Source organism: Peromyscus eremicus, chromosome 16_21, assembly GCF_949786415.1.
Source record: "Peromyscus eremicus chromosome 16_21, PerEre_H2_v1, whole genome shotgun sequence".
In the NCBI taxonomy this organism is placed as follows: Eukaryota; Metazoa; Chordata; class Mammalia; order Rodentia; family Cricetidae; genus Peromyscus; species Peromyscus eremicus.
The window spans coordinates 57,698,679-58,726,165 of record NC_081432.1 but is presented as its reverse complement, the minus strand read 5'-3'; the positions used below and the strand labels follow the sequence as shown (position 1 = coordinate 58,726,165).

The 1,027,487-nt window shown below is 44.2% G+C and overlaps 4 protein-coding genes and 2 long non-coding RNA genes across 11 annotated transcripts in view; 4 read left to right on the top strand and 2 right to left on the bottom strand.

Annotated features, from left to right (window-relative positions):
• Positions 1–145,552: 145,552 nt before the first annotated feature.
• On the bottom strand, positions 145,553–502,533 carry Supt3h (SPT3 homolog, SAGA and STAGA complex component). 3 transcript variants are annotated; one of them, XM_059243989.1, is made up of 12 exons: positions 502,377–502,533; positions 488,781–488,881; positions 336,028–336,112; positions 269,019–269,105; positions 266,467–266,557; positions 256,554–256,693; positions 229,041–229,116; positions 225,062–225,174; positions 223,880–223,987; positions 219,841–220,008; positions 212,332–212,442; positions 145,553–145,691 (listed from the first exon to the last, which is right to left on the bottom strand). In XM_059243989.1, the coding sequence occupies exons 2-12, from the start codon at positions 488,879–488,881 to the stop codon at positions 145,650–145,652; spliced, it is 1,122 nt and encodes a 373-aa protein (XP_059099972.1). In that variant the 5' UTR covers positions 502,377–502,533; the 3' UTR covers positions 145,553–145,649. The 3 variants fall into 3 exon arrangements, with proteins under 3 accessions (XP_059099972.1, XP_059099974.1, XP_059099973.1); XM_059243991.1 differs by lacking the exons at positions 488,781–488,881; positions 502,377–502,533 and adding an exon at positions 470,173–470,267; XM_059243990.1 differs by lacking the exons at positions 488,781–488,881; positions 502,377–502,533 and adding an exon at positions 460,659–460,791.
• Positions 150,570–151,647, top strand: LOC131893882 (uncharacterized). The gene is made up of 2 exons (XR_009374757.1): positions 150,570–151,312; positions 151,421–151,647. It is a non-coding gene; the product is annotated as an uncharacterized LOC131893882 (long non-coding RNA).
• Positions 243,974–267,794, top strand: LOC131893883 (uncharacterized). Its single transcript, XR_009374758.1, has 2 exons — positions 243,974–244,093; positions 267,402–267,794. It is a non-coding gene; the product is annotated as an uncharacterized LOC131893883 (long non-coding RNA).
• LOC131893881 (putative uncharacterized protein ZNRD1-AS1) lies at positions 382,697–383,876 on the top strand. Its single transcript, XM_059243993.1, has one exon. The coding sequence runs from the start codon at positions 383,324–383,326 to the stop codon at positions 383,846–383,848; it is 525 nt and encodes a 174-aa protein (XP_059099976.1). The 5' UTR covers positions 382,697–383,323; the 3' UTR covers positions 383,849–383,876.
• Positions 461,267–673,473, top strand: Runx2 (RUNX family transcription factor 2). 3 transcript variants are annotated; one of them, XM_059243987.1, is made up of 9 exons: positions 461,267–461,478; positions 461,676–461,799; positions 544,569–544,951; positions 554,282–554,438; positions 561,917–562,021; positions 619,825–619,998; positions 638,355–638,516; positions 670,726–670,791; positions 672,545–673,473. In XM_059243987.1, exons 1-9 carry the CDS (start codon positions 461,341–461,343, stop codon positions 673,021–673,023), a joined length of 1,788 nt encoding a protein of 595 aa, XP_059099970.1. In that variant the 5' UTR covers positions 461,267–461,340; the 3' UTR covers positions 673,024–673,473. The 3 variants fall into 3 exon arrangements, with proteins under 3 accessions (XP_059099970.1, XP_059099969.1, XP_059099971.1); XM_059243986.1 differs by having other exon boundaries at positions 461,267–461,511; XM_059243988.1 differs by lacking the exons at positions 461,267–461,478; positions 461,676–461,799; positions 619,825–619,998 and having other exon boundaries at positions 544,413–544,951.
• A 339,701-nt stretch (positions 673,474–1,013,174) lies between these two features.
• Clic5 (chloride intracellular channel 5) overlaps positions 1,013,175–1,027,487 on the bottom strand; it is a 147,176-nt gene continuing 132,863 nt past the window's right edge. For both annotated transcript variants that reach the window (XM_059282219.1, XM_059282220.1), the window contains exons 5-6: positions 1,018,629–1,018,810; positions 1,013,175–1,015,094 (exon numbers count right to left, since the gene is read on the bottom strand). In XM_059282219.1, coding sequence (XP_059138202.1) covers positions 1,014,927–1,015,094; positions 1,018,629–1,018,810 — 350 coding nt within the window. In that variant the 3' untranslated portion in view covers positions 1,013,175–1,014,926. The remainder of the gene's footprint in view (positions 1,015,095–1,018,628; positions 1,018,811–1,027,487) is intronic.

Sequence of the window (1,027,487 nt, the reverse complement as noted above, 5' to 3'; positions counted from 1 at the left end):
GCTCACACAGCAGAAAAGAAATGTTGGGGAGGGGGAAGACAAGACCGATGGCCGTTGAGCGAGGGAGCAGGGTGCTCCCTGCCAACTGCGAACTGCCAGCTCCGTGAAGCATGACTGCTTCCGAGCAACCGAGCAGGGCTGCTGCTGCGAGCCAGGAGGAAGGGGAGCAGACAGCCAGGCGACAGGCGTTTGTGGGGTGTCAGTCCCCTCTGCCGTGACCTCAGCCACTCTGCCCGCCTTTTCACACCAGCTAGTCCAGTTCTGTCCCCGGTTCCTGTCTTCTCACAGCCTCTCCATCACGCTTGCCCCGCTTCCCCTCGCCTGAGCCGGCCCCTTCTCACTCTCTGCTTGTTCACTCTCTCCAGATCGCTGGGGGTCTCCAAGGAAGTCCGTCTCTGCATAGCCTCCCTATGTGTTTGATGTCCCCCATTTCCCTAGTGGCAAGCCCCACACTGTGAGGGGACAAGCCAGAAAACACACCCCCAGCTGCGCGTGCCGTACATGGGAGATGATGAGCGTTCAGGAAGATCAGGACTCAGGTGGGAGGGGAGGAACCTGTCACTGGCAAGGGGGAGAAACACCAGCAGCGGCTTCCTGGGCATTGGGATGGGCTTGAGCCTCTGTTTGAAGTGCAGAGGGACCTAGGCCCTTCCCAGGGTGGGGGCATCCTTCCTCCCACCAGAATCCTAAAAGCAATGGATCCACTTGGTTATGGGCTGGAACTCCCAAACCACAAGGCAAAAGGAACCCTTTGTTTGTGTAAGCTGGTGTTTGTTAAACTAGTGGAGAGCTGACTAGTACAAGGACACCTTGACTAGCATTCTGGTTCTTTTTGTTTCTTTGATTAAAATATAATTATGTCCTTCCCCCTTCCCTTCCCTCCCTCCAACCCATCCCTCCCACACGCCCTTCTCCTCCCAAATTCATGGTCTCATATTCTTTGATTCATGACAGAAACTACTCATTGGATAGGGAAAGGGAAGGGAAAAGACAGACCTATCTTCCCCTTTGGAGACACCCCAACGACCTAAAACCTTCCACTACATCCCACCTCTTAAAGGTCCCACCCCCTCCCAATCATAGCCTGGGCTGGGGAACCAGCCTGTAGTGCATATGCCTTTGGGGGATGCCAAGATCCATCTCCGGCATCTTGTTGGCAACTGCTCTACCCTGCTGTGTTAGCACCCTGGGTGGCCCAACTGGACCTATATGGGAGGATTGCCCTTCCTCCTTAAAGTCACTGTGTCGCTCCCTATTGTGGACTCCGGGGACAGCACATAGGACACACCAGGCGACTCAGCTCCGTCTGGCTGCTGCCGCCGGCAAGACCAGGTTTTGCGTCGTCGTCGTCGTCGTCGTCGTCGTCGTCGTCACCAGGTACCAGACATGTTTGAGCTCAGCTCTCCGTCTCATAGATTTAGAGCCAGGCAGAGGAGACTGGTGGGACGCTGCTCAGGTCCTCTGACGAGCCAGGAAAGGGGTTGCAATCAAACCCCGCTGTCCTGATATAAACCCTAATTTGCCTTTTTTTCTTTCCTTGGGGTTCAGTGTGTTTCTGGAATGAAAGCAAACTGACTTTGGAAAAGTGGCCTATTACTTTAGGCAACTTCCCAAACAGTCAGCAAGCAATTATTGTGCGCCCTTTATTTACCTAGAGCTGTGCTAAGTCTGGATCGAGTCTAAAATCTGGCTTCTATCAAGTGGACAGTGATGGCCCCTGGCTTCAAACAACTTTGTGAATCAAACCCGCAGAACATGACATCTGACCAAATATTGATCACAGAACAGTCCAAGTTCATAGTACTCACGTTAACTAGCACTTTCTAGGAAAAACAAATAATACTAGTGTGTTTTCATATAAAACAAAACATACACATACATGACAGCAGTTAACAAGCATGACTGGAAAATCTGAACTATGTGGCAGCCATCTAATTAAAAAGATTATTTCCTGCAAACTCTAACGGAATATCCTTCTCCTGCTTCCATTTTTTTTTTTAGTCCCATGTAAAACAAACTCTGCAAGGAACGTGAAGTTTATTGTAAGAGCGAGCATGTTAAGTTTCCAAACATTGCCGTCAGTCTGTGGACACCAGGCAGTGGAAGCTTTGAAAACAGCTGCCCTGAACACACAGTTCCCATCACACGTGTCAAAGCCCCTCTGCAGAATCTGATAGGAGGGGGATGTCTGGTGAGTCAGAGCCATGCATGTTAAAAATCACCTAGTGGGCCTTCTGGTCCCACCACCAGACTAATCCAGACTCCAGCTCTGTCTCTTGTACATCCTCCATGGCTTTTCCCAGCCAAGGTTTCAATGACTCAGGTTGTACGGTGTTCCCTTGAGTGGCTACAGCGCAGCCAGAGAGAAGGAATTTCTCTTTTATTGACTCTGACTTTCCTTCTGTCCTACCGGCTTGTTCCTGCTGGAGTCCTTCAGACCACCCACTGAGTCTCTCCTCCCACGCTGAGAGCAGTACTTCCCCGCGTTATTTGTTCCGTGAAATGCTTTTGAATTTTGACAGTAAAGGCTGTGGGAGAATGGCCCCTGGGCACTGGGGTCCTTTCCTTAGGTCTAGGTACAGTCTAGAGTCAGGTTTTGGGGTGTCACTGCACTTTCAATGCACACGCCTCCCTCTCTCACACACACAGACACACACTAATATACACCCTCCATCACACGTCTTTCTATACATTTCCCACTATCTCTACTCAATCCTTAAATCGAACTTGGTCCCGTGGAGTAAGGAAAACCCCAAGGAGGGAAAATATGGAGCATCTTTGAATCAGAAAGTTCGGCTGTGTCGCTCCAAATACAAGAAACACCTAACACTCTGCTGTTTGTCCCTGGGGGCATTCACATTTTTTCATTTTAAAATTTTATTTTATGTTTAGTTATGTGTATGAGTGTGGGTCTGTGTATGTAAATGTGAGTACAGGTATCTTTGAGCACCAGGAGAAGACACCAGATCCCCTGGAGCCGGAGCTATGGATGGTTAAGAGCCATCCAATGTGAACGCTGGGAACCTAGCTGGGGTCCTCTGTAAGAGTGTATTCTCTCTCTCTCTTTCTCTCTCTCTCTCTCTCTCTCTCTCTCTCTCTCTCTCTCTCTCTCTCTCTCTCTCTCTCTCTCTTTTAGACAAGGTTTCTCTGTGTAGTTTTGGTGCCTGTCCTGGATCTCGCTCTATAGACCAGGCTGGCCTTGAACTCACAGAGATCCACCTGCCTGTCTCCCAAGTGCTGGGATTAAAGGCACCACTACCGCCCGGCTGAGTGTATGCTCTCTTAACCCTTGAGCCATCTCTCCAGCTCACCCAAGAGGCAATTTTGTTCTTTTTACCCTGATGTTTATTTTAGAAATGCTACAGCAATTTCTAAATCGTCTTTCACAATCTTAACCCAAAAGAGGCCTTGTCTAATTATAGGTAAACTGAGTTCAACTTTTTAGCTTAGTCATAATAAGGGAATACTAGCCTGATACTAATATTTGCTGTTGTTGATAAATGTACCAAGACACATATCATCCTTATTCTTAGAGGTAGTAGGATTCCATTATGGAAGTGGCAAAATAGAGGCATAGAGATGCCAAATGACTTATGGAAGTCTAGTTCGGGACACCTGGATGCTGACACTGTGTCCTGTTCTTCAACTTAGAATGATCAAGGTACTAGGAGAGGGGAGGGACTCGATTCTTTGGCCCTCCTGGGTTCTGTCACTGTATTGAATACAGGACAACACCCATCAGCCACTTATGGATGTGTGCATCATTCGCACAGACACTTCTGTATCTAAGTCCATCTAAGTCATCAGGTGTAGACGTAGGCTCAGGTTACAGGGACTCTGATTGTGGGGAAAGGTTGTAAATCTGGGTCTCAGAGAGACCGCTGAGCAGCTACATCTCTGTGGTGTGATTTTGCTCTGGAAAATGGAGGCATTGTCTCCTTCCGTTGTTGACGGCGGTGTGTTTGGTACACTAGGGTATCTGTGCTGGTCATCCAGTCGTCCCCCCCCCCCCCAGGGACTGTCGGAAAGAACTACGACTCTGCTGTCACCATCAAGGTTCTTGCCAGAACTGTCACCTGTGCATCCAGTGGATCTGTCTGTGGCTCCTTTCTCCCTTTCCAAGAGGATGTTTCCTCCACCTGGCAAGAACCTGCCTTCCTGTTCCTGCTAGGTCTCATACAAGAACCTGCCTTCCTGTTCCTGCTAGGTCTCATACAAGAACCTGCCTTCCTGTTCCTGCTAGGTCTCATACAAGAACCTGCCTTCCTGTCCCTGCTAGGTCTCATACAAGAACCTGCCTTCCTGTCCCTGCTAGGTCTCATACAGAGGGAGGGGAGGGGGCAACTCAGCTCTCTGCCACCCCCATTCTCCCAATTCCCCATAGGTTTTGAGTCTTCTACTAGACAGGCCAAGCCCCAGGAGCTGGACCTCCAGCATTCTCCACAGCCCATGTTCCCCACATAACCTATTAGGAGCTTCCTGGACTGTAATCTCAGCACTTGAGAGGTGAAGCAAGAGGATCATGAGTTCAAGGTCATCCTCATATGTTTGATGAGGTTGAGGCCAGCCTGGGATATATAAGACTCTGTCTCAGAAAAAGAAAATATGAGAAATTCTGTTACAATATGTTAACCCTTTACTCACAGCTCACACTGCATACTCACTGACTCTAGATTGCCCCCAGTCACAAGTTCTGGAATATTCTCTGTCATTTACCTTTAAAGCTCTAAATTGCCTCTGCCATATTCCCTTTTTCCTCATTCTTTGCGTGCGTGCGTGCGTGCGTGCGTGCGTGCGTACGTTATGTACATGTTGGTTTAGTTGTGTGAGTGTGTGAGGGCCTGTGTTTGGAGACTCAAGGTCAAGGCAGGGGTCTTTCTCAGTCACTCTTCAATTGAGACAGGGTCTCTAGTTGAACCAAGAGCTTGCCAATTCAAGTAGCATGGAGGGCCAGTGAATGCTGGGGATTTTCCTGTCTGTTTGCAGAGGCCGAACTACAGCGCATCACTCCATGTGGTTTTGCGTGAGAGTTGTTAATTCAAACCCTTGTTCTCACTCTCGCAAGGCAAGTGCCTTCTCAGCTGATCCATCTTCCAGCCTCTCTTCCTTCATCTTTGAAACTCTGGTGTGACACAGGGGTTTTCTCTGCCCATCAGCCGTAGCTTCTGGCGCCTAGGTTTTCCTCCTTGCTATCCCTCTGGCTGCATTCAACATTATTTCTCCAGTTCTCGCTACAGTCCCCTGAATCTGTGGCAAGCAGTTCTCTGTTAAACATAGCCACTGAAGTCTCCATTTCTGTCTTATTTTACCCCCGGAGTTTCACAGTTAAGAAGTTCCATTTCAGCCGGGCGGTGGTGGCGCACGCCTTTAATCCCAGCACTCGGGAGGCAGAGGCAGGCGGATCTCTGTGAGTTCAAGGCCAGCCTGGTCTACAGAGGGAGATCCAGGAAAGGTGCAAAGCTACACAAAGAAACCCTGTCTCGAAAAAAACAAAAAAAAAAAAGTGCAAAAAAAAAGAAAAAAAAAAAAAAGAAAAAAAGAAGTTCCATTTCAGAAGCCGGAGAGGCAGGCTCAGCTGATACACTGCTTCCCTAGCATGGAGGAGAGCCTGAGCTTGACCGCCAGCATCATCTAAACTGGGTGTGGTCCTGTGTGCCTGCAATCTCAGACTCAGGAGGTGGAAGCAGGGGGTTAGGAGTTCAGGCTTTCCTCCTTCTGTTTAGTAAATTCAAGGTTGGCATGGGATGTTGGATATCCTGTCTCAGAAAACAAACAAACAAACAGAGCAAGCAAGCAAACCAACCAACCATTAACCAAACGAACAAAGACCCCCAAAGCGGAAACCAGCAACAAAGGAAAGAAAGAACTCAAAGGTTGAGTTTATTTTAAAAATGTGCTTCCCTCCTATCCGTATCTTATGAATACTCACCCACTTCCTGAAAACAGTTGTAGTCTGTCTTTGGTAATTCAAAGGATGAGACATCTTTGCAGTATCTACTGTCTGTCATTTTTACCCAATGTCCACGTCTATAAAATGGGAATGATTTCACCTTTACATCGTCGTTCTGATAAGGACTGGGCTAGTGTCTGCAAAGCACTCAGCCTGGGAGCTGGTTTCTATAGGGAGATGTTTAATAAGCAGCTACTATTTTCAGGGTTGGAGGTGTCATGGTTGGAGAATTCTACTGCAAAACTCTAGTCCATCAGGACTAGAGTCAAAAAATTAAAAATGAAGGCGATAAAAACAGAGCAGAGCAGAAGCATGGGATGTAGTCCCATGGGATTCCTCAGTTACCTGTGTGTGGTGCTATTTTGTTAGTACTCTAACAGATAAAGCTTGCCTGAAGATCAGAGGACAGAACTAGCCACTAGTTAACCATAAAGGCCAGGCAGTGGTGACATACATCTTTAATCCCAACACTTGGGAGGAGGAAGCAGGAAGATCAGGAGTTCAAGGTCACCCTGAGCTACACAAGACTGATCCAGTCTAAAAGAGAAACAGAGCCAGGCAGTGGAGGCACACACCTTTAATCCCAGCACTTGGGGTTTCATGCCTTTGATCCCAGTACTTGGAGGCACATGCCTTTAATTCCAGCACTAGGGAAGTGGAGACAGGAAGTGATACGGCTGGGCAGAGAGAGGAATATAAGGTGGGAGGAGACAGGAGCTCACCTCTTTCAGGCTGAGGAGTTGGCGAGGTAAGAGGTGGCTGTGGCTTGCTCCTTTGTCTCTCTGATCTTTCAGTATTTATCCCTATATCTGGCTCCGGGTTTTTATTATTAAGACCGATTAGAATTTGTGCTACACACCCCTTGTCCTCTGAAACACTCGTCTCATGTCTGTCTGTCTCTTTAGACTCTCGTGAATTCCACTGTTGGTGCAGCCTCAAGTCAAACTCACTAAAAGCCATTTGGGGAGAGATCCCAGGCAAGGCTTGTATGCCCTGGCTCCTCAGGGGCCTCCATGCCTTGCTGCGCAAGCTCCTTTCCTCCACAGACACTGGGTGGATCTGAAAGATTATTTTCTTTTCTGTACTGAGTCTGGGGGCTTTGGGCCTCTCTTGGGTCTTGGGTCTTCCAAGCCAGGCTTCCCGTGGTCAGAAGAGGGGAGCTGGGAAGCAGGGCGGGAGCTGCAAATCTCGGCTAGGCGTGGAGGGAGTCAGAAGGGAGCTCTGTTCTCAGCCTGCTGCTGGAGGCCGCGCCTGTGCTACATTCAGCCTCTGGAAACTTCCTGAGGTCACAGGAGAGAGCAGGCAGACTTCTGAGGCACTCCAGGGTCTCACCTGGCTGAGGCCAGCAGGCGTCCCTGGAGTGAGAACAGCCTAAGAAGTGAGTACCAAAGCCAGGTCACCTGGTGGGACAGCTGGAGATCACCCAAGGTGGCCATGGCTGCTCCCTGTGCTGAAGGACAGGTTGGTGTCAGTGTGGGTTACCCTCCAAGGCCTCTAAGGTCTGTTTCAAAAGTCATTGATGTGCTGTCTTTGCTGTTTGTCCTTTTTCCATTCCTCACATCCTGCTAGACTCTAAGTCCCTCAGTTTTGTGTGTGTGTGTGTGTGTGTGAACGTGTATTCACATGCATGTGGATGATAAAGGACAACCTTAATATTGTTCCTCAGGTTCCATCTGCCTTTTTTGTTTGCTTTTGTTTTGGAAACAGGATCTTTCACTGGTCGGGGCGGGGGGGGGGGGGGGGACCTGCCCAGTAGGCTAAGGTGGCTGGCCAGTGAACTTCTGGGGTTCACTTGTCTCTGCGCTGGGACTACAGGGGCATGCCTCCACATCTGGCATCTTTTTATGTGGGTTCTGGGGACTGAACTCAGGTCTTCATACTTTCAAAGCAAATACTTTACTAACAGAACCATTTTCCATTAAATTTTTTTTAAACCATCCCCCCCCAACCCCCACCTCCCTGGGTCCTTTTCCTGGTCAGTGTGGCTGCCATCGTGGCTGAAGTTGGTGGGTACCTTGTGAAAGACTGTGCTGAAGTTTAACCATGCCGTGGTCCCCAACATTGTGCCATTTCCTGGGCCTGACCTGCCTCCTCAAAAAATGTGCCTCCAGGGCCCATGTGGGTTGCCTGTTGCCCATCTGGCCTGGGCACACAAGCTCCCCAGGCTCCTCTCCCACCAGGGAGCTGAGTGGAAGAAACCCCTCCCATCCAGAGCTGCCAGGACGGGTCCTTCCCAGTGTCTTGTCACCACGGTGGTTTCCTGGTTTCCGGAGCTGGTCTGTGGACAGTGCGTTTGCATCACAGCCTCTTCTTGGACTTTCTCACTCCTCCTCTTCCTCTCATGGTCTGAGTCCCGGGATCCACATCTGGTTCATTTTGGTATTGAAAACGTTTTTCTGGCCAGAGGTTTCCACTTCCAGGAAGGCTGTCCCAGCAGCGTGGGAGTCAGGCTGACCAGGGGGCAGTGGCTGGTCATCTGCTCTCCCCACTCCAGGATACTGTTCCCGTGACTCACCTCTTCTTCCAGTGTGGGTTGTGCTTGTCCTGACCAGCCAGACCCTGTGGGAAGGTGTTTTGGAGAAACCCCTGGCTCCCAGCCAGCTAGAAGGAACCCCTAGAGCAGCGGTTCTCAGCCTGTGGGTCTTGACCCACTGGGGAGGTATCAGACGACCTTTTCACAGGGGTCACGTATCAGAGATCCTGCATATCAGATATTTACATGATGATTCATAACAATAGCAAATCTATAGTTACGTAGCAATGGAATAATTTTATGGTTGGGGTCACAACATGAGACCTGTACTGAAGGGTCGCAGCGTCAGGAAGGTTGAGAACCACATGCCTAAGTCCTCTAGACCAGGAATCCTTCATTCCAGGCCCCTCTCTCACCTGTTCAAAACCTGTTCTGATCCTTGAGAAAGTGGTGGGCACCTAGTGTCACTTTCTCAACTATATCATGACCTTGACTTCCCCAGGATTTTACAGATTAGAGATGACTTGAAATTGTGCATCCTTTGTCCCACATGGTTGGTTAACCTTCTGGCGGCCCCTGATCCAGGAAGGGCTTCCTGACTCCAAGCCACTGCTGAGGGAGTTGCTAATTCCACGGGTGGTGGTTTAATTTTATACGTACTAGGACAAAAGTGTCTAGCGATTTGAGTAGATGTTATTCTGGGTGCACCCCTGAGTGTGCTTCTCGGTGAGTTTGACTGGGTGAAATAAATGGTCCTCTCTAGCGTGGTGAGCCTCATTCCATTAGTGAAAGGCATGGGCAGAACAGCAGACATGGGGGGTTAGCTCCTCCTGCCCACTTGCACCCAGGCAGGACCGGCAGTCTTTTTTGACCTTTGACCTTGAACACTGTAACCCTGACTCTTCTTGGGTCTCAAGTGTTCCTGGCTTTTGGACTGTTATGGTTTGAAACTGAAATGTTCCTCATAGACTTACATTGCATGAGAGAGAGAGAGAGAGAGAGAGAGAGAGAGAGAGAGAGAGAGAGAGAGAGATAGAATGTGTGTGTGTGTAGGCCAGAGGACAACCTTAGCCGTTGTTCCTCAGGTACCGTCCACCTTGGATTTTGAGACAGGGTAGACTACCTGATCAGAGAGTCACAGGGATCCTCTTGTCTCTGTCTCCCTGTGTCTGCCACCACACTTAGCTTTTCTACACAGGTCTAGGGGTCTCACTTAGGTCCTCATACTTTGAAGATAAGGGTTAGTGACCTCCTCAGCCCCAGGCTCACGTTTTGTATCCCAGTTACCAGAACTATTCCGGGAGCTATGTTACCTTCAGGAGCTGGGGTCTGGCTGGCAGAGTAGGTCAGTAGGACGGGTCCTCACGATTTTGTCCTCCTGTGGTCCTGACCTTGTTCTCTGCTTCCTGCCTGGCCTTGATGTGAATGATCCCCACACTTCCTCAGCCATGAGCAGAATTGCCCTCCCTGCTGTGATGGACTGAAACCGAGGAGCCCACATTTCCTCCTTTAGGTGAGTATTGTGTTCAGCCTAACGCAAAGGAAGCAGAGAGAGGTGGGGACTTCAGCCATTATCTTGCCCGAGTCTCCAGCTTGCTGGCTGCAGACCTTGGGACTCCATCACTCTCCATAATCACACGAACATGTGTTTTCCCCACCCGACCCCATTGGTTAGTTGTGTGTCTTGGGAGGTTCTGTTCCATGATTCTCAACCCCAGCTCTACTTCATCCTTTTGCCTGGGGCCTTTATGCACAGATTCCTGGTCTCTGCATCTTGTACACAAGCCACAGAGCTCTGTTACTTTTGCTTATTGGCCCCTGACTGTGGTGTTCGAGACCAACCTAAAATCAAAGATCCCAAGTTCTTCACCCCTTTCCCTGTTCTACAAATCTGCCTTTAAGATTCCCAGGCCAGGATCTTTCTACTAATAAAAATGAAAACTTAAAAACTTAAAATGGATTGTTTGAATAACAGAGAGTACTGCATTGGGTCCTAAAGTAGTCTAAAATGTCTACTACTCCATGGTGATTATACATACATACATACATACATACATACATACATACATATGTGTGTATGTGTGCGCACGCGTGAGTGTGTGTAAAACAATATAAATAATTAATTGAATGAATGAGGGAGAGGAGACGAAACTAGAGAATTTTAAAGCCATGTGGATACTCTCTTGGAGAGGAGCTGTGTCTCCCCTTTCCTGGAACATGGACTCCTGCATGGTTCCTTGTTTCCAGAGAAGGAGTGTACTCACTTGCAGTGGAGAAACTCTCTGGCTAGGGTGATGTCACCGGTGATAAGTCACTCCGATAGCAGTGGCCCTCTGGCCTGAGGCCATGAGAGAGACACTTCCTCCCTGAGGTTTCCCTCAAGCCCAAACCCATAGCTCTAGTCTAATTGTGAGAAAACATCACATCCAATTGAGAAGCATTTTATAAAAATACCTGGCTGGGACTCTTCAGAGGTGTCAAGGTCGTAAAAACAAGGGAAGACAGAGAAGCTGTCACAGCTGAGGGGAGTCTAGGGAGACAGATAACGAACTGAAAGGTGATACTGGGTGTGGGCCTCTGGAGCAGAAAAAAGACATGGTGTGTATGTGTGTGTGTGTGTGTGTGTGTGTGTGTGTGTGTGTGTGGAGGGGGGCAGTATCTGGAGAACTCCAAACGAGGCCTGGAATTTAGTCAACAGTGCTGGACCAGTGGATTTCGTTTTGACAACTGTACCACAGACTTGTAAGATGATAACGTTAGGGGAACTGAACTGGCTGAGAGGACTCAGGATGACGGCTGAACTGTCTTTACATATTCTTACTGAGCCTAAAACAACCCCCAAATCAAGAGTTTGCTTACAAAAGAGGCAAGTTAACTCTGAACATGTCTTCCTCCTCCTCCCCTCCTCCGCTTCTTCGAGTGTGTGTGGAATACGTGTTTTGTGTGTGTGTTGGGGGCGGGGGGCGCACACGTGTGTAGGTATGTACGCAAAGGCTAGATGTTAACACTGGGTATATTTCTCTATTTCTCTCCTGTATACAAAGGCAGAGTCTCTCATCTGAACCCGGAGTTTGCCAGTTCGCTTAGTCTAGAGAGTCTCCTTGCCCTGTTCTGCCCCCTGAGCCTGCTGGGTCTACAAGCAGGGTGCCACCCCCAACCCCCAGCATTGAAATGGGTGTGGGGATTCCTTGTGTGGCAAACCTTCCTGGCTGAGCCTTCTCCCCAGCCCCCTCTTTCTCCTTTGTATGTGTTTATTACACAACTAATGGATACAATCTTCTCGTGTAAGATTCTGCAAAACAAAAAGAACAAATTCCTGACCTTTCCAGCTCCCAACCCAACCTTCTGCTCACATTCTCAGAGCCAAAATATGACTATCAGTGCCCAAACCTGAGAACTACCCATCATGTGCCAGGCTTGGCCAGAAGTACTTTGATAATGTTAAACATTATGGTTTGACTCTGAAATGTCCCTCATAGACCCATATTTTAATTGTCTGTTCCCTGGATGGTGGCATTGTTTTGGAACCTTTAAGAAGGTGGGACCTAGTTGGAGGAAGTAGGGTACTGGGGGCAAGTTCTTAGGGATATGTCATCCCTGCTCACTTCCTGTCTTGATCATGCCTGGTCTGTCACGATGTGAAGAGCCTTAATCACACTTTCCTACCGCCAGGAGAGAATCTACCATGCCTCCCTCCCTGCTGTCATGGACTGAAACCTGAAACGCTGAGACAAAACACATCTTCCTTTAACTGTTTTCTGTCAGGGACTATGGTCATAGTCAGGCAAAAGTGACCAAACAACCTTCACGATAGCCCATTGAGAAAGACCCTTTTTACCTATGGAGAAACTGAGGCATGTGGAGGTTAAAGGCGTCGGCCAGGGTGGAGAGTAGCTGAAGGAGCTAAGAAGTTCAAGCCTCTATGTAACTACCTGGGTATACACGCACACACTCACCTTCCTTTTGGGGCAAACATCCATGCTGTGTGCAATTGACTTCTTGTTCTTCACAGCACACATTGGTGTGCCTTCCACGTTAGTTCTAAGGCCTCGTGGTCACTTTTCTTAATTATTCTATGCAGTGGCTCTCAACCAAGTGCGACTTTGCCAACTGCAGACATTTGGCAAAATCTGGAGATCTTTTTCGTTGTCGCAGTTGGGAAGGGGATAGGGCATACCCCTGGCATGTGGTGGGTAGAGGCCAGGGAAGCTGATTGCACACCCTACCATACACAGGGAGGCCCCCATGACACACAATTATTAGCTGTGAACCTTAATAGCACTGATTGAAACCCTGCTGTATGGTATTTGATAGCAAAATAGAAGATTCCTAAGGTCCTTGTAGCTCTGACATGGGACATGGATGTGTCACTCAGACCTCTCTCTCATTGACTCCCAGCTCTCAGGTCTGCATCAATCACTTCTTGTTGGGTATTGTCCTGGTTTCATTTCTGTTGCTGAGATAAAATACCCAGAAAAAGGCAACCTAAGAGAGAAAGGCTTTATTTTAGCTCATAATTCCAGATTATGGTCTGTTATAGCACAGAAGTCAAGGTTTCACATCACGTCCACCAAACCAGAGAGCAGTAAAATGCAAGCATCGTTAGTATTCAGCTAGCCTGCTCTATGTAGTGCAGGTCCCTACACAGTGCAGGGACCCTTTTTGGGGGGCAGCCTAGGGAATAGTGCTGCCCAAAGTGGACTGGGTCTTCCCCTGTCAACTTGTAATCAAGACAATCCCCCAAGGCATGCTCACAGACTGACCTGATCTATGTACTCCCTCATTTCAACTCTCTTCCTAGGTTCAGTTTGACCAGCAGAACGAACCACCACAGGCTCTCGCCTTTCCACTCTCCTTGTTCCTCTAGTAGCTTACTTCACACACTAGCAGTGTGTGCTTCCAGACTGAAATGACCTGGGATGACGATGGGATCCATTTTTGTATTGTCCTTGTCCTGTGATGAGGGAGGAGACCAGAGAGCCATGGCCTCGTGCTCCCACAGAAATCCAGTCATTTACTGCAACACTTTAGCCCAGAACCCCTCAGCCTTAGCCTGCATAGCACAACCGTTCAGGAACTCTAAACAAATATAAAGATCCATTAAAACAAACAAACAAACAAAAACCTTTCTTTAATCATTCTGATTCCCAGCCAGGGAGGAGAGCCTCTGTATTAGCCAATCCTTGCAATTCTTATGATAACGTGTGGTGATGAATTTGTGTAAAAGGTCACGTCCAATGCCTGTTCTCTAATCTGGGCCTCTCATGTTGTAGTGTGTCTACAAATCACCTAGGGCTGTGTTAAAATGCAGATTTGGATTCGGTAGTTCTGGAGTTGGGCCCGAGACCCATACCCCCTCCCCTCAATATATACATAACTAGAAAGAAATCCTAAAAGAAGAAAAAAGGCTGGAAATGCTGTCTCAGTGCTGGGGCCTTACCCTCTTTCCCTAACGTAGGCTTGGTGGTTTCCTTTACCCAGCCCCCAGTTACCTTCTCGGAGAACTTGGCTCAAACACAGTTCAACTGAAACATAACCTCGAAACAGAAATCACAAGTGTTTACTGTGAGTCAGGGCACAAGCAAACACACCCATGAAAACTCCAAGGAACAAAGATGGAGAGTTCAAAGCCAACTACAGCTTAAAAACACCAAGTCCAGCCCCAGGAACTTCAGGCCCCTCTGGGTTTAGCGGTCTTGACTGAGAATCCATTAGAATGGCAGCTAAGATCCATCAAGGGGGTCATTTCCTCCCCCAGACCCAGGACCCCATTTGTACCGCTCCAACTATGTTCTGTTCTCCATCACTGGGATTTACACACCTGGAACTGTGTGTGGAACTGGCCTCATTACATTTCACTTCCTATACCTGACACATTTAATACCTAGTTTTCAAAGAAACGAAACCCCTGTTTAGTGCTGGCCTGGAAAGACGCAGTTGGCTGAGAGATCCCCCCACCCCCATGGATAGTTTTGCCCAAAGGAGGTGACTGTCAAACCCAGCAGCCTCCTGAAGAGGGTGCAGTGACCAGGGTCTCCCAGGAACCTAGTGGTACAAGATTACAGAATAATAGAGAGACTTTTACAGAAATGTGTATAGAAGCTGCTTTTCTGGTTGCTGCGACAACATACAGACAAAAGAAAATGGTTTGAAGGGATATGGTCCACCACAGAAGAGACACCATGGTGGGAGGGCGAGGCAGCTGGTCACAGTGCCCCTGAAGTCAGGAAGCAGAGAGATGAGTCCCGGTACCAGCTCACTGTCTCCTTGTTATTGCTCTGGGACCCAGGGCCATTGGATGGTGGCACTCACATTAGTGCGGGTCTTCCTTTCTCAGGAAATACCCTCAGACACACCCAGAAGTGCGTCTTCTAGGCAACTCTAAATTCTGTCAAGCTCAGAAGGAAGATGAACTCCGAGAGTGAGCCAATGCGGTTTTAAAAGGCTCGCTGAAAGAACAGCATGTGTGTACTCAGAAATGTGTTCCAGAATTGAGGGGAGAGAAACTTCTAGAGAGCACTAGATCTGTGTGGCTAATGTTATTATGCACCACTCTGGAAGGACCTGTGGGTCTTGACTTTGTAAAGTAAAATTGTGCAGGATGTGGCTGAGGGTAGGGGCCAACACCTGACGTATTTGGCCTTTACCAATGAGCCACTCGGTTGTGTGCTGAGGCAGGCGCACCCCACGGCTCCTAGGCTAGGCCAGAGCCGAAGTGCCAGGAACTAGAGCTGCTGAGGAGAACAATGAGGAAATCCCAGACCGATCCCCACCACAAGGACCCATATGTGGGATAGGTGGGCCCCTGAACTCTCAGTGGACTTGAGCGCAGGCTGGGGCACCATCCAGCTGTGAGGGAGACCGTGTTTGAAGAATCCTGTTCTCTGTTTCATGGTACCACTTGGTTCAGCCCAACCTCACCAGAGCTCCAAAGAGTAGGATACTTAGAAAAGTAAACAAAGAAACCTAGAGAAATAGTCACAGTTCTTCGGGGAAAATGTTTTCAATATTTCAGTTAAAACTCAGGGCTCAGCTCACCTGTCACCGAAGCTGATGATTCTCTCACCCTCACACAATGATCACCAGGATGTCGGCACTGAATGGCTGGTCTGTCTCTGTCCCCCCTGAAACCACTGAGTGGTCACCAACTGGAGGAGGGAACAGAGGGAGATTTTCAGAATTCCCCCCTCCTCAGCAGACACAACAACACACTCCCGTGAAAAGCACTTACATTCATGATCTGTTTATAAATTTACTGACATTGATTTATGACCCTTGGTTGGATCCAGTGTTGGTTTCTTCAGGGTATTTCTTTCTTTTGGGCCTTAAAAAAAAAGTGTTAATGTTACGGTTCACGTTCTTAATATAGCCACATGCCGGGAGCCACCGGAAGACAGCTGGGAACTCAATCAATAACCCATGGGCAGGAACCCGAACTTGATTTATGCTGGGGGCTGCAGCTGGTGTGAAGAGCTGATGCAGGTTGGGTCAGAGCAGACCATAGGAAGACCTCTGTAGGATTATCAACTCCAAGAGGATGTTGAGAGGGGCAGGGTTTGGATTTGCACTGCCCCTCTCTGCAGAGGAACCAGCCTGGTTCCTTCACTGAGGCATGGGGACATTCCTATTCGCCTGCAGTGGCCATCTCCCTGGGAGTCTACTGGCTGACTCTACCACAGTGGGTGGCCACTACCTGGAGATGTACCTTGTGAGGTGAAAAATGCCCCACACTGGGCAGACCTGGTTCGCAGTACTTTCCGAGTGCAAGCAGAAATAGTTTTCCTCCTAGATTAGCAAGGTCAGCAGAAGGTTGAAAACAGAGACATGTTGCTGGCTTCTTTCATAAAAGCCAGGGGTCACCACACAGTCTAGACTCTTCCTACCATACAAACGTGGGGTGGAGAGAGAGCGAGAGGAGAAAGTCCCTCTTTCGGTCACGCTCCCTGTCTTTACACACGAAAAGGAAAAGAGATACTCACTGTCACTAGCTGAATTATTCCGTTTATCTTCTGTCTCCTTACACCTACTAAGAAGGAAGTAGTTGATATTTATCAAATGCCCTCAATGGTCAGGAACTCGGCGGGACTTACCTCATGGCAAGCCTCCTATGTGAATACCATTATCTTGTTTCACAGATGAAGAAACCGAGGCTCGGAGAGATGAATGCAGCTTATGCTTAACTTTATAACTAGCAAAGGCAGAGGTCAGGCAGAAAAGTAGCCTGACTTTTACCCAGTCCTTTATCTCTGAACCTCCTGTTTATCCACTTATCCATCATCAATTATCTGTCATCTATATGTCATTCATCCATGCATCATGTTATCTGTCATCCGTCTGTCCTTTGACTGTCCATCCATCCTCTACCCACCATCCATCCTTCAAGCAAAGCCCTGTAGCACCAGCCAAGAGCCCTCAGAGCTCACATCACGGCTTTTGTGGGTCCCTGGTGCCTGCTTCGAGCTGTAAGACAGACAGATTCCACCTTTCCCCATGCAGCCTCGGAGCGCCCCTGGATCCAGCCGGAGTCTACCCGCAGGGGCGCCATGGACAGCAGGTGGCGCTCCAGTCGGGCACAAGGCTGAGTCGCATAGGGGCCTGGTTTCCTAGGAACAGAGGCCACAGCAGCCACTGCTGTGGGTAACCGTGGCGACCGGAGCAGAGGGCAAGCTCGCTGCTGTCCGTGGCCTTTGGGCAGAGATCAATGTGAGGGACCGGTCTGCACACGGTGGCCGCGGGCCTCTGCCAGGGCCCGCAGGACATGGAAGGGTGGGGTGGGCCAGGCTGCTGTCCGGGATCTGCCTCCAGGAGAACACACCGGCCCTTGTAGACCCCAGTGGGGAAGGCAGACTATCTCCCTGGGAGAAAGATGGCTTGTTCTGTTAGTGTCCCCTGTCTTCACCCGGTCTGACCAGAGCCGTCTCAGTCCTCCCAGGAATAGTCAATTGTAGGCATCCTCACATGTCCTTCCAACAGTGGACATTTCCACACTCGATACGGCACCCCCCCCCCCCCCCCGGAGATGGGTCCTCCCAGTCACCGGTGGGACAGAGCTGTGTGGGGCTAACTGTGCTGGGGTTGACATCAGACCCCAGGACCACCTGGACGTGCCGCATCGCATCTCCTTCCCACACAGGGCTGCCCAGTGAAAGAAGTCACCAACTGTCCCAGCTCTCTTTCCGTCCTGGCCTTCCTCTGTTCATCTTCACACCCCGGATTCCAGAGCCCAAACCTTCTAGACCCCTAGACAGAAGCCAGCTCCATTCAGAAGCTCATATATTAACTCAGCTAAGGGAAGGATGGGGTAGGGGGTGCGGGGGCGGGGGCGGGGGAGAGAAACACAGAAATGTTCGTTTAAAGTTAATTACCGCGGGCGCTGCTGCTAATTGCGGCGGCTCAGCTGCCTTCCACGTGTGTACCTGTGTGTGCGTGTTTAAAACGGATACTGCTCAGTGTCAGCCAAGCCCCATCACAACTTAACGATCTGGAAAATCTCAGTCTAATAAACAAAGTTGGCTTTCAGTTCTACAGGAGAAACAAGCCTTGCACATGTGTGTAACCCACATGTCTGCGAAAGCACACACATGTGCACACACAGACACACCAGGATAAAAACAGCAGAGCCTCAGCCCTTCTACCCATACCTTTCCCTCCAGAGCTCAAATTAAAATAGCCTCTGTCTCAAGCTCTTTTCCTTTTTTTTTTTTTATTAAACTTATTTTTAACAGCAACTCAAAAAATAAAATAAAATAAACACAGCCCTCCGTGCCACTCCTGGGCCAGGTGGAGCCAGGGGCAAATTTTTACAGCTGAATTACATGACCTGAGAAGCACAGGGCACATAATGAGGACATTGAGAGACTCCGGTGTCCAGCGCATGGCCAGTACTGGTGTAATAACACCTCTGGAGATGGAAGTGGCCCCAGCAGCAGCGGGTGGGGCCCAGAGCCCTTACTCAGCAGGAGGACTCCTATATACTTTGGAACTCTTTCCTGAACCTAAACATTATTGCTAAGAAAGGGATAACAGTGTGAGAGGCCATTGCCTGCCAGCTGGGCTCACACGTTGCTGCATATGGGAGTTTCCACCCAGGGCTGCAGGGAACATTCCAAACCCTACCTACCCTGCCTGGGTTGGTTGGTGAAGCACTGTGCCCAGGCTCTGGAAACCTTTTGTTCTGGAGTGGAGCGGACACTCCACAGTCTGATCTCCATTGCCTAAGGCAGATGTTGAGAGACCAGTGAGCCTAGTTCTCCTGTGATGGCCCACTGTCAATCACCCTGGAATGCCTCAGTATTGGGGGGCTCAGGCCAGAGCCCCCAACCTCACCTGTCTGTAACCACGTCAGGAGACAGGAGAGAAGGCAGTGCTGTTTACCTGCAGGGACCACAGCAACTGAGGTGATTCCAGTTGCTTCCTAGAGCGTTTCTGTGAGTAAAACTCACACAGCATAAAATCATCGCTATGAATATTAATAAGCACTAATAGTAATTATTAACATTTGTTAGGAATAGTTACTAGAGAATACTAATATTAATATATTAATAATGATTATTAATAATACTGAGGGAGACCAGCTCCCTCTTTGTCCCTCGGGTACTCTTGAGCAGGGAGAATATGTAGATAGAAACATGGAGGAGAGAGACAGTTAGAAACACAAGATAGCCTCGGGAGGGCCTGGGTCAAAACCCACCAGCTCCTTCTGTCTCTACTAATGGGCTTTTAAAGGAATGCCAAGGGGTGGAGCAAAAGTCCTCCCCCCAGCACAGCCAAGTGCAGACCATCCCAAACACCTGGTGACCATGCACGTGGTCAAGCCATCCCCTAATGCAGCCCTGCTGTGTAAAGCAAGCTCAGATCTCACTGGAAAACCTTTGTGGGCCCCCACATAATATAGAAATTATTTCATCACATCAATTAGCAATCAAGAAAATGTCCTACAGACATTCATAGGCTAATCCTCAGTTGAGACGCCTTCTCCCCAGGTGTCTCAAGTTGAAAAACAAGATTAGCTTTACCAATTCCATGCGCACAGGCACAGCCTGGCTGTCCTTATCATTCATGGGCCTTGGGTGTCACCTGGCTCGTCTGTGTGTTTCCTTAGAATTCCTTTCTCTCTGCCCCAATCACAAGCCCCTTATGTGAGTGGTGATGGGAGGGGGTGGGGGGTGGGGGGGTGATGGTAGAGGGTGGGTGGTTGGTTTAGGTTGTTGAGTGTGGTAGTTTGAATGTAATTGCCCCCCATAAGCTCATAGGGAGGGGCACTATTACGAGTTGTGACTTTATTGGAGGAAGTGTGTCACTGTGGGGGCGGGCTTTGAGGTTTGCTATGCTAAAGCACCCATTGTTACAGACCACTTCCTATTGCCTGCAAGATGCAGGACTCTCAGCTGCTTCTCCAGCACCATGTCTGTCTGTGTGTCCCCACGTCCCGCCATGATGATAATGGACTGAAACTCTGAACTGTAAGCGAGCCACCTCAATTGAATGTTTTCCTTAGAAGAGTTGCCGTGGTCACGATGTCTCTTCACAGCAATAGAAACCCTAACTAAGACAATGGGTGTTATAGGTCTTTTGCCTCAGTCCCAGCTGTTACCACAACACTCAGCGGAGGCAGCATCTCTATTGAGTATTTCCTTCTGGTGGTGTGGCTGCTCCTCTTCCACCTCCTTCTTCTCCTTCTCCACCTCCTCTTCCTCCTCTTTTTTTTTTTTTTTTTTTTTTTTGGTTTTTCGAGACAGGGTTTCTCTGTGTAGTTTTGCGCCTTTCCTGGAACTCACTTGGTAGTCCAGGCTGGCCTCGAACTTACAGAGATCCGCCTGGCTCTGCCTCCCGAGTGCTGGGATTAAAGGCGTGCGCCACCACCGCCCGGCTCTCTTCCTCCTCTTAAGACGATGTCTTTCTATGCAGCCTAGGCTGGGCTTGAACTTAAAATTCTCTTGCCTCAGCTTCCCTATTTTGGGATAGAGGTGTACCTAGGTTGATCTCTCTCTCTCTCTCTCTCTCTCTCTCTCTCTCTCTCTCTCTCTCTCTCTCTCTCTGTGTGTGTGTGTGTGTGTGTGAGAGAGAGAGAGAGAGAGAGAGAGAGAGAGACAGCATGCAAGTGGAGGTCAGAGGACAACTTGCAGAAGTTGACTCTCCCCATTGAAGCACTTTTAATCAGGGCCCCTTTTCCATTCTTTTTTCATGTGAATGTGGTGTGTTTGTGTGTGCTCATGTTTCTGCAGGCATGTGGGTGTATATGTGGAGGGGATACATGTGTGGGTGGGTGTACGTGGGTGGGTGTGCACGTATGTGTGGGTGCACATGTGTGTGGGTGTGCATGTGTGTATGGGTGCACATGTGTGTGGGTGCACATGTGTGTGGGGTGCACACGCACATGGAGCCCTGAGGTTGGTGTCGGAAGTCATCTTTGTTCTTTCACCTTATTCGCTGAGGCAGGGTCTCTCAACCAAACCCAGAGCCCAAGGATATGGCTAGTGCCACCAGCCAGCTTGCTCTGGGATCTCCCGTGTCCCCTTTTCCAAGGCTGGAGTTACAGGCAGGCTTCATCCACTCATATTCATGTGGCTTCTGGATATCTGAATCAGGTCCTCGTGTCTGCGACATCTCCCCACCTCTTCACCAGAAATTGTTTTTAATGCACCGAGTTCTGGGGATGTTGAAGGGCAGAGGATACGTAGGTTCAGGGCAACCGTCAGTTCCTCCTGATGGACTGTGGGTGCCCCGAGTTCCCAGGGCACGGTGGGAAAGGGCACTCAGCTCATGAGCTGTGTCTGCTGTGGGCTCGGAGTAGCGAAGAGCGGTGAGCGGGCCACAGATTGGCAGCGCCTGAGCACAGTCCCACTGCTTCGTCGCACAGTGGAGGAGACGAGGTGCAGAGAGGGGAAGTGACTTGATCCAAGGAAAATCAATTTCCTACCAGGACTTCCCGCCCGGGGCGATGAGCTAACACGTTGGCACCCGTCACCGCGGCAGAGTGGAGCACGGGCTCCTTAAGACCGTCTTCCGCTTCCCTTTGAGGTGGTGGATTTTGACATGGGAAGACATGAAAGGGGAGGCATGACTCAGACCTTCTGAAGCCACTAAAGAGCGTATTAAGCCATCGACAGCTTTTTCTGATTTTTGGTTTTCTTGCAATAGTTCGACATTTTCCCCCCTTTTAATGTAAACAGACCTTCCCCCTTTGGAGAGAGCCGAATCCCTAGGGTATCCGTTAAAGCAGGGAGTTTTTCCTTCTTCTTCTTCTGACTTCACAATGGAAAGAATGGGGGCAAGCAATGGGATGTCATCAAGATTCGTGCCGCAGCTTCTGAGATCGGTCCCCAGGGCTTTAGCTGGGGCTGTGCCCTCATCATCCTTGGAAGCTGGCCATGCCCTGTCACTTTGCTTAGAGTCTTCCAAGCTGTGACTTCATTCCGAATTATTCTTGGGTTAGTTGTTTAAAGGTTTCTAGCACCCAGTAGACAGCCAGCTCCTCTGGACAGGAACCATGACTTATTCATGGCGACCTTGAACTCTGACCATTCACCAGTGCACGCATTTACATAGGTCTGCACGCCAAAGCCATTTGTGGCGCGCCTAGCCTGTAGTGCCAAAGCATATTACATGAGAAGACTGCCTGGGCCAGATGGGCCACACAGATAACGTGTGTCGTGGAAATTCTCACGGAGCAACGACTCAGCCAGCTTAGCCCAATGGGACTTTTCTTTGTACAGCTTGAGGTTATTAGGGTGACACATGGCTACCCACACAGGGTTCCTGTGATGAGAAGGGGACGCTGGAGGAGAATGTCACCAGCTGCAAAATCCTGTAACTTTCTCTTGTTCTTTTACATTTTAAAATGTAAAGCATTACAAATATCTATGCAAACAGGAATTCTAAGAGCAGTGAGCCCCATCTAGCACTCAATATCTTCTCAAGAGGAATCTTTTTAAAAAGCTTTGTTTACATCAGAGAGAGAGAGAGAGAGAGAGAGAATGCACATGTGGAGGCCAGAGGTCAGCGTTTCTGGAATCAGTTGTCTTCTTTAAGGCAGGGTCTCTCTTGCTGTTTCTGCTACGTTGCTGTGTATGTGAGCCCCTCCAGAGGATTCTTTCTCCGACCCTGATCGCTCCATAGATTACAGGTGTGTGCTGCCACATCTGGCTTTCTGCTTGGGTTCCTGGGATGGAACTCAGCAGCCAGGTTTGTGAGGCAAACACATTTCCTTGCTGTGCCACCTTTCCAGCCCAAGGCTGTTCTTTCGTCTTCATTTTTACTCTCTGCCCCTGGCCTGGAGTGTTTGGAAGCAAAGCTCAGCTGTCATCATCGTATTACATGTGTGGATAGACATCTGTGGAAGATGAGGAGTTTTAAGAAGACACTTAAAGGTCCTGGCACCTTTAAAAACTTCGTAATCTTTTGCTTATGAAGCCAGGCTGTCCGACATTCACTATGGAGCCAAGGGTGACCTACCTACCTTCTGATCTGCTGCTTCCACTTCCGCAGAGCTAAGCCTACAGGTCTGTCTACACCACCATGCCTAGTTCTAGGCAGTCCTGGGGTTTGAACCCGGGGCTTCCTGCATGCTCAGCCAACACTCTACCAACTGAGCCACATATCCAGCTCCAGGGATTCTTAAGTAGGGATAGTTTTGCTCACAAAGGGATAGTTGTCACACTGGGTGGGGGTATTAGAGGTATCTAATAGAGGCCATGGACCCTACTATAAATAAGCTACTGTACTCAGTAGTTCCCCCAACCCATCCCTAAAGACGAGAAAGCCAGAGCTAGGGGCTGTGGAGAAAGCGTGGTCTACAGGTTTCACTCCGCTCTTGAACACAATTAGTGGTGGACAGTGACATTGTTGGGTCCTGTGGAGTTGGCTCGTCCAGTGGTTCTCTCCTTTCACGCATTCTCCTCTGAACTGGGCCAGTTCCTAGATCTCGGGAACTGGATTGCTCATGCTTCCTCAACACGGATCCTTGGGATCTCCCAACCACAGGCATTTTCCTCAGGGAGCATCCACCGCCTTCAGCTGGGTGTTGGTGTTGAAGGGCTTAGAGACAGGGTGTGCTTAGAGGAAGCTATGTACCACACGACTTCACACCATTTGGCCTCTCACGTGACCTTTGTACATATCTACTACTACCACCGCTTAAGAAAAATTCCCATTTCTTTGGTGGTTTTAATTGGACACCGAGAAACTTGACATTTCCATAGATGCAAGCTCCCAGAGCAGGTCCAGGATGACAGTGAAGCAAACAGCCTCTTGAAACAACAGAAACTCTTGTGTCTGGCGTCTCCATGCTATCTGCTCACCTACCTCCCCATGTCTACATGGGGTACTTACCACACCCCTCACACAGCTCCCCTGCCCACTTTCCCCAAATCCAAGTGCTTGCCACCTCAATGGTCGAGGACAAAGCCAGAGAGACAAAGGTAGCGAGCGACACTCCTGCACGTCAAAGAAAGCAGTCCAGAGCCCCAAGACTTGGCTTTTAAGACGGGGAGGCCTTCACCCGAGGCTCTGTCGAAAGTAAGACACACAGCCAGCAGAGAGGTGAGAGCAACTCCAGAGTGGGCAGAAGGAGCCCCTTCTGGTGGAGACCAGTAGCCTCAGCCCTGCAGCTCCCGGGGTCGTCGCAATTGTTGGTGGGGACCCTGCCTATGTCATCCAGAGCTCCGAAAGGGGCAATGGAGAGGGGGTGACGGAGAGCTGGCTGCTTGCCACTCCTGTTCCATACTGAAGGAACAGGGTGGGGGAGCAGAGGAACAGATAAGCCCAGCCTTAGAAGGTTAGTGTGAGCCAACAGGAAGGATTTATGGGGTGACATGACTTCCATGAATGAGGGCACACAGTGCAGGTGGAGCTAATGCAGTCTGGGAAAGCTTCCAGGAGGAGCCCACAGCTGGATGGAGCCCAAGAGGCATTGAAATGAGGCAAGCAGAGTGGGGACAGAGGACATGGCTGTTCTGACCTGCCAGGGCCTGGCCTGGGGAGTGCTGGGGAGGGAGGGCAGGTGGTAGGGGAGGTGGGGCAGGGTTGGGAGAGAGTGCTCTGAGCCACAAACCAAGCCCTTGACACCCAGTCCCTGAGCTACAGGAAACCCCGAAGACTGAGCAGGAGACAGACATAATCAGATTTGCATTTTGGAAAGGTTATTCTGGCCAAAAGTGTCAGGAGGGGGAAAAAGGGGAGGAAAGTGAGACCAGAAGCTGGCAGGGACTCCGGGGAGCATGAGGTAGTGCAGGCAGCAAGGAAGGGAAAGGGGCCACGGGCTTCTCCTGCACCCCAGAAGGCCCAAGGCATCTCTCTGTGAGGTGGGAACCCCAGCAGCATCAAGGCCACAGAGGGTGAGTAGCGCCCTGTGACCCTGCGGCCAGGCCTGTTCCACATACAAAGCCTGTACTACGTTCCCACGGTCCCTTGAGGTTTACTCCATTTTATGTGTTTACTTACAGTTCGTTTCTTTCTTTAGGGCACGAAAGCATCATATGTTTTAGGAAGATTTCCATAAAGCAGTTAAAGTGGCTGGGATATAGCTCGGTAGCAGTGTGCTTGCCTAAGACATATGGGGACCTGGGCTCTATCTCTGGCGCCACAAAAAACAAGAGAAAAATCAAGTAATGCATTTTCTGGCAGTGGTGGCAGTGAGGGGGAGAACCTGGGACAATGGAGTTAGTGTCCTGATTCTATGTGGAAATCATGAGGTTTATGTTCCAGCCACTGGGGACAAGAGCTCCAAAATAGTTCTGCCTATTCCCTAGGAAATGCCCAGTGTGTGTGTGTGTGTGTGTGTGTGTGTGTGTGTGTGTGTGTGTGTGTTTATGTGTTTATATAAAGGCTGCCCCTAACCTGAAGCCCCAAGGGATGGTGAAAGGCTTTGAGACAGGACAGTGTGGTGGCCTCAATGGGTCACTCAGACCTATACCCTGCTGCCACCGGCAGTGGGATCTTTGCTGAACATCTTTGGTGACAGCAGACCCCTTAGCCAGTGGCCCTCAGGGACAAGTGTGATGGTCTCCTCAGGATGAGTGGGGCCTGGAGGGACCGCCCTGTGGTTAAAAGTGTGTACTGTTCTGGCAGAGGACCCAAGTTCAGTTCCCCATATCCACACCAGGAAGCTGTACCTACCAATCCAGAGGACCCAATGCTTTCTTTTGGCCTCTTTAAACACCTGCACTTATGTGCACATAACCATACACAGATGCAAATACATGGGCATAATTTTTTTTTAAAAAAATAATAAAAATCTTAACATTTTAAAAGTTTAAACTTTATTACTGAAAAAGAGCAAAAAAGCAAAATAGCACACCAAAATTAACCAGAGCTCAGACTATAAAATTTTTGTTAAAGAAGACTATGATCTTTCTCTCCCCTCTCTTATACACATAAATACACACTCTTTTAAAAATGTAGTGAGCAAGGGGAAAATGTCTATTCGCACATCTGGCTTGTTCTTTAAATAGCTCATTCCAAGAAAGGAATATATTCGTCCTGTCTTAATTTATGTTTCTACCTTTTTCTTCCAACAGGCCTGCTGGAGCAAGGGGGGAGGGGGCCAGGCCTCGCAGGGATTCGGCAATGGCCTTGGTATGCCGCTGCCTACACAGCAGTATTTAACCCAATTACAGGATAATAAGGGCTCAGACAAATTGTCTGCAAACAGATATGTCTATGTGTAAACCCTTGACGTTGGAACGTGTGTCTGGAGCCAAAGAAAAGGGGCACACTTAGCCAGAGAGAGCATCAGTTCAGTCCTTCTCCCCGCCACCTCCCTCCCCACCCCCCCACCCCCCTCCCACCCCCGCGCCATGTGGACACTGAAGTTCAAGACAGAAGAGTCCCCAGGTTCAGGCTGCATGTTTGTCCTAAAACCACACACATGAGCTTTTTAGTATTAGATAGGAGAACCTGTACCCAAAGACTTCCCTGTCTAGAGGCTGTGCCCATCCTAGGACACTGGGTGACTCAGCTTGATTGGCTCGGTGTGGCCCTCAGGCAGACTGCCATTCCTGAGGCTGCCCAGTGGCTCTCCTCCCCTTGCCTCTCAGAGAGACCTCCTGGTGTGTTGCCTACTTCAAACCATTCCTAAAGGGGATGGGCCAGGCTGGGCTGGGAGAGGGCAGGGAGTGGTCAATTTCAAAGGAGTGGAAGCCTGTCTCTGGTAAGATTCCCCACTATCAAGCAGTGGATTAAGAAAGAGCTCCGCAGATTAGCAGGCCTTACCTTCCATCTATCACAAAGCAGAATGCAGGCCTGGGAGCCAGGGAGCTCAGACAGAAAGTAGCCCAGGTGCACCACCACACCATTCACAGGGTCCTTTGAGGGAGCCACAGAGAACGTGGATGGTACATCATCAGAAGGCTATTCTCAGTGACACAACTCTTCTCTGAAAATGAATGAAACCGGAGTTCTTGCTCCCACTTTCCCTAGCAATTCCCACCTGGAGGAAATAAAGATACCTCCGTGTACTCAATCAAAGCACAAAGCGCGCCATTGCGATGGAGTGGGGGTGCACTGCGTGTACGTGTGCATGCACACGTGTGGGCACAGTGTCTGTGACGTCCTCTCCCGCGCCAGTACAACCTGCTAGTGTCCTGTTTAGTTCTCTAAAGGATTTATTTTTGTTTTGTTTCAGTCTGTCTGTCTGTCCAGCACACGTGTGAAGGAGGGGATTACAGGCAGTTGGGAGGCACCCAGTGTGGGTGCTAGGAACTGAACTCAGGTCCTTTAGAATTTCAGCAAGTGTCCTTAACCACAGAGCCATCTCTCCGGCCCCCTTTCCTTCTGCTTCCTCAACAGTTTGCTGACTCCTCTGTTCGTCAACCCATGCTTACCCGGCTTGTTCTGTCTAACCACTGTCTTCTGCTGCCCCGTGAAAATTGTTTTCTCTCCAAATGTTGGTTTGTCAGGGGTGGCTGAGAGCAGCCCACATGCAGGCTGTGGAAGATGGAACTTCTGAGGCTGGAGGGATGGGACCCTCTCTGGTGAAACCTGTTGATGATGTTAATGATGCCCTAGCGTTGACCCCTGTCCTTTCCACAGGGGGTTGAATCAGGATGTCAGGCTCTGGAAGAGAGCTAGGGGGCAAACCCTGATCCCTGGTCTAAGAACCCCCGACCTGGGCTAAGGATGTAGTGAGTCTGTAGAATGGTGGCCTAACATGCACAGATCCCTAGATTTGATCCTCAGTGCTGTATCAGCCGAGCATGATGGGGCATGTGTAATCCCAGCACTTAGGAGGTAGAGGCAGGAGGATCAGGATTTCAAAGTTACAGCAAGTTCAAAACCAGCTAGAGCTAACATCAGACCCTGTCTTCCAACAAAACCAGAAACAGAGAACTCTAAAAACAACTTCCATCTGATTTGATCGGAGCACGTGACATACAGGTATGAGAATGCCATAGCGAAACCAGTTGTTTTGCATAATTAGTCTACACTAATGAAATTTATTGTAACTCCCCACCTGAACTCTCCCAAGATGTCCCCTCCTCCGGCCTGCTCCTACCACCTGTTGTGGGTACTGAGGTTTTAAATTGAAGTTAGTGTTTGAAGGAGCGGGAGGTGGCATCAGGACGGGGCAGAGGGAAGCTGCGTGTCTGTTTTCTGGCAGGAGGCTTGGCTTTCGTCAGGTGTCAGGATGGTACTGTCTCAGGCGTCTCCACGCAGCCTCCACTTGGCATGGATTCCAAACTAGCTGACTAAAGACGTCAGATATGGAAAAATCTTCCCCTAAGACAAAGCAAGCATTTTTGGGGAGATGAGATGCGGAAGGGTCTGGGGTGAGAGAAGAATGAAATCAGAGCTCACCGCCCCCCCCCCCCCCACCGTCCCCACCCCGCACACACACCATTCCAGCTGAGCTGCTTCTTTAAAATAAAAGAAAGTGGATTATGCTGTGTATAAAGCCAAGTAAGCCTGCTCCATGCTGCTCAGGGACTGGCCACAGGCTGCTCAGCTGGGCTGGCATACTCTGAAGAACTTTATGAGACAAGGGAAGTAGCTGTGTCCCCGTGACCTAAGTTCACCAACGCCTTAAAGGAAACCCAGAGGAAGAGAAGAACGTGCCAGGGTGAGGGAGTATTAGAAGAGAGGGAACAGGCCAGAAAGGGGACGCCCGGGAAGAGAAGATGGGGTAGGAGGGCAGAGCAGAGACAAGCCTCTCCATGCTGGTGCTCACCAGGTGAGGGCCCAGGGTCACTGGGCTTGGGGACCTGGGGTGACATTTGCCTGTTGTGCCTCAACCCTGCCACCCTTAAGTCACCTTGACGCTTGCTGCCTCCACGGTGGGGCTCAGCATTCTTCCCTCTAATCATTCATGAAAGCATAAAATTAAGACATTCTGGGAAGCCAAAAGAATCTGGTGTAAAATGTGTGTTTGGGGAATGGAAGGCATCAGAAGAATGCCGGAGTCTGAACTGTTCTGTTCTCATTATCCCGTTTTCTCTTCAAATTAATGAATGAGTCACGGTTGTCTTTAGGCCTGTAAAACGCCTCTGAGGGGGGGGGGGGGGGCTGGGCGCTGGCAGGCTGTGTTCTCTGTCTGTAGCTGTTTGTCTCTTCTGTCTGTCTGTCTCCAGAGAAAGGATTTCTCCCGTTCATAAGCAACTAACTTGTGGCCGAGGAGAAGGCTCAGTGGGTAAAGTGTTGATGTGTGAGCATGAGGACGGGAGTTCGGATCCCCAGAACCCAGGCAAAAGCAGCTGCCGGCAATGTCAGTTCGTGGGAGCCGAGACGGAAGCCTCGGGGCAAGGCGGCCAGCCAGACTAGCAGTATTGGGGAGCTCTGGGTTCTGTGAGAGACCCTGACTCAGTACACAAGGCAGGGAGCGATAGAGGAAGGCAGCCAACATCAACCTCAAGCCTGCGTAGACATGTACACACACATGCATCCACACACATGTATACACACCACACAAGGGTAGACATGCATGCACACCACACACACATACTCCGTGCTCTTCCCACTAGGACTAGGCTGCCCACCTGAATAAACTCAGTTAAAGGAAAGGCTGTCCAGGCCAGTTCCCTGGGCCTCTGGCTAGGCAAAAGCTGGAGGGCACCCCCCTCCAACCTACCTACCACCCTAGTAAAAATAAAACAGCAGAGGACACCTCTCAGCAGGATCCTTTCCTCATCACCCACCCTCAGCACCGCAATCTGCAGCATGCCCAGGTCCCCGGGGCCCTGCCGTGCCGTTCCAGGTTCCACGTGTCCACTGGGAACTTTGCAAGGAGGCCATGTTGTTTCTGGACGCATTTCACCCCCCCAACTCCCCCATCCTCCCACCCCCCAACCCCCACCCCATCTTTGTGAAGCTACCTCAATGAGAATCGTCACTCTGGTAGAGGAGATGGAGAAGGCCGGGTCTCCAATGGGAAGTTCTATATAGGACAGAGCAGCGGATCCCCTTTGTAGACACACAGCCTCCTTGTGGAGGGACCGTTCATGCCCTCAGATGGGACAGTGACATTCTGGTCCTGTCCCCACTGGGTGCCCTTGGACTTCTGTGACCACTTAGCTTCGCTGATAACAGAGGAGAGAAGGGACCAAATTTTGATAAAATAACTTATTTTACTTATTTACTTACTTCACGCACACTGTGCGCCCAGTTTACTGACTGTGCCCCACTGAGCCCTGCAGTTGGATCTTGTCACAGGCTGTACTGAGGCTCCCAGAGGTTAATTAACAGGCGGAAGAGGAGGGGGCACTTGGCCATGTGGATTGGCTAGACTGCAAAGCAGGAGCCGGCCACCCCCTGGGCCACAGAAGCCCTTTCCCAAACCCAAACTCATTTTTCTTCTTCCAGAAGACAGAACTGGCAACAGAGCACTGGTCCGTGGCTCAGTATTAGAAGATTATTGTAGCTGGAGTCGTGGGCAGCATCAGGAGCCAGGAGGAGACCTGCTGGGTCGGAGCGACCAAAGAGAGAGGACTGGAGAGTCAACCCTCCTTCCATCCCGCTTTCTCTTCCTGGCCAATGTCTAAAATGCATAAATTGACTGTGCCAAAATTAGGAGAGAACATTTATGCTTTACTACCACACAGCCACACAGAAACAACTTTGCAGGTGATTGAATATGCATCCAATGAACTCTGCTGTAAGCTTGATTTAATGAAAACATCCAAACTCTACATACATGTATTCTGTCTTTATAGGCTCTTTCCTGTTGAGTATGGTCATTTTCTCAAAATAAATTGAGGGAACACTGTTTAAATACTGTAGTTCCAAAGCCAGGAGAGAAAAGCTGATGTTTAGGCAAGATGTGATTATGAAATAATGGCCATGTTTTCTCAGCAAACAGTCAAGGACTCCAAAGACATTCCATTGGAAAGCTCCAGCCTGGCCCAGCAGAGCTGCCATAGGGCTCAAGTACCTTATGGCATCTCTTTTGGAACAGCCTCCAAATCCATTTGTGTGGGCCATGTGGAAAAAAAATAAACCAAACTAAACCACTCCATTCCACCTCATTATTGACCAAAAAATTTTATTAGCAGTTCTATTACTTGCCTAATTCACTGGGATTGGCTTCAAATGGTTTCTAGTTGCTTCGAAATATCAGATCAGCCCTTCAGTGAGAACTAGCCATCTTTGAAGGGTCTTTCCAAGAGTGCTGAGCAGACTGGAGAATGATTCCAGCATGGTTGAATCCTGCAGGTTTGAAAGCCGAGCAGGGTTGGCAGGTGAGGTTGCTGTGGTGCTGAGCCTGCCATATGAGGCCGCTGTGAGTGGTGGAAAAGCGCTCTACCATGCATCAGACATTTCTGCCTAGCCCTGCTCTGGAGTTTCACAACAGTGGGGAGGACCTTAATGACTGTCTACTTGTGAGGGAGTTCGGGGCCCAGAAGGAGGTCCTGTAACCCAGTCATATGGTACCAAGCCAACAGAATTGGATGTTGAAACAACAGTTTGTGGACTCCTGTATAAACAGAGGTTTCTGTCTCACTAGCAACTCCTAAATACCTGGCAGCCAACTTCCCAAATTACCATACAGAGGCTTATATAAATTATAAATGCTTGGCTGATGGCTCAGGCTTGTTACTAACTAGCTCTTACATTTAAATTAACCCATTTCTATTAATCCATTTATTGCCACGTAGTCTGTGGCTTACTGGTCCTCCAGCATCCTGCTTCTTGGGCAGCTTGTGGTGTCTGGACTCTGCCTCTCTTCCTCTGAGTCCTAGTTTGATTCTTCCACCTAACTTTATCCTGTCTTGCCATAGGCCAAAACACCTTTATTATCAGCCAATGAGAGAAACACACATTCATAGTGTACAGAGGGATCATCCCACAGCATCCCTGCGTATCATGACAGTAGGCAGATGCTAGGCCTCTGGAGGTCTAAAGGGAAAAGAAAAGGGCCTATGGAGAAAATCACAAGTTGATCACATGTGATAATTGGAAGATTAGGAGTGAAAGTGGCAGAATCTGGAGCAATGGGGGAGATGAACAAGAGGGCTTGTGGGTAGGTGTGACAACCAAGGCTAACAGAACAGAGGTGGACAGGGCTCTGGGCTAGTGAGGGCAGGTGGGTGCCCCACACCTCTGAAGCCTCTGAGGAGCATGTGTGAGGCACTAGTGTCCCTTCATATATCCTTGCTTCAAATACAGCTCATTGCAACAGGCTAAATGTAAGGATGGCTTCTAGCAAGCCTGTCCCTGGTTCTGGAAAGAGACCCCAGACTGCCCCATGAACAAGCAGTATGTATGAGGTAACCAAGGAGGACCACAGCCATGGGAAAGTTGCAAGCTGGTCATGTAATGTGAGATCAAAGAGGTTGGTGCCATTAGCAGCAACACTCCAGGGACCTGCAAGGTCAGAGGGTGGGAACACGAGCTAAGTGACCGTCAGTCAGAGGATGGCCAGGGTCAAAGCTGGAATCAGAGATGGCCATAGCAAGACTTCAGCTACCCTTGACTGCATGGGCAGCACAGGAACAGTGCATAACTCTACCTACCTGGGCCAGAGGGACATACATGGAGAGTGTAAGCCCTCCACTGGCCCGTCATAGCCCACTGGGCTAACTGATCTGAGACATAACCTCAGCCTTCGCCCAGTTTCTGCCATCAATCTACAAAACCTCCAGACAAGGGAAATTTGGTGGCTTTTTCCTCCTCCCAACTTTGGGGAGTTTCTCCTACTTTTCATTAATTTCTCACTTCAAAAAACTTTTCTCACTTTTCTGTAATAATTTTCTTTCTTTTTAAAATTTTTATTTTGTGTATGTGCACCATATGCATGCAGTACCCTCAGAGGCCAGAAGAGGACATCAGATCTCCTGGGATGATTGTGAGCCTCCATGTGGGTGCTGGGAATTGAACCCTGGTTCTCTGGAAGAGCAGCTAGTGCTCTTAACCACTGAACTGTTGCTAGAGTTTTTCTCTCTGGGTCCCGCCAAGCCCCGGCAGTCCGGCAGTCCCGTAGCCCACTTATAAAATAAACATACAGATGCTTATATTATTTAAACTGCTCGGCCAATAGTTCAGGCCTACCATTGTCTAGCTCTTACTCTTACACTCAGTCCATTTTTGTTAATCTATATGTTGCCACGTGTTCCATGGCTTTACCTGCCGCCTTTACTTGATGCTCCCTGGACGGCAGGCTGGTGTCTCCTCCTCTCCGCCTTCCTGTTCTCTCAATTCTCCTTTCTGCTAATCCCGCCTCTACTTCCTGCCTGGCTACTGGCCAATCAGTGTTTTATTTATCAATCAATCATCCACAGCACTGAACCATTGCTCCAGATCTTGTACTAAATTCCTAATAAAGCCTGCTTCCACTTTGCATACTCCCACAGAAGTCCACATCTTTAATTTTCTTTGGTATGAGCCAGAAACCTCAGAGTCGCCATCTCAGATTGATCTTTGATGGCCACGAGTGTCTGGCATCTCAGGCCCATGGTCATACACAACTGGGCTGTGGAAGATCCCATTCCACTGAAATCACCGGCATCTCCACATTTCCCAGATCCCCTCCAGGGTTTCAAAAGGCAGGAAGCAGCGATTGAGCTGGGATGAATGGAAGAAAGGAGCCCAGTTAAGTAGCGGGCAGAAGGTTAGGTTACAGGATCAGGTTGGTTGGGTTCTGGGCGGCCCTGATGAAGAAAATAGTGAAGGCTACCATCCACTGACCAGCGCTGGGGCTGGAAGAATGGTTGGCTCTCTCTGGGCTTGAGAGCCTGGAGGCTGGCACAGTAAACATCTCCTAACTACACTCTTTGGCCCTCCCGGATTTGAGGGACTGAGCTCCTCTTGGTCCACGCAAGAGGACAATGAACAATGTGTGTGGCTGCTGTTGTTGGGAACATCGGGTCCCCTGAGAAGATGTTTGCTTTTTCTGGAATCAACCTGACTGGCCTCCAGAACCTTTGTTGCAGAGCATGTACTGAAAACAGTCCCGTGGTGCAGCTGAATTATAGCTGTCATTGCTCTTCCTTGTTGAGTGACATCCTGGGGAGACGGTGTCTATTCAGCCGGGTAAAAAGGACAACAGCAGATCAAGGATAGGAGGTGAGGGGATGTAGCTCAGTCAGTAGAGTGTTTTCCTAGCATGCACAGAGCCCTGGGTTCGAATCCTAGCACTGCATTAAAAAACTGGGGTTGGTGGCACTCTTCTGAAATCCTTGAGATATGGAGACAGGAGTGTCATAAGTTCAAGGCCATTCAAGGCTACATAGTGAGTTTGAGACCAGCCTTGGTTACGTGAGACTCAATCACAAAACAAAACAGAAAGAGACGGAAGGAAGGAAGGAAGGAAGGAAGGAAGGAAGGAAGGAAGGAAGGAAGGAAGGAAGGAAGGAAAAAAGGACGGATGGACGGATGGACGGATGGACGGATGGACGGATGGACAGATGGATTCCACCCAAGTCTGGCTTGGTGAACCAATGATTTATTAGTTATTTACAGGAGCATGGGTGAGCTTCGGACATCTAAATCACCAAAAGGTCCACCCGGCACGGGTGAGGACTCACAGAAGCTGCATCCCTGGATCCTGGGTGCGGCTTGCAGGGACTGCACCACTGGTGAGCCCCCTCCCTCCTCTGCTGCTTGCTGCTTAGGTTAACCTCACGGAGGAATTTCGGAGTCTTGTAGGTTTGTTGAGTGTCCTGAGCCCCGTGAGTGTCCTGTCCTCTGCAGGAAACAGCCACACGGCACCTATACGGCCTCTCGGCTCAGTTCCATGGCTTTCCAGAAGTCACAAGCTTCCAAACGTGTTCTACAATAAACGTGGCTTCTCAATAGGTAGTGGGGGTCTGTCGTCCTCTGCCGAGTCCTTTGTGGGTCCACCATGTTTACCTCACTGGGCTCTCATCTAACGTGACAACTGCCTTGGGTCATAGCTCTATCCACCGAGAGAGGAACACGGTGGAGCTCAGAGAGGGTGAAGACGCCTAATTCGGACTACACAGCTAGATTTGGACAAGATTTTCGCTTTTCCCACACCACTCTTTGCTAAAGGTGCCGGGTGAGGGATGGTCTGGCACACGACCCAAGGAATGAATGCCTGTGTTTTTAGAGAGAGAATGCAGCACAGTGAGCCAGTCTGGGGTGTTTGGAGGGATCCTGACTAAGCAACCTCAGTAGAAATGGATGTAGACACAAGAGGAGGCTGGCTTGAGGCCCAAGAAGTTGTCACTCACACAGGTGGATTGATTCTTTAGAAGGGGCCTACACTGGGGCTGGAGAGGTGGCTCAGGGGTTAGAAACACTGGCTGCTCTTGCAGAGGACCCAGGTTCCATTCCCAGCACCCTCATGGTGGCTCCAGTTCCAGGGAATCTGACACCTTCTTCTGGCCTCTGCGGTCACCAGGCGTGCACGTGGTACATGTACATCCATGCAGATAAAACAGCCATACATAAAGAACAGTAAAGTAGAAGAGGCCTATTCATTAAGACCTTACGATTTTCAGTATATGCTGTTGTTGTTCTTGTTGTTGTTGTTGTTGTTGTTGTGTGTGTGTGTGTGTGTGTGTGTGTGTGTGTGTGTACATGTGCACACTTGCATGTGGAGGTCAGAACGACTTACAGGAGTCAGTTTTCTTCTCCCCCATATACATCCTGAGGATAGAACTCAGGTAGTCAATTTTGGTGGCAGATCCCTTTATCTGCTGAGCATCTCTCTGTCCCTGGGACCTTGTCTTAAAGACAGATCTTCTCTACTCCTGGAACTGCTAACAGAATCTACTTTGTTACTGACACAAGCCTTTAGTGACCCTGGTCCAGAACACATCCCAACTTCTCCTGGTCCAGACACATCCCTTCTGTCCTCAGTTTTCTTGAACTCAGCATATTACACGGGGACTCACCCCTGACCCTGCACAGCCAGGCCCCTCCCTCCTTGAGTTCCTGGATTCCCCGTAGAAGACAAAAGGAGGGAATGTTTCAGTGCTGGCTTCCTGAGTGAGGTAGATTCTTCCCATGTCAAGTCCCCAGGGAAATGTATTACAGGGAATCACTTATGTCAACGGCCCTGCTCTCCCTCTCTCCCCCTCGTGGTGTCCGATGGTTCTGGGCCCCTGACAGGCCCTCCCTTCCAGGCAGGCAGGACCAGCTTGGCTGACAGCTGAGGGCCTGTGTTGGAGGCTCTGAGCTACAACAGCCTTTGGGAGGCCATCTCCATTTCTGCCACGTTTTCGTCCCTTCGTTCACTGTGGTTCTTCACCCCCTCCCCCCTTCACCCCCTCCCCCCTTCACCCCCTCCCCCCTTCACCCCCTCACTCCTTCACTCCCTCACTCCCTCACCCCCTCACTCCCTCACCCCCTCATCCCCTCACCCCTTCACTCCCTTGCCCCCTCGCCCCCTCACTCCCTTACCCCTTACCCCCTCACCCCCACACCCTCTCACTCCCTTACCCCCTCATTCCCTCGTCCCTTCACTCTCTTGCCCCCTTGCCCCCTCGCCCCCTCACTCCCTCACCCCTGCTCCCTCGATCCTTCACCCCCTGCCCCCTCGCCCCTCACCCTCATCTTCCTCTCCCTCACTCCCCCCCTCACCTCCCTCATTGCTCACCTTTAATTCTTTACCTTCTCTGCCCTCTCCTGCCTCGTTCCTGACTCTGGAGCTCAGTCCCTCATCCCTTGCTAGCTTCTCTTCCTCCTCTCTACCCAAATCCTCCCATGACTGTACACATGAAAACCCAAATGTGTGCGTTGGGGTGTGGGATAATTGGGGTTGGAGGAGCGTGGATTTCAGAGGCATTGTGGGAGCAGGAAGTCCTTCTTGGAACTTTTGTGGAAGGAAAATGGTCATGGCAATGTGAGGAGAAAAACAGAGGAGAAACACATTTGAGAGCTGGCAGGGCCTGGAGGGAGGGCCAGGAGGAGCTGGGATGTGTCTGGACCAGGAGAAGCTGGGATGTGTCTGGACCAGGAGGAGCTGGGATGTGTCTGGACCAGGAGAAGCTGGGATGTGTCTGGACCAGGAGGAGCTGGGATGTGTCTGGACCAGGAGAAGCTGGGATGTGTCTGGACCAGGAGGAGCTGGGATGTGTCTGGACCAGGAGGAGCTGGGATGTGTCTGGACCAGGAGGAGCTGGGATGTGTCTGGACCAGGAGAAGCTGGGATGTGTCTGGATCAGGAGGAGCTGGGATGTGTCTGGACCAGGAGAAGCTGGGATGTGTCTGGACCAGGAGGAGCTGGGATGTGTCTGGATCAGGAGAAGCTGGGATGTGTCTGGACTAGGAGGAGCTGGGATGTGTCTGGACCAGAAGGAGCTGGGATGTGTCTGGACCAGAAGGAGCTGGGATGTGTCTGGACCAGAAGGAGCTGGGATGTGTCTGGACCAGGAGGAGCTGGGATGTGTTCTGGACCAGAAGGAGCTGGGATGTGTCTGGACCAGGAGGAGCTGGGATGTGTTCTGGACCAGGAGAAGCTGGGATGTGTTCTGGGCCAGAAGGACCTGGGATGTGTTCTGGACCAGGAAGAGCTGGGATGTGTCTGGACCAGGAGGAGCTGGGATGTGTCTGGACCAGGAGGAGCTGGGATGTGTTCTGGACCAGGAGGAGCTGGGATGTGTCTGGACCAGAAGGAGCTGGGATGTGTTCTGGACCAGGAGGAGCTGGGATGTTTTCTGGACTAGGAGGAGTTGGGATGTGTCTGGACCAGGAGGAGCTGGGATGTGTCTGGACCAGGAGGAGCTGGGATGTTTTCTGGACTAGGAGGAGTTGGGATGTGTCTGGACCAGGAGGAGCTGGGATGTGTCTGGACCAGGAGGAGCTGGGATGTGTTCTGGACCAGGAGAAGCTGGGATGTGTTCTGGGCCAGAAGGACCTGGGATGTGTTCTGGACCAGGAAGAGCTGGGATGTGTCTGGACCAGGAGAAGCTGGGATGTGTCTGGATCAGGAGAAGCTGGGATGTGTCTGGACCAGAAGGAGCTGGGATGTGTCTGGACCAGAAGGAGCTGGGATGTGTCTGGACCAGAAGGCCAATGCCAGCCTCGCCTTCCGTGGTCTTCTGCTCAGGCTGTTTGCTGTGGCTCACATTTCCATGTCTGTGGACACTCAGACACAGCTGGGAAAGGCAGAGGAAGCAGTGAGGGTGGAGGAAGAGGGGAATAGAAGCCCAGCTTCTCCCTGGTGCGGAGGATGCTCCTTCCTAAACGGGGTAGGACTGCACCTTCCCCTTGAGGCCGGGTGGTGAGTCTCACCCTCAGGGGACAGAAAACCCAGTGCTTGAAATCTTGCAGGGTAACAATACTGAAAATTTGCTTAAGGCCCTGGGGAAATAAACCAAGGTCAGGCTGCAGAAGCCTGGGAGCATCAACCGGTCCTGGAAAGATGTCTGTTGAAACAGGTCTGAAGAGTTCTAAACAGCCCTCTTCAGCCCCTGGAGCCACACCCGCCGCTGAGCAAATCTCTCCGATCTGGACCAAGGTGCCATGAGTCACTCATGTGGCCTCAGCTTTCAAATCTACTTCCTGTGCAGAGGAATAACCCAGGGTGGGGTAAGGGCCTCTGAGGACAAAGGTCACAGGAAGGTCATCTGTCTGGCCTCTTCAAGACACCATTGCCCTGGGGCCAGGCAGACAAGGTTATTTTCCCCAATATATGCCTGATCACTCTCAAGGCTTGTGTGGTGAGTACAGACTCAAACCCAGAGCCGGAAGCCAGATGAGGTACCTGTGAGAATAGAGAGGCTTTGGGTTGTGTTTCCAAGGTGGCTATGCTCTGGGGGAGAAAAAAGCCAAGCATTATCACTAAGGGGGTGAGATGTGAGTTTCCATCAAATGAGGCCAAAACCTTTCCTGTGGTTGCCCATTCTTAATTTTCAAATTGTGGCATTTGTTTATTATTGTGAACACAGGCTCTCTCTCTCTCTCTCTCTCTCTCTCTCTCTCTCTCTCTCTCTCTCACACACACACACACACACACACACACACACACACACACACACACACATATATACAGAAGGTTGATTTGTGGGAGTCAACTCTCTCCTATGACGTGGGCTCCGGGGACTCAAAGTCAAGTCTCCAGGCTTGGTGACAAGTGCCTTTACCTGCTAAGCATCTCACTGGCTCGTGTGCTTTCCCACTCTGTCCTTCATTCCCACTAAGTGTGTGAGCAGAGCAAGTACGAGTTGGTGCTGAAACTCGGGGCCAGAAAGACAAAGAGCAGCATCATTCAGCACGGAGCCCCTGTGACAGCCAGTGGGGTCTCTCAGCCTGTCTCTGCTGAGGTCAAGACTGCTTGCTGTCCACAGCTGGCCACACTTCATCGCGGTTCCCGACCTTGACAGAAGGTAGATTTTCGTTTATTTTGAAAATAACCTTCACACCCATTAGCATAGCTTCAGCTGCCCAGCATGAAGGTGGGGCACTCATGGATATTTCATGGGCATCCTATGCCAGGAACAAACACTTTCATGTCTTTCTACATTACAATTTCTTGAATAACAGTGAATTCATGAGCTGCTTTAGTTTCCTAGCCTGTAATTTACCATGTAATCCTGATTTCACTTGTTAGTGTTGCTGTTGGTAAGTGTAGGCTCATTTACTACAATCTAAGTTACTAATATTAACTAACACCCAGATCATGCATTATACTTTGCACAGTAATATATCTCATCCATCCATCCACCCACCCACCTACTCACCTATCTAACCAATCTATCTATCCATCCATCCATCCATCTACCCACCCATCCATCCATCCATCCATCCATCCATCCATCCATCCATCCATCCGTCCATCTGTCCGTCCATCCATCCATCCATCTACAGTACTTGCTGCTCTTCTAGGGGACCTGCCTGCAGTTCACAGCACCCACACTGGGCTCTTTAGAATCCCTTTAACTCTAGCTCCAGAGGGCATGACAGGCCTCTAAAGGCACCACATGCATGTATGCACACACACACACACCTACACACACACTCACATACACACCTCACACACACACACATCACACAAATAAAAAATAGATCTTTAAAAAAAAAGAAAGGAAAGAAAAGGGCTAAAGAGGCTGCAGAGGGGACTTAGTGCAGAGGGGACTTAGTGCAGAGGGGACTTAGTGCAGAGGCAGGGAGCCGGTCCCATTAACGGGAGTTGCCAGGCCTGGTAGCACAGGTCTGTAATCTCAGCTACTCTGGAAGTTTAAGAACAGCTTGGATGTCATCATGACTAACCTAAGGAGCAGGTGAAACCCTGCTTCAAAAGGAAGTAGAGAGTCTGAGGCTGTAGCTCAGTGGTAGAACACTTGTAAGGATTATGTCCTTAATTACATTACCAGCCTGCGAGGGCATCCCAGCCTAAAAAGTGGGCGTGCCCTCTCTTTTCCGCACTCCCTCTTTCCGCATTCTCTTCCCTCCGTGCAGCTCCCCTCTTTCTCTCTCTCTCTCTCTCTCTCCCCCAATAAAGCTCTAGAAAGGTAACCATGGCTCGTGATTCTTCCGCCACTGCAACATCTGTTGGCATGGCCACCACGGGCGGCGGCCAGCCACAAGTGCCACCACATAACCAACAACACTTCCCTAGCATGCGTGAGGTCCCACATTCAATCTCCAGACCTGAGACAGAGTAAGGTGATGCCCACCCACTGTCGGTGCCCAGTCCAAGAGCTTTTGGAATAACCATGAGGAGAGGGAAGACACCCAGACAGCATGGCACAGAGCTGCCTGGGTCTGGGTGGATAGCAATTCAGTGGGCTGGGTACATGAGGGAGCCAGTGCAGAGCTGAGACCCTGGGGACCGTTGGGAGATTGCCACCGGTGGATGCCATGGCAATGCACCAGGTGATCAGAAGATGGTTGGTCAGCGCTGGCATTCCTTTCATAGGCTGCACCGTTTGTTGGTCTGGTGTGTTTGGTAAGTTCAAGGGTTTGGTTTTTCTGAAATAGTTTGCTATGCTCTAGTGTCGTGTGTTCCTGATCGACTCCAGCAAGTTCATAGATGGTCATTTCTTACGTACGTGAACAAGCTTTATTCCTGGCTCACGGTGGACAGGTGGTGGGGTCTCTATGCACACAGAAAATGAAATCCTTCTGCCTCAGCATTTGTTCTCAAAATGGAGCCAACCCTGCTTTGTAGATGGTGTCACTCAGGCAAGGGGCAGTCTGAAAGCCATTGTCCCATGCCACGTGAGGTAACATGCTCTCTACAAATACTCAGCCAGAGAGATAACTCCCTTGATCATGAGCCCTGTGAAAGGGTCTAGAAGGGATTATTGAGGTGAGGACTTTTAATACAAGTAGGAAAGAAACAATTAACATGTGAGCTGTGCACATCCTGTTAAGCTTCCCAGCCTCATAAAGCTGCGATGGAAGGGGTTCGTTCATGGCTCCCACCCTCAGGTGACTGGAAGGGACAGAGCAGTTACTTAGTGAGCCTAAGGCCACACAGGCAGGAGGTAGCAGAGCCTAGATTCCCACCTGCCTGGTGCCTACACCTCTACGCCCCACTGCCTGGCAGGTGAGTGTCTTGGGGGAGCGATGCCAGTGTGTTCTCCAGGATAGGTGTCCTGCCAGGACAAGCCCAGAGGACATAGCAAGGAAGCCTGGGCTTCTGGAAGAGACTAGAGAACTTCTACCCATGTGGTATGAGAGGCTGCTTGAACAGCTACATGAATTGGGGGTGAGGTGGGTGGGGATTGGGCATGGCCACATGGCACTTCCTGGGTGATCCTAGTCTCAGGCTCCAAGATATCTGGAATGTTGGAACCAGACACTCCCACGGTGCTTCCCCAGCTCTTGTCAGTGACCTGGGTGCAGGTGGGATGAGTGAGGACACCCCAAAGCTCCATCCTTCCAGGTGGGAGTTTCTCAGAGGATGGATGAGACCAAGGCGTGGTTCTAAAGAGACAAAGAGCCACCGCTCCTAACGGGGCAGGTCCAGGACAGGGAGGACCTGGGTGGGGCTGGCGGGGAGGCCATCTGTGGTCGCTTGTCCTGGGCCTAGACTCTCTGGAGCCTCTGCTTCAAATCCCATAAGACCCCAAGCTGAGTCAGCCCCAGAGGCAGCTGGGCCTTCAGGCCATGCCCTGTGACTGGATCCTTCCTGAATGACAGCAGCAGTGATACTGGTGAGCAGGCATGGCTCAGGACAAGAGGCAGTCATGCTCCCTGCCCGCGTGGTGTCCTGACCCCCGTGAGCCGTTGGAGAGTCTCCTGGAAAACCCACCCAGAGCCTCAGCCTCCGCTATCTGCCCGTGAGCAGGAAACAGGCTAGGCGGCCAGGGCAAGGCCCGAGAAGCACGGAGGAAAGACAACATTTTTTTTCTCTAAGGTAGTGAGGGGAAGGAACCAGACCAGGGGCAAAACCAGGTTGGAGGACACACCTCTCATTGCGGCACAGTGTGAACCGGGGAGGTGTCTCAGCCGGTGAAGTGATCGCCTTGCGCACATAAGAGCCAGAGTTCGATTCCTCGGACTCACCTGAAAGTGCCGGGTATGGTGGAGGGGACTGTAATCCCAGAGCAGGGGGAGCAGAGACGGCAGACCCCTGGCTCTCTCTGACCAGCACCGTGTAACCTACTTGGCAGGTTTCAGACCATGAGAAGTTCTGTCTCAAAACACAAGCCCCTCTCGGAGTCTTCCAGGGCACAGCCCAGCTGCTGCCTGGTTCAGGCTCGTCCCTAGAGACTCCGGGGACCTGCGTCTCTGAGGTCAGGCTTTGTCAGAGCCTGGTTCTTCATTGTGGGTTCATCAGTAGCCTCGGCCTTTGCGTCATGTCCTGCTTTCCTCAAGTGCTGCCCTGCCTTACACAGCACCGGGGACCGAGGTCGTTGATGCTGGCTCTCTCTTCCTCCCTCCTGCCCACTAGCAGCGTCCCTCAGTGTCGAGCACATGAGGCCCTCTGCCTCTCTGAACTCCTGTGATAAGAATGGGCGCAGAATCTCCAGAACCCTCTCTCCTGGACCCTGTCACCCTGTCTCTCCCCTGGACCCTGTCACCCTGTCTCTCCCCTGGACCCTGTCACCCTCTCTCTCCCCTGGACCCTGTCACCCTCTCTCTCCCCTGGACCCTGTCACCCTCTCTCTCCCCTGGACCCTGTCACCCTCTCTCTCCCCTGGACCCTGTCACCCTCTCCCCTGGACCCTGTCACCCTCTCTCCTGGACCCTGTCACCCTCTCCCCTGGGCCCTGTCACCCTCTCCCCTGGACCCTGTCACCCTCTCCCCTGGACCCTGTCACCCTCTCCCCTGGACCCTGTCACCCTCTCCCCTGGACCCTGTCACCCTCTCTCCTGGACCCTGTCACCCTTCTAGAACCTTCAGTTCCCTAGGTTCGTCTTTCCTTTACAATCAGCTCACACTGTCTCAGGAGGCAGGTGTTTCATGTGTTCAACAACTGGGTATTCTGAGTGCAACCCACCCCTTCTGTCCAGGAAACCTTCCCTGATTCCCCAGGTCCTGTTCTTGGTTGTTCAGATGGTATGCTTTTCTGCCACCTGTAGGCTGGCCAAACCTTTAACCCCCAAGTCTACTCACAGCACCAGACTTGCCCCTTAAACCGAGAGCATCTCTATCTTACTATCAGTATCACTTATAATCCTTAAAAGAGGCTGGAGTGAGGCTGGGCTTTGGCAGACACCACCCATACACCCCAGCCAGTTAAGGTCAAGAAAATAGCAAGGCCCTCTGGAAAGGATGTTCCAACTGGTCTTTGCTCTCCAATCTCACAAGTGTGTGTGTGTGTGTGTGTGTGTGTGTGTGTGTGTGTGTGTGTGTGTGTGCGCACACGTAGAGGGAGAAGAGTAGTTGCTTAGTTGCTTTGTCTGTTTTTACATACCTACCCCAAGCTAGACAGGGCTCCAGGGAGGAAGCTGTTAAGCCCAGGTTTCCTGCCCTTGCCCTTGGCCAGCTGGGATATTGGGATGTTCTCTTCTCTGTCTAAGCCTCTCACTTTTCTCATATGCTAGCGAGGCTGTGACGGTTACAGGGTCTTGCTATGCAGCATGGTGGGGTATCCCTGCCACAAACAGCAGCTGTGCCTTTGACCCGGCAGATGGGTGAGGCGCTCCTCAGGCTTGCTACTTATTCCTGTGCCTCTCAGGCCCTGCCTGCCATGCTCCTTTGTTCTGCAAACGGAGAAGCCAGTAGCTGGTTAGATAGACACCTATCCCTTATTTTTGGCGGTTGTCTTCCCCGTGGCTTGCTTTGGTCCTCCAGCAGCCACGGTCCTCTGGGTTCTAGCAGTCATCCTCTGAGTCCTGTTCATTTCTCTGCCCGGGAAGCCTCTCCTTGGGAATCCTCAGTTGGATTTACACTCCACCACTGCCCTGCCCCACCCCAGCTTGCTCCCTCTCTGAGAGTCCCCAGTGGGACATGCTCTGAGCCAACTGGTCCCAACACACCCTTCTCAGACCTGGGTCACTCTGTTTGCTGAGGGTTAGCTCCTAATGACTACATTTTCTCAGGTGCAATTCAGCCCCCCAGCTGTGGGGCTCTGGGATGAGGGTGGTGCATCGGGTCCCAGCCACACTCTGGAGGACCCTGTTTGGAAGAAAACCCTTTCTTTTTGTGTCTATGTCCCCATTAAGCTCTTTATCGGTCATTCGGACTTGAGACAGGCCACTTGGGTGCAGATCCCAGGCACATGAGTCTCCTACCTTTCCAGAAAAGGCCATAAGAGCCCTGACTTGCCTCACAGACGCCACGGTGCTTGGCTTGGCTGTCAGCACAGCTCACTTTAGGGACCCGAGGTCTGCAGGTCTCAGATTCAGACTCCTGGTGTGGCTCCCAGCCCTCCTCCCTTCCGACGAATCTTTTCATCCCTCTCTTCTCTCTGTGACTCTGGAGCAGCAAGTCAGGCTGTGCTCCAAGTCCCAGCTCTGAGCTGTGACAGAATGACCATGGTGTGCTGAGCTGGGCTGTGCTCACTTATGACATCACCCTCCAAAGCCGTTCACTTGCTTTGCCTCTGCTGGAAGGCTCACAGCCCCGTTAGGGTTTGGCTACAAAGCCACTGGTCTTACTCACTCCATATTTCCCTAACAGTGCTCCTGATGCCTGCAGACTTTTAGAGAGGCCACCTGGGCTCAGGTCCCACCCACAGGAGGTCCCTGCTTCACCCCAGCTCCGAAGCCAGCTGCAGCTGATGGCAAGGGAGTTCCAGAGGCCGAGGCCTGGGACGCCTTTGGCTCACCAACATACGTCTGTGGAAATCCCTGCAACCGCTGAGCAAGTGTTTTTCAAATCCCCTTTAAATATGTTCAAGGTTTCAAAACATAGAAGGCCACAGTTAGCTCAGCCCCTCTCAAGCCCTCAGGAGGGAAGGAGCTGAGACCCATCCACGCTTCTACAGTGGGCTCGCTCCCTGCATAGTTTCATCAGTGAGGTTCACACATCTCAGCTTCCTGAAGGAATGTCCTAGTCATCAAGAGGGGACAAAGAGGCCATACTAGCCATGCATCATCTGTAACATGGCACTGCTTTTTAATTGGTATATGTGTGCATATGTGCATAGGATGCATCTGTGTGAACTTGCATGTGAAGGACAAGTATCCACCTTACTTTTTAAACATTTATTCATTTTGTTTATGTGTGGGGGAACAGGTGTGCCCATGACAACTTCGTGGTGTCCGTTTTTCTCCTTCCATCATGTGGGTCCCAAGGATCCAATGCAAGTCGCCAGGCTCAGCAGCAAGCGCCTTTAACCCTGAGCCATCTCCCTGGCCCTCCATCTTATTTTTTGAGACAGGATTTCTCATGAAAAATGGAGCTCACCATTTCAGCCCAGGCCAGTGCACCCTGGGATCCTCTTGTCTCTGTCTCTTGATTTCAGACTTTTTTTTTAAAATGGGGGGCTAGGAATGGTCCATTTTCCACAGAGCTATTCCCCCAACCTTGAAGTGTGCCACTTCATTGGCTCATGACAGCGTCACCCCAGATCCCTTCATCTTCCATCACCTGGCTCCCTGACATCATTTAGGGTCCTGGCCACAAAGTCTGTGTCTCTGTGGCTAATATTAAGGCTAGAGGATGTGATGACATAGTTGTCTTCCACTGAGACCTTCTTCTCCTGCTGACCCTGGCCCAGTAGCTCCTAGGCACCTCAGCTTTGGACACATTCACAGCTCTGTCCCTGCTTTTAAGTGCTAAGGGTTGAAAGTGAGCAAATCTCTAGCCTTTTGGTGACAGGATCTATTTTTCCTCCCAACTTCTTTCCCTGGGGACTCTGGCACAGATCCAGGTAACTGGTGTTTAATGGCACTGGGTAAAGAAGCACACAGAAGGTCAAGGTGATCAGAGCTGTACACGTTCCAATCATTTTCAGAACGTCCACATCCCCCTGGAGGTAACCCACAGCCTTTGTGTGAGAGTCATGTATCTGTGTGTCTTCCCTCAGAGAAGTGAGTCTCGTGGGTGGTCCATCACAGGGACATGCCCAGGCCTTCCACACAAGTAGATGCTGCCGAGGTTGCTGGTCACCTACTGTGACAAGTGACACCATCACTCAGGTCCCCATGCTTTCTGTATTCAAGGATGGAAGTCTGAGAACTACATTTCCCAGAACCTGTTGCCATTCGGCATCCGGTGTGGATTCTCCACCAAAAGATGCTCACTGAGGACTGGGTGGCAGGAGGGGAACTCAGGCCGTACTTTTCCTCCAGCAGCAGTGGGCAGACACACGGGTCTTGGCAGACATGTGACTTTGCAGCCACCTCTGTCTTTCTGCCCGCGACTCATCTGCTCAGTGCTGCAGGTAGCTTTTCTCTCTGTGGTTCCAACATTCCGATGTCTGAAACCTAGAGGTCAGTCTCAGGCTGATCCAGCTTCTCTCCCTCTGCTTCCTTTAGCTCTCTGGCAGTCTTATGTGCGCTCAATTCCACAAGTCAACTCCCTTTTTGCTTGAACTCCGTAAAATGAGGCTTGTCTTTGTTTTTCTGACTGATAGATACATATCCAGTGTCTTCTTAGGTTTTGTTTGTGTTTTTGGGTATAAACGCCCTGGCAGTCCTAGAACAGGCCCTGTAGACCAGGCTGGCCTTGAACTCACAGAGACCCATCTGGCTCTGCCTCCAGAGTTCTGGGATTAAAAGCATACGCCACAACTGCCCAGCGTCTTCTTAGTTCTTTATACAAATAGAATCCTATTTATCAGAACAGCCATTTATGGTGATATTTTATTTGTACTGAAATGTGATTTTATTTGTATGTTAATAAATAAAGTTGTCTGGGGGTCAGAGCTAATAGCAAGCCATAGCAGAAGTCTGGCAGTGGTAGCACAAGCCCTTAATCCCAGTCACATGACGGGCAGATCTCTGTGTGTTCAGGGATACAGCCAGCATGGAGACACACGCCTTTAATCTCAATACCAACCATAGAAGACCTGGAGGTCTGTGTAGATGGGCAGTGACGAGGAGGTCATGTGGTTGGGTTTACAACCAATGAGAAGGCAGAACAGAAAGTCTATAAAAAGACAGATACACAGGAAGTAGCGCTCGTGTGGAGAGGAAACACAGCAGCGGCAGTGAAGGGTAAGGTTTTTAGCTCTTAGCTGTTGCTCTGACCTCTTGGGCTTTTAACTCTGCATTTGGCTCTGTGTTTCTTATTTAATAAGACCATGCATCTACAGCCATTTTCCTGCTAAAAGGTCCAAACGCCACCATCCTGATTGATAGGCAATAAACAAAAGAGGAAATTATTCTGTTCTTCTGATATCCAAAACTGCTCATTCTTCCTCCATACCTTTTTTTTTTTTTTTTTTTTTGATCCTATATTTTGCTGACTGGAATTTGGGGTTAGTAGTTGAAAATCTGGCAGCCATGTTATACCAATAGAGCCAAGGAAATAGTAGAGACCTCAGCCCTAAAAACCTTAAACTCCTGAACTAATGCTGGGAACCAGTTCTTCTAGACTGGTTTCTGAGAAGAGATTCGTCAGTTATGGTAGTCATTGTTTGGTCCTGACTTGCCATGGTCTTTATTGGTTCAGCAGAGGTGTCTGCTCATCTTGGCCCTTTGTGGATTACTGCTGCGTGGGCCACATCAGTTCAGTGCATTGAGATAAACAACCCTCTTCTCTGTGGAGAACTCTTCTGGGGTTCCCCTTGGTATCTCCAAGATACATGTGAATACAGCTGGTGACATGCACCTCTACCTGCTAAGCCATCTTACCAGCCTCTGATCTGCTTGTAGAGATCTCATTTTGATACATGTCATCCTGACAAAGTTACAAACCCTTTTTAAATAAAATATTTTAAGAAAGAAAAGTTTCCAGGGTGCTTAATTTGGGGGCAATTACGAGCATAACACTTTTCTAGAACTTACAGATGAAATCTGTCTTGGCTGAGGCTCACAGGTGCCCCCTGGAGCTCAGCCAGGCAGCTAGATGTGCCTCTTTCTAGCTCCATCCTGAGGTCCCAGGAAGGAGACTACGGGGCCAAAGACGCTGTCAGACTGCCCTACTGAGAGCCAGGCCCTCCTCTAACACGGGTCTGGGGATGCCCTACTGAGAGCCAGGCCCTCCTCTAACACGGGTCTGGGGATGCCCTACTGAGAGCCAGGCCCTCCTCTAACACGGGTCTGGGGATGCCCTACTGAGAGCCAGGCCCTCCTCTAACACGGGTCTGGGGATGCCCTACTGAGTGCCAGGTCCTCCTCTAACACGGGTCTGGGGATGCCCTACTGAGAGCCAGGCCCTCCTCTAACACGGGTCTGGTGATGGCTTCTACTTTGTCTGTGGGTGGTAGGGCTGCTCCAGTGCCTCTCTGTTGTGGTGCACTGGGTCCTGTGTTGACCTTAACTATTTCTCTACTCCTTGTACTTTGTAAAGAGTCCCTTTAGTCTCCACTTGGGATGTCCCCTTAGTTATGTGCTGGGACATATGTATTATCATTTGGGAAAAAAAACTATTCCAATAACAAAAAGTGCTTGATTATTTTAAAAGCAAATACATTTATTAAAAACAAAAATGAAAAAGAAAGTTGTGATGAGTACTTATTTTCCCAAATACTGAATCTGGAACCATGGGCAAGAGACATCTCCTTTGAAGATAAACCAAAGTTTCCTGCTTTGCTCTCTGTTGCTGTGACCAAACACTATGATCAAACACTATGACCAAAAGCAACTTGGGGAGGAAAGGGTTAATTTTAGCTTACAGCTTGCAGTCCATCATGAAGAAAGTTAGAGTAAGAACTTAGGGGAACACTGCTGACTAGCTTGCCCCCCCCATGCTTTCTCAGCTTGTTTATTATATACCCCAGGGCCATCTGCCTAGGGGTGACACCACCCACAGTGGGCTGGACCCTCCCACATCAATCATTAATCAAGAAAATGCCCCCTACACTTGCCTTCAGACTGATCTTCTGGAGGTGTTTTCTCAGTTGAGGTTCCCGCTTCCTAGACAACCCTTGTTTGTGTCAAGTTAATGAGGAAAAACTAACCAGCAGGCATAGTTAATAAATTCAGGCCAACCAAGTATGTTACTCCAATAAACAAAAGTGTGTAATTCTTTCAGTTGTAGAGGCCTGAGGGATTAAAAGAAATCAAAAACAGTACGGTTCTGTAAAATCGTAGTGTATCACTATGAGTTGGGCAGTCGCTGAGATGATCAGACACATTAAACAGCACCAGCCTATTCCAAGTAAAAGCCACCGAGTGGCTACTGAGTTGAGTGAAGTCTTTGGAAGAAGTTGATATTGAACCCCGAGGCTGGAGTTACAGGAGGCTGTGAGCCACCTGACTTGGGTGCTCAGAACTAGACTCGATCCTCTACAAAAGCAAGTGCTTTCTAATGTCAAGCCTGTCCTTCCAACCCCCACAACAGGGCCTGAAGTAGGAAGTTTACACCCTCATTCACATTTTAATTTGTTGCTGTACAGGTGTGTGTGTGTGTGTGTTTGTGAGAGTATGCATTAAACTGTGTGTGTTCTTGTGGGGGGGTGCAGGTGTGCATGTACCATAGCACATACGTGGAGATCAGACATGCTGCTGTCAGTCCTCACCCTGCACTTCATCTGAGACAGGATTTCTTCTTGTTTTCCTGCTGCACACACCAGGCTATCTGCCCGCAGGCTTCTGAGAGCTCCGTCTCTGCCAGTCTTCATCTTCCTCACAGGAGCTCTGGAATTACAGGTGCTCATGATATGGGTCCAGCTTTTATACGGGTTCTGAGGACTTGAACTCAGGTCCTCATACCTAGGCAGCAAGTGGTTCTATCCACGGAGCCATTTCCTCAGTCCCAAATTTTGTGTAGTGACCAGGCTATACACCATGAGAATAGATTTCTCCTCTATGAGTTATGAGCAATGGTAGAGACCAATTTGAATAAGGGAGTGTTTTTTGTTTTGTTTTGTTTTTTGTTTTTTGTTTTGTTTTTTCCCAGACAGGGTTTCTCTGTCTAGCCCTGACTGTCCTGGAACTTGCTTTGTAGACCAGGCTGGCCTCGAACTCAGAGATCTGCCTGTCTCTGTCTCCCGAGTGCTGGGATCAAAGGCATATGCCACTATTGACTGTCTAATAAAGGAGAATTTAAATAAAGAGAATATAAAGCAGCCATTCTGATTTTGTTTATTGGACAAAGTAATAATCCAACTTTTTCCTTGTTGTGTGGGTTTGATCCTAACCTCAGAGCTCACAAAACTTAGAGAATAGTTGAGGGAATTCAACTGGAGGCTTTTTCTATGCTATTCCTTCCTCAGGCATAGAGGGCAGAAGAGAGCAGCTGACTTCACCTTTTACTGTTGGGAGAGAAGGACAGGGTTCCAGCTGCCCATCCTAGTGATGTGCAGCAGGACAGCCGGGCACCAGGGTCATGGCGGACCACGGAGAGGGCTGAAGCACGCTGCCTTGCTCCCATTGCTTCTAGAAAGATCACAGCTGTAAACATCTCTCTTCCCTTGTCATTCCTGAGCGGCCCAGACTACAGCTATGGGAAGCCTGGGCTCTTTCTGTGGTGTTCCATCCCTAATACTGCCCTAGGCATGTGCAGGCTGGAGGGAGCATCCCACTCAACCATAGTGATGGTACCTGGAGCTGAACTCTGGTTGACAGGCAGCCCTGCTTATTAGGCAACCTCTCTACCTATCTTAGGTAGGGTTTCTATTTCTGTGAAGAGACATCATGACCATGGCAACTTTTATAAGGAAACATGTAGGCAGAGTTTTCCTGTCACAGCTGCTCTCAAATAAACACACTGAGGCTTATATTAATTACAAATGTTCGGCCAATAGCTCAGACTTGTTACTAACTAGCTATTACTACTTAACCTATTTCTATTAATCTACATGCTGCCCTGAGGCTCACGGCTTTTACCTCCATCGCATTTTGTGTGTTCTGTATCTGGCTGGTGACTCTCTAACTCCTCCCTTCCTCCTCCCAGAATTCTCCTAGTCTGGCTCTCAAGCTCAATCTTTTCCTGCACAGCTACTGGCCAATCAACTTTTCATTAACCAATGAGAGTAATAGATATTCTCAGTGTACAGAATGATTCTTCCACTGCAAAAACAAAACAAAACAAAACAAAACAAAACAAAAAACCAACCAACCAAACAAACAAAACATTTAATTGAGATGGCAGCTTATAGTTCAGAGGTTCAATCCATTATAATTATGGTGGGATGTAGCAGCAGGCAGGCAGACATGGAGCTAGAGGAATAGCTGAGAGTCCTACATCTCGCAGGCAACAGGAAGCCAAATGACAGTCACACTGAGGGAAGCTTGAGCAAAAGAGACCTCAAAGCCCAGCCCCACAGTGACACACTTCCTCCAACAAGGCCACACCTCCTAATGGCGCTCCTCCCTTCAGCGACCAGTTTCTTTCAAACCACCACACTACCCTCCAGTGAGAAACACATGGAAACTAATTCCACATGCTTACTGGAGAGTGGCACTCTATGGAACACCTGCAATGATTGTCCAGGAGGTTCCACGGAGCCAGGGAGGGCTTCTGTGCCGTGAGAATGAGAGAGGGACAGGTCATTGAAAGGTGCGAGGCATCGAAGGACAGCATTCTGGGTAGCGGATAAGCCAGAGGAGGGCTGATAGAGTGCTGCCAGCTGGCCCCCTGTGCTGCTGGCTGGCCTTGGCATGTGCTTTTCCTGACACAGGCTCTCTTACATCACAGGTTCCCTTTATGGTGAAGGATTTTTGAAAGGAAGGTTCTCCACAGCCAGGACTAAGCCGGGGGACGGTCCCTAAGGGGTTTTCCTCGTTGCACCCTCCCATCCCCTGTGAAGCCCTCCTGGGAGGCAGGAGGGATGGGTTAGGTATATTTGGGGCTTAGAGCCTCACACAATCACTCACTTAGTCACATATCCGTCACGCTCCAGTTTTGAAAATGTCATTTGCAAAATTTTTTTTTTTTTAATGTGGCTGTAATGATGACATCCTTGTACACTGGAGGGAATTCTCTGGGAAGATGTGGCTGGAGGGCTAATGAGAGGAGGCAGACAGCTCCTAGCCTCCGGTAACTCTCCAGAGCCATGGGATAATTCATCAGCCATCGAGGAACCACAGTGTCAGCCGTGGCTGCCCCACGAGGAGACTCAGAGACAGTTCGAACTGCGGAGCGAAGCCTGTGGTTTGCAGATGTCTCTCCGCTAAGCTGGCTGTCAGCGCCCTACCCTGAGCGGCCAGCCCCATGGGAAGGTGGGACCAGGGTTACCATGGGCTCTTCTCTAATTACTAATTCTAATACTAATACTAGTCTCTCATCGGGAGAGAAAGGCAGGGCATGCTCTTGGAGGTTAGAGCCATCTGCTCCTGGTGTGACTTATCTATCTCAGGTGATAAGCTGGGCAGTTGTCTGGAGATGGCCCTGAACATGAACGTGGGGCCTTGCCTGGTGGGCAGACAGGACTGGCCTGGAGCAGGGGAAAGAGATCATCTTCCCCAGCTGATCCCTCCCTGGCCTGGAAGGATGGCCTTCCACTTTGGTACTAAGAAGTCATCATCTGAGTGTGTGTGTGTGTGTGTGTGTGTGTGTGTGTGTGTGTGTGTGTGTGTTCTGGGAATCAAACTCAGGTGCACCGGAAGGGCAAACAGTTTACACACTCAGCCAATCTCCCAGCCCCGGCCGGTGCCCTGTTCTACAGCATCAGCCACCATCTCAGTAATGACCATGATTTCTGCATCTTTAAGGATGTAGCCCTGAAGAGATCCTAATGCCTGTGAGGAGACATGACTTCTAAAAGCAGTCGACCTAGCTGGAGAGATGGCTCAGAAATTAAGAGAAATTGGTGCTCTTGCAGAGGACTGGAGGTGCTGTTCCAGCACCCAGGTTGTGCAGCTCACAACCATTTGTAGCTCCAGCTCCAGGGGGTTGGGTGCTCTCTTTTGGCCTTCATGGGCATCTGCACACACATAGATGTACACACACACACATACATACCAATACATGTTTTAAACATTTAAGTGCAGCAGACCCGGGTGACTGACTGACACCTTGGCCTGTAACTGTTTTACCGATTTAAACCATGCTTACGATTGCAATCTTAGGATACCATTCCGGTAAATACAGGCAGCCTGGACACACTTTCAGGTCTATCTAAATACAAGTTCCCAGTCCCCCTCCCTCCTCCTCTTTTCTTTTCCTCTCCTCTTCAGTCCTTCTCTGACCAAAGGTGGACTGACATTTTACAAACCAAAGACTAGGCTGCTGTCACATGCATGCCTTCGCTGTCTGTGTGTCCCTGGTACCTGGCTCAGCCCAGACGCTGATCAGGGCAGGGACTTGACAAATGTTTGTTGAGTGGATAAACAAGTGACCTTCTACTTGGTAACGTAAACCTGCCTTTTGTAACAAACGTTCCATCATATTCTGGGTGAAAATAAATAAACGGCAGCTGTATAAGTAGATGGATACATAGATACGCAGACAATAGGAAGACAAGCTGAGCCTGCCTCGCAGCTGTGTGGCGGGGCAACTCTGCTCTCCCTAGTAGGCTGGGAACAGAGCTGAGCTGTGCAGCGCCCCAGTCACATGTTTAAATGAAAGTGGGGTTTCCAGGTCTACTCCCCAGGAGCCCTGCCATGGTAGAGTACCCCACCATGACCAGGAAGCGATGCTGAGATGCACCGTTGGGGACAACTCCAGAAGAGGAAGGAAGAACAAGGTGACCTGTGTGTTGACTGGCCTGGGGACAGAGCTGCTGGCCTGAGCCCCTCACCTCCAGACCCCTTTGTGAGGAAGCAGTTGATGTCGGTTTAATTGGAGGTGTGTGTTACAGCAATTACACAGCCCTAAATACTACCTAAGGAGTGCGCTCCCCATTGTGCCACCCTCCACAGGCAGTGTGCTCTGTTCAACGTAGAGATTAGCACCGAGTTCAATGACAGCATCAGGATGTATGTGAAAGCCAGGAGGGAACATTCGAATACTCTCCCATGCAGAAATCCAGGGCCACGTGGACAAGGGATCAGCATGTGGTGGGACAGGCAAGCTGGCGGTGGTGGCGCACGCCTTTAATCCCAGCACTCGGGAGGCAGAGGCAGGTGGATCTCTGTGAGTTCAAGGCCAGCCTGGTCTACAGAGCAAGATCCAGGACAGGCACCAAAACAACACGGAGAAACCCTGTCTCAAAAAAACTAAAAAACAAACAAAAAACAAACAAACAAACAAACAAAAAAACCAAAAAAGGAGACAGGCAGAAGAAGAAGGAACTCTTAGGGATGCCAAGGAAAGAGACCCAGGGCAGTCCATAACCTGCTGTTGGATCCCTTCTCCCTCAGTCCACTCCACCTCAGCAGGATGGAGCAGGATCTCAAAAAAAGCAAGTCCTCATCTTCCAGGCCCATACTCTGACCCAAACTTCCACGTCTTTCTTCTTCACCCAGTGCATGTGTATGCAAATATACAGATGTGTGTTACTATTTGCATCTGTATGCACGTGTGTGTATGAGTGCTGATTGTCTGTGCATGCTTGTGTCCGTGTGCTGATACGTGTGCGCACATGTGCTGCACCTGCGGGGGTCTGGTAGAGACAGTTGAGGCTGAGGAAGTGATCAAGGCTCTCATTTGGATGGCACGGGCTCTAAGCTCCATCTGTGGTGGACTGGGACACTCGCACGCTCTGAGGCCTCTGCCTCTGCCCAGGCAGGCAGCTCCTTCTGGGCCCGGGTCTTCTGTCTTTCCCTGCTGAGTGCAAACGGCAGGAGCCTGCAGCCTGGCTGGCCTGCAGCTCCTCCAGGCAGCTCAGTTCCAAGGGCCTTTTGATCTTGCTGACGCTGACACAAAACCCCAGGATTCTGCTCTGTGGCTTTGATCTGCATAATAGAGTCAGGCGGGGAGACACTGACAGATATGGAAAAGCCTTTTTGCCTGGCCTGGGCTCAGGGATAAGGGGAACGTGGACTTGGATGTTTAATGAGGGCAAATTCTGGAACACTTGGGAAATAAAAACTGAAAGACGTAGAGTCAGGAGAGATTATCGCTGAATTCTTGTCATTGTCTTCCAAGCTTCTCTGGAGGGACAGACAGTGACTAAGACTGGACTCTGCCTTAGGATGACGACTTGACTTGGCAGCCAGAGGTGCGGTTTCTAGTCGGTTCTGAACGAAGCTCAAGGTTCCAAATTGGGTTTATTTTTTTCTATCCTTTTTGGTTTTTCTACTCTGCCGCTCCCTGCCCCCCAAAACTTTTTAGCACGAGTCAGGCAAAGGATGCCCTGGATTTGGCGAAGTGTGGCGTCTCTCTTCCCTCGTCCGATTCACTCGGAAGGACTGGGTTGGCCTCAGCTCTTTCCTGCACAGTCTCTTGATGGATGAGGGTTGCTTTTTACTTCTGCAGGACCTTGTCTTCTCAGTAAAGTATATTTAGATTGCATTCACGTCTGAGCAGCCAAAGTAAAACTACCCACGTCTTTACTTTAAATGTGTGTCTGTCCTTCTGTGCTGAAACCTGACTAGGGTGCCCAAAAGACCTCAGGAGGCAGAAGATGTTGTGGAGACATGAAGGCTGAACACAGAGCCTTAGCACAGTCCCTGGTGTGCAGTAGGAGTTGGATTCATGTTAAATCCACGAAGTCTTTTCCAACTTTTCTGCTGGAAAGGAGTCTGGGCCTCCAGGTTCTCCAGCACCTCCTTGGACTCTAAAGCTAAAGGTGTTGACGTTTGTTGAGATGGAGTTATTTACCGCTGGGAGCAGAGCTTTTCTTTGTAAGCAAAGACATTATAGTAACTAACTACCATGCAGACTTGATTTCCAATTCTTGCAACACTTCTACAGGTGAGCTGTGTGCTGGCTGGTTTTGTGTGTCGACTTGATACAAGCTAGAGTCATCAGAGAGGAAGGAGCCTCCATTGAGGAAATGCCTCCATGAGATCCAACTGTAAGGCATTTTCTCAATCAGTGATCAATGGGGGAGGACCCAGCCCATGGTGAGTAGTGCCATCCCTGGGCTGCTGGGGTTGGGTTCTGTAAGAAAGGAGGCTGAGCAAACCAGTAAGCAGCGCCCCCCATGGCCTCTGCATCAGCTCCTGCCTCCGGGATCCTGCCCTGTTTGAGTGCCTGTCCTGACTTCCTTCAGTGATGAAGAGCAATGCTGAAGTGTGAGCTGAATAAATCCTTTCCTCCCCAACTTGCTTTTTGGTCATGGTGTTTTGTCACAGCCATAGAAACCCTAACTAAGATAAGCTGTGATTTTCTTCGTTTGAAATGGAAATGCTATCAGTGGGAACAGCTGGATTAACCAAGGCTGGACACTTCATCAAGGAGCTAGGACTTGAATCAGGCGGGCCCGGTGCCAGAGCCCAGGAAACAACATGTGTTTTGCCTCCGTGTGTGGGAACCAGGCGACTCTCCGAACTTCACCTGTGTGCTGAATCTGCACGCATGCATGATGGCTGGCTCCGATCGAGCACGAAGGATGGTCCTCTGAGCTGATCACATGGCTCTAGCTATCTCTGTCCCAAGGACTGGAGCGGTCTGAGGCTGGGGTCCTCCTTGGAACGAGAAATAAACCCAAACTGAGGTCTTCAGTCCCGGGCTCACTGAGTGACAACAGAGGATGGAGAAGACGGACGGGATTTGGAACTTGGACAAGGCTTAAAAGTGAAGTGTGTTTTACCTCTGTCTGGAAGGAAAGAAACTCATCAGACAAGAAAGTGATTATGGTAAACAAAGTTTCCCACAGAGTCTTTAATTCATGTAATCCTGTGCAATTTAATAAATATTTTATACACTTACTAGGTGCTAGAGAAGGATCTGTCTGTGGCTTTCAGGAGTTTTCAGGCCAGCCTAACCATAGTGTACATAGGCATTTATAACACACACCACACCATACAACACACAAAACATATTAAAAATCCAGGTCTGCATGAATGTGATGAAGAAGGGGATGAACTGGGTTTGGCAAAGTCCAGAGAACTTAAGACAACCATTTGTTGTCAGAAAATTATTCTTTCCAGAACACACCTGTCTTCGTCACTGTTGTGTTGTTGTGAAGAGACACCACAACCACGGCAACTCTTACAAAAGAGAGCATTTAACTGGGCCTTGCTTACAGTTTCAGAGGTTAGTCCATTCTCGTCACGGTGGTGAGCATGGCGGCATGCAGGCGGACATGGTGCTGGAGAAGAAGCTGAGCGTTCTACATCTGGATCCTCAGGCATCAGGGAGAGAGAGACAGGGCCTGGCTTGGGTTTCCCTCCAAGTCTATTCCTAGTGTTACACTTCCTCCAACAAGGCACACCTCCTAATCCTTCTCAAGTAGTGCCACTCCTTGCTCAAATATATGAGCCTATGGGGGCCATTCCTACTCAAACTGCCACAACATCTTATTTGAAAAGTTAACCTATTGGTTGGAACTATCCTTATACGTCATTAATGTGGATTCTCAGAGGTTTCCAAATGCCATCACTTTTTTTTTCTTTTATTTTGGACCAGGATCTTACTATGTAGCCAAGGCTATCCTTGAACTCATGGCCCTTCTTGCCTTACCCTCTCAAGTGCTGGCATTACAGGAATGTGCCAACATACCCAGCTCTTGTATTATTTTAAAGACAGGTCTCATTCAGTCCAGGCTGGCCTCGAACTCTTGAGTCTCCAGCCTTCCCAAATGCTGGGATTATAGACACAACACCATGACACGCCCCCTCCTAAATTTTGTTAGCCTCAGTGAGTCTATTATGTGAATCCTTGGGATGGTGAGATTTCCCCTTCTGGAGAGTTCTAGAACTTAGATTTGCATTTGGTTCCCATGGATTTTTGCCTGTGTCGTCTGAGTTAGCACAGCTCTTCTGTTTGCCCTCTGTGGAAAGGGCACATGGTCTCACATTTCCCAGAACATTTGTGCAGAAAACATACCAGACAAACGGGGAACTCTGGTATAGAGTGATTCATGGCTCTGGTCAGATGGAGGGTGCATGAGCTGACACCCATGAGGGGGACCTGGACCATGGACTTGGCAGCTTCCTCTAAGGGCAGGAGAAGAAGAATGTGGAGTGAAGGCGTTAGTCAGGAAAGAGCAAAGTACAGACTCAGGAAGACGCTGACAGGCAGAGCCAGGCTGACGCTCTGTCCCGTAGGAGTCTACTTTGATGACAGGATGTTGTGTCCATGGGATGTGGGTAACCAGGGAGTGCTCTCGGTGGTGACCTCCCCTGGCCACTGAGCCCATGCCACTGGCTGCTCTTGACCTTTCTCTTAAACACCATGGTCTCCCTAAGAGGTGCTCAAACCCAAGAAGGCTGAGTCAGCAGGACCAGGAAGCACCAAGAAACCTTTTGGGGAAGATCCAAATCCCAGACCTTCTTATTCTGAGAACGTCCTACCACCGGAAGGAAGAGGAGTACATGAAACTCAGCGTTTCCAGCCTCCATTCCCATCCACTGTGGTGGACAGCCAGGGTTGGCGGGTGTGCGGCTATTTTTACCCTCAGATTTCCGGGATGGCCGCCTGAGGAGCCTGGGTATGTGACACCACAGTCAACTCAACTCCATCTGTAGCAATCTCAAGCAGCTAAGCCACGACGTGCAATCTGCTCACAGCCACACTCATCACCACCCCAGCACACCAGGCCCCACCAACGGAGGCAAGGCTCCTGTGCCAGCTCCAGGAAGTGTCTCCCTGGGGCTTTCTAGGGTCAGGCCGGATGCCCGTCTTTGCAGCCACCGCCTGTGGAAGGGTTCCAAGGTCCGGGGCTCCTGTTCCAGTCCTTCCACAGGGCTCTCAGTTGCATGTCCCTGTGGTCTGTGGTAAATTCAGTTCAGAACAGTGTTTTACAGCCACACAGACCTACTTTGTTGAAGGCTGTCTTGCTCAACACTGTTCGGCGAACACCAACTCAACACCTCTACCTGGGAGCCTCCAGGGGCCCACCTTTGTGCTTTTCCATACCCCTCCACCTTGTCAGATGGCTCAGATGCTGCACGTGCTGAGAACAATATAAATCCTCATGGCGGAGAGAAGGAAAGAATGTTAGCGTTGGGGAAAGTTTAACTCACAATAGGGTTTTTTCTTCTTCTGCCTGGAATGTGGGTCAAACAATTCTGTGGCGTGCACAGCTCCACTCAAGCCTCCAGTGAGGAAGGGGTTTTAAAAAAACGGTAAGAACCTGGGGCTGGAGAGGTAGCTCAGCATACTGCTCTTGCAGAAGACCCGAGTTCGGTTCCCAGTACCCACGTTAGGCAGCTTACAGTTATCTGTAACTCTGGCTCTAGGGGAGCCCACATGTCTAGCCTTCACAGGCATAGACAATTTTTTTTTTTAATAAAATAAAATTGAAAAAAATGATGAAAACTACTAGTGACTTCTTTCCTGGGGTGGGTAGAGGGCTCTGCATTTGTCTGGGCTAGGGGGAGAAGGTTCCTTGCTTATATTTGCTAATGATGGGAATGATCACTGTATAAAAAGAATCTTGTTTACAGGTCAAACGCTAGCCCACCAGGCACCATAAGAGGGCTTCCCTTGCAAGGTGACCAGTATGTCCTCAACTGAAAGCAGCCATCTATCCAGGCCACCATTTCCTTTTCTAGATGAACGTTTTTTCAACACCCGCCCCCCAAATACCACTAAACCATAAGGCCTTTCCCCCATTAGACTGCCCTCAGAAAATTAACTGGGATCAAGAAGGATTCGGTGTGAGTCGGATGCTAAATCTGCCTGGCTCATGGGGCTCAGGAGTTGGCTCGCAGCCCTTGGTTCGCAGGCCTGGCTTCCGGTGACCATTCATCCGGGATTTGTAGCTACAGGTACTCGTTTCCCTGACTGAGCAGTGAGTCACTCAAGCTGAGGGAGCGGAGCCGGGAGCCGGCCACAGGCAGGGGGGCCTGCAGGGCTCAGGGGGCCGGGGTGGGAGTGGCGGTGGAGTGAGGCAGGAGGAAGAGACAGAAAAGAAAGTTACAAAAATAACAGATTCGTGGCCCACTATTTTCATCCTGCAGTATTCAAATATTAGACCCTGGCCCAAAATAGCTCCCTTTTTGCTGGCTCCAAGAAACACGAAGCAAGAGGGAGCCGAACACAACGCCTCATTCATGAGAGCCTGGCGGATGCTCGCGGGTTCGCCACTCTATAATCCCTGACAGCCCTCATTAAATCATGGTGCTGCAGGTGCAAAGACTTCTGGGAGCGTGGCCCAGGTCCTCCTCAGGCAGGCACAGTGCTCTGTCCCCTCGAGTCTCTGTAAGGCAGGGCAGGGCAGCTTACCAAGTAAAACAGGGGTTCTTTCAGTGGCAACGAGTCCCGGGTACCCGCAAACTGGGAAGGTGGGGAGAACTCAACTCTATTTTCTCAGGAGTAGGGGCCAGGCTACCCTTTGCTGGTCCCCAAGCTCAGTAAATCCTGGTTGTCAGCTGAGCAGGCGGTGCAGTCCCTCTGGAGCCCCACAGGCAGGTGATGGTGTGATCAGAGAGTGCTTCTCTGGCTAGGAGTGGAGGGCTGGCCTGGCAAGATCTTCTCCATCCCCCCACTCCTGACTTGTGCACCTCACAAAGGCACAGGATAACTGCCCGGCTGCAGTAGTGGGAGTTTAGGAACTGTTTTTATTTTATTCATTTATTTATTTATTACCATTTACTTATTTATTCTCCAATCCTCAAAATCTCCCAGCCAAGGATTTTGTTCATTTTTCTTAATATCTTGGTAGTTTTGTTTTGTCTAAGTTTTTTTTTTTTACTCAACATTTTTGTTGCTATTGTTAGTTTTAATTCTATTGATTTTTATGTGTGTGAGTGATTTGCCCGCATGCGTATCTGTGCACCTGGTTCCCACGGAGGCTAGAAGTGGGCATGGATGCCTTGGAACTGGAGCTCAGACAGATGTGAGCTGCCTTGTAGGTGCTGGGAATTGAACCCGGGTCCTCTGGAGGAGCAGCCAGTGCTCTTAACTGCAGAGCCATCTCTCCAGCCCCTCAGTTTGGTTTTCTTGAGATTGGAGCTCATTATTTAGCCCTGGGTGGCCTGGAACTTACTACATAGCCCAGGCTGGCCTCAAACTTGTAGGAAGCCTCCTGTCTCTGACTCCTGGGTGCTGGAGTTATAGGCATGCGCCCACCGTACCCAGAAAACTCTTACTAAGGAACAAATGCCACCGAGAATCATGGCGCGCTGACACTGTTTCTGGGATGAGAAGGTACCAAGAGGAGACACAAAGAAATGACAGGACCCAGGACCTTCCTCCCTGGGACTCCATCGGCAAGATTTGATTGGCAGGGCATGGAGAGACATAAAGGACAGACAGACATAACTTACCTATGAGACAGCTCTCAACAACCCTGAGTGCCTCAGTTTCTTTGTCTGTATAATGGGGATGAGGGTACACACACACACACACACATACACACACACACACACACACCCAAGTCCTCAAGATAGCTAGGAAGATGGAATGAAGTCTGGGAATCGCGTATAAGCACCCCAAATTACAGGAAGCTTCCTTATTACACTTGGCTCCAGACAGCATCCATTAGGTGAAACTCCCTTAGTCTCCTCCAGGTAGTTTTGGTTTCTGACTCAGCCCAGGGTGTGACACTTCAGGGTCATGGCAGGTGCCCTAAGGGCCTTGGCTTCTTGAGGTTATAGAGTCATTTGTGGTGAGGAGGAAACGTTGGTGCCCCCCCCCCCCCCCCCCCCCGCTCTCGGTACACAATTTGTACTTGGACTTATGGGGATGTCTGGTTTCCACTTCCCTAAACACATTCAAGTCCCCCCTCACTGAGAAATACCTGTTTAATGGGGAAGTGCTTCACCTGGTCACCTAGATAGCAACTGGCATTTGCGGGATCAGAAACAAAAACACAGAAGTCATTCAAAACCACTCAAATCATTGAAATTCAACCACCATGTTAACACACTTTGCAAGCAGACTGAAGGGAAAAAAATATGTAAAACTGAAGCTCTTTCTACTGGGTGTAGTTCAACAAAATAAACAGAGAGGGGAAAAATAAAATTATTTCTTCCAATGAGAGGTTTTACAAGAGTAGAAAAAAAAAGTCAAATGCTTTACTTAAACTCTACAAAGCAAACAAAACTTGTTAAAGGTCCGTGCAAAATGGCAGCCATGTAGGCGATGTTTTTGGAGAACTCTGGAGCAAGCCGCCAGGACAGTGCTGGTCAGGACCATCAGGGTTTGACGTAAGAAATGAAAGCCTGGATCCACACACTGAAAACAGGGACTTAGATGTGAATCCATTCAGCTCCTCCTCTGCCCTCACCTCCCAGCACAATGCAGCTCTAACCTCTCCAGAGAGCAAAGATTGCTGACAAGCGGAAGGCAAGGATTCTGGAATCGATCCCATTTCCCAGGTCCCTCCCTCTCTCTTTGGCAAACTGGCGGCCCTTTGTGTATTAGTCAGTTCTGGCTATCACGACAAAATGCCACAGGCTGGGTGGCTTAAGCCACAGAAATTTATTTTCTCACATTCCGAGAGGCTAGAAGTTCAAGACCAACTTGTCAGCAGGGCAGGCCCTTTCTCCCACAGCCTCTTCCGGCCTGAGAAGGGCCACCCTTTCGCTGCGTCAGCCTGTGACAGTCCCACACATCCCGAACACAGGTCAGATCAGACAGGAGCCACCCCAGCAATCTCATTTGTAATCACTTCTGCCAAGCCCAGTTGCCCCCATGCTCCCATTACAAAGTGCTCCTATGTGGGGGTGGTGGGAGCACACCCCACCCAGGGCGCCGCCCCTGCACTCTGCCCTTCACACTGGGGCCAGCTCAGCTGTTTGCTCTGCTGGCCCACATACCATGATTTCCATCTCTATCTCTTTCTGGCTCTCTATAGCCTCAGTCTGTCCGTACGTCCTTCTCTATGCTCAACTCTCCGACCCTTAGCCTTCTGGTCTGTCTTTCACATATATACGAAGTCAGTTCTGTGTGCCCATTGTAAGGGGTGGCAGCAAAGAATTTGTTTCTGGCCCCATGAAACCTTCATTCTAGAAGGTGAGAAGGGAGATTCAATCATAACACAAAGGCTTTGTCACCGTCACCGTCAGGGACCAGAGGACAGTCAACAAACTCCAGACTGAGGGTCAAACCTGGTCCACCACCTGTTTCTATAAATGAAGTGTTCCTGGAATGTTTTTAAGATATTATTTATGGATGTTTTTGCACAGTTGCATAATAGTGACAGAGACCATACTCCAAAGTATAACAATGACCTCCAAAGGCAAGATATTTTCTGCCTAGTCCTTTACAGGAAAGAACTTTCTGATTCTTGAATGGAGGTAAAATTTTATGGGAAATGAGAGGCACACAGCAATCAATTTGACTGTTGAATTTGGGAATATGGCACCGAGGAAGTGGAATTTAAGATGGGTTTTGAGGGATGAATAAGAGCTGGTAAGAAGGAAGCGGGAATGGGGTTATAATACAAACAGCATGACCAAATGTAGGAGGCCACAAAAATTCAAGGCAAAATCAAGGCCTATTTTAGGTCCATTTCTGTTGTTTTGATAGGATAAATGGTAAAAAGCCACTTAAGGGGAAAGGCAGTTTATTTTAGTGTACAATTCCAGGCTGTAGTCCACCATTGTGGGGACTTTATCATGGCGGGAACTTCAAGAAGCTAGTCCAATCACACCCAAAGTCAACGGAACAGAGAAACAAATGCAAGCATGATTACTTGCTTGTACTTGGCTTTATTTCTTTACTCTTAAACAATTCAGGAGGCCCTGCCTAGGGAATGGTGTCACCCATAGTGGTCTGGTCTTTCCAAATCACTTGGTTTAATTATGACTATGTTCCTCCCAAGACATGTCTAAAGATCAATCCAATGTAGACCATCTCTCATTGAGACACTCTTTCCATGTGATTCTGGGTTGTGTCAAGTTGACAACTAAAGCTAACCATCATAGGGCCAACCTACTACTGAACTAGTATTTGCACTTAGGTTAGATACTTGTATATTCTGCCTGTCCAGTCAAGACCTTCCATCCTTGCATCAAAGTTGGGTGCTTCCATCTGTTTCCTTACTGCTGTGGGGGGTGGAGCATATTGTCAGTTTTCTGTCACCATGAGGGACAGACATCCTTTTGGTTCATGGTTTCAGTCCAGGAGGGATGGCTTCGTTGCTCTGGGCCTGTGATGCACAGGAAATGTGACACATTGTGGTGACAGGGAAATCACTCGTGTGACCAGAAGTCAACAGAGGGGAGGAGGAAGGGCTGGAGTCTCACGAGTCCCTTCAAGGGCAGGACTCTACTTACTCAGGGGCCTCCCACCACTACTCGGTATCCCCTGGCTGAGCCTAAGCCTGTGCCATATGAACCTTTGGGGACATTTTAGATCAAGCTATGGCAGGGAGAGTGGTTAAGAGGCTTTCGCGGAAAGAGAGAAATGAGCAGGATTTAGCATTTCAGTTTGAGTAGGTTTCAATTTTTGAAAAAAAAAAGAAGGGTACAGTTTATGTTCAACCTGTTGGCCATGATAGCCACAAATGCAGTTCAACACAAAAATTGCAAGCTTACTTAAAACATTGCAAGGGGTGATTTTGCAAGGCTTTTGGTGACTTGACGACACCGTGTGTTGCACTGTCAAAGGTTGTACAAGCCTGAGCATTTTGGAGGGTGGCTGTTGCCCCAGTGTGCCCCCTGGGCTGAGTGGGGGTGACTGTTGGCCATGGTGTGCACTCTGCCCTTCCAGGGGAAGCACTGATGTTCTTCTTTTGAAAAGTTTTAATTTGACTTTATGTGTGTGGGTGTTTGCCTGCATGTATGTGCACCACATGCGTTCAGTGCCTGTAGGTTTCAGAACATGGCACCGGATGTCCTGGAACTGGAGTTAAGGGTGGTTATGAGTCAGTAAGTGGGCACTGAGAGCCAAACCCAGATCCTCTGTAAGAACAGCCAGTGCTTTTCAGTGCTGAACCATTCCAGTATCTTATCTTTCTCTCTTTAAAAGTTATTTATTATTATTATTATCATCATCATCATCATCATCATCATCACTGTGTGTGTGTGTGTGTGTGTGTGTGTGTGTGTGTGTGGTGTGTTGAGGGTGTGGATATGCTACAGCACATGCATGGAGGTGGGAAGACAACTCTGTGGAGTTTGTTTTCTCTTTCTACCTTTATGTGGGCTCCAGGGATTGAACCCAGGTCCCCAGGCTTGCATTTTCAGACAGAAAGCACCTTTATAACCACCAAGTTATAGTACCAGCCCGAGAGCTGTTGTTACTAATACTGCGTATGTTTTACACTGTGATTGAACTGGAGGCTTACTGAGGTTGAGGACGGCTCTCATTTAGGTGATGAAGAGAAGGCCTGTGGATGAAGCTGGTCTGGCTCTCCCAGTCTTCTCCCGGGGAATACTCACAAGGCTCTTGGAGATGCTCCAAAGGCCTTACTGTGCTTAGAACCACAACTGAACAGGGGCCCTGGTACATCAAGGAGGCAGCCATGGGCAATGAGTCCTGCAAGAATCGTAGATGCTGAGTAGGTCCTAACAGGCAGCAGGGAGCAGCTGGGCCTCCGAACCCTCTTGGGCCCTGATGGAAGGATGGGAAGCTGCTGTTCAGAGGGACTTTGAAGACACAGTAGCTTCGGTAGAGGCATTCAGTGCTCTCGGATCCCACCCTCCCTACTCCTAGGGCTTTCCCCATTTACCACTAGGTCCCAAATGACAAGCTGCAATTCCAGTGGTGTGCTGAAGTCACAAGCTGTCCAAAACATTCCTTAACAAAGTGCATTTGGTGCGAATGCACCCCAGGCACTTACAACCCCCCCCCCCCAACTACTAAGCAGCATCCATAAGGTTTGCATCCAAGAATGTGTTGTCTGTTTGAGGCCGGCCTTTATTCTTGCAGACGGGTGCCAGCGGCACGCATCTCAAATGAGCAGTTGTCTGTGGCCCCAGCGTCTGTGGCCTAGGCATATCTAATCAGGTTAAGCAGCCGTTCAGCCCAGCTGTCAGCTCCCGGGAAATCACAGCCTCTTCTGGAACCACACACAATTCAAACAGAAGCTTGGCCCGCGGAGGGCTGAGTCTCCAGCTGCCCCGACCTTTCTGTGGTGGTCCCTGGTTTTTCCTTTCCCCATGTGACTCTATACAATGGTAGCTGAGCTATTTTAGGGATTAAAACACCTAATTGCAGATTTACATCTCGGCCAGGCGCTCTGTTACAGGTTTGGAGAGTACGCTGGTGGTCTTTGCCTGTGGGGGATGGTTTTGGTCGGGTGCCCTGTGAAGTCGCTCATCCACACCCCGGCTCCACAAAGCTGTTAATTGGGGGGCTCTTCCATGTGGGTCACTGGGTTTTGGGCAAAGAGGAATTTGGTGGAATTTAGTGTGAAGTAGAGTGTGATGTTTTCTTGGCCCCACATGCCAGAAGGGCCTTTCACCTACTTTGCTTGCTTTTCTGGAGAGACGAGGAAGAGGAAATCATGGCTCCGAGCGAGTGTTGTAGCTCAACAGAGACAGAAGAGATGAAACCGCTGTGTCCCAATTGCCTCTGGGCTTCTCTTTCTTACGATGTCCTTATATATCGATAGTTTGCTCAAAAGCATAAAGGATGCATGGGGAGATAGCTAAGTCCATAAAATGCTTGCTGTAAGGACCCGAGTTCTAGTCTCTGAACCAATGCTTTTAAAAGGGCAGCTATAGTAGCATATGCTTATAATTCCAGTGCTGGGGAGGCAGAGACAGGATGATCCCTGACGCAATGGCCAGGTAGCCTCATCTACTTGTCAAAATCAAGGCAGTTGGCACCTAGGGAGACTCACACCTGAGGTAGTTCTCTAACCTTACACACACACATGCTGCACGCACATACAAAGCATTAGGGAAGCGTGCCCCTGTGTGCACACTGTGGACTTGGTGCGTGAGTTATTTAACTGCACTGACCTCTGGTTGCCTCATTCACACAATGAGGATTACAAAGCCTATCGGGCAGGGTGAAGAATTAAATGATGTAATGACTTAAATCTCTCTCTGTTCTGGTTAATGTTAATTTTTATTGTCAATTTGACAAAACCTAGAGTCGCTCTGGAAGAACGAACCTCAACTGAGGAACTAACTGCCTGTGTCAGATTTGCTTGTGGGCAGCACCATCCCTAGGCAGGTGGGCCTGAGCTGTATGTGAAAGCTAGCTGAGAGCAATCCAGAGAAGAGGTAGCTAGCAGCGTTCCTCCATGACTTCAGCTCTGGGCTCCTGCCTTGAGTTTCTGCCTTGACTTCCCTCAATGATGGACTGTGACCAGGAAGTATAAGAGGAAATAAACCCACTCCTCACCAAGTTGCTTTGTGTCGTGGTGTTTATCACAACATCAGAAATCAAATCTGAACACTGTCCTCACGATGCCTGTTGTTGAGTAAGCGTCCCTTCCTCACTAAAGGAGTTTTCCGTTTACCTCAGTGTTCCGATGCCAGGAACAAAAATTCTATAGACTGGGTGGTGTGTAAACAGCAAACCTGTATTATCCACAGTCTTAGATGTTGAAAAGTTTGCCGGGAGGTTGCTGGAACAGTTGGTGTCTGGCCAGGGCCCGCTTGGGTGACCATAGTGCCAGAACCTTCTCTGCGTCTTCACATGTTGGGGGAGTTGAATGGAGAGCCTGGCTCTCTTTTGTAAGGCACCAATGCACTTCACAAGGCCTTCACCCTCAGGCTCTGCTCACCTCACAGAGGACAGTTCTCCTCCCATAGTCTCTCCTTGGGGCTTAGGTTTCCAAAGATGAATTTTAATAGATCGTGAATACTGTAGGCAGGACTCTGGGAATGTTGAGGACAGCTGTTCCAAATGCTACATCAATGGGAAGAGGTTCTGGAAGAGGTGTGTGTGGTGGGGTGTGTGTGTGTGGTATGTGAGTATGTGTGTGGTGTGAGTGTGTGTGTGTGTGTGTTGTGAGTGTGTGTGGTGTGTGTTTGTATATGTGAGTGTATGTATGTGGTATGTGAGTGTATGTGTGGTGTGTGTGTGTGGTGTGGTGTGAGTGTGTGTTTGTGTGTGGTGTGAGTGTGTGTGGTGTGTATGTTATATGTATGTGTGGTGTGTGTGTGTGTGTGTGTGTGTGTGGTGTGTGAGTGTGTGTGGTGTGAGTAGATGTGTGGTGTGTGTGCTGTGAGTGAGTGTATGGTGTGTGTATAGTGTGTGAGTATGTATGTTATATGTATGTGTATGTGTGTGTGTGTGTGTGTGTGTGTGTGTGTGTGTGTTCCAGAAGAGTCAACCTATAGTCATGCAAGCCAGGCAAGTACTCTACCACCCAGCTATATCTTCAGCCCTCGCTTTACTTTTAGTTTGAGACAAGATCTCATTAAGCTACCCGGGTGATCTTAAATTTTTGATCTTCCTGCCTCAACATCCCAAGTATCTATCTAAAATGGCTGCAGAGGGCTGGGAATATAATCTATTGGTAGAGAGCTTGCCCAGCTGTGGGTTCGATACTGAACAACAACTAGTGTGTCACACACACCTGTAATCCCAGCACCAGAGTAAGGAAAGCAGAGATCAAAAGTTCAAGGCCATCCTCTTCTGGGCTGCAAAAGACCTTGTCTTAGAAAAGGAGGGTGTGGGGAGAGGGAAGAGAAAGAGGAAGAGAAGTGGGAGAGAGGGAGGGATGAACAGACAGACAGACGGAAGGAAGGAAGGAAAACTCAAAAGCACCCAAGCTGGTCATTACATTACAGATGTGGTGGTGGCCCACATCTGTAATCTCAGCATTTGGGAGACAGGGGCAGGAGGATCAGGAGTTCTAGGTGTGGTAGTTTGAAAGAAAATGGTTCCCAAGGGAAGTAGCCTTGTTGAAGGAGGTGTGGCCTTGTTCAAGTAGGCGTGGCCTTGTGGAGGAAGTGTGTCACTGTGGAGGGTGGGCTTTGAGGTCTCTTTAGCTCAAACTTCACTCAGTGTGACACTCAGTCTACTTCCTGTTGCGTGCATATCAGCATGTAGCAGCTACCTCTCCAGCACCATGTCTGCCTGCATGCCACTGTGTCCTGCCATGATGATAATGGACTGAACCTCTGAACTGTAAGCCAGCCAACCCAATTAAATGTTTTCCTTAGAAGAATTGAGTGGTCATGGTGTCTCTTCACAGCCATAGAAACTCTAATTATAACACTAGGTTCTCCCCAGCTACACAGAAAATTTAAGGCCAGCCTGGGCTCCATCAGACCCTGCCTCAAAATAAAACCCAAACAAATAACAACAAGACCTGGAATTCCAGTGCTGGGAGATAGCGACAAGAGGATCCTGGGAGCTGCTGACCAGTCAGTCAAACGGGCGGACTCCAGATTTAGTCAGAGACCTTGTCCCCAGAATAAAGTGGAGAGCAATGGAGGGAGACAACAGACATTGACCTCTGGCCTCTACATGGGAAAGTACACACACACACACACACACACACACACACACACACACACACACACACAAACACACTTATACACATAAAATCTGGCCCCAAAGAAATTTTATTTCCTTTTCTTGTTTTAGGCTTTACATGCCTGTGAAGGAAGAGAATACACCCACGTTATACATAGGTGTGTGAAGAGAGCACCCACTTTACAGAAGAAGAAAACTGTCTCAGAGGGTGTATGGCTTTCCTGTTCATAGGGTCTGAAGAGAAGGTTGACATGACCTTGGGTAGCAGCCTTGTGAGTCTTAGAACTTTCTGGGCCCTGAGCCTTGTGAATCTCCTTGGCTTCTGAGTCTTAGAATCCCCCCCCCTCCTCAGATCTTCCCAGTCACTCTAGAGCACTGGCTAATTCTATGGCTGTGTACCAAAGGCATTTGAGCCTAACTGTGTGTAAGAAGGTTTTCAACATTATCATGTGGTGTGTAGGAGTTGGTGCATGTAGACAAACTCAGCCTTTATTTTACATAGCAAAGAATTTTATGCTGTGAACTTGCTTATAAAATCATCAGGAAGGTTGGAAGGCAGGCTCTCAGCCGGACCAGAAGGAATAATTCTCAGAATTGTACAGGAAGGACCTGCCCACCCAGAAAGCAGGGGAGATTGGAAATCAGGACCTCATCACAGAAGCTGTAAAATTCATGAGCCAGCTCAGTCACCCAAATGAGAAGCCAGGTCAGGAAGTTGTCGCTGACACCAGGATTGCTTTTTAACCCAGAAAGCTGGGGATTGAACACCCCATGCACCAACAGTCTCTCTATGTCCATGAAAACAGAATTCTCTAATGTCAGAAACTCTCTAGCCAGCAGCAAACAGCCAAAGATGTCAAGAAAATAACTTACTTAGATAAGACACCAAAGTGTCCAGAAGATAACCTACTTGCCTAGAAGATGTCTTACTTCTGTACTCGATTGGAAGATCTTAATTGTCATTCAGAACTCTCGTTGACAGGAGGTTTGGTAGAAGCCTACCAAGAAGCTATGGTTATGAGTGGACAGCCCAGCACAGACACAGTTTGATTTGAAACTCTAAGGTCACTTAAAGTGAGAATGCCAAAGAACCAACATCCAAAACTCCATAGTATGACATCTCCTGCTTGAACAATATATATCCATCCATCATCTAGTATCACCTGCAAGCAACATATCAAAAAATTCAAAATGTATATAAAAATCACCTTGAGTGTTGACATAACTAAAACGTGTAGAAATAAAATGTTAAAAAATAAAGCAAACCTTCCAGACAGGTTAAGCAGTAAGTTAGATGTAGCTGAAGAAAGAATTTGGAAATAGAGTTAAGGAAATTACTCAGATTGAAACCCAGAGACACAAGGTGATAGGAAACAAAAACTGATCAAGAATCACGGAAGGCTGGGCTGGAGATACATTCACTGGTAAGTGCTTGCTTGGTTTGAGGGAATTCTTTCAACCTGCCAGACCTCAGTGTTCTCAACTGTGAGAAGTAAAGACAAAAGTCACGGAAGGGCAGAAGCAATCCATATAACAGGAGCTACAAAGAAATACAATACAGAGAATGAAGGGAAGTGTTGGGAGATAACTGTTAAAATAGTCAAACTCTATTTCAGACACATATATTCCAAGTTCCAAGCAGGCTAGAACAAGAATAAGTCGACCCCACAACACAGAGACAAAGAATTTACACCAAAGGTGACAGACAGGGAGGTCGGAGGAGCCCTAAAGAGTGAACCACTGATGGCAGCAGCCTCCTGCCAGCAACAGCAGAGGCAGAAAACACAGCAATGCCCCAGATGAGTTGAGGGGAAAAGGAACTTCCATCTAAAATTCTTTACCTCCTTCAAGTACAATCGGGAGGACTGGATCTTACAGTAGTACAAAGACTTGAGAGAACTCACAGCTCCCAGATACCCACTCAGCGAACTGAAAGACTCGGAATGGATAAGGAAAGCAGGGAAGGCAAGATGAAATAGTAGCTAATTAGAAACTACTACTGGCTTTTACAATACTGCTTTGGAGGAAAGGAACTAAGAAATATATATATTCGCGCACACGTGTGCGTGTGCATGTGCGTGTGCGTGTGCGTGTGTGTGTGTGTGTGTGTGTGTGTGTGACAACCGTATACTAGAAAATAGTAACGTAGGAGCTGAAGGTCATCAGTCATCATCCTTGTCAAGGCTCTCATTCTGTCAGGAGGGAAGGGCTAGTCATTAGTTTTGGTATGTTAGGATAGCTTTTATTTTTTTTAATTTAATTACACTGTTTGTCCCTCCCTTTTCCTTTTTCCAAACCCTCCCATGTACCCCTCCCCACTCTGCTTCAAACTCATGGTCTCTTTCTTCATTTCCAAAATGATAGAAGCGAAACCTTTACCAGGAAAATCAAGGAATCCTCACTCTTCTCTCCGAGGGAGGGGGGGAATGGGTGGGGGAGGGCGCCAGTCTGCAATGTCACCCCATAATGAAGGAGAAACACAGACATGTGTTTCTTTAAAAAAGAAACCGGAGCTGGAGAGATGGCTTAGCGGTCACCAGCATTTACTGCTCTCTCGGGACCGGGGTTCGGTTCCCAGCACCCACATTGTGGCCCACAGCCACTGTAACTCCAGTTCCAGGGGACCCGACCTCCTCTTCTGGCCTACAAGTGCAAATGCTCACAGGACCACACCTACAAACACACAAATAAACTGAAGGAGACGGACATTTTGTCATTGCAGAGGACCTGGTTACTCAGCCTTTGCTTGGTGGTGTTCTGTTCCAGGCATTGATCTGAGTCCCGGGGCACCTGCTAAAGTTTCCAGGGTCTTGAGTTCCAGAGCAAAGACTGTAAGAGAGATGCTTATTAAGAAAGGAGAAGTCGGAGTGGGGAGATGGCTCAACAGCCCTGGCTGCTCTTCCAGAGGACTCTGGTTCGATTCCCAGATCAACAGTGCTTCATAACTGTCTGTACTCTAGTTCCAGCGGGAAGGGCTTGGAGCTGAGCGCTCCCCAGGCGGTGGGCAAGTCCTTCAACTGTGACTCTATTTGTTAGAGATGGTCTCCTGAGTTCTGGAAGGCCCCGGAAAGCGCTACCAGGTTTCTGCCCTTCCATCTTTTCCAATCACATTGCACAACTGCCAACATTTTCCACATTAAGGACAAATCAAAAGAGAATTTTTTCCCCCTCAGAAAGGGTAAGTTAGTGGACAGGAATGAGAGCCAATCAGATTCGTGCAAAAATAGAGGAAATTAATTTTTAAAGAGCCCAACCAAACACCCTGTAATTTCTAGTGATTTCCTTTCAGGGAACCTGTGACCGCTGTCACTATAAACAAAGCAGAGAATAAATAAACAAAAAGGGAAAGAAAGTTGTGTTTTCCTCCCTGCCTCCCTGATGGATGGTTTACAGAGGCCCAGGATAAGAGTCGGCCTCTAATCATTCCCAGATGGTGCCCGCTGGGCCGCAGCGCTGGTGATTCCCCCACGCGCCTCTGCCCGGCCAGCCAGACCCGCGGACCGTGTCAGGGGCTGGACCCTCAGGCCCGGGTTTGGCCACAGCCAGATGCAGCAGGCGGTCGGCCCGTTGATGCGGGAGGACCCTGTGACCACCGCGGAAGGGAGCCAATGGAGTCAGTGCCCTCTCACTTTCACAGCATGGCTAGGTTCCTGGTGGCTGGCTCTGCCTCTCACCCTGGGACCACCAAGGCGCAGCTCCCTCCCAGGATCACCTTCGTCAGCAGTGCGTGTGCGTGGCCATGCCCCTGAGGCCTGCTGAGCCTTGCTTTCAAGGGGGCGAGGCCCTGGCTGGGCATGCACACTCCTAACTCCAGAGAAGTCCTTTGCCTTCTCTGTGCTACCGCAACGGGCATCTGGACCCAGAAGCTTCCTGATCAAAGCAGGGAGTCCATCTGAAGTCACTGTCTCAGACGGTCTTGGGGAGAATGGTCCTCAGCTGGTATCAGCGTCCCATCTGCCGGGACTATCCTCAGCCTGTGTTGTCATCCCAGCTCCTCAGAGCCACCCTGGTGGAGCATGTGGCTCCAGATGACCACCTGGGAAGTGTCTTCTGTCTCCTTTCCCCAAACCCTAGAATGAAGCCTACAATGTTTGATTCCACAGTGGGGACTCGGAAGAGTGGGGAAGGTACCTGTTACCAGATTCAAAAGTCCTCCTCCTTCCTTCCCCTTCCCCTCCTCCTCCCTCCCCTCTCCCTCCCCTTCTTTTTCTTTTATGCAGAGCCTAGTTCACTTTTAGCTGAGGATGACCTTGAGCTTCTCGGGAGGTCCTGAACACTGGGATTACAGATGCGTGCCGACTCCGCTAATTTACACAGTGCTGGGATCGAACCCAGGGCTTCAGGCATTCGGGGCAAGCACTTTACCAGCTGAGCTCATTCCCGCCCCCAGATTCCAGTTTCCATCCCTACCATCTTAGCTTCTCATGTGACTGGCGTTTGACTGCTTTGGGGACTTGGGTCCTTTCCCCAGCCTGGATGGTACAGGAGGAGACAGGATCCTCTCTTTAAGGACCTTCAAAGTAGTTTAGTCCTTGTTGACTCTCTTTACAAAACAAATAGCCTGATGAGGTGAGCTACATGAATATGAAACAGATGGGTAAAACTTCCCTGAAATACACAAAATTTCACCCAGAGGGAAAGGGTGGGGACAGAATGCATTTGGGATTTTCATAAAAGAGAGGCTGAGTCCTTTGACTGATGGGAACAGCTCATCTGGAAGCCCCCAGGCCATTGTCAGGGAGCTGGGAGGCCTCCGGGGACACAGTTATCAAGAGCATGGGGCTGCTATCGGGTTTCTAAAGCACAGCTTCTGAAAACAAGCCACTCTAATTGACAGTAGACCTTCTCCTAACACCCCCCCCCCCAGCATATGGCCCCATGGAAGATGGAAATTATTTTGGAGATAACCAGTTGCTGGCTTTGGCTTCCAGTCTGTAACAGCTTGATGTGTGTGCAGAGGCCCTGATTGGTGGGGCGGGAGCGTGCTGAGCCCGGGAGGCAGACACATCAGTGGTTTCGACAAGAATGTGAAAATACAGTACTTTGTGACAAAGTGCTTCGGGGCAGGCAGATCTCACAAATCCGTTACAGATTTCTCTAAAATATGCAGGACTTCCATGCAGTTTGGATTACTAATGCATATGGGGTTTTGCTAGGCTCAAACCATGGAAAGTGGGGACTCGGAGGTGATGACGGGTCCCGACAGTGGGTCCTTGCTCTTCCTCTGCACCTGTGGCCTGTAGCTGCTGGATGTAGCTGTGAAGATCCAGATGATACCATGCAAGGTAAGGCAAGGATAAGCAAGCCACAGTCCTCTTGGTGCCTCCTTTGTAAAAGGATGGACGGGGCAGCAGGCAGAGGGAGCAGATGGATTAGAGGTAGACATCACAGCTTCAAGACTCCTAGGTTCCCCAGAAGAGGGACCATGGCCTTGTTCTTGGAGCTAAGGGATCTCCAACAGATACCACTCCATCTAAACGTGTGTTGTAAGGGTGCTGTTTCCTAGGCTACATGACTCAACAATAAAAACACCATTCCATAGTTCTCACTCAGGGAAAGTTTCCTAAATGCCCATGTTTCCACTAAAGACCCGTTTCACAAGCTGCCACTGTCCCAAGTGGAGACACTGCATGGATGTCAAGTTCCAGCTCCTCTGGCCTTGCTTGCAAGGACAGGTCCCCCTCCTTTAGTCTCCTCATCTGTAAGGTGAAGGGGAGAAAGAAATTTATCCAAAGGACGGAATGAATAACAGCAAGTCAAGTCACGTGACTGGCTGGAGCATAGCGATTCTCACGGTGGATTAGCTCAGCTTGACTCCTACACCTCAGACACGGACTAGACACATGAACCAAATAAAGCAGCCATCTAACACAGGGCCGAGAGGGCTCTTACGTTTTGCTCTTCTCTCAGGCCCAGGTGTTTATTTTCATTATTTTTTTTCAATATTCTACTTGCTGGGCATTTGGAAAAATCTTTGGTTTGGTGAATGTCAACCTTCAAAAAATAGCATTTGGGTTTCTTTTGGCTCCTAGCTGGAGGGAGAGTCTTGGGCTCGGTGAGAGCTGGTAGCTTGGCTCTGTTCAGAGCCTGGTCTCAGTGGCTGATCTACGTTGCCCATCACGGTGTGCACGGGGGGGGGGGGGGGGGGGGGGGGGGGGGGGGGACGGGGACCAGTGGGACCAACCTTCAGCACACTTGTAAGTCCTGAGAGTGTCTTGGCCTTGGACTCTGTGTCAAAAGTTCCTTGAAATGGTAGGCCGCAGGCGTCTCCGAACATCGCAGGGTTGGGGTTCTGTCTCACACTGTAGGACGCTGTCGTTGTTACATGGTTTAGGGGTATTTTGGCTCTTGTGTTTTCTATGTAAGCAGTGTGTCATCAGAAAGGCCACAGACACCCAAAATCCTGCAGCAGAGCTCGGTCTGAACCTGAAAGTTTAGCAGGTGTTTGTTCTAAGTTTATGTCCATTGAGGACTTCTCATTTCCAGCCTCGTGCTGTTTCAGAACCACCAAACATACAGAAAATGTTGGCCTCATCCACCACAGGATATTACTTCAGAAAATGTATCATTCATCTGCTGCAATATTACTTCAGGTAATAAATACCACTTTAGAAAATGTTGGAGTTACCCACTGCTACTTCAGAAAACACTGAACTGATCCGCTACGGTATTCCTTTAGTGATATTACTTCAGAAAATGTTGGAGTTATCCACTGCGTACTTCAGAAAACACTGGACTGATCCGTTACGGTATTCCTTTAGTGATATTACTTCAGAAAATGTTGGAGTTATCCACTGCTACTTCAGAAAACACTGGACTGATCTGCTACGGTATTCCTTTAGTGATATTACTTCAGAAAATGTTGGCTCCTTCACTAAAATACTGCTTTGGGTTTGTCTTCTCCACTGCTGTGGGCTAGGAGCATATTTAAATTCTCACGTGACCTAAGGACACGTAAGAGCACTGAGCATACTTTAGGGACTCCTAACTTGTGATGTCTCACTCCAACCCCAAGAACTCCTTCAGCCTTGAGAGGGCAGGCATGTTATGTCATTTAACAACATCCTCTAAGTCCAGAAATCAAATGGAAACCTGTCACACCAACGTCCTTTTTGGTACCTCAGATACTGAGTGGAGATTTAGGTTCCTAAGCCTGAGCGCTTAGCTCAGATGTGCTAAGCTTTTCTTTACAATGCTAACCAGGCTCTCTCGGCCTCCTGGGTTCCTGATTGGGCATCAAGGAAAGCCTCATTAATTGTAAGAACCCACATTTTACTGCTCTCACACTCACATACCTGGTGATGCCCCCAAACTGTTTCTTGAATCTGTTTCTGTACATCAATCCCACAGCCCAGGGAGACATGGGCCCCCTTTTGTCTTTTCGGGCTACTGAAGAGTCTTAGCAGTGTGCTCTTCCAGATCTTGTTAGGGAAGTACCTCTTTCTGCTTCTCCTTGGTCTCCCCACTCCTGAAGTCTCAGAATGAATCTATACACACCTCACAGGTGACAAGCCGGAACAGGAAAAACGGTCAAACACTATGCCCATTTGTGGCTACCCTCTGACCCTGGTGTGTGTCTTTTGGATCGGCTCACATCGGCCTCATGTAGCTGCCTTGGTGTCCTTCTGCCTGTAACTTGTTCCTTCAGCCTCACATGCATCTGTGACACTCTCTATACATGCGTCTGGACACATTCATACAAGTTCAAATTCTAAATGAGGGACCTGCTGTTTCACTTGAGATAAACGGTGTCTCCGGATAAATGAAAAAATTATAACCTGAGCATAGTCCATACTTGGTAAGTTCAACTGAGATGAACTTACACCAGCCATGATAAATCCACAAGGATAGAGCATATCGTCTTTGAAGTCGTCTGCAGATGGCGGACCAATTTGCCAAAAGGTCACTTTGTTACATCATCTGCTTGCTGGTGCTCTCCGTTTATCTGTGGTCCTTATCTGAGAATTAGCCTGAGATCCATGGAGCCCCCGCCTGCCTTGGTGGGGCTGACTACCTGACCAAAGCTGTGTTTCTATGGCCTAGTCACAGGCAGTAGTTCACACAGTGTGAGAAGGCTTCCATGGCCTTAGAAGGGTTTTCCTTGTCTTCAATTTTAGTTTGGGGTCTGGCTTGAGGGATGGGGCTCTGGAAACCCTGAGACACAGTGGTATCTCCCCTTGGTCTCATTTAGCCACACAATTGTCCCAGTGTCCTGCCCTGGTAAAGCTGGTGGTAACCCTCCACGCCATCTCATGAAGCCTACAGCCCATGTCCAGGGCTAGGACTAGACTGTCTTTAAAGGCAGCTGATAATATTCTTCCCATCCTTGGGGGCGCCGAGACATCTACCTCTCCCCCCTTTACACAGGCTGACCTGGTGGAAAGTGATATTCTAGAACTTCTGAGGTCAAGCTTTCAGAGAGCTGGAAGCTTCAACTGTTGTGGAGCCCTGAGATGTCTCACGTAAGTCAGACCACCGTGCTGGAGTAGTAAGTCCCAAAAGGTCTTGTTTGTTTCACAGCAGATTGAAGATGAGACTTGAAAAGTATTCCACCTTGGTCCCAATCCAGACTGTGGAATTGGGAACAAATAAGCGGTTCTCGCCTGGTGCAGCAATATTGTTTCTCGGTCAAAGATGACTGATAAGCTGCCAGCAGCAGGTGGATCCCTCTGGTAACTTGCACCACTGGCTTGAAACTTACTGGAAGATGTGAAGAAATTTGTATAGGGAACTCAAAAGTCTTTGGGAGGAATTAGAATGGGACCCCCGCCTATGTTTCTTGGGATGTAAGAGGTAAGGTAAGTCCAAAGCCCAGGTTACGGTGACTCATGATCACTGATGACCTCAGAGCTTCCGGTATAAAGGCAGGACTTCCTAATTCCCTCCTGAGCTAGGAGAGCAGTCAGAGTGATGAACTGAGTTCCTAACATAAGAAAAGCTCAATAGACTGCAGACTCAGCAAGTCTGCTCTGAAACAATATGGGGTCCATTGATGTCACCATGTTCAATTTTCTCTTAAAAAGTCAATATTCCATCTAGAAGAGAAAAAAAATCCAAACCAAACAACAAATAAACAAGCAAAAACAAACAACAACAACAAAAAACAATTGCCAAAAAATTAAGCAGTACCAGAAATAAGAAATACACCCCTGTTCACAGGCAATGCTGTTCTCTCTTGTCAAGCCCATACGGTGTGGAGCGGAGCACAAAGAAATAATTTTTAGCATATGAGGAAAATTGTTCATAACATCTCCCACAATCTAGTGTTTGAAAACAACCCTTGCTCTCGCTGAATATATGAATGGTTAAACCATTGGTTTCCTAAATACAAAGCCCCCAAAAGAAAATGGATTTCATTTTCTTTTTCCCTCAAAAATCAACAAATCAGAACGCAAGTCCACCTCGCTGAACTTGAACTCCAAATGTATGCTTAAGGGAAGCAGGGTTGACAGTCCAGAGACTTGAAGGTCCCATTAGCAGTCACCCACACCCATTACCTTGTCTCTCTGGATTTCCTTCCACGACACTGTTCCAAGACTCTTTGCAAAGAGAACTGACAGATGGATTCTGAAATTTGCATGTAGATCCTTCTTGATAGTCAAAATGCTTCAAGATGTGCTTGGGAGGCCTGGGTGGTAGACTTCTGGGGTACTGCAGAGCCCAAATGGTTCAGCCTCATCTTTCCCCCCACAGTGGTGTGGTACCTGCAGGAGGCCTGATGCTAGTGACCCCTCCCTCCTCTGAAGCAATGACGACTCTGTGGAGCATTTGGATGCCAAGGCTCTAAGAAGTGAAGACAGGTATCTAATGTGTAGAGGGTGGAATGTGTGAGCACAGGGCTTTGCAGGCCTTCTTCTGTGACTCATGGCATGGCTGGAGTCCATCCATTGACTAAGAAAGAGAATGAAGTAAAGGAGAGGCATTGACTCATGGGGTCATTCTGTCTTGTCAGGGTCACACAGTGAGCTCTTCACCTCCCCCCCTCTCCTCACCAATCTGTCAGGCTTTTTTTCTTCATCTTTCTTCTGGGGTCAACTCTCTAAGCCAGCTTTTTATTTTTTAAACCAAGGTGAAGATATCAGTGGTTCCATGAATTTGGATGTGAAATTTTTTTATTTGCTCATCTCAAGTTGAAATTTCATGTTCCTTTTGTGTATAGGTGCCTGTGGAGGCCAGAAGAAGGTGCTTGATCCCCTGGAGCTGGAACTGGAGTTGTGAGCTCACAACATGGACATTGGGGACTGGACTCTGGTCCTCCATAAGAGTAGCAAGTGCTCTCAACTGTTGAGCCATCTCTCCAGCCCCTCAAACACAGTCTTTATCATTTAGAACAACACAGTTGCATTTTTTACATTATATTTGCATAGGTGAAATTACAGGTACCTTCGTACTGTAGCTGTACCGTATGAGTTAGTTCCCTGCTGCTATGATGAAATACAATAACCACAGGCAACGTAAGGAAGAAAGAGTTTATTTTAGCTTACAGTTCCAGAGGGAGAGAGTCCAGAATGCAGAACTACAGCAGCAACTGCAGAAAGATTACATTTCATCCCCAAACAGGAGGGAGGGAGAGAGAAGGAGGGGGAGGGGGAGGAAGAGGGGGAAGGTAGGGGGAGGGAGAGGGAGAGGGAGAGGAAAAGGGGGAGGGGAGAGGGAGGGGGAGGGAGAGGGGGAGAGGGAGGGAGAGGGGGAGAGGGAGGGAGAGGGAGAGGGGGAGAGAGAGGGGGAGAGGGGGAAGGAAGGGGGAGGGGAGGGAAGAGAGATGGGTAATGGAGACTGGCTATAAACCCTCAAAGCCCACCCCTAGTGACATACTTCCTCCAGCAGGACTCTACCTCCTAAAGGTTCCATAACCTCCCCAGACAGCACCACTCACTGGTGACCAGGTGTTTAACTACAGGAGCCTGTGTGGGGTAGTTCTCATTCACACTTCCTCTGTGTACCAGGAGACAGAGTCCATGCCGTCACCATTTTGTCGCTATGAGTAGTTGCCGCATACATCCTTCTTTGAGTCTGCTTCCTGCTAGGTATCTTGTCACAGTGGTGAGTGACAGATAACTAATCTGCCATCGAACCAAACACAACCCAGGGGAACAGAAGCCACAACAGAGCAGGGTTGGTTCCTCGAGGGAAGACTGGACTTGGTGTGCTGAGGTGATTATGTTGTCCCCGCAGCAGGGACACCCTGAGGTGACTCTGGAGAAGGTGACCTGGCAAATTGTCTCCCAAGTACACGAGACAGTCCCGTGAGAGTGACAGGTGGTGCGTTATGCCAGAACAGCCAGTAGATTGCCAGGGTGGAGGCTGTACAGATCAAACATGTGAACTGGAGTGGCTTCATCCAGTTGACACCACTTCATCATGAGACACCCAGAGCAAGTACAGTTGACAGAGAACCGGGAGGCTATGGCCCTGCGTTCTGCAGAGGTCTTTTGGCTTATGGTCAAATGTGTGAACTTTCAGACTTATTTCCCAGGTCACGGTAGAGGGGAAGATTCCCACCCATTTGGGTAGCGTTAAGTTTAGAGTATGAGTTCCAGGTGGGGCCGTCAGCTGTGTCTTTACCAGATGAACTACTTAATAAGATGAGTCCCTTTAGCAACTCTGTCTCTCCTCTCTGTCTGTCCCTGTCTCTGTCTCTGTCTCTGTCTGTCTGTCTGTCTCTGTGTGTGTGTGTGTGTGTGTGTGTGTGTGTGTGTGTGTATGCACATGGAGGCCAGCGGACAGTCTTGGGTGTTACTCAGTTACTGTCTGTGTTTTTTGAGACAAGGTCTCTAACTGACCTAGAGCTTGCCCATAGGCTATGCTGACGCACCACTGAGCCCCAGGAATCCACGTTTTCTGCCTTCCAGGGCTGGGGTTACAAGTACACACAACCACAACCAATTTTTCATGTGGGTCTGGGCCTCTAATTCAGCTCCCTGTGCTTACAAAACAAGTACTTTACCAGCTTCTCTATCTCCAAAGCTCTCTAGAAGTTATTTTGATGAATTCATCAATAACTTATAGTCTCAATGTGTTGAAACCTCTGGTTGGGCTGGAAACAATCTCCAGAATATTGCAAAGAACTGATACTTTGACCTAAGACAACACTGTGACAATAAAGTCTATTTACAGGACTGACTTTGAGTGAGGTGAGGTGGGTCCCACTGTCAAGGAGGCGGGGCTAACGATTAGAAGCTTTGTCTGTAGCTCCGAGAGGCTCCGTTTCCTACCACAGGTGTCTGAAACCTGGCAGAGTTTATGAGAAGCCATCTTAAATTGTGTCTGTCTTTGGTGTGAGTGTAGGTATTTCTTAAAGCCATAATGCTAACGGTGGAAATTAAAAAAAAATATTGTCTATGCTTATGTTTGGTGGTTTGAATGAGGCCTGTCCCCCAGGGACTCGAGTGTTTGAACACGTGGTTCCCAGTAGGTGGCGCTGTTTGGGGAGGCCTAGATGGTGCACCCTTCCTGAAGGAAGCATGCCACGGGGACAGGCTTTACAATTGTATAGTCTCTCCCTATTTCAGGTTCTCGGCCTTGCACTTGCTGCTCAAGATATGAGTGCTCAGCTTCCTGCTACCATGCCCCCTACCACCACCGTGATGGACTCACCCCTCTAGAACTGTGAGCCAAATGAACCTTTTCTCTCAGAAGTGGCTTCTGATCATGGTATTTCATTATAGCAACAGAAAACTAATTAATACTCTGTGTGTGTGTGTGTGTGTGTGTGTGTGTGTGTGTGTGTGTGTGTGTGTGTGTTGTGTGTGCTTATGTGCACGTGTGCACAGGTGAAGGCCAGAATTTGACTTTGGGTGTGTTTTTGAAGACAGCCTTTTCACTGACCTGGGGCTTCTGGTTTAAGCCAGACTGGCTGGTCAGCAAGGCCCTGGGGTCCACTTGTCTCTGCTCCCCTGACTCCAGTGTTCCAGGCACGCATCATTACCCTCCTTCACTTGAGGGTTGGACATCTGAACTCAGGTCCCATGCGATCACAGCAAACCATCTCTCAGTGAGTCCCTAGTGATGGAAAACCTGACCGTGAAAAGTGTACCCAGTTTGGTACCCTCAGAATCTGGTGGATGAGAGTAACCATGAGTACTCCTGGGTAGAGCCCTTTCCACTTTCCAATAGCACGTCCCCGGGAGATCCTCTCTGCAAGCGCTGAGTACTAGTGACTCTCCCGAGCGAGCGGACAAGAGGAAGTGCTGCACAGCTCCCCTGGGAGTCCAGTGTGGCTTTGCTCTCATTTCCTTCATTGGTTCCTGGATGTGCCTTAAAGGAGCTGGTTATGTTAGCATTTGCTTAGGTTCCGAATCCACCAAAGATCCAGAGGGAAGAATGCCCCCCCATAAAAGGCTTCAACCCCAACCCCATTCACACCAGCCTCTCATAAGTGAAGGGACCAATCACAGCCATCCCTCATGCATGAATATACATGCAAACATGCACACACACACACACACACACACACACACACGCACATATACACGTGTGCACACCCTCACACACCCTCACACATACACATACACAAATGCATACACATATACACATGTGCACATAAACACACACATATATAATATATACAAGACACACGTGTATAGACACATACACACATGCACACACATATGTACATCCTCCCACACCTTAACACATATGCACACACACACACACACACACACACACACACACACACACATACACCTTCTGCCTCAGTATCCCTGGGAGAGGTAGATCCCCCTCTAATCTGTCTCAGAAATTAAGATACTTTGAAAACCTTAACTATATTTTGGTACAGGTGTTTTCCCTTATAATCTTACGTGTTTAAAACGCTATTCTGGAATGGGTCCTTGGACTTCTCAAGGCAACCAGAAGGGTGTGTGGTGAGGAGATTTGAGATCTCACAATCCAAGGCCATGCTCCCTGGAGACAGGGTCAAGGGGAGGGAAGCAGTATGGCCTGGGAGAGACAATCTTATTCTGGGGTCACATTGTTCAACTTCCTTTAAAAGGAAACATGCTGTGGAGCAGAACGCCATCTTTATGGGGAGGGTTTAGGATAAAACGTTAAATGCATTTTGTGCATGTGGTTCTGTAACTTTGGGGGTTCACCACCAGTGTTAGTCTCTGTTAGGAGTAGATATGACCCTTGAGAAACAGAGATGCTCTGACAAGGTCTGTGCCTGCCCTTGGGGCTGCTGAAGACAAAGCCCAGGTTCCCCTACAAATGGGGAAGGTTGTGTGGAAAGGCTGAAAGGAGGAGGGCTGGAGTTCAGGTCTGACCTCTGCGGAATAATGGCAGCTTCAAATCTGTCATCCAACTGGAAGCTCCCGACGAGGCAGCCTGGAAAGACTGAGGCCCCAAATGCAGACTGAGGGAAACAAAGGGGACCTCACCCCTTCGCACACATCTCTCTTCTGGAATGAAGTGAGGAGGAGAGGATCTGAGAAGAAAGCTGGAACCCAGGTCATGATGGCCCCAGAGAACTGTTGCTTGTCTTAAAGACTCGAAGACAAAGACCACTGAGGCAACCGTCATGGCCAAATTAATTAAAGGAAACAATCGATTAAAGCAAACTTTTTTATTCACGAACACAGGCTGCCTCTCTCTAAAAGCAGGATTCAAGAGACCAGCATTAGATACGAGGAGGACAAGGTTTTTTTTTTTTTTTTTTTTGGTTTTTCGAGACAGGGTCTCTCTGTGTAGCTTTGCGCCTTTCCTGGGACTCACTTGGTAGCCCAGGCTGGCCTCGAACTCACAGAGATCTGCCTGGCTCTGCCTCCCGAGTGCTGGGACTAAAGGCGTGCGCCACCACCGCCCGGCCGAGGACAAGGTTTTTAAACTCAGGGGTAGGGGGTTTCCAAGCGGGGGAGTTGGGGAACAAAATAGACGGGGTACAGGAACAGAATATGAGCATAACAAGTTACCATGACGACCCTGTGAAACACGTGATTACAAGGTGCTCTGAAACAAAGGTAGGATTGCAAGATGGTTATAGTAACATTTGAAACAAGGACATGCTTGCCATTTCCTGGACCAGGCGGTAAGTACAGAACCGTTTGTAGTTACGGTTCCAGGCAGGGCAGAGCCCAATCCTCGAGAAACAGATCTAATCATAAACAGGAATGAACCTACTTTGTCTTTATTCTAAGATGGCTTTCAAGCCTAAGGTGGAGGCAGGCTGGTTCACCAGTGTACACACACGCACACGCACCCACATGCACGCACACACGAACTTGGTTTTTCTGGTTGGAAACAGAATTGTGCTGACATTTTGTGTTTATACACTTGGTGAGGCAGGCACTGCTGTCTTTATTTTGCCGATGGGCAAACAGACCCTGGGTAAGTAACTCACACAAGTTTACAACCTTTAAAAGGTGGTGCCTACCGGGAGGAAGTAGGTCACTAGGGGGCGGGCCTTGAAGTTTAGAGCGCAGCTGTGTTTCCTGGCCTGACAGCGTGTAGCAAGCGGCATTGCCTTTCTGTGACCGTGATAAAATACCATGACCAGAGACAATTTAGGAAGGAGGTTTGTCTAGCTCATGGCTTCAGAAGCTGCGTCCGTGCTGGCAGGAAGCTGGCTGGGGACATTCCATCGGCACACCAGAACCAGAGGCAGGGAACGGAAGTGGGCGGGGCTCGAAACCTTAAAGCCACGCCCACTGATCTCTTTCCTTCAGCATGTGCATCTCCTAAAGGTTCCGTAACCTCCCCCAAACTGTGCCACCAGCTGAAGACCCAGTGTTCAAATATCTATGTGTGTGTGTGTGTGTTTGGGGGGCATTTCTCATTCAAACCACCATGTAAGCTGAGCCATGCTGTGGATATTGTTCTGTATAAATAAAACACGGATTGGCCAGTGGCCAGGCAGGAAGTATAGGCGGGACAAGGAGAGAGGAGAATTCTGGGAAGTGGAAGGCTGAGTCAGAGAGACACTGCCAGCTGCTGCCATGACAAGCAGCATGTGAAGATGCCGGTGAGCCATGAGCCACGTGGCAAGGTATAGATGTATAGAAGTGGATTAGTTTAAGATATAAGAGCAGTTAGCAAGAAGCCTGCCATGGCCATACAGTTATAAACAATATAAGTCTCTGAGTTTACTTGGTTGGGTCTGAGCGGCTGTGGGACTGGTGGGTGACAGAGATTTGTCCTGACTGTGGGTCAGGCAGGAAACTCTAGCTACAGAGCCACAACTTCCCCCGCCCCCGGATGGCACTCATCACACCTCCCACCATGATGGACTGGACCCTCTCAAATGGAGCCCGAATAAATCCTTCCGCCCCTAAGCTGCTTCAGTCAGGCATTTTCTCAGAGCGGTGAGAAAAGTTACTAATCCAAATAAACACACTGTGTCTCCGAACATGTCCTGGTGCTTCAGCTAGGGATGACACTGCCCTCTGGTTCTCGTGAAACACTGGGCAGGTCAGGAATGAGCAAACGGATGGGTCGAGCACTGCTCCCCCACCCCGCCCCGAGGCCCTGCCACTCAGCATCATTTCAATGACCTCACTTTCTACGACACAGGGAGCTGTGTCTCAAAGAAGACTGCAGTGGGGGACCAGCTCTCTCATACTTCTGTGGACTCCGTGTCCTTACAGCTGCTTCTGTAAGAGAGACCTCACCAAGGAGAGAACACTGCTGTGCCCCAGACTGTGGTATTGCTGCACAGCTCGACAGCTCCCAAGTCTTTATCATCTTCCCTTCCCACTGCCCCTTCCCCCATGAGCTCGGAGCTCTGTTGTCTCGCCCCATGGCCTATACTCTTCCTACTGGGTCTGGACAGCTGTGTCCTATCTCCTCCTCCGCCCCCCGGGGGGGTGAGGTAGAGCTGACAGAGAGCCCTCTGTCACCCTGTGGAATGTGGTAGCAATTCTGAGCATGGTGCTGGACAAGAACTGCAGTCCCCTATAAACTTTTTACAGTTCAGGAAAGTAAACATGTGGTTTAAGGTCTTTGCATAAGCAGTGCCCACGAGTTTAGCTTGCTTTATAGAACTACGAAAAAAAAATGTTGGTAGAACTGGTACATTTCAGAGCCAGTCAAGGGAGAGTGGTCCAGAATCCTCAGGGAGAGCTCGGTGGCTTAGGGGATAACAAGAGGAATCATCTAGTAGCTGGCTCCTCGCTCCTGTTCAGAATCTGGCTGGCTGTGTGATGTAGCCAGGCTTCCCTGGGTCAGGAAATCAGCTCCTACATGGGGGAGTCACAGGGTTTCCTAGCAACAAGGAAATAGCACCTGGGAAGCTGCATCATACAGTCCAGCAGGGTTGGGGACCCATGTACTATTACTCAGTTGAGCATCTCTCCAAGATTCCGCTGTGTGCCGGCAGAGGAGGAGAAAGCTGGATAACCACTCGATGGATGTGTACAAAAGAGCATGGCTGTGAGAGGGGTCCAGATTTGTGTGCTAGCAGGGGCCCTGGGGGAGAAAGGATGGCTGGGGGTCCCAGCTAGAGCCCTGGGACCTGGAGAACAAGTGTCCACAATCATCTAGTAGATGAATGCACAGCCAGCGTTGAGCGTCTAAATTGAAAGCAGCTCCTACATAGAGGTTGTGGGAAACAGATAATGAGGAAGAGTTGGGCAGGGCTACATGGGATGAGCTTGGGACAGACTGGCAGAGACCAGAATCCAGCCCTTAGAGCAGAGTACCCGGATGGAGTGCCTGCTAGAGATGAAGTGAGCTAAGTCCTGGGTGTGGAGAAGGAGTAGAAGACACAGGCAGAGATCAGCAGATCCACGCACATAGAGGGTACCTGGGACTCTGAAGGTGACTCTAGCTGTGCTTGGTGTGGAAAAGAGGTCACAGTTACGACCTTACTTACAAACTTCCTGTAGGAAGAGCTGGTCACACAGGGAAACGCAGACAGCAAAGTCAGACTGCAGAGTCAACACTAGCGTTCACGACCTGCTTGACGAATCATTAGGTCTTCATTGGAAGGCCACACTGTGAGAGACTGACACTCTATTTTGCAAAGAAAAGAATGGATATGTGTGCAGATTTCAGGATACTTTTGGGATGGTGGGATCTTGTGAGGGAGTTTTTTATTTCATATAATGCAAGTCAGTTTGCTGGGTTTTGCATTGTTTATGTTAGTTTTGACACTTGAAAATAAACATAATTCTTTTAAAAATGTACTACATTTTTCCTTACTGTATGTGTGCACATCCATGAACATGTGTGCCCTGGCCAGAGGATAACTTGGGGAATCAGTTCCCTCCTTCTGCCATGTGGGTCTCAGGGACTGAACTCAATTCATCAGGCTTGGCTGCAAGTGCCTGTACCTGCTGAGCCGTCTTGCTGGTCCCCACAAAGCTCTTTTATCTAAGGATTCACCATGAATAGCCTTAGCAAATGTTGTCTGGTGCTTATCCTCTGCCAGGCTCTGTTCCGAGTACTTGTCATGGATGAGGTGATGTCCTCCTCAGGGGAACTCAGATGCTGGAAGGTTGGGCAAGCGCTTGTGTTTGCAGAGATGCTGTGTGGCAGCTGGGATCTGAGGCCAAGGCACCTGCCTTCAGGGTCTGTGCCCTTACCCCCTGAAGGGCATTGTGGCTCCCCTGGGAGGAAAGGGGGGTTCTTCTGTGGCTGAAGAGCTCAGGGGAGGAGACACATGTGTTCTTATAGAAGGGGTTGCCTGATGCCTACATTTAGTGAACGAATGACTGAACGCAAGGGGAAATCTTGCCTTTGTCTTCCAGGATTTGAAACAATACCCCCCTGTCTTTTTGCTGGACTCGAATGTTACCGTTGTGAACAAAAATTCCCAGAAAAAAGCTACACATTCAAACCCAACCTTCTACAAGGCTGATCAATTGACCAGAACATCAGTGATTGTCTATCGGTTTGAGTGTTGCAAGTCCAGAGCCAAATTATTGTGGGTCATCTTTAGCTCTCTATTTAATGCCATTGATAGCTCTCCTGACCTGGCAGGTTTGTGACCATGTGGAACGTACAAATAGAATATTAGTTTTCCTTCAGACTGTATTGATTTAGCAGACAACCACCTTCCACCAGCCCAGAAGCTGGAGTGTCACCAGACAGGATGTAGCAGAGGCTAGCCCTACCTGCTGTAAAGTGCCTCTCTGATGTTCCCACCAGAGTGTTTGAAAAGCATATTGATTTAGGACTTTCTTTGTCCTGTTACTGCAAGAACCTTGATAAATCTGCTTCCATGTAGGAACATGGAGTTTGAGCTAACCTAAATCTGTGTTCCCAGGCCATGGTCACTCATATTTGACTCTAGAATAAGTGATCTCTCATCCCCTTTGAGGTGAGAGCTGTGTGTGTGTGTGTGTATGTGTGTGTGTGTGTGTGTGTGTGTGTGTGTGTGTTGACATCATGAGGGAACTCAAGAAACCTTCCCCCACCTTGAGACCCGTCCTATCTGCCAGGTTCCCAGGAGAGTGCAGGATGGCCCAGGGTATCAAGACTTTTTCTCCGGCCCCTAGGATAGAGATTTGTGCCTTTCAATGAACCACATCTCCCAGAATTCACTTTTGTGGTCCCTCCCACATTGACTCAGGATTGGATGCCTGGTTTCCTTTAACCAAGGGGACATTAGCAAGCATGAGGCAACAGGATCTTGGCAAGTGCTTACAGGGTAGACTTGACTTTTCAGAATATTCCTTCTTAGAACCCAGCCATCGAGCTGGATCACTGGATAATGTGGGGCGCTGGAAGCAGGCGCCGAAGGCCATTTTGGACATTTCTGTAGTTCCAACCAAACTCCCAGATGGAGGTAGCCACTATATGAGCTCAGCTAACCCACTCAGCCGAGCCCAGGCGACTCACTGCTTCGAGAGGAAGAGGAATCTGCCACCGCTTTGAGTCAGTTCGTTCTGGGTGCCTTATTCGGCAGACATAAGTCTTAAGACAGGACAGCCACGGTGAAAAGAGGATTTGGACCAGGGGAGAGAAAAGCAGGCAGGAAGAAAGAAGTGTCAGTTGGGACATGGCGGCTGTCATGAAGTGGGAGTTCCTCACGTGGGGATTGAAATAAGACTCAGGAGAGAGGCGGAGAGCAAAGAAAGACAGCACCCACAGACAAGAGCAAGGGTGCGGTGTGGATGTAGGGGTGACAACAGAGAGGATGCCTGACCATCCCCCACTTCCCCGACTTGCTGTTCTCAGGGCTGCCTTGTCACATGTGGGCCTAATCTAGGTAGACTGAAATTCTGCATCTCTCTGGGTAAAAGTTATTGCACTTGATAATGGAATCTTGGACATCGTGGATTCCAAAGAAAGAAAGAGAAAGAAAAGAGCCCTTCAAATGTGACTTATGAGCAGCGTGGTGATGGGCACCCCACTTTTCCACAGCAGAGCAGGATGAGGCTGATTGGTAGGCGAGATTCCTTCAGCTGGTCCCTGAGGCAGGGTGGCAGCCCTGGGGGACTCAGGTGCAGTGAGGGTGTGTGTGTGTGTGTGTGTGTGTGTGTGTGTGTGTGTGTGTGTGTGTGTAGGGGGGCAGGAAGAGGGCTAAGCACCATCGGGCTGAACTGTCAAAACATTTCAGGGTTGTGCAGACCATGTGCTTCTGCAGAGAAAATTCCATAATTATGCTGTGAAATGTGCTGTATTTTTTTTTCTACAAACCCCAAACTTCACACTCACATAAAAGCTCCCAAAGTCATTTGACATGCACAGGCGAGCAGAGCACGGTGAATCTGCCTGACTTAGAATTACAGAAGCTTAACACACATCCGATTTTGTATTTCACTGATCTCCCAGCCTCCCCGAAGAATAAAGGGAGTAAGCCATTGAGTCCATGTGATGGAAGAGTTTGGCTGGGGGCCAGTGAACATGAACGTCGTGATCCAAATGGGATCAGGAGCCTTTGGTCCCTGCTCACTGTCTGGGCCTCATCCTGAGGCTTCTGAGCTGTGGGCTTGACCCTGAGACGCCCTTCCACTTTGTGACAAGGCTTTGGCTGTGTGAAACTGTGACCCTGATGTTATCATTTTTTCTTACTTTTTAAAAATATTAGTCTCTGGGATCGGGGGCATTTCTTTTTTCTTTTAAACAAACAAATAAAAAATAAATAAACAAATAATACTTTTATGTGTACGGGTATTTTGCCTACATGTATGTCTGAGTACCATGTGCATGCCTGGTGACCCAGAGGTCAGAGGAGGGCATGGAATCCCCTAGAACTGGAGTTATAAGTGGTTGTGAGCAGACATGCAGGTGCTGGTACTCAAACCCTGACCTTATTTCTGGAAGAGTAGCCAGTGCTACTGAGCCATCCTTCAGCCCCCAGCCCTGACATTTTCATAGGGCAGAAGCATTTTTCTTTCCCTGAAATCTGACTGTCCATGAGCAGGGGAGTTGGTAGGAAGGACAAGAAGGAATTCTTGGGTAGTGCTGGGAGGAAGGACTTCATGGGGTGGGGTCAGAGCATGGTAAGTCAGGTAGGAGAACCACCCACCAGTGGGCTAACAGGTCTTTTATGAAGGTAAAAGGTTAACAGGTAATGGCTGGTGAAGATTCAGTGCTCCCATAAGAGATGGACTCCCTCCTAGGACACATTCACAGACATTGTCCCAACTGGAATTAGGAGTGATGGACACCAAGGGTTTTCTTTCCCTGGTCTGGCTCAAGGATGTGATGCTGCCAGTTAACATTTAGACAGGATTGCTAGGTGGGTAGCGCTCTCATTGCGGAGCTGTGGGCATGGCTCCTTTCTCTGAGCCTTCTGACAGCTGCTGAGTGTCAGATCTAACAACCAAAACAAAGGACAGGCAGGGTCTCCAGCCTGCTTGTTATCTGAGGGAGGGGTCAGAGCTGCCCAGAAGCCCCCTCCTGTTGGTGAGCCACTGGTGCTGGCTGTGGGAACGCAGCTGATGTGGAGGGCTGAGTTGAGTCTCAACCTCTGTCATGAGTTCCACAAGACACTTGCTCTGGTGTGTCAGCAGGGAGCTGAGCCTTGATGTGTAAAGGGAGGCCTGTCACCCATGGGGGAAGGTGGAGTGCGTGGGAGTGGAGTGGAAAGCCTATGGAAGATGTGAGACATTTCTTGGGTGCATAAAGAGGCTTCTGGTGGTGTTAAAAAAATGAATCGACCTCAGAGGGACACCACTAGGGCTCCAAGCAAGGCTCCTCCTCACTCTGCCCTGGGCACTGACTGGAAAAAGATGGAATTTATGGAAATATCATTATAGTCTGTGCTGAAGGCGTCACGTGCTGGGGCTGAGGGGGTGGCCCAGTCAGTGAAGTGCTCGTGAGACAAGTGTGAAGACTTGAATTTGATCCCCAGAATGCATGTAAAGATGCAGGTGTGGGGCTGGGCATGTGTCGCACACCTTTAGTCCCAGCACTCTGGAGGCAGAGGCAGACGGATCTCTGTGAGTTTGAGGTCAGACTAGTCTACACAGAGAGTTCCAGGCCAGCCGGGGCTATGTAATAGAGACCTTGTCTCAAAAAGCAAACCAACGCCCCCACCCCACCCCTCTCCTCCTACACTTTAAAAAAATGAAAACATATATATTCCGAGGACCGATAGAGCCCCAGGCTCCTGGCAAGCAGACATTTGAGGCTTTCTTTGGAGCAACATGAAGAATTAGGCAGAATTAGCATAGCGATTGGTTACAGGTAAAAGACAGGAGTGTGAAACCATTTGTTTTCCTAAGCAGATGAAGCATCCCAGACCCATCTTTCCTCCCTGTCCATCCCCCGCCTCACTCAGGACACTTCTTGTTGGCCCCCGGCCCAGTCACTGGACCTGCGGCATCTCCTACAGCAGAGGCTCACCCTGCAGTTAATAAGCATTGTTTTGTCAAGGCTGAGTTTTGTTCTTCCCAGAATTGTCTTAAATCAGACTGTTTATGTTATCAGCAGCAAGTATAGATATCCCAGGCTCCTGCACTTGAAGTTTTAGAAAACTTTAAAGCAGTAAGTCTTTTAAGGGGGAACCCTTCATGTCTGGAGGGAGGGGCGGGGGAGTGCCATTCAATGCCTTGGTACCCAGGAAGGGCTCCCCGGAGAATAGGCTCACAAGCCTTAGTCTCAGGTTCCAAAAGCCATCCCCTCCATTGTCCCAGGTAAAGCCTCTGTGGAGCCTCAGCGTGCAGCAGCCTCTGATCCGAGCCTTTTGAAGTGACCCGATACAAAGACAGCAGGGACATCCCCTGAGGGACGACCCAGGCTAGGAGTCCTGTGTTCCAAGTGGAAACCTCCGGGCTCCTGCTCCTCTCCAGGGTCTGGGGTGCAGGCTGGAGGTGAAGACAACCCAGAGACGATTCATGTCCCAGCCTTCACTGTCCCGAAGTCAGTGCAGAGGGATTCCTACAATGGAGCATGGACAAAAGACAGTGTGGAGAAGAACACCATCACGGGTGGCTCCCCTGCTGACCAGGGCCAGCACCCCCAGGGGGCTGACGGCAGCCCCAAGAGAAGCTGCCGCCTGGTGGACTTAGGTGGTGCAAAGGCCGATAGGACCAAAGGTCCCCGGTGGCCCAGAAGGGGTGCCCAGGCTGCAGGGCTTGCGGTACTGAGACTGGAGCAAACAGTTGACCCTCCACAGGGCAGAGGTCTCTGCAGACCCCCGTGGGAGGAGATGAAGGGAAGCCTGCCCCTGTTTCTGCCCCGGAAATCTAGGTTCCTGGGCTCTGCTGGGTCAGGGGCCTCAGGCAGAGTGGAGGTTGAAGCTAAAGACAGATTCGTGTGTCCTCGGCCCCATGCTTTGGACATCCTCTACAGAACCTTTTCTCTAATTCTTCCCTTCCCTTCTTTCCTCCTTCCTTCCTTCCCTTCCTTCCTTCCTTTCTTTCTTCATTCATTCTTTCCTTTTCTTTTCCTTTCCCTCTCCTTTTCCTCTCCTCTCCTCCCCTCCTCCTCCTCCTCTTCCTCCTCCTCCTCCTCCTCCTCCTCTTCTTCTTCTTCTTCTTCTTCTTCTTCTTCTTCTTCTTCTTCTTCTTCCTCTCTCTCTCTCTCTCTCTCTCTCTCCCTCCCTCCCTGCTTCCTCCTTCCTTCCATTTTCTTTTTTTTCTCCCTTTGTTGTTTGGAGTCGGGGGGGGGGGGATTTCTTTTTTGGTAGGGATAGATTTTTTTTCCCTAAAAAACAAAACAAAACAAAAAAAAAAACCCGAACAATAAACAAAACAAACTCCAGGGTCTCACACTGTAGCTATGGTTGGGCTTACATACATTCAGCTACAGCTTAGGCTGTCCTTGAACTTGAAGCGATCCTCTCACCTCAGTCTCCTGAGTGCTGGGATTAAGTCAGCTCTGGTTTTTCTAATTTCTCTTGGGCAAGCTTTCGTCTTTCCTGGCTGCACCGTGACTGAATGAACTCTGTTGACCTGGTGCCTTCCCTCCAAGTCCCAGACTCACACCTAGATTTTTATATCAAGGAAGAACCACCCTTCCGGTAACCCTACCTGCTTACCTGGGGCTGAGGGCTGGGGATGCCCTGCTCTGGTTTCCTCCCTGTCTTAGTTAGGGTTTCTATTGCTGCCATGAAACACCATGACCAAAAAGCAAATTAGAGAGGAAAGGGTTTACTCAGCTTACACTTCAGCATTGCTGTTCATCACCAAAGGAAGTCAGGGCAGGACCTCAACCACACAGGGCAGGATCCTGGAGGCAGGAGCTGATGCAGAGGCCGTGGAGGGAGCTGCTTCCTGGCTTATTTCTCATGGCTTGCTCAGCCTGCTTTCTTATAGAACCCAGGACCACCAGCTCAGAGATGGCACCACTTACTACGGGCTGGGCATTCCGCCATTGATCACTAATTGAGAAAATGCCTCACAGCTGGATCTCATTGAGGCATTTCCTCAACTGAGGCTCCTTCCTCTCTGATGACTCTAGCTTGTGTCAAGTTGACACACAAAACCAGGCAGTACAGATCCCCAGGAACGGCCATATTCAGGCACATCTCCTTTCTCTTGCCTCCGGCAGTCAGAGCTGCATACTCCTGATATACCATCTTTAAAGGAAGTAAATTGCCCTCTAGGGGCCTAAGGAGACTGGCCTGATCTGCCTAGCCAGCCAGACAACCATCCTGTTGAGCTTCTTCTGTAGGGGTTCATTATACAGCTATACATGAATATAAATGTATTTTTAAATTCCCCCTGGTTTTTGAAAAGGGTAATACATTTTTCTTTTTAATTAGCTATATTTTATTGCTACAAAATGTCTATTCTATAGACAGGCCATAGTTTATTTTTGTAATTGGGCAGTTCTTGCTATTTCAAATACCACTGTAATAGATGGTCTTGAACACACGCCACTTGTAATGAGGAGGGCCTGATTAACGGGCCAGACGGTAACTATGCTCGTTAGTTAACTAGATGTTTTCTTCAGTTTTCCCCATGCTGTCAGTCAGTGACTAGAACTACCCTACCAGGAACAAGCAGGAGGCAGACAGACAGGAAACAAAGTCGGAAGGCGGAGGTTCACGGTCTCCATGGCGCCCCCTACTGGCAGAGCCCAACAGAAGCCCGTGGAAAGCCGAGCTTTGGTTTGCAGAGTGGGAATGGAAGAGCGGAGGGCTGATCTGGACGGGAACCAGTCACTTCCAATCAGCTTGATAATGGTGCTTAACTGTGACACTCGAAATGCGTCACTAAACATTTGGAGTTTGGCTAGCTGGGCAGTTGATGGTGGAGAAACAGTACCGTAATGGGGTTTTGCCACACAACTTTCTTCTCACCCAGGAGGTCGGCCATCTTTAGGTTCAGGTGACATTCATATGTATCTTCTGTAAACTTGTTTTTCTTAGGTCATTTTTCCCCCTATGGGTTGTTTGTCTCTTTTTTGGCAATATCTTCATGAAAACAAGCACAGTGAAAGACTCAAGGGGCCAGCAAACTCAGTCTAAACGTTTGAAGGAGCTAACATAAAAACACACCAAGGTACATCAAAGTTAAGAAAAAGAAGCATGAGGTGGCTGAGAGGTTACCCCACCTGGGAGATGCTCAAAAGTTGGAGATGAGAGCGGGGAGATGGGTCAGGAAGCAAAAGTGTTTGCTGTCTACGAGGGAGGAAAGGCCTTTCCTGTCCAGGTCACAGGCAGGAAGACCTGAGGGGTCAGTGACCTGCCCAGGTTATCTGAATACTCAGTTTGACCTTAGTCTTTTCGCTGTGTGGTTGTTGATTTTAGATACAGTTTTTTTTTCTTGCATAACATTAGATACCCATCTCTCTACATTACAATATATTTTCTATAACACACTTTTGATGACTTGCCAATCAATTTCCTGTCTGTGTTTCCAAAGCACCAGTAAGTATTTTTTTAAGCTAAAGCCCTGGGCACATGGCCACACATTTTTTTTTTTTACAGTTAGCTACTGTTTGTGAATTGATGGCCTGAGGGGCTGGGCAGAGGGCCCAGTCAGTAAAGTGTTTGCTTCGCAAGCACAGGGACCCGAGTTCAACTCCCAGAACCCACCAACACTAGACATGGTAGCACATGTTAGTAATCCCAGAGTGAGGGAGACGAAGGCAGGCAGGTCGCTGGACTCACCGGCCAGCCTAGCTGAGAGACCCGGGTTCGAATCTCCAGAGCACATGGAAAGCTGAGTGTGGTGGAGTGCACCTGTACCCTGTGCTCCTACAGAGAGACAGGAGGCGGAAACGGGAGCCCCCAGAGGCCCGCAGGCCAGCTAGCCTGGTCTACACTGCGGCAAAGCAACAAGAGGTCCTGTCTCAGACAAGGTGGAAGGGGAAGACTGAAACCCGAGGCTACCCTCTGTCCTCCAAATGTGGGGAATGGCAACGCACACCCAAATTCAAACACAATCACAAACAACACACACACACACACAATCACAAACAACACACACACACAATCATAAACAAAAAACACACGCACACACATACACACACACATACACCCCCCACACCCCCCCACATACACACACTACACCACACACCACACACAGACATACACACATGTATGTACATATACACACCACACCACACATACAGACATTCACACACGTATGTACACACACACCACACCACACACACATACACACATGTATGTACACACACACACCACACCACACCACACACACACACATACACACACGTACATACACACACAACACCATACACACATACACACATGTATGTACATATACACACCACACCACATCACACACACAGACATACACACATGTATGTACATATACACACCACACCACACACACACACACACATACACACACACATGCACACACACACGCGCACACTTGTCTTGAAGAGTGCCTTGACTGGAGGCTTTTGACATGATCTGTCACACTGCCCACCGAGAGCGGGGAGCAGTTCCTTCCTTCTCCTGCCCATCGTGGAACCCGTGTCTCCTCAGATCATCACGGACGCTACATTTGTTCTTTCAAGCCATCCTTGATATGATGAGTGAAAAACACCACCCTCCCCCAGCTCTGTGTAAGGCTGGCATTGTCCTGAAGAAATGTTGTGTCTCAGGTCCCTGAGTCTGCGGCCCTTAAGACTGGTTTCTAACAAACAGGTGCGCATTGTCCTTCCCCATGTGTTTAAATGTGGGTGTGCATTGTCCTTCCCCATGTGTTTGCATGTGAGTGTGCATTGTCCTTCACCATGTGTTTAAACGTGGGTGTGCATTGTCCTCCCCCGTGTGTTTGCATGTGGGTGTGCATTGTCCTTCCCCGTGTGTTTGCACGTGGGTGTGCATTGTCCTTCCCCGTGTGTTTGCACGTGGGTGTGCATTGTCCTTCCCCGTGTGTTTGCACGTGGGTGTGCATGGTCCTTCCCCATGTTTTTGCACGTGGGTGTGCATGGTCCTTCCCCGTGTGTTTGCACGTGGGTGTGCATTGTCCTTCTCTGTGTGTTTGCACGTGGGTGTACATTGTCCTTTCTGTGTGTTTGCACATGGGTGTGCATTGTCTTTCCCGTGCGTTTGCACGTGGGTGTGCATTGTCCTCCGTGTGTTTGCACGTGGGTGTGCGTTGTCCTTCCCTGTGTGTGCAGGAATGGCAGCCGTGATAGCCAGTCCTCCCTCCATCTTGTTTGAACCAGGGTCTCTCGTCGGGTTTTGTATTGGGAACGAAGAGCTGCTGACACCCAAGACCCCTTCTGCGATCGACAGGAGACCCCAGCACCGCTCCCTCTCGGGTTCTCCTGCAGGAAAGTCTCCCTAATTGGGCCAGGCTGAAGTGGCTGTCACTTGGGAATTCTGCATGATTTTCCTCTAACATAACACAAAACAAACCACCGTGTTTCAGGGGTGGCGAGACTCAGCCATCAATGCTGTCCAGTACATGGGCACTCTGAGATCGATCCTTTCCTACAGCAAGGAAAGACAACGGTGGCGTGTCCCCCGCGTCAGTGGTTCCCAGCCTTCCTGACGCTGCGGCCCTTTGACACAGCCCCTCACGTGGTGGTGACCCCAACCATAAGATTATTTCTGTTGCTACTTGATAACTAATTTTGATACTGTTATGAACCATGATGTAGATGTCTGACATGCGACCCGTGAGAAAGGGTCTACGTTGTGAAGGGCTGCGCAAGTGAGGAAGTTCAGAGAGACCAGCCTCAGAAGGGGATCGCTCCCACTCCAAATTCTCCTCAGGACCTGGAACGGAGCTTAAGGGGTGAGGGTGGGAACGGCACCCGAGAAGAAGCAGAAAACCCAAGCTTCTTCTGAAGGAACCCAGACTAGAGACGGCTGAACTCTTGCCGCCCCTGGCAGTCCAGATGTGGGTAGCTACAGCAATGGCTGTCTCCAGGGACCAGACTTCAGGCTTCAGACTCCTGCCTTTGGCATCACTGACAACCAGGCCAGTAGCGTGTTTGCTGGCCCGTGTGGTGGTGCTAACATTTGCCAGCTGGAAAGCAGGCGGCCTGGTGACATGTGGGGCACGGGTTTCCCCGAACTTCCACCTTCTCCCTCGAGTGCTGGGTGCATGTTTAGGAGCTTTGTCAGTGACGCTCACGGGGCTCCAGACCCTCCGGAGAGGCCTGTGGGGCTAGTGTCCAGGCAGTGAGCATTGGGAGCCCATATGGTAGGAGCCCCTGCCCCTACTGCTGAGCCAACCATCTGGAAGCAACCCAGATATCTGCCAGTAGCTTCTAGGAAAGGGTGTTGACAAGACATTCCATCTAGTACTGTTCTTGGCTTAACAGACATCAGTGCACAGTAGTGAAAACCCACCAGGCCACATCACTTGCTGTCCTGGAGACCTCCAACACGTTACTTAAGCACTCAAAATCTCACTCTCCACCCTTGTAAAAACTGATAAGTCATTGCAGATGGTAGCCATTTCATATAATGATTTTTTTCTCTCCAGGTTGTTCAAAGCCAAGTTGTTCTGGCCGAGATGGAACTCAGTGGTACAGTATTTATCATCCATGTTCTAGTCCCTGGGTTCAATCCCCTCAGCATACAACAAAAATAAATAAATACAATACGTGGATCAGGGGACTAGGCATAGTTCAGCCAATAAAGTTCTGGCCCTACAAGCATGAACATCTGAATTCAGAATCGTAGCACTCAGGTAAGAAGCCAGGCGTGGTACCATGCACCACCAGAAATCCTAGAACCTGCTGGACAACTGGTCTTGGCAAATTCATGATCTCAGTAAAAAATCCTGTGTCAAAAATAAGGGGGTGGAGGAAGACACAGGATATCAGCCTCTGACCTCCACGTGCACACACACACACACACACACACACACACACACACACACACACAGGCATGCACACATCCATGCACCCCACACACATCTTTGGATTCACAAAATACAGAATAGATTTCTTTTCAGTGTTACTCTTCTTGACTTTTCTCTCAGATCCTTTATCTATCAGCACATCTTACCAGCTACTGTCTTCAAAAATATCAACATGTGTCTACAATCCCACCGTTTTTCCTGACTTTCGCTGTTTTCCTCTCTGGTCTAAGTCCCCATCATCTGGTGTCTGCATCATTGTCCTAGCTTCCCAACAAGTTCCTGTTTCCTTGGTCCCCCGCAGCCTGTTATTACATGGCAACCAAGATAATCTGTTGCTGGAGAATTTCTCTCCAGCTCCCGCCACCAAGTCCCGCCAGTCCCAGAGCCCACTTATAAAATAAACACACAGACTCTTACATTATTTAAACTGCTTGGCCATTAGCTCAGGCCTGTTATTGTCTAGCTCTTACTCTTATATTTAGCCCATTTCTATTAATCTTTACTTTGCCACATGGCTCATGGCTTACTGGTACCTTACATCTTCCTTGTCCTGATGGCGGCTGGCAGTGTCTCTCCCTCAGCCTTCCACTTCCCAGAATTCTTTTCCTTGTCCCGCCTATACTTCCTGCCTAGCCAATGGCCAATCAGTGATTTATTTACTGACCAATCAGCAACACACTTGACATACAGACCATCCCACAGCACTTCCCCTTTTCTTTTCTTAAAAAGGAAGGTTTTAACTTTAACATAGTAAAATTACATATAACAAAACAATTATCAAGCAAGAATTACAGTTACAATATTAAAGAAGAGATCCTATCTATTTTCTATTTGTAAGTTTAAGGTTTTATATCTAACTTATCTTTTATTATAACTAAGGAAAATTGTAAGTATCTAGTCTTTAACCACATCAAAGACCTCAGAAGGATATATTACTACCTGAGAAATGGAGAAGGATATAAGCAACTTTTAGGAGTCTTGTAGGGTAGACAGAGACAGCTGGCAAAGTTCTCTTGTAAAGTTGGGGCATCTGTCTTCAGCCCACAGGCCTAGAGTCTCTTATTCACTTTTCTCTGTGTCCTGTAGAATGTCTGGCAGTTTTCTCTGCAAAGCAGGAACCTGAAGGACCATTTTGTCAAGCAAAGTTCAGTGGTCACCTTTGTATGGGTCCTGCATGTCCAGTTGATCAGGCAGTCCAGGCAAGAACAGTTTCTTGCCCAAATGGCTATTTTTGTCAAGGTGAAGATAAACTCCGTATGGAGTGTCTTCGATGCCCATCCTCCTCTCTGAAGTAAATCGGTGCTGTCAGGAGCAGACATGTCTCACTGTCCAGAAAGTCTAAATTTTTAAAACATTTTAAATGCCATATTCTGTAGGTCTTTGAAGTGTTTGAAGACTACCTATCTATCTGAAATATAACTATGTATACCTAGAAGACTTAACTAACATGGCTACAAATATGATTATCATAGATGACTAATTATTAATCTATTTTTTAATTATCCATTATAATTTTAAATGAGTTACATAAACATAATACCTCAAACAAGAATAGAAATATATATACAGTATAACAAAATTAAGTTTAAACTTGTATCAATAAACTAAAATCTATAGCAATGTAAAACATTTTAAACAAGTTGTTACTCTTTAAAAGTAGGTTCATTAATCTACCCTTTCATCCTATCATATCTAAACTATCCCCCTTTTTGTTTTAGAAAGAGATTGTATTTATAATCAACCTGATTTAAATAAAAATATTGTTTTTTCTCTGTCCCACACCAGAGGGCTCTTCTGATTTGGGACACAAGAATCTCTTAACCATTTTTTTTTTTTTTTGAGCAATATGTCTGGGTTTAGAGGGGGAGTGAGCCAATTCCATCTCTAAAGCCAGCTTGGTATATTTGGGAATTTGGGCGTAGCTTCTCTTACTACTTCCTGCTGGAGGGGGGCGCTGTATCTTCTGGAGACAGAAAGACAATTTTAGGATCATGGAGTAGTCCGTGAGGCTGTATCGTCTGAGCCAGTTGCCTTGAAACCATTCTGAATGTTGAATCATCTGGGCCATGGTGTCATTGGAGACCTTTCAGGGGGTCTTGGCTGGTCAAACCTGATGTATCTTAATCTGGAACAAATCCATAGTCTCTGGCTTTCTGTGGAAACAAGAGCAGAGACTCTTTTCCAAAGCAACATATCCTTATATCCAAATTTTGAAGTCAAGGTACCTTTAAAATATACATTTTGGCATAACTCAACAGCTTTTACAATCAAATGTTTTTCTGCAGTTACGAATATCAAAGAGAACATAATCCAGATTCTTTGTGTGGTAGCCATCTTTACGTGGCTTATTTTTTTATATTAGCGTGAGCCTATTGCTTTAAACTGCAGCCTTCTAAGCCTGAAATGGGGCAGTGGCTGCTGGCTCCGCCCACTTCAGCTTCCCAACATGGCGGTGGTCCGCTTTCCACCAGCTATGGGAGCCGTAACTCTCAGAAATAGTGGGTCTACACTTTTACCAAAGTAGCGTGTAGCCCAGAAACTTCTTTTTTTTGTTTTGTACTAGCAAAGGCTAAATCCACCACATAGCTTAATGTGTTACTTGCAGAGGCCTCATTCCTGCCATACGGCGGCAGGTCGAGCACGCACGCTAGGAACCCGCCAGTAGCTCAAACCGGCAGCTGCCGCTCATTTGAGAGAGACAATTAGGAAGCTGTTTTTAGTTCCGTTTTAGAATCTTTTTTCTAAGTTTTTAGGTGGAAACTCTTGCCACCACGTTGGACGCCATTTGTTGCTGGAGAATTTCTCTCCAGCTCCCGCCACCAAGTCCCGCCAGTCCCAGAGCCCACTTATAAAATAAACACACAGACTCTTACATTATTTAAACTGCTTGGCCATTAGCTCAGGCCTGTTATTGTCTAGCTCTTACTCTTATATTTAGCCCATTTCTATTAATCTTTACTTTGCCACATGGCTCATGGCTTACTGGTACCTTACATCTTCCTTGTCCTGATGGCGGCTGGCAGTGTCTCTCCCTCAGCCTTCCACTTCCCAGAATTCTTTTCCTTGTCCCGCCTATACTTCCTGCCTAGCCAATGGCCAATCAGTGATTTATTTACTGACCAATCAGCAACACACTTGACATACAGACCATCCCACAGCAATGATCTTTGCCTAGAGTATAAAGTTAGGTCCCCTTTATCACCTGCTCCAAGAACGTTAGTCACCATGTCTAGTGATGCTCAGCCCGTGGGGAGGGCGGACCACTATCTGTGTGAGGTCAAGCCCTCTTATGACATTAGCTCAAGATGACTTCCCGGTGACTCGCAAGAGGCCCCCGGGTCAATCTCTCAGCTGAGGCTGAACCTCCCAAAGTGGTGCTTAGGGATAAATTATTACAAAACACCCAACAACTACAAAGATTTTCGGTATCTTCTCCAAAAAAACCCCTGAATATAGGGATATAATCAAAGTTTTGGAGTAAGAACCCCAATGCTAGCAGGCCCAACAAGCTAGGCTTAACCACCTGTCCCAGTACACCGTCCTAACAAGGAAACACACAGAGGGGAGATGTAATCCACTCATTTGGAAGAAGAATAAAGAAAGGCCCAATAATCTCCAGTTCATCTTTGGGGTGCTGATGTGCATTTTAAATAGAGGAATAATGGGGACCAAGGGCAATAGGTATGCATAATGAAACAGTCCTGGTCAAGGTCCCACTTTTTATTGTCTCAGCTACAGTGGTAGGGCGGGGCCATAAATTATTAATTTATTCATTACTGTGTTGTCCTCTTGAGGGAACCAATGTGGTTTCTGCAAGGGGATCTGCTCCAGGGTGTAGCCACTCACCATGTATAATTGCCCTCATCTGGGGCAGGGTGGCTTGTCCTGCAGAACTTGCTGTTGTTAGACAGGACATGTTTGTGCCTTCAGCCTTGAAGGGAGACGAGGCAGGTCAGGCGGACAGACACTGTTTGGAGAGGCCATGCAGAGTCAAGCGGAAGGAGACAGCACAGAGCAGAGGGGGGTGCCGGGCCTTCGTCCTGCTCTTGGTCTGTGGGCCCAAGAGGAATTAGTTCTTTTACAGAAGCGACATCTTCCTAGAATCTGTTGCAAGAGTGGCTTTGGAAGAAGGAGGTAAGCAGTAGCTAAAAAGACATTGAAGGGTGTGTTCCAGAACACTTTGGGAGTCTTGAATAGTCTGCATGAGGCTAGATGAAGGCCTTAGTGGGAAATAAGGAACATGTTCTTGGAACTAGATCAAGGGGATCCTGGTGTGCGCTGGCAGAGTTTAGCATCGGTTCACCTGTAGTTATATGGAAAGGAAAGGCACCAGATGAGGTGTGTGAGCTTGCCAGGCCAGAGGGCTTGAGACCAGCATGCACCGGGAGAGACATAGGCTAAAGGAAAAACCATTAAACACAAAGGAGTCAAACTTGCTGATTCTGACACTTCCCTGTTTCTGCAGAGGCTGGAAGATGGTGACACTTATGGTCCTGCTAGGAAGATGTGCTTCGAAAATAAAACAGGATGGAGCAAATCATACCCTTGGTTAAGACCTCAGGAAGATCGAAGGGAAGGCCTTAGGGGACTAGTCAGTTAGACAGAAGGTGCTAACGTGTCTAAGGATGTCTCATGAATCTCACAGCTGTACAATAGGTTTCTAAGCAGCTTTGGTAAGTGTTCCCATCGCAGGGGAAGCCCAAGACAGACAAGGACTTATCTCAAGGACATCTGAGTGTGTAGCTTTTGTCTGATGGAGAAGAGGCCAATGATACTCATGGGATAGCCACATAGTCCTAAAGATGATGATATTAACAAAAATACTCCCAGCTTGGACTGAGAGGGACAGAGACAGAAAAAAATGAATAGATGGATTTGGGTTTCCAAAATTCTACTGACAAGACAGGATGGAAAACAACACAACACTCAGAGTGTAGGCAGCCTGGCAGAAATGAAGATGTTCCAAAGGGACACTGTGTCTCTCAGTCTGACTATCAGACTGTAGAAACAGTGGACTCCAAAGAAATGGGAATTCCCCAGGAATCTCATGCTGGGAGAAAAGGAAGGCACTACCCAGGGTCCCAGAAAGGCATGTCATACATTTCTAATGACTTTCAGACCACCTGACAAGATGGAACTGTGTTGTGTGATATTTTGATTGCATTCTGATAACAAAGTTTGCTTTGAATCAGAGGACAGAGCTAGCCACTAGCTGACCAAAATTAACCATAGAGGTTTTGGAGGACTGAGGACAGATATAGAGAGACCGGAAGTAGTAAGGCAGGGCTTAGAGAGGATCTCAGTCCTTTTAGATGGAGGAATGGAAGAGATAGGAGGTCACTGGTCACTTCTCTGCCACTTTTCTGATCATTCAGGTTCTTACCCCATATCTGACTCGCAATGTTTTATTGATAAAGAATAATTAGACAAACACATCCAAACTGAAGCCCAGGAAATGATGGGTCAATGGTGGGTGGGACCATACCTTGACCAGGACTGCTTGGATGTGTATATCTGGGGGGAGCTAGAGGACAGACTCTGAAAACTAGCCTCAAAGATGTCCCCTTATCCAGAGTCCCCCACTGAGAAATGCCCAGGAGGTCACCTTAACCCTGCAAGTGATCTGCAGCACCCCTGACTGATATGGAGACACATGGTTAGTTTCCACGATGGAAAAGGCAAGGGGAAGTTCTTGGTGTCATTCCAACTCTGGACTCCCTGTGGGATCAGACTGAGGCTAAAGGCTTCGATCTCTGCTCAGCTTCTTGCCCTGCCCCTTCCTCACTCAATAAGACCCTCACACACAATCCTTGTCTCAAATCTGCTTCTAAGAAACACAGCTGAAAACATCCAATAACTGTAAAGTGGTGGGGTTTTTTTCAAAATATATTTATTGGTTGATTTTAATTTCATTTAGGTGTTTACCTTATTCCTCCCCTTCTTCCCCCTCCAACTCTTCCCCATGTTTCCTCTCAAATTCATAGTCTCTGTTTCTTTTATTATTATTATTATTATTATTATTATTATTATTATTATTATTACATATACAAACAACCTGCTGGGTCCATCTAGTGTTGCTTGTATGAAAATATGTTTTAGGACTAATGACTTAGTATTGGAAAAGCATCCCTGGGGAAGACTGATTCTCTCCCTCCCATTAGTCATTAATGGCCCATGGCTCTTCATCTAGACATAGAGACTTCGAGAGTTCCCCTGTTCATGTTGGCATGTCAGCTGATGTTGTCATTGTTCAGATCTTGTTTAGGTGACCATAGTATTCAGATTTCATGGATGCAGCTTCCCTGTTATATATAAAGAGACAATCTCACAGCAGATGTCCTGGTCCTCTGGGTCTTACAGTCTTCCCACCCTCTCTTCCATGATGTTCCCTGAGCCTCAGGTGTAGCTGGAGAGCTTCTCTCCAGGTCCCACCAAGCCCCCACAGTCCGACAGCCCACTTATAAAATAAACACACAGATGCTTATATTATTTAAACTGTTTGGCCTAATGGCTCAGGCTTCTAGCTATCTAGTTCTTACATCTTAAATTAATCCATTTCTATAAATCTATACCTTGCCATGTGGCTCGTGGCTTACCGGCATCTTCACATGCTGCTTGTCATGGCAGCGGCTGGCAGTGTCTCCCTCTGCCTTCCTGTTCTCTCAATTCTCCTCTCTGTTAGTCCCACCTATACTTCCTGCCTGGCCACTGGCCAATCAGTGTTTTATTTATTGACCAATCAGAGCAACACATTTGCCATACAGACCATTCCACAGCACTCAGGTGTAGGGTTGTGTTGTAGATGCATCAGCGGGGACTGGGTACCCCATGGTCAGTTGTTCTCTGCAATTTGACTAGTTGTGATTTCTGTAATAGTTTCTATCTGCTGCAAAAAGAAGTTTCTTTGGCTCCACTTAGCAGACTGGATTGGGCACAGAATGAGCCCCTCAGGTAAGTGTTTAATCCATCAAAGTTGGTGGCTTTGTTTCTAAGGGGGACTCTGAGGCAAGGGTCTACTGCCATTTTTGTCCCTACAAGATGCCTGCTCTGCTCTGGGCTCGTCAGTCTCTTCCATGGGTCTTGTCTCTCACTGTGACAACACTATACCAAACTATTTCAACAGCTTTGATATTTAGTGGGAAATGTCCCTCCACTTTGTCCCTCAGATAATCTCGGCCTTTTGTTCTTTGATTGAAGTTTTTAGAATCAGCTTATCTAGGTGCTTTCATCTCAGCCGAAGCGGGACTGAGATGTCTAACAAGATTTAGGACATCCGTGGGGAAATACTGATGTAGCCACACTGTCAACTCACCCAAGTCAAGCACTTGTATTCAAGCTGATTTGGTCTAATTAAATAATTGGGTCTCTTTGTATTTCCTATGCATGTTTATAACTTGTTATAATATAATAAAATATAACAAGTTGTACATGTTTATAGCTTGATCTACAGGGACCCAGATCTTTGGTAGATTTACTTCCGGATGCACATCTTTCCCTCTCCACGACTCTCAGCGTTTTTCCTCTTCAAACGATTGGCTTTTCTCTCTAAGTCTAGCAACTAATTTCTGCCTCAAGTCTTACTATTTCCTTCTTACTACTTTCTTTTATAATTTTTCAACTTAAAATAACTTAATTATTGCTTCAGCCTCCCAAGTGCCAGGATTATAAGTGTGTCGCTGAGCATAGCTTTTTTTTCTCTAACACTTCTTCCTTAGTATACTGATTGTATGTGTGTGTGCACACACGAGTGCAAATGTGCATATGCGTGTACACACACACACACACACACACACACACAAAGTGCGAATGTGCGTGTGTATGCCCCTGTATGTGAAGGCCAGGGGTTGACATTGTGTATTTTTCTCAACCATTCTTTACCTTATGTTTTGAGGCAGGGTCTCACTGAACATGGCATTCACTGATGGGCTCATTGCTGGCTAGCAAGCTCCAGGGATCAGCATATCCCCCTATCATGTTGAGGTCACAAGACCACGTGACCATTCCCAGCCTTTCCCGTGAGTTCTCTGGATCCAAATGCGGTTTGCCACGCTTGCTCAGCAGGTGCTGCACCATCCTAGCCGGCTCTTCTTCCTTCTTCTTCCCTCTAACTTCTCAAGCTGAATAGCTGTCCCGTTCATTTCAATAATTTCTCACTTTTGAAGTAAACATGGAAAGCCCTCCAGACACCAATTGCCTCTGAGCTGTACCTCATGGGTTCTGATGAAGAGTGCTTGGGTATGCCCACCTACTTGTACGAATCCTTTTGCACATAGCCCCGTAACAAACTATTTATATAAATTCCCTGGGCTTGGGGAACGCATGCTAAGCTCCCTTTAAATAGTGCTGGATCTGATTTGCTGTGGATGTTCCAGCTGCCCTTGTCTACACACGTCTGAACAAGACCAGGTCGGCCCGGAAGGCCCTGGGATGCTCCCTGCTCTTCTCACTGTTCCAGTTGAGCTGGCTTCAGGGGAGAACCCCCAAGCCCCAGACTCACCCCATAGCTGACTGCCAAGCTGTGTCAGAGTGTGTGGCGACAAGGAGGAAGAGTGTCAGGGGCCGTGCCTGCTGCGCTGATGAAGAGCTTTGAGTCCTGGGGTGTCTACCAGTGTGTCCCTCTGTAGCCTTGCTTGTAGGGGAGGGGCCCTGTCAGGGTCAGAGCTGGGGAGGGGGAGCAGGCTCCGTTCTCTTGTCTTGTGGTACCCAAACCTGGAAGGACCCTGTCTCCTCCATCCCACAATCATCCTCATATATTAGTGACCCTAAACTAGGCCTCCTTTGTCCCCACTCTCCCAACCTGCTCGGCTTCCCCACTTCGGGTGACAACACAGATGTGGATGTCACTTGAGGCCTCACTCTCAGGAGACCAGGCCGTGACAGGGTTGCCCCAGGGGCAGCTTCCTGGAAGATATTTTAAAGACAGAGCCCACACCCAGAGCTCAGCGTCTTGTGATCTTAATTTGTGGCTTTGTCTGATGGGACCTGCTTCCCTCTGCAGCGACCTCCGGGCTGTTTATTTGGGGGAAAGGATATTCCCTGCCTTTCATGTCTGAGCGGTTTCCTCCTGTGAGTCCCCTGTGAGGTCTTCAGCAGACCCAGGGCTCCAGCAGGAGGGGTGGGGGGCAGGAGGGGCGAGCTCTTCCGGGAAGCAAGCCCTGGGGGATGCCAAGGAGTCGCACGGGCTCCGCCTTGAAGCTGTCCTTGGGGACCACCTCAGCCATGGTGGTGGGCAACCCCTCCATATCTGACTGAGAGGCTCAGCAGATCGTCTTGGTCTTGTGCTAATAAGATATTTTTTTTTTCCTTTAAAAGGAACTTTCCGTTGTTTGTTTTAAAAGTGAAATGTGCAATTTTTCCAACCGCAGGGGCGATGCTGGAAGAGGCTGTAATTTCTAGGATCCAAGTCAGAGCTTAAAAACATGAAGAAGAAAATGGAGGCAAAGGCCTTCCAATTAAAACAGGCCTCTTTATACCTCCCTCCAGGCTTTCTTTGGTCAGTCTTCATGGAGGGGCGTCGGCAGGATCCTTACAGTTTTTCCTTCTACCCCAACCTCTAATGAGCAAATTCTTCCATTCTTTTTCACTAATAATGAGATACCTACAGCTAATTAGACACCAGGGCCTGGTAGGATCTGAAGGTGAGAGGAGGGTTTCAATGATGCCCAGTCTAGTCCACACTGTGTACCACCCACCACCCACAGCCCTTGAACACAGCATGGCTCCTGCCCTGGGAACATGCAGCCTAGCCTGGAGCGGTAAGGCAGAGGGTCAGATGGAGTGTGGAGACAGGGACCAGAACTGTGGCTGAGTGGTTGTTCCTTAGCCTTCTTCCTCCTGTAATCAAATGTGGGCGCACACCAGGTAGGGTGCCAAGGTGAGGAAGAGGGAATCCCTGCTCAGGGGACCACGGTCCTTGTCAGGAGCCACTCCTCAATCTGGATCCAGGCAGGCAGACTGAGCACTGGGACACAGTGGTGGCGGCGTCACAGGCTCTGAAGAAGCAGCGAAGGAAGGGCTCCAGACTGGACCTTTCACTGACGTAAAGTCCCAGGGGAAGAACAGGAAGCCCGGGGCAGGCCTATGGAACTGAGCTTTGAGATGGACAAGGGTCATGTGTGTGGCAAAGAGGGGAATGGGGAGGAGGACAAGGGCCATCAGTCACTGCTCAGAAGACCTCAGAGCCAGGCCAGCCTGAGCACTCAGGGTCATTACCAGTCCTGACTCTACCTTCCAGAGCTTGCAGCCCTTGGCTGGAAGGTTTATGAGAATTGGCTTCTTTTCTGGTGTCTTGGCACTTTTCTTCAATGTCCTGATTGGAACCAGGGAGGCTGTAAGTGCAAACGTTTTTGTACCTTAGAGTAAATTATCCCTGCGTTCCTGGAGAAGGCCGTGCTGAAAGTGGTTCTTGTTTCCAGTGGCCCCCACTCTCCCCTCAGGAGACCCAGATTCCAAGCCGGCGCTACTATAAAGTTGATGAATGCATGCCAGGCCCTAATCCAATATGCAATCACCGTCCTCTCTCCTCTCCTTTCTGCAGGGGAAAGGAAGCTGGAGTTTTTAATAAGGTAATAGCGCTTCTTTTATATTTTCCTTTCATAAATTATAAGGAATCGAGAACAGAATACGGCAGCAGCTTGGCGCAGTGGGAAGGTTACTGAACTGGGCGGGAGTGTGAATTGGTGCAGGCACTTTAGGAGAGCAAATTGGCAATGTCTAGTAAAGTTGCAACCTAGTGGCTCCCCCCCCCCCAGGCCAGCTCCCCGGAGACGCTCGTTCGAAGACACTGTAGTGTTGTCAAAGACAGCAATGTACTGGGGGCAGGGGATGAGACTGTTGATGGGGAAACATGGAGGCTGTGTCCCCCAAATACTTCAGTGTTGTGACAGTGAAAACACATGGAGGGAAAAGCAGTCACCGGTAAAGAGAAATGCATCACAGCATCGGAGATGTTGCAGTGAGTGGACCAACACTTCATTTACCAACACAGTACAGCCTCAAACACTCAACAGCAGCTTGCAGGGTGTGGACGACCTCACGGTGTTTACGTTAAGTTTGAAAAACCACAAGAGGATCCCACACACTGTTTCTAAATGCACATGTGCATTGTAATCATGTGAAAATATGAAGATGTCTCAATGCATTGGTAAAGGCCGAGCCCAACATGAGTGTGATCCCTGGACTCACGTGGTGGAAGGGGAGGACCAACTCCCATGAGTTGTTCTCTGATCTACACACACACACACACACACACACACACACACACACACACACACACAAATAAAAACAAATAAAAATGGGTTGGACCTGGAGAGATGGCTCAGTGGTTAAGAGCACAGGCTGCTCTTCCAGAGGAGCTGGGTTTGGATCTCAGCACCCATACTGGGTGGCTTACAACTGCTGGTAACTTAAGTCCTGGGAGATCCAGCGCCCTCTTCTGGCTTCCATGGGCATCTGCACACATGCGTAGCATTCACTCTCACATGCAGGCAGACATACACATAAATAAAAATTTAAAAAAAATTTGATATGGAGACACCAAATTCATAGTAGTAGTCCCCTGGAAAGATGTGAAGAGGGGACTTTCACAGGGACCTGGGAGAATATGGGGGACATTCGACTGGGTCATGTATTTTATGTAGCAGAAGTATGACCAACATCTCACAAATTGTGAAGCAAAAAATGGCAGCCAATATTTGCACAATGCAGAAACCTGATTGAGCTGGGCCTGGTGTCACAGGCCTGCAATCCAGCCCTGGGGAGGGGGAACAGGAGAGTCAGGAGTTCAAGTTGATCTTGGTACACTGTAAGTTTGAGGCTGGCCTGGGCTACATGAGACCCCATCTCAAACAAATGAATGACTGTTCTTGGTTAAGATGCAGGAAATGGATATATTATCATATTTTCCAGTGTTCAGGATCCCTGGCTGTACTTCAGCTCTGTCACCATATGACTTTGGGCATGCCACACTCTTGTTTGGGTCTCAGCTTCCTGTCCTGTAGAATAGGAGGTTTGTATCCCAGGGCGGCTATGAATGCAGCCCAACGGGCACGTCGATGACAAGGTCACACGCCACTGATCACCCACTGATCACTTTGTGGCTGGAAGATCTAGAAAGTAGCTTTGAGGTGACAACGAAGGAAGCCTGGGGGTGATGACATCATGAACGTTCCAAGCACATGTCCAGTGAGGTGGAGGAGGGAGCGTCAGTACAGAACACCCTGTCAAAGGGGCCTGGCTGGCACCTCTTTCAAGCCTTCTGCTCAAGTCCTCAAAACAGGGAGCTGCCTAGAGCATGGGGTGCATGGCTGTCTCCATGATCATTGACAATTTGCTTACTGATGAGAAGATGAGGAAGAGAGTCCTTCTTCTCTTGGAGGGACTTTGTGGCAATCTGAGTGGACTGTGTCTTGAATATGCTATCTGCTGAGCCCAGGGCACTTTGATTTTGTTCTCTTTAAAGTCCTTAGGTCCAGCGGTCCGGCATAAGTAGGTTTTCTTATTGAGCTAGCTCTGTGCATTCTTCCATCCTTAGAAACCGTGTTTACTTTGGGAGCACAGACACTTTCTCTAGCTATACATAAGTGTAAATTTTAATCATATGTATTTTCCGAATTCCTGATTCTATGGTGGGTGTTGAGGGACACAAAACTCCCACTCTCACAGTTTATATTCTGCTGGGACATGGTGGAAAAGGCTCAGTTAATTAATAAGATGATTTAGAATGATGTGACGTGATGGAGATAGGTCGCATGGGTCAGCGGAGGAGAACGGCTGAATGCAGAAAATCTTCTGGAAGGAAGTGACTTTGGGCTGAGTTAGCAATGGAGGGAGGGAGCTACACTCTCTCTGTAGGGCTGTGGGTAGAGCTGCAGGGAGTTCATGGGATGATTTCAGCTCACAGGTCTTGGGTGGGGGGACAGCTGTGATGATGCAGAGGTGAACAGGACACCCTTTGGGCCTGGTATACTGGATGTGGGGTTTGGGAGAAAGGCTGACTACAGACGAGGTCTTGCATTTTTAAAATTGTTTCTTTTATTTTTGAGATTATAATTACATCATTTCCCCTTCCTTTCTTCCTCCAAACCCTCCTATATGCCCCTCTTTGCTGTCTCTCAAATTCACGGCCTCTTTTTCCATTAATTGTTGTTACTTTCAAACACACACACACACACACATACACACACACACACACACACACACACACACACACACACACACACTCACATTCCTAAATATAACCTGCTGAGTCTGTATAGTGTTACTTTTAAGTGTATTTCCAGGGTTGACCATTTGGTACTGGATAACCAATTTGTGTGCTCTTCCCTGGGGACGACGGTTTCTCCTGCGCTCAGCATTCCTTCGTTTCCTGTAGCTCTTTGGGTGGGGTTGAGGCCTCATGGTCTCTCTACCATCCACTCTGCAATGTCTGTATCGCTGCTGTCCTTGTCAGGTTGTGTTTAGGTGGTCGTGGTGAGACTGTATGGGTGCAGCGTCTGATGTCACTAGACGAGGCAGTTTCACAGGTCATTGATCTCTGGCTCTTACATTCTTTCTGGCCCCTTTTCTACAGTGTTCCCTGAGCCTTGGATTCAGGAGTTGGTTTGTGGATGTATCCACTGGGACTGGGTTCCACAACTCCACGTTTGATTGGTTGTAGTACTCTGTAATAGTCTCTGTCTGTTGAAAGGAGAAGTTTTCTTGATGAGGGGGGAGGGTGACACTTATTTGTGGGTATAAGGACAAATATTTGGAGTGTAGTTAAGGATTATTCTGGTTTTTTTAAAGTGGTGGTCATAGGTTCTCCTCCAAGACCTATGACTTCACTAGCCCTGGGGAGTCGGCTACCAGGTTTCCAGTACCAGGCATGGTTTCCCTCTTGTTGACTGGTCATTTAGTTCAATTAGAGAGCTATTGGTTACTGCCAAGATGTGTGCCACTCCTGCACCCCTAGTGTTCTCATGCCATGCTGGTAATTGCTGTTGATAGTTGTCAGAGCTGGGTAAGGCTGTTGGTTGCTCCTCTCTTGGAAAGCTTACATAGTGCCTCTGGTACCATGGTAGCCAGTCTTCAGGGAGGAACATTCAGGTCAGTTCCAACTCAGGGACCACTGGGCCTTGTGTCTGAAGTGCGTGGTGTCTTTAGCAACAGGGACTTACCTTCCACCTCTGGGGGCAACCAAGGGCAATTAGCAATAGTCTGTGATGTCTGGGGAGTCTCTTGGACAACCTTGACCAACAACTAAAAAGAGGGTTCCTCATGGCTGGTGTGAGGGTTTTCGTTAGACAGTCTTTGGCTCTTGGGGGGAGCATTGTCAGTCCAGGAGTCCTTACATTTTGAGTTCTCACCCTTGGGTGAATGTTGGGTTTGTTTACTGCACTTGGGGAAAAATTATGTGGCAGAGATGAGGTTGTCTTCTGGCTATGTGGTGTTTGGATTAGACAGAGAAAAGAAGGTGTCGTGGAAAGAACTGGATTCTTCAGCGTGACACTCACTGTGGAAGTGATTCTGTTCTATTGAGAGACCTGGTAGGAATGATCTAGAACTAAATTCAACATGGAATGCTTCCTCAGAGGAGGGAAAGCCATCAAAAGAGACCGAGAGAGCACATGGGAAAACCAGCCAGTCAAGGGTGATGTCACAGGATGGAGACAGAGTATGAAGGAAGAGGCAGGTCAGCCATGCCCAGTGCCTCTGCGAAGCCAGGGGAGGAAACAGAAGTGATAACCGCATTTGGCAGGGCAGGATCACTGGTGACTTCAGCAAGCAGTGAGGAAGCTTCCGGAAATGGGATCTAGAGTGGGTGCAATTAGAGCATGTGTCCCACAATCCTCAGGGAGGAGGGAGCAGACCATATGGCTCTACTCTGCCACATATGAGGGCACAAGAACGTCCTCCATCTGAGCTGAGCCGACTGAATTCCTCACATCAGCACAGAGAACTTGAGATTCAGACTCCTGTACAACAGTTAGCGGCTCTAGGTCTACAGGAACTGTTTTGATCTGAATGTCAGGGTGCAGGGATTAAGTTACTTTATTCATTACTGTGACAAGATAGACAATAAACACAAGTCAAGAAAGGGAGACGTGGTTTATCTTGGTTCAGTTTGAGACATAGCCTGTCAGGGCAGGGCAGGCATGAGACAGGAGCCCGAGGTGACCAGTTACATTTCATCTGTAATCAGGAAGCGGAGAGATGTAAATGCTGGACTCAGCTTGCTCTTTCATTGTCTGGGACCTAAGCCCCTGGTCTAGTGCCACCTACAGTTAGGGTGGGCTTTCCACTCCAATTAACCTAAACCTATACAGCCTCTCATGGGCGTGCTAGAGACTTGCCTTCTGGGTGACTCTGGCTTCTGTGCTATTGGTGATCAACAGCAGCTATCAACCACTGTCTTTATTCCCACGCAAACGTAGGTGCGGGGGGGGGGGGGGGGGCCGGGACGACACACACACACATGCTCTTTTCCACACTGTTTCCTGCTCTGTGTGCTGCCTCTGCTGGTGTGTGTGTGTGTGTGTGTGTGTGTGTGTGTGTGTGTGTGTGTGTGTGCTAGTGGTGGTTGCACCACGTCCCTGCAGTGGATGTTGTATCTTGAAGCATCACTCGGGCTGTGGCAATCGCTAGGGTGTGTGCAGGCTGCTTCTGGGAGCACCTAGTTAACCTGCAATGAGATTTCCAGCTGGGGCGATGGGTAGGCTGCATGGGCACAGGGGGCTGACTTAGCCACTTCCAGGGATCCTCCCTCCACCCTCTGGCTGTGCCTGTCCCTGGAAGAGGCTCTCTCTGTACCATCTGTTGCCCAGCCTGTGAAATCACCAATTTCTGGAGTCTGGTGGTCTCTTTTGTCTTCTCCTTGTCTGAGGATCATGGCATGCCGGCTCATCAGATGTGTGCCTTTTGTGTTTTCCTAGCTGGTTGTAGGAACTCAGCCGTCTTTTCTGCCTCCACACAGCTTGACTGTTCTGGCTTTAGAGTCTTGGGATTTTGCTGTTAGTGTCAGAAGTGGGCATAATTATTTCTTCCTGATTATCTTCCTTTTTCTAGGGAGACAGGTGGGACCCCTGGGGCTTGCTGGCCAGTCACCCTAGCCTAATCAGGGAGTTTCAGGGCTTGAGGAGACAGTGCCTGAGGAATGGCGTCCAAAGGTTGTCTTCTAGTCTCCACATGTATGTGTGAATAAATGCGTGTCCACGCACAGGAACACCCACACATGTATACGTGCATAAATGCTAAAAAAATGAAAAAGATAATTACACATTTAATTGTGGATTTGCGGAGCTGAGCTCTCGTCTCCTCAGCTGAGAAAGCACAAAGAGTCTGATTCCCCCCTGTTGTTCTGTGGCTGAGGGCTTGGCAGATTGAGACGCTCGGTGACTAGAAGCGATTTCATAGCCTGTCATGTATGACGCACAGAAAAGGAGACTTGACTGCCATGAGTCTCTAAGAGCCTCAAGAGCCAGATCTGGGGTCAGAGGTTTCATGGCCTTAGAATCTGAAAGCAAGTCAGGCTTTCAGAGAAAAGAGGACTCACAAGCAAGTGTGTTGAGAGCTTCCTGGGACCCACGGCAGCAAATGCTGCCATTTGACGTTAATCATCCCTTGACCAAATGCTGATTCCCCAGGGGGTTCCATTGCATCTGCTTTCCTGAGCTCTGGATCAACAGTACTGGGAAGGCTTGCTCCAGGTGGGTTTCAGCACCAATTTCTGACGTGGTCACCGCTGAGCACTCTCAGCTTCTCCACCTAGAACCTCGCCATCTTCTATCATTTGCTTACCTGGTCTTTGCAAGTAGACAGATGTTACTGTGTGTTTATGTGTGCCTGTGTCTGTGCCTGGGTGTGTGTACGTGGGTGCATGCTTATGTGTGTGCACACGAATGTGTACGTTGAGGTCAAGGGACAGCCTTGGTGTTACTTCCCAGACACCATTTACCTTTATTGAAACAGGGCTTCTTGCTGGCCTAGAACCTGTCAGATAGGCGAGGTTGTCTAGCTGACAAGTCCCAAGGGTTCTTGAGTCTCCAGCTTTTCATTCTTGGGATTATCAGGGTGTGCTGTGCACATCTGGTTGTTATGTGTGGGTGCTGGGCATCAAAGTCTGGTTCTCACGCTTGCATGGGAAGCGCTTTACTGAAGGACTTATCTCTACAGACCCTGGGGGGACTGTTTTTTAACATGTACAGTTGCTTGTAAAATCCCACTTCTGTCTGGAACCCATGGAACTCCCTGTTTGTCTCCAGGGCTCCATCTGTGTGGCCTTTACCCCTCCGCACCTCACATTTCCATCTATAAAACAGGAGTAGTGACATCCGTCCGCTGTGGCAAAGATTGAATGAACTTTAAATATGAATGCACTTCCTATATGTACTAGCTTAAGTCATTTTAAACACCCTCTCCTTTTCTTTTTCCACCCCAGAAGGTTCAAGCCCATTATCTGGTTTCCTCTGCCATTCCATCATCAGAACATAGTGACAGGCCATGGTCGGTACCAGCAACTTTTAATTCCTTGAACCTTAACACAACGTGCAAAAGCATTTTCCTCTGGCTTGGGAGAAAGCAAAAGAGCATGATGAATGTGAACTGCCGGGGCTTAATTATAATGTATAATTATATATTTATGACATATTAATACTGTTGTTACTTTTATTTTGCCCTAGAGGGGAATAAATGACCTAATTCTCTTTCCATTCTTCCCCTGGTTGGAGTTTTTGCTGGGTCGGCTTCCCGGCCCATTTTCTGTCTTGTAAAACATCTCAGGTGATGAAACCTAGGAGTCGGGTGAACCACCCGAGGAAACTCAGGCCTTCTGGAGAAAACAGGCCGTTGCTATGGCAGTGGGCTGGGGACTGTATTTGTTTAACATCGGTATTCTTGCCTCGTGGAGCCCAGCGGCCTGTTATTTCCACTGGGCATGAGCCAGCACCTCGTTCCTCCCTGCTGTGTTCAACCTTGAACACATCTCTGCAATTGTGTTTCACTCGAGGATTATCAAAATGCAGAGGAGAAACACCCGAAAAGGTGTTGGGCGCGGGGCTCGGTGCTGTGTTCGCCCAATCTGCCACGGAGCTAAGGCTGATTGGGAAGCTGGCCAGGGGCTCGGGAGAGCAGGCTAGCTCTTCTTCTTGGGGTTTGAGAACCTGCTGCCTATGGGGGGGGGGTTCAGGCTTGTTTGTTTCTAAGCCCCCAAGCAGACACCAAACCAACAAGTGGTTCTCACACCTCCCTCAGCTGTCAGAGAACCTGGGATCTGGGCTTGAGAAGCTGTGATCTCCTCTGTCAGAACCAGCCAAGCCCCATTGCCTGGACAGTCTTGAACAAGTCTCGAAGATGCTCCCCCTTTTTTCCCCACAAGGGGAGACATTACCTCAGCTGCTAGAAGCAGAAGACAGTCATATCAAGTCCTGAGTGATAAAATTGTCTTACCTCAGCCCAGCTTTGGGAAGAATTGAGCAGGCAAGGCGAAATTCTGAGTCAGCTTTTCTCTGTCCGCCATCACCCTAGAGACAAGCTTGGAGCCTGGCCACAGCCAGGGGTGAGGCATTGGGTGAGGACAACTGTGGAGCCACTCCACCGGTCACTGCTTCCCTCACATCTGGCCTTTTCTGGCCCTGATTCAGTAAACCCTTTGCAGAGGGCTTTTCTTAAGAGAGAGTCTCTAGCCAGGGCTGGCTTCTGATCTTACTGACTCCACCTAAATTAGGGAATTACAGGCTCAGTTTATGCTGTTGTGGGGCCGGAACCCCAGGCTTTGTGCATACTAGGCAGGCATTCTAAGTGGGTTACATCCCTAGCATCCTAGATGGAGACTTGAAGGAAGAAGGGCAAGGATGGCCGGAGAAGGGCCAGGAGGTGTGCAGAAGTCTTTGCTCCGATATTTAGACGGTACCCTTTCCCCTCCCACGTTTATTCATTCATTTATTTTGTGTTTGTGCATATGCACACACACTGTGGTGTGCATGGCGAGCTCAGAGGACTTGCGGGAGTTAATTCTCTCCTTCCACCATGTGGACTCCAGGGACTGAGTTCAGTTCATCAGCCTTGGCGGCAGCAAGCACTATCTCCCACTGAGTCAATTCACAGGCCCGGGAGACCGATACAGTCCTCTGTGAGGCCAGAAGGAAGCCACACTTTAGCAGACATGGAGAAGCCACCAAGCTGCTGTGGAAGCAGTCACTCTAGGGTCAAGTTCCTTGTGGAAACTCCAGGCTGCCAATTGCCTTACCTTCTCTACAGCATGGCCAGGGTGGGTGTGAGGTCCCCATCTGGTCCTGAGAGAATTGGCTGGGAGGAAACCCCCAAACTGGAGATGTCTAGAAGTAACTGGGAAGAGAGAGACAGAGATCCAAAGCTCAAGCCCCAACTTGAGATGGGGATGTGTGCCTGGAGGCTGAAGCGGGACTCTGGGAGTAGACAGGTCTGAGAGGGGGCTGTCCGGGGGAGAGACTGTCTGTGAAGCTGGGGTGTGGAACACAGGGTCTGAGGGTGTAGTGAACTGGGGTAGACTCGGTCACAGTGTGTGTGTGTGTGTGTGTGTGTGTGTGTGTGTGTGTGTGTGTGATTTCAACACTGTTAAAGAGATGGGGATACCGAGAAGCTGGGACCCATCAGGATCATTTGGGGGCCACTTCTGCCCCGCCACAGAGCACTCCCTCCCTCTTCTGTGAAAAGCCATATTTTTATTAATATTTGAGAATTTCATACATGCATAGAATGTTTTTGGTCACATTCACTCCCAATCCTCCCTGTAATTCCTCCCAGATCCACTCTACCCTCTCCCGACTTCATGACCTCTCCTGCTCCCTCCGCCAGCCTCCCGATTCCAATTGCTGCTGCCCATGGGTGTGGAGGGTCATCCCCTACAGCAGTGGTTCTCACCCTTCCCAATGCTGTGACCCTTTAACACAGCTCCTCATGTTGTGGTGACCCCAACCATAAAATGATTTTCATTGCTGTATCATAACTGTAATTTTGCTGCTGTTACGAATTGTAATGTAAATATTTTTGGAGCTAGAGGTTTGCCAAAGGGGTTGTGACCCACAGGTTGAGAACCATGCACTAGAACATGGGTGGTCAACATGGGGCCACACCCTTGGAGACGACCGACTCTTTATCCCCAGAAACTTTCAGCAGCCAATAGCTCCTCTGGGAGGGGTGGGGGCTCCTGAGCTCTTCCCCATTCCATGCCGGCATGTTGACTGGCCTGAGCATGTGCAAGTCACCACGCTGCTGTGTGTTCCTGAGAGCACCAGTCTTGTCGTTTCAGGAAGAGCCTGCTTCACCGCAGAGTGAAAGCATCCCTCAAAGCAGTGGTTCTCAACAACCGGTGAGTCGAGACCCCATGGGGTCACCCATCAGATATCCTGCATGTCAGATATTTACATTGGGATTCATAGCAGCGGCAAAATTACAGTTAAGAAGTAGCAAGGAAAATCATTTTCTGGTTGGGGTCACCACAACATGAGGAACTGTAGTAAAGGGTCGCAGTGTTAGGAAGGGTGAGAACCACTGTCTTAAGAGTTTTCCTCAGCCCTGACCGATCACAGAACTCCGGAGCAGCTGTGACCTTGATATCAGAAGACCCTGATTCTAATCCTGATTCAGTTTCATCACTAGCTCTTGGCCTCGATTTGACCTCTTACAGTGCTGTTTTCCTCACCTGGAAAGCAGTGGGATGAGGGTACTGTGGAAAACAATATAAGACCTATTAATAGCATCTTGGTGGTTAATTGACATAAACTTTCCCACCTCCTGACTCTGGGAAGGCACTGTGGTTTGTTTAGATGGTAACAGTGTGGCAGAAGTGACATTGTACCGTACAGCTGAGACCTGGCGTGCCTTCTCCCATTTACCATTCTTCCCATGAAGTCTTGCCAGGCTGAGGGTGACAGCACGTGTCTAAGCTACAGCCATCCGAAGCCAGACACAGCCACATGAACTCTCAACAGACCAGACGGGCCAATCTCCCAAAGAAAGAGCCCCTCGGAGGGATTGAGTCTGAGGACAGTTGATCGTTAAGTGGTAACAGCTAATTGACACAGAGTTGGTGGAGGAGACTGGCAAGCATCAATCAGTTAGAACTAATCATTAAGGGCGAAGTCACGGCTTAGCCCTAGGCTATGGCAACAACACATATAATCAGGCGGGATGAGGAAGCCAGGGAGGCTCTTCCTTTGGCCATGCTTTTGGAGCAGGAAGATGGGATAGCACATCCAAATAGCATGCTAGTCAAGTCTTTGGTAGACTTTGAATTTCCGAATAACACAGTATTAGTGTGTGAGAGGCAATCTCTAATAGGAAAGCAATCCTTATTTGAGGTTAAAAAAACATAATTTATTGCAACAATAAGTGAAATTTTCCCTCTATGGGATCTGCCAAGGTAGCATACAGGGCTGTAAAGGGGCCAGTTTAGAATGAGACTCCTCTCTCCTGGTTTGTTGATTTGCCAGAGATGCCTCCAAGAGTGGACTCAGATGCCTGATGGCATCCCCAGGTCACTGAGCTGTGAGGCAGCCTGGGGCTTCCCTGGGGTTTGCTGAGCAGAAGGAAGTAACCGTAACCGACTTGTCTGGGGCTGGGTGTGGGTAGCTGAAGGAAGTGTAGGGCTGTCTCTAGGCACAGTGGGCATTAGCTGATCACTGTCCAAAGTATGTGGTGAACAGGGCTCCAAGCTGCTGGTCTGTGCTGCCAAGTCCCATAAAGGGGACAGGAAATAAAAGTGTCATTGAAGGGACAAAGAGGAGTGACAGAAAGGGTCCTGGCATTATTCTAGTGATTAGAAAGGGCCCACGTGCAGAAATACAGACTCTCTTAGCACTAATAAAGTTGGGTATCATGGCAGGTTTGGTTGGATGGGAGCAGGGACTGGGCCTGCGTGGCTCTGGGAACCTTCAGCAGACATGGGCGAATGGAAATAAGTATAGCATCAAACTGTCCAGTGTGGGCAGCAGTGAGTTAGCAACGGTCTCTAACAAATATCCAGTGCGTTCAAAGCCAGGAATCCGGAGCCTCAAAGGTGCAGGGGTGTCTAGCCTCTTGACATTGCGACATGGTGCTGCCACCTACCAGTGGGTTGGGCTGCATTCACAGCTATCCTGGGGCGCGTGGGTCCTTTGGGCTGCGGGTTGGACATATTTGACTAAGTACCAAGATGGGCAAGAACAGAAATCGGAAGGCTTTAGGGGTAGTGGGAGCGAGGCCTCTCGTCCCTGTGTCCATCTTGGAATGTCATGAGTGGCTCTCCGAGAGCCTACCACATCTTCTACCCTAATTTTCGGTGATTTGGTGACTTTATGGAGGAGTTAAGAACAGCCAGGCCACCCTTCTCCATCCACTCAGTTCAGAACTTCAGTGGGCCTTGCCTTGCGGGAAACCCGGGGCAGTGTCCGTAGACAGCGTTCTGCAGGTTCCACAACGGTTGTTCCTTACACTAGGGCTGAGCCTGAGGCCTGAAAGGTTCGGGATTCTGCCTAGGATGGAAGACTTACTCTGTCACACTCTCCACAGAAGTAATACTCTCAATACAACCACTGCTGCCCAGACAGGATCTGCCTCTTTGTGTGCATGTCTCATTTCCTCCAGGCTCGGTCTTGGGGCTCCCATGAGAACCCACCACACAAACAGAGAAGACGATGTCAGGGTAGGGCAGGAACATTTCAGAGGCTTCTCCCTGGTGGAGAGATTAGAAAAAACAGCCTTCCTTCTGGGTGCATCTTGGCCGGCACAGCGCCCACATCAGGACACAAGGCTTGAGTGGGGTACATGCTTGAAGTTTGCCCCGATGTGTGTGACTTCTGCTCCCAGCCCGTGTCTGCACAACCTGCCTGCTCCAGATGGCCTCACACTCAGCCTTGCTCCAGTAAGTTATGGAAGAATAGGAGTCGAACTGGGTGGCAGGGAGTGTGGCGAGCTGGGGGAGGAAGAGGGCACGAGGAAAGGCCTGGTGGTTTCTTTGAACTACCTGCCACTTGCTCTCTAAGGGACTGAGGGGAACAGGTGAGTTGGAGGAACCTCGTCTTTCTCTAGTAGCTATCAAGGGGGCTCTTTTCTCTGAGAAAAAGAAAAAGGGTAGTAGGCAGATCAAGTTAAACACAAACATGCCAACAGTGAGCTCTTCCATAAGTAGGCTCAGAGAGATGACAAGAAGCATGTGAAGTATGTCCAGGCCGGGGACAGGTGTAACCTTCTGAGCTCCAGGGAAGGCACAGCTCAACACCACCTAACTCCAGACAGCTCGCTTCCTCACTGCACAGCTCCAGAGCTGGCTGACAAGGGACAGAGTCCCCTGTGTTTTTCTGTCCCATGCCTGTGACATCACCGCCTCACATGTCAGACAATCACAACGTTTAGAAGATTCATTCAGCTTTCTCATTACGTTTCTATGGGCGTTTTCCCCCATAGTGACAGCCTTGCCAAAACAATGTTAAAAACAGACCCGGTAATATTTTTCCCATTTGTAGGCAGACATGAATGTTTAACGGTGTGCATGTCTGACAGATGCACAGAACTTTAGGATTGGGCCCTGAATGCTACACAGTCATAGACAGTGTGTTTGCCAGAAGGACTTTCTTTTTCCAGTGATGCAGAAACCAAGTTCTGGGCTTGGTTTACCTCGGGAAAACCTGTTAGCAAAGACTTGCTAGCAAAACCTGTTAGCCACTTTGTTTTCTTAGAAGAAAATGTTTGTTTTATCAATGCACCACAAATTGGGGGATAAAAATAGATGTAGGAAAAAAAATCAGAAGTAGTTAAACCTGGCTATTTTCACTCACATCAGCTTAGATGGTAAATCCTCAAAACTCAAGCATCTGGCTCTTGGAGTCTAGAATTATTCCAAAGCTAGCCAGCATGCTATGCAGGTCTGGGGCTGCCCAGCATGGGGAAGGGATACATAGGCGATAGCTAAGAGAGTGGTTATGACCGGAGAGATTCCCACATTCTCTCCACACATACACACGCACAAAAAACATGTAGCGTTTCACAGCCTGGAATTCTCAGCAAGTTTGGCCTGTAGCAAATGCAGCTGTGAGGGCTGAGGGTCTAAGAAGCGCCAGAAAGTAACTTTAGGACGTGTCTCCAGTGTGCCTGTTAGTGTGTCAGTGGCTTCTAATGACAATAAAACAACAATGTCTAGCCTAGCTGGTCTGTAAGAACCTTTGGGCCATTGTTGGGTCCCACTGGCCTTTTGGAGACATACAATTTGGCCTCTAAATATTGGTAGAATGAGACACCAGTATTTCCTTTGTTCCTTACTCTATTTAAAAAAAATATTTATTATTCTTAACCCTCCTCCCTCCTGCCCTCTCTCTCTCCTACTCTCTCTCTCTCTCTCTCTCTCTCTCTCTCTCTCTCTCTGTGTGTGTGTGTGTGTGTGTGTGTGTGTGTGTGTGTGTGTACTCATGCACATGAATGAAATGCCCACAGAGATCAGAAGAGGGCATCAGATCCACCAGAGCTGGAGTTAACAGATGGTTGTGAGACACCCAACATCCGTGCTGGGAAGAAGTCGGGTTCTCGGGAAGAGCAGGCAAATGCTCCTAATTGTTGTGCTCTCTCTCCAGCCCTGCCCCCACTCCAGGTCCACTTTTTTGTTACCAGCTGGAATTGGCCAACTGAAGATGGTTTATACATTCAGCCTTTAAACACAACACTTACGACTACCTGAGTCACCCAGTCTGGAACTTTTGAACCTCTAGAAGTATATCACACAACAGACATTTTTCTCTGGAGGCCGAGGCAGTCAGGTAGATGGGGATTAACTCTCTGCTTCCCCCAGGCCCTGAAAATTATTTTGACCCCAATGCTTAAGTCATGGGTTTCATGTAGACACAGCTTAACTGAGTCATTAAGAATTTTATTGGTTAAAGTAGGCATATATTTTTCCTAGTAGACGTCATGACATAACCGTAATAAAAATGTAATATCCAAGTAATCACTGTAATGTAATTATAGTTTGGTCATAAAGTGAGATTAGAGGTCTGAGGTGGCTGGTTGCGGGTGTGCATGTTAACGTCTGACTACGGTCTGCTCTCGTACAGTTCATCACCTAACCAGGTGGCTGCGAGCCCAGCTGAGCCAGCACTTTCTAGGCGTCTTGTTTACTCCATCTGCCTCTCTGGCACTGTCATCCTGCCTGCCTTAGGTACCTAAGCATCGTGGTCACTGAAACGATTTTATATAGACAGCAAGAGGGTCTATATAAAGGGGGTAAGGATGGCCCTTGTGCTTCCTGGGGAAGGGGCTGGAATTCAGGTGGGTTTGTAACAGTTACTTTCTCCTTCATGGCATCCCAACGCTCAGCATCTTCTAGTTGAAGTACCTGGGGCCTGTGTGCCTGCAATCTGCTACAGTGTTAGCCTATTCTGGCTTTCGGAGGGAAGAAAATACCCAAACAAAAAGAACTGTTTTAGGCATTTGACCAAAATATTACTCTAAATAAAAGAATCTAAGAGTTTGTCATCATTGGAGACAGTCTTTAAACTATAATGAATGAACTTCCATTGTCTGCTGTTTCTTGATAGCATGGACCACAAAAAAGATAAAATAGAGGCAAAAACAACAACAACAACAAAACAAAAAAAAAGACTAAACCATTTGAGTCCAAATAATGAAAAGTGTTTACTTTCCACAATGTCATTTTTCATTGTTAAAGGCTTGAGATAAATTAAGTGGAAAATTCTAGAGACAATTCCTAAGGTTTAAAGTGCATACAATTCTGAGGGTCATGAATCTCATGCCATCCCACCTGGTCCTGGCTGTGATATGCACATCACTTTTCCAGTGTGACCACGTTGATGGACCACCTGCTCCCTAGCCACCCAGTGGCTGTCCTGGCCGTCAGCTCCACTGGCAGGGGCCCAGGTGCATCTTTTCAAGTGACCCCTGTTCACCCAGTGAGGGCAATTTTAGTGCAGTGTGCTGTCGCTGTCCTGTTTTATTATTGTCACTCATCTCCGATTGTGCTAATCCAGAAATTAACTAAATCGTGGGTGTGTGTCCTATCTCTGTTACATTGTTGTGATAAAACACCCCACAGGAAATCAATCTAGGGGAGAAAGGGTTTGTTAATCTTACAATTCCAGGCTACAGTCTGTCATTTCAGGAAAGTCAAGGCAGTCTGTTGAGGGCAGAAAGAGTATGGATGTATGTGTGCCCATGCTCGGCTCCCTTTCCCACCGCTTACATAATTCAGGACCCATAAAGGGAACGGTGATACCCACATTCAGCATGGGTCACCCCAGCCCAATGATCCCAGTTAAAGGAAGTCCCTCACAGGGATGCCCAGAGACTGGCCTCATCTAGAAATCCCTCACTGAGACTCTTGGAAGGTGATTGTACATTGTGTCAGGTTGACAACAGTTAAAATGGACCATGACAGCATTTCTGCACAGGGAAGAAGAAGGCTGAGCCAGAGGTTGGCAGGAGTGGCCGACGCCAGACTGAATGTATGGGATCAGGAAAGAGGAGCTTTTGAATAGACTAATCGGGATTGCTGGCTTTTACTTGGCGTCTCCTCTTGGGCTGCTGAAGAAATGTTATTTTTTCCTTAAACTTCGCTCTCATTAATCTTGTGTTAAGAGGGGTCTAACCCTGTTGGGCAAGCAGGTCGTTTCGGTTCCAATTAGCATATATTTCCGGAGGTGTTGAGTGGGTGAAGGGAAGGAAGCCCCAGCGTTTCTAAACTACGGACCTTGAGGGACTTGTAGGAAGGTGTCTCTGACATGCACGTAATAGGACTGACTGAGAAAGCTCCAGTAAGTGGGAAGTTATGGTTGGCTCTGGTGATTTATGCTAAACAGAATAAACTGTGATGGAAACATAAAATACTTTTAAGCTCACGCTCCTCTTACTCAATACAGATGAAACTCAATTTTCTTCCTTCAAAAGTAGTAGACATTTAGAGAACCAAGAGTCGCCATAGGAAATTGGTGTGTGCTGTTCTCATGCTGGCTATGGGGACTCTGGTTAGGAACTGAAATGCTCTGAGGTCTCAGCTTAAACTTGACCGTGTGGTGCCCCCAAGTAAAGAGCATCTGACGAGAACACGAAGAGGCTGATGAGTTGAGCAAGAATGTCAGAGATGGACCTTCAGTGGCCAAAGTGATCACTGTCCAGGTATCGGCAGTCTGGTTACCTAGCCAGACACGGAGGAACTAAAGTAGGAAGCTTATTTTGGGAGCAGATGGGTCAACGCCTATACCTGTGATGAGGACAGAAACAGGAAGTGTTGAGTTGGCTTGGTTTACTCTGACAGGCACAGAGAAATAAAACCTGTGTTTATGAACCAGGAAAGCACAGAGTTGGCCCAGAAATGGGGAGGGGGAGAGGTGTTATTTTCGTGCTTCTGAAAACTTGTAACAAATAACACAAAGTTTCAAAACTAGAATTAAAAACTATTTTTAAAAGGTTTTGATTAACACAGAGGGCTAAAATAAACTCCTGACAATTCTGACTTATAACTATGGCTCCCTCTGCCCGTGTTCTATGTAAGTGCCCCCTTAGCAATCTCAACAGTGAGACTCTTAAGACCATGGAGGTCACGAAAGCTTCCACTTAGTAGACAGGCAAGCCAAGGCCCAAAGTTAAAGCCACCACACAGTTCGCTGGGGTAGGGACGGGATATATGGCAGGATTGAATTTGTGTGTGTGTGTGTGCCTGTGTGCAAAGGTCAGAGGTTGGCATCAGGCAACTTAATTGTCCCCATTTTATTTTGAGACAGTTTCTTTCACTGAACCCAGTGTTTGCCATAGACTGGATGGCCAGTCATTTCCAGGGATCTGCCTGGCTCCCTTCTATCCCCAGCTAGTGTTATAGACAAATGTGACTATGCTTAGATTTTTTTATAGCGTGCTGGGGACCTAAACTCAGGTCCTCATGTTTGCATGGAAGATTCTTAACCAGGTGAGCCATGTCCCAGCTCCTTAGCTTGAATTTCTTAGTGTCAGACCTAGGAAGACACAGACCTTACTGTAAAGTAGCCAAACGACTTCTGGTGAGAACTTACTCAGAGGTTTACCCCAGCGTCACCCTCACAGCAGCGTCGTCTCTGCACAGCAGCGTCGTCTCTGCACAGCAGCGTCGTCTCTGCACAGCAGTGTCGTCTCTGCACAGCAGTGGCGTCTCTGCACAGCAGCGTCGTCTCTGCACAGCAGCGTCTCTGCACAGCAGCGTCTCTGTACAGCAGCGTCGTCTCTGCACAGCAGCGTCGTCTCTGCACAGCAGCGTCGTCTCTGCACAGCAGCGTCGTCTCTGCACAGCAGCGTCTCTGCACAGCAGCGGCGTCTCTGCACAGCAGCGGCGTCTCTGCACAGCAGCGTCGTCTCTGCATAGCAGCGGTGTCTCTGCACAGCAGCGTCTCTACACAGCAGCGTCTCTGCACAGCAGAGTCGTCTCTGCACAGCAGCATCTCTGCACAGCAGCGTCTATGCACAGCAGCGTCGTCTATGCACAGCAGCAGCGTCTATGCACAGCAGCGTCTCTGCACAGCAGCGTCTCTGCACAGCAGCGTCTCTGCACAGCAGCATCTCTGCACAGCATCCCTTCTTCATTCAGTGTCAGTGGCCTCGCCTGAAAGATGAGGTCACCTGCAGTTCCAAACACCGTGAGGTCAAACTGAAAAACGCAACATGATCTAGAGAAATCAAGAACACATTAGCAGGAGCCAGACTGTGGTGGGGCACACCTTTAATCCCAGCACTTGGGAGGCAGAGGCAGGCAGATCTCTGAGTTCAAGATCAGCCTGGTCTATGGAGTGAGTTCCAGGACAGCCAGGGCTACACAGAGAAACACTATCTCAAAAAAAAAAAAAATCAGTGGAAACAAAGAAAAATTATTCCAAAGATGCATAATTCATATTTAAAAAAGAATAATTCATAACATTTTAAGACCTATCAGGGTTGTCTGAGGTCAATTAAACTTTAATGACCCAGATTTCAGAAGAACGTCAACATTCAAACAAGAAACAATCCAAGAGGAGAATGGGCAAAGGACATGATTAAGCAATTCAGAAAAGAACATCGACTCTGGGCCAATGAACACACGAAACATGTTCTACTTCGGTGGTACTCAAAAATACAAATAAATGCAATGGTCAGACTCCTGCACTAACCTGGGAAGGATTGAAAAACATCAAGAATTGGTAAAAGCACAGAGAGGCTGATTTCCAAGCACGACTCATTAGCATGCAAAGTCCTAAGATCAGCAGAGAGAAACTTGGACACCTAAGTTACACAGCACTTCCAAACCCAGGAATTTAACCCAAGGTGGCTTTTCTAGACCATTCCTCACTGTGACAAACACCACGACCAAAAGCCACTTGGGGGAGTAAAGGGTTTATTTCAGCTTATGGGTAATAATAGTTCATCATGAGGGAAGTCGAGGCAGGAATCCCAAGCAGGAACTTGAAGGGAGACCTGCTTGTTATTCCATGTAGTATTGCTCCTACCCAAGGGATTCACTTTACATCCCAAGAAGCTCAGTACAAACCATGGAGGAATGCTGCTTGCTGGCCAAGTGCTGCTTAGACTCAACCAGCTTTCTTAAATGCCGTCTAGGGAATGGTGCCGCCCACAGTGGGCTGGGCCCTCCGGTACTAATTAACAACCAAGACAGTCCTCCACAGACACGCCCACAGGCCAATCTGATCTATGCAGTCCTTCAGTTGAGACCCCCTTCTCAGATGCTCTAGGCTGTGTCAGGCTGATGGTTAAAGCTAACTTGGACAGGAGGCAAACAAAGATATCTACAGCCCATGCTGTGAATCAAAGACGGCTGCAGACTCACCACTGCTCTTCTCATCCACAGTTTATTTATTTCGTTTCTCCTTAATCTGGACTGGCTTGTGACTAGCTCTGTTTGCAAAATACAGCCGAAGCGAGGTTGCGGGACCCCTGAGATGAGTCTTGAGAGGCGGGACCCCTGAGATGAGTCTTGAGAGGCACGGCCATTTCTGTTTTCTCTTCTTGGAAGGCAGTTGCATTTTAAACCAGTCACGTTGAGTCTACTATGCTGAGAGGGAGCCAGAGCTTGACATGAGAGGAGAAAGGCCATGTTGAGGAAGCCACCGAGGTGCCACTTAGATGAGGACAGCCTTCTGGACCTTTCTGGCCTACAAGGCAGCCGAGTGACATGTTACCTGATGAAGCCAAGTGGAGCAGCGCTATCGAGTCAAGGCCCATAGGAATCCTGATTCCAGAATTCTGAGAGTAGTAAATCATGTGGTACTAACTCAGTAAATTTGGGGTGGTTTCTTTGAAAGATTTGTTTTATTTGAGTGAGTGAGTGTGTGTGTGTGTGTGTGTGTGTGTGTGTGTGTGTGTGTGTAGGTACACAAGGAAGTCAGAAGAGGGTGTTAGACACCATGGATCTGGAGTTATAGGCAGTTGTAAGCCATCGGAATGGGTACTAGGAATTGAACTCAGCAAATGTCCTTAATTTGCTGAGCCTTCTCTCCACCCCCGGGGTGGTTTCTTAAATCAGGAAAAGATACTCACTGTAAAAGATAACTAAAGTGTAAAAGGGCAGGTTCATCCTCCAGGCAAGGAACCATGCTAGCAAAAGTATTTACAGAAGGCAAAGGCAACATGGGTTGGCTAGTGGGTTGAGCAATACTAGTGATGGCCATTGGACCAATCAGTGGTCAATGGCAGTAGAGCTTATGAGTATTTCTTCTTCACTCTAATTCAGCATATTTACTTAGGTGTGGAACAATTTACATTTTAAATTTTCTCCCCTTTCCCATTTCTTTACTGCTAACACAGGAAGATCAATAATAGCTAGCCATGTGTATCATTATTGGTTATAGGGTGTTACAGGGGGAGTGAAATTCAGAGGGAAGAATAAACATTATATTCAAAACAGATTTTTCATTAAGCTTTATTGTGGTAGTTTGAAAGAAAATGGCCCCCAAAAGGAGTGGCACTGTTAGGAGGTGTGGCCTTATTGGAGGAAGTGTGTCACTGTGGGGGCGGGCTTTGAGGTCTCTTTTCTCAAGCTTCACTCTGTGACAGTCAGTTGACTTCTGGTTGCCTGCAAGATGTAGGATTCTCAGCTCCAGCACCACATCTGCCTGCACACTGCCATGCTCCTCTTCATGATGATAAGGACTAAACCTCCAAAACTGTAAGCGAGCCACCCTTAATTAAATGTTTTCCTTTATAAGAGTTGCCTTGGTCATGGTGTCTCTTCACAGCAATAAAAATCTAACTAAGACATTTATATTTACAGAGAACTGCAGCCAGTAGATAATTCCCATACAGCCTCAGTCACTCCTCTCTGCTACCCACATTTTCACTGTATCAGCAACACTTAGTAGACTAATGCTATTGTCACTTATTTGCAGTGAAGCAGCCAATGCAGATGCTTTTAACTATTTTTATTATAATATAAAAATATTCTATTATTTTATAATATAGTAACTTTTATTAACAGATCAGTTTTACTCAGATTTGACTAATTTTTATCTAATTCCTTTTTCCATTCTAGAGTCACATCCGGGAAACCACATCACAAGTGTGCTATGTTTCTTTAGGTTCTTCTTAGCTCTGATGGTTTCTTAGACTCTCTTTCCCTCTCTCTTCCTTTGTGCGCATTTCTTTGAGTGCAGGTGTGCACGTGTGGTGACACACGTGTAGATGTCAGAGAATGGGCGCAGGCATTGGCCTCTCCTTCCACCTCATGTGTTGTTTGTCACTGTGTACGCCAGGAAACTGGGCCAGCGAGCTTATGGGGACTGTCCTGTCCTCCTTCCTTGTCATGCCACAGGAACACTGAGATTTCAGATGCATGCTACGGTGCCCTGCTTTCCATGGGTTCTGGGGATGGGAACTCAGGTCCTCCCAATTGCACAAGTGCCTTACTCACTGGGCTGTCCTCCCAGCCCGAGTGTTTCAGACCTTCTTGGACAGTTTTGGGGAGTATGATCAATATCTTTGTAAAATCATTCAGCAAAGAAGGGATAGATGGGAACGTCCTTAACGTGATAAGAGCAGCTATGGAAAATCTGACGGCTAACTACATGGTAAGAGCCTGAATGCCTTCAGCATCAACTCAGGAGGGCAAAACTGTCCATCCTTACCATCGCTGCTCAGCACTGCACTTGAGGTTCTGGTCGCTGTGATAAGACAAGAACTAAACAGCACACAGACTAGAATAGAGGAAAAATTGCCTTAACCTCAAATAATGGTCATCTGTGTAGAATATCCCAGGACATCTACTTCAACCCCACAAAACAGTTACTGCTAATAAGTGAGTTCAGTAGGATTTCACCATAAAAGTTTGATGTACAAAAACATTTTTTCTAAAAACAATGTGTTTCAAATATTGGCAGTGAATTAGAAGCAATCACCCTTATGGCATTAGCCATGAAGCAGCCATGAGTGAGTCAAGAGAACAGGGACTAAGTTTATAACCTGAAAGCCACGAAACAGTAGTGAGCGGTGTGAGCAGAACAAGTGGACAGCAGTACACACCACGCTCCCTCGCTAGGATCAACGGTAGTTATCACTTCCTTTCAAGTTGGCCATAGACTCAAGGCATTCCAATGAAAACCCTAGGAATAGTTATCTAGTCCTGACTTCCTAACTCAGTCTAAAGTCACAACAATGAAGAGGTTGCAAGGATAGCACACACAGGCCAGTGAAACAGAACTGAACGTAAATCAGATTCACACTTTTGCAGATAGGTTTTGGGCAAGGTCACCAAAATAGTTCAGCAGAAAAAGGGAAGTCTTAAGAGATGGTATTGACACAAACATCTATACGCAACCGGAAAGAACCTCTAGTCCAGTGGTCCTCACCCTTTCTGATGCTGCGACCCTTTAATACAGTTCCTCATGTTGTGACCTCCAACCATACAATTATTTTGTTTCTTCATAACTGTAATTTTGCCACTGTTATGAATTGTATTGTAAATGTCTATGTTTTCCGATGGTCTTAAGCAACCCCTGTGAAAAGGTTGACTTCTCCAAAGGGGTCACAACCCACAGATTGAGAAATGCTGCTCTAGACCCTTACTCTACACACAGAAATAAACTTAAAATGAATCAGTGACCTAAAAGCTAAAATTTAAAACACCAAGAAGAAAACAGGACAAAGTCTTTGTGTGTCTGGGCTAGATAAAGGCTTCTTAGATGTAAAATGCATGAACCACAAAATAAGAAAATTTGATAAACTCAGCTTCAGAATCTCAAACTTCAGCCTTTCCAAAGAGACGTTTAGGAAAAAAAGGATCCAAAGAAGAGATAAAATAGGTGAAAACTGTATTTCTAATAAAGGCTCTGCATTGAAACCACACTGTCATGTGAAGACAACTGGTTTTTTTCCAAGTGAGAAACGCCTGTAAACAAACACTTCAAGAGACAAGGAACACACAGAGGATGCTTAATAGTCTTAGTCCTCAGAGAAATCAGTGACACAGTCTAGGGCCTAGTAAACAGGCTAAAATGAAATTACATGCCAAATACCCACAAGGCTATGAAGCAGTAAGAAATATCATGTTTCTGGTGTGAGTGCCAAATACTACTAGGCAAACATTTTGGCAGTTTCTTGTAACGTCAATATTACCTTGATATGTAATAACTTCAGATATTCGCTTACCATGACTCATTCCCAGTGAACAGTCTATTGTATGGAGTTGACTTCTGAGTCCAGCTGCTGCTATTTTCATGAGATTGGTTGTGTCTACTTTTAAGAGTCAGTCATAATCTGCCTGTGGACTGCTGACATCACCTCCTAGGAGGGGACAGGGAGGTCTTCGGACCCTTGCCTGGGTGTCCAGCCATTCATTTGTATGCAATCTTATCCTAATTGTATGCAGTCTCAGAGTCTAGGTGTGCTGATAGAGTCTACAGGGTAGGGAGGACCAGAGGAGGAGGAACTACCTCTAAGGCTGTAGGGAAGCCATTGTTCATGCTGGGCAAAGACTTTCCGGTATGGCTGCTCAGGAGTCATCCATGTTCCTTCAAGCAGCCCTTTACCCATGTTCTGTAAGCTCAATAAACTCATTGGTCCCCCTGGGTGAACTGTGGTGGGATTATACTTTGGATTGTCCTTGGGACCTTAGGAGGAAGGGACCTTGTTCACAACTCCCCCAGGGGAGAAATTTTATCAACAAGTCCACACAAAGATCTGTCTAGCCACAACGCTCACAATTTCAACCTTAATAACTGAAGACTGGAAGCTATCTGAGTGGGAGCTCAGTGGTGAACAGATAACCGAGCAGCAGGGTGTCCATAGAGTGGCGTCTTAGCCATCAAAAGCAAGGTGGTGCTGAAACACGAGAGGATGGGTGAGCCTCAAAAGCACTGTGCTAAGTAAAAGAAGCTTGAAGTCTTGAACTCAACCTCACATGGAACCACTGGACTTTGTGTGCCATTCTGGAAATGGTAAAACCAGCAGTGCAACAAGGCAGCAGCAATCCTGGGAGTGACAGGGCAGCGGACCAATTACAAAGGGGCTTGGGAGGCAGGTTTTGGAATCCTGGATCTTGGTTGGGGTGGTGATTATGCAATTGTGTTCATTTGTTAAAAGTCAATGAATTGTACTTTTCATCTGAAAAGTATCGCTATGTATAAACTATACTACTTTGAACTCATTTTTTTTGAACTATTTTTTTTAACAGAAAAAAATTCTGGATGCCCCATCTAAAAAACAGTTTGCAATATGTAACTTGACAATGCTAGCCTGATACTGTCATAAGATGAAAATGAGAATAAGCAGGGAGATAGAGTATGGCTATAAAGTTTATATAACACTGCTAGAAACCAACTACATCATAACTTTAATTGTAGTGGCCTTATTTCTTACTATTGAAGATTCAATTTGAGTTTGGAAGCATCAAAATTGTAAAGTTTTTTTTTAACTTAAAATTTTATAAAGTTTTAAAAAGGTTATGTGTGTGCATGCCTGTTTATCTGTATGAAGACTATGGGCATGCAGGTTCCTGAGGAGGCCAGAGAGGGCATCAGATCCTCTGGAACTGGAGTTTTAGAGGATTGTGAGCGATCTGACGTGGGTGCTCACATTGAATCTGGGTCTTCTGCAAGAACAGCAAATGCTCTTAACCGCTGAGCTCTCTCTCCAGCCCCCAATGTAAAACTTTAAAAAACCATTTAATTATTATTGTACATGTGTGTGAGTATGCCACAGAGCATGTATGGAGGTCAGAGGACAAGGTTGAGGAATCAGTTCTTCCCTCCTTCGGAGGCTCTGGGGATGGAACTCAGGTTGCCAAGCTTTTGTGACAAGTACTTTTACCTACCAAGCCATCTTGGTCCCAAAATACAAAAGATTTTTAAAAGGCCATCTTGAAAAACAGTGGAAGAAGTTCTGAGGACTTCTGGGGAGGTTTCCTGTTGGGAGCTGAGGCAGGATGGGAATAGATTTGCAGGGGTTTGCAGAGGTACTGAATGTTCTTCCATTCAGGTAGCAACTGCTGACTGGACAGGGACTATGGTGCTAGGCACAGTTCTGCGTGGCAGGAAACAGCAGTGGGCAGGGTGGACTTCAGCTACGGACTGCAGACTCTACGTTCTCGATGAAGGAGACTGTAAAATACATCAGTGAAATGATTTGCTAGCAGACAGTAGGGTTAGAGTGAGGGAGGAACCGGGAAGACGGCATTCTGGCCAGAGGTTGGAATTTCAGGGTTTTAGAGAGTTGTCAAGCGAGGTCTTTCTGAGCTGAGGAATCCGTGAGGCTAGATTTTGAGGGGAGATGCTTTTAAACCACGCAGACTCGCTTGTGGTGTGCTAACATCATCTGGCTTACTGAGATTCATTTTGCTTCCCAATAATGATGTAAGAATGCCATTGAATAGGATAACTGGTTACGACAGATCATAAAAATGATTTATAGAATAAATATAATCTTCATTTCAACTGAACAAGAAAAAACTGGGACTCATCAGGAAGAAAGCCACACACCTCCGTTCATTTTTACCACCGGCCTCTTCTCTTGCTGCCCCCTTCCTTTCCATGTTCACTGTGTGCGATTCTGGAAAAGCTGTTACTAATAAATTTTTACTATCATAAGCTGGGAAAAGGGGGTTAGAAAATTCAGGAGGAAATAGCCTTTTCATATGAAAACAATAATCGCATAATATTTATTGTCTGGGATTGAAATGTTTCAAATATGCAAAGTAATAAAATGTCAGGGAAAGCAAAACTTCCTAAAGTTAAAAATGTCATAAATTTCCCCCAAAATAAGACATATGAAAAAAGTTCAGGTGATACTTTGTCAATAGAAAAAAAAAGTTACTCTTACATCTAAGTTAAGGTAGCCCAGAGCTTTTGGAGGGCATACTCCAGTTGGCATTGAAGACCCGGGAAGACGACCACAGGCGGCCCAGATTGTTAACAAATAACAATCATTTGTTAATGACGTTGCTTGGCTCATGCTCTCCCTCTGTCTTAGACAGGGTCATCCACAGCCCAGGGTGACCCCGAGTGCACAGAGTGTGTATGGGGTGGCTGTGCCCACATGCCACAGCGTGCATGTGGAGACTAGGGGACAACCTCGGATGCTGGTCCTTGCTGTCTACCACGTCTGGAGCAGGGTCCCTTGTTTGCTGTGGGAATTCCGTCGGCATCCCTATCCCCGTAGAAGCACAAGGAACACAACTATGTTACTCTATTTGGCTTTTTAAAGGGTTATTATCTTATGAGTATTTTGCTTGCATGCATCTCTGTGCATCTATCTCATGCGTGCATGGTACCCACAGAGGTCAGAAGAAGGTTTTGAATCCCCTGGAACTAGAATTACAGACAGTTGTGAGCTGCCACGTGGGTGCTGCAAACTGGCTTTTAAATGCGGGGTCTGGCTGGGCGGTGGTGGCGCACGCCTTTAATCCCAGCACTCGGGAGGCAGAGGCAGGTGGATCTCTGTGAGTTCAAGGCCAGCCTGGTCTACAGAGCAAGTTCCAGGAAAGGCGCAAAGCTACACAGAGAAACCCTGTCTCAAAAAACCAAAACCAAAATCCAAACCAAAAACAAAAGTGGGTTCTGTGGTGACTCAAACCCCAAGTCACCAGGATTGCACGTGGAACACTTCTCCAATGAGCCACCTCCCTTAGGTCACATTCGTGTTCTTATTCAGCCTCTTGAGTGTTGGGATTTCAGGCATGTGCCACCACACCCAGCAGGCCTTTACTATCTCTTAAATAAAAAAAAATTAACTAGCTATCATGATTGCAGTATCTTTCTTTCCATCAGGCTGGAGAAGGAACCTCAAGGCCTTACCACATTATTCAAGCACTGTTACCAATGAAGTAAGTGTATCACCCAACTCAGAATGGCCTTTAAATGAATGTGTATTACATAAACCACAATGGCACATATGGCTTTATTTAAAATAAGATAACATTTGTCTGGGTAAAACACGTTTTTATTTACTCTACAGAGAAGTAGATCTAAGTGGTGGTATGAGCCTCTTTGTACCATTCCACAGGTCCCCTTGGGTGCTGGACTAGGGTAATGCTCCATATTAATTTGCTTGCATAGGTGCTTAAGAGTTCTCGAATGAATGACGCTAATCTTTAGTGGGAAACTATTGCTTCCAGTCACAAAACTCTCATTTTCAGCCCTAATTTTGAATATTTGATCAAGTTCAGCGGATATGTTCTCTCACTTACTGTTAGTAAATGAAATCTCATCCTCAAATACTCATAGTCTTTATAAGAAATTATTGGGAGAAGTGAGACACATTCTCAGATGAGCCACATTGAAGAGCATAGTGTCTTAGTAGTGTGCAATTCTTCTTTAAGCATGTGCTGATTCAGATGGCACACAAAGTTCTCCAGCCTGCAGCAGTGCCATTGTGGTTGAGGCTGTCTCTTTATGAGGTCCTTACCCTCAGCAAACAAGACTCAAGTCTCAGGGCCTACTCACAAAGGCCCTGAGAAACCTGACACATGGGGCCTGGGTACATTCATCTTCGTTGTCAACATGACTGGATGTAGAATTACCCAGGAGACAAACATCCATTGTGCTGGCTGGTTTTAAGTCAACTTGACACAGCTAGAGTCATCAGAGGAAGCCTCAATTGAGAAAATGCCTCCATGAGGTCGGCTGTAGGCCAAGCCTGTAGGGCATTTTCTTAATCAGTGATTGATGGGGAGGGCTCAGCCCATTGTGGGTGGTGTCACCCCTGGGCTGGTGGTCCTGGGTCCTGTAAGAAAGCAGGCTAAGCAAGCCATAAGGAGCAAGCTAGTAAGCAGTACCCCTCTGTGGCCTCTGCATCAGCTCCTGTCTTCCGGTTCCTGCCCTGTTTGAGTTCCTGTCCCGACTTCCTTGATGACGAACAGTGATGTGGAAGCCTAAGTTGAATAAACCCTTTCCTCTCCAAGTTGCTTTTGGTCATGGCGTTTCATGGCAGCAATAGAAACCCTAAGACATCCATTGTATTTATAAAGGTGTTATATAGTGACAGAGGGGTTCTGTCACTAGGTGGGGTCTGGGACAGGTGTTTCTGGGGTTTTGGTCTCTTATTTGTAAGACTGAAGTGAGCACTCATACAAACTTACAGAAGTAGCAAGGTTAACTTTATTCCATGCAAAGAGATTGTACAAATCAGAAATAAATACTGTCAAGACTGACACTGGGCCCTGTGAGTGAACATATTAAAGGATATTGATTATTGTTTGGGGTCTCCTTTCATGAGGTTCAAGAAAAGGAGGTGCTTAGTTGTTCATTTGGATGGTTCTCTATCTCAATTGTCAGTTTTCAAGTTATATAATTATTTCTCTATTGTGCATATCCTGTCCCATAATACATTTGATTTTAATCATATGCATACCAATTATGCATAGGCATAAGCTGGAAATAAATTCTCCCTGAAAGCACTCAGAAGACAGTTTGCTATATTGTGCATGTACCCCAAACCAATTCAGGCTGGACTGGCTGCTCTACCCATGACATATAATTGAATAGAAACCATCCTGCCTCATTGAGAGGAGGAGAAATTTATTCCATTACTTGAAGTCAGAGGCATGTGTGCATCTGAAAGCAGGCAGAGGTCCTAGGTTGCTAACAGGTTGCTAGGTGCATTGTTTAGGGAGAGATATGCACATAATCCATGAAGGTAAGGGTCCTAGGCTGCTCAAGTGCATTGTTAGAAGAGGTGTGTGTGTGTGTATGGCCCAAGCCAAGTGGAGTCCCAGGTCATCACACTATTCCCTATGCTACTCGCCTGGGTTTGAGGAAGGAAGCCACACCATGAACATGGGCACTAATACCCCATGGGGTTGGGATCCCAGACTGAATAAGAAAGAATAAACAAAGAGGAAGGCAGCCGAGAACTGGCATTCATCTTTCCCTGCTTTCTGACCTTAGACAGTGTGAGCAGCTGCTTCCCAGTGCCACTACCATGCATTCTGGACACAGTGGATTGTGAACCAAGAGAGTTCCTTCTCTCCTGAAGTTGCCATTTCAGGTGCTTGTCACAGCAGTGAGAAAGTAAGGAGAGAGCACGCTGGTCTCCGACACCATGTTTGTCTTTAAGGAGAAAGACTGTGGTCTTCTGCAGTTCAGAGATGCTGGTAAGTTCAGCGAGCAGCGACAGGAGATTAGCAGATCTTTTCCAAAGGCTTCTGAGCTCCAGTGTAAATGATCTGCTATCAGCCAACAGCAGAAGATTATTGAATATATGACCTGCGCACGTGGGGATAAAAGAGAAGTACTGCCTCAAGACTGGACCACAAGAAATCATCATCTGCTGCAGGCTAAAGGCACGTGGAGAGATGACAGGGGACACTACCCAGGAGGCCCAGGAAGAAACAGAGGCTGAAGGAGTTTGTGCAAGCAGAAGAGGCCATTGCCAAGCCCAGGATGGAATAAGAGGAGCAGCTAGGAGGGAGAGCAGGTGGAGAAGAGACGGGTTGATCTCCCCGGGTACCCCATATACACAGAGCCTATGAGACTCTCCACTCACCTCCACATTGAGCACAGAAGCGAGCCTCATTTCCAGCCTGTGGGCCTCAGAACACTCCCGCCTGGCTTGAAAAGCTGCCACAAGGCTGTCTCACCCATTTCACCATGTGGTGAGGCTTTTAATAATTTCTAGTCAGCATGCATAATAATGGGTTTCAGTATAGCACTTTTATCCATAGGTATCATTGGCCGTGGTTCATATTTGCCCCCCAACTAGTTCCCCTTCTGCTTTCAAGGATACATACATGTGTATACTGTATACGAGGGAAGAGGTGATATTTTATCTTTCTTCCTATCACCCTATCCTGCCTCCCTTTTCTTTAGACCATTCTCTCCTTCACAGTACCTCTTGTACTCTATATATCTATATACCTACCTATGCATCTGTCATCTATCTATCTATCTATCTATCTATCTATCTATCTATCTATCTATCTATCTATCTATCATCTTATGAGAAAAAACTTGCTATTTTTGAACCTGGCTTGTTTTGCTTATGATGATGTTTCTATCCACTTTCCTGCAAACGACACAATTCACTATTCTCACAGCTTAGTGAAATCTTACTGTGTATAGACTCTCTCTAACCATTCATTTGTTGATGGGCACATACATTGGTCTCTGTAGACAATGCAATGAGAAGCAGAGCTGTACCGGCACCTCTGTGGTATGCTGACTTGGATTCTTTTGGAATATAACCAGAGGCTGTACAGTTAGGTCGTATTGTAGTTTCATTTTTGAGGAATCTCTATGTTGACTTCCACAGTGTGACCCAGAACTTTCTACCCCCCTTTATGTGTGGATACAACTACTTGGCTATAGTTTTGAGTTGGCTCCTAACTCCTTGACACAGAGTCTGCCACCCATTCGGGTCTTCTGTCGTCTGGCCCCTTAGTCTGGGCATCCTCCTGTGGTATTAGGAACATGGACATTGACATCCATGTGGGGCCTGCCCTTGCTGGGTTAAACTGTCCAGAGCCAATGACACTCCTCCACTCTTTGCAGGTCCTATGGAGACACTGCAACGTAAACCAGTGACAGTATCATTTGCTCTGTTTAGGGACTGCCTGGGTGAAGGGGGCACATACAGGTCATTGGAGAGTGATGATATGTGGTCAGAGAACGCACAGTACCTGACCTAACCCCTTGCAAAGGAAGTGACTGGAGGAAGTCAGTCAAAGCCCTCAGAATAGAAATTTGAGTGACTTGAGGCGGCCCTGCCATTTGACATCTTGAAGGGCATGAATCAGAGCAGACTGAGGGTGGAATTAAAATTGTTAGTAGTATATTTATGGGCATTTTGCTGGCATCTACATTTGTGTACCACATGCATGCCTGGTGCCCGCAGAGGCCAGAAGAGGGCATTGGATCCCCTGGAACTGGGGTAACAGATGTCTGTGAGCTACCTTGTGGATGCTGGGAATTGAACGCAGTTTCTTTGAAAGAGCAGCTGGTGCTCTTAAGCCCTGAGCCACAACTGTAGCCTCTGGGGTTGAATTTAAAAGGTTGCTAAGTATGGATAGAACTGGAAAAAAAAAAATCATTTGTAATGCAAATTACACTCAGCCACTTTCTTTCCATTTTCCTGTTTATCGCTGTACATTAAGTCCCCCAAACATTTACACACAAACTTGCCAGACTAAAGGAAACTAGGCCTATTACATCAAGGAGCAAACACTTCAAAAGACCATTTCATGCATGTTCTGAACACTAGCAAACACCTGTGAACAAGATGGGGCTTATTCTGGAACACGGATAGATAACGTGTGTGAATGCATACAATAGTAGCCTTTGTATACAGCCAGAATTTAGAAAGGAGTAGTATATGCATGGGTTTCTGAGGCTTTCTTTGTCAGCTTATAAAAGGATCCTCTGTAGCTGTGGTGCGTTTATGTATGTACATGTCTGTGTGCAGGTATGTGTGCCTGTGTGGAGGTCAGAGGATGGCCCTAGGCATCCTGCTTTCTCATTCTCTGCCTTAAGACAAGGTCTCTGCCTGAACTTGCTTTTTGGCTTGGGTGGCAGTCAGCAAACCTCAGGGTTCTTCCTGTCTCCATCCTTCACCCCAGTTACTGGAGTGACGGACACGTCTAGCCACATCTGCTTTTTTCTGAAGGTGTTGGAGACCTGAACTCAGGTCTCTTGCTCGTCTCAGCAAGCGCTTACCCACTGAGCCCATTCCTCAGCAACCATGCCGTTTCCTGCCAGACTCTTAAATGTATTATACACTCTCTATACATATTTAAGGGTTAAAATGTTAAAGAGGAATTGGCAGGCTATATTATTACATTCCATTACATATCTTGTTTTATATTACTTACATAATGTATAGATAAGGACTGTTTTAAGCTACAATGAAATTTTCTTGTAATCGAGTTTTTCGATATGAGAAAGGCTTTTCTCTTCACTGTGCTCCCAGAAGTTTCTAGTATGTTCCCTGCTGCTGAACAGTGGGGTCAAAGTGCTGGGTATTGATGTCAGTTCCATTCTGGATAATGGCACAGAGCACTTAACTTGCCAAGTTCCCTCTCCTGCCTCTGGGCCACACTGTGTACACCTCAGAAAGCATGGTGAACCTTCAAGGTAACCCATGAGGCATCACTCACAGCAGCTTGCTCTGATTATTATGCCACTGATGAATCTGCTGACACACTATTTTCAAATTTTAATGTTTTTATTATTTATGTGTATGTGTGTCTGCATGAGCATATTGGTATGTGTGCATCAGCATGAGTGTATGCACGTGTGAGTTTGGGTGTCCATGGAGGCCAGAAGGCATTGGATCCCTTGCAGCTGGACTTACAGACACCTGAGAACCAACCCTCAGGGTGCTGGGTCCTTCTGATAAGCAGGAAACACTCTTTCCAGGCCCACATACTGTAGCTTCTGATAGCAAGAAGATGTGTACAACCACGCTTCGGTCCTTCCACTCACTCCTTCCCCTGTATCTGTTTCTTTGTTTACTTCTCAGTGGGAAACAGTGAGAACAGTGACAGCCGGGTGGTCACAAGCAGAAAAGGGACCACGGACCCAAGGCTCTCAACAGAATCGCAGCAGTTTTATACGCAGTGTCCTTGTCCCCTTGTAAGAACTGACCACTCTACGTTACGCTTCAATTGCCAAAATTTCCATGACTTAGGACAATCTGAATGCTTGATATTTTGTTTCATATTAAAACCAACCCCCCGCCCACGGTACCACTATCCTGCTCACAACACTTGAGACTCACTTTAAGAGATATGATTTTTGATATTTGAGCTTCCCAGGGCATCTGGCCCTTATTTAACATCATATTTACATCCAACTCCCACAGCACAGTGTTGTTGCTGAAGCTTGGCGGGGTGCCCTTGTGGAGCGCCTCTCCTTTAATGAACACAACTGCATGGCGACGGCCCTTACCACTGTGCAACAGCAGAGCAGAGTTAGCTGGGATTCCAGATGGAACAGACCGTTGCTGGGGACTCAGCTCAGGGAGGGGCGCTGCTTTGACACACTCTGCTCACTGTCCTTACACTATTTGTAGAAGTGTTTATGTACTATGAAATGCTCAGCCAGAGCATACAGGAAACCATAAAAGGTTTTATGAGATGTATACATGGTTGATGGGAGAACTTAAATGCAACCTGGGAAGGCTCTATCTGCGGTCCAGGAGGAGATGAGAGCACACATTCTCTGTAGTGATTGATTTACTTCACACAAGGGTTATACGAGCCTCATTTTGGAGTTATACTGAAAAAAATTCATAAATCTGAACTTTACAATTTCTAGACAAATAAACTTATTTTCTTTCAGGCCACAGATCACCAGTTATGTTTACTTATCTTCTATGTGGGAAAACATCGAATGTGGGTTGTTTATTATTTTTTAAAAACAAAGGACAGACAGTAACACAGGAACTATACAGACAGCTTGAAAATATTTGCACTTCTGATGTTTTTTTTTTAAATAAAAACCTTGGCCCCTAAAATTGGAACATTATTTTTGAATCTCAACTATTATCATATGTGAGGGCAGAAAAGGTCAGTGACATGACCTCTAAAAGGCACTTCCAGAAAGTCACACTTCTAAATTTAGGTGGCAGAAGAAGTATTTTTGTTTCCTTTACTCTCAGTCTAGAGGGCAGCATCAATTTTCCAGAAGAAAAGTTCTTTATTATTTGTGGGTTTATTTATTTTCAAGTTTGACCTCTAAAATACAAGGCATTACTAACAACAATGAAAACTCACCCAGAAACTGTGTACTCACACATGATTCAGTTGAGAGCCATGTATAGACAGTTCATTTACTAGCATAGTCTACTTAAGATTTCATTATTATGACTTCACATTTATGTTCTAGGGTGTATCTATAATTAGCATCATTAAGAAATAAGTTTACTTTATTGTGTGGGATAAATACGAGAAGGCCGGTGCGTCTTTGTAATATTCTCATGTAAACACAGGGTGGTGGGCTGAGAATGGGGGCCGTAGGTTATCATGCATGGTCTCTTCCGGCCATTGCTGAGTGATCCAGGATGGTCATTTCCCTGTCTTGGCCAGGCTCTTTTTCCTCTGTCAAGTGTGTGACAATTCTCAATGACCCTCACCGTTGTCTCTCTAACTATGATAGTATGTGGCACTTTAATCTTATGGGACAGTTTACTAAAGCGTTATTTCTGAGATTTCCTTCTGGTTTTTGTCTATACACTATTCATAAAATTTTGTTTTACTTCAAATTTAGTTTTGTTTTAAGGGTAAGGAAAAGAACTTAAGTGTAGGAAAGAAAAAGAATTAAAATATTAATATTGAGCAATTATGGGCACATCTAGGCTGGCTCAGGACAGACACAAACGACCTTGTTTTATTCTAAATTCAGCTCTCTGGCTTATGATGAAAAGTGAAAGGTATTATGTGAACTCGCTGGGCAAAACCAGATTTTATAAATAATTACCTGTCAGACGGTTCAAGATAGACAAACATACAGCAGACCAACAAAAACACAGAGCTGTCGTGTTTCTGAGAGAAATGTACGTTGAGTCTTCCTTCCTTGGGACTACAAGGAGATTAGGTAGAGTAAGACGAAGGGCAAAAACAAAACCTTGCATTTTCTGGCTTGTGCTACTTTCAAATATATAATGTGGGACAGAGACGGGTTTCCAATAGCAAAAATTAGCCCCTGAAAATTTCAGACCTTCTACGAGCTTGGCAGATGGAAACCAAATACAGTAAGTGCTGCCATTTCCAAAGTAAGGATGTTTACTGCAGGGTTATAATTTTCCATGATTAGGGACGGCAAGGAAAATAAGAATGATGATAAAAAGAAAAGTTTAATCATACTTCTCAACAGGCATGGGTAGAACATCAAAACCCTTTGGCAATTTTTGATATTAAATATCTGCATTTTTCCTGACGTGCACATTTCCCCTGAGAATGATTACTGCACATCAGGTAAACGGCAGTGCTGAACAGCATGGGCACAAGCATGCGGAGACTCTGTGGGTCTGTTCACCCAGAAATGTCTGCTCTTCTCTCTCTTTCACCCGGAGCTCTCATAGAATTAAAGGCATAACCTCCTCCTCTGCAATTCATATTCGATCAGGAACCGCACCCCTGCATCTGCTATATTCTGGGTTGTTCCCAGGGGTTACACTTCCTCATTTACTGGAGACAGTACCATGCCAGAAGGGTGGTTGGCTGCTCCCAGTCGGCAGTGTATCAGCCCATTCCAGACCAGGGGAGAGCTCGGGAGGAGTGGGTGAAGCTTAGGGTTCTTGTACTCTTCCTTTATGACTTTCCTTCTGAAAGGTGTGTGTGTGTGTGTGTGTGCGAGTGTGCCTCTGTGTGTGTACGTGTGCATGGTGTGCATGTGAGTGTGCCTGTGTGCATGTGGTGTGTGTGTGTGTGGGGGGGGGGGTGGCGGCTTAGGGGAGGTACACCTGGAAAAGTGGGGAAGTGAAGATGGATGAGGCAAGCTCTGTGAAGCAGCAGGAGGAAGGCAGGAAGTGACCCCTTTAGCGAGTGGGTGATGGGAGAGAGAAGGGGACAGGTGGCTTGTCCTGCCAGGTCAATCTCTGATGGGTGGACGTTCATAGAATGACTACGTCTCTAAAGTACACACTGAGACCATCAACAATGCTGGAAAGCACAGTTGGTGGGTCACTGGGAAGGGAAGACTGACTCACTTTGTCTCTTTGTCCCAATCTGAATCATAAAAAGGCATCATATAAAAGGCAGACTAAACACTGGAGGGAAAAAAAGCATAACATTGCTTTTAAGATTTATGAGCTGAGGGCAGCAAACCCATGCCCAATTCAAAATTCAAAATTGTGTGATGTGCATTCTTGTCCACCTACACACCATCCCCAACATCCTGCCATTAATTAGGCAAATGGCCCATTCAGTAAACAAGGCTAAGGAGGCTGGGAAGAGCTGCAGTCAGGCAGTCGAGAATCGAAAACAAAGCAGGTCACTCCCTAGGGCAGGAGAAGGTAAATTCATATTTTATTTTCATCCAGGACAGGGAAGAATGACCTCGGTGTACCGTTCCCTCTCTTGTCGTGGCAGGCACAGCCATGGTCCCCTCAGCAGGCCAGGAAAGCCATCCCACTCCTTCGGTAGGCACTCTGTCAAAGACAAAGAAATCTGCAATGAATTATCACATCAAGTCACACACGGAGAGGAAGCAGAGGCTTTCTTCCTGTTTTGTAGACTGCTGGCTACAAGCTAATAGGGTGCTTAATATGAATAGTTCTGGTGGCAAAGCTCGAGCGACCGTTCTGTCTATTAAAGTCAGTGTGGTTAACAAGTGGTTAGGGAGTCTATTTTGGGGAAGTGGGTGATATGCAAAATAAGGCATCCCATTTTGTCCTGTTAATGGATTGCTGTTGGTTCAGCCAAGGAAGAGATGTGCTGGGTCTGTTTGTCTTTTGGAAACATGTGTTCTCTATTCCACATGCTCCATAGTCAGTTCTAACTAAGCATCTTAATAGTCTATAAATTACTGACTCACTACTGTCTTCCCAGGCCTGATTTATAGTCTGGAGGGGAAGGCTGTGGGAACAGACACCAATGGAGGCCTTTCCTCCTCTCACAGTGTGGCCATCTAAAGGCACACTGCCCACTACTGGCAGTAGGGACAACTCGAGTCTTTTAGCAACTCCTCTCTGTAGATGCACATGGAGACAGACATACGGATGCTCATGGTAGGATAAATCGTCACTTTCTAAACCAGACACTAGTTGCAACAACACAAGGTATTCCAGGTAAGGAAAGCAATACTGCACCTCTCATCTCCTGCTAAGGAGCCTGCATTTTGAAATGGGAAGACCAGGCCCACAGTGACCTCCCATGACTTCTGGAACCTTATTTGTGCTGAAGAGGAATACAGCCAAGAGTCAGGGCTGAGAATGAGAGCCCCTCACTGGCATGCAGCACATCATTTAACTGGAAACATACAACCTACTGAAAACGTGGTTTTAGAGAAATGGACAAATGACAAAAACCTCCTATCAGGACCTCTTGCCCCTCTGAAGCCAACAACTCTGGGGCTAGCCTGGAGTCTGTGCATCTTTACCCCATCACCTTCACTATCAGCAGTCATCTTGTAGGAACTTATCACAGAGGCAGGCAGCCAAGATGGCTGAATAGAAGTCCTTGTGTACAGCTGTGCCTCATAAGAGCCAGGATGAGAGTCGGCAAGGAGCCCAGAGAAAAGAAAGCAAAGTGCACCGTCAAGCCCTCCAGAGCAGGGGTGAGAACAGGGAAGTGGGAAATGCCAGTGGCTCCTGAACAGCAGCCTGGCCAAGACCCGCTCTGACCTAAAGAAGGAACTCCCTAACCCACCCCATCCCCAACTCAAACTGCCACAGCAGCATGCTGCTAGATGCCATTGTGCCTTAGGGGCCAAGAGCCAATCCTCTGACGCTGTAAGAGGACTTGGGCGATTGGGGGGAAGACAGTCCTTTCAATGTCCCGTAGCTTCAGGACCATCGACTGTGACAGTCACAGGTCTGAGTCCTTGCTTGCTTGCCTAATGGCGCCTAGTGAAGGTCTTCCTTCCAACCTCCAGCACTGGGACTGAGGCTGTGGTAAACTCCAGGCTCTGTCCCCACCTGTCCATTGTGATCTAGGAAGGTTCTATCTCATTGCACAGTCCAGGAATGCAGCTGCCAGCAGCCCAACCTCTAGCACCTCTGTGTACACCCAGGTGAAACTAGGGTAGCTTGCTCTCCCAGCCCACAGCCTGTCCCTGGCTACCATGGGCAGGTCATATCCATGTCTTGCAGCTAGAGAGCTGTGGTTGTCAATGTTTCAAATCTTGTCCCCAACTGAGCTTTCTCCATGTAACCTGAGGATAAGCCTGTCTTGTGCTCTAGGAGGGTAGATACCAAAGTCACATATCTCAGACTACTGTGCTCAGCCCATGGGGCCTAGTGAAGGTCTCCTCCATGTCTTATGCCTCCAGATGTGTGGATACATGTGTCATATGCCTAAATGTTACCTGCATAGGCCTTGGGAGACCTACGAGTGATTTCTTTCACAGCCCATTGCCTTGGGACCATAGTTGGTGACAAAACCCCTGATGGTATTATGTACATCCTTCAGGGCCAGGAGACGGTCCAGGGCTCTGTGAAGGTGTCTAATGGTGCTACTAGCTGTGCCGTCCCACACTCATCCCGAGAGTCCCTCAACACTGTAACTTGGGGACTCTGAATACTCATAAACATTTAGTCTCCTGTGATTCCTCCCTGGTACATATTCCACACTATTCCAGCTATGACAAGGGACAGCACAAGCCATTAGCTGTGTGATTTTGCAGAGTCTGAAGACACACACCTTTGGAAGACTAAGTTTATTTCGATGTCTTACAATATGGTCACAAAATGTTTTAGGAGCAGTTACAGTTGAGACTATGGATGGCATCAAAGACAAAGAAATGATACAGATGTTTTGAGCTCCATTACCAAACTCATAGCACTGATCCAACCACCAAAGCACTCATCCACCTGGCATCTGACATCCCATTTAAATAAATAATAAAACAAAAACCAAATCTCAAAATTTCCCAGAACAGTTACTTCATAAAATTAGAGGCAAATGTTACCAGATGTACAGACATCAATGTAGAAATGCTGATAACATGACAGGAAACATGATACTTCAAATAAATAATAATTCTTCACAACAGATTCCAATTTAAAGAAAATCTACAACAAGCCCTTAAAAAAATCCAAATTTAATGATCCTTAGTAAATTCATTGAGATAAAAGAGAATACTGATGCATACCATGAAGAAATCACAAAAATAACTTAGGATATGAATGAGAAATTCACCAAAGGCATAGAAATTATGAAAGAGAGCTAAAACTTTAATTAATGAAATTAAAGATGAAGCAGAGAATTTACATAAAAGAATAAACAGAAGAAAGGATTTCTGAACTCTAGAATTAACCTACTCAACTAAAAAAAAATCAGATGAAGAAAGCCCACAAAACTTATAGAACACATATATTTGAACAAGTATTTGTCTTATGGGAATTTCACAAAGTGAAGAACATAGAAAAAAACATGAAAACCTATCACTAAATAATAGCTGAAAAAGACCCAAATCTTCAAAGAGACACGGTTACCCAGATATAATAAACTCAAAGGACCCTGACTGCATTTAAAGAAAATAGATTTTTCAATCAAAACTTGTAATATAATGCTAAAAGTACATGACCAGGAGAAACCTGAAATTCAGCAAGAGAAAAGAATCAAGTCCCATTAAAGGGACAGTCCATTACACTTACAGCAGATCATTCAACAGAACTGTTATAGGTCAGAAGAGGGTAGGATGGCATGTACTGACAGAAAAAAACCCTTCCCACTAAGAATATTATACCCAACCAAACTATCCTTCAGAAATGAAGAGGAAACAAAATGTTCCTCAGAAAAGCAGACACTGAAGGAAATCACCATTATCAGATAAGCCGTACAAGAGATACTTAAGGAAGTCATCCACGAAAAACAAATGGGTGATAACTACCAGCATGAAACCACCAATATTCCAGGCTGGAAAGGTATTCAGTGATTAAGAACACTCTGCTCTTTCAGAGGGTCTGCATTCAGTTCCCAGAACCCACACTAGGCAGCTCACAACCATCTGCAACTCCAGCTCCAGGGGACCCAATGCCCTCTTCTGGCCTCCAAGGGCATTGCATGTACATAGTGTACATATGTACACTCAGGTACACAAACATACACATAAAATAAATAAATGAATCTTTAAAACCACAGCAACAACTAAGAAACCCACAGATATTCAAAAATCAGGGTAGAACATAGAACAGAGAATCAAACTTCAGTATGATAGATCCACCAAACCACACAAATAACTAGAAAGAGGTTAGAAAAAACACCAAACAATTTACAACAAAAACCACCCTCCAAACCCAGAATACAACTGAATAAGATAAAATAAAAATAGCGGGGCAGTGGTGGTGCACACCTTTAATCCCAGCACTTGGGAGGCAGAGGCAGGCGGATCTCTGTGAGTTCGAGGCTAGCCTGGTCTACAAAGCAAGTTCCAGGAAAGGCGCAAAGCTACACAGAGAAACCCTGTCTTGAAAAACCAAAAAAAAAAAAAAAAAAAAAAAAAGATAAAATAAAAATAAAAGGAGAAATTTCATGTCTGTCAACAATATGATGATAAAGGAGTTAAATTCATCAACCAAAAGGCAGGAATAGCTGAATGGGTTAAAAACACAAGTGCCAACTACATGCTGCCTACAGGGATCTCACTTCACCAGTAAAGATTAAAGATTGGAAAGAGATATACAACAAATATGAAACAAGTCAGCAAGAGTCCTATACCATTAGAACAAAGCAGACTTTAAATTAAAAAAAGAAAAACTGCCAATAGTCAAAGAAGCTCCTTCTATATTAGTGAAAGGGTAAATTCAGCCAGAAGGCACAACTAAATATATATGCACCCAACCTGGCATTCCTTTATATTAGCTACAAAGGAAGAGACAGACTTTAACACAACACTTCTCGGGGACTTCACCACTCCACTTTTGTTGATGGGCAATGATGGAAGTTTTAAAATCGTAAAAACATTATTATTTTACGTGTATGAAAGTTTTGCCTCTGTGTATGTATGTGCCTTCTGTCCTTTGAGTCTAGAAGAAGGTGTCACACACCCCGGAACTGGAGTTACAGTGTTATGAACTGCCATGTGGGTGCTAAGGACTTGGCCCCAGGTTCTCTGCATAAGCAGAAAGTGCTCTTAGTCCCCGAGCTGTCCCTCCAGCTAGCTCCCTAACAAGGAAACATCTTAGTTGAATCACAGTGTAAAGTAAATGGACTTTACAGACATTTACACAACATTTTACTGAGGCATAATTCACATTCTTCTCATCAGCACTTGGATATCTCCAGGACAAATCATCTGTTGGGCCAGACATGAAGTCACAATACCCTTAAAAAACCTGAAATTCTATTATCTGCTCAGATGACAATAGATCAGAACCATGAATCACCAAGAAGAAAGTACAGTAGACGACAGATGTTAGCCAATATGTGCACCGGAGGAGCTGGAAGGACGATGTCACTTCTGAAACAAACGACATGACAACACAGCAAATGTGAGAGATGTAACATCAGGAAAGTCACTACAAATTCCACGTCTAAACAACGAGACCCTCACACAGACCCCAGGGAAGCAGAGAAACAAGAACACACTAACTCCCAAAGCGGCAGGAAGGAAGACAGAGCAGAGCAGAAACTGAGACAAAATGTTTATGCAGGAGAATACTGCTACCAAGAGCGATAGACAGACTGCTCACAATTCACACCAAATCAACAACTTTCTCAGTAGAAATGGAAATCATCACTCTAAGCCTCGATCCCAGTTCTCTCTGTGAGCTCCTTTAACTCCGACTGTGCTGGACGCAGAACACTTGGACTGAAGCAAACACTCTGATGGGGACTAGAACATTCTGTCTGTCTCTTGAGACTGCTGGGGAACAGGCTCACTACCTGTGGGGAGGAACAGAAAGAGCTGCCCTATAACACAGGTCAGGGGCTCAGCCTTGACTGAGCCCCTAGCAACGGTCCTCCAAGAGGCTTATGGGAGGGAGTGATACTTCAGCTCTTGACTGATATTTTACATTTTACAAACACAATGGCAGCTCTTAACCTTGTACTTGACACATCCAGGCAGGTATGGGGACGTGCAAGTGAAGGGAGTTTCTTCCTATAGGTGAGTGGTGAGATGGTCTTTGCTTGGGGACATGGGAGTTCACTTTTTTCTGTGGAATCCCGTGAAGGAGTCCCAGGCCCATATCTTTACACGTATTTCTGATTACAGAATTCAGACTGTCTGGAAATAGCCAGCCCCCACCCACAACATTAGCCTTCTCCCAGACAACCTGCTGCTGCTACCTGCTCTCCACCCCATGAGCTTCACTGTCATCAAATCAAGCTGGCTTCAATGGCACTTGCTACTTTGTGATTCCGTTAAAAGCTCAAATATTTTAGCATCTCTCAAAGTTAGCTGTAAAGATGACAATGATAATTAAAAATTGAACTTTTAAATTTCTGGTTGTTTTTATACTTTTAAAAGTTGAGACTGAAGCTGATTCTCAGTTTTTGACATTAGAAACAATTCTTTCAACTGCACATGACTGGGTGTTTCAGAAGTGTGAGCTGTACCTTCAGAATAGTATGGTTTTTTTTTTTTTTTTTTAATCTGTAGTTGGATAAGCTAGTGAGAACACTTAACTTCTAAATTGGTTTACTTCTGTCTTTAAAACTATAAACTTATCCTGTAATCCCAACACACACTGTTGAATGTTTCATGTGCCAGACATCTGATAAATCAGTAACTGTAGATCAGAACTCTCCCTTCCTCTTCCTAGCTCAGACTTAGATTTCATTTTACTTTCACTTCCCCGAATTTCTGCTTTTCAAACTTCTCACACAAAAGAGCAATAATTCTGTCTGAGGCCTCAACCCCCTACAAAGACTTCACTTCTCACGGGCCTAACAGAGGTGGCTTGGATTCCACTGAGTACCTATGCATTTGCTTAATGTGATTTTGGCCGCTCTTCCCTGGGCTCCGCTCTGTGTAAGCACACTATGCTGGGTGGTGTAAGGACATGGAGACAACCGCGACAGACCCGTGTCTGAACACCAGTGCTTTGACTCCCACAAAGAAAATGTGTGAAAAGAGCCATTTTCAAGGGGAAAAGGAGAGAACAAAGTGGCCTTTTTGTTTGCTTTTAATCTAAACGATATTTTATTTTAAATAAAAATAAAAAAGGAGATTTTTGTATTTCTCAAAATATGGAAAATGGGGAAAGATGAAAACTGCAGACACATGGTTTTATGGTTGTTTATGAAGTACTTCCACGTCCACATCTAACTCGAGCCCTGCCACAGACAAGTTCAAAGGGTCTCAGATTTTAGAGCTGTCTGACTACTCAGTAGTAGACAGAGAATTTAAAACATGGAGCCCACATTCTTTCCATATTCCACAGTCTTACATTCAAACAAGCCCACCCCCCAAGCTAGCATAATTTATTCTATCTGGATTACTATTGATACAACAAACTGAAATCTTGCTGAACATGACCTAGGGGTAAATTAAGATTTAAAGTCCATCAGGCTGATAAAATATTTCAGAGTGCAGCGACAGTTCTTGGAGGTCAACCACCTTTAGCTTGGAAGCATTCCCAACCAGAACTTATTTTCCAGGCTACATTGAAGAATACTGTGTAGAAACTACATCCAAATTACTTGGAGACCTTAAAAAAACAAAAACCAAACTGGGCATGGCGGGAGGTTCTTGTAATCTTGGAGCTGGTGAATCAGAGACAGGCAGATCCCCGGGGCCTTGCCTACTTGGTGAGTTCTCAGCTACCCTAGGCTACTTAGTGAGTTCCAGGCTATTGAGAAACCTGTCTTGAAAACAAAAATGGACAAGTAGTCGAGGACCCATGGTCAAGGTTGTCTTCTGGCCTTCACACACACACATGCATGCACACAGACAGACAGACACACATACACATCAGAGCACTTAGGGTCTAGGGTAGTTTAGAAGCACACCTTAGGGCTTTGGAGGCAAAGTGAGGGCTGCTAAGGTCGTAGCATGGCTATATCATTAATAGGTCCCTAAGATGGTTTGTCCACAAATGGCCACTTTCAGAATCTGTTGTGATCACGCAGCAAACAGTATTTCTCAGTGAATAACCCAACATGATGAGCATTTGATGAACTTAATGCTCACAGTACGGCTTCTCCCCAGACCACTGATGGTTACTTCTGTGTAATGTATCTCACTGTAAGCTGTCTACAAACTGCTCATGTGTTTTCCTTGCCAGATGCTGAGATGCCACCCTTAAGGGACACAACTGGGATGCCAGCCACAACATGTTTAATACCATATACAAAGGGATTTGGAAAATAAACCCTTTGCTAACATCTAGAATCAAGGAACAATAGTACTGGAATTAGGTTATGTCTTCGTGAATTTCTACATCTCAGTTTTAACAGATGAAGACAGTAATGCCCAAAGGGAGTGACCCATCAATGGTGCTACAGGGAGAGCCTGGGGACCCTGACCCAGTCTGGGTCTCTTCATATACACTCCCGACTCTGTTCAGAGCTGTGTATTTATCCTCAACAGGGAAAACAGATATAGGGAAAAAATGGTTTTTCTGGGTTAAGAGCCCTTGGGAATGGAACAAAAGCAGGAGTCGGGGTGGAGACTCAGCACCCCAGACAGTACAGCAGGGTAGCTGGAAGCTTCTACCCCACTTCTGACTCTTGTATAGGATTCACAATGCTTGGAGGGCCATTCCAGCCGAGTGCTACAAGTGATCAGTTTGATGAATGGATGAAATACCCAAACAGTTAAGCTAACATTGGACAGGGCTTCTGCAGTGAAGGTGTGTGTCTTTAGGACCTTCGAGACACCCATGTGTTTCTGGTGAAGTCTTACCAAGGCTGTGTCTGGGGTCTGACTCAAGCTTGGACACATACCACAGCCTGCTAGGGGTCTGCTGGAGTTGGCTGACTGTGCTGAATGTGAGTGACAATAAAAAAGTTTGGAACATACATGGACTAAATGTAGGACAGACTTTATGCCACAGAAGGTCTCCTGAGTGCTTCATTCCACAGGGGTGAGATCGGCTTCTGTAGGCCTGCATGGCTCTGCTGGGAGGGAATGTCAGGGAGGCAGTGGTTTGAACTGGGAGTGAAGGGTTTCATCAGACCGTACTAAATGCCTGGCTTACTGGAATACTCAGTTGAGCTGGGGCTCTGGAGGTAGGTAATTTCCGAGTTTTACACGCAAAGGTGTCGTGGGTCAACTGAATTGGCTTCCTTTATGCCCCACTGTACCCCACTTTCCAGTAAGCAGGCTGTTTGTCCACCACCAGCCTTTTCCTTTAAAACATTTTTTATTTATTCAGTTTTTAATATTTTCATAAACGGTTTAGTAAGCCTAGAAAAGAACGGGTTTATGTTTTCATACAGATCCACACATATGCTCATAGTTCCCATTACCTTCCCCTTTCCCCTCACGCTGGTCCTCTCATCCCACCCCACATTTATATATTATCTAGACTCTGGATGTGAGAGAAAACATACAGTATTTGTCAGGGACTAGCTTGTTTTGCTTAGCACGATCTCCTGTCCCATTCATTTCCCTGAAATTGACAGATGACTGAATAAAACTCTGTTGTACATTTACACACTGGTGTGAACTAGCCTTCTCTCTCTCTCTCTCTCTCTCTCTCTCTCTCTCTCTCTCTCTCTCTCTCTCTCTCTCTTCTGGAAGCAAAAATGGAGATTATATAAAGTTGTTTCACATTTGAGAAAGACTGCCTCAAATCCACAGACCCCATGGACTCAAACCCAGCCATGCCCCCATTGGTTTGCTGGATTCAAATCTGAGCCCCTTCCTGGTCCCTACATTTGTCTCAGGAAGTGACTGTCCACAGAGCATATTGCTTTGCTTTAACACAATAATCTTTGAAACTCTGGGACTTCATATCAAAGCTATGTAATAGTTTCTTAAAAGATAAAAAAAAGCCTCCTTTCTTTGCTGCTCTGTGTCTGCCTATGGCCAAAAGATTTAATTATAATGAATAAATCTGAATGGTGGTTTGAGACACTTAAAATCAAAGTGGAAATCATGACTGAATTTCATTAGCAAGCATAAATACAAATAGGCACAGCTTGTTTGCAACACTACAATGTGACTTTTCTCCTTTTGGTAATTTCACCCCGACTCTGGTATTTCAGAGAATCTAAATTGAACCATATGAGGGATAGTTTCGTAAATGTGGAAAAGTCTTCATTAGATGTTTTCCCTTTTCTAGACTTCCCTCATGTTATAGATACCCTGGGAAAAGTCATGGTGGGACCTGGTCAGATGGCACAGCCTTGATTTGAGAGCGGCAGGGGGATGCCCTTTAAAGAAGAGCTCTTCTTTGACTGGCAAAACGGGGAAAGATAGAGCACTAGAACCTTTTCTACTGCACGTACTCTGGGCCTTACAAACCCAGAGGGACTGTCTGCCTGCCTCTGGGGATAAGTCTTACTATATACCTCAGGCTGGCCTCAGACTCTATCCTCCTTGTCAGCCTCCCAAGCACTGGGATTCCAAATGTGTGCCACCACACTCAGTCATTTTGTGAAGGCTGTGTTCTGACTGTGTTTCAGATTCCTACTCCATTAAATGCTTGGGATATTTTGCCAATTTGGTTTGGCCTTCTAAATACAAAAATCTCTAAATGTAGTTATTAGAAGTTATCATTTCTAATTGCCCAAGTCACTTAAAATTACTTGAGAGATGTGTTAGTTTTTCTGTTATTGTTCTTATTAAGCAAAATAATTTAGTGGCTGATATAAGCCATATAATATTTAGAACAAAAAGGTTTTTGTAAGTGTCAACTTTAGAAATTTTATGAGATGAAAAGGTATATAATTCCCATGTAAACATCAGTCTTTCCATAATACAGTATATACTTAAACACATTGAAAGTTAATAATTAATGCCAGTAATAGGAAGCTTTTATTCAGCTACTTTATGCATCATCGAAATACAAAGGTCTACCATTATCCCAAGTAGCAAATGTATCTGTAACACATGTAAAAGGTGCTAACGTGGCAGGAGCTCCTCCAGAAACAACAACAGGGGGGCTCAGCCCTATCAACCATTAATCTCTTTCCCTTAATTGACCAATTGCCCCCTGAAGGCATGGACTTGGCTATTTGATTTATCTTTCTGTGTTCAAGGTATAACCAATGCTTCGGGGTTAATCAAATTCAGCAGCACATCACAATGACTATACACCACAATGGAAATGGTTTCAATCCAGGGATATGAGGAATATTCAACACACGCAACCTACAAACATAACATATCAAATTAAAAGAATGAAGGGTAAAAATAATCATCTTGTTCAATAAAGGAAAATATTTGATAAGATTCAACATTCTTCATGACAAGAAAGTAGGCACAGGAGTATCAGAATTCATCAAATAAGGGCTGGATAGGAAAGATCCATAGCCAACACTATAACATCAGCAGCAAAACAAGGGTGTGCAGGCTCACTCCTATTCAGTACAGCACTAAGAGTTTAGCAATGAGGCAAGAAAAAGACATAAAAATAGGAAAAGAGGAAGTTAAACGATCTGTTTGCAGATAGCACAATCCTCTATGAATCTAAACCTAAATATCCCACAAAAATCTTTGAATTGATAAATTCATTAAGGTAGCAAGGTGCAAAGTAAACATATAAAAATAGCTTCACTAATGATTTGCTGGTTAAGAAATCAAAAGCAATCCCATTTATGATAGAATTAAAAGCTTAGAATACCTAGGAAGAAACTTAACACAGAGCTCTATAATGTAAATTACAAAATAATGACAAAAGAAATCAAAGAAGGTACCCAAAGTCAGAAAGAGATCCCATGTTCATGGTTGGAAAGATTAACTGTTAAAATGTCCCTTAACCAACGTAATTTGCATTTTCAACGTCATTTCTCTTCTTCACAGAACTGAAAAAACAACTCTGAAATTTCATATGCAAAAGACACTAAAAAGCTTGAGCAAAAAGAACAAAGCGAGAGGTACCATAATATTTGATTTCAAGGTATCCTGCAGAGCCGTAGTAAGCAAGACAGCGTGAAACTGGCACAAACTAGACACAGACACTAATGGAAAACCTAGAAACAGATCCACACATCTGTGCCGATGCATTCTTGACAAAGCTGTCCAAAGCGTACACAGGAGAAAAGGCAGCCTCTTGAGAAAGGGGCCCTGGAGAAACTGAGGGGCCACATGCAGAAGAAGGAAACTTGATTCTTATCTTTCATCTCATATTGAAATGAACTCAAAATGAAATCCAGCTATCTATTTCCAGTGAAATGGACGGAATGGGAGGATGCCATGTTAAGTGAGATAAGGTAGGTGTGGCATGTTAGTTGGTCTCCTTTTGCTGTGAGACCTGAGAGAGACAAGTTGAAGGAGGCAAGATCATTTCGGGTCATGCTTTTGGAGGATTTGGTCCATCATGGCAGAGGGCCATCCAAGACCATGTTCCTTATCTCGGCAGCTGGCCTTTTCCACTTCCTTATTTTATTCTATCTGCACAATCCCAGTCTAGTGGGATGGCATTGCCTACATGCAGGGAGCCCCTTCATATCAGACGCACACATCAGTATGTTCTACTGATCTTTTAGGCAGTTCCCAGTCCAATCAAGTTGACAGGATTAACCATCACATGTCCACCCCTGTCACCTTGACAGCCACATACATCTCCTTAAATCCTAACATTCCATCCCTATCGTCCATCACATAAGGCAAAACACCTCAGTCCATCTCCAAGAGTCCTCATAGTCTTAATAACTTCAACACTGTTCAAAGTATATCATGAAATGCAAGGCAAACTCTTATTTGTGGGTCACAAAGAATCAGAACCAACTATCATACTTTCAAAATGTCACTGTATGACACAGTAAACATTCTCATTCAGACAGAGGAAAATAGGAGATCAGTAAGGAAGGACCAGACTGAAGCAAGGTTGAAATCATCCATCAGGGCAAATACCCCTATAGCTCTATGTCTAGCAGAAGATAAAATACCTACCTGCCTGCCAATGATTGATACCAACTTCACTAAATAGCAAATGAATTATAATTCAGGTTCTTAAAAGTTTTTGAAGATAATGAACACTAGAAACGAAGAAACATCAGAATATAGTAGTTACTATCATATTTGGTAGCCATATGAAAAGGCATGTTTCTGTATAAACCTGCTATTATCCACCCACCCACCCACCACCCACCCACCCACCCACCCATCCATCCATCCATCCATCCACCCACCCACCCACCCACCCACCCACCCACCCATCCACCCACCCACCCACCCACCCATCCACCCACCCATCCATCCACCCACTCATCCATCGAATGAACCCTGCACCATATGGCAGATAACGCAAGGTCACAGGGTGGTTCCTGTTCTCTGGGGATCACTGTGATGTGGGAGACACACTGAACAAGAGCTGACAAACATGATGTATATACGAGTGTACAACAGACGTCAGATCAGAGAGTAGCAGAGGTGGGAGGTGCTGGCTAAGGAGGCTTCTGGAAGCACGTGACACAGCTGAGACCTGAGCGGGGGATAAAAGGTGATAAACAGGGACAGAAAATGCTCTAGGTTACATTCTAAGGGACAGTTGGACTATTTTGTTCTTAAATAGTCATCTATGGTGAATACCCATGAAATCAGAGACAGCAACCCAGAATGTTTACACGGGAAGGTTAGCAAAGTCACCTAAGAATACCCATGATATATCAGCATTCTACTAATTGTTTGGGAGCACCGCTTTAGGGCCTAGCATAAATTATTTATATTAATTTAAACTATTTCCTCAGCATTTATTTGAAAACTGAACAAAACAGCTGTGGACTGACAACAGATGACATGCTTCTCCCAAGCCCTCATATCTTCTTTACCCATAGTTAGGTGTTCTGGAAGCACTAGGAACATATTCATCTAACTTGCAAATATTATACCCTTATATTTCTGTAACACATTGAAACCAATAGAACTTACCAGGGACATTTACAATTTGCCTTGGCCATTTTGAAGTTTTACCTCCAAAATATTATAAACAAAAAGTTTCCCATGTGTGAAAGCTTACTCTGAACAGAGCTATCATGTTAGATGACTAAATATTATGACCTATGGAACCATCTCCTGAAATAGTATCCATGGGAACCTACAATGTGGTGCAGTAGGAGAGTGCTCACTTTATTAGGTACTGAGTTAATTCTACAGGTAGGCTTTTGGAGTCCACAGTAATTAATTTCTTGCACAGGCCTAAATTCCCCTTGTCATGCTATTGTCTAAGTCAACTGTTTACTGGTCAAATTATTTTAAAGACAGCAAGGAAATTCAGATTTATAAAGAATAAGTGGTCTAGTTGCACTTCTAACAGAGATAATTCTAATTAAGAATAATTTCAAAATATGTAATCTCATTAGTTAACAACAGATATTTAGAAGGCCTATGCAAAATTCAGCACCAATTCTAGAGTGAGTTGGCCAGAGCTGGATCTGAGTCATTCTTACAAAAGACTATGTCTGACATTTTATGAACTTTTACTATGATCTTGGAAGCCTGGAAGAATCTCCTTTATTCTGCTCATGCAGCTCTCAAGTGAAATGGAAACAGTATTCCATAAAGCACAGCCTCAGGATGGACAGTCTCCACCCTGGAAGGGCTCAAAGGACCACTTCAGCCAGGCTGCAGGAGAGAGCAAACAGAGTTGTTTTGTGAATGGCCCTGTCTGTGCCTCTCCAGTCCATTTGCTGATGGCAGTGATGGACAGACTAGCCCCCCACTCACAAGACCGGCTGACCTGTGACTGCAGCCAGCATCCTGTGCACCAGAGCTGTGGGAGGTGAGAAGAGAGAAGCTTATACACACATGGCTGCCAGGAGAAAAGATGGGAGAGAGAGAGAAAAAAAAAACACCAAATGTAAAGAAATATAGTATTTCAATCAAAGTTTGAAATTTGTAAAAGTGGTTTTGGTCTCCATATAGTAAAAATATTTATCTAAGAAACTCCTAGTCGGGTGTGAACATCCTACTTCTAGTGGGATTTTGTTTGGCAAAGGGCTGTAAAAGAGTGGAAGCTAATACAGAGCATGTCTATAAACAAATTTATTTAGTTAGTACAGACTGACACATTCACTAGAGGATTTCAGCAATTATGTGTGTAAAACTATTTCCTATCGTGGTTTCCCTTTGTGATTCTGCTAATTTACTCAATCTAGGCCATTTTCATGCACTGACTGCTCTATCTTTAGCAACCCATGCTGAAATGAACATATGGAGACTCTGCCTTCTTTCCAATTCAGATAAGCATAACTATATAGAGACATTAAAAAGTTAGGCTTTTAGTTTAAAAAAAAACAATGAAGCTTGTAATATCTTAAAACACAATGTTGTAATTTAACTCTGGAGAAATTTAGGTTTGGAATACAGAAGTATTTGGCAAAATGTGAGGTCTGAGTAAGATCAAGCATGTGTTTTTGCATTTCACCTTTGTATTTTTGATTATAATTATAATAAGATATAGTAAAATATAAAATAGTTATGAATCATACTAGCCATGCCCCAGAGCATGGGCGGGCCATCCTAGAAGAGTATGGCAGGATCCTGCTATTCAAAGACAGAGGATTCGGGTGAGCTAGTGTTGAGCTATGAGCTTCTAAAGAGGACTAGGTGAGCTAGTGTTGAGCTATGAGCTTCTAAAGAGGACTCAGGTGAGCTAGTGTTGAGCCACCTAAGTCTCCAGCATGGAGTGTCATCATCAGTGTCTTGAGAGTTGTCTGTGTTGAATGTAGAGAGGTAAGGTGGGATGATAGCAAAGATCAGCTTCCTGATCCCCACTCCATTTTATCCACCTACAGAGACAAACCACCTCTACTGAAAATAAGCAGCTAGAGGGGAGGAGTTCTATTGTGCAATTGTTCTAGAGTTATTCTGTAATTAATGGTCTTCAAAAATGTTGAAAATTTCTGGTGATAACAAAGAGGTAACGATGGCAAATTTGTGGACCAGTCACTTGACAAGTGTCACGCTGAGCTTCTTGTTCTTTTCAATTTGTTCCACCACGATAAACTCACAAGGCCATTTGTATGGTTCACACAATGCTGCTAATCTTATAATGCTTTTATTAGCATATGCTAATTATATATAATAATGAGTTTCATTGTGACATTTCATAAGTTCATAATGTATTTTGACCATATCATTCCTGTGACCCTCTTTTGTCCCCCCTCCCCTCTCATTAATCCCTATCCTCTTCCTACCGAGGCTGCTCTTCAACTTTCTTTTTTGGGTGTGTATATGATCCATGAGTTTCATTATAGTTGTTTACAGAACCAAGGTGAAGGTTTGTTTACAGGATCATGGGTACCTTCCCAGGGACTACATCATTAACAAGTAGTGTTTCCCTCCTCCATCAACCATTCGTTTTCTCTAAATCCTCAGGGAGGGGAGGGGTCACATAAGCTCCACCTCCTCCACAGCTGGGGTCAGTCTTGTACAGATTGTGTGCAGCTGATCACAGATGCTGCAAATTCAAAAGTGCAACAGTCATGCCATGCCTGGACATCAGGGTTCCACCCTTCCTCAGGTTCTTCATGTTCTTTCTCACTCTTCATTTGCATACTAGCCTTGGGGAGGATGATTTAGATATCTCATTCAAAAGGCATTTATTCTCAGTACTGTGGCAGGTACTTATGGTAACTATATAATTTCAACAGGTTCTTCAAAAAGATACCAGTTCCTAGCACTAATGAATGTGACTTTGTTTGAAAATAGGCTCTTTTCAGATGTAATTTGATTAATTTGAGGTTGTTAGGGTAGTCCCTAACGCCACTGGCATCCTTTTAGGAAGAGGCAGGCAGATTCAGGGAGGTCACCACAGAAGGATGAGGCAGAGACTGGAGTGATTTCATCTACAAGCCAGAGCATACTGAGAACCCGGTCACTACTGAAGGCTAGAAAAGGCATGGGATTGATTTGCCCTCAGCTCACAGCAAGAGTCACTGGGCTCAGACTTCTGGCCTCCAGAGCTGTGTGACAGTGGTTCCTTTGGTTTAAGCCACTCAGTAGGTGGTATTTTGTCACAGTAGTCCTAGAAAGCTAATGCCAATGGTATCTACTTGCTCAGGCCATTTTCTTGTCAGATCTGTGTGGTGTGCAAGAAGGCATCCAGCTTCAACCCAGCCAGCCTGGAGTGGAGGCCATCGCTGAAGCCCTCAGAATCCCAAATCAGAGACAAATGTCTTGCCAATGTCAGCATCATGCATGCTCTGGGCTGAGAGGATCAATGTGAGATCAGCTGTACTTCTACCCTCCAGGAAAAATTTCCTGTCTCCCATCTAGCTTTTTTTTTTTTCCCCCAAGTGGCAGGGTCTCATTGTTTTTCCAAAGTGCATTAGCAAAAATACTTTACTAAATGATAAGCCTAGAAGGAAGACCATGTAGGGCTATCTTCAAGACTGTGGTACTTCCATCTTTAACACTGAAAATACCAGGAGAGATACAGCCAGTATCATCACTGGCCTTCAAGGGAAAAGGCCTGCAGTTTTAAAAGCAGTTTCTTTTTGAGGCCAGGTCTCATGTAGGTGCAGGCTGGTTTCGAACTCTCTGACCCTGCCTTCACTGCCCAAGTGCTGGGATTACATGTGCAAATTACACATGAGGCTTTCTGCCGTGTTGGGGATCATAACCCAGTCTTTATGCATGCTAGGTAAGCACTCTACCAACCAGGCTACATCCTGAGCCCCAAAGCAAAGTTCTTGATAATGGACTTACACCAGTCAGTAAGATCAAATCCATTTCTTTTTGGATTACTAATTCCTAGGATCAGTAACTCCATCTTTGTAAGGTATAATGGGATGCTACAAAAATACATTATAGTGAAAAATGGTATTTGAGGAAAAATGTTCCGGACACCCTCACTGGAACAGTTGTACTTCTGATGGCCATAAACAGAAAGTGTGTAATGAAAGGCTTCTGTAATATGATTAATTGAATTTTATTAATCACACTAGTCTCTCTGTACCATTGGAGAACATCCAAGATATGGATTCCCTCTGCAGACAGGCTACAGCATGTGTTTGGGTCTGGGGATTCTCCACTCTAGCTACAAGGCTCCTGGGAAGACTCATGCTCAAATGTGTTCCTGGCTGATATCTGATTACAAACTTGTTCATTAATTCTGAATTATTTATGAAGTGCCCTTGGCAGCCATAAAAATATGAATATGCTCTTATTTCCTGGTGGGCTGATATACACACCCAGGTATGAACGTAGGGCAGGTATGATAAGTGCTATGGAGACAAGTATGGTTGAGGGAGGGGACAAAGATGGGGTGGATATTGTTTCCTCCCTGAGAAGGTGACACTCAAAATTAGTCCCAGTATTCGGGAATTAAGGCAGACAGATCTCTGTGAGTTATAGGTCAGGCTGGTTTACACAGTGAGTTCCAGGACAGCCAGGGCCATGTAGAAAGATCCTGTCTTAGACAGATAGACAGACAGACAACAAGAAACAAAAAACAAGAGTGAAAGAAGGGAGGAAGCCAGGCAGACACCAAACTGTAGACACCCGTGTGTTATAGCATACAAACGCAACAACAGATTGTGGGTGCAAAACTGAAATCCTACCTAAAAAGAAGTCTTTGTAAAAATGACAGGAACATGGAGAACCTGTTTTCTAGAACTTTCGCTCTCCAGTGTGTACTGTCTGTGCTAGGAACACAGTAGGCTCAGGAGAGTTAGTGAAACGGTCATGATTCTTACTACACAGAAGCCTCTTTTTGGGCCAGTGTAACAGGGAAAAGGAGAAAGACATACTTGGATAGATACATGTGTGCTAAATTTGTGTGTACAGGTGCACACGTGTGAATATGCACACACAAAGCCTCAAAGGAAATGATGTTACAGCTCCACTCACAACCAAGTGAATAAGATGCACACATCCTTCAAGCCAAAAGCAGGGGATTCTCTAATAGTTAGAGGTCTGTGCTAATGCTCTCATTGGCAAGGGCTGAGTGGGAGCCTAACTCATCTCTATTTGAAAGTAAGAAAGGAACCATTTCATAACAAGTCTTCCATTTTCTCTTTTTAACCTCTGGATAGGGCCAAAGTGGTTAAATTTTCTTTCCTCGGGTTTGATGTATTTCCTCAAAAAGCCCTTTAAACCAGCAGTGCCTCGCCCAGAATCTGACTGTTCCTAATTCAACAGGGGAAAAGGTATACAAATGCCATCACCTCTGAAGTCAGCGGAGAGGGCAAGATATGCTCTATCACTGTTGGCCTTGACGCAGCAGCATGCAAATAGTATTTTTAAGGGTATCTCTATGTCCTTTATATATTATGTGTTACTTGAAACTTCTCTGTGTGTATATGTATGTGTGATGTATGTGTGTACGTTTGTGTGTGTGCATGTGAGTATGGAGGCTAGAGATCACTACTGAGTATCTTTCTCGACCACTTCCCACCGTCTATTTTGAGACACGTTTGCTCACTGGACCTGGAGTTTTGTCTAGACTGCTGGTCAGCAAGCCCTTGGGATGCTTTTGTCTCTGCCTCCCCAGCACTGAGATTACAGGGTTATGCCAATATGCTTAGCTTTTATGCAGGTGCTGGGTGTCAAAACTCAGGTCCTCATGCTTCTGTGCTTTACCAATGAGGTCACCTTCCGGTCTCTTGGCACTTCTCCAATTCTGAGACCCAATGTGGAGCTCTTTTAGCCACATGAATTAATGATGAACTCTTTCAATAAGAAACACCGAGGGCTTTAGGAACACTGGAGAACAACAGACACTGAGACTGAGTGAAGTCTTCAGAAGAGAACCCGGGTTTAGAAACAAAGGCAAAGTAGTTCTTGTACGAAGACAAGTACTTGGCATCGTTTAATAACAAGCTTGTTGTGCCATGAGGCCATGCAATTGGGGAGGAATGGAAAGGGGGACGGGAGACAGGAGCCGTTGAAGGGCGGCCCATGAGCCAGTAAGTAACCTTCCACCCATGTTCATGCAAGCAACTCCAGGTAAACTCAGTGCGTGTGCTTCTCTCTTACACAGACACGAGTATATGGGAGCTTACTGGAAAGAAGAAGGTTTTCAGAGAGGATGAGAGTGTAAAGGGGTGTGTGTGTGCGTGTGTGTGTGTGTGTGTGTGTGTGTGTGTGTGTGAAAATGGCTACAATTCCCTATATACATGTATGAAACTGTCAAATAGCACATGTCCACTGACTTTAGAAAAGAAACACATTGCTATATAGAAGGAAAATATTACCTGGTATATTGTGGCCATTCAAATGACAGGTGGACTGGGTAAAATAAAAAGTATATATTGCTAGAAATTTTAGAAATATTAAGAAATACATGCCTGTGTGACATACACAGTTTGGTGAGTTTTTAAGAAAGATGTTCTTGGGGGCTGCAGAGAAGGCTCAGTGGTCAAGAGCACTTGCTGTTCATATAAGAGGACCTGAGTGTGTTGCTAGCACTCACACCAGTGACTCACAACTGCCTCTAAGTCTATTTCCAGGGCATCCCATGCCCTCTGGTCTCTATGGGCATTTGTACAAACTCATATAGCCACACACATAAATAAAAGAAAAAATCATAAAAAAATTCTTGCTAGCAGCAAATTATAATTTATTTTAGATTAGGGCTCCAAATGATATACTTGGAGAAGCCTTAGAAATCCCCAAATGACACATACGCACACCAGACACAAAAACAATGGTGCTCTTCACTCTGATGAAAGGAAGACAACTGTGGAAAACCCATACTTCACATCAGTCTGAATGGTGAAAGCCTGAACATTTCCCCAGAAGATCAGAGATAAAGCAAGGGTACCCCCTCTCACTAACCGAGTTCACCATCAATGCAAGGGTACCCCCCTCACTAACCGAGTTCACCATCAATGCAAGGGTACCCCCTCTAACCACTCCGAGTTCACCATCAATGCAAGGGTACCCCCTCTAACCACTCCGAGTTCACCATCAATGCAAGGGTACCCCCTCTCACTAACCGAGTTCACCATCAATGCAAGGGTACCCCCTCTAACCACTCCGAGTTCACCATCAATGCAAGGGTACCCCCTCTCACTAACCAAGTTCACCATCAATGCAAGGGTACCCCCTCTCACTAACCGAGTTCACCATCAATGCAAGGGTACCCCCCTCACTAACGGAGTTCACCATCAATGCAAGGGTACCCCCCCTCACTAACCGAGTTCACCATCAATGCAAGGGTACCCCCCTCACTAACCGAGTTCACCATCAATGCAAGGGTACCCCCTCTCACTAACCGAGTTCACCATCAATGCAAGGGTACCCCCTCTAACCACTCCGAGTTCACCATCAATGCAAGGGTACCCCCTCTCACTACCGAGTTCACCATCAATGCAAGGGTACCCCCTCTCACTAATCGAGTTCACCATCAATGCAAGGGTACCCCCTCTCACTAACCGAGTTCACCATCAATGCAAGGGTACCCCCTCTCACTAACCGAGTTCACCATCAATGCTTGTGAAAGAAGACAAGGAAACAGACATGAAGTCATGCCAATTGGAAATGCTGAGACAAAGCTGCCTCAATTCACAAACACAATTGTCTCTGGAGGAAATACCAAAGAATCCACAAAAATGTTAGGACAACTTGTGCGTTTAGCAGCCTTATAGGGTACAAAGTCAACAGAAGAAAAAGAACAGTTTCTAAAAAATACCCCCGAGTCTAGTTGGAGAGAAGGAGGAGGGATTATATGAGCAAAGGCAGCGGCGTATGGAGATCGTGATGGGGAAACCCCCAGAGAGAGCTGACCTGAGCTAGTGGGAGCTCATGGATTCTGGACCACCAGCTAGGGAGCCTGCATGGGATTGACCTGGACCCTCTGCATGTGTGTGGCAGTTGTATAGCTTGGTCTATTTGTGGGGCCCCAGCAGTGGGATCAGGACCTGTCCTTGGCACATGAGCTGGCTTTTTGGAACCTATTCCCCATTCTGGGATGCCTCCACCTAGCCTTGATGCAGGAGGAGTAATGTCTCCGTGTAATATGACATGCTTTGTTGACTCCCATGGGAGGCCTGCCCTTTTCTGAACAGAGGAGTGGATGGGGCGGGGCAGGGGGTAAAGAGGAGATGGGAGAGGGAACAGGAAGAGAGGAGGGAGGGAAAACTGTGGTTGGTATGTAAAATAAATGAAAAAATTCAATTAAAAAAATTGGATTAAATGGTGGTGGTTGCAGCGGTGGTGGCGCACACCTTTAATCCTAGCACTTGGGAGGCAAAGGCAGGTGGATCTCTGTAAGTTCGAGGCCAGCCTGGTCTACAGAGCGAGTTCTAGGGCAGCCAGGGCAACACAGAGAAACCCTTTCTCAAAAATCAAACAAACAAACAAAACAAAACAAAAAAAAGGAAAAATGAAGAAAAAGAATTGGATTAAGACCCGGGTGTGGATGGATACAATGGCCCAGCACAGTGGCAGGCTGTGCACCGATTCTCATAGTCTCCTCCGGGGTGTGTGTTAATGGCTGCGGACTCTCCCAGAGATGACAGTCACTCTGCTGGATTTAAAATGCCACTGTCCTCCTTGCTGAAGGTGTTCCCTCACCGTGCCCTGGGCACTGTTGGAGATGACCCGAGACTACAAACCTGGTCACCATCTGGACGTTGAAGGCAATCAGCTGAGCAGTTACAACAGCCCAGATTAGCATTACAGAAATACTCCAGAACAGGAGTTGTGAAAACAACACTTGCATTTCTTGTTTACAAATGTCTGATCCACTCAACCCACTCTACAGCTATTTCTGAATAGAAGCTGTGTAGTAACGGGATGTTTGACATGCCTGCTCTATTTCCTCCTGTTCTGATTTGCCAGGGTCAAAGGTTCCTGTTATTCCCGAAGGCCTATGGGTCTTGTTCATTTTCACTGCTACTTTATTAGACACTTACCTAAAACTGACAATCACTTTGTGTCAGTTTATCTTTATAGACTCCTGGAGGTTTTTTTTTTTTTTTTTTTTCTCTCTTTCTCTCAGCAAGTGAGTTATCCCAAAAGTGGCTGGTGAGACATTAGTCACTTGGGGAGTTTAAAAATATCCTAAGGCCCACAAGGCATCCTATGTGAATGCTCACGCAGGGTGGGGAGCCACTAATTTTGGTTAAAAATATCAAACTACCATTTACCCTTCAGGTTCATTTCCAGGCTTAATTCTCTGTTGTCTTTATTCCTTGTGGTAAGAAAATAGTATAGTAACATTCTGTGTGCATTACTCTCTGTAACTGGAGTTTGCTTTGATTTGTCCAGTGCTGAGGATTGAACCTATGGCCTTGAGCATACTTGGCACGTGCTCCACCGTTAAGCTACAGCCCTAGCCTTCAACCAGCCTTTTCAAACCAGGGCTTTCCTGGGAGCTATCTAATAAATGAGCCTTCTCTCTTGAGGACTGGGAGACATTAAAGCTGTCCTGACGGCTTAGCTTTGGAAACATTTTTGGCTGGCATCAACCCCATACACTTCTGTGCATCTTCCCACGGTGGTTTATTGCTGACAAGGCTCTTCCACTGGCTCATCTCGTGTGCAGCTTGGCACAAGTCTGGGAAGCAGGTGGAGTTATGACACTCACTTTCAATGAATAAAGTGTGGCTCGGGAAGGCTGGCTTGTCTGACTCTCACTGACAGAGCTGGGGCCCAGAACCAGTCCCCCCAACACCCACGCCTGCTGTTCCTACCACTTCCGTCCACACACCTGTGCTCTGCAGGAATGCACAGGCAAGTGACCTCAGCATGCCCCTTTGCTTATTCTGTTCGTTTCTGACACAGGGCTTCACGGTGTAGTTCAGGTTGTACTGGGGCTCACAATTCTCCTGTCTCAGACAGTGCCGTGATTACAGGCATGTCTTCACATGTCCAGTTTTCTTTAAAAAGTCATTTTAGTCTAAATGACTACATAACTGAAGCAAATGATACCTTGTGACTAACTTCAACTCAAACGAAGTTGTAGCTGACACCCTGGGTATCACACATGGGAAGGGTTTAATGTACTTTAATGAGGCGCCTGGGATATGGCATGTGGCCAGCAAGTACTTGTTGAATGAGTCAGTGTACAAAATTGTACTGTACTCACTTCATTCCAGTGTGCATGAGCCTTCCAAATGGACCTCAACGGCTACCCTGGCTTCATCTGCCTCTAACTGGAATAAACGGCTAGAGTGTAACTCAGTGTTCAGGTTGAATTCATCTTCAAAGAAGACAAGGACAGACTGATGGACAAGACACACAGACAGTGTCCTGTGTTCTTCCTGTCTGGCAGAATAATCTCAGTCAGTAACTATATATGCACAGTAGAAAATGTTAACTGGAAACAGCTCACAAAGACCTGCATGTTAAACGACCAACACTGGCCAAGAAGAAATACAGGCTAGCTCTTCTGCAGACTGCACAGACAGAGGGCCTGAGCAGAGCTGGAAGCTGTACATGTAGGAAAGCCAGGGCATTGTGATGGTGAGATGTTTAGCTGGGGAGAAGATGGACTGCAATGATATATTTGTAATGATCCTCATAGCAGTCCTGGCCCAGAGCCACCTCTGGTTGACATCTGGAACAGTGCAGAGATGCTACTTCCTTCTCGGACAGTGGAGTCTGAGAACTTGCAGAGTGGAGGCCAAGAGCTGGCCAGAGAGGATGGCTGGAGTCTGGGAACCAAAACGCTAGGTAGTGGAAGGCCAGATTCCAAGAAACAGAATTTGAAAGTTAAAAATCACTCAAGTAATAATACACTAAGGCTCAGATTAAATTTTAACCAATAAACGATTTAAGGAGGCCTAGGGGATAGTCTCATTACTGAAAAATAAAAACTTAAATAAAATAAACAGAAAATTGCTTGACTCATAGCCTCTTCCCCTCCTTTTTTTCCTCTTTCTGATTCCATTCAGTTTCTCTAAGTCTCCCAGAGGGTCCCTGGGGAGACTTTAGGGGACACACACGTCTTGACATATGTTAGGCAGGTCAAATCCAGATGTATGTTTTTTAAATTAAGATGGCTTATTTAAAGCAATAAGAAGCTGCCACAGAATAGCCAAAATTATAGATATTAGAGATGGAAAAGACCCATTAGATCATCAAGTCTGTCCCTCAGGGCTAGTGCTGGAGAAGCAATCCAAATGAAATGATCCACCCACTCCGACTGCTCTCCAGCAAGCAGAAATGAATTCTGGAAGTCATGACTAAAATACTGAACTTCTTTTTTTCCATCATTTGTCAGGAGAAGCTAGGGCTATTTTGTTCTGGGTCTTGTATGTCCTCAGTCTATCTAGATATGGATCAGTCAACCAATCAGTTAATGTATCATTATGTGTGTAAAGATACAGAACATATATACATATATATACACACACATTGTATGTTGCTATATCTATCTCCTAGCTTCCAATTCCTTGAATTGTAAGTAATCTCACATATATTCACACAAGTCACTGGTTTATGAAGAGACACATATTCTGAGTATGGTTAAAAATTGTTGGTATGGAAACTGGGCCCTTGGGACCAAGTCCTTTGTGGGAACTCAAGATAATGTGGCTGTGGACAGCAGACAGGTGGTACACATAGGCATGAACTGAGCTCATGTGAAGAAAGTTTGCACACACAACACATGTGCAGACCAGAGGGTAAAAATTGCCTTTAGCTTTCCTGACAGAAATTGTTTCAATAATTTTAAATATCTGCAAATAATGTTTTGAGGTAAACATGTTGAAACATCTGTAGATGACATTTACCTAAGTACAGGATGGAGTAGAGCCAAATCACTAGCTAAGAACTAGCTGAACGAGCTGGAGGTGGATTTGCTCACTAGTAGGTACTCTTAGAATGGTTCTCAACCTGCGGTCACACATCAGATATCTACATTACGATTCATAACAGTAGCAAAATTATAGTTATGAAGTAGCAACAAAATAATTTTATGGTTGGGGTCACCACGACTTGAGGAACTGTATTAAAGGGTCACAGCATTAGGGAGGGTGAGAAGCACTGTCTGGGAGGGACTCTTCCGTGACTGACAGCACCAGCCAGGCCTGGGCTGCTGATCCACTGCAGGTCTGACCTTGGAGTAAAAATATACACAGCTTGGATTATGAAATATTGTAGTGCCTTCCTTGACTTAGTTGACAAAATGTACCTGGAATTATTTCTGCAAAAAAGACTGTGCCTCAAGCCCTTGGCCAAGGTTATAAGCCCCTGCTGGATACTGTTCCTAGGGGGACAGTATAAAAATGGATGTAGATAACTGACTTATCAGCCATTCTCCAGCATCTTACCCCGAAACAAAGATCCTCTACTTGCTCAATGAGGCCCTGATGGGTTTCTTTTATGTTTGGGGGCCAAATGAAACGGAAAATGTGTCACTCTTAGACGATGTTTCATGGTCTAGACACCATGTCTTGTATTTCTCAGTCTTAGCAAGACTTTTGCTTCTAGTTGTCAGTGCATTCTGGAAAGGGAGAAAGAAGCTCAGAAGTAGATGAGCCCTGAGGAAAAACGATGACTGCTTACACTGGACAGACGCCCTCCTGCCGCCATCTTTTCCATCTCGCTTTCTTCTCTCAGACCCCTCTTCTGCTAACTCTACTCCTTCCTTTCCCTCCTAATTATGCTTTAGGCTTGGTTGAAAATGCCTGGACAGCATTAAACTGCACTGAGAGCCACGCCACACAGCTGTGAGCACAAGCCAGCACACGCTCTGCTGAGGCTCCCCTCCTTCCAGCAGTCCACCCCGCCAGAATCCTCCTGAGCCTTCTTCACTCCTCCTGTGGGCCCAGCTCTGCTCAGTGTTCCATTCAGTGAGCACACCATATGTTCTAATCTCTGTGCAAGAGCGCAAACATGTAAAAGCAAACATACAAACATTTCAAACACATCTAACGTGGGATTTTAACTACTACTCACAATGATACACAGAAACATCTCCACTTAGATAAGTCTTCCAAGTCAAAGACTTTTGTGTAGGATCTAGGAACATGACTTGTCTTCAAGTACCTTGGAGACAATCTCATTATCTCTGTTCCTTGAATTCCAAGATTTCCATAAAGGAAAACACAGTATTCTCCTCTCTAAAGGACAGAAGAGGACATAAAAGTGTGTCCTTGGGCCCACAACATGGCTCCATGGGTAAAGCACTTGCTACACAGCCTGATGAGCTGAGTTCAATCTCCAGGATGCACATGGTAGAAGGAGGGAACCGACTCCCCCAAGTAGCCCACACATGTGCTGTGGCAAGTGTGTGTGTGTGTGTGTGTGTGTGTGTGTGTGTGTGTATGAATAAAAAATTAGATTTTATCTTAATATGCCCTTGTCAAGGCACCTGCTAGAATGAAAACCAGCACTGAATTCATTGCTAACGGCTCACTGACATGGAGGAATGCATGCTTTTTGACTTTACAGCTCTTCCCATCACAGAAACTGTGTTTGAACATTCTACTCTTCTGAGGAGGGTCACTGATGCCCATACACTGGCTCTGTTCCCTTCTCAAGAGGCTTTGTTGTGGAGACTCGTCTGGAGCTGGCCAAAACTGGCAGATGCTTCTCATGAAGCAGCAGGTTTTCATGTCTCAACCTTTATGTTCCCCATGGAAACAGATAAGAGCTGGCAGACGGCATGTCCCAGTGTACTCAAACAAATGCAAGCAGATACAACTCAGAATCAGAAGGCATGCTCTGTCTCCTTTTGTTCTCCTAACAAGACCGGCTTCTTTATTTGTAGAATGGTTTCTGCACATTCTCCCAATGCTTTTACCATGCAGCCAATCGTACTGACCTGAAATGTGCCATGTCTGACCTTCAGGTAATCCCGACTTTATATAGTGGGGTGACTCAAGCATTACCACAAAGCAAAGGCTACTGTGATGGGATGGTGTGTATATGATTGGGGAGCAGCTGCGGTCCTGGGATGTATAAAAAAGCAAGTGGTTCAAGTCATGGGGAACAATTTGGTAAGCATCCTCTGCTCTAGTTCCTGCCCTGACTTCCCTCAGTGACAGAGTGTGCCTGAAAGTTGTAAGCTGAAATAAACCCTTTCCTTCCCAAGTTGAGTTTTTGGTCATGATGTTTTTATCACAGCACTAGAAACCCTAAGACAGACACATACCCATTACAGTGGGCACATGTGGATTTTATTTTTCCTGTTTTGGTTCAAGGACAGCCTTTGGGTTCCCCCTCCTTCTCATCTGTCTAAAAGGCAGCCAAGCTTTTATCCTCTCATTATTATTGTTTAATAACAAGACAGAAAAACTTCATACTGTCTGCCACGATGCCTGCACAAGCTGATTGTCTTTAACAGTCTCAGTGACGGCTGTGCAAGGAAGTAATATTCCACACTCCCAGGTCTCCAGGGAGGAATATGGCTGCTCCCCGAAGCGAGCAAGTCTTTGCTGAGTCTGCTACTTTATGAGGAAAATGGGAGGCTGGGTCCTCTTTACTGTATCTTTTCCAGTTTTGAAAAGTTGCCCAAACAGTTCCAGGCAGAGTTGAAGCAAAGTTATTGGTGTCAAGAAGCCAAGTTCTTTCTCCATGCTTTGCTCAGCGAGGAAGGAAGGAAGCTGTTTGTACTTAGCTCTCCTTTGCTCTCCAGCTTGAGCCAAGGCAGTGAGGAGAGGATGGATAAGTGAAGGTGGTGTTTTTATCCTGGAACAAAATCCCAGCCTGCCCTGAGCTCTGTCAAATGTGGCTATCACAGCTTTAAGACAGATCGTCTCTTCTCTGGGAGACTACACACTAATTATAATGCTTCTGCCTGAGGGAGCTCACACATGCAAACCATTATGTAAAGTAGAATTGCTTTTTTTAAAGAATATTCAAGATCATTCGACATGGTTTCTTCAATGCTATAAAATCAGGCCAAAAATGAAAATAAACAGCTTCAAGTATTTGCAACATAACTCCCTCATGCATTTATGGAAATACAGTCAAAGTGCCCTGGAATGTGGCCTGACATTTCAGAAGGCACTGTTCCTCTTTCTCTCCAATTCTCTAGCACTTGTGTTCTTATCCTACATCATTCCAGTTTCACTCTTTCGGCTACTCACAGGACAACAGCCCCTGCTATGGGCAAATAGTCGGGCTTTGCGGGAACCAGTGCACAACAGGAAGCAGTCCAGGAGCTCGCTGTAAATTAAACAAACTCCCTATAAATTAAACACAGTAACACATGAGCACAAATGCAGAGCACGACAACATGACATAACTTTTCAAAGCAGTCATTAAATGTACGGTACTGCTTTCCCTTAATGACGTGCTGCGATAATTTAAGGCTAAGGTGATGATTCCGTTGATTTAACAGTTTAACATGGAACTCATAAATGAGAATAAAATCTGCAATAAAGAAGTCACGGTCACTTTAACATTCATGAGTGGAGAACTAGGTGTGTTATTATATGAGAGAAAGATATGTATTTCATTCCTATCAACTTTTTAATGCCAGAAACTAACCCGAAACCTTTGGGCTGGGCAGTGAAGCCACTTCAGGTTCGAAGACACATCCTTCTACTAAAAACCCAGGCACTTGGGGGACACCCCTTGCTGCGCTTTTGTTTCCATTGCCTGCCCTGCCGTCCCTTCTCTCACACCATGTCCGGTGTCAACTCTATGTGCTGTGATGACAAAAGAGACCGAGGGCACGCATGATCCCTCTATAACGCACAGACCACTCCCACTGCACGCAAGCTCTAATTTAGGATGAGGATGGAAGCAGAAGACAGAGGACCACCCCTGAGTCCATGGGGGTGTGAGGTGAACAGAGGTCACCTTGGAGAGCAGCCCGCTGGGAAGATCTGACCGCTGTTACGTTCTCTTTCCTTTCTTTTTTGAGACAACATCGCGCTTATCCCAAGTTGGTCTCAAGCTTGCTGTATAACTGAAGATGACCCTGATCTTCTGATCATCCTGCTCCTATCTCCCCGGTACTGAGATTACAGGTATGTGACATGCCCAGCTTATGCAGTGCTGAGAACTGAATCCAGGTCTTCATCACTAGGCAAGCACTGCACCAACTGAGCTACAGTCCCAACACTGCTGTCAATCTTCTGCATTCACTGATTTGTTTTCCATTAGGGGGAAAAAAATCTAGATCAACTGGGTTGATTTGGGTGTGCGTGACATATGTGTGTATAAGTGTGTGTGTGTGTGTGTGTGTGTGTGTGTGTGTGTGCGCGCGCACGTGTGCGCGCGCACGTGCATGTGTTCTGATTTTGCTTCTGCTATTTTTTGTGGTCCTCCCAAACTCCACTAGTCTTTTAAGGTCCAGGAGAGATGACACCTTATCTGGATGTAAAGACAAATCTAGGCCTTACCTAAGTGTGCTAAGTCCACAGTACCCTTTAAGCCAACTCACTATACTCTAATTGTCCCTGTTGTAGCTAAGGGGAGAGCCTGTTCAGAAATGTGACACTAACTCTAATGCCAATAAATATTCACTAGGCACGTTAGTAATCAACTGATAATGGTGACAATGTTAGCAAGGGCTCAATTGATGAAATGCTTCCCATGCGCTAAGCACTGCTCTAAGTCCTTGTTGGGGCTCATTAAATTGATTCTGCAAAGAATGACAGTTTGAATGAAGGGAACCTGAAAGCAGGAGGCCTTGGAGATGCCTAAGAATCAAGTCATTTTAGCCTTCCCTAGAGGTGATGGAGGGGTTCATGCTTCTGTTCCCTTAAAACCAAGGGTCTGTCTTCTAGAAAACATGCATTGCCTCAAACTTGCTCCTCAGAAATTTCATCGAAGGACCAGAGAAGACAGACAAAGGTCACCGTGCCCACAGAGAGACTTCTCTCACAGCGAGGGTGCACCTGTCTCCATCCTGTAGCTTCCTACAGCCTTCACCACAGCTCAGAAGCGTCTTGCCCTAGGAGACCATCTCTTCTTTGGGATCATTAATTTCCTAAACTCATTTACCATCCTCAAGTTCCTCTAAAGTTGACTATAGCCACTTCCCATCATCCCTCTGAAGATAAAATTTTTTTTATGTGTATGAGTGTTTTGCCTGCATGTATGTCTGTGTACCATGTGTATGCCTGGTGCCTGTAGAGGCCAGAAGAGGGTGTTAGATCCTTGGAACTGGAGTTATGATGGTTCTGAGGCACCACGTGGATACTGGGAACTGAACTCAGGTCTTCTTAACCACTGATTCATCTCTCAGCCCAGAAGGTATTTTTAAAAAATATCTTTTTATGATTTCATATTTTGATCATATTAACCCTCATTACCCTCTCCTGTCCCTTTCCTACTCCCTGTGAGCCTCCTCTTTAAAGAAGAGATTACACTTCAAACCCCTGTCCCGTCTTAGTTCCCCATTCTGTCTGTACTGCTCACATGCAGTGACCCAGTCGAGGGCCTTTCCCTGTCTACTCTCAGTCCATTTCAGCCTCCATGGCTCAGGGGACATTCATCCCACCTGCATCCTTCACAAAACCCGACAATGTGGGTACCAGTTATCACTGATTTTACCATACATCACGAAAGAAGGGGCTAAATACAGAGAACCTTCTGGGTCTTTTGAGTTTCTTTGTTCTGATATTAGCTTATCAATTTAGCTGAATTTAGGTTATGTGCTGGGAACAAGGTAAGTAGAAGAATAAATGCTAGCTGATAGACTTAAATAATGAGGTCAAGCCACATGAAGTTTAGTAGTCACTAGATGTTCACACACAGACACACAGACATAGACACACAGACACACCACACTCCCATAGAGTTCAATCTCATGACCTGAACTGGGTTAAAGGTTAGTCCATCAATATATGCTTACCCACAACTGGAATGAACAGCACAGTCTAGTACTCTGTCTACGTCATGATGGACAGTGACAGGTCCTGGATAGGGACCTAGGAAGGCATCAAGGACAGATTTTCTTTTTTTTAACGCATCAGTGGAGCCTGCTTCTGTTGCTGCTTGAGACTAGTGATTGACATCCTTGCTGTACATACAAACCCTCTCTACACAGTGCCAGCAGTTATGAGATACGTTCTGCTCCGACAGACCCTGCCAAGGGTCTCCAAAGAGACAAAATCAGGAAGACCATGTTTTCCACAGCTTGATAACATAAAGCTAAAGGTACAGGAAAGAAGAATGTGGAGTTGAACAGGATTTAAATCTGCAAGTTCCCAGTACTTCTGGAACACTGCCACAGTGAACTTGGATGGGGCCCCTAAGACTTTCATTATGCTGACTCAATGCAGCTTAAAAGACAGACTGATCTAGAGGAAAGAAGAACTCACCCCATCCAACATAAGTGACAGTCTGTTCTTAGCCTTTTCAGCCCAAGCCAGAATGCGTGGTTCCCTCTAGAAGAGGCTGACTCTGCAGCTCTTCCTCAAAGGTATTTGTGATGAAAGAACTCATGACTGCTCCGGAGCTAGGCAAAGCAAATGCTCACAGAAGGGAACAGAGTTTGTTTTTCAGGTGGAAACCTTTTCAGAGTTTGCTGGAGATTTTTACTTCCAAATCTCCAAATTCAACAATTCTTCAGCCTCTGTAAACCTTCAGATAGAAAGGTCCAATATTTAGAGTAAACAGCATCCCAGCTTCCCTTCTGAGTTTTCTTTTTCTCCCCAGTCACAAGAGTGTTAAGTCCTGGCAACTGGAATACAGAACCCCTTTGTGGTAAAGCTTCACACTATACCACGCCGACTGTGTTGCTAATGAGGTTACTGCCTAACAGAACCCTAGAAGGACATTGAAAAACGAAAATACCTTGACAAACGTGTTGACCAAAGGATGCCAACAACTCTCCCAGGGTCCTATCCAAAACTCAAGGATTAAAAAAAGTAAAAGTGAACTGTAGTGTATGTGAAAAATCATAACATTGAAACATAAGTCCATTTATCTTTTAACTATTTTTCTAGTTCTCGTCCAAAATTTTGCTGGTTATTAAAACATGCCTGTGTAAATACAAATGTTCTGCTTTATAACTTAACTCCTGTTTCTTGTCCTTACAATATAATAATGTCATTGTTTGTTATATCACACGTATTCTTAAAGCAGTAGGGCTTGATTTTCAGGGCAGTTTGACACACCAAAGAAGGGCTTTTGCTGGAATATGAGATCGGAAAATCAAAGACTAATTGGGGAGTCGGGAACGCCTGGGAAGGCTGTCTCCAGCCCTGAGAACTGAACAAAAGTGCACACTGGCATACCTGGAGCTCTTGAGAGCCTTCTAATTGCTCCATGGGCTCTCCACAGCTGCACTGTTCACTGATAAGATGATGGGAACACAACTGCAAAAACTTCAGAGAAGTCACTCAGATTCCCAGACTGGGACTGGTCACAGGTAAACAACACATCCCATGAGCATGTATCCTCTTCCCTGGGGAGAGACCGCCCACTCCTGCATCTCTGTGGAGGAATCATAATCAACTGCTCTGTGTACCAAACTCTCCTCAGTCATGAGGACCACCAAAAATGAGAGCTTATGGCACCCTATTAAATGCAATGCTGCAGTGCTCACAGATAGAGCACAACGTACGCTGTGACTGGAATTACAGACCGGAGGAGCCAGAGCGGGTCTGAGGGGTAATTTAGTTTAACTTTCTCATTGTACAGCTGAGCTTGAGTGACTTTTCCAAATGTTATTCAGCTACTTAATGGCTGGGCTGGGAGCATAACCAGGTCTCCACACTCCAATTCTGCTGCTTTTGCCATTAGAACAGGATCTAGCCATGACACACTATTTAACAGGTCAGTCACCCAGGCACCGTCAAGACTTAATGGGAATGGAGTCCATTAACAAGAGGCCTTAGCTGAGAACTCTCTGTACTGAAATTCCCTAAAATTCAGGGTCAGGGATACCTCAACACTGGTATGGAAAGGCCCAGGAAATAAGATGAACTAGGAAGAGTAGAATATGTTAAAAAAAAAAAAAGCCTTTACTAATAAGATTGATAAGTGTAGATCCAGTGTAGAATATTTACTTTAGTATTTCCTTTTATCTACTATACCCGTGAAAGGAGAAATTTCTTTTCTTTTCTTTTTCCAGTGTCATTCTAAGAACCACGAGGGTCCTAATTCTTCTATCTTGGGTCCTATCAATAATTCATGACCACACCCTGGCCTTCAACCTTAGTTTTCTAATTTCTGAGAAAAAGAGACTGTCCTAGTTTACTGCTTTTTATTGCTTTGAAAACGCCATGACCAAAAGCAACTTGGGGAGGAGTGGGTTTATTTGGCTTACACTTACTGATCACAGTCCACCACGAGGGAAAACCAGAGCAGGAACTCAAGGCAGACCCTGATGCAGATGCCATAGAAGACCACCGCTTACTGGCTTGCTCAGCTGGCTTGCACCACCTGCCAAGGGCTGGCACTGCCTACAAGTGTGCTGGGCCCTACCATATCATTCATTAACCAAGAAAATGCCCGCATATTTGCCTACAGCCCATCTGATGGAGGCGATTCCTCAGTTGAGGTTCCCTTTTCCTAGGTGACTCTAGTCTGTGTCAAGTTGACACAAGGCCCAGCATGAGGCTGTTTTTACAAGGCAAATTGAGAAAAGTCCTGATGTGACAATGTTCTAGCTGTTGCCCAAAGGAGAAAATAGGATAAGGAAGAGAAGCCCTGCGGGAACTCGGGTTTTCCACTCTGATCTCAACACAATAGTTTTTCTTGGATCAAATCTTAAGGCAGTATGTATGCTCTATTTGAGGAACAGGTTGTAGGGCTGAAGTCAGAACCCTCTGAAAAGGTAATGCTCCCTGTAACTCTGATTTTCATTGCCCGGTTTAGAAGCTTTCAAGGACCATCTAAACCCAAGCTCCTGAATGGAGCCCTTCCCCGACTCTAGTACCCACCTCTCCTCCTCATAACCAGTCCTTCCTCACCATGCTCCCACGCTTCAGCCATCCCCAATGCTGGGGGATTCCCTGGCCTTGCCAGGCTGTTCACACCGCCTTGGAACCTGATGGCTTCTCATGGTTCCTCTCTGTCAAGCCCCCCCTGTCTGGGACAACCTCCTCTGGTCTTTAAATTCAGCCAAGTCAATCCCCTTTTTGCAAAGCTTTCTCTAACTTGGACTATACATTATTGTTTTCTTTATCTCACCATTTATATGTATGTAACAAGAGTGAGAAATTTCTGTGTGAAAGTAATCCCCTCCCCCAATAATAGGGCCTTCAGTATACTCACATTTTACCCCATAAAGATTACTATATCAACTGCACATTATAAAGAAATAATACAATTCAATTCCCTGTCTTTTCTAGGCTACAAATGTCTTATATATCTGTTAAAATATTAGTAATTCAAAGATCATTAAAGATTTGATGAAGAAATACAATAAAAAAACACCTTGAATGCTACCAAATCTTTAATTTCAAAAATCCTGAAAAAGCTGTAATTATGCACAGCATATACCTCTTGAGGCTTATACTTTAAATGAACATCTTAATTCCAAGGCAAGTTGAGAAATGGGTCTCAACAGTGTTAGACTGTATGGTTTCCTAGCTGCCTGGGATGAAACAATGAGGCAATGGAGAGATCCCAGCACTCCATTTGAAAGCACTTATAAAAACTTTCAAGAAAGAAATAGACTATCAATTAGGAAGAAAATGAGGCAACATATCCTTGTAGAATATCTGATATATTCATGTTATTTCTTTGTCACCACTCACCAATTGTTTATTCCGTAGATAATTACTTATTACTTATTATTGCTGGGAGGACATTTGTGAGCACAACAGGTCCAATGCATGCTTCACAGCAGATGACAGGCAGTTACACCGTGAGAAGAGACAGTGGAGAGTAGAGCCAGTTACTGCTTCATGGAAGGGTCAAGAAGGCCTGTCCAGAAAGAGCACATCTGATCGGAGACATGAACGGTGCACCAGGAGTAAACCGCACTGATAGGAGACAAACGAACAAAACCCAGAGGGAGCTGCAGAGGGAAGACCCTGGGGACAGCGTAAGTGGAAGAGAAGAGGCCCAGGACAAAGGGGAGCATGGCTGCAGCGGGAGAAACAGGAGGCAGGGGAATGATGATGAGTTAAGAGAGGCTGTAGGGGCAAGATCACCTAAGTTAGATCACACAGATCATGCAGAATGTTCTCTAACCTGTGGAGTTCTGCTGCAAAAGGTTTCTCTGCTGTTTTGGGGAGAATGAACAACTTTGGCATGGCTCCTGGGGGGGCGGAGGTGCCAATTAACAAGCCTCTTGGTTTCATTATTTCCTCAACTCCTGGCTTGAAGGAAGAGATGACTCAAAAGGTGTGCATGAATCGTGGCTCACTGCTTAACTGGGAAGGAAAGGAAGATTAAAGGTGGTGAGAGCAGAGGGCTTGAGTATGTGTTTAATGGGTTTGGCCTTTTATGCACCAATTGGTGTCATGATTCTTTTTCTGCTCCAGGGTCAGTACAAGACCTAAAACCATTTGCATCAAATTATATTCTGAGAAACCTTTGGGACACATTTATTATTCTCCAGTTTCCAGTGGCTGAGGAGGAGGAGTTCTAAATGATTCTTCAGCTGGTAAAGGGTAGCTTTCAGGAAGGCAGGTCTGAAGGAGCAATTCAACCAGTATAAACACAAACCATTACCAGGGCTGCTCCTTGGTCAGAGGGAAGGGACATTTCCTTCAGACATCCCCGAGACACATAGCACATGAAGTCCTTGTCTCAAAGCTAAGTGGAGAGGGTGAATGGGGGGGGGACATTTCTGCTCTGTAATCACGTCCATCTAAATGGTATTCTGGGGGCTATAGATGGCTCGGGGGTTAAGAGCACATACTTAGTGCAGGGAACCTGAGTCTGGTTCCCAGCACTCATGCTAAACGGCTCAAAAACCACCTGTAACTCCAGCTCCAGGGGATCAATGCCCTCTTCTGGTCTGCATGGGCACTGCACTTACATGCATATATCCCCCTAAACCCTAGATACACATAATTAAAATTAAAATAGTATTTTATTTCTCAAAAGCAATCAGAGAAAAAGAGTCATTATTATGAAATTTGGGCCCTGAATATGAGACAGCCCAAAACTTTCAGACATTTGCTTGTAAAGATGCTGCTTTTATTTTTAATAAAATTCACATCACAATAGAAAGCACCAACTACCTAAGCTTCAACTCAGGAAACTTTAAACTGAGTCTCTTCTCTGGCGGGCAGAATTCACTACATCCACAGAAGATGCAGCTGGTGAGAACTCTGGCATCCTTTGCTATTTGTAGTGCATTTTTACTTTTTTTTTTTTTTTTAAGCCATAATAAGCAATCTCACTGCTGATTCTGATTTGCAATCACAGCGTGCATAACAAATGTTCACGACACGGTAGAATCTCATTGGTTTACACTCCTGCACGAACCACAGCCCCCAAGCTTTCAATCAGGAAAGGCCTCTTTGCCCAAGCGCACATTAGCTGCTGGCTCAGGCGGTCTATGGCATGGCCGCCTCCCCAGCGGCAGGCGCACCACAGCAAGGCGCTCATTAAGCTATTGGGTTTCATTCCAGGAACCGTTCAAATACATTCTTCATTGTACCATAAAGTGTGCTTGTTTCATGCTAGAACTTTGATTTTCCTCCCCCCTCTGCCTCTCCACTCTCGTTACCCCCACTCCATATTCCCGTTTTGGTATTTTTTCCCATGCTAACACACTCACAAAAATTCATCTAATTCTCAATGGGTCTCTTGGTCATTAGTGCAAATTAGTGGGGTTTTGCTGAATATGGTCAGACTTGATTTGCCAAGTTCTTTTCCCGTTAAGGTTTTAAGCCCATGTGTATTTCAAGGGAAATCTAATTTGTAGGTTTCGGATTCATTTACACTCAGCTCACAAACGTGGTTCTGTGAGGGCCTCCATAGCTGGTGTACAAGAAGCCACAGGGGCTGGTTTCTCTTCCTTTTAACAAGTTCTTGTTAGAATGTTTGCTTTGAAGTAGGTATTTGGGCCATGCTGGAAGCAAACAGAACTAAACCCCAGGAAAATGTAAGGTAAGATTTAAAAACCAAGTTCAAAAACCTTTTTCTTGCCCCAATAATTATAGCTTTTAAAAAAAAATCACTAAGGATGGAACCATCCATTTAGTCTTTTAAGGATGAGGTCACCACTGGGCAGCCTGGATGGGGCTGTGTCACACAGTGCTTCTGTCTAGGTGACAAGGTGAGCAGATGTCCTTCTCTGCTTGGGCTCTGTCCTGTTGATGACTCGAGCTGGTCTGACTGCTGAGCGGCAGGACCACCCATGCTGCTCTCCCACCCACCCCGGGCTCTGCTCCTAGGTTCCTGGAGTCATTCGCGTCCACAGGTGGGCCCATCACTACTGACTCCTGTAGATCCCTCTTTGGAGTGCCTGTGCTCTGTCTGTTGGTGACTCTCAGGGTAAGCCCTTCTTGCATTCCTAAATCCAATGGGAAGTTGTGCATTGATTCCTAAGGCCTGTTCTTGGCTGGAATCTTGGCAGAATCAGGAGACTCTGTTGTAGTCTCTGGACCCTGCACTTTCACACTGGTCATTTCCTCAGGATCCCTATTGCTGTGGGATGGTCTGTATGTCAAGTGTGTTGCTGATTGGTCAATAAATAAATCACTGATTGGCCATTGGCTAGGCAGGAAGTATAGGCGGGACAAGGAGGAGAATAAAGCTGGGAAGTGGAAGGCTGAGTCAGAGAGACACTGCCAGCCGCCATGATGACAAACAGCATGTGAAGATGCCGGTAAGCCACGAGACATGTGGCAAGGTATAGATTTATAGAAATGGATTAATTTAAGCTGTAAGAACAGTTGGCAAGAAGCCTGCCACGGCCATACAGTTTGTAAGCAATATAAGTCTCTGTGTTTACTTGGTTGGGTCTGAGCGGCTGTGGGACTGGCAGGTGAGAGAGATTTGTCCTGACTGTGGGCCAGGCAGGAAAACTCTAGCTATACCCTATGGTCCTTCTGACTCTCCTTGTCACTTCCACTGCTCTGGATAAAAAGAAGGCAAAGGTAAACAATGCTCACTCAGCCATTATGATAAAATGCCTTACCCTGGAAGTGCTACTGGGTCTTGCTACCCACAGACAGGTACAGTATGAGCAGTCCTTCAGTGACAGAGCATCCCTGAGCACCAGTGCTCATCCAGGCCATCTGAGATAGCAATTTTCAACAATGTGGGAGACGGCTGCATCCTTTACCTTCAATAAATGGCCCCTTGAAAAGGCAAATAGCGTGTCACCCCACAAGGGGAGTGGTGGTACTAAAAAAGCTACCCGTGTCAGTTATTTCTACAGCAGCACTCCTTCCAGTGCTCAGGAGTTTACTTCTAGGGATGCTAGGAAAACATCCATAGTTATGGCTCACTATGGCAACTCCGAGGCAATGGAGAATTCTAAGCAGTGAACAGTGAACTGACCTGGGAACCATCTACAGAAACTAAGACCCAGTGAAACAGGCCAGACTTCCTACTGTACTTGTTCTGAGAAACAGCAAATCATCCAGGGACTAGCAGGAGTGGCCTGTGGGCAAAAACGCCTACTATGCTCAGAAAACTTGTGTGTCTGTCTGTCCATTCATCCATCCTCTATCTAAATGCAGAGAATTCTAAAACAGTCATCAGACCCATAAATGAAAAAGCCTCTTTCCAACTCGCCCCACATCTAAGATTTAGACTTTTGGCGAGCACACTGCTGAAATCCACGGAAGAGATCATTTCCTTGGAGTCACTGGTCAGGAAGTCCCTACATGTACTATTACATGTCAATCTTTAACAAGGAGTCACTCATATGGCAGGACCTCAAGTTCTCTCCACTACATGCAAAAGCAGAGCCGGGAAATGTCTCTTTTTTACCCCGTCTTCAAATTTATACCATGAGGGTAGGCTGCAAAGGCAGCAGGAAGTATGTGATAGACACTGAAGTTCCAATGTCTAAACCAGTCTCAGGTCTAACGTCTCACTCTCGTACTTCCCACTCTGCTCTTCGCAGTGAATTGCTTTACTCTGGTTAATAATGTGCTTTCAACAAATATCTGAGCTTCTGTTGCTAGAACAGTGCTGCTACTCCCCCCCCCCCCCCCGGCCCCGACAGCTCTTTCAACCATACAGAGGCTGGAGCCTTTACCCACCACACAGCGCTTTCAACCATACAGAGGCTGGAGCCTTTACCCACCACACAGCTCTTTCAACCATACAGAGGCTGGAGCCTTTACCCACCACACAGCTCTTTCAACCATACAGAGGCTGGAGCCTTTACCCACCACACAGCTCTTTCAACCATATATAGAGGCTGAAGCAAGAGTTTCAATCCTGACCAGAAAGTTTTTTCTGAGAGTGGCACACTCAAGATTGTGTATTGCATCATATGCCAATTTCACTTTGGAAGAAAGAAAACTCAGTTATTGAACTACAGTTAGAAAATGCAAATATAAATATTGATATTTGCAAATCTAAAATGTACTCGATGGGACAATTTATTCCTTCATAAAAGTAGAAAAAAATCTAGACATTTTAGCAGTTCTTTTTGATTTATGCCTATGGATTTTACTCTATGGAAAGGTCAAATTTTACTCTATGTAAAAAAATCAAGTTTTCTTTATTCATTATAATATGCTGCTCATTAAGCACATACATATATATATACACATATATACTTTGATGCTGATCAAAATATACATTTTGAAAATATTTTAATAACTATATAATCCCCCAGTGCATGGCTATACCATGTTTCCTCTTTATGGGAATAGAGACTATTTCCAGATTTTGATTAATGTAACAGCACGGCAGTGAACATAATTAAATGAAAATTGTTCACATTTATACCTCTGTAGAAAGTGTGTGTGTGTGTGTGTGTGTGTGTGTGTGTGTGTGTGTGTGTGTGCATTTTCTAAATGTTCCTGAGGTTGCATGTATAAAGTAAGCATCAGGAGCATCAAACACTATGGTGAACTTTCTTTTCAGTGTGACGTACACTGACTGAGTTAAACTCATGCTCCTGTGTGAAGATCCATGCATTCTCAGCCCTTAGTGAAACCTGACCTCTTTCAGAAATAAGGTGCTATTTGTTAGTACGTTTTCCACCTTCTATCATGAATTATACGACAGGATTTTCTTAGAGACATTTTATTTATGTTTCTTTGAAGACTGATGATTCTAATAGCGGAGAGTTGGGTATATAGAACATCATTCTAGAGACCCTGTTACCCATACAAATTCCTTGCCGTTTCAAACCTTCCACTTGATGTGGCTATAGAACCCTGGACACGGCTGAGAGGAATGTAAATAGTGCAGCTGCTACTGAAAATGCTTAACATAGAATGACCATGTGACAAGAATTCTACTTTTAGGCACACACCCTAAGGAATTGAAAGTAGAAACTTAAACTGACACTTACGAATTAATATTCATAGTGTAGAGATGGAGAGATATGTCACTCAATGGTTAAGAATACTGGCTGTAAAATTGTGAAGATTGGGATTCGGATCCTGTTGCCCAAGTAACATACTTCATAAATACCTGGAAATCTGGCTCCAAGGGACCAACCACCTTCTTCTGGTCTCTGTGTGCACATGTATGTGCATGTGTGTATGTACTCGCACAGACAGATACATACACACATCAGTAAATTTTGGGCTGGCACGATGGTTGAGCAGGTAGAGGCATTTACTGACAAGGCTGATGACCTTAGCTGGATTCCCAAAAGCTGAATGGTAGAAGGAGAGAACTGACTTCTGCAAGTTGTCGTCCGACCTCCCCATGTATACATGCGCGCGCGCGCGCACACGCGCGCGCGCACACACACACACACACACTAAATGAGTGTTACAAAATTAAAGAAAGGATTTGTGGTAGCAATATTTACAATAGTTAAACGGGGAAGCAACCTGCATGCCACACAATGGACAAGGAGAAATAATACAATGTGTGCGCAGGTACAATGGGTACCACTCAGCTTTACCAGAGGGGAAATAATACAATGTGTGTGCAGGTACAATGGGTACCACTCAGCTTTATCAGAGGAGAAATAATACAATGTGTGCAGGTACAATGGGTACCACTCAGCTTTATCAGAGGGGAAATAATACAATGTGTGCAGGTACAATGGGTACCACTCAGCTTTATCAGAGGAGAAATAATACAATGTGTGCAGGTACAATGGGTACCACTCAGCTTTATCAGAGGAGAGCATCTCAACATATTACAAGACAGATGAATCCTGAAAACACTATGCTGGCTGAAAGGCCAGATGAAGAACGCCATTATCATGTAATCCCACTTGGAGGAGATACTGAGAATAAGCAAACTCATCAAGAACAAATGGAGAAGAGAGGTTACCGGGGCTGGGAAAGAATGGGGAGTCATAGTTTAAAGGGTATAGAGTTCCTGTTTGGGATAATGCACTCTGAAAGTAGACTGGTGATGGCCGTACACTGTGAATATATGAAACACTATGGAACTGTGCAATTAAAAAAGGCTTCAGTGGTAAGTTTTCTGTGTATCTTCCCTAACACAACAAAAGAGTTCACATAGGAAAAAAGCATGGTTGACAATGGATAGCCAGACTTGCGACAAAACAAGAAAGGTAAACTGAGAGCTGTGAACAGGTTGTGAGTGTTCACCTTAAACTTCTATTACATTTATGTGTGTGTGTGTGTGCGCATGTGAATATGCACACGTGAGGGCAGGTACCTGCGAAGTTCAGAAGATGGTGTCAGGGATGTCAGATTCCCTGGAGCTGGAGTTACAGGTGGGTGTCTACTGTGGGTGCTGGGAAACTGAACTCAGGTCCAATGCAAGGCAGTCTATAGTCTGAACCACAGAGCCATCTCTCTAGCCCCATCTATTATCTTTTTTTGTATGTTACAAAATATCTAAAATAAAATGCTGGGGAAGTGTGATAAGAATGCTATTTCTACTTCTACTTTAAGACACAAACTTGTTGATATTTTATTTACTTAGTGCTTTGGGTTTTGCAGCTCATGAAATTTTAGTTGTTTCTCGTCTAAACCCCAAAAGGAGGATGCTTAGTGCAAAGCAGTGGGAGGAAGAGAAGCTCTGGAGGAAAGTACCCAAGGTAACTATGGAAACAAGCCCCCAACACGGCCTTATTTGGGCACTGAGTTTAAGGAATGGCAGTCTTAGAAGAGGAAGCTCTCCACACGTACACACAGAGGACAGGCCACTGCAGATATGGTGAGAAACTGGTTGTCCCCAAGCCAGGTTGGGTCAACTGCAGTTCACCGACTTAGCACCTTGACCTTGGGACTCTCAGTCTCTAGAACTACCTTGGGACTCTCAGTCTCTAGAACTGTGAGAATGGAAGGTGAAGCCATCTCATGCTTGACCATGGTAGATTATTAGGATGAGCAGCGTGGCAAGGAACACAGTGTGTGGTTTCCACATCTGGGGGATTCAGATGGGTTGCGGACAACACTGAAGTCAGCTCTGAATGAGGAGACAGACACAAGGGCTCAGCTATCAGGCTGTCAAGCCTCCCTTCACACGGGAGCAGGCAGATGCCCTCGGAGGTCATGTGACTGGTTTGAGGGCCTTCAGAAAGACTTGTGGTAGAGACAAGGGCCAGAGCCCAGGCCTCTTGACTTCTGTACTTTCCACCACACTGAATGGCTTAGCAAATCCCTGAATCATGGGTTGGAAGCCAACATTTTAATTTCTTTCCTCTTACTAAAATCTCTTTCAGAAGTTCAGCTCCATTTTTATGAATATGTCATTTTTTTTCTCTACTCATATTTTAAAATCACAAATCAATTTATCCACATAGGAAAAAAATTAAAGAGAAATTAGTAAGTCTGAAATGTGTATAAGATACAAAAGGAGAAGTGCAGACCCCCCAAATGGGACACAAATTGAGGCAAATGTTGGTTCAATTATTCATTTACAGCAGAGGTCTGTGTGCGCAAAGCCACTGTCTACTCACATAGGTGACTTGCTTCCTAATGGCTGCCCATTTATAAAATACAAAGGCACTCTAGAAAAATAATTAAAATGCATTCCTTTCCAAATTAATCATTTATAGTCTAATTTAGCGAAGTATTACATCTTTATAATATTTAAAATGTCAATTTTGATAAAACATCCTTATAAATAGACCAAGAAAACCATATTAATAAGCATGTGTGCTTTATAGGGCAATAAAATAATACATTTTCATAACATTTAAAAATATGAAGCATAAAAATTGAACAATATTTTGTTTTAAACAGTTCTCATAGAAATTTTTATTTCACTTTTCCATTAGGTAAAGCTAACGGGCATGAAGATAAACACTGTTAATGATGTTGGTACTGTGGAAGTATGCCAATGATAGCCAGAATGCCAGTGACCTATTATGAACATGCGAACATTTCTCTGTAATACTTCTCAAATGTTCTCCCTCAATTTGATTCATAGAACTCTATCACTGAATGGAGGTTCCACAAGAACTCCATGCTGTAATTTTTCTGTTTCATATGTCTGTCAGTTACAGGTTGGTCCTGTTGCTGTATGGTATGGCAATGGAGTAAGGAAGCTGTTTGCTACCAGTCTTTTAAAAAATGTGCTGCAAGTTCAAAGATAATTGAGGATTAATTTCAAAAGTATTTTGAGCAGAGGCTTGCCCACTTGGGAGAGAGATTTTCTCTCTCACTCATTCACTCAAGGCAGAACCATGGTCAGTGGAAAGACTGGGGAACAATAATCCATTCCCAAACCAAACCGGTGTCTTATTGCTCTCTTAGGTGCTATCCACTCTAAAATGAAATTCATCCTCTTTATCCCAGTAATGGGGACATGGGCAGACTAGCAAGGTAATGCAGAATGGGTGAGCTGGCTATGAGCAATCTCCTGGGTAGAGCTAGATCATTTTCTTCCTTCTTTCTAGGTAGTGCTGCCTTGGTGGAACTTAATTAGTTCTGAAGAAGGCTAATTATCACAGTCCCATGGATGCTCAGAGGCTCAGAAATGGGCAGTATCCCAACTCTGCATTCCTTACCTTTCTCTAGATACACTCTATAAAAAAGCTAGTAGCCTGTGAATAAGAGTCCTGCTGTTTAGAAGCTGTAATAGTTACTATCTTAAAAGCAGCTAACACGTTTTCAAAAGACATCCATGCAAATGACGTAGGTTAGCGACTCCTTAGCTGAGAACCCAAGCTCCAGCTCTATCACTGTTTGTCCTGAGAGAAGCAGCTTTCATGGATCTCAGCTTTCTTCACCTTCCTCCTCCTCCACCACCTAACATGCTTATTAGATTATAAAGGGCTTCACAAACTTTAACTCACTCAATCCAGACAGCTCCACAGGAAGGCACTATATTTGACAATATTTTATACACGAGGAAACTAAAGCTCAGAGAGGTTGAGTAGCTTGCCCAAGGATACCAGCATGCTAGAGGGTTAAGCACTGAATCACCTTGCTGCTTTTGGCTCTGGCAGGACAGCACATCAGAGCCGGGTGCACATGATCCAACAAGTCTGTTGCCCTCATGACACCGAGACACAAAAAGAGACCACAATCCTCCTGAAGCACAGGCTTCCGGTGACATAAGACTCAGAGGGCCTAGTTGTTGGCAGTTTCTACCACCTTCCAGCAGTGCCAAATTGAGTCTGAGGCTGCAATGCATGAGCCTCTGGAGACCACACCAGATCTCAACTATAGATCATATAGTCTAAGCCGTAACTACAAACAGGAGGTCTCTAAGGAGCATCAGAGACCAGCGGACTGCAGACATCACACAAGGAAAATGCAGAAGCACCTCTGTCCCATCTGCTTTTCTCTAAGTAATTTCATGTATCACTGTGTGAGTGTGCCTGTGTAAATATGTGAAATTTCTCAGATTAAAAAGGCAGGAAAGACATTTGTGGTCTCCATGTTTAAGCAAGAGGTTAGAATATGCGGAGAGCATCTTGGGGATGGCAGGTAGAGTAGCTAGAAAGATAGCTCTGGTCAACTGTGTGGGATTACCAATGAGTGCACGAGGACACAATGGGGTCATCTCATTTACTGCACACATCTCTTTAGGTCACAGGGCCAGAGCACCTTACCCACACTATTTCACTTAGTGCTAATTTCCCCACTGAATACATGACTTAAAATGCCATTAGTTTGAAAGTCAAAGACTGGCTAAGCCTGAGGCTCAGAAAAGGCAGACTTCCTGGAGTCAGGACTGCAAAGCCTAGCTGTGGTGACTCACCCCAAGGTCTTTACTAAAGAATTAACTGAAGGTCAAGCAGATTAGGGGAGAGCCTGGCTAGACAAAGACCTGCAAGCCTTCCATGGCGAGCACAGGTTCTCAGGAGCTTTGGGAAGAGCTGGGTTTAACCTCAACTCTTTCAGTAGTGTCTCAGGCTTATTTGTGAAAGTGAGTAACACAGACACAGACACAGACACACACACACACACACACACACACACACACACACACAACACACACACACACGTCTGAATTGTCTTATACCATGTCTTAGTCATGCTACAGAAATGCAACATTAGAAAAAATGTTCACTTAAATTGGGTGTAAACAAAAACTAAACTATGCTCAGGACTCTGCTGTGGTTCCTTGTTAAACAGGAATTTTTTCTAAGCATCACCGGTTGGTACAATGACAGAGCCTGATGCCTAGGACCTGTAGCCATGGAGAAAGCATGAAGCTGCAGGCAGCACTGTTTTCTGGGAAGCAAAATCATGAAATGCTATCACAAAACCCAATATGTCAAGCATGTGGCTCCCTTTACACAAGCTCCGTGTCCCAGAAACCTGGTTTTAATCTCAGCATCCATCAGTAAAGTTACCCCTGCATGCTGCTTGTGGTGAACACTGTGACCCTGGCCCTCAAAGAGCCCAGCCCGGCTCCTTTTCAAATCCCTCACTGGTCAGATGCCTTTGTTAGGCTGTTCTTCACAGGGCTGTCTTCCATCACTCTCGCCTTTGGTAGTCATGCCCTTCTGGGCACTGTCCATCCCACTTTGCTTTCCTGGATTGCTTCCTTTGGGATAAGGCAGCTCTACCCAGTGGGAACACTCATCAGTTCCTGGGTAGAACTGAAGCTGGTAGCCAAGGCCCAGGACTAAATTGTCAGCCATTAAGTGATCGACCTGAGGAGGAATAGTTCACCTCAAGGAACACATGGCTACACATTATGGGGAACTCCACGCCAGAACTGCCCAGCCAAGGTGGTCCCAAGTTCTTGACTCCCAGAAGTCACAAGACAATAAGCAAGCACTCTTGTGTTGCCAGACGAAGTTCTGGGGTGACTTACTACAGATGAAAGAACACACTACAACACTGCACAGAACGCTTACAGCGACCAACCACAAGTGCCCCAACAGCCTACCGTGATTCTCCTCCACTTCGCCCGCTGGCTGTCAGTTTTTAGATTCCACCTTTGCTAACGATCACAGATGCCAGCACTCACATGCCCACACTCCGATCTGTTGCGCTCGCTGGGCTGGTATTATTATTTTTGGAGGGGAGATCTTTCAAAATGACCACAGACACAATATGGTGACTGTTGTTTGTAAATGCTGATTTCACATGTTTGCAAAATCCACAATTTGCTTAAAAAAGTAATGTATGTTTCTATTTTGTACTTTATATTTTTCCAACAAAGTTATTAAGGAGAACTTGCTTACTTTTGAAGGTAAGTTAGATATTGTGGCTATGAAGGAACGTTGGGGAGATTGGTGGTCTAAAACAAGGCAAATCTGACAGAGCAGCGAGCAAACAAATGTCTTTGCCAAAATCCATTTCAGTGATTTTCTGAGGAAGAGAATCTTAATAATTTTCCATATGTGCAAAGGGCTTAGTTTCAACCAGCACAAAAATATCGCAAGATTTTTAGAAAGATCACTTTTTCAAAAAGCTAGGCACTGGATCTCAGTTACACACAGAAGAGAAACAGTCCCCATGAATTCATGGAGCTTGTCTGCTTGCCAAACTCTTGCTATTTCACACTGGTATATGGGGAAAGTATTTAAGAAGACTGCCAACTGTGCAGGCCTGCTTCCTAAATTAGCCCGTTCCATGGAAAAGGAACCTTCCCTTTACACCTCTTAGGCTTCAGTGCAGGCCAGCCCTGAGCACAGGTCTCTGCACGCGACTGGGGAAGGGTCAGTTTACACAGCTCCTGATACATTGTACGTGTAAGACTTCAAAACAGTCGAGTGAAAGATTTAAGAAAGTCATCAAGATTCTTGGTAGATAGAAATATCCTTTGGCTCAGCCTTACTGTGATCTGATTTTTCTTTAAAATACCAGTGAGAGAGAGATTGGTGCAAGCGTGCGCACAAGCATTGGAGCCATCTTTGGTTGTGTGTGGAGGTTGGAAGAGGGTGGGGATCTCGTGGGAACTATGAGTAATAATGAGCTGGGAACTGAACCTGGGTCCTCTGGAAGAACTGGAAGTGTTCCTAACTCTAAGCCATCTCTCACTTTCTTTCAATCTCTTTAAAAGTTCTGAAGCATATAATGAGAATATTAAATTATAAGCCTTTCCCTCACTTCTTAACATCTATGTCCTTACTTCTAGCCATGTCATCAAAAGCAACTTATGATTCATTGCAACCCTATTAAAATCCCTGTGATATTCTTTATATAACACAAAAAACAAAACAACCCCACACAAAACCGATCCTAAAATGCACTCAGAAACACAAAAGGCTCCAAACAGCCAAAGCTCTCCTGAGCAAATGGCCACACTGAGGTTTCACAAAAGTTCTGTTTCAGAGCCACAGTAACCAAGCGGTGTGGTGCCGACACAGCAGACATGAGACCAAAGAATGCCACAGTGGACTGAGAAGTAAACTCACACGACGGCGGCTTGATTCTTGACAAAGGTATCGAACACACTGTAAAAAAAGACCACTTCTTTAGCAAATGTGGCTGGAAACACTGGATAATCAAACTCATTAAAAAGCTGGATACACAGACTAGATACCAACCCCCACTGTGTACAAAAACCTTGCCCCAAATGGACCAAACACGTTAGTGTGAGACCTGAAACTTGGAAACTACTAGAGGAAACATGGAGAAACACTGCAGAGAGAGACAGGCAAGGACTTCTGACAGCTCTCCACAGCTCGGGAGGAGGGGCAAGGAGCCACAGAGGAGACAGCAGCAACCAAAAAGCATCCCACAACAGCGGGACCAACCAGAGTGGGGACGGCGGACGGAGAAAACCCCTGTCAGCGGCTAACCTGGCAGGGGAGCAATATCCAAATGATACAGAGAACCAAACAACTGACAAAAATCAGAAAATGGGCAAGCAAATTGGACAGTCCCCCAAAGAAGACATAAAATGGCTAATAAGTATACGAAGAATGAAGAATGTTCAACAGCCTTAGCCAGTAGGGAGATGAAAACTGAAACCGCACGGAGCTATCTGTTCTCAGTCAGAATGGCTGCCATGTAGAAAAGAGCCAACAGCAAAGGATGGCAAGCATGTGGGGAAATGGAACCCTGACACTCCACTGATGGGTCCAGCCACTACGGAAGGCACACACTTACTGCAAACACATGGATACAAACCACTCACTGGTTCAACTTAAGTGTTTTTTCGTCTCTTCCCTTTCAATTTTAGGGTGATGAAAAACTGACATCCATCTTGTAGGAACCATACTTGAAAGTGAATTTTGGTCTTTTCTTGGGCTGGTTGATGTACGGTAGGTACAATGCTGTCTGATGATGCTGGGCAGCGGCTGCAAGCTTCCATGATCAGTACTGGAAGGAACTGACACACTACTGTGCTGCTCAGCTCCAGTGCTCCTGGGGTTAGGACTCATGCAATCTGATTTAATGGTAGCTTCAACTTGATGGGCTTACTGGAACATGACTCCATTATAAGTTGAGTGTGGTAAATAACTGGAATATTTTCAATGGGTCTTCTTAATATAAATAACATTACAATATATTTTCTGCCATTTTATACTTTGGTCTTCTGTTTGTTTGTTTGTTTGTTTTTTGGCAATAAATGTTGATGTTTGTCATATACTAAACTCACTACCCATGATAATTAAGCTTTATCATCTCCTTGACTAGATGTGTAATCGCCTAAGAGACACACCTCTGAGAGTCACTGTGAAGGAGTTTCCAGACAGCTTTAACTGAGGATGGAAACAGTGTGAAAGGCATCATTCCACAGTTCAGACCACATAAACAGGAGAAAGTGAGTGAACACCAGCACTTCTCTCTCTGCTTTATGACTGGGGACACAATGTGACCAGTTGTCTCCTCAAGCTTCTGCCCCCACAGTTGCCCCCTCACCACGGACCTTACACTAAACCAGAATTAACTCTCTCTTTCCTGAAGTCATTCATGTCAGGTATCACTTTGTCACAGCAGTGTGCCATCATTAATACAACATCTGTATTTGGTTGAATTTGTGGTTAAATTGTTTAATAAATATGACTCTAACTTTAGAGTGTGTCTTAATGTGGGGTCTGGCTAACTAAGAATCCCTACAGTTACAATTTCCCGGCTATTTCTCTGTATCTTACTTTTAATGAAAAACAAAACATAACTTTTTTGAAATGGCTTTGCTATATTTATGGCCCAGGTTGATTTCAAACTTACTAGGTAGCCCAGGCTGGCCTTGAACTCACAATTCTGCCTTAGCCTCCAGAATGCTAGGATTACAGTGCACCACCACACTTGACATCCAGTAAACGTTTTGTTTGATGTTGTTGAGAGAGAGTCTCACATAGCCCAGGCTGGCCTTGAACTCACTATGCAACTGAGGCTGGCCTTGAACTGATATTCCTTTCTTTACCTCCTGACTGCTGGGATTACATGTATACACCACCATACTTGGCTTCTAATGAACTTTTGAATCACCTATTTAGTTTTTCTCTTCGCCTCCAGTTTTGAGTTTTATAAACTAGGATTAGAAGGGATACAACTTTATGCTCATCCTGTCCAGTGACACAGGGACTAACTCAATCACATGATACACCAATTGCAACAAATACTCTTACAATTTATGGTAACAGTACATTCATTCTAACTTTTTTACTCATGTGAGGACTAAGCAGATCACACCTGCTGGCCTTTTCACACTGTGGATGAGCAGAAACTCACAGACTTGTCCTTAAAACCTAGCTGAGGGCTGGGAGAGAGCGCACTTGATAAAGTCCTTGCCTTGCAAGTAGGATGATCTAGTTCGATCCCAAACCCACATAAAAAAGACAGGTGTGGTGATGTGCGCTTGTAATATCAACAGTGGGCAGGTAGAGGCAGACCCTGGGGCTTGCTGGCCAGCCAGCATAGCCTGCTTGAAAAGCTCCAGGCCAATGAGAGATCCTGTCCACATACCCAACATCCTCCAAACCACCTCAAACCAGGATAGCTTCTGAGCACTGGAAGTCTCCAAGACTCATGTAAAAAGAACAGATAATAGAAATACCAGTAAGCTATGAAATGATTGACTCTTTAATGTTTAAGTTCAAAACATGGCAATATGGAATAAAAAGTGAAATTTGGACCCCCAAACTGCTGGCAGAGAAACTGGTATGGGCCTTTGAGAATGGGCTCAGCATCTTATGCTGAAGGCCTCAGGTGTTCTCCAGGAGGATGCCTGCTGCCTGCACTCCGTGGCTGAGCTGACACTCCCTTCACACCCCAGCCCCTCTCCTGAAGTAACCATGGCCCTGGGTCATTTCTCTGCCTATCTGTAGAGCCTTCCTCCCTCGCTGCCATTTTCCCCACAGCTCAATCTACAGCTGCAAAGGCCTCCCGGAGGCCACCTCTCCTGCTCCCACCCCATAATGTGGGTTGCTCTTGTCAGACCGTCTCCTACCCTGCTATCCTTCCTCCAAGGGTTCTCCATTGTGTATGAGCTTAGGAGCGACCATGATGTCTAGAGTTTTCACAGGTAGGTCGGTGTAGGTATGTGTGTGTGTCTGTATCCGTCTGTCTGTCTGTCTGTCTTGCTAGGGACTTCATCCCCAGCATCATGCATACTAGGTCAGCATTCTACCACAGACCTCCATTTTAGGCTTGCTTACTGCTTACAGTTTTAATAATTAATAAGCTTTGTTTTCCTTCCAATTAACCTTAGACAACAAAACAGAAACTTTTTGAACACTGTATACCATCTTACTCATTTCATAGCACTTAAGTAAAACTTCCAGAAACAACAAAATTCCCTGAACTCCAAAATAATTCACCCAAATTGGTTTTCTATCAACACCGTACTTTGATTTATAATGGCTGGGAACTATTCTCCGCAGATACAGGCTTTAAGACTGTTGTGAACCTCCTCCTTCACAGTTAGGCAAATATTTTAATTCCTTGTCCAAGTTAGTTTTTTAAATTTTCATTTAGAAAAGACATTTTGTTTTAAGCTAAAAAAGAGTTTATTTCTTTTGTAAATGAAATAGCCAAGCAGAGAGATAACTGTGGTAAGCTTCTTGTTTGTATTGTAAGCTATTGCTGATATTATTGGTTAGCTTTTGTTCATGTTAGTTATACCAGCTATTGATACTGTAATTTAAAATTGATTTCATTCTCACCAAGACCATGGTTTATTGTTCATCCAAGAATCTACCACTGTTGTGACTCTCTGTGTTTTCCAGCTCCTCAGAGTTAAATAAGTTAAACAGATTCAGTTAACATTCTCACATAGGGATTTGACTGGTTGCAAAGTTAAATTTGTTCTTTCTTTGGGCAGACCCAGAAAATAAGACAAATAATTTTCAGGTTATTCCAAAGAATGTCATCAGTACTGGAAAAGCTGTGACCTTAACTCAGAGGGACAGACTCAAGTCTCTATTGCTCTGGAGCCACATACAGAATGTACTCTGAAATCTACGCCAAAATTTTGGCACGTTTAGCATTTTTTTTATCTGTATTGATGTTATTATGATGGCTTTACCTTGTGATGTTTATTATATAAATAAAGCTGTTCTTTTTATTTTCATTTTTGAAAGTTTAAGAGGATCTTATATAAACATTTACTTTTATGCTTGTGTTTGCCTGCATGTATATATGTGCACCTTGTTTATGCCTGGTACCTGTGTAGGCCAGAAGAGTGTGCTGGATTCCTTGGAACTGGAGTCACAGACAGCTATCAATCCTATAGTTGCTGAGAATAGAACACAAGTCCTCTGCAAGAGCAGCAAGTTTCTCTTAATGGCTGAGCCACTTCTCCAGCCTCTGGGTTTATATTACTTCAAATACAAACACCTGCATTTCTAATGTTGAATGCCTAACTAACTGCTAACATAAAGAATCTTGATATTACACTTTACTATACTCTCTATATAGACCTAAATATACAAATTTAAGAGCAGTATGAACTCTTGATGCTTTTTAGCAACTATTCTTGTAATTCTTGTGGACACTGTGTTAATTTTGAGTGTATCTGGAAACCAGAATGGGCATATGAAGCTAAAACCAGCTCGGCACCACACACTCCCAAGCTGTGTCTAACTACAATGCAATGTCTGTAACACTGGGGCAGGCCAAGCCACAGACCTCCAGAACATGCAGAGACAGCTGTCTCTTCTCAGTGGATGGGATGCGGCAGAATATTTCTAACATGAAAATTGTCATTTAACCACTTGTACTTAATTATATTCTATCTGGGGCAGGTCCTGCCCCTCCTGCCTCAGCTAAGCCTCCCTGGTGCTGAGATTACAAGTGTGCTGTGCTCCTGTGCCAGTCTGTTTTAAGTGTAAGTTTCAATAATTACATTTCAAATATCAGTGCAACCACTACATTTTTCCAAAACTTTTCCTTTACCCCCGACTCAACAATCTATGTTGATAATATAGCAATTATTCTTTGCTGCCTCCCTACCTGATAACTCTAATCTACTTCCTGTTACCTTGAATTTGTCTGTTCTAGAAACTTTATGTGGGTAGAACCACACAGCATCTGCCCACATGTGTCTGCATCACTCTACTTATCCTCATGTTTTTGAGGTTCTTCTATGTTGAGACTGATTTCCCTGGGCAGCAGGAAGAGGCAACCAGCATCCCCTCATCCCCCACACTAAAGACACTCAGAATCGGACTTCCTGCCTGTGGCTACCAGAGAGTCTTGTCTATTTGCCTACGGAAGCAAAGACCATTCTTCCAGTTGCCAGAACATATACAGACACGTCCCTCTACAGTGTGTTTCTCTTAACTGAGATCTTGAAATTTGTCCTCTCAACCCCATTTTCCCAAGGAAAACAGAATGGCAGCATCTCTGTAGACAGCTGCTTTTCTTTGGCAGAAAAAGATGAAGTTTCCTCAGTGAAGAAACACGTGGAGCCCTATCTTCAACCTGCAGCTGGTTTTTTTTTTTTTTTTTCTTTTTTTAAGCCACATGACAAAAAATACTGTTAAGTCGGGAATTTTCTTAATGGTAGCAAGAGAAAAATGCCTCACTCAGAATACAGATACTTACATGTGTAAGAACCTGAGATATTTCACAGCAGCATGTGGGGTAATTTTCCAAGAAGAGTTTGAAAACAAGATGTCTAGACTTTTCTCCTAATTGATGGCTATGCATAAAAATGTATCATAAAAATGTGTCTGAAATTGTACAGGGGTATACCACTAACAAAGGCACTTTTATCAGAAAAATAGGGCTGTCTGTATGTTATATAGCAGAAATGTGTTAATATTAAAATCATTTTGCTAATAGTGTTCTTCAAATTTTGTTTGTCAATTGGCTGCTTTCTGGTGTTGACAATTTTTCAAACAAGAGCTTCAAGAATGGATTGTGCTGCTGGGTTCTTACCCCAGCGCAGTACAGATTCCTACTTAAAACTGGACTTTACTAATGAGTGATAGTAAATAGAATTCTTGTTCCCACTGGATGTTTTCAGTTTAAAACATATGGCCTATCAAATGGCCACATGAATGAAACATTACTTCATTGAGGATATTGCAAAGAATAATATTCTAACTCAAAGTTACTTTCACTGTGAATATGAACAAAAACCGCACCCAAGAACAGTTAAGGAGAAGATTAGTTTTGTGATAAAATCATGGGGATCAGATGTTTCCTATGTACTCTCCAATTCCATGAATACCACCTATAAAATGACAGTCTCCTCAATGATGTTCCAAGATTGGCCTAGAAGCCTAGGAACCTTATAGCACAGTTCCTCCCTGGGGGCTGAACACAGGAGCTGTGGAGTACAAAGTCAGTCCAACAGGCACGTGGTAGCTCCAGTGACGAGTGCAGCCTGATGTGAGGGGCCGAGGCTTGGTCCTTTTTCTTCACTATGTCAACTATGAACATTTCATTCTGAAATTGCTATCACTCCCCAGGATGCCCACAGATGGACAGGCAAGGCATTCACTCATTCTTTTGGCTGCCCTGTGGTTATCTGTAAAATGCCTTGTCATATAGGTCACAGACCATTCACTTATATGGGTCATGCCAAATTGGGGGCCTAAAAGTAATCACGGAGCTTAAAATCCAATTCTGCCACTGGATGCTCTCTCTTTAGACTATCATGATGTAAACCTACACATCCATTTATTCGTCTTTTGTATTAAGATCAAAGTAAGCAAAACAAAGCAAAGTATTGTCTGTTACAGAAGGAGGCACTGTATGATTGGATGCATTTCCTTTATCTTACCAAGGACAGGCTCGGATTAGACCAGGAAATCTTAGAGGGAGTTGAGTTGGTCAAAGACTAGGACTGGATTCAAGGGAAAATGGTTCATAATCTGATAATCAGGAAGGGGACGGGATCTGTGTTGTTCCTGTATACCCCATATTACCGAGAACCCTGTAAGTCTTCAAAAGAGAATTTCTCCAGAGCTTGACCTTTAAAGCATGAACACTCTGAAGCTGTCTTCAGATTCATGTTGTCTTAACAGCGGCAGAAGTCTCTCCACTAAGTATTCAGGAAATGCTGTACTCCCATCAGGAACGGCCTCAGAGGGCTTGTTCTCACAGCAGCCCAGCGTTTCTCTTCCACCAGGGGAACGAAGAACACCTTTCAATTGCAGATCCCAGGAAAGCACGCAAGTGTCAAACTCTGGAAGCACTGGATGGCACAGATGTCACAACGACATTCTTAGATTTGGAGTGGCATACAAACCTGTCTTGAGTAACTTAAGGTCCACTTGAAACAGACTAACCCAGTCAACTAAAGGTCATCTTAGTCACTAGCTTAAGTATTATTATTGGACATTCGGTTGGATTTTATTTGTTTGAAACATGACATTTTTCACAGGTACAAAATACATTTTAAGATTGGACAATGATGTTCCACCGGTAGTAACCCAAGACTCAGTTGAGAGCAGCAGGAACTGTTTCCGGGTAAGGAGCCTTTTGCATCCCAAGTCAGGAGCCTGTAATTAAAGCCAATTCACAATGCATCTCATCATTCAATTTTTCCTTTTAACCTAATGTTTCCAACTCCTCTAAGCTCTCATTCCTGGAAAAGCTTCTGGCAGTCACTTTTGGAAGCCACAGTTTCTGCAGCTTTTCATGCTCTCACCATACCCTTTCTGCCTCTAAGCTTGGCTCCCCACATGTGCTCAGTAATGCCACCGCTGCCGGAAGTGAGACTTTACTCAGCATGGACATGCTTGCCACACAAAGGCAAACATGCAGAGCAGGGAAGGAGTCTAGCATTCACGGATCTCAAGACACTGCACATTTCTGGCTTAACCATGTTATCATCATTCTATACATGCTAAAAAAGGCCACAGAAACAGAAAATTTCCTATCAGTCATAAAAAAGCTAACCAATGGGTCTGGGTCTCCATCTCCTGCTCAGAGTTCAATCTGGGGTCTCCCCTCTACAGTTCTCAGGAGCCTACTACTGGCAAGCTATTACTATAATCTATACTTTTGAATTTTCTTAGGATGACAATGATTTTACGGAAAATGCTCACAGGTATTTTTTTTTCCTAGTATGCTCTACAGCTTTATATACTGGGTTTGTGCTAGATTTCAAATGTTGTTACTAACACTTACTTATAACTTGCTAATTTTCACAAATGATAAAACTGAGGCTAAAGCAAGTTGACTCAAAATACTGAAAGTCCATTCAAGACGGTAGAATATGAAGCAGTAATCCACATGAAAGGCATTAACAAACTTCTGTCTTGTTTAGAAAAGTCTCTGTGAGACTAAGCTCATAGGCATACGTGCACACTCATGTGAACAGTGCATCTTAAATATCTCACTGGGAAGCCGGGGCCGATGGCTCTGGTGCTGGTTTTCTAACAGCAGAAACCCTACTGGTGTTGCCTTTCTGAAGAGCCTGCTGCAGGCCTGAGTGACAGGTACACCTGGGCAGAGCACGGGTGCTCCACATAAATTTCCAGGACTTTAAATGAGACCTGGGAGTCTTTTGGAATAAATACCTCCAGGCTTGGTGGGACCACTGCCAACCAGTCTCGTTCTGTTCTTTTCCTGCAATCGTTTGTGAACTAGGATGCTGAGGTTTGTGGAGTCAGAGTCTTTTAAAATGCTTCCACTACATTTTATGCATAATTATGAATATTTTAAAATATCCCTCTACTATCATGGAAAACGGGGGAAAAAGAGCAGTTAGAGGCAAGGTTTTGAGTACATAAAACAGATTTAAAAAATTGCATTGGTGGCGCCAAGATCTAGCATAGAAATTGGTTTCCTTCCCAGCAAACTCACTTTTTAGGTAAGTGAACCAGAGGTAACTCAGTGGTATAGCTGGTAATCTACAATACCAGTTTAAATGGCATGTTCAATAACCAATGGACTTTTAGAAAACGGGCTTAAAGCGCTGCGTCATTTTGTCACACTTAGGAACTGACTCTTTACAAAGAGGAAGTACTGTGACACTACCACCAAGAGCCACCTTCGGCCACCCCAAGCCATCTGCTTTGCTCCTGGGAACTCTCAGGTCGGGACAGCTGTTTGACGCTCTCAAAGCTTGGCCTTTCTCATAAAACTTGCTTTATTTATTCACTTTATTTTAATTTGAAGGGCCCTGCTTTTCTCCATCTGAGAAATGAACAGACATCTCCCCATCGGATTCAGCTCAAGACATAGCCCCATTTGCAAAAGAAGAGCTCCCCACTGCAGTGAATGCCAAAGAGCCCTTCTCTATCGCTTTGGTCTTAACTTGGCACAGTGTTTCAGATGGTATTCATTTGGAATAGGAGATCGATGACACAGCCTGTCCAATCCTCCTCTGTAAGTGGCTTTGCTAGAAGTGGGTATGGGCAGAAAAATATAAATTCTTCTGTCTGTAGGCAACCGAAAACATACCAACTCATCTTGGAGTAATTTAACCAATAAGATGATTTAGAGGACAGTTCAGTGGCACCATTTTTGGAAGGCAAAAGCTTAGCAGAAGGGACATAAATCAAAGGTGACTGGCAGGTAAAGGATATATGCAGCAATCAGCCAGGCCATGTGCACACTGGCACAAATTCAATAAGATCATTTATAAAAATTTTAAGGCAGAAGTACACAAAAGGGGGTCTGGTGCTAACTAAATCCACAGATAGCTTACATGCCACTGAAATAAACACTTCCAGATGCGGGTGTACAAAACCCTTTCACAGAAAGAAATGTTTTCTTTCATAAATCTGAAGGAGGGACTTTTAACAGAAAGGGCAAGAAAGAAAAAAAAAAAAAGAACCTAAGACTGAGACGAAGCCTCTTAGGACTAGGGGTGCTCCTGGGCAGTGGCCTGCAGCTAATGCAGAGCTCTGCAGCGCTCTGCAGCCAGAAGCACCAAACGAGGAGGACGACAATGATGATGGGCTAGCAGCGTGTCCTCCAGGGTTCTAGGAAACCCAGACTCCCAGGCAGTACCATTGCTTCCTGGAGAGTTTCCTTTGGGGGCTGGAGTTGGGACAGTGGGCTCACACAGACAAGGAAGGACAGATCAGTGAGGGATGCCGTAGAACAAACACTAGCAGGAGGCTGCTGCACACACCCCTGAGCTCAAAACCTGGTTAGATTACAACCATCTTTCAGGAACACACGACCAAAGTCAGCAGTGGATTAGAAAGTCAATTTGTTAATCAAACTAGCATATTATGTGGGACTTTTGGGTCAGAAACAAACATACCCATAAATCAAACAGAGGGTCTTTTCTGTTAGGATGTTTAGGTCATTTATACATTAAGTACCGTTTAGTTCATGCTCCTTAGCAAGTACCCAGGGCACCAACCAGGGAATCCTCTCAAAATTGGTTTGCGCCTTTAATCCCAGCACTCGGGAGGCAGAGCCAGGCGGATCTCTGTGAGTTCGAGGCCAGCCTGGACTACCAAGTGAGTTCCAGGAAAGGCGCAAAGCTACACAGAGAAACCCTGTCTCAAAAAACCAAAAAAAAAAAAAAAAAAAAAAAGCAATAGATTCACAATAAGACAGATTCAGATGTAATAGTTTACAATGTGTGTAAAATATATGTAGGCTTAAAAGAGACAAAAAAGGTGATATATAGTTATAGAAACAAATACATAGTTTTAAAAAATAAAGTCTTTAAAGAGACAGTAAAATTAATATAAAAAATAAGCCATGTAAAGATAAATATTACACAGAGAATCTGGATTGTATTGTCTTTGGGATTTTTAACTGCAAAAAAACATTTGATTGTAAAAGCTGTTGAGTTATGCCAAAATGTATATTTTAAAGGTACCTTGACTTCAAAATTTGGATATAAGGATATGTTGCTTTAGAAAGGAAACTCTGCTTTTGTTTCCACAGAAAGCCAGAGGCTATGGATTTGTTCCAGATTAAGATACATCAGGTTTGACCAGCCAAGACCACCTAAAAGGTCTCCGATGACACCATGGCCCAGATGATCCAACATCCAGAACCATTTCAAGGCAACTGGCTCAGATGATACACCCTCATGGACTACTTCATAATCCTAAAATATTCTTTGTGTCCCCATAAGATACAGCGCCCCCCTCCAGCAGGAAGTAGTAAAAAAAGCTACGCCCAAATTCCCAAATATACCAAACTGACTTTGGAGATGTGTAAAGGTTAAAACCTTCCTTTTTAAGAAAAGAAAAGGGGAAGTGCTGTGGGATCGTCTGTATGTCAAATGTGTTGCTGATTGGTCAATAAATAAATCACTGATTGGCCGGTGGCCAGGCAGGAAGTATAGGCGGGACAAGGAGGAGAATAAAGCTGGGAAGTGGAAGGCTGAGTCAGAGACACTGCCAGCCGCCACGATGAGAAACAGCATGTGAAGATGCCGGTAAGCCACGAGCCACGTGGCAAGTTATAGATTTATAGAAATGGATTAATTTAAGCTGTAAGAACAGTTAGCAAGAAGCCTACCATGGCCACACAGTTTGTAACCAATATAAGTCTCTGTGTTTACTTGGTTGGGTCTGAGTGGCTGTGGGACTGGCGGGTGTCAGAGATTTGTCCTAACTGTGGGCCAGTCAGGAAAACTCTAGCTACAGTATTGAGTCTTTAAAGTCAAGTTCTCAGCAAGCTGCTGAACACCAGCTTTAATCCGGAGAACATTTTTAATTGTGTGGTGGTGCACACTCTACACTTGCCAGCTTTCACTCTCTCATTGAGAGTGCTGTTGCGGCCATGCTGTATGCCAAGGAGCTCCTTCATTTCCATTACCTCTACCCAAGGAGAGACTCTTCTGGCTTCCCACTACAACACGGAACAGTGGCCACCTCTTTGGTGTTTACCACATCATTTCAGGCAACTCTCTCCTCATTGCCATTGGAGTTATGTTCTCTAACACAGAGCGGTTCAAATCCACTCCTTGCCCAAAAAACTAAAATATCTCCTTGATGGCTTCAGCTATCTAAACTTTCCAGATAAGACCTGAGAAGCCCAGGGAATCTGGTTTGGATTAGAATCCTTCTGGGGCTGGAGATGTAGTTCACCAGTAGAGTGCTTGCCAAGCATGTGGAAGTCTTGGGTTTCATCCCCAGCACCACATAACTGGGCATGGTTGTTGAACACACCTGCAATCACAGCATTTGAGAGGAAAATCAGAAGTTCAGATTCATCCTTGGCTGCACAGGGAGTGTGTGGTCAGCCTGGGACTCTGTCTCCAACAAACCAACCAACCAAGCAACCTACCAACCTTCTTCAGCGCTTTTGGAACCTCACCTTCTCTGGACTCTAGTCAAAGCTGATTCTCACACCTGCCTGAGCAGCCATGCCACTTTCCTGCATTCACTCTTTCCCACCACATGGATTGCTGCTGCTCTTTCTGCCTTCTCAAGCCTGTCACTCATTTCCCTTTTCTGGTAACGTCGGTTCATATGTGAATGACCCTCGAAATGCTCGCTGGCTTGCTCAGGCCGGCTGAGCACTCCTTTTTTTCTGATTCTGAGACACTCTGTCTATCGTTCAGTCTCAGCAACAGACAGGACACCTGGGTACGTATGCCTTTTCATGAACCACCTCAGCACCACATATTTCTAACATAATTTGTAGCAAATATTTACTGAATCAAACGGAGAAACCAGAGCTCTAAGGAAGCAGCTCAGGATATGGAGGATGCTAACACGGGTCCTTCCACTTACACACTGTGTCGTTCAGTAGAAGTACCTGCTCTTAGATCAGAAGTCAAGTGTTGCCCTTTAAAGATACATGACACGAACGTCATTCCGTCGGGAAGGTGTGGCTTTGCATTGCTCCAGTTCTGGTGAGTGACACAGTAAACTCACAGCAGTACACAGGATGGCGTTGCCTTGTTTTTTTATTTTAGCCGTTTGTGAATGCACTGTGTGGGTGACAGACATCGGTTGCCTAATCACTAAAACTAAAGTGAAGCAGTTCAGTGCAAGCAGAAACCCATCACACTGCCTTCAGACAATGGCCTCCGAGGGAGGCTCCATACAGACTGTAGGCTCACTTTCTTTTCTCGCTCTATTTTTCCTCCCCTCCCCTCCCCTCCACTGACAGCCTGCTTGGAGGAGGAAGGTTTGTCAGCTACATGTATTTACTTACTATGCGCTTACCTAATTAGTCTTGAATACCATCACGGGTGTTGGGGTTGGACCAGGAATGCAGAATACGAGTCAAGGCCAGAAACAGAGCCTCTAACTTCTCTACTGGAAACCCTGAAGTCTGTACAAGTGTTTAAATTGGAATTGACAGCAACCTGTAGGCGAGGCTGCAGCCAAAGAAGGAACTCAAACCCCCTCCCTAGTACTTCACCAGGGGCATGGGGCCCAACGTTCACCTTGAATGCACCTGGGCAAATTCAGAGCCTGACACTGGGCTCCCTCATGACCTCTGCCAGCTAATCAGCCAAAAGCTTTCCAGATCTGGAGCCTACTCCATAGACTGGGCCCATGCCCAGAACAGCAAGTGACTCCAACCAGTAGGAAAGCTTGCCCAGGTGCCAGGGAGAGACTTCACATCTGACTGACATATGGGCTCTGAATTTTCTCTTCTCACAGCTTGAGGTCATGAAGAGGGAGCATGTGGGGTGGAATGTTCGATTCGTATACACAGCCTAGGGGATTTGGTTTAAATCAAATCATAATTACAACACCAGCCAGGAAAGAAAGGCATGATTTTTTTTCCTGTACCTTTTTTCTTGCATATGACCTTAAATACATGTTGGGCACAATAAGAATAAGTATCAGTTTTGTTTTTGGAAATTGTAAATTCTCATTTATAACAGTTCACTTATGTTGTAAAATTAGCAGTAAGTTAGCTAAATCAGTAAGTTAAATAATAGTTCAATGATTCATATTTGTTGAATAAAGCATGTAACACTGCACTGGAAAAAACTAAATTTCCTTCTTTCCAGTTATTTTGTTGATAATTGTAGCATTCTGTGGAGTGTTCCTAGAGGTTTCTTACCCTGGGTTTAAATGCCCCTCACCTTTGTGCTCCCCTAAATGTTCTGTTGCTAAGGAACACACACACACACACACACATACACACACACACACACACACACACACACACCCCTTTAAAGCAGCCCAGATACTCACATTGGGCAAATGATTAGTGTGAGATGCTGACTATTACCACAAAATAAAGGACAAGAAAAAGCCATGACCATGGATGTTAGAGGAAAATACCAGCTTCTGATAATACCAGGGGGTTTCAAACTGGGCCTGGAACATTGTTGTTACCAAATGCCCTGGCTGCCCTGGGTGAGACACTGAAGTCAGATCTCCTCCCCGCACCCCCCCCCCCCCCCCGCCTTCATTTAGCAACACAGAAGCATGCTTCTAAGAGCAGAAAACGAGTATGAGTAATGAAGTTAGGTAAATAATGGCTGGTGGGAGGAGACGACAGAACAGGGAACCCCTGAGCTGGGACGTTCACTCACAGTCCCTATCAGAGCAGATGAGGAAAGTCAAGCAAAGACCACCATGCCCACCCCAGGGGGTAACCCAGAAAGACTCACCTGGAAAGTCCACTCTATTACCCACAACTCTAAGGAATGGCCCAATCGTCAAGGCTGGACACACCTATTCCATTTTATATGAGTCATGTGATCAGGTAGACAGTTTCATGGTGTAACTATAATATGTAAATCTACCTTTTAAGATGAAAAATTATCTCCTTAAATTGAGCCCACTTTATAGGCTGCGGATCCCCACGCTGTGGCCATCCTACCACACACACACTTCCAACTGCTAAACAGAGTAGCCTGAGGTAGAAAGCTCTGGATATGGGAGACGCAGTTACTCAGCTCTGTAAGGTCCACTGTGAATACCTGTGTGGTATTCTAACCTGCTGCAGTAGACACTCTTGCCCATTGCCTCTAAGCTGCAACACCCAGATGGTCAGGCATACACAGGGGATTAGCCTCTAGAAAGCCAGACACTGAGTCCTGGACTTCCATGCAGAGGCTGAGATGATTTACCTCCACATGACCCATGATTACCTAGCTTCACGCTCAAGCACAGATCACAGTGGGAGAGACTGAAAATGATTCATACAAAACCAGCCCTGCAATTTTGAAAGCAGAGAAACTGTCCCCTGAGTGTGATGACATAATCCCATGTGTAATGCCTACATCTGTTTCAGCTTCTCCTGATATTCAAGTAGAAAATACATTTACTCACGGAGCTTGCATAGGATCAGGTAACTTTCTATGAGCTAGAGTACGAGAGAATAAAATTCCACATGTAAGCATGGTTATTAACCTAAATAACTAAGTGCATCCCTAGAAGTAAGCCCTTTTAACTGTCTTAAATGCTGAGGCAGAATCATGGCTTCTTAAAGCTAGTTAGAGCTGGAGAGTGTGGGCCTGAGAGGCTTTTCAGTATATCCTAAGACACCTTGTAAGTGCATGATGGAGCTCAGTCTGTAATGGCTGCAAGCATATTCTACCCTGTCATCTCGATGTATACACACACACACACACACACACACACACACACACACACCCTCTGAATATATGTATATTAGAGGGTTCTTGGGATAGTACAGTCTAATAGCATTAGTTATGGAGAGATGTCCATATTAGGTTAATAGGGATGGAAAGATACCCTGTAAGAACTCCTCACACTGCAGCTTTAAAGAAAAAGTTACATGGTATGTGACACTGGGCTATTTTATGTGTCTGTGTGTTCAGGACATACACGTGTACATATGCAGGTGTGCAAGTATGTGCAGAGCCCAGAGGTTAATTTCAGATGTCTTTCTCTATTGCTTCTTACCTAAATATGAAGACAGGGTCTCTCACTGAACAGAGTTTGCAGATTCAGCTATACCGGCTGGCTGGTAAGCTCACCTCCTGTCTCAGTCTCCCCAGTGCTAGATTCTAGGTGTCTGCCAATACACCCACATCTTCACGTGGGCACTGGAGATTGGATTCAGGTCATTTTGCTTGCATGATGCGTACTTTATTAACTGAGCCTTCTCCTCAGCCCTACTTTGGCTATTTTGACTTGGAATTTTACATAAATGAATCATACCAATAACTGATGATATTAGATCTGTCTGAATTTAATGTTCAATTACCTCTAAATATTCAAATATTTTACAAATGTAAATACCAAGGAGAAGTTGGGTAGAAACTTAAATATTTGTATTTTTATGGAAAGTCAGTTTTTCCTCAATAAATTTTCTGGGAGTTCTAAATCATTATTGACTAAAGAAAAGATGTGTGTGTGTGTGTGTGTGTGTGTGTGTGTGTGTGTGTGTGTGTGTATGTATATCTTTTTTTCAAAAAATAATTAACATGTGGCACATTTATCACATAAAACTGGCTTAAAACTAAATGTTTTCCAAACAAATATATTTTTAATATCATTGCTTTTTATTCTGAATGGGGTGAGAGAAGATAAAATTTCAGTTTTATAATTTACTAGGTAAAATTATGTGAAATTGTACTTTCTCTAGGTCAAACACAATTGAAATCAGAAATTTACTATGGTCACTATTGTGTTCAATTTTGGGTTATTCTGAGACAGAGAGTGTGAAGTAAAAGAGTCGAAAGGCTGAAGAGAGAAGGCGTTCCCCCGGATCTGAGAGAACCCTCACTGTCAGCTTTAGCCCTCAGAACAGCGACATCAGTGCCACTCACAACTTACAGATGAGAACTGGGGTTCAGAGGAGAGGAAGTGACCTGTGAACGGTCAGACAGGAGGAAGCAGAGCCGATGGGTCTCTTCACCAGGGCTTCTGTGAGCTCTCCTACCCACATCCACTTTCCTAAGGCCATCAACTCACACACGTGATTTGTCATCAACCAAGAGGATCCTCCAGCAATTGCCTTGTACTGACACCAGAGAGCTCCATGAATGAAGAGGTACTACTGCCTTTGGTGGCCTGGAAGAGTCATGAGTTCTCCTTTGCATTAGGTATGCTTTTCTTTTTTAAGTTTTGTTCATGACTTTCAGGTACTATTTTAGGATGCTTCCCACAAATTCTGCTTCCTCTTGCTGCCTGTAAAGTGCCTCTGGACCTTAGGCATGTGGCTATCATCTTTTCTCTCCACCTCATTTAGCTTTTATCTATGCATTTGATACTTTTATATTTTCAATCCCTTATTAAAGGGTAGTTCTTTCTATCTGGGTTGATTTTAAAATTGTTACTTCCAATAATTTCACATTTTGGAGTTCTGTTTTCCTTTTGGCTTATTGCTTAAACTAACCCTGTTAAAAAAAGATACTCGATTTCATTTTTTTCTCTTTCATTATGTGACCTGATAAATATTCAGAGATTGGCAGTGTGACTCTAGACAGCAGTGTGCAAATCACATTCTGGCTCAATGGCTGAATGCATGCTTAGCATGTGTGAGCCCTGGGTCTAACCCTCAACATCAATTGATCAATAAACAAATACAAGAATACAAAATGATGGTCAATGTTACAAAAGCATTTCAGGAGACATTTCTAAATGTATCTTTCTGCCACATTGAGAGTTCATGTAATTTTCAGTTACTAATTATAATACAGAATTAAATCTTTAGACACAAGAAAAAAAAAGATATAATTTAGAGGAAATCACCCCAAGACTAAAAGCTAGTATGTTGTACTCGGTAGAAGTGTGTGCTAACTTATTGTTTATTCAAGTGTTTACTAATCAGATACTGTCTCGCATATTCTGTACTGCAGGGTCAATATGGAAGTATCTACAAAAGTAATATACAAAAAAAAGTTCTACTGTTCCTTGGTTATGCAAATTGATCCTCCTTTCTGAAGGTCAAACCCTATTTGTTAGAAGCCGAGGGAGAGGAGCAACTGCCATTAACATAAATAAAGATATAGGCAAGGGCTATGAGATGAACATTCAATTAGAACTCGCACACAGACACACTCACTCTTAAGGCTGCTGAAATATCAAGTCTTCAATTCTCCATTAAAAACAAGCCCTGATTATAAGCTTTCAAATGATTTAAAGATGTGAAAGCCTGTCTGCAGTTGAGCCCGGTTCAAAGCCAGAAAGAAATCATTTCTTCTTCTTCCAGCTCCCAGTCTGTTTAGGAGGAGGACATCTGACAGAAGTGGCTGTGCCAGTCTAACCAACTCTAAATACAAAACGCTTCTAGCAACATTCGGATACATATAATTTGACAAAAAGTTTTGTAAACTTAAGCTTTGAAAAAATAGAAACTATAAGCTCCAACAAAAAGCTTAATATGTAATTGAAAGAAAATAATATTTTGTAGAAAAAAAGTTGCCCTTCCAAAAAGAGACAAAAATGACTAACTTTTATTTCCCAAGAGAATTATGCTACTTTTATACAACAAAATTACAGCCACCACAAATTGCTTTCAACAATTCCATCGCTTCTTCATTTGACCACTTGAAAATCAAGATTCTTTCAGATTATAAATATAACTTTTTATAACTCTGTTATTACGTACTGTGAATGGGGAAAGAGGGCCAATCTTGTGGCCGTAGCGTCGGATGGCTTCTCTGATGTGGCAGGGCTGGATGGCATCGCTGTGAGCCTCCACACCACAGGCCGCAGTGCTCTGGGACAGAAAAACACATAAATTGTTACTAAATCAAAAACACACAACAGAACTACAGTGTATAAAATATGAAAATAAACCTTTATAAAATGGACCATTTTCCCCTTAGGATGCACATCACTGCTGCCATATACTACATCTAAAGAGAAAGTTCCATTAACAAATCAAAGATGACTTTTCCATGACCCCGTCCGAGCAGACCCACCAAATGCAGTTTTTATGCCTTCAATATTTCACCCAAGCCTGCATGTCAGGTAGGCGCATACAGCCACTTGTGTGCCGGCAAAAAGTGTCATGGGGGCTTGTTGAAAGACCCACAGGAAGCTCTTTTCAAAAAAAGTTTAAACATTTATTATTATAAATGTTTCTTGGGAGATTCTTGGGCTTATTTTGAAATGACTTGAGTCATGAATTTAAAATGAAAAAATGTAAAATGGTCATATATTTGTCATATTGGGAACTGTCACAGAAGACCATTTAATTTGATTCCTAATATTTTAGGTGTCCTTGGGATAAAGTAAAATAAATATCTCACGTATGAAAGGCATGTTTGAAAACACAAAAAGACACATGAAAGATTATGTGCAATGAGAGTGTGGGTACAAACTCAGGAAACTATATACGTCAACATGTATGTATAACACATGTACATATGTGTATACATGTATGTGTGTGTGATACAATGAACTGTCCTAGTCAGGTCTGCAAGTTCAGCCTTGGGCCCAGATACCTTGGGTCCAGATTAGAGCCCATTGGTTACCAGCTCTGTAAATATCTCTGGGCCTCAGATATATTTTTTTCCTGTAAATTAGGATAATAATTCTAAGTACTTCCCAGGCTGGCTGTGAAACTGAATGAATTGAAATAGATAAGGCACTCAGAGTTATAGTGACAAGCTATAATGCTATTACTGGGGTCACGTTATTTAAGGGTCACCACGTACTCGATACAGTAAGTCATCTGAAAGCACAGTAGGCACTGGATATCAGCTCATCAACTGTACAGAATTAAGAGAAAGAACTATCCAGTCTATATGCTATTGTAATTGTGTTCTGGAACCCACTCACAGTCACCCAATTAGCGTCATTTGCTTTCCTGAGCCTACAATTACAGAAATGTTTCTGATAATTCTCACAAGTTTGACATCATGATTACTCATAGGGAACATGATTCTGTGTGTATAACCTCTGCAGATAACAGTTTGAGACAATCTTACCAAAATGAAAAGGCACAGCCTCTTTGACTCAGCAATTTTACCTTTAAGAATTTTCCTAATGACACATTTCATGATCACAAACTAAAATGTAGAAATATACACATGAATAGTTAATACACTACCATTTGGATTGACAACTAAATGCTTACTAGTAGGACTGGGCAAATAAATTATAATACAGTCATCCAAAGAAACAGAAAAGATGACATGCATTATAGGTCTTTCATATTCTTATAGTGTGATTCCTAAGACGCATGTGTGAAAAAAAACGACAAGGTATTCAATCGCTCAGCACTGTTACTGCTTATTGAGAACAAAGCTTGAGCAGGGCAGTGGTGGTACACTTCTTACACCTTTAATCCCAGCACTGGGGAAGCAGGAGGATCTCTCAGTTCCAGGCCAGCCTGGCCTATAAAGCAAGGGCTACACAGAGAAACCCTGTCTCCAAACAAACCAAAGGTTGTTTATCCATTTAAACATGGACCGTCTCTGTGAGGGTTCAGTGAATATAGTAACAGGGCTCTCACACAGGGCAAGTGGCTGGCTAAGACAAGGGTCAGAGGAAGACTTACTTTTCATTATATTCTTCCCTGAACTTTGGAAACATACTTTTAGTCTATGTACAGATGAGTAGAACAATGAAAATTCCTACCAAACAAGAATAGCTGCTAGTTATCTAAGCTGAACTTAAAGGAAGACTTAAAACATAAAACAAATGGGCACTTGATTATTTTGTTATAACAAGAGTTGAAATAAGCCAAATCAGAATTCACAGAGGAGCTCTCGACCTCTCCTGTGCCCACATCACATGGATTAAGTTATCTTAACCTTCACTTTGGCAGTGATGTAAAGGTATAAATTGTTTCTTTGAGTGCTTTCTCAATTCACACTCCATTTCATTTCACCCTTGGAAGGAATACATGTGAATAAAATGCAGCCATCAGGTCCCCAGATGTAAGCACAGACTCTTCAGTGTGTCCGTCTTGCTCTGTGACTTACACACCTGCCTTCATAGTTGATGCTCATCAAGGAGGTAGCAGGATCCTCTCCACTTGTGGAAATGTATGTGAGTATTGAGCTGAATTTAGAATCTAAAGAGAAAATCTTCCAGTAGGAACTCAAGATGAAGTGAAGTAGACACCGAGGTCAGTATCCTGTATGTGCAAAATGAAGTCCTAAGTCTTATGTACAATCCACTACGGTACTCTCCTAAATTCACTGTTTTCTCCTTGCAAATTGTATTTAGTTTTCATGTCTTAACTTAAGGGGAAGACAGAACTTCTGCTAAGTTAGCTAATAGATTTGATCCTGTTTGTAGAAGGTTTTGCCCCAAATCCCTGAATTTTGCAGTGGCAATCCCATAGGACCCGGGAACACTGAAGTAGCAGACTACCTGGTCTGAATCTACCTGTCCTCTCCAGATTCCTACATTGAGATCTTAATGTCCAAGGGCTTTCGGAGGTAATACAGTTAGGAGGCTAGAGCCCCCACTCTTACTCCCATGAGATTCTACACAAGAAACTATATGCAGACATTCACTAACCAGTGAATTTGCCAGCACCTGAACTGTGGACTCCCTAGCCTTTGGAATGTGAGAGACAAATTTCTTGTTTGTAAGCCACATAATTTATAGAATTTTACTGTAGCAGCCTGAATGGACTATGACAGGATAATCAATTAGAAATGACCTCTGCTTGTTTATTAAAAAAATAAGATTTGCTTATTTTTATTATATGTGTATAGGTTTTGCTCACCTATATGTTTGTGCACCACAAGCATGCAGTACCAGCAGAGGCCAGAAGGGGCATCAGATCCCCTGGAACTGGAGTTAACCAAGGGCTGTTAGCTGCTATGTGTGGCTAAGGTTTGAGCCTGGTCCTCCCTAAGACCAGCCAGTGCTCTTACTCACTGAGCCATCTCCAGCCCTCCTGATTGCTATTTGTAAATATGGAGACAAGACACACTGGGTCATACATCGTTTTAAAAAACAAAGTTAACTTTACCTTTATAAAAGTTAAACACATACATTTTTGTGAGAATTCCATTCAACTTTCCATTTTGCCAAGTTCATACTCATCTGTCATTATTAGTAACTGCTGGCATTGACATGAATGGAGTTACCATGGGCACTTCTACATTTTCTTGGTTTGTTCACTGAGTTCAGTGAAAGAGAGGTTTGTAAGTTAAAAGTTTATATTCCTAGTAATTTTTTTTTCATCTCAACAAATACTTTATGTCACTATCCAGTTCCTCACCAAGGTGCTTAGAATCTGTTCAAGTTAAAGATAAAGTCCACATTTAGAAATATCAATTTAGCTGGGAAACAATCTACCTCAAGACCCAGCAATACCACTCTTGGGCATATACCCAAAAGATGCTCAATCATACCACAAGGACATTTTCTCAGCTATGTTCAGCATTATTCATAATAGCATGAACCTGGAAACAACCTAGATGCCCTTCAACTGAAAAATGGATAAAGAAAATGCGGTACATTTACACAATGGAGTACTACTCAGCAGAGAAAAACAATGACAGCATGAAATTTGCAGGCAAATGGATGGAACTGGAAAAAAAATCATCCTGAGTGAGGTAACCCAGACTCAGAAGAACAAACATGGTATGTACTCACTCATAAGTGGATAGTAGATATAAAGCAAGGGATAACAAGGCTACAATCCACAGCCCCAGAGAAGCTAGGTAACAAGGAGGACCCTAAGAGGGACACGTGAATCACCCTGGGAAGGGAAAATAGATGAGATCTCCTGGGTTACCTCTGGGAAGGGGGTAAAGGGGAAGGGTTGGGGGACAGGAACATGAGGGATCAGGATGGCTGAATTGGGGGAGGGATGGAGAGAGAGAGAGAGAGAGAGAGAGAGAGAGAGAGAGAGAGAGAGAGAGAGAGAGAGAGCGCAATGAGAGAGATATCTTGATGGAGGGAGCCATTATGGGGTTAGGGAGAAATCTGGTGCTAGGCAAACTCCCAGGAACCCACAAGGATGACCTCAGCTATGACTCCTGGCAATAATGGAGAGGGTCCCTGAACTGGCCTTCTCCTGTAATCAGATTGATGACTACCCTAACTGTCATCATAGAACCTTCATCTAATAACTGATGGAAGCAGATGCAGAGATCCACAGCTAAGCACTGGGCCAAACTCCAGGAGTCCAGTCGAAGAGAGGGAGGAGGGATTACAGGAACAAGGAGTGGGGGTTTAAGATCATGATGGGGAAAGCCACAGAGACAGCTGACCTGAGCTAGTGGAAACTCATGGACTCTGGACTGACAGCTGGGGAACATGCATGGGACAGAATTAGGCCCTCTGAATGTGGGTGACAGTTGTGTGGCTTGATCTGTTTGGGGGCTCCTGGAAGTGGGAATAGGACTTATCCCTGGTGCATGAACTGGCCTTTGTTGAAGCCCATTCCCTATGGTGCGATAGCTTGCTCAGCCTTGATGCAGGGGAGAAGGGCTTGGACCTGCCTCAACTTGGTATGCCAGACTTTTTTGCTTTCTAATACAAAGCTTGGAGTGTATATTGGAGGCTTACTTATTTTATTTGTATTTTATCCACTGTTTTTACTGAAATGGCACTGTATGTTTTTTATCACATGAGATAACATAGTGAAATATACATTATGGAATGTTAAATGTATCTTAAACAAATATGTTGCTTCACTATCATTATTATTATTATTTTTTGGTGACCATGTAACTTTCACACTTTACATTATTCAAGAATCTTTAACATAGCCAATTTGCTGTACAAACTGTTTCTTGAAATTTGTTCCTCTTATTTGATAGTTCCATATCCCTGAGAGAATACATTATTTTTCTGTGTAATAAATAGCACAATTATGCCACCATAACTGAAGTTTTCACTGAGAAAGTGACAATATACACACACGATTGACTATAGAAAGTTGTGTTTGGATATATGAAGAGAAATAATTAATGATCTTAAAATGGAAAATTTAGGAGAGATCAGATATATAGTGGAAGACCTGGACTATGAAATACCCCAAATTTCATAGTTTTAATAAGATAAAGAAAGAAGTATGTTTAAATATTCAAGTGAAAAAATTTCCAAAATGTATGAAGAATTATTTCACGTATGCACAATTATGAGGTTAATTACAGCTCATTTTTACATACTTTGGAAAGTATGCAGAGATGTGTACAGCGCATGAAAACAATGATATACATATGTTGATTTAAAATTTAAAACAAGGGAAGTCAGAAAACAGTGTAATGGCATAGTTTGAATATTGAAAGACAGAACTATCAACCTAGAACTCTGTATTGAAATATCTTTCAGGAATAAAAGAACAGACAGTTTGAGACAAATGGAAACTAAACAAACCATCACTAGCAATCTGGAGAAATAACAAAGCTGAGAAGTAACCCTACCTGGCTTTATGCTTTCCTGTAAAACTACAGTATTCAAGACAGGGAAATACCGACAAAACCTCACAGATGAGTCAGTGGAACAACTGGAAGCCCTGGGGAAAAAACCCATCTGGACTTATATAACTTACAGCCATCTGACTGTAACAAAGCTGCTATAGTTCTGCAGTGACTAGAAACCCAAGTGTTTTAGAAACTGAGTGTGTTGGGGGTGCAGAGATTGCCCAGTGGTTAGAGCACTGGATGCTCTTCTAAGGGACCCAGGATGGATTCTCAGCACCCACACAGCAGCTCACAAAGGTCTCTAATTTCAGTTCCTAGGGATCAGTCACCCTCTTCTGGCCTGTGGGGACACTGCATGCATAGGACACACATACATGCAGGCAAAACCCACATATGCATAATTAAAAAAAAAGAAACCCTGAATGTGGCCTAGGCTTATGCAATATATTGCATAAATTAATTTGCCCATATTGATAGAACTACATGGAAAAATCTAAAGCCATTAAGCCTACAGAAGGAAATGAGAATATCATCATGACCTGGAAACAGGAAAAAGATGAATTAAACTTCATCAGAAATTCACCTTCTGTTCATTAAAAGACACTATTAAGGGGATGGTGTAGTGGCACACACCTGTCATTTCAGCACTTGAAAGGCTGAGGCAGGAGGATTATGAAGCCAGTACGGGCTATACAGTGAAAGCCTATCTTTAAAAAGATACCATTAAGCTGATCGACAGGTAAGTCACAAACTGAGACAGTGTGTGTCAAGCAGCACGCAGCCACAGACCTTTTCCTAGGATGTATAGAGAACTCTTATAGACTGTTACCACCTTCTCCCTTCACATATAATTCCCCACCAGTGAACATCCATTAGAAGGGTTTTGAGTAAAGCCTCAAAGTGGTAACAGCAGACAGAGATGGGGCAGGGGAGAGAGGACCTGAAGGATGGGGAAAGGGATGACCGGATGTTTATAACAAGTGTTGGCATAGTAAAATGTCAACTGTATTTACAGACTGGCAAGTGCATGCCAATCAAGACTGTAGGTATAGTGTTCACACTAGAATTCTCTTAACTTCTCCTTGTATAAAAGAAAAATATCAGTATCTTGTTTATGCACACTGTTGGAACACAGTCCAAGAATGGAGGTGTATGAGTGGATTGCTGAGTGCTTGTAAGAAAATTCCAAGAAACCAAGACAAGAGTCTTATGACCTCTGTTTCTTTAAAAACATGGAATTGTTCTTAGATTGTGCTTTCATGCCCCTCCCAGGTGTAGTGTGAGTTCACTTCAGATTATTCATTACAACTGGCTATTGTTCGTTTATATGCCTCTATGGAAAAACATGTTTTGCCGTGTGTGGTTTGCCCACTACATGTGGCTTGCCCTTGTGATTATATACTTTGCTTATGTGACTCCTCTTAACTCTCAGATACAAATTGTCTGATGCATTGAATAAAGTTGGCTATTGCGTGAGACTAGTCCGCCTCATTTATTGGCTCCATCCCCGCCCCCCACCCCGTCCCACTGCCTGGAGAGTGGTAAACAGCACATACAACCTGTTTCAAGTCTGACTAGATGTCATTGACTGTGGGTGCATATGAGCTGGCGGCTTTTTAAGCTTTGAGCGGTGAGAAACACATACACACGCACAAAACCCCCCAACCCCAAAATATTTCTCTCCACTTTCTATCAAAAAAGAAAGAAGGAAAGGAAGGAAAAAAACCAAAACACAAAACCAAACAACAACAACAACAACGAAAACCACCAACCTTTTTCCTCTTCCTCTGCTTGCTTTTAGTCGAGTCTTGTCCTGCACTCCCATTCCCCAGGGATCCGGATGTGGCTCTCCCGGAATGCTGGGATCCAGAAGAGGGCGCTGTTGGTGTAGGAGGCGGTGTGTTCTCAGGAGAGTCTGGGCAGGACTTCAAACAGGACCCCTGCACAAAGACACCGGCTTTGAGATGAACTGACCAGACCTCCCGGCAATAGATTATCTTTACTGCCTTTTGTGTTCAATACCATTTATAGCTTAAAAATTGATTCTTATCTATTTCATAGAAATGGATGTCTTTTCCCTAAAGTTCTAGTCATGACAATTTTTAATCTAATCATTCAGACAAAAATCAAAATTCTACATCCACTGCTTCTAACAAAACCTGTTAACTTTGTTGGATACCATGGAATTTTTGCTTGTATTTTAAATTTACAAGTCTTCAAAGGACTCTCTAAACTCTCCTCAGACTGGACGGCTTTTAGACATTGTGTATGTCAGTGGCTACCCGCATTTCCCCACAGCTCAAAATCATCATTTTAGGATCACTGAGTCTTCCAGTCTGTTCTATATGCAATGTCCTCTCTCCTTCCTTAATATTGCTCGTTTATTTATTTGGACTTCAAGCCTGTTATTTATTTCCTGTCAAATATTTGAAGAATTATATTCTCAGCATCCTCTTCTCCATGGTTAATTACTCTAACTTCTTAAAGCCAGTTATCACAGACATGCTTCTGAGTCCCTCCACAGCCCCCTTAACTCCTCTTCACACACGCTCACTGGGTGGATGGCATCCTGGAGGATGATGTTAGGAAACAGAGGTTCTTGCACTCGCAGATAAATGGGGAGAGGGACAGGTGTGGCCCGGCCCTACAGATAGCGAAGAGGTCACCTAGGCTACTAACCACTTCCGTTTCTAGCCATCTGAGAAGAAAACCGGCTGTACATCTCTTCCTTTGAAGAGACAACATTTATGTTCAGCATTCCTGGTTTCCCGAGTGCTGAATGCAAGGACCTCTGTGCTCCCAACAGGATGGTGCTGAAACGCCAGGACAACACATTTTCTTGTCATACAACAATACTGGCTTCTAAGAAATTTACAGGTATTCAAGATATCTAAGTCATTTTCCTAGATAGTTGTACCCACACTGCCCTCATGGTTAGAAATCATACTAACCATGCACTCTGTGGATCAACTGTTCTCTATAATATAGTAAAAGAAATGATGTTAGATTTTGCAGACCCCTTGCTGAATTCTGGTACCGGTCTCAACAGTATTTCCTCGATCACACTGTCTGGAGATACCATCAAACAAGAGACAATAAAGCTAGTTTTGGTTGAGTATTCTTTGCCCCAAATGCTTAGGGTAAGTTTTGTTTCAGATTCCGGGTTTTTAAAAAACTATTTTGGAATATCTATACAGCTCCAAGGGATTATGCCCACATGTGTGTAAACCATATGCTGAAAAAAGATCTAGAAAATGTAGCTATTACCATTGCTATTACATTTGCTAGTCTAGTGTCAGGAACCCAAGCTTAACCAGATTGGTTCCTTATGTGGCTAGTGTTTAAGGATGATGCCCCCTCAGATAAGATAAACCCAATCAGCCTGGTGACTGATTATAATACATTGGCACTGATGTACGGATCTTTAAAAACATCTCTGCATTCATCATCCTTCAGCCAAGACCCTGACCATCTGATAACTTGCAGTAGTCTGGAACACTATAGAATCCCAGGCTTTAAATTCTTTTTTAAATGGAACTTCCTATTAGATCTCTTTAATGAAGTTTTAATTTCAACAGAGTTACCCACTTCCATCCCTTGTTCAATTGTTCTTTTGCTGCCTCTGAGGTCCAGAATGTTCTTTCTCTCCAGTTTCCATACCTTCAACACTTTGCTGTCCACATGCATGCACACATGAGATTTAGTTTAATTCTCTAGGTGGTTCATTTGGAAGTCAGTATGATACACTAACTTGGCTTCTGTGCTTGTTTACGTATTTGCTTGTTGGTTTTACAAATCCTGCAGTCTCCCTGAACCCGGCACTATCATTCTCCAGATGCCTCTCTGGCCCACATTTGGCACACTCCTTCATGTTGGCTGCTGATTTGCAAGGCTGATGAGTGAGAATTCTGCCTTAGCATGTGTTTTATCAGATAATGAAGGGCAGGAAGGGAGACAGTCTTTATGAATGTCTACTTTGACTACCAGACACAGGGGAGAGTGGGTGGATGTCAGACCAGGAAAAAGCTTCAAGCTGACACTGACAGTCTCTCAGGATGCTCTCTGAGACTCATGCTTCCACCTCCCAGAGAGCCCAGGAAACCCAGTACACATAGGACATTTTTTTGAACTGCTCTTCAGCTGGGAAAAGCGCCTGCGGTTATAGAGTAGCTGCCCAGGGTGGCTCGGCCACCCTGGAGAACCAAGAAAGAGGGATGGGGATGGTGGGGGTGTTTTCTGAGACTTGCAAGTAATCACTTGAATGCTAAGGGAAAACTAGGTTGTTATGTTCACAGTAAATTTCCTCAATTAGAAATGTTACAACAAATTTGTCTGATGTTAATGGAAAGCACACTATACACATACTCATAAAGCATCAAAGACATTGCAAAGGGCGCTCTTTGACATCATAATTGGGGTTTGAAACATAAAGAAAATAAAGAGTGTTTAATCAACTAAGTAAGCTTTAGGAACTTTTAAAGCATGGTGACTGATAATGATGTATGACCTTTTTAATGGGCATAAACATTTCAATCCCTACTTGGATTTCAAGCCAATCTGATTCTCCAAGGGCTATGAAGAAAAGTTGAGTTGACTTTTGGCTTGTTACTAAGATGCTACATGAGCAGATATCACGGTATATGTTCTACCCATTGTAGGGAAGCATATATGAACTTGGGGTCCATGGTCAGTTCACAGACTAATAGAATGGATTCAGGTATTCTCTGAACAACCCAAATTACCCTAAAAAATGTGTACCTGGAATGGGATTTATAGTTTTTCTCAAAAACTATACCATCTTCATCCACAGATAGTAACAGGAAGTAGATGTGTGTTATTAAGTGGGCTTTGCCGTGTTCAGGTTATGCATTTCAGCCAGCTTGATCTAAACTCACTTTATAAGTACAGAATCAGATGTGAACCTAATCTGTCTTCATTCCTCTCTATGGTTATTAGAGTGAACAATATGATACTGCTGTTTTTGTTATTAACAAACTCTAATACTGACAAATGTATTCAACATGTTCTGTTTCATTTCTGGTTTTCAGGCACATCGTGCTAGCAGAGAATATTTTAGAAACTGAAGGGGTGCACTGTTATGCAGAAGGTCACCCATGCGGAGGCTTCCCAGCTCCTATAGAAGAGGTCCTAGCAGCACAACCCAGGTTAGACAAGAGGTGCCGATATTCAAACTGAGGATAAATGGAGCCATGTCAATATAAATTACTGTTGACATAAATCAGTAAATGAAATGGAAGGCTGTTAGGAATTATTACATGATAATAATCCCCCCTCCAGCTCACTCCAGGGTCTCTTGATTTCTTGCATGCTAAGCAAAAACTGTACCATTGATCTACAGCCCAGCCTCGACTCTCATCATCTGAGCTACAAAGAAATAGTTTTCTCCATCATCATGTGATTATATAGACCAGTTATTCACTTCACAAAGCTCAAAGTGGGACAGGTTCTGCAACCAGCTGTCTGTCACGGAAGGGCTAGGAAAGACAAGCATTCTTTAAAGAACTCTTTTTTAATTTATTCAATTTAATTATTTAATTTAATTTATTCTTTAAAGAAAAACAGTATTCTTTAAAAAACAAAATGGAGCCAAAGGGTGAAAAGTCATCACAACAAGTAGGTCCTCAGGGCTTGGCATAACGAATGGTCAATTAGTATTTGTGCAAATGGTCAGCGTATTAAGGTTCTCTAAGCAAAGGCTACGCACTCCTTTACAATGTTCCCCAAAGGAGAACTAACGCAGACAGACAACAAATACACAGATGTGTTCCCTTCAGACGCTCTGCTACTCACCTCAGCAGAGCTGTGGTACTGAATGAAGGTTGCGGAGATGGCATGGCTGAAGGGATCCCCTGCCTTGGATACCATATCCTGCCTCACGAGAAGAGCCAGATCCACTAACTGAAGAACAGAGCAACAAATATGAAGCGACACAGCTGGAAAGAACCATTAATGCCACAGAAAAGGCAACTAGCAACACACTCAGAACGTTATTGATATTAATACAGCCATCCATTTTGGACATGGTGCACAGCCTCTCACTGACTGGTGACTGAACCAACTCACAATCACAAATGACATGTTTGATTTTCTAACTTCATTTTGTTATCAACAAGGGAACATTTTAAATAGGCATTTCTGGACTGTCAGCCCTGGGACTCCAGGCTAGTCTAGGGGTTTCCATTCCCAAAACGGGCTAACAAGAGGCTGATCCTGGACACCATACCCAGGGGACCACACCTGGAATGCCATGATCCTACACCCACACATCTCTAGAGATAAAACAGTCACAGACTTTGACAGTCACTTGTTTCAAAGATCAGAAACAAGCTCTTAAACAAGTCTGTTGAGGATGTAAGACTTCAACACTGAGAAAAATTGGGCATTCCATATATAGTTAGGATACAGTTGAAGGAATAGACATTTTAAGTACATTTTTTTTGTTAACTCATCAAGAATTTCATACATCAACAATGTATTTAGCTCATATTCACTCCCAACTCTTCTAATTCCTCCCAGATCGACCCCCATCCTCCTCTTCTTTTTGGTTTTAATAACCCCAGCTCAATTTGTGCTGACTATATACTCCTAGGGGCAGGGCCACCCACTGGAGCATGTTAACCCAACTGGAGACACAACCTTAAAGAAAACTGGTTCTCCCTCCCTTAGAAGTCATCACTGTCAAAAGCTCCTCAGGTAGGGGTGGGGCATGTGAGCTGAAATGCAGACTAGAAAGTCTGTGCAGGTCTAGAAACAGTACTTTTTAAAAAACAAAATAACAGCAAAACAAAACCTTACAGCCCCGAGAACTAGTGATACAAAGAAACATAATCGAGCTAAATTCTAGAATATGATGTGTTTCAGAAGAAAAATTATGCTGTTCTTATTCCAGTAGCAGGTGGAATAAAGAACTGACCATGAACCCAGGGAGGAGAAATCAGCAGGAGTAGTTGGACTGACAGTTCAGACTCTTACCTGTGCTACTGTTTCATACGCTAAATATGCCAGAATTTCCATAGCTATAACATTGGGCTTTATCTCCATGCTGCCACAGTCCAGCCAATCTCGAAATTTGGAAGCTTTTTTGGCTATTAATTAAAACAAAAGTGAAAAGTTTTACTTTTTAATGTGCTTTAACCCTCACATGACTGTCAGAAATTGGAAATATTTCTCCTGAAACTGCATAGAAGAAATAACATTCATAGAAGCAATGTTTGGGAAAGCTCTCTTAACATCTCCATTTTTTTTAGTCTCAAAAAATCCAAGTTGGAAACCTTGGTTAAGAAGCAGTACCCTGGTTGCCAAAGTCCCTCAGGCACTTGGATCTCCCATCTCTCTAGGGTGGATGGCCTGGTACATCACACTTTCTCACCTCAGGTCTCTCGATAGTGGAGAACATGATACACCTTTTCTCCACTGTATTGCTCATAGTGCTCTACAGTATGTTACCATTGGCCAGAGTCTTAGTTATTATCACAGAAAAGCTGCTTTCTCCATGCAACTTTATTCTTGGGGAAATAAAATTCTGGAAGAAAAAGCTGTTATGAAGGAATACAGAGAAAGAAACTGCATTTCCAATCCTCAAAATGTGCCTACTACTAAAAGAGGCTCAAAATTGTGAATTGAGAATGAAACAAACCATTGCTGGCCTGAGATAACCTGTACTTATGTCTTTGCTGACTACAGAGATGTTGAAATTCTTAGGCCTGACTCTCCAAACCAAACTTACTGCAACCTGCCCTCACGGCCACCAAACTGAGCTGGCCTTGAGTCTAGTCCCTTGTATTCCTGTCTGCTCTCCTATCATTCCTCTTCATTCACAGCAATCCTGACCATCTGGGCCAAAGGTAGACTTCTCACATCATTTATGGAACTAATCATACCTATTTCATGTACACATAGATTTCTCAGACCATAGTTCTTCGTTGTTGGCAGAGAATATGTCTGAAGTTCCTGGATATCTAATTGTATCATGTAGATATGGAACCAAGCAGTACACAGACCTTTCATTAAATACCTGTAATTGGCCTGGTGGTGTTGTATGCCTTTAATCCCAGCACTCGGGAGGCAGAGGCAGGAGGACCTCTGAGTTCAAGGCCAGCCTCATCTACAGAGTGAATTTCAGGACAGCCAAGGCTACACAGAGAAACTTTGTCTTGAAAAACTAAAACCAAACAACAAAACAAAACAAAACCCCCAAACAAACAAACCCCAACATTGCAATTGTCCCAGTACTAAGCAGAGCTGAATTTAACACAGAGCTTTCCATAGACATTACTAATTTATCTAGTAATTTAGAGAGAAAAGGTGGGTAGTAAAAATTTATCAAATCTGCAAGGGAATCTTAAAAAAAAAAAAACCCACTGATTATCCTTTTGACTAATCTGGCCTTCCTGGTCTGTAGAAGTCTCAACTCAAAGCATGCTGTTTGGCTCTAGTCAGAATCTCATGCATTCCACATACAGGAGTTTTCTTTAAATAAATCACAGAAGACATGAGGTCCTGCTATTGAAGCACATGTCCAAAGCTGTCAAATGTGGCAGAGTTATGATAATCCCCTTAAATCTATCTCTCTACAGTAACCAGTCTTCACATACTATTCTGACAGGCAACATTCCACCTACTCAGCAAGCTACAGTGGCTCACAGACGCTTGTTCAACATCTGTGGAATACTGCTGAAGTCCAAGTTAAGAGGCAGCTATCCGGAAGATCGGTAACATGGACCTTATCCCCCACTTCCTCAGGAACACAGAAGCACGCAAGACTGCTCTAAGCAATTGATTTTTAAGATAAGAAGAGGATCATTATTAGTTTTCAGCCACATCTCCACCCTGAGTGAGAGAATTAGCAGTGTCTTTGTAAGACTCAGAATATAAAAATCTAAGTACCCACTGTATTCCCAGAAAATAAAATACCTGGTGCTAACATACTTACCACATCTATTTCTATAACAAATTCAAAAATGATCAAATATGTATATTTAATAATATATATATATAAATATATATTTAATCATACACACATATATCTTGTTTGGTTTTTTGAGACTTGTGTGTGTATGTGTGTGTGTGTGTGTGTGTGTGTGTGTGTGTGTGTGTGTGTAATAGCCTTGGCTGTCCTGGAACTAACTTTGTAGATCAGGCTGGCCTCAAATTCAGAGATCCTCTTGCCACTGCCTCCTGAGTGCTAGGATAAAAGGCATGTGCTACCACTGTCCAACAAAAATATATTTCTTTAGTGAAATTCTGGGTGGGTCCAGTCTTTATAACTTTTTAATAGCTGTCTGTGTGGGGTATGGGAGTCATGTGTACATGTGCCACAGTGTATATGTGATCCCAGGGATTGCCATGAACAGAAACTTAAGAAGGCATATGGCAGGTCACGGTTCCCATGTCCTGGTAATTCATCAGAAGACTGCAAGGTGCTCAGTGCCCTGCCTGCGCAGGGCTGGTTTCTGGATGTGCTGGGACGAGCTTTCTCAGCTTTGGTATTTCTGTCATAGAAGACAGGTTCTTCCACCCAGGGCTCATAATGAAGCTCCCATGGATACTAGATGAGCAAATATTTTTAATGCCAAAATCCTTTCTCTCTACAGAAAAGAAAATTATGCATAATATATTGCCTAATCTGTAATTTTATCAGAAGGAGAAAATATTAAATTTCATCTGCTATAGTTTTTTTGTGCTCAATACACTGACAGAAAAGAAATAACAAAATCTAATTCCCAATGAGAGATGCGTGACCAGACTAAGGCCATCAGTTCAGTGTGCGGCAGCACTCCACTTCTTGTGAAGTCAGTTTAAAATATGACTTAAAAAATAGTTCAACTGCACTAAATGCTACTTTATGAGCTGGAGATTTATGCTTATAAAATACTTGAATGCCGTATTTAAACCCCAAAATTACCATACAAAACCCTCTCATTTGCTGAAATTGCCATGATCTGAAGTGTCATTTACTTAATGCTTCACAGATGTCTGATGCCAAGTTGTTAGTCAGATTGGAAAATACATTTTGTTAGGAAAACACATCTTCCCAACCATGTTTTCTCATATTTTACTGATGTGCATGGGGCAGTGCTGCTTGAAATGTGTCATCTATTTGCACTTCATGATCTGAAATGCTGCTCTCATTTTCTTTTTCCAAATCAAGTACTGGTTATCGTGACCACACAATCGCTTTTCATTTACAGACATCATCATTTCTGTAACTTCTCAGAGGAGGGTCATGAGCAACTTGGTCATATTTGTAAATGGACTTTTCATCGCACTTTCTCTCTGACCTTTCCCCAAGAACCTTAGTCACTGCTGGGCTGTGGGGAGACAATCTAACCCACTGTTAGGGTCTTCAGCACTTCCGGGACTGCCGTCCAGTGACGGGAAGGCACCGACTTTCCTGCTGTCACTCCTGTGGCTACAGCACTGACTCACAGCTCTGGTCAGCACTTAGTGCATGCTCCAGTAGGAGGTTAAGAACAAAATGAAACACACTACTGAGATGTTACTTTGTGGTAACATGAGTGTGCATAAAGGGGAGGTTGGGGTTTATAATTAGTATTGGGAGCTTCTAAATGTCATGACTATTAATGTTCACTATGGACAAGTATGGTCAGCAATACTGTACTTCAGTAAACATGACTAAGAAACAAGAAACCGGAGTAAGAATAGTAAGAAAAAAGTAGCTGTTCTGATTAGAGGTCGTATGAATAATTTCATGGCTGTCTGTGTATGCACATGCTCTTAAATCTCCAAACACGATTGACTGTATAACAGTAGAACAGAGCAAAATCTTCAGGCTCCCCCAGGGCAGATGCTGTTTCTGTAACAATTTTAAGGATGCATCATATATTGAAGACATCGGTTTCTACAGAACAGAGAGCATGTCACAGTCTAGGGTATCTGTAACACAGTTCCTCCCTCACACACCCATAAGTGAAGTTAAATGTGTACTCACAGAAACTTAGCTGTCGGCTTTCACAGAATTCTGCATATTGAGCTGAATCCATAGTTCGAGTCTGTCTTTCTGCTCTCTAATGAACAAAAAAAAAATTAACAATAATAAATAATAATAACAAAAACAAGTTTTTAAAGAAAATAGACTCTTAACGTTAATTCCCAGAGTAGAAACTTAGGCTTCAATTACCATGCTCCACGCCTTAATTTAAGAGAGCAGTTACGGATGGTGACAGACATGTAAGAAAGCAGTTAGGTCTGGACGGTGACAGACATGTACTATTCTGCATAACCATGACAAGCATTCAGAGCTGAACTGGGGCTGGAGCTGTGCCTCCATGGTAGAGAGTGTACTGCTCTTCTGGAGGACCTCCGTTTGGTTCCCAGCACACACATCTGGTGGCTCACAACCACCTGTAACTCCAGCTACCAAGGATCTGAGGCACTCTTCTGGTTTCCATTGGCACTGTATTCATGCACACGCACTCGCGTGTACACACACACACACACACACACACACACACACACACAATTGAAAATAAAAGACATAGAGTACGAAGTAAAAAATAGCAGTTGTAAGTGTCTTTCTTTTGGAAATGAAGCTTACAGGAATTCCTGCTCCTTTGTTATTGAAGCTAAAACTCCAGGACTTGATTACTGAGGCAGTACACAGACCATTTTCTGTTTATCCCATCCTCCTTTTAGAACAAAAGCAGGCTGTGCAGGGAGGACAGAACAGACATCAAAACCATTAGGAACTCTCCTTGTCCATCTGCTTTACAGTTGTGATGTGGCAACACTAAACCAGGAGTCAAGGCCTGAACTCCATAGATCCCCTCAGAACCCAGTGCCAGAGTTAACAAAGTCAATCTTCTCCATTACAAAGAAAATAAGGAGAAAGGTAAACACAACACAACTCCTTTAATCTGAGTCTCTGGATGATTCACAGCTTGGGCTGGCTGCATTCGTGGCTTTTTTGATTCAGTCCAGCAAATGTTTGCTCCTCCACTGTCTCACAGAGGTAGCATAATTATACTTCACCCATGGTTTGGTGGCAAAGGCTACGACCGCTTCCGCTTCCTTGGTAAGGGAAGCAGGTTGGGATGAGGCAGCCTGGTGCTTCTTGGAAGGGACGTTTGACCAGTAAAGGGAAAAAATTCCCTGAGATTTACATTTTTTTCTGCAGTGGAAGGACTTTCTGTAAATGTTCTTTCTCATAGCCGTGGGTGCACTCAAGAATAATGTTTATAATGGCCACATTACTTTTTTTTTTTTCTTGTCTGATTTGAGCTGAAGAATCAGTACACAGGTTTGTTACCGGATATACTGTTCAGCACAGAAAAGACAGAAGAGGTGGAGTGAGGAAAAAGTGACCAGCTAGGGGTGGGGTTCCTAGAGAGCATTGTTCTTCTTGACTCCTTCTTCCCCTCTTCTCTTCATCTCCTGACTTCCCGCCTCCTTCCTTCCTTTCCTTCCTTCCTTTCTTTCTCTCCAACTAAATAGCCTCACAAACATGTGAACACAAATCCAGACTTCTCTTGATTATCTACCTGCTTGGCTCAAGTGTCACTTCTGAGCATACACAAGCAAGTATTATACACAGGTAGTATGTGAGCGTGCACGCGCACGCACGCGCACACACACACACACACACACACACACACACACACACACACACACGCCTACAGGTGATTTAGTTCCTCATATCTACCTATTTATTCATGTACAGCCAACAGCTTTGGGTGTTGGTCCTCAGGCATCTTCCCTCTTTAGTTTTGGACAGCATCCCTGGGACCTTCCTCACACAGTCCAGGTTGGCTTGCCCAGGAGCTTCCAGGGTTTGCCTGTTGCTGTCTCCCACCCTCCCATCCTGCCCTTGCTGGAATTACTGGCACATGCCACCAGGCCCAGCGTTGTATTTGATTTGAACAAAGGTCCTCAGGCTTGGGTGGCAGTAATCTACCAAATGAGCCATCCCCCAGCCACTGGCCTCTTGTTTTAATGTGGCTGATATGACTCAATAACTATTTGCCGACAGAAAATCAAAAGCAAACTAGTGAGTGTTTAGATTGGTTCTGAACAAGGCCAGTGGGTTACTGATGTGTTCATTTAAGAAATCCCCGCCTGGTGGCACATACCTTTAATCCCAGCACTGGGGAGGCAGAGGAAGGCGGATCTCTGTGAGTTCCAGGCCAGCCTGGTGAACAGAGTGAGTTCCAGGACAGCCAGGGCTGTTACACAGGGAAACCCTGTCTCAAAAACCAGAATCTCCACACTGATAACCCTGCATCATTCTTATGTATTTATGTAGATGTGTGCATGTGTGTTTGTATGATTATAGTGAGAACCTCTCAGGTGTGTGTGTGTGTGTGTGTGTGTGTGTGTGTGTGTGTGTGTGTGTATGTGTGCATGCTGTGTGATTATAATGAGAACCTCTAGGTCTGAATATCTAGATCCTAGAAAAATACCTGACACATGGTAAATAAGCAATGAACCAATGCCACCATTTTATTCAACAGGGCAGGTAACATAGCCAGCTCTCAGTAGCTATGACTCCCACACTATCTATCTGCCACCCTGAAAGCAGCTACCACATTCCCCCAACACAGGACTAGACCGAAAGCACTTAGACAAAGACACAACTGTCTTAAAGGAACTTCTAATACCTTTCTTCTACTGAGTTGGGCAATCAAGATTTGGCTTCGGTATACATGCTAAGATAGTTGGTGTGTCTGCAATCAGGAGTTTTAAAGTGAGGAGAACTTATCCTGAGAGATTCAGGTTGCCAGGGTGGCCAGCTTTAATTAAATGAAGTGTGTGGCAGTTGGGAGACTTTGTCCTGCAAAGCCTATCATCTGAGGCCATTTTAAAGAGACTCACGCCACGTGAAGGGCTTTACGTTATGACAGCTAGCTCCTCTGCTTTCCGACACCCTGGACACCCTTGCCAGTGCCTCTTCCTTTTGGGCTGTCCTCTCAGTTCTTTTCAGTTCCTTTAGCACAGAAGCAGCACCCTTTGATCTGAGCAGCATCAGGAAGCTGGCCCCAGGGCACTCACAGGAAGCCATTTACCCTGTGCCTAGCACACAGGAAACACTCAGTGCAGGGTGGCTGATTGCAGTAAAGATTTATTGGCATGGTGTGTTAGAGCTACTGGCAGCTTAAAGTGCATCTTTTTCAAGCCTCTTCATTTTAAAGATAAGGAAATTGAGGTTAGAAGAGATGCCATTTGCCCGAAGCCTGTGTATTTATATTACAAAAGCTTATTCTAGACTATACTACATTTTTTTACTCCAATGTCCTTGTGGGATGATCTATGACCAGGAATTTTAAGAATTATGACCAAATTGTATGAATTCCAGTCAGAGTAAGAAGATTTGAAAATGAAGTTCTACTTAAAAGAATCAAGAGACTGTCTATATATTAAATACGCACGGCTCCTGTCTTCCGTGGTGCCCTAATTCCACTCCCCGCTGCTTCCCTTCAGATGCCAGTACATTCTACCGTGAACACTGATGGGCCTTTTCTAATCTGGGTACCGAATACCGCCTAGGAAAGAACTCCCCAGCTTTGTACAATGACATGGTTTAATGACAATGTCTTCTCTACACAGAAAACCCAACCTCTGAGATAAAAAGTGAAGTCAAGAGAGACACAGCTGGAGGTGAAGTTAGGCTCCCGTTAGCCGATTCAGGCGCACAGGTTTCCCAGAAAGGGACCTGTGTGCACTGTGAGAAAGAACCATGGCAGGAAGTGTGCTCCCTTCATGTTCTGGCTTCTTCTGAACAAAACGTTAAACTGCAAGCTTAATTTGAAAAATGTCTCTCTAAAAGGGAGTTCTCAAGTTTAACTGATCATTCAATAAGATCATGAAAGTGGAATTTAAAAAAAGCCTGTTTTGCCTGGGTATGCTCACACATGCCTGTGATCCCAGTGCTTGTGAGGCTGAGGCAGGAGGATCACAAATTTGAGTAGTGTAAGATCCTCTCTCAAAAAACTAAGGAAACAACTGCCCAGTCCTCACCAAAGCGAAGCAAACCAAACCTTTATGTTTTTAGAATATTAGAAGCACAAATCCCCGAAGCGAGCATTGATGAACCATGGTCGCTGGCTCAGATTACCATTTCTCCACATGGGCATGCTCATGTTACACAATGCTCTTTTTAGCTCAGATAGCCACATGAGCACAAGGCCATCTGCAGATGACTCAAGCTCTGTATCCTCAAGGCCAGTTCCACATATGGCCCAATTTCCTTGGGTATCAAACAACATTCAGATCTCCAACATTCAGAAAAGTGTACAACATACTTTTCCTCCAATTAAAGCTTGTGGTATTATTATACAACAAAATAAGAGCCTATTTGCTTTTCAAGTTACTATTGCTAGAGTCTTCTAAGCATCTGATTTTGCACACACACACACACACACACACACACACACACACACAGATAATGTATGTATATGGTAATAGGGAATGGTTATGTTAGTAGCCACCCATTTCACTACCAAGAAGTTACAGCCCATCCAGTTTATCGTATGATAAACTGAAGGCAGATTCCCATGCCAGATGGGGTCATTTTCTGGATCCTACCTAAGTGAAAAGAGGAAAGCAAATATCTGCATCCAAGTGGTACTATGTAGAATTTTTCCCCCAGTATCTTGAACATCACAGACTCTCAGTACTTCAGTACCAGGTTGCCTTTGAAAAGCACCTTTAGCAGCAACAGTCACTGCTTGCCGCAGCCTACAGCATCTGGGTGACTTATGTGGCACACAGCTCTATTCATGTTCTCCATGTGCTTTCACTGAAGCATGCTCAAAGGTTACAGAAGCTATATGCTGTCATACCTCCTGGAAGCTTCTCAACACACATGACATCTATTTTTCTTGAATAACTCAGAATCACAGAACATAACTTTCAAATCCAAATAAAAGTTTATCTGTTGTTGTTTCTTTCTCAAAAACATACATTTAAAAAACCTCTTATTTTGATTACTCTTAGAACCTTCACAACTGAAAGTGAAGCCCCTTCTGAATGGAAAAGTATCATGTTCATGGTAATCCCCCTTACACTGGATCAGAACCAGATGACGAACTTGAAAACCCCAAATGGAGTGGCTGGTGGTAGTATTGAACACGACAACACATGGGACAATCTGGGTGTCAATCTGTGTGTTCACTATATATGTGCAGAAGGGCACAGCAGTAAGCACGCCCAATACTGAAGAAATGCCTCCTACAACAGTTTGTAAGGTAATGTCTGACAGGCAGGCATGTTTGTCTCAGGAGCTACAGAGAAACCTCAGAACTCTAGTATGTGTGTGCACTCTCATGCATGTGCACACACACACACCTGTGCACTTGTGAGCGCACGTACACACACACACACACACACACACGTACACTTGCACACATTCTGCCTGTTGTGTCAGTCTGTAATTGAGTAGGTTACCTACCACATCAAGCGAGACTCCCTTAGATACATGGCAAGAGTTACCCTTTCACTTCACAGAACACTCATCTTTTTGCACTAGGTGGCTGATTCTATCCACAGGTCTTTCCTCTCACAGCCTATCCTGGGAACAACTACTTTATAGAAAAACAAAACAAAACAAAAAAGGCCCTGGTTTATGGAAAGACCCTCCTTCATTCATAGACTCTGTTCACAGCTCTGCCTCATAAACTAAAACAAGTGCCCAGCAGACACCATATCAATTCAAGTACAAATGGCTACCCACCACCCCTCCCAATACAGACCTGATCTAGCCCCAGGCCATCCTACTTAGGCACACACTGTTCTTGAATTACAACCAGAAAAAGTTTTCTTTTTGTTGTTTGTTTGTTTGTTTATATTGTTTTGAATCAGTGTCTCCCATGTAGATAATGCTAATCTGGAACATCTGTCTGTGCCTCTAGGGTGCAGGGATTATAGTTATGTCCCGCCATATCCAGTAATAAAAGTAATTAAACAAAAATAATGTAAATAAATAGATAAGATAAATAAATAAAAACAAGATTTTTAGAAGAAAATCTTTCCTTTTGAGCTAATTTTGCTTGACTTATAGAAGTCATAAGACACACACACACACACACACACACACACACACAAACACACACACGTACACAATTATGGTAACACTTAGGGAAACAATTCATATTTTTGAAAGATATAGTCCTGAAATCAAAAGTTGACTTATTTGATCCACAGTTTTCAGAGCCTAATAAAACTACAATGTACTTCCTATTTCATGACCTGTTTAAAACAAACAAAAACGTGATCTAATGATTAATTTTTTTTTTTTTACCCAGAATGGCTTTTATAATATAGCAATTTGATATGTAAAAGGCTTTAAGAAGGAGTTAGAGCACCTTATAAAGGTTCCTGAAGGAACGGCTGTGGACTCCAGGGCATCCAGAGATCTAGAAGGACTTCTGTATGAGAGCATATGAGTGACTTGATACAAAGCACCCACCACTGACTGGGAAAACACACCAGAGTGTAAGTTACATCAGTGCACAGCACTAACTGACTGAGAAAACACACCAGAGTGTAAGTTACATCAGTGCACAGCAGCAATTGTTTCAGTGGGATTTTCTTTTTCAATTTTGGTCTATACCTTTGGACCAAAAACTATTAATTCATGTGACTAAAGGAATTTTTATCTTTTCTATGTATTTTCAGATACGAAGAATGGTCATAAATTAGTTTCATAATGAAAAACACAGTCTTGTTTTTCATTTGAATTTATTAGGCTAGTAGTAGAAAAAATTAAATACACAGTAAAATAATTCTTTTCTGGGATAAAATGTCCTCTCTAATGAGAGGTTATTGTTAAAAAACAAATAAATAACCAACAACTTAAGCCTACCCATACTTGGTCGTAAATCCATGTTTAGTGTTAGTATTAATTTTTATTACTGCTCCTGAAGTTGTAACATGATGTGGAATACTCAAGTTGACCAAACCAAAAAAAAAAAAAAAAATCGTTCATATGTTTGTCTAACCCAGCTCTTTAAAGAAATGATAGGAGAGCGGTCCCTTTTCTGAATGAGGACACTGTAACGTCTATTTGTGTTTTTTCTTTTTTCAGGTGGGGGTGTGTTTATCAAAAGATGACTCCTGGCTAAGTTATGGGAGAGGTCTTTTCTGGTAGTACTCCCGAAGGCTCTCAGAGGCTTCCAGACTACCGCATGGGCTGTCATGGCTAGCTCTGGGGAGGCAAACACGCAAGGAACTTCCTTAGGTATTTTGGTCTCTGTAGGTAAAACACTAGCTTGCTGCTGGACGATGTGCATATAGACTACTGCATGGAATCCGGCTCAGGCCGCCTTTTTAACCAGTGTTGCTCTTTCCAGGCTGGGTTGATGGAGAAGAGATTCTCACACAGAACAGTGCACAGCCAGGCGAGTTGGGCATTACTGCTGTAGTCGGAAAGGCTGATACTTTCAAACCTTATGAAGAGGAGACAGTGTCAGTTCAGCACGGTTTTCAGCACACTCCTCACTAAAAAATGGGGCTGCCAGACAACTTAACAGTAAATCTGAATTACATGCTTTAAAGACTCAAAAAGGCGGCCAGGCATGATGGCTTCTAAGTGTGAGGCCAGCCTGGGCTCTACAGTGAGTTTCAAGCCAACCTGGTCTACAGAATAAGACCCTGTCTCACAAAACAAAACACAAACATAATGCAACACACAAATAATAACAACAAAAACAAAGCAAACTCCCAAAGCCAAAAAAGAAAACATCTTCCAGCCCTTTCCCCACTACACGATCAAAAAGAGAGAAACTATAAACAGAGTACTAACAAATCTATTACATTAGGAGCCACTGAAGCAATGAAGTCTCCAGCACAGGCACACTTCCCCGGACAGTGTCTTACAGAGGAGACAGAGGCGAACCAAGTTCAACTGTTCATTCACCCACGGGAACACTCTCAGCAGTTCCGAGCTACACTTTCTCTCCTCGCCATCAGCTGAGCTGTTGACATGAGTCAGAGATGAGCGAACCGAGCCAGCTGTGGGCACGAGTCAGCACAAAACAAAAGGGGAAAAGGATTTTCTGAAACGTCAGACTTAGTCACAGAAACTAAGAGAAAACGATAGTTTTCACCAAATATGACTACCGTGAGAACAGAGCAGTAAGCACAAGAATCCAAAGTACTTTTGTGTCAAATTCAATACAGAAACATTCTCAAATATTTAATAGGAAAAGCACAAATCTTCACATGGTCAGAAAAATCAGTATTTTTAATACTACTTTTAAACACTTATCTTAAATCTACTTATATATTTCAAAACACTTGTGTGTGTGTGTGTGTGTGTGTGTGTGTTCCTGTATGTGCACATACATGTGTAGAGGTTCAGGGATATAACCTTTAGTGTTTCTTCCTCAGACACTATCTACCATTTTCTTTTCTTCTTTGAGACAGGGAGCTCACCGACAAGGCGAGGCTGGCAGAAAGCCCCAGGGATTCTCCCGTCTTCGCCCTCTCAGCCTTGGGATTAAAAACCACCCCTCTTTTTATGTGGGCTCTGGGGATAAAACTTAGGTGTTCCTGTTTGCAAGTCAGGAACATTGCCAATTAAGCTGTCTCCTCAGATCTCAGGACAGTTGTCAGAACGCAAGAGTCATGCTTGGATAACTGGGAGCGGAAGGCCTTTGGATGAGTCTTCCAAGGATGGGTATTCTGAAGAAGCCCTGGCTGGCTTTAGAGCCATTCTAGGTATTTCCAGAAGCCCAAGCACAATGATGGCCGCTGAGGCTTCAAAGCATGCAGAACAGCAAAATCCTCTGGAATCATAAATGCAAAACCTGTAATTATGGTTATTTAACAAAATGGGTTCTGTTAAGATATCTGATGATGAAATCCCCATTCTCTTAGATGTCAGTGCCCAAATTTTATTCAACTTTTACTTCTGAGTAAATGTATTATAACTGTTATTTGATTAAATGTCAGTGGCCATTAGGCCCAGCTCTTAGGTAAGAGGGCTTAACCACGGCATGCCCAGAGGGTGTGGAATGGATTACAGAGAGACATGAAGAAAGGAGGATTGTTTTAGTAACTTGGCAACAGTGAGGCAACATTTCACCTTAAATAAAGTAACCACAAAAGCTTTAAAGAAACAAGAACAACTCTGGCAGGGAAGGAAGAGGTGATCAGAGGTGGAAGAGGGGCGAAGTCAAATGAGAAGGGTCATGGCACGGAATAGCAGCCGGGTTTGATTCAATGTCATGTTCATCCTTTCCATGACCGCGCCAGCAAGGACGGTCAGCCGTTACCATTTCTCCTCCACACTCGAGAGCACTCCTCTCTCTGGCTTTCAATACAAAACCATTTTGAAATAATTTTAGATTTATAGAAACATTACAAAAATAGTCTAGAATTCTCACACACTTCTCACCCAGCACCACTACCCCAAATATGCTGTATTAGTTACTTTTCTATGGCTGTGATAAAAACATCGTAACCAAGAGCTAATTAAGGAAGGAACAGTTTATTTTGGCCCAGGGGGCTAGAGTCCATAATAGTGGGAATGGCAGGGCAGGCTGGCGGGAGAAGGAGCTGCCTGCATCTCATCTGCACAAAGGAAGCAGAGAGAGAGAACCGGAAATGAGGCAAGGCTAACCACAAAGCCTGCCCCTAGTGATGTACTTCCTCCAGCAAGGCTCCACCTCCTAAAGGTTCTGGAACCTTTCTATCCAGTGTCACTAATGGGAGATAAGTGTTCAAATACCCGAGTCTCTGGGGCATATTTCTCTTCAACCACCACACACCTTAGCTGATCTTCTAAGGTACGCAGGGTAAAGTATGTTTAGTGCTTACATGAGAGTTTCTTTTTATCAAGACATATTACTAGAAAGCATTAATTCCCACTGCATAACCAGTGATCAGGCTACTAGGCTACCAGCTCTTAGAATATTCCTTGTTCAGCTAAGATATTCTCTATCTGATCAACCAAAATCATCTTGAACCCATGGAAATTGATATTCCATGTTGCAACTTGTAGAGGCTTAAAAGACTTGCAACAATCTTAGAAAATCACATCTGAAATTTTCTTCAGTGGCCCTAATAAGAAACTCGGTTCTATTTTTGCAGAATGGGAAACCCTCAAATCTGAGCAACATGTAGTTTTAATAAGACCTAGAAATGTAATATAAATGAGCATATAGTTTAATAAAAGATGGAGAATTGCTGTGTGACTCTCTCTACACCCACCCCCAACATACACAGACTCATGTACTAAAACTACAGATTACACTTTCTGAGTAATTTTCTGAAGGGAAGGTAAAACTGTTAGGTATTAGAGTAACTTGATGTCACACCCTGTAAGTTGTCTTTCGGGTCCCGCACTCTGAAATGAGGACCATCTACTGTATCACGTCAGGCACCCACACGCAGTGAAGTGAGCATGCCCTATTACTTTGCATACTCTCCTTTGCATAGTGTTCTCTAGAGGAGGTAGAAAAAAATGCAGCCCAGATGGTACTTATTTTCTCTAGCACAGATTTTAATTTCACAAGTAGCAGGGTGGATATTTTGATTAACAAAAAAAACCAATAAAAATAAAGACCTAAAATCAAATCCTTTCCTCTCTTTTCTTCCGGAACTTAAGAGGCAGGAAACTCAGTAATAAATACTGAACGATTTCTTCACCCTTTTGATGTCACTGCGTCTTCGGGAACAAAACTTCTCAAATTAACATCTCTCAGACAGAGACACATTAAGACATTAACACTTGTCCTGTGGTTATGATTATTTTTTGAAAATCAGAGCCCACGACAAAGTACTCCTTCAGCATAAAAACAGACTTAATTTGTCAATTATCTGAGAAAGCATTACCTAAATAGGGGTGTGGGGGGATCAATGTCCTGGGTAAAGGATGATGTGGGGCTTGGGAACGGGCAGTGAGAGAAGAATGGAAAGCTCCAGGGGCTGCCATGGGCCCTGTTTACAGCTTCCTCCACACAACAGGCATGATGACATTGCATGGCAGCTAAGAAGTATCTGCTCCTGGATGTCAGCACAGAAAAGCATGTTTCACAACTCGACACCCCATGAGTTCATGTCCCTGAATCAATTAGAAATGGACAGTATGAGAGAGACACCCTTGTGTCAGGCAACATGGAGTTTAATCACTGTTAGGCATTTGGGAACCATTTACCTTCTCCAACTGCACATTTTTTATTTAAAATTAGATCATGTCTACCTTAAAATATGACTTATTTTCTAGTAGTAGGTATATTCTTAACTTACCAAGATAGGGTTTTACTAGTTGAGAGCACTAAGAAAACAACCTATGTTTACTCTAACCCCAAATTAAAGTTGTTTAGAGAGAAGCTCATCTTTCCTCACATAAAAGAACACTGGGGATAACCTTCAGACTTGACATAATGCTGAAGTCACCAGGAACTCAGTCTCCTTCAGCGCCGGCTTTGACACTTTAGGCTGTGGCCTTGTCTTCGTGATTCATGGCGGCTCCCCAGCCTCCACATTCACGTAAGTCAGATGAAGAGGAAGACACTGCATGCCTCATCTTTACAGAGTATTTATACTAACTCTGCACTGGTCATGACCAAACTCAGCTGGAGGTAAAAGAGAAATGTGGCAGCTTGTCTGTACAGTGAAATATCCAGCTACCAGTTAGGGGTTTGGAACCCAGGAAGAAGAACATGGATCCTAGGCGGCAGGCAGCTGTGTCTGCCATGGTGTGTGACTGAGGAACAGATTCATTCATTTTATGTCCCAACTCGCCGATTTCCAGAACTAATTTTTGCAGTCATAAAGACCTGTAGTGCATCTCAAATGAAAACACTGCTCATCAACGTTTTAAAAATGTAAGTTTACGTATTTTTAAACTTTGTGCAGTCTTCTCAGGAGACGAGGAAAGGGCCACAGCGGACAGACAAGTGGCATCAACACTGTCCTGACTGTAGAAGGTTGAGAAACAGGAGTGAAGGCCCAGACATACTGGTGTTCAATGGACAACTCAAGGAAGCTGAGTGACCCAGAAAGGAACTGGAGAAACCTCAATACCCTGCCCCTTTTCACTTACGCACATTAGCATGAATGCCACTTGGAAGGAGGAACCATTGCCCCTGACCTGGTCTATTTACTCTAACCCTTTACCAGATAGAAGCTGAGACAAAGCTGAAGGAAGCCCATAACGCCAATTCCATCAAAGGGATTTTATTTTGATAAGTCTATAAAGAAAAAGCATATATGATGGCACTCAAGACACACCTGCAGAGGACGAGACAGTGTTGCACGGAGCTAACTCAACTCCAGCACATATGATGGCACTCAAGACACACCTGCAGAGGACGAGACAGTGTTGCACGGAGCGAACACAACTCCAGCCCAATCTACACATATTCTAAATGAACTCAGGGAATGCGATGTAAGAGAAGCTTAACAAATGACGACTCTCACAGGTACCTACGCACTTTGCCACGCTGGCTTAGGCATCGTTATATAGATGCCATCTGTGCTGAGCAGTGTCACTGAATTGCAACCACAAGTGAATGCTTGCAGTGTTGTCATTAGAGAGAGAACAGAGTGAGTTACATGAGAAAGCCAAAGCCCTTCTGTAGGTTTTGTCTGGTAGATGACGAGAATGCTTAGGTAAGTCACCTCCCGAGGCACCTGTGCCCAAAGTCTCTCTTCCTCAGCACAGCTTTAACACCCCATGTTCTGTCTGCATCCCACATATCAGCCTAAGAGCCTTAGGGTTGTTCATGGTTATGGGTCCTAAGATTGAGATGTAAAAGATCAGTCATTTCCACACTGGAAATTAGCCTCAGTTTATTTCTACCCATTCTTTGTATAGAAAGAACTGCAATTTCAATGCAATTAGCAGGCTCCTCAAGATTTATTTATTTTTGTTTTATGTGTATGGGTGTTTTGCCCAAAAGAATGCATGTATGTAGGCATATATGTATGTATGTATGTGTGCACACCACATGTATGCAGTGCCTACTGAGGCCAGAAGAGAGCAATGAATCATCTGGAGATGAGAATTGCAGATGGTTGTGAGCCACAATTTGGGAGTTGGGACCTGAGCCTGGATCTTCTACAAGAGCAGTAAGTGCTCGTAAGTGCTGAGGCATCTCTCTAGCCCTCATATCAGATTCCTAAAATCTAGGAACTACACATTTCCAAAGTGTGATGTGAAGGACCTCTCCCTGTGTGACACAGGTACGTGCTGCATCACTTCTGTACTAGTTTTCCTGTCTCTGAATTGTACCTCAGCAGTCAAGTTTCCTTTGTTCCTCCAAGTTCAAGAGGTCTGTAACATCTGTAATGCAAGAGAGACTGTGACATTAATCTGCACTTTCAGGACTGGAGAGAAGCTCAGTCGTTAAGAGCACTGGGTATTCTTCCAGAGGACCTGGGTTTGATTCCCTGTACCCATATGACAGCTCACAAGTGTCTATAGTCCAGTCCCAGGGGATCTGATGCTCTCTCATGGCCCCCACAGGGTGCACAGACAGGCACACAGCATACACATAAAAATAAATCAACAATTGAAAACAGAATCTGTATTTTCATAATAGGAAGAGAAAGGAGAGAATTCAGGTAGCATTGTAAGTGGGGAATTTAACAGAGCAGAGTCACTAACATTCTGGCTTCACAAAGCTCCTTCTCCACAGGGTCCTGCTAGAGTGAATCTGGCCCAGTGTGAGAAATATGGAAGTTCTACCAGTGAACTATGGGAAGGTATAAGCTACCTTGTGAATCACACAGAGGTCAAACCATGCATCCGCCTCTTTAAAAGTCACACTGAAACTTTTTTTTTTTTTTTTAGCAAATAGTTGCTTTTGAGAGAAGTACATCTAGATGTTAGTATTCAATCAGATATCAATGTGAAAAAAAGTGTAAAAAAAGCTTGAGATGGATGTCTGTGTCACATAAGCATGGATGAGCAGAAGAAAAGGAGAAGGCCCACAATCAGTAATGTCAGATATTCCCACCTTTCTTCATAGCAGTGTGTGCTGAGTGACGAGGTAAAGGGAGATCATCCAGTACGAGAAGAGACTTTGGCTTTCTGATACTATAAACGTTGGGGTGAGACTTCAAGTATCTGGCATTTCAGCAGACAAGACTGAAATTCCTGTTAGAAGCTTAACGTGCATTTTCTAATGGTAATAAAGGCATGGTACTATGGCATGGTGACACACCCTCATATTATCTTGTTAGAAGCATATCCTATTCCACTAACTGAAGAAAGAAAAGAAAGATAAATAAAACAAAATAATAAACAGCCCCCACTGGATTCCTCTTAAAAATAAAGCAGATCTGGTATGCCTTTGACGCTTTAGAAAACACACTCTGTAGGAAAATGAAATATTTAAGCTGGCAAATGAGAATGGATTTGAGGATTCAGTATCTTGGCTAACAGGAAAATTAAATTCAAGTTTGCAAAGAAACCAATACAGTATTTAAATATTTGCTAGAGTAGCACAGTATTTAATACATTTAAAGAAACATTTTTCTTGAAATGTGGTATAGTTCTTGTAAAGAACATGTTTGTTTGTTTTTTTTCCAGGAGAAAGAACTTGATGGAAGCACATTTTACTTTCTTCATATTCTGTGGACCTCAGTGGGAGTTTATATTTATGTTCACAAGTCATGTTCCTTTAAGTCTAAGATAGCTATATCCCACCCTTTGTAACTTTTTAAAGTAAATTACATTTATAACAGCAAAGCCATTATTGAAGTAAAGCACCTATAATTGCAAGATCAATACAATGTGTGTGTGTGTGTGTGTGTGTGTGTGTGTGTGTGTGTGTGTGTGCGCGCGCAGGCTGGAGTATTATATGTGGTGAACAGAAGAGTGATCTGATATGGTGTGCAGCTCAGGCACTGTCTCCGCCCATGCAAGCTTACCCTGCTGAGGTCACAGGCCCTGAGGTCACAGAGGTACAGCATGACCTTGCCTTCTAGCCACAATGCCAGGTCAAACAGTGGCCACTTGCTGAGATTTGAGACTGAAAATGCAGAGGTAGCGTGCTTCTCTCAAGGTGGTGACACTAACCATGTGAACTGCTTGTGGTATGTTATCTAGCCTCCAGGTAAAAAACAAAAACACATAGCTGACTAGGTTAAACATGAAGCCAACATAGAGCAAAGTGTCAACACAATTATTTCCTTGATGTTTCAGACCCCAAGGCTCAGCACTTCTATTTCTGTCTTTAGGGTGCATAGAAGCCACAAATCTTCCAACATGAGAAATTAGTCTCTGGAATTAAGAACTGTTCTAAACAATGTACCAAATAATGCATCTCCTAGAGACAGGAGAATACTTAATTGAACCTTACCCATGGTGCTGATGCTTGCACAGTCTATGTACCAGTCACAAAGGTAATGTCTATCAACGTTATCTACATCAGTATCCTGAAAAACATGATGTATTTTACATATGTAACGAATATTGTATTACTTCGTGGTAGTACAACTGACATATATCTTTTAATTAGCACACAATAACTGCCATCTGGACACTGCCAGAACCCTGAATATAAATTATACAAACACTTAAATATAATAGCCAAGTTCTTTACTCAGGAGGAAATCTGATCTTTTTAAATAACCTTATAAGCATATCAGCTAGAAGCGCCAGATTTTACTTAATAAAAACATCTCTAATTCCAGATGTGTTCTATTTCTGAATAAAATAAGCTTGATAATAGATTTTAGAATGGGCATGCAGTTATATCTCTTTGAAGATCTGTGATCAGAAAGATTTAAAAATTATAATACAGAATCCTCTGGTTCAGAAACGCATTGTATCCTAAATGTTTATTAAAATCAGGATGTATCTTCCCATATACTGCCTTAAATGGTGGGTAGACTTCTACCTAATCCATAAAAAGCTATTCAGCCTAGATGCACTCAGATTGTACCTAGTGTATATAGGCATGGGAAAGACCAGAATTAATTAAGAAAATTTTTGTGCTGGAGAGATAGCTCAGTTTAAGTACCCCCCCAAAAAATCACAGGAACACACATTCCAATCTCTGAACACAGAGAAAATCAGCACTCTTCCTGAGGTGCACATGGCTATAATCCCATTGCTGGGGTGGGGAAGGGTAGGAGTGAGACCTAGTCAGATACATGTAGTTCATGGATCACAGTCTAAATTAGTAGTTGTCAACATGTGGGCCAGGACCCCTTCAGGGGCCACATATCAGATATCCTGCATATCAGACATTTACACTAGTATTCATAACACTAGCAGAATTATAATTATGAAGTAGCAATAAAATAATTTTATGGTTCGGGGGGTCACCACAACAGGAGGAATTATTTTAAAGGGTCACGGCATTAGGAAGGGTGTGAACCACTGCTCTAAATAAGCTTCAGGTTTAGTGAGAGATTGTATCTCAAAAATGTAAGGTGGTGAGTAACTAAGGAAGGGAGACAAGGGATGTCAACTTCTCACCTTCACGTGCATGTGCATACCCATGCATGCACAAGTGGTAGTGGTATACACACACATACACACAAAACAGAGAGGAGAGAGGGAGGGAGGGGGAGAAGATGAGAAAGAAATTTGTCATATTTTGACAAGGACTAGTATTAGGCATATTTTCTGAAAACACTGAGTTTGTCCTTGACATAGTTTCATTATTTTTGAAAGCTTTTCAATTCCCTGGACCTATCTCTGGAATTTTCTCTGTCCCACACTGTACAAGACAACATAAAACTTAATGTTCCTTACTAGTTAAATTTCTTCAAGACGCAAAACCAGTTGGTACTCCCTGTCACCAAAATTCTTTACAAAATGCCTCAGCTAATGAGTAAGAGGTAAGAAATCCAAATTCATGCTAATACATAAAATAGCAAGCAACCTTGGTCTTTCATGTATTTTGAAAATATCTGAAGAAGATAACGTCTTTTCAACTATGGTTTTTAAGAGCTGAGGACTCGCGATAATGAGGTTTACATCTGTAAACCAAATATGACAAATCTACAATCACAATGTGGTTCTCTTCAGAAATTAATGGAAATGACAAAAGAAAGTAAAATAAAGGCAAATGTCTATGAGGTTCAAGATGAGGGAGACCCACAACTGTATGTGTCTTAGATTTAACTGATGAGAGTCTGCATTCAAAAGATTTGATAAAAGGGAAGTGAATTAAACAACTGAAATACCTAAAAAAGGAAGAAATAAAACACCCAGTTACATGGAAATTGTGTAGCTCTGCATGCAAAATATTCTACATAAATTAGTCCAAAGGGCAATTTAAAAGTTCAATTACAAAACACTTCTGTCTCTGTAAACAATAACAGAAACAGTGCAGAAATCTCCAGGCTGTTAGAAGCTGCAGAGGCAGCCCTGAGTTCTGAGAAAGTTTTGCTGTCCGAAGAGCAGTATGTTTTATCTTACAAACTCCTTGTAACTTCCTCAGGACGTATTTAGAACTGCAATTTCTGAATAAAGAGTACATGAGGAGGGTGGGTCTTCTTAGTGTATCATATGTATTTCCAGGCAGCTTTTTCAACTTGGGTTTCCATTATTCTAAGGAATTTTCTATTTCTAAAAACCATGTAAACTAGATCATTCTTGGTGCAATTTAAACAAAACAGATTTTCTAGTTTAAATAAAGTATGACTCTCTTCCTCCAGATTTGATTTGGTTTTGGGGAGGTAAAATGGGAAGATAAATTTTCTTACACATGTCTCTTGTCCCCCAGAGAACATACCGCTTTAAACCACCCAGTTGGCCTTTAGGCTTCATATGTAAAAGTACCCAAATATCAAATAAATGAGTAAAATGATCTACAATACTATAAGACAACAATAGAAGAATTTTAAAGATTTGATGAGTTTGAGCTGAGGGCTATCTCAAACAAAGCAAACACAGGCCACAAAGATATCATCCTTTCAAGTTGTATTACACATATATGAGAGATCACGAATATTACTCTTCCTGTGCCTGGCTTCTTTCATTTAGCATGATATCTTCTAGGGCCATGATGCACTGGCTGAATTTCTTCCTCTTCCAATGACTGGATATTCTATCTGTCTGTCTGTCTGTCTCTCTTTCTCACCTCCCCCCGCCCACTTCCTTCCTTTTTTTCCGTTTTCTTAGGCAGAGTCTTACTGTGTAGCCCAGGCTGTCTTTGGAACTTCAGATCCTCCTGGGTAATGGGACTGCAGGCATTACTGAGTCCAGCAATATCACAATTTCTTTGTTTATTGGTCTGTTAAATGACAGGTTGTTTCTGTATGGTGGTTACTGTGAATCACTGCAATAAACACTGGAATAAAGTTAGAAAAGACTTTCTAGTGTTTCTGTGGGAAATTCTGGAGTTCTGCTAGCTGTGGTGCTAAATTTGAATTTTACCTTAGGTGGCACAGACACCTAACAACGCTACTTCTTCCCATCTAAGAACACAGCCATCTTTTCAGACATTTGTGTTCTCAGTTTCGTTCAACCAATGGTGTGTGGATTTCAGTGTGCAGAGGCTTTTGTAAATGTCTGTTATCCTGGCTGCCTGGTGGATAAAGGGAACTGCAGAGTTATTCTCTAGGAAAAGGGGGCAATGTGAGCCCCTAGAGCCACTCCAGTGGCCAGGCCCCTCCCGTGAGAACCTCTAACAGCCAGGTTCCACCCACAGAACACTCTAACTTCCCTAACCTCCAGACCCTGCCCCCAACCCTGAATAGGAGTGGCCAGGCCCCTCCCCCTAGGACCTCTAACTACCAGGTTTCACTCACAGAATACTCACATCTCTATTCGCTGGACCCTGCCCCCACCCTGCAGAGCTAAAAGTCCAATCTCTGGACATGAAATCCCACCAATCTCCACCCTGGAAAGCTCCACTCTGAAAAGTTCCACCCCCTTCCCAAGAAGCTCTATACAAGCTTCTATCCTGTTCAGTTCTCTCTGCTCTTTCTCGTCCTAGCAGAGGCAGCCACCCTCCTGGTTTTTTCCATCCCAATAAATCTCTTGTGTGAGGTTTGTTGTGTGGTGTGTATTCCATGGCTCCCAGCTGCCAGGATACCTTTCCACCGGAGCTGCAATGCTTACAGGCAATTCTTCTGCTTTCCCATCCCTCTCATTATCCTCCAATTTTCTTTTTCTCCATGGCTTGGATAGCTTCTACAGATGGGAGATACTTATGTATGGCATGCATCTTGATAAAGACCTATGTTCAATTACTGGAAGGAACGTGGCGACCTGGGAGAGTTTCTGTAGTTTTCTTTTAGAGTGAAAACAGCCCCTTTACTACTCTGCATTTTGACTTCTGTTTTCTCCATACTCAAGAGCAGGTCAGTGAGCTCAGTATCAACAATCTCTGCCTTTGACTGTTTGGGGGAACAGAGTAACTAGAAGAAAGGGAAGAAAGAACTCATAACATTTTAATAGAAAATGATGAAATACCAAACTGTTAATATGCAAATCCTAGTTATTGAAAATTTAAACATAATACTTAAAAATATCGGCATGTATTAGTTAACAATGGTTTCTTTATGACATCTTCATAATTAGATCAGATTCAACCCCACTACTTTTTGCCCCTGCCCCTCCCACTGACAGTCCTTCTGCTCCCAGCTAGTCCCCGTGTACTTTCTGTTGCATGGCCGCAGTAACTGTACTAGTCCACAGTTTTCAGGATTTTGACAACATGGCAAACACTGCCCCTTGTAACCAATCCTAAGAGCTATATTACAGGAATATGACGGAGGCAATATGGCTTTTAATAATAATTCATTCTCATAGTCTGTCAGTCCAGTATACATGGCAGATAAAGGAAAAAGTATATGCTCCTTATTGCCAAATATTCAGTGTAGATTCCTGGACAAAAATAACTACATCACAGTATCACTGCATCTGAAAAATAGAATCTTCTATTAAAGCTGGAATTGGTGCCCAGCATTGCTAACTACGTATTTGGGCCAGTGCAAGTCAACATGGAAGAAGTGTGGGTCGGGAAAATCTCTGACCCCTTTAGCTACGGCCAGGAAACAATGACAGCCTTTCACAACAGCAAAGTCGGCAGAAAAATTCGAAGAGCCCTAGCAGACCAAGTTCACAGAGGCATGTACTGGTGCAGCCGCAGCCTCTTACATCCCTGTGTGGGCCAGAGGAGACTGGCTTTCTCTACTTGGAAACCGTATTTTTAAAAACTGAAAAACAGATACTAGTATCAGCACAGCCCACTGTTGTGGCTCAGTGTGACACATCCTCACAGTCTCATACGTCTGAACACATGGTCTCCAAATAGTGCTGTTTAGGGGTGCTGTGGCACTCTTGGGAGCTGGGGTCTAGGTGAAGTAACTGGGCCACAGAAGGATAGGTTTCCAGGGTTACAGCCTGGCTCTTTTCCAGGCAAACTCTCTGTGTCCTGGTCTACCAGCTTATTATTAAGCTGCTTCTTGTTCTCATAGCTATGGACAGCCACCACTTCTTCTGTCAGGAAACTGTGAACCCAAGGAGATCCTTACTTACGTTGCTCCTCATCAGGCACTCAGTTGCAATTATGAGAAAAATAACTAATAACCTAGCTAAAAGGATAGCTATGTTATTCATCATGTACAGACAAACACTTGAAGTTTTCAGGGTTTGGATGCATGCATGCTCACAGGGAGCTCCTTTAGCAAGTTAAACTAGCCAAACACTAGTGGCTACAGCGGACTTTATCACGACCTGAAATATCCCAACAGATACTGCTAGATGACGGCATGTGTGCTAGCTCACACGGTGTACAAGTGTTTGTGAGCCCTGGCAGAGAGATGAGAAAAGGAGGAGGGTGGAAGCAGAAGATGGAAAGATTGCTTGAGCAAGATTCTTAAAGATGCCTGAATACACTAAAAGGCTCTCCTGTAGAAAAGGAGAATGGCAAAGCAGTGGCCTGACTGGCTGCCACCTGCCTTTTAAATTGATGCCATGAAAAGCATCAGACAGATCCATTACCACCATGGGTCACACTAATCACTACGACACTCCCAGCTGAACCTAACACGATTCGTTCTAAGCGAGGAACGCGATGGTGACAATAGGCGGATGTCTACCGTCAGGTATGTGTGATTTATAGGAAGCAGCAGTAAGACCTGGACTGCAGGCAGGTCCTCAGCACAGATGCAAAGACAGAAGGGCGAGGCGGTTTCTGGAGCAAATCAGCAATGATTTGCTAATTCCACTACACAAACTGAGGCACTAAGACAGAAACCTTGCCACAGAAGAGACTTATTTTCATATTTAGAAATATTAACTTACTGAGATTAAGCTAGTGAAGATAAATAAAAGCCAGACTATATAACAACAATCTGCCCACCTACTGTGGGGAATGTGGGTCAAGGAGAAAGAATAGGGAAATATAATCCACAAAATATTCAAGGGAAAAATATGCTGGTTATTACAGTGACCACAATCTGAGAACTATAAACACTAAATGTAAATTAGTGGTAAACCTTGTGGTGTTCTTAAATTCAATGATATTTTAAAACTCTTTTCTGCCAAGGTGTTTTATAAACAAGTTGGTGGACTGATGTCTAAGAGAAGCATTTCATTTAAAAAAGATCAAATTAAAGTTACTTGAGACAGAAAATATTGGTTCTAAAGGTTGTAATTGAACAGTATGATCAGCTATGTGCTTCACAAACACACAGTGATGCAGGAGGCAGCCCAGGAGCCCAGCCATAAGTGCATACACGTGTCCATGCAGGAGGAGGTGCTGGACGCTGGGAGCACTGGTGTCTGTCCATCTTTACCCGGACACATGTTTCACTTCTGTGATCTGGGCAAGGGAGGATGAACAGTCATCCTGTGCCTGTATTTTACCGAGTCCCCCCTTTAGAAAGTATTCTTTTACTGAGACAAGGGACCTTGCTGCTGCCATGTGTCTTCTGACTCGGATGAGGAAACAGAGCTGCACAAGCTCAGTCTCTAGGCTGCTGCCATTCATTTGGCTCCCTGGGGGTTTAGAAAAGAGGCAGGAAGGTACATTTCACTCAGAACTAGGAAAGAGCAGTCTGGACAGCTCTGAAGGCAAAAGACACTGAGAGCGGGGGTGGGCTTTCCAGTCGGAACCAAGTCACCAGAGCCTCTCCTTCAGCCCAGGCATTTTTCATTGAAAAATTACATTAATAACATCATCATCATCATCATCATTTTTTATTATTGTATGTGTGCATGTGCATTTATGTACTACATACACTGTATGTGTGGAGGACAGGACAACTTGGGGGGGGTCAGTTTTCTCCTTCCATCAGGTGTATGCTGGGGACTGAACTCAGGACCTTGGGCTAGACAGCAGGCACCTTTACTGTTCAGCCATCACACTGGTCTGAGCCCCACATTTTTTGACAGACACTCCACCTATAACAAAACTTAGTAGTCACTCCTTTTGTCTTTTTCTCCTTTCCAAACTGAGATTGCAATCTCTTTTCAAAAAACTTTGAGTCTCTTTCGAAAAAGTCACATTGTATAGCCACATTAGAAACGCTTTGCAGAGCCTCTAAAGAGAAGGCTTAAAGTTTTTGTTACTGCGCTATAATCTTATTTGAAGACAGCAATTTCTCCTTCTCAATGGGCCCACTGTACTTGTTGAACATCTTGAGTAGTAGAATTTTTCAAAAAGCCTGTTTGGAAAACAAAAGTCTAAAAAGTCCTCTTATATGCCAATTGGTACTTAATTATATTTACCTCTATTTAAAAAAAGTTTTTATTTACAGCAAATCATTCAGTATTCCTTGGGATTCCTTTTAAATGAGATTCTAAGGTCAATAGATGCCTTCAGTGTTTTATTTCCAAATAATGACCATCTTGGCACCTTGCTGACATGACCCTTGTGTGTGTCCCACACTTAGACTTTAGGGGGAAGGAACTGTTAACAGGCCAAGCAAGGCAAACTGAACACTGCCTTCTGCTTCTCTTTAATAAAACTTTTACAGTTTTCTATTCTTTTTATCATGTATGACAAATTCAATGTTACCAACTTTTTCAAATCCTGCTAGAAGTGTCCTTACAAATATCACATGAAATTGCATTACATTCATATATTACATTGGAAACAAGTAGGACATTTACAAGGGTGAGCATTTGTATCCAGAAGCGTGGAATGTTCTTCATGTTTCCTATACTTGGGACATGGTTTACATCTCTCTCTATGCTTCTTGCTGACATGAAGTCTGCTGCACGTAACATTTTCTTACAGACTTGCAGACTGTCTTTCTATTCATTCCCATGCTCTGGCAGTTACCAGGAAGAGCTATTTTTGTTTTAAAAATCAATATCTACCTTTATTAATTACAACACCTTTAAGATTGAATATCAAGGTTTACCTAAACGAAAAGTTGGCATTCCATATACCTCCTGGGAATTTTTAATGCCTGCATATAGAAAAGGATTAACTTTATTGGCTAGTGTTCCCTGAACTCTGGCAAATGGAAGTGGCTTGAGTAGGAATTCTGGGATTTAATGGAACTCTGATGAAATGGTCATATCCATATGAATGTTAGATAAACTTAGATATTTACTAAGAATTTTTTCTTCATCCAAATCAATTGATTGAAAATTGAGGATGAGTTGTTCTAGTTCCCATGACGTCTGTATTTCTGCTGGCTTCTGTACAACCGTTATGTATGAAGGCAGGCACTGGATGTGGACATAAAGCATTTTCTACAGACTGCATCTTCATTATAGGGGGTATCTTTTACTAACATCGCCCACTGTTCTACTTTGAAGTTTTTCTCCTTCAACTCTCTTTTCTACAATGCTAATGTTATTATCTCTAGCAACTGGATCTGTCTCATATACTTAAGATAGTTCTTTTACCTTTAAACACATCAAGTAAAATACATTCTAGTTCTACAAATATAACAAATAGATATAAACATAATATATATGCATAAATAAACATGCATGCATTTCCACATACAGACTAGAAATATAGCTTTCTAGGATGGAGATATCTATATCTATCTATATATCTATATCTATATCTATATATCTATATATCTATATCTATATATATATATATCTGTCTTTCTTCCTATCATTCTGAAGACTGAACCCAAGGCCTTGACAGACACAAGGCTAACTGTTGACCATGGAGTCATAATCCTCACACTTATCTTCATTTTCAAACCCCAAATCCACTGGCATTAAAATAAGCATGTAGTGAAGTTTTTTTTCTTTTTAATTGTTTAATTGGGGTTAGGGGTTAAATTGTCTTTATAAATGCTTACCTTACCCATACCAGTCCTTTCTCTTTTATGTCAGATTTTTATTGCAGGTGTTTACAGACTCTTAGTTTTATAGGAATTTTATTTTCCTTTATAATTGAAATAAATCATGCTGGGGACTAGTAGAAAGACTACAAACAGAAGACAGAGAGCTTCTGAGCTGTCTCTGGCTCCTCAGTGAGGTTTCTAGTTGTCTTGCCACAAGAAACCACGCTGTCTGGACTGAAAACTCTTGGAGATTAGAGCTCAACATCTAAGATTTGACTGGATAACACAGGCAATGTCTCTTATCATTTAGCCTTCAGGAGACACTGTGTTCTGTAAAACCTATGGGCAGTTCATTCCTTGTTAAGTAAATTAGGTGGCCACCTGAGATCTCATTCAATTTAAAGCTTATTCAAAAACAAAAACACTTTAAGCTGCCTTATATGTATACCATCCTGCCTTCTAACTAGATTCTATCGGATTACAGCAGGAATAGAGTCACTAAGGATTTTGCACCCCAACCCACCTGGAGGGTGTTCTCTCTGGCAAGCGCTACTCACTGTGTGTCTTACCTCCTTGTAGGTTAGACTAGACACAGAGCTCACCCGAGTTTCCCAGAGATCGTGTTTGCAGGCTCTTCCTGACCTTGGACAGAATGGCTGACTTGTTCAAGGGCAAACTTGAGCCTCTCACACTCCTCCCCAGGCAGAGCCCTCTAGTCAGGCGGCTTTTGCTATGAGAAACCAACTCTACCTCCAACTTTTAGGGATTCTTCCCTGGTTTCTGGTTTACTTAGCCGCAACTAGCTGACTAGAAGGAAAAAAGACTCAACACAGAAACCATTATCGACATTAAAACCCCTCTCCTCATTCAGAAGTGGGCTGTATTCACGGGGATGGCTGTGCTTCCTATTTCCCTCTTTGGTGCTTCATGTCTCTTAAACACACTAAGATAACTCAGAGGGGTAGTCATTTATTTCCACTCATTCATTCAAGTTGGAGGGAACTTCACAGATCACACCCATGGACCTCTGCCACAGAGATGGTCAAACACTGGAAATTGGTGCTGGAGAACTAACAGGTTAATATGATTGACTATGACGAAGGTGAACCATAAAGGTAAAATGGATGTAAAATTTCAGACAGTTTCCTTATTTCTAGCTCCAAAATACTTAACAGCAATGAAGTGGATTCCAAGGAAACACAAAGCCAGGCACACACATCAGCTCAAAACCACAGCAAAGAACATGCTTTTCACCCACCCACTGGTCGCTTTCAGAATCAGCTAGGGTCCCAAGTCTTTGTTTATGAAAGTTTTCGTTTCAAAATTGCATTTACATGAGAACTGAGAGAGAGGGTGAAAGAGAGAGAAAGAGAGTGAGAGCAAGCGAGAGCGCTTGTCCCAATGCAACGCTGTTGGTGGGTCTACACCATTTCCTCTGTTCTAGGAGAGAAGGTAGCACATGGTTTCTGCAGGCATAAGTGATGCTTAGAGGAAAATTAAATCACGGAATGATGGCGGGGTTGATTATTCTACTGCGCTTTAAAGGCAAGAGATTGCAGTCTTCGAGTCCAAAGTGGTTTCATATGGACTGCCGCAGCTGCGGTTTACTCTTGAAACTATAACCTGTCAAATTAGAAGCAGGCAAGGCCTCCGCTCTTAATGATTCACTTTCTTTCTGCTTCTACTGTCTGCAGTTATGTCTACAAGTCTATCGTTTTTTATTCAGTTCAACTATGTCATTTGGATGAGTACAATGTGGAAACTACTTGTCATCTTGGCAGGAGAAGATTCTAGTATGTTGCAGGCTTAAATAAACTCAATTGTGGGCTTGCTCTCTAGATAAGGCTGACTTCTGCTGTGAGTGAGTTTGCTGCTGTTTCATTACCTGGATAACACTGTGCAATGTATGATACTGGAAAGCAGTTCCGATGTGTGAGCTCTGGAGGGGTTTTGGCTTCCGGAGACCTGACTGACTATACTGAGTCAACACCCTTCCAGCTCTACTCTGCTGTTAGTAGGATTACAGAATGTTCCACTCTCATTCCCTCCCTTAACTGTGGAATGGCCTTCAGGCAATTTACTTGTTTAGCTGAGATCTGTCCCAACTAAATTGAAAAGTCAGGTGTTTACATATAACTCTGGTAGAGTCCTCCTTTCCTGGCTTTCTCCATGCTTGTCTCATGATATGAAATATTAGAAACTAAGGCACAAACACTTTGCTCCCTAAGCAACGCATCATAAGTGAAACCATTCCCTACAAAATCACATCCTGTTGAGGCCATAATGACTTCAGAAATACGTGTTTATCATCTGCTTTAGAAAACTTAGCATATTTTTGGCCCACGGCAAAGCTGAAGTAAAACCATTTGTAGTTGCCTCAAAGCAAGCTAACCACACTTTCCTAGGTAATTGATACCTAAGAGGATACTGCCTTCAGATCACAGCCCAGGATCTAGGCATGCTAATTCTTTAAAGAAGGTTGTTAAATTTACAATGCATGGATGTCAACTGGGCTTCCTCCAGAACTCAACTGCAATAATTCCCCTTTTAGCACGCATAGAGACTACAACGAAATAGGCATTTAGAAACTCCCTTGGAATTCTGGAATTACCTCTCTTGCCCAATTTAAAGAGAAGGGTGAAACTGAGATTCCTTTTTGAATGTAAAGCATAATAGTTGTAGTGAGAACTAAGAATACTACCATGTGTTTTGGAAGGCACTCAAATGAAATCAATCATTACTTTCATTTCTCCTGGAGTGTATGTATTTAAAGAAACAGTGATTTAAAGTATAGATAGCTAAGGTAAACAGAAGACATACAATTTTTATATTCATTGTGAAAACATGTGTAGGGAATGCAAATATGTCACTTGCTTTCTGTGACAGTGATGTAAAGCATGTAGCTTCCCTGGACACCACCTCAGCCAGTGAGGCCAACCACAGCCGCCAACAGCAATCTGAAAGGCAGCTCTTCACTCCGTGTGCCAAGACAAAAGCACTAAGAATTACCTTTGCCCTGGAGGCAACTGGATAATTTGGAAAAAAGAAAAGTTAAGTAAATATTTAATCTAAAGTAGCCTGAATGGAATAAAACACAACAGCAAATGTCAGATCCAGAGAAGGGAATCCTCGCCACTTCCAAAGAGGAAAATAGAGAATCAAAACTCAAGATATTTCTCAAAGTTGAGTGTGGAGGCTAAGCTTCCCTTCCCAGGGCTTGCTCCTGAGTGTGCTGTCCAGACAAAGCCACTGATCTGGACAGTCAACCCGAGATCACAGACACTGTGCTGGGCAGTCTACTGCTGTGAAACACAAGAACGTGCCATACCTCCATTCTTTCCTGTTTAACATCGTCAAGTTCGTTGTCTTCAAACATTGCCAGAAGCTCTCCTGTCTGGTCAATCGAGTTGATCAAGTCCTGAGCAATCTTCTGTCTCTTGTTTGTACTGCTGCTGCCACTCAGTTTTTCTTCATAAAGATCAGAAACAGAGAAAAAACAAGGCCTGAACATGGTCCATTAGTGGCAGCCAGCATATGTAAAACACTGCATGTGACATTCACTCATAATCACTTTTACAGAGAAAACTCTTGCCTCTAAAACAAATCATACAGAAATCAATCACTTCCTAATATCACAAAATAAAAGATAGAATCAAATCACATTATTAATTACCATTGTAAGTTGAATCCTCTATGAAAGGAAGAGGAGCTCTCAGGTTTGGCAAAGAATACTGTTCTGTAGTACTTATAAGAGAAATAAAACACAACCAGAAAAGAGGGTGCGCTAGGTAAACACGAGCAAAGAAGGCAGAATCCACAACTACTAATGTTAGAAAACAGTTCATGACCAAAACTGCTACATGAGACAGCGTGAAATATTATCTAACGAAAAAGGAAGACTAACAGGCATACTCTTTTTTTTTTTTTCCGAGACAAGGTTTCTCTGTGTAACCATCTTGGCTGTCCTGGAACTCACTCTGTAGCCCAGGCTGGCCTTAAACTCACAGAGATCCACCTGCCTCTGCCTCCCGAGTGTTGGGATTAAAGGCGTGTATCACCACTGCCTGGCAGGCATAATCTTTTATAGAATCAACATAACAGAAAAAAATACCACAAAAGGAAACCTATTCAAAATGTACTCAATGAAAGATACTTGAATGCATTTCTTTCAAAATTTTACAATTTATGTTAAGGCCCCCCAAAATACAAGTGCTTCGGCACCTATGTTAGCACCCATAGAAACAGGGAAGTCTATTTTCTCAAGTCGTTTTGTCCTGAAATAACAATTTTAATGAACACATATACTCACAGCAAAGCTGGGGATGCAGCTGTGCAAGGCCCTGTGTCTGATCCCCAACATCAAGGGGGAAAAAGAAGGACAGAAATATACACACCCAACAACATTGCATGTACTGCTTTCTCCAACATCCTTCTTCCCTTCCTTCCCTCCCTTCCTCTCTCCCTCCTCTTTATGTTACCTGCCAATCTCCAACTCAAGACATAACTCATGATGGCCATCTTCACATGACCACCGTACATTTCTCTGTGCTCACATATTCACAATATATTTCTGTACATACGTGTTCTCTTCATTCGCTTTAAAAACAGGCTCTTACAGCCTTTCTTTACGAAGAGGGGTTCTTATATCCTCTCTTGTGTCCATGTGTCCCAGCTGAGGACAGAGAAAGATCTCTCTCTCCATCTTCGTGGATAAAGCCTGATTCTTCTGAAAGGCCTGAATAACCATCTATATCCTATAGTATCTACTAACTGGCTTTCAATCCATCCTCTGTTGATGGGCAGACATTTGCACTGGGGAAATGCTCAAGAGGTATCTCAGTCATAGGTGTGCTCTGTCCTCATGGCACAACTTTCTAAGAGTGGAAATGTTATAGACACTTCACATTTCATGAAAGCAATTCTGAAGCTGTTTTCTCCTACATTTCTTCTCAGAACTCCAGCAAACATCTGATGAATCTATTAAATACTGTAACGTTAACCCTATAATCAACAAGGGATTTCACTTAGCCTGACAAGCCTGTTTTCCATCTGTGTTCATCTGTGCTAACAAGGACTTTTTCCTTTGGTAAACTGGAGAGCATCTTTGGTACGGAGTAATCTAAAATCTTTATATTGTCGTTCTTTTTAACTTTTGACTTCTCCCTACTTCCTCACAGAGTAAAGTTTCAATTTTCAAGTTTACTTTTCAGATTTACTATTTCCTTCATTTTGTTTTTTATCTTTATGCATCTAGAATTTATTTTATATATAGCTAATACTATATCTTCACCTTTAGTGTCTTTAATATATATGTACAGCACCATTTTTATGTTTTCCTGGTGTACTGAAATTTCATCATAGCTCAAACATCATGTCTTAGATTTTGTTTTTAGACTTTCCAGCCTTTGCCAGCCTTCCATACACAAAGTCCTCAATGATACCACAGGATTCATATATACACTTACTCTTCTATTTCATACTTTCCCAAGACACATATGGGCATTTCTTGCTCCATAGGAAAGCTAGAATATTTTTGTATGACCCCAAGAAAATATTACTGGAATTAAACCTAAAGCAGTGTGAATTCATTAATTTTGGTTGGACTGATATATTTAATGTTTCAATTCCATTGTCCATTTTTATAGTTATTCCTAATTTTATCCACTCCTCTAGTCAATGTTAATAGGCTGCTCCCCATGTTAATTCCAAGGACTATTTTCCTGAGTCCTCCAGGTGACTGTGCAAAGCACTGTGATACTCATCACATCTTTAGGCTGCTCATGTTGATCCCCAAATATTTAGTAATATGCTTCCTAAGTAGCTAAGATGGGGGTTATTATCCATGAACAATTAAAGATTAGTGAACTAAACCCTATCAGGTAGCTACTCTTATTTCAAGTGTAAACCTTTCTGGCCAGTTTCATTTTTTTTGTTTTTAAAGTATTCTGTGGACATAGGGAAGAAACACAAATGACTGCTGGTACTCCACTGGAAGGAAATAAGATCTAAGCACACGTAATCTGGCACTTTGCTGGTTGACTACTTAGTGGCTACAGGTGTGTAACACTAAACAGGTGGTTCTCAACCTTTCCAGTGCTGCAACTCTTTAGTGCAGTTCCTCATACAGTGGTGACCCCAACCATACAATCATTTCAGTGATACTTCCTGACTGTAAGTTTGCTACTGTTATGAATTGTAATGTCAATATCTGATATGGCACCCCTGTGAAAGGGAAGTTCTAACCCTATGTGGGTCACGACACACAGATTGAGAACTGCTGCACTCAACAGTGTGCCTTCTATAATCTTCTTTTTCTTTGCAATGTTTGAATATAAAATTCTAAGTACAATGCTAACATTATCTCTTTTTTTCACATTTTTTTTTTTTGTTTTTTTTTGGTTTTTCGAGACAGGGTTTCTCTGTGTAGCTTTGCGCCTTTCCTGGAACTCACTTGGTAGCCCAGGCTGGCCTCGAACTCACAGAGATCCGCCTGGCTCTGCCTCCCGAGTGCTGGGATTAAAGGCGTGCGCCACCACCGCCCGGCTTTTTTTCACATTTTTAAATACACTCATCAAACACTTATTGGACACCTCATTTTGTAATCTTCCAATTTACTTTTGTTGACATTTGTGATTTTTATTTCTTCCTTTTTTTTTAACAATACTTCATCCACGTTGACAAACCTTCCATTTCTTTTTTGTTAATTTGAAATTTTAATATACTTTTCTGTTCTATTAATGTTTGTTTTTTCCCTCTGTATTTATATTATTAAAAGTCCTGCTGGTCTTTCCTTTTTGAGGTGTGTATTGCATGTGCACACGGTGCATTATGCACACATGTGCGCTGGTGTGACTCCCTGTATGTATGTGTACATGCCAAATGCCATCAACTATCCTTCTCTACTATTCTCTGTGTGTTTCTTTGAGACATGGTCTTATTCTAAGATAAAACTATTGGAGCTGGGGAAATGGCTCTGTAGGTTAAGGTGCTAGCCATGCAGGCCTGAAGGCCTGGGTTTGGATCCCCAGAACCTACAGGCAAGCTGGAAGCAGCAGTGTAAACAAATGTAATCCCAGTGCTCAATACAGCTCTTCCAGGAGATGGGAGGTTGAGACAGGAGACTCCAGAAACTCACAGACCAACCAGTCGAGCACATGCAAAGCTGGGTTCACTGACAGGGAAAGGACTGATACCCAAGGTTGTCTTCTGACCTCCACACTCGTGCCACGGTGTAGTAGAATATGAGATTAAGGTGTGTTACTTTTGTTTATGTTGCATTTGTTTTACTCTGTGAAGCTGTGTTACTGTGCCTGTGTAAAACACCTGGAGGTCTAATAAAGAACTGAATGGCTAATGGCGAGGCAGAAGAAAGGATGGGCAGGGCTGGTAGGCAGAGAGAATAAATAGGAGAAACCTGGGAGGAAAAGAAAAAGAAGTAGCTAGAGAGGGAGGAGGATTCCACGGGCCAGCCACTCAGCTACAGAGCAAGCCACAGAGTAAGAGTAAGATTTATAGAAGTAAGAGAACAGGAAAAGCCCAAAGACAAAAGGTAGACAGGATAATTTAAGTTAAGGAAAGCTGGCTAGAAATAAACCAAGCTAAGGCCAGGCATTCATAATTAAGAATGAGAATTTGTGTGTGATTTATTTGGGAACTGAGTGATGGGCCCCTCAAAGGAGAAGAAACAAATGACAGCACCATGGCATGTAGGTGCCTGTACTACACACATACAAGACAAAACTACTGTTGTATTTATTAATATATTTACAAAGTTGTATTGAGCTGGGGGGACAAGTTAAGGGCCCTGGCATGGTAACATGAACTCTACAACCGAGCTACACTCCTAGCCAGTTTAAAAGCAAAATATAACTCAGAAAGTTACTATAAAAGGTCATAGGGGAGTCATTAAATGCTGCAGCTGGTGGTTAATACAGAGTAACAAATGAAGTTATCAGTGAGACTTAGGGAGTGAGAAAGAACTAAAATATTTTTCATTTGACTAATGATGGTTATACACACCAAATAAAGACATCTGAAGCATTGTCAAATATAAGTACTGATTATCTGCTGTCTGCTATGAATATGTGAATAAATGTTTAGAATAATAAGTATGCTTATCATGAAAAAAATAATTTTAGAAAAAAATCTTTATAATTATGTGCCTGCTAATTTAAATCATGGCTTTTAACCTTTAATAAAAATAGAAGCAAATTTTAAGTCAATCTTTGCCTAAATTATGTAGCTCTATCCAAGGTATTGGTAATAAACCCATACATTATTTTTTCAGGGTAGAGTCTAGACATAGATCTTCTTCATACAGCAGCTATCTCTTTAGACAAAAGATATCAGTTGAAGCCAGAAGCTAAGAAGTCAATGCTGGAGGAAGATTCTAGAAGTGAAGTCCACACAAAAATCATAAAAGTTACTTAAAACATTATGAGATTTGTGTGTGTGTGCGCGTGCGCGCACGCGTGTGGATGTGATTTTCCTTTTGATTGTATCTTGATTGTTTAGTCTAGGAGTAACCTTTGCAGAAGACAACGTCCTACTGCAACCAGAAGAAGTTTGATGGGCTGTTTTAGGTGATTCCCTCAGGCAGCCCTGTTTCCAGCTCCAGGTAACCACTCCAGGCTGCTGTCCCTCTGCTGCTACCTGACAATCTGGGACATGTGGTCTTTGGGATGGGTTTCTACTTTATCCACATATGAGCATGCCAGTGTTCAATTCCACTTTATTGCTCTAAATATTTTCTGCTTTAATATTCTATATTTATTTATGTCTTTATATGTTGGCAGATATTGGGCTGATTCTAGTTTTCTATTGCGAAATATGCTGCTTTTCATGTTCATGTGAAATTTTTCGTGTGTGGACATTTCTCTTCATTTAGCTTTAGTATGTACTGAAGGGCTAGTTCACTGTCTGGTAATCTTTGTGAGAAGCTTCTGGGACACTTTCTGAAGTACCTGAACTGTTTTACCCTCTTCCTAGTATAAGCTAAAGCTCTTCACAGCCTCAACAGCATTTGCCTTCATCTGTCTGTCTGTCACAGACATCCTGGTAGGTGAGGAGGAGGCTATTATTGCTGATTTGCATGTGCACTCTAGCTCAGGACACTGGCCATCTTTTTTGGCATCTATTAGCAATTCTGGCGTCTATTAGCAGATTTTTATTTCTGCTGCAAGATTTTCTCAGCTCTTTTGTCCATTTTTAAACTGATTTATTGTCTTTATTATGAAATTGAAGAATTCCTTGCACATTTTGCCTACAGATTTCTTAGCAGAGATATGCATACAAGACTTTCTCCTTCTGTGTTTTCTTCTGCATGTTCTCTGAAGCACTCTGAAGGCTTCAAACTCCATCAATTCTAATTCAATAGTGGTTTCCTTGGCTGTGATGCTTTTGGTGTCATGTATTCAAAATACTGTCCTCATACAAGGCTGCCAACAGGTATTCCTGTGAAAAACATTCTATTTGGAAGTCCAGAGATGGTTCCAGAGGTAAAAATGCCCACCATCAAACCCGATGATCTAAGTTCAACGCCAGGACCCACATGGTAGAGGGAGAGAACCAATTCCTGCAAATTGAATTCTGACCTCTGCACTCACACCATGGAAAATACACCACCATACATAAAACAAGGAAATGAAGATAGAATGAAAATGAAAAAAGCATTTTGTATTCTGAGCTACTACAATGAGCTCTCAATGATCTCTACTTAGGTTTTTTTGTTCTTCCGTTTGTTTTGGGGGCATATTGCATCCGGAAGGGATCAAATGATTTCTTCTCTATGTAGATCTCTAGATGTCACAGAGGCCTTCATGTCTCTAGTGGAAGGAGCTGTTCCTTACACATGGAACTGTCCTGCAGGCTACGTCAAGCATCACTGAGCCTCTCTGAGAGTCTCACTTGTGCTCTTTGTTCTGATCCACTGACCAGCAGGGACCCTGTTTGTATTGTGGTGGACTCACAACAGTTTTGAAGTCAACAAGCTTGAATCCTCCAACTTTGCTGCTTGTTGAGATGGTTTTGACTGTTCTGGGTCACGTTCAAATTAGAAAATGCATCTTTTCCTCTCTAGAATCTGACATTTCCACACGAATGCCAGAATCAGTCTGTTCATTTCATCAAAAGCTGGCGCGATCTATAGCTCCAGCTGAGGATGGCTATTGCCTTCACAATCCCAAGCATTCCAGCGTGAACACTGGCTACTTTTGTGTTTCTTCTCAGTCTTCTCTCTCTCAACAGTGATCTCTAGTTTCTATGTAGAAATCTTGTAGGTCACTGGCAAAATTTAGTCCAAATAGTTTATTCTTTGTGATGCTGTGATACATGGTATTGCTTTCTTGCTTTTCTTTTTTTTTTTTTTGATATTGCTTTCTTCATATCTTGGGTTGTTTGTCCTGAGTATAAGGAATGTGTACTCACTTGTTTTGTTTACATATTTATCTTGTATCCTGAAAATCCACGAATGTGTCCACCAATTGTAACAGTTTTTAGTAAGTTAAGACATTTTTCTATATAAAGAGCATTCAGATGCATACATAGCTTTATGTCTTCCTTTTAATCTGAGTGCTTTCTTTTTTTTGTCTGCCTAAACATGATGGTAAAACTTTTGTACAATATTGCACAGAAGAGGAACGAGTGCACAGTCTTGTTTTATTCTTGACGGTGGGGAGGAAAGACTCCCACCTTTCATGTAAGCCTGTTGTTTCTGAGTTTCCTTGGTTAGCCTAAACTGCTATAAAATAAACTGCAGACTGGGAAGTTTAGACACCATTCACTCACCTGAGTTCTATAGGCTATGGCACTCTCAGGACCTGGTGTCTAGTGGAGGCCTCTTTTTAACAGATAGGATTTGAGTTCTGGGTGTCTCTTTTTAGAAGTACACTGACCCCATCCATAAGGGGTCACCTTCTATGATCTAACAACTTCCCAAAGGCCCCCAGCTACCCTCTCTTATGGCTTTCATGATTAGCTCTGACTTTACTAAACTGTGTATCAGTATAGGTAAGTTTGAGTTTATCCTAATGGAGTTTGTTAGTTTGTTTAGATACTTGGACATGTGTTTAACAATTTTCATAAATCTGAAAAGTTTTCACTCACTACTTCTTGGAATTTTTTTCATCCTCTCTCTCTTTCTCCCTCTCTTCTTCTCCTTCCCTTCTGATATATATTATACTGGTGTATTAGTATACTGTGTACTTCTTCTCTTCTAATATATTACATGCTGATGTTTTAGTGTACTGTGTACTCCTTCTCTTGTGATATATTATACTGATGTATTAGTGTACTGTGTACTCCTTCTCTTGTGATACATTATACTGATGTATTAGTGTACTGTGTACTCCTTCTCTTGTGATACATTATACTGATGTATTAGTGTACTGTGTACTCCTTCTCTTGTGATATATTATACTGATGTATTAGTGTACTGTGTGCTCCTCTTGTGATATATTATACTGATGTATTAGTGTACTCCTTTTCTTGTGATATATTATACTGATGTATTAGTGAACTGTGTACTCCTCTTGTGATATATTATACTGATGTATTAGTGTACTGTATACTCCTTCTCTTCTGCTATATTATATGCTGATGCACTTGATGGTGCCCTGCATTTCTTTGAAGCTCTGTCCACTTCCTTCCTTTTCCTGGTTCTTCAGATTACATCATCTTTAAGGTAAGCTCATTGGTTTTTCTTCTGCCAATTCACAGCTTCTGATATACTAGCTTCTAACTTCCTTACTGTTCTTTAGTGATTAATTAATTTTGTGTGTGAGTGTGTGCGTATGCCAAGGCATTTTTTGTCAGAGGATTAACTGCCAGGGTCTGTTCTCTTTCCACCATGTGGCTGAGCGTGGGTCATTAGACTTGGTGGTCAGTGCTGCCTCCTAAGCTAGCTCATCACTTACTGTATTCACGTTGAAACTCCGTTATTATACATTTTAATCTCTTTTTTCTTACTGTATATTTTGTGAGGCATGGTTTTCATACTTTCCCATTCTTCTCTGAATATAATTTCCTTTATTTATTTGAACACACTGTAGTGATTACTTTGCATTTTTTTGCCTGCTTAATCCAACATCTGGATTACCAGAAGGCAATTTTTGTTATCTGCTTTTCATGTTCTGTTTTTCAAATAGACCGTATGTGTCTTTACACATCTAGTGTCTTGTTGTTGTTGAAAATGGACGTTTTAGATGATATACCACAGTCACTCAGGCAACCATTTCTTCCTTTTGGTGGGCTTGTCCTTGACTGCTTCTTTGCTCAGTGAGTTGGCTAGACTGGGCAGACATTCTCTTTAGAGTGTGTTGCCTCTGACATCGCTCAGCCCCACGGTGCAGACTGTGTGTGCATCCTCTTCTCTCACCAGCTTTACGGTACCCTTGGCTGTCACTTTTCAAGCTCCCAAGAAGCTTCAGGCTGGTCTGACTGAGTACCACACGCGGCTACTAATTCCCAGGAACTGCAAGCTGGCTGCTAATGCTTTGTTTGCAAAGATTTGTTTATTATTTTAAATGGTATTTAGGTTTCTGTGTGTGCATGTGTGTGTGTGCTTGTGGGTATGTGCATGTGGGTGCACGTGCCCTCAGAGGCCAGAGGCCCTGGATCCCCTGGATCTGGAGTTACAGGTGGTTGTGAGTTGCCTGACATGGGTGGTGGGAACCAAACTCAGGTCCTCTGAAATAGCAGGAAGTGCTCTTTGCCCCAGAGCTACTGCTTTTGACACCACTGCAGGGAACGAACTCTCCACATTTTAGCATGCCTATGTTGATCCAGTTGTTTTGCTGTGGCCTCAAGAGTGTTGACCTTAGCTCTTCCTCCTGGTCCCCTCTGTTGAACATCAAGCTGGCCACTCTTTTGCTTGCTGCTGTACAGTGGATCTCCTAGCTTCAGTTTGTTGCTAGGATTGCCACTTAGAGGTCCTGGGTATGAACTTCCACATGCTCTGCTCCAAATAACTTCCTTAAGGAAGTGGCAGAGTTCTCAGTTCTTAAGGGCTGCCTCTCTCTGCGCTGAACCTTGGTAGCATACTAGACCTGTTGGAAAGCAGTGTACACCACGAAAAGAAGGGCTTGAGATACTTGAGCCCTATGAAGTTCCAGAAGAGACAATCACAAGGTTAAATTGCCAACAAGTGCCAGATTGTATTAAGGGAAAGAAAGACATGGGAAGAACTACATGACACATCTGGGTGCCTGCGCTGACACTTTGGGGTTAGGGTTTTATCTAGTCACCTTCCAGGAGGTCATCCTCGTCAAGGCCTTTGATGATCTTTGATTTGTAGTCTCGGATAAACATGTATTTCAGAAGTCTTCTAAGTTTTTTCTGTTGAAATATACAGTAAGAAGTTTATAACACATTTTCTTTATTGATAAAAGATTGCTTTAAGATTAAATTTAATAAACTAGTACCTGGTGATATTGGGGAAAAAAGAACTATCATTAGCTTAATAGTATAAGCAAAGAATGTAGCCCTTCAATAATAGCTAAGATGTAAGTGTTTATAAAGGCGTTTTCCACACACATCCATCCAGACATTCCAGAATCACAAAATAATGCTTTTTTGTATATTTTAGAAAACATCTTAAATTCCTTTTGATGATTTCAATAAATACCATATTGCCTTTAGTAAGCCAAGTGTACTTATGCTTTGGAATTTTGTATATATTCTAAGACAAAAATTATGTAAAATAGATTTATAAACATCTAGACTAGGAGTTTTTAACAACTAATTTTTATATTTAACTTTTGAGATAAGACCTTGTTGTGTAGCCCAGGCCGAACTTGAGCTTGTGATCGTCTTACTTCAGCCTGCCTAGTGCTGAATAACAGGAATGCATCAGCTCTGGCCGGGGAATCTTCTCACAGGAAAGCACGGAAAGCATCTCTAAGCCAGGACTGTAGGAAACTCTGAGCTGCCTGACTGGTAGGTGTTAATGATGCCCTCTGGGCATCTAGAGGAGGAGGATACAGTACTTCACTCTGACCATCTAATGATGCCTTGCAGCTTGTTCTGGGCTAACCCTAGATGTATTTTCTCTGGTCACGATCTTCAGGGTTTGGATTCCTAACAGTGGAAACAGTGCACTGTACAAAGCTCTTTACATGAACATCACTCAACATTTTCAATACCCCAGAGGTAGAAACAGATCTCTCTCTTTTTCCCCAAGGGACCCTGAGGCAGACTACAGACTGATGACTGAAGCTCAGCAGGGCCTGAAGGAGAGGATAGCCTCTCAGTCGAATTCTGTCATATACAAGTTCAAGAAAGCCTACCTCACATGCCTGCTGCACAGGAGTCATGAGAGACCAGGGGAGACTGTGTCCCATAATAAGGAAAGCACAGCAGGTGGTATAAACCACCGCTTGGCTACAAACTCCAACTACTAAAAAATAGTCACATTGCATCCCACAAGATCTTGTTTTTCATTTTTTTCTTCCTTTTCTCTTTGCTTTCACTACACCCATTATTTTAGTTTTATTCTGTTTAGTATTTTTCCTATATAAGCTACTTTACATTCTTTTTGAAATACTTTAAAATACAAATAAAATTATTTGAGAAAGATGAGAAGACTAACAACTATTCTGTTATAAACGTGTTGCTGGTTGTTCAAAATAATCTGGTAAGAGTCCTGGATACCAGGAAAACACCATCAAATGGCATATATTCCTGAAGTTTCTCTAGTAAAAAAAGGCCACCTTCCTAACAAGGGGAAGGAGTGCCAATGTGGACTGTGTGAGCTTCTCTGTCTGTCTGTCAGTGAAGAGGAAATGCTGCCGGGAAGAGCTAGGCGGCCTTATTTTTGGCAGCAGCCTTCAGGAGTCCTGGCCCAGCACTGCTGTGGGTGCTGACTGCTCCTCCTTAAGGACCCTCCCAGTACAAAACAAACTGGCAATTCCTACCATCTCTCCTCCCCACTGTCTTCATAGACATGCTTGGAGCCACCATAGTAACTAGACATCCTGTCAGGTTCCCCGCCTTTGGTCTGTGCCCTGGAAGGCCTCAGTCACAATCTGTCATAACCTTCCCACACCAACCCTCTTTCCCATCTAGTCATCCAACCTATGAAATTCTCCAAGTCTTATGCTTCAAGCATATCACACAGACTGCCTCAAGTAGACTCTAAGCTTTTTGATATTGAATGCATTTCTTTTTCTTTACAAATTCTTTATATTAATAAACGGCTGGTTATTAAGACTGGTAAAGGAGCATAGAATTTATTCAACTAGCTTCTTAAGTAAAATTATAACATAAATAGACATACAAATATCAGCTTTAATGTCTTAACATCCAGAGTTTGGAGTTTTTATTAAAAAATTGAAATGATAGTAGTTTTTAAGCTACTTGCACTAATTTGCTCATTTTTATAAGTCAGTACAGAGAATAAACTTTGTATTTCCAGTTAAAAGCGATGCTGTGAAAGTCTGAACTCTATGAGTATTAAGGTACAAACTGAGAGGAAAAAGAAATGCGCTACTCAGAGAGAGCCCATTCACAGGAACAGAGCTCAGCTGGTACCCAGGGGACACGAGCTGGCAGTGAAACTTGTCTTCACAGGTATAGGAGGAGGAAGGGTGAACTGTGCTGCAGCCTTGTCACCAGAGGTGTGCTCGTGCACAAAGCAAACGACCTCGGTAGGACATGCATTTTGTTGTCTAACTCGGGAAAGCTCAACATATAAGGGATTAGTGATCATGAGCTGTGCACCTATGCATCTGAAGTGCCAAGGTGCCATCTTTCCTTACGTAAGTTCAGTTAAGCACACAATGGAATTGTTCTATAGTACCTTATCTTTTCTCATCAAGAACAGAAGATCTTCAGCAGAGATCACCCTTGCTCCCCGCAGCTGAGAGACTTCTGCAGCTTGCTGTAACTACAACAAAGGAAATGCAGGAAATTGTCTTAGAAATATAAATTACACACAGTATAATCACAATGTCTCAAGACAGATAAATCTACTACAATAAAGACCCCAGGGAATAATCCAGCAATCACGTTATTGCTTTTTAAAGCAAAACTCGCTGGGCTTTAAGATAGCTAAAAACGCAATTAAATTAGCTTGTGAGTCCACCTGTAATAGATACAATAAACAGAAATCCTTGATCTCTTTCATGCAAAAGAAAAATCATATGCAGCTTCCAGAAATACATTAATGCACCTGAAAATAATTTTATGAAATCTTATCCTTCCTCTCCATGTGTGCAATGGTCTCGCTCAGTATCACTAGTTGAATAAGTGTATTATTAATCCGAGCTCCCATGCTGGTATGATGTGAAATAGCCCCATTCAGGACTTTCAAGATCAACAAAAACAGAAGCTGTTTCTAATATCCAAAGGGAAAAAAAAGACTTTTCACTTTGGCAAGTCTTCAGTGGCTAAAGGATTCAGTCCATAAATCATAATACTGGACGGCATTAATTTCTTTCCACACTAATTACACACACACAAAAGTGAACTGTATCTGGGATGCACAGGGCAAACACACCGCCTGAAAGCCAGATCCCCTGAATGTCCATCTGGGCTTTCAGAGCTGCAAAGCCGAGAGTTTTCAGGAATTCAGAAGCCCTAGAAACATAATCTTACTTGAAAATGACCTGGAAAATAAAAGAATGTGAAAAATGATAGTTCTAGTTTTTGGCAAAGGCAAACTCCGTTTCTTATTTTGATTAGTTGGAAGGAACATAAAATAGGTCCATCTGACAAAAATCAAGACGCTGGAGCACATGTGAGAAAAATGCGCCTGTAGATTCTTCCAAATTTGATCCAACCGTGCTGATTGCACAAACCCAACTCCCCCCATCTTAAGTATTATAAACATATTTACATATGAAAGCTGCTCTCCCACCCCACCACATGCCTTTCTTTGATGGAGTAAAGCAACAACACACACTCCTGAGAGCTTCTCTGTAAGTGTCACACTGCCATCTTCACTATTGGAAATTAAATGGTGCATTTGTGCCGAAGGACCTCTGTTTGAATGTTTAAACCATTCTGCTAACTAAATAAGCTTCAAACCTTCTCTGAATGAGCAGACTATAGAAAGGACTCTCAACTCCTCCTGTGTCGGCTTTCCCACTGGATTTCCTGGATACTGGTAGTTGGTATATAAACAGAATCCTATCTAAATATAGAAATTTAAATTTAACTGTGAACCATTTAAGAAGAAACCTTAGGAGGGGGCTGAAAAGATGATATATCTCCCCTGAAAGAAACTTAACAGTTTTGACCATGAGTACACTTTCTCCCTGAAAACTGTTAGAATGTCAGGGAAATGTTTACACATCAATTTTTCAAATTAAAATATTTCCATCACAGCCTTAGATGCATTCAGTCAGTGTGGAGAATATGAGATACATATCTGTTTTTCTGGACACATACAGAGAGAACCAGAAGACAGCAGATAAATATATTTTTATTTTCTTAGATGAAGAAGTGGTGTCTACATCAAAAACTCTACAGACATCAGGAATGACCTTCATGCCATCAAAGGAACAGGTGAAATATGTCTCTAAAAGGTTCCCCAGTAAATTAATGGTTTATTTATATCTATACACAATGCTCTCTATAATACTCTCAAAATGTCAGACTGCAAACGCAATAACCAGAAATGTAATAAAATTACATCAGACAGAAGAGCTGAACATTTTGTACCCATTTTGTATCATTTTTCAAAACTATTTGTTATAAGCCAAAACATATATATATATATATACACACACACACATATATATAAACTTTAAAATATATATATATATATATATATATATATATATATATATATATTTTATATATATATTTTTTTTAAAGATATGGTTTCATTATGTAGCCTGGCTGGCTTGCTCTGTAGTCTAGGCTGGCTCTGAACTCAGAAGTCCTTTTGCTTCTGCCTCCTGAGTGCTAGGATTAAGGACGGGCCACTACCACACACAGCTCACCAAGGGCTTTTCTAACTTCCCCCATCTAAAGGAACATTGTCTACCCCACCACACACACACTATGAGCATTCCCAGTGCCTCTGGCTCTGTCCAGTTACTATGTTCTGGACCTGCTGAGGACTGATGTATTCTGGGCTCCAGAATTACCTCCCCTTAAATGCTTACCTCTTCTCTAGAAAAGAAGGAGAGGAATTTAGTAACTAGTTAAAGTAACCCATATGAACACATGTATTACCATGGGCTTACTCTCCTAAAATTTCTATGTCTACCAGCACAAGTAAAAGCCACTCTTTGTTAATAGTCTGAAGTACAAGTTGGCACCTTGGCACTTCAGATGCATAGGTGCACAGCTCATGATCACTGCGTCCACATGAACATGAGGGGACTCGCATCAGGAATGTTCCTAATGTTTCAGTGTGAAAGAAAGATAATTGTATACTCTTTCTAAATTTTTTCAATGTATTTTTATCTTTAAATTTTACATATAAGGGATTAGATATCGTTGTGCATTTTGGAACAGGTTTCAGTGTTTCTCTTCCCCATCTCTCTGCTACTTGTAAGTTCCCGTTATAACTTCTCCACACCCAAGTCTCTTTCCTCTTTTATGTTCCACATGCCCTTGTGCCCACCCTCGTCTTCCTTACCACCTACTTGTTTATTTACCTTCTCTTGGTCTCTTTTCTGGTATAAAAGCCAGGTGACCCAAACTCAAAAGATAAAAGCAGCATGTTCTTTCTCTCTGATATATAGTTACTGGCCAGCAGCATGTACATGTATATATGAATAAATGGGTGTTAACAGGAATAAAAGGTAATGTTTTACATTTATTTATTCATGTAGGATGTGTGTGTATGAGTGTGGGCATACATGCACAAGTCAGAAGATAACATGCAGGAGCTGGTTCCCTCCTTCTACCACATGTGTTCCAGAGACCAAACTCAATGTCAGTCTTGGGCACGAGGCCCTTCACATGCTGAGCCATCTCACTGGCCCATGATCCTCTTCTCTTACTAAATAATCTGGACTTTTAGTTTGCAAAAATAAATGGAAGTTAAATTTGTCTAGCAGTAATTACTATGAAATAAGACTACATTTTTCATTTTTACAAAGAATATTTAATAGTATAAAATATGCTAGAAATTGTGCCATAGACCAATACTTTAAACCTAATGGCTAGTTTAATAATCAATTGACTTTTCTTAACTTGGTAAAATTGGTACTCAGGAACTTAGTAAAACATTTTTCAGAAAGACAATTTGACCATGACAATAGTCCAGTCAAGGCGCTTCAGTCTCTTCGGATTAGGACTTTCGTTCAGCAAAGGGTGGGGGTACCTCGTTACAACTATTGCAAAGTTGAGAAAATCCACCTAACATTAAAACTATGTTTATATTTTAAATAGTTCAGAATACTTTATTGGGAGGCTGACCCTATTAAAGGGTACAATGTATCACACACATGCCATCTCAAGTGTGTTGTTGATTTGTTTAAGATAGGTTCTCTGTGCATCACTGGCTGCTCCAGCATCCTACTTTGTAGGCAAAGCTGATTTTGAACTTGATCCTCCTGCCTCAGTTTCCTGGGTTTGGGGATTACTGGGATATGCCACATCTAGTTTAATCTTTCATCCTATACATTAACATTTTGACTTCTCACTATTGCCAATGACACTAACATGGGGGGTTTTTCTCCCCTTGAGAAATCTTCAGTAGTGTCTGAGTGTGCTTCCCTGACCTGCTCAGGCCTGGGAACGTGCTTTCTACTCCAGTGTTTATCTGAAGTCAGGCCTTTGGGGATTTTTATTGACTAGTGTCTACATTTCAGTGTCTCCAAATGATTATGGGTCATGGATTTACCAGCTACAGCCATCTTCCTAGTAGTATAGTTATTATATACTGGAACTGTGTCAGGTATAAATATTAAATTCTAGTTAAAATTCTTTCTAAAAAGTTTATGACAGAAAAAGTCAAATGCAGTCTAGGTTTCCTACTGACTGGAGTGAGTCCCCATATCGCTTCCAACATTCAAAGCGTTTCTACTAGCAACCACTTCCAACTCTTGCTCTCGTTAGAAAGAAATTGAATCTACTGGGATAAGTTTACAATACTTTATTTTCAGTTTAACTAGTATAGACGGCCTTACTCTAAGGCTGATGATTTAGTGATCTCCGAGGCTCTGAATTAACCACCATCTTCCTCTCCTTCATATGCTGCCCTTCTGTTGAATGTAAAGCTGGTACTCACTTAGGCAGATAATCAAATTTCTCTTTAGAATTGATTTTCTTGGTTGTCCTTGATGTTAATAATTACCTTGCCCCCTTTCTTTCCCTGGTTTACTACTATTCTGTGAACCTGCTAGGACCTCATGTAAGACCCGGGTGGCCCTGCACTCCCCTCCCTCTGCAGCACTGCTGGGACCTCATGTAAGAGTTTATTTTCACCTCTGCTCTCTCGAACTTCACCCCCTTATCTGGAGAGGACACATTCCTGGAAAGATTCACTTTTACTTTCTGAGCACAGACATAATAATGGCTGTCTTAAAATCCTTGTCCACTAAGTTCAGTGTCTATTATATTTAAGAGGCCATCTTTATTGACTTTTCCCCTTGAGTATGTAACTCATGCTTTTCTGGCATTTTATATTTTTCGGTAATCTGTGATTTTAGCAGATACTGAGATGGACAGGTTCTCAGGACTCTAGACTGTATGTTCCTTAAAAGAATAGGGATCCTTTCATAAGCAGACAGTTAACTCAAACAAACACAAATCACAATGTTCTTCTCTCTCTTGTGGTTAGTTATGGCTGAAAAACACCTGTTAAGTTTTTGAAGAAAGGGTCCTTGGGAAATAAATATTTAAAGATGTGTATGTCTGCAGGTGTGTTTAGATAGGGCTGGCAAGATGACTCCGTGGCTAAGGGCACTTGCGGCCAAACATGACAACGTGAGTTTGACTCCCAGGGCCCCACAGGAGGAAAGAAGAGAACTGACTTCAGCAAGTCATTCTCTGGCCTCCACATGTGCACAACTCCCATCCTCTGGAAGAGCAGAGCTCTTAACTGCTAGACATCTCTCCAACCCCCGGAGAGAGGTTCCATATACATTCCCATGTAAGTCAGAAGCTGGCTCTCCATTTAACTGTCCTACTCTTCATGGAGTCTGTGTATTACATCACTTAGTCCTTAGGACAAATCTAGGAGAGAAGTGCCACAGATAAGACTGTGACTTTAAGTAGCTGGGCAGTGGTGGCGCACGCCTTTAATCCCAGCACTCGGGAGGCTGAGGCAGGCAGATCTCTGTGAGTTCAAGGCCAGCCTGGTCTACAGAGGGAGATCCAGGACAGGCACCAAAACTACACAGAAAAAAACAAACAAACAAAACAAAAAACCAACCAACCAACCAACCAACCAAACAATGACTCTAAGTAATTAAAATGTGACATCCAGCCAGATTTGTGTGTCTTCAAGATTATTTGTTACAACAGTGGAAACTGCTATTACTAGGCACACTTTGCTTTGCGTAGGAAGAGGCTATACCCACAAAAATATTCACGTGACCTGACTTACAGTGTTTGGTTTATGATTGTGCAACTCTGCACAGGTATGAAAGCACTACACAGCCAGCAGAAATTGAACTTGAGTTTTGATCTTAGCGCAGGCTTGCAGTACGTAGCTTGCTGAGCAGTCACAGTCGTCTGTAGCTCTCAGTCACCACCTTCGTCTTAGGGGGACAGTCAATACTACAGCTCTGCCTGCATCAGGCCTGTGTGGTGAAGCCAGTGTGCTCAGTGGACTGTGTGACATCCGTTTTCAGCTAATGACAGTTTTAGAGGAGCTGAGTCTATTTCAAGTAGAAAGAGCATCTGGCTAAAGAAAAACAAGTGTCTCAAAACATCCAAGCTAGTGGTGCTCACAGACACAGTCTGCGCACTGAGGAGAAAGGGTCTGAAAAGGATATTTGCTGCTAAACAAAGTTATACTACAAACAGAATAACTGACTTAATTTCTCATCACAAGATTGCTTTTTCTTCATTGGTCTTCTGCTCTTAGACTTTTGAAACAAACAAACAAATGATCTAAATTGATGAAGGATATGCCTAAATTTTTAGAGTTTTATTCTTATTCTTCTTTTCAGAATAGAAAAAGAATAAGTCAAACATAGTTAAGTGTTCAACAAAATGATGAAGCTATAATTGTAAGTACCTTGGGACCAGAGGAATTCATATATAAGCATATATGTATAAACACACACATAAATTAAAGGAATAGACAAGCCACAATCCATGTGGGTCCAGGCAGATTTGAAAATTTCCGATCAGCAATAACTATGTATATATTTATCATATGAAGACAGCAGCCTTGACCTAGCTAATCCTTTGGTTGTTCACGTTTAAATGTGAAAGTAAGTGGGCAGGCAGTAACTATCAGCTTTCTCTTATCTTGCAAATGAGGTATTTATAAGAAAAATTTTAGAATTTTTTCAAATGTTAAAATAATAAAGACTATTTTAGTTTGATAATATATGATGGTACACTCAGTACTAAAACTCATTACTAAACTGGATTTCAGTTCAAAACTATGATGCTTAGTGTCAACTGTCAACCTGACACATCTACGTCCCTGAGGAAGGGGGTCTCAGTGAGGAACTGTCAAAGGTTAGGCTGACCTGTTGGCTCACGTGTGAGGGCTTTTCTGATTTGGGTTCACTGAGGTGGAAGACCCGCCATGGGCTGGGCCAGACTGAGCACAAGGAGAGAGCAAGCAGAGCACTAGCTCCTGCACTGACTCAGTGCTCTCTGCTCTGAGGACTTCCCACAGTGAGCTTGGTGACCTGGACTAAGAGCCCCAACCTTTCCTCCCTGAGGCTGCTGTTGTCAGGCATTTTATCACAGGGACAGCAAATGAAACAAGGACAAATGCTACACCAACTCACCGTCATTAATCAGAAAAAGATTTATCTGGTTCTATGCAAATCAGAGTCTGGCTTGCATGTATCTAAGTGCATCAAATGTGTGCCTCGTGCCTGTGGAGCCCAGAAAAGGACGAGGCTTCAGAAATTTGGGAGCTGCTATGGGACCAAATTTGGATATTCTGCAAAGAGCAAGTGCTCTTAATTGCTGGGACATTTCTGCAGCTTCTGTTATTACTTTAAAAAATTTAACTATTGAAAAATAAAATTAAGTGCATTTAGTTGTTTAAATTAACATATAATAAAGTTGCAATGAGATCAAGCCTATCTTGAATTTATGCAGCATAATTTATAGCTGTTTTTGGGCTACCCAGTGACTGGAAAGTGGTGCATGTTGTAACTGCAATGAAGCAGACTTGATTTCCTTTACATTTCTTAACATTTGCAAACTCTTTTGGTGGCCTATAGTATGTTGCTCACTTCTTGGCACAGGTGCCCCATCTACAATCATTTCCACTCCTACTTCTAAAGTCTTACAGGCACAGAGCTGCAGCATTTCTTCAAAGACAAGTATAACAGACAAAGGGCTGTATTTCCTTTTCAGAGCGCTTGCAGATTTTCATAAGACAGTCTGATTTAGTTCACTCTGGAAAGTTCAAGGCAAACACAGGTCTATGTGGTGTTTCAATTAGAATACAATAATGAGCAAATACAATAATGAGCAGCTTACCAAATGGCAAAGTAAAGTGGCATTAAAGAATAATGCCTGGGAAGGAGGAAAGAAATCTCAGACACTGCATTGCTGTTCTTCCGAGTTTTGGCAAATTCTGCTTTATAATTTTGACTCCTTGTTGAGAAAATGTACAAAGAAAGTGCCAGTTTTAGCCTTTTAGTTTCAGCTGCTGAGACTCAGCACCAGTTTGAGGTGGGGGAAAGAGCTGCACATTCACTCAGTTCCAGTGTGGCTTCCCGTGCCAGTACAGCATGTCCTGAGGAGCACGGCAGAACACTGAGATGATTCATTTTTACACACACATTTTTACACGGCCTAACTCACTGGGTCATCTCCATGCTACTGCAATGCCCAAATCCCTTTCTCAGGCACAGGCCTAAGGAATGTCAAGAACCACTGCTTTAGGAAAATCTTCCAAAACCATCTTGATACTTTCCCTCTCATCAGTTTATAAATGTCTGTGACTTGATGGTTAAGTGAGATAAGATCATTCATACAGCAAGCCTCAAATAAATGTCATGTTTATTTAGAAGTTAAAATTGAGATGATGAGATAGCATAAGAAGTTTCTAACTTTTAGTATTAATAAAGACTAAAAACAACTGTTGGATTATTATTGAACATTTTCATTTCCTTTACCATAAACAAAGAATGAAAATGCCTCATATGGAGAAATGTGAAAAAAAACACTTGTACATTCACGTGAGAATTTTTATCATTTTACACACATACACATACACACACGGCACAGGCTTGTATCACTGACATCTCTGTCTCACAATGTATAAGTGAGCTATCATCTGAACTTAAAGGGAAAACTATATTGGTCATTGTGATAGAGAAGTAATTATTCTAATAACTTCTCATTAAGTCACGCTCCATGAATACAGCGCATACCTTAGTGTGCATACAGTCTTGTAGCTCTAGTTTTAGATAGAAAATGTTCTGATCCTAAGGTTTGGCAAATGGGAACTGAAGACTGATGAGTGCCAATGAGCTTCCAAGAGTCTTTTGCTCTTATTTTTTAACTCCTGTATTTATAGGGTATAATTTACGGTTGCTTCTATAATTAGATGTGTGCATCAATGATTAAGAAATTAAGAATCATGAAAGTGAACTTGGTGAGATGCAGATAGGAATCAACTGTCATAGTGAAATCTACTTAGCTATGCAAGTGGGACTATCAACCAACCAAATTAACTGTATAAGCAGAGGAGGAAGCACAGGATTAGGTCCTATTTGTAGTACAGACACACTGTTTACCATGATACTCAAATCAGCAGGTGATAGGTAATTACTTCAGGACTCTACCCAATAGATCCAGATGATTTGAAAGCCAAAGACAGTTGTAAAATGGCATCACAGCACTGTAGTTCCTACTGAATGAGAGATTGGTTTCTGCTTTCCACCTGCCCTTTGTTCTCAGCTTTTGATGGAGAGATGTTATTTGTATATGCTTCCTTTTTAGTCCCTCAGAGAAGGCAGCTCTTATGCAAATTCCATATCCAAAGACTGCTTAGATAGGAAAAGTGATATGTGTTGTATATATTTCATCATATTACATGCAGTGTATGTAAAGCTATGAAAAGGCAAGTTTCGGATGCCAGCCATGCTTCATCATTTAGGATATTAAGAAGGGCTCCAGGGCATGAAAACAGTTCGGTAACAGAATGCTCTGATCACTGAAAAGATCAAAGGCAATAATGTAGTTTGAGCAAAGAATGCAAGATGTTGCTTAGCAATGGCCCCCTGTTAGCTGGGTTAGGCAGAAGCAGTGATGTACACAAGAAAGGGGAAAAAATTACACTGATAATATGGTAGTAGAGAAAATGTTTCGCTCTGTTTAATGAAAACCAAAATGGGGACATTGTTCTAAGATTCAAATAAGATATGATAATCCACCCAAAAGTATTCACACCATCAGACAGAAGATAGGATTCCCTCTGCCTTCAATGATAGAAGTGAGGGGTCCCATCCCTCTAGGATTTCTCTCTTTCAACCTTCAAGCTCTGGTGCTACTGGCGTGGCTTGAAAGACTTCAACCAGCTCAGCACAATCAGTCCACAGTGGAAGGATCTCTCCACCAGCAGAAAGCTTCCCCTCCAGCATGGAACACCTCATCGCCTCCTATGACAGTGAAGTAAACCTCCACTTAGGCAACAGGAAAAAGAGACAGTGAGAACTGATGGTTGTGAGGCAGATGCAGGGGACACGCACAGGAAAGCTGGCATGAAAGGGACATCCGTGTCCCACTCTGGGTCCTCTGTGCATGTGACAATGCCATGGAGACTATGCTGACTTACCAAGATAAACTAAGCAACCCAGGGCCTGTTTCATTTCAGGGGCATTAAAATAAGTGAGTAAAAAAAAAATGTAGAGAGAAAAGAAAATGCCTAAAACTTTACAGTGAATCAACACAGCTTACTTCTTTTCCTGGATCACCAGGAAGTGAGCTGACAGGGGCGAATCTTCAAATACAGTCGCATGGATGGGGCTAACACGAAACAGGTAAGCACGCGGCTAAAGGCAACACTGCTCTCTGATTTGTTCACTTACTATAGAGTTACTGAACATCAGAACAGAGGTCAGGGGGCCGAGAAGTGAAACATTATGGTAATTAGAAGCAAAGCCAAGGAAGCAAGCAAATGCATGAATCCACAAGAAAATTAAGGGAAAATGAAAATCCAAACACACTCTCTAACCTTCACAGAGTTTAAGGCTGATCACTTTTAGTGATGGCCTACAATACATAGTAGCAGAGACTATAATGAAAAGCACACTCTAAAATAAGCTAGTTGAATGAGCTTGTGCTAGGAATCAAGGCACTCAGAGTGGATAACCAGAACTTACACACTGTGTGGAGGGATGCATCAGGCTCACAGAGCTGCAATGTTACTCAAGAGAGACAGAGGCTTTATCGAGGCGACTGATTCTAAGAATCTCAAAGATGCTGTTGTAGACTACCTAAAATGTCCCCAGGAACTATCCTGCTTATTCCAAGTTAATGCTGTGAGACCAGCTGATGTGTTTCTGCCCCAGGAGCAAACCAAACTGGGTCTCCTGGGCTTTAATGGGGATTTGAAGAAAATCTCAAGTGTCAAATTTTATCTGGACGAATTCCAATTGATCTATGTGTGTCTAGGGCATCATTGTAGCTGACTCCGTAAAGGACTTTACTTACGTATTTATCAGTGTGTTTATCAGTCAGAGCTTGGGAGGAAAATAGACAGCACAGTGGAGATCACTGGCAAATAACTGACCAGAGTGACTCCAAGTCTGCAAAGAAGGGCAGAGAAGCTGCTGTGGCCGCCTAGCCCTGCCCGCCATACTCCTCACAGGTCTAATAACAGCAGGAAACCAAGGCTTGGAGGGGTAAGGGGCAGACAGTAGTCACCTGAGCTCAGAGGTCAGGACAGTCACCTGACAGGGGTACAACCAACCTTGACCAGGTATTCATTCACACTCAGATCTCCCCTGGTTACTCTTCTGTGTCAAAGTCAGTCAGAGGCAGAAGGCAAGAGGGATCTATTGGGAGGAACTTGCTAGAATGAAAGGTGAGGAGAGGATAGAGGGATGAGCTGAACACATCCAGAATAACATGACTTTTAAGACTACTATCCCCCTCCCAATACCTAAAGTAGAATGCTTTTTGTCCCCTTTAAAAATTATTTCTGTTGAGAGAATTTAAAAATAGAAATGGGTGGGAAGTGTCCGCTACCAAATAAACAATGTGGTCCAGTGATGAAAACTGTAATTCCAGATTCCAAGTTAATTTAAGAAAGGGTAGCACCAATAACAAGTATCAAGAATAAACTAGGACTTGCTGAGTACACTATAGAATGCCCGACATATTTTAGATATTTCCTTCCTTCCTTTCTCCCTTCCTTTCTCTCTCTCTCTCTCTCTCTCTCTCTCTCTCTCTCTCTCTCTCTCTCTCTTTCTCTCCTTTCTCTCCTCTCTGTCTCTGTCTCTCTCTCTCTCTCTCTCTCTCTCTCTTTCTCTCTCCCTCTCCTTCCTTCCTTCCTTCCTTCCTTCCTTCCTTCCTTCCTTCCTTCCTTCCTTCCTTTCTGTGTGTGTTCACGTGAGGATGGATGCATATGTGTACATGTGAAAGCCTATGGGTGACATCAAGGGCTATGGAAATAACTGTACACATTAAGGTTTTTGTTTGTTTGTTTGTTTGTTTTTGTGCAACCATAGGACTAAGTTTGGATCACCAGTACCCAGTTAAACCCAGGCACAATGCATTCCTGTAATCCCAGCATGGAGGGGGGCGAGTTGTGAAGACAGGACTCCTGAGACTTCTTGGTCAGCTCACATGGGGAGCTCAGGTTCAGTGAGAGGCTCTGACTCAACAGATAAGGCAAAGAGACAGTGACAGAGAGAAAAACATTCAACATCCACCTCTGCCACATGTGAATGCATGGCCACACTGCAAGCATGTGAACACACACACACACACACACAATTATTCATGGCATTAAAAACAAAATTTCTTTGATGAAGACCTAAAGACCGAGTTGGAAACGCATTAAATTACAGCTCCCTGGTGTCTGCACTTTTCATGGAACTGATCTTTAAATAATCAAATAGCTATTAAAATCTCTATTTCCAAAGTATCATTTCACCTACGCTAGATTTAACTCTTAGATATTTCTAGAGAACACCAGGCTTCCATTTTTTAAAGTGTAATTTTTAACTTAATGTTCCTTGCCTAGGCCACTGACATGAAAGGGCTGCTTCACATCTCTCTAGGGTGGAGAAAAAGGTCCCATTTAAACCCTGAGAAGGCAGAAGACAAAATAAGCAAGTCTGATGAACAGAACTTTCTCTTTATTGCTTCTGAAAAGTTATGAAATAAAATCTATTATTTAATTACACTGGATCAGAAAGCAGAAAGGCAAGACGCACTGAAAGGGCAGTCCTTCCCTAAGAAGAAAGTGTCCCACGTCCTCAGTGCATGGATTGTGCAAACATTGCAAATCTACTTAATTAAAGTATGAACTGTTTTAAATAAAAAGTAACAAAGTAATACAATGCTAAATTTAAAGAAGGGAATTAAAATTATTTTACTATGGTGTTTTTGACCTAAAATTGTTTCCATGAGCTTATTATTATTTTTATTATTATTATTGTTTCCATATATCTCTGTACTATGCATAGCTAAAACGACATTATTAGGCGGTGGGAAACCTGTCTCAAAAAATAAGGGAAAGAGCAACTGAAGAAGACAGCCAACTCCAATGTCTGCCCTTTACATACACGTGACTGCATGCCGGTGCACACACATGTACACATACATGAACACACAGAATGAAAGCCTTTATTCATATTTCGATAGGTTCTGCTCAGAGTAGCTTTCCCCAACCCTGGGAAAGATAGAGCAGGCTCCAATCTCCATTCTTTCATCTAACTATCCAAATTACCTTACCTACAGTAAATACAAGCAACAGTGTTAATGGCAGAGAATGGCACAGTCTATTTATTTATCTTTTATGTCCCTGTCCAAATCTGTGTCATCATCTCTAATTCTTCTCATCTAACAATTTTCCTTGCTATGGGTACAAAGCTTACCCTTGGAACTTGCTGTCCTACGAGTCTAGAATAATTTTTCCAAAATTGTCATGCTAACTTAAACCAACTTTTAACACGTAACACAGGCCTCACTGACATCTTCCCAAACCCCTAGCTCTCAGAAGGCCCAGAACACTTTGTTTGTTTGTTTGTTTGTTTGTTTGCCCAGACTGGAATCAAACTCAGAGTCTTTTTGTCTCAACTTCCCCAATGCTGGCATTATATGTGTACACCAGCACTCGCAGCTCCCCAGAGCGTGACTGAGTAAATACGATGGCGCAAGACTTTAAAGGTGGATTTCCTTTCCTAGCTCTGTCACTTACCTGCTAAATTACTTGCAGTCGGACTCAGAGGCGTCTTGTCACTCATAGTAGAATCTAGCATTAGAGTCGTCACTCGGTGTAGTATTTACTAACTAAATGAGTGACTGTGCCTATACTATACTAAGAACTTAAACATGGCCTGGTAAACCTTCTAACATCTTCTTAACAAGAAGAACATGAGATTGAAATAGCTTGATCTGGACTCAGGGTTAGTAGAGGAGAGAATTCAGAGAAAAATCCTGGCCTGGCTTCAGGGTAGGTAAGCACATCCTGTCAGCTGGAGAACACTATCTTAGACTAGGTTCATTGGTCTTAGGCTCTTGCATAGCATCGTCTCCAGTTTGGAAATAGAACCATTGTTTTCTGGCCAAATAAAGACTCATTTTTAAAACATGCAAACTGGGGTTTCAGTTTTAAAATAAATAATAATTTTAGTATTTCAAATTGCCACTGATGCACTTCTCCAGGGTTTTATAATCGTATAAACACAGTTTGATTACTCCGAGACAGCGGCTCTCAATTTCACATTATGGATAAGTTCTTGAGAGGAAAAATGAGTACTACCAACTGTACCTATACCACCATGCCAGTGGAAAGAGACCTCACCATTATTCACAGGAAGAATGGCGTCTGAGAAAACACTTTAGAATGTCATAAGTAAATTATTAATCCATGCTATAAAACAGACTATAGACATGGGCATATTGTAAACCCTAGAATTGTAAGAAGCCAGCTGGCAGACCACCCAGAGACTCCTGGGAGACCATCTGTGGTCTGTGGGGACCACACTCTGAGAGTCACTATTAGAAGAAATGAAACTGCTTCCTCCTCAGGAACTCAGGAACTTGGTTTTTACTGGGGGGGGGGGGGGGGGGAGCGGGTAAGAGGAGGGAGGGGGTTGGCTCCTTCCTGAAGCCAAAAAATATCAAAGTATTAAGCCCTCCAAATTCTTCTAAAACACTGTCATAACCCCAAAAGTACCTTGTTCAGAGGGAGTCATGTACTGGTACTTAATGAGGCTGAGAACATCTAACACATATGACTATACACACATGTACATGACATAAACACAATGCTTAGGTTTCCCAATTTCACTGTTGAAATTCCAACTGTTCGCTTGTTCTCCATTAAGAGTTTGCCTGAAATAATGTCACTACACCTAAAGTCAGTATGCAAAAAATAAACAAAACCAAACCAATGTGTTTTTTAAATCAGTCTATCTAAACAGCCATATTCTTTGCATCTACACTGCTGTTATTACTAAGGGATTGTTGCAACTACTTTTTCAGCCAATTTATGAGCCTCAGAAAAAGAGCAGCATGGATACTTTACAGTAAAATATCCAACTGCTTACTGGATGGCGGCTATGTGCCAGGAAACCAAACATGCTACAATATCGAGAAAATCCTTGAAAGAGAAGGACAGAAGCACAGGGCCTTCAGAAGTCAATTCAAGGAAGTACGGGAACTCAGTAAAAAGGATTTAAATTGGCACTCCCAATTACTAAGGGAAAACTCTACTTAATAAATGTTAAAACACTAGATGGAAACACCAGTGTGGTGGAATCCATCTCAATTCAACAGAAATTGCCCCAAAAAAGTGTTCTGGAATTGCATAGAGTTCAGCCCCAGCTTCCTTCCCGTTGCCGTGATGAAACACGGACAAAAGCAACTTCAGGGGCAGGGGCAGACGGGCCTATTTCAGATGGCAGTTCCAGGGACAGTCTGTTGCTGTAGGAAGTCAGAGCTGCAGGAACCTGAAGCAGCCAGTCAGATGACATCCAAAACCAAGAGCAGATGGCAGTGTATGAATGCATGCATGTTTACACTCAGCTGGGCTCTCGTCCGCTCTTATACAGCTCAGGATTCACTGCCCAGGGAATGGCACCACTCACAAGGGGCGAGTCGTCCCACATTAATGAACATAAGATCATTTCTAACAGACATTCCCACAGTTCCTCACTGTGACTCTCTCCCTAGATGATTCTAGATTGTATCAAGTTGACACTTACAATTGATATGGAATCACTCTCATGATGCAGTATTAAATATGAAAAAAGGAACTAAAGTATATACAAAGAACACTATCCTTGTGTATAAATTTATACAAATAAATACTTATAGATATACATATGTACATATATACATGAATAAATAAGATGTATATATGTGTGTGTCTATACAAATATACAATTATATATTTATAAGTATACACACAGATACATGGTTAATTTTCATAGTTATGTGGTTGGATTTGGAGTCACTTTGGAGAACCTTTGGGCATGCCCTAAGGTTGCTTCTAAAGAGGTTTAACTGAAGAGGTGGGTGGCGTCATCCTATGGGCTGGGAGCCCAGAAAGGAAACTGGAACAGGAGAAAGCCTGCCTACCATCTGCATTCACTTTTCCTTTTGCCTCAAACTCCCATTGCCACGCTGTCCCTTTCGTGATGGACCGTTTGTCCACTCTTATGCTGCTTCCTGTCAGAGAAGTCACACAGCAGAGAACTAATACATACATACAAGAATACTTTTTAATGGGCTTTGATTGCTATTAATAAACACATAACAGTGGCATAGGATTCTATGGTAACAGTAGTTTACAAGAAAATGCAAAAGTCATTTTTATGACGTTCGCATCATCTTCCCAACAACAACTATCTTCAGTCTTTTCTCCCTGTTACGGCACTGTAATGGAGAAGTAGCAATAACACACCGTAGAATACTATTTGGCCTGAAAATGGAAATCATAACATTTCCATAAACCTAGAGGACTTCATGTTAAGGGAAGTAAGCTAGACAAGGTAATATTGTATGTTTTCCCTCATATTCGGTATAAAAATCTTGAAACCATATAGAGAATGGAATGGTATTTATTGGAAGCTAGGGGATGGGGGCACTTAGGAAGATATTGGCCAAGAGCTATAAAATGTCAGTTAGCCCTAAAGGTGCCTTTGCTCTCTGAAGTTCTTATATTATAGGATTTAGAACGACGTTTTCTGCCTTACCTGCCTGCCCACTGTCTTTGCTGCCCACTGGTAGTGGGTCCCAACCTACCACAGTGAGGCCAATTCAGGACTTGAGCCAGCCTCTAGTAAGGGCAGGGGCATGACTACAGTCCAGAGACACTGGACTCTACAAGTGCCTTCACTGTGCACTGCTCAATGCAGACGGAACATCACAAATACAAACAGGTAAAAACAGCCCCTTCAAACTTTATTCTGCACTACATTTAACTCCGGAATGCAACAGTTTTCCCAACTGTACAGCCTCTGAGTTAGAAACGCTGATACTATGCTCTTGAAGCAGTTAAACAATTCAAATGAATAACTATATAATGTAGAAAATACATCTGTTGATGAAATAGGAACAAAACCTAATAACCACAGTAAGTACATCTGACAGGAAAAGATATTTGACACTTACGTCTTTTAGGCAGTGACTTTCTGTGAAAGAGAAATTATACATGTACCTCATTTGCTTGAAACATTTAAACAAACTGGTTCAAGCAGAGCACGTCTTGAGTTCCACCCCAGAGTCATGCCTGTCTTTTCAGCACTGGCCTTGACAACCACAGCTTCCCACAGGAAAATGACCTCTAGCACTACTTGCCAGACACTCCATACTTATGGGTTAACAAGCACTGTCATGCAGAGAGGGGGTGGGGAGGGAACACTTTCATTAGAAATATTTGTAATTGTATCCACACGATCATCATGAGTAATGAACATTTTTCCAAAAATATTTCACATGATAATACACAATTATAAATAAGCTAATAAAATACTAAAAAGTAGAATAAAAAAGCAACTTGGTTTTCCATTAAGGAAATTTTCATTTTTGTGCGAAGAGTTGGCAAGCACAATAATAATTTGAACTCATAAACCTAACAGACTAATGCATGAATGGTCTCAGGCTGTTGAACAGTTAAGTAACAGGAACAGGAAGGACAGACAGCATGTATGTGCTACAAGTGAGGAGCAAAAGGAACAGGTGGGTGGAAGCCCAAGGAAAACCTGTTCTAACTGCTTCAACTGTCTGAGATGTGGTAACTCATAAGTCTCATGCTGTACTGGGTTGTTTCATGACACAGCTGCTTCTATGCCATGCATGCTCTTAAAGTACCCCAGTGCCCCACCCCCCAACACCCATCGGCTCACTTAGTTGGAGTTTGGTGGAATCCTACTCTGATCTGTTGTGAGTTGACGAACACACACTGGTTAACATCTCCCCAGGAAAACTCATAAAGCATGCAGAAACAAAGCTTTGAGTATAAGGTTATGAAAGTAGATAGAAGTTTAAACAAAAAAGGAAAACACATGCTGTGGGATGGTCTGTATGTCAAGTGTGTTGCTGATTGGTTAATAAATAAAACACTGATTGGCCATTGGCTAGGCAGGAAGTGTAGGCGGGACAAGGAGGAGAATAAAGCTGGGAAGTGGAAGGCTGAGTCAGAGAGACACTGGCAGCCGCCACCATGACAAGCTGCATGTGAAGACGCTGGTAAGCCACGAGCTACGTGGCAAGGTATAGATTAATAGAAATGGATTAATTTAAGCTATAAGAACAGTTAGCAAGAAGCCTGCCATGGCCATACAGTTTGTAACCAATATAAGTCTCTGTGTTTACTTGGTTGGGTTTGAGCAGCTGTGGGACTGGCAGGTGAGAGAGATTTGTCTTGACTGTGGGCCAGGCAGGAAAACTCTAGCTACACATATTATCCAGGATAAGAGGAAAGTGAATGACACAGGGAAACAAATGTCAGCATCTCCCTGCACAGGGTAGCAACCCTTTCAAAGCTATTATCAGGAACAGGTGAGAGCACTCCACCCTGCTCTAGCAGCAGTGAGCCCTTAGTGCGGACTGCGGACTGAGAGCTGGCGAGAGCTGAGTTTCCCTAGCACTGGACTCTGCCAGGTGAACTAAAGACAGATGCAGGGCACTGATACTAATTACTGACCACAGAATCTAAACCTAAGTGAGGGATGCTAGGAGGGGGTAACAGGAGAAGTATGTGAGCCCACACTACTGTCAACTACATAGGTCTAGCATATAATTAAGGAACTGACCGAGGAAGCAAGACAGGGAATAGTGACAGGGTACGAAGACAGGAAATGAGAACTATGCCATTCAGAGTACCGACAGGGTCCGTACACGGCCACCCAAATGACCAAGAATTATTACAGCACGATGATAGTCAGGTGGAAACTTAGCCTGGTCTTAAGACCTTCTGAGAAAGTCCCAGTAATGACTTAGGCCTTCCCATCTCTGCAATGATATGTTTAGTTGCAACAGGGATGTGAACAAAAAGTCATTTTATAGATTGTAAGAGGAGACTTAAAATACAATGGGCTATTAATTAATGGGGTAGAAACATAATGACATTAGGTAGTTATAGATTGTTAAAAGCATAAATATGCCTTTAAAATAAGATTGGCATGGCCATTTTTGTCATGATACTTAATTCATTAATTTAATATTAACATGTAATTTTTATCATAAGGTAAAAAAGAAAAAGTCATAGCAAGTTTCATGGAAAGGTTTTGGAGAAATGTGCTGAATACAAATTTCAAATTACAACACAAGTATCTTAAAAATATCTCTGGAAAGTTCAATCATACAAAACGAATTATGGGTAATGTACATTTTTCAGTGGATGACGATAGTCAATATAATTAAACAGCTTTGACTCAGACACTTTTATGTAACCCAATTTCAATTTGCAAACACATTTTCTACATAAATACAGCTCTTAGAGTGCCGCATTATTACTAACAGACATTATCTTAATTTACTAGTCATGAGAAGTAACAACTTCAAATCTTGAATGTGCCCTGGATGCTACAACAGAGGCTGGGAATGCAAAGATGACTAAAGGAGACCCTTATCTTTATGTAGACTAGTTTCATGTTTAAGACAAGATAAGAAAAGTGGGGTAAGGAACGGAGTAGGAAGGCTAGTTCAGAAACCATCAGCAAGGCGGAAGGGAAGAAAATGGCTGTGTGGTGTATGTACGAGAGGTGCAAGTCTGCAACTGAATTCTCTACAGTTTGCACTTACTTGATGACCTGAATTTCTGAACAACAGCTGCTGAAGCCAGACTGGCACACCTGCCCACAAGTAACTTCTACAATTCACTAAACTTTGTGACCTTCATCATACAAACCTACGAAACTGCCAAAGAACAACTGTAACAAGTCTTTTCCCGATCTTCCTCATCTCCACCATAAGGCAGTGTCTACCTTGTGGTTAGGAGAGGACTGACTGACTGTGGTAATGTCTGTGAGGCACTTCCAGTGCTGTCAGAGCCGGGCAGCAGAGATGCCCAGTGGTTAATAGCACTTGCTGCTTTTGCAGAGGACCTACATTTGGTTCCCAGCACCCATGCTAGTCACTCAAACCACCTATAACCTCAGCTCTCCCAGGTACCCCACACATATATGCACACTCACACATATGCAGACATACTTTCACATAAGGAAAAAGAAAAGATCAAGAAAAGAACTCAGACATATTAGTTACAGCATTAGAATGTAAGGTCCATGAAGGTGACAATTTTTGTTTCGTTTCCAGGAAGCATTGCCAGCACCTAGAACAGTGTTTGGTACTCACTGTTTAACGTGCGAATAGGTAGATAAATGAACATCAAGTGCTGTTACTAATACTAAAAACAACCAATGACACTTACATAGATGTGGATGCTAAGAGATGTGCACAGTCCTTAGAAGCCTCAAAGTTTAGACTTGCATTTAAAAAACACCCCTGCTTTGTTAATACTTGCCAATACCAAATGCAGGGGCTTTTCTTTCACATTAAACAATTCTCCAGCCTTCTGGATATCAAGTGGGTGTCCAGTGAGGTAACAATTCTGACTGATTACTTGGAGCTAGCTCAAACCCCATACAAGGTGTATGGGGATCAGCAACAACTATCAGGAGCTGGTTTTCCATCCTCCATGTGAGTCCTAGAGACGGAAGTCAGGTCATCAGAGTAAATTAAGAATGTCTTTACCTGCTGAGCCACCTCGTGAGCCAAGCCTCCAGTCTTCTTACTGGACTCTAAGCAATGAGAAGGCTAAGCTCCTGCCACCACAGCATCAGATGTTTGTCATACACACTGTCTTCTATTTCATCCCTATAGAGAACTACTTACAGCCCAGTGCCTTTCTGTGGTCCAGTGCTCTTTGAGAGCACTGTGTGCCTGATGAGCCCAGGAAGCTTCCCTGTGTCCTTTATTACTGCCTGAATAATCAGTATGCCCTCCCTGAACTAACCCGGCTAGTGAGTGAAGATACACTTATGATTTTTCTCATTTCTGCTTTACACATTAATAAACCTGTAGGCCTGTCCCCCTCTTTAATCATCTTTACTAGTTAATTTCAGCAGACCTTCAGAGGACGGAGGGAACTCCCTTCATCCCAGTAGCCCCCTTCCTTTCCCATGTTCACTAACAAGGGAGTTCTCCCTCGACCCCCGGTCCCCAGTAAGGGTTTGTATACAGGTTTCTCTGTAGATATGACTAAGTTACCAGGGATTTAGTCCATCCCCAAAGAGCCCACTCTTCTCCAACCCCTGGGTCTAGTGCAACACGTGTACAAGAATCTGCACTGCAAATAACTCACTCACTGCAGACTCAGAAAGGAGTTTCAAAACAAGCCTTTACAGTGTGAAAACTAGGAGGATGGAGGTCCATGACATTCTTCTTTGTCTCACTCCAAATGATACTAATATCTCCTAATATTAAAACAAAAATTATTGAAAAAAAAAACACTTCAGACTTATGGAAGGCTAACTAAAGGCACATGGTAAGCTGAAAAGCATTTATCCAAGAACAAAGACCAGAGGAGGGTCAACAACAGCAGAACATTCCATATGCTAATTTAGGAAACCACCAAGCCCCTCTCCTACTATTACATAAGTACATGACATCATACTGCTGCTCTTTTTTTTATTAAGACAATTTTTTAATTCACTTTACACACCAATCAGAGATCCCCCTCTTCCCTCCTCCCACCTCACCCCCAGCCTCCCCCTCCCAATCCACCCCGCGCTCTCCCCCATAAGAAGGCAAGGCCTCCCATGAGGAGGCTTCCCTCCAATGGCTGATGGAAGGAGATGCAGAGATCCACAGCCAAACACCAGGCAGAGCTCCAGGAATCCAGTCAAAGTGAGAGAAGAGGGATTCTATGAGCAAGTGCATCAGGATCATGATGGGGAAAACTGCAGAGACAACCAAACCAAACTAGGGGGAACTCATAAAAGTTGGATCAATGTCTGTAGAGCCTGCAAGGGACTGAACTAGGCCCTCTGCATGGCAAAACAGTTGTGTAGCTTGATCTGCTTGGGAGGCCCCAAGCGATAGGATCAGAATCCATCCCTGGTTCATGAGCAGTTTTTTTGGAGCCCAATACTGCTGCTCTTAGTAAAAGATTTGTTACGGAGCTTATGGAAAAGCCTGCTCATGGGGCACTATCAGAAACAGTAGCAATAGGTGTAAAGGAATCAAAGCATTGTAGCTCTTTCTACTGCAAAACATGGCAAGAACGGTCTCCCACAAACACCACCAAACCACAACAGCAGCAAACCCCAAACTTCAAAGCGGCAGTCTATAGAGTTCAGGACAAGTTACCCCCGAATACGGCATTAGAAACTAAGAAAGTGGAGAATGGAAACGTCCACTCTCACCTCCCTCTCCTTCCCTGAAGCAGGCCATCAACCCTAAGCATGCCAGTCAGACTCTGATCTCCCCCATCTTCTCCTAAAGATCTTCATGTAACAAGTGTCCTTCTCAGGACCCAGAAGGAAGGAAGGAAGACATGGCCATCGAAAACCTGAGTAGGCAAGTTCTGCTAGGTTTGTCCACATGATCACTGTCATAGTCACAGTTTTCTACCACACACTCCTCACCACACACACTAAAAATCAACACACTCCCTTTTCCTTTTTCTTTGGGCCTTCATTTATGAAGGCTCATATAACATGTAAAAACACGTATTAGGTAAATGTGTATGTGTGTGTGTGTGTGTGTGTGTGTGTGTGTGTGTGTGTGTTTTATTACAGATGCCTCAGCCATGAACTCATGAACTTTGCAACAGTTAAGATTAATGTTGTCTGCCATTCCACAGCCAAAGGGAGTTTTAGAAGATGAGAATATGTTGTAGGAGTTCTCTTACACATACAGATGCCACATGCAAAATCAGGAAAAACAAGAAAGGCCTCTAGTCAACTATTTATCCAGAAGTGACATCTGTGCATCCCACAGTGACTATGAGGAAGACACAGGCAAGGCCAAGTGACAAAAATGCTTTAACTGAATGGGAACTGTGACACATGGAGAAATCTAGTGCCCACAGAAATATCCAGTAACAGGCTGAATGTTAAAGTCTGCTAACCCAGGCTTAATACTGAGAAACCAAGTTTAATAATAAAAAGTGAGACGTAAAAACAGAGATGATATTGGTCCATCAAAGTGAAGGCAGGTTTTCTAAAACCAGCTCTGTCATTAAGTAAACAAAATACAAGGAGTGCTAAACCTCTCGGCAGAAAGCACCCTGGAGAAGGCTCACAGTCCACTGGCAGACCAAACCTTGTAGGACTCTGATTGTTTGCTGTGTCCTAGTCAGGTTTGCTTGGTTTTATTTTATCTAGTCACTATTATAGTATTTTTTGATGCTTGTTCTCTAATGAGAGAGAGAAAAATGAGTGTGGATTTGAGTGGGTGAGGAGGAGGAGGAGGAGTTGGGGGAGGGGAATCAAGCTTCAATCAAATATGTGAGGTAAGCTGTTTCCATAGACTTACAGGATGCATTAGAGTGGATTTTTATAAAGCTCCAACACTACCCTATTCCCGAAGTCAAAAGCATTTATTAATATAGAAAAGAGCATCTTAGAGAAACTCAGAAATTTAGTCTAAAGCTAAAACGCATTGCTATTTAATCAGGTGGGAATGCATGACAAGTCTTAGCTGCCACTTCAAATTAGAACAAGCAACAAATTTAATGGATTTCCTTTGATGTTGTTCATCTTACTAGAGACCCAATCGTGCATCAGTTCTTCCTAGCCAGCAAACTGACCTAGTACTATAGTTTATAATAGGAAGACAGTACAGCCCTTTATCTATTTTCTAGAGATAAAAAAGACCTTATATAAGTACGATATTATTAAAGAGCTAATAAAAATGAGACTAACACAAAAATAAATAAAACAGAGCCAAATTATGTGGAATGCCCACTTTGAAAATTTAAGATTTTAAAATATTGGAACAAAAAGGCACTGAGAACATAACGGTATTTATTCCTCTGCTTAATATAACTTAGTTGTTTTCAATAGTTGTGTGTCTCTTATTTGTGGATGTAAAAGAACGTTTGGATGACTGATAACTAAATATTTTACAGAGCCCAGAATAGAAGGTTTAATTACTGGGTCTATGAGCAGAGAGCGTCAACATTCCTAAAAGCTGGATTTGTGAAAGACCATCTGTTGACAAACTGCTGGGAAACCCACAGGGAAGGAAAAAAGTATAGCTTTAATCACCAAGATCCAAAACAAGGAAAAAGAAAAACAAGAAAAAAAAATTACTTAAGCAAACTGGCAGCCAAGGCAGTTCCAGACAGAACTTACTTTCAATGGTTATTATCCGAACATGTTATACTTAAAAATTGCCTGAAAATTATGCCCATGAAGTAATGCCATTCGGAGTGATCTGAGTCAGCTATCTAGGGTCAAATTACCTTTTTGGAAATGCAAATGAATCTATGAAAATTATAGGGTACTTAAAATTAATGTGAATTCATGAATACTTGGATAGGAAGGAAATCCAGTTTTTAAGGTCTTTGTAATAGGAAAGAGTAAGAAGCAGACATGAAGCAAGGGAACGAACGACTTGGGAGAAACTCAACCTAACACTGCATAAACCAAAAAAACAGCCACCTGCCGCTTCTGTACACAGAGCACATTTCACTTTATTAACTGATCACCTACACTGAAACTTCAACCTGTCGTCATCTGGAAAACTGGAATAATAATATCACAATTTATATTGATTTTCAAACTTCATCCATTACACACACACACACACACACACACACACACACACACACACACACACAGAGACTGCCTTCTGGAGTCCCGGGAACATGCTATGCTCAAGCTTGTTTAGTCATCTGAATAAAGGACACAGGGCGTGCAGGGCCATGTCTGCCATCAAGAGTTGAGGATTTTTTGCAGTGATGTTCAACCTGAGGTGTGCGTCCAGCATCTTAGCAGATGCTCCTGGAGGCTCTTCCACTTTAAGCTTCACATGCTCACAAATACTACACTGACTCTTCTTCTAGGGTTTTACTTGTACCTGCTACAAGACTGAGAAGCACTGCTCTACAGTTGACCTTCAGTTATCTTTCTGGCCTCAGTACTCTTTTGTCCCCACTCTCATACTTAGTTCAGGTTAAACTCTAACATAATCCTGGCTTTTTCTGAAGCTGTCCACGTGTAAGTCTACAATCATGTGCTACTTTGGCTTTGAATACTTTTCTCTCTTTACTCAACCACCATTGCACTTAAAACCTATTTATATCACCCAAATGTTACAAGTGAATTATAAGGCTGATTTCTCTCCCTCTCTCTTCCCCTCCCCTTCCTCCTTATCCGGGAATGGACACAGAGCCCTGTGCACCCTAAGCATGTGTGCTACCACTGAGCTATATATATTCCAGCCAGATCCTGTTAGGTAGATGTGGTCTCTCCCTAGTTGCGTCTATATAATTTCCTGCTCAGCACTCACATGAATGGCACCTCATGAACATAAGAAAAGGAGGGTAAGGCTGTGTTTCCTCATCTTTGCCTTTATTTCCTTCCTCATTTAGCCCTGTGACTTATATAGTATATGGAGTCACTCTGTGGAGTCTGGCATTAGAATACTCTATTTGGACATTAAGTCTTATTTATGCATTTAAAGCAGAATTTATTACAATATATAATAAATACTAAAATTTCCAGCTTTTCAGTGTTTTGTATAGCCATCATCTTTATCTGTCATTTTCACCTTGTCCGGTTTCAGATACACTTGGTTCAAAAGTACAGTAAGTTTTAAAATAGGTATCATTCTAAATAAATGCAATAATGCTCCTGCTGGCTCCTCCAATCCTCCGACTCTGCCCAATGCTGGCAGTCACCTATCTATTACTTGGCTGTCTTGACTATCATATTGGGTGTTGTGACAGTCCAGCACTCAAGTTCAAGTTTTCCTTATGTACAAGGCTAATTCTACATTACAATACTGATGTCAGCTGCCTGACATCCTTCACCTCAACATGGAGCCACCAAATCATGACAATGTTCCCAGGAGAAGAGGGGAGGAAACAGTGCAACTCTCTGAGAAAGATGGCATTCACAACTTTTGTTCAGTAAATTGCTATAACTGTTCCAGGTTTCAGTGCTGTTCTAGGTTTCAGTGCTGTTGTTAATCTGTTAATGTACACAATTTATATCAACTTTCACTGCAGGTACATATGTACAGGAAAACAGAATACACATTTGGGAACTATATCTAGTTTTAGGAATCCACCAGTGTCTTGGAACATGTCACCACAGACCAGGACCTACCACTATATAGTAGTCTAAAAGCCTATTATATGTGAATATATAAATCAATATTAGACTAATATTGAAGTTGATATTCATACATAGAAGAATTCTAGCCATGCTATATTTGAAAACAGTAACCACTGTTCTAAATTCAGAGTTATATCCCCAAATCAGCTGATCCAATGTATCTTTTTGGCAATAAACCAAATTCAAATTGTAAGGGATTCAGCTGGGTTAACAATGCCTTGCATGAACACTTACACATTAGGAAAAGTAAAGTGTTATTTGATATCCAAATTTTCTTAAGCAGTTTGAATAACATCCAAAATCAATTCACTAGTAAATATATCATAAGCAAAAATCCTTTATACAAATATATACTTTTATGCAACATGTAGGGTGTTGTCAAAGTATACAGATGCCACTGTTAAACTAGTCATTTAAGCCCCGCCAATAGCAAACTTAAAAGTTTTTATATAGTACTTACTACAGGAGAAATTCAAAACATATTTCTTACAAATTAACTTACAAAGTAAAGGCAACATAAAGAACATGATAAAAGACTGAAATGGTGAACTTAGAATTCTAAGGTGCTATAAATGACATTTTAAAGCATAAACTGGGAGCAGAATGGTGAATTTTATAAACATACAATTCTGAGATGAATTCCTCCTCAGTGGAATGCACCAAGAGCAGACGCAGCACACACAGGAAAGGCAGCATCAGAGCTGACCCCATGTCACAGGCATGTGCGCTGGCTGCTGCTGCTGCTGCTGCTGCGTGCACCCCAGACTCGTGGACTACTTCACAGAACTTAGCACAGAGCAGAGGGCTGGTGTGGGGCGTTTACCCACCACCCCCACAGGTCCCCAGAGTTTTCTTGAGTGCGAGCAGCAGGAAATATTAGATAGAAAGATTTATTGCGAAGTATCTTGCGGAGATAAACAGATAGAAAATACAGGATAGCCTCGAGAGGGCCTGGAACCTATTCCAACGGGCCCCGACTGTCTCTGCCCCAGGGTTTTTATAGAGATGCCAAGAGGTGGAGCAAAAGACCTCCTCCCCCAGCACAGCCAAGTGCAGACCATCCCAGACACCTGCACTCAGGCCCGTGGTCCTAATCATCCTCTATGCGGACCTGCTGGGTAAAGCCACGAGGAAACCGAGAACGGGCTCCCACAGGCTGGCCAATACCCTGCAGGATGCACGGATATAAAACACTGAGTGAGGAACTGGAGAACAAGAGAGTGACTTTGTCATCAAGAAGTGATAAAGTTTGCACAAGTAAGAGACACTAGAAAAACCAAAGTTTAATGTCATGGGGGTTAAACGTTTGAAGTGTTCCAAGCCAGGAGAAGTCACATGATAAGAAGCTGTGTTTGGGTTTAGTGTATGTGTCAGAAAAGGATGAGAGGAAGGACTAGCATGGAAGGTTTGGATATGACCACGGGCTAATTTCCTAGCTGTAGGGAGTGGGTAAGGAAAAGAGGTGGATCTGCAGTCTTAACACTTCCTAGATCTATAGGGCCTATAAACGGGCACAGCACACTTGGCTTGGTTTAGCAAGTGCTTGGAAGGGGAAATACGTACTTACACGTCAACCAGTAGAAGGAAGCAGTATATCCATAGTTGCCTTCTTATTTCCTAGAAAGTTTCTGTGAAGAGCTTTAAAGATTAACTGCCTCAGGATTCTACCAAAAGTATCTGAAATATCTGAACACTGGCTAAGGAAACCATCAAAAAACAAAATGACATTTTCAGAGAAACTTTATTTTAAAAAAAGAATCACTGACTTGGTTGGGGAAAAAGTATGTCTAGGTTACCATGGAAACATCTTTCCTGCAGGCCTTGGGTAACTTCTCTCACGTGGAGGAAAAAGACAATTGCTACATTTCACTTTCTGACTCCACTTACTTTTTATTTCTTAGTGGGAGTGGGGACTGAACCTAGGATGCCATGCACACCGGAAGTGCTCCAAAAGGCACACAGATCCACAGTTTCTCACCTTGCCATTTCTATTTTGAGACCGGGTTGCCTAGAATGACCTTGAACTCTTGCTGCAGCTCAGGAAGGCCTTGAACTTTGAGTCTCCCTTTGCAGCCTTGTAAATGGCTGGGATTCCAGGCTCATTTACATTTAAACTAGAAGTCCCAAAGTCCTAGGAGGACTGGAGAGATGGCTCAAGCAGTTGAGAACACTGGTAGCTCTTTCAGTGCACTGAGGTTCAGTTCCCAGCACCCACATGGCAGTTCAAAATTGTTCAAAATTCCAGTTGCAGGGAATCCGTGGCCTTTTTCTAGATTCCATGGGCACTGCATGAATGTGGCACACATACACATAAGAAGGCACACATACATATAAAATAACAATAAATGAATCTGTAAATATGCCTGGTGACTAGCAAACATGATCTACAGCAGCATTTGTAATGGCTGAGAAAATGGTTCTGCTCACTTTAACATAGGTGTATGACAGTGCACACCAGATCAACACCTTGCACGAATACATCAGTTATGTCCAGAGAGGTGCTCACTCTAACACAGATGTATAACAGTGCACACCAATCAATGCCATGCACAAATACATCAGTTATGTCCACAGAGGCCTTCTTATTGAACCTGAGTTGAAGTGTCTCAATGCATAGAAGGAACTCTACTTATTTTCAGCACAATTATTTTAATATGCTAACATATATTATCATTTATAGTACATAAAGTGGAAATTTAAGGAGAAAAACATCTGTCACTGAACGAACTCAGCTACCTAAAGATTCACTGCTAAGACTGGAACTATTACAATTGAAAATGTATGAGATTTACAAGAAGTTTGGAAGCTACAGGGTCTACTGAAACCTCACCAGCGTTTGAGGTATGTGTTCTAGTGAAGGAGTCAGATGTACAGGTAACAGCTGGGAGAACACAACCCTCTCATCTTTCTCTAAACTGCAGTGATGACGCGGAAGTGAGTGTGGGCATCAGTGTAGAGCACACAGCTTGTAGCCCTGAACTCCAACCTGGTCATCACATGCATCAGGCAGATGTCTGACACCAACTGAACCATAGAATGAATGTCCTATTCTGTCAGCTGTCTTCTGTTTCTCATTCCAAGTACAACCAGGATGTTCACTGTACTCCTAAACTAAAGTGAATAGGAGTGGATTTTAAATGCTCTCAGGACTTTGTCTTTTAGAAAACATAAAATGAAGAAGCACTGAGTATAATACAGAAAAATATCTTCACTCCAAGCAGGTTACTACTTCAAAAGAGTTTCAAGTTTCTTGCTAGAGATGAATGATACAAGTAGGTTACCATTCATCTGAGTGGTTTCTACTCACTTACTAGGACAGAAACCAGATGATTTCCAAGGCCGAGATCTAATCTAATTTATTGAATCAAGATTTAATTCAATTTTCAAACCATCTATCAGAAACACTTTTTAAAAAAAGCTACCAGAATCAAAGGTGAGAAATCTACCCGACAAACCCAGCACACTTCCTGTATGTCCCCATCCCTACCTCGTTCTAGTACGTATATAGACCCAGCACACTCCCATATGTCCCCATCTCTAACTTTCTCTAGTACATATACAGACCCAGCATACTCCCATATGTCCCCATCTCTACCTTTCTCTAGTTCATATACAGACCCAGCACACTCCCGTATGTCCCCATCTCTACCTTTCTCTAGTACATAAACAGACCCAGCATACTCCCCATATGTCCCAATCTCTACCTTTCTCTAGTACATATACAGACCCAGCACACTCCCATATGTCCCAATCCCTACCTTTCTCTAGTTCATATACAGACCCAGCACACTCCCATATGTCCCAATCCCTACCTCGCTCCAGTACATATACAAACATCAAGAACCTGGAAATTCAGGCTTTTGCACGCTTGGAGCCATTGAGGATTCAGCAGCCAGAAAGAACAAACAAGGATCACCTGTCTCAAGTGCAACATCCAGTGCAGATGTGGTAAGCTACTATGTGTTCACATGCACCTCAGTTTACACAGCAGCCTTGGGACCCTGCCTGACACTGTGCTTTGTGACTGCTCCATATTACAACCTCATCAGACAACAACAATAACAAACAACCCCAAACAACCAGCAGTTAATGTCACTGCTACTATAATGCTGAGTATTTGATGTGACTAACAAAAGGAAGGGGTCACCTACACAAGAGTACCTTCCAGCCATGTAATCACTCTCACGAATCTGGGCGGGCGGGCGGGCGGGCGGGCGGGCGGGCGGGCGGGCGATGGGAGGTACTTTTTGCAGGAATGGAACCACCATTACTCTGTATTTGGAAGAGCGGTTTCAAGGAAGTGTACACCTACGTCCCCTCAACTGAGCACCCAAACCCTTCCATGTATGCTAATTTTGTGAACACAAATGGGAATATTTACAAGGTGAACACACACATATAATGCAGTTAGGACTAAGTCTTTGTGCAGTGATTTAGTAAGTGTGCCCCTATGGACGTCTGTTCTACTTATTTTTGTGGTTTGAGTCTTCTAGACCTAAAACTTTGGGTTCCTTCTCATCATAAATAATGATGATGTGAAATTACTGTTTGTGTGTAGCTAGGATTATAATAAAGGCCATGTGTGAAAGCGAGTGTTGCTAGAGTAATTTTCAACATCTATATAATTACTTACTTCATGTCTGAGGCTCACCTAAGTGCTGCAACAAGGCCCAGAGTACTCAGCCCTTGGAATCTCCCTAAGGAACGGTGACTTGTTAATTCTCAGGAGAGAGCATGGCCAGTGTCCTTGTAGCATACAATCAAAATATCTCACATGCTTCTTAAAAAGGACTATGTCACTGTTTTCAAGAATGAAAGCTACAATAGCAATGTGGTGAAAATTATTTGCTTATTTTCAGTTATTTTTAATTCACGGGCTTATGTATTTTCAATGCCTTGTGACTTCACTAGGCTGAGAGCAGAGACAAGACATGGTGACACTTGATTTTGTAACAAGATGACCAGAGCTGTGTCCTTGGCTTCTCTGCCTACACTGTATTTGCGAACAGTATGTAAGGCTTCTCCAGACTGGAACAAAACAGCGCTTTGCGAAAGAACCACTGACTTTCCAAACACATTTGAGAAAGAAGTGCTTGCTGCCTTTTGCTACCCTTGTTATGCCTGAGTCACTGTATTATCTGGTGCCCTCCTCACCAAAAAATTCCAACTTGTGATAAAAGCCCTCAGTAACACAGTATTTCAGATGCTTCACAAGGCTGGGTAGTAGAAATCCACACCTTTTTATCATCTCAAAATCAGTGTTTATGTAACTCTCTGCTTCCAGCAGAAGAAATAATGATTATTTCACTGACAATCTGTCCTGCCAGTGTGTGAACACTGTTGGGGATGGAGCCCTGACTCTTCCCACTTCAACAGTTCTTCCAAATTTAATTCAGGTGGACTGGGAGGGAGGGAGTCTTCTGGACTTAAAACCTGAGTTCCTTATCATAAGTAATGATGGTGTAAAATTACTGTTTGTGTGTATGTAGAATTATAATAAAGGCCATGTGTCAAAACAAATGTTACTAGAGTAATTATCAATATCTATATAATTAGTTCACATAATATATTTAGTAGCCTGTTACATGGAAAGATGGAAAGTTGCTACCTTTACTAACCATGTAATTTTGTCAGAAAATTATATTTCAACAACTTACTGTTTTTATTTTGACCACATCCAAAATACATTAAGAGCACAAGTCAATCAATGAGCCATTATTTCTCTAAGGCATATGCAATGCAGATACAATGATGTCAATTGCATTAAATTTTCCTGCTAATCAGAAAGACAAAGGAGTGTTAACTGTAAAATGAAGACTATACCAATTTTAATAAAAGGCAAAGACTGACCTCATTTTTTTTAAACTTCAGGCATAGGCATGTGCATGGTAACCTAATGCTGACTGTATAAAGTATGAACTATGCAGAGGTCTTACAGCTGGTTTTGATTGGCTTTCTTTGTTTAACATTAGGAGTTAACTTCTAGAAGACACATACAAGTTCCACATCCTACAGGTAATGCTTGCCAGACACAGACGCTCTTTCCATCACTGTCTGGTATCACAAAGAACATAGTGTGCTGCAAGAAGGAGGAAGAGATTCTCGAGGACCCTGTGACACACAGGCTCTGCCCAACTGTCCTGGCTAGCAGATCCCTCAGGCTAGGCATGGGGATACAAGAGCTTGACAGGGGCGTCTTCCCCATCGTCCTCAACCTTATGTGGGAGAGAAGGGATCTCTCACTGAACTGGAACTTGCTGACTGGGGTAGACTGGCTAGCCAGTGAGATCCAAAGATACATATGTGGGTTCTGCTTCGCCAGCACTGCGATTACAAGCGTAGCCACCACACTCAGCAATGTCCATGGGTGCTGTGGTTCCAAGTACGACCATGCTGCCTTTTTATGTCAATTGTGGGGATTGAACTCAGCGCCTCACTCTTCCATGTCAAGCATTCTATTAATCAAGTTATCTTACCAGCACCCATTTTTATACTCTTAAAATGCAGTGCAGTTGGTTAAAGATTTTTTTAAACTAAATTCAATACTTTGAATTAACTCCTTGCTGTCAGGATGATTACAGCATTCTCAGTTCCAATGATTCCTTACAAGCATCTATGAATAAAATCCATGTTCCCATCAAGTCCTGGGACCCTACATGCTCAATGTCTTGGCAGGCTACAGAAATAGCTCTCCTGCTCCCAAACTAATCTCTGTCAGATACTGGCCTATCCTCTACAAATTGAAGGTGGAACTGAACTCCGAACTTTACGTAGCTCTCCCTGCCCCCAGCATGGGCCTGCTGCCCGTCCATCCTTCTCTCCATTAGCTCGTGTCGGTCGGTCATGCTGCTCTCTGGACGCGCACTCCTGTCTGCACTGTCGTCCTGCCTGTGCTTCCTCATGTCCCGGCATCGTCTCAAGTCTGCGTCGTGAGACACCACGTCGGCTGACAGAGCCACGGCTCCTGCCTCCACAGTCCCTTTCTCATTTGTTAGAGGAAGCCGTTTCTCACTCTTAAACCACTGTGACACACTGGTAAATATTATGTCTTCAGAAACAGTACGTTTATTGGTAAGTATACCTTTTCCACTAAGGGTCGGAACCTCTTCTTTGGGACAGAAGCCAGTCTCTACAGTACCTAAGGCAGGATTTCATTACTAGAGGTGCTTGAGAAGTGTATCTAAATAATAAGTAAACGACAGGCTGGAGAGATGGCTCATTTCTTAAAAGCACAAACTGCCCTGTGGAGGACACTGGTTTGGTTCCCTGCACCCAAAGGGAGGCTTACAACCATCCACAACTCCAGTTCCAGGGGCTCCACTGCCCCCTTCTGACCTCCTTGGGCACTATATGCCACACACAAGCAGGCAAAACACTCACATGCATAAAATAAAAATAAATAAATCTTAAAAAAATAAATAAATGAAACCCTGTTATTTCTTCAAGGGTAAACTGCCAACATGTATGAAATATATAAGGATATTTTTATATATGTAATGCAATGTTATATTATTGCTAGAAAAAACCATAAACTTAAAATGAAAGAAAGATGAGATTAAAAGTGACATAACTATCTTTCTGCCTAAAATATCAAGCAATTTAAAGACATATTTTTTGGGGAGAAAAGAAGAAATCAAAACACTCCTGGAAAGGAATAAAAAAGGCCAATAGTGAGCCAAAACTTTGAGGAATTCTTCAAAGACAGAAATTAAATAAAATCAGATGGGTAGAAAAACTAACTGAAAAACCACAATTTAAAACATAAGAAAGACAGGACTGTCAGGTAAGTAGGATCCATTCCAGAGAGGCTGCAAACTGTAAAACGGAGCCAGCAATCTGGTGACTGACCTTGAACGGAATTAATGCTCTCTGGAGAGCTGAGAAAAGTCTGTGAACAACTGAGTCCCAAGGCCAGGAGCTAGTGCACCCAAAGGCTGCATGTCCAGAACCTCACAATTCTCTGCTCAGTCTTAGGCAGATTCTTCACTTGGTCTCAACATCAGATCATGCTATAGCGTGTGTGGCCCTTAGCTTGAGCCTAGATATGAGCGTGAGTGCCCCCACACAAGTATTAGATACTTCTTCATAGAGGGAGGGGTGGGAAGAAGATGGGACAGATCACAGAGCACATCACTTTCCCACATGAAATTCTTTGCAATCAGATCATTCTAGACTTCAAACTGGAAGACCAATGAGTTAGAAAAATGTATTGTTGAGATAAGGTATGGAAGATGATTTATAAAACAATTAGTTTGACACACAACTTCAAGATATTTAGCCATAACAAACATTAAGAGAGTCTATACTTACTTTCAAAACTGTAACTCACTACTTTATTCTATCACAGACTATACAGTATATACAGTATGTAAAAAAAAAAGATAATTCCCATTTATCCTGAATGAGAGAAATGAGAATAAACCCTAGACAAACAAAAAAGCATTCAGCATAGACAGAATACTGAATAGCAATAGATGCAGACATCAGAGTGAAAATGAACTTGTACTACACTTGACTGACTACCCAATAAAATACTGATGGGAAGACTTATTTGGCAGTCTTGAAATAAAATAAATCACATGGCTAGAAATACTGAAATTAAAGATAATTATGTTTGTTAGCAAAACAAGCATAAGGATCTGAGTTTTGATGGCCAGTATACACCTAACAGCTGACATGGGGGTAAAATGTCTACAATCCCAAATCATAAGAGTTCAATGAGAGACCCAGAGAGCACAAATGAGTAAATATTTCATGTCAACCTGATATGCAATAACATGCACACCCATACACACTCACCTCACATGCACATGTGTGCAGACCTACAAGAACACATAGATATCTCCACACATACAAACATATTTCAGAAATAAAGATACTAAGTACTGAAAGCATTAACAATTAGAATCCAGCAAACACTACATTAACTATACATTAAGATGAAGGCAGTGCGGGACAAGAATATTTCAGTATCAGAAAACCTACTGGCCCTAAACCAAGAGTCAAGGGGAAAGAACTGCAAGTTAATAATCGCAGCCCTCTGACAGCAGAATGGGTATGAAATGCAGCAGTCCTTAAATACAAGTTCTAAGATATCAGAAGACAGCAACCTGCTTCCCACTAGTACCAACTGACTAATATACCTCTTAACAAAAAGATGGTAAAGCCTTTTCCAAGTTAACCCAAAATTTCCACATGGATATAACTAAAATATACATAAAATCTAATAGAAAATATAGCTAGAGGCTATAATTAGGTGGGTTATTCATGTGGCTCAAGATATATAAAAGACATTTGTCTCACCAGTAGCTAGTAATATGCAATCAACATAGCAGTGAGTCCCCACAATAAGTAGTTGCTTAGGCAAAAATGCAGGATGCACACAACTTCTAGGTACAAAGGTCCTCGGTGCAGATAAAATGATCGGAGCGCTTCTCAAAAGCTATGTGGTAATATTCATCAACAAACTCATTGGTGAGTGTTACACTTTGGGAAATCTGCCATGAAAGGCTATGTGCTACGAGGCTATCTGCGAGGCATCATTTATCTGAAGTAGTAAAAAACTAGAAATGTCCATTCAAAAACAGCTGATTAAGTTATGGTAAAGCTATACTCCGATACACAACTAATGAAAATAAAATAAGATTAAGATTAGAAAGCAAGAAAAAAGAATGTGATAATATCATGATGTTAAAATGAGAAGCAAATAGCAGAATGTGAAAAACATTTACATTACATGATTCCAATTTCATAGGATAATGACGAAGGATCAGTATGTGGTTCTAACTTTTGCCATGCACTTGAGGAGAGTGGCATAGGATGCTACAGAGGAAGGAAAGGAGATGGAATAGAGAATAAAGAAAACGGTGCTGGGGAGATGACTCAGGCAGCGCAGGATTTGCCATGGGAGCATGGGGCCCTGAATCTGGATATTCAGTACCCACATAAAAAGTAATCCCAATCTTGGTGCTGAGGAGACAGAGGGAGGATTACATGTGCTGGCTAGCCAGACTAGTTGAATCAATGAGTTCTGAGGTCAGGGAGAGAAACTGTCTCAGAAACCAAGGTAGAACAAGCAATTGAAAAAAAAAGGGCAGTGTTGACCTCTGGCCTCTCATGCATACATACTCATGTGCTCCCATGTACACACAGAGTGGCCACAAATGGTATTAATGATACAATCTATTTATTAAATGATAGTTTATGTAAGCACATGATGATCATGAGTTAATGCAAAGGATGACCATCAAAATGTTCAGGATGACGTCAAATTGAGTATTACTTTAAAATCCGATGACTTTCTTCTTGTTTTATGTATACTACAATGATCTGGGTGTACCAATATCACTGAAAAACAAAAGCTACTTTCACTGTGTCAAAATCAAAATGAAGAGGGCTACAGATGAGTGGAGACAACAGACAATTGCATGGAAACCTCAAGAGGATGAAAAAGACACTATATATTTAAGTTCCAAATTTAATTGGCTAATACAAATAAAATGTAATCATTCTGATTCCAGTCTTCCACGGAGTCCATTTTTTCACAATAGTCACTTACACATCTGCTAGCTCATACATTTATCTGGATTCATGAAGCTTCCATAAGTCAAGTAGCAGGAAGAGTGAGCATGTAGAAATTACTTGTACTTGCAAGCTGCAACATGGGTAAGTTTGAAACAATGAAATGCAAAGTTCATGAATTTGAGCAAGTAAACACACAGGGTCTTGTTTGCTAAATATTCATATTAATTAGAAATCATAATAACCTCAAAACATCTCTAGGTATAGTGTTCCGAGTAAGCATCCTTTACATACAGTGTATTATGTGGTAGTAGCCATTGCTGCAAATCAAGGGTTTCTTCCACATTACTTTGGTTTTCATTGGAAAATGTAGAAGGTCTTTCATAATTACGACGATTTTAAAAAAACAAGGAGACTTATTTGAACATGTATTATCTAATTTTTAAAAACCCTTAAAAATCTGTCAAAAAAAAAACCCTTTTAAAACAAGTACATCCTCAATCTCCTATGTCCAGTTCTGAAACTTTATCTTAAAGATAATATAGAGTATTTCAACTGTTGTTGTGTAAAATGTTCTTTGCATTGTTTTTTTTAAAGAGACACAAACATAATAGAATGTCCAGCTTTTGAAAGTTAAAAGTGAGAAAAGAATCTGTTTCTCCCACTGCTGTATAAACTGACCTTGTTGATAGGGAAAAAGAGAAACAAAATGATAAGAACATTACTCACTTTATCCAGCATAAGGTTTTAAAGTGTCAGTGGTCACACTGGTCACTGAAATACTTAAGAGCCAAGGACACTGGTGGGACAGATCAGGAACGATAGATGGGGAACAAGAAGGAAAGAGTCCTAAGTAGAAAGGCAACTGGAACAAGGCTCCTTCAGTACCTGTGCCGTCTGGAGTGGCAGGCACCAGAGTCCTGTGGAGAACCTACGGAAGGTGTGGGTGGGTACTGTGTGGTGAAGCACAGCTGTGGGAAGAGCAAAGCGTCACAAATGCCTTGTTACGAAGAAGCAATGTACCTGTCGGCTAGTATTCAGAAAACGACAGTAGGTTGGGACTGCGGCTCACATGCAGATTTTATTTTAACTATAGGTACACATATAGAAAACAAAAGGAAAGCATGTGATAACTTAAAATGTGTACTGGATAAATAGTAACATAACTTCACAGTGTACAGCCACTTTAACACTATCAGTATTTAACTAGATTATGAATTATGACTGTAAAGCAGTAAGGTGAAGCTTTCAGTTTAGAAAACTACATTTAAGTAGACTGCAGAACAATGGCTCTAATCAAGTACAATGATGACCAAGAATAAGAATGTGCACTATTGATCCACAGCTACTCTCCTCCCTATCACATCTAATGCAACACTTAACTGTCCTCATTTTAGCCAAGCCCAGAGACAGGAGATGCACGTTCATCTGACGACCAGGACACCACACTTCTTTTTGCCTGGGTCTTCTTTTCCTCAGTTTGTGTTAGGCAGATCATAGGGGACACCGCAAGTTCTTCTGTCTTCTCTCATTCTTTTATCTTCCTAAGTGACCTCACACTATAGTAGAACTCTGCATATCTTTTACATGCTCATATCTAAGGTACCCTTATTTTGTTCTATTTACCACTCATCACAAATAATATATTTTATGCATTGATGGTCTGTCAGCACTCTGCATGGAGCATCTATAATAGATGCCATGTTTGCGATAATATGGGCTCACTGCCTTACACTTCGATAATTCTCTTAAGATTTCAAAAGTTATTTTATACTTATTATTTAATTAAGGTTGTCTGTGATCAGTGATCTTTCATACCACTGTTGTTCAGTGTTTGGGGAAACTGAACTGTGTCCACGTAGAGCAGACAAATTAAATACAGACTGTGTATGTTCTGACCACCCCATGGTCCAGTGGTTTCAACATTTTCCTTCCCACCAGCCTCTCTGCCTCCAGACATAGGCTAATCATACTGCAGTTAGGTCATTTACTACCTCCATCAGGCCTCTATGTGTTCCAATGGAAGGAAGAGTCCCACATCTCCCGTGGAAGTCAAAAGCAGGACGTGGCTGAGCTTCGGGCAGCAGGCATGGTGAAAAGCATAATAGTGCAAAGCTAGGAAATGCAAAACAAAGATCCTCTGGGAAGATGAAGGAGCTGATTCAGTGGCTGCCTGGGTGAGGAGGAGGGCAGCGCCCCCACTGCTAATATGGATGGTGTTAGGGCTTTGCATGGGGAGATGAGACTGCACAGCACTCTCTAGAGCAAAGCCTGATCCAGAAAGAGACTCTTCCTCTTCAATTCAGTGAAGGCTGAGGACAAGAAGACAACACGGAAGGAAGTTTGCATCTACCAGAGTTTGATCCATTAGGCTGCTCTTATAAAAGCTGTAGCCAGTTACCCAGGAACATCCGTAGTTTATATGGAGATGTCATCTAATGACTTCTCATATCTTGAAACACCAAGTCAGAGCCTAGTTTCTATGTTTCAAGACAGGCTGTCTCTCTCATTAGGGACTAATATAGTTGGTGACTCAAAGTTGAAGCAAAGCTTGTTTACCATTCGGAAAATCCTGCGACACTTATGAATTATACCAAATCTACGCTGCCTGTGTTTTGTAGATGGAAAACCAAAACGTGGATTACAGCATACCTGCTTACAGTATGATGACTGATCTTCTAAGATCACTCTGGAGACCCATTCACTACTCAGGAAAACAAAACAAAACAAAACAGAATGGCCTGACAATGCACTTGATCATCTAAGAGCTCTGACAGAAATACCCATTGAGCTTAGCATTTTTCTTAGTTGCCTTTTCAATTGCTATGATAAAATACCGTGATGAAGGCAACTTCTAGAATAAATATTTTATTTCAGTCTTATGGTTCCAGAGGGTCAAGGTCCATAATGGCAGGGATAGATGGCTGCAGACGATGAGGCTGTTGCTGGAATGTGAGAGCTCCCACCTCGAACCACAGCAGGAAGAGGAGAGTGCACTGGAAATAGCTACTGGCTTTTGAAAGCTAAAGGCCAGCCCTGTGACACATGTTCTCCATCAAGGCTGTAATAAGGCTCCTCAAATAGCCACCAACTAGGGACAAAGTATTCAAAGCCTGAGAATATGGGGGACACTTCTCATTTAAATCAGCACAGTATTGTTTCCATGCTGGCTAACATCCATTCTGCAGCTCATGGATCAAAGGACACTTCTTACTTTCAAGTTCTTTAAGTAAAATGCATTGAGAAGGCTGCAGTTGAGACAGGTGGGGGCTGTTCTAGTGGACCAGGGAGAGTAAACAGAAACTCTTTTGGGGAGAATTCACTGTGCAGTATGACATAGGGAACATTCTTTACTTGTAGGGGAGGTCAAAGTGTCAACATTAACATAGTTTGGAAGTTAATGCCAATCTTCATGGATGACTTTGAAGGGTATGACTTTGAAAGGATGACTTTTAATGAGGAGGTAACTGCAGAAGTGGTGGAGTAACAACAGGAATGGAATTAGAATGAGAATACATACATATATATATATACATACACACACTACATATATAATATATATATATATATAATATATATGTAATTTTTCTGGTCTTGTGATAAAAGGTCTGGAGTGTAGTTCAATGCAGAACATTTACCTAGCATGTAACAGTAAAAACAAAGTCTGAATGAAAGAGCAGTTGCTCTTCTTGCTGAGTAAAGCCAGCAGCTCTTAAGATGGAATCTACATGTGGTGAAGATCTGTGAACACCACTGAGATGACAAGAGATGAAGACAGCCCACAGTCTCGGTGGACAAGGCAGCATTGGGGCTGCGGAGGACTATCCTAGTATCTAAAGAAGTTGTAATGTGAACCAAATGCTATCACATGGCATCTAAAAAGGATATACACATGTTCTGTGAAAGTTCAATGTGACTGTTTCATTGTCCTCTAGAAGCACCCAATCTTCAGCAGTCAGAACCCTGGTCGATCATCAGTGATCAGCATGAAAGCACTATTCTCCACACAAGATTACAGCTTGTTTCTTATTATTTGTTAGCAATATTCTATTTTTATTATCTTAATAGGTTAGTACATTATTCCTTTAGACACAATGGTATTGCAGATTTATGGACCACTTTTGCTCTGAGGGTGTCCCCTAACATTCAGATATTAAAAGGTTAGTTCCCAACACATGGCATGGAAATGGTGGGACTTCAGTGGGGACACCTAGAAGACACTTTGGTAAGACAGGCCTCCAACCTCATGGGTGGATTAATGTTGGTGTCACAATAGGCTGTGTCTTGTAAGAACAAATTGGTTCCCTAGAGCATGAGATGTTATACAGAAGAGCGAGGCTGTCCCTTCCCTGGTCACTTGCTTACTGCTTGCTGTGTTCTTTTCTGTATAAGCTAGTGCCATTTGTCCTAAGGTCCTTACCAGAGCCCAGCAGATGCCAGCTCCAGCTCTTGAACCTCCAGAACAGTGAGCTTAAACAAACAAACAAACAAACACCCCAAAGCATCCAAACCTATGTGTTTTGTTACAGCAACAGAAAGTAGGTTGAGACAAAAGAAGCATAATTCTTATATACATTGGAGAGAAGGAGAGGGACAGAGAGACAGAGAGCTTGAGAGAGCACTAATGAACCCATAGGACTTGCTTTGTTGAGCTATGTGGTCTAGAATAGAACCTGACATATCTCTAAGGTATCCCTGATCTACCTGAGCACAAACCTTGCTCATGAATTCTAGGTATCTATTTAATTGCCTACTCAACTATTTGTAGGTGTCCTGTAGTCATCTGAACTTGAAAAATATCAACATCAAACAATACTTATGGTGTCTGCAAAACTTATACATACCTAGCTGCTCAAATGAAAAGCCTAGATGACCCATGCTGAAACTTTGCAGCCTAATCACCACCAAGTGGCCATATCTTTGATCATGGTATAGAGTTCTGATGATCTGATTGAAGACCATGTTCCTGTGGGTGAAGATACTGAAGTGTATAAATAAAAGTAAAATTACTAAAGAGGCAAAGAAGGAGACATGAAGGCACTGGGCTCAGATAGAGCTACTTTCAAAACCAACATGCCTGAGCTTTGGTCAAATCTCCTTCCCTGCAAAGGATGAGGAAAGAGTTTACCTTTAACTTGGCACATCTCTCCACATCAGTCTCAGCACAAGATTCAACTTGGGAATCTGATTTACCAATCAATGTACAACAAAACATTTGTAGTCTTCTCCCCTGTACAAAGTGAGAGTGAAAAGCAAGGTATGCAGACCAGGCTGCAACTACCTATCACAGCTTGCCTCCATCGCCTGCTCACCCTGCTCCAGACACTCAGGCAGTTCTGGCTGATTCCAAGCACATTCCAGACTCAGGGTCTTCATGACCCTGTTCTCTTATTCTGGAATATGCTATGTACGCTATGCTACTTTTCTTTCTCCAAACTCTGCTTGTACATCCTTTCTTCTGTGAAATTCAGCTTATTGATTCCATGTCTTGCCCTGAGTACAGCTGAGGAAACAGTGCTCTTTGTATCACAGATGAATCCTCAAGACTTCACTGTTTTTAACAGTTATATCTTAAGAGTACAGCCAAGGAACCAAAGCAGTTTCAGAAGGTTTTACTCTTGGGTCTGACAACACATCACACCAGAAACTCTTCTAACCTCATCGCCAGCTCTAGCAACTGCAGTCAATGTTGGCACCTGAACTGAAAGGAGAAAACTTGGCAAATTTCCACTCAGTTGTATATGAGTGCAATGCCTTGCTTTTTTTAAAAATTTGGCTTCTAAGTAAAACAAGAAATTTAAACAAAATAGATGCCAATCAATTTCCAAATAAATAAAGTGAATATCTACTCATATTGATAAAATGCCAGAAGAAAAATATTCCAACTAACACTCTATTTTTCCTACTTTCAACAAGAAGACAATGTTTAATTAAACATTCAGAAGTAGCTACACACATATGGAAAAAAGGTTATGTGTACAGTATTTACAGAATGCTCCAATTCCTATTTCAACATAAAGGGTCTGGGACATTTCCAAGTTAGCAATTTAAATTGATTTAAACTATGGACAATGTCCCCTCCAATTATTATCTGACATGTAACTCCTTCTGGATGTAAGTGACAAGTTCTTCTCAGAGGCTTCTATGTCGTGTGCTAGAGAATAACTACAGAAACTGGGCAACTCATTCTAAGAATATGGTTCATTCTTGAATGAACTTCATAATTCTGAAAAGTGAGTATTCAAACATGATAGTATATACTCCCCAAAATGTGTAACAACATAAGCAATATACAAGAACTGATCTGAAGTGCTCATGACAACTACTTTCTGCTTATCACTTTCCTTACATTTTTCTACATTTCTCTAGGCATCTTTTCTGGGAACCAATATAAGCCTATTCTGTCACTTTATACTTTAAGTCTATCTCAAATAATGTGTATAATAGCAGATAACCAATAAGTGCTCATCAAAGGAAGAACAATTTCTGGTTGTCAGGGAAGATGCTCGTGAATAATAAAAAACCATGGATGAGATGAGATGAAATAAGAGAGCGGAAGGCTCTAAGAACACTGTAACTGCCATAACAAACAAAACTGACTACTCTGTCCTACATTTAAAACGCTCAGTTCTTAAATAAAAGCACAATGTTCCTTTTGAAGAGATATTTCATTGTTTGAACACTCTGAAGTTTACACCAAACAATTCTATTACGAACGACTTCACATTTAGTTTCTTTGCTGACTTGCTAAGCTTCAACATAAACATTCAATCTTGGTGAAAAGTTTATCCAAATAGTAATTGCTCCTCACTTTACCTACAAAATCATGAAATGAAGGGCTAGAGAGATGGCTCAGCAGTTAAGAGTGCCTGCTATTTCAGAGGGTCTGGGTTCAGTTCCCAGCACCCATCTGGCTGCTTACAACCATCTGTACCTCTAGTTCTAGGGTATTCAAGCCTTCTTCTGGCCTTCATGGACACTGTATACGTGTGATGTACATATGCAGGCAGGCAAACGCTTATACTCAAAAATAAATGAATCTTAACAGGTTTCATTACACATCCTAGCCATCTATATCTCTGCTATAGTAACAACTAATGCATAAATTTACTACAAATTAGACAATCTGTTTTCATTAATTAAAGACAATCTGAAACTAATCTAGATCTGCAAACACAATCACTACAACATTTGGGGCTTTGAAACCCGTGCTTCCAAGTGTGGTTGCATCTATATATGGGGCAGTGGCAACTTTGACAACAGCAGAAGCTTTCTGAATGTGCAACAACCACAAATTAACTCAACATGGAACATGAGATGAATCCGAGGTATTTCTGGCAGTACTTACTGGTGCTATATGGTGCAATCCACGGTAACCATGTCCCTGAGTAGTCCTGCTGTCACATTAAGGAACACCAACACTGCCTGGAACACCTTGGCTCAGACTGGAGACTAACACCAGAGCTGCAGTGATCTCCTGCACATGCAAAGCTGTGTGCTTCCAGAAGCATGGGGCTTTAGCAATGGCAAACAGACCTCTACTGTCTCCTGACGACCACTCCTTAGTGAGGATCAAACTAGTCTATTCATGGACTGTGTCAAATGTTTGATTTTAAAAATTGTGGTCTGACTTGAAGATCATAAATCAATTTTGGTTTAGAATTAGAATATGATTCCCAATAATTTCTACAATAGCCCTAAACAAAACTGCCATTTTTGTACCCCATATTTTTGCAAAGAAATGTTTTCAACATTGATTATAAAACTATATTATCAATCAACTCTGAAAAATGTTGAAGATGTTCTATGAATGCAGTGTTAGATATTCTTGATTAAAATATTTATGTAAAATTTAAAAAGCACAACAAATTTGCACTAGTTTGAATATTTTTTAATAAATGGTAAAATGTATGAATACAAAAGAATTGCTTTAGTTTTTAATGATTTATTGTCAGTGAATATTTGAATTGTATTTCATATATATGCAGGTAAGGTCATGTACAAATTTTTATGGGTGAAAATGGATCACGGATGCATGGGAAATGTAAGAAACCCTGACCCTTAGGGATTCAGGATATACACTTCAGGTCTCCCAAGCAGTCCTTGCTTTATCTTACTCCAGAAATTAAGTTCACAGGCTGGCTTCATTTCTTCAGTGCTTGCATAACTGAACGTGGGTTTGTTGACCCAAAGAACAAACTCACACAATGAAGTCACCCACTGGACCCGGGCAGGGGCTGAAGAACTACGCGTATTACACAACACCATTTACAAAGCAGGTTCTAAGAATCTTTGTTTCAAAAGCTCCTTTCACATCCTTCGATCAACCTAGGCTTTATATGCATTTTATCAAATTCAAGGGAGCCCACCAGGTGGTCTATAGTGGTGTCACACAAGTAACAAGATAAACTGTGACTCTAGTGGAGAGAATGAGATGGAGCGATCAGTGTTCAGGTGTATTCCTAAAAATGTGTTGAATGGAACTCTATTTCCATAGCTACTAATAACTAGAATTCAATATTTTGATATCAGAAATAGTGAACACTAGGTGTCAGTGTAAGAAATGAAAAACTATTTTTAAAACCCTGTTGTTTCCAATCAGGTGCATAATGAAGACTATCAAAAGCAGCTGAGACCACATTTACTTACAATTGCATAATTCAGCTAACAAGCCAGTCTTCCCTTTAAGCACAAGGTCATGCTCCAAAACCACCAGGAGTGTGAAGTCAGGGTGAGCTGATTATTAGATGTTACAGGTGATCTGCGACCTCGGCTATGGGAGGGGCAGCAACATTTTACTTCTAAGAATATGTTTTAAAGACAATCTTACTGTGAAGAAATAATGTTTTTTTAAAAATACATAACATGTTTAATCCCAGGTATGGTCTAAAAGTTTAATGCTATATGATTTAGGGTAGGAACATTACTTCAAAATATTGCTGGGTAGTGTTTAAAGGTTACCAAGCACAAAGTGGTTGTCTAGTATTTGAAAGGCTCCGGGTTCCAGGCCCGTTATAGCAAAACCAGACCCCCCCCCAAAAAAAATACTGAATTGAAATCATTTTCATAAATAGAGGCCTCCACATAACTAATATCTAGGTATTAGTTAAGCTGCTCCAGGTTAGGGGCACAAACCTGTAATCCCAGCACTTAAGATACTGAGACAGAATGAAGTTGGAGACCAGCATGAGCTACACAGCAAAGATCCTATCTCAAAACCAGTGACTTTTTTTTTTCAAATTTAAAACTAAAAACAAAGTTAAGATACTTGAAAATTAATCCACAAACTAGAACACATGAGTCTTGGAAATACAATAGATTCTTGCCAAAATCCTGGTACTTATAGGCTCGGTCTCTCTCTCTCTCTCTCTCTCTCTCTCTCTCTCTCTCTCTCTCTCTCTCTCTCTCTCTTCCCCCCTCCCCTCCTCTCCTCATCCCCCCTTTTTTTTTGAGACAAGATTTCTCTGTGTAGCCCTGGCTGTCCTGGAACTCACAGAGATATGCCTGCCTCTGCCTCCTGAGTGCTAGCATTAAAGTCGTGTGCCATCACTGCCCAGCTAGGATATTCTAAAATAATCTGGGCATGACGTCTCCTGTAACCCCAACACTTGGGAGGATAAAATAGGTGAGATGTGGAGAATTCAAAGTCAGCATGGGCTACAGAGTGAACCATAGTCTAAAAGTGCCACAACAGACTGCTGGCAATGGTTAAGAGAAAGCCCGAACTGACCTACTCTGGTGATAGGATGGCCAAACACCCTAACCATCGTGCTAGAAATCTCAACCAATGACTGAGGGAAGCACATGCAGAGATCCACGGCCAGGCCCCAGGTGGAGCTCCGGGAGTCCAATCGGCGAGAGAGAGGAGGGACTGTATGAGCCAGAGATGTTGAGACCATGATTGGAAAAAGCACAGGGACAAATAGCCAAACTAGTGGAAACACATGAACTATGAACCAATAGCTGAGGAGCCCCCATGGAACTGGATCAGGCCCTCTGGATAAGTGAAACAGTTGATTAGCTTGAACTGTTTGGGAGGCCCCCAGGCAGTTAGGGCCAGGACCTGTCCTTAGTACATGAGCTGGCTATTTGGAACCTGGGGCCTATGCAGGTACACTTCGCTCAGCCTGGGAGGAGGGGACTGGACCTGCCTGGACTGAATCTACCAGGTTGAGCTGAATCCCCAGGGGAGTCCTTGCCCTGGAGGAGATGGGAATGGGGGATGGGGTGGGGTGGGGGGAGGGCAGGGGAGGGGAGGATGGAGGACAGGGGAATCCGTGGCTGATATGTAATACTAAATCAAATTATAAAAAAAATAAAAAAATTTAAAAAGGGGCAAAATAAGCACAGTAGTCATCACTAAAACAAACTCTGATGACTCAAAAAACATGAGAAACCATTGAATGATTTTTCTGGATAAGCATAAATATTTGAGTTGATTGAAAAGTAAATTTCTGTATGTGAGAATGTTGCAAGATATATAAGGATAAAAGAAATGAAAAGTTGAGACATGAGAAATAGAGTGTAAAACTTTACATAGCATAAAATTCAAATGCAGGAAAGTGGCCCCCAAATACATACAACATAGGAATCTAAGGTTTGTCTGGCTTTTCTGTGCCTTTGCCCTTGACACTAGCCCTATGTTTAAAAATTTGGATGTCGATAATTAAATGCTGCATCCATTGATAAATGGTGTGGATCAATGCTAGGTGATTTACATATATTATAACAAAAATGACTATGAAGTCAGTAAACTCCAATAGATTAGTAAACAAAGATTCCTAGGGATGATGAAATAAGCTCAAAACTGTAATACTACGTAACCAGGAAGCCAAAATTCAAACCCAGTGTTGTAGAATATTATTTTAAGGTGTGTTACTTTTATTTATGTTGCATTTTTTTAAACTCTTTGAAGCTGTGTTATTTTGCCTGTCTAAAACACCTGATGGGTTAATAAAGAGCTGAACGGCCAATAGCAAGGCAGGGGAAAGGATATGCGGGGCTGGCAGCTAGAGAGAATATATAGGAGGAGAAATCTGGGAGGAGAGATCTGGGAACCAGAGGAGGAGGAGGACTTTAGGGGCCAGCCAACCAGCCAGATAGCAAGCCAGGGAGTAAGAGTAAGATTTACAGAAGTAAGAGAACAGGAAAAGCCCAGAGGCAAAAGATAGGTGGGATAATTTAAGTAAAGCTGGCAAGAAACTATGTCAAAATAAGGCTGGATATTTATAAGTAAAAATAAGCCTCCGTGTGTGATTTATTTGGGAGCTGGGTGCTGGGTCCCCCAAAAGGCAGAAACAACAACAACCCAGTGATGTGTGTCCTCCAAATCTTCTGCTTTACCAACACTTCTCAGCTCAAGGACAGAGTTTATAGCACTTGTGGTTAGGGCAGAAATAACAATGACATTTGAAAAGAGGATTCTTAAAGCATGAACACACCAAGTAAGCACACACAGAATGTGCCAGGTCTGTATCTCCACCGCCTCCACACCCAGATGAACACTGACGCTGTCAGGGCGGTGATGACTGACACATGCCTTCGAATGCATCTCTTCTTACAGATAGAGGATTTAGTTTATAGTCAGACTAGTATTTATAAATACCATAAGAAGCAGAAGCTAAAACTAAGAAAATAATACTAATTCAAGAAATTTGGTAGTATTGTTCTTCACTAGAGTAAGCCACATTCAACAAGATGTGACCTCAAACGTCACACAAATAGGGAAAAGAGCAACAAGAACACATGCTTATCTTTACTTTATCTATGCTAGAAGGGTATCATGTGTCACAGAAAGCTTGACAAGCCCAGCCTACACTTGCTTTACTCTGCCTTAAAACAAATGAATGTGTGGTGTATTAGTGTGTGTGTGTGTGTGTGTGTGTGTGTGTGTGTGTGTAATTTGTGGCTTTTAAACTTTGTGTGTGTGTGTGTGTGTGTGTGTGTGTACGACATAACACATGGGTGGAGGGAAGAGAACAATTTGAGGGAGTTGGTCCCCTCCCTCCTCCATGTGGGTCCCTGGGTTCAAATTCGGATGAACTTGAATGCATGTAGGTGCCTTTCTTTACCTGTTGAGCCATCTCCCCAGCCCTGTGTTTATATGAAAAAGTTAATTGGTCACTACAGATCTAAAGGAAGATTGAAATATCAGCAGTTTGTAGCATTCCAATAAAGCTGAATTTCAATGTCCTCAGGATCAGACCTCAGTGTTCCCTTCCCTGATTTCTTGTTTCCTAATCACATCCTTCCCAAACAGACAGCTCACCCCAGGACTGCTGCCCTTCAGTGTCCTTTCAGGTGCAAAGTCACACTTCTAAAGCCATGATCTCTCCCTAACACCTATTCTTTTGGGCCTTTCCAAGCAGGCAGCTGCCTTCTGCCTAAGCTCAGCATCGCCCATTCCCTGGTGGTGGTTCTTATCTCTACTCCTCTAGCTGTGCCATCCTTTACATCCTCAAGTTTCACATCTCCCTTCCCTCCCTTCCCTTCCCCTCCCCTCCCCTCCCCTCCCCTTCCCTTCCCTTCTGCTGCTTCCTACTCCTAAACTTTTCATTCAGAGTTGATCAGTAAACAAGTAAGAGCAAATGCTTCCAGCCTAAATACTGTAATATCCTCCTTCTACACCTCTCTGGGAACGGCACTGGAATTTTCACAATCACACGAAAGAGCCACGTTTTCTGGTTTGCTCCTTCTGCCATTCTAAAACTTGCAGCTGCCTCCAGCTCTCTATCAAATTATCCAGTTTGAAACTGAATGATCTTGAAAATCTAGTCCCACTTTTCTCTCGTGCTGTCTCTAGTGCACAGTAGGGAAACACTGCTCGTGCTCCAAATACAAACTTAGGCTTCATCAGAGGTGACTTCATACACACAGAGAGATCTGATTTCTTGGCATGAAATGTAAAGCCTACACAATCTACGTGACATTTCCCAATAACCACTCTGCTCCTCCGGCCCCACTCAAGCCGATCTGACATCTCCATGGAAACTGCAGTGCTGAGGTGACGAGACGCCTTCCGAGAGCATCAAGGCTCGGACGGAACAGGGAGCAGGTCATTTTGAAACGCAAGTGTAAATGTAAGGAGGGTTTACTAACTATGATTCAGATTGTGCAAGCTGGGATAGATAAATAATCCCTAACAGTACATAAAACTCATAAAACAGAAGAAATCAGACAACTTAAAACAAAATAAATAAATAAATAAATGAAGTATTTTATTTTTTTTCTCCTACAAAGACATTTGAAAACAGCATTGCTGGCTCTGTCTAAACACTGAAGGCATTTAATAAACTAATACTGCCTAAATATTTTGCTTTTAAATAGAAAAATAAGTATCCAATAAATACAAGATACTCTAACAATCTTATTCTTAGCAATGACATGAAATGCTGGCGTGTTTAGAAAAATAAAAACAATATGGCAGAAAAAGAACAAAGCTGAGGCTTTTATCATGGGGAGAAAAGTAAGCCATGGACTATTATTCAAAATGTATGTGAGCAAAAGCTTTACCAGGAAAACAATTATATTTTTTAATGCTCATATTTACCATTAGATCCTATACTAAGTCTAGATATATTTCTAATAAAAATTGCTCTAAGGGATCTTCTGGACTCAAAGAAAAAGACTCCACTAGGGCTTTTTCTTGTGAAGCCAACACTAATGCAAGCCACATCACAGGGTTCTAAACAAGTCCACCATATTTCAAATATCCTTTTCGTGTCTCTGTGTGTACATGTATATACATATATATGTATATATACCTTTTATCCTATATATTTAGTCACTTCTGTTGTTGTTTTTGCTCTTTTGGGGGCTCACCACCCAGTTCCCAAATAAATCACACATGAAGGCTTATTCTTAATTATAAATGCCCGGCTCTTCCCCTGGCCCCTCGCCAAGAAAACAGCCCCCTCCGACACCAGTGAAAACCGGAATCACAAGCCCACCCTGCACCAATAGGGAACAGGTAAGGTCCCATCTCCAGACTGGGCAGACCAGGTCCCCAGCCACTAGGCCCCTGGGTTACATCCCATGCTCCTCCCACAAGCCATCAGAGTCCCAGGGACCAGATAGAAGCCTCTTCCCCTCACCCCTCGCCAAGAACCATCACCTGTGATACCAGCGACCACCGCAGTCATAATTCCAACATGCACCATTTGGGAATAGCTGCTCCCTGAGACAGAGCCCACTATTGCCCACTGGACTAAGAACTGCTCCCTGAGACAAAGAATCCATCAGCACCAATTGGACCAAGAGCCTGGATTACACCAAGAGCTCCCATTACACCAAGAGTATCAACCAGATGAAGAGAGGCTCCCTCAGACACAGACAGCACTTGCACAGAATGGAGGAAGAAATGGGTAGACGCCATTGCAAAAATACAGTCAACAATATAAAGACCAATATGGTACCATCAGAACCTAGTGGTTCTACATCAGTAAGACCTGAACATCCCAGTGCAGAAGCATCAGAAGAAATCAACCTTAAAAATGACTTTAAGAAGATGCTAGAGTCCTTTAAAGAGGAAATGAAAAATTCCCTTAAAGAAATCCAAGAAAAGACAAACAAAAATTTGGAAGAAACCAATAAAGAAATTGAGGAAAGACAAACAAAAAATTGGAAGAAATCAACAAATCCCTTAAAGAAAGCCAAGAAAAAGCAACTAAATAGGTGAAGGAAACCATCCAAGATTTGAAAACTGAAAATGAGGCAATAAAGAAGACACAAACTGAGAGAATGCTGGAAATGGAAAATCTGAGTAAACAAACAGGAACTACAGATGCAAGCATAACCAACAGAATGCAAGAGATGGAAGAGAGAATCTCTGGTGTTGAAGATACCATAGACAAAACAGATTCATCAGTCAAAGAAAACACTAGAGCCAATGAAGTTATAGCACAAACCGTCCAAGATTGGCACACCATAAAAGGACCAAACCTAAGAAAAATAGGGACAAAAGAAGGAGAAGAATACCAACTCAAAGGCACAGAAATATATTCAACAAAATCATAGAAGAAAACTTTCCCAATCTAAAGAAGGAAATGCCTATGAAGATATAAGAAACTTACAGAACACCAAATAGGTTGGATTAAAAAAAAAAATCCCCTTGCCACATAAAAATCAAACCACTAAACATACAGAATAAAGAAAAATATTAAGAGCTACAAAGGAAAAAGGCCAAGTAACATATAAAGGCAGACCCATCAGAATAACACCTGACTTCTCAATGAGGACTCTGAAAGCCAGAAGGTCCTGGAAAGATGTTATGCAGACACTAAGAGACCACGGATGCCAACCCAGACTGTTATACCCAGCAAAACTCTCAATGGCCATAGATGGAGTAAACAAAATATTCCATGATAAAACTAGATTTAAACAATACCTATCCACAAATCCAGCCCTACAGAAAGCACTAGAAGGAAAAATCCAACCTAAGGAAGTTAGATACAACCATGAAAACACAGGCAATAGATAATCCCACACCAACAAATACCAAAGAAGAGAAGCACACAACACTACCAACAAAATAACAGGAATTAACAACCACGGGTCATTAATATCCATTAATATCAATGGTCTCAATTCACCTATAAAAAGCTACAGGCTGACAAAATGGATATGAAAACAGGATTCATCCTTCTGCTGCTTACAAGAAACACACCTCAACTTCAAACATAGACACTATCTCAGAGTAAAAGGCTGGGAAAAGACTTTCCAATCAAATGGACTTAAAAAGAAATCTGGTGTAGCTATCCTAATATCTAATAAAATAGACTTCAAACTAAAATCAATCAAAAGCGATCAGGAAGGACATTACATATTTATCATAGAGAAAATCCACCAAGATGAATTCTGAACATTTATGGCCCAAATACAAGGGCACCCACATTTGTAAAAGAAACATTACTAAAGCTTAATTCACACATCAAACCCCAAACACTAGTAATGGGAAATTTCAACATCCCACTCTCACCACTGGATAGATCTGCCAGACTGAAACTTAACAGAGATATAAGGGACCTAACAAAAGTTATGACTCAAATGGACTTAATCGATATCTACAGAACATTCCACCCTAACACAAAAGAATATACCTTCTTCTCAGTACCCCTTGGAGCCTTCTCTAAAATTGAACACATTCTCGGTAACAAAGCAAATCTCAACAGATATTTAAAAAAAAAAAAACTGGAATAAACTCCTGTATTTTATCGGACCACCATGGCTTAAAGTTAGATTTCAACAACAACAAAAATTACAGAAAGCCTACAATCTCATGGAAACTAAATAATGCCCAAATGAATCACCAAAGGGTCAAGAAAGAAAAAAAAGAAATTAAAGATTTCCTAGAATTCAATGAAAATGAAAGTACAACATATCCAACTTATGGGTATGAAAGCAGTGCTAAGAGGAAAATTCATAGCACTAAATGCACACATAGAGAAGATAGAGAAATCTCACACTAGTGACTTAACAGCACGCCTGAAAGCTCTAGAACAAAAAGAAGCTAACTCACCCCGGAGGAATAGATGCCAGAAAATAATCAAATTGAAGGCTTAAATCAATGAAATAGAAACAAAGAGAACAATACAAAGAATCAATGAAACAAAGAGTTGGTTCTTTGAAAAAAAATCAACAAGATAGACAAGCCCTTATTCAAATTAACCAAAAGGCAGAGAGAGAGAGAGAGAGAGAGAGAGAGAGAGAGAGAGAGAGAGAGAGAGAGAGAATCCAAATTAACAAAATCAGAAATAAAAAGGGGGACATAACAGACAATGAGGAAATCCAGAGAATCATCAGGTCATACTTCAAAAACCTGTACTCCAAAAAAATTGGATAATCTGAAAGAAATGGACAATTTTCTGGATAGGTACCACATACCAAAATTAAATCAAGACATGATAAACTATTTAAATAGACCAATAACCCCTAAGGAAATAGAAACAGTCATTAAAAGTCTCCCAACCGGAAAAGCCCAGGACCAGATGGTTTCACCACAGAATTCTACCAGATTTTCAATGAAGAGCTAATTCCAATACTCTTCAAATTCTTCCACACAACAGAAACAGAAGGAACACTATCAAACTCTTCTTATGAGGCTACAGTTACCCTGATACCCAAACAACACAAAGATGCAACAAAGAAAGAAAATTACAGGCCAATCTACAGGCCAATCTCCCTCATGGACACTGATGCAAAAATACTCAATAAAGTACTGACAAACCAAATACAAGAACACATCAAAAAAATTGTCCATCATGACCAAATAGGCTTCATTCCAGGGATGCAAAGATGGTTCAACATACAAGAATCTTTCAATGTAATACACCATATAAACAAACTGAAAGAAATAAACCACATGATCATCTCATTAGATGCTGAAAAACATTCTGACAAAATCCAACATGCCCTTCATGATAAAGGTCCCAGAGAGATCAGGAATACAAAAAACATACCTAAACATAATAAAGGCAATTTACAGCAAGCCAACAGCCAACATCAAACATAAATGGAGGGAAACTCAAATCGATTCCACTAAAATCAGGAATAAGACAAGGTTGTCCACTCTCCCCATATTTATTCAATATAGTACTTGAAGTTCTAGCTAGAGCAATAAGACAAGAAAATGAGATCAAAGGGATACAAATTGGAATGGAGGAAGTCAAACTTTCACTAATTTCATTTGCAGACAATACGATAGTGTACATAAGTGACCCCAAAAAAATCTATCAGAGAACTCCTACAGCTGATAAACTCCTTCAGTAATGTGGCATGATACAAGATTAACTCAAAAAAATCAGTAGTCTTCCTATAGACAAATGATAAAAGGGCTGAGAAAGAAATCAGAGAAACATTATCCTTTACAATAGCCACAAATAATATAAAATACCTTGGGATAACTCTAACTAAGCAAGTGAAGGACTTGTATGATAAGAACTTTAAGTCTCTGAAGAAAGAAATTGAAGAAGATATCAGAAAATGGAAAGATCTCCCATGCTCATGGATAGGCAGGATTAACATAGTAAAAATGGTTATCTTACCAAAAGCAATCTACAGATTCAATGCAATCCTCATCAAAATCCCAACACAATTCTTCACAGACATACTCAACTTCATATGGAAAAACAAAAAAACCAGGTAGCTAAAACAATCCTGTACAATAAAACAACCTCTGGAGGAACCACCATCCCTGACCTCAAGCTCTAATATAGAGCTATAGTAATAAAAATAGCTTGGTACTGACATAAAAACCGACATGTGGACCAATGGAATCGAATTGAAGACCCTGACATGAATCAGCACACATATTAATACTTGGTTTTTGACAAAGAAGCCAAAATTGTAAAATGGAAAAAAAGAAAGCATCTTCAACAAATGGTGCTGGCATAACTGGATGTCAACATGCAGAAGATTGCAAATAGATCCATATCTGTTCCCATGTACAAAACGCAAGTCCAAGTGGATCAAAGACCTCAACATAAATCCAGTTACACTGAACTTGATAGAAGAGAAAGTAGGAAGTTGTCTTGAATGCACTAGCACAGGAGATCACTTCCTAAATATAACACCAGTAGCACAGACACTGAGAGCAACAATTAATAAATGGGACCTCTTGAAACTGAGCTTTTGTAGGGCAAAGGACATGGTCAATAAGACAAAACAACAGCCTACAGAATGGGAAAAGATCTTTACCAACTCCACATCTGACAGAGGGCTGATCTCCAAACTACATAAAGAACTCAAGAAACTAGACATCAAAATATCTAACCATCTAATTTTAAAATTGGCTACAGAGCTAAACAGAGAATTCTCAACAGAAGAATCTCAAATGGCTGAAAGACATTTAAGGAATTGTTCAACATCTTTAGTCATCAGGGAAATGCAAGTCAAAATACCATCTTACACCTGTCAGAATGGCTAAGATAAAAAATACTGAAGACAGCTTATGTTGGAGAGGATGTGGAGTAAGGGAAGAATCTCAAATGGCCAAAAGACATTTAAGGAATTGCTTAATAAATCTCTCAATGTAATACACCATATAAACAAAGAATCTCAAATGGCTGAAAGACATTTAAGGAATTGCTCAACATCCTTAGTCATCAAGGAAATGCAAATCAAGATACCATCTTACACCTGTCAGAATGGCTAAGACCAAAAACACTGAAGACAGCTTATGTTGGAGAGGATGTGGACTAAGGGCACTCCTCCACTGTGGTGGGAGTGCAAACCTGTACAGCCACTTTGGAAAGCAGTATGGCAGTTTCTTAGAAAACTGGGAATCAATCTTCCTCCAGACCCAGCTATACCACTTTTGGGCATATACCCAAGGAATGCTCAATCATACCACAAGGACACATGCTCAACTATGTTCATAGCAGCATTATTCATAATAGCCAGAACCTGGAAACAACCTAGATGCCCCTCAACTGAAGAGTGGATTAAGAAAATGTGGCCGGGCGGTGGTGGCGCAGCCGGGCGGTGGTGGCGCACGCCTTTAATCCCAGCACTCGGGAGGCAGAGCCAGGCGGATCTCTGTGAGTTCGAGGCCAGCCTGGGCTACCAAGTGAGTTCCAGGAAAGGCGCAAAGCTACACAGAGAAACCCTGTCTCGAAAAACCAAAAAAAAAAAAAAAAAAAGAAAGAAAAAGAAAAAGAAAAAGAAAATGTGGTACATATACACAATAGAGTACTACTCAGCAGAGAAAAACAATGACATCATGAAATTTGCAGGCAAATGGATGGAACTATAAAATATCATCCTCAGTGAGGTAATCCAGACTCAGAAGAACAAACATGGTATGTACTCACTAATAAATGGATACTAGATGTAAAGCAAAGGATAACCAGACTGCAACCACAGCTCCAGGGAGGCTAGCTAGCAGGGAGGACCCTTGAAAAAATGCATGGATCTCCCAGCAAAGGAGAAATACGTCAGCAAACTGGGGGTGAAGGGGGTAATGGAGGGCAAGGGATAGCGGATGAGAACATAGGGGAATGGGAGGTTCAAGTTGGAAAAGGGACAGAGTGGAAGAGCAAGGAAAGAGATACCATGATAAATGAAGACATCACGGGAATAGGGAGAAACAGAGTGCTAGGGAAGTTCCCAGGAATCCACAAGGATTACCCCACCTTAGACTCCTGGCAACAGTCAAGAGGGTGCCTGAACTGGCCTACTCTGGTGATCAAATGGCTGAATATCCTAACTGTCATCATAGAGCCTTCATCCAGTGACTGATGGAAGCATATGCCAGGTGCCAGGCCGAGCTCCAGGAGTCCAATCGATGAGAGAGAGGAGGGATTCTATGAGCAAGGGGCATCGAGATCATGATGGGAAAATGTACAGAGACAACCAGCCAAACCAGTGGAAATGCATGAACTGTGGACCAATAGCTGAGGAGCTCCCATGGTATTAGACTAGGCCCTCTGGATAGGCAAGACAGTTGCTAAGCTTGAACTGTTTAAGGGGCCCCCAGGCAGTAGAATCAGGACCTGCATGATCTGGCTTTTTGGAGCCTAGTGCCTATGGTGGGACACTTTGCACAGCCTTGGTGCAGGCAGGAGGGACCTGGACCTACCTCAACTGAATGTACCAGGCTCTGCTGACTCCCCATGGGAGACCTTGCCTTGGAGGAGGTGAGAATGAAGGGTGGGTAGGAAGGGAAGGCTGGGGGGTGGGAGGAGGGATGAGAGGGGAATCTGTGGTTGGTATGTAAAATGAATAGAAAAATCTCTTAATAATAAAAAAAGAAAAGAAAAGAAAATGCCTGGCCTTAGCTTGGCTAATTTCTTGCCAGTTTTTCTTAGCTTAAATTATCCTGTCTATCTTTTGCCTCTGGGCTTTTTCCTTTTCTTACATCTGTATATCTTACTTTCACTTTTCCTCTGTGGCTGGCCCCTGATGTCCTCCTCCTTGATCCCTCTTGCTCTTTCTTCCTTTCCTCCCAGATTTCTCCTATTTATTCTCTCTGCCTGGCAGCTCCGCCTATTCTTTCTCCTGCCTCACTATTGGCTGTTCAGCTTTTTATTAAACCATCAGACGTTTTAGACAGGCAAAGAATCACAGCTTCACAAAGTTAGAAAAATGCAGCATAAAGAAATGAAACACATCTTTGCATTATTAAACAAATGTTCCAGAGCACAAACAAATGTAACACATCTTAAATAATCTACAACAGTTTCTGTGTAGAGATCCATAAAATGATGATGCTACTGTCAGTGATGTGCAATGCGTTGTTTATTCTCTAGTACCGGGGCATCAGGCGGCTGTCAACATTTCAATATGTTCTTGCCAGGACCTAATGCATGTATTTTATTGCAAACCAGTTAGGTAAGCTATACTTTTGTTTATCAGTGTTTTTAACCATCATTTTATCATAGTTCCTTATGACTTCATGCTGTTTCCCGTCAGCAACTGCTTTAGCAGCAAGTTACCATGGTCCTGTTCATTCTGATCTTTACAGTACATAGAAGAAAAGCAGATAAACTAGATTAACGTACTTTGAGTAATAAGCATGATTTGTAGAGTACTCATTCCAACATTTATTACTTAATTTTCAGTAGAACAGTTAAATTTCAGTGATAAACATCTCCAAACTGCCCTTTAAAAAACATCAGAAGAAGAAGAAAAAGAAGAAGAAAAAAAAATATAGCCGGGCAGTGGTTGCACACGCCTTTAATCCCAGCACTCGGGAGGCAGAGGCAGGTGGATCTTTGTGAGTTCGAGGCCAGCCTGGTCTACAGAGCGAGATCCAGGAACGGCGCAAAGCTACACAGAGAAATCCTGTCTCGAAAAACAAAAACAAAAAAAACAACAACAACAAAAAACATCAGAAGGTTTACTTTTTGACTTAGCTTTTACTAATTGACATGTTTAAGAATCATTTTTTTTCAATTCAGATTAAAAATTTGAAATAAAGTTTATGGTAAGTATTTTTAATATGGATAATATTTTTTGAATTTCAAGTGATATATAACATGTACATTATATAGATATATAGAAATAGATATCAGGTTGTACGTACACCACATGGAATTTAACTATGTTTTAGTCTAGAGATGTAACCAAGGAAAATCAGTATCTGATTATGAAAAAAAGAATGTCATTTATAAATTCATCTACAGATGTAAAAAACTACTAGAAACATTTAAAACCATCAGCATAAAAAATTACTACCTACCATAATGTAGTATAAAAACTGTAATAAAAAATAATGATGGATGTGAATTCATTACATAGTGTAAGGGAATAAAAATATATACCCTTAAAGAATTAGTAATATTGTATAAGTATAAAATAAGATACCGAGATCTGAGAAATAAATAAAAGCTTCTAATTATATTGACATAATAAATCTAAACTAAGGCAAAATTTCTTTATATAGTCAGCCCACACAGATATGTATAATTTTAAAATATGGAAAATGTGTGTGTGTGCCTGTGTGTGTACACCCACACACAATTAAATAACATAAAAAAATCTTTAGCAGACTGGCCAAACATTGTATTAATGGTCTTATATTTCCTCTTTTCTTTATATCTCCATGTTAGCAAGAATAACATCAGCACCAGGAAAAGAAGAAGTAGAATTATTGATACTAAGACACTTCCAAAGATTGTGGAAAGGGTCTAGAAATCTTTGAAATAATCTCTTAGTTCAGAGTTAGAAGAGAGCAGAGGGGCCTAGTGCAACAACGGGGGCATGTTTGCATCCCGAAAGGAACACAGAATTTGTTCAATGAGAATATAGCACTTGGAAATGTTTTTGAAGTGAATAAGGACTAGGAGAAAGAACACAGTGAATTACACAAAGCCAGGCAGGGAGAAAGGCAGAGAACCACAAAGAAATCCCCATGGCTGAATAACGGTTCCTTTTTGTTAATCCTTTCCACAAGTTAAGGTTATTATTAATATCAACACTAATCCTGAGACTATAATTACATTTGAAAGCTGTTCAACAACTAAATATCTTACTAGTTGCTTGTGGATACATATTGTGACAATTCAGTATGATTTTTAAATGCCATGTTAAGGAATTGTATTTTATATGTAAAACAAGGGAAAGTTTCTGATTCTAACATTGAACACTCCCCGACCCCACACAGTGCATTAGCAGCCACAGCGGGCCCCTGGCCCAGGCATGCAATATGTATGTCTTGTGGCACCCAATGGCGCCTACCCTCCCTGCTGAAACAGTCCAGCATCATCACTGCAGCTGATTACTGCTGTACAGCTCTGCCTATGCTGTAAGCCTCAGCAGAACTGGAGAGACACCTGGGAATTCTTAAATGGGAAATTAGGTTTTAAAAAAGGGGTGGAGGAACTTTCCATGTTAAGAATTGGAAATATCACAATGCAGGCAGTTAGGACCCTGTTTACTGCTACTACGGATGGCTTGCAAAAAGAAAAAATAAATGAGGAGATAAACTACTTAGCTGAGATTGACATAATACTAATTTTAATTATTATCAGTTTGGTAGTTCATATTTTATCCTTAAAATTGTTTGATAACTGTGCCAAATATGAAAATTTGACTGATAAGATACAAACTCTAGAAAGACTTACTACTGATAAGATACAAGCCTTTGACTTACTAATGAAAAATAATAAAAAAAATTTGACTGTTAAGATACAAGTCTTAGAAAGACTTTCTAATGAAAATTTGACTGGTAATATACAAGCCTTAGAAATACCACCTAATGAAAATGACAAAAATATTCAGACACACACAGTACATTATGAAACTGAAGATAATAACCCAAGGCGATTAGAAAACCAACTTTAGTTTATCTAGTTACCATACAGGAACGACCATCAGATGACAGGCACTGCCAGGGTATGCAAAAGTTGACTGGAATCCTGTTTTAGATTTGAAGTGATTTAAAAGAAACAGTCATTTCATATGGTGTGCATCCTTCCTATGTAAAACAGATGTTAAATTCATGGGCAACTCAGAACAGAATTATCCTACAAAATTGAAAAGATTTAGCTACAGCAATATTGGAAGCAGGCCCTCAGTTACAATGGAAAACATGGTGGAGAGAGAAAGCTAGGATACTAGAAAAACGAGGTAGGGCTAGGAGTACTGAAATTTCCCAAGAACAGCTTCTCAGTGAAGACCAGTATGCTGACTTGCAAAGACAGTCTAGATGTGATGGTCATACCTTGGCTCAATGTCATATAGCAGCTTTGACTGCTTGGGACAGGATTAAAGAATCAGGAAAGAGGACTGAGTCATTTATTAAAATTATACAAGGCCCAAAAGAAGTCTTCACTGATTTTTCACAAAGAGTGACTTCAGGTGTAAACAGAATGATATCAGATCCAGAAGTTAAGACAAAAATTAATTGAATCTTTGGCTTTTGAAAATGCTAATTCAGAATGCAAAGGGTGATTAGGTCTATAAAGACAAGATCAGCACCAACAGATGAATGGATTAGAAATACCACTTATCTTGGCTCTCATGCTTCTGATGCTACTTTGATAGAAGTAATTTCTAGAAATTTTAAGAAAAATAAAAATGTCAGATGTTTTAATTGTGGTAAACAAGGCCATTTGAAAAGGGATTGTAGGCAAGATGTTCCTAGAATCAATGTTTTTTCTAGAGATAATCCAAACAGAAGGCCCAGCTGTATGGAGTATGGAGAAGGTATGACAAAGGCAAGCATTGCACCAATAAATGCAGATAACAAGGACAGGCAAGGTAACCCGTTCTCATTGGAAACTGACTTATGAGGCTTCTCATAGGTCCCCATGTCAAATCTGGTTCAATCATCCCTTGCCAGCATTGAGGAAACTCCTCCACAGAGCAATTAAAAGACCCAATGCCTGTTGTTAAAAGCTATACTGCTCTGGATGATAGAAAGGCTTCAATAAACAAAACAAAATTTTCAGGAGAGGCCATAAACAAGTATTTTGACAAATTTCTATAAATGATCAAAGACCAAAGCTAAACATATGAATAAATGGCATTGTAGTTGAAGGTTTACTAGACACAGGTGCAGATGTAACAATAATTTCACCAAAATATTGGCATCTATATTGGCCTCTTCAGGAGGTAAATGTTCAGCTTCTAGGGATTGAAACTTTATCTCATGTGAAACAAATTGCAAGATCAGTCAAGTGTATAGGGCCAGGAGGTTAGATAGGAAAATTAAAACCATATGTGGCTAACATAGCAATGAATTTATGGGGATTTGTTGCAGCAATGGAAAACACAGATTAACATTCTTCCAATATCAGAAACAAACCATAAAATAAAGAATGCTTCTGAGAGAAACATTAAAAGGTATTATCCAGAACAGTCACCAACCGTTCAGGTTATACATAAACAAGGCACAACAGCTGGTGGTCTTTCAAGGGTACCAACAGCCCTACCTTTAAAATTGTTAACTGAGAAACTTGTCTGGGTGGAACAATGGCCTTTGACATCAGAAAAATTACAAGCACTAGAACAGTTGGCTCAGGAGAAGCTAGATAGTCAACATACTGAAGAGCTGACCAGTCCTTGGAATTCTCCTATATTTGTCATTAAAAAGAAATCTGGAAAATGGAGAACATTAACAGATTTAAGAATCTGTTAATTCTTAAATAAGGTGATTTAGCTACTGGGGCTCTTTACAGCACGAAATTCCCTTCCCTTCTTTATTACCTAAAAGATGGTCTATTATAATGATTGATTTAAAACACTGCTTGTTTACTATACCTTTACAAGAAGAGGATAGAGAAAAATTGCCTTCACAGTGCCTACTTATAATAATTCCTAGCCTGTTAGAAGGTATCAGTGGAAAGTTCTCCACAATGGATGTAGAGCCTCATGCTGGGCACCAGATATTGCAACTTCTTTTATTGCTTTATTAAAAAATAAAACTTGGGAGTTAAATATTAGAGAAATAAACCTGAGAGTTCCACAGAGTGATGGAGAAATGATCACCAGTTCTCTTCCCTGCTCAGAAAAGACTGTGCATCACCTCAGGCTGCTCCTTCTTCCTGTGTGTCACTAGAGCTTCTGCTCAGTCGGCCAGAAAACTCTATGGTCCACTCTGGCCAGCTTAGTGTGGACTCTGCCCTACGAACCTAGGTCCAATTCCATTGGCAGTCTCAGATCAGCAACACAAAGAAATCTCCCACAACATTCTCCTAGTTTTAAACTACTATTCTAAACTGACACTTTCAAAGCTGGATTTTGCATTACTGAGATGACAAAGATCTTAAGGATATATTTAAAATAGGAACTCTGATCCTAGCCACAGCCTCCTACAAAAGAATCTATTGGGAATATAGGATGGGAATCCACATTTCTGTGTGGTCTATCTACAAAGCACCCTTACCCAACCTGACAAGGGACACCAAATCTTCAGAGAAATTCAGAGTGTTGAAAGATCAAGAAGAACAAACAGCATGATGTGAGCAGCTGCCATAATAGGCCAATCAGAGGATAAAGCACTTGCCATGTGATCATAATGAACAGAGTTCAACTGCTAGCTCTCGCACACCAAACAAAATAGCTGAGAACAGGGGTGCATACCTGTAATCCCTAGCACTCAGGAAGTCTAAGACAGGAGGACAATGTTTAGGCTTTGCTGGCCAGTCACAAAAGCCATGCTAGCAAGCTGCATTTTAGAGACCCTGTCTCAAAGGATGAGCTAGACAGCAATTGACAAAGGCAGCTGATGTTAAACTCTGGTTTCCATACTCAGATGTGTGCGTATGTGTGTGCCATGTATATGTGCACACTCACACACAATGCACGCACACAAAAAGGTTTAACTGCTGATATATATATGAGACTGCATAGTGACTCTAAATATATGATATCAATAGCACTACTTAATACATAAGTTCAATCCCTATAAAAGAGAAAAGCAGAGACAACTGAAGATAGCTGCCTAAGAAGATGGAGACAAATACACAATAACGGCCAACTCAGAAATCTATAACACTGCAGGACTATAGAGTCCTTTCATTCTTGCTTCTGTATTTTGATGGGAATGCTAATGCCTTTAATTGATATTTACCATTGGTTAAGAAAGCCTACCAGCTTTGAGGATTTATGTTATGACTGCTTAGCAATTTGAATCCATATTTCTTTGGTTTATCCTATTTGGAGTTTGCTCTGCATCTTGAATTAACAGGCTTATGTTTTCACTATGTAATTACAAAAGGAAAACCCCACTTATAAAGCCCATGAGGAACATTAAATACTTAAGAAGTAATGTTACAAGAAATATGCAAGGCTAAAGAAAGGAAATGTCAAATACCCCTAAAAGGCATCAACAGTCTCGAACAACTATAAAGACCCTTGGTTCTTCCAAAAAAACAAGTCAATACTCTAAAGATGCCATTCTAAGTTATAAATGCATGTGATTTCAATAAACATACTAATAAAATTTATACATGATAGACAAGATCATAGCAATTTTACATTAATAATAAGTAAACAACTTCCGCTTCCCATTGGACTAGGTTCCATTCAACAATTCAAAGGGATTTGTGGAAGAGCAGAAAGTATAAACCCTCTGTGTACTAATCACTTTCTTTTCTTTCTGTCTACTAACCACTTTCTTTTCTTTCTTTTTTTTTTTTTTTCTTTTTTTGGTTTTTCGAGACAGGGTTTCTCTGTGTAGCTTTGCGCCTTTCCTGGAACTAAACACTTTCTATGCAAACACACCTATGGTCCACTTTATACATTAGGCACAGTAAGAGTTCAACAACCAAAAATCAACTTTAAGAACACACTAGGAGGGGCTGGAAAGATGGCTCAGTATACAGAGGATCCAAAGTCCGTTCCCAATACCCATGGCAGGCAGCTCACAACCACGTGTAACTCCAGCTCCAGGTGACACGAGATCCTCTTCTGGCCTCCAAGGGCACCTACATTCATATGCACATATATCTACACACAAAAAAATAAATCTTAAAAAAGAATATACTAGCCGGGCGGTGGTGGCGCACACTTTTAATCCCAGCACTCGGGAGGCAGAGCCAGGCGGATCTCTGTGAGTTCGAGGCCAGCTACCAAGTGAGTCTCAGGAAAGGCGCAAAGCTACACAGAAAAACCCTGTCTCGAAAAACAAAAAAAAAACAAAAAAAAAAAAAAAAGAATATACTGTGGAAAAGTTGTGTAAATGTAATGTTTCTCTTAAAATAAATTACTTGGACACCAGAAGCTAGGAAATACCAATCAGTCTGATAACTAGGGAAGCAGTTAGGTGGCTAATGGGCAAGTGGTGCATGTAACACAGATATTGGGACAAAAGTGATTTACTTCTCAGGTAAAGAGATGTGTATTTTCAAAACTTATTAATTGTTCACGTTTGGAATTCTCCATTTAATATTTTCAGGCTGCAATTAACTACAAATAACTAAAACTTTGGAAAGGGACAATACAGATAAGGGACTATGATTATACCAGACCAGCGAGATATGTTAGAAAAAAGGAGGGGGGCAATATAGCCCTAAGATCTCTAGAATACACTGTAAGACCTACATAATAAGCAAATGTCACCTGAGTACAAAGACAGATAAACTAGCACAGAATACAAGAAATATATCTCTTGCCGCAGATAAACCTATATTGATAAAGAAGGTTTAAATCCGTGGGTACAGGCAGGCTTTTAATGAATGTTTACAATAAAACTAGGGGACTATTCAGTAACAGACAAAATTGCTTCTATATATCAAAAAAGGATTAAGAACTAAAGATATAAAGGAAAAAAATGAAATGATTAAAAAAATAAAAAGTAATGTAAATAAATTTCTCTTTAAATTTATTATATAAAAATGCAATTTATGATTCAAGATTCAACATCTATTAAGATTGATGCTTCTGAATACAGTAAAATAGAAATATTTCTAAGTCAATAAATCTCTGACAGCAAACTTTAAAAATTGGTAAAATTAGCATACTGGAAGGACGTATTTGTGCCATATGCCACAGAGGAAGTGCTAAGGTCATTAATATATGTAGCACATGAGTTAACTGGGAAATGATTTGCTCCCACTGGCCAGCCTTGGAATAGCCTGAGTAATAGGAATAATGGTAACACTGGATAATGACATCTAGGAAAGAATTCAAATATTCACTATCTATACTGATATACCCAAAAAGTAATAAACAGGGCAGGAAAGCTTTTCAGTTAAGCAAGATACCAAGTAATCACTAGACATGAAAGAAACGAAAAATCACTCCCGTGTAAACATTATATTAATAATTTTATAAAATTTCCTATTATAATGATAATAGGTAAAAAGTACTCAGGAGAAGAAAATATTTACATAGCTATAAAAATATGTATTGCAATGTATTTTACTAACCTAACCTGAATGTTTAAAATAATAGTAACATGGATTTAGAGTATATCTCAGTACTATGGCAGGCACTCTTAGCATGCACAAAACTTTGGGTTTGACCCTTAATACGAACCAATCAAACAAGCACATCTATCTATACAGCGAAATAACTCAGCATTTCTATCTTCAATATGTGATCCAAGAAATGTCACAATAGTACACATCAATAAGACAGGCTGCCCTTGACATGCTACACTCAGTAGATCCATTATTTCTCTAAAAATCTTCTTCAACACGTGGGACTACATTCTAATTATAAGAGCAGACCCACAGAACAGAAGAACTCTACCTCTCAAAAATGTTCAGGTCATGAAAGGATAGGAAATACTGCAGGCTTAGCAGAGACAGAAAGAGATATCCAAGACATGGCAACTAGATCTAACAGCTAGTGTGGTATGCTTGACTGGGTCTCTGAAAAGAAATAGAGATTGGAGGCAAAGAGGATGGAATTGGAATTCAGCTGTAAAGTTATTGGGCCAGGATTATTTACAGGTTTCCATAACTGTTATGGTTATATATGATACTGACACCAGAGGAAGCTGAACAACATTTGAGAATTCCTTATACAATTTGTGCAAATATTTTTTACCCTAAAGAGAACAGGATTTTAAAGAATTCTAACAAACTTCTGAGGCACATCAGTGACGGATAAACATACTGTTATTATGGCAACATCCCTATTGATACTATTAAATGTACCATATTATGCACTTACACAGGCATTATTATACTATAGCTCAACAAAGCCAAAAATATAGCTATAAATAAAATCTTTGTTTTAATGTGTTGGATTGGAAGTACAATAAAAACAGAATAAAAAAGAGATACCAAAGAGGGTTATATGTGATCTTACCAGGTTAATTAGTTGTGTGTGAACCACGTCTTCTACTAAAACTGCTGTTTCATGGAGAGGCCTCCTAGCATCACCTAAAGAAAACCTGCAGGAAAAATTAAGACATACCATTATTAATGCTGTGAATCAGGTAAAACAAAAATATATACTTCTCATTAATTATAAGAATCAGCTATATAAAGAGGCCATTGTTCTCTCCAACAATCCCACAATGCACTCTTACTTCTAGACTAAGGAAGTAAATGTCTTCCTTATAAACTCTATCTTCCAAAGAAAGTACACTATTATCAGCATCCCTTCTTGACTTACAAAGTATTTGTAAAGGGGATTTGCTCTGTCAAAATGCAAAGTACAAGATCGATTCCCAATATCCACAGCAGGCAGATCACAATCACACCTTATTCCAGCTCCAGAGAATCCAACACCTCCAGCCTCTGATGGTACCTGCATTATGAGTTGCTATCCACGGACACACAAACATGAATACTTAATTAAAAATAATTTAAAATTTTTGAAAATGTAAAAATACCACCAACAACATCACAATATAAGCATCAAATCAGCAGATAGCCAGTCTACACTATCACTGTAAGAGAAGAGCACTAGTCACATAAGATAGAAAATACTGACATGGAAGCAGTGAAACTTGCTTAAATATAAGATGGTATCACTTAGGATCTCCACCTACATCCAGCAGAATAGAAAGAATGGTTTGTGTTTCCAGCATCTGTGTACTAGATATGCAGAGACTCTCCCTCTGAAAGGACACCTGAAACTGCCTGTGTCAGCAGAAGACCAAGTAATCAAGCACAGTGAGAAGACTGACTCCCTTGAAGATAGAGCAGTGGCCCTTATATTTGTATTCAGGTGTATATTTAGCTCACAGCAACCTACAATTGGGAGTGAACTAGCATAGATTTCAAGGTGAGAATGAATGGACCCCATAACAGACAGGAAATACATCTGAAGAGCCAATATAAAGGTGAGAAACCTACACCCAGAGGTCCTGATGCTTTCATTGTGGGAACTAGCCGACTATTCATCCTTCCAATGTCCCTTACCTGCCAAGGCTAAGCATAGAAATGGTCAAGGAAAAGAATTTTCCCTACGAATCTCTAGCAGTAAGCCATGCAGGGTAGTACAAGGCTGTAATCAGAGCATTCAAAAGGTAAAGGCAGAAGGATCACGAGTTCAAGGCCAGCCTAGGCTATACACAGACAAGTTGTCTCAAATAAAACAATAAAAACAGCAGCAGCAACAACAACACACACGTATACACACACACACACACACACACACACACACACACACACACACACACACCCCAAACAGGAAAAGAATAATATCACCACCAAAAATTGTTAGCAATAAATTTAATTTTTGAGAGCACATAATTTGCTCTCAAAAATTAAAGTGATTTGCATTTATAGTACTCTCCAGTACCTGGTATCATCCCTTTAAGAACACATTTAATCACAGATTTACAACTATTCCCACAGATGATGACATATTAAGGACCAGTACTACATATACTAGGAAGTATATCTTTATGAATGAGAGAGCAGGACAGCCAACTACAGAATGAGACCTACACATATCAGATAATTAAATAATAATTAAGTATTAACTAAGTGACTCATGCTTTAGGGCACACCTATAATCCCAGAACAAAGACTGTTATGCACATGAAAGTTTAAAGATAGCCTGGGCTAATAGTAAAGCTCAATGTTAAATAAATAGAATAAAACACACATAGTAACAAAAAACACTACTAAGTTGGTTCATCCTATTTGAAAAAGAACAAAGAAAAGTCTATATGAGAAACATAGCAGCAATAAATAAATAATAAACCTGCTTGAGGGAACCTCCCTAATATGCTAAAGACCAACATGAGACTCCACAGAAGACATATTCAATGGTGAAAAACATGACATAATATGGATGGTCTTCTGTCACTTCTATTCAACCCACTGCTAAAAGTTTTAGCCAGAGCAACTGGAGGAAAAGGATAAAATATCCAAGAACAAAGAAGAGAAGAAACATCATCTTTGTTCAGAGATCACATGATCTGACAGACTCTATAGAAAGTATGCACCAAAAAAAATAAAAAATAAAAAAAAATCAGAGCTAGAAAACAAACAGGTCAAAGTTCAAGGATAAAGTCAGAATGTAAAAGTCAGTTGTGTTGGGCTGGAGCAAGGGCTCAGTGGTTCAGAGCACTGGCTTCTCTTGAAGATGACTATAGTTTCATTCCCAACACCCACACAGCAGCTCACAATCATTTACAGCTCCAGTTCCTGGGGATCCAGTGCACTCTTCAGGCCTCTCTTAGGCATCAGGAATGCATGAAGCACATATATAGGCATGTAGGCAAACACCCACAAGCATAAAAAAATAAAATCTTTTCAAAATTAGCTGTGTTTCTATATACTAGAAATTAAAAATCTGAAGAAAAAATTACAAAAACACATTCACTGACAATATAATCAGTAAGAATAAAATCCAAAGTAATGTATTTAGCAAAATAGGCAAAAGGTTTACCAACAAGAAACTATGTAAGATTGCTGAAATTAAGGAAGACAAGGTCCATAAAAAGTAAATATATGAAGATGAAAGGAAATCTTTCTCCACTTTACAGAATACTGTTAATATAACAGAACTGCCTAAAGTCACAGAATCCTATCAAAACTCTGTGTGTGTGTGTGTGTGTGTGTGTGTGTGTGTGTGTGTGTGTGTGCGTGTTCAACAGAAACACCCGAAACATTTGTCCGTCCTAGTGTTCCCAGGCCCACTGCCGGCCCTGTTCAGTGGGCCTGTGGAGAGGCAGGGAGGGGCGGGCAGGACAGGGCAGAGCACAGCTGCTCATTTCAGGGTAGAGATGAAGCAGAGGGAGAGTAACAAGAGCCCAAAGGCAAGATGTGCCCTTGAAAGACTTAGTGACCCACTTCCTCCAGTTGGGCCTATCCTAATCTCCTTTGGGGTGTGTGTGGCGGGGGGGGGGGGGGTGTTGTCTTCTGACAGGCTACAGGCTATTCACTTTCTGAACCCTCTGTGAAATACCATGGACTAGATCAGATAGATAACACCAGATGTCCTTTGAAATGTCCTCTGCCATGGCAGCGTTGGGTTCACTGGCCGTATGTGCCCATCAATGCAGTGAAGATGAACTTCACACCCATGTCTGGGACACAAGGATGGCATCTGTGAAAGTCATCAGGTAAAGACTCAGCTGGTATCACGGCTCCAAGTCAGGGGAGGAAAGGCACCCAAAGGATGTGGCCACAAAAGACCTGAGCCCAGAAAACCTTCTGTAGTTCCCAGGGTCTCTTATACAATAGATGGCATCCAGGACGATGAAAGAGACACAGTCTGGAAGTCAGGTGACCTGCTTTAGTTCCCACTCTGTTGTTCTGTAGTACTGAAACCAAAGTAACTTTGGGTCTGAGATTCCTCAAACTGAAAGATACTTTTACCGTTTTAGATTAGTACTGAAACACCCTGTAGGAGTGAGGCAAAACTACATGAAAAAACTAAATTTTATATAATAAATTAAGCAATAATCATGAAATAAAGAAGGATAAAAATTAAAAAGAAGTAGTTAACACAAACTGAAACACATGAATATAAACAATCTGAGGAGGGAGGAGAGCTTTATTTCATTTCTGATACTATATGTGAAGGTCATTTCCAAGAATCATCTCCTCCCTTAAAACATTTACTTTTGAAGGCTGGAGATACTGCTCTAGGGCTTTATATTGTTCTTTTTGGTTCATTTAGCAGGTCACTTGTCTAATTGGAGTATGTTTCCAAATGTTCACACTCTGATTACAGAGAGGAGAGCTGACCAGCTTGAACTGACAGCTCCTGAGAAAAGGCAGCAGAGGAGCGAAGTAGTAAGAATCTGTGGCAGACGCTGAGCCAGTGACCGCAGAGCTCAAGGTACAGGAGCACATCTACTGATGTGCCAGGAACCCAGTCCACAAGACAAGACCCAGAAGCTCCATGGTGTGCCTACTTGGAAGCTGAGTTGCTTTCAGAATTTACCATGGCTACAGATGTTAATGTACACTATACGATGTACTGCATTATGCTGATGACAGTAACAAATTACTGTCATCTGGGGAGTCATGTTTTTTATTTTTTCCATAGCTCTGGTCTTTTGGGACATTTCCCTATATGAGGTAACAGATTATCTTTTAACGGACACTATGTGACAACTTCTTGGTTTAAAGAAGTTAAACCAAGACTTTTGATGACTTTTTTTTGATGACTTTCTATCTCCCCCACCAAAGTTTCCTTTTTACTTTCCAGACCCTTGGTTGAATACTCTCTCAGAGGCTGCGTGTTACTGTAATCCCCAGGGGTTGCTCCCAATGGAAGGAGAGGGAATGAAGAGGATACAGCCCCAGCCGCACTGTAGTCCACTAATCTGGCATTGGACTAAACATGCAAACCATAAGCATCAGACCACGTGATTCCTCCACCACAGCATCTTCTAACAGACCTTGAAACTGAATACCCACTGGCCAAGGGGCAGATGGAGAGGTTCAGACATGGACAGTCCTTTAGGGCAATCAGAGTCATAAACAGGCCCATTATATTAGCCTTACTCTTCCATTTTGATGCTTCTAAGCTCCAAAATTTTCATCTTATCTACTTCTTCGACATGAACTTGATTAAGAAAATATTTGTGAAAGCCAATCTATCAGGCCAAAATCAGAGACAAAAGTTTCCTTGTAAGAATTGTTTCTCTTGCTTGCTTAACTTAACGTCTAAGATCCCCCTCTCCTTGACACGAACTTCTAACAAGTCATGGGTCAAACGTTCACATAAACTTTATAAGACGCTTTACTGAGGAACTGAAAAGACGATGAAGACTAAGTACAATGACCAATGCTGATGTCAGCCCACACACTCTTGTTTTAAAACCACCTCCTGTACTGAACCCAGTTCACTGCAGAAGATGGGACTTTGTATGTGAAGTCTTTCCATGCTGTGCAGTATTAAATGAGTAAAACTGTAAGACACTTGAGAAATTAACCGTAGTGATCATTTTCAGAAAAGAAGTTTAACAAATTAACATAAAGGATTCCTGGGTCAATTACTTTGTATAATTAAATCTTTTACAAGGCTTTTGCAGAGAGAGGCAACCACTTTAAGAAAACCATTGGTCCGTTAGACCCCCAAAACATTCCGTACTGCTAAAACATTATTAATGTTACTAGAATTTAGGGGGAAAAAAACCTCAACTTTTTATAATGTTGGAAATAGATGCCCTGTAACTACAACCAAATCTGCTTTCAATATTGTTTAAACAAACTATCTGTAGGAAAGGCAGTATAGTTCCCTGATAGAGAAAGTGCTTACCAAATTCAATTACAAGCAAAATATCCCATAAAACATGCAAATACATATGAACCAGGAATCAGAGAGATTCATGAAGACTAGCAGTTATCTATGGGTTAAGTAAGATGAAGTAATAACTGATTAGATGATTACAGAGAGAAAAGGCTGTGTTATCAGACCTTTACTTAATAGCATGAATGAATACAAATAAACATTCTTATAACACTTCCTTGATTTTTAAAAAACAATTTCTCAATTAAATGAATTTGGGAAATCCCAGTATTATTGTTTACAACTGAAATGCACGTTACATGCTCTGAGACATTCTCTAAGAAAGAAATGTGATCATCAATATACTTGCCATGTATATGATTATCTTTCTAAGCTATGTTAATTATACAACAATGAACATCAATTCAGGAACCTGACTGGAGGAAAAGCCTCCAAATAACTTAAGTCCTTTGGCAAAAGGATTCCAAATAAGCTGCAGCCTAAGATGCTGAAACTTTAAAGCGAAGTTCTTCGGTTTTAAACAATGAGACGATGCTGGTGATGAGAACAAACAATGGGGCCTTTAAAGAATTTCCTTACACAGTCAACAAATATTTCTTGTGTTTCTGTCTCATGTCAGGTCCTCATTTTCTTAACTAGCTGAGACTCCTACAAACTGGGCAGCTGACTCCTGTGATTAATAAACTAACAACTGATTTTTTCAGTTGCCATGGTATTAAGCAGCCACCACTCAAAGTCAACCAGGAAGGGTTCCTTTCAACTAACACATCTCTGAATATTGAACAGTGTGTCTTCTCAAGAGACTCTTCTATAGAGGATGTCATACTCCAGAATGCCATTCCAGGACCTCCATGCTTTCTTACAACAGGAGATTCAGCATCTGCACCTCTGAGAAACTTCCTACAAATAAGCTCCTGGGAATATGCAACTTCCTGTGCTGAATGATCTCAACATTCTGACACTGTTTGAGAAGACTGCTCTCATAGACCCTAGCAGCTTTATCGCTCTCCTTTCATGTTTATCCTGAGGTGTTTTAACCAACAGATAAATTCAAAGACCTGTACAATGGCCACTTGCATATATCCTATGAGAAACATCTTGATGGCATCTTAGTGCCTATGCCTCTTTCTCTCTCAAACTCAACATTTATACACATTCAACTTTATCAATACCTACTTTCCTTTAAGCCACAAATAATCACTGGGTGATGGCATGTGCCCAGCATTATGATGCGTGCTGTGCCATGTAAACCTACTGATCTCTGAGCTGCTCTTACTGTGCCCGTCCTCTGCCTCGTGGGGAGGAGATGCTCTCTACTTGAGTAGAGTTCTGTTTCTTTACCGACTTTTAAACATCAAGCTTAGAAGAAAATATAAAATCCTACTTTCAAAACTTTGAATAAGCATTGTTTTCAAAAGTTTTCTTTTGTTTGCTAGAGAGTATCCTTAAAAACCAGCTTGAGACACTATTTACATAGCCTGCAAACTTGATTGTTTAAAGTATACAATTGTATGATTTCTAAGTAAACTTACCGAGTAGTACGCCCATCTATACCATCCAGTTTTAGGACTTTTCTCTTGTACCCAAAAACTTTATGTCCTTTAACAATAACCCTCTTCCCAACCCCAGCCCAGAGCAATCTATGAAAAGACCTAGTTGACGTCACTAGACCTCATGTTTCCCTTCAAGGTTCAACATTCCTCACTTCTTAGCATGTAGGTCTGTCTGTTTTATAGCCATTTCCTCAGAATTGAAACAGGCCTTCCTGGAGGGAGAAGAGAGGACTTTACCAGGCCCAGGGACTTGAGAGAGTCAGGAGTTTCACAAGGCCACATTTAGCAGGACAATCCTGAGGCTATACTGCTAAACCGCCTGTGTATTATGCAGAGAGCCCCAGAGTGTGGCTTTCCCGAGCAGACACTGATACAGCTGCCTTGAAGTTATCCATGCTTGTCTTAGAAGCAACCTCAATAAGCTCTCAGGTTCAGCAACCTAGACTTGGTAGATTATTTGCTGGCCCTGTAGTCAGCACCCTTTCTAGAGAGAACAGACATTTGTTCCTATAGCCCCAGGAAAAGTCACATGACAAGGCCTCACTGTAAATGCTACAGCCTCGGGGGAGACTTTCCCAAAGACCACCACTGTCAGTTCTCAGTTTAATCATGGTAGTTTAGTATTCATTTGGTTATATATTGAGGACTAAGTTTTGATTTGAATAGAAAAGTTCTTAAGATTTTAATAAATAAATAACAAAAGAAACAAAACAGCCCTCCAACCTACAAGGAGAACAAGTCAGCTACAGACAATGGATCCCACAGTCAACACTTTTGTGGAGTATGAAGAGGTGAACTAGCTTCAGGACTGACTTTGAGCCAGTTCTCCATCTTGTCCATAAGGACATCATGTAATATGACACGGAACACATCTGCTAAAATTTCTACCCCATGCCATCGCATTACCCCATACAGAGACAAATTATCTATGAACTGTGAACTCACTCAAGTCCCTAAGAATTAAACATCTAGAATTTTCTTGAGATTGGTGACTTTCAAGTGTTTACTGGGTGTGGTGGCACAAGCTTTTAATCCCAGCACTCTGAAGGCACAGACAGGCAGATCTCTGAGTTCAGGTCCTTGCTGGTCTCCTTAATGAGACCCTATCTCAAAACAAACAAATAAACAAAAATTTTAAATGAGCATAAAAAACTGATCATCTTTAAAAAATGTTTCCTGACTAAAATCAGCCTTCCCTCAACATTTTTAAAAGTAAAGCAAAATTATGCCATAATCCTAACGTAATTATACTTCTTATAAGTAGCATTCTAGAAAAAATACGAGATAATAATTTATATCACTAATCAATTAATAAAACTTCCATGCATAGATTTTTCTCCTGATAATTATATTCACAAAAGCTGAATTATTAGTCCAGAACAATACAAGTGTGTGTAAATGAAGATATAAATGAGGAAAACACTGCAAAGTCATTGTATAATTACTAAAGAAATTTGAAAATTAATTGTACAAATATCTGTGGCTGCCGAAAAGAAAATACATAATATATTCCAGTTGTACTACATAATATATTCCATTTGCTTACTCAGAAAAGGATTCAATTTAAATCACGAAGCACACAAGACAACTGTCTTTACAGAATATGTAAACTAGGCAATGATCAGTCACTTTTGTTCAGAGAAAATAAAGAAAACATTTATCTGTAGTCTCAACAATAGTCCTCAAATCAAAATGGAATTTAGTATACCCAGAAAAAATGCAGTTTCAATTTATTCTCTGAACATGTATAAAAAAGTGATGACATGAGAAAGATGTTAAGATATAATTATATGTTATGATTCTATTGAGAATAAGCATACAGCATACATTAAATGATCTTTTGGTTTCATTTTAGATTATAGGCCAGAATTTCAAATTTTGGTATGTATAAATAACTTTTTATACAAGTCTACACAAACTATCATTAAAATCATATATTAAGCTGTACCACTAAAAGCTTCATCTGTACTTTAACAAGCTTGCCCTGAACATCTGAGGGCATCTAAGTACACTGAAAATATCAGTAAAAACATACTGCTGTCCTCGGGCATCTGCAGAGGTGTAGTTGCAGGTTTCACATAGACATGAAGATATGAGGACAATTAAGTCCTTATGTAAAACAAGTTCAGCATTTGCGCAGAGCCTAGATACACCTTGTTGAGATTAGCTTCTACAGTGTGCATGCTATACAAGAGTTATTATGCAGCATTGTTTAGGAGCTGATGACCAGTGTCTGAAGATGAATCCACAGATGATAAACCCATGGATGTAGAGGGCCAACTGTCCCATATACCAAGCAACCACAGAGCACACATATAGTTATCATCACAGATATCAACTTCGAGGTAACATATTAATAATGATTTCTATCAACATAGAAAAACAGAACCTGGGTGAGAACCTTTACAGAATTAATATTATTTCCATTCCAGGTCTAGATTACCCAAGGGCACATATACAATGGATGAGATCAAAGGGATTCCCATTCTCAGTATTCTTTCTACAAGCTCTATAAATGAACCCCTGACTACTTCATAGTAAGGTGTTTCATCGAAAACCTGGAGATGTAGGCTATTTCAACTTCTACCATGAAAAAAATGAAATGAGGTAAAAGATGACATGGGCATTATGCAAACTGGGTAGCTTACAGTAGGCTTCTGGATGACATACTGACAACTAAATGTTGGATATGCAGAAATGCCAATCCTGTGTAAAGAATATAGCAGCTGAATTAACGAAGGTGAGAGGAGAGAGCACTGGACTATCAAAGCTTTTCATATTATCACCTGCAAAAGGGAATCCAAATGGGGCAAAGAATTCTCTCTCAAGTCAAATACAAACAAATGGCTTTTTGATACTCATTAGGTGTAAGGATGATAGTCTTTAGGATTTGGAGCACCCACATGAAAGCCTAGTGGACGTGGTATCAGTCTGTAATCCTCACCCTCAGAGGAGGAGCTGAGGGTCCTGGGGGCAAGCTAGCTAGACTGAAACAGGAGAGCTCGAGATTCAGAGAAAGACCCTGCCTCAAAGAACAAGGTGGAGAGTAATAAAGGCAGTCTGTGTTAACCCCAGGCTTGCATATGCACACCACACACAAAACAAACAACTATAAAATTCACTTATTTTTTTTTAAAGTTTTAAGAACACATTGTAAAAGTCCTGGCACTGATAGGAGCAGATGCAGAGACCCACAGCCAAACATTAGGCCAGAGAGCCCAGGTTAGAGGTCTCCATCAGATCCCTCCCCTCAGAGCTCTGGAATCCCATGGAACAGGCAGAGGGTTCAAAGATACCTGGAAGCATGGCCCAGGAATCAAGTAAGCCAGGCTCCTGGGGGCTCACAGAAACTGAGGCAGCAAATGTGGAGCCTATATGGGTCTCCTCTAGGTCTTCTGCATATGCTATGTTTGTTGGTCTGGTGTTTTGGGGGTCTCCTAACAGTGGGAGTCGGGTGTCTGACTCTTTAGCCTGCTCTTGGGAACCTTTCCCTCTTACTGGGTTGCCTTGCCTGGCCTTGATATGAGGGCTTATGACTCGTATTATTGTAACTTGTGCCATGTTCAGTTGATGTCCCTGAGAGGCCTGGTTTTTTTCTGGGGGGATTTAGATAGGGGTGGTATCTGGGGGAGAGGGTAGGTCAGGGGGAACTGGGAGGAGTGGAAGTAAGGGAAGCTGTGGTTAGGGTGTATTCTATGAGAAAATAAACAAAAATAAAAAATTCGCCGGGCGGTGGTGGCGCACGCCTTTAGTCCCAGCACTCGGGAGGCAGAGCCAGGCGGATCTCTGTGAGTTCGAGGCCAGCCTGGACTACCAAGTGAGTCCCAGGAAAGGCGCAAAGCTACACAGAGAAACCCTGTCTCGAAAAACCAAAAAAAAAAAAAAATAATAAAAAAAATAAAAAATTCAAATTATGTAAATTAGAAGCAATCATGGTGCCACTATATATAAATCACATAGAAACAAGAGAAATTCAGAGTTGATGAGTGTAGGTAAAAGGGTGAAAGGTGAAATGGGAGGTCAGGTTGGAATGAGGTCATACTATAGTCTCTTATATGTGGGCTTGACTCTTGCACCACTGAATGAGTACAGGTCAGTAGTAGAAGCTTGTAAGGGAAGGACATGACCAAGTTTAGACACCACCCTGCTAATAGTAAAACTTTTCCTAGGTTAAAACCTTGTTAAAAATATACTTTGGTAACGGAGCTTGAGAGATGGCTCAGCAGTTAAAAGTGCTTGATGCTCTGCCAGTGGATCCAAGTTCAGTATCAGCACCCACTCTGGGTTGCTTAAAATTGCCCATAACTCTAGCTCCAGAGGGTCTTACACTCTCTCCTGACCTCCTAGGATAACTGCATATAAGGCGCGCGCGCGCGCGCGGGCACACACACACACACACACACACACACACACACACACACATTTAATTACCTTAAAAAACACTTTAGTGTAGAAATTCTACAACGTAAATGTAAGATTAATCACATTACCAATAGATGTATCATAATACAGGTATTACAGAAATTAGAATTTTGACTAGGAAATGGGTAAATTAGGTATGTGACTATTATTAATATTGAAGGTGTAATTTTCTTTGCAGCTTAATACATGAATGTCTTTCCTAGTCCACATATAGAGGACAGGCAGAGAGAGAAAGGTCTCAGAGGATCTCAAAGCTAGGTCTTCCTCGGAGATATTAAAGATCTTGTTTGTAGCTTAGATTTCCATGAGTTCAAGAGTCTATGGGAGTAACAGCTGGAGCTTTGGTACTGCCAACATGTGTCCTTTCTCTAGCTGGTGAGAGAACACTGCTCACCTTTACAGAGAAAATACTTACTCAACTCTGAGAAAATAGTGTATGTCCTGGGCCAAGAGATGCCCAAAACCTGAGTATGAACAACTTGTTTCTCACTGCATCTATACAGAACCAGAATATCACATAATTGGGAACCTCGCTTTCTACCCCTTCCCTGTATATCCAAAGCATATGCATGGTCCAATATTGCTGCAGGCCACAGAAATATATCATAAGAACTCAGATGGTTATGAAAAAGTCACTACCTGGAGGGATCAGGGAATTCCTCCAGAGGAAGCCAAATTCCAAGAAGTTTTTGGTGTTATTTGGCTTGTTATATATATATATCAGCTGTATTCTGTTATGAAAATCATGTGTGCCTTCATAGTTTTCCCAATTGACTTTTCCCTAGAAGGGCTAACATTGTGGACTGATCACTCTCTGGACATACACATTCCAGGAATTTGGATAATAGCCTCAGGAAAGGCTTTCTCTGGAATCAGATCTCTCCCTTGGCCACTTTCAAGGACTAGCAGGAGACACCGCTTAGTTTGACACCCAACTTCCGAGGACTAACAGTGATAACAGCCCACATGCAAGTCTCCTGACTTAGGGTAAATTCCAAAAGGAGACACCGCCTAGGTCAGGTGGACGTTAAGTAATAGCTTTACATAATTTAGCTCAGACCCTCCCTTCTTATACCAGGACTTCCAGGGCACGGGATGGAGAAAAGAAAAGAGAATGGAAAAACTAGATGGGTAAAAACTTGGGAGGAACAAACTGAGATGGGGAAGAACTAGATCGAAGGGCTAGAAGAGAGTACTAGAAGAACGAGATGGAAGATGAGGAAGAGCCAGATGTGGAAGAACAAGATGAAGAAGAACAAGAGAGAGAGAAGGAGATGAGAGAGGAGCTGATATGGGAAAGAACTAGATGAATGAGAACCTAGAAGGGGCAGAACTAGATGAAGGAATTAAGATAGAACCTGGAGGGGACAACAGATAAATGTAAAGAGTAATTGGGCAAGAAAGGAGCTAAATATGAGAGCAGAATATAAGCTTGTAACTGACACAGAATAATAAAGTATATGGACTAAGGAATTTCATGTACATACATTAGTTTCTTTTTATCAAAGATTAATTATCAGCTGGTTGTAGATTCTTCCTGGACCCTGGGAGGGGACTATCGAGGGGCTGGACCCTCATAGTCCTCGATACAATGCATATTGCTTTGAGTCATGTTCGCAGCTACATGACTCAAAGCAGAGTTTAGTTTGCACATTAAATTGTTTATAACCTATTTTTCCATTTTACACTAAATTCACACAGCTCATCTTTGCTTACTGATTTTCCCTTGCAAAGGCTTAATTTTAAAAAAAAATTCAAGTAAATATGAGATTTTCTTTTTGAAACGAAAGTACTAAAGCTAGGAGATTATGTTTTGTACATACATAAGTTTCAATCTCAAAAGAGAAAATACAGTATCAATATGTTTACTATATTGTCACATAGTTGTCACCTTTACCATGCTGTTAAAACAATATAGCCTACAATGATCCACTTCAAAAATGGGGTCAGGGCGGGGTAGGGATTGGCAAGGGAGAAAACTAACAATGCTGTCTGTAACATTTTTACTACATGTTATAAGAATAATCAATAGAAAAAAATGCTGATTTAATTCAATGTAACTATTTCAAATTTCTTAAAATCAAACATGATTTAAATAACTTCTTTAAAAGTCCTATAAAAGTTCAATTTTATGATTTTGCAGCTCCATTACAATAAGGACAAAGATTTTAAGCAATATTGACTTAAATATTTTTCTTTATCTGCTTTCCATGGAAACAATGGGCTTTAAGGGAGCTGACACCAACTCCCAGACCTGTGGGGCACCCGACTTCACCAGCAGGACACCAACTCACAGACCTGTGGGGCACCCTACTTCACCAGTCTCTTTTTCTGCCTTCAAAAAAAGTGTACTATAGTTGTCAGTGGCTAATATGGAGAAGGAAAGACAAAGGCCTATTTACCTGTCTTGCCTTGGTGTAAAATCAAAACATCCTGAATGAAGAAGCTGAGTCACATCAGTAACTAGGTCCTGGATTCTCGATATCTAAAAGGTATCATGGGGCATTAATTCTAACTGGTCCTGGATAAGTCAGGAAAAGACCTCTAAGATCATCACCTTTTCAACAGAGGGAGCAGAGGCAAAGAAAGAGTTCACTTAGATCCATGGCACTTTTGTTTTCTTTTTCATGATTAAAGTTGACATTAAGAAATACAAGAGGGGTCTGCAGAGATGGCACAGTGGGTATAAGGACATGCTCTGCAGAGATGGTGTAGTAAGAGGACATGCTCTGAAATCATGAGAACCTGAGTTCCAATTCCCAGCTTCCACCCCAAAGCTGGCCACAGCCATCGTTATTTGCAACCCCCAGGGTTGGAGGGCGGAGAGAGGTGGCCCCTGGGAGCTCTCTGGCAGCCAGGCTACCAGAGTGAATCTCAAGTTCAGTGAGAGACATTGCCTCAAAAACGAAATGTTCTTGTCTGGCCTCCACATGTGTGTGCATACTTGTGCACATATATACCACACATACAGCACACAAAAATAGTAAGGGAATAAACTATATTTTTGTGAGTTATGCTTTTCCACATTCATTAAGTGGCCAGTTAGTAAGTCTGGTAGCACGGTGTTACTCCATTATGGGTAAGGGAAGAATAAGTGAGACACTGCTTAGTTAATACATTCTGTAAGAAGTAAGGTAAGACAATAATACATATAAGGACACCTACGAGGGCTGTGACATGGCCTCTTTTGTTACCATGACATATTTTTATAAAGTGTAGAACACTGACTATTGAAGCAGATTCAGATTATTTCTTTTCTGTTTTAAGAGAACATCTCTAAAGATGTGAGCTCAGGAGGTGTACAAAAACAAACAAAAAGCCTACTTTAATTTTTAACTTGAGATTCTTTACATTCCTCAAGAGGAAAATGATCAAACTAGGCCATATCAACCATTATGACACCTTGTTTTACTAACCCATCTTGGGATTCCAGTTTATAAAACCCTTCATTGAGCCGGGCGGTGGTGGCGCACGCCTTTAATCCCAGCACTCGGGAGGCAGAGCCAGGCGGATCTCTGTGAGTTCGAGGCCAGCCTGGGCTACCAAGTGAGTCCCAGGAAAGGCGCAAAGCTACACAGAGAAACCCTGTCTCGAAAAAAAACAAAACAAAACAAAAAAAAAACAAAAAAAAACCAAAAAACCCTTCATTGGGAAATGTTTCTAATCTGCCCTCCAGGCTCTATTTTCTATGATAAATATAGAATTAAAATATGGTGGCTATTTCTAAAGCAAGTTGTTAACCATCATCCTCAAATTGTAATGGCCTAAAATGCCCTAAGACTAAAAAAAATGAAACAAAACAAAACAAATAAATATGATCCACAGGAAATTTAAAAAAATAATCCTTTGTACATGAATTAGAGAAACACCGGGAACAATTTGGAGATTCAGATACCCTTGGTAGGAATTCTACAGTCAATTAACTATACAGTCAAGTATACGAGTTTAACACCATCCCCTGGACATGGCATAGAGAAGCTTGTCCTGAGGTTAAAGGTCTAAACACAGCAACCTCCACACTTGTTTCTGGCAGTGTGACCCAGTCCTCAAAATTCCTTATCTCATGACACCACACAGGTCCTAGGGAAAACTTCCCGATATGGCTCAAAACAAAAGACAGACCATCATAAGGCATGCGGTTGTTTTACTGCAGGTGGAAAATGGGCACAGCTCTGGGCAAGGGAAGGTTAAATGGCAGGAATGCTGAGGGTCTCAGATCACTTCACCCGGCATGGACATAACAGACTACGGCTTGGCAAAGTGCCTTTTTTCATAGAGTGCCAATTATCCATTCTCTTGCTTCTCTTTTTGTTTTGATTTGTGATTTGGGGGAACTTGGGATAACATATAATATACAGACTTCCATTTATATTCTGTTCTTATAAATTTGGGTGGGCTTTCAACAAACTTGAATTACATAGATTACTGCTCAAGTAAGATCTCGTTCTGGCAAAGATTGTGTGTGTGTACACATATATAATTAAAAAGAATAGTATGATGGGACTCTTTAGCTTAAAAATATCAAGTACTACATACCCTACAGTATTTTTAAGCAAAGATATCTGTCCTGATTTAAAAGATTTCCAGTAAAAGAAAAACCAAAGCTGTATTACTGTTTAAATCAAAAGTCATTCCAGTTTATTTGTGTTTCATCCATTAAAAATGTTTTCAAAGAGGAGATCTGCATAATGCTGGCTGGAATTTCTACAAGATCTTGGACACATGACATCTTGCAGGATGAATGTGCAAGCATCTGCCCACTGTCTGAATTCAGATCTGCACTTCTCCATGTCACCTGGATGTGCACCTTTATGCTTCAGGGCTGCTTGGCAGCAGAGTGACCGAAGGCCTGCACTAAACTCCAGTGTGCGGGGAGTAAACGCCCACTGGAGAGAGCCCTGATTTACAGGGTGGCCCGTTTAAGACGTCCCGTTTCATAACGTGCCTGTGCACAGGGCCTCTTTTAAATGGGCCACCCTGCATGAAGCTTCGGTCCAAGATAAAAAATGTCCTCCCTTGAGAATTTTTAAAAACCAAAAACAGTGTAGGTTTAGTGGTTATTTTTAAGGTTTGAGATGGTTTCTTTGGACTCCTTTGGAACTGAAAAAAGATGGATACACATTTTAAAAATGAAATGTTACAACCACACATCTGTAATGAGAACTGGTGCCAGTGGATATTTTTAAAACAAATTAAAATGGTCATTTTTTTTTAAGTTAGGCAAACAGCTGCTGCACACACAGCTCACAGTAACTACTTTTCAGCAAAACTTCACAAGGAATTTCCTAATGAAGATTTATAGGATGTTCTGAGATTGATAATTAAAGGCTCTCTAAAAAGATATGAATGACAGCATCAGAGATGTGAGGGTGGAGGGCTTGCCTTCTGAGGGAGAGACCAGTGACTTAGAATAGAAGATGCATGGCAGTTACTACAGACAGAAACTCTGACAACAACAGGCCTAGACGGAAGCTTTGCTGGGGACCTTTCCCCTCTTCATGTCAAGGGCTCTGAAAGCTAATCACAGTGATCCACAATGCACACAGCCAGAATTGAGCTCCTCATTGAGAAGGGGATGGTACGGAAAGAAGAAGAAAAGGCTGTCTTATGAATACTCGGACAGAAAGATAATGATTCTCAAATCCTGTGCCTGGTTTGCTTTCCGGCAAGACCAACACCAGCAATGACAGAAAGTGTAAGATGAAGAGTGTCATCCGTGCCTGACACTCTTCATGGTAGCCAAACATCATTACATCATTTGATCTCACTACAATACTATGAGGTAAGCACTGAAGACTTCCATTTTCCAGATGAGGAAAATGATACCCTAAGGTATTACATAGTCTGCACAAGCTACACACACACACACACACACACACACACACACACACACACACACACACAGAGAAAGGGAGATAGGAGGGAGGGGTAGTCTTACATGTCAAAGTGAGACTAGTTCTAGAGTGAGGACCATTAAGTGTAGAGGGCATGAGGTCCCTGTGCTCACATCATGAGGTCTCTGTGCTCACATCATGAAGTCTCTGTGCTCACAACATGAGGTCCCTGTGCTCACATGAGGTCCCTGTGCTCACATCATGAGGTCCCTGTGCTCACAAGAGGTCCCTGTGCTCACATCATGAGGTCTCTGTGCTCACATCATGAGGTCTCTGTGCTCACATGAGGTCCCTGTGCTCACATCATGAGGTCCCTGTGCTCATATCATGAGGTCCCTGTGCTCACATCACGAGGTCCCTGTGCTCACAAGAGGTCCCTGTGCTCATAAGAGGTCCCTGTGCTCACATCACGAGGTCCCTGTGCTCACAAGAGGTCCCTGTGCTCACATCATGAGGTCTCTGTGCTCACAAGAGGTCCTTGTGCTCACAGACAAGCACTAGGGAAACCAGGAATGTTAAACATGCAGGGTTGTCTCTTCAAAGAAAGAGATGTAGAACCTGTTTTCCTCCCAGAAGGCTGGGAATGGAAGTGGTTAATAGCCTGGCGACTCTGTGCAATCTGTATGGCCCAGCCACATCTGATCCCACAGACTCTTACGTTTATCTCAGTCATCCTTATCTTGAGCACTGCTTCTCAGTCAATATAACACATTTTTATGGAAGAGGTCACATGTACTTTGCAAAGAGTTTCAATGTATTCATGCCTTAAACTTCATTGTGCAAATGGGATTGAGCTAATTATCACCAGGAAACTTTTTTTCCAGATTGTGTTGTGCTTTAATATACTTGAAATAAATACTCAGGGTCAGACTCTTGAAGTTTGAACCAACACTGGCTACTGAGTCATGTTGAACCAGATTTCCTTTTTTGAAACATGAGGAGCATTACTCTGCTGGAATGGTGTCTGCATAGTACCCCACTATTATGTCATTCTCCATCTCAAAAATGAATGAGAGAACCAGATCCCACGATAATACTCGCCCCCCCCACAGTACCTGTTTGCAAGTATTGAATTCTGAACATGATATATTCAAGCCATAGTCAGTGTCTTCCTCAAACATACTATACAGGCTCTTCTTACCCACAGGTTCCACTTCTGTGGACTCACCCAATATCCTACCTAAATTTTTTTCTCAAACAAAGAAAAGAATAAAGGAAAACCGAATCTGTACTAACCTCATACAGATTTTTTTTTTTATTTCCTGGTCATTATTCCCTAAATAGTATAATTACTAATATATCACACTAACATAATACTGCATTAGATATAGTTAGAAATCAAGAGATTATTTAAAGTATACAGGAGCATATGTAAGCATTATACATCAATACTCTGCTCATTTTCCCTAAGATTCCTTAACATCTGTAGATTAGGGCAACCACAGGGATCCTGGAAACAATCCCCTACAGATAGCAATGGACAAATGCAGAACATCTATTCAACACACATTTACTGAACACCTCCCTTCGTCACTCTCCTAGGCATTTGTCACCAAGTAGAGGAAGAAAGAGACTAAGTCCTTATCTTAGGGATCTCATTTCTCAGGATACAGAATGAATATAAACTAAAGATCTAAAGATACAGATTTACTTATGCCAGCCAGCAAGTGATGGGGAAGACCAGAATGATAGTTTTACTTTACAAGTATTACCTGATTAAATTTATACTTGTAGAAAACTGCCAAGGAGCAGGAAGAGGGTGGGTGAAAGTGAGGCCACAAGCGAGAGAGCAGTACTGGGGGTTCACCAAGTGCCCACATCATCAAAACACCACTAGGTTTGAAAGAATGAGAAAAGGAGGGGAAGAGCTGATGGAGAAACAGAACAACACTCAGAGAAGGGAGTCTCGGAAAAGGCAGGGAAACTAAGACGTAGGAAGCTGGCGCTGCGAGTGTAACTTAGTATACTTTATTATATTTTAAAGATTAAAATGTTCACAACATTTCCACATGCTTATTGGCATTCTATATGCCTTCCTTCCTGAAATGCTAGTTCAAGCCTTTTGCCAAGTTTTTATTGCTTTACTTAGCTTTTTATTGATAGGGTGTAGAAACTTTATATATTGCACTTAGGTAGATGGACACACACACACACACACACACACACACACACACACACACAGAGTCAGAAACAGGCATTGCAATTATTTGTTACAAAGGCATCTCTCATCACTGAATCACCTTGGTACATTTGCAGAAAGGAACTGGCTGTACACGTGGCTCTGTTTCTGAGTCTATTCTTTCACTAATCACCTTTCTGTCCTGCTGACAGTCCCATGCTATATTGATCCTGTAATATCTTACTTTCTAAGTCTCAGAATCAGACACTATAAAGCCTGAAATTTTGTACTTTCTTTTTTGCCCATTTTAGTGTGTGTGTGTGTGTGTGTGTGTGTGTGTGTGTGTGTGTGTGTGTGTGTTGTACATGTGCGTGGTACACATGTGGAGATCAGAGGACAACTTGGAGAAGCCTTCTCCTTCTACCTAATGGGCTCTAGGAACTGAACTCAGTTTACCATGGTTGGCCTTCTTTACTGAGCCATTTTGTTGGCTCTAATTTTGTCCTTTCCTCAAAACCTTTGGCTATGTTTTATAGAACAAAAATGTTAATTTTTTTAATCCCACTGAAAATTTAATTTTAGTATAAACACATATGAGCCAAATTGGGAAGGACTGACAATAAATCTAAGTAGCAAATTCTTTCTCTCGGAAGTCATATATATGCTGTAGCTATGGCTCAGCTCCTTGACGCACTCCAAAGGTGTTACAAATAACACTTACTGCTCTAAGTTCTCAACTCCACACTGCTGACTTACAGGAAGACAACAACTCACATCTGGTTAGTTTACACTAACTCTGTACCATGTGGTAGTGTTATTTTCGTTAGGTTGAGTATCTCTGGAAGCATTTTCTAGGTACAAGATCTGATCCTTTTCTATATACCAACCCCGACTGTAGATGGTGCCTGTCTTCCTTTCTAAAGGGAATGCTTGTTCTTTGACATGCCTTCCTGCACTGTGCGGGAGCTTCAGTCTTCCAGGAAGGAAGAACTGCATCTCTACTAACTGTGTCATATGAAGGTTCTGGCCTCCTTAATTGTCTTGAATAGATTTGCATTTGTAACTTGGCTTACATACTAATACTCTTGCCTTCTATGGCTTAGCTCTATAGTGCAAGGATGATGGCACAGATGTCTATATTACATCTGCATTTTCAGTATAAATACTTGTCATCTAAGGTAATTTAGGGGTATCTCTTACCCTTTGAACTTGAAAGTGATTTCCTACTGGATATGTACAAGAAGAGAAAAGTGTATTTAAAAAGATACATGTGAATACAAAGAAAGAGGGTAGAGTATGAAGCAGGAGCCCGAGGTTAGCATCTCAATGCTGATGCTGACATAGCCACAATCCTGCCTAGGTCTCTTCTTCTGTGAAAACAAAAATTTTCTTAAGCACATCCAAGGGATGCTGGGCTCTCTCACACTGAAAACATGTTTTAGGCTTTAAGGTGCTATGATTTAAAACTAAATTTCTCACTCTTCCACATGCATTAAAATAAGCAATGTTTATTCTTAATGTTTTTTATGATTTTAGGGTGATTCACAAAGTTTACAGTAAATCAAGAAGTTAATTTCCTATATCTCTTATACAGGACTGAGCTTAACAATGTGTTTCACGCCTACAAGGTAACCACACACGTCATGTAGCTATGGGTTTCTACTAACAGTTAAACTAAAAACATGAATAGTAATATCTTACATGTCACTTTTGATGACGAAACTATTAAAGCCAAATTGCTATGTAGAAGCCAAAACCACAAATAGCTCTTTAAAGTTTAGAGGACTTTTCCCCACACAGATATCCTTGAAAGTAAGAAATGATCTACATTTTAATCATAAAATTAAATTCAAACAAATGACTAATCAAATAATCACTATACACTGGTCAACAGAATTAGAGGGGCAATATAAAAAATCGCAGCAAATAAAGTGGTTTTCTAATGATTCTAGCGAGTTTCAACTATACAGAAACATTGAATGGTATTTCTTAAACGCTCAGTATGACAACATTTCCGATCACTGTAACTTTACATGCAGAAGTCAACAGATGCTATTCTCATTTCTTTATTAATATTTTATATAGTTGATGACTTGATTCTAGATATTAACTGCTAGTGATAGCATTTCATTTGCTGAAACATGTTAAAAGACAATGCGTTTTAACTCATTCCACTGGCTATTCCTTACGTCTTCATTTCTCAGATGTGGCAGTAAAATCTCAGGAAAGGTTAAGTGGCTGTGCCAAGATAATTCACCCAGTAAGAGTCAAAGTAGGAACAATTCCCAGGTACTTTTTATTAGTGAGTAAATAAGAGTATTTATGAAATGAGCAAGCCTTGATTTTCTCACTTAGAAAATCTACCTTTCTGGAATAGAAAGATGCTTAGTGGGTAAATATGCCTGATGGCCTGAATTTAATCAGAAAACTTACATGGTAGAAGAAGAAAACTGATTACCACAGGTTGTCCTCTGATCTCATCACGTGGGCCACTGCACATATGTGCACAGATATACAATATACAATAAATGAACACTGAAAACATCTTTCTTACCCAAATTTAAGATTTTATCAGAATCACATGAAGTTGAAAATTCTTTGTAACCTGCAGAAGGATCCATATTAAGTTTCCATAATTATGACAAATTTACATTATTTGATAACTAACAAACAATACTGAATAAAAACTTACTGTTTACAATTTTTATTTCTCAAAATTTTATTTCAGAAGATTTAATTAAATGTACTTCTCACCTAAAATATTCGGCAAAGTTAGCACATATACTATTTTCTAAAACACTGTTCAAAAGATTCTAAAATTAAATGAACCAATATTTTGTGTCACTGTCTGGCCTTCACAACAAGGATGACAAAGTTGTTAAGCACTAGCTGGCTGTACACACACAAAGGTAACACTATAGAATTCCAGGACTACTACTACTACTACTACTACTACTTCTTCTTCTTCTTCTTCTTCTTCTTCTTCTTCTTCTTCTTCTTCTTCTTCTTCTTCTTCTTTTTTTTTTCTTTTTGAGACAGAATTTCTCTGTGTAGTTTTGGTACCTATCCTGAATCTCCCTCTGTAGACCAGGCTGGCGTTGAACTCACAGAGATCTGCCTGGCTCTGCCTCCCAAGTGCTGGGACTAAAGGAGTGCGCCACCACCACCCGCCTTAAATTCCAGGACTTCTAAACAACAGAATGAACTTTCTCTGTGATGCAGAAGTCAAAGAAACAGTGTAATAGCAAAGACTCTTAACTTCAGAAAGGCCAAAGAAACACAGATCTGGATCTTCATGTTAGCAGCAAATATAGTCAGTCCCAGATTTTAAGATTGCCTTCTAGTGACAGTTGGAAGGAAGGCAGGGCAGGAAAGGCATTCTGACAGGCACAGTAATTTAGGGACTCAGGAACATCATAGGCAGCACTCGTTATCACGCTGAAGGCTGGCATGGAGCACACAAATGATCAAATAAGAGAATGCATAGTGGATGGCAAATGATGTTGTGGGAGTAGAAACCACTTTTGACGCTGGGTAGAACTCAATTACATGCACTAATCAAAAGATAGTGGAATCTAGGAAATTGACCTTGGTGCTCAGAAAGAAAATAAAAATGGTTTAGTGAGTACATGGGTTTGATTACATCATTTGAACAGACATCCAAACTATAGATAAAAAACACTTGGTACTCACTCCACAGCATAGGGGGTGTGGTTAGGGGTGGACAAAGATTATCTGGGGTGGTGTGGTCAGAGGAGACAAAGGGTATCTGTGGGGGATGAGGTCAGAGGTAAACAAAGGGTATCTATGGGGATGTGGTCAGAGGTGGACAATGGGTATCTGTGGGAGATTCGGTCAAAGGTGGACAAAGGGTATCTGTGGGTGTGTGTGGTCAGAGGTGGACAAATGGTATCTTCTTCAGGGCCTCTCCAGTTTATTTTTTAGGATGGGATTTCTCACTGAAACTGGAGCTTGCAAATTCTACTAGACTAGCTGGCCAGGGAGCCCTAGGGAATCCTGTCTCCAGTTTACCCACATTGGGAGTACAGGTGTGAGGCCAAGCTCTGCATTTACATGAATGCTGACAAAGATTCTCAAGCTTTGGCAGCAAGCATTTTACTGACTGTGGTGGTTTGAATAAGAATGGCCCTGATAGGTTCATATATTTGAACACTGATCAATGCTTGCTATCAGAGAATGGCACTAAATGAGAAGGATTTGACTGAGGAGGTGCGGCCTTGTTGGAGTAGGTGTGGACTTGGGGAAACTATGTCACTAGGAGGGAGGTTTCAAAAGTAGATGTCAAGCCCAGCTCCCCGCAACCCCTGCCTGTGGATCACAATGTAGAACTCTCAGCTACTTCTCCAGCACCATGTCTGCCTGCCAAGCTACACATGATGATAATGATAGTGGACAAACCTCTGAAACTGGAAGCAAGCCCTCAGTAAATGCTTTCTTTACACAAGCTGCCTTTGTTACGGTGTTTCTACAAAGCAACCGAACAGTGACTAAGACACTGACTGAGCCATTCCCTGCCCCTTGATTCTTTCTTTAAACCTTCTTTGTCTCAATAAATAATGAGACACACTAGCTAAAATAGTACTAAGTAGTGAAACTCAGGAACATTTCCACTGAGCTGGTCAGGAATGAGACATGGCTACCTGCTATTAAGACTCTTACCACCAGAGTAAACAGAGGTCCTCATTATAAGAGTGCCAAGGATAAACAACATGTCAGAAAAACACTGTCAATATGTACATAGGGTGAACTGTTCACCCTTAAGGGAGAAATAATGACTGCATCAACAAGTATCATGAATACAATTTAGGAAAGTAGAAAGGAGGCCACATATATGAATAACTAAAATTACAGCTTTCATATTTATCACCACTGACAATAACAAATTACATAAGAAAATACAAAACATTACAACAAAAACTAAGAAATGCCTAACCTATACAGAAAATATTTCTAATATATATGCATATTTTTTAAAATACCAGAAATGGAAAACCATATAACACTTCTATGTAGAAAGATGCATCAGCTCTGTTTTCCTAAATTCAAGACACTCAAATAAATATAAATTGGAAATGAATCTGGAAGAAACAATGCATGAAACTGGCTAGGATGTAGGAGGCTACAGCCTTCTAAAGTGTATCAGAGTGAACTGCTCTAGATTCAGCATTGGGACAGACAGGTACTTTGGGGGATGTGGCCACGACACTGACCTCTTCTAGGAGGCACACAGACCTAGTGACAACAAATGATGTGTAAGATGTTCATTTAATGGCTGTTATACCCATCAGACATTTCCACTTTGTATCATATTGTTTGGTTCACAATAGGTGATCCAGACACATTTAGTATTTAAAAAATGAACCAGGACACAGTAACACAATCATTCCTCCAAAAAACCCAACCATGGCTTCAGAAATCAAACTAGGAATGAATGGATCATGCAATTAGTGAAATTGTCAATTTGGGGAAGTAAGTCTATCACACATATTTTGAAGACCTACAGATAGACAGACTAATTTGACAATGTAAAATGTGGAAAGTAAACAAAATCTAGTATTATGAAGGCTTTGCTTTTAACTACTGTGATGAGGCTAAGCATAAGAAACAAATATTATTTCCAAGAGGCAGTGTGTCTGGAGAACAGCAGGTAAATCACAACTTAGGTAAATTCTACTCCATTGGGATTACAGCAAGCACAAGGCAGCAGGTTGCTTGAGAGGTGCTGAGTTGATCTTCCTGCCCAGGGTGCTGGCTAATTCAAACTTCTCCTATAACTGGCTCCTGCATTTTCTGCAAGGCATGCAAACTGTTGCTCAGGAAGTCCTCCTTCACACTGTCGACAAGGCTCTCATCAACACTGACACACGGAATAGTCCGCACACAGCAGTGAGGTGTTCAGCGTTAGTTACCTACGCAGAGTTGCACAATGGATGACTTCAAGATGTCAAGTACAAATACAATATTGAACAACAACAACAAAAATCTCTTTAAACACTAGACCTTCCCGAAGACCACTGCATTTTCTTTGTTAATTATCTCAGAGACTGTGAAGTTCTGAGAATCCTGATAAAAAGAACCTCATCAAATTATCATTTCATTATTTTTCTGGTGACTGCTCACAGAGCCCCAAATACCTCAGGGTATGTTTTAAGAACACAATGGGGATAACTGTGTAAGTTTATAAAGCACGCTGAAGAAGCTGCTTTTCTTAGACAGTGTATTTACTTTGCAAAATGATTCAACAGTAGTTGTCTACAGAAGGGTTGGTTTAGAAATTGCTTTAACTATAAGAATAGAAACAATTCCATTCACAATAATGGATAGAAAATACTATTAGTATTACCTCCTTTACAAAAAGGGGGTTAGTATCCAAAGGTCACATGACTTTTCCAAGAACCCAAGGGTAGTTAAGTATTTGAATTCAGTCTGAGTTCACCTGCTGAGCGCTTACACATCAAGTATCAACTCCTGTCCAGATACAGTAAACACACACCCATGCACCCATGCACACTTGTACACACACATACAAACCTACACACACACACACACACACACATATACACGAACATGCGGTCACACATGCTTGACCATTATTACTTTGATCTGCTTACTTTGCCAGTTCTACTTAACTTTTTACTCTGGTTATGACAAATTCAAATTGAAACAATCTGTCAATGTTCTAAACTTGAGGAATAAATGAATACATGCAATCCTGGTGTGATCTGGGTTCTGAACCAACTGGATCTTTTTCTCCCACCATAGAACTCTTCCAAATCTGGAATATTCTGAAGAAGAAATGGTAGTAAATTTCACTAAGGATTTAGTTGAAATGCTAAGGCAGATCTATTCCTGCTGAACAGGACAGCAAGAAACCCCCTGTGATTCCCTCAAGTACACAGCTTGACAAAACTGCTAGCAACACTAATGTCGGTCCCACCAAAGTCAACCTCTCTCCCTGCAAAGCATGCAGTGGTAATCTGGAGGTGCAGCAGCACAAGCATGTGGAGGCTGTCTCCAGGGTAGCCGACAAGCTCGTACCTCTGTCCAGGGAGGACAGGGCTGAATATAATAAATGGGGCTAATGTGGCAAAGGAGCCCCACGTGGCTTTAAAGAGCTGCCAGTTAAAGTTGTGATCCTTGAACTGAGAGCACTCTGCCACCAATACGTGAGCCAGAAGCCCTTTTACGAGCGCCTACAGATTGGCAAGTCAATGGACTAAGTATCTGAGTCCTCCCAACACTGTATGCTGATTACTGAACTTCCAATGACAGCAAAAATATAACCAGATGGCAAAAAAAAATCCTAAATACAAAGAAGAACATCTCTTCAAATGTCATCACACACATGGCTCATGTATAGGACACAATTGTTTAAACATTTAAGGAATGAAATTTGTCCATTAAGTAAACAAAATAAGCTAAAAATAACCTTTTAGCAAATTTCAATACTGATATACAAATATCAAGAATATATAATTCAAAACAGCAAGAAAATCTACTTAACTATTTCTGCAGTTTACATTTGACTCTATGCAAATGAGTGCTCAGTCTATATGTATGTCCATACACTACGTGTATGCCTTGTGTCCAAGGAAGCTGGAGAAGGGTAGAGGATCTCTAAGAACTGGAGCTACAGGCAGTTGTCAGCTGTTGTGTTAGTGCTAGGAATCAAACTCGGGTCCTCTGGAAAGCAGCCAGTGCTCTTCACCAATGAACCATCTCTCCATCCCCACAAATTTACTTTTTAAACAAACATTTCTATGTATATGTGTGTGCCTATGTGTGGATATAAATGCAACTGAGTGCAAGTGCCTATGGAGGCCAGAAGAAGGTGCCAGGTCCCTGGAGCTGGAGATAGATGACTGTAGGCCACCTGACATGGGTGCTGGGAACCAAACCCACATCCTTTAGAAAAGGACTAAGTGCTTTTAAAAGCTAAGCTATTTCTCCACCTTCCTTTATAGTAAACAGTCCCTGTACAGAAACAGGTGATTGAGGGCTCACATAACTACCACATATGCAAACAAATGCCTAAGTCAGGCCTTAAGACAGTTAGTTGGCTGTACAGCAAAAACATGAAACATATTTAACCATGAAATAATGAGATTCTTAAAACCAGGTGAAGTTGTGTGTGGATGCACATGTACTTATGCATGTATCTACGCATGTGTACACAGGTAGTTATGTATGGATACATGTGCATTTATGCATGCATGCAGGTGGAAGACAGGATAACCTCAGGTTTTGCTCCTCTGGCTTTGTCAACCTTTTTTTGATTCAGAGTCTCTCACTGGCCTGGAACTGGCCAAGCAGGCTAGGCAAGCTAGGCAGGCTTGGCAGGCTGGGCAGGCTGGGCAGGCCAGCAAGGCAGGCTAGCCAGCAGCCCCAGGCAGCCCTGTCTCTGCTTCCCCAGTGCTGGCATATAAACTTGTTCTACCATCCATGGCTTTTTAAAAGTGGGTCCTAGAGATCAAATTCAAGGCCTTTAATGATTGAGCTTTCTGCCCAGCCTTCAACATAAAACATTTCTTCTAGTGGCTTCTGGGATACCACCCTCTACTGGTTTTCCTTTATCTCTATGGCAGCATCATCTAACTTCCTGTGGCTGTTTCCTTCTTTTCTGGACACAACTCATTCCAAGTGGTTCAGGTCTCAAACTGACTCCGTTATATGGATACACACTCCCACAGATAGAGCTTTCTGACTTCTACCAGCATTTCCCTGAAGAGAGGCAGGCTGTCTTACCCAATTGCTAAGTTAGAACCACAAGAAAGAACACTTACAAACACCAAATCCGAATTTTTGTGTCTGAACTTTACTTACTAGCCCATCTTTTAGGCTCTGTTCTACCACATGGACATCAGATCTTCCTGACAACATCGTTCACCCAATTCTCCAGCATGAAGGCCTCAGAATTATCTCTAAGTTCTTTCTTTTGCTTGTGTTCTCCATCAGGTCCATTAATAAATATTCAACTACTCTGAAAAGATTTCCAGAATTGATGAGCTGGAGGTGTAGCTCATCAGTAGACTTCTTGCCTACCTCATATAAGGTCCTGCCTGGGTTCTAGCTCTAGCTCTGCCCTCTCACAGAATTAATAATTCTGGAATTGCGTAGAAACCCCTCAAACTACTAAGGTCCCAATCCAAACAGCCGTCACTTCTGACAAGAACTATTATCATGGGTTCTCCCTGATTCTCTACTTTCTCCATTGCAACACCTAAGTCTCCTGCCTCTCCTATGCATCTGCAGTAATCCTGGCCAAGCTAACAACCAGTCTCCTCGCCTAAACCCTCCAATAAGGAAAACATACCCCTTTAGTTGGCTGTGGTAATACACACCTGTAATCCCCAACAGTCAGGAGGCAGAGGCAAGAGGATCATGAGCTCCCAGCCAACACGCATTACACAGCAAGACACTGTCAATCCATTAAACTTATATGCATTTAGATAAAATCGTAATTTCTATGTCCAACAAGAGCTGGCTTCTGTGTCCTCATCTACTGTATTCCATACACCTTTGTCAAATAACTTCCTGCTGTTCTTAGAACACATCAAACACTCTGTCATCTACAGGTTTTTATACTTGATATCCATCAGATGGAAACTGCTCTTTCCCTAGATATTGGCATAATTTCATTCAAATTGTCCCTTTCAAGTTGGCCTCTTCTTGGTCACTACAATGAAAACATCAGTTTCTCTCATATTCTTTTTCTTATAATTTTTATATTTAGATCAGATCACACATGCGCATATGCACTGCCTAGCTAAGCTTCACAAGTGCAGAAACTTCATTTTACTGACCAATTTTGCGAACAGAACAATGTCTCAGGTGTATGTACTGTACACAATCAGTTCAATGAGTAAGTGCTTAAGAAGGACATCAACAGCAGCAAGAAACCAATCACTTAATAAGTTTCTTGTATTCTTGAAATAACTTTCAATAATAAAGTAAAATTAATAATGAAACAATAAAAAGATACTGAAGACTCAACCTTTACAAAAGCCATTATTGAAAATTAAACAGAAAATGATTGTACATATCTGTGTTGCCAAAGGTCAAAAAGGCAATACCTAACATTCTTCAAGTATTGTTGAATGAGTCCATGTCATAATTAAAAGAGGATTTTAGAAGCTGCTTCATGAAGTTTACTTTGTATCTTAACTGAGACACTAATTATTCTGCCCCTCAGCTTTGTCCAATCATACACCCTCATGAATCAACACCACTGAAAAGACTCAAATATGTACCCAAGGAAAAACCATTTACATAAAATTCATCGATGTAGTTTTCGCTGACAGGATGTGGAAAAGCATTATCTTTCACATAATTTAAACGTCAAGAAAATATGATTTTATCTCCATATTTACAGGCATCTTAGAATAACAATTTTACTCCAACAAGACAGTAAGGAGGAAAAGAACACATCTGAAGGTTATCTTGCCCATTTATCTCACTGTATTTTCTTTTCTTTTTTAAACAACTGGATCCTGTTTTCAAGTCTTCTCTCACAAGAAAGAACAAACATAAAACATAATTGAAACTTTTCTAGGTAAGAGGTAAAAGGATCTTTCGTCACAATTACTTTTTACTATCTTTACAATTTTTAGAATGGCCACGTCAAGGTCTTAATAATACAGCTGACAATCCAAGTCTTTTATACAGTCATGCTGACTCTCATCCAAGAAAGAGTTGTGAGTGTCTTTAAAATAAGACCTGGTCTAGCTGAGGAGGCAGTTTCTTTGGAAGTCACAACCAACTTTAAACAAAGAAAAGTCTCAGGAAGAGTATTTTTGTTTGTTTATCTGGATGAAAACGCAGGTCATTCATCATTCATATCTGTATATCCATTCACTCATTCAATTTTATTTACTACTGGGAACCTGGCTTATTTGTACCTTATTAGTGTTTTTTAGGGCCGGGGGTTCAATCCCTAGCACTGCAAAATATACATGCAATATCTATTCACATCTACTATAGATCAGAGATTATGGAACTTCTAGAAACAAAAGGACTAAATGATAATGCTTAATGACTGTTACTTTAAAAATAAAAATGACTAAAAATGGGTTGAGTGGGCCACAACTTTTACCCCAGCATGTAGAAGGAAAAAGTAGGAATCTCTATGGATTCAAGGCCAGCTGGTATACATATCAGTTCCAGGGCTGTTAATAACACATAGAAAGACATTGTCCCAAAAACACCAACTGAAAAAAAGAAGAAGAAGAAGAAGAAGAAGAAGAAGAAGAAGAAGAAGAAGAAGAAGAAGAAGAAGAAGAAGAAGAAGAAGAAAACTTTAAAGAATGTCTTTGGTAACTCTGGCAGCCAGAGAGATGGCTCAGAGGTTAAAATCAATTCTGCAGAGGACCCAAGTTCAGTACCAAGCAACTACATTAGGCAGCTCACAACCTCCTGAAACTCCAGTTCCAGGGGATCCAACACATTTTTCTGTCTTCTTTGTGTACCTGCATTCTTATGCACATGACCCCACCCCTAACAACTAGAAATAAAATAATTTTTTTTAAGACAGCTAGCATGTGCAATGCCTGGTATATGGACAGTCAATACATGTTTCCTATGGAGAAGGTAGTGTTTGAGCTATATGATTTGTAGAGTAGAGGTCAAGGCATTTTAAAATAGAAAACAGGTGACTGAAAAGACCAGCACACCAAAACTAAAATAAAACAAATAAGCTAAAAATAGAACCTTACTGGGCTGATTAGAATCTATGACTAAGGTGGTTCTCTCCAACTTCTATACATATATAAAAAACAAAGTTTTCTCATAAAGATAGAAAAATCGGTCTTGCATTATTAATAATTAATTGAGAGTGCTTTTTAGGAGCTGTTCCTAATGAACACCACATATATATGATTGAGCATTCTACCCATGAGTATGTAAATTCCCAGTTCTGAAATATACATTTTACAGCAAATGATTTATCTGACATTCAAATGAACAAGGATAAAAGTAATCTCATATACACATGTATTCAACTTCACACATTACTCAATAATGTCATGTTCATATATGATAATACAAAATACTTTATTTATATAATTATAAAGACACTACACAATTAAGAAAAAGCTATCAATGATGAGATTTTGAAATATATTGTTTAAAGTAACAGATTTATAAGGTGATGCAATAGATTGGCAATTCATCCTCACGACTCTCTAATACAGAGAATTACAAACACACAGGAACGACACTAGAGATTCCAGGAGCAGCAGTTATGCTCTGAAGCCACACGGAGCTTTAAAAACAACAGTCCACACTATTTGCATACATAACTTGTTTTCCTCGGTGTCTAAGACTAGCACAACCAAAGAAACCCACATCCTAAGCCACAGAACAGAGCCACCTGGTTTTGTTCTTATCACAGGATGACAAAAGGCTTTCAATCCCCTAATGGCACACGGACATCCTCAACATTTGTATAGTGTTTTTTAACTAACAAAACGCTGTGTCCTAGAATGGTCAAAAGGCTCAGGCAAACCCTTCTTAGGATAACTTCATTTAAAGAGACAGACTCAAGATCCTGAGTTTCATAACACAACCATTCTGAGTTCCTTTGGTTCCTCTAATGCTTACATGGTTGAATGTGATTTCAAAAAGTTCCTGTAGCTCACCTTGGTGGTGCATGCTTGAAATCACAGAACAATAAGGGCTGAGGAAGGAGATCACAAGAGAATCATAAGTTCAAGGGTAGCTGGGCTACACAGCCAGATAGATCCTGTAAAAACCAGACCATACCGGGGGTTGAAAAGAAAATAGAGAAAAGAATATCTCTTGGTTCTATACTTGCTTCTATACTTATATATCTATAGGTCAATATCAACTTTGGTAGGAAATTAGTAATGCTTTCTATCAATACAAAAAAGAAAATGTTTTAATTATGTTACAGAAATTAAAAACAAAGGAAATACATGTTTATTAAAAAGCTTGCCTTTCTCTTAAAATACATAGAGTGATAGGAATTGTGTTTAGTTTTCTTTATTTTTGAAAAGTTTAATTTTTATAGTAACTTCTAAAGATACTTTATATTGTTTTATGATTTAACTATTTTAATAAATTAATTCCAAAATTAATGGCATTATTCCCATGGTCTCAGTGAAAATAATGCTAATTCAGATACTATAGTTAAATTATCTTTTAAAAGTATTTAAAGAATGTAACAACCATCAAAGTGTTTGCCTTGAAAGCTGGAGGCCCTGAGTTTTCCGGGTAGGTGGCCTACACTGTAATCATAATACTAAGGAGGCAAAGACAGGCAGATCCCTGAGGCTGGCTGTCCAACCAATCTGGTCTAGCCTTATCTAATTGGCTAGCTCTGTGCAAGTGAGAGATTCTATCTCAAAAAAAGGTGGACAGCTGCTGAAAAACAGCACCGATGGTTTGCTCTGGCTTCCACACATATGTAATAGACATACATGGACACTCGCACAAACACACATACACATGTTCAAATACAAACACACAAGAATTTGGCAATGCCATTCATAAGTGATCTCTGTTGATTTAATGAGAAAAACACTAGGGACTTAAATGAAACATCCAGAAATCTCCCAGGCCATGCAAGCATCAGGCAGAAACAGCTTTTCTGACTAAAGGTATTGGTGGAAGCCTCACTCTTCTTTCTTCCCCCCTCCTAGATGACAACACAGTCCTACTCTGTCTATATAGTACACTGTAAAGACTTTAGTAATGGCAGACTACTTGGAAAGGCACACTAATGATACAGGGTCAAGATTGAAATGCTGTGTTATCCTACAAGGCAGACATATAAAAACAAAACTCTATTTACTATCTACTTTTGTTCTGTGCAGTCCTTGTTATCCCTGCCCCCCCGACACACACACACCTAACGGCACAGGAGTACCTGAGCCCCAGACAAGAAACTACAACTCAAACCAGTCTTTTAATGTCCAGCCAATGTTGAAGATCTTTGCTCTGTATCATCATCAGCATTCTAAAATTTGTATTTCTAAAACTCCACAAAGCTATTTAGTACAACTGCTTTACAACTTAAAGCCCCTAAATAAGCCATATTTTCCCAAATTTTAATCCATGCCTCTACTGCCTCTAAAATAGGATAATATTTAACTTGACAAAGTACATTGTCTCTGGGCAGCATTTTCTGTGTCTGACTATAAAATTGACTCTTGGGACCCAGGAGAAGAAATGCCAGTTTGCAGCCATGTTATAAATTGCAGCCTGACCACAGCCATCTCAGAAGACCTGAGAGTAATGCAGAGTATTACCTGTGTAGAGTTAACATCTTTGGAATCTTGTCAAGGGGTGCTTATGGCCTGATATTAGGGCAATCCATGTAGCGGCCTACAGGCACTTCTTGTACAGCTTACTGCTATGGGACAGAAATGGCAGGCATCCAGAAATATTTCTATGACCCACCACAGTGACTCCCTTATAATTCACTATGAACATGCAGAACCACGGTCAGATCCTAATATGAACATGTGCCCCAAAGCACATGCTGGCTAGCATATGTAGATAAGGAGAAAAAGACATCTGACCCCCTACTTCAAGTTACCCACAGAAGACAGTCCCTGCTAGTCAATGGGTTTTGCTCACGAGGGAAGCATAAAGAAAGAAGGGCAAATGCACGCAGCTCCAAAGGGTAGGAAATAAACCTTTGATGGTGACTGATTGTCCATCACTATTTGCTATATTCCAAATTCCACAGGCGAGGGTGTCAAAAATAAAGTTGAACGGAGTCTTGTCCTTCTCCACCTTTACATTTTCTCAGTCACACTGAAGAGACAATCAAGTTGTTTTGTTTGCAGTCCCATTTGCAAATGACCAGGCCCTGACTGTACAAGGACAGTGTGCTATTCCACTGACCAGACTGGATCAAGCAGGACTGGTTGGCAAAGGGACCATTTTCCCATGGTGTTATGACAACATTGGGAATAGACAAACTGATTTCAACCTCTCCAGAAGTAAGAGATTACAACTGGACATATCCAGAAGCACCAGCTTAGACGACATCTCACAAGTCACAATTCCAAACTATTTAACTCCTCCAAAATCAGCACTACTAGGATCTAAGGCCCAGATGGAAAATATCGCCCCAGGGAAAGAAGCTTATATACAGGTAGGTAGTGGTCTTAAGTTTGAATGCCATCATAACCTCAACCAACATTTAAACACCAAGCTTTCTGCGAGGGTGGGATCATGGAGATCAGCCAGAGCTATGCAGTTTGAGTCATAACTAGTTATAACTAGTTTATAACCAAGAAGAGTTCATCTCTCTCTTTTTCTAAGATTTATGTTGTATCTCTCCCTCCCTCCCTCCCTCCCTCCCTCCCTCCCTCTCCCTCCCTCCCTCCCTCCCTCCCTCCCTCTCCCTCTCTCTCTCTCTCTCTCTCTCTTTCTGTGTGTGTTGTGTGAAGGTACTTGTATTGACTGAATAAAGATATCAGAACCCCCAGAGCTAGAGTTATAGGCAGGTGTAAACTGCCAACATGGGTGTCATAAGAACCAAACTCAGGTCCTCTGGAGGAACAGAAAGCACTCTTTACCGCCAAACCATCTGTCCAGCCCTGACATCCCACCTTTTAAGGAGGCTATAATATACAGTTTCTACGCGACATGACCATAAGTTTGAAATTGTAGGACTAGGGATGAGGCTCAGTTATTAGAGTGTTTGTCTACCATGCAGAAAACCCTAGGTCACTAGTAGTGAACAAACAAATGTGGGCGCACATGCCTGTAACGCCATCACTTGGTGGGTGGAGGCAAGAGGATCAGAAGCTCAAGACGATTTTCGGTTTCAAAGAGAGTTCAAGACAAGCCTGGGATACATCAGGACCCATCTCAAATATAAATAAGTAAATAAATAGTAAAAAAAAAAAAAAAAAAGTAAAAGGGCTGGGGATGCAGTTCAATCGTAAGTGCTGGCAACATGGATGAAATCCTGAGTTCAGCCCGGCCCTAAACCTCATAAAACTGAACATGGTAGTATAAGGCCTATAATCCTCCAAGGCTATCCTTGGCTACATAGTGATTTTAGAAAAGTCTGGGCTATAAAAAAAACCCTGTATCAAAAAATAAACACAAGAAAAATGTTGATAATTTTAAAAACGTTTTCTTGGCTCTGAGCACCAAGACCCAGATGCCGGTAGCACCTCACTGCTTTTTCCTTGGTTGCTGTTGGTTGGTCTTGATCTCACCTTATTTTGATGTTTTAGTTGTGAGAGTGGAATGTTAACACATTTCAATTTGGCAATGTCAGAATTTTTTGAAAAAAACAATCATCAGCCTGATTTTCCCAAAAGCAGAAACCTGATGGTACTTCCAAATTACACAGAAGTATATCAGGGTTGACAATCTCAACATCAAAGAAGTTTGGATCTAAAAAATCAATTATGGCATAGTTATCGGAGAAATTAAACAGAACTTTAGAATATTAATTGAAAGGAAGTATCATAAAAGCTATTGTAAACCATAAAGTATTAACGTATTAACCCAGTTGTTACAACCAAGGTCATTTACAAGAACACTAGTACATTTCTCTTAAACAGCAATGTTGTGGGATGTTCTGTATTTCTACTCTTGTTTAAGGTATTATGTTTGTACAACTCATTTAAAATTGTAATGCATAATTAAGAAATAGATTAATAATTAGTCATCTATGATAATCATACTTGTAGCCATGTTAGTTAAGTCTTCTAGGTATACATAGATATATTTCAGATAGATAAGTAATCTTCAAATACTTCAAACACCTACAGAATATGGCATTTAAAATATTTTTAAAAATTTAGGCTTTTTGGACAGTGAGACATGTCTGCTCCTGGCAGCACCAATTTACTTCAGAGAGGAGGATGGGCATCAAAGACACTCTATATGGAGTTTATCATCTTCTTGACAACAATAGCCATTTGGGCAAGAAACTGTTCTTGCCTAGACTGCTTGATCGACTGGACATGCAGGACCCATAAAAAGGTAACCACTGAACTTTGTTTGGCAAAATGGTCCTTCAGGTTCCTGCTTCGCAGAGGAAACTGCCAGACATTCTACAAGACACTAAGAAAAGTGACTGAGAGACTCTAGCCCTGTGGGCTGAAGACAGATGCCCCAACTTTACAAGAGAACTTTAGATGACTGTCCAGGTTGCCAGCTGTCTCTGTCTACTCTGCAAGACTCCCAAAAGTTGCTTGCATCCTTCTCCCATTTCTCAGGTAATACTATATCCTTCTGAGGTCTTTGATGTAGTTGAAGCTAGATACAATTTTCCTTAGTTATGATAAAAGTTAGATATGAAACCTTAGACTCACAAATATAAGATAGATAGGATATCTTCTTTAATTTTTCCAAATAGACTAGTTATTATAAATAGACTAGATATTAAAACTGTAATTCTTGCTTGATAATTGTTTTGTTATTTGTAATTTTACTATGTAAAAGTTAAAACCTTCCTTCAAAAAAAAAAGGGGGAAGTGCTGTGGGATGTTCTGTATGGCAAATATGTTAATAAATAAAACACTGATTGGCCAGTAGCCAGACAGGAAGTATAGGCGGGACAAAGAGAAGAGAATTGGGGGAAGTGGAAGGCTGAGGCAGAGGGACTGCAGCCGCTGCCAGGACAAGGAAGATGTAAGGTACCAGTAAGCAATGAGCCACGTGGCAAAGTATAGATTAATAAAAATGGGCTGGATATAAGAGTAAGAACTAGACAATGATAGGCCTGAGATAATGGCCAAGCAGTTTAAATAATATAAGCGTCTGTATGTTTATTTTATAAGTGGGCTAAGGGACTGGTGGGGCTTGGCGGGACCCGGAGAGAAAACTCCAGCTACACAGTCATTTTGCAGACTGGGATGTGACTCATATTTATAGTCTTATCAATTAAATACAAAATAACTAGAATAGAGTTTACTCTAAAAATTATTAGAAAGAAGCAGATCTCCCAAGGAGGCAATTAAAAGTTTCTGGACGATTCAAGGAGATTTACCAAATGATCTGCGACAGATACTGGAAAAGCAGCACCATAGCAGAGCTTTGGGGTTAAAAAGAAAATGTGTCAAATGTATGAGCAAGTGATTTTTGGAGAGTAGTCTAAAATTAGATGACCAAAAATATAAGCACTATGGTTCAAGTGGAGAGATATAAAGATTTTCCATGAAAATGAGCAAGTATAACACAGACAGATTCTGCAAGCGAAGCAAAACCTGAAACTGAAAATATTGTTTTAGCTGCTAAAAACATTTTTATATGTAAGTGAATTATGGTGTTTCCTAACTGCCTGAAGTGCATACTGAATTGACATTTTAAAAAAATCTGTACAATTTGTATGCTGAAATGAGAAAAATAGAATAAGAAATTCAGGTGTCAGGGGAAACAAGCAATAAACACAGTAAAAGCCCTGGGAAGCAAACCAAACAAACTGTGCTGCACAGAGGTGATTGCTCCACAGGCTACATCTATATTCCACAGCTCCTACTCCAGGTCTCCGTGAGCAGTTCCCTACGAACCTCTCTAACAAGTACAGGCACTTCCCTGCCTCTGCAGTGGCTACTAGCTGATAAATGATGGTGTCCAGGACAAAGCAATTACTCAGACTTGGTTAAGAAATTGACTCTGAGACCTCAGAAGAACAGTAGTTTAAAGTCACGCTAGAAATGCTTGGTAGAGAGGGATGGGGAGATGGCTCCGTCAGTAAAGGCAGAAGGACCTGAATTTACATCCTCAGCATCCAGGTCCAAAAGTCAGGCTATGACTGTCTATGACTCCAGATCCAGAGGATCAGACACACCGTTCTGATGTATGATGTATGATGTATGATGTATGTACACACATGTACAAACACATACACATAAATAAATAATAAAATAAAATAGAATCATTAAACTACATAGAAGGTAGAGAAGAGATTGAGAAAGAGAGCCACCATCGACCTAGGGCTCATACACACATGCACATACACCTACACATAAAAACTTGTATACACACACACACACACACACACACACACACACACACACAATATATATACACAAACTAATTCTTAGTTGACTGGTAGCTGCCTCAGAAGACTCTGAGAGCATTGGTCTGTCAATTTCATCTTCCCTTGTCTCCCACAGACTGCACAGGACCCACATAAAGCACATAGCTTTACTGAAGTTCAAGCTCCTTGAAAGCATAGTGTCTTAAATGACCTTGACTCTTCTTCCAGGCCCCAAAGCAGTTCATAAGACCTGTCGTAAGTACTGGTCTAAAGACCTACATTATTATGTGAGTACCACACAAGGACATACTTATTTCATATTTAATACTCAGTTCAATGCCATTTTCTACTACTATTTATTACTGTTTGGCTTATTTACTTCAAATATTATAGCAAAACCAGGAAAATTAAGTATTACAGCTATTACTTCCTTTTCATCTTAATTTGCTTTAAGAGGGCAACTTCAACGCCAACCCTACCATCAATAGGCATGGTCTTCAACCACAGATTTGCAAAAGATGAGAGTTACTGGCAAAATAACCATGGATTATGTGACTTGACTGGAAGTTAATGAGACTCACTGAAACAAACAACAGAGCCTAACAGCCAACTCAGTGATAAATGGACTCATCGAACAGATAAGAAGTCCCTCTTACAGGACCCCATGCTATAGAGGGAGGCGATAAAAATCAAAAAGAAGTGAACTCTCACTTGAAGACGCTTGACCATCTAGCTGAGATCTTGTCTAGGTAGTTCAAGAGACAAAGCCAACAATAGATGCCAAAACCTTCAATGCTCATTCTTTTCTGGGAATCATGAGACTTATTCATACAAAAATTACTATGCAAATTAAGTTAATTCATAAGGTGATAATATGTAAGTTGATTATGATAAGAGTAATGAACTTTCTATACACAGTGAAGATTAAGTAAGAAATGCAGTGCTCCCCAGCACTCGGGAGGCAGAGGTAGGTGGATCTCTGTGAGTTCGAGGCCAGCCTGGTCTACTGAGCGAGATCCAGGAAAGGCACAAAGCTACACAGAGAAACCCTGTCTCAGAAAAACCAAAAAAAGAAAAAAAGAAAGAAAGAAAAAGAAAAAAAAAAGAAATGCAGTGCTCATACCTGTAGCCCTGGCACTTAGGAGGTGAGGGCAGGGAGATTAGGAGCTCAAGGATAGCCTTGGCTATACCCTGACCCACATCATATCTCAACTTTTTACATTGCTTTTTCTTAGATTTACTTTTATTTATTTGAGTATATGTGTGCGGATATGCTTTGTCATGCATGTGGAGGTGACAATACAACTTTTAGGAACCATCTCTCTCCTTCCACCATGTGCAACTAGGGGCTCAACTCAGGTCAGCAGCCTTGGCCACACACACCTTTATGTACTGAGGTATCTCTGGCCCCATAAAATATGTATATATGTAATACGATATATATTAATTTTTAAAACAAAGAAACAGACTTGATTTTAAAAAGGGAGATTTTACTTAAACATTAAATTATTTGACAACTCAGGGAGTAAAGGGCTGGAATATAAAGACCATTTCCATCCTCAGAAATCTTTAGGGTATAAACTGACAGATGGCCTCCATCTCATGATATAGCCCAGGATAACTGGACTGGCTCTACAACTCCACCTACTCAGCATTAGGGTGATAGGTGTGTTCTATTACATATATATTGTGTGTGTCTACATGTGTGTGGTGTATGTGTGATGAATGTATGTGTGTGCATACGTATGTACACGAACGTATGCATTTGAATGTATGGTATGTGTTTGTAAACACATGTATGTTTGTATGTGTGGTGTGTGTATGGGTTATGTGTGTACACATATGTGATATGTATTAATCTGTGTGGTGTGTTTATGTGCATCTGTGTTTTGTGGGGGGTATGTGTGTGCATGTATGTTGTGTGTTTATGTGCAGTGTGTGTGTGTATAGTATGTGTGGTGTGTGTGTATAGAGAGCACAGGGACAACTGAAGCACAGGTTGCTTTATGACCTATGAAGTCACAGAACACAGATAGTAGAGACACTGTCTACTGAAAGCAGTCAGTGATATGGGCCTTGAGCACCAATCCCTATGTTTTCAACCTTTCTAGGTAAAACCTCCGAATGAAGTGAAACAGCCTACTAAGCTCTGTATTACCTCAGACTACCAAGGCCAAACTCCAGTTGCTACAGTGTATTCTACTACTAGCTGTAGTGTGGTGATCAAATGACACTGTCCTCAAGTGTTGAGCCTTGCTTAGCACAAATCTGGTCATGCAGACAGCGAGTTACAACAACTTTCTGTCTTACACAGAAAATACCATGTGGACTGGAGAAGAGAATCCACTACCAAAGGGAAAGTCAACTTTCCTTTTCAAATAAACCAAAGCCAGAAGAATTCACACAAAAGCCGAGTGCTGGCTCCATCAACTTTGCATTTGTAAAACAGAGGAAGCTTAGTCATTTATGACTTAAGTGTGGAGGGAGTTATTTTTCCCAGTTAAGATGCGTGCAGGGCGTTGGCTATTTCGATCTAAGCACCATTATGTGCCTTCTTACTCCTCTTCTTTTCTTCTTTGGGACTTCTAAGACAATTTCAACTGAAATAAACATCGAACCAGTGGAAAGCACCATGCAGTTCTAGGGACATGTCACTTTGATCAAGAAAAATAAAAGCCCTTCCATCAAATTTTAGTTACTTCTTTTAGCCCAAATTACAGTCAACTACACACACCCCTAGCTCTTAGGCAGGAGTAGAAAAATACATACTATTGATCCTCCTTGTTTGTAACGACGTGCTGTGCCTCTGCAAACCGCATACTTGTAACATGTCAAGTGTTCAGGATCATTACAAGAAACAAAAAGAGGACAAAATGAGTTGTCCATGTGCAGTCTTCCTTCAGCTGAAGTCTGCGGGGATACTCTGCCTCCTGCTTCAGCTCGCATACATGGAGACCAGAAGACAGTCATGGTTGCTTGGGAAATACCCTCCCACCAGGCTCTTCCGCTTGTAGCTATTCCATGTTAGGGGTGGTTATGGAACCTTTAGAAAATGCAACCTACTTGCAAGAAGCCAATCATGGCAGGGGAGGGCAGGAAGCAAGGTCTTACAGCCCAGCGCTGCCCCACTGCCTGCTTTCTTGCTGCTTCTAGAGCCACCAAGATTGTGAGCAAGGAGCCTGACGGTCCTGCTGCCACAGCTAAAGGCATTCCCCCATCTTCATCATGTCTTCTCCACCAAGATTGGGCTCCAATTCTGAGCCAACGAAATTCTTCCTCCCTCCTCCCGCCTTGGTGGGTCTGGCCACTGGAGGAGAAGCAGCAAACACAGAGAGCACAGTGTGCAGCCAGTAGACAGCAAGTGGCTTTAACTCAGAACCCAGCTGGAGACTGCAGCCTCGGAAGTTCATTAGCACCCTGAATCCCAGTTTGTTGTTGCTGCTGTTCGTAAGAAAACAGAATCTACTAGGATTAATTGTCTTTAGGATTTAAGATTATAATTCACCCATGGATGCTTAGGTACATATTTTCCTAGCAGCAACAAGTCACTATTTGCTAACAGCATCTGTGGCAATCTCAGAGCTCTTATAACACATAATAAGAACTGACTATATTTAAGGTCTGGAGAGATGGCTGAGCAGTGGAACACTGGCTGCTCTTCTGGCGGACCTGGGTTTGATTCCCAGCACCCATATGGCAGTAACCAAAGTCTGTCATTCAAGTCCTTCGGGATCCATGCCCTCTTCTGGCTTCCATTCACAGCATTTATGTAGCACCCATTTGGTGTCTGCTACCTCTGTGCTCTGGGAGCTCCAGACAAGCTCTGATTTTGTAGAACTACTTTTTTCTTTAACTCATTTATTTTGGAGATGGTGATCTCACTGTGTTGCCCAGACTGCTGAATTTTATTCTATTTTCCTTTAAAACCCTGAATCTGGCAACCGCTCAAGAAGACCACACTGCTATTGTCATTTCCTCCTTTCTACTGATCCTGCCATGCCTCCTCCTTGCTAAAAAATAAGATGTACTATCTTCTCTAACAAAACCCACATTTGACTTAATGATTCCAATTCTGCTCATTCCAATAAGTAAGTAATAGACTCCAGGACCTGATATTCTCACCTACTTCTGTCTTCCAATAACAGGGTCATTTGATTTTACTTAACAATAATCCTACAGTTACTTTCATTTCCATAGGGCCCAGCATTTCCCCAGGAATTCCACAGTTGTTATTTCCGTTAATATTAGAATGATGCTATAACTTATTTTAATTTTCTTTTAAAAAATGGACAGTGTATAAAATGTCATGAGTCCAATTGATGAAAAGTAATTTTAAGATCCAGACATCCTTGAAATCTTAAGTAAGATCTCCTTCCTTGGTACTGCATAAGGAAGTGGGAGCTGCCTTCTACACAGGATCATGGCAGTTGTCTGACATCTTGTGAGGTCTGAGCTGGTTCATCTGGCACCAGTCATGCTGATATGGATATGTCAACATTAAGGGAAGTGCAAGAAACCCAGGAGCATCCTAAGGGTGTGGAGAAATTCAAGGTCAGATCTAACGCACAGCATTGATAACGGGAGTCCCAAGACAACAAGGGCACAGGGTCCTCCAAGAGCCTAGTCCGTCAAATCATACATCTTATTGTGCTAAGAATGCACTATGGTGGAAAGACCAGCCGAAGTAACCAGGAGAATCACCAATCTCCATGCAGGGCTAAAAAGGAATAGGGCTGGTAAGCCTGATGGACTGAGATCGATATCTAAAACCTATGATGTCCCCTGACATGTGCTCCATAACACACACACACACACACACACACACACACACACACACACTATACAAACACTAAGATAATAATGAATTCAAAATTTTAAAAAAATTAATAGATGGTTCATAAGCACATTTTATATTTAAATAAAACCATAAAAACTAAAAAGGAAAGAGAATATCCTGTCCTCACAATGTTCTGTAAATATCAAGTATTACATATGCATTAGCTATTGCTGTACAGATTTCTGAAGTATTTTTATGTATATTAGACTCAATCATGAGCTTTAAGACGATGAAAACAGCAGCAAGTTTTTACACTAAGGACTCTAATTTAGTAGAAAACGATGGAAGGACCAGCCATGATACTGGCCTTTTCTTTCTAAAATAGACACCTTAGGTAATATTGTAAACTGTGTGCGATTTTACATCTTCAGTTTTGTTTGCTCAGAATTTCACACAGAAACAAGACATAAATATACTTAAGAAAAAAATTTGCTGGAAATAAAGGCAGTACCAACACTGAGCAAATATAAACAAACATGGTAAGCACACCTACACAGAATCAGCACAGGCTATTTTTAGCCAAAACCCCAAAACCACCATGGCATTTTTATGGCTTATGACTGAAGAGGACCTTTCAAACCAGTGTCCCCAATTTGAACAGTAAGTCACTTCAGGGTTGATAAAAGATTATAATATCATGTAATACCAATATGTCAGCATCATAAAACTTAGAAACTTCATTAAACTGTCGCTTCCTGGTAATGTATTCATAAACATTTCACTTTTGTAAAGATGGGACTCCAGTGGAATAGAGTTACTTATATGTATTTATTTTCTCATTTGTATTGCCTGTGGATATCATTCCTATATTACCTTTGTATGCTTATATACTGATGGTATTTCAGATTATAAACTTCCTCAAACTAGGGATTATAGGGATTACGATTACATATGGACCCAATATGTTTCCCCAAAGCAACAAAAAAGTGAAGATAAATCCCCCAAATAAGGCACACAAACAGTACTTGAGAGACCAAATTAGCAATTGTTCAAAAGATAAAAGATATGATCAAAAATCACCAGGGAAGCTGCCAGAGAAAGCAGTGAAGAAACATAATTTACACAAAGCATAAAGATTTTCAAGTACTGGAGAAGGAACTTCTAAACAACTGAAGGCCGCCGCTCTCCTGATGCCACAAACTAAGGAATTGTGGGTAAATTCCTGGTGGATTTCCTAGAAAAACAGTTTAATATCTGTTTACCAAAATAAGAATGTTTTTAATTCTTACTTCTTCACATATATTTAAATTTGTGGTTACTATTGAAAATACTATGTCTATAAACTTAAATGGAACAACTTTTTAAGCACAAATTTAGCGCTGAAGTAACATTTACTAAACCATTAAATTTTTGCAATTACATATACAATGTAAGACTCATTTATTGATAAGGAGCAAGTACTAGTGAGCTGGTAACGGGCACTGTGTTACAGGCCTTGTAGACATCTCTATCTACTTTCCAACATATTACCTGTAGCATTGCTTATGTGTAAGTATGGAATTTCAACCAACTGGGTCTATGTAACTCCAGAGCTGACCTCTGAACTACCAAGTGCAGTCAGGGTTCTGTGGAGCACTATTATCATTGACATCCCTCACACTGCAGCACATATGAAGATTTCATTCTTTCTAAAAGTTCTAAACCAATGTCTACTATGAGCCACAGCTTGTCAATGAGGGCTTGGAATTTGAGGGAGGAGGGAGAATTTGGTGTGTAGAGTCACAGAGGGCCACCTACGCGCCTATACAGAGAGAGGTCAGAAGTCTTCCCTCAGAGGAGAACACATCACAGACGGTCAACTACAGAGCAGCGTTGATCAGAAAATATCTTTACCCTTTCTTTCTCTGCCCTCCCTACCACCCTCTGTCTATTCCTCACTGTGCCCGATGACACTAAGTTATTAAAACACAGAACATTTCTAGCAAAGCATCTAATCAAAGTTGTTTATTGCACATGTGTTCTTATCTTTGAGATATATATATATATACATATGTAACTTTTCACTGAGGATTGAGCTTCCAGACAAGGCAGGTGATTTTTTACCAACCTTTTTGGCTCTACAGCCTCATATACAAGCTCTTTACATAAACTAACAAATCTTTGAAGACAACAATACCAGGCTTTGAAGCTGATATGAATAATAGAAAAGATATTGAACATTGGGGCAACTTACTTATGACAGATCTCAAACTCCTATCAGACCATATGGAGACTTTTCACAGACTGTAAAAAAAAAATAAGGAATCTTCCTTGACAAACAGATAAGTACTTCTATGATTAAAAACTTCTGTTTACAAATATCGGTTCATACTACAGATTATATCAAGCACAACCTGACTAGTAGATTGCTTTTAGGATTTGAATATTTGGGGTGAAGGCCTCACCAACTTGTTCCTAATGAGCATATCCTAACAACTGGATTGGATTTTCATAAGGGCTCAAGACCAATGGTGAAAGTTTGCTTTATCTGCTGAAACTGCTTTAGACAGAGACTACATAAATGTGTGCTTAGAGATACAACACAGTGATAGCTGTACTCCTGACGGCCCAGGAAATAAATCTTCCTTTTTATTTCCTGACTTCAGGCTACCTTTTCCTCTACCTTCCTTTCTTATACTCTACTAGATTTTTATGCCTTGGAGTCCTTCAGCTAATGCTGTCAAGAGGAATGAACAATGTTTGATGACAGGATTGAATGCACCCCTGTTTAGAATGATGGATTCTGAAGGAGTCACCACTATTTCTACTGCTTATAAAGAAGAGCTTATGAGAAAATAACTTATTTTCTTACTTTTTTACAACACTTTTATATTCACAAAAAATACACGTTTTTAGCACAGGCAGGAGTAAGTACACTGAAGGTGAACAAAACCAGATGAGAAAGGGCAAGCTAGAGCTGTAGGGAAGTGATCTCAGAAGAGATGTATTAGTAGAAACTGAGTAAGAGCATGGAAATATTTGTAAGGAGAGGCTGGAGAGGGAACCCCAGAAGTCCTGACCGTGGTCCAGCTCTCTTCTGTGGTACCAGCTTTTGCCTAATGCTGACACCTGAAGCCATGGCATCTATTTTTACAGGTATTGGGAACACAAGTCACTGCGAACACAAGTCGCTGCAATCACTGTTCTGTTATCTAGGGGAAACACGGTCACTGCATAATAAATGCTTTAAGATAGCTAGATCACTGCTGTTTTCTCAGAACATTTTCCCCTCTAATTTTAAGAGGAGGTCTTACTATCTATGCTCGGGCGATTCTCGTCTGGGGATACTACAGGCCAGTGCCACCAAGACCAACTGAAAGAACTTTTATAAAAATAGATGAGAGATCATTTGTGTTGTTTACCAACGAAACTGTATTGTATAAAAACAAATTTTGGTCTTTAAAAATAGTGGGAGAACGGCAAACTTCATCGAGAGCTTCCGGAGGGAGCAGAACCTCTCAGAAAGGAAGGTCTGGGTTGCCATGGCATTTTCAGCCAGGCATTGTGACGTCTTATCAGTTCAAGGAGTAGTAGTACAGGGCCTCTGGCTGCTTTTCCAGCTCGGACCCCCTCCCGGAATATTTCTTCACTTGTGTCTCACACCCTACAAGATCTACCAACAGGAAGTGAGAAGAACACAGACACCACCTTGCTAACTTCCCTGAATACTGATTCTGAAGCCTTTGGAGTAAGAGAACTACAACTCCCACCGGTCCTGAAGCTGTGTCGCCTTTGCAGCTACGCAGTGGCTAGAAGCAAAATTACACACACATTCTTCGGCACCCTTGGGCCTCATTACCTTTTGTGGCCACTCTGCACAAGCTAACCTCCCTCATCTTCTTTGGGAGGAATTCTGAGTATGTGGAAGGTTTTGGCGTGACAAACACATCTAAAGGTACCAGTTGGCGAACAGAAGTCTCAACCAGTGAAGGTTCCTGACTCGGGAATCTAGGTGGCGTGCATACAACAGCTCAAGGCACTTGGTCACTGAGTGACGAGAGGAATATAGAGCATCGGAGAGTAAGCCTGTTCTCTTGACTATCAGCTTGCCAAAGCAGTCTTACCATGACGAAAGAGCAGTGGAGACGATGAGGGGGAAAGACACGGGCAGGGAAACCAGGACGGCAGCCACGGAGCATGGAGGGGCGCAAACGCTACTGTTGGGTACCCGGGAAAGAGAGGACACAGACAGAAAGGCAAGCTCACCGCACAGGCCAGGCCCGAGAGTTCAGGAACAAACTGTGTAGGCTTTTCCCTGGTGAACGGCTACCGAGAATTGTGCACGATGGTCAGACAGCACAAAGACGACAGCAGGTCAAGAGGAGGGAACAGGTGCAAATCAAAGACCACCAGGAGCGCATGCTCCGAGGGCGGGAACTGCTAGAGCAGAGGCTCAAGGAGAGACTCCTGAGGAGAAGCCAGGACCAGTTCCCTACACTGGAGAAGCTCGAGAGAGTGAAGAAGGAGGTGAAGGACTTTGAAAGGGCTAACCCACACCCGCTTCTGGAACTCCAAAGTAAGAGTCTAATTAAGTTGGAAAGTCTGATCGAGAAGTCTCAGGTGGGAGAGCAAGTGAAAACGGTTATAAAGCCTCGCCAAAAGAAATTCCTGGCCTTACCACCCTTTTTCAAAAGTCATGTAAGAAATATCAAAGATCAGTAAAATTTCAGTGCTTCTTGTGGAAAAAAAATAGTAATGGGAAGTAATAAAGACTTTTAGAAGTACTGTGTCACTTGGAGATTATACAGTAACGCTGACACCCCATCTTCCTCATGATGCTAGAAGGGATAGAGAGATGGCTCAGTGGTTAGGAGCACCAGCTGCTCTTGCAGAGGATCTAGGTTCAATTCCCAGCACCCACGTGACAGCTCACAACCATCTGTAACTCCAGTTCCAAGGCACCTGACACTCTCTTCTGGCCTCCACATGCACCAGGTATTCCAGTGCACAGACACGTATGCAGGCAAAACACTCATACACAAAGGATTTTTTTAAAAAGGAATTTAAAATTAACTTTCTCCACATTATACCTTTCTTTTAAGAAAGTTTCTTAAAAACCAAAGCACAAAGTCGCCTACACTTTGGAATTATGCATTGTAGGTGCATAGGACAACAAACACAAACCAGTCCAGGAAAAAGAATACATATGTAAGGGGATTCGGGAAGACAGATAAAATTTAAACTACAACATCCACATGCACAAAATGCTTTAAGAACAAGGTAAAGGCCAAAAGAAAGGCACTTCTCCTCTGTCCTTTACATAAATTATAGACGGGTATGAAAAATTCAGAATCTTAAGTTAGAAACAAATCCTATAAAATGGTCTTTAAAATGTAAATAATGTGATTTTAATATGAATATATTTCAGATTTATTTCAACTAATCAAACATGATAAAGATCTCACTAACCCAGAACTCTCAAAAGGCAAGCCTCACAAGAGTACATGAGCAATCATATTCATTTGACCGGTTTTACAAAGGAAGCTGAGGTGGTGGGTGGGGTAAGAGAAGGGCGGGAGCTGTCTGTCAAAAGAGGCAAAGATTTGGTATCATGCCCCCGGCAGACCACCCAAAGCTATGTTCACTGGTGGAGGCTGAGGAAAGGAAAGCAGAGGAGTCACCAGTACCAACACAAACAATGTTCTTTCCAGGAGAGTTTATTTACAAAATAAACCAAAAATCAGACTTTGAGACCCCTTTCTACAAATGAATATCACAATGATTTTATTCTGATTAGAAAACCATTAAGTAGCAACCCCTTGCTTTTTTGTGTCTCATAGTACAGAGAACACAAATGACCACTTTCAACATGTAGGGAATTGGAAATATTTTTCTGAAAAAATTACCACAGAAAAAAATTTAAACTTTTTAACACACCTCCCCTGTGGCAGGAGGCCAAGAATTTCCCACATCATGTGGCCTTTTGGCCTCACTTCCTTTTACTACTGCTCTGCATAAGACACTGGTAAAGTTCTAGAAGTTTTGTTTTGTTTTGTTTTAACCAAAGAACAGGTTTTGTTTTAAAGAACTTAATCTCTTGCATGAAACAAATGGAATAGATGGGGACTTTAGAGTTTTAATAGATATTAAAAAGTCCTTAAGTAATAATTTATAGTATGAGGTATTCCTCAAAATGGGACAAGACAATACATAAAAACACAATGGATTAAAAAAATCCTGCACATTTCTTGAAAAAATAGTCCAATTTCAGGAACAGCTTGGGGAATGGCATTTTAAATACTGAATAACTGACTGAAGAACTCCGTTTTCACCCAAAGCAATCAAGCGAGTCGAATGCAAAGTTTCTTTCTTTTTTTTTGTTTTTTGTTTTTTGTTTTTTTTGGTTTTTCGAGACAGGGTTTCTCTGTAGTTTTGCGCCTTTCCTGGAACTCACTTTGTAAACCAGGCTGGCCTCGAACTCACAGAGATCCGCCTGCCTCTGCCTCCCGAGTGCTGGGATTAAAGGCGTGCGCCACCACCGCCCGGCCATGAATGCAAAGTTTCTTGATGCCAAACACACTAAATACCTTCAAGTCTGACCATTAATGTTCAGGAGTACTTTTATATATTTAATCTCTACAAACAAACTTTCCTGCTAAAATATATGAAGGAAAAAAACCATGCAAACATTTCTGATCTTTCTCTCATTTGGACAATTGTATTGATTTGGGGGTATATCTTCAAGAAAGAAAAAAACAAATCTGAAAAATTTAGGCAGTAAGGTAAGATTAAAAAACCAAGTATTAGCCGGGCAGTGGTGGCTCATCTTGGACTGGAATCTCCAAACTATGACCCCAAATATTTTCTCTTTACAAATTAACTGTTCCAGCCAGGCAGCAGTGGCACATGCCTTTAATCCCAGCACTCAGGAAGCAGAGCCAGGTGGATCTCTGTGAGTTCGAGGCCAGCCTGGTCTACAGAGCGAGATCCAGGGCAGGCACCAAAACTACACAGAGAAACCCTGTCTTGAAAAACAAACAAACAGAAAACAAACAAACAAACAAAAAACCAACCAAGTATTTTAAGAGAAGATAAACCACTGACTTTCTGACCATCTGATAAAGGACATGAAAATAGCCAAATAACTCTCACAACTCAATGAGAAAAAGTTCAACTAACTAGAGGCCAAAGAGACTCATTAGAAGAGACATCTATGAAGTCTGTTGTGGCAGTGACTTTTTTAGTGCCAGTACTTGGGACCTTTAGTCCCAGCAGAGTCAGGCAGATCTCTGTGGTTTTGAAAGGGAAGCCTAGTCTACACGTTCTGGGCTAGCCAGGGCTACATAGCGAGCTGTCTCAAAGAAAAGAAAAAGAAAAAAAGATGCACAGTGGCAAATACATCTCTGAAAAAATGGTCAGTGAGTGCAATTAGGGAACTGAGAATGAAAACAAGCTGGTACAGTTTACCGTGAAGGCACACAAAATGACAAAAATCTTATCATTTATAGCAACATGGGTGAAATAAGCCAGGCTGGGAAAAGACAAAGCACCACATGCTATACAGAATATAAATAGGCTTAGTTCAGAGACCAGACAAGCAGAAAGAACAGTGGCTGGTAGAGGCCAGAGGGGAAAGAAGAGGGTAATAAGGAGAGGCAGATGCAGGGGTGTAAACCATGGTCAGACAGGATGACTGTTGTTTTTAATGCAGTCAACATACAGTGGTATTCAATCCAGTAGAGCTAGCACGTTTTGAATGTCCTCCTCGGAAGTAAGCAAATTTTAGATGATGGATAACCAAAGCATCAGAGAAGATCAATATACAAAGTACTAATGCACCCCACACCAGGCTGTGATACAGAAAAACAATTATCAATAAACCTTTACAATATGTTTGCTATGCACTTGAAAGAAAAGTAAATGCACTGTTACTATACAACTCAGCAGTCAAATTTCTTGGCACTTACCATAAGGAATATAAAACTTAAAAATACCCCATAGACCTACCCACATGTCAATATAATGGAGGCATTTTCTTAATTGACGTTCCCTCTTCCCAGATGAAAGCAACTTGTGTCAAGTTGACTAAAAAACTAGCCGCCACACATGAAAATATGATCGACTATATGACTAAAGCTATGAGACTCTGGAAAGGCAAAGGTATGTAGAAATTACAAAGAACGGCTGCTAAGAATTCAGAGGGGAAGGAAGTGGTCTAAGTGGAGCACAAATATTGCTAAAGCAATCAAACTATCTATACTACACTCTCATCATGGATACATCACTATAGACATCTGTCCAAGCCCACAGACTGTGAACTGGAGTCCAACTCCTAATGCAAACTGTGGTTTTAAACAGTAATGATAAATGCCGGCTCACCAGCTCTGACACTGGAGGAGGGACGAGCAGCAATGGAGGATGAGTGCAGGGGAAGGGTTTTTCTGCAACATAAAACTGTACTAATGACTGAAGTCTATGACAGCAAAACAAATGTGGGCATTTTGTAATGAAAAAGTTACCTATATTCAGATTTTATAACAAAACAGTGTTATCAAAGCATGAATTCTGTGTTAGGACCAATTTAAAACTCTGCATGTCACTGCCCCCAACAGAAGCAGGAGAACGCTCTGTAGCATGCAGGCCCAGTGCTCATGAGATCACAGAACATGAAGGTTGTGAGAAAACAATTAGCAAATGACTGAGCTTCTGAAATTGGTGTCCTCAGACTTGACACCTGCATGTCTTTAACATGCGTTATTGTACTTCTTACATACTCACTAATTCTCCTGAGAAAAATGACATCAGCAGGACTGGCATGTCCAAGAGAGCAACAAAAAAAGGCTAAAAAGGTTCACTGCCAGGTGCTGCACAAAACTAGCAGTGACTCCTGGTTCAGTGCTCCTATCCACCAAGGCCTTTCAGTTTCCTGGAACACATTTGTCTCACATCTTTTGCAGCTACTCACATGGGTGCTTTGTGCTCTGGCTACAGGAGAGGTTCAGGTTCTAAGTCTGGCATTATAGATCTTGCTTCTAATACTGACTTTGTGAGGGGGAAAAAAAAATCAAGGCTTATAGGGGAGATGACATTCCCATCACATGCTGATTTATCCAAACAAAACTCTATGGAAAGCTAAAAATATGACTATGTGAATAGTGCTTTAAAATGAGAATAGATAGCTGGACCACAGAAACCTGGTTAACATTTTTAAAAAGTAAGATTAAGGAGCTGGAGAGAGTTAGGAACACTCACTGTTCTTCTAGAAGATCTGATTACAGTTCCCAGTACCCACACTGGGCTGTTTACAAACTCATGTAACTCTAGCTCCAGGAAGATACAATGTCTCTGACCTCTGTGGGCACCTGTGCTCAAACACACACACACACACACACACACACACACACACACACACACACGCACACACTTACACTTTGAAAAATAAACTTTTAATGTGATGAGTAAATTTGAATCTTTTCATAAAGGGTACAATTAATATAATTCAAGTTAGCATCCCAAGGATGAGTAAGTAAGTCTTTGTTTTGTTTTAAACTTATTAATTGGTTATTTAAATAAAGTGTTCTTCAGAATTCAGAAAAAAAATGTTTCTGTATTTTCAAAGATTTTCTCACATGAGAAAAGTATAATTCTGTCAATATTCTTCTGATTTGGTATTTCTAAAATGGTCACATGGCTAGTCCTAGGAATGAAATGTACAAAGAATTGGACAACTTTGAGATTATAGCTGATGTTATCAACCTAAGGTAGCCATCTTCTGCAGAGAAGTGAACTACTATATATACCGTCAACCAGAAATAAAACTGTTCGTAATATTTACAACCCAAAACTAAAAACCCTGACTTCTAGTATGGATGCACGCACATCAGCAACGCTGAAGTTTGAAGAAAACGCATTCTCTATGGTTGCACTGAAGGAAAGTGTGTGCACGGCCAGGCCAACTTTTCACGACTCAGCAGTACTTACCCTACAAGCAGGACAAAAGCAGAAACTAAGCTGACAGTGTGAAGACCCTTTGATGATTCTATTTTTCAAACTCAGCAGGTAAGATTCACTAAGGGACCATCACCACTTATTTTCAAAAGGAAACATAGGGTTAAGGATGTAGTTCAGTGGTGGGGTGCTTGCCTATCATATGGGAGGCTCTAGGCTGGACCTGTGGCACTGTGGGAAAACAGGGAGAAGGAAGTGTAAAGATGTACGGGTAAGGGAGAGGGGGAAAGATGGGGAAAGGAGGGGACAGGGAAGGCAAAGTCAGAGTGCAAGCCATGTGCAGTTAGGAGAAACCACAGACACGAAGCCATAAAAAGAGAGCTTTCATTCATATGAGTGTCCATTGCTTAATAGAAAATTTGTTTTATATAAATCCACAATAATCAGGAAAGTTTGAAGTCATAAATAATTTTACAAATTCAGTCACAAATTTGAAATTCATTTAAAAACTGACATTTTAAAAATGAGTATTTTCATAGTTTAAGACTATGTCATAATAAACATTTTATAATGTAACATTAAATATTAAGACATTACATCAAATTAATGTTCATATATCTCCAGGCTATAGAAGAATGTGCCCAAAAAATACTTAGTGAAGAAATGTGAGTAATATAATGAATGTGTCTCTTAAAAATTAGTGACTTATGATCTTCAAGAATTTCTGAGACAGAGTAGAGTAGACTCATGGATGACAAGATTTCGGCTCACATATCAAAGACATATCAATTCTCTAAGCTAACATGCTTTTGAAATTTTATCAATTAAGTCAAATACATCTCAATTTTAATAGACATGGAATACTCTACACATGTGTGCGCATACACACAAAATATTTGTGTATTTCATGCATGTTCACATTCAAAGAATCAGATTATGTATCTGGGTCTTCATCTCCCTTTGCCAGTTTATTCATTCATTAGAAATCAATGACATGAGCCAGGCATGATGGCACAGGCTTTTAAGCCCAGCACTAGAAATTGAGAGGCAGAGACAGGCAGATCTCTGAGTTCAAGGCCAGCCTCGTCTACATTACAAGATTCAAGCCAGTCAGGGCTATATAATGAGACCCCCGTCTCAAAAATAATTAACTAATTAATAAAAAATAAAGACCACGCCAAAATCAGTGGCATTATTTTGTTGGCTACTTGGGTCTTTCTATGGCTTATGTTGGTGGTTCTCAAATGACATGACTTCAAAACCCAGAAGGTTCTACCAAGCCCTACACTTTACAGGGTTGTTTTATTAAGTTAATTATTGACGAAATCGTTTTCAATCATCTTTTACAATATTAACTATATTCTAACACACAACACACGAATTTCTTGTCTCCAAGAGCATGGTGAATGTGGTTGGGAAAAAAAAAGAATAAACAAGATGGTACTTAAAGGTCTGGTTAGTGACCAAGAATAAAAAAAATCACCACCACCCATTTATAAACTAAGCTGTTTAACAGACAAAAATACACTTCAGGAAACCTGTCCACGTGCTTAGTGTAGTGGGGATAAGGTTCAGGGAGAAGTTATCTTTCTGACACTACAATCATGGTGTGGAAGGGGGCTACTTTCTACAAGTACATGCAGCACAACATCTTATTTAGACACATGGCATGAACAAACGCAGTTCTCCAAAGTAACATAAAACCTAATAGGAACTGGGCACTAGAGTTAATATGCTACAGTCCCAGGCAACAGGAATGTTTTTAAATTATATCTGCAATACAAAGAAAACTAAATTGAACCTACTGTGAGTGTGAGTGTGTGTGTGTGTGTGTGTGTGTGTGTGTGTAAGCACATATATAAGAGTGCTGATATGGATGTTCATAAATGCACATCCATGTGGAGGCCAGAAATTGGCATTGGTGTCTTCCTCTATCACTCTCAATCTCATCTTTTGGGGAAGAGTCTCACAGAGAATCTGGAGCTCACCAACAGGAAAGATTGTCTGGCCGGCAAACTCTGGGGTCTGCCTGTTGCCTGTTCCCATACCCACCCCCAGGAGAGGAGGGACTAGAGTTACAAAAGCTCTCCACTATGCTCAGCCTTTTTGTCAGTTTGTTTTTTGAGAGGTTTCTCTGTGTAGCCCTGGTGGTCCTGAAACTCACTTTGGAGACGAGGTTAGCCTTAAACTCAGAGATCTGCCTGCCTTTGCCTCCTGAGTGTGGGATTAAAGGCATGTGCCACCCCTACCCAGGTATGCCCAGCTTTTACATGAGTACTAAGTAGAAAACTTAGGTCCTCATGCTGGCACATTAAGTACTTTACCAGTTAAGCCCTCTCCTCAGCCCTATTGTGATATTTTTATTAAGTTACTAAATAAAGTCAATCTCATTTTGAGTAGTATCCGTCTACTCTCATGGTACTGAAGAACACTTATTCCAGAAGACAGTGAGTATTCTTACAGCAAAGTTATCTAGCACCCCATACTATAAAAGAGACAATAAATGATTAAATGAACTATAAATGGTGTGCTGGCTAGTTTTATGTCAACTTGACACAAGCTAGAGTTATCTGAAAGGAGGGAGCCTCAATTGAGAAAATGCCTCCATAAGATTCTGCTGTAAGGAATTCTCTTTGTGTGAGTGTGGTTTTTTTATTTAAATTTTTTTCATTTTGCATACCAATCACAATTCCCCCTCCCTCCCCTTCTCCCACTACCCCTCACCACTTCCCCCACACACACCCCTTCCACTCCTCATAGGGGGTAAGGCCTCCCTTGGGGAATCAACCAAATCTGGCATAGCAAGGTGAGGTAGGACCAAGCCCCTCCCCACTACATCCAGGCTAAGCAAGGTACCCCACCATAGGAAATGGTCTCCAAAAAGCTAGATCATGTAACTGGGATGAGTCCTGGTCCCACTGCCAGGGGGTCCACAAACAGATCCAGCCACACAACTGTCACCCACATTCAGAGGGCCTAGTTCAGTCCCATGCAGGTTGAATTCTTAATTAGTGATTGATGGGTGGTGCCATCCCTGGGCAGGTGGTCTTGGGTTCTATAAGAAAGCAGATTGAGCAAGCCATGAGGAGCAAGCCAGTAAGCAGCACCCTCCACCGCCTGTGCATCAGCTTCTGTTGCTAGGTTCCTGTCCTGCTGCTTGAGTTCCTGCCCTGACTTCCTTTGATGATGAACAGGGATGTGGAAGAGTGAGCCAAATAAACACTTTCCTCCCCAACTTGCCTTCGTCATGCTATTTCATCACAGCAATACAAACCCTAACTAAGACAAGTGGCAAGGTACTATTTTTCAAGTGAAGTGTAAAGATCTAATGGTTGGAACATGAAAGTCTTCAGTAATCGTTTCCACAGATATTTACGATTTTTGTTTTAAATGAACTGGCAGATAAAGTCTCTTTAATTGTGTCACAATAATGGAAATGGGGAGAGAAAGTGGATATGGAATGAGGTTAAGTTATTGCACAAATAATGGCCAAATAACTGTGCGATTTTATAATAAACGGAATAGTTTATTATAAAGGTGGTGGAAATGGAATTGGCTCAAGGAAAATATCAGAACTTCTAGTCTGTGCTGGGAAGATGGCTCAGTTGGTAAAATGTTTGCCAGGCAAGCATGAAGACCTGAACTTGAATCCCAGAACCTACCAACAGCCATGTGCAGGAATGCATGCTTGTAATCTCAATACTGGGGAGAAGGAGGATCCCTAGGACTCGCTGGCCAGTCAGGCTAAGCCAAATCTGTGAGCTTCAGGGTCGGTGAGAGATGCTGTCTCAAAATAAGATGGAGAGAGACACCCATCCTTGGCTGCTGGCTTTCACACATACAGACACATGTGCATAAACACATATGTGGTTATACTCAGGAAAAACAAAAGGAGGAACTTCCCACTTGTGCAGATCGAGGTGAAGGTGGTATGCCTCAGCCACTTCAGCCTGTACAGTGCTGCTGGGGTAGGGAGGGAGGAACTCTCTTGGGTTTGCCCTGCTCTCAGGAATAACCTAGTGCCTTGACATTCAGGGCCCTGTGAATATTACCATGTTTTGTTCTCACCACAAAATGAAAACACCACTGACCACTGGGAATCAGTGATAAGATCTTGCACAACAGCAGCTATGCTAGGAAGAAAACTTATTTGCAGGACAGTAAAACAAAACTATCAAATTAAAACTGTCATTTTGATTGTAAATAATGTCGTGGATTTCTTTTTAATTTATAAATGTTTTTACTTTATAATTTCATTACACTTAAATGTTATCAGGAGTTTCTATCTAAAAACATACATATATACATGTTTTAGTAACGTTAGAGAAAAAAATACATTTCACAAAGCGTGAGGCTTAACCAACAACTTGGGTTAGTGGTCTGTACCTGGGGGAAGTCACTTGAATTGTAGGACTACCGTTGATAAATTATGTGATGCTGGGCAACTTGCCTTGGCTCCTTGCTTCCTCAGTTTTCTCATTTGTATGACGGTGTTAATGACAGTCTTAACCATGGGAAGGTTGGAGAAAGACAAGAGTATGAACTGATTAAGCTTGGCACCAGGCATATAGCAACAAACACATACACTCTGGCAAACGGCTGGCACGGGATGCTAGCTGTGCTCTCCATCAGTCAAAAGCAGACTTTGAGCTCAGCTTTGTAATCTGTCCTGGATGGGACAATGAAAGCCTGACCTTCTACGGGTGGCAAGAGTCCCCCATTTAAAGAGGGAGCAGGGGGTGCTTGCATGGCTTCAGGACTCTACCATTCTAAAAATACTGTCCCGCAGCTGGTTAAAATTTATTTTCTTAGACCATAGCACCACTGTTTGGTTGTGTCCAATTTCTCAGACCACAAATAGTAAAAGTGTACTCAGTCTCCTGCAAACATAAATAGCAAATGCACGCTTCAGCACTTTTTAAAGGATATGGAAATTGGCAACAAAAACACAGTTCATGTTGAAAATTTACGACAGCCTCCCATATTTCTTCAGAAATACAATCAGGTAAAAATTAGGAAGATCTCTACCAGCTGGGTGGTATTTTTATGTTTTTTCACTTATATTTTCTCTCACTGAAAGACCTTCATTATGCAGCTTCTGGCACTTGATAAAATAGAGAATGGTACCTTTGCTAAAACCACAGTTTCTCTGGTTATGTTTAGCATTATACAAACATCCCTCACCTTAGATATCCTTTCAAATTGGGGGTTTAATTGGACATGCGCTGAAGACATGATCTTTGTCCAGAATAGGATACTTTCTGGATATCATTAACTGGCAGAATTGTGTTTTTAGAACTTCTCAAAAGTGCATGTGTGAGCATTTCAACGACTAGGTATTTGGTTCTATAAAAGGTATTGTGAAAATATGGAGAAAAGGCATGAGTACAAAGCAATTCAGACTGCCCTACTGTGTAGCTACAAATTAAAAGAAGGAAACAAAACTGTAGGAAATATGTAAAAAGCCACAACCTGAATTGTATGTCTATTCACTGTTCTGGGTATGTAAGAAATAACATGCCTTCTGCTTGTAGGAGTTTGAGAAATAAGGAAAACATTCATGGTGTGAAAGGTTGTTAAAATAAGTAATATTTAATATTAAACTCAACAAAGAAAAGGTTTGACACTAGGAATAAATATTCAAAAATCTATCTTTTACCTCAGTGTTAAAATGTCTTCCTTTACATATTTAAACAAAGAATATTAAAAGATTTAAAACTGTAGATTTAACACTGACAAGACAAAAGATCAAATGATTAAATAAATGGAGAAAAATAGCACTTGGTAATTTTAGAGAATTTATTTATATATTTTGTTTTTCTTGAAAAAAATTTAAATGACTAATTCAAAAGTCAGTGACTTGGGGTATGGTGGCATATGCCTGGGGCAAAGGATCATTTGAGCTTAGGTACTACGGTGGGCAACATAATGAGACCCATTCTCAAGAGGAAACAAAAATTAATGACAACAGTGTACATTCCAATCTACTTATTAAATGAATGGAAGGAGGTAAACCGAACAAGCTATTTGTAGGGGCCCCTCATCATCATATGATTTTTATCAATCAGGCTTCCTGGATAAACATTTTCAGATTCACTGAGTACATGAGTTTTCACTGGATGAGTATTCCTGTCTCTTATAAACATCCAGTAAAGTCCCGATAATGAAAACTCAGATTGTGCAAGAAACAAAGCGATCAACAGAACGGGAAAGACAACTGAAAATGCTCTAGAGCTCTCGCAGAAAACAGACCGTCTTAGGTTTTTAGCTGACTGAAAACAAGATGAAGACTGAGCTGCAGGGTTCGAGGCCCTTATCCCCTTCCTAAGCAGTGCCTCTTTCCCATCTCCTCCAACCACGAGGTTTTGCCAGAAAAGGCTGAATGTGCAGTCTGGAAAATGAACCTCTAAGTATCAAGTTAAATCTCAAAAAAAGTGGAAGGAACAAATTATATCAGAACTTGAGAAAGGTAAAGGTGTGCTTTTCTCATCCCTACCAGCACTGACTCAGAATAGAAACTATGAAGTCTTTCTGGGTTACTTTTGCCCTATTTTGGATGCTGTGTAGGTAACAGTCTCAACAGCAAGGCACGGCTGCGGTCCTAGGGGTTATCTAGAAGTGTCTCAGAGTTCGCAGCTACATCTTGTGGTCTGTTCAATGATATATTCTAAAAAAGGTTAGCTGTTTGAAACTACGCATTAGTGCTTTAGAATGTCATTTAATCAAATCTTCCTAAAATAAGAGTGGATCTAATCAATATGAAAGCCAGGAACAGAATAATATTTTTCAAAGGGCTTTTCAAATGGATATTTATAGTCTAGTGATGCAGTTTTCTGATTTGGAACGAGATCAGTTTTTACGAGATTGAATGTTATTTTGTATTCAGAGAACAGCAGAGAATAAAGGAATGAAAGTATAAATGTCTGCCTCATTTGCTATAATCATAAGTTCTGAGATGGAAAGAAATACAGAATTCAACACTCGCCGTTAATGGAACATACAAACCTTGCAACTTAAAACGAAAAAGCTTCCTCCTGATACTGTATAGTCACTTCGGGTTAAAAGAACATTTTCCCCTTATATTAACCACGAGGAACAGAGAGAAAAAGAAAAAAAAAAAAAACACAGCCAACTCATTACAATGACTTATATTTAACTTATGGAAACAAATCTAGCTTCAGAACCTAGGAAGGGCCATGCAGGGGGTGAGTTGTGCCTCATCGATGACAACGCACAGCCTTCATCTCTGAGTGGAAGGTACACTGATCTCCAAAAAGCTCGTTTGATCATGGGTTGATTAGTCTCTGACAGCTCCAGTCTGAGTGACCTGAAATGATGGCACTGGTGTACCAACACATTCCTTCCCAGCCTGCAGTCAGCATCTGTTCCTTAGAGAGTACACACTGACCTCCACCACCACTGTTAGGATAAGATCTAGACAACAGGAACTAACCACAAGTTCAGGGCTACAGAGAAATGTGAAGAGGACAGATACCAACAGACAGCTACAACTGCTTCATCCTCTCCATCTTCTCTGGTGTTTTATCACATGTTTAAATGCTAACAAGCAATTACATCATCCTACTACTTAAGAGGATGTTGAGATGCTTGAAGACAAGCTCTTTTAAATCGGAAATGGAAAAATGTATTTTAAAGTAATTTTTTAAATGTTTTGGTTTAGCTGGATTAAATATCTACATATGATTAATAGTTATTTCTAATATTGTAAGTTTAGTTTTTCTTGCACTCTCCCCAAACAAATTACCTTCATTTTTAACCATTTTTCATACCATTTAGAAATTAAATCATATACAAATAATGTATTCTGAGACCTCTTCTGTCCGGTTACCTGAGGAATGAGCAACTGAAGTACGGACTTCCATGGTTACTTATATGTTAATTTTATGAAAAAATAATTTTCCATATTAAGATTGTTTCCTGGGATTTTTATAGTGAAAAAAACCTCACTTCTTTGGGAGCAAAGAACATATCAAAAGGCCCAGGAACACCAATAGACTCCTTTCCTTCAATCATGGGCAAGCAGCAAAGCCTTCCGCGGGCTGGATTGACAAGGCAGTAATTCAATGAGGCAATAACTACAGTAGCTCACAGCAGCATCGCTGTGACATTACTTCAAACCACCGTTAACCCTGTCTGCAGCAGTTTGTTTTGTTGTATTTTTCTGTCTTTAACCCTCACAGCTCTATCTTCTGTCTGTCAGCAGTACCAGAAACATTCACAATTCAGAAATGGTTTCCTTTTTTTACAGTGCATGACTTTGAACTCTGACTTTTTCAAAAATCAGTTAAATGCTATGTTTCTTTAAGACGGGAGCCTTATTTATGGGAACCTGTGGCTTAACTGAAAACAATTTTTCTGTTCCAAGGAAAGTCAGTCAGTTTGAGTCTGAAATGCTATAAACTAGCGTCCATCCATTGATATAAATGTGTGCAGAAAAAGCACCGAGGCCAATGTTATAACCCTCGTCAATGAAATCAGAGACTAAAATGAAAAGCCAAACTAGAGAAAATAAAACATTTATAATTTTTTAAATTACAATGGATCATAAATGTAAACACTTGTGTAACATCACTTATTCAAGTCAGCAAATATTTAATAAAGCCAAAATACTCGAATAAGGTACTAGATTTATAATGCCATGACCTCTCCATCTAATAAACATTCAGAAATTCCTCAGTGGTATTGTACAAGGCTTGTTCATTAAATGCTCATATATATTTTACATATTTCTGAAAAGTTAACATTAAATAAAAGTTAAAATTCCAATGTTACTTGAAAGTAAGAATTAATGCATTGCTGAAAATTTAGCCCACAAGCAAAATGTCTAGTAAAGAGCTCTAGCATATACCTATCACCTAACTTATAAAATCATGTACTTAAGTGCAAAGCTGGTACAGCCACCTCACGTACATACTGAGGGAGCACAGTGGGGATGCGCTATGAGAAACCATCTAGCAGTCAAACGTGCTGCACTTAACGAGGGGCAGAAGTGCTCAACAACTGAGCAGCACTCGGCACACAGCCGCGGGCAGCGGCTTCCAGAGCCCCGTCTTATAGGGGCCTGCCCACCTTCACACAGACCACAGCAACCCAGGGAGCTTTCAAATCGAGAAGATCAAATGTGGGGTTCACTGCTATCATCCTTCAATCAAATTTGTAACACTTGCTTATTTGAACCGACTATACAAAAGCCTTCTATAATATTAATAGAAATGCAATAAATGCTCATGCTGTACTTTTACCATCTACATTAGAAATAACAAAGTGAACTATTGACCTAGTAGTCTTAAATAATCATGTATAAATATCCAGACAAGTACAGAGATGTCAATGTCTTATGAAAAAATAAAGATTTCAATCTAACCAAATTTGTTAAAATCAACAATAAAACAGTTGTTCTGCTAAGTGACTCATATATAAGAAAATAATTAAATGGCTACATTAATCCTTATTTTAATCTATTGAACTTTTCATACTTAAATTGAGTGAATAGTAACACAGATAACATAATTATACATTACACTTTATTGTGAACTAAAAGTTATCCTAATGTCTTCTGCATTAAAAACAAAACAGAAATCTACAGCTAGCAACAGGAATTGGCAAATGAAAATATTCTCATTCAGCAAGTGAAATATGAGCCTCCATTTCAATTGCTGGTTTGTTGTTCACTAAGAAAAGTGGTTTCTTTCTTTCTCAATGAACAATGTTTCCTATTTGGATAAATACAGGAAGTCACACCACCAACAGTATGTGATTATCTATAATGAAAGTTAGTTACTCCATGTTCCTATTTAAACAATAAATTAACATATCAACACGCTCTACAACATTTGTATAAATGTTAAAATAGCTAGGTGAAAGTGAAAAACACAATGGAGTGAATTTCAGAGGGTGTTAGCTGCCCAGGATGGCCTGGATCAGAACAAATGCATTGCACACATGATACCACTCACTCTACAGGAAGTACAGAGGACTGAGAGAGCTTCGAGCCAGATCTTCACTCAGATCTAACATTCTTGGATGCCACTGTAATGGAAAGACATTCCCAAACAGATAGCTACAGACCTATATAATATGCCTTCATATCTGCTCCAACAAAAACAGCCATGTCCTTAAACTTTTCCACACAGCCTTTGCTTACTTTGTAAAATATTACCACTTTGTTTGGCTTTAATTTACAATTAGTTAAACTAATAAAATGCTGTTCAAATTTCCAAACTATGTTCCATGTTTAAAAGCGGTAGTATGGTCCCTAATCGACAGTTGCCATCAGTGACTTTCCAGGCTTTCAAATTTACTTGCCTCCAATTTACCTCCATGCAAATTTCTAGAATGATAGAAGCCATGTATTTTCCTATTTTAATATCAAGGTGACTTAATTTACAATTACAAATTTGATTATGTCTCCTCCCAAAAGAAGATCAAGTTTACAAAACCAGCTGTCAAAACCATTGCTAACAGTTTTCAGTTTTTCTCATTTTTTAGACCTACATGATAATTAGAAATTAAAAATAAAACAAATCATATGCTATTAAGTAATGATGTCATATCAGTCTCTAATGGATGATGATGAATTCTTTGAACCTTGTATAAAAGAATGAAAATACCAATTGAGATTACAGATAATTATGAAATAAATTAAAAGGTTTCAAATGCATTATTTTAAAAATAATAAGAGAATTAAAAATGCAAGGAAAACACTAAAGGCCTTTATACTTCCTTGTGGAATATTTAAAAAGCTGCCATTGACAGTACAACTTTAATCTACTATATATCTGACCATAAATTCAAAACCATTAATAAAGCTAATGGAAAATTAACCAGATTGGTTTTACTCAATGATGTTTTTGTAATGAACACTCAAGTGTCCCATTTAGAAAGACTGCCTAAAAAATTTTATTCATAAACTTTTCTCAATAGCTAACATCATAAAAGTATGCAATATCCAATGTACTCCTCCAAAAAGATCGCTATCTTGAAAACGCCTTGTCATTTAATGCAGGACACAGACTAAGACAAGGAAAGAAATCTCCGTTCAAAGAAAATTAATGATATAGGTGATGGTTTTTACTTTTAGTCTGATTTTAGTTATACATATTCATAGCTTCAAAGGAAAATACAATACAAATTAGGGAAATCTCAGTTTAGGGATATAGGTATATCATACAGACTAATAAGAAACCATATCACACACAACAATCAGGTCCTACTGACGGCAGACTCCACAAAGGATGTCTTGTCGGGTGGTTTGGAGAAAGATTTCAAAATGAATTAAAGCACAGGTCAAAAAGCACATGAGCGAATCCGAAGGTATGGAAGAGGTGGTGGTGACAGATGCGGAATGTGAGGACACCCAAGCCTAGGAAATCTCAACCTGTTTCAGCCTCTCTCTCCCCAGCTGTGCCTCTCCTCCTCCTGCCTCCCCTCCTCCTCTCCCTGTGCACTCAAGTACCACTTTCGGAAAGGTGCCCTTGACATTCCATCTCTCGGCAACAGTTCTCTATCACCAGGCTTTCATGGGGATATTAAGATGATTTCATTTCTACCTTGACTTCAAACCACAGCTTTCTTTAATAAACCACACGTTCCAATGGCAAGGAATTTTATATCCCTCTTATATTCTACTAGTCCTGAAACTCAAAAGTCTAAAAGAATAAATATTTACTAACTGCTAAGGCAAGAAAACCCAAAGAAGATATGAAGACCCAGGTTATATAGGCACTCAGATAACACCATGGTGGCACACAGGTGCCCCTGATTTCTTCTGACAGCCCTACCACACAGCCCCCCATCTTTGCTTCAACCAAACGAGCTAGACTCTTCACTCTTGGGGATTTTTACATATTGACTCTCATATAACACTCCACTGAAGAGGAAAATGAAGTTTGAAAGCCTCTGTGCCAGATCATTTCCCAGTCCTGATGGACTCTCTCCACATGCAGACCATCTTGTCTTCTTGTGAGCTAACACCCATCTGACAGAAGGCACCCAGCCACCCACGCTGACCTCAAGGCACTGCTGTGCCACACCTTGCTCTCCACATTCTGTCATTAGCACGGCTGCTTCTCTCTTCCTCCCCTCTGTCTGTTCCCAGTGCTACCAGCTTAACTAGATGGATCCTTTTGTTCCTGGAATTAATCAGCGGCTTCTTCAAGCAGTTCGCTTGACTCCAGTAACTCCTTCTTGAAATACATGCATACTGGATTTGCATTTCTCAGTCCTGTCATTTCACCAATAAAAAAATGGTGAGGGATTATGGCTTCATAGCCTAACAAAATGAAATTCCCTCGCTTGTTTAAAAAAAAAACAAAAAACTTCCTCTAGAACAGGGGTTCTCAACCTGTGAGTTATGACCCATTTGGTGTCACATATCAGATATTTACATTATGATCCATAACAGCAGCAAAATTACAGTTACAAAGTAGCAATGAAAACAATTTTATGTTGGGGTCACCACACCATGAGGAACTGTATTAAAGGGTCCCAGTATTAGGAAGGGTGAGAAACACTGCTCTAGAACTTGCCCAAACCACAGATTCAACACATTAGCCTCTTGCTCTCTTTGATCAAGCTCATCTGTTTTCCCCAAGGCACACATTCACTCAAGCAGCATGAGTTAGCCTCTCCACATGCCTCTCTACACAACCTAAAGTTGATTGCTTAAGAATGAAGGTACATTAAACAGTTTTGAAAACTTAAGCTATAGGAATGCTTTTTAGTTCTTCCCACATTTCCATAGTTTGTATGTCCGTTATGGGGGACTGTAATGATATTTTATTTGTGCACCCCAATAAAGCTTATCTGGGGATCAGAGGGAAAAGCCAGCCACTATATTAAATATGCAGGTCAGGCAGTGGTAGCATAAACCTTTAATTCTAGCATTCGGGAGGCAGAGATTCATCCGGATCTCTGTGAGTTCAAGGCCACTCTGGGAACAGAGCCAGGAGTGGTGGTACATGCCTTTAATCCCAATACTAGTTAACCATAGAGGTCTGGAGGTCTGGACAGACAGACAGGAAGTGATAGTGCTAGGCAGAAAGAGGAATTGATGAAGCTGTTCGGAGAGAGGAAGTGAGATGGCAGGGCACAGAAAGGCATATAAGGCGTGAGTATACAGGAAGTAGCTCGCTCTGGAGGCTGAGGAGTTGATGAGGTGAGGTTGGCTGTGGCTTGTTCTCTTCCTCTGATCTCTCAGTTTTCACCCGAGTATCTAGCTCTGGGTTTTTTATTAATAAGACCGTTTAGCAACTCGCCTTACAGGAGGCGGCACCTACAATATGCATTTTATAGATGCACAGTAAGCAACATATTCAAGGTGACACAGTCAGTTGTGGCACTACTGGTAGTGCTGGCAGTAATTTATGTCACCTCCCAGTTTTTCTAATAGCCCAGCTGTCTTCACAGGAGCCATTGTAGTACAACAATTATAGACAGGATTCCAAATTCAAATGTGATGAAGTATAATTAATATTCCATTATATTAACTTTTAGCGATTTGTGTTTCTGCTTGTTCAAGATGCCCTCATTTAATAAACATTTACAGAGACCCTGCCATGAGCTGAGAAGAATCTATCTAAACAGGCAAGACTGATGAGTCCCCACGAATAGTCAAATACATAACTTAAACACACAATGTCAGATAGTAGATGCAGGTACTAGTGAAAGGGATGGATGCTATTTTAAGTGTGGTGACTAGTGAGGCCTTCAATGATGACAGAATCTTAAAGCAAAGCCATGAAGGAGAGAAGGACGTGAAGGAGTACATGGGTCTCCAAGGAAAGATTCCAAAGGGTTCCAGCTGTAGGACAGCCCTAGGCAGTTCAGTTAAAGTGTTCTTTGTAGGGTTGTAGCTGACAGTAAGAGGGAGGTTGTCAGCACTGGGAACAAACATCAGAAGACAGGAATGAGGCTGTGCAGTCCATCATGAAATGTGCGGCTTTTACTCTGATACCTGACGACAAGAGGGAGTTCGGAACTGGAGTAGAGGAACGTCACTGGAATTCCAGAAGATTCTCTGGTCGACATATGACGAGTACAGTGAAGGGTGCGGACGGGGCTAGGAGTTGGGAATCAAAGTATACAAAGACAGAACCAGGGTTTCCTTTCAGACTCCGATGGAAAGACAGTGGCAGAAGCTGTGTCAATGTGCGCAGTAAGGATATGAGAGCTGTTAAGATACTGCTGCTGCCACGCTGAGCAAGAAGAGATGGAGTGGATGGCCGAGATTTCAGCCTACACCTTGGCTCTTGAATTTGCTCCCAAGTTCCATAGCCCTCCTTTCTTATAGACTGTATTCGTGTGCTCGTATTTGGCCTCACTTGTACTGACTTAGTACCAGCTGCTGACAGATCTCACGTAACATTTTCAGTTGTCTATCTGCTCTTACTTTTGCATTATTGTGTATAGATGATATGTGCAGGGGGTCATGAGTTGACCAGAACTCACATGTGGAGACAAGAGGACGACTTTGTAAAGCTGGTTCTCTCCTTCCACCTTTATTTGGGCTCCAGGGATCGAATTCAAGTTGTTAGGCCTTCCCAGTCATGGCTTCTCCTCACTAAGCCATGTTGCCATCCCCCTTACCTAGACTTTAGACTATGATCTCCTGCCTTGTCTTATTCAGCCTCTAACTTTTAGTTGCATTCCTTGGCTTTTGGCTTCTCCCCGCCGGCCATTCTCAAAGCTAGAAGGGTGGTGCCTTTGGTCCTCAGTCTGTGACTCAGCTTTCAAAGTCACATCTGCCCAGAGTCCAACTCTCCTGGCTCCTATCACACTGATAATCCTAGTCATCTTCCAACTGCAAGATATTTAATCTGATCACATCCACAAATCACTTTTAGCATGTACAATCACATATTCACTAATTCAAGGATTAGGATAAAAACATCATTGGGGTACCATTATTCTGTCTACCAAAATAGTTTAAGGATTTAAGGGTATAGGTCTTGGTATACTTTTAGGTCTGTGGTTCCAAGATGGCTGTTACAGCTCATTATCAGGCAAAATTCAAGAGGACAGGGAAAAATGAGATGAGCCTTCAGCTGAGTCAAGTCCTTTGATACACTGTCCCCAGAAATCTTGCACCCCAGTGAAGTTCATTTCCACTGGTCATTCTATGAGGAACAGTGTATTAAATGTACAGTTATGTTTCCTCTTTTTGTACAAAGAGGGAAAAATCAAAAGAGCTAGAAATTTTCCAACATAAATAGCTGCCACTGAAAACAATATTAAAAAGTTGTAAGCATGCACATTTAGGGCTGGAAAACCCCAATTTTTCTAAAACTAAACACTTTTGTTTCTTAACATTCTACAGATCTTGTACAACGAAAACAGTAAGGTCCTATTGTCTGTCCCTCGTGTCTGTCTCAGTCCTTCTGTGAAGCTGTAAGAATAGCACAGATGGGACAAACACACACTCCACACATACACTGAGTGTGCACCCAAAAACCTGCATCAGTAACAAATCTACTTCCTCGACTATGGTCCTGGGAATGACACTCATCCATTCCACAGAGCTTTTCATGTCACCTCCTCTTACCATGATGGCATCAGGAATTGAGTTTCTCCTGTCAATACTTTGAAAGACACACACAACATCCCTCTTCATCACTAGGATTCATAGTCTGGGTGCTAATGAGAGGACTTAGCTGGTCAAGTCTTTGCCACACAAGCATGAGGATCTGAGATTGAAGACCCGAGCACCAAGGTAAAAATCCAGGTGTGGCAGCTCACACCTCTAATCCCAGCACTGGGGAGCTGGGGACAGGAGGATCCATAGGGAATATGTGCCACCTAGTCTAGCCAATCAGCAAGTTCCAGGTTCGATAAAAGGTTCCTATTTTGTCCCTTAAGTACATCTAAGCTGCCTGTGTCTGAACCACAAAATGACCCTAAAGCCTAAGCAAATGATGATGATGGTGGTGGTCTATGTTCATACAGGTATCCTTAGGCTAATTAAAAGAAATATTCTAGTAGCAAGGTTTAAAATACTCATGTCTTCTGCTCCATTGATGACCTAAACCATGCTCATTTTGCATAGTTCATATTTCTTTCCTGCATTTCTTAGGTCAATTTTCAGGTGGCAGGTTGGTTGTGCCCTTTTAGCTGAAACATGTGTCATGCTATTCCTACTTTTTCCGTGAAAGGCATCACTATGGCTCCACTACAAGGTGCCCTTTTCCTGAACTTGCTCTTCCTGTGGGCTCAGTTCTACCACTCACCTTGGAGGTCTTTATGTACACACACGGGCCTGTGGCTTGGATCCACTGCTCTCTAAGTTTTCTGACCTTTTGATTTCTCTGCATTCTGCCTCAGTGCTCTCATGTTTCCTTAGCTTGAGAATCTCAACACACTACACGAGATGAAAAGTCAGGATCCACTCTTCAAGCACAGCTCTCAACACATGCACTCTGGTGTTCAACTGACCCTAAAGTGGCTCCCTAGACAGAGAACACAATACACACACACAAGAGCTAACTCTAAATATACAAAAGTCCACTCAATAGACTAGTATTGGTGAATTGCCAGAGAGACAAATATTCATAGCCACCACTAATGAGTAGAAATAGAATAGTCATTAAAATTTTGATAATGGGACCTAGGAGATGCCAGGCAATAAAGTGACTGCTCTGCAAGCGAGCATGAGGACTGAGTCCAATCCCCAGTCCCAGCACCCACAGTTAAAAAACAAAACAACCAAAACCAAAAACAAAGCCAGCTGTGATGGCTGTGCTTTTATCTCACAGTTGGGAAGCAGTGACAAGAGGATCCCAGGGCCAATCAAATCTAGATAAACTGGTGCGTTCCTGGTTCAGTAAGACAACCTGCCTAACAAAATAAGGTAGACAGCCATAGAGGAAGACACCCTACGTCAGTCTCTGGACTCACCCACACACAGGAGCACATGGACATACATACACATGCATACACACATTAGACATACACACACACTAAAACAATTAGTTATGATTTTAAATGTCCACCCCCATGAAAACCCTGATTTCACTTATAGAACTGAAGTCCATGACTATCTTGGACCAATTTTTTTTTTTTTTTTTGGTTTTTTTTTTTGAGACAGGGTTTCTCTGTGTAGCTTTGCGCCTTTCCTGGGACTCACTTGGTAGTCCAGGCTGGCCTCGAACTCACAGAGATCCGCCTGGCTCTGCCTCCCGAGTGCTGGGATTAAAGGCGTGCGCCACCACCGCCCGGCTTTTTTTTTTTTTTTTTTGGTTTTTTGGACCAATTTATTAAAAACAAGGAAGTCCAGTAAGTGTTGGCTGAATAGTCTAAAGTATGTAACCATAATGTCTGATATTTTTAGCCTTAATCATAAAAGAGAAAATGTAGGAGCTGGAGAGATGGTTCAGAGGTTAAGAGTACTTGCTGTTTTTGCAGAAGGACCCAGATTCCGTTCTTAGCACCCACATAGCAGCTCACAACCACTTGTAACTCAAGGCTCTTCTGGTCCTGGAGGGCACCAGACATGCACAAGGGGCACAGACATACATGCAGATAAAACACTCACACACATAAAATGAAAATAAATCCTTTAAAAAGAAAAGAAAAATGAAAGTTAGAATTAAGACAAGAGGTTTGATCACTAATTCTCTATTTTTAGCAGGAGATTTCCTAAATTCTCCTCTGAGACTCAATACGCTATAGGGAATTTTGAAAGTTGGTGCTAAAGAAAGACTACTTCAAAGCTCCTACAATGCATTTCAGTTTACATAAGTTACCACTTAAATGTAAACAGCCATGCCAATAATGTCATTAGCAGTCAAAATAATTCCAAGATTGTGAAATGAAGAAAAAAAGTTAATATATTGAAAGCAATTAACTCCAGGAAGAGAGTGAAACAATAAAGCAATGTATAAATGAGTAAGCACAGCACAGAACACAGTATCAAAGGGGCAGTGACCACCCAAGCACTGAACAGCTCGGAAGGAGAAAGCAGGTCTCCACAGCACCTTAGGAAAAAGCTTCAATGTGACCACACACATGCCCAATTCATGCAGTTACAGAGGAGAGAAAATAAATGGGCAAAATTATCTCAAACTTAAGCAAAAGAATAAATTATGGCAAACAGGAAAGTCATGTGATTGACAGCAGTAAAAACTGAAGACAGTAAAATCAGGGGAAAGGAAATCAACTCCAACACCAAGAAATGTAAAAGAGAGTGAAGGAATTTCTGTTTAATGACTAGCTCTATGAAGGTAAAACACTGGATATGCTACCATAGAATACGGATCACAGAGTATTGGACACCTTAAAAGGAGATGGTTCCAACCCACCGCTTATGAATATCCAGGAAAAACACATCTATGAGGACACGAAGGGGAGTTGTTAGATATGAAGTACCAGTTCATAAAGCAAAGTAGAAAAACCAAGTACCAAGAATGTAAACAACCCCAACTTCCTGCAAGGTAACAACATTTACATGGAACTATTTACTATGCCTATAACCTCAGCAACTGGGATGTGGATGGAAGCTAACAACTGGAGACCAGCCTGCACTACATAATGAGATACTCTCTCAAAAACCGAAGGAAAAAATCCTCTCTTTCTAGCATCCCGAACAAACTGAACACACCGTGCTTACAAGCGCTGGTACCAACGAGTGCCCTGCTGTCCAGCTGACGGCCTGAGCTCCTCTGCCAGGAGAGAACTGACTTGTCTCTCCTCGTATGGGCCACGGCAAATGCACACGAGCACCTCCCCATGCACACTAAATAAATCATATAAATATGAAGATTAAATATATTGTGATTTTTAAAATGTTTTAGCTTTTAGCTCCTTAAGAGTTTAAAAAAAAATACAAGTAACAGCTCTAAAGCACTGCTACCATGGATTTTAACTCTGAAAAACGGTATTAACAGTTTTGTTCTTCAGTGTCCCATGGTAAACCAACATTTCACTCATTCCCACAAAGAACAAGATACTTCATTTATAGGAGAGGTCTGGAATGTTAATACTACTGAGACACATAATGTCCTGACTATACAGCATGGTTACTTTAATATTTTTATTCTATCTCATATTTTTTAATGAATTGAGGAATTTGTACTTTAAAATTGCTATAGAAAGGTCTAGAGAAAGCACTGGGAAAAAAAGGAAAATCATTTATCAACAAAACACGAAACAGTGAAATGTTGGCTAAATGCTATAAAATGTCATTCTCCCATGATTTAAAGTCATGTTTGATAACCAAAACAAAAACTACAAACAAACAAACAAAAAACCTAATGATGAAGAGAAAGAAAGTTAAGGTAGCCCAAGCAGAACTAAGAGTATAGGGCTTCATCCGAAGACTTAAAGTGCTGATGCCATAGACTTCTAGTCACTTATGTATAATGTAATACCCAAAGCAACCAATATGTAAATTACACATAACTATATAAAATGGACTAAATCCTACTGCAAATCAAAAGAGGAAAAACATTCAAGTACTCATTTAGGAAGGAAAGGAATAAAAGACAGGAAAAGTACACAGAAAAAAGTCTGTAACATTAAGTTTCATGGAAATAGCTAAAATATACCATTTAAAAGGACAGAGTTGGGCAATGTACATAAAAATAATCCTTTGTGAAACAGATGTCTAAGATAATAATAATACTAATTACCTAGATTCTATATTTGATAATATATAAAAGTATCAAAATAACACACCAACTCCATAAACATGGATGTAGCTAACGCATCCGCCCTCTGCAGAGTATATTCGTACTGGAATTTCTTCTAATTATTCCCCCATGGAAGAGAGGGAGGTGGGCACTGAAAGCGAAAGCAAGAAGATACATACCATGAAAAAACCAATACACACAAAGCACAACAGCAGATTAAGGAAAATAAACTTGATTTCAGAGACAGTAACTAGGCACAAACAATGGTATTAAGATCAAAGAGTCAGTTCACTAGGAAAACAGAAAAATTCTATCGATGCTAACCAAATGCCAGAGTCTCAAATACACAAAGCAAAAACTACAAGAAAAACTAAAACAGGCAGCTGGAGATTCGAACAGCCCTTTCTCAGTAAATGTTAGCAGACCATTCAGAAAGCCATCAAGGATCCAGGAACTCTAAACATACACCAGGGGAGTCAAACTGAAACATAATGAACACCTCACCCAATAGCAATGCTTGCAGGAGGCCCCCTAATATGTCCTGGGCTATAAGACAAATTTCCAACAAATTAAAATGAGTGAAATTCAACCAGTCACCTATTTATTCACAATGGAATCAAATCAGAATAAATAAACAAGATCCCTAAATACATGGAAATTAAACAGAATAATTCTATATAATTCGGGGGGTAAAGAGAAAATCATGAAGAAATTCTAAAAATCATAAAACTGAATGACAATTAAAATGTAACTTATGGAGTAAGTACATGTTAAGAAACGGCACAGACAAGGCTGAGAGCACCAAGAAAACTGTCTCAAAGCACGACCGTGGGCTGCAGAGATGCTCAGTGCTCAGGAGCATTTCGGGCGCTTGCAGAGGACCTGGGTTTATTTTTCATGTCAGGAGGCTCACAGCTGCCTGTAACCCCAGCCCCAGTGGATCTAGTGGCCTCTTCTAGCCTCCACACACATGTGGCATACACACAGAAACACACAGTCACAGAAATAAAAATAAATCTTGACCATAAATCACTTCACAGAACTGGGGAGGGGGCAAATAAACACAAACAGTCAAGAAGGAAATAAGACACAAATCTGAACATACAAGAATACAAAGAGGGCCTGATCCAGTTGGGGGCTCCTCAGCTATTGGTTCATAGTTCATGTGTTTCCACTAATTTGGCTATTTGTCCCTGTGCTTTTTCCAATCTTGGTCTCAACAATTCTGGCTCATACAATCCCTCCTCTTTCTCACCGATTGGATTCCTGGAGCTCCACCTGGGGCCTGGCCATGGATCTCTGCATCCGGTTCCCTCAGTCATTGGATGAGATTTCTAACATGACAGTTACGGTGTTTGTCCATCCTATCACCAGAGTAAGTCAGTTGGGGCTGTCTCTCGCCCATTGCCAGTAGTCTATTGTGGAAATACCTTTGTGGATTTCTGTGGACCTCTCTAGCACTCTGCTTTCTTCCTATTCCCACGGGGTCTTCATTTATCACGGTCTCTTTTTCCTTGTTCTCCCTCTGTTCTTGATCCAGCTGGGATCTCCCGCTCCCCTAAGCTCTCTTTCCCTCGACCCTTGCCCTTCATCACCCCCACTCACGTCCAATTTGCTCATGTAGATCTCATCCATTTCTCTGTCAGTGGGCGATCCCTATGTCTTTCTTAGGGTCCTGTTTTCTAGGTAGCCTCCCTGGAGTTGTGAGTAGCAGTCTAGTCATCCTTTGTTTTACATCTAATATCCTCCTATGAGTGAGTACATACCATGTTTGTCTTTCTGAGTCTGGGTTACCTCACTCTGGATCAGGTCCTCTGGATAAGTGAGACAGTTGATTAGCTTGAACTGTTTGGGAGGCACCCAGGCAGTGGGACCGGGACCTGTCCTTAGTGCATGAGCTGGCTGTTTGGAACCTGGGGCCTATGCAGGGACACTTTGCTCAGCCTGGGAGGAGGGGACTGGACCTTCCTGGACTGAATCTACCAGGTTGAGCTGAGTCCCCAGGGGAGTCCTTGCCCTGGAGGAGATGGGAATAGGGAGTGGGCTGGGGGAAGGGGGGCAGGAAGAGGGAGAACAGGGGAATCCGTGGCTGATATGTAAAATTAAATCAAATTATAAATTTAAAAAACAAAACAAACACAAACAAACAAACAAAAAAAGAACACAAAGAAAAAAACCGAAAAACAGACAAATCTGAAATACTGGCAAAAATAAGTAAAAAAGTACATGTCACAAACATTAAGAAGAAAGAGGTTATTTCCATGAATTCAGGACTTTGGGAAAGTATTGGCTCTAAAGAGATGAAGGAAGAGGACGATATGACACAGGAGAGTGAGCTGAGATCAGAAAAGAAAAGAAAGGATCTCTGCTGAAGGAGCAGGCCTGGACCTGGACCACAGGCGCAGATACATGGCACTGGGTATCATGAAAAATGAACAGTGTACACATAAGAACTACTACCATCAATCTTGATTGACAATCTTTATCAATGTCTACATCCAGATTGCGTGAGTACACTGTAGTTCTGCATGCTGTTCTGACTGGGGGTGACTACATAAAAAGTCTCTATAGTTTATATTACACAACATATACAAATTACACTTTTCCTTAATTTGATGTATTTCCTTAATCCTACCATCAATTTTTTAACCTGTGGGGCACTTTTTAAAATTGCTAATTGTTGTAGGAGGGACAAGCCCACTGTGGGCGGTACCATCCCTGGACAAGTGAGCCTGCCTTGCTTAAGAAAGACAGCTGAGCAAGCCAGGGGACACAGGCAAGTAAGCTGCATCCTCTCTTGTTTCTGCTACAGTCCCATCCCGCCCCCCCAACCCTCCCCATCCCCTCACCCCCCATCCCCCCCCCATCCCCTGCTTCTCTTAATGGCAAGACTAAGCTATAAGCCAAGTAAGCCCTTGACTTTTCCAAGTAACGGAAAGCAAACTAGGACATCACCTCCTTATAACTGATGAAGAAAAGTGAGGCTGCAGGCTGAATCAAATGCTGGGAAATTTTCAATATATCCCTTCAATTTTTTATTTTAAATACATTTTTGAGGTTATGATATAATTACATCCCTAAGTACATGAATACACACCATGCTGCTCTGCTGTGCAGTCCACACAATGTTACTGGCATGCATGCTGGCCGGCAGGTGCTTGTGTTCTTCCCCAGAGATGACGGTTTCTCCTGCCCTCAGCATCCCTAGTCTCCTGTAGCTCCTTGTTTAGCTCTGAGGCCTTCTGGACTTTCCCCTTCCACTGTAGCATGTCTGTGGGTGTTGTCCTTGCTAAAATTTAACTTCAAAGATGCATTGCTATAATTATCAAATATTGATGTAATTATTACAAATACATTAATATACTCAAATTTGGAATTCTACTTAAAGCCTTACTATAAAGCTCTAAATTCCTATTTTATTTTAAATTTCTTAATCTAAAACATTAATATAACTCTAACCAAATGACATTAAATTACATTACAAACCTGAGTGAAATGTTAATCATGATAAATTACATCAACAAATCACAATAAAATGAATGTGTAAATATGAGATGAATATAATATATATCAAAACAGGTATATAATGGCACCATATCAAATGAAGTAATTTGAAGATTCCATGAAAGGCAGTATCTTTTTAGTTAGAATTTACTCGCAAGATTGACAAACCACACACCATTTCCAGGCCCCCACAATGTAAATACATCATTAAAATTAATCAACATCATTCCTGCCATTCATTCCTTGAGGCTTTCCTGTTTCAGTTGCAGACCTTACTTACAGGCACTGTCATTACTCACACGGAGTAAGTCGACCCTAGAGGAGTGCTGACTCTCTCACCTGGATCAGTGCAAGATCCACAGCACTTAATGGCCTGCTCAGAACAAACTATGATAGGTTAAAAGAATGTTTCTCACTATGTGGTTCTGGCACAATTCACACATAGAGTTTATATGAAAAAAAAAAAAAATAGTACGAAGACATTGCATTGTATTGCATCTACCAACAGATGACAAAGACCAAATCTTGGTGTATTATCATAATTTGACAAAATAACAAATATAGACACGATTAATTTATAAGGGTGACCCCAGCTAAGACTCCTAGCAACAGTAAATATGTAGCCTGAACTGGCCATCTCCTATGATTAGATTAGTGACTACCCCAACTGTTATCAAAGAACCTTCATCCAGTAACTGATAGAGACAGATGCAGAGACCCACAGCCAACATTAGACCTAGCTCAAGGAATCCTGCTGAAGAGAGGGAGGGAGGATTGTGGGAGCCAGAGGGGTCAAAGACATCACAAGAAACCCCACAGAAATAACTAACCTGGCTCATAGGAGCTCACAGAGACTGAACCAACAACTGGGGAGCCTGCATGGGACTGACCTAGGCCCTTGGCGTATATATGACAGTTGTGTAGCTTGGTCTGTTTGTGGGACTCCTAACAATGGCATCAGGAGGGGCTGTCCCTAATGCTTTGGCTGGTTCTAGGGAACTATTCCTCCTACTAGATTACCTTGTCCAGCCTAAATACAAGGGGAGGTGCTTAGTCTTACTGAAACTTGATATACCATGCCTTGATGATACTCAAGGGAGGCCTGCCCCTTTCTGAACACAGAGGGGTGGATGGGAGGGGAGGGGAAACTGCTGTTGAGATAGAAAATAAATTAATTAATTAAATTTAAAAAATTCAATGAAAATGTATTGTACATTTCAAAGAACCGGTCTTTAAGTTATACTATCTGTCCACTGCAATAAATTCTGGCATAACAAAAATGCCAGTAGGTATGTTTTTGAATTGATGAAACATCTGAACAATTTAGCTTATTGCTAAATGCTCTTATATAATCAACACTGTGAAGAAAGAATTTTGTGTTCTTTGCTAATAAGACCAAAAGAACCAGGGCATATAGCTTCCTCATTTAATCTGCAGTTTATGGAATTTCTACATGTCATAATAATCAGTGTTCAGGTTAGGATAGAGATGGACTGGCTGGATTACTCCACACAGCTAGCACATTGTCCTTTGGAGATGGGCTGGTTCTAGGACCACCATCACATCCACAACCCAGGAATCCTCAGGTCCCTCGTCTAAACTGAGGCAGTGTTTGTATATGTCACATACACAACTTCCAACACATTTTAAGTCTCTAACTTACTCAGAATACATGTTACACCATAACAGCTCTGGAGCTGTATGTCAGAGAGTGACAAGGAAAACAGTGCACACATACTCATCACAGATGTGAAAATGTCCTAACTAGTTGGGCTACAGTTTGTCAAACGTGCAATGTAGAAGCTGCAGGTAAAAAAAGTCAGCTGTGTGGATTATTCTCCCCAAAGCAGGAAGTGTACTGGGCATTTGTTTAAACGTCTCACTAAAAGTAAACAACAAGAATCTACTTTTTCACAGAGATACTTTAAATAAAATACACAATTTATTATATTTTCTTCTCAACATACTATTACTTATTTTCTTTTCAACCTACTTACTACTTATGTCTGAAAACCTCATTTAAACCCACATGTCAGAAATACCTCAAGGGACCTTCTGTCCTCTCACCACACATGACTGACAACTGACACAAGACAGTCTTCAAGAGAGGGATGAGGGTGCACACGACAGGGACAAAGTCAGCCTCAACACTATCAGCCACACAAGATCTGGACATAGGATCTTCAGGCGCGGCGGAGCCGACCTGTGCTTAGTGAGTGTGTACAATATAGTGAGAAGTGCTGCCAGACATCTGTCTATTAGCTGTTTTACCTCCTCCTTAACTCAGCATTGTACAGCTAGAAGTTCTCAACAAATACAGCAAAGGAACACTGGTGTCTTTCCACCGAGACTATTCAAACTGTACATTTGGCTCCCGAAAAGTCCTATTTTAAGGAGGCTGAAGCATGTTTAATTGTTTTCAGTCACCGCTGAGCTGACACTACTTATATACATACATTTTGTACATAAAAAATAAAGCTTGTTTACTAGAATAAAAAAATAACTGCAAGTCTAATGATGAAAGGACATATGTGCCGGCACACACCAACTTCCTGATTGCATTTATGATCAGTCAGGACCAGTGTAAGAGCCGGTACCCTCACTAACTCAGAAGGCTGATACAGGAGATTCACTTGGGCCTAGTTCAGGGCCACCGAGAGCTATACAAATGCCGTATATACTCTGTAAGGACAGCTTAGAAACTGGGGATCCTACCTGCTTAAGGAACACACACAGATCCTTCTCTAAACACATCGCTTGTGTACTCTAGCCTCCACTCCCTGGCAACCCCCTATTAAGCTCCATCCCACTTTTGAAGTCAGACAAATCCTGGAACACAGCATGAATCGGCCTGAACTAGTTTGGAATACATACACAATAAGGCAAACTGGGTCCTCTGTGTGACCTTTTAAGGAAAAGCTCCCATTTACCAATCTAATATCTAACATGATGGGGCATGCATATAATTAACATCAGAAACATCATGAACAGTAAGCGGGTTTATATAACGCAGGCTTGTCAATCAGAAAACCAACCACACCTCCTCATAAGGAAGCCCGGGTATGAGCAGGGGAACCTTGGGTAAATCTTGCTCGGAGCCTATTGCTCCTTTGCAAAGTATCTGTTCTGCACTGACACCTGCTTTTGAGAAAAGTCCCTCGCTGCTTTGACAACTGTGTGCTGTGCCTCTTCTTTGAGGATTCCAAGAACCTGAAAATACCTAGTCCAGCCAGACACAGACCATCTGCAATACAAGCAGACACTGTCTTGCAAGGGGGAAAAGAAAAAAGAAACTATTTCTCCTCTTAGAGGATATCAACCCTGTCTAGTTAACTGAGAAAGAAAGTGTGAAAGAAGAACTTAGGTTAACATTAATTTGATAGATGTGGGCCAGAAGTTCTGAAAACTAAGTTAGCAAACTTAGAAAAAATACTGGCACCTGAAATTGTTTTATATTTGTAATTATTCTGATGGTTATTTAATACTACTGAAATCATTTAACTTATCAGATCTCCAATATACAATGGCTGTTTATGTTTCTCTGTTTACTGTCTGGAACAGCAGTTCTCAACCTGTGGGTCGTGACCCCTTTGGAGTCAAATTACCTTTTCATATGGATTGCATCAAATATCCTACATATCACATATTTACATTACAATTCATAACGGTAGCAAAATTGAAGTCATGAAGTTGCAAGGAAATAATTTTATGGTTGGGGTCACCACATAAGGAACTGTATCAAAAGGTCATAGCACTAGGAAGTTTGAGAATCACTGTTCTAGAATGGTCAATTTTGGTGTCAACTTGACTTTCAGGTTACACACTCCATCACCGAGGGAAACCAATGAAAAAGTTTGAAGTAGAAACCAATCAAGCAACACTGGTTACTGCCTGCGTATGGTTACCTTTCTCATGCAGCCCAGGCCCACTTGTCTAGGGAATGGCCTGTCCACAGCGGGCTGCCTCTCCTACATCATTATGCAATCAAGCAATGGCCTATAAAGGAGCCCACAGACCAGACTGACGGAGGCAACTCCTCCATTGAGGGTCTCTCTTCTCGGGTGTGTCAAGGGGACCTATCACACCTGTCACTGAAAAGCAGAAAAATCGAGACAATACAGTCCCAATGCATCCATGAAAGCTGTGTGTGGAGTAAGCGCTCACTTCGAATTGATTCTATGTCACAGCAAGTGCTCTCTTCTTGAAGTGCTATGAAAAGTCTACTTTCTTTTTCAAGGTACCGATGTCTATTCAATCCTGATAAAATAATTTAAAAGTCTTTCACTCTTCAGTACACCACACATGGTTGGTTAATAACAATGGGCACAGAGCAACAAGTTCCTGATTTTTAGCTGGGCTGAATACTCATTTTTAAATTACACAATTTTTCAACTTTTGAAAAGCACTGGTTAAAATGCTACATATTTCATTTTTTCTTTTTTTTAAATCTAATTTCATCACCATATCACTGAAATTTTTTTAGCAGTAAACAAATCCACCTATCAAGCTACAACAATTTCTGCTTGTTCATTTAATTAAAATTTTCTCAAGGAGGCTCCTAAATGACACACTAGAATTTTATGAAGCACAACATTCCCATATCCTTAAAAACCCTAGAAACAGGTCAGATACAAGCTTTTCTTTAGTTAACAGCTGGGTGGGCCAGATGTCTTGCAAAACGCTATACCTTCTCCAACATGAAAACAACTCCCTCAGGAACTCCTATCAGATCCAGAGAAGGTGACATAGATTTGACTTCAGTACAGAAAGAGAAGGAAGAAGGGACTTCAAATTAACTCTGCAAAGGAACCCTAGGCTGTAGGGTGCAAAACTACATACACTACATATACAAAGTACTTTAAATTACCATGTGGGAAGGCACTTTCTTTTTGATTGCTTTTGAATCAAAATAGGAGTTTCTTCAACTACACCTTAAATTTAATTAGCCTTACCCTACCTTATAAATCTTATAATTAGCCTACCTTATGAACACTAATGAACAGTTTAATAGCTGAAAAGCTTAAGCACCTGGGAGATGGCGCAGCAGATAAGGCAAGTATGACCACCTGAGCTCAATTTCCAGGATCCACATGGTGTAAGGAGAGAACCAACTCCCACAAACTGTCTTCTGACCTCCACAACTCACTCTCTCTCTCTCTCTCTCTCTCTCTCTCTCACACACACACACACACACACACACACACACACACACACACTAGACAGGAAGATAGATAGATAGATAGATAGATAGATAGATAGATAGATAGATAGATAGATAGATAGATAGATAGATATGTACAAGCATTTTAGTTTAAACTATCCATAAAAGGCAAGTGCACCCATTCTCCACATACTAAAGTACTAAAATTCAGAATAAATTCTCTTCTGAAAGCTGAGTGGCTCAAGTGACATTACTGAGAACCAAACTTGTACACACTAGTCTAAATACTATTAAGGATAAAGGGTAGCTGCTAAGAAATAGAAAATGTAATCATCTATAATTTGATTAGCTTTTATATTCAAGGAAAATTGGAGTCATCTTCTAAATGTTTGTGCTATCTACATTATGCTGCTTTTAGTCCATGAACACTATTATCATTTTTGTGGAGAAACTGATAGAAAACAGATCAACTGTGGTAAAATGATACAATCCATTTGAAAATTTGTTTTAAGTTTTACTTCACAAAAAGTCTAGCAGACATGTGACTGCTTCCCACCTACATTATGCACCATAAACTTAAAAAGCCTGCATGCATACACTTTACATATGCAGAGAAAAGCAATCAACCTAGGGTCCCAGGTACCACAACAATGGTAGGTAGAAATCAGGCTACCATAAAACAGAGAACAAAGAGCTGGAGCAGATAAAAACTCACCATGGAGACAAAGGGTAAGAAACAGATGACAAACACAGAGAGAAAGACAAAAACGAACCAACAGGAAAGGGGGACAGATTAAAAGATAATGGAATTAGGAACAAGCAAGACTGAAGAGCAGACAGGCTCCTTTGAGGACAAAATGCAAGATTACACAAGAAAACCAAGGGCCATATGGATGGATGCTTCACTGTATCCCAGTGCCAGTGGTAAGTATGATTTGAGCTGATCCCACTAAGGATCATGTGCTGGAAACATGATACCAGGCTGGCCTGGAATTTGCTATGTAGCTTGACCAGCCTGGTACTCAACAACACCCCAGACTCAAATTCCTGATGGCTGGGGTGACAGGCATGTGCCACCATATCCAGATTCCAAACAGAGTTTGAATGTAGCACTAAAACATACCCACAATACACCCCTAACAATTAATTTTATTGTCTCAACCTGAAGGTCATCATTTTTCTGAACAGACTCTAGTAATGTTCCCAAATTTATGCTTTCTTTCATCATTACATCCTGGCCAGAACAGCATTCTCAAAGTAGTACCCTGACTGGAACACAAGAGCCTCTCAGCCTCTCAGAACTGCTGCCTGCCACACAGCATAAAACCCAACTTAGCAAATTCCTTCCCACACTAATGTTGCACAGACATGCTGCTTACCACACTACCATTCTGTTTAAAGCTTCCTAAAATTCTTTTTCCTCGGATTTTGTTGATACTACCGGTTAACCTTTTTCTCAACCACAATGCACTTTAATACCAATCTAATTTCTACTTCTTCCCAAAGACTTATTATGTTCATTTCCCTACCCTCCCAATATTTCCCCACTTTACATTATTGAATATTTAAAAGTTTTGGAATGAGTATATGTAATGCATATATTTTTAACTGATGGTTTGAGCTAAAATTTGACTTAATAAAGTAATACAATGAATATTCATGAAAGTATAAAATAGTACAACACCATCACTTGCTAGTATTTAAAAACAAAACTGTTGCCGGGCAGTGACAGTGCATGCCTTTAATCCCAGCACTTGGGAGGCAGAGCCAGGTGGATCTCTGTGAGTTCGAGGCCAGCCTAGTCTACAAAGCGAGATTCAGGACAGGCACACAAAGTACACAGAGAAACCCTGTCTCTAAAAAATCCAAAAAAAAGAAAAAAGAAAGAAAAAGAAAAAAATTGTTTGATTTTTGTTATATTAATTTTAGCAAAAGCATTTGGAATTTAATTTTTTTCAATATTGGTAAAATTATAATTAACTAAAAAAACTAGATAGCACCTAATTTTTTCCTTATAAATGTACACTATTCCAGGTATTTCTTTTTATTTCTCCTCCTCCTCCCTGCTTCCTCCTCTGCTTCTTTTTCTTTTCCAGATGTATCCACTTTGGCTAACCAGGGAATCTTGGCTCAAAATTAATATCATTACCATGGAAAAGTATGTTTATTTTCAGGTAAGAGTCAATCTCCCTTTGTTCTGGAAAATCTTTATAGCATACATTTTACTATTTTAAGCACTCTGAAGATTATAGCTCAATGGCATTAAGTACATTCAAATGAGTAGGCTCTCATGTCACTACCATTTCATCATGCCCCAAGTGAAATCTGATCTCACTAGGCAAAGGTCCCCAATCAGCCCCTGTGCAAGCATGCTCCTGGGGGTATGCAGGCTCCAGCCCCTTCATGCCAGCAGTCAATCTCTGCTGCTGCACTTCAGCAGCTGTCCACCTTGTATTTTGAGACAATGTCTCACTGGGACTATCTGTGAGATCTCCTGTGCCTAGGTGTTTCACTGTGGCTTTGCTATGCATTTTCTCAGGACTGGAGAACTGAGCACCTTTTCATAGTCGCAGTGGCCACTCCTATATCTTCTTTGAAGAAATATCTACTCAAGCCTTTGCCCATTTCTCCCCAGTCTGTTTTTAATGTTGACCATTAGCAGTTCTCTAAATGCAAGTGTGTCCTGGGTATTAAGCCATCCTCGCCTAGATGTTTGGCAAGTATGTTCTCTCTTTCTGTAGTCTAAGTGTCATGACCAAGAAATCCTCATCAAATTCAATCTCTTTTTTGTTTTTAAATACTAGCAAGTGATGGTGTTGTACTATTTTATGCTTTCATGAATATTCATTGTATTACTTTATTAAGTCAAATTTTAGCTCAAACCATCAGTTAAAAATATATGCATTACATATATTCATTCCAAGTTTTTGTTTTTCGAGACAGGGTTTCTCTGTGTAGCTTTGCACCTTTCCTGGGTCTCACTCTGTAGACCAGGCTGGCCTGGAACTCACAAAGATCCACCTGCCTCTGCCTCCCAAGTGCTGGAATTAAAGGCGTGTACCACCACCACCCTGCTCAATCTTATTACTATTCTTCTCTATATTTTTTTCTTAGACATTATAGCCTTAACTGTTGTTTTTTATATCTTTGAAATAAGCAACTTGTGAAATATACCTACTCAAAAGTAGGACACCTTACTGGTTTCCAAAATAATAAGTATCTTACTAGCCTATAATATAAAGTGATTTACACTAGAACTCTATTAAACTCTATTTTGCTGTGAGGGCAGAGCTGGAAAAAGAAGTATTAATCTTTTAAAAAGCCGTGTCAGGCCAAAATGAAGGTCCCATCAAAATCTAAACTCTTCCATTGTCAATCTCTATAAAATACAGTAGCTCATCTTCCCATATAAATAGTACAAGTGCACCATACTCACACTACAAGAAAAGGTAGATCTTCATTGGAATATCTATAAATGTGCAAATTTTTTCGTATTATGACACTTCAAAAATAATTTTAAACAATTATTTTATCACCAAGCACACAGTAATGATTAAATATGATGAGCAGACAAGAAAATATTATCTGAATAATGTTCTTTTTCATATATATGCATATGATCAGAACAAGAATTATAACTTTAATTTAAAATAATCAATTCTATGTTTCTTTTTAAATAAAGACATTTACTCTTAAGAGAAGATAATAAATATTTACGTCAAGTCCTACCAGCATGTAAAAATTAAAGAAGGCAGGTTTCATTGGAGACGCACGACTGTCACTTCCTATGAGACCAGAATACCACATTGGGTGTCAGCCCCCACTCCACATCACATGGTTCAGGAAGGAAAGATCATCAGCAAAGAACAGTCATAGAGTGACTAGTTTTCCTAACTCTGTCTCTACTCATTCTCTTTAGCATAAAAGAGAGAAGTGAAAAATGATGATCTCAAATGTCTCTTCCAGTTCTAAATATCCATGATTATTTTAAACAGACACATGGGCAAAACTTCCAGGATTTCCAGGTTTATACTATCTAGGAAATGAAACCAAATGATTTGTTTCATTTTATCACTCATGTGGTAAATATTTAAGTTCTTCATGTTCTAAGCACTATGGACAACATGTAAAAACACATAAAATTCCTGGTTTCAGGGAACTTACATCCTAGGAAGTAGACATGAAATAAACAAAGAGGTTAAAAAATGTATACAGTAGAAATGTGATTACTACATGCAAGAAACCTTAAGTAGGCTAGTATACTATCTATATATAGGCAAGAAATGCTTGAAACAGCCCACGGTGGGGCCGTGACAATGTAATCTACGGCATCAAAAATACACAAGAACTTTTGAGTTTACTCTTATTAAAAAAGGAAAGCAATACAATTTTTTTGAACAAAAGAATGACTTTCAATTAATTTATATTTTAAAAATAAAACATGGCCATTGCATAAAGAAATCACCAAGGAATATGGATATTTTAATTAATAATAGCACAGAAAATGTTTGGCATGTACCAAACTATTCTAAAAACATATTTAATTATTTCCATTTTCATAGCAAATATATGAAATATTTTGCAAGTGGAAAAATGGCTCACAAGAGTGATTTTAAAAAACTGTCACAGGCCACACAACTAGACTATGATACAGCTGGGGTTTTAATTTAAACAACCTGATTGATTACTTTGTATATACTCAAGCTGAATATTAAGTAGAATATGTCCAAAAGTAAAGGTGTTAGTCTAGAGAAACAGTACTGTTTCGGAGCAGTTACCTGTGATAAACAAATCTTAAAAATGAAGAAGATATTTGCATTTTTACCAAATAAATATCAAGCCATACAAGATCTAAACTAGCCTGGACTACTACTATAGGGAAACTCTTGTCTCCAAAAAATTCTCCAATGATACATGGATGGAAACATGGACAGATGGACATACAGATGGATAGAGTAAATGTCAATTACAAAGGGAACAATGACATTTACCAATCAGATATTAAATAAAAGATATTCTGTTGAAAGACAGTAGAAAAAAAACAATGTGTGGTAGAGGGAACCACAGCTCTTGTTTGAATCTATTATAAATGCAAGTCAACAATATATCAATAGGTAACTATATTTAATAGTCTAGAGATCAAGACGAATAAACTGATGCTATATTTTGGTCATCAGGATGTAAGTGGCATTTAAACCATTTTAAAGGGTAAGATAGCCTAACAGAAGATCACAATATTGGCAAGTTTGATAACTATTATACACCCTATTTTTTAAAAAGGTAAATTAATTCCCTTTAAAAATTATTATAAAAATATTGGCATTTCCATCTGAAAATCTCAAATAAACTATCAGAACCACCAAGAAATATTTATTACAGTATATTTCATGATGTATATGTTTCCAGAAAATTCATTCCATAAAAATGTCAATAATGTATTGGTACACATCCACTGAATACAGATTCTACTTTAAGCAGGCCATAACGTATTTTATAACATAAAAAAAGTTTTAAAACACAAAGAGGAAAATATTGAGTTTTGTATAATTTAATTAAAAAAAGCCATATTTCCCACAAACAACTAATGCCCCTAATGTCATTAGAAAAACATGTAACAAAGCTGTCAGTGATCTAAACAGTCTTAACCCAGGAGTGACACTTTTACTCCTGGGTAGTGGCCCTCGGGATGCAGACTATAAAGGGGTTTATTCCAGGCTCAGAACTCACACCCAGGTCACAGCTCCCAAGAATACACTGATTTTTTTTACTACTTTCCTGGATACTGTGGTCCAGTGGCATAATCCAGTTACAACCACATCTAAAATACGAATTCAGCAACAAGCTCAACTCTAGTTAATTCTAAAACATCTTAAAAAAAAAAATCCAATCACTTTTAAGTAAATCTGAGAAGAAAACAGCAAGCCCATCTGAGACCAGATTATACTATCAAACAATTTAATTCTAAAAGATACTTACGAAAACCTCTACAATAAACTACATAATCTTTTTAAGGACTCATGAAAATTTACCAAGATTGAACATATTTCAGGTCATAAAACAAATGTAAATACATATAGAGAAATAGGAATCTTAAAAAAAATTTAAAAAATATTTTAAGTAAGTGAAAATGTAAACAAACATATCAGTATTTGTTACATATCCACAGAGTACTGCTAAGAGAAGAAAATGGTGCCGGGTGGTGGTGGCACATGCTTTTAACCCCAGCACTTGGAAGGCAGAGGCAGGCGGATCTCTGTGAGTTCAAGGCCCACCTGGGCTACAAAGTGAGTTCCAGGAAAGGCACCAAAACTACACAGAGAAACCCTGTCTTGGAGAGAGAGAGAGAGAGAGAGAGAGAGAGAGAGAGAGAGAGAGAAGAAAATGGAACAAAAATGCACATATTAGAAAGGAGCTTAAATCAATAATTTAAGTTGCCTACTTAAAGTTGAAAGAGGTAAATCTAAATCAATCAGAAAGATAAAGGACAGAAATTAATGAACTTTTAATAAAGAAAAACAAAACTCAGTGAGACCAGAAACCATTTCTTTTTGAAGAGCAACAAAACTGATACTTCTCTAATCAGGAAAAAGAGCTACTATAACAGACCCTACAGATGCTGAAAGGCTATTGATAGAATATACTTTGAAACACATGAATATAACTGTGGATTAATTTCGAGTCATGTCCTGAAAGCATACCAAACTGTAAATCCTCAGGAAAACAAATCTTGTGTTTTTTGTCAGCCTTAGGAACCTGACATTGTCTTCAGAAGAGCTGACTGCAGAGTCACCACATGAGCAGGCTATTGGCCTTCTTTGGGCACTGATCAACCTCTCTAGAAGCTCTGTGTGAACACTGTTTACTATAAAACATCTCCTCTCCTTTGTGGAGATGGAATGTGACTAGCTATGGCTAGTCAGACAGGTACCAGGAAAGTAGTTAAATGACAAGGCCTAAATAATAATTTTAAAACAGAAAAGTCAAGGCATAGTGTCTGGGGTCATAGGACTGTAACACCCAGTAGCCTGAGAGGCAGGGTGTTATACCAGTTCAAGACCCTTAGGGACACAGATGAAACAGCTCTCAGCAACAACATTAGAAATTAAATCCAGATACATATACATATATCACTGAATGAACAACTAGGACATAAGCCAAGGGTGTAAGGATGGCTAGCCCAATACCTAAATATCAAACACCATAATCTACAACCTTAACAACTAGAAAAAAATGGCATGCCCTTATCAGAAATGGGGAAAGAAATTGACAAATGTAACAGTTACATGACTTGTATTTTATGACAGAGGGTTAATGTTAATTTATAAGCTGGGAAGACAGCATTAATGGCTCTTCTCACCACTGTTTACCAGTTCTCTGTAAGAAATCCTAGGCCAGACAATATGGTTACAAGAGGGAGAAGAAGCTGGGTGTGGTAATGCATGCCTTTAATTCCAGCACCCAGGAGGCAGAGGCAGGTGGATTTCTGTGAGTTCAAGGCCAACATGGTCTACACAGCAAGTTCCAGGACAGCCAGGGCTACACAGAGAAACCCTGTCTTGAAATACCAAGAAAAAAAAAAGGAGAAGAAAACACATGGGGAGGGTTGGGGTTATTAGGAATGAAGGGGTGGGGGGAGTAGATTAGACAAATGGGAAGGAAACAGCTAAAAGAGAAGGAATGAAACTGTTTCAGTGTACAGAAAACACAATTGTCAATAAAGAAAACCCTATGATATCTAAAAAGAACTAGCTCCCAGAACTTCCAGAATATGAGAGCTCACAAAATTTCAGGATACAAGCTGAAAACGCAAACACAGACATAATTTTTATATACAAGCATTGAGCAACTGGAACTAAATCTTGTATTAGTATTTAAGATGGTGTCATAAAAATATACAAACTATGTGAAAACTAAATACCAAAACTTAGAAAAATATGATGAAAAAAATAGAAGAACTTATTTTTTAAAATGAAAAACTATATCATGTTTCAGAGATTGGAAGTGTCAGTATGGTTAAAGTGTCAATCACAATCTCAGACTTCTCTGTAGGCAGAGACAAATAAATTCTAAACATCATTCATTAAGGTAAAAACCAAGACTGGAATAGCTGAAAACAAGTTTCTTAAATTAAAAAACTCATCCAAAGACATTTCCTTACTTACCATAAACTACAGTGATCAAGCTGGTGTGGTGATTGAGAAAGGCCTGATTTCAAGAGCCGTACAACAGAAAAGAAGGCAAACAGACATGTCCAAGTGACTATTCATAAAGATGCAGCAGCCATTCAACAGAGCAGTGACAGGCTTGACACAAGTCATGCCAGAACAACTGGCTTCTCACAGGGAAGGACGGCTCAGCAGTTAAGAGCACTTCCTGCTCTTGCAGAGGCCTGAGTTTGAGTCCCAGCACCCACATAGGAGCTGACAAGCATCTGCTATGCTAGTTGCAGGAACTCTGATGCCCTCTTCTGGCCGCCTCAGACACTGCATGCACATAGGACACACATGCAAGAAAACCACCCATACACAGAAAATAAAATAAACTTAAAAAAAAAAAATCAACAATGACCTATGCATCATAACTTTCACAAAAATAACTCAAAATAATCATAGGCTTATATCTAAAACAAGAAATTATGAAAGTCTTGAAACAAAAGAAAAGAAAATCTTTGTGGGTTCTGATTAAACAAAGAATTCTTTAACAGAATTCCAAAATTCTGACACATAAAAGGAGAGGCAGAAAAATAGATTTAAACAAAACTTAGGCTTTGGCTCTGCAGAAGATGCTGCTGAGAGACTAAAGAGAAGCTATAGGCTGTGAGAAAATGTCAGCTGCAGTTCAGAGGAAGGATTTCTTAAGTACTGGGCTCCAGAACATATTTTGTAAAACCTCACAGGTTAAAAACTCAGCCCTGTAATCAAATAAATAGGAAAACAGTAAACAGGCCTTCAACAGCAACAAAAAGCATTATAGACAGCAAATAAGCACATGTTAAATAAAAGAACTTTGATATTATCAGTCATTAAGGAAATGCAAAAAAGAAGTGCAGCATATTAAATGGTTCAAGGTTTTTCAAACCATCAGAACCTATGATAACCTAGCAATCCAAGGACCACTCAGGGTGCTGAGGACCTGGAATCTCACACACTGTTGAGAGGAATGTGAACTACGTTAGCCATGTGCAGAACGAGGTGGTGATTTCTATAAAATTGAGCATAAACTACCACATGATCTGGCATTCCACCCCCTAGGGCAGAACTCCAACAGCAACAAGAGGTGGGGCAATGGGCGTCAGTATTGCCAGTAGGACGACGCTTTCCATAGCGGCCTGCAGCTACCTGTCTCCTGTGCATCTCTCCTCACTTTCTCACGTTAGTACTTACTGCACTTTGATTTGGTTTGTATTTTCGTTTACTTCATTTCATTGTCTGTTATGTACATGTACATAGCATTATAAGTAAGCACCACATGGTATAATTTAAGGAAGAAATGGTTTTCCTAGTTAAAAAGACATTACATTACCTCTGCTGTCTTGAAAATGAAAGGGGAAAGATATGAGCCTTCCTCTGCCGGGGATACTAAAGGAACACGAAGGAGAGAAGACAAAAGCAGGCAGGATCTCTTCAGAACTTCATGTAAGACAGAAAGCTTTCTTTCTTAATGGGGACTTAATACAGAGGAAATAAGTGAACAAAAAACAAGACTTTTATGTCAGAGAAATTCTGACAAAATTTGAGAATTTTAATAGTTTAAATCCAAACTGTCACCCCCAAAAAACAAACCCCCTATTTCTGAGGGCTTAGTACCCAGTGCTGCAATGCTTAGAGGTAGAGCTGTGGGAAGTGGCTGGCTCGAGAGTGCTCTGAGCTCATCAACAGATGAAAACACTGACGGGTCCTAATCGGATGGACTACGAGAGGTGATGGCAACTTAGAAGGCTGAGCATAACTGAAGGTCATGGGTCCTTGAGGAATGCTCTGGGGGTGATATCATCTACGTCTTCCTTTCTGTCCTTTCTCTCTCTCCCCCGCCTCTTCTCTCTCACCTCCTTTTCATTTCCTCCCCCCCCCCCAATCTTCTCCCTCCCTCTCCATCCCCACTTCTCTGCTTCCAGGATGCAATGGAGTGGCAGGTCATTCCATCACATGTGCCATGATGTGCCTCAAGGAATCCTGGACTGGAAGTTCTAAAGCCAAACCACACCCTTTCCTGTTTGAATAAAGTTTTTGCCTGCCTCTTAATAAAGTACTTTAGCACAGGGATGGAAAGCTTTCTAACACAGGGACCAAATGCAGGGTCTTCGTGGGGCTGACAACCAGAGTGCACTGCGCATTTATAGACAGAACAGGCCTTCACCTTTGGGAAATGACACCAGAGTCTGACGGGAGCAGCAAGTACAGACTCAGGGTTAAGGTGCTAGGATATGTCAAGCTAAAGGAGAGAGCTTCAGGAGAAGTTGACATACTATGTTCTGAGAAAACTTTCACCCTTATCTCAGGCTCAAATGCTAGAATACTCATTACCAAGCTTATAAGCCCAAGATACCAAAGACTCTTTTTTTGGTGAAATATTGAGTCTAAGGGGGGAAAAAAGCCATAATTAATGATGACATTGAGAAATCTCCCAGAAAAATAATCAGGCCTCCACCTGGTTACCCTACAATAAAAGTCCACTTCACATACATTTGGGAGTGTTTGTCAGCATTGGGGCCTAAATCTGAGACAGACAGACAGACAGACACACACACGCAACACACACACACACACACACACAAACACAAACACACAGCTTCAGTTCTCTTTCAACTTTGATTTTAACAGTATTAGTAAATTGCCCAGGCTGACCTTTGAACTCACTCTATAGCCCAGGTAGGCTTTGAACTTCTGATCCTTCCTGACTCAGCCTTCTGAAACACAGCGCTCAGCCCTCACATACATTTTGATGTCTCATTCTTACATATGCATAGGCACAAAATAAGCATTTAAGGAAACACTCACGGAAGAAAAAAGATACTTTAGAAATGAAATTATGCCTAGGGAAGAAATGAAAAATGGAGGACACATTTGAGAATAATGAAGGAGAAAGAACAAAAAGGAATGGAAACTGGGCTAGACAGAGTAAGAACGCGCTCAGTATGTGCACCCACAGCCCAGTGACTCCTGAAGATGAAAGAAACAAAAATAAAAAAGAAACAAGACTAGAAAAGAAATACTAAGGGAAGATTTCCAACTGAAAGATGCAGCACAGCAAACCTTACAAATTCGAAGCTCCGGATAGGACGAGGGATGTGGCCCTCCTTCCCGACACTCTGGGTCAGAATGACAGGGAAGGTAGAAAGGAGTGGAACACATTTTACAGGAAACTGAGTTGGCACCTGCCGTCTACCAGCAAACGATAGGAGTGCACACACATCATCTGGATTGTGCATGTGCGCATTCTCCAGTGTTATGCTTGGCACTGGAATTTGTTATGTACAATCTTTCAACAATAGTCAACATCTAAATTACATTTTTCTAAAACAAATTAGTTTCTTCTCCAGACATATTCTAAGTGACTATGAAGGGGGAGCTGCCAAGTCAACCATTCAATGCCAGCAGAAAGTCAGAGGAAGATTAAAATTTTACTCTGAGGAGTCCCCGAGGCAGGAGGGACTGTGAAGAAATGCATGGCTGTCAGTTTCAATCTGAACAGCAATGTAATGACAGAATGTTCCAGAATGCTCCAGTCCTAAACTCTTCTCTTGATAACAGCAGCATCAGGAAATTAAAGTGTAAAAGGTGAGATTGAAATGATGAAGTTTTCAGGTAGAAAAGAGTATACATCAATAAAATACCACTAATATTTTCAGAACTCAAATATTTCTCAAAGGAAATTCAATATATTTTCATCACATAAAGCCAGGTCCAGCTTCATTTGATCATTAGGAAAAGCCAGAGCACTGAGTGAATTACTCTTCACGTTGGAGTCCTATGATCTCCAACAGCTTACATAAACAGATAAAAGGAATAAGGCACCAAGAAAACGAAGCAACCTCTAAGAATGAAAGCTGACCATTATATTAAACATTTGTTCTCAGTAAGTTACTCTGAGACAAGCAGATTTTATAGATTGAGTGGCAAGGGGGAAACTACAGAAAAGAACCAGCTGATAGGAAGTAAAAGGGCATGCTCAAATTTAGCTCCCTGTCCCAAAGTAAAGGAAGAGATGATATGTGAGTTAGCTCTCAGTCACTATAACGAACACCTAAGACAAATCAGCTGTATAAGAGAGTTGGTTTTGGCCTTCAGTTTTAGACTTTTTCAGCCTATAACAAATGGACCCATTATTCTGATCCTGTGGTGAGGCAGATGATCATGACGGAAGACTGTAGCTAAGGGTTATTCATCTCATTGCCAGAAGGGGAGGAGAGAGCAAGATCTCACAATCCCCTTTGAGGGCAGAGTGACTTACACCCTCCCATGATGCTCCAACCCCTACCTCTAGTGCCAAGTGTGGGCACTGTGGGATACTTCAGATCCCCACTAGGGAAGATGACAACACACAAATGTTTTTATTCTCAGCAATGTGCTACATATTATTCTATGGACATTTCCTCCAATGCCTATCATCAATGGATATTAATCCCACTTTATAGACAATAAACTATACCACAAATGGTCAAATATACTACCCAAGGTCACAGTTAATGAGGGTGTGGTAACTTGTCACAGCATTGTCTCAAAAGTTATTTCTACCACAGTTTAGATGAGATTTGAAACTTTAATTTGAATGCATTGTTGATGCTTTGAAGCCTGTAGTGGTTCTACAAAAACCATGAAGCAAAACAGATTATGGTAAAGGGTGTTCTCACCAAGGCCTCTATACAGTCCTGTAGCCCAATCTGTAAGTCTGTTCCATTGACTACTTCCTCACTTCATACTACTATTTCAGAAGCATGCTTCTGGGCTCCAGCTTTCCCCAATGGAATTCCAGACCCACAGCAGACATCTGAATGTATAAAATCTACAGACGTAAGAGCACTACAGTGCAACAAAAACAGGTGTGTGAAGGGAAGGACTGCATTGGCAAAGGAACACGAAAGAAGAGTCCTACACTGGCTCATGGAAACATGACATAGAGTATTAGTTTAAGGTGTGTCACTTTTGTTGATGCTGCATTTGTTTAACTCTGTGACGCTGTGTTACTGTGCCTGTGTAAAACACCTGATGGGCTATTAAAGAACTGAACGGCCAATAGCGAGGCAGGAGAAAGGATAGGTGGGGCTAGCAGGCAGAGAGAATATATAGAAGGAGAAAGGAGGAGGAGGAGGACTCCAGGGACCAGCCACGCAGCTACACAGCAAGCAACAGAAAGCTGGCCAGAAACTAAGCCAAGCTAAGGCCAGGCATTCAGAACTAAGAAAAAGCCTCCATATGTGATTTATTTGGGAGCTGGGTGGCAGGTCCTGCAAAAGAGTAAAAACTCCCAATAACAGAAATTGTCCATTCAAAAAAGGTTTTGTGCAGCCCTCTATCATGCCAATCACATTTATTAGTGAGCAGCATCATACTTCAGAAAATAAGAATAGAGTACTGCACTAAGGATTACTCCTGGGGCAGCTGGGATCAAAGCCTTCTTGCTGCATGATTCCTTGGCCAGAAAAGCAAGAAGAGCCAACAGATGACAGAAAACAAAGCAGCTCCTGATCCATCAAATCATCTGACAGCTGTAGATGAATGAAAAAGGAAATTTTACTTTTCATTGTTCATGCCATCTTGGAAATGACATAAGTGACCAGATTTAGAAATGAGCTACGCTCAGCTTCTGATGTGCTGATATGATTTGCATGAGTGTGCAAAAATCATGTCAGTGAATAAGAGATTTCACCTATTCTAGTTTGCTTTCTGTTTGCTGTGATAAAATACTAACTAAATCCAACTTGTAGAGGGAAGTGTTTATCTCATCTTACCCTTTACAGTCCATCAGTAAGCGAAGCCACGGCAGGAACTCAAGGCAGAAAACTGGAGACAGGAACTGAAGCAGAGAGCTTGGAGGAATGCTACTTACTGGCTTGCTCAGCCTGATTTCTTATACCACCCAGCACCAACAGGCCAGGGGTGGCACCATCCACATGATGTGCTCTGGACCCTCCCCCATCAAATATTAATCAAAATAATGCCACATAAGCATAACAATTTGATAGATGCAATTGTTCTTCAATTGAGGTCCCCTCTTCCCAGGTAACACTAGTTTGTATCAAGTTGACAAAAAATAATCAGTGCAGCAACTAAGGAAGCCACCATTTCAACAGAGCACAAAACCCAACTGAGAATGAAATCTCACCATAGAGCTCAACTGTCAGAGAAAGTGTCAAATAAGAAGCAGTCATCTGCATATAGTACACACCTCCCAAACATACAGAAATGAGTGCAAATGACGATCACTAACAAAAAACAAGATTTCAAATGAAAGTACATCAAAGCAACTTGTTATAACACAACCTTCTCAGAACTTTCCATTCCTTAAAGTTTTATGAGGCTCAGTAAGTTTTATTTAAGAATATAATGTTTAGGGGCTGGAGAGATGACTCAGCAGTTAAGAAACTATACTGCTCTTACAAAGGATCTGAGCTCAGGGCTCAGCACCCATATCCTGCAGCTCACAACTGCCTATAAGTGCAGCTCTAAGGGGGGATCTGATGCCTCTGGCATGCACATACTCATAGACAGATACACACAGAGATATCTATTTTAAAATAAAGAAACAAATATTAAAAATAGATAAAACTTAATGGAATGCAAACTAATATTTTATATCACTGGTATTTATATTAGCATTTAGATTTTTGTAAATCATGTTTTGAGCACAAAATTAATTTATAATGGACAAATGGTCTAGATTTTCCATACTTTTACAATATGTGTAAATCAGCATTTATGTGCCACAACATGATACTGCATATTTTAGTGTTTCCTTCATCAGTCAGGATGTGGACATGAGATGAGTTTAGCAGATCATTTAATTTTGCTCCAGAAATACTTCTAAAGTATCCATGTTGCTTCCTCATTTAAGAAAAGAAAATGTTTTTTAAAATGGGAACAGGCAATTGAATAAATAATTACAAACCAGGCCTGCTTTAGGTAGAGGCCTTATCATGTAATTATAATGATGATCATTTACAAGTATCCAAAATGACTCCAGCATTTTAAAGAGCTAAGCAGAGTTATTTTTAAAATCAAACATATGTGCTTTTTCTGTTTATGTCTTTGGAAAGAACATTCTGCATAATGAAAAACACGACCAAATTTTTCACAGTACATCACTATAAACCCTGTAATTGACTTTGGGGTTGGTTTACTCTATATCTATTTTTGACCACGTAGAAAACAGCAATGATGTGGTGAAAAGCCCAAAATGCAAGTCCCATCGCAGGCTAAGACTCCACTCTGATTAGTACAAAGTATCATGTTTTTGCTGGGAAGTGTGCCCATCCTAAGAGAGAGAGTCCTACTGCACAAGAATCTCCTCTTTCAAAATCCAAACTACATGAAAAGCAGTATCCCTGGTGCCTGCTCTGGGCCTGGGTTAGAACCTAGACAAAGCAGCTCCTGATCCATCTTACAGACGTAATAGAATTTTTACATTTTTACACAGATCCCCTCCATGAAAGACACTGTAACAATGACGCTCAAAATTGATGCTGAAAACAACAGGCTCATTCCAGTTCATGTGAGGGAAGAGAACTGGGTATTTCAATTCAACACTGTATACTAACCCTTGAACTATGAATTAACATTGGATAATTATCTTCTTCACATCTTAACAAAGAATAAATAAAGTATTTCATTCCCTTCCAAAAGCTTTGAACTCGGTTAACTCTGGCAAAACTAATTTACTATTCCTAACAAAACCACTGTTTTTCTTCATTGAAAAAAATGTCTAAAATACCTCTGAATGAGCACTGCTGGCTTCATCAATAACATTTACATATTAGCAAGTAAAATAAACGAAAAGAGCAAAATGTTGTGTGGTTTACAAATCAGCCCTGCAACACCTACCACAGATTTATCTCCTGCGAGTTGACCCAACCATTCCTTCTTCTCAGTAAATAAACTAAGTTCCGTGCAGGGTACTGCCGAGAGGTTTTCAGGGGCCAACTGAAAGAATATGCTTCGGATGGAAACTTCCACATTGACAGCCTGCCCACTCTCGGTAGTTATTAAAGGGTCCACAGCACTCTATGAATTAGTTGTGGTTTACCTAAATAATCATGCCAGTACTGCCAAGGTCACTGCAAACTCAGCGTACTATCCGAAAATCAGTGCACCTTTAAAGCTAGTACTCCTCTGAAAATCTAAGTGAAAGTAACAATTTTCTGCCAGCTGTTAACTAAAAGATAAGTCATATCTAAATTATGCTAAAATTAATTAGGTCAATTATTAATATTTGGGTCTCATACTGAAGCTAATTATCTTTTGTCTCTATATTTTCATTCAAATAATAAAACAATATATGAGCTACCTATATTCAACATCATCTCTAAACAAAGAATTCTCAGCAAGCCAACCAAATGAAACCTCACACTAACATCTATTCTCAAAGTAGAGAAATATCTGAGCATGGTAACTGAATTACAGAAGTTGCCAGAAGGAATCACTTAGAGACTTGGGATGCAGCTCAGTCAAGAGCCTCAGTTCTATTCTTTGTATTAAACTTCTCATCTAAGCAGATAAAATTAAGCATAGTCCATCACCTAAAACACTCAATGAGCTGCTAATGTTTACAACAGCATACAATCAAAACTGAGAACTGAAGTGTCTTTAAAAGACACAAGCAAACAGGCACTTAAACAGTAAGCTTTTTCATGAAGGATTGAGTATGATCTTGTCACAAAGTACAAATTATTTGTACATCAATTCTCTTATTAAAATCCACTTGTCATTTAAGAGAGCTTGAAGGGACAAGAGGTAAGAATAAGAAACGGTTAAAACCAACTTGAAAACAGAAAACTTACACTCACATGTGCAAGGCAGTATGTTATTTATTTTATAGATGCTACTAATATTATTCCCTTATAATCCACATATGAAACCCACCCTCCCCATTTTACAGGTCAGTAAGCAGATCTATAGAAGTAATATAATTTCAAACACCTTCACACAGCAATAAAGTAGCTAAGGATTGTAGTGGGTAGCCATTCCAGCTTTGATCTGGAAGTTCCAACCCCCATTGAGGCTTCGGCAACTGTCACGCCTACAAGGCGGGGCCAAGGGAGGTGCCCAGAGACCCGAGATCTGGATGGGCCAGTGCGCTCTCTGTTCCTGGACCCTGGACGGTGGAGGTTGACCCACCGAGCAGAGCTCCAGAGAACACTGCTGGACTGAGATACACCTTCCCCAGACCCCACGACCTATCTATCCCTTCATTTCTAAGTAACTCACTAAATAAATCTTCCTTTTAACTACGTGGAGTGGCCTTAATAATTTCACCAATAAAGGATACAATACGTATCTACAAAGCTCTTGCCATCAATTTCACATATTTAAAATATAATTTAGCTTGCCATCAAGGCTTTTTAAGATATTGTTAACTATACCAAAAATACAGAAACAATCACTCTTGATCTAGCCAATAATTGGAGTTCTTGCATCTTGTTCCCACAACCTTAACACTGGAAGAAGCAGTCAAGGACGAGAATAAACAGCACAGATTCCAGAGGTGAAAAAGTTGTTTGGGTGCATATGGCAATATTATTTGCCTAGGTTTCAAGGGGAAAACAAAAAGAGATTCAGGCAAATAAAGAGAACACTAGCTGACCTGTAATTACAAGTGGGATTTGAAGGTGTTTCTGCTTTTTTTGCAAACTTCAGGTTTAGCAGAGTCAGACCTTTACCTAGATTTACAGCATTATCAGTGTTCCCCAGGAGCAGAGGAGTACTGAAATCTAAGGGGAAGGACCACCAGTCTGCCCAGTCAGTGCCCAGGACAGAGATGTGTTCTCTTCTCTTCTTCACAACTACCAGTGACAAGTGCCTCCACACTGCCTTGGGCTCTTCCTCCTGTCCGACTTCCTGCTGCTTTCTTCGTTCTCTTCATCGGATTGTCCTTCCTCCATCCCTCTGTCCTCACCTCCTCCATCCTCCACACTGAAGCATGTAAAGAAGTACTGTGACGATAACCTGACAGGACCAGTCTGGCCCAGGCCACTTGGCATCTATGTATTTGACGGCTGAAACCCTAGAACTGATTGCTTCTTTACTATATCACTTTGCTGAAGCTTTTTGCTTTACAAACTAAAATCTGCCTTGGATTAAGAAAGGAATAGGGTTTTGAAGGGTAGAAAGACTGAATCAGGGGGCCACAGAAATGTACATGAGAGACCACTGACGTTCTGCATGAAGATGGCACAAACTAACACCATTCTTGGATCCCAACAGCCTCCAGTTGAGTAAAAGACTCAGCCCCTTCTCTCCCAACAGGCACACTTTTCTATCCCATGTAATCATAACCGCTATGCAAAGGCACCATGGTGAGTTCAGAGTGTTTCAATTAAAAAGAAAGGATTTCATATACCTAGCCCATTAAGAAAGATAAAGATATTTTAAAATTACATACAATGGAGTATCAGTAAGTTTGACTTAAATGTTTTATGTACTCTATTTAAATATTTTCCATCCAACATAAAGTAAAATCAAACCCGTATCAAGCAAACAAATTCAGCTTACTGAAAAAACTTACTGATCTTATTTCATGACCAGGAACATAGTGGAAGTAAACGAGAAATAGGAATCTACTAACGCTGAATTACTAAAAGTAGAGCTGATTAATCACAAATGAATTATCAGTTTAAAGGTAAAAGCTGTACTTTTGGAAAGGTCTTAAATCAGACTCGTTTATGAAGTGTTTACATTTTTTAACTTGTGGTGCAAAATGGAGATAAAGTCCACCAGCTAACTTGGGTTTTCACTCCCTAAGTTCCTCAATGAACTGAACTCACAATGAGGATGAAGAAAGGGAGGAAGGGGAGCGCGAGACTGCAGTTTCTTCACATCACAGCACTAACCCTCTCACGGGCGAGTCCCCTCTATAGCACACTCATCTTTCACAACCAAACTTGGTTCACTAAGCTCAACTTGTTAATACATCATTAAGACTGCACTGGGGCCCTGGAAACGTCTAAATCTCAAATCAAAATATATTTCCACTCTACTGCAAGCACACAATGGTTCTCAGACATTTTTACTCTTCATTATTCTCAAAGATTCAAATACTTAAAGGGGTAGGCTGCTCCAGTACAGCCCATCATCTCCAGCTGTCTGGATAATCTTTTATAATGCATCTTAGATAGAACAGAAGAATACAAATGGTACCTTTGCTCTAGTATATACTGTGGGTAAATTTTTACATGAATAGCTACAGGACCCAAAATACAACAACTGAGATGTGAGCTCAGAACACTGTGACAACAGTTAGATCATCTGCTTTATCCAATGAACCTTTATTGAGCATCCTGACTTGTTAAGCCCCAAGCTGAGCATCAAAAGCTCAGTTTCAAATAGAATACCTTGTTAAGCATGAAACATCTTCTATCACAATAGCTCTGAGATATCATGAGATAACACAAGGACAGTGTTACAACTGGCACAACAGAACACCAGAACTCTGGGACTGGGAAGAAAGGCACTGGGGAAAAAATAATGACTAATAAAAGTTTGGGAGTAAAGAAGTTAACTGTTAAAAACAATTTTGGCAGATGGGAAAGAGAATACACATTTAGAGCAGTGGAAAATGAAGCCTGAGAAGTGTGTATGGATAGAAACATCAACACAATCTAAATTATGATAAAATATCTGGAGCAAATATACATTAGTGTGTTTCGATGCAGCCATTACTCACGCTGTGTTATGAGTAGCTCTGTGTGGATGTCTGTCTCTGAACTAGACAGTGAGCTCACAGGCAGACACGGGGTGAGGCGGCTCACGCAGTTTTTTATCTTTCTGCCTCTGCTGCTTCCCACCCTTTAATAAGCAGGTGGTTTCGGAAAAAACGAAAATCAGGAACAAACCTCACTGAAAAGCAAAGGGCTCTTCTTTCTAGCACTTCCCCCTTGAATCCAAGAGTCACAAGACTGGGGTGAGGATGGGAGACGTCCTAAGGACAGAAACATAATAGCCAAGTGCACACTTTTAAATCAGATTCACTCTTAGATCTATATCACGTATATTTAGTGCCACCTAATGTGCTGGCCTCGTGAGGTTCTGATAAGGTATAGATGAACAATTAAATTCGATGTGAACACATACATTTAACTTATAAAGACTTGGTCGATATAAGCTAGAATTCTCCAGAAATCCTCCTCTGCAATTCTTCTCTATAGTTTTCCATTTGACTGTATGGAACCAACCACTTCCCTTCACTGTCACCCTATTTTCCCTAGTGAGAGGAACACAGATCAGATTATCATGGGATAATCACTGACAATCTGAGCCACATACAATGCACAAAGGTTTGAAGTCTGACAACCCCAACGTAGTCTCCAGATAGCTTTATACAGCCATGCCCATCACTGAGAGAAGGCTAACCAAGGATTTCCATGTAGCCTGAATGAATAAAGTACTTGCTCTCAAATTCTGGTGCACTATGCTGGAAAACCATATTGGAATATCCTCCAAGCCCTGTTAGACTTTTGATATCTTAGAGAAAGAAAGCCACTATCACTAACAAAACTTCAAATACAGCAAAACTTTAAAAAATAAAAAATGAGGAGGGGTGAGAAATGTCAGAGCAAATAGCAGATGTCTAGCACGAAGATCCAAAGTCAAGACTGTGACAAGTAAACTCTCTTCCTGTAAATACGTCCAAGTATTTCCCACACTGCCATGCCCATCACTGAGAGAAGGCTAACCAAGGATTTCCATGTAGCCTGAATGAATAAAGTACTTGCTCTCAAATTCTGGTGCACTATGCTGGAAAACCATATTGGAATATCCTCCAAGCCCTGTTAGACTTTTGATATCTTAGAGATATCAAAAACTTCCCACGGAAGTTAATCCAGTCTCCAAAGGCAGACATTGTGAGCCATGGAAGGATGCTCCCAGGCTACTTTCTCTCAGTGAGTCAGTTCTTTACTGTGTCAGAAAGTACCTCCTACCCCGAGAGTAGAAGGCAGTTCCGGAATTGACAGGCGCTCTCTTTCCTTCAATTTTATTGAATATCAATCCTTACACAACTATTTCTCTGCTCTACTTCTCACTAAGCACATCTCTATTCTTCCATCAAAGCTCAAAATTCCTGCCAGAATTCCATATCCTGTATAAAGAGACTTAGGCTTAGATTCCAGATACTATTTTGCTCTCGACAGGAAATATAAATTAGTAACATTCAAACAGGTAGTGGTCCTTATCTATTCAAATCTATATAGCAGCCTTCATACAAATACAAGTCACACTAAGCATGCTGAGTGCTAACTTTGGCCATTCAAACGCTGTATCATCTTCTATTTTGTAATACACAAAAAATATAAAAATAAGTGGGTGGGGATGTGTAATTTCAAATATTTGGGCAAAGAAAAAGCCCTCTATGACTAAAACAAGATGGCAAATGACTTCATCTTCTTTTGGAAAATAACCTCATTATGACAGCTTGCTAACCAACTAGTTTCCAAAGCCACTAACAGTAGCCTATAAAGTCACAGCTGCTACTGTTGCAAACAACTAAATGTTGATTCCATTCTCAATGTCATTTGAAAGGACTAATGAGTTCTTCAAAGCGCTACAATGTATGAACAAGAAATTGTATTGAGGAGAAGACAATGAGAAGTTCATGCCCTGCTCAGTAAGGACGATCAGAAAGGAAGGCAGGAGGCTGACTGAAATTCCTGGACAATAGGCAGCCACATTTAGGGGCACTGTCGGTCACCAGTGAGTAAGACAGTAAACTAGTGCCTATTCTGATCCTCGAGCCATGTGACCATGACAGGCGATGCACAACTCTTGATAGCTACCTTAGTTCAAGGGAATAGCTGAATATTATTTCTGGAAATTCTAAAAATAATGAATGAAATTCAAAACTCTCAGATCCCAAGTATAGTGGGAAAAGAAGTGTCAAATTAAACTTGTGCTTAATTCACAATTAAAATTCATGGTTTTCTTTGCACTTGTTATGATAGATTATTTTAAGTACTTTTAAATTGCATTGAAATATTGACCAAAATTAATTTGACTACACCAAATTATAGTACATCCATGGAAAGGAATACTACACAGCCATTAAACAAGGCATTAGAGAGTATTCAAGGTCCACACAAAATATTCATACTTAATGAAAAAAGAGAAATAAGTTGCATTTATGTTGTGTGTGTGTCATACATGTACATGTACAAAAGCTTTCACAGTTTTGAACTGTGATCTCCAGTCCATACTCACATTTAGCTGTCTAAATGACATTTCAATTTGAACATGTCATGGGTACCTCAAAGTTGACTTAACAGAAACCCTGTTACTGACAGAGCTGCTCTCCTAGGCCTGCATCAGAACGGACAGCAGCCCCGCCCCTTCAGTTGTATGGGCAGTATGCTTGGGATCCGTTCAAACTCCTCCTCTCCTAGCAAAGCCCACACTGAATTACTTAGCGGTAGGCCCTGCTTCCACCTTTTAAATACACTCAGATTCTAATCACGTGGCCACTTCTTAGCGTACTGCCCTGGCCCAAGCCATTCTAACTATGCATGTGCCTTTACCCACCAAGCCGTCTCCTCAGCCCCATTGTCTTTATTTTAATTTCATGATGATTCATGTTTGGGTTAAATTTAATAATTTCAATAACATACCAGAGATTAAAGTAATGATTCAAACTATGGACTTTTTAAGTTTGGTTGGGTTTTCTGAGACAGGGGGTTTCATTATGTAGCTAAGGCTACATAAGGCCAGGAGCTCACTGTATAACCCAGATTAGCCTCAAACTTACAAAAATCCTCCTGGTCTCAGCCCCCTGAGTGCTGGGATTGCTATGAGCCATCATGAATGGCTCTATAGACTTTTTATTATTACTACAATTATTATTGTGTGTATGTACATGTATGTGTACACAGACTGGTGCCATGACACATATGTGGAGTTGGTCAAAGGGAAACATGTAAAAGTTGGTTCTCTCTTTCTACTACATGGGTCCTGGGGATAATACTCAGGTCACTTGCATGTCAAGCCCTTCGCCAACTGAGCCATCTCCCCAGTCTGCATCACGGCTGATCAGAGAAGAACCTCATTTCAAGGCACAATCTAGAAACAACTAAGGTAGAACAAACCTACCACTTCAGTCTGATTTCAGTTTAATCATGCAAAAGCATCTCCATGGTGCTTTATAATATCCCAAATATTTTGTCCACCAAGTTCTTTGACTCCCAAAATAATCTTGGGATGAATTCAATTTCAAACAGGAAGTATATGCACATCCTCATGAATTACTATAAATATGAAAATGGCAAATGTAAAGTGTTGGCAAGCATGTGGAGAAGAGGGGTCCAAATGAGACAGAAGAGGGTTCCATCTTCCCCTGGGAGTTGGGTGGGGTAAAATACTATTGAAAGCACCGTTAAAATAATTGTCCTGTAAATAAGCAAAGATGGAGGGGGATGGGACAGCTTGACTCTCCAATGACCAGCCATTGGCCTTTCTTGCCCCTGTAGTCATGAGCAAAAGGTGGTCAAACAGCCAGGCCACCCTCCTGCCTGCACCAGCCATTTTGAGCACTCCACGATGCCTTGGTACAACTTTGCACAAGTGTGCAGCTGCCTGCACTGGCTCCCAAAGACCCAGGCCTAGCTGTGGCTGTTTAAAGCAGATTGTATCATTCTTTTGATAATCATAAATCATTTGCAGTTTAACCAGAGGAAGACCACTTCCCCTGGTGGAGTGACTATGATTATTGGCAAGGCTGTGATAGGTGCAAAGAAAATGGTTGTGATTGGCCAAAGACGTATCTGTGATTATTGATCCAAACATCTCTTTTGGGGCTACATAAGAAGGTTCCAGGAGCTCACTTGCGGAGTTGGCTAGGCACTATCCCCCTTAGTACTGTAGCATCAGCTCTAATAAAGTATGTCTTCTGTGGTCTTGTTCTGGCTCTTACAAAGCAGCAGCAGTGAGAACAGGGGCAGCTTGAGAGCTGAGCAAGCACCAACCTAAGGAAGCAGTACCTAGGAACCGACACATCACATGGGCACTGTGCACACGGGGCATGTCTGAGAGCTGTAGATTTCATGTATGCTGGAAGAATATGAGAGCATCTGGAGCCATGCAAATCCAACACTGCCTAGTGCTGCCCTGTACCTGGTAATTCTGATCCTGATGCTAGACTTCTGAATTTGACAGATGAAAAGTTCTAGAGGTAGCCCAGAAGCTTGTACCCAGCATCTGACACCTAGCACTGAGCTCCCTAACATCCCTACTTGTGCCAAGTCCCAGGGCCCAGCTTCCCAAATACCAGTCAACAACTGCTTGACAGTTGAAGTAACAACAGGGTGGGGAGGTCTTGGCATGGCCTCTTAACAGATGAAGAGGTGGTAAACCACCCACAGGCACCAACCATAGCCAGGCATCTGCTCTGAGATGCCCATCTAGCCACTGGGATCCTTCTGGTGGAGGGCTGGGATAGGGGGTGTGTGTGTGCCTGCACCTAAATGATCCCAGCCATCCTAAAGCCACACCTGCAGAGTCTTCCAGATGCCCCAGCTCCTGAATGCTGTTACAGGCAGGCAGCCCAAGTCATCCTGACAGCAGCCACTAATAACAGAAGAACAGTGAAGAGTTCAAAAGCAGCCAGAACAAGAAGGGAAGTTGGAACAGAGAGGAGGGGAGAGCAGAGAACTGTTAAAAGGCTATGAGGGGCCAGAGAAGAGAACCTGAAGGCCCTGGACACCACAAGAGTCCCACAGAGCTGGTGAGACATTGGGGCTGAGTCTTACACCTTTCCCTGGGTGCTACAACACTGGCCTCCAGTTAGCTTCAGACCTGAGTGCTGCACAGGGCATTAGCTTGGAGACACCATTGCTGCTGCTTCCTGCTGACTGCCTCTGCCTGCTGCTGTCCAACCCCAGGGGAAGGAAACCTCCAAGACGCCAGCATTTGAAGGCTTCTTGCCTAGCCAGATACAGTGAAAAGCCCCTCGGCCAGCTAAATGGTGACCCTCGTTCGCTGTGGTGGGCACATAATCAGCCTCTTCGGAAGACAGCTGGCAGTCCCTCAACAACAACTCGGTGATTCTGGAATCATCAGTGGCTGACACCAGTGACGGGTGTGCTGTGTGTTTGTTTGGGAGGTCAGCAGGGTAGACCGGAAATGGCTGCTTAGTGGGTTTAGGATCGGGATATGGACTGATGGAAAAGCTCTGATTCCAACAGTTTACACTCAACTTTGTGCTAAGTTGTCTTGATCTAATCAAGCACAAAGGTTATCTAGCACAATGGTATACAGCACAAAGTTACCCCATCACATTCTGAAAACAAGTCCTCATAACCATTCACCTCAACATTCTGCTAGTGCTGGGTTAGTAAAATACAGGCTGCTATAGTTGGACAAGTGGCTGTTGAGGAGGAGAACATGAGAAAAGAAAGTCACCCCCCACTTTTAATGAAGTTTGAAAAAGTATGTAATTTTTATTTAATAAAAATGGAAGAAAACTCTGATGCCCCTAGCCACCAGGGACCAGTTCCACTGTTAACAGCTGGTTTAGAAAAGATGACTGGTAAAATCTTGGAGGGTTTTCTCTCGGGGGTGGGGGTAATTATCTCACGAGAAGCTCAGTGGAACATGCCCCAAAAGAAAAGGTTTTGAAACTAGATGGTGAGTCTTTGAACAATGTTGTGAATATACTTGACCTCGCTGAATTATACACTTTCAAGGGTAAATGTTATACTACTGTCAACTTACATGTACTTGATAATAGTTTTAAAGTAGGGGAGTTAAGCTCCTGGGACACAACGTCTAGGAGGACAAATCTGCACAAGACTGAGGGAGTATTCCGAAGACAAACAATCCAAGGAAATGGATAACAAAGCTCTGGGGTCAACTGAGTCTGGCCTCAAGATAACCCCAGGGTGAGCTCTGGATTCTAACTGGAACCAGAGAGTCATCATAGTTTGAAACAAGTCCAACCCTTTATATCCCATATACCAGTCAGTGCCCTCCACCCTCAGGCAAGTGAGACCATAATAGCTCTGTGGATGTGGTAATTAACTGAGAGATGTGAGTCATCAACTCTTCAGGTGAGGGATAGGGAGACCTGTCCAAGGAAGGAAGATCTGGGTGGGCTGGGCAACAGTATCCACTAGTAAGGAAGAAAATGAAACCCAAGAAAACTGCATGGTTTGTCTAGGATCACAGGGTGACACTGGGAATGTAAAATCCACCTTTTTACCTGTAAGTCAAGTTCTTTCCCATCCCACCACTGCACAGATTCCAGCTACAAAAACACAGTATGGTCTTCACTGCCCTCCTATTTTTGACCGTGTTTAGGCTTCTATGCTAGTTTTAGGTCCCTTTGTATTTTAGGAATGGTTTTGGTTGGTTGGTTGGTTGGTTGGTTGGTTGGTTGGTTGGTTGGTGGGTTGAAACAAGAACATAGTGTTGTTTACTTCATTCACTTTCACAAACACTCTTGGCCATCATTTCTCTTCCTTGCCAAACTCCAGCTTATGAAACAAACAGACAAACTGCTCTCTCACATGTATGGAGGGAAAAGGCCTGCTCATATCTGGGATTTGACATATCTGCTTAGCTTTACACTGTTATTATCTGGAAAGCAGGCACATGGTGTCTCACAACTGTAACACGGTCCCAGGGAATTTGACACCTTCTTCTGGCTCCCTTGGGAACCAGGCCTGCCCCGTACACAGACACACGTGCAAGCAAAACACCCACACATATAAATTTAAAAAACAAAAATGAAGTCTCTTAAAAAAGGGGGGGGGGGGTTGGGGATTTAGCTCAGTGGTAGAGCGCTTGCCTAGCAAGCACAAAGCCCTGGGTTCGATCCTCAACTCCAAAAAAAAAAAAAGAAAAAAAAAAAGGAAATCCTAACTACTGCAGCAGAAATATAGACTAGTAAGCAAAACTTAAAAATCAATAACACTAAGAGTTTCTGTCTTTCAAAAGATGAACAAACCCTTAGACAAACTAAGAAAAAAGAAAAAGCTCAGATAAAGAGATATTAACACTGGCACAGAAAAATACAAAATGGCATGAGAAGACTAAAAACAATTATATTCCTAGGCACAGCTTACTCAGTTTCAATCTTGAAGGCTTAGAAAATAAAGACAGACCAATAACATAGAAACTGAATCAGTTATAAATGGCTCCCAGGACTTGATGGCCTCACTCCTGAGTTCTACCAAAGTTCTAAATACTAATAATCCTACAAAGGTTTAAAAAACGACTCTGAGATACCACCTTACACCTGTTAGAATGGATATGATCAAAAACACTAATGACAGTCTATGCTGGAGAGGATGCAGAGCAAAGGGAACACTCCTCCACTGTTGGTGGGAGTGCAAACTTGTACAACCACTGTGGAAATCAATATGGAGGTTTCTCAGAAAATTGGGAATCGATCTACCTCAAGACGCAGCCATACCACTCTTGGGCATATACCCAAGGAATGTTCAATCATACCACAAAGATACATGCTCAACTATGTTCACAGCAGCACTATTTGTAATAGCCAGAACCTGGAAACAACCTAGGTGCCCGTCAACTGAAGAATGGATTAAGAAAATGTGGTACATATACACAATGGAGTACTACTCAGCAGAGAAAAACAATGACAGCATAAAATTTGCAGGCAAATGGATGAAACTAGAAAATATCATCCTGAGTGAGGTAACCCAAACCCAGAAGGACAAACATGGTATGTACTCACTCATAAGTGGATATTAGATATAAAGCAAAGAACAATCAGACTGCAACCCACAGAACCAGGGAGGCTACATAGCAGGGGGGGACCCTAGGACGACTGTGGCTTTTAATAAGTTTTAGTTTTACTCAATCACTGGGCAAACTTCAGTGAAACATTTCACTATTAGGATAAGAATTTGTACTGTATCAAGCTGATAATAGAAAAAATAAATAAGTAAATAAAAATGAAAAAAGACAAAGACAAAAGAAGAAAAGGAAAGAAAAGAATATGATTCTCTTATAAGATCACATTTTTGTTGTTGTTGTTGTTGTTGTTTTTGAGACAGGGTTTCTCTGTGTAGCTTTGCGCCTTTCCTGGAACTCACTCTGTAGCCCAGGCTGGCCTTGAACTCACAGAGATCCACCTGGCTCTGCCTCCGAGTGATGGGATTAAAGATGTGCACCACCACCATCCGGCATAAGACAACATTTATAGTAATGCCAACACTTACAAGGCTATAAAATTACAGTCCAGTGTCCCTGAGGAAAATTATGCAAAATCCTCAACAAAACACCAGCAAGACAAATTAAACAGCAGCTTAAAAGAATTGCTCACCTAGATAATAACCAAGTAAGATTGCCACTGAAATGCAAGGATGGTGTAACATACAAGTCAACAAAAAGGATGACCATATGATCATATCAACAGATGCAGAGCAGGCATTAAACAAAATGCTACATCCTTTCACAATAGAAAATACTAGACAAAGTAAAGTATAGGAGGAACACAGTTCAACAAAATAGAGGCTACCACATAGAACAAACCCACAGTTAACACCAGACCCGACAATGAATGGAATGTTTTCTTCTATAAAAACAGGACTCCAGCTCTCATCACCTCTTGAACATAGTACTGAAAGTCCCAGCCAGAATACTAAGGTTAAAAAAAAAAAAAACTTTCAAAAAAGACATGCAAGACAGAAAGGAAGAAAATAAACTGTTTTTGTTACAGGTAACATGAATCTACCTATAAAAGCATAAAGATGCCACTTTTAAAAAAATTTAGTACTAACCCAAGTGTAGTGGTTCACACCAGTTATGCCAGCACTCGGGAGGTGGAGGCAGGGTATCACGAGCTCAAGGTCATGCATCCTTAGCTACAAATACGGTTTGAGACAGCCTTGGCTATATGAAATCCTATCTCAAAACAAACAGAAAACAATAACTCAACAACAAAAATCCTATTAGGGCCAAGGAACAAATTTGGTGAAGTTGCAGACTACAATTCCTATAAAAAGTCGGATTTTATACACCAACAATGCACCATCAAAAGGATTTACAAAGTCCTAGTCCAGACCACAGGCTCACTAGAAGACTGAGGCAATCAGTGATTGATTACACAATGTTTAGTACTACATCATGCAGAGGTCTGTATATGTAACAGACTGCAGCTCAAAGACAGAGAAGCCCCAGGTTCTCAAGGAGGATTCTCAAGGGAGCTCCGGACGCAGTAGGGAAGTGGACCTAAGGCCAAGAGAGGAAATATCGGCCTCTGACAGTACAATCCTGCGAAGAGTAAAGAGAACACCTCACACGCCTGCCATGGATCTTCTGACACACCACAGGGAGGGTCAACAAAAAGTACAAGTACTCTAAAGGTCAAAAAAAATTGAAAAGACATAGTAAACATTAGAGGCCAAAACAGGCACGGCGTACGTTTTGAAACCATTACAGTAGGACCGGAAAACAAGTCTGACCACCAGTGTGCTCAGGGCACTTACTGAAAACAGCAGCCATGAGGTAGGAGTACAGACAGGGAAGAGCCGAGAGAACCAAAAGGAAAGGAACACTAAGGAAGGAGGGAGGGAGTTTCCAAAGACTCAAGCCACTTAAAAGCAAGGAAGAATGCCTTGGCACGCTCAACGGGAGACTAGAAATGGAAGAGGAAAGAACCACTGAACTGAAAAAATGTCAGAGGAAACTTCCAAAGCTCTGGAAAAAATGACCCCTAAAAATATACCATCCATAAAATTGATGCAAGGGGGAAAGGAAAAGGGAAGAGGAAAAGAATATTTCAAGTAATGGTGGCCAGACTTTTCACAATTAATAAGAGAAATGGAACCACAATTCCAGGAAGGCCAAATGATACTTAGCAGAATGATAACGCTCACATCTAGCAGCATTAAAAAGAGGAGGAGGAGGAGGAGGAGGAGGAGGAGGAGGAGGAGGAAGAGGAGGAGGAAGAGGAGGAGGAGGAACTATTTTATTCAAAATATAGAAAAATCTAAGAACAATGAGAAAAATCTTCAAAGAAGCCAGAGTTAAAATCTATCTCACCTACAAAGGATCAATAGTTCAAACTGGTTTCTCTTAAAAAACCATAAAGTAAGTGAAATATTTCATGTTGAAACAGAAACATCAAACTAATTTGGAATTATGTTTCTGAAACAGAGATTCATATACACCAAAAATAATTAAGTACAATTGTTATCAGTAGATCTGCTTTTTAAAAACTGTTCATAGGATGTATTCAAAGATGAAAATATATGACAGAAATAGGGCTCTGCATAAATAAGCAGCATTATATGAAGAATAAGTGAAGGCAAAAAATGAAACCTTTTCTTATTCTTATTTATCTAGTTGGTGATTTATTGAAAAAGCAACTATATTCAACAATTATAGTTTATACTAAGTAACATAAAGAACAACAAAGTTTTGAAGTAGGAGAAAACTTGAAAACACTCCTATTAAATATGCGCGCAAGCCCACCAAGTGCCTGTCAAGGCCAAAAGGGTGCAACCTGGAGCTGAAGTTACAAGAAGCCATGAGCCATCTGATATGGGTGATGGAATCCAAACTCACATCCCCCAGAAGAACATGCTCTTAGCCACAGAGCCCTGTCTGAAGCCCAAGGATGTTCTTTTAGAAGGTATCCACAGTACCTGTGAAGCTATATACTGTTATTCCAAAGTAGACTTGGGTTAACCTTATGCATATATCTCAAACTCTAGGGCAACAACTAAGAAAAGTGAAAAGAAACTAAAGTATATGTGATATGCTAGGAGGAGAAATGGAGTTATTTAAAACTCCCAATGAAAACCAAGGAATGAAAAGAAGGAAATGGGAGAAAAAAGAAAACTATTAAGGGTAACGAATAGAGAGTGACAATATGATAGTAATCCAACTATAGCAATAGCCTGAGGCACAAAAGAAATCTAGGGTTTTAAGGGTACTTCAGACCGGGCCTTGGGAGATGGCTTGGGACTGAACACTGCTACAGTCAGATAAGACCTCCAATGTGGATCCACAGCATCCACAGACAAGTTGGCAGCAGCCATCTGTCAACCTAGTGTGGAATGAAAGAGACAGGCAGGCAGACCACACGGATTCCCAGGTCAGCTAGTCTAGCCAAATCAGCAAGTTCCCAGTTCAGTGAAACCTTCTCTCACTAACAGATGCAGTGACTGAGAAAGACATTTGACATTGACCTCTGGCCTCCACAAGTACACATACGCCCACACATACACAAATATACATACATACATATTTACATCTCATACTACATACGTGCACGGCTTAAAGATGAGAATAAGCCCTTAAATGTGTTTTTGTTTGTTTGTTTGTTTGTTTTAGAATTTCATTACTGTATGAACATCTTAGAGCACAGTTATCCAGTCCCAAAGGCATATCCTACAATACACCAAGGTTATATGGGTCAGCCTGCTTTCATCTTAGGCTACAAACATATATAACATGATATTCCATGAAACACAGTAGGGGACTTTAGCACATTAAACATTCCCATCTGTAAACATCTAAATGGGGAAAGTATCTTTAAAAATGTACGTAATTTTTCTGTAGAAGAGTTCAACAATAATACTGCCTAGTTTCCTCTCTGTCACTGTGATAAAATGCTGACTGGAAGCAACTTGAGGGAGGGAAGTGTTTATTTAGGCTTACAGGTTACAGTCTACCATTGAAGGAAGTCAGGACATGAGATCAAGACAGGAAATTAGCTTGCTTTCTTCTGTTTCCTCAGCTAGCTTTCTTACGAAGCCCAGACTAACCTGCCTAGGGATGGTGCTTGTCCAAAGTGTGCTGGTCCCTCCCACATCAATCACCAATCAATACATTTCCCCCACAGGCCAATTTGATCTGGGAAATCTCTGCACCTCGACGACTCCTTCACAGGTAATGCTTCATTGTGTCAAGCTGACAATGAAATCCACTGCAGATACCCATGTGCAGATAGATACCCATGTGCAGATACTTAAATGAATCAGCTCAGGGAACTGGGAGAGTTGGTGGATGCTGAGTGAATGTGAAAGTTGGGGCATTACTGTACACTATGCAGACATCACAAACACTATGTCCACATGTTTTCACTAATACATACTAGCCAATATTTCAGGAAGAAATGATGTCAATTCACTGCAGTCGGTTCCAGATAATACAGGCAGAGAAAACACTTCCTAACTCATGCTTATGAAGCCAACATCACTACCCAAATACCAAAACCAAAGAAAGAAATTCAAATAATGAAGACTACAGGACAGTATCTTCCAAAAACACGGATGTAAATATCACCAATATAGTATTAGCAAATCAACTTCAATAATGTCTAAAAAAAATTACAAACCCCAACCAAGTGCAACTTCTTCCAGATATACAAGGCTGCTTTCAACATTCAAAATCTCCTGATCCAACCCATCCAATAAAATAGGCTCAAGAAAGTCATATTATCCCATTATCCCATTAAGACATACAGGAAAAGAATTTGATACGATCCAACACCATTCAGGCTAAAACTTTTTCAACAAACTAAGGGAGGGAAAGGATGGAGGAAAAGGAAGGGAGGAGAAGGATAAGGGGAAATACGGGGAGGAAGGGAAGTGTCGGTCCCTATGACTAGGAGAAACCAGATGCTTTGCCTTTAAGACACTAACAGAAAGCCTGACCTGGCGGCACAGCAGTAACTCCTGCTGCTGGGAAGGCTGAGGCAGGTAGATCTTAAGAACTGTGTTCAGTAAAGTGATGACGTTTATTAGTACAGATTTCAGTTTAGAGGAAGACTAGACCGGGGAGAAGAGATCCTGTAAGCTCTGCTGGACACCATCCACTAACAGCTTGCACTGGTGCCTGAAGGTGTTACAACTGACGAACCGATATGGATACAGTATGGTCATTAGAATTCTTTTAGAAAAAAGCCTTTGTGTTATGCAGTTCTGCACACTCTGCCAATAAATAATGTCATGTGTCCAACACTGCTGTATTGTGCAGAGCAGTCTTACTGTGGGGCCTGTAACCACCAATTCAACCCTCCAGCTCCAACAACTTGCCCCTCTTTTGCTTTTACTGATTTATTTTTCATAAGGATACACCAACTATTTAGTTTACCTGCTTTTGAACTTTCTCTGTTGTTTTGGCTTTTTCAAAATGTCATATAGATGATTTCTCTCATTTACACATATCTGTTTTGTCTTTTTTTTAAACAGCTGAATGAAGCAATAAGAGTTATATTCAAAAATGAACAAACTGTCAGAAATGCACAATCTTTAGGAGTTCCTGACTTTTTAAAATAATGAATTTATAACTAAAAGGACAAGAGTCCTAAGGACTTAACCCAGAACCCAGAGAGGGTAAAGTCATAAATCTGTACTCAGTGATTCATATGGGTGACACACCATTCAGCAAGCCTTTTTCTTTCTAAGTGAATGTTGGAACTTTAAATGCCAAAATTGTTTCTCATTTTTGATTTGGGGTAAGTATCTTTCCTATGTAAATATTAAGCATTTTCTATCACTGGGATTGGCACAAGGTTCTTCCGGCCATCGAGTTTATTGGATTGCTGCACCATGATGATACTTTTTGTGTATTGCCTTTTTAAATTTTTTCACATAATATATTTTGATAATATTCTGTCCCCTTTCCTAATACCTCCAATATCCTACCCACCCAACTTCATGTTTTGTTTGTTTTGGGTTCGGGGTTTTTGTTTTGTTTTGTTTTTTGTCTTTTTGGATTTTTGTTTGTTTTGACTTGGGGTGGGTTTTTTTTAATTTATTTTTGTTTTTTAGAGAAAGAACAGTGATTACTTTTTAAAATGCATTATAACTGAGCAATGTGACTTTACATGGAGAGACCCTGGGTAATGCTGGTGGAGTTTCTGAGCACTTCTCTGTGGTTTCCTACCAGTCAAGCTATCTTAATCACTGCTCAAAATGACTTATGTGTGTGTCCTCTAATGACGATCTGAGAAACGGCTTAGCCATTAAGAGTTCAGACTGCTACTGCAGAGGACCTGAGTTTAGTTCTCAGTACCCAAGTTGGGCAGCTCACAACCACTATAAGACCAGCTCCACCCAGTTCCTGAACTCAGTGGGCATCTGCATGCATACATGTATATTCTGATTTTCTCTCTCTCTCTCTCTCTCTCTCTCTCTCTCTCTCTCTCTCTCTCTCTCTCTCTCACACACACACACACACACACACACACACACACACACACACATTTAATAAAAATAAATCTTAAAATACTTAAAAAATGAAGGTAGGGGATAGATGTTATTCCGTTATTCAATTATTCAACAAAATAATTGTGTTGAATTTTGTGATATATGAAAGCAAATGGGCAACAACCTGTTTATAACAAGAAAGATAAGAAGGCAGGTTTCATCTATATGTCAAAATTACATTAACAAAAACCAGTAATTTTTCAATTATCTCATCTTTAGCTATTGTATCTTATGATCAGAACTGATTAAAATAATCATAAGCTAGAATGTATAAAATATGAAATATTGAGTGCTTGTTATTGAAAGTAATTTTATTTATATACATGTGTGACACAGATACATATATGAGCTATATCTAATTTAATATACCAAAGTTCTGACATTCCATCAAAACAGTTCATTAGCTCTTTAGTCATGAAACTACACAGACACTATTACATTAAGGTACTCGGTCACATTTACTTCTTTGCACATGTGCACCAAGGTGCCATGTAACAATCAGAGGACAGCTCTAAGAGTCAGTTCTCTGCTTCCAGCATGGTGAATCCAGCAAGCGTCGTTACCCACGGAGCCCTTCTGCCAGCCCAAGACAGTTTCTTTTTCTGCTTAGTAATAACCACCACCCAATATATAATGGAGCCTAGCTAACTTCACTGATAAGGACAGGCCAGTCCTAGGGGATTGCCAACCAGCCAGCCAAGCTGAAAAATGTGAGCTTTGGGTTCAGAGACCCTGTCTCAATAATAAGGTACAACCATTGAGGAAGATGCCCAACTTCAGTCTCTGGCCTCCATACATGGACACATGGGCAAGCATGCACACACACACATGTGCACACACATACACTATACCCACCCAAATAATACTGGAAAAATAACTGATCATAATTATTAATAATATTTCAATTAAATATTTTCTTCTTGGGCATTAAGCCCAATGAATTTTCAAAAAGAAATACTTCTTTTTTGCTAAAGAGCATAGGATCTTCCATCTTAACATCTTTTTTTTGGTTTTCGAGACAGGATTTCTCTGTGTAGCTTTGCGCCTTTCCTGGAACTCACTTGGTAGCCCAGGCTGGCCTCGAACTCACAGAGATCCACCTGGCTCTGCCTCCCGAGTACTGGGATTAAAGGCGTGTGCCACCACCGCCTGGCCATCTTAACATCTTTTTTATTAATAATAATAAACAACTAAATAAAATAAACAACTAAATTAAATATCAATACTTAAAATTTAGGGATGCTTCTAGAATATATAATGTATAAAGGTCTCTAGTCGAGATTATTTATATACGAACCTCATACCTAAAGGTGTTCTAAGATACTTCATAAATGTACACAAAATACTAATTTATATGTTAAAAAAATTGTACTACAAGGTAATTAGCTGGGTCAATACAACAGATGGTTATTAAGCACCACAGATACAACGCTTTACATGGCAATTAACTTTTAATAAAAGATTTTATAAACAGTGTAAGACGAAGAAACCTGATCACCACTACAACTCACCCTTGCTTCTGTGGTTGGCGTCCACTGAACTTCACAGCTCTCTAGGAATAAGAGTACAGGTGCAGGAGCCAGAGCCTGGTTTCTGACTAAAGTGTCAGGGGAATGCAGACATAGGTATTCATTCATTGACTGCCAGCTTTGAGACTACAACCAGACCTGAGCTGCTGATGGAAAGTCTACACTCCCAACCCAAAACCACTTATTATCTGCCTCTGTACAGAAAAGGTATGTCAGCCCTTGGGAGACCATCAACTAGTACACACAAATTCAAGATTCAATACCTGTGAAATAGATGTAGGCTTCTGCTCCCTAGAATAACTCCTGGAAATGTGAGATTTAACAGTAATAACATAAGCTAAAAGTAATTAGTTGATGTGAATAAACTGTTTGGTTTTGTTTTAACTTTATTTTTATTTTACATGTATGCATGTTTACCTGCAGGCTTATCCACATGCACACCTTTTGTACCCACAGAGGCCAGAAGAGCGTGTTGGATCCCTGGAACAGAGAGTTAAGGCAGTTGTGCGCCTCACTGTGGGCACGAGAACCAAACCCTAGCAACTGCACTCAGAACGTGCCCTCAAGAGCTGAGCCATCTGTTGGAGCCCCACTGTTGGTTGAAACAGGGCCTGCCTACACAGTGCATGCTGACTTTAAAATCTCTGATGCCCCTGCCTCAGCATGCCTGGCGTTCAGATTTGTACCATCATGCCTAAGCATGGATGAACTTTAGAGTATTCTTATATATTCTAAAAGTATCCAACTTAAACAAAAATGTCACAAAAAGCCTGTTAGGCTCCACTACAGGTGTCCAGCCTTGAGTTGCTGCACTACAAACCTCCAGTTTTTTACTTATATGTAAGTTTTTCCCATGAATAAAATTTAAGGATAAATTTTTGCCATGATAAGATTTAAGGATAAAGGTTAAAACCATAAATTATTAAGTATAGCCAATCTACTTCCACACATCCATTTTTCATTTTGTTGTTGTTTTAAGACAGGGTTTCTCTGTGTAGCCCTGGCTATCCTAGAACTGCCTCTGTAGCCCAGGCTGGCCTTGAACTCAGAGATGCGCCTGCCTCTGCCTCCCTCCAGAGTGTTGGGACTAAAGGTGTGCACCACCAGCATCCAGTTAATTTACTCTTTATATACCACACAAATGAGTTTTCCAACTATTTGATTTCAATTTTAAAACAATTTCGTAAGTCACTTAAACACAAAATGCTTTGTTTCAGAATTCACTGTTAGGGTAGAACAATGCCAGTCTATCCCTTTGCATAGATTCAACAGCCAACACTGACACATTTTATGTATTTGTTCAAGTATGCCACTGACTCCATAGTAGTAATTTCACCATGTACCTCTTTTAAGAATAAGGACTTTTTCTATGTAAATCAATAGTATCGTTGTCACAACTAAACTGGATATTCCTCAGCATCACTCACCGATACCCAGAGTCTATATCCAAGTTTCCGCGAGTTGTCTCAAAATAGCCCGTGCAGTTCTTTTTTTGACAGAGCACTCAATCGAGGTTCACAGACATGGTTAACTCCTGAGAGATCAATGCCAACTCTTTGTTAAACAACCTATCTGCACAGAGTATGCTCTCATCTCACTATATATTTGTTCACTGAAAAAGCCACAGACAGTCTTCCTGCCGGGACGGACATCAGTCTCAGTGGGAGAGGAGGCAACTGCCTCTGCAGACTATGTTAGGAAAACAGGAACGAAACCAGCTTACCAGAGAAAGGTAGAATTATCACAAACATATTCTTAAATACACTCACTAATCAAGTAAAAAGTCTTGTGAATTGTTTTAATAAAGTTATTACAAATAATAATTATGAACACATGTTCAAATATATCAATTTATTAAAAGAAACATTTTTGTGAAAGTCTAGAGTTTGCTACTATTCATTAAAACTGTCAGTTTTTGAAGCTACAAATATTTCTTTTTAAAAAAATAAAACATAATTTTAACTATAGTTTTGAATTTTGAACAAAGCTTTAATCATCTCATAAAAGACTGGTAGCCTACAAATTTGCCTACATATTTAGAAACTTCTTTAGCAATTTATTTCAATGCTTTCAAGCTTTTACTAAAATGTAAAATTTAGAAACAACACTGTTTATAAGCAATAGTTTTAAAATATACTTTGAGAAATAGTAATTTTTCCTAATATTAATATAATCAGAGATACAAATATTTTAATATTTCTTCTAATTCTTGAAATCTTCAAGTTCAAATAGAGTAATTTTTAACTACTAAAACGTCTGAGAAATGGAGATTTCCAGTGGGAATACTGTCAAATTTGTAAAAACAAAAAGATCTGTATTCCAGTGCTTCATTTTCAATATTCTTTCTGTATTGTTAATTATGCCTGAACTCACCATAAATTATACAGAAAGCTTAACAGAGACCTCAATCCACAACAGCCTTTTCTGAACCCAATGAAAAATCTATACACAGCAATGAAACCGGCATGCAAATAAAAGAACTGTCAAGACATGGACTCCTAAAATAACCCTACAATAACTATTCTAAAGGCTGTGTGTGGTCTCACCCATATACTTTGGCAAGATGCACTTTCTCCGACCACAGTCAGATTCATCCAAAAGCAGTGGCACTGGAGAGCGTCTGTCTCACCTGTCAAACTTGAGGAACATTCTTCCAGAGACCACCATGAGTCCGTGGAGGAAAGCCACGCTGCGGCAGCTGGTATTGATAAGCATCTTCTAAAGTGGAAAAAACTCCAAACAATTAAGCAAATCATCCTTAATAGAGATACAGCCAATAACAGCCACATCTAAATGCTGAGATGACAGTATCGCACCAGTTCCAAAGCAAAACAGTGACCGTTTGTAGATACTGAAATACGCAGATGGGACCAGTGAGTGGCAGTGACAGCCTCTTGTAGCTGTCTAGGAGAATCTCTCTGCTTTGTCTGCCAATTTAAAACTCTATGTGCCCCAACCTCCTTTGTAAAACCTTGAAGTTCATCTAAATTATGAAGGTATGCAATTCATCTAATTTGCTGAAATCTGACAGCTGAGAGCTCGGTAGATGAAGATTTATAAATGGGAACACTAAATCTATTAAAAGCTGATCTTTATAAGATGCAGTAATACCTTTTCAACCACATCATAGAACAGCCAGGTTTGCTTCACTCTGACTTCCTCAAGTCCATGGACTGAAGGGGAAGGTGTGGACAGACAAACACTGACAGTGAGGGGAAGGGAGCTCGGTGGGCTCGATCCAAGCCTCACTCACCGGCGACAAAGATAAAACAGACTACAAAAAACCCGTGCCTGGCTCTGTAAGAAATTCAGGTAAGCCAAACAGTACCTAAAATTGCATTTTTTTTTTCCTTACAGTTGACAAGACCCTCTAACTATTCAATACTGAAACAATTCAAGTGAACAAGAGGGTGGTGGCCTACGGGGCCTTTTCCAAGACAAGTGACACCAATAAAGTTCTCCCTGTGGAAGGATGTCACCTGCACTCAAGTACTGACCCACAAGGACAGAGTGACAGCAAGGCTCCACTGTACTAGGCTGTCCCACACTCACTCTGACTGTGCAAGCACAAAAGTTAGTTTCGCTTTTCCCTAGATACATTAACCAGCAGAGCTGGGATATTATTTTTCTTTGGTTTGGTCAGAAGCAATGTTTGATATAAATTTTATTAAGTGGTAGTGTATGTAACATTGCATTGTGGGTAGTCGTTTCCTGCTTTAGTCTGGCCACATCCTCAGCTGTCATATGAGCATATTTCCCACATTTTGTGCAAGTTGTCGCCTTTTTTAAAAAATTCTTATAAAAAAATTACAGTATTCAAAGATGAATTGCTTTAATAATTACAAGAAAGATAAAAATACTTTATACAGGTACATTACTAGAGTGTAGATCATCATACTTTAAAGAATAATCCCAGAAAAAAAGTGATCCTCACAATAAAAGTGCCAATGTCATGCAAAACAATATGCTTGAGTAAATCAGCATAAAAGAAAGATTCAAGGAACAGATCAGAAGAAATCAAATATTCCCAGAAACAAATGCCAATACTCTCTAACAGCTGAGCTACAACAGGTCAAGACACAACAGTGTACAAAGAGGGCTGGGTTTCAGACCTATCAGGTACTCATTAGTGAGTACTAACATGTCAATAGCCTTAATAAAAATTTAAGAAAGTTCTGAATATATAGAAATGTCAAAGCATGGCAAAAGAAAACAAACAAACAAACAAAAGCTTGGAACTGGAGTAGAGATAAAGAAATGAGGGACAGAAATGAAGGAAGAGGAGAAAAGGAGGGGGAGGGAGGGAAGGACAGACGGACAGAAGGAGGAAAGGGAAGGTATAAGTGGACAATGATATCAGAGGTTCTCTTGGGCATCCAATCTGCATATTATATCACACTCAGAAAGATAGCTGCTAGGAGTACACATGTGAAATCAGTAAACAAGAAAATTGTGGCACTGGGGTTTTTTAATATAAAGACATAAGGATTAATATCTTACAATCATAATTTAAAATAAAATTATGTTTTACAAGCACAGAACAATTTTAAATCTTTAATAAAAGTCTGATAAATGTTAGATAAGCATAAACAGCTACATATCAAATCTGAAAAAGGAAAAACTGCCCCCGAAAACATAAATTACCAAATATCAAGTTAAAATAAATTAACAAAGTTCCTAGCCTCCTAGTCTCATAATCAGAATATTTTAAGACAGAGTAGACATCTAGAGTTTGTTAGTCATTTTCTTACTGTTTTTAATTAAAAGAATAGAAAAGCAGCAAATGTAAGTCTAAAATAACCTTCTTTAAAAACAAAGATATTGACACAGTATTGAGAAAACTATTGTATTAAAATTCAAGCAGCAGTTGAGCAAGTAATTAATTCAAATGATAACATTAAAGAAATGTATGATATTTAAAGCATTACTATACTGTTATGTTCAAATGTCTGGATATTTTAAAAACTGACAATTTTGAAAAAAATACCAAATTGTAAAGTAATAAAGCAAGGCATTAGTTTCATGATTTTTTAAAAACTGGTTTAAAATTTAAAGCTGAACTTCATTGCTGTAGCATTAAGATACAGAATCTATAGGGTAGAACTAGGCTTCCTCCACAGCAACTGCTAGCACAACCCCCAAAGGGACTGCATCTAGAGACAGTCTGCGACCTCCATCTCTGAATACAAGCATGGCAGACATCTCTGCACAGGAGCTCTCGCCATGGCTTTACTGAAGCTGGCTGGCTCTCCATCACTAGGACCATTTCTAACGACATGCAGTCAGAATCAAAGGTGTTGCCACTCAACAGTGCTGGTTTGGGATTTCTACAACAATGTACTGTTTGCTCTTGAGAGAGGCTAATTGGAATTGGGAGGGGGATACGTGGACGATGAGCACATAAATTTAAACCACAAGTGTAACTTCCTTGTTTTTATCCTGCCAGAATGTGATGGGCCTCACACAGTACAGAAAGGCCATGTTCAGCAGTGTCTACTAGCCTTGTATGATGAGAGCTGGACACAGAGACAAGCAGTAAGGTCACCTGCAAGAGAGATCACATAACTGGAAGACAGATGAGCTGGTGGTGAAATTATTCAAATTCATTCAGGTCATTTTGAATGACAAAAGTGTATACACCTTAAAAATGTTTTAAGGAAAAAACATTTTGTAAAAAATTAAGGCTTAAAAGTTCTGAACATTCTAAAAGAAAAGCATTTGCTTTTTATATATAGTTGCTATGTGTGTGTAGCTGCATATATATGTATGTGTATATATATATACATACCGTTGCTATATATGTATGTGTATGTATATATATGTACATACACATACATATATATATATATATATATATATATATAGTTGCTCTAGGATAGAGAAACTATCTTCAACTGTAAGTGCTGCTATTACATGTGCATATGGAACTAAGTTCAGAAACTCCACAAATTATATGGACAAAACCCTCCTTTACTTACTTTGGATAGTAGAGATAAAGATCACACTGGCACACTTTATTTATGAAAGAGGCTAATAGAGTAACTTTTTTCTCCTCTGCATGAATAATGACCCTAAATGAAAACTTCAATGTAAGATCTGTTTTACAGTAAAGTATGACTCTAGCCTCAAAATCAAACAACAGAATGTATTTCTGTGGTTTTGTCATTAAAAGTTCATTCTGGAAAAAAGCTCTAGACACTTGAAAAACAAGGGGTTAAAATCATTCCCATCTCTTTCCAGGACATGTAGAAAAACTTTCAGGAACAGGGTTTCCTAGATAACAGGAACCAAAGACAGATAACGAGCTGCGCTGGGTTGGGATGAACAGACACAGGGCCTTTTACTTCGGTCATCCCCTCAGCCCTCCCCGTGCCCCCACTGTACCCCAACCAAGGTTTGCTGCTTCCCTGTCCCCACCTCCATCTCAGTCATCTATTTCATGCCACTGCTGGTTACCATCACACTAGGAAGAAATCTAACATGCAAATTCAGAGTGGCGTGGATAAATGGCAAAAAATGCCTGGGAAATTGGTCTGCTCGCCTTTATAACGTTTGTTGAAAAATCCTCCCTCGCTCCCAACTGATGAAAACAGGAAGCTCTATTCATAAATGTGAAATTCACTGCCTATGATATATAATCATCCTAATAAGAAAATGAGCTCTATACATATATGTCCAAGAGGGCAAAAAAAGAGATAGTTTCCCAAAGATGGTTTCAATTTTCTTCTGAATCAGAATTAGCAAATCGAGACGACTAACATACTCTGTCTGTGCATTATTCCTTACTACACACAGCATTTTGTAATTTATTTCAAAGCTTCCATTATAAACAACAAAAAAACTACAGTTTCTGTTTAACCCACTCTATTCTGAGCTTGTGAAGTGTAATACTAAGCTATGGAAGTTACTGAGTATTTCACTATATATGCAGAAGATCTGCAATCCAAAACCATTAAAGTCACTGTGCAAGCTGACTAAAGAATTATACAAAACACATTTCTGTGAAAGATAAAAATCCAATCACACAGAAAACTAACATTATTCCAACAAACCATCCTGCAATTCTTAACATTTGTTTTATAAGGTCTTCAAAGTAGCCATGAGATGATGGTAAAAATAATATGACAGTAATTACATTTAATCTTTATGGTAAGAGCCTCCACCTAATATAAAATCAACTAGACAGCCATGATTTAATATTTGTAAAGGAATCCCCAGACTAACACTTTTGTGACAGTCAATTACAGTCAATCCCAGCAAGGAGTTTGCAAGCAGAGCTTTGGAAAGGTAAACTTTTTTTTACAATGAGTTACAGATTCACAAGTCTGGGAAGACAAGCAAAAGGCAAACAGAAGGGATCAGCCACCTTGGTAAACCTGAAGAGGCGGCTCTGCATGGGACACAATCCCAAGATGTAGATTACTGTAAATCAGCACGGCTGTTCGGATCGTCACATGCTGCCTTGAGCCAGTTTTGTTCACTTTTCCATAGACATAATAATGAAGGGAAAGGAGGAGGGGTAGAAACAGAAGAAAAAAGCAGAGGGAAGGCAGGAGTGGGGAGGTGGGAGAAAGGAAACCCTTAGCCGCGGAGTTCTGCTCTCCAAATGCTTAACCTTACAGGAGTGTGGGCTCCTTCAGCATTTGTATTCTATCCAAATCCTCATGAGTCACAAAAATTAAAAAGCTATATCCTTCTGGATGCCAGGAAGGCCTTACCACAAGCCTTTTGTCAGAGAGAGAGAGAGAGAGAGAGAGAGACAGAGAGAGAGAGAGAGAGACAGAGAGAGAGAGGTGGGGAGGAGAGAGAGAGGACCCAAAAGCAGAAAGACAGAAAGAAAGGGAGAGGAAGAGAGAAGAGGAAGGAGGGAGGGAGAAGGAAGACTGAGAAAGAGGGAGGGGAGAGAGCAAGGGGGAAAGCCACAGTGGTAGGCAGGCCCACTTCACTTGGAGTACTGTGAGGTCACAAACCACATGATTCTGTCTCTCCAGTAGTAGTGCTTGCAAAAACTAGGAGTTTTCAAGCTTTTGCTTTTTTGGGTTGTGTGAATGCTTCATTCGCCTCACAAACAACCACAGAACCACAAGTGCGGTGCAAGCTTTCTCCAGGAGGACAGCAACAAGTCTCTGGTTTTTAAATGGTTAATCTCCGCAGGTCACTACCAGCCACCGAGAGCAAGCGAGTCAGTGAGTGCCCTAACCACAGTCTATGCAGTAATAGTAGGTCCTTCAAATATTTGCTCATTCTTCTCTGTTTTGTTTCCTTGCTTTTCACATGTTACCAGCTACATAATTTCTTGACAGAAAAAAATAAATATAAAGTCTATGTACTCCGGGCATACTGTACAACTTAAACAAGGACTGGGTATGGTTTGTGTTTTCAGTCTAAGGCTGCAAGCAGTATTTACAACAGAGGGCACCAGCTCTATCTGGAAGGAAAAGGAAGGACTATGGCATCAAACAGCCTCTTCAGCACAGTGACAGCATGCCAGCAGAACTTCTTCTGGGGTAAGTGTCACCGTGTTTTCATGCTGTTTGCTAGCAACCTGCTGAGCATAGAGGGCATCTTAGACGGGCTGCTGGCTTTCCGGGGTCACAACATGTTAAAGGTCAGGATGATGCTATTTTGCTGCACTAGACATTGAAAAATGAAATTGCTGTAAATATTTGTACTTGGCATGTGTAACTAACTCTCGGGGTAATGGCTTGAAATCGACAAAATTAAATGAGCTCATGTTAATCAAAATGTTTTCCAGTGTAACAGAAACAAGGATGTTAAAATCAGTAAAAGCTTAACATTCTCATGAACCTCACTAGAATAAACTGAATGCTGAATTAATCAAAGTATTGTTAAGTTATTGACTCGGCAGCTCCCAATGTTGGAACAAATTTCAAAAAGGAAGCAATTTTACAAAGTAGTAGACCTCGGAATTATCGAAACATTGTGGGCTAGTGTGTATGACACAGAAAGAAACCTGGAGGAAAGTTAACAGTTTTAGCAGCTCCACTGGAAGAATTCTCTTTACCGTCTGAAACTGTCCTTAGATATCTCTAGAAGCTTGTTTCTAAACAGTTTTCTGTGACTGAAGCAGACACTCAGCTAGAGCAGAAGCATTCTCAGGACATCAGAGCTGTTGTGAAAAGATCTGCAGTAGTTCAGGACACTGAATGTTTAAATCTTTTACTCTACATGAAACTGTAATTTTCTAAATCATTTTAATTTTATCTCTACACGCTATTACCCCCACGCAGAACTCTTACAAACACTCAGCAAACACTGAACCTCTAAGATTCTTCTGAGCACATTCTTAGACCAGCAAAATGAAGACCGTTTTTTAGTCTCATGAAAAATAAACTTTGAAAGGATACCCTGAAGGATTTAAAAGAGCCATGCCGACGAAATCATGCTGGACTCTTAAAACAAAACAAACATAATACAGTCTCTTAATACTAAATGTTCAGTGAGCTAATACAGATATGTAAATGACTTCAATCCTGATCAACTACCATGGGATTGTAGTAAAATGTCCACTTACATGATTCTCTTTATGATATCCAACATGTCCCAACGACACGGCAGATTTTAAAGACCGAATCCTTTGCTTGTGTGTACCTACATTAACTTAGCTGTAGAATTTTCAAACTATTGATTGGAGTCCCATTACTCCTCCTCCTTCACACATCTTAACTGGCTCCTAGGAGAGGATCCCTCTTAAGTCAAAGAGAAAATTAAACCTGGAAAAGGGAGGGGGTTCTCTAAAGAAATATGTACTTCATGTTTTCATTTTTAAAGTATGTAACACTGCTGTAATGACTCCCACAGTAGCCAAAAGTAGGCCACTCAGTTACAAAATATAATCAGTGTAATAATCATGGACTGTTTTCTAATTTAAAAGTGGGCATAGCATCACTTTAAAAATCTCTGCCTTAGGAAGCAGAAAGTAAGCACAACTAGATTGCATTATACCCCAGTATACCCTAGATTAAAGTACAGTTCTCACAGGAGAAGATCTGCTATCAGTTGCCAGGAGACAAAAAGGAAAAAAAACCTGTATTAAAGCTCCTGTTCATGAAGGGATTGCTCGGGCAGGCACAGCAAGCAGTTAAGGGACATCTGGCACTGGAGGCAGAACTGTCACAAAGAAGATGTTGAAGTGGCCTTCTCCCATCCTACAGGGGTGGCAGTGGGCCTTATGCTGTGACGCTCTTAGTGACTACTCTATATGAAAATTTCCAAGACATGACCAAGTTTAAAAGACAAATCGAGGTCATCTTCTCCAGCATGCAGTACTTTTTCACACTGTAGCCAGTCTTTCTCTTCTGGAAGATGAGTCTCACCTTCCCTACCTCCCCTCTTCCAAACAGTACCTTAGGAAAGGCTAGAGAACTTAGCGAGAACCTATTACACCAGACTAATTACAGGTGAGGAGTGGACAATCGTTCCAGGTTATCATCACGTCACGTTTCCCCATTCCATAATGTATGTGAAGGCTAAAACCCTCTTACAGTGCTCAGCATAACCACCTAACGCAATGTCCTGAGTACATGTGCCAATTGTGTGAAATGCTTTAGGTAAGGGACAAGGCATGCCCTTACTGATTATCTCACCTCAGCCATTAGCAGTGAGGGAGTACAAGGGAACAGCAGACAGATGGGAGAGTCCCAGTGTCCTTGATCTCTGCATACTTTCATCAAGGTTTTCAATCTGTGCTACTCAAAACCATTACTTAATAGGAATAAATCCTGTTGAAACAGCAGATTGACTCAACAAGTATCTCACCATTAGGGACTGTTTGTGAAATCACATAAGCTGACTGATTACATTTCTACACAGAATCCTTATAACAGACCAAAGTCACTGATTAAGCATAATGTGTAAACAGTCATTTCCAAAACAATAGTTGTGGTCTATATCAACAATAATCATTTTGTACTTTCAAGATTCCCTAGTGACCAAGTTTTTCAAGTTGTTTCCCAAATAACAGAGATAAATTCGATAATCCAAAGAGAAGAATTAAAAAGAATGAATATGGATGGCTGCTCTAATATTTACTAAAATCTAAAACTGTCAAGTAATACCCAAAGAGACTACCATGCATTCTAAAAGATGATTCCACTTTACAAGATTAATACAGATTTCACTTTTAAATCATAAAGATGTTTTGAAATGTAAATGGAATTATAGAAAAAGATCCGTTAAGTCTGAATGAGCTTCCTAGTAGTTTCTAAATCAGGAGAAAGCCATGAAATATACACAATTACATTATAATATATTTTAATTATTTTAATAAAACAAAAATAATTTCTTCAATTACACCCTTCAAGCTAATAATTGCTGATGGTCAGACTTGTTTCAGTCAGTCGTCTAAGTTGAACTCCGTAAGGCAGAAATGTTCCAGCTCATTAAGAGAAGACTGAATATTGAAATATAGGACGGTTAAGCAAACTGGGGTGGGGGCTGACTCGCGGAGGGGACTAAGATGTTATCAAGAACACAGAATTAATCTTTATTGAATAGAACCATTCACAAATCAAATCTCCCTGTACTTCAATACTCTCAAGCAGCGCTAATCAATTACAAACCTCCTCTAGTGCTTCAGAACTCATGTGCTTTCAATTTCACACACTGGTGGTCCTGGAGTACTATACTGGGCTAAGTTAAGACAGTCTGTATCACAACTTTTTTTTCCAAAATATTCATCTAGAGGGCTTTCTCCCCACCTCTCAGGAGCTGCTTGCATGAAAACTGTGGTAATATTTTTATACTGTGCTTCCTTGTTAAAGCAAAAGGTTAGGGGTTACCCAAATACCTCAACTGTATATATATATTAAAAGAGAAAAGGTAAGTATTCATATCAAAACTCCAATGGGACTGGATTCTCTATTTCTGCATTTCCGATGATTAATGAAGCCCCCACGCACACTTGGAAACTGACGGTAGAACAAAGGGACATTGCAAAGTCCTCTGCACACCAAACGCACACCCACTTCCACGCTGTTTCAGACTTCTGCCAGGACACTCGTAGAAGACCAGTCTAGGGCAACAGGAAAGCTGTGCGAGTTTAGCATAAGCATTAAGACTGCAAATGCTATCAACCAAGTCTTCAGAGACATGTTTATAGAAACGGTTCCCTGAAACGGTAAACCTCTGCAGTGTCTTTCCAAAACTATTACACATGTGGCCAAGTGAATGCTATCAATCCAAGGTGAATAAAATCCTATGGCAGAAGCTAAAACCATGATTGTGACAATGCGTGACTATTTCTCACAGTCGGCCAGACCTGTCATTGAACGGCCACTGCCAATTCAATGCTAGTTCAGGCAGAGGCTTCCGAACAGGTTACCTTAACACACTATTTGGTCCTCTCCTATACCAGTGAACCAAAGTTGTATAACTCCAACTCAAGATTTAAAATAGTCAAAAACAAAACTGGCACTAAGCTCCTATATTAAGGATAACAGTAAGCACCAATACTTGATATTTACTAAACAGTAAAATATTCTGATTATCTCAAGTGTATAAAAATGTTTAATGATTTAAAATGGATCTTTATAAAGTTTTATACACAATATATTACACCTTAACCTCTCATCATTTCAAAAGGACAATGATATTTACTGGATATGAATTCTGATTAATCAGTTACAATTCAAGTAAAATGGGGAAACTCTATACCATATTCAAAGGGAGTTTCCTTACAATTTTAACCACAGTTACCCACAAACTTTTGTCCATTCAACAGAAAACACAAATAAAACAGACCATATAACTTTTTAAGACTTCTATAGCAACCTAGATGAAATGTTCCTTTATTATGCTGTTTACAATATCTTCAGCTTACACAGAATTCTTAGGAATTTCCTCCCCATATAGTACTATTAAAGTCATGGGATTCAAGGTTTGCAACACTGTTGAATGGATGTAAGAAACACCCTATAAAACATTTCAAGCTCATGCTATTATTAAACAGGAGTTAATTCTAAAGCCTATTTTTCCATAAGCATATTTTCTTCCCCTAAGAAACAGAAACTGTAGCACTTATTGTAATGTTCCCAAATGAGATGAACTGTAGAATTCAGTTTAAAGGCTAGTTGCTATGAAAGTACTTAATATTTCTACAGAACAAAAAATGTGTTAAATGTGTTACTTATTCTCTTCCTGTAAATATTCTAAAATGTTATTAATACTCAAAAATCTAACATACAGGGTCTGGGGTAGAGTTCAGTGATGAAATATTTGCCCCACGTTCACAATGACCACAACACAAATTTAAAATGATAATAATTTTTAAATCCAATATACATGCAAGGAACAAAAAACATACAAAGTGTGAGGATTTCTGCTCCAAATAAACAATGATAAGAGTTAATTTACCATGTTTAAATATTTTAAGTCTATTGTTTAGAAGAAAAAGAAATTATTGACATACAGACATAACACAATTTTGTAATGCTGAAGGGTATTAAAAAATATTACATTGATTTTAGAAAATCTACCAAGTTAATGTTCTTGTCAAAATGTATGTAATATAATTTTTGAAAACTACTCTAGAAATTTTGTGACTGCTAATCCTAATGCCATTTCTCTTCAAAAATTATACATCAGAATAATATTAAAGTAGTGGCATTCTTAACAAGATAGATCTAAAATTCTATGCAATGCAATTAATTTTGACTGCAAAGTCAAATAAATTAATTTTATCATACTTGCTTCTCAGTAACCTTAACTTTTGTACAAGAAGGATGTTGGTTGAATCATTATACCACCAACTATAAACATATATTTACATAAAAGATTAAGCTAAAACTCCAAAAACTTAAATACGCATTTATAGGTCCCCTTAAAATTACTTGAGACTTGAGCGCGCCAAACCATTATTTATGTATTTCTTATGGTCAGTTATCTCAGAACTAAATTTATTTTGTGGTTCAATAAAAGCAAAAAATAAATAAATGAAAAATGCTAGCCAAAACCAAATAACAATTACCAATAAAGTTTTAAAAACATACGTATACACAGTCTTTCTTTGTAAAAATTGTAATAATGACGTTGTGGTATTCCACAACCTTTATATGGACACAGATAGATTTTTCACTGAAATAAAATACCTGCCACATATATCCAACTTTAATTCCTTTTGGCTATCAGTCTAATTTTAAATTTTTATAGATAATGTACACATATGCAAATACACTTATGACTATGAAACTTACAATAATGATTATAAACCAAGAAAAACAACTATAAGTTATATAACTAAAAGACTGTTTGTATCTTCTAGAAAACAATTATTTTCTACAATGACAATACTTTGTACACTGCAAAAAAAATGTCAATTTTAAAAATAAAAATTAGGCATCTACAAAGAAACATACTATCAAAATAAGCAGTATTAGGCTTACAAAATCCAAAGACATTAATTTCCAGTTATAAAATCCAAATAGTCACTGACATCAATAAAATAATTCATTTCAGTTTACACAAGCCAATATGAACGTTAGCAATCTGCTGAGAGACCCTTACTTATGGCTACCTTAGGTTGGCACTAAACGTATGTATCTTCTACATATTTACTCATTGCCCACATTACCTGTGTAAGTAATTAAAACACTAGCCTTTTATTTCTGCTAGTTTTCAATAATAACTACAATTTTCTTTCTAAATTTCTGTACTGAACTTTTCAACTTAAGGCTAAATTCCCAAGATATTCTTTAAGTGAAAAGCGATATTCTTTAATGAATATTTAGTAATGCTCATTATTTCTACCAAATAATTTAGAATTATTTCAATGAATCTAAGCAGCAAACACGGACTTTAAAACAGAAAACAGGTCATCAGATCCACCCTATTATTATTATATAATAATGCAAATTACATAGTTAACGTTCCAACCCTCCAATCTATCTCTGTAACTAGACCCTAGAATACAGATGCCTGGGTATCAAAAGGGGACAGGTAAAGAATCTCTTAGGTATTTTATATAAGTACAGCTTTTAAAGTTTGGGAATTTTGTTTGTTTGTTTGTTTGTTTGAGAAAACACTTCTTACTTTGCTTCCTGGACTTCTACCATACTAGAGTTACACACAACAGCACAGTACACAGGAAGAAAACTTCTTTAGGGTAGTAACCCACATTATATAAACCAGTTTTCTATGAACCGTGTACCAAACTATAAATGTATGTCAGGCTAGGGCTGGAGCCTTTGCCACATGTTCAAGGTCCTGGGTTCCTTCCCCAGTACATTTCTCTTAAAAAAAAAAAAAAAAAAAAAAAAAAAAAAAGAGAGAGAGAGAGAGAGAGAGAGAGAGAGAGAGAGAGAGAGAGAAAATAAAATATATGTGAGCATTTCCTGGTAAGGCCCTAAAACATCCACAGGCATTATGAGAAGCCTAAGAGAAAACTCCCCCTAAACAGCTGTGCCCCAACAGTAGTCAACTGGCTACAAATGATAAGCTAGTAAAATTAAGGTTTTAATGTCATGAAATTTATAAACCTTTATGGGATTCAGCTTTTAAAAGAAAAGCATTGAAATTTTGCTAGTGCTCTTACAGAAACTAAGGTGTACACACAAAAAAAAAAAAATTTAAAGAGACAATTAGGCAAATACTACTTTTAAAAAAACTGTATTGCAGTGCATTAGTAAAGCAATATAAATAGGAAATTCAGTGTGATCCAACCTTTGGTGATTAATCCACATCAGAAACTACTTCCTCATACTCTCATGATCTCTAGGATTCAAACAAAATTCTCTACATTCTCACATGTGGTGAAACTAAACACATACATGTGCACACATATCCTATCTTGTTCTATAATTTAGGAAGAAATTTTATTTTTAAGACCTTTCACCAGTCATATCCACCTCATTTTAGAAATCTTATTATATAAAGTAGATATGAATGAGAAGTACTCTCGAATGAACTTTAGTCTTGATTCAGTAGTCACGTTTCTCATGACATACGAAAGCATATTACAGAAGAGCTGACTGTTCTAGTGTTCAGAACAAGAGGTACATAGCAGTATATTTTAATTGTCAATCACAAGTACCTAGACAACTTTAAAGCAACCACTGACTATAAGTCTCATTTTTACTTTTATATGCATTTTATCTATCAAAATATTCTTATCTATCAAAACTTAAATAAATCTTAAATGGAGCAAAATATTTGTCTTAAAATGCTAAATTACTTATTAAGTGATTAAATCTCTCATATAAGTGATAAATTCTTAAGATGAACCAAACCCATTTTCTTGGTTATGAAATTTGTGTACTTCCACACACAACATTAACAGAAAATTTCATCCCAACTGTTTATTTACAAAGTAAGTATATTACATGTACAAAAAAACAGATTTTCTATAATGAAACTTCACTAAACATGTAATTTAAGTTTTTATTTACTTTTATGCAGATACATGATCACTAATTTTTAACACAAAAATACTTAATAGCATCAACACTGCTTCCTTAAAGAAAACAATGAAGAAAAAATGCTTTTGTTCATTATCATAAACTGACAGTTTTTGAAAAGTAGCTACTAAAATAATGTGATCTGAAAGCTCATTCTCAAAGCAGCTGAAATAAAGAAAAACATACAAACTAAAGGATCTAAGTACTTAAGAATAAGAATGAGAAACCACTTGGAACATAAGAAATATACATATACTTTTAAAACAAAAGTTTACTTGAGCAATTTAAAAAGCAAGCTTTAATTGGAACAGAATCACCCAAAGAGTACAGAACTTTCTCTTAAACTGGCTGACTGAAAGACGTGTCTAAAGTCATCATTATAATGTGTGATAATTTCTTTAATCACAGAACTACCAGTCTTGCTAAATCCTGTGGAAAGGCTTGGCCAATTGCATTTTTCTACCATACCTCTTCCTTATCCATTACGGTGTATCTTCGGCACTGGAGGAGACAGAAAGCCTCCAAAATTCTAGCTACATTTAAAGTAACCGAGCCAACCATACAGGCCTGCTTTAAAAGCACCCGTTTCTAGAAGGCAAGAAACTCTTGGTTTTTAAAGCTGATGCTTCTACACACAGAAGGCAAGTTCAGCCGGTTCCTGGCTACACCATAATCAGCTGCTCCAGAAGCTCAAGGGCACCCAAAACAACGGGCTACCTGTTCCAGCCAGGCCGAGGAATGTGTCCAAATCATTTTTATTGATTTAACCTTTACAGGAATGCTACATATCCTCAGAGCAAAACATTTTGAATGTATTTATAATATGATACACTTCTGAAAAGCCATGAAAAAGAAAGCTAGAGACAAATCTAGACAGCCCTCCACCCTTGGTTGTTAGGAGTTTATTTTTATTTTAAACATTATCAGTGGACCTAAATACAGAATAATTCTACTTGGGAAAACTTATTTTGGAACGAATTTATGTAGAAATAAAAATCTGCTTCAGAGTAGAGAAGGTGCATTTAAGTAAATTCTAACTTTAAGAAATACAACTCCTAACTTGACAATGATGGACAAATTTTAACAAATTCTAACAGTTCTTTTCACACTCTAATACACATTCATCAGGAAAACGACAAGCATATCAAACTAAAACTTAGAGAATGTAGTCCTCACTGAATAAACTAAAAGCTGTACTCTAGTAACGTTCTGGGGATTTACAGAGAAAGTTCTGTGGAGCCTATCTCTAGCTTCCTGCACACGGTACTTTATAAATGGCTGCAGCAGCAAATCCTGCATTAGGTACATTTGCCAAATAATAATTCACAATATTATGCTTCCTCACATTATGCTCCATCATTAGTTAACTTGAACCTCACCTCTCAAAAAAGTTCTGCTTTCACTGCAGACTGTTCTCTTAAAAATGCAAACAAATTTTGAGCATTTCCAGATGTAGCAGGGGCATGCACACACTTTCATTCACGCGCACGTACGCGTGCGCACACACACACAGACACACACACACAATTCATATAAATACACACACACATCACAGGCAAATTCTCAAAGAATTCTAAATAACAGCATAATAAAACTAGACTCACTGCTTACTACCTCAATGACTATGTGGTGTTTAAAGAGCGAGCTGACAGGAGCATATCTCCATGAAGCTGTGAACAGCAGCTACCGGCACAGGCTGCAGGTAGCTGCCACCAGGTAAAACAGCAGCATATTTCGGGAGTTGGCAAGACTCTGCTGAACAGGGCTTTCTGAAGCTCTGGCAGCTACTGAGCATGCAAGAATAAAGGCATAGTGCTGTTTGCTTTTTCAAACTGTTAACTTACTTTTAATCCTGGGTAATATAACTTGAATTCAACTACATTATTTTCATCTTGTCATCATTTTTTTATAAAACATCTAAGCATGCATGAGACTGTGCTAAATGAAAATCAAAATCATTTCTATGCAGCCTACTTCTCTGAAGTTGGGCTGGGACTATGGTGAGACATGGGAGGCGACAAGGTTAAAAATTTTACAACCCTCAAAACAGGGCTTCCCTGGATGCTCCCTTGTGGTGTTTGCCTCACCCAGGGCCTGGTGCTGCCCAAGAGGCACAGCGTTATAAATAACTGCATGAAATAACACGCTAAGCTGGGTAACTGAAAACACAGAAATACACTAATACAAGAATGAAATGTTAAGGTAAGAGTATATATATATGCTTAGGGAATGATTTATATTTGCTTTATAAAAAGGATTATCTTGAGAAAAAACACAATAAGGAAATCAATATAATCACTTTATACTCTGATCAACTGTTATTATGAGAAGGTGCAAGTAGCTCACAGGTTGCTTTAAAGATATTTACTGTAAGTAGCATGCAAAGTAAACAAAGTGCCCTTACTACATGATCACAATACTTTTAAAAAAAATCTAGAGTGTTCTCCATTAAATGTTCCCAGAGTGATACTTGGCTACTGTGGTCCATGGCAGCATTTCTGGTTTATCAGCAGACCTGCCTGAGGAGTAGACCTTGGGGGATGCGCAGTGAGACACAGCCAGACGTGGGTGCTTTTTCAAACCAAGACAATGCACCGCCCCTCCCCTCTCCGTAAATTCAAATGTGGGAGCCACTGACTACCAAATTTATGTCCACAAATAAGCTAACGCCAGGAAGAACATGCAAAAACATTCACTTGAAAACTGTCTCTCTGCCCAAAACTAATTTTTCTTGTGAGGTTTGTTTATAACAAAACATTACAGTTTATTTCTCTCCTTCTATTTTTTGACAGATTTTGGTCTATAGTTGTGACCATAAGTAATATTAAAGAGAAAATAAAATCAAAAAAATACAAAACTAATTAAGAAAAAACTTAGTAAGATGAATAGGCCAAAAAGTTAATGTTTATTTCTCCAATGTTTTTAAGAACATAATCAATCTATACCCAAGAACTTGGATTTTAAATTAACATACTTTGAAGACCCTGAGTGCCTAATGCTGCCTGTGGTCCTGATGCTGAAACTGTCGTGTTTAGCTGTTACCTTTCCTCAGCTGAATCTGTTTATCCATTAGCTTTCTGGAATTGAGCACTTACTGGCCAGGTTGCTACGCTAACCCTTTGTAAACTCTTTCTTTTCATTCTCACAACTCCCTTCTATGCTGGGTAGCATAACTGCTCAGATAAGGAAAAAGATGAAGTCATGAAGCCTGTCCAAGGTCACACAGTGGAACAGCTGACATGCTAGTCCAGGCCTTTCTACTCTTGACAGCTGCTTGAGCATGTTACACTGGCCGTAAGGAAGTCACTTCCTGGTCCTTCATTTCTCTATAAAGAGACTGGTTCTCAAGCATGGTCCTCTGAAGAGAGTAATTAACTCTGACAAACTACAAACCAGGTCATCTGTTTTCAGGTTACTCTAGTCCACCATTTTGCATAAGAATGATCAGGGAATCAAAGCAAGTAGGAAAAGGTAAAAGGCTATCAAAGGAAAAGGTTGTTGAGGTTTCATCAGAAACCTGGTAACTCTTAGTCATCATAAGCAGTAGTCTTGTGCACTGTTCATACCACCCTTCACATGATTACTATCATCTAGGAATTACAAATTCAACTTTTATAACACCAAGAATTTAAGAACTAAAATAATAATGGTCATACACTTTGTCTTCCAACAGATTCTATGCAAAGATTCCAAGACTCCTGGCATGTCCTAGTTGCCCAATTTCATCCATGATTTAATGTTTTCTCCAGAAAGTTAAAACAAAAAACAAACAAACTAAAAAAACAAAAACTGCTCTAGCTACTGTTTTTTCTCTAGAGAATTGGAATAGAGCTGGAGATACATTTATTGTTTTAGTCTACCCAGTGCCACTGGGGCATGGGGAAATGCCCTTCCAAGATTGCCATGGGGTAGTTAAACAGTTCACATTTCTAGAGACACAAAGAACCCAGATGGGAAAGCTATCTGGGATCACAAAATGTCAACAGTCTTCATGCACCCACATTTCATCTGCCATGGAATATTTTAATGACCAAGACAAGAACTTAAAAAGTCTAAATAAGGAAGACTCACCTGTTAAAATAAGTACATATACAAATGCAAAATCATAGGTATAACAGTTTAGAAAAGAAAACATAAATTTGCATATCAGTTTTAATTAGAAAAATCCAGTTTTTAAAAAAGTTAGAAGTTGGTTTGCATGACATCTTCCCTAAGATGTACAACTGAAGGCACTTTCTAGTGGAACGTTCAATGAGACGGGCAAACAACAGGGTAAACACAGAAGTCACTTTGGAAGAATAAAGTTCTTCTGTAGTTGCACTATGGTTCCAGGTTCTGATTCTGCTAGCCTGCCTGTCAATGGATACAAGAGGTGAGAAGAAGATACTGTGGGAAAGAAAAGGTGATTGGCTAGATAAGGCAATTCCCTGCCTTTAGTTTAAACCCCACAAGTATTCCCACTTACATTATCAGAAGCCACTAGAATGACAGAGACAAAAATTTGTGTGTAGCCAAAACAGTCAAAGAAACAGAGAATATTCTAAACTGAAAAGTGACTCAGCACTCACTAATATTATATATTATATATAAGACTAGGCATCAGGGATGTTATGTAGCTCAGTAATAGAATGTTTGCCTAGGATGGATAAGGCTCTGGATTCCCAGTATCCAAAAAACAAAAGTTTAAACTGAAAATATCGAAAAGAAACTAGAAGAATAATTCGGCAGCAGAATTACTGGGAGAGGGGGAAATGGGATTGTACCCCAGACAGAATTATTGAATGTGCTAATGATTGTGAGGAAATGGCAAGGGGTGTAAAGAGTTCTGACACTGCTAAAGGTATGCTTAGAGGGGAAAACAGGATGCTAAATTACATATGCCACAACCTCATTGCTTTAAATTATACAGTATATATGTATACCCGAGGAATACAAACAGTAACAACAGCTATGCTTAGCCCTAAAAGATAAGAACGTATACTACAATTCTACAATTCAGTTAACAGTGGGCTCTAATATTTGACAAGTTCATTTTCCTGAATCCACATAAAACCTTCATTTCTCCCATAATAAAGTTAAGAAATAGAGCAAAATTCCCCAACAATAAATCATATTCCAAGAAAAAAGAAAGACTCAGATGGAAACACGACAGATCAGCAAGGATTCAGTGTCTGAATCTCCATTATACTCTCACATAAGCTTAAGCAAGAATATGCTGTCTGAACTCCCTTATCCTTAAGCAGCACCTATCTCCAAAGTTTCCCATGAAAATTAAATAAGAAGTAGAGTGCCTACATCCTATCTGACAAAACTCATGAGTTATTAAGTATAATCCGCTTTCTAGTCCTTCCATTCTCTGCAATACACTTGATTGCTGACAGTGGGGTTCACGGCCTAGCAGCATCCGCACCAGTGGGCCTGGAAGCGTGTTAAAGTGTAGACTCTGAGGTCCTACCCCACCTCCTACAAGGGGCCTGCCCCTTAACCCCCACCTCCTACAGGAGGCCTGCCCCTGAACCCCCACCTCCTACAGGAGGCCTGCCCCTGAACCCCCACCTCCTACAGGAGGCCTGCCCCTGAACCCCCACCTCCTACAGGAGGCCTGCCCCTGAGGAGGAGCTGCGGGTTTGTCAGATTTGTGAGGCCTTCTCCAGACCAGCTGCTTACTTCTCAAGCTGAGGAAAGCATCCAACTAATCCCTCATTCTGAGGGCTTCAGGAGCCTAGAAGGAAAGTGTTAACTTAATTCCACTTCCAAACACAACTTTCAACATGTGAGGAGAAACTCATGCCCTCTCACCCTGTAGTTTACCCACAATGACTGAGTACTTGCACAATGGTTCTCTCAAAAATGCTGTCTTCCAGTCACTTGAAGCAGCCTGCAAATTATAGCACAGCATAATGATGTCAGCTATTAGCCTAGCCTCCATGTTATCAACAATATCCCATCATATCTTAGAAGTCTTCCGGATGCACTGGAGGTTTTTTGGTTTTTCATTTTACAGTTATGTATACAATCATGATGTTCTCATATATGTACGTCCTCCCATTCTGTGCAGATTAGCACACACACAATCTTTCCCCATGCCTCACCTCTCCCCACATTGCTTCTAAGTTCAAAGCACCAAATCTGTGCCACATTCCTTCAAATACCTAGCAGTTGTGCACAGACAGTGTGAGACACAGCTGCTGTTGAAATCATTTGCTCCTAGTAATGCGTGAGATGCTCCCACATTGCTCTCTAGTCCTCATTCCAAACTCTGGCCACACAGATCTCAAGCTGATGGGCAGCCTTTTGCATCTAGTCCTCTTCTGGTATTTTATAGCACTTTCTTACTGGTAACAGTGTTGGCCTGAGTGCCCATTCTTCCCTCTCCTCTTCCACAGCTATTGATCGAAGAAAAAATGTTTGTGTAACTAGGACAACTACGGAGGCAAAGAGGAATTCAAGTGTCCTTTACTGGCAGTGCAGGGCAGAACTGCTACTATGGGCAGGGAGGGTGACCACTAACTTCAGCTGCTTCACAGAATCCCACAAAGTCCCTCCTTTAGCTGCCCTGTACTTACCCTGCCTACGCTTCCATCTTTAACACAGACCTGTCCTCAACTGCAAATATGTCTTGCTGTTCATTCATGCCTACATGAACTGTGTTTTCACTTATGTACTGTGAGTACTGCCCTAGCTCCTAAATGTCCAATGAGAGGTCAAATCTGGAACCTTCCCTTTGAATGCAGTCTGGCACAACAGTGTAACCAATCAGGCATTTAGTAGCTTTATGATAGTCTGGCCTTGAAAGAGCCCACAAAGAAGGATATGCTTACCACACACTTAAAAAAAAATCACTGAAAATTAAGAGTATCAAAGGGCATGTTAACATTTTTAGGGTAACATTTTGGGGAAAACCAGTACTTTGCTCTTGACTAAGAAGGCCCAAAGAGAAAAAATACTAAATATGAAAGGTGAGTCTGCCTAAGACAGGAAGAATAACTGGAAAGAGAGAGGAAGGCCACTTCAGAACTAAGCAGTGGCATAGAACCAGCCTGAGAGTAAACAGCAGAGACAGCGAGTCAAAGAGAAGGCAGGTTAAAAAGAAGAAGAAAAAACAACAACAACAAAAAACCCTCCTAAGCCTGAGACTACAACAGGACAGCTTAGTTCCCACCCCTACTATTCTCTACCATCGAGCATTACTCTCATAGGCTTGGACACTTCTCCATGCAGCCTGAGTCAGAACCCAACAAACTGATACATCCAACAAAGGCACTATGTATTAAAACGTTTCTCAGATAACAGAGAAAAACTATCCATCTACCTATGCCCCACGTGGACATTTTGAAGAATAAATATGACACAAACTGTCAAAAATTTCATGTATTCTCACTGTGTATTAAATGTAAATTCTAATCTAGTATTAGGAGAAAACCCAGATGTCCATTCATAAGACTGTCAAAGAATATGCCCGGTGTCTTTACAAGGCAGAGAAGATTGTAGGGTGGTCAAACATTTACCAAACTGTGAAACCAGTCAGACACCAACAGTTTTAAAGGCTCAACTTTATGAAATTATGTTCATTTAAAAATCATCTGAATGTTACTCTAGCCATTCCTCAAACTCAATGGGATATATTTTTATCATGTATCCTTATCACAAAAAAGTGTAATAAGTAAACATTGTATGTCCAAAGTATCATATATATAATTATTTGATATTGATGTAGCATCATTCATCTTAGATATTACTCATAAAACTGGAAATAACCAATTATAAAAATTGATTTTTTTTTCTGAACTTACTTTGGGAATTAGGACTATGTACCAGCGGTTTCAAACATTTCTGACTATGATTCTGTTCAAACACCAAATTTAAAGATGTACACACCATCTCAAACAGACACTGGGTGGGCAGCTCTTGCTGCAGAGAGGAAGCCCATGATGAAACTCCTACAGTTCTAGTGAGGACAATTTGAAACTACCAATTTTAAGATCAGACTTGCCACCAGCATCTTTAAAAATAAATCAATGTGTTTCTACTTAACAGTGCTTTTTCCCCGGCTCAATCTTACAAATTCAACCAAATATTTGAATCTCACATTTACTGAGGACATACAGTTAATGACATGGGTTGCTCACTACACGATAAAGTGTCCCCAGAGGCTTCCATGGACAGAATGCTTTCAGGCCTAAGCTACAGTGATGTGCTTTTCCTACAGCTGCTGGCAGGAATAATAATACTTTTGTCCCATCTAGCATCAGTGGAGGACTTCACCGTATGCATTTCTGTACATTTGTACCTCCAGTATGGGTGTGTCTCTACTGCTTTGCGGTGCTGCTTTCATTTCCCTTCCCTACCCCTTCCTGTTGTATTATAATCTTGCTGTAAACAATCCTAACAGATGCCCCAAACCCTTTTTTGGAATCAAGATACAAATGATAACACTGACTGCTCAACTTCCTAGGATGGAAACGGGGACCTTGAACCAATTCTTTGAACTAGTTCACATTGCTATCAGTCCCCAAGACCTAACAAGTTAACCTATGCAGTCTCCTCTGCTTCATTCCTGGAACCGCTGTCTCTACGTGGACAACAGTCATTCCTCCAGCCGACCCATTTCCCATGGTGCTCATCACCCATCTTCCTCACTCAGGGAGGCAGCTTGGCAAACACCTTTGAAAGGTTTCCTATGCCTAGGTAAAATATCAAGTTCCCTAGCCATCCATTCATTTACCACATTCTGATGCTTATCGCCAGTTTTACCAGTATTTTCTACAAACAAATTTCCTTCCAGATACATTAAACTTTCCACACCTCATTCCTACTTTCGGGTCTTGATCACGTGTTCTCCTTTACTTGTGATATTCCTTTCCTGTCCTGTCTCCCAGATTTCCAAAGGTTTAAATAGTAACTATTCTTAAAGAAAGAGATAAAATGGCCTTATTTTCCTAAGATTCATCCACTGAATTGAAAACCCTCTTACCCACTTCCATATTACCATAGGAGAACACGAGCAACCTTTCTCTACACACTTACGTTCTCAACTGTCTGTCACTCTGTCTCACCCTCTATCTGAGGGTGGGCTCCTCACTCTACTTACATACGTATGTAAGAATAGTTACTTACTAGTGACTCCAGAAGAATCTGTTTGTCTCATGATCTGCTATGAAAAAGCTAGTAAATGAGATGAATTTTTGAAAGGAGGCTCATGGGTTGGGAGAAGAGTTAATAATGTAGTAAGAACTTCACCCTCCTGAGCGGCCCCGCAAACACCTGCACAAAGCAGAACTTAAAATACGTTAAGCTACACTCTTAAACAAGAAATATACTTATTTGATACGCCTGTCTGTCTCCCATATACAAAGGCAGTGTTGTACAAAATTAGATATGCTGAGGTCAATTCCACTTTGGCAACTTAAAACCTGTGTTTTCTGTGTAAATCTCAACGTCTCTGTACCTAAGCACACATTTATAATAGAAAGAACAAAAATTTCAATGACCAAAAGATCATAAGACACACAAAACATATACTACATTGTATTAGGAACATAAGCACACAAGAATCCCCATTTCTTCTCCTCTTACATATTATCTAGCCTCATGCTTGACACATCACAGGAACTCAACAATATATATTGAATGTGGGTGGCTAGATGAATAACAATTACTTAAATAAAAAGTAAAAAAGACTTAAAAACAAGTTTGGTAAGTTAGAGAAAAACAAAACATGCTAAAGAAATAATAAAGAAAAGGGAAAAATACTTTTAAAATGATAATTATGATTAGAAACAAAGGAAAGTGGTAGGCACATTATATAGTTTGAAAAAAAAAAACTGAACATGTTTTTAATAAAAATCTCACAAAATCTCAGTTTATGACCAAACAAAAAGAGGATAACATTAAAGAATTAATCACTACATTAAGCAGATAATGGGATGATAATACTAGGCAGTTTAGGACTAATGTAGGTAAATTAACCTAGAGTGAGCAACTGTGTTTTTTAATGAATTCTATTTCATTGACTAATTTATATCTATTACGGAATATTGTCTCAATTTTCTTTTAAAGATATATCTCCATGTTTTCTCACATTATAAATGTAAATTTTTACAACTCTATTTACAGACTTTGAATAATAGATGTGCACAAAAGAAATACCTAAATGTACAACACAGAGACAGAAAATGGACCAAAAGAAATAGGTGTATGTCAAGCCAGGTGGTGGTGGCACACATCTTCAATCCCAGCACTTGGGAGGCAGAGGCAGGTGGATCTCTATGAGTTCAAGGCCAGCCTGGTCTACAGAATGAGTTCCAGAACAGACAGGACTGTTACACAGGGAAACCCTGTCCTGCAAAGCCAAACAAACAAATAAATAAATAAATAAATAAATAAATAAATAAATAAATAAATAAATAAATAAATAAAGGAGCTAGAATAGGCATATGTCATTTTAGGCCAGATAGTATCTGGTTTAAAAAAAAAAAGCTTTCCACTTAATTTTTTCCAGGTTTTAAAAGCTTGTGTTTGCATATGTAAAAACAGTGCATTTCAATAAATACAACTACTTGGAAATAAAATGCTACTCAGATTATACTACATTCTGCAGCTTTCAGAGCACCTTGACCTTAAAGTAAAACCTTTAATATTTTTAAGTAGGTTAATAAAAATCAATGCAACAAGCTATACTTTCCATACATATTAAAATTCGAACATCCTTAGGGAATGAATATGGAAGAAAAAATTCAAATAAGAAAACATGATCATATGCAACTGCCCTGCAAGTAGAAGGCCAGGGTTTCTTCTGAACAAAACCCAAATCAAAGCAAGGTTAAGAAGGACTCACCAAGCTTAACTCATAATGGGACTACACTAGAATCTTCTTCATTAACTTCATGAAAAATGTGAAATTTCACTACCTCATGAAAGCAAAAAACAACACAAAACAGCACTGCTTAAAAATAATTTTTTTTAAAAAAAGCATTCCAAAGGCAGATGTCTACTTATTAAGTCTGTATGTTTATCATTAATTTTATATACTTGGGGTCTTAGTCATTATTCTACTGCTGTAAAGAGACACCACAACCAAGGCAACTCTTATAAAGAAAGCATTTAAATGAGTGAGGGCTTGCCTACAGTTTGGTAGACTTAGTCTGTTATCATCATGGCACTAGAGCAGTAGTTGAGAGCTACATCCTGATCAGAGAGACAAAGAGGCATTGGCTTCACCCTCAGTGACAAACCTACCCTAACAAGGTCACACCTCCTAATCCTTCTAATTCTACTGAAGAATTCGGAAGTATTCACATAGAGCCTATGAGGGTCATTCTTATTCAAACCACCACATTAGCATATGCAAATTTTGGAAAAGTTACATTAGATAATTTTTTAAGTTCTGGACTGTTCTATTTATTGGTTTTCATTAATTTAACATGCCAATCTTTATTTCAACATTAAAATTGTAATATTTCTTTGTAATCTGTAAAATATTCTAAAACTAGACAAAAGGTTTTATATAAAAAGGAAACAAAAAAATGACTGCTTAATATTCTAATCCATTCAATATACAATTGGTTCATGTTGCTACTATTCTCTCTTATTGGAAATTAATTTCTTCTGATTTGCCTTTTAAATAAAGATCCTTGCTTTAAACTAATTTCAAGTAAAACTAGAACTGCATTTTCAAAGGTTTCGTATGTCATAGGAAAAACAAGTCTTGAGCCAAAACTGCAATCAAAAGTAATGCCACCACCATAACACAGAAGTATATAATAATTAAGTCAAAGACTTTAATGTACAATACTGTAAACTTCTAAGAACACGGTTTGCCGCAGAAGCAGTAGTATTTTCTAAAAAAAAAAAAAAAAGAGAGAAATGAAGTATTTCTAACAAAATTGGAATGTAAGGTAGGTCCATAAGATTAGGGACTCTGTATGTTGTATTCACTGCTAAATCTGCAGAGTCCAGAAGAGTGCCTAGCCCATGATAGACAGTCAAGTTTATTTTTGAATGAATAAACAAAAAGCAGGGCGATACAAGACTATTCTAGAACAAATATGGCCTTAGAACTATTTGTTACAATATAAGGATATTACCAGAATAGTAAACCACCTACATTAGATGATTCCAATGCACACTGAATCCCACTTCCATCACAGGAAAGCTAGCTCAAAGAAGGAAGTGGGAACTGACTTCTGGCTTAAACTGCTGAGTTCACAGACCAACAGTGTACAAATAACAAAGGCTGGCTACCCAGAGTCGCATTACTTTAGACTAACTGTTAAGACTTTGAATGAGACTGGAGAAACAGAGGAGGGGAACTAACTTCAAAAACTTACTCATAAAAATATGTCTGGCTGCTGAAAAGTGACCATAAGTATGTATGCATGTATACACACACACACACACACACACACACACACACACACACACACATCTCACTGTGTCTTTTAAAGAAAGCTCATGGAACATGAAAGCAACAATGCTTGAAGGGCAAGCATGTTTTGTCAGCTTCTAACTGCCTAAAATTTAGGACATCCCAGTAATGTTTAAATGAATGAGATTTTCAGGACACTCCACAATAACTGATCACAGGACTTAAAGCACATAAAAGATTATGCCTTGAATTAATGAAAAATGCTTCAAGTGATATACACCACTCATCGTTTTAAAATGAGTCCAATATTGTAGTGCCATCTCAAATACAAACACAGAATGCAAAACTAAAGAAATTCTGACAGTTTGAACAGTAAGGAAAAACAAGAACTGGTCACTAATTTATATCAGAAAGACACTAGAAAGGAATAGGGTGTTGATAGTCAAAAGATCAGGTATTAAGTCTCGAACCCATAACTAACCAACTGGCCACCCTGGGACAAATCAACCAACCAACTAGTCACCCTAGGACAAATTAGCCCTTTGCTACTTCATGAATCAATAAAAGACTGGCCTAATCCATTTCTAAGACATTCATATTTCTATTTGGTCAAAATGACTGACATTGTTTCTGAATACCAAATTAGCAGTCCACAGAACAAAAACAAATAAACAAAAAGTGATAAAATTCAGTTCTATTCCTATAATCTAACAAAGTCTAATTTAAAAGGCACAGTCATTTACATAGAGTTCTACTGAACAACTACAATCTATGTAAATGATTTGCAGGCATCATCTGACTTATCTACCTTAGAGATAAATATTGTTACTGCATCTCATAACATTTCAAAAATACTCAAAACAGTTAGGATTCCGTCCTATTGGCCAAACTTTACTCCCCCTCCTCCTTCCACCATCCACATGTAGTTTATAAATATAGAATTGTCAAGGAAGCAGTGAAGAGGTAACAACATAAACCAACTCTAAACACAGAAAGCACACTTAAGAATACTTTCATTCATGTAAGACAAAAACCAGAATCAATGTACTAAGGGGGGGGGGGGGGACAAAACACGGATACATGTATGAGGATCCTCCAGGCTCCTATTTTCTACCCCTTCTATTTGGAAGACTCTGAAGATGTCAACTGCTGCCCCTGCCCTGGAGGCTGCCCTCCTGAACACTATGTCAGTATGATCACAACTTCCCACTTCCCAGCACCTATAAGACGCCAGATAGAGCACATCAGGAAAAGTTCTTTTTTTTTTTTTTTTTTTTTTTTTTTTTGGTTTTTCGAGACAGGGTTTCTCTGTGTAGCTTTGCGCCTCTCCTGGAACTCACTTGGTAGCCCAGGCTGGCCTCGAACTCACAGAGATCCGCCTGGCTCTGCCTCCCGAGTGCTGGGATTAAAGGCATGCGCCACCACCGCCCGGCAGGAAAAGTTCTTAAAGCTCTGAGATCAGACACTAAACACAGACAAATACAGCATGTAAAACACTAGTGAGGTCATTTCTAGAAAGAGTCAAGGTGTCAAATGCACAGAAAGGTGACTGGACAGCACGGAAGTCAGAGTAGACCTCCAGGAGAACAAGTCAGATGGCTGACCCTCGAAGCTCCCATACGTAGTGCTTATGTTCTATATGTTCTATGTTTCAGTACAGTGCAATGAGCGCACCAATCCCTTCTCACACTGTGTCCAAGCTGATCAACTCCATTGTATTTTATACCCTACCTGTAGGATAGAACCTCCAACATGTCAAATTAATAACTTTCAATAACATCTGCCCTTCAGATCCCTAAATCAACCCAACTGCCTTGACTCCCAGGCGTACGACCAGCAGCAGAGCACTGCTATAGGAAAGGGTGTCACCTGCTTCAGCTGAGTCCCAGACAGCTTATGCAATGGTGAACACACTTCCAGTCAGAGTTTTCTGCCTACCTCCCTTACTAACATGACAGCCCTTCGTAACTGTTCTCAGCTGCCCGCCCTGTCACTGCAGAGGCCTTGCTACGCCTTCTCAGTGGTATGACAACAGAGAAACACTGCTCATGTCTGGAACAACAACAAATCAGCAAACACCAAAGAGTGAAAAAAATTAAAACTATGCAAGCAGTAAATTAAAACAAAAAACAAGCACAATTTATCACGGGAACAGACCACATGTGACCCCTGTGTAATAGCCTAGAGTCTGGCCAGAGAAAGCCCACTGAACTCTAGAGAACCCTGCCTGGTATTCTATCTGCGTGTGCTCAGCACTCACACACGCTCCTGATCTACTGTAGAAATACTTTCATTAAAATGGCCAGAGGAAGACCACTCTATCATCGTCCCTTATTTTCACAAAGGAATACACTGAATATACCAGTCTCTCTGGACTACTGAATGGACACTAATGTATATTACTCTATTAGTCAGAATGCAGTATTATAAATCCACTTTTAAAAATTGAACTGACCATTTAAAACTGCCATTTCTGCCATTCAAAAATAAGAAAATCACTACCATGATTAAAAATTAAGGTGATAAATTGGCTGGATATTTGCATACTGCAGTCACAGCACAATTCTACACTCAAGCAAGAAAAACAAATATTACAGAAAACTGAGAAGTTTTTTTGGTCTCTAATCATACACTAGGCAAGCAACCCACTCATTAGTCTGGTTGTTTTTACTGTTTCTATCAGGGGTTGTTTCAAATAAACTTTCTAAATGTAAAATTACTTCATTAGTCAACTTTAAAAGTAAAATGCATTGCAAAGACCCTTGTCTGAAATCTGAGAATACGGTAAAAGGCATAAAAAGAAACAAAAAATGAAAGTTCTTAAAATTTGCACTTAGAATTTGTTTTGGAGCTTGTTGAAATGATTCCTAAAAATTCATCTGGAAGCATAAAAATAAGAAGGGGCCAAAAATATTTAAAAAGAAAACTCATGTGGACGGACTTGAACTCTAACACCAAATATTAAAACACATTAAGAAGCTCTAATAACTACACTAATGCAGTGCTGGCACAGGAAGAGAAAAGCCCAGGAACAAAGCGAGAGGCGAAGGGAATCACTTCTTATCAGATCACAGTGGAGTTCCAGCAGGGAAGGAAGGGAAGGAAGGGATGGAGGGAGGCTTATGCAATCTGTGTGGTAGGACCACTAACTAGCAAGTGGATTTGAAGCCAAGTTGCTTTCACTTAGAGCCCTCCTGACAACATAGAACAACAAACGGATTAATGTTAAATTGTGGAAGTCAAAGCCTGAAACATAGGAGAGGGTATGGAATGGTGTACAAAGACTGAGAGGACTTCAGGTCAAAGGCAGAAGCAACAAGACAGTGTAAAACGACTAAGCTACATATTAAAAAGAAAGGAGAAAAGAAGGAAATCCCCACACTTTAGAAGTCACTAACCAACCCGAAGGAGACCAAATGCTGGGAGAAGAGAATGCCTATGGGGAGCTATACAGGGGAAGCTTTGGAAAACACTGAAAGTTCTTAATAAACTACAGGAAATCAACAAGTTGGTAAAAAAATAAATGAAACTGTCTAAGAATGAGAGCATAGGAACACACGCATGAAATGTAAGTAACAAACTTGTTGAAACCCAGTGGCCACGCTGTTAGACAACACAACACAATACACAACACCACAACACAATACCAGGTCTCGGCCAGCCGTTGTCCTGAGAGGTAGGCTGGGGGAGGGGAGGTGCCCTCAGAATGAGACAGAAATGTATATCAGTTCAGCTTCCTTAAAGGAAAATTAGAAAGTACTAGAAAGGGTATTAGAGTAAAAACTTGGTAATAGGTGCCAATATTTTATTTCATAGTTTTAGTAACACTGGAAAACTTGATTAATAAAGCCTAAGAACACACAATATACTGAATGGACACAAAAGACAGACATTACAGAAGTACAGTAGTAACTACAGATTACTAAGAACCATTTAATAGAAAAAAGAAAAACAGGAGCTGGAGAGATGGCTCAGCAGTTAAGAACACTAGCTGTTCTTTCAGAGGACCCAGGTTCAATTCTCAGCACCTACCTGGTGGCTCACAACCGACTGTAACTCCAGTTACAGGTGATCCAGTACCCTCTTGGGGTCCCTCCAGCCCCAGGCAAGCAAGTGGTGCCCAGACATGCACACAGACAAAACACCACTCACACACACAAAACAGAACAAAGAGGAATCGGCTACACACATGCACACACACACACACACACACACGCCCCTGGTAGACCACTTGCCCTCGATGAGGGACTGCGGCAGACAGTCCCTTCTCTCTCCTCCTCCAGCCTGCGTAACTCAGGAGCTGCTCTCAGTTTCTTTTCCTTCTGTTTGGTAAGGCTGCCGCTTTGTGTTTATTAACTAAACTGGACACCTTTCATTGTGAATGACAAAGACTAAGTAATGTTCACAGTTAGCCTGTAGCTGAAAGATAAACAACTTACTACTGGTTAATAGACAGAGAAGACAGCAGCAGCAGAGGACTGGGAACAGCAACACAAACAGGCTTAACTGTGAAACAGCAACAGCGGTAAGAATTCAGAGTGCAGTTCCTACCAGTACGCAGGGGATTAAGTCTGCACTTCCTCATCTGAAAATGCACAGGACCAAGGACTGCAGGTACACTGACTTCACTTGTACATGATCTAAAGCCTGAAATTCTTAAAGCACTAGGATGTACTGACAAACGGTAAAGGAGTCCCCTCACTTTGACTCTAGCTCCCTCTCTGAGGAACAATTCATAAGGGGGAAACTTGAGCCTCTCCAGGCTGAACGTACTCTTAGGAGTGGGCTCTCCCCAGGTCTGGAATGGAGGGAAAGTGCACACTTATTCCAGAGTCGCAGCCAACAATAACCTTTACATTCAGAACCCAGCTTAGGGAGATCGCTGGGGAAGACGTGTGTGAAAGTATTCAATACAAAGTGCTGAATTTAGCTTTTCTTTTCTTTTTCTCAACTTTCTTTAATAGTCTTAGGTCTATCAGATATAAATATTAGGCAGAACCACTCCTAAGTTTCTGGGTTGTTGTTTTTTTTTATAGAGAGCTGGTTTTATAGCTCAGAGGTTGACTTCTGCAAAAACCTAGATAGTAAATGTTTTCAGCCTCACAGTCCATATGGGTTTGCTACAAATACCCAGCTCTGCCACGCAGCGTGAAGACAGCAGTGAGTGACAGATAAATGAGTGAGCATCCCTGACGTCCAGTGAACTTCACTTACTCAAACAGGTTACATGGCTATAGGCTACTGACTCATGCTATACACATCACCTGGTGTTTTATCTACTACCTTAGGTATCGTTTTAATAAACCCTATAAGATTAGCTTTAAAATACTTCATCTTTTTTAATAATGTTAGGAAGAAAGTCAAATAAGACTGTGAATTACTGTTAAATTTAAATAAAGGATACATGGGGTTCATTATACTATAATGTAAAGAATCTGAAGATGTCCAAATTCACAGTTAAAAAATACGAGTAAATCAATTTAGTGCCACAGGGGAAAAAAATGAAATTTATCGCCTTATCATAAAGCGCATACTTAAATTTTTAAGTACAATTACTGTAACATAACATCAAAGTTTGCTAACAAAAAGCCTGTTACACTATAATGAAAAACCACCGAGTATACAAATCTATAAACTCTTAAAGTGCCCCACAATTTAAGATACAGGCAGGCTCAAGAAAGTCAGCTTCTGAAGTAGTGTTTATCCCCATCTCAGCAATCACAAGTGTTATCAATTTTTGGCTTTAGAACAAATTTTTATAAGAAATAGATTATATTCACATATAAGTTTATTATTTTTCAAATAAAAGCATACATTTTTATTCTCAGTTTTAAATTCCAAGAACTCAATATTTATAGATGGCCCATACAACCAAAGTTCTCAAAGATTCTCAATAATTAAGACTATAAAGAGATGCTGAGAGCAGAAAGTCTGCGATACTATGACATCAATGCTTTCAATGTTAATACTTTCTTTGAAGTATGTCTACTGAGAGACTATCAAACGCGATCAAACTTACCAAAAATGTGCTTTGAACTATCATCACACAGTACAGTCAACCCACTCTAAAGGCTATCAATATGCACAGGAGGAAGGCATTTAAACTTTGCACAGAAATAGTCTTTTAAAATGCCTAAGGATCATTGGGAAAGAACCTACGTTGCCTCTTCCTATAGATACCTGTCTCCTAAACCACTAGGAAAGAACTGAGTGCTTACATGGTTCCCTAATCTGCTACTCTGCCCAATTAAGATAAACTGTCTCATTCACTGCAAGGTGAGAATAGCCTTTGGAAAGACTTCTTAAACAAATGTGCAATTTCTCAAAGATTCATGTGATTTTTTAACACCTTGTGTTTTTCACAATAATCTGAAATGCAATGGTTTGAATATTATTAAAGTTAAAAACTACTTTGAATTAGGCTCACTGAATTAGGAGAATTGAGAAAAACTGCAAACTTCTCTGAAAACATTTTGACTATCCACAAAAAGGTGAGCTGGTACTCGGTTTTCAAATACAGTGCACCACTGCAGCACTTTTACCCAGCTCTGCCTGTCTTACATGTAGCTTTTCCAATGTTTTGAGATTATTTTAATTTGTTTAAATACAAAGTACATTAAGCTAAGGTTTATACATTTTACTTCAATGTTCTTCTTCAACATTATCAATTTAAAATAGCAACAGTAATAGCATGTAAAGGCACACTCACATCATGCTCTGCAGTTCTGCAGCAAAGCTTACAGCCTTCCCTGTGTTTCTTCCACTACTCGAAGTGGCCGTAGACATCGGGCTAGCTGCAGTATTATTCATCTAGAAAAAAAGGAAAAGGAAGAATACTTACAAAATAGAGGCAATTCTAAATTACTTCAAAAAGTATAGAACCCTTCAAATTGCAGATAATTTCAGTTCTGTATAAATCCAACTTTCTTCTACTTGATGTCTTTATTCAAATGAAAAACAGTATAGTGAGGGAAAGCTGTTCAGTCAGTTCAGGTATCAAATAACTGCCTATGTGACTAGTACACATTCAGCACCTACACTAGAGTAAGCAATAGACCAGAAATACTGATTAAACTGCTTTGGCATAGGTTGGTAGTTCTCCAGAGTGTCGCACACCACCCTAAGTCTCATTAGCAATTCGTCAGGGAGCGTCCAATAGCCCCTTAACACAGCTAAGTTCCCCCAGTTTCACACAGACCAACAAAAACAAGTCACTTTGGGAGCAGGAGAGTTGGCTGTGGAACCGTGATTGCTTTACAAGCATGAGGACCTGAGTTCAGATCCCAGCACACACAGCGAAAGCTGGCACTGCAGCACACCCCCTTATAAGCCCAGCCCTGGGGGAGAGAGAACAAGTGGATCCTGGGTGTTCTTTGGCCAGCCAGTTTAGCTGAAAAGGGTGCTCTGGGTTTTGAGGAATGGCTTTAAGGACTGACCTATTCAGAATTACTATAAAATGATAAAGATCTGTTGCTACAGTAAGCATGACACAACACACCTCATCATTACTGAACACCTAAGCATCTGGGACAGAATGTAGCATTTGTTTTGGCTATTTTTCAAATAGAAATACTGTTTTGATAATAAATAAATACAATAATGTGAAGAAGTGACTGAGAAAGACAACCTGACATCGGCCTCTGACCTCCACACATGCCGCACACACGAATACAACACACATGCGTGTGCACGCACAGGAACACACACACACACTTTAGGAGTACAAGGTAAGAGTTCATTTAAAGAAGTTCTTTTAACTATAATACACAAAATGAGAAGAAAAAAAAAAACAGCACAGTCTAGTTCTCATTTGAACCAAAGCCTAAATTATAGTAGAAAATCAATCAACAGATCAGAAGTGGGCATTACATTTTATAATCTTGTGAGCAAATAATTGACTCAGTTTAAAATGTGACATTTTCACTATTAAATCAGGCTGATATATAATGAAAAACTAGCCGATCCTAAAGCATGCCTTTTTATTTATTGTACATGGCACTAAATTAAATAATAATTGGTAAACAAGAACTAGTCAAAAGAACACAAAAGTCATCGAAGTAAGTAAAGTACCAACTACCATAAAATAAACACACGATAAATATTACTCCCAGTTTATATAAACTTTCCCTAAGTTGCAGAGGCTGAGAGAACACAAACTTGAGAACACAGGATAAAGCAGCTGAGAGGGGTCCAGGGCTGATTCAGGAGGTAAGGCAGCCTCGAGAGTTGGTTCCGCACAGAGCGCTTTCCCATTGACAGCACTGCACAAGGCAAAGCCCAGGCAGAGAAAGGACTCCACTGTGATGAAACATCCACCTTGAAGATGGCAGCCTACAGGGGCACCTTGCCAGGAAGGCTGAGTTGAGCATAGTCTATATATTAATAGGAGACAGGAGATCTCAGCCTGGGGGATGTTTCCCGCAAGTGGAAACATGCGGCCCAGATGCTTTCCCGTTCTGCACGTCTCAAAGGTAGAGTGTATTACCTCCTGTACATTGGCTCTCAGTGGCCTATGGAAGATGCTTTCCCGTTCTGCACATCTCAAAGTAGAGTGTATTATCTCCTTGAGCTATAGTCACTGACTAGTTTTCCCCCAGACAGTTTCTGGTGAACCACACACAGGGTGCTGTCTCCTGAGGTCCTCTATCTCCTGGGGTCCTCTTGCTGATGACCAGACTCACGGTAATGGAAGAAAGCCTGATTTCACCTGATTCTGTGGCAGGCGTGAGATGACGCTAAAACCCTGCATAAAGATCTGATTTCAGTGTTTGGTGGCTTCAGGGGCAGACTGACTGGGTTCAGCTCCCAGCTCGGTTGCTTTGTTAGGACTTTAGAGAAGTTACTTTACTTCTCTCTGCTTCCATTATCTCATCTATAAAATGTGAATAATAGCCCTACTTTTTAAAGACTGTGACAATTAGATGAACTCATAAAGAAAACAATTTGGAACAATCTTGATACAGTAAGTATACAATAAATGTTAGCGATTAAAATAAAGATATTTAAAATGCCCCATCTTGATCTGACAAAAGCTTTTATATCAATTTAGAATACTTATACTTCAAAACACTCCATCTTACCTTTCACTATCCCTATATTCCACGATGTATAAGAAGACAGGATCCTCTTCTTCCCTGCTTGCTCTGCACTACACAATCTATAAACTCTTATCTTTCACACTCAGCTCACTCTCTATGTGCCTGTCAAATTCATTTCCATAATATGTCTTTTTAATCTGACCAAATGTGTGGAAAATGATAAACGTCACCAAGGGAATCTAGACCAGGGGCACTCCTCAAGGACAGGGTATGAAACTAAGCTAGAGAAAAAGCTACTGTACTCAACTGCCCAAGATGGACAGTTTTTGAAACGTGACACAAAGATCTAGGGCAAACAGCATCTTAACTGTATCATAATAAGTATGCAGACATACTTGTATGTAATTACGTCTAAAACACCCCAATATGCCTTTGGCCTATGTTGAGCAGGCTAGAACTAACTAGGGCACAGAACATGAGCACTCTGAAGGACAAAGTTTCACTCAAACTGAACCTAATGCCCAAACATGTTTTAAAAGAAAAAAAAAAATTCTAATGCTAAGAAAAGCTATCATTTTCCTTTAAGCCTAAATTTGTTCTGTTTTTCACAAAAACTTTTGAAATGATTACTATTTTTCTACAAAGTAAGGAAAGAAACTACCCACACTCCCTTGCTCTATTTGGTTTTGAGACAGCCTCATGGATTCTAAGCTGGCAATGAACTTGTTATGTAGTCTCCCTGCACCTCTCATGTGCTGGGATTCCAGGCACATGCTGTCAAACTCCAGCTTGAAACTTGGGTTAAAAAAAAATAATCACGCCACCCGTCTATGACTAGGGAAATAAGAACTACAGATTTCTACAAACAGACCAGCAAAAAGAGAACACAGCCTCCCTTTCTCAAGGACCCCCACCCCCAGTGTTCTCCAGTAGTTCCAACACAAGGCCTGGAGAAATAGTAACCTCAAGGACTCTGTATTAACCCCAGCCTCCCAAAATCAGGATGTGAGTTGACTCAGTTCAGATTTGATAGACGCACACCACTGTGTGGGATGTGGGATGACACCACTGAAACAATCTGTCCCTTCCTTCCGTTTCAAGCCCAGCCACCCTGCTTTAACTCTCTAAAGAGAACATACTTCATAGAGCAAATGCATACTAAGGGCCAGGCCCTAGCTTTGATGCCCAGCTCTCTCTCTCTTCCAGTTGTCTCCCCACTAGAAATGGTTCCTATCAAGGGTATTTATTGGTAAGAGGCAAAGGGTTCCAATCCAAATTTATTATAACCACAATCAGCCTTTCACAGACAAGTTACTTAATTTCTAAATCAAACAGGTGAATAACATTTTTCTTGACATGATGGGCTGATAGCTCATTAGACTCCAGAATAATTCCTTCCTGTAACCCCATTTGGTTTGATGATTTAGATAATCATTTCTTTGGACATTAACTTCTTTGCACATCAAAGTCCTATCATTCCAATGCTTTATTTCCTTTCTTCTAGACATAAAAAAGTCTGTTAAAAGCAGAAGCACTCAAGTCAATTTTCACTAATAAATACGGTTAACATGGAACTGAAACCCTACTGTAATCTTCTCAATGGGTTAATGTCCTGCAGTTGTTTGAGCTTTCCACGGGGATGCAGCTGCTCGCCATATTTTACAAAATGAATTCAGATGTGCAGATTGAGACTCAGATCATTTCAGCATGCCAGCTTACATGTGAACCCCAGGGATAAGTTCATTTCTGATAAATACTGCATTAACCTGATCACTAAACCAAATTTCCATTCTAGAAAATAAAAATTTGTTTATTTCACCTAGACATACATGTGTGTGTATGTATGTATGTATGTATGTATGTATGTATGTATGTATGCAAGCAAAACTGCTTTCATTTGAAAGTATTACTGCCAAACACAAAAAGTTCTAATTGTAGTAATGGGTAAAGATAGAATGAGAAAAGTAAATCAAAAATGCAGTGGATGTGTTACTGGGTATCCATTAAAAAACACTTTTGTTGACAACATGACCAAAGAAGGCATCCCATGAGAAACATCTTTCATCACACACCCCAAAGAACTGAGACTGTAACCCAGAAGTGATATCAAAATCTGGGCTATAAGTTTATCAGCCAAGCAGCAACTACGAGACCTAATGGAAATGGCCAGTTCTTCTACTCCATCACTGGCGAGGAACATTAAGTCAGACCCATGGACTTACTCTAACATCTAACTCTAACATCCTAATATTTCATAACCTAGACATCTCCCATAATATAAATAAGTCTTTACAATTAAAACAGTTTTGTAAGACCCCAAAAGTAGAAAAAAAATCATAGGTTAAGTCAACATCATTACATCCTCCATTTTTGTTTGTTAAAAAAAAATCAAGTTACATCAGAATCTAAATTTCTACTGATATGAAAAATACAAAATGATCAATCACTACAAATACAAAAACTCAAAAGGTGTAAAGTATCTATAAAATGTCTATAGCATGTAGAATTCCCAATTTCTGGCAGCTTCTTTGCCAGAATATAGCACAGGCTGGCCTCTAAGCCAAGTCCTGACGGAGTCCTCTTTCCCACCGGAAATTTCAGGAGCCAGAATTAGTTTCTTTCATTTCAGCATTCTGGCCTTCCATACCTTTACCAGTTAAGTTCTGCTTACAGCCCCCACATCCAACCTTCCACCTGCAAACTGCATGTACCCCAGCACAGCTATGAATGCAGCCCAGCTGGGTTTTTGATGATGGCATTATATCACGACATCGAAAGGTGGGATATCTATGGCTTATAGCACTCTAGGGTTTCTCTAGGCAAACTCTTCCAAATTCCTTTCACAAACAGTTCCAAAGGCCTACAAGCCACATGGTCAGGTAGTCACAGCAGAAAGCCTCACTTCTCAAGCACCAATTTTCTTTCTTTCTCAATGCTACGGCAAAATGCCGGACAAAAGAAACTTAAGGAAAGAACTATTGTGGTTCACAGAGGGGACACAGTCAGTCACAATGGTGAGGTCACAGTTAGAGGGGACAGTCAGTCACAATGGTGAGGTCACAGTTAGAGAGGACACAGTCAGTCACAATGGTGAGATCACAGAGGGGACACAGTCAGTCACAATGGTGAGATCACAGTTAGAGGGGACACAGTCAGTCACAATGGTGAGGTCACAGTTAGAGGGGACACAGTCAGTCACAATGGTGAGGTCACAGAGGGGACACAGTCAGTCACAATGGTGAGATCACAGTTAGAGGGGACACAGTCAGTCACAATGGTGAGGTCACAGTTAGAGGGGACACAGTCAGTCACAATGGTGAGGTCACAGAGGGGACACAGTCAGTCACAATGGTGAGATCACAGTTAGAGGGGACACAGTCAGTCACAATGGTGAGGTCACAGTTAGAGGGGACACAGTCAGTCACAATGGTGAGGTCACAGAGGGGACACAGTCAGTCACAATGGTGAGATCACAGTTAGAGGGGACACAGTCAGTCACAATGGTGAGGTCACAGTTAGAGGGGACACAGTCAGTCACAATGGTGAGGTCACAGTTAGAGGGGACACAGTCAGTCACAATGGTGAGGTCACAGTTAGAGGGGACACAGTCAGTCACAATGGTGAGGTCACAGTTAGAGGGGACACAGTCAGTCACAATGGTGAGGTCACAGTTAGAGGGGACACAGTCAGTCACAATGGTGAGGTCACAGTTAGAGAGGTCACAGATAGAGGGGACACAGTCATGATGGTGAGGTCATAGCAGTAGCTGGTCACACTGATCTATCAGGAAGCAGATACAGATGAATGCTGATGTCCATGTTTTCTTCCTTTTTGCTTTGTATTAAGTTTGGGACTCTTCAGGAGGTGGTGGCGCACGCCTTTAATCCCAGCACTTGGGAGGCAGAGGCAGGCAGATCTCGGTGAGTTCGAGGCCAGCCTGGTCTACAGAGCGAGATCCAGGACAGGCACCAAAACTACACAGAGAAACCCTGTCTCAAAAAACAAAAACAAAAACAAAACAAAAAAAAAAGCTGGGCGGTGGTGGCGCACGCCTTTAATCCCAGCACTTGGGAGGCAGAGCCAGGCGGATCTCTGTGAGTTCGAGGCCAGCCTGGGCTACCAAGTGAGTTCCAGGAAAGGCGCAAAGCTACACAGAGACCCTGTCTCGAAAAACCAAAAAAGAAAAAAAAAAAAAAAAAAACAATAAAAGTTTGGGACCCTACCTATAGGATGTGTTGCCCACATTCAGGTGGTCTTCCCTCCTCAGTTTAAGTTCTTAGGAAACACCCTGAGAAACATACCCATAAATATGTCTTCTAGATGATTCTAAATCCAGTCCCACTGACAGAGAAGATTAACCATCACAATTGGTTAATACTATCTTAGTAAATGTGCATTATTTTCACTCTAAACTTCTGTCCCATACTGAATCCCTCCTCCAACCACTGGCAAATGACAGCATCTCTTAAATGACATAGAAATGTAAAGTCACCATTGATTTATTTCCTTTCACTCTCCCCTATAAAAAGTAACATGCCTTCGCTTCCCTCTCCATACTATAAAGACACTGACAATGTCTTTTTTAAAGCCCAAACTATCTGCACTTGGATTATTCATTCATAATTATTGGACACTGACTAAAAGCCAAATGGTCTTTTATGGCCTCAGGATATAATAGCGACTAAACAAACGAACAAACAAACAAAAATCATTATAGGATAAGGAGTCACAGTCAGACAAAAACCATTTGAAGTAGTGCTATAAAAACAAAGTAAACAAATGGATTTCAACTACAAGGTGACAACATATGTCTGAACAAAATACAAGAGGTGGTGCTCAAGAACCTGTATGCAGGAACAAGATCCTAAGACCACTGTGGGTGGAGTGGAGTGAGTGGAGATCAGCACTAAGAGTGAGATCCAAGAGTCATGAGGAGGAAGTACATGAAAAGGCCTTGAAGGCCATAGGAGGTTAATTTTTACTGGACGATAATATTAAGCTATTGGAGAACTTTGAACATGGGATTTTTTTAAGGATAGCTGCAGTGAGGATATTTTATAACAAGGGTACGACCCAGGAAAGCAGAACTACTGAAGTTGAAGGTATCAGTGGCTTTGACTTCTGTAACAAGTGGAGACAAGAATGTATTTTGAATGCAGAGTTAACATGGAGTAGACACTGGGTATGTAAGAACAAGATGACTGAGGCTTGAAACCTTAGAAACTAACTAAATTATGCTACCGTTTGCTAAAAAGAGGAAGCTTGGAAATGAGAAAACAAACAAACAAACAAAAACCACCGGAGTTCAGTTAAGACCGTATTAGGACAACTATTAGACACTCGAGTGGAGGGGATCCTACAAAGCTTTGTGAAAGGCTGTTAAAGGAAGGAGATGTTACAAGGCTGACAAACTGATGTCTTACAAGGGGAATGTCATGCAAGGAGAGTGTGGCTGGTTTGATTTGGTTTGGCTTGCCTTGGTTTAGTACAATGTCCTGTTTCACATCACAAGGTGGCCTTGAAATTCCTACATAGCTCAGCCTAGCCTCAAACTCCTACCTCAGCCTCTTGAGTACAGAGATTAAAGGAATGTGTCATCACACCTGGCTGGACATGGGCCTTTTACTTAAACGACTAACTAACCAAATACCAGAACCTATAAAAATCTACTGATGTCTCAGGTTCACTTCCTCCATCTTTCAGGAATAATTTCTGTCTGTCTCATAAAGGTATTATAAAGAACACAATGCAGCCGGGCATGGTGGTGCACACCTTTAATCCCAGCATTCACCAGGCAGAGGTAGGTGGATCTCTGTGAGTTCAAGGCCAGCCTGGTCTACAAAGTGAGTTTCAGGACAGCTAGGGCTCTGTTACACAGCAAAAACCTGTCTCCAAAAACCAAAACCAAAACAAAATAAAACCCAAAATGCAATGTGGACTCAAAGATATATCTGAATTGAAAATAAGGAATGTTTCTAAAATGGGACAGGTCTATCACTCAGTGACACAGCACTTGCCTTAAATGCATGAGTCACTAGGCTCAATTCCCAGCAATACATACGCGCACTCACGCACACTAACAAGACATTTTCATATCCTTGTTAGCTAACTTTACAGACATCAGAGCTCTCTGCTACGCAAACACAGGAGAACCTTACTGTATTTTTCCCTTAGTTTCTTATTAGCCTAAATTCCTATTCCATGTGCTTTAATACCCATTACTGTCCTTTTAAAATTTGTTCTAAAAAATTATTCTTTACTAAAAGTATACCTAAAATGCACTGTAGAATGTATCTAACAATACTCAGCCTAAAACACACAGTATCCATACTGGCAAATTCCACAGCAAACTCACTTTTGCAACACTAAAACATTATTGTTTTTACATAAAATTCAGTGACTTTATGGGTTGTTTTTTCAAGTATGTGGAAAATCAGTCCATCACTTAACAATCCTAATAGTAAGTGGTATAGCACAAAACAAGGATATTTTTTAAATGAGTGGATATTTTTAAACATTACAATTCTCTTCTAGCCTAGAATCATGTGTTATAAATAGTCAACCTTAGCTAGGTGGTGGTGGAACACGCCTCTAATCCCAGCACTCGGCAGGCAGGGCCAGGCAGATCTCTGTGAGTTCGAGGCCAGCCTGGGCTACAGAGTGAGTTCCAGGAAAGGGACCAAAACTACACGGAGAAACCCTGTCTCAAAAAAATAGTCAACCTTATGAGAAATCTATTGTCATCTAGTATTAAACATACATGATTCAACAACCGTAATTTAATGATGTAGTTAAAGCACAGCCTGTGTGGCTAATAATTTAGTACATATATATAAAGAATTAATGGACTTGGGCCTTACAAAAGGTCTTTTATCAGATTTTTTTGTTTTGGTTTTTGTTTTTTCCATGATCACCTTACCAGGCCAGTATTTTTCCACTATTGATGAGAAAACTAAAAATACTGACTAAATGTCTCAGGTCTAATCTTATTTATTTATTTTTTCTAATGCAAGGCTTTAGGCTAGAGAGATGGCTCAGTAGTCAAAAGAACACACTACTAGTCTTCCAGAGGATCCAAGTTTGGTTCCCAGAGCCCACATCAAAGGTTCACAAGTTCCTGCAACTCAAGTCCTGAGAGAACCCAAAACCTCTGACCTCTGCTGGTTCCCACACAGATGTATGTGCATATACATAATTAAAACAAATCTTTTTTAAAAAGAAAAGGGGGGGACGCTTTGATCCCAAGTAGCTGACAACCTGATCTATGTATGCATATATCTTAACAAAAAATCATCAATTTTAGTGCCTAGATTTTTCATTTGTAAAGGATGCCTGTAACATGACTTGCTAAATGGTCTTATAAATGAAATAACCAGAGACAGGTATTAGGGTGAACGCTGAAAGATCACAGAAGCAGAACAAGCCACATCCAACCTCACCTTGCCAATTTCTCAGCTGATCTTGTTTCCTCAGACTGGAAGTCTCTGAGTCCTCACCCAAATGGATCTCAGCTCAACTGCTGCTAAATGCCTAAAAGCTTAACCAGGCTCTAGTTCCTGGCCCTCACGCCTTAAATACCTTTCTGCCTCCCGCCATCACTTCCTGGGATTAAAGGCGTGTGTCACCACACCTGGCTATTTCCAGTGTGGCTTTGAACTCACAGAGATCCAGATGGATCTCTGCCTCCTGAATGCTAGGATTAAAGGTGTGTGTGCCACCAATTTCTGGCCTGTATGTCTATCTAGTGACTGTCCTGTCCTCTGACCCCAGATAAGTTTATTAAGGTGCATGACATATTGGGGAACACAATATTACCACAGATGCCTATCTCCAGATGCTCTAATATAATATGAAATTATTAAAGTTACAACCATTGCAGTCAGGGGCTGCCATTACCACTATGCTATCTCAGAAACTAATACATTTAATGTCATGTTCAGACAGTCTTTGTTTAAGAGAAAACCGCAGGCAGAAGCCTAAGCAACGGGAATCGGTGGGAGGGGACCGGAGATGTGAGCAGGCTTCAAACCACAGTTGGAAAATCACTAATTTCACCCAAATCCCTCATTTTTCAGGTGAGGAAACTGCAGCCCAGAGGGGTTTCTTGAACTGCCCAAGGACACACCACTCACTATTTAGTGACACAAGCTGGGACTAACACTGAGGTCCCCTGACTCCTGGTCCAGAATCCTTTCTACTATACAAGGAGGAAACCCAAATAAAAGTGGATCCTAATTAACTCACCAGACCTCCACAGGTGTCCAACACAGTCAACTTTGGTGTCAACTATCTGCCTATGCCCACCCAGTGTAGCAGACGAGGCTCTGAGGCTTATCACCTGACCTTGGGCAACTCATGCCACCTCTCTTTCTCAGTTCCTCTACCATGGAAACTTAAAATACTTCTCTCCTAGGGTTCAGGCGGCAGTGACTGAGCAAGGCCTGATGCTTACAAAGTACTCCTTAGCTCACGGGATACACGATAATGAATTTAAGCAAGGGCACAGCTCTTTAAAAACATTTCAGGGCTTTGAACATCAAGCAAACTCAAAGAGGGAAGCTTATGACTGTGACAGTCTTTTCAAGGCTAAGCTAGTGGGACCATATAAGACACATTGGGCTCAGTGGCATTGCCTTCGACATTTAAAATGACAAACAGAACAGTTCACCCCCTTCGGTTAACATGAATTCAGTTAACACAATAACGCAATGGCTACAATCTTTCTCATAATGTAAGTGAACTATAAGCAAAATCATTGACATTCTAATACATGAAAAGCAGATTTCTGATTGATTTACTATCTGACCTCACCAAAAAATAACATTTTCAACAAGAATGCTCAATCTTCCTATTTTACTGTACCGGCATATCTGTAGCCCCTTACACCAAAAGACTTTTTTTTTCTTCCCCAAAGAGGGCCAATAATCCCATCACCCAAGATTTCTATACAAAGTAAAACATTTAGATTGCCAGTGGCTAAAGTGACCAAGTCACTCTCTGGCCTTACTCCAGTGAAACAGCATGGACATTGTCACTGTTTTCAGCAAGTGTATTCTGGAGACTGCAAAATAGCTAATCATTCCAAGATTAGGTTAAGAATTCTGACAGGCTTAAAAAGTGTGGCCATGTTAGCCCAGTCCAAACTGAAACATTTCTGACGGTATCAAAGAGGCTCTGGTAGAAAGTGTGCTGGGACATGACTGTCCCAGAAAAGTTAAGATCATCTGTTTACTTAAGACCAGCTCAGTCTGATTTGCATGTCACGCACTAGGCTCTGCCTATGATGTAACTCGCAAGCTTTAAGCTGTCATTCCAGAACCAACGATTATCTTCAGCCTTGAGGCCAAGGGCAACATTTTACAAATATCAGGCCGGAGTTCAGGGCAGTATCTACCGTGACAGTTCTGTTTTGGTTTTGTTCTTAGGGTTTATTTTCAAGGACTGGGTGCACAGCCTAGCGGCAGAGCATCCACTTAGTAAGTGGGGGGACCAGAGTTCAATCCCAGCACAAAAAGAAAGGAAGAAGAGAGGGAGGGGGAGAAGGGAGGGAGAGAGGAGGAATTTTATTTCCAAGATTTACAAACACTCAGTCAAAAAACAGTTGGGCATATTTCAAAGTAATCGCATGACATATTCATCACCAAATTTCACTTTTCTCTTCAAGTTTGAATATATATAGATACTAAAATGACTTCTAAAATTGCTCAAAGGTTACTACTATAATTTATTAAACTACTTTATTATACGAAAGGTTAAAAGGGAAGCACCACCTTTCAAATGGGGAAGAAAAAAAAACCCACAGCGATAAAGAGTTCAAAGTGTTCACTAAGAACAAACCAAGTGATACAAGACAGTGGAAAGCCAGAGCTGGTTAAAGAAAACTCCAGTTAGTGTTGTTCTCTTCCCAATGAAATCTGGCATTAGCTTTAGAAGCAAGGAGTCAAGAGTGTTTTGCTTTAATCTGCCAAGCTGTAAATAAATACTAACAGACTCACGCTTTGAATGAAAGGCATTATTTTGGATATAATTATGATTCCTTACAACATAAATATTCCAAGAGCTGGCCTCTCTGATTCAAAAGTCAACCAAATCAAAAACTTTAACAGCTCTCAATTTTTCAGACCTGTGGGATCCCATGCAACAACCACCATGCGTGTAGATGGCTACTTAAATTGTAATTAATTTGCTAACGGATTAAAAATTAAGCTCATCAGTGGCACCTGCCACATTTCCAGTGCTCAAGAGCCACATAAACCTGATGGCTCCCTACCATACTGGTAGGCTACAGTGTTATTTCTAGGTTGGCAGAAAGTTCTTTTGGGTAGCACAGCTTTCAAGATAGACACAATGTACTTAAACAGCCTGGGGGGGGGGGGGGAGGCACGACTCGTAATAGCATGATTAATTACGTTCCGGTTTTGCTAAGTATTATCAAGAAACTGTCCCTTAGTAATTAAATTCCGCCTCTCTGGAACACACAGAAATTCAACCAGTTGTTTCTTCAAGTAAATCTTTTAGCCGTGATCTGCTCTTCGCAAATACTTGCTCAAAGGTTACTACTAAAACCAGATAAACATGTACTTGTTTCTTGGTGAGTTTCTACTAACTGCAGGGACATGATGCAAATTTATCCGGGTGTACAATAACAATACTGCTTCCCGGGTCCTGTCTGAACGTCAGATACATTCCACTATCCCTATAACTCCACTATCATTTGTCACACCAACTGTCCTGACTTTCCAAAGAGAAGGCAGGATGACAATTTTCTTTAACATGGAGCTCATAGGTAATTAATCTCTGCTGGCGTTGATGTAAGCTTTAAGCATCCAAGTATTCTCCCGCAAACCTGAGTTTTGACCCAGGCTGTGATGACCCCCATCTACACCCCACACCACCAGCTAAATGATTTCCCAGGCAGGGGTCCCAAAGGCGGGCGGTGACAGCAGCATCGCTGGGTCCTCGGTCCCTCTTGCTGCGCGCTGCGCTTCCACTCATGCTAACTTCCATGAAGTCGAGCTTTCCTTTTTGAAGGACCCCCCCTTCCTCCCCAATGCAACCTGGGTGACACGCAAAAGGTGCCTCTCCGCCCAGCCCGAGGCTCCCCTCGCCCCACGCCCACCGACGACGGGGAGGAGCCAGGGCGCACCCCACACTGGGCGGCCTGCACCCGGCTGGGCCCGCAGCCCCGGGCCTGACCTTGGGCTGCCACGTCCCTGGCGTCCCCAGGACCTCGCCCCACGCCCCGCCGCCCCCACGCGCCCCACAACCTCTGCTTAAGGACACGTGGAGGCACGTCTGCGCGTCCCGCGTGGAGAATGAGAGGGGACAGAGATGGCGCGCGCTGTCTGCGGCGGCGGCGGCGGCGGCCCCGGGACACGATGGGCAGGGGGGCGGGGAATGAGGGGGGGGACAGAGAGTGTAGACAGGGAAAAAAGGTGACTGGGCTAGGCTGAAGGGGTGGGGGTGGGGGCGCAAGATGGCGAGAGCGCCACTGTGAGGGGCGGGGGTGGCGGGGACTGAGGGAGCCGGGCGGGCGGGGAGCGCGGGCGCATGCGCACCCGGCTCGGTGGCGCGCGCGCGGCCGCCGTGCTGCTCCGGCTACTTCCGCCACACTCCGGGGGCGGGGCGTCGCGCTCCCGCCCAGGCCGGTGGAGCGGTTCGCAGGCTCACGTCCCGGCCTCAGAGCTGGGACCTGCTGTGTGGCGTGTGAGGGGTCGGGCTGAGGAACCGGGTGTGCCCTGGGCAGACGGTGCAACCTGCAGGAGTGATCCTGTGGAGCTATGGTTTTTTGTTTGTTTGCTTTTTCGAGACAGGGTTTCTCTGTGTAGTTTTGGTGCCTGTCCTGGATCTCGGGCTGTAGCCCAGGCTGGCCTTGAACTCACAGAGATCCGCCTGGCTCTGCCTCCCGAGTGCTGGGATTAAAGGCGTGTGCCACCACCACCCAGCATCTATGATTTTTTTTTAAGGAGTCAGTGACCTGCTCTGGAAGTTTGTCCTTGCTTCTCTTCAGGGGTCGGGGTGATCAGAATCTTACCCTGATTGTTTCCATGGACTCGGCGGGTTCTGGGACTTTGAAACACCGGTTCCATTCCACCCCAGCTACCCACTACCGGCCCTTGCTCACAATCAAAAGCCTCTGACAACTCATCTGCAAAGCCCACCCCGTTCGTTTTTACTAAGTTCAATGACTTAAAGAGCATGCTTTTGTCGTTGATAACTTCCACTATTGAGGAGGCTTTATAAACAAGCCGTGGTGATTTTTCCTAAGGATTTTGGCCTGTTGCTCATTTCGCAGTCCTGCATCACCGGTATTGAATTGTGTGTATGACCTCCTCTCGGCGTCCGATGGTTGCAGACGTAGTTCTTTAATACAGTGATGTCAGATGTCACAGTGCATGTGACATGTTGTTTATATTTTTAACGTTGTTTCAGCTGTTTAAGGAAGAAAACATTATTAATAAGTGTCCAAGTCTTCACTTTTGCAGGTCTTTTCAAGCACTACTGCTTCCGTTAATGTCTTGCTTATGGATGTATGTGTTCTGAAATAATCCTATTTGCTTAGCGTCTTCAAAACAGAAGTTCGTTTGATTATCTCCTCTCTGGATTGGTGTCGTCTTGTGTTTAGTCCTGTCTAATTGCCAGACACTTCGGTAGTCATCAAATACACTTCCAAGAGTAGTATATTTAGAATATGGAAACTCAGCATGGAGTGTAAATCCAGGCTTACTCGTCCTAGGCAGAGTGTACAGTATATGGGAAAGTAGCCAAAATTGTCATTACTTCTTTTAAAAAATAAGATTAGGCTGTATACAATAGGTGAAAAGACTTTTAGTACATGACCAAGAAAATAGGGCCAGGCGTGGAATTGGAGAAGTCAAGGTCAGCCTTGATTACATAGTGATTTTTAAGACCAACCTGAGCTACATCAGAACTATCTTTTTGCTTGTTTGTTTGTTTTCGAGACAGGGTTTCTCTGTGTAACAGCCCCCTGACTGTCTAGGAATCTGGAACTCTCTCTGTAGACCAGGCTGGCCTCGAACTCACGGAGATCCTCCTGTCTCTTCCTCCCTAGCACTGAGATTAAAAGCCGGTGCCACCATGGCTGTCTCTTGGTGTCATTAAAGGAAAACGAAGCTTGCTAGTGTCAACTTTCACATTGCTCCGGCATGATAGTCTTCAAACAGACTCACTCGCGCGAAGACAAAGTATGCGTGTCTAAGGCCCATTTGCTTCTTTATGATGTTTACGTTAAATGACCAAAGAAGTCTTCCCTCTAAAACAGACAGCAGAAGCCATGGCTGAGAGGGGCCATCTCTGTGAGGAAGCCACTTCTCCACATGGGGTGGTTCACTTCAAGTGACCTGCAAAATCTTGCTCTTGTAATTCTTAGTTTTTATTTGTTAGGATGATTATAAGAGCCTCACTATAGAAATACAAAACTTCTCTGGGCAGGACTGCATACCACTTAGAATTACATACTCCTTGGTTGCTATACTCAATTACTTTTCTGACATGGAGAACTAGTTTTGTATTACAGTCTCAGTGGCACCTTATTATTTATATATATATAAATAATATATTATATTAATATAAATTTATATTAAATAATAATATAAATATATTTATTTATTTTTTGTTTTTCGAGACAGGGTTTCTCTGTGTAGTTTTGGTGCCTATCCTGATCTTGCTCTGTAGACCAGGCTGGCCTCGAACTTACAGAGATTCACCTGGCTCTGCCTCCAGAGTGCTGAGATTAAAGGCATGTGCCACCACCGCCCGGCCTTATTTTACTTTTTAGACTATGTACTTCTGGGCAAGTCTCTTAACATCATGGAGCGTCATTTTTTATATCTGTAGAATGAGATATTTTAATCAGTTAAGCTAAAATCTTGCTGCCTAAAAGTCTATGCTCCTTTAAAATAGGAATCCCTAAAAGATAAAGTTGTACAGGATAAGTTTAATATGTTTGCTTTCAAAACCTTAGGTGAATATACAGAGTTCTTACTTTAGATACACTAAGATATCCAACTCATGTTATATGTTTCAAAAGAAAAATCAATATAAAAAATAATTTGTCGATACCCTAGAAAAAGGGATGACAGTATTATTTATACATAATCAAACTGGCTCCTACCTTTCAATTGCATTCATATATTTCAAATCAGGAAGAGCAACATATTGATGAGAAATGTTAAGAATTGCAGTGCTTGATAGCTTTTAAAACTGTAATCATGGGGCTGGAGTGCTGGCTCAGCAGCAAAGAGCTCTTTTCACTCATGGGAAGGACCCAGGTTCAGTTCCCACCTCTCATATGCTGGCTTACAACCATCCATCCAGAACTCTGGAACTGACTTCCAAGGGCACCAGGAATGCATGTGGTGCACATATTTCCATGCATCCAAAACACTCACAAAATCATTAAAGTAATCTAAAAAATGAAAAACTAATCAGTTATCCTCCTAGGGATTTGTCATTCTACCCAAGTTTAACAACCCAGGATCTTTTGAAACTAGTGCTTGGCCACTTTGGTGGTTTGAAAGAAAATGACCCCTAAAGGGAGTGGCACTATTAGGAGGTGTGGCCTTGTTGGAGTAGATATGGCCTTGTTGTAGGAAGTGTGTCACTGTGGGGGCAGGCTTTGAGGTCTCTTGCTCAAGCTTCTCTCAGTGTGACGTGCAGACCACTTCCTGTTGCCTGCAAGATGTAGCCCTCTCAGCTGCCTTTCCAGCACCATGTCTGCCTGCATGCCACCATGTCCTACCATGATGATAATGGACTGAACCTCTGAACTGTAAGCCACCCAATTAAATGGTTTCTTTATAAGGGTTGCTGTGATCATGGTGTCTCTTCACAGCAATAGAAACTCTAAGACAGCCATTGAGAAAACAATCACAATTTTTTGAGAGTCAAACTAGGAAGGGAATTTTAGAACATCAAGCTTTGAAAGAGCTCTGTAACTCTCAGGCAAATGGGAACTTATTCCCATGGAATCCAGCATCTGAAACTATTGTTCTGGAAGCAAACAACTTTCATGTCTTGACAAATATTTACCATGTGCCAGACATACCCCTAAAAGCTGCTGAAATAACTACACAAAAGAGGCAGATACCCAGGCCATCATCAAACTTACATTCCTGTAGGAGAGATTCCATAAATAACAAAATAAATAGCTACATTCTATAGTATATTTGAAGGCCATGGGTGTTACCAGGAAGGAAAAAAAAATGTAAAACAGAAGGATATGGAATCAGGGAGTTGTTTTCATTGAAAAATGGCAATTGGAGCCAGCCAGACTGAGAAAGTGCCGCTGGAATAAGCACATTCAGAAGGCAAAGGAGATTGCTACAGACATCTGAAGGGCCAGCCTGAGTCAAGTGTGGGAGGCCAGCTTTTACCTTTTAAAAGGGTTCCTATGAGGAGGAGAGATGGATAAGAAACTTTTAGGTAGATAGCGAAGAAGAGAAAGACAGAAACACAGGATAGCTTTGGGAGGACCTGGATCAAAACCCAACGGCCCCTTCTGCCTTTTCCAAAGGGCTTTTTATAACAATGCCAAGATTTTATAACAATCTCCCCCTTTCTAGATCAAAGCACACTGCACAGTGTAGACCCTTCCAAACACCTGATAACCACGTCTGTGGTTAAATCATCCCCTTTTGCAGCTCTGCTGGGTAAAGCAAGATCAGATTCTTGGACCCTGAGTATGTTCTCACTAGGAAACCTCTGTGGATCTCTACAGTCAAGTCACTGAGGTGGGTATATGTCTCTTAAGGGAGAAAAACTGCCGAAAGCCTCATGAGCTGTGGAAGAGTTACCCAGAAAGAAAATAGTACGATGTGAGGTCAGAGACACATGAGGAAGCCAGTTGCCTAGGGCTAGGACACGATTGGCAGAAATTTGGCATCAAATAGTTGAGGCTTTAAACCCGTTACTCTGGTGCTGTTGAAAGTGGTCTATAGAGTGATGTGTCCTATAGCACTAGCCTAGTCAAAGAGGAAACAAGGTATCTGCATGCACATATACTGGTTTGTTATAGTGAAGGCCTGAAGATGGATCTGGATAATATTCTTGAAAAACAGCATGAGAAAATTGACTGAGAGGATAGGTTAGGGATCCTAGGAAGAAATAAGAATCAATGATGATCAAACATTTGTTCTGAACAACTGGAAAAGTGAGTGACTTTGCCTCCCTTAGCTGATATGGAATAGACTGGAGTATGTTGGGTGGATATAAGCAAATCAAAAATTCATTTAGGAGATAAATATGATTAACTGTAGCTTTATGCCATCTTTGGTTTTGTTTTTAACATAGATACCTTTTTATGGTAATGGAGGAAATTTTAGATTTGTAATATTTACAATTGTTTTATTGAATAATTGTGATTTGTGTATGCTGGAGACTCTATGAGCTTGGCCTGACAAGCTGAGGTTGCTTGTCACTTTGTCACAAAATACTTGAGAAAATGTCAAGAAGAAAAGTTTTGTTTTGGTTCACAGTTTTAGAGGGCTCGGTCTGTACTAGGTGTTAAGGTCTAAATCTAAAATATCCCCCACAGGCTTTTATTTTAAAAGCTCTAAGTCTATGGAGGCTTTTAGAGGTGAGGCCTGTGGAGAAGAAGTGGATCACTAAGAGTAGACCATTGCAATTTGTACCTGCCTTGGTTCCCACCTGCGTCCTCAGCCTGTGAATAGGTACAGCCTCAGATCCACTGCTTCATAGAGAGGACCCACACACACACACCTCTCTGCCCTTTCCACTGTGACGACTGAATTCCCTCTTTAACTGAAAGCTGAACTAAGCTGTCTTCCCTTAAGGAGTTTCTGCAGGGATTGTGGTCACTGTGTCCTACAATTTGCAGTCAGCTGGCTATGGAAGACTTACCAAGACTGTAGAAAAACAGAAATATCGCTGTGCAAGGGGATAGCTGAGGAAAACTGCCTACCTCAAGGCAAACTGGAGGCAGAGAGAGACAGAAAGAAAAGGAAAAGGTACAGCCTTCACGTGACAAAGGAAAGAGCCACCTTTCCAGGACATATCCCCAGTGACCTCCTTTCTCTAGTCCTCATTGTCCAGTTTGCAACACCTCCCAATCATGCTATCAAATTATGGATCTCTATGAGTTCGAGTCCAACATGGTCTACAGAGCAAGATCCAGGATAGGCACCAAAACGACGCAAAGAAACCCTGTCTCGAAAAACATATATATATATATATATATATATATATATATATATATATATATATATATATATATATATATATGAATTATCAGTGGATTTAACCGCCAATAAGGAGAGACCCTGCAAAATCTAGTCACTTCCTGAAAGCCCCTGAGCTGACAGTTAAGTCTTCAACATATGAGTCTTCAGAAGACATTTGCAGATTCAAAGCACAGCACAGGTGTATTTCACTTTGTTTTTGAGGAAATTGAAGTCTCTCTTTAAAATAAGAGAAGAACAAAAATAAAGTAAAATATTGGGGGGCATTAGTACTTGAAAATAAGATAGAGAACTCAAGTTGAGACTGATATATAGAACATTCAGTTCTAAAACATTTTTAGCCAAAATATTTAGATATAAAATTGGATGTATTTTGGTGAATTATTAATAACTGCTTTCCTTTTCTATTACGTATGGAAACGGAGCCAAAAATTAATCGGTGCCATGTGTGTGGCTTATGCGACCTACCCTTCCGATTTCACACCCCAAAGCTGGATGCAATAAACCTATTTTGACTAAGTAACACTCAGATCGATTGTTAAATAATGATCAAAGAACGTACAAACAGGCTTAATTTCTAGCTTCTACGGATAAATATATATGTTCTTTTTTTTTTCTTTTTCTAGAATCTTTTTTTAAACAACCTCATTAACTCAGTCAGGTATAGTGCAAAACAGATGGGCTCTGGTGCCACGCATTGGCCACAGTAACCTGGTGGTGCTCAGCCTACTGTGACTAAGTCTCTTCCTCTATATAACAGGAAGAAGCACATCTTCATAGTAGTGCTGTTGCCAGGATTTAATAACCTGACCAATTGAAAATGTTCCTTAATGTGCAGTGATTGTTGTGTTCCGGCTTTTAAATGAGCTATCAGCAAAATTGTATGTTTTTTAATCTTCTAGTGCATTAGACATGGGAATATAAAGAGAAATCTTATCTCAAGTACCAAGGTTTATTCTGAAAATACAATAAATGTATGTTAACATGACAGTTTCTTTTTGTTTGGGATTCTTTTTTTTTTTTTTCCTTTAGCTGGCACTGTACCAGTAGTTCATGCTAGCTTCAAATTTGTGATCCTCCTGGCTTGGCCTCCAAGCTAGCCTGGAACTCATGATCCAGAAGGGGTTTTTCCTAACAGAGACACAAGTCCCAGTGAATTCTGTTCTTAAAAGCCTTTGTATTGCATTGCTATGTTTTGGTCCCGTGCCCCTTTCCTCCTGTTACCCACAACATCCTATGCACTTCTAATTCTGAGTGTTTTGGTTATCTCTTCTTCTAACCTGAGACTCTAGCAGCTCTAGTCTTTGAGACTAACTGGCCACCCAGCAGCTTGTATTTTCTTAAATAATTTGTGGTTCATTTCCTTTGCAACTGTAAACTCTAGTATTAAGTATTTTCCTTTCTGTGTATAAATTGTAGAAGATAGGAAATCAGGGAGTAGTCATTGAGGGCAGCGAATGTGGACTGGAACAGAAAAAGTTGTCAAGGCAGGCGGCCACTCTGCATCTCGGTAGTTTCCTCCCTCCTCTGAGGCTAACAATATAAACTTTTGTCATATGGGAATAAATATAGAGAGTCTCACACATTGTTGGCACTTAATAAATGGTGGCTTTCATTTTTGTCATTATTACTGCTGAGAAGGGGACTCAAAACTCAGTCTCGAAGGTAAATCAAGGGTGAACAAAGTAGGAAAAGATGATTTCAGCAGAGGGGACAGCATTAGGAAAGTTCTGATGTATTAGGGAGAATTGCAAGCTCAGCATGATGGACCACAGAGTCTGGAGAATTCGTCAGGGTCAGATCAAAGGAAGTCTGATGCATCATGGTTGGGAATGCAGGTTTATGTAATTAGAGATTGGGAGTGTTGAAATGGTTTTTAAGGTGATGTCATGATTCCATGTGCATGTTAGAAAGATGGAAGTCATGTGCAAGCCAAGTTAGAGGAAAAATTGGAAGAAGCTAAAAGTTCAGTAAAGACATAAACTAGGGCAGCACTGAGTCAGTGAGGTAGGAAACAGAGGAGAGCAGGAGAAAGAGGAAGGAGATGGAACTTTCTAGGATTTGGTTACTGACTGGGAGGTAATATGCAAAGGTCAGGACTGGAGAGATGGCTCACAGGGAAAAGCACTCGCCACACAATTTTAAGGATCTGAGTTCGAATCCCCAGAAATCATGTAAAAAGTCAGGCATGGTAGTGTGTGTCTGCAATCCCCATGCTGTCGTGGTAAAATGGGAAATGGATACTCCCTTGAAGCTCATGGGCCACCTAGCCTGCCATATGCAACTACAAAAGAAAAGAAAATAATTGAGACTGTATCTCAAACAAAGATAGTAGGCAAGTACACACTATCTTCTGACCTCCACATACATAGGAACATCCTACACATCACAGACACACCACACACACACACACACACACACACACACACACACACAATCTAAATTCAACCAGGGAACTCACAGACCATTCCAAGGTTTCTTCGATTACCAAATGGATAGTATACCATTTGTCAAGACAAAGAAGACCAGGAGTGACAGTTTTAGATGTGCCATGTTTTAAGATGGCTGCACAAAATCCTAAATGGCTATAACCAATAACCAACTGGAATAACCAAATAAAATGGAAGAGGTAAGACTTAGAGCAAAGCATAAACTGAAGTCTAAAACTACAAGATGAAGTGGATGCATTACTTTTCACATGCTGTGAGAGAAAACCATGACCAAGATAACAAAGATGAGAGAGTTGATTTGGGCTTATGGTTCCAGAGGGTTAGAGTCCATGATGGCATAGTGAAGTCATGGGAGCAGAAGCAGGAAGCTGAAGCCTCACATCTTGGACCACAAGCATGAAGCCGAGAGAATGAACTAGAAATGGTTTGAGTCTTTAAATTCTCAAAATCTATTTCCAGTGACCTATTTCCTCCAGCAAGGTCATACCTCCTACACCTACCCAAATAGCACCACTAACTAGGAACCAAGTATTCAAAATCCAATCTAATGGGGACATTCTTAAACAGCCACAATGGAACCAGATGCTTACATGATTTATTATTTTACACACATCACTCAGGTATGACATTTTGTCCCTTTCCTATATTCAGCCTAAAAAATGTTCTAAACATAACGGAAGCCAAAGAAAACAATGAAACAGTCAAGAGAGTTTCTAGAACAAGGAGAAGTGAGTCAAGGGTTGGATCCTCAACATACGCCATGGGTGAGGCGGATAGTCTATAAAGATCACTGAGATCATTAAAGGCGCATGCCTTTAATCCTGGCACTCAGGAGGCAGAGGCAAGCAGATCTCTATGAGTTCAAGGCTAGCCTGGTCTACAGAGTGAATTCTAGGACATCTAAGGCTATACAGAGAAACCCTGTCTCAAAAAACAAAAACTAAAACTAAAACCAAAACCAAAACCAACAAAACAAAACAAAACAAAAAAATTAAAAAGGTCACTGAAAAAGTAGTAGTTCCCTGATACCAGGAGAACAGTGTCAAAGAGGCATATTAATGATACTAACATGTTAACGGTAACTGGACTTAGCCAGTTCAAGGTAGCTCTGGCAAAATCAATTATGGAGCTAGTAAGAGAAACCTGGTTCTTCTTACTTAAAGAAAGAAAACCCTATTCTTTCCAAGAACGGCTTGCCAAGAAGAAACACAGTAGCTAGAAACATATGTAGGGACAGGTTTTTTGTTTTGTTTTGTTTTGTTTTTAAGTTAAAGACACTTGAGCCTGTTTACAGGGTTTGGAGAAGAAACTGGCCAAGAGAAAAATGTTGAACAGTTGGGATAGAAGAAGCTGATGATGAATGTCTTGGCACGTTTGTATAGCATTGGATCCTGGAAGAGCCAGCAGAAGGCTCTAATAGAATCCGAGAAGTGGCTGAGACCTGACATAGAGAGGGTAGACAGACTAGAAGAAACAGACAGACATGAAGCTCTCCATACAGGTTGACCCCAGTTCTTCCTAATGTAGGAAAGAAGCTGTTTTCCTGAGAAGGGGGAGGACAAGGTAAAGTCTGTTTGAGTGATGCAGGGCTGCTGAGCACTATGAGGAGTGGGGAGCACCAAAGGCTGATGGAGCCGAAGCTAGCCAGTTAAGAAGCAGTGACTGACAAGGGATCGCAACACTTGCTTCTTCTTAGAAAGGACCCCACTCCACACCTACAGAATCAGAAACCCCCAAGGGCAGGCTCGGTGAGTTGCCTTAGCAAGCTTCCAGGCGATTTTCAAGTACACCCCCGTGGGGAAATGCTTGCCTAGAGTTTCGTCGGAATCTGTGGCTTCCCCAACCAACAAGCAATGACGAGGTACAAGCACTGATACCCAACCACATCCTAGGCAGTTTTTAGTAATATTTTCCATATTACAGTAAAACACATTTACTTGGCATGTTAGAGATTCTGTGAATTTCTATGTGGAAATGAATGCCATGCAAGGTTTTCGAAATCTGAACAAAGAGATTCCTTTCATCTAAATTTTACAAAGCAAATACTGTTTTCAAAAAGTGCCTCTCTACTCAAGTTTTAAACCTATAATAGAGAAATAATGAAATTGTCATTCACTTCCTCAAAAGTGTTCTGTGACCCAACACTGTAATAGCAGTTCTCAGATTTTCCTTGGGTACCACCATCTTCTCGTGATGGTGACCAGCCCTCATGGGGGAATATTTATGAATGAAATTTTCTCAATTTTAAGTTTCCCATAAATTTATCTCCAGGTCTTAATCCTGGCTACCGTCTATCTGGCAGCGAGTAATGACATAGGACAAAATAAGTGAGCAAATAGTCAATGGTTATTAATGAACTTGGAGGTGGCAGCCAAGCGTGTCTCAATAGTGTGTCTGTAATTACATGCATGTTCACAACTGAACCTTTTATATTACAGCCCAGTAATAAAGTCGTTTCCTACTCCCATTGTTCCAACAATGTTGTCACCGTCCCAATATTTAGAATTTAGTTTAGAACCACTTTCACTATCTAGGGAATGTTCCTTTGAATACCCCCAAACAATGGAAAAGCCAACAGATTCACAGCCAAGAAGGATTTTTAGAATTTATTTACAGCCAACTATATATGTGGGTGAGCAAGCTGTTGTATCCAGGTGTGCCTTGTGTAAAGAAATATGGCGTCTAGAAATCCATATTTAAAAACCAGATGTGAGCACGCAGAAAGCAATGAGACATTCCCCCAATTACTTTTACAGATAAGACCAAGCTCTCAGAGTGAATTTGTATAGCGAGCAAATAATGGCTCACGGGAAGGATAGCTAGCCAGTCTGAATTATAACCTGATTAAAATACTTCGTAAATAAGGAGAAGCATTGCCATGAAACATTGTAAAAGCAGATTTAAGCACGTTAGCTTAGCACATTCCAACACAGTTGAGGTAAGTGGAAAAAGATGATTGAGTCAGGCTTTCAGGGTCCCCATACTCTGAAATTCAAATTAGGTAGCTAATTCCCCTTAACCTGATTTTACTGTGACCAAGCAATTTGTACGTCTTTCTTTTTCAGTTCCAAAAATGATAGGATGGTTTCTATGAATAATATTTTACTTTCAAATATGACAATGAGACATGTTAGAAAGTTTCATTTCATCTAGCAATTGCATTTTCCCACCGCAAATAAATGACTCAGCAGTTTGGGTTTTATCTGGATCTCCTATAAGTTGAGGTGAGTTTGTTTTAGAGGAAGGATATGTTGCCTGGTAAGAGTGAAGGAACAAATCTCTCTCTGAGGGATTTAGGTACCCCTTTGTAGCAGCAAGCCAACCCAGATACCTGCTGTGTCAGTCAGCATCCCATAACTATTAAAAAAAAAAATACTGAAACAGTTAATTTGGTTTTCTTTCTTTCTTTCTTTCTTTCTTTCTTTCTTTCTTTCTTTCTTTCTTTCTTTCATTCTTTCTTTCTTTTTGAGACAGGGTTTCTCTGTGTAGTTTTGGTCCTGTCCTGGATCTCGCTCTGTAGACCAGGCTGGCCTTGAACTCGCAGAGATCCGCCTGCCTCTGCCTCCCGAGTGCTGGGATTAAAGGTGTGCACCACCGCTGCTGGGCTGGAACAGTTAATTTGTAAAGAGAAAATATTAGGGGTTATAGTTTGGAGATTCCATTCCAAGATTAGGCAGGTCCACTGATTTAAGTCTCTGGTGGGCATGCCAGATGATCACGGCCTGGGAGTTCATGGTGGAATACACTGCTCATCTCTTCACTAGGTAGCAAAAGAAAAGAAGAAAAAGAGGCCAGTTGCTCACAGTTTCCTTCAAGGATGTGCACCCAGTGACCTAAAAATGCCTCATGCACTCAGCCCTCTAAAGATCTATAGCACTGGTAACATCAACCTAGATAGGCCAGGCCTTCAATACGTGGATGGACCACTACAGGAAACAGGTGTTTACTCGCTTCGTCAGAGAGCCCTGGCCTTCTGAAAGTATTTTCAAGTTCAGAGAACTTAAAGACGCTGAGAAACTGAGACGAGCTTCTGAGTTCAGTCAGAAATGTAACGTTGACAGAGCTAGCATGCCTGACTTCCCAGGGTGGAAGAGGAACAGGCAATGTAGATCACTCATTTCAAAAGTTTAGCAAGTTAGAAGGTGGAAGGAGAAGTTGGTAAATGGAAAGAGAGCTAGCTGTAAGGATTTCCCCCATGAAAAGAGGAGGGGGTGGGTAGGAAGGTGGGGAGAGAGAGTCAGTGGAAACAGGGATACAAAACAGTGGTTCTCAATCTCCGGGGCGTGACCCCTCGGGAGGATTGAAAACCCCTGATGGAAAACACGTTCACAGGGGTCGCATATCAGATATCCTTCACATCAGACATTTACATTACAATTCATAACAGTAGCAAAATCACAGTTATGAAGTAGCAATGAAAATAATTTTATGGTTGGGAGTCACTGCAACATGAGGGACTGTATTAGAGGGTTGTAGTGCTAGGAAGGTTGAGGACCGCTGGTCTAAAAGGTGCACCGGAGAAGGAGGGTTCCTGGGAATGCAGGTTCCTAAGGATGGTTGTAGCTTAAGTTTTTCTGCCTGGCCCACGGTCAGGGCAAATCTCTCTCACCTGCCAGTCCCACAGCCTCAGACCCAACCAAGTAAATACAGAGACTTATATTGGTTACAAACTGTATGGCCGTGGCAGGCTTCTTGCTAACTGTTCCTACAGCTTAAATTAATCCATTTCCATTAATCTATGCCTTGCCACATGGCTCGTGGCTTACCGGCATCTTCACATGCTGGTTGTCATGGTAGCGGCTGGCAGTGTCTCTCTGACTCAGCCTTCCACTTCCCAGCTTTATTCTCCTCCTTGCCCCGCCTATACTTCCTGCCTAGCCAACGGCCAATCAGTGTTTTATTGATTAATTAGCAACACATTTGCCATACATCCCACAGCAGATGGTGGGTGTGTGAGGCAAGGAACACACATCTTTTGGAGAAAAGGTCAGAATTATTCTGAAATACAAAGTTTAGGCACTTCTTTAATTTTACTTTGGAACTATTGGGAACTGAATCCCAAACCTTGTTCATACAAGGCAGGCGGTCTACTACTGATCTATACCTTTAATCCTGATCTGAAAAGCATGAGTTGTACCATTCACCTTAAAACACGGGTTTATGGGAGGGAATGAGATTATGTGAAAAGCATTTGGTATAGAAAGAGTGTCACAAAATTCAGGGAAGATGACTATTTCTATCGTTCTATACCTTACATTACAGCCTGTAAAAGTAAGCATTTCAAATAGATCATACACAATGGAACTCAAATAATTTTAGTGTTAGAGAAATATTAATTATATTACTACAAAAAGATTCTTTGTTTTATGGAAAATTTCTTTCTTTGGGGGATGCTGTTTTTGGTTTGGAGTGCTTTTTTAAAATTTTTATTCATTTTACATATCAACCAGAGTTCCCCCCTCCCATCTCTCCTTCTGTGTCCCACCACCACCACCTATTCCCCCCTCCTCCCTGGTTTGGAGTGCTGTGTAAAGATTTGTTTTGTTTTTCCATAGACAGAGTCTTACTATATGCAATCCAGGATGGCCTCGGACTCACAATCCACCTGCCTCATCCGCCCCCAGTCCTGGGATTATAAGCATGTACCACTATGACTAGCTGTGAAAAGATTTCTTAGTCAATGTCAAGACAAGGAACCCAAGTAGGTATGACCTCTTGACAGATGCAGAAGCTTTAGAATAAAAACCTCTTCTAACAGATATTATAGAACACACTTTTTGAACCAAAAGAGTTTATAAAAAGAGAAACCAATTCCACATGAAATCACTAAAAATCTAATTTTTATAGTTATGGATAAACTATTAAGCTATAGTTATTCCATAAGTTCATCACTTTGGTTGTACAATTCACTGGTTTAACTGGAGTTGGATGACCATCACCAGAAAAAACCGAGTTTTAAAACATCTTCATGCCCTCAGGAAGATCGTTTATACCCATATATATGATTGCCCTCCCATTGCCAGCCCGAGATAGCCACTAGTCTACTCCCTCTCTCTGTGCATTTGACAACTCTAGACATCTCATAAATGAAGTGGGTTAGTTTTTAGTTTCTTGGATAAAATATCTGGGGAAATGGGACAAGGGAGATAGAATTTGTCTGGGTTCATGACTTTAGAGTTTTTCAGTCCATCATGGTAGAGAAAGCATGGTGGAACAGAACAGCTCACCTCACATCGGCCTGGAAGGTGTCTGTAGAGAGAATGCAGGTGGCAGTGGGCTTCCTCCATTTTTCTCCTTTGGGCCTTGGGATTGTTGGTTGGTATTGTGCACACCCAGGATGGGCAGTTTCTCTGCAAACAACCTCAGATCTAGAGTGAGGAGAGCTCTGCTTATCTCTTCAGTGTTTCTCAACCACTCATGTTGACAATCAAGATTACCCATCACAGGGAAACATAGACTATGTGGCCATCTGAATATGGCGTCTTTCACTTAGCATACTGGCCTCAATGTTCCTCCATTTTGAAATATATCAGTATTTCATTCACCTTTTACAGCTGCGTAGCAATACTCATTGACTTGATGTTGCACATTTTGTTTACCCGTTCACTAATTGATAGACATTTGAGCTGGTTCCACTTTTTGGCTGCATGAAAAATGGTCATATGTGCTTCGTACAAATTGTGTAGATGCATGTTTTTGCCTCACTTTGCAAACCTAAGAGTAGAGTGTCTGATTCATGTGGTAAATTTGTTTCACTTGTAAAGAAACAATCCAAATGTCTCCTGAAGTCCCGGCACCGTTTAACATCCCCACCAGCAGTGTCTGAGGTTTCCTGTTTCTCTGCTCCTCATCAGCATTTGTTATTGTCTATCTGATTGCAGGGATGTTAGTGGAAGGGAAATGATATCTCTTAGTGATGGCATTTGCATATGACTAAGGATGCCAGGCTTAGGATACTCCTAATATTTCAAGAATGTCATTGGTGTTCCTTTAGTGAAATGTCTGTTCAAATCCTTTTCACTATTTTGTAGAGCTAAAATTGAAAAATGATCACTAAGCTGTTGATATCAGATTGGTGCTTGTGTGTTTTCTATTTCTGTTTTTGAGATAGGTCTTGATATGTTGACAAAGACGTCCACCAAACATCAGTGCTCGGTCCTTTTGCCTCAGCCTCCCACATAGCTTAGACTACAGTCATGCTTCACTGCTCTCTGATATTTGATTGTTTTATCAAAACTTGCATTTATTCATTTAATATAGATACAGTGAAAGCAACACAATCAGACATGAATACTGACCTGCTGGGATCTTCAAAGGCAGAGACTCTGTCTGGTTTTAGTATCCCTGCATCTAACATTGAACCTAGCCTTGTGCCTAGAACATATTCACTGTCCAGTTGATGTTTATTTTGTACTTATATTTGGAAATCCAGACGCTTGTGAACTTGACCAGGGGCTCCACTGATTCGCCTCGCACGTGGCGCTTTATGTAGTCATTTTGGGTGTCTGCTGTAGCTGAGTGCTGGACTTCACTGTTTTCTACAATTGTGCAGATGAGAAAGGGCTCCCCGCTTTTATTAGACCCCACTTCCCCCCCCCCCTACAAGCTAACTACACTTGCAGATGATTGTTGGGAGAAACAAGCAAGAGGAGGCACACAAAGCTCCAAGCAGTGCCGGGTTGTAGTCGGCGCCTACTAACCATGAGTAGTTGTCACAGCAGCTATGGGTCTGTGCTGCCAGACCTCAGCTACAGTTTTGATTTACAGAGGATGCTTAGCTACTCTATTTCTTCTTTAAGTACTTTACAGGCAGAGTTGGAGAGATGGCCTGGTGTGTAAAGTGCTTGCTGCACAGTGTTAGGACATGGATTGGATCTCCAGGGTCCTGGTAAAAAGCTGGATGTGGCAATGTGTGTCTGTGACTCCCAACCCTGGGGGTCAGAGACAGTGGGTCCCAGGGGTCCACAGCCAGTCTAGTCAAACTAGAGAACTCCAAGTTTCCAAGTTTATTGAGAGACACTTTCTCAAAAGGGAAGGTGGAAAAGGATTAAGGGAGACATTCTGACAGCCACCCCTGGTCTCCACACATATGTGAACCAGAACACCACATCCATGCACATATGTGCATGCATGCATACACACACACACACACACACACACACACACACACACACACACACACACATTCTTGATGCACACTCTTTAGAAACCAATTCCTATTTCAACATTATGAATATGCAAAAGTATGCAAATAACAAGATTTTAATGAAATTGTATACACAGGGTGGCATCTTCATTATCTATTTTCAAATGTCACCCAGCATAACTTGATATATTCCAGCTGCATCCATCCCCAAGCACATAAAGAACAACTTTTACGAATCACCCTAAATTACTCTTGCAAGTCCGTCAGTTTCCCAGAGGAGCTCTTCTAACCTCTCCACTGATCTGTCATCTGAAGTCCCAGCCTCAGACTTTGTCCCCTATCTCATTGATTGCTCTCTTTCATTGCATGCTTTGTGGCATAAGATCTAACGGAAGTCTCCTTAAACAGTCCCCTCTCCCCGTCCCTTCCACCCAAGAAATCTTGGCATATAGTTGCTTCTTTCTTTGCTGCAACAAAGTACTTGACAATAAACAAAGAAGTCAGAGTTAATTCTGGCTGCCAGTTTGAGGGCGTGGTCCAGCATGGTGGGGATGTCACGTGACAGGAGCTTGAGGCAGGTGGTCCCATTGCAGACAAAGATGAAGGCTGGCGCTCTGCTTGCTTCCTCCTCTTCTTCAGTCTGGAATCTGAGTCTACTCTAACCTGATTAACCAAATTAACCTAATCTAGATAAGTTAAGGGAGACCAGCTCCCACTTTTCCCCCAGGGTACTCTTGAGGAAGGAGAAGTGAGAAGTATGTAGACAGAAATATAGAGGAGAGAGATAGAAACACAGGATAGCCTCGGGAGGGCCTGGGTCACAACCCACTGGCCCCTTCTGTCTCTTCTCAAGGGCTTTTAAAGGAATGCCAAGGGGTGGAGCAAAAGACCTCCCACCCTCCAAGCACAGCCAAGTGCAGACCATCCCAGACACCTGGTGACCATGCACGTGGTCAAGCCATCCTCTAATGCAGCCCTGCTGTGTAAAGCAAGCTCAGATCTGACTGGGCCCCCACAATAAGCCACCTCAGACATGCCCAGAGATTGTTTTCATGGTGATTTTAAATCCCATCAAATTGACAAGATTAACCATTACAATAGGTATTTAAAATAGGTATGGGGGGCGGTGGTGGCGCACGCCTTTAATTCCAGCACTCGGGAGGCAGAGCCAGGCAGATCTCTGTGAGTTCGAGGCCAGCCTGGACTACCAAGTGAGTTCCAGGACAGGCGCAAAGCTACACAGAGAAACCCTGTCTCGAAAAACCAAAAAAAAAAAAAAATAGGTATGGGAAAAAATTTAAAAGTAGGTACAAAAAAACAAACATTTACTGATAATAAATCATAAAGAAATTTAAACTAATTTTGGCATACATAAGATTTCGTCATTCATTAAAGATTAAGTCAAATTTATATACTATTAAGATGGATACACTTATTTACGTTTATATACAGAATTAAATCTTGGCTAAATATTTGACAAGAATATAGAACATGGAGCATCTTCAGCAATTTTCAGAGTTGGCTAATATTTTGATTTAATAATCATTAGTGCTGCCAGGCCTGATGGTGAATGCCTATAATTCTAGCACTTAGGAAGCAGAGGCAGGGGGGTCACTGTGTGTTTTAAACCGGCTTGATCTGCATAATAAGTTCCAGATCCTGTCTCACAAATAAACAACAACAACAAAAGGAAAAATATATAGCTAGTGCTAAGCACACCGCTTTTTATAAATGTGTAGAACCAAATAAAGTAGTAAATGTTTAGGGCCATTTCAGAAGTTATTGATAATTCTACCCTAATCCCAAGGATTTTTCGAGACAGGGTTTCTCTGTGTAGCTTTATGCCTTTCCTGGAACTTCCTTTGGAGACCAGGCTGGCCTCGAACTCACAGAGATCCGCCTGCCTCTGCCTCCCTAGTGCTGGGATTAAAGGTGTGCGCCACCACCGCCCGGCTCATTTTTTTTTTTTTTTTTTTTTTTGAGGCAGGATCTCACTGTGTATCTCTGGCTGCCCTAGAATTCAACATGTTGATCAGACTGGCCTCCAACTCACAGATATCCATGCTCCTTCTACCTCCCAAGTTCTGGGATTATGGTGTGTGGTGATTCCTAGCTCACTGAACATTTCTTAAATGAAATACAAATCAGTAACTCAAACAGAAAATTTTAAAATCAAACATTCTAATGTATTTCATTCCAAAAATACACTAATTTGATACTTTACCTAATGAAAGATAATGGTAGGAAAATATTAAAAGTAATTGTAGTTAAATCATTGTTTCTTTAAGAGGAGAAAAGTTTGTATGTACAATAAAACACTGCAAATCATAACATACGATAGCCTTGAACCTGAGCCGAGGTTCAGTGGCATTATGTGCCGTGACAGCATGCACAGTGCAAAGTGCACTTTTTGCATGTCTAGAACCAAGGCTGCAGTGGAGTTGCATGCTGCAACATGGGTGAGCTCTGCTAGAAAATCCTAGGATTATATACTTGATTTTTGCATTAAAGTTTGGTCATTGTGCATTCAGAAATCTCTTACTGGTTCCAAAATTTCACAGCTGCCACATTGAGTTCTCTGCCCTTAATAGGGTCCCAACCTACAGTTTAAGAAGCTGGGCTCTGTGTGGCTGCAGAGGTGGCTCAATGGCTAAGAGCCCTGGCTGCTCTTCCAAAGGACCTGAGTTCAATTCCCAGCACCCACATAGCAGTTCACATCTATCTATACTTCAGTTCCAGAGGATCTAATGTCTTCCCTGCCCAGCACAAATGGGGTACATAAACATGCATGAAGACAAATCACCTACACACATAAAATAATAATTTTTTTTTTTTAAAGTGCTGGGTGGTGGCGGCACACACCTTTAATCCCAGCACTTGGGAGGCAGAGGCGGGAGGATCTCTGTGAGTTCGAGGCCAGCCTGGTCTACAGAGTGAGTTCCAGGACAGACTCCAAAGCTACACAGAGAAACTCTGTCTCGAAAAACCAAAAAAAAATTATCTCAGTTTAGTTACAAGAAAATGGAGACTCAGTTGGCTATGCCAAGTTACATCACAGTCAACGAAAAGCCCATGCTGAGTCTAGTGTCTGGTGACTCCCACCGGGGGTCTCTTTTGGCAGAACTGTCTGAAGTTTGTGTCTACAAAGGCAAAGTAAAGAATCACTGGCCGGCCTGGACTGTGGCGTGGAGTCGGTGAGAGGGTATTTGAGATTTTTGTGGATGCGAAGGACGTTTTAAAACATGGTAACTTAGTACCGCACCTCACATGAGGTTTTCTCTTCTCTTCTGTAGTTCTCCGGCTCTGGCCTCCACTTGGTTCCCCTTTCGTCTTTCTCTCTGGTAATGAATAGTCTCAACAGAAACAGAGTCAGACCCCCTTTGGAAGCAGGCGGGCTGCCCGGTTCTATAGTAGCTCCATTTCCTCCTTTCACTTTCCCTCTTGCATCTCTCTTTCATCATTCTATCTCCACTTTGCTTTGCTTTTCCCCATGCAAAGAAAGAAGAGGCAAGGAAGTGGGAAGTAGGGAGGGAAAGGGGAAGAGAAGGAAGGAGGGGAAGAACTGGGGTGTCAGAGGAGGTAGAGGAAAGCGGGGACATCCTCTGGCTCTTCCTCTCCTCTGTGCCCCCCACCCCTCCTCCATCCCACTCCAGTGCTGTCCATAGTGATAGAAAACCTTGAACTTCACTAAATGGTACCTTTTCCCCAAAAGACGGCAATCTGGTTATCAGCTGACATTTGGCTATTCCTGAAAAGATACAGGTAAATAAAATGAATCTCTATTTTATATAAATAAAATCTCTATTTTATATTTTATATAAAAATCTCTATTCCTGCCATGTGCACAATCCTCTGCCCTTTCCAAGATGTCTTCCAATCCCCAAGAGTTGATGATCTTTTGGTTGCCTCCACTTTTTGATTGGTTAACTCCACTAAACTTGGAGTTCCATTATACCATCCCTTATAATTAGGAAGCAAGCACTCGGTACCTGAGAGCTGGGATGTGTTTTAAGAAATGTGTCTGTGCAGAACATGTATGGACATTTTATTATTTGTTAACACACAGTAACAAGCCACAGAACATTTACATTGAGGATATGCATCAGCTGTAGGCAAACACTGCCATTTTTCAGGAGAGACTTGAACATCCACAAAATTTGGTAGCCAAGAAGGGTCCTGCAACCAACATGCGGACATTTATGGGTGGGTGGGTGGGACGACTATGTATTGTTTTATTTCAACCTCTGCATTTTTTATGCATAGGGCCCATCCCACTCCCCTTACTTCCTATAATTTAAAAAATACCATTTGCTCAAGGGTTTGTGTATAGTAAGCTTTATTGAAGGTAAAGGGGAATGAAGAATTTCAGTGCAACCCCACAAACAGCTCAAAATGGAACACTAATGCAAACCTGCATTCATGTAGAATCTAGGTGGTGAGTATATGAATGTGTATATGCAGTCAAAATAACTTTCAAGGCTGGAGAGATGGCTCTGTGGTTAAGCGCACCTGTTGATCTGGCAGAGGACCCTAGTTTGGTTCCTGCATTATTATGCATGGCTGTAATTCCAGCTCCAGGCATTCAGGTGCCCTCTTCTGGCCTCCCCCAGGCACTGCATGCATGTTCACACACACACACACACACACACACACACACACAAATAATAATAATAATAATAATAATAATAATAATAATAATAATAATAAACAACTTTCAACTTTGCAATTTGTTTGCAATTTTTCCTAATAATATATTAGGAAACAAACAGGAACAAAAATAAACCCCTTCAGCCTCTCTGCCATGTCATCCTGTCCTCCTTCCCACACTCACTTCTATTCTGGAATCTCTGCTGAAATTTCCTTTCATTTCTGATGGAAAGCGGTTCATGTTGTATTTTCGGCTAACCACACCGTTTCTTGGTTCTCACTAAAGGTGCTTGAGGTCTTCCCAACTAGTTAAAACCTCCTTAGGTTGTAAGGGCAAGACTCATACACATTGATGCAGTCTTTGTTTTCACGTGTTTGTTTCGATGCAGTCTGTTACAGTCTAGGCTGGCCTTCACCTTACTATGTAGCCGAGAATGGATTTGAATTCCCGATCTTCCTGCCTCTGTCTCTCAAGTGTTGGAATTGGGGTGTGCACCACCATGCCTGGTTCCACATTCTCGCCTTCTTTAATGCGCTAAACAGTGTTGTGTATAAGATGCATTCAATAGAAGGGAGGCTATGTTGCACAGTGGAATATGTGTGGCATTCAAAGCTCAAAGAACTTGGTTTAAGTTGTGACTGTCTCGCTGACTGTGTGACCTTGTGACCTCTCAGAAACCGTTTCCAAGTTACCGAATATGAAAAAGAGGTATGATTTTTAAATCATGCCCACCTCACTAGATTTCTGTAAGAATTAAATTGGATAATGTGAGCCTTAAAAACTATAGCCAGTAATTGAATAATTGGATAATGAAAAGAGTGCAGAACCTGTAAATGTGACTGGATTGGAACTGACTGTTGGGGGCCCCTGACTCTGACTAATGCGCAACAGACACTCTAAGGTGCCTGATGTGGAAACTCAGACACACAATTTCCCTCTCTCCACGCCCATGTGCAATCCTGGTGTGCAACCCTGTTAACCAAGATACAGTTTAGATGATTCTCGTATCCCAGCTTCTCCAGAGTTCAGTTGGCACACAAAGCGCTCCTGTCACCCTGTCACCCCACCCTGTGACCCTAAAAATACCCAGTCTTCTACTGTCTTCAATTTTGGGCACTAGTGCCTTGGGTTCTAGCAGTCATTGGCAAGCATCGAGCAATGTCTCACTCAGCATCCTGTTACAGTATAAGAAACAAATTAGAGAATAGCAAAGGTGTGTTGGTTGATGATGCTTTTAGAGTCTTCAGTAGTAGTTCACTGTGAAGGCTCATCTGTCTTTCTTCAAATTCACTTTGTCCATTGAAGTCTCTTTTTTTTTTTTAACCACTTCACTTTCTGAAAATAATTTAAACATCTCCTATCCCTGTTGATTTGTTAAGTTCCTTATTTGATGCTGGAATAAACGGACATTTTAAATAAATCATTGCATTGGCTACTGGCAAATTTTGCCCACTTCCTCCTTTGCAAAAACCAGGCATCATAAACTGAATTATGCAAGATATGTCAATGTCAAGATTTTAAAGGTTTTAAAGATCCTTGAGATGTTTTACCTAAGTTGGTACTTATTAATATTGCATACATTTCTCAAGTGCTATTTTAGAAGTTTTATAGGACATGTTATAAAATGCCAAAACCTCAGTTATAAAAGGCTTTTAAAAACTTGGATATGTCAACCGTTTCTTAAATAGCTACTTAGTAGTCCCCCACACACACTTCTTTTGTGAAAGCTAGAGAAAGGAACACTTTAAAGAATGCCTCTACAATACATAGATTAAAACACTTAGGCTGAGCAGCACAATGTAATAGAGTAATCCACATTCACAGAACATTTTTCCTCCTAAGGGTATAAAATTCATGTGCATGCTGGGAATACAATGTATGCTAGCATACGTAAGGTCCTGGGTTCAATCCCCAGCACTCTAAAAGTAAATAAATTAATAAATCACGAGGATATGATTACAGTAACTGATTATAGTGAGCACCTTTGGTCATTTTATTAAGTCTCCTGTTAACACAAAAATGAAATTGAAGAATTTCTACTTATCTTCAGCAGTTAATCAATTTTGATTAGTCATGGTTTCTTTATCCTTTTGATTTTTAACTAGTAGAAGTCTGTTTAACCCAGCTGACCAGCAGTGAGGGTTCATGCCAGGAGCCAGATTGTCTTGGCTATGTTTGATTATCTTCTTCACATACTCGAGTTTGAGCTGATACTTACTGGATGCCCACTGTTCTGAGCATAAGGTGTTTGGCAGTAAACAAAACACTCAAGATCTCTCTGAGCTGACAGTATAAGTGTGAGAAGAAAGAGGAAGGGAAAAGATAGTTTATAAACAAATAAACAAAAACAGGTAAATATACAGCTGTAGGAGTATTATTCCGTCCTGCCAACCAGCTCTCAACCACACAGAGACATTATTAATTATAAATGATTGGCTGATAGCTTAGGCTTGTGACCAACTAGCTCTTACACCTTAAATTAACCCATATTTCTTATCAACGCTCTACCACATGGTGGCACCTTTTTTTCAGCACAGCATGTTCATCTCCTGCTTTCTCTGCATCTGGCTGGAGACTTCACCCCCTTTCTTCCCAACATTCTCTCAGTTTGGCTCTCCTACCTAACCTCTTCCTGCCTACCTATTGGCCAGTAGCTCTTTATCAACAATGAGAGCAACACATCTTCACAATGTACAAAAAGATTATTCCACAGCATACAACAAATGGTGAATTATTAGAAAAATTGAAAAAAATCCAGGGGAGTGGATCAGGGAACTGATTTGGGCCATGGGGATGGCTATTTGCTGACATAGTCTGTAGAAACTCACTGAGACTATGACTTTTTAAAAGGGTAGGGAGGGAGCCAGGTGGGTATCCTGACCAAAGTAGGACCTACAAGTGTGAAAGCCCAGCTACTGGAAATTCTCTGTGCCTGTGAGATGTCCCTGGCTTTTGACTACTTCTCTGAATTCTCTTAAGGAACACAGAGTTTCTCTAGGGAACAACTTCCTAGTTGGTGTGCCCACTCAATTTTTTTTCTAAAAATCCAGTTTTAAAAATGAAGATATAATTTCTATAACATAGTGTTTGTTTTAAGTATTTATTTGGGTGTGCCTGCCTTGGCATACCTGAGGGGTCAGAGAAAACCTTTAGGGGGTTAGTTCTCTTCTTCCACAATGTGGGTTCTGAAGCTTGAAGGCAGGATCTCCAGGCTTGGGGACAAGTGCCTTTACTCACTAAGCCATCTTAGTGCTCCAGGATTCAAGGGCTGGAGAGATGGTTTTGTGATTAAATGTACTTGCTGTTCTTGTAGAGGACCCAGGCTCAGTTCCCAGCACCTGCAAGGTAACTTCAGTTCTAATGGTTCTGATACCCTCTTCTGGCATCCACGGGCACTGCATGCATGTAGTGCATGTAACACATATGCAGGCATTCATACACACAAAATAAAATAAGCACATTTAGAAAAATTTGAAGTATATGATTCAGTAGCTTTAAGCATACTCAGATGATTGGTGTGAGTCGCCACTGTCCAATAATGCCAGAACCTTTTCCATCACTTCATGCTCACCAGCATTCATCTCTTTGGTTTACCAGCCCCTGGCAAATAGTAATTTACTGTCTATCTCCATGGACATCCGTTATGGGCTGTGTTTGCTTCCTTCCTTCCTTCCTTCCTTCCTTCCTTCCTTCCTTCCTTCCTTCCCTTCCCTTCCCTTCCCTTCCCTTTTCCTTCCTTCCTTCCTTCTTTCTTTTCTTCCTATTTGACGTAAATCTAGATCTACTTAGGAAGAGGTAATCTTAATTGAGAAGATGCCTCCATTAGCTTGGCCTGTGGGGTATTTTCTTGATTGTGATTGATGAGGAAGGGCTCCACTTTGGGCAGTACCAACCCTGCGCAGGTGGTCCTGGATGGTATAAGTAAGAAAGCAGGCTGAGTGAGCCACCAAGCAGTGTTCCTCCATGCTTTCTGCTTCAGCTCCTGCCTGCAGGTTCCTGCCTTGAGGTCCTGCCCTGACTTCCTTCAATGATAGGCTGATAGGTGTTGTGGAAATGTAAGCAAACTAAACCTTTTCCTTCTGAAGATGCACTTGGTCATGGTGTTTCATCACAGCAACAGAAGGGTATGGACATTTATTACAGATGGATACAAACAATATGTAGTCTTTTGTGTCTGGCTTCTTTTACTTAATATAATGTTTTTAAAGATTTATTTCATTTTTTAATTATGTTCTGTTGCTGTGAAGAGACACCATGACCATGGCAACTCTTAGAAAGGAAAGCATTTAATTGGGCCTGGCTTACAGTTCAGAGGTTTAGTCCATTGTCATCATGGTGGGAAGCATGGTAGCATGCAGGCAGACATGGTGTGGTGCTGGAGAGGGAGTCAAGAGTTCCACACCTGGATTCACAGGTAGCAGGAATAGCAAGAGCCACAGGGCCTGGCTTGGGCTTCTGAAATATCAAAGCCTACCCACAGTGATGCATTTCCCCCAACAAGGCCACACCCTACTCTCTCTCAAGTAGTGCCACTCCCTAATGACCAAGTATTCAAATACTTGAGCCTATGGGGCCCATTCCTATTCAAACCACCATAATGTGTGTGTGTATGTGTGTGTGTGTGTGTGTGTGTGTGTGTGTGTGTGTGTATCTGTGTGGGGGTATGTGCACATGAGTGCAGGTGCCCCTGGAGGCCAAAGGCATTGGATCCCTTAAATTGGAGTTAAAGGTAATTATAAGACTCAATGTGGGTTCTGAGAACAACACTGTGTCCTCTACAAGAGCAGCAAGTGTTCTTCACCATGGAGCCATCTTTCTCATCCCACCATAATGTTTTTAAAACTCAACTGTGTCATAGCATTGATCAGTAGTTCATCCCTCCCCCCTTTTTTTTTAAGACAGGGTTTCCCTGTGCAGCTCTGGATGTCCTGAAACTTACTCTGTAAACCAGGCTGGCCTTGAACTCAAAGATCCACCTGCCTCTGCCTCCCAAGTGATGGAATCAAAGGTGTGTGCCACCACCACCCAGCTAGTTCATGCCTTTTTATGACATATTAATATTCTTGGGATGAACACTCCATAGCTTTAATCCATTTCCCAGTTGAGTGTTTTTCACATTTTGCTTATTATGAGCTATGCTGCTATGAGTATTTACATAGAGGTACAAGGTTTTAAAAAATTTTTTTGAGACTGTCATGCATGAGCATTGTATTTACTTAACTCCAACCTCTCTTCCTACTTCTAACTCATCCCATGCACTCCCAATTCATGATCTCTTCCTCTTCAATTATTATTGTTGTTACATGTATATATATATATATATGCATATATGTGTAGATGTAACCAACCGTCTTATTCAATAAGAAACACAGACCCAATGCAAAGAAGAAAGCCAAGAGATGAGAGCTAAGAGCCTTACCCGCCTGTTGCAGCTAGCCTCTTAAGCCAAGAGACCTCTCCGAAAAAGAGCTACTTCCTGCCTGTTTGTCTTTATATAGACTTTCTGTTCTGCCTTCTCATTGGTTGTAAAACCAACCACATGACAGCCTCGTCACTGTCTGTTGTACAGCCCTCCAGGTCTTCTATGGTATTGAGATTAAAGGCTTGTGTCTCCAGTGCTGGCTGTATCCTTGAACACACAGAGATCTACCTAGCTCTGCCTACCAAGTGCTGGGATTAAAGGTGTGCGCCACCACCGCCCAGCTTTTGCTATGGCTCTAATAGCTCTGACCCCCGGGGAACTTTATTTATTAACATACAATTAAAATCACATTTCAGGCCGGGCGGTGGTGGTGCACGCCTTTAATCCCAGCACTCAGGAGGCAGAGCCAGGTGGATCTCTGTGAGTTCGAGGCCAGCCTGGGCTACCAAGTGAGTTCCAGGAGAGGCGCAAAACTACACAGAGAAACCCTGTCTCGAAAAACCATAAAAAAAAAAAAATCACATTTCAGTACAAATAAAATACCACCATATATATGCATTTGTATACATGTGCATTTTTGCATACATAAAGCTACTGAGTCCATTTAGCATTGCTCATTTGTGAATGTAAACTTTCTTTTCTTTCCGGTAAGGTTATAGGCATTAATTGGTGTGTTGCATGTTAATTTTATGTTTAATTTTTTAAGAAGCTACCGAACTGCCACAGTGGCTGAACTAGTTTATGTTTATAGCAGAAATGGTTGAAGGTTCCAGTTTCTCCATATCTTCTCCAGCATTTTTTTTAACATCCATCTTTTCTCCATATCTTCTCCAGCATTTTTTTTAACATCCATCTTTACTTTTTATAGCTGTAGCACTCTTTATCCAAAGTACCTGGGATTAGAACTGCTTGGGATTTTGGAGTATTTGTAAATATAATAAGATAACCTAGAGCTGTGTCTCAACTGTCAACATGGCATTCCCTCATGCCTTATATAGATATCATGTGCATAACCTAAATGTAAATACATAGCTATGTTACTTCTAGTGTGCCTGTATTTTGACATGTTTTATCATATGATGGCAGGTGTGGAATTTTCTACTCAGAGTATCAGAGTCGCAGTTTCAGATTTAAGAGCATTTCAGAGTTTTGAATTTTTTTTATTGGAAATGCCCAGTCTCTGTGGCCATCATAATAATTGTGAAGTAGTATCTCAGATTAGGTTTGATCTGTATTTGTCTGATGACTAATATGGTGAGAACGTTTTCATACGCTGATTGGCTATAGAGTTTCTCTTTGGAGAAATGCCTATTCAGATTCTTTGTCCAATTTTAAATTGGATTGTCTTTTTGTTGTTGAGTTGGAAGAGATCTTCATATATTCTTGATACTACATTCTTACAAGATAGATGATTTGCAAATGCTATACTTGTTCTCATTTCATAAGTTGTCTTTACATTTTCTTCATAGTGGCCTTTGAAACACAAATATTTTAGAGCTTGAAATCTGATTTATTTTTATTTAGTCATTTATATTCTGCATATGACATCTAAAAACCCCAAGACACTGTCCATTTCTTTTTTTTTTAAGATTTATTTATTTATTATGTATACAGAAGAGGGTGCCAGATCTCATTACAGATGGTTGTGAGCTACCATGTGGATGCTGGGAATTGAACTCAGGACCTCTGGAAAAGCAGTTGGTATAAGCTAAATGCCAGTGATCTGAGACCTTGACGTCACCTTCATCCCCCCAAAACATGAACAAGATCCTTGTCACTCAGAAAATTTGCCTTACTTATTTTTATACCACTTCTATTTAATTTCTGCCACAATAAATTTTAATATCCTATATCTTATCCCTTACATATTTAATTAATCATACTTGACATTCTCAGAAGGAAAAATTGGTACATAAATTGAAATCATACATTGTTAAGTGTCTTACATTATATAAGTCTTGACTAAAATTAATCCCAGCCCTCGAGAAGTAGAGGCAGGTGGATCTCTCTGAATTCAAGGCTAGTTTGGTCTATATAGCAAATTGTAGGCCAGCCAGGGATATGTAGTGAATGAGACCTTGTTTCAAGCTAAACAGAACAAGCTTTGGGGATCAGGGAGATGGTCTAGTCAGGAAAGTGTCTGCTCTGCAGACATGAAGCCCTGAATTCATGCCCCCCCCAAAAAAAAGCTGGATGTGGTAGTGTGCACCTGTGATTCCAGCAGAGTCCCTGGGGCTCTCTGGCCAAGTAGGCTTGCTGAACCAGTGAGCTCCAGGTTCAGTTAGAAACTTTGTGTCAGGAAAACAAGGTGGAGGGGAACAGATGGAGACACTTGTCTCTGTCCTCTGGCCTCCAAGTGCATCTGTACACACATATAAACACATATACACACATGACACCACACACAATTTAAAAAAATCATGTTTTGAGTTAGTATATATTTGTTACTACAGTATATAATTAATGAAAATGTAACTGCATTATATTTTTTTGATAAATATTTATTGTGACTATTTAGCCTTTGGGGGGCATTTTAAGACATTGAATGAAGTGGTGCATTTGGTCCCTTGATTAATACAGGCTTTATGTGGCAGCCAGGAGACAGCTTTTAATTTAATCTTTTTCGGAATTTTATATGTGAGCGCTGTGTTTACGTGATATCCTCCTCCTCCCTCTCCAACCCCTCCTATGACCCCTAATGCCCTTCTGGATTTATGGTCTCTTCTTCAGTTGTTACACATACACACACAGACACACACACACGTACATTCACATGTACACACACACACATACACCCATACACACACACACACACATGCCCACCCACCCCTACCTCTTACTGAGTCCGTTCAGTGTTGTTCATATGTGTAAGTGTTTAGGGATTGGATCATCTGTCAGGGAGTCCGTCTCTGGAGAAAGCTGATTGTTCTCTCTCTGCCACCACTAGCTACTCATCTAGGTGGGGGGCCTTGTGAAATTTCCTTCACCCGTGTTGGCATGTTAACTGGCGTCCTTATGCAAATCTTTTTGTTGAGATTTCGTGGGCACAGCTTCCCTGTCATGTCTACAAGTTACTGCCTGGCAGGAGGTGTCCTGGTCCTCTGGCTCTTGCTGTCTTTCAGCCTCTCGGACAACGTCACCGGAACTTAGGTATTCAGATGTGTTTGGATGCATCAGTTGGACCTGGGCTCTCATGGCTGTTTACTTAGCCAGGAGGTTTTCTTATGCCCAGGTGCAATTCATAATAGTAAGCAAAAGTACCCCCTCTCCGGCCCTCAGACTTTCGATTTTGATAGATAATGCTAACGTATTATTCCAAGTCTGTGTTCTCCAATTCACATTCCCAATAAAAGGATGCTTGAAAGCCTTATCAACATTTGGTCATTTGAGTTAAAACTGTAGGATTTAATAACATGAAAACTTTATATTTCAAGAGATCAAAAAACCCAGGTTTAAAGATAATTTTAAGTAGGTGTGAATTAACTCACTGACTCATTATTTAATTTTTTTAATAGTTTTTTGAGACAGGGTTTCTCTGTGGGATTGTCCTGCCTGTCCTGGAACTCACTCTGTAGACCAGAGTGGCAATTATGTTATTTTTAACTATGTATGCATGTATGTCTGTGTGTGGGTGTGAGCAGAGGTGCCTGCAGAGTCCAGATGAGGGTGTGATTCCCTGAAGCTGATGTTATAGGCAGTTTCAAACCACCTGACGTAGTTACCGAGACTCAAACTCAGGTCTGCTGCAAAAGCATTGCATGCTTCTAAAGGCTGAGTTGTCTCTCTGGCCCTTCCCTGACTAATTTATCAGAGCTTACTGTATTGTAGCCACTGTGCTAATTGCTAAGTATGAAAAATGATCAATATCAACTCCTGTCCTCAAGGAACATACACTCTACATGGGAAGCACATGTGACCAGCAAATTCAGGCAGAGAATGTGATAACGGAGGCAAATGCCAACTGCCATCGCACTGAGTGACAGGGAGAAATTTGTCAAGTTAGGAGCAAAGGGTATTAGAAGATGAGTAAGCTGACGTTTTTAAATTTAGGTTTCAACTTTGAAACAGTATGCTTGGTTCTGTGATGAGAATTTGGAAGCCAGACTTTTTTTTTTTTTTTTTTTGTGTGTGTGTGTGTGTGTGCATGTGTGTGTATATATGTGTGTATATATGTGTCTGGGGTAGTGTCTATGGAGGCTTGGTGCTGATTATCAGGTGTCCTCCTTGATCACTCTACATCATGTTTTCTTACACGAGGTCTCTTCACAGACCCTGAAGCTTGACATTTGTCCAGGCTGCCCACCACAGCCCCAGGGCCCTCTCTGTCTCTGCTCCCTGAGATCCCCACCATGCCGCCTGGCCTTGATGCGGGTGCTGGAGATCTAACTCAGGTCCTAATGTCTGCACAGCAAACACTTTACCTGCTGAGCCGTCGTCCCTGCCCAGGCCTTCTTAGATCATGGCTGGACGCTATGAAACCACTTAAGAGCTCAAAGCAATGCGATGTGAAAGGATTCGACTTTTTAAAAGACAACACTGATGGTCATGCCGAGAGTGGATGGGAACAAATGAATCTAGGGCGACAAGTTTGGCATCTATAACCGTGGGGACTCAAGATGATAAAGACCTGACTGAAGGTAATGGAGAAAATAGACATGAATATTACTAAAGCATTCACAGAACTAAGCAACAGACCCAAGTAGAAAACAGTGATTAGTGTACCTCAAGACCCAAGTTTCTGCTTACATAGGTAATTCATTTAATTGACTAATACATATTGATCACATAGTATCTGCTAGACCTTCCGCTTCCTATCAGGGCCCATTACATGACTCCTGTAGACACTAGCACACTGCCTGTACGTGGACGAGAGCAGGGACATCTTCCCCTGGACTTCAATGGTCTAAATTATCTGTCGCTCACCGTAGAAACCACAGTCCTGTGAATTGGTGGTAAAAGTAAGAACTGTCCTGAGCCTCAAGAACATAAATGTTACCCTTATCTACCCCCAACCCCAAACGGTGATTTGGGCATAGAGGGCACATTGGCATCGAGGGACTTACAGAATCTTCACATGGAAACGTCTCTGAGGCTGTAGCATGTGTTAGTCTAGGGACCTGTTCAGGGTTCTACACTGAGTTACCCAGAGATTTCCCGGGTCGCAGCTGCATCCATTCTCCTAGGATGTTCTGGGAAGGAACATTTTTTTTTCTCCGTGGCCTTGCTACCTGTGAGTTCCAAAGATAGAGATCAAGGATCCACTCCAACAGAAATCTTCTGAAAGCTAACTTTTCCCCCGTGTCTTCAAATTTTGTCCTCTACAGAGGAGAAGCTCGGCAAATCGAGTAACTCATATTAACGTTACCACATACGTTTTTCATGTAATAGAATCATTTCCAGGGTGGGGTGAATCAGTGAAAATGAATTTACTCATCTCTGCGTGCACACACATCCTATGTAGACCTATCCTAGAATGCACACACATCCTGTCCTAGAATGACCGATAGGATGTTTAGCTTTAACCTGTTTAAACGGACCCCCTTCCCGTCTTCCCTTCGGTGACGAGCGCAAAACAACTGTCCAGGTGTTCTCTTCCAGTTTCAGCATTTCAGAATGACAGTCAAAAGCTGACACTTCTATAGAAAGTTTGGCTTTCAACTGGAATTTTTTTTTTTTTTTGCCAGATCTCTGCCTGGAGGGAATTTTTATGCTTGCCTTTGTAAATGCTGGTAAACCAAAGTTGAAATGGGAAAGCCCTTGCCTTTTCAAGGCTGACTGTAGGGTATGTTATGTTTCTCATGGGTCCTGGTTCTGGTAATTCTCTTATTAGTTTACTTTTCACAGGCCGGTTTGATTGGAGCTGCCTTTGAAAAGAAGGCTTAGTTTTGGAGGAATCAATACCAACAGCAGCAGGGAGGCCGTGATTAAACTGTGAATAACAATGTATGCCGAATTCTAAGCGCTTCCCCAGGTTCCGTGTTACAGTTACAAGCACACCATTATCATTTTAGTAAGGATAAACACCAGTAAGGATAATCCCAGCACTCTGGAGGCAGAGCCAGGTGGATCCCTGTGAGTTCGAGGCCGGCCTGGGCTACAAAGCGAGTTCTAGGACAGGCTCCAAAGCTACACAGAGAAACCCTGTCTCAAAAAAACAAAACAAAAAACCAAAACAACAACAAACAAACAAAAAACAAAACAAACAACAAAAAAAACAAAAAAAACCCAAAAACTATACTCAATGAGACCAATGAGACTACTAGATGCTACGTCTACTTTTAGTAGCTCTGAGAATAATATTTTTTTTTTTTGTTTTGTTTTGTTTTGTTTTTCGAGACAGGGTTTCTCTGTGTAGCTTTGCGCCTTTCCTAGAACTCACTTGGTAGCCCAGGCCGGCCTCGAACTCACAGAGATCCGCCTGGCTCTGCCTCCCGAGTGCTGGGATTAAAGGCGTGCGCCACCACCGCCCGGCGAGAATAATATATTTTAAGCCAAATAAATCAGGTGGATTCTGCAATCTGACATACTATAGGAATTGTTACTTAAAATAATCATAAGGTCACCACATAAAATTTGATGTTTGGCGGCTTGAGTTGTGGGTGTCTCAGTGTGGGTGCTGGCTCCTGTGCTCCACACTGTCAGCAGGTAGTCCTCCCCACTGAGGCTTTCTGTAACCCCTAACCCAGTATTCTTAAAAATCAGTTTTAATACCATAAAATCCCGTGATGAACAAAGTGTGAAAACTGGAAATGAAATATGGATGCAACCCTTCATTTCACACTTCCCCTTCACCCTATAACCAGCTCTACCCAGAGAAACCCTCCTGGGTGTGCGGGCTGTTGGGATGGGCTAAGGGGCAAGGCCTAGAGCATGGCTTCTCAAGGCAGCCTTAATCTTCTTCCCCTTGTGATTATGCACAGAGGTGAGATTCAGTACCAGGACAGCCACGACTGATGTAAACAACCCAGCCAAATACATCACAGTATTCCTTTACAGACAGGAACATTTCTTTAATGTTCTAAGTCATTTCCCCCACTTTGATTTGGTTTAGTTACTATTAAAAGGAACAAACAAACAAACAACAAACACAACCCAATAAACTTCAAAGACCTTTACATTTCTTTAGAAGCAATAATTAAATAAGCTCTTAAACCTTGTTTGTAAGTTTCTCTCATGGAGATTGAAGATGTAAGTCACATATTAAAAGCTTGGAGAGAATTGCCACTATTCTATCTATTTGTTTTGTTTAATCCCTTGTCGTAGCTTTTTTTTTTTTTTTTCTAGAGCCTTGCCCGGTCCCAGTTCAGCTACAACCAGGCAGGCAGAGCCTGCTGAGGGCAGCCTCTCTGCTGGTGCCTAACCATTGTGCTTCTCTGATCCCTTGAGATATCCTTCTCTGTCCCCGGCTCTCCGTCAGATCTAGGCAAAGGTCACCTTTGGAGTTTTTGCCTGTGATTTCATTCGTGTGTCTTTAAACAGTTTTTGTTTTGTTTTTGAGAACTCCAGACATGAGTACGGCAAAGGTACCACTCCCAACCCTTCCCACCCTCCCCCAGCTCCTCCCCTTCCACCCACTCCCAGGCTCATGATCTCTAGATCTTTAGTTATTATTGTCACATATATTCATATATGTATATACACATCTATTTCCAGCTACTGAATCCACTTAGCATTGCTCATATTTATTTACATTTTCATTAACATATGGGCTCCAGGATTTTATGAGAGATATAAAGACAACTCCAGAAGAAATATCGAGTAGTTTCATCCTGTTCTTTAAAATAGCTGTCCTTTTATTTGGTTGGCATCTTCATCTCATGAATATGTGTATCTTCTAACTACACACTTCTCTATCAGGTAGAGATAAATCATTTAATAGATGTGATGCCGTGTTGGAAGTGCTCATTGTTGTGACCCAAAGGTAGTGTTCCAAGTGGAAACCAGTGTGAATAAGGACATGCTAGGGGGTAGACCATAGAAGCCTTAGTATGTTCGAGTCCAGCGAATAGAGACCACACGATCATTTGAGCAAGAAAAGTTTAATCTGAAGAATGATTGATTATAATAGGGGACTGGAATAATAAGGAATTGACTTTAAAAGGGTAAAACAAAGTCTAAAGAACATAGAAAGTAGGGGCTGGAGGGGTGACTTTGCAGTTAAGAGCACTTGCAGAGAACCAGGGTTTGGTTTCAAGCACCCACATGGCAGCCCACCCACTCTGACTCTAGTTCCATGGTATCTGATGCCCCCTACTGGCCTCTGTGGGCACTGCAGGCACCTAGTGCACTTAAATACATACAGGCCAAACCCCGCCCACACATTCAGACACATAACATAATCTCTCAAAACAATCAACCAAACCCCCATCCTACCCCAGAAAGCAAGCTGAGCCTGATTGCAAAGTCCCACAGTTCCAGCCTCTCAGGAGGCTGAGGCAGGAAGACCTCAAATTCTGGGCTTGACTGGGTTATAGAATGAATTCAAGGTCAGCCTGGGTAACATAGCAAGACTCTGTCTAAAAAAATAAACAAACAAAATAAGAATTGGAAAAAGGACTGAGGCTAAGTTCAATCCTCAGGGCTGAAAGCAAGCAAGACAGAGAGGGCTAATTGAACACACCTTCCATTCTCAGGCTGAAACAGGAAGAGCCCTTCCCTCTGTGCGTGCAAAGCTGAGATCCAGCATAGTTTAGGATCCTGGAAGACAGAAAAGTGTTCTGCAGGCTTCTGGAAAAAGCTTTTCCTTAGAGGAATATTGTTATGAACATGCCGGAGGACGCTCGTGGGCTGGGGGTGGGGCTGCTGGCTGCTGATTGACGTGCACTGTTTGCACCCAGCACTGGACTACTGGAGACGCTAGCTTTGCTGTAGCACCTAGGTCAGGAGTAATTCCCTCCCCCCTCTCGTGTGTGTGTGTGTGTGTGTGTGTGTGTGTGTGTGTGTGTGTGTGTGTGTGTGTGTGCGCGCGCGCGCGCGCGCGCGCGCGCGCTGCGAGAGGCGGGAGCTAGAGCAGCTATGTGTGTTAGTTACATTGTGGGAAAATGCTGTTGATGGAAGGGAAATAGGACAAAAATTCTTCCTCCCTGCAAGGTCTCTTCCTTATCCACTTCTGATGCATGTCCATGTCAGCTGGTAAAGAGAAATAGTTAATGAGCCCAGCTCCATCTCCACACAATCGGAAGGGTGAATTTGGAGCTGAGACTCAGTAAGCTGATAAGTGAGATCTACAAGGGAGAACAATGGCCCTGGAACAAGAGGAGTCACTGACTTGGAATGGGGCTGGGGGAAAGGTCTGCCCATTTGTTAAAAAGTAAAATTACTGTGTTTTAATGAACTCAGAAATGAAGACATCACAGCTGGCTTGTGGGAGCCATCCAAATACTTGCCCGGTCCCAATCTGGGCATTAAAAAGATCTGTCAGGACAATCACTAAAAGCTGGCGATGAAGGAGTCATTGCTTATGGGACTTGATCGTAGCTAGGTAGGAGTAAGTACGTGTTTTTTGTTTTTGTTTTGTCTTTCTGAGGAAAGTCTAGTTCGTGGAAGCTTAGGGGAAACACAGTAGGCAGTTTCTGAGGGTGAATCTCAGAGACACAAAACACCAAGAATGGTAATCTACTGCTGTGTACCATTGGAATCAGTGGATACATAAAGTTGGACTCTGGACGTTCAGTTTGTTTTTCTAACCTATTTTCACACCTCTCGATTGTAACTGAAATTTCTGACATGGTGAACATGGTGATTTTTGTACTTTTTTAGGTGGACCAAGGATGTCAATGTTTATTCTCGCCCACTGAAGGGGCATGACTCGTGGTTTACTCTAAGGTCTAAAGTGAGGCCTTGACACCTTGGGGAGAGGAATTAGAATTGAATAGCGCCTTCTCTTGGGTTCTTGGGGAAGAGGAGAGCGTTTTGATAGGATGATTGGATTACTACAGGAAACTTTTAATTTTAGGGGTTCTCAGATGTTTCATCACAAAACCCCATAAACTTTTATATAGAACATTCCACTGTTGGTCACTGCCACTGCCGTAGCCCAAGAGCCAACACCTAAATACCAGAGGGCTAATTAAAAAAAGTTAATTTTATTTCTCTAAATTCTGGGAAATGACTAATTTTTCGAATATTAGTTCTCAGGTAACTAGGATATTATTTAGGAAGTTGGTATTTTAGACAAACAAAACCTAAGTCCCTTTTAGAGGCACACCGATTACGTAGGCTCTCTGTAAACGCAGCTCCCAAGGATCATATGGCAAGCATCACCCTTTTTACAACAGCGCTGTACTCTTACGAGTGCCTGAAAATGACCCATGGGGATGTTAACTAGCACAACAAGGAAAAGTTTATGATGCTAAGCCCTCCGCTGCAAACATTTCATCTCTTTTTACAGCCGTGCAAATTGTTATAGGTCCACTGACAATGGGGGGAATTTACTGAGCTGAAGACAAATCAGACAGCATTTAACTGTCTAAGAATTAAAATGGAAAAATATGTCAGAAGGCCTCAGGATCACGTAAGTTCTAAAGCTAACTGTCTTGAAAGTGTATAAAGACCTTGTGAACAGGCAGTATACCAGAAAGTTCTTGGTGTGTTCATTTGGGTTCCTTGTGGAGCCGTGAATGAAACAGAGGTCATAAACCTATCAAAATATTACCTGTCGGGGAGGTGGCTCAGTGGTTAAAATGCTCCCATGGTCTGGAAGCTCAGCAGTTAAAAACACTGACTGCTCTTCGAGAGGACTTGAGCTTGATTCCAAGCAAGCACGTGGTGGCTCATGACCAGTTATAACTCTAGTTGCCAGGCAGATCCAGCATCCTCTTCTATCCTTTGAGGGTACCAGACACTCAAGTGTTGCACAGACACACATGCAGACAAAACACCTACACACATAAAATGAATAAATGATTTTTTAAAAAAGTTCTTGCCATGCAAGAGAGAGGTTCTGAGTTCAGATTTGGCTGTCGTGGTGGCCTCCAATGTCAGCTTCAGAAACAAAGACTGGGGGTCTCCAGATCAAGTTGGCTGGTGAGTTTGAGAGCAATCCAGGATGATTCCCCAGTATCAACCTAGGGCCTCTATATGCAAATCCACTCACATGCACCTACGTGGTGTGCCCACGAATATGCAAACATGCATACACAGTCACATGAGCGCCACAGCCTGGAGGTCACATTAGGCCAGATTTATGATATGATATAACTGGTGTCTTGGTGGTAGTGATCGCTCTCCAGGCTAACCTCATCCAGTCAAACCCCAAAGGAAAGTCTCCACAGATCTTTCTGCTTATAAAGTCCCGACACACACACACACACACACTCGTGCGCATGTAGGATGTATGTCTGGGTGCATGCACGCCTATGGAAGCCCGAGGTCGTACTCACATGAAGTCCACCTTGTCTTCTGGGACGGGCTTTCACTGGCCTGGGAACCCCTTGAGTAGGCTAGGCTGTCTAAGCAGCACAGCCCAGGGATTAGTCGGTCTGGCCTTCCCAGCACCAGATTTCAAACACACCATCTGACTCTGCTTCTTGGGAAAGGGGTTAGGCGTGGGGTTTAGGACCTCATGCTCCTGCAGTCAGCATTTACTGAATGAGCTGTGCTCTCCATCCCTGCTTGGAACATTTTCCTTTAGAAGAAAAATCTAAGCCAAGGAGTAAGATCAAGCATTCCACAGCAGCAACGACACCTAACCAAAAGGCTCAGGATTTCCCTATGCGCTTACTGTTAGGGGCAGTTTGGGCGAAGGGGCTGTGGAAACGTTTCCTGCTTGAAGTTGAGTGCTGGGAGCCAAGACCTCACCGGTTCCAGGGTCCATCAGTTCCAGCTGAGAGTGTGTTTTTGAAAGGGGACTGAAATCCATCCGCTGTGCCAGATACCTGAGCCGTTGTTAGGGCATTCGGTGGAAAATTTCATTTCCACATTATAAATAACTGTAGGATATTTTAAGGGATCCAAGACTGGGAACTTCCAAAAGCTGCTTACATTAGTTCTACTGAAATGTTTAATGGAGGGAGGATGCCCAGGAAGGCTATAAAGCTGAATTACCGGATATGATTAATTAAAATAAATAATCTCACCATTGATTAAATTGTCCTTAAAATCCCCAACCATCGAGGCCTGCTTGTCTCATTATCCATCAAGTTTAAAAAAAAAAAAAAAAAAAGGTGGCAGCTGCTAGCCAGCAATGGTGGGAAAAAAAGGGTCCCCAAGACAGGATTTCTTAGATTCAAACGACCCTAGAATTCTTGTTGAAAAGCACCCCCTCTGAGAGCCCCTATTTGATGTATGGACTGCTTCTCAGTGTCTGTCAGTTTCTGGAAGTTCCCTGTTCTGAGGGTTTCCTGGGGGGCAGGACGCAGTATCACCTCCCAATGACTTTCTATCTCTCTGTGACTACAGAATCACTTCTTTCCCTGTGGCTCCTCCCCTCTTCGGTAGTCCCCAGACACTTAGAGAGAGGAGTAAGGAAATCAAACCATCTCCGTTAGATGTGCCCCCAAAGAACAGCTCCACCAAAGGCAGGAGGGGCATGCGTGTAATTGTGTCACGATGTCAGTGTGTGAGTGTGTGAGAATACAACAAGTGAGTGTGTAAGGAAGGTGGGTGGTGGGTGCAGTCTCTCAGCTGGGGAAGGGAGCCTGGCTTCCTTGACCGAGCTGGCCTTTATGGATGGGGAGACTAGCGCGCGCGCACGCGGTGTGGTGTAGCTGTATTCAGGGTTAGAGCTCTCCCCTGTGATCAAAAAGATTATTAAAAGTCGCACCCTTAGGAGACAGCTCGGCAACTCGCTGCGCCTGTCCTGCCATGGGATAAGTGGCTTCAGTGGTCCTGGAGCGGAGCGCTAAGGGCATGGAGGCCGCCAGTAGCGGAGAGTAGGGTGCGGGGTAGTTGTTACTGTTGGTGGCGCAGAATCACTTTTCTGTGACGTTGGGGAGCAGGCGGTGGCAGAAGATGGAGACTGAGAGGCGCAGGGAGGTGACTCGAGTCTGAGGGGAGACTAAAGGGAAGAATCCGGATAGAGCATGCAAGAGAAAAGGAAAGATGGACAAGGCGGGCATAGTTGTAAGTGGAGCAGGCAGAAAGGGAAGGCAGAAATGATACAAAAGAGGAAGGGCATAGTGGTGTCCTCCAGTTCCATCCCCACGCCTGTGAGAGGGCACAGTCACTCTCATCCCTGTCCTCTCCTCAGACCCCAGCACACCTCTCAGGCACGGGAACAGAGGACCCCAAGTCGCCTGAGCGACTGAGATCCATGCTTATCTTGTGCTCGCCAGGCTCGTGAGTCCTGAGTCCCGCAGAGGCGCAAACAACCTCTTTTTCCACCGGGTACTTTTTTCCAGCACTATGGGCGCGCGGGGTTAGAGGGTGGCAGCTGCGCTTTAAGAAACGATAGGGAGGGTGGTGACATGTCTCTTGCAGAACTTGGGAGGCATTTGCACCCAGCAATAAAAGCTCTAATTAATGGCTGTGCTAAGAGCTTTAAATAAGACAGGAGAGGAGGCAGGGTACCCGGCTATCCGTCTACCTCGGTCCTTCAAGGGAGGACTCCAGTTTTTCATTGATTGCACGAAGTTGTGACCTTGTCAACTACCTTGTTAGGAATCATCGGGACTTTGGCAAATGATTCTATTTGGAAGCTTTGGAAGTTTTAAAATAATCGGTTAAATAAGACATAAAACAGAACATCACGCGAGAGGTGAACGGGTCCGACGTTGCTCCTGCCTAGTTCGTGGGGTGTAGCAGCCTCCAGCGGATTTCCCGGCTTCTGTGGGCGCCGCACATTGTTTGATTTGTTTTGAAGGCTCAGAATTTGAGGCTGGTCGGAGACACCCACGTGCTTCTGTCTCCCATCAGCTTAATGATCACTTTAGCTTGAGTCGTGTCTATATAAACCACAAAAACCTAATCATTAGAAATCCCAGCCTCCAAAAACCACATTTTAGGTAAAAACGGCCGCTTTTTTTCCCGCACTCCTTCATCTCTCAACCACAACCTTTTGGGGATTCCGAAATCGCCTTTAAAAACATGCCGGAAACAAATAAATAAATAATTTCTGAAGCATTTTTTACTTTTTATTTTTAGCCCCCCCGGGGGTGGTGGTGGTGAGGAAGAACGTTAAGCCACTAGATAGTCTGAGCCGAAGACTTGACTTAATAAAAGATTGAAAATTCACGTATAACCGCTGTTTATTTATTTTTCCCCCTCTCAAAAAGCGTTTTTGCAACTTACAACTTATTTTAATTACCAAGCTGTCATTTTTTTTTCAGTTCTTAAAAAAAAGCAGCCCATCTTTATTCTCCAGGAATGACAAGAATGAATATATAAGAAAAAAGTGTCCAGGCATCCACTTGAGTTTCTAAAACTATTTGACAGGCCCTCCTGTCACCCATATTTTTGGTGTCACCTAAAGGGGAAAAAAAAAAACCAACCCCGAATCCTGTAAAAACCTGCCCCCCACCCCCTCCAGCCTAGGTAGGGTGGGGTGGGGTGGTGGGGGAGGGTGAAGAGTGTCCAGACGTCAACGAAGGGACTTGAAAATTTTTCCTCCCTCCTCTTTTGAAGTTACAACGAAAAATAACGACAGCGGGAGCAGCCCGCGGCTCTCCGGCTTCTCAATTTCAGCGTGGTCAGACTAAGAAGGGGTTCCTGGTCCTGGGGGTGCGGGGGGGGGGAGCCGAAGGAACAGGCACCGATCTGTGCCCTAGGCGGGGACCGCCTCCCTCCAGCTTCGGCAAGCGTGCCGGCGCTTCTCGCGGCCGGCGGGCGGCGGCAGCGGCTGCGATCCGCAGGCTCCAGATCCGTCGCCCCGAGATCCGCTGCCCCCGACTTACCTCCCGGCACCTCGAAGCGCGAGGGGGCCAGGGGCACTTGGCAAAGCGCAGGAGGGACGTGGCTGCGAGGCGGCGGCGAGTGAGAGAGCAAGAAGAGAAGCCGGGAGAGGAAGGAGCGGCCGGCGGGAGGACTTGGAGCGCGCAGCCGGCCTGGGGAGCGCGCAGCGGCCTCAGAGGAGGAGGAGGAGGAGGAGGCGCGGGCAGGCGGCGGCGCCAGAGGCTGGGCAGCCGCGCTCGGCTCGGCGGTGGCTGGCAGCGCGGGGCCACACGGACCGCCGAGATGGATTGCTGAACCTGTCGGGGCTCCACTACCGGACTGGACCAGGGAGGGGGGCGCCAGTGCACCCAGGACGCTGTGCCCCAAGGGGCCCCCCACTGCAAGCTGCTAACTCCAAGTCCCTTGCCTCTGCTGGGCCAAACACGCCCCCGCGCCCCACTCGCAGCTGCCACCGCCGGGGCTCCCAAGCCTCCGGGCGGAGATCTGCGCCTCCCGGGTGTCCCCACCCGCCAACCCGACCGTGCCTGGTCGCGCGCGGGCCGCCGGGCCCCCATCAGACTCCGCCCGGCAGTTGGCTTCCTCGAACTTGATTTCTCACCTCTTCAGTCCCGTCACCTCCATCCTCTTTCCCCCGGTCTCGCCTCCACCCCCTCAATTTCCTCCTCCTCGCCCCCCATTTCCACCCTCCTCCCCCTCCCCCGGCCACTTCGCTAACTTGTGGCTGTTGTGATGCGTATTCCCGTAGATCCGAGCACCAGCCGGCGCTTCAGCCCCCCCTCCAGCAGCCTGCAGCCCGGCAAGATGAGCGACGTGAGCCCGGTGGTAGCTGCACAGCAGCAGCAACAGCAGCAGCAACAGCAGCAGCAGCAGCAACAGCAACAGCAGCAGCAGCAGCAGCAGCAACAGCAGCAGGAGGCGGCCGCAGCGGCGGCGGCGGCGGCGGCGGCGGCGGCAGCAGCGGCGGCAGCGGCAGTGCCCCGGTTGAGGCCGCCGCACGACAACCGCACCATGGTGGAGATCATCGCCGACCACCCGGCCGAACTGGTCCGCACCGACAGCCCCAACTTCCTGTGCTCCGTGCTGCCCTCGCACTGGCGGTGCAACAAGACCCTGCCCGTGGCCTTCAAGGTAAGAGACTGGCCACCCTCAGCCCCCAGGCCGGGCTCAGTGGAACCTGCCCGCGGCGGTCTCGGTGCCCTGCGGGGTCCTCCAAGACTCCAGTCTTAGTGGCCCCGACTCAGGGGACCGAGGTGGCCGCGGTCTACCTACCCCCGCAGCGGTCACCGTGAGCAGAGCCCCTTCTCACCTGTGCCCACTTATCACTCCCATCCCAGCCTGGGTCTCCTGGCTAGTTCATCCTTCGTGTCTCCCAGTCACGGCTCTTGCCGATTCCCCTGCTGGAGCCCCTTGGCCGCAGACGCCCGAGGTGCCCACTGTGATCCTCGAGCCGCTAGCTCCACCCCGCCCCCTTCCCCCGTGGCGCGGGTCCCCGCACTCCTCCCAGGCATCCCGGCCTTCTCTCCAGGATTCTGTGCTCTCCTTCCCGCCTTCCCCAAAGCCTCAGGCCGCTCCTAGGGGTTGGCGTCCCCTTCCCGGATTGGGTGCTGCATGGCAGTCCCGGCAGCTCCCGGCTCCGGCCGGGTGCCTACGGGGTGCCGGTGCCTGAAGATGCTTGCGCCTGGGGCGTGACGAGGTGCCAGCCGTGCGTGGCGAGAGGGTTGAGGGTGCTCAGCAAACTTGGGGATGCGGGGCAGCGGGGACGGACAGGGACATTCGAGCCCTCCTTGGCGGGCTCCGGTTCCCGTTACTCGGAGGAAGGCGGGGTTGCCGGGGTCCCCGCTTTTATCGAGGCCCGGCAGCTGCGGGGTCCAAGGCGCTGGATCCCCGAGTGCAGGGATGAGCGTCGGGGAAGGGGATCCCGGCTTAGGTTGCCTTCTCCTGCCCCGCTCAGCCCGGGAGGAAGAGGGAAACTATGGAGCAACTTTGGCGGGTCAGAATGAAAACGGAGGTGAAAATTCATAGACTTGCTTTATTGCCTTGAAAGAGCCAGAAATCCCCAGAAGTTAGGTCTGCTAGGGAAGGGCGGTGGGTGGCTCCCGCCGGAGGCTTGGGCGCCAAGGTGCGCCCCCGCGGCCTCCTCCACCAGAGTCCGTTAGCTTGCCAGCACCGGTAGCGGTGGGAGCCGGGCGGCCGCCAGCAGGTTGAAGGTGTTCGGGTCCCCAGCCTCTGGCCATAGCTATGGTGCAGTTTGGGGTTCCCAGAGCCATCTGGGAAGGTGGTGGTAGCGCGGAGCACCCCCCACCAGAAGAGACGGTGCTGGGTTGATGGCTGTCCACTCTCGCTGGTCTAGACGCTAGGGATACAGGGGGTGAGCCAGCCAGGGAGATGAGTCCCAAAGGCACCTCCAGCTCTAGTGGGTGGGCCTGGGACCCAGCATCTGTGGAGAGCAGGTTAAGTATGATCTTGAAAGAAAGAAAGGGAGAGAGGGAAAGAGGGGGAAGAAAACAGGGGAGATTGTGCCAGTTCCTTCATCCAGGAGTCTGGTGCCAAACTCCCACGGGCCCCTTGCATTTTCCCTGTCCTTGGTCGCCAGTACACCCCCCCCCCCCGCACCAATTCAGATTCCGTGTGTGGGTGGGGTGGCGGGGAGGGGGGCCCAGGTCATTCGGAGCAGTTATCTCTTCAGGGCTTCTATCTGAACAGAAATCTGAATGGGCTCTTATGGAAGGGGTGTGTGTTGCACTGTATCGCAAGTTTCATTTTGTAGTTGGATCGAGCAGAGCTCCTTAAAAAAACACACATGCCACATTTCTCCTTTTTGAGAGCATCCATTTTGTAGACTAATGTTTTCTTTGTAATGTGAAAAGGTCAGATATAGGTGAAATTGTAGAAAATGGTATTTCCATATGAGAGGTATCTTTTGCAATGTCTATCAGCCAAGGGCCCGGAATTTTCTAAGCAGTCTCTATGAGGGTAGACATTTTTTTTTAAACAAAAACCAAGCAAAAATATTTTTCCAAACCTAAATTAAAGTAGGAATATTCACAAATCAGTAGATATTTTGTCTAAGCAAGGCCATGCATTAAAGTTTAAACTTTATTAATTCGCTGTCTAGCATTCTATGCACCTTCTGGTGTGACTGTGCTTAGGATATAACTGTCTTGAACTGTTCGTCTTAAATGCTGATAAAGATGGAATGTGATTCAGTTTGAACTTTTCTTGGATTTCAAACCTGGATATTCTAACTAGTTTCTAAAACTCTTTGAAAATGAATTTCTTTGTTGTTAAGCATTCTAGTCACAGAGTGCATTTTTTAATTTTAACCAGTAAACAGACCATTGATAACAATAGGGCATACTATAATATTTAAATTTGTAATACATTGAGTTAGCCAAGAGCTGGACGCTCAGCATTCTTCCCACCTGTACAATGGCATTCAAGAAGTGGGTGATAGCTGAGGCTCACTCCTAACAATTTTGTCTCTCTGCTTAAAAAAATATATATGGATATTTGGAGGTTCAAATTTTGACAGCGACTTTTATGATTTTCATTTCAATGATGTAACAACAGCCTTTTAAAAAATAACTTGCATTGGGAATAAATGCATGAACGTAGTAGACTTCTCATATTCTCAACATAATGGAATACATCTGCAGTGAAGACATAATATGAAGAAGTCCCCGTTTCAGAAGTGGTGACAGCAATTTGGCTATCATATCCAGAGCTATGTAGGAAATAAGTTATAGTATTGTTAGGTAAAAAGCACAGAGGTAAATACCCTTAAAACAGCCCCCACCCCTGACTTAGAGAACACAATTGTTGAGAAATCTAGTGTTCAAATCAATACAATATTTCCTGAGCCCATACTTCAGGTTTGTGACACAATTTGACTCCAGTCAGCTAGAAATGAATTCAGTAGACTGTTTTCCGTCTGATAACTTAAATAGCGCCACAACGTGATATTGACAATGGATTATTTTAAAAAGTACAGAATCTACTGGTATTGTCCATTTAATATAATTTGGGGATTTTTAAAAAAGAGTCCTTATTTAATGTATATTCAACATGTAAAAAACACAGAACTGCTAGTGGTCTTCATGCAAAGTCCATGTCACCATTGTACTTTTACCAAAGTTCTGCAGTTTTGAAATAGCCAGTCCTTCCAGGTGTCAAGGAAATAGAAATACATATTTTTAACACTTCTTTCAGGTGTATCTCACTAAAACCCTAAAATAGTTTAGGCCTCCTCTTCGAGGATGCTCGGCCCTTTCTGTCACAGATGATTTTAGTGAGCGGATGAAGCAGTTTGCAAATTCAGCTCAGTAGTTGGTGGTTGGTCTGGTAGACAGAGTGGCTAGAGTATGTCAGCCCTGCATCCAGTAGCACCTTTTGAGTTAGGGGCCTGTCAGCCTCTCCACTATGCAGCCTGCTGTTCAGGGTTCATAACTAAGCTGCCTTAAATAGCTTCAAGCTGAAACACTTTGTTGACATCCAGATGTATATCTTAAAACTCCAAGTGGTAAAGGTCCATGTCACTGTTTTAAGTTAGAGAACATGAGACCATCTACATTCACGAATATGACTTTTTTTTCTAGCAATGTTATAGAAGAAAGCATCTTTAGATTTAGGACCAAGTACTCATAATTAATTTTGCATTTTTAATAACATCTTTCAGTGTTGATGAATAGAGTTTCCAAATGATGGTGCAATTTCTGTTTGAGACGGCTTTGTTGACATCATTGGCCGTTTTTCTTACTTTAAATACCATTTTGCAACTTGTGCGTACTTGGTGTTAGTGAGTTATATCTTAAGTGTTTAATGATTAGATTTTGTTTATATCTTTAAATAAATCTAACTGTGGCTTAATCAGGGAAGATATCATTGAGCTTGTCAAACCCTCATTAAGCCCAATACAAAGTGTTTTTGCAAAGTTATGTCAATCACAGTACATTAGGTTATATGAAGACAGGGCATGCTGCTTGTAAAACTCATTTAAAGGCAAATATTGTGGGGCTGAATATATATAACTTATTAGTAAGTTAGAACAAATTTTAGATAGAAAATACGTACTTTTTTAAACGCTGGAAAACTTACATTTGAGGAAAAGTGCGGTAGGCATCCTTCTCTGTGTTTCCTCCTTTGGCAACATTGCCTCTGTGTTTCCAGAGTTCCAGAATATTCACTGCTAGATGATCTAAGTCATTGAGATTCATGGCACATGGATTGCTAGCTTAAACTGAAAAAAAATTCACCAATTTTTTGTTGGACATATATTTAAATTTTTGAGATGACATATTGTATTAATTTTTCTTTTAGAATTCAATTTTTTTTTCTGAGTTGAGGAAGCTTTCCTGGATTAAGTTCGAAAGCCACACTGTAGCATTTATTGAAATATTCCTATAGTTTACTTTTAAAAAGATAGACTTTTCTTTTATTTTTGCTTCTTGCGATTATTGAGTGGCCTCTCTCTTCATTACGAAGAAAGATATAGTCAGATTCTATCTTGGAAGTAATTATATTTCATTTTACTGCATGTGCAATATGCCAAAATAATGTTAATCTGTCAGAGTAATTGATTAGCTTAGACTAAACTGCTGCCCATGCAGATGTCATGGGCAATTGTAAGCTTCCAGTACGGCAAGACCACAGGAACAGGGGTCCAAGTCAAATTCACCATCGCTCCTTGTTCAGAGTGAGGCACAGATTTAGTCATAATGGGTCTCAGACAAAATTTCAACATCACTAGAGTTAAATACCCCTAACTTCGTTTTGTACAAGCTTCATATTGTGTGGTTTAAGTGCTGGTTACAGTGGGGTGCGCTAAATAAAGGAAAATGTTTCTTAATTCTGGAATGTCAGAACAGAAACTGACTCCTCTCCTTCTCATGCTTTTCTTGACTTTGTTATATTTTAAGAACACCTAGAAGTGTAATTATTATGATTTCATCATGAATTATTCTTTGCAGAACAGTGCTTCGTGTTGGGTAGCATAAGAAAAAACTCAGTTCGTGCTTCCTTCTAACCAGTTAAAGAGCGGTGCTTTTTAATTGTTCTTTTTACCTCTTAAAACATTTTTGCAATTGCTTGGGTTTAGTACAGATAAAACATGTAAAAATTTCTTCATGCTTTGGTTTTCTTTTAGATAAACACGACTGAGAATATTTAAAGGAAACTTTTAAGCCTAAGACATCTACTTTAAAAAGTATTAAACATGTAATTATACTTCCAAATGAGATAAAGTCAAGTACAGTACTCCCCCTCCCAAGACATGGGCCACCCTCTCCTCAGAAAAAACATTGGTCAGTCTGGTCTGGTAGAATGAATAACAGAAAATACACTATATTTTAGCCACTAGACTGGATTGAAGCTCAGCTTTAACAGAAAGATTGTCACTGTGTGTGACATTGGCATGTTCTCTAGACCCCAGTTCTAAGCTCATAGAAGGTACACATAACTCATAATTATCCATATGTTTTGCTAAATATGATCTGTAAATACCTGTATTTAATACCATCATTATTATGCTGCTTTAGTAAAGTGGATTTATATATTTTACTCTTAAGAATCTTTTCTTTCACCTTTTCCCTTGTTGAATCAAGTTTTGTTCTCTTCTAACTTAAAAAAAAAGTCCATTATGTTAACAATATGTAGTAAAATAATAGTGTTCCAAGCTCTTGAAAACCTTTAAACTGAGGCAGATTTCTTTATTATAATTATTATTATTTTCTGAAACACTGCCGGACTGGAGTGGAGCCTGCAAAGGGTCAGCCTTTTTCAACAGTATTGCAGAGCGCTTGAGGCCAGGAAGCGAAGAGCCGCACGTTCGTTCAGTGGTACTCCTGAAGAAGGTCCGCCACCAAAAGCCTGTGTTCAGCAGGCAGCAGATGTGGGACTGTCACTCTCTTTATCTTACCCAAAGCAAGATCACTGTAATGACACTCTGTGCTCATGTGGCATCTTCTACATTTCATAGCATAAAAAAAATTATTTTCAATTTATATTAGGAAACCATGGTTCTCAGAGACGAGATGATTGACATAAGGTCATAGTAGGTATGTAGAAAGACTGTGGGGGAAGTGGAGTCTCTTGCTTTTTAGTGCATGTAGTACTTTCTTTCACCTTTATTATTATTATTTATTTTGAGATCGAAAGGCAGGCAGCAGGTGTTAAAACAATCCGCCGAATGTACAAAATGTCTTAATACTCAGGTGAATACTGGCCGACATAGTCAATTACTTCTGTATTTTCAAATGTGCAGTTTTGGCTTCAGAGAAACGCCTCATGGTCAGGAGCGCCGGGCTTGTTTTAGTAACGTCGTTGGCGCCTCTCGCCCCACCCGAGCTGCTAGACCAAGGTGACAGAGAGGAAGTCTGGTTCTCAAGGGATTTGCTTTTGACTCAGGAGACTTCTCGAGTTGAGGATGGCTGTGTACTCCAGGCAACGCCGGTCTCCACTAAGGACCCTTGGCTGTTGGCGAGGGGTGCTGACTCATTCTCTAACTGGTTCTCTCAGCATTTTAGCTGCTAGCCCACAAGCGGCTGGCTGCTGAGAACAGTGTTTTTTCATGGAACTCTTTCATTTACTTGTTTCACAGACATACACAGACACACAGACACACAGACACAGACACACACACACACACACACACACACACACACACACTTCCTATGTGAGGCTGTGGTGTGCCATGGCATGCTTGTGGTGATCACAGAACACCTTCAGATATTGGCCCTGTCTTCTACCTTGAGACAGTCTCTTAGCTGTTTGCTGCCATGTACCAGGCTAAATGACTCAGACTTTTCTGCTCACTCCATCTCCCAGTAAGGATGCTGGTATTACAAATGTCAGATCTACATCTCTTTGTGTCTGGCCTTTACGTGGGTGGGCTCTGAGGATTTGAAATCCGCCCCCACACTTCCATAGCAAACACTCTGACCACTGAGCCTTCTTTCTGGCTCCCATTAAAAAAAAAATACTCATCAAACACCTCCTAAGATGCCAGGCACAGTTTTGGGAGTTGAGGTATGTAAACAAACTAGACAAAATGAAGGCCGTTCTTCAAATTTTGGGCTAATTTAGTAAAAAGAGGTATTAATCACCGATCTATAGGCTGTAAAACTGAGAGTGACTAGACACGGTGGGACACTGGGAATGTGAGTCCAACACTTGAAGGGAATTGAGCTGAGCAAGGTACAAAGTTGAAGAAACTGGGAAAAAGCCTAAGAGTCGAGTAAGAGTGACAAAATGTCTGGACAAGGTTTCATTTTGTTTGATTGTTTTCCTGGCTGGGAGAGAGGATATAATGGGGACACTTGGTGGGAGGGGGCACAGACCGGGACCGTTCAGCCCTGGAGAAGAGACACACTTTAAGGAGGATACATACCAAGTGTGTTGGGCAAGATCTGAATGTGCTGTGCGGGAACGCTGACAAATGAGAACACAGAAGCAGAGGTGGGAAAAGGTGGAGCGGGGTGTTTGCTAGACAGACAAAAGCACAGGGTACCGCGTCAGAATGGCCGCTCTAGCTGGGGCCAAGTTACCACACCATACCTGGGCACTAAATGAAGAAATGGCAATAGGCGGTGCAGGGAATCCTGGGAGTTCCGGGAGAGGAAGGGACTGCCCCTGAGGAGCAGGGTCTTGGAGGTGGACTGAGAACAGAATGCTTCCTATGTGACAGGAAAGGTTCCCCAGGGCCAGCTTTCTCTTAAATAAAGTTTATTCCATGTTAGCTCAAGGTACACAGCAGACCTAGGATGAAGTGATTCTGAGTGTGTGTTAGCCTCAGAGACAGGTTATCCTGTATCCTGCTGAACTGATAAGCTTCAGATTAACTCTTGAAGACCACAGGGGCAAATGTGGCATTCCAACAGGGTAAATGAAATAGAATGGGATTGTGGGTATGGGTGTATGCTTACTTATGTGCAGGTGCACATGCATGTATGTGTGTTTGGAGGTCAGAGGTCAACACTAGGTGTCATTTTTTTTTTTTGGAGCTAATTTTATTTTTTTTGGCTCTTCTGTGGGTTCTAGGACTTGCTGTTTAGGGTAGAACGCTGATCTACTGCAGTCTTCCTTTTTCTGCTTCCCCAGAGCTGGGATTACAAGCACATGCCATAACACCTGGCTTTTTACACTTCCTGTAGTGATCAAATTCTGGGCCACACGCTTGAAGGCAGGCACTTTCCCAACCAAGCTATCTCCCCAGCCCGGGGTATATTTCCTGATTGTGTTGTGATCACTTTCTGCCTTGTGTAGGCCTTTACTCTGTACCTAGACTTCATTCGTTTGATAGCTTCGACTGTCTCCCTGGGCCCCACAGCAGAGAAGGCATGCGGCACACCTTCACAGTGTTGTTAAAAGGTGACCGTTTAGCCCCATGTAGGGAGATGAACTGTAAGACACCGCCTGCCCCTACCCGGTCTGTATGCAGTGTCTCAGCCAGTAACTGGGAGTTTCCCCTGAAAAGTCCTTTTCCACGGAGCTAATTGGGGTCTGTCTATCCCTGTCTCTGTCTCTGTCTTTCTGTCTCTGTGTTTCTCTGTGTCTCTCTCTGTGTTTGTCTCTCTGTCTCTCTCTGTTCGTGCTGTCAGAGTACATGTGGAGGACAGAGGTTAACATTGGCGTATCTTCCTCACATGCTCTCTCACATGTATGTATGTCTGCATGCACTCTCGTACATGCATGTACGTGTGGAGGTCAGAGGACAATGGGACAGCTCTGCTTCTCTCCTATCTTGTAGGTCCCAGGAATGGAACTCAAGTCAAGCTTGGTGTAAAGTGTTTAATCCAGGGAGCCATCTCCGTTCCCCTCCACCTTAGGTTTGGGGACAGAGCCTCTTACGGGAACCTGGAGCTTGCAGACTAGGCTAAGCTGGCTGGCAAGCTCCCTGAGATGGCCTGTTTTCCACCTTCTAGCAGGGATTGCACGTGCAAGGTGCCTTCCCCCAAGTTTCTGCACGGTTGCTGAGGATCTGAACTCGAGGCCTCATGTTTTCCGAAGCAGGTGCTTCACCCACAGAGCTGTCTAGGACCCCTAAATACTCTTCTGTTTTTAGCTGATGATCTGACTTGAGACCACACCTCAAGGCTCTTGGGGCTGTAGACAGTTGACACCTTAATACGTACAGTGCAATCTGCAGATGAGGCATCAGCCTTCTTTCTGAGGTATAATTCCCGCAGACAGTCTAACATGGGGATTTAATAAAAATGTGCATATATTCTGTGAAGAACTGGACAATAAATAAAGGGAAATTTAGCTTGCTTTCAAAAGGGGTGGACCCTGAACCATCAGCGAGTTTGAAGTAGTGTCATAACCCAGATGCTTCCCTTCTGGTCTGCCGTAGCTGGACCACAGCACTGGGTCCTGATAAGACATCGTTTACAGTGAGCATGTGTTCTCAGTCCTTAAGTGTTTCTGATGTGCCACTGTTCCTTCTGTATTTCCTGTTTTATGTAGGTGGTAGCCCTCGGAGAGGTACCAGATGGGACTGTGGTTACTGTTATGGCGGGGAATGATGAGAACTATTCTGCTGAGCTCCGAAATGCCTCTGCTGTCATGAAAAACCAAGTAGCAAGGTTCAACGATCTGAGATTTGTGGGCCGGAGTGGACGAGGTAGGTCTTTGACTTTTATACTGGGCATGGAGTAAACACATTAGGCTCTCCGACGCAATGCGGACTTGTCCATATGCAACTCAGCATCTTTTTACTGAAACAGAACCACTGAAGGTTTGTTTAAATGCATCCAGATGCCCTTGAGTGTTTTCATTTGTTTTATGATATTGAAGAGTCAAATGATGTTTTCAGAAGAACTAGCTCCTAATTTCATGGGGCGGGGGGGTTAGTGTGTACAGCAGAGGAAAGAATGCTCAGAGCATCAAGTTCTGAATTATGAGGAGTCATGTGACTTGAGTAGACCGAAAGGCAATGGGGAATGGAATGGGATTGCTTTGGAAACATTTCCTACAGTATCAGCTTTACTCTGAGTTGAAATAGGGATAGCTAGATCACTGTCTTCCCTTAGCGATATCACCTCTGAATGCTTTCAATTAGTCTTGTAGTAAGAACCTTTTAAAAATCATTGTTTAGGCTTTATTTTTATTTATTTATTTAAAAAAATTTTTTTTAAGACATGGTCTTTTTTTTTTTTTTTTTTTTTTTTTTTCCGAGACAGGGTTTCTCTGTGTAGCTTTGCGCCTTTCCTGGAACTCACTTGGTAGCCCAGGCTGGCCTCGAACTCACAGAGATCCGCCTGGCTCTGCCTCCCGAGTGCTGGGATTAAAGGCATGCGCCACCACCGCCCGGCAAGACATGGTCTTACTATGTAACCCTGGCTGGTCTGGAACTTGCTATGTAGATCAGGCTGACTTCAAACTCGCAGAGATCTGCCTGCTTCAGCTTCTAGAGTGCCGGGTTAATGGCCACCAAGCTTGGCTGAAGGCTTTTTTGTTTGAATTACTTACGTGCGAACGGCTGTAAAATTTCCTGGACAACTGATCAGGATCTCAATGGCTCCACAGTGTTTCGGTTCTTATCAGAATCCACATTAAGATATTAGGAGCACTTAGAGGGGTCACGAAACAGGAAGTAATTTTTTTTTTTTTTTTTTTTTTTTGAGACAGTGTCTCTGTGTAGCTTTGCGCCTTTCCTGGATCTCGCTCTCTAGACCAGGCTGGCCTTGAACTCACAAAGATCCGCCTGGCTCTGCCTCCCGAGTGCTGGGATTAAAGACGTGCGCCACCACCACCCGGCCAGGAAGTAATTCTTTTAAGGATTTCACCACTGTTTCAGAAATGGAATTCTTTTTTGAGGAAGTCTCTAAGGAGATCAATACTTTGTTTTTTATTTACTTACTCTCCTGAGTGACTGCTACTGGTTATTCACCTGTCGGAAGTATTATGTTCATTCAGTTTACTGGATCTAATATTTCCATTTCAAGTGTTATACTAAGAGAGGAAAGGAGCAGGAACACTTTAGCGCCGAGGTGACGTGAACCCATGGTGCCTGTGTGTGTTCACTGCAGCCCAGGTTTGAGTCAGGAAATGAGAAACACCCATTCTAAACCATGTCCAATAATTACTCTCCAGTTTGGGTCAGATGTCAAATTATTACCATTGTAAAAACTTGATAAGGGGAATTTAAGCAAGACTGTTTCCGATGAGAAGTTTTAGTTACTTTCTAGGAATGGGGCCAAGAAGCTGTACTTTTTAACTTAAGAAAAAAAAAAAAAAGCATGTTAATGAAATGCTGTCACTGAAAGGTTGTTTGAACCGAAATGAGGTGCAGAGACTCTGAGAGAACCAAGCTAAAGGGGTTGTCTCTGTAACAGGCTCTCTGCTCCTTCATTAGAAGACCGTGAAGACGCAGCTTCTCTCTAGTGACGGACTGGGTTGGAGGGTGTGTGTGCAGTCATTCATTCATTACTTCATCTCCTCTTTCTGCAGTTCTGTTTGTTTCTTAGTTACTGTTGCAGAGTCACAGCACAGTTAAGTTTCTCCCTTTCCTCCTGAAAAAAAAAAAAGTAAACACAATGAGGTAGCTGTGTGCTCTCAATGAAAATGTGATGATGTACCTGTATATTCTAAATCGCATCTTTCGTCTTATGTTACTGTGACTTTTAATATTTAAAGGATGGGCTGCTACTCTTAATTTCATTTTACAGATCCAAACTTGGGTTTTCCTTTATTGCACTTTTGTGTTATATAGACACTAAATCACCCCCCCCCTTTTTTCTGATCAATTTGACTAGAAACTATGGTGGAGTGATAGTGTACTTTGTAAACCCTCAACATATTTGTTTAAGAAACTTCAAAAGGAAACATAGGGTGTGCACTGTTTTACTATATTGGCTTTCTGAGTTTTGGCTGGTTTCCCAAATAGCAATTTTTATATTAAAAAAAAAAAGACAGACTTAACTGCTTGCAGACTTTTCACGCATGGAAGATGAAGGAAGCCTCTTTTGATGAAGTGTAATTATGTCCAAACAGAGCTGACCCCCTCCCCCTATATTTCTTATGATCTTAACTGAAGAAAGTAGGATTTTTCCTTTGAAGCAGCTGGGACGTGGTGGAGGATCTGAAGTGCTCCAGTCTGCTGCCAGAGGCAGGATGGAGAAATTGGTCCAGACTTGTCTTCGAGACTGGGGGGCGGGGGGGACGGGGACGGGGAGTGGGTGGAGAGAGAAGGAGAGAGAGAAATTGATTTATCACTAATAATAGATTTTATATTACTATGTTACTTTGAATGAGAGGAAGCAATAAGATTAAGCTAAAATGGAGAGAGAGAAAAGACAGAGTGTGCCAATAAAAGGCGGCTCTGGATGAAAATGAGTCAGGTTTTCAGTGGCAGGAAACCCTCAAGCCTGACCTGCTTTTTACAAGACTGTCCCCAGCTTCCTCTCCGACTCTCACACATCTTCATCTCTGCTGCTAAGTCTTCGCCGCGTGCTTTGTTGATGGATGGATGGATTTTCTCTCTGCATGTTTTGTCTGATGGATGGATGGATGGATTTCCTCTCCCAACTTTACAAAAATGTGTCTTCGATGGTGTTTAAAAGAAAAGAAAAACAAAACAAAACAAAAATCAAGTTTTGTAAATATTATGTTTCTTTTAACCTTTTCACTTGTGGACACATAGACTCTGAAATTGAAAATTGGGCCTTAGGTTTACAAAGCATCCATGTTTCCATTCGCTTTTGCTTCCTAGATCATTGCAGGACCCAGCATTCAATAATGCCTGAGATAAAGTACAGCGTCTGTGAAACTTGCATGAAGTTGTGTTTTTTAATTGTCTCTTCCTTTTCCTCCTTAATATTTTACACAGAAGGGCTTAAAATGACTTTGACCATTTCTTCCCCTCCTCTTCCTCCTCCTCCTCTTCCTCCTCCTCCTTGTTTCTTCTTCCTCTTGGGTGTGCTACCCTCTTTTGATATCAAGCACGCTGCTTTTGATTTACAAGCCTTTTAAAGCATTCACAGTGCACAGAGTGTGGTGTTTTGTCATTTTAGGACACAATCCTGTGTACAGTCTGGCTCTTCCTGGCAGCCTCTGAGGCTAAATTGGAACTGTCTTTCAGTGATGGTTCCCCTATGGATCTAAGAAATGGTAGGGCCTTGGCTAGCATCGCAGGACTAGTTCCTAGATGAAACTGTAGATGATGTAATTGGCTTTGCCTATGTAGGATTCGGATTCTGTGTGTCGGGGGTTACGAATGTGTTTGCACATGTGTGTGCTGGTACCTGTGAGCACACGTGGAGGTCAGAGGCTGATGCCGAGAAGGCTTATTCAGTCTCTTTTCCACTCTTTTTTCTAGACATGGTCTCTCATGTAGTTCACTGTGTCAACCATACTGGGTGACTCTGTGTCCCATGATCCTCCTGTACTTTGCCCTCCAGTGCTGGGGTTACAGGCACACATTGCCATGCCCATTTTTTTTTTTTCTTTAAACATGGGTGCTGAGAATCTGACCTCAGGCCTTTCTTACTCACTGAGCCATCTTCCCAGCCCAAGTAAGATTTGTTTTAAATATTATCATTAGCCTTGATTAGTGGATCATCCATAGATGGTACCTTTCCACCACAGCTCTTGGAGCCACTGTTGAAATGTTATCCTGGCCGGGTGGCGGTGGCACACGCCTTTAATCCCAGCATTCGGGAGGCAGAGCCAGACAGATCTCTGTGAGTTCGAGGCCAGCCTGGTCTACAGAGAGAGAGATTCAGGACAGGGACCAAAACTACACAGAGAAACCCTGTCTCAAAAAACAAAACAAAAAAAAAAAAATTGTAATCCTGGGGACTGGAGAGATGGCTCTGTGTCTAAGAGCACTTGCTGCTCTTCAAGATGACCAGTCCCGGTTGGTTCCTAGCATCCACGTGGCTGTTCACAACTGTCTGTCAGTCACTCTAGTTCCGGGAGATCTGATGCTCTCTTCTGACCTCCAATGGCATCAGACATGCACGTGGTGGACAGACATACCTGCAGGCAAAACACCCATGCACATAAAATTATGTGAAAATTGTAATTCTGGATCCATGCACCGCTGGTCTCTTTGGAAAGTGGAATTTGGAAAACTTTTTGTTTTAAGTTAAGGAAATCACAAATGCCCACGTAAACATTTGACTCAGGAAACGCATTATTATAAGATGAGCTAATTAGTGAGTCAGGTCAGAGTTTCTGGAAGTTTCTTTCACACTGTATACAGGGGCTGATCGGAGTGCAAAGAGCACTTTCTGACTCTGCCTTCATTGTTAAAGCACAGTTTGAGTCCTAGGAATTGACCCTGGAAGACGACACCGTCTCCCCCAACCCTACCTCTTTTTAAATGTTTTTTTTTTCAAGATTTTATTTAGTTATTTACTAATACTTTTTAGATTTGTTTTATTTTGTGTGGATGAGTGCTTTGACTGTATGTATATCTATGTACCACATGCATGCTTGGTGCCTGAGGAAGTTGGGAGCCTCCATGTGGGTCCTGGGAATCCAACTCAGGTCCTTTGCAAGAACAACAAGGCCAACTCTCAAGCCCTAAAGGTGTTTTTAAAGGGAAAAACTGGTTAATTACTGAGTATTTTGATGCTCGGGGCTTGAAGGGTGGGTTTTGTATCTGGCACTGTTTCTATATGAAGTGTGTTTCTCTGAGTTTGAGGGGAGCAAAGATAACTTATTATCCAAGCAGGTTGTAAAGGTTCAAAATAGAAACAACTTCCAAACCAGTCATGATATGTTCGTGGACATTTTCACTAGCAGGTCCTGTGGAGACACCAAGGTAGAGCAAACCGCAGGCATTCTTGATGTATTAATATTAGCACCAGGGATGCAGTCTTCCAACACAGCCTTTGGAGCCACTGTTAAAAATGTAACCCCACGTCTGTGGACCACTGATCTCACCCAGAATGGTGTTTTAAAACGTCTTAATGCAAATTAACTTTGAATCCAGAGACTCAGCCATTGTTTTAAGTTCTTAATCTGGACCTCCTACTCACCCTTTTGATCTCCATTTCTGTTGACTTTGAGTTTTCTGGGACCAGTTTAGACTCCTGGCTGACTTAGTCTTCTGGCCAATGTTAATGTTTATAATAAATCCTCTGTTCTGTACTGAATTAAATTACTTAATTCCGTGTAATATCTACAATGTAGTAAATACAATGTGATGCATCAGTAATACCTAAAAACAGTTAATTTCATCCATTACATTAATCCATTTATATTTATTATTTCCTGGGCACAGGGAGCTAATTGGGACACACCTAGAAGTAAGTTACTTATTCCTTTTTCATGGTCTATGGTAAAATAGGAGAAACCTCTTTTTATTTCCCCTTCCTTCCTCCCTTTCATCTCTCCCCTCCTTTCCCTCTGTCCTTCCTCCCTGTCCTCCTTCCTTCTTCCCTCCTCCTCCTCCTCTGCCCCCTTCTTTCCTTTCTTCTTTTCTGTGTGGGGGAATTGAACCCAGGGCCTTATACGTGCTACCTATCTCTATCTCCCAGCTACAGCTCTACCCTAGAATATTGATTTTAAGGTCAGAAAGGTTTGAGATTAGTTTCTTTTTTTCCCCACTTGATAGTTGCAGGATCTCGGGTAAGTGACTGGGCTTCTCTGGGCCAAGCCTTCCTCATTTGTGAATTGGGGTGATGACTCGAATCGGGGAAGGTTAAGTGAGATGATGTGGTTGATGTGGCTGCAGCTTAATGAGTTTCTAATCAATATTCATCTGTCTTAATTCTACCCCTTCCCACATTCCTGCTCTGTCCTTCCCTCTTAACCCCCTTAGCTATGGAAAAGCAGTCAAGAGTCTTAAGACTATCCACACACAGTAACAAATGATGTGTTTCTTAACCAGATTTTAGGAACTTACATGGTCTGGTTTGAAAAGAAAAGCCATTCAGTAGACTTGACAGCCAAAGACCTGTTCTCCATTAAGCCTGCCGCATAACCTGTTCCATATTAAGCTATGAAAAGATTGCATTAAACTTCACGTTGCTACATATTGTCTAAGATTTGTGTTTTGATTTAGTACTCCCAGCTTTCAGTAGAAGGGGGAAAAATCTGACCAAAAAAACAAAGCAAAACAAAAGGAGCTTTTTATCTGCTCCAGGGGCAGACGCCCGCCCGCCCGGGTCCTCTGGCGCGGCCTGCTGATGCCTTATTGAGTCACTGTTCCCCGCCCACCTTTTCCTGTCTTGTAACAGTTTGCAGTTTTGACTATCTGACATGACTAACCATTGCAAATCTAACTGATTGCAACTGTCAGTGAGTCTGTAGAACAGAGGCCAGTATCTTCTGGAGAAAGCAGACATTCAGATCTGTTACCACACTCTTCCCTGCCCCCCATGCCGTTATTCATCACTTTTAGTTCATTAATGTGACGCAGCAGAGGGAATCTATCACTGCAGAAAATCTCCTCAAAAAGCAAACTTCGTGTGTGCCTGGAGAGGGGTCTTGCATGTTTAGCAACAAATAAATTTCTATAGGGAGTTCCTTCAAGATTTCCCTGTGAGATGTGTGTCAGGGGAGGAGAGAGCTGGGAGGAGCAAACTGTTCCATGATGAAATCATATACCACAGGCGCATTAAGGCTGGGACAGGAGACATGGGCTCCCGTTGAAATGATTCCCATGATAGCTTCCCTCTTTCATCTTATTATGGTTCACTTAAGCAGAAGCAACGCTAAGGCCATGTGAAGTAAATAACATCACCAATAATAATTTACTGGTGTTCTCTCAAGGGGTCATGACCTGATCCTAAATAAAGACTTTTAAAATTCTCAGCCCTCACACAGGGTTGTGTTCCTAATGTTGGATAAAGTAGGAAGGCAGAGACCCCTTTTCAAGGGGTTCCAGGGTTTTCTTCTCATTGTTGAGAAGATTATTGGGGGGAGGGGAGCTAGAGGATTCTTGCATAGAACCTCAGGGAAGATTCGCATCTTAATGAGTTTAGAAGAGAGTTCCTAAGTGGGTTACAGGTTCAGAGGAAGGATTCCTGATTGGTCGCTCCCTCAGAGAGGCTTTGGTGAAATTTGGGTGTCTATATACATTATTGTGGGGTCGTCATTGGCACCCGTTTATAGTCACTGTGTTTTTCTCCCTTCTTCCGTCTGCAGGCAAGAGTTTCACCTTGACCATAACGGTCTTCACAAACCCTCCCCAAGTGGCCACCTACCACAGAGCTATTAAAGTGACCGTGGACGGTCCCCGGGAGCCAAGAAGTAAGTACTTACCTTTCCGTGGAAAATGCTAAGAGTTTATGGAGACCCTGTGAGGAATTTATTCTGAAGGAGTCAGTACCACTGTGACTATAAATTTTTAGGGAAGGACTGTTAATAGAACTTTACAGTTAGTAGAAAATAAAATCATAGCTTGACCTTTCTCCCGGAGTTGCTTAAGGCTTTATAACTTTGGGGAACAAGCAAATAGCTACTCATCGTGGTAACTTTCAGCTAAGAAACTCTGCTCATCCATTCTGTGCAATGGGCAGGGCCAAAGGGACCCACGAGGCTGAGGAAGCAAATTATAAACTTAAAAATCTTAAACTTAGTCAAAAAGTATTTGTGTGTGTTTCCCATGGCCCAAGAATGCGTTTTAGCTCGCCCACTCAGTTCCCTTTATAAAGAGCACAGGGCTTAATTACAAAGAATTTATTTGCAAATGATAACTTGCTTCATTGTTACAACACTGTTGTAGGACCATTTTCTAGTAAGTGTTCTAGATAGTTCCTTTTAACAGAAAGGCACAAACTAGGCTTAAGTTCACGTTGGTTTCTTTGTCTGTCTATTGGGAAGGTTTGTCCAGTAGTCAGTTGAAGGTAGTGTACTTATACTGTCTAGGCCAATATTTATTTTCCTCCTGAATCTGAAGCAGATCTGACTGGCTTCCAGCCCCTGCTCCTGCCACCCACTGTGGTTTGAGCAAGCTTGGCATGGCAGCATTAAAATACATTTACAGAGTAAAGGTTATTTGAAGTTGAAGTGTGAAGAGTTCTGCGCTATATAATAGGATATAAATATCATAGAAAGCTCTGTCTTTGCTGGTTGAATATTTCGGAGTTCGGAGCATTGCTTTTAGGAAGTTAGATCTGGCTTATGATGGGGTGGGCAGCTGATAGAAGTTCTAATATGACACCCCCACCCAGACAGTGAGGCTGGGCTCTTTCTTTCCCCTGGAGTAAGAGAGAAGGTCTGGAGAGGCAAAGCGTCTCTCTCTGCTTCGCATCTTTCAGCAATGGGCTCACACAGTAACCCCCATCCCTTATACGGCTGTCTTCTCCACAAAGGCTGACTGCTTGCCTGAGCGAGAAAGGTTTCCTGCCCCCCAAAGAAGTCTTTGCGGCTAGTTTTCCCCTCCTGTCATGTGTATGGTCTTCTTTCAAATTCCTAAGGTCGGGTCAGTGCTGGCCCTGTCCAGTTTGGGAATATCTTATTAAGTGGTTTGGTTTACATGTGGTGTGAGTGAGAGCCCCCAAAGCTTAGGTCTCAAGGGTCAGAGGTCGTGCAGCACAGGTGAAGAGAGCAGAGTAAGGATGTCTTGGCTGGTTAGGGCTTTGCTAGTCTTTTCTGGATTGCCATACATCAGGGTTGATTTCCCTCTGAGGCGGACATCTTCCAAGCATTTACCAGACACGCCCTTGAGCTGCTGAAGAGGCAGTCCCATTTCCCGGGCGCATAAGGTGGCACAGTAGCCTTTTAATATTTATTCAACACCACTAATATTTGCCTTCGAAACATGGCTCCTGCTCATCCCAGCTGCTTTCTTCAGTACATAGACAAGCGATTACTGTGCATGTGTGTGTGTGTGTGTGTGTGTGTGTGTGTGTGTGTGTGTGTATTTATAGTGGAGATGGGTGCTTCTGAGTTGATGGTTAGAGAAGCAGGGAAGGGTTGAATCTGCTCCGTTCTAAAAGAGATGGTAAAAGCTGAGCAGGCTAGTGGCTTTGGGAAAGCTACTTCTGATTCTAGTGTGGATGGTAGTATCTCATTTCAAAGAGATTGCTTTTGGGGGGGTTGGAGGGAGCAACATGAGTTAGCTGATAGATCTACTGGCCTGTGAAGACAGAGACGTGCCCTGAAGGCTGTGGAGTTTGGAATAGAGGATGCACACTGTATGTGCGATCTGAGTGTGTGCTTCGGGTAGTCCTGAGCGAAGCAGGAAGCAGACACAGACCGAGGAGTGCAAGGCTTTGTGGCATTTCTTTTTCTTTTTCTTTCTTTTCTTTCTCCTCTTCCCCCTCATTTTTTCTGAGTAGCTGAGTAGTAGTAAGTCCTGGCTGTCCTGGAATTCACTTTGTAGACCAGGCTGTCCTTGAACTCACAGACATCGGCCTGCCTCTGTCTCCCAAGTGTTGGGATTAAAGGCGTGTGCCACCACGGCCAGCTAGCATTTCTTCTAAAATAACTACTGTCTGAAAGTGTGACAGCATTTCCCACCACTGTACGGTTACTTGCCTGAATGTAGGAATGTATCTGGTATCAGTAACTAGTCAAACAAACGTACCACTTGGACACTACTGGCTTCGATCCTTCTACGTTGGCCTTGGTCTTCTGTCATAAGGACTCAACTATGTCACAAGGATTCAACTTTGCCATTTTACTGCAGAAGCAGTCTAAGCCAATACACAAACAAGCAGTCACAGCTGTATTTAAATAAAACTTTATTTACAGGGTCAGAGAGATGGCGAATCAATTAAGAGAGCTAACTGCTCTTGTAAAGATTTGGTTTGATTCTCAACACTCACATTGGGTGACTCACAACTTCCTGTAACTCCAGTTTCAGGGGACCTGAACCCTTCTGGTTTCTGTAACCCCTTGCATGCACATGGTGCACATAAAATCATGTAGGCACACACATACACATAAATAATAATAAAGGTATCTTTTTTTTAAAAACCCCAGTTTTATAAAAACAAGTGGTGGGCCACATGTGGCCCACAAACTATAGTTTTCCATCCTTGCTCTAGACTTCAAAGTAGCTTATTTGATCAACCTTCAACAGAGAAAGGTTTCAGTAAAAGGCTTTCCTACACACAGAGAAAAAGATAATCAATACGATTGATTTAGTCAGTCTTCCCTCCAATTATAATTCCTGAAGGAGCTGCCGCCATTTGCCATCAAAGTTGCGTATTTCTGTGTGTTACTTGAGTGGCTTGAAAGAGTTGAGGACTTACTGTTCCTGTTTTTTTAGTGGAAAGTCTTTCCCCTAAGGTCCTGTGTGTATACTGAAGTTATCGTTTCCAGTGGCCCAGATGACTGGATTAGTACTCATTCCGAGTTCACTGGTTGGGTCTGTCACACTGCTTGGACTGAAATCCCAAAGCCAGCATTTCTTAGGTGTCCACAGACAACAGACATGTTCCCCAGCTAGTCTTTGCCTTGTTCTTCTCATCTTCTAAAGACTAATGAAAATACTGTCACGTCAGGTACTGTAAGAACGTTAAGTGGTACGTGGTATGTAAACTAGGTAGTGTGGTAGCCGTAGTGTATGTAGTAAGTGCTCATTAAATGTTAGCTATTCCTGCACCATCAGAGGCTTGTGTGCAGACTTCTATGTCTGTGTCCCAGAAACAGGTGCCATGTAATCTGCTCTCTACTGTGCTGTTCTTTTTTTCCTTGAATAAAGCTTTACTAATTTTTGCACAGTAATAAATGACACTGATCTGTGTTAATAAATGGTGCTCTGAGCAGATATTTATATCACACTGCCTGGGGAGAACTGTGCAGAACTGATGAGTAACAGTTCTGTGTGCTACAAACTCCCAGGCAGGGTGCTGTGTGACTCCTCAATCCCACTCCGAGGCCCTACCTATCAACGCATCTGCCAAGACTTGACTTGCTTTTCAGTCCAAATGGAAAGGGCTCATCCTTCTGTGTGTGTGTGTGGGGTTTTTTTTTTTTTTGTTTTTTTTTTTGTCTCTGGCAGCCAAGCCAGGGCTGTCGCATCACAAACAACTCCCTTTCTTAATATACACATCTGGCGTTGGCAGTTTGGACTTGCTTCATAAGAGCACATGATCATCACTCATTACAAGATTAAAAAGGACCCCATGGCATCATTGATGTTTTCCAACTTTGATCTTCTGCAGTTGTGATTCATCTCAGTTATAAAACTTCCCTTTAAAGCAACATAGGCCATGCCTTACTCCAACCTTCATCTTAAGCAGCGTAAACACGAGAACGGTGCACGTGCTTTGCAAAGTGACATTTCTGTCCTTGGCCCAGCTTATCATTTCAAGACATGGCATCACACCTAAGACCCCAAATTTGTAAGTCTTGCGCGGAGGCATGGCATTTTGACCTTCCGTTGGCAAGTTAGCTTTGAAGGAGCAAGTGCCGTATGTTCGCCAGCAGGAGAAGCCAGTACATCGTCGGCAGCCACAGTAATGAGTTTGGATTTCTAACTCTTTTACACATCATTTCCTATTAGGGTCCTCTGGTTCACTTATGCGCTTGGCTCCAACTCCAGTCTGATTTAAAGGATTTTTGCAGGGAGGTGGAAATTCAGTTAGCAGTGCCATGGTCTCTAGGAGTGATTCTGAGTTAGGGAAGAAGACTGATGGAAATAGATATTGTTGACTGAAGAGCATGGAAAGGTAAGTCATTACCATTAGAATTGTGTGAACCATTGTGCTGTATCTCCAGAAATGATCCCCAGGCAAGGATAATAGCCATTTTTTTTTTTTTTAAAAATAGGCATATTTCATTATTCCATGGACTGGCCAGAATTTACCTGGGAAATTTTTCTTATGGTCTTGTTTGTGGTCTGACATGCGACCGTAGTCAGATGGTGACCAATACTGGATAGTCCACAATGGTTTCATTCATGTGTCTAGTGCTTTGGCAGGGTCCCTGAAAAAAGGGGTCTCCCCTCTCCTTTGGGGCTCTAGGGCCTCTCCAGTTCTCACTAGCTATGACTGACTCTCTGCATGACATTTTAGGGTCCCCTAAGGTGCAGAATAGGGGCTGCCAGGCCTTAAAGCTTAGGCTCAAAGCTTGCATGGTGTTACTTTGTCCACACTCACTTGGTTAAATCAAGACACAGGCAAAGCTCAGCTTGAAGAGGAAGTGATCACACTAAGGCAAAGGCATGAGTGGCAGGTGAGTGGGTCACTGACCACCAATGTGACAGGCTTGCACATGTGGTTAGCTGTGGATCATCCTGCTGCAAGGTGCGGGGGCAGGGGTAGAATTGTTTTCAAGGTGTCATAGTCTGAAAGACCCCTTGACTTTTAAAATTGGGGTTATTTAAAATTCTATGGAGAGACTCCACATTACAATCATAGCTCATGGTGCTGATGTTAGTCAGCAGATTACTATCAAAGTGAGTCACATCAGTATCCATAGGAGAGAAGAATAAAAAGATGTTACAAGCCTTGCTTAGTAACAGTACTCTGCGGCAGAAATATCTTATGAATCCACAGATAGCCATTCCTGAAGATCTCATAGCTTATGTCATCCAGTCTGGAACATTCTGACATATAACATGTGATATGTGTGAGCGAACTTTTAAGCACTTCTGTGTGTTGAACTTGCAGGAAGTAAACTATTTGCTCTCAAAGAGAGATTAAAAATGGCCATGTCTATGCAGGACTTCACTGTGGCTAGCCATCTGCTCCAGATCTGTTGAGAAAATGGAGAAGTCCTGCCTTCTCCACAGTGTTCCAACCCCTCTCCCACAGGTGCAGGGCACATGGAGGCAGCCTCTCTGCTTGGCTCTTCAGTGTCTGGGAGGCTATAAGGAAGCACGGGGTACTTAGTACCCTGGTTGGCGTTGCTTGTGACCTGAGTCCCACATACTAAATGTTTCCTTCTCCTGTTTAGAAATTTTCACTGGTCTTCAGTTCATAAACAAATTCAAAATTCTCCAAAGAGGCGTTATTCTTCTGCATTCTTTTTTTAAGATTTATTTTTATTTATATGTATGTGTATGCCTGTGAATGGGCATGAGCACATGGATGTGGGCGTTTGAAGAGACCGGAAAAGGATGTTGGATCTTCTGGAGCTGGAGTCACAGGGGTCTGTGAGCCTGCCAATGTGGGTGCTTGAAAACCCAAAATGGTCCTCTGCAAGAGCAATAGGTGTTCTTAACTGGTGAGCCATCTCTCTAGCCCTTCCTCCGTATTCTTGAGACATGTCTGGTGGCAGAGCTTGACCTTACTACACTGAAGTAACATCTCAGTGTTCTGTTACACTCTTCCAGTGAATTCTGGGGCTGTTTCCCAGCCCTGTGAAGGGTGAGAAGAATGGAGAGCTCAGCCTTTTCTCTTCCTTGTTCCAGATAATGTCTGAGGTGGTTCACTTTTTCCCTGCTATCACTTTGTATACTTGAGCTTTTTAGGATGGCTGCCCATGACTTTGGCTTGTTTAGTAATGGTAGATGGATGTTTAGATCCTGGTCACATGTGAACAAAGGTGGAGGGTAAGCTGTGTTGCATGGATGGAGAGTAGAAAAACTTCAAGGTTATTTGTTATTTCTGGATCCTCTTCCTATATCCACATTCCTGCTGTCTATGAAGACACTTAGAGAAAAGTTTCATAGGCCTAGGTCCACTCATGATGGCAGGGCCCTGAAGTTCAGTTCTTCCTGAGAAACATCAGGAAAAAAAGTCGTTAGCTTCTGTGAGGTGCACTTGTGTGTGCGCATGCACATGTGTGTGTGTGTGTGTGTGTGTGTGTGCACATGAACACATGTGAATGTGTGTATGAAGATGAGGTTGACATCAGGTGACTTTTTGAATGGCTCTCTCTCTCATTTTTTTTTGAGGCAAGGTCTCTCACTGACTCACCTAGAATGACTAGCTGACCAACCTCCAGAATCTTCCTGTCGCTTCCTGCTCAGCCGTGGGGTCATAGGCATGCGCGGCTGTGCTCAGCCTTTAAGGTGGGTGCTGGGGATCTGAACTCAGGTCCTTCCTCATGTCTGTGCAGCGAGCATTTTACTCACCAAACCCTCTCCTCAGCCCTAAACTTTGAGACAGGTTGGTCACTGTTTTCCGAAGTGCCCAAGGGACAGAGATTACAGGTAAATGCCCTATTTTGATATTTACTAACTTGCACGTATAAGCAGCAGCCTCATTGTCATAGATGCCAATCTTTCAGTCCCTAGTATATAAACGTTACTTAAAGATGTTAGTAACAGCAGGAAGAACCCTCCCCCGGCCTCCCCGCCCCTGCTTCTTTAAGGAGAGAGGTGCTGGTGGAGGTTGGCTCTGGTATTTGGTAGAATTTGGAGGAATGTGCTCTCTCTAGAAGAACAGTTTTAAATCTCTTTCAGTACTTTTTTCTGTTGTTGACTGACTGTCAGGAGCTGGGAAGGTAGCCAAGAAGGAAATGACACATCGAGAGGCATTTTGCGTTGTGCAACAGCTTGTGGAACTGATGCAAGGCTATATGGCCTGTTTACACATTCCTCTGCTAGCAGACTGCATGGCAGTAATTTAATTCAGGAGCGCATGGCATGCTGCAGCAAGGAGCCGCGGCCTTAACATCCTTTCACGGCAAATTATCGCAGCCGTTAAAACATGCTCATGTCCCTCCTGCGCACCCCCTGGCTTTCCCTGTTCTCAGGGTGCTTCCTCACTTCCTGGGGCTCCTGTTAACAGGAGCGGCAGCCTTTGCCATCGTGGCCCCATGTCCCACATGTGTACATCCCAGTTGATGTATTTATTTCTAACTAAATATAGCATGGCAGGCTTTCAAATGATACGTGTGTTTTAAATCCACACACAGGCCCTATCCAAATGTACTTTGTGTCTCAATGCAGGTCAGAAATGATTCATTTTAATAGTGCTAGGGACTGAAAAAAAAAGATTGATTTCTTTTTATGGGGAGAGGGTTCTTATTTGTTTGAGAAAATGGCTTTTTTTTTTTTTTCTGCTGAGAGACAATTTGGGATAGATCACAGAAAGATTCCTTGCCTCTGTTTTGTGTCCTGCAGTACTTCATCCAAGAACAACTGGATTTGGGTAGAATAATTTATACTTACAAATAAAAAAGGGAGGAAGAATCATTATTTTACCTTTTGTGGTCAGAATTGTCCCTAACTAGGATTTTTATAGGATGACATTTATGATGTCAACTGCATCACGGTTTCTCTTCTATATAAAATTCAAGTTTAACTTTCAATTTGGGCGACTTATGGAACAAAAATTGTTCTTGACTTTCAAGTGATTTGGGGAAATGAAGAGAACATGAAACCATTTAGTTCTTAAATATTAATACAATCTTATAAACCATGGTTAGAATAAGAGGCTATTTGGAGTGTGGTGCCCATGTAGCAGATGGAAGGACATTCTGTGCTTTTGGAAAATTCTCTACTATTCTGCTGTTCGCTGGCACTTAAAATCTATTTGCTAGTAGACCAAAGCCTTTCCATTAAAATCGAAGATGGAAGCTTTAACTTATAATGTCTCCAGAAGAGGTAACTTGGACTCACATTCATAGGCAAAAATAAGTGTAATAGGATCCTTCTGTGGGAGCAGCTTTTAGGTGAGAAAGGGAGAATCATTGATTCCTTCCAGCAAAGGTCTTGGAAAGCAAGAAGTAGAAAGTAAGCAGTGAGCCACAGCGTAGGGGAACGTGAGCCTTTGCCCACCTTGGAGACTGTGGACACCCACATTGAGATTGCAGTTGGCTGTTGGTCAGCTCTCACAGTGGGCTGCATGTCCTGGTCATGGTTGGTGCACCAAACGTGAGTACGTTTTTGTTGTTGCAGTTTTAAGGTAAGAGTCTTTTCCGGGCCTTCTATGTTTCGAAATTACCCATTTTTGCCAAGGTTTCCTGTCGTAGAATTTTCCTTGTCTAGTTTTATTCTAGATACACATAGCTTTCCTTCCCCTCCATGGAGGAGAAACATCCTATAATTTCCTTTTTTTTTATTGGTTATATTTACCTGCTTAATGCTCATATTCATCTTAATGAAATTGATTGCCTGTCTATATTTGTGAAAAAGCCTGCATACTCTAAACTGCAGTTACCTTCTCTCTCTGAATGTGTGATAGTTAAGTTTACCCTTATTTCAGACTTTCAGGATTAGTCACCAGCCTTTTTAGCCCGTTTCTGCCTATCTTACATTACCCATGACGTTTATTGATGTAGTTACCCACCATTCTGGTGTTGGTTTCCTTTCTCTTGACCTAGGTCTTTCAGTTTTTCCTTCGGTGACAACTATTGGTAGAGAGTGCTCAGTTTTCGTTCCTGAAATGTCAGCCATTGGGTGCACAGGCTTCTTCACTGGCTGTGAAGGCACCAGGGGGAGTCTGCTGTGAGTGCCTGAGATCAGTACTCCTGGGTAGTCCTTGGAGTTCAGACCCTCAGGTCCTTCCTAGCTGGAGGAGAGTTTAAGAGAGTGGACTGTGAGGAAGATAAACACTCATGGAAAAGACAAAGGGAAGTGGCTTTAAGAGCCTACAACCATGAGCTGTGTGGAGCTCACCAGTGTGTGAGGAGGATGCAGGAAAGAGTATTCCCTGAGAGGAGACAAAGAAAGGGAGAGAAAAATAAATCCTCTACTCCTTTAATTTGGCCTGGTTAGACCATCAGTTGCTATGGAAGTTTCTATTCAAATTTCTGTTCAAGAGCCTCATCATCATACCTGAGCCTCAGATGTTATTTACTCACCGACACACCAGAGTGATGACCATCACAAGCTTATGCCATATGCTTTTGGTCATTTTAATGACAGTATAGCCTCAGAACCAAAAGATTCTTTTTTTTTTTTTAAATGTGAAAGTGGATCAGATGAAAGGGAGACAGGCAGAAAGCAAATGTGTGGACCAGAGGGACATGGTTTATGAGAGACAAGAGACCATGGTCTAAGGTGAGCTGTCTTTGGGCCAGGTGGATGGAGTAATTGCACCGTAGATTGGTGTATTTCTCACTGGAAGCAGGAAGTGGCTGGTGGGGAAGAGGTCAGCTGACTTGATGGCATTCTGGTATTTTCTACCTTCCTGTTAACCCTAGAACTGCATACGCTTCCTCTGCTATGTGTATGTCCATCTTTTCCACTCTTGCTTTCTTGAGGTTAATATTCATGAACTACACTTTGGATATGAATATGCTAGCATATATTTTGATCAGGTGGATTGAAGCTCAAGATTGTACACACTGTTCTCTATGCTTCCTTAGGCCTTGGAAATGAATAGTAGTAAAACATGGCTCCTGCAAGGCAATGATCAAGGTACCCAATGTAGACAGTTGAGCAGAAAGTGAGGAGAAAGACAGATGTAGAGGCCAAGAAGAGTGAGCCCGGGCTTCTAATTCTAGAAGGTCAGTTTCGGTTTCACCTTCTTACAGTTTGGTCCAACCTGAAAAGGCAAGTGGCTATGTATTGTACCCCAAAGACAGCTTCTGAGTCACTCAACAGGGAAGTGTCCTGTTGGGCTGGTTCAGATGCAAGGAATAGCTTTGCCTGTAGTGAAGGGACATGGGAGATGTGGAAGACCCTTCTTTTAAAACTTTGAAGCCATCTTTGTGACCCTAAGTACATCTCTAAATGTTTCTCTGGTTCTACTTCTTCATTCTTTAAATGGAAATAGACATGAAGGCAACTTCACAGTAGCTGGGAGTAACTCCCGAGGAATGATCATAAAGTACTTGGCACACATAAAGAGCAGCGTGAATACCAAATAGTAATTATGTAGCGCCTTTCTGCCAAGGACTTCCAAACGCTGAGACATTACCTCATCGATTGTCTTCACAGCCCTGGCAATGGAAGCATCGGGCATTTTACAGGAAGGGAAACTGAGGCACGGGCACCTGGAAGCTAATTTTCCCTGTGTCACTCTTCACATCAGCAGATGATTTATAGGGCTGGGCGAGGATCCCAGGTCTCTTCCTGTTCAGTTATTTACCACGAGAACACTCTGATGCCTTTGTCATTGAAAATGTGGAAGTTTCTGGTGCTGAGCCCAGTGCATTCTTGGTTACTGTCAAGAAGTAGGTGCTATGAGAAGCAAGCTTGATTAAGCTGTAGCCTTGCCAGATAGAGTAGAAGTCTAAAGGATAAGGGAGCACAGAGAAGCATGAGATTATATGTGTAAGCTTCCCCGTGTATTTAGCATGCCCTGTATTCACTCTGAGGAGCGTTTATGTAGTATCTAAAAGCCTTGCATTTCGTGAGATGAAGCTAATGAGTTGTAGAAGTTAACCAACAATAATTGAAAGAAAGCTAGAACTTGGAAACATCTAACCTTTAAATAATTACACAAATAGAAAAATGTAGACAAGCACATGTGTGGCAAAAATCATTAGAGAATAAACATCAGGAGAAGAGGCCAGAGAGATGGCTCAGTGGTTAAGAGCACTGACTGCTCTTCCAGAAGACCTGGGTTCAATTCCCAGCACCCACATGGCAGCTTATTACCGTCTGTAAGTTCAATTCCAGGGGAGCCAACACCCTCTTCTGACTTCCACAGGCACTAGGCACAAAAGTGGTATGCAGTCACCCATGGAATAAAGTAATAAAATAATTTTTTGAACAGTCAAAAAGAAGAAGTTAATGATTATTGGGGCTGCAGATGTATGTCGGTTGGCATAGGGCTCAGTTGCCCAGTATGCACAAAGCCCTGGGCTCAACCCCTAGCACCATGGAAACCAGGTGTGGTGGTGCATTAGTGTAATCCCAAGACTCAGGCAGAGGCGTGAGCATGATTGGAATTCAACGTTAGTCTCAGTCACACAGTGAGTTTGAGGCCAGCCTGGGCTACCTGAGGACTGGCCGCTCCTAAAGGAAAACAGTGGTTATCTCCAGCAGCGTCTGTTCTGAGTGGTACTTCTAATGCTGTGGTATGCATCGCCCCAGGTATCTTCCTGAGCTAGTGTGAGAACTTCAGGGACACGGTGACACCAGGAGACATGGGACTCTGCAGAGCAGAACAGTCGCTTTGAAGCTGAGAGAAGATGAACACTGGAAGTGAATGTCCTTTGCTCTAAGCTGATAGGCCCGATGTGGTTTCCAGATCACAGGTACCTCTGTGATGGCAAAGGCTGCCCTTCCCTGAGTGGTGTGAGACTAGATGGTCTGAGGAGGCTCCTTTTTTCCCATAATTTGTCCACCACCACCAACATGCTCTTACTATATGATAGCCCACAGCCTTTGTGTGTGTGTGTGTGTGTGTGTGTGTGTGTGTGTGTGTGTGTGTGTGTAATTGCTAGAGGTCCATTTTTAAAATCTAAATATTAATTGAAATGGGAAGATTTCTTCACTGACACGTTATTTTTGAGCTATCACTAACATGCTAGCCAGCTACCAGGAATACAGTCAAAAGAAGGAAAGAATGACTATGGGGTCTGGGGATGTAGCTCAGTTGGTAAAGGCCTTGCCTGGCATGCACAAAGCCCTGGGTTCAATTCCCCGGCACTCATGAACTCAGGAACTCATGGTTGTGGTACAGCATGCCTAGGACCCCAGCACTCAGAGGTAGTAGCAGCAGACCTTATCTCTGAAGAGCCTAATTTTTGTAGCAAAGACAGGCAAGAAGTAAGAAAAAAAGCTGATTTCCCAGTCACCACATTTGTTTGTAAACTGTGATAAGGGAGGCAAAGAGAACTTCCATAAGTAATCGGGGGAAAAAACAGTGAGCAGTGGGGACAGGGAAGGACTCATTTTGGAATGGCCCAAGGAGGGGCTCTTTGAGGAGGGGACATTGGGGACAGAACCTGGAGGATGAGGAGAGCCCAGCTTGACAAGCTAGGGAAGAGACTTCAGGGCAAAGTGTATGTGTGTGCGGCGGCTTCCCATGATCAATATCAGAATCGAACATCCGATTTTGATAGGAGAGAGAGCCTAACGGTTGAGAAGGAGGAAATTTGATGAGAAGAGTAGGTAGGAATTGTGCGAACCAAAGCTGTGTGTTCAGTGATCTCCCCGTGGCTGGTGGCGTGTGGTTTGAGGAAAACACAGGGACACCCTGAGCCTTTTCTCCACTGGCTTTGAACTTCCCACCTAGTGTTCTTAGCAGGTCTTTGAGCTTCACTCTGGGATGAAGACTCTGAGGACAGTATGTGTGCCGATGTCATATGCAAAGGATAATGCACGGCACCATTTTTGGCTGACGACACTAAGTGGACCAAATCAGATTAGCTAGATTCTGAGTTTGCTGTGGAGGATCATAAGACTGAACTTGGCAGGGCAAGTGTGCTGAGATAGACCTTGAAGTACTCTACTGAGGAAATGGAGTGGGTGCTGGTGGGGCAGGGATAGCTCACCTGCATCTGGCGCTTGGTCAGAATACCGGGTACCAGGCAGATGTGGAATGGGCTTCTCCCAAAACTAAACCAGACAGAGCAGAGCGGTCAGTTACCTGTTGGAGCAAATTCTCCTTGGACTGTGTGCAACACATGAAGATCCTGGGCTTTTCCGGACAATGAATTCCAAATCATTCCAAAGGTGAGCTGGATTTCAGAATGTAAGTGCAACGTGAAAGACTTCAGAATGTTCAGCGAAGAGCATTGATGATGATGAAAGGCCCGTAAAATTGGACCTATAAGGAGAAGTTGAAAGACTTGGGATTAGTTAGCTCCAAGAAGAGGAGACTGAAAAATGACTTAATAACAGACTTCGGAATTATGAGACTTATTAAGCTCTGTATGGTGGCCAGCTGTTTTGTTTCTGGGGAAGTCGGGAAAGAAGAGCAGGTCGTTTAACTGACACACAAGGGATTTGGGTGAGATTGAAAGGAGAATGCGTCGGCTGGGGGAATTGTAGGGTGGAATGGGTTCCTGGAGACAGGGTTGGAAAGGGGGATGCTGCAGATTCCGTCCATCTTAGCAACCCTTTGTGTGCTAAGGATAGGCAGCAAAATGCCACCTTTCTATTTCTAAAATCAAAGGCCTGATTTCTGTTTCCCATTACGGTTCTGAGGCTCAGAATCAGAGGGATTGTGGACATAAATGATGAGGGTAATTTGTCTTGCTTCAGTGGCCATTAGAATCTTAAATTGAGAAAAATATGGCCCAAAAGAGGAACAGATCTGCCATGTGATCCAGAAAAATCACTATTAATAACCAGAGAAGATCCCTTATGAGGAATCTAGGACTCTGGGTGAGAATGATTTCTTGGCAGAAAAACTGGGGTTTATTTGATCTGTGTGTTCCAGGCACCAAAGGTAGTGTGTTGTGAAGTTGGTTCATTTTTCTCCTACTGGGAGGAATGAAAAGCATTTCCTGGTGACAGCAAAGTTCATTTAACATGGATCTGGAGAGATGTGATCCCAAAAATTACCCTCAAGGAATTCATGGTCACATGGGAGGATAGGAGTGAGAAGTAGGTAGGATTTGCTTCCCCAAACCAGAAACCTTCATGGGTTTAGAGACTGGTAGAGGTGTGGAGCCATTGCCCAGAGCTGAGCTGAGAAAGGCTGGCTGACCACAGCGTTCCTCTGACCTCAAGGCTGGAGCTTCCCGGCGGTAGGCAGCACTGCTTGCTGAATTGTTTTCTCAGTCTGTCTGTCTGTCTGTCCCTCTCCCTCCCTCTCCACTCTGTGTGTGTGTGTATGTGTGTGTGTGTGTGTGTGTGTGTGTGTGTAGGAATGCAAGTGAGCCATAGGCATGTGTGGAAGTTAGGGGACAACCTCAGGCGTCGGGCCCATCTTCTAACTTGTTTCAGATAGGGTTTTACTTGTTTGCGCTGGCTCATGGGCTTCTGAGGATTCTCCTGTGTCCATGTCCCGTTGTGCTGTAAAGCACCGGGATTTCAGGCACACACTCCCGTGCCCTGCTTTTACATGGGTTCTTGGGATTTGAACTCAGGTCTTCACTCTTGCCTGGTAGGTGCTTTCTCCACCGAGCCATCTCCCCAGGCTGGCACTTCATTCCTTACTCCACGCTTCTGCCCTGGGTCTACCTGCCTGAACCACTTTTAGAGGGAGACATTAGCATATGTGCAGATGGTTCCCCTTACGCAGCCAGGCTAGCTTGCTGATGAAACACTGAACAGCAAAGTGCACACACATGTAGTCGGCAGAGGAGGTCTTTGTTTTGAACTAAGTGGGTCCAATTTTCTCTAAAGGGGAAAAACAGTAACGAAACTAAAACATGGGCTTTGAAGCAGGCGACAGGGTGGAAGAGTGCTGGGTGGGTGTGGTGCTAGGTGAAGGGAAGGAAAAATGCTCCGAACACACATTTTTTCTTTCTTTCTGAAATGCCTTGGGCTTCTGGGATCATTGAGTGTATTTAGACCCTGGAGCCAATGCTTGGTCCCCATGACAGAGCCACCCACAGGCGATAGGGGTCAGAAGTCACAACCCACTTCCTTTTCATGCCTGATCTTCTTTCTTCTGTGAACCTTGCTAGTGCCTTGGGACCCTAGGTCTTTAGTTCTTTTTGTGGTTTCTACATTTGGGTCTACCCTGTCCCTCTGCGTGACTTATTTTCAGGAACCCATTCAAAGATTTCTAAGTTTGCAGTTGCTGGGGGCAACTGGAGAGGGATTAATGACCTTCGCTTGCCCTTGAGGTCCCAATAGGACTGTCGGAAAGAAAGCTGGGTGAAGAGAGAGGGGCTTGGGTCACTACGTTTAGGGGTTACAACTATTGTCAATCTTTATTAAAAATAACTCTTGCCTTTTCCTCCTTTACTGTTTTACACACGGGGGGGGCAGTGGGGGGCCCAGGGTTCCCTATTTTCTGCAACACCTTTGAAACGTCATGAACTGAAGTTGACGGCGTTTCTGAGGAATAAGCGATGCCGTTGACTGTATCCTGATTACTCTCAAGTCTTAGAGGACTCTACATTGTACCCACAGCAGGCATTTGCCTGTCTGCTGAACTCTTCCTTCCTGAGGACTTCTTTTTGAGAGGAAGACTGTGAACCAGATCTTTTGCTTTATGTGGAGCTGTGACAGAGGCCTGATTAGGAGCCTTCCAGCAGGGCCCTACAGAAGGTTGGACACATGGCCACGATAATGTCCACATCTTAGCCTAGAAGGACAAAGGCTTTGGTGAAGGTCTGGAGACTGAAAGGGATCAAAAGTGGACAATTTAGACAGAGTCAGTGAAGATCCTGAGTGTCACTTCTTGAGGACTTCCTTGAACTCTCTTCAGCCGTTTACACAACCTCACACTGGTGGCATAGACTAGACTTACATACAGGACACTTTCTTTGGGTCTCTAAATAATAAGGAAGACATAGATAGTCCAAGGTGCAGGATAAATGCTTACTTTGTGTGTGTGTGTGTGTGTGTGTGTGTGTGTGTCTGTGTGTGTGTGTGCATGTGTGCACACTTGCTCATGTACAGATTCATGTATGCAGGTTAATTTGTGTGCAGGTCAATGTATGTGCAGGTCAATGAGTGTGCAGGTTCATGTGTGTGCAGGTCAATGTGTGTGCAAGTTCATGTGTGCATAGATGAATGTATGTGTAGGTCAATGTGTGTGCAGGTTCATGTGTGTGCCGGTGTATGTGGAGGCTAGAGGTCAACCATCAGGACTCATTCCTTACGAACCATCCATCTACTTCATTCTTTTGAGACAGGGTCTCTCACTAAACCTGGAGCACACTGATTAACTGGTCAATAAGCCCCACGGTTCTGCCTGTACTGGGATTACCAGAGTGTACCACTGTGCTACCATGCCCAGCTGCTTACATGGATGCTGGGGATGGAAATCAGTTGCTCATGCCTGTGTAACAAGTGCTTGAAAGACTGAGCCATCTTTCCACAGCCTCCCCCATGTCATGCTTTATGACCTCATTCTGCATCTTTCCTGTGCAGGACTCCTTGCTTCTAGACCTTGTGACAGCCGGTGCAGGAGTTCCTTGGTGTCACCTAAATGACACGGGAAGGAGGGATACTTTGTCTTTGGCTGTCTAGAAAGGGGCTAAGGGTAGGTAGGAGGTACAGAAACTGTTTAATTATACTTAGTTTGTTGCCTAGTAGCCCAGGGGGAACCCTGAGTGGAAGTGAACTGACAGAAAGGGACTTTGCAAGACGAACAGTCCCAGGCGTATTAGTTTTGCTGAGGGCCGGCTTGCCCATTGTCAGTCACAGAACTGGAGAAACCATGGCGGGATGTGAACCTACCATCTCATTCCACTTCGTTAAAAAATAGCAACTGAGCTGGATAAAAAAAAAAAAAAAATCTGACACCGAAAGATGAAATGTAGCTTTTTGTCCCGTGAGATTTGTGGCACAAACTGACCAGAGGAAGGAAATGTGATGGTCTAGATAGATGGGTCTGCTTCTGACCACTTGTGCTGCGTGGTAAGAACGGAATGAGTCATTTATGGCTGTAAATAAAAACTTTACAGGGAAGGGAGAACTCCTTGTCTTGGGAGATGTAGCAAGAACTTCTGGCTAATTTATACATGCCTCCTTTTGTTCCTTTTAAACTGGAACCAATTCTTCCAAAAAATTACCAGAAGATTCATTGTTCATATATAATACGGTCTTGCTTTTAGCCCAGGTTGGCCTGGTGCTCATTATGTGTTGCAGGCTGCCTTGAATCCAACACTCTGCCTGCTCCGGCCTCCCTAGTGCTGGGAGTACAGAAGCGTGCCACCGTGCCCAGTTTGAAAAACATACCTTTTGTTGTTTTGGTGCTACTGTACGGAGCTCCCACAGGTGGATGGTAGCATAGTTCTAGCCTCATTCCATCCCTGGATATTCTGGGGATTGATTTTAGACAGTTTTTGGTATCAGGAAAATGTCACAGTGTGTTTAGGCTAGGCTGCTGAAAAGCTTAAGGTTTGCCGATTACTTAGTGTAACGGTTTCAAAATATTATTTTTGTGTATTAAGATTGTATTCCTAAGCCTTCTCTAAACTTGGCAAGGAGTACCCAAAGCTATTCATCAAAACCCCTCTTTTAATGTTTCATTTTCTTTTCTTTTCTTTTCTTTTTTTTTGTTGTTGTTGCTGATATGAGCTGTGTTCCAGTGACAGTTGATATGTACATTAGGTTTTTACTCTCAGTGACTTTGGCAATGAAAATAAGTCAACTTTAAGAAAGGAAGAAAACTGCTTTAATAACACATCCTTATTCTTTATATGCATATTAATTAGGCAAGCATTCCTCCTTGGCTGGCTCTGGTTTAGGGCCCTGGAATGCCAAGTACTGATGAAATAGCTTTGGGAGCCTCCTGGAGGGGACACCAGCAGGACTGGAGTGAAGCTGAGAGAGAGGAGGAGGCCCACTCTTAGTCTGACTGTGTCTGGCCATAGAGGGTGGCCTCCCAGATTTCCTTTCTAACAACTTCTAAAAGCACACCCCTCATAGTCCTGCAGTACTCCAAGCATCCACTCCAGCCACGGTTACACTGAGTGTAATTTCTCGTCCTGTCTTTAGAACTCCTGCTCTATTTCTGAGGACCCGGCTTCCCTGCGTCCCCCTCTCGGGTCCTGAGCCTTCTCTGCTTTCTCCTGTCCTTGAGACGTCATACCCGCTTTCTGGCCAGGGCAGGGGAACGTTGCTCTGCTTGGCATCAAGGGGCCCTCAACACGTTTGGATTTGAATTTTGTTCCTGGACTGGTTATTTTTTTTCGTTGTCATGCCCAAATACCTGCCGAGAAGCAGCGTAAGTGAGGGAGAGTTTACACTGGCTCAGGGCTCAGTCGGTCCGTTGGGGCGGGAAGGTGTACTGACTGGAGCAGCTCCTGTCAGTGGCCGTGGAGGCTGCTTGCTCACATCGTGCCCAATCGAAGAGCAGAGAGAGGGAAGTTCTGGTGCTCAGTGGGGCGTCTTCCTTTTCCATTTTTATAGTCTGGGGCCCCAGGTGATGGTGTGGTGTCACCACATTCAAGTCGGGTCTTTGTCCCCTTAGTTAATCCTCCCTGGGCACCTCCTTTACAGATACACCTAAAGATAAGCCTCATCAATGCTCTAGATAGGTGTTTTTTTAATCCAATTAGGTTAGCAGTCAAAAATTAGCCATCACAGGTTCCATAGTTGAACAGAGCAAAACCGAATGCTCCTCTAAAGTGAACGGCTTTTCTGTGGGGGAGAGAGGATACAGGGTGATGTTTGCTAGTCTATGAGGACCTTCACTGGAGCCTTTGTATCCAATAATGTCTCTTTAGAAAGGAGGGCACTGAGCGGCCACTTGGTAGCATTGTCCTTCGTGAAGGAAAGTTGAGCCTGTTTCTCTTGCTTCAGGCTAATATCTGTTCTACAGCTTGAATTTCCTGGGGTAGTTCAGGGGAAAAACTATATATCAGAGATTAGGACAAGTCTAAACTAATTCAGAGACCCAAATATCACTTTATCTGTCCTTAGCATGAAGTATGAAGGTCTAGGGTACAAGGTGTAGGGTTCCAGTAAAGAAAGCATCGTGGTGATCAGTGTACACCCATGGGCCACTCCAGATGCCACTGATCCAAACTCTACTTAGGGAAATCGGAACAATTATTAGTCACAAGAAGTGAATAACCTTACCTACTGTAGAGGATTTTTTTTCTTTTAAGAACGCGTAGATGAATGTTGAGGAAGATAACACCTTCCGATCTTGGTAGATCCTGTGGAAAACGCTTTATTTTTGTAAATTACAAAAAAATATACAGTTGTGGGGCTAGTAACCATGTATTATGTGTAGTGTTTCTAATTTCTTTGTTTACATTTTAAATAGCACTTAATTAATGACTATATAAGAAAAATGTTTGTAAAAACTGCAGAAAATTCCGAAAGCATAAACACGCCATTTCAAGTACAGCATCGTAGAGGACTCCTTTCATATTTAGACATAATTCCATTAGTATCTGCTCCTACATGTGCATTGATTTATATGAATATATCCAGGCATACTTTGTATTTTATATGTGTTTTTTTTCACCTTCTAAGCTGACTTGGTTTTTTTGGTGACAGTAGCAGGATGTCCGCTGATCATCCCTCTCAAAATGGGAAATTTTCTGTTTCGTATAGATGAACGTTCTGAAAACTACTTTTCAAAAATTGGTGTGAGGAAACCTCCTTTTCTCATTCTCCTCGAACTGTTCTAGCCCTCTGCATTAGTCATTTCCTGTTATGCCTGCCTGCCTCAGAACATAACTTGACATTGTTGAGTTGCCTCCTTTTTCTCTTGACACTCTTACCCGTTCACTCTCTTCTGTTTTCGGGGGGTGCTCTCCACATGCTCAGTATCCTTAACAAAACCCAAACCTGTTATGCTGGGTGCCATCATCACGCTCAGAGGGCCTCTTGGCTTTCCTTTCAAACTTCTTCAGACTCCTATCTGCCTGTGTCATCCTTCAAAGGGGTTCTTAGGTGCCCTCGCCAGGATGCTCAGGCCTGTCCTGTTGGCCTCACGGTGTCATTTACAGAATTCACCCTAATACTAATGACATTACGATAACCTTGTGGAGTAGGTAGAGGAGCCGTCTTGCTAGGGAGAAAGAAAGTTTGCGGAGTCCAGGGCCTCGCCAGCATCACACATCTCCAGCGAGTGCTTTAAAAAGGGTTTGATGCACCTAAGACTAAAGCATTGGGATTTGAAACAGAGGAGATAAAGAAAAGTGTAGGAAGTATTCTAAATTCGTCTAATCAAAATACTTTAAGATTGCTTTAGCGTGTGTGTGTGTGTGTGTGTGTGTGTGTGTGTGTGTGTGTGTGTGTGTGTAAGTAGGAATTAGATAGACGTGAGAGTATCAAAGTCAATGTGGGGAGTTAAGTATTGGTAGTTTTACTATTATCATTCTCTTTTGTTGTGATGGAGGATAAAACAAGATGGTACAGTCTGTAGGAAAGATTGCCTGGTCACAGTGACTCCATCATTATTGGGACAGGAAGCAAAGGGTTTGGTTAAGCCCCCACAAGAGCAAAGGCAGCAGATTGGATCTGGGGTAACCAACCCCGGGGGTACAGGAGTTCTTTTCCTCTCTGCTCATCTCTGCAGAATATAGAGTGTCTAGAAATAGGGGAGGGGAGGGAGGATGCAAGGTCAATGTTTTTTCTTATTCCTGGAGTTAAGGAAGGGTGAGCAATAGCAGGGTGAAAATTCAAGACTGAGATGTGGTTGTTCGCAAGGACACCTGGGAAGGTTACAGGTAAGAAGTATCTGTCTTAGCAAATACTTCAAAAAGATGTTATGAAATCTGTCTGTAAGTGCAAACTGATTGTCATTCCTTTCCAGTCAGAGCTTTGAAAAGAAAACCAGCCTTTAGTATTTGACTTTGTCTTACAAAGCAAGCCCAAGGGAGGGCAAAGCCCAGCCCAGGCCAACCTCAGACTCAGGATTCTCCTGCCTCTGTCTTTTTAGCTTGCCTGACCAGTGTGCACCGCCACAACCAAGGCTTTTGATTTTAATGTCAGGCAGGCTAATTGAAGATGAGAAAAAGGAGTAGAGGCCGGAAACTGGGGCCTGTCTGTCTCACAGGACAGTGCAGGGCATTGATGACTTAGATTGGGAAGGTCTGAGACTAAGGAAGGTGAACTTGGAGGCCCAGTGAACCACTGAGATTAAACGCTCCACCTAAGTGTGCATTTGGGGTTCTGAAGCATGTCTTCACAGTTCCTAACACCAGTGCATGAGGGTGTTCTGACAGACTCCAAACAGAGATAGTGAGTTCTAATGACAAGAATGGTAATGCAGAAAATTTAACATCTGAAATTCTGTGTGTGTGTGTGTGTGTGTGTGTGTGTGTGTGTGTGTGTGTGTGCAAGCCAGAGTCAACCTTGGAGTGGTCCACAGGTATGGCCTACCTTTTCTTGTGTGTTTGTTTTTGGAACAGAGTCTCTCATTGGCCTAGAGTTCCTCCATGGCATTAGGCTGGCTGACTACCAAGCCCCAGGGATCCGCCTGTCTCCACCTCCCCAGTGCAGGAATTAAAAGTACACCGGGCTATTTCCTTGTTATTTGTTTACTTACTGTTTGTTTGTTTTGACCTGGGCTCTGGGGACGGAGCTTAGGTCCCCTTGCTTGTACAACAAGTGCTCTACTGAGCGACCTCCTGAGACCAGCCTCTTCATCTCTCGATGAAGCTGAGTCGAGTCTGGATTTCACTGTGGTAATTTGGAGCATCAGAAAGCCGTAGTGGGCAGCTGAGACTCAACACTGCCAGCTTGAAGTGTGCATTCATTTAGTGCCCATGTGTGTCAACTGGTGAGTCCACTGTCACTTCCTTCGGTTTCTAATCCTCTTTGCTCTGTAGATTATGTCAACAAACGACTGTTGATTCTGTCTTTCTTTTCCTTTTTTGGTTATATAAGACATTTTTCGTCATTACTTTCTGGTTTATCTTAGTAATGACAGAAAAAGAGCAGGCATTATTTTGACTTTAAACACAAACAAAATACTGATCCTTTATTATAAAAATTTTCATTGAAAATGCATAAAAAATAAACTGCTTACAGAAAGCTTCCATTCAGCTCAGTGATCCAGTCAAGATCTAAATATTGACTTTTAGTAACACTCAAATGCAACGGGACCCAAATAGTTGACTTTAAGAACGTTCTAGAACCGTGAGATTCTAGATCTGCTAGGTGGTTAATGTTTTGGACTAGAGGCAGCAAGTGCAACTTGCAAAGGAAACAAAAAACCCCACAAACCCCAGATGATCTCAAGGCCTTGGTTCTACCCTCCGAGGAAAACCTTGCCAACAGAGGTGTCTCACTGCATTCTCTGTTCCTCAGACCCGAGCATACCCTGTAGCTTGGACGCTCTTGCTTCTTCTTCTACCTCTTGATGGTCCCCCTCTTTTCCTTCTTTGTAACCTTGTCCAGTCACTGTCTCTGTGGAGACTCCCTGAGTTGAAATCTCACGTTCTCTCTTCCTTCTGAATTCTTATTCTCTCTTTCTGCTGAACTTACTTCAGCTTGGTTCCTTGACTCCAAGGGCTTACCATGTTATTTATTATTTAATATTATGGTCTTGTTTATATTTTGTTTCTGTTTACGTACATTGATTTTGTTTCCAGTGTCATAAATTATTCTCACAGGAAAAGGTATATCAATTAGTTTTCTTCATTAGTCTTTACATGTAGAATTACCTTAAAAACAAAAACCAAAAAAGAAAATCCCCCAAAACACCGCTATATGTTGACTCTATATAAATGCTCATCCTAGCTCTCCACTGTCTAAATAGCCAGGCAGCAACAGGTTTTATGAAGTACTCTGCACACAGCTATCCCAACTGTATACAGATTGGGATTTAAGGCATGTCATTCTCAGAAGGCATTAAAATATGCTTCAGAAGATAGCAAGGCAATTAATAATTAATATTCAGTTATATGATGCTATTGCCTGTTTAGTTTTTCAACAAGTATTTATTGAGTCCTACTATAATTGGTCAGAAATTGTTTTTAAATATTGTATTGTTTGAAAATTTCACATAATGTATTTTGGTAATATTCACCCCTCCCCAACTTCTTCCAGTCCACCCTCACCTCCCTACCCACTGAACTTTGTGTACTCTTTAATAACAAACACAAACAGTGAAGGCCAGTTTGTGCTTGGGTGTGGGGCCCTGGGCTGGAGCCTGGTTGACTTACCAGGGGCCACACCCTTAAAGAAAACTGGCTCTCCTCTCTCAGCAGCTATCAATTTGGAATAGCTCCTTAACTAGGTGTGGGCCTCCATGACCACCCTCACCCCTCATGATGAGAGATTTGTCTGGCTTGAATTTGCATGGGTCTTGTGTATGCTGTCGCAACCACTGAATTTATGTGTGCCACTGCCCTGGTGTGTCTGGACCACGTGTTTTGTTGCAGTCATACGGTTTTTCCACCCTGCCTTCTACAATGATACCTTAGCCTTGGAGTGGGGGGTAGGGATGTGATATAAATGCCCCGTTTAAGGCTGAGCACTCCACAGTCTTGTTTTCTGCATGTTGACTAGTTGTGGGCCGATGTTGTAATCGATGTCAGGAATACACCCTTTAGCACATCTGCTTTCCTTCACTATGTTGGAAATACGAGACAACAGGCAAATAAATAAATATTCAGATTTGCGCATGATGCTAAGGGCTTTAAAGAAAAACAGAGGAAGGAGACAGAGCTAATGGAGACAGGTAGATAGATGCATTTTCATCTCAGTGTGGTAGATGGGGCAACATTTAAGCAGAGACCCGAATCTCTTTGACAAGTGAGTCATTTGTAAGTGTCTAGGGGAAGGAGCTAGACAGCTAGTGTGTCAGAAGTGGGCACTGTCACTCAACCCTTGGTTTACTGAAGCCCGACAGAGAGTAGAATGGTTTCAGCAGAGTGAGGGAACAGGTAAATGGTTGGTAATGAAGCTTCAGAGGTAGGTGGATGTAGAAATGGGACCAGAAAGCCTGGATCGTGTGGGGTTCCGGGGTGTCAAATCTGTGGCCCATAGGCTGCATGTGCTTCAGGCGAGCATCGAATTTTGTCCAGCACAAAATTATAAATGTACTTAAAATATGAAGAGATAGTTTGTGATTTTAAAAAGAGTTTATTTATTTATTTGTTTATTTAGTGTGTGTGTGTGTGTGTGTGTGTGTGTGTGTGTGTGTGTGTGTATGTATGTCACATGTGTAGAGTGCTCTTGGGGGCCTGTAGAAGACATTGTAACCCTTGGAACCAGAATTATAGGCAGTTGTGACCCACCTAATGTGGATACTGGGAACCAAGCTTGCGTCCTCTCAGGTGCTCAGGAAGTGATTTTAACCGCTGAGTTATCTTTCCAGCCATAATTTCTTTCTTTCTTCTCCGTTTTTTAGTGATGTGATTGTGCATCCTTGAGTGTGGACTTTGTAGATGACAATATCCTGTTGCAATGACAGAAGGTCAGATGTGTCAAGTCTGGAGTGGTACTTGAAGCTGTAGACCAGAAGAAATCATGTTAGATGGACGGAAAAGCCAAGGACTGAGCTCTGGGAAAATACCCAAGATCTGAAGTCCGATTAGGACAGAGAGCTGGTGAGGGCCACTGAGCAGGTGCAGCCAGCGAGGTGGGGAGAGCTGCAAGCAGTGTAGTGTCCAGAAAGCAAGGGACTCAGTGCTGCAGAAGCGTGCCCCCTGCTATGTTTAATTTTGGTTTCTAGGAAGTATCATTGGGCTAGGCAACATGGAAGCCATTTGTAACCTTGGCCAAGGAATCACAGTGGGGAGACAGACTCGCAAGACTGGAGAAAACCGGTACCAATGAGGGAAGTGGGGCCAATGAAATCGGACAGTGGTTTCAAGGGCACTGGCTGTGAGGGAAGAGAAATGGGGAGATAACCGGAAGAGAGAGAAACAGCATGGAAGGAAGTCCGTTTGGACTTGGGTAACAAAACTGAAGCCCTCTCTTGAAACACATGGAGTGAGCGGCTCTTGACAAACCACTTTACATTCTAGGGACTTAGTATCTTCATCAGAAAGATGTGAATAATAAAGCCTATTTATAATGATGGTCTATTTATAAAGGTGATTATAGGAGAGAGGATAGTAAAAGTGTGCCATTCCCTAAGGGGTGGGAATGCAGCTCTGTGGTAGACAGGGCACCCCAGACTCTATCCCTAGCATGATCAAAGCGAGTAAACACAGGAGCAGAATGAAATTCCTATGGAGTGTAACGTAAACACGATGGCTTTATTTATTAGTGTGTAATAGAAATGCTAAAAGCACCTGGAGCAAGCCATCCCTGCAGAAGATGGGCATGCAGGTAGATGGCGGGAGGCGTTTGTTAAAGGCACAGGGAGAGAAGGGCCAGGGAATATGAAGAGCAGGTAGGCAGAGAGGCTGGCCTGGCGCTGAGGATGACTGGCAGGGAAGACAGCCACCCTTTGAGGCTTGCGTAGGTGGAGGATTGGATGGTGAGTTACTTAGTTCTTCAACAGGACCACCGAAAGGGGAGATTAAGGACTCCGACATTATGCCCATTATGCTGACTTGCAGGGGTTCTGTCTACAGACAAGCCTCACTGTTGTGAATCAAAGAGGCCATGTTAGTTTGGTAGGAGACACAGATCGGGAGGAAGACACAGGAAGTCAGGAACACCCAAAGGAAAGGAAGCCAGCTCGAAGGAACTTCTAGCTCCCGAGTGTGTCAAGGAGGAGGACCGGGAGGTGTATGTGCCATTGAAGTCAGTGTCAACCTCAGGGAGAAGGAAGGTGGGGACTGGGGAGGGGTGTCGGTCCTAAGGCAAAGCACCCATGAAGTAAGTTCTAGGTCTTCAGCTAGTGCATGCTTATTGCATACTGACTGTGTGCTATCGCTGTTCTTTGATGTCTGTGGGCGCTCTTTGAAGCTCCATTCTAGCTCAGACTATACCAAGAGTACAGCAGGAAGTGTGTGGGGGAGAGCCGAACCATTTCAGGACGAGGCTGATGGTCTTTTTTTGGTTCATGAGCAACTTTTGCACATTTTTCTGCGTGCCTGCCACAAGGTTTGCTGTGGTAGGAATTAGTTGTATTTAGTAAATGAATTAGCAATATTAGTTTTTTTTTTTAAATGTGATAGGCCCTGTAACTTAATTAAGCCTTAAAATGTTCCTGGGGCAGCTGTGTCTGGAATGTGTGACTAGATCTGGCTTGTCCAACTGGTAAAGCAAACTGTCAAACCTAAGCCATTCCAGACACTTTGGTGATACTCATACAAGTCAATATTCAGATGTAGATGTTAAGTAAAAAAAAAAAAAACCCATAAGAAAACTTTAATTAAAAACCAAGCAGGGATGGTGGTGGTGGTGGTGGTTCTTTACAGCCTGTGTCCAGGATATTGATTTAAGGATATTGATTCACAGGCAAGCATTTAGAGTCCACCGGTACACTGCAGTTATTTATATTGTCATGTGAAGTAACTCATGTTTGTGTTTCTAATCGTGTGGGAAGTGTTGGATCTTTATGAGAGAGCACCAACATGGGTAGATAGTACTGTTGTACTAACACCTGTTCTGCACTAAGCCAATGGGTGTGGTAGTTCTGTTTTTCCTTGGCACCTTTGGTCTTACAGGTTTTATGGGCTTCTTTGGAAAGGATGTAGGAGAAGATCACATGAAATGGTGTATGTAGATTTACACGCAATGAACAGACATGTGAATCAATGCATCTTTCTACTCACTGCAAACTAGCCTGAAGAAAAAAAATAACGGGTGCTCGCTGCCTTGTGAGCTATCATTTTGAGTAATTCATCAGGGCTCCAGCTCTGGTTTTAATGATCTGTGTGGTAACAGGATGTCACAGCTCACAGTGGAGTTTTGAAAATGGTGAAGTGTGTTTGTAATGTTATTGAAATGATGGACTTGAGTCTGGGTTGTGAAGCAGATGTTCAGTGGCTGAGATTAATCTCCAGAAACGGTTTTGGAGGTTAAAACCCAAATGTGTATCAGAGTAAACATTTCCCTTCCAGAGCAAATGATTTGAACGCGAATGAATGAAATTTAAGCAAGTGGGCATTAGCTGTAACTTCGTTTCGACACAGCTGTCTGGAAAGCTTCACCAATTACCACACTTCGTGGAATCCGTATTGTAATATTCTCTCTCTGCGTGCTCACATAAGAGAAGGCTTGAAAAAGCCCAGATTCGCAGCCGTTGGTTGAAGCAGCAGGCTTCAGTCCCAGGCGTCAGGGCCCGGGTGGTGGACACACACAGGCCCGGCAGCTGCATAGAGCAGACGCCACCTGGGTGTGTGACCTGAGACCAGGAACATCCCACGGCCAGACCCTCATTTAATACTGATCAGCGACTTCTCAGGAGAAGGGTCCCTTGCCAGACAGAGTTCCTAGTTTGCTTTTTATGCTCTGGTAAATATAGGAAACAAAATACATGCTAAGATGGAAGCAACGTCACAATCAAGGAGCTGTGTTTTCTTTTTTTAAAGACTGTGTAGCCCTGGCTGGCCTGGAAATCCTTGAACTTAGAGAGATCTGTCTGCCTCTGCCTTCCGAGTGCTGGGATTAAAGGCTTGAGCCACCACCCCTGGCTCTATTAGGGTATTTGAAGTGCCCTTATTACTCCAAGAAAAGAGGAGTACTTCTTTTCTGCTGGGGAGAAAATATGTCCAATATTAATGTCTACTTATTTGGTCTGCCTAAGTATCATAGTACAAAACCAGATCTACCTATGCAGTGATGAAGAAGAAATTTATTTAAACATTTTTAAAAGTTATTCTTCTTTCCCCAACCCTTTTCTGTTTACTTTATCTCAGTTTGTGAATTTAAATCTGGGTCATGTTTGGAAATGGTGGAGTGAAGTATTTGCATCTGGGTCTGTAGCCTGAAAGTCGGTGGGAATATGTTCATGCTTTTTAATTCCCGGGACAGGAGAAACTAGGCAACGAGTTTTAGCTGCTGTGCATTGTCCTCAGAACTAGAGAAGGGTCACAAAGACAGAGATATTTCACTCCTCAACCATCATTTCTAGGTTCTCTGTATGAAGAATTGTCTTTTCACCTTGATGCCCAGGTCACAGCTTAGCATCTGCGCCTTGGTCGGCAAGAACAACATTTTCGGATGCAAAAGTGATCTGCCCAGTGATTGCCGAGTCCAAGACTTGCCCTAAATAGAAACATGGTTTGGGGAGCTTCAGAGGTGGCTCTGCAGTTAAGAGTACTTGTTGCTTCAGCAGAGAGCCTGGGTTCGATTCCCAGCACCCACATGGTGGCTCACGGTGGCTGTAAGTCTAGTTCCAGGGTCTGACACCCTCCTCTCACCTCCTCAGGCTCCTATATGGATGTGGTGAACATAAATCCATGCAGATACTCTCTCCCTCTCTGACACACACACACACACACACACACACACACACACACACACACACACACACCCTTTAGTGGACCAGGACGGTGACATTAATGGAGAAGGAAACCCAGACCACTCCTCTTTCAGTTTGATGAAGGTCAGTGCTCCAAAGCTGTATCCAAAGTGCCTCTGGCTGGTAAGAGCTGCCTCAAACCAGATTATTGAGTCCTTTGCTTTGCTCTCTATGGAGCTGGAAAAACCAGCTTTGGCCAGTGTCTCGGCATTATCCAGTACTTACTTTCTTACCGGAAATGAAGGAGTTTCCTCCTTAGAATTTGTACATGATTGAGCAGGTCCACGTCTTGTTTGTCACTTTGCCCTGATCAGTATCCCCACATCATCAGTCACACCAGAAAGTGTCATTGTGATCGCATAGGTACCCACCTGGGCCTCAGCCCAGATTCACGGTCTTTTTTTTAAGTGGTCTGGACACAATCTCAGCTGAGCACAAGTCACGAGTCCTACTGTCTCTTATTGCACCATCCCATGGTGGCAGCCTGTTTACCTGGGGCACTGGTCTGTACTACAGCTGCTTCTGAAGGAAAGAGACTGTGAATGTTGTGACATTAATCCTTGAGTAAATCAGACTCACTGCTCTCTGTGCCTTAAAGGTGGAGGACAGTCTTTAGAATTGAAATGTGACTCTGTCTCTACCAGAGTTCCTTATAATTCACCCAGTGACTCTGGAGAGAGTGACATGCTTTCTGCGGTAAAGGTTATCTGTGTTATGATGTATATGTGTATGTCTTGCCCAAGAAGTTTCTCATAGACATTTTGTAGCTACTCAGAAGTCTAAGCTCCCTTATGGTCCTTGAGGGTCCTTTAGAAGCTCAGCTGACTCATCTAAGGACATAGAACAGAAACATGATGACTCGTACTTTATTCTCTTGTAAAAAGAACCTTTCACAGCTAATTATACTATATTTGAGGGCATTTGCCAACAGGTAAATATTATTGGTTAGGACAGAGCTCTTCTCAAAGGACTCTAATTTTAGTGCCATACTTCCTTGTATAATATCAGTGCTTAAGCTGAGCTAATAGAACCTCTTCAGGCTATGAAAACAAAAACAGAAACAATGTAGATCGCTTTAGTCAGTTTTATTGTGTTTTCTGCTTAGAGATTTGCCTTTTGTGTCTACAGGAACCGAGACAAACTGCTTCATAAGCTTCAGTCTTGAGCTATTACTCAGTGGGTAAAATCACTTCACTTACTAGAGTGATAACATGAGCTCAGATCCCTGGAACCCATGTAAAAGTCAAATGTGTAGCCCACGTGACTACAAGCCCAGCATTCCTATAATACTAGAAACAGGCCAGCCATACTGGGGTAACAGTGAAAAAACAACAAAGGGATTCTGTCTCAAATAAGGCAGGATGTGAGGACTGACGCCTGAGGTTGACCTCTGAACTACACACACACACACACACACACACACACACACACACACACACACACTTAAAAAAGAATACTAACAGTTTCTAACACTTTATAGCATTTATGATAACCCTATAATGTAGGCAAGGATGTAACCTTAATTTACACAGGAAGGCAAAAGCCTGGAGAAATTCAGTAATACACCAAAGTCCTCAGGTCCAGTGAGTGTCAGAGCCAGACTGTAATCCAGCATTGTGGTCCAAGCCTGGGTGCTGGCCAGGCTGGAATACAGCCCTGGGTGGTTGTCTAGCCATCTTTCAGATCCCCAGGAAGGGTAGGTGACTTGGCTTCTCATCACAGGTTGCCCTGGTGACCCTTCAAGCGTTCCAAGGCTTTGTAGTTTTTAGAACTTCCCAGAAAGAGTCAAAGTTTATCTTTTCTTCTGTTTGTCTCACGGAGAGATGAAACCCACTTAACAAACCAGTCTTGTTAGAAATGCTTTCTGTCTTAATCAATATAATTTGTCCACCTGAACAGTTCACCATATAGTTTCAGAGTGACACAAGGCCACTTGGGTTCAATTCTATTTTTTATTGGACAGCAAAGGAAAGACGCAGACAGTCCTTGTAATGTTTTCTTGTTCAGCAGGTCAGATTTACTGCCCACAAGTATCCCTTTCTTTTAATTTCTGTCTGTCTCTGTCTCTGTCTCTCTGTCTCTCTGTCTCTGTTTCTCTCTCTCTCTCTCTCTGTGTCTCTGTCTCTCTCTCTCTGTCCCTTCCCCCGGCCCCCCCCCCCGCCCCCCCCACTGAACTTCTAGAAAGACTCAGACTGGTCGCCTCCACTTCCTCATCGCCCATTCCCTCCTTGTCTCCCACAGTCTGGCTTCACTCCCCCGGCCAGACTGCTTCCCTGAGGGTTGCTAGCAGTGGCCCACGCTTCTCTGGTGGGCGTTCTCATCCTGTCCCTTCTGCAGCCTCGAGCCCTGGACTACCTCCTCTGTTTATGGGCTTGTCTTCTGCTATTCCTGCTCAGATCCTGCGGCCTGTCTGGCCTCCCCCGCCCCCTTTCTCCTGCTCTTCATCTTCTCAACTCCCACCTATGTGGACATTACCAAGAGTTCTGAACTTGGCTTTCTGCCCCCCCCCCCCCCATTGCCTTGCTTGTTCATTTAAAACACGGCCCATGAACAGTCACTTTGATTTTGTAAACAGCTCTCAAATCCCGGTCTTTCTTTCATCCTTACCATCTTCAATTTCCAGCTCTGTCTTATCCTTAAAACGAGTGCCACAAAATCTGTTTGATCTCTAAGTAATCTCCCTGTAAAAGCTCCCCCTTCCGTGTCTTGACACAGGGAGCTGTAATAAGCCAGGATTCCTGGTGCTGCCTAGGCCACCAGTGTCTGTCTCTCTTAACAGTCTCTGGACATGGACTACAGCTCAGTTTTCTGAAGTTTCAGCTCTGATTATGTCACCATGGTGCAGGGGTGTCATGTTGTGAAATCCTCTGGGTGCCCTGTATCCACATTACTCGATCAATGACAGGCTTCTCCGTCTCTTTCCCTAGGTTCAGAGTCACTTAGTACAGTCTTACGATCTTATCTTCATCAGTCCACTAGCCATAGTCTGGGGGTTCTTCAGTGTATTAGAGGCAGCATACAAATAAATAAATAAACAAATATAAATAAATAATAAATAAATGTATATATGTGTTTGGTACATGTATCATATATATAAAATATTATATATACTACTACCCTTTTGTTACCCTGAGATGAAATCTTTATATTTCATATCTGTCTAAACAATTTTCAGAAGGTCACTATAATTCTGTGACTGTAGTATGAAAAGAAAAGAAAGGAACATCCTTGTAAATAAAATTTCATTCACTCATTTTGATGTCTAAATACCTGGAAAAGAATAGTCAATGCCTTGAAAACTACAATTGGACAGACTGGGTTTGTGGGCATGTGCAGAACCACCTCGAATGTGGCGGCTACCAACTGAGACGGATACAGGTATGTATTAGTGGTTCAAATGCCAAAGGTGACATTTCTGTTGGTGAAGACTTTCTGAGATGTACAACTTTATACCTTGGTTTCTCTAGACAGTTTTAATCCTAGAAAACCCAGTGAATTGAAACTATATGACCAAACAACTCTTTATATTTGAGAAGTGTTAGGATCTAGGCTCAGAGTGTGATAACTCATCCTACTTGAACATCTGTTGGGGTCTTTGCAGGGGTGGGGAGAGCTGTGGGAAAGCCTTCCCATTCTGTGGGACTGGTCCATGCAGTGCGGGACAATGGCCGCCCTCAGCCTTTACTCACCAGATTATAGCAGGGTACATACTGTGTGACAACAAAAGCTTGCCTCCCCAGAGCTCCAGAATTCACCCAGGATTTGAACAACCTGTGCTGCCTAGGAAAGGGCTTTGTGCAGCTCAGCTGGAGTGCTCTCTCCTCTCCCGACCACATCACACCTCTCTTACTGTACATCTATTTTAATGCTGTGCCTGCTGCTTTGAAAAGGCTTCTCTCGTCCACCTTTGGAAACCTTATCCTTTTGAAACCTTACCCATCTCCTGGTTTAAATGGTACACAGGGCATTAAGTTTTCCTTCAGGAGGGATGTCTGTCTGTCTCAAAATTTGCAGTACTGTGTCTGTGACCCTTTACAGTTCTTAATACATGTGGCCTCATGGCAGTTGCTGATGTACAGCTATTACATTACCTATGAGTTTTTTTTTTCTGGAGGAGACAGCACATGTTTTTTTTTGGGGGGGGGTCTATATTCTAATGTCTTACAGCAAGGGGTTCTGATTTTAGTATTTAAAACTTGTTTATCTTCATGACATAAACTTCTAGTAGTACAAATTAGTAGAGAAAAAGCACACTGTATTTGTAAATATGTATACAGAGCAGGGTTCTGCAGCTTGCTCTGTATACATATTTACAAATACATAATCGTTGGAACTGTTATTAAAGATAAGATCATTCTCTTTCCGTAGCAAGGGTTTGGAGCAAAATGAAGCCAGTGTTCCAGCATTGTAGGGAAACTGTGGATAAAGTGCCTCTCCTTCACTCCATTCTGAAATGTACAGATAAAATCAACTTTGAAGTCAATCAGGATGCCTGTGCAGTTTTCCCATCCTCTTGCCTTTATTCAGAAACCTCAAAACCACTGCGGGTAATTCCCTCAAGATCTCCATCTCGCAATCCAGTCTAAAGAGTAAGGAAGAGTTCCCAGAACGAAGGCTTTCAAAATCGTTGAGCATCCCTCTCCAGTGACGTGCTTAGGAAAGCCTGGTGCTCACCCCACCCACCTTTCATCTCAAACTAGGGGAGTCTGAAGCCTCCGTGGGTCCTTCCTGCCACGGCTTCACTTTCTGTCATCTGAACCCCATCACCCATCCTCAGCTCCCTAACAATATCCGTCTGAAAGAAATCAGACCCCTTCGACAATGAAAAACACATTTAAGCTACTGCACGCTGCCGCTGCCGCTGCTGCCGCCACTGGAAAAGTAGATACTAGGTTTTGTTTTTTTTTCTCCTGTCAATCTAGCAGCAGCATTTGGGCAGTGTGCAGTTTCCCTGGCTGTCTTCAGGTAATAAAGTGTTAAATGGTAGGTGTTAGTCAATGGACATATTGTTAGTGTTTATGATAAGAAACTTAACAGCTCTTTGTTTATAGTTTTTTTCCCCCCTGAAGTAGGAAGTATTCCTCTTTGAATATCAAGGCCTCCTAAAATGAGCCAAGAAAATGATATGGCCAAATGACATGATTAATTTTCATTACTTTCTTTCCATCTCTTGCCTCAGAAACATTTGAGTTTTGCTCAGACCTCAGCTTGATAGGAAAAAAAAAAATCCAGCCTTTGGATGATTTGCTCAATTAAAACCAACTTTTCTTATAGCACAAGAGACAATGTTGAGTACAAAGACGTGCTCTGTCTTCAGAGACTTTACATAGAGCCAAGAAATTCAGAAATACCTGCCAGAGAGTGCAAAGGAGTGTGTGTTAATGTAGGAAAGTGATACCAGTAAGGATACCACAGAAGGGGGGTCTACAGTGATGCTGGGTTCCTTCCAAGACTATCTTACAATCAGATCATCCTTTCTCTGGTATCTGGAATATTTGTCAGAATTTCTATGAGATTTTTCCTTTGGGCCCAGGAACTGTGCCCCTGCAGTACCAAGGCTGGCCATAATGCCTCATGTCCAGGCCAGTTTCCCTTTGCAATACTAGTCAGTGTCTCTTATTCAATGCTCAGGGCCAGAGGGGCTTCAGATTTTGGAGTAAGTGGATTTTTGAATACTTTTGTAGACATTAACAGTTGAGCATTCATGATCCAGAAATCTGAAATTCTTAATATTCCAAAATCTGAAACTTTTTGAGTATCATGTAGGCATTCAGAAAATTTCAAATTTTGGAGTCCTTTCAGTTTTTCCAGGTTTGGGGTTTCAACTTGAACACTTTTCTGAAGATTAACTGTATTCTTGTATTTGTTAGCTGAAGACCCCGGAGAGGGCCTATGACTTTTGAGAAAACAGCCAACTTCCACAGAAGTTAACAAAAGTTCTTTTTAAACACCACCTACCCTTTCTACTGGAAATTCAATTTCCCACCTTTGAAATTTAGCAAAACTTTATATAACAATGATGTTCTGGGGCCTTGGGATGCAGCTCAGGCAGGAGAGTGCTCGCCTAGTGAGAGGAAGCCCCGGGTTGGTCCCCAGCACTGGATACAATTAGTAGTTCAAAATCATTTTCAGCTTCAAAAACAAGACAAAACAAAGCCTTGATGATATCCTAGTAGTCATGGAAATGGAGCTTTCTTTTTCTAGTTAGTGCAAAGGATGAAGGCATACCAACCCAAGCATCACCTGCACAAGCCAGGGACCCTTGGCTTGGGAATGGGGCTAGGAAATTATTACCAAGGTTTGCCCAACTCTTTTTAGCAGATGTTCTCCAACTTTTAAAATTTTGTGAAGTGGTTCACACTCACGATTGTCACCAGACTTGTTACATCAAAGCACAAGCCCAGAGCAGAGGAGGTCCTAGCTGTAAGGAGGACATGTGGCTTATTCTGAACTGATAGTGCCTAGTGACAGTTATGGGTCTAAATCAGAACTGCTCTGTTTTGAAGTTCATGGAGAATGTTTCGTGTTATGCTGCTGCCTCCTCCTTCCTCCTCCTCCCTCCTCCTCCTCCTCCCCCTTCCTCCTCCTCCCTCTCCCTCCCTCCTCCTTCTCCCCCCAATCCTCCTACTCCTCCTCACTCCTCCTTTCCTCTCACTCCTCCTCCCCCTCACTCCTCCTCCCCTCTGACTCCTCCTTTCCTCTCACTCTACCTCCTCCCCTCTGACTCCTCCTCCTCCCCTGACTCCTCCTCCCCCCCTCTGACTCCTCCTCCTCCCCTCTGACTCCTCCTCCTCCCCTCTCACTCCTCCTCCTCCCCTCTCACTCCTCCTCCTCCCCTCTCACTCCTCCTCCCCTCCTCCTCTCCTCCTCCCCTCTGACTCTGACTCCTCCCCTCTGACTCCTCCCCCTCCCCTCTGACTCCTCCTCCTCCCCTGACTCCTCCTCCTCTCCTCTGACTCCTCCCCCTCTCCTCTCACTCCTCCTCCCCTGACTCCTCCTCCTCTCCTCTGACTCCTCCTCCTCCCCTCTGACTCCTCCTCCCCTGACTCCTCCTCCTCTCCTCTGACTCCTCCTTCTCCCCTCTCACTCCTCCTCCCCTCCTCCTCTCCTCCTCCCCTCCTCCTCTCCTCCTCCCCTCTGACTCCTCCTCCTCCCCTCCTCCTCTCCCCCTCCCCTCTGACTCCTCCCCCTCCCCTCTGACTCCTTCTCTCTCCTCATTCTTCCTCTTCCTTCTCTCCTCCTTGCTCTGCAGAGCTACGGCAGCACCTACACCCCTCATCCTTGCCATCTTTAAAGCAATTTGTTGGTGACAGGGATTGGACCCAGGCTTCTCTACGTGTAAGCAAGTACAATGCCAAGCTGTAATCTCAGCCTTTAATTAAAATGGTCAAGAATGTTTACTTATTTATGATTATTGTTTCGGTGTGTGTGCACAGAGGTCAGAGGACAGCTTTGTGGAGTTGGGTCTCTTCTCACATCTTTCCTGGGATTCCATGGATGGAACTCAGATTGGCAGACTTATATGGCAAATGCCTTTACCTATGGATCTATCTCACTGATGTGATGCTAAGTTTGGAAAGCACGATTTTGTTACAAATGTCTAATTTTCCAGGTTCATCTTTCTTCCTTTTCTCTAGTGAGCTCTGTTTCTTCACTTTGAGGGACTTTCCATTTGGGCTAGTTTTCTTTTCTTTTTGATGATTTATTTTTAGTGTGTGTCTTCGTTAGGGTTTCTATTGCTATGACAAAACACCATGACCAAAAAGCAAGTTGGAGAGGAAAGGGTTTATTTAGCTTACACTTCCACATTGATGATCATCATTGAGGGAAGTCAGGACAGGAACTCAAACAGGGCAGGATTCCCGAGGCAGGAGCTGAAGCAGAGGCCATGGTGGGGTGCTGCTTACTGGCTTGCTTTCTGTGGCTTGCTCAGCCTGCTTTCATACAACCAGCCTAGGGATGGCACCACCCACAATGGGCTGGGCCCTCCCACATCAATCACTAATTTAAGAAACTGCCTTACAACTAGATCTTATGGAGGCATTTTCCCAATTAAGATTCCCTCCTTTCAGATAACTGGTTTGTGTGTCTACCCAGCACAACTGACCCCCTTGTCAGCTTGACACACAAACACATCACTATTAAGCCACACCCTTCCTTGCTTACTCATTTCTAAGATTTCACATTAAAAATCTGAATAACTTTAAAAGTCCCACAGTCTTTACAAATTCAAGCACATTAATATTTCAATCTCTTTAAAATATCCAATCTCTCTAAAAATCTAAAATCTTTTAAAAGTTCAAAGTCTTTCAACTGTGGATTCTGCAAAAAAAAAAAAAAATTAAATTAAATACCTTTTTCAAGAGGGAAGAGCCAGGGCACAGTCACAATGTGAACCCAGCAAAACCCAACTCCATCAGTATAAATACCTCAATGTCTAATTATCTGGGATCTACTCACGATCTTCTGGACTCCTCCAAGGGGCTGGGGTCACTTCTCCAGCTCTGCTCTCTGCAGCACACACAGCTCCTCTTCTAGGCTCAGGCTGGCTCCACTCCACTGCTGCTGCTGTTCTTGGTGGTCACCCATGGCACTGGCATCTCCAAACACTGGGGTCTTCTGCTGCAGCTGGACTGCGCTTTCACCAACAGCCTCTCACAGGCTCTCCTCACGGTGCCAAACCTCAACTTCTCTGCATGACCCCTTCAGTCCCGGGCCTTCACCTGCCACTGAGGCTGCACCTTCACCAATGGCCTCTCCTGCCCTCTCGAAGTGCCAAGCCTTAGCTGCTTTCCATGATACTGTCATGTCTTCAAAACCAGTACCACCTGGGTAACTCTTATACATTACCAAGTATGGCTGCCAGCACGAGGTACAACCTTGGTTGCTTCTGGAACACAGCTTGTGTGTGCTGATCCTGAGCAAACACTTCTCAGAAGATTTCACCTCAGTGATGCTGGTCTCTTATCAATCAGTGTTAATTTCTTAGCTCTTCCTGACCAGCATTACTTGTCTCAGTAACACAAAAGTTTCACTTCAGTGGTGCTGGTCTTTTGTTAATCACAGTGGATTCTTCAGCCCGAGCTGACTAGAACAAAAGAATCTCAATTCAGAATAGCAAATGGCCCTGATAGGTCTTTAAAGTTCTCTCTGAAACCTTACAAGCCAGGCCTCTATCTTCTGCACTACTCTGGACATTCTTAGCTTTTAAGCTCTTACGGAACAGTTCACTGAGCTCTCAACACTCAATGGCTTTCCTAGCCCAAAGTTCCAAAGTCCTTCCACAATCCACCCCAAAACATGGTCAGGCCTGTCACAGAAATACCCAACTCCTGGTACCAACTTGTCTTAGTCAGGGTTTCTATTGCTGCAACAAAACACCATGACCAAAAAGTTGGGGAGGAAAAGGGTTTGTTTGGTTTACAGTGTGTGTGTGTGTGTGTGTGTGTGTGTGTGTGTGTGTGTGTGTGTGTGTAGGTGAGTGCAGGCAACCTCAGAGGTCAGAGGCATTGGAGTTATAGGCAGTTGTGAGGAACCAAAAGGGTTGTCTGCAGGAGGACGCTCTTAACCACTGAGCCATCTCTCCAGCTCCAGTTCTCTCCTCTCCTCCTCCTGTTCCTAGGGCTCTGATATTCCATGCTTTTAGCCAGCACACTATTGTTCTTTAGCTTTGCAATGGAATGTTTGAAAACAAATCTGATAAATGAAAGTTGAATACATATGTTTTTCAATCACTTAAGAAAATGCAACCAAAACTTGCTTTGTAACATAGTTCTTGTGCATGCAAGGGCATTTGCACCTTTTTTTTCTTTTTGGCTTCAAGACTAACAGTTTATTTTTTTATTTAACCATCCCCTAGATTGCTAAACATAAACACAGAAATATCTCTGGTATTGGCTGGAACAAAGTGGAAGTATAAGAGTTTTGCTGGAAATTAGCCTGGCTCTGCCTCTAATTGATGTGCCAGGCTTTGTTGACACCCACAGGAGACCTGCCCCATTCAGAACAGAGACAGAGGAGTGGATGGGGGGGGGAATGGGAGGAGAGGAGAGAAAAGGGGCTGTGGTTGTATATAAAATAAATGGAAAAAATCTAATTAATAAAATATATACATACATAAATAAAGTAGAACAAAAAAGAGTTTTACTGAAAATGAGAGCAGGCAGAAGGGTTTCTGGCTATCACTAAATGAACTTCAAGGAGATAGGAGTATGGGGGGTGGGTGGGAGGGGAGTTTCAATTAGATGTGTATGATGTGGGAATTTTGTTCTGTTCTCACCTGAAAAAGCGTCCTTAGGTTTTTTTCTCATCTTGCCAGGCACGGTCACCCCATGTGTTCTACAGGCCACACACACAGGAGCAGGGCTGTCTGTCACAGTACCCAGATGCTCAGCTGTGGAAGATATTCTTTCAGCGGTATCCTCCTGTTTCTTGGCAAGACTTTTAGGCAGTCTAAAGAAAACAGCCCCGGAGAAGCTTCGGGCCTGCCTTGTGGTTAGCACTGGCCTGGCTTAGTATCTGCGTCGTGCTCTGACCTTGGCGGCCTGGACCCAGCTTTCCTTCGGGCTTTGTCTCAGTCTTCCATTTTAGAAGGGGGTTTGTGATTTTGGTTCACGTTAGTGAAATTCCCGTGACCATTTAGAGAAACGTCACCCTTTCTTTCTTTCTTTTTGAGGAGGAGTGTTTTTATATTGATTCAAAGAGAGGTGGGTGGGTATTGGAAAGCAGAGGTCTCATGATGGGGGAAAGATCTTTTTGTAATGCGCCAAAAATGCTGGCAAAATGAAAAGGTTTTCACCAGCTCATTTTCAGACTTGATATTTAATAGCCTGTAAGGGAGAGCTAGGTTGTTTTGTAGCCAATTGCTGTATTTAAATTCAGATTCAGGGGCAATCTGGCATAAGTTAGCACATTCTGTTCATAAGAGAGTGTTCGGGCCCAAAGGGTGGTCTTTTTGAAAGTACCATTTATTAGTCGGGTTCCTCGGTTTGCGTCTTTATTTTTACAGTGTCTGTGTTGTCCAGCTTTTGTGCAGAAGGGATTTTATTTTCCTATTCTCTCAATTATTTTAAGATGAGTAGTTGAATGTTCTAGAATCTATATAAGGGAGTGGTTCCCTGTTCTCCTCTGCCACCGGCCAATTGTGTCTGAAGGATTTCTCAGCATCATGTTGACATGGGGAGAGGGAGAATTTCCGGTTCTCTCCCTCTCTCTCCCTCCCCCCCCTCTGTCTGCATTTATGGCTGTGTTTCTGTGATTATCAGTCGCCTCCGTGTCTGATTGATAATTGTTACCTAACTTGGAAATCCTGTCCACCTCCTTCCTTTCCATTGAATTAACTCATGATAGCCAAGTAAAGGGAGGGGGCAATGGTACCGTAAATGTCAGACAGGTGCTAATCACCCAGGAAATTCACCTTGCATTCCACCCATTAAGGGTATGGTACATAAAAATGGCTTAATGTTTCTCTGAAGGTGTCAGCAGGCATGTGTGGACCACACAGAATGGGTTTCACTGCAAGTCTTAGAGTGGAATTGTCTGCATATTTTACTTGGATTGAGATTCCGCAGCCCTCTTTAGGTTCAGGAAACAAACCTCTGTTAAAACCATATGGCACTATTCTCAGAAGAGATGAAGCGATGTTCGTACCAGGCCACTTCCCCTGGACATTCTGAGTCAGGGGTTCCTGAAAGGAGTCGCCTATGTGTGGGAATGTGTGCCAACTTTTCATTCAGTGCCCTACAGACACTTAAAGCTTCGAAAGTCAGATGTTTCCTTGGGTTTTCCACAAATGCCATCGTGGTCACTGGGGTGGAATGAGGTCCCTCTGAAGAGAAACTGGCTAAGCAGGAGTAGCATGGTGCCTCTGGCCATGAATGTTTGAATTACTATCTGGGCCAAGGGATTTTGTTCTTAAAAGAAAAGAAAAGTTACCCTTAATCCAGTGAAACATGATTTGTCAACACTAGAAACCCAGCTTGAAGGTGTTTTTTTTTTTTTTGTTTTTTTTTGTTTAAACCAGTGGTTCTCACCCTTCCTAATGCTGTGACCTTTCAATACAGTTCCTCATGTTGAGGTGACCCCCAACCTTAAAATGATTTTTGTTGCTACTTCATGACTGTAATTTTGATACTGTTATGAATTGTAATGTAAATATTTTTGGAGACAGGCGTTTGCCAACCTGGCCACGACCTACAGGTTGAGAACTGCTGGTCTAAAGCCTTGGTGAAGATCCAATTGCTTTTGCCGATTTTTGCCTTTGCCCGGCATCCACAGCTGTAAAATTTTCCTCTGAGTGTCCCAGGCCCCCAGCGCTGGTGTGCCCCACAGACAGCCCTGACAGAGTGGAACTTCTGGTGAGAAGGCGTGCAGCTGTGTCACGCTAGGGGATACTTGGGAATGAACGAGGTAGGTAACTCGATTAAGTAATAATACAACACCATTCTACAGTTTGGGACGTGTATTTAAGTACATGGCACAGTGCGAGCATTGTGATGAGTTCTTACGACTTTATCTCTTTTGGGGGATGCTCCTTCTGTTTGGTCTTTGCTGGTAGGAGGAATATAGGCAAGCTGCTGATACTTGTTTCTGTCTGATCATAAACCTGGAGTCTTAGCGGAATTCATCGAGTTTCCTTCAGGCTGTTGGTGAAGCTGGAAAACTGAGATGTGTCTTCAAGAGTGGTGTCGGCTCTCACAGGCTGCCTGGTCGATATAAAGTCCAACGTCCCTCCCTCCCTCCCTCCCTCCCTCCCTCCCTCCCTCCCTCCCTCCCTCCCTCCCTCTCGCCCTCTCTTCCTTCCTTCCTTCCTTTGCTCTGTATAGTCCAGGCTGGTATGGACTCACATACTCACATATAGCCCAAACTGGTCTCAAAATTTCCAGCCTCCTGTCTCAGCCTTCCAAATGATAGGATTCCAAGTGGGAGCCACCACTTTTATTTCATATAAAACCAGCCCTTTTATTTCATATCTAAGTAGGAAGCAAACAATCCTAACTCTGTGAGTGGCTGATAAGGTTTCTTTTTCCTGGATCTTTTGGGGTGATTTTTTTTTTTTTATTAGATGGCTGCTGGCAATTAGACTCCTTCAGTCACTGACCCACATTCTAAAGTCAATCTTTCATTCAGTCAACAAGCACTCAGAGGGTACCTACCACGCATAGTTTCTGAAGTTCTATAGGAATTGGGAGATAACCTAGTCATCTCTGACCCGTCACTAGACTCAGAAAGAAGCTGAATTAAAAAGAAACTCATGAAATCGACTCTCAGAGAGATAAGCTGTAGATTTAATGATCTTGTGATCCCATGACAGAAAGCGATAGAAAACAAGAAAGACTAAGAACCTAGAGGCTGAAGTGGGCAGGGGATGCTCAGGAGCAGCTTCCCGTTTGCTTTGGAGCTCATTTTGATATTAAGATATTAAGGCATTTGAGGGGAATCCCAAATATCAGTAATTAGACTTATTGGCAGAAATTTGGGGTATAGCATTGTGGGTAGACAGTTTGTGTCTTTCAGAAGACCAAGACTGCGTATCCCTTATTTTCATGACCCTCCACCCCGCCATCTTGTCCTCAGCTCCCTTTCCAGGTCTGTGGATAGAAGTTATGATGTGGAAATGGAATGTCACATGCTTTTGATTGGCTCAGGTGGTTCTTTCTAGCTTAACTGACACTTGTTATTTCCCCCTCAGTTAGTACAGGACCGGCTTAACGTCCAGTGCTAATTTCAAATGCTACCTTCTCGAGGACTGTAACATCCCGCTACAATCTCAGATGCGATTGCTGGGCTGTACCAGTGCCGATGCGATGATACTTGTGCACTGTAGACATCCAACATACGTAATCTGACAGATCACGACAGATCAGAGTGTGGCGTTTAACCCTTCGGTATACACTGGATTTTATTTTCAGACGAGTGTTAAGGGATATAAACATGCTGTGAAGTGGTACACAAAATTACAGACCAGGACAGGGCCTTATTTTGAATGGACAGAAAATAATTATATACAAATAGTTTTTGAAATAGATCTAAAACGTAGCAACCTCTGGAGTTTTGTTTATGTATAAGAAAAAGGAAGAGATCATTAGTTTTTGAAATTGTTCTAGAACTCTTGTTTTCATATAGGAAAAAGGAGGAGATCCAAGAATCTCCGGGCCAACTTGGTGGCTCAGACTTTCTTTCCCAAGTCTGTTTATACGTGGCCCTTTCTCTTCAGCTGGCAGCTTTGTAAATGGCGTCACTCATGTCCTCTGCCGTGAATCCCTGCCCTGTCTTCACTCGCTGCAGACAGACACTTTTCCTCTGCCTCCTGGTTACTTTCTGACGGACAACAGGAGTGAACACGCAGGGAGCAGGAGGTGGGAGGAGGCAGCCCGAGCCGGTTTTGTTCCCATTTCTCATAAGCTTATCAGAGTGGCGAACAGAAGTGTAAGAAGTGAGATAAGAGGTGAGCTGAACCAGGACGACATTGATGGACATGCCAAGCTGGATGGGGAAAAGGCCAGGAGGCCTAAACTCTGTGTAAAGACTACAGGCCGCTGAGGGAGCTGGGAACAGGAGGAGGTGGCCCTCCCCAGGTGTTCAGTGCCAAATAGCCCAGTCCTGAAGACCGGTATACAGGTGGCATTGTATGGACTGAGGCTATATTTAGGAATATGTGTATGTATATATGCATAGAATATATATACATAGAGTACATATACATACATAAGTATATACTCTTTATAACATTTTTTAAAGGCATGAATTTGAAAGGAGAGCATCCAGAGGTGTATAGGAAGTGTGGAGGGAGTAAAGGAAAGGGGGCAGTGTTGTAATTAAGTTATAATCTCAAAGATTAAAACCATTTAAGAAGTGGTCAGATAGACTATGCCGTCAAATTGCGGGAGTCTTGGGAGTGGGGAGATAGTATGTCTTCAGGGACATTTGCTGTCACCTCATGATTCTTGTATGCTCCCGGATTTTTAACACAGACACTGAGCTCAACATTTTCCAGTGTAGTATTTGGGCCAGAACAATTTTGCGCGCTCTGTAGTCTATGCAAACAAGAGGTACAGAGCCGTAGTCTGACTGGTGACGTGGCCCAGAAGAGACTGACTTTTAGGCCGGGTACTTCTTCCAGTTCCTTAAAAACCACGTGACCAGGGTGAACTCTGTGCATACTTATCATCACCCTTAGAGGGATTTATAGGAAGATGCCCAAGAAACCACTAGAGTGTGAGTTTAAAGGTCGGGAGAGACTGGCCTTACAGTTTTGGCAATTTCACCAACTTGAAGTCATTGGTGTCAACCAGGTGGCTTGGGAGCTGGGTGTGGAGTGAACGGGGTGTGAGAGAGGAGGCTTGCTTTCCATATCCTTGCACCTGAGGTAAAAGGATCTCTCAGCAAGCTCCTTTGGGCCTTTGCAGCAGGAGGAGGGGAGACTCAGAACTATTTTGGGGCCCACCTATGTGTCTGTACGCCACAGGGATCCCTGTAGGAAACATCCGCCCATTCTCGACCCATTTTCCTCAGTGTTCTCACTCGTACCTTTGGCTCCACGTGCGCATGACTCCCGGAAATGCACCTCAGACACACATTTCCCCTCACTTCCTGGTGTCTTCACCTGTACGAGTTCTGTGATTACTCCAAACACATGTCTTAAGCACATGGCCTTTGGAATTCCCAACCTCCACTGAGGCCAGGCTTCTCTGCCTGAACATGAACTTCCGTCAGATTTTGCAGTTTTGAGCTCAGCCAACCAGCGAGCCCATGCCCTATCCTCTCAACTGTACATCTTCTAATTATTTCAATGTGCTCATGTCTATACTCCTGTCTCAGGGCCACTCCCTTGTCTCTGTGAGTACTGCATTAGCATCATTCATGCTAAGCATTTGCCCTCTTCGCCTGCCATAGAAAAAAAAAATGATTTCCTAGCTCATTTCATGCCTCTAGCTAGACTCCCTGTGTGTCTGTCTTCTCCTGTGAATAACATGGTCTCCCTGAGCTGTAACTAGCTTGTGGCACACCCTTGCTTTAAATACTTCAGCGGCTCTTGTTGTTTGTGGGATGAAGTTCAGACACCGTGGCATGGTGACAAGGCCCTTCAGCATCCGATCTACCCAACTGCCTTCCACCCACAGCGCTGTGGCCCAGTGCCAGCCGTGCCTAATTGCCTCACTCTGTACCTTCCCTATCTCCGAGCATTTGCACCTGCTGTTCCTTCTGGTTACAATGTCTTCTGCATTTTTTTTTTTTTCTGAGACAGGTGTCTTCTGCGTTTGCTTGATGGAATTCTACTTACCCTTTAAATCTACACAAAGGGATCTCCTCTGTCTCCTCTGGGAGGCCTTCTCGATCACTGTTGGACATTCGGCATTTATTTTCTGGTTCTCCTCTAGTTATCTGTTTATACGTCTTTTGTTTGCTCACAATGCCCCCCTCTTTTGCTTCTCTGGTATGTCCCTCGGTATAGTGTGGTCAGGGTACATTATCTGGAAATGGTCATTGATGAGTTCGTGTTAAACTTGCCTGGTTTTGTCTATGTGGTTTTTCTCTTGTCGTACATTTCATCCTAATGGTATCTCATGGTCGAGGTTCCAAGATCCTTGTTTGACAGATTAGAGTGTTGAGCCGTAGAGATGAGAGGGTACTGTCTGCAGCCTGACACCAAAGGTCGCAACAAATAGGAACAGAGTTCTAGATTTTCATGCCCCTTGTACAGTCAAGCCCAGCTTTAGAAGCAGGACTTCCTCACTCATTCCCCATTCTGTCCCATACCTCCTCACTCTTTAAATGACACTGTCATGTTCAGTGTGTGTGTGTGTGTGTGTGTGTGTGTGTGTGTGTGTGTGTGTGGTGTGTATGTATGTGTGTGCGCTCATCATTTCAGGAAATTAATTCCCAGCCTCACTGATTCTTTAGACTGGAAATGAGTTTGTTATTTCGATAGAAGTTCTGGACTGGAGAAGTTCTTGACTGGCCATTAGTGAGTGATGCACGTCCCCTTTGGTTCCCTTTTCTCTTCCCATATTGTGAGCAATTGTCCATCCTAAGGCACAGTTACACACCAGGGACTAACTGGAAATCATGTGTGTGATCTTAAGGATGCTTAGTGAGATCTGTTAAGCCCTTAGGCCCGTGAATACTCAGAAGAGTGTATGCACCAAACAGGAGGAGTATTCATTTCTGTGAATATTTTTGGTGTGAGGTCCAGGAAACAGCTAGGACCCAGGAAAGAAACAGTCAAAGCCTGAGTAATTCTTTAGTTGGTCAGCACACTTTTGCCTTCCCAGTGAGAGGTACCAGTTTTTGAAATAAACAAAAGGCATCTAATCAGGCTGAAGCCTTGGAACTTCACATAGAAGGAAAGGTATGTTCGGGCGGCAGAGGGTTCTTGATGTGTGTTTAAGGACATGGTAAAGCGTGCTGAGCCTTGAGAGGATGGTCTCTCTATCTGCAGTGGTGCCTCGAATGACCTGGAACTTGGCTGGTAGTATTTCTGTCCCGTTACCTTTAATTCGTCCCCCATCCGTCCGTATCCATATATGGGTATGGAAGAGTAATAGGAATTTTTACTCATGCATGTGTATATCTGGAAAATGCGTACGTTCTATGTTTCCTATGGACAAACTGTCACAAATGATGATTCAACATGAAACCTGCAGATAGCAATCCACAGAATTAACTTGCCTTTGAAATGAAAGAGGTTTAGTTTTAAACAAATATTAACCGATTTCAACCTATTTTTCTTTAGCTTGCAAACAATGCCCTTTTCTGACATCCTGTGTCTTGAGATGGGAGTGGGGGTGGGGCAAAGCCTGCTGCTGTCTAACACCCTGGAAGACTATGCTAACGTTCCTTTCAGAAGACTCTAACTTGATCCTACTCAAAACACTTGGCACCTTTCATGACAGAGTGGAATGTAAGAACACTTTAGCAGATCCGAGTAGGAGCGGAAAACTCCAGGAGTTTGGGGCTGGAGGAGTAGACTTTTGAGTTCCTTAATCAGGGTTCACAGAAGATAAGAATGTTGGGATTAGCACAGCAGACTCTCTTCATTACGCACGGCTGGCTAGAGCAATTATCTGTCTATCACGGCTAGTCAAGTGTGCAGTAGCGTTGAGGAAGAGTGGATGGATAGGTGGATAAATGCTAGTCCACTGCAAGGAGGTGCTGATATATGCAGTAATCCTTGGAGTTTCACTTCTAGAAAAATCTTTTATTTGGGAGTTTATATCGTATTACCCTTGCAGCTTAGAGAGATGTGATTTACATGGTATATTGTTGACTGTTGTTCAGCTCCTTACCCATCTCAGTTTTGTTAGGAGTTCGTTTCAAAGACATCTCTTGTGTAAACAATCTGTTTAAGGCCTGTGGCATAGATATAAACCCAGTGGCCCCCTAAGGTAGTAACACAGTCTCTGTCAGATGTCCTGCATGCTTCTGACCAACATACATTTATTATTGCTTAAGGGGCTGTTTCGTCCACCTCTGACCTGACTACGGAGCTCAGCCAACCTAACTTGCCAGTCAGAGGACACGGACACAGACCCCATGTGTCATTTTGATGTCGCACAAGCAGAGAAGTGCAGAACAGTGCACAATTGGGGGAGCCTTAGACCAGATTAGAACTAAGCACTTTAAATCTGCCTTAATGGCCGTGTTTACATCTCCATCTTCTTCATTCCTTTAAAAAAGTCACCAGGTTTTGCAAGCGTTAAGAAAATCACCTCATCTTGCCAGCTGGAACAGGTCCAGCTTAAGTAAGAAATCCACCCCCTCCCATTCTTTTCCTTCTCCTTCTGTGATCTTTGCTGCCATTCGGCTGCCGGTGCTGGCTGACGTTTTCCTTGGTTATTACTTTTTAACATTCTCGTCCCCTCTCAGAAACGGGAAAATTGAGGATGATGGTCTATGACTGTGGGTAACAATTCTGAGATGAGTGCTTCACACTTCTTAATTGCCACCCACCCCCCACCACTTCCCCAAACACGCACACCAAACAGTAACCCTGAAGGAGAAACAGTATGCGTAAGAAGGAAGCCAAGCCTAGGATGGAGGGGTTGTGTGACAGCCTGCGGGTTGATTGTCACCAGACACGTTGAAGAACAATGCCATCCATGTTCAGCTGGGTCACTGGCAAACAAGCAGCGATGCTTTTTGGTCAACCACGGGAACTACCTTACCATTAAAAGTAACTTTACATTTCTTACCAGGGTTTCGGTATGTGCCAGGAACACAAAGAACTATGGTATGTGTGACTCTAGCCCACTGAAAGAACTCCAAGGACCTGTTTCCAGTATCACACAGTATCACATAAACACAGATAGGGAGAAGATGGGAACCTTTTACTCATTTCCCAGAAAGTTAAGGAAAGAGATGAAGACTCAGATGGCCAGGGATGATGTTGAGGTGTCATTAGTGGGATGAGATGTGTCATGGTCAACAGAGTTAGAAAGACTGAACGTAATATCAGCAAATTCTCATTCTTCCAGCCCTTGCTCCTTCTCTCTTTTGGTCTTTCTTTTGGTGGCACCTGGTGTATAAAAAACAACATCTGTATCAGGCCAGGGGAGTGAAAAATAAGTCAACAGTATTTTTTCTGGGAATTAATTAATAGTGTAAAGTAAAATAAAAAGAATTTGTTATTGGACCAGTGAGATGGCTCAGCAGGTAAAGGTGCTTGCCGCCAAGCCCGTGGCTCTGAGTTCAATCCCCAGGACCCACAGGACAGAATGAAAAAATGGACTTCTGCGAGTTGTCCTCTGACCCCGATGTGTGTATTGTGGGCTGTGGCTAAGACTGCTTGCTCTTTTCCCTGTCCCTCTCATCTCCTCATACACAGTTCCATTATGTTTTCAGATGGTCTTTTCTGTGTGTTCTTAAAAATCCTTCTTCTCAGGTCTAGAGAGATAGCTCAGTGGTCCAGTGCTTGCTTAACATGAGCAAGGGCCTGGCCTTGATCTCCAACACCAGAGAGAGACTGGGGCAGGGAGTGAGGAAGGCAGGGAGAGGAAGAGGGAGGGAGGAAGGGAGGAGTGGATGGAGGGAGGGAAGGAGAGAGAGAGGGGGAGAGGAAGAGAGGGAGAGAGAGAGAGAGAGAGAGAGACAGAGAGAGAGAGAGAGAGAGAGAGAGAGAGAGAGAGAGAGAGAGAGAGAGAGAGAGAGGAGAGAGGAGAGAGAGGAGAGAGAGAGAGAGAACAAAAGTTAAATAAAACCCCATTTCTCTGTTTAACCTCTCAGGAGTTTCTTTCTACTTAAATACATGAAATTCTTTGAGTCCGTTGTTCCAGGACAAGAGAACATGCTTTAAGCTCCCTCAGTGGACTTTATTCCTGAGGTGTGACTGATAGTGGACTAGCTCCACAGCTCTACCCTGTCTCCCCTCACCCCCCGACTTTTATGCTTTTGGTTGCTGTGTTTGCCACATCCCCAGAAGGTAAAAGTTATAAAAGAGCTCAAATTTATGTTCATGCAAATTAGTATTGCCTCAGCTCTTTCATTTGCATATTTCTCGAAAGATCTTGAACTCCTCAACTTTCAGAAGCCTACATTTAAACGGGCCGCTAAGCTGGCAGGCTCTCACTTCTCTCTCACATTAGCTAATAGTATGTAAAAAAAATGCTTGCATGTGTAATTAAGAGACAGAACTTTCTGTTGCTAATCTAGACTGGTGCCTCTTAGTAAAAGGAAGCAAATTCAACCTTTGACATTTTTTCAAAAATGAAGTGAAGTTCCTAGAATATTTCTATGGAGTCTATGGCTTAACTCTATAATTATGTCTCTAGAGTAGATTATATTTTTCTTTTCTATAATTATATTTTACCCAAGAGCCTGGAAGAGCTTCAGTCCTTTCTTGGGTGAAGTGATTCTTCCTGTCTTTTCTCTGGATAAACTCTGAGTCCTGTGTGCCTGACTCTCTGGAGGCGAGAAGGGGGTGCTCAGAGATATGTGGTAGAGATTTTCCTTAAGAGATTGGTTTATATGTGAAGAGGAGCCCTGAGCTCATTTTTGAAATGCCATCATAGGAGAATCCCCTGGAAAGAGGTCTGTTCGCGATCTGTGGTTCTCTGTTCCCAGCTACATACTACCCCTTACTCCAGGGCTGTCTCCATTCCTGAGCGGTCCTGAGTCATACTGCATGGCTCTTCTTATCAGTGGTTCAGAGTGGCTAGAGGCCTTAAATATGAAAATGACTTCTAAGTGCCTTTCATTATTCTAGTCTAGAAATAGTTTTGGCCCATACCAGATAGTATATGGTTAGGGAAAAGGATGATTCAGCAGCCTTTCCCAACAGAGATGATCGACTCATCAATTTGACCGTGGGAAATGCCTCCCAGCTTTCCTCCCCGCTCCTCTCTGCCTTCCACTGGACAAAAAGAGAGATAATTACAAATTTATCTTGGTTCTTTGTTAATTCAATTGGTGCCTGTATGCATTAAGTTTGTAGATGTAACACATGACAATCATCCCCAAGGGGTGACTAGTCAACTTGAGGAACATCTAGAATAACAGGGTTTGAAATTCTATATAAATATTTGTTGTCAATTCGCAGCAGGCTAATGCTCACTGAATGCCTCTAGCACCTAAGTGTAACCATGTGCTGTGGATGTAACACCTGACTGGGGCTGTGCTCAGCTACCAAGATAGAAATCAGAGAGGTCACATGGACAGAAAGCACTAGGGTGCTGTGATGACCAAGTTCAGCCTGGGGGGAGATTTTACCAAGTGCAGTTGATGAGACAATGTGTGTTGAGTTGAGGGGACAGCGTGGACAAAGACATCAGACTTCTCCCAAGAGCAGTGGGTAGATCAGTGTGAGTCCCCTGCAAAAAAGACACGAGGACCATATTTCCAGGGTCTTCTTTGCTGGGTTTGAGGGGGTAAGGTGGAGCCATATCTATTTGGATAGTTGAATGGATCTTCTCAGGTAAGTAACTTGAGATTTGGGCTTGGGGAGCAGAAATTGTGTTAGGGGTTAGGGAAACTCACACTTTCATTTGTAGTAGATGAAGAAACTTAAGTCCCGAGTCCCTTCCTGGGGGAACATGACCAGACGGTGTCTCTTGAATGTGCTAGGCTACTGCTGCTTCTCTGAGGTAGGAGCCTCAGGCCACAACTTTGAGGGAGTGGCTTCAGTGGGGGATGGGAAACAAGGAAGCCATTTCTTAGGATGGCCTTGACTGCACAACCTGGACTCTGTCTAGGAAAGGAGGTAGCAGAGATCTATGTAAACTGGATTTGGGGATGTGGAAGACTAGAAGACGATGATGTTTCAGAAAGGAAGAAATCAGAGATGAAGCCAATTTGGATGGTTTGGGATGGGAGAGAGGAAAGCAGACTAACTGAGCAGTACGAGGGCATGAGGTCTACCCTCCCTGCTCCAGTGAAACAGAGACATCTAATGCAGAGGACAGCCTCACTTCTCTCAAGGGCATTTCCATTTTCACACCCTTGTAGGAGTGCCTCAGGTCAAAGCTTTTAACCTACAGCCTCAGGGGCCAGGAATTATTTGGGTCAGTCAGTCCCTAACATAGCTTTCCAAAGAGCCTGTGAAGCCCTGCCTGTGTTTGCTGGAAACCATCGGCCAAAATGCTAAGAGACATGGAGCTGAACTCTTCTCAGTAGCGGATTTCCAGATAAGTCATTTGGGACCGGAGCTCTCTGTAGGGTGAATGGCCGAAAGGTAATAATAAATATGCCAGCAAGACAGGATAGCACTAAATACATGAAGCTCTAAAAGGTACCCACCCCTCCCTCCAAATCCCCCCCCCCCCCAACACACACACACTTGTTGGGCCACTGTCAGGATGGAGAGGTTAGAATTAAAGGGTCTCGTTCATTTGCCCCAGAACTGCTGTGGAATAATAACTCTGCTGACACATAGCAAATTTACTCTGGGTAAAAGATGCAAGCCTTCTCTTCCCACTCAGAGGATCCCGGTCACAGTATCCGGGAGCTGTTCCATCCTGTGGCTTCAGACCTCTTCGCCTTAGAGCAGAGCTCATTCTGTAACACACTTGGTGACAACATAATTAGCTGACATCGCCCCAGTCACTTCTCTGCTCCAGAGAAGGCCACAGGCATGGCAGAGGAGGTTTGGGGCTGCCAAACATCATTTGTAGGTCAGGAGACCTGACTTTAAAGGGCCGCTCTCTACACTCTATTGCGTAGCTTAAGAGCCAAGGCCTAGCCCAGCTATTAAGTGGTGTGAAGGAGCTTGCGCCTGGGATTAGATTAACATCACACAAATGTTTGACATCGTCTGGTCTCACAAGATATGTGTTATCATGTTTCTGTCCCGTGCCTTCCAGCTAGCTGTCCCCTTCCTTCTATTTGTTACCACGTTTCTGTCACGCACCTTCCAGCTAGAGATCTCCTTGCCTCTGTGCTTATCAGAATCTTTCTTGGCCTTAGAACAACAGGCATGATGGTCTCATCAGTGACTATTTCCTTTTAGTCAAAACCAATCACTCCCCTGTGCTTCCCACATTGACCTCTGTCATCTCTTTTCTTTTATAATGAAAGAGCTTACAAACATGCATGGAAATATTGTATCTAATATAATCGCATCTACTTAGCATCTTGTATGTTTATTTTGCTGTGTCTGCTTCATCTGTTATTTAGCTGAAATATTTTAAAGTGAGTTCTAGATATCGTGACATTTGACCCTTAAGTGTATGTCAGCTCTCCCGAGAACACAGACAAGGATTACACAAAGAATGACTTCTTTAATGTTTCCAGTGGCCCCCATTCTAATGTTCTCAGTCGATCTCCAAGCCCAGCACCTAACTATTACCCTGTCCTTAGCTGCTCTGTCCCACAAGGGGCCTTGCCTTTCTCACTGTTCCCCGAGCTCCTTGAAGGCGAAGATACTACTTACACGAAGATACTTACATATCACATGTGGTAGATATGCAGTGCACACTGCCTAGACTAGATGAACCTAATATGGACATAGTGATTGGTAATGTGACTGTTTCCTTGTTCCACGTTAGGGTGGACCAGACATTCTACTGCATTCTACTGCACATTCATCATGAAAAATCTCCTGGCCTGTCTCTTTCTAGTGTGTCTGGCCTCCTGGAGGGGGAGCCTTCTAACTGGCCAGTGCAACTCATGTGGCTGGGCAGTTTCACACAGTGGGGGGTTCTGGCTGGGGGACATCGTTCTCGGAAGCTGTGAGGCATCACTCAGTGTCTTAGTTATAAAACAGGAGCGAAGCGGGTCATGCTGTAGAGATGAGCTCATTTTCACTGTTGGACGACCACACTCACCATGCCCATGTCTGATGCCTGATCTCTGAAAGCAGAAGTTGCAGAGGCCGATTGCTAATTTCATGTGTGTAGGGATCCGTGGAGCTATTGGCTCCACTGTGGCCCAGGGGCTTAGCAGTTCCTCATGTGTCCTTGCTGTCAGCATGTGTGAATGCTGTGACCTTTTGCTCATGATTTCTTCTTGTGCCCCTGAATTTATTGCAACAAAAGTCATATTCACCCACGCACACTGGGACTTTTTGAAAGAGATCTTTTCTGAAAACTGCTCCTTTTTTCTTTTCCATTTAAAATTCATTTTTTTGGTCACGATTTCCCCTGAACAAATTCTGTCTCACTGTTATATCCTAAAATAAGCTGGCCGGCAATGGAAGAGGAAAGAACATTAGACCAGTGACCAGGAAATCTAAGCATTAGTCCTACACTAACCACTAGCCACGTCCTCTCATGGGGACTCAAGGTCCTCATCCATAAAAGAAGCACACTGCTTTGAAACCCAGAGTCCAGCTTACGTCTGTTACCCGTTTTTATCTCTCTGTTTTTAAATGGTTTTAACAATGATTAAGGATTATGGTGGGAGAAACGGGAATTTTTCAAAGAGCAAGTGAGCTTTAGCTTAAATGAATGTCCATTAGTCCATTCTCCAGGAAGCACCAATCAGGGCTGTTTCTAAAGAAACTGGCTTCACTGTGCTGCAGAAACCACAAGGCATCTTTAAGGGATAGTGTTGTGATATATGATACTCGGTACCAGTACATTTTCTTCTAATCAAGGCATTTCTCATATTCACAAACTCATTCCTTTCATAAATATTCATTGAGCACCTACTGTATGGCGGGCCCTGAGTAGATTGTGAGGATCCGGCTGCACACAAGAGGGAGGGCGCTCATTCTCATGGGATTTGGAGTCCTTGAGGAGAGACAAACAAATATACAAGATAATTACAGATTGTGACAACTGCCACAAAGGAAATAAAGAAAGACTGTGCTCAAGAGGGTGGGGACATATTTTGGTTATGGGAAGCAGGCCAGGCCTCTTAAAGGAGGTGGCGTTCACTCTAGAGCTAAGCAACAAGAAGGAGTGAGCCATACAGAAAAACCAAGAAGGTTTTTATCTCGGGAATATAGGAGAGTCCTGGTGGGGGGGACTTCAAAGCAGACAGTGCTGGACAGTCAGAGAGTTAGGTAGGTTGTGAGGGTAGGGCTGTGCCGGGAGAAATGCAGAGAACTGAGTGGATAGGAGATGGAGTATCAAGACAGAACCGTCAGGACTTGGTGGTGGACCAAATGTGGGGAGTGAGGACTTAAGAACATATCTGAGTTCTTGACTGTGAGCAACTGAGTGGCCAGTGATGTCCATTGGCATTGGGGACTACATTAGAGCCATAGGATGTTTTGGAAAGAGACTCCAGAATTCTGCTTTGAGTGCACTGCATTGAAGATACCCGTGGTACATCCCAGGGGATCCGTCAAGGAGCCAATGAGAAATAGAAACCCGGAACTCAGGACAGAAGGCAGGGCCCCATCTAGAAATGGAGGAGTCATTGGGGTGCCAGTCAATGGCTGGCATTTGTGCTGGATTTCAGACTATCTTGGGCAGTGGTTTTTTTAGCCCTGCCTACATATTGGATCACATGGAGCTTAAAAAAAAGAGAACTTTCCTCCATAACCTACCCTAAGAATTTGATTTAACCCATCCACTCTGGGACCTGGATGCCCATGTCTTTCAGAGCTTGAGGGAGGCTTTTCCTATTCAGCTAGTCTGGAAAGACGACTGCCTTCGGGAGAAGGTTAAGGTAGATGACAGGTTCCAGGACTACACTTTCATATAGTGCTCTCCACCCCCATATATGTGTGTGGTTTGAATGAGCTGTGCAGATCTGTTTTGATGTGCATGTACAGGTAGGTGTTCTTGTGTGTGTGTGTGTGTGTGTGTGTGTGTGTGTATGTGTGTGTGTGTGTGTGTGTGTAGGTCTGAGGCTGACGTCAGAGTTTTTCTTCAGTTGCTATTCAGCTTATTCACTGAAGCAGGGTCTCTCACTTGAACCCAGAGCTCACTGGTGTGGGGTAGTCTTGCTAGCCAGTTTGCTCCAGAGATCCCATCTGTGTCTTCTGAGTGCTGGAATTATGTGGGCCCTCATGCTCCCCCACTTACTAGGTTCGGGGGATCTGATCTCTGGTCCTAATGCTTGCATGGCAGGCAGGTGCTTTATCTGCTGAGCCACCTCCCCACTTCCTGGAGTCTTTACCCTGGAGCAGTGACCTAAAAGTTGCCCACTCTTTGCATCTGCCTCCTGCTCGGAACAGCTCCTCTTTGGGGATGAGTAAGGTTCAATCCTCCAGACAACGCGACCAATTACTCTGTCCTTGTCTGAGTCTGTGACCCCTTTGTCTCCTGTGTTCTTAGTGTCTGAAAGGATTGCCCGGGTGCTGATGTTTCCAGCACATCTTTCAGCCTGTCATTTGAGTACACCCTGATGTGGTTTAGCGGCAGCCGCCATTTGTCATGGTTGAAAGACGACGAACCTGTTTGGCTTTTGTTTGGCGTTGTGCTGTAAGAATCTTGTTTGGGTTGTGGTGGCTGCTGAGAGGGTAGAGAAACCCAGGGGAAAATGCATATGCTTTTAGAGATTGCGTCTTCCAATGGACGCTCTGTAGATCATTCTAGGTTGTCTGTAGATGTGTGGTAGCTGTCTTTAAGGATAACTCTAAAAAGTCATTGAGCCTTTAAACATTTCGCCTGCTCTTTAAATTTTCCACATCGAAGGGCTAGTCCAAGTCCTTCCCTCTTGCCCGCGTTCTCCTAATAAGAACAGCGTTAGGCTAAGAGTAAATAAAAATGTGTCCACTCATCTGCACACACTGAACTCACATCCCAGTGTGCAAGTGTCCATGAAAGATCACACAGCCTTCTCTCTAGCCTTCAGAAAATCTGCCATTCCCAAAGTGGCTCATTTAGAAAGTAACTTACAGGACAATTCCATAAGTATTTATAGCTGTGTCAAAATTATAGAGGGGGGATAGAGGAGAGAGGGGGAGAGAGATTCTATGCATCTGACTGTGACCAGTATTTGTATAATAATTCCCTGATTGTGAAATTAGCTAGACCCAGCGAGCTGTACAGATAGAAGTTCAGTACGTTAAACTATAGCCGTTTATTTACGGTAATGGATGAGTTATTATTTTTGTAATTGAACTTCGGCTACTCTTTCTACTTACGTTGAAAACTAGTCTCCATCGCTCGTGGGCTGACCTCTTAAGTGTTGTGGGCACTTAGAGTCACCAATGTCAGCTCAGAGAGGAAGGCAGAGAGGCAACTTTGATGGTGCCTCATGATGAATAGGAAGCTCACTTCATACATGTTAGGGCTGTAGCCTCATCCTAGCCAATAGCAGAGGGCCACGGCCTCGTTACCCTGCCTGAGCAGGCCAAGGGCACTTCATCTATGAACAATTTATTAGTTAGGGTCTAGGAGCTCTTTCGGGTCACCTCTAAAAACCTTAAAGTTTCTAAAATCTATTTGCAATCTGTATAATATGGGACAAACAACAATTAACAACAGATTTCCTTGATTTTTTCCTGATCATGTTTTCAGCTAGGTCTAGTCCTTCTGTTACAGCCAATGCCCAAAACACACACTGGCAGGAAATAGGGTGGTGGGTGCATTTCAGTTAATGGGCTCAGTTGGAACATGTTTGGCTGTGGAGACAGCTACGCTCATATTACCAAGCCTTGGCTTCCTGTCTGTTTTCTTTGGGCTGGGTAGGCAATGAAAAGGGAGACAGGAAAATACATTTTGGGGCAAATAAAATAAGGAATTTGTCTTATGAAGACAGCTTATAGTTGGGGAATTCTAATGTTCAACTTAACCCTCTCCTGGCACACTTATTCCCCTTGTCCTGTGTGAGGGGAAGGTAAGATGTCCCACCACTAAAAGGAGTGACGGACGTCCATTCCCGAGGTTGTTAATAATCCGTAGTCAGTGTTTTCTCTTTGATGAGTAATAACACAAATTCCCTTAGTTTTGCTTCTGAATGCATTTTTCATCTAGTCATTGTTCCCATGATGCCCCTCACCCAGCTGCTTGAGCATGCGTGCTGAGGTGCTGAGCAGCAGACAGGGGCTGCCAGAGTGGCTTTGCCCTCAAGTTAGGTGCAGACGCACATGTCCCTGCCCCTAGACATGACCACAGCCCTTCTCAGGGACACGCTTGTGATTTTTGAAGATGCTTCAGCACTTTGATCTAATTTGCACAGTTCTTTAATACCCATTTTTCTTTGTTTTACAACTTTAATAAACTGGAAGAAAGAAAAGGTCGTTCTCTCTTTCTCCCCCCCTCTCTGCCTTCATGTCTCTCTCTCTCTTACTCACTCACTCAGATAATGGGTAGTCACATCCACCTATTTAGCTTACCAGTATTTTCCACTTTCTTGTACAAAACTATAGGAGTAGATTTAAAGTAAAGCATCTTCTCTGTGACTTAACAGGGTTCATTATGTGCTTTTGGGCTTTGGCGTATCTCGAAATATGCAGATCCCCTTCAACAACTTGATTTTCTTTGCTTATGTTTCTTCTCTGCCCTTCCTTTCCCCCTCCCCTCCCTTCCTGCCCTCTTCTCTTTTCTCCCCCTTTCTCTTCCTTTGTTTCTTTTCTATTTTCCATTTTGAGTTTTAATTTTGCTGCAAGAGATAGGTAGATAGTTGTAACATAAAAAAGAAAAGGTCACTAAAGTCACTGTGGAAGTTGATCTTCAAAAAAAATTGTGTTTGCCCCGGTTTGGTGACAGCGTAGCAGACTCCTTGAGCTTTCAAATGGGGAACCCCCAATCATGAAACAAGAAAGGTGCCCTAGAGGACACCCACGTTTCTCATCCTTTCATTGACAGGGCTAGAGGAGGCACCCAGAGAGTTCCTCTTGAGCTCTTGACTCCATGTCTCCCTTGGGACCCTCTGTTCTCTCCGTGTAGGTAGAATTAGGAAGGCTTGCCACCCTACAGTGCTCAAAGAACAGTTTGCCTAGACACATCATAGTAAATATCAGAATTGATAATTCCTTGGCTTAAACCACCCAGCATGTATGTTCACATATCTATTTAGCATGGTCAATTGTTCAGCTAATTAATATGCTTTTATTTTATGATTTGCTGTTTCCAGGGCACAGACAGAAGCTTGATGACTCTAAACCTAGTTTGTTCTCTGACCGCCTCAGTGATTTAGGGCGCATCCCTCATCCCAGTATGAGAGTAGGTGTCCCGCCTCAGAACCCACGGCCCTCCCTGAACTCTGCACCAAGTCCTTTTAATCCACAAGGACAGAGTCAGATTACAGGTAAGACAGACACATAGGTCTCACTTGGAGTCTGGCAGGCTGGGGGTGAGGGGGTAACAAATAAGATGTGTTCCTTTCATAACTTCTGGAGCTACGGATTGGCTTGTTGTGAAGGAATTGAGATGCGAAGATACCGATTTCTGCCTTTATTAAGTCCATTTTGACATTCGGTCACTCCGGGATGAAAATCGGGAGATATGGTTTCTGCTAATGCTGTGCTTTGCAGAGATGCCATGTATATTTTGGTGGGCTGGGAAGAGCTGTGATCTGGGAGCACGAATGCCATAAATTCTATATTGTATTCAGGTGGTGCAGGGGACATCACACCCTCACTATGAGAAGGTTAGTGTTACTGACCCTGGTTTGAGCTTAAATTTCTTACATAGATAACTGCTTCTTTTAGTTTGATTCAAAATTGCCCAGGGCTAACAGGAAGCCTTGATTGGTAGTTGTAAGGCAGGGCCAGTGAGCACCTCTTCAGGCAGACAACTCACTTCGGATTGACATTTAGTTCCGGTTCTCCACACTGTGTTTCTTTCGTAGGTTCCAGTTATCTGTTCACTGTGTGTTCCTTCTTAACGTCAGCATCGTGACATCGCTCATGTGTGATACATTAAGATCCCAGTTCTTTTTGGTGTTCTGCCCCACTGGTGCAGAACAGATCTTACTTTAGGACCAGTTTGATGGCTTTTAGGTCCCAGTGACAAGAATGTGTGGATCATGGCCGATCTTTAATTTGCATATCAAAAATATTGAAAGGTCAAAGAATATTACATCATCACTTGCTGCCTTTGCTAGAGGTGTACTAGACTAGTGAGAAAACAAGTCAAAACAAAACATGTAATAAATCCTAAATCACATGTATTTTTGATGGCTAGGTTGTCCTCTGTAGTGGGTAGACTTGAGTATCCATAGCGGTCTCAAAGCATAAATGTTCATGACCTACCTCTTTCTACTCTCCTGCCCATGTTATGCAAATGGATTCTTGGACATTGCCTTGGGGTAGCTTTTTCTTTTCTGTGGGTGTGTTCAGTAAATGAATGCATCTGCATGAGCACCTGCTTAAAAAGTAATACAGAATTGTAAACAATGGTATATGTCAACACGTTGGGGAGCACAGGGTGTCTGCATCACAGAAGAATGTTAGTGATCTGTGAAGATTGAACCATTTTAACCTAGCTGAAACTTTAAACAGTATGTATGCAGCAAAAGGCTGAAACGTGTATCAGACAGGCTGGTGATAAAAGTACAAGGGTGAAATTCACACTAGCTTGTGAATGTTGTATTTAGAGACCTGGACTTTCGTTAATGGATTAAAATTCAAAATAGCCATCTTATAATAACTCTTAGACTCTCTCTCTCTCTGTGAGAGAGGTATGTGTTTACATATTATTTGTAATTGTGAATAATTTTATATACATATATAGTATAATTTAATAACCACTAGGCCACTTTCTTAATTTTTTACTTCTATGTTCTAATCTTTAACTATTTGTTCATATATTAATGATGAATGGTTTTAGTATTTATTTTCTTTAATTTTATGTGTATGAGTGTTTGCCTGCATGTAGGTATGTGTACCAGATGAATGCAGCATTCTCAGAGTTCAGAAAAGGGCATCAGATCCCCAGGAACTGGAGCTACAGATGGTTGTGAGCTACCATATGGTAGCTGGGAACCAAAATCTGGACCCTCTATAAGAGCAACATGTGCTCTTAACTGCTGAGCAATCTCTCCAGTCTCCTACTATTGGTCTTAACAATGGTCCTTTGAACCTGGCTAGTGTTAGATTCACTTAAGAGGCTTAAATCTAAAAGTGAAGTCACAGGGAAGCTCCAGAAGTCTAGAACTGGAAGGTGCTTTAGATGTCATTAAACCAGAGATTGGAAAAATGATGGAGAGGAGCTACTGTTAGCAGCATGCCTATGCGTAGATGTAAGAGTGAGCCTCTGAGAACGCAGAGGTGTGTAGGGGAAAGAGCATCAGAGCAGGTCAGGAGTGTGACTCCCTCCACAGAGCTGGCTTACCCCCAGTCAGCATTTTCTCCACCACCCTCTTGGGAGGGTCAGGAAAGTTGAATTCCTTGCTTACAGTTACTCAGCACATTAGTGGCAGGACAGTGACTATCCCCTAGATATATTTCTTAAAATGAAAATGTGGAAGTCCATAGGTATTGATAGCATTATAGAAGTTCATATTATAAAATATTTAGTTCTTCGTTTAGAGGATATGGTCCTGGTGGAATCAATTATAGATCAGCTGTTGTCAGTGTCTTCCTCATTCTCGTCTTCTGATCACAATAGCTCTTCTCCAGCCCCCCAAATGGGAAGGTGTACATGTATATCTGTGACACACTCAGCTCTCGGTTATGTAAACTTTACATTTTTTTAAATGCCTCACATCGTTTGGGAGGTAACAAAGGTACCTTCCTGTAGTCAAGGATACACTGGATCTCTGGACGCAGATGAGTAGGAAGTCCAGGAACTCTCAGGACTTTTGCTAAATCACATGCATGGGCAGATTTAATCTCAGGATTCATCTTCTTGTTTACTTAGTAAGTGTGCCTGTGAGCCCACCACACGCAAAGCTCCTCACCTTTGGCAGTGCAGAGGCAGAGGAAAATGCTGTCCTTCATCTAGTCTAATTGAAGAAGCTGATTTGCGTCTCTGCTCTCACACACCACACTTTTCATAGTAGTCTGTCTACCGATGAGCTCGAACTCCTCCTTTGGTATCTTCATTATCTTCCTGGGGAAGAGCCTTTGCCCAAAGGCTCCTCTCCATGATCTGAGTGTTCGTAGAGATGGCCTTATTTCTGAACTCCAGGGTGCTGGTCTTTTCTACTGGCTATTATCACATCTCCAAAGTAGAGTCTCCCTAGATGTTGACTTCATGAGAATCGAGTTTAGAAGAAATTGGTGAGAGAAAGGGCCAGTCATATAGCTTTTCCTGTTAGCATGGGCTGCACTGTCTAATTTCTTATCTAGGCTGTTCTTGTTTCCTGAAGGCGAAAAACGGCAGAAATCACATTTCTATATGAACACTGTGTAGTTAAACCATTTGGCTTCACACCACAAGGAGCCGCATAACTCACGTTCTTGAGACTTGCCTAGAATGGTAACGTCTTTGCTGTAGTTCCTGTCTGTGTTCTGGTTCACGGACTCCTCTGTGCAAAGATGTTTGTAACAGGACCTGGCTCTCTCTCATTGGCTTGGCACTCTTGGATTGTCATCTCCAAACAGCACACAGAGGGCACACAGTATGACCACCTACAGTCCTTGGTCTTGTCCAACGCCAGAGGCTTCTAAGTCCCGGAACAGCAAAACGAAATTCAGGGAAATCGTTAGCATTTAGGGTTTCATTATTAGCTTTTTCTAATGGCTCTTGCAGTTCCTAGGGCCGAAAGTTCTAGCCATGTGGTGGGCTGGCTTCTTTGCAGCACCAGGCTGGTGGGGTCACTGATGAAGCCTTTGATGGCTCATGTTCTTTCTGCCTGAGGGACCAGGGCCTCCCCACAGTTTCCTGAGGAAGTTGCTTCCTCCCCACCTCTTTTTTTTTTTTTTTTATCATTCTGACATCTGCTGCCTGTCTCTTGGCATCAGGAAACACCTAGTCTGTTGCAAACATCAAACCCCTTTGATTCAGCATGTGGCGATGGCTGTGGAGGTGAGGATGTCGGAGGTGAGGATGTCATTCTGGGAGGCATCCCTCAAGACAGTTGCCACTTTAAAATTTCTGTATAACACAGCTATCCATAAAAGTAATTTCTGGTGCTTCAAGCACTTGGGCTTAGTGGGATGGAATGTTCGTTCATCTCATCACGGGCATTCTAGTATACACTGCTATTCTCTTAATCATTCATACAAGAAGTTGATTGAGCCGGGTGGTGGTGGCGCACGCCTTTAATCCCAGCACTCGGGAGGCAGAGCCAGGCGGATCTCTGTGAGTTCAAGGCCAGCCTGGTCTCCAAAGCGAGTTCCAGGAAAGGCGCAAAGCTACACAGAGAAACCCTGTCTCAAAAAACCAAAAAAAAAAAGAAAAAAAAAAAGAAAAAAAAAAAAGAAGTTGATTGATGCTTAATGCCTGCCAGGCGTTATGGGAAGTGAATCAAATAGATGCAGTTTTTATATGGACTTTATGAGGTCTTTGCAGTATTTCATATCTGCATTCTAGCTCATGCAATCTTCCGTACAGCGATGTTTTTGTAACCGGGCCTGGTTCTCTCTCATTAGCTTACATTTCACTGACATTTACAGGCAATAAAGGAGCAGCAAGAGTACACAAGAGATCATTTCAAATAACAAGTGCCCAGGAAAATAAAAGGAGGCGCCCAGTGCAGGCAGCCTAGGAAGGGAAGGAACTACCTTTGCAAAGCTGGGAAAGGAGTCTCTGAAGACTGTTGGGCCTGCGAGCAACAGCGTGTCATGTGGTGGGAGAACGCATGGGAAGGGGATGTCTCAGAAAAGCAGGCAGAGACGGTTACAGAGGCGTTGAAGGCCATCATAAGGGGACTCTGTTTGCAGAAGGCTGCTGCTGAAGGGTGGGAACCAAGGGAAGGGCGTTTTCTAACCAAGATATGTTTAAATGGCACCTGTGTAGGCGCTCTGTATAGGGTGCGTTCCATGGTCCAAAGGTAGAAGACTTACCCTCAAGATGCTGCTCCAGGAGCTAGCTGATCGTGTTGATACTGAGGGGAACGCAGAACTTGAGGCTTTCCGACATAGCCAGCTAGCTGGAGGATAGCGGTGTCATCTTCTGACGTGGGGAAGACCGGGGAGTGTGTGAGCTGTTTGTTAAATGTCTAATGAACATTAGTTTTCCACACATGTGGATGCTGAAGTATACAGGGTAGTGGTTTGTCTGTTGTATTTTGCTTTGGCTCTGACTTCTGTTTTCTGCCTCTCCCCGTGGAATGTACACGCCCCTCATTTGACACTGCACTCGGTTTCTTTAGTAATACGTCATTGTATTCCTACTTTTCTTTCTCCGGCACAGTCTTCTGTTGATTGTTTCTCCAAAGACACTCTTTGTTCCAAATTTAGATCAATGGCTGCCGCTCTGGCCTCTGCCGGGCCTCCTCTGACCCACTCACCGAGTCAGGCTCCCTTTCCACCTTGTGCAACCCTCCAATTACATCACCTTCCATGTGGGGACAATTGCATGGATACATAGTGTCTCTTGCATCAGACTTTCCACTTTTCAAAGTCTAAGGCCATGTTTTGTTCATGTTTGTGTCTCTATTGTCTTCAGGAATGCCCTCGGCTTGGTGATTTTGGGTTTGGCAATAAATGAATTAAGTAGATCATTGATTTCTTCAGGAAGTGTGGTTTAGTATCCTAGACTTAGTATTTTTGCAGTTTCTATTTGATTGGATTCCTATTAGCTGTCTTTTCTTGTTGCATATCACCAGCTAGGTGTTGCTCCAAGAGGTTAAGCCACATACCCTTCACACAATGGATCTTTTAGGTAGGTGGTATTATTGTAGACTCTGAGAGCCAAAGAAATAAAGTAACTCACCCAGGATCCCACTTACACCTAGTCAGTATTAAATACAGGATTTAAAGAAAGATCCACACAGTTCCAGGGCCTTGTGCTCTTAACTGCCACGTGCCCATGACATTCTTCAGCCTAGTTGGATATTATCCTGGGTGGCCAGAGAAGATGCATTTCTTAAAGGGATGCCTCAGTAGTGTCTGATTTGTACTTTAAAATGCTTATTGATGCCTTAAGATTATTCTGAAAATAATATCCTTTATAGATGACTGGAGTCCAATTCCAGTGTTACATTAGCTGTTTCTGAGTTTCAGATTTTTGGTGGGCAGTCACCTGTACCTCCATCAAATTGGATGTCATTAACCATCTAAGTGACATGTGTCATGTATGAACACTCCCTTCTTCCTCTTTCCACTGGGTATTATTTAGGATCCCCAAGGAAGATTAAAAGAGATACATTAGGAATATCTGACTTGTTCTTTAATATGCAACAAAATCCGTTTTAATGATTAAAATGTGATTATATAAAGCATGTGTTCATGGTAATACTTTTTAAAAAGACTGTCTGGGAAAAAATGGCTTGCCAGACAGTGTGGGTCAATATACATTTCATGAGCAGTTACCTCGATGGAGGTAAAGTCATCTCTCCCCACTTCAGTCTGATTCTGTGTTCCCTTGGGAGAACAAAGCTCCTCTAAAAAACCAAGATGCTCTCCAGCCAACTATGCCCATGGATGAGCCTGAGCATGGTTGGCTGCCCACGGATCAGTCCACTGTGCTTGTCCTGAAGCCTTTACCAGCATAAACCCCTCAGAATAAAGGGAAGCACAGCTGACCAGTGTGTGTGTCTCAAGTTACCATTCTCTTCAAGTGCTGAGTGACCACATGGTTCTGTAATGGTAAACTAGCTGGGGGGTGACATGGGTGTGGGCGGCCATGGTGGCTGTTAGTGGGACAGGGAATACGCTGTCACATGTGTCTGTAGGGATAGAGAGAGGGACGTAAGTGGCTTCACAACCACTGTGTCCCTATTACCCACTGGGGGTCCAACTCAAAGACACGCCGTTGGAAGTAGTTCTGTTTTCCATTGGTGGTAATGTGTTTGAGTTTCTGAAGTCCCTGACAAGTCCTGCCCTGGCTTCTTCCTCTGAGAGTCTTTGGGCAGGGTATCCAGGTGAACAGGCTGCTGCTTTGTCCATGTGTGTTCCAGAAAGCCCACTGGAGGAGGTTGCTGATCACAGTCCTCATTTTTTAAAAAAAGAGCACAAATCCTGAGTGTGAACACCGTCTCACGTCTATTAGGTTTGGGGAGGAGGGCAGCCTCTGAGGTGAAAAGCACAATTGAGGTGAAGCCTGTGTGCCCATCTTTAAAGAGAAAGGCTCTCATGAGGGGATGGTGGCCACAGGCTTATGCTGTTGCTAAGCCTGCCAGGGAAGTCCACAAATTAACTTCTCGGAAGTGCTCGGATTGTGTCTGGTGGCGTTCCTTATTCTCCGAGGATGCTTCTAGAATCAGGGAGGTCTGGTTATTGGAGAACAATCAGTTTCTTGTTCCAAAGACTCTTCTTTGTATTTTCTTCTCTCTGGCCCAGAAGCTCCATAGCTGGCATCTAGTTGTGACAGGAGAAGTCTGTGTGCTACATCTTGCCTCATCCTGGTTGAATCTGTCTTTGGATTTCTTTGCAGAGAAAGCATTGGTTTCATTATTCCATTCTTTTCCAGGGTGTTTTTTTTCTTAGAGTTTCATGTTGGCTTTATGTACATGTATGGAATGTGCATTTATAAACACGTGCATGCCATCCCTCTGTATTAACTGCCCAGGGACCTTTCTCACTATCTTTTTCTTTTGGTGAAAAGAAAAAAAGGCCTGTAGGGCATAGGCTCAGGAGACGACATTAGAAGGAAGTACACACCTAGAAGGCTGATCCAGGAGAGGGGCTGTCGGGCAGGTCTGCCCTGGGTGCTCTGGAGTTTATTTTCATCCTGGTTAAGTTTCTGGGGGCTTTTCTCAGAGACCTATTATACACTGTGGGAGGAATGACAATTATAATTTATTTGTATAATTTCAAACATATTTTAAATTTATTATACAGAACATATAAAATATATGAACACATTATATATAATATTCAATACTAATATGTATGCAATATATTATCATTTAATATATGAAAGCATACTCCAGGGATAAAATTGCATGAGTCAACTCTCATTTATGAACATGTAGTTGATTTTTTTTAGGGCTTTGTTCAATCAGGATTTATTTTTCTAAGAGTTTAGAAGCAGTTTGTTTTAATGGTATTTAAAAACGTCAGCTTTGGCGGAAGTTGTCAGTGTTACCAGCCTTCTTTAGTGACTGAAAAGTTGGGCCTGAGAAGATTTCTGAAATCCATAGAGCTGACATTGGAAATCTCCATTTCTGGAAGAGAAACTTGGCAGGGTGGTTTTAAGTGTGGAGGGGCTGAGAGGTTTGGGAGGAGTGTCACCAGAGAGAATGGAAAGGAAAAAGGCTTTTATTATTTAAAATAAGGTTAGACTTTTAATTACTGACTGTGGTGACTTTTGGGGATCATATCTCTCAGTGGCTTGCAGTCTTTGAGAAACTCTGCTGTTGGGCTTAGCCCTCCCCCACCCCATCCTGTCTTGCTGTTGAACAGAGCAAGGGGTGTGCTTGTGGTACCTCCTCAGAAGGTCCCTCTTCTACGTTTGTATGATTGTCTTACGGTTCACATTCTTCACCCAGTGGTTATTCCTCACAGTGGCACCTCACTGTGGAGCCTGGAAAGATTGCTTTTAACCCTTTTAGATTCTGGTAAAGTTAATGGAGTGGAATGCTATTAGATGCCTTCTGCAAAGCTGGCCATGGTCTGTATTAGTGAGTTCTTCCTGGTAGACCTCTTCGCTGCTTATACATGGTATTAGAGAGCAAGCATCTGCCTTGCTGAGATTCAGGTACACAAGGCAGATAGGCTTTCTACTAATTGGTTGCCCTAGGAGTCCTGGAGGCAAGTTTTAAGTGAACCCCCTCTGCCTTCTGAGTCACGTGGAGATCAAGAGTGAAAAGTGCTTTGCACATAGGCTTTTGAACAGGATTTAAGTGCTTTTGGTAGACTGCAAGCATGCTATCATTAACAATGGTTCCCAAATATTAATCAGATCTGAGGATTTTACTAGCAGGAGTGGCATTTTCAGAAGAAGGAAGATGGAGTGAAGGGCTATAAATCCCATTATACCTTGAGTAGTAAGCTTTGAAGGCAAAGGCGCTTAGCAGTGTCAAATGGAATAGTAACCCCTGAGAATAAAGTGAAGGTCACCAGCAAATAGAGTCATGGGGAGACGTATGTGACCTATGTAAAGAGGGATTCTCTGGATGGTGCTCTGTCAAGTAGATTCCCCGTGCCTATGGGTGCCATAAATTCTTGCAATATCCCAAAACATAATTTATTTTGGAGCAGAGTCTTGAGTTCACCCAGCTCAGCAAGCGCCTCTTCCTTACCACACCACCTCTCTGGGCTTTCATTTCCTCCTCTTCAGCGTGTTGGCGCTGCTCTTTTGTTTGAAAAACATTCTTCTTGATAGGGAAGATTAAATCAAAATGAGGCAGTGTGATTTTCCCTTCTAACTGTCATGAGTGGAAAAAAAATAATGCCCATTGTTCTCAAACTTGGGTGCATTTTAGTATCACCTAAGGGAGACTGTTAAAAGTGTTCTTCAACCTTGAGTCAGAATGTAGGAGGTGAGGCCAACAAAAACGCCGTGGTTGAACACCCCAGGATAACCTTGCCCATCCAGAGCCAATCCTGACCCAGCCTGGAGGGTGTCAAAGAGCCTCACCCTATAGTCACAGGATGAGTTACGGCCACTTACTGTCTTCCGCTGGCTTCTGGGTTCCCAAGTGTGGCCCCTAGACACTACTTTGGTGCTGATTTCAGCTGCTGTTTTCCCTGCATGCCCTTCCCTGTGTCTGTCCCTCAGCTGGATTTCTGCCCTTTTTCTGTTATGATGCTGTCAGAGGGAGATTTTTAAATGCACAACTGACTATGCCACCCTGTTAAACAAACAAGGCAGAACAAAAAAACAACCTGGAATGACCTTCTGTTGCACTTAGTGTGAAGACGAGTGATTCCAGCGCAGGCCAGCAGCTTCCGCCTGCCTCACCTGGCTCCTCTTCCCTGCCGCTTCTGCATTCTCCTCTCAGGCCACTGGCATGCTTTTGTCTGTCCCCATAAATACACCATCTGTCAAGTCCTCAAAAAGACGATACTGTCTCTTTCCCAGGAACCAGATACCTGCCATCCCTTTGCTGAACCCCTTCTTAACCCCACATAAACATCATCTGGGCTTCTGCCTCCTGACTAGCTCTTGGCTTAATCATCATGACCTCAGAGAAGCTATGCCTGACATCCAGGCTTCTCCCGCCATATATGCATTCCCATGGTGTCATGGATATCTCCTTCTTACAACTTGTCAGTTAGATGACGGTTTAATTAATGTCAGTCTCTCCTATCCAACGGCAAACTCCAGAAAGTCGGGCTTGGTAGTTCTAGTTTTATCCATCACTAATATTCCTAGTTCCCAACCCAGCACCAGAGTAGACAATAAATGGTTTTCAATGAATGAACGAATGCCTGGGGGACAATTTTTAGAATCATCTGCCTGATAATAAGTGTTACTGTGCCTGGGATGTGACACTCTAGATACTCTTTCTGATCGATTTGATTGACAGCAGCCCAGTTTGAACCTGTATTTACTGCAACCACATTGAGTTGAACTTAGTGTCGTTCCTCTTGGCCAGCCCCACACCCCAATCACGGTGCAAATTCTGACCACACTCCTTTGTACCCCTCTTCTTTCCTTCTGACTCTACCACTGAGGTCCAGGTTGTGCAAAGGCCAGCTTAGGTGTGACACATGGCAGAACCTCCCGAGTCTTCTCTTGGGCTTTTCTTTTGATACGGACAGCCTCTCATTTCCCTAAGACAGTTGTGAGTCCCACGTGGTCCGGTGTTGGTGTCACTGCGACACCTCGGCATCCCCAGCTTAGAAGCACAGATTGTCTGGTTTCCGTTTCCACATCGTGTTATAGGGTATGACACCTCCGGCCGCACCCACCATTTCTTATTCTCTTCCCTGTTGTTGTCTCCTGGGATTTATTTATTAAGCCCCACTTTCCTCTTGTTTAATAACCCATTGTCATGCCTACACAGCGCTCAATTTCATCCAGACAGCTTGCTGCTCTCTTCTCAAATTTCCGCTCACGGCTCTGTGAATCAGCTGGGTTGAGTAATTCTGTTTGCTACCTTGCTTGGTTTGGGGACCGGATGAGAAGCCAGAATCCTATTCTTGGGCTTTTCTGGTATGAGCCACGTTGTCCAGCGATGGAAGGCACCCATCCATGTCATTTCCCCTCAGCTGTCTCTCATAGTCACCCCAAGTCAGCTCTGCATGGTTTCTGTCATCTCTGTTGCAACCGCTATCTGCAGGAAGGACTGTGTGTCGGGGGCTCACTTTCCACAGCATCTTATGGGTGGGAAAAGATTTCCTGACATGACATATCCACCCTTGCTTTGTGAGAACAAGACTGATGATGCAATGTTGGTCTGTGGCAGCAGAGTCAGGTGGCGGAGGTTATTCCTGTTAGGGACTTCTACCCATTCGGCATGAGCATCTCAACAAAGTGAGACAAGCTCATTCCAAAAACCCAGGCTAGCAGAAACGGGTTTTGGCGAACATATAGCATGTAACCTTGAATATTCCATGTTCATTGTTTTGAACTAGGAATTTCTGTGTATGTAAGTATGGATGGGTGTGAAAATGTTTATCATGACAGAGGTGTGTCAGGAAGAGGACAAGACAATGATGGGCTCATTCTTTTTCACTGCTAACCCAGTTGCCATATTGAACCCTGGTAGTTGGTGGTCAAGAGGCATGGCTCTGAATCAGTAGACTCTCTTTACACTTCAACTTAAATAGTCCATTTTCCTCAAAGAATGCCTGAGCTTCACGCAGCCTGACCTGAGGACCGAGTGGGGAAAACGGATAAAAGACAAGGGGTGGCAGCACGGAGGAGCCCTGATTGCACTCCCCATCTCTTGCCTGTGGCCACTGCAGACACACCGAAGGGAAATCTCCACTGTTGGTAGTGCTTTTCTGTGCTGGCCCAGGCTTTGCCCGTGGCGCCCTGTTTCCTCCCATCTCTGTGAAGCCTGGCAAAACATCCACAGTGTGTCCCCGGAAGTGATTCTTAGGAAAGTCAAACCTTCCCACAATCACGCATGACTGAAGTATTTATCCACTGAGTCTTGCAACCCCCGGTTCCCTCATCCCCCTTCTACTGGGCTTTGCCAAAGCTCTCCATATGTCCCATCTCTAACCCTAATGACATTCAGAAAGAAGTTCCACGTGTCTCCTCTAGCCAGCTCACAGGGGAGCTCCCTTGAGTTTCTTATTCTTAGTGTCTAATGTTCAATCACACAGACATGAAACTTTGGTTATTTGTGAGTCTGAAGGCAGAGAGCCCCTCACATACCACTTGAGGGAGTGTGAGGCACCTTCCTGGCTCCCTCCATGCGCACAGCCTGCTTTCCTGGTGTCCCTACCCTTGCGTGGATGGCTGTTTGTAGTTTTGCTGATGGAAGCCAGCTTGAGATACCCGAGTCACCCCTTTCCAGTTGCTCTTTACCATCCTGGGTACAGTGCCTTCTGCGCTACTGTGTTTGGGGTTTATAGAGAGGAAGGCAGCATCCACACTTAGGAAGCCAGAGATGAAGGGACACTATGGGGGGCGGAGAACTTAGAAAAACCGCTAAGCATTGGCACTCCATGGCTTCTCTCTAACCTTAGAGTGTTCTTGAAAACACAAATAACTTGCTTGGGATAGACTGCCTCATCCTGTCAAATGCTTGGGTTTTTGTTTGTTTGTTTGTTTTCTAGTTTCAATGACAATTTAATCTGAGCTCTTAGTAGCTGTTTTCACAAAGGAAGCCATGGTTTCCACTGGACACATGGTCATGGTAGTTCTGAGAGATCATTAGACAGCTGCTGTACATGCCTGGTGGCGACTCAGAGCTCGCTTTCCCGCATGTGGAGGCTCTTCTCCTCTCTGTTCATCTAGAGCGTCTCTAGGAGCCGCCCATGTCTCTGTTGCCCTCTCCTCTCTCGCATTTAATCATTATGATTTATCACATCCTGCCTGTGACGACAACAGGCCCATTATTGGAAAGACCTGATTTTTCTCTCTCAACTTTGTTACAGGTCAAATATGACTTTCAGTTCCTGCTAAACCCCTCTGTTTTAGGTGGCAGGAGTGTGTGCAGAAATAGAGGTGAAGTGATATTGAAATATGTTTGTGATAATTTAGTACTGCAGATTTTTCAAGCACTAAAGAGTGTCTGCACATAAATGGTTTGCTTTTAAGCTTTCATATTTGCATAAAAACATCTACAGGTCTGTAATGCAGTAAGATGCTCTGGATACTGTTTTTGAAGATTGCCACATAAAAGGAATGAATTGTAGTTTTAAAGCATCATGACAATATAAAAAGTTTAAAACAGGGACTGGAGGGATGGCTCAGAGGTTAAGAGCACTGCTGCTCTTCCACAGGACCCGGGTTCAGTTCCCAGCACACGTGTGGTGCTGCACAAGCTTCTCTAACTCCAGTTCCAGGGCATGCAATGCCTCTTTGGGAACCGCACACTGGCCTGCACAGAAACACACGCAGGCAAAACATCCATACACAAAACATGAAGATAAATAAACAAAGCTTTAAAAATATATTTTTTTTAAAGTTCAGCAGCAGGTTTGATTTCTTTTGAGAAATCTTCTGAGAGATTGTAGATGCTTGTAGTGGGGGTAGTTGCTGGCCCCCCAGGATGTAATCTTTAGCTCACACTTGATACTTTCATGCTTTGGGGGGGCTTCAAAATCAAGGCTATTCTTAGTTGGAGATCATGACTCCTGATGCTTGCCTCCTGTTCCTGAAGATGCAGAAAGACAAGCCATGCCCCCTGTAACTCCAGTGGGTAAGCAAAGGGACGCAAGGCTGAGCTGACGAGAGCGTCGAGTTGACTCACGGTTAACCTAAAGGTCAGTTGCAGAGCTAGGCCCTCAGTGGTGACTTTAGCAATACCTGCTCTGACTCACTGTGTTCAGAGTGGATCTCAGAAGGCTCAGGTTTCTTCAGGAAGTGCAGTTCAGAAACCATTCACCAGGTCTTTGACTTCTTTCCACTGTGGGCATTAGTAACTGTACACACACACACACACACACACACACACACACACACACACAGTAACCATATATTTAAAATAGGATTATACATTCTTAGCAAACTAAGATATCTTGGTCATTTTCCTCCTACCACAAGACTGGAAAGTTAGAGGATAGGCTATTTGAAAAGATGGGAATTTCTCTTTTTGAGATGAAACGGAGTCTAAGAAGGAACAGGGTCCAAGTTAAAGATGGTCAATTCCTGACATCTGTGTGATGAACACAGAGGCAGCCTGGCTCCACGCTGAGCTCTGTTACACTCTCAGTCTTCAGGAGCTTAGGAGGAAGAGGTTTTCTTACTGCCTATGTTACTGATGAAATGGAAGCTTAGACAGGATGCCCTTTGTCCAGTCAGTGGCCCAGAAGTGGTGTCTGTGAGATCCATGGTCTGTTTGCTCATTTACCAAGTGTTAGGTAAGGCCTGGGGTTTTCAGACCACTCCCTTTCAGGTAAGGTAACTGTCCCTCGTACCTGATCTAGTGCATACACTACGGTTCTTCTTATATTTTATTTTTCTTTAGTCTCTCTCCCGCCTCCCCCCACCATTGCCATAGTGTCTTAGGATGAGGACCTTGGAAGAGATTGTCTGGGCTATGCCAACCCCATGGGAGAGAAAGCGCAAAGAACTCTCCCTTTGTTCGGTGTTAGTGAGAGCATCTTGGGGAAAGGCCTCTGCTGAAAGCGAAGCTGTCCTTCGATAGACCATTCTAGTGAATATCTGGGAGGCAGAAATTTTGTGTAAAACTTCCTTGATATAATAACTCTTTTATAGTTTAGGAGAAAATTAGAATGATTTATTACAACAATTTATTATTCTGGTATTTAGTCAAGCCACCTGGAAGTTCATTGTTGAGGAGCTTGTTATATTCCAGGTCTATATTTAATTATGCCATCTGATCTTAAATATTAATAGCTGCACACACACACACACACACACACACACACACACACCACACGCACACACACACACGCACACACACACACACACACACACACACACGAAGGTAGTTCAGATAGTGTGGGGTCAGATTTTTTTTATTTCTTTGAATAATGATGCTGACTTGTCATTCACTGTGTATTATTTGATTTTAGCTGTGAGGGCCTAATTCAGAGATGATATTTCCACCTTCATTTAATTTCAGCAGCTCTAAGAAAGACGTTTGCCGTCCAGGTCACAAGGTAGAATCTGCCCACGTGAGCTGAAAAGCCCAATAATGATTTTAACAAAGACCGTAGAAGTTATCAAACGCTTTATTTTCATCTAGTTTCCCAAACACGACAGTAGTTATTATTGTATTCATTTTACAGATGGAACCTCTTTTCTTATCTGCTTAATAGGCACTGTGAGAGGCAGATAGATGATCAGATCTGGCATAGCTCATGTCATGCTCATGAAAACCCAATCAGGCTCACTATTCCCATTGTACAGGTAAACCACTGGGCCAGGGAGTTTAAATGACCTACTCAACACAGTGGGGAGCTGTAAGCCTGGCCTCCATCTGTCCTCATGGCCAGTGGGTATAGCCCCTTGGCCACAGTAGCTTCGGCATGCTATGCAGCCTCATTTTCCAGATGAGGAAATTGGAGGCTCAGAGCGTGTACTCCAGTTGATGTCATATGGCTTATAAATAGTCGGGTGACCCTCCAGCCCACAGTCTCTCCTTAGAAGGCCTGTTCACTTCCCGCTGTACTAGGCTGTCTCTCTGCACAAAGAGAAGGACTAAGGCTGTGTGTTACAACCAACTTAAGCACTCTGACTCCCTCAGTGATACCTTTAATCTTTATAGTCATTCCTTGCATTTCGTTGTGATGTCCCCCAGTTTAGGCAAGGTGGACTACCCCACTGACACCCTGCTGTGTTTGAGGCTGGATGCACAGATCAAATTGCTTGTTTAGGAAGTTGTCTGGTGCAGCTCAATCCAGACCGTGCAAACGCAGCTTTTATTCCTGCAGGACCCCCTTCTGTAGCTGTGTGGCATTGGTCTCTTTCATCTGTTGAGAATGTGCTGGAGTCCAGCCCCTTGCTTTTATGAGACAGTTTTCCTGTTCTGTAAGGAACAAACCTCTCTCCATCTGAAGATGATTTCCCATTTCTCTAAATAGCAACTTACGTTTGTGGCGGAAGGCTGGGAATATATCAGTATCTGAGGATAACAAGGACCAGTCACTCAGAGTTGAAATGCTGCCGATCTGTACAGTCTCAACCTTGAGAGTTTTAAAGCATAGAAATTCATTATTTTTAGTCATTAAGTATCTTTTAGATTTCTGAAGGAGAATGTATGCTAATACCTACCCTTTTCTTGAATCACAAACTTGGGTAAATGGTCCTTAAACTTGAATTGGGTGCCCCCCCAATCTATTAATGTCAGTAAACATCAGATAAATATCCAGATGTATTTAATTATTTCCACTCAAGGAAGTATGTTCTATTTAGATAGTCTTTAAATAAATTGTTTCCAAACTGAACAAATAAACAAGAAATAGCTGAAACTCAACAGCTTCGACTACATAGAAAAAACCTAGAGGCTTTAAAAGAGGAAATAGCCTAGGAAAAATCCGAGTCTTATTATGTATTCATTTTTATTTTGAGGAATAAACCTGAATTGACTGTTCAGATACATTGTTTAAAAATTAAGCTATTAATTTTCAAACAATAATAATCAATGGGAGAATTTTATACCTATTCCAAAGGTACTCCGTCTCAAATGTGTTTTAAGCATGGAACACACAATCTGTTATGAAGAGTATTTTGTTGTTTGTTTGTTCTTTTTTAAGATAAGGATGTAAGAAGGAGGGTTGGGAGGATGGCTCAGAGATTGGGATTATGTACTGCACTTTCAGAGGTGCGTGAGTTCAGTTCCCAGCACCAGGCTGGATGGCTCCCAACTGCCTATAAATCCAGTTCTAGGGATCCTATGCCCTCTTTTGGCCCCTGCAGTCGCCCGCACTCACGTGAACACACATACAAAGACATATACATTTGCAAACTAATCTTTAAGAAGGGGTGGCTCTGTACTGAAAGTCTCCTGTTGTAGTGGTCTCTTAATAGTTTTTCATGTAATCTCATATTCCTGTGACCAGATTATTATAAGAGTCCCTTTATGGATGAGGAAACCCAGGCTCTATGTAGCCAAGGCCATGTAGAGAGTAGAAATCTCAGAGGTAGTAAACATTCCAAAGACCATCTATATTCAAATACACCAATATATCTGTATTCAAATTACATCCGGTAAGAGCCAACTCTTAATTTTTTAAAATTAGCATAACAATTTTAAGCTAATATTTAAAATTAATTAGGTGAAATTTGCTTATGATTCTGTCAACTTTTGAGTAAGATTAAAATAGTGCACAGTCTTTTTGGAAGTAGTAACAAGTTTACCTTCTCATCTCTGCCCAAACCATCCTGAACACACCCAGTCTCACCTGACCCTGGAGACTAAGCAGGGCTGGGTCTACTTAGTGCTTGAATGGGTAACCCCTTGGGAAAGCCAGGTGGTGTAAGCCCAAAGGGAAATTAAAACAAGACAAAACCTTCTCTTTTCTTATCCAAATGGATGGCCTTGTACTAAACTACTTAGTCCTGAGCCCCCAGCTCTCAGAAACCCCAGGGAGTCCATCAAAAACATCATCAGCTCCAGCCAATTAACCTTGAGCAGTCTTCTGTCCATTATTTAAATTATCAGCTACTATGGGGACCTCGAAGCCAGCCACAATCCAAACATATGACCCTTCTAAAACAGATCTCAGTGGGATTAAAACATTTGCCTCTTCTCCTGGTTGGGGTCATCTTCCTGCCACCAGGAACACATGTGTTTGACCTTGAGCGTGGATGGCAGGCAGTGAAGCTTTTCAGTATTTAATCACAGTTGGTTTTAAAATTGACTTCTGTCTTTTCTCAAAGGTTATTTGCTGCTTAAGCTTTATTATGAGATAATGTATCCCGCTTCCTTCCTTTCTAGTCAGTGTGCACCTACCTCTTCCATTCTCATCCCCATCCTTGTCCTCTTCCTCCTCACCCCCCACCTCCATCCCTGTTAGAAAATGCCATTCCATTGACCCTCCCAGAAAGAAAGCCCACTGTAAGAGAAGCACAGAATCATCCCCTTTAAGACCAAAAGAGTACCACTAGAGCATGGCAAGCCAGGCAAACAACAGTTAAAGGAGAAGTCTGCATCTTTCTGGAAAGTTAAACGAGCTAATTGACAGAAAAAATATAATTTAAAAAGAGTGTTTGGGAAAGGAATTTTAGAAAACACCAAGAATAAATAAAATAAATTCCGCTTTGTAAAATAAGCAAAATGGGTTATTTTCTAAATGGCCACTGGACTTTCCAAATAGAAATATTTATGCATAAGAGAGACAAATGGGCCTTATGCACACCCATTTTGTCGTGTTCATTGAGACATCAAGTCTAGAGAGCCCTGGGCTATTTGAGGCCTAAGACGGAGAGGCCGTGGGAGATATTTATTACTGTTATTTATTTTGTAGTCTCATTTCTCTTCTGTCCTTTGTCTAAGCTCTGGGCTGCATGTTTCTAAGGCTGCAGTAGCTGGAATACTGAACTGCTTTTGTTTTTCATCTTTTTTTCCCCCTCTAGATCCCAGGCAGGCACAGTCTTCCCCACCGTGGTCCTACGACCAGTCCTACCCCTCATACCTGAGCCAGATGACGTCCCCGTCCATCCACTCCACCACGCCATTGTCTTCCACACGGGGCACTGGGCTACCCGCCATCACCGACGTGCCCAGGCGCATTTCAGGTAAAGACCAAGCTTTAACTAGAAGCCCACTCCTGCACAGGGGCAGGGGGTGGGGGGTGGTGATGGAGCAGGCCTGGCTTTTCCATGCTCGCAGTCACTGTCTATTGGAGGCACGTGACATGAGGCACCCGATTTTCTGAGTTTATGGGGCTATCAAACACTTGAACATTTTTAATTCAAGAGATGAAAATCCCTCAGAGATGGCATCCTTTTAATGCTACCCAGTTAGTGTCCTGATGAATTGTAGCCCAGTTGAGGGGCGCTATCTTTCAGCTAGAGCCTTTTCCCAAAGGTCGCACCCTAGGCCTTCCTCTGCATATAAGCCAAAGTACAGACTGATGACAATCCCCCTCAGTTTCTTATGACAATCCCCCTCAGTTTCTTTTGCCGGGGCTCCTCAGTAACCGGTTCCAAGATGAGGACACTTATGAGACCTAGTCATTCTCAGCACAGTGAGAGGCCCAGAGGAGCCTTGGAAGGCAGCATGCAGCAGCTCCAGACGAAGGCACACTGTCACTCTGTGTGGCAGCCCCAGAACTCACAAATCCATCACTCCAAAGACACCCAAAGGTTGTAAATCACAGTGGAGGTGTGTGTCTGAAATGGCCTGGCCACCTTCTTCTCCATCCAGCAGAATTCAGCAGAGGGAGCCAGAAAGTTTCAGTAAAGACTCCAGATAGACATGTAGAGAGAAGCTGAAGGCCCTCACCCGTCCATACAAGTCCTATAAATAAGGGGGGAAAAAATCTCTCCACTCACTCCGATGTACACCCCGTTCACATTAATCATCAGCTATGACTCCACAGGGGCACACAGCCACTGTATCTCATGTCCTCCTGTGTCAGCATTTGGGCCCCCAGCACCTGTTTGACTCCTGGCCAGGTTAATGCCTTTCTTTGTCTCTTTCTTTCTGTTTCCGTCTCTCTCCCTCTATCACTTTTCTGCAAAGCTCGGAACCATTACTCTCTCCGCTGAGTCGCGTCACTGACAAGCTGAAGCTCCACCAGCTCCCATTAGGCCACTCTCCTTTATTTCTTTCAACTTGGGAGGAGGGAAGGCTTTGTTTCTCAAGCGAGTAGCAGGAAAGGGCTCTCTGGTCCTAGTGCCTTCACATTTTCTGCTGCAGATGGACTCCCCGGGGTGAGTAGGGATGGGAGAGGGGTGGAGGGAGAGCTGGAAGGTTCTTTGGATAACCATGTTACCACATTTTTATTGACCACTGCTGCTTTTGTTTATGAATCACATGACATCTGTTGGGAGCTGGGCCAAGTATAGATGTACAGTTTTCGTCTCTCTTGAGTGAAATCACCCTCTCCTTTAGGCAAGACATCAATCAGGGACACAGGAGAGGAAAAGGAAGACGCACAGGGGGGTAAAAAGTTAGCACAGGGCTGAGGCCCTGGTATTGGATGGAGTTGACTTAGTTTAGATCATTTCATCTGCATGCATAGGAAGACTCGGGTTTGCATAGAGCCAAAGTGACTCTTACAACAGACTTGTGCAGACTCGCTTGCATTTCGGGTCCCTTTGGGCTTCCATCCGACCAACCTTTGCAGTTGAAGCAGACTTTTGTTCCTTCAAAGAGCTCCAGTGGTAATGGAGGGATGGCTCAGTCCTCAACAACACTGGCTGCTCTTGCAAAGGGCCCAGGCTTGTTTCCCACATCTACACTGGGCAGATCAAAGCCATCTATGACTCTAGTTACAGGGGATCTGATACCCTGTTCTGATCTCCACGGGTGCCGGGCACACACATGGTGCACATGCATGCACTCAGGCAATCACACACACACACACACACACACACACACACACACACACACACACACAGAGAGAGAGAGAGAGAGAGAGAGAGAGAGAGAGAGAGAGAGAGAGAGAGAGAGAGAGAGAGAGGAGAGAGAGGAGAGAGAGAATAAGAGAAACAAATCTTTTATAAGAAAGAAAGGGCCCCAGAGGACAATTGTAGCTGCAGAGACACAAACCTACAGCATTTTCTTATCAGGGTATGTTCATACACAGATTCACCATGGTAACTGCTGTAAACAGCCCTGAGCAGATGACTGCCCCATGGGCTGGTCCTCAGTGTTTGCCATTCCCACATGTGATGTGGAAGAAGGTTATGCTGATCTTGTCACTTCAAGCATTTCCATCAAATGGCATTCTAGTTCTTTCCATTCTGCAGAGAAAGAGGTAGGAGCAGAAGCTGCCTGGCTGTGCAGCTGTGTATTGATCTTAAGCCAAAGGCAGGAATGAGACCCTGCTTTATACCGGATTAAAATTCAGTCCAGTCCAGTTCTTTCCTCCTCTCTGAGCATCTCTGTGAGTTGTAACTGGTAAAGGAGTAACATGGAGCCAAGGTGGGAGGTTCTGTATAAACATTAAAGAGAACAGAAAATCCCTCCTGTCAGCGTGTGGAGAAACAGGAAGGAACAGGCAGCTGGGGACTGTCAGGAGCTGGAGGAACTCAGCAACTCCTGACCTGACTCTTGGCTGTGGGGCCATGCACCCAGCACTACCTAATGGGCTAGGAGCAAGTGTCTCTTCTACTCCCCAGGCCCATCCTGGAGCTCATGTTGGGAAGACAATTGTTTTGTAGGGTTATGGGGGCCAAATTGCACAACTTCTACCTTATCAATTGTTCTCTTTGATGTATAAAATCCTTCTCAAGATACACAGGACCGACCTTCCTACAAGCGAGACTTGAAGGTTTTGTTTTTTTCTCTAGAAAATAAACTCCTTTGGATGGAATCTATGTGTACTGTGGCTGTAGACAGGCCTCTAGTCTGTCTACCATGGCCAGGCCTCTAGTCTGTCTGCCATGGCCAGGCCTCTAGTCTGTCTGCCATGGCCAGGCCTCTAGTCTGTCTACCATGGCCAGGCCTCTAGTCTGTCTACTGTGGCCAGGCCTCTAGTCTGTCTACCGTGGCCAGGCCTCTAGTCTGTCTACCGTGGCCAGGCCTCTAGGCTGTCTACCATGGCCAGGCCTCTAGTCTGTCTGCCATGGCCAGGCCTCTTTGTCCACCTACTGTTTGTCTGTAACATGGACAGCTCAAATGCTAACCTCTATCACTATCCCCAGAAGGTCACTTTTGAGATGCTTTCTGGTCCCTGTCCAAAGGGCTACACAAGATACACAAGATACTTGCAGATGATGTTGGGTGAGAAATAGGTTCAGACCTAAGTGTGTACCTCATGCAAACACCAAGCAAAAGTTCCTTAACTGTCTAAACGTTAGGTTTATAAAACTTTATTAATAGGAAAAAATAATGATCCCTTAGGATGACTGGGAGAGTGTAAACTATTTAGGATAGACCTGACACACAGAATGTGACAGATTATAGCTCTATGTTGAAGCTAAAATTGTTTTAAAACTTGTATATCTGTATATCATTTGCAGGCAAAGCTTGGCTTAAATTAATAAAATAAATAGGAACCTAAAATTTTGAAAGAAGATTATTTGCTTAACCAAAAGGAAAACCCACAGAGCATATTTAAAAACAAAACATGCTTCGGAATATTTCAATTTTTAAATGAATTAACCCTCCTGTGTAGTTCAAAAATCATACAATACATGAAGTTCACTTCAAACAATATATAGCACATAGAATTTCTAAAGTATTTACATTACTATTATCAAAATTTTAAATGAATACTTATAAAGCTAAAATCAGCTAGGGTATTCACAAAAAGTAAAGTATTAAGAAAAAGTTAAATTATACAATAAATAAAAAACTTAGGTTGTACTTCTGTTTACTAGGGTGTATATGTATGGGGTCTGTTCCAGGGCTCATAGGAATAAAAATAATTAGAAAGATGTGCTTCTAAGGAAACTCCAGTTCACCCTACAATACTGCTCAAAAGAGATAGTGTGAATGATAGGGGACTTTAGAGGACCCATATCATCACTTGCTGTGTTTGTGCCCTTCCCTTTGACTTTCCAGTTGTAGCTTGGGTTCTAGAACTGAAGGAATCATGGCAGTGACAGTGGTGTCATGCTGGCAGTTCCTGTAGTCTTCTTCAGCTTCTTTCTGGAAACCAGGTGCAAACAAAACAAAGTCCAGTAAGATGGTGAGAGCATGTCACCTGGTCCCCGCCCACTCCAGAGAAAGTTGTACCACTAGATGTCTTGAAATACATAGGCATGCTATAAGATGCAGGATGTTTTCCCTTAATTGGAGGCAGCCTTCAATGGTATTGTACGAACAAGAGTAGTTGATAGGATTGTAACCAAACACTACACAATTGTGATCTAGTTGACAAGTGGGTCCTCCTTGATTGTAATGACTTTGGACCACACTCAGTTAAACTGTAAAAGTCAAGTTCATCAATCTGACACCAGCCTCATGGCATTAAAGGTCAGAAGCAGCCCTAGAGTTTCTAGGCTTCTTCCTGCACCATATGTACTACAGGAAGTAAGACCTTGTATAATAAGGTTAAGTAACATCCCATCATCCCCCGGTGGCTGTATACGTGTGTGATCTCACATCATCTTGTGTCAGTCTAGAAGAACATGCACCACCCAGAAGCAGCCAGAGTGGTTTCTCAGTGGTTCCCGTGAAGAAGCAGGTTAGGACAAAGCAGAGACCAGAAGACTGTGTGCAGCCCAAACTGTAGCAGGGCTTTAACAACACCCATCACCCATGAGGCTGGACATATGCAGGCACTCACGTGGCTTCACGAGATTCTAATTACTTTTCTGGAGGTCATTACAGAATACTCTGTAGATAATTATTGACCTTCACACTGTATTTCATGTAATAATTCTGCCTCAAAAAGAAGAAAGACTCCTTATTGACTCTGATGGGGGGCTGTATTCTCTTCCTAGCCTGGAACCTGCCGGTTCTCTCCACTTCTGTAGCTCCCTCCCTCCCTCCTGCCTGACCTCCTCTGTGGTTGGAGGTGGATGGGGCTGGTGCACACACTTCCCGTGGTCTTTTTCACCTGCTCTCTGGAGGCCTGGTTACTCCACACAGGGAAGAATCATACATGTTGACTGCTCCGTTACTTTGGAGAGGCCACTAGGAGTTACGTCAAGAATATTTTCATGGCATTTATGACTTTCCCATAAAGTTTTTTTTCCCTGAAAGTTCCTTTTTTCTCTTTAATCAAATAGTCTTGAATCTCTTTGTTATTTATCTTAGTATCAAAAGTAATTCTACTCACCTTCACAAAGCTGTTGAAGAGATTTCCATTTTAATGGCTCTCAGAGCTATGATATTTCTTCCCAAAGTCAGCAGAGTGGCATTAGCCTAATAAATAAGGTCACTGAAAATTATTTTGTCGCTACTACAAAATATAGAAATTGCTGGGGGTAGAGGGATGACCCATTTGATCACTGGAGATCAGTCAGGAGGATAAGCTCATATAGTTTAAAACCCATTGGTGTTTGATACAGCTTGTTTTTTAAAAAAATATCCCTTATGACCCAGTCCCTGAAATCTCCTGAGTTCAGTTTTTGAAATCAGTAGTTCCAGCAGTGGGTCACGTCCATGTGAGCATCTATTTCTACAGAACAGCTCGCTACGCCCAGGAGGGAGCAGCGCCTTCAGGAAGTTTAAAAAGAAACTCCAGCAATTAATACTAATAAAGCGGAAAGTTAAGACAACTTTAATAAAACACCAGCGATCCTCCGCTCTCCCTGCAGCCCCACCCCTGTATTAAGTACCACCTGTCTGGTGAGCACACCCCTGCCACTGCAGCCACGGGCAAGTAATTAAGTTCGATGGAGCCACTTTTATTTCGAAGAGGGGCCCTGTTTAAAGTCATAAAGGGGGAAGTTATTAAATTTAATGGCCCCTAAACAAAGACACGTCCCACGTGTTAACAATGGCATGCTCCATATCCCTCTCATCATACCGGTGGTGATTGATCCAGGCATTTTCAAATTTGTAGGTCAGAGTTCATCTTGCTTTCCCTAAAAATAGTCTGTCTTCTGACAAGAGCAGATGTGTTTTAATCCCACTTGAACCTCGGTTTACTCTGGTACCGGGAGTAAAGATTGCTTTTCAGTCCTACTCTGTCTGTTGGAGAATGTTGGCCCAGACCGTAAGGCTGAGTAAGCCTGTTTGCATGACTAATTGCAGTTATTTGTAGTTAGCCTGAGGTACCCCAGCTCAGAGTGTAACCTATGTAGGTGGTTTGACTCTGATTTTTTTTTTTTTTTAAATACAAGGATCTTGTCAGTTGTTGCTGGGGCAGGGTGGAGATGTAGGTATGGGTGGGGCTTACCTCTGACACTTATACAACCTCCAACACATAGAGTAGTTAAAGAGAGGGGTCATGCTTATACAGAGATGGCAAGCACATGGTCACACATTTTCCTGTAAGATCTGACACAACCTTCTCTGACAGACATCCACTCAGGAGTGGGCGATCCTTTCACCAGATGTACTGATTTTCTCGGGACACAGCGGCTGCTGTGGTCCAAGAAGAGCAATTTAGGTGAGGAAATTCTGATTTTAGTCCCCATGTCACCAAAGAGTCTCTCTACTGTTCTCGGGGCCGTCACCTGCCTTCCTGTGCCTTAGTGGTGCCGTGGAGTGAAGGAACTCAGAATTGCTTGTCCACGTGTCTCAGAATTTTACAAGGAATAAGACAACATTAGGACTTACCAAATGAGTGTCCGTGAGAAAACTAAGTTGTATTATTACTTTTGAAAGAAGAAAAGATGCTGATATCTATTATTTAAATTACTATCTGTTTCACAACAGTTTCACCTTTAACTACCAGAAGACTAGGAACAGGGATCTTGCATATCCTCCGGCCACCACCCACTGACGACTGTCCCTTACATCTTGAGTTATTACAACTGTTAAGATCCACTGTTAGGAAATGAGCCCAGAGTCTGCTTGAGGGTTCCTTCACCCTTGGTTTTGCACAGTTCTGTGGGTCTTGCCAATCCTATAATATCCACCATTGCACACAGATACAGACTAGGTTTCCTGCCCTGAGACTGCCCCCTGTACCACCTACTAGCCATTCTTTTTTTTTCCTTCTGATCCTCTAGAAAACATAGATATTTTTACCGTTTCTGCAGTTTTTAAATTTTTGAAATAATTGAGATTTAAACATATATGGTGGACGAACGCTATTGCATTTTTAAAAACTTAAATACTCTCCTTGTCTGCATCTCCTGATTTTCTTTTGTCACTGACTCTGTTTGTGACATTTTTTGTTGTTGTTGTTGTTAGAAAAACTTTCTATCTACCTTCCTACGGAAGAGTATCTGTCCTAGCCGTGGTGATGGTGGCCAAATGGATTTTCATATACTCAGTCTGGCTTGTTTTTGCTTCAGTTTTTAAGACCTTTCCACTAGGGCTGGAGAGATGGCTCAGTGGTTAAGATCGCTTACGGCTCTTGCAAAAGACCCAGGTTTGGTTCACAGCACCCGCCTGGTAGCTCGCTCAACATTGTAACTCCAGTTCCAGGGCCTCCAACACGATCTTTTGGTTTCCACTGGGGAAACAGTGGGTGGATTCCTGAGGCTCTCTGGCAGGCCAGCCTAGCCTCATGGGTAGGAGACCCTGTCTCAAAAACACGGAGGAAGGTTCTTGAGGATTGATATCTGAGATTGTCCTCTGACCTCCACAGGCACGGACATATCTTCATGCATACTCCCCTCACACATATGTATGCTCTTACACAAGAACACAGGCACACACATGCAACACACACACACACACACACACACACACACACACACACACACACCACCACACATACACCCCCCCCCCATACAGGCCTTTTTCTTAATTTGTCCCATAGACAAACTCCTTTAGGGGATCACTCATACAGAACTGACTTAGTTAAAAATCACAGTCCGTTTATCTTCTTGCTTTGCTGTATTGGTTGTTCCTAGGTCAAGGTGTTCCCTTTCTCTCTCAGAGAGAGGAGAACCCAGAGCTGCCTCCCACCCAGGGCCAAGGCTCTCAGAGCTGCTGTGCAGGGCTCTGCAGCTTCCTCTCGGGCATCTGATCTCTAACTCTGCCCTTAGCAAACTGTTCTCTTGTCTACACTGCACCCGTATCATCTCCGTACTCTTGACTGTTCCTCTCCCATGTCCATATCTTTCTGGGAAGATGTACACTGCATGCTTACCAGCTTCTGAGGAAACAGTGGCCCATCACTGCTAGTTATAGAAAAGTAACAGGGCAGCTGGATGGTTGTTTGAAGTCAGCTCTGGGATTGCATTACATACGGCTTTCTTTACCCACAAAGGCAAACTTTTCAAGGACAGCAGCTATGTCTTACATATTCTTGGACCATCAGCCTACCACAGTTTCTGGCATGGAGTTAGTGCTTAGTATAGTGCGAGGAAACGTCTACCAATGAGAAAGAAGATAGACAACCCTTGGGACTTACACCATGGGAGGGGAGAACCGACTGACTCCTGCAAATTGTCCCCTGACCTCCGCATGTGTGTGTGTTTGTGTGTGTGTGCGCGCGTGCGCGTGCATGTGTGTGTATGTGTGTGTGTGTGTACGCATGTGTGTGCGTGGGGGGGGTGGGATTCATGCAGAGACACACACACACACACAAATGTACTTAAAAATTAAAAAAAAAGGGAAAAAGAAGGAAAAAGGATTTTGCTCACCTGGGACAACAAAAGAAGCGTAAACGAGAGAGACTTTTATTGCTGATAAAGACAGGAAATGGCATGGCCAGAGTGTGCACAAGCAGTATATATTTTTATCTCCAACTCTTTCTGCAATGTGTTTCATATTTGGAGCACATATCAAGACTACATCTGTTTCCAGAACTTTCTGCTAACAGTTAGTAATCATGCCAAAACATACTCTAGGTCCAACTTGAAACCAAAGGATCAAATAGAATTTTTGATTTCTAATTTTGAGTCTGACATTAATTATAGCCATCATGCAATAAAGTGTCAGAGGCTCTTCTGAGAAAATGATGGAAGTTACATGAACTCAATTGTAAACTGCATGAGAAGCTGTTCTTCCAGAACAAAGCAAATGATCCGTTCTTGACTACTGTCATTTCTCATGAAACCGCACCCTCCTGGGGCTGAATTTTCCTCATACGTCTCCTTGGCTTCTCACACCTTCCTGTGTGATAAGGCTTCATGTTACCCTAATGTCCTGGTTAGTGACCTCTGGGTGTGCTACAGTTTGTCTGTGTCCTTCTTTGTGCCTGGTACTCCGAGTCAAACTCCATCTTTATTCTCAGCCTCTGGGCTTGCAGGCTACAATGGCTATTTGTTTAATTCAGGTGGTTTCTGCCTGCTAAGAATGCCTTAGATTTGACTAACACCCTGTGCGCTGTGAGCCTTTTACATGTCTTCCTGGGAGGGATATCTTCCTTCAGTTTCTTCAAGTCAACTCAGTAAGTGGTCCTCATGTCCTTGAAATGTGCCACGGCAGGCGAGGAGTAAAAGACATAGGAAGCAGAGTCTGTGGGGGAGGCATTCACTCGTCTCATCTAGGAGACATGACATGGACAGCTAGGAGATACATCACAGTCATGTTGGGATGCAGCCCAGGATAGGCCAGCACAAGCCAGGGATGCTCAGAATCTTAGTGAGGAAAGACTTCTTTGGATCTATTAACTTATACTTGTAACCCACTTAGAGCCAATGCCTTTGGGAATTAAAACAAAAACACCTCAATTTTTTTTTTTTGTAATTAAAGGTTATCCTTTTCTTCTGAATTGTTTCAACAGTTATATTTTTAACTTTAAAAATTGCCTATATTATGTTTAGCTTCATAATGATTTTTTCATAATGATTTTTAATATCTTACAAGAATATATGGGATCTTTCTTTAGCTAGATTGAAAGCTCCCCTAAGCCCAAGGCCTACGCTTCTAATCCTTTGCTATCTCCCTGTAACTCTGGCTAGATGGATAGCTCCCCTAGGCCTCAAGCCTGACTCCCTAATCCTTTTCTGTCTCTCTGTAATTCCAGTGTCCACATTCTGCTTACATATGCCCATGGGAAGCCCTTAGCTTCAGCAGGAAAGTCTGCCCAATAGTCAGTGCTGTAAGCATAGGGGCTCACCATGCTGAGGGTTAGCTACATGCTAATGTGTCCAGAAGTGGGGTCCTATGGGAGATGAACAACTGTTGCCATTTACCTGAATTTCATATTCTGTAAATGCATGTATGTTCCAGCATGAAATACAGTGTGGAATCAGCCAGTGTCTTTGATAAAGTGAAACAATACCGTTCACACTATGCTTTAACAGGCATGAGCCCATACACTTGTAAGTCACTCCAATTAGAATAGATGGACTTGCCAATATTCTTTACATGTGTCTGAATCTGCTCTATGTTGCTGTGATAGGCACCATGACCAAAAGCAGCTTGGGGGAGGAAAGGGTTTATTTCATTATATACTTCCAGGCAATGGTTTACCGCTGAGAGAACCCAGGGCAGGAGCTGATGCAGAGGCCATGGAGCTGCTTACTGGCTTGCTGCTCATAGCTTGCTCAGCCTGCTTTCTTATACATCCCAGGACCACCAGCCCAGGGGTGACACTGTCCCCACTGGACTGGTCCTCCCACGTCAAACCTTAGTCAAGAAAGTGCCCTACAGACTTGCGCATGGGTCAATCTGATGGAGGCAGTCCCTCAGTTGAGGTTTCCTCTCCCCACAGAGTCCCCACACAGCACTCTAGCCTGTGTCCAGTTAACAAGAGCTACCTAGAACAAGAGGCATACAGGACCATGCATTCTAGAAACAACAGAGACACTGGAATGACTTGCTCATGGCATTACCCTCTGCTTCACTGAGCATTGACTTCTGTGGAAATAGGGCTTGTTCACTGCTGGTAGAGATTGTGGTAGAGATTGCTCGTCTTGCATTAATTACTTCAGAGCTCTCTCCAGCCAAAGTGGTCATGGTTCCAGCTGCCTGCGCAATTAGTAATAATGCTATAGTTAATAGAATCATAATGACAACTAAAACTATAAACACACCCTACCCTGTGCCAAGGAGAGCATGGAGTCAATAACCAATTCATCCATGCGGACATAGTAAAGCCATGCATTATTAAGAGGAACTCTTTCTGAATAAAAAAAAAAAACTGTGAAGAAATAAAAACAGACTTAAAAAAATTAGTAATGGTGTTGTAGTCATCATTAATTAAGAAAACAACCCATAAGCTCCCAGCCTGTACCTTGGGAAAACGCTGTTTAATCATCATGGTTTAAAGGCACATGGAGAATCTGCTACATGAGTCTAAAAGGGAAGAGTTTTGTCCTCCAGGCAGTTAACAGAGAAAGTTAAAGCTTCCTGACCTTAAAAACCTGCAGATGTCAAAAGAATCCCTTGAAGGGTTAATAAGACTTCCCGAGGTCTCTTTAATTTAACAAGTGGTTGAAGCCTCTGAAACAGGCAGTACCTCCCAAAGGGACTTTGAACCCGGCACCAGCGCCTCAATCAGATCATGTTGATGTGATCTGTCAGGAAAACGTTTCTTCCATGGTCCAGGCACATGACACAGCCATTGACCAACCGTAGCATCATTGAGAGTGTACTGAGCACAGGACTTGTCTGGGATTTGATGAACTCTCTTTTGGGTATGCCTCTGGGTTCTTGGGCCAATGGCTGAATTTCTAAGGGTCTTAGTTTTCCTCACTTGTGAATAGAATTTGTTGGGCTTAGGTTTCTTCCAAGGTAGATCATAGAGCTTTGGATGTTGGTGAGTGTAAATTAAATCAAGAAAAGGTAGGATTTTCCTTTCGGGAAAGATGTAGTTATCACAATGGCAAACCAAATACACTGTCAATAATCACCATGAAGGCTAGGGGTAGTGATTCATTCAAAAACACAATTAACATTAACAAGTGCCAATAGACATCAAAGAAAACTGTGTTTTGGTTCATCAACTGATTATGATGGTTAATTAATACCCAAAACAATGAGCATGCAGACCTTGTTTCCTGATTCCAGCTTTAGGGCCTGGTATGCAGAGTCTAACAGTGTGTCGGAATCCATAGACAGACTGAGCACTGAAGATTTAATTTATATATATTGGTTTTTCGAGACAGGGTTTCTCTGTGTAGCTTTGCGCCTTTTCCTGGAACTCACTTGGTAGACCAGGCTGGCCTCGAACTCACAGAGATCCACCTGCTTCTGCCTCCCAAGTGCTGGGATCAAAGGCGTGCGCCACCAACGCCCGGCCTAATTTTTTTTTATATTAAGGAATTGAATTTTACATGACTTTATGTTGTTGACCTGTGTTCATCATTTTTACTTTAAGAATGGATGTGACAGAAATGGAAGAACAGCTGATTCTCCTATGAGCTGCAGGACCTTCCTACCACCCAGGAATCAAGGCAGGAGGATCTTTTAAGTCCACAGACTTGAGGTTAGCTTGAGTAACATAGCAAGACCCCTGACTCAAAAACGACAGTGACAATAGCAAGACAAACAAAGGAAAGCAACTAACTCTTAGGAAAAAAAAAGTGAGACCAGAGCGCACGCCTATGCTGGAGAAATGAGCTAGAGTTAAGGAAAATATGATTCGAATCCTAACACGGCTCCTCTCACTGAGCCATTGTGTCATAGTGTTTTAGAGTCACATGGTAAAATGATTCTTTCTTTATTTTTGATTTTTTAAGACAGGGTTTCTCTATGTAGCCCTGGCTGTCCCAGAACTCACTCTGTAGACCAGGCTAGCCTTTAACTCACAGAGATCCGCCTGCCTCTGCCTTCTGAGTGCTGGGATTAAAGGTGTGCACCACCATGCATTCCTCTTTAACCGCCGAGTCAACTCAAGTCCCATAAAAATATTTCTTAACGTAACTTATTGCCAGTGTTAATTCACTCATCCATTGAACCTATTCTACTCATAGGAGGGAAACTGATGAACAGGGCAGACAACTTTTGTATTGTCAGATGGCATAGTGACTAAACACTCAGCTCTGGGAACTTACTCCTGAATCCCATCCACGGTGAGGACACTTAGCTCATTTAGGCCAGAACAGTGGTAAAGCCAGATTTCAGTGCAATGAAAGGCAATTGACAAGGTGCATTCTGGGACAGAAATGGTGTTGTATGCACTTTCTCTTAAGTGCAGGTCATGTGTTTTCAGATCTCTCATAGGTTTACATACCAGTTCCTTTGGCTGCCTTTAAGATCAGCATGTAGGTGTGGCTAACCTGCCTCTGCTAGTGCTCACTAGTTGACCATGCTGGGAGCATGTGGCAGTGCTCAGGAAGCGAGGAGAACCCTGGGTAAGGAGCTAATAGTGACTTCAAGCCCTTGAACTGGCCTCCTCCTTTTGAGAAAGTCTCAGCGGGGTGAGTGTCGCCATGTGAGTGTCAGGGATAGGACTCAAAAGGTGGGAGTGTATCCTCAGTAGAAGGGCCTTGAACTCAGAAGAGTTAGGACCTGACTTTGTTCTAAGCAGGACCTCATAGCTACAAGCTAAAAATGAAAGGAGAAGGTTTAGATTGGCAGGGCTCCAGTAGCAAGCTCCAGTCCCCCTCAGGTTCTTTGTGCCCCAAAGAGATTTTCCTCATGATGACAAAATTTTCATGGCCAAGGCACTTGCGACCCAGCCTGACAACGTGTGTTCGATTCCCAGGTCCCCTATGGTTAAAGGAGAGAACTGACTCCCACAAGCTGTCCCCTGGTTTCTATCTCTGAGCCATTGTACACATACACACACACACACACACACACACACACACACACACACACACACACACACACTAAAGTAAAGGAATGTAACACAAAATAAGACAATATTCTTTCTCCTAGAACCTTCAGTTGGGGGTGTATTAGTTGCTTTCTCCCTGTTGTGACAAATACCTGACTTTAGCTCCTGGTTCAGAAGGATTCCTGTCGTCATGGTGGGAAGCTGTGGTGGGTGGAGCCAGAGGCAGCTGGTCATAAGACTTCTGTACTCAGGGGTCAGAGATGAGTTCAGGCGCTCACTCACTTTCTCCTCTAGACCCCAGCACATAGAGTAGTACCCCGACACACAGTTAAGGTGGCTTTCTCCATCTCAACCAACCCAGAAACTCTCCCACAAACATGCCCAGAGGTTCGCACCTTGTGAACCTGTCAACATACAACTTGTCAAGTTGACAATCAGAACCAGCCATCCAAGACGGTGAAAGAGAGTTTCAGCTTAAAAGAGAGAAAAAAAATAAAGAAAAAGGCAAAACCAGAATGGCAAATAGAAGATAGAGTCACCCAAGAAAACAGAGCAAAATGCAAAGCCTGGGTGACTATCAGAAAGGGGTGTTTCTTTCCTGAGCCAGGATGTGTACATGTTGTTGGTACAGGTGCGAGTATTAACTTCCCTCCTCCTAAGATGGGGAACTGGACTTGCCCATTGAGTCCCACCCCGGCCATCAGGCTTTGGTACTGACCCTTCTCTATGTCACTGCAAAAGGAACAAGTAAAGATCTGCTCTAAGGAGCCTTAAAGTAGGAAACCGAAGATGTGTTGTTTCACTCTTTGCAGACTTTATTTTGTATTCTTACTTTTAAGATGTATGTATGTATGTATGTATGTATGTATGTGTGTGTGTTTGTGGTTTTATAGTTACTAGCATGGATGTGTGTGTTTTGTGCATGTGGGTGTGCATAGAGGCCCAAGGTTGACATCAGGCGTCTTCACAATCTTTTATTTAAATTTTTTATTGCTTGCGTTTCATATAGCAATATGATAAAATTTATTCATTTTCACCCCAGTCCCTTCTCTTAACCCCCCTCTCCCACTACCATCCCTTTTCTCACCTTTAGTTTTTTGAGATGGGATCGCTCACAAACTGGCTAGGCTGGCTGGCCAATGAGCTTCAGAGATCTGCCCGTGTGTTTCTCCCTCTGCCTTTCACACTGTGGTTATGAGCATACTGCCTGGCTTTGTGCATGCGTTCTGGGGATCAAACTCATGGCTTTCTGCTTGTTTGGCAAGCCCTTTACTGACGACCCATCTCCCCAGCCGTCTTGTAGGTCTACAAGCTGCTGTTTGAAGTGTAGGCTTTAGCCTTGCAGAGCTGTGACTTAGGCCTGCAGGTCCCCCAACCACAGGTCCCCCCAGGAGGGAGGGTCCATTGCATCGTTCTGTTCCTTTTTCATCATTTCGGTTTCTTCCAAGTGAATGTGTCCTAAAAGAATCTAACATTTAAAAAAGGTTAAAGTTCAAACTGTAAGGCACAGAACTTTGGGCTAAAGGTTTGAAAAGAATCTTTCTAAAGGACTTATACCAACAGATAAAGGTGTAGCAGAAGAACACAACTCGGAGCCATTCATGTTGAGAACAGTTACGTAGGAACGAGGCAGGCAAATGTAGGCTCTGATCCTCGAAAGCCATACACAGATGAGCATGGAGGGAAAACAGGAGGATAGGGAGATTGGTGGACAGAGATCCTGCTTGTGTGCCCAGACACATCACAGTGCTCTTGACAAGGCCAAGGGCCCCGGGGCTCACGGGAAGCACTTTCAGGCGCCTCTCAAGCTGCTGTCTTCTGAGGATGCTCCCCAGAGTTGGTCCAGTCAGGGAGGGCAGAGATTCAGGGTACAGCAGAACCTGGAGAAAGAGCCTGAGGATCTACCGGGAAGAAGGAGGCATTTTCAGCCCTAATTCAGGAACTTTATAGAGTTAGAAAATTGAAAAGACCCAAGACACTCAGGTCATCAGAAACGATAGCGTTTCTAATCATGTAAACCTTAGAGATAAACACAAAGCATCGAAGAGAAATGGATTGTAGAGAAAAATAGGAAGAATCATCATAGCCACTAAATAACACTCAGTCCACGGAAAAGCTTAGTACATTTGAGCCCTGGTATCCACGAGGTTCTGGAACCCTCTGTGAATACCACAGATGCCCATTCCTTTGTATAAAATGGTGTTCTGCTTGCCTGTGACCTGCTCACGTGTTCCTGCGCAAGCAATTTCTAGATTGCTTGCACTATGTTGTAGAATGGAAATGCTAGGTAAATAACTGTTTTGGCTATATTTGGGGACAATGGTGTCTGAGTATGCAATAGAAAAATTATGGGACTGGGGAATGGCTCAGCAGTAAAGAGTATTTGCTTCTTGCAGAGGACCCTGGTTTGGTTCCTAGTACCAATGCCAGACAGCTCACAAAATGCCTGGAGCTTCAGCTCCAGGGAGTTCTGATACCGTCCTATGGCCTCTTAAAGCACCCACATACACGTGGTGTACATCCTGACACACAACTAAAAATAAAATGTAAAAACAGCATTTTTTTGTTGTTGTTGCATGGATGCAGACCCATGGGTGGGGAGGACCAAGTGTTTTTCTGTTTACATGGTGCCCCACTTTCTTAGACGTGACTCCATTTAATTGGCACAGCAGCTTCCTGGGGGATTGATATTCTCATAGTCTGTATCGTGCTGCTAGGGAGTCGGGGCTCCAAGACCTCAAGAGACTTGTCTAGGGCCACACAGTGACAGGGAAGGAGAATCAAGATGCGGTGACAAGTCTTAGGTTTCAAACGTGCTTTTTACTATTCCCCCCCCCATAGGAGTTTCCATTTCAGATCTAAATGTGTGTGTGTGTGTGTGTGTGTGTGTGTGTGTATGTGTGTGTGTGCGTGTGTGTGTATGTGTGTGTGTGTTGTATCCATGCCCATGCATGCTCAGACATCATTCTGCCATTCTGCAGGTGTCTCTTTCTACCATTTGGGTTGACACAGTGTCTCTCATTGTCCTGGAACTTTGCCCCCCAGGCTCTATGATAGCTGGCTGGTGAGCTCCAGGGATCCCCATGTTTCCCTCTCCCATCTTACCATTGCTAGGGTTACAAGCACACATCACTGCATCCACCTTTTACTTGGGTGCTCCTGAGGCGAACGCTTCAATGACTGGGACATCTCCCCAACCACAGAGCCACACTGTTGACAAAGCTCCAGCGCCGGGGCGGCATCTTAGGAGGACTTAGCATCCTCCTCTTCTTTCCAGGCCACACCTGGATTACACTAGCAGGAAAGTAGCCTGTGGTCCTGTGAGAAATGGGTTCCAGGACCCTTAGATGGGTCACACCCACTCTATCTCTAACCAGACACGGTGGTAGGAATAATCTACCTCTCGGTTTTCCAAACATGGTATTTAGTTGCAAAGATTTAAAATATACGTATGAATGAAATCTGAAACTGTAAAGTCTATGTTTTTATATGTGGGGTGAAGAAACTCAAAGCCGCTTAAATTATGCATAACACTATACATATATGTCCCTGTGGGAGTTGAGACCATCGCCATAAAATCGTTTATTTAAAATAGTTCTAATCAAAGCACTTTGCTTGAAGAACATAGAACAGTGAGAAGAAATGGCTCACACCATCGCACCCGTAGAATTTGGTCTGCATGCTACATTTGACTAGGAAAGGTTTCCTTAGAAAAGGAGTAGTGGACTGGACAACTTCTGGGATTCTGTTCTCCCTTTCTACCATGTGGGGCCTGGGGATGGAACCCGGGTCATCGGGCTTGGTGGCGGCATCTCGCCAAGTCATTTTCCCATTTCCTGTTGGCCCATGTTACACGCTTGGTTAACAATTAGATGTTTTTATTTTGTAGCATGAAAACCTGGGTGTTTTTTGCACAGCAGATCTGTTGCTAATTGATGGCCTCATCTGAAATGTTAATACTGTTTTTAGTAAATGTGGACCATTCTTGACAAGTGTAGTGTGTCTGGTAGAATTGTTAACGGTTCGTTGAGGAGTCTCATGGTTGTCCATTGTGTAGTAGAGTGAAATTCCCACCTCTCTTAATGAGGAATCTTGGGGGCCCCAAAGGGGCTGGGCTCCTCCATTCTGACCTTTGCTTAGACAGGATCAGAGACCATGTTCTGTGCTGCGCCACCCTTACAGGCTGTGGGCATTCTTTCCATGGCTGAACACAGCCATGGCGACCCAGTGAAGAGAGAGGCCTCACCTGGAATTAGCCCATTCTTACCTTTTTCCACCCTGACAGGAAGATCTGTGAAGACAGAAGATGTGCATGTGGTTTATGCATACACGTGTGTGAATGTGGCACTTGCAGAGGCCAAAAGAGACCATCGGTGGCCTGCTCTCTCTCTGTCTCCACCTCATTCCTTTGGGAGGGAGAGCCTCTCGCTGAACCTGGAGCTAAGGTGGCAGCTAGCCAACAAGCCCCAGGGATTCTCTTGTCTCTGCTGCCCCACAGCTCTGGGGTTAAGGCATGTACATGGCTATAGCTGACTGTCTAATAGGTTCTGGATCTGAACTCAGCTCCTCACACATATCAAGCAAGCACTTTTACACCCTGAGCATTCTTGATAGCCACAGGAACAGATATTTGCCCTGTGGCTTAGCAGCACAGTCTCTCTGGAGCTGTCCGGGGCCATATCTAGTGTGGGCCCAGCGGACATTATTCTGACTGTGAGAGAATAGGAGCTGGGTTTTGATCTTAGTAGACAGAGATTGCCCACTGTTTGAAGAGCCACTACTGACTGCTCTGCACTTGTCTCTTGTCCCACAATCCCACAAGAATAGACCAGCCCTTCCCCCCTCATTAAAACAAGCAACACCTCAATCCACCGTCAGGTATGTCTGTTTATCCTTGGGAGACAGAGGGCTTCATGTCTCAAAGACACACAAGAGATCATGAGCAGCCACCAACAGATGTTGATGGCCCATTGGGGGCGAGTTTATTGACACAGCACCAAGAATAAACACTGAATAAAGCCCTTTGGAGGTGTGTGTGTGTGTGTGTGTGTGTGTGTGTGTATGTGTGTGTGTGTGTGTCTGTGTCTGTGTGTGTGTGTCTGTATGTGTGTGTGTCTGTATGTGTGTGTGTGTATGTGTGTGTGTGTGTGTCTGTGTCTGTGTCTGTGTCTGTGTCTGTGTCTGTGTGTGCTGACTGTGGAATGTTATCAAGTGAAGAGAAAGTGAAAGTCCCATTTGGAGGCTAGTATTTATTTATCTCCTACAAAAAGGAGAATTTCATTACTTGACTTTTGCTGTTTGAAGGCTTTTGCCAAACGCTTAACAATCTGTAGGACTCGGTTTCTCATTTAAAAAAAAAAAAGATCACTCTGAGAACAAGGGTCCATGTAACTAAGTTGTGTTTGTTTTTGTTTAAGTCACTCAGAAGGGAAATCTTCTCTTGTCCATTGTTAAAAGAGAGGTTTCAATCAAAGGAGAAGTCTCCTTATTCTAAAATATACAAACAGTTCTTTGAAATGGATGCCAAATCAAACTCTAAAAGGGACGTTTTTCTTGCAGAAGTTTTGAGTTAATTCTGTGTGCAGGGCTTGAGTGGAAAACTTTGAGACTGTTGGAGGAGTGAGCTGCAGTAACGCCACACTTAGCTTCCGAAGTTACATAAGAGGCTTCGCTTGCTGGAGTCCCGGCCTCCTGTCCCGGGCCTCTTCTCCCTGGTTTTAGGCTAAATTTTAGTGACACTGGGAAAAGAATCCTTTCAGATTAAGTCAAATTTTCAGTTAAATAGAAGGTGATATTTTGGTTTCTGATGCCATTGGATCTCAATAGCCACATGAGAAGCCATACCAGGGCTCATGGGGAATTTTTGTTTGTTTGTTTGTTTGTTCCTGGTTTTTGTTTTGTTTCATTTTTGGGGACAAGGACAAGTTAGATAGTCCAGGCTGGCCTCCAATTTGTCATCCTCCTGCCTCATCTGCCTGAGTGCTGGAGTTACAGGCGTGCATTGCTATGGCTGGTTAATGGTTCTCTGTTGTCCTGGTAACTTTTCACCAACTTGACGCCAGCTAGAGTTATCTGGGAAAAGAAACCTCAATTGAGAGTATGCAATATGCCTCCTTCAGATTGGCCTGTAGGCAAGTCTGTGGGAGTATTGTCTTGATTAAAGGTTGATGTAGAAGGTCCCAGGCCACTGTGGGTGGTGCCACCTCTGAGCCGGGGGTCCCGAATTGTATAAGAAGAAAGGCTAGCACGTTATGGGGAGCGAGCAGTGTTCCTGCAAGGTCACGGCTTCCGTCTCTGCTTCCATCTCCAGCTTTGCATCCCTTCCCTAACTCCCCTTGATGATGGAGTGTCACCTGTAAGGTGAAATCAACCCTTTCCTCTCCAAGTGGCTTCTGGCTGTGGTGTTTATCACGTCAATAGAGGGCAGATGAGGATGCCTATTTGGAAAGAAATTCTGCGTGCCCTCCTATCAGGAATTCTATTTGCACGGAAGTACTATAGATGTCAACAGAGTAAGCCCAGTGTGGAAAGGGGCTCTAACAATGCTGTCCCACCAGTAACTAGTTGGGTCATGGATGGGTCCTTCCTTTCTTGACCAAGACTCACTGTCACTGTTTCCTGCCATACCTGCCTCATAGGCTTTTTGTGAAGATTAAGCCAGATACATGTAAAAACGGTGAAAGTTCTTGAAACAGGTGAATGTGAGATGTCATATTTATATGTAATTATAACTTTTGAGAGTCAGTGTTGGTGTGAGACCTGATTGTTTCCTGAGGCTGACGTCAAAGGATGAGTTGTCTGTGGGATAAGTGAGCAAGGCAAGAGATACAGTGTGGAACTGGGGGGTGCTGGATATCTGTGGGTGTAGTGTAACTTAGGTGTGCGTACCCAAGCCGCTGTAATGGCAGCTAGCGACACAGGAAGAAGACAGACGGTACACACAAATCGCCACAGGACAAGGGTTTGCCATGCCACCCTTTTTACCCTTGTGCATGCGATATCATTCATGTTTCTCGAAGAAAGGCTTCGAGGTGTCCAAAGGAAGTGGGACAGGGTTCTGATTCCAAAAGAACGTAGACCAGTAGAGATGGCGAGGTGGTTTTTGTCCCTCTGCATGTCTATACAGGGTACAAGTGGAGACTCCAAGAACCATGGAGGAAGGTGAGGACGCTAGGGTCCATGGAATGTAGGAGGGAGCTCCCAGTACGAAGGGATTGTGAAGCAGATTTGAAGTACTTTGCAATTTCAAGAGGGGAGGAGGGTACAAGGGCAGAAGAAATGATCAACCAAGGCAAGTAGGACCTGATGAGCAGGCCTGTAATTTTAACTTACTGAGGCCAGGAAGAGTCCTTCAGGACAATGAAGTTCAATTCCCCCAGGAGCCTACTGAGTGAGTTGAAGGACTACAGGTTGAATGATGAAGGCCCTGTCTCAAAATATAGAGTAAAAGAGGGCTAGGGATAGATAGCTCAGTGGTAGAGTGCTTGCCTAGCATGTGGAAGGCCCCAGGTTCAATGCCCAGTGCTGAGGAAGGGAGGGAGGGGAGGGGGGAGGCCAAGGAAGTGGGACAATGTCGGTGCTAGGGAAAATGGAAGGGTCCAGTTTGACTGTAGTACCTGGAGCATACAATCCACAAATGAGAATGAGGAAGAAGCGTGGTCATCTGGTTCAGGGTCTGGATCTGGAGCTTTGGGCAGTTTGGGCTGTCCTGCATGCACTAAGGTCTGGGTGGCTCATCACCATGCTAAGCCCTCCTAGTCTATCTCGGAAAACTGTAGGTTGGGTTTTGTGTGATTCCACCTGCTGTCTGGAGCCAACTCCGTCCCCTGGCCTGTCTTGTGGGTCAGTGTGAGGGTGGTTGGAAGGTGTCTTAGTTACTTTTCTATGGCTGTGATAAAAACACCATGACCAAGGCAACTTACAGAAGAAAGGGTTTATTGGGCTTATGGTTCCAGAGGGTGATGGTTCATCCTGGCAGGGAGAGCAGGCAACAGACATGGCAGCTGGAACTGGAAGCTGCGAGCTCACATCTCAGACCACAAACAGGAAACAGAGCTAACTTGGAACGTGGCATGTGGCTTTTGAAACCTCAAAGTGACACACTTCCTCTCACAAGGCCACACCTCCCAAGCCTCCCAAAACAGCACCAGTAACTGGGGACCAAGTATTCAGATGCCTGAGAATTATGGGGGACATCTCATTCAAACTATTCCAGAGTGCTAGTCTGAGGCTGGGTTGGGCTTTGATGTAGAGGGGCCACTTTATAAGACAAAGATGTCAAAATCTATCCCCCAAATACAGTCTGTGGAAATGGGGCAGTGGAAAGAGCCTCCTTCCTTCCCTTGCCGCACGTCTCTCTTCCCAGGCAGAGTCTTTATAAACTATTTTGGTTGGCTCCTGGGGCTGAGTGTGTGGGGTTAATCAGGAAATTCAGCGTTCAGAGTCTCCGTTCATGGGTTTCCTAGCTTGCACCTGACAATTAGTAACAGGTAAGAAAGAGAGATGCTTGCTCTTCGTGTGCTTTCACTGTTTTCCAATGACGAGAGCAGCCAGCCTAAGGATTATAAGAGGTGATTTACTTCAGCTCACACAGGACATCAGTGATATGGACAATATCCAGATTCAGGGGCAGGGTTAAGGATGGCAAGAAGATGGCGGATATCAGCTCCCCAAGCCACATCCATCTTGGCTCTGTTCTCTCCTTTGCCCCCAGAGTCTATCAAGACCTCTTCATCCTCAGCCTTAGCCAGTCTATCAGAATTGACTTGATCTGGTTCCTACATGGCAGCCGGGCCACACAGGTCTAGGGGTCAGGTGCTGGGCCACTAGATACTTGTCTGTACCTTTAAGTTTGTCATTCAGGAAAGGGGGTTGGTGACACTGTCTCCTCCCGTGGAAGATTTTACTCACATGATGTCAGCAGCAGGGGTTTCACAGAAGTCATCCCAGATGCTGACTAGAGCTGTGGCAGTGGTGTCTTAGACCCATCCATCTAAGCCAGCCTCCGCTCGCCCCGTGGGTCGCTGTGAATATCAGATCCCTTAAAGGGACTCATGCGGCTGGGGAAAAGCAAGTCACCAGACTGTGTTGGCTGAGCCATCACCAGATCTGATTCCCACCATCACCAGGCAATGACAGGTCAGAGCATTCCTTCACCACGGCTTTGGGCTTGTGACCAGGCTTGAAAGAAATGCTGCTTAAACTTTCCCAGGGCAGTACCCCGAAGGGCAAATGAAAACCCAGGACTCCTTCACCATGCTTTCCCCAGCCGACTGGCATCCACAATTCCCCCTAAGTAGAGTATTTTCAAATCTCACATTTTATCTAAAAATTTATGTGAAGCTTTTGTTGGTTTGTTTTTAATATATTTTAACTCACTAATATCACGTAGGTGCCCTGTAAGAAGCCTCCCCACTTGTCTCCTTCTCCTGTTCAGCTAAGCTTCGATGGCTAATAGATAACATGCCAACCAGTTTCATAAATTTCTACTTTTAATACAGTCCAAGCTACCTCTAGCTCAAACCACGGGAAAGTACCAGACTGCCCTCTCTGAATTCTAGCTCATAAAAAAAAAAAATTCTTAGGAACAATTTATCATTTAGTTGCAATTTTCAAAAATATTCTTAATTGACCACGTGCTGTCTATCAAATAAGAGCTGGTCTTGCAGCCTCTGTCTCCCGCCCCTGCTCCCCTCCTCCTTACGCCCCTTCGTGTGGGCATGCGCACTGCTCTGCTTTCCGCCAGGATGTCAGAAAATTAATTACGCCACTCGGGGTAGATAGCATCACAGGAAAGCCGCGCCAGATTCAAGATAAGATTACCGATATAGAAGCTGTTATTTTTAGGGGTTAAAGACTATTGCTTTCCAATCTCTCTGCTTCCTTTTCCCAGTTCCTCCCATTTTAATCGTGGCTCCATGTTTTCGTAGCCATAACTCATTAGTGGTTTTTAATTTTTCTGAAACTGAAATAGGGTCTGAAAGGGTGGATTTGCCCCCTTTTTCCTCCTCCCCCCCCCCTCTTTTTTTCCTGGCTAATCGGGGGAACGCAACCACATCTGAAGCCACTTGGCTCATTATGAATTTCATGGAAACTGATTCTCTGAAAGTGTTTCCATATGTGTGTTCCCAATATATCCCATCCTCTCTAAATGGGAGCTCAGACGTGTGCATGGGCTGGAAATGGCTTCAGGATGTGACAGAGCAGTCATATGACTCGCGGCACCGTGGGTGGCCCCTTCTGAAAGACAGGGTGTCCTGGGTGCTGGCTTCCTTCCTGCAGTGGATCTGGTTTCAAAGACTATCCACCGTTCCTTTAAAATGTTCCTAATCAAGGCCTAGCGAGATCTTTCCCCTCTTCCCTTCCCAATTCTCCACCCTCACAGCCTTTAGCTCCTTCCTTCTCTGCCCTGGGTCCCTGGATACACACACACACACACACACACACACACACACACACACACGCATGTGCGCACACGTCTTCTACCGTCTGCCCCCTTTCCCTTTCACAAAGCGGAAGGGGATTATTCCTGCAATATCCTTAAAATTGGGGTGGGTTTAAAGAATAGTTGTGTTTCCCAAGATTGCCAGGGTGCCCGGCTCTCGCGCCCCTCCTGCCTTAGGATCAGCGGGTCTGTCTGAATTTGTGAGTATGCTGTGGAAAGCACAATTTATTACAACACTGAGAATGAATATTTACACTGGAGACTTGAGGCCCTTTTTTGTGGGTAAAACTATGGAGCTTGCTAGTCCTTTTATTGTCTTAAGGGTTGGTTCCATCTCTCGTTCTACTGTTCTCTTTAGCGCGGTCCTTTGCATTTCCCTAAAATGTGTGCTTTCCTACTTACTAGGTAATGAAGCTAAGTCAAATGTTGTGTTGCTTAGTCATGTTTAGAATGAAGGCATCAATTCGGGGACAACTGATATAAATCCCTTTAGAATCTAAGTGTGAAAAGGCAAAGTAGTATTTTGTGCCTAGTCTAAATCTGATTCTTGGATCGTGTCTTCTGGAGACCAGATTAGTGTCGCTTGTTGAGCTGTATTTCTGAAGCACTCCTCTTCCCATGAGGTATTAGATAGAGTCTAAAGGAAGGATGTGTTGGTGAAGTGCCTGCCCTGGAAGCATAGGGTTCAGGATCTGGATTCAGATCCTGAGCACACGTGTGAAAGTCTGCTCTGGGGGAGGTAGGAACATGTGGGTCCCTTGAGCTCATTGGCTGGCCAGCCCAGCCAAATCAATGAGCTCCACGTTCAGAGGGAGACTCTGTTTCAAAAACATAGAGTGGAGAGTGACTGAGAAAGATAGTCAAAGTCAATCTCTGGCTTCGACTTGCACGTAGGCGTATTCACCTGCATACGCGCGTGCGCACACAGACACACACACACACACACATACATAACAAGAGAGAGTTCAGTTCCTTAATATGCTTTATTTTTCTAAGTTAACTACAAAGTTTCTAAAAAACTTTGCAAATAAGTAAAAGCCATTGCACACCAAAATTAACCAGGCCCACAGTCTATACAACTTAATGAACTTCTATACAGTTAGAATTGGCATTCAGAATGGAAGTTGTGAAACTTCACATTAAATGTTACACTTTTAATATTGAATAAATTTTATGTACTTATCCACCATCAAAACCAAAAAAATCCATGATGGAATTAGACTTAGAAAAACAATTAGCTTTCTATCCTTCTGTAACTTGTGTCCATTGCCTGCATTCCGTTCTTCCTTGTCCCCTCATATGTAGCTTGTTTTATTTCTTCATGTTATACTGTACCCATGTGTACACTTGTTTCCATACATACATATATTATTGTCTACAGTCCATATGAGAATGGAAATACAATTTCTTTTTGAGAGCATGTGACCTTACTTAATAATATACATTCTAAGTCCATCCATTTTCTTTCAAATTTTTAAATTTCATTTTTTAGAGTTAAGTAGTATTCCTATATATATATATATATATGTACATATATGTTCCATTATCCATTCATCTGTTTATAGATAACTAGGTTGATTCCGGTTCTTTTCTATAGTGAATAAAGCGGCAGTAAACATGGGTATGGTAGGGTATGGATGGAGCTCTCTAGTGTACACCCAGGAGAGAAGAAGCTGGGTCAGATGGTAAAGGAAAAATACCTATCTAAAAACAATGTTAATGTCAATGGCCATGTTTTAATCTAAATGGCATGGTATACTTTCTAGACACAAATATTCGTGGGATACTTGATAAGAAAGTAGTATAAATTTGCACACCACGGGAGGGGGTGTTCTGTAGCCATGAGTTCTGCAGTTGGTGTTTGCTTAGTCTGGGAACCCTGAAGGGGTAGCCACAGAAAAGCTCACCAGAGAACCCCAAGTTTGTGTCCCCTCAGCAGGAAGCATGTGCATCCCGAGGAGCAGGGAGACAAGATGTCTGAGTGTGGAACACTACTCTCCATGCACACGCAGGCTCCCTCTCATTTTCACACATTCTTTGCACGGTAACTGGGCAATGCCTCACCAGAGGTGGTGGACTCATCTGCACATGGCTAAGGGTGGTCTTCTGGGGTTGCTACCTTGGCTTGAAAAGGGAGACATGGAAGTGAAAGAGTCCCTTCTCCCCGGTGGTTCTACAGAGCACAGACCCTGCGCTCTTCCCCACCATCACTTTCTGTCTTATCAGGGACAGAGAGGGAGGAGTGTGTTGGGTCTGGAGAAGGAGGCCACTTTGGAGTCCCTGCTGCCCCTGCCCCTCATGGACCCACAGACTCCCATGTCTTATCTGTCAAAACCATCTATGATTCATTCTCTTGTTTGGTTCTTTCCTTATCCCTCCAATTCTAGCTATGGAATCTAGGGTCTTTGCAAGTGAGATGAGTGCTTTTACCATGGAACTACACTCATCAATGACACTTGGGATCCACCCACCAATGGTGCTTGATTGAGCTCCACCCACCAATGGTGCTTGATTGAGCTCCACCCACCAATGGTGCTTGATTGAGCTCCACCTACCAATGGTGCTTGATTGAGTTCCACCCACCAATGGTGCTTGATTGAGCTCCACCCATCCATGGTGCTTGATTGATTGAGCTCCACCCATCCATGGTGCTTGATTGAGCTCCACCCATCCATGGTGCTTGATTGATTGAGCTCCACCCATCCATGGTGCTTGATTGATTGAGCTCCACCCATCAATGGTGCTTGATTGAGCTCCCATCAAGGATGATTAATGACTCTGAAATGCTGGCTGTTTACACAAGTACAGACATTCAGAAAGTTTCAAATTTTGTCCCCATTACCTTACTGATTCCATATAAACACCATGACTTTAATGGCAGCAATGGGCCCAAGCTCAGAGCAAGGACAAGGGTGCTAAGCGTCCGGAAGGGTGCGTGTTTCTGGTCCGATTCTGCCCCATCCCCCTGTTTCATCTCTTCCCCAGGGTCTGCCCAGTATGGAGCTCCATGCATACTGGTCCTGAGGTAGGGCGGGTGTCAGGAAGGAAGCAACAGCATGCTAGTAAAACAGGGACATCTGTTTCTTAGTGGCAAATGTCGCTGGGCAGGGGCTCTGTCTGAAGTATGAGGTCAGGTGATGTGATGGTGGCTAAGAATATCTTGGTGTCCATTTTAAAGAGCATTTAACAAGATTTTAGGTATGAAACATACTTAAATTACATTTTAGATTTGATGTCAGCATTGCTTAGTTTTTTTTGTTTGTTTTATTTTTCTGTTTTTTTTTTTTTTAATAGTTTTACTTTTTTGTTAAGACAGTATCTCCCTATGTAACCAGCCTAAGCTAAACTAGCCTCTGACTCACTATGTTGTCTGTTCTGGACTCAAACTCATGGTGATCTTCCATATGCCTCAGCCTCGTGAGTCCTGAGATTACAGACATGAGCCTCCCCAAAACTTGTTAAAAACAGGTTTAATTATCACTTTTATGTATGTGCAAATTGTGTGGCTGCATGAGTTTGTGTGTACTGTGTGTGCAGGTGCCCTTGAGGCCAGAGGGTGTCAGACCCCCTTGAACTGGAGTTACAGGTGGGCTCTCTTGTATATGAGCCACCTCTCCAGGCCTCCCCAGTGTTTTCGATGCCCGATTCTTACTGTGTTGCGATTGTTCTGGCCGTGTCACAGAGATGCTGATGCCTAAGCTCATTCACTTACTTGTTTTTACATCCAACCACTCATTTTTTTTTTTTTTTATTTGAAGCTCTTACAATCTACTAGGTTCCGGGAGGGAATGTGAGAGGAAAATAAATCAGCTGCCATCCAAAGCTGACTCTAGTTGGAGAGAACAGCCTAAGAGACAGCTAATAACTCACTAGAGTCGTGAGCAAGGGTTCAAAACAGTGCTTCAGAAAGTGACTGCTGTTGGAAGAGAAGCGGAATAGGAAGTTGTTATGTAAGCAGGCAGTGGGATGGGGCAGCCCAAGCGCTGAAGCGGAAGGAGCCCATGCAGAGCAGAGGACAGCAGCCCTGTGTAGGTCTCGTGTGGTCTGTGTTCCTGGGAAGGATGTCTCAGGTTAATAAAAAGTTCATGAGCTTCATTGGAGATTTGCTGAAGCAGTAACTCCTGCCGTGTAGCCGGCCCCAAAGTTATCTCTGAAATTAACAGCTGGCTGCCAGGTCGCTGGCTTTTCATGTCCCACAGTGGTGTCCTTCCCCGCAAGCATGGGCTCTGGATCTAACTGAATGTCCCGTTAGATCCCAGGCGCTCTGGGTTTCTTCTCCTCCTTCAGCTGGGGTGTGTTGGTTCTGCTTAATGTTTAGTGGAGAAGCTGACCATGCCCCGTTTCTCTGCTGACACCCCTTAGTGACAAATGCTTCCTCTACTGTCCTCCAAGTCCAGTTTCCTTTGATTGTGAAGACCTCCTTGCCTGTTTCCAGTCAACAATTGTTTGGTGAAGGTCTACTAAATGATACATGTGTCCTAAAGATGGGGCTTAGAAATGGAGATTATTAGCTCCTGGGCTGTAGCTCTGTAGCTCAGTGGTAGAGCACTTGTCTAGCATGCCTGAGGCTATAGGTTTGATCCCCGGCACTTTACAAAAGGGAAGGGGGTCAGAGAGATAGTTCAGTACCAATGGCCTCTTTCAGCCATTATGGGTACCTACACATGTGTAGCACACACACACACACACACACACACACACACACACACACACACAAATGAGTAAGTAATTTTTAAAAAAGAAAGACTGAGTATTCCCATTAGTAAGCACTGATGGGGAGAGATCCGTGCCTTCAACAGCTGTCTTTACTTGTGAGTCAGACATGATCCAGGCTAAGTAGCATTGGAAAGCAGCACATGAAAGACCTAGAGCAGATGAGTAGGGGCCTGGAAAGGCACGTTCAAAGGTTCTCTTGTATTCCTCTTGTCTGGGTTTCACACACTTTCCCCTTCTCTGAAGACTCCAGAAACCTGACGAGGTAGAGAGTCTGGTGCCTTTCCTCTCCCAGATCTTGCGGGGCGAGGTGGGGTGTTTTTACTTTTAACATTGGTTTTGTTTTTCTTTGGACCTCACGGGCACTCTATTAGTGTATTCTTCCCAGTTTGTATCAGCCTGTGAGGGGCGGCCGCTCCTGCTGCTGCTGCTTCCACCAGCAAGGCTCTTAACGGTCTTCCTCCTTGAGGCAGTTTGTTTGCAAGCTGTCCAGCTCCAGCTGTGGCTGGGAGTGGAGACAGCAGCTTTGGAGTGGAGTGCATCTGTAGGAAGTCAGGAGATCCCGGGGGATGGAGCCCGTGACCTTGATTCCCATTCTTCTTGTACCCTGAGAACTGAAACTGGTTGCTAACTGTTTATCAGATTAGATCAACCATGTGGCCAGAGTGGAGCACTAAGAGGGTTCCCCCAAATGGTAATTATCCCTGGGGGGACACTGAGATCCCAAAAGAGTCTACTTAAGTAGTTTCCAATTGGACAAATACAGTGAGAGAAGTGGGGAGGGGGGCTGTGATTGGCTCAACCAGATTCTTCCAGGGTAAAACAGACTGCTTGTCCGCTCTTAGGAGTTAAAGGTGTCTGTCTGCTGGCCCTGCCTCCTTCCCTGTGCTCCACGGTGTGGGGATGCTGCTTGAGTGACTGGCTTCAGCTTCCCTAACTGTCAAGTGTAGATTAGATGACAATCCATCGCGAGTTTAGACTTTCCCATCAGAGTACTTGGACCAGCAGAAGGAGGTCTGTGGCTAACTTGGGAGATCAGGGGACATAGCAATGTCATAGGTACATTTTTGTTGTTGTTGTTGTTTTTAAGACAGCCCTGGCTGTCCTGGAACTCACTCTGTAGACCAGGCTGCTATCAAACTCACAGAGACCCACCTACCTCTGCTTCCTGAGTGCTGGGATCAAAGATGTACACCACTACTGCTCAGCTGATAGGTACAAAGCTTTGGGGAAATCATTTTTATTTCTCCAAAAGTTCAGTCTCCTCCCTGACACAGTTTTCAAGTTTACTGTGTGGTGTTGCCGCTCCATTCCCAGGTTGAGTCAAACCAGCCTATCAGGAAGATGCGTCATCATCTTGGAGTTTCACTAACTCCTGTCAGCCCACCAGGCACTTGAAACACCATTTTGAAACTTTGATTTTGTTGTGAGATAGGGATCTCAGCCCTGTAGCTGGAACTAGCCTGAAACTCACTATATAGTCCAGATTGGCCTCAAACATGCTGTAGTCTTACTTTAGCCTCCTTAGTGCTGGGATTAAAGGCTTAAACTGTGCCCCTCTCCATGCCCCAGGTTAATTTTGAAACTCTTAGAACCAGGACTCGTGTGGATAGTAGAACCCTCAATTCCCTGGCAGTTTCCATTTTTCAGCACAGTTTAGTGTACCTTGTCCATGGACAAGACTATATATACATGGACAACAGCAAAAAGGATGACCTTAGCTTTATTTACTCGATAGACTGTAGCTGGGAGCTTTAAGATGTTTGGGTTGTCCTGAGGTTACAGGCCTGTCACTATGGAGTGGGGTAGGGTGGGTTTGCATGTACAAAATTAGATGGGCATACCAGTCCAAACTTTCATCTTGTGGGCATTTTTAACAAGTCAAATTGACATTTTCCATAGTCAATTCAGTATGTGTTTTTAAAGTTTTTTTTTTTTTTCGTTTTTTTTTTTTTTAAGTTTGTGGCTGGTGACACAAAGGAGCAGTGTCATTGTCAAAATCACCCAAAAAAGGAGGTGCAGAAGAAAGCCACACCACTCGTACAAGAGAGAGTACAAATTCGGGTGCAGACCTATTCAGGGAGAGATATGTAGTTACATCTCTTCTCTCTGAAACAATGATAATAAGTAAATTGAGGTTTCTGTTAGGACCGCCCCCCCCACCTGCCCACCATACATGAAAAATCCCTGTTTCTTCCTCCCCAATACACTGCAGTCAGCTTCAGAAATAACGCCTGCTAACATAAAATGACTGAGCAGATTCCGGAAAAGGCTGTTGTTCACAGATTACAAAGAGTCTCTTCCAGTTCTTTTATGTCTACTTTAGTTCACACAGTCAAGAAAGAGTTGATCCTCAAGACATCATAGTCGCAAAGAAGTGACTGGCTAGCGTCCCGTGGTTTTCCAGGAAGACCAATGAACCCCAACCCGAGCTCATTCTTTGAGAAATGACTGTCAGTTTGTGTTAGTTAACGTCTCTAAAACCCAAAGCTAGAGTGCTCTTGGCATATGTTGCTGAGCAATAAAAACATCAGCAAAATGTAGCAGCTAAAATAGAGGTGTGTGGTAGGAGTAAATACAAAGCCATATCAGTGTTTACTAGCAGAGTCCCCCATAAAGAGTTTTAATGAGATTTCTGCATCAAAATAAGCGAAGCCATATGGAATTTTAATTATTCCTAAAACATAGTTTTAAGGAAAAATAAATACATGTTAGAAGCCTTTAAAAAAAAACATTAGCATGCCTATCTGTGTGTGAAGTCTGTGCTTCTTTGAGGGGCAAATGTGGATGTTTTAAGTGCGGCTTCTTTCCGTTTTAAACTACTACAGTTCTTCTGGCTTTTTTCATGTGCTCTGGGTACTGAACTTAATGCACATGGAAGTGGCCTGCCTGTATCTATTAGGCTGGCCGCTCAACTTCACCTAAATGCTGTGGGGCAAGGAGACTGCTGAGGACCACCTGTGGCCTCTGCTTGGGGTCTGTATTGTTTGTGGCCGCCCATAAACGGGGAGGAAGGGTGGGGGGGGTAGGGAGGTGGGTATGCTCATCTGCTCCTATTTCTGATTCTCACAGCCTCATTACCTCCACCTTCTAAAACTCAGGCTTGTCAGAATGTCATTTAGGGGGAGGGGTGAGGGAGAGGCCAGTCCCGGGAAGAGGGCTTTATAAAAAGCAGACCCTGAGTGCCTGGCTGCATGCATGTTAGTTTGGCATCTTGAAAGTGTTTGCTTCTGGTATTGGAGGCAGCTCATTTGCTGGGCACCTTCTGCAGATGGGCCAGTGGGTTCGGGGATGTCACTACCGAGGGATGGGAACCCCCACCCCCACCCCAAGGCCGTTGTTTCTCCTCCTGCCTTGGAATCAATGCCGTAGACCAGATGTCAATGCTAGAGCTGGAAGGGAACTTAGAGCTCGTCCCCTCCTTTTCCAGATGACGATACTGCCACCTCTGACTTCTGCCTCTGGCCTTCCTCTCTCAGCAAGAAGAGCCAGGCAGGTGAGACTTCACAATCCTGGGGGGCTGGGCTGGGCTGTCTGAGGGCTACTGTCTTCTGGTTTGTGAGAAAAAAAGGGCTTGTTAACTCCATGTTGCTTTCAAGCAGTTACTTTGTACGACACATGCATTTCACGCCCTGAATCCCAGCTCCTGGTGAAGATTTACAACCAATGTGCAGTTTTACAAACACCAACCACCCTCTGACAGGCCTTTCAAGACACTCTCTTGAATGATCCCTTCAGACTACCCCAGGAGAAAGGCTGAGGACAAATTGGGCGCAGGGACAGTTAAGGTCTTCAAGCATTGCTCAGCACTTTCCCTTACAGCCAAAACCTGTAGCAAAAGCAGATACAGGAAATGCAAGTCAGGAAGCGAGGGGAAACTTAGGCATCACAATCTTAGCAAGAGACATTGATGTTACAAAAGGCCTTGCCATAATCCTGTCAGTTCTAGAAAACTACAAGGAACCCCAAGATCACAGCTATGAGCTTTACCCATTTCAGATAACTAGTTTCCACATGCAGAGAAAGTCTCCAGCTGTGCTATCAGGAGTTAGATGGCAGAGGGATCTGCTAAGGAGGCACACTGGTAGGTAGCTCCAGATGGGAAAGTTCTAGGGGAAGCCATATCTGCCTCTAGGCTTTAAAGCGCCCAAAGCTCGCTGTAGTGCAGGGCACAGGCAGTCGTCAGGGAACTCTCCATTTAATCTCTCCTAGGCTTGAAGCCTGTACCAAAGCTGCTGTGGGCACCTGGCCTAAATCAGGTCCTGTGCCGCCCATCAACACTCTGAAATTCAGTGACAGTCAAGGTCCTCACACCCCCCTCCACTCCACCCTCCCACGCACCCCACCCCACCCTCCCTCTTAATACCTTCTTACTTAGTTTATGACTCAAGGGAGAATTTCTGAGGACTCCACTCTCCCCGACACCCCCAGAAAAGCAAGATAGTGTTAGATTACATCGAAATCTGCTGTGATTTCACATGATGAGAATTGTAACAAGATCTTAAATTCTTTCAAAGGTTAAAAAATAGTAGGAATATGTTGAGGAAATTCGTTAGACGTACTTTTCTTTTGTTTTGTTTTGTTTTTTTTTTTTTTTTTTCGAGACAGGGTTTCTCTGTGTAGCTTTGCGCCTTTCCTGGGACTCACTTGGTAGTCCAGGCTGGCCTCGAACTCACAGAGATCCGCCTGGCTCTGCCTCCCAAGTGCTGGGATTAAAGGCGTGCGCCACCACCGCCCGGAGACGTACTTTTCTTAACAAAGAAGCCCCTGCCCCGCAAAGGGGTACAATAATAAATCTTTGAAGTCTGTTTACATCAAGTTAGGAAAAAAAAAATCAATGCATCTGATTTAGTAAAAGTTTCACTTCAGATACCCGAAATGCAGTAAGAAACCAAAAGGGAGGGGAAGGGTGTCAGTGAAGACCCAGCCTTACAGTCTGGTGAGGGAGCCTGTGGCTGGACGCTGGTTTGGCTTCCACACAGGGTCTAGCACATATTTGGCTTTTAAAAGCCCTTGGGGATTTCTGGAGGTGGAGAACTTAAGGATAAATGTCATTGAGACAGACGGTGATGTGGGGAAAGCTGAAGCCGGAGGTGAGCAGTGCGTTTGAAAATCTGTTGGTGACTTGCTGTTCCTCAGGAGAAAGCTAAAGTTTTCTTCTTTTTCTTTTTTAATTTTGTAAAAATTCTATCATTTTAATTGATATTTACAGATGTTTCCCCTTCCCCATCTTCTGTTATAATTTTTAGGTGCTTCAGAACTGGGCCCTTTTTCAGACCCCAGGCAGTTCCCAAGCATTTCATCCCTCACTGAGAACCGCTTCTCCAACCCACGAATGCACTACCCAGCCACCTTTACTTACACCCCGCCAGTCACGTCAGGCATGTCCCTCGGCATGTCCGCCACCACCCACTACCACACCTACCTGCCACCACCCTACCCCGGCTCTTCCCAAAGCCAGAGTGGACCCTTCCAGACCAGCAGCACTCCATATCTCTACTATGGCACTTCGTCAGCGTCCTATCAATTCCCCATGGTACCGGGAGGGGACCGGTCTCCTTCCAGAATGCTTCCGCCATGCACCACCACCTCGAATGGCAGCACGCTATTAAATCCAAATTTGCCTAACCAGAATGATGGTGTTGACGCTGATGGAAGCCACAGCAGTTCCCCAACTGTTTTGAATTCTAGTGGCAGAATGGATGAATCTGTTTGGCGACCATATTGAAATTCCTCAGCTGTGGCCCAGCGGCATCCAGGGGCCACATCCCACATGTGTTAATATATACATATATAAAGAGAGTGCATATATATGTATATTGATTAGCTATCTAGAAGATTTCTCATTCACTCCCTAGTCATGATCTTGCAACCCTAAGAGGGTAGAGACAGTCATAACTGGGTCTCATTTTGTTTACTATTTAAGATGTCCCTTTTACCAAGGAACAAATGGTCAAAGGTGTTGTTGTCTGGCCTGTTTTCATCAGTAACTTGTTCCTATGCCAATTCAGAGAGGTGGACTCCGGGTTCAGGAGGAAGAAGAGCCAAGCCACTTCCTCCCTGTACTCTGAAACCGCACGCTTCGGCTGTGTGGGGGCCGGTGCACTCTGCAGACCAGCTTTCAAAGCCAGTGTGGTGCACTCAGGAAGGGATGAGAGGTAGCATGGATACCGCCGCCGCCGCTGCCGCATCCAGTGCTGTCCCTTCTGATACCTGCTCCAAAGTTTTCCTGCAGACTTGCTGCAGGTACTCGTTTGAACTTTTGAGTTCACTTATTTTTTTTTCCTACGCTAAGAAAGTGACTTCATAAATACTGATCAGGATAGATTATTTTATTTTACTTTTTTATAGTTCCCTCACGTCCCCCATTTAGCCAAAAAGAAATCCTCCCAACTACCCTCTCCTCTCCTCCCTCTATGCAAAACTGAAGATGGCAATACCTTATTATAGCCATAATGATATAGTGTTTGAGTTGGCTGTGTGTTATTTGTTTTTCTTTTTTTTTTAAATTATGAATATGTGTAAAATCTGAGGTAACTTGCTAACGTGAATGGTCATATAACTTTAAAGATATATTTATAATTATTTAATGACATTTGGACCTTTGGAACATTTCTTAGTGTAATGATATGTTGACTTCGGTCTCTAAAAGTGCCTTTTCTTAAATAACAAATTTATTCAGTGGGCTAGAGCCATATCTGAAATATTGCTAAGCAATTTCAATTCCTTCAGGCACAATGTGATTTTTGAAGATAATTTCCACCTCCAAATATTTTAGTTGTAGTTTGTTTTTGTGATGTATGAAGGGAATGCTATATTTCATTCTTTCAGGTCTTTGATTGCCTCTGACACAGCTTTTTGCCTTTTAAAGCAATAATTAGGGATTAAAAAAACAAAAACAAAACAACCATGGCCCTGGAGCCCTTTAACACTTCGTGTGGCCCCTTTACCAGCATGAAATGCTGGAGACATGTGGTTTCCTAATTTCCTTCTTTTTGGGGTGGGGATGGTGGTGGCATGGTCATTATGGCTCTTGTCACATTAAAAAGCTAAGCACAAGTGAATAACTGCAGAAACGTGTTCTGTGGTCTCAGAGTTAAGCAAAACTGTAAATCGCAGGCTTCCTAGTTGAGGACCTAGTCAGCTGAAAGCCACATGTGTGGTAAGGAAGGGCTCAGTCACAACATGTATAGTGTAGGGAAGCGCAGACACACCAGGACCCTGCACCTACCAGCCTCACCAACACAGTCATTCAGGGGAACCCCAAGTGCCTTACCCAAGGAGGGCCCCCAGCAGCTTTCCAAGGAGCAGAACAAAGTCACTGTCCTAGGGGAGCTGGTCAGCTGAACAGCGACCTGTAGCTGATGTCAGTAGACACGGTCTGTGGGGACCTCCATGAATCCTTCCATATTAAGGGCTCCCACTAGGGAGGGTCAAGAGCAGGGAAGGCCATTTACCAACTGGCGTTTACCACGGTGTGAATTTGAGGTCCAGCCCGCCCAGAGGATGCACTTTCATTGTTCCAGGCGCCTTGCGGCCAATCCCTGAGTGTGAATCCTTAATCCAACCCAGGGATCTTTCAAGGACACCAGGCAAATTCTGCAGAGGTGGGGGTGGGGTGGGGTGGGGGCCACCTTCATTTCAATCCCGAGTCATCCTAAGGAGAGCTCTGCAGACATTTGTCTCGGGCCTCTAGACCCCACTGCTCTCTCTTCCTTCTCAGGTTGACCTTTGTCCCAATGTGGGACAGTCTGGGGGCAGGTGGATCTGTGTGTGCCTCCAGTCTGGGTTTTCCTTAGCATTCACCCTGACTCCTTCTGGTACAAATGGGGGCGGGGGGAGGGACCTCCCACCAAACCAAAACACTTTGCCTTCTAAAGGTTGTATACCAAGTGTGTTCAGCTAGATAAGCCACTGTGTGTCTTAAGATGGAAGTCGTAACGGATGCTATTGATTGTTGTGTGTGGTGGCTCGAAGCACACCACTGTCCATGGGTTTGTTTGATATCTATTTCAGCAGCACTTAAAAAGGCCAGTGTCTGGTCACACAGTTTCCACTAGTTGACATGAAAATGTTACCATCGGTGCCAGCTGCACCCTATTTAATGGTTTAAAAAGGGTACTATATTTGTACATCATTTTTTAACGTTAAAGGGCTTCTTAAAGTTTACAGTATACATAGTAAGGGACTAGAGGGGATGTGTTAGTGCCCAAATGTTATCACAGTGGCTGCAGGCAGCAACCCTGAAACACTTTTGAAAACAGGCTGTTTCCCTTCATCCTCCCTTTGAGAAAAAAATCAAGTATTTCTCTCCACCTTTCCGCCACCTCACTGGGTGTCTCCCGTTACTTAGAACACATTCTTTTCTTCTGTTTTTTGGACTAGGGTTTAAAATCCCCTTCCTGTTCCCTTGTCTCTCAAATGCTCCAATTGCACTGGGTCACATGTATGATTTGTGGTTTTAAGACCAAAGCAATGTCTTATTACTTCTGGAACCATCTATGTGTGCTAGCCCCATCCATCCCCCTGACCCCACCCCAGTTCTCGAAGGAGCACAGACATCCCTGGGATTCATGGTATGGACCCACACAGTTAGATTTTAGAATAACACTCTCCAGTTGTCTCAGAAATTTTAACCTAGGCCAGAGTTCAGAACAGGCCCCATGGTTTTCGTTGTAGGTTAGGGAATGAGAGACTTCACAGATTAACTACTGTTGGCTCTCTAAACTGTTTCCTCCTTTACCTAGGGACCCTTGGGAAATAGAGAGAGAAACATCTCCACACCATTAGACTGTCCATTGTAGATTCAGAAGGGAGGAGCCATGCTGGGGGTTCCCTCCACTCCAAGGAAAGGGACTGACTGACCTAGAGATAGAAAGCATTAGCAGAAGTAATTATATGCACAGTATTTGAGAAAATAATAGACAATAAAAGACAATTCTTCCAAACTTTAAATTTGTTGTTCTTAAAAAAGATAATGCACCTAAAACAAAGATTTTTTTCCTATGTGAGAACTTTCTTAGTTGTCTGTTTACTTCATGTTTACAAATAATTGTTTGTTTTTTAATGCCGTACTTTAAAAATATACCAGCCAAAACCATAACGTACAGTAATTTCTTAGGTATGCTGAATAAAATTCCATGTCTTTTGATATACCTACCATTCTTAGATTTCTGTGGAACAACAACAAAAAAATTGTAGCATTTTGTGTAAATACAGCTTTTGTTTTTATTTTTTATTTCTCTGATTGCTATTGCCCAAGATTTGCTTTCCATACACGTATTGTACAAATTCTGCTTTGTGCCACAGGTCATGATTGTGGATGAGTTTACTCGGAACTTCAAAGGGACTATTTGTATTGTATGTTGCAACTGTAAATTGAATTATTTGGCATTTTTCCCTCATGATTGTAATATTAATTTGAAGTTTGAATTTAATTTTCAATAAAAAGGCTTTTTTTGTTTTTTGTTTTTTTGTTTTGTTATGTGTGTATCCTGGGTCTTTTCTCGTTCATGTCTGACATCTGCTCCTGCCTGCATCTCCCAGGATGTACCAGAGCTAGGTAAAAGCAGAGGTCCTTTACTCCTCCTGAGAGGGGGAACATCGTCATCGTGAGCACTGTGCTCTTATTTGCCCTGCATCTGGAGGAGCAGGCAGAAACTCTGGCCATCAACATGTTTTTAGCGCCTGAGTCTGGAGGAGGGGGTGACCATGCCATCCTGCTGCAAAGCCCCTGAATCCAGCTCTGGAGGAGTCCAGGTGGATAGACCTCTGAGAACAGGAATTGGACCCAACAATTGATCAGCCCTCTTCCCAGCTCTAGTCAGATCCCAGGCAGCCCAGATAGAGAGAGTTGTCCATTTTCCTTCCCATATCTCTTTTTGGGTCTTTAGAAATAAAAAACTGAAGTCTAGTTGTGATTAAAATGGACCTTGGCCTGGAGGACTTCCACCTCAGAAGCTTTCTTCTAGGTAGCCTAACTGTATTTTGAGGATTTTTTTTTGGGGGGGGGCGGAGGGGCAGTGCTTATTTTTAGTAAATCCTTCCCTTTCCATGAGGCTGAGTAGTTACTTGTTTCATGGCCCAGCTGTTTTGACTTACCACAGTTCTAATGTGGGGATCCAGAGACCCTGGTGTAGAGACATTGAATCACTGGCCACATCGGCCTCTTTATCCCAGCAGGGTAGAGGCCTCCCCTAAAAGGGCTGTGTCCGGAGAAATCTTGGAAGCAAATTATTCCTAAGGGGAGGAGCCATCCTAGAAGAACATGGCTGAGCTTTGGCCAGAGAATTTGTGTGTAGCTCTTTCAAGACGCATAGTTATTTACTTAAATTAAACATTTCCGTGGGTTTTAAAGGCTCCGGGTAGGTGGGCACAGAGGCGGTCAGTCTCTTGTTTTGTTCCAGCCATATCACTTCACTCCTCTGAACCTTGAGTTTCTTGCCCACTGTCTCAACCTTGACTTTAACATTTCAGGCCAGACAGTTCTCTGTGTATCCAGAGCCTTGTGGGTAATTTATCAGTAGCCACAACCTCTACCTACTGGATACCAGGAGTACCTCTCAATCCCGACCACCAAAAGTACCTCTAGGCATTACCAAATGGGCAACATCTCCAGGACTTGGAGGCTGGAAGCTTTGTCTTTTGTGCAACTGGTATGGGGGTATAACTGAGCAGGTGGGAGGGGATGCTGCCCACTAGGCCAAGGCCACCAGCAGAAGAATTAAGGGCTTCCCGTATACATGTGGTCCTTTATCCATCCTTCCAGACCTCAGGGATGGGATGGAGTAGGAGAATGCTCCTGGCTCAGCTGCACGTTCTCTCTTCTTTCTGCCGCCTCTCAGCTGCTCAGAAGTCTGCTGCGAGGCCAGCACTTCCTGTGGCTCCTCTGCTCTCTCATGGCAACAGCAGGCGGAAGAAGAAAGAGTTCTCCAATGCTTCTGACCCCTCGTGTCCCAAATATTTAATCATGAGACATTTCTGTGAGAGTGGGAGTTTCCTGTTAACTCAATCCCAGCCAAGACTGGCCCAATAAACACCTTAGCTCTCTGTTACAGAGTTTATTTGTCTGGGAAATGGGTATCGCCATGTAAACAGGAAGCCCCCTGAAGTTATTATCTACAGATGTGGTTGAAGAGCCACATGTTTGTATTTATGAGACTTGAAAACAGTCTGGAAAGCAAGGGAGAATGTCGGAGAGCCCTTGGTCACAGCGAGTACAGGTTTTATAGCAACAAAGGCTCACGGCCCGCGACCCACTCCTTTTGAGAATGGATGATGAGCAGTAAAGACACAACCAAGAGCCACCGTGAAAACAGGGACTAACTCCTCCGAGTGAAGCCACTACCTCTATTTGTGTTATCAGGTTAGAGGCAGGGAATTGTGGCCTCTGTCCCAGCTCTGAGAAAATCAGTTGAGAGACCATTCTAGAAAACAGAGTACTGGGGCCTCTGCAAAAGTGGGCATCTTAGAACAGCGTTGCAGCCTGAGGTTTTTTTCAGGGAAGGTGGGGGACTATTTTTCTGACTCCTGTGATTTCAGTGGTATCACCAGCTCACCCACGCAAGGCCATGAATGCTCACACGTTTGCTCCTGGAGTCAGTGCTGAAGGACCAGTCTACCCTGCGTGCACCCAGGAATACTTACCTATGCACACTGCAGTGTGTTTCCCCCACCCATGACTCTCCTCTTCATTTCTGGACTGTCTTCTTGGTCTTGGAGTTGTTTAAGGAAGGCCAGATAGGAACTGCCATTTAAATTTGGGGCTCTGAGCAAAGGCAACAGACTCTTTTCTCCTTGCCATCCTCCTTACGCACCCTGATAAGCCTCGTCAGGACTTCCTAGGTACTTCTCAGCCATAGCTATTCAATCTGGAGACCTTGGGAGTGGGAGCTTTAAAAGGCTTTCATCAGAACTTAGACTAGGTGAAGATGGAGAGAATAATATACCATGGTGGTGGTGGTATGGGGGAGGGTGGTGGTGGTGGTATGGGGGTGATGGTGGTATGGGGGAGGGGGTGGTGGTGGTATAGGGGTGGTGGTGGTATGGACTGGTGGAGGTGGTGGTGGTATGAGGTAGAGGTGGTGGTGGTATGAGGTGGTGGTGGTGGTATGGACTGGTGGAGGTGGTGGTGGTATGGGTGGTGGTGGTTGTGTGGGGGTGGTAGTGGTATGGGGATGGTAGTGGTATGGGGGTGGTAGTGGTATGGAGTGGTGGTGGTATGGGTGGTGGTGGTGGTGTGGGGGTGGTAGTGGTATGGGGGTGGTAGTGGTATGGGGGTGGTAGTGGTATGGAGTGGTGGTGGTATGGGTGGTGGTGGTAGTATGGGGGGGTGGTAGTATAGGGGTGGTGGTATGGGGTGGTGGTATGGGTGGTGGTTTTGGTATGGGGGATGATGGTATGGGGGTGGGGGTGGTATAGGGGGTGGTATGGGGTGGTGGTAGTGGTATAGGCGGGTGGGGGTGGTATGGGGGTGGTGGTAGTATGAGGTTGGGGTGGTATGAGGGTGGTGGTGGTATGGGGGAGGGTAGTGGGGGTAGTATGGGGGTGGGGGTGATGGGTGGTATGTGTCCATGCAAGTACACCTGAAGAGAGGAAGGGAGAGCATGGCAAGCCAGTAAAGAAATAGAAATGCACTGCTCCTGGGGATGACAATGATTTGCTCGAGGTGTTTGTTGTTACTGTAATTTCTCGGGGGCTTGGGAGAAGCACCACCACCACGCAGCTCCCAATTCTTCTTCACATGGACAGTAAACACAGGATACTCCTGGGGTTAATGAAGCCTGTTGAGCTTGACATTTAAGACGAGGTCATTACTAATTTTTGTAAAGCTTTTCTTCAAGAGCTTCTTGTGACTCAACCCAGCCCTGTTGTTCAGAGAGGCCCAGCCAGTCAGAAAGCAGGAAGATGCAATTCTGGAAACTTGCTTAACCTTTACTAAGACTTCTTCATCTTCTTATCTTGCCACAGTGATGTCTGGCCACTTAGCTCAGGTTTTTTTGTTTTTTTTTTTTAAAAACAAACAACTTGTTTTATGTATTTTTTTAGCATTGCAAATGTTGTTCACCTCTTCCCCTCACCTCCATGTGTGTGGGCATGGTGTGCATGTGTGTTTGAGTGTGAGTACTTTCACATGTGTGGGGAGGATGTGCGTGCATGCGGAGGCCCAAGGTTGACACAGGGAGTCGTCTTCCATCACTCTGCACTGTATTAATCGAGGCAGGGTCTCTCATTCAAACCCAGAGCTCACTGAGATGGCAGCCCTGGCTAGCCAGCTTGTCTCAGGGATCTCCTTCTCTGCCTTCCCTGTCTCTACCTTCAAAAAAGCACCAGAATGACCGGCAGTCCACCACACCTGCCCAGCTTTCCTGTGGATTCTGGGCCTCCAAACTCAAGTCAGTCTTCATGATTTTGAGTCAGGGACATTATCCACTGAGCCACCTCCAACTGCACACTTCTTTATGGCTGTGTGTCCTTCCCAGCTCATTTGGTCCCACTCCTGAGCCACTAGGAAGTGAAGCCTTCCACTTGCCATTCTCATAAAACAAAGGCAAGCCAACACAACAAAGAAGTCTACCGGAAGACGGAGTAACAAAGGATGCAGCTTGAGTGGGGACCAGAACAAAAACACAAGCAGTCATCAGCGGCTTTGTGCCCTTCAGGTCTTAGAAAACTTCTAGGGCGCCAGAAGTACTAGAGTTAGCGTGAATGTGGAGAAAGGGAAGAGTAGGACACAGGGTTAGCGCAGTTGGAGATGGGGGGTTGGTTAGGCAAGGGTACCAAGGGCCCTCTAAGTAGACTCACTCACACGATAGATTGATGTAAGTGTGCAGATTTATTTATTCTTTAAAGCCAACACAATCTAACGCCCCGCACAGCGCTGAGAGCGGCGGGAGTGCTGAAGGCGCAGTTGAAGGCTTTAAATGCCTCGGACACCGTCTCCTTCCGACATCATGTCGTTGGCTTTTAGGAACGCCATCTTTTCCAGGCAGTCAAGCAACTGACCAGTTTCACTTTCTGTCTGTCATTCCTCTTCATTCTTCTGGCTCCAAATGAGAGGTTCATGGCTACTTCTACCGGCCACGCCTTTGGCCTGAATTTCCCCCTGATATTTAATATTTAAGATCGTGAAAGTCCTGATGGCTTTGCCCCTTTGGCAGGTGCTGAGGAATCTGGGGGGAGGTGGGGATCTGGGGGAGAAGCGAGACCGTGTCTGAGTGTGGACATCTCGTCCTTGGTGCATTGGCAGAGGACAAATGCCAAGATTATTATTGAAGATAATTCTTCCCGGAACCTTCCAGAACAGAGTGTGAACTAGGTTGTGCTGAGAGAGGTTGGTGGGCCAACTTGCACTTCTGGGCAGTGGGAGGCAGAGAAGCGTTAAGAAGGGAGCAAGTGCTGAATCTGAGCAAGGAGTTAAGTGGTTAATAGGAACTAAGGCTTTTTATTGGCTAATAAAACCTCTCAAGGTTTTTATATTATATGGTTCCTGCAGGCTCCTAGCCCAGTGCTCAAAAAAAAAAAAAAAAAATGAGAAAGGCAAAAACAACAACAAAAGGCTAGAGCTTAAATACCAGTGCAACTCCAGTCTTGTTTACTTTTTCATTTCCGCAGTTGTAAAAAAAAAAGAGAGTACTTTAGATTTATCACACTGGGGCTCAGGACCAGAGATTCTTGCCTCCCCAGGAAAGGAAAACATAAGCCCAGTCTCTCTGTGTTTCGGGAGAGGGAGACCCACGGTGGAGACTTTAGAACGAAAGCGTTGGCGGGGAGGAAGAGCAGACACTGCATGGGCCACATCCCTGGTTCTGAATGCAAATGCTTGCTGTCTTTTTATTACAGGGGTACTGTTCTCCCGACAGAGCGGGATGTTCTTGTTTTTAATAATAGCCAGACCAGATGCTAAGTGCTCCCCAGCGACATGCTGGATGAGTGAGAAGGCAAACAGCTGATTCCTGTTAAGAGGAACACCCAGAGAATAAGCCAGAAAGTATGAGAATTCTCTGGAAGCTTTTGCTTTGTAAACCCCTGTTTGGCAGAAAGATCACAGAATCCGAGCTGAAAACACAGCGTGTCCCCCCCTGCACCCGTTCCCCGTCCAGCTGCTCACTGGGACCCTGGAGCCTCTCGCCTTCGCCATGTGGCCCTGTTCTGAATTATCCAGGGGACAGGCTCCAGGTCCTTCCAGAGGGAGAGTCCGAAGCCCCGGGCTCTTTGACTTTGAATGACTGTAGAAAAATATTCATCAGTAGAAGGAACTTTTCACTGGTTCCTTTGCCATAGAAAATAGTGAAATCCTGACCGAGAGCCAATCTTCAAAAATGGCATCTTTGTTCCATCTTTCTGAGTCCTTCTTCCCCCTGTCAGAGTCCATCAATCTGTCAGATACTATTTTCTTTTTCTTCTTTCCCAATGACCTATCAGAGATAGTATGGAGGTCCGTGTTCTGCGAGGCGGCAGGCTGCCTGATGTTATTTCCAGGACAGGGATGCCCTGTGGGTAGGGTCTATGCAGAGCTTCCTAGACTTCCCAGGACCGGTGGGAGGCTCATCCCAACAGCCACTTCCAAGGATGTTCGTTACTGTTCCTTGTTTTTGCTTCATCCTCCACACCCTAAAGGTCCTCTTTCCAACCACCATTCCTTCCCTTCAAGGCAGAAAGCCCTCCTCAGGCTTTTCTGGTGTCTTCCTCCCTCACTGGCCTTGAGTCCAGGTGGTCCAGATTGCACCAGGGGAAAAAAGAAATGGTGGCCCAAGGTGCCCCTTCACTTGGGATGGCATTGGAAGCCGTTGTTTTGATTGCTCTCTGGGGTACGTTAGGTCGGTAGCAGTCACAGAATGCCTTCCACACCTGGTTCTGTTTGCAATGTTTCTCTTGCCTTATCTCAGTTTTCCCAGAAGCCAGCAGAGAGGTTAACAGTGTTTTCTGTTCCCATTTCACAGATAGGAAGCTGGGGTTCAGACTTGTCCCAGGTTACAGGGCTATTAAGTCTCAAGCCTAGATCTGCCTGACGGCAAAGACAGCCTTCCTAAGCCGTGGATTTGCACACAATCTCCGTTCTCATCTATATAATGGAGGCTATGAGAAGTAAATGAGTTAACGAGATAGGAAAATGCCTTGCAAGGTGTCTGGCACGTAATAGGTGTAAAATAGATGGTACCTATTATTACTCATGATAATTAAGATGATTATTTTAAAAGGCACACGAAAAACTTTCAATTAGTTTGAATCACAATAAAGCCAGAGCCACAAGTGGGATGATTTTTAAATACAATTTTAGCGTTTAAAACATCCAAAAGTGACAGTTTTCTATAGAATTTGAACCCTTTTTCCCTTTCTCAAAAAAAATGTCTGTGTGGTGCTGGGGACTGAACCCCAAAGCCTGTGTTCACTAGGCAAGTGCTCCATAACTGAGCTAAACCCCTGATTCAAATCCCCTGAGGGTTTTGTTTTTGTTTTGTTGTTTCTATAAAACATGAAAACTGCATTGGCAAGAGGCTTCTTACTATAGGCACCTTCCCTGAGGAGCACAGAGCTCCCACATCACATCAGTCATAAGTGTAAAGCACATCCACACATTCAGAACAGAGACGGTGGCCCTGACTTGACCCCAGGCATCTATGGTCTCTTCCAAGGTTTTACATGTGCTTTCATATAAACACCACTACTGGAGGGAAAAAAGTATTATTAAACTTAATCTGGCTGTTGTTGGATTCATTTAACAGGAAAGAGAAAGACCACAGCCAAGAAATCTCTGTCAATTCCAATTCTCTTTTTCCTATGAATGGCTGTGGAGTCCCCCTGCCCCGCCCCACATCTGATGAAGGGAGAGAGAGCACCTGGCACCCCTTTCTGAGCCCTAAGGCCATGCCGTTGAGGGGAGAGAAGCTGATCCAGAGGACCTAGGGATGAGGAAAGCTGCAGCAGCTAGCAATGGAACCCCTGGGGTGCACTAGGTTTTTGCACTGGAGTTTAGGGTTCTGGGGGAAGCCAGAGTTGAGACCATGAATGCTTCCTGCCCTAAATCACGCGGTCTTCTCTCTGAGTATCTTAAACACGTTCCCAGCGACTGTCTACTGTCTGTCTTATATGGAATTGAGAGCCTGGTCATGGGAAGTCCAGATCATCAAAATGACTCCTCTTCCTCCCAATCTCTCCCTCTTGGTTTCAGCAAATCTTTATTCAGCTCCTAGCTCTAGGTAGAATCGTATGTAAGATGGCTGCCACCGTGAGAAAGCTGTGGAGGAGCACTCCGACTCACCTTAGTCCATCTCTGTCATCACGTCATCACTCTTTGAATTACTCTAAGCCAGTGAAGATGATGTTTAGGAAGTGAGGTACAGGGGCTGGGGAGACTGCTCAATGGATACCGTGCTTGCTATGTGAACATCAAGACCAGAGTTCCGATTTACCAGAACCCACATAGAAGCTGGGCTGGTGTGGCCTGTAATCCCAGTGCTCAGAAGACAGACGCGGTGGTCAACTGGGCTGTCCGGTTGGATACGTTAGCCAAAGTGATAGAAAGACTCTGGGCTTCAAAAGAAGCCTCGGTAAAGAAGTAGAGAGCAACTGAAGAAGACACCAGGCATGAACCCCTGGTATGCACGTGCACACAAGTACTAGTGTACACCCATACACATTGCACCTAGAAGCACCCATATGCACACAAACAGGCAAACACACACACACACACACACACACACACACACACACACACACACACACACACACACATTGGGGAGGGTAAAAACATTTGCCACTTGTTTGTAGAGAGAATTTAGGTAGTTTTGATTTCTGTTTATGGCCAATTTCATTTCCTTTTTTCTCATTTTCTACAACACTGAGTACTTGTAAGGTACTTAACCTTTATATTGAGTCCCGGGGAACTTTCATTTCCACCACAGGCATGGGCGATCTTGCGCTCCAAACAGAAGACGACGCTTCAGCCATTTTCTCCTTATGCACAGCACCGTTGCAGCCAAGTCTGCCTTAGGGAGTCAGTGGAAGGGGAACAGCAGAAGGCCTCAGAAAGATGTGGGTTCCAGGTCTTTAACTCCTACTAACTTGATGCATGACCTTGAACAAGCCACTTCACCTCTCTTGACCCTCTCCTTAAGCATGGACAGTAATAAATTGCCTGCCAGATGGTCTGTTGAGGGACCGTACAACGTTTACCTATAGACTTGAATTGGCTTTTAAAATGGAGAAATTATGGGGAGATTTAAGAGGCAGCTAGAGTCTGTCTAATGTCAGAGAGAGAATGGGGCCCATTGTTTCTCATGGCACTGGAAAAATGGTCATTTTGTTGAGAAAGAGGAAATGAAATCCCGAAGAGGTGAAATCATTTCTGCAAGATCACCCTGTGGGTGCAAGACCGGAGTCCAGGGGTTAGGGCGTCTCTTCCCATGAGCCCCTGCACTCTCACCTTTATAACAGAAACATCCTTTGCATTAGATTTTCACTGGGCACTTAGTGGCTTCCCTGGTTTTCATGCACTTAATTCCCATTTGTTACAAACTGAGTCAGACAGATCTCCTGAAACTTTTTTATATAATTCCCAACACACTGCCTCTATATCACACTTCAGCTAACCATGTTAAAGGCAGCACATTGCTCTCTAGAAAGCAAGACCAAGTCAGCCTGCCAGGTCTGAAATTCAGCAGGAGAGAGTTGAAGGCATTCATTGCTGGACAAAGTTGTCCTATGTACTGGTGATGCCTTTCGAGCTGGTTCTCCTGCAGTGGACAAGAGAGCTTTCCCAGTCCCCTTGCCTTCTATGCTCAGGGTAGATTCACCGGCCCTTCAGGGAAGACTATTCTATTATTTCACATACGGTTGCTAGGGCGGGACCACACTGTCACTTAACATGCTAATAAAGATCACTTCACTTGTCCCTCTTTTTTTTCCTTTTCTCTTTGCATGACCTATGCCTGTAGCTGATGTTCCTTCAATTTAAGAAGCAGGAGAGGAAAAGCATGCTAACAGGGCAGTGAGAGTTCACAGGAGTCCAGTGTCGCCGTCAGACAGAAGTTAGAATGTAATTAGCCATAGGACCCCCAACGCACTGTGGTTGTGCCAAAGGCTATCCAATTCAAGTGCTTCTGCCTTACAGAGAAGAAGTAGGTGGGATGCCAAGAGGGGGACTCCAACTCCACCCCTTCCCCAGCTTGAGAAAAGAGCGACTCTTGCTTTGCTTCTCAATTCCATAACCTAATCTGATCTTAGTGAAGGGTTATGTTTTTATTTCCCTAAGTTCAAATATGGATTGAACACTTACTAGGCAGGATGGATATGAAAGTGACGGAGACACACTCTAACCTCATGAAGATCACCTGATCTGCCCCTGGGGACAGATAGAGGCACTCCTTTTTGCACAGCAGGTGGTATAGTAGAGATGTGATCTGAGGGTCTAGGGACACCAGGAGCAACCAGTTCCTGGGAAAGATGTCACATCTGAGCCTCATCTGGATGAGTCAGTTCTAAGCCATCTTGGATCTGAAGCTAAACCAGCGCCCACCCCACACCCTCCGTCTAACACAATACTCAGGAGTAGAGGTTTGCTGCCCCGGAGCACCACGGCTCTTTAGAAGAAGAAGAGGCAGAGAGTGACGGGTACCTCACTCCACCGATAAGATGAGCAGGACGGGTTCTCAGAGGGGTTGAAGTGAAGGCTGAGCACAGAGTCTCTGTGGAGTAGAAGTCATGCTCTGGGGAATTGTACGCAATGAGAGCTGGCTTTCAGCTGGGCAGGGAAGAACATCCTGGGGAGGTGTAGCAGCCCCAGGATGAGCAGGGCCAAAAAACAGCGTGGAAGTAAGGGATTAGAATTTAATAATTTAAAACCAAGGTACATGACAAAAAGAAATGTGAGATTTTAATGCTTGACAAAAGTGGGTATAGGCAGCCGGAATCAACATACATTTCAGTTACATACATTGGATGTGTTTTATCCAGGTGCTTACCCAACACCTACGGCTGGGTGATTCCTTGAAACCTTGATGGGACAATAAGGGATAGGTTTGGCACAAATGACCTCCAGCATTCAGTAGGAAAGGATGGCAGGCGTCCAGAGTTTGGATAAGTCTGTACTCTGAGTGGCTGGGCATACACCAAGAGCCACCCCATCCTGAGAGACAGCATGCTTACGACTCCTGCTCTACCCATACTTCTGACTGCTCCTTCAGGGCCTACCATGTCTACCAGGACTTCTTCACATAGACTCCTCCATGTCCATTCCAGCTAGGGCTGTGCCGTGGCTCTCTCCTTTCACCCTTGAAGAGTGAGAGTATTTGCATTTCAAGGGAAGTTTTGGGGAGCCATTTCAGCCTCACCTCCAAAGCCCCTTGAGTAAGCTTCTTAGGATTCTTTTCTGGTACCTTTCATCTCCCATCCTGGAACTACTGCTGTGTCCTTGCAGGCTGAGTCTCCCTGTCCAACGGAAAACCAACCCCCATCCCTTCTTGCCCAAGCACCCTGTCCAGATCCCTTGGAATAAGAGAGGATCTGTGTCCTCAGCCACCATGGGTTAGGGTTAGACGGGCAGATGTGGTCGCGGGGGCGGGGGCGCGGATGTTGGCTTTACTGAGGCTCATTTGGAGACTTGCGCTTATTTCTGCTCCTATGGGAGCCAGTTTACTGATTAATGAAATCTTTATTAGGGTTATCAGAACAAATAAAACACATGTACATATCCATACACCCACCCGTACCCCTCCCAAACCACTGGCTGGTGAGACTCACTCTATTTCCAGCCCCGACCTCTTGCCAGCTTGTCGTTCTTGCTGGCCACATCAAGTTCCATCGGGTTTGAGTTTATTGGCTACGCAGCAAAGTTTATGTTGTCACAGAAATTAGCCTTGATGGACAGGGATATGGCCAGGGGATCAGGAGAGCTCAGTAGACTCATGCTGCTGGCATGGCTTAGATGTTAGGGTGCCCGGAGCCCTCTCCAAGAAAAATCAAAGTTGGCTCTTTGCAGCAGTATGCGAGTGCAACAAGACACTCCTGAGGGACGGAAGCCTGGACGTGATTGCGAGCTGTCCGGTTCCCTTTTCACCCATCTGCCAGCCCTCCTTCCTCCACAGCCCCCCAGCGCCAAGAATCCTCCCCTCATGATGGAGGCGGGACGCAGAGGCCTGAGGTTAAGCCTCCTCTCTCTTCTACATTTCGTGGTTAACTTTCGTAGGTTCTTGGCTGGTTGACAATGTTGGATAATAATTCAATATTTCTTACTGAAATACTTGACCTTATTGTTAGTTTTTTGTGACAAGGGGAATTTAAAGGAGCTTCAAAAAAAAAAATCAAGCAGAGTGCGGCTGAAAAAGGCCAGGGTACGCCACAGAGCAGTGAACAGTTTCTTTTTCTGACATCTATAAAATTTAGGTGAAAACAGGTCAACATTGATCTTGGCAAATGGGAAAGCCGGTTCTATTGTTAGCAAGCGGGCTTCAGATAGAAATTCGAGTCTGCTTCAATCAAAACCACATTTGCTTTTAGAGACCAGCGATGTGCTTTCTATAAAAAAATGAAGAATATTTATATAGACACAAAGTAAAAATATTCTTGGCCCAGCAGATCATTTTGTAAGTATCAAATCGACTCGGCGAAGCAAAGGAGTTCCTTTCCTGTTCTTAAGATTTGCAGGGTTCTCACACTCCACATCTCTCTTCTCTTGAGTTTGACCTGGCATGGGCCGTCGGAGACAGAAATCACATACTAAGGAAGGTTCCGCATTGCCTGACAGAGGCTAGCTAGTGGCCGAGAAAGACGTGAAGGTGTTAGTTTCAAACGGAAGCACTCCTGATTTGTTCTGAGGCTCAGGGTCATTTTCGTGAGCTTGGTCTCAAGAGCCTCATGTGGCCTGTTGGAGTTCACAGGGGAAGGTTCCAAGAGAAGTTTATGTGCTTGCAAATTCCAGCCTACTGGGTGATTCGGTGACTTCCTTCCTTTCTTCCTTCCTTCCTTCCTTCCTTCCTTCCTTCCTTCCTTCCTTCCTTCCTCCCTCCCTCCCTCCCTCCCTCCCTCCCTCCCTCCCTCCATCCCTTTGTCTCTCTCTCTCTCTCTCTCTCTCTCTCTCTCTCTCTCTCTCTCTTTCTTTCTGTCTGTCTGCTGAATACCTTGCCCTACTAGGGATTGGAACAGCCCTAGAAAGAAAGAACTGTGGCTTTTCTTGAACATCCCAGTAGCAAAAGAAATAGTTCTGACCCCGCGAATCTGCTGGGACAGGACTCTAGAAGGCTGGACTCTTTCCCAGGAGATTATTTTATTTTCGTTGAAGTAACATTTGAATGAAATAAATCAAAACTACTTTAAAATGAATGATGCATGGGCATGGCTTTCAGATTTATTTATTTACTTTATATATGTGCATGTTTTACCTCCATGTATGTCTGTGTCTGCTGCATACCCAAGGAGGTCAGAGGAGGCCATTAGATCCCCTGGAACTGGAGTTACAGACAGTTGTGAGCCACCACGTGGGTGCTGGGAATGGAACCCAGGTCCTCTGCAAGAGCAACAAGAGCTCTAACCACTGAGCAGTCTCTCTAGGCTCCCCTCCCCTTCGTGGGCATTTCACTGTATGCTCAGTGTTGTCCATTGCCCTTCTAACTCCAAACACCACCTCAGAATGAAGCTAAGCACACAGGACGCACTTCCTCTCCATTTTCATTCTAGGTCCGTTTGTGTGTCTGTGTATATGCCCATGGAGGCCAGAGGAAACCTTGGGTGTCGTTCCTTGGGCACTGTCGTCTTTATGTTTATAGATAAGAGCTTTCACTGACCTGGGACTTGCCGTGCAGGTTAGATTGGCTGACCACTGGGCCCCTCAGGGATCCATTTATTTATTCTTCCCCAGCTCTGAGATTACAAACAGGTTCCAACACACCCAGCTTTAAGAGCGTTTGTTCTGGGAATCAGACTCAGGGCTTCATGATTGGAAGGAAGCTCTCCGCTGACTGGGCTATCTCCCCAGCCACCCAGCTGCTGAATCCAGTTTTCAGTACAAATTGGTCCATTTACTTTGGTTTCCACACAGTGTCTTTGTTAGGGCTCCATGACTTTAAACAAAACACGGCTCTATTTCTAGGTAGGAATGAGGACTGGGAGAGAGCATTTATAACATAGTACCAGCCTTTGTGGCCTTTGGGAGGGTTTTGGGCAGGAATCATCTGTTGGGGAGCTACTTTTCCAACTCCTCCACAAGGTGTCAGATCCCTCCTCTGTGAAGACATCCTAACTACCTTGACCGTGCTCCGAGACGGTGAATGTAGGCTGTCCTGTGACTGTAACACTCCATCCCTCCTACTGGTTGTGGCTATCTAATGTTAATTAGGAAAGTACAGCACGGGCTAGCGATCTCACACAGTAGCCATGTACTTTCCACAGTTCGGTTCTGTGGGTCAGGAATGTAGGCAGGGCTTGACAGGGTTCAGTAGGATGGTTCTGCACCACAGAGGACCAAGCTGTTGTCCCTCTCTAGGCTGCATCCCACAGAGGCTGGACTGGAAAGTCCAAGAAGCCGTCGATCATGGGATGGGGTTAGTTCTTAGTAGTTCCTCTCTCCTTTTACCTCTTTCTCCTCTCCCTCTCCTCCTCCTTCCTCCCTCCTCCCTCCCCCTCTCCTCCTCCTCTCCTCTCCTCCTCCTCTCCTCTCCTCTTCCTCCCTCTCTCCTCTTTCTCCCTCTCTCCTCCTTCTCCCCCTCTTCTCCTTCCCCCTTCTTTTCTCCCCGCCCCATCCTCCTCCTCCTGCCTGGCTGCCTTGGACTTCTACACAGTGAGTGTAGCCTCAGAGTTGTCAGAGTTCCTTCATGGTACAAGTTTCCAAGAAGCACGGGGATGGAATCTCTAGCTCTTGAAGGTCTCTTCTCAGAAGAGGGCCACTGCTACTGTTGGTCAAAGCCAGTCACAGGAGCCAGCCTGAAGTCCTGGAGGAGAGACAACTGCCATTTGTAGTTGAATCCCTGTGAAAGTCAGTTCTCAATGATCCGCATCAGCACTTCATGGGACTCAGTAAACATGTGATGATTACTCCTCCAGCATCAGTAACAGATGTGCAGGGAAAGAGAGCTGACCTAGGAAGCACCCCTGCACAAGCAGGTATCCTTTTATCAAAGCAACAAGGCCAAGAGGTACCTTGGTGATGGGGAAGGTGTGTGCTATGGAAAAGGATGGGTCCCGGGTGTTTTGTTAAAAGACTCATTTTATCCTTCCTCGAGTCCTGTGATGAACTAAGTATGTGTCACATAGTTGAGGGATCTTATTAAGGGGGGCATAGCAGTGCACACCCCTTATCAGTGTCAAGTTCCACAGGGAAGAGCTGGGTGGCAGGATTCCTCTAGAAATGCCCAGGGCACCCAGAGGCAGCAGGGTTGGCACGGCTGGCCTGCTGTCACTCAGAGACTCGGCAGGGTCCAAGAGCCACCTTTTCTGGAAAGTGGAGGGAGACTGTCCAGAGAAAGAGGCTATTGTTCCTTGCCACTCTAAGCAGCTGATGACAGCACAAAGGAATGTAGTTTGTACCCTCCCTTATAACTGTGGCAGACTGCAGACCAAAGAACGAGATTCTGGAAGCTTCGGAGGGCAAGGTATGGGAAACACTGCAGAGAGGAGTCAGCATCCCCTGGGGGTGCCTGTGCAGACTGCACAGCTCTTACCCCCCCAGCTATGGTTCTCATCTCAGTGGGCCTCACTTTCCTCAGAACGGCAAAGGCATGGTGGTTCTCAAGACTCTTTTATTCCCTGTAAGAAATCCATGAAATGATCTCGAAGGGGTATGTGGCACTCGCTGTAGAATAAGCACGTTATCAATGTTGACTTCTTTCTGAAATGTTACAAAAGGAAAGCTTAGAGATCATTAAACCCGATTTATGAAGTGACCACACTGCTGTGATCAGCCATGCTGAGATTAACTGTACAAGTTTAACTGGTATCTTGGCAGCTCCCTCTCTATTCCAGGCTCTTCTGCTTGCTTCAGAGATGTGTAAGGCCCTAAAGGATGTCTATCATAGTCCAACGTCAAGTGACCTTGGATATACTACACTCCTTATGACCCTAAGAAATGTGGGGTGACCAGAAGGGGACATGTTAGCTAAAGAAACAGACAAATGTTGAAGGAATAAGCAAGCCAGCAAGGCCGATTAAGATAGTAATAAATATCAACACAAGAATCTCCCAAACGGCACGAGACGCTTCCTCTCTGTGAAACACTTTGTATTTTGAGTAAAACATTATTTTAAAGGGCAACGTTCTGAACAATAAAGTTAAAAAAGTAGAAAGTCTGTCTTCCTGGTTGGCTCCCTTTCCATGGTCAATTCTACTGCGGGGAATTTTACGTATGGCCAACTTTGCCTCCCCTTACAGGTAACACCTGGAAGAAATAGACTGCCAAGAGACAAGGGCATTTTGATCTGTGGAATTCAGCTTTCCTGTTGAGCAGAGGATCACAGGGCCTGGATTCTATGAGATAGAGTCCCAAGGCTTTCCTTTGTCTTCCTATGAGACAAACCACTCAAGAGAACAATCCATTGTGCTCACAGCTTCTGAGGGTCACAGATTTGAACCAGCATAGTAGGAATGTAAGTACTCCTTGGTATGAAGAGCTCAGCTCTCTCTGCAGCACCCACAATTTGTTTTTAAAGCTAGGCATATTGGTGCTTGTTATCTTGGCACTGGAGGGGCAGAGATGTGATGATCCCCAGCCGGATCTAGATGATGCTGAGCTTCAGGCTAGAGAAAGGCTGTCTCAGAGGAGGTGGGTGACATTCCTGAGGATGACTCCTGAGGTTGTCATCAAGCTTCCATACATACCTAAGCACACCTGCACATCTGTATACACACACACATACACACACACACTAAGCATGCACACGAGAGAGAGAGAGAGAGAGAGAGAGAGAGAGAGAGAGAGAGAGAGAGAGAGAGAAAGAGAGGAGACAGAGAGGAAGGAAGAGGAGAAACAGCAGGTAGAAAGGTTGAGACTAGAGTCCTGTAAGGAGTCTTCCTTCACTGCCAGGCACCTGTGCTGAGATGCCTGAAGAATGGTCACAGATGACATACTGGCAGAAAGCCTTCCCTGGATCATTCGACTGCTTCCATGATGAGCCCCTGGAACAAGTGTCCCACCCAACCCCACGACAGCACCCCATCTGGGCTCGCTTTCTCCATACTAGACTAGTCAAAGCAGTCACCTGCTTACCCACAATCATGAAGAGGCATCTTCCCTCTGAAAGGAGGAGTGTCAGAGAATTGTCTGCCATACTATTGAACGGTCACTCACTGTGAGCAGAGAGACCATGACCAGCGAATGCTCTCACAGTGCTTCCGTGGGAGGGGCAGTCTAGGAGATGGGATTTAGAGATTGATTGATTGGTTCTCTGGGTTCGCTTGGGTTTTCCACACGTGGGACCTGGAACTGCCATCACCTGCTTTTTAACTAGAGTGAGTCTTCCTCAGCAGACAGGAGGAGACCCTGCTTTTAAGAGCCCTGAACTGGATGTTGTAGATTTTTTTCTCGCCACAGCAGAGATGTGGGTGGTGCACGGACATCTCCCTGAGACCTGAGATGAGTGGCCAGTGTCGAGGAAGAGGCTGGGTCCCACTCTCCAGCTTTCCCCACCTGTGTACATACCCAGAAGGAACGCTATTTGTATTGAATCTAGAGTGGAGGCTTTGAAGTCTTCAGAGATCTTTGGAGCAGTATCGGGTGGGTGCGGTCAGGGCACCCAGGAGGCTAAATGGAGGGAGGGATGCTGGGTGTGAGCCAGGCAGGCAGGCTAGGCCACTAGCAGCCAAAATGATGCCCCAAGTATGACCAGATAGCCCCGGTGGCAGCATGGTCTGCGGCCAGAAACACAAACGGCTGTGCTTTGACCTTTGAATGATAGAAGGGTGTGGAGAGATGGGGAATTGGAGATTTAGAGCTTGCTGTGTGTCAGGCACCCTGTGAGACACGTCCTGTCCTTGAGTCCTCGGAACAAGCCTGTGAGGTATCATTCCTAGTCTAGAGTTAGAGACCTGGGCTCAAGGGGGTTAAATATCAACTCTCAAAGTCAACCCGGCAGATTCCGAATCAGCCTGGCCACCCACCCTCTGCTCCCTTTCTCTTCCAATAGTCCACAACAGTCCACAAATTTCCTTGGCTCTTAAAAATCATAAGACTTCTACCATTGGACTTCCCGAGACGTGCAACATCGAATCTCCCCACAGTCAGGGCTGGAGGGAGTTTTCTGTAGAAACAGTACCTTCTTTGGGGTTCAATACTGTAGCCTCTGGCCACATGCAACCATTCAACTTTTATTAAAATGGAATAAAACTCAATAAAATTTAAAATGCAGGCCACGAATCACAGGAGCTAATCTCAACTGTCCCTTAGCCACGGGTAAGAAAAGTTTCCATCCTTTTCCATCTGGTACATTCTACTGCACAGTGGTGGCTTAGTGAGTGTAGAGGGAACTATATTTTATAACACACTATTGTGAGTTCAATTCGTGTTTTTAGTGGCACCTGAAATATTTGTTTTTCTCCAGGTCTTTCTCAGAGGTAACATAATAAGGCACATTTCCACAGTATGTGACAGTTTATGAACTATAAAGCATTCATATGGTCGATCTTATTTAATGCGATCATCTTGCAAGGTAAGGTTGGCAAAGATGGAACCAGTAAGGTAATAAAAGTTCCAAGAGGCGGAGCCACTTGGCCACAGTTCTATAAACATCGAGTGGAAGAGCCAGGATTACAACACAGCCTCTCTCTCTCACTGCGCTGTCCAAAGAGGGAACGGTGTATCTGTGGTGCCTGGAATTATCCTCAGGCTGAATTAGTAAGTCCAGAGTAATTTACCATAACTAAGTGTGATTGAGGATATAGATACATGGACAGGTAACTGATGATGATGCATGCTTGGGTCTGATGAAAGCCAACTGACTATAGAAAGAGTAATCCACTTATTCACCCGTTTATGCATTCCACGCAAGATGTGGGGTGGAAGATACTGGGAGTCAGCAAGGAAGAGTCTAGAAAAATAGGCAGCATAGCGTCAAGGTGTAATAAGCGTGTTGTGTAAACAGAGAAAGGCAGAGAGTGGAGGGAGTGGATGAAGACACTGTTTGAAATAGGAGTGTAAGGGGATGGGGTTGGCTGTGAAATTCTGGTGCTGGCATCACACTCAGGCTTCGTGAAGGCAAGGCAGGTCCTCTCCCACGGAGTTACAGTCTCAGCCCAGAAAGAGCCTCTTGAAGAGGACATCCTTCAGTGGAGACCCGAAGAGGGAGAGAGAATGAGCTGCAGCTTCAGTCAGAACTGTTTTAGACCACAGACTTCACACATGCTGAGATGCCGGGGCAAGCGGAGACCTTGCTTTTCTTTTTATGGTTCTAACACAGAGCAAACTTATATTCCTTATTGGATATCCATTATTACCGGTTTCCACAGCACAATGCCTAAGCTGGGCTCTAGAAGAACCAGGGTTGTGTGTGCTGCCTAGAGTGTAATGAGAGCAGGCTTGGAAGGAGGGGACAATGGGAGGAGGTAGGGGACAGACTGAGGGCAGTGTCTGTCAGACTGAGGACTGTGTCTGTCAGACTGTGAGGACTGTGTCTGCCAGACTGTGAGGACTGTGTCTGTCAGACTGTGAGGGCTGTGTCTGTCAGACTGAGGACTGTGTCTGTCAGACTGTGAGGACTGTGTCTGTCAGACTGAGGGCTGTGTCTGTCAGACTGTGAGGGCTGTGTCTGTCAGACTGAGGGCTGTGTCTGTCAGACTGTGAGGGCTGTGTCTGTCAGACTGTGAGGACTGTGTCTGTCAGACTGTGAGGACTGTGTCTGTCAGACTGTGAGGACTGTGTCTGTCAGACTGAGGACTGTGTCTGTCAGACTGTGAGGGCTGTGTCTGTCAGACTGTGAGGACTGTGTCTGTCAGACTGTGAGGGCTGTGTCTGTCAGACTGAGGACTGTGTCTGTCAGACTGTGAGGACTGTGTCTGTCAGACTGTGAGGACTGTGTCTGTCAGACTGTGAGGACTGTGTCTGTCAGACTGTGAGGACTGTGTCTGTCGGACTGTGAGGACTGTGTCTGTCGGACTGTGAGGACTGTGTCTGTCGGACTGTGAGGACTGTGTCTGTCAGACTGTGAGGACTGTGTCTGTCAGACTGTCATGGCTGTGTGTTCTGCTCTGAGGTAGCTTGAGCTACCTGAGTTCTGCTTGTAACATTATTTTTAATTCAACTTTTCATTTTAAACTTTTCTTAGATTTGGAGGAATGGGATGAATTTTGACAATTGATGTACATGGACTCTCCACCAGTTCCTACACCTAAATATTCAACCTTACACACTATTACTTAGTCATTAAACTAATATACTACTGTGCAAAAATAATATTAAAATTACTATTTCTAATAACTGTAAGTGTTTTTTAGAATTACAATACTTGATAAATAGTAATACATAAATTATAAGTACTAAGTAAATATAATAAGGAGTAACAGTATAAGTTAAATTAAATTTAATGTTATAGGTTAAATTCCTACATTGTTCTAGAATATTCTTTATGGTTATTTGTTTAGATTAGTTTTTATTGTTAAGTTGATACAACATAGAGTCACCTGGGAAGAAGGAACCTCAGTTAGAGAATTTCCCAGATTGGCCTGTGGCCATGACTATAAGAGACTGTCTAGATTGATGACAGATGTGGGAAACACAGCCCACTGTGGGTGACACCATCCCTAGGCAGGTGGGTCTGGACTATTCTTATTAAGAGTTGGCTGAGCAATCCAGAAAGTGAGCCAACACACAGCCTTCCTGCACAGTTTCTATTCTGTGTTCCTGCCTTGAGTTTATGCTCTGACTTTCTTCCGTAATGGACTGTAAACTGGAAGTGTAAGCTGAAATTGACCACTTCCTTCTCTGAAGTTGCTTTCGGTCAGTGTTTTATCACTGTAGCAGGGAAGCAAATTGGAATATCATTTAACAACATTTCTAGGGTTAAATCAAGGTGCGTGTGCACAGACAAGAAGGCCAAAGACATTGTCTTCCTCTATTGCTCTCCAGCTTAGTTTTAAATCAGGATACATTGATTTTATTTTATGAGTACATGTGTCTTGTGTGCATGTATGTCTGTGTACCGTGTGAGTACCTGGCACCGTGGAGGCCAGAAGAGGGTGTCCGAGCCCTAGGAACTGGCGTTACAGATGGTTGTGAGCCACCATGTGGGTGCTGGGAATTGAACCCAGGACCTCTGGAAGAGCAGCCGGTGCTCTTGACTGCTGAGCCAGCTCTCCAGCCATCTCCATCTTTTAATTTTGTGTAGTCCTCTGGACACAGCTCCATGAGGACAAAAATTTGGATGTCTGAGAAGACAGAGGACCCTTTAGAAACATCTAAGGAGAAAATAGGAGATGGTTTTGAGAAGGGGTGCTGAGGGTGACTAAGGGGACTTAGGTGAAAAACTAGTGACTGGGGTCACAGAGAGCTACAGGATCCAGTTTCTCAGGGTGGCAGAAGGGCTCTGAGCTGAGAGAACCTGTGGTACGAAGTGCAAGGCGGAGTCACCAGCCTGTGTGTTCTGGCCTCCCCAGCCCCGGGCTTACTCTTGCCCTTATTTTGACCCTGTCCTGTGTCTCTACTCTGTGACTTGGCTGGGTTCACCCATCCTCCATCTCTCTGCCTTTCTCTTCCTTCTTTCTGGCCTTTCTTGCATAGCTCTGTCCTTTACACTGCACCTAAAATGTGGAATGCAATGAGAGGACATCGGGAGTCTGTGTTAGGGAGGAGAGGCCTAAAACTTAGGGAGGGAAGCATGTCAACCAGTGAGCTTGGGAAGCTGACAGTTTGTACTTTTATTTTCCATGTGTATGTGGGTGTATGTATGTTTGCATATGCATGGGTACATGTGTGCATATGCCTGTAGGATTCCAAAGGTGATACCCCATCTTTCTCCATTGTTCTCCACTTCATTTATTGGGACAGGATCTCTGGTTGAACCCAGAGCCAATTTCTTCTAGTCCAGCTAGCCTGCTTGCTTTGGGAATCCCCTGCATCTGCCTGCCAAGTGTTAAGATTACAGGTGGCTTTAATACCTAGCTGGCTTTTATACAGTTTCTGGGGATTCAAAGGCCAATGCTTATACTTTGGGGTGCACTTTATCCACAAAACCATATCCCCAGCCCCCAACTTCTGCATTGAACCCAACTCCCTGACTCTGTGAAGTTCCTTCCAACTTTTCCTATATGACTGCAGGCTCTTTCCTCCCAACAGGGATCTAGAACATTAAAAGGCTTCAGACTTTGCCACACTCCTCTTTAGCATAGAGTGTGACCCCTCTGTGTCTCCATGAGATGTACTAGTTCTCACAAGGGGCACATTCCTCCCAGTAAAGTTCTGGTAGTTGTTTTTGAGGTCTAGCGAAATAGGGGGAGTCTGGTCCATGTTGGGTCCTGGGTAGGGACTTTTAGAGAGGGAGATAGAGGGAAGGGGAGAGAGAGGGAGGGAGGGAGGGAGGGAGGGAGAAAGAGAGAAACTTGGCTCTGGTGTCTAGCCTGATTAAATGACCCAGGGAGAACAAAATAATGAATGAGTGGTAAACAGGCCGGTTTTGTTAAGAGCCTGTCAGGTAAACTGGATGGCTTGCTGTTTCCATCACACCTACAAATGTTTCCCAAAAGCCATCTCTGAAAATAAAGGAAGAAGAGAGAATATGTTGTGTGTAGTATTTATCCACTTTAGTGATGCAAATACCCCCACCATGGCCAAGTTCAATCCCTACAGGCTGTTACAGGTTGCTGTCAGCTGGCTCTGGAGCAGCCCTGCTTTCTGCTTCTACAAGGTGCTGAAGACCGTCCTCGTTTGCAGAGGTGGTGCGGGAGATCCTGGAGACTTTATGTAACTTTTGAGCCTATAGTAGAACCACAGACGGTGAGGGTGGTGGTACTAGACGGTTGATATCTTAGAGGATGAAGATATTGATGAAGAAGAGAGTTGCAACAAGGAGTTTTCTTTGCAAAATGAAGGACTAGTCAAGGACCCTGCATATTGCCCGAGTACAGCTGGAGATTTGCTGGGTGGAATCTTCTACAATCTTAGAGTCTGTAGATGCTGATCCCGGCCTAGGCCCTCAGTTCAATGTAGTTTGACTGCAATGAATTGATGTTGGAACTGCCTGGTGACTCAGAATGGAATACGACATTTCACAAGCCAAACACGAACATAAAAAGCAGCTGAAAAAGTAAAGAAAGCCAAAAAACAGACAGGTGGGACAGCAACTCTTGAAACACAGGCCAGGAGGGTTGGGTCTGAAATGAGAAAGGATTTGAGATGTGAAGAATCTGAGTGCTACATATTGAGTCACTTGGTAACAAGCTATGAGACCGAGGCCCCAGTGAGAGGGTCATGTGTGAGTAATGGAAGTGCGTGCTGTGCTTTAGAAACAGAAGCACCCTCCTCTAAATGCATTCCTGGGTGGTGGAGTATGCTCAGCACTAGGACAAGCCTGAGGCTAAGCTTAGATCACTGGCCACAGGAACTCCTCAGGGTTGCACCTTCCCAATTGAGTTATGGCATTCTGGGGGTTCAACCCATCTTCCTCCTACTGTTGTTCAGTGAACTTTGTCTGGAAGCTTCCTCTGATGCATGGGCTGGACACCTGTTAGCACCATGCAGTAGTAGTGAGAGAAGGGGAGAATGCAGAAGAAGAGGTATAGACACATCCTTCTTCCTAACTCCAATAGACCAGGCAGGCCGTGTGTGCCAACCGCTGTGACCAAAGTCAGTAAGTAGGCTGAGGAGGAGAAAGGAATGCTCTACAAAGTTAGGGAGCCTTCCGATTCAATGTGGGAGGCTGAGTGACCTTCTCGACCAGTTCGCAGGATCTGACCACCACTCTGTCTCGACTAAGCTAGCCATTGTGTCCAGCTCTCTCAGTCTTGAGATGTTAGCTTCCATAGCAACCAAATCGTGATGCTGGTGACCACAGGCAGTTTTCAAGATTTTGTTTAGTTGTGTATTTCTCTTTTTAAGGCAAGGCAGGTGCCAAGGTTGTCTACGACAAGTACAAGGGTAGGCTAGATCTAAACTAGCCTCCAGATCACCCTGTGTTTTCATTGCCTCGTTAATTACAGTGGAGAATGGTTGTGTCTTTCTTCCAACTTGCTTCTAGTCCAGTTGGAGCCAGCCAGTTCATGGCACCCACAGTTTGACTACCATACTACGTGCCATTGGTACACATTGATAATAATCCCTGGCTCTCACTGTGCCCGGGAGAGGAGTTAGGAAGCCTCCTGAGCAAGTTGTTGCACACTACACCTGGGCATAGTGTGGACTAGGGTAAGGGGCTTTGAGAAAGGTTTAGCATCATACACTCCTGATCTGAAATGCAGCTATTCAGCTTTGCTATTCCTCTGACTCCTTTTTTTTTTTGGATGTGTGTGCAGTGTGTTTGAATCTATGCAAGTTCATATGTATGTGCATATGTGGATGTACGGGTGTCCATGGAGGTGTTCATGCATGTGTGAGTGCATGCACATAAGGTCAGAGCTTGATAACAGGTTTTTGCATGGCTCTCTGTCTGATATATGGAGGCAAGGTCTCTCATTGAACCGGGATCTTGAGGATGTGGCTAGTCTAGATGGCCTGCTTGTTCAGGGGTTCCGCTGCCTCCTGCCTCCTGGGTGACTGGAATACAGGGTGGCTGCTACAGCCCAGTATTCATGTCTGTGCTGTGGCTCTGACATCAGGTCTCTGCTTCATTTCCCCATGGATCCATTTCCCCAACCCCTACTCTGCCTTTAGACCTTGGAAATGGGGAAGCTTTCCTCTTCTTCTGCCCATAGGACCTGATACCCAAAGTGCATCTCAATCCACACTCCAAAGGCTTTCCTTGGAATCTCATCTTAGAAAAAGTTGCCATAGCTCTAGGTGGGCACTAGAGCCCAGAGAAACGCTTGCCCTCAGTGAAAACCCAGCTCCTCCTGTGTGAAAAGCACAGCTGTGACATGGTTACCTGAACGAAGGGGTCAGGAACGTGGGCAAATAACACTACAGAGAACAGTCGCCATCACCCCGCAGGGAAGATGAGGAGGGAAACAGAAACGGGAGGTGGAGGAAGCAACAGGCGGGAATGAGAGACCCATCTGTGCCCGTGGTGGCTTAGGTAACAGATGGGAGCAAAACACCAGCCATCACAACAGACTGTAGACCACAGAAGCTGGCCTTTCAGCCCAGGAGCTAGTAAAATGTCTCCTGGAAAATTCCATCACAACCAAGTCCGTTGACCACCAGCCCCGGAGCTCATTGGTGGCACTCCTGTACCTGGGGTGCAGGGACTGAGCTGTAGCATTGAGGCAATGACCCTTTGGGGCTTCTGTAGCTACCAAGCAGCCTTCCAGGTCAGGACACCTGCTCACACTCTAGAGCATCTCTCTCCTCCGCCCCTCCCAGGTCTGCTACCTGCGCTCACATGCTACCAACCTATCCTGTGGCTGGCCAGAAGGAATATCTGCCAGGGTGGTTGGCACAGTGAACAGGGTTCTGAAGAAAATCTGGGTCAAGCATGGCCCCATGTAAGGCCTACTGCCCTCGGGCAAGTGTTTATGAGCTCTTTGGCTTTAGTTACTTCATCTACTCAGTGTAGTGCTCCCCCCACTGCATGGTTGAAGTGAAACACACAAGAGATTGAGTAGTGAACCCCCACCACACCGCCCCCTTACCCCCGTGCACATGCAGCCAAAAAAAAAAAAAAAAAAAAAAAAAGAAGCTATGTATCATCGAGGCATTGGTTGCTAGGGCAACCTTACTCCTGCTTTGCATGGGAAGAAACTGTGTTTAGGGTTATCATCTGGATGCAGTCACCAATGGCCTTTCGTTTCATTCTTGAAGGATTCTTATTTGAGAGAGTCTTTATACTGCCTGTGTTTAGTGATCACTGGGTGAAACGTGGAGGGACTCCATGAAGCTAGGCACTTACCTCAAAGGTGTCTGGATCCTTGGGACCCTAGCCTAGCAGGCCAGCCCTTTATGTCCATCAGGCCTGAATCACTTTCCAAACAAGAATTCTTCAGTTAGTCCATTAACTAAAACAACAGCCCTGTTTTAATTCCAGCAACGGCCTTGGAATGAAAAGACTACTAATTACTCCAATTAACCAAGCACATTATGTGTACATGTTCCAACAGATATAAAAATACCATCAATCTGGGTCCTGGGGTTCTTGAGATGGTGGAATGTGTAAACATTTGGTGGAAGAAACTGTGGCTTCAGAGGCAACGCAAACAAACCAGTCTGTTTGTCTGCACGACTGCCTACTTGTGGAGAGCCGACCAAGAGACAAGGAAGATGTGAGGATGCCTCTCGCTCTCAGTTTATGTCTGCAACCATTACCCAGAGGATACAGAACAAAGAGACTCCTACTTATAGCCTGAGTCTGAAGGGGACAGAGGAGAAACGTAACCATGAGAAAACTGAGATAAGGATTGGCTTTAATAAAAATAAAAGTAGTTTGTCAAGAAGACAAACTGTCTTCAGGAATATAAGGAACTCTCCATCCCTGACTCTATAACACGGTTCTTTAATGCTGCCAGATAGGCCAGTGATGTGGGTCAGCCATGTGGGGGAGGGTGAGTTGGCTCCATGGGGATCGACGGCTTTCCTGGTGGAATCTAAGTCTAGGCCAGGGCAGACACTAGAGTTTCAGGGTTGGGCATGTCCCAGAACCACCTCAAGCAGCAAAGCCAGTGAAGGTCACCTTCCCTGTGTGCACCAGGAGCATGGTCATTTCACAGGACTTGCACCTATAAAACTTTTATAAGGAACCAGGGAGCAGATTAGCCAAGCACAAGGGCTAACCAGAGAGGATTCCAGGAGCTGTGGGGATAGCCCAGTGGTTAAAGCAATGACCATGCATGTGGAAAGACCTGGGTTTGAATCCCTGGAATCCATGTAAATGTTAGGAGTGACCCACCTGTGACTTCAGCCCGAGGAGTCATAGGCAAGCTGGCTGGTGAAAGTAGCCATTCAGCCAACTCTGAATTTGATTGGGAGACCCTGTCTCAGTGAATAAAGTAGAGCATGGAAAATGTGTCCTGATATCGACCTCGGGCCTCCACAAGTACACTCACTCATACACATGCGTGTCCACGTGCATGCAAACATGTCTCTGCACGTATGTGCCCTACATACCTCTCTCTCTCTCTCTCTCTCTCTCTCTCTCTCTCTCTCTCTCTCTCTCCTCCCTTACACACACACACACACACACACACACACACACACACACACACACACCACAAATGGGAGAAAAAAAGAGAGAATTCTGATTAAGAACATACCAGAAAACTAAGGCTAAGTGACTTGTGCTGTCACACGGAGCTCTAGATGACCTAGGCAGTGGTCAGTCTGGACACCATGATGGAGACCCTAAACGATGACAAGCATGCTTCCTGGTTTTTCAGCTACATGTCGCCTAAGATCTCATGTCATCTAACTCCTGGACACAGAAGGTACCCTTGCCGGCCCCGGTGAGAGCCCAGAGCATGCCTGAGGTGTCTCTTTCCTTTCCCAAAGATGTATATGAAAGCACAGTTTACCACAGATCCTCCTGTGTGATGGGTTGGGACCGGGGAAGGGCTCTAATCAAACTGATTCATATTGACTTATTGTATATGTAGGAACCTTTCAAAGGCTTAAGTGGGATTCAGCCTTTGTTCTGCAAAAGCCTTTGAGGAAAGAGGTGGGGAAGGTGTTGTTACTCTGTGTGAATGCCCCAGGATGTGCAGAACGGGCCTTTCACAGGAGCAGACTTTGTCTCCTGAACTCTCAGTCCACATGAAACTATTTCTCAAATGGCATTCTGTTCTCGGTCTCCCCTTTCTCAAAAACTATAGTATCTCACTGTCTAGTTTCAGGTGTAAAACCAAACTTACTGTTCCCCAATTCAAACAGTACACATGTGCATAGAGAAATAATATTAGTTAACGATTAATTAACCAATATAAATTTAACACATACACACATGCATACACATTTTCAAATCAACAGTCTTTTGTTGTTGTAGTTGTTAACTTCAAAACTAAAGTTTGTTTTGAGAGGGTCTCACTATGTAGCCCTGGCTGGCCTGCAATTTGCTTTGTAGACCAGGCTAGCCTGGACCTCACAAAGATCCACTTGCTTCTGCTTCCCGAGTGCTGGGACTAAAGGCATGCACCACCACGCTGGCCAACTTAAAACATTTTGTTATTTTAACACATGAATATGAAAAAAATCATTCAGATAATAATACCAACACAAGTCTTAGAGTGAAAACTGAAACTTTCTTATTCCATGCTTCAAAGTACAGACAGTTAAATCAAAAACCAACCGCTTTAGCTAGACAGTTTTTAGAAAGAAAATATTTATTGTTTTAGTGTGTGTGTGTGTGTGTGTGTGTGTGTGTGTGTGTGTGTGTGTGGTCATACACATGCTACAGCACATATGTGGAGGTCAGAGAGCAGCTTTCTGGAGTCGGCTCTCTCCTTCGGCTGCATGGGGTCTGGAGATCAAACTCAGGCTGCCCCGCTGGGCGTTAGGAGCCTTTACCCCCGAGCCACCTCATCACCCCTCACCGAAGATTCTCAAGCCCCTTGTGACTTGGTAATGCTTGGGTTACCCTCTGAGCCTTGTTTCTACTTCTCAGCTTGGACCAACTGTTCTTTCCAAGGTAAGCTAAAGTTTCAGTGCCTCTGTTAGTCAACTGGAGGTCCACTTCCATGATTTGTAATAACCGAACAGCTTGGATTCACGTTTTAGCATTTTCTGTTTTCTGATAATAATTATCCCGTTCCTGTTTCCTTTTGCTTATTCTCCTTCTGCACTTTTGGTTCCATTTACTCCACCTTCCATCATAATTCCCTCCACCTCATGAATTCTAGCTTCTTCTACTGGGTCACCTAAAACTTTAATCCTTACGTTTAAAATAATGGAATTTAAAGTTTTAAGGTCTTGACCAACACAAGAAACACAGATTTCTTAATTGGGATTGCTTGTGTGGTGTTTCCAGTACTTGAACTTTCTCTTGATTTTTGAAATTTATCATCTGGTGCTTGATGCTCTTACAGAAACCTGGAGCTCAGTTTCCTGCAGCCTCATTGGGTAGATCCCAACAGCTTGTAACCCCAGCTCTAGGGGATCCTATGCCTGCTTCTGGTGTTGCAGGGATCTGCACTCATGTGCACATACTCCCACACAGAAGAACACACACACACACACACACACACACACACACACACACACACAGAGTTAGATGTGTGTATATATATTTATCCCTAAGTTAGAGTTAGGCATTATTTTTGTTTGGTTTCCTCCATATGCTACTTTTATCTTTGCTTATTGCTTTACTTGCATTTCAGATCTATTTTCATTGATATTTCCTTCTTTCTAAAATGCACAAATTCAGTCTTTAGTTCCTGCTCCTTTTTTGAAAGGCATTTTTTAAAAATCATTCTGGGTTGTTACTGATTCACTTTCCCCTGCCTGCTATCCTTGAGAATTCCCCTGTTGGCTCATTTCAGACAACTTGCCTCTTCTCTCAGACGCTCTTTTTACTTCTTTACTTCCTGGCTCCGCAGTTTTACTGCGGTCTATCTCAGAGAGAATTTCTTTCACAGTTTTCTTGCTGTTTTCTGAGCTCTCTCATTCTGTGTGCTGGCGTCTTGAGTTAATTCCAGAGATTTCTTTGTCTTTGTCTTTTTTAGTAATGCTTCTCTCCACACCCCTTATTGTTTCCTACAGAGAATTATCACTCAGTTTTCTAGGCTTCCTAACCATGTCCATAGTTCCCACTGCCGCCTCTTCCCACTGTCAGAATCCATATAATTTCTTCAATATTCCAGTTTATTAGTCTGTCTCTAGTCAAATAATTTAGTTTTTAATTTCATTTACCAACTTTTTTTTTTTTTGGTTTTTCGAGACAGGGTTTCTCTGTGTAGCTTTGCGCCTTTCCTGGGACTCACTTGGTAGCCCAGGCTGGCCTCGAACTCACAGAGATCCGCCTGGCTCTGCCTCCCGAGTGCTGGGATTAAAGGCATGCGCCACCACCGCCCGGCCCTCATTTACCAACTCTTAAAAAAGAGTTCGGATTTCTACTTGGTCCCTTTTCAAACATGACCGGCTAGAAAATCCCCGATTTTCTTTGTAGTTCATTCAATCTTTTCTCATATCTTTGAACATATGCAGTGCACCGAGCTCATGTTCTGTTGACGAACTGGAGCGCTGTGTTTCTGAAGGTCTGATGCTAGCCTCTGCTTCTGTTGTCTCTCTCAGGGTGGCTCATTTACTTGTGTGTTTACTGACTGTTCGCAACTGAACTCATTTTCTTCGCAACTTAATCTGTAGGAATTCTCTGAGACCCTACTTAGAAGTACTCGCTTCCAGAGAAGATTGGAATTTGCCTCTGCCAGAGCCTGAGGGTTTCACAAACTTGGAACCGATTTAAATTTTCAGGGTTTCCTTCCAGCCACACTGGTTTGTGTATATTAAGGCCCCAAACTCATAAAAGTGCAGATCTGTAATTAGAAAAAAAAGGGGGATTTTTTTTTTTTTTTTTCTTCCCTACACAGAGGTAGGGCCAACCCAGGCATGCATTTCCTTCTTCTTGTTCTACAGGGTAGGTGTTTTCCACGTTCGCTCATTTTTGAGTGATGGCCTTCAACCATCTCCACGTGTTTTTTCTTTTTCTTTTTCTTTTTCCTTTTTTTTTACTTATGGCGGATGTCAGGTTTTATGCTTCTGTGTGGAAAATGCTAGCTATCGCACTGTGTGCTAACTCTGGGTTTGGGATTTCTGCTCATTTTGAAACTCAAGGAATTATGTGTTGTTTTTTCTCTTTAGCTAGATTGATCACACTCACATAAGTATGTTTTAAACACTCTCTTAAAGTTATAATGAATAATTATTTTTATTTTAGATGCATGAGTGTTTTGCCTGCATGTATGTATGTACACCACGTGTGTGCCTGATGCCTCTTGAGGCCAGAAGGGGGCATCATATCCCCTGGAACTGGAGAACTGTTTGTGAGCCACGGTGTGAATGCTGGGATTTGAACCAAGGTCCCTTGCAAGAACATCGAGTGTTAAATCACTGAGCCATCTCTCTAGCCCATTAATATATTTTTAAAATCATTTTTTATCTTATCAAATCTGGTGGTTTCTTTTAAAATCCTGTTGCTCAAAAGGCAAGATTTCTTTTTTTGCATTTTAATATTGGGTGAGTTGTGTGTTTAGGTTTTAGTTACTATCATCAACAAAGCTGGAATAACTCCTATACCATTAAGATTACTGTGAAGGATGTAAATGGTTCCCTTGTAGAAACCATTGGATGGTAGTTACTCTAACAAGGCTATTATTCTGCTACTACTATTATCAGTAGAGGTGGCCACCCACAGCACAGAAGAGCCTCCAGTCCCATGCAGAATCGCTCTCAGTGTCTGTGAGATCAACTCTCTAGATTCCACATCTGAGTACGGTCATGCAGTCCTTGTCTTTCCATGCCTGGCTTATTTCACTTAACAGTGATTTCCACCCGCAATGGCAGGACCTCACTGTTTCTGTGACTAAACGGTATTCCATTATGTCCCACTTTCCTTATCCACCCATCAGCTGATGCCTCTGAGGATGTTCCTGTCTCTTGGCTATTTCAAATTGTGCTGGAATATGGAATATACATAGCAGAGAAGGTGCCTCTGATGCATTGATTTTTATTGCTTTGGAGAGATACTTAGTAAAGGGTTTGCTGGATCTGATGGTAATCCAATTTGCAATTTTAACACAAGCTTCTTCTCTATAATGACTATAGTCATTTACACTTCCATCCACAATGCACCAGCCTTCTCTTTTATCTAAGTCTTCACCAGCATTTGCTTTTCATTGTTGTGGTGGGGTTTTTTTGTTTGTTTGTTTTTGTTTTTTGTATTTTTGATCATAATCATTCTCACTGGAAAAAGGCAATTCTTCATTGTGGTTCTTGAGAAAATTAATTTTACATACACATATAGCCTGTGTATTATGTGGGGAGGGGATTTCTTTTTAGGAAAAAAGCCCAGCACTCTGAAATGGCCTAGAGCAGATATGAGCTCTGCAGACATGAGTCGTGAGTGATTCTTTGAGTACGGTTTTGATGCTGGTGTGTGTGTGGGCTGGAAGCAGGGCTCCAGTCGATAACCCACGTCAGAGTCCATAGCAGAAAGACTTCCGTTCTGAGCAGCATGTGTGGCCAAGCTGAAAGAACACCATTTATTGGAAGTAAGGTGCTACCTATACACAATGAGGTGTTATATTTATTATTTCTATTTTAAATTATCCGTTGAAGAGAAAAGACAGGGCAAGAACTTTTAATGAGGTCCTGGGTCACCTTGGGTTCAGAAGCCCTGAGGGCATCATGGTAGGGTTCCGACTGTGATACCTGTGGTCTTGGGTAGGTTGAGAAAGCCCCCACAGCCTCACTTTCCCTCATTTGTAGGATAATAGGACTGTGAAGCATTAGGGAACTTCATTTAAATTCCATACTCTCATCTTTATTTCCTCCTCATCTCCTGGGCACCATCACTTACTTCTCACTTCTAAGACCCATAACAACAGTGGCAGGAAAGATTCCCACTGAGTCTAATAGTGTGTGCTCAGAATCGCCGTTCTGTAAGTGAGAAACGTGGCCAGCACCATGGTAGAAACAGCCCTTCACGTGGCTTTAGTGTTCTGACTTGATGAGATGCTCATCCATCTCAGGGTTGTGATTGGAAATGAGAGGCTGTCACAAGGTGCCATGCATGCCATCTAAGCGAGCAAGTGGTTAGCTCTGATGCCTTCCAAGTAAGGCTACCCATGTGCAAAGTTGGGCCTCACCTACGGACAGTTTGTTGCTATACTTCTAAGAAGAGCCAAGAAGTAATGTAAACACAGGGAATACACCACCTCCCCTGGCCTACAGTGCAGTTCCAGGGACGGGATCCTCAGTGATGGTGAAGCCTCTGGGCCTGAGGGCTGCTCTCCCTTCGTTACACAGGGAGGTCAGCAAGTGCCGGATTCACTGACGCACTCCACCGGGCAGGGGATGATGGTGGCGGGCAAACTTCGTTGAGTCCCTTGAAAGCTATCTTTATATCAAGACCTCCTCAGTTGTGTAAGGCGGATTTCTTATCACTGCTTTTTAGTTGAGGACCTCGTCAGTTAGCGGTTGAGGACCTCGTCAGTTAGCGGTTGAGGACCTTGCTAGTTGGTTAGTTCCTAGAGAGCTGACCAAAGCACCTCAAGGGAGGAGGGGGTTAACTTTGGCTCGTGGTTTGAGGGTAAATCCACCACGGTACAGAGAGCACAAAGACAGCAAATAGAGGGGCCTCTGCAGGCATGCAGGGGGAGGGGTGATGCTCCACACACGTCTCCTTTTTATTTGTTCTAGGACTTAGCCCATGGAATGGTACTTCCCACAGAGAGGATGAAGTTTCCTACCTCAGTGAACACAATCTCGAAACTCCTTCAAGAAACATGTCCAGAGATTTGACTCCTAGATGGTTCTAGATCCTTAGAAGTTGACTATCAGTATCAACCTTTATAGGCCACTGTTCAGGCTGAGAGAGGAAATCACTTGCTCGTAATACAGTTAGTTAGTGTAGGCATGGTAGGAACCAAAGCAATGTGACTCCGGCACTGGGGTTTTTCAGGACAGGACCACACACTCCGATAACATCCTTGATGCTCTCTAAAAGCAGGAGTTACAGACATTCTACATGGATATGTTTGGGAAGGCTTGGTCCCTTCTCCTTCAACCCTCTCATCCATGGGATAGATTGTGCTGAGCCTTGGTTCAAGTACTCAAATAGAAGACGAGACAACAGTCATTCCATCACCCAGGGCACCTTGAAGTGGTACTGGGTTTCCTCAGTGAACTTTCCAAACGAGAAGACAGTGATTCCATTAGCTGATGGTAGTACTCAGCGGTTCACTGAGATCTCTCAGTGGTAGGTGCTGGGCCTCTCACTTCTTACAGAATGATAGATGAAGGTTCAGAAGTTATATTTCCAACAGTAATATTAATAATAAAATGAATACAGCATGCTGCTTTTATTTTCTCCCTGGGCTGTCTGCTAATCTATTTCTTCAATGACTCTATGGAGTACTGATGTTCCACTCTACAGTTGGAGGCTGGAAATCCAAAGGGTCTAGATACTCCTAAACACTAGATCACATGGATCCCCATCACAGTTGGACTTGTAAACACTACATCACATGGATTCCCATCACAGTTGGACTTGTAAACACTAGATCACATGGATCTCCATCACAGTTAGACTTGTAAACACTAGATCACATGGATCTCCATCACAGTTGGACTTGTAAACACTAGATCACATGGATTCCCATCACAGTCGCATATGCAGTTCTGAGTATTTGTGCGTTTGATTGACAAGGGTCAGGTCCTTTGGGAACTAATTCCAACTTTACTGACAGACCAAGTGTACCACCCACAAAGCCTACAGCACCTAGCGGAGGTCATGGACTCTAGCTTTTTCATCAGAAGGGCCTCAATCCAAATCCTTCTTTGTCAGTACTAATCAGGAGGTATGGGGCAAACTGACTAATCTCCCTGCGCCCTAGTTTTTCCATCTACAGACAGAATATAATTGAAGAGATCCTGTGGGAAGTTCTCTGTCCTACACTTCATAGTTAGCATGAAATAAAATCTAATTGTTGCTCAAGAGAGAAAGCAAAGTGGCCCTGGCTGGGGAAGGGCAAGTGTTTAAAGAGGAAAGTGGGGATAGAGGCTGGGTTCTTTCAGTTTCTTTGCAACTTTGGTCAATGTGTAAGACGAGACCTCCAAGTACCCATTTCCTCCTTTCTCAGAAACACCCTCGCGTGCACACTCTTCCACCAAACACATCCTCCTGATGTGGCCCACCCTGCTGCCCACCCCTAAAATGGGCTACTGAAGTTGTGGCATTTTAGGAGGAAAAGTCCCTCACATGGGGTGGCTGCCACAGGTGCTGGACCCCCAAGGAACACAGGCAAGGTGGTGATGTGAGTATGAGCCTTGTGGGGGCAGCTGAGAGAAATATGCGGGTGGCCAGGAGGAGAAGGGAAGAGAGAAGTGATATTTGACATTAGTGAGGCCCAGCCTCTGCAGCCTGGATCTTGGGAGGGCGTGGTCCTTCCCACAAAAGCATCAGCAACCGGTCCCTACTGTGCAGAGACCATGTCCGATGTGCAATGAGCAATTTGAGCTGGAGGAAGACTGTTCATGAAATAGGACTTGTCACGTTCCCTCCTCTTCCTCTACCCTCTCTTTCCTTTCAATCACCTCCCCTACCTGTTTACTTGGTTTGTGGTTTTAACTTAGATGTGGTCAGAGAGGTGTGGTCAGGCAACAAGCTCTCTACCCCCTCCTCCCCCCCAGAAATGTCCTACTTAGTCTCCAAGCACAGTATGACAAGCCTGGTGTAGCAGATGGGGGAATTCTGACTCAGTTTCCCGTGGGTGGGTTCTAGGTATTGGTATGTATGAAAAGCTCCCGGATGATTGAGAGCCACTGGTCTGGTTATTGAAGGGACCAGATGACTCACAGTACTTAGAAGGCATGTTGCTAGGGAAGGGGTGGGCCTGGCCGCGGTGAGAGTTCCAGTCACTCAGTCCTGCATTTGTGCCTGATGAGGATGGTTTTGGAGTACCCAGAGTCTGGCCCAGCTTCTCATGTGTTCATTCTCAATGTGTCAGAGATGTGGGGAAAGGGTGTCTGTTGTTCTGTTCGTTTGCCGCCGGGCAAATGGCACAAGAAACAAACTACTGGATGAGGGAAGTAGGAAGTTGTGACACCAGTGGAATGGTTCAGCCCAGGTGGCTCTGCCATTGTGAGAGAGATCAGACAACACCTGAGTCCTCTGAGGTCAGATCACTCCAGAGCGAACCAGATGTTATTGACTTGGTGTGTATGCACCCTCCATGCCATTGGCAATTCAATGGCCATGCAGATGTGACAGGCCTGTATTGACCTGGTGTGTATACACCCTCCTCAAGCCATTGGCAATTCAATGGCCTTTGCAGATGTGACAGGTTTGTATTGACCTGGTGTGTATGCACCCCTCACACCATTGGCAATTCAGTGGCCATGCAGATGTGACAGGCCTGTATTGACATGGTGTGTATGCACCCTCCTCATGCCATTGGCAATTCAGTGGCCATGCAGCTGTGCTAGGACCGTACAGACAGTCTCAAATGTTGGTCCTCACCTTCCACCTGTTTGCGACAAGGCCGTTTATTGATCATCACTGTGCAGGCCAGGCTAGCTGGCATGCTATCTCTCCAGAGGAGCATTAGATTACAGACATGTCCTACCTTGCCACTTGGCTTTCGATGAATTCTGCTTATCAGAACTCAAGTCTTCATCCTTATGTGGCAAGTGTTTTACCCACAGAGCTGTCCCCCTCCTCCTGACATAGGCTTACACACATTAGTCCCTAATACTTCGAGTTGCTTTCCTAAGAAATCAACCAATCTATGCAAAACGTATTTATTTTCTGAGGTGGTTTAATTTAGGCTTTGTATGTAAAAAGGTGTTTAATACATTTTTTTAAAATGTAAAAACACCATTAAAATAACATTCAGACATTATAAACTGTGTACTGTAGAAAATTCAGACCATACACATCATAGCGAACATCTGCAAATATACGTTATAGAAATTTACAAAATACAATAATAGTGTACTAAAGTTGTCCATTCTATCAGTACTTACAGATAAGCACTGCAAACATGTTGGGTTGGTTAACCCAGTTTTCAGTTAGGGCACATTTACGGCAGATAGATGACCTTCTAAGTTTTCCGTCTAATGGCTTTGCCGCTTTGTAGTCGGAATGAGAAAAACACGAAGAATGAATTCAGTATGCAAAACTACATTCACCTCCTAAGAGGAAGTGCAGTGTGTGCGAGGTAAGAGAGGTGTCCTGGGAGGCCCCTGGGTGATCTGATGGAGAGAGAGTGACACTCAGCTCAGGGTGGGGAGGGTGGCTGGCCAGGGGAATTCCAACAGGGGTAGGCACACTTTTCCATACAGAGGCAGATAATCAACATTCATAAGTGATGCGATCTCTGTGGCACCCACTCAACCTGTGTTGTTATATGCGAAAGCATCCTTACACATACACTGAAAACATGGCTATGTTTCAATACGATTTCATTGACACTGAAATTTGAATTTCATTGAACTTTTACATATTATGAAATACTCTTTAAGAAAAAACTTAAAACTTCTTGAAAATGAATCTTAGCATTCTTGAACCATGCACAAACAGGTGGAGGGCTGTTATTTTCTTAGGGGACCATGTTTGCAGACATAGGGGGATAACATGTTAGGCAGAGGGCAAAGATCCGAGGTAGGAGAAACCTCACTGGTTTGGCGGCCCAATGAGAGGTTCTTCTCGACGACTGAAGTGGGAGGTGGAAGGTATGAGGTGAGGGAGGTGGCTGGAGAGCACACACCCACTGCTAACTAGGCATCCTGTCCCTCTGAAGAGTTTGATGTCAGAGAGGAAGGTCAGCAGCAATGAGTTTTAGAAACTGACCCAGTCTGGGCACATGCCAGGACTGGAATCGAACCATTGCTCAAACCATGACAGGCCAGACAGCTGGTGGCAGGTTCTTTTGCTCTCCCTCAAGAAGATGACCTAGGAAGAGTGTTATACCCACCTGGGGAACACCCGAGGTTGAGTGCAGCTGACTAGCTTCAGGTGAAGGACAGATGTACAGAAATGACGTCACCAGTGGGACAGACATCCATGCTATCCCAGCAAAGCCAGGCCAGGAAGCATCTTCAACAACTCGGCTTCACTTTTCCTTTCCTTTCCGCCCTACAAGTTTAAGTTCTGTGTGCTCTCACGGGTCTTTCGTGTCTCCTGCTCAACGCTCCTGACTGTTAGATCACACTGTCTAAATGACCTGGTTACTATCACTGAGCATCCCATCCTGATTTAAATCCTCCTGGAAACCACAGAGACTCAGCATTTTCTTGGTTATTTCTTTGGCTCCTGACTTCCCACATCTCCCCAGATCCCGGACCGTAGCGAATGCAGTGATTTGATGCAGGCAGAGGCAGGTTGGGTTTGCTTTCAGTTACTTACACCTTGTTGGAATCACACATGCACCTCAATAAAACAGGACACAGCCCCCAACCCAACGATCTGTTTCTCTAGGCGCTGTAACCGATCTTAGCCAGGATCCCTGGCACCATGTACCACATTTCCTGGAACCTAGCGTTTTGGTACAATACCTACCTCCTTCAACACCATCAGTCTCCCAGCTTCTAGGAGCCTTTGCAGTTGAAGATTTGATTACTTGAGCAGGGCAAAGGCTGGGGGCTGATGTGCACCTTGCAAACTTGCTTAGCATTTTAAGCAGGGGGTTTTCCAAACCAACTTGCCCCACTGTCCTGGTTTGCTGCTTAAATTATGAAGCAATTAATATACAGCACATAAAACTGTCCAGTCTGTTTGTTCTTGCTGTCATATAGCCAGTAATGATGGCAGGAACTGACTAATGAACGGCCCGAGGATCTGTGTACACACACAGAGAAAAAGGGGGTGATACAACAAATGTAACTCATGTGTCTGCAGGAGCATCCCCCTTCATTTCCTAAGGTTTCTATCATAAAAAGCTCAGGTCTCCCTCTCTGCCCCTCTTTTTTCTTTCTTTCAAACCTTTATGAAATTTAAGCCCTGTTTCTCATTTCATTGAAAAGCCTTTAAGAAAAGACATTTTTCAAACTTCAGACTTTTTCCCAATTTCTCCTAACCAGCTCCGTGCTCTGTATTGTATCTCCCGTGGCTGGCAGGCTTCCAGAGACAATCCTTAAAAATCCCTTTACAGTTTTAAAGGAGAATACAAGCTCTCATTTACCACGGGATCGAGTCAGAAAATAAAGCTTAAGGCCCTGACAGGCCTGGATATTTTTTTTGAGGCCTAAGTCTGATTTATGGCGGTAGCCAGCAAACCAGGCTGGTGAAATATTTGCTGCTGTTCCCAGGGATATGGAAAAAATGAAGTGTGAATCTCTGAGGAAAGCGGGCCACAGCCTTCCAGTCACTAAACACTCCCACCAAGTTGGCAGGGGAACAGAGTCCTGCACTGCGAGACGAACCTCAAAGGGCCAGAGGAGGAGGAAAGGCCTGTGCGCCCTGCCCGTCAGAACTCTGGCAAGGCTTAGCGCTGGCCGTGCGTGCGTTGTGCGACACGGGGTGGGATGTTTACGAGGGGCTTTAGGGAGGAAAGAGAAGAAAAGCAGTTTCTTCCTCCTTCGTGTACTCTGTTTTCTTTACAGCTCCCCTGTAGGGGTTTCTGTGCGAGCAAAGAGATGAAGGCAGAGAAGGGAATGGAGGAAGTCACTTGAGCCCCCTCCATAAAATGGCTCTGATTGGAAAATGCACCCTGATTAGGGAGAAAGCCCTGGCTGGCCTTCGGGCTTGGAGCTTCTAAAGTAGGGAGACAGACACAACTTCCCCAGCCACCGGGTCCCCAGACCTGTGAGCGTGGGAGCTGGGGTGTTCGTTCCCATGAAGAGGGAATTTCCTAGAGAGATAGAATTTCCCCTCAGAATATTCTTGACATGAGTCACCACAAACACACGCCAGGTGAAACACTTGGTGCTTCCCCCCCCCCCGCTTCTTTTCATTATTCAAATAAATAAATAATAAATAAATATCAGACCATCCACTCTTTAGATTTTTTTTTTCCATTTTAGGTTTCTGAAGTATAGTATTGGTACCCAAGCTCCCCTCAAAGGGCTTTGTCTACACTCCAGTGTTATTCAGACTGGAGAAGTGGGATGCCCTGTGAACAGGCAGGGGTTGATTTTGTTGTTGTTGTTTTCTGAAGTGAAAAAAAAAACCCAGCTGTGTTGTAGGTTGATATTTTTGATAAACCAAGGCCAGAAAGGGTGAACAGGGAAAACATGCAACTCATTTTCTCCTCATGAAAACTTATCTGTGAAAGATCAATTCTAAAATTTGAATCATTTTGAGAATTAAAATCTCCCCTTCTCTCTTTCCCTCTCTCTCTCCCCTCTCTCCCCCTCGGTCTGCTAGATGGAGATTTATATTTGAGTGACGTGTCAGAATCAGTTAGAGCAGTCTCAGTAATTACGGGAATATTTATTTATACTCATGAGTAGACATCCCCCTGTCTCTCGCTAAACTGCTAATAAACACACTTCCTCTCACTGGAGCAGACTCTTGCAGGCCTACTTTGACACCCCCACAAAAACCACCTCACTCATTTGCTCCCTTATCACACAGTTAAACTTTGAGGTAATTCAAGTCAATAAACATTTTTTTTTTTTGGTCAATAAACATTTATTGATGCCTGCTGTGGGTGGAGCGCTGTTGGTCAGGAAGAATGGGGTCAGGGGCTGGAATGAAGAGTCTGAGCCTGGGCCTCAGGCAGTTTGATAGAGGGAGAAACTGGAATTAATCCGTTTGCCCTTTGATAGAACTGCCCCTGCAAAATCGTGGAAAGGCAAAAGTTGCTTCCCCCCGCCCCTCAATGTGGTAAGGGGAGAGAAGGAAAACCTCGCAGAGCAACCAAGGGCTTTCCTTGTTCCCCGGCACAACCAGAGTGGCTCTAACTGAGCTACAAGTGTGTGCCGTGCAGGAGGCTGGGCACTCACTACAAGGCAGGTGCCTCACTCCACAGACTGGAAAACAGAGGCTGGGGTGGGGTGATTAGGTCACTTGTTGAAGCCCAGGAAGCTTGGAGCTTAGATTCTCAGTTCTTCCAGCCTCTGCTCAGTCTCCCCACAGCGGAGACCGAAGCCCAAGTCTCCTAGCCTCTGACCCCACAGCTTTGCTACCCACCTGGACTCCGCGCTTGACATGAGGTAGAATTTAAGAAACAAAATCACACCAGTGGCTCTCTTTTGAAGGGCCCCGAGGCTACAGAACATTTGGCACTCCATATTTGGAAGCCCCTGCATTTCAGCCTTAGGAAACTAGCAAGGAAGCAGACCTCTGCTCTGGGAAAGTGAGAAGAAACGCAGAGAGCAAGCAAGGTGGCTGGACCTCCAGGGTGGCTGCCCTTGTGCTCGGTAACCAATGCGCTAAAAGCCATCCTTGAACGTTCTGTCCCTGGTGGTGATTTGCCTCACACATACAGGCTTTAAAACACACACCCACCATTCAAATATTTTAGCAAATGTCCTGGCTTCCCTCCACTGTTGAAATGAAAGTAAAGGTGAAGTCATTTGGGGGCCACTGGAGGAGTGTTCTCACCCACCATGGCTGCCCGTAGATTTAAACGTCTCACAGGAGACCCAATTAAGCATTAATGAGACCCCAATTCACCAAAGGATCGTATTTTCTGGTCTTTTTCATCACTCATGCTTCCCAGCAATTTAATGATGAGTTTAGGATCTGTTCTCTTCCCACAGGCCCGTCTCCCACCTCTTCTGTGTTATTGGACTTGGGTCCTGGACCTCGGACGGCTGACGTGTCTGGAAATAGCGCAGGCAGGTTTTTCTAACCAAGTGACTCGTTGCTTTCTGCACAAACCTGGGTTTTGCTGTGATACAAAGTTAACAGATGGAAGGCTTACGGGAGCCTCCGCATGTTCGGATGGCAATGAGCCCTCCAGACGGTCCCCTTGATACACCCCTTGATACAACGCCAAGGAAGGACCCAAGTCCTGTGCCATAGTGGGTGCCCGCCTCTCTGGGTTTGCCCCAAAATGAGCCCCATCTTGTGCTACACTTCAGGATGAGATGTGCGCCCCTTGATCCCCTCCCTCCCTTCATGCCTCTCCCCCCTCTCTCTTTCGTGTGTGTGTGTGTGTGTGTGTGTGTGTGTGTGTGTGTGTGTGTGTTGTAGGCTAGAGGCTGACTTCGGGTGCCATTCCCAATTGCTCCGCGCCTTATTTTTACTTTTTGAGATAGAGTCTGTCTTTGAAATTGGAACTTGCTTGGCTAGGCTGGGTGGCCCCTGCCTATCTGTATCTCCAGTACTGAGGTTACAAATGTGTGCCACCATTGCTTGGCTTTTATGTGGGTGCTGGGGATCAGAATTCAGGTCCTCATGCTCATGTCATGGCTCTTCACTAAATGAGACAACCACCCCCTCCCCAAGCCCCAGCTGTGCGTCCTCTTGGGCAGCGACATCACAGGTCTCCACTGCCAGCTCTTTGGCTTCCACGCACACATTTCTCTGAACTCAGCACCTGAGGACACGCGTCTGGAGTTCCTTTCCTACCTTCCCTTACAACTGCCCTTCTCAGAGGCCTTACTCCGAAGCTGTTAAAAACATTGCCAAGGGATGGGAATATCTCCCGAGTCTCTCATCTGTGGGATCTTTTGGGAGATGTTTCTCCCAAGGGAGAATTTGAGGAGAACATAATGAGCTCCAGGGAGAGAAGATCCTGGAAGGGAGTAGAGTCACCATTTATTCCTTGACACAGAGATCCCCAATGTATGCATGTACGTAGACATGGATACAAACCACTCACCCACCCACTCATCCCTCCGCCTGTGAGAACAATTGAGACACAAAGAAGCTGCCCCGGGCACACACAGCATTACATGGGTTTGAGCTGAAAGACGAAGCCACAGTTTCTCTGAGGAAAGTGAGCCTGACTTGGCTGACGGATTAGCAGTAACACTGCTTTGTCATTTAGGTTCCTCAGCAGACATTTTCCATGACTGAACAATGTAATCTGTTCACAAACGGACTGCACAGACTGTCAGGCAGCATAGCCTTTAGAACATCTAAACCCATTATGAGGAAGCTGAGATGTCGTCTTTAAGTTGCACTTTAAAAATATTCTTTTAGGGTGTCCACAAACAAACCATTGAGCGATTTTGAAAAGGGCTGGAGACGAAGACAAGGAGAAAGCTCATGCCTAAGGAAGATTTGGAGTTAGGAATACACTGTTCAAGTTCTGGAGAGCTGGCTCAGTGGTTAAGAGCACATACTGCTCTTGCAGAGACCTGGAGTTCAAGTCCCAGGAACCATGCCATGCTGCCCACAACTGCCTGTAACTCTTGCAACCTGGAATCTGACGCCCTCTTCTGGACTCCATGGGCACCTGTGTAGCTAGAGTTTTCTTGCCTTGCCCACAGTCAGGACAAATCTCTGTCACCCGCCATTCCCACAGCCGCTCAGACCCAACCAAGTAAACACAGAGACTTATATTGCTTACAAACTGTATGGCCATGGCAGGCTTCTTGCTAACTGTTTTTATAGCTTAAATTAATCCATTTCCACAAATCTATACCTTTCCACGTGGCTCGTGGCTTACTGGCATCTTCACATGCTGCTTGTCATGGCCGTGGCTGGCAGTGTCTCTGACTCAGCCTTCCACTTCCCAGAATTCTCCTCTCTCCTTGTCCCGCCTATACTTCCTGCCTGGCCACTGGCCAATCCGTGTTTTATTTATACAGAACGATATCCACAGCACACCTGCACTCACATGTACATACCCGCACACAGATACACATGTATACACACTTTTAAATATATATATTTAAAATAAAATTTAATTCTAAATTTTTTAAAAAAGAAGCCTAGACATAGAAGAAGCCTAGACATCAAGTGAAAGAGAACAATTTTTGAGGAGAGCGCTTGTAAGAGGAAGATGGAAAAGGGGTGCAGGAAGTGTGTTCTCCGATGGGTGAGTTCAGGGAACGTTGTGCTCAGAAGATGAGGCTCTGTCCGTCAAGGCCCGTGACATCATCTGCATCTGTCTGGCCCCCACAGCCTGTGTGGATTTGTTTGATGTCTTGCTGAGCTTTCCTCTTTAGTATGAGGCTACGTTAATCACTCAGATGTGCTTTATCCATGGGAACATCCTGGAATTTAACCTGGGTTCTAGCAAGTTTCACTCAAGAGCAGCTAAGGTTGGGCACAGTGGCATATGCCTGTAATCCCAGCGTTGGAGAGGCTGAGGCAGAAGGATTACTGTGGGTTGGAGGCCATATTGGATTACATGAGGGTAGTGAGTTCCAGGTCAGCCTGGGTTACAGAGTGAGACATTGTTTCATAAAAATGGAGAAAGCATTTGGCAGTAAGATTTTACAAAACTCATGCACTTGTTAATTAGCTAATTTATGTTTGTTTACACACACACACACAAGTATGCAAGTGTGCAGATGTGCAGGGGTGGGGTGGGGGGGGGGAGGCCGCGGGTGGCGGGTACATGCGTAGAGGCTGGAAGAGGTCACCAACTCCCTTGAAGCAGGACTTGCAGGTGTTTGTAGGGTGCCTGCCTTGTTACCTGGGTTTTGGGATCTGAATTCTGGTCCTCATGATTGCACAGCAAGGACTCTTAACCACTGAGTCATCTCTCCAGCCCCTCACTTATTAAGTTTGAATCTAGTTAGAAAAGGTATTTCCAGCTTGCCTACAAAAATCACTGACCTTGTCCATTCATTTAAGTCGCTGTCTCACCACGGGCTGTGAGGATGTAGTCTGTGTGTCAGGCAGGTGGTTTTGAAGTCAGGCAGTGGAGTCCTGCATGCTGGCATTGAAGCATCTGAGCCGAGGTGCCTTAAACAAACACTTCATAAAACAGAGACATTTCAAACCCTGTGAGGAGCCGCCAAAACGCGGCAAAGGATGCACAATTTAGTGCCCGTACAATGCCCGGGGTTGTTGCCTAATTTATTGCTATCTGGCCTTTGCTACACCCCCATTTATCTGTCAGTGGAATGAGCTCTAATTACGCATCTTGTAACCTAGTTTGCTATAGCACGCCACGTTTGAGGAGAGATAGATCTTCAAGATTTACTGCATAATTGCTGATAATCTCAGGGGATCTCCAGACTGGAGGGGAAAAATCTGCCTTCTCCCAACTACCAGGAATGCCATCCAAGGCAAAGAGAAGCAGATGTGCACGGTGGGAGGATCTGCAGCTGAGGTCATGACTCAGTGCAAGCCCACAACCCGACAAAATGCAAGTCATCTTGGCGTGTGCCTTTAATCTGACGGTGTGATGTCTAGAATATGTAGCGTGCTCTGTTTGTTTTCTTTTGAGTGACTGTTAAAGAGCTTCCTTCTTACCCCCCAAACTGCCAGTGGCATTCTGCCTGCCCCATCCCGAAGGGGCTAGCCCATTTTCTGCATGGATAAGGAAGTGAGGAAGAGGGTTTGGAGGGTACCCTTTTTTGTTATGGACGGTTATTTTGCTGGGGTAATTTCTATTAACAGCCCTCAAAATCCCAGGGGCTAGACTAATGGTTCAGTGTGTCAAGGGCCTGCTTTGCAAGAAAGAGGACCTGGGCTTGGTCTGTAGACACTGGATGTGATGGTGTCATGAGCTGGTAATACCAGAGTTAAGGGGGTAAATCCTGGAGAGTCCCTGGGCTTCACTGGCCAAGCCAGTCAACAGCAAGCGGACTTGGGGAATTGGTGAACTACAGGACTTGAAGCTGTTCTCCAATCTCCACATGCCCATGCACACTCATGTTCACTCCTATATACGTGGACATGCACGCAAATACACACACACATATGAGTTATTTGTTGGAATTCATATTTAAAGTTTTATTACATTTATTGATTTATAGTGTGTGTGTGTGTGTGTGTGTGTGTGTGTGTGTGTGTGTGTGTGTGTGTGTATGTGTGTGTATCCTGGGGAAAACTGGACATCTCTAATCTTTTTCCATCAGCCTCCTTCCTCCTATGTATTCTGGGATCTCTCAAACATGGGCTTTCCACATTTCTGCCTGGTGTTCTCATCTGAATGTCTGTCCCTCCTTCACACCTCCACATCACCAGCAGGTTGTGGACAAGTCAGAGAATGATGAGAAAAGGCTTTTAGCCTCATTAGAACGAGTAGTGCACAGTAGAAAAGCTACCACTGTGTCCACCAGCCTTTCCAGAAGGGTTCAGAACCCCCCAGGAGCCTGAGGGCCTTCATGTAGGAAGAACTGTCCCTGGCTGCCGGGGTGTGCATCCCCTCTGGAAAGAACAGCTGGAGGAAATTGACTTTGGGGTGCCCTGGCACACAGACAGTTTTTTTTTAAGGAGCAAGGGAAAACATCCCCATTTCACCAAGTATTCCTTTTCTTCTTGTCCTTTATCCCCAACAACTAGCGTCCCAGAAATGACTTCAGAACGTGATTTTGATCTCCACAGAAGGACAGAGTGTAGGCTGATTTCCAAGTCTTGTATTAAATCTCATTCACTTTCAGTCTGATTTCTTTTGGGTCCATCTTGGTAGCACTCACACAGAAAGCAAAGTATTGCACTCCATTTCAGGTCTATGGACTAAATAAAAAATACTTAGTGTTTGGTTGAAACTCATACAGGTCCCCAGGCACTGGTGAAAAGGATCATGGGATCTTTAAATGACCCCAAACATATAGGACTTTGGTTTTTATGGACAACCCTTCAATTCTCTGCCAGCAGCCCCTGACTTTCCTTTGACCACATCGGAAACCAAATTCTCTAAACAGAAACTTGAGCCCTGATAAGCTGTGCCACTTGGATGATATATCTCTCAGAATATTATAAACTGGGTAGCTAAGTTTTTCATTGCCTTAGAGACGTCCACAGCCAGAGATCTAAGGACAGAAAGTTCACGTCTCTCTCCATTAAGAAATTCAATTCATATTTTACTCTGCCCCAGCCTTTGATTAATACTCTGGATTCATCATGCAGCAGTCCTTAGGATTATGAAAAGTGATTTGTCTAATCTGCACGTCAGTCTCCTTTGGGAATCTATATGGGAAAGGAAAAAAAAGCTAAACCAACTCTCTCTGGCTATTGCTTTCAGAGCATGTTGCCTAGCATTTCCCCTTCTGGCCAAGTCGGGTGGATAAAGAGCAATTTGATCCATGGAGTGTGGCAAGAGTGTTGTCACCGTCCATAGACCAATTCATCTGCAGGATTTCACATTGCACGTTTTAGTGCTGGAGGTGGCTTTTAATGAAACCTTGAGCAGAATGAAGTTAATATAAAAAATGAACACAGCAACATCTGCTTCTGGTTCCAGCTGGCTGGGGAATCACAGTCATGTAGGATTTAGGTCACCACATTGAGCTCTTGACCGGACGGATAAATTATGGGTGACCTGAGCAAAGGCTGGACTGAAGGACTGATGGATGCCTTAGGCTGCTTGCCTATCTTCTCTGGGTGGGAACTAGCCTTCCTGTGACCAACTTCTTCTCTCTTTGTAACCATTAAACCTTCCCACCACCGAAGCCCCGCCTTAACTTTGATTCTGTGAATTAACGTTCCTTGAGTTGAGTTGGTACTTCTCCCTTATGGTAGCTTCCTCTTCTAAAGTGATGCCTCCTCCAAGGGATGTGCACATCTGTCTAAGGAGGTGTGGTCATGGCAATACTGTCTTTTCAGTCACTTTCTGGAGACTGTGCCTCACCTCAAAGAGTTAAACCAAGTGGGAGATTTTTGCAGTGGTTTGTTAGGGAGATATCCTGAGCCGCTGGGGGTTTTCACCTATCTGTGACTTCGAGTTCACCCTATACTTGTTAACTTCTTCTAAACACAGGCTTGGCCCTTCCCAGACAGGCCTTTTCTGCAAGAACCTTGCTTTAATTGGTCACTTGAACCAATAAGTGGGGTAGAGGCATGAGAACTGAGCAGCATGTGAGGATCGGGTACAGGTGGTGTGAGATGGGGTGCCTGCAGTTCACTCCTAGGAGGCTGTTCCGGCCTTTGTGTAAGCCACCATGTAGGACAACTTAAAATGGTCATGGAAGCAGTCATCCCACACTTCACTACCTCAGCCAACTTTGAAAGAAGCAAGATTGACTAAATGAAAAGGTACTTCCTACTGTCTTGTTTTGCCTTTTTCTCCCCCAGAGGGGGGAACAAAACCTAGCACTTAGGAAATGTTGGCATCACGGCATCTATTTAAAGTTTTTAAATAGATGTGTGTTATTTAAAGTCTTTGCTATTTTCTAAACTAGGTCTTCTCACATCCTGGTTTTCTCCATTGGATTACTTCTAAATCTCTCCTTTTGAGTTTTTCTCCTTGGGTATCTTCCATATTCCGACTTTCTTTTTCTTTGGATGTCATTTGAACTGAAGGAGACCATTGAACTGGGCCTACCAGCGAACTTTGGAGTATGAGCTGTCTTTGAATCCTGCCTCTACTACTTAAAACTGAGGTGCTTTTGTGTCTAGCGTCTACAGTCAGGGAGGGAGCATGACCAGGTCCCCTTTTCTTTTCCAGTATTGCTGTGAGGATTCAATTGGAAGTACAGGGGTTGGAGAGATGGTTCAGTGAGTAATTTGCTTGCCTCACAAGCATGAGGACCTGATTTCACCACACCCAGCACTAGATGGGCAGAGACAATCAGAGTCTCAGGGCTCGCTGCCTAGTCTAGCTAAAATGGTGAGACTTTGCTTCAAAAAGAAAGGTGGAGAGCAATAGAGGAAGACCAGGTTGACCTTTGGTCTACACACACACACACACACACATGCACACACACACACACACAGAGGCTAGCACACTTGCACATACATCTGTGCCTACATATGTACATGCACGATTAAAAAATACAGGAGCACACTCCTCCTTGGTACTTGGAGCATAGGTTATATAACAATGTAAGTTACACTAGCAACTTGAATCTGCACCACATCTGGTCAAGAGAGAGATAGAGTCGCTGGAACTATCTAGGCAACATCATTTGTTCCTAACTTCACTTGTCTGTACATACAGACGCTTTGAGTTGGCACCGCTAGAGCCCCGAAGCATCGCGAGACTTTAGCTGTGGGTACAGAGCCTCCCAGCACTTGCTTTGCCTCTCAGAAATGTGGGTCATGACTTCAGTTTCTTAAACTCTCTGAAATCTGGTCTCTTCACCATCACATTGGCCATGACGTTACCTTCTGGTACCATGAACATCGCATCAGAATGGAATTGCTGGAAGGTCTGAAACAGACAGCCTGTCAATCATTCCCCCAAACGCGGTGCTCAAGCTGGCTGGGTCATCACATGCCATTTCAGGACTGAAAAACCAGCTGAAGACGTAGAACAAATTGAGCTCCATCCACACTGTCCCTCACGGCAGCCAGGGAAGAGGAAGCCATGAAAGCCTCAGCAGGCTTGCTGCTGGAGGGAGTGAAGTACAGGAAAACCCCGCAGAGGCAGAACCATCTTGGCAGTAAATGAATAGGAAAGTCCGATACTGCAGCCATTCTGAAGGTGGAGTCTGGTTTAGGCAAGGGTTCTGGTGTGCTCCTCTACTGCTGTGATGAACACCAGGACCAAAAGGAACTTGGGGAGGAATTTGGAGAGGCACTGGCTTATATTTTCATGTCCATCATTGAGGGACGTGTGGGCAGGAACTCAAGACGGAACCTGAAGACGGGAACTGAAGCAGAAACCGTAGAAAAGCATTGCTTACGGGCTTCTTCCCCACGGTTTGTTCAGCTTGTTTTTTGATATGGCTCAGGACCACCTGCCCAGGGGTGGCACCACCCGTAGTGGGCAGAGTCCTCGCACATCAACCATTAATAAGGAAAATGCCCCACAGAGTTGCCTACAGGCCAATTATGATGGAGGCAACTAATTGATGTTCATTGCCTCTTCTCAGGTGACTCTAACAAAAATGAATCCAAAACTAACCAGAACGGAAAGTGGAAGATAAAAAACTGACTAGCAACAAACAGGGAGTGAGACAGCCTTGGTGACCACCTGTGACACCCCTGGGGGTCCAGAAGGGTATGCACACACTCAGGGGTACCTGAACGGGCACTGGCTGGCCAAAAAGTTTTGCCTAAATATGGGGTATGGGAAGCTAGGCTTAAACGTAAACAGACGGGCTGGAGAGATGGCTGAGTGGTTAAGGACACTTACTATTATGGCAGAGGACCTGGGTTTGCTTTCCAGGAACTGAGTTGAGCGGCTCACAATGACCTGGGGAAACAATGTTCTCTTCTGACCTCCTCAGGCATCTGCACTCACATGCACATACACAAGGCACATTCATATGCAGGTAATTAAAGATAAAGTAAAACCTTCAAAAAAAATTAAAAACAAAAGAGCAGGTATTATCAGCAGCTGAACACTTTAGGGAGATTGGCTCTGACTGCGGAGTTGGCTAAAGAAGTGACTGAGTCACCACCAACTGTGGACCAAAGCAGCAGCAGCAGCCTTGGGGAGGGGGGGGGGCGGTCAGTCTCCCGCTTTGCTCTAACATATTAACTGATACGTTCAGTTTTCAACAACAACAAAAATTAAATGACATGCGAAGAAACAGAAACGCATGATTCATGCGCCGAAAAAGAGAAAGAAAGCAGCCCAAACAAGCTGTCTTTGAGGAAATCCAGATTTGGGACTTAGCCGACAAAGACTTCAAAGCAGCTATAATAAACATGTTCGGAGAACTAAGGGAATCCATGTTTAAAGAATCAGAGGACAGCGTGGTGATGACACACGTACCAAATGGAGAGTGCCAGTGAATGAGATCGAAGCTGTGGAGTTGAAAAGCGCAAGGAGGCAAATGAAAAATTCGCCAGAGCCCCGCCACAGCAGATTCGAAACAGCCCTAGACAAACTCCACAAAGGTGAAGAGGGAAATGAGAGCAGTGGAAACAACAAAACTCAAGGCGAGAAAGAAAACACAATGGCAGACATAAAAGTTAACGCAGCTGTAGAAGTTTCCGGGCCATTGTTAGGGGTCCACAAACATCTTTGGTGTGAGTCTCAGGAGCAGAGGCAAGGGAGAAGAAATGGACAAGGTATCTAGGAAATGATGGTTCTGAGATCCCCAAATTACAAGATTCATTTGAGTAGTCAAGCAAGCTGGTCATGGTGGTGCATATCTGTAATCCAAGTATTTTGGAGACAGGTGGGAGAGCCAGGAGCTCAGGGCCATTGTTAGCTTCATAGCAAGGTCAAGCCTGGGCTGCATGAGACCTTGCCTCAAAAGAAAAGAAAAATAAAACAATAACAGGGACCGGAGAGGGACTTGGTGCTTAAAAATATTCACTGTTTGTTCTCACAGAGGGCTTGAGTTTGGTTCCCAGCACCCACGTTGGGTGGCTCTCTACCGCCTGTAACTCCAGCCCGGGGGGATCCCACACCTCTGGCCTGAGCAGGCACCTGCACTTATGCAAACCACATCAAACCAGTCATTAAAAATGAAAATATTAAGACAACAGCCGCAAATCCTAGCAACTCAGCAAACAAGGAGTATAAGAAAAGAGAGATGTACTTCTAGACATATCTAACTACAAAAGACAAAAAAATTAAGAACAGCAATGCTATGGGATGGTCTCTATGTCAAATTGCTCTGATTGGTCAATAAATAAAACACTGATTGGCCAGTGGCCAGGCAGGAAGTAGGCGGGACAAAGAGAGGAGAATTCTGGGAAGTGGAAGGCTGAGTGAGGGAGTCACTGCCAGCCGCCGCCACGACAAGCAGCATGTGAAGATGCCGGTAAGCCATGAGCCATGTGACAAGGTATAGATTTATAAAAATAGATTAATTTAAGATGTAAGAACTAGATAGCTAGAAGCCTGCCACGGCCATACAGTTTGTAACCAATATAAGTCTCTGTGTTTACTTGGTTGGGTCTGAGCGGCTGTGGGACTGGTGAGTGACAGAGATTTGTCCTGACTGTGGGCCAGGAAGGAAAACTCTAGCTACACAGCAAGAGGAAAATAAGTCTCCTATATGTGAGAACGATATCATCATAGATATATTTTCATCTCAGACACCGGAAATCAGACAACTTATGACATAGTAAAAGTACTAGGAAAAAAAAAACAATCAAGCATGTTATATTCAACTGAATCTCCTTCAAATGTGATGATGGTGAATCAAACACTTTCCTGAATGAGTAACTAATGACAGAGTCCATTGTTAGTAGATTTACTTTACAAGAAGTGTAAAGGAAGACCTTTAGACTAAAGGAAAGGCACCAGAAAGTGACTTAAATCTATAAGAAGAAATTAAAAAAAAAATCACTGGGAAAGATAACTACACAGGTAAATACAGAAACTGTGTTATGTGTTTCCCTTTTTCATTCTTATATCAGATTTAAAGGATAATTACATAAAACAATATTTATAAAGCTGAATTTATGGACTCATAATAAGGATTTTATATCTGTGTATATGAAACATAAAACTGCATATAAAATGCAAACATATAATGTATATGAAGTATATAAAATGTTCTGTATGTGTTTCTATAATGGAACAAAGTTGGCAGGAGGAGGCAGAGCTATTCTGGAGTGAACGTCCAGTGTTATTTTGTGTTTTATTAAGATTAACCTGGAGAGGAATGTGATAAACCATGTTGTATTCTCTGGGTGGCAGGGACGCCTCAGTCAGTCAAGTACTGGGTACACAAACGTGAGTGATCTCTGGAACCCAAGTTAAAAAATGCTGGGTGTGGTGGTGTGTGCTTATAATTCCAGTGCTGAGGAGGCAGGCACAGGGCTGGTCAGTCAGTCTAGCCCATTTGGAGAGCACCAGGACAGTGAAAGAGCATCTCAAAAAACAAGATAGATGCTAACTAAGGGAGGGCAGCTGAGGCTGATCTTTGGTCCACCTCTACCCCACAACTCCCGAAATATATGCTATAATCCTGAGTGTAACAACTAAGAAAATAATTTTTAAAGTCTCTTAAAAGCCAATAAGAATGTTAAAATGGCATGCTACAAAATATCTAGTTGATTCCAAAGATGGTAATAAAAGAGGAATTAAAAAGACAGAAAAGGCCGGGCGGTGGTGGTGCATGCTTTTAATCCCAGCACTCGGGAGGCAGAGGCAGGTGGATCTCTGTGAGTTCAAGGTAAGCCTGGGCTACAGAGTGAGTTCCAGGACAGGCACTAAAACTACACAGAGAAACAGTGTGTCGAAAAACAAAAAAACAAAACAAAACCAAAAAACAAAAAAACAAAAACAAACAAACAAACACAAAAGACAGTAAAGAAAAGCCATGGCAGATGTAACTAAGGGGTAGAAACTGTCATGCATCAAAAACTGGATTTCAGTATGTGTTAGTTTTTAAGAGAAATATTTCACATTTAAAAAGATTGGAAAATGGAAATTATTATTCTACACTAAAAGGAATCCCAAGGAAGCTGGATCTAGCGGTATTGATTTTAGAAAAAAATAGCCATTTGGATAAAAAAATGAAAACAGCAAGGACAATTTATAACATCAACTGGGAGATCCACTGTGGAGATAAGTCGTAAAACACCCAAGGACAGAATCCTAAACTGTAAGAAGCAAAATGACAGAATCGAAGGGAGTAATATTCGCCTTCAACTGCAATAGTTAGAGCCTGCGGTACCTTTCTCCATAACTGAAGGGGTAAACAGACAGCTAGGAATAATCTGCTAAATAAGAACATGGACTTGCTGGGCCAACTGACATCTTTCAGAGCATTCTATCCAACAGCAGCAGGGCACACACTCTCTTCAAGTATGTAGAGAACATTATCCAGAACAAGCTATGTGCTAGACTCATAAAACAAACAGTGATAATCTTAAAAGGATCTAAATAGCACAAAAATACTTCTCTGACATTAAACATTATCTTTCTAAATAACCCATAGATTTAACAGACGTCACTGAAGAGTGGACAAAAATGCTGGGTGAAAACGAAACACATAGTTAAATATGTAGCTAGCATCTTAGACACACATAATCACACAGGAGCTGGAGAGACGGCTCAGTCATTGCTTTTCTTGCAGAGGACCTGAGTCCAGTTCCCAGCATTCAAACCAGGAAGTTAGCAATCGTCTGTAGCTGCAACGGCTGAGGATCCGACACCCTGTTCCAGCCTCTGCAGATATCTGCACTTATGCACACACACACACACACACACACACACACACACACACGATTGAAATTAGAAACAAATTTTAATAAAATAAATAAATAATAACAGAGATGAACTTTCATATCATATCACTCACCCCTTAAAGTATGTGTACAGTCCACTGGCTTTTACAGTATCAAGTTCCACAATCATCACTGATAGTTTCAAATCAGTTTTGGTCTTCCAAAGAGAAATCTAATAACTATTACCCTGTGTTCCCCCTGTTTTCCATTTCCTGATAAAACACCAATCTACTTTCTACATGTGTGGGATCGCTCGTTTTGGACATTTCACACAAGTATTTTCATGCAATATGGGGCTTGCAAAGTCTAACCCTGTTGTAGCAGCTCTCAGTACTTCATTCCATTTGAGGCTGAGTTTCATTGTATGCATAAGCCACGTTCTGCCTTTTTATCAGTTCATAGATATTTGGGCTGCAATAAGGAATACTTCCATGAATAGTTTTTCTGTGCCTATATCTCCAGTTATCTTGCCTAAGCATGGACCTGGTAGGTCACATAGGAATTCTGGGCTTCCCATTTTGAGGACCACTGTAATTAGAAAGGAAAATGTTTTACATTTTATGCATTTAGGGAATCAATAGAAATTCTAGAGTAAAGATAAAGAATAAGAAGGAAGGGAGGGAGAGGATGGTTTAAGCAGAGATCCACAAATCAGAAACAAAGATTCAATGTGGAAAAATCAGTCACACATCACAACCAAGGGGACAGAACTAGACGCAGAGTTGAAAAGAAAAGGGCACACGTTTGAACCTCTGGTGGACAGTTCTCATGAAAAGAAAAGGGCACACGTTTGAATCTCTGGTGGACAGTTCTCATTAAAGTCTGCTACCAAACCTGGCTCACATACACAGAGACACTCAGACAAAACACACAACTACTGAAAAAATGAAAAGATGTCCAGATTGGATAGTCCAGGAAAATCTCCCTCTCTCCCTCCACCAGTGTCTCTGTCTCTCTGTTCCTCTGCCTCTCTCTCTCTCTCTCTCTCTCTCTCTCTCTCTCTCTCTCTCTCTCTCTCTCTCTCCATACACACACACACACACACACACACACACACACGTTTTGCATAAGTAATTTGAATATGCAAAAACAATGCTTGAGTATTTTCCACTTGGGATGATAACCTCTGTGTGGGCAAACTAGACGTGTGTCCAGTGGGAAGCTGTCTAAAGCTTCAGAAAGGTCTGGAAGAATCAATGATCTTTTGGGAATTATAACTTTGGCTAGGTGTGTGTGTGTGTGTGTGTGTGTGTGTGTGTGTGTGTGTGTGTGCACATGCCACAGAACAACAGTACTAGAGACAGGATATTTTGTTGTTTCCTGCTGTGTATGCTAGACAGATTGCAGGATTTCAGTGAGTCTTCTGCCTCTGCCCCCCACTTCTTGGTGCTTGCATCACTGTACCTACATTTTCACGTGGTTCTGGGGATCTGAACACAGACCATCAGGTTTACACAGAAAGCACTTTACCCACTAGCCGTCTTCCAGCCTTCAGTTGGGTTTTTATATGAGGCTTCTGTTGGTTCCTAACTCTGAAATCAGTGGAGACAAGGAGCAGTGGGGGTGGGGGGAGCTTGAGGACAAGGTTTTATGTTTCCCCCCAATCTATGCAAGAAGGTGCCTCAGCTCTACCAAGGGCACAGAGATTGGGAACAGAATCTGAACACTCTCAAGCTCCATGTCTCTGCTACCAGCTCAGCAAGGTTGCACATATTCTGTACTTGGCCTTAGACTATGTGTTAGGCTAAGTCTTCCCAGATGGGTAGCTTTCTGTAGAAAGAACGCCACCACCCCAGGTGCGTGTGTGTGTGTGTGTGTGTGTGTGTGTGTGTGTGTGTGTGTGTGTAGGTGTGTGTGCTGTGCATATTATTCTTGTGGAAGCCAGAGGTCAATGGTGGGTGTGCTCCTCAGTCACTCTCCACTTTATTCTTTGAGGCAGCATTTCTCACTGTACCTGAAGTTCATTGATTGGGTATCCTGACTGGCCATCAAGCCCCAGAGATCTTCCAGTGGCTTCTTCCCTTTTGATGGCATTAGAGGAGCATGCTGCTGTGCCCAGCTTTTTTGATGTGTGTGCTGGGGATCTGACCTCAGGTCCTCACAGCAATCACTTTACTATCTGAGCAATATCCTCAGCTTAGAAAGGCATCTTTGGTGGGGTTGGGTTGTTCAGGATAAGATGCCACAGAGAGAGGCCACACAGCCAGTGTGTAATGTTAGTCCTGTAGAGACAGGACTGTGCAGGGATGAAGGGCAAGATGGTGGGAAAACTCCAAGCTGCTGAACTTGTAGCTCTGCCATGAAGATTATACATTGTACCTGTCACCTCATCTGGCCCCCTCTCTAAGAGCTGAAGTTAGCATCTGTTCCTAAAGTTTTATTCCCTGGTAAATAAGAGAGCCGTATGCTGAGAACGCATCTTATAAGAAAGTAAAGTTCAATTAACCAGGTAGCGCAGAGCCCCTTGAAAGCGTGACACTGATTGGGAAGAGCCACAAAAGGGGACCTGGGGACAGGTGGCAGGAACACCTTATCATTTAAAGAAGCATCAGCTGAATGAGCCTTCTGCTGGCTGACTGGCTTCCCGGGGTGGGGGGGTGGGGGGGGTGGGGAGGGTGTCTGGCTGCAAACTGATCGCAGACAGCATTCTAATCCAGCGGTTGTTTTACAGGTTAGGCAAGGTAGATTTCACTTGATTGCTTTCTGCATTTTCTTTTTATCGCAGATAAAGGGTGTGCCTGGTTTTTCTGCTCTGCACAATGGCCTGATTGTCAGAGGCCCTGTGTGTGTGTGTGTGTGTGTGTGTGTGTGTGTGTGTGTGTGTGTGTGTGTTTTGCCATGACTCCTGTGTTTTTGGAAGTCTCAGGGGACAGATGATATCCATGAACGATGTCCCAAGGGGATAATCAAGGTGAGTCACTCTTAGAACCAGTTTGATCCATTAAGGGGTGCTGGCTGCACCTGGTTCACAGCTGAGCATACTTGAGACGTCTTCCTGCGCTGATTTGGGGTCAGAGGGACATTTTAGAGGGCTTTCTAAATTCCCTTAAGGTTGAGAGAGAGTCTGCCTCAGGATTTCTGAAAAACACATCCCTACAAGCCATATTAGGAATGTATCCATAGTTGCAGTAATGAAGAATTCTTTTATTCAATGCCATTTTCAAATAGTTCTGATGTTAGAACTTCTTGCTCCTATCATCTCGGCTCTTAGGACATCCCTTAGGTCGGAGGGATGCAGGCTGCCGATCTACTTCTTTTCTGCTTCTTACCTCTCTGATGGTCATTTCACAATCATGGCTCCTGGGGTACACACCGGTTATATAATATTCCAAAGCCCCTTCCGCATGGCTGGGGCAGAATAGGAGAGCACGTGTGGGTGTCAAGGTTAGTAAGCCTTCTTTGTAAATCCACCTCCATCCAAGTTCCTGATGGCATCTGAGACTTAATTAGCTATTGAGGTGTGTCCAGCCTTGACCTTGGCAGAGGGCTGGCCTTCTAGGCTCTTGATTGGTTCTCTGTTCCTCAAGCCCACATCACCTCATCTCCCAGGCATTTCTAGTTCTCAACCAAGTCATCTGTTGCTACTTGTGCTTTCTTGATTTTTTGTCCTGGGGACAATGATATTGGGATACTTGGATCGGACTAGCTGTGACTATCTCGCCGACCACACTTTCAGGAACCTTCACGGCCTTGTTTTCACACTCCCTCTGCCGCCGCCCCCCAAGTCAGACATGCTACCATCGTAACGATTAGGTAGTCAGCCCTCCCTGCTTAAAAATTCAGCTTTGAAATAGCTGCCTGCTCCCGTCTCTTAGAACACATGTGGCGCCTCGGGATGCATGTCAACCTGCACATCTGGCTGGCGGCCGGGAGTGGAATTCCTGGACGGGCTCCTTGCTCTGTGGTCTCTGGGGGTTGCTGCTTGCTGAGTAACTCCACATCACATCACTTCACAGATAAGGAAGATGTCATCCCCACGGCATCTCTGATTTCGGCACAAGCTTCAGAAAACCCAAGCAGCTAATCTAGAACACAATGTTTTAAGCTGCTGTAATCACCAGCCAACTTTGAACATATGCCCTGCACATGGCGGCCTTTTCTCCCCAACTGTAGCACTCTGTTGTGGGACCTGGTTCAGTTCCTATGGAAGGCACTCCTGCTGGATGCTGGGGAGGCGGCACTGGGCCTGGGGCCTGATTAGTGGAGCTCCTCCAGCAGACACCAGGCCATCAGCTCAGTGGGATGCAGGGGCTGAGTGGAGGTCCAGTGATTGGTCAGTTCTTACCTTAGCACCAGCAACCCAGGAGAGTGCACAGGATCCCTCTCTGGGACTGAGTGTTCTTATCTGTCCAACTAGCTTACACTAGGCCAGGAGGGATCAGTCTATTCTGGGAAACTGAACCAGGATCCAACTGAGCCAGGCTCGAACAATGAGATGGAACAAAGAGATTAATGAGATAAAGTTTAATGGAGGAGAGATTTAAAGTCTCAGGCTCGGGGCTTAGATACCAGCTGTGCCAGTCAGGAGCAGGGTTGAAAACACAGGGCACATGGGAACAGGCAGGAGATGTTTTAGTTAATTGCAAGAGAGAGCGAGATTGCAGAAAAAGCAAGAGGAAAAATAGGCTGAATAGGTCGAAATTTAGTTCTGAAAATGATGGAGGGGATCAAATGAGTCAAACCAGTGCATAAGAGCTGGATTCGGTCCCGGGCCCCATCCTTCATAGGGCTTCTGATGCCCTGGAGTGTGTCAGGGAAGAGGAACCGCCACGGAGCTGGTGGAAGCCTGGAGCACCTGAGGTCCGGCAGAGAAACCCAAGGTGTCTTCTCCCAGTCCTGGGAAAAGGCCTTTGCCATAGGAAAGCTGCTGCCTAGAGAATTATGTGGGCCGGAACCAATCAACCAATGAACGAAACACACAAGAAACATAAAATGAGCACAGGGACCAGACCACTTCCCTCAGATCCCCCCACTCGGGCAAAGCCAGAATGATCCTGAGGTTATCCAGTGTGTGAAGCCAGGGTGCTGGGTGAGGACCGGTCCTGTACTTCCCAGCAGTGAACCCCTGTGAGCCTCAACTTCATAACCTGAGAGACAGATAATGCTAGCACCCTTCCTTTCAGGGGGCTGTGACCTAAGCGAGACCCCCCCCCCCCCATGTGTTATGGACTGAGAACAGCTCCTGGCAGGAGGTAAATTCCACAGACATGCTCACTTTCATTCCCCTGCTGGAGTTTTCCCGCTCCGCTGTGGCCCGTCCTCTTCTCCAGTTTCCTGTGTGTTCTTTCGGAGTTTCGTAACGCACACACAGGCAAACGGGACTATCAAGTCTTTTCTCATTTTTAAAGCCCTGAATTGAGTACACGATAGGCATTGTTCACTCTTTTTTTTTTTTTTAAAAAAAAAAAAACTTGATAGTGTATCTTGGAGATTTTTACACGCCAGGACAAAGAACTTCCTCGTGCTTCTCACAGCTGCACATACACGGAAGAACTTTTGAACAATTACAGCCTGTTTTAACACACAGCTCTGACGGGAGGCATTCAGGCGAGGACTTAGACAGTGGCTTCTCAGGGATGATGGGACTGTGATGTCTGTGGCAGGGAGGTAGTTGGCTAAACACAGCCAGAGTCCCTAGTCTTGCCTTACATTTCCAAAGAACACTTAACACAGAGACAGAAGCTCTACTGTTGCCTTCCTTATCCTGCTCTGATCTGAGGCCCAGCCAAGGCTGAGCTAGCTGGGTTATAGAAAGGCCACTCACAGGGCTAGCCTGCACCAACTAGCAAGGCAGTGGGAGTTGAGAGTCCAGTTCACCTGCTGGCCCCATCTAGAGCCAGCAGAGGGGACAAATGACTGTTGCTTGGAGATTCTGACTTTGGTAGGCAGTCTCACCAGGATACATCTTCCTGGGATACCAGGTCTGCTCCGCATTTCTCAGCTGGGCATTCACCCTTGCTGGCTTGACTTTAGGCATGGCCAGTAGGACTGGGTTTTCCATAGCAGCGAAGACTCTGGGGTCCCACTTTCTGCTCTCCTCTGAGTGTTGAGCTGGAAGCGAGTTTGGCTTTTCTGGGTCAACTGACAACTCACCACCCACCTCCTGGAAGGAGCTCACTGCCCTTGCAATTAACGGAGAGTGTCAGATCCCTGTGGTTGGAAGGTCCCTAGTGGCCCCTAAAAGTCCCTTCAAGAGGTCTATAAAAAAATGTAGGCCATACTAAAAGAGCACATGGCTTCCCCAGGTACCAGTTTCCTTGGGGAGTGCAGCAAAGGACAAAGTTTGTTTTCATTATGCACTTGGGTAAGAAGTGGGAGGGAGAGTGTACGTGCATGTGTGTGTGTGTGTGTGTGTGTGTGTGTGTGTGTGTGTGTGTATCAGGGGTAGGAGGGAGCATGTGTATGGCAAGGGTGAGGCCCAAGAAGGTGCTAGGAAAAGGAAGGAAAGTTATTTATTGGTCACGTGATGCCAGACACTAAGTGGGTTCTCAGCAGTGGGTAAGTGCAGCTGGTAGAGTCAGGTGGGAAGTTATAAGAAGGCATTAGTCACCATCCCATAATTGACTAAAACATCTATGAACCACCCAGATAAACAGCCGAAAGCAAAGTCACTTCAGAATAAGTCACCAGAAATACCTCCTAGCCATTTCCATCTGGAGGGAAAGCCGCGGTGAATCCCGGTTATACAGTCCACTGCAATCCCTTGACCACAAGACCAAGGCTTACACTTGTCAAAAGGGAACAACCAGTAATAAACTATACATTTTAATGCATACAGTTTTATAAGCTTTGACACATGCAGACACCCACAAAACCATTGCCACAATCAAGCTAATGAATGTATCTATCATCCCCCCCCCACCGCAGATTTCCTGGTGATAGCCTCTCCCTCATGCTCCCCGTGATTTTCCCCACACCCAACCAATCACGGATCTGCTTTCTGTCACTATAGAGCTTTTTGCATTTTATATAAAGGAATCAAACAATATCTGCTTTGGAGCACGGAGTGCCTGGATTCTCTCAGCTCACTGTAATTATTCAAAGATTTAACAGTATTTTTACATGGAAATGATTCGTGTTTTTTTGTTTGTTTGTTTGAGACAGGGTCTCACTTAGCCCAGGCTGTCTCCTACTCACTATGTAGCTGAGGATGACCTTTAGCTTCTGCTAAAAGGTCTTCCTCTGCCTCCTGAGTACCAGGGTTGCTGTTATACAGTCACAGCTGTGTCTGTGGCCCTGGGTTCCAACTCAAGATTTAATGGACACCAGGCAAGCGCTCTACTGACTGAGGGACACCCTAGCCTCCAGCTCATTCATTTTCTTTCTTTATTGTTGAATAACATTCCATTGTTGGCATTAGACATTGGTTTAGTCGTTCACCTGTTGATGGACGTTCAGATGACTTTTCAGTTTGGAGCTGTTATAAATAAAGATGAGGTGGACACTCACGCATGTGTCTCTGGACATAAACTTGTATTTTCTTTTTATTTCATTCATTTCACTGGCACATCAAATTCTATAAATAAATAAAAAGTTTATTTATAGGGAGATGTTTTAACATGGTGTAATGGTCAAATCAGGGCATTAACCTCTTCAAACATTACTTCTTTAACAGTTTATTTTTGAATTAGCTTACAGAGCAGCAGCGTCTTCTTAGTTTTTGTTGGCCCTCTAAACCAGTGGGTCGCAACCCTTTTCAGGGTGGGGTGGGGGTGGGGTCGACTGACTCTTTCCCAGGGGTTGTCTAAGACCATTGGAAAACACAGATATTTACATTCCGGTTCAGAACAGTAGCAAAATGACAGTTACGAAGTAGCAACGAAAATAAATTTACAGTTGGGGGTCAGCACAGCATGAGGAACTGTAGTAAAGGGTCGCAGCATTGGGAAGCTTGAGGACCACGGTTGTAAACACCACTTCTTTGTAAATGTTGAAACACCTCTTTGTGAAAATGTTGAAAATTCTTTCTTATGGCTCTTTGTATTGCTTCTTATTTATTTGTATTTTACACACATGTGCAGGCACACACAGGCGTGCAGTGTGATTTACTTAATTTTTTTTCTTGGCTGTAACTTTTTCTACTTTCTTTAAAAAATGTTTCTTTACATTATTTATTTATTTATGCGTGCGTGCGTGCGTGTGTGCGTGTGCGTGTGTGTGTGTGTGTGTGTGTGTACACACACATGCGTGCCACAGAGCACGTGTGGAGTAAGTCAGAGGACAACTTCCAGGAACTGGTTTCCTGCTTTCACCACATGGGTCCTGGGATCGAATACAGGTCGTCAGGCTTAGCCGAAAGCACCTTTATCTTGTGAGCTGTCTCAGTGGTCCTCTTACACTTTCTTAAGCCTACCTGTTCGAAAGCGAAAGTTATTAATTTTGGTGCAGTCCAATTTTGTCCTTTTTCTCATGTGTAGACATGTTTTTGACATCGGGACTGAGGCATCTTTGCCTGTCCTAACACTGCCAACTTCTCCCATGTGTCCTTCAAAACTCTTAGGCCTCTGAGTCATCTTGAGTTAAATTCCATGTGGTTCAAAGCGTGGATGGAAGCTCGCTTTCGCGTAGGAATACGTAATGGATGCAGCAACATTTGAAAATAATTTCCTTTCTCTTTTGAAACACTTTTGTGCCTCTGTCAGCAGTCAATCAGCTGTGGATCCGTGGGGCTCTTTCTTTTGTTAGCCCGAACCCCACTCTGCCACAGCCCCGGCTCCAGGGCTAGCCTGTGGCAAATGCTTAGTTCCTGCTCTGGATAGCTGGGCTGCAACATTCTCACAGGCTCTTCCTCGGAGAGTTTGGTGTTGCTCTTTGGGGGACAGCGGAAGGGTAAGGACGTCAGCATGGCTCTGCCGCTCTGCCTCGCACATGCTGACTCCTGTTCACACTGTACCTCACAGTCAACACTGAATAAATCAGGGTCAGCTAGAGTTCCTGAGAAACTCTAAGAGAATCAAGCTTTCCACCAAGCCAGCAAGTCCCAGAGACTATACCTCTAGCTTGGGGAGCCCGGGATTAGATAACCTAACTGCTGTCTTTTGATAACATTGTCCTTGATACCTGTTAGCTCTCTGGAGCCTCAGTGTCCTGAAGAAAGAAACAGCCAGGTACATATTCACTTGTATGATGTTCTAGGAGACGTACTTTAAAAAAAAATCAAGCAAAATAAATAGCTAAAGATAACTTGCGTGTGTGCCTCTATGTGTGTGTGCATGGGTTTACCCGTGTTACCCGTGTGTTGCATTTGAGTGTGCGAGTGTGCGAGGCCTGAACAGGATGCTAGTTGTCTTTGTCTGTCACTCTGTCTTATGTCCCCTAGACAGGGTCTCTCACTGAGCCAGAGTCTCATTGTTTTGGCTGGTCTGGCTGGCCATGGAGTCCTCCATCCTCTGTCTCTGCCCTCCAGTGCTGAAGTTTCAGGTCTGAGAGCTAAGCCTGGCTTGGCTGTGGGCGCTAGACTTGGGAACTCAGGCTCTCATACCTGCAAGGGCTCTTCCTCCACCGAGTCATCTTTCTGGCCTTAATGTGAATTTTATAAAACTGATTTTAATTCAAGATAACAGAGAATTGTAACCTCAACTCTGTTCATGGGACATTGGATAACTGTGAACTAAGTAGGTTTTTTTTTTTTTTTTTAAAGTCTGGCATGTATTCTTATAGCTATGGTACATCTCAAACCGCTCACATTTCAAGGACGTAGTAGCCATGTGTGGGTTTTGATTCCCATGCTGGACACTGGTTTTGTTTGCCCCTTCCATCTCTTTCCTCTATGTCTCCCCCACCACCCCTGCACTTTCTTTAAGTTTTATTCAGTAGAAGAATTCTTAGTTCTGTATACTGGATTCCTTTTTTTTTTCTTTTTCTTTTCCTCCCTTTCAACCTCTCCTGTTATGGGAAGTCATGATCAAAGTGGGCAAAGAGAAGCAGACCCCTCAGAGGCAGGAGATAGGAACGCAGAGCCCAAAAAGAACCAAAGCGTGAGGCAATCAGTTGTCAAGCATATAATGACTGTCAGCCAGGGATGGCGCACAGTTGAAGTTGGTTGTTACATACAACGCTTAATCAAAGTCCACTCACACGAGCTTTCTGTTGGGTAAATTGAACAAAACATTAGGTGGTCAGTACACGGATCTCACCCCTTCCTAATGGTGTTTCACTATTGTGCGTGATCTCGATGTAGTTTCTAGCTCTTGGATTTGAAAAATGGGAACAACTCTTCCTGACTACTTGTCCCAGCCTGAAATTGGTACAAGCATACAGCACAGAAAACAGAGAGAATTAACCCACCTGGACTTTGTCCCAAGATGTGCCTGCTGTCACCTGGGCCAGCGGTCCCTAGGAAACTCCAGATGGTTCCAGCCCGGTGAGATGAGAGAGGCCAGGCACACTAGTGACATGTAACAACACTAGCTAGGGTGGCAGTGAGTGGAAGTCCGCACAGGCTAGATCACGAGGCTAGCTGTCCCTCCTTGGCCCGCCCTTCCCCTCTGCTCCCAGGAGGGAGGGGACGTTTTCGTCTGAAGCAGCTAGTATCATTTCTATTTTTTCCCCTCATTCTAGGCTTTTCCATGTTCAAAGTTCAAGAGTCATATTAACCCAAAATTATAGCAGACTCTGACTTATAAAATTAATCTTTAATCTTTTTTCACCTTTCTAACGGTTTAGGGGGGGGGAATAGAAAAGGCCTCAAAGCTTACATGCTAAATATTCATAGGATCCCCTATGGATTACTGATTTTTTTTTAACCTAAGATTTTTCTTTCATTTCTTTTTTTTTTTTTTTTCCAATGACATTCTGGTTTTAAGTCAGATAAAATTTAAAACAATGCATAAGTATTTTCAAGCAACTTCAAGGTCCTGTTGAGGCATAACCAGCTGGCGCTAAGAACAGGAAGAGAGATATTTAGCATGAAAAGGCTTCAGCTGAACCCGATGAGTCTCTGGGGTTGCCCAGCGTTTGGGGATGAATCAATTAAAAGGAGGTGAAACAGGAAGGCAGCCGACAGGTCTCTGCAAACCCCGGAGCTTTTCTGCTGAGCTTACCCTTCCTCCCACACGAAAGCTGCCATCCATCCTTGGAGATGACATATGAGATGTCTGTAATGAATATGGATTTGATGTGATTTCATCTCTTTGCCAAACTAGCTCCCAGAACTCATTCGACTTTAGACTGTGCTAAATGAGGTTTTAAAAAGTGTATTAGAGGCTAACTTTTGAAGTCGCTAAGACAGATCAAGAGATGCCTTGGGGAGAAGACCTCAGGGACCATTCTTTCCCTGTGCCCACGGTTGGAGCCATGTTTTGATGTGTTTGATTTATTTGGGTGAGAGACCATGGGGATATGTCTTGAGAGGGCTCTGACTTTTAAGGGATTCGACTAGTTGAAACCTTATGTGTCTTTGGAAAGAAAGCTCTTTTATATCATAGTTTCTAAGACTTGAAGGTGGAAGAGCCCTCTGAGGTCAGTCCAGTAAACCTAATTCAGATGCCCATGGCCTCCCTGCATGCCCCAGGCCACTGTCCGGCTCTGGAACCATGTCTCTTGAAACAGCTTGATCTGTTTCAGGGGAAGCCCACAGAAGACTTCAACCCCTTTGATCCTCAATCCTACTTCTTGTGATGTCCCTGGTTTTGGAAGATGGAGACGGACGAACATGGATACAGGTTAGGCAGAGCTATGTAAGGAAGAGGCATTTGGGTTAGTAATTCAGTTCGACATGACTGAATCACACGGATCACAGATCCATGCCCATACAGGTCCTAATCTAGGTATGTAGGGAAGTATAACAATAAATACAACAGGGCTGGGGATGTAGCCCGGCTGGCAGAGTGCTTGCCTAGCATGCCTGAACCCTGGGTTCAGTCCTCGGCACCGTGTAAACCAGGTGTGGTGGGCCATGGACATAATCCCAGGAGAGGCAGAGACAGGGGATCAGAAGGCCATCTCAGTGTGTTTGAAGCCAGGCTAGGCTACACAATACCTTGTCTCAAAAAATAACATAAGTCAATATGACATAGAATCCGCCATCACAGACCTCGTGAGGAACAAAGGCTACCACAAAACCTTAGGAAGAAAATAAGTCCACTGGGGAAAACCGTTGTTGGTGCCAGAAGTTCCTAGTAATCCTCACAGGATTGTACAATATCGTCTCTGAACCTCCTTTTCCTTGTGTTTAAAATGTAACGTTGCACTCAATGCCCTCCGAAGTCTCTTCCAGACCTCGTCTCCCGCGACCCCACCTCCCATCTTCCTGAATGGTGGCTCCCGGCTCCCATCTTCCAGGTTGGGCTAGCTAGTAAAATGGCTGGCAGGGGCAAAGAATTCTGCAGTGCTCCTCTTTCTCCCCCATCCCTGGGAACAATTTTGATTTTAAAACCCGTTTGAACAAACCACAGGCAACTCTCTCGGGCCGTTGGCAGAGGATGACCCCGTGACCCCAGAGCCCTTTTCCAGCTCTAATTTTTATGATTCACTAATTTGCTGCACCACACTCAACCCTGTCCGGGAATCCAGAGTTCAAAAAAGATGCCATGTAACTTGCTGGAGGTAATGAGAAGAGGCTGCCGGCATGGCAGGGCCAGAAGTGTGGTTTGCAGCGAAATTAAATGCAGGAAGATATTTAAAGAAGCCAGAGAAGCACGCCCTTGCTTCCTCCTAGAAACTTCCACACTAAGGCGGGTATGGTGAATTTCAGATTTGCTCTTTTCAGTGGTAAGACTAGGTTTTTGTTATGCGGTGACTCCTGTGTTGCAATCCCATGCTCTATAACCTCTCTGGAAACGGGTTCATGGGCTTGAGAAGATGCTTCCTTGGGTAAAGTCACCTGCTGCCCAGGACGGCAACCTGAGTTTGATGCCTGGGACCCACATAGTGGAAGGAGAGAGATGACTCCTGAAAGTCGTTCTCTGACCTCTAGAAGTACTCAGGGCCACGTGTGTGCCCCCTCCCCAACACTCAATTAAAAAAATTAGTACTCCTAACTTAAAAAAAAATGGTTGATATGGACGTGTTTGTTTATCATGAAGCTTTCCCGCAGCTTATAGAACTTACTTTGAGGCAAGGGGAGACGCTCAGGGAAGGCTGGTCTGTCAAATGTGACTCCTTTTGAGGACATAGCCATGCGTGAATAGACAGTAAGTCCTGTGAATTTCAGTGATTTCTACATTGCTCCCAATTCGAGGAGTCCTGTCCCTCCGGGACATTTTTCCCCATGGACATTTTTACAATGATGATAATGTACAACCAGGGCAATTATTCACAAAGGCAGGCCAGCGAGCCAAGAACCTGGGGTGTCCATGGAGTGCTGTGAGAGCTGATCCAGTGGGGAGAGAGAGGACGGGCTGGTGAGCCCTGAGCATCCCTGTGTGGCAGGATAACGGGCGGCTGGTGCTGTGGTGGCACGCTCCCCTGAAGCTGGCTGTGCATTGCGTACCGTGCATGCCCGTGGTTGGTGCACAGGCCACGTGTGGTACCACACTGGTGATTCTGGCCTGTGTTCTGAAGCCAGCTGTGCCGTCCACACCACGTGTGATAGTGGTTGGTACAAAGGCCACGTGTGGTCACACGGCAGTGATTTCCCCTCAGTATTTGCTTCTGCCGTTGGACACTGGACACAAAGGTTGTCTTCATTTTAGCCATCATTCCTCATACAAACCGTGCTTCTTCACTCCAGGCTTGTGTCGATTCCCCCCCCCCCCTCCCCCTGCCAAGCCTGTGAAACATGTAGAAGGGACAGCAGGTCCATGGGCTTCATCGTGAGTGCCTTGGGGAAAAAAGCCTGGAGAAAAACCTCAGTTTTTACCATCAGCATTCTCGAAACTATAATTATTCCTTGAAATTGAAATCATAATTACCCACTCCTTGTTTTCTCCAAAGATGGAAAGTTGAACTGGCGGGACAGGCGAGCACATGACATACAAGAACTATGTAAGGACTCCTCCTTCTTTGGTTTTTCATAAGACCCCCCCCCCCCACACACACACACACAAAGTAGGTGCCACAATCCCCATCTTACAGACAGGAAAACAGAGGCTACAGAGCCTGATGGGACATTAACTCGCACCCCCCAAGTTCATGCTCTTTTTTCCATGCTTCATAGGTTGGATGTGCCCTGTGTATGTGTGCCTGTGCACGTATCATGTACATGTGCCTGTGCATGTATCTGTGTGTGCCTGTGCATGAATGAGTGTGTGCCTTTGTGCATATACATGTGTGTGTTCAAATGCATCTATGTGTGTGTATGTGTAGTGTTTGTGTGTGTGCGTATGTGTAATGTGTATGTGTGTGTGTGTGTGTGTGTGTGTGTATGTAGTGCGTGTATGTGTAGTGTATGTGTGCGGCCAGAGTTGATTCTGGGCACCTTCCTCAGTCACTCCACCTTACTTTTGAAACATGGCCTCTCACAGAACATGGAGCTCACCAATTTTGCTAGACTGGCTGTCCAGTAAGTCCAAAGATTCTCCACAGTGCTGGGATTATAAATATACACCATTGCATCTGGTTTTGTTTTTTTTAATGTGGTTTATAGGGACTTGAACTTAATTTCTCATGGTTATATGGCAAGAACTTCACCGACATCTCCCCGACCTCTACATACTCATTTTAAAAGATGATGGGAAATTAGAAGACAGAGAAAATGAAAGAAAGGGTTGGGGGCTGTGGAGAGGTGGCTTAGTGGTTAAGGGCACTGGCTACTCCCATAGAGGACCTGCTTCAGTTCCCAGCACCCTCATGGTGGCTCACACCCTTTTGTGACTCCAGTTTCAGGGAATCTGATGCCCTCTTCCAGCATTCACAGGTACCAGGACACATGGATACACATACATACATACAGGAAAAATATTCATGTGCATGAAATAAAAAGATTAGGAATAAAAGCACATGGGAGAAAAAGTAGCAAATACCTATTATGTACCATTTATTGGGCTGGGTATTTTCACATCTTTTTGTGTCCCAGACTGTATTAGCTTCCAGAGGATGCTGTAACAATCTACCACAAAAGGGAGGTTAAGTAGTAGGAACTTGTTCCCTGAATGTAGTTCTGAAGTTAGCCTGAAATCAGCATCATTGTGCTGAAATCACAGTGTTAGAAGTCCTGCACACTCTAGATCAGGGGTTCTCAACTTGTGGGTCGCAACCCCTGGGGTTATAGATCTGACATATTTACCTTACAATTAATAACAACAGCAAAATTAGAGTTACGGAGTAGCAATGAAATAATTTTATGACTGGGAATCACCGAAACATGAGGGACTGTATTAAAGGGTCACAGCATAGGGAGGGCGAGAAGCACTGCTCTGGAGGGGTAGGGGAGAATGCGTTCCTTGCTCATAGAGTTTTTTCTGGAGTCCAGCATTCTTTAATTTTGATTCCATCACTCCTGTCTTTGCCTCTATGGGGACCTTATAGTCTCTTCTTTTCTGTGTGTCAAATCTCCCCCTCTTTTTTTCTTTTTGTCTCTTAAGACGATATTCATGGTTACTTTTAAGGTCCATTCAGTTTACTAGGGAAAAATCTGGCTTCATCAGGTCCCTACTGTTACTATAACGAAATATCCAAGGTTCTCAGTTCACAGAGTATGTTTTAGCTTCTTTCCCTGTTGCTGGGATAAAATATTCTGGCAAAAGCAACTTAAGAAAGTTTTATTTATTATAAGCCTTATAGAAGGCTTATTTTACCTCACAGTGCCATGCTGCGTCTGTCGTGGTGGGAGCCTTACAGAAGTAGGAGCCTGAGGGACCTACCTGGTCACGTGTCATCCTCAGTCAAGAATCTTGGAGGAGTGAGTGCATGCAAGTGCTGCACTCACTTTCCCCACTTCACAAAACCTGAGATGGCATGCCCAGGGCAAGTCCCGCCTACAATTCAGATAGATCTTCCCACACCAGTACATGTTCTTCTGACTTCAGAATCATCCCCCACAGGCACAGGCAAAGGACCGTCTCCAGGTCAGTCCAGATCCTGTCAAATCGATGTCAATCACATAAAGAAAGGTCGATTTGGGCTCACAGGGTTGGAGGTTACAGTCCATATCTGATTGGTTTCAATGGTTTGGTCACATCAACCTCGTAGAAAGCAGAGACAGAGTGAGAAACTGAGTCCTACAGTTCTGACTTCCTTCAAGAGTACGCTCCCAACGACACTGTTTCTTAACATGTCTGCCAACTCCTGATGGCGTCATTGGCTGAAGACTAAAACCATGTGTGAATCTGGGCCTTTGGGGAACATTCCAGACCCAATTATAGCATTCCTCATATTGGGGGTCCTTGGTGCCTCTGGTGGTTCAAATGAGAAGTGTCACTCATAGGCCCAGGTATTGGAACACTTGGTCCTCAGTTGGTGGCACTGTTTGGGAGGTTGAGGAGGTCCAGTCTTCTTGTAGGAAGGGTGTCATAGGGGCAGGCTTTGAGAATTCATACCATCACCTCACTTGTGGATTGCACTTTCTGCTTCATGTTGCGGTTGAAGGTGTGCTCTCTCGGCCTCTTGCTCTGGTCACCTGCTGCCATGCCTTTTCCACCATTATGGGCTCTTTCTCTGGAATGATGAACCAAGGCAAACTTTCTTCCTTGAGTTGCTTCTGGTCGTAGAGTTTTATCACAGAGAAACCAAGAGATTAATAAAGCTGTAGAAGGTTGCCTCCCACATCTTCTGAATGCACAGGGATCACACTGTATCAAGAATGTTTGGGTGAAGTGTGGAACCCGTTAGAGAAGTGAGCAATGGATTAAATATAGTCATTTCAAGTGGAAGAGACATGGATTAGAGTTTATCTGAGAGGCACTCTGAGGCTGGAGCTACAGAACACACTGTGACCTCCTAGCTTGTTCTTGATCTCTACACAGATGACTCCAGTTTGTTTGAAGGGGTGAGGTGGTGTGAAGCTGAGAAGCCGAATGACACCTTACAATCCAGTGTTTCATAGGCTCCAGCCATTCGGAGGGTTACAAAGCACCTACCAAGCCCTCTGGGGCACAAGAAGGGCTCTCTTCCACAGGGAGGGGAGGATGCTGGCTTTGACCCTTTCTGAGATGTACAATTCTTTTTTTTTTGGTTTTTTCGAGACAGGGTTTCTCTGTGTAGCTCTGTGCCTTTCCTGGATCTCGCTCTGTAGACCAGGCTGGCTGAGATGTACAATTCTTAAGGGGTTTTTATGGGCAAAATTCCTGTGAATTCTACTTGGGGCTTGAACTTCTCTTTTAACATGAAAATTAGACACTTGGACATCCCCCCATCATTTTAAACCCAGGGTTTCCGAGCTCCACCCAAATCAGGTCACCTTGACAATGTGTCCATTTTGGACATTTGGGCACAAGCACTCTTTCAACCACTCAAGACTAGATGCTTGGTGTTAACATACAATCCTCCTTTTCCTTAATTCCCACCTCCTCAGAGTGCTTAGAGATGAGGCAGGCAGTTCACTGGTAGGCCTGTTAGATCTGCATTGGATGGAAACCAAGGGTTAAAACTGGGTTGGCACCAAGCTCGTCCACTTGTATATGACTTGGACCCTGGTGTTTCCCCTTGGAAAACTGGGGAACAGAACCCTCTCCATAGAGTTATTAAAAAGGTGACATGCGATGATCATGATAATAGTCATTATGTTGTATTTGAATTCAGGGCTTTACTACTCAAATCAGTCATAGTAAGTTCTTTGAAAGTAGTAGTTTTCAAACCTCCTGACCTTGACACACAGTGAAAAACTGATTTTATATTAGAAAATTACAAATGTACCTATAAAATGAAAACAAAGACTTTGTGATATACCCTGATGTTTTCTATTCTCATTTGTTGCAGAAAAGTTTTTTTTTTTTTTTACTCAAGAAGACTGAGTTCATGACCCACTCACAGCCAAAGCCATAAAACATTGTCATAGACCATGGCTTTGGAAATCATGCCAACTCTAGGTTCCGTCCCTTTCTGATTCATCAGATACAAATTTTCAAAAGAAGCCTCCTTTGTTTAGTAGCACTGGACCCGTCTCTACTCACATCACATTATATGGTCTCAAGTGCTTTTGCTTATACTGTCTCATTTAACTTTTAGTTTCTCAGAAGATGTTTGCTTTCATCTACCAGTGAGTAAATTCAGGTTTAAGCTAATCATGGGTCTTGTCTAAGATCTTGTACTGGGGAAGGACTGAATCAGGATGGAATCCAACCCACTCACCCCAGTCTGTAGCTCTCTCCACACACTGCTGAGTTGGAAGAGGCACTCATGGTTTTAGGACCAAGTAAGAATACAAAACGTATTATAGCCATGGCCAACCCTTCTATTTCATGTCCTCTTTCACACAGCAAAACATGTAGGCTTATCAAGAAACTTTCTCTAAGAGAGTTACTCTCCTGCTGCCAACCTTGGCTTTGTGGCTCTGCTGCTCACTACATCTTCACCTGTTGCCTTGGTTACTTTTCTATTACTGTAACAAGACACCGTGACCAAGGCAATTTATAGAAGAAAGAGTTTAATTGAGAGCTCAAAGTCCCAGAAGGTTGGAGTCCATGACTATCATGGTGAGGATCATGGAAACAGACAGGCAGACATGGCACCAGAGCAGTAGCTGAGAGGTCACATCTTGATCCACAAGCATGAAGTAGAGAGAGCTAACATGGATGGTAATTTGGAAACTCAAATCCCACCCAGTGACACACCTCCTCCAACAAGGCCACACCTCTAATCCTTCCCAAACAGTTGGTCCAGCAACTGGAGACCAAGTATTCAGACATATGAGCCTATGGGTGCCATTCTCATTCAAACCACCACACACATCCATTCACCCACACCATAAGTTCATTCATACATTAAGACACATGGCTGAGTGTCTGCAAATATTATAGTGAACATAGGAAAAAATTTCAGGTTCTCAGATGGAAGACCTTGTGGCCAGAGGCCTAAATGAAGCAGAAACATATGTCATGTAGATATACAGGGAGACATTTCTACAAATGCTAAAACAAAGTGAATGAGGAGGAGCAGGGAAGAGAGATGGGGGAAGTGTGGGTGTGAAGTCACAGAGCAAGGTAGATCACACTAACATTGAAACCATTGTGAGGACTCTGATTTTTATTTACCTTGCTCTTCAGAAAAGAAATCTATGGAATGTAGCTGGAGAGTTTTGTCTTCAGGTCCCACCACGCCCCAGCAGTCCGACAGCCCATTTATAAAATAAACACACAGACGCTTATATTATTTACAAACTGTATGGCCGTGGCAGGCTTCTTGCTAACTGTTCTTATATCTTAAATTAACCCATTTCTATAAATCTATACCTTGCCACATGGCTCATGCCTTACCGGCATCTTCACATGCTGCTTGTCATGGCAGAGGCTGGCAGTGTCTCCCTCACTCAGCCTTCCACTTCCCAGAATTCTCCTCTCTCCTTGTCCCGCCTATACTTCCTGCCTGGCCACTGGCCAATCAGTGTTTTATTTATACAGAACACTATCCACAGCTATTGGTGAAATTATTAAGGCCACTCTACATATTTAAAAGGGAGATTTATTTAGTGTCGTAACTTACAAATGAAGGGATAGGTAGGTTGCAGGTTCTGGGAAAGACGCAGCGCAGTCTGGCGGTGTTCTCTGGAGAACTCTCCTCACTCTACCTCTAGCGTCCAGGGTCCAGGAAGCAAGAGAGGGTGATACATCCAGATCTTGGGTCTTCAGGGCCCTCTCTTGGCCCTGCCTTGTAGGCGTGATAGTTACCGAAGCCTCAATAGGGGTTGGAACTTCCAGACCAAAGCTGGAATGGCTACCCACTACACACAGCACTGGAATAATTTACAAAAAAAAGTGTTAGAATGCTTTGGTTTGGCCCTCTGCGTACCCATATTATCATCACTGGTGACAGAAGTCTGTAGCTGTGGATTGAGGAGAAATCCTACCCACCTCACCAGTCCTCCTTTCTCCTCTGCATGGCCACACCCCCAGGCTTTGGCTGGTTGTGTTCTATTTAAATTTTAAAGAGCTTTACAAGTAGCACTATTGCTCATTCTTAGCTGACCATTGCTCATCTGTTAACAGCCATCCAAGTCAAGAGTGTGCCACAGAAGACGTGGGCAGGGCTGCGGGAAGTCTGACTTGACATTTGGTAGAGAGGATGGGCTCGGAGCACTATGAATCTGGTATCTATGGCTTTCTTGGGCCAATAGGTGTCTTAGTTACTTTTCTATCACTGCGATAAAACACCATGACTAAAAGCAACTTATAAAAGAAAGTGTTTAATGGGACTTACAGTTTCAGAGGCTAGAGTCCGTGATGGCAGAGAAAAGGCATGGTGGCAGGAACAGTCACGAGCTCACATCTGGATCTGCAAGCAGGAGCAGAGAGCACACTAGAAACGGTGTGAGTCTTTTGAAATTTTAAAGCCCACCCCAATGATACAGCTCCTCCAACAAGGCCATACCTTCTAATCCTTCCCAAACAGTTCCACCAACTGGGGACCAAGTATTCAAACCTATGAGCTCTGGGGCCCAGTCTCAGGCATTCCCCCTGTGTAGCTCATTTTCCACGTGCAGCGCCCATTGTCTTTGTCTTCTAGTGTTAAGAATATGTCTTCCTCTAGATACCTCCTGGAGTCCAGGTCATATGTGCCCAAGGCAATCATGGAATCAGGCTTCTTACAGTGGGGAGTCCAGGTCATGTGTGTCCAAGGCAATCACGGAATCAGGCTTCTTACAGTGACTCCAGCCTGCGTTCTATGGGTAGAGTTTAGTCTGCTTTATTGTTTTCAGTCTTTAACAATGGCTCAGTGAGCTGGGCATTAGCATTCCTCTCATTTTATACAGCAGGAAATCAGCCATAGAAAAGATACATTTTCTAGTGAGACTTAATCTGGATTCAGATTTAACACACCTATCGGGTGCTTTAGTAACGGGGCCCTGGATTTGAGGAAAGAGAAGCACGGTTGAACAAGCATGTTTGAAAAGCTCATGCGCTCATTACTCTCTTGACTTGTACTACCCTCCCTTTCTGTTCTCTTTTCCTTTCACTGAAGACATATTATGTATTCCAGTTCATTTTCTATGAATTCTTCTTTTCCTCCCTTCTTCCCTCCCTCCTGCACTTACTCCCCCCTTTCCTTCCTTAATGAAATAAAGTCCAATATCTGGAAAGAATGGAAAGCACGCACAAGTAAGTGCAATCATACCTAGTTCACACCCAGAGTTGGCAGGAATTCCCATGTTCATCACATACTTAGACAGCGCCCCCTACAGGCAGTCCCGAAGCTGTGTAACTTCATGGACCCAGTAGAGAGTCAATCATTCCCAGGGGTGTCAGTGGGCTCTTGACGGATAAGAGATCAATCACATAGGTACAGTGACTGCTTGGGATCCTATCAGCTATCAGAGAGCCAGGAGGAGGACCAAGGTCCCCAAGTCTCATGTTCTGTATAACATTACTTCTTCAGTATGCTTTTAACATGCAACAAAAACTGTGAGCCAAATGAATCACATTGTTCATAAGCCTCCAAACGGCCTTCAGGCAGAGATGGAGAATTCCAGGGAGAGGATGGAGAGGGAAAACTCATACTTGAACAATTCTCATTCTGTAGGAATTGACCTATTTTATTTATTTATTTTTGCATATGTATGTGTATAATGTGTATGTGTATACATGAGCCCACTTGTATGTGTGTGTGTGTGTGGGGGTTCATGTGTGGGTGCATGTAATACTTGGAAGCTTGAGGCTGATGATGTTGGATGTCTTTTGGCATTATTCTCTGCCTTATATGTGGAGTCAGGGTCTCTTGCTGAACCCAAAGCTTGCTGTTTCTGCTAGTCTGGTAGCCAGTTTACTCCAGGGACACCCTCCCATCTCTGCCTGCCATGGTTTGGGATCACAGGTGACCATTGCATGAACCTGGTTTGTAAGTGGGTTCTAGGGATCTGAACTCTTTTGGTCACTCTTACATGGCAGGTGTTTCACCCACTGAGACAACTCCCCAGCCCCACTCTGGTTATTTTTATAGGTTTCCATAGAAATGACATTAGCAAGGATTAATAGTCATTTCCTCTTACCAGTGTAGAGAGACAGAACCAGAAAGTCTGACTGAGCCAGGAAAATAAGGAGCGAAAACCCGGATGATGGAATATCTTTTCTTATCAGCTATATATAGGCTGCAATGAGAAGTCTGTCTCAGACACCAACAGGAGCCCAGAGAACCTATGAGAAATGGAAGCTCCTAAAATGAAGTGAGGTGAACAAGACAATCCCACTCCTCAGCTGGCCTTACCAGTATAAACCAGTTCTTCCCTTGTCAGTCACCCCAAGAATCTTCCAGTAGCCAGTCCCTCTCTAAGGTCACAGGTCAGAGGCCACAGGGCTAACCAACTGTTTGAACCTACACACGACCTTCTGGCTCCCTGATCATCTCTGCCCCATGTCTCCCCAACTCTCAAGTGCTTTCAACTCTCCAGGCAGAATCTGCTCTGCTCCTGGGCTGAAGTACACTGGGCACATTCTTGAACAGAGTTCAAACTGACAGGATTTCCCTAAAACAAGCAACTCCCTAGATGCCCTGGGAAGCAGTATGACTACTGGGGATTAACATAGCCAGAACAATGTGGCTCTGGTCCAGGAAGAAAATGTATGTGCTTTAAAAAAAAAAAGGGCTGGCTCAGAGTCTTGGGAACCCCATAATCAGAAGCATACTCATACTGACAGTTTCAAAAGACCCAACACCCACCTCAGTACAAACTGGCAAGGGTTCAGAGAAATCCACCCCTCTTTTGTCTTTTGGATGGAATGCAAGAGCCAAGGAAGACTTCCTGCCCAGAAGGCAGAGAAAGGGCAAATCTTTGCCACCGTACCCTAACGAGGGTGGGGGACACTGAAGGTCATCCTTCATTCACCTTGTGTGTTATGATGTCATTTTATGCCATAAGGTACTGTGTGACAATTCAACATGGCGCCCATGTTGTTGGAGATCTGCTGTGGAATCTTCAGCCATGCTTTCCATTGGTTCTTTCTTTGCTTTGTTTTCTCCTTGGGGAGAGCTGCCCACAGGTTGGAGTGTGGGTGGCTCTCGTCAGGACCCGACATGCAGGGGTGGAGCAGGAACTGAGGAGGCTAAGTGAGAAGAGGCCTGTCTTCTCTATGGTCGAGGCAGGCCTGACCTGGGTAAAGGAAGGACGTGCAAAGATGTCTTGATGGTCAAGATGAGCACGATCAGACATGCTCTTGGTTGTGTAGCTGGAAACAACACCCAGGTTTGGAGGAAAACTCAGTGTGGGTCTAAGCAGTGCTCAATCACCTTTGGGCTCTTGGCTAGTTTTGGTAAGCGGGGCCCAGGTCTGGGCCTTGGGGATGCAAATCTCCTTCCTTAATCAATTGAAGACTGGAGTCTGAGGTCTGGAAAGAGGGAGTGTCCATAGCTACTAACAGACACTCTCCTGCGGTCAGTTTCTAATCGGTATGACAGAGGGCTTGCTTTGTGAGGGGTGAGTTTGCAGGACGTTTTGACCAAGGGAAATGAAGAAGCTGCTTGCCTAGCAGGTCTGCTGTGATCCACATTTTCTGTAGCTGGGAATGCCCACGGAAGATATTAAAGTACCGGAGCCACACTGAGCTAACGTCTTGGGGGTCAGGGGCTCTGGGATACAAATTCTCAAACATTTCTTTAGAAAACTTGATTTTTTTTTTTTAAAAAAAATATAACTGGTCACATCTTGGGACAAAACTAGTTTTGTTGGTTTGCCAGTGGCAGTCAGCCAATCCATGTAGACTTTGGTTATGAACTCTGCCTAGCAAGGGGGCTTTAGCAGTGTTTCTCTCCCCTCCCCTCCTCCCCTCCCCTCTTCTCTCCTTCCCCTTCCTCCCCTCCCCTTCTCTCTCCTCCCCGTCCTCCCCTCCCCTCCACTCTCCTCCCTTCCCTCTCCCTCCCCTCCCCTCCCCCTCCCCTCTCCTCCTCTCCCCTCCCCTCTTCCCTTCTCCCCTCCCCCCTCACTTTCTCTCTCTTCTGCTTATGACTCCTGTGATGACCAAGCATGAGTGTGGTACTGCCCTTGCACCCAGCTTTCCCAGCTGCTGCTTCGTGGCCAGTGCTCAGCTAACACCTTGGTAGCTATTTCTCATTCCAAACAGAACACCATGCCATCAGTCATTCAACAAACACTTGCATGGATTTCTACTTGCCAGATCCTATCAGGTGCTGAGGAAAAGATCTAAGGCTGGCAAGAAAGATGAGCTGGACACAGATCTGAAGGGGACTTGAAGAGCATCAGAGCCAGTCTGACTTAGAGCAGGAGGGAAGACACCGATGTCTCTGAAGATGTAGGACGAGGCAACCTTGGTGCAGCATGTCAGATGAGGTGTGGTCACATCCCGCACAGCAGTGATAAGGGTGATCAGAATGCTTGACTCTGAAGGGGCTGCTATTTGAGACTTGGAGGGAGAAAGAGAATGGAGTCTTTCCTGAGAGTACCTGCCCAGCCATCTCGTGAGGGAACTGACTGAAGATGAGCTTGAAAGGTCCTGCCTGACTCCTGGCTTGTTTCCCAGGGTTTATCAGATGCTCAATACATTCTGGCAAGCATATGAGAGATGTGGCATTTGAGTAGCACATTGTAGCATGGGTGAGTGGACACCTAGGACCAAGGCTCAAGAAACTGTTCTAACGTGTGTCTGCTGTTACTGGTTAGAGGGAGGAAAACTTGACTCCATTTCCCTATGACTTCACAACACCACACAAAGGCTGGGTACAGAGATGCCGTTTGATTTCCTCTTCTGTAACACTCTGTGTATTACAAGTAATTAAAAAACACGATGCTGGTCCAAGTAGCTTAAGAATCTTGGAAGGAAGTCCCTTCTGGCAGGTTTGAATCCCTGGGGTGGGGACACATCTGTATCAGCCAGTGTCTCTCCAGAAAAAAAAAACAAACCCGTGTGAAATAATTTACCAGAGGTAATTTAACTTGAGAAATTAGTGGCAAAGGTTTTTAAAGGAGTTGAGAGGGCATCCAGGGATGGCCACACAGCCCCCAACAAGCTGTTGGAGCCACTGTTGCTGGGGGCTGGACGGACCAACAGTATCCGTCTAGTCTAAGAAACTTAGCTCTCACTTAGGAGCTGTTTCTAGGATGAGTTCAAGTGGTTCTGGGCTGCATGGGGAAGACTTACCCCATGCAAAGGGGGGTGCTGAACCTGGTTTCCTCTTTCTACCCCTTGTCCCATCTCATGCCTGTGCTTCCCATAGGGCAAACTGCTCAGCAAACAAGGGGGGATCTTGGTAGCTCATGGGGTCATTTTATTGGGTACAAAGAAGTGGAGGATGGTAAAATCTGAATCCAAGGGCAAACCAGTGAAGGACCAGAACAGCAACCGCGGACTCACCACCTTCCCCAACACTGCTACCCACCCTGCTTTAAGTCGTGGGCTTACAGAACATGGGCACACACAGCTTCCATAAATGGTGACCCTTTGGGAGGCTTGTACTGAGCGTTTCCCTCCTTCTTCCATATTTGGGCTCTTTCGGAATATATTCAGGCTGTCTACTAAAGGCACTGAGCCCCATTCTTAGCCTTGCACTTGGGACTGACATTTGCATGGATGGAGTACCTGCTGGAAGCTCTTTGTGATAAACATCCGACCCAAGGCACAAGCCAGAGCTCTCTGGAGAAGAGATCTGGAAGGCAGAGTCAAGGTCTTCTGCGTACGGAGTCATAGGCAATGAGGCCCAGGCAGATGTCTGGGGGAAACGGGGAGACAGAGGCTCACCTGAGCTATGGTCCTGTGTGCTTGTAGGAGAGGAGCCTCCAGGCTGGGGTCCCGTTGTGGGTTCTGCGATCGTATTGAATAGACAACTTCCCTAGGCCAGTTGCGGTTTGATCCAGGAAGTGGGAGCCACTGTTAGTAACATGGTAAATAAGGCTTTTGTTGTAGATGGCACATAACTTGCACCTTTGTGGGAGCAGTGGAAGGCTGTTGCCCTGCGTGGTAGGGGTCTTGATGTCACTGCAGGCGGTAGGGGAGAGAGCAACTAGGAAGAAAAGGCTGTGTGTGAAGTGGGGAGGAGTTCCCAGAGCAGACTAGAAGTCCATGAGGGTGAGCTGGGCCCAGTGTTACTTAGGCCCTTGCGTTGCTATAACAAAACCCCGCAGACCGGGTGATTTAGAAACAGCTGAAATGCATTTCTCTTAATTCTAGAAGCTTCGAAGTCAGAGCTCAAGGCACCAGTTGATTTAGCACCTGGTGAAGACTTGCTCTCTGCTTCACGGATGATGCCTTCTTGCTGTGTTTTCATGTGGGGAGAAGGGCAAATGTATACCCATCAACCTCCTTTTGCAAGGCCACTAACTCCATTTTGCATCCATCATGCAGGAGGCATGTCACACACGTGTGTGTCAACGCTCAGGTCATTGAACTTGCCACCTTGGTAACAGAAACAACTTTCTGACGAGGGTCGCCTTCGCCATGGATCTGAGGGCTCAGGGAAGCTGAAGGAGGGAACTTGCAGTGCCTGCAGAGGCTCCACTCGGCTCTGCTCTCCTCCAGCAAGGCGGGCACATGAGAGGACCAGTAGCAGTAAGGGCAAGCCCCGGTCCTTCCCAGAGCATACACCTCTTTCCAGGAGTAAGGAAGGGAGGGAACATCTCCTCTGCCTCCTCCTAGAGTCCGTCCCCTGTGGACCACCCTTAACTGAATCAGGCAGGAAAGGGAATTCTGGGAGTGCCAGTCCTAGCCTAACGATAGTGACACATGGCAAGGCCAGCACGTGTCCCCAGACAACTCTGAAGACTGATAATTGGGAGAGAGATTCTCGATGCAGAAATGAGCCTTCATCTGCCCTGACAGAAGTCAGCTGTGTCTTTCCATTTTGGGGTAGTGACAGCAATAAAGTTTGTGGCCTCCTCTCTGGATAGCGTTTGTCCCTGGAGGGGAGACCCCAAAGGGTCCCGGCTCACCAGAGAGCTAAGGGCTTGTCTCTCGAGGAAGCTGTAGGCTCCGGGATGGTGGGGTCTCCTCGGTCTAACCCCCCCCTTTTCTGCAGGACACCTCCCACCATGGGTGCTGTGAGGAAGGCTTTGTCAGCTAATGCTGGGGGAAAGGGCTTTGAAGAGAAGCATGCACAGTAAATACTGTCATAATTGCACACAGATGCCTGAGTCCAGACTGGCAGGCACTCTGCTGACTAACGGGAGAATTTGCTGGACTTGGTGGCGACCTTTTCTCCTCATTACATTTCTAAATATTTTGCTTGTCGACTGTAAACAAGCCCATTCCAAAGCAAAATAAATAAATTAATAAATAATAAATAATTTAAAAAAAGCAGACTGCCTATTGGTGCTTGCAAAATAGTTCCTGTTGTAGGAACCATTTCTGGTCTTCCTTTCTCTTCTGCTAGGGGTAGCCAAAAGAGCTTTACTTAGCCATCTGCTTTCTCCAATGACAGAGCCAGGGGACTTGGCACACCTTCCCAACCTGTTTACCGTCATACCCATTTCTTAATAGGTGGAAAGGATGCCAAAGGTGCTGGCCATTTTTGTCATGTGAGAAATACGTCATTTAGATTTGTGATGGTGATGGTGGTGGTAGTGGTAGTGTGTGCATGCATATCCAGAGGTCTGGATGCTGGGACCCAAGATCAAGTTCTACAAGGACCAGAAGTCAACCTTAGGGGTTGTTCTTCAGGCATTGCATCATCCATGTTGTTTTTTGGGGGTGTGTTTTGGGGGGGGGGAACACAGTCTTCAATTTGTCTGGGGCTTGCTGATTAACCTAGGCTGGCTCTAGGCAATCTGTTTGTCTCTGCCTTCCAGCTCTGGGAATAAAAGTGTGCACCTCCACGCCTGGTAGTTTATGGATGTTTTAGGGATTCACACTTATAGATGCTCAGGCTTTCTTTAAGGACTGAGCCATCTCCCAAGCTCTCTGTTTTACTTTTTAAATGACAAGAGATGACTGGTCTGTGTTGTACTTCCGGTGATCTTTGTCTGTCTGAATGCTTCTCTCTTTTTTCTTGGTTCCACATAATACTTTGAAGGAAGCAGCAAGGTCAACAGACTGTGATGAGTGAACACTGGTAGATAGCATTTCTCCCTGTAATTTCCATTTAAGACCTAGGATTGCTTATGTTAGGATAAAAAAGAGACAGAAGATAAATATTTCAAGTAGCCAGAGAGGCCCTGTCAATCAACATAATAGGAAGAGATACGAGGGATCAGGCATGAGACAGACATTTAGGTGAGTCTGAGGGCCACAGAGAGGAGTAAACAGATTGGGGGGCACTGCCTGGGAGTCAAATTCATTTGCTAGCGGAGTTATAGCAAAATATCATAGACAGGGTGACTCGGCAACAGATTTATTTTTCTCAGAGTTGCTGGGATCCCAGATCAAGTTGTTGGCAGGGTTAATCTCTCCTGAGGCCTTTCTCTCTGGCTTCTGGAAAGCTGCCTCTGGCTAGGCTCCCGTGGCTATTTCCCTTTGTGCAGGCATTTCTAGTGACTCTCCTTAGTCCTGTAAGGACATCAGTTATACTTAGTGAGGACTCAACCCCAATGACCCCTTCAGCCTCACTTAACCCCCGTTCTTAAAGGACCTGCTTCTAAATACAGTCACATGCCAGGGCATGAGGGGGACTACAGTCTCAACATATGGGCTCTGGGGGGACTTAATTCAGGCTACAATGAGTTTGAAACATACCCTCTGCCCCTAAATGGGTGCTGAACATTCTATTTATTCTCCGTTAGTTGCATGGCTTCGTCCTTTTTGTTGATGTTTCTTTGGGGAGCAGTCTTCAGGTGGCCCAGACTGACCTCAGACTCACTATGTATCTATCTACAGATGATCCTTTCCTTTTTTTTTTCCAGACAGGGTGTCTCTGTGTAATAGTCCTGGCTGTCCTGGAACTCACTCTGTAGACCAGGCTGGCCTTGAACTCACTGAGATCTGCTTGCCTCTGTCACCCAGGTGCTGGGATTAGAGGCGTGTGCCACCACTGCCCGGCCTACAGGTGATTCTTAAGCTTTGGATCCTGCTGCCTTTTCTTGAGTGCTGGTATTGCAGGCGTGTACCACGATGACTAGTGAGGGATCCAGCTCAAGGCTCCATCCATGTCAGACAAACACGTTACCAACTGGAGTCACAAACCCAGCCCTGTTAGTTATTCCTAACACCACACTGTACTGAGCCTGGGCCACGAGGGTGTTGGATTTGTATAAGTTATATAAATTTAGGCACCTTCCTCCCAGTTCTCAGAGAAGGAGGGTGGACTGAGATAGGCGGGAAGCAGCATTGTTGAATCTCTCTCGTGTAATGTGAATGTTAGCTCCATGAAGAGTCTAGATCAGACTGGCAAGGTGGTCAACAGGTAACTCAGTTGCTGCCAAGCCTGAAAAGCTGAGTTCTGTTTCCAGGACTCACACTGGAAAAGGAGAGACCCACTTCTCCATGTCGTCCTCTGACCTCAGCACCACAGCCATGGTGCATGGATCCCCCCAACTCAGCTACATACTGTGGTTAAAAATGTTTAAGCCTGCTGGGCAGCGGTGGCACACGCCTTTAATCCCAGCACTCGGGAGGCAGAGTCAGGCGGATCTCTGTGAGTTCATGGCCAGCCTGGTCTACAGAGCGAGATCCGGGACAGGCACCAAAGCTACACAGAGAAACACTGTCTCAAAAAAACAAAAATAAACAAACAAACAAACAAAAAGTTTAAGCCTGGGTAGAGTTTTGTTGTTGAAACATCTAAGGTTGTCCAACACTAACGCTTTATAGGTATGGGTATGCGTAGCTGTGTGGAGCTCTGTACAGAGTAGACTTCCGTTCGCTACTCAGAAAACTAGGGACAGGCTCAACGCTACGGGCTTCAGTTTTGATCACTCCCAACATGAAACCCGTCATTTAGCAACTGCCATTTGGAAGCATTGATAGATGTTTAGAAATATAAACCACAAGCTGGATGAGGGAAGGAAAGGCCCATCCCCCAGCGCCACCCACGGTCTGCCTCTCTGGACACCCTGGGAGCTGTCTGTCCTAGGGCAGGCCACAGGGGCGGTAGCCCATTATACCAGGCTGTGGCCCAATGGCAGGTGTTCCCCCACGTGGAGCAGCTCAAGATGGAATTCTAAGGACTGGTGGCTTCACATCTTCACCAGGAGAGGCCAAGACACAGACAGTGTCTGCAGCCTTTTCCGTGGAGGGTGAGGGCAGGACTGTGACTGTCGGACACACTTGAGACACTGTGTTTTAAGTGGTTATTTGCAGAGTCTAGCCTCAGATCATGTCTTTGATACAGAGCAAATACAGCAGAGAGAGAAAAAGGCCATGTGTGAGAATATCTCTTAAATCTCGTGCTGGGAGCAAGCGGGAGGCGATATGGATCTCTTGTTTATATAAGGACAGTTTCTAAGCTCATCAAATTACTGTAGCCATCAATGCCAGAGCCACACCAGTCCCACAGTAGGATGGTAGTGAGATTCAGGTCCAACTTTATAAACTATCCTTGGAGTCTGTATACACTTCCCTGATACAGGCCGAGACTTTTAAAAACGCCATTATTATTTGCAGTCTATCTATCCATGGAAGATGATGGTTCTTTATAGGTCAGATGATTTAAATCTGGGCCTTTAAAGCCCTACCTGATTTATTTGTGCAAGGAAATCATGTTTTCTTTGGCGCTTTTCAGTGAGGGCATAATTACAGCGTTGCAAATACCATGCTCTATTTAAGGCTCTGTCAGCATTTCCATAATAAACCTCTATTTTCAGGAGACTTGGACACTGCCAGAAAGACAGACACCCAGGCAGGGACACAGAGAGAAAGACAGCCTTCTAAAGCATATATACTTGGAAGTCTCATCCGGGGACTTCATTTTGAATCCAAATCTTTGTATGTCTTTGTGGCTGCCACACATTCTTCCTTGTACATGTGGTGCTGCCAGCGCTGTGCCTGGCATCACTGCCCTCTGCCCAGCAGGATTCAGCTGGAAAGCAGTCTCAGGGTGGTAACTGGATGCTGCCGCGCTCTGGGTGGCTGGCCAGCTCCCTTTCCAGACCCCAGCCAATTGCCAAGTTGCACCTCAGCCTAAAGAAGAGAAGAGAAGAGAAAAAGAGGCCCCTGCTGTTACTGCCTTTCCCCCTCCAGCCCCCTCTGGTTAACTTAGGCATATGCTAACTTGGATCTTGAAGGATAATTTATTAATAACCACGTTAAGTATGATTTGAGTGCCTGGTATGTGCCTGGCACTTTCCAAATACTGAATTTGTAAGCCTTACAATGTTCTTGCGAAGTAGAACTTGTTATCCTCAGTGTTCAGATGATGAAAACAGGCAGAAAGGAGGTGACTTGCCTGGCAGAGAGCTGGAAATCAAAACTCGGGGTGACTGAGGCAGAGGTAAAAGCTCACTGGGTTCTGAAGCCTCCTTCCTAGCTCTCAACTGGAGGGATGCACTGGGAATGAGGGAGCTGGGAGAGAACACTCTGTCTCTGTCTGTCTGTCTGTCTGTCTGTCTGTCTGTCTGTCTCTCTCTCTCTCTCTCTCTCTCACACACACACACACACACACACCAGGACATCTAGTAACAGATAGTGGTGACCACCAACCAGGAGAAAAAGTCTCCAGATCATTCACCTCCTGAGGCATGGTTTCATAGGTGAGCAGTATTCTGGCTTGGGTTATTTATTTATTTACTTACTTAATTATTTTTCAGCCCAGTGGCAAGGCTGAAAAATAATTAAGTAAGTAAATAAATAAATTCACATGGGTTATCACATGCATTTCCCAATTATACCCAAGGAAAGAGTGAGTGAGTTTTTTTTTTTTTTTTTTTGGTGGAGCCTGAAGATGATGTTTGGAATTATATAACCAAGAGGTGGCAGAGTTCCCAGGTCCGGAATACTGGTTCCTGACCATTCAGCTTTATGGCTTCCCAGGAGTCAGTCTCCCTCCTTTTGGGAGGCACAGGATGAATGGAGACAGAAAGCTGAAACTTGGGATCCTCTGCCCTACATGGGAGATCCTGTCTCCAAACTGCCCATGGCTCCTCTCCAGGAGTTTGTCCGCTGACATTTCACAGAAGGGGAAAAGGTAATGGACACTCTCTGGCACAAGAACGCCAGGGACAGGGGTGGAGGGAGACCACCCTCCCTACTGCGCTCTCAGCCAAGTCTGGGGAAACTGTTTTGTAAACTCTGGTTCTCCTGTGGGTGGTGCGATGGAATTCTCTCCCTCTCTTTTTTCTGGGACCGGTCCTGAGTGGCTAGTTCCAGCTGAAGCTGGAAGTGGTAACACACAGTCCTGCAGGAAAAGGATGAAGAGTTTTCATTAAGAAAGTATTCTTCCTACTGGAGAGATGGCTCAGCAGTTAAGAGTCCACACTGCTCTTGCAGAGGACAGGAGTTCAGCACCCACATCGGGCAGCTCACAGCTGATTGGAACTCCAGCTCCAGGGGGATCTGGTGCCTCTGTCCTTCCTAGGTGTCTACACCCACATTCACACACACACACACACACACACACACACACACACACACACACACACTACACACACACATACACACATTCACACAATACACACACATACACATTCACACAACACACACATTCACACAATACACACACACACACACACACACAGAGAGAGAGAGAGAGAGAGAGAGAGAGAGAGAGAGAGAGAGAGAGAGAGGTAGAGAGAGAGAGAGAAAGTTCTCTTCCTGGGGCTGTAGAGTTAGTTTGATAGTTGAAGTTCCTGTCTTGCAAGCCTGAGGACCTCAGTTCAAGGCCCAGAACCTGTATAAAATGCAAGGTGGTGCAGGCTGATCACCCCCACACTGTGTAGGTGGAGACAGGTTCCCTGGCCAGTCCGCTTAGCTTGAACAGGGAGCCCAAAGTTCCAGTGAGAAACTCTGACTCAAACAAAGCAAAGGAGATTATGCCCAAGGACAAATGGCACCTGGAGCTTAGCTCTGACTTCCATAGGCACAGGCACACATGTACGTGCACACTGGCACACACATATTTACCCACACACACATGAACAGGCACCCACGCAGATGGTCAAACATGAATACGGAAGGAAAACCAGATATTTCCTTTTCCCTAAGGACAACCAAGCACCTTGTTGGGGAGGCTGCTCACACAGGCCCCTCAGCACTGGGAGGGATCTCCTGCCCATCAGAAAATGCTGACCTTCTGGGATGCCCCCAAATCTGTCTAGTCTACCTTTGTTCAGAATCTGCTGAGGAGCCTCTGTGGGGCACTGTTCTCCTGGGAAAAGACAATTTGCTTGGCATGGGCTGTCTGAAGTGTCGAGGGAGGGGTCTTTCCACGTTAGCAGAGCTCTCTTCTGTGAGACATCACTACATTTGTCCTCCAGGGGACAGAAAAGGAAGTGAGCCGTGAGTGTTTGGAGCAAGCGCTGAACGAGACTTCAGTAGGCCGACACTGACAGTGTCTGCTACATGCTGGTCCCTGAACTACGAGCTGGGCATTCTGTGGGGGACCAGACAGTGTGGTCCCTGGCCTCATAGCACTGAAACCTGAGTCAAAGACAGAGACACTGAATGGATCATCACGCTCACAAATGGGGCTTTTTATTAATTATGGCCCTGGTACATTCTTTAGAGAGAAAATATGATGTCCTGTGAGAAGAGAAATTAGACATTTTTCTGTACATCTAGCGATAAGCAACAGAAAGCTTAACCAGCCATGGCTTATATAAACAGATTGCCACACGCAGTAAGAAATCTAAAAGTAGACATTTGCCAGCATCATATCAGCCACACCACTGCGTTTCTAGGCCCATTCTTTGCCTCTTCCTGTCATCTTTAATGCACAGACTTTCCACCTATTGCTTTGTAGCAATCCAGATGGTAATGGTTGTGTAGAATGGTAACTGACATCTGTGGACTGTTTCATCCTCCGCAGCCGTGAGCATGAATCCCGGGCCTTCCGCCAGTCCTGTAAGGAGATGTTCCTCAGGTGAAGGGACTCACCCGAGGGCACATCATTGGTTGCCCTTTGCTGTAGGTCATTAGCTCAGCCCACTGCTTGTTCTCCTAGGATGAAACTGAGTCTTTCTGGCTTTTTCCCATGGCTACCTCTGGAGTTCAGACCCACCAGTAGGAAAGCAGACCAGCCAGGTAGAAAGGAGCCTGCTAACCATAGCAAAGCTGGGACTGACTGGGGAGCCTATGTGGTCCTTACTTGCTGTGAGGTGAAGAGAGGAGTAGACAGTGGCATTTACGGAGCGATTGATAACCTCATTTCTAAAGGACTTTGGAAAGGCCAAATGCAAATGTCTAAGTAACTCTGTCCCACCCTGACTCAGGGTGGTATGTTTAAGACCTAGAATAAATGAGTGAACATTGGACATCCCAGCATCTCATGATACTCAGAGGGTGCCTCCCCCATGCAGTCTGCTACTCATAAGTGACACTATAGATTTTGTCTCACAGTTCTCAGCATACAGGGTGTCTGTCACAGCATTGGGGTCATTCTTGGGTCCCTTGAGTTGACTTATCTACCCTCCTGGCTCCCTTCTTCCTCATCTCTTAGACCTGGGCTCTAACGTTGCCTGTGGTTTGTAGCTGAGCTTGTTGAACGCAGAGGCAGGCCTGCTGGCTTGGGGACTGTCCTATTGCAGTCAAGAGAGGCAGGGAGCCCAGAGACCCACCAGCACACGGCCCTCCCTCTTTGTTGTATGCCAATGAAAACCAGGGTCACGCACCCTGAGCTGGGGAACGTGTGAAGCTAACACCATTTACCAGACATCCCAGGGTTTTATAAGCCCTTCTGCGAAGCTTGCCTGCTCCGAGTGGAAAATTTTTGTTTTCTGTTTTTTCAAAAAAATCTTTGGGTGACCTCCACAGCACCTGCTGCCCAGCAGAGATCTGGCCTGCCGGGCTGCTTCTGGGAGTGACAGGCCAGGAAGGGACATGTGGCAAGAACATGGCTACAGGTTCAAAAGGCCAGAAAGCAGGGTGCAGGCTCCAGTGTGCAGAAACACAAATGCAGACCTGAATGCAGACTCGGGCTTCTCTTTATTAAAGTAACTGTATCCCCATAAGGTTGGGCACAAATACCTTCTTTTCATAGCTGCGAATGTCCCAAATAGGATATTCTTTCCTCATGCAAAGAATTGTTTTATAAACAAAAAAGCCTACCATCAAATTCATCTTCAGCATAAATTTAAAATTTCAAAATAACCAGATTCAGTTCAAGCAACATCTGTATCTATCTTTACCCTGTATTTTAGGAGGTCTTTCCAACTTATGGCATGTAGCCCACATATGTGGTCCCAGGGTAGCTATGTGATGATAAGGTCGCATGCCAATGTCAGAAGGTAGGATGCCTCTACTAGAGTGAACACATTATGAAGTGGGTATCTTTTGAGGTCAGTATTTGGAAAATGTCACCAAGACAAGTGGAAACAGGGCTGAGGATGGAACACAGCAGTTGGAGCTTGCTTAGCACCTCTGAGGCCTTAGATTCAACCAATCTTTAGTACGCCTGGGGAATAAAAGGCTGCATGTGACCTGGTTTGGTACTGTTCCTCCCAAATCACCTTCGTCCACAGAAACAACCCAAGTATTTCTTGAAAAGGCCGATGAGGAATCCACGCAGAAATCCCCTTCACCTTATTCAGCTTACCTCAGGAAGTGACTTCAAAATGACAGGCACACACCAGTTAGGATTTGCTGCCTTCTAGAGACTTCTAGTTCATCTGTGGATCTCCAGCTGTGCCCTTCTCAGAGGCACATCTGTGCCTTAGGTGGGGCAAGGCGCTTTTATGCCATACAAGTGTGGGGAGGAAGCAAGGAGTCCAGGCAGGAAGAAGGTTGGCTGGGTGTGAGTGGTCAACTGGACCTGAAATGTTCAAGAGAAGAAGGTGGGGTGGAAAGGAAAAAAATGAAATGCACAAAAGAGTAAAGGATTTACACTCTTTTTCCCCCTTAAAGTTTCTTGATAGCTCATGTATAGAGAAAGGATGGATGGATGGATGGATGGATGGATGGATGGATGGATGGAAGGATGGATGGGTGGATGGATGGGTGGATGGATGGATGGATGGGTGGATGGATGGGTGGAAGGATGGGTGGAAGGATGGGTGGAAGGATGGGTGGATGGATGGGTGGATGGATGGGTGGATGAATGAGTGGGTGGATGGATGGATGGGTGGGTGGATGGATAGGTAGGTAGATAGATAGATATAAAGTGATGAGATAGATAGATAGATATAAAGTGATGGAAGAAAAAGCAGTGGTCGATAAGCCAGTAAAGTTTTGATTATATGCTATCCTTTCTTACATATTTTGAAGAGTTAAAATATTTTGCAATAATTGTTTTAAAATTAAAAAAAAAAACAATACAACCACATATGATGCAGAAATGCAAAATAATACAAAGACAAGCCCTACATTTCAAAGCTAGCATGTCCATCTTTCCCTCTCACAGAGGCAACCCTGGCTATACATTAGGAGAAACAGGGAGAAGATGAGGGATGGGGGTGTCATCAATGCATGGCTGGTGTCATGCGCTCTCTGGAAAGCCAGCTGCTGGTGACCCTAGCGGATATTGTGCTGGAAAACTTTGTTTATAATGATCTTTGCACTCAAAGGAAGACTTGGTCCCAGCTACTTTATCCCATAGGTCAGGTTTCAACAGATAATCATGTTAACTGGAGTTAGAGTTAGCTTGCTTCAGCAAGGAAGACCAGTGGTGTCTCGGAAGCACCCCAGAGGGGTAGAATAGGGAGGAGCCTTTTATACGTCTGGACTGGGCTGGCTTACTTAGTGGGCGGACCATGCCCCTCCCCTGCACTGTGTGCTGTGCAGAGAAGCAGCCTAGCACCTGGTCCCACAGCAGTGTCTGAGGCAGAGGAACAAGGCAGGGGTTGAGAAGTCACTGCAGGGCCCTGGCTAAAGAGAAGTAAGGCTGACGGTCACTTTGTAGCAGGGGGTGGTTTGGGGAGAAACATTGTTTTGTTCTGTTTTTCCCTTAGCCTGACCCCAGGTCTTACTGAGGCTTTTCAAGGAGTCTGTATCTCACGATGGGCAGGACTCACTGCCACCCTCATGTCCTGTGGTGCTCAGGGTTGGCTGTTGCGTCTGGAGAGGGTGTTTGGCTGCTGGAGTCTGCCCTGAACAAGGGCCTGGCACAGAAGGAGTGGCGTGGAAGGCATGGTGCATAAGCTGACCTGTAGGGTTGTGTCTTTCCTGGTGGTGGCAGGCTTTGGAAGTTTGGGCTGTGGGAGACACTGCACATGAAGTTCACGTGCCAGTCTCTGAATCTATAAACAAAGGTGATTCTGGAGACAGGTGCTTACCAAGACTCCTTCCAACTCCCTGAAGAGTTCCTGAGGCCCCTCCTTTTGGGTTGTTGAGCAACTCTGGCTGGCAGAGCCTGAGTCCTGCCTCAGGAATCTTGTCTGCCCCCCTCTGAGTCACTTCCTTCTCTCTGGAACTCTGTGTGTTTTTTCTCCTCTTTGAAGAGAGAGAATTAGACTAAATTCTCTACATAAGATTGGGGTGGCTTTGGGTAGACACTGTTTGGGTTTTTCACTTCAAGACAAAAACCACGAGCCTAACAACTCTCGGGGAGAAAGGTCTCTGGAGGCATGGCTTCAGAGGCTCCAGTCCACGGCTATCTGGATCCATTGCTTTGAAGCTTGTAGCTTCAAAGGTGGGTACATTGTGGCAGAATAAAAATGGCTACCCATGGCTACCCTCATGGTGGACAGGAAGTGTGAGTGTAGGCAGGGGCCAGAGATTCAAGAACTGTTCCCAGTGCCTTACTTCCTACAACTAGACCCCGCCTCTGGGTTTCTACCACATTCGAACAATGCCATCAAATTCCATTAGAACCTTCAAGATTCAATCTTTTCTCACTGGTGCCACTAGCTGGGGGCCAGACTTTCAACATACAAATCTTTTGGTGGATACTGCACACCCAAGCCCTAGGAGAAGTCAAATGGCTTCATAAGAATTTATCCTCCCTACAAAGAGGGTCATGATATGCAGAAATGCAGGAGTATCCTGGTGTGGAGCAAGCTCTTACTCAGCGGCCAAAGACAGGCCCGTTTGCATGCCTTTCCCCTTGGTGTCCTTGAGAAGTTACTGCTGTGGACTTTGCCCTACCATCTTTCCTCATCTTCTGTTGCTTCCCTGAATGACATTTCTTCAGGTCATGACTTCAAACCTTGGCTTCCTTACTACCTAAAACATGCTTCATTTCTGACCTGTTCTTGTGGTCTCCTGGATGGAACACGGCCCAGCCTTATTCCTCAGGTAGGAATCGAGAGGCACCATAGAAAACCCTTGGACTTTGTTCTTCTGACCCAGGACAACCTGCCTATCTGTGGCTGCCACAGGGGTAGACACAGCTTTTGACCTAGGGCTGGCCTGGAAGTACTTGTCTACCAAGTGTCAAGGCTGGTATGGTGGTCTGCTGGTAAGACCTGACACTGTGACCCACGGGCGAGTCATTCCACCGGTGTCTTGGACGGTATGTAGGAGAAACGACAGAAGCCGTGGACAGAAAACACGCATAGAGATGAGGGATTCCTTCCCTCCCAGATAGTGGCAGGCAGCAGAAGACATTTCTCTGTGACGTTAGAATAAGATAAATGTGATTATTTGGGGCCAGCAAACGCTTAGAGGGCAGTGACAAACCCACATGGATCCTCCAGTTGATTTTATTGGCTATTTCAGTACAGCCACAGATTTGTAGTGTAAAGGATTTGTGGCCCGTGCTGGTGGTCCAGGAGCTGGATGATGTGATGTACACACTCTGAACCTCTCTGAGATGACTTTGTAATCTGGTGACAGCCTGTTTGATCCCTCCTCCACCTGGAAATAAATTTGGATTTACCAAAGAAATAAATTAAATGTAGATGGCTCTGAATCCATCCCCCTCCCCCCACCCCGGAAACCCTTATGTGGAGGGAGCAGGAATTTTCTTTTTTCTCCTCTTGGAGTGAGTTGTGTTTAATTATCACAGTCCAGATTTTTCTACACTGCACTAGAAGCCGGAACCAGTTCCCTTGCCAGCTCCTCCCCGCCAGGCCCCCACCCGGGCTGGAATAACAGGGCTCCCTATGAAATTATTCTCTCCACCGTTTGTATAGTATGCATAGCATTAGACTTATCAGTTTGCTTTAATTAAGCTTCAAAAGGGAGCTGGGCCTCCGTCTTATCTCCAGCTTGCTCCTTAATTCCTTCTCCATGGTCCTTGCTGTAGGTGGGAAGTGCCTCCCATGGTCTCCCGGGAGGGCCTTCCTACCCTGTGCCTTTCTCTGAACTTCCTCCAAGACAACCCTTTCCCCGTTCTCATTCTCTGATTTCTTCAGGGAGTTAATTGCCAGTGACCTTTTAAAACAAAAATCCCCCTGGGTGTTCCTCACTGCCACAAAGTCAGAAGGGAGAACCCAGCAAGGTAGCAGGAAGTTGGGGTCGGGTGGGGCTCACCTGCTGCCAGTGACCCCCCGAGAACAGGGGGCCCTGGTTCCCGGCCTCTCTGGAAACCACGCAGCTCCAAATGAGCCCTGCTCAACATAGGCCCCCATGTTTTTGTATAATCTTCCTTTTAAACCTCACATGGAGGCCACGGTGGCGGCTTTCCTCCTAGGTAATCACCGGATGGAATTTTTTTTCCCTCCCAGCACCCGCTTCGGTGGACTTCATAAGGAACGCTTATACCCTGAGGGCTTTATGTGGCCTTCGATTAATAAACACGAACCCACCTTTCTAGACTGACTGGGAAACCCTTTCTTCCCTCCTGTGTGCTGCTTCTGTGTGCAGGGTCCATGAATGGGGGCTTTCAGAACTTGGCCTTTCGTGGCCAGCTATCAAAGTGTTGATCATATCCACATGGACCGCCTGGAGGTGTGGCCAGGGCCACCACCACCCAAGTGGCCTCCCAAGGCGCTGCTCTGATGGCCACACTGGCCGCAGGAGCAGACGGTGCCGACCCAGTTTCTCCTCCGGGATGAATGCCGACCCACCAGGAGGAGGATGCAGACCACCATCAACCATTCTCCACTGATCCCTAGAATAACAAAGTTGGTCTTTACCCACCTTTGTGGGGTTCTCCCATTCAGAGCCTTACTAGGGGGAAGGAAAAGGTAAAATGTTAAAGGTTTCCTGACTTAACGTTTTTCCTCTCCTCTCCCCTCCTCTCCTCTTCTCTCATCTCCCGTTACCCCTCCTCTTCTCTTCCTCCCCTTCTCTACATTCACCATTCTCCATGTCATTGTGAAACTGCTTCTAGAATCTTCCTCCATATGCGGTAGCCCTAAGCTCTGAGCTATGAAAGCTTTTCTGGGACCACAGGAAGAGAAGCAAGCTGTTCCAGGTTTGGGAATGCGGATGTCAGTTAGGAGATCCCTTGGTAAGACATGGAGGGGTGTGTCCCAGAACTTACCTAGGACCCCAAGGTCTAAGACTGGGCAAGGAGATCATTGTGAGTCTAACTAGGGAGACCAAAGGCCAGGAGCATGGGAACAATCAATACCAACCTCATCACGTCGTCTTGCTGGGTCTCCGGGGAAATCCTCTCTCTAAGGAATGAGCTCTTCACGTCTGTGGCTTCCGCTTGAGTAATGTCGGGCATAGAGTGTCTGAGCCAATCTAATAAGGAGGGGCCTTTCATACTGCTACTCCACCGTGTCAGCCATCTTCACGGAGGGGAGAGGTAGAGCAGCAGAAATGGAAGGGTTGGGAAATGGAGGAGAGAGGGGACTTAGCCATCTCACAGGTTTCCACCCCCATCGGTATCTCAGAGCTGGAGAAGGAGCCATTACGGACACAGTGCAGATGAACACATTTCATTTTCACTATGCTACAGGGCAGCAGGGCTCCTTAGATGGAGTTTCTTTCTCCCCTACCCCAGATACTTACTCCTAGGGAGTGGGAGTCAGGGAAAAAAACTGTGCATCCTGATGACTGTTCAGGGTCTATTACCTGCTTGACTATGACACAACTCTCAGCCCTCTAGGGAATCATGGAGAACAAGGAAGATGTGACAAGCTTTAATTCTGGCAGCGATGGCGCTATAGGATGGTGGGGGATGGAAGGCTCTTCCCAAAGCTTGCACACTGATGGTGCCTGTGAGAATTGCTGGTCCCCCACAGCGTCGGCTTCATGCCCCCAGCATGACTAGGGCTCCCAGGAAACTAGAAGACGCCCTTTCTTTCTTTTTAATCTAACTTTTAGGAAACAAAGTTGGCTGGTGAGAGTGTGTCCAGGCCAGAAGGCCCTGTGGAAGCTTCCAGACAAGGGTGTGGTCTCAGGCTCAATCACAAGCCAAGCTCCTGTGGATTTAGGGAGGGAGAGTTTGTGAATGAGGGGCCTGAAAGAAGTCAGAGGAGGTCCAAGGAAGTTGGAGGCAGGAGGGATGGGCTATAATTAAACTAGTCGTGGGGCCTGGTGCCAGATGTCGGGGTTTCCAGGCCGTGCGGTGCTTTTGTTGAATGGTTCGGGTACATTGGTGGGGAATGCTTGAAAGACGGCTTTTGACCAGGGGTGGGGGACCCAGGAGCTTTGGTGTCTCTTCATTATCTCCACAGCCCACCCGCATCCCAGAGTAAAGAACCCATCAAGTCCTCCACTTGCCAAAGGGACAGTCAGAAGCCCGAGAGGAAGCAGCCAGGCCTGTAAGACGCTTTTCATTAAATGCTTGATGCTGTGCTAAGCACGTCATTCAGGAAGGCAGGCTGACTATATAGCATGGGCCAAGGAGATCATTGTCTCTCAAAACATTCCTCAAAAATTCGGTTTTGGAGCCAGGGAAATGGCTCAGTAGGTAAAGTGTTTGCTGTGCGCTCATGCAGACCCGAGTTGAATCCCTAGAACCCACGGTTCATAACAACGAAGAAAGCCAGATGTCACCGCAGCCTTTCCGTGTGGAGATGGGAGGCAGAGACAAGAGAGTCCCCGGAACCTCTGGGGCCTGCCACTCTAGTGTAACGCGTGGGGAAAATGGCCAAGAGTTCTTCCCTCAGAACAAGAAGGAAGGGGAGAAGCAACACAAGAGGTATCCCCTTTTCCTCCACACATGCCTCGTGGCAAGTGAGGATGTGCATGCATCACACACACACACACACACACACACACACACACACACACACACACAACTTTTTTTAAAGCAAGGCTTTCATGAGACAACCGTTAAGCCTAGGCTTTGCCTCACACATTCACGGTGTCTTTTGTCCTGCTGAGGTTCCCAGAATCCTTCCAGTAAGGAATTTCTCCGGCTTTGTTTCACTCTGCACATGACAGCCAGCGTGAGGCGATCGAAGACCCACATCCTTGTGGGCTGTGTGTGTACCAGCTCCTTGTCTTGTGGCTGTGAGCAAATACCTGAACCAAAGGGGCTCAAGGAGAGAAGCATTTTTATTTGACTCAGGATTCATCACCTCAGAAGGATGTGGCCGTAGGATTAGGAGCGGGAACAGGATTAGACTGGTCACACTGTGTTCTCCATCAGCAAGCAGGGAGAGATGGATACTGGTACTCCGGCTCACTGTCACACTTTCCCTTTTGTGTTCAATCTGAGACCCTAGCCCACGGGATGGTGTGCTAGACACATTCAGAGTGGGGGTCCCCATCCCCACTAAGCTTCCCTGGGCATGCCCTCACAGGCATACCTGGAAATGTGTCTTCTAGGTCATTTGGAATCCCACCAAATTGACCATGCCCATGAACTCTCATGTATTCCCCTAGGAAACCCAAGGAAACTTACAAGGTAGGACAGGGGGATGGGCTGCTAGGAAGAATGGAGTGGGAGAGGGACTGATGTTGGGGAAGAAGAAGGCTAGCATTATTACGATCAGGAAGGCCCTGGGGGTGCAGGCGGAAGCTGCGTGGCTTAGTCACTTCCCCAGGCTCAGATGGCCCCTTAGTGTGCCCGGCACTTTTGCTTTCTCCCATGCAGGGAGAGCAGAGCATTCTGACTGCACTCTTGGTGAGGGTGATGATGGGGTGACAGCAGCTGTTTGATGCCCCTCAAGATAAGTTCAGAGGGAACATGTGGCTCTTGTCCCCAGAACTTGTCTTCCTTCTGTTCATTATCTTCACGGCCTCAAGATGAATAGGCAGAGTAGGGGATAGCCTGGAGTGCCACACACGAGCACCAGTGGGTGACCCTCATCTGGGATGTGCTCCTGGGAGCCTGGGGGATGATGTGGCATTTGTGGGCAGGCAGCACCTGTTCAGGGTCACAGCTGCAGTCAGAACAACGGGCATTCTTGGCTGCTGCCTCATGGCTGCCCCAAGCAGCTGCTTGAGTGCTTTCCCATGTTCCCAAAGTGACCTGTGTGGCAAGGATGCCCAGAAGCCTTGCAGAAGGAGGAGCATTCTACTGAACCCTGGGCTCCTGGAACTAAGGCTCTGGTGTGTTCCTGGATTTGAGTGTCCCTGCCTCAGCGTCAGGAGATGGTTTGGCTCTCTGTTTGGGCTAACAATCAAGGCAGAAGCAGAATTGCAATGGAGAGAGAGAGCTCAAAGTCCAATTGGTTTTAATTTGTGAAAACAGAGGCCAAGTTAAAACACAAGAGGTGCGGGGAGGAACCAAGGCAGCAGAGAAAGCATGAGGCTGAGGGAAGGGAAGGGAAGGGCCTGTGCCTCCCTCCCCCACCCCGACCGTTGACAGGCAGAGGGAAAGGTTTGCCCCGCACTCAGGAGAAAACTGTAACACCCAGAGAACGGAATCCCCAAGATCTGAGTTCGATCCCTGGCATCTACTTGGTGGAAAAAGAGAACCGAATCCAGTCTTCTGGTGGCTACATGAGTGCCATGGCACATTCCCCTCCCCAACCCCAGATAAATAAGTAAATATGTAAATTTATTTTTAAAATATGAGGGTTTTTTTAAAGAAAAAACCAAGAAAGCAGTAAGATTTTTTTGAAAAGTAAAGAGAAACAGACCAAGAAATCACTTAACGGCTATCTGAAGACCTCATAGCTCACAGCGGCTCTTCTAAATAACCAAAGACACCAGGGAAGAGCCACAGGAACCACACAAAACAGACACCCACAAGAAAAGTGCTTATTCCCACGTAATGTCTTTATGGACCTTAAAGAAGCTCACAGATTTCCAATAATGAACTCCCATCTCATCCCCGTGGACAGGAGTGGTGTGTGTGTGTGTGTGTGTGTGTGTGTGTGTGTGTGTGTGTGTGTGTATGTGTGTGTGTGTGCGCGCGCATGTGATTTTTGGTGTAAGTGAACCTAACAGAGGGTTTGAAAGAAAATATTTCCAGAGCTCACAGTGAGTGGGGCCTGTCTCATCCATGCTCTACAGCCTGCTGTCCCTCTGGGTGGAGTCACAGCTCACGGGAGCCCTCCCCTCCCCACCTGCCCCTCTACAAGTCTAAACAGCAAAAGATAGGTATGCTTGGCTTGGGGAAAAGAACATTTCCATTAGCTGTAAGTAAACAGATGAAAATATAGCAATTAAAAACTTCAAAGAAAAATGGTATAATCTTGGTTCATTAAGATTTTGATCCCCCTTTCCCCCTTTATTCTCATTTTGCCACTAGAAATTGGGCATTGTAGTAATTTGGACATTTCCTTCTGGAGGTAGGACAACGAGTCAGTTGGTAGAGCACTGGTCTAGCACACACAAAGCCCTAGGGTTTAATCCTCAGTACTGCATCAATCAAGGTTGTGGTCCCAGTGCTGAGAAGGTGGAGGCAGGAGGATTAGAAGTTCAAGGTCACCCTAGGATGCATAGGAAGTTTGAGGCTAGCCTGGGCTACTATGACCCTCCTACCTCAAATTTTTTTTTCTTTTTTCTAAAATGAATGAGGGAAAATTGAAGGTGTCTTTTTAAGGGTGGAGAGACCCTGGGCAGGGACCAAGGACAGGAGAAGAAGTAGAAGAGAGCCTTAGGAAGCATCGGTCTAATGCTGACCTCAGAATGGTAGAACATACCAGAACTCCCTGGTACCCTCAGGAATCAGATCTTCCACGATGGCCAGCATGCCAGGTTTAAGTTTTCTGTGGAGAGATCTGTCTGACCCCTGCCCTGCCCTGACTCTGGGGGACCACAGAGGTGTTGACATGTACTCTAGAATTGTCACTGTTCAGGGCTAGCATTGACATCCCCGAAAGTTGAAGAGGAGAAACATGGTGACCCTTGGCGAGCTTTCACCTCCGAGTGGGACTTCTCATTCCCAGTCACGCTCTCCACTGGGGACAAAGATTTCCCTGCAAGGTCTTGGGTGAGAAGAGGTGTGGGCTCTAGTGGACTCTGGTGTGGCTTTAAAAGCACATGGAGTTTCATTTCCTCCTGTACCGGAAGGTAGATCACTGGGTGCCTTTCTTGCCCCTTAATTTCTGCATTTAAAAGAGAAGAATGAACATTTTTGTCCTTCAAGTTATGAGGACTGAGAAACACTGTACTCCACGTGTCAAAGGCTCTCATCTTCCTTGGTCCCGAGTGCTGGGCCAGTAGCGCTTTGATAATGTAGAGTGATACCGTGTTTGTAAAATGCTTGCGTGGATGCTCTCAGCACCCTGGGTGAGGCCAGCATCACAGGCTGCTGCTATGGGCCTCATTTTAACACCCCTCAAGTTTAATTCCAGGACATTTTCAGATGTGTACACGTGTGTGTATCTGTGTGTAAGTTTGTGTATATACATGCTTGCATGTGTGTGAGTACACATACATTCATATTTTTTGTGGAGTCCGAAGGACACCTTCCAGTATCATCCTCTTTGGAGATAGGATGTCTCACTGGTCTGGAGCCATCAATTAGGCGTGGCCAGGGGCTAGCCAGCTTCTGGACCTTTCTATCTCTGCTTTCTCAGCACAGGGATTCCAAGTCACCAAACCTAGCTTTTCACATGGATACTGAGGGGTAAACTCAGGCCGGCATGCTTGTGAGGCAAGCGCTCTACCCACTGGGCCATCTCTCCAGCTGCAATTCCTGGATCTTTTGGAGGATGCCACTAACCCAAGCACATCTCCTCTCTAAACTCCTGGGAAAGGGAGCAGGCAACTATCAACATCATGGACACAAATCGGCCATAGCTTGTCTCAACTGGCAAGCAAGGGCTGACCAGCCCTGGAGGTCATCCAGCTATCCAGCTCACACATGATGCTGTAATTAATTTACTTGAGCGTTTCACATGGGTTGAACCGATGATTCTGCCTGCCTCCCTAGACCCGAAGGGGATGTGTAAGTCCTCAGTCATGTCTGAGGAAAGCCCCTTCTTTCTCCTGTGGTCTCTTCTTATCACACCTTCTTCTCCATTGTGCAGATGCCCCGCATGTAAAGATCAACAAAACCGAAGGCATGAGCTTCAGTTCAAAAGGACGCATGTGAACACAGAGACCTTCCTGTAGGTGTACACCCCAATGGAGTCTGGGACAGTATAGAGGCAGAAGTCCAGGAGGGAGGCAGCCTCCTGGCTTCTCACCCCTGGTTACTCAGCAGGCTCTTCCCGATGCTCCCAGGATGGAGGGTGGCAGGGAGCCACCTCGACTCTTTCCACATGTCGTAAGAACGTCATGTTGACTCACAGCCAGATCTGGAGGAAAATCCAGAGAAGTCAGGAAATTCCCCAGCAGATGCTCTCATTTCACCTTCTGCTAACCCTGTGGAGAAAGCATAGGTAGGGTGAGACAGCAGGCCATTTCTAAAAAGGAAAAAAAAGATATATCAAAGCATGGCTGTTGCCGCTGCATGCCTGTGGCGGGGCGCGGAGTCCTGACAGGCCTGGCTGAAGTCACAGAATCGGCCTCAGCCTGGTGACCTGAGGGTAGCCAGGCCTACTCTGGTTCTCCATCCTGCATTTGTACTGTTTTGCAGAAGCCCCCACCTCCACCCCCTCTTTCCTTGGCTTTGACTCCCCGCAGGGACCAGCATCTTTCCTTTTGGACGACACTGGATGCCCAAGGCTCCTCCTTCCAATGGAGAAGGCCAAATTTAGAGTCAGGGCTGCCCATTTGAGCTGTGTATATAATTGAGCCTGGCACCGAAGGTTATCATTAGGAAGAATGGCATGGAGGTACAAAAAGGGGGAGGCCAGACCCAAATTAGAAAAGAGGTCCCGAGGGAGAGACACGGAGGCCTGGCTCAGAGGTGTGGCTTCAGAAGGAGCCTTGGGATGAAAAAGTGTTGGTTAAGAAAAGTAACTTCCTAGGACACTTTGGGAAGTTAGGGTGGGCACTGCCATCTCTCAAGACTGTGGCAGGTCTTGGGAGCAGGCTGTGCTCTGGGACTGTTTTTAGCATGGGAAAAAAAAGTATCCAATGGTTATCTGTGTACCAAGTGCCTCATTTTGTCTCCTGAAACAGCGGAGGGCCCTGGAGGACTGACCTAGTTCTCACCTCCGCTCCAGCCATGACTTCCCGAGAATCCCTGTGTAAAACTGTGCTGTTCTGAGCTTGGGGAACAGAGACCATCACCTCCCCACATCTCCAGATGGACTGTCTCGCCGTTCATCCAAAATGTGGGGGAGAGGTTGGCAAGGACCGTCACGGAATTGACTGAGTGTGCTTGCCTTGGCCGAGCTGGTGAGTGGCCGCGTGGATGCACACCTGTCACCCTTGGCATCTTTGGAGGTCCTTTAAGTTTGCCGTGTGGAGGAAGAGCTTCGGGGGGTGGGGGGAGACTAACCCTGTGTGGCCAGGCACAGAGCTACACAGTCCACCCAACGGTCCTGGCCACCTCCTTCTCCTGTTGACTCACGCCAGGGTTGGCACCGTAGGCTTCCGGTCGTTCCCCAGCGGCTCACCAGACAGTCTCTCCTAACATTCCTAGTGGTGTCCTGGCTCCATGTGACCCCGGGTTCTAATATTCTTGGGCTCCTTCAGACTACACAGCTGGCTGCTGTCGGCCTGCCTGGCCTTGTTAAAGGCAAAATGCCGTCTTTTACAGCCCGCTCTTCCCGTCCAGTTCACCAGGCAGCCTGCTTTTTTACAAGGGAGATGGCCCCTTGGATGATCTCTTGCCTTGGTGGGCAGGGAGCCTGGGCTCCCGCAGGGTCCTTGGGACCTAGCCTTGGAATTGTTTTTCTGCTTTTCTGCTAGCTTAGAAAGTGAGGTTCAAAGGTGAGGGGTTCTGTGGGAAGGAGGATTAACGGGGTTGTTTTGGGAGCTGTTCAACCTGGAGACAGGGCTGAGGAATATAACCTATTTTCAACATTCTCTTCCCGATCCAAGGTCCATTATGATGTATAATAGCTTTTGCATTCTGTGCCTTTCTCTCCCCATAGGAAAGAAAAGTTCACGGCAAAGAACATGTAGGTTGTGCAAAAATCTTGTATTCCCCCACCCAAAGCTATCGCACATAGCCTTGTGGAGTCTCTGTCCGTATGACACATGGAGACACCTTCCTCACACTGAATGTACCAGCTACGTTAAGAGGTGGCAGAGTAGCCCTGCGTGAGTGAGTACAAACGCTTGGCTTGGGGCTTAAGGAACACTTCCAATAAGACCCACACTGGCTTTTATTGCATGGTGATGTGTAAAGACCACGGCGGCTAACCTGAGACATCCACAGTTTTGTTACGGAGGGCAACAGCAGGAGTTTCCTTTTTTCTGAAATTCAGGCTACTCCTGGAAAAATCATTGCTTCAGATATCGGTAGCCCAGATCCTCTTTTGGTCCTCCATCAGAGTGTCTTTGGCGCTCACTGGAACGTCAAGCATTCCTTTACATTTCGTCTTTCTGCCTCCAGCCACCGGCTGGCAGCCAGAGAAATCTTGAAGAAGCAAATTATACCCAATTATACAGCATGTGCCTACTTAAACTCAGTGGTGGCGTCTGCTGCCTGGTTAGAGCTGGCAGTCCTTAGGTCAATAGGAACTCTCTTGGCCTTCTGTTCCTGTTACCGAGTGTGTGCGCGCGCGCGCGTGTGTGTGTGTGTGTGTGTGTGTGTGTGTGTGTGTGTGTGTGTGTGCTGTACATGTTCCTGCATATCTGTGTGCCTGTATGTGAGTACATGTGGGGACCAAAGGTCAGTGTCACGTGTCTTTCTTGGTTGCTCTTCACCTTATTTTTTGAGACAGGGTCTGGAGTTCAGGTACTGCTTCAGACTAGCTGGCCAATGAGCTCCAGGGATCTGCACATCCCCTTCCTACTGGTGTTGGGAGTGTTGCCATGCCCAGATGTTTATGTGGGTTCTGGGGGTCTGAGTGCAGTCCTCATGCTTGCTCACCAAGAATTTCACCTACCAAGCTTTCCCCCCCCCCACTACCCCCACCCTGTCTTCCTTTTTATGGGGACCTTCTGCCCTCTGCACTCTGCAGGCCAGCCATTTCCAACTGAGCATTTGGGACCCAGGATTGGGTGAGCAGTTCCATCCTTGGGGACCTCCTAGGGTGCTTCACCCACACTGGATCCCTGGCAGCCTCAGCAGCAGGTTACTCATTCGATCAGTTGATGGGCAGTTATAGAAATGTACGCATAGATATGTTCTCCAATGCCAGGGCAACATGTGAACCCGGATGTCACAAATTCCCCTCTTTTGTCACAAATTTCCCTGCTTTATGGCCATGAGTGAAGTGTATTCCACATTACGGAGCTGTTGATATCATTCTTACATGCAGCCACCACCACCATCTCTCTCCAGAACTTTCGTATTCTCCCAGCTGAAGCTCTGTGCCTGATAAACACATCTGTTCACTCCCCAGCACTGGGCAACTGCCATGGCCTTTCTGTCTCTGTGTCTGTTCCAGGAACTCATCTAAGGGGTCCACATAGTATTCAGTGTATTCACTTCTGTGACTGCACTACTTAGTGTCACGTTCTCAAGGTGTAGCCATGGTGTAGAAGGTATCTGGGTTTTCTTCCTTCTCAGGGTGTGATAGTATCTTTTGTATGTGAACACCACATTTCATTTATCCTTCCCTGCCACAGTGGACATGTTTGTTGCCCTTTGCCCATTGTGAACCATGTGGCTGATACCCTAAGTGCACAGACTCCATTTACTTCATGCTACGGGCCACAGGAAAACGTAATGGAATTCAGTTACTATCACAAAAGCTACTGCTTGGAAAGGTCAGGGACTTTTCCGAAGATCAAGCCATGGCTTAAGAAATCTTGGTGATATTTTAGCTTTTGTATATATATTAGCTGATTCCTGCAGTGATTTCCTTGTATGCTATGTATGCATACAAGTGTATTTTAGCTGAAATACCTATCAAGCATCCAAGGCCAAGTGATCTCCTGAATTAAGGTAAATTAAGTTCGTCTGACCCTCCTTTTTTATACAGCCTTTATAAATATATGATATTTATACTAACATTATAGACTCCTAACATTCACCTAACCACCCCTAGGAATATAGTTTGAGCAAATAAATTCCCCTTTTCTGATATATTAACCCATTTTAGCTCTTAGTTGACCTCCTCCTTTATCACTCCCCCTTTGGGTTTAAAAGAAAACCTGATGGTCGGTGCCTGAGGAAAACTCTTGTCTGCCTTTATGACCCCGTAAGAATTCAAGCCTGGTGACTTGTTCTGCTAGAGGATCGCTGTTGCTTGGGTTTATAACTGAATACCTCAGAGACTTGGGGAGAACTGAGAGGTATAAGGAGACTTAGAGGAGGGTCTTGACTGGAGAGGATTTTGACTGGGGAACTAGATGGAAGATGAGGAAGAGCCAGATGGGGAAGAATGAGATGAGAAAGACCAAGATGGGGCAGAACTAAGGTGAGCGAATTAAGATAGAACTTACAGGGGACAGCAGATAAATGTAGAGAGAAATCAGGCACGAAAGGAGCTGGGCATGAGGACAGAACTGTAGCTGTGTAGATAGGATTTTATCCCAGACGAATAAAGCAGACAGACAAAAGAGCTCGGTGTACTTAGATTCTTTTCCAGAATATAATTCTCACCATTCACAACCTCTTTTCTGGGCCCCTGGGAAGAAGATTATTAAGGCAGGTCCTTAATACTATTCGAGAACTTCAGTGTCTTTTTTTCCTTGAAGAAAACCTGAGCAGGAGTTCCTTCAGCTACACCCAGGTTGTGTGGCTGCCTCCCTCTCCTCCTAGCACCGTCTTTTCTTTAGCTCAGTGGCTGATTAGGACCCGTGTCCTTAGCCCAGGAGAGTGAAAAGCTGGGTAGCTTACACAGACACCCGCACTGATGATGCTTTCCCGTGTGACTCCGTGGCACATCGCCGGGAATGGAGACCACAGACTTTCCACATGCTCAGCCTTTGAATCCTTCAGCAGTGGGGCAGTGCTCATGGGAGAGGCAGTGGATGTATCACCTGCGGCCATGGTCACTTCTGTGAAGTCCTGGCTCCGTGGTTTGTGGCAGAGGCTTTGCCTCAGTAGCCTCAGCTAGCCCATCCCTTCTGAAGCTGCAGACTACACTGCTTTGGTGAGGCAGTTTGTTAGATAGCAAAATTGAATGCACACACACACACACACACACACACACACACACACACAGAGGCATGTGCACACACAGACCCATCACAAATGTTTCTTCTCCACTATACCTCATATGCTCCTGTCCTTCTTTCCATGGAATAGCCTTTCTAGGCATCGGCTACCTGCTCTGGGTCAGGGTGTAGGGCACCTCACAGAGCCGAGTCTCAGTTTCCTCCATGGCATGAGATTAATGATAGAATCCGTGCAGAGTTGCCCACAAAGATTGGTGGAGGGAATGCATGATTTTGTACTTAGTAAACACGGGCCTTTTCTGTGAGTGCAGCCCATGTCACCTTAGGAACTCTAGCCTGTCTCATGCCTGCCCCAGAACCCTGCCGTCCTTTCCCAGTGAGGTGTCCAGGCCATGCTCTCCCGCTGAGCTGTGCTCCTGGGAGATGTCTGCTGAGAACCCAGGATGGAACTGAGTCAGAAGTCTGTATAGCCTTGACTCACCAGGTCTTCAAACCAGAAGATTGTCCGGTGGGGCTCATGATGTTCCTGGAAAAGAAAAGAAGTGAATATTATTGGGCTGAGTTCATCAGACGCTTGTTCAGCCCTCCCTGAGTGTCTGCTGTACTGAAGGGAGTGGGCAGCCATCCAGCCAAGTCTGAGCCATCAAAGGCCGGGGCCCAGATGCAGCGCTGAGAGTCTCTGTGTCTTCAGATACCTCACACCCTTCCCACAGACCTGCTCTCCTGCAGGCCCCAGGCTAGAGTGTTTCCCGCCCTCCAGGCCCCTGGGAAAATGTTTCCAAGGGCTGCCTCTGCTGAGGTGTGTCAGAACTGAGCCTTGCTGGAGGCCTGGGTGTGTCTGGGAAAAGGCCACCCAGACTCCAGAGAACAAGAAAGGGAAAGTTCCCAGTCTGGAGCCTTGAGCTGAGGCCATTTCTCTGATCCTTCACTCCTCACCCCCCATGTCCTGACCCAAACTGACCTGTCCTCTCCACAACCTAGCTGCCTCTCCAGAGCTCCCCCTGAGCAAACCCCACTGCTGTGCTCTGATTCCTCATTCATGGCTGTCACCCTAACCCACCTGTTTTACCCAATGCCTGCCACTCACTTTTGGATCAGCAAGAATGTCAAAATACACAACTGAGTGTCTCATACACACAGACACAGACACACACAGACACACACACACACACACGCACACATAGGTAGAGACAGAGACAGAGAGATGAACAGGCAAAGAGTCAGAGACAGACAGACACACAGAGAGGCAGACAGACAGACAGAGAGATAGAGATACAGAGACACAGAGAGACAGAGATACAGAGACACAGAGACAGAGACAGAGACACAGAGACAGAGACAGAGACACAGAGACAGACACACACACACAGAGACAGAGACAGACAGACAGACAGACAGAGAACACAAGTCCTAAATGTTGTTGAGGTACTTTGTTCTCTGCTCTACCACTCATATTATTTTCACCTCCTCATCACGGTGAGAGCAGACTGTTTGGTCTCCAGCCCTTGAGCCCAGGACCCCAGGAAGGAGGAATTGAGTCTACTTGAGTCTGTGTGTGTACAGTTGACTTGGCTACAACTGTAAGGGAGACAGGAAATGGGATCTTTATTCTGAGTGGATGTATTAGTTACCTTTTTATTGCTGTGACAAAACCCCCCTGAAAGGCAGCTTCGAAGGAAGGGTTGGTTTTGGCTCATGGTTTTCAGGGATACAGTCCATCATGGTGCGGAAAGTGTGGATGCAGGAGCCTGACGCGGCTGATCACATCGCAGCCACGGCCAGGAAGCAGAGAAACGGAAGGCTGGTGTTCAGCTCAAGTCTCTTTTTTTTGTTCACTCTGGGACCTCAGCCTACAGGACCTTCCAAGTGGGTCTTTCCTCCTCAGTTCAGCCTACCAGGAAACACCCCACAGACATGCCCAGTGCTGTGCCTCCTAGGTGGCTCCAAATCTGGTCAAGTTGACAGTGAACGTGAACCGTCGTGGTGATCCCGGCTCATCTACAGTGGAGGAGGGAGGGGAAGATATGGGCGACGAGTGACAGTTCATGCCACGTGCTGCATCCCGACTCCTCTGTCTCCTGAGCCTCATGCCACCCTGTGTTTCCTTCTCAAACTTGCTGTATAGCCGAGGAGGACTGTGAACTTCTGGTGCTCCGGAGAGCTGGAATCATAGGCAGGCACCTGCTTTATATGGTTCTGGGAACTGAACCCAGGGCATCATGTATGCAAGGCAAGTACTCTAGGAATTGAACTCCACGCCCAGGCTTCTGGCCGTCATTTTTATTTCCCAGTCCCGTTGGGTTGTGTCTTGAAAGCTTTTCTGTGTTCTGATGTTTTAGCTGCAAGAACAACAGAGGCTGTTCCTCCTTAGGGCTGAGGAAGGCTGAGCAAGGCTCTTTCCTCCAAGGCTTTGCTGGGTTTGGGTTGATCATATCCCAGAGACATCAGCAACACTATCTTCATAAATCGTATTTGCTTTCCAGCTTGCTTCCCTACCCCAGTTAGTGCAGTACCTACAAACACACATTATGCTCATCTAATTGGTCTGTAGGCTTGCTGATCAAAGTGTGGTCCCCCCAAGCAGCAGAATCCACAGCACCTAGAAATGTGGCTGTTTCTAGGATTCCTTCCCTGGGGAGACGTCAAAGCATTTCTACCTCTTCAGTTGAGGGCCCCAACAACAGAGCAGGGGTGAGACATTATTTACAGGATTGTGGGTGACTGTAATGTAGCCACCACAGAAAGTCTCATCCAGCCAGAATGATGGCTTCTCCACAGACACACAGATGGAGTCCCTCCTCTTCATGTAACTTCCAATCAGTGTGGTTCCACAGGCTACATATCCTAGCACTTGTGGAGTTCACAGGGTGTCTTGGGATGTCTCCTGTTGCTGTGATAAACACCATGATCAGAAGCAACTTTGCAGGAGAGTGCTGATTTCATCTTTCAGCACAGAGTCCATCCTGAAAGTCAGGGTGGGAACCCAAGGCAGGAAGCAGGAGGCAGGAGCTGATGCAGAGACCATGGAGGAGTGCTGCTTACTGGCTTGCTTTTCATGGCTGGCTCAGTTTGCTTACTTATAGAACTCAGGACAACCTGACTCTGAAGGAAATCACTCACAGTTGCCTGGGTCCTTCTATATTCTCTATTCATCAAGTAAGTGCTGCACAGACTTGCCTCTAGGTCACTCTGATAGAAGCAATTGCCCAGCTGAGGTTCTCTCTTCCCAGGTGACTCCCGCTTGTGTCAAATTGACAAAAAAAAAAACAAAAAACAAAAATAAAAACCCAACAACAACAACAAAAAACACAACATGAGGCCAAATGCAATTAGGGTTGAATTACATACAAATGGCCTGGCGGGGGGGGGGGGTACAGTAGGGAGTGGCCAGAATCTCAGGTGAGGGTCCAATGACTGCCCCCCCCCCGGGAGAACTAACAGCCAAGGAGCCTATCTCAGCCATATCTCACAAGCAACTGAGGCCACTTTGATGATTGTGGTTGTTTTGCGTTCTACAGTTCAGGGCCTTAGGTGCCACCCTTGACCAACTTAGTCCCAATTTGCTCTTCAACAGGGGAATGCCATGGATATTCAAGTTTGAAATCACTCCTCTAGAAGTGTATGGTATTATGTATTCTGTATGGTGTATTTCTCTTTGATTTTCACGGAGATCTCTTGTCTGTTACAAGTGTTGGAGACGCGAAGCTAATATCTTTCCCGGGAAGGTTGGTGTAAAGTTTGCAAAGCTTCTCTTTCATCATTTCCAACTCCACAGCAATTGTGTGCTCGACACACATGTGATTCTCGCTTTGTACAAGACGATCCCAGAAGCCTGAGGGAAACTGAGGGGGCGTTGAGGAGAGGCCCTTCAAGTCCAAAGCTGAAAGTGCCCAGGACACTTCTCTTAAGAGACCTTCTCAGGCATGTTGGTGACTTTGCTCAAAGGTTGTCAGCTGAGGAATGAGTTCATCTCTGGCTTTGGTCAGACATGGTTCCCAACCACACAAACCAGACAGCTGAGCATCTGGGTTCCATGAACAATGGAAGGACCTTGCCGATGCTGAAGTCAAGATAGATGTGGGATACAGCCTTTACCATATGTCTAAAGGGGACCTCTCTGAGGGCCAGCCAATGGCCAGACAGAGCAGTCTACTGCAGAGAATGGAGAGCTTACTTCCTGGTATGCGACAATACATGCTTCCTTGGTCACTCTGACTAGACACCCTCCTTGGGTGACTACAGAGGGACCCCAGCACATGCTACCTTTGCAGAGCTTGGGGGTCACCAAAGGGTAGAGCCAAGGAGACAGAGCACATAGAAATCAAGAGCAAATACTTGTAGGAATTAAAAAAGGGGCCTCAGACATTTGACTTCAGTGACGCTCAGGACCCATTGTAGAGTGAACATGGAGTGTGCACTCACAGGTAGCTAATGTGCTTGCTGAGGCCGCTAAGGCAGATCATCTGTCTGGATGTGGGCCCTTTGATGATGGGAGATTGGTAACCTTGTTACCATGCCTATTCCTAGAGAGCTGTTGCTCTCTTCCTACCTGAAGGTTCAAGGGCTCAGGAGAGGGCTAACACGGGGAGGGGTCTGCATGGCTGTGACACACAGCACCGCCATGAGCTGCAGACTGGACAGCATATTAGTCCTCAAGGGTCATTGGACCTTCTTATATCGATGGGGAAATGGAGCTGGCTGCCCAAGGAGGAGGGATAGGATTTCTGCAGAATTCCACAGTATCCTCTGTCCCAGCAAGAATCAGCATGAGCTCTTCCAAGGCTGTCTTGAGTCCCCAGTGTTGCTGGCAAGTGGCAAGTGTGTGTGTGTGTGTGTGTGTGTGTGTGTGTGTGTGTGTGTGTGTGTGTGTGTGTATGTGTGTGGTCATCTGCCCAACACAGTGCTTCTGAGATCCTGGGCTGGGCTCCCACACTGCCTGCTTCCTTCTCAGGACACACTCCCCCTTTTTGGATGTCCCTCTGAGTGGTAGGAGACACAATTCCACATTTCTGCTCATTTCCTTAGCACCTAGTGTGCGACTAGCCACAGAGATAACCCAAATGCCCAAGTGACCCTTTCCTTCTTCTTCCTTGACAGATTCAGAGGCCAGTACTTTGGACTCACAGTCGTCCACCACCCTCTTCCTGTCCTCGGAGGAGCCAGGCCCCTCTACAGCAGCCCTGCCATCTCCATCCTCCTCCTGTGAGCCCCAGGCCTTCTCCCCGAGCCCCACCATGTTACCCTCTCTCCTGCCACCCCTGTCCACTCCCTCTACAGCCCCGGGCCCCTGCATCCCTCGGCGCACGGGGCTCTACACCATCGTCACCTCCTCCCCAGAGGCTGCACCCCACCTTGTTGACTGGCTGCCCAGCTGCCCCTCTGTCACCTCTCCTGGTGTCCAAGGCAAGGATCATGAGCGGCCACAGCCTGTGTTGGCCCCGGCTCCAGCTTCCGAAAGGGGCCACGGTCAGCACCCAGGCTCTGCCAGGGATGACCATGCTGAGGATCCTAAAGTCCCTCCACCTCCCTGTGCCCCTGCAGCCACTGCTGCCACCTTGGAGGCCAATGTTGGGGACATCCTGGTGGAGCTTCGGACAATGAACGGCCACCTGGACATCATAGCGAAGGCCCTCACTAAATTGGCCTCTTCTCTGGTACCCCCGTCCCAGCCTGTGCCTGAAGCACCAGACACCAATTAAAGGAGTCTTGGATCTCCCAAAACAAAGGGATGCTGAGGGTACCACTCATCCCTGCTTCTCTGACCCTATCGCTGATGGAGACAAGCTAACCCAGTGAAAGAGCCAGTTACGGAGCTAGGTTTGCTAACAGAATGGATGCCCTTGGCCTGCCACTCAAAGGACAGTGCATCTCAGGCAGGCTCCAGGAGCCCTGGCATGTTGTAGCCTCTCTGTGCGTCCCTCCACCTTCGCCTGTTTTAAGTTCCTGGTAAAACACTTCCAGAAGATGGCGGCAGGTCCTGGATCAAGGTGATGGAAGAAGCAGCGTTTCCCTCCCAATCCTCTGAGGCAAGAGACGAGAGAAGAGGCGATCCTGTCATCGTCATCAAAAATACCCTCCGGGACGCCTCCAGCGTTCCTTTCTTGAGACGTTAATGGTGTGTCCACCTCCAGTGGATTTCACACGCCTCCGTTTAAAAGCATCTTTGAAAAAAACAAATTAAATTTTCTCATTTATACCTATGTTTCAAAAAGTTTGGGAACTAGAGAAGGGGAAAAGCAAGAACATGGCAGAAAAACTGTGGGGGGTATTTAAGTCTTTCTTGTGAGTGAGAAAGCATCTGGGTCGTGAATAAAGTGTGTGTCTATACTCAGAGCACTGGCTTCTGGATTCCTCTCCTCTTCTCTGCTCACTTCTTTCATCACAGCTACCCACCGTCCCTCACTCCTGGAGTCTCCACCTGTTCTCAGTACTTAGGATGAAGAAGCAGCTCTCATGAGTCTTAAGATTCTCAGTTCTCTCTAAATCTAGTAAGTTCATCTCTCCCCTCTGAACCCACGTAGAAACCTAGTGACAGACAGTGGCCAGTGACGGGGAAGCCAGCATCCCTGGCCTCTCTGTTCCCTAGACGTCTACCATTTTCCCTGCCTAGGACAACTTAAACTCTCTCCAGATGTTGCCAGCGGTTCTCTGATTCAGGTCCACTGACCTAGGCAGAAGGTCACAAATTTGGAAAAAATCCATGTTCTCCTGAGGTCTCTCTTCCCCTAGCAGGGGCACGACTTTCCCCCATCTTCCTTTTTGAATTGGAACACAGATACTGCCTGGTCATTCACCAGAAGCCAACATCATCACCAGGTCACTCAGCAGAAGCCAATCCAGTGCTCTTTCCCCAGAAAAAGCCAGGGGTCTGAAGCCGTATCACACTGTCGCCGTGAGTTTTCAGGGTACGCAGCTGGTGCAGGAGACCAGCAACAGGGTCTGTGAGGTTGCCCCAGTCCCTAGTACTTCTCAGACCTTGGTGGGCAGGACCCCTGTGGAGACCTGGTGAGAACTCAGATCCAACTGAATAGCTCTGGGGTGATGTCCCACACTCACTCTCTCATCAGCTCCAAGGAGGACGGTTGCAGTTTGTCCAAGAAACACTTTGCATTGCAAGTGAATTATGAGGGGTTGTCTGTTTGGGGATGCCAGCAAGTTTGAGTTGTCACCGTTTCCCCAGGAGCTTGAACTTGAGTCTGTCTGTCAGAATCGAACATCAAGCTAAATGTTTCTGATAGCTATTTGAAGGCTCTCTCCCTCTCACTGTGTGTGCATGCGTGCCTGAGTGTGTGTGTGTGTGTGTGTGTGTGTGTGTGTGTGTGCATGTGTGCGTGTGTGTGTGTGTGTGTGTGTATGTGCATGTGTGGCATATGTAAGGCCTAACCATCTACTTCTAAAGAGCTTTTAGTGAAGTTCATTCCTCCTCCACACATTTACTGTGTACCCAGGGATGCAAAGGTCAGTAAGGTCTCACCCTCCAGGGACTCCCGACCCAGTAACTCACACTAAAGGGTCATCAGATTTCTGTGGGGACAGAAGTCCTCACAGGGAAGCCAGGCTCCCAGTGGGTTGACTTTGGGTAACTTATTTAAGACCCCTGAGCCCTGATGACCTTGTTTGTGTCAAGTGGGGCTAACACTTGCTCTGCAGGACCAGATGTGAAGGTGAAGGGGCATGGCAGTCCAGATGTGCTACCCAGACACCTGTTTATAGCCCATTGTTCGGTCTCCTGTCCTCCGTAGTGTATCAACAGGAGGCCATCTTAGAGAAGGGAGCCCTGTACTCAAGTCTCGGCTGCCTCTATCTCTGATGGGTGGGAGTCTGGTCTTCACTTCTGAGAGGCTCCTTGTAGCATGGTGTTGCACACCTCTAATCTCAGGCAGAGGATGAAGAATTTGGGGTCATCCTTGGCTGCATATGGATTCAAGGCTAATTTTCCTGTCGGAAACAAATAAAAAGACAAGAAATGTTGCTTTTTTGCTTTGTCTTCATGGAAAGGGCAGAAGGACAGGAAAGACCTTGGTGGCCCCCACCCCCCTCTGAAGGGCACCATTCCATGAATGAGAGTGAAATTCATCTGGTATGAAGGCACACACATTTAATCCCATCACTTGGGAGACAGGCAGGTGGATCTCTGCGAATTCCAGGCCAGCCTGGTCTACTCAGTGAGACTCAGTCTCAAAACAAACAAAACAAAGCTAAAAGCAGAGTCCTGAGGACTCAATCACGTCCTTAAAGTCTCCGTCTCTTATTACTATCCCATTGGGTTTTTTTAAGTTTTAACATTTATATTTTTGAGAAGCATAGTGTGTGGCAGACAAAGCAAGATGCCCCCAAAACTACATGGCCTCATTTAGTGCTTACAATACTAGGACTTGTACCCCATTTCACCACGGCACAAAGAGGCCATGTGACCTGTCTGAGATGGTAACTAACAGAGCCTGGATCTTGTCCGTGCCCAGGTTCCTGGCTGTGACTCTCTGTGTTATTTGGATGGCCTTTGGCCAGTGCCTTTCCTCCTGGGTGGCAGCGCATGGACTCCCTGGAGCTAAGAGGTCCCTGAGAAATGAGAAGATGCCAGGAAACAAACAGGAAACAGGAAAACAAGGCATCTAGCCACCCCCTCTCCCTCCATCCCTTTCTGGCTGTGGTGGCTATGATGTCATACATCCCGGGGTTGGGGAAAGAGGGAAGGAAGTGTTGGAGGACAGGATTTGATTTTTTTTTTTTTTTTTTTTTTTTTTTTTGGTTTTTTTTTTTTTTTTTTTTTTTTTTTTTTTGGTTTTTCGAGACAGGGTTTCTCTGTGTAGCTTTGCGCCTTTCCTGGAACTCGCTTTGGAGACCAGGCTGGCCTCGAACTCACAGAGATCCGCCTGGCTCTGCCTCCCGAGTGCTGGGATTAAAGGCGTGCGCCACCACCGCCCGGCGGAGGACAGGATTTGAAAAGTGGGTGGCTCAAAGTACCCATTTCCCATCGGGTCCTCTGAGGTGAGTGTTCCTCACCACACTACATGCCCCAAACATCACCTGCTACTATTGTATTTCATTTCCCTCCTCCCTCACCACCCCGGGACACCTGATTTAAACAGCCAACACTGCCCAGAGGCTCAGAAAATATCAGAAAACATTGTCTCTGTAGGGACAATGTAAGAATCCCAAGGCCTAGGTACAGTGCTCCGGGATTATCAGAAAGCCCCCTGTAAGCCAGGAATCCACTCTTTTCCTGCTCAGATGTACTCACTCTGTCCACTGCTTCCAAGGAGAGTCTTGGCCAGCGAGCCAGGAAGCCAGAGAGGTCTGTGTTGTCTCTACTGTGGTAATTCCTGGCTCTCCTGGAGTGAAAAGTTCCCGGCTTACTGCCCTCCCAGGACTACTTGGTGAGTTCCATGGCCATGAGAGACCCTGTCTCAAAGAGACTATACAAATGGTATGGAGGAACAGAGTGTTTGGGTTGCCAGGCACCTCCCCTCTACACCAGACGATGAAGTGAATGTTCAGGGCTAGGGAGATGGCTCAGTCCATAACGCCTTCACCTTGCAAGGACAAGGACCTGAGTTTGGTCCCTAGAACCCACATGTAAAGGAGCCAGGTGTGGTTGGGTGCACTCGACAGAAACCCAAAAAACAAAACCAAGGTAAATAGTATCTGCAGAGTGACAGGAGAGGTTGTCTTTTGACTTCTGCCCACAAGTGCATGTGCATTCCCCCACATGTGCATTCCCCCACATCTGCATTTCCCCCACATGTTCATACCCCCACATGTTCATACCCCCTACATGTTCATACCCCCCACATGTTCATACCCCCACATGTTCATACCCCCTACATGTGCATACCCCCCACATTTCATACCCCCCCATGTTCATACCCCCTGCATGTTCATACCCCCCACATGTGCATTCCCCCCACATGTTCATACCCCCCCACATGTGCATACCCCCCACATGTTCATACCCCCCCACATGTGCATACCCCCCAAATGAGCATACCCCCACATGTGCATACCCCCACATGTGCATACCCCCCACATGATAAATATGCCTCCCCATACATGCACACACATGCATACACAGAGACAAATAAATAAATAAGCAAACATGTAAAGCCTCTGTGCAGCCTCCAGGAACATCTCACAAGGCTCCTGGACCAGCATTTTCCTCTTAAACTTACAAGGTACTACCTCCCTGCTTGCATTCTTTTGGGAGGATGCTCACTTTTGGGCCTAGCCATGCCTTCCTGAGTGGACACTGTGTGCTGTCTACACCACCCGAGCAATGTCCAACATCATCCGGACACAGAAGCAGTGCTCAACAGAGGCTGATGGAGGAAGCCGTAGCAAGGCCTGTCCCGGCAAAGGCAAAGGCCTCCCCTTGCTTCCTGAGGGGCAGATGGAGCCTGGGCAGAGACGAAGACTTGTCCAGTGGCCGGTCTTAGTCCTGGCCTGGGAGGGAAGGTCATGATGACCTGTCTCCGCTGCAGCTTCCAGGACTCGCCTCTGCTTGTTTTCTGGGAGCCTCAGTGTCTGCCCACAATGGCATGGCTCCTTCAGCCACCAGGATTCTTGGCGCAATGTGCGGGCCGCATAGCTTGTTTCCGTGGTGAGTACGGCAGTGAAGACTGCCACCTTTGGCCATGCTCGTTCCTCTTGAGTGTCCCTGAGATGGGCTGTGCCAACCACGCCACTTCACAAGGAGGAGTTTTCTGTTGTGGGGTGGTCACCCCATACTTGGCTGGACTTTGAGCCACAGTGAAGCATCTAACAGATTTTCTCCTAGTATTTTTTTTTTTCTGATGTTCCACTCTGTTTCCAAAAGGGGCTAAGGTTCCCACAGGGAGCACTGAATTTGGAAGGAAGCTTGAGTATCCTCAGACCTCCTTCACCATGAAGATGGAGACTGGAAAGGTTACCAAAGCCAGTGACTCATGGGAACCAAGTGACTTGGAGCTGGCTGAGATGAAGCCACTTGTCTCCTAAGCCTGTATTCCCTCTCCTGTGGCACTTCTGGATGTTCTGGAGTGAGGGTTTTCAGGGTTACTTCCATGCCAGGATCATGAGATGTGCAAGGGCAGGACTGCTTGGAATGGTCATGATCATGTGCCTCCCCTCCCCTCCCCCAGTGGACAGATGGCACACCAACAGACAGATGGGGGGACATACCACACACACACACACACACACACACACACACACACACACACACACGGGGGTGCGGGGCGGGGGATCAGAAACCACCTTACATGCAAAATGTTTTCATTTCACTAAACCGAGAATCAGCAGGCTATGGTTGGTGACCAGCGAGCCTTTGTTAATCCTGGAGACCCAGGATGACTTAGAAATACTTCAATTGCTGTACAAAAACCAAACTCCAGGACAGAGACCTGGATCTGTGATACCCAGTTAAAAATACCTATACTCTGGTTCTTTCTGGAAGAACCCTGACAAAGCCTGGCCTAGCTGGTACGTTCAGTTCACCCAGCCATGGCTTCTGAGTCTTCCCAGACTGTAGAGGCTTCCTCCTTGCAGGGTGAGCGGGCCACTTCCTGGGACCCAGATCTGACACTGCATCTCTCCTCCACCGTCTATAAGGCAGCAGTGGCCTTTCTTATATTTCTTGCTGTTGCTCTTTTTTTCTCTTTTTGTGATAAATTACAGGAAATGCCTTAAGGTGAGTAGGTTGAATTAGAGGCTCATAAATCTGTGGAGATGAGGCTCCTGCCCAAGATATCCTAGCAGTGGCCTGGCTAGACAGGAACTGGTTGAGATGTTGCCATGGCGGGGCTGACCTGCAGCGGGGACTGAGAACAGACATCAGGCAAGAGTGTCACGAGGAAAATGTCTTTCCCGTCAGAGAGAAATATAAAGATGCTTGCAGTCTGGCTACCTCTGTTTCCTCCCCGCCGTGGCAACATCTCAACTAGTTCCCGTCTAGCCAGGCCACTCACTGAACCAGAACAACCACAAATCAAGCCGGAAGTGCATGATAACCCTCTGAACTCTGCACAGCCTCAACTGGGCTTTCTCTGAGCACATAGACGCCACTCCCCATCCCTGCAGCTGGGAAGTGTCCAGTGCACTTCCAACACAGCCAAAACGTCAGCGTCAGGCCAGTGACTGCCACAGCTGGGGAAGGAGAGACAGAGGCAGATGTGACAGGCTCATGGAGCCACAAACAAACCTATCCGAGCATTCATGGGGTTAAATACGTACACTTAGGGTTTAAATATGAGATGGTACTAGGAACTTGTAACTGGAAGTTATGTGGGGGCAGAAAATGGATCTTGAACTCCCCTCTCCGGGATTTCAGATGTCTTAGGCTGCTGTGGGCTCCAGGCAGAGCGGCAGTCAGGAAGTATTTCATGGGCTCATAAATATAGCAATATTAGAACAACAACAACAAAAATCCTCCTCTTACTGATTTGGCCCAGATTGGCCATCCCATAAATCAATGCCAAATGAGAACTCTTAAGTTGTGAATCAGTGTGTCCCAGATCTCTAACCTGCAAGGGAGATCTCAGAAAACAAAACAAAACAAAACAAAACACAATTGGAGTTTTCCCAGGATCTTTCTTTACACCCCCTCTTCCCAGCTGCTCTACCCCTTAGTATGTTCACCTGGGACGGTCTCCCTCTGCTCCCTGGTTTGGCCAGCATCTCAGGGTAGGAAACAAGAGGGCATCCTTCATCCTGTTGTGTTTCCGCACAGGACCCATCCACACCTCTGTCCTACCTCCCTGGCTGGGTCCATCTGTGGCAGAGAGGTGATGGCATGACGTTTGCCCTCTGTGCCACAAAGACAGGAAGATCCAGATGTTCCCCCTGGGATGGGCACATGGTGGGTGACCAGCTCATGCTTGGATGGTGAAGGTTTGTTTGAGCACTAATTAATGTAAGGGCGATGAGTTTCTGTATTAAAATAACAAACATCGTGATAACATAGTGATTCCTTCTCTTCTTAGAACTGCACGTCAGGTCCCAAAGTGCCACCCATGGGAGCTGGGGAGATGGCTCAAACCTGGGGACTTGAGTTAGAAACCCCGGATCCTACATAAAAGCTAGACCGCAGTAGTGTGTGTGTGTGTGTGTGTGTGTGTGTGTGTGTCTGTCTGTCTGTCTGTCTGTCTGTCTATCTGTTGTCCCCGTTCCCCTATGGGGAGACGGAAACAGATGAGTCTCTGAGAGCTCATGACTAGCTAGCAGTGTGAGTGACAAGTGACCTTGGCTCACACAGGGTGTAGGTGAAGACCAGCCCCTAAGGTGGTCCTCTGACCGCCCCTTACACACAACCTTTTTCTGTCTTTGTTTTGAAGTGCCACCTGGCCTTCCCTGTGGGACAAGGTCACTTTTGGGGACTTGGGAGCTGAGGCGGTTGTTTCCGGATATGCGGAGAGGACATTTCCGGTTCTGGTACTGGTAGAGTTCTAAAGCAAGAACTATTTTTGAGCGCCCCTTTCCATCACCCCATCTCCAAAAGATTCTCCTGTGTTGTGTCCTTCTACCTTTGACAGCCCATTTCAGGGGCACACCGGCACCTTGACCCCTCCTCAACGAGGGCTCTTTGTTAGGGGCCTGGTGTCCTGAGATAACACTACAAGTACGCACCTCTGCCTCCATTAAGACCTTTTAGGGGTCTGCTATACAGGGCTGAGAGTTCTTATTTCCCTGGCTATCCCAACTCCCAGCATGCCCAGCACTTTCTTCCCAGGGTGGAGGACACACACATCCACAAATGCCTTGCACTGGTGGCCTCCTGGATTTTCCCAAATCCCAAGAGCTGGAAGAGATCTCTGTCCCATCAAGGCACCCCAGTTTACTTTAGGGAAATTGAGGCTCAGGAAAGTATCCTGACTTACCTAAAATTGGGCACAGGCTTCTTGTAGCCCACAGACCCTCTTTCTAGCTCAAGCTTTAGTTGATGCACAGGAAATGAAGGCCTCTTTTGAGTCCTCACAAGCTGCTTCTGCAGCAGAAGCTGGTTCAAGGTGTTGGCCAGTTGATGTGGAAACTTTCGCTTGCCTCCACCTGCTCCTCTTGATGATGGGCATGATCATAAACACACCGATGCGAGACCCCGGAGGAGGAACTGTCTTTTCCAGGGTGTGCCTCTAAGGGAAGGCAGCCCTGACAGTGATAGTTGACATTTTCAGTTTTACACAGTGTGAAGTACCACACTATTCCTCCAGCTAAAGGAGACAACACGTCCTTTTAGATCTCCCAGCTAGTCATCCTGGTAGAATAAAAGAGAATGCTCTGAATGGGAAATACGTTTACAGATTACATATCTGGTCAGGGATTGGCATCTAGAATATATAGATAACATGTCAATTAAAAAAAATCGATGAAGGGGCCAGTGAGATGGCTCAGTGAGTAAGGGAGCTTGCTGCTAAGCTTGACGATCTGAGTTCAATCTCTAGGACCTGTATGGCAGAAGGAGACAAGGAGACAAATAACTCCAACAATGTTGTGCTCTGGCCTTTGCATGCACATTGTGACTTGCACACACACACACACACACACACACACACACACACACACAAATCAATCAATTGTTTGATTAGCAAAAATGGATGATGGACTTGAGTATACATTCTCCAAGGAAGATACGTGGAAAGATACTCAGCATCAGTACTCCAAATGGCATCACAATGAGGTGCCATTGCCTCACGTATTTTAAGTAGGATGTCTATTTAAATTAACAACAAACAGAAAACTACACAGGTTGGCAGGGATGGAGAGGAGCTGGAGTTCTCACGCACTGTTGGTAGGGATAAAGAGGGACTGTGGAAGAAAGAAATGGCCCATTTCTTCCCCTTCCTGTGTCCACCCCTGCCTTCTCCGTAACCTTGCGTGGATCTTCAGCGTCCTCTCTGGGCTTAACCTTGCACCTGGTTTAGCCAACAAGGGTACTGTGTGTTAGCTCCAAATCCAACCTCAGAGGCCTGGTGCTTCCTCATGCTTTCTTGTAGATCCTTTGTTGCCATGACGACATGCTGATGCTAGCTTGTTGGAGGAGGAAACACTGAAGAGCAGAGACCAGCTATATAGCATTTGTCCCAGGCAAAGCACGTTTAGAACAGCAGAATACCACTCAACCCCAGGATGTGGGAGAAGACTCAGTCCAAATAGTCAGAGCCTCTAGCTGACCCCTAGCTGACCCCTAGCTGACCCAAGGTGATCACTGTTGCGTGTCCCTAAGACTGTGGTTTTTAGGTAGCACTACTGTGGAAGTAGATGACTAATATGGGAATTACCCCCTATGTTATTTTTTAGATCACCCCTCTTTTCTTCTTGCAACTAACTATCCACCCTTCATGCCATTTGGATACTGAAATGTCTCTTCTGAGTCCATGTTTCTGTTCTTTGATAACACAGCCACAAGCCCAGCTGAAATCCCACATTTCCCAGCTTTCCTTGCAGAAAGGAGATGTCATGTAAACAATCTGTCCACAGAGAGGTAGACTATATCTTGACTGGTAATCCTGTGAGGAGGATGGAGACACCCTTTACCTTTCTTCTAGCCTGCAGTGAGAGCCCACCACTAAAAATACCATGACTAATGACATTCCAGAATGACGGGGAGGGAAGATGTAAAGAGCTGGGGTCTGGCTGGCATGGCCACAGTGCCAAGCTTGGGTTGCCTCATTTATGGGCCTTTAGTTTACAAGAGAGAGAGAGAGAGAAAAAAAAACATTTCTTGAGCCAGTGAAATAGTTTAGTGAGTAAAGGCACCTTTCTGTCAATCCTGACAACCTGAGTTCGATTCCTGGGATCTACATGGCAGAAGGAGACAATAACCCTGGCTTGCTGTCTTCTGACCTCCACACCTGTGCTGTGACATGTGCACACACATACACACATACAGGACCCACACATCTATCACATACATATCATGTACATACCACACGTACGCTCGTGCGTGCACACACACACATATCATACCCACCTACCCCCTATGAGCATATCATAAATAAGATTTCTCTATTAGTTTGCCACTGCTTTACAGGCTTCTCTGACTTGTACATTATTGTACTCTTGACACCATACTCCTTCAGTCGAAGAGAATGCTTAAGACAAGGAAATAAATGTGTGTTCTGTAGACACTTCATGGAAAATAAGACCACATCATGGGTGGCCCGGTGACTGACAGGTGAGTCACACACAGAAATTAACAGCACCCTCCAAATGTTTACATTGGTGTCTAGATTTCACCATTCTTGTTGCCCACTAGATCTTAAGCAACATACGTGGGATGGTTAGAGTGCCCCATGTGTATGCTACATTAGGGAAAAGTGAGGCAAAGCGGATTGGCAAGATGTCCACACAGGAAACAACCTGATGGTAAGAGAGCTGAGGAAGGACTTGAAGATGGTTCCCAGCTACCTCAGAAAGGATACGCCTTCCAGGGCTGAGCCTCCACCACAGGTACCATAGCGCTGTGTGTTTAACTCAGAGCATCCTAACCACAACCATAAGTCACCACAGCCAAGGACAGGGTGGCATGTTGCCCTTTGCCCCACCTGTGTTCCATTCCACAGAGGAGTCTGCCTTGACCAGGGCTGTTTACATGTGCACATCTATTTACCTCTTTAGGTAAGGTCCCTGCCTACAGGCAGTGACTACCTTGTACAACTGGACCCAGGGAAACCCTGCCAAGGACACTAGGTCATGTTTTGTTGGCAACAAAGGATTTCTGCCCTGGGAGTGGTGGGTATGACTGACCCTTAAGATCTGGCCTTGTTCCTAAGCTGACAGAGAAGGTTCACAGATGTGAAGCAGCAATCAGAAGTCCAGCAAATGGGAGAAAAGCAGCTGCCATTCCCCACGCACGCACACATGATATGTCAGAAAAGAGGCACTTTCCACACAGTGTGTCCTGAGGTTCTTAAGCAGCTCGGTGAGGTACACTTTGTTAACATGCCCAATTTAAGGATGAGGAAACAGGTCTCCAACAGTCAGGTACAGTGTTCAAAGTCTGACATAGTAAGCTGACACGTGTGGATTTGAACACGAGCTCATTGGACTGTAGGGTTGTATATCTCTGCCTTGCCTTTTCCCTGAGACATGAACTCTGCCATTAATACAAGGGTGGCTGGGCAGCAGCTAACTTCGGCTAACTATCCCACAGGCACCTGGACATTTTCGACCTTCTTCTGCATTGAGGTCGGGACCTTGTGACTGTGCTTCCAAGCAATGGAGGCAGAACTGATGTACAACTGTTCTTGGGCGTGACTTTTACTAACTTTCTGGGTAAACCACCACCTCGATCTTGCCAGCCCTGGGAACCATGTGTTTCTGTGCTGACACCCGAGGATCAGGGAGCCTAGATCTTGGAGTCATTCTGTGGAGGACAATTGACCAGAAGAGCCATCTAGGCCACATCTTCCAGCAAACAAGACAAGACTCAGGTGTTGAGGGAGCAAAGCCTAGCCCAACCTGATGAATAGGCCACAAATTATAGGATTAACTTTATATATTTAGGCTTTATATTTGCTTATTCTGATCTTCAAAACAACCATAAGGACCGGGCTCTGATTATGAGCCTCAATTTATAAGAGAGGAAACCACATTTAGGAGAAGCTTTATGATCCCTTCAAGACCACACCATGGGTAGGTAGGTGGTCAAACCAGTGTTCGGCTCTTGGTGGTTTTCCCACACTCTGCAATTCCCTAACTTCCTAGCTTAGGTTATAAAAGCAAGCATAACCTCGGAGGGAGTGAGGGTCCCAACCTACAGAGTCTGGCAGATTAAATTAAACACCTTGAAGGACTGAGAGGCTACGTGGCCAGCAGACAGGTGAACCAAATTTCAGGGGCTCAGATTCTTAAGTCAACAAGAGGCTGGTGTCCTGTAGCTGTTCAGACTCCTGGGTGGTCCCTGATTGGGTGGGTCCCTAGCCTGGTTCTATCTAGCAGTCAGTGCATAGACTTCTAGCCAGAATTACAGGCCTTAGAGTGTAAGTGAAGCCCGTCTGCTCTGTGAGAAAAGTCTTCGGCCTCCCTATAGCAGAGTCAGGGACCTGTGTTCCTTCCCTCCTCTCCAAAACAACAGCCATTTTTCCTTTTTTTTTTTTTTTTTAAAAAAAAGCCAGTCATTAAATATGCGAAACTCACTGTTCATTATCTCAATTAATTCTCACAAAACCAGGGCAGATGGTGTGTGTGTGTGTGTGTGTGTGTGTGTGTGTGTGTGTGTGTGTGTGTGAGTTGACTTAAAGCAGTAGGGTCCTGTCTTCAGTGATAAAATACTCCATATACAGAGCACACACTTCCTCCGTGCATCCTCTTATCTAGTCCCACAATCGGCCTCCAAGGTCAGTATCACCATGTATCTTCTACAGTGAGGAATCTGAGAACTTGGAAGTTTAAAATCGTGTTCAAGGACCCTGGGTTAGGAACTGATAAAGGCCTAGGGGAGGGTTGCATTTTTCCACTTTGGTCCCACATGTGTATCTGATGTATATTGTGGTGGCTTTATTTAGCCATGACTATTTAAAAACTTCCTCCAGTATACTATGGGTTTGGGCTTTACTCCTTCTCAGAAAGCATGCATGTTCTATAAGATGCCTTCTTATTGTGGCAAGGAGGGTTGCCTTTGGATTGGTGGAGTCCCTTCTTGAGACCTTCTTGCTTGGGGTTTTCTGTAAATTTCTGTAGGCATGGGCCTCATTCGCTTTCTGTCTCTGTGTTTGAACAACTCTCCAGGATTGTTCCTTCTCGACATCAAACTCCCAGGGTTATTCTCTTTGGAACCCATTAGTTGTCAGGGACATAGATGTGACAAGGACCCAAGTTATCCCTGCCATGGTCATTTCACATCCTCATTTCTTGATGTGAATGAGTCCTTGACCAGCGTTCTCCCTTGCTCAGTTCAGGGTACTGAGACAGGAGTCTGTCCTTAACCTGAAGCTTCCTATGTAGCGTCTCTGGTTGTCCGTCTCCATCTGTGATGTGGTGTGCTGTGGGGATGTGCTCAAGAAGTAGGGCACTGAGGTGAGCTGCAACCCTGCCTTATGACAGAATCATTCATTCAGAAACATGTACTGAGTGCTATTGTTGTCTTAGAACTTGCACTGGCCTCTGAGGACAAAGGCGGAACTAGCTTCATCTGTCCCGGTGGACGTGGAACCAATAGCTAACGCACACCATCCCAGAAGTCTGGACACCATTATTGACATGCTGCCATCACACAATTTCACCTTTACCTACTCATTACACTCATGTAATCTCTCTCCCAGCACAGCGGCCCCCAGCTTTGTCCTTTAATGCTGGTTTGGATGATTCTTATAATTCCCTGTGACTCATCTGCCTACCCGGGCCTTCTTAGTCACTGTCGAATGTGGATACACAATGACACTTAAACTTTCAGGGGGCTTCTGGTCGCCCACTCAGCTTGCGGTTTCAAATGCCATGGTTTCACCATTTGTCCACCTTTGCCCCTTCACACACACACGCCTAGGTAACTCAACAGGGTCCCCAGCTTCTGTATAGAGCGGTATCCTTCTCTCTTTGTAAGTGTCCAGGCAGAAATGAAGACATCTGAAAGAGGCGCTTGAGTCCCTCCCTCTGACTACCACAGTATTGAAACGCACACCCGCAGGAAGTGGAATTTCCCCAGAAGCCCCCTGTTGACAGGATGACAGACTGAGGCCATGGTGTCAGCCAGAGGAGGCGTTTGTCTGCAGAAAGATGTCATTGCCTTGCAGGGGACAATGGAGCAGAGATGAAGGGCTCAGTGACAGGACCACACCTTGACCGGGACTGCTCCCAGATACATACCTCTTGTCCTCTATTTAGACCCACCCCTCATGTCAGGACCTTGAAGATGGACGTGGGGTTCACTTGACCTTAATTTGTTCATCTTCCCAATGTGGCCAGGAAACCCCAAGTCCATCTTCAAGGAGATTTCTTTGCTCTTCACTGTAGCTGTCTCTTTAGTGGTGTGTTGAGGATGGCTGGCCGTGCCTAGCTTGGGAGGGCTTCAGACCCGGGTTCTGGCCCTAACGACTCTGGTAACATCAGTGGCATCCCACATGGACTGTTCCTTCTGACTCTTCTCTCATTGTCTCCTTGGTGCCCACAGCATGGACCTCCTACCTTGCTCATGTGGGTCACACGGCTTCATCCCTCAAGGCTCATTCTAGGGCTGGATCCCCCCCGAAAGTACCCTTTCCTTCCGGGTCTGCTCTGAGAACAAAGCCTATCTTCTGCGGTCCCACAGAGCCCCTGTCTCCCTCATGCTTGCCTCACGTGGAGTCTGTCTCTTCACCAGCTCCAGATTCCATGCAGGAGGACAAGGACTCCTGACACTCTCTAGCTTCCAGGAGCCCTAACTGGACAATAATTTCACCACATGGGAAGCCAAAGGCGGCTCTAGGGAAAAGTCCTCAGGGGCTGAGTGTTCAGAGGCACCTGAGGGAGGGGAGGGGCAAATCTACTCCCCTGCTCAGCCCCCCTGGCTGTGGCCCCAGGTCCCAGGCTTCCTCCCGTACTTGGCTCCCCCATGGTTACCTAACTTCAGCCTCAGTAGTGCTGGGTAGAGGCAGTTATTTCAAGGAACATGGCGGCAACAGCCTTCAGGAAAGCATGCTGAGGATTCAGCTGAGAGGTCCTGTGACAGGATGAGTCAGTCCCCAAACGTCAACCCCCTAGTGATTTTACAGACTAGTACAGAAGCAAACAGAGAAACAGCGCAATTAACTAATTAATTGTTCCGTTTGTCTGTGTCTGTGAATGGTTCACACAGGTGACAGTAAGAAGATGACACTTGTTTGTGAATCTGGGAAACTGCGCCATCCCCTTGCCCTAACTGTCATGTAAGGATGGGCTCTGTGGCTGCCAGCCTCTGCTGCCGCAGCTCTGGTGGCCATGCCAGGCTGGGAGAACAGAGCCAGCCCTCCAGGGCTCATCGCCCAGGGCTCACCTGTTCCCTTGGTGCAGACCTCTCTCCTGGTTCCCGGGGAGGATTTTCCCTTCTTCCTGGAATTCAGTGTGGAAGCCAGGGGGGCCAGAGGCTAGGAAGTTTATGGGATAGACTGGTGAACTGTGACGGGAAATCTAGGGACAGGGTAAGGGTTAGCTTGGAATGAGCACGCGTCTGTGGTGCAGGGTCTTAAGGAGCCCTACAGGCCATCTTAGAGTCTACACCAAGACTGTTAAAAACAGAAGCACATTTTAATCTCTACAGTGGAATACAATTCAATCATTAAGAAGGAATATATTATTAGTAGATAGAATACTATAGTTGAATTCCAAAGTAATTACACTAAGGAAAGCAGCCAGGGAAAATATGCTGTATGATTCCATTTTTAGAAAACCTGCAAAATGCTAGTAAGTAACTGAGGTTACTTGGTGAGCTCCAGGCCAGTAGGAGACCCTATATTAAAACAGCTATAGCTACACACACACACACACACACACACACACACACACACACACACACACACACGAAAGGGGCCCAAAGAGACTCACAAGGCTGATTGACGTTTTTATTCTCTTGACTGTGGCAATGATGACAATGACTTTGTGAGTTTATTTTTCTCTACTTATTTATAAAACTTTAGTTTATTTCTAAAAATTCTTTCCACCTGTGTTTATATACATGTTAAAAATCATGAAATCATACACAAAAAATACATTTAATTTATTGTATGCCAATTGCATCTTCTTAAGGCCGTGTAAATTTTTCTTAATTATGTGTACATTTTGACCCAATAGTTCCATGTCTGGTGACTCTCTGAGGAAATGATTGAGGAAATGCAGTTTGTGTTCGAGGTTGTCAGCATGCGGTAGAGAAGAGTGGAAGCAACCAGAATGTCCAATAAAGTGATGACTAATCAAAGAGAGTTGTCATAAATCCCAGGTGATAGTGAGCTACACTGTATGTTCTTAAAATAAAATAGTTACCGTGATAAAGAAAATGTGTGTCCTTTGGTGTGGGTGCATCCCTGTTTACAGATCGATGTGAGCACTGTGATAACACTGTGTCATGAAGTAAGGGAAGACAGAGGATTCATACAAAACATCCTTGGCGTCACTTCTGGGCATTGGGTGGATACCGTCTTTTGTCTGCCTCATGCTCTGTGCAGTAATTCAGTTTTCCTCCTTTGAAATGTGGCACCTTTGAAGGTGGAAACAGTGTAGGGCAAGCAATGTAGCAAACAGTGTCTCCTCCTTCTCTCCCTTCTCCTTCTCTCTCCTCCCTTCTCCTCTCTCCTCCATTCTTTCCTCCTCCCCCTCTCCCTTTTTCCTCTACTCCTTCCCTTCCCTTTTCTTCTCCCTCCTCCTTCCCCTCCTCCTCCTCCTCCCCCTCCTCCTCCTCTCTCTCCTCCTCTCCCTCCTTTCTCTTCTCTCCCTGCTCTTCCTCCCCCTCCTCCTGGAACCTGCCCTAACACACTGTACCTGCCAGGCACACACTCAACATCTAATTCATCTCCATCCTTTGGTTGTCCTTGAGTCCTTTCTTTTTGTTTGGAAACAAGGTCCCCCGAACTACTGTGAACTCGCCATCTCTCTGCCTCAGTTTTCTAAGCATCTAGGATCGCAGGCCTGGGCTGCCCCCTCCCTCTTCCCTCTCTCTCTCCCTCCCTCTCCACTCTCTCCCTCCCCATCTCCCTTTCCTTCCTCCTCTTCCTCTCCTTTCTCTTTTAAGCTCTTTACCTTCTATCTCCCCTCTCCTGACTCCTCTCTATTCTTTTCCTCTTCCCCTCCCTCCTCCCTTCCTCTTTCTCTCTTTTCTTCTCCCTCTCTTCTCCCTCCCTCAGCCCCTTTCTTCACAGGAGAGCCCTTCAGCTTCTGTGTTCTGTGGGGAGGCTAAAAGGATGGCAGCATCCCTCTTGTTGCCTTTATCCCCATAGTCAAGGTCAGTTCTCTCCCTCGGCCCGGTAAGAGCCCCAGAAAGCTGCGGACACCTGTGCCTGGGACCTTCCACTCCCACCCGAGGCCCTGGCTCTCCTGGTCATTCACACACAGAGTTACCATGTCCCAGGGGTCACTGGCTCCCTGGTTTGTCAGTAGCGAGGCCACAGGGAACTGGGCTTGAGCCTTTCCTGCGTGACTGTAGTTTGTACTGCAAAGAAAGGACACTAACGCTCGCTGATGAGAAAGTCATATGTAGTGGCAGTTCTCAAGCCTTTTTTGGTCCAGATCCTTTTTGTACTCACTAAAGTGATTAGAGGGCTTTGGGTCCTCTGGAGCTGGAGTTACGGGGGTTTGTGAGTCACCCCACAGCTGTACAGGGAGAGTATTTTATTATAAACTTCATTCAACTGTGGGTGTCCTTTCTGACACCATTCAGTAATTTCTACTAATCAGTTATAGTATGGAATCTGAAGCTGATTCATTAACATCCCCTGCTGACACCTGTACTTCCAGTGTGTCTTTTACACTGTGAATGGGACGGATGCAGTTACCCCAGGATGTAGATTTTTCAAATGGTAACACATTTCAAGTATAGCTACACTGCTTGTTGATACAATGATAAATTGATACCCAAACACATTGAAATATATATGTTTTACATTGTTCTGTTTATTTCACATACGTGTGTGTGTGTGTGTGTGTGTGTGTGTGTGTGTGCATGTGCACCTGTGCACATGCTCATGTATGCACCAGGGAGGGCCTACATGTGGAGGTCAGAGAATAACTTGCAGAAATTGGCTCTCTCCTTCTACCACGCAGGTCCTGGAGACCCAGCTCAGGTGGGCAGGCTTGGAACTTTACCCACAGGGCTACCTCACTGACCCTTGGTTTTTGTTGTTGCTGTTTGTTTTTGTTCCTGCTTTTGTTAAAATAGGGTTCCATGCAACCAAAGCTGGACCTTAATCTGTTATGCAGCTAAAGATGACTTTGAACCTCTGAACATCCTGCCTCCATCTCCCAAGTGCTAGGATTACAGGCCCGAGACACCTTGCCTGGCTGAAAATAAGGGGCTCATTTTTATTAAAAATCATCACCAGTCTCACTAGAAAAGGCCACAGGGGTTAGAAAATTGTAGAGAGAAGTTCCCATCATTTTGAATTTTTTACTTGAAAGTCTGTATTTTATCTTTGGCTACCAACAACGTTTTTTCACAGAGGGTACCTGTGAGATACTCAAGCCAGGGTAAGTGTGGCTCTCTGTCAGAAGCCACGATCACATGTAAAGTCAGGTTCTGTGAGACAAAAGCCACATAGGTCAGGTAGCGATTCACAGAACGGCGCACACAGTTTTCCTCTGAGACAGCAGACACGTCTTGGTTGATGGCCGAGGGCTTCGTGCGTATTCTCAGAGGATTAAAAAGATGCACAAAAGGACCGAACTTCATGAAAATGATTCATGTCCACAGTGTCCCCAGGGATCTTAAAAGAAGGACCTTGATACAGTGGATGGGTGGCAGAGAGGTCCAGTGGCCACTAAAGCCACCAACGTGGGTAAAAGGCACCTTGGAAGTGCAAGATTGCTCAGGGGATTTTAATGAAACATGGCATTATTATAACTTTAGGTTCCATATTACAGCTGACTTTCAGAAAATGCTGCTGGTTTTTATTCTGGTGTGGTATCCAAAGGGGCACCCACAATTGGAAGAAGCGGATGTGAGAACAGTTCTTCTTTATGCAGCCCAGTGTCTGAGTGGGCCCACAGGCAGGGAGACACACGCGGTTGCTGTTCCCCGTTGTTTCCATGATGGGGGAGCAAATGTCAACCGTGAAGCAGCAAGGAGCGGGACCATGTATTTGTGGTATTCTGAGGAGAGCGTTGATGGGTCTCAGGACCCTCGGCGTTTGTAAAGCACTTTCCGAATGGCTGAGGGACAATTGTGGTGGAGATAAGAGTCATCACGGAGCAGGATATAAAGTGCAGGTGGGTGAGCTGAGCGGTCTACAGCTGTGACGGGGACTGAGTGGCCACGGCAGGCTTCAAAGAGAGAAGAGAGGGGGCCTTGTGGTATGCTGGGGAGCAGACATCCAGGAAGGAGGGCCAGCAAGTGCAAACCTGCAACAGGAGCATGCTTGGCATGTTCTAGCAGCAGCAAAGAGGCCAGGATCACTGGAGATATGGCTACAAGAAGTTGTAGAGAATGAAGTCACAGAGTGGATATGAGCTGCGCTGTGTGTGTGGTGTGTGTGTGTGTGTGTGTGCATGTGTGTGCGTGTGTGTGTGTGTGCATGTGTGTGCGTGTGTGTGTGTGTGCATCCAGAGAGGTCCTAAAGATTCAAGCTTTAGTGTCAAGTGACCTGGGGACGCCTAGGAGAGTGTAAGCAGGGGGATGACACAGTTTGCTTTTGCATGGGAAAGAGATCGAGTTGAATGGGAGACTCTGGTCGGAGTCTGTGTCGCTGGCACATGGCAGGTGTTTAAAAGGCATATTCCGATGGAAATAAATCTCCCGTGTTTCTGTGCCTGTCAGGGAATAAGGGCTGTCAGCCAGCTTTTGATCCAGTAACAAACAGCCCCTAGCACTCAGTGGTTTAAAAAGTTGAAATCTTGCTTATGTTCTTTGAAGGCTGTGTTGGCTGTAGCTCTGGTCAGTACTGGGGAATAGTAACAGAGTCTAGCAGGGCTGCTCTGACAGTGAGAACATTATCAGTTAATTATAGCCTAACTCGAATTAGTACATTTGACTAAGTCTTTTGCTTACCAGACCAGGCAAGGGCCATCTTACAAGAAGGCTGTTGCCAAAGTTGAGTCATCCGCTTTGTGTACAAAGAACAATGAATATGATTCATTCAACAAAAAGGGGGGTGGGGTGGGCTGCAGCACGATGGCCTTTTCACCCTGGGAGTGGAGCTCATCACAAGATTGCTTAACCTTGAGTGAAAGTGTCAGGTGTGGGCCCCTTAAAGGAACAAAGCATATCGCCATGAAAGAGGGCCTTGGTCAAACGGTGGGTGTACTAGTCCATCTAATCTTACTATAACAAAAGGCGTGAGGCTGGCTGCTTAACACAGAGGAGCAGCTCCTTTAGATCACAGTTGTGGCCGTCCAAAGGGACGGCATTAGCTTTAGCTCAACTTAGACGGGGCCTCCTGCTGCTGTGTCATTTAGTGGATGGGTCCTTGCTTTGTGTGTATGTGAGAGCGTGCATATTTGTATGCTTGTTCACTGTGTGTGTGTGTGTGTGTGTGTGCTTGTTCACTGTGTGTGTGTGCTTATTCACTGTGAGTGTATGTGTGCTTGTTCACTGTGTGTGTGCTTGTTTACTGTGAGTGTGTGTGTGCTTGTTCACTGTTTGTGTGCTTGTTTACTGTGAGTGTGTGTGTGCTTGTTCACTGTTTGTGTGCATGTGTGTGTGCTTGTTCACTCTGTGTGTGCTTGTTTACTCTGTGTGTGTGTGTGTGTGTGTGTGTGTGTGTGTGTGTGTGTGTGTGTATGACATGTGGAGGCTAGAGGACAACCTGGGCTGACATTCCTCAGTTGCTGTTATTTCATTGGTCTGGAGCTTGCCAAGCAGGCTGGACTGGTTGGCTAGCCTGCACCAGAGACCTGCCTGTCTCTGCCTCCCCAGCACTGGGTGACAAGTGTATGCCATCTTTATGTCGGGTCTTGAGGACGCAAACCCAGATCTTAAGCTTTCAAGGCAGTAACTATACTGAATTAGCTATCATGCCAGGCCTACAGCGATCTCTTTGATAGGATCCTGCTTGTAAAAACTAACCAGGATTCCATAAAAACTGTATTTCAAAGGTGATGCACCCTATGACATAATGACCTCCTCCAATCCCAACCCGTTAACACAGATAATCTGCCCTCCAGCACATTGACCTCTAGAGATACACTTAAACTGTGGTAAGGTTTTTGACTACTGATAGCAGAATTCCTTGGTGGGAAAGGGCTCATGTTAACCTGATTCCTGCACCCTATCCTAGGAATATTTGGAGCTGGGCCAGGTCCTTCTCTAGGCATGTCTATGTACTCCAACGAAAATAGCCATCTGTCTTCTTAACAATAGAAAGTCAGGGCCGTGGGAGCCAGCTCAGTCAGTAAAGGCATGAGGACCCGAGTTCAAGCTCCAGTACTACGTAAAACAAGCCAAGCAGAGGTCAGGCACTTTTAATTCTAGTCCTGGGGAAATAGCATCAGGTTTCCCTGAGCTTGCTGACTGGCCAGCCTAGCCTAACTGTGAGCTGTAGGTCCAGTGAGAGATCCTGGGTTTTTGTTTGTGTGTGTGTGTTTTTGTTCTTTAATGGTGAGTATTAGGAAAACTGGATATCCACCTGCAGAGAAAAGAAACTGAATCCATATCTTTCACCCTGTACAAATAAATAAATTAGAAGTGGATCAAAGATCTGAATTTTAAACCCGAAGAGCTGAAACTGCTGGACAAAAATGGGGAATGTTCTTCAACATAAAAGATTTTAGACAAGGCCTTTCTGAACAGAATTCCAACCCCATGGGGACCAGTCCCAGGAAGCAACAAGTAACTACAGGGAATTCAAAAGTTGCTTGACAGCAAACAGAACTGACAGCAGGGAAAAAAGACAGCCTGAAGAGTGGTAGAAAAATCTTCGCCAGTTACACTTCAGAACTGATAAAGAAGTGCAAAAATTAAACCAAAAAACCCCAAACTGCCCATCAACAAACAGCCAATGAGACGAACAGACCGCTCTCAAAAGAAGAAACTCAAGTGTCAAACAGGTATTTTTAAAAAAGTGTTCAATATCCCTAGCATCAGGGACATGCAAACTAAAACTATCTTCAGACATTGCCTCACCCCAGTCAGAATGGGTCTCACCGAGAGACCGGACAATAAATGCTGTTGAGGAGCTGGGGAAAGAGGAAGCTGTGTTCGCTGCAGAGAGTGCATGTCAGTGTGGCCATTACTGAAATCAGCACAGAAGTTTCTCAAAACATTAAAAATGAAACCGCCATCCTACCCAGACAGACCAGCCCTAGTGTGCACACAGAGGACTTTACATCCTGCCGCTGAGCCACTTACAAATCCGTGTTCATTGCACTCTACTCACAACAGCAAGCACATAGAACCAGCCTAGCACTCCACCAGCAGATTCTTGGATACTGACAATGTGGCGTGTATACACAGTGGAATCTTACTCAGCTGTAAACAAAAATGAAATCACAAAATTCTCAAGAAGATAGATGAGTCTAGAAAGTAATATTCGATGAGGTGACTCAAATTTAGAAGGACAAAATTAGCGTGTTCTTTGTCACACGAGGATCCTAGTTGGCTATGTACAAATGCATGTAGGGTGTAAATATGGATCAAATCTAAAATAATAGAAAAGACACCAAGAAAAGGTAAAAAGAGGTGCTGAGGAAGTGAGGCACAAAAGGACACATGTGACATGAAAGCAGAGACTGGGGGGCAGGTTACAGGGACAAAAGGTGGGATGGGGAGATGCAGGGAAGAAGAATTGCTGTAGCACACCTTGTTTGAAAATGTCACCACGAGGCATAATACCATATAAGCTGATTTTAAAACTAGGGCCGGATAGATGGCTCAGTGGTTAAGAGCACTGGTTGCTCTTGCAGAGGACTCGGGGTCGGTTTTGAGCACCCACACGATGCCCCTCAGTTGTCTGTAACTCCAGTTCCAGGAGGTCCAGCATCATCTTATGGCCTCAGGCAGCAGGCACGCACATGGTGCACACATATACACACAGGCAACACATAAAATACAAGCAGGCAAGTCTAAAAAGATGCTTAAACTACTTTTTAAAGACTGAAAGTGGACAGCTCCCAAAGACCTGAGCCCAAGCTTGACTTCTGCCCCCACACGCATATATGAAGGTGCACTTGCACCCGAAGACACCCATGTCCCCCAACCCTCACAAAGCAAGGCAGTAGAGAGTCTGAGACAGCCACATCACAGCAGCATGCTCCTGCCTGCTGCTCAACAACCTGTTCTCTCCACCTGGGAGCACTTGTGGAGCTGCTGACTGGTCCAGACTGTGTGCAGCAGACCCAAGTGTGGTGGGAATGTGGAAGAGGGTCTGAGAGACTTCCTTCAATGAGTGTGTCAGTAGTTTATATGAGCTACTCAGCACCCTGGCCATTTTCTGTTTTGTGTGCCTGACTGGCTTGGACTTGGCTGACTGTTAGCAAAAGAACCTATCTCAGAGATCCTTTAACTTTTGAACCCCAGCTTCTGACTCTCAGCATCTCTGCTTCTGAGACGAGAACCCAGAACACAGATGCTCTAGTTCCTTATTGTTAGGTGACTTTGTGGTAACAGAGCTATCAGCTCTTACTCACTTCCGGGATTAAAAAAAATGGATCAGAGCCACCCCTGCTTGGACATGGGTGGCAATCTTTTCAGGTCTTGTCAAGTTCAGTTGGCTTGAGGACACCTTCTGGGAGGCCCTGATGGTGATCCAGAGTGATTTATAGCTCCACTAAAACTTCTCACAAAAGAGAAATGAACACTCAGGCATCTCTGTTGAGCAAAGATTTGGAGCTGAAGCCACTATGATCCAGGAGGCAAGCTGTTCTCAAAGAGCCCATTGGGTGGCAGACTTGGGGGGTCACACCCAGTGTGTCCCAGACTCCTGGATGCTTCCAAATTAGCTCCTGCTTTTGATTTAGTTTCAGTCTTGGTCTTTGTTTTCCAATTTGGGTTTGTGTGAATTCATTGTTTCCCAGTCAAAGAAAAACCGTGGGAGCACAGTGGATTTTGGAGCGAGGGAGTGAGGGTTTGGAGAGGTGTCTCTGGGTGTGCCTGCCGCTCCTTCCTCCTTCCTGGGGGAGTGCTTCGTGATTTTAAATGCATTTCCTTGGGCTGCATTGTAAGATTATGTTGCTTAAACTCCAGTGAAGTTCTTGAGGTTTATAATCAGAACTCATGTCAAGACTCCAGAGTCAGCAGAAGGAGATACAGAGTAAACCATCCACCAAGAGCATATTGAGAAAAAGGGCAAAACTCTAACTGGGGACAGGCTAGTCTTCAAAGATCACATAGGGCAAGGGCAGTGTGTTTGGTCAGTGGAATATCAATTTTTATGTGGAGATTAAGTGAGTACTTCAAGGAAGAACCAGCACACGGTCTGGGTGGTGTTCTACGTCCTCCCTCTACCACCTACATGAAGTGGGTCAAGACCATGCGTTTATGAACTTGACTCCGTGGGTCTGCTTTGAATCTCCACCAGCCAGCCATCTTACCAGTGTCGGATTTTTCTTTGAACCAGTGTTCATGAACTCAGAAATCTGACTTCTCTGCATCTTTCCTGAGAACAGCCTGCAAAAGCCGGTGTGGGGAGGCACAGTGTTTATGAACAAAGTCATTTGTTGTTAAATGTTCACGAAAGGACAGGGCTAGAAAAGAGACATCCTCCAAATGATGAGGTGATACAGAATATGGCCCAGATACTGCAAAGGACATTGGCTAAGCCAATATGATTAGAATTGGCGTGCTCACAAGGTGTAAAGCAGCAGCACGTGAGGGATGCTTGCTGCCAAGTGGAGTGGGTTAAGTCCCTCATCAGTATACAGAAAAACAGCAGGTGCAAAGGACAGGAACATGCAAGCTGGAATTGTCTTGGGGTGGAAGGATTTGACTTATTTATTTTTTAATTTGTATGTATGTGTATGCCACGTCTGTGTTCTCTTGGAAGACAGATAAAGGTGCTGGGTCCCTGGAGTTAGAGTTATAGATGATTGGCTGTGAGCTGCATGAGAGTTTTGTGAAAGAAGGAATTTCATTCTGGTAGTAAAAGAATTGTGTCAAAACAGGTGGGGGGAAAGCTAAAGTCTTTCTAGAACACTCCAGGGTTTAGAACACATAATTCTTCAGGTGATAGTAAAGCTTTTGTAAAAAGAAAGAGGAGACTTATATCTAAACTGCTTTAAAAAATTGCAGGTCAACGTCAGAGCAGGAACCCTTAATTTAAAAAAGATGTTCAAGCAACTGATGGCTTCTGGGAGTTGGGGAGTCAGTTTTCCTTAAGGGTGTGGCCCCTCATCCGTCAACCACCCTGCAGCGTATAGCCCCACACCCATGAGTATCCAGGTCGCCCAAATTTGACTTGGTGCGTGAATGAAAAATAAAATAAAATTAAAAAGGACATAAGCTGGGAGAGAGTAAGGAGATGAATATTGTCAGGATACGTTGTTGTATGCATGTATGAAACCCTCAAAGAAGTAATAAAAATACTACATTAAAGAATGATGTTGAGGACAGAGTCCAAAATAACTGATGGATGGGAGACAGTGCTATGTGAGAGAAGACAGCATTGGGAGCCAGAAAAGGATGAGTCAAATTCTAGCTCCAACACATACTAGCTGTGACAATCTGTCCACATGGCTTAGCCCCTCCACGCCTTAGCTGACTTATTTATTTTGAATTTTATGTGTATGGTTGTTTTACCTGTATGGATATCTGTTTACCACATATATGCTTTGTACCAGAAGAAGTCTGAAAAGGATGTCAGCTCTCCTGTAACTGGAGTTACAGACAGTTGTGAGTGGCTATGTGGGTGCTGGGAATTGAACCTAGGTCCCCTGAGAAAGTAGCATGGGGTCCTAACTGTTGAAACCGTAGTAGTGGAATGATGTGTGGGAAGCCTCTGGCACACAATTGATGCCAACAGTAAAGTGACCACCAGGTCTAAATGACTCTAGAGTTACAGTCAAGGTTCATTAAGGAAAACCCAGTTCCTTCTGGTCAAGAGGATGATCTTTCTGGCCTGGGTAGAGACCTAACCTCCCAAACATAAACAGGTTAATTTGCTTGGGTGGGTGGTCAATCGCCTGACCTAGGAATCATCCCTTGGGAAGGAGGGGCTGCACCTTGGAAGGTAGGCTCACATTAAACCATGATAATAAGATAGGTGGAATAATTATTCCTTAGTGAGATAATGTACTTCTCCTTCCCAGAATTCCTTCCTAGTCCAGTCCCTAAAAGTCACCATGAGGTCTGGCTGGGTTTGCCCACCTTTCTGAATACAACATTTCCTTTATCTTTTTCCTGTCTCTTTATTTGAGATTCTGGACAGAACTTAAGCATGCTTTTTCTGGTACTTTGGGCTTCCATACTCTCTCTAAAGCCTGCCCTCTGTATCATGTGCCATATGGCTGACCTCCATGCCAGCTTAACACAGACACCACAGCTCATCCCCTTCTTTTTTTATTCCCTTCCTCTGGGCAAGTGCACAGATATACAGCTTGCCTGCCCTGAGACTTCTTTCTTTTAAATATGAATAAAAGACTGTCCTGTTGGAATACATTTTGCCTTTGATTGACAAAAAAAAAAAAGCATTATAGTTCATTTTCCCCATATATGTAATAGGCAAACAGGGAAAAGAAAGGCTTTCTTCCATGTGGTAACTCAGGGTTCCAGGCTCTCATTTGTGACTCTGCTAGGGAACCTAAAATCCTCTACATCCAGCTGGAGAAGGAACGGAAGGGAGAATGCTTACTGGTGTTTTGCAAGCCTGACTCACCCTTGGAGGAGAGGCAGGTCCTGGGTGAGCACTATACAGCCTTGCCCCAGTGCAGCAGGAACTGGGGGATGGGGTCCCAGCTTACAGCTGCTCTTTAGCAATAACTATGCTCCAGGCAGAATTCCACATGGTTTTGACGAACAGCTCATTATTTTTTCCAGAGGGTTCCATCAATTGGAGGCATTCTTAAATTTTTGGATATGAAAACACCCAGTCAAGTGAACAATGACTGTGTTGGATAGAAAAATAAATATGCTGTAAAATACTGACAGATGGGAAGAAAATTCAAAACCCAGTATGAAGAAAGCTTGATGAATAAACCAACTTGTATGATTCAGTGGTATTTGGGGTGATGCTTTATCTGTCATATTTGAAATCAGTGTGCCATGTTTTTATTAATTTATCAAACATGTTAGTTATATTGAATATCCAAAAGATGCTTTGTGGGGCCTTGGTGTGGCTGTGGCAGTGGTATGGGCATTCATTTACAGAGATTGTAATCTTGTCTTCAAGGTTTCCATTAAGGTAGGAGAGAGAATATCCCCTCCACCAAAGAACCACCAAGATGATCAGCTCGGGCAGTGGCCTGGGCAGCACTAACTTCTGTGGGATTTGAGAAAGGGCAGGATGATTTTCCTCAGCATAACTCAGTTGCATGGGAACATTCCAGACACTCAGAGTGTGAGCCTCTCCTTGTCTACTTCTTCTTGACACTAGCATTACTAAGGAAACTGCCGGGTCTGTTTCTCAGCTCTCCTACCTGCTCCATCCTGTCCCCTGCATCTCAGATTCTTTAGCAGTGGATCCTTTGGATTGTTTCCTCTTTTCCTGTTCTGGTGTCTGATGGCTTTCTTATGGGCACTGTTGCAGTAGGCATCATTTCCAAGTTATGGCTCTGGGTGCTAGGTATTCCCCAATTTCCTCGGATCTTTCCTATCTTGCAGTTGAAAGCATGGAGAACCAATTCAAGGATAAGCTCAAATTTGACTTGGACCTTGGAGAATGTAAAGAACTTTGTTGTATAGACACAAGGTCTTCATCACTATAAGCCTGACTGAAGTTTAACTGGAACTGTCTTAGTTCCATCTGTTGTTCTTTTGGGGGGCCTGCCACACAACTCCCAAATAAGTCACACATAGAGGCTTATACTTACTTTATACTTACTTATAAATGTCTGGCCTTAGCTTGGCTTGTTTCTCACCAGCTTTCCTTAACTTAAATTATCCCATCTACCTTTTGCCTCTGGGGTTTTTCCATTCTCTCACTTCTATAAATCATACTCTTACTCCATGACTTGCTGTGTAGCTGGGTGGCTGGACCCTGGAGTCCTTCTCCTTCTCTGGCTACTTATTCTTTTCCTCCCAGATTTCTCCTTCTATATATTCTCTCTGCCTTCTAGCCCCACCCGTCCTTTCTCCTGCCTCACTATTGGCTGTTTAGCTCTTTACTAGACCATCAGGTGCTTTAGACAGGCACAGTAACACAACTTCACAGAGCTAAACAAAGGCAACATAAACTAAACTAACACACCTTAAAATAATATTCTACAACATTTCCCCCATTTGTCTAAATAAAAAGAAAAGTTTTAACTTTAACATAGTATAACTACATACAACAAAAAGTTATCAAGTAGGAATTACATTTACAATATTCTGTCCATTTGTAGTTAGCATATTTGAAGAAAATAGTGCATTATCTATCCTATCTTAGTGAATCCAAAGTTTTACACCAACTTACTTTCTATAATAACTAAGAAAAACTGCAGCTATAACTATCTAGTCTTCAACTCTATCAAAGACCCAGAAGGATGTAATATTATCTCACAACAGAGACATCTGCATGGGTAGTCACCCAAAGTTCCTCTGCAACATTAGGACATCCATCTTCAGCCTACAGGCCCAAAATATCTTGCAAACTTTTCAGTAAAGCAGGAAATTTGAAGGACTGTCCTGCTATGTTTTTGCAAAGTTCAGTAGTCACTTTCCTGTGTGTACTGCAGAGTATCTGACAGACTCTTCTGTGAAGCAGGAATCTTGAAGGTCTGTTCTGCTTTGTTTTGGCAAAGTTCAACAGTCTTTTTCCCGTGTGTCCTGCATGTCCAGTCTGCACAGCACATTGTCAGCAGTCAAAGGCAGGAGCAGTTTCTTTGCCCAGTGGCTAACCTTGCCACAATGAAAGCAAATTCCATAAGGAGTTTCTTCAATGCCCATCATTTTCTCTGGAGTGAATTGGTGCTGCCAGGAGTATATGTGTCTCATTGTCATAAAAACTTTAACAAAACATTTTAAATGTCATATTCTATAGATCTTTGAAGTATTTGAAGACCATATTTCTAAATTATATCTATTTAATTTAGAAAACATACCTAACCTATCTACAAATTTCATTGTTATAAATGAATAACTACTGACCTATGTTTCTTGATTGTTCTATATAATTTATAATAATAGTTTTTGAAAACTAGAACTTTACCATACATTTTAAAATGAACTACATAGGCACAATACCTTAAACAAGAGTAGAAACACATATATAATATGCAGTAAAAAAAAACCTTAAATTTGTATCAATATACAAAAACTCTTTAGATAAGAGTAGAAACATATATACAGTATAAGAAAAATAACTTTAAATTTATATCAATATACAAAAATTCTTTAAACAAAAGTATATATATATATATATATATATATATATATATATATATATATAGAGAGAGAGAGAGAGAGAGAGAGAGAGAGCTGTAACAAAAATTACCTTAAATTTGTCAGTCCTTACAAATACAAAATATTTGAGATCAATAGTTGTCCCTTAGTTTATAATAGATTCAATAATCTACCCTTCCATCCTATCATTCCTATATGCCCTAGCTCCTTCCTTTTTTTCCTTTTTCCTTTTTTTCCAAGAGGTCCCTGAATATAATATATTTGCATAATTTCCTCCTTTGTTAATACAGTAACAATAAACAACCCTAATAAATAATGACAAGCATCCATAACCTACCAAATAACCAAAAGCCTCCCATACCCCTCTTAAGAATGTGGGCATAGTTTTCTCCATACTGCTTCCTGATGTCTGTGGATGAAGTATCTTTAGAATCCCAGAGAGAAAATTTTGAGATAATGGCCAAGGCCTAGGAAGACCAGCAGTAACTTTTGCTGATGGATATCACCTGTCAAGTTTCAGGAAGTCTTGCCTGATTAAACTTGATCCACATTAACCCTGAAGGAATCCACAGCTTCTCATCTCCTATGGGAACAAAACTCCAAAGCATTTTTTATTTCTATTTGACAAATATATTTTTTGACTTTTTAAAAGTTAAAGTATTCCTAAAGTATATAGGCTGATTTATTTCAACAGTCCCTCTTTCAATTCCAGGTCTCTTTGCAGCTGTCCTTTGCTTTTCAACAGTCAAAAAATTAAAATAACATAAAGGATCCAAAAAAATAGCAATAGCATACAGGATCCAGACTCCCTGTGTATTTCTCACCTTACGTGGCTTTTTTCTTTTATATTATTTTTACTCTCTCTTTAAAGATTGTATTATTGTTTTAAACTATTCATTTCTTTCTATGACTATACTCTTTTCCTTTTCTTAAGCCTGCACATATTATTAAACACACTGTAACCTGTTCAGAAGTTTTTCCATCTGGACCTCTTTTATTGTGTGCTTTCATTCTGTTTTCGACCATATGAGCAAACCTTGAAACTGCTAACCTACACCTGGATCCTCTGCGGGCAGCTCTCAGCTTGCTCTGCCTGCTTCTCAGGTCGTGAAATCCAAGTGTGAAACTGGAGGCTGGTTGGAGGTTTGTCTGACCAGGAACTGTATTCAACCTTCCTAGGGCTCTAGAATGCCGATGCTTGCACTGTGGCAGGCGTTTTTACTTTTTTTTTGTTCCTACTTAATGTACTGGCCACTCAAGGGCTCACCAGCAGGCAAAATCTCTTAAAGGAGCCATATCCTCTTTTTTCCCCCTCTTTTTCTTTTCAAGCTTTCTCAGGCCCTATGAGAATTCGAGTACCATATTGGTATGCCAAAATGTTGTTATTGTTGTTTTTTACTCTTTACTCTTTGGGAGGCCCGCAGCAGTTGTGATCATATCTATTTAGGGTGTAGATGCTGAAGATGACAGAAGCCAGGTGATTCGCTTGCAGTTAATTAGCTGGTCAGTAGACAGGCAGGGTCCCTACCTTGTTCTCAGGCCTTATCCAGCTCTGTTAGCATGTTGCAAAATGCCACAGGAATTCCAGTGAAAGAACTGAATTATTTCAAATTCATTTCCATTTTGTAAACAGTAACACTGCCCAAGAACCTGTGACTGAAGGTTCTAGACCTGCACAAGATCAAGCCAACCTCCAATTCCAGCACGAGTGGGGGAAGGGCCAGCCATAGCTGAGGAGCTGTTGATGGGTGTTGGGGGAACAGAGACTTGGTTGTTTTTTTTCTTCAGTAACGTGACCCCTGGTAGGCGCTCATGTTCCAGTGGGTGGCCTTATACCCATGTACATTCTGGCAGCTCTGTTTGGACTCTGTGGGTTTCGAAGAGTACGTATGCATTAGGAAGGAGAAACGGTGGTGGGGGTAACAGAGAATTGAGAGGGAGGGGATGGAGGATGGATTTTATCCAAACACACTGTATACTGGCATGAAATTCTCAAACAATAAGTAATGCATCTTTTAAAAAACCACAATGTTGACTTTACGTGAAGAGACTGGCGAAAGGTGTGTTATAAAGTCACAGATCTAAATCTCATTGAATGTGGGGCTGGGGTGGGGCTGAATCAAGGATCTCTTGTATGGGCCAGTTAGAGAGCGAAGACTGGTCCACCCGGGTCTTCTGGGAAGAGAGCTCACTCTGGCAGTTTGGTCTGTGACTACAGACAGTACCAGGCCCATCGGCCTGCTGCTGTGACACCTGTCTGGCGGTGGCAAGATCATAACAGCGGTGAAAGTGTGCCCTGCTCAGCCAACCTCAGGTTTCTGTTCTGCTGTTTCCCCTTCCCCTCTGGACTCCCAGGAGGAGGCGCAGGCACCAGGGTGTGTGAGGTTTGCTCAAGCCTAAGAAGGGACTCAGAGCGAGGGAGGAACTTTCCGCTACAGTGATTTGATAGGGCAGAAGAAACTGGTCATCCTGGATGCAAGAGGCACATTTGAAAAACATAGAGGTTTGGAGAGTGTAGCTCAGTGGGCAGCGTGCTTGCCTACCAGGAAGGAGGCCCCGGTGTCCATCCCTGGCTCTGTAGAAACCTGGCGTGTCTAATGCCAGCACCTGGGAGGTGGAGGCAAGGGAATCAGGAGTTCTGGGTCAGCCTGGGGGGATACATGAGAACTTGTCTCAGGGAGAAACAAAGCTGTGAGGTTAGTGGAAGAGATGGAAAAAACGAACCAGACAGGAAGGATGTGGGACCAGAGCACATTTAATAGGCTTGTGCAAAGGCTACAACAAGAGCTTCTAGAGAAGCAGAACGTGCAGCCCTGGCAGGAGTAAGTCAGGGAAAGAAGCCAGAGAAGTGTCTTCCAAACCGAACAGTGATTAGCTCCATGGGCGTCTCATGGCCCAGAGCTTCCCGTGTGCAGACACAGTCCTTATCTGACTCACACAGAAAGGTTCTCCTATTTGAGACCAAGCTTCACCTGTGGACCCTGAAGTTTGGGGCAGGCAGGTGTGGCTCTCTCTCAGCTCTGACCATAAACGTGTGATTAAAATTCTATTTTCTTCACTGCCCACTCTTGGAATGGCAACAGAATCTATGAGATCAGAAAAAATTAAAACAAAAAAACACACGAGCGAGAAAACAGTTGAGCAGAAAGAACGGGAAATGATTGTTGGGAGGCAGACATGGCTTCTGACTCAGTTGGGGAGAACTGAGCAGTCCATCAATGCCCTGGGGCCTCTATTTTCAGCAAAAGTTTGTAAAACGAAGAGCAGACGATGGCCTGACACATAAGGAAACTTTCTGTTGGCTAATGGCGTGGGACATCGGAAGAGGACGCCCATGTCAGAGCAGATTTCCCGTCTGGTGAGATGTCCAGAAGACGAAATTTCTGCATTCTTTTTCTCTTGGTGGGCAAAGGGATGGGGCAGCAGCAGCCAGAACAGGCATGTGACAAGGAAGAGGTTGAGGGTATATGTATATCCCTGAGGGTGGCTGTGGGGGATAAAGAGAGAACTGAATTAATGTGTTCTCTTTTGTACCAGGCAGTGGGGCTACAGCAGTGGACAGAGAAGGGAGAAATCCCTGCCTCACCTGGTTCTCGGGTTCCAGTGGGCAAAGAAAGCACCGTACGGACAGATAGTTCACCAACAGTATGGTGGGTGGTAGCTTACGATGGAGAATCCTGGAGCAGTAGGGAGGCATAATAACAGTGGGTCCGAGGTCAGAGAGGTCGAGGGAGAAATGGAATTCAGGCAGGAGGTGGGACGAGCTGTGGATCCTCTGGGAAAAATGATCCCAGTCAGAAAAATGGGAGCCCAGTGGGAGCCAAGGGAAAAGAGAGCTGGGGTGAGATCGGACTGCAAGGTACCTCTGTCCCATACAGGCCAGGCCTAGACTTCTGGCTTTCTATGTGAATGAGGTGAAGCCTCTGCAGTGGGGCCAGGCTCTAACCATAGCTGAGCCAGAGCATGCTGCTGGGCTAAAGCTGTGTGAAAATCTCTTCACACACTGGCAAGAGCCCAACACTCCGTAAATGTTAGCTGTGGCCATTAAACCTGCAGGGGAGAGGGGAGACAGGGTGGCAAACGGGTTCCTGTAACATGCCTGTCACACCTTGGCTCCCCCAGCTTCTCACGAAATGGTGAGGGTAAGACTGAGGGATGTCAGAGTATAAACACCCTTTCAGGAACCAGCCCATGACCTTGAAACTAAGTCACCCAGAGTCCTGATTTTTGAGATGAATTGTGCCGGAGGGGGAATGAACATTGATCCAGCCCTTTTCATTTTGCTGAAAAAAATGCTGGGAAAAATATAGGCGTGGGCAGGCAGGTGGGTTACAGTCTTTACAGTACCACCTAAATCAAATCTCTCCCTCTGGCCAGTGGGTTGGATGATCGTCTCAATCCAACACTGATCAGTTCAGGGAAGGGCTGGCACAGGGCACTCTGAGACGTAGGGCAGACAGCCTCATTTGGTTATCCAGAGGGGTCTGCAAGGGAGAGACACTTTAAACAAGAGAAAGGGAGAAGGTATATGATGGGACAGGACCCTCACAGATAGGGAACACAGCATGAAAAAGCCCAGTGGCAGGGAGCAGGAATACTGTGCCTGGAGAATGGTGAACTTGGCTAGGGAGGTAGGGCAGAGTGGAGATGTAGACAGTGCCAGTCAGGAGGCCACCTCATGGCATGTGTGGACTCAGGTTTTTATTCTTTCAAGTTGTGAAGAAGGTCTCTCTCTCTCTCTCTCTCTCTCTCTCTCTCTCTCTCTCTCTCTCTCTCTTTCTCTTTCTGCCCCCTCTCTGTGTCTCTGTCTCTGTCTCTGTCTCTATGCATGTTTCTGCATGTGTGAGGGTGCACATGTGTATGGGGTGTATGTTTCTTATTGGGAACATATATATGTAGACCCAAGGTCCATGTCAGGAGTCATTCTTAACAGTTCTTCCACCTTCTTTGGAGAGACAGAGTCTCCAGTCAAACCCAGAGGTCACCAACATGGCGGCTTGCTCCTGGGATCTGTTTCCGCCTTCAGAGACCGGAATCACGAGCAGCCTGTCACACCCACCTGGCACGTATGTGGGCTCCGGAATCCAAACTCTGTCCAGTCCTGACACTGTTCAGCAAGGATTTAACCACTGAGCCGCCTCCCCGGCCAGTGAGAGGGTTTACAAAGTGGGTGTGATTCGGTTGGATTGGCTGGCTCGGGATGGTGGCAGGCACTTGAGACCCACTGGGAACTCCTTGCGGTATAGGATGGGCAAATTGCTACATAGCAAGACTAGAAAAGCAGAAGAAAAATCCCCTCAAGTGTAAACTTCATCCCTCCTCCCCCAGGGTCTTTTTAAAATTCCCGATAGCTAGGTATGGCCATGCAAGCCTGTAACCCAAGAGCTTGGCAAGTTAAGCCAAGAGGATTGCCATGCATAAGCTGGGCATGGTGGTACATCTCTCTAACGCTAGCATGTGGGAGGTAGAGACAGGAGGATCAGGAGTTCAAGGTCACCTTCAGCTACTTAGAAAACTGGAGGCCAGCCTGGTCTACGTGAGAACCTGTTTTCAAAAACAAAGGAAAGAAAGATGGAAAACCCAAACCAACAAGAAGAAAAACAAAACAAAAAACCCCAACAAACAAACAAGAAAGACACTCCGTGGCTTTGTGAACTGGATGATTGGATAACATCTCCTCCCTGAAACGGACAAGCTTCTCCTCGGCAGCCTGGGTGGCTTGGAGGATAAAATGGGACAGTCATTATTCCTGGTTTTATTCCAGCACCGGATTTGACAGGCAACCGAACAACTCTACCTTCAGACCACTCTTCACAGAACTGGCCTCTGGCGACAGGTGGCCCCTTGAGTCAGGTTTCTGTTCCACAGAGCACCTCAGAGAGTGTCAGCGGACACGATGGTGTGAGATAGGGGGAAACCACGACCTTTTCCTAAAGCTCAGTGGGCTGACTGATGATAAGAACTGAAAATATGGACAATTTCAAAGGGTCTGAGTGGAAGGTCCTAAATGAATGTGGCGGAAGCTGCAGGGAGAAGGGAGTCCGGTTTTGTGTTCACACGGTTCCAGGGCTAAATACCTTAGAAGAAAAAAAGAAAAAAAAATCAGAATCTTGAGAAGCAAAAACAGTCCTGAGTCTGGTAAGACCTGCCTGGGTCCTGTAGGTCGGGGGCCATCAATCATGGCTGCTGCCTGCGGTGTATGCACTTATACACTCAATCGTGGCGTCCTTGTCCCTCCGGCTGTTGTTAACCGCTGTCTGTTGGGCTGCGATGTGCTGCTGCTGGGCCTATTAGGGTCCCAGTCTGCTTCTCTCTACCTCTTCCCCAGGAGGACGGAGCATTTCTAAGTCTCATGAATGACAGCATTTTGAAAGATTCCACACATATGCCCACCACTCCATTCACAAAAATAAAATCTTCTTCAAGAATCCAGACAGTACCCGTGTCAAGAGGGGAAAATTCATAGTCAAGTTCTACTGCGTCTCATTTGGGTTCTGCTGTTGAACCTAAGATACGGGAGGGGACTCTTGCACTCTTCCCCCGGCTCAGGAGTCCACAGGTCAGCTATTCACACTAAGGCCCCTTTGTCCTTGGAAACTAAGCACTTGCCAGAGACACAGTCCCGTAGTAAATTCACCAGGAAATCGTGAGGCATGACTCATAGTGTTGTTTGTTCTGCAATTGTGAAAATTGCGAAAACGTTTTATTAAGATAGAAACCGAAACCCTACGTGTCACCTCGTGGGGAGCCCTGGCGGCCTCCTATCACACTGTCCCCCTGACCTACCCTGCCACTCTAATCACGCGATGCCTTGACCAGGGAGTTACCCTGCCAGGTCTCTGCTGTCCTAGGGCACCAGAAAATTGCTCGCCAGACTCCTGCTAGGCCTTGTGGGCACCTACTACTAGCTTAACTCCAGCATTCTCGTAAAGGAAGAGCCTTCTCCCACCTCCCTTTCCAAACACAGCTCCGTGTCCAGAATGAAGTCCTCCCTTCTGGGTCTGCATCCTTGTCAAGCATCCAGGCACCCCAGCCAGGCACCACGCTCTTGTCCCAAGTCCTAGTCCCCTAAGAACTCAGATTTGGAAAGAGGAGCGGGACCAACAGCAGTATATGATGCTCCACCACTCCTTCCGGGAGGGAGAGGACCATGTAATGTGACCTTTGCTAGTATCTCAGCCCCGTGGCCTCAGAACTGTTTCATGGAGCTATAAGCTTCCAGAGACGTACCTGGGGGGGGTCCCCATATTGAACTAGGAACTCTCTGTCCTTTACCTGGGTTGAATCCAGGACTCATCTGCTTTCTCTGTGTAGCCGCACGGTGAGGCCCTTAGGGAGGCTCTGAAGCCGGACCAGTAGGCTGGAACCCCAACCCTTCCACCTACTCACTGGTCCCTTAACTTCCCTGGGTCTTAAGCCTGCCACCTACGTGGTATGAACAAGAACAGTAGTCTAAGTCTGCCTTACAGGATTCTTTTTGGACTGAGGTGAAGTACCCAGAGCGGTAAATAATCAGTCATTTGTGACGATAGTCTCCACAGGGCTACACTGTAAGATGTCTTCTCCTGTCCCTCCCCTCTCCACTCCACTCTATTTACTCTTTCCTTCTTCCCTCTCCCTCACCTCCTTTTGTTTTTTCAAGACATGGTCTCCTGCACCCCAGGCTGACTTCACGGATGACCTTTAACCTCTGGCCCTCTCACCTCTACCTGCGTTGGAATTACTGGTGTGCACCCATTGTGTGGGGGTATCGGGGATTGAACCCAAGGCTTCACACACACTAGCCAAGCACTGTACCAGCTGAGTCACAGCCCAGCCCTCCACCCCTTGCAAATGGTATTTCAATAAGGCTTATCCTCTGCTTAAAAAAGAAAAGACTAGCTGGGCAGTGGTGGTGTACACCTTTAACCCCAACACTTGGGAAGCAGGGCCAGGGAGATCTCAGTGAGATTGAGGCCAGCCTGGGCTACAGAGCGAGATCCAGAACAGACACCAAAATTACACAGAGAAACCCTGTCTCGGAAAAAAAAAAAAAAGAAAAAAGAAAAGAAAAGACTAAAATAAATAGACAAAACTTGAAATTCCCGCCACCCTCATTCACAGTGGGAAAACTTTCCTGGACCACGGCCTTGCAGGCAGGTTTCTTGGCACCTGGGAAATCCTACTTAATCATGGGGCTGAGCTGGTCTCAGGCCTGTTGCTTGGTCAGCCAGTAATCCGCCTTCATGTTACAGTTGCTGCTTTTGGGGGGAAGGGAGCTCAGTGGGAGTCAGTTTATCCCATTCCAACATGACTTATTTATTTATTACTACACTTGTATCTCAGGCTGGGTAGCACCTTTACTCACTGAACTGTCCTGCTGCTCCAAGATTAATTTTGTTTACAGTTATGTGTGCATGTGTGTGTGTGTGTGTGTGTGTGTGTGTGTGTGTGTGTGTGTGTGTGTGCAGGTGCCTGAGGAAGCGGGAGAGGGTTGCTGGGTCTTCCCAGAGCTGGAATGACACACAGTTGTGTGTGGAGACACACAACATGGGTGCTGGGAACTGAACTCAGGTTCTCTGGAGGAGCAGGAAGCATTTTCAATGGCTGAGCCATACCTTCAGCAACCCCACCCCAGCCCACCCCACCCACCCCACTTCCTGTACTTTGTTTTTCTACTGTTGCACTTAGCTTGTCAGTTCAGGCTGTCCACCTCAGAGCCATTGGCATGTGAAGACAGTGAGGGAGGTCTCATAGGCCCAGCAAAGGGTCGGTGGCATCTGCCTCTGCAGAGAGCTCCAGACTTGGCCACACCGACTTTGTTTTCACGCTGATGGTCTGCAAGAGGAACTTCCTGGATGCCTGTGTGTCTGTCTCCCCTGGTTCCTGAGTCTTGGGTGTTGGACTGTCAGCTTCAGTGCAAACTGTGCTAAAGCTTTGAGCATCCTTGTCTGGAACCAGACATCACTTAGAGAAACTGTGCTCATGAGGGGCAGTCTTTGGAATTAGTTCCACCCTCCCTCGCTGACCATAATCCCTCACGGTCCCCACCTGCGACAGTGGCACCTTCTCAACGCACAATGGTCTCAGGTTTGCCCGAGTCTGTTTTCAGTCCCCCAGGACCCCTCCTGTGAGGCCTGCTCCATTTCAAGCCTTGTGGTTCTGGAGGTGCTCACCCCCAGCTGCTTCAGTCATCTCCACGGTGCCTGTGTGCACCCGGCCTGACACTCAGCACCCTGGGTCACAGGTCTTCTCTCTGTACCATAGTGAGACTTTTGCAGGCTGCAGGCAGATTCATGTCCAGTCAGATTTGGAGTCTCCAGAGTCTAGTGCACATCCTGGGACTTAGTAGGCACCAAATAAAAATGTATGAAATGGCTCACTTTTTGGTGGTTGCTGACATTACTAAGCCATATCTGACACTTAGAGAATAAATCATGGCTATCTTCTAACCCATCTAAGGTCCCCTAACACGGAAATAATGAGCTTCCTTCCTTCTGGGTAACTAAGACACAAGGTAAGGCAGCCCTCTATTTCTATAAATGATGGTCAAGATGAACATTCTAACGCCAGTGACTTGAGATTGACCCATGAAGAAACATCATGGAGCATGCTGAGCTCCCAAAACTCTACCTCCCATCATACCCAGCATTAGAACGTTAATCTGGACCATCACTTATGGAAATGGAGGATTGTCTTACCTTGTATCTTATCTTTATCTATCGCTGTGATAAAGACCATAATCAAAACCAACTTGGGTAGGACATGGTTTATGATATCTTACAGCTTACAGTCTATCATGAAGGGAGAGCAAGGCAGGAACTGGAGCAGGGAACCTGGAGGCAGGAACTGAACAGAGGCCACAGAGCAGCCTGGCTTCTGGGCTTGCTCTCTCCGTGGCTTGCTCAGGCTCATCTCTCTTCTACTTTTCTTTAGAAGAGATTTTTTTTTCCTCACATAATAATCCAGATTACAGTTTCTGTTTCCCCTCCCTCTACTCCTTCCAATTCCTCCCCAGCCCTCTCCCATCTGGATCCACTCCCTTTCTGTCTATCATTAGAAAACAAACGGGCTTCTAAGGGATAAGAATGAAATAAAACACAGTAAGATAGGACAAAAACTAACACATTAGAATTGGACAAGACAAACCAACAGGAAAGAAAGAGCCCAAGAGAAGGCACAAGAATCAGAGACCCACTCATTTGCACACTCGGAAGTCCCATAAAAACACTAAACTGGAAACCATAATACACATGCAGAGGATCCGGTGTAGACCTGTGCAGCCCTGTACATGCTGCCTTAGTCTCGGTGAGTTGTCATGTGAGCTCTGACCACGGTGATCTAGAGAACCTTGTTTCCTTGGTGTCCTCCATCCCCTCTGGCTTTTACACTCTTTCTGCCTCCTCTTCCCCGGGATTTTCTGGACCCTGAGGGGGGTGGGATTTGATGGAGACAATCCCATGTAGGGCTGAGTATTGCAAGGTCTCTCACTCTCTGCATGTCTGGCTGTGAGTCTCTGTGTTTGTTCCCATCTGCTGCAGGAGAACTCAGCATGCTGCATGATGAAGATGGCTGATCAAGGCAGTGATCTATGAGTGTTACAGAATGTCATTAGGAGTCATTTTATTGTTACGTTTTTTTCTTTTGGAACAGTAGTATCTGGTTTTACCCTAGGTCTCTGGGCTATCTAGTCCCAGGTTCTTGGTTACCCAAGCAGTGTCCCGTCTGGGCTCCATCTCATGATGTGAGCCTTCAGTCAAATCAGACATTGGTTGGTGACTCCCACAAGCTTTGTGCCACCGTTGCCCTGGCATATTGATTTGCAGGTAGGGCAGCATGTAGATCAAAAAGTTTGTAGCTGGGCGGGTGTTCACGTTTCTCTTTTGGTAGTGTGCAAAGTACCTTCCTGTACCAAAGACACTAGAACATAAGGATGAGGTCAGCCTAAGTTCTTATATCACCCAGGACCACCAGGAGCATCGCCACCCACATCAATCACTCATTAGGAGAATACCCTGCAGGCTAGCACGTGGGGCATTCTGGCTAGAAGAATGTTCTCAGCTGAAGTTCTTTTTGGACAACTGTAGTTTGTATCAAGTTGACAGAAACTTCCCCAGGACTCCTTGACACCGGGAAACGCAGAGGGACACTGTAGCACAGTTCCCTGAGAAAACCCACAGCATCAGGAGACACCCCTGAGTACTTAGCATAAGCCGGCCACAGAGCTCACGGCTTTTACACAGCACATGTGCTCTGTTCCTGTAAGCAAATCTATAACAGTGTGATGGTTAATATTGATCGTCAAATTGACAGGATTCCAAATCACCTTGGAAACAAACCTTTGGGCATATCTGTGAGGGGATTTCCAGATTGGGAAACTGAGGCGGGGAAGGTCCTCCTGGGGTATGGGCAGTGCCATTTAAGGGCTGGGGTCTCAGGCTGAAAGAAAAGGAGAAAGTGGGCTGAGAGCCCGTGTTCAGTTCTCCCTACTTCCTGACTGTGCATGTGATATCCTCAGGTGCCTCAAGCTCTGGTTGCTGTGACTCCCCCGCCATGAGGGATTGTGTCCCCTTGAACTGGGAGTCTAACTAAACCCTTTCCTTACATCGCTTTGGCCGGGCATTTTGTCACAGCGGCAAGAAGGATTGCCTAATTCAGTGCACCCTCGTGTTTTAGAGACGAGAAGGTGGAGGGAGGTGAGCTGAGCCGCCTCTGGTCATTTCCGGTGAAGATGATGCAGCTGGGATTTGAACCAGCTTGGCCTCAGAGCCAGGACGCTTTTTCTTCCCACCCCCTGGATCTAGTAATGAGCACGATGATTATTTATTTCTGTACGTTCTATGGCTGTGCTCTCCAAACAAGCTTTCGAAAATGTTTTTGAAAATCCCCACCAAGATAGACTGAAGCAAATAAATAGACCCGATTTTGCTTGAGAATTCCCCCAGCTCCGCCGCCTTTCTCTATTTATCCGGGAGAACCACTCTTGGGGAACGAACCCACCCCCGCCAGCCTCCAACTCATGTTTTCTCTGCTTGCTCCGAGACAGACACTGGACTGCCACATATGCCGCCACTGCAAAGCAGGACAGGTGTCTCTGGTTTCCATGGAAGCTGTGACTTTAGAGGTCTCTGTCCTTAGCATTCCTCCACCCTCTCCTCTATGCCCGGGAGAAAGGCTGGGACTAGGGGACAGCGGTAAAATGGATGCAGGCTTGCCTTTTAAATCTGGAGTCCCTACACCTTCAAGGGGACATTGCAAAAAAAAAAAAAGAAGAAGAAGAAGAGCTTGTCAGTGGCTTCTCACTGTGATGTAGCGGATACTCACCTTGTCTTCCCCCAACCACTTCCACAGAGGATGCTCACAGCAGGGGCTTTCTCTGTGTCCTTCACACTATACCCCCCACTTCTATATGAAACAGGACGGTGAGAAATCACAGTTGTCGGAAATTCTAATCAGCCCTTTCCGCTCTTGTACTGAGGCTGAACAAGCCTCACTCCCAGAAGATGGTGAGAGATTATGGACCCAGCTGCCAATTCGTGTTTGAAGAGGAAGATTTTGAACATCATTGTCAACGTGAGAAGAGAAAGAGGTGTTGGGCAAGGAAAGCAGAGATGCATTTTGTTCCTTTGCAGGTGGTCCCAGGCCTCGGAGAGGGAGGGCAGGGAAGGGGAAACCCATCTGGGCTACGGAGCCGTTCTGAAATAGTTGATCTTGTCAGACTCCAACTTCTGACAGCTGCTAAATAAGCACCTGAGAAAACAGTGTTGTCATTTGGAGGCGGGAAGGGAAAATTCATTAGGTTAAATGCACAAGACGATCGGGGCTTTCCTGTGCCTGTCCTGAGGCTTTTCACTGCAGCTCACAGAGTCGCCGTGAGTGAAGCATGTCTTTGGGGGTCCTGTAACAATGAAAAGACACACTTCCTCCCCTCAGAGTCGGAACACTATCAGTGCTGGGCTCAAAGGAAGCCGCCTCTGTGCAACACCCCCCTCTGCTGGAGTCCTGCATGGAACACAGCACCCCTGTTATCCCTGCTGCGGCTGCTGCCTGAGAAGCTGCAGAGCCTGACTGCACATTAAAACTCACTTTGGGGTCGGCCAAGCTGATGTCTCTTGCCAGCTCCACAACAGCTTTGACTAAGACGAACTGTTCTTAACACTTTACCCAGGAAAGATAAGACACGTTTCCAAGGCCTGAATGGATGCTGGGCCCCACGGGGTTTAGGACTTCAAAGGATGCGGAGCCCTCCAGAGAGGGAGAACTACTCACTGAAGGCACACAGCTGTGAAGAAGCGAAGCTGGGCTAGGGACCTCCTTCTTCTGCCTCTCCCTTTAGAACTCTTTCTCTTGTGACAGAGGCATTCATAAATATTAAGGGTAGATGAGTCTAGAGCTTTTGGTTATGGAAACCATGGGGGCCGTGTAGGGAGGAGCTGGGCCTTTAGACAGGTGGTCTTCTCTCAGGCTCTCCTTCTTTGGCAGTCTGTATGGGGGAGAGAATTTTCTGTGTCTCCAATTGACTCAGAAAGGAACTAAAAAAGTGGTCTGGTCCCGGGTCCTTGCTAACCCACAGACCATAGATCAGGTGACTTGAGAATATCTCCATCTCCTGCTCAGTCCCAGGGCTTGGAACCATCTCTACAAGAGTGACTGTGTCTAAAGTGTTTTCTGCAATGAGGAAGTGACCCAGTGCTGACCATCCTAGCCATCACGAGCCACACGTAATGAACTAGCTCTTGAAGCAGGGCTGGCGTGACAGGCGAAGCAGATGAAGTTTAACTTTAATAGAAATATAATTTTAATTTCACTTAAATTTTAAAAGCTTTTATGTGTTTCGTGGTGACTGAGGCAGGCTAGGAAGACAGGGACAATCACAGGGACACGGGGGCAGAACGGAACTCCTCTCTGCCCAGGCAAGAATCAAGAATCCCAGCACAGTTAACATTTGCTTCAGGCCTTGCTCTCGTCCCAGCTGAAGACTTGCGATCTCTTAGGAATCTCACTAGAACCTCCCTTTAACAGTGACACATCCTAACCCTTTTGGGCAGCGTTTCATTTTATCAGATTGTAATCCCACCCAAGGTGTTTCTGAGGCCACTCTTCACTTATCAAAGAGAGAAGGAGAAAATAAAATGGAGGAAGTGGGGATCTTAGCAGTCTTTTGAGATATAACTTGAGAGCCTCTGAAATGGTGTGTATGGCTAATGCTCAGATACTTGATTGGGGGCCTTCCCTTGAGGAACCCACATCCATGTTCTCTAGTATGCCTTAGTTTCTTCCCAAGTGCCTTTTCTTCCTTTCAACTCTTTTCTTTAAAGTCTCTGTTAAAAATGTCTTAATAAACTCCAGCTCTGCTTCATTACTGGCTCATCCTGAACGTCTTTTCTGTGACAAAGTCAAGGATCTGGCTTGCACCTGAGTCAAGGTCCCTAAAAGATGACAGGATCTCTGCAGGCTGCTGTGGGTGGAGCTGTGCCTCCCTCCCCACGCCCACAGTCAGTGACCTCTGGAGCATCCTAGTCCTTCACAGAGCCAGTGGGACTCCCCATGACTCCTGACTACTTCCGATTCAGCAGGGCTTTGAGGAGAACCCAGGATAGAGGATGTGGCCCTGGAGCAGGAAGCAAGCGCCCAGGCTGGAGTTTTGTGCCGGAATCGTCCTGTGGGTTTGGGAAAGATCAACCTCTTGCCTTCCTGTCCTCACTGTGAAGTGGACAGATGGGTTTGTCTCCTGTCTTGTTGCCTTGTTATCTTTTCCTCTCTGGAAATCTTATTAGACAAAACCCATTTGTCAAAGCTTAACCTAATTAAAAAAAAATAATAGATGACGTTTTAGATGAAAAATCATCTGCTAATCTGACTTGCAAGGCTGAGAAATCACACTGAGCTGACATAACTCTATCCAATGTAGCTAGACGTGACCAGTTCATCTGCCTGAACTTATCAGGGCAGATTTCTATGCATTACAAACTACATTTTAAAATAGAGTATCTGGCATGGTGACTTGTTCCAGAGAGATGTCACCAAACATCTACTCACCCCAGATAGAGCACCAAGGACAGACCAAGAAGAACCACTCCACTTGAGTTCAGTTTGGGAACCAGTGTATGTACTGGGCTTGTTATAGAAGCTGGGTGAAGGGTTGCTTACAGAATCATGGACAGTTCCCAAACAGCCGCGTCCTCACTTCAGCTAACTCCCATCCTCCATGTTCTTGTCTAGCATTCCCCAAGAGTAGCTGGGGTAGAATTCCATATACCTGGGGGTAGAGGAGGGAGTGGTAGGCCTCTCAGCTGTCGTTCTACTGACCTTCCCTGCTGCCTGCTTCTTTGAGAGAACACCAATGGCCCCATGGTGGGGGTCGCTTTTAGCTCATCTCATTGGCTCTGATGAAGAGGGTAATGGCTGATACCCTTGGCCGAGAGTGTCCATGATACCTCTAGAAGCCCACTGTTCCTTGGCATGACTTAGGAGGCTCAGGGACCCTGGTTAGACTCTGGGAGAAGTGATCTCTAAGTCTCATGTGGGCCCTAGAGTTCCAAGCCCAAGGAGGTTTGGATAGTGTATCTTATCTGGGGTGCCTAAGTGGGCACAATACTTACTATGGGATCTGGGCTGGACTGAGGTGGGGGACACTGAAATGAATGGAAACATCACATGGGGCATCGTGTCTATTTTATGCTTTTGCTTAATGTGCTATTTGGGGGCCACCAGGAGGTGCTGGGACCATGGGATCTGGAGCTGGCATGCAGCAAGGGCCACCAGCCACCACACTGGGCAGACAGTCCTTCCTGCCCTCTGGGCTCTGCCTTCACCCACAGGAGCCATTTGCTTCCCAGCATGCAGCAGTCCGAGGCTTGCAGAAGTGCTGTAGAGAGGGGAAGTTTGGGGATACATGAAGCAATGAGGCAGAATTTAGACAAACAGACTGAAGAACTTAAAGGATCCATGGGAGAGGAATGATTCCTTTGAAGGACACAAGTACTTTGGGGCTGAGCTTACATCTGTGCAGCACCCTGGTGTGGCCAGCCTCAGAGCTCCCTGAGTTCTGTTGGCTTCACCATGAGGGATAATATGTTGATCCACCCCAAATTTACGAAGCCAGCAGACAAAGGACCAACATGAGGCTACTCAGCCCCTGGCTGGCAGCCTTGGGCATCCATGCAGCACAGCCAAAGACTGTGGCCCTCAATATGACTAGGGTCCCTCACAGACTGCCTGTGACAAAGGCACAGGACCTGAGCTATCCTGTCATTCTTACTCCTGTTACCTGGTGCCTCTTTGGCAAGGAGAACGCTTCCCATTCAACATCCAAGCCTCTCTCCTTAGTTTCCACCTGCCCTGTCTTTCACCCGCGGCTGCCATCTCCTGGTTTAGGCTTCCGTTCAGTAGAGCGCTTTCTCACATTTCTCACAATCATTTGATTTCTCCATGACCCCCGGCAGACAGGTTGAGCCAACCCCTTGGTTCTCACTTCTGGGATGCCTAACCTGAGATCCACGGGACACATGACTTTGCAGTTGATTTAGTGGATTATCTAAGCAGGAGGGGGCTATTCCGGTTGCCAGCCTTTCGGATTTTGGCACCAAAATGTCTTTTCTCCAAAGTTGATAATTCTCTGTGGGTTTTTTTTTCTCTAGGGGTTAAGATTAGGACTCACTCTAGTTTTATGTTTACACATATTTATTTAGTGACAGGGACACAAGGGCCACACAACATGCATGAGGTCAGAGGAAAACTTTCAGGATGCAGTTCTCTCCTTCCACCATGTGGATTCTGGGAATTGCGTCCTTACTCACTGAGCCACCCCATTGGCCCTGCCTCCAGTTTTTATAAAGGATGGTTCTCAGTTCAGCACGTCACGTGGAACATATGGAAGTCTCCAGTTCTTGCCGTGGTTCAAGTACTGTGAAAGCAGCGTGGCCTCTGTGTGGTGTCTGTGTGGTGTCTATGTGGCCTCTGTGTGGTGTCTGTGTGGGGTGTTTGCTCTCCAGGAATCCTAGGGGTCTCTCAAGGCCAATTTCAGGTTTCCTTGCTGCTTCAGTCAAACTGGCTGTTAAACATGAAGGTGTAAGGCAGGCATCAGAGGCAGCGTGGGGACATCATTTACAGCACCCTGTCTTGTCTGGCCAGGCATGTACGCACTTATTTGTTTCTAAGTAAACATTGATTGGGTCCCTACTGTTTGCCAAACATTGTCTTACACACTTGCACCGTCATATCCCTTTGAACAGAGCTTACCTTTAATTCTGGTTTTGTTTGGGGAGGGCACCGTGCATCTGGAGTGGGATTACAATAATCACAGCCCTCTCTTTCCCCCTCTTGACTCTTCGGAATTTATTTCCCAGGAGAGAGTGTTCTGTTGTTTGATTTTACGATTTATGATGATGGAAGATCCTTTCTTTTTTTCTTTTTCTTTTTTCTTCTTCTTCTTCCATTAAATGCTTGCCAAGGAGGTGTGTTCCACGGATGGTAGACAGGAGACTGGAATGAGAGTCTGTGGTGAGGGCAGCTTAGCGGGGGAGGGACAGCCACATTAATAAACTGAGATCATAGAGGAACGGGGGTGGGGAGGGCAGGGCCTCTGTTGGAAGGATATTAATAGGGGTAATGCTTACATTCTGAGCTGGAGAAACTATTTGATCTCCTGAGCATAGCTCTGGTGTCTCTTGTGATATGTATTACATGTAAATGCCTTTCCACTCACAAAGCCATTTGTCACATCCAGGGGTTGGAAGTTTCTACAAAGTCCAGAGCCTTGGAAAGAAAGACAGGCATGGCTGGGCCATCACAGCTGAACCAAGAAGGAAAGTGCTCAGAAGGCTCTGTACCATGAGGATGTCCACAGCCAGGTGAATGAGGCCGTGCCAGGCTGGGCGCCAGCTCCACGGTTTAGGTGGGCAGAGGAGAGGAATAGGAGAGTGATGGACGTGTTGGTGATGAAATGGGACAATCTGGGGAGACGACTCAGGAGGGTAAAACGCAAGCATAAAGACTTGAATTGGCATCGGGCACCCACTTCAAAAGCCAGGCATGGTGACATGAACCTGTCACCTCAGCTCTGGGGAGATAGAAACGAGGACCCCTGGGGCCAGTCTATCTGAATCAGTGAGCTCCGGGTGCAGAGAGAGACTCGATCTCAAAAAGTAAGGTGGCAAGCAATTGAGGGGGGCACTCAGCATCACCCCCAGGCCTACATATTCTCACACACAAACACATGCACACCCACATGCACACACATACCACCCCCATAAGCACACATGCACACAACCACGTACACACCCATTAATAAGGTTATGGTGATGTGCCAGGCAGAGGGAAACATTTGCTCATCTAGATTGGATGATAACCTGATTAACCAAGGTAAAAAAAAATCACCTTTAAGGGTGGAGTGGGGTTGAGGAGGATGGCAGGTGGAGAGGAAGATGAGAAAAAGGAGCTCCCATCATCCATCAGGGCTCACGCTAAGTTGTGTTCCAGCAGAGACAATGGGTGAGCATTCACTGCATAAGTGTGTGATATGAGTGTGGGAATGGAGGAGCACAAATGCTTTTAGAAGACATTTTGGTCAAAAATCTCTCCCCTCATGGGGCTAAAGTTCCAAGCAACTGAGCTACCCTTGAGGCAAACTCTAAGCATGACCACAGATTTCAGGAGCACCCAGTGAAAATGTCCCCCCAAATTCCCCATGAGAGAAAAGTCCTCCTAGCACCAGCAGATGTTATTTATCAAGATAAGGGAAAGTATGGGGTAGGAAGGGAAGACTGCTCCAGACGCGACACAGGTCTCACCTGTCCATGTGAGTATCACCGGCGTCAAAGCTGGGGTCCCACTCTTGACCTATAATGTCTGTGCTGTCCTGTGTAGGGATGTTCAGAGAATGCTGACTGTATCCTGGGGAGAAGTGGAGAGGGCTGATCGTTTGTCATGGTGCTAGGCAGGACAGGACCACTGCCGTCTTTGCAATGGTAGGACAGATGGTTCAGGAGAGACGGGAAGAAGGAGAAAGAGAGCTCTCTCAGCCACCCAGGCCCCACAATATTCCACTAATGGAGGTAGGACAGCCAGATGAGAGAATAAAGCAAAGAAGTGGGTTGGGACCGGGGAGTAGGTTCTTCTAGGGAAAACGGAAGTTAAGTGGGACCCTCCTAGATGCTGTAACAATGAGAGGATGCCAGCTCTGGTCAGAGGCCCTGGGGATCTTCTTAGACTATGTGAAGTGCTCTGAAGGTCTCTTGATCACTGTTTTATTGCTGTGAAGAGACACCATGACAAAGGCAATTCTTAGAAAACATTTGATTGGGAGTCTCCTTCCGTTATGGTCACCGTGGGGAGCACAGAGGCAGGCAGATGCTGAGAGCTACATCCTGATCCACAGGCATCAGTCAGGGCTAGAGAACGGGGCCTGGTATGGGTGTTTGAAACCTCAAAGCCACCCCAGTGACACTTTTCCTCCAACAAGACCACAGCTCATAATCCTTCTCAAACAGAGCCACTCCCTGATGCCTAAGCATTCAAATACATGAGCCTATGGTGGCCATTTTCATCCAAACCACCAAATCCTACCCCCTGGCCCCTATAGGCTTATAGCCATATTATAATGAAAGCTACATTCAGTCCAACTTCAAAAGTCCCATGGTCTATCAGTCTCAACACTGATTAAAAGTCCAAAGTTCAAAGTCCCTTCTAAGACTCATATCAATCTCTCAACTGTAATCCCCCATAAAATCAAAATAAAATGGCGGATCACGTACTTCCAATATGTAATGGCACAGAATGTACATTACCATTCCAAAACACAGTGAAGGGGGCAGAGTGAGGAAATACTGGACCAAAGCAAGACTGAAAACCCACTGGGCAAACTCTGCAGCTCCATGTCTGATGTCAAAACACTCTTCAGATCTCCAACTCCTTTTGACTTTGTTGACTGCAACACACTTCTCTCTCTTGGGCTGGTCCCACTCCCTGGTAGCAGCTCTCCTCAGTCCATATCTCATGGCTCTGGCATCTCTAACATCTTTGGGTCTCTAAGGCAATCCAGGTTTCAACTTCACAGATTCACAAAATGACCTCTCTAGACCTCCATTCGGGGACACCCCTGCCACACACCTGGCCTCAGTGGCTTTCTTTAGTCATGGAGGAAGATTCTGTAGCCCTTTTCTTCTATCCTTGACTCTAAAGCCAGAACCACGTGGCCGAAGCTGCCAAGTTCTACTGCTTACTGGGGCTGGAACATGGCTCCTGCAATCAGGTACTTCTTCACCAGTTTTCTGTTTTTGATGGTTTCCTTCACTGCTTAAGATTGGCTGTTCTGGAACTTGCTCTGTATACCAGGCTGGCTTCAAATGCAGAGATCCACCAGGGCTGGGATTAAAGGCATGCACCACCACACCTGGCTCTAAGCTTTTCTTTAATTCCTTTTTATAAGTTGGAAATTTAGTGGGATCTTGCAATAGTCACCATTCTCTTTATTCCGTTTGTTAATCTGTTTATCTCCTTGAATATAGGACTTAGCTCCATTCCACTTCCTGGTACTCCTTTTCTCCTCAAATTGTTCACTGTGTATTTTAACTTTCTCAGCTTGCTCCTTTTCATTATGAATCTCCATTAGCATTAATACTAATAACCACATGACAGTGTATGCTATGCTGTTTTGAGATTTCATCTACCAATGGAATTAATCCAAATCTCTTCACTTTAGCCTCAGGCAGACTATAGACAAGGGCTAAAAGAAACCACATTATTCACCAAAATATCACAAGAACAATCTTTAGACAACATACTAAAATTCTTCTCTGAAACTTCTTCAGCCAAGCCCCCACAGTTCAAATCTTCCATGTTCCTACTAGTATGGCCCATTAAGCATTCTGTTAAAGTACTGCTTTCTTAAGAATTTGCACCAAAGTCCAAATTCTTAAAAAAAAAAACATCGTTAGGCCCATCACAGCAATACCCTAGTCCCTGGTACCAACTTATATCTTAGTTAGGGTTTCTATTTCTGTGAAGAGACACCATGACTATAGCAACTTTTATAAAGGAAAACATTTAATTGTGATGGCTTACAGTTTCAGAGTTTTAGTCCATTATCATCATGGCAGGACATGGTAGCATGTAGGCAGACAAGGTGCTAGAGATGGAACTGAAGGTTCTGCATCTTGTTCCACAGGCAACAAGAAGTGAATTGTCTCACTGGGCATAGCTTTAGCATAGGAGACCTCAAAGCCCACTTGCACAGTGACATACTTCCTCCAATAAGGCCACATCTACTCCAACAAAGCCACACCACCTAACAGTGCCGCTCCCTTTGGAAGCCATTTACTTTCAAACCATTACCGCTGTCTACCAACGGAAGGTTCAAGAATCCAGTGATTGTTCAGTCCTTGAGGCTGGATGTTTCAGCTGGTCTTTGCTCTAATGCCAGGGAAGGAATGAAGTTGCAAGAGCAAGCAGTCAAAGACAGCAAGCTTCCTTCCATGTCCTTTATATAGACTGCCAGCAGAAGGTGTGGCCCAAATTAAAGGTGGATCTTTCCACCTCAAAAAAGATCCAGATTAGAAGTGGATCTTCCCACTGCAAATGATTTCATTAAGAAAAAAAAGACCCTCACAGGTGTGACCAGCCATTTGGGTTTTAGTTGGTTCCAGTCAAGTTGACAACCAAGAATAGCTATCACGAGCAGATAAGAGGCGGCTCCCTGCTAAGCTTTGGTTGGTGGAGGTATTCTCGGCTTCACTCCTCCCACTTCTGGTGGGGCGTCTTCCTCATCAGCGTTTCCATTCTCTGGTGTGCTGAACAAAGTCCTTGAAGTTTGACTTGGAAATTCTTCCAGTATCCAATCTCTCAGGAAACCTACTGTCCGTGCCTTTGAAACACACCAGAAGTGAGATTTATTACACACTTTGTGCTCCATATCTGTCTTCATCTGAAGGAACATTTGTCCTCGCTACTCCTGTGAGCATTCCCAGGAGTCTTCCCACTACTCTCCCTGTGGCTGTCTTTGACTAGTGCTGCCCATTCTACTCTCAGCAACCATATTCACACCAAGTTCTCCCACATCCACCATATGCACACCAGGTTCTCCCACATCCACCATATTCACACCAAGTTCTCCCACATCCACCATATGCACACCAGGTTCTCCCACATCCACCATATTCACACCAAGTTCTCCCACATCCACCATATGCACACCAGGTTCTCCCTCATCCACCTTATGCACACCAGGTTCTCCCACATCTACCTTATGCACACCAGGTTCTCCCACATCTACCATATTCACACCAGGTTCTCCCACATCTACCATATTCACACCAGGTTCTCCCACATCCACCATATGCACACCAGGTTCTCCCACATCCACCTTATGCACACCAGGTTCTCCCACATCCACCGTATGCACACCAGGTTCTCCCACATCTACCATATTCACACCAGGTTCTCCCATACCCACCATATTCACACCAGGTTCTCCCACATCCACCTTATGCACACCAGGTTCTCCCACATCTACCATATTCACACCAGGTTCTCCCATACCCACCATATTTACACCAGGTTCTCCCACATCCACCATATGCATACCAGGTTCTCCCACATCTACCATATTCACACCAGGTTCTCCCACATTCATCATATTCACACCAGATTCTCCCACATCCACCATATTCACACCAGGTTCTCCCACATCCACCATATTCACACCAAGTTCTCCCACATCCACCTTATGTACACCAAGTTCTCCCACATCCACCATATGCACACCAGGTTCTCCCATATCCACTTTATGCACACCAGGTTCTCCCATATCCACCTTATGCACACCAGGTTCTCCCACATCCACCATATGCACACCAGGTTCTCCCACATCCACCTTATGCACACCAGGTTCTCCCACATCTACCATATTCACACCAGGTTCTCCCACATCCACCATATGCACACCAGGTTCTCCCATATCCACCTTATGCACACCAGGTTCTCCCACATCCACCATATGCACACCAGGTTCTCTCACATCCACCTTATGCACACCAGGTTCTCCCACATCTACCATATTCACACCAGGTTCTCCCATATCCACCTTATGCACACCAGGTTCTCCCACATCCACCATATGCACACCAGGTTCTCCCACATCCACCTTATGCACACCAGGTTCTCCCACATCTACCATATTCACACCAGGTTCTCCCACATCCACCTTATGCACACCAGGTTCTCCCACATCCACCATATGCACACCAGGTTCTCCCACATCCACCTTATGCACACCAGGTTCTCCCACATCTACCATATTCACACCAGGTTCTCCCACATTCATCATATTCACACCAGGTTCTCCCACATCCACCATATTCACACCAAGTTCTCCCACATCCACTTTATGTACACCAGGTTCTCCCACATCCACCATATGCACTCCAGGTTCTCCCATATCCACCTTACGCACACCAGGTTCTCCCACATCCACCATATGCACACCAGGTTCTCCCACATCCACCTTATGCACACCAGGTTCTCCCACATCTACCATATTCACACCAGGTTCTCCCATACCCACCATATTCACACCAGGTTCTCCCACATCCACCATATTCACACCAGGTTCTCCCACATCCACCATATTCACACCAGGTTCTCTCATACCCACCATATTTACACCATGTTCTCTCATACCCACCATATTCACACCAGGTTCTCTCACATCCCTCTTCTATTGAGAGACATGCATTGTTTGGGGTGGTGGTCATCAGGCTGCCCACAAAGTTATTTGCGTCCCAGATCTTGTGAGAATATGACCTCACATGGCCAGGTGCACAGTACAGATGTGATGGAGGTGTGGATGGGGGAAGTATCAGGGTTATCCAGGAGAGCCAAAGGGCAACACATCTTAGGACTACAAGCCATTAATCGTGGAGACCCTTTCTAGACTAGCCTGAGAATATGAGAAAATTCGGAAAGACAGTGACTTCATCTTGGCTTTGAAGATGGAGAAAAAAAAAACAAAAAACAAAAACAAAACAAAACAAAAAGGAAAAAAAAACAAGTACTGAAAAGTATAAAAGTATAGTCATCCCTGACAAGAAGCTGGAAGAGTTAAGGCTGGAGATAGTCACTTGGGGCTCCCTACAGGAGCCTTCATCAGAGTCCAGAGTCCTGTGAGACCCATGCTGGCCAGACTCCTGATCTCCATAATTGTGTGATAATGGTGTGTGCCCGTGTGTCACGCACTCATGCATGTGCATACATGTGTGAAGGTCAGGGGACAACCTCCAGTGTCCACCTTTGTCTTGAGACTGGGTCTCGCATTGGCGAGGAACTTTACCAGATACTCTGGGCTGTCCTAGGTGAGGCCCAGCCAGAGACGCACTCTATCTCTACCCCCATCTTGCCATTGTATCTGGTTGTGTTTGTTCTTATATGGGTTCTGGGGATTGAAATCGGGACCTGACCTTTGTGAGGCAAGCACTTTATGAATGAGCTACCTCCTTAGTCCCAGAGTGTGGATTTGAACTGACATCGTACACTGAAGTTTGGCAGTAGCTGTTGAAGTTGAAGATGTTGGTACACTAGGACTCAGCAATTCCACCTGGGTGTGGACTGGATTGTGTCCTCCTAAGTTCATATCTTAGAACCCTAGACCCTTACTTCTACCCCACTGGGATAGGGTTTACAGATTTGACAAATAATTAGGTTTAGAAGAAGTCATGAGTGTGGAACCCTTGTGATGATGTTAGTGACCTTGGAAGAAGAGACATCTCCCTTTCTCCTCCCTACCAAGTAAGAACGCAGACAGAAGGAGCTGTTGACAAACCATGAAGAGGCCTTCACTAGGGACCCAGAAGCTCCAGAACCGAGAGAAAATGATTCTGTTATTGCACTTTCCCAGACTGTTGTGTCTTGTTACAGCAGTCCAAGTTGGCCAAGATGTTAGTCTTCACACCCCTGAGGAATTTAGAAGCCAAAGTAGGAACATTCACCAATAGCAGAATAAATAAGTGTGAAATAATTATACAATAGAATGCTATACAGCAATAAAAATGAATATATTCTCCCGAGGCTACTAACACAGATAAATCTAGAGTAACATGTGTCATTTGTGCTCATTTATGTAACATTTAGAATGACAGACAACTCAATAGCCCATCTTTACAGATCTATGTATGTCTATACATACATACATTAAAATTAGGGAGATAATAGCAAGGTTAAAAAAGTCATAAAATACAGGAGAAGGGCTTACCCTGAGGAAAGGGTGAAGGAAAGAAGGGCTGTGGGGACACAGAGGGGGATTCACAAACATCTCATAGGGGCTATTTGTTAGCCTGGGTGATGAGGCTGTGGGTCTTGTTCTGTTATTCTTTATACCATCTGTATAGTGTTGTGTGTATTATTATGTGTATATATGAAACATTTTATCATTAGAAAAACAATTTAAGCAAGAGAGAAAGCATAATAAAAGCATAGATCTTGGAGGAGGGCCAACCTGGGCTCTGCTCCAGGCTATGCTGCTGTATGAATGAAGCTCTTCCTTCTGAGACTCCTGGTACCCCTAAATGGGAGTCTGAAGGGAAGCCTGGGAGGCAGGCAATGGAGCCTGCACACATCAGGTGTGTGTGATGTGAAGGTTAGGGGGGATATCCTGGGGAGCTGTTCAGTGCATGGAGTCTCCTCTAGAGGTTCATGGTGCAAAGTTTTTCCAGCCACAATCTGGAACAGGTGCTCTCTTCTTTGGAGGCATTACTTCTCAAAGGCAAGAGCAAAGAATGAACCAAAGAGGTAGATGTAAGGATGAGCACCCACACCTGGCAGGAGGAGGTAGAAGTCAGGAATCCAAGGGCTTTGGTCACATGGTGAGTTTCAGGGCAGCCTCTCTGTCTGTCTGTTTGTCTGTCTATCTGTCTATCTGTCCATCTCTCTCTCTCTCTCTCTCTCTCTCTCTCTCTCTCTCTCACACACACACACACACACACACACACACACATACACAAAATCAAGCAAGCAAAGCATTAATTAATGGAAGAAGGGGCTCAGAGCTGTCAGTCGTGGTGGAGATGATCCACATGGTGAGGAGGACTTGGGACAACTCAGAAAACATGACCTTCATGGTGATCATTGAGGGAGAGCCACACTGCTTTGGAGTGTAAATGTTTGCAGAAAACTGGCTCCACATTAGGCAACGGAGAAAAAAAGAGGCACCTAAGATTCTGTTTTCTGAGTTCAGTTAGACATGAACAAGATCTGGGAAGATGGGTAAAGTTAAAGTGTGGGACATAAGCTTGGATTAAGGTTTAGGTCCTAGCACACAGATAGAAGCTGGCTGCTGTGACATATGTCTGTAATCTGTACTGAAGGTACAGAAACAGATTCTGGAGCAGTGCTGACCAATCTAACAGAAATGGTGAGCTCCAGGTTCAGTAAGAGACCTTTATTCTCCTGAGAGAAAGTCTCACACTGAGCCTGGACCTAGGCTAGAGGCCAGCAAGGCCCTGTAAGACTTCTCTCTACCTCCATCCCCAAGTGCTGCAGGTCTACACAAGACCACACCCAGTTTTTTACATGGCTTCCAGGGATGAATTCCGATCCTCAAGCTCATACAGCAAGCACTCTTTCTCACTGAGCTATCTTCCCAGCTCCCATGTCGGTTTCTGTGACAGGATCTCTCACTGAGATCTGGAGCTTGCCCATCAGGCTAGCCTAGCAGCCCTCCCACCTCAGGGATACCCTGTCTCTGCCTTTTCCAGGGCTGGAGCTACAAGCACATGATACCATGACTAGCTTTTAAAAATGATTTCTTATTTTTATTTATATGTCATTGTATTGCCTACAAGATTTTTCTGGAACTGGAGTTTCAGGCAGTGGTGAATCACCCAGAGTTGGGGGCTAGGAACTGAACCTCGGTCCTCTGCAAGAGCAGTAACTTCTCAGCCACCTCTCCAGCTCCACACCTGACTTTCGATGTGGCGCTCAGGTCCTCACACTTGGGTGCCAGCACTTTTCTGTTTACACCATATCTCAGCCCCTCCCAGGTGGGTCTTGAAGATGGCGTGAAGTTCTTTAGGAAGTAAAGGAGGGTGTGGGGGAAGACAGATTTGGGGGCAACACTAAGGGGGCAGACTATCACATCCAGGGTCTGGGGAAGGTCCACTGGCTCCTAAACACAGAGGTCTTGCATGCTGAAGAGTCGGAGGAGCTGAGTTAAATTCAGAAGCGGTGGGGGTGGGGTTGGCAAAGGTTTGGCAGTGGGATACAACATGGATGGGCACAGCTTGCCTTGCAGAGTAACTAACTGCTGCTGAGGAGGTGGAGGGAGGAGAGAGAAGAGGTAACACGCAGCCAGCAGGGAGGCTGTCACTGCTTGGGTTGGGGTGATGAAAACATGATAAATGGACCTTGAGATGCTGGAGACGGATGCTCAATGTGTTCTCCCTCTCAGGAATTTTCAGATTTCGACAGAGGAGACTATCTTAAGCCAAAGGAATGAGACTGAAGACAGCTATAGCGTGGACTGCACTGAGCAGGCAGGAGGAGAATTGGGGGGTAAAGGGTCTAAGCGGCCTTTGGGGCTCTCTTGAGCATTGAACTGTATAAAAACAATTCAAAAGGTTGGTGGTAGCTTTATGACTGCAATTCCAGCAGCACTTAGGAAGCTGAGGCAGGAGGACCTCCAATTTGAGGTCAGCCTGGGCTACATAGTGAATTCAAGGCCAGTCGGGGCTACAGAGGGAAATTTTAACACAACAAAACCAAGGGCTGGAGATGTAGTTGGTAGAACACTTGTCTAGTGAGCACCAAGTCCCAAGTTCCATCCCGAGTGCTAGATAACGCAGGTATGGAGGTGTGTGGCTGTGACCCCAGCACTCCAGATGTAAAAGCAGAAGGATCCAAGGTCCAAGGTCATTCTTGACTATAGGAAAAGATCAAAGACAACACGGACTACATGAGATCGTTTTAAAAATACAAAATGATATGTGGGAGGAGGGGGATATATGGGAGGAGGGAGATGATTGGCTACCAATTCATTGCCATCCAGAAAGGTTCAAGAGTCAATGCTCAATATGATCTTAGTTGCTAGACTTGATATAGTTAAATGAGATGCTGATATGAAACACACTTGTTAAAAACAAGAAGCAAATGTAAGCTATTGCTATGGAGGTATGGGGTACACACACACACATATGAGAGAGAGAGAGAGAGAGAGAGAGAGAGAGAGAGAGAGAGAGAGAGAGAGAGAGACAGAGACAGAGACAGAGAGACAAGAGAGAGAGAGACAGAGACAGACAGAGAGACAGACAGAGATTAACTTGAAGCTCAGAAGACTGGCTAATTCTTGCTGTAGGTCAAAGTTGGGGAAAGAAAAACCAAGATTTGAACCTGGGTCTCCCAGTTCCCTGTGACCCCCAACTGGAGCTGGATTCTGAAATTCTTGACTTCAGATTCTTCCCAGGAATCCCCAAGATGTGGGTGGAAAGATTCTAACTTGCAAAGCAATATTGAAACAAAGTTTTTGATGTCTCTCTCCTTCTCTCCCACAAACTGGCCCTTCTCTGACACTCCTTCTGAAGTCTGGGGACACCGATTGCCCCTTCCCTCCTGTTCCTCTTTATGAGGAGGTCTTTGGGTGACTACTGTGGGTCCCAGCAACCACAGATGAGACAAAGTCACTCAGCACCCTTTGGCACCCTGTGAGAGGAAATAAACACACGGAGGAAATCTCAGGTTAAAATGCTTGCAATGTTCCTTTAAAATACACAAGCGCTTTCTAAGACGGCTGTGTCGCTTGGCTGTCTGTGCTCCAGGCTCCAAGTGAAACAACGGTGTGATTGAATTGAGCTAATTCATTCAATGTACCCCAGTATAAATGTATACACTAGTGTGGCCAGGCGAGTCTGTGGACAGCAGGGAGGTGTTTACTTGATGCACTGGGCCTGGTCACCCAGCTCTGTCCTCCCTTCCAGCTCTGCCTAGTGCAGACATGGAAACTCTCACCTGGGGTGAGTGAGCTCCCAAGCCAGGGCTTCTGGTTCCCGGCTAAGGAAACAATGTTCTGCCTGTCTTCTCTTTTCCCTCCCCGGTGTTTGGGCGGTGGCTAACGGTGTTGGTCACTGGATACCCATGCATGGCAGGAAGAAAGGATAAACAGAGGACAAACTTCAAGACTCCCTCAAGCCAAGCACAGTACCGTCTTTTTGCAAAGATGCCATCTGAAAATGGGGTCGTTTAGAAACGAAACTTCTATTATAGGGCAATCTACTATACTCAGCCTCAAAGGACATCTTCATTTTCTAGGCAAGGGAAAACATACAGAGGTGAAGCCATATTCCTAAAGTTGTACAGACAACAAAAGCAGACCTGAGATTCATGCCCCGGGGCTCCGGCTGGAGACTGGCTCACTGACTGGAGATAGCACAGTAGGGATTTCAGCTCGAGGGGTCTAAGAGTTGAACAGGTGTTTTCTGCTCTGACAAATGAGGACACTCTCCATGTCGTATACACCAGGAAAAGTGACATAGAAGTCCCTGAAAGACACTGTGGAAGAACAGCAAAGGGTCAGATGTGGATGGCGTTGTTTGCTTTACAACATGCTGAAACTTCTTCACTGCATTTATTTGTTTAGTTTGTGTGTGCAGGTGTGTGTTTGTTATGCACGCATGCGTAGAGGTCAGGGGACAACTTCAGGGAGCTGGTTCTATCCTTCCACTATGTGGGTCACAAGGATCGACGTCAGTTAATCAGGCTTGCAATGAGAAAAATGTCAACAGTGTGTTTTGATGGCGTACATTCTTCCTGCCAGCCTTAGGATCAAGTCATCGGTCCCAGTTCAAAGATAAAGAAACTAATATTTAAGAGAGAGAAGCAATTTACCCAAGGTGCAGGTCTCAAGCTTGGCTCTCTGATCATGCCTTGGGCTCTTCTGAAGGATCCCTTTATATTAAGAACCCTTAGGCTTCTGGGACATGGATATTGTGTCCTTTACTCAACTGTCCCTGACCACAGAGCAGAGCGACTTGCACATAGATTGTGTGATAGTTCATCTTGTCAACTTGAGGGAACTTAGGATCACTACAGAAACACACCTAAACACACCTCTGAGTGATTCCAGAAAAGTTCAAATGAGATGGAGAGACCCACCATAAATGAGTGACACCATCCCACAGCTTGGAAGTCCCACACGGAATACAAAGGAGGAAGCTGGCGAGGTGCCCTGTTCATTTCTCCTTCCTGATTGGATACAACGTGACCGTCCGCCTCACACTCCCGCTGCCGTGACCTCTTTCCCAGGGTGGACTGCACCCGCAAACTGAGTCAAAGCAAATGCTTCCTCTGTTCCTTGAGTTGCCCTGGTTGGATGTTTTGTCACAAGAGAAGGGGGACTTACACAGAAGGGGCTGAGTTTCCTCTTGACTCCGTGAAACCCGATTGGAGGACAAAACACGCGGGCAAATCTAGGAGAAGTGCCAATTTTCTGAGGCGTCTAGAACCATCCTGGAACGGAGGCAATGAAGCGGCACGCTTACACGCAAATCTCCACTGGTCACTCGGGATCTCCCTCTCTCTGCTCTTCACACTGACCCTGTAAGAGAGCTGGGACAGACCCGAGACGTCACCTGACCCACTTGTTTTTCTGCGTAGCAGATAATTTATTCCTTTACTATGAAAATTCAGGCCAATGATCCTTCTCTGTAACTTTTCCTAGTCGAAATCAGATAAACTAGATTCAGAAAGCAAACCATTCATAGCAAATTAATGAGGGCCGGGGAAATGGCTTAAAGCATTTGCTACCTGGTGCCGACCCTGACCACTCCAGCTGACTCGCCTGCTGCCCACCCTGACCACTCCAGCTGACTCCAGAACCTGCTGCCCACCCTGACCACTCCAGCTGACTCCAGAGCCCACAAGCTGGAAGGAAAGAACCAGCTCCTGGAAGTTGTTTCCCGATGTTCACACCTGTGCTGTGGCAAGCATCCACTTCTCCAATACATACACACACACAATACACAACCAAATGTAAAAGGGAGAGTGGGACTAGTCCTGGGCTGGAGAGATAGCCAGTTGGAAAACTCCTTGCCTTGTAAACATGAGGAGCTGAGTTCAAATCCCAGAATCCACACTAAAAAGTACTGGGCATGGGAGTGCTGGGAAGGCAGGAGCAGGCAGAGCCCTGGAGTTCACTGGGCAGCCCACTACCTAACCAATGAGCTTCAGGCCAGCGAGAGACTCCATCCCCCAAAAGGTGGATGGTGCCTAAAGGATGACACCTAAGGTTGACTTCTGGTTTCCACATGTATGCACACATAGACACAGAGGGAGGAGGGGGAGGGGGAGAGGGAGGGGGAGGGGGAGAGGGAGAGGGAGGGGGAGAGGGAGAGGGAGAGGAGAATACTGAAAGCAAGTTCTTTAGGCATTTTGTGCATCTTTTACCTATATAATATACAGATTCTGATTTCTGAAACATGTAGCCAGGTGTGGAGGCACACATCTATAAACCCAGACCTTGGGAGGCAGAGATAGGAGGTGACCCCAATTTTGAGACATTCCTGGGCTTCATAGGGAGATCTTGTGTCAAACAAATGACAAAATCTCTAATAAAACAACAGCCACCCCAAACAAGCCAATAGCAACAAGACCCTCAAGTATCTGGCAAGTTACTGTCTCATTGATCAGGACACAGCTGCATCCATTCTGGGTTCGCCTCTTATTCTGGATCTGACTCCTGCTCTTTCCAATAAACGATGCCTCCCTAAAGTCCTTCCACCTGCTACAGGAATTTTGACAGCGTGCACGCTAGTTAATTTCTGGAAGTCAAAGCAACCTAGGAATTGGTTATCCCCCACACACACACCTCCACACACCCAAGGCTGAGTTTCTCTGTATCTTCCTCTCACCAGCCTTCTCCCTTTCCTGTTTGGAAACGCAAGGGACACTGGCTAGGGGATGGTCTCCCTGTGGCTCCTGTCCTGAAGCTGAGATAGAGCTGAAGATGTGATGTGGCCTGAAAAGCAGTCTCCTGGCTTTCTGCAGAGATGCTGAGGATGGTCCTCCAAGGACGTGTCTGGTCTGGAATCAAGCTGTGCAGTGGATGGGGTCGACTGCCATGGAACCCTCTACCTCACAATCCTCTCCCTTCTCCCAGGCACCACATCGGGGGTCCACTGCTTCCTGCTTTACTCAACTGGGTCCTCAATTGCTTAACATCTTCTCATTCTTTGCGACATTTGATTTCTTTCCTTTTAAAAAAATTATAATAGAGATGGAGAGATGGCTTCTTGGTTAAGGGAATTATCTGCTCTCCCAGACAACCTGAGATCAGTTCCCAGCACGCACACAGTGGCTTACAACTCTAGCTCGAGGTGATTCAATGCCATCTCCTGGCTTCCAAGGGCTTCTGCACACTTGTGGTGCACATAAACTCACACAGGCACATACAAAAGTTATTTCATTGGTTAATTGTGTGTATGGATGTGCACTTGCACATCTGCTGTGACATGTATGTGGAGCTCAGGGGACAACATATGAGAGTTGGTTTTGTCCTTCCAGCATATGAGACCCAGGGGTCAAACTTAGATCGTCAGATTTGGTGGCAAGCAAGCAAGCAAGCACCTTTAATTGCCGAGCCACCTCCCTTGTCCCTACCCCCAATTTTTAATTAATCCTTGTTAACACCTCCAAAAACCCCTCTGTGCATTTGTGGGGCTTGCCTTAGTAACAGAAAAAATCTCTATTATACTTATGGAGTTAACCAACACACAGGAAACTGGATCATTTGGGTGAGCAAGACACATGGTTGGAATGTTTAAAAACATTAACATTTATGTCAAGGCTTCGGCAATCACCTTTGAAAATCGTATAGATAGTAAGTTGTGGATGTAGAGTTTAGTCTGGACTCAGCTGATCACTGTCATTGTACTGAAAGAGGGGTTCTAGAAAGGTCACTAGGGTAATGTCTGGGCTTCGAGCAGTAGGCCCTGATTGTCCCCTCCCAGTCTCTGTTTCCCCAGGGAGAGCCTCTGGGGTAAGCTGTACACAGGTGGCAGGTGTCCCACTTCAGTCTGACTCTGTTTGTGAGGACAGCCGAAGAGGAGTTACGAAGTGCTGGCGGTGGACCAGGGCCAGCCTGGGAATGCAGCTGGGGTCGTCTCTCTACCCTCTTCTCATCCTCTACTCAACCTGAAAGCGCATCGAGACTTGTGGTTTCGGCTCTGTTTATGTGCTTTCAACCTAGAAGTCAGAGCTTCTCCCTCAAGGAAGGAAAACTGTGTTCACTGAACCTGAGAGGAGTCACCACAAGTCCCTGTGAACTGAAAGCACAGGATTTCACACAGGTCTGGCTGAGTCTTCGCTCTCTGTCTGCCCTCACACCTCCAACTCTCACTCATTCAGGGACAGGACAGAGCCAGAGGGTTTTCCAGTTGCCAGGCTCACAAAGCTGTCTAGATACCAAGTTTGTGCTCTGTCTATTGCAGACTGCCTAGATCCCCCAAGGATTAGGCTTGAGCGGTCTGATCCCGGGGTATGACATACAGGGCCGAGCAGGAGGGCTGTTTTGTTTGAGGTAGAAGACCCTGCACAAAGGGCTGGGGAAATCTCTAGGACACACACATAACTAGAAGGAGAGAAAGAAAATGTCTGCCCTCTTGCCTGCCTTGTCTCAAGAGTCTCTCTGCTCCCCTGAGAAGACTTAACCCTTAGAGTGATTCAAAGATGGCCATTTCAGGGCTTGATCTGGACGTGATTATGGGGAATGATGGGAACAAGTGATCTGTCTTGGGGAAAACCAGCAGGGGATTATGGGATGTGATTTGGAGATCTTTGTGGAATGGATGCCTCAGAAGTGTTCCTACTATAGCCCCCAGAGCCTCCAATACCTACCAAGAAGAGAACAGAACCCAGAACCCAAAACCCAGAAGACCTGCTGACTGCATAAATCGGCTTCCCTTGAGCCGTGTGCGTGCATGCATTTGTGCGTGCAATAGAATAATTCTCTAACATCAGCATTCCTTGTAAATGAATTGCTTAATCACTGCACTCCTCACGGGACTCCTGTGTCAGCTCTGGGTGACGAAAGGGACCGCAGGGAGAAAGTGACATGTTTGGCGAAAGTGCTTCACGCTACACGTGTCGTCTCAACCCATGGTCTCAGTAAACGTCAATAGCAACGGTTTGGAAACTCAGACACAAAAAGGTCAACTAGAAAGGAATCAGACCCTCACCTTTCTTACTCCCTCAAAGCTGCCTCACTGACTGTCACACTGTCTCTCCCTAAGAGAGAGGACGATCAAGATCATCCCGGAAAACCAGCTAGGCAGAACAAGGCAAGCCCAGAAAGAGTGTCAGCGCTGAATTCTTAAACTACCTGAAAGTACCTCACTATACCCATTAGATGGATGCCTGAGCAGCTTATATATTAGAGAATATGATGAGAAGAAAGGCTGAATCAGTATGAGCTTCCTACAAATTTCCCTCCTTCCGCCCCATCTACTTCCTTTTTTTTGAGATGGAGCCTCACACCATAGCCCAAGCTAGGCTTGAGCTCAAGCTGACCTTCTTGTCTCAGTCTCCCAAGTCCTGGAAGTTACAGGCATGCATCTCTACACCCAGTGAAATTTTATATTCGTGAGTGGCGTCTGTCTTTCTGCCATAAAGATGAACTCAGCACCAGTGCACATGAGAAGACTTGAAGATGTTCCACGGATACAACAAATCCTAAGCGGCACAGTCCAGGGCATTCTTGACCCATCTTATGTTGAGGAAAAACATGCTAAGCGGAACTCAATAGCCATAGTGTAGGCTGTGAGTGAAGAAGCTGGTATTGCAAGTCCTGTCTGCATATTTTCAGTAGAAGAGAAAAACCTGCAGTCGGGTAGCTATTTCTTCTTGCTTGTGACCCTTGTTGTACAGACAGTAGCAGCACAATTCATTATGGAGAGAGAGAGGTCCTACCACAAGTGCCCATCTGACCCTGAGATAACGGGACTTGACATGTGTGTAGGCTTCATGTCACATTCCCATGTAAAATATAGATGCCTGCATGATACTTAACTGAAATGGTTATAGGTTCCTCTTTAATTCGTTTTCAGTCAATGACTTCAAAGACATTTGACATTATTTCTGAGGAGGAGATTTCCTGCCTCTTCCGCAGCCTTGATGAAAATCTAGCTGGGAACAATGCATCTTCTGTCAAGTCCCCTCCGCAGAAAGCAGAGGAAATAAATCTCCCTTCTCACCACTGGCACTGGAGACAAGCCGAAGAGAGCACAGAGGCTTTGGGGGGACTGGCACCCAAGGGAAGAGGGAAACAGCTCCTGAGTGTAGGGCAGGCTCAGGGGGACTGGGGGAGAAGTCAGTCTGGGGTCTGCTGCAGGGCACTGTCGGGGCTAAGCCAAGGCGGGAACACAAACCCTGCCATTAATAAATGTCACTGGTGCCTGTCAAGCGGGCCCCTTTGGTGAGAGTCACAGTGGTGTGAAATGACAAGACCTGCCTTAGCTCCTCGCTTTATGAGCTGGAGGAGACCCACCAGCCAAGCCTGTGAAATTGCTCTACACAGCTGACTCACTGCTCAGGTAGAGACGACCACTGGGCCCTACGTGTTGGTTCTTTTCCTTGCTGCTCTAACAAACCACTTGACAGAAAGCGGCTTATAGAAGGAAGGGTTTATTTTGGCTGGCGGTTTGAGGGTGCAGTCAATCATGGTGTCCCCATGGCGGTGGGAGTGTAAAGGGACCTGTGGCGTTACTTTCATAGTCAGGAAGCAGAGATAGCTGAACGTTGGCTCTGCTCCCTCACTCTTTACTGTTGGGTCCAGAACCTCAGCCCATGGGATGGTGTGTTCACATCCTACTTCAATTAACCTAGTCTGAAATCTCCCTCACAGACATGGCCCAAGGCTTGTCTCAGTTTCAACCATCACAGTTGGTGAGCCTCGGAGGAGGTCCTCAGGCAGGAGAGGAAGATCCCCAGTGAGGCATAGTTGAGATATTCCACACCACTGATTTTGATGAGACACTCATTTTCAACATCGAGGGTAGAAATAGGGCGGATAAATGGGCTGAGCTGATGGATGTCCTTTGTGACCTAGGACATGATTAGAAATGATATGTGTTCTTAGTCCAATCTTTTTAAAGTTCTTTTTCTTTTTAAAAACATAAAATCACATTATTTATCTGTATGTGTGTGTGTGTGTGTGTGTGTGTGTGTGTGTGTGTGTGTGTGTATATACATGCCTTGGTGCCATAGCATACTTGTGGAAGTCAGTGGACAAGTTGCTGGAGTCAGTTCTCTCCTTCCCCCATGTGGGTGTTGGGGAATGAACTCACATCATCAAGCTTGGTGGCAAGCACCTTTACCCAGGAAGCCATCTTGCTGTCTTTCAAAGTCCCTTTTCAAGGGGACAAAGCCTTGTCCTGGCTCCCCAGTAGGACCACCCCGCCCCGTTTCCTTTCACAATAGCCCTTGCCTCCTTTGCACATGCATCCTGACTTGCTTGCCTACTCATCATGTGACTGTCCCTGTTTGTATGCACAGTTCCTATAGTCAGGATTCGTGTCTGGTCTGTTTACAGAGGCAACTCCCTAAAATATGTGGCATGTAGTAGACGCTCAATCACTAGTTATAGATTCATAAATGAATGGAAGTGCTTGTTATGAGTCAGGTCCTATGCTGGGGCTTTCTCTAATCGTGGACCCAGGATGCATCTCCTCTAGGCAGGCTGTCTCATGGGCACTTCACACATTGGGAAAAAAAACAAAAAACAAAAAACTTAATGAATTCACTGGGTTGCCAGAAGCTGTCGGCAGCTTGAGGAGTGAGTCCCCTAAAGGTCACTGGCAAAGGCGCACAGGGAGGCTGGAAAGCTGCTGTTTCTTCACCTTCCGTCTCCTGTCCCCTCTGTGGTCAAGGTCTGGGCTTCCAGAAATTTCTTTGAAGGAGAAGTCCTGCACTCTGCGGTTCTCGAGGCACTCTCTGGCTTTGCTGTGGGTTTCTGCAACCTGAAGCTCCAAACAGAGGCATTTGCTAATTTCCTGAAGAAAGCTCCAGGAAGTCTTGTCCTGGGTAAAAGCTGTTCACAGTAGGTGAGAAAAGGGGAAGTTTTCAGACCACCACACACTTGGAGGTTTCGTTTTCAGTGTTGTGTGGAACTGACAAATAACCCAGAGTTGGCTCCCCTCCCTGCTCCCCTCCCCGCTTCCCTCCCTCCCTGGCCCAGCTTCCCCACACACCCCCCTTTTCCAGATTCCTGTGAGTGTTTTGGTTAACTTTATCCCCTCCTGTGTTATTGTTGTTGTACCACATATTAATGTGGGGCTTCTGTAGCCGACAGGAGTATGCTTGAGTTACAGTAACAAGCTACAAGCTGAAGGAAAGCGCTGTGGTTTCTGGCTGGTCCTGTCCCAGATATCCACCCTCACATCTGGATAAGCGATCATGTGACAGCTCAAGAAGCCGGCAACATAGCCTGGATACCATAAAAAATGGGGTCTGTTAAATTAAAAAGGCTTTAACTACTGGCTCAGCTGGTTTGGGGGTCTTTCATTTTCTCCCCTCTCTCTTTCTCTCTCTCTTTTTTTTTCATTGCTCTGGAATGTGTTGAAAGATTTGTGATTGCTATATACTTAATTTAATATCGTGAACCCATCACATTGCGAATTTGTTTGCATGTTTTTCTGAAGTCTGGCCAGCTCTTCTCCATTTTCCTAAGTTAACACAGAGCTTTGTCGATTCTGGGATCAGGACTTGGTGTCCTGGTAATAAACACTCCAGGATCCAAAGTCTCTCTCCTCATTCCCCCACCACCCCATCCTCCTGCTGTCCATCTGACCTCCCGCAAAGGCAAACCAAACTTCTGGCCAAAGCATGCCTTCTTCTCACCATCCTTGATGCAGATCTTGTAGGTGATAGGCTTTCAAATAGTACTACTTAATAGAAATGTCATTGTTCTTCTTGGATAAAATTCAGGGCAGCTTGGAAATAAAACGTTCCTTGAGATGAACGGATGTTCAACAGCAAAGTGCCATCCAGCCTCAGTTCCTGCAACTCAAAACAAACCAAAAAAAGGCTTATTTTCATTTTCTTGCGCAAATAAAACATTCTTGTGTTGCCCGCTGGACATACTCTTCTCCCTGATTTGCCACGATTGCAGAAACCAGATTAAACAAGCCACCCGTTCCAAAACCAAAAGTCTGTTTTCTCAAACTATCAAAGAGAGACTGACTTTGGAAGGGAGTCCACGACAGAAGATGATAGGAAAACAGTGCCTAGTTTCTTGTAAAAGAATAACCAGCCAATTAGACAAAGTGCTGTCTCCCAGCATCCATGGTATCTGTTGGCGATGGCTCATTTTTCAATTTAAGAGAACGTTATAGAAACAATACTAGTAAAATCCTACCAGCTATGGGTCTCCTAAGATATGTCACATCATCTTACTTTAATACATGAATCAATCAATTCAATATTTTGTACTTCATTGGCCCATAGGCTTCTTATGAGCCCCATCTTGTGTCTTGCTCACTGTCTGGCCTTCAGGGTGCAGAGGAATGAGGGGTCCCTCAACACTGCTGTTCAGCTTCATGTTGGGGACCTGTTTGCTTCTCCAGATCCACATACTATGCCTTCCTTACCTGGGCTGGGCTCCAGAACTGCATCATTTGTCTCTATATGGTCTCGATGACCTATGGCCATGGGCTCTCCATGCCTTGTATCCATGGGCACTTTGTGATCTATACCCAAAGGCTCTCTATGATCTGTGCTCACAGGACTATCTATGACCTATGTCCATGGACTCTCACTGACCTTTGTCCATGGGATCTCTGCAGTCTGTGTGCACAGTGCCTTCTATGAATGGTGTCTATTGATCTTTTATGAGTTGTATCTATAGGTCGTCTATAATGTCTGTGTGGGCCCTCTATGACTCATGTCTATAGACCCTCTCTGACCTGTGTCTATAGACCCTCCATGACTTGTGTCTATGGGCCCTCTATGACTTGTGTCTATGGGACCTCTATGACCTGTGTCTATGGGTCCTCTATAACCTACGTCTATGGACCCTCTATGACCTGTGTCTATGGGCCCTCTATGACTTATATCTATGGACTCTCTATGACCTGTATCTATGGGCTCACTCCGACCTGTGTCTATGGGCTCTCTACGGCCTGTGTCTATGGGCTCTCTATGATCTGTATCTATGGGCCCTCTGTGATCTGTGTCTATGGCCCCCCTATGACATGTGTCTATGGGTCCTCTATGACTTGTGTCTGTGGACCCTCTATGATCTGTGTCTGTGGGCCCTCTATGACCTGTGTCTATGGGCCCTCTATGATGTGTTTATTAGTCCTCTGTGTCCTGTATCCATGGGCTTTATATGACTTGTGTCTATGGACCCTCTATGACCTGTATCTATGGGCCCTCTATGACCTGTGTCTATGGGCCCTCTATGATGTGTTTATTAGTCCTCTGTGTTCTGTATCCATGGGCTTTATATGACTTGTGTCTGTGGGCCCTCTATGACTTATATCTATGGACTGTCTATGACCTGTATCTATGGGCTCACTATGACCTGTGTCTATGGGCTCTCTATGGCCTGTGTCTATGGGCTCTCTATAACCTGTATCTATGGGCCTTCTGTGATCTGTGTCTATGGCCCCCCTATGACATGTGTCTATGGGCCCTCTATGACTTGTGTCTGTGGGCCCTCTATGACCTGTGTCTGTGGGCCCTCTATGACTTGTGTCTGTGGGCCCTCTATGACCTGTGTCTGTGGGCCCTCTATGACCTGTGTCTGTGGGCCTTCTATGACCTGTGTCTATGGGCTCTTTATGACCTGTCTATGGGCCCTCTATGACCTGTATCTATGGGCCCTCTATGACCTATATCTATGGGCCCTCTATGACCTGTGTCTATGGGCCCTCTATGATGTGTTTATTAGTCCTCTGTGTCCTGTATCCATGGGCTTTATATAACTTGTGTCTATGGGCCATCTATGACCTGTATCTATGGGCCCTTTATGACCTGTGTCTATGGGCCCTCTATGATCTGTCTATGGACCCTCCATGACCTGTGTCTATGGGCCCTTTATGACCTGTGTCTATGGGCCCTCTAGGATGTGTTCATTGACCCTCTGTGTCCTGTATCCATGGGCTCTATATGACCTGAGCCTGTTGGTTTTCTGTAACCTGTGTCCAGAGCTCTCTGTGATCTGTGCCCACATAGGATTCGTGATCATAGGTTCTCTATGATCTGTATCCACAGAGTCTCTATGACCTGTCTATGGGCTCTTACTCTTTGCCTCCCTTTTGACCCCAGCCTATTAAGATGATGTGAATAAACCAACATGCAGATTGGCCAAATGCCTCCACTGACATTGTAGCTCCTGTCATGCTCAGATATAGTAAAGGCTCCCCTCTAGTTCTGGTACTACAGTACTGCATTGTCTTTGCAACAGTCCTCCCACTGAACTCATAACCACCATCACTGAGGGGATCCATTCCCTTTATCTATGTTCTATTGAAATCTTCACTGAAGATATTAAGATTTATTGACTAAATCAATGAGATTTCCCTGTAAATCTCTATGCTTGTGGACAATTGCTGTGAGTGTGTACCATCATATCTATCCCTCCTACAACTAAGTCCTGTGAGTTGCAGTAAACACTCATCCCAACCTCAAGGCTCCAAGCACATGCTAGAGATGTTTTGTCTCACTGCAAAACCAAGAGTGGTTCCAACACATATTTATTTATTTATTTATTTACTTACTTATTTATTTTTCTTGAATTCACTTCATGGTGTGACCAAATTACCTGCTGCCTCTAGAAAGGTAGAATCACCATAGGATCACCTACCTACTCATCCTTCTGTCAATCAAAAATACTCATTCATCATCCCGCAAAAACACCCAGGATATGCCATGGATAGAGGATGCCGACTTTATTTTATCCTCAATGTCATCCAGTAGGCTCATCAAATATGGCATTCCAGGAAATTCTGAAGCAGTCCAGCATCTAGGAGAAAGCAGGTCAAGATGAGCTAATGTCCACCACCGATGTAGAAGTGGAAGCGCATGTAGCATGAAGAATATTCACAAAGTCAGTGTTTTGTCATCTCTGTGTCAGGTGACTGGGCAAGCCAAACCCAAAACCAGACCCCCCTGGTAGCAAGCTTACCTTTGCTCTAGTTCTGTGGCTTTGTGTTCAAACTCTGTTTTCTCTAGGACGCCCGATGCTCAGTATCTGCCTCCAGATTGCCCTCCAGACACACCCCAGTGGTTATTTGATTCTACAAAGGCATAGCTCACCAGACCGTGCCTGTTTTCATTATTTACAGTCCATATTGTATTTTCTGGGTTAGAAAATACAAATTAAATGGAAAGTTCTCCATCTGCTTGTGTGATGTGTAAATCACAGCCCACGGTGACTGAACAGTTCCCAAACGTAATTAAGAAGAAGGTTTCCAAACATGGGGTTGGAGAAAACCTTTCTCCACGGGCCTCTCTGTCTGTTCTTTAATAGGGAAAGAAACATGCATCAGGAGAGTCACTCTCTGTCTGCCTCCTTTTCATTTGGTCACACTCAGTCAGTTCTGTGCACAGCTCCACACAGAAGCTGCTAGATTGACACAGAGATTCCATGGCATTGAACTCTGGCATCCAGGACCTGCATTCTCCTGGGATCAGGTTTCCTAATGGCCCTGTTTGGCACCTGCTCCTCTTTGCTGAATAGTGTTTCTCTCCGCTACCTCAGTTAGCAGCCTTGGGCAAATCACCTGCACACACCTGGACCCAACGGGGAGGGATTAGACAGTAAGAGTCAATTCAGGTGTTCTCAAGTTCAGATAGAGTGATCTCCCAATGAGCTGGAAGCGAAAAGCATCAGAAGGCAAAAGTTCTTTAATGATTCTAACCTTTCAAACGCACTAGCTTGGCAACACAATCCACCTGTTTGCCCTTACAGTTGCGTGGCTGACTGGAAAATGCAGTTCATTGTTGCCTCACATCTCAGCACAGTATCACAGCATAGATTTCTGGCTCGAGAAAAGATAAAAATTTCAGAATCCAAGTAATACGGTGTTGTATCATCCTAGTGATGGAAGGTTTAACGTCAACTCATCTTGCGCTGGACAGTGTCAGGGTCTGTTGAGGCAGGCTATATTCTAACTGTACTTCGCTGAAGGAAACCAAATGTTCTATTATAGCAAAAGTCAGGAGAAAAATTTAGAGGCTGAATAGCAAATATTTTAGCTCAGTAGGCTGTGAGCTTTCTGTTACAGCCATACAGCTTTACCACTGGCATCTGAGAACGGGGGACGAATAGTATGGGAACAACTTGTTGTCTTCCGACACCAGCTGCATTTCACTTATAAAGACCGGAGGTGAGTCCAATTTGGCCATGCTGCTTTGTCTAAATTGTCCTGTTTGATTCGGGTAACAGCTCTCTAGGTACTCTGAGCTATGCCAAGTCACTTTCTCAGACTATCCTCCTAGGAAGCGTTGGATTCAGGACTCAGACCTTGTCTCAGGAAGCCCCTTTAAACTGCTCTTCTGGGTTTCAGGAGGTACATTTCCTTACCTGCACCAGGGCCTCCCAGGATGCCCCCACCCCATCCCAGGTGAGGCCTTTCCCAGCTCCCTTTCTGAGAAACGCTGCCTTGCTCAGACACTGGTCTCCCCTAACTCATTTTCCGGATACTGGTCTCCCCTAACTCATTTTCCGGACACTGGTCTCCCCTAACTCATTTTCCCCAGCACCAATTCTGGCATTGACTCCAGCAAGTCATAAATCCTCTTTCAGTTCAGTTATTAAGCCCTCCCTGAGACAGGGGTTTATCTAAAATTCCACACAGCTAGAATGAAGTCATGCCCCAAAGTAGAGCGCTCCTATTTGAACAACATTTGCTTGATAAATCAGTGGTCTCTGCTGTGGCTCCCAATCCTGAGCCCTGGTTCCATTGTCAATTGGCTACATGACTAAACCTATCAAAAGCTCTTGGTTTTTTATCCTCTCAATAGTAATTTAAAACAACAAACACAACAGCTACCCTTCGTGTTAAAGACTGGGCTTCTGAAGAGCAGGGACACCCAGCCAAACCTCGTTTGAGCACCAAGTCTTGGGGGTCAGTAAGTTACAGAGGTGGGTGTGCTTTAGTTGTGGTGGAATTTCCTCACCTTGTTGTCAGGTTTTCACACACACACACACACACACACACACACACACACACACACACACACGCCCCCACCACTGTCTTTAGATAGTGACGGAGTAGCTAGCTTGGAGTGAGCAGGCTTCATCTCATGCTCTAGGTATGGAGCCCATATGGTGGGAGCAGTAAAAATATGCATTGAAGACTGGGAAGATGATTCAGTAATATGTCTGTCAATCATGAAGCCATGTGTCCATTCCCTAGACCCCACTTTAACATAGAGAAGTGGGTGTGGGCACTTGGGCTTGTAATCCCAACCCTGGGAAGCCAGAGACAGGAGGATTCCTGAAATTTACTGGCTAGCAACCTAGCCTGCTTGGCAAGTCAGTGAGGGACCCAATCTCAAAAGCAGGAGCTGCAGAGATGGCTCAGGGCTTAACTGTACTTGCTCTTCTTCCAGAGGATTTGAGATCAGTTTATAGCACCCATGTTGGGCAGCTCACAGCTGCCTGTAACTCCAGCACCAAAAGATCTTACACTTTCTTCTGGCCCCTGTAGGCACCCCCACAAATGTGGCACTCAGACACACATACACAAAAAATAATAATAAATTAAGTATTAAAAAGTGAAGCAGATAGTTCTTGAAGATTGATACCCAAACTTATCCTCTGTGCATTCTCTCTCTCTCTCTCTCTCTCTCTCTCTCTCTCTCTCTCTCTCTCTCTCTCTCTCTCCCTCTCTTTCTTTCTTCCCCCACCCACCTCGGTAGCTTCATGTTAGTTTTAAGTGTGATAGGTTCCGAGAGGCCCGCTCACAGTTTCCCGATCTTTCCACATATTTCCTACTTGCTTGCTTTCTCAGAGCTCACGGAGGAAAGAGGGAGCTGAGGGGCAGGTCCCCTAGAAGTCTTATGCACTGGAGTGGAGGTGTGGGAGTGATTCATACGTTCTTGGCTAGAAGCAAATCATAGGACTTTCCCACAGGGAGAAGATTGTACAAAGGTATGAATGGTAGGAAGCAGGAACCCAAGGTCTGCTGGCCATGGGCTATGTCTTCTTCCACGGCTCCCGAGAAGCAAAACACAAGTGTTGCTAGCTGGGTGAGCACACAGGGCCATGTGCATCTCTGGGAATTCACACTTGTCTTTCTTTCTGACCAAGAGGTCTTCTCTTCTTTATTTCCTATGGGAATCTTCTCCAGTGTGTGTTACTGGACACGAATAGAACCGTTCCTTTCTTTATGGGGCACTGATCTCCCTGCACTCACATGCTCATAGTCCTACTCATCAGCCTCTGAAATTCAGGAGTTATTGTAACTGTACTGTGCCAACCAGGATCACCCTTCAATAAATGTTTTCTAACATGTGATCAGCAATCATACAGAATGAGTGAAGATGACTTATTTATTAAGTAATGGTCGTTGGTCTACAGTGGAGATTCATTCTGGCTGGGTGTGGTCATGCATGTCTATAATCCCAGCACTTGAGAGGATCAAGAGTCAGCGTCAGCTACAGACCAAATTCAAAGCCAGCCTGGACTATACGAGACCCTGTCTCAAAACAAACAAACAAAACAATTGCAAAGCAAAAATAAATCAATGAAAAATAAACAAATAACATATGGAGATTTGTAATGTTTTTGCTCCTCTACTGTCAAAATATACTGAAAATGTTTCCCACATAGAAGTGTTTAAATTGCTATCTGTATTGGTTAGCTTTTCCTATGGTTTGCTGCTATAACACACATATCTGAACTTGGAGAACTGTAGCGGCAAAGTCCGCTTTCTTCCTATCTGTACCCTGGCAGCAGACCACTGAGGACCAGCCTGAGGGACAGCCTTTCTGGTGACGGGGGAAAGAGCTCTGCTGGACTAGGTGGTGACTCCTGAGGCTTTTGTGCAGCTCTGGCTGGCTTTTCAGGGATCATGGGAGATGAACAATCAAGTCTGAGCAGGTCCAGCCTCCTTGTTGGGATGGGAGCTGATCACTGGAACAAAACCACAGTGCATGACAACATCTAGAAAAAATGTACTTAGGAGTTCAGTCGCTGTTAATGTGATTTCTGGCACATTGCATCTGTGTTTTAGATGTATATTTTTACTGTGACATTTCATTCACCCAGTTTGTGAAAATTTCCAGACACATAAAATCCACTTAGCCAACGTGGTTCACACATCAAGAGAAACAGTCCGGGAAGACTTGCTTGTCAGCAAACCTTTCTGACTAGAGGTTGGGAGATTGCTGGGTGGTAAAAGTGCTTGCCAGGCAAGCAAGAGGACATGGGTTTGGATCTCCAGAAGTCACATAAATGCTGGCTGCGTGTAGCAGCTTGTCTATAATTCTAACCTCAGAAAGCCAAGACAGGGATCCCCAGAGCAAGCTGCCTAGCTAGTTTGCCCATATTGATGAGCTCTGGGTTTGATTGAGAGACCCTGCCTTAGTGAATAAAGTGTAAAAGTGACTGAGGATAATTCTGGACATCGACTTCATTTTAGCTCTTCACACATGCACCACACACTCACACACACAGGTTCACACACACAAACACACATACGTGTATAAACACCCACATGTAGTGCACCCACACACATGTAAAACATGCATACCCTGAACAAACATGAAAAATGTAAAAAGAAAAAAACGCGATGAATTTTCACTCAGTGACAGTCACTGGTATGTCCCGATGACAGTCATCGATCTCTAGTTCACAGGTAGACAGACACACAACCCTGGGCACATGAAACGTCTGTAATTGGTTTCTGGTTCTTCTCCTTCGGGAATTCTTCCTATAGCCTGCATTGTTTTCCTGTCAAGAGATTCCTTCTAGAAGCTATGCACTAATGAGTGTTCTCTTTGTTTGATATCGCAGACCTTTTTTTTTTTTTTTTCACTAAAGCCATCACCAAGGCAAGCAATGTGCCGTCATGCATCAACTAGAAAAACAGCAGCCGTGAAGGCTGAAGAAGAGGGCTGGAGGTGCTGAGCTTATGGGCTCACAGGGACACTGACGACCTGGAAAACAAGTTCCTCAAACTGTTCACATCTAGGTATACCTTTGACATGCCTTTGGGCATTTCTGGCATCCACAGGCCTGGTCTGAAGGGACGGGATGCAGTTGCAGAGGCAGCAGAAGGGTGAAAAGGATGATGGAGTGCAGATGCTGACAAGTGACACGTTCCTTTGGAAAAGCTGGTTAATAAGGAGATGCTCCAAAACACCCTCCTTTAGGAGGGAAGGGAGAACCAGGCTGAGGTTGGGTAAGGAAAGAGAAGGTAGGGATGCATCCAGAGTTAAGGGTTAAGCATTGCTGGAGAGGCTCTTGGACAGGAGCCCACTGAGGACGAGTGTGCTGGTTCAAGTTTGGGAGAACATCACGTACATGGCATAGCCAGCTGATTTCAGAGTTGCAGGAATCATCGACTTTGTCTGCAGGTCATCAGTATGATTAATGCATGCTTCAGTGCTCTCTCTCTCTCTCTCTCTCTCTCTCTCTCTCTCTCTCTCTCTCTCTCTCTCTAATGAAGCCCACATGGCTTATACAAGAAGCAGATCACAATGCTCTGGAAACACTTTCAGAGGACATTTCCTGTCTCTGCCCACACCAGGGCATAGCCCCACCCACCACTCCCTTTTCTTCCTTTCCTCGCCTTCTCTCCTGTTCTTGCTTCCAGCTCCATCTTGTCCCTCCCTTGCATTCCTGCTCTCATTCTCTCTCTCTCTCTCTCTCTCTCTCTCTCTCTCTCTCTCTCTCTCTCTCTCTCTCTCTGCAGGTACACATGTGTATGAAAAACAGAGGAGGATATCGGGTGACTTCTATTATATTTCTCCTTGTTTTCAGAGACAGAGTCTCTCACTGGACCTGAAACTTACCGATTCAGGTAGACCAGTTGGCCAGAGGCCCTAGGCATCCTCCTCCCAACTCTCGGATTACAAGTGAATGGCACTGTGCTCAGCTTTTCCACGGGTACTGGGTGATCCACACGCAGGTCCTCAGGCTTGCACAGCAAGCCCTTCTCTGAGTCATTGGCCCCAGATGCTGCCCATCTCAGGTTTTTAATAAACAACTGACACAGTTTAGAAAGAGTTAACACACTGCACACTCAGAGAGTTCTTTATCTTGGAGCCCATGCTTATTGGGAAAATGGGTTTATCAGTCTCTAGTGATGTGGCCTGTCACAGAAGAGTTTACTAGGGTCCTTTACCCAATCTAAAAATTGCAGCATGCCAGAAGGGGAAGAGAGATCATTAAGAGTGTGCATTTTGCAAGAGGAAACTGAGGCCAGAAAGGGGAAAAGATCTGCCCAAAGTCACTTAGAGCAGTATTTAATTCATATGGGGGATTTGGGATCCATGAGCCAGTAGTCCAGGAAAGAAAATGTAGCATCATGCATAGCCAAACAAATGTATGCACATATGTGAAAAGCAGTTAGGTAAATAAGGTCAGTGACTTCATACTGTTCTTCTTTGGGGGTGATTGGTTGAATATAGTAATTGATTGATTGAAGAGTGGAATACACATGTAAATTCAGGTTCATAGCTGATCTTTGTCATCCTGAGGTTCTGGTGGGGGTTTGGCTAGAGAGGAATCAGGGCTGTACACAGCTGGTGCCCAATCTCTGAGTAGGTTATCAGTTCTGACTGTGTTTCTTTGATGGAAATCTTAACGAACTATAACTAATATTAAGATTATGCAGTATGATATCCCCTTCTAGAAAGTACCTGGCTGGGAATGAGGAGGCATGAGTTCTAATCCAGCCATGCTACTGACTGGGAATGAGGAGGCATGAGTTCTAATCCAGCCATGCCATTGGCTGGGAATGAGGAGGCATGAGTTCTAATCCAGCCATGCCACTGGGTTTTCTCCTTTTCCTCTCTGGACCCTGGTCTCACCATCTTCACAGTATAAATGATACCCTTCAGAGCTGTGAAAGAGGTGGTGGGTAGGATGGCCCACAAGGGCTGTGTTTGCTGTGCTGTGCTATGATAGGGGGGTAGAATTCCAGTTCCTACCTTCCATTTCTTCAGAGACTGGAGAGTTGCTTTGTTCAAAGGTAAGAAGTGTTTTTTGTTTTTTGTCACTTGTGTGTATGGTTTCAGAGTTGACCCCTCTGTACCAGACAACGAATAAGGAGGGGACTCCTCGTCCCTGAAAGAGTCTAATTCTCCTTCTCTCAGCAGTCAGGAGTTGTCTGTAGTTTATTATTTACTTAGTGTGGGGGAGTAACCCCTTTAGAATCCCCCCTTCTGTGTTAGTATGGCTTGTGATATTGCCCAGGTCCTGTTTACATGGCCATTTCTAAGCAGTTCCACAGGAGAATTTCTGGTATTCTGGCTCTTACAACCTTTCCACCCCCTCTTCCACTGAACCATAGAAGCAGGAGCTGTGCTGACGATGGAGCCATTGGGCCAGCAGGTTGTACTTACACACACACACACACACACACACACACACACACACACACACACACACACCAGTAATAATCAAATAAAAAGATGCTATCAATTTAAGAGTGGAGGCACAAGGAAAGGACTGGAGAGAAGAAAGGGGAGGGAGGAAGTAATGTAATTTTGTTTGAATTTAAAATGTAAATACATAACTAAAAATAATAAACACATCCTTTTGGTGGCTTGATCTGACTCCTAGCAGTGTGTCCCCTGTAGAGAACTGTTTCTAACTAGCTTCTTACCACTCCATGTACCACCTGTCACCCCCAGTTCTCTTAGCAGGTCCTGTGTTTACCTTCAGTGCTTATGCCCATAAAAACTACTGTTAATTTTCTTATTAATTTTTTCTTACTGGAATGTGAGATTCCCCATGGGCAGAGAGCTAACAGCTTTGATTACTGGCCTTATTTCCAAGTACAAGCCATGCCTGAAGTGTCTGGCCAGTTCCTCAAGCAGTTGCTGATGGGGATTGGGAGGATGATCAGGATCTCTTGAAGGATGCAGTGTCAGGATCACCAGGAGATAATAACAGTAGTAGGAGGCAGGGTGGTGATGTTGCTTTGGATCATCCACAGAATTCAGATTTTGTAGTCTGAGTGGGTGGTTTGGAGCCCACAGATATCAGAACAACCTGAGAACCTTGTCTCTGAATGTCCTAGAGAGCTGAAGGGCAGGGCATCTGAGAATCAGCAATGCACAGAAACAGGTAGGTACCTGTTGGTGCCAATCTGCATATGGGCCATGTGAGCCTTGAAAAAGGGATGGTGAAGATGGGGCAGAGGGCCTAGAAAGGGAGGTTGCCTGTGGTGTTGAGTTCCTTCTGTCCTCTTGACATGACCTGGCCTCTGATGGACACTTGGGCATCATGATCCAGAACCAGTGTTTGCTCAACTGGGGAGCCTGTCAATGGCTGACTGTACTGGGGACACGGATTTGGGCTTTGAGAACTGAGTGAGATATCCACCACAAGACTATATGAACCATTGATGGGATGCACACCTACTCAAAAAACTGGTGGGACCGAGGTTCTAGAGGCATCCTACTCTGCAGAAGCCTTAGGGAATCAGGACCATTTTTTTTTGTTTGTTTTAGTATGTATTTAATATATATATATATATATATATATATATATATATATATACACAATTATTAAGATATTTTCTATTCATTTTACATATCAACCACAGATTCCCCTGTCCTCCCTCCTCCCACCCCCTAGCCTTCCCCCCAACCACCCACCCCCACCCACCCCACCCCACCCCCACCCCCCCGTTTCCACCTCTTCCAAGGCAAGGTCTCCCATGAGGAGTCAGCAGAGCCTGGTACATTCAGTTGAGGCAGGTCCAAGCCCCTCCTCCCTGCACCAAGGCTATGCAAAGTATCTCACCATAGGCACTAGGATCCAAAAAGCTGGCTCTTTTGACTTCTACTTAAGTTCCAAGATCTTGATTTCTCTGCTGTTATATAGGGACATTATATTGCTGTGTTTAGTATGTTGTATTTACTATGTGAGGCTACGTTGTGTTAGGTTATGATATCTCGCATATTATATTTTTACCTGTGCATATTTGAAGTATGTACAAGCAGAGAGGTAGAGGCAAGGACAGGGGAAGGAGGGCTGCAGTCCCCATCATCCCCAAGCTCCTTCTTCCCGTGTGCTTTCTCTCTAGTCCCAGGCACTGGTTGCAGAACTGAGCTGAGCTGTCCTTCAGGAGCTCTGACTGCAATGATCCAAGTGGCATTTGAGATGCAAGAATGTAGCCACATGTTGCTAATGTTCCCATTGCCATCCTTGGTGACCGGCGTGGGTGGATGCCAGTTACCCAGGCCCCCTGGTAGCTGACATGGTTTGGTTTCTTTGTATGTCATTTCCTCTTCCTTGTGTCTGCTGTCCACAGACAGGAGCTGCCTGTCAGCAGTGTTGAGCTGTTTCCTTTTCTGAGGAACACTCAGAGTCCGGTGGTTAAGACCGAGTCCTGGACTGGGCTGGGGACCTGGGATGCTGTGGTTTGGGCCTGAGCCTGTTCTCCCTCAAGGGACACTCAGATGATACTTCACAACTGTGTCTGAGTGCCCTGGGTCAGGGAATGGTGACATCAGACCTACCCTTGTGACTTTTTGGCCCCTGGACCGTGGCGGAGAGGCCACTGTCTTCCTGTGACTTCTCCCTCCTCCCTTGCCTGGCTCCCATTCACAGTGGCTCTCCAGAAGCCTGTGATGTCATAGTCAGATCCCTAATACCTGCAATGTACTCCTGCCTTGGAGCAGCGTGGCCCATCCTGGGACCTTTTCTGATTTTTGTGAAGTCCTGGGCCAGTTGCTTTTCTTCTAATGGTGCTTTGTCCTGTCAGCCAAGCCATGTTCCACTGGGGTTGTGGGAGATAATTTTACATAGGCGTCTGCAAATGACAACTCAAACTCCATTCCCCAAGTAGGTGTTAGTGATCAGAGCTCCCAGGGTCTGCTCCACACCTTTGAGGCTCGCAGAAAAGCTCTTGTCTCCATTGAACTCAGTTTTTTCTGGGTTCTGTGGGTAGCTGAAGCCCTAGGGTACTGCAGTGAAAAGCTTAGGGTAAGTAGCCTGTTGTAGTCAAGGTCACCCATCCACTGAGAACTTGCGAGGGGACCACACACTGCTGTTTTCTTTTGTAATGGGAGTTACTGTCGGCACAAACACTGCTTGGCCCTGTTTCAGACGGAGGTCACAGAATAATTGTTCTCAAAGACACCATGAAGGGGGAATGGGATAATTATGACCCAATCCTCCTCTCTCCTGCCCGCTTCTTCCTCTGCTGCCTTGCTGATGGTCTATAGATGCCCTACCTCCTTCTGCTCCTCTCCCCTAGCCTTCTCCCAAATTCCCATTATTAGAGAAGCAGAATTTCAGTCTGCCCACAAGAACGGCGGGTGATGTTACCTGGGCTGTACTCTCCTCAGTGTTAAAGTACACCATTCTCTGTGCTAAGGCTCTGTTAGAAGATAAGCATTCTGGCTGCTTCCCAGGGTATTTCCAAGCAACTCTTATGATCCTCATGTTAAAAGTAAATCTTTTCCTGCAGACCCAAAGCGGCAGAATCTCCACAATACAGGGCAAGAACAGGAGATCCAAGCGGAGTTCCTGTGAGGGTCCAGCATCCATAGTGTAGTAGAAACCAGAGGCCTCAAACCGGACCAATGACTCTTTGCAATGAACACTTGCAAGTAAAGATGTATAAACTAAAGGGTTTACTGTGTGACTCACTGCGTCACACTACAGCTTCCATGACAAGGTTTTTCCTTTTTTTCTCTTAAATTTTATTTTATTTTATTTGGGGTGGGGAGAGGTTGCAAGGACAGGGGGGTGGATACAAAGGGATAGGAAATGAATGAGCTCAAGATGCATGATGTTAAAGACACAAAGAGTAAATAAAAAGAAAGTTTGATTTTAAATATGTAAATCTTGAGTTCAGAAAGTCTCAAACACATTTTAAAATTTCCACATTTGGACCTATGTAGAAACTCATTGCTTAGTGCTAGTACTGATTTCTCAACTCCATCTAATTTAATCTTCTTGGTCCTTCAAAGTCCCATTTGGTTGGTCATGTTCCTGAGTAGGGCACCTGGAAGCCATGGCTGATTGTTTAGAATGACCTCAGCACTTGTCAGTAGACCTCTGAGAGACAAGCTGCACCTTGGTTATCTCCAACAAGATGGCCCCTCTTCTACAAGTAGAGTCCGTGTGTAACCTTCTTGGATTCCTTACAATGCACAAAATGTGCTCCAGACCTGGGTTCCTACCAGCTTGCTGATTCCAGTTGCTTTGTGAAAACCCACTCATCCCTTCTCCCACTCCCTTGCAATTTTATTCCAGTTCCTGGAATTTCATAATAACAGAGAAGGTTCCAGAAAGCTGACACCAGCCATTTCCTCTAAACAAACCCATGTTTTTGCATGACACACCATGGAGCGCTCCGTAAAGCTAACACTGTATTTGGCTCCCATTGAACACACTCCAAGAAATAATAACAACACTAGAGCAACAACAGTTTGTTTTGTGCTTACTAAACACACGGATCTCCTGATTTGATCCTCAGCAAAGCAGCAAGGTAGGTATGTCTGTCTCCCCGGGTTTAGAGATGAGTAAACGGAGACTCAAGGAAAACCAGCTGCCCCCAGCTTCTGAGCTGGGATGTGGGGTTGAACTCTTCTTTCTGCAGCTCCCACGTCTGGACTGGACGGCAGTGGACTGGACGGCAGTGCTGGTATACAGGGTTGGCCAAGTCTGATTAAGGCATATTTCAAGGACACATTGTGGAAAGGAAGTCACTCTGTGTGTGTGGTGAGGAGAGGGGTCCAGAAGACCATCCATGTTCCTGGAGGCCCCAGCTTCAAGCACGTCTGCCAGAAAGCTGCTAACAGGCTGTATCCATCACATGACAGGACTAAGTTGCATCCAATTCCAAGAATTTGGGGGGTGGAGAGAGGAAGACATCAACCCTGGAGAAAAATGGGCTAACCAAGGTAGACCATGAGCCTCCAGGTAAGACCCTGAGATTAGGGCCCAAGTACATCGGGGTCTGGGAAGCTGCCACTGTCTCTGGAAGCCAGGCAAGCTCCTGCCTGCCGGAGGATGCGTTGTCCTGAAGGACAATGAACTTGACTTTTACCATGGCTGGAGCAGGCCAGCCAGAGAGTAGCACAGATTGCGACCCTGGGGTGTTGATCTGCCAGGCCATGTTGACCCTTCCACAAAATGTTTCTTAAGAAAAAAAAAAAAAGCTTTTTTTTTTTTTTTTTGGAATTTTGGTGGGCTCTGACCTGCAGTTTTCACTTCCAAAATAACTTGACTTTTCTAAAGTGGTAATTTCATTTTCATGATAATACTAAACTGAAGCCACATGATCCCTAATTGGAAGCAGGTCCTGGGCCGTCACATTGCCAAGAAGCAGTAAGAAACATGCTTATTCTACGACTTTGCTCCAGGCGCTCAGCAGTTTTGAATGCCTGGGCAGAATACAGTTTTTAAATAAAGCCAATCTCTAAGAGAAGGAGGAAGGGTTAGGAATGAGAGAAGGGACTTTTTTTTGTTTAACCCAAAGGGAGGAAAATAACACTCCTTATTTTTTGTGTTTGAACTGTCCAGTCCATCTCTGTCATCCTTTGGAACGGGTGTCCTTGGGAAGCGTCCCCGTGCCTTGGGGTTTGGGGTGTGGGAGCAGCTGATAATCCTCTCACTTTCGAGCTGACATAACCCCCTGCTTCCAGCAGCAAGGCTCGGGATGACTTCAGAGGGATTTTCTCTCCTGTCCCACTCACTCATTCCATTCCCGGAGTCCCCAGGAGCCTGCCCTCCGGGGAGGAGGCGGGAGGACACTTTTGCCCTTTCTGTAGTTTTAGGAAGCAGCAGAAACAGTCCCGAAGAAGGCCTCGGAAAGTCCTGACACGAAGGAAATATTTTAATGACTTTAAAAAAAAAAGAAACTAAACAAATCCCTCTCGGGAAGATATTATGTAACAGACGGAACACACATCGGAACTTTCTGGCTGGAGCCAGAGCTGTTTGCTAAATGCGGCAGGAACTTGGTAATCACATGGTGTCCGGGAGCCGCTTCCTTCCCCGCAGCCCTCAGCTTCCGGCGGAGGAGGAGGTGCCATGTTAGACAAAGTGGCTGGAGGGGGCTCGGTTCTCTGGCTCTTGACAGCCTTCTAAGTGCTGCCCTGAGCTTTGCCAAATGCCAGCCTCAGGGGCTGGATTCCTCTCCTGCCGTCCGCGTCCCTGCCCTGACTGTCTCTTGCTTGGCAGGGAGACTGTCTCTCTTCTGCCAGAGGGGCCCATCCCCTGGGCAACGACAGATGGACCTGAGCAGGATGGCATGATTTTCTCCACACCCCACCCCACCTCTGTGTGTGTGTGTGTGTGTGTGTGTGTGTGTGTGTGTGTGTGTGTGTGTGTGTGTATGTATCCGGGTGGAGGTCAGAGAACAACATCGCATGTCATTCTACAAATTTCTTCTTCTTTTTTGAGACAGCGTCTCTTCCTGGCTTGGAGCTCCAAAGTAGACTTAGGCTGACTGGCCAGTGAGTAAACCCTACAGATCCTCCTGTCTCTGCCTCCCCAACACTGTCTTATTTATTTATTTATTTATTTATTTATTTATTTATTTATTTATTTATTGGCATTGGCTTTGAAAACTGAACTTGGATCTTCCCACTTATAAAGCAAGCACTGAGCCATATCCCCAGACCCGGGCACACGGTAGGCCAAGGATACAGAACAGAACACTAAAGGGTCGGTGTTGGGCAAAGAGCAAGTTCTAGATTTCAGCACTGACTATTGCCTGTTGAAAAAAAACCCACAGCACCCTACATTCCAAAGGGGTAGCCCAAAGGTTGAGTTGAAGGAGAAAGTCTTCAGGGAACTCTCTGGAAACATAGCCACAAACCTCCAGATAGATGTGACTCAGCCACTTCCCAAAACATGGATTTCAAATAAGTATCACATTATGTCTTCCTGGTACTTTTTGGCTCCATTTTCCTCCCGTGGTCGTCAGCGTTGTTTTTAATTTAAGCCCCACTGTGCTGCTCACCCACTGCAGTTTCCAGGGAAGATGTGCAGGTGGTAAAGGTCCTTTGGGGACATCTGCTTTCTCCTGCTGTCCCCAGGGATCCCTGAGCTCCGCAGTCCCAAGAAGCTGGAACATCTGGTACATTTCAGCATGTATTCACAAATTCAGCCAGTCATCTGGGTGTTTTGTCTATGTGGTGCCAAACATCTGGGTTGACATTTAAAAAAAAAAAAAACAGACTTACTAGATGTTTTGGCATTGTGTAGACAGGAATTCAATTTTTTAATAGTCATTTCTCTACTCAGCTGAGATTCTCAGTCAGCTTCCAATTCAGCCAAGGAGAAAGGCGACAAAGTCCTTTGTTTTTTTCCTCTGATGGACTTTCTCAACAAACCTATGTTCATATGATTACTGAAAACTGGACAATTGTGTTGCTTCTTTATTTCCCCTCGGGGTATCTACATGACATTAAATTATCAGCTCAATTGCTCTACTGTTTCGGAGACATCCGCACAGTTCTAAATCAGTAGTTTGAATACTTCGCCTTTTCTCTGAGCGGTAAAATTGACCAAAATAATATGGTGTGTTGATCTTAAATGTTCCGAATTCATCTTAAAAGAACTGGAATTGTGATGCTCTTAGCAAGAGTGTACGGCATGGTTCTTTTCTAAAAGTGTGTGTGTGTGTGTGTGCGTGTGCGTGTGCGTGTGCGTGTGTGTGTGTGTGTGTGTGTGTACACATGCATACTATGTGTGTTAAGTGCCTGTAGAGGCCAGAAGATGGCATTGGATCCTTTAAAGCTGGAGTTATGGGCTGTTGTGAGCATCCTCTTAAATGGGTCCTGTGGAAGAAAAGTGGGCACTCTTAACTGCTGAGGCATTTTTCCAGGCCCCTAAGATCATTCTAGAAAATAATTTAGAAGAATTGGTTTGCTTCTAAGTCTTTAAACGTCCTTTCAGGAAAGATTGTGAGGTCATGGAAGTTAGGTATGAATTAAAAACAAAACCAACCATGACTATCTAGCTAATATTTTGAGGTAACAGTAGCAGAAGAAGTGTCTGGTTTTTCTTCACTTGGTTATTATACACTGTTTATCTTTCTCTTGTGGGTTCTAGATGATGAGCAAATAAAGATACAATGATTGACCCAGTTTCTTCAAATAGTAGGAAAAGCTGCTCACTTCTAAATTTGTTTGCTTTATTGTGTGTTTGTATGGGGGTGGGTATGTTCATGTTCACGTGGGTGCATATGTGTGTACAGGTCTGCATGCCTTATCTTGTGCATGTGTAAACCAGAAAACAAGCTTGAATGTCTTTCTTCGGGAAGACCATCGACCTAGTATTTGAGACATGTTCTAGCATTAGCCTAAAGCTTGCCCATCAGTACGGGCTGGCTACCCAGTGGAGACCCAGCTGTTTTCACCTTTGAAGCATTGGGATTATAATTGTGCACCAGCATGCTCAGCTTTTTAATGTTTGTTCTAAGGACTGAACTCAGATCCTCATGTTTCTAAGGCTACTATTCATGCTATTGACTGAACCACACCCCTTTTTTGAGAAAGATTCTCATATAGCTTAGGCTGTCCTTGAACTTACTACATAGCTGAGAATGACCTTGAACTCTTGATCTTTTTGTCTTCACTTTCAAATGCTGGGATTAATGGTGTGTGACCACAAGTGGTTTTACTTGGTGCTAGGCATCACATCCGGGGCTTCCTGCATGCTAGGCAAGCACTCTACTAAGCTGTGTTCCCAACCGCTGGTTGTGTGAATGTGTGTGTGTGTGTGTGTGTGTGTGTGTGTGTGTGTGTGTGTGTTGTGAACATGAGAACCATGACCCATATGTAGAGGTCCGAGAAGAACTTCCTGAGGTTGGTTCTCTCCTTCTCAAGTGTGAGTTCCAGGGATCAAATGCAGGGCATCAGGCTTAGTGGCAAGTGCCTTAACCATCTCACCCTCAACTACCTCTTCTTGCTGCCATTTTAAAACGTGACCACTGTCTGACTAATTTTCGGTTGCTGTGAAGAGACACTGTGACCAAGACAATTATGGAAGAAAGCATTTGACCAGGGGCTTGCTTACAGTTTCAGACAGTTAGTCCATGACCGTCCTGGCTGGAAACATGGCAGCAGGCAGACAGGCACAGGACTGGAGCACTAGCTAAGAGCGTCTAACTTATCAAACAGTTAAGAGAAATGTAGTAGATATTATTTTAAGGTGTGTTTACTTTTGTTTATGTTGCATTTGTTTAACTCTGTGAATCTGTGTTACTGTGCCTGTGTAAAATGCCTGGTGGTCTAATAAAGAACTGGCCAGTAGCAAGGTGGGAGAAAGGATGGGCGGGGCTGGCAGGCAGAGAGAATAAATAGAAGGAGAAATCTGGGAGGAGATAGAGAAGGAGCCAGAGAAGGAGGAGGACTCCAGGGGCTAGCCACCCAGCTACACAACCAGCAATCCATGAGTAAGAGTAAGATTTACAAAAATAAGAGAACAGGGAAAGCCTAGTGGTAAGAGATAAATGGGATAAGTTAAGGAAAGCTGGCAAACAACAAACCAAGCTAAGGCCGGGCATTTATAATTAAGAATAAGCCTCCGAGTGTGATTTATTTGGGAGCCGGGTGGCGGGCCCCCCAAAAGAACAAAAGAGGAAAACAATGACAGAGCAAGGCAGAGAGAAAACGAGACTGGCCATGGCACAGGCTTTAGAAACCTCAAAGCTCACCCTCCATGACATACCCCCTTCCAACAAGGCCACATCTCCTAATTCTTCCCGAAAAGTTCCACCAACTGAGGACCAAGCATTCAAATATATGAGCCTATGGGGCCCACTCTCACTCAAACCACCCCAATGATCTTTCATTTCCCTGTGTCCTAACACTAATGAGTGCTTGGCTGTGCAGAACAGAAACTGAAAAGTCAGAAATTTATCCATCCACTATTTGGGGAGGAAATAATGTGCTGAGGTTGCATATGAGAACTTTCTGTTTCAGTGATGGAATCAACATTGGTCTTGTATTTCATCAAATCTAATAACAGTAATTTTAAATATGCCATTCATATGAAGCAAAATAATCCAGACTCAGAAAAACAAATGACTACATTTTCTATCATCTGTGAATTCTAGACTTTATATACATACATAAAATCATACATAGGATACAAGGGTAGGAAGAAGACTTACATGGGAATGAATGGGAAAAATGGGAGGCTGAAGAAGAAGAAAAAGAAAAAGGGGAGGAATGTGTTTGAAGTATATAATGTACTTATATGAAAATGTTCTATGCCAATAAAATAACAACATATTATTCTTTTATGAAAAATAAGGAAAAATATGATATGCCATTAACCATAGGATGTATCTTGATTTCATTAAATTTAAAATAATAGAAAATTTAGTTTCTTAGAATTGATAAAGCCTTAGTACTTTTTTTCTAAAGGTATTTTGCAGCAAAGGCCTTAAAATTCCTAGCAGCCACACTGTCTCCTACACAACAAGAGAATAACATACAGTATAAGAAATGAAAAATGTGATCCATACTAGGAGAAAAAGTAATGGTATGATTAATTACAGATCACAGGGCTGTTAAAATAAGTAGGCAAGATTTTTAAAGAGTGATTTTGAATGTGGTCAAAGATTTAAAGGAAACTATGAAAATGATGAAGAAACAGATGGGAAATATCAGTAAAGAAACAGGAACTACCATTAAAAGACCTAGATGAGAATTATGGTGGTAAGAATATACAGTGTCAGAATGAAAAATTCAACAGACCACCTTAACAAAACATCGAGCTCTGCAGATAAAAGACAAGGAACTGAAAGACAAATATACTATCTAAAATTAACAACAGAAGAAGAAACATAGAATATAGGCCTTCAGTGATCTAGGAGACAGTGTTAAATTATTTAACGTGTATAACTGGAATCTCAGAAGGAAAAGACAAAAAGAACAGAAAAAGTATTTGATGACCTAAAGGCTGAGATTTAATTAAATAGATTACACATTATAGACAATTTAATAAAGTATCTAATTCTACAGACCCCAAGAGCCTAATTAATTCTAAGGAGAAAAAAATACAAACCTAACCATAACACAATCCACATACTGAAAATAAAAAATAAAGAAAGATATCATAAGAGATAAAAGAGATCCCATGATGGAGGACGTACAAAAGTGTCAGAGTGTGGATGACACCATCCCTGGACTGGGGTTTGAGACTGAGTAAAAGGGGACAGAGGAGAAGGCACAGTTAACCCCACTCCCCAGCTCTCTCTGCTTCCTGATGGTGGGCACAAAGTGGCCCCCTGTCTCACACTCCTGTTCCCACCTGAATGCACCAGCCTGTCTCACACTCCTGTTCCCACCTGATAGTACCAGCCCAAGTAAACCAAAGTCTCTGAGGGTGCTTCTTGTCTGGTTTTTGGTCATAACAGTGAGGAAAGTAATGAAGATAATTTCGTAACCAACTGCTGTGAAAAGTAGCCTGGCGATTGGTGAGCGTGGAACACACTTACCTTGCGACAACACAGTCCCACCTGAGGGAGGGGCTGGGGAGATGCTCACAAGTCAGAGCACTCATTGCACCTGCTGCAGCTGCTGCATTTACTTCACCTGCTGTACCTGCTGCACCTGCTGCTCCTGCTGTACATGCTGAACCTGCTGTACCTGCTGCACCTGCTGCACTTACTGCACTTGCTGCACCTGCCGCACCGGCTGTACATGCTGCACCTGCTGGGGAATCTGAACTCAGTTCCATTTCCAGCTCCCACATCCAGCCACTCAAAACCACCTGTAACTCCAGCTTCAGGGGACCTGACACCCTCTTCTGGCTTCTATAGGTATATGAAATGCACAACACACACACACACACCTCCCAATGAATCTTTTTTTTTTCCGAGACAAGGTTTCTCTGTGTAGCTTTGTGCCTTTCCTGGAACTCACTTGGTAGCTCAGGCTGGCCTTGAACTCACAGAGATCCGCCTGGCTCTGCCTCCCGAGTGCTGGGATTAAAGGTGAGCACCACCACCACCCGTTAATCTTTTTTTAAAGAAAAAGTTTAAATGAAATAATTTCTCCCAAACAAGAGCACTCATAGTTGTGTTCATAATCTTCCTCAAGTGAAAAAAAAAGTCCATCAGCACATAAAGGGATGAACTGTAGTGTGTTGACACAGGTAACACTATTCATCAGTAAAAACAAATAACCTAATGATGCAGTCACATGGACTGTCTTTCAAGCACTGTCTTAAGTGAAAGAAAGCCAGCTATGGAAGGGTCCACCTGGTTGGTCTCCATGGATAGAGAGTTCTAGCAGCCATCTCTGACTAGGACTAATCTAGCATTAAACTCACCTGTGGGGGGAAAATCAGAATGGAGCTTGTTTCCGTGGTTAAGAAAGAGGAGGGTAAACTAGGAGTAACGTTTCTAGAATGACAGAAGTCTGCTGTATCTTAAGAGGGTGCTCTTTACATGGACATGCCATTTATCAATCAGTCACAGCTATACATAAGAGTCACAGTATGGGACTGGATGGCTGGCTCAGCAGTTAAGAGAGCCTGCTGTTCTTCCAGAGGATCCAAGTTCCATTCCCAGAACCCATGTCAGTGACTCACAACTGCCTGTAACTCCAGCTCCAGGGGATCTGATGCCCTCTCTTGGCCTCCAAAGGCACTTGCACACACATATCACACACACACACTCTCACACACACACACAATAATGAGTAATGATGATGATGATGATGATGATGATGATGATAAAGATTGTGCTGGTTGGTTTTATCACTTTGACACAAGCTGGAATAGACAGAGGAAAGCTCAATTGAATTGCCTTCATCATTGGCCAGTGGGAAAGCCTGTGGCAACATTTTCTTGGTGGATTTTTAAAACGCAGGCTCAGCAAGCCATAAGTAACAAGCCAGCAAGCAGCGTTCCTCCATGGTCTGTGCTCAGTTCCTGTCCCCCCGGGTTCTGGCCTTGAGCTTCTATCTTGTTGTCTATTAGTGATGGACTGTAGCCTATACGCCAAATAAACCCTTTCCTCTCCAAGCTGCTTTTGGTCACCGTGTTTATCACAGCAACAAATAGCAAACTTGAACACAACTTAACAATATTTAGATTATATTTCTACAAATAGCTTAAATGTCGATAGCAATAAGAATAACAGGAGAAGGGCTGGAGAAATGGCTCAGTGGTTAGGAGCACTTGCTGCTCTTACAGAGGACCTGGGCTCAGTGTCTAGTACCGAGGTCTGCTGACTCCCAGCTGCCTGTCACACTCACCTCCACAGGACTCCCCCCGAGACAATTTAAAAATAAATCTTAAGAAAATGAGATGAGGCTTGCCACAGGCATACAGGCCCTGTGTGGTTCTTCTGCCAGCTTTGTTCACAAAGTCTGGGTGGGTGCTGTTGACGCTCAGACACATTGCTGTCAGTCTGTGGGCTCCTCTCCCTAGCCAGTCTGCTGCACCCACAGATCCAGTAAACACCCCATTCTCTAAAGCCTAGGGCCCTTGGAAGGCAAAGGGCTGCTTCTTCCCATTAACAAGCAGGTCTTCAGACTGGAGGTAGAGAGGTACATTGTCTATGGTCTCCAGGTCATACCCTCCTCTCTCCAACTGCCTGTCCAACCTAGGAGACCTCCATGACTGTTAAGACCTAATCCAGAGCATGGGCCACCCTTTGTATCACGTGTAGAGCTCATGCCTCTCTGCTGGAGTTCTGACTAGAAGAATTGGGACGTGGGCACAAGGTGCTGCGCTGAGTGACGTGGATCCCAGGAAACTCATAGGCAGTGGGGACCATTTCCAGGAAAGATTGGCAGGACACAGTGACAGGATGAGTATTATCTATCTTCACCTATTTTAGGTGACTCCAGGTCACAAAATGTGGTAGAAACACCTTTTCTTATTCCCTTGTTTGGCATCCCAGGGTTCTAGAGAATGCCAGTTGTGGTAAGATGCTTTCTTTCCTAGTCACTGGGTGTACAGACGGACCTAAGGGCAGGTGACAAGAGTAGGTGGCTGGGCACTCCCTCCTCTCCTTTTGGATCCTCTGAAGACCTTTAAGGAAGAGGGAGGAAACCTTAACATGGGGGCTAAACGGAAAAATGAAGCTCTCAAGACATCAGGGAACTCGGGGCTCTGTGGGATTTCATTTCTCACATGCAAAGCACGTTTTCATCAATCTATCATTTCTGAAATAGACGATCCACAGTCATTGAAGGCGAATGTATCCCAGACCTGGGTTGGGTCCATTTCATTTGAAATCAGAAATGACTGACGGGTTGATGGGAGAGTTCTGCCAATAAATTACATACATCCTGTTAGTACAATTCCTAAAAATATCTTTAGAGACTACGGAGAGACTGGTAATGACTGTAGATGGATAGAAGGGGGGGAAAATCCAACCATAAAAACTAAGCAAAAATTTTATCCACATTCCCCAAGCTGTCGTTAAAATTAATTTGTTTTCATACCAAAGTCAAACATGCCTGTGTAATGTGCAACTCATTGAATCCATTCAGTAAAATGTTAATTTAAACTACATTTTTGGTGTTGTGCAGACCCAGCACTAGGGAGGATTCTGTGTGTTGTTTGATGGAAACCCAGGGTATTGCCCTTCCCTAGGGGTGGGCTGCAGAGAGCTCTGCAGGGAGCTGCCTCAGAAAGACCCTGGATGATAGCAATGAAGACAGCGGCATTCTAGTTCCAAGCAAACAAACGGTGTGTTTGCTTCAGTTTTTCCATCCAGAAGGTAGGGCCTCCCATTCCACTCAAGCCAGCTGCTTGCCGCCTCAAGATGGAAGTTAGTTCTGCGCTAGTAAACCAGGTACAACTTGCCCACAAGAAGCAATTTGGACTTTTGGAGCTTCTCAGGTAGCATCTGGGGATCTTCTTCTGTCTTCCTGGTGGGAGAAACACATCTGGTTGCCAAGGATACCGTGCAGGAAGTGATCAAGGTGGGCAGGAGTGAGGCTGAGATGGGGAAGACCATTCCTCAGTCATCATTCTCCTGTCACTGGTTTGGGTCTGGAAAAACTAAATAATTTGTTTAACCCGATCCCCTTTCCCTACCTTGAGGGAAAACTCCTCTAAGCTCACTGTAAACACAAGTCTGCCATGTGGGGCTTTCATCAATCTGGCCTAAACCACAGCCTGACACACGCTGGGCAGGGGCTGCCTCCTTCTTTTCTGAGCTCATTTTCTGCACCAGCCTACCCTCTCACTTCCTACCCAGGGGTGGTTATTTGCACAGTGTGAAATTTGAGGGAAGTGATTTTATCAGAGCTGATCTTGGTCATTGAGAAAGCATTTTCTTGGACCCAGAGATGGTTTTAGAGTTGTAGGACAGGACTTGAGGAGACACAAGGTTCATTGGAAAGCATTGAGTTCAAGAGGGAACTGACCCTTAGAGGTCAGCTAGCATGGCTGGTATGCATCAATTTAGCAAATATTTGTTAAGACACCGACTTTATGCAAATTCTGAGCTAAATATAGAGCTACCATGATGAGCAAGATGTGGTGTCTGTCTAGACGTAGTACTCTTTCTAGCATATAGCCATGAACTAAAGATAGTCACAATTTTTGATTAAGAAAAAAAAACTGTCTACCATTTTTTTCTACCACAACCTATAATAATGAAGACACTTACATTTCATCTCAGTTCATAAAGAAAATTTATGTACATATGTGGCTATGTATGTACATAACACATAACAAAAAGTTTCAGAATCCATATTTATGTTTGCTAGGTATGCATCCTAGTATTTTCTGTTTTTTAAAAATGCTGTAACCCTCTGCTATTAAGGGTTGAAGGGTTGTTTTATAGCTGAACATTCCCTGAAGCTTGAGGGTGTGGCGATGTTGGAGGAATTGTGATTTAATGAAGGTTCTCAAGGATTTGCAGGATTATGGTATAGAGGATGAGGAACCAGCTGCTCTTGTTTGCTGGAGGCACTGGGGACCAAGCTGGAGGAAGTGGGCTTAAAATGCTATGGCTGTGATTTAGAGTCGACAGAGAGGTGAGCAGCAAGGCTGTCAGCGGACGTTGACAAGGTTCCTTCCTGGGACAGTGCCTGGGACATGAAGATGTGTGGGATGAAAGGCCCCTCAGAGTACTCAGCAGACTTTCATGGAGGAAGTGATCGGGCTCCTTGGAAAGTGACCATGTGGACTTGGCTATGGTGAGGCCATGGTTTACCCAATAGAGTAGCATTTGAGGTACACAAACATTTAGGGGTTCAGGGATTTTTGTCCTTCCCTTTCCAGAGTACATCAGCAGATGAGTCCTGAAGCCCAGCTTTCTCAGGGAATTGGCAGATACATGAGGGCATGCAGCATCACTCACAGCAGCAGGCTGGCTCCATGCAGCTCTCTCTGATGAGAATGGAAATGTTGATTAGGATAGGAAAAGACCTGACAGGCATTGCCGTGTAGCCAGAAAAACAGATGCACAGGGCCATCTATCTTAGGATTTGTGGAAAGACAGAAATAAAGCCAAGGGATGGCTGAAATAGCTCAGAGTAAAACAGGGTCTTCTGAAGAATAAACACCACCCAGAAATGTAAGTGAGACCCAGATCAATAAGAGAAATGGTTGGGGCCATTTTCTTACCAGCATTTTCTGAGTTCCCCAAGGGCCAGCCCAAGGGGCACTTAGCTCTTGAAAATCCTGTTTTGAAAAAATTCTTTTCTGACTACTAAGGAGAGTATGATAACCTCTCAAAGCACTTCTGATGCAAAGATCTTGTTCAAGGTTCCCAGCTACACACAATGAAGGAAAATGTCCAATCAGCAATGAAGGATGGCTCAGTTGCTGAGTGGTTGCCGTGTATCCTAGTTGGCATCGTATTTATGTGATAAAATCCTGACCAAAACCAACTTGGGGAGAAAAGGGTTTATTTCATCTTACAAGTTTAAGTCCAAAGCAGGACAAGGCAGGAACCTGGAGGCAGGTGTTGAAGCAGAAGCTATGGAAGTATTGCTGGATCCTAACAGCTCCCTCGGGGGAGGGGATGAGACCATGCATCGTCAATAGCACAGACATCAGGAGACAGTTGAAGGCAAACAACAAAACTCATTTATTCAATAACGGGGAAGGCCTTATATACCCTCCTTCCAGCACCCTGTCTGTGTCCCAATTTGGTGGCATTGTATGGTTGTCCTCATTGGCTGGGCACAATCAGGAACTCTGACAGATCCTATTTCTAAGCCCTCAGGCAGACTCCAGGTTGGCTCATAAGGAAGTACATTATGTGCATGCCTAGTTAACTGGTCTGAGCCAATTTCCTCCACCCTATGGACCTGTCCTATTACTTTTTTTTTAACACTTGAGGGCCTCCTGCCCAGGGATGGCACTGCATGCAGTGGGCTGGGCCCTCCTACGTAAATTACCAGTTAAGAAAATGCCTTATAGACATGACCACAAGCAAGCTAACTGAGGAAACTTTTCAGTTGACTTTCTCTAGATGACTTGAGGTTGTATCAAGTTGACAGCAGGCTCTAGCTATAACACCATGTATGGCATAAAACCTGGCCTTAATTTTTCAGAATCCATGTAAAAACTGAGTGTGGTCGTGCATACACCTATCTTGAATGCGTTGACACAGGAGAGTACTTCCTGAATATAAGGCCAATAGCACAGACACTGAGATCAACAATTAATAAGTGGGGCCTCCTGAAACTGAAAAGCTTCTGTAAGGCTAAGGATGCTGTCAATAAGACAAAAATGGCAGCCCACAGAATGGGAAAAGATCTTCACCAACCCCACATCTGACAGAGAACTGATCTCCAAAATATATATATATAAAAAACCTAAAAAAAAAACCTAGACATCAAAATACCAAATAATCCAATTTTAAAAATGGGGTACAGATCTAAACAGAGAATTTTCAACAGAAGAATCTCAAATGGCTGAAATACATTAAAAGAATTTTTCAACATCCTTAGTTATCAGGTATATAGAAATCAAAAGGACTCTAGGATACCATCTTACACCTGTCAGAATGGCTAAGATCAAAACCACTAATGGCAGCTTATATTGGGGAGAATGTGGAGTAAGGGGAACACTCGTCCACTGCTGGTGGGAGTGCAAACTTGTACAACCACTTTGGAAATCAGTATGATGACTTCTCAGAAAATTGGGAATCAATCTTCCTCAAGATCCAGTGATACCACTCTTGGGCATATACCCAAAGGATGCTCAATAATATCACAAGGATACTTGCTCAACTATGTTCATAGCAGCATTATTCATAATATCTAGAATCTGGAAACAACCTAGATGTCCCTCAACTGAAGAATGGATAAAGAAAATGTATATTTACACAATGGCATATTACTCCTCAGGAAAAAATGACATCATGAAATTTGCAGGCAAATGGATGGAACTAGAAAGAATAATTCTGAGTGAGTTAACCCATACCCAGAAAGACAAACATGGTATGTACTCACTCATAAGTAAAGAGGATAATCAACCTACAATCCACAGCCTCAGAGAGGCTAAGTAACAAAGAGAGCCCAAGAGGGATGCATGGATTTCCCTGGGAAGGGGAAATAAAAGAGATCTCCTGGGTAAACTGGGGGCGGGAGTGGAAGGAATAGGGGGATGGGAACTTGAAGGAGCAGGTTGGGCAGGCTGGGTACAAGGGGTGGTTTGGAGGCGGGACAGAGGGCTAAGGAGAAACCTGGTGCCAGGGAATCTCCCAGGAATCCACAAGGATGACCCCAGTTTAGACTCCCAGCAATAGTGGAGAGGGTGCCTGAACTCGACATCTACAGTAATCAGATTGGTAACTACCCTAATTGCCATCACAGAGCCTTTATCCAGTAACTGATGGAAGCTGATGCAGAAATCCATAGCCAAGCACTGGACCGAGCTCTGGGAGTCCTCCTGAAGAAAGGGAAGAGGGATTGTATGAGCCAGGAGGAGCATCAAGATCATGACAGAGGAACCCAAAGAGACAGCTGCCCTGAGCTCATGGGAGCACATGAACTCTGGACCAACAGTTGGGGAGCTTCAATGGGACTGACCTAGGCCCTCTGCATGTGTGTAACAGTTTTGTAGATTGGTCTATTTGCAAGGCTCCTAGCAGTGAGACCTGTCCCTGGTGCTTAGCTGGCTTTTGGGAACCTGTTCCCCATGCTGAATTACCTTGCCCAGCCTTTATACAAGGCACACCAAGTTGAGATAGGACCGAGCTTCTCCCCCTGTATAAAGGCCTGCCCCTTTCTGAATGGAGACATAGGAGTGGGTGAATGGGAAGGGGGGGTATATGGAGTGAAGGGGAAATGGGAGGAGAGGAGGGAGGGAAACTGTGGTTGGTATGTAAAATAAAGGAAAAAATGTTAATTAAAAAATTAAAAAATAAATTAAAAAAAGCAAGTCTCGTAGGTAAGATCGCTCAAAATGCTTTTGGTGAGCTCCTATTTCACATGGGCTTTGAGCCACACATGCTTTGGTTTTTATTTATTAATAAATACTCATACAGCTTTTACAGCATGTCAGAAGGTGTCCATTTGAGTCCATTAGCCTCCTAATTAAGTTTTCTTGGTTTTTGGTTTTTCTACCATAGCCCATTGGAAGTTCACTTCCTACCTTGTTATTCACTTACTCCAGCTCTGTGACTGGCAAAGTTCTTGAATTCTGGAAAGATGTAGAATTCTCTGTTTTCTTTTGGGTTTGGAGTTGTCTGGAATGAGCCCCATTGTAGCATGAATCTTAAAAAGTTCTTATTAATAAAATCAAACCTGAGGCCAGTTATTGGGGTGAACACTGGAAGATCAGAGAGACAGAACGGGCCACAGCTAACCTCACCTCGCCAGTTCCTCAGCTGGTCTTGTTTCTTCAGACTGGAAGCTCCTGAGTCCTCATCCAAATGAATCTCAGCTGAATTGTGCTGCTCCAAAGCCTGAAAGCTTAAGCAGCCAAATGCTTCTAGTTTCTGGTCTTCACGCCTTATATATCTTTTTGTTTTTTCCACCACTCCCTGGGATTAAAGGCTCACTTCTTGGGATTAAAGGCGTGTGTCATCATGCCTGGCTGTTTCCAATATGGCCTTGAACTCACGGAGATCCAGAGGGATTTCTACCTCTGGAGTGCTAGGATTAAAGGTGTGAGTGCCACCATTTTCTAGCCTTTGTATCTAGTGGCTGTTCTGTCTCTGACCCCAGATAAATTTATTAGGGTGCACAATATTTTGGGGAACACAATACCACCACACCCCATCTCCTTGGCTTCCCCAGCAAGACTTCTAGAATTTTCCCACAGTCCGCTTCTGCTAGCTTTTGTTTTCCATGAGGCGTGGTCTGAAGTCCTCCATTGTAGAGTTCTCCAAGAGCATAGAGGACAGATATTCAAAAAGTTCTCAGAAGGAATATTTCTTCTTGGAGGGCAGTCTCACATATGGCCATGTGGTTTGATATTCTGGACACCACAGAATCCGATGAGTTTAAATGAAACTTTCAAAATGTCAACATTTTTCCAAATATCTTTTTAATTGGTGTACACAGTTTTAGGTTTTATTAGACATTTTTATGCTCTGATGAGATTGTTGGGTAGCTGATGTTTCATTTGGACATTCAAACCTTGGGGTTTGTTTTGAAGCTCATTAGCCCCGACTCTTTCCTGGGATCATAAATGTGTGGATGTTATCCTATTGGTAGTCAAATTGCATGCCTTTTCTAAAAGGTTTATTAAATGCAAAGCTTGGAAAACCAAATGGCTTAAATCTTTCAAGGACTTTTATGTCTTGTTTTACAAGAAAGGACATTTTCCAGATGATGAAAAAAAATGGAATGATTATTAGGGACTGATCCAAGGTATCCACTCAGAGCAACGAAAGTGCTGAACAGGCTTTGAGTGAGAACACATTTACCAACCCTTCCAATGAGTCAATGCAATGAGACTTGACTAAGCAAATGGTAATAACTACAGAATGCGTACAGAACGGTATGCCAGTAGGAGCATCAGTGAATGTAAGCCCAGTCCAAGATGTGGTTCCGGCCTCCAGGCAATGTCATAGTCACGGGAAAATGCTGCTTGAGCTGTGTCCTTTAGAAGGCAACTCTGGTTTAAGAACATGGATTTCCTCCACAAGAAGTTGGTGGTCAAGGGTATCTAAAGAGCTCTGTTTTCCTTAAACCAAGTCTAATCCTTCTTTACTACATGTCCGACTGTTTTTAATGTGTGTTGGTGTTTTGCTTGTATGTGTGTCTGTATGCCACACGTGTGCTTGATGCCTGAAGAGGCTAGAAGAGGGTATTGGATCCCTGGAACTGGAGTTTCAGATGGTAGTGAACCACCACGTGGGTGCTGAGAATCCAACCCGGGTCCTCTGTAAGAGCAACCAGTGCTCTTAACTGCTGAGCCATCTCTCCAGATGTCCCATTCTTTTTTATAGAATACATTCCCTATAGATAATTACACCTATTACATACCACTTCAATCTATATGGCTTAATTCCACAGAATATGATATATATTAGTTCCTACACTATGTTCCTTAAGCTCCCGTATGTGGGAAGAAGAGCAGTCGAGAGCCGTCAGCTAACTCACTTTGTTCTTTGTGACTTTGTGGCTGATCTATAGATATTGGCAATGCCCCTTCCACATGCTCCTAATTTAAAAGTCTTCTCTCCCCACCTTATCTCATTACTCCGCTTTGGGATGCTCCGCTTTGGCCTCCATTTTTCGGCATTTCTCTCTCTTCCTCTGTTTATTTTTCGTTTCTCCCTCTTCCTTCTCTGGGTCGCCTTGCACAGTTCGTTACATCTTTTGGGGAAAGGAGAACAATGCAAATTAGCCCAGCTGGGTTGTACCAGGGCTTCATGGAGGTGATGGATCAAGTGTCTGGAATTTCAAAACACGAAAGCAATCATGCTGATGATGTGCCTGGAACTTTATTGGCCTTTCTGGACCTGGTTACACTTTGGGACTGTGTCTTCAGGGAATAGCCGACAGGGTGTCCCACATTCCTCTTCTGTAACTGGTTGGTCATAGGATGCCAGTTGATTATGAATCTTCTAGATGCCAAAAGTTCCCTTCTGGGGTTGTTGTTAGGCTTCCAGCATCCAGGAAGAAATGCTTACATCTATTTAGCTTAATTGGCTTCCATTTCCCATACCTGTTGGCTGTCTGATGAGGTGCATAAATACATGGTACCAATTTCCTCTTATCCGAATGGATGCTTTCCAAATCCTTCTAATGGGACTCTGATTCCAAAGCTTGTGTTTTTCTGGTTGGAATCTACGTCTGCTACGGGGAAGGCAGCCCACACTGGTTTACCGGTATTCATTATTTTTCTTTATAGCTGGGGAAGCCATATTAAAAAACCAAATTTAAAATCTTACATGGAAGCGCATTGCAGTGACATTAGCTTATGTGTCTAAATGGATTTCAATATCATAAAGGCACACACACACACACAGAGAGAGAGAGAGAGAGAGAGAGAGGGAGAGAGAGAGAGAGAGAGAGAGAGAGAGAGAAAGAGAGAGAGAGAACCATCTCAGCTCCAGGATGCTATTTGGCTCAATGATGACATACCCAGAATGATTCTAAAATAGGAAAGGTGACTGTTTTCCCCTCATTCTGTTTTGATTGATTAACTTTTCACTATCTATACTAGGCAATTTAGATTTCTTAATAATTTGGACTCGATAATTTTATTTTATGAGTCAATTTTAGGATCTTACCAGGATGGCTGCTTGAGTTGAATTAGGGACAAAGGCACATTCAATACTTGTTTCTTACATCTTTTCTCTTCCTCCCTAATACAGGTTCTAAAAAGCATGGCTTTTAAACAGTGAATGAGACTGATTCCATGCCATGTACAAGGAAACCTAGACTTGGAAACAGGCATTAGCCAATGTGTAAGGTCACACATTTGCTTAGTAATAACTTGAAACTGAATGTCTGCTCCCTGAGATCCATAGACCATTGCTCTGGAAAGAGCATATTGGCTTCCCTTCTTTCTTTTGCTTCCAAATCTCCACTAGCACTTAGTAAATATTTATTGTCCATGCCTGGTGCCATTTAGTTCAAGCTGAGAGCAGATTTCATATGGATATGCTGCCAACCATCTCTTAACCTCTAACTACCTTTGCTAGAGTTTAACCCATCTCACACACAAACATACACACAGATACATACATACACATACACATACACACATACATACACAGATACATACACACATATACATCACACATACACACACATACATATACACACAGAGAGATACATACACATACACAAACACATCACACATATACACATAACTACACACATACACATACAGATACATACACACATACACATTACACATATGCACACAAATACACACACACGCGCACACACACACACACACACACACACACTTTTCTCTCCATCCTCTCATGCTTCAGACCTTAAATTGTCTTTGTCAACCATTTAAGCAGACCCTGTCTACAATAAGAGCATCAGCTCCTGATTATCTTGAGCATCAGAGGCCATCTAGTGCCACGGAGTCCATTAAATATCAGCAGCTGCTGCTAGATTTGTGGAGCTATTTACAGTGGACCTGGTACCGTGTCAGGCACATTATAAAACTTACATGGAACTGCAGTCTCTGAGGTAGGTACTGTCAGTTTCCAGAGGAGGAAATGAGGCTGAGAGGGACCTCACAGTAAGTGGCAGGGCTGGAGTCACAGTTGGTCCCTCTACAACCTGCACTGTAGACTTCTAGACTCTTCCGATGCATGGCCATCTGGAGCCAAGACATCCCTGAACCACCAACACCCCCATTTATTTGATAAAGTACTTATTGTAGAACATAATAGAGGAAGGTGTGTGTGTGTGGGGGGGTGTTTCTGCCTTATGAAGCATCTTTTGAAAATTATTTTAAGTCCAGTTTGTAAAGCAAAGACTTGCTGGATGTGTTCATGAAATTCTGAAATACTGAGGCAGACTAGAAGTTTGCGAGCTTGAGGTAAAGCTGAGGAAAACAAGAAAATAATAAATAATACTTCTTTCCCTAGCATGTAATAAAGTCATGGAACTCATTACCCAAAGAGGCTGCACAGACAGGAAATATAAATGGATTTAAAAAGAGTTTGGACAAATTTATGAATGACAGAGCCATAAAAGGTTTCTTACAGAAGCAAGAGTATACGAGGTGTGACTATAAAGCAATGAAAAATTTTAACAAACACCAGAGCTTGTATATTCAAATAAATGCATATATATTTTCCTTCAAAGTAGTTGCCTTAGGAGAATACTAGCATTTGCTTATTTTAATACGAATTGCTTGTTGAAAAAAGCGTTCGACGCCCGTAGGTAATAGAAGACTAAGCTGAAGCCCCTCGGTTTACAGAAACTGACACCTATATGTGGCTTGAGTCTGAACGTCCCCCACAGGCTCATGTGCGTGGAGACTGAGTTCCCAGTGGGTGGCGCTGTGTTGGGAGGTTATGGAACCTTAGTGATAGGCGGCGTGTGTCTTAGTTTAGACTCCTGGGGTGTGTCTTTGCCTCCTTGTCACCAGGCCACTGTGATGTGACCAGCTGTCTCACACTCATGCCCACTGTCATGTCTTACCCCCCCTCCCTATTGGGCTGAAATTTCCTGAAACCCAGAGGCAGAATAAATCCTTCCCGGCTTCCGTTGCTCCACTAGGCATTTTGCCACAGTGATAAGAAAAGGCAGTCCTGTAGCAGGAAGTTTTCTCCAGTCCCATCCGGCCCAGCGGTCCCACAGCCACTTATAAAATAGTCACTCAGAGGCTTAATATTTACAAACTGTATGGCCTATGGCAGGCTTCTTGCTAGGAGCTCTTATAACTTAACCCATTTCTACTAAGTTGCCATGTAGCCGTGGCATTACCGGTCTGCCGGCATCTTGCTGCTTCTTCCCTGGCGGCAGCTGGCATCTCCCCCTCTTCTTCCTTCTTCTCTCCATATGTCTACTCGGATTTCCCGCCTGCCTCTAAGCTGCCTTGCCATAGGCCAATACAGCTTTATTTATCAACCAATCAGAACAACACACATTCACAGGGTACAGAAAGACATCCCCCAGCACTGTCCTACTTCCTGTCACTCACAAGCAGCTCTGGGCTGTTTCCTCCTGCAAATCTCTTCAGTCTTCCCCAACCCTAGACTTTTGTGGCAAATCTTCATCTTTTGTGAGTGAGTTCCTGAAGCCATCGAAAGCAGTTCAGGTTTTAGGGTGAGGACTAAAATGTGTGCTCAAGCTATATATTAATATTATTTGCTTAAGGGGCTGGGAGATGGCTCCTTTGATAAACTGATTGCTTTGAAAGCATGAAAGTCTGGTTTTTTTTTTTCCCAAGATCTCACCTAAAACAATTCTGTACCTATTGGCACATACTTGTAATCTCCGTGCTGGGGAGGCAGAAACATGCAGACCTCTGGGGATCCTTGACCAACCAGCTTAGCCTTCTTGGTGAGTTCTAGACCAATGACAGACCCTGTCTAAAAAAAAAAAAAAAAAAAAAAAAAAAAAAAAAAAAAAAAAAAAAAGAATCCCAACAACATAAAAACATGGATGGTATGTATGTAGGGAGTTATACCCAAGGTTGTCCTTACAACTCCACACACACACACGTGCAAGTTAGCCTGTACCCACATGTACATCTGCACATACACAAAATATGCACACATATACACAACATACTGTTTGCTCAAAAATCTAAGTGGCTCTTTTCTTAAGGAAGAGGCAGCCAAGCCATGTTTGTATTGTTACTTGAAACCTGGCGGTCTGTTGGCCACCTTTAGCTGTCCTTGAGGGATCCGTAAGTCCCATGTACTTTTTAAAAATATTCTACGTTCTCTGTTTGGCTTGTGTTACTGGGAATTCTCATTTCTGTTAGCTGCTGTGATTAAGAACATTCTGACCAAATGAAGAGTTTGTTTAGCTTATGTTTCTAGGTCACAGCCCATCACTGAGGGAAGTCAGGGCTAGACCGAAAGCAGAAGCCATGGGAGAAGCTGCTCACTGACTCCCTTTTTGGTTTGATCCCTGGCTCATGCTCAGCTAGCTTTCTTACATAGCCCAGGCCCCCTCGCCACCCACAATGGGCTTCCTCCATCAATCATCAATCAAGACAATCTCTCACAGACACAGACACAGGTCAATCTGGTTGAGGCAGTTTTTCAGTTGATCTTCTCATCTCAAGTGACTCTAAGGTATCCCAGATTGGCAGTCAAAACTTACCGGGACCCTTGTGGTGGTATTTCATTTTCCACTATGGACATTGAAAGCACAGCCAGAGGAAGCCACTTAAAGCCAGAGGAAGCTGAGTGGAGAAGGAGCTCATTTAGGGAAATAAAAATGGCTTTGGACCTCATCGATCTCCCTGCAGGAATGTTTGCAGGTGCCTCCAAGACCTACATCAGAAACTAAAGATAATTTCAATAACGAAAAAGAAGATCTCACAACAGAGGTTTAAAATGTGGGCATGAAGGGCAGGATTCTGCTCCAACGTCATGGCCTCTCCCCTAAACACTGGGGCATATTCTCCAGTTGCCAGTGAAAAGACAGTAAGAGAATTCCGAAGCTCAGATGCAAAACAGGAGAACAGTTGTGATTCCTTCAGAGGCAGCAGTCTTGGGCTCCGGCATCGGATCACGTCAAGATCTGACCATAGAAAGCAAGGAACCAAGAGCGTGTTCGTTTGTGTTCATTCATGCCCTGCCAGTTGGATTCGCTTTGATCACCAAACATCCTCTCTACTTTGACTTCTAAGAAGAAGAATGGGGTGGGGCGTGAATGAGCAGGGAGATGATGGAAGGAGGGGTCAGCCCTAGAGAAGCTCAAAGTCTGCTAAGCATGCTGGGTGACTCTCGCTTAGGCCTGGAAACTGTGCTTTCACAAATGGATTTACAGCCTTGAACCAAAGCTAACAAAGAAAAGACAAACATGTCACTGAAAGTAACATGCTGACATGTGTTGATATCTCAGCCAAAATTCATAACATAACCCAGAAGGAACACTTGAGATGCCTGGCCATGGATCCTGGATGATGGTGTATTTCTGGGGAATTCTGGTAGGAAACATCCAAGAAATGTCAAGGCAAGGAAAATGGGAAACAGTAGCTGTAAGTCCTATGAATGAGGTTGTTTTTAAAAATTAATCTTTGTTCTGGGACTTGAAAGATAATCTGGAGGAGAGAGGAGTTTGAAGGAATGTTATCAGATGGTGTGAAATCCTTGGATGGAATCTGCAAGAAGCAAGGAGACCCACCTACGTGTGTTTGTGCACACGTGTATTCTGAAGACACACAGCTGCCTACAGCACACCTCTTTGAAGATGAGGTTAGCTCTGCAGTGTGATGAATAAGGATGTACGGTGTAGTGTTTAATGTAGCTGTGTATATGCTCAGGCTCGCTCTCTCTCTCTCTCTCTCTCTCTCTCTCTCTCTCTCTCTCTCTCTCTCTCATCAGACCACAGAATTAGTATTTGGTTTTGGGTTTTTTTTGCTAAGAGACAGGAGGCTATGGCCGGAGAGAAGTTGCTGACTGTAGGAGACCGCCGTTTGGAAATCTACAATGGCACTTCACCTTTGGCTCCAACCCAAGCCGATGAGCTGCCTGTACTTTGCAGAGACACAAAGGTTAAAGGGTATCTCTGAATGCTACTCACTTGTGTGCTTGTGTACCAGTGTATGTGTGAGTAAATCTCTGCATGCCTGTACACTTGTGCATGTGTGGAGGCCAGAAAAAAAAATCTAGGTGTTATTTCGCAGGACAATCTACAATTTTTTTTTTTTTGAGACAGAATCTCTCTCTGGCCTGAGACTAAGCAAGCAGGCTAGGCCAGTTGGCTGGCGAGCCCCTGGGATCTCCTGTCTGTCTCCCCAGGGCTGGGGCTATAAACCACCGAGTCCTTCTAAAGCACCGAGTACTTCTAAAGCACTTTTCTAACTGAGATATCCCCTAGTTCTGTGAAAATGTTCCTATTATTAGGGTCTCTTTTAAGTCCCTGATATAAGAGAATGGCCGTTCCTATCTGAAGGCGCTGTATAGACACACACACACACACACACACACACACACACACACACACACACACACACACACACTGAAAAATAAAAGAAATATTTCCTTTTAAAAAGAGTAACAATCAGTTCTTACCTGTTGTGATCTTCTTGAGTTTAAAAGGAAGACTCTCCCATCTGTGTGTTCAGGTTTCACATGGAAATTTCATCAATAAAGAGATTTAAAAACAAAAAAAGAGGTACTAAGGTTTTGCTAGGAACTGGAGCAAATGACAAGCCAGAGGGAAGATTTTCCATGCTGAAGATGCCCTCCAAGGCTATCTCTGTCACTTCTGTGGGCTTGCTATAGATTCCACAGCAGAATCACTGGAGCATCTGCCACTTCCGGCCATGTTCCCATCATTTAAATTATGTAAAAGGAAATTGAAAAATGGAACTTGTCCTATGGATCCATTTATGTGACCTTTTCGTAGTGTGAAAATGGCAACATCTGGCCCTTTTTAAGTCCCTGTGGCTTTGAGGGAAAGGGGCATTTGCCAGATAGAAAGCTGTTTTCCAAATGTCTGTTCTGATTTCATCTTTTCAGTTAACAAGAACCATTTCAGCTGTTCTCCAGACCAACCCCTAGAAAGGGACTTGGACATTAAGAGGGAAATTAAGGTATGAGGTGTAAGGGATTTGTCTAGGTAGTTTCAGAATGCTGGTCCTTCAAAGAAGATGGGGTAGTCTTGGTAAGATGATGTCCCCCGAACTATGCAGCCTGACCCCAAATCCTGTAGAAAATACTAGCCAGGCAGCATAGCATAGCACTGAGCTATTTTTAAATATATTTTTCATTATTTGAGAATTTCACACATATATACAATGTATTTTGATCACATCCAATTACCATCCCTCCAACTCTCCCCCAGCACCCCTCATGTCTACCTCTCAACCTTATGTGTTCTTCTTTTTTAACCCACGAGTCCAGTGAGTGATTCCTGTATGTGGATGGGTGAATGGCCACCCAGCAGAGCACGGGCCTTTAGTAGAGGCCAAATCCCTAAAGAAAACTGACTCTTCCTCTTCTAAGAGCTTCCAACTCTCAAAAAGCTACACAGAACTAAATATGACCCAGTTATACCATTCCTGGGCATATGCCCAAAGACCTTTATATTCTTCTACAGAGATACATGCTCATCCGTGTTCATTGGTGCTGTATTCACAATAGCCAGGAAATGGAATCAACCTAGATGTCCATCAACTGATGAATGGATGATGAACAGGAGGTATGTGTACACGATGGAATTCTATTCATGTGTAAAGGAAAATGAAATTCAAAGGTAAGTGGGTGGAATTGGGAATGATCATATGGAGTAGGTAATACAAAGCTTTTGAAATGGTAGATTCCAGGCTGGTGAGCCAGCTCAGCAGGTAAAACATTTGTTGTAAGTCTGATGAGCTGTGCTTCATCTCCAGGTCTCATAGCAGAAGGAGAGAACCAACAGCAGATCTCCACATACATGTGCTGTACCTGGGTGCCCCTCCCCAACACACAAATAGTAATAGAGAAGAATTAAGTGAGTCTTGTTCCTGGAGAGGGTCATATAACTGAATGCGGGGCTCACAAAGTATCGTAAGAGTAAGATATTTCTAAATATTCAGTGATCGGAAATGAAGTCAAAATCAAGTGTGTGGTGAATCACAGGTGTTTCTGTCAGTGTCCACTCAAGCTGCATCTTGTGACGTCATTGCAGTGTGTCCACTCAAGCTGCATCTTGTGACGTCATTGCAGTGTGTCCACTCAAGCTGCATCTTGTGACTCCATTGCAGTGTGTCCACTCAAGCTGCATCTTGTGACGTCATTGCAGTGTGTCCACTCAAGCTGCATCTTGTGACATCATTGCAGTACCAGGTCAGCATGCTGTGTGTTGGGAACCAAGGCTGCAGTGACATCACAAGGGACTTCCCTCAGATGGGCAAGGCCAACAACATGTTGTCTTAACCAGCTCTGCTTTCCCCCCATTTTCCTGCCTGGGTCCTTCCGACGCACTCCAGCCGGCCCTTAAACTTGAACTGTTTGTCATTTTTGTCCTAATGAGCACATCTTGTCTCCACGAAAGGATTCTGGAGTTCCGGTGAGGGTCTTATACTCTTCTCCCTCTTGTTGGAGACAAAGAAATGACTACCTAATGCATGGGACCTGGTTGGATCAATACACTTAAATGACATACGTGTCTTCATATGTGGCTAATAAATCAGAAGGAAATTTATTTTAAAACAATTGTTTGTATGAATATTATTTCACCATTTATTGGTAAGTATAACATATTTTTATACTAATGGAATGAATATGCTTATTTGTTCAACACAGCATAATACAAAGACATATTAATTTAATATTTGCATGATCAAGAATGGTTGCAAAAAAATACTAAAGGTCTCATTATATGAATTATACTGTTAAGTCTCTGTAAGAGTGAAAACTTGTAGGTGCCGTAGAAACACTCCAGTTCATGACACACAACCTTGGCCCAGAGCAGAGGTTTCAAGCCGTGTTTGCTGAGATGCATGGTGTCAGGACATGGCTTCAAACCTACGCTCTGAGACAAGGTCATTGTGTGTCATGAACATGCTCATTAGGACAAAAATGACTAATAGTGAGATTAAACGGGCTGGCTGGAGAGCATGGGAAGGACCCATGCAGGAAAACGAGGGGAAAGCAAAGCTGGTTAAGACAGTATGTTGATCTTGCCCGATCCTTGCTTTCAGAGACACCACACAGTCTGGATTTGACAGAAAACCTAGGACTAGCCTGTGTGGAAAAGTTCTCATCCCGTGACGATTTCAGTTTTTTAATTTCCCTAGTGTAGCAGGGATTTTGTTCTTCGCAGCCCACTTTCTTAGAAGCTCATGTCCTTACCAGGAAGAGATGTTTGGGAATGATAAAAACCAGGATTAACTTTTTATTGTGCGTGTGTTCGTATGTGCCACAGCATCCATGTGGAGGTCAGAGGACAACTTGGGAGGATCAGCGCTCTCCTTCCACCCTTACGTGGATCCTGGGGATTGAACTCAGGTCACCATGACCTCATGACCATCTCTCCAGCCCAGAGTCCCATTACACAAAGATTTCCAGGACCCTAAGGCCTTCTCATTGATGTGTTTTGAGGTCCTTCTACAGGGTGTGTAGGGGGTGGTAAGGCAGGCATGGGGCAGGTAAGGAATTGTTGTGTAGTGCATAAAAAGGAATCTACCCCCTACATGTTGACATACATTTTTGTCTTAACAAAGTTAATGTGTCAGTCACTTTTCCAACCACAGACAGCAGCAGCAGAAGGAAGAGGGGTTAAGGTGTCTCTCAGTCCAGAGGATGCAGCATGGAGGGTAAGGCTGTGGTGGGAGTGAGCAGGAAAGCCCAGTCTGTGGCAGCTGGAACTTGTAGTGAGACTTATGGGGTGCTAAGCAGGAAGTAGGGGCCAGACTGGAATTGGAGGTAGGCCATAACCATGAGAAGACCACTACTTATGACACACCTTTGCCAGTCATGACTCACGACTCCTGATTCACGGGACTCAGAAAGCATCTACCACCTACCCAAATAGTGACACCAACTACAACGTAAGAAGTCAAGCACATGACTGTGTGTGTGATGGGGACATTCCATATTCAAATCAGGACAGTCGCCCTCCTACAGGGAAACATCTAACTCCAAAGCATTTCTTTTGAAGTCCATGGTCTGTCTTTCCAGGCCCCTATGGAGTCCTCTTGGCTGGGGAAATACCTCTCAGGAAAGAAACACAGATTGTGGGCTCTTGGGACTGATGTATGGAGGGTGTGGCTCCTAGAGGTTCGTTTCGACCTTAGGATGGCATGGCGTCCCAGGCCCCCATGCTTGCAGCCATGGTACACTTGTGACCTGTTTGCCAACACACACAGTCATTCTGTCCCTTAATTAGAAATGTCACAGAAAAGCCCCCACTGCTTGTCAACAAAAACACACTTGTACCAAGACCTTAAAACACACATACACACAAATTGCCAATTATTCCCCATTCATGGGCTCTGGCAAGAGGAGAGGAGAGCTGTTTGCTTTCCCTTAGGCCAAATTAAGACTCTTTTCATGGCAACTTATTTGCAGGAGTAATTTTCCACCTCATTTCATTAGGCTAATTGATTCGGCAGCCTTGTCTAGGGACAACACAGTGTTGGATGCTTGGGGGCTAACTACTCCTGTTCTCTTTGGACTAGCTTTGAGCAATGACCAGATTAATTTTCCTGTTTTCAAACTGGGATCGGCCTTTTTTAACCTTGTGTGTCTGGCTTTAGAGCACATGAGTAAGAATGTGCAGAATCACTCACTTATTAAGCCCTTTGAAAAGAGCAGGGTGTTGAGCCCAACAGCTAACTCTGTTCCAGGGACAATTAGCCCACTGAAGGGTGAGAGTGAGCTGAAATGCCCAGACAGGAGACAGCGAGTGCAGAAAGGTTAGCAAGGCAAGCATTGCTATTCTGTTGTGCCGGGGTTCTGAACCTGTGGGTCACAACCCCTTTTGGGGGTCATCTATCAGGTATTTAGCATATCAGATATTTATAATTCATAACAGTAGCAAAATTACAGTTGTGAAAGAACAATGAAATAATTTTATGGTCGGGGGTCACCATACAACATTGGAACTGTATTAAGGGGTTGCAGCATTAGGAAGGTTGAGAACCACTACAGTAGTTTGGATTTTACAGAAGGCATTCAGAGGGTGTGTTCAAATGTACCCAGTTTTTGGATTGTTATGACTAAATAAGCATCACTAGTCTAAAAATCTGAAACCTGAAATACTCCAACATGTGAAATTTCTTTTGAGTACAGGCATGACATTAGGGGGAATAGAACATTACACAACATGAAATTAAGCTCCGTGCACAAAGTATTAAATTGCCTGATAAAATTATCTCCAGTTGCTGGGTTTGGTGGTACAAGCCTATATAATCCCAGTCACCCAGGGGGCTAAGTCAGGAAGATTGCAAGTTCAAGGCCTGCCTGGGTTTCAGAGTGAGTTCATGGCCAGAAGGCTTGGTCTTGTTCAAAAAAAAACGTAAGAAGAGGTCAGAGGGCATAACTCAGTAGGAGAGTGCTTGTCTAGCATTATGAAGCCCTAGAAATCTCCAGAAATCACAGACGACAAACCCTCTGTCTAGGTGTATGAGGTGTATTTAGAGTCAGGTCCTGTTCCCAAGACGTGGTATTCCCAGATATCCACATGTGAATATTCCATTACTGGAAATGATTCCCAGCACTCCTGGTTCCAAGCACGTCAGAGAGTTCACTCGGCCAACACTTAGGTACTTTCTGCTGAATTGAAAGATGGATCTTCTCTCACCTGTGTTCTTGCTCTTTTCTGGTGCGTACATGCGGCATGGGATACTTAGGCTGGAGGAATGGCCCCAACCTAGAGAGAAGGAAACACTTAGGTGTCAACATGATGTCATTGCTCTTGACTCTTCCTGCGCACCGATTTATTTACCCCTTACTACACATCAGTGAACCAAATGTGATCACCACCCCATATACAGATGGAGAAATGGAGGCATATGGCTCAAAGGGCGACTAGGCTTAAAGTCTCTCACAGTGAGTGCTCCTAGTGCCAGGACTCTAGACTGGGTTCCCCACCACCAGTCTAGGAAATGCTTTTGGTCCAGAAGAACGATGGCAGATGTCCTGGTTAGTTTTTTGTTAATCTAAAGTAGGCTAGAATCATCTGGGAAGAGGGGACCTTGAATGAAAAAATGCTTTTCTTGGATTTCCTCTAGGTGGGCCTGTAGGGCATTTCCTGATGTGGGAGGCCCAGCCCACCATAATGGTACCATCCCTGGGCTTCTGCAGTATATAAAACAAATTGAGTGAATGATGGAGAGCAAGTCAGTGAGCAATGTTTCCCCTTGGCCTGTGTTCGATTCCTGCCTCCAGGTTTCTGCCCTGACTTCCCTCAGTGATGGAAGTGTGAGCCAAACAAACTCTTTCCTCCCCAGCTTGCTTTTGGTTAGGGCATTTTATCACAATAACAGAAAGAAAATTAAGACAGTGGGCTTCTGAGAACGAGAAAGGGTGCTCTTGAGAGAAAGTCACGTGCTCTACTTCTGCTCTGATCAATCAACAAACTTCCTGCTGGCAAATGAGTCAGGAAGACAAGACTGTGTCCGTACTGATCTGAGACAGAAGTTGTGAACTTTTTAAGTAAAAGGCTGTATATTAAATACTGTAGATGCTGTGGTCACGTATGATCGTATGTTGCAACTACTGGATTTTGCCTTATAGCACAAAGACAGCAAACAAGTGAATGTGGCTGTGTGCCAATAAATCTTTATTTACAAAACAGGCAAGATGTGACCCACAGGCTATCCTGTGGTATACTATGTTTTGTTTTCGTTTCTGTTTTCTTTTTTGCTTGTTTGTTTTTGTTTTATTTTGATTTTAGATATCTGTATGGGTTTATACCATTAGGAAGCAGTTTGAAAGAGTCAAAACAAAACAGAACCAGCAATCCTGTTTTCTTTATAATCTAACACGCCAGTTCTCACCCTGTGGTCATGACCCCTTTAGGGCCCTTTCACAAAAGTCGCCTAAAATTATCAGAAAAACACAGATATTTACAATTCATAAGAGTAACAAAATTACAGTTATGAAGTAGCAACAAAATAATTTTATGATTGAGGGTCACCACAGCATGAGGACCTGTATTAAAGGGTCACGACATTAGGAAGATTGAGAACCAATGCTCTAATGTGTGTGCTTTTCTGTCTAGGCACAATCCTTGAGGTCCCCTTGTCTCTTCTACTGTTTGATTCTTTTTTGTTGTTTTGTTTTATTTTGTTTTGTTTTGGAGACAGGGTTTCTCTGTGTAGCTTCGGTGCCTGTCCTTGATCTCTCTCTGTAGACCAGGCTGGCCTGGAACTCACAGAGATCTGCCTCCCTCTGCCTCCCGAGTGCTGGGATTATAGGCGTGTGCCACTATCACCCAGCTCTGTTTGATTCTTACAGGTGAAGATTTACTACATTGAATAAACCTTAATTTGCCATCTTCTAAAAATAAAAGCAAAGTGGTCAGGCTGACCACCCAGGGCCACAGTAAATGATAGATGAGAGGCAGGGCCATGTCAATAAACAACCTGGCTGTTTATTGGTTTTTTGAAGCAACTAGGCCTCTGGGACATTCCAGGAACCTGAATAGTGTGGTGTACCCTGTTGTTATGGACCCATGGCAAACATGCCCTCACTCTTCACGCCTTTAAGAACACCCTTGTAATTACTTCCCTGTCTGCATTAAGTTTGAGTTTGAAGGGAGGCTTTTGGTGCCAAGTTAAACACATGGAGACAGATATGTGAGGGTCAGGCAGCTGCCACCCAGAGAGGGGAAGAGCAGGGCTTTGGAGCTACCTCTTCCTACAGATGCAGACATTGTTCTAGCCCAGTCAATCGCTTAGTTCAAATCATGTATAAGAAACAAAGACAAAGTAATTCAGACATCCAGAAGCCCAAGACACAGCACTAGAGCACAGTCTACACAAGAACAAGACACAGCAAGAGAGCACAGAAACATAGTAGACAGTGCAAAGACAATGTAATGAAGACGGAGTGTCCACATATGAAGGGAGAGAAATCCTGTTTCTTAACGGTGACATTTGGTCAGCAGGTTTGAAAACCCAGACCTGAGGCCGGGCGATGGTGGCACACACCTTTAATCCCAGCACTCGGGAGGCAGAGCCAGGCGGATCTCTGTGAGTTCGAGGCCAGCCTGGACTACCAAGTGAGTTCCAGGAAATGCGCAAAACTACACAGAGAAACCCTGTCTCGAAAAACCAAAAAAAAAAAAAAAAAAAAAAAAAAAAAAAAGAAAAAAGAAAAAAAAGAAAACCCAGACCTAGGCTGTGAAGCAGCAGAAAAAACCCTGAATACAAAAGGCATAGTATGCCTAGACATTGTGGAGAATTCTTGATGATGTCATGGGCTCCCGATGCAAGGAAGGTACAGCAGTTGGGAGTTGGGGCCGTAATCTCGCTAGTGGCCAAAGCAGTTTGAGCTAGAACAGTAGGTAGGTGAATCCACTGGGTAGAAGGGAAATGAGAAATGTAGCCCATCCTCCCAGAAGGCCCCAAGCCTAAGGGACCAACTCTAAATTGAACTCCATATCAGCAAGGCAGTTAGAAACACCACCCGGCCTTCTTGAGTGTACAGATAATGAACTAAGTCTACAGTCATGACAAACCAAAGCAATGTCTAGAAGAGTCTGAACCCTCAGAAAAGATGGATAACTGGCATCTGACCATCTAGCCTCCACCTTGGCACAAGGGGGGGGGGCGTATGTGAAGGCAGACTGTACCACACTGTCCCCTTGACCGGGTAACCCAAGTTCCAAGGTCATCCACCCCTGAGGGTGGGTGGGAAGTTGAGAGAAAAAGAGCTTTCTGGTGAATATGGAGCTGGAGACCAGCAGTGGCCGGCACCACATCATTGTAAAGAACACAGGAAGCCCTGAGTGTCTGAGGTGGCAGGTCCTGCGGAAATGTGTGTTATTGATATGGGCTATGTCAAGGACCCCAGGGTCTCAGAGCAAGCTGTCCTCTCGAATCCTGGTGGGATTGTTGACAGTGTGTGGAAATGCTCACCATAGGTGCCTCCAACCCTGGGACATTTTCAACATGAAGACTGCTCTCTACATAGATGACTCCTACCAAGATTAGCTAAACCTGCCCCCTTGATCCAGCTGCATACTATAAACTCTGCTTCCTGGTTTTTCTGTATGTGATAACCCCACCTCCTTATTCAGCGGTCTACAACACCCCTACCTCCCTGTTCAGCTCAGAATAATAAACATGCTGAACTTCCATAGCCCAGACCACCTGAACCCAGCTTTCTGTCCTTGTGTCCATCTGTCTGTTTTGTCCTTCAGTCCCTTAGCCACTCAGTTCTGTCCCTGGAGCAGTGATGGATGGAGCAAAGAACACAGACACTCATTCACCTAAGACATATTCTCCATAGGGGCATTATTGTTCCCCAAAGTGGGGGCAACGGATTGAAGAAAGAATGGTTTGTGGCCTTCCAAAATGCAACTTTCCCCAACAACCTAAGCAACAAAATGCGAGGCCTGTTTTGTGCCATCCACATTTTATGGATCAAGAGTTGGAGGAACAATTAGGAAAGAAGTATCTAAAAAGTTTTGACCTAGGGAAGAAATAGAGATAATAGAGCCTTTCCAATTGAAAGTGCTGGTCAAGCCTTTTCCACTTTCCTAGACATGTATAAATTCTTCTCCTGGTGACTCACACAAGAGAACCAGATTTACAGGCAGCCCCTGTTATGGTGGAGATGTGCCACTGCTTTCAGGCTTCCCTGGAGGTCTTGGACCCAGCCAGGGATCTGACACACACACTCATCTTGCCTGGCTTTTCCATGCTGCTTAAATGTTATATAGACTTGGGCTAGAAGGGATAGCATCCAAGTTACATCTCCAAAAATACATGATCCTTGCCTGCTAGCAATATCCAAGGGCCAACATTTTTATGACTTAGCCTTGAACAAATATGGCTAAGTCTGGGATTTGATGAGAAGAATTTATTCCACACAAATAAAAATGCAGAATGAGTTCTCAGAATATAGCAAAAGAAAACCTACATGCAAAGTCCAGCACATGAATCCTACATTCCAGCCACAGCTTGGTGCCTTCTCTCTTCCCGCTTTGCGAGGTTATAGCTAGTTAGGGAGAATGAACCAGTCACGCTGTTTCCAAGAAGGAACTGCTGGCCATATGAAGACTTGTTCCTCGTTAAGTTCTACAGGCAACGAGATTAGCATAGAGGGTTCATCTCATGTCTCCCCTAACTCTACACAGCCTGGTGTAGTCATAGTACAGTGTGTGTGTGTGTGTGTGTGTGTGTGTGTGTGTGTGTGTGTGTGTGTTTGTGTGTGTGTGTGTGTAAGCCAGAGGACAACTTCAGCTGTTATGTCTTGGGAATTGTCCACCTTGTGTCTTGAGACAGGATGTCTCACGGACCTGAAACTGGCAAAGTAAACTCGAGTGGCCTCCAAGGTCCCAGGGATTCTGCTGTGCCCCTGAGATGGGGTCCACCTGTGCACTGCCACACCCAGCTTTTCTGCATGGGTTCTAGAGCCTGAACTCACATCATCATGTTTGCAGGACTAGCACTTTACTGACTGAATCCTCCTCCCATCCCAGAACAACCATGTTTGGAGCACTGGTTGTTCTGTGTTAGATCATAACAAGAAATAGAACCTCAACAGCACAGAAAATAGTCCAAAGGATGGGCAAAGCGGGGCTGGAGAGATGGTACCATGGTTAAGAGCACTGGTTTCTCTTCCAGCAGATCTAGGCTTGGTTCCCAATACCCACATGGTAGTTCACAACTGTTTATAATTCCAGTTGCAGGACATCTGACAACCTCTTCTGTTAGCCTGTGCTAAAGAGTAAAAAGTAAAAGAGGAAGGGAAGGTGGGAGGGAGGGAAGGAGGGAGGGAGGGTTAGGGAGAGAGAGAGAGAGAGAGAGAGAGAGAGAGAGAGAGAGAGAGAGAGAGAGAGAGAGAGATATCTGTGCAAGGTCAGACACAGACTCTCCTAGCTTCAGGCTAATGACACTACTATTCTCTATCATTTCCTTAACAGAGTCAGAATTCGTGGTCATTGATGTAACTGTCTAACATTCCTCATATCAACAGACTACCCTGAAGCTGAGAGCAGCCTTACAGCCCAGTTCTAGCCAGAGGCTGTAAGCAGAGGCCGACCACTGGGGTTTTCTGCCCAGCTTCTTCAGAAGGACCAGCTCAGCAGCCTGCTGCCTAGACCGCTCCTTTCCCATGTGTGTTTTCAGAACATGGGCTTGATGCCTATAGGCAACACCATCATGTGACCCAAAAGAACAAGCTCCCATAGTAGAGATGCTAACATAAAGAAAGGAAATCAAACTGGTTCCTTGTGGGAAACTGATGCTGGGGACCAAACAGGGCCTTCTGCCTGATAAGCTGTGTTCTGCTATAAAGCTGATATTACAGCCAATGAAGAGAACTTGTCAACACAATTTGAAGATAAAACACAAGACAAAGTTGTTAAAGACATGGGGAGATTAATATGTCTGACTATTTTTATAAAATGTCTGTGTGGGGAGACAAAAAAACCTCACGAGAAGGACAGGTGGACTTACATGGCATTTCGAAGCTTTGCACAGCAGAAGAAATCCTCAATGGGAATAAGTCGGCAAGCAGCCTGTAGAGTTGGGTGAGATCTTCTCCATCTTCGTTTCAGCCAAGGAATTGATACCCAGAGCAAACAATAAAATGTGGAAATTAAACACTAATAAAACAAAGTTGCCAATGAAAAAATACAAATGGCCAATAGAACTTTCAGAGTATTCACCATCAGGGGAAGGCAAATTAAAGCTGTCAGGAGAGTCTATCTCACCCTAACCAGAATGCCTGTCATCAAGAAGACACATTCACTGTTGCTGCAAGTGTAAACTGAGGTAGCCACTATGGATACATGTGCAACATTTTTCCAAAAAAACTAAAAGAGAACCACCACATGACCCAGCTCTACCACTCCTGGGCACACACCGGAAGGATGAAGGACTCCGCATCCTCCCTCAGAGACGCTTGCCCACCCGTGTTCACTGCTGCTCTACTCACGAGAGTCAGGAAATGGAACCATCCTGGACACCCATCAGCGTATGCATGAAAAACAACGTGGTACACTTACACAATGGAATTTTCTGTAACGAAGGACGGAATCGTGACATTTGCAGAAAGATAGATGGAAACAAAGTGTTATGAGAGAGGTAACCGACACTCAGAAAGACAAACCTGCGTGCTTTTTCTGCCACTTTGCACCTAGTGGAAGTGTGGGTAGAGAGGGGCCCATGGGGAAGAAAAAGGAGGGGGGTAGAGAAGGTAAAGAACACGTGATATAGAAGTGGAAGTGTGGAGACGGGGTAGAAAGGTACAGTGGGCATTGGGATGGGGTGTAGACAGGGGCATGAGGGGAGGGGGAAGTGTGTTGAGAAACTCAATCAAAACTATGTGTGTGTGAATATGCCCTGTGGAAACCTGTCACATTGTAAACTAACTGTAAACAAAATATTTAAACAGTTCCCAGTAAACAAGCAAACAGTTCAGTTAAAACACAGACAAAAAGCAGGGGCACTTCACCCTGGATCTGCAGACAGGACCAGTACAGGAGCAGTTTGCTCAACAACTACTAGCCATCGGGAAATGTCAATTAAAGTCACATGGAGATATTAATAACTGCCAATCAAAAGGGCTAAAAAACACAAAAGAAAACAACAACAACAGAAAACAAATGGCGACTTAAACTCTAGAGAGGACACAGAGAAACTGGAGCACTCGTATCTTGATGGCAGGAATCCAGAATGATCCAGACACAAGACCCTGGCAACTTCAAACTAACCATGCAGCTCAGCTATCACACCACCCACTAATCAGGCTTTGCAGCGTTGATCCCAGAAAAAGAAACGAACCACTTGGGGTTGAGGAGATGGATGTCGCAGTGTGAAGACTCGCTTCCATGTGTCCTGTCGGTATCCTGGCTATGGTCTTGTACCACACAGGTCACAACTGGCTGTCACACTAGGAACCTGGGTAAAGGAGACAGGCTTTTGCTAACTTGTTGCAACTGTCTGTAAATCTACAGTTCTCTCAAAGTAAAATAATTGACTTGAGGGCGGGAAAGGTGGCTCCCCAGTAAAGAGCACACGCTGCTCTTGCAGAGGTTCTGAGATCCATGCCCAGCACCCACATCAGATGGTACACAACTGTCTGTAATTCCAGTTCCAGGAGACCCAATGCCATCTTCTTTCCTCTGTGGATACCTACACACATAAACACACACACACACACACACACACACAATTTTGAAAGGGAGTTTTGTAGAGAAGTGCACATTTCATCTATCATTGTCTCTTACTCATCCAATCACAGGGACTGATTTCCTATATATTACTAGATAATTTTATAATCGTATAGTCTCAAACAGGCGTTTGCATCTGATAATGCCCTATGCTCTCAGTGTGCACTGATCTTCCTGTGGCTGGGATACTGTGTCATACAAAGACAGCTGAATTCTTTGTTCTGTAAGCTGGTTTTATCTTTTAGCTATTTCCAACTTGAGTCAAGTCTTTTCCTTCTTCGTACCGCTTCATTGAACTTTTACAATGTATTGAGGAAATTAGCTCTTAGGATAAAAATTGCAGTTGCGCTTTTCCCAGCTTGTCTTTAATTCCACCACTGTTTTGCAGAAATTTTCCCCATAAAGAAATCAAATCATATATTTTTGTCAATTGTATTCCTCTCCCCCTGTTTTTCTATGCTTCTGTGTTTTGTGTCACATCTAGAGTAAAACCTCTAACATCGTGTTTGATGAGTTCTCCACGTTGGCTATAATGACAGCTTTACAGCAGAACATGGGCTTATCATGTGCAAGGCCTGGGTTTGGTCCCCAGCATGGGGAACCGTTTGCTGCCCTCTTCTGTCCTCTGTGGATACCTACACTCACACACACACACACACACACACACACACACACACACACACACACAGGGAGAGACACACACAGAGACACACATACACAGAGACAAACACACAGAGACACACACATACATACAGAGAGAGAGATACAGAGAGAGAGAGAGAGACACACACACACATACACACAGACAGACACACACAGAGCCACACAGACATGGACATGGAAACACATATTTATGTTAACATCCCTACTATGGGAGCTTGTTCTTTTGGGTTACATGATGGTGTTGCCTGTAGGCATCAAGCCCACGTTCTGAAAACACACATGGGAAAGGAGTGGTCCAGGCAGCAGGCTGCTGAGCTGGTCCTTCTGAAGAAGCTGGGCAGAAAACCCCAGTGGTCGGCCTCTGCTTACAGCCTCTGGCTAGAACTGGGCTGTAAGGCTGCTCTCAGCTTCGGGGTAGTCTGTTGATATGAGGAATGTTAGACAGTTACATCAATGACCACGAATTCTGACTCTGTTAAGGAAATGATAGAGGAGAACAGTGTCATTGTCCCGAAACCGTCGGTCTGTGTCTGACCTTGCTTGACACACAGGAAGACTTTCTGGGTCCCCTGTCTGTAAATATGTAGATCTGACTTTTATTAGTCACAGTTGGCGGTAGCCTGACTCAGGGTTCTTCTTTCTTCTCCTCCTCCTCTTCCACCCTGTCTTTCTCTTTCTCTCTTCCCACCCTCTTCTCACCTTGTTGAGATAGGAGCATATTATGCAGCACAGGCTAGCTTCAAACCCATGATCATCCTGCTTAGCTTCCTAAAGTGGGGATTTCTGGCAGGTCCAAGCTGCCTCCTATTAACTTTTCTCTCTTAGATATTTTCAGACATTTTTTCTTCATTGTTTTCAAATATGGAACTATCCTCCATGCCTAGTTAAGCTCTTTGAAGTATTCTGAGAAATTGCAATCCTTTTACGCTGGGGAGATTCCTCTGTTCCCCAATTCAGGGGGTCCATCTTCCTCCTCGATCTGCCTTCTCTCTCCCTGCAAGCGCTCTCTCCTAAACTCTCAGAGGATGGATGCTGAGTGGTAGAGTGCCCTGTGTCTCTAGACTTTCCCAGCACAGGTTCCTTTTCGAGTTTTGTTTGTTTGTTTGTTGTTTGGTTTGGCTTCATAGTGCCACACTTTGGAGATGTTTGCTCGGTCATAGGTTCCAGACCGCAACCTTAGTCTCAGGCTACAATGTTCTATTGTCAACATGGCTATTTTGTTTTGTAAAGTACTTTTAAATTTCTAAAAACTCTCTTGTGCTGTTTGTTTGCTTTTTGGTTTGTTTTTGTTCACCTTTTACATAATGTTTTGCTCTTGGTTTCTATACACACCGTCCTCTTAGAACTCTCTGTCCCTAGCAGTTAGACTTTTGAAGACATCATTTCAGTTTGCTGAGTTACAACTGGTCCCTTCATCAGAGGCTCATCTTCTTGAATCATGTTTCAGAGTTGCAACATTCCCTAGTAATATATAGGAAATCAGACATTCAGATAGTTACTTACCTTTGCAAAGTACGTTTGTAACTTCTTTTCATAAGAATGCAATCCCTGACTAAATAAAAGAGGAAGGGCAGTGGGGAGGGAGCATTCCAGAAGGAGACCCACAGACAGTTGCTGGAATCTTCCTGAATACAGAGTAAGAGGGGTGTGTGTGTGTGTGTGTGTGTGTGTGTGTGTGTGTGTGTGTGTGAGATTTAGTCAGTAACATGACACCACTCCAGGCTGAGAAGTCTGTGGAAATCCAAAAGGTGTCCCTTTAATTACAAAGAACAAGCTCCCACAGTAGAGATGTTAATATAAATGTGTGTTTCCATGTCTATGTCTATGTGGCGCTCTCTCTCTCTCTCTCTCTCTCTCTCTCTCTCTCTCTCTCTCTCTCTCTCTGTATCTCTCTCTCTGTATGTGTGTGTCTCTGTGTGTTTGTCTCTGTGTATGTGTGTCTATGTGTGTGTCTCTCCCTGTGTATGTGTGTGTGTGTGTGTGTGTGTGTGTGTGTGTGTGTGTGAGTGAGTGTGTAGGTATGCACAGAGGACAGAAGAGAAGGCAGTTGGAGGAGGAAGATGGACCCCTGAATTGGGGAACAGAGGAATCTCCCCAGTGTAAAAGGATTGCAACTTTGTAAGGCCTTTGACTGATGGCAGGGAGCTCCCATGAACAGGAGGACCGGACCGGCTGCTGCTCTGATTAGATCAGTAGGCAATGGTGCTCCATACAGAGCACACATCCTAGAGCAGCCTCAGGAACCCGAAGGAATGTTGACATGAGGAAGGCTTCCATTTGGGCTTCCCACCCTTCCAAGCACTTCACACCTGGGGAGAAGGAGACTGATTTTTTTTCCTCTAAGAATCTAATTGAGATGACAGAGTTGCCAAAAGATCTACTTGGATACAAATCCAAATTCAACCACCAGCTGGATCTATCTACCTATCCCTGGCCAATCCTCAGATTTTATGCCTTGGGCCGAAGCTGCCAGTAGATGTTGGGAACTGAAGGAAGGGAGCAGACTCACAGCCTCAGCTGCTTAGAACGGAGTTCAAACATAATAAATAGGCTGATGACTGAGGAAGGAGCCTCAGCTGAACAGTGACATTACTGATAATTGGAACCATCCCATGGTGGCTTACAGCCTGTACTAGGCTGAGAACTCTGTGTAAGTCAGAGCAATGTACATTTCCCTTTATGGTTTGTGATTGCTCTTAAAAATGTTAACTTTACTTATTATTTGGGAAATACACAAATACATCATGTAAATGGGACATTAATCTGATTGCATATGTGTGTTTTTATGCCTGTGCATGACAGGTAATGTCACTTGATAACTGTTCAATTAGGTGCTCAGCTCTGACGTGAGTGCTATGAATATATTTTAAATTATTTTTATTTATTTAGATTTACTTATTGTGGTGTGGGAGCACATGTGCCACAGGGCATGTGTGGAGGTCAGAGGACAACTTTTGGGGGTCAGTTCTCTCCTTCCACTCTGTGTATCCTGAGAATTGAACTCAGGACCTTAGGCAAGCACTCTTACTGGTGCAAGCATTCTTAAAGAATGTAAGAGATGGACAGAGGGTCACAGCCATGTGCTTTTCACAACCCAGCTACACATTCATTATTAAGAGTTCTCTTTACATTTCTTGCAGGGGCTTCTTAGCTCAGGTAATAAGATCCTTTGGCTTCTGGGGACATTCAGATAGTTACTTACCTTTGCAAAGTAAGTTTGTAACTTCTTTTCATAAGAAAGCAATCCCCGACTAAGTAAAAGAGGAAGGGCAGTGGGGAGGGAGCATTCCAGAAGGTGGCCCATAGACAGTTGCTGGAATCTTCCTGAATACAGAGTAAGAGGGGTGTGTGTGTGTGTGTGTGTGTGTGTGTGTGTGTGTGTGTGTGTGTGTGTGTGTGTGTGTGTGTGTGTATGTGATTTAGTCAGTAACACGACACCACTCCAGGCTGAGAAGTCTGTGGAAATCCAAAAGGTGTCCCTTTAATTACATTTTGTCTTCTTTACATTGCTTCCTTGTAACATTTTAGGCATTTGTCATTCTACTTGTTATTATTTATATGTATCTCTTTATTATATTTTCTTACATACATCATTGTACTTTGTTGATATCTGTACCCCTCTATTTCCTTCTCCCACTGACTCCCTCAATCCTCCTAAATAATTCTGACTATCGCTTACTTTCTCAGGGATTGTTCATGTTACTGAAACGGATTTCTGTTATCCATGGCTTCGAGCCTGGGCGCTGCAGATTCCTACATCCCCTGCTTTCTGGTTCAAAGATTATGAGTCATTTTCTCCATTATCCTGCCTTTTTCCTATCGACTCAGAAAATTCCTCCAGCATACACGGAATAGCCCTTGTCCCAGGATGGTAATCACTGGACTGCTCTTGATCTGATCGGTGTTCTCCACAAAGTCTGTGCCAGCCTGTCTTATCCACAGCCATCTTGCTGAACGTTCCTAAAAATGACCATTCATTGCTCATAGTGAACAGACCAATGTTTGGGGTTGTCTGAAAAAATTACTCTGCTAGGTACCTCTCCTCTGTGTCTCTGCTCACCCCATTCTCTCTGAACCCCCGTTTCTCCCCTGCTTTACAAACCATTAATACAGTCCCCTCTTCTTTACTCTGCAAGGTCTGAGTCTCACTGAGTTTTGAGATTAATTCAATGCATTTTTGACGTTTATTGTGTCCTACTCAGCACTGCCAGACTACACAGTTTGCTCCTTTGCAAGAGACCTCATAAATCCACTCCACTAGTGTAGCAGGCATCCAGTGGCCCGTGTCTGGAAGCTTCCCAAAGAGACACAAACATGGATGAAGATCAGAGTATCTAAGCCTGTGAGGGATGCTGAAGATTTGCTCTAACTCCAAATGTCAGCAAGAAAATCTAGTCTTTGAAAACTCCAATAAACCAGAAGGAGTGCGTTCATGCAGAACTGACAGTATTTCAGAGAAGTATCACAAATGCCTGTTTATTTTTAATCTCTTTTACGAGGGTCATTTTAATTAAAGTCTCAAGTGAAAGGGAGTTGAGGGTTTTATCAGCCTAACATTTGACCTAATGTGTCTTCAATTCCTTTTCAGGGCCATGGAATTCTTCAAGCTCTGGGATTTTTGTTTTCCTGAAGTTTCGGATACAGCGCTTTAAGTAGGAGTAAGAATTCAAGAGAGTGGTTTCAGATGCTTTGAATAGCCCTGTGCAGGGGAGGGGTTTGTAAGCACGCAAAGGACCCTCAGGTGAGGAGAAGAGCTACCATTTAGATGATGGGAGGCTCAAGGTACCCCATGGAATGAGGGGGCTCTCCAGAGCGGGAGGGGAAGTCCTCGAAACACATCCTTTCTGAATGCGTCCTACTTTCTGGTCCAACTTTTTGCAAGTGCAATCAGACCAGCAACATCGCCTAGCCGAGGCATTTTCACTCTGTCCATCACTGAACTAAATAGAAAAAAAAGTCACCTAGGGGACAAAGATTCCTAGAAATGATGGGAAAGCATCCTGTTAAACCTTGGCTCCAACTTCCTGATTCTGTAGTTTTGATCTGAAGTCCAACCTTTGGAGGCTCTGAATTTTTCCCCTCTTGGCAAACCACAACATCCTATTTGTAAGAAAAGCTCTTGAAGAGCGACTTCTTGGCTCTCAAATCAGTGCTAGAAAACAACATTTTGATGAGATAAGTGTAAATGAATCAGAAACACATGGATTAGATTTATCTCCGAGTACAGGGGTATTCAAAGGGAGAGGAGGAAAAGGCTTAGACAGTCACACTTGGGCTTTCTGATCCTGAGTGAAAAATAGGTTTGGGAGCATCATCAGCTGCCAACACCCGAAGGATGTGGTTGGTCCTGTGTGTATTACTGTCACTGTTGTGATTATTATTATTGATCACGAAGGTAGACACTGGATAGCTAGGAGATCTTCTGCTTTTTTAATGCTGGCCATCCCTATGAGGTGAACTGCCCAGAAACATGAAGGATTAGTATCTAGACTGCACTTTCACACAACAACTTACATTTGTTTAACTACAGAAGGAGGCTTTGGCTTCTCACAGTGCCCGAGAAGAAAATCGTAAGAAATCCCATGGATTTCCTGAGATGGGACTGATTTTAGGCTTTATGGGAGACTCTTCAACTCTAAGATGACCCATCTTCTATGATGCAGGACACCCAGCAACTCTCCACGTACACCTAGGAGGAGAAGGAGAGGGCCGCTCAGGAGACGTCAAGCCGTGTGCTGGTGGATAAATGCTCTTCAGCGCCCGCCCTCCCTCCCTCCGTCATCCCACAACATCCTGTTGTATTCCGAATGTGAAATGTTCTCTATAGGCTCTTGTGTGTGAACGTTTGGTCCTTGGTGGGTGGTGCTGTTTTCCAAGGATGTGAAGTGCAAAGGAGGCAGGGCCCCTCTCTGGAGGAAGTGGGTCACTAAGGGTGAGTCTTAAAGGTTTATAGCCAAGACCTACTTCTTGTCCACACTCTGTTCCTGACTGTGGATGCAATGTGACCAACGGCTGCATCCTCCTGCCTCCACATTTTCCCCACCACGCTGGATCACATCTCTTACTAAACCGTGAACCCAAACAGAGACTTCCTTCCTTAGATTGCTTTTCTTGGGTAACTTTTTGCCTCAGCAACAAGACAAGTAACAAATACGCATACAGTCCACTAATGTGCCAAAACTGTGCTCTGATCCATGTCTTCTTTCATCATCAAAGGTCAGTTCTTCTAACCATATTCCAGACCAAGAATGTCCAGTACATATGTCACCAGCTGCACATGGCCACTGAGCACTTAAATGGATGTTGTACGAACTAAATTATACTACAAATATTGAATACCTGTATGAAAAGCAAAGGAAAAATACCTCAATAATTGCTTACAGTAATTACATGTTGAAATGATGTATCTTAAATACAGGATTTAAGACCAATAAGACATCTACATGAAGTTTGTGTCTTTATTTTTTTGGTGCATTTGTTAGGAAATTAAAAGTTATAGGCGTGGTTTGTTTTCTGTTCTAGACTCAATGTTCCCAGACCTCTTGGTGAATTATTATTGGTCTTCATTACTTTTCTGTTGCTATGATAAAATGCCCGAACAAACCAGACAACATACAGGAGGCAGGCGCTACTTTGGCTCCTAATTCCAGGGTAGAGTCTACCATGGTCTTCATTAGCAGCCAAATCATGGTGGCAGGGGCTTGAAGCAGCTGGCCTCGCCGTCCAGCCAATTAAGAAGCCAAAGAAAGTGAAGGCCGGTACACAGCCAGCTTCCTGCTACTCATTCGATCTAACACTCCAGCTCTGGGAACGATGCACCCAAATTTACAGTGAATCTTCCCACCTCAGTCCGACCTAGATGATCCCCCACAGACTTCCCAAGAGGCCTACTTGAGAAAGGTCCCCACAGATGTGCCCAGGGGCTTGTCTTCCTATCACAAATCATGTCATGTCTATAATATTATCCATGACACTATTCTAATGCTCTCCTTTCTAATATTTAACTTTCCCTTGTGTGGCTTCAACTTGTCCCTCTTGTCTGGATCATGTCCAAGCTTCCCACTTGGACAAATGGATTGCTTCTGCACACACACACACACACACACACACACACACACACACACACACACCACCGCCATGCTGACTTACTTTGGTGTGGAGACTTCACTTGCTCCTCATCAGCAGATCTTGTGTGGATTACTAAGAAATCAATGCCTGGTGCCATCTACACACTGAATGCAGTGAACATATGCTCTCTTTTCTGACTTCCCATTCTGAATTTCAGGCTAGCACACTCCATTGTTCACCTGACACCCCTGAGGTATCCAAGAGAGGCCACAGACATGCCCAAATCTATTTTATTATTGATCTGCCATCTCAGTAGATGTCACAGGGTAGCTGAAGCCAGGTATGACTGGAGCCCCAATCCATGGGCCAATCCTATTGACTTTATAGCAAATAAACTCACCTCTCTTCGTATCCACGACATCACTTAGTGGATGGAAAGGGGGTCCCAAGGGGAATCATCTACAAGTGATATTTTGAGAGGGGAAGTTGGTGATTTGAATTAGACAATGTCTCATAGTTCAAGCTCTGGGAACAGATGAGAATGTGGAGGGGGAAAAGACAGAGAGATGTAAGGACTCAAGACACACTGACACTGATGAAGTGGAGGAAGTGAGAGCAGTGTAGGATTGTGGGAAGGAATGCCCAGGGTGGTAAGAGGAAAATCAGGGGTGGGCAGGGTTAGCCAGCTAGCAGGCAGCTGTATTTCACAAAGTCCTGTGTGTCCCTGTAAACAAGATTTAATCAAGCCGTGAAAGTGCCTAACGAATCAGGCTCCCTGGACATGGGTGGGAAATGTGAGCCATGTGGGAGTGGAGGGATAAATTACTTATGCACATAACATTATTTTTAAGTAAAGAAGGAGGGATGTGTCTCACTCACTTGAAGTGGTTTTCTTGTTGCTGTGACAGAATCAACGTGAAAAAAGGAAGGATCTCCTTTGGCTCACAGTTTCAGAGAGACTAGTCCATGTCCCGGCAGCGGTGGGAGTTTGAGGTGGGTGGGCACACTGCAGTCAGGAAGCAGAGAGAGGTGAATGCTGGTGCTCAGCTGGTTTCCTCTTTCTGGTCAATCAATACCCCGCCCATAGGAGGCTGTCACTCATATTTAGGGCAGGTCTTGAGTTCAGGCTCTCTAGAAATTCCTTTATACATGCTTCTGCTTTCCTTTCTGTTGCTATGGTGAAACTCTCCAACCAAAAACAACTTGGGGGAGGAAAGGGTTAATTTCATTGTATGCTTGTAGGTCACAGCCCATCATCGAGGGAAGAGAGGAGACTGAAGAAGAAAACTCTAGTGGAGCAATGGCCCACTAAGAGGCTCATGCTCGTTAGTCTTCTCAAACATCCCAGGACCACCTGCCCAGGTGCTATCCACGGTAGACTGAGTCCTCCCACATCAATTGATGATCAAGACAATCCCCTCACAGACACGTACAACTGAACATACCCCAGTTGGGACTCTATTATCAGGAGACACTGGACTGTGTCTAGCTGACAGCTAAAGCTGTCTATGACACACACACCCAAAGACGTGTCTACAAGGTGATTCTGAATCCAGTCAAGTTGATGTCCAAAATTAACCATCACAACGGGACTTGGCAGAGGTATATTTACTAATGAGAATAATCAAGAAATAAATAGAGAAATAAATGGTACAGGGATGACTAAGATCCATGCCTGTCCTTTCTGTAATATCAGAGTTTTTACTATCCATTCAGAGAACCACAGTCTCGTGGCTCTTGCTCTTCTATCTTGTAACAAACTTCAAAAGGGTGTGTGGATGCCTTCAAGCCAAAGGAAAGACTTTCTCTCCTTCTTTTGCCTGGCATTCTTATGACCTCTGCACAAAGAAGTTTGCTGGAGTTATCCAGAACCGAACAGGGACAACTTTGGTCAGGGACAGAAAAAAAAAAAAAAAAAAACCTGCCAGCTTCCCTTTGAACACAATATAAATGCTACTGTGGACCTCAGAGGTTAATTCATTACAACAAGGCAATTAAATTTAGGGACTGTTTGAAAGATAAAAAAGCAGCCGGTAATAACCAGCTCAGAAAAGTCCATGATGGATTTCTGCAATTTCCTTCAAGTTCACGGTGTTGCATCTGGTGACCTAAGGCAGGATGGTGTGACTGCCCAATGGTGTCAGAAGCGTGAGGGGGAGATTAATTTTATTAAACAAGCTATTTCTGAAGCATTGGTCTCCATTGCTTCCCCTTTCTTCCTTCAGAAGGTCATTTGCCAGTTGTTAATACATTCAACCCTTTGAAAACACACCCAACCTCATGCTAGCTGGAAGGATCCTCTTCCGGCCGGGCCCCCGTTTCCTCGAAGCTAGGATGCTCCACCTGGAAATTGGGCTGTTTCCTCTTCTGCTGCTCACTTACCTTGGCTTGATTTGTTTGGCTTACCTAAGGTCACTGGAGAACTTTGTATAGGTAACTGAGAAATGAGGTGCTTAGCATGTCCTTCTCATTGTTAGAGTGCTTTGCCCCAGAGAGAGACCAGGAAAGGACGGGGAAGGTAAGAAACCCCAGGTCCCGACTTTTTTTTCGTAAGTTTTGTTCCTTGCTCATCTTTTTTAAAAGGTGTGTGTGTGTGTGTGTGTGTGTGTGTGTGTGTGTGTGTGTGTTCGTGAATGTATGCATGCACAAGTGTGTATGCACGTGGAGGCCAGGGTACAATCTGTTCTGTGTGCGGGAGCCACCCATCTTGGTTTTCTGTGATAGACTTGCTTTTGTCCGGCACTTGTGTGCTATGCAAGGCTGGCCAGTGAGCCCCAGGGATCTGCCCATTTGCATCTCTCCAGTGCTGAGAATCCAGGTATAGGCCACCACACCCAGCTTTCCTCCATGGGTTCTTGGCACGAATTCGTGTTTGTACTGCAAGCACCTTACTAACTGAGTCGTCTCTCCAGCCTGCCCTGCTCTGCTCTCTAGCCCCTGCAAAGCTCATTTCCTAAATGTTTCCAAGCACCCAGTCTGCCTGCGTGCTGCACTGGGCACCACGGTTGACGTGGTTTTGAGCCACGTGGACTCTGTCCTCTGGGAAGCCCGGCCTGATCTGTTTCAGTGGGGAGGGGGGTGAGGTTGCTGACACAGTCATTTCAGGAGATTTCCTCCTTTGCATCAGATTGCCCCGTCTCATTAATGACAGTCTCAATTTCCATCATGGTCCTTGATGGGTCTTTGCAAGACGTCCAAGAGGAACGCTTCCTTCCAGCACTGAATGTTTCTGCAGATAGTCGCTGCTTGCCAACTCGGGAGCATGATGAAGTTAATTTTGAGATTTGGGGAGAAAGCAAATGAAAATATACTGCTGATCAGGAGAGCAACCACAACTATCCAAGCCATTTCTTTAACAGACAAATTAGCTCATTAAGTCATTCACACTGCCCCATTTTCTGCCTAGGACTCAAGAACCAGTTGTCTCAGCCAAAGGTCTGTGGTTTCAGATTTGCAACCAACAGGCTGAGTTCGAGTCCCTGTTCTGAGCTCTGCCCCAGCCTGAAGGACTCAGGTGTTGTTACACCTCTCATCCTGGCTACTTCATGGGGCCGCTGGGGAATCAGATGAGCTAATGATGAACACAAGAGATTTTCAGTAGAGAATAAAGTACCACACACATGTTATTTCAGAAACAGATGTTAACACAAGATAAAAATCTTAAATCCAGCAGGAATTTTTCTGCTGAATTTTTCATTTCTTCTTTGTTTGTTTCTCGGAGAATAAACAGATAGAAGGAAATGTCATTATTAGATTGTAGGCCGACAGAGGGGTAGGGAGGTGCCAACCCTGGCATGCTTAGCAAATTGGGTTTCAGAACTCTGATTTGCTTATCTCCCCACCCCCACGGTTGTCCATATACACACCACAACTGTCTAGCCTACTCTTGTGCAAGGGTTGACCCAACTGTGAATTGACCCAAGTATGAATTGATCCAAGTGTGACTTTGGCTTTCCAAGATATCTTTTATTTTTAACATGAAGCTCAGCTTTGGGCACTGGATCCTAACTCATAGGGAAATGCTCCAGGGTCCTGTTTAGATCATTTAAGAATAGAGATCTGGAGGCGCAGATCTCAACCTGTAGCTCACAACCCCTTTGAGGGTCGAACGATCCTTTCACAGGGGTGCATATCAGATATTTACATTACAATTCACAACAGTAACAAAACTACAGTCATGAAGTAGCCTTAAAATAATTTTATGGTTGGGGGTCACCGTGACAAGAGGAACTGTATCAAAGAGTCGCAGCATCAGGAAGGGTGAGAACCACTGCCCCAGAGAGAGAGGAGGTATCAAGAGCCACACTGGACTCCTTGTATGTCCTCTATGAAAGGTATTGTTTTGTGTTGTCAGGAACCAGCAAGGCTCCCTCGGCTGTGCTTTGTGAAATATGCCGTACATGTTTCCTATTTGAAATTTAAAATGACACACACATGTACGCACATGACACTCATCCTTTCACATGTTTACACTTTCTTTCAAAGTCTCTGATCTCCACCAAACTTGATGACCTGGGTTGGATTCCTGGTGCTCACATGATGGAAGGAGAGAATAGACTCCACAAAGTTGCCTTTTGACTTCCACATATGTGAGTGCCACGGCATGTGCACACAAACACAAAATTAATAAATGTGAAAAACTGAGTATCCATTTTCTTTTTCATTTTCTTGCTTGCTTGTTCACCTTGGTGAGTGTTCACCAACTGGCCATGCACCAACATTCATGATAAAAAACGTTCTCAAAAAGTGGTCCATTAAAGACTGATCTTTGAGAGAGAGTCGTTTATAGTGTTTATTAGAAATACAGACCAGGCTGGTGAAATGGTTCAGTGGGCAGAGGCGCTTTCGGGCAGGCCTGATGACCCAAGTTTAATCCCTGGATCCCCTGAGGTGACAGGGGCTAACTGACCCCTGAGAGTTGGTCTCTGACTCCACACGCACACTGTGGCATGTGTATGCCTGTACCTCCCTCACGCAATCAATCAATGAACAAGTCAATCTATTAAGAAAGTCTTATAACTCTACCTTTTAAAGCTATCAAACAAGTCCACCGTAAGGTGGCTCCTGGAGCCCTCAGCAGGGAGCTATGGGGCACACTCAAGCTGGACTTTTCTTGAACGGCCTTCCACAGGAGTTTGGGAATATCTATTGCTATTTCTCACAGCTTGTGAAACTCAGGGCTAGCACTCTTGATTTGATTTTAGACAGCAGGATCAGCTCTTGCTAAGTCCACATTCGTCTTGAGCCTTCATAGACATAAGCCAATATTTATTGAGTCTTCTCGGCTGGAAGATCATTCCTTCGCTGCAGAACAGGAGCTGAGGAGATCTGCTTTTGTCCTACCATCCTTCAGATGCCCAGTATCCAAAGCAGCCCTAGACCTCTCTCTGATGCTGCCATTGGTCCAATCCCACCACAGAAAGCCTCACTTGATTCTTACATCAGCACTCTCAAATGGTAGATCAGAGTAGTGATCTGCCCTGGCTTGTTTAAGATCCTCTCAGTTTTCGCTCTGAAATTTCCAAGTCCTGGATGTCTTCCTGATCTCAGAGTGATTGATCTCCCTATTAGGATGGACAATGACATTTTTCTTCTAATTCAAACTTGCAGTTTTGATTGAATATCCATCTTCCTTATGTCCCCCTTTGTCTTGCGGCACTGGGGGTCTAGCCCAAGTCTTTGTGCATGCTAGACAAGTCCTCCACCACTGAGTCATAGCCACAGCATGCACCTATCCCTTACAAATTCTGCCATGAGCTTCCTTTTCAAGAATTCTTGTGTATTTGTTGCCTTGCATTTTGTACAAAGTAGGGGAAATGTCCTTTGATTTATGTTGAATTCCAAGGTAAGCACCGATGGATGGAGTTACTCACACTCTGGCTGTGCTCCAGTCTCTCCCCTCCTCCAGTAATGGAACAGCTAGCTGCTCTTCCTTAGCTATTTAGGTTACCCCAGTGTCATTCTCTCTCTCTCTCTCTCTCTCTCTCTCTCTCTCTCTCTCTCTCTCTCTCTCTCTCTCTCTCTCTCTCCCACTCTTTCTCTCTCTCTCTCTTTCTTTTGGTTTTTCGAGATAGTGTTTCTCAGTGCAGTTTTGATGCCTGTCTTGGAACTCACTCTGTAGCTCAGGCTAGCCTCGAACTCACAGAGATCCACCTGGCTCTGCCTCCCGGGCACTGAGATTAAAGGTGTGCGCCACCACCGCCCGGCTGTGTCATTCTCTTGATCAGAAGAAGCACTTATGTGGCTAGGATTGATCTGTAGGTAGGTACAGAAGCCAAATCTCAAGACAATTCATCTTCCTGTTAATGATTAACTAAGATACCCACACTCACAAGGATGCCAAATGTCTATCTCTACATCTATCCCATGCCTTTTGTCAAATTCCCTTCCTTGCTCTAGCCCTCTAATATTAATATTTCTAATGTTCTTTGGGGAAAAGGGCCTGACATCAGAGGACTATTGTATTGAGATGAGAGGGAAGACTTCTTTTTTAAATTATAAAACTTTTTTGCCTAATTTTATTTTTATTTGAAAGTTTTAAGATTCTTTTTTGTTCCAAAATTATTTTTTATTTGTGTGTATGTGTCTGTATGTGGGGATGTGTATGTGTGTGGGTACCTATGAAGTCCAGAAAAAGGTGTAGTACCTCCTAAAGCTGGACTTAGAGGTGGGGTGGCTGAGAGCCTCAGTCTGGGTACTGGGAACTGAGCCTGGTTCCTCCATCCCATAGATGGGATTTCTTGACATCTGCCTTGGCTTTGGTTAAAGTGTGCACTTTAACAGCAGTTGGGACATTGTATTTTGTTGCTGTTGTTTTTACTCTTTACTCTTTGGGGGCTTGCCACCCAGCTCCCAAATAAATCACACACAGAGGCCTATTTTTAATTATAAATGCCCGGGCTTAGCTTGACTTGTTTCTTGCCAGCTTTACTTAACTTCAATTACCCCATCTACCTTTTGCTTCTAGGCTTTTTCCTTTTCTTACTTCTGTGTATCTTACTTTCACTCTTACTCTGAGGCTGGCTATGTGGCTGTGTGGCTGGGTGGCTGGGTGGTTGGGTGGTTGGGTGGCTGACCCCTAGCATCCTCCTCTCCTTGTTCTCTTGCTCTTTCTTCATTTTCTCTTTCATCTTTTTTCTCCTCCCAGATTTCTCCTTCTATTTATTATCTCTCCTGCCTTGCTATTGGCAGTCCAGCTCTTTATTAGACCATCAGGTGTTTTAGACAGGCACAGTAACACAGCTTCACAGAGTTAAACAAATGCAGCATAAAAGTATGCAACATAGGCCAGGCAGTGGTGGCACACGCCTCTAATCCCAGTGCTCGGCAGAGGCAGAGGCAGGTGGATCTCTGTGAGTTCAAGGCCAGCCTGGGCTACAGAGTGAGTTCCAGGAAAGGCACAAAGCTACACAGAGCTACACAGAGAAACCCTGCCTCATAAAACAAAAAACAAACAACAACTAAAAAAGACTGCAACACATCTTTGCATCATTAAAACAATGTTCCACAGCACAAACAAATGTAACGCATCTTAAAATAATATTCTATAACAGCATTGTTTATCTCCTCTGGCTTCAAATGGATAATAAAGTTCACAGAACTTACTTCAGTTCCAGTCAGCTGTTAGAGTTTGAACATGGATTGTCTCCCATAGTTCCATGCTCTGAATGTTTTGATGGTGACATCATTTTAGAAAGTGGGGCTTACCTGGAAGAGGTGGGACACTGGAAGGTTGTCACTGAAGGTTCTATCTCCTTCTGCTTATTGTCCACCATGAAGTCAGGGGCCTCTGCCACATGTCGGGATGTTCTACCTCACCACAGGCCCGAACCAATGGAGCCCAGGACTATGGCCTGAGATCTCTGAAACCATGTGCCAGAATACACATTCACTTTCTCGAGCTGTCTGTGTCGGGCATTTGGTCACGGTGGCCAACATACCCACTTGTAGTTTTCCTTATGATTAGGTCTCCTGTGACTAAGAGATAGAGGACTCAGTACTATGTGCTAAAATAAATGAAATATCCTAGCCACTCAACCTAATAGCTAATTTGTTGTTGTTGTTGTTAAAGGTCCGGGGCCTCTTTAGAGATATAAACCTTGAGGCCGTGCCTTCAAATTTTTACGTTTGCCGGCTGCTCTGCTCTGGGGTACCCATTGTGTCTGCACAGTTTATTAGGAGAAAATGCAGGCATGACCTGGTGGCTGTGCTTCTAACAAGAAGCATGGCACACCATGGTCTTGAACTCAGGACACTGAGTTCTGAAGTGGCTTGAGTAGCTGTAGCCAGCCGGCTGGCCCGTCTGCACTCTCTCCTTCTCTAACAACGTGCTTGTTCCCCACAGAGACCCTGGTGGTCTGAGCGCCCCCTGTCCAACCCGAGGGAATGTACTAACCGACCACAGTCACAGGCTTCCACTGGGAGTGGTTGCTCACTTGCAATAAAGCAGATGCTGTTCCTGAAACTGTCTTTAGAGTCAGTGGTTTATCTCGACACTCTTTACTGACCCACGGGCATTGCTGTCTAGTGCAGGAGATGCCCTGGTAGTGATAGCACAGTGTGGTTGGTGCTCCCTGTTGGCCACAGCCTTCTCTAACCATCACACATCTTCCCCATCCTGTTTCCTCACTCATGTGCTCTCCACCAATATTTCACAGTCCCCTGTTCTCATGCCAGAGGCCACTGGGCTGAGATGTGTATATATTGCAAGGATTATAGGGTTTTTTTTTCCTCTAAGCTATGACCTAGACTAAAATCATGCACCTTAAGCCTTCTCTCTATGAGCCCACATTGATTTTTATTCTTACTACCATGATGTGAGGATACACACATACATGCACAAAGAGCCAGAGGTAAAGAGAACCCTGGCCTTGTTCATACCCATTCAGTCTCCTTCTGTCCAGTGCTTCACTGGTTAGGGCTGAGATCCAACTCTGTCTTGAGATGCTATGATTTCAGAACTCTTCCTCTAGAGCAGACAGAGGGATGAAAAGCGATTAAAGAAACCACCTAAAGAAAGAGCATGAGGCTAGGGAGATAGTCAGTGGGTAAAGTGTTTGCCATGGAGCATGACGACCCGAGTTCAGGCTCCAGCACCCATGTAAAGGGCCAGGTGTAGTGGCATGCACTTGTAATCCCAGCATTGGGAGTGGAGACAGGGGGACTCCTGAGGTTTGTTGGCAAGTTCAAGTAGCCTAATTGTCAAGTCTTAAGCCAGTGAGAGATTCTGACTCAAACAAATAAATAAAAACGTGGGCCATTCCTGAGGAATGATACTTTAATGTAGGTTGACCTCTGGCCTGTAAGTGCACCTGCACACAGATGAACATACACATATACGTGCGAGCACGCATGCACGTGCACGCGCGCGCGCGTGGGCACACACACACACACACAGAGGGAGGAGAGAGAAAGAGACAGGGGGTGGGAAGGAGGAAGCTCAGAGGGCTGTGAGTTAGAGGCTAGAGAATTAAGACCTGAAGCTATGGTTCAAAGCAGGACACTTATACCTCAGAAATAATGGGATGTATGGAGTAACAATCCCAAGCGCATGAGGACACGGCTTGGTGGACTCACAATGGTCATCTCCCTATGCACCATCAGCTTGTATGACTAATTGCACACTCCGGGTGTGCCCACTGATTCAGCATCTAACGTGGCTAGGATGGCTTAGTACCAGAAAGGTCAGGGCAAAGGGATGATTAGAGGAAAATATTCGTGTTCTATGGGGCAGGAAGCTGAGGCCAAAAGGGAGAGAAGGTGTTCTCCAGGGATACGTTGCAGGCCCACTCTCTTCTAGCCATGAAGGCTGCATGGGCATTGTCAACTGATCTGCCCAGCCTCCAAGCAAGCATGAAGTCAAGTCCCCCATGGAGATTCTGTAATGAAATCTGACTACTATAGGAAAGGTCAGTTTCCGTTCTGAGATGCACTGCTCATTACAGAACCAGCCACGCCTCTGGCTGGTTGTCAACCAGTTGCCCTGATATTATCTGAATTCACTGGTTTCTTGGCTAAACTTATTTAAGCTCGAGCGGTTGGAAGGGATGAATGCCAAGACCTAATGTAATAGATGATGCCAGAATGGACATTGTAACCAATCAAAGTGGAAGCTGCCTCTAAGCTGCGGACATAGCCATTCTAGTGCTGACCAGCCAGGGAACAGCCTAGCTTGAATGCATGCATGAAGAGGTCTGAGGTGCTATCAACTGGTAAGAATTTCAGAAAGCATTATAGACCCGTGGAGTCTGCGGTTCTTTGAGTCCTTATGAGTACTTCCGAGACAAGGCTACCCTTCTCCAATATTGCATGACCTGTGTAGTGAAACATCTTCTTGACCACTGGCCACTCCTTTCCTGCTGTGGACTTCCAAGCAAAAGTACATACGGCGTCATGAAGGTAGAAAGACATACACCACATTTGTGCTTGAATGCTCTGGAGAGGGCTTGCTGGCTGACGTGGTGACCTTCACACGTGCATGCTCACGTGGTGTACATCGCTGGTTAGCAAGGGCAGCAGCCCCCAGAGAGAGCAGGCAGCGGTTGGAGGCCTTGCTCATTGTATCGTAAGTGACACAACATCCCCAGGTTGACGGCCAGTCCACACAGCTGGAGAGATGTGAAAGGCCGACTTGAGATCAAGCATTCCGTCACCGTGCATGGATCCATCATGCGTTGGAAGGCTTTTCTTCCTTGCTTTCTAATTTCACATGGAAGCATATGAGGAAGAATAGAGTAGCAATTAGCTGATTTTCTGGGTTTTCTGAGCAAACTGTGTCAGTGCCTAATGGCTAGCATGGAGATGAGTTTTGTTGTGTTACATATTTTTCTCCTTTACCTCTTAAAAAGGGACCTGAAATCTATAAGTTGGTGTTAGGTGGGGACCCTAATAGTTTCTTTTCTAGGACAGATAGCCTAGTCCATCCTCACCCTAGGTCCTGTACAGAACCTGCTGGGACCACCCCTATCAGAAGTCCGGAACAGCTAGAAGGATAGGGATTATCTGGTCTGGATTCTGACACATGGAGAGAAATTCTTGCAGGAAACGTCCGTAGTGCAGTTGTTACCAAAGAAGAAAAAAAAATCCTTCATGCTGCTTAATTTTAGCAATGAGAGATGGAATAAAATGGTGTCAGCAAGAAAAATTACCTGGAAATAAACAGTCCCTATAAATTCTTAGGGAGCATGGAGATGGTTTAAAAATACTTGAACAGAAACCAAGGGGGAAGCATTGCTATTAGATAGAGGGACAGGATGCAGGAAGCAAGCTGTGCAGGGTTTTGTGGACACGTGTGCTAAGGCCAACTGAGGTCTGAGCTGGGGTGGTAGTGTACACTTGTCTTTGAAGCCATTGAGAAGCAGAATCTGGAGAATCGGAAGTTCAAAGCCAGCCTTGGCTACATAGAAAGTTTGAGACAAGATAGTGCTACATGAGACCATGTCTTGAAAAAATAAAAACTGAGGATTTCAAGGGTTGCTCTAGGGAAAAATAAGTTGGTTACAAAGTCTCAAAGCTTGATGAAATCACAAGGGCAACATCTTTAAACAAACTGAGACAAGGTAAGTCAGCACACAGGAATGGTGCCCAGCAAGGCCACTCCAAAGCAAGCGAAGAGACCAGAAGCAAGACATTCGCAAGGCCAATTGAGGGAAAATACTGACTCCCTGTCGGATGGATTGTGGCTTCACTTATGAAGTTTTTCTGCAACATTAGAGGACAGTAACCAGGAGGCCTAGAAGTACAGCACAGAAGGTAAACTGAGGCATCTTCTGTAATTAGGCCCTAAGGTGGACTCTCTGTGAACCAAATAATATAACAGCAAGCTCTTGAGCAAGTACTCAAAGACCCCTTCATGTACTGGACAACCAGTAAGGCCCCATCCCTGGGAAGGGGCTAATTCCTCTTCTCCCAGCAGCCAGTGGTTGCCTGGAATTATTTGTCTAGGGGTGGGACCCATGAAAGTCCCTCCTCCAATGCTAGCATGCTGACTGACACTGCTCTTACATCCGTCTTGTTTGCGCAGACATTTCTAAGACTTTCCCTGCAGACGTCCTGGTGTTCTTTCTTACAGTCTTTCTGGCCCCTCTTCCTGGATGTTCCCTGAGCCATTAACTAGGGATCTGTGATGTAGACACATGAAATATGGGAGGTTAGCATATTCCGGAGGAAGTCATACAATTATATTTCATTTTAAAACATTTTAAATATCCCTTCATGCCAAGTGAATAGAACATCGTTGCTTCATGTCCAGGGAGATTTTGTAGGTATGTTCCGAGTGGGGGGGATGTGTGTGTGCCAGGGCATGCATGTGAAGGTCCACAGGCAGCCGTACATCCTGGTTCTTGTCTCCCCTCGCCCCTTGTTTGAGACAGGGCCTCTTGTTTTGCCACACTGCACACCAGGCTAGCTGGCCCAGTGAGCTTCTGGAGATTTTCCTGCCTCAGTCTCCCATCTTGTCACAGTAGCTCTTAGGCGTGTCTTATGTGGGTTCTGGGGATTCAGTCTCAAGGTCTCAGGCTTATGTGGTGAGCACTTTTACCCAGTGAGCCCTCTCCCCAGGACCTCTGACTTTTGACTCAGGCAGCGATTCAGGATGAGGATGGCGAAGAAGCCAAGGACCAAAGCCACCATGTTCCCACGTGGGCATGCTTCCCCCCAATACACAAAACACTAGTGATGGTCAGTCTGTTCATTTCAGTGCATTATGAAGTAGAATCTTGTTTACTGATGAGAAAGAGCAGGAAATTCTTGATTGTCACATGAAGGCATCAACCTGTAATTCAGGGGCATCTCAAACAAACCTGATTCCTAACAGTTTGCTTGAATGACAAATCATTAGTGACACCCTCAAACAGAAATGTAATTAAACACCCATTTTTTGACATCTCCCTACAGAAACGTGTCTTTGCTCAGACACGAACGTATCCATCACACAGAACCACACCATGTGAACTCAGCTCTTAAAACTGTTCTTTATTTGATCTGATTCTTCAATACTTTTGCAATGGACCAACTTATAAAACTTTCAGTATCTCAGCTAAATATTGTCAGCCTTGAAGAGACCATGAGAGATGCGTGCATCTGACTTAGAGTGGTAGAATTGGCTTAAAATACAACCGAGGGAACTGACAGGAAAATGTTCTCTAAAGTCCACCCACCCAGCGGCTGGAGAGATGGCCCAGTGGTCAGGAGTACTGTCCACTCTTCTGGAGAACCTGAGCGTTACTCCCTGCCCCCTACCTGGTGGCTCAGAGCTTTGTGTAACTCCAGCTCCGAGGATCCAACATCTCTGGCATCTGAGGGCATCTACATACCGTGCACACCCACACACAGGTGCACACATACGCACAATTAAACATACATCTTTAAGCTATACTCATCTTCTGCATCCGCTCAAATAAAGAAAAATCAGACACAAAGTCAGTGTTAAGAGAAAGAAAAATAACTTGTGGTAAGCACTCAAGCTCTCATTCTATTTTGTTTTTAAACTGAACATGTATACTATACATGTTTTTGGATTTTTTTCAAAATTAAAAAGAGTTTTAAAAAAATGAGCTGACATTGGAACCATGAGATCTCACACACACACACACACACACACACACACACACACACACACACACAGAGCTTTATATTGGTCGGATCCTCATAAAATTTCTCGTTGGGACCTCCAGAATTTGAGTGACATGGAGAATCATGAAAATAGTAAGCACTAGAAAGTGGGAACCATGAGGGAAAGCTGAAAGCTTTGGCGTCATTTAACCTGGAGGAGACAAGGACCCCGTTGATTTAATAATGGCCTCCCACTTACGGAGAGTTACTAGGCAGAGGACGGTGTCCAGCTGTTTTTCATTTCTAGTGAAGACAGGGGGTGGGGAGACGCAAAAAACCAAGAGGCTAGAATTGCACCAAGGGAGATTAGGGAGAGAGAGGAGACAGGTCTTGGTCGATAGGGTTTCGAAACTGGAATGAACAAGCGAAGAGAATTTAGAAATCCCCCTCTTCTGGAATTCTTAAATTAATGTGATCTGTTGTATCAACCTCACTCAGAGGAATGGTTTCCTTACCTGTCTGCTAGCCAGCAGAGGCGTGGTAGAGAGCGGGGATGCTGCAGGCCAAGTCCTCCTGAGTGCCATGTGTCGGTGAGTCCAGAAGATAGTTTGTGCGGCAGGGAGGCCCAGTTAGCGCCAGGAGCCTGCTGCCTGTGGCAAGGCTGCAGCAGCGCCTGCTCGCTGGGGTAAGCTGACACTTCTCACTCCTTCCCACTCGGTAAGCTCCAAAGTCATTTAGAGTCCCTCTGACTGCCAACTGCCACCTGGAGACAGGAAAAGCAAACCCCACTGTGGATGGGCAGGCAGAGAATGCATAAGCAGTGTTCAGAAGACAAGGTCACCAGAAACCTCCTAGGGGGTCACTGGGAACGATTAGCCCAGCGGGAAGCTGAGCTTTTGTGAGAGAGAGGCAGCCAGAACTGGGAAACTTGGATATCACACCCCTCTCCCTATAAAATAGACTTCGGACAAAGATGCTACGCTTTTAAGATTTTTGGACTTCTTGATGATGGGGTGTCTCCTAACTTTTCATTTGGTTTTCTTTCTATCTTGACTTCTTGCAAGGTTTTTTTTTTTTTTTAATTGAAAACAAAATATATAAAGTATGACAACTGGGTCTTGTAAGATGCTGCGAGGCCGACCCAGAAGGTGTGAAGGAAGCAATTCAATTTTGTTGTTAAAAAAAAAAGCAAGTCTAGCGCATTACTTTCCTTACAAAGGGGGTGCTTGGCTGAGTGTCTGTTTTAAATATATTTCTTTAGGTGATGAAACATCCCAGTGAACAGAGCTGTATGTGAAGAAATTTGTGTGGAAAGGAGGATCTTGAAAATTCTTTTTTTTTTTTCATCTCAACATTCTTTGCACCGCGCAGCTTCCTACTTCAAAGGAGCCGAGATCCACCTAAGGGAGGCCCTGCCTCCCCAGCAGTCTTGGTCTGCATCCCGTGATTTTTCTGGAGATGTCGTCTTTTCCATACACTAGGTCCGTGTCACGTGTGGTTGCCAGTGGTGATTATTGATCTCTGGACATGGGGATGCTGCTGAAAATCCTGGGAGTATTTTGAGCCCTGGAATCCGGGCTCCACCACATGTTTGGATTAACAACCAGTTAAACCTTGCTAAGGCAATATTTTTCTATGCAGTTAGTTTTTACACTAAACAAGGTTTGTAGTAATTGGATGCTTTACATGAGCAAAACTGTTTACCAGAAAATAAATCACTCCTGGCACTAAGAAAACACAAGCCTGAGGATTCGCCAGCCCAGTCCATCCCCCTCCTTTCTCATAAACTCAGCCCCAGACATGTGTGTGCTCATCTAGGGTGACTTATGCTTTGAATTGTGGTCGCTTTATTTCCATGCCCATTATAGTGCTTACCTAAACATTTCCCTCTGTTTAGCTGTGGTGCTTCTGGTAATGACTTCTATTTTGGCTGCAGGGAGGTATCTGCTAGCCTTTAGCAAGCTGCGTGGAAAAAGAGAGTGAGCGAGGGAGAGAGAGAGGAGGGAAAAACAAAGAAGCAAAGAAGCAAAAGAGAGGCATGCTTTTTAACGGCCAAAGGACGTGAAAATTGTCTTTGTGGAGGGCATTATCGTGTGCACTGCGTATCCACCAGGGGGAGAGGAGGAGATGGGGGAGGGGAGTCCGCGTGCTGGTTTTCGTAACTAGCCGTGCAATGGCCGATAACTAGGAGTTGAAGGAATTTGGGGGTTCTGTGACTCAGCCCCTGTAGTTTGTGGGTGAGGTGGTTAGGATCCAAGCATGCTCCGGGTGACACTGCACTACCAGACGGGCTGTGCACCCAGGACTCCTGTGACCTTTGTCCTGGACTGACCTTCCATTCGTCTTCTTGTCTTCTTTGTCCCTCAAAGAACTGGACACCCAGAAGGGATTTGATGAAGCAAGACACGGTAGGCCAGGCTCTGTTGGGAACAGAAAGAGGCACTGAACTCATGGTATTGGTCTTGAGGTCACGGTAACATCAGCATCAGAAAGTTGTAACGAATAGGGTCATATGGATGGTCCTGCCTCATGTCTGATAAGTTGTTTTGGTTTGCTGTTTATTGTGTGTATTGTGAGCATAGCTGAGGATTGAACACACCTATGCATTTGTGTGCGTCTGGTTAGCACTCTATTGAACACACCTATGCATGTGTGTGCATCTGGTTGACACTCTACTGTTAGGCTGCCATCTCTAGCCGTAAACAGTCATTGAAAGTTGACCAAAGTCACATTGACCAAAGAAGCCGTTAGTGACAGAAATGTGAGAGAAACGGGAAAATTGTCCAAAGAGATGGGATCGGGACACGTTGGGAGTGTTGAAGAGAGTAAAAGCTTTCCCTCTGCTAAATGTCTATTTCCCTCAAATCCCCTAGCCCTGGACAGGACAGTATTCAGAAAGAGACTAGGTCACATTGAAGCAACATGGATAAAATTTTTGCCTTTCCCAGAGGACCCCTTCCAGAGAGCAAGCTCATCCACCACAGGAGGACACATGAGCAGGTATCATCTACAAGGCAGAAAGCAGTTCCCACCGGTCCCTGGGTACCGGGATGGTGGTAAACTTCTGTTGTTGCTAAGGCATCCTGCTTGTGGGATTTGGCTATAGCACTCTAAGATGCACTTGGATGAAGGTTTGTTGGTCCTAGTGAACTCAAGTGAGTACTGGCAGCTCGAATCATTAGGAGTGGATCTAACTAACTGGCTTTCCAACAATGGAAAGACTTGGATTAAATCAATTCCACCCAGAAGATGCAACTGTGAGAAAGGGAGGAATGAACAGCAAAACAATCTAAAAAAACCTTTTATAATTAGCCTTCCTATAATCTCACTTTGACCTTAGGTAGTGGTTGATACTCATGGGAGTATTTACTGCTAATGTATATTTTTTGACAACAGGAGCAAATCTGTTTACGAGAGTCTAGAAAATGAGTTTCAAAGCCTGAGAAGGTTTAATCATTGATGAAGTAGGTGGGATTCTTTCGGTCCACATTTCCTTTACTTTAGTGATGCTGTGTCATTTATCAGGGAGGCTGGGGTCATGAACCCTGCGGGAGTTTCCTCAGGTCATTTGTCTCCAAGATGAAGCCATTCACGTGGAACTGTGTCACCCTTGAATTCTAACGTCAAGTCCCTTCCTCCAGCCTCATTTGCCTAGACTGGAAATAGCTTGAGAACTGGGACGGTACTGAACCAACCACAAGAGCTTATTCTCCCCAGGTCACAAGTGAAAGGTCTTAGTTGGGCAGCTCGTGGGACACTGAGGTGGACTGTCAAGGATAAAAGGTTTGTTAGAAGAGTTTTACCTCCACAGACTAACAGACAGCAGTGTGACAGGGGCCCTGAGGAGAATCAGGCCCATGAGGCAAAATGGGAGTGGCTTCTCAGACTCCTCAGAGACACCTGTGGCCTGGACGTTGCCTCAGGTAGAAATAGGTAGCCCTTTGATATGTCAGAGTCTACACATGGCCTCAGGAGTCTGTCAGCTGGAGAGTCAGTGCCCTACAGGGCACTTGCCAGTGTCCTGAGACTGAGCAGGAGGGAGGGCTGCGGCAGGTACTAGGACCTGGACTGAGTCTGGTCTGGATTCTAACAGTGGGTCCCGGCTAGATGGAGGACTCCATGATGGAAGGAAGGCCAGCATGTCACCTCACTGGACAGGTGTTCTAGGTTGACCTCCTCACGCCTCTGTTTGGCTCTTTGCTGTGTGTGGTCTAGAAGTGGGAGGGATAGAGTAAAACAGCACTGTCTTCCTGTCACCATAACATACATACCCCAGACAACCACCTGATAAAGAGAAAACCTTCCTTCTGGCTCACGGACTCAGTCGCTGTGGAGAGGAAGCACCTTCCAGCGGTACAAAGGTGTTCACCTTATGGTGACTGAGAAGTGTGGGGATCGGGTGGAGTGAGGGAATGATAGAGAGATGGGGAAGGAGGAGAGGAAGGGAGAGAGACAAAGAGACTCACCCCAGTGACATAACTTCCTTCGGCTAGGTGCTGGTTCCTAAAGGTTCCAGCCCTACCCAAGTGCCACAGGCTGGAGGCCAAGCCTTCCCTCACGGCCTTTGAGGGGCACTACCCAAAGAGTAATAATCCTCTTTGTTGCTTCTCACTTTCTTCTTGAGGGATATGGAAAGACCACTATGGCTGACCGGGAGGCTGCTACGCCTTCTCCAGACAGACCTGTTGTCATAGGCCAATCTTTCCCATTGACTGTTCTGGAAAGTTCCATCGCCGGCTTCTTCACCGCATGATTCCAGGTGAAGCACCCTAAACCAAGGCACAGGGAGGCTGTTAGTATGAAAAGTATTTCAAAACTTTTGTTTGCAAAACTAATTTGATTTAGAATAAACACATTGCATAAATATCAAAGCGTATGAACAGGTCATAAAGACCCTGAACTGAGGTGACTTTATGAAGGTGTCCCTCTTTTTACCATATGTAGTAGCTTCTGTTTAAATCCATGCTCCTCGGCGCTGGCTTGAAATTTCATAGATTTCATTTGAATTAAATAACACCCAGTTGATTTATTTTCAACGAGTTCAGGGATGTGTGATCCTGAAAAGGGGGGGGGGGAGAAATGTAAATTACTCAACCCTATCGTAAAAAAGCTGCTTTTAAATTTCAGCAAGGTTTTTTTCTAGACTTTTTTTTCCCCAACAAGGTAGTAATTTGAAAATGCAAATTGTCATGGGAAGCTGAGGGAAACTGTGAATGACTCACCGTTTGCTGGGGATAAATTCAATCAAATGCTTCAGAACTGGAAGTGATTGCAAACAGTTTTGACTGGTTCTCAGTCAAGGATGACCTTATCCCCCAGGGAACATTCGGTAACGTCTAGAGACACTTAGCTGTTACAGCCTAGAGATTCTAGTAAGCAGAGACCTTGGGTGCTGTTGCTATGGTACCCAGGAGACCCCCCCACACACATGCAAAGAACTAGCAGGCCTCTGTATTAGTTAGTTACTTTTGTATCACCTGAACAAATACCTGATGGGAACAAATGAAGAAGGGATGAGTTTACTTTGGCCCAGCGGTTCAGAGACATCTCAGCTCTGATGCTGAGGAAGGTATGGCAACAAGATTGGGAGAAGGCCTTCCAAGGCCTCTGGTAATGGTCTGTATCTACTAGACAGTCCCTACCCACAAAGACTCACGGGCCTCCCAGCATTGGAGACAGGAGCCTGTGGAGGACGCACCAGACTCCAATCACATCAGCCCCAAAGGCGGTTTCACACCAAGAGTGAGAAAGGATCCTTTAGACCAGTTCCTTCACTGTGTAAGACCTCCACAGCTGGCAACATCTGCACAAGCCACTCAGACAACTGGTGGCAGGAGAGAGATTGGGGGCCCTTGCCTCCAGCGGCCCTGTTCTGGATTCTTTTCATCACACTGGGGTCAATGCAAATTTTGATGGCAAAGGAGGGCTTGGGGACTTAAAAAGAGGTTACAGAGTAAGGGTGTTGGGGGGTCGTCTGAGAAAGAGCCACCATCGGGCAGTGGACACACACATGAAACAGATATTTGCCAGCTTAGCCATTTTACAAGGACATTTCTAGGGTAGCTGACCCCACCCCGTTTGCCTGGGACTCTCCTAGTGTTAAAACTGAAAGTTTCATCGTCTGGAAATAGCGTCAGGTATAGGCAAATCAGGATAACTTCTGTTATCCTGTTTGTTTCCCGTAAACTTTTGAGTCAAGGTTCTGTATGAACTGCAAACTGGTTAGGGAGGGTGGATGAAGTTTCTGAAGGGTCTGGGAGGACTCTTTGCTCATATCTGCAGCCTGTACCTACATAATGATTATAACATCATAGTTAAAAAGTAGTTTGGATCTGGTCTAAATAAACCGCCTTCTATCAGCTGAGACTGTGGGGGACGTTTCACCAACCCCAGTGAGACACCCTGAAGAGCACACCCTTTAAAAAGACGCTCATCATCACCTGGCGACAGCTTTGTGGAGAGCAGGAGGGGGCTGGGCTGGTGGTATTTTGCCATGGTACAAATGGTGTGTTTGGCACAGAGACATGGCTGTAAGGCTCCTTGCTCTTACGGATCAGGTCTTCGTGTAAAGGGAAAGTGTGTTTGGGAGAACAAGGAAGGAGAGCAGTTTATGAAAGAGAAAAACTACAGAAAAGGCCTTCGCTGAGGGGCTCCTCCATTATATCACCCACTACTCACGAATTCACTGACCCAGCATAGTGTTAAACACAGGGAGGAGTAAGAATATGAAGCTGATTTGGGGTTTTTTTCCTTAAAAGCCAAAAGAAAGACGCGAAGAAAAACCATCTATTGTTACTTTCATGATGGAAAATGCTCTTCTTCTGCAGGAAGGAGGAGGGGACATTACTTGAATACATTCCATGTATTCTTCAGGAAACTTAAAGTCTCAGTGTCAGTCGGACATTATAGAGGGACTTGGGGTTTGCAGTGTACGCAAATCTTTAAGAGAACATTTTAATTTAGTACGATTTCCATTCTTTTTTTTTCTTACTAAGAGTAACATCCAGACATTGAAAGACATCAAGTAAGAAATGCTCCTGATGTGTATGGAGCTGGCCTTGGGTAGTAGTTTCTGACTGGAAGATTTCTCGGTCTGTTCCACATTTCCTAGTATTTTGAATAAATCCTGGGGAAGTGTCTGGTTTTGCAGCAGAGGTCACATGCCCAGGACACATATCTAACAAGAGAGGATGCTATGCTAGGCGGAGGGGTTTATTTTCACCCTTGCTACTGCCAGGAGGAGATAACACTGTAGCAAAACTCAAGACTGAGGGAGCAGATCCCTCAGATAAATAAATAAACACAAAGTTTTGCTTTGCAGCTTGGAATTGCTTTCCTTAGGCAACTGTCAGTGTTCCCACAGAGCTGGCCCATGGGTGGATTAGCAGCCTGGCCTCCTGCCTCCACTCTAACTTCCCTGTAATGTATGTAGAGCAGATTCTTTCATTCACTGATTAGCCATCCTTCCTGGGAGCAGAGATGATGCTGTTCTGGATGCAGGACCAATCCTCATCTCCTATCAGAGGTTCAGTGGGCACTGGACCATAGCTACTGGGTCAAGAGAGGAAGGGAACCAGGAAACAGATGCTGAGGGAGGAAGAGGAAGACAGGCAGGAATGTGGTCAAACCGGAACCAGAAATACTAGGGTGAGGGCTTTCCCTGTCTTTACACTGGCAGTTTCACTAGTGGTCAGGAGCAAGGGAGCCATCTTGGTTTTGGATGTAGCCCTCTCTAGGGTTTCATCTTCAGTCTTTCTCACAGGAGACAGAACTGGAAAAAAATCGCTGTGGCAGCTTTCAGAAAGTAACTGTGCTGGTCACATTTCCAAAGACTTTGAATTAATCAGCTTTGGATAAGACCTGAAAGTTAGTATTTCCTTGAAGCTCCCCAGATGCCAAAAATCACTGAGAACTACTTTCTAGAAAGGCTCCTATGTTTTATTTACTTAAAAACGTTAAATTATGTGTCTTTGTGTGGGTATGCACTGGTGAGTGTAATGCCCACAGTGGCCAGAAGATGGCGACAGATCCTCTGAAGCCAGAATTATAGGACGTTAAGAGCTGCCTGACCTGGGTGTTGGGAACAGAACTCGTGTCCTCTGGAAAAACAACAGGCACTCTTAACCTCTTAATCCTGTCTTCAGCCCCTAGCTCCCCAACTCCACAAATAGAAAAACTGAGTCATAGAGATATCAGGTAACCGACTGTCCCATGGAGCTAGACCAGAGGTGGGACCTAGCACCCCCAGTCTCCTGCTCCCCTCATAGTAATTTTCCAGCATATGGTTAGAGCCTGAGTGTGAAGTACAAGTCTAGGCTTGCTGTGAGTCCAAGAGAAGTCTCAAGTCTTTCCTTAATGGACTTAAAAAAAAGAAAGCACCTCCTCCCGTGGTGCCCGGCATATAGCAGCACTTAATAAATATTTGCTAAATGAAGGAGGGTGGCATGTGTTTAATTTTCTCCCTCTGCTCCCTCCAAAAGCACTAAAACAACATGTCCTGAGGTGCTAACGTGAGATGGAATGGCTTTCCCATTCAATCCCTTGCTTTGTATTTTTAACTTTCTGTAGCTCGACTTATGTGCCCGTGATTGAGTAGATCAGGGGGATTTCCATTAAAGTGATGAAGTAGCAGTTGGCATTCCAGCTTCAAATTCTTTCCCTTGTTAAAGAGACTGAAACCTTATCTTGAATAGGATTGGCTATTCAAATGCTGCTGAGTTGATTTTTCAATAGAAGTGATTGAAGAAAACCATCCTTTATTTTTATTTTTTATTTTGAAGGCTTTGTTCCATTCAGTCTTGTATTGCATTATAAACAGTGTTTTGGGTAAATTTTTTTCTTTTAGCAAAACCTTATTCTTTATGCCATCAATGGGTTGTGAATGCCTCCCAACTTTTTGCACACAGGCGGCAGGTCTTGACCGGTTTTTCCGAATGGGGTGTCCTCACTGACGGTGGCTAGACAGAAATGTAGCTAAGTGTTCCTGAAGTCCTTCAGAGCTAACGGTCTTGAAAGCACCCTTGGTGATTTAGACTGAAGTTAGCCCAGGGCCTCTGGGTTCTCTCAGTTCTAGGGAGGATGGAAGTTGGCTCGAAAGCCCACTTCATGCTGCTCCGGGGGTTGGTGGATTTACTCATTTCCTCAAGTCATATCCTCACACAGGAAGTGCTCCGCACCATGGATTCTCAATGGATAGCAATGTCCCGAAGTGAGGAAAATTGATTTTTGGTGCAGAGAGTGTGAAGAAAACCTTAGGTGGTACAATGGCTCGTTGCCATGGTGCACAGTCATCGTGTTATTAACATTTCCTGACTCTTTAGAAAGGCTCATTAGGGATATCGTAATGGAAACGAAGGCAGAGAAACCCTGCTCTGAACAGTTATGGATGGATTGAACGGCAGTAAAGAGAGGTTGGAGGGAGTAGAGCAGCTTCGGATGAGTCCTGAGCAGCTTCGGATGAGCCCTGAGAGATGGGGCTTCTTGCTATTTTTTTACAGTTAGTGAGGGAAGAGTTCTCTGCTCAGACATCTTACCCAATGCCTGTAACATCTTGGCTTTCTTTTTCACATTCATTTCTCACCCAATGAGCACTTTGATTTGAGATTAAGCATTAAACCACAGACACTGGAACTTCTCAGTCTTTGACCTCCGCAAGTGTGAAGTGGGAGGACGGTGTGAGAGGAGCAACCTGCAGATGATGAGGCTGGGGACCACACAGCAAAGTGAGGCAAAGACACTCAGCTGGGAGCACACCACCAGCTCCCGCTTACAAAGCATCCATCCAGATGTGAGTGCTCCGGCTGTGGGGCTCCCACTTTATAGCTTTGGGAAAGGTATGAATCATAATTTTCTCCATTTCAAAACATGGTAATAATAGGAGTGGAAGCCACTTCATAGACTTCTTGCTGATCTAAAATGAAAGCATGTGTGTGTGTGAACATTATAAATGATATTAACATTTGTGAAAGTTGCTGTTATCCCACCCAATGGCTGGAATATTACTAGAGAGAATGTGATATTTAATGTTGACTGTCAATTTAGCAGGCTCTAGAATCGCCTAGCAGTGAAGCCTCTGGATATCACTGTGAAGGAGTTTCTAGACTGGGTTAACTGAGCAGAGAAGAGTCATCTTAAACATGGGAGCACTATCCCCTGGTCTGGGGTCCCAGACAAATAAGAAGGAGAAAATGACCACAAGCATACATCAATCACTTTTTGCTTCCTGGCTGTGGACACAATGTGAACAGCTTCCTCATGCCCTTGTTATCTCGCTCTCTATCGTGACGAATTACACCCTCAAATTGTGAGGCACAATGAACACTTGCTTTAAAAACTTACATTGATTATTTTTTGGTTATGTGTATCCCCTTTGCCTTTGGTCCCCTCGGCTCCATACACCCTCTGCAGGATTCAGTCTTCATCTTTCAAGACCTGAGCCACATTTCCCTGTTCCCATGAGACCTTTCCCAGCTTCTCTGGCCCACACAGTTCTCTGTCTCTAAACTTCATTACATTCCATGGGATTCAACAGACAATTGTCCTGTGTGGTTTTCTTCTATCATCAATGTTACATTTGCAGACACACATAGTGGATAGCAGTGTGAGAAGAAACACAAGAGAACATTTCTGGACAATTAATGAGAGATGCTGTTTCTTAAAATTAGAACAAAGAAATCACTACATAGTTCTTTAATCTTATCAGCTGTGGAAATTTGAAAATTTTACCTAATGCCTTTAAGCCTTGATTTGTTCATGAATAAAACAGAGACAACTTACCAGGGAAACTGAGGTTCTAGTCTTGTTAATAGAAGATTCTAGAAACAAAATTGGAAGGAAGCGCAAGGACAACGTTATTAGCATTTGAGGGAAAAACACAGAGCAACCAGCTTCCAGTAGAGGGAAGATTGAAAGCCATGCCTTTTATGTTAGTGTCCAAGCATTTGGCAATGGTAGCCAGCAAGAAGCCCCTTGTTGGAAATGATGGGTGGGTGTGAAGAGCTCTTCAGATAAAGAGTGAGAGAAATCCCTGAGTCTTTGGGAACCCCCCCCATGTCTAGTATCTGAAGGAAAAAGTGATGGAAAGAAAGAAAATGAAAAACTATGCTTTTGTAAGTCAAGACTATGAAAAGTGGGCATGCTCCAAAAGTACCACATGCTGGAAGCTCTGCAAGCAGCTACGTGGAAGAGAGGCTGCTGGGAAGAGTACATTGTCCCATTACAGGGATAATTATTCCTCCCATTTCCTGGGCATGCCCTGGGGTACATCTGCTTTGCCAAGGGGTTGAGTATCTCTTCTTGGGACATCCACTTCCAGGAAGGTGCCCTCACCTAGTCATGGGGAAGGACTTCCCTGGCAGAGAGAGGACCCACTAACAGGAGCCAACACCACCAGCTTCTGTTCAGGTTAGGGTCCCCCGCAGCCGATCTCCTACCTCCACGAGGCCCACACATTCGTTTCTCCCTCCACAGGCCATGTCCTGCTTCTGCAGAGCTGTCTGGAGGAATTGTCTACAAGGTGCCAGCATCCTACCAAGTAGGAAGGTGGCGCAGAGAAGGGAAAGCCGCCCAGTTCTTCGTTAAATTACACCTTTTCATTTATCTGTGATGGGGTGGTGGAGCACACATGCCATAGTGCCCAAGTTGAAGCCAGAGGACAACTTGCGGGAGTCAGTTTTCTCCCACGAGGTAATTCAGGGATTGAACTCATGTCATTAGGCTTGGTGACAAGGGTCCGTTTCTGCAGAACCACCTCTCGGAGATCCCCAGCGGTCACCTCACTGTCCTTCATGTCTTTTTCCCCCCTTTTATTGAAAATAGATTTTTTTTTCTCACACAGTATATCCTGGTTATGGTTTCCCTTCCCTCTACGCCTCACAGTTCCTCCCCACCTCCCCTCTCATCCAGATCCACTCTTTCTGTCTCTCATCAGAAAACAAACAGGTTTCTAAGAGGTAATAGTAAAATATAATGTAAAGGTAAAACAAAAGCTAACACATTGGAATTTGTAAAACAAACAGAAGGAAAAGAGTCCAAGAGAAGGCACAAGGAACAGAGGCCAACTCATTTGTATACTCAGGAATCCCATTAAAAAACACTAAACGGGAAGCAGAAATATATATATATTCAGGACCTGGTGCAGAGCCATGCAGGCCCTGTGCATGCTGCCTCAGTCTCTGAGTTCATATGAGCTTTGATTATGTTGATTTGCTTGTTTTCTTGGTGTTCTCCATCCCCTCTGGCTCTAATAACCTTTCTGCCTCCTCTTCCTCAGGATTCTCTGAGCCCTGAGGGCTGGGATTTGATGGAGACATCCTGTTTAGGGCTGATGGTTCCAAGGTCTCTCTGTGGGTCTCTGTATTTGTTGGTTTCTCAGTTCTTAATGGTGTTATCTGGGGCCTTGCTGTGTTTGGACTAAAGCTAAACCTATCCAAAGACACAGATAAGGGTTGATAATGACAAAACACCCATGAGGCAGACACTGTCTAGCATAAACATCTCAGGCAGTGGGAGTGACTAGTGAATAAATAGGCCCAGAATGCCTGAGCAGCCTGCTCTGGGTGGCATGGCTGCTGAGCAGTTCAGCTGGGCAGACACTACCTCTGTGCTTCAGGAGCTGCGAAAGGAATGTGTCTTAGACCTTCTGGGACCAATCGCGACTTAGAGATCATTCAATGGAATAGGCATAGAAGTACCTGAGAGAACTGCTTAAGAGTCAGGAGCCCGAGTCCAAATTCTAATTTTGCTATCAACACTTCCTTAAATTTCATACAAGTCAAACAATCTAGATCTTTTCCCAAATGGAAGGAGTATGTGACAGTCAGTTTTAATTGTCAATTCAACACAACCTAGAGTCACCTGGGAAGAGTCTCCATGCAGGAGTGTCTTCACTGGGTTGGCCTGTGGGCATGCATATGGAGAACTGTATTAATTAAGTTAACTGGCATGGGAGGACTCAGCCTACTGTGGGCAGCACCATCCCTAGGCAAGAGGTACTGAGCTGTGTTAGGTAGAGAAATTGAGCTAAGCACAAGCAAGTTGTCAGGCATGCGTGCAAGCAAGCCTGTCTGCGCTCACTTCTCTCTGTTCTGGACTGTGGCTGTCACGTGGCCAGCTGTTTGAAGTTCCTGCCTTGACGTCCCCAGTGGTGAACTGTGACCTGGAATTGTAAGCTAAAATAAATCCTTTCCTCCCCTAAATTGGTTTAAAAACATACGTTTATTTGTGTGTATGTGTGTGTGTGTGTGTGTGTGTGTGTGTGTGTGTGTGATGGTGTTAAGTATGGAGGTCAGAGGGCAATTTTCTAAGGTCATTTCTCTTCTTCTCACCATGTGAGTCCTGGGGGTTGAACTTGGTGGCCTGGCTTGGCAGCAAACACCTTTACCACTGAGCCTCTCTCTGGCCTCTCAAAGTGCTTTTTGTTTGTTGGGGTTTTTTTCGAGACAGGGTTTCTCTGTGTAGTTTGGTGCCTGTCTTGGATCTCGCTTTGTAGCTCAGGCTAGCCTCGAACTCACAATGATCCGTCTGGCTCTGCCCCCCGAATGCTGGGATTAAAGGCGTGCGCCACCATACTGCCCGGCTTGTCACGATATTTTAACCCTGGCAACAGAAAATAAAACTTGGACATATTAGGACACAAAAATCTCTGCTATGTTTTCCCCATCTCCAGAATTTTATCAGTAGGTACCTACATTTATTTACATTGATAATATGAAAATTCTTCACCATCCCAAACCCAGGAGTCCAGCAAGCCTAGTCACAGGGAATACTGTGAAGGGACAGGTTGTAAGACAGAGGACTGGAGCAATACTCAGGGGTCTGAGGTCATAAGGAAGCCAGCCCTTTCCCAGAGTCCACTTACTTAGACTCTTCAGATTTCTCTAAACAGCTTCTTGGGCTCAAATGAAAAGAACAACTTAGAAAACTATCAGAAAGAGCTGACATAAATACACAAAGAGAAAAGTGAGCCATAAGTGTGACATTTTAAATACCCAAGGAAGAAGATGGGTACAAAGCTTGTTAGTACCAAAGGCCAATTAACTTGGAGATGTTTAGGGCCTCATTCCATCACAGAACGAAGACAGATACACATCGGTGCTCACACTGGTCCGTTCTAACTACCAGGAAAGGGTTAATCACCGTGGGTAAGGTCTTTATAAGAGCGAAGGAAAATGTGTGTTTTATTTCAGGAAACTTTCCACTCATTGAGATGAAAATCTTTTCAAGTTTTGTGACTTAACCAAGCAGGCTTTTTGCAGGTCCATAAGCCACCCTATACTTTTGCTTCTCTGTCGCTGTATAACGAAGTAACTTAAAACATAATTGCTGAAAGCCACAACCACTTTATTGCATCCCATGATGCTGTGGGTTTAACTGAGCACAGCTAGGAGGTTCTTCTGCCCCCAAGGATGTTGGCTGGGCCACAGTCATGGGGGCTCAGCTGGACTGGAACATTTGAAGTGGTTCCCTCACATGGCTGGCAGTAGACTGTGGCTGTCGTCTCAAAACCCGTGTGGGCTGCCACCGGGAGTTCCTACACGAGGCCTTTCCATGTGACTTGGGATTTTTGCCACGTGGCTGCTGGATTGTGGGAGTAAGTGTCCCAAGAACGAGGGTTCCCAGAGGGAGCGAGGGAAAACTGATAGGTGTATCAAAGGCTAATCCGAGGTCTGTGCAGCATCTACCCACTGGGTCTCGTTTGATCCGGAGCTTCCAGTGCCAGCCAGCTTCCCAGGGAATGGAAACCAAACTTGGCTTCTCCATGAGGAAGTGACAATAAAAGCAAGGCTGTATTTAACACCCTCCCCCCACCCCCATCTCCCCAACAACCTGTTCTTGGAGGGCTGGATCCTTAGTGACCTTCATCTGCTTTCCTGCCATTCTCTGACTTTTTTTTTTTTTTCAAAACATCTCGGGGCATGCAGTTCATTAGACTCTCCTTCCTAAACATGTTTGCTGTACAACCCAAGTCATTGGATCTAACGCCTCTGCTCAGTGTCCCCTCTCCGAATCCCCATGGCAAATTCAAGGCAAAATCCCAACAGTCACATCCTGTCTGGCCTTGCTCCTCTCGGTCACCACGCTCCTCCCGGGATCTCTGCCCAGTGCTCCATCATTCCTGTGTTTTGAATGTGCCATGCTCACCCTTGCCCCAGGGCCTTTGCACCAGCAGTCACCACAATATATCAAATATTCTTTCCCCAAATTCCCTCTTGACTTCCTGTTGCCTCCCGTGGATCTGTGTCTCAGTGGCAGCCTTTAGAGAAGACTCCCTACCCTCTCTCTCCCTTCCTTGCTTGCTTTACCTGTCACCAAAACCCTGGAGGTCCTGTATGTTGGGCTCATTTATGATTGATTCACACCCCCCAGTGGAGGTCTAGAGAGAGGGAGATGTTTTTCTGCTCTGTTTACCAAGCTCCCTCCAGGCTCTGCAATACTGTCTGGTCCTTACTGATGGCCCCGAAATAAAATGTTAAATAAAACAAAGCCAGCAATACCATGTATTAGTCATGGTGAGTGTCGTGTTCTCAGCTTCACAGATGAATGAACAGAGGCCCAGGAGGTTCTGTGGCTTGTCTGGGGTCACACAGCTGGTACTAGAGGCTCCTTTAGAACCCCAGTGCCAGGACCTGCAGCTGTGGGTCTTTCTGGGTGCATTGGCCTGTTTCAAGCCGTCGCTCAGTCAGCCCTGATGTGGGCTTTAGGCAGTCTCCATGCTCAGCTGCCCAGGCCTCCCCTGCAGAGAGGGACATTTCAGGAACTGTCATTTCCTGGACAGACAAATATGGTTTTTGCTGCTAGGCGAGGTACAGAGGGATAGTAATTATGAGAGTCTGGGGGGAAGTGAGAACGAACAGGAGGAATAGTTAACAATTTCATTGACCTACAAATTCCTATTTTTGGTAACACACGACTTTTCTTCTGCAGAGGTACAGAGGCAGAACACATCCATCACAGCCATACTTCTCAAAAAAAAAAAAAAACCCACGAAAACTTGCAGCCTGGACTCTAATAATGCTCCCCAGAAGCAGGCAGAGACGAGAGAGGATGCTGGAGGCAGGTGAGGACAGACCTACTCTTAGGAGCTGAGTGGAGCAAATCCTCCCTGTCCCCTACCAAATGCCTCCCAGGGAAAGGCTGAGAAACAACACTTCAGACTCTTGAGAGGCTGAATTGGGTTTGAACTGTGCTGAATCTGCTTTGCAGGGCAGATCTGGAGAGGTGTGGGGCTGGGGGGGCCTGGTCTCCCGTCTCTTTCAACCTCATCCCTGTAGTAGAAACTATCTGCCTGTCCTCCGGCCCCTGAACTCCAGGAGCCCACGCTTGGGCATTTCCGCTGGTGAGGAACTCAGGTCTCACCACGCAGCGTTTTTATTAACATTCTGCATGTGTGGAGATGCTGTAAGCCCCCCTGTCTCCTCTCTAGAGAGACGGGCTGTGGCACCTGTGTCAGGACCACATAAGGTCTCTTGCATGCAACCAAAAATATTGCTATTGCTTACTGATCTAAAAGTCAGAATACAGTGACCCTTGGTGGCAGGGATTCTCCAAAAGTCCCCCAACTCTCCCTGCCCCTTCTCTCTCTCTCTCTCTCTCTCTCTCTCTCTCTCTCTCTCTCTCTCTCTCTCTCTCTCTCTCTCTCCCTCTCCCTCTCTCTCTTTCTCTCCCTCTCCCTCCCCCTTCCCTCTCTCTCTCTCTCTCCCTCCCCCTTCCCTCCCCCCCTCTCCCTCTCCCTCTCCTTCTCCCTCCCCCCTTCTCTCTCTCCCCTCCTCTCTCTGTGTGTTCTAGCCTTGTGATGTAGAGCCTTCTGCTAGCATCCAGGCACCTAGCCCAGTGTCCAGGCTCTGTCACCCAGCTGGATGACACCTGGCCTCTCCGTGCCTCAGTTTTTCCATCTGCCAAATGACACTGATGGGCTGTTTCGAAGACTACACGCATTACTGCCCACTGATCATCACAGTGTCTGTGGGAGGGCGTTCTGCTGCTGGCTGACTGGAGCAGCAGGAGAATCCTGAGGAGCTGTTACAGCCACCTCTGATGCCTTCCCCTTCCGTCCTCCCCTTCCGTCCTCCATTTTCTCTCTCCACCTCTCTTTCCTCAGGACAATCACCCTTGGGAGGCAGCTGTGGCTGAGGATCCTGCATTTTCATAGGGGACCAGGGGAACCCTAAATTCTTTGAATTCCAAAGAAGTGACTGAGACCCAAGGGTAACATCCCAGTGTGGGGAGTGGGGTTGTGGGATGAAGCTCAATGTCTTCCCAGCCGTCCTCATACTGTATGCCTGCACCCACCAGCAGGATTATCGGTTGGGTATATCAATGGGCAGATGTTTGCTTACAGATGTATTTTGTATGGACGTGTGGGCAGGTACATGGGTGTGGAGGCCAGAGGTTGATATCAAACATCTTCCTCAATCTTTCTCCACAGTACATTTTGTGACAGGGTCTCTCACTGAACCTGGAGCTCATTGATTCAGCTAGACTGGCTGGCTAGGGAGCCCCAGGGATCCTCTGGTCTCTGGTTATCTGGAGCCGGATTACAGGAACTTGCCAAAATGCCTGTTTCATTTTCTTTTGTTTTTACTTAATGTGGGTTTTAGGGATCTGAACCCAGGTCTTCAAGCTTGCACACCAATTACTGTGCTAAGGGAACCATCTCCAGAGTCCTTACAGATTTTTTAATATTTATTTATTTATTATGTTGTTTATTTATTATGTTTCCAGTGTTCTGCTTGCATGTATTCCTGCACACCAGAAGAGGGCACCAGATCTCATTACAGATGGTTGTGAGCCACCATGTGGTTGCTGGGAATTGAACTCAGGACCTCTGGAAGAACAGTCAGTGCTCTTAACCTCTGAGCCATCTCTCCAGCCCCCTTGCAGATGTTTTAAATTTGAAATTCTCTACCTTGGTAAGTTGAGCCAAGCCTTCTGCTAGGTACCAGCCTACACACTAGAATGAACTTCTGTTTATTTGGAGTTAGGTAAAATTTGTAAATGAATAGGAGAGACAAGACCACAAATGACGTTAGCATTCTGGATTCTAAATAGGTCAAAAATAAAGTTAAATGATATATTCAAGACCTTATGATGCTCTGGGTCCTGGGTGTGTCTGTCACATTGTCCCTGTCCTAAAGGAGAAACAGAGTTCACACCAATGAAACTAGACCCCCAGCCCTGTCAATCTGCATGTCAGAGCAGGAGCCTGGGGCAGAGGGAAAAGCTTGGAGCAGGTGGCCAGTAGACATGGCTTGTCACCACAGATATGTGCTCCAAGGCTAAGTGCTGTTTCTTTCCATATGAAGTGGGAGGAATGGTATCTATCTGACATTTATTCCAGGGTATAGGAAATCATGTTTAGTAAGAACACTCATTTATTTAGACCAGGAATACAAGCATATGGGCATAGAGCATCCAGGGATACTGGAGGGTAAGTATCCCTCCTTCCAGTTCTGAGCTCTGGATGCCCTCATTAACCATGCCAGCTTCCATTTCTGATAGTTTACACCACAAGTTTAGGCAATTGCCTTCTATATGAGACATATATATATATATATATATATATATATATATATATATATATACAGATAGATAGATACACACACATACATACACACACACACACACACACACACACACACACACACATATTCCTTGCATTTATTCAACTTGAACTGCACCTGGGCCCTCATGCCATGATGCAGATTTTGCTGTTCTCACGTGGTCTCTCATCTTCTGTGGCTCTTCATGCCTATTAATATTACCGTGGTTATCCTTACAGCTACTTCTATGATTACTGAAAAAAAAATGTATTGAAAATCCTCATTCCAAGCTTCATGGACTCTTAGACAGTACCTGTGGTCTTACCACTGTAAAGGAAGGACACCAGGTCTGAGAACGTCTGCTCTCACTGGTGGACCACACACAGGGCCTTGAGTCTGATCCCCTGCACCGCAAATCCATAACCAGTATGTGACTGGATAGAGAGGAGCGAACAGCCCCATCTGGACTGATGCACTTGGCAAGAGTACCTGTTAGAAAGCTCGGGAACGGAGCACGGTGGGGGGACAAAGGAACGGTTCATTTAAAACACGTTTGAAGAGTTTCTTATTGTATCCTGAGACCTGTTTGACAGATAAAAGAATCAAAACAACTCGAGACCCCTTGCTGTCGGGATGTTGGCCTGGGGGATAAGCAACAGGAAGCTGGAGAGCTCCTTCTGTTTTGTGCCCTCTGTACAGTACAGACAATGCCAATGGACACCTGCCTCAGAGGCAGCGGTGGCGACTGGTCAAGGCGACTCACAGAATGGAGCCAGCATGGAGTGGGATCCCTTAGAGATCAGGAGCTGGACCAGCTCAGAAGGAAGACAGCAGCGCATTCTATCTGCTCTGATCAATTTGAGGGCATTTTTGGTTTTTTGTTTTTTCATTTTTACTATTTCTTTTTTCTGCCTCCTCTCCTTTCCCAGGCCAGTCCACAAAGGAGTATCATCATTTAACCACACTTAGTACTTGCCAAAGGAATGTGCTACCTTCTGGTATGGCCACCCAGGGCTTTCTCCCAAGACCCCAGAGTCCCAGCTGGGCCTCAAAGCCCGGTGACAGAGTTTCCACCAAGCTCTTCTGCCTTCTCAGTCGTTCCCCAGAGACAAGATGTCCTCAGTGATGGGGCAAATGAGGCTCCTGGTCCAGGCGCAGTAGCACCCCTCTATGGCTAAGGTAGCAGCAGCCTTCTGCTTGCTCTTCATGGCTGGATGTGGGCACCTGTGATGGTGAGCACTGACGTCAACTTAATGGGGTCTAGAATCACCTAGGAGACAAAACCTCTGAGTGTGCCCGTGGGAGAGTCTCTCGATTGGGTTAACCGACATGGGAAGATCACATCATCCTAAGTGTGGGTGGCATGATTTTGTGGTGGGGGCCTGGGTTGAATAAAAAGAAGCGAGCAATCTGAGCACAGCATTCATCTCTGCTCCCTGTTTGTGGATGTCATGTGACCAGCTGCCCCACAGGCTTCCTGACGACGGGTATCATGTGACCAGCCACCTCACGCTCCCGCCACCATGAATTTCACTACCACCATGAACTGTCCATCAAACTATGAGCCACAGTCCCTTCCTTAACTTGCTTTTCTCATGGCAACAAGAAAATTAAGTAGGGCTGGAAAGATCCAGCACTGAGTGGAGTGGAGCTTGAAGCCATCTGGTCTGGTCAGGGGTAACTGAAAAGCACTCTGTCTGTTATAAACAGCCTTTGGACACGATCAAATTCTTCTTCCCAACTGAAAGGTGAACCCCTGACCTCCCTGGGGAGCTAGCAATCCTCCACCCCAGCACACTCCCAGGCAGCCCTGTCTCCTGCCCACCTGCATCATCTCCAGACATGCTTACTTCCAAAGGGAAGGCAGGTACCATCAGAATTTCCCCAAGGCGGATATCATGACAGGCACCCCTGACACAAAGTCTATCTCTCCCACCCCATGTCCACCCCAGAGGGACTGGATGCCTATCTGCCGTCTTTGAACCTGGGATGTACCAAGTATTTCTACCGTCTCATTTCCACCCAGCACAAACTGGAGTTAAAAGTGGAGCTTGGCCCCATGGGTGGGCGCAAAGAGGCAACCCTTGTAGGCAATGCTAACTTTGCTCCTGTCAGAATCAGTGAGTCCTTGTGGGAAACCAGATTGCTAATCCTCAACCCAGTGGGTTCTCTCTGGGTGCATTTCTTTTGTTTATTTTGTTGTTGTTTACATCTTTTAAATGTCTAAAACATTAAAATGTAATTACATTATGTTCTCCCTTCCTCTTCTTCCAGCCCTTCCCATGTATCCCCCTTCTTGCTCCTTCTAAATTCATGGCCCCTTTTCTTTGTTATTGTTATGTATATTCATAATGAATGCATGCAACCTACTGAATCTGTTCAGTGTTGCTTGTGTGTATATGATTTCAGGGCTGGTCACTTGGTATTGGATAATCAACTAGGAACTCATCTGCTGTGAAATAATCCTTTTATACACTGTAACGATTTGCCACTCAAATTGGTTTAATAAAAAGCTGACTGGCCAGTAGCCAGGCAGGAAGTGTAGGTGCGACAACCAAACTAAAGACACTGGGAAAAAGGAGGGAGGAGTCAGGGGAATTGAGAGCTCACAGGTGAAGCAAGATGGGCATGCCATACTGAGAAAAGGTACCAAGTCATATGGTAAGGCATAAATAAGAAATATGGGTTAATTTGAATGTAAGAGTTAGCTAGTAACAAGCCTGAGCTATTGGCTGTTCATTTGTAATTAATATTAAGCCTCTGTGTGGTTACTTGGGAGGGGCTTGTGGACCAGAAACTTCCACTAACACTCATCCATGGGGAAGACTAATCCTCCTCCTCTTGGCATTCCTTAATTGTCTGTAGTTCTTTGTTTAGAGATGGGTCTCATTAGATTTCCCCCTTCCACATTAGTACATCTGTTGGTGTTGTAGTTGTCCTGGTCTTTTACAGGCAGCCATATTGTTGGGACATCATGGTTGACGTTTCCCTGATATTTTTAGAAAAAAACAATCTCACAGCAGATTTCCTTATTTCCTGGCTCTCACAATCTTTTTTTTTTTTTTTTTTTTTTTTTTTTTGGTTTTTCAAGACAGGGTTTCTCTGTGTAGCTTTGCACCTTTCCTGGATCTTGCTCTGTAGACCAGGCTGGCCTTGAACTCACAGAGATCCGCCTGCCTCTGCCTCCCGAGTGCTGGGATCAAAGGCATGCGCCACCACCATCCCGTGACTCTCACAATCTTTCTGCTCCCTCTTCCATGATGGAGTTATGTTGTAGATATAATTAATAGGGCAGGGGACCCCATGATCAATTGTTCTCTGAATTTTGATCAATTGTGGTCTTCTGAAATGGTCTCCAGCTGCTACAAAGAGAAGCTTCTTCCATGAGGGGCAGAGCTACACTTACCTGAGAGCAGAATGCTTAATATTCAAAGTCAGTTAGGAACCACACTGCTTTGGTAGGCTCTCCTCTAAGGCCCACATTTCTGATGGGGAATGAGTCTAGGTGATTCTTTTTTTTTTTTTTTTGGTTTTTCGAGACAGGGTTTCTCTGTGTAGCTTTGCGCCTTTCCTGGAACTCACTTGGTAGCCCAGGCTGGCCTCGAACTCACAGAGATCTGCCTGGCTCTGCCTCCCAAGTGCTGGGATTAAAGGCGTGCGCCACCACTGCCCGGCTAGTCTAGGTGATTCTTAATCAGTGTCAGCTCATGGAATCCAAGCTGTGGGGTTTGTTAGTCGTGCTTTACCTTGGAAGGGAAAATAAGATAAAAAGTATGATGCAATAAGTTTGGAATGCGTGGCATCATTAAATGGTACCCTTGAAAGAGATTTTCCTAAAGCACTAGGTGGGCACCAGGGACAGGAAGGCAGCCTGGAGGTTTTCAAGTACCCAGGAACTCCACTGCCCCTCACCCTGCTGCTAAATGTATGGGTTGAGAAGTTGAAACAGAATCTGGGGAGCTGAAATAGGCCATCCTTACCTCTCTCTGCAAGTACTTTGTATCCAACATAGTGTCCTTAAGGTGAGGAACTATGAATGAAGGGACCAAATGAAGGAACACTGCAGACCCTTAAGGTCTGACACACACACACACAGGGCCCCTACAGTGCCACAATGCCATAGGAAGAACTCCTGGGGTGACAGCACTTGACAGAAGACTGACTTATGCCTAAAGCTTGCTCCATTGCTTGTCATTAGAGCCATGGAGAAGATGCATGTCTTGTGTCAATAATGAACAGTCCTCATGAGGATGTCAAGCACTATAGAGACCAATAAGTTCAGGGGATGCTCTGAATCCTGTACATGGTCCTGTACCTGATCCCAGATGTTGCCCTTGGTGGAGACAGGAGAACTGAGATATGAGACCACCTGGGCAAGATGGACAGATTCAAAGGGGTTCATGAGTGAGGGAAGTTTGGGGGCCCATTCACCCAGCAAAACACTAAGCCCATACCTCCATGTCCTTCTAATAAGAAGAATCCCTTATCAACCAGAGACAAAATTCCAGGCCATGGTTTCTTGCTGGTGGCCATGTCAGAGAAGCAGCAGGTGGCAATTGAAGTTCAAGGTGTCATCCCACCAGGAGGAAACTCTCTGGTGGCTCGATCTCAGACAGAAAAGACCTCGAGACCACAAACCCCAGAATGTGTTTTGCTTCTGCTGTGCCTTTACATGTTTGCTGCTGCTGTCTTTCTCTGGTATCTGGCATGGTGTGAATGGGTCTGGGGAGATCCCCACTGCCTGTAATGTAGTGCGTTTATCTCATGGAAACATCCTGTTCTATTGAGCATTTTTTAAGCCTGTGGATTATTATGAAGATGATTACTCCCTAAGCTGTACTGTCTAATTGATAATAATAATGTTAGTTTATACAGAGTTTTGATGAATAAAAATAGATACAAGGAAGTGTCACACAGCTAGAACACATGGGTTCCTATTGAGGAGCCATATAGACTGTGGCATAGGTTAGTGATTAGGAAAAACAATTGAGTACCAGTAGCTCAGTTAGTTTAAGTTCTTTTAATGTTGAGAGATGTGTTCACAGGTTACAGAGTGCATCACAGCTGAAATAAAGCTTTGAAAATAACTTAAAGTTAGACTTAGATGTTTTTGTCAAATAGCTTTGAGATGAAAAATTCAAGAAGGTAATCTAAAGTTTTAGAAAAGCACAGAGTTGAATGCAGAACTCTTTAAGATTAGGGAACAAGAACAAAGCAGCCCAATTATCACTAGCTGATGCACTTTTCTTGCATCAACTTTTCTTGGTTGATGACCAAAGGTGATGATTAATTTCTTATACCCATTTCTGCCCTCAATTTCCTGATGTAAAAAACTATTGATGAGTGGGTATGTACTCTAAATATTTAAAGTAGATCTGACTGATTATTTTTCATATATAAAAGTTTAGGCTTGTGATTCCTTATAAGATTACCTTTCAAGGTAATTCACAAAGTAATTGGCCCTTTCTTTGTAACTGCAAAATGCAGCTGCCAGTAAAAGACCTGATGGAGAAGAACTATTTTGTATTCATTGTTATCATTCATTGAAAAATGGAATATAACTATATTATAATTTTTATATTGTCTCAAAGATTTTGCTAGGGTATATAAGCTGTAAGGTAAAGAATAGAGATAGAATTAGAGATAGTTAAAATGGGCTAGAAAGAAAATATCAAGAATGAGAAAGGCTGGGTGGGGGAGCACGCCTTTAATCCCAGCACTCAGGAGGCAGAGGCAGGTGGATCTTTGTGAGTTCGAGGCTAGCCTGGTCTACAGAGTGAGTTCCAGAAAAGGCACAAAGCTACACAGAGAAACCCTGTTTCGAAAAAACAAAAAAACAAACAAACAAACAAAAGGAATGAGAGAGAGTTAAAATGAATTAGAAGAAAAACATCAAGAATGAGAGAAGGAAATCACCAGGGAAATAAAGAATAGAGAGAATAAAGAGAAGATCTGAAGGAAACCACCAAGAGACTGTGTGAGTGTCTTTTTCCTAACCCCTCAGGTAGAAAAGTCTTAGTATGCACCAACACTATGGATTCCTTTTGAGCCCTGGGCTGTCTGGAGGCTGGTCCCCCAGGCGGCAACAGTTTTTTCTAGTTTCCCATCTAACAGACAAATCATTTTCATTTTCAGACCCTTACCCAGGGCCTGACATCATCTTTCCTGGGCACACTTGTCTTGGGACCCAGTGCTCAATCACACCAGCTTACTGTGCTATCTGGGAGGCTGGAAACGTGTTTGCAATGCATTGTCCTTTCTCTCTAGCCTGAGTGCTGCTGTATTCTCTGAAACAGAGCAGTTCCAAACTGCTGGAATGCCCACACTCTAATCTGTTCTGTGTGTTCCCAGGATGAGGGATCCGAAGAACAATGGGCCCCCCACAGGATGCTTGCCAGTAAGAAGTCATCAGGGTGTCCTAGCCATAGTGGACATCGAATGAAGAAAGCTATTCCTTCCTTCAGTAGTGAAAAGAAGGTCACCTAAGTGGCCTCTTCTGATTATCTTACTTATCCCACCCTCCCTTCTCCTGAATACACAGTCTACTTCCCATGCTGCTGTAGGGAATGGTTAGGAAGATGGGTGCCTGATTGTCCCATCTTCTTTTTAGTTATAATCTAAGAGTTCTGCTGAGTCTCCCAAGCTTGTAAAATAGAGTGGAGCCTTGTTTTAGTTCCAACATAACTTCAAAACTTTGTCTCCCTTTCCTTCCTTCTTTTCATACAGGACAGTGATGACTTCCTGAACTGGTGGCAGGCCTACCTGCTGTTGGAGAGTATTTGATGGCACTGTGAAACTCTGAGACTGTGTTAATAAAATCACTCTTGGATTGGGGGGCAAAGCCAGCGACTAGTTGATAAGAATTAGCCATAGAGAGTCCTGAGGACCCAGAAATATGGGTAGAAACACACAGGAAGGAGTAGGGAAGAAATTAGAGATTCACGGTCAGTTTTGGTTTGGGATGAGTGGAGAGATGCTTCTCTTGCTTGGTCTCTGGCCAAAAAGGAAGGTCAATTGGTTGCTTCTCAGCTTCTCTGATCTAGCAGATTTTTACCTCAACACCTGACTCCTGAGTCTTTATTGGTAAACAGAATGATAGACACTTAGTTAAAACCTACATTTGGCGGTCACGGTCAAGCTGGTGTGGTCTGAGCAGCAGGGTGTTGACTATACTGTCCAAGGGGCACAGAGGGTAGTTAAAGTATCCGTAGATTCAGGTGCAGCCACTAAGCTGACAGAAGACAGCCATCTGAAAACTTCTATTCAACCTACAGGATCCACTCACCGTCATCCCCCCCACCCCCCACCCCCCACCCCGCCTCCAGCCTGGAGGGAGAGACAGTTCAACAAGCTCTCTAGCCGTGGTCCCACTGTGACAACGGGAACACAAGTCATCCTCCCAAGACCCCCTCCTCTAGTTTTTCTGAGTCTCCTGAAGGTGCTGTATGCACGCCTGTCACCTCGTGTCCTTTGCCACTGTCTGGAGAGCCAGACAAGTGTGGTCAGCATGCCTTATTGCTCCCGGAGCCACCACGCTGCCTCCTGCCCATGTCTGTTGCAGCTGATGCATTTTCTCTACAATTCTTTGTGACCTGGTAGGACTTTCAGAGAGACCGTCAACCTGGGAGCTAATTCCTGTGGCTCATTTTCATTTTCATTCCCAGGCTAACCCTGTGAGTAAGCCTCACTGTGAGTCTCACCTTCCAGGACAGGGCCACCACACCAGCCGAGGGAGGGCTGAGCCATTCACCTACATTCTTATGGGTTCAGGCCCAGCTCACTTTTGCTCCAGAGTCCAGAGCCTTGACATTCATTGTTATATGGCCTATGCAGTACACATGCCAGCTCACCGTGAAATGGCCAATGCCAGGCCCTTTGACTCTCTAGCTGCTCTACTCAGCCCTTAGAGGCACCTGGTGCTTCATGGGAACTCAGAGAATGTTTAGCAAATAAGTGTGGTTTCATTCCAACCTGGCATTCTCACCCTTAAACACTGAGCCTGGAGAGGGACATCATATCCATCTTTCCTCCACCCTCAGATCCCTAACCCTTTGTAGGCCTGGGTCTAACAAATGGGCCGTCACTGATGTCTGCCAAACAGACCTGAGTCTTCTGGCCTTGATGGTAGTAACATGACTTTTACTCATTCCTCTGTGTCTCCAAATCTACCAGCAGTGGAAAGATGTGTGACATGCACTGGCTATACTCACTGTGATGTCCTATCCTACTCTAGCCCTTCCTGGGCTCTCTCTTCCAGCCTTTGCCCTGGGATGCTGCGTCCCTTTTCAGGACCACGTTTCCTGAGAGCTGCTGGCCTCTAAGGTGCCAGAAGCACCCTGTGCTCCTTTCAGATAGGATGAAGATACCACCCCCTGGGTACACACCTCGGCTGCTTAGTCAGTTGTTGACACTCGTGCCTGTAGCTGACCCAAATGCAGATGAAAGTGTGACTTCTGCTGGTTCACACTGCACCTTCTCTCTCCACGGAGCCCAGACCTACATCAGATGGGCTGGTGTGTGTCTGTCTGTGTGTGTGTGTGTGTGTGTGTGTGTGTGTGTGAGAGAGAGAGAGAGAGAGAGAGAGAGAGAGAGAGAGAGAGAGAGAGAGACTGAGACACAGACAGAGAGTCAGAGAAAGAAGGAGGGAGGGAGGGAGGCAGGGAGAGGATGCTATCTTTCCCCATTTCCTTGCTTCCCACACTGACATTGGACTCCTCTTTCCTTCCCCAGAGATGCTAATCAACCCTTGGATGTAGATGTTTGCTGCATTTGGACCCTCACCTTCCTCCCACTTCATCAGGCAAATCCAGCCACATATGGACTCATTTTAAGGATTAGGTGAGACCACCCCCACTCTCACCCCATAGCTACAATGGTAAGATCAGCCCCCTCGGTCCAGACATCAGGTAAGCGGCCTCGTTGGAGGGACAATGCTCAGCTTTACCAGCAGCTCTGCTCTTTCTAGATTTACAGCCTGGATTCTTTCCAAGCTGGTGGCCCCGGAGCTTCTGCGTCCTCCCTCCCAACTGCCTGTGAGGCCCCTGGTGCTAAAGGGAGATCACACTGTTTTAGCAGAGTCAGATCAGGCGTCTGTCTTTGCCAGCATCTCTTTCAGCCCATCTCCCTTCCTGTCAGACAACCTGGGAGTCACCATGGGAATGGAATGGCCATGGGGACTTTGAGACTCTGTACAGAGGATGACTGATTGAGGATACAGGTTTGTGGAGTATATCGGGATGGTTTACTATCAGGTCTACAGCAGGGATGGGAAGGATTGGCAGGGATTCCCCCACCAGCCGTGAGAGGACCTGCCCCCACCATGGTTCAGAGGCACAGGACCAACGTATCAATCCTTTCCAACACGTTCAAAGGAAGATTTCTTAAACTTCCTCCACGTGTGGCCCTTTTCATCTAAGAAATTTTTATAAGACCATGTAATTTTGAGGTATACAAAATAGGCAAACATATCAAATATTTATTGGTAATAACTCATAAACGATTTTATTCTACAGCAAGTTTTTGGTGTACTTGTATTTTTACCACATGTGAAAGACAAAAAAAAGCAAATTTGCATCATAAAGAGAAGGATAACACTGAACAAGAGCAGTACACTGCAGCTCCGGTCTCCATGGAGCCCAGGCCTGTACTGGATTGGCTGGTGTGTCTATGTGTATATGTGTGTGTGTGTGTGTGTGTGTGTGTGTGTGTGTGTGTGTGTGTGTATTTTCACATGAAACATTCAGTCTTGGCTGAATATTTAATACCACAGATACCTCCTCAACGTTGTTCGGAGTTGTTTAATATTCTGATTTTTATGCTTGTTGATACTGAGAACATTGTTAGGCATGCATACACAGTACAATATGGCAGAGGCATGGCGAAGGCCATTTTAGACGTTCTTGTGAATTCTTTCCTAATCTCAAGCTAAAACTCGTGTCATGATTTTGTGTGAGAAACAAGTTGGGAATTCAAACAGCAATGTTTTTTTTGTTTGTTTTTTGTTTGTTTGTTTGTTTTTGGTTTTTCGAGACAGGGTTTCTCTGTGTAGCTTTGTGCCTTTCCTGGAAAGTCACTTGGTAGCCCAGGCTGGCCTCGAACTCACAGAGATCCGCCTGCCTCTGCCTCCCGAGTGCTGGGATTAAAGGCGTGCGCCACCACCATCCGGCTCAAACAGCAATGTTTAACGTCAAACATTCTGACACTGTACAACCCAAAAATAACTCTAGCCTGACGCTTACATTCTGATGAACGATGGCAGAAAAATATTACCTTGTATCTCCCCTGTCATTAAAACAATTAACACGCTGTGCACATGAAAACATGACAATTCATAGTATACAATAACCTCAGATCGGAGCTAGGTGTTTCAGGCAGCGTTCCTTCACCGTGTAGGCAGGATGGCATGTTGTTTCTAGAGTAACATGATGGCTTGGGCATTGCGAAACGCATGCTGTATGTTCAAAACCAAGGTTGTACGGAAGTCACATAATGCGATGTAGGTGAGCACATAGATTTACGACAATGGTGGATTTTGAATTAATTTTTGGCTGTTGTATGTTCAGAAAGCTCTTATCGCTGACAAAATCTTCATGACCCCCACGGAGAAGGTCCTGACCCACAGTTTAATAGGCTGTGGTCTCAGGCCCCTGGGGCTGGTGTAATGGAGGTGGAAGCAGCTTATAAATGTGTGGAGCCAGAACCTACACTGTGGGAAATTTTCACATCCTCACATTCGTACATCTTTTTAAGTGGAAGATTTAGCTCTCATCAAAGCCTACTCTAAACTCTCACCTCAAAATTCTGAGGAAATAAATGATCATTCCTGACGGGAGAAAGACTGGATTCTCCCTTTCCTCTCTCTATAGAAAGTAATACTTAAAGGGTTGTAAAGAGAGATCAGGGATTGAGAGCATGGACTCCTCTCCCAGAGGACCAGAGTTCCCAGCTCCTCCACGGTGGTTCACAACTGCCAGCAATACCAGCTCCAGACCTGATGCCCTCTTCTGGCTGCTTTGAAATCCGTATACACACATACCCCTCACATATATACACAACACATACATACACACGCCACATATACACACACATATCTCACATACACATGCAACACACACAACACATGTACACACACAATACACATACACACAACACACCTTACATGCACACGTACACACAATACACACACTTCACACACACATACATACAGAATGCATATCTCACATACATAAACACACAACACACATATATCTCATATACACACACCACATATAAACATATATGCACACACACATATTATACACACCTCACAGACACAGACACACAAAACACACACCACACACACACACTCACACACCACACATACATACACAACACACATACACCGCACATACACACACACCACATATATACACACATGCACACACACAGCACAATTCACATACACAGACACACAACACACATACACTCACACAACACACATATACACAACACACACACACACACACACACACACACACACACACACAAACATAAAATAAATTTTAAAACATGCAAAAATACCTTAGGGCCTGTAAGCTGTCTACCCACAGGCTCTTGGCTTGACCAATAGTCCCAGGCGCGGGTTTCATCTTGTAGAACAGGCTGTAATGAGAGACTGAAGAATGTACAGCCTGTAAGGGACATCTATATCACACACACGGTCCCAAGGGCTCAGGGGTCATCGCTGAAGAAAGGGGCAAAAAAGGTTTTAAAGGCCATTGGCCATAGATAACCATAAGGAACCATGTTGTATTTTTTTTCTGGACATGACAGAGCAGTTGCACATATGGACCCACAGCCATTGGGACAAGTGTGCGCAAGACCTGAGCACACTCCTGCCGGGCAGAACCCCAGTGTGAACGGGGAGCTAGGCACCGACTCCCACCATTGCGGAGCTATTGGCAATTGAAAGACTCTGGAAGAGGGAGAGTTAGTTTTCATTAGAGGTATGACCTCCGGTAGGTTGACCACACTCCAGTGGACGCCTGCACAGAATGATGTTGCCTGAAATTCTCAAAGAACTAGGAAAAGACAAGAAAAATGAAACTTCCTTAGCAGGCAGCTTGGGGTTGTAGCAAGATACAGGTGTGTCGAGTCCTTCAAACCCGACGAAGGAGGAGACATTTCGGCTGGGGTCTCCGAAGGCCATCTCGTGCACGGTGTGCCGATGGTCTTCAGGTAGCCACCTCCAGATCCTTGAGATGGCTTCTCAGGTGTCTTTCTGAGCAGACTGGGAAGGGCAGAGCATGGCAGCTACTGAAATGATTGGCTCTCTGTTAATAAAGGAGCCTCTGGGGTAATCATCAGCCTCCTTATGTGTTTAGTTCTCCAACTGGAAACTGATTTCAGTGCTGCCGAAAGGCAGATTGATTCCGATTGCTGGGCCTGCCAGGGAGAGGACCCGGGCCTGTGGACAGTGGCCACTCCATCAACATCAAGCTACTGCTTCTCTGGGAGCCTTTCTTTTCGTTGTAACATATCTCAGAATATTTGGAAAATAAGTATCATCCCCGCCCTTTGGAACATACCACCGCGCTTGTACTAACAGAAGTTGTTTTCTGTTCATTTGGTTTTTGTTTATTTTCCATTTGCCAAATGTGGTCGTCTGGCTTATCTCTCCCTCTTGCCTTCTGGCAGCCGGGACAGCATGCTTGGTGCTTGGCGGTTTGTCGTGGGGCACTGGCTCTCTCGAGTGCATGATTTGTCGCTTGGGTCTATGTGGCAGGGGAGGAGGATTACAAGAAACACATGTTTAAGAAATTTAGGAAGGGGCAAGGAAGTGGCTACGATCGTTGGCTAATTGGTTTGCTCGGCCAAAATTGCCTTCCTGCGCTCCCCACAGCACCCTCGCCAGGTTTTAAGTAGCGGTGACCTGCCTTGAGGTTGCTGTGTGGACGACTGTGAGAAATGTCTGGTTTGGGAAGGCTAGGATTTCTCTCTCCTTGTTTGTCCCCACCTGTATCCCATCCCCACCCCTTGGTTAGCCAGGATCTTACTGAAAAAAAAAATCACAACCCAGAAAGAAAACAGCTTCCAGGGTCCATGGTGAGCGCCTCGGGAAAGAGTCAGGTTACTGCGGCCTGAACTCAGGTGGAACAGAAGCCAAGTTGCTTTGGTAAACTCCCAGCCTATTTTGCCTAAATTACCCATCATCCACTCTTGATTTACCAGAAAGCACAAGGTAGGGATGAACTGAAGACTCTGGTTTAAAAAAAAACATGGGGCAGGAGATCTATGCCCTGGACCTCCCCAGTAATTAAATCTATATGGGGCTGCCACCACAGAGATGAGGGAAAGTGAACACTTTCGTAGGCAGGCGGGTCTGCCTGTGTCCTAAACCAGTGGTTCAGTGGCTGTGCGAAGTTAAAGAGCTGAGTCAGCAGAAGCACACTTGAGGCAGAGTGAGACAGGCCCCGAGCAAGCTACGGGCTTTTCATAAAGTAAACAGCGGGGCGGTGAGAAGGGCCCGCCCTGGAGCTGCGGCTTGCTAACTCTCCCGGCTTGCTAACTCTCCCTGCGCTGCTGCCTGCTGCACCAGAGAACCTTTGAAGCATTGATTTGGGATCAATTCTTTGATGACACACTTTCCCTCTTTGTTTGTCCAGACGCACTTCCAACCCTCCTCCCCCCATGAAGGTTTTCACCATTACAGGGGTGAGTCACAAAATAAACAAATTTTGCATCACGATCAAACACATCCCATTTTCCACTGTGGCATATCAAAAACCAGCCATCTTAAGAATTTCCATGAAGCGGTGGTGCCAGCACACCCAGAGGGGGAAAGCTAGAGTTCCAAAATATTTGAGAAGAAACTTCGACCTTAACTAGTGTCCCAAGTAAGGACCCGATGTACACTATGTAATGAGGAGCTACTGTGTCTGCTTTGGGGATTTGCTCAACAGCTTCTGTATCTGTTGTCTTTGTTTTCGTAAATACAAACAATGTTTGTTTTACAGGTGTGGGGGGGGGCGGATGGGTATGGGTGCCTAAGAAGGCCAGAAGAGGGCATCAGATGCCTCTTGGAGCTGAACTTATGGTTGATTGTGAAATGCCCGATGGGTACTGGAAACTGAATTCAGGTCCCAGGGAAGAGCAACAAACACCCCTAACCACTGAGCCATCTCTTCAGTCCCACCCCCAAATATTTTTAATACACTTAAAAATGATATTTTCACTTTTTATTCTCTCTCTCTCTCTCTCTCTCTCTCTCTCTCTCTCTCTCTCTCTCTCTCTCTGTGTGTGTGTGTGTGTGTGTGTGTGTGTGTGTGTGTGTGTGTGGTGTATGATACATGCACATGAGCTAGCGCACACACATGAAGAGGCCAGAGGAAAACACCGAGTGTCTTTCTCTGTCACTCTGTGCCTTATTGCCTTGAGCCTGGGTCTCATTAAACCAGAAACTATCATATCTGCTAAACCAGATGGCTCCCAAGCTTCTGGGATTCTCCCTGTCTCTACACACTATACAGTGTTGGGGTGACAGGTACCTTCAGCCATGCCGAACATTTTACCTGGCTGTTGAGGATTTGGAATCAGGTCTTCAGGCTGGCACAAATACTCTTACTGAGCTGTTCCCTTAGCCCCAAACAATGTCTCTCTCTCTTTTTTTTTAATGATTTAAATGTTTTATTTATGTGTATATGTGCCAAATGTGTGCAGGTAACCTTGGAGGTGAGAGAAGGCATTGGGTCCCAGGAGCTGGAGTTTCAGATGGTTGTGAGCTGCCCAAGTGGATGGTAGGAAGCAAATTCAGATCCTCTGGGAGTGCAGCCAGTGTTCATAACCACTGGACCATCTCTCCAGCACCAGCCATGTCCTCTTAAGAACACAAAATACTGCTTAAACATAGTATTCATACTGCCAGTTGCTTAGATTTGCGAGAGGAATATATTCTAAATTAGAGAAGTCGGAATTAATGAGATGTTTTCCTATTTGCTTTTGGAATGTGTTGAGCAATTTGATAACTCTCCAATCGCCCTGAACTAGGGAAATCAATCTTATACAATCTTTGAGGCTGCACATGAAGCGTGGATTTCTTTATCTTACAAATGCAGGGTTGATAGAGTTAAACAGAAACCCAAACGAGATTTCCTGAGTCTTGAATGTTAATATGTACTGCATTAGTCCTGAGATGGGTAGGGGCCTTCATAACAGAATGGAACGCGTGCCAAAATCCGCTATCTTAAAGCAGCAATGTCGACTCCGACCTTCTGATTAAATTCTTTGGATATTAAAATTTGATTTGACCTAAATTCAAAGTGACTCGATGTTTTATTTTCCTGTAAATTTCAGGGAAGTCCACACTGAGGCAGAGGAACTGCATCGAAATCTCTCTTTTAAAAAGGCACTCATAAAAGAAAATGCAGCGAGTACTAAAAGTTTCCATCTGAAGAAATGACCAAAACAAGTTGGGTTCAAACCGGCAACAACAACAAAAATAAAATTAGAAAATTCTGTAATTAGACCTCAACATGGAAGTATGTTCTAAATAGTTCCAGTAATTGTGAAATAAAGAACAGAAATTGTCGAAATTATTCCATTTCTTCCTTCCTTTCTTTTTTTTTTTTTTTATTCAGGAGCTGGTTTTCAGTTTCTTTCCCTGTGCTCATTAGCAGCCTAGAATGTGAGTGCTGGCGGAGTCATTAGTGAGGGCCGGACGCTGGAGGGGCACCACAGCTGCCTGGCCTTTGGAGCCTGTTAGTAGCAGGGGGAGGACTGAAAACCAGCTCCAGCTTCCCATGAGCCACCCCCAGGCAGGGCAGGGTATGCACAGGGTGAGTGGGCTTCTCTGAGAACTGACTGACTCGTGCCCTTTGAGTTTTTCCTGGGAACCCAGTCAATTCGAGGCCATCCATCTTCCCCACGTGTCTTTTCTCAAGATGCCTTTTGGGGTCAGATTTTCTGGATTTGAGAAGGGAGTTGTGAAAGAAAGGGGAGAGAGAGAGAGAGAGAGAGAGAGAGAGAGAGAGAGAGAGAGAGAGAGAGAGAGAAGCTTTATATCTTACTGAATTCCACCCTAACTCTAAAAGTGGTTTACTACTACTACTACTACTACTACTACTACTACTACTACTACTACTACCACCACTACCACTACCACTACCACTACCACTACCACTACTACTACTACTACTATATTTAAGACAAGGTCTCTCCCTGGTCTTGAACTTGTCTAGCAAGTAGACCAGCTAGACCTAGGGATGCCCCTGTTTCTCCAGCCTCAGCATTTGGACTTCAAGTGTATATCACTATTCCCAGCTTTTATATGAGGATTTGAGGGGCTCAAACACAGGTCCTCATCCTCGTGTGACACCTACTGGATCCACTGAGCTCAGTTTCCCATTTGTATAGAGGAAATGATTCATTAGGTAGGCAAAGTAAACACTGTCAAAGTGGAGCAGGTCAGATTCAGGGTGTCCTAGAACGGCTGGCCTAACCCGTTAGGTGTAAGAATGATACCAGTTAGCATCAGCGAGAAGGGCCAGCAGGTGGGATCCACTGAAGACTCCTTCAGGCCTGTAGAGCAGAAAGGCTGAGGTAGGGATCTGGAGAAAAATATTTGCACACTGTATTCTTGGAAATGCTGGACGGCATGCTTTTGATGCAGGGTTGAGATGCTGCAGGGGAATTCTGTCTCTCGAACCTCGAGGCTCTGGAAGGTCTAACAGCTTGACCAAAGTCCCAAAGTAATTGTCATCTGAATCAAGTCTTATGCTCAGGTTTTTTTGTTGTTCTGAACTGGGTGAGAATGTTTCCACTTTTTGGCATTTCAATGAAAATCCATCTATGAAAGCAGGAAGAGATCTTTTTTGTACACCAAAGTTCTGGGCAGTAATACAATATATACTTAGGAAATGTTGGAAGAAGAATGAAAGATATCCAGATCTCTATATTAATCAATTCTCACAGTAAAGCCAAATAAGATTATGATAGGCCCAGTCTGAGTCCTACAGAAAGATTAGAAAGTTTATTCTTGGCCTGAACTGTGCATACACCAGAATCTACACCCAAAATGTGTTGAGAGCTTAGAATGTAGCTCAGTGGTAGAGTGGTTGACTAGCGTGCACAAAGACCTGGTTCTATCCACAACATCATAATAGATGGTGATGGTAATGATGGTGATAATGGTGGTGATGGTGGTGGTGATGGTGATGGTGGTGGTGATGATGGTGATTGTGGTGATGGTGGTGGTGATGGTGATGGTGGTGGTGATGATGGTGATTGTGGTGATGGTGGTGGTGATGATAGTGATGATGGTGATGGTGATGATGGTGATGGTGGTGATGGTGATTGTGGTGATGGCAGTGGTGATGATGATGGTGATGGTGGTGGGATGATGGTAGTGATGGTGCTGGTGGTTATGGTGGTGGTAATGATGGTGATTATGGTGCTGTTGGTGGTGGTTATGGTGGTGGTGATGATGGTAGTGATGGAGATGGTGGTTATGGTGATGGTGATGGTGATGGTGGTGGTGATGGTGGTCATGGTGGTCATGATGGTGGTGGTGATCATGTTGTTGTATTGAAGGTCAATCACTTTTCTCTTCAAGCTTAACATATTTAAATATGTTAAATGAGCCCATTAAATGCTAAGTAGAGGGTTAGTGTTCAATAGCTTTCCATGCTACCACTTGATTTTAATAGATTATCAAATTGAAGCCTTCATCTTGAAGTTCCTTCCAATTTGTAGAGATGTGTATGATTTAGCCATTGCTGTTTAATAACTAGAGCTAGCATAGACATGGGCATGTGCCACACAATATCATTTTAGTGAACAGTAAACTGTACAGTCAACTCCTATTGGTGCTATGGCTGTGTTGGTTTATAGAAGTCGCCCTGATGCTCATAGCATGAACATCACCTAAGAATGAATTTGTCAGAACATAGTCCCATCTTTAAGTGGCATGTGACTGTATATTATTTTAGAAAAAGAACAGAAAATAGGGCCAGCAAGATTGCTCAGTTAATAAGCACACCTGACTATAAAACTGAAACTGAAAACCTGAGTTTGATTCCCAGGCTCTGCATGGTTGAAGAGTAGAGCCAAGTCCCATAAGTTATCCTCTGAGCTCCATACATATGATGTGATGTATTCATAGCTCCTCTCATAAACACACCAAATAAAGTAATAAATTAAAAAAAAAAGTCATGCTGGGATCCGACTTCAGACTAATGTGTGACGAGTCCAAGTGAACAAAGAAAGATTAGAAGACTCAGAAATGTTTAGAAGGACCCACACTGGGATGACATCAGGGCATGTGGTGTGGGAAGCTCTTCTCATATTACTCCATTTCACATTGATGAACCACAAGTGACCGTGCGAATGTCCTAAACATCATAATCAAGCCACTTCCCTGCTCAAAACTGTGGCTCTCCATTTGCCCATCCAGAAATGGTCATGTCCATTAGCTGCTCATAGACACCTCAGTCTTCCTGTCTACCTCCCACGATTCCTGTGGATTATATTTCCATCCCTGTGCCCATCTGCTGTTGCCTGAGCTCTTCTGGCAACTTCTGCCTTTAAACATTTGCCCCAAACTGTCTTTCTTCTAAAAAAAATCCTTATGGTTCTTCAGTTTCCACCTTGCTCTAGAACCAGTGGGAAGACAACTCACCCTTCGGAGTTCAGGGAGTGCTTAGGGACTACTGTCTTGACTGATGATCTCTGAGGTTCTCTTTCTCATCAAAGGTTTTTACTCTTGTGCTTAGGGTCCATTTCTTCTTAACCATCTTTTCTCCCTGAATGTTTTTCAAGGTATTTTCTTACAGAAGAGATGAATGGAAGAATAAGAGACAAGCTGAGAAGACACCCCCCACCACCACCTCCTCAGGGACTAAGGAACCTCCATGCACAAACTTTGCTATCAGCATGTCTCCAGTTGTAGCTGGATCTGGCTGGAAAGGACAGAGCAAGTGTGGTATTTACTCCTGTACCTCCTGTATTCAGAACTGTGGAAGAGCCTGTGTCCTCGGGGATTGTGCCAATGAGAGAAGGCAATGCAAGATTAGCTCCATTTCTGCTCTACCTGAAGTCTGGAAGAGTCTATATGGCTTATTTAACCTCTGAAATGCTCTAAGTATTCTCCTCAGCTGGATTCCTGAATTTACTGGTTTCAAAGATCGAAAGATCCAGAATACTCCCAGCAACACATGCCTTCTAATCACTGTCCAGTGACAGCTGCACAGAGCAGTAGCAATCACGCTCTATCTCTCTCTTTCTCTTTCTGTGTTTCTGTATGTATGTGTCTTTCTGTGTGTGTCTGTTTGTGTGTGTGTATGTGTCTGTGTGTGTCTCTCTGTGTGTCTATGTGTGTCTGTCTCTGTGTGTGTCTGTCTCTGTGTCTCTCTGTGTGTATGTCTGTATGTCTATATGTCTGTTTGTGTGTATGTGTGTGTTCATGTGAATGGGACTTGTGATTTTTAAACTAGAACTTGACAATGTGGATGAGACCTGCACCATGAACTGGAGCATAGCAGCACGTGAGTAGTCCAGTTTGACTAGAGCATCAGTGGGAAGATGTCTTGGTCCATTTTGTTGTTGTGACAGACGGGGAAATCAGAAAGAAAATAGTGTTTCTTAACCATTCTAGAGGTTACAAAGTCTGAGGTTGAGGGACTTCTTGTATCTGTTGATGGACTTCTTGATAGTGGGGACTTTTCACGAAGTCTGAATGTCGTGCAGGGCATTCCATGTGAGATAAAGCATGCTAAAAAGAGCTGGGTTTTATATCAGAGCCACCCCCTCAGCAACTCATTCATCTATTAGTCCACTGACCTATGATCCCAAGGTCCTGTCCCCAAACACCAAAACCTTGTGACTTTGAGTATTTCATTCCCAGCATACAATCCTGAGGGCCAGACATTCAAGCCACCCTAAAGAAAAGCAGGAATCTGAAAAGGAAAGTGGGGCCTATCAGAGATGGCGTAGGAGCCCAACCTGAGCCCGCAGGGAAGGCGCAGTAGTGCAACAGGGCAAGAGTCCAGGCTGGGGTGCAGTGGCATCTCCTCTTGGGTGTGTCTTCACTTCTCGGAGTGTTGCTTTCGTTGTTCATAAAATGGGAGTGTGACCTACCTTAAAATATCATGAAGAAAATTGTATGATACTCATGAAAATACTTTTTGTGGGAACATGACAAGTAGATTTGACAAAAATATTGGTCCTACTTTTTTTACAAAATAAAGTGAAACAGTAAGTTCTAACTGTAGATCCATGAATGTGATGAGGCTCTTGAGTGAGCATCTTGACCAAGCTATTTTAAGACTGGTGTGTAATTATAAACAAACAAACAAACAAATAAATAAATGACTTGCTGGGGCCTGGGGAGATGGGCCAGCTGTTATCAATGCTTGCTTGCTGTGGGATGTATGGCAAATGTGTTGCTGATTAATCAATAAAACACTGATTGGCCATTGGCTAGGCAGGAAGTGTAGGCGGGGCAAGGAGGAGAATAAAGCTGGGAAGTGGAAAGCTGAGTCAGAGAGACACTGCCAGCCTCCACGATGAGAAACAGCATGTGAAGATGCCGGTAAGCCACGAGCCATGTGGCAAGGTATAAATTTATAGAAATGGATTAATTTAAGCTGTAAGAACAGTTAGCAAGAAGCCTTCCACGGCCATACAGTTTGAAACCAATATAAGTCTCTGTGTTTACTTGGTCGGGTTCTGAATGGCTGTGGGACTGGCAGGTGAAAGAGATTTGTCCTGACTGTGGGCCAGGCAGGAAAACTCAAGCTACACTTGCTGCTCTTGCAGAGGACCTGAGCCGGGTTCCAAGAACCCATGGCAGCAGCTCACAACTGCCTGTAACTCCAGCTCCAGGACAGCTGATTTTTATGCCCTCTTCTGGTCTCCAGAGACACTGTGTGCACATACCCACACACAGACACACAGACATGCACCCTGAAAACAAAACAACAAACAAACAAAAACCTGGTAACCACAGGGAGCCAGAGTCCACACAGTATCTCTCCTTTTGTTGAGAAAGGAGATTGACTCACCTAGAAAATTAACCAGGTCCATTCATTCTGGACCTTAATGAGGTCATCTGCAGGACTCTTTCCCATAACAGGTTGATGAACAAGATTGGGAAAATGTCAACAGTAGAATAATTCGCTTTACTAATTTACAAGCAGGTTGTATATCCATGTCCCCCATGTAATGACGGGAGGAATCATGTCAGTACAGGTGCACATGGTTTCTAATGACACATGACTAACTTCTGTCTTGCTCAATACTCTGAGAGGAGCTTACAGGGATGTACTCAAGGTCTGTTTATGAAATATGCAAATAGTGGGGTGATGGGGAGGGGAATTAATACTTGGCAATAGGAGCATGGTTAAAAAAACTATTATTTAGCTAATGTGCAGGCTTTGACAGTAAGCACTATCTTCAGAACATTGTCATCCACGCATTCACATCACAAACACACCCTGCCGCTCTGTCTTGGCTTCCCAAACTTCTTGCAATATTCTGCTCCCCTGGCATAGAACCAGCACCATAGAAAAAGAACAAAGACAGAAAGCCCTCCTTCTCAAAGCCTGAACTGTAAAATTAACAGAGGAATAAAAAACAGCTGGCGAAACATGATAGCTGTGATTCTGCGCCCGTGAACCTGAAAAGATAGTTTATTGTAGAAGACAAACAAAATCTGTGTTCGGTTTGATCCAGCACAGCATCCACCATCAGAAGCCGTCCGCTTGCATTTGGAGAGTCCTGGGGTTGGGGACGAGCATTACAGACGTCATGAACAAAGAACAGAAAGGATCACTTTCCATCTTAATTTGACAGTAAACAGTACTAATTTGACTCCATAGCTGTTTGTTGATATGGGAGGGCGGGGTTTGATACTCACTAGGAAGAACAGTAGCCAGTGTGTTGGGGCTGAATCGCTCCTAAGATGGCAGGAGCCAGGCTGTCTTGATTCTCTCCATGTTGGAAGAACACAATGTAAATTACCACTCATGTGGTTTCCATCTGGCAGTGGGACCAGCCCTGGGAGCCCCTAGCCTTCAGCCCCCAGAGAAGGTTTTCTGTAGTGGCTTCATCCAGATTTGTCTTAGGAACTGTCAATCATTTATCATTTTACAGAAAGCAGGTCTGGCCCAAGGCAAGACTCTTTACTCACTCACTCACTCACTGACTCATTTTACAAATGTTTGTTAAGTGCTACTATGTGCCAAGAGCTGAGCAATGGATTGGAGGTAAAAAGATGAGGATTAGCCGTGCCTCTGTGATCTTCATTTCTGAGCTAGATAGAAAGCTGCACATAGGCAGTGATGGCACCGTGAGGTAGTCACCAGACTGGAAGCACCCAGGGGAACCAAGAAGCAAGGTTGGTTGAGCTCCCTCAACAGTAATCCATGAATTGGCCACACAGAAAGGGGCTAAGGGTATCATGGAATGGGTTCAAAATCTATGGCTCACTCCTTCCCTCTCTCTCTCTTCCTCCTTCTCTGGCTTCTTCCTCTTCTCTCTTTCCCTCCCTCCCTCCCTCCCTCCCTCCCTCCCTCCCTCCCTCCCTCCTTCCCTCCCTTTCTCCCATAGAATCATAGGCTATAGTGCCATGGACTGGATTCAAAAGCTATGGCTCCTTTCCTCCCTCTCCTTCACCTCTCTTCTGTCTTTCCTCTCCCATTCCTCCCTCCTTCCATCCCTTCCTTCCCTTTTTTGGGAAGGACAAACATTATAGATGCCTTGCCAAAGTATTTTCCATGAATTATCTCCACCATTCCTCCTGACCTCTTTGTCAGTCATTGCTGTAGAATAATCCTGTACACTGTGTAGAATATATGTCACTATGATTGGTTTAATAAACAAGCTGACTGGCCAATAGCTGAACAGAATAAAATTAGGTGGGAAAGCCAAACTGACAATGATGGGATGAGAAAGGGTGGAGTCAGTGGAGTTTCCAAGCACGCAGAGAATGAGTCAGACACACAAAATGGGATAGAGGTAAAAGCCTCAGGGCAGCACATAGATTAATAGAAATGGGTTAAGTTGTAAGAGCTACTTAGCAACAAGCCTGAGCTATCAGCCGAGCATTTACAATTTATATTAAGTCTCTGAGTCAGTTATTTGGGAACTGGCTGCTAGTTATTTGGGAGCAGGCAGTCAGGACAGAAAAACTTCACCTACAAGTTATCACTACTGCCATCATCATCTTGACAACAAAGAGATTAGATTATATAGATTGTGTATCTTGCCTGGGGCTATGCAACTCACAAACTAGGGAGTCAGGAACAGAACCAACAGCCTTTATAAGATTGCTTCCATTTAATGCGTTCAGAGATGATGGATCTCAGTGGGTTCTCACAGACATCAATCATTGTTGCCATGTTACATTTTAGTAAAGAGGTGAGGCTTCTCAATGAATGCATCTATCCTGGTATGCATTTACTATAAATTTCATCTCAAATCTGTCCATAGAATATCGAACTCCACCTTTGGGTGATGCTCAGGGTCTTGTTAGAACAAACAGGATATTGTGGGTCTTTTTTTTGGGGGGGTGGTGGAGAGTGACTAAGTTTACTTCTTGCTTTCCCAGAGGACCAAGAGTTTAGTTCCCAACACCCATGTCCAGCAGCACACAGACTCCTAGATAGAACTCCAGCTCCAAAGGGTCCAATGTCCTCTTCCTGTGTTTACTGGCAAACCCTCCCACACACAAAAACAATCTTTCTTTAAAAAAAAGATTTGTTAGGCATTTGCCATGCTCCAGGATCTAAAGTGGACTCTGTCTTTACTGGGAGGCAAGCATTCATTAAGGCATCCCTCTGACATTAGCCTGGTTTTTGCCAGGAGTAGCTGTCCACCTTCCAAATCCAAAACTTAAACACAACACCACATCATTTTCAATAAGTTTGAAGACATTTGCCATCCAATCAAAGAGAACAGTGAGAGTCAGTAGTTTATAGAAGAAGAAAGTCCCATCCGTGTGCAGTTGAGTACTGTGCCATTTCAGTACTTAGGTTTTCATTTTTCTTCCTTTTAGATGCAACTGAACACCCGTCTTTAAGTCCTATCTGGCCTGGCCAAACAAAGCGTCCTATTGAGAAAATGGAACACTCTGTTCAGCCAACATCTCTCCATTTCACTTAAGGAAAAAGGGAAGCAGTGTGCTCGGGACTCCCTGGTTAGTTTTTGAGGCTGCTTCACCTGGGCCGTGACGAGCCATGCATGTAGTGATTTCTGGAAGGTGGCGTGCATGCATTCTCTAAAGTTCCACAGTACGGCCTCCATAGGTGCAGAGACACACCTGTGGAGTTTTATGTCTGTAAGATGTTCATCACTCGCTACACGCACACAGAATGTGTGGAACCCGGTGCTGAGCATCAGTGAAAGAAAATGACCTGAAGCTCAGCCTCCCAGATTCTGTGTCCCTTCACAGAGCTGACTTATCCCAGTGTGACAAACCCCTCCAGATTCCCTGGTCATTTGTTAATATTCTCCCCATGGAAGTACAGAGTTTGAAACATTTGGTCTAAGTAATTGTTCTATGTTCCACTCTAAATATAAGATAGATACACTGTTATGTGTAATGCATGCATGGCTATGCACCTATATACATGCCTATGTGTACATTCATATCAGTGCGTTGCACATACAGACATCAGTGTGTTACAGTGGCCCACTAGGGTATATCCAAGAAGCTTTTTCCAGAGAACAAGCAGCACAACACACTGACTCTACCACCTTTAGCGAAAAACACATGAACTATTTCTTGTGGAAACTGCAGAGATAGAACATGTGATGTTAATCTGGGTTAATTCTTGGCTGTATGGAGAATTAACCAGGAGACAATTAAGGGGCTTAATTGAGGTGGGAAGCTGCATGGTGAGTGTGGTTGGATAGCTCTGTCCTGTGTGCTGGGTCCTGTAGTGAATAAAAGAGGAAATTTTGGAAAAATTCTCTCTCTCTGTCTCTCTCTTTCTTGCTCTCTCTCTCTGTCTCTCTCTCTCTCTGTGACCAAGCTGCTTCATGCTTCCACAACAACGTAGTCCATCCACCAAGAAGATCTGGGCATTCAAATCATGATCCCAAATCAACCCTTCTTTCCTGAGCTTGTTTTTGTTTTTTGTTTGGGGCAGGCATTTTGTCACAGAAACAGGAAAAGTAATGACTATAAAGTATCTTCAGGTTGAGCAAACAGCTCAGTGACATTACCAAAGATCCAGGTTCTTCCCCTGTCCTTGCTCTGCTATCCACGGAGTGGGCTCAGTGCTCAAGTGTGTCTCTTGATGGTGGCAAGATGTCCAGAGCAGCTGGACTGTACCTTATTCAAATAGGACCGTGACTGGGGAAGATGATCTCATTTCTTTCTTGTGCCTCTTTTTAACAGCAAGGAGATCTTTCCCCCAGCCCCCCAAGGACACCTCCCACAGAGTGGTCAGAACAGCATTCCACTTCCTTCTATCACCCATCACTGGCAGAAGGAACATAGCAACCATTGTAGATTAACTCTATTTTAGCCATCTCAGGACACATCTGTGTGTATGGTCATATGGAAGAAGACAACTGAGCAAATTTGGGATTTGATGATCAAGGACTTGGGGTGTGGACCTACCAACAGTCATGCCTGCTCTCTCGGGGCCTCTAACAGCCTGTGTCAAAGGTGGTGAGGAGTGATGGGTTCCGTCAGTAAAGTGCTCGCCATGAAAGCACCAGGACCTGTGCTTGATCCTCAGAACCATCTGAAAAAAATGAGGCATGGTAGTACATTCCTGTAATCCAAGCTGTGGGGAGGTGGAGACAGGCGGGTCCCTGGGCTCACTGCATCCCATGTGGGGAGGTGGAGACAGGCGGGTCCCTGGGCTCACTGCATCCCATGTGGGGAGGTGGAGACAGGCGGGTCCCTGGGCTCACTGCATCCCATGTGGGGAGGTGGAGACAGGCGGGTCCCTGGGCTCACTGCATCCCGTGTGGGGAGGTGGAGACAGGCGGGTCCCTGGGCTCACTGCATCCCATGTGGGGAGGTGGAGACAGGCAGGTCCCTGGGCTCACTGCATCCCATGTGGGGAGGTGGAGACAGGCGGGTCCCTGGGCTCACTGCATCCCAGGTAGTTTATTTGATGGGTTACAGGCCGGTGAGAAACCCTGTCTCGCAAAGCATGGGAGACAGTGCCTGAGACAAGACACCAAGGTTGGCCACTGGCTTCTCTACGAATGTGCACAGGCACTCCCCCTGCCTCCATATGCACACACGTGAACACACACTCGAGAAAGCAAGGGAAGCTTTACAACTCCCCAAAGCACAGGAGAAAGTGTAACACTTGGCTGTTTGTTCAAGGCCACCTGGAACGTAATGGCAGTGAAGATTCCAGTCACAGTCAGTTTCTCGTCCATTGTTCTCTGCATTACCCACTTCCTGGGTTTTTGGTGTGGCTAGTAAGTCTCACCACTTCAGGGTCCAGCAGAGTGAAGCCAGTTTCTCCACTCATGGCGGAGTTTCTGGAGTCTCTCGGAGGCTGTCACCGTGGCAGCTGTATTAAGAAGGGGTTTTCCAAACTTCTGAGTAATTAAGCAACTTCCTCCCACAGGCACTTGATGAACATTGATTCAATCCATTTTTTTTTTTTAGTTTTATATTTGTCAAAACTGAGGCTCACCCGTTAACTAAGCCACTCAAGTCAGATGAAGAAGTCTTTCCAGATCACTACGCCCTCTACTGGTGGCATCAGAAGGCTGCTAATTAAACACGTCTGGAGCCCATCCCCAGGCTGACACTAGGGCCAGAGAGGGGCTGGAGTGCTCAGCTGGAGCTGACCCGGAGCCTAGAGTCTCCCCCTGGGTAACCAGGCAGAACACAGGCGTGGCTGGCTGGCTTCAGAAGCTAGGTGAGGTCTGTCTTTTTGACTGCAGAAGAAGTGGTTACACCTCTGCGTGGTAATCACCTTCATAGTGTGATTTATGGAGAACCAGGAGCCAGCTCAGCCCGGAAGTTCTCCTATTCGCCTGCATCCTTTTCCTTTGTCCTATTACGGGGTCCTTACCAACCAGGCCTGCATCTCATTCATTTCCCCTTCATGTTGTTTTAACACAATATAAGAAGTTTCTTGGAGTTGAGGGAAGTCACCAGTCTCATACTTGAGTAAAATTTAGTTCAACTGGATTCCTTTTTGTACTTAGCTGAGAGTAAGCCCTGTACATGATGGGATTTTTTGATCAGATAGGAAGATTCATTCGGGGGATGTTTAAGGGAACTAAAAGCAGATTGTTACTGAGTGAATGTCCCATCTAGATTTTCGTCAACTTGACACAAGGCCATCATCTGGGAAGCGGAACTTTACCTGAGAAAATGTGACTACCAGACTAGCGCATACACAAATTTGTGGAGCATTTTCTTGGTTAATAATTGATGTGGAAAGGCCCAGTATACTGTGAGTGGTGACATCCCTGGGCAGGTGGCCCTGGGTTGTCTAAGAAAAAGCAGGCTGAGCAAGCTAACTGGGGCAAGCCAATAAGCAGTGTTCCTCCCTGGCCTCTGCTCTAGTTTCTGCTTTCAGGTTCCTGTCTGGAGTTCCCGTCCTGACTTCTCTCAGTGATGGACTACAGAGTGTAAGCCAAAATAAGCCCTTTCCTCCCCAAGCTGCTTTTGATCATGGTGTCTATCACAGCAACAGAAAGCAAGCTGAAGCTCTGGGCACACCCAGAAGATGGCACACCTGGAGTTGAACCGTTCCTTCTTGCTGTGGCTCTGTTAAATATCACAAAACTGAACAGAGGAGGTGGGGTGTGAGGTGGATGTTCCTATGGACTCCTAACAGCCCTGTCCTCATTCAACTGTAGAAATCTGTGGCGGTGCGTTGGGGCCCCTGCTAACTGAGAACCCTGCTTTGGAAGCAATGGAAACGCCGGGATCTGGTGACTGAGTGTGAGTGCCCGGTGGTCCCTGGGTCAGTGAGAACATCTGCTGGCTTCTCTGCCCTTCAGTCTGTCACCAAGGCTCCGGCTTCTGTCTCCTGCGTGCTCCCTGTCACCCTCCCGCCAGGACTCCCTATCTTATCTTGTGGCCTCTCTGCATTTCCCGTCTTTCTGCTGCATTGGAGGAAAAGATATCACATTACGAAGGCCTGTGTTACAACTGTCCCCATTGCTGCAGTGCTATTTGCATAGACCTTTCAAAGGGTCACCCTCTCAAGCAGTGATCCCCCAACAGGTCCCGTGCCCTGGAAAGCCACTGTCCCCATTGTCTTCTCCTCTGCTGCTCCAGGGAAGCAGGTGGCTTCTCACAGGGTCGCCCTTAACCACAGGTAGATGAGAAGTACAGGCCCCTGGGCTGCTGGCTGGGAAAACTGTGGTTAGAGCATCTGGGCTGCCCATACTTCCCAGAGTCCCCAGCTCCCACTGTGGTGGGACAATGTAATTAATGTTTACCTCCTTAGATTCTGAGCCTTCTGGATCCATCCAAAGGCTCTTCAAGCCCTCTTGTCCCCGAATTCCTGCCTTTTGTCCCTGAGACTCGGGGACACGCACAGCATGGACCAACACCCGTGGAGAGGTGTGGAAATCATTTACTGTGAGTCTCCCCCGAGAGGGTGGAATTTCTGATCAAAGTCAGAACAGACCCGTCAGCAGTATTTACCCTCCCCTGTTTTGAGTCCTGATGACTGACATTGTTCTGTTTTTATTACTGGCCCTCAGAAGCAATTGTTTAAGAAAAATATTGTCTAGACTTGAAATTGAGTGAATATGACATTAATTATGGAGGCTTTCCTCTGAATGTCTCTGCCAGCTGTGTTCTCAGTGTGGAAGCTGCTGGTTGCTCTCAGGGAGAAGGGCTGCTTGGGTCCCGTTCTCTGGCTGTCTGCGGTGAACTAGGCTTCCTCCCCCGACCCACACAGCGCTGTCCAGTTCATCCCATTGTCCTTGTTGGGGCTCCAGAAAGTTAGATGTTACATTCAAGAAGACACAGGGCAAACACAGGAAGCCAAGTTAAGGTGATGGAGCTGTGAAGCATGTGTTTGCGCCGGAAACAGGCAGGCTCCCTTGGAAAGGGGTTCGCTCAGCAGTTAAGAGTACCAGCTGCTCTTCCAGAAGTTCCGAGTTCAATTCTCAGCAACCACATGGTGGTTCACAGCCGTCTATAGTGGGATCTGATGCCCTCTTCTGGTGTGCAGGCATACATGCAGACAGAGCACTCATATACATAAAATAAATTTTAAAAAAAGGTTTGCTCAATTAAGAATTCATTTCTATAGAAGTCTTTTTTTATTATTATTATTTTGTGTGTTCCCGTGCAGGGATGCACTGGTAGGGGTCAGTGAAAATTTGCAGGACCCGGTTCTCTCCCGCCATGTGGGCTTCAGGGATCAGACTCAGGTCTACAGGACCTTTTATACTCACTGAGCCATCACACCGGGCACATCGATGGGGTTTGTTAGGACCACCGCTGCCTTTTCCTTATCACAATTTTACTACTTACTGTGTGTGTGTATGTGGGTACACATGTGCACACACGCACATTAGCACACCATAGCACTTGAGTGGAGGTCAGAGGACATGCTGGCTGTCAGCTCTTTCCTTCCCCGTGGGTCCTGGGACCCTCACTCCCACTCCCTGTTTGCTGACCTTTCTGGCCGGGTCGTCTCGCTGGCCTCTCTATAGCATTCTGCAAGCACTTCTTTTCAGCTGTGAATCTCTACATTGCTTGGCTGCAGTAACTATGGAGTGGTATATGATGACGGGTGTGCAGTAAGAGGAAAAGAAAGAAATGTTTGTGTAAATGATGCATTTACAAGAGAAAGTATATAATAAGTACGATGCATTATATGGGCTTACATAATTTGGTAAGCCCTATTTGTGGGAAAAAAAGGATCTACAATTATGACACCATTTGTCACAAAACATCAATAATTTTTGAAACGGGCAGCAAACATCACACAATCCTTAAAACAACGCGATATTTTTATTTATTAACATTTTGACGTATTTAGTAATCCCACACTTTCCATATTTGTGGGCTGCCTAGTCTGATCATGTCTTTATAGAAAAATAATGTAACGTTTTGTGCAGAAGAGAAAATTTGATCTTTTCTTTAGCACTGTCGTTTTAAATTTTTTAAGATCTCATTTTATGTGTATGGGTGTTTTACCTGCATGTATGTATGTGCATCATGTGCAGGCATTGCCTGAGGAGTCAAGAAAACGGTATCGGGTCCCCTGGAGCTGGATGTATGGATGGTTGTGAGCTGCCATGTGGGAGCTGGACCAGCAATCTCTGCAGGAGCAACAAGTGCTCTTAACCACTGAGCCATCTCTTAGCACCCGTTAGCACTGATAAGACTTATTAAATCACTTAGGGAAATGTGTCATAGGATCATTCAAGGTATCTTGAGATTTGGGAAGAGGTGGAGGACTTGGCTCAGTCAATAAAGTGTTTACTGTGCCATCGTGAGGACTGAGTTCAGATCCGGCACTCACCTCAAGGCTGAACGTGGTGATAAACACCTGCACTCTCATTGCTGGGCAATACAAGCGGGAGAGTCCTTGGCACTCGCTGGTGAGCTAGCCTAGTCAAATTGGTGAGTTCCAGGTTCACCAAGAGACTGTCTTCAAAATTAAGGTGGAGAATAATTCAGAAAAACACTTGATGTCAACCCCTGACCTCTGCATGCACGAATAAGTTCACACATGTATAACCAACCCCAATGCACAAACATTTGGGAAGATCTCTCATGTTCCTTTTTATATACAAGCTAAAATGATAAAAGAAGTTTTCCATAGACAAACTACTAGCTTCAAGAGTTTTTCAACTTCCCCGCACATCGTCACATACTTTCAGCGATGGGCACTGCAAGACACACTCAGACAATTCTGAGCACACAGCTTAAAGTTTACCTTGCAGCACCCAACCGTCAGTAGAGTGAGCTGTGGGAATACTTCCAAAACTCGTCCTCACCTTGGGCGGACTAGCAATAACCTAACCCACACAGAGGAGACAATGAAACATCTGTCTGTCTATTGCTCGCTTTAAACTAGATGTATTCCCAGTTCATGGCCTTACCTGCTGAGTCTGGCCCTCAAAATCCCCACAGGCATGTGTGATTCAACAGGTCCAGAAGACTGATGGAGACAAAATTGGAATAAAAAGAAATAATGGATGCTCCTATATCTTATTTTTTTTCAGATGCTACAAAAAAAAAAGGTAACCCAGTCCAAGTGTGTGTGAGTAAGCCTGAAGCTTGTATTTTACCATTGTCATGGAAAATCCCTTTTTCATGTGTGTGTGTATCATCTCTGCTACAAGGACGGGACAGGATTACTGATGGGAATATGCTTCTTCCCCACCAGGGGTTCAGGAATAACATACAGGAAGCTTGAAAGCTAGAGAAATTCATCAGATGGTCCTCCCAAGTGTGGGGTCTCATTCTAGTACAGCATCCAGCATGCCTTTCTTTTTGTGCAAGACCAGATGCCCCCAGTTTCTGCCACTCAACTCTGCATCCAAAACAGTCTCATGGTTTAGCATATATTTGTTTAGGAAAACGGTGTCATTTTTGCTGACTCTTGTTCACTTAGCGATTGCCACTGAGATGGAAGATTCCTGGTGAGGACAGATATCTTCAAGCAGGAGTGTGTGGCCTCTGGGGTTGCCATGTAAAGCAAAGTCATTGCTGCTCCCAGCATCTTTTGTTGACATTAGGGCAGCAGCATTTTACAGGAAGAGAGAGAAGTGTGGCTTGTAAGATGAACAAAGTCATGGAGCTTTTGGGTGCAGAGTTTTTTTCGTTTGTTTCTTATTTTTAAGTCAAGCATAAACAAACATACATAGTAGACATATGTCTTTTGGAATCTACACATGAGTCCCCCCATTCAATAGAGTTGAAATACTTGGCCACTCCAATTAGCTCTAAGTACCTCCTAGTACTGATCCTTGGTAACCAGGCCCATCACCTCCATGTCAATGTTTCAGCATCCATGTCCACATTACCTACATCTTACTTTTCTGAGGTTGGAATATTAAAATGATGAAGGTAAAACTGTACTTATCTTCTGAAGCTTTAGATGAGAAACATATAACTTTTTTTTTAGCCTTGGAAGCTTCAAACTATTTCATCAAATCACTATGATGATTGTATACTTCTGAGTTCAAATTAGGAATAAATTTTAGTATTATTTTTCCCTCTCTTCTATTCCCTCTCAGTTTAACTGAGTTATGAGAAAGGATTTGATTAAATAAAGTGGAAGGCATCATGCTGTAATTGAAAGCATTTTGGAGTTGGTTTTTCTTCGTGTATACTTTCTCTTTATTATATTACATTTCACTCCCCCCAATTAGACGCTTAGCATCAGTAACAGATGCCTACGTTCCATCTAATGTACACCGATGAGATCATGTCCAATATTAGTCCTGAGAGTCAGCTAAGGCTCAACATAAATACAACGAAATATTTTATTTAACCAGTCAGGAATGAGCAGTTCCAATCGCCGGTTCTAGTAAGAAAAACAAATGACATTTCATTCATATTTATGTTTCAGCATAAAGAGTAATTCTGACTGGTGATAAATAAATTTGTTAGAGAAAGTCATGACGGTTTGAATACATGTGTTCACACAACTTCATGATTTGAATGTTTGGACCCCAGAGGACGGCTCTGGGAATTGGGAGGTGGGACCCAGGCTCAGGAAGTAGGTCACTGGGGAATATATTATGCCTCAATATCCCTGTCTCCTTCTTTGCTTCCTGGTCACCGATACAGTGAAGAACTGTCTTCTAGTGTGTGTGTGTGTGTGTGTGTGTGTGTGTGTGTGTGTGTGTGTGCAAGGTCTCACTATGGAGTCCTGGCTAGCCTAGTATTGGTTGTGCAGACCAGGTTGGTCTTGAACTCATGCAGACCTCCCTGCTCTGTCCCCTGCATGCTGGGATTAAAGGTGTGCACCACCACACCTGGTCCACTCACCATCTTGATGCCATGATACCCTGCCCCAGTGCACGGTGTCAAGTAGCCACAGGCCGAAGCTTCTGGAACTATGACCCACACTAGCTTCCTTTTCCTTGAAGTTGCTTCGGTTGGCTATTCTGTTGAGAAGTTTGTAGCTTGTGAATACCAACGCTAACGGGTATGGGCTTTACAAATGCCGGGTACCCTTGTTTGTGTTGTAGACTGCTTCCACAAAAATTAGTCAAAGTTTATGTTTCTTCTGTGAATTGTATAGGAAGTTACAGAACAGACATGTCCAAAGACATGTGTTGAGCTGGAGCAAGCACAGGCCTGGGTACCCAACTAAAGAACTGACCCATGACAAGTGAGGGAAGGCTTGTTAGTGGGTCATAGATAGCATGGGCTAGAGAACATAGAGTTGAGAACATATAGAGTATGCACAGAGTAAAGAACAGGGGCTGGAGAGATGGCTCAGTGGTTAAGAGCAGATACTGCTCTTGCAGAGGACACGAGTTCAGTTCCCAGCACCCACACTGAGCAGCTCATAACTATCTGTGAGTCCATTTGATGCTCTGTTCTGGCCTCCTCAGGCACATGTACTCGTGTGCACATACTCACATAATTAAACATAGAATCTTTAAAACAAACACACAGATTTGAGTAAGCCGGAACCAGGGTCTGTTGCCCTTACTATTGACCGATGATCAGTGACCTGGGATGGTAGTAAATTGGTATCTAGAGCACTTGTTTTTCATTGTGTGCAGGGGGCATGGACTGGACTGCGAGGTACATGAGACTGCATTAGCACATTTGAAAAACTGCCACTAGCCCAGCTCTGTTCTACATGTTTTCTCTACCTTGGCTCCTAGTAAGCATGATAACTGACTTCAGATGTGTGTCTTAGTAACTTAGGAGGCTATTGATGCCCCCAACACATCCCAGAGCAGCAAAAACCCAACAAAAAACTAACAGGGAAGCTCACTGAGCTATCTCACAGCACGGGTGCATGTGAGTGCCTACTCACAATGATTCCCTTATAACTAGAAAGGTAGTGGGATGAAGCCAGAAGTCTTGGAATAATAGACTACATTTCCACAGCTCCTTTACATTACGTTCAACAGTGCTCTTTGTGAATGTTACTGATTTTGCTATCTTGGCAACACAGTAAGATTTTTTAGCTTCAGAAAGATTACACCCCTTGTGAGGGTTCATGGCCTTTTGCACATGATGAAACTAAGACTCTGCCCCCAGGCCTTCAAGCTTTGTGCTAAAGACACAAAGAAGACTCTGCTATGTTTCAAGCCACAGTTGCTTCCTTCCCAGCAGACTGGTGACGGAGCTGGGGAGACTGGCATGAAGTTACCTACTGCTGTATGTGTTCATAGGAATAAACAGCTGGCTTCCCAAACATCTGGAAGAACATCATTGATGGCGACCAAGCTTCTTGGAGGTGTCGCTTTGCCTGGTGGAATAATTCTTTCCCAAATGAGAAGACTGACTTTTTAATTTTATTGAAAGAAGTGAAACATCTACCAATATAACAGTAATGAATATACTTATTCCCCCAAAATAGCCTACACTGCCAGAATAAAGGACCATTGTTCCATGAAATTAATCTAACCCCATCAACACTTCCCTCCGATCTCTCATTCCCTCTCCTCTTCCTCTGCCTTTACCTTCCATCTTTCTCCTCCTCTCCTCTCCCCTCCCCTCCCCTCCCCTCCCCTCCTCTCCTCTCCTCTCCTCCCTCTTCTCTTCTCAGATCAATCCAGGCTATGAACTGGCATTGGAGACGCACAAAAAAGGACCCTAGGCCGTCTTGAACTAAACTGTGAACATCCTTTGGGGGTTCTGAAATCTCTGTATTTCCAAGAAACATGGTGGATTTAACATATAAGCTCACAATGAGACTCTGCCACCACTGGAGTGCTGAAATGTGCCCACTGGAAATGAAAGGGGCCTCCTCCAAGCAGAAGTGCAAAGGGCTCCGTTGCCATAGGAAACAAGGAGTCTGGGAACAGCCTTTGTGTTTGACAGCCGAGGAGGGTCCTCAGGGAAGGGCCTTGGAGGCTGTTAGCACAGGGTGGAGACTGTGGTACTTGGATGGTGGCTCCAGGCTGGATCATCACTGTGATGGAGATCATGTTTCCCCATGATTGTATTTAACACTCCTGAAATCACACTGGAGTGTGAGTCACTTCATTTCCTTTATGTTTACCCACCCTCCTATCTGCACCTCTCCAGACACACTGAAACCTCCCCCAGAATTCCCAGGATCTCCAAGCCAGGCTCCGTGCTTTGGCCGATGGGGAGATCTGGTTCTTTTAAGACTATGGAGGTAGAAGATGGGCGGAGCCAGACTCATGGATGCTTTGTGAGAACAATCTCCATTCTGCAGGCTTCTTAAGGTGGCATTCATTCAGCAAAAGTGACATTAGCTCTGATGACATTAGAGATGGGTCAGAAGTGTCCCATCTCAGAGCTTCCTAGTTAGAATCACATTTTAACAAGAACCAGGTCACGTGTGAGTCCCCAAGGATCTGCGATGTGCTGCTGTAGAGCAGGGCACTCTGGGTTTTAAAAGCTCTCTGCCACTGGCTTCTACATACAGTTGAAATGCAGCTGATAAGTTCCTAAAAATGAAAATAATTCCCATACAGCTAGAGAGTGAGCACAGGCCAAAAGCTTATTAAACCCATTCATCATGAATTCTACATGATGCTAAAACTGCCTTGAAAGAGAGTACCTGAGCTGCGTGGAGTAACCTACGCCTATAATTCCAACAGTCATGGCAGATAAGGATCTGGAGTTTCAGGCTAGCCTGAGCTATGCAGTGAGTTTGGGGTTCGCTTGAGGTACAAGGGAAATAATGTCTAAAAAACAGAGTTGGGGGGCATGAAGAAAGAATACAAGCCATCTCATAACTGCAGGCCAGGCATCCAGCAGAAGACTGTCAAAATGAAACTTTACGTCTAAAAGTTAACGCCTTTGGAGGTTGTCCATTTTCAGTCCTGCAGATATTTCTTGTCTTTCTACTGGACAAAAATGACACGTAATATAATTTTTTCTGCAAGGATATCGCCTTGAGGATTTTGGACTCTTCATGAATATTAATGTGTTTTTAAAAAAGAAAGAGTGGGCTGGGGAGATGGTTCAGTCAGCCATATGCTCGCTGAACAAGGATGGGGACCTGAGTGTGAACGCCCAGCAGGGACGTAAAGGGCCAGGCATGGCAGCTTGCTTCTGCAATCCTACTGCTGGGCAAGCAGACACAGGTGGCCTCCCTGCAGCTTGCGGATCAGCTAGTCAGCCTGATTGGTGAACTCCACGTTCAATGAGAGCGCCTGTCCCACAAAACTAGGTGGAGCGCGATTGAGGAAGGCATGCTGCGTCAGTGTCTACCTAATGCACCTAATGTGCACATTCACACACACATACTACATAATAAACCAAGAGGAAAAAATATGCACCAACAGAACCCGGCAACTCCCAGAAAGGCTGTCCAGACAATGTGTTGACCCAACTCTGAAAACGGACTCAGTGTACTTTGGTATTATTTCCATTTTGGGGAAAGCCATTTAAACATGGTCTGTGACCGGAGAGATGCTGCAAACTTCCTTCTCCTCTGACCCTGCCAGAGGATCACATCCTACCCTAACTAAGCTTCAGTGTCCCTCATGGAGATACTCACTGTTAGACAGAAAGATGGAGCATCAGCCTCCAGGAAGCAGCCATGGTACACGCGATTTTTCTGGAAAAGACACTGGAGGGGCGAGGGACTGGTCAGGTTCTGTCCTCTTAGCATGTCAACACAGATTTCTATAACTGGCTGACAGCTATCCTAGATGCCAGGGTGAGCACAACCCCCCCAGTGACATACCACACAGGACCAACATGTGGGTCAATAAAATGGGTTTTTGGATACCCAGACAGGAGCAGGGACTCCAGTGAGCACACCCTGTGGGAGCCTTCTGTGTGGGCACTTGAGATCAGTGAGGAGACGCCATCCATGGCCCTTGGAGAGCAAACTGATGGAAGACTGATAGAAGTCCCTTGGAACCAAGGAGGAGGGAGAAGGACTTCCCCTTGGATCATCCGCTCCACTGTATTTACCAACAACTCTGTCCCGAGCAATGACTAAGCATTGAGGTGCCTTCAAGGACAATTTAACCAAGACATGTTAGCCTGAGTTTCCTGAAGAACCTTCAGAAGATCCCTAACATGGCCTTCTCACTCCTTCTGTCTGGAAAGTTCGCTTCCCCTTGCTTTTCTCGTGTGTCCCCTGCCCCCTAAAAGGTCCATCTGTCCTTGAGGACTCTCAGTGAGGCTTCTCAGCACTTCCTCCACCCCTGCAGGCCCTCCTCTGCCTGTCCTGTTGTGGCCTTTATTAATAATGGATGCCTTTCGTTCAGTGCCTCTAAAGTGTTTCAGAACAGGGATGGAGTGGACAGAGGGCAGCTCCCTGATCCCGACAGCCTGTGGCTTGGTGTGGTGTTTGTTTGTTTGTTTGCTTGCTTGTTTTTCATTGTTGTTGTTCTGTTTGTTTGTGCTTAGTTTTGGTTTCTCTGGCCCCTTGTATGGGAGGTCAGAGGACGTCTCCCTGGTCTCCTCGGACAGGAGCAGAAAATAAAGACACATAGGCACAAACCAAAGAGAAGTGGCCCTGCCTACAAACCCTGAGCCATGATTACAAGCTACTTGGTTGCTAACCTGAACCATTTCCTTTGCAAATGGTTTGGCCAGGAAAGATTAGGGCTCTGCTTGAAGAGATGGGATGGGAGGCGAGTTCAAAAAAACAGGTGGGGGGTAGTTTAAAGAGGTAAAAATTGTAACAAAAAAAAAAGGAAGAAAGAAAAGCACAAGGTATGGATTGCAAGGTAACACAAGAGGCTTTGGAAAGAAAGGAAAGGGAGAAACTTCCCCAGACAACGTGGGCACATCCATCGATGTGCGTGCGCAGCCCACAACTATGTTTGCCCAAATATATCAGGGGTATCAGGAATGTTATAATGATACTCCATCACTCGTGGCTCTCATTTTAACCGCTGTAATAAGCAAAACACACAGAGCACATTGCTGGCCCTCAAGGCTATAATTTTCTCTGAGGAGAAATATTGCAAAAAAGGAAAAAGAGAGAGAGAGAGAGAAGAAGAAAACATGATATTTTGTTCAGATCCTAAAAAAAGCATTTTTCCCTTTTCTCTGCTGCTCTTTCCTTTCATTAAACTGTCCTTAAGTGCTTTTAGAGAAAACTAAGTAGGCCACAATTCTGGGATGTTGACTGAAAGATTATAAGTCTGGGAGGCTTCTGGGATGGCCGGAGAGAGGCCCAGGTCCCTTTCCTGAAACCCAGAGACCCATGGGGCCCATGCCAGTTGCAGCTAGATTCCTCACGTTGAAATGATTTCTTATTTTCAAGGAAAGCAGGGACATTCTTATCCCTATTAGTCTTTGGAGAACTTGGGCCCCTGCCAGATTTTATTGGAAAATTGCAACAAAGGAATTAGAGATAGTGCGTCCTTATGTTCAGAGGGTTATGGAGAGGCATATCGAAACCATATTTATTTCCAGATCGACTCTGTTCCCGGAGCTCCAGCACAGTCTCTGTGTTTTGAATATTCACATTTCCTGTAACGCAGACCCTTCTGGTTAACTGGCCTGCTTTCTCCCACTGTGTGTGCCCATGAGATGCAGTTAGTAAGTGACTGAATGGGGAAGGTCACCACAAAGGCACGGATGGGTCTTCAGCCACTGAGAGCTTCAATTTCTCTAGGTAAGCATGGGTCCGGCTGGACCCAGAGACGGTTAGAAACATTAAGGGACATCAGAGAAGACACATGAAAGCCAGGATGGAGAACCCACTGAGAACAGGACAGAGACTCTGTATTCTCAAGCACACAATGGTTACTGCAATACGCTCAACAACAACAACAACAAAATGGGTAAGATACTGGAGTCCCTCCATGGTACCAATGCCTGGATGGCTATTTGGGAGGCTAAGGCTAGCCCAAAATAAACTGTAACTGTGCTCTGGACCTGCACCATTCCAACGTTTCCACGACACTAAATTTTAAATCCATTAATCAACCTTTGCAGACCCAACTTATTTTCAGGAGTTCTTATTCTTATTCTAAGAGTGTCTCTTAGGCATGCTGAATGCTGTTGAGCTGACAATGGGAATTTACCACCGAAGCAAATTTTTCAGTGTTTTCTTTATTCTCGCCCACTAGTGTGAGCTGGGTTGTGGGAGCCCTTCAAGACTAAGAAAAATGGCCCCAGACTGAGAGGCTGGTCTGAGGCAAGGACACTGGTCTGAACATTCCTTATTGACCTAACCATGAACTAGTGAGCTTAAGGGCCAGTTCAGACAGAAAGAAGAAAAAACATTATTTATGTGAGATAGATACCTTGGGATGGTTTCTTTCTATTCATAAATGTTACTACCACTTCACACGAATGATTTTTACACAACCATGGGGCAGACAAAGCCATGGCCATCTGCTTTATTGTCTGTTCGGTGCTGATTCAATATGCTTTACACTGTTCCCCAAAGTTACTTCTTTACCCACTAAAATAAAAAAAAAATGAGGACAAAAGATATGTGTGCGTTTATTCAAAGGCAGGAGAACAAACTTTAAGGTCTGCAAGGAGTTAAACTACTCGACAAGGTAAAGATTAGGTAGTCCTTTCTACAGTAGTATTGAGCATGACACTGGGCCACCAGCTCCTGCTGATTGTTTACCTAATTCTACCCTTTTCTTATGGCTGAACCACATTCTTTCAGCCATAAGAGAAAATAGAGCAGCTCAGGGTGGGGTGTTGCTTAGCGGGATTTGAGTGAAACAGAATGGCAAGGCACTGGAAGAAGAGAACGGGCGGCCTCTGGCTTAGATGTTCTAGATGCTCAGCTGCTCCACACCCAGATCTTGGATGAAACTTCTGCTTCTAAAGCTTTGTTCTCTTAGCTTCCGGGAAAATCAGTGTAGCTGCCATTGGATGTTATTCGGTTATCATTTCACGGCAAGTACCAAGTTTCTTCTGATTAATGACGTGGCTGACATAAAACTTCCTTAACAGAAGAATAAAGTCTGTCTCATCATAGACAGGCACTTCTGGCCGTGAAGTGCACATCCTGGGAAGAGAGCTTATAGACTGGGGTTCTGGATGGTTCTGAAGTTCTCTCCCAAGGGGATAATTGGGTTAATTTAGTTGTAGAGGTATGAATATGACTAGATTGATCACCTAAAAACTTTTAGTGTGACTCAGGAAACTTAAATGCTTAAAAACAGGAGAATCGGCTGATGCCGAGACATAATTCTCATTCCTCCTCCTCCAGTCTTGAATTCTGAAGCATACAGACCAGTTGCTGTGCTCAGGAGCCTCACTAGAGGCCTCTCCTTCCCACCTCCATAGCCCACAATGAGCCTGGCATCCCATCCCTGGGCCAGCGCTGGCACTAAGAGGCAGGTTTTGCACCTCCTCACAAATAGATAGATTGCTCATCTCTGCGGCTCAGCTTTTCTCACAGCCTTTAGAGTTCAGTGAGCACACGGGACTCTCCAGAAGGGGTGGGTCCTTCAGCAGCTTATTAGATGCTGCTACCAAGTACCTGGGCCCCTCGCTTCTTGCTCTCTTTCCAAGAAGTACTTTACACTGAGGCCCCCATCTTATAAAAGTCAGGCTGGTTTCTCTCATTGTCTGCTCACAAAGCGCTTCGTGAAAGGAGGATTGGAACCATATTTTATCCCTCTTGGCAACATTCCCACACAAACTGCAGGAAGATTGTCTTCGTGGATTTCTGCACGGGCATGGCACTGTCCTGATTGCTGTCCCACATTGAATCTCACAGGGGCAAGGACAGGACCAGTGAGCTGTGCAGGGACCAGACCCTCAACAAACACTTTTGTGTTTGATGTATAAGAACAATTCACAACCCTCCTTTGTGACTCCCTTTCTCATTAATAATGCTGAGAGATGGTAATTTCAGTGAAAGGATCCTGCATTATTCCAGCCACGTTTCTTAGGCGACTGAACTCTGCAAGGTTCTGAGCCAGAGTGGACTGAATCAGAGTCTGAGATTCTCCTCCCATGTACCCTCCTGTCTAAGTCTTCATTTGCAGTTCCGTGGGCATCTGTGTGGTCCTTAGGAATGCCATTCTCACACTTCCCTTCCTTTATTCAGATAGTGTATTCATGTTTTCTTACCCTTGACAATTAATCTTTATTGCCAGCCTGCCTAGATTTAGAATTGGCTAGAGACACACCTTTGGGCTTGTCTGTGAGGACATCTCCAAATGGGCTTTACTGGATGCGAGTGACACCATTCCGTGGCTGAATAAGGGGAAGGCAATTTGAGCACCAACATCAACCTCACTCTGCTTCCTGACTTGGGGTACAATGCGACCAGCCACCTCATGTTCCGGCCACTGTGTCTTCTCTCCCTTGGTGGGCTGTATCCTCAATCCACGAACCCAAGTAAAGCCTCCTTCTCTTAAACTGCTCTTGTCACCGTGATGACAAAAGTGGCTTATACACCTTTAGAGGCTAAATTGGGGCCAGGGAGCTATAATGGCCCCAGACGCTTTGAGACGTCCCACAAGTTGCTTGAGAACAACCCTGTCACTACTGCGAAGTCCATATTACAATCCACCAGCAGTTGGTGACTGCCTACTTAAGACCTTGGAAAGGTTAGTTTTCAACTCTCTGTGGCCTAGTTTTCTTAAGTGACTTGACCAATCAAGAGAGTCCCCAGACCTATGAACTGGAAGTTAGCAGCTAAAGGGCTGTCCAGCCACAGGAGCCTGGAAACGGCCTTTCTGTGCACCTGACACTACTCTGAGGACATTTTAAATGAACCCTTCAGCCTCACCACAACCCCACAGGGTTTCCACCAGTGTTGATCCTGTTTACAGGTGAAGAAATTCAGGCCCTGAAAGATCAACTGACTCTCTCAAGGCTACACAGGCTAGGTAGTCTATAAAGAGATGTATGGGCTGGGTGGCTCTAGAGTCCGTGTAGTGACCACCAGGCTAGACGGCTCTCCTTCATACTGTGTCGGTAGTGCTGCAGAGTTCATGCAACCCGGGAGGGTCTTTGCTGGGTGTGTTTCTTACTTATCTCATGGCTGTGATAAAATATCGACAAAAGGAGGGCTTATTTTGGCTTGTGGGTTGAGGTACAGTTTGTCCTTACAGAGAAGTCATGGTCACAAGAGCATGAGGTGGCTCACACTGGAGTCACAGTCAAGGAGCAGGGAGATGGATTCTGGTGCAGGCTTTCTTTCTTCTTTTTATTGAGTCTAGGCCCCAGGCCTCAGTGGAGTGGACTGTCCTTATTAGGGAAGGATTTGAGTTGTGATTGGGCTTTGTCATTGAGGAGGATTGTCATTAGCAAAAGGTAAGAAGAAAATGTACCTTGTGGATGGAGAGAATAAAGAGTCAGAGAGAAAGTAGAAGGAACTCGGGCGTGTCAAGTCAGAGAAGGCTTGACAGTCCAAGCAGACCCCGTGGAAGAGCAGCGCAAGGCAGGATTCGGAGAGGGTAGGTTGAGTGGGGATGGGAGGGAAGCCTGGATGCCCTGAGGGAATGGCTGCTGCTCAGCAGCCTTTTCCTTTCCGTCCTTGTTGCCAAGTTCTTCAATATTCCCACCGTCCCAGGGGACAACTCTTCTAACTCAATGACAATCTCTAGTCCCTTTGCCAGTGAGGCTCTGGGGACAGATGTTCCTGCTCCTTTTGTTCTTACAACATTTTCATCCCGTCTTCTGCAACGGTCCCTGAGCCTTGGAGAAAGCGTGTGGCACAGAAGTCCCATTTAGGGCAGGGCGTTCTGCAGTCTCCTGCTCTGCCCCTTAAAATGCAACACTAAAAATGTGAGTTTGTTTCTACATCAATGTATTTGTATGTGTGTAGCTTTGTGCCCCGCCTCTCTCTGTCTCTGTCTCTCTCTCTCTGTCTCTGTCTCTCTCTCTGTCTCTCTCTGTCTCTCTCTCTCTCTCTCTCTCTCTCTCTCTCTCTCTCTCTCTCTCTCTCTCTCTCTCTCTCCCCATGAAGTACATGTGGAAGTCCAAGGACAACTTGTGATGTCAGTTCTCTCCTTTCCACACATGAATCCTTGGATCAAGCTCAGGTCATCAGGCTTCACCTTTACCCACCAAGTCATCCCTCTGACCAAACGCGATGATAATCTTAAAGCCTCTGGTTCACATTTGCTTCTGACTACGTCTTATCTGTGGATATTAGCAAGAACAACTAACTGTTGAGTTCCTACCACATGCCTGCCCAGTACCAAGAACTTTGTGCATTGTTTTATTTAATGTGTACTATGAAAAGCCCCACTTTGACTTATTCTTAGCAGCAGAGTCCCTTCAAGGGAATGCACAGGCTGTTCTCCCCATTCTTTTCACTGTCCTGCAACTGAGGACATGGGTCCAGTGTGGGAATGACTCCTTGATAATCACATGGTGGCAAATCAAGATGCAATTCAGATTTCCTCAGTCTAAATCAGTTGCCTTTATTTGTATGTTTCTTGGTGTGTTTTACTCACTTGTCTTACACTGGTTTTTCCTGTTCAACACTGTGGTAGCATTTGGGTCTCTGCATCTGTTTCCGTCAGTTGCTGGATGAAGCCTCCCTGGTGACAGTTGGACTAGGCAATAATCTATGAGTATAGCAGAACATCATTAGGAATCATTTCATTGACTTCTTTTTCTGCCAGCCGTATTTGGTTCTATTCAGCGTATCTTAGATGTCCAGACTCTGGGTCCTGGTCTTCCAGGCAGTGCCAGGGGTGGGCTCCCTCTCATGGTATGAGTCTCGAACTTGACCAATCATTGGTTGGCCATTCCCATAATTTCTGCACCACCTTTGTGCCAGCATATCTTGTAGGCATGGAAAATTGTAGGTCAAAGGTTATGTGGCTGGATTGGGGCCCAGTCTCTCCACTGAAAATATTGCCTGGTTATAGGAAGCCCTCTACTGGAAATATTGCCTGGTTCAGGCTCCATATTCCCCATTGCTAGGAGCCTTTGGGACAATTCTTAATAACATGTACCAGCACACAGTGGAGGAGGTGAGCGAGCAAGAGCCAGCATATCTTCTGATCTGTGGCTTCCACCTGACGTTCTTAGAGCAAAGGCTTGGTGGCTGCAAATGAATGAGCTTGTCGGCCAGGTTCACCAGTGCTGGTGTCACAGGGTGTGAGAGTTTGAATGTAATTATCCCCCGTGATCTCATAGGGAGTGGTGGTATTAGGAGGTGTTACTTTGTTGGAGTGGGTGTGGCCTTGTTGGAGGAAGTGCATCACTGTGGGGGCGGGCTTTGAGGTTTCCTATGCTCAGGATGCCACCCAGTGTCTCAGTTGACTTCCTGTTGCCTGCAAGATGTAGGACTCTCAGCTCTTTCTCCAGCACCACATCTGCCTATATGCTGCCATGCTCCCCGTCATGATGATAATGGACCAAACCTCTGAAACTGTAAACCCCCACCTCAATTAAATGTTTTCCTTACAAGAGTTGCCGTGGTCATGGTGTCTTTTCATGGCAATAGAAACCCAAACTAAGACATGTGGCCTTGCTAGAAGTTTCCCCATTAGGAGTTCTCTGTAGGGTGGTGGCTATATGGGGTGGGAGGTCTGAGGAAAGAGCTGGGGTTCTTCTTATGTGGAAAGTCTCCTGAACAGGTGTGCATTCTTTCCCACTTCCTTGGGAGGACCACCCACACGCTGCCGTGCCCTGGGTGGAGAGGGGAAGCAGCCATGTGTTTCTATTTAGGTGTGACTTGCTCCGTTTTCCAAGTGTTGCTGCTGACATCGTTCTTCTGGTGCCTCCGGATTCTGAACACACAGGCTCAGACTCCTTTGCTCTGAGTTGGATCAGGCACATTGAAAAAGAATCATGGAGGCCCTAGTCATTACTGAATCCTCCTTGCTGATCAGAGAGCTGGTGTGTTGCTCAAGTTCTCACAGCTGGTTAGTGGCAGAGCCAGACCCAGAACCTGGCACAGCTGCATACCAGAGCAGGGCCAAGAAGTACCAGGATTTCATTATGTTTTCTTTAGAAAAATCTCATCAGAGTGGTGGGGCTGACGGGAAATCACCTGGAACTGGGTGATCTGTCAATCATCTATCTATCTATCTATCTATCTATCTATCTATCTATCTATCATATATATATATAAAACTATCAATCATCCATCATCAATGCACCCACCCATGTAGCTACTCATTCATTCAGTCATCATCTATCATCTATCTATAAAAATATGTCCAAATGCATAAACATACAAATTTGTATATATAACATCCATAACATATATGTCATCCATTTTTCATGTATTGCTGTGCACAATTCCATGTGTTACAGTGTACTACATATGATATTAATAATATTCATGCTTCATATATAAACTTCCTATTTATTCATCTATATATTGCATCCATCCACACATTTCTTTAAGCCATATTAATTTCTAATATGTCAGAAGAACCCTAACGGTAGTTCCCAAGAATGGATGAATGGTCCCTATCCGTTTCAGAATCTATCTTAATAGATTTGAATAGGTAACTCTGTGTAGTACGGCAAAGTTGTTCTTTATGGGCTTTCCATATCCATTTATGTGATATAACAGAAAACAGGATTTGTTTTTTGGAGGGACATACTTAGCAACAGAACTGATTTAGTGCCCAGTGTGTTCAAGAGTATGTTGTGTTTACATTGTGTCCACAGTCCTCTCTTCAGTCCACAAAACATGTGCCACTGTTATTATAGTGCTATAAATGTCTGTGTGTCTATGTGTGTATGTGTGTGTATATAATTGTGTATGTATGTACATACAACATGCATTTGTAGCATATATGACAAGTGGCCTTGGTTAGAGACTCAACAGAGAACAAACTTAGTTAATTTCAGACTGCTCAAAACTCGCCTAAGATTTTCGTGGATCCCGAGAATGCCTGGGCTTCTCATGAGCACATCCCTCCCTCCGCTCTTCCCCTTGGGTCGTGGGGCTGCAGGTGAGGAGAATGCGACTTGATGGTTTTACTAAGGCTTTTCAAAGACCTGAAGGACACTGGATCTTCTATGAAGGTCCATCTCCATTGTCAACTTGGTGGGATTTAGAATCGACAAGGAGACACATCTTTGGGTGATCTGTGAGGGTGTTCCCAAAGGGGTTTAAGTGAAGAAGAAAATCCACCTTGAATGTGAATGGCCCGTTTCCACAGACGGGGGAAGGTGAGTGGAGCGCCAGCATTCAGCTCTCTCTGTCGGTGAGTGCAGTGTGGCCAGCCACCTCCCACATTCCATGCCACTGCACCCTCCTCCCATGGCGCATTGCGCTGCAGCTTCCAAATGTGAGCTACAAGAGACCTTTCTTTCCTCAGGTGGCTTTGGTCAAATACTTTGTCGCTGCAATGAGCAATGCAACACGCAGCGCCTGACAGGTGTCTCCCTCACCAGTGGCTTTTACCCACGCTCCTCTCCCCACACCTCACTCCCAATGCTTGTTCCCTGCATGTGGGCTGAGCCTGCACAGTGGGGCTGAAGGCTGGTGGGAAGCCTCCCCCGCTGCAGCCCTTCCCTGGGGTCACCTGCTGATGGCTATGTGGCATGGCTGTTGCTTTGTCCGGTAATTCCTAACAGCTGCAGCGTTCTTGGCCTGCAGCCTGGAGTCTAACAAGATGAGGACATTTGGACCTCTGTAAGCAGATCTCACATGGCCAAGGCCAGAGGTGATGATCTCACCTTCAATACCTAGGGAGATGCGCCGGGCCGAGCGAGGGACCTGCTGTGGGTCATGAGTGGCAGAGGATGCTATGCCGAGGGTGATGCAGAGCCCAGCTCTGCTGTTTCCACTCTTCCTGATGAGGCCGAGGGAGAGCGACCTTCCCCGGGCACCTCCAGCACAGCTCATTTGTGCATGTTTTACAATGGTGTTGATAAAATCCCCATGGAGCCCCGGAGCATGTGTGAGGAGTTCCCACCAGAAATCTAAGCAACGCCCTGGCCTCGCTGACAGCTTAATAACGTGACAAAGTTCAGCCCCTTCCATGACAGGGACAGGAATGCAGCCGGGCTGGGCTGGGCTCACCCCACCCCCAGCTCCGACCCAGCATTTGACAAATAACCTTGTCTGAGCCCCTTTGAAGGCACCAGACGGCACCAAGTGCCACGCATGGGCCACAGGCCACCGTGAACATGTTAGATGGAGCGGCGGGGGCCGCAAGAGTCGCTTGGGGCTGACATTTATCTTTATTATTATTATTAATAATAATGCACATATTGCTTTTCTGGTGCATTCCACGTTTTTCTCTCTCTCTGTCTTTTTTTTTTTTTTTTTTTTTTTTGGTCCCCTCCTAAATCATGTGGCTGAGCATGGGCAGACCCGGTAAATCACCCCGAGAGCACACATGCAACGCAGCTGTCAGGCGGGACCGAGGGGCGGGGCTTCCAGGCTGCAGCCGGGAACCGCGGCGGCGGAGCGGGGTTCGAGCCGAGCCGAGCCGCCGCCGCAGCAGCTTCGATTTTAGAGGAAAATGGCCCTGGGGGAGGGGCGCGGACAAGGCCGGCTCGACGGAGGCTCGCACTCGGGGTGTTCTTCCCCAGCACAGACGTGAATCCACATGTGGGAGGCAGAAGAGTCTCCCGTTCCCATCTATTCCTTCCTCTCCCTCCCCGGGTCCCTCCCCAGGGCCGCGTGCCCTCCTCACCTGAAATAAAATCTGAAAGCTAGAGCGGCCGGTTCAGGGGCCACGAGGTGACATGCGGAGGCCGCAAATCCCTGCAGGTTGTCACCATAAAGTCATGTGTGTAAAGCTTAGGTCCTCACAGCGCCCATAACGGTAAAGGCGGCTGGTGCTGGAGCTCACCCTCGGGGCCGTGTTCCCTGCATTTCGGCCGAGGAGACCCCGCCGGCCTCCGAGTGCCCTCGCCTGGCCTGCGGGTGACAGACCTGAGTGAGCTCAGCCAGATTCCACACGGGCCGCTCTCCAGCCCTGTGTGTGCACATATACACGTGTGCATGTATATGTCTCTGCACATTTATGTGTGTATATGTGCAAGTGTATGTATGTATTCACACTTACACATGTATATTTAAATGTGTGCATACCTGTGCATGTGTTTGTGTATGTACACCTTTGTACCTGTGTGCACATATGTATGTGAATGGATGTGTACACAGGTGCATATGTGTATTTGTATTTGTTTGCATACATGTACATATATGTCAGTGTATGTGTGTGCCCCCATGTGTATGTTTGTGTGTGAACATTTATACACACACTCACACACCGATATGCAAACATGTTATAGCCAATCTCAGATTAACCAAGGCAGTTCCTGTGCCCTGCCTGGTGGGTTCAAGGTGGAGCCACTGAGGGGCCACAGCTGCCTCCCACCAAACCCCAGGGCACTTATAGATCTGGCCCTGGAGCTTCTCAATTATTCTATTTTCACCCCGCAGCTCTAAGCCTCCTCCTCTCCCTCCCTCCCCATGCTGAGGCTTTTTTGTAATTTTAAAATGAGCTCCCAGTGGAAGGGGATTTTCTCGACCACTGAGTTTTGCTCTGACTCAAGGTCTTTGCTGTCTTTAATTAATTGTTAAGATACACATTTGCTTTTGCTTTAATGCCCTTGAAATTACAATGTTTCTATAATTGATGATAAGAAAGTATCGTAGTGAGGTCATGGAGAGCTTTGCACATTTTAGTGGTTCGAAAAATAATGGGGTGTCTCTTCCAGTCCCAGAAAGATCTGTTGACTTTTCAAAGCAATGCGATCAACTTTGTTTCCCTGAATTCATCCATTTACTATTTCTTCTTCGTTTAACCACATGACCAACTCTACACACAGTGAGGGAAAGACTCAAGGGGCGTTAAAATGGCTCCTTCCTTTCAGAAAGTTGTAATTTAGCTCTAGACATAAGTGCATACATGACCCACCATGCAAAGTGCTAAATTAGTGGTGTGGCCAGAAAGTGGTGGAGAAGCTCCAGATGGAGCCACAGGGTGGGTGGAGAAAGACCAAGCCCGTAGTGGGCAGCCTGGCTGCACGCTTGTCTCTGTGACCCGAGGAAGTCAGTTCTGTCCTGTCGAATGAGGGGCTCATGGTGGAGCAGAGTGTGTCCTGAAGAACCAAGTTCAAGGAAACACTTTGAGAGAAGAATTCGGTTCCACCATGGGGATGGGAAGGAGCTCCCCCATATTATGTCAAAATAAGGCAACCCTGTGAAGCTCCCCAGTGCAGGGGGTGTGTTAGCTTCTCACAGCAAAATGCTTCAGATGAGCAATTTGATTAGGAAAAAAAACATCTCTCCTAGGTAACTTGAGTTGTCGACTTGACAACAGCCAAGAGTCATCTGGGAAGCAACATCAGCTGAGGAACTGCTTAGATCAGAGGGGCCTGAGGGCCTGTCTGTGGGAACTGCCTGATGATTAGTTGGTATAGGAGGGTGTCTTAGGTGTGGTTACCATTACTGTGATAAAACACTATGACAAATAGCACATTGTGTATCTGTAACCTTTTTTGCCTGCATGAAGAAAACCTTAAATCACCACACAGCTTAGCTCATGGCCGCTGGCGGCTCAAGCCTACAGACAGCGCCAAGAGATGCGTCCCTGTACCACAGCCTGCATGGGAGACCGCAGGACTAAGAAGCCATGTTGTTTGGCTCCTTTTTTTTATGTGTTTGGAACCTTTTTTAAAAAAGCTTTCTCAGGTCTTATGTGGAAATACATTTTTCTTTCCTGCCAGCCAGCTCCCAAATCACCACATGGAGACTTATTAACTATGAATTCTGTCCAATAGCATAGGCTTGTTTCTAACCAGCTCTTATAACTTAAATTAACCCATTTCTATTAATTTACACACTTGCCACGTAGCTTGTGGCTTGTTACCTTATCTCCTACATGTCATACTTCCTCCATGTCTGGCTGGTGACTCTACCTGCCCCCAATCCTGCCTAGCTGTTGGCCATTTAGCTTTTTTTTATTAAATCAATCACAGTGACATATCTTCACACAGTGTAAAGGAATATTCCACAACAGGTAAGAATATACATCTTCCTGGAACTGAAGTGGATGAGAGAAGTCTGGGAAGTGAGAGAGACTTAAGACAAGCAAGCATGAGAACGATAAGCAGCTCATGCAGACTTGGGAACAGACACCGCAATGAGCAGGAAACTGAGGCTGGCTGGCTGGAAGCAGACCATGAGGGATCCATGTCAGCAAGTCACAACATCAAGAAGAAAGAGATTCAATTCTCTGCCACTGGGAGTTTGGAGGTGTGTAATGAGAGGGTCTGAGACTGCTTCAGAATCTCAGTGATGCCCTGGGGGCCTGGGCTCCCTCCATCCCTCTGCTTGGCTGTTCCTTAACACACTTAGCGTCTATGCCCATGCCAAGTGATGGCTGCCACGGAACTGGGCCTATTTCCTGCCGATGATTTACTATATCTTTTATCAAAACTGCTTAGAGCTATCCTATAAGAAGCCACTCCTGGTACCACAGGGGGACAGAATAGACAAGAGTATACATGTACACATGCATTATATTATTAAATCAGCTTATATTGAAAAAGTAACACACCGGAGAGGCTGATCCAGCAGTTGCTTGGTCCTTGGGGCTCAGTGCCCCAGCTGTCCGAGTAGCCCATGATGACTGCATCTCACTGGAAAGACAACAAGGTAGTAGTTGCTCAGTTCAGGAGGCTGGTGCTTCAGCAGTCTATCTGGTGATGCAAACCTGGAAGGTCGCTGGAAACCTGCTGGTCCTTAGTCCATGATGGAAGTTTAGCAATGCTGACTCTGATATTAGCAAAGCAATCAGCAGCATCACCATCACCACCACCATCAGCATCCCCAGCAGCAGCAGCAGCAGCAGCAATAACTCCTGTGGCAGCAACATGGTAATCAACTCACCAACAAGAGGGAAGGCTGACTATTGCACTCCCTTTTATCTGAGCTGCTCATGGAAGGTGCTGCTCTAACTTGGGGTGGGTCTTCCCACACCAGTTAAGGCCATCAGGCCAACCCTTCAGCTGATGCTCCCTACACAGATGTTCCTAATCTGTGGCAAGTTGGCACTAAAAGCAACCATCCCAACCTGCAAACCCAGGAGGAGGGAGGGCTTCGTTTGGCTCCCAGTCTGGAGGTGGAGTCCATCATGGAAGAGAAGTCATTACGAAAAGATCATGAATCAGGAGGGAGAGATGAATGCTGATGCCCAGGACCCCCACCCACCACGGACAGTGCAGTCCACATTCAGAATGAGTCTGGAAACCCCTTCAGAGAAACACCCAGAAGTATGTTTCCATGGTGAGTCTCAATGCACTCAAGTTGTCAATGAAGGCTACCCATCACAGGTGCTGAATTTATGCCCCGCCCCTAATCTATATGTTGAAATTCTAACATCAGTGTCAAGTACTAGGAAGTAGGGCCTTTCGAGGTAATTAGGTCATGAGGATGGTGCCCCTTGTGAGAGGAGTGTACAGCGCTACTGTGTGAGGAGATAAGAAGTCAACTGTCTAGAGCCCAGAAGAGGACCCTCACCAGAACTAACTATGCTGGTACCCAGGCTGAGACGCCCAGCTTCCAGACTTTGAGACATCCATCCCTCTTGCTCACATGGCACCACATTTGTAGCAATTTGTTATAGCAACTCATACTAAGACAGCTCCCCTAGATAGTTGAGGGCGTATTTCCTACAGGACCTGAATGCTTCTTCATCATGGCATAAGTTGTGCCTAGGTCTGAGGTCTGTTATACTGCCCCTGGGGTCGCTCCATTGGAGGCTCTGCCAGGTGAGAAAGAGCAGCAGGAATCCTCAACCATCCCTACCACCACCACCACCACCACCACCACCACCACCACCACCACCACCACCAAGTACAGCTCCAGTCCCAACACTGGCTCCAGCTCCGACTCAACATCTGGAGCAGTATCCAAAGGTGAACCAAGAAGACACCCATGTGACTTCCACCAGGGACCATGTACACTCTGAACAGTCCCAGTATGACCTGATGCTACCTGCCCTTAGCCACCCAAGTCATGTCTGCATAGGCTCCTTTCATCAGCCTGGTTTCAAGCGGCAATTTCAATCTTCCAAGGCCACCCATTGAGCGGCCGCTCTGTACATCTCTTTTTATCACCAGCTCATGGGAAGTAACTGGATACTTAAGGGACAGGAGAATAGAACATTTTGGTTTGTGTTCTTTGAGGATGAGCCAAGAGATCCCAACAGCAATCTAACGAACGAGCCCGATGGGTAAGTCCTCCAGGTGCTTCAGGAGAAGAGCTTTGAATCTAGGTCTTTCCTCTCTCCAGTTGCTGGAGAGCTTGAAGAATTTCAGTGGACAAAACTAGAGGGTGGGCTACCTGTGTGATGAGGAGAATGAAGCGAAAGAAGACATGCTTCTCAAAGGTGTGTAGGCAAGGCAACGTGTGGCAAGCCTTCTGCACGAGGGGATTTACTTACGAATAGATAGAGCTGCACTTCCTATTTTGGGAACGTTCCCTGGATCATTCTCCACACCTCCTTCAGTACAGACTCTAGAATGTTTACAGGCATGAGAAAGCCCCTTACTCTTAGGCTTTAGGGCACTTGATGATAAAATCTCATCCCTGATACAGCAAACATACTTTCTGAAGATGCTTGAGCATGATCTGTTGGGGCTGAGACTATGTGGAAACCAGTGAGGAAAGGGACATACGCAGGCAGACTTAGCAAGGAAAAGACATGATGCATTGGCTTCCTGTGGCTGCTATAACACAGTGCCTCTGGCTGGGTAGCCGAACCGAACACGGTATTTGTCATTCACAGTTTTAGATGCTACCAGTACCAAGATACCAGTACCAAGGTATCAGTACCAAGGTATCAGTACCAAGGTATCAGTTGTGACGTGATCTTCCAGAGTTTCTAAAGAGAGAATCCCAGTCTTTATAGACAGTTTTTATAGATCCAAATGTCTTCAGTCTGTTTCTGTCTTCACGTGATTATATTTCATTTCACCCCGATTATATCCACAAACCCTTTCTTCTTCCCTCTTTCTCCCCCCACCCACCCGCCTGTCACTCTTTTTTTTCTCACTACCCCGCCTAGGTTGCCTTGTGCTTTCCATCCTCCTGCCTCAGCCTCACCAGGGCTATGTGTGCAGGTGTGCAGCGCCACGCCCAGCTATAAACCCCATTTAAAATAAAGCCAGCTACACAGGTGTGGGGCATTGGGATTCAAACACGGTATTGGTGGGGAAGAATATTCAACCTGTGACACAGAGATGTTGAAAGCAAAGATAACTTCCTGGTTTATCATATGAATGGCTGGGATGCTGTGGCAGCTTGAATCTATTTTCATTCCAGATCAGGATCCACCCTCTGAAGGGCAGTGGCTTCCTTTTTATCTTTTTCTTTTAATTAAAAAAAAGACTCTGGGATGGCATGAGATAATTGTAGTGGTTAGTGTTGATCACCAGCTTCACAGGATCTGGAATCACCTAGGATACGCCTCCAGGCACATCCGTGACAGATCATGTAGATTCATTTAGTCTCCAGGCTTGCCTGTAAGGGGTGATCTCGCTTAGATGATTGAGGTGGGAAGGCACACCTTTTTTTGAGACAAGGTTTCTCTGTGTACCCCTGGCTATCCTGGAACTCGCCCTGTAGACCAGACTGGCCTTGAACTCACAGAGATCCACCTGCCCCTGCCTTGAGTGCTGGGATTAAAGGTGTGCACCAATGCAGCCCAGTCAGGAGGGTGGTACCGTTTTGGGGGGGCTTGTGTCCTGAACGGAGCAGAAGGAAGGAAGCTAGCTGAGCGTTGGCTAGCAGCCTTCCGTCTCTTCCCTGACTGCACGTGCAGTGTGACCAGCTGCTTCAAGTGCCTGCTGCCTTGATTTCCCCACCACGGTGGAGTCTGCCTGTGAGACTGTGTAAACTGTAAGACACACTAAGCCGCTCTTTCCTTGAGTTGCTATCAAATTTTATCAAAGCACCGAGAACAGTAACTAACATACTAATGGATCTCACAATAACACAATTTTAGTATAGTTTTTGTCCATTAAAAGGGATTAATCAAATTAGGACGTACAAACTCACATGGAAACGTATGCAGCTCTAAAGAGTGGGGTGGTCCCTATGTGTTTATGTGGAAAGACATGTCACTGCATGTGTGGGCTGCTATAATAAAGTGACATAGATTGGGTGGCTGGTGACTGATGAAAATTTATTTCTCCCTGTCCTGGAGTCTGGGAAGTCCAAGATGAAGGCAACAACTGTTTGCTGTTAGCCTTTTTAACTTCGTGTCCTGCATGATTTTTCACATGACTATTTTTTTTAATTCATATGTATGAACATTTCATCTGCATGTATGTCTGTATATCACATTCATGCCAGGTGTCCATGGAGACCAGAAGAGGGTATTAGATTCTCTGGAACTGGAGTTACATACGTGCTTATGAGATACTGTGAGTGCTCAATGCCTCTGGAAGAACAGCCAGTGCCCTCAACCATGGATCCATCCATCCTGCACCTCAGGGCTATTTTTATTATGGTGCTGATCCAGTTCATGGGGGCCTTATGACACATTCTTTTCCCAGAGGCCATATCCCATAACCATTATACTGGACTGGACAGCAATGTTCAACACACAAATTTTGAGACAACGCATTCACTCCATAGCAAGCTCTCTAGGATATATTAAGTGAAAAAAATGTGAGACATACAACAATGGATACAACATGTATTTTTGTGCATAAAGGGGGTTCAGAATATGTATACATGTTCTCGCATCTGAATAAGGAGGTATCTAGAAGAATCCAGAAGAAACAATGAAAGTCATTGAAGAAATGGGATGCAAAATGTCCCGATATTTATTTTACAACAGTATTTTAATATTTGAAGCATGTAAATATATTCTTAGTTGAAATAAGAATGGCAGCAATTAATCAAATGCGCATCTCTGGGATCTGCTAATTGTAGCTTTAGGAAACTTGTGCTGTGAATATTTTCTCACATGTGTCCTAAAATACTTAGAGCTGTGTTTGCTGCAACATTATTTCAATCACCAGAAGTCACTCAAGTGTATTTTAAGGGTCAACAGGTTCAATGATGTTCTAGCCACACAGTAAAACACCAGGAGGTGTTACATAGAATGTGAAATATGTATTAATATGTAAAGTTCTCATATGTGTATATATATATACATATATACAAGATCAAAAACATTATACTCTCATTTTGATAAAAATAAATATAATTTATGTATCTATATGCATCCCCATATCCTACCATTCTTAAAAGAGCATGCATTTATCTTATGGTACACATATGTGTTTTACAGCAATTCCCTGTTGCTTAAAATGTTCCATCTGGAAAGAAGGCTTATTATGACTCAGAAAGCAAACAACTCAGAAGTCTGGGGAGTTCCTGAAACTGAGCAGACTCACACTGTTCCTGCCTTGCTAAGGCTACACAAGCAATGAAGACTGCTAAAGAGAAGAGACCTGTTGAGGTGCCTGCAAGTTGTGCAGAGGCCTCTAGGGTTCCAGCTTTCATGAGCCATCACCCATGCTGGGGTGAGCTTTTGGTGATGCAGCTGTTTGGGGGTCATCCATGTTCCTGTAAGTAACTCCTCATTTATACTCCTATAAATAACCCCAATGAAGTCGTTGGTTTACTGAGTTGGACTTCAATTTTGTTTCCTTGGTCTGTTGTTGGTTCCTATCTGTTCATGTCTTCCTACGAATAGGATCAGACAGTGAGCTAACATGGAAAATCCAAAAAGTAAATAACCATGCACAAAATCATGAACACTCACGGCCTTTGGAAAGCAGTGGGAATGTTTTGGGTAGGAAAGTTGCCTACTGTTCATTGGAATACTTTTGAATTGAATTAATTTTCTTTTGCTTTGTGCATGTTTTCTTCTTAAATTAAAAATATGTACAAGTGAATTATCTGTTCAATAAAAATGCACATGGCAACAAATCGAGCTGAAGAAGCTCCTTGTGTACTTAGAACAGACTTGAAGGTGCATTTTTAAGTAATGTGTGCTCAAAACTTAGTTACTTTTCTCACTGCTGTGATAAAATACCAACAAAGCAACTCAAGGGAGAAATGATTTACTTTGGCTTACAGTTCAGACGGATACAATCCATCATTGACCAGAAAGACATGGGAGAGGGAGCAACATGATTGCTCACATCACATCCATACTTGGGAAGTAGACAATGAACAGGAAGTGGGGCCTCAGGGCCCAACCCCCAGTGACTCACTTCCTCCATCAGGGCTCCACCTCCTAAAGGTTCTATAACCTTCCCGATCAGCACCACTAGCTGGGGACCACGTGATCAAACATGAGAGCCTGCTGGGGACATGTCACATCGAACCACAGCTGCTTTGGCTGTCTTATATGCTACCTGGTTCCTCCTCCATCTGGTGGATTCAGCACGTGGCATCTCTCCTTCTCTGACACCTCTTTCATTATAGTTCACATTAGTTCACATTAAAGACTGCTCTGTCAGTCTCTGGGGTGGAATCCTAGTCCTTTGCTAGCCCATAAACTGTTAACTTCTGCAGCTACTGTAGGTCTCAGATCCCATCTGTGTCTAGAAAAGAGAAAACATTAGCAGAAATAGTTTAAGAATCCAAGGGAATATAAGTATGTACTATTTAGCATGTGAGAATCCAGGAGTGGCCATTCAACAGGGTGGCTGATGCCTCTGTTGACAGTTCTTGGGATCTGACCTCAGCTGGACTGCAGATAGGAGCCAGCACACCCCGAATTTGCACCAGGTAAAGCACGTTGGTTATCTTGGCGAGGGTTGTTCCAATAGGAGTCCAGAATTTTCCTGGGTTTTGTGGCCATGGTAGTCTTAGGTAAGAGAGTCAAAGAGGTCAGAATTTACTATTCTCTGAGTACAAACTGGTGTGTACCCTTGCCTGTGTGGGGATTTTCCTGCCCTTATTGAGAAAGCTGGTGAGCATCTTGAAACCACGTGCTTTGGTTCTGTGTTCCTCTCAGGGTACCTTCTGTTGCCATCCCCTGTTCCCAGTCCTCAAGTCCCTTTGTCTTTGAGCACATACGTCCTTTATAAAAGGAAGTGCAGTCCTGTCTGTGTTGTTCTTCCTTGACTTTAAAGTTCAAAAGGGAAAAGTGGCTGTCCTTCACGTCCTTCCCATCTCCTCCTCCAGAGCAGCCCCGGGTCAAGCGATCTTACTATCTAGTTGGCTTTCTGCCCTGACGCATTTATAGGGCCTTTTATTACTGACTTCGGAGTTCCTTGTAAGGTACTAAAAATGGCATTTTAAAATAGTCTCCAGTGGGAAGTTTAGTGTTTAACTGCTCTTTTCATTATCCTCCTCAACACTCTTGTATAGTTCCCTTTTCTAGAATTAAATAACCACACGATTGCTTGGGGGATCTGTGTCTCTTTTGGATGTTTCTTTTGGCCCTGCTGCGGCCTTTATTATGTAGTGGTTCATTGAGACTCTTGTGATCCCTCACAGTTGGTACGTGGTTCCTGGTCTTTGTTTGTGGCAAGCTAAGGGCCAAATACATAGCAGCATCTCAGCTTGTTTGAGAATCTGTAAAGACCACAGGCTGTTGACAGGAGATAGTCTTCACAGAGTTCTGACTCATGATAGCATGATGGAGCAAGGGAAAGACCAAACAGACCATTTTCCAAAAGTCCTTCCATTCCAGCGGAGCAAAGTCTCCTTCCAGCACTGATTAACCTAGGGTTTCTCCAAGTCTTTGCTGCTTCTTAGCTCTTATTTGAGGAGCTACATTCCACTGGAGGCTGTTATCCTAGACACAGGAAAACTTAGACATAGACACTTAGATTTCAGGGTTTTTGCTTTTGCATTCCCACATGCCCTGGGGCAGAGGCAATCAATTTACCAGCTTTCTCCTCTCTCCTCCCCGAGGGCAGGTTTTATTCAACTCTATACACCAACGGATCAACAAAGTCTGAGAATTTCTGCTAGACCTTTTCTAGAAAAACAAAAAAACAAAAACAAACAAACCAACAAAAAACCAGCTCTCTGCAAGTCCAATGCTTCCATGGACACTGTTTCCAACTCTGCAAGTCGGAGAAGACCCTTGCCTCCCCTATACCTCATGTGCTGGCACAGGACACATGGACTTGCACTAGGGTGGCTTGGGCGTGGTCTAAAGTAAGGGGTTTTTTCATTCTGTTTTGTTTTTGTGTTTTGTGTTTTCTCCTGTTTCAGTTAAAGAAGGGAGTCTCTGTAGCAGTGTCTGATTCAAACTGTACCAGGCAGTCTGAAGGAGAACAGCCACCGTCAGGAACAGCAGCCACCGTCAGGAACAGCATCTTATGCTCAGCTCACCTGAGACGTGGTGGTTTCAAGATCAGCAAAGGAGACTTTGCTCCGCTGGAATGGAAGGACTTTTGGAAAATAGTCTGTTTGGTCTTTCTCTTGCCCCATCATGCTATCATGAGTCAGAACTCCGTGACAGCTGTGCTGCCGGAGAGGAAATTGCACCCCGATTTTAAGAGGGAGAACCTAAGCAGTAAACACAATGGAATCGCCTACTTTAGAAAGCTCTTCAACGCATGGATAAACAAAGGCATACCTGTGAAGTGTACTTCACGGGCCAAATTGAATGGAACTGAAAAGCAATCAGATCCAACCCTGGCAGTGACGTGAGGAAAGGGCCCTCTTACGTTCTGTCGATGAGGAAGTATGAAGGAGCGATCTGAAGGCTGATTTAGCCACATATACCAGGACTCTGGTATACATATGCATATACAGTATGCACGCTTTTTGACCTCGTGATTTCAACTCTAATACAAATCCCAAGGAGAGACAAGGGGATAGTGAGCAATTCAGCTTATTGATGTGTCTCTATAGCACTGGTTATAAGAAGAAAAGTTAGGAAGTGCACAGCATGCTTTCAACGTTAGTTTTTGATTGTGGATTTGATTTTTGACTAACAGAGACACTGTTCCAGATAGATGATAAATGGCGGGAAATCAAGCTTTGCTTCATAGGTGGAATGCTATTTGATTTGTATTCTGTATCCATATTATGAATCTTAGATGGTCCATATACAAAGCATCTATAAATTGGGAGCTAAGAAAATTTGGGGCGTTGAGGTAGTCACATTAAATGAAGGTAAAATGAGGGTAAATGGAATTTTTATTTTCAGGTGAAAATGGATTCATTTTTTAAAATAAATATTTATTGTATTTCTAGTCATGTATGCAGGGAGAGGGGTAATGGAATATGTGTGCAGGCGCTTGCTAGACCAGGCCAGAAGATGGCCTCAGACCCCGCAGCTGGAATGTGGGTGGTGGTAAGCTGCCCAGTGTGTGTACTGGGAGCCAAACTCAGATCTATGAAGATAGCACACTCTTCACCACTAAGCCCTCTCTCCGGCCCCTTCACATTCTTTATCTTCAACGTTTTCAAAATTTGAGTCTTCTCTACTTCCCGTCTTAAGTAATCGCAGCCTGGCGAACGTCATGGCAGAGCTGTGGGACCATGCTCATTGCATGAGGATGCAGATTTCATTGCATGTCGGCAGAGAAAGGAGACGACAGTATTATGTGAGCTGACTCCAAGCTAGACACCTGACATTTACTTCAAAAACCCACTTAGACAAATGCCAGTTATCCATTGATTATCTGACCATTGGTTTCTTCTCATTGACGAAGTCCACAGAGAAACCTTCCTATAGACTGACGTTGGAATGCCATTCCATTTGAAATAAGTCCTGGTTGCCAATAAGTGTTCTTCATCTGAGACTGCATAATCTCCAGACACAGGAGTTTGTAACTTCCTTCAGAAAACCAAAGGCACAAAACAGTCCCTGCCCAAGATCACAGAACAATTCAGTGACTGTCCCACAAGTAGAATTATGTTCTTGTCTTTAGCCTGAACTGCCTGCCTTCTTGGTTTGACGCTCTACAGTTTTTTTTTTCTAATAAAAAAATTACTATGTTTTATGTGTGGAAAGCCTAGCTGCGAGACCTAAAAGAATCAGGCTGGAGTGATGGCTCAGTGGATAAGAGTACTTTGCCATACAAGCATGGGGACCCAAGTTCAAATCCCAGCACCCACAAAAAAAAGTAAGGTGGTTATGCACACACTGCGTAGAGGGGAAACAGGAGGATCTCTGGGAATTTCTGGCTTTTAGTCTAGCTTCTGGATCAGTGAGGGATCCTATCTCAAAAAAGAAAAAACGTAGATAATGGTAGAGCAGGTGACTTAATGTGTCCTCTTTCACACCCGTGTGAGCAGACATCACATTCCAACACACACTAGTAAAAAATAAAAATAAAAGAAACACAGAACTCAGCATTTCTTGAGTTTAACGAGCTTCCATTTCCAAGATCACTTTTTGGAGACCTCTCTGCAATAGGACTCAGACCTCTTCGATAGACCCATTACAAGCTGTGCATGTCACAGAACTTACTGCTGTGACCAAACACCTGATAGGAAGCAAATTAAGCAAGGAGGGGTTTATTTTGGCTAAAGTTTAGGGAGGGATTCAGTCCTTCACTGTGGGGAAGGCGTGGCAGCGTGAGCATGAGGCGGTTAGGCACATTGCTTCTGCCATCAGGAAGCAGAGAGATCACGAGGCTGGTTTATAAGCCTCTGTGCCTGACCACAGTGGCCTACTTCTCCTAGTAAGGCTCCACCTTCTAAAGGTTCTACAACCTTCCAGCAGCTCCAGCAGCTCCTGTGGCAGAATAATCTTTTTGTACACTGTGACTTTGTGTCACTCTGATTGGGTTAATAAAAAGGTGATGGTCAATAGCTAGGCAGGATTTTTGGGGGGCAGAGAGGATGCTGGGAAGAAGAAGGGACTCACCAGCCAGACATGGAGGAAGCAGGAAAGCAGCATGGGCAATGCAGAGTAAAGGTAATAAAGCCACGAGGCAGAAGGTAAATTAATAGAAACAGGTTGATTTAAATTATAAGAGCTAGTTAGAAATAAGCCTAAGCTCTTGGGTGAGCTTTCATAATAAGAAGTCTCCCTGTGGTTATTTGGGAGCTGGCTAACAGGACAGAAAAATCCACCTACAAAATGAGGACCGAGTGCTTAAGCACATGAACCCATGGCTGGCATTTCAAATTCAAGCCATGACATACTCCTATGCTGCCTGGTTTCTTCATGATAGAGCTAAAAAGAGATGAAGTCTCATTTGATCCAGCCTGGGCTCTGTAGTTCACAGTTCTGCATTCAAACAATGAAACATGGGATGCCAGTTGCCTAGTAACAATGAACCTGACCACTATAGGATGTCTTCAGTTATAGGAGGTGGGAAAAACAACAAGCAAACAAAAACAAAGGAACAAACACTCTGGAATAATATGGGATGAGTTACAGCACAGGAAGTCCAGAGCTAGGACTGGGTTCATGGTTTCTCTTTGTTTCCTATTGTGTATTTTACATTGCATAGTGTTGCCTCTGCCCAGGGGCTGGTTGCCTCATGGCTCCTCCAGGGGGACCATGTGCAGCAGCACATCTGGCCTCATACACACACATCCAGAGACAGCCCTGTAGCAGTGATTTAAAGAGTTATTTTTCCTAAGAAAAAAGGGCATCTTCTCCAGAAGTTCTTGGGCAGATCTCCCCTCCAACTTCTGCTATAACTCCCTCAGGACCCCACTCTGAAACCAAGTAGCAGGATGAGTATAGATTATTGATGAATTCCCAGCAACTGGGAATGAAATTATTTTCACTGGAGTCACATGGGGTAAGGCAGGAGGAGGAGGGGAAACTATTGTTTGACCTAATTAGAACTCTATCAAAACATGATGGGAGTGGTCACATAGTGTCTTAGTTAGAGTTTCCTTGCTATGAAGAGACACTATGACCATGGCAACCATTATAAAGGAAAACATTTAATTGGGGCTGGCTTACAGTTTCTGAGGTTTAGTCCTTTATCATCATGGCAATAAGCGTGGCAGCAGACAGGCGGACATGATGCTAGAGAAGGAGCTGAGAGTTCTACATCTTGATCCACAGGAAACAGAAGGAGACTGGATACCACACTGAGCATATTGAGACCTCAAAGCCCACCCCCATAGTGACACACATCCTCCAACATGGCCACACCTCCTAATAGTGCCACTCCCTATGGTCAAGCATTCAAAGACATGAGTCTATGGGGGTCATTCCTATCCAAACTATCACATTCCTCTCTCTGGCCCCCATAGACCATAACATAATGCAGAAATGTATTCAGTCCAACTTCAAAAGTCCCCATAGTCTATAACAGTCTCAACATTGTTTAAAAGTCCAAATTTCAAAGTCTCTTCTGAGAATCAGGCAATCTCTTAACTATAATCCCCTATAAAATCAAAATCAAAAAGCAGATCACATACTTCCAACATACAGTGGTACAGGATATAGATTACCTTTCCAAAAGTTAGGGAAGGGAGCACAGTGAGGAAATACTGGACCAAAGCAGAGTTTTCCACTGGGAAAACTCCAAACTCTGCATCTCCATGTCTGATGTCAAAACACTCTTCAGATCTCCAATTCCTTTCAGCTTTATTGACTGCCACACACTTCTTTCTCTTGGGCTGATTACACTCCCAGTTAGCAGCTCTCCTTGACAGGTATCCCATGACTCTCTCATCTCCAACATCTTGGGGTCTTCAAGGCAACCCAGGCTTCAACTTCACAGCTTCATGCAATGGCTTCTTTGGGCCTCCACTCAGGAACACCCCTGCCACACACCTGGCCTCAGCAGCTTTCCTTAGGCATGGAGGGAGATTCCATAGTCCCTTTTCTTCTATCCTTGACTCTAAAGTCAGAACCATGTGGCCAAAGCTGCGGAATTCTGCTGTTTGCTAGGACTAAACCATGGCCACCTCCCTCATCCAATTACTTCTTCATTAGCTTTCTGTTTTCCATGGTTTCCTTCACTGCCTAAACTTAGCTATCCTGGAACTCACTCTGTAGATCAGGCTGGCCTTGAACTTAGAGATCAACCAGCCTCAGCCTTCTGATTGCTGGGATTAAAGGACTGTACCACCACACTCAGTTCGAAGTTTTTCTTTAATTCTTTTTCACAAATTGGAAGCTTAGCTGGGTGGGGTCTTGCCTGGTCACCACTCCCTTTTTTTCCATTTAACATCTGGTTCTTCTTTGGTTTATCTCCTTGAAAGAGGACTTAGCTCCATTCCACTTCCTGGTGCCGCCTTTTCTCCTCAATCCATGCATTTTGTGTTTTCACCTGCTCAGCTCACTCCTTTTTGTTATAAATCTTAAGAGCGAACATAGTTACCTCATGGCGGAATCTATACTAGGCTGTTTTGAGATTTCCTTTGCCAATTGAATTAATACAAAACTCTTTACTTTAGCCTCAGGTAGACTTTTGGACAAGGGTAAAAAGCAGCCACACTCTTTACCAAAATATCACAAAAACAGTCTCTAGGTCACATAATGCAATCCTTCTCCTCTGAAACCTCCTGAGCAGGGTCTCCATAGTTTAAGTCACCCTTAGCACCACTGTTTTCCATGCTTCAACTAGAGATACCATGATCACAGCAACTCTTAGAAAGGAAAATTTTTAATTGAGGCTGGCTTACAGTTTCAGAGATTTAATCCATTATCATCATGGAAATAAGCACAGCAGCATGCAGACAGACATAATGCTGGAGAAGGAGCTGAGAGTTCTACATCTAGATCCACAGACAGCAGAAGGAGACTGTGTGCCACACTGGGTGTAGCTTGAGCATTCGAGACCTCAAAGCCTGCCCCCACACTGACACACTTCCTCCTACAAGGCCACACCTCCTAACAGTGCCATTCCCTATGACCAAGCATTCAAACACCTGAGTCTGTGGGGACTCTAGTTTCCTCGTCAAACCACTACACACAGCCATTAGTGGGACCTGATGCTTCTGTCCAGTAACTTCTAAGATTCTCCAAGGCTCTTCTCACTGCACAGAGACCCTACAAGATGGCCGAGACCTTAACTCATAGGTGGCCTCATCGGAGATCATGTTGCCTTCAGAGACCCTGGGAACCTCAGTCCTGAATCAGTGATGTTCTGCTGAGGCTGGAGGCTTAGAGCTGGAGATGTGATGGGGCTCATGAGAGACAGAAGGGAGCTTTGGGCACAAGCAGATTGACAGTTTAACTCACACTAGGTTGTAGCTTTCTGGTCTACCTCTGGGTATGACAATGCAGAGTGGCAATGAGAGATGTGGCTGCTAAAGGTGTAGTGTTTTCCCTCCCCCACGTGCTGTCAAAGAACTTACAGTCTGCCTGCTTTAAAAAACGGAATTGCAACAGCTACATCTCAAGCCTTTCGATTCCCTGCTGTTCTCTTCCCACTCCCTCCCCTTCCTGTTTTTTCCTTCCCCCTTTTCTCTTTTCCTTCTTTGTTCCACCTTCCTTCTTCCCTCTCTCTCCCTCCCTCCCTCCCTCTCCCCCCTTTTTCTTTCTTTCTAACCTGGGGATCAAACCTATGGCATCTTATACTCTAGGGCTCTACCACAGAGCAGCATCCAATCACACCTTTAAATTTGTTTGGGGGTTTGATTTTTTAAAAAAGGAGTACATTTCATGTGAAAGGAAAGAATCTTTATTTGAAAAAAGAGAGATTTTATGCTGTCATTTGAAACAGCATAAACCCTCCCCCCCCAAAGAAGTCCAGTGATCTCTTTTGTAGTATTTGAAAATAAACCAACTTTATTGAATCAGTCAATACCAATCAAGACTGGGAAATGCATCTATAGCTGGCTGGAGATAAGAAGAAAACACTCGACTCGGTGTGTACTCAAAGGCATGTTGTGTTTAGTAAGGCTTGAAAGCAAGGCCTGTTCTCACCACAGCCGTGGATCTCAAGAAAAGTGAGTTACCGTCACTTGGAGTGTCTACATAGCATTAATTAGAATGGCTAAATTCGTTAATTCTTCAGCTTATAAAGTGGAAAAACTAGGTGATGAGGGTGGGGGTGGGGTGGAAGGGGTGGGGGTGGGGGAGGGGGAGGGACGGGTGGGGTGGGGGTACAAATGTAAACAGCAGCTGAGGAGTTTGTTTTTATTTTGTTGTTTTGTTTTGAGACAGGGCCTCACATAGCAGGCTGGCCTCCAAATTACTATGTGGCCGACCTTGAACTTCTGATCCTGCTGCCTCTGCCTCCCTAGCGATGGGATTACAAGGGTTCACTACCAAGCCTGGTTTCTGCAGTGTGGCAAACTGACCCAGAACTTCATCCACGCTAAGCAAACACTCTACCAACCAAGCTAGATCCTAGCCTGATATTTGCTATAAATATATTCATAGTTAATGTTGGGCCATCTTTAGCTATGTACAAAAATACCGTGTCTTCAAAACTGTTATGCCAAATATCAGATTGATTTTATAGAAAACACAGTTTAACTCAAACCTCATATGGAAACAATGTTTTGTTTATATTTGGTAGTGTATGTGGTGGTAGTGAAGAACAGATCTATTTCCTTCAACAACATTAAATAGGATTGTGCAGTTTGATTCATACTTAATAACAAGATGAAAGTGTCTTGAAACTAGCCTGAAAGAGGAATATTGTCAAGGGGGAAGAGAATGCACTTGTAACTCTGCACAAGCTGTTAGTTTGAGTGGTAGAGAGCAGTAGATACAAGGTCACTGGCCTGTTTGTAGATGGGCCCCAAGGCCAAAACGACAAGATCCCCAGTGTTGTCCCAACAGCAGAATCTGGTGCTTCCTAGGCACACTTCTTTCCTTCACATTCCATAAAGACCTTTCTTAATGTCATATAGAGGTATAATATATATGAGTATATATGATACAAATACTTAGGTCTCAAAATATAATCCTTGAGAATCACTGAACTTAGTTTCAACCCCAAGTTAATGTTTTGCGTTTCCAAGCAAGGGCACATTAGCTTCCTGACTCATTTTGCTGCTGAGCTGAATGGAGGGGAACCCCAGAAACACCTGCCAGACACCTATTGCTTCCAGCATGATTTGATTGTAGATACAAACACTTTTAGTGATGGTGAACTCCTACTAGATGGACACACAGCTTCTGCCTTGGCTTCCTTTCTAACACAATTTGCCTGGGCCTTGCAGGTTCCTGGGACTCTAAGACAGTCAATATCTGTCTGTAGCGGGCATGCTCCACTCCACGATGGCTGTCTGTCTGTATGTATGCGGAACACCCCCTTCTAAGCACAGGCACTGTCTTCGCTACTGTTGCCTCATCTCACAAGAACCAAGAGGTACCAGAAACATGCCCCAAACCTCACTCTTAGAGCGGCTTCTTGTTGATGGAAAGATCAAGATGCTGTCTGGTCCCACCAGCACCACAGGTCACCAGGGACAGGGCCATTGACCAGGAAGCTGGAACTAGTTTGGGATTGTTTGGCTGACTGTGTCCTACTCTGCAACTGATTTGTTTGCTGCCAGGAGCCTATCTGAATCCCCTGTTTAAGATGTGAGATATACATGTGCCTGTGATCCTGAATTTAGCAAGAATTTTTCTTTTTCAGGGGAATATGCAATGCTCTGGAACAACCAAAAATTCACTTTCCATCTTATTGTGTATAGTTCCTAATATCTTAACAAATGCCTTCTCTCTGGGTCAACCTAAGATGTAGGCAGATTTAAATAGATACACTCAACTCAGTAATTCTGAGTCTGAATCTAGCTGTCTGTCTTGCCTTCCACTTGTCACACACACACACACACACACACACACACACACGGTGGGTAAAGTCACTCTGTATACTGTGAATGTGTTGCTCTGATTGGTTCATAAATAAAATGCTGATTGGCCAGTAGCCAAGCAGGAAGTATAGGTGGGATAAGCAGACAAGGAGAATTCTGGGAAGAGGAAGGCCGAGTCAGGAGTCGCCAGCCAGACACAGAGGAAGCAAGATGTGAAGGCAGAACTGAGAAAAGGCACCAAGCCATGTGGCTAAACATAAATAAGAATTATGCGTTAATTTAAGTGAAAGAGCTAGTCAGTAATAAGCCTGAGCTAATGGCCATTCAGTTTGTAAATAATATAAGCCTCTGTGTGTTTACTTGAGTCCGAGCAGCTGCAGGACCAAGATTTGTCCTGACCATGGACCAGGTGGGACACAGGAAAACTTCAGCTACACACACACACACACACACACACACACACACACACACACAATTGTCATGTGACAATCCAAGGTGAGAAATGAAATAGCTCCATCAAAATAATTTCCCTTTCTCTGTTACCCAAATGCTTCCTGAGGGACTGGCACTTACCAGAATAACTCCTATCCAGTCTTTACAGGTAGTGTGCACTCTGCAGACCCTTGCACACAGTCTGAGCTGGGGCTTGGAACCTCACCACAGGGTGGCTACAGATGGTGAATCCTACACAGGACAAGGTTAAGGCCAAGGTCCAAAGGAGCTAGAGGCAAGGGAGAAGCCCGAGGTGGCAGTGGGGCACAACCATCATTTACTTTATTGCTATTTGTATATACCATGACAATTATGCCCTAAGACACTGGTCAGTCTAATTATGATTATCTGATAACATTAAAATTATTTCTAAATTTAGGTACTCGGAAGAGCTCCCTTATATAATCTCACCTCTCTTTAAAGGGGTTATGATCAATCCTATAATACCCAACATTGCCTAAATATTGTTATTGATGTAAAACTAACTCAACCATGGAAGGACCTTCTAGAAACTGAGCTCAGAAGATCACACGTGGGTCCTGAGTATTCTCCCCTCCCTCTGGGACCCCTCTATATGTATGTATACTGGTAGACTCACCTTCAACATCAGCCCACCTGAAGGACATAGGGATGTGAGCTGCCTGGGGTTCACCCTGCTTGCTTGTGAGTTCTGGGAAGGATTCCTGAAAACAGTGGGGGTTTCCTATTAATTACGCAGCCTTCCGGATGGTTCCAGAAGCTCTCCTCCCTGCGGGAGGCCCATTGGGGGCTCCTCCATGCAGTAAAAGGGCTGTTCCCTCAGCAGTGCTACACTTTAAACATCCCCCGGGGGCAGCTTGCCGAGAGCCTGTGGAAAGGTTCCTGTAGGGTGGAAATGAATCAACTCATTTTGCGTCTTCAAAGCCCTTTCAGGTTTATAAAATGGCCTAGCAGGCAGAGTCCTCTTCCCCAATGGGCTAGGGAGACCTCCGGCTTCCTCCCTCCGCGGATCAATGACCACGCTTTGCTTTGGCGATCCCTAGAGGCAGGTGGGTCCAGTGACTGCTAGCACGTGTTGATGTTTCTATGGAAAGGACCCGTGCTGCCCCACCCTCCAGAGTAATGAGCCAAGTCCAGGGGCTTTCCGGCCCTCAGGAGCCTCGCCCTCCACTGGCAACACAGAAAGCAGGATTGTTGGAGTTGAGGCCCAGCAGATGGATTTCTCCCAGGCCCTCACTAGCTCACTGGTCGAGGAAGAGCTAACGATTAACTCATTTGTCATGTGTTTGGTCAGCCTAGGTTCCCATGTTCAGGCCCCTTGAGCTTTGTAGATAAAACACAAGGAGAATGACTAAGGAGAGAAATAACAGCTTTAAAATATATATACTGCTTTTTTCTTAAAAATCTGATAGAGAGTCTGATAGTGGGAAAATGAGCCCAGGACAGTACATATTCTCCAAATTCAAGTGGTGGCTTCCCTGTCAGAAAGACCCATGGACTTTCTTCCTAAGGCAGCCCTTGATCACACCATTCCCTAAGAGAATTTCTCTTCCATCAGAGGCTGGGGCTGAAGAAGCTGGGAGCCTGAGCACACCCAGGTGGCAACCCACATCCAGAAGTGACTAGGAAGGGCCTGGAAGACGTTTTTTGGCTGATGTTGGAGTCTGCTTTATGGTTGGTAGAGTTAGATAATGAGAGAGAAGGCGGGTCTAAAGGTTTCCTAGGCTACATCAAACGCAAACTTTATCTCCTCCCATCTCCCCTCCCCCTCCCATCTCTTTCTCCAACCCAAAGCCACGCATTGAAGAACACAGTTACACCCACGCATGTAATCTCCGGTGGATGACCACTCTGAAGTCAGTGCCCCTGTGGCTGTAGACCCTGGAGGGCCTTTTGGCATCAACATTGCTTCCCAGAAGCTCCTCTCCATTTGGGTCACCTCGTCTAGAATTATCGGTCAACTGCCTTTGTGGATGGAGACAGACGGAAAGCTGGGGTCAGTGCTGGCCGGGACATAACTGTATTGCACCAGGTCCCAGCACAGCAGCGAATTGGGGTGCACCCAAGGGGACGTTACAATATGGCCCTCTGTCAGAAATAGTGAGCAGCTGGAGCTGCTAGGCTAGGTTCCCAGAGCCACACCCAGCTGAGTCCCTCCCCCACCACTGTCTCCCAATCAAAGCATGGATCGCTCCCTAAGGATCACGTGATGAGATGGTCACATGATGATATTTGACTGTGGCCTTTCGGTTACTGAGGAAGAGGGGGGTGGGAGAGAGGCTGACATTGAAGTTGCTGAAGCATCTGAGAAAGCATTATGATATTGGCAGAAGGGACCAGTGACAATCCCAGGGAAGCTCTCCAAACTGACCCCAGATACACTGACCCTAGATCGGGCCAGCGGGTGGGAAGATCAGCCGCTGAGTCCCTCCTCTTGCCAGGCTCCTGCGGGCCACGGCAGAAGGATGGCACTAATCTTAGAAGGTAGTAGGCTGGAGTTGAGTTCAGGGGTGCCAGCAAGGTGTGGCCTTATTTTTTTCCTTTTAAATGTTTCCTCGAAGCAATGAGGAAGAAGTGTCTGGAGAGCTGAAGGCCTTTGGGAGAAGTAGAATTCCTCTGCAGCAGAATTGGGCCAGACAGCTAAGCTCAGGATCGGCTGAGGCGCCTGGCGACGTCGGCGTAGGCCAGCTCGATCTCGCTGTCAGCCGCGCAGGTGTTGGTGAACTCGTCCCGTGCATAGGCGTTCTTGAGGTACCGCCACAAGCCCGTCATCTCGGCCGGGAGGTCGTAGTTCCGGTATTTTTTAGCCACAATCTAAACAAAGATGACAAGATGGAGTTGGTGTGAAGGCAGGAAACAAATCATTAGGAGGGATGGGGCCACGATTTCAGGAGTGGCTGTGTCTATCAGGTACATCTGCGTTCAGCAGGGCTGAGCGAAGCTGGCTAGAAAGGAAAGTGGATGAAGCTATACTAAGAACTGCTGTGTGCAGTTTGTCCTGAAGGCATGAACTTGTAATCCAAATACTCACAAGACCGAGGCAGGAGGCTCCCAAACTAGATCAACTTTACACAAATTTGTCAGCGTGACACAAACCAGAGTCATCTGGGAGAAGGAACTTCATCAGGTTGCACTGTGGATGTGTCTGTGGGGCCATCTCTTGATTGTTACTGGATGTTAAGAGAGCCCAGCCCACCGTGGGTGGTGCCATCCCTAGGCAGGCGGGCCAGGACTGTGAAAGAAAGGTAACTGAGTAAGCCAAGGGGAGCAAGCCAGTAAGCAGTGTTCCTCCTTGGCCTCTGCTTCAGGTCTTGCCTCTAGGATGCCGCTCTGACTTCCCTTTACGATGGATGGCCCCCCAAGTTGCCCTTGGTCATTGCTCTATCAGAGCAACAGAAAAGCGAACTAAAATACATATTCTGGGTTATCTTTATTCACTTGAAAAGAGCAGGCATGCAACTGAAGAATTGATATTTGCGTTTATATGTGTTATCTCTCTTCCAAGTTGTCCCACAGAGAGCACCGTCCCTGTTGCTGGGCCAAGAAAAGCCCACCCATGGAAGTTTAGACCAGGCTCTCAGTGAGTGTGGGCCACAGCCACTCAGCATCCTGGGATGGGGACAGACTTGACAGGAAGGGATGCAGGAGCAAGGGTGCCCAGAACTCTGGCGTCCCGAGGACCTTCGTTGCTCATGCTCTCAATTTGCTGTTTCATATGAAAACAGTTAGCTCCCACCACCCAGATTAAATTTTGGCATCAGAGGCCAAACTGCCTTGGCTCCCCTTCCCGCTCTCCGCACTGCGGAGTTTTGCCAGGTCCCTGGATCTGATAAGCTGGATCAGCAGAAATCCAAGGAGACAGGAGTCCAGGCCCAGCCTTTGTTCCCTCCTAGGCCATCCTCCCTCTGATCCCCAGCTTCCCAGAGCTAGAAAGCCACTGAACTGTCTCCAAGGACAGGGGATTAACTTGGTCATTAGGGCTGGATGGATTTGAGGCATTCAGAGGATAGTGTAGAAGCCTGAGAGCACCCATGTGTTTGCCTGCTTTGACAAAGGATGCTTGGGTGAGTTGCCCGTACATGTCGGATAGAGAGGAGAGAAGGAAGGAAAGAAAGGGAAGCTAGGGAATTTGATCCACACCTCTCCTTTTAGGCACAAGAAAAATGAAATCCTAAAAGATCAAACGACTTGCCTACTCTGCCCTGCTAGTTGGTGGCAGATGATGAATTAGACTTGGGTCTTCTGATCTTTCCATTATATCACGGTGACACTGTGTGGCTGGGTGGGCACCACACATACCTAATGGTTCTGCTTATTCCTCCAGGACAGGAGAAGAAAGCGCAATATGGTGGGTGGGGTATGTGATGACAATTAATGACTTCAAAGGGACACACTTGGCTGGTCCTCCAAGGGATCTTTAGCTTGGCCCTGAGCCTAAAATGTCTTCATATTAAAGTGTTGTATTGGCCTGCCCTAGGAGCATGTAATCCCTCCACAGTTTTAGCTCTAACCCAGGACTGTGGGATGCTCACATGTGATGTCACCACAAGCTGGCGTGTGCTCTGATTGGAGGAGAGTATCTAGCTCAGTACTTCAGCTGAAAGGAATAGATATACCCTGCTGATGAACAATAGGCTCGCCTTCTCTTCATTGAAGGCAGAAAAAACATGAATATCCTAAAAGACACATAGCAGCTGATTGTATTACCTATAAATTGGTATTTATTAAAGGGCCATCACACTTAGAAAAGGTCTTGTTTGCACAGAGATGATTATCAGAAGGACATGGTAAGACACAGACAGGGTAAAAGGCAGGGACTGTTTGGTCATAAGACCGTATTGCATGCTGCTTTAGCGTCTAGAGCCGGTCTAGAGTCCAGACAGTGAGCATCAAAAAGGATGAGGGTCAGGGTGAGCTGAGGAGAAGGTTGACTCAGTAAAGTGTCTACAAGCATGCGACCCGGAGTGTAGATTCCTAGTGTAACCCACAGACAGAAAGAGGTGTGGCTGTGCACACTTAGAATCCCAGTGCTGGGAGGTGGAGACAGGGGGGTTCCTAGAGCTCACTGGCCAGCTAGTCTAACCAAACTGGTGAGCTCTGTGTTCACTGAGAGACTCTGCCTTAAAAGAATAAGGTGGAGATGGATTGAGGAAGACACCCAGTGTTAACATGTAGCCTCCATGGGCATATACTTAGATGTGTGCATGTGTGCACGTGTGTACACGAGCACACACATGCACACAAGAGACAGAAAGAGCAAGAGAGAAAGAGAGGTGTCTGTTTACAGAACTCGGGAGGATCCAAATGCTGCCTTCCAATTAGATAAAGAGGAACAGAACTGACCCATGTTGCTCTAGAGAATGTGCTTGAACTCCATGTAAGGAAGGATGCTTTAAGAATCAGAGCTGTATGCAACAGTAAGATGGGGGGGGGGGGCTCCTCATCACTCAGAAATGTGCTACCTCACTGCACAGAAGGCTGTCACAGACACAGCAGGAAGCGGACTAGTGTGGGTTTGGAGGTTGCTTGAGATAACCCCTAAAATTTCCTCTTAAAAGCTTCCAGACTGTGACTTTTGTATAGGTAAGGACGGGTGTACATGGTGCAGACGGGCAGCAAGTGCCCTGAGAGCAAGCGGGTACTCTCTGCTCCGCTCCTTTGCAGCCCCTACTGCTTCAGCCAACAGGGAGGGAGAATGACAGCTGGGTACCTGAGGGAGCGTCTACAGAGTCTGCGCAAAGAGATCTATGATGACCCATGAGGGCCCACCTAACGCAGGTAGGAAAGCATGGTGGGGATAACTCCAAGACGAGGCTGTGACGCAACTGTGTATACAGTGGCATTGCACTAATTATACATTGACCCCTATAGTATAATAAGCAATTTCATGTCTTGCTGAGTCCCACAATAACCCTAGAGATAAACAACATGTGACTATTTTATAAATGAAAAGGAAAGCCCAAGGGCTGGAGAGATGGCTCAGCAGCTAAGAGCTGCTCTTCCAGAGGACCCAAATTCAATTCCCAGCATCCACGTGACAGCTCACAATCATCTGTAACTCCACTTCCAGGGAATCTGATACCCTCTTCTGGCCTCCATGGGCATGGGGCACATATGTAGTGTACATGCATACATGTAGGTAAAATTTTTTTTTCTAATTTAAGAAAATTGAATCTCAGAGAGGCTATTCACCCAGCAAGCAGGGCAGCTGATCTTGGGTCCCTAATAGATCTGACTTCAGAGCCCAGAGTCGTCTTGGCTCCCAGGAGTTAGTTACTCCCCTTGACTCATCCACCCAGTTGGCTGGGCCTGAGATATGGACACTATCCACGCACAGACCTCTCTTACCTTGACCACATGCAGCTTCGGGAGCAGATTGCAGTCAGCCAGGGTCAGCTCATCCCCATCCAGGAACTTGCGCTGAGACCCTTTCTCGTCCCCACGGGTGTTGGAATCGATCTCCTCTGGCAGAGGGGTGTTCAAGTAGTCATCCAGCTTCTGCAGTGCCTTCGTCAAGCCTCTCTCAAGGGCTGGCATGGAAGAACAAAAGAGGGTCAACTCCCCTCTTCCCGAACACAGCTGCAGGGACTGCAGAGTGGAGCAGGTGGACGCTGAATCACCTGCCATCACTGCCCTGCCGTTTCAACACACACAATGGGACCCCTAGTAGCTATGAGCATGACTCGATCCAAGTGTACTAAATACCCTAAAAAAAAAGGCAAACCGTAGGGCCGGAGAGATGGCCAAGCAGTCGCTGCTCTACCAAAACTGGAATTCGTTGCCCAGAACCCCTGCCAGGCAGCTCATGGCCACCAGTAACCAGCTTTAGGGAATCTAACACCCTCTTCTGGCCTCTGTGGTCACTTGTGTGCATGCATGCATATGCGCGCCCGCGCGCGCGCACACGCACACACGTAGAAATGAAATAAATCTGAAAAATTAGCCAAGAAGTAAACACTAGTTATTTCTTTAATTTGATTAAAACACCAGCCATTCCTTTAAATTGATTAAATTCCTTTTACTTTTATTAAGATGTGTCTTCTATTAAGCAAAGAATTTCAGCAGCCAGAGCACATGCCAAAGTGTTCACAGAGCTTATCTCCAGCAGGTACATTAGGCAATTGCTATTTTCTTGTTTTATCTATTTTTATTTTGTCAATGATTGACAACATACACACACCATAATTTTGTAGAAAGGGCTGAGTAAGTGATTAAAAATGGCACAGCAGAAGTCCTAAGACAGGGCCAGTTTTGTGGTAGCATTAACTCTGACTAACCTAGCTGGAGAAGGGGAGGGGACCTCCAGGGGACAGGACATAGGATTGAGAGCAGTCCTGTTTAGGGAGACTGGCAGAGGTGCAATGGGTATGAGAGAGACACTGGACGTTCATCCGGAGCAGACAGCTCACAGCAGTCCCAAGTGGCCAGGCCACTGCACCAGACAGGAGTGGCCATCAGCAATGTGCACGGAATTCCACTTGCATAGAGGCCATCACCTGCCACAGATGCAGCAGAATGAACACCTAAAGGAAGACGAGGTGGCAGAAGACGTTTATATTCCAATCCTGATTAATTAGCAGCTAATTCATCTAGCCACACACGAGCATAGAGCCCCTTAGTCACAGAAAGGTGACATGGAAACTGTACACCTGAATAGACAGGGTCGCTGCAGAATAGATGGCCGCTTGGTCAATGACCGCTGTCCCTGTGACATCAGCCCTGCTCCTCAATACCCTCAACCCCAGACTCTGTTAGACATTGTGCTCCTGAGATCCCGGGAGTCCAGCTGATCCACATGGCCGCAGATACAAGGGGCATATCGCCATCCAGAGGAGAAACTGTGAGGTCTGCCCTCCTTTGCGTGGTTTCACAGATGTGCCTTCTGTAATTGGCCGCTCCCACCTACCTAACCCACTTTTGTCTGTTCATAGGAGGCCTTTTGTTGGAGACAGTGGAAGGACACCAGTGTGAAACAATGCCCCGGAATGCTTCCTGGAATGTTTGGAAACCAGCTAGAGGCTGGCCGTTAGTTTCTCAATCCTCCCTTCTCCCTGGTGTGGCATTTGAACTCGTCTTCATCATCTGCTTTGTGTTTCCAGTTTGAGAGAATAGAGCGAGAGGGCTGGGAAAAAATGCTTGAATTCCCTTCAGCGATTGTCTAGACTGCGATGGGATTACCAGACTATTCAAGGGCTAAGGCAGAGGGTGGGCACTAGACAATACTTATTATGCTTTTCTCCCCAAAGCAATTGGGCTTCGTGCTGGGTTTGTTTGCTTGCTCAAATCCCTCTACTCCTTTCAGTGGTAGAGTGGGGCAAAAACCCCATCACAGTGGGAAAGGGAAAAAGTAACACAGTATTCCAGTTTCATTTCTGTCGTCCTGCTACAACATCCTGATACAAGGCCATGTTGGGAAGGAAAGGGTTTACTTGGCACCCTACTAAACTGTAGATCATCTTTGTAGGGAAGTCACAGCTGGCTATACCACATCCATAGTGAAACAAATATACCCTGGCTGCCATCTTGCCTGCTTGCTCTTTTATGTAGGTTTCCCCTGTCTTGTATAAGTCAGGCAGCCCCTCACCCACTCCGCACCCCCACCGCTGCCTAGGGAATGCTACCACCCACAATAAGCTAGATCTCTTCATATCAATGAATAATCAATATAATTCCTGGTCAACCCGATCTAAATAAATCCTCAATTGAAACTCTCTTCCTAGGCAACTCTAGGTTGTGGCAAGTTGACATTTAAAAATGACCATGTGACACATGGTATACTTGCTAAATTTTGATTGATTTATATCAACCAAGGCATATGAAGGAGCAGGAAAAGGGAAAGTAGACATTCCAAGTCCTAACTCCAAATGCCTCTTGGAGACCTTGCCGACCAACAATAATGGATTTTGGCAAAGGGATGTGAAGCAATGACGGAGATTTTGGAAGACTAACTCTGGATGGATTCCAGCTATCTGTCAAATGAGCTCTCGAAATGAAAGGGGTAAAGTCTAATGACAGGCATAGTTGCATCCACTCCATTATGACTACAACATGACATACGACATGCACACGCTGAGTGTGCTCATGGCTTGTTGGTAACTTAACCTGCTCCTGTATATTCTTGGTCCAGAGCATTGAGGTTGCAGTTGGTGTCAGTCATGATAGAGACATGAGATGAGAAGCCAGAAAGAAGCCACATGAACTGTAGCTGCCCTGGATTAGGATTTGGATTTTGCCTAAATGTCTCACTGTTGAGGTAATAGCTTCAAGGTCTCTTAACTGAAGAGCCCTCTCTAGGGGCTCTTTTTTTTTCACATCCTTGTTTAAGCTTATTGAATTAGCATTGGGCACCATAAATCTCACCTGTGCCCCTGGTCCTGGTACCTCTCCATGCCTGGAGGTTAGCTCCTCAATGGCATTGAATTGACAGTTTCCTCATCTCAGAAATGACAATAAAGATCCCCAGGTTCATGCATGGACCCTTTTAGGCTCACTCAACCCAGTACAGGGAGAGTTCCTGATGTGAGGACCTGGACTGTACCGGATCAGCCATTGCTTACCATTGTTATTTTGTGACTCAGTTTAGCAGCCATCCTTCTATCTGTGTGAATCCTCCCACACTCTCAAATCATTCTCAAACAATCCAAGACGCAACAGAGAATGTGAGATTCTGAGTAGCCTCAGTTCTAAAGTCAAGCCCCATCCCTTGTATATTTAATACATAGCCATAACTATGTCCCCTGTGGCCTGCCCCCAGCATCCTCATTTGTGTCAAACCGTGGAGAAAGGGATGATCAGAGGGGGACAGGCACACTGTACCCACATGCTGAAACACTCCAGGCTAACAGATCAGCAGTGACAGTACCTAGATATTCTCTTCCAGCTTTCTCCCTCCTGCCTGCCGGCTCAGTCCTGAAGCCACAGGATTGAATGATTTCTTTTGGCTGATGGCATTTGGATCATGAAACCACTCACAGTGAACTTTCTACTCTGGTAAAATGGATAGGAAGAGACCAGGGTAATAGGGGAGAGTAACGTGTGTGTGTGTGTGTGTGTGTGTGTGTGTGTGTGTGTGTGTGTGTGTGTGTGAGAGAGAGAGAGAGAGAGAGAGAGAGAGAGAGAGAGAGAGAGAGAGAGAGAGAGAGAGAACCCCTGAAAGGCTTCCTCAGAGACACTGGTGGCTGGGGTCACAAACCTTAGGCAGGCTACAGTGCCCAGTGACCCATGATGACTAATGTTCCATGAACTTGATGGATCCCCAATCTTTTAATTGCTCTGTCCCCTCTCTGCCTCTGCCCCCCATAAAGATTTATTTTGAACTACACACAAATGTGCTGGGTAAAATATGCAATGAGGAAAAAGGGGAAGAGTTCATAAATATTCTCAGGCATATGCAAACAATCTCAAATTTATTTTTCTCTCTCTCTTTTTTTTTAAGGAGAGAAAAAATCCACCCATTCCTTGATCGCTTCCAGATTCATTAAGGTTGCTATTACATAAGGGCCAATATTGTTTTCTCGTCATAGAGAAATAATGAGTTGTAAATGGCAATTTGAGCTAAGAAAATAATATAGTCTTACCAAGGCACGGGGGCTGGATGAGGAACGGGGAGCCAAGATTCTAATCCAGCCTCCAACAAGTTTCTGCAAGCATGGCTCAGGCCTGGTTTGCCAGCATCTGGGGACTGACCAGAGTGAAGCCAGCAGCAGCTCTGGATCTCAAAATTCACACAGAGAGGGACCAGTGTCCAGGGTCTTTGAGAAGATGGAAAGTAGGTCTGGGCTCAGGAGCTTCGTAGGTTCTCCTGTGTATTTTTCTCTGTCACATGTACTTGGAGAAGTACACATGTGTTATATTCACTCATACAGACACATCCATATAAACATAAATAAAAAAAATAAATCGGGGGGAAGAGATGGCTCAGTGGTTACCAGCACTGGCTGCTCTTGCAGAGGACCTGGATTCAAGTCTCAACACCTACACAGGGGCTAAGAACTGCCTATCACTGCAGTTCAGGTGATCCTCTGCCCCTTTCTGCCCTCCTCAGGCATTGAGTGGGGTGCGTAGACATACAGGCAGGCAAAGCACCCATACACATAATATAAAATTTAAATTTTTATTAAAAAAAAGGAATCAAAGTCCACTTCTGACAAAGGTCTGCAGCCTAGATGGGTGTCTGCCCAACTCTGCCATGGAAGAGAAGAGCGTGTCCTCTAGGTGCTGGCCCCAGGGTGAGCACACTCCACACTCTGTCCCCATTCACTGCTCCAGGAAGGACCGTTCCCACAGGAAGGCAACACTCACTGTTTTCTGAAGGGACTCCTGAGCCTAGCACTCTCTTGCCTGAACACATGAAGAGCCAAGCACTAGCACTTATTCTTAGTGAACAGTTAAGGAAACTGAGTCACAGACATACCCAAGGCACGTCTACTTGGGCTAGTACATACATAGCTAGTTTCCTGAAGCATTCAAACCACTCCAGAGGTATCCATGAACACGTGCTTGGCTTAGTTATTATTTTTTTACATACTTCCTTACAGGATCCCATGCCCCGAGCAGTGGAAAAATGACAATTTATTAATCTATTCTGGATTATAACCTAGTCTGATGTAATGGTCCCTCTGGAGAATTCTCAGTCTCTTTTGCATAGGAGTGCTCGGTTTCTCAGACAGACTGTCTCTCCCTTGCTCTTCTCCCTGCGTCAGTGGAGCTGGGGTGGGAGAGGACGCTCCTGTGACCTTGTGGCCCTGGGTGCGGGTGGGAGCGCATGCAAGTCTTGACTCTTTCTAGCACGGCTGTGGAGATGCCAGCTTTAAAGGTGAGTTGTCCATGGGTTTCCTGCCTCCCCCACATGCCGGAAGGATTGTCAAGCAGGGGATTACACAGGTCTCTTAGACACATACCTAGGTAGTTGACTTCCCTGCCTCACTTTTCCTTAATCCACCAATCCTCTAGGCCAGTGGTTCTCCACCTCCCTAAAGCTGCGACCCTTCAATACAGTGCTTCATGTTGTGGTGATCCCCAATCATAAAAGTATTTTCTTTGCTACATCATAACTGTAGTTTTGCTACTGTTATGAATTGTATGTGATATGCAGAGGGTCTTAGGTGACCCCTGTGAAAGGGTCGTTTGACATCCCCCCATAGGGGTCACAACCCACAGGTTGAGAACCGCTGCTCTAAGCCTTTTTTTTCAGTTCTTCTCTGTCAAATCGTCTACCAGCTCCATAGCAGCAAGCCTCCTCACCCAGGGGCATGGGAAGGGCTGTCTGTACTCTGTGAGCTTTCCAGACAAGGTTCTTGATGGGCGAAAATTTACAAGAGAGACTAGAATTTAGAAATTCTCAAGAAAGTAAGTAGCTCTGTTGAATTCCAGAAGTTAAATATCAAATTGCTTTTTCCCTCTTAGAAATCTTGTTTAAAATGGAACTGGAGAGATGGCCCAATGGGTGAAGAGCTTGCCTTGAGTTTGGCTCATCAATAACCATGTAAAACCAAGGTCTGGCAGGATGTGTCTGTAACCCCACTACAGCAGGGTGGAGATGAGTGGGTCTCCTGAGACAACTGACCAGGTAACCCAGGGGACACAGTGGAAGGGACTCTGTATCCAAGCATAAAGTGGACATCAATAGAAGAAGATAGCCAAGGTTGATCTCCAGTCCCCCCCACACACACACACAAACACTAACAGAGAGAGAGAGAAAGAGAGAGAGAGAGAGAGAGAGAGAGAGAGAGAGAGAGAACCTTCTTAAAGTATTCTAATCTCTAGAGATAAATATGTATAGCTTTAATTAGAATACATCCAGAAATGTAAAGAAAAGCATATTTTCAAAATATTAGCTCTAATATATAAGCAAAACTTGGTTTTAAACACTGAGACATTGGATCTCAAAACTTAAATCTCTCTCACTCTGCAGGCCACTGTGAGTGCCAAGGGCTGTTCCACTGCCTCTGGGTACCTAGGTGGTCTATCACATGCTACCTACTTCTCATATATCTCTACCTCATTGCAAAAGGGAGCATCGCTTCTTTGTGCCCTGCCTTCCAACAAATTTGAGGACACATTTGAATTCTTCTATTAATGGTTGAGTTTAATTAGAATCTTGATGCTTTAAGAGTCATCCAGAATGGTCTAGAAGAAGTTGTCTGGGAGTAAAGACAGAGGCTTTTACATCCTTCCTAAACAACAAACAGAGGCCGTGTCTGGGCCTGGGCCTGTGTAAGGAAAAGTGAAAAAGCTGTGGAGAAAGTTTCATGGAGAAAACTGAAATTCCTCCATGAATGAAGAAACACCTAGATACTGAGAAGTACTTGGAGAATTGGCGGAAGTTTCTATTTTTCATCCGAGCTCACGTGGATATAAAAGAAAAGGTACAAAAATTCAGCTGTTGTTTGAAGGAGACCCAAGTGGGGGTCTCTAGACATCATATTGTTGGAGGCAGAATAGAAACAGCCACACCTTGCTGACATTCAAGAGTTAAAAACATAAATGAGATTTCATGAATTAGACAAGGTAATGGAGACAAATAAAATCCAATGAGAAGAATTTGACATCACCTCTCTGGTACCTTTGGGAGGAAGAAGCTTTTCTTCCCATGTCCTGCCACTACATGAAGGGATACGAAGTGGAGAAGCCATATTGCTGAGAGCTAATCATTCAGGAATCTGGGGCTGGGGCTTGAACATGGCCCTGAAGAGCTGTGAGGTAAGTGGCAGACGTGTTGGTACCGTCACACTGAGTGCACTTCTGAGGAAGTCAGAGATGCTGTGAGGAGATTTTCAGGTGTTCACCTTCGTGACTGCCAGTGTGAGCCCTCCCTGTCCCCAGCATACGGAACCTCACATAAAGGTTTGTATTCATGTACAGGTTCGGGGAATTACCCAGTCAGGTTACCTGAGTGTGAGTGACCACACGGAGGTAAACTATAAAACAGGTAGACTGTGAGGTTTGGGTGCCCACAGGAAGACACAGCAGGTAAAGTGAAGTTGACTCGTGACTTCTCTGTCTCACAGAGTGAGAGGTCCTCACTGGGTCAGAGCTGGTACAGGATTCTAGAAGTCAGAAAGGGCCTTACTTGGAGGAGTAGTGGCTCCCTTTGTTGTCTCTGGGCCTCTGGTTATGTTCACATATCACCGGTTTCCACAGAGGGTAGAGAAAAGAGAGCCTGGGTCAAGGGTGTCAGAACCAGGCACCAGGCTGCCTTCTGAGGAATGATAACAACAGACACCAACCCTCCATGACATGTCACTCACAAGAAATAGCTGTTTCCTGGCTGCTGTTGAAGCAACTTCCACATCTGGTAGAGAGTAGGACCTAAGACAATACCTAACTTGTGGTCATTATTAGGACTGAAACTGAGCTCATGAGAGGATGGGGATACCGAGTGAACTAGACGTCAACTCAAGGCAGAAGTTCAGTGTGGGAAGGAAGGCTGAGAACATCAGAACCTCCTGGGCATGAGGGGGGAGGATCCTGGGGACTGTGGAGGATGGCACTCACTCTCACACTGGAATCTACCATTGTCTGATCATCTCCTGGGACCATGCTGTCAGTGTTCAACTTTCTTGTTCAGGTCCCTTGGAGAATTTGTGCCCAATCTTCCATCAGAACACCACCACAGGGCATGAACCAGCTGGTCAGCAAGGTGTGTGCTACCAAATCAACCCAGCTCTGGGAGACCCAGGCACACACCTCTGGGGAGCAATCCCCAGGCCCCCATTTCCAGACACTGGCCTAAATAGAAATGGCAGGAAGACAAGCTGAAGCCAGATGCCATGGCCCTTACACCAAGTCCCCTGCTGTGCCCTGAAGGTGTCAGCGCAGGCTAAGGGAAGAGGCTGCAGTTCCTACTGCCAGGGGTGTGTGTTGTTTGCTCCAGAAAGGACTTCAGTCTTGGATGGAAGATAAAATGGTTCCTTACTCCACAGGCAGGATTCGAACCTTGTGACTGTGGTGATTAGGACACTGGACACTATGGGCACCTCAAAGATTCACAGAAGGAACAGAACACTTGCAGATATGTCTCCAAGGAAGCCAGGGACTTTCCGTTAAGAAACTCATTCTCGGGGAAGCTGCTTTCCTGAGCTTTATAAAAGAACCAGTTTTTCAAAAGGAATTTTTCCGTTTAGCTCCACAGGTCAATTAATCATTAGCTAAATTAATTATGAGGATAATACCAAACAATACACGTACACTATTTTATTTAAAAGA

Coding starts and splice junctions, on each gene's coding strand:
- LOC131893881 (XM_059243993.1), top strand. CDS start 383,324: ATGGAGGGGCGCAAACGCTACTGTTGGGTACCCGGGAAAGAGAGGACA.
- Runx2 (XM_059243986.1), top strand. CDS start 461,341: ATGCTTCATTCGCCTCACAAACAACCACAGAACCACAAGTGCGGTGCA. Junction 461,512..461,675: donor CCACAGTCTATGCAGTAATA/GTAGGTCCTTCA, acceptor TTGTGTTTTCAG/TCTAAGGCTGCAAGCAGTAT. Junction 544,952..554,281: donor CCCTGCCCGTGGCCTTCAAG/GTAAGAGACTGG, acceptor TGTTTTATGTAG/GTGGTAGCCCTCGGAGAGGT.
- Supt3h (XM_059243989.1), bottom strand. CDS start 488,881: ATGAATAATACTGCAGCTAGCCCGATGTCTACGGCCACTTCGAGTAGT. Junction 256,694..266,466: donor CGAGGATGACCTCCTGGAAG/GTGACTAGATAA, acceptor ATCTTTATGAAG/AAAAACTGAGTGGCAGCAGC. Junction 229,117..256,553: donor TTAAACAGGAAAGAATGGAG/GTATGGCACGTT, acceptor TTTGTTCATTAG/AGAGCAGAAAGACAGACTCG.